This window comes from Candida pseudojiufengensis (assembly GCF_024610245.1).
Source record: "Candida pseudojiufengensis strain CBS 10847 chromosome Unknown scaffold2, whole genome shotgun sequence".
In the NCBI taxonomy this organism is placed as follows: Eukaryota; Fungi; Ascomycota; class Pichiomycetes; order Serinales; family Debaryomycetaceae; genus Lodderomyces; species Lodderomyces pseudojiufengensis.
The window spans coordinates 1-1,090,640 of record NW_026261524.1 but is presented as its reverse complement, the minus strand read 5'-3'; the positions used below and the strand labels follow the sequence as shown (position 1 = coordinate 1,090,640).

General features: G+C 28.5%; 449 protein-coding genes and 2 pseudogenes across 451 annotated transcripts; 231 read left to right on the top strand and 220 right to left on the bottom strand. All coding sequences in view use genetic code 12, as the record gives it.

Annotated features, from left to right (window-relative positions):
• Positions 1 to 301: 301 nt before the first annotated feature.
• KGF55_001349 (uncharacterized protein) lies at positions 302 to 847 on the top strand (the record flags this gene model as incomplete). Its single annotated transcript, XM_051755915.1, has 1 exon — positions 302 to 847. The coding sequence occupies one exon, from the start codon at positions 302 to 304 to the stop codon at positions 845 to 847; it is 546 nt and encodes a 181-aa protein (XP_051616389.1).
• Positions 848 to 1,363: 516 nt separating this feature from the next.
• On the bottom strand, positions 1,364 to 1,816 carry KGF55_001348 (CFEM domain-containing protein; the record flags this gene model as incomplete). The annotated part of the gene is made up of 1 exon (XM_051755914.1): positions 1,364 to 1,816. The coding sequence occupies one exon, from the start codon at positions 1,814 to 1,816 to the stop codon at positions 1,364 to 1,366; it is 453 nt and encodes a 150-aa protein (XP_051616388.1).
• A 1,677-nt stretch (positions 1,817 to 3,493) lies between these two features.
• UBI3 (ubiquitin-ribosomal 40S subunit protein S31 fusion protein) lies at positions 3,494 to 3,949 on the top strand (the record flags this gene model as incomplete). The annotated part of the gene is made up of 1 exon (XM_051755913.1): positions 3,494 to 3,949. The coding sequence occupies one exon, from the start codon at positions 3,494 to 3,496 to the stop codon at positions 3,947 to 3,949; it is 456 nt and encodes a 151-aa protein (XP_051616387.1).
• Positions 3,950 to 4,168: 219 nt separating this feature from the next.
• On the top strand, positions 4,169 to 6,496 carry SEC10 (exocyst subunit; the record flags this gene model as incomplete). The annotated part of the gene is made up of 1 exon (XM_051755911.1): positions 4,169 to 6,496. The coding sequence occupies one exon, from the start codon at positions 4,169 to 4,171 to the stop codon at positions 6,494 to 6,496; it is 2,328 nt and encodes a 775-aa protein (XP_051616386.1).
• A 205-nt stretch (positions 6,497 to 6,701) lies between these two features.
• On the top strand, positions 6,702 to 7,697 carry KGF55_001345 (uncharacterized protein; the record flags this gene model as incomplete). Its single annotated transcript, XM_051755910.1, has 1 exon — positions 6,702 to 7,697. The coding sequence occupies one exon, from the start codon at positions 6,702 to 6,704 to the stop codon at positions 7,695 to 7,697; it is 996 nt and encodes a 331-aa protein (XP_051616385.1).
• A 171-nt stretch (positions 7,698 to 7,868) lies between these two features.
• KGF55_001344 (cohesin-loading factor complex subunit) lies at positions 7,869 to 11,954 on the bottom strand (the record flags this gene model as incomplete). The annotated part of the gene is made up of 1 exon (XM_051755909.1): positions 7,869 to 11,954. The coding sequence occupies one exon, from the start codon at positions 11,952 to 11,954 to the stop codon at positions 7,869 to 7,871; it is 4,086 nt and encodes a 1,361-aa protein (XP_051616384.1).
• Positions 11,955 to 12,868: 914 nt separating this feature from the next.
• Positions 12,869 to 13,087, top strand: KGF55_001343 (uncharacterized protein; the record flags this gene model as incomplete). The annotated part of the gene is made up of 1 exon (XM_051755908.1): positions 12,869 to 13,087. One exon carries the CDS (start codon positions 12,869 to 12,871, stop codon positions 13,085 to 13,087), a length of 219 nt encoding a protein of 72 aa, XP_051616383.1.
• A 625-nt stretch (positions 13,088 to 13,712) lies between these two features.
• AMS1 (alpha-mannosidase) lies at positions 13,713 to 17,009 on the top strand (the record flags this gene model as incomplete). The annotated part of the gene is made up of 1 exon (XM_051755907.1): positions 13,713 to 17,009. The coding sequence occupies one exon, from the start codon at positions 13,713 to 13,715 to the stop codon at positions 17,007 to 17,009; it is 3,297 nt and encodes a 1,098-aa protein (XP_051616382.1).
• A 172-nt stretch (positions 17,010 to 17,181) lies between these two features.
• KGF55_001341 (uncharacterized protein) lies at positions 17,182 to 19,350 on the top strand (the record flags this gene model as incomplete). Its single annotated transcript, XM_051755906.1, has 1 exon — positions 17,182 to 19,350. One exon carries the CDS (start codon positions 17,182 to 17,184, stop codon positions 19,348 to 19,350), a length of 2,169 nt encoding a protein of 722 aa, XP_051616381.1.
• A 330-nt stretch (positions 19,351 to 19,680) lies between these two features.
• Positions 19,681 to 21,627, top strand: KGF55_001340 (anaphase promoting complex subunit 5; the record flags this gene model as incomplete). The annotated part of the gene is made up of 1 exon (XM_051755905.1): positions 19,681 to 21,627. One exon carries the CDS (start codon positions 19,681 to 19,683, stop codon positions 21,625 to 21,627), a length of 1,947 nt encoding a protein of 648 aa, XP_051616380.1.
• A 50-nt stretch (positions 21,628 to 21,677) lies between these two features.
• On the bottom strand, positions 21,678 to 22,244 carry KGF55_001339 (CDP-diacylglycerol--inositol 3-phosphatidyltransferase; the record flags this gene model as incomplete). The annotated part of the gene is made up of 1 exon (XM_051755904.1): positions 21,678 to 22,244. The coding sequence occupies one exon, from the start codon at positions 22,242 to 22,244 to the stop codon at positions 21,678 to 21,680; it is 567 nt and encodes a 188-aa protein (XP_051616379.1).
• A 630-nt stretch (positions 22,245 to 22,874) lies between these two features.
• EDC3 (Edc3p) lies at positions 22,875 to 24,380 on the top strand (the record flags this gene model as incomplete). The annotated part of the gene is made up of 1 exon (XM_051755903.1): positions 22,875 to 24,380. The coding sequence occupies one exon, from the start codon at positions 22,875 to 22,877 to the stop codon at positions 24,378 to 24,380; it is 1,506 nt and encodes a 501-aa protein (XP_051616378.1).
• Positions 24,381 to 24,586: 206 nt separating this feature from the next.
• Positions 24,587 to 28,006, top strand: KGF55_001337 (nucleocytoplasmic transporter; the record flags this gene model as incomplete). The annotated part of the gene is made up of 1 exon (XM_051755902.1): positions 24,587 to 28,006. One exon carries the CDS (start codon positions 24,587 to 24,589, stop codon positions 28,004 to 28,006), a length of 3,420 nt encoding a protein of 1,139 aa, XP_051616377.1.
• Positions 28,007 to 28,108: 102 nt separating this feature from the next.
• KGF55_001336 (Mrp/NBP35 family ATP-binding protein) lies at positions 28,109 to 29,119 on the bottom strand (the record flags this gene model as incomplete). The annotated part of the gene is made up of 1 exon (XM_051755900.1): positions 28,109 to 29,119. The coding sequence occupies one exon, from the start codon at positions 29,117 to 29,119 to the stop codon at positions 28,109 to 28,111; it is 1,011 nt and encodes a 336-aa protein (XP_051616376.1).
• Positions 29,120 to 29,308: 189 nt separating this feature from the next.
• Positions 29,309 to 30,682, top strand: KGF55_001335 (uncharacterized protein; the record flags this gene model as incomplete). The annotated part of the gene is made up of 1 exon (XM_051755899.1): positions 29,309 to 30,682. One exon carries the CDS (start codon positions 29,309 to 29,311, stop codon positions 30,680 to 30,682), a length of 1,374 nt encoding a protein of 457 aa, XP_051616375.1.
• Positions 30,683 to 30,761: 79 nt separating this feature from the next.
• On the bottom strand, positions 30,762 to 32,456 carry VAC8 (protein anchor; the record flags this gene model as incomplete). Its single annotated transcript, XM_051755898.1, has 1 exon — positions 30,762 to 32,456. The coding sequence occupies one exon, from the start codon at positions 32,454 to 32,456 to the stop codon at positions 30,762 to 30,764; it is 1,695 nt and encodes a 564-aa protein (XP_051616374.1).
• Positions 32,457 to 33,167: 711 nt separating this feature from the next.
• VID21 (Vid21p) lies at positions 33,168 to 36,437 on the top strand (the record flags this gene model as incomplete). The annotated part of the gene is made up of 1 exon (XM_051755897.1): positions 33,168 to 36,437. The coding sequence occupies one exon, from the start codon at positions 33,168 to 33,170 to the stop codon at positions 36,435 to 36,437; it is 3,270 nt and encodes a 1,089-aa protein (XP_051616373.1).
• Positions 36,438 to 36,678: 241 nt separating this feature from the next.
• ADE1 (phosphoribosylaminoimidazolesuccinocarboxamide synthase) lies at positions 36,679 to 37,566 on the top strand (the record flags this gene model as incomplete). Its single annotated transcript, XM_051755896.1, has 1 exon — positions 36,679 to 37,566. One exon carries the CDS (start codon positions 36,679 to 36,681, stop codon positions 37,564 to 37,566), a length of 888 nt encoding a protein of 295 aa, XP_051616372.1.
• A 30-nt stretch (positions 37,567 to 37,596) lies between these two features.
• On the bottom strand, positions 37,597 to 39,057 carry KIN3 (serine/threonine protein kinase; the record flags this gene model as incomplete). The annotated part of the gene is made up of 1 exon (XM_051755895.1): positions 37,597 to 39,057. The coding sequence occupies one exon, from the start codon at positions 39,055 to 39,057 to the stop codon at positions 37,597 to 37,599; it is 1,461 nt and encodes a 486-aa protein (XP_051616371.1).
• Positions 39,058 to 39,485: 428 nt separating this feature from the next.
• Positions 39,486 to 41,003, bottom strand: ZRT1 (Zrt1p; the record flags this gene model as incomplete). Its single annotated transcript, XM_051755894.1, has 1 exon — positions 39,486 to 41,003. The coding sequence occupies one exon, from the start codon at positions 41,001 to 41,003 to the stop codon at positions 39,486 to 39,488; it is 1,518 nt and encodes a 505-aa protein (XP_051616370.1).
• A 991-nt stretch (positions 41,004 to 41,994) lies between these two features.
• On the top strand, positions 41,995 to 44,673 carry MSH2 (mismatch repair ATPase; the record flags this gene model as incomplete). Its single annotated transcript, XM_051755893.1, has 1 exon — positions 41,995 to 44,673. One exon carries the CDS (start codon positions 41,995 to 41,997, stop codon positions 44,671 to 44,673), a length of 2,679 nt encoding a protein of 892 aa, XP_051616369.1.
• A 59-nt stretch (positions 44,674 to 44,732) lies between these two features.
• Positions 44,733 to 45,635, bottom strand: YDC1 (alkaline dihydroceramidase; the record flags this gene model as incomplete). Its single annotated transcript, XM_051755892.1, has 1 exon — positions 44,733 to 45,635. One exon carries the CDS (start codon positions 45,633 to 45,635, stop codon positions 44,733 to 44,735), a length of 903 nt encoding a protein of 300 aa, XP_051616368.1.
• A 385-nt stretch (positions 45,636 to 46,020) lies between these two features.
• Positions 46,021 to 47,724, bottom strand: KGF55_001327 (uncharacterized protein; the record flags this gene model as incomplete). The annotated part of the gene is made up of 1 exon (XM_051755891.1): positions 46,021 to 47,724. The coding sequence occupies one exon, from the start codon at positions 47,722 to 47,724 to the stop codon at positions 46,021 to 46,023; it is 1,704 nt and encodes a 567-aa protein (XP_051616367.1).
• A 320-nt stretch (positions 47,725 to 48,044) lies between these two features.
• Positions 48,045 to 48,794, bottom strand: MET16 (phosphoadenylyl-sulfate reductase (thioredoxin); the record flags this gene model as incomplete). The annotated part of the gene is made up of 1 exon (XM_051755889.1): positions 48,045 to 48,794. One exon carries the CDS (start codon positions 48,792 to 48,794, stop codon positions 48,045 to 48,047), a length of 750 nt encoding a protein of 249 aa, XP_051616366.1.
• Positions 48,795 to 49,521: 727 nt separating this feature from the next.
• On the top strand, positions 49,522 to 49,827 carry KGF55_001325 (uncharacterized protein; the record flags this gene model as incomplete). Its single annotated transcript, XM_051755888.1, has 1 exon — positions 49,522 to 49,827. The coding sequence occupies one exon, from the start codon at positions 49,522 to 49,524 to the stop codon at positions 49,825 to 49,827; it is 306 nt and encodes a 101-aa protein (XP_051616365.1).
• An 846-nt stretch (positions 49,828 to 50,673) lies between these two features.
• On the top strand, positions 50,674 to 51,328 carry SOD1 (superoxide dismutase; the record flags this gene model as incomplete). The annotated part of the gene is made up of 2 exons (XM_051755887.1): positions 50,674 to 50,686; positions 50,877 to 51,328. 2 exons carry the CDS (start codon positions 50,674 to 50,676, stop codon positions 51,326 to 51,328), a joined length of 465 nt encoding a protein of 154 aa, XP_051616364.1.
• A 319-nt stretch (positions 51,329 to 51,647) lies between these two features.
• Positions 51,648 to 52,097, top strand: CTA6 (Cta6p; the record flags this gene model as incomplete). The annotated part of the gene is made up of 1 exon (XM_051755886.1): positions 51,648 to 52,097. One exon carries the CDS (start codon positions 51,648 to 51,650, stop codon positions 52,095 to 52,097), a length of 450 nt encoding a protein of 149 aa, XP_051616363.1.
• A 351-nt stretch (positions 52,098 to 52,448) lies between these two features.
• KGF55_001322 (uncharacterized protein) lies at positions 52,449 to 53,813 on the bottom strand (the record flags this gene model as incomplete). Its single annotated transcript, XM_051755885.1, has 1 exon — positions 52,449 to 53,813. One exon carries the CDS (start codon positions 53,811 to 53,813, stop codon positions 52,449 to 52,451), a length of 1,365 nt encoding a protein of 454 aa, XP_051616362.1.
• A 6,079-nt stretch (positions 53,814 to 59,892) lies between these two features.
• KGF55_001321 (uncharacterized protein) lies at positions 59,893 to 61,671 on the top strand (the record flags this gene model as incomplete). Its single annotated transcript, XM_051755884.1, has 1 exon — positions 59,893 to 61,671. The coding sequence occupies one exon, from the start codon at positions 59,893 to 59,895 to the stop codon at positions 61,669 to 61,671; it is 1,779 nt and encodes a 592-aa protein (XP_051616361.1).
• An 80-nt stretch (positions 61,672 to 61,751) lies between these two features.
• On the bottom strand, positions 61,752 to 62,747 carry KGF55_001320 (uncharacterized protein; the record flags this gene model as incomplete). Its single annotated transcript, XM_051755883.1, has 1 exon — positions 61,752 to 62,747. The coding sequence occupies one exon, from the start codon at positions 62,745 to 62,747 to the stop codon at positions 61,752 to 61,754; it is 996 nt and encodes a 331-aa protein (XP_051616360.1).
• A 1,464-nt stretch (positions 62,748 to 64,211) lies between these two features.
• KGF55_001319 (uncharacterized protein) lies at positions 64,212 to 66,081 on the top strand (the record flags this gene model as incomplete). Its single annotated transcript, XM_051755882.1, has 2 exons — positions 64,212 to 64,242; positions 64,868 to 66,081. The coding sequence occupies 2 exons, from the start codon at positions 64,212 to 64,214 to the stop codon at positions 66,079 to 66,081; spliced, it is 1,245 nt and encodes a 414-aa protein (XP_051616359.1).
• A 1,104-nt stretch (positions 66,082 to 67,185) lies between these two features.
• PUF3 (mRNA-binding protein) lies at positions 67,186 to 69,807 on the top strand (the record flags this gene model as incomplete). Its single annotated transcript, XM_051755881.1, has 1 exon — positions 67,186 to 69,807. The coding sequence occupies one exon, from the start codon at positions 67,186 to 67,188 to the stop codon at positions 69,805 to 69,807; it is 2,622 nt and encodes an 873-aa protein (XP_051616358.1).
• A 1,461-nt stretch (positions 69,808 to 71,268) lies between these two features.
• Positions 71,269 to 72,702, bottom strand: KGF55_001317 (uncharacterized protein; the record flags this gene model as incomplete). Its single annotated transcript, XM_051755880.1, has 1 exon — positions 71,269 to 72,702. One exon carries the CDS (start codon positions 72,700 to 72,702, stop codon positions 71,269 to 71,271), a length of 1,434 nt encoding a protein of 477 aa, XP_051616357.1.
• A 2,605-nt stretch (positions 72,703 to 75,307) lies between these two features.
• Positions 75,308 to 77,359, bottom strand: YME1 (i-AAA protease; the record flags this gene model as incomplete). Its single annotated transcript, XM_051755878.1, has 1 exon — positions 75,308 to 77,359. One exon carries the CDS (start codon positions 77,357 to 77,359, stop codon positions 75,308 to 75,310), a length of 2,052 nt encoding a protein of 683 aa, XP_051616356.1.
• A 1,028-nt stretch (positions 77,360 to 78,387) lies between these two features.
• BRN1 (condensin subunit) lies at positions 78,388 to 80,619 on the top strand (the record flags this gene model as incomplete). The annotated part of the gene is made up of 1 exon (XM_051755877.1): positions 78,388 to 80,619. The coding sequence occupies one exon, from the start codon at positions 78,388 to 78,390 to the stop codon at positions 80,617 to 80,619; it is 2,232 nt and encodes a 743-aa protein (XP_051616355.1).
• Positions 80,620 to 80,644: 25 nt separating this feature from the next.
• KGF55_001314 (uncharacterized protein) lies at positions 80,645 to 81,625 on the bottom strand (the record flags this gene model as incomplete). Its single annotated transcript, XM_051755876.1, has 1 exon — positions 80,645 to 81,625. The coding sequence occupies one exon, from the start codon at positions 81,623 to 81,625 to the stop codon at positions 80,645 to 80,647; it is 981 nt and encodes a 326-aa protein (XP_051616354.1).
• Positions 81,626 to 81,723: 98 nt separating this feature from the next.
• KGF55_001313 (1-(5-phosphoribosyl)-5- ((5-phosphoribosylamino)methylideneamino)imidazole-4-carboxamide isomerase) lies at positions 81,724 to 82,524 on the top strand (the record flags this gene model as incomplete). The annotated part of the gene is made up of 1 exon (XM_051755875.1): positions 81,724 to 82,524. The coding sequence occupies one exon, from the start codon at positions 81,724 to 81,726 to the stop codon at positions 82,522 to 82,524; it is 801 nt and encodes a 266-aa protein (XP_051616353.1).
• A 38-nt stretch (positions 82,525 to 82,562) lies between these two features.
• Positions 82,563 to 83,504, bottom strand: KGF55_001312 (DNA-directed RNA polymerase II core subunit; the record flags this gene model as incomplete). Its single annotated transcript, XM_051755874.1, has 1 exon — positions 82,563 to 83,504. One exon carries the CDS (start codon positions 83,502 to 83,504, stop codon positions 82,563 to 82,565), a length of 942 nt encoding a protein of 313 aa, XP_051616352.1.
• Positions 83,505 to 83,688: 184 nt separating this feature from the next.
• On the top strand, positions 83,689 to 84,114 carry KGF55_001311 (uncharacterized protein; the record flags this gene model as incomplete). The annotated part of the gene is made up of 1 exon (XM_051755873.1): positions 83,689 to 84,114. The coding sequence occupies one exon, from the start codon at positions 83,689 to 83,691 to the stop codon at positions 84,112 to 84,114; it is 426 nt and encodes a 141-aa protein (XP_051616351.1).
• Positions 84,115 to 84,479: 365 nt separating this feature from the next.
• On the top strand, positions 84,480 to 87,068 carry KGF55_001310 (uncharacterized protein; the record flags this gene model as incomplete). The annotated part of the gene is made up of 1 exon (XM_051755872.1): positions 84,480 to 87,068. One exon carries the CDS (start codon positions 84,480 to 84,482, stop codon positions 87,066 to 87,068), a length of 2,589 nt encoding a protein of 862 aa, XP_051616350.1.
• A 76-nt stretch (positions 87,069 to 87,144) lies between these two features.
• Positions 87,145 to 89,913, bottom strand: GYP2 (Gyp2p; the record flags this gene model as incomplete). The annotated part of the gene is made up of 1 exon (XM_051755871.1): positions 87,145 to 89,913. The coding sequence occupies one exon, from the start codon at positions 89,911 to 89,913 to the stop codon at positions 87,145 to 87,147; it is 2,769 nt and encodes a 922-aa protein (XP_051616349.1).
• Positions 89,914 to 91,283: 1,370 nt separating this feature from the next.
• KGF55_001308 (uncharacterized protein) lies at positions 91,284 to 99,182 on the top strand (the record flags this gene model as incomplete). Its single annotated transcript, XM_051755870.1, has 1 exon — positions 91,284 to 99,182. The coding sequence occupies one exon, from the start codon at positions 91,284 to 91,286 to the stop codon at positions 99,180 to 99,182; it is 7,899 nt and encodes a 2,632-aa protein (XP_051616348.1).
• Positions 99,183 to 100,500: 1,318 nt separating this feature from the next.
• On the top strand, positions 100,501 to 101,538 carry KGF55_001307 (uncharacterized protein; the record flags this gene model as incomplete). Its single annotated transcript, XM_051755869.1, has 1 exon — positions 100,501 to 101,538. One exon carries the CDS (start codon positions 100,501 to 100,503, stop codon positions 101,536 to 101,538), a length of 1,038 nt encoding a protein of 345 aa, XP_051616347.1.
• A 326-nt stretch (positions 101,539 to 101,864) lies between these two features.
• On the top strand, positions 101,865 to 103,204 carry TUB4 (gamma-tubulin; the record flags this gene model as incomplete). Its single annotated transcript, XM_051755867.1, has 2 exons — positions 101,865 to 101,872; positions 101,926 to 103,204. 2 exons carry the CDS (start codon positions 101,865 to 101,867, stop codon positions 103,202 to 103,204), a joined length of 1,287 nt encoding a protein of 428 aa, XP_051616346.1.
• A 283-nt stretch (positions 103,205 to 103,487) lies between these two features.
• ARO9 (aromatic-amino-acid:2-oxoglutarate transaminase) lies at positions 103,488 to 104,978 on the top strand (the record flags this gene model as incomplete). Its single annotated transcript, XM_051755866.1, has 1 exon — positions 103,488 to 104,978. The coding sequence occupies one exon, from the start codon at positions 103,488 to 103,490 to the stop codon at positions 104,976 to 104,978; it is 1,491 nt and encodes a 496-aa protein (XP_051616345.1).
• Positions 104,979 to 106,278: 1,300 nt separating this feature from the next.
• PHO4 (phosphate-sensing transcription factor) lies at positions 106,279 to 107,868 on the top strand (the record flags this gene model as incomplete). The annotated part of the gene is made up of 1 exon (XM_051755865.1): positions 106,279 to 107,868. One exon carries the CDS (start codon positions 106,279 to 106,281, stop codon positions 107,866 to 107,868), a length of 1,590 nt encoding a protein of 529 aa, XP_051616344.1.
• Positions 107,869 to 108,582: 714 nt separating this feature from the next.
• SEC23 (GTPase-activating protein) lies at positions 108,583 to 110,829 on the top strand (the record flags this gene model as incomplete). Its single annotated transcript, XM_051755864.1, has 1 exon — positions 108,583 to 110,829. The coding sequence occupies one exon, from the start codon at positions 108,583 to 108,585 to the stop codon at positions 110,827 to 110,829; it is 2,247 nt and encodes a 748-aa protein (XP_051616343.1).
• Positions 110,830 to 113,015: 2,186 nt separating this feature from the next.
• Positions 113,016 to 114,632, top strand: KGF55_001302 (uncharacterized protein; the record flags this gene model as incomplete). Its single annotated transcript, XM_051755863.1, has 1 exon — positions 113,016 to 114,632. The coding sequence occupies one exon, from the start codon at positions 113,016 to 113,018 to the stop codon at positions 114,630 to 114,632; it is 1,617 nt and encodes a 538-aa protein (XP_051616342.1).
• A 316-nt stretch (positions 114,633 to 114,948) lies between these two features.
• Positions 114,949 to 115,392, bottom strand: KGF55_001301 (uncharacterized protein; the record flags this gene model as incomplete). Its single annotated transcript, XM_051755862.1, has 1 exon — positions 114,949 to 115,392. The coding sequence occupies one exon, from the start codon at positions 115,390 to 115,392 to the stop codon at positions 114,949 to 114,951; it is 444 nt and encodes a 147-aa protein (XP_051616341.1).
• Positions 115,393 to 116,125: 733 nt separating this feature from the next.
• Positions 116,126 to 116,656, bottom strand: KGF55_001300 (uncharacterized protein; the record flags this gene model as incomplete). The annotated part of the gene is made up of 1 exon (XM_051755861.1): positions 116,126 to 116,656. One exon carries the CDS (start codon positions 116,654 to 116,656, stop codon positions 116,126 to 116,128), a length of 531 nt encoding a protein of 176 aa, XP_051616340.1.
• Positions 116,657 to 117,392: 736 nt separating this feature from the next.
• Positions 117,393 to 119,594, bottom strand: GAT1 (Gat1p; the record flags this gene model as incomplete). Its single annotated transcript, XM_051755860.1, has 1 exon — positions 117,393 to 119,594. One exon carries the CDS (start codon positions 119,592 to 119,594, stop codon positions 117,393 to 117,395), a length of 2,202 nt encoding a protein of 733 aa, XP_051616339.1.
• Positions 119,595 to 121,767: 2,173 nt separating this feature from the next.
• KGF55_001298 (uncharacterized protein) lies at positions 121,768 to 129,225 on the top strand (the record flags this gene model as incomplete). The annotated part of the gene is made up of 1 exon (XM_051755859.1): positions 121,768 to 129,225. One exon carries the CDS (start codon positions 121,768 to 121,770, stop codon positions 129,223 to 129,225), a length of 7,458 nt encoding a protein of 2,485 aa, XP_051616338.1.
• Positions 129,226 to 129,288: 63 nt separating this feature from the next.
• Positions 129,289 to 134,291, bottom strand: KGF55_001297 (DNA-binding E3 ubiquitin-protein ligase; the record flags this gene model as incomplete). The annotated part of the gene is made up of 2 exons (XM_051755858.1): positions 129,289 to 133,314; positions 133,596 to 134,291. The coding sequence occupies 2 exons, from the start codon at positions 134,289 to 134,291 to the stop codon at positions 129,289 to 129,291; spliced, it is 4,722 nt and encodes a 1,573-aa protein (XP_051616337.1).
• Positions 134,292 to 134,455: 164 nt separating this feature from the next.
• On the top strand, positions 134,456 to 135,823 carry CGT1 (mRNA guanylyltransferase; the record flags this gene model as incomplete). The annotated part of the gene is made up of 1 exon (XM_051755855.1): positions 134,456 to 135,823. One exon carries the CDS (start codon positions 134,456 to 134,458, stop codon positions 135,821 to 135,823), a length of 1,368 nt encoding a protein of 455 aa, XP_051616336.1.
• A 64-nt stretch (positions 135,824 to 135,887) lies between these two features.
• Positions 135,888 to 137,711, bottom strand: OFD1 (oxidative DNA demethylase; the record flags this gene model as incomplete). Its single annotated transcript, XM_051755854.1, has 1 exon — positions 135,888 to 137,711. The coding sequence occupies one exon, from the start codon at positions 137,709 to 137,711 to the stop codon at positions 135,888 to 135,890; it is 1,824 nt and encodes a 607-aa protein (XP_051616335.1).
• Positions 137,712 to 138,011: 300 nt separating this feature from the next.
• On the top strand, positions 138,012 to 139,631 carry HOM3 (aspartate kinase; the record flags this gene model as incomplete). The annotated part of the gene is made up of 1 exon (XM_051755853.1): positions 138,012 to 139,631. One exon carries the CDS (start codon positions 138,012 to 138,014, stop codon positions 139,629 to 139,631), a length of 1,620 nt encoding a protein of 539 aa, XP_051616334.1.
• A 49-nt stretch (positions 139,632 to 139,680) lies between these two features.
• Positions 139,681 to 140,667, bottom strand: GVP36 (Gvp36p; the record flags this gene model as incomplete). Its single annotated transcript, XM_051755852.1, has 1 exon — positions 139,681 to 140,667. One exon carries the CDS (start codon positions 140,665 to 140,667, stop codon positions 139,681 to 139,683), a length of 987 nt encoding a protein of 328 aa, XP_051616333.1.
• Positions 140,668 to 141,665: 998 nt separating this feature from the next.
• On the top strand, positions 141,666 to 142,259 carry KGF55_001292 (uncharacterized protein; the record flags this gene model as incomplete). The annotated part of the gene is made up of 1 exon (XM_051755851.1): positions 141,666 to 142,259. One exon carries the CDS (start codon positions 141,666 to 141,668, stop codon positions 142,257 to 142,259), a length of 594 nt encoding a protein of 197 aa, XP_051616332.1.
• A 238-nt stretch (positions 142,260 to 142,497) lies between these two features.
• Positions 142,498 to 143,988, bottom strand: KGF55_001291 (uncharacterized protein; the record flags this gene model as incomplete). Its single annotated transcript, XM_051755850.1, has 1 exon — positions 142,498 to 143,988. One exon carries the CDS (start codon positions 143,986 to 143,988, stop codon positions 142,498 to 142,500), a length of 1,491 nt encoding a protein of 496 aa, XP_051616331.1.
• A 226-nt stretch (positions 143,989 to 144,214) lies between these two features.
• KGF55_001290 (uncharacterized protein) lies at positions 144,215 to 146,476 on the bottom strand (the record flags this gene model as incomplete). Its single annotated transcript, XM_051755849.1, has 1 exon — positions 144,215 to 146,476. The coding sequence occupies one exon, from the start codon at positions 146,474 to 146,476 to the stop codon at positions 144,215 to 144,217; it is 2,262 nt and encodes a 753-aa protein (XP_051616330.1).
• A 2,158-nt stretch (positions 146,477 to 148,634) lies between these two features.
• ALD6 (Ald6p) lies at positions 148,635 to 150,287 on the top strand (the record flags this gene model as incomplete). Its single annotated transcript, XM_051755848.1, has 1 exon — positions 148,635 to 150,287. The coding sequence occupies one exon, from the start codon at positions 148,635 to 148,637 to the stop codon at positions 150,285 to 150,287; it is 1,653 nt and encodes a 550-aa protein (XP_051616329.1).
• Positions 150,288 to 153,076: 2,789 nt separating this feature from the next.
• HAP41 (Hap41p) lies at positions 153,077 to 154,699 on the top strand (the record flags this gene model as incomplete). Its single annotated transcript, XM_051755847.1, has 1 exon — positions 153,077 to 154,699. One exon carries the CDS (start codon positions 153,077 to 153,079, stop codon positions 154,697 to 154,699), a length of 1,623 nt encoding a protein of 540 aa, XP_051616328.1.
• A 525-nt stretch (positions 154,700 to 155,224) lies between these two features.
• LYS4 (homoaconitate hydratase) lies at positions 155,225 to 157,273 on the bottom strand (the record flags this gene model as incomplete). Its single annotated transcript, XM_051755846.1, has 1 exon — positions 155,225 to 157,273. The coding sequence occupies one exon, from the start codon at positions 157,271 to 157,273 to the stop codon at positions 155,225 to 155,227; it is 2,049 nt and encodes a 682-aa protein (XP_051616327.1).
• Positions 157,274 to 159,996: 2,723 nt separating this feature from the next.
• ZDS1 (Zds1p) lies at positions 159,997 to 164,412 on the top strand (the record flags this gene model as incomplete). Its single annotated transcript, XM_051755844.1, has 1 exon — positions 159,997 to 164,412. The coding sequence occupies one exon, from the start codon at positions 159,997 to 159,999 to the stop codon at positions 164,410 to 164,412; it is 4,416 nt and encodes a 1,471-aa protein (XP_051616326.1).
• Positions 164,413 to 165,536: 1,124 nt separating this feature from the next.
• KGF55_001285 (uncharacterized protein) lies at positions 165,537 to 166,776 on the top strand (the record flags this gene model as incomplete). The annotated part of the gene is made up of 2 exons (XM_051755843.1): positions 165,537 to 166,002; positions 166,082 to 166,776. 2 exons carry the CDS (start codon positions 165,537 to 165,539, stop codon positions 166,774 to 166,776), a joined length of 1,161 nt encoding a protein of 386 aa, XP_051616325.1.
• Positions 166,777 to 167,460: 684 nt separating this feature from the next.
• Positions 167,461 to 168,615, top strand: SCS7 (fatty acid alpha-hydroxylase; the record flags this gene model as incomplete). The annotated part of the gene is made up of 1 exon (XM_051755842.1): positions 167,461 to 168,615. The coding sequence occupies one exon, from the start codon at positions 167,461 to 167,463 to the stop codon at positions 168,613 to 168,615; it is 1,155 nt and encodes a 384-aa protein (XP_051616324.1).
• A 47-nt stretch (positions 168,616 to 168,662) lies between these two features.
• Positions 168,663 to 170,093, bottom strand: KGF55_001283 (uncharacterized protein; the record flags this gene model as incomplete). The annotated part of the gene is made up of 1 exon (XM_051755841.1): positions 168,663 to 170,093. The coding sequence occupies one exon, from the start codon at positions 170,091 to 170,093 to the stop codon at positions 168,663 to 168,665; it is 1,431 nt and encodes a 476-aa protein (XP_051616323.1).
• A 2,203-nt stretch (positions 170,094 to 172,296) lies between these two features.
• KGF55_001282 (uncharacterized protein) lies at positions 172,297 to 173,991 on the bottom strand (the record flags this gene model as incomplete). Its single annotated transcript, XM_051755840.1, has 1 exon — positions 172,297 to 173,991. The coding sequence occupies one exon, from the start codon at positions 173,989 to 173,991 to the stop codon at positions 172,297 to 172,299; it is 1,695 nt and encodes a 564-aa protein (XP_051616322.1).
• Positions 173,992 to 176,697: 2,706 nt separating this feature from the next.
• On the bottom strand, positions 176,698 to 178,539 carry KGF55_001281 (anaphase promoting complex subunit; the record flags this gene model as incomplete). The annotated part of the gene is made up of 1 exon (XM_051755839.1): positions 176,698 to 178,539. The coding sequence occupies one exon, from the start codon at positions 178,537 to 178,539 to the stop codon at positions 176,698 to 176,700; it is 1,842 nt and encodes a 613-aa protein (XP_051616321.1).
• Positions 178,540 to 178,835: 296 nt separating this feature from the next.
• On the top strand, positions 178,836 to 180,185 carry KGF55_001280 (uncharacterized protein; the record flags this gene model as incomplete). The annotated part of the gene is made up of 1 exon (XM_051755838.1): positions 178,836 to 180,185. The coding sequence occupies one exon, from the start codon at positions 178,836 to 178,838 to the stop codon at positions 180,183 to 180,185; it is 1,350 nt and encodes a 449-aa protein (XP_051616320.1).
• A 25-nt stretch (positions 180,186 to 180,210) lies between these two features.
• LYS1 (saccharopine dehydrogenase (NAD+, L-lysine-forming)) lies at positions 180,211 to 181,326 on the bottom strand (the record flags this gene model as incomplete). Its single annotated transcript, XM_051755837.1, has 1 exon — positions 180,211 to 181,326. The coding sequence occupies one exon, from the start codon at positions 181,324 to 181,326 to the stop codon at positions 180,211 to 180,213; it is 1,116 nt and encodes a 371-aa protein (XP_051616319.1).
• A 311-nt stretch (positions 181,327 to 181,637) lies between these two features.
• Positions 181,638 to 183,158, bottom strand: KGF55_001278 (uncharacterized protein; the record flags this gene model as incomplete). The annotated part of the gene is made up of 1 exon (XM_051755836.1): positions 181,638 to 183,158. The coding sequence occupies one exon, from the start codon at positions 183,156 to 183,158 to the stop codon at positions 181,638 to 181,640; it is 1,521 nt and encodes a 506-aa protein (XP_051616318.1).
• A 334-nt stretch (positions 183,159 to 183,492) lies between these two features.
• On the top strand, positions 183,493 to 185,367 carry XKS1 (xylulokinase; the record flags this gene model as incomplete). The annotated part of the gene is made up of 1 exon (XM_051755835.1): positions 183,493 to 185,367. The coding sequence occupies one exon, from the start codon at positions 183,493 to 183,495 to the stop codon at positions 185,365 to 185,367; it is 1,875 nt and encodes a 624-aa protein (XP_051616317.1).
• Positions 185,368 to 186,071: 704 nt separating this feature from the next.
• On the top strand, positions 186,072 to 187,172 carry KGF55_001276 (glyoxylate reductase; the record flags this gene model as incomplete). Its single annotated transcript, XM_051755833.1, has 1 exon — positions 186,072 to 187,172. The coding sequence occupies one exon, from the start codon at positions 186,072 to 186,074 to the stop codon at positions 187,170 to 187,172; it is 1,101 nt and encodes a 366-aa protein (XP_051616316.1).
• Positions 187,173 to 187,892: 720 nt separating this feature from the next.
• Positions 187,893 to 189,116, top strand: KGF55_001275 (uncharacterized protein; the record flags this gene model as incomplete). The annotated part of the gene is made up of 1 exon (XM_051755832.1): positions 187,893 to 189,116. One exon carries the CDS (start codon positions 187,893 to 187,895, stop codon positions 189,114 to 189,116), a length of 1,224 nt encoding a protein of 407 aa, XP_051616315.1.
• A 199-nt stretch (positions 189,117 to 189,315) lies between these two features.
• Positions 189,316 to 192,894, top strand: KGF55_001274 (transport protein particle complex II subunit; the record flags this gene model as incomplete). The annotated part of the gene is made up of 1 exon (XM_051755831.1): positions 189,316 to 192,894. One exon carries the CDS (start codon positions 189,316 to 189,318, stop codon positions 192,892 to 192,894), a length of 3,579 nt encoding a protein of 1,192 aa, XP_051616314.1.
• Positions 192,895 to 193,198: 304 nt separating this feature from the next.
• KGF55_001273 (uncharacterized protein) lies at positions 193,199 to 194,620 on the top strand (the record flags this gene model as incomplete). Its single annotated transcript, XM_051755830.1, has 1 exon — positions 193,199 to 194,620. The coding sequence occupies one exon, from the start codon at positions 193,199 to 193,201 to the stop codon at positions 194,618 to 194,620; it is 1,422 nt and encodes a 473-aa protein (XP_051616313.1).
• Positions 194,621 to 203,516: 8,896 nt separating this feature from the next.
• TSC2 (Tsc2p) lies at positions 203,517 to 208,019 on the bottom strand (the record flags this gene model as incomplete). The annotated part of the gene is made up of 1 exon (XM_051755829.1): positions 203,517 to 208,019. One exon carries the CDS (start codon positions 208,017 to 208,019, stop codon positions 203,517 to 203,519), a length of 4,503 nt encoding a protein of 1,500 aa, XP_051616312.1.
• Positions 208,020 to 208,322: 303 nt separating this feature from the next.
• On the bottom strand, positions 208,323 to 209,687 carry KGF55_001271 (uncharacterized protein; the record flags this gene model as incomplete). The annotated part of the gene is made up of 1 exon (XM_051755828.1): positions 208,323 to 209,687. One exon carries the CDS (start codon positions 209,685 to 209,687, stop codon positions 208,323 to 208,325), a length of 1,365 nt encoding a protein of 454 aa, XP_051616311.1.
• Positions 209,688 to 210,050: 363 nt separating this feature from the next.
• On the top strand, positions 210,051 to 210,587 carry KGF55_001270 (uncharacterized protein; the record flags this gene model as incomplete). The annotated part of the gene is made up of 1 exon (XM_051755827.1): positions 210,051 to 210,587. One exon carries the CDS (start codon positions 210,051 to 210,053, stop codon positions 210,585 to 210,587), a length of 537 nt encoding a protein of 178 aa, XP_051616310.1.
• A 683-nt stretch (positions 210,588 to 211,270) lies between these two features.
• CBR1 (Cbr1p) lies at positions 211,271 to 212,155 on the bottom strand (the record flags this gene model as incomplete). The annotated part of the gene is made up of 1 exon (XM_051755826.1): positions 211,271 to 212,155. One exon carries the CDS (start codon positions 212,153 to 212,155, stop codon positions 211,271 to 211,273), a length of 885 nt encoding a protein of 294 aa, XP_051616309.1.
• Positions 212,156 to 213,747: 1,592 nt separating this feature from the next.
• Positions 213,748 to 215,097, top strand: SAP10 (aspartyl protease SAP10; the record flags this gene model as incomplete). The annotated part of the gene is made up of 1 exon (XM_051755825.1): positions 213,748 to 215,097. One exon carries the CDS (start codon positions 213,748 to 213,750, stop codon positions 215,095 to 215,097), a length of 1,350 nt encoding a protein of 449 aa, XP_051616308.1.
• Positions 215,098 to 216,896: 1,799 nt separating this feature from the next.
• Positions 216,897 to 217,656, top strand: KGF55_001267 (60S ribosomal protein eL22; the record flags this gene model as incomplete). The annotated part of the gene is made up of 2 exons (XM_051755824.1): positions 216,897 to 216,908; positions 217,306 to 217,656. 2 exons carry the CDS (start codon positions 216,897 to 216,899, stop codon positions 217,654 to 217,656), a joined length of 363 nt encoding a protein of 120 aa, XP_051616307.1.
• Positions 217,657 to 218,432: 776 nt separating this feature from the next.
• Positions 218,433 to 218,840, top strand: KGF55_001266 (tubulin-binding prefolding complex subunit; the record flags this gene model as incomplete). Its single annotated transcript, XM_051755822.1, has 1 exon — positions 218,433 to 218,840. One exon carries the CDS (start codon positions 218,433 to 218,435, stop codon positions 218,838 to 218,840), a length of 408 nt encoding a protein of 135 aa, XP_051616306.1.
• Positions 218,841 to 219,333: 493 nt separating this feature from the next.
• On the bottom strand, positions 219,334 to 219,600 carry KGF55_001265 (uncharacterized protein; the record flags this gene model as incomplete). The annotated part of the gene is made up of 1 exon (XM_051755821.1): positions 219,334 to 219,600. One exon carries the CDS (start codon positions 219,598 to 219,600, stop codon positions 219,334 to 219,336), a length of 267 nt encoding a protein of 88 aa, XP_051616305.1.
• Positions 219,601 to 220,030: 430 nt separating this feature from the next.
• On the bottom strand, positions 220,031 to 221,572 carry PRI2 (DNA primase subunit; the record flags this gene model as incomplete). Its single annotated transcript, XM_051755820.1, has 1 exon — positions 220,031 to 221,572. One exon carries the CDS (start codon positions 221,570 to 221,572, stop codon positions 220,031 to 220,033), a length of 1,542 nt encoding a protein of 513 aa, XP_051616304.1.
• Positions 221,573 to 221,850: 278 nt separating this feature from the next.
• Positions 221,851 to 224,856, top strand: CDC68 (chromatin-remodeling protein; the record flags this gene model as incomplete). The annotated part of the gene is made up of 1 exon (XM_051755819.1): positions 221,851 to 224,856. One exon carries the CDS (start codon positions 221,851 to 221,853, stop codon positions 224,854 to 224,856), a length of 3,006 nt encoding a protein of 1,001 aa, XP_051616303.1.
• A 51-nt stretch (positions 224,857 to 224,907) lies between these two features.
• On the bottom strand, positions 224,908 to 225,822 carry CSO99 (Cso99p; the record flags this gene model as incomplete). Its single annotated transcript, XM_051755818.1, has 1 exon — positions 224,908 to 225,822. One exon carries the CDS (start codon positions 225,820 to 225,822, stop codon positions 224,908 to 224,910), a length of 915 nt encoding a protein of 304 aa, XP_051616302.1.
• A 351-nt stretch (positions 225,823 to 226,173) lies between these two features.
• KGF55_001261 (uncharacterized protein) lies at positions 226,174 to 227,076 on the bottom strand (the record flags this gene model as incomplete). The annotated part of the gene is made up of 1 exon (XM_051755817.1): positions 226,174 to 227,076. One exon carries the CDS (start codon positions 227,074 to 227,076, stop codon positions 226,174 to 226,176), a length of 903 nt encoding a protein of 300 aa, XP_051616301.1.
• Positions 227,077 to 227,615: 539 nt separating this feature from the next.
• KGF55_001260 (uncharacterized protein) lies at positions 227,616 to 228,752 on the top strand (the record flags this gene model as incomplete). Its single annotated transcript, XM_051755816.1, has 1 exon — positions 227,616 to 228,752. The coding sequence occupies one exon, from the start codon at positions 227,616 to 227,618 to the stop codon at positions 228,750 to 228,752; it is 1,137 nt and encodes a 378-aa protein (XP_051616300.1).
• Positions 228,753 to 229,619: 867 nt separating this feature from the next.
• Positions 229,620 to 231,617, top strand: KGF55_001259 (uncharacterized protein; the record flags this gene model as incomplete). Its single annotated transcript, XM_051755815.1, has 1 exon — positions 229,620 to 231,617. One exon carries the CDS (start codon positions 229,620 to 229,622, stop codon positions 231,615 to 231,617), a length of 1,998 nt encoding a protein of 665 aa, XP_051616299.1.
• Positions 231,618 to 231,948: 331 nt separating this feature from the next.
• XUT1 (Xut1p) lies at positions 231,949 to 233,706 on the bottom strand (the record flags this gene model as incomplete). The annotated part of the gene is made up of 1 exon (XM_051755814.1): positions 231,949 to 233,706. The coding sequence occupies one exon, from the start codon at positions 233,704 to 233,706 to the stop codon at positions 231,949 to 231,951; it is 1,758 nt and encodes a 585-aa protein (XP_051616298.1).
• Positions 233,707 to 240,363: 6,657 nt separating this feature from the next.
• On the top strand, positions 240,364 to 243,099 carry MNN4 (Mnn4p; the record flags this gene model as incomplete). The annotated part of the gene is made up of 1 exon (XM_051755813.1): positions 240,364 to 243,099. The coding sequence occupies one exon, from the start codon at positions 240,364 to 240,366 to the stop codon at positions 243,097 to 243,099; it is 2,736 nt and encodes a 911-aa protein (XP_051616297.1).
• Positions 243,100 to 243,164: 65 nt separating this feature from the next.
• PDC11 (indolepyruvate decarboxylase 1) lies at positions 243,165 to 244,862 on the bottom strand (the record flags this gene model as incomplete). The annotated part of the gene is made up of 1 exon (XM_051755811.1): positions 243,165 to 244,862. One exon carries the CDS (start codon positions 244,860 to 244,862, stop codon positions 243,165 to 243,167), a length of 1,698 nt encoding a protein of 565 aa, XP_051616296.1.
• Positions 244,863 to 245,744: 882 nt separating this feature from the next.
• Positions 245,745 to 246,506, top strand: CBF1 (Cbf1p; the record flags this gene model as incomplete). The annotated part of the gene is made up of 1 exon (XM_051755810.1): positions 245,745 to 246,506. One exon carries the CDS (start codon positions 245,745 to 245,747, stop codon positions 246,504 to 246,506), a length of 762 nt encoding a protein of 253 aa, XP_051616295.1.
• Positions 246,507 to 246,976: 470 nt separating this feature from the next.
• Positions 246,977 to 247,804, top strand: KGF55_001254 (uncharacterized protein; the record flags this gene model as incomplete). The annotated part of the gene is made up of 1 exon (XM_051755809.1): positions 246,977 to 247,804. The coding sequence occupies one exon, from the start codon at positions 246,977 to 246,979 to the stop codon at positions 247,802 to 247,804; it is 828 nt and encodes a 275-aa protein (XP_051616294.1).
• A 214-nt stretch (positions 247,805 to 248,018) lies between these two features.
• On the top strand, positions 248,019 to 252,392 carry TOP2 (DNA topoisomerase 2; the record flags this gene model as incomplete). The annotated part of the gene is made up of 1 exon (XM_051755808.1): positions 248,019 to 252,392. The coding sequence occupies one exon, from the start codon at positions 248,019 to 248,021 to the stop codon at positions 252,390 to 252,392; it is 4,374 nt and encodes a 1,457-aa protein (XP_051616293.1).
• A 1,037-nt stretch (positions 252,393 to 253,429) lies between these two features.
• On the top strand, positions 253,430 to 254,752 carry CEK1 (mitogen-activated serine/threonine-protein kinase; the record flags this gene model as incomplete). The annotated part of the gene is made up of 1 exon (XM_051755807.1): positions 253,430 to 254,752. One exon carries the CDS (start codon positions 253,430 to 253,432, stop codon positions 254,750 to 254,752), a length of 1,323 nt encoding a protein of 440 aa, XP_051616292.1.
• A 679-nt stretch (positions 254,753 to 255,431) lies between these two features.
• KGF55_001251 (uncharacterized protein) lies at positions 255,432 to 256,049 on the bottom strand (the record flags this gene model as incomplete). The annotated part of the gene is made up of 1 exon (XM_051755806.1): positions 255,432 to 256,049. One exon carries the CDS (start codon positions 256,047 to 256,049, stop codon positions 255,432 to 255,434), a length of 618 nt encoding a protein of 205 aa, XP_051616291.1.
• Positions 256,050 to 257,877: 1,828 nt separating this feature from the next.
• Positions 257,878 to 258,468, top strand: KGF55_001250 (uncharacterized protein; the record flags this gene model as incomplete). The annotated part of the gene is made up of 1 exon (XM_051755805.1): positions 257,878 to 258,468. The coding sequence occupies one exon, from the start codon at positions 257,878 to 257,880 to the stop codon at positions 258,466 to 258,468; it is 591 nt and encodes a 196-aa protein (XP_051616290.1).
• Positions 258,469 to 258,531: 63 nt separating this feature from the next.
• KGF55_001249 (uncharacterized protein) lies at positions 258,532 to 258,921 on the bottom strand (the record flags this gene model as incomplete). Its single annotated transcript, XM_051755804.1, has 1 exon — positions 258,532 to 258,921. One exon carries the CDS (start codon positions 258,919 to 258,921, stop codon positions 258,532 to 258,534), a length of 390 nt encoding a protein of 129 aa, XP_051616289.1.
• Positions 258,922 to 259,481: 560 nt separating this feature from the next.
• On the top strand, positions 259,482 to 261,137 carry KGF55_001248 (uncharacterized protein; the record flags this gene model as incomplete). The annotated part of the gene is made up of 1 exon (XM_051755803.1): positions 259,482 to 261,137. One exon carries the CDS (start codon positions 259,482 to 259,484, stop codon positions 261,135 to 261,137), a length of 1,656 nt encoding a protein of 551 aa, XP_051616288.1.
• Positions 261,138 to 263,532: 2,395 nt separating this feature from the next.
• On the top strand, positions 263,533 to 266,022 carry KGF55_001247 (uncharacterized protein; the record flags this gene model as incomplete). Its single annotated transcript, XM_051755802.1, has 1 exon — positions 263,533 to 266,022. The coding sequence occupies one exon, from the start codon at positions 263,533 to 263,535 to the stop codon at positions 266,020 to 266,022; it is 2,490 nt and encodes an 829-aa protein (XP_051616287.1).
• Positions 266,023 to 266,800: 778 nt separating this feature from the next.
• Positions 266,801 to 268,621, bottom strand: KGF55_001246 (mRNA splicing protein; the record flags this gene model as incomplete). The annotated part of the gene is made up of 1 exon (XM_051755800.1): positions 266,801 to 268,621. The coding sequence occupies one exon, from the start codon at positions 268,619 to 268,621 to the stop codon at positions 266,801 to 266,803; it is 1,821 nt and encodes a 606-aa protein (XP_051616286.1).
• Positions 268,622 to 268,749: 128 nt separating this feature from the next.
• Positions 268,750 to 269,553, top strand: VMA8 (H(+)-transporting V1 sector ATPase subunit D; the record flags this gene model as incomplete). The annotated part of the gene is made up of 1 exon (XM_051755799.1): positions 268,750 to 269,553. The coding sequence occupies one exon, from the start codon at positions 268,750 to 268,752 to the stop codon at positions 269,551 to 269,553; it is 804 nt and encodes a 267-aa protein (XP_051616285.1).
• A 3,252-nt stretch (positions 269,554 to 272,805) lies between these two features.
• Positions 272,806 to 273,645, top strand: KGF55_001244 (SDR family oxidoreductase; the record flags this gene model as incomplete). Its single annotated transcript, XM_051755798.1, has 1 exon — positions 272,806 to 273,645. The coding sequence occupies one exon, from the start codon at positions 272,806 to 272,808 to the stop codon at positions 273,643 to 273,645; it is 840 nt and encodes a 279-aa protein (XP_051616284.1).
• Positions 273,646 to 275,731: 2,086 nt separating this feature from the next.
• On the top strand, positions 275,732 to 278,299 carry KGF55_001243 (uncharacterized protein; the record flags this gene model as incomplete). The annotated part of the gene is made up of 1 exon (XM_051755797.1): positions 275,732 to 278,299. The coding sequence occupies one exon, from the start codon at positions 275,732 to 275,734 to the stop codon at positions 278,297 to 278,299; it is 2,568 nt and encodes an 855-aa protein (XP_051616283.1).
• Positions 278,300 to 279,508: 1,209 nt separating this feature from the next.
• Positions 279,509 to 280,410, bottom strand: KGF55_001242 (uncharacterized protein; the record flags this gene model as incomplete). Its single annotated transcript, XM_051755796.1, has 2 exons — positions 279,509 to 279,537; positions 279,603 to 280,410. The coding sequence occupies 2 exons, from the start codon at positions 280,408 to 280,410 to the stop codon at positions 279,509 to 279,511; spliced, it is 837 nt and encodes a 278-aa protein (XP_051616282.1).
• Positions 280,411 to 281,549: 1,139 nt separating this feature from the next.
• Positions 281,550 to 283,475, bottom strand: SDH12 (Sdh12p; the record flags this gene model as incomplete). The annotated part of the gene is made up of 1 exon (XM_051755795.1): positions 281,550 to 283,475. One exon carries the CDS (start codon positions 283,473 to 283,475, stop codon positions 281,550 to 281,552), a length of 1,926 nt encoding a protein of 641 aa, XP_051616281.1.
• Positions 283,476 to 284,291: 816 nt separating this feature from the next.
• KGF55_001240 (uncharacterized protein) lies at positions 284,292 to 284,852 on the bottom strand (the record flags this gene model as incomplete). The annotated part of the gene is made up of 1 exon (XM_051755794.1): positions 284,292 to 284,852. One exon carries the CDS (start codon positions 284,850 to 284,852, stop codon positions 284,292 to 284,294), a length of 561 nt encoding a protein of 186 aa, XP_051616280.1.
• A 681-nt stretch (positions 284,853 to 285,533) lies between these two features.
• On the top strand, positions 285,534 to 287,429 carry KGF55_001239 (sorting nexin 1; the record flags this gene model as incomplete). Its single annotated transcript, XM_051755793.1, has 1 exon — positions 285,534 to 287,429. One exon carries the CDS (start codon positions 285,534 to 285,536, stop codon positions 287,427 to 287,429), a length of 1,896 nt encoding a protein of 631 aa, XP_051616279.1.
• Positions 287,430 to 287,453: 24 nt separating this feature from the next.
• On the bottom strand, positions 287,454 to 288,762 carry LIP7 (Lip7p; the record flags this gene model as incomplete). Its single annotated transcript, XM_051755792.1, has 2 exons — positions 287,454 to 288,271; positions 288,324 to 288,762. The coding sequence occupies 2 exons, from the start codon at positions 288,760 to 288,762 to the stop codon at positions 287,454 to 287,456; spliced, it is 1,257 nt and encodes a 418-aa protein (XP_051616278.1).
• Positions 288,763 to 289,173: 411 nt separating this feature from the next.
• On the top strand, positions 289,174 to 291,936 carry KGF55_001237 (uncharacterized protein; the record flags this gene model as incomplete). Its single annotated transcript, XM_051755791.1, has 1 exon — positions 289,174 to 291,936. One exon carries the CDS (start codon positions 289,174 to 289,176, stop codon positions 291,934 to 291,936), a length of 2,763 nt encoding a protein of 920 aa, XP_051616277.1.
• A 52-nt stretch (positions 291,937 to 291,988) lies between these two features.
• Positions 291,989 to 292,501, bottom strand: KGF55_001236 (uncharacterized protein; the record flags this gene model as incomplete). The annotated part of the gene is made up of 2 exons (XM_051755789.1): positions 291,989 to 292,435; positions 292,499 to 292,501. The coding sequence occupies 2 exons, from the start codon at positions 292,499 to 292,501 to the stop codon at positions 291,989 to 291,991; spliced, it is 450 nt and encodes a 149-aa protein (XP_051616276.1).
• Positions 292,502 to 293,897: 1,396 nt separating this feature from the next.
• KGF55_001235 (methionine aminopeptidase) lies at positions 293,898 to 295,010 on the top strand (the record flags this gene model as incomplete). Its single annotated transcript, XM_051755788.1, has 1 exon — positions 293,898 to 295,010. The coding sequence occupies one exon, from the start codon at positions 293,898 to 293,900 to the stop codon at positions 295,008 to 295,010; it is 1,113 nt and encodes a 370-aa protein (XP_051616275.1).
• A 45-nt stretch (positions 295,011 to 295,055) lies between these two features.
• KGF55_001234 (uncharacterized protein) lies at positions 295,056 to 295,850 on the bottom strand (the record flags this gene model as incomplete). Its single annotated transcript, XM_051755787.1, has 1 exon — positions 295,056 to 295,850. The coding sequence occupies one exon, from the start codon at positions 295,848 to 295,850 to the stop codon at positions 295,056 to 295,058; it is 795 nt and encodes a 264-aa protein (XP_051616274.1).
• A 124-nt stretch (positions 295,851 to 295,974) lies between these two features.
• CCT6 (chaperonin-containing T-complex subunit) lies at positions 295,975 to 297,654 on the top strand (the record flags this gene model as incomplete). Its single annotated transcript, XM_051755786.1, has 1 exon — positions 295,975 to 297,654. One exon carries the CDS (start codon positions 295,975 to 295,977, stop codon positions 297,652 to 297,654), a length of 1,680 nt encoding a protein of 559 aa, XP_051616273.1.
• A 5,354-nt stretch (positions 297,655 to 303,008) lies between these two features.
• CZF1 (Zn(II)2Cys6 transcription factor CZRF1) lies at positions 303,009 to 304,220 on the top strand (the record flags this gene model as incomplete). The annotated part of the gene is made up of 1 exon (XM_051755785.1): positions 303,009 to 304,220. One exon carries the CDS (start codon positions 303,009 to 303,011, stop codon positions 304,218 to 304,220), a length of 1,212 nt encoding a protein of 403 aa, XP_051616272.1.
• A 791-nt stretch (positions 304,221 to 305,011) lies between these two features.
• KGF55_001231 (syntaxin-binding protein) lies at positions 305,012 to 306,997 on the top strand (the record flags this gene model as incomplete). The annotated part of the gene is made up of 1 exon (XM_051755784.1): positions 305,012 to 306,997. The coding sequence occupies one exon, from the start codon at positions 305,012 to 305,014 to the stop codon at positions 306,995 to 306,997; it is 1,986 nt and encodes a 661-aa protein (XP_051616271.1).
• Positions 306,998 to 307,042: 45 nt separating this feature from the next.
• KGF55_001230 (RuvB family ATP-dependent DNA helicase pontin) lies at positions 307,043 to 308,431 on the bottom strand (the record flags this gene model as incomplete). Its single annotated transcript, XM_051755783.1, has 1 exon — positions 307,043 to 308,431. One exon carries the CDS (start codon positions 308,429 to 308,431, stop codon positions 307,043 to 307,045), a length of 1,389 nt encoding a protein of 462 aa, XP_051616270.1.
• A 1,331-nt stretch (positions 308,432 to 309,762) lies between these two features.
• GDH3 (glutamate dehydrogenase (NADP(+))) lies at positions 309,763 to 311,130 on the bottom strand (the record flags this gene model as incomplete). The annotated part of the gene is made up of 1 exon (XM_051755782.1): positions 309,763 to 311,130. One exon carries the CDS (start codon positions 311,128 to 311,130, stop codon positions 309,763 to 309,765), a length of 1,368 nt encoding a protein of 455 aa, XP_051616269.1.
• Positions 311,131 to 314,334: 3,204 nt separating this feature from the next.
• Positions 314,335 to 314,994, top strand: KGF55_001228 (annotated as a pseudogene). The gene is made up of 3 exons: positions 314,335 to 314,387; positions 314,678 to 314,684; positions 314,791 to 314,994. Coding segments are annotated over exons 1-3 (264 nt in total).
• Positions 314,995 to 316,184: 1,190 nt separating this feature from the next.
• Positions 316,185 to 318,239, bottom strand: KGF55_001227 (metal cation transporter; the record flags this gene model as incomplete). The annotated part of the gene is made up of 1 exon (XM_051755781.1): positions 316,185 to 318,239. The coding sequence occupies one exon, from the start codon at positions 318,237 to 318,239 to the stop codon at positions 316,185 to 316,187; it is 2,055 nt and encodes a 684-aa protein (XP_051616268.1).
• A 349-nt stretch (positions 318,240 to 318,588) lies between these two features.
• KGF55_001226 (putative signal sequence-binding GTPase) lies at positions 318,589 to 319,419 on the top strand (the record flags this gene model as incomplete). The annotated part of the gene is made up of 1 exon (XM_051755779.1): positions 318,589 to 319,419. The coding sequence occupies one exon, from the start codon at positions 318,589 to 318,591 to the stop codon at positions 319,417 to 319,419; it is 831 nt and encodes a 276-aa protein (XP_051616267.1).
• A 399-nt stretch (positions 319,420 to 319,818) lies between these two features.
• GUT2 (glycerol-3-phosphate dehydrogenase) lies at positions 319,819 to 321,777 on the bottom strand (the record flags this gene model as incomplete). The annotated part of the gene is made up of 1 exon (XM_051755778.1): positions 319,819 to 321,777. One exon carries the CDS (start codon positions 321,775 to 321,777, stop codon positions 319,819 to 319,821), a length of 1,959 nt encoding a protein of 652 aa, XP_051616266.1.
• Positions 321,778 to 324,742: 2,965 nt separating this feature from the next.
• On the top strand, positions 324,743 to 326,692 carry KGF55_001224 (uncharacterized protein; the record flags this gene model as incomplete). Its single annotated transcript, XM_051755777.1, has 1 exon — positions 324,743 to 326,692. One exon carries the CDS (start codon positions 324,743 to 324,745, stop codon positions 326,690 to 326,692), a length of 1,950 nt encoding a protein of 649 aa, XP_051616265.1.
• Positions 326,693 to 326,960: 268 nt separating this feature from the next.
• Positions 326,961 to 327,685, bottom strand: KGF55_001223 (uncharacterized protein; the record flags this gene model as incomplete). The annotated part of the gene is made up of 2 exons (XM_051755776.1): positions 326,961 to 327,208; positions 327,283 to 327,685. The coding sequence occupies 2 exons, from the start codon at positions 327,683 to 327,685 to the stop codon at positions 326,961 to 326,963; spliced, it is 651 nt and encodes a 216-aa protein (XP_051616264.1).
• Positions 327,686 to 328,158: 473 nt separating this feature from the next.
• On the top strand, positions 328,159 to 329,463 carry KGF55_001222 (glucose-induced degradation complex subunit; the record flags this gene model as incomplete). Its single annotated transcript, XM_051755775.1, has 1 exon — positions 328,159 to 329,463. One exon carries the CDS (start codon positions 328,159 to 328,161, stop codon positions 329,461 to 329,463), a length of 1,305 nt encoding a protein of 434 aa, XP_051616263.1.
• A 54-nt stretch (positions 329,464 to 329,517) lies between these two features.
• Positions 329,518 to 330,186, bottom strand: KGF55_001221 (uncharacterized protein; the record flags this gene model as incomplete). Its single annotated transcript, XM_051755774.1, has 1 exon — positions 329,518 to 330,186. One exon carries the CDS (start codon positions 330,184 to 330,186, stop codon positions 329,518 to 329,520), a length of 669 nt encoding a protein of 222 aa, XP_051616262.1.
• Positions 330,187 to 330,681: 495 nt separating this feature from the next.
• Positions 330,682 to 332,514, top strand: NUP60 (FG-nucleoporin; the record flags this gene model as incomplete). Its single annotated transcript, XM_051755773.1, has 1 exon — positions 330,682 to 332,514. One exon carries the CDS (start codon positions 330,682 to 330,684, stop codon positions 332,512 to 332,514), a length of 1,833 nt encoding a protein of 610 aa, XP_051616261.1.
• Positions 332,515 to 333,071: 557 nt separating this feature from the next.
• KGF55_001219 (Imp2'p) lies at positions 333,072 to 334,442 on the top strand (the record flags this gene model as incomplete). The annotated part of the gene is made up of 1 exon (XM_051755772.1): positions 333,072 to 334,442. One exon carries the CDS (start codon positions 333,072 to 333,074, stop codon positions 334,440 to 334,442), a length of 1,371 nt encoding a protein of 456 aa, XP_051616260.1.
• A 122-nt stretch (positions 334,443 to 334,564) lies between these two features.
• Positions 334,565 to 335,515, bottom strand: NOP1 (rRNA methyltransferase; the record flags this gene model as incomplete). The annotated part of the gene is made up of 1 exon (XM_051755771.1): positions 334,565 to 335,515. One exon carries the CDS (start codon positions 335,513 to 335,515, stop codon positions 334,565 to 334,567), a length of 951 nt encoding a protein of 316 aa, XP_051616259.1.
• Positions 335,516 to 337,262: 1,747 nt separating this feature from the next.
• On the bottom strand, positions 337,263 to 337,853 carry KGF55_001217 (uncharacterized protein; the record flags this gene model as incomplete). Its single annotated transcript, XM_051755770.1, has 1 exon — positions 337,263 to 337,853. The coding sequence occupies one exon, from the start codon at positions 337,851 to 337,853 to the stop codon at positions 337,263 to 337,265; it is 591 nt and encodes a 196-aa protein (XP_051616258.1).
• Positions 337,854 to 339,563: 1,710 nt separating this feature from the next.
• On the bottom strand, positions 339,564 to 340,823 carry KGF55_001216 (uncharacterized protein; the record flags this gene model as incomplete). The annotated part of the gene is made up of 1 exon (XM_051755768.1): positions 339,564 to 340,823. The coding sequence occupies one exon, from the start codon at positions 340,821 to 340,823 to the stop codon at positions 339,564 to 339,566; it is 1,260 nt and encodes a 419-aa protein (XP_051616257.1).
• Positions 340,824 to 342,019: 1,196 nt separating this feature from the next.
• KGF55_001215 (cytidine deaminase) lies at positions 342,020 to 342,740 on the bottom strand (the record flags this gene model as incomplete). Its single annotated transcript, XM_051755767.1, has 4 exons — positions 342,020 to 342,235; positions 342,311 to 342,425; positions 342,486 to 342,522; positions 342,662 to 342,740. 4 exons carry the CDS (start codon positions 342,738 to 342,740, stop codon positions 342,020 to 342,022), a joined length of 447 nt encoding a protein of 148 aa, XP_051616256.1.
• Positions 342,741 to 343,097: 357 nt separating this feature from the next.
• Positions 343,098 to 344,387, top strand: RPT5 (proteasome regulatory particle base subunit; the record flags this gene model as incomplete). The annotated part of the gene is made up of 1 exon (XM_051755766.1): positions 343,098 to 344,387. The coding sequence occupies one exon, from the start codon at positions 343,098 to 343,100 to the stop codon at positions 344,385 to 344,387; it is 1,290 nt and encodes a 429-aa protein (XP_051616255.1).
• Positions 344,388 to 345,983: 1,596 nt separating this feature from the next.
• KGF55_001213 (uncharacterized protein) lies at positions 345,984 to 348,008 on the top strand (the record flags this gene model as incomplete). The annotated part of the gene is made up of 1 exon (XM_051755765.1): positions 345,984 to 348,008. The coding sequence occupies one exon, from the start codon at positions 345,984 to 345,986 to the stop codon at positions 348,006 to 348,008; it is 2,025 nt and encodes a 674-aa protein (XP_051616254.1).
• A 2,718-nt stretch (positions 348,009 to 350,726) lies between these two features.
• KGF55_001212 (uncharacterized protein) lies at positions 350,727 to 352,748 on the top strand (the record flags this gene model as incomplete). The annotated part of the gene is made up of 1 exon (XM_051755764.1): positions 350,727 to 352,748. One exon carries the CDS (start codon positions 350,727 to 350,729, stop codon positions 352,746 to 352,748), a length of 2,022 nt encoding a protein of 673 aa, XP_051616253.1.
• Positions 352,749 to 354,589: 1,841 nt separating this feature from the next.
• On the top strand, positions 354,590 to 357,478 carry ATG1 (serine/threonine protein kinase; the record flags this gene model as incomplete). The annotated part of the gene is made up of 1 exon (XM_051755763.1): positions 354,590 to 357,478. The coding sequence occupies one exon, from the start codon at positions 354,590 to 354,592 to the stop codon at positions 357,476 to 357,478; it is 2,889 nt and encodes a 962-aa protein (XP_051616252.1).
• Positions 357,479 to 358,175: 697 nt separating this feature from the next.
• On the bottom strand, positions 358,176 to 359,951 carry FGR3 (Fgr3p; the record flags this gene model as incomplete). The annotated part of the gene is made up of 1 exon (XM_051755762.1): positions 358,176 to 359,951. One exon carries the CDS (start codon positions 359,949 to 359,951, stop codon positions 358,176 to 358,178), a length of 1,776 nt encoding a protein of 591 aa, XP_051616251.1.
• Positions 359,952 to 361,327: 1,376 nt separating this feature from the next.
• MRP8 (Mrp8p) lies at positions 361,328 to 361,981 on the top strand (the record flags this gene model as incomplete). The annotated part of the gene is made up of 1 exon (XM_051755761.1): positions 361,328 to 361,981. The coding sequence occupies one exon, from the start codon at positions 361,328 to 361,330 to the stop codon at positions 361,979 to 361,981; it is 654 nt and encodes a 217-aa protein (XP_051616250.1).
• Positions 361,982 to 362,076: 95 nt separating this feature from the next.
• On the bottom strand, positions 362,077 to 362,649 carry KGF55_001208 (Sec63 complex subunit; the record flags this gene model as incomplete). Its single annotated transcript, XM_051755760.1, has 1 exon — positions 362,077 to 362,649. The coding sequence occupies one exon, from the start codon at positions 362,647 to 362,649 to the stop codon at positions 362,077 to 362,079; it is 573 nt and encodes a 190-aa protein (XP_051616249.1).
• Positions 362,650 to 363,153: 504 nt separating this feature from the next.
• Positions 363,154 to 365,427, top strand: PMT6 (dolichyl-phosphate-mannose-protein mannosyltransferase; the record flags this gene model as incomplete). Its single annotated transcript, XM_051755759.1, has 1 exon — positions 363,154 to 365,427. One exon carries the CDS (start codon positions 363,154 to 363,156, stop codon positions 365,425 to 365,427), a length of 2,274 nt encoding a protein of 757 aa, XP_051616248.1.
• Positions 365,428 to 370,556: 5,129 nt separating this feature from the next.
• On the bottom strand, positions 370,557 to 370,913 carry KGF55_001206 (uncharacterized protein; the record flags this gene model as incomplete). Its single annotated transcript, XM_051755757.1, has 1 exon — positions 370,557 to 370,913. The coding sequence occupies one exon, from the start codon at positions 370,911 to 370,913 to the stop codon at positions 370,557 to 370,559; it is 357 nt and encodes a 118-aa protein (XP_051616247.1).
• Positions 370,914 to 373,212: 2,299 nt separating this feature from the next.
• Positions 373,213 to 373,833, bottom strand: KGF55_001205 (uncharacterized protein; the record flags this gene model as incomplete). Its single annotated transcript, XM_051755756.1, has 1 exon — positions 373,213 to 373,833. The coding sequence occupies one exon, from the start codon at positions 373,831 to 373,833 to the stop codon at positions 373,213 to 373,215; it is 621 nt and encodes a 206-aa protein (XP_051616246.1).
• Positions 373,834 to 377,555: 3,722 nt separating this feature from the next.
• KGF55_001204 (uncharacterized protein) lies at positions 377,556 to 379,175 on the bottom strand (the record flags this gene model as incomplete). The annotated part of the gene is made up of 1 exon (XM_051755755.1): positions 377,556 to 379,175. One exon carries the CDS (start codon positions 379,173 to 379,175, stop codon positions 377,556 to 377,558), a length of 1,620 nt encoding a protein of 539 aa, XP_051616245.1.
• A 1,465-nt stretch (positions 379,176 to 380,640) lies between these two features.
• On the bottom strand, positions 380,641 to 381,195 carry YFH1 (ferroxidase; the record flags this gene model as incomplete). Its single annotated transcript, XM_051755754.1, has 1 exon — positions 380,641 to 381,195. One exon carries the CDS (start codon positions 381,193 to 381,195, stop codon positions 380,641 to 380,643), a length of 555 nt encoding a protein of 184 aa, XP_051616244.1.
• Positions 381,196 to 381,522: 327 nt separating this feature from the next.
• Positions 381,523 to 383,800, top strand: KGF55_001202 (uncharacterized protein; the record flags this gene model as incomplete). Its single annotated transcript, XM_051755753.1, has 2 exons — positions 381,523 to 382,035; positions 382,316 to 383,800. The coding sequence occupies 2 exons, from the start codon at positions 381,523 to 381,525 to the stop codon at positions 383,798 to 383,800; spliced, it is 1,998 nt and encodes a 665-aa protein (XP_051616243.1).
• Positions 383,801 to 383,861: 61 nt separating this feature from the next.
• Positions 383,862 to 386,588, bottom strand: VAC7 (Vac7p; the record flags this gene model as incomplete). Its single annotated transcript, XM_051755752.1, has 1 exon — positions 383,862 to 386,588. The coding sequence occupies one exon, from the start codon at positions 386,586 to 386,588 to the stop codon at positions 383,862 to 383,864; it is 2,727 nt and encodes a 908-aa protein (XP_051616242.1).
• Positions 386,589 to 386,955: 367 nt separating this feature from the next.
• On the bottom strand, positions 386,956 to 389,046 carry BAS1 (Myb-related transcription factor BAS1; the record flags this gene model as incomplete). The annotated part of the gene is made up of 1 exon (XM_051755751.1): positions 386,956 to 389,046. The coding sequence occupies one exon, from the start codon at positions 389,044 to 389,046 to the stop codon at positions 386,956 to 386,958; it is 2,091 nt and encodes a 696-aa protein (XP_051616241.1).
• A 406-nt stretch (positions 389,047 to 389,452) lies between these two features.
• On the bottom strand, positions 389,453 to 390,415 carry KGF55_001199 (methylenetetrahydrofolate dehydrogenase (NAD(+)); the record flags this gene model as incomplete). Its single annotated transcript, XM_051755750.1, has 1 exon — positions 389,453 to 390,415. One exon carries the CDS (start codon positions 390,413 to 390,415, stop codon positions 389,453 to 389,455), a length of 963 nt encoding a protein of 320 aa, XP_051616240.1.
• A 358-nt stretch (positions 390,416 to 390,773) lies between these two features.
• On the bottom strand, positions 390,774 to 392,405 carry GYP1 (Gyp1p; the record flags this gene model as incomplete). Its single annotated transcript, XM_051755749.1, has 1 exon — positions 390,774 to 392,405. One exon carries the CDS (start codon positions 392,403 to 392,405, stop codon positions 390,774 to 390,776), a length of 1,632 nt encoding a protein of 543 aa, XP_051616239.1.
• A 355-nt stretch (positions 392,406 to 392,760) lies between these two features.
• Positions 392,761 to 393,321, bottom strand: KGF55_001197 (methylated-DNA--protein-cysteine methyltransferase; the record flags this gene model as incomplete). Its single annotated transcript, XM_051755748.1, has 1 exon — positions 392,761 to 393,321. The coding sequence occupies one exon, from the start codon at positions 393,319 to 393,321 to the stop codon at positions 392,761 to 392,763; it is 561 nt and encodes a 186-aa protein (XP_051616238.1).
• A 233-nt stretch (positions 393,322 to 393,554) lies between these two features.
• Positions 393,555 to 395,180, top strand: SSZ1 (Ssz1p; the record flags this gene model as incomplete). Its single annotated transcript, XM_051755745.1, has 1 exon — positions 393,555 to 395,180. The coding sequence occupies one exon, from the start codon at positions 393,555 to 393,557 to the stop codon at positions 395,178 to 395,180; it is 1,626 nt and encodes a 541-aa protein (XP_051616237.1).
• A 1,003-nt stretch (positions 395,181 to 396,183) lies between these two features.
• DCR1 (ribonuclease III) lies at positions 396,184 to 398,007 on the bottom strand (the record flags this gene model as incomplete). Its single annotated transcript, XM_051755744.1, has 1 exon — positions 396,184 to 398,007. One exon carries the CDS (start codon positions 398,005 to 398,007, stop codon positions 396,184 to 396,186), a length of 1,824 nt encoding a protein of 607 aa, XP_051616236.1.
• A 909-nt stretch (positions 398,008 to 398,916) lies between these two features.
• On the top strand, positions 398,917 to 399,859 carry NIF3 (Nif3p; the record flags this gene model as incomplete). The annotated part of the gene is made up of 2 exons (XM_051755743.1): positions 398,917 to 398,953; positions 399,030 to 399,859. The coding sequence occupies 2 exons, from the start codon at positions 398,917 to 398,919 to the stop codon at positions 399,857 to 399,859; spliced, it is 867 nt and encodes a 288-aa protein (XP_051616235.1).
• Positions 399,860 to 399,952: 93 nt separating this feature from the next.
• Positions 399,953 to 402,433, bottom strand: LIG1 (tRNA ligase; the record flags this gene model as incomplete). The annotated part of the gene is made up of 1 exon (XM_051755742.1): positions 399,953 to 402,433. The coding sequence occupies one exon, from the start codon at positions 402,431 to 402,433 to the stop codon at positions 399,953 to 399,955; it is 2,481 nt and encodes an 826-aa protein (XP_051616234.1).
• Positions 402,434 to 402,846: 413 nt separating this feature from the next.
• Positions 402,847 to 404,802, top strand: EXO70 (GTP-Rho binding exocyst subunit; the record flags this gene model as incomplete). The annotated part of the gene is made up of 1 exon (XM_051755741.1): positions 402,847 to 404,802. One exon carries the CDS (start codon positions 402,847 to 402,849, stop codon positions 404,800 to 404,802), a length of 1,956 nt encoding a protein of 651 aa, XP_051616233.1.
• Positions 404,803 to 406,093: 1,291 nt separating this feature from the next.
• On the top strand, positions 406,094 to 407,248 carry KGF55_001191 (uncharacterized protein; the record flags this gene model as incomplete). Its single annotated transcript, XM_051755740.1, has 1 exon — positions 406,094 to 407,248. The coding sequence occupies one exon, from the start codon at positions 406,094 to 406,096 to the stop codon at positions 407,246 to 407,248; it is 1,155 nt and encodes a 384-aa protein (XP_051616232.1).
• A 329-nt stretch (positions 407,249 to 407,577) lies between these two features.
• On the bottom strand, positions 407,578 to 408,663 carry KGF55_001190 (tRNA (guanine46-N7)-methyltransferase; the record flags this gene model as incomplete). Its single annotated transcript, XM_051755739.1, has 1 exon — positions 407,578 to 408,663. One exon carries the CDS (start codon positions 408,661 to 408,663, stop codon positions 407,578 to 407,580), a length of 1,086 nt encoding a protein of 361 aa, XP_051616231.1.
• A 182-nt stretch (positions 408,664 to 408,845) lies between these two features.
• On the bottom strand, positions 408,846 to 409,685 carry KGF55_001189 (mitochondrial 54S ribosomal protein uL10m; the record flags this gene model as incomplete). Its single annotated transcript, XM_051755738.1, has 1 exon — positions 408,846 to 409,685. One exon carries the CDS (start codon positions 409,683 to 409,685, stop codon positions 408,846 to 408,848), a length of 840 nt encoding a protein of 279 aa, XP_051616230.1.
• Positions 409,686 to 410,113: 428 nt separating this feature from the next.
• On the top strand, positions 410,114 to 412,447 carry KGF55_001188 (uncharacterized protein; the record flags this gene model as incomplete). Its single annotated transcript, XM_051755737.1, has 1 exon — positions 410,114 to 412,447. The coding sequence occupies one exon, from the start codon at positions 410,114 to 410,116 to the stop codon at positions 412,445 to 412,447; it is 2,334 nt and encodes a 777-aa protein (XP_051616229.1).
• Positions 412,448 to 412,545: 98 nt separating this feature from the next.
• On the bottom strand, positions 412,546 to 412,755 carry KGF55_001187 (uncharacterized protein; the record flags this gene model as incomplete). Its single annotated transcript, XM_051755736.1, has 1 exon — positions 412,546 to 412,755. The coding sequence occupies one exon, from the start codon at positions 412,753 to 412,755 to the stop codon at positions 412,546 to 412,548; it is 210 nt and encodes a 69-aa protein (XP_051616228.1).
• A 124-nt stretch (positions 412,756 to 412,879) lies between these two features.
• On the top strand, positions 412,880 to 413,983 carry FMT1 (methionyl-tRNA formyltransferase; the record flags this gene model as incomplete). The annotated part of the gene is made up of 1 exon (XM_051755734.1): positions 412,880 to 413,983. The coding sequence occupies one exon, from the start codon at positions 412,880 to 412,882 to the stop codon at positions 413,981 to 413,983; it is 1,104 nt and encodes a 367-aa protein (XP_051616227.1).
• A 44-nt stretch (positions 413,984 to 414,027) lies between these two features.
• Positions 414,028 to 423,225, bottom strand: VPS13 (membrane morphogenesis protein; the record flags this gene model as incomplete). The annotated part of the gene is made up of 1 exon (XM_051755733.1): positions 414,028 to 423,225. The coding sequence occupies one exon, from the start codon at positions 423,223 to 423,225 to the stop codon at positions 414,028 to 414,030; it is 9,198 nt and encodes a 3,065-aa protein (XP_051616226.1).
• Positions 423,226 to 423,615: 390 nt separating this feature from the next.
• On the bottom strand, positions 423,616 to 424,263 carry MED3 (Med3p; the record flags this gene model as incomplete). Its single annotated transcript, XM_051755732.1, has 1 exon — positions 423,616 to 424,263. The coding sequence occupies one exon, from the start codon at positions 424,261 to 424,263 to the stop codon at positions 423,616 to 423,618; it is 648 nt and encodes a 215-aa protein (XP_051616225.1).
• A 366-nt stretch (positions 424,264 to 424,629) lies between these two features.
• KGF55_001183 (uncharacterized protein) lies at positions 424,630 to 425,916 on the top strand (the record flags this gene model as incomplete). The annotated part of the gene is made up of 1 exon (XM_051755731.1): positions 424,630 to 425,916. One exon carries the CDS (start codon positions 424,630 to 424,632, stop codon positions 425,914 to 425,916), a length of 1,287 nt encoding a protein of 428 aa, XP_051616224.1.
• An 822-nt stretch (positions 425,917 to 426,738) lies between these two features.
• CMD1 (calmodulin) lies at positions 426,739 to 427,290 on the bottom strand (the record flags this gene model as incomplete). Its single annotated transcript, XM_051755730.1, has 2 exons — positions 426,739 to 427,185; positions 427,288 to 427,290. 2 exons carry the CDS (start codon positions 427,288 to 427,290, stop codon positions 426,739 to 426,741), a joined length of 450 nt encoding a protein of 149 aa, XP_051616223.1.
• A 327-nt stretch (positions 427,291 to 427,617) lies between these two features.
• On the top strand, positions 427,618 to 431,403 carry KGF55_001181 (deoxycytidyl transferase; the record flags this gene model as incomplete). The annotated part of the gene is made up of 1 exon (XM_051755729.1): positions 427,618 to 431,403. The coding sequence occupies one exon, from the start codon at positions 427,618 to 427,620 to the stop codon at positions 431,401 to 431,403; it is 3,786 nt and encodes a 1,261-aa protein (XP_051616222.1).
• Positions 431,404 to 431,918: 515 nt separating this feature from the next.
• Positions 431,919 to 433,151, top strand: HOS1 (histone deacetylase; the record flags this gene model as incomplete). Its single annotated transcript, XM_051755728.1, has 1 exon — positions 431,919 to 433,151. The coding sequence occupies one exon, from the start codon at positions 431,919 to 431,921 to the stop codon at positions 433,149 to 433,151; it is 1,233 nt and encodes a 410-aa protein (XP_051616221.1).
• A 6-nt stretch (positions 433,152 to 433,157) lies between these two features.
• Positions 433,158 to 434,417, bottom strand: ALG1 (chitobiosyldiphosphodolichol beta-1,4 mannosyltransferase; the record flags this gene model as incomplete). The annotated part of the gene is made up of 1 exon (XM_051755727.1): positions 433,158 to 434,417. The coding sequence occupies one exon, from the start codon at positions 434,415 to 434,417 to the stop codon at positions 433,158 to 433,160; it is 1,260 nt and encodes a 419-aa protein (XP_051616220.1).
• Positions 434,418 to 435,160: 743 nt separating this feature from the next.
• Positions 435,161 to 436,168, bottom strand: KGF55_001178 (uncharacterized protein; the record flags this gene model as incomplete). The annotated part of the gene is made up of 2 exons (XM_051755726.1): positions 435,161 to 435,377; positions 436,110 to 436,168. 2 exons carry the CDS (start codon positions 436,166 to 436,168, stop codon positions 435,161 to 435,163), a joined length of 276 nt encoding a protein of 91 aa, XP_051616219.1.
• A 2,350-nt stretch (positions 436,169 to 438,518) lies between these two features.
• On the top strand, positions 438,519 to 440,693 carry KGF55_001177 (uncharacterized protein; the record flags this gene model as incomplete). Its single annotated transcript, XM_051755725.1, has 1 exon — positions 438,519 to 440,693. The coding sequence occupies one exon, from the start codon at positions 438,519 to 438,521 to the stop codon at positions 440,691 to 440,693; it is 2,175 nt and encodes a 724-aa protein (XP_051616218.1).
• A 53-nt stretch (positions 440,694 to 440,746) lies between these two features.
• KGF55_001176 (nucleotide diphosphatase/phosphodiesterase) lies at positions 440,747 to 442,867 on the bottom strand (the record flags this gene model as incomplete). Its single annotated transcript, XM_051755723.1, has 1 exon — positions 440,747 to 442,867. One exon carries the CDS (start codon positions 442,865 to 442,867, stop codon positions 440,747 to 440,749), a length of 2,121 nt encoding a protein of 706 aa, XP_051616217.1.
• Positions 442,868 to 443,134: 267 nt separating this feature from the next.
• FAV1 (Fav1p) lies at positions 443,135 to 444,967 on the bottom strand (the record flags this gene model as incomplete). The annotated part of the gene is made up of 1 exon (XM_051755722.1): positions 443,135 to 444,967. One exon carries the CDS (start codon positions 444,965 to 444,967, stop codon positions 443,135 to 443,137), a length of 1,833 nt encoding a protein of 610 aa, XP_051616216.1.
• Positions 444,968 to 446,811: 1,844 nt separating this feature from the next.
• VPS11 (tethering complex subunit) lies at positions 446,812 to 449,805 on the bottom strand (the record flags this gene model as incomplete). The annotated part of the gene is made up of 1 exon (XM_051755721.1): positions 446,812 to 449,805. One exon carries the CDS (start codon positions 449,803 to 449,805, stop codon positions 446,812 to 446,814), a length of 2,994 nt encoding a protein of 997 aa, XP_051616215.1.
• Positions 449,806 to 450,002: 197 nt separating this feature from the next.
• KGF55_001173 (uncharacterized protein) lies at positions 450,003 to 452,720 on the bottom strand (the record flags this gene model as incomplete). The annotated part of the gene is made up of 1 exon (XM_051755720.1): positions 450,003 to 452,720. The coding sequence occupies one exon, from the start codon at positions 452,718 to 452,720 to the stop codon at positions 450,003 to 450,005; it is 2,718 nt and encodes a 905-aa protein (XP_051616214.1).
• Positions 452,721 to 453,413: 693 nt separating this feature from the next.
• Positions 453,414 to 455,906, top strand: CWH41 (Cwh41p; the record flags this gene model as incomplete). Its single annotated transcript, XM_051755719.1, has 1 exon — positions 453,414 to 455,906. One exon carries the CDS (start codon positions 453,414 to 453,416, stop codon positions 455,904 to 455,906), a length of 2,493 nt encoding a protein of 830 aa, XP_051616213.1.
• A 47-nt stretch (positions 455,907 to 455,953) lies between these two features.
• On the bottom strand, positions 455,954 to 458,074 carry TRP5 (tryptophan synthase; the record flags this gene model as incomplete). Its single annotated transcript, XM_051755718.1, has 1 exon — positions 455,954 to 458,074. The coding sequence occupies one exon, from the start codon at positions 458,072 to 458,074 to the stop codon at positions 455,954 to 455,956; it is 2,121 nt and encodes a 706-aa protein (XP_051616212.1).
• Positions 458,075 to 458,938: 864 nt separating this feature from the next.
• On the top strand, positions 458,939 to 460,438 carry KGF55_001170 (uncharacterized protein; the record flags this gene model as incomplete). The annotated part of the gene is made up of 1 exon (XM_051755717.1): positions 458,939 to 460,438. The coding sequence occupies one exon, from the start codon at positions 458,939 to 458,941 to the stop codon at positions 460,436 to 460,438; it is 1,500 nt and encodes a 499-aa protein (XP_051616211.1).
• Positions 460,439 to 460,481: 43 nt separating this feature from the next.
• On the bottom strand, positions 460,482 to 469,805 carry KGF55_001169 (uncharacterized protein; the record flags this gene model as incomplete). Its single annotated transcript, XM_051755716.1, has 1 exon — positions 460,482 to 469,805. One exon carries the CDS (start codon positions 469,803 to 469,805, stop codon positions 460,482 to 460,484), a length of 9,324 nt encoding a protein of 3,107 aa, XP_051616210.1.
• A 597-nt stretch (positions 469,806 to 470,402) lies between these two features.
• ERG26 (sterol-4-alpha-carboxylate 3-dehydrogenase (decarboxylating)) lies at positions 470,403 to 471,467 on the top strand (the record flags this gene model as incomplete). Its single annotated transcript, XM_051755715.1, has 1 exon — positions 470,403 to 471,467. The coding sequence occupies one exon, from the start codon at positions 470,403 to 470,405 to the stop codon at positions 471,465 to 471,467; it is 1,065 nt and encodes a 354-aa protein (XP_051616209.1).
• An 81-nt stretch (positions 471,468 to 471,548) lies between these two features.
• Positions 471,549 to 472,280, bottom strand: PGA43 (Pga43p; the record flags this gene model as incomplete). The annotated part of the gene is made up of 1 exon (XM_051755714.1): positions 471,549 to 472,280. The coding sequence occupies one exon, from the start codon at positions 472,278 to 472,280 to the stop codon at positions 471,549 to 471,551; it is 732 nt and encodes a 243-aa protein (XP_051616208.1).
• A 2,190-nt stretch (positions 472,281 to 474,470) lies between these two features.
• PHR1 (Phr1p) lies at positions 474,471 to 476,075 on the top strand (the record flags this gene model as incomplete). The annotated part of the gene is made up of 1 exon (XM_051755712.1): positions 474,471 to 476,075. One exon carries the CDS (start codon positions 474,471 to 474,473, stop codon positions 476,073 to 476,075), a length of 1,605 nt encoding a protein of 534 aa, XP_051616207.1.
• Positions 476,076 to 476,198: 123 nt separating this feature from the next.
• KGF55_001165 (telomerase inhibitor) lies at positions 476,199 to 477,239 on the bottom strand (the record flags this gene model as incomplete). The annotated part of the gene is made up of 1 exon (XM_051755711.1): positions 476,199 to 477,239. The coding sequence occupies one exon, from the start codon at positions 477,237 to 477,239 to the stop codon at positions 476,199 to 476,201; it is 1,041 nt and encodes a 346-aa protein (XP_051616206.1).
• A 753-nt stretch (positions 477,240 to 477,992) lies between these two features.
• On the top strand, positions 477,993 to 482,789 carry SEC3 (GTP-Rho binding exocyst subunit; the record flags this gene model as incomplete). Its single annotated transcript, XM_051755710.1, has 1 exon — positions 477,993 to 482,789. One exon carries the CDS (start codon positions 477,993 to 477,995, stop codon positions 482,787 to 482,789), a length of 4,797 nt encoding a protein of 1,598 aa, XP_051616205.1.
• Positions 482,790 to 483,007: 218 nt separating this feature from the next.
• Positions 483,008 to 483,580, bottom strand: ECM1 (Ecm1p; the record flags this gene model as incomplete). The annotated part of the gene is made up of 1 exon (XM_051755709.1): positions 483,008 to 483,580. The coding sequence occupies one exon, from the start codon at positions 483,578 to 483,580 to the stop codon at positions 483,008 to 483,010; it is 573 nt and encodes a 190-aa protein (XP_051616204.1).
• Positions 483,581 to 484,680: 1,100 nt separating this feature from the next.
• KGF55_001162 (TFIIH/NER complex subunit) lies at positions 484,681 to 486,708 on the bottom strand (the record flags this gene model as incomplete). The annotated part of the gene is made up of 1 exon (XM_051755708.1): positions 484,681 to 486,708. One exon carries the CDS (start codon positions 486,706 to 486,708, stop codon positions 484,681 to 484,683), a length of 2,028 nt encoding a protein of 675 aa, XP_051616203.1.
• Positions 486,709 to 486,911: 203 nt separating this feature from the next.
• Positions 486,912 to 487,511, top strand: KGF55_001161 (uncharacterized protein; the record flags this gene model as incomplete). The annotated part of the gene is made up of 1 exon (XM_051755707.1): positions 486,912 to 487,511. One exon carries the CDS (start codon positions 486,912 to 486,914, stop codon positions 487,509 to 487,511), a length of 600 nt encoding a protein of 199 aa, XP_051616202.1.
• Positions 487,512 to 490,094: 2,583 nt separating this feature from the next.
• Positions 490,095 to 491,444, top strand: KGF55_001160 (uncharacterized protein; the record flags this gene model as incomplete). Its single annotated transcript, XM_051755706.1, has 1 exon — positions 490,095 to 491,444. The coding sequence occupies one exon, from the start codon at positions 490,095 to 490,097 to the stop codon at positions 491,442 to 491,444; it is 1,350 nt and encodes a 449-aa protein (XP_051616201.1).
• Positions 491,445 to 492,229: 785 nt separating this feature from the next.
• Positions 492,230 to 493,603, top strand: KGF55_001159 (uncharacterized protein; the record flags this gene model as incomplete). The annotated part of the gene is made up of 1 exon (XM_051755705.1): positions 492,230 to 493,603. One exon carries the CDS (start codon positions 492,230 to 492,232, stop codon positions 493,601 to 493,603), a length of 1,374 nt encoding a protein of 457 aa, XP_051616200.1.
• Positions 493,604 to 493,948: 345 nt separating this feature from the next.
• On the bottom strand, positions 493,949 to 495,079 carry RPS6A (40S ribosomal protein eS6; the record flags this gene model as incomplete). The annotated part of the gene is made up of 2 exons (XM_051755704.1): positions 493,949 to 494,653; positions 495,074 to 495,079. The coding sequence occupies 2 exons, from the start codon at positions 495,077 to 495,079 to the stop codon at positions 493,949 to 493,951; spliced, it is 711 nt and encodes a 236-aa protein (XP_051616199.1).
• A 561-nt stretch (positions 495,080 to 495,640) lies between these two features.
• RLM1 (Rlm1p) lies at positions 495,641 to 497,734 on the bottom strand (the record flags this gene model as incomplete). The annotated part of the gene is made up of 1 exon (XM_051755703.1): positions 495,641 to 497,734. The coding sequence occupies one exon, from the start codon at positions 497,732 to 497,734 to the stop codon at positions 495,641 to 495,643; it is 2,094 nt and encodes a 697-aa protein (XP_051616198.1).
• Positions 497,735 to 502,303: 4,569 nt separating this feature from the next.
• On the top strand, positions 502,304 to 503,788 carry KGF55_001156 (uncharacterized protein; the record flags this gene model as incomplete). Its single annotated transcript, XM_051755701.1, has 1 exon — positions 502,304 to 503,788. One exon carries the CDS (start codon positions 502,304 to 502,306, stop codon positions 503,786 to 503,788), a length of 1,485 nt encoding a protein of 494 aa, XP_051616197.1.
• Positions 503,789 to 504,730: 942 nt separating this feature from the next.
• On the top strand, positions 504,731 to 507,739 carry KGF55_001155 (ubiquitin-specific protease; the record flags this gene model as incomplete). The annotated part of the gene is made up of 1 exon (XM_051755700.1): positions 504,731 to 507,739. One exon carries the CDS (start codon positions 504,731 to 504,733, stop codon positions 507,737 to 507,739), a length of 3,009 nt encoding a protein of 1,002 aa, XP_051616196.1.
• Positions 507,740 to 508,781: 1,042 nt separating this feature from the next.
• KGF55_001154 (uncharacterized protein) lies at positions 508,782 to 509,549 on the bottom strand (the record flags this gene model as incomplete). The annotated part of the gene is made up of 1 exon (XM_051755699.1): positions 508,782 to 509,549. The coding sequence occupies one exon, from the start codon at positions 509,547 to 509,549 to the stop codon at positions 508,782 to 508,784; it is 768 nt and encodes a 255-aa protein (XP_051616195.1).
• Positions 509,550 to 509,694: 145 nt separating this feature from the next.
• GOA1 (Goa1p) lies at positions 509,695 to 510,630 on the top strand (the record flags this gene model as incomplete). Its single annotated transcript, XM_051755698.1, has 1 exon — positions 509,695 to 510,630. One exon carries the CDS (start codon positions 509,695 to 509,697, stop codon positions 510,628 to 510,630), a length of 936 nt encoding a protein of 311 aa, XP_051616194.1.
• A 46-nt stretch (positions 510,631 to 510,676) lies between these two features.
• On the bottom strand, positions 510,677 to 511,801 carry KGF55_001152 (metalloendopeptidase; the record flags this gene model as incomplete). The annotated part of the gene is made up of 1 exon (XM_051755697.1): positions 510,677 to 511,801. The coding sequence occupies one exon, from the start codon at positions 511,799 to 511,801 to the stop codon at positions 510,677 to 510,679; it is 1,125 nt and encodes a 374-aa protein (XP_051616193.1).
• Positions 511,802 to 515,292: 3,491 nt separating this feature from the next.
• IPK1 (inositol pentakisphosphate 2-kinase) lies at positions 515,293 to 516,534 on the top strand (the record flags this gene model as incomplete). The annotated part of the gene is made up of 1 exon (XM_051755696.1): positions 515,293 to 516,534. The coding sequence occupies one exon, from the start codon at positions 515,293 to 515,295 to the stop codon at positions 516,532 to 516,534; it is 1,242 nt and encodes a 413-aa protein (XP_051616192.1).
• Positions 516,535 to 517,125: 591 nt separating this feature from the next.
• KGF55_001150 (uncharacterized protein) lies at positions 517,126 to 519,141 on the bottom strand (the record flags this gene model as incomplete). The annotated part of the gene is made up of 1 exon (XM_051755695.1): positions 517,126 to 519,141. The coding sequence occupies one exon, from the start codon at positions 519,139 to 519,141 to the stop codon at positions 517,126 to 517,128; it is 2,016 nt and encodes a 671-aa protein (XP_051616191.1).
• A 217-nt stretch (positions 519,142 to 519,358) lies between these two features.
• KGF55_001149 (uncharacterized protein) lies at positions 519,359 to 519,715 on the bottom strand (the record flags this gene model as incomplete). The annotated part of the gene is made up of 1 exon (XM_051755694.1): positions 519,359 to 519,715. One exon carries the CDS (start codon positions 519,713 to 519,715, stop codon positions 519,359 to 519,361), a length of 357 nt encoding a protein of 118 aa, XP_051616190.1.
• Positions 519,716 to 521,900: 2,185 nt separating this feature from the next.
• Positions 521,901 to 525,218, top strand: KGF55_001148 (uncharacterized protein; the record flags this gene model as incomplete). The annotated part of the gene is made up of 1 exon (XM_051755693.1): positions 521,901 to 525,218. One exon carries the CDS (start codon positions 521,901 to 521,903, stop codon positions 525,216 to 525,218), a length of 3,318 nt encoding a protein of 1,105 aa, XP_051616189.1.
• A 418-nt stretch (positions 525,219 to 525,636) lies between these two features.
• On the bottom strand, positions 525,637 to 527,514 carry KGF55_001147 (uncharacterized protein; the record flags this gene model as incomplete). Its single annotated transcript, XM_051755692.1, has 1 exon — positions 525,637 to 527,514. One exon carries the CDS (start codon positions 527,512 to 527,514, stop codon positions 525,637 to 525,639), a length of 1,878 nt encoding a protein of 625 aa, XP_051616188.1.
• A 1,773-nt stretch (positions 527,515 to 529,287) lies between these two features.
• KGF55_001146 (uncharacterized protein) lies at positions 529,288 to 531,207 on the bottom strand (the record flags this gene model as incomplete). The annotated part of the gene is made up of 1 exon (XM_051755690.1): positions 529,288 to 531,207. The coding sequence occupies one exon, from the start codon at positions 531,205 to 531,207 to the stop codon at positions 529,288 to 529,290; it is 1,920 nt and encodes a 639-aa protein (XP_051616187.1).
• Positions 531,208 to 533,024: 1,817 nt separating this feature from the next.
• KGF55_001145 (uncharacterized protein) lies at positions 533,025 to 534,887 on the bottom strand (the record flags this gene model as incomplete). Its single annotated transcript, XM_051755689.1, has 1 exon — positions 533,025 to 534,887. The coding sequence occupies one exon, from the start codon at positions 534,885 to 534,887 to the stop codon at positions 533,025 to 533,027; it is 1,863 nt and encodes a 620-aa protein (XP_051616186.1).
• Positions 534,888 to 536,818: 1,931 nt separating this feature from the next.
• Positions 536,819 to 538,702, bottom strand: KGF55_001144 (uncharacterized protein; the record flags this gene model as incomplete). The annotated part of the gene is made up of 1 exon (XM_051755688.1): positions 536,819 to 538,702. One exon carries the CDS (start codon positions 538,700 to 538,702, stop codon positions 536,819 to 536,821), a length of 1,884 nt encoding a protein of 627 aa, XP_051616185.1.
• Positions 538,703 to 542,095: 3,393 nt separating this feature from the next.
• KGF55_001143 (Nem1-Spo7 phosphatase catalytic subunit) lies at positions 542,096 to 543,577 on the top strand (the record flags this gene model as incomplete). Its single annotated transcript, XM_051755687.1, has 1 exon — positions 542,096 to 543,577. One exon carries the CDS (start codon positions 542,096 to 542,098, stop codon positions 543,575 to 543,577), a length of 1,482 nt encoding a protein of 493 aa, XP_051616184.1.
• Positions 543,578 to 543,841: 264 nt separating this feature from the next.
• DPM3 (Dpm3p) lies at positions 543,842 to 544,120 on the top strand (the record flags this gene model as incomplete). Its single annotated transcript, XM_051755686.1, has 1 exon — positions 543,842 to 544,120. One exon carries the CDS (start codon positions 543,842 to 543,844, stop codon positions 544,118 to 544,120), a length of 279 nt encoding a protein of 92 aa, XP_051616183.1.
• Positions 544,121 to 544,369: 249 nt separating this feature from the next.
• KGF55_001141 (uncharacterized protein) lies at positions 544,370 to 545,116 on the bottom strand (the record flags this gene model as incomplete). Its single annotated transcript, XM_051755685.1, has 1 exon — positions 544,370 to 545,116. One exon carries the CDS (start codon positions 545,114 to 545,116, stop codon positions 544,370 to 544,372), a length of 747 nt encoding a protein of 248 aa, XP_051616182.1.
• Positions 545,117 to 549,822: 4,706 nt separating this feature from the next.
• PHO89 (Pho89p) lies at positions 549,823 to 551,601 on the top strand (the record flags this gene model as incomplete). Its single annotated transcript, XM_051755684.1, has 1 exon — positions 549,823 to 551,601. The coding sequence occupies one exon, from the start codon at positions 549,823 to 549,825 to the stop codon at positions 551,599 to 551,601; it is 1,779 nt and encodes a 592-aa protein (XP_051616181.1).
• A 385-nt stretch (positions 551,602 to 551,986) lies between these two features.
• KGF55_001139 (F-actin-capping protein subunit beta) lies at positions 551,987 to 552,853 on the top strand (the record flags this gene model as incomplete). Its single annotated transcript, XM_051755683.1, has 1 exon — positions 551,987 to 552,853. The coding sequence occupies one exon, from the start codon at positions 551,987 to 551,989 to the stop codon at positions 552,851 to 552,853; it is 867 nt and encodes a 288-aa protein (XP_051616180.1).
• A 66-nt stretch (positions 552,854 to 552,919) lies between these two features.
• KGF55_001138 (uncharacterized protein) lies at positions 552,920 to 554,143 on the bottom strand (the record flags this gene model as incomplete). The annotated part of the gene is made up of 1 exon (XM_051755682.1): positions 552,920 to 554,143. One exon carries the CDS (start codon positions 554,141 to 554,143, stop codon positions 552,920 to 552,922), a length of 1,224 nt encoding a protein of 407 aa, XP_051616179.1.
• A 378-nt stretch (positions 554,144 to 554,521) lies between these two features.
• Positions 554,522 to 555,934, top strand: KGF55_001137 (uncharacterized protein; the record flags this gene model as incomplete). Its single annotated transcript, XM_051755681.1, has 1 exon — positions 554,522 to 555,934. One exon carries the CDS (start codon positions 554,522 to 554,524, stop codon positions 555,932 to 555,934), a length of 1,413 nt encoding a protein of 470 aa, XP_051616178.1.
• Positions 555,935 to 556,005: 71 nt separating this feature from the next.
• On the bottom strand, positions 556,006 to 556,677 carry CLC1 (Clc1p; the record flags this gene model as incomplete). The annotated part of the gene is made up of 1 exon (XM_051755679.1): positions 556,006 to 556,677. The coding sequence occupies one exon, from the start codon at positions 556,675 to 556,677 to the stop codon at positions 556,006 to 556,008; it is 672 nt and encodes a 223-aa protein (XP_051616177.1).
• Positions 556,678 to 557,166: 489 nt separating this feature from the next.
• ERV29 (Erv29p) lies at positions 557,167 to 558,087 on the bottom strand (the record flags this gene model as incomplete). The annotated part of the gene is made up of 1 exon (XM_051755678.1): positions 557,167 to 558,087. The coding sequence occupies one exon, from the start codon at positions 558,085 to 558,087 to the stop codon at positions 557,167 to 557,169; it is 921 nt and encodes a 306-aa protein (XP_051616176.1).
• Positions 558,088 to 558,498: 411 nt separating this feature from the next.
• KGF55_001134 (exosome non-catalytic core subunit) lies at positions 558,499 to 559,233 on the bottom strand (the record flags this gene model as incomplete). Its single annotated transcript, XM_051755677.1, has 1 exon — positions 558,499 to 559,233. The coding sequence occupies one exon, from the start codon at positions 559,231 to 559,233 to the stop codon at positions 558,499 to 558,501; it is 735 nt and encodes a 244-aa protein (XP_051616175.1).
• A 152-nt stretch (positions 559,234 to 559,385) lies between these two features.
• KGF55_001133 (glycosylphosphatidylinositol-alpha 1,4 mannosyltransferase I) lies at positions 559,386 to 560,558 on the bottom strand (the record flags this gene model as incomplete). Its single annotated transcript, XM_051755676.1, has 1 exon — positions 559,386 to 560,558. The coding sequence occupies one exon, from the start codon at positions 560,556 to 560,558 to the stop codon at positions 559,386 to 559,388; it is 1,173 nt and encodes a 390-aa protein (XP_051616174.1).
• A 99-nt stretch (positions 560,559 to 560,657) lies between these two features.
• Positions 560,658 to 561,155, top strand: KGF55_001132 (uncharacterized protein; the record flags this gene model as incomplete). Its single annotated transcript, XM_051755675.1, has 1 exon — positions 560,658 to 561,155. One exon carries the CDS (start codon positions 560,658 to 560,660, stop codon positions 561,153 to 561,155), a length of 498 nt encoding a protein of 165 aa, XP_051616173.1.
• Positions 561,156 to 561,178: 23 nt separating this feature from the next.
• On the bottom strand, positions 561,179 to 562,555 carry PHO114 (Pho114p; the record flags this gene model as incomplete). Its single annotated transcript, XM_051755674.1, has 1 exon — positions 561,179 to 562,555. The coding sequence occupies one exon, from the start codon at positions 562,553 to 562,555 to the stop codon at positions 561,179 to 561,181; it is 1,377 nt and encodes a 458-aa protein (XP_051616172.1).
• Positions 562,556 to 563,328: 773 nt separating this feature from the next.
• Positions 563,329 to 564,921, top strand: TFG1 (transcription factor IIF subunit; the record flags this gene model as incomplete). Its single annotated transcript, XM_051755673.1, has 1 exon — positions 563,329 to 564,921. The coding sequence occupies one exon, from the start codon at positions 563,329 to 563,331 to the stop codon at positions 564,919 to 564,921; it is 1,593 nt and encodes a 530-aa protein (XP_051616171.1).
• A 26-nt stretch (positions 564,922 to 564,947) lies between these two features.
• On the bottom strand, positions 564,948 to 566,036 carry HGH1 (Hgh1p; the record flags this gene model as incomplete). Its single annotated transcript, XM_051755672.1, has 1 exon — positions 564,948 to 566,036. The coding sequence occupies one exon, from the start codon at positions 566,034 to 566,036 to the stop codon at positions 564,948 to 564,950; it is 1,089 nt and encodes a 362-aa protein (XP_051616170.1).
• Positions 566,037 to 566,637: 601 nt separating this feature from the next.
• Positions 566,638 to 567,432, top strand: KGF55_001128 (uncharacterized protein; the record flags this gene model as incomplete). The annotated part of the gene is made up of 2 exons (XM_051755671.1): positions 566,638 to 567,124; positions 567,188 to 567,432. The coding sequence occupies 2 exons, from the start codon at positions 566,638 to 566,640 to the stop codon at positions 567,430 to 567,432; spliced, it is 732 nt and encodes a 243-aa protein (XP_051616169.1).
• Positions 567,433 to 567,791: 359 nt separating this feature from the next.
• ERG8 (phosphomevalonate kinase) lies at positions 567,792 to 568,991 on the bottom strand (the record flags this gene model as incomplete). The annotated part of the gene is made up of 1 exon (XM_051755670.1): positions 567,792 to 568,991. The coding sequence occupies one exon, from the start codon at positions 568,989 to 568,991 to the stop codon at positions 567,792 to 567,794; it is 1,200 nt and encodes a 399-aa protein (XP_051616168.1).
• Positions 568,992 to 569,166: 175 nt separating this feature from the next.
• Positions 569,167 to 570,459, top strand: TYR1 (prephenate dehydrogenase (NADP(+)); the record flags this gene model as incomplete). Its single annotated transcript, XM_051755668.1, has 1 exon — positions 569,167 to 570,459. The coding sequence occupies one exon, from the start codon at positions 569,167 to 569,169 to the stop codon at positions 570,457 to 570,459; it is 1,293 nt and encodes a 430-aa protein (XP_051616167.1).
• Positions 570,460 to 570,544: 85 nt separating this feature from the next.
• Positions 570,545 to 571,102, bottom strand: ARL1 (Arf family GTPase; the record flags this gene model as incomplete). The annotated part of the gene is made up of 1 exon (XM_051755667.1): positions 570,545 to 571,102. One exon carries the CDS (start codon positions 571,100 to 571,102, stop codon positions 570,545 to 570,547), a length of 558 nt encoding a protein of 185 aa, XP_051616166.1.
• A 277-nt stretch (positions 571,103 to 571,379) lies between these two features.
• KGF55_001124 (uncharacterized protein) lies at positions 571,380 to 572,054 on the top strand (the record flags this gene model as incomplete). The annotated part of the gene is made up of 1 exon (XM_051755666.1): positions 571,380 to 572,054. The coding sequence occupies one exon, from the start codon at positions 571,380 to 571,382 to the stop codon at positions 572,052 to 572,054; it is 675 nt and encodes a 224-aa protein (XP_051616165.1).
• Positions 572,055 to 572,088: 34 nt separating this feature from the next.
• On the bottom strand, positions 572,089 to 573,372 carry ZUO1 (zuotin; the record flags this gene model as incomplete). Its single annotated transcript, XM_051755665.1, has 1 exon — positions 572,089 to 573,372. One exon carries the CDS (start codon positions 573,370 to 573,372, stop codon positions 572,089 to 572,091), a length of 1,284 nt encoding a protein of 427 aa, XP_051616164.1.
• Positions 573,373 to 573,535: 163 nt separating this feature from the next.
• Positions 573,536 to 574,288, bottom strand: KGF55_001122 (guanine nucleotide exchange factor; the record flags this gene model as incomplete). Its single annotated transcript, XM_051755664.1, has 1 exon — positions 573,536 to 574,288. One exon carries the CDS (start codon positions 574,286 to 574,288, stop codon positions 573,536 to 573,538), a length of 753 nt encoding a protein of 250 aa, XP_051616163.1.
• A 709-nt stretch (positions 574,289 to 574,997) lies between these two features.
• On the bottom strand, positions 574,998 to 576,245 carry TYS1 (tyrosine--tRNA ligase; the record flags this gene model as incomplete). Its single annotated transcript, XM_051755663.1, has 1 exon — positions 574,998 to 576,245. One exon carries the CDS (start codon positions 576,243 to 576,245, stop codon positions 574,998 to 575,000), a length of 1,248 nt encoding a protein of 415 aa, XP_051616162.1.
• Positions 576,246 to 576,598: 353 nt separating this feature from the next.
• On the top strand, positions 576,599 to 581,614 carry UBR1 (E3 ubiquitin-protein ligase; the record flags this gene model as incomplete). The annotated part of the gene is made up of 1 exon (XM_051755662.1): positions 576,599 to 581,614. The coding sequence occupies one exon, from the start codon at positions 576,599 to 576,601 to the stop codon at positions 581,612 to 581,614; it is 5,016 nt and encodes a 1,671-aa protein (XP_051616161.1).
• Positions 581,615 to 581,751: 137 nt separating this feature from the next.
• KGF55_001119 (putative ubiquitin-protein ligase) lies at positions 581,752 to 587,106 on the bottom strand (the record flags this gene model as incomplete). Its single annotated transcript, XM_051755661.1, has 1 exon — positions 581,752 to 587,106. The coding sequence occupies one exon, from the start codon at positions 587,104 to 587,106 to the stop codon at positions 581,752 to 581,754; it is 5,355 nt and encodes a 1,784-aa protein (XP_051616160.1).
• Positions 587,107 to 587,384: 278 nt separating this feature from the next.
• KGF55_001118 (uncharacterized protein) lies at positions 587,385 to 587,717 on the top strand (the record flags this gene model as incomplete). The annotated part of the gene is made up of 1 exon (XM_051755660.1): positions 587,385 to 587,717. One exon carries the CDS (start codon positions 587,385 to 587,387, stop codon positions 587,715 to 587,717), a length of 333 nt encoding a protein of 110 aa, XP_051616159.1.
• A 353-nt stretch (positions 587,718 to 588,070) lies between these two features.
• On the top strand, positions 588,071 to 589,867 carry ABP1 (Abp1p; the record flags this gene model as incomplete). The annotated part of the gene is made up of 1 exon (XM_051755659.1): positions 588,071 to 589,867. One exon carries the CDS (start codon positions 588,071 to 588,073, stop codon positions 589,865 to 589,867), a length of 1,797 nt encoding a protein of 598 aa, XP_051616158.1.
• A 716-nt stretch (positions 589,868 to 590,583) lies between these two features.
• Positions 590,584 to 591,996, bottom strand: CRH11 (transglycosylase; the record flags this gene model as incomplete). The annotated part of the gene is made up of 1 exon (XM_051755657.1): positions 590,584 to 591,996. One exon carries the CDS (start codon positions 591,994 to 591,996, stop codon positions 590,584 to 590,586), a length of 1,413 nt encoding a protein of 470 aa, XP_051616157.1.
• A 1,570-nt stretch (positions 591,997 to 593,566) lies between these two features.
• Positions 593,567 to 595,066, top strand: KGF55_001115 (uncharacterized protein; the record flags this gene model as incomplete). The annotated part of the gene is made up of 1 exon (XM_051755656.1): positions 593,567 to 595,066. One exon carries the CDS (start codon positions 593,567 to 593,569, stop codon positions 595,064 to 595,066), a length of 1,500 nt encoding a protein of 499 aa, XP_051616156.1.
• A 1,616-nt stretch (positions 595,067 to 596,682) lies between these two features.
• Positions 596,683 to 597,573, bottom strand: ILV6 (acetolactate synthase regulatory subunit; the record flags this gene model as incomplete). Its single annotated transcript, XM_051755655.1, has 1 exon — positions 596,683 to 597,573. The coding sequence occupies one exon, from the start codon at positions 597,571 to 597,573 to the stop codon at positions 596,683 to 596,685; it is 891 nt and encodes a 296-aa protein (XP_051616155.1).
• An 875-nt stretch (positions 597,574 to 598,448) lies between these two features.
• Positions 598,449 to 598,892, bottom strand: PGA53 (Pga53p; the record flags this gene model as incomplete). Its single annotated transcript, XM_051755654.1, has 1 exon — positions 598,449 to 598,892. The coding sequence occupies one exon, from the start codon at positions 598,890 to 598,892 to the stop codon at positions 598,449 to 598,451; it is 444 nt and encodes a 147-aa protein (XP_051616154.1).
• A 1,162-nt stretch (positions 598,893 to 600,054) lies between these two features.
• ZCF27 (Zcf27p) lies at positions 600,055 to 603,192 on the top strand (the record flags this gene model as incomplete). The annotated part of the gene is made up of 1 exon (XM_051755653.1): positions 600,055 to 603,192. One exon carries the CDS (start codon positions 600,055 to 600,057, stop codon positions 603,190 to 603,192), a length of 3,138 nt encoding a protein of 1,045 aa, XP_051616153.1.
• A 313-nt stretch (positions 603,193 to 603,505) lies between these two features.
• HAP3 (Hap3p) lies at positions 603,506 to 604,590 on the top strand (the record flags this gene model as incomplete). The annotated part of the gene is made up of 3 exons (XM_051755652.1): positions 603,506 to 603,632; positions 603,700 to 603,938; positions 603,988 to 604,590. The coding sequence occupies 3 exons, from the start codon at positions 603,506 to 603,508 to the stop codon at positions 604,588 to 604,590; spliced, it is 969 nt and encodes a 322-aa protein (XP_051616152.1).
• Positions 604,591 to 605,822: 1,232 nt separating this feature from the next.
• BEM1 (phosphatidylinositol-3-phosphate-binding protein) lies at positions 605,823 to 607,691 on the top strand (the record flags this gene model as incomplete). Its single annotated transcript, XM_051755651.1, has 1 exon — positions 605,823 to 607,691. The coding sequence occupies one exon, from the start codon at positions 605,823 to 605,825 to the stop codon at positions 607,689 to 607,691; it is 1,869 nt and encodes a 622-aa protein (XP_051616151.1).
• A 494-nt stretch (positions 607,692 to 608,185) lies between these two features.
• KGF55_001109 (uncharacterized protein) lies at positions 608,186 to 613,453 on the top strand (the record flags this gene model as incomplete). Its single annotated transcript, XM_051755650.1, has 1 exon — positions 608,186 to 613,453. The coding sequence occupies one exon, from the start codon at positions 608,186 to 608,188 to the stop codon at positions 613,451 to 613,453; it is 5,268 nt and encodes a 1,755-aa protein (XP_051616150.1).
• Positions 613,454 to 613,656: 203 nt separating this feature from the next.
• KGF55_001108 (uncharacterized protein) lies at positions 613,657 to 614,313 on the top strand (the record flags this gene model as incomplete). The annotated part of the gene is made up of 1 exon (XM_051755649.1): positions 613,657 to 614,313. One exon carries the CDS (start codon positions 613,657 to 613,659, stop codon positions 614,311 to 614,313), a length of 657 nt encoding a protein of 218 aa, XP_051616149.1.
• Positions 614,314 to 614,370: 57 nt separating this feature from the next.
• Positions 614,371 to 616,068, bottom strand: PWP1 (rRNA-processing protein; the record flags this gene model as incomplete). The annotated part of the gene is made up of 1 exon (XM_051755648.1): positions 614,371 to 616,068. One exon carries the CDS (start codon positions 616,066 to 616,068, stop codon positions 614,371 to 614,373), a length of 1,698 nt encoding a protein of 565 aa, XP_051616148.1.
• A 209-nt stretch (positions 616,069 to 616,277) lies between these two features.
• Positions 616,278 to 617,594, bottom strand: NMT1 (glycylpeptide N-tetradecanoyltransferase; the record flags this gene model as incomplete). Its single annotated transcript, XM_051755646.1, has 1 exon — positions 616,278 to 617,594. One exon carries the CDS (start codon positions 617,592 to 617,594, stop codon positions 616,278 to 616,280), a length of 1,317 nt encoding a protein of 438 aa, XP_051616147.1.
• A 215-nt stretch (positions 617,595 to 617,809) lies between these two features.
• Positions 617,810 to 618,883, top strand: KGF55_001105 (uncharacterized protein; the record flags this gene model as incomplete). The annotated part of the gene is made up of 1 exon (XM_051755645.1): positions 617,810 to 618,883. The coding sequence occupies one exon, from the start codon at positions 617,810 to 617,812 to the stop codon at positions 618,881 to 618,883; it is 1,074 nt and encodes a 357-aa protein (XP_051616146.1).
• A 249-nt stretch (positions 618,884 to 619,132) lies between these two features.
• On the top strand, positions 619,133 to 620,323 carry KGF55_001104 (SCF ubiquitin ligase complex subunit; the record flags this gene model as incomplete). The annotated part of the gene is made up of 1 exon (XM_051755644.1): positions 619,133 to 620,323. The coding sequence occupies one exon, from the start codon at positions 619,133 to 619,135 to the stop codon at positions 620,321 to 620,323; it is 1,191 nt and encodes a 396-aa protein (XP_051616145.1).
• A 297-nt stretch (positions 620,324 to 620,620) lies between these two features.
• Positions 620,621 to 623,128, top strand: NIP1 (translation initiation factor eIF3 subunit c; the record flags this gene model as incomplete). The annotated part of the gene is made up of 1 exon (XM_051755643.1): positions 620,621 to 623,128. The coding sequence occupies one exon, from the start codon at positions 620,621 to 620,623 to the stop codon at positions 623,126 to 623,128; it is 2,508 nt and encodes an 835-aa protein (XP_051616144.1).
• A 283-nt stretch (positions 623,129 to 623,411) lies between these two features.
• On the top strand, positions 623,412 to 624,509 carry KGF55_001102 (uncharacterized protein; the record flags this gene model as incomplete). The annotated part of the gene is made up of 1 exon (XM_051755642.1): positions 623,412 to 624,509. One exon carries the CDS (start codon positions 623,412 to 623,414, stop codon positions 624,507 to 624,509), a length of 1,098 nt encoding a protein of 365 aa, XP_051616143.1.
• A 44-nt stretch (positions 624,510 to 624,553) lies between these two features.
• On the bottom strand, positions 624,554 to 625,360 carry KGF55_001101 (oxidoreductase; the record flags this gene model as incomplete). Its single annotated transcript, XM_051755641.1, has 1 exon — positions 624,554 to 625,360. One exon carries the CDS (start codon positions 625,358 to 625,360, stop codon positions 624,554 to 624,556), a length of 807 nt encoding a protein of 268 aa, XP_051616142.1.
• Positions 625,361 to 625,757: 397 nt separating this feature from the next.
• On the bottom strand, positions 625,758 to 626,276 carry RPL20B (60S ribosomal protein eL20; the record flags this gene model as incomplete). The annotated part of the gene is made up of 1 exon (XM_051755640.1): positions 625,758 to 626,276. One exon carries the CDS (start codon positions 626,274 to 626,276, stop codon positions 625,758 to 625,760), a length of 519 nt encoding a protein of 172 aa, XP_051616141.1.
• A 687-nt stretch (positions 626,277 to 626,963) lies between these two features.
• Positions 626,964 to 627,878, bottom strand: ERG251 (Erg251p; the record flags this gene model as incomplete). Its single annotated transcript, XM_051755639.1, has 1 exon — positions 626,964 to 627,878. The coding sequence occupies one exon, from the start codon at positions 627,876 to 627,878 to the stop codon at positions 626,964 to 626,966; it is 915 nt and encodes a 304-aa protein (XP_051616140.1).
• A 316-nt stretch (positions 627,879 to 628,194) lies between these two features.
• Positions 628,195 to 629,451, bottom strand: CPA1 (carbamoyl-phosphate synthase (glutamine-hydrolyzing); the record flags this gene model as incomplete). Its single annotated transcript, XM_051755638.1, has 1 exon — positions 628,195 to 629,451. One exon carries the CDS (start codon positions 629,449 to 629,451, stop codon positions 628,195 to 628,197), a length of 1,257 nt encoding a protein of 418 aa, XP_051616139.1.
• A 378-nt stretch (positions 629,452 to 629,829) lies between these two features.
• KGF55_001097 (ubiquitin-ubiquitin ligase) lies at positions 629,830 to 632,319 on the bottom strand (the record flags this gene model as incomplete). The annotated part of the gene is made up of 1 exon (XM_051755637.1): positions 629,830 to 632,319. One exon carries the CDS (start codon positions 632,317 to 632,319, stop codon positions 629,830 to 629,832), a length of 2,490 nt encoding a protein of 829 aa, XP_051616138.1.
• Positions 632,320 to 632,672: 353 nt separating this feature from the next.
• Positions 632,673 to 633,473, top strand: KGF55_001096 (Elongator subunit; the record flags this gene model as incomplete). Its single annotated transcript, XM_051755634.1, has 1 exon — positions 632,673 to 633,473. The coding sequence occupies one exon, from the start codon at positions 632,673 to 632,675 to the stop codon at positions 633,471 to 633,473; it is 801 nt and encodes a 266-aa protein (XP_051616137.1).
• A 13-nt stretch (positions 633,474 to 633,486) lies between these two features.
• Positions 633,487 to 635,022, bottom strand: KGF55_001095 (bifunctional triglyceride lipase/lysophosphatidylethanolamine acyltransferase; the record flags this gene model as incomplete). Its single annotated transcript, XM_051755633.1, has 1 exon — positions 633,487 to 635,022. The coding sequence occupies one exon, from the start codon at positions 635,020 to 635,022 to the stop codon at positions 633,487 to 633,489; it is 1,536 nt and encodes a 511-aa protein (XP_051616136.1).
• A 462-nt stretch (positions 635,023 to 635,484) lies between these two features.
• Positions 635,485 to 637,884, bottom strand: KGF55_001094 (uncharacterized protein; the record flags this gene model as incomplete). Its single annotated transcript, XM_051755632.1, has 1 exon — positions 635,485 to 637,884. One exon carries the CDS (start codon positions 637,882 to 637,884, stop codon positions 635,485 to 635,487), a length of 2,400 nt encoding a protein of 799 aa, XP_051616135.1.
• A 2,300-nt stretch (positions 637,885 to 640,184) lies between these two features.
• Positions 640,185 to 642,233, top strand: NCP1 (Ncp1p; the record flags this gene model as incomplete). Its single annotated transcript, XM_051755631.1, has 1 exon — positions 640,185 to 642,233. The coding sequence occupies one exon, from the start codon at positions 640,185 to 640,187 to the stop codon at positions 642,231 to 642,233; it is 2,049 nt and encodes a 682-aa protein (XP_051616134.1).
• Positions 642,234 to 642,647: 414 nt separating this feature from the next.
• Positions 642,648 to 642,926, top strand: TIM10 (protein transporter; the record flags this gene model as incomplete). The annotated part of the gene is made up of 1 exon (XM_051755630.1): positions 642,648 to 642,926. One exon carries the CDS (start codon positions 642,648 to 642,650, stop codon positions 642,924 to 642,926), a length of 279 nt encoding a protein of 92 aa, XP_051616133.1.
• Positions 642,927 to 643,026: 100 nt separating this feature from the next.
• Positions 643,027 to 643,869, bottom strand: CYT2 (cytochrome c1 heme lyase; the record flags this gene model as incomplete). The annotated part of the gene is made up of 1 exon (XM_051755629.1): positions 643,027 to 643,869. The coding sequence occupies one exon, from the start codon at positions 643,867 to 643,869 to the stop codon at positions 643,027 to 643,029; it is 843 nt and encodes a 280-aa protein (XP_051616132.1).
• A 4,110-nt stretch (positions 643,870 to 647,979) lies between these two features.
• KGF55_001090 (transcription factor TFIIIC subunit) lies at positions 647,980 to 649,623 on the bottom strand (the record flags this gene model as incomplete). The annotated part of the gene is made up of 1 exon (XM_051755628.1): positions 647,980 to 649,623. One exon carries the CDS (start codon positions 649,621 to 649,623, stop codon positions 647,980 to 647,982), a length of 1,644 nt encoding a protein of 547 aa, XP_051616131.1.
• A 996-nt stretch (positions 649,624 to 650,619) lies between these two features.
• KGF55_001089 (SDR family oxidoreductase) lies at positions 650,620 to 651,462 on the top strand (the record flags this gene model as incomplete). The annotated part of the gene is made up of 1 exon (XM_051755627.1): positions 650,620 to 651,462. The coding sequence occupies one exon, from the start codon at positions 650,620 to 650,622 to the stop codon at positions 651,460 to 651,462; it is 843 nt and encodes a 280-aa protein (XP_051616130.1).
• An 826-nt stretch (positions 651,463 to 652,288) lies between these two features.
• Positions 652,289 to 653,287, top strand: MDH1-1 (malate dehydrogenase; the record flags this gene model as incomplete). Its single annotated transcript, XM_051755626.1, has 1 exon — positions 652,289 to 653,287. The coding sequence occupies one exon, from the start codon at positions 652,289 to 652,291 to the stop codon at positions 653,285 to 653,287; it is 999 nt and encodes a 332-aa protein (XP_051616129.1).
• A 3,523-nt stretch (positions 653,288 to 656,810) lies between these two features.
• CAS5 (Cas5p) lies at positions 656,811 to 659,306 on the top strand (the record flags this gene model as incomplete). Its single annotated transcript, XM_051755625.1, has 1 exon — positions 656,811 to 659,306. The coding sequence occupies one exon, from the start codon at positions 656,811 to 656,813 to the stop codon at positions 659,304 to 659,306; it is 2,496 nt and encodes an 831-aa protein (XP_051616128.1).
• A 189-nt stretch (positions 659,307 to 659,495) lies between these two features.
• On the bottom strand, positions 659,496 to 660,704 carry AAT22 (Aat22p; the record flags this gene model as incomplete). Its single annotated transcript, XM_051755623.1, has 1 exon — positions 659,496 to 660,704. The coding sequence occupies one exon, from the start codon at positions 660,702 to 660,704 to the stop codon at positions 659,496 to 659,498; it is 1,209 nt and encodes a 402-aa protein (XP_051616127.1).
• A 410-nt stretch (positions 660,705 to 661,114) lies between these two features.
• Positions 661,115 to 662,617, bottom strand: KGF55_001085 (uncharacterized protein; the record flags this gene model as incomplete). The annotated part of the gene is made up of 1 exon (XM_051755622.1): positions 661,115 to 662,617. The coding sequence occupies one exon, from the start codon at positions 662,615 to 662,617 to the stop codon at positions 661,115 to 661,117; it is 1,503 nt and encodes a 500-aa protein (XP_051616126.1).
• A 431-nt stretch (positions 662,618 to 663,048) lies between these two features.
• KGF55_001084 (uncharacterized protein) lies at positions 663,049 to 667,047 on the bottom strand (the record flags this gene model as incomplete). Its single annotated transcript, XM_051755621.1, has 2 exons — positions 663,049 to 664,997; positions 665,070 to 667,047. 2 exons carry the CDS (start codon positions 667,045 to 667,047, stop codon positions 663,049 to 663,051), a joined length of 3,927 nt encoding a protein of 1,308 aa, XP_051616125.1.
• A 429-nt stretch (positions 667,048 to 667,476) lies between these two features.
• Positions 667,477 to 669,846, bottom strand: KGF55_001083 (Elongator subunit; the record flags this gene model as incomplete). Its single annotated transcript, XM_051755620.1, has 1 exon — positions 667,477 to 669,846. One exon carries the CDS (start codon positions 669,844 to 669,846, stop codon positions 667,477 to 667,479), a length of 2,370 nt encoding a protein of 789 aa, XP_051616124.1.
• Positions 669,847 to 670,099: 253 nt separating this feature from the next.
• MED20 (Med20p) lies at positions 670,100 to 670,807 on the top strand (the record flags this gene model as incomplete). The annotated part of the gene is made up of 1 exon (XM_051755619.1): positions 670,100 to 670,807. The coding sequence occupies one exon, from the start codon at positions 670,100 to 670,102 to the stop codon at positions 670,805 to 670,807; it is 708 nt and encodes a 235-aa protein (XP_051616123.1).
• A 248-nt stretch (positions 670,808 to 671,055) lies between these two features.
• HCA4 (RNA-dependent ATPase) lies at positions 671,056 to 673,338 on the top strand (the record flags this gene model as incomplete). Its single annotated transcript, XM_051755618.1, has 1 exon — positions 671,056 to 673,338. The coding sequence occupies one exon, from the start codon at positions 671,056 to 671,058 to the stop codon at positions 673,336 to 673,338; it is 2,283 nt and encodes a 760-aa protein (XP_051616122.1).
• Positions 673,339 to 673,374: 36 nt separating this feature from the next.
• KGF55_001080 (MutS family protein) lies at positions 673,375 to 677,011 on the bottom strand (the record flags this gene model as incomplete). Its single annotated transcript, XM_051755617.1, has 3 exons — positions 673,375 to 673,422; positions 673,479 to 675,706; positions 675,847 to 677,011. The coding sequence occupies 3 exons, from the start codon at positions 677,009 to 677,011 to the stop codon at positions 673,375 to 673,377; spliced, it is 3,441 nt and encodes a 1,146-aa protein (XP_051616121.1).
• Positions 677,012 to 677,164: 153 nt separating this feature from the next.
• SAS10 (rRNA-processing protein) lies at positions 677,165 to 678,871 on the top strand (the record flags this gene model as incomplete). Its single annotated transcript, XM_051755616.1, has 1 exon — positions 677,165 to 678,871. The coding sequence occupies one exon, from the start codon at positions 677,165 to 677,167 to the stop codon at positions 678,869 to 678,871; it is 1,707 nt and encodes a 568-aa protein (XP_051616120.1).
• An 18-nt stretch (positions 678,872 to 678,889) lies between these two features.
• Positions 678,890 to 680,469, bottom strand: KGF55_001078 (chaperonin-containing T-complex subunit; the record flags this gene model as incomplete). Its single annotated transcript, XM_051755615.1, has 2 exons — positions 678,890 to 678,895; positions 678,967 to 680,469. 2 exons carry the CDS (start codon positions 680,467 to 680,469, stop codon positions 678,890 to 678,892), a joined length of 1,509 nt encoding a protein of 502 aa, XP_051616119.1.
• A 111-nt stretch (positions 680,470 to 680,580) lies between these two features.
• On the top strand, positions 680,581 to 681,612 carry KGF55_001077 (cell proliferation protein; the record flags this gene model as incomplete). Its single annotated transcript, XM_051755614.1, has 1 exon — positions 680,581 to 681,612. One exon carries the CDS (start codon positions 680,581 to 680,583, stop codon positions 681,610 to 681,612), a length of 1,032 nt encoding a protein of 343 aa, XP_051616118.1.
• Positions 681,613 to 681,768: 156 nt separating this feature from the next.
• On the top strand, positions 681,769 to 682,737 carry CGR1 (Cgr1p; the record flags this gene model as incomplete). Its single annotated transcript, XM_051755612.1, has 1 exon — positions 681,769 to 682,737. One exon carries the CDS (start codon positions 681,769 to 681,771, stop codon positions 682,735 to 682,737), a length of 969 nt encoding a protein of 322 aa, XP_051616117.1.
• A 36-nt stretch (positions 682,738 to 682,773) lies between these two features.
• On the bottom strand, positions 682,774 to 683,202 carry HIT1 (Hit1p; the record flags this gene model as incomplete). The annotated part of the gene is made up of 1 exon (XM_051755611.1): positions 682,774 to 683,202. The coding sequence occupies one exon, from the start codon at positions 683,200 to 683,202 to the stop codon at positions 682,774 to 682,776; it is 429 nt and encodes a 142-aa protein (XP_051616116.1).
• A 76-nt stretch (positions 683,203 to 683,278) lies between these two features.
• On the top strand, positions 683,279 to 683,563 carry KGF55_001074 (uncharacterized protein; the record flags this gene model as incomplete). The annotated part of the gene is made up of 1 exon (XM_051755610.1): positions 683,279 to 683,563. One exon carries the CDS (start codon positions 683,279 to 683,281, stop codon positions 683,561 to 683,563), a length of 285 nt encoding a protein of 94 aa, XP_051616115.1.
• Positions 683,564 to 683,598: 35 nt separating this feature from the next.
• Positions 683,599 to 685,134, bottom strand: KGF55_001073 (uncharacterized protein; the record flags this gene model as incomplete). Its single annotated transcript, XM_051755609.1, has 1 exon — positions 683,599 to 685,134. One exon carries the CDS (start codon positions 685,132 to 685,134, stop codon positions 683,599 to 683,601), a length of 1,536 nt encoding a protein of 511 aa, XP_051616114.1.
• A 519-nt stretch (positions 685,135 to 685,653) lies between these two features.
• On the bottom strand, positions 685,654 to 686,951 carry KGF55_001072 (annotated as a pseudogene). The gene is made up of 2 exons: positions 686,726 to 686,951; positions 685,654 to 686,018 (listed from the first exon to the last, which is right to left on the bottom strand). Coding segments are annotated over exons 1-2 (591 nt in total).
• Positions 686,952 to 687,762: 811 nt separating this feature from the next.
• KGF55_001071 (uncharacterized protein) lies at positions 687,763 to 688,986 on the bottom strand (the record flags this gene model as incomplete). The annotated part of the gene is made up of 1 exon (XM_051755608.1): positions 687,763 to 688,986. One exon carries the CDS (start codon positions 688,984 to 688,986, stop codon positions 687,763 to 687,765), a length of 1,224 nt encoding a protein of 407 aa, XP_051616113.1.
• Positions 688,987 to 697,507: 8,521 nt separating this feature from the next.
• Positions 697,508 to 698,371, top strand: KGF55_001070 (Frag1/DRAM/Sfk1 family protein; the record flags this gene model as incomplete). The annotated part of the gene is made up of 1 exon (XM_051755607.1): positions 697,508 to 698,371. The coding sequence occupies one exon, from the start codon at positions 697,508 to 697,510 to the stop codon at positions 698,369 to 698,371; it is 864 nt and encodes a 287-aa protein (XP_051616112.1).
• Positions 698,372 to 699,936: 1,565 nt separating this feature from the next.
• On the top strand, positions 699,937 to 700,404 carry KGF55_001069 (uncharacterized protein; the record flags this gene model as incomplete). The annotated part of the gene is made up of 1 exon (XM_051755606.1): positions 699,937 to 700,404. One exon carries the CDS (start codon positions 699,937 to 699,939, stop codon positions 700,402 to 700,404), a length of 468 nt encoding a protein of 155 aa, XP_051616111.1.
• Positions 700,405 to 700,691: 287 nt separating this feature from the next.
• KGF55_001068 (uncharacterized protein) lies at positions 700,692 to 701,090 on the bottom strand (the record flags this gene model as incomplete). Its single annotated transcript, XM_051755605.1, has 1 exon — positions 700,692 to 701,090. One exon carries the CDS (start codon positions 701,088 to 701,090, stop codon positions 700,692 to 700,694), a length of 399 nt encoding a protein of 132 aa, XP_051616110.1.
• A 227-nt stretch (positions 701,091 to 701,317) lies between these two features.
• Positions 701,318 to 703,180, bottom strand: KGF55_001067 (reverse transcriptase/ribonuclease H family protein; the record flags this gene model as incomplete). The annotated part of the gene is made up of 1 exon (XM_051755604.1): positions 701,318 to 703,180. One exon carries the CDS (start codon positions 703,178 to 703,180, stop codon positions 701,318 to 701,320), a length of 1,863 nt encoding a protein of 620 aa, XP_051616109.1.
• Positions 703,181 to 705,884: 2,704 nt separating this feature from the next.
• KGF55_001066 (uncharacterized protein) lies at positions 705,885 to 709,277 on the bottom strand (the record flags this gene model as incomplete). The annotated part of the gene is made up of 1 exon (XM_051755602.1): positions 705,885 to 709,277. One exon carries the CDS (start codon positions 709,275 to 709,277, stop codon positions 705,885 to 705,887), a length of 3,393 nt encoding a protein of 1,130 aa, XP_051616108.1.
• A 2,229-nt stretch (positions 709,278 to 711,506) lies between these two features.
• Positions 711,507 to 712,478, top strand: KGF55_001065 (uncharacterized protein; the record flags this gene model as incomplete). Its single annotated transcript, XM_051755601.1, has 1 exon — positions 711,507 to 712,478. The coding sequence occupies one exon, from the start codon at positions 711,507 to 711,509 to the stop codon at positions 712,476 to 712,478; it is 972 nt and encodes a 323-aa protein (XP_051616107.1).
• A 634-nt stretch (positions 712,479 to 713,112) lies between these two features.
• Positions 713,113 to 714,531, top strand: KGF55_001064 (uncharacterized protein; the record flags this gene model as incomplete). The annotated part of the gene is made up of 1 exon (XM_051755600.1): positions 713,113 to 714,531. The coding sequence occupies one exon, from the start codon at positions 713,113 to 713,115 to the stop codon at positions 714,529 to 714,531; it is 1,419 nt and encodes a 472-aa protein (XP_051616106.1).
• A 40-nt stretch (positions 714,532 to 714,571) lies between these two features.
• Positions 714,572 to 715,840, bottom strand: KGF55_001063 (uncharacterized protein; the record flags this gene model as incomplete). Its single annotated transcript, XM_051755599.1, has 1 exon — positions 714,572 to 715,840. One exon carries the CDS (start codon positions 715,838 to 715,840, stop codon positions 714,572 to 714,574), a length of 1,269 nt encoding a protein of 422 aa, XP_051616105.1.
• A 167-nt stretch (positions 715,841 to 716,007) lies between these two features.
• On the top strand, positions 716,008 to 718,413 carry ARG83 (Arg83p; the record flags this gene model as incomplete). Its single annotated transcript, XM_051755598.1, has 1 exon — positions 716,008 to 718,413. The coding sequence occupies one exon, from the start codon at positions 716,008 to 716,010 to the stop codon at positions 718,411 to 718,413; it is 2,406 nt and encodes an 801-aa protein (XP_051616104.1).
• Positions 718,414 to 719,288: 875 nt separating this feature from the next.
• On the top strand, positions 719,289 to 721,814 carry RGT1 (Rgt1p; the record flags this gene model as incomplete). Its single annotated transcript, XM_051755597.1, has 1 exon — positions 719,289 to 721,814. The coding sequence occupies one exon, from the start codon at positions 719,289 to 719,291 to the stop codon at positions 721,812 to 721,814; it is 2,526 nt and encodes an 841-aa protein (XP_051616103.1).
• A 365-nt stretch (positions 721,815 to 722,179) lies between these two features.
• On the top strand, positions 722,180 to 722,941 carry GRX3 (monothiol glutaredoxin; the record flags this gene model as incomplete). The annotated part of the gene is made up of 1 exon (XM_051755596.1): positions 722,180 to 722,941. One exon carries the CDS (start codon positions 722,180 to 722,182, stop codon positions 722,939 to 722,941), a length of 762 nt encoding a protein of 253 aa, XP_051616102.1.
• An 81-nt stretch (positions 722,942 to 723,022) lies between these two features.
• Positions 723,023 to 724,570, bottom strand: KGF55_001059 (uncharacterized protein; the record flags this gene model as incomplete). The annotated part of the gene is made up of 1 exon (XM_051755595.1): positions 723,023 to 724,570. One exon carries the CDS (start codon positions 724,568 to 724,570, stop codon positions 723,023 to 723,025), a length of 1,548 nt encoding a protein of 515 aa, XP_051616101.1.
• Positions 724,571 to 724,695: 125 nt separating this feature from the next.
• On the bottom strand, positions 724,696 to 725,772 carry KGF55_001058 (lysine-specific demethylase family protein; the record flags this gene model as incomplete). Its single annotated transcript, XM_051755594.1, has 1 exon — positions 724,696 to 725,772. The coding sequence occupies one exon, from the start codon at positions 725,770 to 725,772 to the stop codon at positions 724,696 to 724,698; it is 1,077 nt and encodes a 358-aa protein (XP_051616100.1).
• Positions 725,773 to 726,923: 1,151 nt separating this feature from the next.
• SUL2 (sulfate permease) lies at positions 726,924 to 729,380 on the bottom strand (the record flags this gene model as incomplete). Its single annotated transcript, XM_051755593.1, has 1 exon — positions 726,924 to 729,380. One exon carries the CDS (start codon positions 729,378 to 729,380, stop codon positions 726,924 to 726,926), a length of 2,457 nt encoding a protein of 818 aa, XP_051616099.1.
• Positions 729,381 to 731,039: 1,659 nt separating this feature from the next.
• Positions 731,040 to 733,286, bottom strand: KGF55_001056 (putative phosphotransferase; the record flags this gene model as incomplete). Its single annotated transcript, XM_051755591.1, has 1 exon — positions 731,040 to 733,286. The coding sequence occupies one exon, from the start codon at positions 733,284 to 733,286 to the stop codon at positions 731,040 to 731,042; it is 2,247 nt and encodes a 748-aa protein (XP_051616098.1).
• A 1,367-nt stretch (positions 733,287 to 734,653) lies between these two features.
• Positions 734,654 to 735,352, bottom strand: HFL2 (negative cofactor 2 transcription regulator complex subunit; the record flags this gene model as incomplete). Its single annotated transcript, XM_051755590.1, has 1 exon — positions 734,654 to 735,352. The coding sequence occupies one exon, from the start codon at positions 735,350 to 735,352 to the stop codon at positions 734,654 to 734,656; it is 699 nt and encodes a 232-aa protein (XP_051616097.1).
• Positions 735,353 to 735,865: 513 nt separating this feature from the next.
• On the bottom strand, positions 735,866 to 737,011 carry SEN2 (tRNA splicing endonuclease subunit; the record flags this gene model as incomplete). Its single annotated transcript, XM_051755589.1, has 1 exon — positions 735,866 to 737,011. The coding sequence occupies one exon, from the start codon at positions 737,009 to 737,011 to the stop codon at positions 735,866 to 735,868; it is 1,146 nt and encodes a 381-aa protein (XP_051616096.1).
• Positions 737,012 to 737,973: 962 nt separating this feature from the next.
• KGF55_001053 (beclin 1) lies at positions 737,974 to 739,449 on the top strand (the record flags this gene model as incomplete). The annotated part of the gene is made up of 1 exon (XM_051755588.1): positions 737,974 to 739,449. One exon carries the CDS (start codon positions 737,974 to 737,976, stop codon positions 739,447 to 739,449), a length of 1,476 nt encoding a protein of 491 aa, XP_051616095.1.
• A 163-nt stretch (positions 739,450 to 739,612) lies between these two features.
• On the top strand, positions 739,613 to 740,848 carry UME7 (DNA-binding transcriptional regulator; the record flags this gene model as incomplete). Its single annotated transcript, XM_051755587.1, has 1 exon — positions 739,613 to 740,848. The coding sequence occupies one exon, from the start codon at positions 739,613 to 739,615 to the stop codon at positions 740,846 to 740,848; it is 1,236 nt and encodes a 411-aa protein (XP_051616094.1).
• A 287-nt stretch (positions 740,849 to 741,135) lies between these two features.
• On the top strand, positions 741,136 to 743,046 carry EMP70 (Emp70p; the record flags this gene model as incomplete). The annotated part of the gene is made up of 1 exon (XM_051755586.1): positions 741,136 to 743,046. One exon carries the CDS (start codon positions 741,136 to 741,138, stop codon positions 743,044 to 743,046), a length of 1,911 nt encoding a protein of 636 aa, XP_051616093.1.
• A 42-nt stretch (positions 743,047 to 743,088) lies between these two features.
• Positions 743,089 to 743,910, bottom strand: PRO3 (pyrroline-5-carboxylate reductase; the record flags this gene model as incomplete). Its single annotated transcript, XM_051755585.1, has 1 exon — positions 743,089 to 743,910. The coding sequence occupies one exon, from the start codon at positions 743,908 to 743,910 to the stop codon at positions 743,089 to 743,091; it is 822 nt and encodes a 273-aa protein (XP_051616092.1).
• Positions 743,911 to 744,327: 417 nt separating this feature from the next.
• KGF55_001049 (histone demethylase) lies at positions 744,328 to 746,583 on the top strand (the record flags this gene model as incomplete). Its single annotated transcript, XM_051755584.1, has 1 exon — positions 744,328 to 746,583. The coding sequence occupies one exon, from the start codon at positions 744,328 to 744,330 to the stop codon at positions 746,581 to 746,583; it is 2,256 nt and encodes a 751-aa protein (XP_051616091.1).
• Positions 746,584 to 747,419: 836 nt separating this feature from the next.
• Positions 747,420 to 749,279, top strand: ATP2 (F1F0 ATP synthase subunit beta; the record flags this gene model as incomplete). The annotated part of the gene is made up of 2 exons (XM_051755583.1): positions 747,420 to 747,529; positions 747,884 to 749,279. The coding sequence occupies 2 exons, from the start codon at positions 747,420 to 747,422 to the stop codon at positions 749,277 to 749,279; spliced, it is 1,506 nt and encodes a 501-aa protein (XP_051616090.1).
• A 1,319-nt stretch (positions 749,280 to 750,598) lies between these two features.
• KGF55_001047 (uncharacterized protein) lies at positions 750,599 to 752,467 on the bottom strand (the record flags this gene model as incomplete). The annotated part of the gene is made up of 1 exon (XM_051755582.1): positions 750,599 to 752,467. The coding sequence occupies one exon, from the start codon at positions 752,465 to 752,467 to the stop codon at positions 750,599 to 750,601; it is 1,869 nt and encodes a 622-aa protein (XP_051616089.1).
• A 936-nt stretch (positions 752,468 to 753,403) lies between these two features.
• KGF55_001046 (uncharacterized protein) lies at positions 753,404 to 754,993 on the bottom strand (the record flags this gene model as incomplete). The annotated part of the gene is made up of 2 exons (XM_051755580.1): positions 753,404 to 753,430; positions 754,295 to 754,993. The coding sequence occupies 2 exons, from the start codon at positions 754,991 to 754,993 to the stop codon at positions 753,404 to 753,406; spliced, it is 726 nt and encodes a 241-aa protein (XP_051616088.1).
• A 495-nt stretch (positions 754,994 to 755,488) lies between these two features.
• KGF55_001045 (dynamin-related GTPase) lies at positions 755,489 to 758,125 on the top strand (the record flags this gene model as incomplete). Its single annotated transcript, XM_051755579.1, has 1 exon — positions 755,489 to 758,125. The coding sequence occupies one exon, from the start codon at positions 755,489 to 755,491 to the stop codon at positions 758,123 to 758,125; it is 2,637 nt and encodes an 878-aa protein (XP_051616087.1).
• Positions 758,126 to 758,299: 174 nt separating this feature from the next.
• Positions 758,300 to 760,723, bottom strand: NAN1 (Nan1p; the record flags this gene model as incomplete). The annotated part of the gene is made up of 1 exon (XM_051755578.1): positions 758,300 to 760,723. The coding sequence occupies one exon, from the start codon at positions 760,721 to 760,723 to the stop codon at positions 758,300 to 758,302; it is 2,424 nt and encodes an 807-aa protein (XP_051616086.1).
• A 782-nt stretch (positions 760,724 to 761,505) lies between these two features.
• KGF55_001043 (Gly-Xaa carboxypeptidase) lies at positions 761,506 to 763,260 on the bottom strand (the record flags this gene model as incomplete). Its single annotated transcript, XM_051755577.1, has 1 exon — positions 761,506 to 763,260. The coding sequence occupies one exon, from the start codon at positions 763,258 to 763,260 to the stop codon at positions 761,506 to 761,508; it is 1,755 nt and encodes a 584-aa protein (XP_051616085.1).
• Positions 763,261 to 765,264: 2,004 nt separating this feature from the next.
• On the top strand, positions 765,265 to 766,182 carry PGA54 (Pga54p; the record flags this gene model as incomplete). Its single annotated transcript, XM_051755576.1, has 1 exon — positions 765,265 to 766,182. The coding sequence occupies one exon, from the start codon at positions 765,265 to 765,267 to the stop codon at positions 766,180 to 766,182; it is 918 nt and encodes a 305-aa protein (XP_051616084.1).
• Positions 766,183 to 766,874: 692 nt separating this feature from the next.
• On the top strand, positions 766,875 to 769,526 carry KGF55_001041 (uncharacterized protein; the record flags this gene model as incomplete). Its single annotated transcript, XM_051755575.1, has 1 exon — positions 766,875 to 769,526. One exon carries the CDS (start codon positions 766,875 to 766,877, stop codon positions 769,524 to 769,526), a length of 2,652 nt encoding a protein of 883 aa, XP_051616083.1.
• A 1,602-nt stretch (positions 769,527 to 771,128) lies between these two features.
• KGF55_001040 (uncharacterized protein) lies at positions 771,129 to 771,593 on the bottom strand (the record flags this gene model as incomplete). Its single annotated transcript, XM_051755574.1, has 1 exon — positions 771,129 to 771,593. The coding sequence occupies one exon, from the start codon at positions 771,591 to 771,593 to the stop codon at positions 771,129 to 771,131; it is 465 nt and encodes a 154-aa protein (XP_051616082.1).
• Positions 771,594 to 772,125: 532 nt separating this feature from the next.
• Positions 772,126 to 773,119, bottom strand: BGL2 (glucan 1,3-beta-glucosidase; the record flags this gene model as incomplete). Its single annotated transcript, XM_051755573.1, has 2 exons — positions 772,126 to 772,986; positions 773,057 to 773,119. The coding sequence occupies 2 exons, from the start codon at positions 773,117 to 773,119 to the stop codon at positions 772,126 to 772,128; spliced, it is 924 nt and encodes a 307-aa protein (XP_051616081.1).
• Positions 773,120 to 774,747: 1,628 nt separating this feature from the next.
• Positions 774,748 to 775,989, bottom strand: LAB5 (putative lipoate synthase; the record flags this gene model as incomplete). Its single annotated transcript, XM_051755572.1, has 1 exon — positions 774,748 to 775,989. The coding sequence occupies one exon, from the start codon at positions 775,987 to 775,989 to the stop codon at positions 774,748 to 774,750; it is 1,242 nt and encodes a 413-aa protein (XP_051616080.1).
• Positions 775,990 to 776,382: 393 nt separating this feature from the next.
• IDI1 (isopentenyl-diphosphate delta-isomerase) lies at positions 776,383 to 777,255 on the bottom strand (the record flags this gene model as incomplete). Its single annotated transcript, XM_051755571.1, has 1 exon — positions 776,383 to 777,255. One exon carries the CDS (start codon positions 777,253 to 777,255, stop codon positions 776,383 to 776,385), a length of 873 nt encoding a protein of 290 aa, XP_051616079.1.
• Positions 777,256 to 778,212: 957 nt separating this feature from the next.
• Positions 778,213 to 779,625, top strand: BFR1 (Bfr1p; the record flags this gene model as incomplete). The annotated part of the gene is made up of 1 exon (XM_051755569.1): positions 778,213 to 779,625. The coding sequence occupies one exon, from the start codon at positions 778,213 to 778,215 to the stop codon at positions 779,623 to 779,625; it is 1,413 nt and encodes a 470-aa protein (XP_051616078.1).
• Positions 779,626 to 780,160: 535 nt separating this feature from the next.
• On the bottom strand, positions 780,161 to 780,769 carry KGF55_001035 (uncharacterized protein; the record flags this gene model as incomplete). Its single annotated transcript, XM_051755568.1, has 1 exon — positions 780,161 to 780,769. The coding sequence occupies one exon, from the start codon at positions 780,767 to 780,769 to the stop codon at positions 780,161 to 780,163; it is 609 nt and encodes a 202-aa protein (XP_051616077.1).
• A 1,115-nt stretch (positions 780,770 to 781,884) lies between these two features.
• Positions 781,885 to 783,042, top strand: KGF55_001034 (putative methyltransferase; the record flags this gene model as incomplete). The annotated part of the gene is made up of 1 exon (XM_051755567.1): positions 781,885 to 783,042. The coding sequence occupies one exon, from the start codon at positions 781,885 to 781,887 to the stop codon at positions 783,040 to 783,042; it is 1,158 nt and encodes a 385-aa protein (XP_051616076.1).
• Positions 783,043 to 783,540: 498 nt separating this feature from the next.
• On the top strand, positions 783,541 to 785,784 carry KGF55_001033 (uncharacterized protein; the record flags this gene model as incomplete). Its single annotated transcript, XM_051755566.1, has 1 exon — positions 783,541 to 785,784. The coding sequence occupies one exon, from the start codon at positions 783,541 to 783,543 to the stop codon at positions 785,782 to 785,784; it is 2,244 nt and encodes a 747-aa protein (XP_051616075.1).
• A 258-nt stretch (positions 785,785 to 786,042) lies between these two features.
• On the top strand, positions 786,043 to 786,426 carry KGF55_001032 (HOS3; the record flags this gene model as incomplete). Its single annotated transcript, XM_051755565.1, has 1 exon — positions 786,043 to 786,426. The coding sequence occupies one exon, from the start codon at positions 786,043 to 786,045 to the stop codon at positions 786,424 to 786,426; it is 384 nt and encodes a 127-aa protein (XP_051616074.1).
• Positions 786,427 to 787,118: 692 nt separating this feature from the next.
• BEM3 (Bem3p) lies at positions 787,119 to 791,018 on the top strand (the record flags this gene model as incomplete). The annotated part of the gene is made up of 1 exon (XM_051755564.1): positions 787,119 to 791,018. The coding sequence occupies one exon, from the start codon at positions 787,119 to 787,121 to the stop codon at positions 791,016 to 791,018; it is 3,900 nt and encodes a 1,299-aa protein (XP_051616073.1).
• A 129-nt stretch (positions 791,019 to 791,147) lies between these two features.
• On the bottom strand, positions 791,148 to 792,083 carry KGF55_001030 (transcription initiation factor IIA large subunit; the record flags this gene model as incomplete). The annotated part of the gene is made up of 1 exon (XM_051755563.1): positions 791,148 to 792,083. The coding sequence occupies one exon, from the start codon at positions 792,081 to 792,083 to the stop codon at positions 791,148 to 791,150; it is 936 nt and encodes a 311-aa protein (XP_051616072.1).
• A 465-nt stretch (positions 792,084 to 792,548) lies between these two features.
• On the bottom strand, positions 792,549 to 795,215 carry FZO1 (mitofusin; the record flags this gene model as incomplete). Its single annotated transcript, XM_051755562.1, has 1 exon — positions 792,549 to 795,215. The coding sequence occupies one exon, from the start codon at positions 795,213 to 795,215 to the stop codon at positions 792,549 to 792,551; it is 2,667 nt and encodes an 888-aa protein (XP_051616071.1).
• A 435-nt stretch (positions 795,216 to 795,650) lies between these two features.
• On the top strand, positions 795,651 to 796,295 carry KGF55_001028 (ureidoglycolate hydrolase; the record flags this gene model as incomplete). Its single annotated transcript, XM_051755561.1, has 1 exon — positions 795,651 to 796,295. The coding sequence occupies one exon, from the start codon at positions 795,651 to 795,653 to the stop codon at positions 796,293 to 796,295; it is 645 nt and encodes a 214-aa protein (XP_051616070.1).
• Positions 796,296 to 796,326: 31 nt separating this feature from the next.
• On the bottom strand, positions 796,327 to 797,187 carry KGF55_001027 (uncharacterized protein; the record flags this gene model as incomplete). The annotated part of the gene is made up of 1 exon (XM_051755560.1): positions 796,327 to 797,187. The coding sequence occupies one exon, from the start codon at positions 797,185 to 797,187 to the stop codon at positions 796,327 to 796,329; it is 861 nt and encodes a 286-aa protein (XP_051616069.1).
• Positions 797,188 to 797,345: 158 nt separating this feature from the next.
• On the top strand, positions 797,346 to 799,898 carry SEC15 (Rab GTPase-binding exocyst subunit; the record flags this gene model as incomplete). Its single annotated transcript, XM_051755559.1, has 1 exon — positions 797,346 to 799,898. One exon carries the CDS (start codon positions 797,346 to 797,348, stop codon positions 799,896 to 799,898), a length of 2,553 nt encoding a protein of 850 aa, XP_051616068.1.
• A 186-nt stretch (positions 799,899 to 800,084) lies between these two features.
• On the top strand, positions 800,085 to 801,529 carry STE24 (zinc metalloprotease; the record flags this gene model as incomplete). The annotated part of the gene is made up of 2 exons (XM_051755558.1): positions 800,085 to 800,102; positions 800,162 to 801,529. The coding sequence occupies 2 exons, from the start codon at positions 800,085 to 800,087 to the stop codon at positions 801,527 to 801,529; spliced, it is 1,386 nt and encodes a 461-aa protein (XP_051616067.1).
• A 148-nt stretch (positions 801,530 to 801,677) lies between these two features.
• Positions 801,678 to 802,391, top strand: EXM2 (Exm2p; the record flags this gene model as incomplete). The annotated part of the gene is made up of 1 exon (XM_051755557.1): positions 801,678 to 802,391. The coding sequence occupies one exon, from the start codon at positions 801,678 to 801,680 to the stop codon at positions 802,389 to 802,391; it is 714 nt and encodes a 237-aa protein (XP_051616066.1).
• Positions 802,392 to 802,589: 198 nt separating this feature from the next.
• On the top strand, positions 802,590 to 803,936 carry KGF55_001023 (uncharacterized protein; the record flags this gene model as incomplete). Its single annotated transcript, XM_051755556.1, has 1 exon — positions 802,590 to 803,936. One exon carries the CDS (start codon positions 802,590 to 802,592, stop codon positions 803,934 to 803,936), a length of 1,347 nt encoding a protein of 448 aa, XP_051616065.1.
• Positions 803,937 to 804,055: 119 nt separating this feature from the next.
• Positions 804,056 to 805,675, bottom strand: PHR3 (1,3-beta-glucanosyltransferase; the record flags this gene model as incomplete). The annotated part of the gene is made up of 2 exons (XM_051755555.1): positions 804,056 to 805,321; positions 805,385 to 805,675. 2 exons carry the CDS (start codon positions 805,673 to 805,675, stop codon positions 804,056 to 804,058), a joined length of 1,557 nt encoding a protein of 518 aa, XP_051616064.1.
• A 395-nt stretch (positions 805,676 to 806,070) lies between these two features.
• On the top strand, positions 806,071 to 807,339 carry KGF55_001021 (uncharacterized protein; the record flags this gene model as incomplete). The annotated part of the gene is made up of 1 exon (XM_051755554.1): positions 806,071 to 807,339. The coding sequence occupies one exon, from the start codon at positions 806,071 to 806,073 to the stop codon at positions 807,337 to 807,339; it is 1,269 nt and encodes a 422-aa protein (XP_051616063.1).
• A 367-nt stretch (positions 807,340 to 807,706) lies between these two features.
• On the top strand, positions 807,707 to 810,184 carry KGF55_001020 (putative zinc metalloprotease; the record flags this gene model as incomplete). The annotated part of the gene is made up of 1 exon (XM_051755553.1): positions 807,707 to 810,184. The coding sequence occupies one exon, from the start codon at positions 807,707 to 807,709 to the stop codon at positions 810,182 to 810,184; it is 2,478 nt and encodes an 825-aa protein (XP_051616062.1).
• Positions 810,185 to 810,211: 27 nt separating this feature from the next.
• Positions 810,212 to 810,898, bottom strand: KGF55_001019 (gamma-glutamylcyclotransferase; the record flags this gene model as incomplete). The annotated part of the gene is made up of 1 exon (XM_051755552.1): positions 810,212 to 810,898. One exon carries the CDS (start codon positions 810,896 to 810,898, stop codon positions 810,212 to 810,214), a length of 687 nt encoding a protein of 228 aa, XP_051616061.1.
• A 260-nt stretch (positions 810,899 to 811,158) lies between these two features.
• Positions 811,159 to 811,914, bottom strand: KGF55_001018 (mitochondrial 37S ribosomal protein uS17m; the record flags this gene model as incomplete). The annotated part of the gene is made up of 1 exon (XM_051755551.1): positions 811,159 to 811,914. The coding sequence occupies one exon, from the start codon at positions 811,912 to 811,914 to the stop codon at positions 811,159 to 811,161; it is 756 nt and encodes a 251-aa protein (XP_051616060.1).
• Positions 811,915 to 812,116: 202 nt separating this feature from the next.
• Positions 812,117 to 813,301, bottom strand: HIS5 (histidinol-phosphate transaminase; the record flags this gene model as incomplete). Its single annotated transcript, XM_051755550.1, has 1 exon — positions 812,117 to 813,301. The coding sequence occupies one exon, from the start codon at positions 813,299 to 813,301 to the stop codon at positions 812,117 to 812,119; it is 1,185 nt and encodes a 394-aa protein (XP_051616059.1).
• Positions 813,302 to 813,474: 173 nt separating this feature from the next.
• Positions 813,475 to 814,164, bottom strand: KGF55_001016 (uncharacterized protein; the record flags this gene model as incomplete). The annotated part of the gene is made up of 1 exon (XM_051755549.1): positions 813,475 to 814,164. One exon carries the CDS (start codon positions 814,162 to 814,164, stop codon positions 813,475 to 813,477), a length of 690 nt encoding a protein of 229 aa, XP_051616058.1.
• Positions 814,165 to 814,450: 286 nt separating this feature from the next.
• SEC72 (Sec63 complex subunit) lies at positions 814,451 to 815,047 on the top strand (the record flags this gene model as incomplete). The annotated part of the gene is made up of 1 exon (XM_051755548.1): positions 814,451 to 815,047. One exon carries the CDS (start codon positions 814,451 to 814,453, stop codon positions 815,045 to 815,047), a length of 597 nt encoding a protein of 198 aa, XP_051616057.1.
• A 380-nt stretch (positions 815,048 to 815,427) lies between these two features.
• On the top strand, positions 815,428 to 818,562 carry KGF55_001014 (translocase; the record flags this gene model as incomplete). The annotated part of the gene is made up of 1 exon (XM_051755547.1): positions 815,428 to 818,562. The coding sequence occupies one exon, from the start codon at positions 815,428 to 815,430 to the stop codon at positions 818,560 to 818,562; it is 3,135 nt and encodes a 1,044-aa protein (XP_051616056.1).
• Positions 818,563 to 820,338: 1,776 nt separating this feature from the next.
• Positions 820,339 to 821,484, top strand: KGF55_001013 (Golgi transport complex subunit; the record flags this gene model as incomplete). Its single annotated transcript, XM_051755546.1, has 1 exon — positions 820,339 to 821,484. The coding sequence occupies one exon, from the start codon at positions 820,339 to 820,341 to the stop codon at positions 821,482 to 821,484; it is 1,146 nt and encodes a 381-aa protein (XP_051616055.1).
• A 270-nt stretch (positions 821,485 to 821,754) lies between these two features.
• Positions 821,755 to 823,278, bottom strand: KGF55_001012 (S10 family peptidase; the record flags this gene model as incomplete). Its single annotated transcript, XM_051755545.1, has 1 exon — positions 821,755 to 823,278. One exon carries the CDS (start codon positions 823,276 to 823,278, stop codon positions 821,755 to 821,757), a length of 1,524 nt encoding a protein of 507 aa, XP_051616054.1.
• Positions 823,279 to 823,673: 395 nt separating this feature from the next.
• KGF55_001011 (S10 family peptidase) lies at positions 823,674 to 825,077 on the bottom strand (the record flags this gene model as incomplete). The annotated part of the gene is made up of 1 exon (XM_051755544.1): positions 823,674 to 825,077. The coding sequence occupies one exon, from the start codon at positions 825,075 to 825,077 to the stop codon at positions 823,674 to 823,676; it is 1,404 nt and encodes a 467-aa protein (XP_051616053.1).
• A 661-nt stretch (positions 825,078 to 825,738) lies between these two features.
• Positions 825,739 to 826,209, top strand: KGF55_001010 (uncharacterized protein; the record flags this gene model as incomplete). Its single annotated transcript, XM_051755543.1, has 1 exon — positions 825,739 to 826,209. One exon carries the CDS (start codon positions 825,739 to 825,741, stop codon positions 826,207 to 826,209), a length of 471 nt encoding a protein of 156 aa, XP_051616052.1.
• A 738-nt stretch (positions 826,210 to 826,947) lies between these two features.
• Positions 826,948 to 829,119, top strand: VTC4 (Vtc4p; the record flags this gene model as incomplete). Its single annotated transcript, XM_051755542.1, has 1 exon — positions 826,948 to 829,119. One exon carries the CDS (start codon positions 826,948 to 826,950, stop codon positions 829,117 to 829,119), a length of 2,172 nt encoding a protein of 723 aa, XP_051616051.1.
• Positions 829,120 to 829,663: 544 nt separating this feature from the next.
• On the top strand, positions 829,664 to 831,025 carry KGF55_001008 (uncharacterized protein; the record flags this gene model as incomplete). Its single annotated transcript, XM_051755541.1, has 1 exon — positions 829,664 to 831,025. One exon carries the CDS (start codon positions 829,664 to 829,666, stop codon positions 831,023 to 831,025), a length of 1,362 nt encoding a protein of 453 aa, XP_051616050.1.
• Positions 831,026 to 831,280: 255 nt separating this feature from the next.
• KGF55_001007 (hydroxyacyl-thioester dehydratase) lies at positions 831,281 to 832,009 on the bottom strand (the record flags this gene model as incomplete). Its single annotated transcript, XM_051755540.1, has 1 exon — positions 831,281 to 832,009. The coding sequence occupies one exon, from the start codon at positions 832,007 to 832,009 to the stop codon at positions 831,281 to 831,283; it is 729 nt and encodes a 242-aa protein (XP_051616049.1).
• A 411-nt stretch (positions 832,010 to 832,420) lies between these two features.
• On the top strand, positions 832,421 to 833,308 carry RPF1 (rRNA-binding ribosome biosynthesis protein; the record flags this gene model as incomplete). Its single annotated transcript, XM_051755539.1, has 1 exon — positions 832,421 to 833,308. The coding sequence occupies one exon, from the start codon at positions 832,421 to 832,423 to the stop codon at positions 833,306 to 833,308; it is 888 nt and encodes a 295-aa protein (XP_051616048.1).
• A 556-nt stretch (positions 833,309 to 833,864) lies between these two features.
• On the top strand, positions 833,865 to 837,623 carry MSN5 (karyopherin; the record flags this gene model as incomplete). The annotated part of the gene is made up of 1 exon (XM_051755538.1): positions 833,865 to 837,623. One exon carries the CDS (start codon positions 833,865 to 833,867, stop codon positions 837,621 to 837,623), a length of 3,759 nt encoding a protein of 1,252 aa, XP_051616047.1.
• Positions 837,624 to 837,707: 84 nt separating this feature from the next.
• KGF55_001004 (uncharacterized protein) lies at positions 837,708 to 838,682 on the bottom strand (the record flags this gene model as incomplete). Its single annotated transcript, XM_051755537.1, has 1 exon — positions 837,708 to 838,682. One exon carries the CDS (start codon positions 838,680 to 838,682, stop codon positions 837,708 to 837,710), a length of 975 nt encoding a protein of 324 aa, XP_051616046.1.
• A 180-nt stretch (positions 838,683 to 838,862) lies between these two features.
• On the bottom strand, positions 838,863 to 841,250 carry KGF55_001003 (uncharacterized protein; the record flags this gene model as incomplete). The annotated part of the gene is made up of 1 exon (XM_051755536.1): positions 838,863 to 841,250. The coding sequence occupies one exon, from the start codon at positions 841,248 to 841,250 to the stop codon at positions 838,863 to 838,865; it is 2,388 nt and encodes a 795-aa protein (XP_051616045.1).
• Positions 841,251 to 841,517: 267 nt separating this feature from the next.
• On the bottom strand, positions 841,518 to 843,941 carry KGF55_001002 (uncharacterized protein; the record flags this gene model as incomplete). Its single annotated transcript, XM_051755535.1, has 2 exons — positions 841,518 to 841,851; positions 841,912 to 843,941. The coding sequence occupies 2 exons, from the start codon at positions 843,939 to 843,941 to the stop codon at positions 841,518 to 841,520; spliced, it is 2,364 nt and encodes a 787-aa protein (XP_051616044.1).
• A 393-nt stretch (positions 843,942 to 844,334) lies between these two features.
• KGF55_001001 (DPH2) lies at positions 844,335 to 845,915 on the top strand (the record flags this gene model as incomplete). The annotated part of the gene is made up of 1 exon (XM_051755534.1): positions 844,335 to 845,915. One exon carries the CDS (start codon positions 844,335 to 844,337, stop codon positions 845,913 to 845,915), a length of 1,581 nt encoding a protein of 526 aa, XP_051616043.1.
• Positions 845,916 to 846,119: 204 nt separating this feature from the next.
• Positions 846,120 to 847,318, top strand: KGF55_001000 (uncharacterized protein; the record flags this gene model as incomplete). Its single annotated transcript, XM_051755533.1, has 2 exons — positions 846,120 to 846,247; positions 846,379 to 847,318. The coding sequence occupies 2 exons, from the start codon at positions 846,120 to 846,122 to the stop codon at positions 847,316 to 847,318; spliced, it is 1,068 nt and encodes a 355-aa protein (XP_051616042.1).
• A 93-nt stretch (positions 847,319 to 847,411) lies between these two features.
• On the bottom strand, positions 847,412 to 847,915 carry SPC2 (signal peptidase complex subunit; the record flags this gene model as incomplete). The annotated part of the gene is made up of 1 exon (XM_051755532.1): positions 847,412 to 847,915. One exon carries the CDS (start codon positions 847,913 to 847,915, stop codon positions 847,412 to 847,414), a length of 504 nt encoding a protein of 167 aa, XP_051616041.1.
• Positions 847,916 to 848,323: 408 nt separating this feature from the next.
• Positions 848,324 to 850,186, top strand: KGF55_000998 (uncharacterized protein; the record flags this gene model as incomplete). Its single annotated transcript, XM_051755531.1, has 1 exon — positions 848,324 to 850,186. One exon carries the CDS (start codon positions 848,324 to 848,326, stop codon positions 850,184 to 850,186), a length of 1,863 nt encoding a protein of 620 aa, XP_051616040.1.
• Positions 850,187 to 850,266: 80 nt separating this feature from the next.
• On the bottom strand, positions 850,267 to 851,241 carry KGF55_000997 (uncharacterized protein; the record flags this gene model as incomplete). Its single annotated transcript, XM_051755530.1, has 1 exon — positions 850,267 to 851,241. One exon carries the CDS (start codon positions 851,239 to 851,241, stop codon positions 850,267 to 850,269), a length of 975 nt encoding a protein of 324 aa, XP_051616039.1.
• Positions 851,242 to 851,497: 256 nt separating this feature from the next.
• On the bottom strand, positions 851,498 to 854,404 carry CNH1 (Cnh1p; the record flags this gene model as incomplete). The annotated part of the gene is made up of 1 exon (XM_051761318.1): positions 851,498 to 854,404. One exon carries the CDS (start codon positions 854,402 to 854,404, stop codon positions 851,498 to 851,500), a length of 2,907 nt encoding a protein of 968 aa, XP_051616038.1.
• Positions 854,405 to 855,694: 1,290 nt separating this feature from the next.
• Positions 855,695 to 856,954, top strand: KGF55_000995 (uncharacterized protein; the record flags this gene model as incomplete). The annotated part of the gene is made up of 1 exon (XM_051761317.1): positions 855,695 to 856,954. One exon carries the CDS (start codon positions 855,695 to 855,697, stop codon positions 856,952 to 856,954), a length of 1,260 nt encoding a protein of 419 aa, XP_051616037.1.
• A 224-nt stretch (positions 856,955 to 857,178) lies between these two features.
• DAO2 (Dao2p) lies at positions 857,179 to 858,291 on the bottom strand (the record flags this gene model as incomplete). Its single annotated transcript, XM_051761316.1, has 1 exon — positions 857,179 to 858,291. The coding sequence occupies one exon, from the start codon at positions 858,289 to 858,291 to the stop codon at positions 857,179 to 857,181; it is 1,113 nt and encodes a 370-aa protein (XP_051616036.1).
• Positions 858,292 to 858,672: 381 nt separating this feature from the next.
• CSH3 (Csh3p) lies at positions 858,673 to 859,368 on the top strand (the record flags this gene model as incomplete). The annotated part of the gene is made up of 1 exon (XM_051761315.1): positions 858,673 to 859,368. The coding sequence occupies one exon, from the start codon at positions 858,673 to 858,675 to the stop codon at positions 859,366 to 859,368; it is 696 nt and encodes a 231-aa protein (XP_051616035.1).
• Positions 859,369 to 859,604: 236 nt separating this feature from the next.
• On the top strand, positions 859,605 to 860,194 carry KGF55_000992 (uncharacterized protein; the record flags this gene model as incomplete). Its single annotated transcript, XM_051761314.1, has 2 exons — positions 859,605 to 859,658; positions 860,003 to 860,194. The coding sequence occupies 2 exons, from the start codon at positions 859,605 to 859,607 to the stop codon at positions 860,192 to 860,194; spliced, it is 246 nt and encodes an 81-aa protein (XP_051616034.1).
• A 621-nt stretch (positions 860,195 to 860,815) lies between these two features.
• On the top strand, positions 860,816 to 861,742 carry KGF55_000991 (mitochondrial 54S ribosomal protein uL22m; the record flags this gene model as incomplete). Its single annotated transcript, XM_051761313.1, has 1 exon — positions 860,816 to 861,742. The coding sequence occupies one exon, from the start codon at positions 860,816 to 860,818 to the stop codon at positions 861,740 to 861,742; it is 927 nt and encodes a 308-aa protein (XP_051616033.1).
• Positions 861,743 to 864,570: 2,828 nt separating this feature from the next.
• Positions 864,571 to 865,344, top strand: MOH1 (Moh1p; the record flags this gene model as incomplete). Its single annotated transcript, XM_051761312.1, has 1 exon — positions 864,571 to 865,344. The coding sequence occupies one exon, from the start codon at positions 864,571 to 864,573 to the stop codon at positions 865,342 to 865,344; it is 774 nt and encodes a 257-aa protein (XP_051616032.1).
• Positions 865,345 to 866,388: 1,044 nt separating this feature from the next.
• DOT4 (ubiquitin-specific protease) lies at positions 866,389 to 868,791 on the bottom strand (the record flags this gene model as incomplete). Its single annotated transcript, XM_051761311.1, has 1 exon — positions 866,389 to 868,791. The coding sequence occupies one exon, from the start codon at positions 868,789 to 868,791 to the stop codon at positions 866,389 to 866,391; it is 2,403 nt and encodes an 800-aa protein (XP_051616031.1).
• Positions 868,792 to 869,462: 671 nt separating this feature from the next.
• Positions 869,463 to 871,823, bottom strand: JAB1 (COP9 signalosome catalytic subunit; the record flags this gene model as incomplete). Its single annotated transcript, XM_051761310.1, has 1 exon — positions 869,463 to 871,823. One exon carries the CDS (start codon positions 871,821 to 871,823, stop codon positions 869,463 to 869,465), a length of 2,361 nt encoding a protein of 786 aa, XP_051616030.1.
• Positions 871,824 to 872,066: 243 nt separating this feature from the next.
• Positions 872,067 to 873,905, bottom strand: KGF55_000987 (uncharacterized protein; the record flags this gene model as incomplete). The annotated part of the gene is made up of 1 exon (XM_051761309.1): positions 872,067 to 873,905. One exon carries the CDS (start codon positions 873,903 to 873,905, stop codon positions 872,067 to 872,069), a length of 1,839 nt encoding a protein of 612 aa, XP_051616029.1.
• A 661-nt stretch (positions 873,906 to 874,566) lies between these two features.
• On the bottom strand, positions 874,567 to 876,912 carry KGF55_000986 (uncharacterized protein; the record flags this gene model as incomplete). The annotated part of the gene is made up of 1 exon (XM_051761307.1): positions 874,567 to 876,912. The coding sequence occupies one exon, from the start codon at positions 876,910 to 876,912 to the stop codon at positions 874,567 to 874,569; it is 2,346 nt and encodes a 781-aa protein (XP_051616028.1).
• Positions 876,913 to 881,168: 4,256 nt separating this feature from the next.
• On the bottom strand, positions 881,169 to 883,532 carry KGF55_000985 (uncharacterized protein; the record flags this gene model as incomplete). Its single annotated transcript, XM_051761306.1, has 1 exon — positions 881,169 to 883,532. One exon carries the CDS (start codon positions 883,530 to 883,532, stop codon positions 881,169 to 881,171), a length of 2,364 nt encoding a protein of 787 aa, XP_051616027.1.
• Positions 883,533 to 883,704: 172 nt separating this feature from the next.
• Positions 883,705 to 886,812, bottom strand: RAD2 (ssDNA endodeoxyribonuclease; the record flags this gene model as incomplete). Its single annotated transcript, XM_051761305.1, has 1 exon — positions 883,705 to 886,812. The coding sequence occupies one exon, from the start codon at positions 886,810 to 886,812 to the stop codon at positions 883,705 to 883,707; it is 3,108 nt and encodes a 1,035-aa protein (XP_051616026.1).
• Positions 886,813 to 888,038: 1,226 nt separating this feature from the next.
• Positions 888,039 to 889,778, top strand: ECM38 (Ecm38p; the record flags this gene model as incomplete). Its single annotated transcript, XM_051761304.1, has 1 exon — positions 888,039 to 889,778. The coding sequence occupies one exon, from the start codon at positions 888,039 to 888,041 to the stop codon at positions 889,776 to 889,778; it is 1,740 nt and encodes a 579-aa protein (XP_051616025.1).
• A 467-nt stretch (positions 889,779 to 890,245) lies between these two features.
• On the top strand, positions 890,246 to 891,238 carry KGF55_000982 (uncharacterized protein; the record flags this gene model as incomplete). Its single annotated transcript, XM_051761303.1, has 1 exon — positions 890,246 to 891,238. The coding sequence occupies one exon, from the start codon at positions 890,246 to 890,248 to the stop codon at positions 891,236 to 891,238; it is 993 nt and encodes a 330-aa protein (XP_051616024.1).
• Positions 891,239 to 892,900: 1,662 nt separating this feature from the next.
• KGF55_000981 (uncharacterized protein) lies at positions 892,901 to 893,986 on the top strand (the record flags this gene model as incomplete). Its single annotated transcript, XM_051761302.1, has 1 exon — positions 892,901 to 893,986. One exon carries the CDS (start codon positions 892,901 to 892,903, stop codon positions 893,984 to 893,986), a length of 1,086 nt encoding a protein of 361 aa, XP_051616023.1.
• Positions 893,987 to 895,250: 1,264 nt separating this feature from the next.
• Positions 895,251 to 896,378, top strand: KGF55_000980 (uncharacterized protein; the record flags this gene model as incomplete). The annotated part of the gene is made up of 2 exons (XM_051761301.1): positions 895,251 to 895,986; positions 896,065 to 896,378. 2 exons carry the CDS (start codon positions 895,251 to 895,253, stop codon positions 896,376 to 896,378), a joined length of 1,050 nt encoding a protein of 349 aa, XP_051616022.1.
• Positions 896,379 to 896,481: 103 nt separating this feature from the next.
• Positions 896,482 to 899,064, bottom strand: OSH3 (oxysterol-binding protein related protein; the record flags this gene model as incomplete). The annotated part of the gene is made up of 1 exon (XM_051761300.1): positions 896,482 to 899,064. One exon carries the CDS (start codon positions 899,062 to 899,064, stop codon positions 896,482 to 896,484), a length of 2,583 nt encoding a protein of 860 aa, XP_051616021.1.
• A 1,076-nt stretch (positions 899,065 to 900,140) lies between these two features.
• Positions 900,141 to 901,715, bottom strand: KGF55_000978 (uncharacterized protein; the record flags this gene model as incomplete). The annotated part of the gene is made up of 1 exon (XM_051761299.1): positions 900,141 to 901,715. The coding sequence occupies one exon, from the start codon at positions 901,713 to 901,715 to the stop codon at positions 900,141 to 900,143; it is 1,575 nt and encodes a 524-aa protein (XP_051616020.1).
• A 3,770-nt stretch (positions 901,716 to 905,485) lies between these two features.
• On the bottom strand, positions 905,486 to 910,006 carry CDR3 (Cdr3p; the record flags this gene model as incomplete). Its single annotated transcript, XM_051761298.1, has 1 exon — positions 905,486 to 910,006. The coding sequence occupies one exon, from the start codon at positions 910,004 to 910,006 to the stop codon at positions 905,486 to 905,488; it is 4,521 nt and encodes a 1,506-aa protein (XP_051616019.1).
• Positions 910,007 to 914,179: 4,173 nt separating this feature from the next.
• KGF55_000976 (uncharacterized protein) lies at positions 914,180 to 914,719 on the top strand (the record flags this gene model as incomplete). Its single annotated transcript, XM_051761296.1, has 1 exon — positions 914,180 to 914,719. One exon carries the CDS (start codon positions 914,180 to 914,182, stop codon positions 914,717 to 914,719), a length of 540 nt encoding a protein of 179 aa, XP_051616018.1.
• Positions 914,720 to 916,541: 1,822 nt separating this feature from the next.
• SPO75 (Spo75p) lies at positions 916,542 to 919,011 on the top strand (the record flags this gene model as incomplete). The annotated part of the gene is made up of 2 exons (XM_051761295.1): positions 916,542 to 918,919; positions 918,984 to 919,011. 2 exons carry the CDS (start codon positions 916,542 to 916,544, stop codon positions 919,009 to 919,011), a joined length of 2,406 nt encoding a protein of 801 aa, XP_051616017.1.
• An 82-nt stretch (positions 919,012 to 919,093) lies between these two features.
• Positions 919,094 to 921,034, bottom strand: KGF55_000974 (uncharacterized protein; the record flags this gene model as incomplete). Its single annotated transcript, XM_051761294.1, has 1 exon — positions 919,094 to 921,034. The coding sequence occupies one exon, from the start codon at positions 921,032 to 921,034 to the stop codon at positions 919,094 to 919,096; it is 1,941 nt and encodes a 646-aa protein (XP_051616016.1).
• A 761-nt stretch (positions 921,035 to 921,795) lies between these two features.
• Positions 921,796 to 922,230, bottom strand: KGF55_000973 (uncharacterized protein; the record flags this gene model as incomplete). Its single annotated transcript, XM_051761293.1, has 1 exon — positions 921,796 to 922,230. One exon carries the CDS (start codon positions 922,228 to 922,230, stop codon positions 921,796 to 921,798), a length of 435 nt encoding a protein of 144 aa, XP_051616015.1.
• A 932-nt stretch (positions 922,231 to 923,162) lies between these two features.
• On the top strand, positions 923,163 to 924,941 carry KGF55_000972 (uncharacterized protein; the record flags this gene model as incomplete). Its single annotated transcript, XM_051761292.1, has 1 exon — positions 923,163 to 924,941. The coding sequence occupies one exon, from the start codon at positions 923,163 to 923,165 to the stop codon at positions 924,939 to 924,941; it is 1,779 nt and encodes a 592-aa protein (XP_051616014.1).
• A 122-nt stretch (positions 924,942 to 925,063) lies between these two features.
• Positions 925,064 to 926,716, bottom strand: KGF55_000971 (uncharacterized protein; the record flags this gene model as incomplete). The annotated part of the gene is made up of 1 exon (XM_051761291.1): positions 925,064 to 926,716. The coding sequence occupies one exon, from the start codon at positions 926,714 to 926,716 to the stop codon at positions 925,064 to 925,066; it is 1,653 nt and encodes a 550-aa protein (XP_051616013.1).
• Positions 926,717 to 927,138: 422 nt separating this feature from the next.
• Positions 927,139 to 928,119, bottom strand: KGF55_000970 (uncharacterized protein; the record flags this gene model as incomplete). The annotated part of the gene is made up of 1 exon (XM_051761290.1): positions 927,139 to 928,119. One exon carries the CDS (start codon positions 928,117 to 928,119, stop codon positions 927,139 to 927,141), a length of 981 nt encoding a protein of 326 aa, XP_051616012.1.
• A 198-nt stretch (positions 928,120 to 928,317) lies between these two features.
• On the bottom strand, positions 928,318 to 929,694 carry KGF55_000969 (tRNA (guanine) methyltransferase; the record flags this gene model as incomplete). Its single annotated transcript, XM_051761289.1, has 1 exon — positions 928,318 to 929,694. The coding sequence occupies one exon, from the start codon at positions 929,692 to 929,694 to the stop codon at positions 928,318 to 928,320; it is 1,377 nt and encodes a 458-aa protein (XP_051616011.1).
• A 124-nt stretch (positions 929,695 to 929,818) lies between these two features.
• KGF55_000968 (exosome non-catalytic core subunit) lies at positions 929,819 to 930,913 on the top strand (the record flags this gene model as incomplete). Its single annotated transcript, XM_051761288.1, has 1 exon — positions 929,819 to 930,913. The coding sequence occupies one exon, from the start codon at positions 929,819 to 929,821 to the stop codon at positions 930,911 to 930,913; it is 1,095 nt and encodes a 364-aa protein (XP_051616010.1).
• Positions 930,914 to 933,052: 2,139 nt separating this feature from the next.
• KGF55_000967 (uncharacterized protein) lies at positions 933,053 to 934,018 on the top strand (the record flags this gene model as incomplete). Its single annotated transcript, XM_051761287.1, has 1 exon — positions 933,053 to 934,018. One exon carries the CDS (start codon positions 933,053 to 933,055, stop codon positions 934,016 to 934,018), a length of 966 nt encoding a protein of 321 aa, XP_051616009.1.
• A 1,056-nt stretch (positions 934,019 to 935,074) lies between these two features.
• On the top strand, positions 935,075 to 935,350 carry KGF55_000966 (uncharacterized protein; the record flags this gene model as incomplete). The annotated part of the gene is made up of 1 exon (XM_051761285.1): positions 935,075 to 935,350. One exon carries the CDS (start codon positions 935,075 to 935,077, stop codon positions 935,348 to 935,350), a length of 276 nt encoding a protein of 91 aa, XP_051616008.1.
• A 38-nt stretch (positions 935,351 to 935,388) lies between these two features.
• On the bottom strand, positions 935,389 to 936,192 carry KGF55_000965 (uncharacterized protein; the record flags this gene model as incomplete). Its single annotated transcript, XM_051761284.1, has 1 exon — positions 935,389 to 936,192. One exon carries the CDS (start codon positions 936,190 to 936,192, stop codon positions 935,389 to 935,391), a length of 804 nt encoding a protein of 267 aa, XP_051616007.1.
• A 592-nt stretch (positions 936,193 to 936,784) lies between these two features.
• On the bottom strand, positions 936,785 to 937,972 carry KGF55_000964 (uncharacterized protein; the record flags this gene model as incomplete). Its single annotated transcript, XM_051761283.1, has 1 exon — positions 936,785 to 937,972. The coding sequence occupies one exon, from the start codon at positions 937,970 to 937,972 to the stop codon at positions 936,785 to 936,787; it is 1,188 nt and encodes a 395-aa protein (XP_051616006.1).
• Positions 937,973 to 938,146: 174 nt separating this feature from the next.
• Positions 938,147 to 938,515, top strand: KGF55_000963 (uncharacterized protein; the record flags this gene model as incomplete). Its single annotated transcript, XM_051761282.1, has 1 exon — positions 938,147 to 938,515. One exon carries the CDS (start codon positions 938,147 to 938,149, stop codon positions 938,513 to 938,515), a length of 369 nt encoding a protein of 122 aa, XP_051616005.1.
• Positions 938,516 to 938,660: 145 nt separating this feature from the next.
• On the bottom strand, positions 938,661 to 939,998 carry KGF55_000962 (putative RNA methyltransferase; the record flags this gene model as incomplete). The annotated part of the gene is made up of 1 exon (XM_051761281.1): positions 938,661 to 939,998. The coding sequence occupies one exon, from the start codon at positions 939,996 to 939,998 to the stop codon at positions 938,661 to 938,663; it is 1,338 nt and encodes a 445-aa protein (XP_051616004.1).
• Positions 939,999 to 940,189: 191 nt separating this feature from the next.
• RPN6 (proteasome regulatory particle lid subunit) lies at positions 940,190 to 941,476 on the top strand (the record flags this gene model as incomplete). The annotated part of the gene is made up of 1 exon (XM_051761280.1): positions 940,190 to 941,476. The coding sequence occupies one exon, from the start codon at positions 940,190 to 940,192 to the stop codon at positions 941,474 to 941,476; it is 1,287 nt and encodes a 428-aa protein (XP_051616003.1).
• Positions 941,477 to 941,508: 32 nt separating this feature from the next.
• Positions 941,509 to 943,785, bottom strand: NUP84 (Nup84p; the record flags this gene model as incomplete). The annotated part of the gene is made up of 1 exon (XM_051761279.1): positions 941,509 to 943,785. One exon carries the CDS (start codon positions 943,783 to 943,785, stop codon positions 941,509 to 941,511), a length of 2,277 nt encoding a protein of 758 aa, XP_051616002.1.
• A 306-nt stretch (positions 943,786 to 944,091) lies between these two features.
• KGF55_000959 (uncharacterized protein) lies at positions 944,092 to 945,033 on the bottom strand (the record flags this gene model as incomplete). Its single annotated transcript, XM_051761278.1, has 1 exon — positions 944,092 to 945,033. One exon carries the CDS (start codon positions 945,031 to 945,033, stop codon positions 944,092 to 944,094), a length of 942 nt encoding a protein of 313 aa, XP_051616001.1.
• Positions 945,034 to 945,215: 182 nt separating this feature from the next.
• Positions 945,216 to 946,763, top strand: KGF55_000958 (uncharacterized protein; the record flags this gene model as incomplete). The annotated part of the gene is made up of 1 exon (XM_051761277.1): positions 945,216 to 946,763. The coding sequence occupies one exon, from the start codon at positions 945,216 to 945,218 to the stop codon at positions 946,761 to 946,763; it is 1,548 nt and encodes a 515-aa protein (XP_051616000.1).
• A 94-nt stretch (positions 946,764 to 946,857) lies between these two features.
• KGF55_000957 (FG-nucleoporin) lies at positions 946,858 to 948,168 on the bottom strand (the record flags this gene model as incomplete). The annotated part of the gene is made up of 1 exon (XM_051761276.1): positions 946,858 to 948,168. The coding sequence occupies one exon, from the start codon at positions 948,166 to 948,168 to the stop codon at positions 946,858 to 946,860; it is 1,311 nt and encodes a 436-aa protein (XP_051615999.1).
• Positions 948,169 to 948,580: 412 nt separating this feature from the next.
• On the top strand, positions 948,581 to 949,471 carry RRP42 (exosome non-catalytic core subunit; the record flags this gene model as incomplete). Its single annotated transcript, XM_051761274.1, has 1 exon — positions 948,581 to 949,471. One exon carries the CDS (start codon positions 948,581 to 948,583, stop codon positions 949,469 to 949,471), a length of 891 nt encoding a protein of 296 aa, XP_051615998.1.
• Positions 949,472 to 949,536: 65 nt separating this feature from the next.
• On the bottom strand, positions 949,537 to 953,646 carry KGF55_000955 (tRNA (guanosine(18)-2'-O)-methyltransferase; the record flags this gene model as incomplete). Its single annotated transcript, XM_051761273.1, has 1 exon — positions 949,537 to 953,646. One exon carries the CDS (start codon positions 953,644 to 953,646, stop codon positions 949,537 to 949,539), a length of 4,110 nt encoding a protein of 1,369 aa, XP_051615997.1.
• Positions 953,647 to 954,244: 598 nt separating this feature from the next.
• On the top strand, positions 954,245 to 955,462 carry HRQ2 (Hrq2p; the record flags this gene model as incomplete). The annotated part of the gene is made up of 1 exon (XM_051761272.1): positions 954,245 to 955,462. The coding sequence occupies one exon, from the start codon at positions 954,245 to 954,247 to the stop codon at positions 955,460 to 955,462; it is 1,218 nt and encodes a 405-aa protein (XP_051615996.1).
• Positions 955,463 to 955,524: 62 nt separating this feature from the next.
• On the bottom strand, positions 955,525 to 957,528 carry KGF55_000953 (uncharacterized protein; the record flags this gene model as incomplete). The annotated part of the gene is made up of 1 exon (XM_051761271.1): positions 955,525 to 957,528. One exon carries the CDS (start codon positions 957,526 to 957,528, stop codon positions 955,525 to 955,527), a length of 2,004 nt encoding a protein of 667 aa, XP_051615995.1.
• A 4,108-nt stretch (positions 957,529 to 961,636) lies between these two features.
• PTP2 (tyrosine protein phosphatase) lies at positions 961,637 to 964,132 on the top strand (the record flags this gene model as incomplete). Its single annotated transcript, XM_051761270.1, has 1 exon — positions 961,637 to 964,132. One exon carries the CDS (start codon positions 961,637 to 961,639, stop codon positions 964,130 to 964,132), a length of 2,496 nt encoding a protein of 831 aa, XP_051615994.1.
• Positions 964,133 to 964,388: 256 nt separating this feature from the next.
• Positions 964,389 to 965,873, bottom strand: RAM1 (protein farnesyltransferase; the record flags this gene model as incomplete). Its single annotated transcript, XM_051761269.1, has 1 exon — positions 964,389 to 965,873. The coding sequence occupies one exon, from the start codon at positions 965,871 to 965,873 to the stop codon at positions 964,389 to 964,391; it is 1,485 nt and encodes a 494-aa protein (XP_051615993.1).
• Positions 965,874 to 966,573: 700 nt separating this feature from the next.
• Positions 966,574 to 968,022, top strand: KGF55_000950 (uncharacterized protein; the record flags this gene model as incomplete). The annotated part of the gene is made up of 1 exon (XM_051761268.1): positions 966,574 to 968,022. One exon carries the CDS (start codon positions 966,574 to 966,576, stop codon positions 968,020 to 968,022), a length of 1,449 nt encoding a protein of 482 aa, XP_051615992.1.
• A 91-nt stretch (positions 968,023 to 968,113) lies between these two features.
• On the bottom strand, positions 968,114 to 968,515 carry KGF55_000949 (RNA-binding signal recognition particle subunit; the record flags this gene model as incomplete). The annotated part of the gene is made up of 1 exon (XM_051761267.1): positions 968,114 to 968,515. One exon carries the CDS (start codon positions 968,513 to 968,515, stop codon positions 968,114 to 968,116), a length of 402 nt encoding a protein of 133 aa, XP_051615991.1.
• A 909-nt stretch (positions 968,516 to 969,424) lies between these two features.
• On the top strand, positions 969,425 to 971,119 carry KGF55_000948 (uncharacterized protein; the record flags this gene model as incomplete). The annotated part of the gene is made up of 1 exon (XM_051761266.1): positions 969,425 to 971,119. One exon carries the CDS (start codon positions 969,425 to 969,427, stop codon positions 971,117 to 971,119), a length of 1,695 nt encoding a protein of 564 aa, XP_051615990.1.
• A 616-nt stretch (positions 971,120 to 971,735) lies between these two features.
• Positions 971,736 to 972,074, bottom strand: KGF55_000947 (uncharacterized protein; the record flags this gene model as incomplete). Its single annotated transcript, XM_051761265.1, has 1 exon — positions 971,736 to 972,074. The coding sequence occupies one exon, from the start codon at positions 972,072 to 972,074 to the stop codon at positions 971,736 to 971,738; it is 339 nt and encodes a 112-aa protein (XP_051615989.1).
• Positions 972,075 to 973,539: 1,465 nt separating this feature from the next.
• Positions 973,540 to 973,965, top strand: KGF55_000946 (uncharacterized protein; the record flags this gene model as incomplete). Its single annotated transcript, XM_051761263.1, has 1 exon — positions 973,540 to 973,965. The coding sequence occupies one exon, from the start codon at positions 973,540 to 973,542 to the stop codon at positions 973,963 to 973,965; it is 426 nt and encodes a 141-aa protein (XP_051615988.1).
• A 512-nt stretch (positions 973,966 to 974,477) lies between these two features.
• KGF55_000945 (uncharacterized protein) lies at positions 974,478 to 976,679 on the top strand (the record flags this gene model as incomplete). The annotated part of the gene is made up of 1 exon (XM_051761262.1): positions 974,478 to 976,679. One exon carries the CDS (start codon positions 974,478 to 974,480, stop codon positions 976,677 to 976,679), a length of 2,202 nt encoding a protein of 733 aa, XP_051615987.1.
• A 1,002-nt stretch (positions 976,680 to 977,681) lies between these two features.
• Positions 977,682 to 980,407, bottom strand: OPT6 (Opt6p; the record flags this gene model as incomplete). Its single annotated transcript, XM_051761261.1, has 2 exons — positions 977,682 to 977,972; positions 978,035 to 980,407. 2 exons carry the CDS (start codon positions 980,405 to 980,407, stop codon positions 977,682 to 977,684), a joined length of 2,664 nt encoding a protein of 887 aa, XP_051615986.1.
• A 318-nt stretch (positions 980,408 to 980,725) lies between these two features.
• On the bottom strand, positions 980,726 to 981,262 carry KGF55_000943 (uncharacterized protein; the record flags this gene model as incomplete). Its single annotated transcript, XM_051761260.1, has 1 exon — positions 980,726 to 981,262. One exon carries the CDS (start codon positions 981,260 to 981,262, stop codon positions 980,726 to 980,728), a length of 537 nt encoding a protein of 178 aa, XP_051615985.1.
• Positions 981,263 to 981,386: 124 nt separating this feature from the next.
• NAT4 (Nat4p) lies at positions 981,387 to 982,046 on the top strand (the record flags this gene model as incomplete). Its single annotated transcript, XM_051761259.1, has 1 exon — positions 981,387 to 982,046. The coding sequence occupies one exon, from the start codon at positions 981,387 to 981,389 to the stop codon at positions 982,044 to 982,046; it is 660 nt and encodes a 219-aa protein (XP_051615984.1).
• A 2,227-nt stretch (positions 982,047 to 984,273) lies between these two features.
• On the top strand, positions 984,274 to 986,072 carry KGF55_000941 (uncharacterized protein; the record flags this gene model as incomplete). The annotated part of the gene is made up of 3 exons (XM_051761258.1): positions 984,274 to 984,502; positions 984,771 to 985,456; positions 985,740 to 986,072. The coding sequence occupies 3 exons, from the start codon at positions 984,274 to 984,276 to the stop codon at positions 986,070 to 986,072; spliced, it is 1,248 nt and encodes a 415-aa protein (XP_051615983.1).
• Positions 986,073 to 986,778: 706 nt separating this feature from the next.
• KGF55_000940 (uncharacterized protein) lies at positions 986,779 to 987,303 on the top strand (the record flags this gene model as incomplete). Its single annotated transcript, XM_051761257.1, has 1 exon — positions 986,779 to 987,303. The coding sequence occupies one exon, from the start codon at positions 986,779 to 986,781 to the stop codon at positions 987,301 to 987,303; it is 525 nt and encodes a 174-aa protein (XP_051615982.1).
• Positions 987,304 to 987,688: 385 nt separating this feature from the next.
• KGF55_000939 (STD1) lies at positions 987,689 to 988,057 on the top strand (the record flags this gene model as incomplete). The annotated part of the gene is made up of 1 exon (XM_051761256.1): positions 987,689 to 988,057. The coding sequence occupies one exon, from the start codon at positions 987,689 to 987,691 to the stop codon at positions 988,055 to 988,057; it is 369 nt and encodes a 122-aa protein (XP_051615981.1).
• Positions 988,058 to 989,006: 949 nt separating this feature from the next.
• RBT7 (Rbt7p) lies at positions 989,007 to 989,969 on the top strand (the record flags this gene model as incomplete). The annotated part of the gene is made up of 1 exon (XM_051761255.1): positions 989,007 to 989,969. The coding sequence occupies one exon, from the start codon at positions 989,007 to 989,009 to the stop codon at positions 989,967 to 989,969; it is 963 nt and encodes a 320-aa protein (XP_051615980.1).
• A 1,167-nt stretch (positions 989,970 to 991,136) lies between these two features.
• Positions 991,137 to 996,335, top strand: KGF55_000937 (aminophospholipid-translocating P4-type ATPase; the record flags this gene model as incomplete). Its single annotated transcript, XM_051761254.1, has 1 exon — positions 991,137 to 996,335. The coding sequence occupies one exon, from the start codon at positions 991,137 to 991,139 to the stop codon at positions 996,333 to 996,335; it is 5,199 nt and encodes a 1,732-aa protein (XP_051615979.1).
• Positions 996,336 to 996,379: 44 nt separating this feature from the next.
• BUB1 (protein kinase) lies at positions 996,380 to 998,989 on the bottom strand (the record flags this gene model as incomplete). The annotated part of the gene is made up of 1 exon (XM_051761252.1): positions 996,380 to 998,989. One exon carries the CDS (start codon positions 998,987 to 998,989, stop codon positions 996,380 to 996,382), a length of 2,610 nt encoding a protein of 869 aa, XP_051615978.1.
• Positions 998,990 to 999,117: 128 nt separating this feature from the next.
• On the top strand, positions 999,118 to 1,000,941 carry KGF55_000935 (GPI-anchor transamidase subunit; the record flags this gene model as incomplete). Its single annotated transcript, XM_051761251.1, has 1 exon — positions 999,118 to 1,000,941. The coding sequence occupies one exon, from the start codon at positions 999,118 to 999,120 to the stop codon at positions 1,000,939 to 1,000,941; it is 1,824 nt and encodes a 607-aa protein (XP_051615977.1).
• A 96-nt stretch (positions 1,000,942 to 1,001,037) lies between these two features.
• On the bottom strand, positions 1,001,038 to 1,001,487 carry KGF55_000934 (Elongator subunit; the record flags this gene model as incomplete). Its single annotated transcript, XM_051761250.1, has 1 exon — positions 1,001,038 to 1,001,487. The coding sequence occupies one exon, from the start codon at positions 1,001,485 to 1,001,487 to the stop codon at positions 1,001,038 to 1,001,040; it is 450 nt and encodes a 149-aa protein (XP_051615976.1).
• Positions 1,001,488 to 1,002,108: 621 nt separating this feature from the next.
• Positions 1,002,109 to 1,005,321, top strand: KGF55_000933 (mRNA-binding U2 snRNP complex subunit; the record flags this gene model as incomplete). The annotated part of the gene is made up of 1 exon (XM_051761249.1): positions 1,002,109 to 1,005,321. The coding sequence occupies one exon, from the start codon at positions 1,002,109 to 1,002,111 to the stop codon at positions 1,005,319 to 1,005,321; it is 3,213 nt and encodes a 1,070-aa protein (XP_051615975.1).
• A 110-nt stretch (positions 1,005,322 to 1,005,431) lies between these two features.
• On the bottom strand, positions 1,005,432 to 1,006,346 carry KGF55_000932 (uncharacterized protein; the record flags this gene model as incomplete). The annotated part of the gene is made up of 1 exon (XM_051761248.1): positions 1,005,432 to 1,006,346. One exon carries the CDS (start codon positions 1,006,344 to 1,006,346, stop codon positions 1,005,432 to 1,005,434), a length of 915 nt encoding a protein of 304 aa, XP_051615974.1.
• Positions 1,006,347 to 1,006,988: 642 nt separating this feature from the next.
• KGF55_000931 (Smc5-Smc6 complex subunit) lies at positions 1,006,989 to 1,008,074 on the top strand (the record flags this gene model as incomplete). Its single annotated transcript, XM_051761247.1, has 1 exon — positions 1,006,989 to 1,008,074. One exon carries the CDS (start codon positions 1,006,989 to 1,006,991, stop codon positions 1,008,072 to 1,008,074), a length of 1,086 nt encoding a protein of 361 aa, XP_051615973.1.
• A 106-nt stretch (positions 1,008,075 to 1,008,180) lies between these two features.
• SPS20 (Sps20p) lies at positions 1,008,181 to 1,009,053 on the bottom strand (the record flags this gene model as incomplete). Its single annotated transcript, XM_051761246.1, has 1 exon — positions 1,008,181 to 1,009,053. One exon carries the CDS (start codon positions 1,009,051 to 1,009,053, stop codon positions 1,008,181 to 1,008,183), a length of 873 nt encoding a protein of 290 aa, XP_051615972.1.
• Positions 1,009,054 to 1,009,400: 347 nt separating this feature from the next.
• KGF55_000929 (uncharacterized protein) lies at positions 1,009,401 to 1,010,477 on the bottom strand (the record flags this gene model as incomplete). Its single annotated transcript, XM_051761245.1, has 1 exon — positions 1,009,401 to 1,010,477. One exon carries the CDS (start codon positions 1,010,475 to 1,010,477, stop codon positions 1,009,401 to 1,009,403), a length of 1,077 nt encoding a protein of 358 aa, XP_051615971.1.
• A 605-nt stretch (positions 1,010,478 to 1,011,082) lies between these two features.
• On the top strand, positions 1,011,083 to 1,012,414 carry KGF55_000928 (putative N(6)-L-threonylcarbamoyladenine synthase; the record flags this gene model as incomplete). Its single annotated transcript, XM_051761244.1, has 1 exon — positions 1,011,083 to 1,012,414. The coding sequence occupies one exon, from the start codon at positions 1,011,083 to 1,011,085 to the stop codon at positions 1,012,412 to 1,012,414; it is 1,332 nt and encodes a 443-aa protein (XP_051615970.1).
• A 64-nt stretch (positions 1,012,415 to 1,012,478) lies between these two features.
• Positions 1,012,479 to 1,013,528, bottom strand: KGF55_000927 (Smc5-Smc6 complex subunit; the record flags this gene model as incomplete). The annotated part of the gene is made up of 1 exon (XM_051761243.1): positions 1,012,479 to 1,013,528. The coding sequence occupies one exon, from the start codon at positions 1,013,526 to 1,013,528 to the stop codon at positions 1,012,479 to 1,012,481; it is 1,050 nt and encodes a 349-aa protein (XP_051615969.1).
• Positions 1,013,529 to 1,013,846: 318 nt separating this feature from the next.
• Positions 1,013,847 to 1,015,982, top strand: MLH1 (mismatch repair ATPase; the record flags this gene model as incomplete). Its single annotated transcript, XM_051761241.1, has 1 exon — positions 1,013,847 to 1,015,982. One exon carries the CDS (start codon positions 1,013,847 to 1,013,849, stop codon positions 1,015,980 to 1,015,982), a length of 2,136 nt encoding a protein of 711 aa, XP_051615968.1.
• Positions 1,015,983 to 1,018,386: 2,404 nt separating this feature from the next.
• KGF55_000925 (uncharacterized protein) lies at positions 1,018,387 to 1,021,500 on the top strand (the record flags this gene model as incomplete). The annotated part of the gene is made up of 1 exon (XM_051761240.1): positions 1,018,387 to 1,021,500. One exon carries the CDS (start codon positions 1,018,387 to 1,018,389, stop codon positions 1,021,498 to 1,021,500), a length of 3,114 nt encoding a protein of 1,037 aa, XP_051615967.1.
• Positions 1,021,501 to 1,021,717: 217 nt separating this feature from the next.
• On the bottom strand, positions 1,021,718 to 1,022,311 carry KGF55_000924 (uncharacterized protein; the record flags this gene model as incomplete). The annotated part of the gene is made up of 1 exon (XM_051761239.1): positions 1,021,718 to 1,022,311. The coding sequence occupies one exon, from the start codon at positions 1,022,309 to 1,022,311 to the stop codon at positions 1,021,718 to 1,021,720; it is 594 nt and encodes a 197-aa protein (XP_051615966.1).
• Positions 1,022,312 to 1,022,592: 281 nt separating this feature from the next.
• ZCF21 (Zcf21p) lies at positions 1,022,593 to 1,024,677 on the bottom strand (the record flags this gene model as incomplete). The annotated part of the gene is made up of 1 exon (XM_051761238.1): positions 1,022,593 to 1,024,677. One exon carries the CDS (start codon positions 1,024,675 to 1,024,677, stop codon positions 1,022,593 to 1,022,595), a length of 2,085 nt encoding a protein of 694 aa, XP_051615965.1.
• Positions 1,024,678 to 1,028,440: 3,763 nt separating this feature from the next.
• KGF55_000922 (uncharacterized protein) lies at positions 1,028,441 to 1,028,779 on the bottom strand (the record flags this gene model as incomplete). The annotated part of the gene is made up of 1 exon (XM_051761237.1): positions 1,028,441 to 1,028,779. The coding sequence occupies one exon, from the start codon at positions 1,028,777 to 1,028,779 to the stop codon at positions 1,028,441 to 1,028,443; it is 339 nt and encodes a 112-aa protein (XP_051615964.1).
• Positions 1,028,780 to 1,029,042: 263 nt separating this feature from the next.
• KGF55_000921 (ribonuclease P/MRP protein subunit) lies at positions 1,029,043 to 1,029,567 on the top strand (the record flags this gene model as incomplete). The annotated part of the gene is made up of 1 exon (XM_051761236.1): positions 1,029,043 to 1,029,567. One exon carries the CDS (start codon positions 1,029,043 to 1,029,045, stop codon positions 1,029,565 to 1,029,567), a length of 525 nt encoding a protein of 174 aa, XP_051615963.1.
• Positions 1,029,568 to 1,029,885: 318 nt separating this feature from the next.
• Positions 1,029,886 to 1,030,587, bottom strand: KGF55_000920 (uncharacterized protein; the record flags this gene model as incomplete). Its single annotated transcript, XM_051761235.1, has 1 exon — positions 1,029,886 to 1,030,587. One exon carries the CDS (start codon positions 1,030,585 to 1,030,587, stop codon positions 1,029,886 to 1,029,888), a length of 702 nt encoding a protein of 233 aa, XP_051615962.1.
• A 1,399-nt stretch (positions 1,030,588 to 1,031,986) lies between these two features.
• KGF55_000919 (uncharacterized protein) lies at positions 1,031,987 to 1,033,858 on the top strand (the record flags this gene model as incomplete). Its single annotated transcript, XM_051761234.1, has 1 exon — positions 1,031,987 to 1,033,858. One exon carries the CDS (start codon positions 1,031,987 to 1,031,989, stop codon positions 1,033,856 to 1,033,858), a length of 1,872 nt encoding a protein of 623 aa, XP_051615961.1.
• Positions 1,033,859 to 1,034,182: 324 nt separating this feature from the next.
• Positions 1,034,183 to 1,035,136, top strand: KGF55_000918 (uncharacterized protein; the record flags this gene model as incomplete). Its single annotated transcript, XM_051761233.1, has 1 exon — positions 1,034,183 to 1,035,136. The coding sequence occupies one exon, from the start codon at positions 1,034,183 to 1,034,185 to the stop codon at positions 1,035,134 to 1,035,136; it is 954 nt and encodes a 317-aa protein (XP_051615960.1).
• Positions 1,035,137 to 1,035,779: 643 nt separating this feature from the next.
• On the top strand, positions 1,035,780 to 1,039,652 carry MYO5 (myosin 5; the record flags this gene model as incomplete). Its single annotated transcript, XM_051761232.1, has 1 exon — positions 1,035,780 to 1,039,652. The coding sequence occupies one exon, from the start codon at positions 1,035,780 to 1,035,782 to the stop codon at positions 1,039,650 to 1,039,652; it is 3,873 nt and encodes a 1,290-aa protein (XP_051615959.1).
• Positions 1,039,653 to 1,039,967: 315 nt separating this feature from the next.
• SRB8 (Srb8p) lies at positions 1,039,968 to 1,044,470 on the top strand (the record flags this gene model as incomplete). The annotated part of the gene is made up of 1 exon (XM_051761230.1): positions 1,039,968 to 1,044,470. The coding sequence occupies one exon, from the start codon at positions 1,039,968 to 1,039,970 to the stop codon at positions 1,044,468 to 1,044,470; it is 4,503 nt and encodes a 1,500-aa protein (XP_051615958.1).
• Positions 1,044,471 to 1,044,870: 400 nt separating this feature from the next.
• VPH1 (H(+)-transporting V0 sector ATPase subunit a) lies at positions 1,044,871 to 1,047,312 on the bottom strand (the record flags this gene model as incomplete). The annotated part of the gene is made up of 1 exon (XM_051761229.1): positions 1,044,871 to 1,047,312. The coding sequence occupies one exon, from the start codon at positions 1,047,310 to 1,047,312 to the stop codon at positions 1,044,871 to 1,044,873; it is 2,442 nt and encodes an 813-aa protein (XP_051615957.1).
• Positions 1,047,313 to 1,047,960: 648 nt separating this feature from the next.
• Positions 1,047,961 to 1,049,046, bottom strand: KGF55_000914 (zinc-binding alcohol dehydrogenase family protein; the record flags this gene model as incomplete). Its single annotated transcript, XM_051761228.1, has 1 exon — positions 1,047,961 to 1,049,046. One exon carries the CDS (start codon positions 1,049,044 to 1,049,046, stop codon positions 1,047,961 to 1,047,963), a length of 1,086 nt encoding a protein of 361 aa, XP_051615956.1.
• Positions 1,049,047 to 1,050,263: 1,217 nt separating this feature from the next.
• KGF55_000913 (uncharacterized protein) lies at positions 1,050,264 to 1,050,959 on the top strand (the record flags this gene model as incomplete). Its single annotated transcript, XM_051761227.1, has 1 exon — positions 1,050,264 to 1,050,959. The coding sequence occupies one exon, from the start codon at positions 1,050,264 to 1,050,266 to the stop codon at positions 1,050,957 to 1,050,959; it is 696 nt and encodes a 231-aa protein (XP_051615955.1).
• Positions 1,050,960 to 1,051,287: 328 nt separating this feature from the next.
• KGF55_000912 (Elongator subunit) lies at positions 1,051,288 to 1,055,268 on the top strand (the record flags this gene model as incomplete). Its single annotated transcript, XM_051761226.1, has 1 exon — positions 1,051,288 to 1,055,268. One exon carries the CDS (start codon positions 1,051,288 to 1,051,290, stop codon positions 1,055,266 to 1,055,268), a length of 3,981 nt encoding a protein of 1,326 aa, XP_051615954.1.
• A 61-nt stretch (positions 1,055,269 to 1,055,329) lies between these two features.
• RAD59 (Rad59p) lies at positions 1,055,330 to 1,056,248 on the bottom strand (the record flags this gene model as incomplete). Its single annotated transcript, XM_051761225.1, has 2 exons — positions 1,055,330 to 1,056,095; positions 1,056,217 to 1,056,248. 2 exons carry the CDS (start codon positions 1,056,246 to 1,056,248, stop codon positions 1,055,330 to 1,055,332), a joined length of 798 nt encoding a protein of 265 aa, XP_051615953.1.
• Positions 1,056,249 to 1,056,318: 70 nt separating this feature from the next.
• Positions 1,056,319 to 1,061,913, top strand: USO1 (Uso1p; the record flags this gene model as incomplete). The annotated part of the gene is made up of 1 exon (XM_051761224.1): positions 1,056,319 to 1,061,913. One exon carries the CDS (start codon positions 1,056,319 to 1,056,321, stop codon positions 1,061,911 to 1,061,913), a length of 5,595 nt encoding a protein of 1,864 aa, XP_051615952.1.
• A 256-nt stretch (positions 1,061,914 to 1,062,169) lies between these two features.
• On the top strand, positions 1,062,170 to 1,064,461 carry ABZ1 (4-amino-4-deoxychorismate synthase; the record flags this gene model as incomplete). Its single annotated transcript, XM_051761223.1, has 1 exon — positions 1,062,170 to 1,064,461. The coding sequence occupies one exon, from the start codon at positions 1,062,170 to 1,062,172 to the stop codon at positions 1,064,459 to 1,064,461; it is 2,292 nt and encodes a 763-aa protein (XP_051615951.1).
• A 252-nt stretch (positions 1,064,462 to 1,064,713) lies between these two features.
• On the top strand, positions 1,064,714 to 1,067,206 carry KGF55_000908 (uncharacterized protein; the record flags this gene model as incomplete). The annotated part of the gene is made up of 1 exon (XM_051761222.1): positions 1,064,714 to 1,067,206. The coding sequence occupies one exon, from the start codon at positions 1,064,714 to 1,064,716 to the stop codon at positions 1,067,204 to 1,067,206; it is 2,493 nt and encodes an 830-aa protein (XP_051615950.1).
• A 108-nt stretch (positions 1,067,207 to 1,067,314) lies between these two features.
• KGF55_000907 (uncharacterized protein) lies at positions 1,067,315 to 1,068,577 on the bottom strand (the record flags this gene model as incomplete). The annotated part of the gene is made up of 1 exon (XM_051761221.1): positions 1,067,315 to 1,068,577. One exon carries the CDS (start codon positions 1,068,575 to 1,068,577, stop codon positions 1,067,315 to 1,067,317), a length of 1,263 nt encoding a protein of 420 aa, XP_051615949.1.
• Positions 1,068,578 to 1,070,120: 1,543 nt separating this feature from the next.
• KGF55_000906 (ubiquitin-ubiquitin ligase) lies at positions 1,070,121 to 1,072,994 on the top strand (the record flags this gene model as incomplete). Its single annotated transcript, XM_051761219.1, has 1 exon — positions 1,070,121 to 1,072,994. The coding sequence occupies one exon, from the start codon at positions 1,070,121 to 1,070,123 to the stop codon at positions 1,072,992 to 1,072,994; it is 2,874 nt and encodes a 957-aa protein (XP_051615948.1).
• A 47-nt stretch (positions 1,072,995 to 1,073,041) lies between these two features.
• Positions 1,073,042 to 1,073,701, bottom strand: RLP24 (ATPase-activating ribosome biosynthesis protein; the record flags this gene model as incomplete). The annotated part of the gene is made up of 1 exon (XM_051761218.1): positions 1,073,042 to 1,073,701. The coding sequence occupies one exon, from the start codon at positions 1,073,699 to 1,073,701 to the stop codon at positions 1,073,042 to 1,073,044; it is 660 nt and encodes a 219-aa protein (XP_051615947.1).
• A 367-nt stretch (positions 1,073,702 to 1,074,068) lies between these two features.
• PAM18 (Pam18p) lies at positions 1,074,069 to 1,074,554 on the top strand (the record flags this gene model as incomplete). The annotated part of the gene is made up of 1 exon (XM_051761217.1): positions 1,074,069 to 1,074,554. The coding sequence occupies one exon, from the start codon at positions 1,074,069 to 1,074,071 to the stop codon at positions 1,074,552 to 1,074,554; it is 486 nt and encodes a 161-aa protein (XP_051615946.1).
• Positions 1,074,555 to 1,075,295: 741 nt separating this feature from the next.
• Positions 1,075,296 to 1,077,131, top strand: KGF55_000903 (uncharacterized protein; the record flags this gene model as incomplete). Its single annotated transcript, XM_051761216.1, has 1 exon — positions 1,075,296 to 1,077,131. One exon carries the CDS (start codon positions 1,075,296 to 1,075,298, stop codon positions 1,077,129 to 1,077,131), a length of 1,836 nt encoding a protein of 611 aa, XP_051615945.1.
• A 167-nt stretch (positions 1,077,132 to 1,077,298) lies between these two features.
• Positions 1,077,299 to 1,077,763, bottom strand: KGF55_000902 (phosphatase; the record flags this gene model as incomplete). Its single annotated transcript, XM_051761215.1, has 1 exon — positions 1,077,299 to 1,077,763. The coding sequence occupies one exon, from the start codon at positions 1,077,761 to 1,077,763 to the stop codon at positions 1,077,299 to 1,077,301; it is 465 nt and encodes a 154-aa protein (XP_051615944.1).
• Positions 1,077,764 to 1,078,279: 516 nt separating this feature from the next.
• PCT1 (choline-phosphate cytidylyltransferase) lies at positions 1,078,280 to 1,079,710 on the top strand (the record flags this gene model as incomplete). The annotated part of the gene is made up of 1 exon (XM_051761214.1): positions 1,078,280 to 1,079,710. The coding sequence occupies one exon, from the start codon at positions 1,078,280 to 1,078,282 to the stop codon at positions 1,079,708 to 1,079,710; it is 1,431 nt and encodes a 476-aa protein (XP_051615943.1).
• Positions 1,079,711 to 1,080,042: 332 nt separating this feature from the next.
• Positions 1,080,043 to 1,081,341, top strand: KGF55_000900 (ERMES complex subunit; the record flags this gene model as incomplete). The annotated part of the gene is made up of 1 exon (XM_051761213.1): positions 1,080,043 to 1,081,341. The coding sequence occupies one exon, from the start codon at positions 1,080,043 to 1,080,045 to the stop codon at positions 1,081,339 to 1,081,341; it is 1,299 nt and encodes a 432-aa protein (XP_051615942.1).
• Positions 1,081,342 to 1,081,493: 152 nt separating this feature from the next.
• Positions 1,081,494 to 1,090,640, bottom strand: KGF55_000899 (beta strand repeat-containing protein; the record flags this gene model as incomplete). The annotated part of the gene is made up of 1 exon (XM_051761212.1): positions 1,081,494 to 1,090,640. A coding segment is annotated over one exon (9,147 nt), but the record flags the coding sequence as incomplete, so codon positions are not given.

Genomic DNA, 1,090,640 nt, shown 5'->3' with positions numbered 1-1,090,640 from the left:
ATTACTTATATAATAATTTTAATATCTCGTAAAAATTTAATTGAAAAAAAAAAAAAAAAAAAAAAAGAAATTACAATAAAAGGAAAATTCTTTAAATATCTTTCATTCTATAACTTTAATAATTTATATAAGAAGATCATCATTTTCATATTAAAAATATAGAATAGTATAGTCTAAGAAGAACAATTGATAAGACATATATATCTATACAACCATTGAAAAATACATAATAGTCAAAGCAATTCAAATTTAAACATTAATTCTTCCAATATTTCATCATAACAATTATAAAACAGATAGAATGAAATTTTTCCAATCAGATTATACTTTCCATTATCCATGGGATCAAGTAACAGCAGCAAATTGGCAAAAATATCCAAATGAATATTCAACTCATGTTATATCAGTAGATATATTAGGTAGATCAATTATAAATAATCATATCTTAAGAACTGAAAGATTAATTGGATGTAAACAATCAATACCAAAATGGTTATCATTTTTAGTTGGTGGACAATCAATAAGTTATGTTAGAGAAGTAAGTGAAATAGATTTAAATAATAAAAGTTTAATAATGAAATCAATGAATTTAACAATGAATCATTTATTATTAGTTAAAGAAACTGTTATTTATAAACCAGATTTACAATTACCTGATTTAAATACAAATTTTAATCAAATTGCTGAAATTACTGCTTTTGCTGGTGTATCTAAATTATGTGATAAATTAGAAGATTGGTCTATAGAAAGATTTGGTCAAAATGCTAAAAATGGTAAATTAGCTTTTGAAAATGTTTTAAATCAATTAACTGAAAAATGGGATCAAACAGGTGTCTTTAAAAACTGAAAAGATCAATCAACTATCAAAATCAATCATTAGCATAAGTTTTCAAGGTTTAAAGTTTCTGCATTTCAATTCTATTTTAGATTCTACTCATTTTTTGGCATAATCAATTTGTATTAAATATTTCAATTCTTTAGGTACATAACATATCAATAGTTCATTTATAGATTACGATCTTGTATTTAGCATTTAAAAATATATATTACATTCACTTAAATCCATACCAGTAGCTGTTATCTTCTATCTGGAATATTCTAAGACAAAGTTGCACACGATCATTAAAAATGCTTGTTGCACCCCCAATGTTACCGCGAAAATTATTTCTTTTTTCTTCAGGGACGCTTAATTTTCTGAAACACTGGTTGCAAATATTATTTTATGCTTACTAGCGTAAGCGTACTCAAATATAGTTTTTCATCGCAATTTTTAAAAGAGACTAAGACATGGCATGGCTCAAGTAAAACTCATATATTAAAGTCTATAAACTTACTATAAAATGGTTTTTCATAAAGAACAACCTTAATCAGTTGCTTCAGCAGCAACTGATAAACTTTTAGAAACTGAAGGAGGAATCATCCAATAAGGTTCCCAAACACCAGCACTTGAACAAATTGAAGTAGCTAAAGAAGTAGCAGTTTTAACTTTATCACCTTTACAAGCAGAAGCAATACAATCACCTATAGGACCAGCAAATTGTGGCATAACACATAAACAACCTGTATCCCAATATGGACAAGGAGTTACTCTTGTATCTTTACGAACACATGGTTGAGCACATGATGGTAATTGATCATAAATTTTATCAGCAAATCCATTAATTGATGCTGTTTTGGCAACTGATGGATAAGTGGACCAATTATTTCCATCAGTTGGTGCAGCTTGTGGTGGAGAAGTAACTGCTGGTGCTGCTGCTGGTGCAGCTGAAATAGTTGAAATAAAAGCAACAATTGGAATTAAAGTAGATAATTTCATTTTGAAAGTTTATGTAATTAATTGATTATGATTTTTAAAATTAGAATAGAGTCAATGTTTAGAGGTGTTGATTGACTTTATATAACTTAGAAGTAATCATTTCAGTTAATCCGATGTTGGAAGTACGGCTTACTACATATTCAAAATTTCAATTTGGTTAATTAATTAAACCAATAAACATGAATTTTTCAAATTTTCAAGCTAGATTTCATATAAATTTTAAAATTCAAATCTCAAAAACCCGAAACTTTCAAAGTTTAAAAGCCAAGATATTCATGCAGTTTCAATAACTGACACTTAATATCTTCGGTATATGTATTTTTCAATTTATACAAATCAAAAAATCCCCGTGGTAGATTCCCTTTTCTTAGTAAATATTTTCTTGATTTTATGTTACAATGTAATTAGGACTAAAAATATAACGGTTTTAAACGGTTTTTGTAATTTAACCAATCACATAAAAAAAAGAATTTAAAGAAAAAATTGAAATTTTAAATGAAATTAATTCAATGTATAATCTAAATTCTGGGCTTATTGAAAAGGATTCGGGTCCTTGTCGACAGATTTTGTTCCTTTCGAGAAGTAAAGATAATTAAATTTATACTTTTCATCAGATGTAAGGAATTAACCAAAAATAAAGAGCGAAAAAAATGAGAATAAAAATAGAAATTATTTGATATCCTTTAATTTCTAATTTAAATTATTGAAATTGAAAGAAACTCTCCTTAACTAGATCTAACAACTCAATTTCTTAGTTCTTTAGACAAACAACTTGGCCAAATTACTTCATTAGAATTTTTTAATCACGCTCTCGTAATTCTTCAATTAGTTCGATAAAAATTTTGCAGCCATAAATTGAAATGGTAATCGCACGAGTGTTTTACGTTATTGTATCTGATTTTATTTTGCAATCAATTCCAATTTGAATGAAACGAAAAATTAGCATCATTATCATTCCCCTGGCAAAGTTAAGGAATTGAATTTTTTTGAAAGTTCTTTGATAATTATCAAATGCAATACTTGACGAGCATAACATTCGGTTTATGAGACAGAATTTATTTTAGTCGAATTTCCTATGAAATCTTGAATATTGCGATACACAAATCGGAAGAGATTAAACACACACGCATTCTAAGATTGAAGGATGCTTCCGAGTAAAACTATTTAGATTTGTAGCACTTGCAACATCAAATTTTAGCTTGACATAAACTTATGAAACAACTATATCTCCAGAAATAACTGATTTACCAGGTTGATATCTAATGTCTGGTGTTTTGTACAGTTTTTTTTTTATTATGAGTTATACATCTTTTCCAATTTTTGGTGTGACACTTGGGAGACATCAGTCCAATGCTTTGGTTGAATTCATTTATCATCAAGATTAGATCATTCAAACGAAACAGATACAACTGAGACATCTACAGATGCTGAATATTCAGATCATGAGTGAGCTACAATAATAGGGTTACAAACACAAATAATTATTATCGACACGTGATAATTTTTTGTTTGTCTTTTTCTATGTCTTGAAATATTATCTCCTGACAACATACAAAAAATTTCTCTCTAACATATAATTTTTCAAATTGCATTCGAATTACAAATCTCATATTACCTTCTTTTTCACTACAATTTCCATTTGGTAAGAAAGAAGCAACACTTGCAGACAAGCCGAATATGCAAATTTTCGTCAAAACCCTTACTGGGAAAACTATCACCTTAGAGGTTGAGTCATCAGACACCATTGATAATGTTAAATCAAAAATTCAAGATAAAGAAGGTATTCCACCAGATCAACAAAGATTAATTTTTGCTGGTAAACAATTAGAAGATGGTAGAACTTTATCAGATTACAATATTCAAAAAGAATCTACTTTACATTTAGTCTTAAGATTAAGAGGTGGTGGTAAAAAAAGAAAGAAGAAAGTTTATACTACTCCAAAAAAGATTAAACATAAACATAGAAAACATAAATTAGCTGTTTTAACTTACTATAAAGTTGATAATGAAGGTAATGTTGAAAGATTAAGAAGAGAATGTCCTGCTCCAACTTGTGGTGCTGGTATTTTCATGGCTAACATGAAAGACAGACAATACTGTGGTAAATGTCATTTAACTTTAAGAGCTAACTAAGTTTGAATGGAATAGGATTTTTTAATTAAAATTGTATAGTATTCAATACATATTGTTGACTCAAAAATTGTCCTTGTAATCATCAATCTCTTAATTGAATCTATACTATAAGCTTGATCACGTGAATTAAATATATATACGAGAATCTAACTTAGATCCGAAACGTATATCCATAATCTAATTTCCAATAACTATCGACAATTAATTCATGACAGATCAATGAGTGGCGGGTCCTTCTCAATTTATGAATTAAATCCAGAGATTAAAAAACTACTATCTGCAAATAATTTTTTAAATGGTTTGCCAGTGAATGATTTTATCGAAGAAATAAGTAAAGATCATATATTAAAAGGAGCAGAAGTAAATAAACATGCATATCTTGATCCAAAACCTTATATAAGATCTTTTGAAAGTACTATTCGAGAATTGAATCAATTGAATTTAGAAGCCAATGATCAAAGAATTCGAGGTGAAAAACAAGTAGATTCATTTGAATTGAATCATTCTAATAATGTTTTAAAATTGAGTCAACTGATGAAAGATATAACCAATGAATTTAGTAAATTGGATGATAAAATTTCATTAGTTTCAAGTAAAGTTAATCCATTGGGAACTAAACTCAACAAAATATCAACATCAAGAGATAAATCTAAAGAAACTATATTTTTAATTAGAGCATATCATGGATTTTATACGAAAGGTCAATATCCTCAATTGGAGACTTTAAGATCAAGTAATAATACCGAAGATAATGTAGAATGTGCAAAATACATAAGACAATTAATACATCTAGCTAAACGAATCAGTGATGAATCATTATCAAAAACAATCAAATGTTTACAAGATATAGAATCCTTCGGTGATAAAATGGAAGAGGAACTATTGAAAAAATTTGACATAGCGACTGGTGGGGATGATGAGTCGGATTTTGATATTAAAGTCATGAACAAAATAGCGACGATATTAAATGAATACAATAAAAATGTAAATTTAATGGAAGCATTCGTTAGTAAAAATGAACTATCAAAAGATAATGAAGATATGGATTTAACGATAACTGAAGATCAATGGAAAGAATGGGCTGATCCAAATTCAAATATTGAATTGGAAGATAAATTTAAATTATTCTTACAAAATTTAAAATTTGATATAAAATCTAAAGCAAGACTAAGTAAAAAAATATTTGATAATCCAATTGTACTAGTAAATCTTATTCAAAGAATTTACGGAAGAGTGATAAAACCGAAAATTTCGGAATTATTACAATATTCATTACAATTTAACTTATTAGCTCATGTTAGAATACTTCATGAATTGTATGATCTACTTGGGGAATTTACAAATCAGATTAAAGATTATATGATTACAGAAGAATACGATTCCGACCAACAAATACTGCAAACATTGGAAAGTTCATATAATAAACTATTTGCCGAGTATCTTGGTGATACATACTTAAGTAGAGAAAAGAAAAATTTGGAAGAAGTGGTTCATAACATTTTGAATAAATTTGATTCTGAATCATTCAATGATCAAACTCATGGAAATTTAGGTTTAGAAAGGTCGGATACTGTTGAATATACAAAGAAGGAATATGATCATACTACATTTGCAGCAGAAAGGAAAAGATTAGCACAATTTACTCAATATGTGAAGAACAAAATAAATGAAAGAACAGGTAATGAAAGAAATATTTCAAAGTTGGAACTTGAAGAAGATGACTTAGCAGCTATAGACACAGTTGAGAAAATCATAAAAGCAGCTGCTGAATCTTTGAGTAGAGCCTTGGAATTAAATCCAGAAAGAGCATCAGATCATTCATTAGAAGTTTTGAATGTATTAGTGATTAATTTTGCAAAATTGATTGTTCGTGAAGAATTACAATTACAAAATCTTAACATCTTTTGGAGTTTAAATTCAATTCATTTCAAAAAAGAAATATTATTTTGTTTATCAACAAGTGCTAAAAAGATTATACTTCCAAGTTTATCTAATGATCAAGTATCTAAGAATAAAGCCAAGTCAATGATCAATGGATTTGTTAAAATTCAAGAAAACAGCATCAATCAATTAGTTGATAAATTGGTTGATTATTCATTAAATCAATTACAAAATTTACTTAACAAACAAAAGAAAAAAGATTTTTTATGTGATACCATTGGAGAAGATACTGAAGCATGTGAATTAATTAGTGAATTTTTGAATGAGATGTATACCAACGTGAGTGTTGTACTCAGTAATCAAAATTTAATAAATACATTAACTACAATAGGAAATAAATTCTTACAATTACTACTAGAACATTTCAAAAAATTTCAAGTAAACTCAATTGGAGGAATTGTATTAACAAAAGATGCTATAAGATATCAAAGTGTTATTGATGAATGGAACATACCAGATTTATCAGAAAGATATCAAATATTAAAAGAAATTGGAAATTTATTTACTGTTCAAGAAGAATTAATAAATTCTTTAGTCACTGAAGGTCAATTATCAAGAATGAAACCTTATAATATAAGGCAATATATAAGTAAAAGAAAACAGTAGTTAAACGCTGATTAATAAAATATTTTTTGCATCCATTCGATCTATCACAATTATTAAATTGATCTCTGTTTACGAATCTTACACAAAATCAAAACCCCAAACATTGAAACATCATAACAAGTACAACAAATATAATAACCATTAACTTTCTCATTAAATCAATTCATCAGGGGCTTTACATGTATATAGAATGAAAGATTAGAGAATGCTACGGAATGAGAAGAAATCATCAAGAAAACTACGTTCAGGAGATACTAAACCATTAGAAGATAAGAATTTATTTAATTTTGACAACATAAATCATTACCTATACCGATCGAAACCAATACCATTCAATGACGACCCAAATTCAAATCAATTACCGTTATACAGATATTTCAGGGATGAGGTAGAACTGACACCCCAACCTCCTCCACTTAAACATGGAGAAATCAAACGAATTAAAAGAACCAATATTAAATATGATCCAAAAATTGAAGATCCATTACCTGATTCAACTTATCATATTTTTCATCGTAAAATGCGTAAAGAAGAAGCTCAAATGTTAAATGAAGAAAAAATTAAAAATTTAATGGAATTAGATAATTTTCAAAATTATTTACAATTATTAAATCAATATGATTGGATACGTCATTTACCTCAAATTACTAAAATTAATGACTTAAAAAATTTAGAAGAATGTGAAGAAAAAAGACAGTTAACAATTGATGAAATAGAAAAAATGTTGAAAAAGCAGTCTATTTGGAAGAAAAAAAAGGATGAGTTTGCTAATAATGTTAGATTGTATCATAATAAAGGAATCGAATTTGAAATTGTTAATAATGGGCATAATACAATTCAAGTTGATGATGAAACAAAAGAAGAAGAAGTTCCAATTGAGACAGATGAACCCGAAGTGGACGAACCCGAGTTAGATGAGCCTGAGTTAGATGAGACTGAGTTAGAAGAAATAATTGAAGAGAGTCAAAGATTGCCTAGAAAGAGAGGCCCTAAACCTAAAAATCCAATATTGAAATCTCCAATAAAACCAAGAATCAAAATAGTTAAAGAAAAATTAGATGAATTGAATAAGTCAAGTACTATTGATATTTATGGCGCGTCTAATAATTTATTTGGAATTGATGTTTTAGATTTAAAAGTATCAGAAAAAGGTTTTCAACTTCCAGTAGGTTGGAGAAAACAATTTAATACAAAGAAATAAATACAGCGGGTATGTCAATAAATTCATTAATTCAATTTTTGGAAGAAATACATATTTAGGTTAAGTCAAACGGTTCTTTTGTGGGCAGAGGTACTAAAGGAAAATAGCTGAGGGATTACTTTCACTCCAGCGGGCTTTACAAAACATGTCAACATTATTTCGTTAATTATGCTAATTATCTATATAGGTAGGATTAAAAGTTGATTTATTTGCAATAAATGCAGCTCTTTCTAGCGATTTAATATCATCCACATGATCAAAAATCCATTCGAAATGAATCTCTGGTGCCGATTTAATGACTTTTGGAGCTTGATCTAAATCTGCTTCTAAATATCTAGATGAAAAAGCTTCTATATTATCAAAGCTAATATTATATGTTATGGATAAATAATCATAAAACTCTAATAGCAAATGAATTAATAACCCCTTGTACAAATCATCTTTTTGAACACCATTTGAATTAACATCCGACATAAATTCAGGAACATTATATTGTAAATTTGAATATAATTGTTCTAATATAATATAAATTTCTCCAATAGTTTTAAATTTAATTTGAAAAATTCTTTCAGTTAAAAATACTAGGAACAACAATTCTTGTTTTGTTAATTTTGGTTTTGATTTCATTGAATATAATTTTGATATAGATTTTATAAATTTATTTCTTGAACTTTTTGTTTCCAGATTTTTATTATAAAGTAATGAAATTAAATTATTTGCAATTAAATTATTTTCAAAAGCTAATTTTATACCTGAAATTAATTGAGTATCAACAACAGATTTATTTTTATCATACAATTCTGAATATAAATTAGATGCAGATTGTTGTATTCTTAAAACTTTTGAACCATGTAATGCAATAATTATATTGATTCCTTTCATAGGAAGAATTAAATCTAATTTCAATGCTTTTCTAACAAATACAAATGCTATTTCTGATAAATCATTAGATGATGAACTTAAACTTATATTACCAATTTTATCAAAAAATTTACTAACTAAAATCTCACATGCATTATAACCCAGTTCTTTAAGTTTTTGTTCAAGATCTTTTGAATTAAATTCAGTTGATTCAATTTTTTCACCATTATCATTAATAAATTCAGTAATTGCTTTAATAACATTAAATTTAATTTCATCATCCATAGTTAAAGCAGTTTCAATTATATTTAATATTGGAATTTCACCAAAAAATCTAGGTACACTAGAACAAGCTAATAAAACATTAGTGAAAGCATATTTTCTTAATGCTCTAGGAAATTTATCAGGTATAAAAGCCATTATATATCTTATAAGTATTGACATTACTGATGGATAATTTGAAGGTACTATACCTTCTGAAACAAATTCATTTCTAAATTTTTGTAAAGGAAAATATTTCCCAAAATTTCCTAATATTTGTAAATGTTTAAATATTTTTTCATAAGTTTTTCGATCATGATATTCTCTAATGATTTTCATTGCTGATATTACTGCTGTAACTCCTTTAATTTCTGTAGAACTTAATCTGCCTAGATTTGCTAATGATTGAACTGCTAATGAAATATCATGAGATTGGAAAAATATAAGTTTGTGATATAAAAAGTTTTGAAGATCTAAAGATAATTCTGGCCGTATGGAAGTTAATTTTGAAGTTGATGATTTTAAAATTAAAAGTGCATTAGTATAAGCAGGCGTATTGATGTGGTCTGTGTCCAAATAAATAGGTTTTAAATCAGATAATATATCTTGAGTTATTAGTTCAGGTTTGAATTGTGCAATTATAGCAATTGCGTTAAAAGCTCCTTCAATTTCTTCAGAATTATCTGAATTTATAGCAACATCAACTAAAACAGTAACAGTATCAGCAGGAACTTTTTCAAAATTTTGTTCTAAAAATGATTTCAATAAACTACGTCTTTCTTTAGCAACTCCAATCAATTCATTTATTCCTTCTTTTTCTTTAAAAAAAATTTCCAATAAAGCAGATTTAGCTTCATTTCTAACTCCATCTTCTTCATCTCCTGATCTTTCTAAAAATTTAATAACTATTTTTAATCTTGCTAATTTACCAACAAAATTAAAATTTTGTAAACAAGATTTAATTGCACTCTTTTTAACTGATATTCCAGGATCATCTAATGCCAAATATAATGGATTAATTAATTTTTCAGCTTCCGTGGGGTTCTTTTTTACATATTCACCTAAAAAGTCATTCATTGCATCTCTAACAGAAATTGCTGAATCATGTAACCTATCAGTTAAAGATTTCATAATTTCTTGTGTTGCTAATAATTGAGGAAATTCTTGTAAAAACATTTGTAAACCTTTCAATGATTTAGCTCTTACTTTAGCTTTTGAATTATTTAATTGACGTACAATGAAATTGTAATATTTTGTAAGGACAAGTTGTGAAAGTCTACTTAGAACCATAGCTCTATATGGTTCTATTGGTTCTTCATTTTTATGTTTTATTGGCTCTTGTTCTAAAATGATATTTGTGAGTCTTTCAAGTCTTGTTTTTAAATATTCATAAGATGCTTTAGTGGAGTCATAAACTAACGAATTTCCTAAAATTAATTTTAATGCTTCTTCATCAAGAAACATATCTTTTTCATATTTTTGATTCAAAATTCTTTCACAAATATTGACTAAACAATCTAAAAGTTGTACTTCACCAGCAATAGGTTCATCCTTCATATCTAAAGTTTGCATTAATAAGTCAATTATAGAAAATATGAAAATATCTGAAGCAGGAAATTCTGGAAATGGTAAAAGGTCAAATAAATCATCAATAAAAATATCAAATTTCAATTTATTTTCTGATGGATTTTCTTGTAGTTTTTTGATAAGTTCCGAGCTTACTAATTCCGTTACATTAGTTGGAGGATCTTCTAATACAGCAAAATCATTTACAATCTTGGTAAATAATTGAATTGGAAAATGTCTTCCAGTTTTATGATTTTTTGCATTTTGTCGTTTAATTTCTAATGAAGAAAAATCAATAAGTATATTCAGTAGTAATCCCTGTCTTTGATCTGAGTAATCTTTAAAAATACTAACTAAACAATTTGCAGCGCTTTGTTGAAGATTATGAATTGGAAATTTTACTCCGAATTTTTCTGAATTATTGATGTTATTACTAAATGAAATTGACATACATAAAGTTTCTAGTTTTGTTAAAACTTGATCTGAAATAATTGTTTTTAATGAATTTAATTGATTCAATCTATTACTAAATTCAACCACTAATTTAGTGATTGATTTCTCTGTAAACAGATCAGTTGTATCTTGATATAAAATTATAAGAGAAGTTAAAAAATTATTGTACATGATTTCAAGTGTATCAACAATGATTGAAATATATTTTTCAAATGTTTTGGTTTGATTTTCAATTTGGAATTTCGTAATCATTATAATTGCTTTTGATGCAAATACTCCAACTAATAAATTAGGTAGTAAAGATCCAACTTCATCTAAATTATCTAATTTTTTACTATTTTCAACTATATCACTTAAAGCTTGAGAAAATAATTCTTCAATTTGAATTAAATTTGAATTTTCTTCCTTTTTTAAGATTTCAGTTTTATGTAGTGAATCACATAAAAGTGCTGTTCTTTCCCAAGTGATCTTGGATGGACCATCTTGTATAAACTGATCGAAAATTGAAACATGTACATTGGAAATTGGTTGTTCAATTACTGGAGGCACATGTGGTATATTAATCGGTGGTGTTATATCTTCACTATCATGTAATTGATTAATTGTATTCTTGTCAAAAAAGGATCCACTTTGTCTTTGAAATTTTGTAAAATATTTAAAGTTATGTTTTTGAGAATAAGAATCATCATCAATAGGAATTTGACTTCGAACTGATAATCTAGTAGTTGGTACAAGATCTTCTTCTTCATGCAATGTGTTTTCCTTTGTTTTCTTTGAAACATTTTTCAATAATTCAAGTTCAAATTCGGAATATTCTGGAGGTTGATGAGAGTCATCATTTCTTGATTCATGATCATGATTTATAAATTTTATATCATCTAATTCATCATCTTCAAATTCTAATAATTCATTTTGACATTCCAATTCAAAATCTTTTGCTTCTTTTGATACAAATTGTTCTATATATGTTGGTCTTGCAAAAACTGACGCGTCAATAACAGGTGCTAACAGTGATAAATTTATTAATGGACTTAAATTTTGTTTTGGTATTAGATGTAATAATGGGGTTGTTGCTAAAACTGGTTTCAAAGTATCTGGTTGTGGAATATTAGACATTGATTCATTCGAAAAATGTGTTTAAAGTGTGATATTTATTTACTGGTTGATTGTTGTAAAGTGGTTGTAAAATATTTAATTATGATATTTTAAATATCTTGATTATATTTATTATTAAGGTACGGATGTTGTATATATTTAAATAAATAAATTTTCGTAATTTAATAAATCCAACCTATGTCGTGTCGTGGAACTTCAATCTGCGAAAAAGTAATCTGTATCTATAGTAGATATATAAGCAGGAAGAAACCATAAGTAATACTCTAATTAGTTAGACTATTCGCTAATGATAATACACTTCATCGATCTTTAAAGGCTCTCAAGTCTGTTTCATTGTAGTGTCCGGAGATCAATATTTGTCAATGATGTAGATTTTTGAAATCTGAAACAGTTTATTTGCAAATTTTGTCACAAATCAATTTGCAAATATATGCTTAAGTATTAATCAAACTTCTCACAAATTAAATAAATTTCCATAGTCAACTAAAATAGAAATTAATTTGTTATTTAATCACAATCTATTAACAGGACGCGTTAATTATGTAATTGAAACGGATATGATCTACTTAATTCTCTTTGATAAAAATCGGATTTAATGTATTATATTAATTATCCAAATGGAGTTAATTGAAGAGATAGTGTTGTTTGAGCTAAGTATATGGTAGCACTTTGATTTGAAATTCCGTTTTTCTTTTGTGTGGTTATATTTAATAGCAAACGAGATTAGAAACGAATCATAGACTTCTACTATAAATATTTAAATACATTCTTATATTTTTGGATCATTCTTTCTTTTCAAATTCAAATATCAATTGATCAATCACTTCAATAGATTTAAACTACTACAACCACTACCACAACTACAACAACAGATCCGCTTCAAAGTAAAACAACATTCAAAACAATTACAAAAAATGTCAGACGGTTATATTGTAACATTAAAAGATTCATGTTCAGATTCAACTGCAAATGAAATAAAACAAAAAATTGAATCTGCTGGTGGTAAAATTAAAGATGAATTTTCATTAATCAAAGGCTTTTCAGTAAGTTTACCAAAAGATCATGTTCAAACATTAGAATCTCATCCAGAAGTTGCAAATGTTGAACAAGATGGTGAGGTTAAAACTCAATAATTTTAATACTATATTAATAGAAATACTTTAAATAATTTTATACATTTTCAGATTTCAGATCTAAAAAGAATTTATAATTGATTTATTGCCTATCATGTAATAATAATTTTTAATTGAGTTTAATATTTTTGCCTTCGTTGAATTCAATCAATCAATCATTTTGTTAGGCATCATTTTCCAATGGTAAAGTAAGAAGTCTCATGATTGTCACAAATACAAATTTGGACTTCTTAGACTACAGATGGAAATCGATGCCCAATAAAGTGATCAATCGATTATTCAATCATTCTTGATTCTCTGATTCTTTGTTCCATGAGTGTTTTGCAAATGAATTTCCGATAAGATAATGGAGTTCTTTATTTGTGTAACTTCCCCTAATTTTAGAAATATTATTTCTATTGTTTAATCTTAAAGTAGAACCACTTTATTATTTTTATCCTCGAATATTATCCAATTCAACCAGCGTGGTTACTCTGGAAAATTCTAATTCTTTATCTTTAAAAGCTTTATTAAGTTTATTGTATCTGACTGTCACTGGTCCAAACAAGTTTCAATATCAAAAACAAATCATACCACATTATCTAAATCAACGTATCCCGACATAAACTGCAAGTAGCAAAGCAAAATGGGGTACGATAATTTCAATCATCAACCAAATTTTAAACCAATTGATCATTTATATGATGATAGATTGCGTCAATTTACAGATAAAGGTGGTCAATATCCTAATTTAAATTTACCTAAATTTTATGATATTCATAGAAAAGAAATTGGAAATTTAAAAAGTTGGAAAGTTCCAGATGATAAAAATGGTAAAACTCAAAGACCTTTATTTAGGGATATTAAATTTTCAAATATTGAATGGGAAAATATTGGATTAGGTTATAATTTTGGACCAAGTTGGAAAACTTTTTGGGTTAAATTTAAATTATCAATACCTGAAGAATGGTTAAAATATGAAGGATTAGAAATAGAATGGGATTCAAGTTCTGAAGCTTTAATTTATAATTCAAAAGGTTTACCATTACAAGCTTTTACTGGTGGAGGTGATCGTAATTTATTTGATATACCTGAAGAATATAGAACTAGTGAAGAACAAACTTTTTATATTGAAGTAGCATGTAATGGAATGTTTGGTAATGGAGCTGAAGGAGAACCTGATCCAAATAGATATTTTAAATTAGTTAAAGCTCATTTAGTTGTTCCTAATTTAGAAGCAAGAAGATTATTTTGGGATTTTTGGATCTTAAGTGATGCAGCAAGAGAATTTCCAGGTGGTTATTGGCAAAAACATCAAGCTGCTGATATATGTACTAAAATTATGAATACTTTTAATCCAGAAGATGTTAATTCCATTAAAGAATGTAGAAAATTAGCAACAAAAATATTAAGTAATAAAATTAATTCAGATGAAGTTTTTGATACAAATCCAAATCCAAATAAAAGAGTAGATGTATTTGGTGTTGGTAATTGTCATATTGATACTGCTTGGGAATGGCCATTTGCAGAAACTAAAAGAAAAATCGTTAGATCATGGACAACTCAATTAAAAATTGCAGATAAATATCCAGAATATGTATTTGTAGCTTCACAAATGCAACAATTTAAATGGTTAAAAAAATCATATCCTGAAATTCTTGATAAAATTAAAGAAAAATTTACAACTAATCAATTTATTCCATTAGGTGGATCATGGGTTGAAAATGATACTAATTTACCAAATGGTGAATCATTAATTAGACAATTTGTATTAGGTCAAAGATATCTACAAAATGAATTTGGTTTTAAATCAAATATATATTGGTTACCTGATACTTTTGGTTATAGTTCACAAATTCCACAAATTTGTCAATTAGCAGGTATAGATAGATTTTTAACTCAAAAATTATCATGGAATAATATTAATAATTTCCCATTATCTACTTTCAATTGGAAAGGTATAAATGGTTCACAAGTCTTGGTTCATATGCCTCCTGCAAATACTTATACTGCAGCAGCTCATTTTGGTGATGTATTAAGATCCTCACGTCAGCATAAGAATTTAAGAGATGTACCAACTGGTTTATTATTATATGGACATGGTGATGGTGGAGGAGGTCCAACCGAAGAAATGATTGAAAAATTAAGAAGATGTAGAGGTATTAGTAATGAAGTTGGATTATTACCATCAGTAGAATTAGGAGTTAACATAGATGATTTTTATGATCATTTATTAGAAAATTCAAAACAAGGATCTACTTTACCAACCTGGACTGGTGAGATATATTTAGAATTTCATCGTGGGACATATACTGTTCAAGCTCAAATTAAGAAATATATGAGATTAGGAGAAATTAAATTACATGATTTAGAATTAATTGCAGGTTTAGTAAGTTTAAAATATAAAGATTATAAATATCCAGGTAAAGAAATTCAAGATTTATGGGAAGATCTTTGTTTATGTCAATTCCATGATGTTTTACCAGGTAGTTGTATTGGTATGGTTTATTATGAAGAAGTATTTCCTATGTTAAGTTCATTATTGAAAAAAGCTGATGAATTGACTTTTAAGGCTCTTAAAGTTGTTGGTAAAGGTAAAACTGTTTCAGTTGTCAATACTTTATCTTGGGATAGATATGACGAAATTCTTCATATTTCAAAAGAAGATGCACCAGTTTTGTTTGAAATGTGTAAGTACCATGGACATAAGGAAGATGATGATAAGAAAATCAAAGTTTCAGTAAGTCTTGTTGGGGGAATGACTGAATTCAATACAAAAATTAAATATCCTGCTACGGTTAAAGAAACTGATACTGGTTTCACATTATCAAATGGTTTATTAGTCGCCAAAATTTCATCATCAGGTGTTATCACTTCACTTTATGATACTGTAGCAGAAAGGGAAATAATTGATACAACAGAAACTGTTCAAACTAAACAAGGTAATAAATATGTTGGAGGTAATCAATTAATTTTATTTGATGATGAACCATTAAACTTCCCAGCTTGGGATACTGAAATTTATTCATTAGAAAAATTCAAATTATTAGATAAAGGAAAATCTAAAATTTTATCTTCAGATCCAACTGAAGTATCAATTTTAGTAACTCATCAAATTTCAGAATTATCATCAATTGAAACAATAATTTCTTTACCAGGAGTAAATTCACAAAATAATAATAATTATATTAAATTTTCATCAACAGTTAATTGGCATGAAACTTATAAATTTTTAAAAGTACAATTTCCAACTACTATAAATTCAGCATTAGAAGCAAGTTATGAAACCCAATTTGGTATAACAAGGAGACCAACTCATTATAATACTACTTGGGATATTGCAAAATTTGAAGTTTGTCATCATAAATTTATGGATTTAAGTGAATATAATTATGGTGTCTCAATATTGAATAATGGTAAATATGGTGGTTCAATTCATGGTAATTTGATAAGATTATCTTTATTAAGAAGTGCTAAAGCTCCTGATAATAAAGCAGATATGGGTATTCAAAAATTTGAATATGCAATCTATCCTCATTCAGGACCATTAGGAATTGACACAGTAAAAGCAGGTTGGAATTTTAATTATAAATTATTACCAATTGTTGCTGATACTTCATTTTTGAATGTTATTAAGTTAGAAACTAAATCATCTTTAATTTTATCTCATATAAAAAGAGGTGAAGATGATGTTGATGTAAGTCAATATAAGAAATTGACAAAGAAATCCAAATCAATTGTTATTAGAATTTATGAATCTCTTGGTGGTGCAAGTAAAGGGAAATTAATAATTGATGAAAAATATTTCAAAGTTGATAAAATTATAAAAACTGATGCATTAGAAAATAAAGTTATTGAAGAATTGAAATATAAAGATGGAGAAGTTGATATTCATTTGAAAAGCTTTGAAATTGGTACTTATAAATTGATTTTAAAAGATTAATAAATTAGAAAATATAAAAGTGTATAGATTTTGTGTGTTCGGTAATAAAATATAAAAAGTTTGATTTTTCAAATCGGTATGTTTCTTACACAAAACTCGTTTTTATGTAGAATTATAAAATTTACGAAGAGATGCCAAATTGATCAAACCTACTCGAATCATCTTGTAAATAATGTCAATAAACATTATACTCGAGGACATAAAGGACTCACCAAGTTCGATAATTCAAACATTATCAACCCTTCATAATGACAAGTCTATTTTGACTCAAATATCCAAATCAGACCTAAATCATTTAATTTCAAGAACTTTACAATTATGTAGATCATCAAATATTTACAACAAATGGAGTGGAATAAATATTATGAAAGTCATAAGTTCAAATTATGTGATTTTAGCCAATGAAGGTTCTAATTTTGTAACTATATTAATCACAATATTAGAAAATTTTAACAGTACAATTGATGTAATTATTTTAAAAAACAGTATTGAATGTTTAAATAAGCTTATGAAACAAATTAGAAATAAACCTACATTAACAAGAGAGATTTTGACACCAAAATTAAATCAAATTATTCAACTTTATATAAAAAATTTACATTTTCAACCAACTTTAATTATTAATTCACTTTATAAATTAATAAAGTATCATCCAAATACATTCAGACCATTTGCAAATAAATTCAATGAAAAATTAACTCAATTGTTGAGTGAATCAGAAGAATATCCAATTGAATTGAAGAATGCAATTTGTAAAACAATTGCAATTTTACCAATAATTGAAAGGAATGAGCCAGAATTGAAATGGTATCAAAATGTTTTACAAATAATTAAGGAAATTGTTTATGTGATAGAGATATATGAAGAATTTTTCCATTTCGATACTGATTTGAAAAAATTGATTGCGAAATTGCCAAGGGTTGAAGATAAATCTAACTTTATATTTGAAGATTTGAGTATTGATTTTAATAAACCATCGACAATTCTGAATATTAGTACAAGAATTGAAATTTTAATTCAACTTTTGACCCATTACTTGACTGAATCAATATCAAGTGTTAAAATTCCCATTGGAATGGTTTTAGTTCTTACAGAAGTTATTTTTTCAATTAATTCAAGATATTTATCATTCAAAAACGATGTGAGAGATGAAGAAATCAAAAAAATCTTAAATTCAACATTATTGAAAAACTTTCAAAATACTTTAAAATTTTTAAATATGTTACTAGTATTCAAAGGAGCTTTAGTTTTACATTTACCTTCAATTTGGTCGAATTTAGAAATGATTATTCCCATTAATGATAAAAAAATATCTAAGCAAGATATTTTGAATAATGAACAATTATTTCGAGAGTTATTAAATTGTGCTAGTAATTATTTACAATTTGTTGGTACTTCATCAGATAACTCATATATCACTCCATTAGTTGATGTTGCACTAATTTTAATTGAACCAAGAAAAGTTGCTAATGATACATCTAAAACGACAAACAATAGTACAGTAAATTCAAAAAAGAAAAAGAAAAACATTTCATCAGCTCCATTATCTGATATTTTATCACACGAACATTTATTCAATGAATCTTGCTCAGAATCTACTTTAGTTATAATTCAAACATTTTTCAATCAAGTTATTAAAAAATTCGAATTACCACCAACTCAACATTATAAAATCTTAAAATTCATAATCAAACAAAGTATAGAAAAATCAAATTCCAATTTGGAAAACACTGTACCTGAATCATTACAAGACTTATTAATCAGTGCAGTATTAAACCCCGGATATGATAAAAATAACATTTTACCAATTGTTTCATCAATATTGTCTACTAATCAATTATTAACTGTCTTCAATAATCCAAGGTTACCTCCATTACCAAAATATGTCACTTCTTCCATACCTGAAGAAATTGAAGATGCTGAAGAAGATAATGATGAACATGTTACAACAAATCTTTCAGCTAAAGAAAATGCTATTAGACAATTACTCGAGGAAAAAGCTCAACAACAACAACAACAGAATCAACAAAAGGAAGAAGAAACTAATAAAAGATCTTTAATAGAGGAAGAAAATGAAGAAGCAAATGAAAAGAGAAGAAAAATCTTTGACGCTAATTTTAAACCAAATCAAGTTGTATCTGAGGAAGCTGTGGTTGAAGCGAACATTGAAAAATCTTCTTTAGGTCGAGTTGTCACTAGTACGTCTTTGGAAGTTACTGAAAAAGTAGAAGAGGAAAATGTAAAAGTAGAAGCAGAAGAAGATCCTGAAGGGTCAGATTTTGAAATGCCTGAACTCAATCTTGAAGAAGATACAGATGAAGAAGGCGAAGAGGAAGATTGAGTTACTATTTTAATATTAAGGTACCACTTTATAGAAAATTGATAATTTTCGAATTTGAATTTATTTGAGCTCTTGGCAGGTAAGAGAATGTACCAAGTGGTTCCAGACCAATATCTGCTTAGATAAACATTCGTGATATAGGCTTGGAATCTTTTATGTAAGTACGTTGTTTGTTCGAAATACCTTTTTCTACAACACGAATCTAAGAAAAACAATAAAAAAACAAATGTAAATAGAATTGATCGTAAATCAAATTTGTTGCAAAACAGAGTAATTTAACAAACTTCTTCTCCGTTCAACAGGCAGTGATTAATGTTCAATCTACAGTAAATGACCCAAAATGCTTCGAATTTCTGTTTATTCAAAAACATCTCACCATTACAAATCATTCCCCTAATCATTATAAAGATTTATGCAGAAAATTGGAATGTTACTCCAAACATATTAATTAAGTTAACAAAATTAGTTGAAAATAAACAATCAACTACTGAAAATAACGAATTACAAATTATATCCGACTTAAGAGAACTATGTGATTATTTAGATGACGATGATTTTTCTGGTCAATTGATTGATGTAGTTTGGAATATTAGTTCATTGGAAGAATTGGATGAAATGTTGAATTCAGTCAAAAAATTAGTCGTTATGAAACAACCAACTACACCTTCAACAACAAAACAATTTTTGAATAATTCCTTATTTGGGATCTTCATACTTCAAGTAATTACTTATTTTGAAATGTTAGATTATCATGCAAGTCTATGTTTATATCAACTGTTAGTTGAATTTAGAAAATCAACTAGAGATATAATTGAAACTGAACCATCTGAGAAGTCACTAGAAGATGTTTTGAATAATCAATTAATTAAATTGGGATTGAATAATCAAATTGTTACATCAAGATCTAAAAATGATTTGGAACAATTAATAAATAAACAAATATCAATATTAGAACAATTCGGGACACCAACTCCTCCTTACATAAGACAAACGATGAAAATTATGACATCACCAGTTATAGTAGGCTCAACTCAAAGTATGTCTTTCAATAATATACCTAGTTACTCATACCTCAGGTATTTAGAAAGTTTATCTAAATCGAACTATATTGAATCAATCGATTATTTACATCAATACTTTGATTACATGGTTAGCAACAATTCCAAATACTTTTATCATTTTGCTTTGATATCAAAAGCTTCATTACATCAATATTTTGGTGAAGATCAAAAAGCAATAAATACAATAGAGGAAGCAATTAGTGTAGCTAGAGAAAATAAAGATAATTCTACATTAACTTATATATTGAGTTGGTTCTATAATTTTATGCACAATAAACCACATTTATGGAAACAACAAACCTTATTCAACAAAAGTAACGAAGATCAACTATTAGACTTTTTGATAAAAAAATCTTCATCAATAAATATCCTGTTGTATGCAATAAATCTTGGTTTTGAAACTCTACAAATGATGAATAATGGGCAACTGATTAATGTCTACACTGGAAACATGATTAAGACTTTATTCACAGCTATAAACGACATGAAACCTACTTTTATACGATCTTGTGAAATGGCCTCAACTGTGTGGGATAGAGTTGGTGTAGCCCCCATGAGTGATCTATATAATGAATTAGCGATAGAGTACTCTGAGAACTCATTAGATTCAATCAGGTTAAAAGCAAAAACTTTATATCAAGAATTTTTGAAAGGAGACCTTACAGTTAATATCAGTGGATTGTCACTGGAGACAATGGATCATTCTTTGTATAATGATATTCAAATTCGCAGTTTGATTGTAAAAATTCAATCCTATTTGATTCAAGGTCAAGATAGGAAAGCAAGAGAGATAATGGATTTGTTACTAGACAGTGAGATAAAAGATTTGGAATTAAAAAATAATGTGCTTTTCCTTGATATAGATATTGACATCAAAGTGGGAAATTATTCCAAAGCATTAGACAAGATTTCAACATTCGAACATTGCAACAATTACTTGACAATCAAATTAAGCATATTAAAATGTAAGATTTTCGATTTGTCAAAAAATCCTCATCGCGCGTTGTCGTTACTTACTCAATGCATACAATTGAGTAGAAAATACGGTTACAAACAATTAGAGATTGAATCTACTTTGCTATATTTCGATACTTTACAAGATTCTAATTTAAATGATGAAATTTTAAAATTGACTGATGACATTTTCCCTAGTGTTTACAACTCAGAGATTCAACATTTCATTGACAAGATCTCAAGTTTTGCTATGACTGAATAAAATTGTAATAATAATTTAATTTATGATTTATGAGAAGTATATAATGTAATCTAATCTTTCTTGAATTCCTCAACAACCGTTAATTTTTTATTATGCTCTTCGACATCCATTCTAGCAAGAATCAAAGAAGCAGACTTCAATTGAACAACATTAGCAATTTGTTTGAACAACCAAATAGGAGCGCTAAAAGCACCCACACTTAATCCCAACCAAAAAAATTTATGATAATATAGATATATAGCAATATAAAATAATTCATTCAATGCACATACAACAAATAAAACTTTTCTGTTAGTGTAATATAAGGATAACAATTTGGATTGAGATTGATCAACATTTTTGTGAGAAGAAGATCCAGCTGATAACATAGCATACATATGAATATAATGTGAAGCCAAATCTAAACTAATTAATAATTGCCATACCACGGTAAATTTAGGATATATGACAGATAAGTAGACAATTAAACTTGAAGTGGCGCATCTATCAGTAACCATATCTAAAACTGCTCCAAATCTTGTACCTTGATTAAATTTTCTTGCTGCATATCCATCAAATGCATCTAATATACTTGAAATTCCATAAAATACAATTGTGAAGATTGGATGATTTGACATACATAAAAATGATATTATGGCTGTTACAATACGTAAATATCCAATTAAATTTGGTATATATAGAAGGATTGTTGAAGTTGTAACGATTTTTTTTTGATTGGATGTTTCGGATTTATATTTTGTTGATTCCACCATTATATTTTATAGACACAGAATGATATTAGATCGTGAGCGTTATGGAAGGTAATGCAAGTAAGTGTAGTTGGTTTATAGAATGTTTCTAATGTTTTATTGGTGTTCTTTTGTATATGCAAATGAATCGGGTGATATGGTAGAAAATTGAATTAACAACCGAAAACTTCGAAAGTACAATCTTGAAAAGTATAAAGTGAACAAAGGCGGCTGAAAATGTCTAATGTTAAAAAGCCAGAACTAAACTAAGGTGATATTCGAATTAAGATCGTCCGTATTAGCTGAATTGATTAGTTATTGGTCGTCGATAATAATGTTGAATCTGGGGTTACAAGGAATTATTATTGAATTTGACTAACAATATTTTAAAGAAGAAATTGACAGAAAAATAAACTTTTTCAAAATCAAAATTTTTCAAATCAATTTTCAAATAGCTTATTCTTATTCGTTTTCCATTTGACTTGGGAACTTCTTCCATAGTTAATATTCAACTCTCACATGTCTGAATTTACCAATTACAAAGTCCGGTTGACGTTGAAAGATAAATCAACTTTGTTAGGTTTAATATCACATGTTGATGATAAACAAATTACTTTAAGTAATGCAATTAATTCAATTGATCCTAAAAATGTTAATACCTTGATCAAAATACCAAATTCACAGGTAACAGATTTGAGAGTCATTCAATTGCCAACAACAACTAACAAAAAGAACAAAAAGCAAGCAAGAAATGAAGAGATTTTGAACGAGTCAACAAATCATACACCATCAAGATCAAATACGCCAAAACTTACCAACCAAAACCATAACGAAAAAAACAAAACTTGGGAATCAAATTCGGATATCGAAGATGTGAAAAATCAAGAATTTGATTTTCAAGCAAATCTAGCGATGTTTGATAAGAAATCAGTTTTTGAAGATTTCAAAAGGAAAGACAATATTCAATTGAATGATAGATTAGTAGGGCATAATAAAATTGAAAATATCAAAAAGAAGGAAAAGTATGATGTTGATGAAATGGTCCTTCATCCCACAACAACTAAAGATAACTGGGATCAAATAGGTAAATCATTAGATCGATCAAGAACTGAAACACCTAAATCAGATTCTCATAGAAATCAAACGCCTTCAAAACCAAGTGAGGTTAAAAAAAACTACAAGTTGGTGAATTCGATAGATTCAACACCTTTATTTTCTGCATCACCTGTGCAATTGTTGGAAATTGAAAGATTTTCAATGGATTTGTTTGGCATCACTCCAGCTATTATGTCAGAAGTATGTGCTACAAATTTGAGTAGATTGATAATTGACACATGTTTAGGGGGTTCAGTAAGACTAAGTAATAAACAAAATCATAATTTACCTCCACTAGTACTTCTCCTAATTGGAAGTGCAAGATGTGGAACAAGAGCATTTGCCACTGGTCGTCATTTAAGTAACCACGGAGTAAGGGTATTAGCATTTGTGGTGTCGTCAGATGAATCTGACCCAGAGTTAACACAACAATGGAGATCTTTCGAATCAACTGGTGGAAAAGTAATAACTGAAAGTTTTGAAGAATTAGATGATATAATACGGAATCAATTAAATACCCCCGTGGAACTCATTATAGACGCCTTACAAGGTTATGATGACCATTTAGAAGATATATTTTATAAACCAGAAGATCAACAAACTTTATCGACTTTGATTGATTGGTGTAATAAACCCCAACAACAACCAAAAATAATGTCATTAGATATACCAAGTGGAATTGATGCTGGCTCAGGTTTACCAGAAAATAAATTGAAAATCAATTGTCACTGGTGTATATCAATGGGATTGCCATTGAATGGAATAATACTAGCATATAAGAATGGTTATATGGATGAAGATATTATACATTATTTGATCGATGTTGGTATTCCAAACAAAGTATTTCAAACTAAACCAAATTTAAGAAAATTTGATAGGTATTGGTATATCGCGGAATCTTCTATTAAAATATCAATTCAACATATATAGTTATGAATAGATTTAATGAACTAATTAATGAAAAATACTTACCACTTACAATGAGAATGATAAACATAGATAGACTACTCTCTGTATATATTTCAAATACGCATGCTACCAATTACACGTAAAATCAAAAAAAATTGAAAATGCCTAAGTGAAGTAGATTGTTTTTATTTCACAACCATCAAGAAATATTGAGAGATCCAAAATCAATGGCTGGTGAAGATAAATACAGCAATTGGGGTGCTTCATCAGCGTTTAGTGCCAGGAATCAATCACCCGTACCGAAAAAGGAATTTAACTTGTTCGGAAATTCTTCCAGTCGAAAGAGACAAGAATCACCATTTGATAACAACAACGACTTGTTTTTACAACAATACACAACTAATGTGCCTCCCCCTGGAACGAATTCAAAGGAATCACTTCTAGATAATTTTGTACAGAAACATAATGGACCTTTAAACTCATTCAAAATTAATAATGCTTTCAATTTACCTTTCAATGCAAATAATCATCTGTCCAAACTATTTAGTAATAAACCACCATCAACACATTTAACTATTGACCAGAATGATAAAACGAACTTATTAGAAACCAATCATAGAAAATCCAAAATATCATCTTTTGACATACCTAAACCAATATCTCAAGAAACAAAAGAACCATCATCGACACAAACCAAACCTAAATCGAAATTGGGTCAGTTATTCAGTTTTTTCAAAAAAGATGTTAACAAAGCTAAAAACAAAATAGAGACTGCATTTAATTATACAACACCGAAAACATTATCGAATCCCTCATATAAAGCAATTGATGCAAGAAGAATTGGAAGTATGAGAAGATTGATTTTAAAAACTAAACCTATAAAGTATCATTTGATCGACGTAAATAAGGTATTGAGTGCTAGACAGAAAATGGTTGTTACGTCTTCTATAACAGCAAGTAAACTAATAACTCAAGATTCAAGTGACGAGGAGTTGGATGAAGTTGAAGAAGTTGAATTGAAACCATTTCCAGATAGTATTAAATTCAAAGAGCCAGTCGAAATGGAAGAGTCAAAACCTATCAACAATATACCGGAACAAAAAAATTATAAGGGCTATTGGTCGACTCCAGATCTTGAAGTTATCTCCGAATATGATGACGACCAGTTGAGCCGTATCTCAAATTTTATTATAGGTAGACGCGGTCATGGACAGATTGCTTATGATTATCCAATCGATTTAACCAAAGTTAAAGAAAATGCAGAGATAAATGGTACTTCGATTGCTGAAGAACTTTTCGAAAAAACAATAGTTTTTGATAGACCAGTTGTGAAAGCATACATGGACGTCGAACAGAAACCAGCAATTGGGTTTGAATTGAATGTACCTGCTACAATCACGCTAGAAAATGTTAGACCTAAAGAAGGTATGTCTATTGATGATCATATCAATGTATTAAAAAATCAAACTGGAATGGAGTATGTGAAGTTTGATCCATTGACTTCGGCTTGGACATTTAAAGTGAAACATTTTAGTGTTTGGGGATTAATCGATGAGTCTCAGACAGATTTAATGACTTTAAAGAGGAAACAGGATGCAAATGAATCAGAAGCGATTATTGAGTATTCTCGAGTCTACGAAAATGAAGACATAGATCAAGAATTGAAAAAGCAGAAATTGAATGAAAGTTCAAGAATAGTACCTGGTGGTTGGACTTTACCGCCTGCATCCGAGAAAGAAGATCTTTTGCTTTTGAAACGTTCATTAGTATCAGACGAAATAAGTGACATTTTGAATCAGCATAAGGAAAATGATCTCAGTGGTCAGGTAAATGGTATTACAATTGATTCTGACGGTGATATTGAGGAAGAAGAAGAAGAAGAAATTGACTTTGCCGACTTGGATGACGTTAAAATCAATGCATACGAGCCAATCATAACTGACGCATCTGCATTTGACGTGATACGCAATAGGTCTGATTTTCCTACAACCAATAATTGGTTATTACAATTAGAGTTGGCCAACCAATATAATTCTGCCATGGCCCCAATGGCTGCAACTCAACCAAAAGTGGATCATTTGACTATAAATAAGGTGGATGACATTTTGTTTCCTCGATTCAAGAAAAATGAGGAGGACGAAAAAGATGATATACAGGTCGATCCCATTGAAAAAAGTCCTACTTTTGATACATTAACTAACCAAGATATTACAACAATTTTCAAAACAATATTAGAATATGGAAAAATTACAAAAAGGAAAAACCAAATACCAAAAATTACACAACCTCAAAACATAAATTTTTCTGACTTCAAATACAGTTTTCCTCAAAATTCACCAATACAACTAGCAAGCATTATATTTGATTCAGCAAAATCAGAACAAGAAACCTCGGTAAACTTTGGTAATTGGCTTCGAAAATATAATGAAAAAACAACAAAAGCAATTTTTGATGAAAATGAAGATGATTTGTTATACTGTGCTTTCATCAGTTTTTGTTCAAATGATATTAACAAAGCAATCGAATACTCCTTGAAAGCGAAAAGTGAACATTTATCCGTCATACTTTCCCTGGCCACACTACAAAATGAGTTGATTCAACTGTTGGCTCAAGAACAATTACAAATATGGCAAGAAACAAGAAGTTTGGACTATATTCCAAAGCCTATTATTAAATTGTATCAATTATTAGCTAAATCACTAGATGAGGTAACTGACGACTTACCATGGAATCTTGCAGTAGGAGTTAACTTGTTTTTCAATCATACTAATGAACCATTGAAGTCTATAATTTCAGAATTTGAAAGTGTTTTAACAACAAATGATCCTATAACTGATCTTCTCAGGTTCTTTGCTGCTGGATATGATCATGATAAGGTTGCTAATTCGAGTTTGAGTAATTTATCAAAATGGATTTTTTCCGTCGTGTCGAATAAATTCGACTATAATGATATTTCTGAAAAGCTTGGATCTGAGTTGGATTCAGCAGGCTATTGGAAAGAAGCAATAATTGTTTACTCTTCAATAACGGATGATTCTAAAGCTGGTGATCTCATCAAAGGAGTAATTAATAAGAAAGTGCAACAAATTAAAAATTTAGATGCTGACCAAGAGTCATATTTGATTAATACATTACAAATTCCAAAATCATTGGTGTATGAAGCAGTTGCTAATGAGAGACAAAAATCAGGAGACTACTGGGGAGAGATAAATGCATTGATTGAAGTTGGATTTTGGGAAAAGGCACACGATGCTATAGTTAATCAGATTGGTCCATCTGTAGCGATATCAGGTAACTCACTAGAAATTTTGAAATTTTTTCAAATTTTGGAAAAATTTCCTCAAAATGGATTGATTATACCAACTTGGAATAAAGGGGCTGGTATTTATCAGAATTATTTCTATTTGCTACAAAAGAATACACATGATATTGAAGTTATAAATTTTTTAATTGACAATTTGAATTTAACATCATCTAAAACTACCATTAATCAAAAATTTGCATTAAATATTATTTCAAAATTTGTTGGTGAATTAGCTTTAGAAAATGCTGGTATTATAACACAACAGAAGAAGAAGATCACGAAGTTACCATTGGACGAAGTCAATAAGGTATTTTTTGAGAGATTTATAAAGAACCTAGAATAAATAGTATAATAAAATTTCGGCAATTTGACGCCTCACATATCATTACAATATCATTACTCTATAAAATACACCTAATAATAGCCCATGTCATCAATTCATTATTTAATTTATTTTTAACCCTTTCATATTCAATTCTACCTCATCCCTCAAACTGTCGACAACATCCAATATTGCAGTAGATGCTGGAGAATCAGGATTTGATTCAAAAAATGACTCTCCTGAATCACAAGCTTTACCGATTCTAGGATCTAAGGGTACAGAACCCAAAAAATTGATTCCTAATTCTTTACATAATTGTTCTCCACCTCCAGTTGTTGCTTTAAATATTTGGCTTTCTCCATGACAACTTGGACATACAAACCCACTCATATTTTCAACTAATCCCAAAATCTTTATCTTAGCTTTTCTACAAAAATCAATCTCTTTCCTGACATCCAATAATGCAACTTCTTGTGGGGTTGTAACTATAAGTGCACCATCAATACCCACCTCTTTCATTAATGATGTGACTGATAAATGTTCATCACTAGTTCCGGGAGGAGTGTCAACTAACAAATAATCTAAATGATCGCCCCAATCAACGTCTTTCAAAAATTGCTTTATTAACCCATTTTTTTTACCACCTCTCCAAATGATTGCCAGATCAGTATCTGGTAACATGAATGAAATACTCATTAAACCTAAATTATCAGCCACGTAAACAGGACTCCATCCACTATTTGATTGATGAATATTTTCATTTTCTCCAGCACCTAACATTCTCGGTAGTGAAGGACCACATATATCTAAATCCATCGCACCTACTTCTAAATTTTCATCTGCTGCTATTGCCCATGCTAACATGGATGTAAATGTCGATTTTCCAACTCCACCCTTTCCCGATAGTATTAGTATTTTGTGTTGAATATTTGATAATCTTTTATAAATTAATGGTAGGTCTGGATCAGGACCTTTTGGAATTTGAGTAGAACATATTTCTTGATTTGCACAACCTTTACATGCATCATCTTTACCTGCTTGTTCAGATGCTGGACCTGGACAGTGCTCAGGTTCTGGTGCATTTAATGTTGAGTCCACTGGATCTGACTCCGTAATCTTCTGGCTTGGTGACATTTCTTTAATACAGTAGTTTGTTGTTGTAATGTAGAAAGTTTGATTAGAAATAATGACTTACTTTATTAATCAAGCAGATCAAAATTTTGGTAGCGACTTTGATAGGAAAAGTTTCTTTACATTTCTTATCAGTAAGTACTTACTCAAACAATTCTTTAACACTTTAAATAATAAAATGTCAATTGCATCATGTCGACTAATATAGAAGAGATTATACGGCAGACTCCATTATTCAAAGAATCACGATTAAACTCATTATATTCAAATTTTGAAAACTTCAAACAACTTAATCCAGAAGGATATCAAGCAAATATTCAAGCATGGAAACAACTAATTTCAAATCTTATAAAGTCTAATGAGTTTGATCCTAAAAGTCAAATAAGCTTAACGACATATAATCCAAATTTGGAACAATCATTAACTATACCAATTTATGGAGAGCCCAAAAAATTAGATGGCATACTACAAGAATTAGTGAATAAGAGATTTCTAATACCGGAATCATTATTTTTGAATGCTAATGGAAATTATGGAAGTATAGTGAATAACCTGTTCAACTTTACATCTATTAATAGCTGGCTTCAATCGAGAGCGTTAAAGAATTATCAAGTGAAAAAGAAAAATGGTAATCTAATTGATGAAAAATATATTTTATGGGATGAATTAGTTCGACTTGGTGATAAGTTTCAAACTGAGGTTCAAAACAAAATTATCAATAGTGACAAATACTCGAGCACCTTATTCACAAATGATTTATTATACGAGAAAATACTAAAAGTAACGCATATAACGAAACAAGATTTCAAATTACTATTAAAATTCATATCAACTGATTTAAACTCTTGTGTAACAGAAACTAGAGATGGAATCACATATATCAAATTCATCAAAACAGATTCGGAGACAATTACAAACGAAGACGTTCTGATAATCAATATCAAACTTAATCTTCAAAACTTGAACATAAGAATCAAAGAATTGGAAAATAAATTATCCAATATAAATTTAAAATCAGTACTAAGTTTGCCAAAGGATGTACAAAAATTAAAATTATCAAGACTAATAAAGTTTAAAAAAGTATTGATTTCAAAATTAGATCAATCTATTCAACTTCAATCTGAGTTGTATCAAATATTAAATAAGATAAACGATGCAAAATTCAATATTGAATATTTTGAAATTTTACAGAGTAGTTCTAAAGTTCTTAACAAACTCAATAATGAAATTAAAATTGAAGATATTGAAGAAGTTAGAGATGAAATTGATAAAGAAATGGTTAAAGAGGAAGAGATCAGTGATGCTTTGATTGATAAGTCAGAAGCTGAAAATGACGACGAAATTAATGAAGAATTGAATAAATTAGTGAAAGAAAATAAACAGGGAGAAAACAAACAGGAAGAAAAATCAGCTGTCAGTGAAAAGATTACCCAAAATAGTGATAACGACGAAAAAGAATTACTTGATAAATTAGAGAGTTTAGAACTTTCTGATGAAAAAACAAAGAAGCTAAACGAAGATGAAATACCGTTGAAAAAAGAAGAAAATAAATTGATCGCCGAATAGATTGATTTTTAGATTAATATTATATTTTACATTACATTATTACATTGACCATTATTATCTCTTTTTTTTTAAAAAAATTTTATCCCAAAATTTGTAAGATCTGTTGCGTCAAATTATATAATTCGACTTTAGGATCTTCATATTCATCAGTATTATTATTATTATTATTATTATTTGTAGTTGGTTGTGCTTGTATTTGTTGTTGAGAATTACTCATTTTTTTGATTCCTGTTAATATAGCTTCATCTTCTTTTATAAAAGTATTAAATTCAATACTATTTGATTCTAATAATTGTAAAATAGTCCATAATGCAATATGTTCAAATGTAGCAGATCCGGACTCTAAGAAACGTATTAAAAAACCATGAATTCCTTCATTGGGTTGTTGCCAATTATTTAAGATATATTGCTTATGATCATTTGAAACTCTTGAACATAAGTTTGCTAAAGCTGCAGCCGAATTACCACAAACTTCTCCATTTTCTGAAAAAGTTAGTGGTATTAAGACATCTATTATGTGAGATTCATATAATTTTGGTTTTAAATCATCAGCTAACGCTAATATTGCAAAACAAGCCGATATCTCAGATTGTACTGATAAAGGAACTTTCAAAACTAATTCTTTACATTTATCAACAGCCCCAGCTGCTAACAAAGCTGTTCTATTTTTTTCACTTGATGCTGCTAAATTCCTTAATGTTGAAACAGCATGACATTGAATTTCTTCGGAATCTGTATAATCTAATAAATCAACTAATGGTTTTAAGAATCCAGCTTCAATTATTAAAGCTTCGTTTAATGGATGAATTGAAATATTCCTTATACAAGCAACCGCTGCAAGTATTAATGGTTGATGATTACAAGTTAATAATTGAACTAAATGAGGTAAACCACCAGCTCTAACAATTTCAACTTGATATCCACTATCAGATGCCAAATTTCTTAATGCTAAAGTAGCTTGACATTGAACTCTAGGTGACGGACTATCCATTAAATTTACAAGTTGTCTTACTAATTTGGGTTCTGTATTGGCTAATTTTTTTCTATTTGATTCATCAACCGCTATATTTGATAAAGCAGTAGTACAATAATATTGAACATCAGCATCATCATTTGATAACAAAGAAACTAATACAGGAACTGCACCAGCATTGACTAACTCATGTCTATTTTCACCCAGATGTGTCATATTTAATAATGCCCCCGTAGCATTTCTCTGTACTCTAATATCTTTCAGTTTTGCTAATTTTGTTAATGGAATTAATGCCCCACTTTTAGCAATTTTTGATTTATTATCATCTTGAGTAGCTAAATTCGTTATACATCCCACAGCATTACATTGTACTTCAATATTAGTTGACATCATTTGTCTAATTAATGGTTCTAATCCACCCATTTCAACTATTAAAATTTTATTTTCAGTATTAACTGCCAAATTTCCTAATGCTCCACAAGCAGCTCTTTGAACTTCAGAATCTGTTGATTGTAATAAAATTAATATTGGTTCTAAAACATCTCTATTAACTTCCCTTACATCTTTTTCTGTAATTTCTGCAAATGCTAATGCAGCACTTCTTTGTAAATCAATATTTTCAGAATAAACTAATGTACTTAAAGCCCTTAATGGTCCATTACTAAAGAAATCTACATCAGATCTATTCTCCAAATATTGTAATAATGCAGATATAGCTTCTCTTTCATTTTCTGCTAATAATAATTGATTTTGACTACCATCTCCATTTGCATTACCTAAGCAACTACAACAAGCACCCATTTTTTGTAATTTAAAATGAAAGTTAAAATTAATGTGTTATAAAGTAAAAATTAGAAATAACGAAGTAACTATTTCAGTATAAATTGAATTGAATTAATTTGGATTGCGAATGGTATGCTGGTTGGCAAACTTAAATTAAGTTATTAGGAAAAAAGATTACCAAATGAAATTTAGTAGTCCTTGAATTAAAATGGAAAGTGAATGTATAAATTTATTTGTTTAAGTGATCCTTAGAATCTATAAGGTAGTATGATTGAAATTGATGTTGCTGGTTTAATGTTATTGATAGTTGTTGAAACTATTTAAATTGTTCTTTAATTAAGTAGATAAGATTTTATCGTCTCCTTTCATTATTAAAGTGAGAAAGAAATTCGTTTAAATTTATTATTGTTAAGTTACATACTTAATGTATTTGATAAGTAAAGTTGGTAGCAAAACTCTTTTTTTGCTGTTACATACATTAATTTACGCGTTCTTCACTGTAGAAAACAAAGTCATGTGATAGTCACATGTATTTCACCTGACATACTGTAGAATTTAAAGATTTATTATTAAATTATGGAACTTAAGAAGTTCAAACATTGAAATTGTTGAAATCCATCAACACTCAAATCATCAAAAGTTAAATTCAAGACAAATGGAGCAGCTTGGGCTGATTAATTATTTGTTTTATTAATTTTATTCTGGCAAAACTAAAACTGATTATCGATCATGGTGATTAAAAGAGCTTGGGAAGACAGAATACAAGAACTTCTGCATATAACGATTGATCCTTTCTTACAAGATTTATCAAAGACTTGTTTAGATGAAGCTACTAGAATCACATTTTTAAATGAGTCGGAGGCAAAAGTTGATCAGTTTTTCAAAGATTCCATCATTAAATCGATGGAAGCTTCTATATTTTTACCACCAATACTACGAAGGAAAAGAAAATTAGATGAAACTAATGAAGAGACCGAGCCAAATTCAAGTCAACTGAGACAACAAGCTCAAAATAATGATAACAACCAGGAATCACAACAGACGGAAGGACCAAATGTTAGTCAAAAGAATAAACTACCGCATCATACATCCAAAAATAAACCTTTTGACTCAATATCATCATTAAAAACGCAAAAACAGATCGACAAAGAAGAACTAGATAGCTTTTTAAATCAAGATCTAAGTCAATTGGAAGTATTAACTGTTCCTGAACATTATCCATTAAAACCTCAAAGTGTTAGCTCATTAACAGAATTGTATTATTTAACTCAAACACTTGCATCCAATAAACTACTACCTGGAAGTCATAAGGCCTTAATGACCGAAAATTACGAACTAGCTTTATTAGAGGGAAAAGTTGCAGTTTTATACTCGAGAATTGAAGAATTGAAAAGACAAGGTAAGTGGTCATCTAGGCAACCAGAAAGATTTTATGACCCTTTCACCAGATTCAAAAGTTTTACTTGGGACAATTTATTGAAAGAAGCTAAATGGATGGCTGAAGACTTTAAGGAAGCTGGCAAGTATAAAAAATTCTGTTGCGTAACGATGGCTCAAGCAGTGAATGAGTATTGGACATTAGGTAAAGAGGCAACTTGTATTAAAAGGAAGGAACCAACACCGCCTGAAAAGGAGATTGACACTGATCAAGTCATGAAAGATGTTGAAAATGGAGAAGAGGAGGCGGTTAATGCAAATAGAGAAGAGGTAACTGAAGCTAGTACTGAAGCTGGTAATGAAGTGAAACATGAGAATGAAAACATTAATCCGCAAGTTATTTTAAAAGAAGCAGAGAATTCTCAAATACAAAAACCCAAGGAAAATTCGACATCATCATTATTCTCCAAATTAGAATTGAACTCATCGGTTACTGTACTCAAAATGGAAGAAATAAATAAAGTCGCAAATTCTGTATTAAAATCAATTCCTGATTATACTCCATATGATGGAAATAGAATCGGTCAACCAATTGAACCCAGGGAATCTCCAATTGTTGCTGTTTCGAAGTTATTACTACCATTTGAAAATGATCAAGGCTGGTACAAGGTTGTTTTAAAAACCAACAATGAGAATAATAATGAGCCACATCGTTTGCCTGAATACCAAAAGGGAGTTTTTGGTTCACAATCACATCGTAAATTTCAAGCATTGAAACCTCCAAAACCCCCATCAATCAGTAACATTGAATTCAGGTCTCCGACAATTTGGCTGCCAGAGGACGATAAACGTTTGATACATTACGTTGCTGAATTTTGTTTTAATTGGGATCTCATAGCTGAGCATATTCTGGTTGAGTCATTTGCAACTAGTTTAAAAAAATATGAGTCAAATATTGAAAGAAGAACTCCTTGGCAATGTTTTGAAAGATATATTCAATTGAATCAAAAATTTCAATTCTCAGATATGAAAGGTGGGTATTCTTATCATGCTCAACAATGGCTCGAACAAGCTCATAAAACTCAACTGACTACAAAAAGAAGAATTTCACCATTAGGTGTTGGTAATGAATCCATTCAGAGAGGTCACAGAAAATTAAGATGGGCATCGATGTTTGATGCCATGAGAAAAGCTATGAAAAAAAGGGAAGTAGCTTTAGCTAAGATAAACCACAAGAGATCAACAACTGAAGCTCAAATGAATCAACAAAATATAACGAATGGAGATAAACGAACAAATGTGAGCAAAACTCCAACCCCAGCTGAATTGTCCAAGTTGAAATATGAGCGAGACAAAGCCATTCAACAAAATTCAAGAAGTCGTCTCATGCAAGCTGTGGCCCAACAACAACAGCAACAACAGCATCCTAATCCTCAGGCTCAACAACAACAATTACAAATGCAGCAGCAACGTTTGCAGCAACAACAACAACATCAACAACAGTTTCCTCAATCACAAATACATCAGCAGCATCAACCTCAGCAACAAATTCCAATAGAACAACAACAACAACAACAAAGACAACAACAATTACAACAGCAATTACAGCAACAAGCTCAACAAATGCAACAAAGAAACACTCAAATTAATCAACAAATACCGAAACCAATTCAACAACAAGTTCAGAATCGATTTCAAAATCAACCTCAGCATAATTCAGATTTTAATCAAAATCAAACTCCGAGACCTGAACAAATTCTTCAAAGAGCTCAAAATGCAGCAATGAACGGGATGTCATCACAAACTCAAGTTACATTGAAAGATAATCAATTTCCGCAACAGAATGCTATGAAAATTCCTACAACTACTAAAGATGGCAAACAATTAACTAATGAACAAATACAACAATTATTACAAATGGAAAAACAAAGAAGAATGCTTCAACAGCAACAAGGGCTTGAATTTCAACAATCATTATCAAATCAAAATAGTCCAGTTTATGCTCAACAATTATTACATCCACAACCACCTCAACAACAGCATCTTCTGCCACAGCTGCAACAACTGCTTCTTCTGCCACAACATCAACAACAAAATCTTGTTCTGCTGAACTCTCCGAACATGCAATTCAATGCAAATCAACAACAACTTAGAGCAGGAATGCTGCCAAATAATGGACAAAATGCACAGAGATTCTTTCAACAATCACCACAACCGCAACAAAACAACATTCATCACAAATTACCACAGCAGCAACAACCTCAACCTCAACCTCAACCTCAACCTCAACCACAACAACCGCAACAACAACAACACCAAAGACCAAGAATCAATATTCCACCAGCACAAATATCAGCTATTATCAATTCAATTCAAAATCAAAACCCAAATCTTTCAAAAGAACAAGTTACTAAATTAGCAGCTCAATATTTGAATAATTTACAACAACAAGCTCAAAATAGAATGAATAAGAATATGTTAGCTCAACAACAACAGCAGCAACAGCCGGGTCAACAACAACGCCAACAAATGAGTGCTACTGCAAGTCCTCAAATGGGTCAAACTAATATACCAAATAATGGTGGAAACAACAACACTAATAACAACAAGAACAATACGTAGATGACTATTTAATTTTACGATGCGCTAATATAACTTAAGAACTCTTGATAATCATGTAGTTAGTTGATCTCTATGACGAGTAGAATACATCATTTTGTTGATGAATCACATCCAAAATTTGGTGATTTTTATGTTAGACATTTGAAGTTACAAAAAGATTGAAAAAAAAAAAAAATCGATATCAAATCTGTAACATCAGATCTCATACTTTGTACCCATTCAATCATATCACCAACGAAAAATGTCATTAACAACAACTGATTTACAAAATGTATTTCCTTTATTAAGTAGAGGTAAAGTTAGAGATATATATGAAATAGATCCCCAAACTTTATTATTTGTTGCAACTGATCGTATATCAGCATATGATGTAATAATGCAAAATGGAATAAATGACAAGGGTAAAATACTAACTAAATTATCTGAATTTTGGTTTAATTTTTTACCAATTGAAAATCATTTAATCAAAAAAGATATTTTTAAAAAATTTCCTCAATTGGAACAATTTAGAGATCAATTACAAGATAGAGCTTTATTAGTTCGTAAATTAAAATTAATACCATTAGAAGTTATAGTTAGAGGTTATATTACTGGATCAGCATGGAAAGAATATAAGAAATCCAAAACTGTACATACTATACCAATTGAGGAAGATCTTGTGGAATCTCAAGAATTTCCTCATGCCATTTTCACACCATCTACAAAAGCAGAACAAGGAGAACATGATGAAAATATATCTCCAAAACAAGCAGAAGAAATAGTTGGGAAAGAATTATGTGATAAATTATCTAAAACAGCAATTGAATTATATGAAAAAGCTAAAAATTATGCTAAAACAAAGGGGATAATAATAGCAGATACAAAATTTGAATTTGGATTAGATGATCAAAATAATTTAATATTAGTTGATGAAGTATTAACACCAGATTCTTCAAGATTTTGGAATGCTAAAAATTATGAATTGGGAAAATCTCAAGATTCTTATGATAAACAATTTTTAAGAGATTGGTTAACTAATAATGATTTAGCTGGTAAAGAAAATGTTAGTATGACTGAAGAAATTGTTAATAAAAGTAGAGAGAAATATATTGAAGCTTATGAACAATTAACAGGTAAAAAATGGGAATAATAAGATAGTTGTAACTTTTATATATTAAATCTAATTTATGCGATATTTACGAATTTCCATATTTCGTTGACGTTCATATTCATCAGTAACTCTAAATTTTGAAAAATCAGAATTTAAATTTGTTGTTAAAGGTTGATGTCCTAAATTTAAATTTAAATTTTTGGTTTTTAAAATTTTTAAATCTTCAAGTTGTTGAGGACCTTTTAATCTTGATTTTAATCTTTCATTTACTTCTTTTTCAACTATTGACCAAAATTCAGTTTGATAAAATAATCTAATTTCTTTTGATTCTAAATCTAATGCTTGCTTTTTGATGTTGAATTCATCAATTAGACTATTTTCTAAACTATTGATTTGATTTTCTTTCAGTCGAAGTTTAGTTTCTAATTCCTTTATTTTATTTTCCTTTTCAATAATTCTATTTTCCCTTTCGTTAATTCTATTTTCCATATCAATTAATCTTCTTTCTCTATCATTTAATCGTATTTCTTTTTCTTTTAAATTTTTTTCTTTAATATTAAATAAATTTTCTTTACGTTTTAATTCTTCAGTTCTTGATAATAATTCCTTTTGAAAATTTCTTAATGATATATTACTATCATTTAATTCCATTTCTTTTCTTAAAAATTTTATACTCAATGAATTCATTAAATCATAACAAGTAGGTCTTTCTTCAGGATCTACAGTAATACAATCTTTTATAATTGCTCTTAATTGTGGTGTATATATGGGGTTAATTGAAGGTATATTACCTCTTTTAATTTTAGCTTGTAGTTGTAAATGAGTTTTAGCTTGGAAAGGTGGTTGTAAATTACATAATTCATATAATACACAACCTAATGACCATATATCACAAACCGGCAGATATGGTTCATCCATTAATACTTCAGGTGACATATAATATGGAGTACCTACATAAGTTTTTGCAAAATCATTTGAAGTAGTTAACATTTTAGCTAAACCAAAATCTCCTAATTTAATTAAATCATTTTCAACAAATATATTATCTGGTTTAATATCTCTATGAATTATAATTGAATCTGAATTTATTTTGGGTCTATTTTCATCATCAATTGTACTATCGTTAAAATTCACTTTTGAAATATCTGATCCATAATGACATCTATATAATGCAGAAAGTGTATGAACTAAAACTTGCCAAATAAATTCTTCTGGTACATTTTCATTATTATTTTTAAATTCTCTTATATAATTAGATAAATCACCACCTGAACAATATTCCATATAAATATGTATAGTCTTGGAGTTAACGATATGATCATGAGCATAATATTTTACAATATTTTTATGATTTAATTCTTTTAAAATTCGTAATTCTGATATAATTTGATTTCTTTCTTGATTATTCATAGATTTATATTCAATTTCTTTTCTAACTAAAATTGAATTATCTAATTTATTACGTACTTTTCGTACAGTACCATATGATCCTTTACCTATTACTTCTAGTGCTTCATATTCATTGTTCATTGCTGCATTATTGGATTTGGTTGCTGGTTTTCCGAATGAAATAGATGAATTTGAAAAGTGATAGAATGTGAATTTAAATTTAATTAAAATTCTTAAAAGAGTTAAATCAAAACAAACAAAAAATATTTATTACACAAAATCAAATACTTTGAAACTTTATCATTTTACTGAAGAATGTACAGAGAATACCAACATCAATGATTAGCAAAGAATAACAAGCAGTCAAGTAATTGTACTCATGTTATATTTGATAAAGATTGTAGATTGAACCAGTTTGTTTTGGAAAGAGAAAATCGATTTAGAGGAATTATTGAGTCTAAAACTTATGACACAAAACTTTTGTAATTTGTACTTTTTGCAATTAAATTATAAAACGTCTGTTTTTAAAACCATGTTCATCTAAACAAGCATAGGTTGTCTGATTTTTTTTAAGCCCAATTACCCAATAAACTCATACAAAATAAACCTAATACCAAAGAAAGCATAGCACAAGCAGTACTAAACCAAGAAGCATTTTTTAAATTAAAAAACCAATCTCTATATAAAAATTCAACTAATCCAGTCCATAATAATATACCAGCAGAAGCACTTTGTAAAACACCTAAAGCAATAATAGTCAGTGGATCATTACCATTAAATATATTTAATGTACCTACACCAATAGCCATTCCAATTGGTGTAGTTATAGCAAAAATGAAAGCCATTAACATTTTAGTCCATACACTAGTATTTAAAATTATAATTCTTGAACCTAATGCTAAACCTTCAAAAAATTGATGAAATACAATAACAATAAATAAAGTAATAAAATAAGTATCTGCAGCAACAACTAAAGTAATACCAATTAAAATTGAATGGAAAACAATTCCAGCTTCTAATAATATAACTGATAATTTATCATAACTTGATCTTGATGGTTCATTATTTGCAAAAATTTCTTCTTCTGATGAATTATGATCTATATTAGTTTTTTCAATACTTCCATGTTCATGTTCATCATTTTGAGTGGAAGCAGTAGATCTATTATTTAATTTTTCAATTCTTGATGATATTATTTTAAAAGCAATAAATTCTATTACAAAAGCTATGAATAATCCAGCCATTGCAATTGAAGCAGAAGTAGGTTCATAATTTAAATTAGTTAAACATGAACTTGAAAATAATAAAAATGAATGAGTTAATAAATGAATGAAAACAGTTGATAATATAACTCCTGTACCAAATTGTTTTATTATAATTATAATAACATTATTTGCTGAAATTTTAAATAATGATCTTAAAATTAATGGACCAAATGATCCAATTGCACTAGTAACTAAAATAACAAATAATAATCCAATTCTTAATGGAATATTATAATCTCTATCTATTTTTTCACAATAATTACCATCTAAACTCGAAACTTCAGTTCCGTTAGCATAAGTACAATGTTCAACTCCTGCATGCATATGACATGATATTTCTTCATTTGCCAAGTTTATATCATTATCTGATTCTCTAATAAATAAATATTCTGTTTCTCCATCCATACAATATATTTCAGTACCATGTGAATGACAATCTGTATAATTTTCTCTTGGGTGAGTAGGTAATGGTGATATCATACCTTCAATTCCATCAGGATCTGTACAATGAAGTGAATCATCATGTAAATGACAACCAGTTACGTTGAATGTAGTATGAGTATGTCCCTCTTCTTCACCCTCATGATCATGATCATGTTCTTCTTCATGTTCATGACTATGTTCTTCTTCTTCATGATCATGGTCATGGTCATGCTCTTCTTCTTCATGCTCGTCTCTTTTAATATTGAAATTGAATTTTGATAAACCAAATTGATTTTTTTTAACTAATCTTGAATTACCAACTTCATTAGATGATTCAGCTATAACACCAAAGGTAAGACTTGTAAAAACAACTAATTTACTCCAACTTCCAAATTTCATATTTGTTGATTTAAAAAAAATTTGCAATTAAAAATTAAAAAATTGGACCATACTCTTGTTTATATAACTTTGACCCTTAATCAAATGAAACATTCTTTAATTGAACTAAACTTCGATGAATACAGCTAAAATTTCATGCCAAGTAAAAATGTTTATATTGATAACCACTTTAGTTGTAAACTTAAATAATTCCAGTAGTTAAACACATGTTGAAGTAAGTGAAAGTAAGTCAGTTTTGAAATTTTCTTGAATTCATCTGGGGTTTGTAGTAGTAGCGAGTGTATAAATCAATCAAACACAATAAACATATACCAAAACAAAATAAAAAAGGGTTCAACAATTATCACTATATTTTAGATTTAAGATTGAACTAAACCTTTAGTGGTTATTCAAATACAAAATTAATCTTTGAAGTAACATAATAATTTTCTTACTTAATCTTGGCAAAAAAGAGAAGTACTTATGTGATCGAGGATTATTATGCAAATTATTGTGATATATATTCACTTGTGAATCATTATATATATAGCCGTATAATTTCAACGATGCTTGTCATACCTTGTAGGTTCTAATCAAAAGTAGAATCATGCAAACTCGAACTCAAAGGTCTTCAAACTTGTAAATTCATGTATAACTTAAGTAAAGAAATGTAACAAAACTCTAAATTAAAACAAAGTAGAAGCATATTTTTATCGCTACCAGCTTGAAATATACGAAGTGACGTAAGATGTTGAATGTCTTGACTTTTTATTTGACGACAATAAACTTTAATCGGAGTTAATTCTTTTTAATACGCGATTTGTTAAGTAACGCGTTGTGTTGCAAATTTAACATCAAATCTTTGTTTTCTTTATTATTAACCAACCAACTAATTAATAAATTTTACAACCAACACTTTCTTTATCACCGTACATCTTATTACCTTTTAATATACTCAAATCATAAATTTGACTTTGCATTTTAATTTTATAATCATTTTCCTATCAAAGAAATGTCCACTACAACAAATATTGCTATAACTTTCGCAGGTACAGGAAATGAAAAACAATTTATTAAAAATTTACAAGATAAAGATCCATCAACTATAAGATTTATAGACCATAACAATAAGGATTATTTTTCATGTTTACAAGAAGATGCAGAATTAATAGCTAAAGATATATACAAGACAAGATCAATAATTAAATTTTCAGATAATGTTAAATATGTGACAATTTCACCACAAGTATTTCAAACAGCTTTAAAATTATATTTATTAGAAAAACAATACAGAGTAGAAATTTATAATAATAAGAATTATCAAATATTAGCTAGTGGGACAGCTGGTAATTTAGAAGGTATAAGTCAAGAATATGGAATAAACTTTGAATTTCAAGATTGTTCAAATTCTACAATTGCTGGAATTAAAATTAATGGAAATAATGTTGGAGTTTGTATAATGGAAGATGATAAAATTTTTTTAACTGAATTTGAAGATAATGATTTATATTCAAATTTAGAAAGTTTATTATTACAATTTGGTGTAAAAGAAGTTTTAATACCTGAATCAAAAGATGATAAATTAGAACGTTTAATTGATAAAATTGGAAATATATTAATTACAAAATCAAAAAATTTTAATACAAAAAATATTGAACAAGATTTACTGAAATTATTAGAAGAAGAAAATATTGATTTATGTCTTTCATCAAAGGGAATAAATGTTTCAGAATTTCAAAAATCTTTAAGTGGTTGTAATGCTTTAATGATTTATTTAAATTTATTAACAGAAACAAGACAATATAATTTGGAAAAATATGATTTAAATGAATATATGAGAGTTGATACTTCAACTATGAAAGCTTTAAATATATTTCCTGAATTTCAATCAACTACAACTATAAATTCAATTTTTGAATTATTAAATAAATGTAAAACTTCAGCTGGTTCTAGGTTATTATCACAATGGTTAAAACAACCATTAACAAATGTTGAAAGTATTGAAGAAAGACAAGGTTTAATTGAATTAGCTATGAATAATGCAACACTTAGAGTTGAAGTACAATCAATATTATCACAAATTCCTGATATAAAAAGATTATTAAAAAAATTAACATTAATTCATGAAAAGCCAGGTTATGAACAAAAAAAATTAGAAGATATTGTAACTTTATATAAAGTTGTCTTGTTATTACCAGATTTGATTGAGATATTAAAGGGTCATAATGAATTAGTGGATAAATGGTGGTTTAATCCATTATCCACCAGGTTTCAAGCATTATTTAAATTTCAAGAATTAGTTGAAACAACAATCGATTTAAAAGGATTACATGATTTACATTCAAATTTTGCCATAAGACCAGAATTTGATAAAACTTTAATCTCAATAAATGAAACTAAAACTGCATCATTAGATCAAATTAAAAATTTACATTTAGATGTTGCAAATGATTTAAATATGGATCTGGAAAAAAAATTAAAACTTGAAAATCATCAAATTCATGGATTTTGTTTAAGATTAACAAGAGCTGATTCAATAGTTATACGAAACAACAAAAAATATCAAGAATTACAAACAGTTAAAGCTGGAGTTTATTTTACAACTACTGAATTAAAAAATTTATCACAAATTTATCTTGAATCTTGTGATGCATATAATACAAAACAAAGAAAATTAGTTACTGAAGTATTAGGTATTTGTTTAAGTTATTCAAAAGTTTTAACATTATTAAGTTTAGATTTAGCTCATTTAGATGTTATTATAAGTTTATCTAATGTTGCATTAATTGCTTCAAAAATTTATACAAAACCAAAATTAATTCCATTAAATTCAACAAATAGAAAAATTAATCTAAAAGAATCAAGACATCCATTATTAGAAATTCAAGATGATTTAGAATTTATACCAAATGATGTTTCAATAAATTCAAAATATTTTAATATTATAACAGGTCCAAATATGGGAGGTAAATCAACTTATTTAAAACAAATTGCAACAATTGGATTGATGGCACAAATTGGGTCCTTTATACCAGCTGAAGAAGGAGCTGAATTACCTATATTAGATGCTATATTATCAAGAGTTGGAGCAGGTGATTCTCAATTAAAAGGGTTATCTACATTTATGATTGAAATGTTAGAAACTTCATCAATATTAGCCACAGCATCAACAAATTCATTAATAGTTATTGACGAATTAGGTAGAGGTACATCAACATATGATGGATTTGGTTTAGCTTATGCAATTCTGGAACATTTAGTTACAAAAATGAAATGTTTTACATTATTTGCAACACATTTTCATGATTTAACTAAATTAGCAGATCAATACCCCAAGGAAGTTGAAAATTTACATGTTGTTGCATATGTTGAAAATCAAGAAGATATAACATTAATGTATAAAATTGAACCTGGTATAAGTTCTAAATCTTTTGGTATAAATGTTGCAGAAATGGTTAAATTTGATGAAAAAATTATTAAGATGGCAAAGAGAAAAGCAGAAGAATTAGAAAAAGATAAATTAAAAAGATTATGTAATTCAAAGGAAGTTAATGATGATATTGTTGATTTTAAAGATAAATTGAAAAAGTTAAAGGATGATAACTCCTCCGAACCATTGAATGATAAATTGAAAAGTATGTTAGATGCTGGAGAAAATAAATATATGAAGGAAATAATGACTTCATTATAAATACAAGCAATAAATATATTACAAGTCTATATTCTATATATATATTGTACTAACTCCACCTACTGTGATTTTTTTAAATTTTTTTCATCTTCAATTTTTAATTTTTGAACAGATCTATATCTCTCTAACCCTTGAGGATTTATACAAGTAACAACAGGTAAACCATATTGCCAATTAAATTTATAAAATTTTTCAGTACCAGTCATAAAACATCTTAAATATTCTTCATAAATTAATGAAAAATAAACTCCTGTTCCTGTAAAAATATGCCACCATCCATGACCTTCTAATATAAAACCATAAGGAATACCCCATTGTCTTCTTGTAATTCTTACTTGATCACAAAAATGAATATCTAAATTCCATAAAAAATAACCAAATAAAAATATTCCTACTCCAAACACAGCACAATAATTTAATTGAGTTACTGCTTTTTTATCATAAACATTTTCTTTAGTTAAATATATAGATTTAACAATTATAAAACCATTTAATATAGCATAAGCAACTTGATGAATAGTTGGATCTCTAAAATATAAATAAATAGCAGTTAAAGTATTTGCAGCTGTAAAAATTCCAATACCTATAAGAATTGATTCATTTTTTGATTTTCTTTCACTGAAAACAGACCAAAAAGGTATACAAGTAGCATAAATCATTGGCAATTCATCTAATAATTGATATTTATATTGTAATGTCATATGAAACATCCATGATCCAGCTCCAACTAAAAAAAATCCAAATGCAGTAAATATAAATCTTGGTTCTAAATGATTTTTATAAGCTTGTAATATTGCAAATAAAGCTAATGTTATAAATACTGAATTTGTTACTGTATTTAAAGCTTCTGCTATATATGTAGAAACAACATAATTTTCTTCACACCAATCAATTGTTGATGTTGGTATTCCCCAAAATCCATTTTTTTGTTCTGGAGGATAAGGCCAAGCAAATGGTAACATATTTTGAATAAATTATTATAATTTGATAATTGATCAAAGTGAAATTTGGTCTTAAGTAACTAGATGAATTGTGGTATTAAGTTAGCAAATTATTGATTGATTTCAAATGATAGAAACTTCACTTAGAACAAATGAGTAAGTAGTGTTTAAATATAAAAACACGGGGCGATAATTCAGAACAGAGTTATTTAATTCTCAGTACGAAATTCGAATGACGTACTAATTAAATATTCGATTCGATTCAATCAAATAACTCCACTATGTTAAAATTTACGAGCCGGAATTAATTTACCCTGAGATAAGATATATTCAAATTACACAAAAACTAAAGTAGGGAATCATCGGATATATAATTCAATCAAGAACTTATTTTTAGAAGAACTAGCTAACTATTTTCATAAAATCTTAACCAACATTCATCATTAATTGGGTTAATAGTATAAAAATCAAACATTGTCATTTTTTCAAAATCATAATTATTTTCACCACAATTTACCAAACCTAATTTGATTGGTTTTAAAATTGGTTCAATTTCACACCAATCTTGATCTAATTTTGTATTAAAATGCCAATAAATATTAGCTATGGTTAATTTCATTTCAATTAAAGCTAATTGCATTCCTAAACACATCCTTATACCTTTACCAAATGGCATCATAAATTTATTTTGTAATTTAATTCTTTCTTGATATTGTTGTTCATTTTCTTCTGAATATTTTAACCATCTTTCAGGTATAAATTCATCATGTTTTGGGAAAATTTTTGGTTCTCTATGTAATGCATAAGGTAAACATGATATTGTTGTTCCTATAGGAATTTTAAATTGATCAATATGGTAGTCTTTATCTAAAACTCTTGGTTCTGCTCCTGGTATTGATGAATGAACTCTTGAGTTTTCTAAAATTAATGAATTTAAAAATGGTAAAGAATCAACTTTTTCCAAATCAATTATCATATCATTACTATCCTGAGGTTTTCCAAAATTTTCAAATAATTCCATTTGTAAATTTTTCAAAATATTAGCATTACCAGGTCTTGATAATTCATAAGTTAAATAACATAATTGAACAGCAGTAGTTTCATGACCAGCAAATAAATTATCACTTAAAAACAGATAAGCTTTATTTCCCCTAAGACCATTTTTTTTTAAAGTTTCTAAAGTTGTTAAATTCTTACCATTTTTACCATAATTTTTTTCAGCAAATTCATAAAGTTGAATTTGAAAATTTGTAATATCTTTAAAAGCTTGTAACACAATTTTATTTGCAGCAAAATCCCAAAAAAATTGAGGCATTAAAGTTGTCCAAAATCCCATTCCAGATACTTGTCTATGTTTTAATATAACTTCTCTTTCTTTTGGATTTTCAATTAAATTTGTTCCATTATTTTCACCTAATTCAAATTTTGATACAACATCCATTGCTAATGCTCCAAATAATGTAAATACATCCATTGATAAATTTTTAATTTGTTTTGATTTATTATACCAATTTGGTTCTTTATGACTTTTTCCATGAGGATTGAAATTTGAATTTAAAGTATGATTATCTGGATTTTTACCATTTATTGAACTATCATAAATTACTTTGATTAATGATCTGGTTGTATTTATTAAAATAGTTCTAGTATTATTTTCAAAACTAAAAATATTACTTTTATTATATAATTTATTAATGATTTTTTTATAATTCTTATGTTTATCATTAGCTAAAGTGGCAAAGATATTATCAGATCCATGATTAGTAAAATTTTCATAAAATTTAGATTTTGGTAAATTTTTTAAATAAATATCATTTATAAAATTTGATGATCCATTACAACTTATTTCAGTGGGAGAAAGTATAACAACTGGACCATATTTTAAATGTAAATTATATACTGTCCCTATCCATGAACCTTTCCTTTGATGATTCAAATATGGGATTTTGGTGATTCTGTATAAGTGTGGACCTGGTACTTTCCATAAAGGTGAAGTGACCGGTAGATAAATCGTATAATAAATGCAAAATAAAATAATGACAACTATGAATGTCCAATAAGGATGGTTCTGAGAATATTCACAAATAGTTAGTACCACATCTTTTAACATTATGAGTTGGTGAAGTAAACAAGCATTGGATGTTTTGGAATGCTCACTTCTTAAGTAAGTTACTGATAAGGTTGATGTTGTAAATTTACAATATTCCGCGTTATCTTTGATTCGAAAAATTCCGTGTTACAGACTTGATGTAACACAAAATTACAACGGGCATTTTAGTTTTTGACCGACTTATCGAATTCTACAAAGAAAACTTTTCAGTTAAGTAATTCTCAGCACATGTCTGTTCTATCAAATAAATAGTTCATTAATTATAAATGAATATATACGTATTACACAATTTTATAAGTCTATCAAAATTCAAAAACTTATCAAGCATAACTTGTAAATTCTTTTGCAATATGAATACCACATTCAGTTTTAGCTTTATTTTTCCATCTACCACTTCTTTCATCTTCTCCATCAGCAACAGGAACAGTTGAATGCCAATCACCAATCAGTTTATAACCTAAATCTAATAATTCATTATATGGTACATTATTTTCATCAATATATTCTTTAACTAATTTAAAATCCCAATTCCATAAAGGATTAATTTTTATAATATTATTAATTTCATCAAATTCTAATATAGTTAAAGAATTTCTTGAACCACCTTGAGATTTTCTTCTTCCAGTTAATACAACATTTACATTTAATTCTTTATAAGATCTTTGTATAGGTTCAACTTTAACTAAATAATCATAATATTTATCATGAGTTTCCCATAATTGATCACCATATTTTTCAATAAATTCTTTTTCATTTTCAACTCCAATTGGTTTAAAAACGTTAATTTTTGAATTGGGATATTTTGTTTGAACTTTTTTTAATAAATCATGAGTTTGTGGGAAATGATATAATGTATCAATAAAAATTAAATCTATTTTAATATCTGGGATTTTTGAAATCATATCTGTTATAGCTAAACCAGTTAATCCAAAAGCTGTAGTTTGATATAAATTGGGGAAAGTTAAATAAGTCCATTTTATTAATTCTTGTGGTGTTAATGGTTGTAGACTCTCATTTAAAAAATTTAAATGTTCACTCGTTAGTCTTATCAGATTATTTGCAACTGTCATGTTGAATATGATGAGGTATGATGGGAGAAATCGGTGAGCAAGGGTGGTTGAATATGTGGTTAAATTGTGATTATTAATTGTGAAAAATATTTGAAAAAATTAATTTTTTTGAATAAAAATATTTGTAGTTTGCAACAAGAATGAAAAGTGTCTAATTTGAGAAACTAACGTTGATAACCACGGTTATTCTCTGAAAGTTATTCGAATCAGGGATAAGAAGCCAGAAACAAATAGCAAACCCAAGTTCTAGTGCCTCATCTTTTCCTACAGTGGGTCAACAATGGGTCAAAACAGAGAGAAATCATGAAAAATTAGGCGACCGTAGATTACTAATGTGTATAATCAGCTCAGGTGTCAAGGACTCTGATGATTTAGACTCAATTTCGTCAGATTCACTCAACTAATACTAGCTATTCATCAGTGTTGCTCAGAAGAATTCACATAGTTGCCCAATTTTTAATGCAAAATATGAAAAATATCTGAAACATTGCAATTTTATCAGCACACGTGAGCAGGAGGTCAAGATCCGAAAACTTACTATTTTTGTGTCATTATGGAATCGTAGAAGGAATTCAATTAAAGCAAACGTCACTTTATAATTATCATTCAAGACCTGTCAAAGTTTACATCTTCGTGAATAATTGGATAAAAACTCAATTGATCTGACAGCCTTCATATTATCAGCAACATTATCCCCATACTTATAATCACAACAAATTTACAAAAAATGTTAGTATTCTATCAAAAATATTATACTCCATTAGATAGGTTTATAAATAAATTAAAAAGAAAAGGATTTTGGTTATATACTGGAATGATAGCATTATCAGTATTTTATTTAATGTATGAAATATCAAATTTACCAAGTTTACCACCTCCTCCACCATCATATGGATCAAATACCAAGGTACAAAAAGATCATCATCATACAAAAGTAACGAAAATTACAAAGACTGAAAAAGTGATACCTAAAGGTGAAGATGAAGCTGATCAACCTGAAGTTATCGTTGAAGAGACTATAATTGAAAGTTGAACGTATTGGTGGTGTATTAGCTGTTAGAGATATTATATATATATATATATGTTTGAATGATTAATGAATAGTAATGTTATAATTCAGACTTCTCTGTAATTCTTTTGATAATGTCTATGTTGTTCTAATAAATTTCCAATCATACACAGTTATCAATTATACTGACAATTTTTATTTAAATTATTTATCTGCGCAAATTACCTTTAACCATTAAAGTTGTATAAAATTTGCTCCACGTTAAAGGCTATATTGTGAAAGAATTAATTATATAAATAGATCAATTTCTTTATAAACTTCAATTTTTTAATTTACGTTTCTTCTTCCATACTTCATTTCAATTTAGAAATCTGAGTTTCTGTACATATTCTTCATACCATAGACTAAATGATTTCAGGCTGCAAAAGTCTCGGAAATTAAAAAAAACGTGGAAATAGAATACCCAATTTCAGACATCATATTTTACTCGGGCATAAATCCAATTCCCGCTTAACAGATCCCTTGCTTTATTCATATCATCTTAAGAAATAACAAGTTTTCAATGGTTGGGAGAAGATTGTAAAAATATTATTGGTAACTCGGGATCATATTGCAAAATAAGTAATCCATGCGGCGTTGTAATTACTAATAAATTTTAGTGTATGGAAAAAGCAAGCATTCTATACATTACACATAATAATTTATAGTGAGAATTAATAAATGGAGAAAGGAATCCCTTAGTAATAAAAAATATTATTTATAACACTTTGAAAATTTCCACAATTTTTAATTTATTCATTATAACTTATATCAACACAACGTTTTTCTTTTTTAATACTTTAAACAAACAACAAACTAAATTAATACAAAATGGTTAAAGCAGGTATGTTTCATGATTTATGAAATCAATTGAGCTTAAGTTGAGATATGATTAAATACAATTGAGTGAAATTCCGGGGTATCCTTTCTTCATTACACGTTTTGTTTGCAAAGTTCTCCGCAATTGAATCATTAAAACTCAATTGACATCATTTGCTAATGTTACAACTTTAAATACTAACAAAATCAAATAGTCGCTGTAGTTAGAGGTGATTCATCAGTTAATGGAACTGTTAAATTTGAACAAGCTTCAGAATCTGATCCAACAACTATTTCATGGGAAATTTCAGGTAATGATCCAAATGCATTAAGAGGTTTCCATATTCATACTTTTGGTGATAATACCAATGGTTGTACTTCAGCTGGTCCACATTTTAACCCTTTTAGTAAAACTCATGGTGCTCCAGAAGATGAAGAAAGACATGTTGGTGATTTAGGTAATATTTCAACTGATTCTTCAGGTGTTGCAAAAGGAACTAAACAAGATTTATTAATTAAATTAATTGGTAAAGATAGTATTTTAGGTAGATCAGTTGTTGTTCATGCTGGTACTGATGATTATGGTAAAGGTGGATTTGAAGATTCAAAAACTACTGGTCATGCTGGTGGTAGACCAGCTTGTGGTGTTATTGGTCTTTCTGATTAGAGATTGATATAAATTACATCATTAATTAGTGAATTTGAGATGAATTGAGATTTTATGTAACGATCTCTACCTTAAAATGAATATAAATGAAAATTAATACAATTGTAGCTTTGGAATTTCCCTACATTTATCTAAGATCCATTCAGATCTAATAAGTGCGATAGACTTCTTGAAAGTACTTTCTGATATGTTCTTGTAGTACCTACTTTAATTTTCAATCTTTAAATTTCGAAGCCGAATTCAAAGACATTTTTTTTCAACCAAATCAAATAAATAAATACATTTTACAACCAAATAAATTCGACTTGAACCTTTCAACATGAAAGATGGAGCATACACAAGTTTACATTTCAGTAACCCAAATCAAGCAATCTATATAGAAAAATGGAAACATCAACCATTAACATTCGATGATATAGAAATCCCACCACAATCAAAAAATTCAAATCAACAACAATCAATAACCAACTCACATAATCACCATAATAATCATCAAAATTTATTAAATCATCCAGATTTTTTTGATGAAGTTGATGATCATTCAATGATTCAGAAAGATAATTTTCAAAATACTTTTGGTAATAATTCAATAAGTTCCAAGATATTAAAGAGGCAACAATTACAATTAAATAAATTTATTGATTTAAAATATAATTTTGAAATTTTTAAATTAAAAAATCAACAATTGCTGAATAATATTGGTGAAGATGATAAAGATTTACAAAAATTTAAAGATTTGACTATTTTACCTAATGTTATTAATAGATAAAATCATTTTACTCAAAAATATGGCTGTTTCTCTATAAGGTTATCACGAGCCAAAACCGATTGTTCAAATGGTGGAGAAAGTCACATCTAAACATAATCATACATTTAAAAGCATTTTAGTGCCAGTAAAGGCTAATACAGATGGGAAAAACCAGTTTGAAAGTTTTAAAAATTAATCATTCGGTCAGTATCAAAATTTGACAAATATCAGGAGAAAAATCGAAGAGATAGCACTAAGAAGCGCAAACAATACATTAATTGAAGATACTACAAAAAGCAATAACAAATAACTGATTTAAAAAATCACCAAAAAGCTTTAGCAAATTTTTATCAGTAACCCTTGAAGGTCAAATTATTTATGTTTAACATTACCATTTTTAACTACTCCATTTTTATTACCATTACCATCACCATTATTAGTTACATTACTGTTAATATTATTAGTACCCCCCCTGAGATTGATTTCATTTAAATTAACATCAGATCCATTAGTCATTACTCTTCTACCTTTACCATGATTGAGCATGTAATGACTTTTAATTATAGTAATTCCATCTTCTTCATCTGTATATAATTCAGTTTCATCATTTTTATTCATTTCACCATGATTACCAGAATTAGATTCACCTTTGTTATTATTAAGATTATATCCATTTGCACACTTTTGAAGTGGTACATCAATACTTGATTCAGTATTATCAAAATTTACAATAGTACTGTCAGTGCTAATATCACCTTTACCACTATCTCCACCATTATTAACAACTTGAACATTATTCATAGAATACTTAATTAAACCTTCAAACCCTTCAAATTTTAAATGTAAAGATTTAATTTCATTATAAATCAAGTTAAATTCATCATCATCGTCATCAATTTCTTCTTTAGTGTTACCATTTTTTTGTTGTTGTTGATTATTAAAAGATTGAATTTTACAATTAATTTCATGTTGTTGTAAATCCAAGGGGAATAAAATTTCATTTAATTTAATCAAGATTTTCATTATGGTTTCAAAATTATAATTTTTATTACTTAATTGTTGTGATACAGATTTTAAAATTTTAAATTTTTTATTTGTTAAATTTGATAAATTTAATAAATAATTATATTTTTTTGATTTATTCTTGTATAAATTTGATAATTTTATTAATTTTGAATCTATTTGAGTTGAAATTTGATTTAAATTATTTATATTGTTTAAATTTCTTATTGATTGACTATTGTTGATATTATTACTCACAGGAATTGATGTAGTATTATTATTGTTACCATTGGAGTTGGATAAATTTGGAATATTTTCTTTTATCAATTTAGTTTGTTCATTGACTTGGGGTTGAGCAATGTTTGATCCCTTACTATTTGATAAAATGTTAATTGTTGTAGGAGATTTATTGTTATCTCCTTTATTATGATTATTTACTTTTTCATTTAAAATTTCATCTAAATTTTTAATTAATTTTTCTTTATTAGTTTCATTGATTAAATTTTTATCTTGTTGTACTTTAGAAATTGTTTTAGTGATTCTTACTGAAGAAGAAGATGAAGGTAATGATGAAACTATTTGTGAATTTGATTGTGGTTTAGCTTGCGTTTGAGTTTGTGTCTGAGTTGTTGTTTGTAATCGAAATTTAGACTGATTTTGTAATTGAGATTTTGGTGGTGATTTTGATTTTTGAGTTGATGTTGATGTTGAAGTAGCTTTTCTAGGTCTTCCCATGTTTTTTACTTTTTAAAATAACTGTTTAATTTCAATTTATTTAATCTTCAATAGACTTAAAAAATACTTTGTAAAGAATGTGGTATGCAAAAATTAATATTTTTTTCATATCAAACTTTTGGGTGCAAAATATATAATTTTTTTTTTCTTTGTTTTTATTTTTTGATATGCCAAATTTTTTGCAGTTAAAATTAATTTGTTATGCCAATTCAAATTGATACAGAAATTTCAATACAGATTTTGCAATTGAAAATTGATATTGAATTGATATTGATACTATCTTGAACTTAGGTAGTAAAATAAACTAAAAATTGTATATGTGATTGTTTCAACAAAATGTCAAGGTTTCTCATCTTTTAAGCTTTATCATACGAACTACATATTACTTCAAATAGTTTAAGCCACTAAGTAGATCTCGTTTGAAACGTTTATTTTGACGGATTGACTTTTTCACTTTTATTTAATGTGCATGAATTTTTATCCATTAAAAATAAGCTAGAAAAGTACGGAGGAGAGATCATGCAAATGACTTATTAGGAAAAGTGATGAAAATATCACTCATTTGAATAATTCATTGGATATAACCAATGGAGCTTTATTTTGAGCTCAACTTTGAGGTGAAGCAAGACCAACTTTTTTTACCCTTTTATGTGTGTACAACAAATAAAACGTCTATTTGAGACTGAACTAGTTTGATGTTCATGATAATTCGGTCCCTTAGTTTCACGAGTCTTATACTCCTGTTTTACTAACTATTAGATAGTAAGAATCGATTCTATATTACTATTAGAACTATGGTAATAGCATCAAGATGCCAAATAATTTGATCAATCACTAGTTGAATTATTCTGGGAGATGCATGAAATTTATTATGCTGTTTCGTTTCAAAACTAATACACACGTCTCCTAATATTATACTTATTAAGTGTTGATGACTGTTGTTATACAACTTATCATCTTTAATCATAAAATTATCCAAAAATAAATTCAGATCATCTTACTGATTTTGTTATTCTTCTTTGCTTGACTTAATATTAAAGACTGATACGATTTTAATGCGTACTAAACGTTTCAGACTCTAATATTAAGTCATTTAAGAATATTATCTGGGCTGAAAAATTGAACATTCTGTTTCTCGTGATTAAATAGGTTAATTTTCATAATTTTAACGTATTCAATCAGGCATATTGATAAGATCATTACTGTAATTGTATAAACCTTCATCCTCGTTAATAATATCATCAATGTTACCTATCTGATATCTTGCCCAAATATCTGCAACAATAATTTTAGAGCCACTGATGTAATAAAATGCTGGAATAAAATAGTAAAATGAATCGAATAACTCTTTTCGATAAATGTCTATGTATTGAATGAATGCCATAAGTGGGTCCTCATCCTTGTAAATTGTAACAACTGGTCTTTGAAAAAAGTTATATTTGAATCCAACGTTAAAATGCCCAGTAATCCTTAAACAATTGGATATTCTAGCATCTTTTCAACGAGGATATACTTTAATAGAAAGTGAATGTCGTCAGTGACAGTCTTTATGAAGGAATGTTAAATTCTATAAAACACAAATTCCACTGATTAAAGTCATTTTTAACTTAAGGCAGATTGTAGGGAAATGTTTACCAGATATGTATTTGGTAAACTTTTCGCTACAATCTGCCATTAGCTTAATTTTACTCTTTTTTTAAAAATTCATTTGTACTTCAGATTGGGCAATATCTATCCATTATTATGCACATTCACATATTGTTTCCACGGCTTTAAATTTTTAAGGACTGATTGTCATAGATAGTATATAATTTGCATGATGTGGATGATTCGGGTCTTTTAAAATGCTGTTGAAATAATTAGCTCTTGGGAACAACGTCATCAAACGATAGGTGATAATGCATTTGCAACTATAAATCAGGGTGATTACAGTGCAATAATGATTTTAACTAATCTACCTGAAACAGATTGGTCCAGGATTGAGGCTGCTGACAATGCCAACAAATCGTCTTCTCCAATACCTGTATATTTCACTGCCCAAAATGTTTGTGGTTAATTGGTTTATTTGAGGAAATTCAAATAGTCTTTATTCCACTAAAATCATTCTGATTTATTCTTGTAACTACATCATCACCTTTTATCTAACTTCTTCAAATGAAACCATATATATACTTTCATCCAAATTTGAATTCAAAAGTTGTTTACATATACATTTATTCCACCTAAAGCAGTTGAAAAAATTTTGGTGTGATTGTTTTTGCTCTTGCTCTTGCTCTTGCTCTTGCTCTTGCTCTTGCTCTTGCTCTTGCTCTTGCTCTTGCTCTTGCTCTTGCTCTTGTTGAGTACGAAACTGGTGATTGATCAATCGGATTTGGAAAATCTTGTCTTCTTAGATGTAGTTATTTGTGAATTGACTATGAAGAAAGTATAAAATAATATTATAAAAAAAATTGATTAATACTCCTTTTTCTCATACTTTCTGGCAAAGGCTTAGTTTTCGTCAACCCTTAGAAAATCACAGGCGCCTTCGATTAAACTCATCCGCTTCCCTATTCAAGCAGGGAGGTGGTAAAATAAACACAGAGCATACAGTTGATGTGGTTTCAAGATAATTCCAGCAGTCTTGCATTATATGCATCTAAGGTTACTAATTATAAAGTCAACTGTGTGTATAAAGATGTATAATTCTGGGTATATAAATGAATTGCTGGAATTGCTTCAGGTGCCTAGAGACACAGATTTAGTCATTGCTGGGGGAACAAATCAAGCGTGTAAAGAATATTACTGGGACAGAGTGGGTAAAGTTTATGAGTTATTGGTCTTAATAACTATTCGGATTTGGTTGATTCAATATCAAAGAGAGGAAGCAATAAAATTAGGAAAGATAAAGACAAAAACATTTCATATTAATGCTGCTTTATTTTTTAAATGATTGAAAAGGTCCTACTGTTGTTTGATTTGGAAGTAAAACTTCGAATCGGGATAATCAGTTAACAAAAATTAAGAAAATAAGAAGTCAGGTTGGTCATCAAGTGGTGAAATGTTTGAAGCAGATACGAGTCATTAGGGTATAGGTGCGATCTTGCTGCATGTCAATGATGGTATAGTATATGGTCATGTTGATGTCATTTTGCACTTTATTTTCCCAAGATTTAAATTGCATTATCAGACAGAAGGAATTATTTTAAAGTTGTACATGTCGTAACAGAATGTAAATAAGTTATACTTATTTGATGTGACAGAGCAAATGAGAAAATAATGAAAATAGCTGATGTTGTAAATTGATTCATGGGAAGATAAAGTTCAAATATGATATCAATGACTATATACTTCAAGATTGCGCTTATTGCGTGTTGACTTGAATCTGCCTCAATCTAAAATTCATTGAGTCAATATACTCCACTGACACGGCTTCACGTTCAGGATTAAAAGTATGGCACCAGGAATATCGATCCTCATATTGGTAAATAAAAAATGATTGGTGAAACACACACAAACAATATTTTAGTTGCATTAAATGGTCAATATAAGATAAATAAGTTTAAATACTCAAGATTTAAAGTCAAAGTCAAAGTTCAAATTATATTCAATACCCTTTTTGTTCATTTGGAAACATCTGAATACAAAAATGAATCAACTAGTTAATGCATCATATATGAAAGAAACTGAAATACAAACTAGTTTGTCAAAACTGATAGATACTTAATTAGTTATCCTTAAAACATTCGACGTCGTTTAAAAGAAGAGCCATCCAGGATACAAGTACGATTTAGGGAGGAGTTTCCATTGAATGTAATATCAATATGGGCCATTCAGAAGAATTGAGATTGCACATAAGTTTGCACTTAATTTTAATAAATTTTGGGCTTTTGATGTGTCAAGGAGAAAGGACTGTTAGTTAACGCTCATTATGAATCATCAGTTGAAGATAATTTCATTCGTAAAAGTTATTCAACTCAATAGAGATATTCTTTTTTTGGAAAGGTTATAGTATTCAAGGATCAAAAAATGTTAATAATAAAATAATTCATTACGAGTATACTCCTGGCTAGCTGCTGAATTGAAATGTGATATTATAAAACTCTTCTTGAGGTTTATCACCATTCACTTCAGTCGCTACCCAAGACTAATCATGATGAATTTATTGACGTATTTGGGGTAGCCTTGAAAGGTTTCATTTAACCTAGAAAATTTAGGGATTGTATCACGAAATGATTGCATTAACGTTGATACTGGGTTCCACTTTCCCAGAAAGTCTGCTACTTTCAGCAAAACCTCATCTACTGCCAGTGGATAATGAAAATGTACTGGTTTCGAAAGAGGTCTCAATCTAAAACTGACTAGTTCATTATCAAGTCGAAACCTTTCAATACTATTTCCAATAAGTCAATCTATTTGTTAAATTAATGAATCAACGGATTTAGCCTATATTTATGATTCTGTGGAATCATTTTTTCTCTTAAACAATTTGAATAAAGTGGTTTAAAAACATTATGAAAATTAGACGATAATGGATATTATGGCTTCTGCAAATTGAAATGTAATTAAAGATAATAAGAAACCCATTGTATAAAAAAACCCTTTGTAATTAAGTAAGTAGATCATATTTTGATATTTATTAGATTGGTTTATAAATTTACTAAATTAGGTTATTTTTATATTACTTTTGATTTTGTGATTTGTTTTTAATTTAAAATTAAGGAACTGAAACTTCTTTTAATGAAAAATACGAAATACGAAAAATTAAATTTAATATGGTAAAGTTGATTTGATTTGATTTGATCCATGATTTTGTGTTATCACGGCTAATTAATTACTATGATCTATACCAAAGCCAAAATTACACGAGAATAGAGACTTCAGGACTTGAAAGTATATCTGTGAATTTTGAAAGTACCTAATTTAAGGATCAATTATTTAAATGAAACAATAGTATAACTCTATTATTGAATTGTACCTACATTTTTATCACTTACATTGTTTAGGATTGGAAAACAAAATTCCATGTAAATCATTTTTAAATTCAACCAATGAATTTGTAATTAAATACATTTTTACTTCTTTGATTATCCATGATTAATTTGGTTGTAGATTACTGTTGTCGTATTTTATAAAATTTCATTTATTATAATAACTAATTATTATAAAACTTTAAACATTTTATAACCCAACTTTATTTGTAAACACTTTAAATCTCAATACTCTAGAGATAAGGTTTACCCACAAATTTCTATCCAGATATATTAAAAGTGAAATTTACGAAATCTTACTGCAATGCAGATGTTCTATTCCATTGGAGCATCAAAGAGTAAGGGGGTTGGAGTACCTCAAAACACAGTTGTGATAAACTCAAATCTATTTAAACCGTTTAACATTATAAATCTTGAAATCAATTTCTTATCTAACTATAATTAATCATAAATCATAAGTTATAAACGTCATTCTTAACAATGTAAAACAATAAACCAGTTTAATTGAAACAAACCCCTCTATTACCCCTTTAATTTACCAGTTTTTAAAACAATACTCGAAATTAACTTACGTCACACAAAACATACTCTACATACTTAAGATCAATACATAATAAATAAAATACTCACTCCACTCTTTTTTTTAAATTTTCTCATTTTTTTACAACCAAATATTATTTTGTTATTCACTTTCTTTTACTTTCACTCAACTTTACAACCAAATCTCAACTTTACAACCAAATCTCAACTTAACAACCAAAGTTTATACTTAAGACATTTCATAGTTAATTGGTTATTAGATTGAAACATTACTACATTGCATTTTTTACCCCCGATTCATTAAGAAAAAACAGTTTTTGTATTGCATTTTGTATTATTTTAATAGCATTATATCCATCAAAACAACAACTCCTTATTTTCAACTTGTCATACTAGTCTATAACATAAACAGTTTATTAAATCATTGCATAACAACCAGATCTTCATTTTCTTATCCACTTAGTATTTCTCATAATTATAGTATTAGACACCTAAAAAAATAAAGATTATAAAAATAACTCCGATTAATCAGTCATTAAAATAATAATAACAACAATAACATAAATATTATGATTCAGACATCAACCATAACAAATAATCATTCATCTAATATATCAACTTTAAATTCATCTAACTTTGAATCTTCTATACCTGATTCATTTACATCTTCAACATCTTCTAAAATGACATTAAAAGGAGTAGATCATAATAGTAATCGGAATGATATAGAAACAACTATAGGGAAATTAGATCCTGAAAACAACCAAAAGAAAGACAATAGAATTAATCAAGACAGTCAAACTGATCAAAATAATCAAAATAAGCAAAATCAAGTAACAACGCGTCCTAAATCATCTTCTAATGTATCTACTTCATCTATTCAACAACAACAACTTCAACAACAAACACGTCAACGTAGATCAAATTCAAATAATGAAAAAATAAAAATACTTGATATAAATTTCAATCAAGATCAAGGATGTTTTGCAATTGGTCATGAAAATGGATTCTTAGTATATAATACAGATCCAATAGATTTAAGAGTTAAAAGGAATTTCAACAACAACAAAGATACCAATAACAATATTCACTATCAAAATCAAATTATATCAAAAAATATTTCAAATTCAATATTAAATAATGGTTCAGGAATAGGTCATATAACAATGTTACATAGAACTAATTATTTAGCATTAGTTGGTGGTGGTTTAAATCCAAAATTTCCTCCAAATAAATTAATAATATGGGATGATTTAAAAAGAAAAATAAGTCTTAGTCTTGAATTTAACAAACCAATAAAAAGAGTTTTATTATCAAGGATTAAAATTATTATAGTATTAGAAGATCAAATTCATATTTATAGTTTTACTTCACCACCTAAAAAATTAATGACTTTTGAAACTTCAATTAATGAATTTGGATTAGCTGATTTATCATCTATTAGAGCAACCACCACCACTAGCTCTAGTACGGAGGTTAGACCAACAATTCAAAATAATAAACATAATTCAAGAGGTAGTTATGGATCAGTATCATCAAATTCTTCAAATAATTCAATAACATCAAATACAAGTATAACAAGTTTATTAAATCAAAATTCATATTATAATCAACAACAACAACAACAACAATTACAAAGTTCAAATTTAGCATTTCCTGGAAAAGCAATTGGACAAATACAAATCGTTGATATTGGTCAACAAACATCATTATCATCAATACAAAAATCAAATACAACAATAACAACATCTTCAACCACCCCTAATACAAATCTCCCTACACAATCATTAAATTCATCAATTATAAAAGCACATAAATCACAAATTAGAAATTTATGTTTAAATAAAGAAGGAACAATGATAGCATCAGCATCAATCCAAGGTACAATTATAAGGATTCATTGTACAAAAACAACAACCTTAGTATATGAATTTAGAAGAGGTATTGATAAAGCAGATATAACATCATTAAAATTTAATCATAATAGTTCTAAATTAGCTGTATTATCAGATAAATATACTTTACATATTTTTAATTTACAATCATCATCATCAGCTACTACAACCACCAGCAATGAATCTAAATTACTTAAATTTTTACCAAATCCTATTATACCACAATATTTTAAAAGTAAATGGAGTAATTATAATATAAATACTTCAAAATTTCACTCGGTGGAAAATGAATTAGATAGGGGGGAAATTGGATGGATTAATAATTATAATTTATGTATTATTTGGAAAAATAAAAGAATTTGGGAAAAATATTCAATTATTGAATCTGATGATGATGAAGCAGGAGATTTTAAGATAATTAGAAGTAGTTGGAAATCTTTAGATTTTGATTAGATTAGATAGCATAGCATTTGAATATAAAGTATTATATTATTAGCCTCTCTTTCCTTTACAAATTCTTCGAATTTGGTTAGTTATATAAATTCAACAATTAATGGAACATAATTTTTCTTCTCAATACTTCTTCCACCATAAAGTTGTAAGAATTGCCAACTATTCAATCCATTAAAATCATTCCAAAATTTAAAAGTATCTTCTACGTTAACAAAATTTAATTTTATAATATTTATACCTAAATTAATATTTGAAAATACAGTCTCAATTGGGTTGTCAACTTTTAAATTATAATTTCTTAATAATTTTAAAATAGTTGAATTTTTTAAACCGAATGGCCAATTCTTAACGATAACTGATTTAGAATTTTCATCTATTTGTAAAATATGATTTAAAACTTTATAATTGTGTTTATCTATTTTTAAAATTTCATCAATTGAACCAGTTTTTTGAAAATTCAAATCTTTAATACAAACACTCGTCTCATTTTTTAATTGATGAGGATAACTGATCATAAAATTAAAAATAAATGAATGACCTTCATAGAATTTAAATTTCAAATCAATACCATTTAAAATTTTAGATTGTAGCTCTTCGAGGAATACTAATGCATACAATCTATTTTCAAAAATTAACAAATATTCATTATTAAATTCTAATGTTTTAAATTGTCTAAATTTTATAATTTGAAATGGATCATGGACTGAAATATCAAATTTAGAATATCTTTCCTCAGGTAATAAATTTTGAAAATCCAATTTTGTTAAAAATTGATTTTTTAAATTTATTGTTAACAATGGTAACTTCCCAATATTAGTTGAATTCAAAAGAAGTTTTGAATTTTGTTTTTGTTTTAATTTTATGTTTTTTAGGAATTCAAATTGTTCTTTTTGTTCATTATATTCATTATTTGAGTATAATTGAGTGGATAATGTTGATATTTTTGAATTAATATTTTGTTGTTTTGAATTAATTTTTGTAGATGGTATTGATATTGGTAAAGAGTTTAATGATGTTTCTTTATATATTAAATTCATTAAATTTTTTGATGCATTTTTAGATATATGTTTCAGCATTATATTCAAACTTGACTTTTTTTGTTCTCTTTAATTCATTGATATTTTACATTCTATATTTTTTTTGAGAGTGACATTTTAGTTTAGTATGGTGGTTGAATAAATATGAAAAACTTATGTTTAGGTAATTTCCATTATCTTTAGTTTGTAAGTTAACCTAAGAGACGCTACCAAGAACAAAGAGGAAGAAAAGAAAGAAGAAATGGAAGAAGAAATGGAAGAAGAACAAACTAATTTAACTGAAGAAGATTTACATTCAGATAATTAGAATGAAGCGAGGCCTAGCTTATTTTCATATTAAAACGGAAGCTCAGCTAGCAACTCAACAGGTATTGTTGAACCTGGGAGCCAGTGCTATTTATATGGATCAACTATCGCTTCAGAAATTCAATCACACTATCTTAAACCAAAACGAATAATTATGCATTATCAGCATCAAATCATCAAATCAAAATTTTTAGGTAATGCATTGGTATACCTACCATATCCATTTTCATTTGATTTGCAATTTTACATAGTGGAAAATTTACTATAGCTTCTTTGACAATAAAACTATTTGGATTGACACATGGAAAGATATATAAACAAAATTTGTGATGAAACTACATGAAAAATATCATGCTAGTCCAAGAGTCATATTTAATAAAGCAATTTCAATAGCTTGGCATCCTGATTGTTTAGAAATTATTAATCACGTTGTTGAGCATGCAATAGATGTACAACATTATCAAATTTGAAAAACAAAAGAGAACTATGGCCTATCCTACCAAAAATGGCATTTCATAGTTGGCAAATGGATTTTTGTCATCCTCAAAAATTAGGAGCAGCTATTTATAGGTTTGTTTTAGTTGCAATTGATTCATCTACAAATTATGTTTATACTTTTGCATGTGTTAATCCAAATAGTCTTGTCAAATAAGCTATAGAATTAATTAATAATTGTTATCAATGTGTTGAAGACATTCATCTTGTAACTATTATCAACACAATTCTATAGATTACTTAGACATTCATATAAACAATATATCTATCATTAAGTGTTTGGAGGAAACAAATGATTCATAGTTTATTTATATTCAACAACTAAAGAATAATTTCATATGTCATTAGGCAATCAATCATCATTTCAAACGGAGAAAATCAAAGCCATTAACAATTACTTGGAAGTAAATTTAGTTGATGATTGTAGACGACAACATATAACTAAGCGTCTAAAAACAAAAGTGGGATGCTAAAGAGTAAGGGATTTGATTTCCTTTAAAACACAACTACCATAAAGCCGAACAATTCAATGATTTAAAGGAAAAATCAAAAATAAAACAGGTTGAATCTAGAAATCAATTAGGTCATTAAAATATTATGTCATACCAGTTAAGTCATCTAGTTGACGTACTATTTTAATGCCCTAATTAAATTCTCAATTCAACTTCAGTTCTCAGCTTTTAACTATCAAACAAAAAACATATGCCAATTGCCATGGCATTAAAAATATTTGGTTCTGTAGTACATTAAAATTCAAAAAATACAATTCCAATAAAGTTTAACTATATTTTCTTTACATAGCAAAGTAATCAGATCTGTATCGAGCAGGAATTTTAGATAAATAAAATTATATTAGAAATTTATCATCTATGAAAATACCCCTTAATAATATTTCTCATAAAAATTAAATTTAAAAAATATTATTTCAGTTTATAGCGGGAAAGAAAAGACTAAAAATTATATTCAAAGATTATATTTTAGTTATAGGCTATCGTTATGAATTGGATGGCAAATTTTGGATTTGATGAATGTCTTCCCAGAATCATTGAATTCAATTTGTTTGATTTAAGTCATTGAATAAAGTCTTATAACAAATTTATTAAATTGTTTTCGATCAATGTTAATATCGACAGGAGTACCAACTTAGTTTTAATAGCACGGAAATGATTGGATTCGTACGTATTTGGAAAATAAATAGACTATGCTTCTTGAACAAAAATCATTAACTTTATGACTCATCATCTAGCTCACAAATTACTTTCAAAATCATTGGACATTAATTATAACAACTTTTGAAATTGGTAAATTTTTATTTATATCATATTTACATAAAAGACAAAATTTTCAAATTAATAAAGCTATAACTAAATTTGAAAGTGGAAATAAAGATGATGATAATGATGAAGTAGTCATAAATAATAAAACAAAATCATTATTGATAAATTTAAAAGATATAATGAAATCAAAATCAGATACATTAAATTTTAATTTAATTAAAAATTTAATAATTATATATTTAAATATTTATCAAAAGATTTGGTTAACTAGTGGTAATTTGAATGTTATATTATCATTTATTTTCCCAATAAATTCAATTTTTCAATCAATCATATTTGCTACAGTATCAAATTTTTTATTATTTTGTTGGAATTTACCATTACAATTTTATAACACCTATGTAATTTCAAAATTTCCAAATAAAAATGATCCATTAACTTGGTTTTTAACAAATTTTTTCACCATGATTTTAAATTCAATTTCAAATAGTATTAAAATTTATGGATTTCTAAAGTTAGTTTCTATAGTTCAAAATTTTCCAATTTGGCAATTATGTTTTGGTTATTTTATTTTTTCAATTTTAAGAATTTCAATAGTTCCATTAGTATTAAGAACTATTTTTCCAGGATTTATGAAACCAGTTCCGGAAGGGGAACTAAAAGATGAATTAAGTAAATTATGTAAACAAGTTGGGTATAATTTAAATCATATTTATTTAGATAATAATTCAGAACCAAGTTTTTTAGGATTTGATTATTTACCGAACCTTATTATAATTAGTAATAAATTAATTAATCAACTATCACCTAAAGAAGTTTCAGCTATTGTTTTACAATTAATTAATTTAATTAAATCAAATGTTAATTTAAAGAAATTTTTACCAATTTCAATTATATTATATGCTAATATATATTCTTTTGATAAATTGTTGATGAATGATGATACAATATTAAATCAATTTGGATTTAGTACCTCAAATCAAGATAATGATTTATTATTTATAAAATATTTATTATTTATGAAATTGTTTATTCCATTTGAAATAATTATTGATTTAAGTTTTAACTATTTTCAAAGATTAACAATTTATAAAATTGATTTAAAAACATATAAATTTAATAATAATCTACTTAATGCTTTAGAAAATTTACAAAAAAACAATGGTAATAATAGTTATGAAATATATAAATATTTCAAAAGTGATTCATTATATGATTTATATCGTGTTGAAATACCAAGTTATCATGATAGAATTGAAAATTTAAAATCAATTGATCAAAATAATACAGAGTGAGAAAAATTTTAAAATGATTTCATGTAGCTAGGAATATAATTATGTAAGAGCAGTTCCTGTTTTTCACAATATATGAAATATATGACACAGTCCTGAGATCAGTCAGAGGTAATTTCCCCTTGCTGATACTAAGTACTTAATTTACAATTTTTCTTTGAGTATATAAAAGCCCCCTAAAAAGATTATATTTTTGCGAATTACGAATTCTTACATTAAAATTGTAAATCTTTGAAGTAAATCTTAGACCAAATATGTCAGCTCCCTGAACCTATTCCTTGCCTAAATATAAGATTGATGGAAATTTACGGAATAATAACTGTTTCAATTTCTAAATGTGTGATAGTGGTTTTGGGTATAAACGATTCCAACAAGCTCCAAGAATCGAAAAAAACCATTTACTGACCACAAATTAACCATTAATCAGTGCCAGCATCCGTAGTACCAACAATTCATGGTATGCTTCTTACCAAATTTATTTCTATTTTTGGTTAGTCCTACTTATCATCTTCTATTAAAGCTTGGTCACTAAAATAAATTTCATAAACCGAGAGAGAGAAGAAAAATTAAAACAAAAGGAAAAGATCGAAAAAATATTTTGATTTTTACAACACACTTTTAATCAATAAACCATCAATCAAACTAGACAACAATAGATACTAAGACTCAAAGCAGACACTCGTCTACAAAATATACAACATCTACTTATCATAAAGTTCTATTAGACTTACCGCTTCATTCAAAAGATAGCTCATCTAACCATTCTTCATATAAATACTTGTATAAATTGCCATCTGATTAAAATTGAGATAATAACTTAGCTATTAATCTACTCAATCAAAATCTTGTATATATAGGCATTAGCTGAATCAACTTTCAATAGCCACTCAATCGACATTCTGTAAATAGTATTGAAAGACTCATTAGATCAATCAAAAGAACAACCCTTTATTTTATTAATAAAATTTGTATATATATAAAAATCATAACTACTCAAAAAAAAAGGTTAAATTCGTATTTAGGAAAACCACGTTTTTTTTAATTCATAACTATTATAAATCAAAACAAAACAATAAACAAGAAGAAGAACCAACTCACGGTTGAAAAATGCCTACTGATACTATATGGTCTAGTACAAATACTTCACCAATTACTGCTCAACCACTGTTAACTCCTATGTCAAATAACAATAATTCCACACCAACTACAAATTATGGCTCAAAATCTCAATTTAAATCAGTATTAGATCAAGTTGATCCAGAAGTTGCAAAATTTTTAAGTTCAAATTCAAATCCTTTAGAATCATTAACATCATCAAATAATGAAAGAAGATTTTCTTTTAATGATGGTAGTGATATTGATGATAATACATTTTTTGGATTTAAAAGAGGTACATTATCTGCAATAACCGCACCAGTTGGAAATTATAATAATAATCATCATAATACCAATCATCATTACAACACTAATACCAATGGTAATAAAAATAATTCACCTTCAAATAATGGAAATCAAAGAATTAATTTTGGAACTGCTTCAATAAGTGGAGGTATAGCATCAAGACATCCACCACAAGAAAGTTTTTTACAAAAATTTTCAAATGTTACTGATGCAACAAGAGAAATTGAATTTGGAAGATTGAAATTAGATGATGATAATAATAATCAAAATTCAAGAAGAACAAGTTTCAATAATAATAATAAAAGCACCGAGTTTTCTGGTGAATTAAATATGCCTGCTCCAAGGAGTACTTCAAGACATCAATCAATAAGTGAAAAAATTGATAATTATAATAATAATTCTCCAATTCAAACTAATTCTGCATTATCAATAAATTCAAATTTAAATAGTTCTGAAAATTTAAATTTATTACAAAATAATGGGAATAATTTAACACAACAACAAACACAACAACAACAACAATTTCCTCATCATCAAAACATCAATGGCGTTGGTGGTGCGTTTTGGAATCCAGCCGGTGTTGCTTCTTTCACTCCTGCAACAAATTATTTTATGGATAATAATGGATTTCCAATTCCAACTCCACCACCATCTCATCAAATTCATAATTTTGATAATCGTTCAATGGGGGGTCCAATTCCTCCTATAAGTCCTCCACCATTTATGATTCCATCACCTCCACCACCACAATTTATGGATCCTTCAATATATAATATGATGTATGGAAATTTACCACCTTTCCCACCACCACCACCTCAATCACAAGAACAATCACAATCACAACAACCACAAAATTTACAATCACAAGAGGATGAATCTAAAACAACTGAAAATGGAAAGAAACATGAACCGAAACATTCAGGACCTGGACATATTGGTGTTGGATTGATGAATAGACAATTTTCACCTGCTTCTTTTATGTTTCATCCTTTTAATCCTTATTATCAACAAGGTCCAATGACTCCAGACATTTTAAAAACAATGACTCCTCCTCCACCACCTATGATGGTTCCACCTCCTCAAGCACAACAACCACAACAATCACAGTCACAATCACAACCTCACCCTACGCAACCCCAACAACCTCAAAAACCATCACCACCTGCTCCTCAAAAGGAATTTAAAAAGAAAACAAAACAAAACAAAAATACATTTATATATAGATCACCATTATTAGAAGAAGTTAGATCTAACACCAAGAATTTTAAATTAGGAGATATATATGGACATTCAATAGAATTTACAAAAGATCAATATGGTTCAAGATTTATTCAACAAAAATTACCAGAATCAAATGATATAGAAAAAGAAATGGTATTTAATGAAATTAGAGAAATTTCATATGAATTAATGACTGATGTATTTGGAAATTATGTTATACAAAAATATTTTGAATTTGGTAGTGAAATTCAAAAACAAATTTTGTTGGAAAAAATGAAAGGTCATATATATGAATTAAGTTTACAAATGTATGGATGTAGAGTTGTTCAAAGAGCTTTAGAAAGTTTGCTGCTGACTGAAGATAAATTAAAAATTATAAATGAATTAAAAGATTATATATTAATTTGTTCAAAAGATCAAAATGCAAATCATGTAATTCAAAAATCAATTGAAATGATAAAACCTTTTAATAAAATTAGATTTATATTAGATTCTTTAAGGGATCATATATATAATTTAACAACTGATGCATATGGTTGTAGAATTATACAAAGATTATTAAAAAGTTCAAATATAGAAGATCAAATTTTAATAATAAATGAATTAAATTCTTATATTTATTATATTATTCAAGATTCTTATGGAAATTATGTTGTTCAATATATGTTGGAAAATGGTAATGAAAAAGATAAATCTAAGATTATTGATATAATATTAGATGGTGATAACCTCCTAATTTTTTCAAAACATAAATTTGCTTCAAATGTTATTGAAAAAGCAATAAAATATGGTGATTATCAACAACGACAAAAAATATTAGATAAAGTAATGGAAAATAAATCATCACCTGAAGAAAATCAAGATCAATCAATTATAATATTAATGTTAAAAGATCAATATGCAAATTATGTTATACAAAAATTAATTGAATATTTAGAACCAAATGATAAAAAAACAAAATTAATAAATAAATTGAAATTATATTTAAATCAACAACAATTTAATAATTTTAATAGCAATGGTAATAATAATAATAATAATAAAAATAATCAAGTTGGTGGGAAACAATTAGCTTCTGTTGAAAAATTAAAAAGTTTAATTGGGTAATAAAATTTTAGATAAGTAAGTTGGTGAGTAGAGTTAGAAAGAAATTAAAGTAAATAGTGTAAATAGTGTATTATAATTATAAATATGTAGACAATTTAATAATAAAATGACGGAATTTTTTATTAATAGATAAAACAAAAAAAAGTTATGACTTGAACAATAAATGTTTTAAAAATAACAAGGTAAACGAAAATGTTAAAATAGTTATGTAGTTTATTTTATTGGTGTTTAGAAACTTCAAATTGATTGAATCGTCAGGTTAAATACGTTATTATAGTTCAACATGGAATTTCACATAATACTTGGTTTTTTGTATGCATGGATTCAACTAAATTTGTAACTAATTTCAAAAAATTACCAATGTTTCAGATCAAATGATAAATTTTCCTTTTTTGAAATTGACAATTGAAGTTACCTGTTGTTAAAAGGTACTTCTTATCATAAAAATAAGGTATTTTATTCACTTTTTGCAAATAAATTCCCACTCACAATCAAAATTTTCTATTGTTCTTGATCTTGTTTCAGAATTCATGCACAACAACTTATTTAAATTAGTACGCAAAAATTCATTTTTTTTCAACTTGATAACAACTCTAATCTTCATGTTTCAAGTGTTTCAAGAAGCTCGGTTTATTATAACTGATGAATATTCAATACCTGTGATTTTGAAAATTTATACATTTCACTATATATAAACCCTTCTAAATTATTTAGAATTTACTTTTCTTCTTTTTGGTCTTTAAGAAATTTCAATTTAGCGGGTATGTCAATAAGTTCACTAGGTTTTCAAAAAACAAAAATAATATTAACAACATATGGGTTGAGTTAAAAATTCTTCTGTGGGTAACGGGGTTAACTGAGCGATTGAAGGGATTTACTAGAGCGATTTACTAAAGGGATTGCTTATTTTCCAACGGGTATGTTCACAACAATGAACAAAATACATATAAATCATTCATTATACTAACTATCTATCTAGGTTGAAACGAATGTGTAAAATGGTTTTGGCTTATATACCATAATTGGGATTCTAACCGGTTTTGGGTTTCAAAGGCTAACAAATAACAAATTTTTATTTTTTTTCATTTTGAAATTGAAATTGAAGCTGATTAATGGTACCAAACGAACGACGCTGTTGACAAAGCTATTAGTTCATTTGAGTGTTGGGTCTTCGGACCGACCAAAATGGGCAGAACGCTTCTCCGTCACGGGCAAGTTCTAGTGGTTTAAAATGCACATGGTTCTAGCGGCAATGCATTACTCCTCACTTCGTCAATTCAACGCGTTAATGACAATAAACCTGTAAAAATAGTCCCTGTTTGAGTTCAACCCATTAAATGGCTTTGTTCATATGAAGTCCATTCGTTTTATTCCTTGCGTGAAGTTGCCAGTCGGGGAAACTTGAAGTATTCCGGATTGCAAAGTCCACTCTTACTTAAAAACATTGGTTCTTTATCGTAACTATTGTTTAAAACTACGTAACAAGATCCATTTAAATTTATTCCAATTTTCAATTTTAATTTTTGATTCTTTCTCTGATTCACTCTCATTTGCTATCTCAGTCTCATTCTCTTTTTCTAAACAAAATTTTTTATATAAATTTTTAACCACCAATGTATCAATTTTTAAATCATCAATTTTTAATTGATCATATAATATTAAATATTTTAATAAATTTATTTCTTTTAAATTTAAAATTTCTTCATAATTTAAAATTTTTATCTTTATGTTTGAATTACTTGAAGTAAGATTCCTCTGATTATTATTAATTTGATTAATTTGATGACTATTGAAATGATTTTGGTTGTGATTATGACTGACTTGATTATGATTATGACCATGATTAAGATGTGGAAATTTCAAATTTAATTCATAACTCGATAAATTATCATCATCTTCTTCTTCATTAGATAATTGAAAATTTGATAAACTTAGAGAATCACTTGAATTTGAATTTGAACTTAAGGACTGAGATTTTTGAGAATTTTCAACTTGAGATTGAGATTGAGAATTCTCTGATTGATCTTTAAAATTCATCTTGGAAAATTCCATACTTAATGAACTACCAATAGATCCACCAGGATGTTTTTTCAGAAATTTATGTTTTCTTTTAATTAAATCAGTTTCAATAATTTCAGAAAGCGACAAAATTAACAGATCAGCTAATATTAATGAAATTGTATATGATACTGTTGGAGCAGGTATACCATGAATTTTTAATTCATTTATATTTGTTGATAAATTTGCAAATATTAAACTTGAAATTCTTTTATTTGATGCAAGTATTGATTTTTTCTTGTTAGTTAATAATAATATAGTAATTTTTTCATCAATATGTTGTAAAATATTAATTAATTCATCTGAATTACCTGATGATGATATAAATATTAAAATATCTGAATCTTGAATCATACCTAAATCTCCATGTAATGCTTCTGATGGATGTAATACAGATGATGATATACTTAATGAATTCAATGTTGCTTCTAATTTTAAAGCTAATTTAAAAGATTTTCCAATCCCCGTGAGTATAATTTTACCTTTTTTTAAATTACAATTGTACATTATTTCCATTGACTTGTTGAGTTGATTTATTGAAAATTCATCTGTTTGATATTGATTATATAAATTATATACTGCTTCATTTTCAAATTTTAAAGTATTTACTATTGATTTTGAAATTTGTTGTTTTGTATATTGTGATTGTGATTGTGATTGTGATTGTAAATTTTTAATAGTTATTGTATCATTATCTAATGAGGTAGTTGAAGAATATGAATTTGAAAAATTTGGTTGGATATCTGAATCAAATACCGATTTTGGTGAAGTTGGCAGTGTTGGTGGTGATATAGTGGAAGTTGAATTTTTATGTAAATTTGAAGCTAATGTAGTCATTTGAATGGTATGAAACTTTGATGAAATTGACTGTTATTGTATAAATGTATATATGAAAATTGGTGAAAATTGGTGTAAATTAGATGAAAATTAGATGAAAATTGAATGAAAATTGTCTATATTGAACCTATTTTAGTAGGATCTATGAAAGAATTATGGTTTTGTTTGAGTTTTTGAGAACTTATGAGACTATATAATGTCCTTTATATCGTTTAATGTTCTTATAGCAGTAGTATTTGTAGTTGTTGTAGTAGTAATGATATTTGAATAATTAGTAAGCAAATATTCGAATCAAAAAACTTTAAATAATTAATTTCGAAACAAAAGAATTTTTCCGCTTTGGATTTAAACAATAAAAAGATTTATAAGATCTGATTTGAATAATTCTTTATAAACTAAGCCTAGTGACAAGTTATTGAATCTATGGTTGAATTTAAGTATATATTTATACTAAGTGTAGTAATAAATTTCAAAAAATATATTAGTTATTTGAATTTATTTTTATAATAATTTTGTTGGAGTGGGTTTAATTTATTTCAAATTCGTTTCCGAAGTAAAAAATATTCAACTTTCTATTGTTTTATCACCTTGAAATCAAATATTAGGCATGGGTGCAAATAGGATCAATATTTAAGACGGAGATTAAAATGATTAAACAAAGTATGTGAAGTTGGTTCGTAACTGAATACTTTTAGCAATATCAGATTATCGGAGTATTTAGATCCAAATATTAAATATATACTCCGTTTGCTATTTATTTAAATATTTATTATTCATGTAAGTGAAGAAATGAATTATCAGTTTGGCGTAACTTTACTAAAAAAATTTAGAAAAGCAATCCTATCTAAAATCTAAGCATTCAATAATACCCTTTATTTAGACCTTCCGCTACTATCAAATAATTGAATAACTACCACTACATACAATTAAGAGTTGTACATGATAGCTGGATTAATTATACATTTTATTGCGTTTAGTAATATTATAAATCACTGATTTCAACAAAATAAAGTTTGAGACATACATAAATTGTAAATGCGTAAGAGAGTTTCAAATTTTTTATCAACAATTAACGGAAAATATAGCTTAGCTGTACAGAACCTATCGACCTACATTTGTAACATTTAGGCGAACTTAAACTGTGGGAATTTCGTTTACAAAGTTGAAAACCGATCCGAAAGAGTTTATCGTATAATAAAAGAAATAAATATAATTATTACATTTTGAAAATTTGAACTCCAGCTACTGAATACGAAGAAACGTGCAAAAAATACTACGATTATTTTTGAGTCCAATTTAATGTGATGTGATTAAATTACTAAATGATGTAATAGGCTCGAGTTCATATCATTGCAATTCCACGTTTGCTATTGCAATCACTCGAATAGAAACTAATCAATCGCCTTCTATTCATTTACAAAATGTGTATTTTGTGTGAATAGAATCAAATATTGATAAGAAAAAGAAATAAAAAAATTAGTCGTCGATAACGCCTTTTTCTCCTTCAGTCGAATTAGTATTAAACACCGAAGTAGAATAGATTAAATTGATACAAGCAAGCGATCGGAAGATAATTATTTTACATCCGTCAAATATTATTGACAGAGTCAAGAGATCAAATACATATATCTGATATAGCAAGTATTAGAGAGAAAGGACCAAATTTATGATCAAAGCAGATACGATTTTTTAATCTTCGAAACATGTTTGTGCTAACTGGTTTTTTAAGAAATTACGTCAATTTTAATCAAAATAATAAATTTTAATGTTCTTCAAAATTTCTATCGTTATACTTGTATCAAATTTTGTACAAAATTGTGATGTTCCTATCGATCCAAAAATCAAATGTAACTGCTAAGTATATACTTGAATAACCATTTCTCCCAAATTCAATACAGAATTTTCAAATGTACAATTTTACATTAAATTCACATAAGATAGATAAAATTGAGTTGAAATCTTAAAATACTCTTAAAATAAAAACCACTAGAATAAAAAAACTAATAAACTATATTCAATTTCGCTATCATAAAGTGTAGCCTAAATCCCGAACATCTCACATTAATAATCTCAGTACACGAATATCTTGTAATTAGCAATTTCAAATTTTTTTTGAATCTGTTCAAGTAGTGTTTCAAATCTAAGTAATTCATAATAGTTTCGTGCACAAAATCTAAAATCCAAAAATCTGAAACACAGTCATGAAAAAAGAATTCAAATAGTAATTAACTTGGAAACTCAACAAAAATAATTTCAAAAGTGAACAAAACTTAGAGTCTCCCATACGGTTATTGAGTTTGAACTTTTTTACTATTCAACCTACCTACAGAAGAATTTTCAGTTAAGCGCGTATGTACACAATTTTAATATTTATTTATTAAATATACTAAATACTAATATAAGATTTGAGATTATTCTATTATACAAGTTATAAATTAAATGCTAATGCTGATTCGTCAACAATATCTATTTGTATTTAAGCAAAGATTGCTTTGAAAACAAAAATGTCGATTTGGTCCCTATTCCTACCCAAATGTGTAACGAGCTTGATGCATCAGTTGAATGGTTTTCCTGAAGTCCGAAAAATATGCTTAAGAAATTCAGTTTATTGATTCATTTTTATTGGTGAACTACTAGTTGATGGTGACTTTATTATAGTATTACTTATAGTCTTTTCTTTATTAATTTTTTCACCTTTTACAATTTTATCCATTTCTTCTTTTGTTAAAGTTTCATATTCTAATAAACCTTCAGCTAATCTTTTTAATTCTTTTGATTTTAATTTTAACATATCTCTTGTTCTAATTTCAGAATCAACTAAAAATGATCTTACTTCATTATCTGCTAAATTTTTAATTTGTGGACTCCAAGATTCCCAATCATCACTTAATTTTACTGGTCCAATTTTATCTGACATTCCATAACTTAAAACCATTGCTCTTGCTACTCCTGTTGCATTTGATAAATCTGATGAACAACCACTTGTAACATTTTCAGCTCCATTAACCATTTCTTCTGCAATTTTCCCACCCATACATACATCTAATCTTGCAAAACATTCTTTTTTGGACATATCTACTTTATCCATTTCTGGTAATTGAAAAGTTATACCTAAAGCTCTTCCTCTTGGTAAAATTGTTGCTTTATATAATGGTGTAGCTCCTGGTGAAAACATAGCCATTATAGCATGACCAGCTTCATGATAAGCAGTATTAATTCTTGATTCTTCAGTTATAACCATTTTCTTTTTAGCTGCACCCATTAGAATTTTATCTTTTGCCCATTCAAAATGTGACATATCAACAGCTGGTGCAGATAATTGAGATGCATGAACAGCAGCTTGGTTTACTAAATTCATTAATTCAGCACCAGAAAGTCCAGGTGTACCTCTTGCAATAAGTGATGGATCAACATTATCAGCAGTTTCAACATTTTGCATATGATGTTTTAAAATATCAACTCTTCCTCTTACATCAGGTAAATCAACTATAACTTCTTTATCAAATCTACCTGGTCTTGTTAAAGCTTTATCTAATGATTCTGGAAAATTCGTTGCACCAATGATAATAATTCCTGAAGTTTGACTAAATCCATCAAGTTCAACTAATAATTGATTTAAAGTTTGTTTTGCATAAGCTTGATCTTTTGGATTTCTTTTACCTCCAATTGCATCTAATTCATCAATAAAAATAATTGCAGGTGATTTTTCTCTTGCTTGAGTAAATAATTCTCGAATTCTTTTAGCTCCAACTCCAACATATAATTCATCAAATTCAGATCCACTCATAAAAAAAAACGGTACTCCTGCTTCACCTGCTGTTGCTCTTGCTAATAATGTTTTACCAGTTCCTGGTGGACCAGTTAATAAAACACCTTTTGGTAATTTACCACCTAATCCAGTAAATTTTGAAGGATCTTTTAAAAAATCAACAATTTCTTCTAATTCAGCTCTTGCTTCATCACAACCTTGTACATCAGTAAATCTTACAGTACTTTGGCTAACATCAACTGATTTATCATTAACTTCTGCATTTTTAAATATAGTTCCATTTTCAACAAGATAATTAAAAGCATTTGTTGCTCCATATGTAATTAAAGCTACAGGTATTAACCATTTTAACCATTTGGATAATATGGTTAATAAAGATTCACTAACAACAACATGTACTGGTTCATATCTTGAACCAAAACCATGTGGAAATCCATTATTATTTGAATTTTGATTATTATTATTACCTTGATAATTTGCATTTAAAGCATGCGCCACTTGTTCTGCTTTACCTTTTTTACCTATTTTATTAAGGGCTTCTATATACAATTGAGTACATTCATTTGATGCTGCTATGCCTGGAGTTTCATATCTTTGTACAACTATATGTGGATAATTATTTGCTAAAAGTGATTTATAAAATTCATATTGTGCTGTTGTATTGTTTAAATCATTATTAGCTAATTGTTCTTGTGATTGTAATACACTAATTGTTGAATTTGAAACAGATCTGATGAAATTTTTAGAATTTGCCGTTGGTTTATGATAAATTAGATGATTCTTGGTTTGTCTTGTAATCATATTCGATAAAGATCGTTTGATTTGTAAATTGTGGTTACTCCTTGTTATTCCTTTAGTCAAGGATATTAGTTTGATAAACTTATTCATGTATTATGCTATAAGATGTGTGGTTTTTAGATTTTGGATTATAATATGAAGAAATAAAATTAAAAATGTAATCATAATCATTTGAAAAAAACTCGGATTTTAAATTTAGCCTACTTCGAATTCATTTCTCAAAAAAAATTAAAAGAAACAAAGCAGTCAGAACAAACGCTACAGATGGAAGAATTCCATGAGCTATAATCACAGTATGAACTATACATTGATGGCGAAATCTTATGAGACAGTTAAAGATATGTCGGTTATTCTTGTAGAACTTTTCTTACCCATATTTTATTCTACGCTTTTTGACTTATTACAAAAAAGAAATACAGCGAGTGACCTTAAGAAGCCAATTTTTAACACTCATTATTTATATTAAATGATTTAGCGAATCTAGAGCCAAAATATATATAGTCTTCTACACCTCAATCGATCAAAAAGCTAAGTAGATAGATGGAGCTATTCTGTCCTGAAAGTAGAAAATTCAATGCACTGGTGCATAAAATTTGTATAAGAATGTGACAGTCGATATAATCACGTGACTACTAATTTAACACCAACAGAGTGACTGTCTTTATTATTCAATGAGGTCTTCGGAAGATCTTCGTTACATACCCATAACTACGAATAATTTCTAAAGAATGTTAACATTATATTAAAGAGTTTGTCTAATTTTGGTTGTATATGCAATTTTGCTGCAAAATTTTATTAAATTTTTACTTCTATGAAATCAAAATACGCGTTACAAAACGATTAGTCACGAAAGGCATAAACGGGAACTTAAATTTTTGTATTGAGTAGGATATGAAGCAAATAAGGAACCGCTTAATCACATTCTTGACCAGAGCCTAAATGGAAATTAATTTTCAGAGCTAAAACCGGTGAAATTCAATGACAAATGTTGATTTTCAAATTTACTTTTCCAATTGAAGACACGACACTACTTTACATAAATCAATTCATAACAAATAAAAGTAAACAAAAGAGTTGATTTCATTTATTTACAACCACTAGTCATACCAATACACATCATGTCGGCTCAAGTACTACCGAAGAAAAGATCTAAATCAGGTTCATCAAGACTACCTAGTTTAAGTAGTCCAGTACATACACATACTTCTTCTTCTCGACATACACCTCAAACAAATAGAATAATATCAAACAGCTCTTATAACAATCATCATGCACAACACAATAATAGCAACAATTCTCGAAATAGAATACTACTGAATAGATCGATACAGCAACTGACGCGTCATGTCAGTAGAAGTCTAGCGCAAGATGATGCTGAGGATGATTCACTACAAGAAAATGGAGGTATAGGATTTAACGAAAATAAACATCAAATTTTATCAAATTTCGAAGAATGGATACGAATGTCTACTGATAATAAAATCAATATCAAAAACTCGTGGCAATTTGCATTAATTGATTATTTTCATGATTTAAATGTTATCAAAGATGGTGATCAAATTAATTTTCAAAAAGCATCTGCAACCTTGGATGGGTGCGTTAAAATTTATTCAAGTAGAATTGATTCAGCAGCTACTGACACAGGGAAATTGTTAAGTGGATTAGCTGCAAAACCTAGTGATAGAGAAGAATTACCAGAGGGTGAAAATGCTTTAAACATGTCTGATAATGAAGATAATGAAGATGAAGGAAAGAAAAAGAGAAAATCTAATAGAGTTGTTGAGACAACTTTAGTAGATTTTGAAAGTATAAGAATAAAAAAATTAGATCAAGAATTAGCAATCGATCCATTATTTAAAAAGGCATTAGCAGAATTTGATGAGGGAGGAGCTAAAAGTTTATTATTGAACACATTGAGTATAGATTCAACAGGTAGAGTTGTATTTGATGCAACTACTAATCAAGTTCAGCAAGAGCAAAAAAACAGTACTTTCAAAGAAGACACAAGTGAAGTGGACATTAGTGATTTAGCAAAATTTATTTTCAATGATAACTCACAAGTACCATTTGAAGAAAAAACAATATGTCCATCTCTTCATGAATTTCAATCAGCATTAGAAGATGTAAATAAAGCCAAACGAATATTAAATGATTTTAACTCCAAAATGGCTGCGCAAGATGAGCTTGAACCAGTTGAACAAGATGCCAATGATTATGATATGGATTTTGATTTCGATGTCCCTGATGATGATATAGATCTTGGTGGTCAGTCACCAGAAGCAGATCAAATCGGAGAAAAAACTGATGACGTTCTCAATCAAACTGTAATGCAGAATTTATTTGCTGAAAAAAGTGATGCATATATTCAATCTAAAACAAGCACAGTATTATTAGATGAAGATTTAATGAATTATTTTGATGAAAAATTAAAAATTAATTGGACTGGACCTGAGCATTGGAAAGTTTCAGCATTTAAAAAAGCAAACAATATTGATCAAGAACCTAAAAAGGAGAAAAAACCAGACTCTCAACAGAAAAAGAAAAAGGACACAACAATTCAATTTTTCGATGTTCCGAATCAAGATGAAGACATTTTGTTCAAAGTCCACAAGGATCCAAATTTTATAAATTTAAAAACTAAAAATATTTTAGAAATATATGATGATGAGGAATTCCAAGAATTGAAAGAAAAGAATCTTTTACCTGATGACATCAAATTTACATCTTCAAGATTAGTGAATTTGATACAAAAACCAATTGTACCTATAATGTATTACCCTAAGAAATTAAAACAATTGCAATCTCAGTCACAACAAGACCATGACATTCCAGCGGATTCAAATTTCTTTGCTGAACAATATAAAGAAAGAGAAGCATTACAAAGAGAAGAGGAACAAAATACATCAAATGGAGCAGATGATAGAGAAAGATTAGCCAACTCTTTCCATCAAGCTGAATACGAAGATTTTGATAACGATTTCGATGGTATTGATTTTAATGATGCGCTTGAACCTGAAGTAGAACAGCCTGTATCTCAAGTAACAGGTATCATCAATAGAAGAAAATCTGAATTTGTAAATTTCTCAAGAGTTGCTAAACGTGTGGATATCAAATTATTGAAGGATAATCTTTGGGAGGTCATAAAATTAGAAAGATATCAACAGGACGACAATGATAAAAGTATTGACTTCGATGTTGTAATGAATAAAGTTAAACAAATGTACAGTATTGAACAAGCTAATGATTTATCTATTAGTTTTTGTTTCATTTGTGCTTTACATTTAGCTAATGAACATGGTCTCACGATAACAAGTAACGAAGCTAATGATAACTTAAATATAATTTTTTAAAAATAATGAAAATAATACACAACCTTTATTTTCGTTTTTTAAATTTTGGTTTGCCTTTATTATTTATTCTATCAATATCACTCTGTGATATTATTAATCCATTTCTTGTAGATTTACCAACTCCATTAATTTTTAACCCTCTATCTCTCTTGTTGACTTTATCTTTCTTTTTCAATCCATTACCTAATCTATCCATTGAAGAAGTTGTACCTTTACCAATATTCAAATCTCTGACTTCACCCTTCTTTAATTTAGATAAAACAATACCCGCATCACGAGCTTCTTTTTCATATTTAGCAATTCTTGAATCTCGTTTAGCTATCATACCTTGTCTCATTTTCATTGGCATTGATTCAAGTTTCTTTTCTTTGGTTCTATTTGTAGAACTTAATTCATTGATTCGAGAATTCAATATTCGTTTCCTACCTTTTCCAGTGGGATCATCGTAATCTATTGTTTTTAAAGTTAAATCAACACCACTAAATTGATTATTATTAGCTAAGATATGCGATTCTTTCAAAAGTCTTTGTAATTTCAAATCATTTTCTAAATTTTCTGAATCTTCTTTTTGAGACTTTTGTAATTGTTTGGCTGTTTGTTTTGATGCCTTTTGATTTGCAGTTTCAATTTCAGTTACTGTCGCTGCACGGCCTGATTTTAGTAGTTTTTTATCTTTTTTGGATGTGATGATTGGTGTTTGTTCTGACGTTGACAAATTTAATTTCACAACTTTTGGCTTCGGTATTGGCTCGTTGAATTCCTCCTCATATTCTTCGTACTCACCTATCTCGGAATCACTAGTGAAATCCAGTTCCTCAGAAATATTATTTAACTCCATCTCATCGGACTCCCCCAGATTTTCACTATCAAACCCTGTAAATTCTTCCTCTTCATTCTGATTTGTTTTATCTTCATACCCCATATCCTCTAAGGATCCAAATTGAGCTTCGAAATTTCTTCGCTGTATCTCTAAACTTCTCTTGTATTCATCATCTTCGTTACTCATGATTTGGTATACTTTGAACTTGAACTAATTATCGCGAAACTTTTAGTGAACTAAAGCGGTAATCAGATATCTCAAATATTTTTTCATTTTACAAAGTAATGACAAAATTTAGAGGTTGCATTGACATCCATTCGGGTCAAGTTAAACAAATAGTAGGAGGATCATTAACACTCAACGAAAATGACAACTTAACTAAAGAAAACTTTGTATCAACAAAACCATCATCATATTATGCACAACTATATAAAGATAATAACCTAAAGGGTTGTCATGTTATAAAACTTGGAACAAGTACAGCAAACGACGAAGCCGCAGAATTGGCTTGTAAAACATGGCCTAATGAATTACAAGTTGGTGGTGGTGTCAATTTGGAAAATGCTCAAGCTTGGCTAGATAAAGGTGCTTCACAAATTATCATTACTAGTTGGTTATTTTCAGATAAAAACGGAACTATGGAATTGGATTTTGAAAAATTGGCAAAGATCAGTGAAAAAGTAGGGAAAGATAAATTAGTGGTAGATCTAAGTTGTAGAAAAGTCAAGGAAAATGAATGGTTTGTGGCTATGAATAAATGGCAAACTATAACAGGTAACAAATTAAGTAAAGAATTTATATCAAAAGTTAGTGAGTATTGTAATGAACTACTAATCCATGCTGCTGATGTTGAAGGTTTATGTAATGGAATAGATGAGAAATTAGTTCAAAAATTAGGTGAATGGTGTCCTGAAAATTGTAGCATAGTCTATGCGGGTGGTGCAAAGTCAATAAATGATTTAGAATTAGTCAAAGAATTGAGCAACGGTAAAGTTGATTTAACATTCGGAAGTGCTCTTGATATTTTTGGTGGGAAACTAGTTAAATTTGAAGAATTAATAAATTGGAACAATAATAGTAATTAGAAAGATCGTTTATATTTATACATGTATATATTACAATTTCAATTCCAAGCAGCCCCTCCATAATTACCAGCGTCTCCATAATTTGAACCAAATTGGGCTCCGTATGGAGTTGCAGCACCTGGTGTTTCACCACCTCCATAGTCAGTTCTTCCATAAGTAGTAAAACCACCAGCATTTGCAGCATTACCTTCTACGTTTTCTTTTCTCAATTCCATTGATATAGCAGCTAATTTATGTTGTAAAGCAACTATACCTTGAGTAACAACATCTTTTGGGGGTAAATTTCCTACTGTTTCAACATTAAAATAATAAGTCGAAGGTACTGCTTTATAATCAAATTTAGCTTCTGGATCTGGAGGATCTTCCCATTTACAATTTTCAGATTTTGGCCATTCTTCATTAGCATCAACTTCATACCAATAATCAGTATGCTTTAATTTATTCCAAGGATCATATTCAAACCCTACTGCTGCACATGGAGACCATTTTGCATGTTCTTTAGCTATACCTTTTTTGGCTATACATGTTAGATTTAATTCTTGATGTTTTCTTAATTTACAAATTATTGGACCTCTTCCCTGAGGATCTCTTATCACTGGATCACCAAGTTTGGATGCATTATTAAACTTGGCTAAATCTGATGCATAAACATTCATAGTTGAATCTGTATCACATTTTGCCGTTAGTTTTAAAACAACTGAACATTTGGGACAATATGTTTCACAAGTACAGTCTCTTGAATACGATAAATTTTCTATTCCTTCACTTATCAATGGTATAAGCCCTAGTCTATGAGATAAAAATTCATCTGCTAACACGGAAGTGTTTACATCTATTTCCACTAAATCTATTGATAATGTTGGTACTTCTGCCAACATTGTTCTTCTTAATGAATTTGCCACCGACAAGTCAACATCTCTTAGTACGAAGTCTACCCTATCTTTTTCTGTATCTCGTATAGTAACTGATGGGCCACTCATTTTTGTATATGACTGATAGGTTGGATGAGGTTGGTTTGATGATTTATATGTGGTTGATAAAATGTGAAAAATTATTTTGTGTGTTTATTTTTATTTTCGGTAACACATTTATCGATAAACTCTTACATTCCAAAACAAAGCTTAACAACTACACTAGACTATAACCAGATTACTACTAAGAATCATGTCATACACAATACCTGATTTAAGATTTGAGCAAGGATTTATGAGACAACTAAATAATTATGCTGGTAATAAACAAGAGAAGAAGAAACACTCTTTATTTATAAAGAAGAATTATGACCCAATACCTCAAATAAGTGATGCTGAATTGAAAAAACTTAATCAGAATTTGGATGAAGAAGAAGAAGATTATTTGGAAAAACCTGAACCACTATTTCCTATAACTCCAAATATTGTCATCTACGCTTTGATTAAAGATCAAATAATAATGCCTTTGTTGCAAGGTTTCTTTTGGACTGGGTTGCTTATTTCGATACGACCATTCTTGGGATTGATAGTCAAACAAGGTCAATATGCTGGTCATTGGGCTTCTAGTTTACTTGGATTGAATAGATTGGCTCAACCAAGAGGAAGATTTTCACTGTAATGTATATAACTGAAACCACAAATGTACGAATTAATGATTTAGGAAATCTATCCTACTATGGGGTAATCAGTTTCATTAATCACTCGTTAAGATCACTGAGCTCAATCTATTTAAAGTGAACGCTTTAATCATACCATATCTGTAGGATACACGGTTTATCGTGAACGTCGTGCATCCTTGTACAAAAAGCAAATGAAATTTAAATTTATAGAATCGCAACTTACCAGACTATGTTACTATAATCACTAAAGTTTTTGTAAACATCATACAATCGTTTCTACTCTTTTAACTATCCATTAGATACAACACGTTAGGATCACTGCTATAGTATATAATTTAATTGAGTCAAAAGGTATAACAGGAAGATGTTTTCAAGAAGAAGAAATACATATCAACCTCAACAGAATGTATACAAGGGGGTAGGAGCCAATAATAATACAAATCCAGGGGCATTGGCTGCTGCAAAAACAATTGGAAATGCTATGAAACAAAAGAATGGCAATTCAGGGTCCAACGTTTCAATACCTAGATCACAGTCGTTTCAACAACCAATAATATCAAGTACAAATAATAATGGAAGTCTATTGAAAAGAGGCTCAAGGTCAAATATTCAACAACAACAATTTCAACAACAACCACGTAGACTTTCAAATGGATCTTTCTCATCTTCAACTTCAAACAATTCCCCAATGACAAATGATTCATACAATAGAACAATAATTCATGATATAGATGATAGTTTCAATGATTCATATTTAGATGAAATTACAGAAGAATCAAATCAAATTTATTTGAATAATAAAAAAAATTTACAAGATTTAAAATTACCACTGCATCAAAATGAAATTCAGAAACCAGTGAAAATGGTGAAAAAATATGTTCCGAGTCCGACTGGTATTAAAATAATTGAAGTACCTGAATCAAGCTTTGAAAAAGAGATAGCAAGACATAACTCCATGAGATCGAACTCATTGATGTCTAGATCTAATTCGATGAGAAACGTATCACATAAGAAACCCGCTTCTAGATCTTCGTCTTTAACTAATAAACAACTAAAATCAGCACCACAAAAGAGATCAGTAAGCTCACCATTAAAAATGCAATCTATGAATGAGAATGTTGATTTAGAAGAAAAATTGGGTAAAACTCAAGAAAAACAAGCACAAGAAGCTAAATTGAAAGCCTTGGAGAAAGAAATAGAACGTGAAAAACAACTTGCAAAAGATTTGGAACTGAAAAGACTAGAATACGAAAAATTAAAGAGGGAAAGACTTGAGAATGAGAAGAAAATGCTTGAGTATGAAGCTGGAAATGTTGAAATCAATAGAGAAAGCTCAATATATGAAGAAGAAGAAGAAGAAGAGAAAGGAAAAGAAGAAGTACCTATTACTCAACCAAATGGAGTTATAAATGAGTTTGAAAAATTTAAAGAAAATAGAGATGAACTTTCACAAGCAAATGAGAAAATTGATGGTCATGCTATTGAAGATAATACTGAAGATAGTGTAAGAATTTCAGTGCCGGTACTATCGATTGAGAAACCTCAATTGACTAAATTAAATTCCGACTTTACTAATAGTGAAGCTTTTGAATCAAATTTGGATTTAACAGATTTCAAAAGTTTGGATCCAGGTCATTCTACTTCAGAGTTGGGGATAATAAATCAGTATAGTGAATTGAAAGGATCAGATTTGGAAGAAGATACTGATGATGAAATTGTTGATGTACCTGAGGTTGTTGATGAAACTATTGAAAGTGAAGCTGTACCTGAAACGGAGGTACCAAAAATTGTTGAAGAATCAGAGAGTGAGCAACCAGGTACTAATAATCAGACAAGTACCGAAAGTTCAGACACGTTATTACCGCCAGTGGTTGCACCTGCAACTGGCGCAAGCTCAAAATCTTCAGTATATTCGGGTGATTCCAACAAAAAACCTATAAAATCTGCAATGAAATCATCATCTTCGTTTAGTCAATTACCATCATCAAATAATGCAAAATCAAATGCTGCTCATCAAGCTTACTTATCTTTGACAACAGCTGAGAATACAAGATTAAATTCAAAATTATCAAATTCACAATTGAGTGGGGGTAGTCAAACCAATCTTAATAATCTTTCAGCTAATGATTTGTATTCTGGAGGATCTGGTGGAGCATACCCTCAATTTGGTGCTTCACAATTACAAAAGCAGCCAATGAAGAGATTGTCACAACAAACTTTAAGGGCCAATCCTCAACAACCACAGATACAACAACAACAACAACAACAATCTCAAGATTACAGGTTATCAATGAGACCTAAGCAGCAGCAACAACAACAGCAACCTCAGCAACAACATAGATTATCATTAAGAGCCCCACCACCTCAACAACAGCAACAACCAAAAGGAATGAGCAATAGATCATTACGTCCAACGTCACAGGTGCAACCAATTGCAGCTCATCCAGCTTTACAGCCAGGTTATGTATCACCCTCCAAGATAAAGGCACAAGAATTGTATACAAAAGCTCAATCCAGACCGTATTCAGATTTCAAGGCACCAGCAAGGAATCCAAATAGACCAGTTGGCAACAGTCAGCCTAGAACTACATTAAGAGATTCAACAGCACCTACTGAAGCACAAAATAATGGTTCCAATAATCCTTATGATCAAACAGGAAATGTTCATGCAAATACTGCTAGTGGTAATGGAAACGGATTTAAATCTAGATTTGCTGATTCTGATGATGATTTACCAATGAAGAAGACTTTTAATTCCAAGTTCAATGACTCAGATGAAGATTTACCAAAAACACAAACCCAAAACTACAACTTCACTCAACAACAATCACAATTACAGCAACAACCTTTACAACAGTTTTCACAGCAACAACAACAACACGGCTTAGGTCAAACAAAAGAGAAGAAGAAATTTGGTGGTAAGTTAAAGAAATTATTCTCATCCAAAAAATAATTTAAAGGGGTATATAATATTTATAATGTAAATATTTAATAATTTTAAGTTATAGAACTAATATAAATTTTACTTTTTAAGTTTCAAATTCAATTAAACTTTCACTTCTATTAATTTCTGGTTGTTTGTGGAATTGTTTTATACGTTCTTGTGTAGAACCTCTTTTTAATGGATCTTTTAAAGATTGAGCTTCTGTAGCTAAAATCAAATCTTTATCTTTTTCATCTATTGAAATAATTCCAAAATCATCATCTCTTTCATCTTCTTCATCTTCTTCTTCTTTACTAGTATTTGATTTAGATTTTATAGATGATCCACTTGAATTATTAGTCATTTGAGAAGCTCTTGAATCCATTCTCATTCTTACTTTTGTTGCAACTTTTTTACCATCTGCTAATAAACCATCAAACATATCTCTTAAATTTCTTATAAATTTTGAATCATTTAATTCTCTATCTAAATGTATCGAGTCCCTGAATGTAGCACTAAATAAAAGCTCGTACGTTTCATCAGCTAATATCACCATTCGAAATGTAGGTAAATTTAAATATACTGGATGATTTGGATCTAAAGCAGCATTATGTGATAATTTATTATCAATTGCTAAATCCTTTAGTAATATTTCTTCTTCTTCTGGTTGAGCATATTCAAAAGCTCTATTTATGAAATTACTAGCAGCTTGTAGATACCTTTCAGCTTGTTGAGCAGCAATTTTTTCTCTATCTACTTCCATATGTGGTGGTAAATCTATGACTTCATCATTTTTACCATTTGATTGTCTAATTAAATTTTCTGCCACTTCATCATCTACAGCTGCTCTGGTTATATCATCTAATAAATGACCCTCTTTCCATGGAGTCGTTATATCAAGTAAATCTTCCGATATTCGTAATATCCCCTCTCTATCTATTTTTCCATCATTATTTGTATCGTACAATTGGAAAAAATTCGACATCGAAGTCATTAAATCTGGATCGATTAGACTATTTAATCCAATAACTAATTCACTAAACGTCAATTGATTAACTTTTTCAACATCCCATGATTTGAACAATCTATTTAAAAAGTCAGAATCACCTTCTACCCAATCACATATTTCGGACATAAATTTCAAATATGCTTTATAATCCATTGTACTTGATCCTGATCCTTTTATACGATTTTTTTCTTCGACCAGCGAATAGAATCTATCATATAATATGTCAAGATGAGGTTGTGGAATATTTTTAGTCTTAGGTAGGTGTCTAATTTCAGTTCTTTTCACAAAAGTTGATATATTTTGAAGTATTGAATCTCTATGTCTATTTCTATGAGTGTTTATTACCTCGTCCGTAATTGATGAAAATTCTTTAAATGACACTAGTAATAACTCTTGAAATTTCGTTGTGTTTCTATATTTCAATTGTGGTGAGTTTGGAAATGCTGATTTGTCTAAAGATAAAAAATATTCTTTAATTATAGAAACAAACGTACCATCATCTTCGGTTTTTAGAAGCTCTTCACCATTTACTTTTAATATAGCCAATGCAACTTGAAATAAAGTTTTTGGTCCTTGCATTGTGAATATGTCCATAATTCTGAATGCAAATACTAATGGCAATGATGAAAAGTATAATGACAAAAACCAAGGTAAAGACACAACTGATAGTTGTATATCATTTTTGGTAATATGATTCCACAATATCGGCATTGTTTGCTGCACTAATGACTCAAACACTCTTTGATCAAGTAATGTCCCATACATGGTTTTAGAATAATATCCAGGAAGTATTCTTTCACATATTACATTCAAGTACCAAAATGCTTGTTCTTCTGACATATAAATCAATAAAGCAGCTGTCAAAATATTCATTGCTTGACAATACCCTACTTCAGGGTTTTTCCATGAAAAAGCAACCAATACATTCTTCAATCTATTTATGCCAATTGGATTTTGATAAGCGGCATATTCTGGTAAAGATCTGTATAAATCCTTTTCAATTTCCTCAATTGCAAACGATGATTTGCCTTGGTTCTGATCTAATAGTTTCTGATATTCTCCTTGATTTTCTAATCTCATATACATTGATCCACTACATAATTCCCATACTTCTCCTCGTAATTTATTAGGTAATCCAACCCTTACCAATTTATAAAACATAGAATTTTTTATCATAGATAAATTTCTACCATTTTCGAGATATTCATCAAACCACAATTTCAATTTGGTTTTGTCTCTCGCTTCTTTCGAATTGCCAGGAAATTTAAATTCCAATCCCAATCCTCCGTCAGGTAATTTTTCGATTTTTTCATTTGTCATGTTATTTTTAGATAAGATATACTCTGAGTAACAGGTATTTAGAAAATTTGGTAATTTTTTAATATTTGGTTGATTCTTTTTTAAAGCAGTGGATAAACTTTGAGCAAATTTTTCATTTTCTGATCTTATTCCATTGAAGTAAAGATTTATTCGAATTTTACTGACTGTTGTTAAAACCAACACAAAATTAAAATCAAAAGAAGAAGGTTCTCTTTCTACCTTTTTGATGGTTGATAAATGAAGTACAAATGAACAATCTCTTGGATCATGTTGGTCTTTAAAAATTAGGAATTGTTGGGTTAGATGTAATCTTCCTTGAAATTTCAAATCTTCTGAATCTTCATACAACTTACTGGAGTTATTCAATTCCGAATGATGAGTTAAATAAACATTGGCATCATTCAACAATGTTTGACTATCTGGTATTTTGAATTTTTTACAAAATTGTTGTTCCTTTGATAATCCTTCTCCGTCTAATTTTTTGTCTAATATTACCTCGTTGAATGTAGTTATTGCTCTATCTTTTATAAGTTCAAAGAGGGCCATAATGGAAACCCCAGTATTTTAAATTGACTTTCGTTGGAAGTTGATGAATCTGATGTTCAATTATAACAATTCTTATCGAAGCTCACTCAATTGATGTTAAATTTGCGGCTGGTAGTCAATTAGTTTTTAAAACAATGAATGTTGTATGTAAAAAGTGCTTGGTCCTACCAATTTTCAATAATTAACTTTATTACCTTTGAATATCATGCACGGTATATTTACTTAAGTTATAATAATAGCACTAAGTAGTACTGTATATAAAAGATTTCCTTGTCTTCCTAAGTTTTAATGACTTTAAAAATAAAATGTATGAGTGTCGTGATTTTGTAAGATCAGACAAATTTGAAACTGAGTTTTACAAGCTTCATATTCTTCAGACTTTGAATTTCTAATTAACTCCGTCAACAAATTCATCAAATTTTTATTATCGATTTTCTTAACTGCTAATATCTAAATAAAATGCATAAGTTGTCCCTATCACCAGATCTAGACAATACAAGTCGCTGATATTTAAGAATTTAAAGTATCTACAGTTGATCACATATTTTAAAAATCGGTATTAAGATCAATAAAGAGTATATTTCAGGTACAACATCTAGGAAAAACATGACTCAACAACAAAGACTGTATTACGCAAATCTCTTAATTTATATATCCCACCCACTAAACGAAATCCATTGGTGTTTCTATTAATGTTTTGTTCCTCTTCTTCTTTCTTCCTCTTTTGCAACTTTGTTCTTTATGATTTTGTGTTTAATCACGGAGTAAAATTATTTTACGATATGCCGTTGAAAATTTTAATATATTTTGACATAATTTTGTATTTGTAAAGAACCATTAAAAGAAAAGTTTGGAAAGTTGATCAAACTTTTACTAACTCTAGTCTTTCAATTCACATTATGGATACAAACGACTCTTTAGATTACAGATTCGAAAATTCCAGATCTCAAATCTTTCAAAATATTTTTAAAGTTTTGTGACCCTTAATTTTGATGGATAATTTTAGATTTCAGACTTGCCGATTAGTTCCATTCTATGGTTGAGCATCTTTCTTTATTTCCTTGCTGTTTCGTTGATGTAATCTCAGACTAAATTTGTCGAAATTTTTCATAAGCCATTCACTACCTACTTACTCTTTTGGGCTTTTCGATCTTGCATAATTCACTGTCTCAGATTTAAAAATTATTGCTTGGATTCAATTTATACGGGTTCTTGCTCAAAACCTGAAAATAAATATTAATACCGAACATCTGAATCAAGATTAAACACACTTCGATTGAGCTTATATTATCAACAACATTAAGATCAATTTCAAAGATCACAATCTGTCTCATTTTGAGAGGAAAACCCATAATCAATAATTATCCAACATGGCAAATATTTATTGGGTATTTGGTTATATTGCCATTATTTACGGATTTTTACTACTATTAGTGAATCAAATTCCTCATATTACTATTAAATACATTGGATTTTTATCATTAAGAGGGATCACCATAAGATTAAAGAATACCAAAATAACAATAAATAAAATCAATATAAGTGTAAATTTATTGGGTTCAAGTGAAAGTAAGAATGCAAATTTATTCTCATTGGATATAGTTGATGTCGGAGTTACATGTTTAAGGGACAAATCTAAACCAAAACAGAAATCAAAATCAAAAAGCAAAATACCACTTCATGAAAGATCCATCAAGGAAGAACTTTTTTTCAAAATTCCAAAATTCATTTATCAATTCTTTATAAAAACCAAGATTATTAATAGAGTAAATTTTCAAGTGCATAGATTATCAATATATCATCAAGAAACTCATGAAAATTTTAGTACATTCCTCGAATTCTTAAGGTTAGAGACTAACATATTAAAAGAAAGTAATTTAAGATTCACTGCAACATTATATAATGCAATGCTTTATGAAGTTGGTGATGAAAATAATAAAATTCAATATTTCAGAAATGCGGAATTTTTTATCAATTGTATTTTTATAACTGCTTGTCCTATTAATGTTAAAGACAAAATCACATTATATTTTCAAGATTTTGAAACTTCATTATCCATTAGTAGATTAAATATACCATTGAATTTATTATCTAAGAATAGAGATAGAAAGTCAAAAGAACCAGATACAAGCAATGATAATGATGACTCTCAAAGAATAACTAACGTTCTTCAATACACAAATTTAGTGAAAGAAATAATTTCAATATATTCAACAACTACTATACGGCTTGAGGATTTTACGTTAGTTCATGATGATTTAAAATTTAATTTGTCAAATTTTGCATTTTCATTAGATAAAGTGGAAAGAGAAGATGAGAATGATCAATTAAAATTACTTTTGTATTTGACATCCTTTAAGTTTTATCATTTAGAATCGAAATGTTTTGAATTACCATCAGGTACTATAACTTATCAAGTTTGTCCTTTAGAAATGTTGAGAGTTACACAAGTGTTATTGAAGCATGAAGAATCTTCTAATGAATTCATAAATTTTGAAACTAATATTACATTAACAAATCCAACTTTTGATTTTTATTATGACCAACAAGACATATTATTTAAATTTTTGAGAGATCAAATTATGCTGAGAAGAATGAAAAAAATGACATCTGCTGCAGGTGTAAGAAGGAAAGAAGAGGCGTTATTGAAATTGAAAATTGCTTCGAAATTAATCAAGTCTGTTTCGAGTAAAATTATTATTGTTGATACTGACTTAAATATTCATTTACCGAAAATTGGTGATAATAAGGAAAATGAATTCAATAGATTTTCAAAGAACAATACAGTTCTAAAACTTTCATTATCTGGTTTCATTCATAGATTATTCACAAGATCTCATACAAAAGGTAGACACACAGTCAATTCATTAATTAAAATTAAAAACTTAAAAGGTGAAGAGGCAGGTAATATACTTCATTTTTCTAAGATAAATATTTTAGCAGCTTATGATTTAGCAGATGGTAAATTAGGTTTAAGACTTTCAAGTAAATCTATCAAAATTAGATCAGTCAATGATATTTTTTTTTATTTGGTAAGACAATTCAGAAATCAACAAATTATTTATTTTAATAAAAAGTTTGATGAATTAAAACACAAGGATCAGTTAAAAGTTGAAGAACCAACATCAGTAAATGAAGAAACTTCAACTAAAGGTGATAGCTTTATAAAATTATTTAAAATTATTCCTCCATTTATTTCATCCGTTAAATTAAGTGTTACTTCCATATTAATAGATATAGTATGTAAAGAAGGACTACCTAGTCATAAAGTCTACGACGAAAATCTTGGTAAAGAAATTGATTTGAAAGATTATAGACGTGGTGTTTCTTTAAAAGTTGATGAGATCAATGCTGGATATAAGTTGAATAAGGAGCTTCTAGAATCATCAGTTAAATTGGTACAAGTGTTTACATTGAGTGAATATTCTAGTGAATATATGGATGATTTTGATAAAGTAACCGAAATGCATGCTACAGATTCTGAATTAGATGAAATGTCAAGTATAAATTCATTAGCTTCAAATCCTATTACATCAGATGATTTCAATGACGATAATGGAACTAGACGAATCAAGACAGTTTTAACAGTTAATGATATTTACATAACCAATGATTCAGTGAAGGAAGATCGTGATGTCAATAGACTCTCATTAACAATCCCAGATATTGAAGGTAGAATAGACATGTTCTTTTTATGGTGTATGTTTTATGCTAAAACCATGTTGGAAAGATTTGCACCAACAATAGCAAGAAAATGTACAAAGAATGAAATAAAAAAAATGACTGGTCCAAGAAAGAAAGTTAAATTAGATATAACTATAGATAGTTTTGCAACAGTTATAAGACTCCCTAATAAAGTTGATGTATTGATAGAATTTGAATTTTCAAGATTGAACAATGCTCTTGTGTTGAAGAATGCAGATGTTAGAAATATCAGATTATATGTTGTCCACCCAGCTACTAAATTATGGGCTAGATTATTAGTTATAAAACAACCTAATTTTAGTATTGATTTATCAAAAACTTTACATGATGCAAGTTTTGAATTGTTGACTAAATCAGTTAGATTTGATATTCCTTATCAATTTTTATTTTTTACAGTTATTGATAATTTCATTTCCTTTTTTAAAGCTATTAAACAATTAAAGCACAATTTCACATATTTTAACTATGGAGCTGAAGAATTTGAAAGAGTATTTCCAAGTGCTAAACAAGCTATAAAATTTCCTCATATCAATTTGAAAACATCTGTATTAGGACTTTCACTTGAAAATGATCCATTTGAAAATGAATTAGAATTAATTTTTGAATTAGGAGTTATCGAGCAAAAGGAAAGGTTACGTAAATTGAAAGCATTTGAATCAAAAGCTAAAGAAATGTTAGCAAATGCAGAACCAGATATAGAACATCAAATTGAATTGTCTAAAACTCCTGCTCCGAAACCTCCACCAGTCCAACAACAAGATAGTACCTGTAGATTTCATAGTCCCTTACGTCATGAATCAAGCTCAAGTGGCCATGAGAATGGAGGTGGTAAAAAGATCAAAGAAACATTTATGAAATTAAGAAAACATCATTCACAGACAACTAACAAAAGTAAAGAAGAATATTGCACAGATTCACAACCAAAAAAACCTCGTTTAACCATGTCACAGGCTGAAGATGAAATCAAAAAAGCAAGAGACAGATTGAATCAGAATTTTGCATTATCATGGACCAGAAAATTTGAAGTTATGAAAAAAGTTCGTGGTAGATTATGGCAACAAAGAATGGAAGACGTTTGGGGAAAAGATGAAATCACTGAAACTATGAAAAATAAGTATGACATTGTTGCATACCCTCATGGACCACCAATGGCTGGTGCTGTTTTTAGAGACGTTAACTTGACTTTAGATAGATTTAGAGGTGGTGACATTGATGAATTTTTGTATAAATTTGCTAAAAAACAACCAAAATTGACCTACTCGATTTTATGTCCAATGTATCTTAATTTGAAGTCAAGAAAGTTTTATATGATATTAAGAGATTATCCTTTACCATTAGCTTCATTTCCAACAGCTAGTAATCCACAAAATCCAACCATCAACATTGAAGCAAATATAATTATAAACGAACATTTATTTTCAAGGCAAGAAGAATTGAGATATATATTTGTACCATATTCATTAGCAGCGACTGATCCAAATTCAGCTGATAATTTCTATTCAGTTAATATTCCAAGAACATTAACACCTGTGAAAGTTGCAGCTGATTTTAATTGTGATTTGATAACTGATAGAGCATGTACTATTAGTTGGTGTAAAGCTTATCAACCAGCATTAGGAGCAATGGGTCAAGCATTTGAAAATTTTACAAAGCCAGCAATAGATGATAGTCCAATAGGATTTTGGGATAAAGTTCCATTAATAATGCACGGAAAATATCAGTTCAATGTAGCTAATGAATTATGTTTGTTAATGAAAAGTGGTACATCGCCTACAAAATTAGTTGGTAGAGATTCTGGATTTGCATTTTGTTGGAAAGATAATGTTTCGTTATGTTTTGACGGTACTATTGATCCAAAAAACTTTATTGTTATTACTAGTGATGACTTTATTTTTGCTATACCTAACTATTCAATTGAAGAGAAAAATATATGGAGTTTGTTTTACGATGGAGCTGATGTTACCACACCAGATTATGATTTGGATGCTAAAAAATTTCACAAAAAAGTTATCAAATTATCAACTAATGATAGAGTTAAATGGGTTTTAGGATTCATGTTTGAAAGAAATAAGTTAGATTCTAAGAAATTATGTGATGAAGAACCAAGAACTAGAAAATTCAAACCTCATTATGATGTTGTCGTTACAAATCCAATTAATAAATATCATCCTGATTCTTATGAAGGCTACAGATCAGATTATGTTCATATGGCTTTATCAGTAATATCAAAATCACATAATGGTGAAGCATACAATGCTGCATATTTAACTCCATTAACTTTTCATCATTTCTTCTATTGGTGGGATACTATAGCTCATTATTCTCCATTACCTACTAGAAATGGTAAACTTTTTGCTGAAGAAGGTAAGAAAAAAGTTAGTGTTAAATTTAGTCCTCATATATTTACTGTAAAATATCTAATGGTTTTCAATCCTGTTACTATCTCACATTTATATATTCATTCAAGTAATGAAATGCATAATCAAAAGAATAGAGTAGCATTCACCGGATTAAAAGGAAAGTTTAAAATTTGTGAAATTGACTTACATCAAGCTAAAGAGTTAATGACTTATGTGAACAAGAAATTGAATAGAAAAACACAAGTTAAGCATTTGAAGATGAATCAAGCAGAAATTAATATTGAAGAAGCTGACATTAGAGTATTGAATGCTTTGTTTCATGATCAATCAATAAGTGGTAAATTGATGAGTTATTTAACTGGTGACCTACAATCTTCAAATTCTTCAACAAATTCAGATGCTCCGAAATTTTCAAAATGGATTGAAAGTATTGATATACCAGATGGTGATTATTCTTGGGTTGATCCAGAAGATTTCATTGAATTGGAAGTTGAACCATTATCACCAAATCCTAAGATAAGGATATTACCATTTTTTTACACACCTAAATTCACTTATTTTAGAGAATTCACTTTAAAGAAAAAAGGACCTTTCCCATTTGGTAATGAACCCATACATGATTGTATAATGGATTTGGAAAAACCAGCAGCAGTTCAAACCAGAATTTTAGACGAAAGAAAGAAAACTTTGAATAAAGAAGTTGAAAAACTTAAAGCTAGCTTTTCTGATCCTAATGCTCAAAACATTGATAAACAACATTTGGAAAATGAAATTAATTTGTTGCAAGATAAGATCCAGGTTTTGGAAGAAGCAGGTAAGAACTTTACAGAAAATGATTTAAAATTGACTCAATCATTTGATGAAGGAGATCATTTAAGTTTGGAGAGACAAATGTCAGGATTATCAGCATATACTAGTCATACATCACAGAGTGAACTTTTGGAAGCTTCAAATGTTGTTGCAGTTGCGGAATTTCATAATAGATTTATTTTACACAATTTGAAATTAATATGGGATGATGATTTAAAGGAGTATTTTATTAGTTACTTGAAAAGAATTAGTGATAGAAAAAATCATGTTTATTATATGACAAAAACTGCAGTTGATTTAGTTCAAAGTGTTATAAATGAAAATGGACCAACTGATGATGCTTCAATTAAATTCCAAGATCAAGATAATGCATTTAAGAATTTTTTCAAAGATGGTTGTGATGTGATTGAAAGTTTTAACGAAGAATTAGAGAAAATTAATAGTGATGATGAAGAGCCAGAATTCAAATATTTGATTAAATTAATTCATCCTCAAATTCAAATGATTAGTAAAAAAGTGCCAGATTCTTGTGTGATATTAACATCAAAAGATTTAGATATTAGAATTGTTGATGTTAATGTAAAAGATATGACTAATATTATGACAGACTCATCTGATATGATTACAAAAGTGGAATCAAGATATGGAGTGTTATTTAAAGAAGAACTGATTTTTGTCATTTATAAAGATGATGTATTGTTCAATAATCCTAAAACTAAATTTGCAAAGAATGGTTATATGTCGAGAAATAATTGGCCTCCATGGTTTGAATGTGAAGTTTGTTATAATGGTTCATGGGCTCAAGATTATTTGGTGTCAGAAAGAAATACAATTTCATTAATTTATAAAAATCCTAATCAGTTGTTTTTAAGTAGTAATCATAAGGATAGTAGTAGTGGAAGTAAAGTCAATATTTATTTAGCAAAATATGTGATTGATGCTACTTCAGAGCAATATTCGTCAATATATTATGTCATTACCGAGTTACTTATATCTGACGGTAAAAAGGATACAGTTAATGAAAGATTATCTAGAGTTATTTCGATTGCTGATAGATCGGATTTCAAAGGGTTAGATTTGAAAGTTAAGGAATTACAATCAACAATAAGAGAATTTAAAGACATTCTTCTTAATTTTGATCAAAAAGGTGGAGTCTTGAGTGATGAAGAAAAGAGATATTTGAAATTAATAGAATTAGAAATGGAGAAAAGTAAATTGGAACTTTTAATGATTTTTAAAACTGTTAAGATGAAAAATAAAAAGAAAGAAGGTAGAGAATGGTATATAAATATTCATGAATTCATATGGCATATGTTAGATGATATGAAAAATCCATATGTTGATATTGCTGCTTCAAAAGCTTCTTTCAATAGAACTGAATCCGTTGATGGTACCAATATTAATTCATTTGAAGTTTCAATGATGCAAATGTTTAATTTACAAAATCATTCTTCACATCCTATTATTTTAAGTCCTTCCAATCCATCAATTACTCCAATTGTTAAATTTTCATGGGAAATGTTGGCAAATGTTGGTGGTATTGCTTTAGTTAAAGATTGTAAATTAGAAATGCAAGGGCTTATTATTGATTTAGATTATAATGTTGGTAAACAGATACATAATTATTTATTTCCTGGCAAAAATGATGATAATGATGATGATGAAAGTAGCAGTGATAGTGATGAAAGTATATCAGATGAATCTCAAACATCTGTTTCTACAAGATCATCAAGTCCATGGAGAAAAATGACAAATGGTAATTCGATATTTAGTAATATCAAATCTTCAAGTTCGTCCATTTCAAGTTATAGGGAGAAAAAGGCTCAAAACAAGGTTGATCAATCATTCAAGCGTAAACCTGAACAAGATGAATTGGATGTTTTAATTGAGAGATCATTGAAATATAGATCAATTATAAATTTCACAATTGAGAAAATGGATTTGGAAATTACTGTAACTGGAGCTAGTATTTTGAATTGTAATAATTTGAAATTACAAATACCTAAGATACAAATAAATAATCAAATATTGAGTGTGGAAGAATTTTCCAATATCATGAAAAATAATGTTATAAAAATCATTCTTAAAAATTCAACTAAGATCATCAATAATAAATTCAAAATACAAAGGAAAAACAACTACAACAAACCAATCAAGCAAATTAATCATTACAGTGGATATAAAACTTTAGAAGATTTAGAAAATGAAGGTGAAAGAATTAGAGATGAAGTTTTACCACATCATCTTAATGGTCATCATCATAAGCCTGCTCAAAAACATCATATGACTAGGCATTATTCTCATATTAATGATGATGAGATTTATGATAATATTGATGATTCTGAAATTGATCCATCGAAAGATAAAGTTGAAGGTGATATAGATGCTCCATAAAATGTGTGTATTAATGTATTATTTATTATATTGTTAGACAAACAACTTCGAAAGACTCTTGAACCTACTTGATTACGATTCATCATACCGTGAGAACTATATTTAAATAATCAGTTTTGAGAAAACGCTCACACGGAGATAAGTGAGACGGTATAAGTCCGAGTATTTTTAGGATAAAACGGATGTTTCACATTCTAATGCAACAAAATAGTAAAATATCCGACCGAAAAAAAAAAGAGTAAAATCTCCATGAAAAGTTATTACCAGATAAAGAAATTATACATTTCTTTTTTGTAATATTGAACCCAATAACATTTCATGAAATATTAATAGAATAAATATACGTTTGTAAAAATTTTTTAAAAATAGAAGCAATTCGTCAACAGACTTGAATTTCCTTGAAAGGCAGTCTAATCTTATGCCGAATCGTTTGGTTATTATGATTGATTTAATGAATACAACCCCATTTTTTTATATAATTGTTTCCCCTTAAAGAGTGAATTATACCTAACCATTGAAATTCTCGGTTAATAATTATAATATTAGAGCAAAGAATATTAATTTTATAAATGGTTTTGAATCTTGCAAAGAGACAAGAGATCTAGATCTTAGATGAAGTTAAATCAATCATTTTAGAGAAAGCCTTAAACCCTTGATAACGTTAACACCATCTGGATTATTAAAAGGTTAATGTTTAAAACATACTTTCACTTGTATTTTGTTCTTCTCAAGCTTTTTTTTATCCTGTAATGATTTAGAACACATTAATTGGATTAATGGGACTGAGTTGGAGAAAGGTAGTAAACTCCATTTCACAAGTTAAATATCTCAAACGTATAATAAGATTTTCAATTAATTAAGATCTTTGAATAGATGAAAGTATTGTTCTTGTTATTTTTTTTAAGATCTATTTGATCTCCCATACATTAAATAGAACTAACAAAATTACTGTTTTAGGAAATCAAATTATATTTTTATTACAATTTTTTTTTGTGTAACATTTCTAAATATATTTTGCAACAATTCTATTTTTATTTAATTATATGAAACTTGTGTCAAATTATATGATCATTAGGCAAGCCTACATATTTACTCAAGATAGTAATATGCTTTATTGAAAGGGTTTACACTCGAGTAATTGAATCTTTTCTATATATATAGCCTAGTTCTTGAATTATCATTCAAGATCAACTTTTTTTAACTTTTTCTATTTTAAATTAAATCTACAACTTCATCTTTTCTTTTACTTTGATTTATCTTATCCTAATCTAATTCATCACACAACTTCAACTTCAACAAAAATAACCACTACGTCAAAATGAAATTAAACCTTGTCACTGCTACTTTAATTTTAGCTGCTGTCTCACAAGCAGCTATTATGCCAGAAAATGTTGGTGTGAAATCATTAACCACCAGAGAATATGAAATGGTTAACAATGCTATTGCAAATTTAAACTCATATAATAAAAAAAGATCAGTAATGTCACCTAATGAATTAACAAAAAGAGAAAGTCAAATAGTTACAGATATTTTAACAATTGTTAAAGACACTAATTTAGCACCAACTGTTATTGAATATTTTATCAGTGACCCAACTTTATCACAAATTGCACAAAATGTTATTGTTACTGCCATTAAAGATGGTTGGATCAATCTTTCAACTTTATTAAAATCTTTAAATGATTCTGGATTAGCAGTTGATGTTATTAAAAATTTAATAAGTGATTGTGCTTTCTATGCTCAAATTTTTAAACTTGTTGCTCAACAATTAGCAAATTTACCACAACTTATTGGTAACATTTTAGGTTTGAATTCTCAACAAGTTGCTCAAAGTGTTGAAAAAGCTAAAAGAGATGCTTTAGCTGCTGTTGAATTAGCTAATGCTGAACAACCACTGACCTTAGTTACAAGAGATACTCAAGAAATTTTAACTTCATTGATGGAATCATTAAAAAATTCAGGATTAGCTAATCAAGTTGTTGAAGCTTTAGTTGTTGATGATGATTTTTATACTTTTGGTGCTTCATTAATAAAACAATTATTTGAAAGTGGTGCAATTACTTTAGGAGAATTATTAGATGCTTTAATTCAATCTGGTTTAATTCCAAGTATTATTGAAGCATTTTTAAACATTGATACTTTAAAAACAGTCATTGTTACTGCTTTAGCTGCTGCTTTTGGAAACTGTAAAGATACATCAAGTTCTTCAACTTTTGCAACTACTCCAACTGGTTCAGCTGCTCCAACTATTACTACTGGTACCCCAGATCCATCAATTACTTCACTTTTAACACTTACTTCTGCAACTACTACTGGTGGTCCATCAAAATGTAAAAAGAAAAGAAGATCATACTAAAAAGATCATGCTGGTCAGAATCATATTTTAGTTCAATTAATTATTTAATACCTTTACTCTTCTAAAAAAAAATTCGTTAAATATTTGGTCGATAATTTTTGTTTCAAGGATAATTGAAAATTTAATTTTGTTTGCATTTTAATAAAATCATTAATTTTAACACCACTTTGTAGACTTTTTTTGAGTATCCCCTTCACCTAATTTTACTGATTAAATGATGAAATATCATGTTTCGTATTGCTACCAGTTTAAAAATGAGCGGAGATCAAATTCAAATTATTTTTTCCAAAAACGTAAACAATAACAAAACACGAAACTAGTTTAGGATGCCAGGGTATGTTACAGCATTAGACAATATAATAAGTTCCAATACTAACTCAACTTTAGTGAAACGATAACATTACAAGTAGGACAATGTGGGAACCAAGTTGGTCTACAGTATTGGCAACAATTAGCTCAAGAACATGAAATAAACTCAGATGGAACTCAACTCACGATTAACAAAGCATCAGAACATCCAGAATTGTTTTTCACAGTATCAGACACAAACAAATATACACCAAGATCAATACTAATAGATTTAGAACCATCGGTTATTTCAAAATCTTTAAATACTTTACCAATGTTTAATCAAAGAAATATACATTTAAGTGAACATTCAGGAGGTGCAGGAAATAATTTTATAAATGGATATAAATATGGAAATGAACATACAGAAGAAATAACGAATTTAATAGATAGAGAAATGGATAAATGTGATAATTTATCACAATTTCAATTGTTTCATAGTGTAGCAGGTGGAACAGGATCAGGTTGTGGATCAAAAATTTTAGAAATTTTACTGGATAGATACACGTCTAAAAAATTAATAACAACAACTTCAATTTTTCCATCAAATGATAAAACAAGTGATGTTGTTGTACAACCATATAATAGTGTATTAACTTTACAAAAATTAATTGAATTTAGTAATGCTACATTTGTATTTCATAATGATGCATTAAATAATATTGAAAATTCAATAACTCAAACTACAAGTGATTCATATCAAGGTACAAATAAACTTATAGCTAATATAATGGCATCAACAAGTAATCCATTAAGATTTCCAGGATATATGTATAGTTCAATTGAATCAATAATACTGAATTTGGTCCCAACGCCAGATTTGAAATTTTTAACAACATCAATAGCTCCTTTCAAAACTAATAATGAATATGATATGTTTTTAGAATTATCAAATGATAAATATAAATCAATAATACCAAGTTCAGATGCATCATATATTAGTCTAATGAATTATTTAATAAGTGGTCAAGATTTAGATAGGAAAGAAATACGAAAAGGAATACTTAAAATTCAACAACGGACAAAATTTGTTCCTTGGACTTCTCGATCAATAGCAGTAGTTCATGGTAAAAAACCAAATTCTTTTTTGGAGGGGATACAAATATCAAATAATACATCAATAGCAGATACTTTTTCAAAAATTTTAAATCAATATGATTTATTAGTTAAAAGAAAAGCTTATTTAAATACATATACTGAAAATAATAGTATTGAAGAATTAGATCGAATAGTTGATATTTTTAATCAAGCTAAAGAGGATATAGTTAAGGTAATTCAAACGTATAGGGATTGTAGTTCAATAGATTATTTAGATTGAATATGGGTAATAGTTTAAGGTAGTTTGTTGGAGTATTTAAGTAAGTAAAAAGTATGGCTCGAAGTGAAAAATGTCTAAAAGCGGAAATTAGCGGAATTTAGATAAGAAGTGGCTCTCTTTAAAATCCTATAAACACACAAAATCTGAATTTAAGCTTAATAATCTGGTTTGATCTCTTATAAAGATCTCAACATTAGATCCAACTTTAAAATAAATGAAAATTTTCGAGATTCAAATTCCTAAAATTATCAACTATCAATTTATCAATTGATTTTAAAAAAAAATGACTGGAATATCCCATCTTATATCAAAAAGAGCAAAATCAAGACAAAGTTCTCATTTTACAAATGGACCAAGTGAACAACCTCCAAAAGGTTTTAAACCACATGAAAAACCATTATTATTATCATATGGAACTCCAAATGATGGGTTTTTTCCAATTGATTCAATAGATGTAAATTTAGTTGAATATCCTTTTGAACATCAACAAAAATTTAATAATTCAATGGAAAATTTATCAATTTCTGAAAAGAACCCAAATTCAGTTCATATTGAAAGACATACTAAAAACCCAAATTTAATTGATTTATCAAAAGGTTTACAATATGTTAAAGTTGAAGGTCATGATCCATTAATTGAATTTACTGAAAATTTTATCAAAAGAACTCATCCACCAAATTATGATAATTGGTCACTGATATTAACAACTGGTGCAAGTGATGGATTAAATAAAGCATGTGATGCAATATTAGATCCTGGTGATGTTATATTAGTTGAAGAATTTACTTTCACTCCATTTTTAAGATTTTCTGATAATTCTGGTGCAATTCCCGTACCTATAAAAATTGATTTGTCAAATGATTCAAATGGTATTGATTTAAATTATTTAGAAAATTTATTAAAGAATTGGGATACCACGAAATTACCAAAACCAAAAGCTCTTTATACTATTGCAACAGGACAAAATCCCACTGGTTTTACTCAAACATTAGAATTTAGAAAAAAAATTTATAAATTAGCTACTGATTATGATTTTATTATAATTGAAGATGATCCTTATGGTTATTTAACATTACCAAAATATCAAGGACCACCTAAAAAAAATCAATTTGAATTAAAAGATCAATTAACTTTAGAAGATTATTTAACAAAACATTTAACTCCTTCTTATTTAGAAATTGATGATGTTGGAAGAGTTATTAGAGTTGAAACTTTTTCAAAATTATTTGCACCAGGTTTAAGATTAGGTTTTATTATTGCAGATAAATCAATAAATTTAGTTATAAAAAATTATGCAGAAACTGTTAATAGAGGTTCATCAGGTTTAGCTCAAACTGTCGTAAATAATGTTATACAGGATAAATTAGGTGGTGTTGATGGTTGGTTACAATGGGTTTTAAAAATGAGAGCTACTTATTCATATAGAAAAGATCTTTTATTACAAACAATTTATGAATCAAAAGCTTATGAAAAAGGGTTAGTAGATGTAATAGATCCAAAAGCAGGAATGTTTGTAACTTTAAAGATTGAATTTTTAAAAGATGATTCAGATATAATTTTAAAAATGAAAGAACTTTTATGGAAAGTTATAAGTTATGGAGTTTCAGTTGTACCTGGTCATAATATGACTGTTGATAAAGAATTTTCAAAATCAAGAAGTAATTTTTTTAGATTGTGTTATGCTCCTGCTAATAATGATTATGAAATTATTGAAAGTGGTAAAAGATTAACTGATGCTATTTTGGAGTTTTATGAAAATGGTGAAAAGTTTTAGAAGTTGAAAAGTAGTACATTTGGAATAAAATTTTTGTTAATTTGTTGTTTGCATTATAAGTACTACTCTATTGAAATTTTGTAATGATTATGATTTTGTACAGTAGTTGCAAAAAAAGGATAGGCGTACATTTTAACCCCAGGTACATCCTAAAACCTGAAACCCCATACTTTTTTCATGATTAACTCCATACTTAATTACGCCTCGAAAATTATACATGTGAAGAAGTCGGACCGGATGACAAACTTTTCAGTTTGCTCATTCTAAAGATTCTTCAGTTCGTATCAACGTGTTACATCACTAACGAGTAAGATGCTCGAATTTGACTGAAAACCCCCCTGCATGAAAAATACGAACTTTGGAGACTCGGCTCTTTTTTGGTCCGATAAACAAATCGAGAACTATAATATTTGGAACGAGTAACGAATAAAAACTAAGCGAGGGAAAGAATAAAATAAAACAATTTAGCTAAAAAGAGTAAAGTTCTTCGATTCGACTCGGATTAGTTAAATATTTTCATGTCAATTTTTATAATTTTTTATTATTTTTTAAGAAAACTAAATTTGACAAGTAAAGGTAAGAATAAGAGTTTGTATGTTACTACTTTCAGAACATCCAATCCATCCACTACACTATTAAACAATCATGCAATCATGGCATTGATACTTGATATACCATAATCTTTAAGTCCAATGTTGTAAAGAAGAGTATTAATCAAGAAATTAAATCAATATTTTTGATGACGTTAATTATTAACTTGTGACATTTACACGTGTGTTATCTTTGAAATAATTATTTTAAGTTGTTTTGTTACCTTTTTCAAATTATAGTACAAAAATCATATTTTAACGTCTTTTGCAGTTTAAAATACAACAACAGTACGATAATTTGATTGGGCTTAATTAGATATTGTTAAAAGTTCAGACAAACCTATAGCATTAATTTCTCTCTCTCTCTGACGTAATGATTGACCGACCTAATATTTACGTATGAAAATTTTTAGTCAATTCGATTCAATTAAAGTGAAGTAAAGTAAAAAAAAATTTTCAGTTTCAAGTTAAAATTTTAAAACATTATACAGTTAATACATTTTTTATAGTGTGAATTTTTATTCTAATTCAAAATATTACAATACATAAAATATAATATTAAAGTACCATTCAATTCAATCAATATCATTCAACTCAACCTACCACGAATTACCGCCAACTAAATAAATGAAAAACATATATAAAATAACTATTACAAATTAAATACTGTATCCAATTTTTAAACTTCAATTGATAAGAAAATTCAAGATATGGAGCTGCAAAATTGGTTTTCACCAAATGAAAAATCACCATATTTTCAAGATTTAGATCCAACTTCATCAAATAATTCAAATCAACCATTACAACAGCACCCACATCATCATCAACATCATAATCAACATCAACAACTGCAACAACAACAGCTACAACAATTATCTAATCATTCTACACCAAATCATCCACAAAGTAAACCTATGACACCTCATAATCTACATAATACTCCTAATTTTGCAGAAGAACAAATGTTTCTAAGTCAATTATTGGAAAATCAAGATTATTATACTGATAGAAACTCAAATCAACCAACTCCAAATCAACATCATCCAAATATCAATCATCAAAATCATCATCCTCAAAATCTACATCATCATCATCATCATCCTCAAAATCAACAACAACCACTAGATTTAAATCAAACTTTCAATGATAATCGATCTCTTCCAAATCATATGACACCAAATGTTTTACCTCAACAACAAAATTTTGAATTTGGTTTAGAATTTATAGTACCTGAAGATTTAAGTTTTAGTGGATCTTCTTCCGCTTTTCCTCCAAATATAGTTGATGAAAATACTCCTATATTACCTACACAAAATTATTCATTTCATCAACAACATCAACAACTTCATAATCGATCACAACATCATCAACAACAACAGCCACATCAACATCAACAACAACAACTGCACGACCAACTTCAACATGACTTAAATCAACAAAACATACCTCCATCTCAAAACAATTTAAATTTCGAACCATTAACATCTCCAGCATTAACTGCTCAACAACCATCTATAAATGATAAAAGAAGATCAACGTCGTCACAATATGCACCACCAGAAGAGCAAAAACAATATAAACGAAGAACACCTCATGGTACCCCTATATTACAACCAAATGGGAATAAAAACTACACATCACCATCAGTGAAAGCTAAAAGTTCAACTCCTTTTAATAATTTTGAAAAATTACCAGAACTGTCTATACCTGAATCTACAACTATAAAAAAGGAAGAATCTCATACATCCCTACCTGGTGATGATGAAATGTTACCACCAATTAGAAAACCAGTGGAAATTAATGACAACAACAATAATAATAATAGCAATAATAATACAATTAATAATGACAGTAACGGTAACACACCATTAATGGGATTCACAATGGGTCGATTAGCAGAACAAGAACAACAACAACAGCAACAACAACAACAACAAACGAAAAAACAATCCCAGCAACAACAACCTCTAAAAAGATCAAAATCTCAAACAAGAAAACCATCATTATCACGTTCAAAATCATCATCATCAACAGAATCAAGTTCTACTTCAACATCACCAAAATTAAATAAAAAACCAGAAAAATTAGCAACAAAAAAGGCATCTCATAAATTAGCTGAACAAGGTAGAAGAAATAGAATGAATACTGCTGTTGCTGAATTGGGGTCATTAATTCCTCAAAGTTATCATGATGAAGTTACTATTCCATCAAAAGCAACAACTGTTGAATTAGCTTCTAAATATATTAATTCATTAATTAATGAAATTAATGAATTAAAATCTAAAGGAAATGAGAAATAGAAGATAATGCTAGATACTTGCTATGGGAAACCATTGTTCTTTTGAATATAAAGCTTTATGATTTGTTATGTTACGCTAATTCTTGATAAATTTTAAATTAATACGGTAAAAACGAACCTAACATTTTAATTTTTATTTAATATCTAGTTCATTATGTCTTATAAATAAATACATTTTAATTCTCTGTAATAATACTTTTAAATACGTAGACTGTAGTATTTGATTCAAAGAGCGAAATTAATGCATATCAAAGTCAGTCATGCAAGTGATAATTTCAGAGTAGCTGGTGAAATGAAAATGAAGTAAATTTGCAACAAAATTCCATACAGTTCAGCAACTTAAGCTTATAGATTTTCCCCACAATTCAAAAATTGCAACAAGATGAATAGATAAACTGAACAATTTTTATATACCATTAACTCTCGGCAGTCTTGACCTCTCAAACTACTTTCGAGCGGTATTTCAATTTCATGTGAAATCCAACTACCACTGTATTATAGATACATAGTCTTTCAAAACAACCATACCGCAATAAATTTTTTTAATTTTCTCGCGTAAAATTAATTTGTTCGAAAATTATTTTTCAGTTCGCTGTCAATTTATATTTCAAAACAACTAAAATCAACGTTCAAATCAATTACAACTACATCTCCACAACTACAATCAACCCTTACATTCATTTCAATCAATCATCTACATCATCTCATCAACAATATGAACTTCGAAGAAGCAGAAGATATTAATGGTGTTCGTTTTGCATGGAATGCATTTCCTCTGACAAAAACAGAAGCAGCTAAAATTGTTGTACCAACAGGAGCATTATACACACCATTAAAACAAAGAGAAGATTTACCTATAGCAGCATATGATCCAATATATTGTTCAAATCAAAGTTGTAAATCTATATTAAATCCTTATTGTGCAGTTGATCCAAATGGATTTTGGAGATGTCCTTTATGTCAAGGTAGAAATTCATTACCTGCTCATTATCATGGAATAAGTGGTGATAATTTACCTTTAGAATTACAAAATACAAGTTCAACTATTGAATATATTACAGCAAGACCAGTACAAAATCCTCCAATTTTTTCATTTGTTGTTGATTTATGTCAAGATGAAGAAAATTTAAAAGCTTTAATTGAAAGTATTATTGTAAGTTTTAATTATATTCCACCTAATGCATTAGTTGGTTTAATTACTTTTGGAACAATGGTACAAGTTCATGATTTAGGTTCTGAAAAAATTAACAAGAGTTTTATTTTCAGAGGTGATAAAATTTATGATAATAAACAAATTGAAAATATGATTGGGTCCAAAATTTTTCAAAATCAACAAATTACAAATTCTTTAACAAGATTTTTTTTACCTTTAGAAGATGTTGAATTTCAATTAACTTCAATCTTGGAAAATATAAGTAAAGATCCTTGGTCAGTTGCTCATGGTTCAAGAGCTTTAAGATCAACTGGTTCAGCATTAAATGTAGCAATAAATTTATTAGGTTTGACATTTCCTGGATTTGGTGCAAGAATCATGTTATTTTCAGCTGGTCCATGTACTTTAAATCCAGGAATGATTGTTGGAAATCAATTAAAAGAAGCTATTAGAAGTCATTCAGATATTGATAAAGATAATGCAAAACATTTTAAAAAATCTACTAAATTTTATGAAGAAATTGCTGCAAGAGCTGTTAAAAATGGTCATGTTATTGATATTTTTACTGGTTGTTTAGATCAATTAGGTTTATTAGAAATGAGAGATTTAACTCATAAAACTGCAGGAAATTTAGTATTAGCTGATGCTTTTAATACTTCAATTTTTAAACAAACATTTTTAAGAATGTTTGCACAAGATGAAGAAGGTTTTTTACAAATGGGTTTCAATGGTTCTTTGGAGATAAGAACTTCAAAAGAATTAAAAGTAAGTGGATTAATTGGTCATGCAGATTCTTTAGGTGTTAAAACTAATAATGTATCAGATCAAGAATTAGGAATTGGTGGATCATCACATTATAGATTATGTTCATTAACTCCAAGAAATAGTTATGGAATTTTTTTTGATGTTGTAAATACTCAACAATTACCACCTACAGCACAAAGTTATATACAATTTATAACTCATTATCAACATTCAAGTGGTACATATAGAATCAGAGTAACAACAGTTTCAAATTATTTAACAAGTGATGAACAATCATTAACAAATAGTTTTGATCAAGAAGCAGCTGCAGTATTAATGGCAAGAATTACATTGTTCAAAGCAGAACAAGATGATGGAGCAGATGTGTTAAGATGGGTTGATAGAATGTTAATTAGATTATGTCAGAAATTTGCAGATTATAGAAAAGAATCAGTTGAAAGTTTTAGATTAGGTCCACAATTTCAATTATATCCTCAATTTATATATTATTTAAGAAGATCTCAATTTTTACAAGTATTTAATAATTCACCAGATGAAACTGCATTTTATAGACATGTTTTATTAACTGAAGATTGTAATAATTCATTAATTATGATTCAACCAACTTTAACTTCATTTACATTAGATTCAGAACCAGAAGCTGTATTATTAGATTCAGTAAGTATAAAAGATGATAGAATTTTATTGCTTGATACTTTTTTTCATATTTTAATATTTCATGGTAAAACTATTGCTCAATGGAGAAGACTAGGTTATCAAGATCAAGAAGAATATTCAAATTTAAGAGAATTATTAGCTGAACCAAGACAAGAAGCTGCTGAATTATTAGCTGAACGTTTCCCATTACCAAGATTTATAGATACTGAAGAAGGTGGTTCACAAGCAAGATTTTTAATGGCTAAATTAAATCCAAGTACAACTTATTCAAATGATACTATAGGAGTTGGAGGAGGTGCTGGTGGTGCTATTGTATTAACTGATGATGTTAGTTTACAAGTATTTATGAGTCATTTACAAAAATTAGTTGTAAGTGGTTCAAATTGAAGTTAGAAAAGACGTAATGAAATGAAAAATATACATAAAAAAAAGGTTAGTTTGTTGATGCTATTTTCGTTGATCTCTTTAATGCAGTACGATGTGAATATCAGCTAAAATCATCTTTAAGCTTGACCAAGGTACAGCATGCGTTGTAACTGAAAATTATAAACAACTCATATTACACACGTCACATGCAAATAAATAAAATTATAAACTCTAAAAGTTTAAAAGAGAATGAACTTTTCGGAACTTATATTCTCCCTGGAACTAGAAAAATTAGATTTGAACAAACAACAAGTACGAACGTTTCAGAAAATAGACGAATAAAAAAATCTCAATTTCAAAGGAAAGACTAATCAAAAACTAGCAAAATTTTGAAACAAATGATTTACAACTCAATAAGGATTGAAATTATAATAATTAATTAATTCTGAAACAAATAATAACAAAGAATTTTGAAAAATTTACTTATTTTAATGCACGTTAGGTAAAGTATGGTTTGTATAATTTTTATTTATTTTCTGGTGATATTTTTAAAACCTGAAGTTATAATATGTCAATTCTAATTTGTAAGGATATGCTTTACATGGTGTTTAAATAACAGCATATTAGATTCTTTTATAGATTAGGGTTGTTTGTGAGTGGTAAATACGAGTTTGATAAGTTTGTATTTCATATAAGACAATACACGGACAACATAAGCTTCAGGGGAAAATTTTAAAAGCCGTATCGTGAAGTCTAGATCAATTTCACGACTATGCAAAGCCACTTAAAATGTTTCATGCATGCAATTAATTTAGATAAGAAATTTATCAACTCATTAAATGAAAACAATAGAGTGAAAGAAAGATATTTCAAATGATAATATTATTCAGGTACCTATTATTATTCCAATAAGTCAATATAATTCTTAGAACCTTATTGTTTTGAAGTTTAGTTGTTATAAAATCGGGGGAGTAGACAGAAGAGCCCACGCAATTTAAATTAATTATCCCACTTATCGTCAAAGAAATAAGAATTTTGAACATAATCAACTTGAATTCAGCAAGTTAGAAACGTTGTCAATTGATACTTGAATGAATTATTACACAACGAATCAAAATACTCAACAGCCAATTGCTTCATTATGTCATATGGGGTAAATCTCCAAAATTTGTGTGGTGTATAATTAATTTTTAATTTAAAAAACTTTATTTACAAAAAAAAGAAAAAATCTGAAACACGATAAAAACAATAGAAAGCAAACCCAAAATATTTGAGAAACAGAATGTAATCCCTCCGAATATTCGTCTTGAAAAGAGTTAACGCTTTAAATATACACATTTAATAAGTTTAAAATACGTAAAGCTTATTCAACTCCAAAATAATATTTTATTATTTTAGAAAGTGTAGAATTTTCATTTAGCCAATAAAATTTAACAAATAAAATAATTCTATTACGAAGATCAAATCAATAATAATTTATTAATTGAGTAAAGAAAAGTAGATAAAGATTGAAGAAAGGTTGCATTATTCTAGAAGATTTTGGAGATATTTTTATTTCTAAGTAAGTTTTTACTTTATAGTCTAATTATATATTAATTTAAAGTTCGTAGATTTTTTTTAATTAGTTAATATTTGTTTCATATTTGATCAACTAAACTTTAAAATTCTCAAATTTTGAAATTAATAAATCCCACATTTTCATATTAATACTACATTATAATTATCTCCATTTCATGCGTTTATTTATATACTTCGATATCCTTCATTTTTTTACTTTGTTACAAATTTGTCTTGCTCTTTTTATGAAATTTTTGGAATAAGTTATTTATATCATTTTCAAAAATCATCATTCCAACCAAGTCAAGTTAACACAATTTCCCAAACACCATAATTGGATTGTCATTCAACTACCTAACTAGGACGCGTTTTTTATACTTTCGTTCAAGAAATTTCGTTCATTTCAATTTCATTTTAGATTTGACATAAACTTACATATTATAAAAAGTTAATACTTAATATTTTGAAAAAGTAAACAATAGTTGTATTAATTAGGAATATCGTTTGATAATAATAATATTATTTCAATTGGAAGTGGGTTTATTTTTATTCTATTGGTGTACTTAGCCTTGGGAATCATCCAATTCATCTTTAGTTAAATATCTTACTGTACAAAATTGAAAAATATTTTGTGTTGTGTATATGGAAATATGAATAATAATAATAATAATAATACAACTACTACAACTATAAGTTCTACCACCACAAATAATAATCTTCCTAATATTAAATCTCCAAATCATCATCAAAATAATATTAATATAAATAATAATCATTTTCATCTTTCATCAAATTATAATACAACTTCAACTACCACCAATAATAATAAAAACCTTAATAATAAACTTAATAATAATATCATCAGTAATAATATATCATCTACAATATTAACAACAACATCTAATAATATCAACAATTCTACGAACATACCTTCAGCTACTACTACAACTAATACCAGTAATCAATTAACTATATTCAATAGTATATTAGATTTACCATTCACTCCTTTAGTTTCAACTCATAGTTTTAAAGAATTTTCATATTCTTCATTTACATTACCTCAAATATTACCATCACAACTGTTTAATTCACAACCACCACCACCTCCTCCACCTTCAACTAATCTATTTAAACCAAATTATAAATTACAATCGAGTACAAAATCTTCGGAGAATAAATCAAATACAACATCTTCAACTTCGTCTTCAATTAGTTCATCAATTTCAACTTCAAATACTTCTCATACAAGTTTAAATTCAATAGAGTCTTTGAATTCTTGTTTGAATAAAGATATGACATTTAATGGATCAAACAATTTAAAAACTAACATAAATACTAATATCAAAAACGGCGATAATCATAATTATCAACAGTATTTACAACAACAACAAACACAGCAAACGCAGAATAGTGATAATATATATAATAATACAACATCACCTACTACTCAAGTACATTCATCACAACATCATCAAAATACAAGCACCACCACTACAACGATAATGCCAACAATGATACAAAATGGTGCATCATCAAATCCTCCTATAATAAATCATCATATTTCATCAAAATTTTCAAATAATGATATACAAATATTAAGACAATTATTGATATCAGGAGAAAAACATAAATGGAAACAAATTACAAAAGAAATCAATTCATCAGCAAATCATTCAAATCATGTTATTGAAGCAATGAAAAAAAATGAAGAAAGAATGAATTCAGTATCAAATTCAAATTCTCCTCATCATATACATCAATTAAATCAAAATTCTCATTTACATCAACAATTACATCCTCATCAACATCAACAACAACAACAACAACAGCAACAGCTACATCCACAACAACAAGATCATTTACCACATTTATCCCATCTACATACTCATACGCAACAAAGCCTACAACTACAACCACCTCAATTTAACTACATGCATTTACAACAAAATCAACAACAACATTCCCAACAACAACCACATCAACCAATTCCGCAACATCATCATCTCCAAAATCAAATAAATTTAAAAAAATTAAATTCATCAACATCTCCATTACATTCCCTAGCAACAACAACAAATATTCCACTTAAAAATGTATCACCAACATTTGTTGCAAAACAATATACTCAATTATTAGGATTTCCTAATAACAGTATATATTTTGGTAGTTTAGGTTCTTCTTTACCTTATGTTGTTTCTGCTAATGGTTGGAATGATATTGATAGAGAAGCTTATGATTATCCTTTTAATGATGATGATAGTGATTGAAAAATGATTTTCTTTTTAAAGATATCATTTTGAAAAGAATTAAAAAGTAAAGGAAGTATTTTGAGTGATTGGAAAAAATCACTGGAAAGATAAAGACATTTTAAGATTAAAGTAGAGGTTTTTTAAAAATTTAGGTTCAATTTATTGATTTATGATTATAAGTTAGTTTGTTTTTTTGTTTTATTTATTTATTATTATGTATTATTTAATTTAATTATCTATTAGAATCCAATTTATGAATGTGTAATGTCTTTATGTTTTGTAGTTTGATAATTAGTAATATTCGTTCTTAAACCTTATTTTCAAATGATTTCATTCAACGTCGCTGTGACCTTGTTCTTTTACTAACTGGCATATTTTTTTCTGATTTTAACTGTGCTGTTGTTGTTTCTCTAGTAGGAATATGACTAATTGAGACAGGTGATGTTAATCGTTTTCCCAAGGATTTTGTCGTTCCTTTATTTGCAGTTGTTCTTTTATTTGCACTCCCCTTCTTCTCATTAATTACAAAACGAGTATCTCTAGGTTGTGCTGATCCATGTTCACGTATGATTTCATCAATAAGTTTCTTTTCTGACCAAATTCCTTTTCCTTCAGCTATTTTGAGATTTCTTTTTGAAATAATTCGTCTTGCTAATTCAACATCATCCGCCTGTTTTACGAACTCATCGAGGTCGAATTCGTATTTTTTAGGTTGATATGTTCCAATCAATGCCTCCATTTCTTCTAAAAGTGCCGGATCTAAAGAAGATAAATCCATTTCAAAATTGAACGTGTAAGTTTTGTGAAGGCTAGTAAACGTCGGTCTAATTTGTGGTGTGAGTTGAACTTTAAAGTAGATGAATTGTTTTGAAAGTTTTATTTCCATTATCTTAATGACGCCAAACGCCAAAATTCCGACGCGTCTTACGAAACCCCAAGTATACAAGCACAAGATCCTCATTAATTAATTTACATTACAGAGTAATTGTATCGCGATAGAGAATAATCATCAAAGTCATGAATCTATGTTTATTGACATTTATTACCAACATTCTTATTGCCTAATTAGCGCTTCAGATCTCATCATTTGGTAATAAGCAATTCTGAAATTGGTTCAACAACTTGATGCTTCATGTGCTCCATTCTGTTCCCATCTATGTTCACTTCGTAAAAAGTTTTTAAAATTATTAGCAACGTCTTGTTTTTCATCCTGTCCTTTCAGAATGACCAAAATTTTTAAACGAATTTGGAACCACCTCGTACCCTGATAACATTTGTATAAAAATAGTGGCTTGAGGAACTTGAGGAGTGTAAACAGCTTCTTGTGGATAGATTTCATGATGTAAATACAGATACTTCATATGTAGATTTCTGTTCAGAAAGTCTTAAATCTTCGAATAAAATACCGCTCTTCTTTAGTATCCCCAAATCAATCAAGCCTGCATTTAATCCAATAGTATTTATTCTGTTCATTAACCTCATTGATTTTCATTTTATTACTGAAAATAATCTCAAGATTTTTCACATTCAATACAATCGCCAGGTTGAAAATTATTTGTTTCTTCATCATCATCAATTATTTTTTCACTACCATCGTTCAACAAATTACCCTTATCACCTCTTTTTAAATGTTCTCCCAAATCATTTGTACTACTTACTCCATTATCATTATTTTGTAAATCCCATTTTTCTAATTGTTGACGAACTAAATTTTTTAATAATTTTGCATCAGGAAATCCATCATATGTAACATCTTCAACATCTTTATTCAATTTTGGATCTTTTTTCATTTTCCTTCTATAAATTAATTTAGTATGAACTTGGCGTGTAATTTCTTTTGATTCATTCGATTGTGATTGACTTGTTTGAGAAATATAAATTTCAAAAATTCCTGCATTTTCAAATTCTGGTAATATTGAATATTCATTTATAATTGGTGATGAGAAAGTTTGTAATAATTCTTGCACGTACCATATTGCTCTATTTGACCATTTACATTTCGTACAATATTTTATTGAAACTTTAGTATGTTTATTTGACATTTTGATTCTAAACTTCTTCTGGAAACTGTGGAGATTTGATATAAGCCTAAATCTATAATTTTTATCGCAATTACCTATCTGATTTTTCAAGTCGCTTATTATAGCCTAAGACACGACAATAAAAATTTTTGGACTATAAAAAGAGTGAGCAAACCAAAAAAAAAAAAAAAAGAGTCCTCAATATTTATTCATTTTATAAAATAATACTATTCTACAACGAACTGATTACCAGCTTCTCATATATCAAATTTGAAATAGTGTTGAGGTTATTTTATGGATATAACAGGTAGGGCATATCCACAAAACGACTTTGGCACTATAACAAATTTGGAATATAAGAAGATTTGAATTCAAAACCGATGATCATTTCACTTCTTGGACAGTTTGGTATTTTTAAGTTGATTCAAGTTATTCAACGACGGTTGGGTAAGATATTACAAGAATCAATGTAATAATAACCTGAAGAAGCAAACTTTCCAAGAAGTCAAATGAAGTCATTTGTGTTGAGCATTAATGAATACTATTCTAATTGGTATGATATGTGACTATCCTGTATGTTAATACTCGACATCTATTTTACCATCTTATCTTTAGAGTTATATAGGTATAAAACACTGATCTATCCTTTAATACATTTCCACCCTTAACGGATCAATACAACTATAGAGAAATATATTATCATTACAAATATCATAATTTACGTATTTCATTGAACAAATTTTACATTATAACCTATTTAATAATTCAACCAATCATATTCATTACTTGTAATTTCCTCAGTATTTTCAACCTTTATTTTAATATTATTGTTAACTGATATTCCACCAATATTTGAATTTATAACATTTGTTGTATTATTATTATTATTACTAATCCCATTTAAATTTTGTAAAAAATTTGCACCTAATGATTCACTTACTTTAGTTTTACTTTTATTTCTTTTAAAACTTGGTCTTCTACTTTTTGTAATTCCTCCATTAGTTGTTGCATTAGAAGTTGGTGTAGCTGTAGTTGTATTAGTGGTCGTTGATTTTTTATTATCATTTATCGAAGTTGGATTTAAATCATCACCATCTTCAATTGAATTTTTACCTCTTTGTCTCTTTTTTATAACATCAGTTTTTAAACTTAATGGACGAACAACTCCATGTAATTTCAAAAATAATCCACATGCATTACATAACGGTTGACCTTCTGGATTTCTTCTCCATAATGGTGTTGTTTTTGTATGACAATTTGTACATGATGTTGTTGAATTTGTATTATTATTATTATTTGATAGTGATGATAAGGAAGATGAATTATTGTTGTTGGTTGTTGCTTCTGGAGTTACATTCTTTTTAGGTAGTTTTGTTTTAGTTTGTTTTGATTTTCTCTTTTTTGGTTCTTCAATAGGTTCAATACCTTGACTTGGTAAAGTAAATGAAGAATCTTGTTGATTTATAAAATGATCATTATTGATATGCTGATTATTTAAACTTTGTGAAATAGGAGTTTGAGAAGTTGATCTATCTAAATAATTATCATTTAAAAATTGATGATTTGAAAAATTTAAACTTGAAGGATGAAAATTTGAATTTGGATGATGATTTTGATTAAATTCTGGTAATGAAATTAAAGATTCTTGTCTTAAAATATTTGTTGGTGTTGTCATTGAATTTCTTTGATTTACAAATTGAGTATTTGATGGTATTATAGTTGATAAAGATGATGGAGCAGTAGTATTTATTGGAGTTTGTTGAAAATCATCAAATATTGGTTTTTCAAATGATGATGTTATACTATCTTGAAATGAAGAATGTAAATGTAAATCATTAAAATTATTATTTGGACCTTCAAAAGCTAATGGATCTAATGAAAATTCAAATGATGATGAATGAGGTGGAAAATCTATATCATGGAAATTATTAGGTTGAAATTGATGATGTTGAGGATTTTGAGGAGTATGAAGATTTGGACTTTGACTATTAAATTTATTAAATTCATTTAATTGATGAGATAATTGTGACATTGGTCTTGCAGTTGGTGAAAATTGTGCTGGTCTCTTTTTTGGTATATTTGTTATAGATGTCATTCCATTCAGATTCAGATTCAGATTCTGATGATTACCAAATTCTTCTTCATCTAAACTATTAAATTCGTTATTTGAATCCATCAAATTTGTTGATCCAATTTTTTTTATATGTGCAACATAATCGAAATCATCTGCCCCAGGGTCGATTTGTTCGTAATTTAAACTATTCGGCTGCTGTTGTTGTTTTTGGTGGTTTTGATTATATTGATTTTGAATATGTTGATGATGTTGTTGAGCTTGTTGACGTTTATTACGCAAAGTTTGTTCTTCTATTGAGTTTTGAAAAGAAGAAGATTGTTGTTGTGAATTAATTTTATTGAATTGTTGTGGTTGAAAATTATGTGGCGTAAAGAACTTATTATCTACTTCTTCAATCAGTGAAATTTCATTATTATTATTTGTTGTTACATTTGTTAAATTATTATTCGTTAAATACATCATTCTCCATGTTAAATTTTCCATTCTTGATTTATAGGGTAAAGAATCTCTTGCTTTATTATACAATTTCCATAAATTTTCAATATTATTAGATTCTTTTGTTAAAAGATGATTTAATTTTATATTTGAATCAGATTCTTTATTAAGATTAAATTTAAATTTATGTTGTGAATTGGGATTGTTTGATGGTGTTTGACTTCTATTATCAAATGGATGAGGTTGATGTTGTCCCGGCTGTTGATTGTGATTTTGAAATACACCGTTATTAGGATAACTTGAACTTAATGACGATGGTGAATTTAAATATATGGGGGATGAATGTGATGTGTTATTGGCATTATTATAGTGATGATGATGGTGATGATGTATAAGATGTGGATGATTAGTATTACCTGACAACCCAGGTGAATGATGATTTATATTCATTTAACTTGCGTTGTTGTTTTAATTGATCTTGATATACTAATATTGGGATTTGGAATTAGATATATATGTTAGTTATGACAAGTTATAACAAGGTTAGTTGATGGTAAAGTAGCAATGAAGGATTTCTGATGTTATAATTCAAATTGGAATGTAATGTAAAACGGTATATTTTAATGATATAATGTTACTTATTACTATTTGATATTTTTTATTTTTTCTATTACCTTACTATTAATGTAAAGTTATAATAAAACGTCCAAATAATATTCTAAATTATTAAATTTTAGTCAATTTTACTTATACAAGTACAAAATGAAATTACAAAAGAAAGAAAACAAATAAGTGAAAGAGAAAGAAGTGAAGAAATAAATATACCACCAGCGAAGGATTATTATCCTTCTTTTTTTATTCAAGTAAACTTTACTAATTTCTTTGACATCAAAACTTTAATCAGAGTTATAAACTTTTTGTCTATTGGTCCTAATTTTAATATGAATATAAACTTCAATTCGGATAAATACTAAAATAATTTCAAATATTAAAATATTTTATAAACCCGAAAAATATCATCAAAATGAATATTAACATTACTTTAATATGGTAAATCTTTTATTCCATTGGATTGTTTAATGTAAGATCAAAGTTAAAAAATCTTTAATTAAATTTCCACTTTTAGTGTAATGAAATTTGAAACATTTACCTCGCTAATTCGTACTATTTCGAGACAGAACTCTCTACAAAGGTTAATCCGACCAATAGATTCTAACTTAGTTAAGTTAGTGGAATCATGGAATTTAAAACTATATGGAATATGGAATTAATTAAACTTCCCGGGAATTAAATATTATTGTTTTAACATTTATAATAATTTAGTATTTCAACATTTCATCTATCGTTAAGAGGCTGAAACATGTTTTAAAATTGAATAAATTTTCCTTTATTTCATAATAAATCTGTTTCACCATAATTCTTGCATTTGCTAGACATGCGTATCCCTACTCGTAAAGGGACATATGTTCTTTAAAAATTTAGCTGATGAGTCTACAAAGACTCAATATGAAATAATTCTCAGAATTCTTTGAAACATTTTTTTAAATTACCGCTTAAAATTAAAATTAAAATTGGTTTGTTTCAAATTTTTTAAATTAAATTAAAAAATAATTAAATTTGATTGGACGATAAGAAAATAAGGAACCTGATAAGAGCGGCTATAGAAAAACTATAAAGCACAAAAGTCATTTGGTAGTTATTTTGAGCTGGTCTGAAAATACTAAACTAAGACACAATAAAAACTGACAATTGAAGCTACCAAGAGCTCATTGAAATTTTTCGGAATCTTATTTTTACAACCAAATCATCATACTGAAAACAAATATTCACACAGATAATTAGTGGGAACCATGTTTATGTATATACTCATAAAAGAAATGTAAATTGAGTTATAAGGAATAACGGGAATCTTACGTACCACTAACATTGCACCATTCAAGAAGTTCATTCATGAAATTAATGAATCTATAAAGACAATCAATCAGTTCACAATTCAAAAAACAGGTCATTCATCTAACAACTTGAATAATCTTTTGAGGTCTTATTTAACATGAAATACATGGTAAGTCAAAGACCCCAAGATTGAAAATTCAATAATGTTGTATCTAAAATTCAAAATTTTTTCTCAGGGATTGGTCAAGTCTTTAATAAGAAATCAAGCAGTTTTCCGTTGAGGTAATACAGTTTGAGAATTAACTTATTTCACACCACATAGAATAAATCAAAAATATCCAAGTCATCACATTGTATTGAAAATGAAGTTTAATTCCCCATAATTAATGTACAAAATTCGGATTTTATAAAATACAATGTTAATTTTGTATGTTACAGTCAGTATATACGAATTGAAAATTCATACCTTATTATGTTACAACTGATCCCTATACGTTTTATATGTATAAAATTTGTTAAAAAATCTGTTTAAGAGTTTAATGATATTTTTCTTCAAAAACCTTATTTTTCAAAAGCTTAAATCATAACATGTTACATTTACGAGATCGATCATCCGGAATCATAATGTAGGTGACCTTATATACCAATATGAGTAGTGATTTTAATCAATATGATGAACCTTGTTCATCAAACAAACAAACCCAATTAATCAACATACAAATTAAAAACGATGCATTTATTCAAATTATTGACATTATTTTGGTCAATTTGGTTATTAAATTATGTTTTAACAGCTGAAATCACTCAAAACACAATATCAAGAGGTCAAGTTGGAATTGATTTTGCAGGTATAACAATATCACCAAATGTATTTTGGTCAGTAATTGATAATTTTATTTTAGAAATTATTGGACATGTTAAAATTAATTCAGGAAGTGGATTTTATGTTCAAAGTAATTCAAATTCAATTGCATTAAGAATTTCTTTATTAGGTTTAATTTTTAATTTTGAAAATGATGGTATTATAAGTTTTAATGCACACCAATCAATTATTGCTCCAACTTATAGAATTTTAGCAAATTCATTTGTAAATAATGGAGAATTTTATTTATCTGGTGATGCAACTTTAGGTGTACCCAATTACGAATTACATGCATTAACTTGGAGAAATACTGGATTAGTTGTAATTTATCAAAATTTTAGATCAAATGCAATAACAACTTTAGGTAATCCTGGAGGAAGTGTTATAAATACTGGAACTATATGTTTAAATAATATTGAATATCAACAAACTACTGCAGTATTTGGATCTGGTTGTATTGTATTACAAGGAAAATCAACGTTATTATTACCAAATGCCTTATTAGTATTTGCAACTGGTCAAAATATTTTAATGGAAAATGAAGAAAGTTCAATAGTTGTTGAAGCTTTAAGTACTCCTCAAACTTTTAGAGTTCATGGATTTGGTTCTGGAAATAAATTAGCTTTAACTACAACTTTAGCAGGAACTTTATTACATGGAGCATATTCTTATGATACTAAAACTGGTATTTTAACATTATATACTTTAGCATTACTGCAAAAATTTAATATTGGTTTAGGTTATAATTCAAATTTATTTTATATTACTACTGAAACAAGTGGATTAGTTCCTACTGTATCCAATGCAATAGCTTATTCAGGAAAACCTCCAACTACAGCAAGACCTTCAGCATGTATGGTTTGTAAGCCACAGCCAGAATCTCCAGGTAACAAACCAGTCATATTTGAATCAACTATTACTCAAATCACTGATACTGAAACTTTAACAAGAAGTGCTCAAATTCTTGTATCTACAAATACTGCTGGTAGTTGGTTTACTTCAACTTCATATCATCCTACTTCAATTGATATAATTTCCACTACTTATACTACATTATTTAATGAAATTTCAAATCATCAAGTTTTAACTAGAAGTGGTATAGTTGTTGTAGGTTCTGATACAGAATGGTTTACTAGTACTTCCGTTTTCCCATATCGTACATTTAATGAATATACTACAACTAATAATGAAGGTTACTTGGTGAAACTTGTTGAAACAACAACAACTTCTGGTGAATGGGTTACATTAACAAGTACAATAACTCCTGAATTTACTCATTATCTGTCAACTTTAACATTAGTAGAAGATGGTACAACTAGTTATGATGCTATAGAAATTTTTGTAACAACTAATGATGAAGGTAGTTGGACTACTATAACTAATGACATTCCTGAGGAATATACAAGATATACCACAACAGTATATGGTTTCAATACTGCATTAATGCTGCGTACTCAAGCAGCTTGGGAAGTTTTAATATCTACAAATAGTGCAGGACAATGGTTTACGACATCAAATACAATTGGACCAACATTTACTTCATATACTTTTACTCAAACTGTTATACATGATGGTCAATTGAGTGTAACAACTAACATAAGATTAGTTACTACAAATGAAGATGGAAGTTGGACAACTTTATATAGATCTATTGAACCAACATTTGAAACTTATGAAACTACTTATTTAACTACAAATGACGTGGGAGATTATGAAACTGTTACTGCCTCAGTAGTTGTCTCAACGAATGGTAATGGTCAATGGTATACTTCAACTTATAAACAACGATATACTACTTACACAACAACTTATGTCACAACTGATTCAAATAGTGTTACACATACTGCATCAGCTCAAGTTATTGTTTCAAATGATCCCGAAAATAATTGGTTTACAACATCTTCAATAATTCCACAATCTCCAACAGAATATACATCAATAGTAGTATATACTGAAGAAAGTACAACTTATACATCAGTTGTTGAAGTGATAGTTACAACAGATGAAAACAATGAATGGCATACAACTACAACAATTCCACAAAATGAACCAATGGAAGAATCACAATCAGCAATGACTTATTATTTTTCAGATTCAAATGATATTTATGTTATTGTAATATCACAAAATTCAAATGGTGAAATTTTTACAAGAGTTGATTCTATTCAAGCTTTTTATACAAGTTTTACAACAACTATTACTCAACCTTCAACTACTTATCAAGCTGTAATTGTTGAAACTACAAATAATGCTAGATCATTATATAGAACAACTTCAATTATTCCAGCACCTACAATAACAACTTTTACAACTTTATATCCAACTACAAATGCAGAAGGTGATTTAATAACAGCAATTGGTGAAATATTAATAACTACTAATTCAGAAGGTTCTTATATAACTCATTCATCAGCTTTACCTACATCATTAACAAGATTTATTATTCCTTTCGTGGATAAATCAGGTACATCATCCGAAACTTATCAAGTAAGTGTTTTAATAACAACTGATTTATATGGAGATTGGTTTACTGGAATTTATAGAATTTGGACAACCATTTTAACTTCAGTAAATGAACTTGGTTCGTCAACTACCATTACTTCTACAATTGCTGGTGAATCAATTGAAACTGAAAGTGAAGTTTTTGCTAGTGTAACTGACACGGGAGAGTCTACATCAAATACTGAGACAGAATCTGCATTGGAATCAACAATTATTACTGCGACAGATTCTGCATTAGAAACGGAGGTAAAGACAGCATCTGAAACAGAGGTCGAGACAGCATTTGAAACGGAGGTAGAGTCAACAATTAATACTGAGACCAATTCTGCCTTAGAAACAGAGACAGATTCTGCATTAGAAACGGAGTTAGAGACAGCAATTGATACTGAGACAGAATCTGCAATTGAAACAGAAGTCGAATCAACAATTGAAACAGAGATAGAATCTACAATTGAAACAGAAAGTGAACCAGGAATTGAAACAGAGGTTGATTCAGCAATTGAAACTGAAAGTGAATCTGCAGTTGAAACAGAAATAGAATTTGCTACTGAAACAGAAATGGAATCTGCAATTGAGACAGAAACAGAATCCGAGATTGAATCAACAATTGAAACAGAGACAGAATCGGTAGTTGAAACAGAAATAGAATCTGCCATTGAAACAGAAATGGAATCTGCAATTGAGACAGAAACAGAATCCGAGATTGAATCAACAATTGAAACAGAGATAGAATCGGTAGTTGAAACAGAAATAGAATCTGCCATTGAAACAGAAATGGAATCTGCAATTGAGACAGAAACAGAATCCGAGATTGAATCAACAATTGAAACAGCGGTCGAATCTGCAAACGAAACAGAGGTAGAATCAACAATTGAATCAGAGATAGAATCTGCAGTTGAGACAGAGATAGAAACTGTAATTGCAACGCAGATAGATTCAGCAATTGAAACAGAGATAGATTCAGCTATTGTAACTGAAAGTGAATCTGGAATTGATACTGAGACAGAATCTGCATTAGAAACAAAAATTGACTTTGAGACAGAAATAGATACAGCAATAGAAACAGAGACAGAATCTACAATAAATACTGATATTGAATCCGCATTAGAAACAGAGGTAGAATCAATAATTAATACCGAGACAGACTCTGCATTAGAATCAACAATTAATTCTGAGTCAGATGTTGCATTAGAAACAGAGATAGATCCTGCATCAGAAACAGAGATAGATTTAACAAGTGAAACAGAGGTAGAATCATCGATTGATGCTGAAACAGAATCTGCAGCTGAAACAGAGATTGAATCTGCTACTGAAACAGGAATGGGACCAGCAACTGAATCAGAAATTGAATTCGAGATTGAATCTACAATTGAAACAGAGATGGAATCAACAATTGAAACTGAGAGAGAATCTGAAATAGAATTACCACTTGTTACTGATACAGAATCTGCTATTGAAACAAAAATAGAATCCGAGACAGAAACTGCAATTGAAACAAAGGTAGATTCAGCAATTGATACTGATACAGAATCTGCAATTGTAACGGAAGTTGAATCAGCAATTGAAACAGAGATAGAATCAACAACTAATATTGATTTTGTTGAATCCGCAATTGAAACAGAGGTAGAATCTGCATTTTTAACGGAGTCAGAATCAACAATTCATACCGAAACAGACACCGAATTTGAATCACTAATTGACACTGAGATAAAGTTAGCATTAGAAACAGAGACGGCTTCTGCAATTAATACTGAGACAGAATCTGTGTTAGAAGCAGGGGTTGGTTCAGCAATTGAGACAAAATTAGATTCAGCAATAGAAACAGGAACAGAATCCACAATTAATACTGACATTGAATCTGCATTAGAAACAAAGGTAGATTCAGCAATTGATACCGAGATTGATACTGCAATTGAAACAGAGGTAGAATCAACAATTGATATTGAGACAAATTTATCAACTGCTACTGATGCGTTAGAAATAAAAACAGAATTAGCAACTGAAAGAGAGATAGAATCCGAGATAGAATATGCAACTGAAACTGAGGTTGATACAACAATTGATACTGATGTTGATACAACAATTGATACTGAGATAAAATCAACCATTGAAACAGAGGCAAATTCTGCTACCGAAACAGAGATAGAATCTGCAATTGATCCTGAAACAGAAACTACATTTGACACTGAGACTGAATCTGCAATTAATACTGAGGTAGATGCTGCAAGTAATACTGAGATAGATTCCGCAATTATTACTGAGACTGATTTTACATTAGAAACTGAGATAAAATCTGGATTTGAAACAGAAGTAGAATCAGCAATTGGTACTGAGGTAGAATCTACAATTAATACTGAGATAGAATCTGCAATCGAAACAAAGATAGAATCATTTATTGATACTGAGGTGGAATCAGCAATTAATACTGAGACAGACGATTTATTAAAAACAGAGATAGATTCAACATTAGAAACAGAGATAACAGACTCAATAACAACAGGGAATTCTGCATCAACAGGAATAGAGATTGATTCAGCATTAGGAACAGGGACTGATTTCGCAATCGATACTGAGATAGAATCATCTAATGAAACAGATATAGAATCAACAAATGATACTGATACAGACTCCCCATTAGAAACAGAGATAGCGTCGGCAACAAATTTGGCCAGCTCAACAAATGACATTGCGGAATCTGAAATCAACTCAATTGAGAATATTGGTGCTTCTATTGGAGGACAAACGACAGAAATAGTAACAGCCGAATCTTCTACTGTTGTACCAGAGACTTCAATCATGCTGTTGGTAGCGAGTGAAACGATACATTTGACGATAGGTGCAGGTTTGGAAAGTAATTTTGAATCCAATGATAATCCCGCAACTACATCGATATTTAATATATCTGAACCAACAACTATACTGCCTGATGTGACAAATGAGATAGGAGAAATTAGTTTTGATGCCAATTTAGAATCATTTAATCAATCAGAATCGTTTGTAAATACCATAGATCAATCAGAATCGTTTGTTAATACCATAGATTCTATTACAGCTTTAAGAACAAGTAATGGTATACTGGAATCTACACAACTGGCAGAAACTTTCTATACTGATACTCCCGAGTCATTTGAAACTAATCTGGAAGTCATATTAAATAAAACTCCTGCAAGTATTGAACCTAACGAGTTTGTCGTGTTTACCTCATCTGAAACGAAAACTATCGGATCAAATATATACCAAGCAACCAGCAACATTGAACCTGTGGAGTTCTGGAGTACTACAACTGAATCAGGAATCAGTGGATATACTAGAGGTTCATCTGAAGAGATATCAACAACGTGGGTGGAAAGCATCGAATCATTTAATGGTAATGGTAACTTAAGTGCTTATTCAACTTTTTTATCCAAATTTATATCATCCGCAAATGCTATTTCTTCACATAGTTTTGAGATATCTACAAACTTTTTGGTTGATGGTGAGTCTTCAAATTTGTATATGATCATGGAGCTGGAATCATTTACCATAGACTTTAATTATCAAATTTCGACTGATGACAGAGGGGCAACGTTCCACCAACCTGAATCAACAACTATAGGTGGTGTTCAAATTAATTTCACTTCGATTGATATCGCAGAGTCTTCCTTTATCAGTGGACAAATTAGTAGTGATATTACAATCGATGCTAGCCTGGTGAATATTAAAAGTGCATTGGTTGAAACTTCTGATGCTGCAAACTCATTATTAAATTCAATAAATTACCCATTGATGTCCGAAACAGATCCTGGTATAGCGATTACAGATAGCAACTCAGTTACGTTGGAATCTTTATCAAATATTGGGGTTACGTCCTTTGATTATGATAGTTCAAGCTCTACTACTGAGAATTTGTCCATAGATGTTATTACTCAAGTCGTAACAGATACAAATAATTCTTTAGTCGTTCAAATGGTACAAGAGGTTACTAATACGAACTCAGAAACATCCAGTATCATCAGGTCATTTGAGACAAATATTACATCTTTCAGAGTCATTATGTCAAGTTCTGGGATACAATTTTCTGAATCAATATATGTGGTGATTATATCAACTGATGTAGAAGGTCAATGGTTTACTCTGATAGATGGGATCCCGGCTACATTAGCGACAGAGATGGTAGATGCATCAAAAATATTTTCAACGTATTATTCGCATGAAAGTTTGGAAACCTCAATTGCGTCTCTACAAATTGGACGTGAGTCTGATCTTGAAACATCTGGATATAAAACTACTTATAATATTATGTTTACACTGGTACAACCTGATGGAAATACTATTACACTGACTTACAATGTCGAATTAAGCACAGAAGGAAATGCAACTTATATCCGTACTGCAAATAATGCTCAAGAGACAAAGGCATCTAGCTCATCCTTACAAGGTGTGGGCGATGGTAATTTTTCTATGGCAGTAGATTCAAAAGCAAGTTCTCAAGCGTCAAGTATTCTATTAGCAAGCGTTACTTCAAAAGATGGTCAGTCACTTTCACATGATCAAATTTTCTCAACTGCAGAAGTTGGAAATTCTAGCTTAGATCCTTCAAAATCTCAAGTTGTCAGTACATATGCAAATATTAGTTCCTCAACTTCAGATTCCATGTCGCAGAAGCCTGATGACTCACCAAGTCAAGATAGTGTTAACCCAATGAATGTTTTTGCTCCAATTTCAACTAGTTCAATCTTTGAGACGTCAATTGCAAACCCAACGGAATTTAGTAGTGGATCAAAAGATGTTATCCCTTCACTACTCATTACAATTTTCATTTCGTTCGTTATCGTAGTAATTTAATAATTTATAAAAAATTTATTTTTTATAATATACGATAGATTTTAGTAAGTAGATATTTATTTTCTATGTAAGTATATCTACAATTGAAATTTTCGATCTAACTGAATCGACCATTGGTGTAGCAAAGGAACTTTCGTCAATGATTTGAGGTTTATATACATTTTTCAAGCTATCTTTTTGATCTTTAATTCCATAATTTTCTCCATTTAAAGGTGCTGATAATAATTCCTCTACTGAGTTTTCTTCATTTTCGGTTTCTGGATCTTCAACTTTGTAATGACATGATTGACAAAAAAATCCAGAATTCTCTGGCCACCACATTGGAGAAGAATCAGTAAAACAATGAGCACATGTTTTCAGCAGACCATTTGAAGTGATTTTCACATTAGAAGCTTGATCCAAGTTGTAGTAGGAATTGTTGTTATTGACGAAATCCAATGATCTAGCAAGTGGACCACTAAATTGAGACTTATTAAGTTTAAGCAAATCTTCATAAAACAATTTGACAATAGGTTTGAGCTCTGTATCTCTTGAACCAATTCTTTTTCCTAAAGTTCTAAAGTTCAAAATAGTTTCGCTTGATTGATCATGTTCAGGACAAATAAGTATTGGCTTTAATTTTCCAATTTTTTCATTCACTATGACATTTTGTGGTGCTTTAGTACCGGTTTCTAATTTAAAGCCAAGTTTATAATTAGGAGTATCTTGAGCACAAGTCGGATGATAATAACAATGATCATTACAAAGACTGCATTTTATTAATGACCCATTGTAAGATTGACAAATTTCACATTTCTGATTGTGATTACGCAAATAAATTTTACTCACATTATCAATTGACAAGATGTTGTTGTTCAATTTGGTTTTCAGTACATGAATAAACTCACTATTAAAAATACAACACAATAAATGACACCAAGTCCCATTTGAAGTTGGTTTTAAAAAATCTGGTCTAACATAAGGTGATCCCAATATTGATAACTCATAATTTGTTTCATTCGCCATGCATAGGGAACATGAATAAATTGCTGAATGAATTGGTCTTAAATCATTAACACAAGGTTCACATAACCATTCTTTAGTGGATTCCTTCTCGTGTAATGTGTATGCAGCACAAGAAGCATGTACATTAACTCCACAAGACGAACATATCAACATCTCTTGTAACGAGGCTCTTGAAGTGTCATGCTCACGACAAACACAACATTTTCTATCATGAGGTTTGAAAGGTAGTTCTATCGATGTAAGATGGGGTGTTTGGGAATGTGTTAATGGTGAGCTAACATCTCCTAATTGTAGTTCTCGATAATGATTGAAAAAGGGAGCTAGTTGTTCTGTTGCCTCAGTATAAGTCAATTTTTTACTTAGTCCATAAAAGTTTGGTATATCATAGTTTGAATTGAATAGTAACGATTTGGTATGTTGTCCTAACGACGAGCCAACGACTTCATGCAATTTTTGTACAATTTGTGTTTTGATTTCTTGTTTAGTTGGTTTCTCTTTTTTCTCCACTTTAGTTTCAGATTTGACCTTTTTCACTTTAGGTGTGGGTGATTCAGTTGGTGAAGATGATACAGCTTTTCTTTTGTTGTTCTCTTTCTTTTCTGGAGAAGGTTTTGCAGTTGTTGGTTGAATGACTAATTTTGGATCATACGTCACAGACGCTCCCAAAGACAATGCATGTTCTAAAATTAAATTTGAATCTTGTAATAACTCTGGCTCAACTCTCTTTTTCCATCCATTAGACTTACTAGCTTTTTTCTGTGTTTCATCAGCATCTTGCCATACTACAGCATATCTTCTCCATAATTTTGCACATCTAAAACATAACGCTACAACAGAGTCCAGCTCCGTGTTTGCATCATGAGAACCTGTAATCTTGAACCATTGAGTTGAGTATGAGGCATCGCAATGCTTACAGATGAATTGAGTACCTGATGTAACTTTTTCATCATCCTCATATGATGAGTCATCTTCTAAATTGGTTAAATCATCAACATTATGAGATTTATTACCATTCTCTTCCTTCGTACTTGCGTGTGATTTCTTAGGTGCCCTTCCTTCGTAGTTACCCCATATTTGTTTCCCATTCTTAGTCTTTTTCCAAAGATAATAAAATCTAACGACTTGAGTTAATGGTTGCGATTTCACTTTTTTCTGAACGTGATATAATTCATTCCCAAATTCTTTAACACCAGCTTCAAATTTTTTGATTTCATCCCGAGTGAATACAGGCTCATTCAACTTCTTTTTGTTTAAATTTTGAACTTCTTTAAATGCTTTATCAATATCACCATGATTTTTCATATACAGTAAAACCACTGCATCAACAAAATTTGGGGAGTTGGGAGATAAATTCAATGATTCAGCTACAACATCACATGTTGTAATAAATTTGTCCAAATGCTCAAAATTGTCATCAATATCACTTTGGGAAGTTTTCCATAGCAACGTACAAGTTGTACCATTTCCATCATCTACCCCTCGTTCAATATATCCTTTTGGTCTTGGTTGTAACCATTCTGGATAATCTTTGACTTCTATATCTTCAAACTCTTTAGGGACTTCTAATTTTACGATCTCCTCAGCTTTTTCTTTTGGTTTTGGTTTTGATTTTTTCTTTGGAATTTTCTCCGTGTCATAATATACAATTGGATGACCATTACATTCAGGTATATAAACAGCTTGATGTTTCGCACCAATTCTAGTTGAAGCTCTCGGATACGGTGATCTATCATCCAAATCTACACCTTCTTCTAATTTTGCATTTAAACCTAAATATCTCATACACCACTCTTCTTTTACCCTTCGTTCTTCAAACGAAACCCCGGCGTCATTTGTTAGAAAATCTTTAGCCATTACTTCATACTTGGGTAGTATAGTTTCAGCTCCAGTTGATTCGTCTGCAATTTTCACATCAGCTTCTAGGGAACTTAATAAGGCCAACTCATCAGCTAATGACTCCTGATTAGATGATTTGTTGTCATGCAGTAGCATTAGGATCTTTTTTTGATGATATTCAATCTCATGTCTTTTAGTACATGATGCACAAGTCCAAGAAAAACCACGGCTAGGTTTTTTTAAAAGTGGTGGATCTAAGCAAAGCATATGAAATATTTTTTTACATTCAAAACAACTTATAGAATCATTGTGGTCCGACCATAATCCACATGTAAAACATGTAGAATTATCACTTTTGAATGAATTAATTAAAGATTTAGTTCTTGTAGATTCACAAAAGATATAGCTGAATCTTTTATTCAATGCCATTAGGTAATGCCGTGATTTGCTATCCTTTTTAGCATATTGTAGTAAGTTTTTAGTCAGTAACACATCGTATGACCTAATCATGTATCTATCATATAGTTTATCAAAATAAAAACAATTGGGACTTTGAGCATATGCTTCAGTCGGGGATATTCCTGGTGAAAGTTGTTTTCTCAGTTTTGCTGCATATGAATCTTCAATATCTTGCTTTAGTTCAACCGAGACTAAACCTCTGAAACTACTTAAAGGACATACATCTGAATCCATTGTTGCAAATAGTAACCTTGAATCAGCAGAATTTTTAGTTATATCCCTTGGTCTATAAAACCAATTTATTATGAAAAAATAACCTTCGGCTGGCAACATTTTGTCTTCTTTATTGTCTACTTCTATCTCCTCATATTTATGATTTCTTTTATTGGTGAAGCCTCGTATTCTTCCAATGTAGTAAGGTTCTCCAGGTGGTTCACTTATCATGTAAATACATTGACCTTTTGATAATGTTAAAGATTTTCCATTTTTATATTTACACTTTAAAGTCATTTTTTTCAAATTTATTGTTGCTCCCGTGAGGTCTAGTCGATTTGAAAATTGATCTTGAGCTGTCTGGGGTGGTTGCCAGTTATAAGGCACTACATTTGTAGACCCATTAGTGGTGATATTATCTTGCCAATTTTTGATGTTTTCTTTCTTCTTAGGTAGTGATGACGCCTTTTTGCCATTTGATTCCGAGATATCTTCCAACTTAGCTAGTTCTAGTGAGTCGTCGTATGTTTTATTTATAGTAGCTTTTCTTTTCGGTCGAGCATTTGAAGACATCTTCTATTTTAGCTGCATAAGTCCGAATTAAATTCTATGGTAAATCTATTGCTGATTTTTTGAAAAGTTTTAATTATTGAATGAGAATTGTATCTTCTAATTATTCAAAATACGTCGTTGTGAGATTTGTTTGTTTTAAAGAAGTTTGAAAAAATTTGGTTATTTCAAGACTTTTTTTTACAACCCATATTGGAGAGAGATTTTCGTGAAAATACTACAGAAGTGGAACAACTAACTATGGTGGGATGTTTCATTATTCATTATCTTCTAGACTGTATTCATACAACACCTTCTTTCAAAGTGGCTTCAATCCTTTCTATTTCCTCTATACTATCACAACTTTGCAATTTCATCAACAATTCTTTCCTATCTTCTTCACTTAACTTTTTGACAACTTGATTCAACTGTTTTTCTTCTTTGGTTATATCATTAGAGCTTATTTGATGTTTATCAAACATTCTTTTGGCTTTTGATCCCATCTCAATACGATTAACTCCATATAATTTTTCACTTTCATCCTTTTCTTTTTGTTTGACTTTCTCGAGATCCAAAACTTTCAAACTCGGTATAAGCCAAATTAAGAACAATCTATAATTATCTAATTGTGTTATGGGATTACCAATTAATATCAAGTTTTCTAATTTTTGAAATTTTGAGGAAAAACATTGCTGAAATCTATATAAATTATTATTCATTAATGAGATAGATTTGATTGAGTTGTCAGATGGTAAGTATTCTTCGTCAATATATGCTATGTTATTATTCCCTAATAGTAGTGTCTCTAAATTATCAAAATTTTTCGGTACATTGCTTAAACTTATTAAATCATTATTTGTTAAATCAATTACTTGAAATTTATTTCGAGTTATCTGTAGATTATCAATTTCCGTTATATCAAGGTTTCGCAAAATCAATGTTAGTTTCTTTTCCACGTTAAGTATTATAGGAGCATCGTTAATTTGCTGCGATGTCAATTTCATTCGAATGTTGATAAGTAAATTAGTATGTTAAACTAAATCTGGACCAAATGATCTTGAAAAAAAAAAAAATTACACATAATAATAATGTAAATTTCAAAACAAATTATCTGAAACACCACACAGTCATACAATCAACTATATCAAACAACAACGCTCATCAGACCATGATCCAATTGGAAGAACGTGACATACCAATAATACCTGGTACGAAGTTAGATGAGAACGAAACAAGGGAGTTGCGTCTCATGGTTGCTGAATTATTAGGTAGAAGAAGTGTCACATTTCCAGGATCACAACCAATATCATTTGAAAGAAAACATCTAGAAGAAACTTTAATGCAAAGAGATTATTTTGTTTGTGAAAAATCAGACGGGCTAAGATGTCTATTGTTCATAATAAATGATCCAGATAAAGGTGAAGGTGTATTTTTAATTACTCGTGAGAATGATTTTTATTATATCCCAAACATTCATTTTCCCTTGACAACATCATCAAGTCCGACCTATCATCATGGGACATTACTCGACGGTGAATTAGTACTTGAAAATAAGAATGTAAGTGAAGCTGTGCTTCGATATTGTTTGTTCGATGCTTTAGTAATAAATGGTAAATGTATAACAGATAGAGTTCTACCTAAAAGGTTGGGATATATAACTGAAAATGTGATGAAACCATTCGATCAATTCAAAAAAATGAACCCAAATGTTGTTAACTCACCCAATTTTCCATTCAAAGTTGGATTCAAAACTATGGTATTTGCTCAAGATTCAGGAAAAGTTTTGAAAAAAATGGATCAATTATTTCATTCTTCTGATGGATTGATTTATACTTGTGCTGAAACACCATATGTATTTGGAACAGATCAAACTTTACTCAAATGGAAACCTGCAAATGAAAATACAATTGATTTCCAACTTGAATTTAATTTCAATAAATTTAAAGACCCTGATATGGATCCCAGAGATCCAAGCTCGTCATATTTGGATTATGACTCAAAACCGGATTCTATAAAATTGAGGGTATGGCAAGGTTCAAACGTTCATACAGATTTCTCACAACTTGATTTATTAGATTCAGATTGGGAAAGATTAAAGGAATTGGGGGAACCTCTACAAGGTAGGATTGCTGAATGTAGACAATCTACAACGAAAAAAGGCTATTGGGAGATGTTGAGATTTAGAAATGATAAAAGTAATGGTAATCATATTAGTGTTGTTGAGAAGATTTTATTGTCCATCAAGGACGGAGTCACAGAAGAAGAGTTGGTTGAAAAGTGTCCCGAAATTGGGAAAGCATGGAAACGAAGAGAAATGGAGAGAAGAAATAAGCACTCTCATAATGGAGAGCACGCAGATGAACCACTGGCTAAACGAGCAAAAGCGGGACACCTGTCTCCAAAACCACCACAACCACAACAACAACATCGACAACTGCAACAACAAGAACACCAAGAACATCAGCGACAGCCTCAGCCACATGGGAGAGAACAACTTGATGAAATACCAACTTACGAAGATAGCGATGATGATTGAAATGACTTGTATTACTATTTATGTGAATTTAATGAAATGATTACAAAAGATTTAGGTAAAATACTTAAGATTCGTTTTTCTCTTCTTCATCATTTTCTTCATCATTTTCTTCTTCTGAACTTTTAACATTCCATTGACAACTAATGTCCCATTTTGAACCTTTAGCATTAATACTAACATATTTGACAAATTTTAAAACTGATGGGTCTCTAACAATTAAAGTGAGCGAATTCCATTTACATTGATTAGTATATAAAACACTATCATCTTCCGAATCCTTGTTTGATTTATAGATAGCTGGATCGTCATCTTCAAGGTCTTCAGCAGGTTGTTCCATGCACAATTCATAACCTCCAAATTCTCCAGATTCCCAACTTTGAGGTTTTATAGCCGTAGGAGTCAAATCCAAAGTAGCTTCTAATAAAACATTTTCTTCTTGATCATTTCTTGCTATTTCTGAATCTATAGTGGTGGCTAATATGAAATCATGCCCAGGCCTGAATCTACGTACTAAAATTTGTTCAGTTGTTGGTATAAGGTGAGTTATTCTCTTCAACCACTTTTTGAACGCTATGGATTTTAAGAATTTTGCAATTTCAATTAATTCTGTATCTTTTGAGCTTTTAGGACTAAGTAAATTAAAGTTTGGTTGTTCTTGAGGTCCTATCTTGTTTACAAAATTGATTGATTCTTTTGTTAACGTATGATGTGATTTCCCATCTATATACATGTATCTTTGTTTATGTGGTGGTATTGCTATTTTCCATGGATGTTTCACTGCAGTTGATTTTTGTGGTGGTTGACTATTTATTTCGGATTTTCTTAATAATTGCCTTAGTGAAGTTGCAATTTTTTCATTCAAAATGTTCTTCAATTCAAGTAACGACGAATTTATGAAAAACTCACTCAATTTATTAACTACATCATTTTCGAGATACTTTGGATTTAAAAATTTTCTTAAATAATTCAATTCTTCCTCAGTCGTTTCTTCAAATTCGATGTTTTTTAACTCTAATGGGTTAATTTCATCTCTTATGTTTTTTGGAAAATCAAAATCTTGTAGCTCCTTACTTTGTAGTTGTTGTAATGTAGATAATGCTTCAGTTTTAGCCTGTTCCCCTTCAACAAATCCATCCTCACCTGGCTGTGGTATATGAAACCATCCTTGTATAGATAATCTATGTTTATCTTCACGAACTTCCTCCACATCATGAAAACTTAATCCTGGTTGGACGGTAAAAAATGCAATTTGATTAAATTGAGGTACTAATTTACATTCATAATCAGTTTGAGGTACGTTAGGTACAATTGCTGGAAATAATCTTAATGCCCCACCATACTGTGGTTTCCATACTTTATCTGGTTCAGGTAAATATAATATGAAACTAACTCTTCTACTTCCTATTACATCGTCATGGGTTAATAAATGACATCCTTTAGTATATGTATTTATTGACATATCTGTTTTGATTCCACTTAATTTTCCACTTCCTGTTATTTTTGATATCACATCTCTAAACTCCTGACTATAAATTGCAGCTCTTAATTTATATAATGAAGGTAGTTTTGATAGATCTTCCCAGTCTAGTCCTGAAAGATTTGCTAAATCACCCGATTGATATACCTTGTATATATCAGTTTCCTTTTTCGTAAATGCTATCAGCGATAGCACTTCTTTCCTTACATCTCTTAATAATTTGTCATTTATAAGATCTTTGATAGTACCCCATTTGTAAGGACTACTATTTGCAACTTCTTCTTGTTTTAAATTTTGAAAATCTGGTTCCCATATTTGATCGTTGAAAAATGAATGAATATCTTCTTTGGTGAACTTTATATCTAGTTTTTTGTTGTCCGTCACGGGTTCTTCTTCAATTTTCCTTTTCATGTTGGTAGTGAAGGACTTATGTAAATGATTACTTTCAAACGCTTCAATATCTTATTTGGAAAGAATCATCTGATACACAATTAGGGAGAGCCGCACTGCAACTCGATGCACAAAACTCGTTGTATAAAAGATGTAAAAACGGTTGTTCTTGTTCTCATTTCGTATGGAATTTCTTTTCGTAATCGGCCAACACAAAATTGAAAAATTTTGACTCACTTTGAAACATTGAAAAATTATTCATTTAATCAGATCTATTATATTTTACAACAATTATCTTATACATAGTTTTTGCATCAAAAGATGTCTCAGTCACCTAGTCTATCTAGTACATTCAACTCGGTGTTAGATTTAAGAACAACTATGTCATCAGCTGATCAAAAAGGTTGGGTTGTACAAAAATTTGGTGGTACATCAGTTGGGAAATTTTCCCTAGAAATAGTGGATAATATAGTAAAAGAATTTCAAAAACTGAATAAAGTTGCAGTTGTATGTTCTGCTAGGTCATCAAAGACTAAAAGTGAAGGTACAACTTCAAGATTACTTCGACTGGCTGATTTAGCTTCTGATAATTTAGATTTTAATCCTTTATTGGATATTATACAGGAAGATCATATTACCAATTGTGGGAATAATATAAAATCAGAATTCATAAAGAAACAATTAATAGAAGATATTGAAACTGAAATAAAGCATGGGAAAGAATTATTACATGCTTGTCAAATTATTGGAGAAATTAGCCCGAGATCATTAGATTCAATTATGTCTATTGGTGAAAAATTATCATGTATATATACGACTGCATTAATGAAAGATCATGAATTGAATGCCGTATACCTTGACTTGTCGGATCTAATACCTATAAATTATGATTTTAATAATGGATTTGATGATTCATTTTATAAATATTTATCAAAAGAAATTGGAGCAAGAATAGAAGAAGCCACACAAGGTGATGCGAGTGTTATACCCGTAATCACTGGATATTTTGGTATAGTTCCTGGTGGATTGTTAAATGGAGTTGGTAGAGGATATACTGATTTATGTGCTGCATTAGCTGCAGTAGGAATTCAAGCAGATGAATTACAAATATGGAAAGAAGTTGATGGTATTTTCACTGCAGACCCAAGAAAAGTACCAAATGCAAGATTACTAGATAGTGTTACACCAGAAGAAGCAGCTGAATTGACTTATTATGGTAGTGAAGTTATACATCCTTTTACTATGGAACAAGTTATTAAAGCTAAAATCCCAATTAGAATAAAAAATGTTGAAAATCCTCAAGGTAATGGTACTATTATATATCCAGACAATATAGCAAGAAGAGGAGAAGATACTCCCCCACATCCACCTGCTGCATATGAAACATTACCAATAAGTTACATCACCACACACAAAAGAAGATCAGCCACAGCAATTACTGCTAAACAAGATATTGTGGTCATAAATATACATTCAAACAAAAAAACTTTAAGTCATGGCTTTTTAGCTCATATTTTTACTACACTAGATAAATACAAATTAGTTGTTGATTTAATCTCCACTTCAGAAGTTCATGTATCTATGGCTTTGCTGGTTCAACCTGATCAAGAAATTCAATTGAAACATGCATTATTAGAATTATCTAAGATGGGAACAGTTGATGTTACCAAAAAAATGACCATTGTGTCACTAGTTGGCAAACAAATGGTAAATTTTATTGGTATTGCAGGTAATATGTTTAAAGTATTAGCAGATGAAAGAATTAATATTGAAATGATAAGTCAAGGTGCTAATGAAATTAATATAAGTGCAGTTATAAATGAAAAAGATACAATACGAGCATTACAATCAATTCATGCAAAATTATTAGAAGGTAATCAATTTTATGATCATGAATCAGCAGTAGATTCTAGATTAGAAGCATTAAAAGTACAAAGTTAATAGACAATATTTAAAAAAAGATATCACATTTTAATACATTCATTTACTCTCAAATATCAAATTCTCCACTTTCTCTACTATTAGCATTTTTTGAACCAACATTTAATTTATTTTGTTCATCAATTAAATTTTCAAATTCACCAACCATACCACCAAATATTTCAGTAGCTAATTGATGATAAGCTAATTGAGCTTTTATTAATTCTAAAAATTCTTGTAAAGGTTTTGCATTTTCTATTACATTTTGCATTATATTTATAGCATCTTCAACAGTATTTGCAAATTCATCTTCTGCATTTTCCATATCAACTCTTAATTTTGATTCTTTTGCAGGGTTATTACAATTAGTTAAATTATATCTACTTAAATCATAATCAATTCTTTTTTCTTCTACTTTTTTTTGAATATTATTTGATTGAGAAATTAATGAACGTAATGTTGTTGTTAATGGTTTATTAAATTTTGTTTTGATTAATTGATCTTGTCCTAATCTTGCATTTGCAATTTTATTTAAATTTGATGAATATAAATCTAAACCTTTTATTAAAGGATCATTAGCTTCTGATGATACATCTGTTTTATTGGTTAAAATCGAAGCATTTGAAGCTCTACTTAAAGCATGATATAAAGTCTTTGGTTGTTTTGCAATCTCATTGTTTGAATTAATTAAAGCTGCTTGTGCTTCAGCAGTTGTAGTAGCTTTACTTAAGTTGTTGAATCTTGTGGTAATATTACTACTAATTTCTGAAAAAGATTCTTGTAAGTTAGTTGGATAATCATAAGATTCATTTTCATAATTTGAAGTAATTTTTAAAACATTCTTATATAATTTTTCAATATTATTACATTTTGTTGCTAATTCAATATATTCACTAGGTAATTGAGATATTTCATCTTGATTAATTTTACCCATTCTTTCTTGTACTATTCTTGAAGTTCTTTGAGCTAATGGTACAACTTCTTTATTAAATTCAGTACTTAATTTATCACCAAAGGACTTAATGTCCTTGGTTAAATTGGCAAAATTAAATGACATAGATGGATCGAAGTTGGAATTGGTTGTTTGTTAGGAAGTTGATATATGAGGTATTATAAAACGTAATTTACTGATCGATTAATTAATTTGAATCTCTCCTTTGATAAAACGTACTACTTTATTTATGAGTTATATACAGGGGATAAAATGCTACCAAAATTTCGTAAATTTTAATACTAATGTTCAGGCCATAGGCAAGTATAGCATAAATTTTTCCTACTGTATAATCAGAAATACTGTATCTCCTTGATTTAGTTGGTTAATGAGGTCGGTTTTTAAAGTATTGAAATAATGGTATCAAGTGCTTTGTCAGTGAATAATCAAAACATTATGGCACCAAGTCCTAAATTTTGATACAGCCATGTTGCAAAAAAAAATCATTTAACACATTCTTAAAATTACTATAAAAATTCTATCACCACAAGTATTTAAAGACTTGATGCCTTTTAAATGAATGATTTGGCTAGTTTTTTAAATATCATAAATTTAATGTATGATATATGCTGAAACATGCTGTTGAGCCTCTTTATCAGACAGAATCTCCGTATCAAACAAAGAAGAACGTTAACTGATCAATTAACTTTTCTAGTCTCTTAAAAATGCCAAATACGAGATGTCAATGATAGAAAGTCTAAAGGGAGACAGTTCCTAAGCAAGGTACCGGTGGGAAATAATAAGCATACTTTGCAAAAACTGTGAGGTTATGCAATGAATTTGAGTACGAAGTATTTGATAAGGTGCAAGGTTATACTGATACAAGAGTAGCTGTTGTTTCAGTTCAGTGATTGGCAACTTTAGCAAAAATGGTCTTATCAAGCATTGCTGCAATCTCTATAGTTACATATAGCGGCCAAAAACGCTGTTTCTTGAGATTTTCAATCTAATGTAGATTTTGTGGCGGTACATTTTTTTATTAATATCGGGGCAAATTGCTGCAAAAAATTCAACTTCGCATAACAATTCACCTTAAAAACCACACTTGACTATCTTGACTAACAATGTTCAATACGAAAAATCAAACTTTAAGTCAGTGTATCTTAATCTTTTTGTTAATGTTCAGAGTAACAATGTCACATTTTATTCAACCTCAATCCGAACCGTTTTTATTAGTTGCATATGATTCAAATTATGAAGAAAATAAAAGTACATCATTATTAAATTCAGGTATACATAAATTATATCAAAAAGATACATTAGTTTTTATTTCTGATAATTCTGAAATTGATAACAAAACAACTAGTTCATTTATTGAAGGTTTAACATTACTAAATGGTTCATTTAAATTAAATAATAATTTAATAAATGATGATGGTATGAAATTTATAAGAGTTGATCCAAATACCAAAAGATTAAAAGCTTGCCCCAAGGGTGATTCATCACAAAATTTTTCTATAAAGAAAGATGAATTAAATCATAAAAATTCAAATATTTGGTGTGTTTGTTATGATGATGAATTAAAATTAAGTTTTATATATTTTGGTTCAATTAAAGAAAATTTAAAATTTTGTGATCAAGAGGAAGATCATGAAATTAAATTAAGAGTTGTGGGAAAATATGATAGTTTTGGTACCATACCTGATTATCCATATTGATTTTGAAGCAAGGGTTTATAGTGTTTTTACATATAATTTCTTTAAGTTTCTAAATTTAACTTTTGTATGTCTCGCTAATTAAATTGTGAAACAATATGCAAGTCAACTTAATTTCTTAAGAGGTAAATTCATTTCTATATAAAAAACCATACTTACTCTATGTCGTAGAACAACAACGAAAGAACAAACAACAATTAACTATCAACAAAAATATACTTTAACAGCAACAGCTACTCTATCAAATTTGATCAATTTCATAATAATTTCTAACTTGTTCTAAACGTAATTGATTTAAAATTTCTTCATTATAATTATTATTTTTTAATTGTTCATTCATTTCAAATTTATGCCAAAATTCATCAAATTCTATAGATGATTGTTTTAAACTTGCTATAAATTCAAACTTAAAATTATTATTAATTTTATTTTTTAATATTGATTTTAAATTTTTATTATTGGGTGATGTTGTTGTTGTTTTTGTTGTATTGTTATGTGATTTTATTGGATTAGTTGATGTTGAAACTAGGTGTAAGAATGATTTTCTACGTTTTGGTTGATGAGATCTTGTGAGTTTTGGAGTAGTATTAAAATGATTTCCATTACCATTGATATTTCTTCCATTACGAATATTAGATGGATCCAAAACAGATTGAATATGTCCATGATCTTTTTCATCAGAATCTAAAAATACAAATTCTTGAAATTTAATTTTAGGAGATTCATCACATTCATAAGCATTTAAATATGGATGTGGATCACCAGAATTAGCATCTTCATAATTATTATGTTTATTAAAAAGCTCCAATATTGACTGATTTGAATGAGAAGTTGTTGTTCCAAATTTTTTAAAAACATTTGAAGAAGAATTAATATTATATTTATTAAAAACGTTTTTAAATTTTTCTAAAATTGTTAATTCTTTAAAACTTTCTAAAATTGATGAATCATAACAATCTTCAAAATTTTCAAAACTATCATTACTTGTATTATCTTCATCTGGTAATGTATTTTTATAAGTTATTGTATTTTCTTCTTGAGGAGTTAATGTTGTTGTTGTTTCAATTTGACTAATTTTAGTAAAAGAAGTATCAATTTCTTCAATTTTTGAATCTGGTGATAATGTTGTTGAACTAACTAAATTATTATTTAAATCATAAAAATAATCATCTTCAATTTTTAATAAATCTTCTAAACTCCAATTATTATCAAATTCAAAATTAAAATTTAATGGTGGTGAATTTATTAATGATGATTTAGAATCGTTAGCAGCAGTAGTAGTAATTTGATTTTCAATATTATTTAATTCATCAGAACTTTTCCTACCATATTGAGTTTGATAAACTTCTAATACCACTTCTTTAGTATCTTCATTTTCCTTTTTTGGTGTACTACTAACATATTGAATTTTTTCAACCGATTCATCACAAGAAGAAGAAACATTACTAGTTGAGGCTAATACAACATTATTTTCATCAACTAAAAATTCAATTGATTTAATTTCACTTATTTCATCTTCAACATTCGATTTGTTTTCTTCAAATGAAGAATTTGATTCATGAGTTGTTGAAATTAATGATTCTGAAGAAACAGGAGTAGATTGAATATCAAATAAATTTTTTATACTTAAAATTTGTTGATTTTGAGTTTTTTGAGGTTTTATTGATTCTGAACTTAAATTTATTGGTTCTTTTATATTATGAGTTGTATAGCCACTTGAATGATCTAACATTATTAATGATTGATCAAGTGGGATGAACAGTTATCTTTTTTTGCAGCTAAATTTTAAAAGGAGAGTAAATGAATTTGTGTTACTTTTGTTTACAAAATTGGTATGCTGTCAGAATTTGAGAGATTTGCCCAAATTCAGGGACAACTAAACAAAGATCAAGCGAATACTCAGTCCGTAATAAATAATAAATAATGCATATTTCTAAATCTATAAACTATATCTAATCTTAAGTAATTTCAATTTCATCTAATTTTGCAAAAGCTCTACCATAAAATTCACCATTTCCACCATTAATTTTTTCAAATTCAAAAATTGATTCTCTAATAGGTTTATTTAAATGAACATTATTCAAGATTAAATTTAAATAATTTTCATTATATGTATTTTGCGGGTCATCTAGTATTTTTCCTCCTGGTAAATCATTTATATTTTTATTTTTTGTTGAATCAATTTTAAATAAATATTTTATTTCATTTATATGAAAATTTGAATTAAATTGTGATAAATAATAAGATATTAAAATTTCTTGATTCTGAGATAATAAATTATAAATTTCTTCATCTGTTATTGAATTTATTAAATTTTCAAATTTTAATTTATTTATTTTATTATTATTTTCATCATATGTAGACTCCAAGTAATTATTTGCATCAAGAATTGGCAACAATGTATCTTTATGAATCCAACTTTGTAAATTTTTAACAAACCACCAATCATTATATTCAATTTTAGTTAATGCACCATCAGGATATTCATATTTTGATCTTTTGATAATCAGATTGGGAATATAACATGGTACACCATTAAGCATTGATAATTTTAAAGGAGATAAATGATTTAAATGATAAAAATGAACTCTTCTATCATTAAAAGTTTGTTCATTTTTATTTAATAATGGACCTTCATCAATATCATCATTTACATTTTGATAACTTGATATAGGAGGTTTTGCATTACTTGTTGAAATACCTGTAATATCAATATAAATACCAGTATCAATATCAATAAATCTTGCATCAATATGATTACCTCTTTTTGAAATATCTCTATTATGAACAAAAGTACCAACTTCAATTAAATATTTCCCCATACCTTCATTTAAATCTTCAACCACTAAAGTTTGATTAAAAAATTCACCTAATTTCATTAAATTCATTATAGGCATTTGAATATCTAAATCATTATCAAATGGAAAAATCCCACCATTCCAATACCAACTTAATAAAGGACCATGAGATATCCAACTTATAATTTCATATTTAAAACTAAATTTAAACCAATTTCTTAATAATCTTTCTAAAATTATTGAACTTCTTTTGGGGTCATTTAATTTTCCATTAAAAAATCTCCAATCATAATGCCAACCACTATCATGATTATCATTATTTAATCTTAATGTTGATTCTTTAAAATATCTTGTTTCTGGATTTGTTGGAGGTTTTACTTTTAATGTTTGCTTGATGGAATTTAAAAATGATTTTTGATGTAATGTTAAATTTTCTGGTTTAATTCTTGTTAATTCTTTTAATTTTTCAGCTAATATTTTTCTATTATATGTAAAAGATTCTTCTGATATATTTATAATTGGTTGAGGATTATAAAAAAATTCATCATCTATTGTAATAACTTTATTAAATTGTTCAACAGTGTCAAATTCAGTATCTGTATAATTATTTAATAAATCTTTTATTTTCCCCTTTTCAACATCTAATACTAAATCATTACCTTTATCATTCAAGAAAATAACTTTATAAGGTAATGGTTGACTATTCATTAAATAAGTTTTACCTTGTAAATTTCTAATATATTCAGTAGTAGTAAAAGATGTATGTTTTAATTGAGTAAAACCAATCATTTCATCTCTAGTATGACCCATTTCCATTAGTTGTTCATCAGTTAATTCATCAGTATTTATACAACCAAATAATAAATAATCTTTTTCAGCTTCTGATTTAATTCTATTTCTTCTAAAATTTATATGAGGTATTAAATCTTGACATTTTATTCTTGCTGCTAGTGGTTTATGAATTTGATGATTTAAATATGATAAATTAACCCAATCTGACCAATCAAATGGAATAGTTGTACTATTTAAGTTGTTTGATAAATAATTTAAAATTATTGAAAAAGTTAATCTATCATCTTGATATATAGATTTTGAATTTAGCAAGTTTGAAACTTCTAAAATTGATTTATCTAAAGTTGTTGTATGTTCAGGAGATTTAAAATTATATAATAAATATTCTAATTCTTCTGTATAATTTACATTTGTTGTTGATAATTGAGGTAATAAACTTTTATCATCAATTGAAACATGCCAATTTTTATAATTTTGATTATTTAAATTTGAATTTTTATTAAACACTAAATAATAAGTTATTAAATATATTGTATTGATTATAAAAAATAATATTAGTGGTTTTTTATAAAATCTTTTCTTTAGTAGTAGATTTGTTGTAACTTGTTGTGATTTATTAGTTGGTGTCATAATGCTATAGTTGGTTGATGCAAATTATGTCAGTCATTAACTGAAAAGTATGAATGAAATGAAAAGAAAATTGATATTTGGTGTTCCAATGAAAAATTCTATAACTCTATTTAAATGAATGAATGAATGAGTGAATGAACAAATGGTGATAGTTGTTGTTATAGATATAGTTGATTCAATCTAAATTTTTTGAAGTTTTCTTAAAATATTAGTATTTATAAATCATTATATAATTTTCTCAACCACGTCTAGTTCAATGTAAAATTATTTATTTATATTCTGACCAAGCAAAAGTTTTCGTGGTATTATAATATTATTTATTATGAAGTTCTTGGTGTTAATGTTATGTTGTAAAAATTATAATATTCTTTATGTTGTAAAAAATAATTTCATTTTTTTTTATGATCTCGTGTGAGCTTAAATTAAGATTAAGATTAAGGTTGAAAGAAATGAAGTTGAGTTAAAATTGATCGAAAGTAGAGTCCTCACTAAAGCATATAAATGAAGACACCTATACTTGCTGAGACCTAGTACTTTAATGCTCAAAATGCTTTGAAAATTAGTTTAAAGAGTCACTGTATTATACTTTTAGCTTCAGATCTCGTATTAAGAGGGTTAGATTTAGAAATATAATAATTGATTTCAAATATATCACAAAGTTTTTATTGAGAAAGAATACTACATTATCAAACATACGACTCATGGCTCTTATTGAAATTCATAAGCGTTGCTTTTGCTCTTGAACATGGCTTATTGAGCTATTGATATTCTATTCGAACTTACCTGGTAATCAAGAAAACAGTTACATCATATACAAAAAAAATCAAAATTCTGTGCCTCATTAAAAATATGAAACAAAAACTATTGAAAAAATAATTCTGCACGTTAAAACTTAAATCAAAAACTACTGAAGTAGATAAAATAATAAATTTATTACCAATAAGCTAAAAAGAATATTCCTCTTTTGGACTAAAACATCTAGCGATAGAATAGAATAGTTTAGTAGCGTGTCATTGACAAAATTGGGGTATTTCAAGCTTGTATTGATAATTTTCAATTCTTCATTCTTATATTATATAGAATACTTCTTTTTGCGCGACGCAAATTATACATACATTTGAATGTTTTTAGTCCAATTCAAATTCATTTTACAAGTCCAGTTGTAGAGTATCAATGCGAGTGAGAAATCAGGTTAAACAATTAAGCTTAAACTCGAATTATACTTGTGCTTGAGTTAACTTATTAAACGAATGTTTTGAGGAGTTCTTGTAGTGAGTTTTTCATTTTATAGATTACGAGCCTAGTTTCCATAGAATATTCATCAATATCAAAATTTAACTTTAAACTATCTCGATTGGAAGATTCGTTCATGAATGCTTTGTTACGAAAATAATTCTTACTTGGGAATGCTTCAAATACAAATATATTGTTTGAACAGTAATACTCAATCATGTGCAAAAATCTTAGCAGAATCATAAGATAGGAACGCGTCTATCAAAAGTTCATAACTTATAGGAGATGGATAACTCTTGAAGATAATACTTACCTTGAAACGGTTTGATTATACTCCCCCGTCAATGGCTATCCATGATGTGATCAAACCTTTGAATATTAGGGTAAAGTGGTGTTACTCCATCATAGAAGTGAAAAAATATTGATATGATAATTATTACTCCTAACCAACCGAGTATGGAGAATTTATGGATATCTAGCTTCATACTATTGAGAAGCTGTTAGTATCAGTTGAAGTTTCATCCAATCTCCACAACATACCCACAACATACGTTCCGGTTCCATATAATTGATGATCAAAACCCTTTACCCATTCAAAGGGTAGTTATGAAATTAGACCCATGAAACCTTAAGTCATTAGTAATGGGCTTGTGTTAATTTTTATATAGTCTATAGTTAATTACCCAGGGAAAAAAAATAATTTAAGCGTAATACTTTCCCCACATAATTATGATTTAGTTACTTCTACACTAAATCTTAAACCCGGATGTCGACATCCTTAATTTTTTCATACTACAATACTTAGACTAATAAAAAGATTAACAATAAGTTATATATTTATTTGACTCTAATCAAAATTTTTCAATTGATCAACATTATTTTTCCTTTTAACTGATCCAATCAAACATATCAAACCCAACTCAAGATGTTATCAAGAGTTATTAAATCAAGATCAACACTCAACAATGTTGTTTCTAAATCATTATATACACAATTAAGATATAAAACAATTATATCATTATCATCAACAATTGATTCTTATCCAACTCAACATACAACTGAAAATGATGAACCATATTTAACACCATCATTTTTAAATAATGAATTTATAAAATCAGAATCAAAAGAATGGTTTAATATTCATGATCCAGCAACAAATAATATTGTATCAAAAGTTCCTCAATCAACTGAACAGGAATTAGAAGAAGCTATTGAAAGTGCTCATAAAGCATTTCCTGGTTGGAGAGATACAAGTATTATAAAAAGACAAGGTATTGCTTTCAAATTTGCTGCTTTATTAAGAGAAAATTTGGATAGAATTGCAAATGTTATTGTTTTAGAACAAGGTAAAACTTTTGTTGATGCTCAAGGTGATGTTACAAGAGGTTTACAAGTTGCTGAAGCTGCATGTAATGTTACTAATGATTTAAAGGGGGAAAGTTTAGAAGTTAGTACTGATATGGAAACTAAAATGGTTAGAGAACCTTTAGGTGTAGTTGCATCAATTTGTCCTTTTAATTTCCCAGCAATGGTTCCTTTATGGTCATTACCTTTAATTTTAGTTACTGGTAATACAGCAGTTATAAAACCTTCAGAAAGAGTTCCTGGAGCAGCAATGATTATTTGTGAATTAGCTGCAAAAGCTGGAGTACCACCAGGAGTTATAAATATAGTTCATGGAAAACATTCAACAGTAAATAAATTAATTGAAGACGAAAGAATTAAAGCTTTAACATTTGTTGGTGGAGATAAAGCTGGTAAATATATTTATGAAAAAGGTTCAGCATTAGGTAAAAGAGTTCAAGCTAATTTAGGTGCAAAAAATCATTTAGTTGTTTTACCTGATGCTCCAAAACAACAATTTATAAATGCTTTAAATGGTGCTGCATTTGGTGCTGCTGGTCAAAGATGTATGGCTATTAGTGTTTTAGTTACTGTTGGTAAAACAAAAGAATGGATTAAAGATATTGTAAATGATGCTAAAAAATTAATTACTGGTTCTGGTTATGATAAATCTTCAGATTTAGGTCCATTAATTAATCCAGAAAGTTTAAATAAAGCAGAAGAAATTATTGAAGATAGTATAAAACAAGGTGCTGAATTATTATTAGATGGTAGAGGATATAGACCTCAAGATTCAAAATTTGCAAATGGTAATTTCTTAGCACCAACAATTTTAACAAATGTTAAACCTGGTCAAAGATGTTATGATGAAGAAATTTTTGCACCTGTTTTATCAATTGTAAATGTTGATACAATAGATGAAGCAATACAATTAATAAATGAAAATAAATATGGTAATGGTGTATCAATTTTTACTTCAAATGGAGGATCAGCACAATATTTCACAAAAAGAATAGATGTTGGACAAGTTGGTGTTAATGTACCAATTCCTGTACCATTACCAATGTTTTCTTTTACTGGATCAAGAGGTTCATTTTTGGGAGATTTAAATTTTTATGGTAAAGCTGGTATAACATTTTTAACAAAACCAAAAACTATTACTGCTGCTTGGAAAATTAATAATATAAATGAAGAAATTTTAAAACCTTCAACTTCAATGCCAATTCAACAATAGATTTGAATAAATAAGTGGAATGGGTGTATAAAAGAGAAAATTAGCTAACTATATAGATTTGAAAATAAAAGAGAAAAGGATTAAAATCACTGAAGTCTAACTCAATCTCTCAACTCTAACTTAAGCTCTAACTTAATTTCTATAGGGATGGACGTAAATAAGTTGAGATATTTTATAATTTTACGAGTATAAACATCTAAATAGAATAAACTTTTTTAAATCTCATTCAAGTTTCGTATTATTAAGAAAGGAAAAAATGGTACGTTTTATTATTTTTTCGTTTTAAACTTATTCTTTGGAAGAATCGGATTAATATAATAAAGTAATCGGAATGAAAAGGAAAGGGACCAAATAAACTTGATTGATGTTTCGTCAACAATCAAAATTTGTCTCCTTTATAATCTTGTTCAAAAATGTTCTATTTAATTGTAGAAATTTGATTTTTTCGTGTTTGTATTTCGAAAGGGTCTTGTATTTATGAACCGAGTTAAAAAGAACATCAAAAAATCCGACTGAGTTCTTTTGTGATTTAAAAATGAATGGAATAATTTATACTAATAGGGAAAATTCCGGGGAAGGTGATTCATTTTAGTTAGGACTTAATCACAACGAACTGCCTGTTTGTCGACTTAAATAATTAAAATCGATGCTTAATTTTAGATCGAATTTTTTTCTATTTAGGCAATTAAAAAAGAGTTTAATTTAAGATGATTCAATATTGTTTGATATTTGGAGTTTTGTGTGTTTTTGAACAACCGCTATTAATCTAATTATAGCGGTTACAAAATGGAAACAAAGGAATGAGAAGAACCATCTTCATTATAAGAGTTATTTTAGCAATCACCTTTGTAAAAAAAGAACACCCTTGGTGTTCTTTGATCTATAGCAAAGTTGTAGATAAACATTTGTGTGAAAGATAGATAGATTAATGAAATTGATTAAATGCGATCAAATGTAGGTTAACGTGCATACTACATTAACAACCTAACTCCTTATATTTCGATATGATTGCTGAAACTTGTTTTATAGAATGGTTGCACAAAGGAATTCTAGTGTCCGTGATATATAACTGATCGATGAAATCGAATTTTTCAGACACTAATTTAATTTTTTTTTTTTTCTTCAATTAATTTAATCGAATCGTCAAGTAGTATTTTATAATCAGATTTTTAAGATTAAAAGAATCATCAAACCAGAGTTCGTAATTTTTCTTACACCTCTGTGATTATTCACTAGAGTTGATACGCAAATAAGGTATCCGTGATATCAACAAAGGAAGTGGAAGAATGACTAGCCAAGTCAAATTGAGACAAAGTCATAAATATAAAACTTTTTTGCCGTTCCACCGTGTTCAAACGGTGACTGTGAATTATGATCTCTATGTCATGTTATTCTTTGTGTATAAATCTGATTGTGATTCTACGATTGATGCGTAAATACTAACAAAGAGAGAAAACTGACAAAATTGTATTTTTGGTTCTTTTTGGTCTTTTACTCGGTTAATTCTATAAATAATATTAGTCTAAGTGAAGAATATTAAGTATGAATTTGAATATCCATTTTTAGATAACCGATCAAAAATGACATACGTGTTTTGAGACATTGAAAGATTAAGTTTGACTCAGTCTTAATTTGGTCATATTTTTTCTTAACAAACTTTTTATTCCATTCGAGCTCAAAGTATATATGGAATGAGCGGTATCAACTTTATTTAAGATTTGAATTGTAAATTTATATTCTGACGAGTGGTTAAATGGTTAAATACTTGAAACGAATATAAAAACATTCGGTTGTATAATATTTTAATATTAGGCTAGGAAAAGTCCGCAAATTAGTGCTACCAAAAATAAATAAAGGTGTCTGATTCTATTATAGAAAAGCAATACGTAAAAAATCGGAATGAAATTTTATTTTTAATATTTCAGACACTTTCTGTCTTTTTTGTCTTGTTTCTATACATATTAATCTTAACTATGGTATTGTTCTAATTATTATGTATAATGTATAATGTCCTAATAAAACATCTGGAACTAATACTAACAATATTAACAATATTAATATTAATTATTTCCCTAATATTATATAGACTTTACTTTTTCATCAACCAACATCATCATCAACAACGATAATAACTATTCAATTCCCATCTCATCTTACATATTTCAGTCATATCTTTCAACAAACATTAACATAACAATAATCAATGAATATTATGTTACATCAACTTTAAAACATCAATAACCTTAATCAATAAAAGAAAAAGAAGAAAACGAAAAAAATTTCAGAATAATAATTGAAGTATGTTTTTTTACAACAACAATTAAATATACAAAATATTGGTCTTTTATATATTTGGATAACTTATTCTGTCATTGAAAACAAGACATACTCATCCTCCATTTCCTCTATACCTCATACCAAATTTTGAGTTGAAAATTTCATCGGAGTTTTTGCTGTTTTTTTTTTTTCAACATATTATTTTGCAACAACATATATACTGAACCATCAACCGAACAATTTTAATACTAAACACTTTTACCAATTTTTCACTTGACGATTAAAATTACTTTATCCATCCTAAATTATATACAATTCTCAGCAGTCGGTTATAAAACATTTCTACCAAACCACTCATTCATACGGAACTAAAAAATTTCAAATATAAAGACCAATATATTAAGAAATAAAAGAATATTTTACTAATGATATAATTATAGCTTCAATAAGAAAAAGTAATTTTAATAACAATAATAATAATAATAACTAATATTGTATAACTGTTCAGAAAAATGACTGAAGTACATTCACCCATAGTGCTAAAGTCAGAACAAGTAAAACATTTACAACCACCATTGAATAAACAATCATCTTCGATACAGAAACAGCAACAACTTCCACAACAATCTCAAAAACCACAATCTCCATCGAATTTACATCCTATACAACCTTCTCCCTGTGTTGTTAAAACTTCAAGAGAATGGGTTTTACCACCAAGACCCAAACCGGGTAGAAAATTAAAAGATCTTAAAGATAACAAACCAAAAAGAAAATCATGTAAGAAATCAAAAGATTTACCACAACAATCATCAAATCAAGAAGCAAAAGTAATACTGCATCATCAATCAATAACTCCATCAACTCCAATTACAACTTCAACCACTACTAAATCTATACCGAAAGAATTAAGTAAAGACTTAAATTCAGATTTATCCACAATTTCATCATTATTACAAAATGTTTCAATAATTGATTCAGAAAATAATTATTTAAAATCAAATTTATTATGTCTTATACATGAATATAAACATTTAAAAAATCTTGTTACAAATCCGACAACAGCAAATACAACACCTGAACCAGTTGATCTGGATTTTGGTTGTGCATCATCACCATCAATTCAAGATTCAACTCATCATCTTACAAAAATGATGAATGCTACTTCAATAAATACATCAATTGATTCCAAAGTACATAAAAGATTATTTAAAGAAGTTATAGAAGATGAAGTTAAAATTGACACAAATCAAAATTTTGAAAATTCAATTAATTCACCAATAAATTATGATTCATCAAGTTTAAGTACATCAGTTTCAACTCCTTCAACAACAAATATATTATCAGAATTTGAAAAATTTATAAATATAGAAGAATCAACAGAACCTTTGAAAAAATGTAAAACAAATGATTCTATAAAGCTTAACACAGCAACAAATACATCAAATTCTAAATCAAGTTTAAAAAGTAAAAAATTTGCTCATTATAAGGATTTCCATAAATTAGATACAGAAGAAGATTCAGATTTAGATATAAATTTTGAAGAAGATGATGAAGAATATGAAGATAATTATGCAGAAGATCAAGATCATCCAGTATATTCCCCATCATCAATAATATCAACATCATCATCATCAACAAGATCATCAACATCATCATCATCAAATCCATCAAATTCACAAAATTATTTATCAACAACTACAACAAATGAAGAATTATTATCAAGAACAACATCACCATATAATTCAGATTTTGAAACTAATAGTTTAATGAGTACATTAACAAGATCAACTACAGTTTCTTCAATAAATACAGTAATTCATGAAAAACCTCAATTAAATATTCATTCTCAACCTTTTTCATTAAAAAAATTAAACACCAACAATAATTTTTTTGAATTACCTAAATTAAAAGAAGAAAATAATTATAATTTTAAATTTGATGAATTTATGATTGATTTTAATATAAATGATGATAAACAAAAAAATGAATTTAATAAAAAGGAAAATGAACAAAAAAAAATTGATGATGAATATAATATGATTACTGATATATTAGAAGAAAAATTAATGAATAATGAAATTAATTATTATGTTTCTGGATCAAATGAAAATGATATGATGAATATAGATTGGTAATGCGAGCGAAGCGAGCAAAGGCGAGCAAAGCGAGCTTTGTTAGTGGTTGTTAGTGGTTGATACTTTTTTATTTTTTATTTATTTATGATAGACAATTGGAAATTTTTTGAGGAATTATTAAAGATTTTTTTTTTACAGAAAAGAGATGAATTATGAAGTTATGTAAGTTGGATATATTGGATTTTTTGTTTATTTTGTTAATTGCTATTGCTTTTGTTTTAAAGTTTATTTTATGTGTTTGGTGCTTTTTTTTTTATTGTTATTAACTTTATTGATATATTATATATAATTTTATAAATGGTTTATATACTTTTTTTTTAATAAAAGTTATTGATGAATAAACATGTTTGAATCTTTGAAAATTTCTATATTGCTCTAGTATTCCATAGTGCAAACCATATTTCTTGAAATCTTAGAAAAAGACTTAATTTTTTCAATCTAGAGTGAAAACATACTATAGTGTTTGTTTTTTAATAAATAATTACAACTTTTATTGAAAATCTATATACCAAAAAATCTATCTATCTAATTTGAATTTTTTAATTCAGATTTAACCCAACCTTCTAATCCACCTTTAACAATAATATCTTGTAAATTAGTTCCTAATTCACCAACTTTTTGAGTTAAAACAATTTCACCATTTTCATCCGTTACAGTAACTAATGCCTTTGTAACATCCCATTTTAAAATCCAACCAGTTCTAATAGTTAATTCTTTATTATCTTTAAATTTATTTCTTAATTTATTGATTAAATTAGGAATTTCTAAAGTTAACAAAGCATTATTAATTGAATTTCTACTGAAAATATTACCAAATGATCCAGCTACAATTAATTTCATATTTTTAGCTAATATACAAGTTGCAGCTTGTTCTCTACTTGATCCTGTACCAAAATTATATCCACTTATTATAATATCATTTGGTTTTGCAATATTTTTAAATTGAGGATCATAATTTTCCATACATACTTCTGCCATTTGTTCACGAGTTATATCATCTTGATAAGTATATTTTCCTGGATATATACCATCTGTATTTATATTATCTTGATCACATAATAATAATTCTCCAACTATTTCAGTTGGGAAACCAGGTATAATATCAACTGCTGCATTTGAATCATCCTCAATTACGGAGCTTGTTGTGTCATTTGGAATTTCAATAGATTTAACAATTTCTTCAGCTTCAACAGGTTTCCCACCATTAATTTCTTCAGGTGATCCAATTTTTCCTAAAATAGCAGAAGCAGCAACAACTTCAGGTGAAGCTAAATAAGCTAAAGCATCTTTTGATCCCATTCTTCCCTTAAAATTTCTATTTGTTGCACTTATACCAATTTCTCCATCTTTTAATAATCCTGAACCTAATCCAATACATGGTCCACAACCTGCAGGTAATGGTTTTGCACCACTTTCTAATATGGTTTGCCATGCACCATCCAATTCAGCATCTTTTTGAACTAATGATGATGCTGCTGCAACATAAAATTCAACATCAGGATGAATTTTTTGATTTTTTAAAATTTTTGCAGCTGATTGAATATCTGATAATCTTGAATTTGTACAACTTACTAAATATGCTTTATTTATTTTAATTTCTTCTTTTGATAATTTTGATAATGGAGTTGAAATTTTAACTGAATTGGGACCTGATATATATGGTGATAAAGTATTTAAATCAATAGTTAAATGTTTTGCATATTTTGCATCATTATCCCCCTGTTCTTTATTATTTTTCAATGATTCAATAGTCTCTGTGTTAATTCTTGGATGATTTGAACCAACTTTTTTTAATCTTTCTTCATAAAATTCAATTAATTTATCATCTATTGGAAATAATCCACTTAATGCACCCCATTCAGTTGTCATATTAGCAATAGTTAATCTATAATCAATACTTAAATTCCTAATACCATCTCCAACAAATTCAATTGCATGATTTAATACTTCATCTTTATTAAATATTCCACATAATGTTACAATAATATCTTTACCAGTGACCCCCGCAGGTAAATTACCAATTAATTCAACTTTTGCAACTGGTGGGATTTGCCACCAAGTTTGACCAGTTGCCCATATAGAAGCAGCATCAGTTCTTACAATTGGAGTACCTAAACTTCCAATACCTCCATAAGTATTTGAATGAGAATCAGAAGCAACAGTTAAATTTAATGGGAAAGCATAACCTTCTTCAATCATAATTTGATGACCAATTCCTCTACCAGCAGGATAAAAATCTATCCCTTGTTCTCTGGCAAAATTTTCAATATTTGTATATTTGGTTAAATTTTTTTCACTTTTATTTTGAACATCATGATCTAACGTACATACAATTTGTTTATTATTTTTAACTTTTTTTGCTCCTAATCCCATAAATTTTGTTGCTACTGGCCATGAATTATCATGACTCATACAATGAGCTGGTTTTATTGTAACATAATCTCCACTATATACTTTTTTTCCATTTGGTAAATTTTGTGCATATTTTTGTACAATTTTTTCAGTTAAATTTTGACCTCTATTTCGTATTGATGTAGATGAGAATAATCTTGTGAATTGATTATTTATTCTCATCTTTGGTATTTTAGACTGGGTTATCAACCTTGTGCTGCTGTACGTTGTTTAATGGTTGGTTTAATTTGGTTGTAAAATGATATAATGGTTCAAAAACATAATACGATAAGATTTTTTTTTTTTTTTTCACATTTTTCATTACACAAAGACAAAAAAAAAGTTAAGCGCCAGTTATGAGTAATAATTTAATTTTCATTGGTAATCACTTACGTTGAAAGGATGAAGTATGATGTTATTACCAAGTCAATGCAAAAGAGCATATTAAAATCAAATAGCAAACTATCTGGTATCAATGCTTCAAAAACTTTATGAAAATTGCACAACAGATCTGATATCTGCATGGGTAGCCTACTAGTATCGATAATGAGTGACTTGTCGTAAATGTGTCAAATGTTAGGATTCTCGACATCCTCACATTTATATAAAAACCTGAAATATCTTCAAAACTTGAACCTTCAAAACTTGAACCTCAACATCAAACATGAGTTTCAAGACGTTATTGGAAAAGAGGTTACAAGTTACATGAAATGGCAAGTTTCAAAAAAGGCTTTCAAATTCTATGGAAATCGTGAAATTTTGGAAACGGAAAGGTAATGTATCAACGCGTCAAGACAACAATCCGAGAAATTATTGAAACAAGGAATATTATTTCAAGACAATATAGCAAAAGTTTCGTACTGGTTTAGGCTCATTTTGGGCCGTGACAACAAATTACTGTAGCAGATGGACCGTTTGAGATCGTATTAGTGCCATGGTAAAAGAGTTGTTCAGTTCAGTTTTTTGAAACTCAAATGTTATTCCTTATAATATTGAAGAGGTAAATTATTTGAACAACACTACAAACGTTCCTCAAGTAACCACCATCTGCTGCAACAGGTTGTTTGATTTTGATCCACAAAGCAGCGCTTTTTGAGACTTGATGAGTTTGAGACTTTTGCTATATAGCTTGTAATGAAGTTCCTTACTTAGTTAATTTGTCGTATTGTTGAAATTGGTTTGACATTTTGTTTGCATATACGTCTTCTCGGTGATTTTATATTTGAGAGTTTCGGTGCTCCATAACACATTTAAAACCTTAATCTTAATAAGTCTTTTTCATGAGAGCAAAGATGGAACTATTACGTATTTGTTTAGTGTTGTTATCTAGTAATGTTATGAAACAAAAGTTTGAAATCACCAAGAACTAATAGTTGCAAGTAATGAGATATTAAAATACAAATGACCAATTGAAAAACTCTTTTACAACACATTTAAAGGTCTGCTGTGGTTTTTAGATATTTAATAATTTGAAAGAAATAAAATCTATATAAATTCCTTATCTCTATATTTTAGGCTCTTTAAAATTTAATCTCATTTTCCAAACTTCAAAGAATCAAGTTCAGCCCATTGCTCTAACAAACACTTTAAGAGATGAATAAATAGTCAAGTTGTGATCTAAGTTAATTCAACTTTGAGTTACAATTGTAAGACAATAATAATTTTATTATCGTGTAATTTATTTATTTTTACGAATAATAAATTGAAGTGTTTTATAAATCAACTCATATTAAACTACAATCTGTAATAACTACATGACTGACAATCATAGATGTTAAATGAAGCTTTAGTTTTATTAGTAGCATCATCATATGTATTTGCAATTTATTATAGAGTTCCAATAGATCTTTTAAATAAAGATAGGAATGATTTTGATGTAATAAATTTTAGATTACAAAGAGTTACTAAATTATGTATCTTTTTGATTATAGCTGTACCATTAATCTACAAAGATAATATATTGGAAGATATTAAAAAAATAGGTTTAATACCAAATTATACCTTAAACAACAGTTTTGAACAAGACTTACAACATATTGGATTTAGTTTAAAATTTATATTAATATTATTTTCATCGTCTATTTTTCAAATTTTAATTGGAGATCAAGAATTAGATATTAAATCACCATTAATATATCCTTTCAGGGACTACATATTTGCACCAATAACAGAAGAAATCATATATAGAGGAATAATTTTATTAATTGTAAACAATCATTGTCCAAATTTTATAAAATATACTCCTTATTTATTTGGTATAGCTCATTTTCATCATGCTTTACAATTATATAAAAACAAAAGTTATTCTATTCAAAATATAATAATACTGACTTTATTTCAATTCTTATATACTTCAATATTTGGTTATTTATCAAATTGGATATATTTTAAATCAAATAATTTAATTTGTTGTATTTTAATTCATTCAATTTGTAATTTATTTGGTGTACCTAATTTACATTTAAATAATAGAGGTTTGCTATTGAATTTAATATATTATGGATTAATTGGGTATGGTTTGTATAATAGTTATTTAGTAATTAGTAACTCATGAAATTGAATGAAAAATGATAGCGGATTCCTACACTTAGGTTCTGATATCTCTCTATACAAATGATATTACTGTTATATATTATTCCGTTTAAAGTAATATATGCGGCTTTACTATTAAAACGCGTAATTCTATAGTCTATTGTTTATTTAAAATCTGATTACATAATAAATTGCAAATCAATTTTTTCTTTGTTGATTCGTTTAATTATTTACAACCAATTTAATTCTTCATTCAATTACCCTGTTACTCTAATAGCCAACCAATTTACTAACTACAACACTCGTTAATTCTCATCTTATAGCATTTAATGTATACACTCATTTAATACCTCATCTTCAAATAGCATTAGAACATGAATCATAAAAGATATGATGAAGCAGTTCAAAATTTAAATCATGAAAAATATTTATTAAATCAATTAAAAAGAAGATCAATAAATTTATTTGAAAATAATACAGAAACTGAATATTTTATATCTAATAATCACAATAATAACAACAATACGTTACATTTACCACAAGATAACGAAATTTATTATGATTGTAGTGAAGAAGATATTAATATAAATCAAGTTGAAGCATTATTAGAAAGAAAATTATCAAAAAAATCAAGAAAATCATGTTTATCAATAACAGATTCTGATTTAAGTCATAATAATAATAAAGAAAATAACGAAAATAATGATATAAACAATTTGAATATTTCATCACCTTCCATATCTCCAGAAAAAGATTCTATAAAATCTTCATTATCATCAACATCTTCAAATTCACATTCACCACTGAAAACCTCATCGAATAGAAATTCATGGTATAATAATAATAACAATAAAAGATTATCAACTGTATCTTTAAAAGAATTATCAACTGAACTAAAAAGAATTTCAAAAAATGAATCAGATCCTACTTTTTTATCAACTTCTGGATATACCAATATAGAACAACAAGCATATAAAGAATTAAATAATAATGGTGGCGCATTTATAGAAAATAGTAATAATGATCATATTCCATTTCCTTCAACAAATGAAAATTATAAAAGTAATATAGAACCACAAGATTCACCTTATACAAATGAATTTCAATTACGTCGTAGTAAAAATACTTTTAAATCAAGGAAACCTTCTGTAACTTCATCATCATCATCAACTCCAAATGAAAGTAACAAGTTACCTATGCAATTACACCCCGCGAATAACAATAAGTTACCACCAACAACTCTTTCGAAAAAACCAGAGGTGACATTACCTACTATACCAAATACAAGTTCCAAACAAAATCGTGATCCAAACTCTGCCCAATTCCATTATGATCAAAGACATTATAAGAACAACGAGCAGATGCCGCGTCAACAATATCAACATATTCAGCACAACCAACAGCATCTACAACAACAGCAACAGCAACAGCAACATCGACCTCTGCAACAACACCCTCAAGTGTATCCTAGTCAGAGACAAGTAAAATTACAACAGCATCTACAAAATCATCATTATTCGCAACAACAGCAACAAAATAACATTAAACAAAGACATTCACCAAAACAACAACATTCTCAGGCATTACCAACTAGACAACATTCAAACCTGCAATATCCCCAAATATATCCTCAACAACAAAAGTATCCACTGCATAGGCATCAAGTTCCATATCAACAACAGCATGTACCATCAAATAAACATCATCATAGGCCAGAACAACCTTCCAATGAATTCATACATCAACAACAACAGCAACAACATCAAAAAGGACCAATGCATGTCAAACAAAGTCAAAAGAGAATTCCATCAGCATCAAATACAAACATTAATGATTTTATGATCCAAACTCCAACAACAAAATCAAAGCATCGTCATAGACATCAAAAAGTAGAACCAGAACCGATTCAAAAAACCTACCCTCAACAAAGATCGCAACCACAACAATATATTCGTCAACAAACTCCTCAACATTATAATTATAACAATGGGATACCCCACAGATCACAACAATTGCATCAAAACTTGGATTTATTAAGATCAGAAATTAATGAATTTAAAGAAAGTTTAAGTAGATCAACTGATGATAGACCTGTGATGACAAATGATCAACATCATCAAAAATCTTTGCATTTAGATCAAACAAAAGAACCACTGCCACCTAAAAATCTTTCAAATTCAGATATTAGTTTTGATGTAAGTTATCAAGATTTATCAACTGATGATCCTTTGGGTATGGAGAAAGAAATTTCAAGAAGTTCTACTTCACCACCAATTTTCAATAATCAAGATTCTGAAAAAGTTAATAATGAGGAAAATATAACTAATAATAAGCAATCAACTCCTGAAACTTCGCCTAAAAAAGAATTTAGAATTGGTGTTCCTCTTCATCAATCACCATCACCTGAAAAAGAGAAAATATCACCAATTGAAGATAGTGAAGATGCATTTGTTTTACATTCTACTCCTCAAGTATCACCAGTTAAAGCTAAAATCAAATCACCTTCCCCACCACACATCGTTTCACCAGAAAAGAAAGAAATTCTAGAGGAACCTGAGATAAAACAATCAACACCTGAAGCAATTGCAAATCCATTAGATGAAGTTGATGATATTTTTGCCAATATTCCAACAGTTGATAATGACTTTTTAGATCTCAACGATGATGAAGATGAAGATGAAAATCATTACACAGAAAAAGTACAAATTATAAGAGAAAATGATTTAGAAATTTCTCCAAAATTCCAAGCATCACCTAAATATGAAAATATTGAATTATCTGATGATGATGATCAATTTGAAAAATCAAATTCATCAAGAAGATTATTATTTTTACAACAACAAAATGAATCAACTAATTCATCTATAAAAACAACTTCAAAAGCAACTAAAGTTAATACTAAATTATTTAACAAGGGAAGTGTTCAAATAATTGATTCAAATAATTATGAAGAAAAAATGGGATTAAAAAAGCATAAAAAACAAAATAGTCAAGAAGATAAATCATTAAAAAAGAAGAAAAGTTTTGGAATTTTATCAACATCATTATCACCATCAATATCAGAAAATATAGATGATAAAAAAATTTTAAAAAAGAAAAAAAGTTGGAATTGGTTAAGAGAAAGATCATCAAGTTTATCATCAATGGATTCAAATTCATCTTCATTAAATAATCAAATTCAACCATCAAATAATCAATCTAAACCAATTAGATCTTTTTCAAATCCTGAAACTTCTTCATCAAGTAATAACGAAGATTCAACGGGGTCAGATAAAGAAAATGCATTTTCAAGATTATTTAAAAAGAAATCAAAAATTAATTTAAATCATAATGATAAATTAAGAAATTCAACAGATTCAGAAAATAGTAATTCTGGTGTTACACTTGTTGAAGAGAAAATTCCAACTATTAAGAAAAAATCAAGTGGATTGTTTAAGAAAAGATCTAAAGCGAAATTGAATGAAACTGTAACTGATAATAAGCATGATCAAAAAACTGAACGAAATATTGAACAAAAAACTGAACCAGAAACTACTGAGAAGAAAGAATTATCAAGTATCCCAATGGAAGTATCAACTAAAATCCATCTGGCTTCTAAATTAAATAATCATATTGACTCAAACGAATTGGATATTGATAATGACCTCTTAGACAATGATGAAATATTAGATAAAAATGTGGATCTTGAAGAGAATACAATTCCAACGCCAATTGAAAAAGATGTTGAACCAACAATTGATAGTTTAGAGAAAGAAGAAATAACAAATGATCAAGTATCTATCAATGAAGTAAAACTAGATCTGTTAAAGAAAAATAAAAAGAATCGCCTCAAGAGAAATAAACTCCAAAAAGAATCAGAAAATAATGAACCTTCAATTCAAATCAAATCAAGAACGTCAAAGGAAGAAGAATTAAATCAAATTGAATCAACATCAAAACAAGAAGAAACAGAACCATCCACAACAGAAGTAGATTCAAAAAATAAATTAGATATTCAAGAAAAACTAAAAAAACAAATAAAGAGAACTTCAAAAGCAAATCAACCAATAGAATTTAGTGATTCTGCTTTTGGGTTCCCATTACCACCACCCTCACAATCTACAATTATAATGTTAGATTATAGGTTTCCGGTACATGTGGAAAGAGCAATTTATAGATTGTCTCATTTAAAACTAGCAAACCCTAAGAGATCATTGAGGGAACAAGTATTATTAAGTAATTTCATGTACTCATATTTGAATTTGATTGATCATACTTTACACATTGAACAAATGGAAAATAAAGAGGAAGAGGAGGAAGATCAAGGGGATAAGGAAAATAATAATAGTGATAATGATGATGATGAAAAACCTATACATAATAGAGAAAAATTAGATAATAATGATGAAAATTTAGAATTAGAAGAAGAAATAATTATTCCAAAAACAAGTTTAGAAATAAATGAAAATGATGATATTGAAGATAATAATGAAGATATTCAAGAATTTGAACAATTTGTTGAAGAAGAAGATATAGATTATTATGATAATGATGATAATGAAATTGAAGATGATTATGAAGATGATGAAGAAGATGATTATGATGATGATGATGATTTGGAAGTTGATAATCATAAGAAATTAAAGAATAGTGTTATTGTAATTGGTGGAAATTTAAATGACAAACCAGAAAGAAATAAAAGAAGAATTAAACGTAATAGAGGTACTAATATTAATGGTAGTAGTAATACTGGATTTTCTTCAAAAAATATAGTTAATAGGAATTATAATGATTCAAGAATTATTGCATAAATATTTAGAGTATATAAAAATTTAATGGACTTTTATTTACATTATATTTTTGATAAAGTTTCAACCGGGTAGAGATATGTAGAAACCTATCTGATTGCGTTAAAAAAACTTTGATTTTTCAAATTTAAAATTCTATATCTAGTTGTTGCATTCACTTGATCAAGCACTAATTTTTTGAATAAAACCTTATGTTATGACAAACCCTAAAGTTTCGTGATACTTATGTGTAAAATTGATGTTTGGATAAATTCCGTATCTATTTTATGCAATATCGTTGTAATCATAATTATGGCTGGTTTCTAGGGACTAGATAATAGTATTATCTCAAGTTCTCTTTAATTTAACAATTTATTAAAATAATGAAACTTAAAGTCGGTAAGTATAGTGATTATTTTTAGATTCCTGTTTTTTTCATTGTTTAATTACAAATTACATAAATTTGTAAAAAACATATTAAATATAATAATTGAAATTATTATTTTTTGTTTTGAAATTAAATTAAAATTTATCGGAAAAAAAACTCAAGAAGTCAATTTGGACAATTCTATAATTTTAAGGTTGAGCTTGCAACTACGTTACATTTTACAGGCGGAAGTCATATCCACTTCCTTGACGTTTATTGTTAGTTGATTCATGAGTCATGAATTTAAAAAAAATGAGTAGATTTAAATCAAATTCGGTGATTCAATTTACTACACGAAATGTTTCATAATACTTCAAATCAGTCAAAACGCACGTCGGTTGAATTACGAGATCTTCTTTTTATTTTTCCACGTCTTGGCAAATTGATTTTGATTCAAATTAAGGGGTCACAATATTTCGAAAAAAAATCAAACTTATACCGTCCGACTTTATTGGTAAGGTATCTACAAGCCATGATGAAAGAGATATGAGTGGTTTTATTAAAAGTAATTTTCTAAACTTAAAAGTGAAAAGACATGAGGAACTTTAAAATTTGAATTTGAATCAAGGATTTGATAAAGAACTTGATTTATTAAAGTTATTCTCTAGATTATTTATTTCATTTAAATAGAGCAGAAAGAAACTTTCTAGTAATGATGTTCATGAACTATTTTTTAAACTGATTCACTAGGATAAAAAATTTTTAATCAAACAAAGATCAAATGAATGGTATCGATGATGAATTAGCTTCCAAAAAGGAATTAAATAAAAAGCAAAAAACTTTTGCAATCAAAATTTTAGTAATTATTTATGCTTCATTTTTATTATTGCTCATTTATACTATTATAAATTTTCATTTCATTACTCAAAGAGTAAATGAGATTACTACTGAAATTTATGATATTCATGTTTCTGATAATCAATTTGAAAATACTGAAACAATACAACCATATATTTTTGCAAGAGACGATGATGATGCTTTAAATGTCATCGCAACGGATGTAGTTGACACTACAACAATAGATCTACTTGGAAACACAAATGCTATATCATTATCAGAAACCCAAATAAAAGTTATCAATTACAAACGCTCAATTAAAAATGATAAAAGATGGATTTGGTGGGCATTAGGATTAGCTATAAAAGTAGCAGAAACAGGAATTGCAATGTGGCAATTAATTGATCTGTGTCAGAAATTGGAGTGATGGGGGTAATACAGCAAAATCTGGTTGTATATATGGAGCATTATCTACTTTATTAACATTAGCAGGAGCTGGTTGGGCTGGATGGAATAAAGGTTCAGAAATTGTTGCTCAATTACAAATTATTTCTGCCTGGGTTGGAGCTGTTGGTAAAAGAGATTCAAATGATATTACTAAAACATTAACTTCTTTATTAGTTGTTCAAAATCAATTAACTAATTTCACTGGTTTACCTTATCAAATGCTTTTAGATGATAATCATAATACATTATATAGTTCTTATTATCAAGGTGCACCATTATTTTATTCAATAGATCATGCAGGTACCCCAATAATAGGAGGATTAAAATCTTGGAATAATGGATCTCATGATTTAATTAGTATATATCATAGTTTTATTTCTTATAACAATACAATGGGATTGAATAAATTTAAAAAAAGAGAAACTTTCAATGAACAAGATTTTACAAATGGAGTTATTGAAATGACTTTTTTATTTAATGATGAAGATCATGGAGTTTTATCAACAAATAATGATTATACTCAAATGGATGATGAAGTTGCTTGTGAATTTGGAGATTTAGGTAATAATATGTATGCTTTTCAAATTATTGATTTTAATAACGAAGGTACAATTTCAGGAGGGAATGTTAGAGCTTTTTCTGATCAACCTTATGGTGAAAGTGATATGGATATTCTTGAGGGGGATTTATGGCCTGAAAGTGATTGTGAAGTTGCAAAAAGAAAACTTTTAGTGTAAACTCTTACTTAAAGACTTTTTTGATACATAAATAAATACTATATATCTATGAAATCCTTCATTTTGATTTCACTTTTAAAATGGAAATCGTCTGTTATAAGATGAAAGTGTATAATTTCGTATCAATTCCAACATTTGATTGGAATATAGCTATGTAGAAAAGTAGTTATTTATAAAACTTTCAATTTTAAATTTTAGATTTCAAGAATTAACGATCGTTGAAACGATTAATTTAGGTCCAACAGAAAATATTTTCGTACGACAAATGCCTGAATTTATTGCGACCAATTTATTTATTTTAGGTCGAACAGACTGCTTCGGGATTAAGAAAATGTCAAAATCTTAAATCTCCTATACTTACGTAATACAGTAAGAGAAGATTACATAATCATCTCGTGTGAATTTCTTTTTTTTTTTCTCTCTTTAATTAAACTTAGCCTTTACTTAAAAAAAAAATAAATATACAAACAAATTTAAATCACATCATATTTTTCATTCAAACTAAACAAAACAAACAGAAAGACATACCACCAATTTAGCATTGTGTATAAATATAACACATCGACTTCAGTTTTTTAGACAACGGAATTACTCAATTTTCAACATAACTTACTAAACAATTAGTTACTCTTCATCACGGATTCTTCGCCATTTAATTCAACTACCCAGAATCAACAATCAATCATGAGTAGTCGATCATTACCATTAATATCTTCAACAGAAGTTAACAAACATAATACAGAAAAAGATTGTTGGGTTACATTATATCAAAGAAAAATTTATAATGTAACAGGATTTTTAAATGAACATCCAGGAGGAGGTGATATAATATTACCATATGCTGGAAAAGATATTACTGAAATAATGTCAGATATAATAAGTCATGAACATTCAGAAAGTGCTTATGAAATGTTAGATGATTCAATGTTAATTGGTTATATGGCTACTTCAATTGAAGAAGAAGAATTATTAAATAATAATAATAAAACACCAGTTGAAATGAAATTAAATTATACTGGTGAAATTCCCAGTGATGAACAAAATTATGATATGTATGAATTTCATGAAAATTTACCAACTTTAGAAAAATTATCTATACAAACTGATTTTGAAGAAGATGCTAAAAAGCATAAATTTTTAGATTTAAATAAACCATTATTAATGCAAATATTAAGATCTAATTTCTCAAAGGAATTTTATTTAGATCAAGTTCATAGACCAAGACATTATGGAAAAGGGTCAGCTCCATTATTTGGTAATTTTTTAGAACCTTTATCATTAACTCCATGGTGGGTTATACCAGTTGTATGGTTACCTCCAAATATGGCATTATTCTTTTATGGAGCTTATAATTTACCCTTTTTAACAGCAATAAGTTTTTGGATAATGGGGCTTTTTGTATGGACATTTGTTGAATATTGTTTACATAGATTTATTTTCCATTTAGATGGTTATTTACCAGATCATCCAATTTTTTTAACTTTACATTTTTTATTACATGGTATTCATCATTATTTACCAATGGATGGTTATAGATTAGTATTACCTCCAACATTATTTATAATATTAGCTTATCCATTTTATAAATTAATTTTCGCAATTTTTCCATTTTATATTGCTTGTGTTGGATTTGCTGGTGGTACTTTAGGTTATATAATGTATGATGTTACTCATTATGTTTTACATCATACTAAATTACCTGGTTTTTTACAAGATATAAAAACTTATCATTTAGAACATCATTATAAAAATTATGAAATGGGATTTGGTGTTACATCTCGATTCTGGGATGTGATATTCAATACTGAAATTGATAGTACTTATGAAAAAAGGAATTAAACACTTGTGTGTAGAGGTTTATAATAAATAGTAATAATTAATAATTCTTATTTTATAGTATACATTTCTATTAAATCTTTTCCATCCGCCTTGTGTCGTTTCAGTTTCGGTTCGTTATCATCAGTATTATCAGTTTCATTAGGCTCATTAGGTTCATCATTTTCGTCACTTTCATCACCATCACTTACGTTACTTTCATCACTTTCATCACTTTCATCACTTTCATCAATTTCGTCAATTTCAACATTTTCGTCATTTTCGTCCTTTTCAACATCTTCTTCATCTCCCTCACTTTCATCAATCAATTCACTCTCTTCCAACTCAGAATCATCATCCTTTTTTCTTTCCTTATCCAAACTTTCATTAAATCGTATTGTATTCTTTATATCCTTTAAAACAACATTATCAATTTCATTATTAATTTTATGATTTTTTAAATAAGTTTCAGATAATTCAAAATAATTCATTTGACCATTATATTGATAATAAGGAGTTAAAGAATACAAATATTTAACAACATCAAAACCATTATTTTCTGTAATTGCATCAGACGGTATTTCATCATTTTCAAATTTATATATATCTGAAGTTATATTTGAATTAAATAATTTTTCACAATTTACTAATAATTGTTTTGATGTCGTGATGGATTGTGAATTATTAATTAATGAAACTAACATAATTTTTAACCAATTTAATGGATAATTTTTTTTTCTATATTTTTTAAAAATTGTATTTAATAAATGATCAAATTTAGTTGATATTATATTAACTGTATTTAACATATTTTCATTATTTTCAAAATTTATATTATATTGTAAATTTTTATCTATTTTTCCTTCTTGTTTCAATTTAAAAATTTTTTGTTGAATTTTAGTTTGTAATATTGAATTTATTGAATTTTGTAAAACTTCTTTACCAGAAGGTACATTTTCAATATATTCAACATCAACAATCTTATTATTTGTGTTTAAGAAATATGCAGCTTCGTCCTTGCTATCTTCATCATCAGATTTATCTTCATTAACTTCGTCACTTATTTCACTATATATCTCTTCATCTTCATTGGCTTTCTCAATTGATTCATCCTCAACTTCCTCATCCAATTGTTTCTCCTCTTCTTCTTCTTTCTCGTTTTTCTTCCGTTTCTTAACATAATATGAATTAGTATCTTTTAATCGTTTAGATTTAAATCCATCCATATACTTTCCAAATTCCAATTCATATAATTTAAAATCTAAATTAATATCTTGAACTTTTGTTGAGTCATTACTATCTTCTATTAAATTATTCTCATAATTTTGTATAGGTATTGGTACTTGACTAAACAGTTTTGGCCAATTACTCCATTTATCTCTTGGAAAATTGGGGTTTATTCTTTTTAATAAAAAAGTTGAATATAAATGTAATGATAAATTTGTTAAATATTCTGATTCTAATGATTTTAAAATTTTATTTCGATCTTGTTTTTCTGACATATTTGATATTTTTCTATATTGATATTTTCTATATTGATATTTTCATTTTATGTTATTCAATAGTTTTAAGTATGTCCTTGTATTGTTAAATTGTGGTGATGATGCTTGTTTCAAAATTATATGTTTGTGTCGTTTTTTCAATTTTAGAGTTGATTAAAAAAAAATAAGTTCTGTTGTCGACGAAAACCTATTTAAATAAGTACGTTATCAAGGTAGTCATTGACTTTGATAATTTGAGTCAATGAGCTCTTTTTTGAAAACAACTCAAGGACATGCTATTCCAATGATTTAACAAGGTTTGCTGCTAGATAAAGAATTAAGACATACATCACAAGCAGATTAGAAAGTGTTTTTGACAAAAGCAAGCTAGAGAGCAGTCCATTAGAGTTGCTCAAAATATATCAGCTTTTTGTTCCGACTAAATACTACCATCACTCATTTTACCAAAAATCAAAACCAACTCCATTCAGATCCTGTGAACTGCTCAAAATTCATGCTTTGAATTGTGAAGAGTGAATGATTTGTTGTGATCAGAATCAATTTTTTAAGTCTCGATGAAATTGAAGTTGTTTGATGCTTCTCCTACAGCTTGGATCGGAATGTTGCCTGCAATTCCGCTGTGAAGGCAATAGTTATAAGCACTCATGAATGTACAGGAGCAGAGGCAAGAGCAGTTCACTAAATGAGAGAATTAGAAAATCTAGATGATATGATAGACGTATTTAGGTTCTTCCATTTAAGTTTAAATGAACCAATGAAGTAGACCCAAAGAGAGTAGCTCTTTTTTTTGGGGCGATATTGGAATTCTAATTCCGCAGTTTGGTAGACGAAAGCTGAAGTGAGAAGTGATTTTGCATTCTGTTCGTTCTGTGCAAATTAACTTTTGGGATCTGCTACTCTGAATCTTTCATCAACAATTCACACCTGAACTAGTCAAGTAGATACTAATATCCCACATAGAAAAGAGGTGTTAAACAGAGAATCATTTAATCATCTCGGAATACCGAAAGATGGAACAACAACACATCTTCATTGGTACAACTAATCTTGAACTATAGTCTTCTCAAAAAAATCACAATCAATATGGGACTATTCATATGTGCTGCATTCAGTTTAGAATAGCGGATATTTGTTGAGGTTTTAAGTACCATGTTTTGTAAGTTGTTGTTTGATCTTTTGGTCCTAGCAAATGATTCTCTATTTGGTGTTTCTTTTTCATGTTGAAAAATTGGGCATGAAACTAGACGATAACGGAGATTAAAACATTAAAATTTATAACAATTTACCAAATTGCGTATACTAGCACATGAAGATTCATCTCAGTGGCTCATGTCCACAAGTTACGGCATGTTAAACAAGCGGATCGAAATATCATTCATCTAAAGAATATCTCAGTGAATGATATTTTGATGCGCATGTGAAATCTTTAGATGAATGATATTTCGATCCGTGTAAGTAATATGCTTAACTTGTCGTCAAAACTACCACAGACACAATTAAGGAACTTCGAAATTGATTATTCAAATTATTTCAGAAAATGATTGTACAACTCCGAATAGAATTTTAATATGTTACAGATTAAATCTAATATCCCAGAAAAAACTCCTAGTTCTTTAGCAAATGGTAAAATTTCAACAAATGCCTCAAAACAAGATGATGTAGAACAGGATGCAGAAGTTAATCTTACACAGGAAAAGAAGAAGATAATGACGAAAAAAGTTAGCCAGAACGATAGATGCATTTCAATTGTGGATCAAAAAAGTCTAATAAGAGACTGATCTTTTGTTCTTGTAAGTGTTAGACACGATCAAGGTTTAACTCACAATCTTAGAAAAAAAATCAAGAAGTGCTACTAGAGAGTCGAATTTATCTGATCTCACACCTCAATCTCAGTAACATTCTTCCGGAAACTATACTCCTAATATCAGAGGAAGAATTGTAAAAACATAGTTTAAGACACAATGTGCATCACAGTGTTGGGGTTTTTAGATGCTTACAATTGATACTTAGAATATTATTTATTAACCAAAAGAAGCAAAAAAAATTACAAATGATAAGACCTGGTGCTATAAGGACAAGATCAATCACCCAATAAAAATTATTATGCATTAAAACAATAGTATTGTCTCTATAAACTAATCTATGAACTAAAATAAAATAAAATAAATAAACTACAATATTAGCATCGAGAAAATTAATTAACCTAGTCGCTCCCACTGACAATTCCATCATTTGTACTCTCAACCGATTCGTCATTAATCTTTTTCTCATCATCCATAGCTTCTTCCATTAATTTTTTCCTTTTCTTTTTTTCTTCATCTGCAACTGTAAAATTTTTTAATATAAATTCATCAGCAACATCACCATCTAATTTAGCCAATTCATCTTTTGGTATAATTAATGGCCAAATCCATTTTGCACAAAATGCTAAAATTAATAAAACTCCTGGAAATCCAACTGCTCCTTTTGTTAAAGTTATTACAAATTCTGCAACTCCTCCAATAACTTCTAGCACAGTATATATATAAAACCATTTCTTAGTTTTTAATTTATATATATCTTTCCATATTTGTGGACATGTTGGATCATTTGCAATATAATTTTTATCTAAAAAAATATATCTTATTCTATTTGTAACTATATTTCCATGTAATCCAGATATTGCCATTATAAAAAATAATCCAGATAATACTGCTTGTGGTACTAAACCTAATACCACCAAAAATGGTCTTGACATCATAACAAATGTCATTGCTCCTTGTAAAGTATTTGTAACTCTTTGTTCAACAACTGATAAAGGTTTCCCATATTTATCATAAACAACTAAAGAATCAGTATGTAAAGGAGCTTGAGGTATTAAACCATTTGGTGGTGGTAAACCCATAATTCCTGCAAATCCAGTAGTTAATCCTAATAATAAAAAATCCCAATGAAAAGAAGCAGGTTTTGTTAATGGATATTCTTTTGATTGACACATTAATGAACTTACATTATGATCAAAATAAAATAAAAAAGTTAATAATATAGCAAATGGTATAGCTAAAAATACATCTCCTACATCAATATTTTCTCCTGGCCAAAAATGTATAAACCATCCATGAGGTCTTTCAATTCCTGATTTTGTTGGTTGAAAAGATTGAGTAATTGGTAATTTTGCTAAATTTGTTTTTGATAATTTCCCACCAAAATGTATGAAACCAGTAAAAAATATAACTGATGCAACAACTCCATAATCAACAAATACTTTTCTTGTCCAAGGTTTAAAATAATGTAAATTATTACCAAATATATTTGATCCAACTCCACATATAACCATTAATAATGCAATCATAACTGAACAATAACCACTTGCTAAATCAACTTTATCAAATTGATTAGTTAAAATTTGTATACCCTTTTGAATATAAACCATATTTATAAAAAATCCAAAAATATCACAACTATATAAACTTATAATTTTCATCCATGATATATAATTTCCAACTGCAATTATAATATGAAAAATCATTGACCATAAATAAATCCAACACATAAAAGGAAAATATGGTGTACCTCTAGGAGTTATAATTTCAAAAACAGTATAACTAAAAATTGAAATTGGACCAGTAACTCCAACAATACATAAAGGTTGACCACTAAATAATCCAAATATAACACCAGCTAAAGCACTTGACATTAATACTTCATTTACTCCATACATATCTCCAGTTTTATCAAACATATCTTGAGCAAAAGCAATAGCAGGTAATAAATTTGCAAAAAATATAAATGTTGTACTTGGTATAACTCTATAATTCCAAGCATCTTTAAAATCCGATTTATAATACGGTAGTCTTGTTTTTATATCATGATATATTCCATAACCAAAATAATTAAAATGTCGAAATGATAATCCCATTGTTGTGGAGGATATTTGATGAAATGTGTTTGAAGGGTAGGTAAGGTTTTAAGTTGAATTGGTACGTGACTTTAAAATGTTTGAAGTTGTTTTGATCGGTGAATGTGTCCTTAGTTGATGAGTCTGTGTGACTTAGTATAGTGAGTCTATGATCAGCTCGTAATCGATTGATTCTGTCAGTCTATTTTACTTCAGCTAGTACTGAAAGTATTATCTATTTATTGTTCCCAGGAACCTTTTTGTCTTCTTATCTTTTATGTTAATTGAAATGTTTAGCCTTTTAATCAGCCTTAGTTTGATATAGATATAGATTTAATCTAGGTTATGATTCTACTAAAATATTTATTTTAGACTTACATGTATGATATAATGATTATGTAATAAGTAGCTTATTCTTATGTAATTTATTACATAATATTTTTACTTTTTTTCTTGGCATAAATCAAAATTAACATTCAGCCTAAGAAGTTCAATAGCAAACAAAGATTCGATTAAAGATTAAGACGAATTACTTAAAATTCAGGCAAAATAGTTTATTATTTGGTCTGCAACGTGGTCTTTGATTTCATGGGTAATTAATCAATAAAGTTTTCGTAATTTTTAATTTAAGTTTTGGTAAGGGAGCTACACTGAGTTTGTGCATTAAATTAGCCTCGTAAATGATATCTTCCCAAGACAATTTATGGATTAAAGCTTTGAGATCAATTCATTGGAATCGGCAATTGAAATATATATGAATTATTGGTATGAACTTTGAGTTTAGGAAAGAACTGGGTAGAGTCGAAATAAAAAAGATCAGCTAATTTTGACCCAAGGACGAAAGACCAATCATTGAATGTAGGATTACATGTTATAATATTACTAAATTTCAATCATGGGTGAGTACTAGCCTTGGATCAAAATTTAACTCATTTTCATTATATGAAGACCACGGGGTTTGATATGAAAATTATACATATACACTCCTGCATATAAAATTATTACTAAATAGCAAATCCCGACCAAAGAATTTCGGTGATTGAAAATTCTTAACATCATAAATATAGACTAATTTTAATATGTTCAACTGAGTGGTCCCAAATTACTATCTCCATCCAATTTTCAAGGAAGATAAACATATGCCAACACTTACACCGTGGTAGCGTCGCCGCGATTTCAATTAACAAAACTAAACAATTTTTAATAGTTGAATCAGATTACTTGTACATCTACTTGTGATTTTGAGCAGCTTCTGAAATTAGATCAAAAAAAGATTGAAAAATGTACAATGAGTTTTGAACAAATTGATACATTGTTTGGCTATGTCAACTCTAATCGCCGCGACGCTATCACCGTGTCTGTTATTGTATCGTTCATCGATCGTTATGTAATCAACAATTAAGACAATTGAGCCTAAATGATTGCTATAACTTCCAAACTTTACCTTAAAAACGTATTGAATGACCCCTATTGTATGACGTTAGAATATCCTCAAGTTAAGCACATGGTCCCTGAAGGTTGTCTTCCCTTCATTGAATGTAAAAGAAAAGTGGGATTCTTAACGTTCAAGTCTATTTTATCTTTTTTTTTGTTTGGGAAATTTGACGGGTATAAATACACGAATTTCAAAAGAATAAAATTTACTCAATTTTCCCTGATTTGGGAACCAAAATTTTCTTGTGAACGTATGACGTGTTTGTAAGTAAATTTGTAGTGCATCGGTTATTGAAAAAATTGTTATGCTGAAGATTTGGAAAATTTTGGAAAAAACAGTTTCAAGTATTACTTACAACTACTTACAATGCAATTACAACGCGTCTATTAGGTTGAGATATATTCCAAGAATTTGAAGAAGGTAGTTCACGAGATGCACAGGTTCATGAATATCATTATTGTTTAATTAAACACGTCTTGTACATACAAATTATAAAATGGATAAATACTAGATAGGCAATGGTTGTAATGCCTTTTATTGAAAATCTTTCATAACAGAAAATGGATATCATTACATTCTAGCACTATTTGCTAAATTTACCAAACTTGCACTTTCCATCGTAGTATTAAAGTGATAACTACTTAAGGTTGGGCATAATTTTCGGTCGAAGAAAGATTCTAACTCCATGAACTAACTGAAGAGATTAAAACGATGTTGATTTAATACCTATTCCTGGTTAGAATTTTTTAGTGAGTACGAGTTGAACTACGTTTTACTTTATCATATTCAACGGGGGACATGAATTAAGCTCTATCGATCGACGGATCAGATATATGAGGCTTGCTAGCTTGGGGCATTTTGGTTTCTTGCAAAACCAAAATAAGTCAAGTATAAGCATCAAGCAAAATTCCTTAAATCGGTATTGCAAGCGATTTATCCACGGGAATAACTGCTTGAAATTGTGAAAATTGAGTATGATAAACTGAAGTGTTAGGTACTTCCACAAGTAACTCTCTAAAGAATTCTGACCAGAAATGAGTACCGAATCTAACATCGTTGTCATTATTGATTATTTACTTTGCCTTTGTTTTTTCCTTATTTTGGAATTCGAAGTTTAACAAGTGCCATCTTATATGATCTTGTTTATCTTGTTTAAATAAAACTTCGGGACTGTTTTTACAAAATCGCTAAAACTAACTACAGAATTAACCCTTGAATTATTTAATTATGTCGTAACTTCATTTACATTTATTGAACTATAAGATAGGTAAGTTTTCATTATCGCTATATAACTAAACTAAACTATCTAATGCAATTTTTTCAAATTTACTTAGAAATTGAGAACTATTTAACTTATTAATTTCTAAAGCTCTTTTTAATAAATCATTTGTTATTGGATCTAAAGGTTGTAAAGCTAAAGAATCATTAAAATTTTCAATAGCTTCAAAACAATTGCCCAATTTTAAATTTATTAATCCAATTGATGTTAAAATATTTGAATCATTTTTTATAGTTGTATATGAAGCAGATGAAGATTTTGATAAAATTGAATTTAAACAATCTAAAGCTTTATAAGGTTGATTTGATTTTCTATATACATGACCTAAATTTGTATTTATTGATATCCAAGTTTTTGAATTTAAATTAATTAAATTTTGAGATTTTATTAAAGCTTGATGTAAAAAAAATTCTGCTTTTTCAAATTGATTTTTATGAAAATATAATACTCCAATTTCATTTAATAATAAAGGATCTTCATTACAAATTTCATAAGATAACATTAAATATTCTTCTGATAAATTTAAATTATTCATTTGTAAATGTTGCATACCTAAAAATAAATTAGGTAAATGAGTACCAGGAAATAATCTTGAAGCAAAAGCATATGCTGATATTGCTTGTTCATGTTCACCTTCTGCTGCAAAAGTATGTGCAAATCCAATCCAAGCTTGCCCAAAATTGGGGTTCATTATAGTAGCTTTATTAAAAAATTTCCTAGCCTCTATAATTTTATTTATTGATAAATAATATGTTCCAATAGCTAACCAAGTATATGCCAGATTTGGATGATGTTCAACTAATTGATGACTTTTATAAAATAATTTATTTCTACCACCTAGTTCATATAAACAACTTAAATAATTAGGTAGTATATCAAAATTATATTTATCTTTTTGAAAAACTTTTTCACAAACTAATAAACAATCATCAAATTCACATTGAATATATAAATAATCCAGTTGACTAATTAATAAATCTATATTATTATTTAAATCATATTCATCTTTTAAAATCATTTCAGCTTCATTAAATTTATCAATATTTAAATATTTATTTAATTTTGTTGTGTAAAGTAGTTTTATTAATTCATCATTATTATCCATTTCTCTAAAATTTAATTGGGTTGTTACAAATTCCCATTCTTCCTTGGGGGTCATAAAATTATTTGATATTAACTCATTAAATGCTTCATAACATTTAACATCTACTAATAATGCTTCTTTATAACATTCTTTTGCTCTTTCAAAATTATTTTGAGCAGAATAAATTAATCCACGAAGATAACACATTGAAGATTCTAATTTTACACCTCCATCATCATTTTTAATTTTATCAATTGATTCAAATGGATTAATTTCTCCAATTATATCTAATGCTTCATCATACATTTCTAATTTTATTAAACTAAATCCTGCCAAATATCTACATATAATACTTGAAGAAAATTCTTCATTTGAAAGTATTAATTCTTTACATCTTAAAAAATTTCCTTGATTAAAAAATACTTGAGCTAACCAAAATGCATCATTTGAATCATTTGTTAAATCTAAAATTTTATCACCTAAAAATTCAGCTGTTTTGTATTGATGTTGCATTATGGCATCATGTCTCCATAATCTTAATTTTTCAATTGGTGTTAAATATAAATCTGGTTGATTTGGTAAAGAATCATCACTTTTATTTATTAAATTATTTGAAGTTTTATCTAGGTTGAAAAACAGTGATGAATTATTATGATTATTATTAATTGATGATCCTGGAGTTTCAAATAATTTTTGTTGATTATGAATTTTTGAAGTTGATATTGATGGATTTGGTGGAGTTTTGAAAATTTCTTTCTTCCGATTTAACATTGGAGATATGAATAGGGTGGAGTTGTGCTGTTGTGGTGTTTTCTGATTTTGCACCATTTTGAAACATAAGTTATCTTATTCGATTTATCATTCAATTGCCACTTTTCAACCTTTGGTGATCTGATCTTGATATCTGGAGTTTATTTATTTTACAATGGTCATGATTACGCGCATAGAATGTTACACAAAATGAGCTATTCATTTTACGCGTTGCGCTTAAATTTAAACGCATACAAAATATTAAGAGAAGCTCATCACTACTATTTGCAGTTTTAGTATCAAATCGACTCTATAAGATGTCGGAATCAAAACCAAAGAAAGTGATAAAATCAGCATTAAAGGGTAGCATTTCACAAATTGAAACAACAGTAGACACAGTCGAACAATCCTCCTCAAAAAACATTCAATTTAGAATATTTGTTGGATCTTATGAACATAATCTTCTATGTCTTTCAGTGATATTAGATCCTACAAACACAAAAGAACCTGTTTTTCAACCAATTTTCCATTTTCAAGCTCATTCATTGTCTATTAAAACTATCGACTTAGCTAAACGATATTTAGTGACTGGATCAAATGATGAACATATTAGAATATATGATTTACAAAAAAGAAAAGAGTTAGGAACTTTATTAAGTCATCAAGGAACAATAACAGCTTTAAAATTTTCAAAAGAAGTCGATTCAACGACAGATTCCTCAACAAGTGATAATTTACATTCTGGAAAATGGCTCTTATCTGGATCAGAAGATGGGAAAATAATAATATGGAGAACAAAAGATTGGGAAATTTTTGCAACTTTAAAAGGTCATACTAAAAGAATAAATGATTTAGCTATTCATCCACTGGGGAAAGTAGCAATAAGTGTAAGTGATGATCAAACTATAAGATTATGGAATTTATTAACTGGAAAAAAAGCAAGTGTTTTAAAATTAAAAGGTAAAGATCATTTAGGTCAATCTGGACAATTTGTAAAATGGTCAATTGATGGTCAATATTTCATAGTAGGATTACTTAATCAAATTTTATTTTATAAAACATCAAATGGGAAAATATTTAAGAAATTGAAGTTTAAATCAACTATTATGAGTATGGAAATTTTAAAATATAATGATGGTAAAGATGATATAGATGAGTGGTTAGTTATTGGATTAGGTGATGGATCAATTGGGTTTTACGATTTCAAATCAATAATTGACAGCAAAACTGAAGAAGATGAAGAAGAAAAATTGTGGGATAGTAAACCTGAAGAAATCGAACCAATTTTCAAATTACAAGGTCATACAAACAGAATCAAAAATTTTTATTTTTTACAATCTCCTATCACAGACAATATCCCAATACTATCATCAGTTTCATCTGATGGTAAGATTGTAATTTGGAATTTAAAAATACGTGATCAAGTTGCAATTTATGATACCGGTGAAAGATTAAATTGTATAGTTTGTGCTCCTGAACATATTGAAAAATTAGAAACAATGAAACGAAGAATTGAAGAAACTCCTTTAGACGTCAGTGAATCCGAATATGAGACAGATGGTGAAGAAATTTCTAAGATAATGAATGGATCAAAAAAGCAAAATAAAAAGAATAAAAAATTGAAAAATAAAAATAAGAAAAGAAAGGTTAATGTGACATTAGAATAAATTAATATATAAAGTTAGTATTAGCTTATAATCTTTCAACGTTTTTTTCAAATAATTGTTTTGCTCTTACCCATACAGATGCAGTATCTCTTTCTGGTAATTGTAATAAACTTGGAATTAAATCTTTTGAAAATGATTCTGAAGCTTCTCTTGGTAATAAACTTGGTAAATGATCAATTGAACATACTGATAATTTTGGACCTTTAGTTAAACCTGATACTTCAACAGTTGGAGAATCAAAAGTTGTTGCAATATCATATACAGGAATTGGATTATTTGGATTAGTAGTATCTGCACTTACATCAACAATTGTAGTTAATTTTCTATCATCAACATTTAAAGTTTCTAAATTAATAAAAGGTGGAATTTTTGCAGATAAATAAATACAATTTATAAAAATATTTGTATCAACAATTTCTTTAAATGGACCACCTTTTGAAGTTTCTTGAATATCCCATTTAGCAATATTTGAATCTGGAATTCCAACTTTTTTAAAAAAACTAATAGCTCCTGAACCACATCTACCTAATGCACCAATAACTAAAGTTGTTGGATATTTACCTCCATTTTTCTCCAAAGCTTTTGATAATTGAGATTTAACATAATCAATTAATTCATTTTCATTAGGATATGGAGTAACACCTGGTAAATTTTTTGAATCATCATTTAATTGTTTAAAACTCCAATCTAATACACCAATTGCTGCACCTGCAAAACCAGCATAAAATCCAAATGCTGCAACTCTTCTACCTTGTTCATTTTCTAAAAATTCTAAATCATATAAAGTACCTTTACCATCTGGAAATCTTTTTAATACTTTTTCCCAACCATTTTGATTTTTATAACAATGAGCAAATTGTATATGTTCATGAATTAATGGGAAAGTATCTGTTTCAGGTAATTCTTTTAATCCAAATATTATTCTTTCTTTTGGTGCATCAACCCATGATCCTTCAGGTACTATTTCTGCTCCAACTTTTTCATATTCATCTATATTAAAGGTTGATTGACTACTTTTTTCAACATAAACTTTAAAACCTGCATCAATTAATTGTTTTGTAGTAGTTGGAGTTAAAGCGGCTCTTGCCTCTAATGGTTTTGTTTCAGCTCTTAAATGTAATATTACTGGATTTGTACTCATTCTTATGTGAATTTGTTAATTTGTTATATCAATTGATTGATGTTTTGTATAAAAAATAACTTACGAATGAACTGATAATTTATAAATTTTTCATCTACAGTATGACATAATAGATCTCCCCGTAATAATTTTTTTCATCTGAGTCAACGCGGCAAACTTTTCATCTTACTAAGTAAAGTTAGTCATAATTTATCAATGACAGTTTTATATGTTTCATGAAATTGACTTCAAATAAAATGTAAAAAATGGGTGCAAAAAATTTTTAAACACTGTATAAAGTTCTACATCTCTAAATACTTCATAAAATAGGATTAAGATTGTTCAAGTAGTAATTTAAAATCCATTTGACCAATGTTTTTGACGTATTCTAAAACAATATTTTTCATCTTTAATTCAGCTTCATTATTCCATTGTTCATTTTCGATAGAAAAACAATCACTATATTGTTTGAATAATTTTTTAATACTGGCTATTTCTGATTCATTATCAATCATTTTGTTTTCAATAGCTTTTTCAAAAAGTAACCAAGCAAAATTTTTATCATTGTTAGCTAAAAAACCCAAAATTATCGATCTAGTAAGAAGACCCTTTTGTGAATTACCAGATTCGTTCACTTTACTAGAAAGTTCAGGAACATAATGATTATACAGTTTCAATCCATCATCAACATTAAAATAAGACCTTAATATAACCAAAATTTGTAATAATTGAACAGTTATAGTTGAAGGAAGTAAAGTATCAGCAATCTTTTTATCAATTTCTGAATTTTTCAAAATTGCTAAATAAGCATAACTTTTCACTATTGAAAACATGACATTATCTATTCCATATTTTGCTTTTGATTCATATTCATGATATTTTAGTAATAATTCCTCTGTATCCTTTTGTATAATCCCATAATTTTCAATGATTAATTTTCTCAATGGTAAATTCTCAGATTTTAAATCAATTGTCGAGTCATTGATATAATGTGTTATAGCTTCACTTAGTTCTTCGACATTTTGGTTGAAATTTTGCTTTTTGTTGCCAGTACTTGGATCTGTATCATTGTTTATGATATATAACGCGATTGTATAGTCTGAATCACCTATAGAATCTGGATTAGTTCTGAAGATCTTTTTAAAGTATTGTATATATGAAAATTTAATTAATGGCGAGTCAATAGTTTTATCATTGTCTTTCAAATTTGATCGTAAAACATTGAACATTAAATCTTGGTTTAAGTTTGAACCTGTCAAGAAATGATTCAATTCAGACACATCTCCATTCTTGATTAATTTTTTAAACAAATCGTTGGCTAAATTAAATTCAATTCCATCGTAAACTCCATATTTGTTCATAAATTCAAGAATGAATTCAATTGAAGAAAAATCATTACTTGAATCTTCTTGGTTTATAAAATTTGAAATTAATTTATGCAATATTTGTTTTTTCGTTTCTGAATTTTCTTTTGAATTTGATAATGATGCATGATTTTTCAATATTTCTGGATTTGTTACAACTCTTTCAGGATTTAATTGAATAAAATGATTTAACAATAGGTCATTTTCAATCTTGGGGTATTCATTAATATACTTGAAAAATGTTGAAAAATTAGGAATTAAATGTTCTAAAAATTCTAATTTGTCTTTGTTTGAAGAATTCACAATTAAGTTTATTAATTTAACTTTGTCTTTCTCATACTTTGGTTTGTCTTGTACTTCTTCCTTTGATAACTCATGAGTAAGATCACTTAAACTTAATTTATTCACATCTTGATCTAAAAGATTTGAGATTTGTCTCTTACAAAAAATATTCTTACTGCTCAAAGCAAACCCAGATCTATAATTCATCTTATTAGTCGTTGTAGCATTAGGAAAAAAGTAAGTATATTAGGAGGATGTCCTATATCTTATATAGAATCAGTGGATGTTTAGAGAACAAATTCTAGAAATCCGATCAGATCTTTGCTACCATTTTCGGAATGTTGCAAAATTTAAAACTCCGATCAAATAAAGTAATAGTCTAGATATTGAAATCTAAAGTTCGATAATTGTGACTACCATTCATTCATAAGCTTGCTTAATTGACAATTAAGCATTCCACAGAGCTTAAATCAGATAATAAAAGACTACTCCAAATTTACCAAAGTAACAAAATCAGCTGAAACCTTTAAATAGCAAGTATATGTCAGAAACAGATTTTTCAAGTTCCAAATCACTATTCCTAGGCTTTGACTTATCGACTCAACAGCTCAAGATAATTGTTACAAATGAGGATTTGAAAGCATTGAAAACTTATAATGTTGAATTTGATTCTCAATTTAAAGAAAAGTATAAAGTTTATAAAGGTGTAATCACACCAGGTGATGATGGAGAAATTGTAAGTCCTGTTGCAATGTGGTTAGATGCAATTGATTTCTTAATGGATAAAATGTTGAAAGATAAATTTCCATTTGATAAAGTGATTGGAATTTCAGGATCTGGTCAACAACATGGTTCAGTTTATTGGTCCGAGGAAGCTGACAAATTATTAAAAAATTTAGATCCTAAAAAGGACTTGAGTGAACAATTACAAAAAGCATTTTCTTGGGAGATGTCACCCAATTGGCAAGATCATTCTACAATTCCAGAAGCTAATGCATTTCATAAAGCTGTTGGAGGTAAGGAAAATTTAGCTAAAATAACAGGTTCTAGAGCTCATTTAAGATTTACTGGTTTACAAATTAGAAAATTTGTGACAAGATCTCATCAAAAAGAGTATGCTCATACTTCAAGAATTTCTTTAGTAAGTTCTTTTGTGACTAGTATCTTGTTAGGAAAAATAGATGATATTGAACAAAGTGATGGTTGTGGAATGAATTTATATGATATTGAAAAATCACAATATGATGATGAGTTATTAGCCGTTGCAGCGGGTGTGCATACTACTTTGGATCACCCTGAATCAAAGCAATACCAACAAGATAAAATTGAAGAGTTAAAGCAAAAATTAGGTAAAATAAAACCAATTACATATGAATCATCAGGACCAATTTCAAATTACTTTACCGAAAAATATGGATTCAGTTCAAAATGTAAAATATATTCATTCACTGGTGATAATTTAGCTACTATACTCTCCTTACCATTACAACCAAATGATTGTTTAATTTCATTAGGTACTTCAACAACAGTTTTATTAATCACTCAAAATTATAATCCATCTTCACAATATCATTTATTTGATCATCCTACTATGCCAAAACATTACATGGGTATGATTTGTTATTCAAATGGATCAGTTGCTAGAGAGAAAATAAGAGATGAAGTTAATAAAAAGTATGAAGTTAAGGATCATACAAATTGGTCTAAATTTGATGAAATTTTAGAACAAAGTGAGGGTAAACCATTTGATGATAAATTGGGAATATATTTTCCAATTGGTGAAATAGTACCTCAAGCTCCAGCTCAAACAATAAGGGCGGTGTTACTGAAAGACTCTGAACAATACAAGGTAAAAAAGTGCAAATTAGACACAGATGGTTTCACGGTGGATGATGATGCTTTAGCAATAGTAGAAAGTCAAACATTGAGTTGTAGATTGAGATCAGGTCCAATGTTGAGTAAATCATCTGTAAGTCAAAAAGATTCAAAAGATACAAAAGAATACGAAGAAATATATGATAAAGTTAATAAGAAATTTGGTAAATTATATACCGACGGTAAAGAACAAACTCGTGATAGTCTTTTAGCAAGACCAAATAAATGTTATTACGTAGGAGGTGCATCAAATAATCAAAACATAATTAATAAAATGGGTAGTATATTGGGCCCAGTAGAAGGAAATTATAAAGTAGAAATACCAAATGCTTGTGCATTAGGAGGAGCCTATAAAGCAAGCTGGAGCCATGAATGTGAAACTCAAAATAAACACATTCCATATGATGAATATATCAAGAAATTATTCGATGTGAATCAAGAATTAGAAAGTTTCAAAGTTGTTGATCAATGGATTGAATATTTTGATGGTGTTGGAATGTTGGCCAAGATGGAAGAAGAACTTTTGGTAAGCGATGATTAAGATTTCGTATAGACGATAGATTAAATAGACCCTTATAGACTTAGATTTGATTTACACCTTATTCTTGTATTAAAAGCTACTCAAATTATATCTTAATATTCAACCACTCAATGGAAGAATTAGATTGAAACCAAAAATTAGGAGCGACAATCAATACTAATATTATAAATTGAATACCAAAAGCAATCGATAAATATAGTAATGAATTCGTTATTAACCCAATTAATAAAGATATGAAAATATTACTTATTGATGCAACTTGAATAATTTTATTAACTTGAGGTTGATTTGGAATTGTTACTGGGAATTCAAACTTAGATATTATTTCATCCATCTTGTTGTGATTTGTAATAATTGATTGCTGATGTTATGGAAGGTTTGGTACAAATTGCAGAAATCAATAGACTACTACCTTAAGGATACACGTAAATCTTGAAATTCACTTAAAAAGTCAATGTCGCAAAGTCAATGTCTTGAATGATATTTAATGACTACTATGTGGCTAAAGTAAATTTTTCGAATTTTTCAAAAACCGTTGTGGTTCTCAGTCTAAATTTTCCATTTCTCGTACGGCAATTTTCATAACAGATTTCCGCTAAATCAGTGAAAATATTGAACTACAAACCAGTTAAATAAATCACTCCTTGTTTTCACCACTTCCACATTCGTTTATCCAACCAAAGTTGCCCTTACTCAACCACCAAATGTCAAAAAAACAAGTTTTATTTGTCGGAGAGTTAAATAAGTCTCTACCACAATACAAAGAGTTTCAAGAGAAATATGAATGCATAGACTATACAATTATATCAAGGGATCAACTTTTACTAGATCTTTATACAAAATATAAGGATATATACGCAATATATGGTGCATGGTTGGGCTTTATGCAAATTGGAGGCTTTCGTGAAATTTTGAAATACTATAAACCTAAAAATTTAAAAATCATTTCATATTGTTCGGTAGGATATGATCATATTGATGCTAAAGCTCTATCTAAAAAAGATATTGTAATGACCAACGTACCAAGTGATGGTGCTGCATTACCTGTTGCTGACTTGGTATTATTTTTGACTATAACAAGTTTCAGACAATTTCAAATGTACTCAAACCAGTACACTAAAGTACCTTACACAATACAATTGAGGTATAGACTAGCAAATGAACCATTCGACAAAGAACAAGGAGAAGTCAAATTGAAGCCAAATGGCGTCATAGGATATGATTTTGGAGAATACTTGAATAAGAGACCAAATTTAAACCCTCTGGGACATAGAGTAGTGATAATTGGATTCGGACAAATAGGTAAATTGATAGGTTTGAAATTGTCCCAATTAGGCATGCAAGTCACATATATTAAAAGAAATAAATTAAAGAGTGAAGAGGAAAGTAAACTCGATTACAAAGCTACTTATGCTTCTTCCTTAAATGAGGCTATTGATCAAGGAAAAGTAGATTTAATAGTTATTGCATGTCCACTAACACATGAAACTCATCATTTACTTAACTCAGAAATAATTGATAAAATACCAAATCCATTTAGAATTATCAATATTGGAAGAGGTCCAATAATTGATGAATCTGCATTATTGGTTGGATTAAAATCTGGTAAAATTTTATTTGCTGGTTTAGATGTTTTTGAAACTGAGCCTGCTATTAATCCAGAACTTATTGGGAGAGATGATGTTTATTTAACTCCTCATATTGGTGCTTCCACTGTGGAGAATTTTGATTATACTGCAATTGAAGCTATGAGAAATATTGATTTGGTTTTACAAGGTAATGAGGCTGTTAATAAAGTCAATTGAGGATAGAAAACTCCAGTTTTGACTATATAGACATTCTTTTAAAACTAGTGAGAGTACCAAACTACATGGGAAGGTTACAAGTAATACTGTTAATGTCATAGCATGTGAATATGAAAGATATAGTTCACAGTACCACTTTTTGCCAGTCGGTTGAGTGTAATTGCTCTCTTATAGTATTTGAATTCATCATTAGACTCTTTTCATCCTCCCGTTTTATCTCTGCGATGAGAAAGTATCAACCGGAATAATAATGAGATGCAAGATTCTGCAGGCTCTTACGAGAAGGGTTGAATGTTTGTTCCTTCAATAACCGAATTGTCAAAATTTCAGTGACTAATATTTTAGGAATTCAAGCAATTTATTCGCAATTGAGTGAAGTTGGAGTAACACTTTGGCAAACGGCACATTCATTAGAGAGGACGAAATACATGTAGGTCTATTTCTAATTATAAATTTGATACTTAGCGCCATGCTCCGGATTTAAAAATCGTATAATAGTTCGCGATGAACTAACGTTAGCTGATATTATACGAGGCGCATAAAAATGTTAAGTCCTCTAACGTTTATTGACTCCAGATTTAGTCAAAGTATAAGATAGGATCATATTTGGGGAAAGAACACACATGTGCTGACTCATAACAATTATATAGCTACATGTCTCTTCAAACCATTACCAATTTAAATCAGATCAACTAATTCGATTTTAACAAACCCATCATCATGTCTCCAACTTATAACTCAAACGAAAATTTAGAATTGATTCAAGTTACAGATAAAGATCTCATAGATTTTACTAGGACTCAAAACAGTTTGGCATGGAAAGGAATATTATCATCTAAGGATTATGTATTGAGAGAAATAGTATTAGGTAAATCGAAAATTGCAAGTGAAGGAGATAATAATTTATATGTTTTTCAATTGAAAGATGTTAATACCGACAAACCAAAATGTTCAATCGAATTGCTTGTAAGACAAAGTTTGAGGTTCCAGTATAATGAATCTACAAAAAAAGTAGAAACCAAAAATATTATGAGTGGAACAATTGGAGCTGTATTTACACCACCTGAAAATAGAGGAAAGGGTTATGCAAGAATTATGGTTGATAAATTGGTTGATATTGCTAAAAATCAATATTTGACCGACGATGGATATATATTTTTATATTCGGAAGTTGGTGAATTTTATAGTAAAAATGGATTCAAAACATTTGGGATTGATTTGATAAAAATTGATTTTGACCAAGATTTGGAATTCAAAATAGACTCAAAAATTAAACATGAAACAATTGCATTCCATCAATTTGAAGAATTAATGGAGAAATATAAATTCAAATTTATATCTGAAATAGAATCAGAAGTAGCCAAAGATCATAAAACACGCGTGTCAATTGATCCTACATCACATTTAATAGATTGGTTTCATTTGAGATCTAAATTTGTTACGCATAGGACATTTGAGTCATCAGAAGAATTAAAACAAGATGAATTTGATTTTCAAAATGAATCATATGATGCAATTCGTGAGAAATTTGAAAAATCACAACCAGAAATATTTGGTATTAAAACATTTGACTCAAATAATGATGTTAATGGTTTTATAGTATGGACTATTGATTGGTCTGAGAATAAATTACAAAACAATGCAACTATTTTAAAGATAGTGGCCTTCGATGACGACGAAGATATCAGAATAAATTTAGTCAAACTAACCTTTCAATATTTGAAAAACAATTCAATTTATGGTAAGACTACCTCAACTTTGTGCATTTGGGAGTCTGAAGTCTCAAGCAATTTGAAAGAGTATTTAGTGGGACACTTTAAAGCTAAATCAGGCTTGGAAAACCCGTCAATTTCTGCTATTTTAATGTGTGATCCAAAAGAGGATAAAGAATTAAAAGATGGTAAATTAATTTGGGAAGAAAATACCAAGTTGCCATGGTTTTGATAAAATCATGCTTTTGAATAGTGAACACCTTTAGTTTTTATATATTATAGATTTCTTATTAATTTCATATTTACTGATTGTTGATTGATCAGTTGTCTTAAATTACGATTTTCAATGCGTAAAATGAAACGCCAAAATCTTTTTCGATCTCTACAACCAAATAATTTTGAAAACAATAGTTTTAGCATATAGTATATAGATGTCAAATGATTCTATAAAAATAGGTTATTATGATCCATTTGGAATTTATTCCAAAATTGAAAATGAAATTAAACAACAATTACCTTTATCAAATTTACATATAAAATTACAACCAAATCAACCTTTCAAAACTATAAATCAATTACAAGTACAATTTGTTGAAGAAGTTCCGAAAACGGGAGACTACATTAGCAGCAATGACTTAAAAACATATGTTAGATTGATGTTTGTTCAAATTGATAACGTAGAAAAATATAGAGGACAAGTACGACCGTTGATTAGAGAATGGTTGAAGAATTTGGTGTTAAAGACAAATTGTTCTTGGATGATTGTACTATATATACCACATGATACGAAAGATAAAGCTTCTACTTTAATAAAGACTTCATTTTTTGATAAGTTGCAAAATGACTTTGGACCTGACGGGAAAGTGTTAACAACAATTTTACCAACTACTCAAAAGTTTAATGAAGGTAGTGACAAGATATTCAAGTTTAAAGATAATAATGTTGAGGAGTTTACTGTCCAATTGAAAAATTTATTATTAAATTCATTTGTCGGTAGGTATAATCAATACAATGAGTTCATCAACCAAAGGAAGAGTCATAATATCGAAAGATTTGTAAATAAATTGGAACTATGTAATTTGTTTAGAGACATGGTTTTATTACAAGATGCATTAAATATCAACGAGCAATTATTTGAAGATTTGATTGAGGTTTATGAACACAATCAAGAAAAATTTCTCAAAACTCAATTGGATACACTATCACCACCCGACGTGACCAAATATTATTTTGAACAATCGATAAATGAGGATGAAGTTAAATCACAACTTTTAAGTAACGAGAACATAAGTTATACACAAATTCAAACATTATTGTTCATCCACGAATCGTGGATATTACAACAACAAGCAAAATTAGCATTATCTAACTCATTAGCATCAAAACAAATATCACGACTATATAAAAAGTTGATGTTATATCTCAACGAGAGAGGCGGACATAACTATGAAATTGAATATTTAATAGTAGAACATTATTTGAATTTACCAATCATCGAGGAATTAGTTAAGCCAAATCCAGAAGATAATTCATATTTAGTTGACATTTTAGAAATGAGAGCTGAATTGAAATTGTACAAAAGATCGATTGTAAGCAAAATTGCACGTTCTCGAAATATTCAAATAAACGGACTCACGGATTTGTTTGAAGAAATATCTTTAAATGATGATCAACCTACCACAACAACATTGGAACTAAAATCAAAAGACCTTGTTGAAATAACATCAAGTAAATCATCATACATCAAAACATTTCAAGAATTAACAGAAGAAATAATTGAAGACTTAGTCAAATGTAATAGAGTTAAAACAATCGACATATTGTCAATAGATTTGGCAATAATAAATTATGAAATTAAGAATTTTGAAGAATGTTTAAATACATTGCAGAACTCATTCGAATATTTTATCGAAAATGATTGGAATTTCTTAGGTGGAATTTTATTAGAAATATATTTAGGTTGTATTGAAAATTTAAATGACAAACAAAATGATAAAGAAATATTAATTAATTGTGTTAATTTATTGGAATGTTTAGTTAAAAATCAAAATTCAATTGATATAAATTCTTATCAAAAAATCAAATCTATCAAACAAATTCAAAAAATATTTGAAAAAATAGAAACAAAAAGTCGAGATATTGAAGAACAGTTAGAATTTGATTTAAATAATTACTTCAGGACGAATGTCCTTCCATTTGCTTTTGCGGATGATTCAACAACTAAAGACGTATACTACATTGAAGTGGAAATTCAAAATCCATTTGGAGTTCCAATTTCTATTTCCTCAATAAGTTTGAACTTGATTGATGAGAGGAATTCTGAAATAAAGTTTTACACTGAAGAGATTCTGCTATCGTCTTCTCATGGTTTACAAAAGTTTAAATTGTTCACGCTGGATATTACATTTGGTTTGTTTTCATGTCAACAATTGCAAGTTGCCTTAAATTCAAAAATACGGTTCACCAAACTTTTTAATCAAGAAAAATTACCTATACCAGATCATTCTATATTTGATGACACCGTTATAGAGTATAATCAAATCTCATCAAATTCAATCTTACCAAATAAAACTAGTAGTGAATTTGACAACATACTAATTTATCAGAATTTGAATAAATTCAGAGCACAATTTTTCAATGTTAAACAATTGAATCTTGGAAGTAGTGAAATATTGTTAGAGTTGAATAATTCTAAAAACCTTATGAAATCAATTGAGATTAAATTGTTTTCAACTACAAAAGACCTCACTATTTTTGATTCGTTATTAAAATTCGATACAATTGATTCAGATGAAACAAAACAAATCATAATACCATTCAAGGATATCCATGAAACAAAATTGATCAATATGGGTGCTACAATAACATACTTTGTCGATGATGAAAAATACAGTTCAACTATATCATATAATGTCGATACAACTTTAAGCATATCTGTTTCAGTTCAAGATATTTTCAAAACCAAATTCATATATTCTAAATTTCAAGTTGGTACTATAAATTCAAAATTTCCTATAAAATTGATTTCACAAAATTTAGAAACTGAAGATTATGAAGTTTCACTGCCAAATTCATCTTCTAATGATGAACTGATTGCATTTGGTGAACAACCTATAATTTTCTTTTATAAAATAGTACCGAAAAAAAATCATAAGATCAATGAGTCTGATAGGTTTAAACTAACTATAAAATATATTAATTTAAAAGATGAAAGTGATGAAATAATAAACCAGGTAGTACTAGGACGGTTGCAAGATCTAAATTTAGAAAGATATTGGTATTTAATTAAAGAAATTTTGTTAACCAAGATAAAGATTCATTTAAATAATTTTGCAATTAATGATGAGATAACTGTATCTAACCTAATTGAATTTCAAGAATTTTCAAACAAAATTATAGAAAGATACATCCTGGAACTAATTGATCAAAACAGAATCCAGAATTTACTTGCGACAGTATTTCAAAATCCAATATTAAAACCTGTTGAGCAAAATTATGATGTCGTCAATCAGCTAACAATTAATGTTGCTGTCCCAATTCTTCAATATTTACAAGTTATAGAATACGAATTTGATAAAAGAACTTATGTTGTAGGAGAACCAATAACTTTAAAATTGATAATAAAGACATTAACAAATTGGTCTGAAAATTCGAAAGATCAAGTATTAGGTAGTTCATCTCCAACTCGTAATAACAATGGTTCCATACCACAACTACCAACAACTGAAGAATTTCAAATCAATATTCAAAATGATGATAATTGGTTAGTTTCTGGATTTAAGAGAAAATCATTTATATATACCGGCATCAAGGAAAATGAAAATATTACGGATTTAATTTTAATACCTTTAAATGTTGGTAAATTAATTTTACCTAAAATTTCAATTAAATTATTTGATAATGTTACTGATTCATTTATTAATTCTAATAATTTGGATTTAGAATTTATAAATGGTAGTGAAACTATATTAGTTGTACCTGATGTAAATAATATTACTTTTTCTTTTTAATAGGTTGTAATAATTTTGTATTATTAATAGAATTGTTATAATTAGATATCAGTGTAGAGCTAGACCCACAAGAAATGTCAGAATATAATTCAATCATCGTTTTCTTGTTTTTTCGGGCACAGTCTCTTATTTTAAGCTTTTTGACCCATTTGGTATGACGTTTAATTATTTTTAGAATTGGTAAAAGAAATCACACAAACAGAAATATTATAAATCTGAAATATCGGATCAATATTACAAGACCAAAAAAAACAATTGATATCTATACCAATTCAATCAATTGATCAAACATCCTAAATTCAAAATGGTCGTAGATACAACTTATTATGAGATTTTACAAGTAGAAGTCACTGCCAATGAGCAAGAGTTAAGAAAAGCATATAGAAAACAAGCTATAAAATTACATCCGGATAAAAATGGGAATGATCCATTAGCTTCTGAAAAATTTCAAGAATTAGGTGAAGCATATGGAATATTATCAAATAATGAAACTAGAAAAATATATGATGAATTAGGAATAGAAGGAATGAAAAAACAACAAGAACAAGGAGGTGTGGGAGCTGATATTGATCCAAGTGAATTTTTTGAAGTTATATTTGGTGGAGTTGCATTTAAAGATTGGATAGGAGAATTAGGAATGTTTGATGATATTACTAAATCTGCTGAAGTTATGGGTATGGATGAAGAAAATGAAGAAACTGTTGGATCAATTGATGGTGAAACTTTAAATTCTGAAAATGGTGGAAAAAATAGTGTGAATACAACATCAACAGGTACTTACAATAGTACTACTAGTTCAAATAATACTACAACTTCATCAAGTAAAGGTAAAGAAGATATTACTTCAAACTTAGATTCTCTAACAATTGCAGAAAAAAACAATTCTCCAACAACAACATCAACATCAAAACATAATTTAACAACAGAAGAACTTAAAAGAAAAAGAAAACAAAAAATAACTAAAGAACAAAGAGATGAAATTATAAGAATACAAGAAGAAAGTAGGAGAAAAAAGAAAGAAAGAATTAATGAATTAAGTAAAAAATTAATGGAAAGAATTGAAAAATATAGATCTTCATCATTAAATCCAGAAACTTTTAAAAAATTTACAACTCAACTTCATGATGAATTTGATGATATGAAAATTGAAAGTTTTGGTATACAATTATTACAATTAATTGGAAAAATATATATAAGTCAAGCAAATGCAACAATAGCATCACAAAAGACATTTGGCGTAAGTAAAATATTCACAAGTGTTAAATCATCAACAGAAACTGTCAAAAATGGTTATAGTATATTAAAAACTGCATTAGATGCTCAAGATTATATGGAAAAGGTAATGAAAGAACAAGAAGAATTTCAATTAAAACAAGATTTAGGTTATACTCCAACTCAAGAAGAAATTGCAAAACAAGCAGAAATTGAAAGATTTGTAACTGGGAAATTTTTAGCAACTGCTTGGTCATTAATTAAATTTGAAATAACTGGAATATTAAATAAAGTATGTCAACAAATTTTACTGGAAAAAGGAATTGGTAAAAAGGAAAAAATAGCAAGAGCTAATGCTATATTATTTTTTGGTAAAGAAATGATTTCTGTTAAAAGATCACCTGAAGAAGAAGAGGATGCAAGAATTTTTGAAGAAATGATGGGTGATGCTAAAATGAAAAAAGAAAAACGTAAACATAAACATAGTAGTGGTGGTAGAAATGAAGAACATTAGAATTATATAGAATATTAATATGTCCATTATGAGTAATAACTTTTGATATTTTGATGATTATCTCTTGGTAAACAATTTACATTTTTTGTAACAAATTTGTACGATTTTATACTATTTATGGATGGGACCATTGATTTTCGGTCAATATTAATGTGCCCTACTATTCTAATCAAGGTAAATATGATCAAATAGTATATTTTTTTTTATCACAATGCTTTTCAAAAAATCACTTCGCTCCTCGAGAGATCAATCAAATTGTAACTGATTTGCGGTTGCAAACCAAAAAAAAGTAAAAAGGCAATTCATGCAACAAACCTTTAACACAAAGTTTCAAAACATCAGACTGATTTGTGAAATGTTTTATCATTTAAGGCAAATTAGAATTAATTTAAAAATTGATGAAATTTAGATTTCTCTCAAGCATTTTTCTTAAATTTTAGTAATTAATCGATCAATATTTATTTTATACAATCTCTACCAGAACAAATAACACTGATAATTCATCATTGAACCTGGTTGTTATAGTATTTTACAAACTTTGATTAATTTTTAAAATTTAGGTTCGGGGTGGGTGATTCAAATTGAAACATCTCGGGTATCATCCTCATAATAAATGAAAAATAAGGAGATAATTTTTTACCTTGCATAAAAATTGAAATTGAATGTGCCACTAGCAAACAAAACCACAAAAAAATGGAAAAAGGAAGTTAGAATATTCCGGTGGAGGCTGTGTCTGTTCAATGACGTTGTTGATAAATTAACGAGTATGTTCTTGAATATGTAGTTTTTCAATAAATGTTTTCTTCACAAATATAATGTTCTTTGTGAAAGGTTGCAAAAAATTTAGCTTGTTTCAAATTTCGCTGAAACAAACAGTGTTTTAAATACCATTTTAGATTTTTCATACAGCCGAATAATAATTAACTAAGCGTATAGTTTAGAGTTACCTTGCATTAGTTTTAGTAAAAAATAACCACGTTCGTAAGTGAGATTCGAGGATGTCTTTACCACGAGAGTTCCAATAAATTGCGTAGATCCAACTTTTTAAGGCAACTTTTGCTTGATTGTTTGGTTTGGTTCAACTCTATTTAATACATGATTTATAAGGATGAACATTACGTTTTTGAACTTGTCGTTGAAAGAAAGAAGTGAAGATTCATAAGAGATAAAATGGACTGATAAATCTTTAGACTAAACACATAAAATTTGGTATTTGAAGCAAATTGTCACGTGAAAACTTATTGATGGATATTTTTTATCGCCACCGAATGTTTATTTTTGGTAAATTTTCAACTGATCTATCATTTTGCTTTCACAGTAAAAGTTTTTTTTCTTTATCAAATTATTTTAAACATTATTCTGATCATATTATTATTTGTATTATTTCATTGTTCTGATCATATCATTTGTTTAAAGTATTAAGATATTTTCAAAAAAATCACTATCAAGATGGGGAATCTCATTCAACCAAACCAAAGAAGGATGACAAATTAATCTGAAGGTGAATGCTAAAACTCACGCTCTTGAGATTAAAAGTTTGGTTTGAAAGATATTTTTGAAAATATGTATAAATATATCTCAGACATTCAAATTGACTCCTTACATCACTGTAATATAGACAGCCTTGACCAATCAACATGGTAAGAACTGAATAAGATTTGTAACAAAGGACATAAATAAATATACAAGAGAAACAAATAAATATATTGACATCAGATATTTTGGATCATAAAGCAAGAAACATAATCAAAAAATAATTTTCAAAACTAATATCTATCTTATTTGGGATTTTCAAAGTCAATACTAGCAAATAATTGATAATTCAACAAAACAGAATATTTTTAAATCTAACTTACAATTATGTTATTACCTCATTTATTAAAATTATAACCAAAACTAAATAAACTTAACCTCTTTCTGTTTGCTGAACGCTATTTCAGCTTGCCAACTGCTCTTTGTCATTGCTCCACTGCTCTTATTGCGTGTTGAGGATCAAAAGTATTGCAAAACCCATTATCATATCAAAGAAGTAAGAAGATCAGTGAGCTGTTAGAATTAAGCTTCCAAATTTGATTGTGCTTTGTTCGCATAATAGACAATTAATTAGAGTGACGTGCTATACTTTAGCACACTACGTAAAAAAGCACACCTTGTTTTTTGTGTGCATTTTGTATGAGAGATTAAGCTATACCATACAAAATTTGGGACTTTTCAGTACTTGTGCACACCTAACCAAACATGATATAATTTTGAAGCCTCAATCTTAAACCTGGCAGTTAGAGATACTATTTCTCCATCTATTCATAAAGTTTGGTGGTGAAAGACCAATTATGATGTGCTCAAAATCGGATTCAAAAAAAAATCACTTCTTTGAGAGAAATTTATTTATCTCTCTAACTCACCCAAAACAGCTACGATCAAACTCAAAATTTGATATTATATCTGAAATTGAGTACTTAAACTGCCAGACTACTCAAAATAAAATTTGGAAATTTTGAAATAGTTGAAATATCGATGTTTCAAATTTTTTGCAACTAATTTAGCGCAAAAAATTTGTTCAGAAAACTAGCGTGTGCTTTTTTACGTAGTGTGCTAAAGTACAGCACGTCACTCTATCGGCTTTAAACAAAAAATAAAAACGAAATCTTAGATCCGAGAAATCTTATATAAAAGATAAATCCGATCCATTTAATTCTTTTAATAATTTAAGCGAAATAAAAAATAAATTATTATCTAAGTACATTTATTTATTCTAAATTCGTATAAAGTGATGAAAACATTATGATTTCATATATCCATTTTAATAACTTTCCGAAATCCATCATTACGATCTTATGAAGTTGAATGAGCAAAAAATAATCTTAATGATCAATACAAAGTAAGATACGAATTTACCAAGTTTTGCATGAATCACGAATTTTTTAATCTCAAATTGTCAAACGTTTTATTATTCTCCAGCATACGATATTTATACATTTTTAATGATTTATACATTCGATTGTTCTCGTAAATCGTTTGCTACTATTATTTAGATTTGTTTCGAGGCGACAGCAAGAGAAGAAGGTTTAATTCAGCAAAGTAAAGTTATTTTGTTGATGTCATTTGGTACTATTAAATTATCTAAAAGTAGTATAGTCGATCTAGCAAAAAATTTGAAATTCAAGAAAGTGGTAAATGATAAAAAAGTAAAGTACAACGTTTGATTTAAAGTAAACAAATGGAAATTTGTAATAAATAATCTCGAAAACTCCATAATGTAAAATTGTTAATTTTCAAATCTTGGTTGTAAGTTACTACTTGCAATAATTTGAAAATAATCTACAAATTTATGAAATAATCGCGGAATAAGCTCTCTATAGTTACATGGATTCAAATTGTTTCTTAAATAAATTTACCAGATATAGTATTTATTATTAAGGTAGACCAAAAAATTGGAAGTGAACCAGTAAATGTCAAAGATAAGAAAATTAAAATTTTAGATAAGAATCTAAAAGATGATAGATAGAATTCAACCACAATATCAACAATTTATGATCTAATACTCATCATCATTTTGTTTAGTTTTAATTTTAGTTTTAACTTTGTTTATATTTTTCTAACTTGCCTTAGTTTCCAATAGAGGGGTAAAATATTTACCAATACACAAAAACCAAATATAATAATAATAAATGCAAGAGAAGAAACATTGTTCTTAATGGAACATTTATGGATTTTTTGATTTTAAGGATTTAATAATACAAGAAGGTTCTAGTGGATAAGTTAAGTATATACGTTTCATGTTCTGAAAGTTAAAGAAGCTAAGTAGAGTATCTTAGGAAAATGTGTGATGCAAGTGTAGAGTAGATTAAAAAAAAACAAAAAGAAAAATAAAATATTTTGAAATGTGGGGTTAAAGTTTCAAAACCAAAATTATGAAACACAAAGATTAAAATTTTAAAACAGAAAACAATAATCAATCAATGTCAACAACTATTCAATTTTTAAACTTTATTTGTAAGAAGATAAAAAGTAACAACAATGATTTTCTATACTAATTGATTTGATTGAATATCGTCATAGCAAAGATATATTTAGATTTTTTTCCACTTGAGTTGAACTCACTCTCTAATTTGCTATTCATGATTCCATAAATACGTTTAATTTCAAACGAAGATGAAGCAAATATGATTTGTTTTTGTATGAATGTGATTTTTAGCAGTTTCTGGAACATCAAAATTTTAAAGTTATTTCTTTGTTTTAAAAGTGGAAGGTTCATCTAACAAAACTTACGTTTCTTATCAAGATTTTTGAATTATACTTATGAGATTGGGTAATTGTTACTAGACACCACTCAATGGGAAGGCTTTACTTCAATCCGTTGAGCTCTAAAAACAATAACATCAATTTCGAATTAGTTAGTTATCATAACTATTGTTTTGGTTATGTAATTAAATTAAGTAATGAACTAAATTTACAACCTTTGAATTCCATTAACTCCAGTAGGTAAGTAACACAAAAATACAACAATACAAATACGAAAAAAACTCCGAAAAATTGAAATTTAGAAAAACAATACTTTACACATATGGCTTATCCCCAGATGATAATACTTCAAATTTAACCATCCAACTACTCTAGATTACAATCAGAAAAGAGTGATAGAGCAAGAAATGTGTGAATCTTCAATTATTCGATTGTTTTTATTCTTTTTTCATTTTTTCTGAGATTGAAAATTACCTATAAACAGATAGTAAATAAATAAAAATTAAAATAAATAAAAAATTAAAATCTTTCAAATCAAATCATAATATAATATGTTTCTATGAATGATGAATGACAAATTTTTTTAGAATTGAAATACAGTTGCTGAAACTTAACTTTTTTTTCTTTCTTCCTTTGTAAATTTGATGAAGTCAAATTGAGTAAATAATGATGTAAAAATCCCAAACTTAGAACAAACAAACAAACAAACAAATGAATGAATGAATGAGTATTTACACAAACACGATCAAAAAACACAACCCAAACAACTTTCAAAAAAAAGTAAAACTTCCTCTCCCCTTGTTAAAAGTCCTTACTCTTAAGTACATAACTTAATTTATATTATTATAAAATTGATGTTTAAAAGAACAAACAATAATATTATAATTATAAATACAATTATTCATAAAATCTAAAATTAAATCAATAAAAGACATGAAAATTATAATAATATTCATAAAATAATATATTACTAAATCAAAAGCATTATAAAATTTAGATTCAAAATAATTTGAAGTTTCTGTTATTGTTTTTTTTGGTTGTTGAATGAATGTTTGATTTATTAGATTTTCTGTTATTGATGATGTGTTTGATTTTGTTTTGTTATTGGTGGTAGTAGTAGAATTGGTTGATGAGGTTGAAGTATTTGTGGTTGTATTAAATTTATGTGAAATTGGTGATTTTGGTTTTGTTGAAGGTGTATTCATTAATGTATGACTTGTTGTAGGAGGTATAGTATAAGTTGTAGTTGCCATTGTTTATTCAGTTGTGGTTACAATTGTTTGTTTGAAATTGAGTGGTTGTGAAGATATTGGTGGTAAAATTCAAGATCTATAAAATATATTTTTTTATGTTTTTTGATATATGGGGGTAACTTTTTTGTGGTAAGTTGTTTTTCAAACTATGATTGTGAATGAAGGAATGAATGAATCTTAGTTGATTGTTTGAATTGAATAAGAAATGTAAAATAAACTGGTTATGAAATGAAAATGTATGAAATTCACAACAACATTCAAAAGTAAAAGGAATTTTATATTCTACTTATATGAATTCTACTGTTACTATGAAAACAAAAATATAAAATTTTAAATGACATTTATATAAAGAAGTACTGTATATAAGTACTGTTCTATATAGCCGTTATATACACAAAATCATACATAATTAAACTTTTCTATTATTTGTAATATACAGTACTAAACCTAATTAGTAATATACTTAAGAGTTATATACAGGGATATAGCTATTAGCGCTTAAATATTTAACTTAAATTGTATTACATAATATCGTGTCCTCTCTTACATAAGCTAATGGTAATGTTAAATTTCATATTTTTAATTTAGAATTAAGATTACACTACCAATATTCTACTAACTTACCATTAATACAACCAATACTACATTTTCAAATTACCAATTACTACATAACTTATTTTACTTTTATTGTTCAAAGATTTTCAATTCAAAAAGTATTTATTCACCTTGATTTAGATTTTTATTGTAACAACTCTAATAGGAAACAAGGATAATTAGCAAACAAGTAGGGTGAAAGCAAAGGATATATGCCAAACTAAAATTCAATGTTGTCATCAAAAGTTGTTTCAATACCCCACATAATCTACTATGCTACTACTACCTACTTCAGATGGTAGTAAGCAGTAGTACGTAGTAGCAGGTAGTAGTATCACGAAGCAAAGTAACGGTAGTAGTAGTAATTCAGTAAAATGACTTAAAAAAAACATTAAGTCACAATTTTTCAAACATCTCTCTCTCTCTTTAGCACTAAATTTTCAAATTACCCCAAATTTCAGAATAATTTTAGAGTAACAACATTAGTTGCATTGAAAACGGAAAACAGAAAAAGAAACTCTAATTTTATCACTAATTAATTAGAATGGTTAAGCAACCAAAATAAAAAACAATTTTAGTTTCAAAAAGAACATAAACATAATTAACCATTTTAAGAACACCCAAAAGAAGATTAGGAATATCAAGAAGACTAAAGGAGATAAAGAAAGAAGATAAGGGGTGCATTATTTACCAATCATAAGTTATGAAACTTATTAACTTTCAAGCGCAATATGGATTTAATTTAATATATGTACTGTACGGAAGGAAATTATATTCGATGGTGGTAGTCGGTCGGAAGTTTTTGTTTCTTCCGTTCTAGAGTTACTACGTACTTTTTTTCTTTCTTGCAGTAAATTAGTAATTCTCTACAACGAGAAAACACGACTTATTTTTGAGTGTGTATCCCGTTACAATTTTTCAAATCTTTTTCAATTTGACACGACAACTAAATAAAAAAATTGAATGTGAAAAAATTTTTACAATAAACAATAAACAATCAAATATTCCGTTAAAAAACTCCGTTTGATTATGAACAAATTTTTAAAATTTTAACATTTTATACATAGACTACATATTACTATTTTCATTAGTAAGTCAGAGAAATTGAGATTTACGAACTTGACTTTTACTGGTTATGTTTTATACAATTAAAAAAAAGGTTTGAAAGAAGGATCAAATTCGGTCAACACCTAATTTATGATTAAGTTCAACTTTGATATAGCATCCTCCGCTGAGTTTAATCCATTGTCATACAACATTATCAATCTAATTCAACTATGTCTCATAAAGTTTATCTCATATTAAATCGTATGTCATCCAATAAGATACAGATAACATGGAACTTTATAAACAACCTTTGACACCAAATTTTTACTTATTCGCTAGATCATTACTTTCATCATCCTTAAAGGAATCTACCGAATAATTAAAATTTTGTTTCGAAGGTTTTTTATGAAGTTTTTATCTACAAACAATTTGAGAATTACTTAATGATATGAAATTAAAAAGATATTAGGCATTGGGGGTTGAAGAAATATTTGCATCAAAGGAACTTAGTGAAACCACTAATAATCATTTTTTAAATGGATAATAGGGATATATCTTGAAAACAGACGGTGGAATGGGAAAGGTTGGAGACTAAATTCATAAATCAACAAGCTTAAAAAGGAAAATACAATTTATCAGTAATTTGATGGAAAGAAGTATAATTAATTTACTTGACATGTCCTTAATATTACGGCTTTTGATACATTTTTTATAATGTTACAATGCTGACGCTGATTGCAATAATTAAATTTCAATCAAATAATTGAAACAACCGATAGTGTTGATTCAAAAAACAAATTCCAGATAATTGTTAAAGTTATATTTAAAACAATTGTTTGTGAGACTGTGAAATTTAGTGATAAAAGTTTGGTTTATTGAAATATCTGCGTCTGATCCGTTCTTATTTAAGTTACCAGTCTCTATCACTAATCTTAACAGTATCACATACAATTGTGTTCTATATAGCTTTAACAATTTTAAATGTAAATTTAGAACTTAACTAATGACTTGAACAAGAAAATTTTAAAATTAATTGTACCAATTGACAATTAATTTAGACTCTTCCTGATGGATGATAGAGTGATAAAGGACAAGAGAAAAGAAACGGTTTAAAACGATAAAGCGCTGACATTGCAAACAATCAATGGAAACAAGTCTTTATATAAATTGGATCCTATTGTCTTAAGTCCAATCAATTGCAGACGAACTTGTTAATCTAGTGAAACAAATTTTAGGCTATCAGTTATATTGATCCAAAAAAGTTGTATAATTTACACGATTTATGTTGAATTTCACATGCCATATATCACCTTAACCAAGCGCAAATTTTCTGGAATTAATCATAATAGTTAAAATATATGCAAACAGCAGATCTATATAAATCATAGTCTTAATTAAACTCCATTTGTATGACAAAAAAGGGATCAATTAAAAAAATTTTCATATTCTTCCATTTTTGTACCCCCTTACTCCTTAATTTGAAATTTAATTAATTATTAAGTTTAGTTTGAAAGATAACAGTCAAATTTCTTACTTTAAAGGAAAAGACAAAGAATAAAGTTTCTATTGTTCTTTCAATTAAACAGTAATTTTCTTGTTAACTGTTGTGTGAATCTAAACGGTCAATCAATAATTCTAGAAAAGCTTATTGAGAAGTAATATGAGGTGTAGAAAAAGATCAAAATGAGTACAAAAATTTAGAACTAAATGTATAATGTATTAATTAAAAAGTGCTTACTTAATATAAAAATTTTAAGCTATTATAAAGTATAAGAATTGAATTCAACGGAACTATATATATTTTTTAAAGAAGATTGTTCAAAATTTTCAAATTTTTCAATATTATTTGTGAATGATGATCCATTTTTATCATTATTAATGAAATTTACATCGTCAATATTATTATTATCTGATTGATTTAAATTTTTAAAATTTTCTAATGATTTATCATAAATTAAATGTAATTGTTTAACTCTTTTAGCCCAATTACTTTCAAATTTTGAAATATTAGAATCTGTAGTTGTATTATTATTATTATTTGAAACTGATGCATACCAAACATTTGCAAATTCTGAAGCTAATATTGATAAATTTCTAATAACAAAAGGTAATTGATTTGAACTTATAATTTTAAAATGACTAGTTGAAAAAACTGCAGGTACTCCAGATCTTCTAAAAGTTTTAATTTTAAAAAATTTTCTTTCCAGATTACTAGACATGGAGTTATCTAAATTTATTGTTTGAGGAGTTATAACAATATTTAAAAAATTAAATTGAGATTTTATAAGATTAAAATTAAAATCTTGATTATTTGATTCATCCCAAAATATATTTACATGATTATTTCCAATATGTCTTTTTTTTAAATCTATTATTCTTTGTTGTGAGGGAGTTATTGAATTAGATGTAGTGGTATCATTACTATCGCCGTTTTCTTCCTCATTATTCATCATTGTTGTTATATGAAATATAATTTGAGTTAATTTATTTCTCCAATATCTTGTAAATTCACCATCTAAATTATTTTCAATATCTAATCCACCACAATAAATTTCTTTTTCACCTTTCAATTTTATTAATTTACCAATTTGATTTAAAAATTTTTGATAATCAATTGATCCAATTTTATTTAATAATACTTCATTTTCTGTAGTTTGATTCTTGTTAATATATATTATACCAATTTTATGAAACTCAACACTTGGTATTCTATCTAATACATTAAGAGCTCTTAATAATATTGAATCTTCTATAATTGGTATTGGTTTTGATATTGAATCAAATAATTGTAATAAAAAATAATTTGGATTTATAGCTTTTTCTGGTTTTGATTTATTTAAATCGGTTTCATGATTTAATTTCATTATTAATTTACTTACTCCTGTTGGTTTTCTAATTAAAATATCTGTATCGCCAGAATAAATATCAGTTTCAATACTTACAACAGAACATCCAACCATCCATCTATTTAATATTGTTCTTTCTGGGTCATCATTATCATTTTGTAAAAACTTTTTATTAGTTGAATATATGATCTTTAATGGGAAATCACTATATGTAAATTTTGTAATAAAATCTAAAAATCCCATAGTTTGATCAGTTAAATGATGAAAATTATTATCATTGGAATTATTATCTTCATTATCACAAGCTATTAAATTTTTAATTAAGAAAGATGAAATTTTTTTCCTATCATTCATTTCAATTTTTAAAAACCAACTTGATATAACATTATATGATAACATTAAAATATATTGAATTAAAATTGGTGAAACACCATTTTGTTGAGTCAGCGGAGTTTTTTCAATTTCTGCATCAACTCCATGTTTTAATATAACTTCATTACTTGTGGTGGTTGTTATATTTTTTAAATTCATTTTTTCTAAATCTTTTGAATATTGAATATATTTAAAAGCAATACCAAATACTCTTTTAAATTCATCAATTGTAAAATTTGAAGTTAATATAGGTAAATGAATTAAAGAACTTAAAAATTCTAATGTATGAGTACTTGCATTAACACTTGTTATTTTAGTTTGTAATTTAATTAAAATTAAACTTAAATATTTCTTAATAGACATTGGAATTTCAAAACAACTTATTGTTAATATATTAATACATGGTATAGAAGTTTTTTCCCATGATGATAAACCAAATATTAAACCATCTATAATTTCATCTTCATCTGATTTGGAAAATAAATCATGATATCCAATTAATGCAGAAAATGATCTAACAAATGCAACTTGTAAATCAGCTTTTGTTAAATCTTCATTCGTGGGGATTTTTAAAGTTTTAGGTAATTTTAATTTTAATTGATTACAAATTATAGTTTTTAATCTCAAAATTTCTTCATTATAATTTTGAAATAATTTCATATTTGATAATTGTGAACAAAAATGAGCCCAACAAAATGAATAAAGTTCCCAATCAATAAAATTCTCAAATATATTTAAAATTAAATTAAAATATTGTTTGATGTCTATATAAAAAACATCAATTTCATCATTTTTATCAGTTTGTAACTGTAAAAATTTATTAGGTTTATTAAAAAATGATTCAGGTACATAATCCAAAAATTCAGGATAATTCCATAACTGACCAGCAGTTAATGTGGCATTATCTCTTTTAAATGCAGATGCTAATCCATTCATATCCAGTGGTTGAACAAAATATATAAAATTTTCTGAAGTTACTCTAATTCTAATTAAACTTTTAATTATAATTAATAAAATTTCTCCATTTGAAGTTTGTTGACTTATTTCAATTAAAAAATTATAACATTTTACAGATCTTTCTGGGTGTGAAATTATAAATGCTTTACAAATTGATTTTGTTAAATATTTAAGAAATGTTTCATTAGTTGGTGACGAGTTTGAATAATCTGGAGTTGTAGTTGTTGTGACATATCCTCTTGCGATTATAATTTCATTCTTACTTGTTGATTTACGCTCTGAATATAAAGGTTTCATGATTTCAATTAATTTATTAAAAACTGATGTTGGACAATCAACAAGTAAATTCACTATAATTTCTTTAGCCAAATACAACAATATTTCATCGTTTGATAAATTTATTGATTTTTTTAGAATATCTATTAATATATCATAATTTATATCTTTTTGATCAAATATCAATATTGACGTTTTATAAGCACTGAAAATAACTTCTAAACATTTTAATTTTACAATTGTTGAAATATTTTTATTATAATAAAATTTATTTAAAATTTTTAATGAAGATTCTTTCCATAACGGATTCAATAAAGAACAACTTTTATCTTCATCAAATTGATTTAATATAAAAATTGAAGTATTATTAGATAAATTCGAACTAAAATTTAAATAAAATTCAATTAATTTATCCTTGGGAATTGAAAGTTCATGATTTTCATATAATTCTCTAATTGAATCAGTTAAATTTTTTAAATTATTTGAATCTGTTTCATTATTAATTTTAAAATTATCAAATAAATCAAATAATGAATTTTCATTATAATACCAAATTTGAAATGGGAAAATTAAATCAAATGATCCAGTCACTTGTAAATTAAAATTTCTTGAATAGTATGTTTCTTGAAAAATTTCATTAAATAAATTCAATATATGACCATTTAGTAAAGGGATATTCAACTTTAAGATTTTGTTAACTGAATTTATAATTAGAAAAAATGGAAATTCATTTTTATTTTTATTTAGTAGAACATTTTTTATTTGTAATAACATTATTAAATTAATTGATCCAATACATGAATAATAATCCAAATTTTTGGAATGGTTATCAAAATCTGAAAGTTGTAGCTTGTCAACGTTAGATATATCTTGACATAGCACTTTACAAACATAATCATATGATATTTCATTCAGTAATTGATCAATTATTTCAAATGTATTTTTAGTTATTATTTCATTTTGTTCATTCTTACCATATATTATAGAAGTATGTCGTATTAATTTGTTTAATTCGTTGGTTGGTATATTTCCATATTTTGAAGCTGATTTTAATAATTCAATTATTGAAATTATTAACAATTCATTATCAATATTAATTTTTATAATTTTTTCAATCATTGATCCAACAGCATTATCATTAATAATTCCATAATTAAATTTTAAACAATTACTCATAAATTCAATAAAATTGTTACTATTTTGTAAATTTTCTTCATTTAAATTATTATTTTCCAGTATATGAATCAATACTTCTAATCCTTTATTAAAAAATTTAATTAAATTTTTATTATCTTCAGTTATAATTAAATCATGAATATCTCTTCCATTATCACTTAATTTTATAAGTGCCTGTAAATACAAATCAAATTGTAAATCAAATCCTGTTGTATAAAATTGACAACATTTATAAATATCTTGAAAATATCTAGTTCTTGAACCAACTGAATTATCATCTTTTTCAATACAAACATTTAACAACCGAAGTGTTTGATTTCTTATTTGTTTATTTCCCTTGTTTACATCTAAAAATTGTCGAGCTAAATACCAAATTTCTTGTATTGATGAAATAGAATATTTTGAAACTGATTCAGTTAATTTCTCCAAAGCTTTTAATTGTTGTTGTTGAGAAATATTTTGAGATAAAATTTGATTAATTAAATCTTGTAAATCTATTCCTCCTCCAACAACTGTTGGATTAATTGTCACTGGTACATTTTTTGATGATGATGAAGGTTTAAAAGTTTTTGTTAATGACCTGAAAACACTACCTAACCCACTTGATGAACTGAATGTGGGATGATGTGTAGACATATAACAGTCTGAGGTGGTATAGTCGAATTGAAAGAGCTTGTTATGTGGTGATAGTTTGCTTAGTCTTGGAATGTAAGTTTAAAAGAAATGGTTGTAAAATTTATCTTGAAGTATTTTCTTTGTACCACTTTTAAATTTTCTACGATTCTATATACACTACACAAGTTGATTAACATTAAATTATCATTAAACAATATCACTATACATATAGTCTCTAATTTTACAAAAAAACATTACAATTAACAAACAAACCCAACGAACTAAATCCCAAAATACCTTCTAAATCCTTTTTTTTAATTTCTTTTATCCATATATTAAATCAACAATATAACAAATTCCACCACCCCATGTCATTTTTTGTAATAAAACTTTTAACCATCTTGGTTTTAATTTAACAAATATATTACCACAATTATATCCTTCACTTTCTACTCCAACTCCCCATTTTATATTTTGTCTAACATTACAACCTCTCCAAAAATTCCACCATTTTGATCTTTCACATGGTACAATTCTTAAAACATTTTTTCTTAATGGACCTGTTGGACCATCAATATATTTATAACCACCAATAAATGAATAAGTTTGTCTTTTATCAGCATTTGGTAATTGTTTATCACCCCAATGACCTTTATAATTTAACCAATTATCATATGACCATTCTCTTCCTATATATTTTGGATTTGAATTATTTAAAGCTGGAAAAACATATTTACCATCATAAGTATAACCTAAATAATTTTTGGAAGGATTCCATAATGGACCACGATCAGTAAAATCACTTAATATATCGTAAGGTAAATCATGAGGATGTTGACCAACACTTGGATAATTTGCATGAGTACCTCTTGCACTAAAAATAATAGGATGTCTTGGATCAAGAGTATATTTTTCTAAATTATGATAATAAAAAGCTCCTCCTCCACCATGAGCTGACATCCAAACAATTATTGGTTCACCCTTATAAAATCTTACTAATGAATGTTCCCAATCTCCAACATGATTTCCATATGGTCCTTGACCCATTACAAATGGACCTAAATTAAAAGAATAAAAATAAAACCAATAAGCATCAACCCATCCATTTCCTTTATCAACAACTATTAAAGTTGCAGGAGCATTTTTAATTTCTCCATTTATTAAATTTGGTTTATTTTTTATTCCAGTGATCCAATCTGGATCATCATCAAAATTTGTATTTGAAGTTAAATATAATTTTTTACTATGTTTTAATTGAGCAAGTTTTTCAATGTTCATATCAGTTTCAGTACCAGGATAAATTGATCCATTTTTAAAAGTTACATGAAAATTTGTAACAAATTCTTTTATATCATATGGTAAATATCTTTCTTCACTATATAAATAAACTAATGGAGCATAATCTATTACATATTGAGGAATTTCCCCAGGTTTTAAAGTTCTTTGATTTTGTTTTGGTAAACTTATTATTGGTGGGAAATCTTTATATTTTAATGGATTTGATAAAATATTTGAAATTTTAATTTCTTTATAATCATCTTGAATTGTATTTAGTATATAATTATTACCTTCTGATACGTCGTAGTATGGTGGTAAATTCGGTTGTTGATTTTCAACCGGTTGTGAGATTTGTTGAGATAATGTTGAGATCACTATGAAAGATAACAGGGTTATTATTCCTGACAACATGATATTGTTATTGACTGGATATGATTTATGCTATAGATTAATTGAAGTTCGTTATGCACGTGGAGAAGTAGTTACTCGTTATTACAACTTTACTCCACGAAATGCCGTAATGAATGGAAGTTGATTGGTCTTTAAATATTTGTACCGCTTTATAACCTCCTCTATCCGTCTATTAATGTACTTGATCTTGTTTTGACGATGAATCTGAGTATTTGTATTTGGTTAATAGTTTGTTTGTAGGTAAATCTATTTATAAGAATAGCCGATTATTTTATTGCGTTTTATTTTTTGCGTGATGTTTCTTTTTTTAATTCCGTTAAATTTATTTACTTATTAACATAAACTTATTAGTAAGTAGATCTAATGGTCAATACAGATAATACAAACAAACAGTTAGATGAACCTGGCGTTATAATAAGTAGCTTCTGGGACATTGAAGCAGCAAAAGCACAAGTAGTTGATGAGAAAATTGCAATTAAACGAGCACACAGAATTACAGCTATATTATTGGTAATTTTACTTGCCCCATTATTATATGAGTTAATGACTACAAGATATGATAAAATTACTGATGGACAGTTAGAACCAGCAACAGTTAAAGGATTTAGTACAGAGTTGACATTATACAATGCAGGCAACACAGATTTAACATTTGATAAGCGTGCAACGTGGGGCAGAGATATCGTAGATGGTGCAATTAGCACCTTCTCGATGGTTGTGACCGGTGCTAATGCAATTTATGCTATTGCGTGTTCAGGAACCTTTGCAGCTACTGTTGGATTGGTAATACCTGGCGGACCTTTAAGTACATTAGTTGCATGTAATTCTGCTGGTATTGGTTTAGCATTGTTCAATACAATGTCATATACGTTAAACAAAGAAAGCCAAGGATGGACGTGAAGTGGTGGCTCAATTTATCTCTGAGAAGAGTTAGCTGCGAACATTTCAACATTATACTTCAACGACTTACCGACTAGGTTTATCACTGATAACTTATATAGTGTTGAAGTATGATAAGCATAATTTTAGTAGCTACGTTTCCAATAGGGACGAAAATTCAGGATAAGTAATCAATCACGGTCTGTCATAACACTATTCAGAATGTTCAACCAGATTATATCGGCTATCAATTTATAGCGGATCATATTAATAAATCTGTGGTTATACATGCAGGTCATGTACAAGAAGCTATAGACATGTGGTTGAAACGCGGTCATGAAGAAGATTTTAGATCTGACAACTCCAATTTAACTAGTTTTCACTCATAACAGTTTTACATAAAAGAGCAATAATTTTATTTTCAAGATAAAATTTCGATTTGACTGTACTTACCTGAATTTTCGAAAAAGAAGTCCGGTTAGTACAATATCGGCTAAGATTTAGTACCGATAAGATAAGAAACATATAATTTTAGTCAAGATCTTTGCTTCCAACTGACCAAAGTAATTCATTAGCATCCATGAATTTTGTATACTACTCTAAATATTATATATGAATACTCTAGTTGATCTATGTCGTAAACGCTGACCATCTCACAATATGATAACGTCCTTTCTTCATTAATCTCCAAATCAAAGTTCCACTTAGAAAACGAAAACTTGATCACCTAATTTTGAAACAGGTTTTGCTTTTTCATAACCTAATGAAACAGCAGCTTTTTTCATAGCACTAATCATTGGTGGAGGACCACATAATAAAAGATTAGTATCTTCGGAAGGTGGAGGTAAATGTTTTGAAATTAAATCTGGAGTAACAAATCCAGTAGAATATTCCCAATCTTTAGGAGCTTCATTTAAAACATAATGAATTTTTAATCTATCTGGATGTTGTTTTGAAAAATCTTCTAATTCTTTTCTTAATAAAATATCATCTTCAGTAACATTTGCATAAATTAAATGAACTACGGTTTTATCTTCTGGATTATTCATAATAGCAGTAATAATTTGATACATTGGTGCAATACCAGTACCTCCAGCAATCATTCCTAATGTCTTTTTAATATTTGGTGTATGTGTAAAAAAACCTTTTGGACCTCTAATTTCAATTGTATCACCAATTTTTTTTGAAGCAACATGTTTTGAAATATTACCATTTTCATAAGTTTTAATTAATAAATCAAAATGACCTTGTTGATCACTGGTTGATATAGGAGTATAAGATCTAACAATTTCTTTACCATCTATTATTGCACCAATTGAAATATGTTGACCTATTGGTAAATTTAAAGTATCTGTTGGTTTATTTAATCCAAATCTATATATAGCTGAATTATGACTTACTTTTTTAATATCTATTAATGGAAATTTTTGAAATTTATCAGGTATTAATGCAAATGTTTGTTTTGATGATTTATTAGTAGATTTTTGAGATTGTCTAAAAAAATAAAATCCAACAAATGATAATATAATTGATGCAATAGTTACAAATACCACCAAAGGGTTTTGTTGTTCTGATGATTGATCTGCCATCTTGTTAGAGTCAAATAATGGAGAAAAATATGGAATTGACACTGAATCTGGGGAAATGAAATCTAAATGTTGTTTTAAAACTGTGAATGTTAAATTTTTGTTGAATTTAAACTTTTTTTTTCACTGTTGTTTTATTGTCTCACTTCTTTTTCATATGATTTAATGTAACAAATTAAATTTATGGTTAGATTATTTGGTATATCGTGGAAAAATTATAACCAATAGGTAGACCGGATGAATGGGGATGTTTGGATAAATGAATGTGTGAGTTTGATTTTTCAATAAGGTCTTTTGATCTAGTATTTATGTTAATATTTATATGAGAATTTATTATTTAGATCAAATCGATAAGTATTTTCTTACCAATTTTGGTTAAATTGTCCATTTAAAATATTTCGATCGATTTTCGGCCTGAAACTTTAGTTATCGACGAAATGGAACGAGTGAAAAAGGAACACCACCTTTTGATCCACTAAGTCCATCAAAATGCATCTTAGATAATCTTCTAAACGTTTAAAGAAGTCAATTTGCAAGATTGTCTTTCGATTTCAGGAATTAAGCTTTTAGGCAACTGAATGGATTTGATAAAAGAGTCTTTCGATGTCTGTTACTTCAAATTCTTTCAACCAAAACTACAAATCCAATTAACTCCAAATAAAATCAGGTCACCATCTTTTTTTCATCTGAGTTTTATTAAACTGCCTAATAGTACCTATTTTTGTACCTTCACAAAACAGACGAGGGATAGACAAATGTCAACTGACAGCAACAGGTTAAAAATTTTATTAACAATTCTAACAACATGTACCGTTAATGGAAGAAAAAGATAGTGACCAATTCGATTTCTTCTAGTATTGATGTACATGCTGTTATAATTGTTAATAAAACGTTGTATTGAACTGATTCACTATTGACAAATCAAATCGTTATGGGAAGTCTTGTAGAAAAGAGATCTTTGCCGTTAGATTTGATTACAAAAAAAGGTATATCAACGTCACGTGGTACGATTTGAATTCAAGATATACACAAAATCTCTCAATGTTGACTCAAAATCGAGTCAGTTTGAATTTAAATTTGCGTGGAATTGAACATAAATTCTAGAATCAATGTCTAGTGGATTTTGTTTTGTATAATAATATTCCATTACTATTAATGCAACATTTCTTTTATTCGATCTGATGTAATATAACTATACAATTTTTCAATTCATAAGCCTTCAACTACATCTAAGCTTTAGTTCATATATTACTCGATTTCAGCCTAGACCACAAACACAACATCAGCCTCACATTCCAAATGGCTGTTCAAATCAAAGTACTCTATATTAGAAATTTTTGTTAGATTTGAATCAATAATGCACGTTTTGATTTTAGTACAATCATATTACTTTAGTTCAAAATTACACTGGAAAAAGCAATAAATATTTCATGTACATAACCAATATTCACAATAAATTCATTAAATCAATATATAGCCTATTTAATTCTCAATTTGGAAATGTAATTAATTGCATACAGATATATTATTACCATCATATCGATTGAAATTTTACAAGAGTTTTCCTCACATTCCTTCTTTCTTCCACATATAGAATGAAATGTTTTATACGACTACTATCTATATTCATTTTTTCATGTTTAATAACTAAAATAAATTGTATAAGTTTTAATTTCGATATTAAATCAATCACACCACCAGAATCATCACTTTCAAAAAGACAGATTACAACTATTTTCAAAAATCAAAAAAATGTATTTTTAACAAATTTAGGAATTGGTTCAAATAATGATTCAGTAATAGTATCAATAGATACAGGATCATCAGATTTATGGATTATGTCAAATCAAGTTACATGTTTTAATGTAAGTGAATTTCATACAGTCAATTCTCCAAATATTCCCAAAATTTTTAATGATTTAGATGAATCATATTCATGTAAATCAAATGGAACTTTTTCATATGAAAATTCAAATACTTTTAAAAATGAAAATTCAGATTTCGTAATTGCTTTTGCTGATGGATCTGCAGCAAAGGGAATTTGGGGTAATGATTCTCTAATAATTGGTGAATCTAATATTACTGTTGCAAATGTAAAATTCGGAATTGCTAATCAATCAAGTATTGATGTTGGAATTTTAGGGATTGGATTTAAAGATGATTATGATAATTTACCAATTTTATTACAAAAACAAGGATTTATTGAAAATTTACAATATTCAATATATACTACTGGAAAAGATTCAGGAATAATTGATTTTGATAATATAGATGATACAAAATATGAAAATGATTTAGTTACAATAGAAATGGATAAAAATATTGGAATATATGTATCAAATTCATATACAGATGATGAAGAAGAACAAAAAAATTCAAAACAAGAATTAGCAATATTTGATACTGGATCAACTTTTTCAACATTACCAAAAGAATGGATTAAAAGAATAGGAGAATCGATAAACGGAACATATGATGAAAATGAATTAGCATATGAAGTAAATTGCAATTTATTAAATTCAAATAATACCGCTGAACAGCATTTTAATTTTACTTTAAATGACACCGTCTTTTCCATACCTGCCAGTAATTTTATAATTCAAAATGAAAGAACTAATAATAAGTGTTACTTAGGTATAATGGATGAATCAATTATAGGTGGAGTAATATTTGGATCAGATATTTTAAAAAATTTTTATTTAGTTTATAATTTACAAGATTCAACTTTATCAATAGCTCCAATAAAAGATTTAAGTTCAGAGGATCAAATTTATTCTTCTTCATCACAAAATTCAGAAATTTCATCAACAACTTTAAGTTCTTTAACTACATCATCATCTATTAAAATTACTTCATCAATCACGTCATCTAAAAATGGTGGATCCATTATAATATCTGGATATTTATTGACGTTTGTTTCAACTATATTACTATTTTTTACATAGTTTGATTTTGATACCTAATTTACTTTTTATAGACAAATCATCATCGAACAATAGCATTTATTGTAAACTAACAATTGTAAAACAATTCTTTTTTTCTTTAAAAGTTTAGTTCCACTACTGCGGATAAAGTTCGATAAGTATTCTCTGGGTATTACTTGATGCTACGAGTTACTATATTTTATGTAACAAATGAGGGGTTTTGAAACATATAGTGATAAAATATTGTGTATAATAATCTAATACAACGCGTATTAAAATTAAAAATCTGAAACAAATTTGGAAATTATAATACAATGAAATTTATTATCATAAGAAATTATTATATGAGCCCTTGAAGATGTAAATAATCATCAATTTCTCCGTATTTTTAGTTTCAAAATATTTTACATCAACTATTCAAATTTGAATCAATTTCATATCATCACTTGGACTGATCATTCATTCTTTAAATCTAGCTCCTTAAGTCATTCAGATCGATATCACCAAACCTAACACACACAAAAACGAAAAATTACTACCAGATCTATAACATCAATAATTCGAGTAGAAATTCAAAAGAGAAAGAATTCAATGTTTAATTTAGATTGTGATGATATTTGTATGTTATTATTCTTACTGTTAAGTGTTGTATTTATATTATTATCAATATTATGTTATAAAGAAAATCAAAGAATTAAATTATATAATGAAATTCCATCATTAATGAATGGAGGAAATCAAGTGAAATTTGAAGTTTAATTAATACAAATGATATTCAGGAAGATCTCGGTGAGATTCCCTGGTGGATCTCGTATATTTGGCTGGACCAATATACCTTTTTATAAATGGCATATACTTCAGTTCTTTTTTAATATATTCGAATATACATACCTTTATTGATACAATTCATCTATTGTAATACGTATGTAATTACTAAATAGAAAGTTGAATACACAAGTGATCTCCTTATTCGAACTTAAAATTGATTAGATTATAATTTCTCAAAAGTTGATTCAAAATTCATAGAAAAATTCCAAAAAGTAGTAACTTTCAGTGGATCAACTGTAGATCACGTTGGCCAGAAACATATTTATATATTCAAACTGTTACCATATATTGCATCATGACGATAGTTTTAAAAACTTTTAAAAAGTTGATTTAAAAAAATTCCAAAAGGTAGTAACTTGGATCATCAACAAAAGAATCAAATCAATCAGTTTGAATGTATAAATATGGCTCTGGCCAATTGTTGAAAAAAGAACTCATCCTTTAATGCTCGATCCAATATTAAAACCTTCGGACTTCTTTTCCAGTTTTGTATCTTTAGTAGTTTTACCCAAATCATTTTCAATTGATACATCAATCTTAAATGCTTTACTTTTGAACAGTACCTCAACGCCTTCAAAAATAGTCAACAAGATCAACAGTGAACACATACTAAACTTAACTTTACACATCGAGATGTAGCTTGTATGAAGATTGCTCTCTTGGGTGCTGTTAAACCTTGTTTGATAGGTGCTTTAAAGACGGATCCGAATTTACATCCAGTTGCCTTATTCTCCCAAATTGGGGACAGTGTAGCGCCCACTCATACCAAACACCTTTTGTAAAGTAAACTCAACGTGGAATTAATGATTTCAAGTGTGACTACTTAAAGATAGATTATGATATGTATGTAGGGTTGTAGCCCCATTGAGTTTTTTATTGCGCGCTTTTGGACTCAACTTTTTTTTGCACAAGAATTGTAATGCAAAATTAAAATTGAAATTTTTCAGATTCAACCTCATCCACTCTTTTATAATCAATCAATACAATCAAAAATGGCTCCAATTGTATGTATCATTAAAACATGGAGATAGAAATAGCAATGTTTCAAGAGACAAGAAAGAAGCTTTGACTTCTGCATCCGTCTACATGATCCTTTTTTTACTTTTTTTTTTTGGATTCAGAGAACTTTTTCCCATATACAAAGATCGGGTTTTTTAATCGTCGATAGATGGAGATATTGAACGTCAATATAACTACAAACCTATTAAATTCATTGTTGAATATTAAGGATTAATCAATGACAACCTCACCCCGTTATTTTGTGGGAGGAAGGGCTTTGCTGTCAAAGAAAATTTAAAGTTTGAGAGAATGGAAACCTAAGGACTTGGTTCTTAACAATGCTTATTTTTTCAAATTATTATAATTTTCAAGTGCGGTAGGCTAACTTTCTTACTTTTCTAGACCACTAAAAAATCAAAATCTACTAAAAAATTCACTGTTGATACTTCAGCACCAGTTGAAAATGGTGTTTTTGATCAAGAAGGTTATGTTAAATATTTAATTGAACATATTAAAGTTGATAATATTGTTGGTAATTTAGGTGATGAAATTTCAGTTGAATCAGATGGTACTAAAGTTGTTATTGTTTCAAATACTAAATTTTCAGGTAAATATTTAAAATATTTAACAAAAAGATATTTAAAGAAAAATCAAATTAGAGATTGGATTAGATTTGTTGCTGTTAAACAAAATCAATATAGATTACAATTTTATTCAGTTGCTGAAGATGATGATGAAGAAGATGAAGAATAAATCTTTTAAAAAGATTTTATTCAGTATTTCATCTTTTTTTCAACATGTTACAATAGATTAATCTTTATGTTCTTTTTTTTTAATGGGTTTTCATAGGTTTGTATAAAAATATCAATATTCAATTTTTGAACAACTCAAAACTTTGTCGCTTTAATTATTAACTGATCTTCATATTTCGAATATGTGAAAGAAATATGTATGTACTCATGATTAAGATATTTTCACACAATGAACACTTTTAGGTTTCCTGAGCTTTGTTTTTTGGCGTGGCAAAGCAAGCACATTTGATGAAAAATGTTTTTAAAATTTAAGAACACTTACACAGTTTAACAATGCACAATCATTCGCTTGCACTATACGTGAAAGAATGTAGCTCTGGAAATCTAGAAGTGTTCAAGAAGTGATATATATTATAACCATGAGAGCTTCAGTATATTTTTGAATTAAACACCTTCTCTCTTTCTTGAAATAGGGACTTCAAGAAGTATGTCAAAATTTTTCACGTCAATAATTAGTTGCATTAGTTGTTGCTGATGTTTGATAAGATAAGTAGTCGGTCTATACGATTTCTCGACTTACATTTTTATTGGCATAAAGATAGCCATATTTCATTCTCAAAGTTTTTATTTGAGCTTGAAGATTCAAAGTGATTGATTAAATTAGTAGTGAGCCGCACGAACTTTACTTTTGCAGAATAAAATATAAAACAACTTGAACCTGCTTTACATTCACCAAATACACTCATTCATTCACCCACCCACCAACATAATCACACAATGGAGTTACTACCTGAAGGTCAAAGAAATACTGCAACTGAAGTATCATGGGAAGATCAACAAAAAATCAATAAATTTTCAACATTAGTGAATAAAAAAGATAATAGTTTAATAATTTTAGAAAAATTAAAAACTGAAAAAGAATATTTAGATGATTTATCAATGGAATTAGAATTATTAGATGAAGATGAAAAAATTCAATATAAATTAGGTGATTGTTTTGTTTTTTTACCTGTTTCTAAAGCATTAACTAAGATTGAACAAAATGATACTAAATTAACTGATCAAATTAATGAAATTGAAAATCAAATTGAAAATTATGATGAAAATTTAAAGGAATTGAAAAAGCATTTATACGCTAAATTCGGTAATAATATAAATTTAGAAAGGCAGGAGAAATTGATTTAATGTGGGTGTTGAAAGAAGAATTCATGATGTCTAGGCATTTCCGTATTAATGTCAGTTCATTCAGCAAATTATGGTGTTGGGAAAATTGAAAATAACTTATACCAGAGATGATGCTTATAATGATTATTGACTACAAATTTCGTACTCAAAGCAAATACAACATGAACGTATGAAAAATTGATCAAAAACTAGACCGATCAAAAGTTTGTGAACTCTAACTCTCTAAGTTTTACTCGATTTTCATATCGAATTGCTAGCAGAAAGAACTCTATTTAGGGAATCATGAAAAGTTACCCATTTATAATCCTATGATTTTGCATTTGTCATTCCAATCATAACGCAGGAATGTTTACCTGACTGAGAAGCTTATAGCTAGAAAATTCATTAACATCCCATTTATTAACTTAAATAAACATCTATATACACTCCAAAGGAATCATGAACTAAAGTATCATAATGAGCATTCCATCTCGTTCTCACCAAAAGATTCGTTTTATTTATGTTTCTTCAAAGGTTCAACAACTAATTTATCAAAAGTAAACATTTGTGAAATAGTAGTTTGTCTAGTTAATAAAGCTAAATTATTTATACCATCATTATAAAATTGATTTATTTGTTGTTCATCTATTAAATCTTTATGATCTTTAAACATATCATGTACTCTTCTTTTTGTATATTCTTTAAAATTATAATTATCAAATTTATATGCTTTTTGTAGTAAGTTTTTGTATAACTTTAATACTTGTTTTGAATCTACCATTGTGATGTATGTTGTTGTTTGTTTGATTGTGGTGAAATCTAGGAAGAATGAATCAATGTAGATTAATCGTATTACCTTTTCTGTCATTTAGATTATTAATCCAAATCGTGAGAAATGTGTGCTACCAAATCGTACCGCTTGTTCTATTGTAGGCTCGCACAAAGCGAAATGGAATCCAATGAATTTAAACAACTGATAGACTAATTATGCGTAAGATGCAGCAGTAAAACATTTTGAATTGAATGATTAGATTGGTTCCACTTCTGTTGAAGTCACGAAACTGAAAAAACAGGTTTCATTCCAGTATCATCGTTGAAACAATTCCTTTATTGAAGTTTATTAATGGGACCATATAAACATCATTCAATTGAGTTCAAGAGATTATCATTACATACAAGAATTGATGATATCGAATTATGTATATTAAAACTTACTTACTTTCCACGCTGGTTGTTGCACTTCTTTCCAACTGCCTACTTCTATCAAAGTATAAATTTGGATGACTAATATGTTCTTGAGGAGCATTAGGATTAGCACTCTTTACTTTTTGATGAGTTAACTCGAAGACTCTTGTACATGCTACAGTATAATCTCGATTACTAACATCATCCATTATTGCATTCAAATCTTGTTGATTCTTTATTCCCATCTCATCAAGACTATGAGTTAATTGAGTTTGTGAAAAATCACGATATGGACATCCATGATATTCATTTGAACCAGGTTTTGGTTTACTTAAAATGGTTGCACAATCCCATGGTTTATAATTGATTCTAGCACCTTCTAATCCATATTGATGTCTGACATTATATTTATATTGTTTATTGAATGTTTCTTGACTCATACTACCATTCTTTGTAAATTGTTGAGACCAAAATTTAATAGCTTCATCCACATTTAACCCTATACCCTTTAGGAATATTCCTAATTGTTGTCTTCCTAAGTATTTCAAATGTGATGAACTCATCAAATTCTTTTGTAAATGACTTGCACATAAAGGATAGTGAGACATGATTTGTTTTGAAGTAATAGATAATGCATTTATGTCTGAAGTCAATTCACTATCCATATCGACTTCGTATTGGAAATTTGAAAAGTTTTTTGATAAATTATTTAATAACGGTAATAATCTATCATCTTCTTCCAATCTTGGAATTGCTTGAAATGTTTTTATCAATATTTGATTTAAATTATTTTGAAATTCAATGGCTAATAAATTTAATTGTAAAGATGTAGGTAAATAACCATATCCTTCTTGTAAATAAACTGATCTTGAAGAAACTAGTTGAGTAATTTTTTCAAATGGTAATTTGATGAAATTTTCTTTTTGAATCATCATTTGTTTTGTTTGTTCATTGTTTAAATTGAGTGTATCACCCGAATCTGCAATATATTGCAGTTTCAATATATTCCCACTTGCTGCAAATAATTTATCTATTAATTCATTTTTTTCTTTTGAAGAAATATATTTCCATGATAATTTATATGAATTCAATTCAATAAATTCTTGTTGTTCTTTAGGCTGTAACATATTATATCTCACTTTAAATAACATGGTTTCATTTTTAATGAATTTTTTTCTAAGTTCTTCAGATCGACAAAATACTAATCTTAAAATGAAATGACTATAATAATCTTTCATTCTTTCTTGTACAATAACTTTTTCGTTTAAATTGACAGCAGGACTTAATGGTAAATATTTTAATAATAATGGTTTAATACTAGTTTCTACGTCTTTTGGAGTTTTCGATCTAGCAACACATGACTCAATCTCTATAAGAATTTTTAATCTATCTATAGCCCATAGTTCAAATTCTTCTAATGTGATTTCTTGATTTGGTGGTAAATCATAAAATGATAATCTAGATGTAAATAAATTAGGAATTGAATATTGACTATCTTCAGATGCCTGTGACGGTTTGTCTTCAAAATTTCTTCGTCCTGCTGTACGTCTTTTGACTTGTCTGAACATGATTTGAAGTTTGTTGTGGTTGTTTAGTTATGGTGGTGAAGCTCAATGAATTTGCTAACATGTAAATAAAGAAGAATCAAATACAAACGCGTCTCAAGAATAGCGTGTTTAAATTTGGTAGCTTAACTCCAAATGCGCATGAGTTAAATATTTCGCGCGACTAACAAAAAACTCAATCTTTCTTTAGTGAAGAATTGAATTAAAAAATTGGTTGTTAGTACTGATTTAAGCAACTACATCTATCATTTGCCATTCAAAATTTCCAATAGACACCAATCATGTCGGATGTGCATATTGATGCTAATGCATTTTATAAAAGATTGGCCATCCTACAAAAGACACTTGAATCAAACAGTATACCTCAAGCTTTGATCATTGTTGGAGCACGTAATGATGACAACACATATAAAAAATCAACAGTTGTTCAAACTTGGTTATTAGGTTATGAATTTGTTCATACTGGTATTTATATCACACCAACAAAATGTATTTTTATAACATCGGAAGGTAAAGCAAAATATTTACAAGGATTAACAAACAGACCAGATACTGTTGAAATCTGGTCTAGAACAAAAGACGTTGAAAAGAATAAACAATTATTTAAGACTTTAATTGAAGACATGAAAGCTGTTAGTGATGAATATGGGACAGTATTAAAAGATAAATATGATGGTAAGTTTGTTGAGGAATGGAGGGAAATAAGTGAAGATTCTGGATTAAAACCAATTGATTTAGCATTAACTTTATCGAAATCTATGGAATTAAAAGATTCTGAAGAATTTGAAAATACAAAAATTGCATCAAATGCAAGTGTAGTAATGATGGATACATTTGTTAATGATATGATGACAATTGTTGATCAAGAAAAAAAAATCACAAATTCTCAATTAACTGATCAAATAGAAGATAAAATTGAAAATAATAAATGGTATTTAAAATCAAAATTAGGTAAAAATTTATTACAATCTTTAAAAGATTTTGATTCAGAATTTTTGGAATGGTGTTATTCTCCAATTATTCAAAGTGGTGATGATTATGATTTAAAACCAAGTGCATTGTCAACTGAAAAACAATTAGTTGGTGAAGGTGTAATATTAGCATCTATTGGTTTGAGATACAAATCGTACTGTGCCAATGTAGGTAGAACATTTTTAATTGATCCAACAAAAGAAATGGAAAACAATTATGATTTTTTATTAAAATTGCAACAATATATAAGAGAAAATTTATTAAAGTCTGGAGTTAAAGCAAACAAAGTTTATGAGGATGCTTTGGATTATATTAAAAAAGAGAATCCAGGTTTAGCTGATAAATTTACAAAAAATTGTGGTTGGTTGATCGGTATAGAGTTTAGAGATTCAACATTCTTACTTAATTCCAAATCAGATAGAACTTTAGAAGATGGACAAATTATATCATTAACTATTGGGTTTCAAAATATACCAAACAAAAGAAAAACTTATTCCGTACTATTGACAGATACTTTTAAAATAAGTGTTGATAAACCAATTTTATTAACAGACTATCCAAAAAATAAATCAGACATATCATTTTATTTCAACGATGATGAAGATTCAACCAAAAAAGCTAAACCAGAATCAAAACCTATTGAAACCAATGCATCTTCAAAATTAACTAAAACAAAATTAAGACATGAAAATTCTAATGCTGATGATAAAAATGCTGAAAAATTAAGACAAGAAATTCAAATGAAATTACATGAAAAAAGAACAGAAGAAGGATTAGCAAGATTTTCAAAAGCTGATGCAACTGATGCGGCGGATTATAAACCAATTTTTAAAAAATATGAATCATATATAAGAGAATCTCAAATTCCAAATAGTGTAAGTGATTTAAAAATTCATGTTGATTATAAAAATCATACAATAATTTTACCAATTTGTGGTAGACCGGTTCCATTTCATATTAATTCATATAAAAGTGGTTCACAAAATGAAGAAGGTGATTATACATATTTAAGATTAAATTTTAATTCACCTGGTGCTGGTGGTAATGTTAATAGAAAAGCTGAATTACCATATGAAGATTCTCCAGATAATACATTTTTAAGATCCATAACTGTAAGATCAAAAGATCGTGATAGAATGGTTGATGTTTTTAAAGCAATTCAAGATCTTAAAAAGGATTCAGTTAAAAGAGAACAAGAAAAGAAACAATTAGCTGATGTTGTTAGTCAAGCTAATCTTATAGAATTTAAAGGTTCAAGAATTAAAAAATTAGATAATGTATTTATTAGACCAACACCTGATACAAAAAAATTAGGTGGTGTTTTACAAATTCATGAAAATGGTTTAAGATATCAATCAAGTTTTAAAATGGATCAAAAAATTGATGTATTATTTTCAAATATTAAACATTTATTTTTTCAACCAAGTAAGGATGAATTAATTGTTATAATACATTGTCATTTAAAAAACCCAATAATGATTGGTAAAAGAAAAACATTTGATGTACAATTTTATAGAGAAGCTAGTGATATGGCATTTGACGAAACTGGAGGTAGAAAAAGAAAATATAGATATGGTGATGAAGATGAATTACAACAAGAACAAGAAGAAAGAAGAAGAAAAGCATTACTTGATAAAGAATTTAAACAATTTGCTGAATTAATAGCTGATAGTTCAAATGGTATAGTTGAATTAGATATACCATTTAGAGAATTAGGATTTCAAGGTGTTCCATTTAGATCTTCAGTATTATGTCTTCCAACAAGAGATTGTTTAATTCAATTAATTGATCCACCATATCTTGTAGTTACTTTGGAAGAAGTTGAAATTGCTCACTTGGAAAGAGTTCAATTTGGTTTAAAAAATTTTGATTTAGTATTTGTTTTTAAAGATTTTAATAAACCTGTTGTTCATATAAATACTATACCAATGGAATTATTAGAAGATGTTAAATCATGGTTAACTGACGTTGATATACCAATTAGTGAAGGTCAAATGAATTTAAATTGGGCACAAATTATTAAAACAGTTCAAGCTGATCCATATCAATTCTTTTTAGATGGAGGTTGGTCATTTTTAACTGGTGCAGGTGATTCTGATGAAAGTGAAGAAGAAGATGCAGAAAGTGAATTTGAAGCAAGTGATGAAGATCCACAAGATGAAAGTGAAGTTAGTGAAGATGATTATGAAAGTGAAGGAGATAGTGATGATTTTTCAGGTAGTGGAAGTGAAGCAGAAAGTGAAGAATCAGGAGAAGATTGGGATGAAATGGAGAAAAAGGCAGCAAAAGCAGATCGTCAAGCTGGATTTGAATAATCTAGTAGTAAATAAATAATTATTATTGTATTATTCCATATATATATAAGTCTATTTTAAATTTATTGACAGCCACATATCTTTAAAATTCCACCAAGATGCACCACAACCACAAAGTCCAACCCAAAATGGGGTTAAACAACCATCTCTTAAACACCAATGTAAAACTAAAGGTAATTGAATAACATTTTTAAATAAATTAATTTGCCAATTTTTTGATTTCCATTGATTTATTGGAGTTCTTCTAAAAATTTCTATAATTTCTATAATTAAATAAGCACCCCAAACTCTACAACACCATATATAAGTTTCAATACACCAATAAGGATTATTTCCTGTACCTATAAAATCATGATCAGTTAACCAACCAATATTTTCAAAAATTTCTAAAACAATACAATTTAAAGCTTGAATTACATTAACAAATCTATCAATTCTTGGTGATTTTGCAGTTGGATCATTAAAACCATGCCATTCATCAATTAACCATGGCATATATTTTATAGAATCAGTTAATCTATTAAAAATTCTAACATCAGCTAAATACAGATTTATTTTTTTTAAATGATATGCTAATTTTGATGGGTTTTGTTGTGATTCAGGAATTGGTTGAGGAGGTGATTGATTTAATATTTTGGAATCATTAGTATTTATATTTAATGTGTTTGCAGATTTTTTGACTAGTTGTAATAGATTATATTTTTGCTTTTGTAAAAAATTTAAAATGTTATATTTATTATTTAATATTGATGATAAAAGTAATGAAAAATAACATAAAAAATATAAATTTTGATCAACTGTTGAAGATTTTGATAATACTTTATCATTTATTTCTTGATAAAATTGTCTACTAAATATTGATTTTTTTAATAAATGATTTAATTGTAATAGTAAATTTAATGGTAATGTGAAAGTTGTTCTTGGTTTATGAGGTGGTGACATTGTGGATATAGCTAGTATACTCATACTGCTTTGTAGCTTGTAATTCTGATGGTCTGGTTAGAAAGAAGATGAGTTTGATATTATATCATATCACTAGTATTATTCTATTATTATTTTTCAATTGGTTAGCATTGTGAGGCTTTTGCCAAATTAAGAATATTTTTCCCTCGGTTGCAAAATCAATAACGAAATCAATATCAAGAGAATAGAGAATATGAACCAAAACAATTCAATCAACTGAGAAGATTAGTCTCACATGAAGGTAAAAATATATTATACAAAGTAATAAATAATGAAATATACAAACAAAAATGCTTTTAATGAAATGAAAGAAATGTAATGACTTTAAAATTATGTTAACCTTTCCCAAAGTTATTATTTATGATATGGTAAATCAGGTATACCATCAGACGATCTAACACTAGATACACCTTGATGATTATTTGATATTTGAGATTTCAACTGTTCAACAGTTATTCCTTCCTTTTTAGCAAATTGTTCTCTTGCATGTTCATCAGTTGAACCAACTGTTTCTAATACTAATTCATTAATTTCTTCAACATCATCATGAACTTGTGGTAAAATTAAATTTAATATAACTCCTAATAATCCAGTAACTGCAAATCCTGATTCCATGACTAAAACGATAGCATTAAAAAATCCCGATAATGCATGATTATCACCAGAATAAGTGAAAACATTACTAAACCAATCTGGTACTAAAGTTGCACCTAAACCTGGTAAAATTGAAGCTGTTAATACAAATCTATCTCTTCTTGAAAATTCAGTACCTGAAATAATCTTTATACCAGCAACAACAACACTACAGAATAAGAAACTTGTTAATCCACCTAAAGCAGCTTTTGGAATTGAAATAATTGCAGCAGCAAATTTTGCAAATATACCCATTATTATTAAAAAGAAACAACACCAATAACCAACAGTTCTATTAGCACATTTTGTAATTGCAATAACACCATTATTTTGAGCAAAAACTGACATTGGAGTAACAGTCATTAATCCAGCAATAATACCATTTAAACCATCTGCTAAAACACCACCTTGAATTCTTGATTCATACATTTCTCCTTCAACTTCTAATCTTGAAACATCTGAAGTAGCAGTTATATCACCAATAGCTTCCATCATTAAAACTACATATACCGCCAAGAATGGTAAAATTGCAGGTGCATAAACTTTTAATTTAAAAGTTTCAACCCATATAAAACTAACAGCTTTTGCACTATTGACAGTTGTTGAATCAAAATACCCCGTCATTAGTTCAACATCTCATGTATAATACTTACAACATCCACAAAGTGTATACCCCTATTCGAATGATGTGCTGATGCTTGTATTCAAGAACTTTAAAGAATGTTTGGGGAGAGAGAGTAATTTATAGCGTTTATTCTCAGGTTATGGACTTGAACTCTTCAAATGGAATAAAAGAATATGAAGTCATCAACTTTCAATAGTACGGTGTTACTTATGCTCAATACCTTTTGCTAAAAGTGCTTTTTTTGATTTATTGCTCAAATTTCTCTTCATTGTGGATATCATTTTAAATTTCTTGGATAATGATAGTTGCAAAATTGTTGATGTAAACTCTCACCCCTTAAATAAAATTTCACACACGTAAAATAATTTAGTTAAATACAAGTATGTATACACAGTATTTTTTACAACCACTTTTGTTCATTTTTTACAACCAACTATTTTCAATAGCTTATCACTCACCACAACACCTAATTCAGCATCAGTCACATTACCAACTCAATTGATATGAAATAATTCATAATACTTAGATTTCATTGATAATGACATTCTACAGATTACCACCACATAAAGGTGGTTTATTACCACCATCAAGAATCATGACTAACTATGGAGCTTTAAATTTTTGGGAGATTAAAGAGATATTAGATGCATCTTTGGAATTGTACGTTCTAGCTATGAATAAGAAAACTGGTAAAGTAGTATACTTGAGAGCAAGATTCTTCATCAACAATTATAAAGATTTTAAAGTGATTGAAATTAGTCGTGGTTCTCCATTTGTTGTTAAACATAAATTTCTCACTGGTACAAAAATAATTTCTAGAGATAACACTTCATCAATGAGGGGAAATATACAAAGGGGTCAAAGTCTAACATTTGGGGTTACTGATAATAATTTTTCAATGCCTAATATGAAGGCACGTAAAATGAGTGCTGACTTGGACCAAAGAGTCCAAATAATTGTCAATGGTTTTGATGGCTCAGCTGAAAGGCATGAATTCATGAAAGATTTTTTAGATGAATATCAAATTTCAATGGTTGACGCTGCTAATGTTTTAGGATTTATCAGCAAAGTTGGTATTGTGGAAGGTGATACAATCAAATTTAAATATTCAGTCAATGAAGTCAAAGAATTGTTTACCACATTAAAACTTCCGTTAAATGATAGATCTAAATTCCCAATAATACAAGATTGCAAATTAGTTGAATTTTTGAAAGAATTATTTGATTGGCATGACGTATTTGAAGATAAACATGGGTATAGATTTAGAAAAATACCAACCATGGCATTCAGGTTCAATAAAACTGAGGCACTTTCATTCATCAAAGGCTGTGCAAGTAAATTCTCCAATTGTACAGACAAAAAAATCATAATGTGGGCACATCATGAGCTAAGATTGGATCAAGTATTTCACGTTGCTCAACATGCAGGTTGTTATGCTAAAAAGGAAGCAGACTGTGTTATTGTCTATTCCGATATCACTTTAGATAATTATTCTACTATGGTGATGAAAAATCATGTTAAAGAAAAGAAGATAGCTAAAAGTATTGTTTTTCATATTATGCTTGAAAAATATCAAGACGAAAGTGGTATTTTTGATCATTTTTTAATTGTTGGTGGTGGTGCCAAAAGCAGTTATTCAAGAAATTTAATCGCTAAAAGTTTAACATTAAATTAATTCAACTTTATGGATCTTTGTTCATTTCGCTGCTGCTTCCTCTGATGATGTGATTCGTGGAGTTAATTTGTCGTTACGTAAAATTAATTTAGCGTATTTGTTCTGAGAAATAATTGTGTACTCTATTTTCTTCCTTGCATAGTAGCAAGAATTTCTGAATTGCTCAGAAGTCTGATCTACCAGATAGTAAAACTATCTCAAGTTCTGTCTGTTGGTCTACATTGAACAATATATGACCTTTTTGAAGAATTATTTGAGATAATGAAGCGCATGAAGTGTGATTGTTTATCAACCTACATTGCAAGTTACAACACGACGTAAATAATATATTAGCTCGAGTAAATCATGGCAAGGTTTCAAATCCTCATATATGATACATATAGTCATATGTGGGTGATATATCACACGTGATTGTTTTTCAAGCGATTCTATGCTCAAGTTGGTAGAGAAGTGCAATCGATTTCTCAGAAACGAAATGAGAATTGAATACAAGACTTCACCTGAAGCTACTTCGAACATTTTACTTGATATTTCCTACCAGATTAAGAATGTCTGCGGTACGGCTTTTTAGATCTCTCGGCGATGTGTTTGATCGTAGTCGTGACTATCTTTACCTCCTCAGGTTAGGTTTTATAATAATCGGGTTTGTGTCAACTTTTGAAACAAATTTTAAACAATAAGATGAATTTTGAAAGGGGAAATACACGTCAAGTGCGTTAATAAACTTGAAACATAAGTTTTACAACCACTTTTTACGACCACTTCTTCCAACCACTTTCAACCTCGTATATCTACATTTTATGTTACATAGTTTACAATACCTAATCACTATTCAACCCTCACATTCATCAATGTACACAACCCAAAATGTCAGATATAGATCCCATTTTGCATAGGGGATATGAATTTTATATTAACAATCCAAATCTACCACCACAACCAAATTTTGATAATTTTGAAGGTCAAGAAGTAAGATTTGAAGATATAGAAAATCATGAAACTCAAGAATCAGAAGTTGCATTATCCTCAGATCATTTACAATCCAGTCAAGTTGAAGATGAACTTAAATGGAATAACCCCAGAAAAGCGAAAACTTTTGATATAAAAAATATTGGTAAGAAGACCTTGGATCATGAAGATTTTCAACAGTTTGATATCCCTCCAATTAGTGCTTTCCCGGATCTGGAAGACAAAGATCAAATACCTTATGTGGAAAACAATGATAATTATTTGGAATTTAAAAGAGAACAAATTAGAAACAAAACTTGTCCTTCCACTTGGTTATATTCATCTTCAAGAGATCCTGTATTTGATGGAAAAAATTGGAGTCACCCTCCAAATGAAGATTCTCCCTCCAGAGAAACTCCATTGTTGATCAAATACCAAAAAGAAAAAGATCCAAAGGGTAAAGATAAAAATGATTCAGGAGTTCCCATCCACCTTCAATGTTTTACCGAATTTGGTTTTAAGCGTTTTGGACAAATTGACTACAAAATGGACAGAATCCAGTTTCCTGATTTAAATACTGGTCAATTTATAACTGATTACACAAAAAAAGTTGAATTTTCCAGTTTTGGTGATAAATTGGTAAGAAATTTAGAAGGAGTTACTTTACAAGCTGATCAAACACTACCATACAGGCCATCAAACGGAAGAGATTATGGTGAAGTTATTATTGAAGTACCACCAAATGCAGTTGAAGAAAGAATAAGTGGGAGAAATAATGTATACAAAATTGAAAGATTTAAAGCATTACATTCCGTACCCAGTGGAGTAGTTCCAGATTTGTCAAGAGAAACAATAGTCAACATTAGAACCTATTTACAACTAGTATCATTTGATAGTTGGATATCATTTTTACAAATTTTGGGTTTTTTCGCATCTGACGGATGCGTTCAGATGAATGAAACAGGTCACGTAACAGGTGTTAGGTTTAAGCAACACAAACCATCTGATATGGCGTATTTAGAGATGCATCTAATGAAAGTTGGACTTAAATATGATGATGATTATAAATTCCGTACTGGTTTGGTTAAATATTCATCTGATCTGAAAGCTGTCAAAAAATTTATTGAAGCTAATGAAAGAGTTAATGAAGAACAAATCGAATTAAAGGAAGAAGAAGACAAAGGTGAAGTTAAAGATGAAGTTAAAGATGAAGATAAAGAATGGGTTGGTCCCAGATTTTATGAAATTAGGATTGTGAAAGACAATTGGAAAATTTGGTTTACAAAATATTTTGGAAGTAAATACACCAATTCTTTGACCAGAATTGAAGAGGATTTTGCCTATTCCAATAGTGCAAAGCCTATAAGATTTTTAGGTTGGATGTTTCTGTTATCAAGAATAGAATTATATTATTTTTTAACAGGATATAATTATGGTGATGGTAGAGGTGAAGTTGAGCTTCGTCTTACAGTTGGTCACGTTGATGTTGCTAATTTTTTGACAACGTTAATTACTCGTTGTGGTTTGAAAACCAATATCAAAGTAGTTCTTAGACCAGACTTGTACACTCAGTTGGTTAAAGACCAAATAAGAGTTGGTGTAAAAATCAGATCAACTTCAGAATATAGATTGATCAAAAGAGCTGAATATGAAGCATTAGATGAAGAAGAACAAAAAAATTGGGTCCCCCATTTACCTAATGCAAAACCATGTTATGAATTGATGTGTATTGATGGTATAAAAAGGAATGCCGACGTGTATCCTGGTGTTTTGATTGCAGGAACTGAATTATATGTTGAAAAAACACAATTGGTCAAAGTGGATTCACCTACAAAATTATTATTTGTAAGACATGAATATGAAAATGGAGATACAAGTAGAGGTTTTATAATTTCTTCACCAGAATTTGATTATTAGCTGGCTGTTCAATTTTTTGAATGTTGGTGGTAGAATGTTTTTGACACGGTTTAAGAATAATTTTGTTGGCTGAAAAAGAGAAGATTGGGTGAATATTGCGGAAGCGGGTATATAGGTTTTTCGTTATAAGTTAATTAAAATTGATATTAAAATTGAATAAGTTCTCTGAGCACTCATTTAAGATATGATGATTGGGCATGCTTAATTATCTGGGCGATTGACAAAGCTTAACCGGTGTCAAAGAGTCTGCAAAATTTTAAAGACGACAATTGTATTATTGAAACAAACTATGGAAGTGATAGAAATGAAGAGTGTTTAAAAGCTAATGGATCTATTTTTCATATGGTAAGTCTGGAATACCATCGGATGATCTTACACTTGTAACACCATGATTATTTGATAATTGTGACTTTAATTGATCAACAGAAATACCTTCCTTTCTAGCATATTGTTCTCTAGCATGTTCATCAGTTGAGCCAACAGTTTCCAAAACTAATTCCTCGATTTCTTCAACATCATCATGAATTTGTGGTAAAATTAAATTTAATATAACTCCTAATAATCCAGTAACTGCAAAACCTGATTCCATAACTAAAACAATTGCATTAAAAAATCCTGATAAAGCATGATTATCACCTGAATAAGTGAAAACATTACTAAACCAATCTGGTACTAAAGTTGCACCTAAACCTGGTAAAATTGAAGCTGTTAATACAAATCTATCTCTTCTTGAAAATTCAGTACCTGAAATAATCTTAATACCACTGATAACAACACTCAGGAAAAGGAAACTAGTCATTCCACCTAACACGGCTTTTGGAATAGAGATGATAGCAGCAGCAAATTTTGCAAATATACCCATTATAATTAAAAAGAAACAACACCAATATCCAACAGTTCTATTTGCACACTTAGTAATAGCTATAACACCATTATTTTGAGCGAAAACTGACATAGGAGTAACAGTCATTAATCCTGCTAGTATACCATTTAAACCGTCTGCTAAAACACCACCTTGAATTCTTGATTCGTATTGTTCTCCTTCAACTTCCAATCTAGAAACATCTGAAGTTGCCGTTATATCTCCTATAGCTTCCATCATTAGCACAATGTACACAGCTAAAAATGGTAAAATTGCTGGAGCATAAATTTTCAAACTGAAGGTTTCAACCCAAATGAAACTTACGGCTTTGGCGGATTTGATCGTGGTGGAGTCGAAATATCCAACGGAACTACCTACAATGCATCCAACTAATAAACCACAAATTGGAGCACAACTTTTCATAATTGGTGCACCAAATCTTTCAGCTAATATTATTGAAACATAAACTAAAAATCCAATACCAATGAAATTTGCTGAACCCCAAGGTAAATTAAATTTACCAACATGACAAATTTCTCCAACACATCCAGAACCTCCAACCCAATCTTCAAATCCAGTTTCAACTAAATGAATACCGATTAACATAACAACTGGTCCAGTAACTAATGGTGGGAAAATTTTTTGTAAAACTTTTGGAGGTAAAAAACTAAGAGCCATTTCTAATAATCCACATACAATACCACTAGCTAATATTCTACCATATCCATCTGGACAAGGTAATTTAGTACCATCTTCTGCAACTGGACAAGTACCATCTGCATACATTAAAGGAAATGCATTTGAAGTAACTGGTAAAGTAGCAAAACTTGGTCCAACAACTGATAATAATCCAGTACCTAAATAATAAGGAGTTTTCCAAATATGAAATCTTGTAATTTGAATCATTGATAATATTCCAGAAACAATTAAACAAGTACTTACTAAATATTGTTGAGTCGAAGGTGGTAAATTTGCTGAAACACTAATTAATATAGGTACAACAACTAACCCACCAATCATTGCTAAAGAATGTTGAAAACCCAAAATTGCACCTAATATAATTGGCATATCTGAATCTAAACCAAAAAACGGTTGAATTTTTGGTTCTTTTGTTAAAAATGGTATATCTGGTGTAAATAAATATTTATAATCATAATCACCAATTAAACCATCTCTTGTAGTCCATTTTCGAACTATTTTTTTTAATGTAAGGGTGACTTTATCCATTGTATATTGAAGTATGAATTATAAGTGTAGGTTGAAAACTAATTGATGATGTTTTGAAAAATATTATAAAAAAAGTTATTGAAGTTGATTGATTGAGATCTGATGTTATATAAATATGGGGAAGATCGTATCAATAACCCAAAGATGAGGAGGGTTCTATATAGATTAAGTAAATCAAAATAACTTAAAATGGATCAGTCCGACTTATAAAAGATAAGTAAAAGGAATTTAAGTATCTGCAAATGATGTAATTTTAAATTAACTTTAATTGATAAAATATGATTCTGAATAGATAAGATTGATAATGAAAAATTTCCATATTGAAGGAATCATAAAAATTAAGAAAAAGAAAAGATAAAATCGTCCACCTTAAACTACTAGTTATTATGCATGTTGCGCTGTAGTAGTGTATTCAATTATACAGGTTCACCTTTCATTGATTCTAATTTAGCGACGAAACAATTGATAAAATGCATCTCAAGTTAAAATTTTTTAACAGATCTGTTAATCTGAACACTAATAAAATTTTGCAGCCTAATTTTTTATTTTTTTCCTCTTTCTTTTTTTTATTGTTTCAATATTTAATAATTTAACCGCCTTCTATAATATAGCAATACAAGAAGATTTTTCGCTAAGTTGAACTAAATCCGTCTTTACACTAGTTTTCAACCGCACGTATTGTCTTTTTAATCATCTTCAGTCATCTCAATCAAGTCTACTGAATGAGATCATTTTAACACCCTGGGGTTATAATATTACGAATAAATGATTTACATTCTATTAAGCCAGTTTTGAAGAAAGATAAGACAAGTAGTTTTAATACTGTTCCTATCGTAGAAGTTTGAAACTGTTTGAAAAATTCTTATGGTAATGTTTTGTCTTATCTTAATCTTATCTTTAAATTATATTTTTTTAATTGGATAAAACCGAATCAAAACTAAAAAGAGAGAGAAAATAAAAATCTTGAACTAAGAAATGCCAAATATCACGGAGTATACCGAAACAATTACAAAATCATTCATAGAATTAGCCAAGATCACAAAGAATTTAGTACAAGATTACTCATTAAGGCACCTGAATTGTCTTCTGACTTAACTTATGTTTCTTTTCTATTTTTCAATTCAAGCGAAGGACATTTTTAAAAATTTTACGAGATCTGCTAAAATATTTCGTTCCTATTTATCAGTTTTTATCGTAAAGTAATACATAAAATAACCATTCATTTAAAAACAGTAAAAATTGAAAAACCATTCAATATCGATTTAGCGATTGCATAACAATACAAACTTTAAATCTTTTCATTCTCACTATTACTGCATACGTTAGAAGTTTAAATTTGTTGTACAAGTAAGTAAGTACGTAAAGAGGAATTTTAACTTAACTAATGTTTTGTTAAATTTTGTACGAAATCTACTTAAAAAATTTAAATTTAAGGTACACTTACGCTTATTACCTCAATTGATTTATTCTATAATATATTATTACTTCATGGAATTGAAGGCATATAATAAATCAAATTTCTTAAAAGGTGACTAATCATTTGGACTAAAAGAAGCCGATTCATTAATGTGTGTGTTTGAAAATTGGAAGTGTTTGTTGATAGTAGCTAATTTTTATAATCAATCTCAAATGAGAAGAGATGTAAAATAATTTGTGAAAAAAACCATCACTGATAATTGATGTTGAACATTGTGGATTACGTATGTAAAAGATATTCCATGGAATAAGGATGCTTGATTTTGAACCACTGTAACAACCTTGTTCGAGTACGCTTGCATAACTACATATTGAATCCAATAAAAAGTCTGATAAGCAAATATCAAAAAGTGTATTTTTTCTGCTACTTTAATCAACGGTTATTAACAACAACAAAAGTTATCACCAAAAAAATTTCAAAAAACATTCAAACAAAATGTCAGAAGATTCAAAATGGACAAGATGATGGCCTAACTTGAGGAATTGACTACCATTACGCAACAATTGGAATGATTGAGGAGGAACAAGCAAAATCTTTCACCGCACAATTTGTTGAAAAAAATTCTCTATTTGTTAATGTTAATTTTTTTTCTTTCAACAAATTGATCGGCGAAGGCTTTTGTTAATTCCTCCTGAGATACTCAATTTGTTAATGTTGATTTTGAATAAGATCATACTGCAACTGGAATATTAGCAACTGAAGAAGCAGCATTTGAGGACTGTCAACACCAATACGAAAAAAAAAAGTAAATCTTTAGCATCTGAACAAAAAACCGTTACTGAATCGACTTCATATAGACTTGAAAAACCTCCCATTGAACCAAAAGCATAAGCTCCTTATAACTCATAACAAAATGCTGAATTGAGTTCGAATTATTTTCTTGGAATATTCAGGAAATCAAAAGATTTAGGAGGTGAACAACATTCTTTATTAAATCCATGAAGGATACCCAATAGCAAATGGTCGTGTTGAGAAATGCAATCATGCTTTTTTTTTTTGCATTATTAATTGTTTATCAGACCAGTAGTGATATTTCTTATCAAATGGACAAAATACAATTTTGGGTGTCCATCAGTAAAAGCTATCCACATGATGGCAACATTTTTAAACACGACCTTTTGCTATTGGGTGATATACTGATGTGTGTCTCACTTTTTATTAATCTGACAAATTCATACGAGCTGAAAAAATGTTTTCTGCAAAGAATCAGGTGGTCCGTCCACAAGAACTGATAATAGTAACTGGAATTGTGAACAAAATACTCTCAATTTCGATATCTTCTTTTCCTCCGGCACCTGTAATGAATCATGTTCAGAATTGAATTTCTCTTTTTTTCTGGATTAATGTCCATAAATATTTGGACTTCCCGCATTTCTTCCTACTAGAAACTAAATTTTTATGAAGACCCAGTGTCAGCTTTTTTATCATACCGGTTACAAACGATAAAAAGGCTGAGACAGGGTCTTCATAAAAATTTGATTAACCTAGGAATAGTTGCGAGAAGGCGTCATAACCGTTAAGTCTAGCCTGGAAACCTGGCTATAACTTCAAAAGCTGCATGAATACATTATAAATTTTTTTTCATGTTTTTTTCAACAAATGTACTGAATCCATTGGGAGCCCATTTGGCATTTAGTAAGGAGTCGAAAATAAAATTTAATAATTCTTTTCGAAATCCAATTTAGTGGTTGGATTACTTCTTCAAGCCGAATACCAGAATGAACAACATCAACAGAAAGCTAACACCAACCTTCGTATCTTTGTATAGCTGTGGATCTTTGTATAGTTGTGGAAGCGATTGACTTTTCTTGATTAATTGTAGGTTGACATAATCCCTGGAACTAGTAGTTTGATTCGTTCAATCCATGATATTAATTTCTACACTTTCAAGCGAAAACATTTTTTAATTAATCAAAATTCTCTGGTGTAGTGTACTCATGATAATTTTTATCTCAGATTAATTCATTTTAGAATCTGATTAACAACCTACTCATAGTGGTGATAACAAGGTGATGGCACTATAAACTCCAATTCTTATAATCGCACACGTACTCAAATAAATTCAATAGATAAGCTGACCAGCATTTCAAAATTTTTTTGATCACATGAAATACTTTTGGAAAGCAAAATTTCGATTGCATTTCTTGTCACTGATTTTGCGGACAACGTATCGTGAATCATTCTTTCATCACATGTGACTCAACAAATAATTTTATAAAACACATCGATATTTCACTATCACCTTGTTAGAATCGCGTCAATATGGAAATTGTAGAAAAAATTTATCAAGACATATTATGAAATGATTAAACTCAATGCAAATAAATGTGGAGTCTCTTGTGATGAAAGTACTATACGTGATTTGTTGTCTTCAAAATGGTTAGTTTCATGTGACGAAAAATATACAGGATTCGATCAACAATTTAAAAAGTCTCCGTCATCAAGATTATCAAAATACTTTTGTTATCAAAACTTGATATAACCTTCAATAATTACATCAAGTGAAATGAGTCACCCGAAAATTGATGAAATAATAGTTGAACGCAAGGTCATAAAACGCTTGTTTTGATTGTTTCCATGAATTCCCATTTTTCTTCAAGCGTTCATGGACTTGTGTTGAAATATGATTCTCTTAATTGGCTTTTTTATATGTTATGGTTGTGCTAATCTTTGTATTGAAAGTATCCACTATGGAGAGTCAGCAAACATCTTTTTAGTATTTGTTGTATTCAACAATTTCTTGAACCCTGACAATACTTTACTTGTATTACTGACGTGCACTATTTCAACAGCTTTTTCAATAAATTCTAGTAACATTAAAGTCGCTAAATTTGTCATTATCAACCATTGAAGAATACAGGAAGATAACTAATCAAATTTGATATGATTGTGATAAAATGTAATATTGAGTGGGAATATTCTGTTCATCTGATAGGTGGGATTAATCATATTTTATATACCTATATATTTAATTCCGATGTAAATTCCATTTTACTTTATCAGCACAACAAAAATACTGCATATAACTTTTGTAATTATTATGTCGTGTGACGAAACAAGTAGGTATAAATAAAAGAAATGCTCAGCCAATCAAGCAGGAATTTAAGGTATCATAGTGTATTGAAATAATTGGCAGACTTGAAGCTGCTTCAAAGAAGTCCTTTAAGTCCCATCCTGATTGTCCAAAGACTGATAAATATTTTTTTGGAACTCCATCTGAATTAAAAGTTTAGTGGTCGTGTGACACATTCAGTTTCATATGAGTTTTAGTTTCAATAATTGCTTAGTGATTTTTTTCCTTTTCTTTCCATTTCAAACTTAATCAATTATGCTTTGAAATTCCAAGGGGAAATTGTAACCATAGTGCATTGAAGTAATGTCAATTCAAATTCTCATGAATTTTTGATCACTACAACGAAAAATGAAAAGATATTGATGATACAATTTATTCTTAAAAAGTATTTCGGAGTATTTATTCCTATTGATAGGCTATTCAGTCGTTTACTAACAAAGAAAGTTATTTTTAGTCTTTGTCTTGGGACGGGAATAAACATTAAAACAATATATTTTTTCTCGGCATTTCATACATTTTGTGGTTACGATTTCAATAGGAACTGATATGTTTGAACATCTCATCGATGATTTGACTTCATTTTTGGTGTAAGGCATGTTAAATTTTAATAAAATTAGTTTTATTTGATCAAAACAATTGATACACAAATAAGAAAAGTAATTGACTACGATTGTATAATTTTAACCGGAATAATAAAACACTCAAATTATTATATTATAAATGGTGTTAATTTGTGTAAAAAGATTTAAACTAAAACCTTATTGAAATTAAAATGAATTTTTTAGTTTAGTGCTTTATTTGATTGTATGTATTTTATTGCTTTTAATGGGGATTCAATCTGAATTAGTTTAATTACGTTCCTGACTAATTGATTTTGATTTAGTTTGAAAAAATTTAATTCAAAATCAATCGCGTAATCAATAGTGTAAATATACGATCGATCTTTAACTATTGATTATTGTGGAAAATCAATTTCAAGATGGCTTTCAAGCTCTTGAAATTATAATTGTTCAAGTATTGCTTTTGAATAGGTATTCCGTGTTTTAAGTATTGTTTGATTAAAACCTAACTTACTAAATAAGGGATATCTCTTTATAATTAATAACTCCAAGAAATAAAGTTTCAAGACTCGTCTCCACCGGTTGAAAATTGCCTTTTGATAATTCAATACTCAGTAAATAGCATATATATCAGCATTTATACGAAAACTTTCCAAAAGTTAGATAATCTTGTTTCAACTAGCCAAAACTGATATAAAATAATTTCGTAAAAGATGATGAAATATAAAATCTGATTACTTTGTGTTTCATATATTTTCTTTTTGTGTTTCATGTATAAGAAAATAATCATTATTACACATAAAGAATAATTTTATTATAAAACCAAAATAATAAACAATAAACACCTATGCATGAAGTTTTAATAAAGAAGTACAAGGTATAAAATAGTAATTTACCTTCACTTTCTAAGAAAAATGAGTCTTAATATCATTAATGAAAACGAATTAGTGAAACAAACTTAAATATTTAACTTCGAATTATAACTTTAAAACAAAAAGTTTAAGGTTACATTTCTTGGTTTACCAAAAGTTCAACAATCAATTCAACAAGATAAATACCAAAGTAGAGAATTCATTGGTTTTTCCATTCTTAGATCTCAGTAATTTACTACAAAGATTTTACGGAACGGTTTTAAACAATATGGAATATTTATAAGAAATATATAATTGGAATATAAACAATAGACTTGCATTTAACAATAATCTTAATTTTCTAAAGGTCACACGATATTTATAAAAGTACAAAGTATCCTTAACAAACTATTTGGAATTAATCACTACCATCAAGATTTTAAACTTCAATCTGAATGACAAATTAAAAAATACCTACCATAATCACATAGAATTACAATGCTAAATTTTTATTCAGTTCAGCCTGCAAGCTTTATGAAAAAGCTACGAGCTAATTCAATAAAACAAAAAACCAAAACATTACAACTAATAATGGTATGTTTATTAATGCTAACAATAACGATACTGTTAATAATATCAACTCCATCGAGAGAAAAAATTCATTCATATACTCCATCTTTCAACATATTTGATAGAATGATTTATAAAATATACGATAATAAAAATTCACAAACCTCATTACAATCGACCGCAACAACCTCATCATCGGATACCGACAGATTGGATTATCATAATTCCTTAGATCCTGAATCTGACTTCAATTACAAAGTAAATGAATTATTACAATTAAAAATTGATAAAGATATTGAAGATAAATATTGGATTTTAAATACAAAATTACAAGATCAAACAAATTTACAAATTCCTTCTTATTATTATTCACAAGATGAATCAAAGCCAATTTTACAACCATTTGATCCAAGATTTACATTATCAATGTATTATTATTACATAAATAAACAATTAACTTTAAATAAAAAAATTGAAACATCAAAAGCCACTTTATCATCATTTGAAGAAAATCAGAATTCACTTAGTTTAAAAATTCCATTTAATTGGTATGATTGGATAGAAATGTCAATATTAGATAAATTTATATTAGCACCAGATTCAATAAAACCAAATTGTTCTATATTAAGTGCTGAATTAGATCATAAAATTGTACAAGAACAAAAATTAAATATTACTACTTTAGAAAAAGAATGGAATGAAGCTAAAAAAAAAGAGGAAGAAGATAAGAAAAATGCTGAAGAAGCTAAAAAGAAAGAAGAAGAAGAACAAAAGAAAAAAGAAGAAGAAGAGAAGAAACAAAAAGAGGAAGAGGAGAAGAAACAAAAAAAGGAGGAAGAAAGGAAACAAAAGGAGGAAGAAGAAAGAAGACAAAAAGAAGAAGAAGCCAAGAATCAACAATTCCAACCTCAATCTGAAACAAAGAACGAACCACAAGACAATCAAAAGCAACAAGAAGAAACCGGATCTGAAGATAATAATCCCGAAGAAAATAAAGATCAAAATAATGAAAATTCAAATCAAGTTGAACAACCCCCTAAATTAAAAAGACAATTAAGCAAAAGAGAAGAAGAATTTATAAAATTATTAAAAGATGTAAAACCAGTTGAAGAATGGTGTATTCCTAATTCAAAATTACCAGATAATCATAATGATGGTCATAATAATCATCATCCAGGTTTCAATGTTTTTAAAATGCCAGGTAGAACAGCAAATGAAAAAGGTAAGATCATTGGAAAATCATATATGTATTCATTTGCACCACCTCCATCTTCAATTATTTTTTTAACTGATTCTGGTTCATATACTGTTGATATTGATCTGAATTCAGGCTTATTAAATAATGAGATACCTGAAAATTATGTTTTAGATACAAGTTCAAAAGAAATTGATATATTAAAAGAATTTAATAAATTATTAAAAAATCATAAACCAAATACTAATCAAGTAATGAATGAATATAGTTATACTGTTCCAGCATCTGATTTTCATGTTGATTGTAATTCAATTATTAATGATTATGAAAAAAAAATCTCAAAAGGTTATTCCCTAACACGAAAAGAACAAAATTATTATAATAGTTTAAAATATTCAATTTATAAAGTTGAAAATGGTGGACCAACAAAATATTTTGATGAAGCAAGATTATTAGGAACATCACATGGTGATCATTATGATTGGAGATTTTTTAATGGTATTAGATTAGGATCAACTGAACAATTATTAACATTACATAGATTAGTACGAGCTTGGTCAAGTTTTACAAGAAAAAATGGTATAAATACTTGGATAGCTCATGGTTCTTTATTGAGTTGGTATTGGAATGGTATAGCATTTCCATGGGATAATGATATTGATGTTCAAATGCCTATAATGGATTTACATAAATTATCACTTAATTTTAATCAAACTTTAATTGTTGAAGATCCAAAAGATGGATTTGGTAGATATTTTGTTGATTGTGGTACATTTTTAAGTTTAAGAGAAAAAGGTAATGGATTAAATAATATAGATGCAAGATTTATTGATATTGATACAGGAATGTATATTGATATAACTGCATTATCTATATCAAATACAAAACCACCAGATTATTATTTAGAAACATTACCAACAGATTTCAAAAAAGATGATAAAAATTGGATTCCAACAAATGAAAAATTACAAATTTATAATTGTAGAAATAATCATTTTACTCCTTTGGAAGATATATCACCATTAATTAAAACAATAGTTGAAGGAGAATTTGCTTATATTCCAAAAAGACTTTCAAATATTTTATCAACTGAATATAAACATGGATTATCATCTGATAATTTTGAAAAACATGTATTTATACCAAAATTAAGATTATGGATTAAAGAAGAAGATTTATATTATTTTTTAAAAGATCGTCAAAAATGGATAAATTATCATACTTCTACTTCTAATTTAAAAGATTCTTATGAATTAACTAAAGAAGAAATTTCCCAATTAAATAAAGATAAAAATCCATATACAAATCATTATTTATTTAAATTAACAAAACAACAATTAGATAAAATTTCTAATTTTGATTATAATGATGTATTAGACTTATTATTAAAAGATGATATTATGATAAATTATTTATTAACAAGAGATTTTACAGCATTTCATGAACAAGAGATAATGAAATTAACTTGGGGTAAAACAACAAATTCACTAATTCAAAAACAAATTGATTTTAATCCTTTAAAATTTGAACCATTTTTATATAATTTAAAAATGGAATTTGAAACTTTCGAAAATAAAGTCTATAATTTAAAAGAATTGGAATCATATTATAAATCTGATATTGAATTTAATCCATTTGAAGTTAAAGAAACTACATACGATTTATAATTATCATTAATATAACACTGCATTAATTATTTAACGTATTATAACTGTTATCTCTATATTTACAATTATGTTTGAGCATTAGTTTGTTCTGATAATTTAGCTTGAGCTACTAAATTTGCAGGAGCATCCATTCTTGATAACATTACTTCAATTAATCTAATTTTATTAGGTTTTGAAAATTCATGATTATTAAATAAATTATTTAATTCACCAACTGTAGAAATTCTAATTGATTCATAATCTTTTGCATTAAATAAAGGTAATAATTGTAAAACATTCCAAGGTTGAATATCATTATAAGTTGCATTTTGTCCATGAATTAATCTTTCTATAGTATAACCATCATTATTTAAAACAAATAAATAAATATTATTACATTCCCATTTACACATTGTTGAAATTTCTTGTACTGTTAATTGTAATGAACCATCACCAACAAATAATATAACTCTTCTTAAAGGATTCATTTCTTGTATTGCCATTGCTGCTCCAAAAGTTGCAGGTACTGAATAACCAATGGATCCCCATAATACTTGTGATATTCCAATAGTATTATTTGGAAATCTTGATTGAATAATACCAAAAGCTGAAGTACCAGTTTCAGTTATTATAATATCACCTTCTTGAAACCATGAACTTACTTTTGTCCATAAATATTCTTGAGTTAATGGAGAATCTTGAGGATGTGGTGAATTAATTAATTTAGCTTGTGGTACTGGGGTTGGTAAATATGAAGGATTTATTGATGATGATATTGTAGTTAATAAATTTTGTAATGCTTCTTTCATTTGAACACCAGGAAATGTAGCTTGTCTTATCTTAGTATAATCTGAATGAAATTCAATAACATTTTTTGTTTTATAACCATAAGAAAATGAACCAGTATTAAAATCAGATAATAATGCTCCTATTGAAATAATTAAATCTGCACTTTCAATAACTTCTTTTACATCAGGTTGTGATAATGAACCAACATATACACCACCAAATCTTGGATGTGATTCATTAATACCTGATTTACCCATTGGTGTAGTAAATACAGGAAATTGAGTTAAATCAACTAGTTGAGCAACTTCTTTTTTACAATCATGTCTTGAAGCACAAGCATCAACTAGTATTACAGGATTATTTGATTCTTTAATTAACTTTTCAACAGTTTCAATAACTTCTTCCTGAGCTTCTGGATCATTTTTCTTTAATGATAAATCAATTGGAGTTTTTAGTAAAACACTTGGAACCATTAAATCAACTAAATTTGAAGGTAATCCAACATATACTGGTCTTTGATATATATAAGCATCTCTAATACATCTATCAATTTCTTTTGGTGCAGTATTTATATCAGCAATAAAAGCACTTGTTTGACTTATATTTTTAAACATTCTATGGAAGACTGTAAAATCTCCATTACCTAAAGTATGATGTAATAATAATTGTTTTGCTTGAGCATTAACAGAAGGTAATCCAACAATATTTAATACTGCACAATGTTCAGCAAATGATCCTGCAATAGCATTAGTTAAACTTAATTCTCCAACACCAAATGTTGATACTACAGCACTTATACCTTTAACTCTTGCATAACCATCTGCTGCATAACCAGCATTTAATTCATTTGCATTACCTGCCCATCTCATATTTTCAATTTCATAAATTTTATCCAATAATGATAAATTAAAATCTCCTGGTAATCCAAATATTGTGTCTACTTGTAATTGATGTAATCTTTCAAAGAGATATCTACCTAATGTAATTTCTGACATGTTAAGTTATTCAAGTGGTTTCGATTCAGTTGATGATTTTATGATTTTAACGAATTTTTAAGATTTTCCAATAATTTTTCAAACTCAATTGAGAAATAAAGCCTTTATTTATATATAGATATTACCCTAAGGCATGTAGTAATCCGAGATGTTAGTTCGTTGTCATTTTTCACTTCAATATAGTGAAGAATTGATGATCTGACTTATTTGTAGATATGAAAAGATTTTGTGGTCTTATTGGTTGGAAATTAATCTCCGAGTAGATCTAAACGCATAATTATAGAGTTTAAAACTCCTTTAAACGCATAAAAATATGACATGATTCGATAAAACTTAGTCATTTCGGAAAAACTCGTTAGACCATAATCGAAATGTTTCGGATTAACTGATTTGTGTAAATTTAGTTAATAAGGCCAAACGGTCAAACACAATCCGTTGATACAGCCTGTCCATCCATCAACTAGATCTCGGGTTTTGAGTTGTCTAACTATTGAATATTTTAACATGATAAATTTAAAAAGATGAAACAGAGCCGCATTGTACTCCCAATCAAGAAATGGTCGTGTACTTTTACGCATAAGAAAAAGTATCAACAAAAGGAGTAAAGATGAAAACGTGATCAACAATAGTAGTTTTGAGGACCATTTGAGTAAAAATTACAACCACCTAAACTCACAACCACATTTAATTGTTTCTGTTTTCAAGGTATGTTTAAAGCTCAAACGTGTTTATGCCGGTGAAAAACTTTTTTGAGATAAAGCATTGAATTTCAAGATTTGTTTTCAATCTCGAGTTTATTGTTCGAGTTTTAATCCTCGTGATTTTCACGAGGCATGTTTTTTGCAACCAAAATAAAAAGACTACTAACACATTAAATAATAGATGTCCAAAAGAAATTCACTATCAGATAGAGAAACTGATGCTAAAATTAGAAAAATTGCAGAAGAATCTGCCATTGATTCTGAGTTGATGGCTCATCATGAAAAACAACAACATCAACAACTGGGACAAGACAAAACTATTGAAAGTCAAAGTTCAAATGCTGCTAATGCTGTAGCACATGTCAACGATCATCACCAACAACAAGCTCAGCAAGCTCAAGAAGCATTTTTGAAACAACAAGCACAACAACACCTTCAACACATGCAAGTTCAAAGACAACTGACGCAGTCACAACAATCACAACAACAGTCACAACATCAACATCAACATCAAACACATCAATCTCCACCAGAGCATGATTCATCAGCTGCAGGATCTCCATCCCATCCTGATAGTCCATCATCTCAATCTGGTTCAAGGCCGACTCAAGGTTCAGATGAATGGCATAAACAAAGAAAATTGAATCATAAAGAAGTTGAAAGAAGAAGAAGAGAAGCTATAAATTTAGGTATAAAAGAATTAGCTGATTTAATTCCAACAAGAGATACAAATAAAACTCAAATTTTACAAAGAGCAGCTGAATATATTAAAAGATTAAAAGAAAATGAAAATAATAATATTGAAAAATGGACTTTAGAAAAATTATTAACTGAACAAGCAGTTTCAGAATTAAGTGCATCAAATGAAAAATTAAAACATGAATTGGAAAGAGCTTATAGAGAAATTGAGATATTAAAAGAAAAATTAAACAACAAATCTTGATTGATCATTGAATTAATAGAAAGTCAAGATGAAAATCCTCTTCTAACTTTGCAATATCAATCGAGAAGTATGTATATCCAGAGTTAATTAGTTATCAATACATGAATTATTGACTATTATCTACTCCCTACTCATAATGAGAGGTTGAATTGCTAGTTTTCTCAAAAAGTTAGTAAAAGCACACATCCAACTCAATCATGTTTCCCAATCTCGATTATCGCTGACTCAATTAACTGAGTTCGATGTAGCCTGGATGAGTTTATTAAATTTTGCAACAGTTCAGACTATTGATATTTATGTTTCTTAATAAGGCGCTCTGCATCAAAAATTAAATTATTACGCGTCTAAAATTTGGTAGCGTCTATCATTCTCGGACCAAAAGAAAATTTATTTGATCTTAAAAATATTATAGATATTTACAACCATAACTACTCATTCTTTAACGCCATCTTAACTCAAATCATTTTTCAATGGGAGTTCCATTCCCAGATATTAACCCATACGAAATACTAGAGGTTTCACAGGATGCTTCACCGATAGAAATCAAAAAATCATATAAAAAACTATGTTTGAAATATCATCCTGATAAGTTACAACAACAAAAAGATTTAGTGATTGAAGAAGAATATTTCACTAAAATTCAATTTTCATTTAGCATTTTAAACGATCCAATAAAAAGAACTAGATATGACACATTAGGTTCACTATCAGATTTCAATGATGATTACGACGATGACGGTGGATTTGATTGGAAAGAATATTTTGCATCAATGAATGATAAAATAACTATCGAAATGATTGAAGAAGATAAACTAAAATATCAAAACTCAGAAGAAGAAAAACTGGATATCATCACAAACTTTGTATATTATGAAGGAGATTTTTTAAGATTATTTGAAGTTATACCTCATTTAGAATTTACAGAACCTGAAGAACAAAGAGTATTTAAAATAATTGAAATAGAAATACAAACATTAAAACTTGATAAACAAATTTTAAAGTCATGGGAAAAATATACAAAAAGTCGAAAAACAAAAGTTAAAAGTATGTTGAATAAAATAGCTAAAGAAGCAAAAGAAGCTAAAGAATTAGAAAATTTGATTCAACAAAAGAATAAAGGTAAAAAACAAGATTTGAAAAGTATGATTAAAAGTCGTCAGAATAATAGATTTGATGATTTAATTTCTAAAATGGAATCAAAATATAAAAATAAAAAGGGTAAAAAGAGAGTTGTAGGTGATATTGATGATGATGAATTTGATAGAATTCAACAAGAAATGTTAAAGAAGAAAAGGTAAGGTGTTTGATGATAGTCGTAGGTTTAGTTCATCTTTCTCATTTGCTGTTTATAGCTTAATTAGTAATAAGTAATATTTATATTGGGGTTCTTGAATAATGATAACGCGCTCTTTTTGTGCTACTTTTTTGTTTATTATTTGTTTTGATCTATGTTAGAGATATTCTTTACAACCAAAGTCTCATTCATTCTTTCTTTTATAACCACCATTAATTATGTCCAGTGTGTCTGATGACGAATCTGATTATATATCAGATGGGTCTGACTACCAAGAACTGGCTATCACAACAACAAAACCAAAACCAAAATCAAAATCAAAAACACCATTGTCGGAAACATCATCAACTATAAATAAACCAAATACAACATCAAAACCTTCAAATGCATCTGAAACGTATCAGAAATTATCACAATTAGAACATATCTTGAAAAGACCAGACACTTATATTGGATCAATTGAAAAGACAAATGTAGAAATGTGGTGTTTTGATTCTGAATCAGAACAAATGAAACAAAAAGAAGTTACTATTGTCCCTGGGTTATATAAAATATTTGATGAAATATTAGTAAATGCAGCAGATAATAAGATAAGAGATCCAACAATGAAGAACATCAAAGTTAAAATAGATCCGGAAAATAATGTAATTCAAGTTTTCAATGATGGCAAAGGTATACCTATTGAAATGCATACGAAGGAAAAAATGTGGATTCCTGAATTAATTTTTGGTAATTTATTAACATCTTCAAATTATGATGATGATCAAAAAAAAGTAACTGGTGGTAGAAATGGATTTGGAGCAAAATTATGTAATATTTTTTCAACTCAATTTGAAGTAGAAACTGCTGATTTAAATACTGGTAAATTATATAAACAAGTATGGACTGATAATATGACAAAAGTAGGTAAACCTAAAATAAGTACATTAAAAACCAAGAAAGAATATACTAAAATTACATTCAAACCTGATTTAGGTAAATTTGACATGGATAGTTTGGATGATGATTTATTATCTGTGTTAAGAAGAAGAGTTTATGATTTATGTGGTACTGTAAAAGATTGTAATATTTACTTAAATGATAAAAGATTAAGTACTTCAACTTTTAAAAGTTATGTTGAAATGTATGTTAAAGCTATAAAGGAAAAAAGTCCAGAACCAGAATTTACTGAAATTAAAAATCCTACAACTATTGTTCATGAAGTATTCAATGATAGATGGGAAATTGCTTTTGCATTAAGTGATGGATCATTCAATCAAGTAAGTTTCGTCAATTCAATTGCTACTACAGCTGGTGGTACACATGTTAAATACGTTTCAGATCAAATTATAAATAAATTAGTTGATACATTATCTAAAAAGGAAAAAGGTAAAAAAAAATTGATGATTAAACCAAATGAAGTTAGAGAAAATATGTTTATCTTCATCAACTGTTTGATTGAAAATCCTGCATTCACATCACAAACTAAAGAACAATTAACTACAAAAGTATCACAATTTGGTGGGAAAGATAAATTTGTTGCTTCAGATGAATTAATTAAACGTATATTAAGAACAGGTATAGCTGAAAAAATTAAAGCTATAGCTAATGCTAATGAAGATAAAGCACTTCAAAAAGCTGATGGATCTAAAAAATCGCGTATTAAAGGTCAAGTAAATTTAGTTGATGCAAATAAAGCTGGTACTAAAGATGGATTTAAATGTACTTTGATATTAACAGAAGGTTTATCTGCTAAAAATTTAGCTGTTGCAGGTATGACTGTGATTGGAAGAGATTATTATGGTTGTTTTCCATTAAGAGGTAAATTATTGAATGTTCGTGAAGCATCAGCTGATCAAATTGCCAAAAATGCTGAAATTAATGCTTTAAAACAAATTATTGGATTACAACATAAAAAAGCATATAATCCGGAAAATATTAAATCTTTAAGATATGGTCATATAATGATCATGACAGATCAAGATCAAGATGGTTCACATATTAAAGGTTTAATTATAAATTTCCTTGAAACTTCTTTTCCTGGATTATTAGATATACCAGGATTTTTATTAGAATTTATTACTCCAATTGTTAAAGTAACCATAAAAGGTCGTGGAGCTAAAACAGTTATTCCTTTTTATACAATGCCTGATTTTGAAAGTTGGAGAGAAGGAGAAGGTAAAACATGTCGTTGGACTCAAAAATATTATAAAGGTTTAGGTACCTCCACATTAATGGAAGCAAGAGAATATTTTCAAGCTTTAGATCGTCATATGAAAAGATTTCATGCTTTACAAGGAGATGATAAAAGTTGTATTGATTTAGCATTTTCCAAAAAGAAAGCAGATGAAAGAAAAGATTGGTTACAAAATTATGTACCAGGAAATCAATTAGATCCTGAATTAAATGAAATTCCTATAAGTGATTTTATAAATAAAGAATTAATTTTATTTTCAATGTCAGATAATGTTAGATCAATACCTTCTGTATTAGATGGATTGAAACCTGGTCAAAGAAAAGTATTATATGGATGTTTTAAAAGAAAATTGAAAAATGAAATAAAAGTTGCTCAATTAGCAGCATATGTAGCTGAAAGTACTGGTTATCATCATGGTGAAGTTTCATTAGTTCAAACCATTATTGGTATGGCTCAAAATTTTGTTGGTTCAAATAATATTAATATTTTGAAACCAAATGGTGCTTTTGGTTCTAGAGAAGCAGGTGGTAAAGATGCAGCAGCTGCAAGATATATTTTTACTGAATTAACTGAAATTACAAGAGCTATTTTTAATCCTGCAGATGATCCAATTTATACATATGTTCAAGATGATGAACAAACAGTAGAACCTCAATGGTTTTTACCTGTTTTACCAATGGTTTTAGTAAATGGAGCTGAAGGTATTGGTACTGGTTGGTCTACAAATATCCCATCATTTAATCCAAAAGATATTGTTGAAAATATAAGAAGATTAATGAAGAATGAACCATTATTGGAAATGACTCCATGGTATAAAGGTTGGGAAGGTTTTATTGAACCAAATGGTCCACAAAAGTATAGAGTTACAGGAAAAATTGAACAAATTGATGATAATACTTTAGAAATAACTGAAATTCCAATAAAGACATGGACAAATACAGTAAAAGAATTTTTATTATCTGGATTTGGAAATGAAAAAACTCCACAATGGATTAAAGATATGGAAGAACATCATACAACAAATATTAGATTTATTGTAAAATTAAATGATGTAGAAATGGAAAAAGCTTTAAGAACAGGATTATTAGAAAAATTTAAATTAGTATCATCATTAAGTTTAGCAAATATGGTTGCATTTGATCCTTATGGTAGAATTAAAAAATATAATGATGTAAATGATATATTAAAAGATTTCTTTTATGTTAGATTAGAATATTATGAAAAAAGGAAAAGTCATATGTTAGAAATGATTCAACAAAAATTAACAATGATTTCAGAACAAGCAAGATTTGTTAAAATGATTATTGAAAAACAATTATCAGTTGCAAATAAAAAGAAAAAAGAATTAATTAAAATTTTAGAACAAAATGAATTTATTAAATTTACAAAAGATGGTAAACCTATTCAAAATTCTAATGTTGATCAAACATTTATTGATGATGAAGATTCAGAAGAAGAAATTGAAAATGATGGTGATGTTTCTGCATTGAATTTAAAACAAACAAATACAGAAGTTGAAGGTGAACATAGACCAGATACAATTTTTTCATCTTATGAATATTTATTAGGTATGACAATTTGGTCATTAACTTATGAAAGATATATTAAATTAATTAATGAAAAAGATAATTTACAAAAAGAATTAGATATTTTAATTGGTAAAAGTGCAATTGATTTATGGAACCATGATTTAGATGAATTTATGAAACAATATGAATTATTTTTAGAAAGAGATGAACAAGAAAGAGATCATTTAGCAAGTAATGGTAGTAAGAAGAAACCAACAAAGAAAAGAAAAGCAATTGAATCTAAAAAGGAGAAGGAACCTGCAACAAAGAAATTAAAAACTGAACCAAAAGTAACAAAAACCACAGCAGTCAAATCAAAAGAACCAAGTCCAATATCGGTATCTACTTCCACATCTACATCTACATCTACTCCAACACCAGTTGTCAAAAAGGAATCAAAACCAACATCAGATATTCTTTCATTCTTTTCACCAAATAGTAAATTAAAAAATCAACAAATAAAGTCAAAATCAAAAGAAAGAGTAAAACCATCAACATCAATGTTTGATTCAGATGATGATGATATATTTGAAATAAAATCAACACCTCCAAAACCTAACCCATCTTCTACAAAACCAATTAATACTATAAAAAAGAAATCTAAAATTCTTGATGAATTAGATGATTTAACTATTATGGGAGAAAAAGTTGAAATATTAGAAGATAAAAGAAGATCAGGTAGATCAACAAGACCAACAACTAAAAATTCAAAAAAGAAAATTAGTATTATAGAATCTGATTCTGATTTTGATTCTGATGATGGTGGAAATGATGATGTTGTTATTGTTGATGATGATGATTCACAACTGGTATTTCTTGATAATGATGATGATGACTATAATGAATAAAAAATATAAGTATGTAGCTAAGTATTAGTTTCTTTATAAATATATATCTGAATTAGATTTTGTAACTGATATCCACTAGATCCGCCTTTTGTGTAAGTTTTAGTAAAAAATAATATCATCAACATTCCAACATGAAACAATTTTAGTTCAAAACATATTATTACACGGTTGGATGTAATTTTCTGTATTACTTTAGTTGTATTACTTTAATTAATCGAAATGAAAACAATGTAATGTATGTTGGTTTTCATTGTTGATTGAAATCAATTGTTTTGTCAATTTGGGATCAATGTCTGCCTCAGTTATATTTCAAACTCAAATGAAGCGTAAAATGTTTTGAGCACACCTAGAAAACTACTGTCATCCCAACATCAAAAATGTTAAAGTAGTAGTTAAATGTATGGTGTGATCTCTCCATGTTTTTTTTATTGTTTATGGTTCATTGTTTAATTTTTGTCAATCTTGTTGATATAAAATTTTTCAATATGGATATATGAATCTGAAACACGATTAATTTAATTTACATCAATTTTATTATTATTTTTAAAAAGTTTAATATGATAAATCGCCCAATTTGCTTAAATCTAAAAGATTAAATTTTCATCCCATTTTTTACTTTTGATTCAACTCGATTACATCTTTACATACAATCATCGAAAACTATAAAAGTAAAGACAGTGTATTCTAAGTACAGAGTTAACTCAATTTATTTAATTTAAAACGAGACAAAAAAAAAAATTTAAATTTTGATAAGAATTGAAAAAAAAAGTCATTTAAATTAATTCAACTAATATATTTAACAAACAACGTATCCATCAACTGGTTAACATCTATAGATATAAGCATATCAGTTTTAGATAGCAACAACACTCGTCACTCCTTTATATCCAACAGACAACAAGGCGTCCAAATCATTCCTTACTCATCTACTTCATTGATTAATACTTGTCCATTTTTATTAGAGGACCATAAACACATCCACACCAATTTATTGAATTATCATCTACTGTATCTAGATCATAACTACTTGTTAAATAATGAACGTTGATCAGCTGTATATACAACAGTCACAACAACATCAACCTCCACCACCTTCAGATTATCAAAATCAAAATGTACATCCACCTCCACATGTACAACAACAACCATATCCACCTCATCAACAACCTCCATATCAACAACAACAACCTCAGCAGCAACAACAACAGCAACGACCACATCAACCGCAAAATCAAGCACCTGTGCCGCAACCTCAACAAAGTTCACAACAACCACCAGCACCACAACAACAGCCTCCTCAAAGACAAGTTTCATTCAATGTATCTGATCATTATCAAATATTAGAAATTGTAGGAGAAGGAGCATATGGAGTAGTATGTTCAGCCATACATAAACCATCAAATCAAAAAGTTGCAATAAAAAAAATAGAACCATTTGAAAGATCAATGTTATGTTTAAGAACTTTAAGAGAATTAAAATTATTAAAACATTTTAATCATGAAAATATTATAAGTATATTAGCTATACAAAGACCTCAATCATTTGAATCATTTAATGAAATTTATCTTATACAAGAATTAATGGAAACTGATTTACATAGAGTTATTAGAACTCAAACATTAACTGATGATCATATACAATATTTTATATATCAAACTTTAAGAGCTTTAAAAACAATGCATTCAGCAAATATTTTACATAGAGATTTAAAACCTCTGAATCTTTTATTAAATTCAAATTGTGATTTAAAAATTTGTGATTTTGGTTTAGCAAGAAGTATTGCTTCATCAGAAGATAATTTTGGTTTTATGACTGAATATGTTGCAACAAGATGGTATAGAGCTCCAGAAATTATGTTAACTTTTCAAGAATATACAACAGCAATAGATGTTTGGTCAGTTGGTTGTATATTAGCAGAAATGTTAAGTGGTAAACCTTTATTTCCTGGTAGAGATTATCATAATCAATTATGGTTAATTATGGAAATTTTAGGAACACCAAATATGGAAGATTATTATCAAATAAAATCAAAAAGAGCAAGAGAATATATAAGATCATTACCATTTTGTAAAAAAATTCCATTTGGTGAATTATTTAAAAAATTAAATCCCAAACAACCAGATATTAATCCATTAGCATTAGATTTATTAGAAAATTTATTAATTTTTAATCCAACAAAAAGAATTACAGTTGAAAATGCTTTAAATCATCCTTATTTAAAATTATATCATGATCCAAATGATGAACCAATAAGTGAAAAAATTCCAAATGATTTTTTTGATTTTGATAAAAGAAAAGATGATTTAAGTGTTGAAGAATTAAAAATTATGTTATATAATGAAATAATGAAACCACTATAGTGATTTTTGAGAGATGAATAACTTCATTGGCTTTTAACTTTAGGTTTCAAATAATGAGATTAGTTCATAATTAGATCAATGTAAATGTATAGTTTATTGATAAAAGTAAAAGGATTTGGTAAGTATAGTTTAAATATCACAGTCTTTATTAAGTCTAGTGTGATGAAAATCTGTGCGGTGCGGCTCTCATAAAATTAAACTCTGTTTACACAAAAAGATGTCGACGCGGTGCGCGTAAAAAATTACCATAGCCCGATTATTAGCACTCCAACCCAGTCGAATAAGCAAAGTTTATAAATGAAAATCGATTTGATTGAGGTACAAACTAGTGATTCTGATGCAATTATGCATTTTTGGAGTACATTGATCCTTTGAATCACGTCTTGAGTAGATTGAGTTTACCCCAACTTTTCTCTCCTTGGATCTAATGACGATCGGATGAAAAAAAAAAAAAATTCAACAATATACAGGAGATATCAACAACAATATTTCGAGGCAGTGACAATGTTCTTGAACATTAAAATACATCAACTCAGAGCAAATATCATACAACAAAAAAACAAAGAACCTATATTATAAACTAAAAAAAGAATATAGAAATGAAACTGAAAAGAACTCATAAGAAAGGACCCCAAAAAATATTCATGAACAAACATAAAGTTAAACCAATTTAATATTATTAATTCTTTTTACCAAATAATCCTCTTTTCTTTTTCTTTTGTTTTTTACCACCATCAGCTTGTAAAGAACTAGCACTATAATTACCAGCTTGATAAACTGGTTGTTCATCAAAATTTATAACTGGTCTTCCGTTATTATTATTATTTGAACCTCCAATTCCTGAATTATCATAATCTTGTTGTTGATTTCTTGATTGACCATTTAAATTATAATATGGAAAATCTTCATGAAAACCCCAACCTAATCTATTACTTTCTAATTGATCTCTATAAGTAATATCACCAGTAATAGCATATTCAAAAGCTCTTATTGTATCAAGGGGTCTTTCATTTCTATTTCTTGTTGGATTACTCATATCTAAATTTTTTATTGGTTGACCAAATATATCTTTTAAATCCAGTGATTCATTACTTAAATAAGAAGGTCTTCTATTATCACCTGGTCTATGAGCAGCTTGTTCAAATGGTTGTAATTCATTTACTGCTGTTAATATTGGATCATGAACATTTGCTGTATGTACTTTATAATGTTCTTGATCTGCTGATGTTATTTTTACATCTATATTACCACCTTGTTGTGGTGTTTTTTGAGAAGATTTAGATCTAAATATAGCCATTTTAGGATAATTTTATGTAAGGATATATTTTTTTTGATTTGTTGTTGTTTAAATAGTTGATTTCAATTAGCGAATGTGTGAACTAGTGAATGATAGCTGATTTAATGAAAAACTAGACTATTATGGTATTGAAATCAACTTTATAAGATACTTTATGATAAGGAAAACTTTGAATTATATAAAATTGGAAGGAGTATATTCTTTAATTTCTGTATAAATTTTAAGAATTTTTTCCTGATTTTGAGATTCTGAATTTTTTTTTTGGTTTTTGTAACTCAATTGTTGATCTCACTAATATATCATAATATCCGAAGTACTTAATATTTATAAGTAGCATACGATACGAAAGTTTTCATTATAGAGCAAGAATTTGTATTCAATAGTTTTAAATACTGTTGGATTTACATCAAATCTACTTTGGTACTCAACCATCAAGGTAAAGTTGTTCCTCTATAGTATATAGTATCCCTTATTTTTTATAAAAAGAGTAAAATTCAAGGATCATAATACATAAAACAATCAATTTTGTGCTTTTTCAAAATTCAAAATTCAAAGCCTTGATTAATGTGAGATATTTACTTTGAAGGTAAGAGATAAACAAAAACTGTATCTATGTAGTTGATAACAGTCTATTAAAGAAGTATCTAGGGTACGAATGAGAAATGGTTTCATATTATCATTCCGTTTCTTCCTAATTCTCGAGAAATTGCATAATATTATTGAAAAATATTTTAAGGTACCTCGTATAATTTATATTATCATCATGATCTATTCTTGCTAACAATAGATACGCACTTTCGAGTTAATTTGTATATGGGCTGGATTAACTAGAACCCCAGAGTTACATTTCTTAGTGAAACATAAAAAAACATAGTTGAACAACTCATGAAAGTTGAGATCGGTTTGTATAAGGGTCATTTGGAAAAGATGGATACAGAAAATATTTACAATCTAGTTTTTGTTTTTGGATTTACTGCTCCCATGATGAACTTTTGAGCTTAAAAAACGGTTTGAAATACAGCTCTACTAAGAACTCACAATTGATTTTTGGTGCTTCGTATATAGCGTGTAGCTTTTTAGGACATTTTTTGAAACAAATATTAATTAATAGTGAGTAAAATAGACTGGTTGCAAAAAGATATCTAGGCAGCAACATTGCAAACTTCAAATCACTTTACAATTGAAAGATTTTCTACCTTCAGGGCTTAATTTCAGGATAAGATTTAAATTTCAGGTGTAGCTTAACTAGGAGTTGAAGGTTTTTTTTGAAGTTAAAAAATTGATTTTTTGTAAATAAAGATTTCCTTACAATATTTTGCTGCAAAAAAAGACTTCAATTAAGATAAATCGTTGTTTTGACCTCAGAGTTTGCTATGAAGACTCTTTAAGAGAAGTTGAGGTGTTAAGTTGAAGACATACTGACTAACTTCTTTAACGGATCACTGAATCCTGGATAGTTTGGAATCTTCTGTTGCAATTTAGTTTCTACAAATTATATTTTTGATTCTATGACATGGTTGAGTTGTAGTTGGCACAAAATTTTATACGAATTTTTATGTTTAGCAAAGCCTTACTTCTAGTTATTATGTATAACAAATCATTAAATTTTGAATGTAATTTGTATGGACTTAATGTTCATTCCTATAAAATTTGTTAGACTTTAATGCAGATTTTAAAATTATTCACTTTAGAAATTAATAGATAGGGAAAAAAAGTCCTAATATCTGATACACTGATAACTATCCATTAAAACAATTACATCAGATATATCAATTTCTACAAAAGCTTCACCATAAGCATCCATTATTCCACTAACAAGTCAGCTCATATGTCCAAAAACCCTATACAATTTGTATCACTAATATCGAGAGATGATAAACCACTATATATACAATCATTCCTACCTGAATCCATAGATCAAGAATCAAATACAAATTTAAATACAACTTCAAATACAACATCAAACACAACATCAACATCAAATATAAATAAATTCTTAAAATTCAATTTCTTTAGTCATATAGCAGTGGATATATTTAGTTCACCAACATCATTATTATTAAGAGAACAACAACAACAAACAATAAATAGTTCAAAACTGATAAATAATAATGATGGTATTTTACTTCTATTTATTCAAGAACAAGTTATAGTATATGGATATGAATCAAGTAATGGACTAAAAATAATTGTTGGAATTGATCAATCAATAAGTATAAATCATGATCAATTAAATCAATTTATTAAAAATATTTATAAATTATATTTAAAAATTATTTGTAATCCCTTCCGGAATTTTAAAGATAATTATGATTTTGATGATGATAGATATAATAATAATAATAATGATGATTTATTAAATTCTCCAAAATTTAATGATGGTGTAAAGAAATTAGTAGATGGATTTGTGAAGAGATAAAAGTAGAAGTTAGTGACTAAATTTTGTCATTAATTCATTATCACGTAAATATATATATATAACCTATTTCAATACAACATTAGCACCTCTTAAACTTAAATAAGCTTGATCAACACCAGGTTGAATATTTTTAATAACTTCTTGATAAATTTCAACATTATAAAATCTTAATTGATTTGAAGGATTTTTATAATTTCCTTTTAAACCAGTAATATCACAATAATGTTTTTTAGGTTTTAAACTTGGTGGAGCTGTTACTGATAAATAAGTTGGTTTATCTATTGATAAATTTGTTTTTGATTGAATATATTTTATTTCATCTGATATTAATTGTCTACTTGGTTTATATCTTCTATTTCCTATTGGTTTTCTATTTGGATTTTGTTTAAATGAATGTGGTTTTGTTGTTATATTCAGTAGTTCATGAAGTTCTGGTGATACTGATGCTGACATTTGATTAAGTTGTAATGGAAAGTGAAGAGAAATATTGATGATGTTAACTTATGATACGATAGTTTTTTTTTTTCGGGACGAGAAATGGTATGAATTTGATTTAATGAATTTAACGCATCATAGTTGTTTTAATTTAATGGGCAATAGGACTATAATCTTACTTATTATTGCATATATCTGAGACTAGTTTTGCAACCATTTGATTAGATAAAAGATTCTTTGATGAACCTACGTGAATTGTTGTAAAGTCAATATGGTGAAGAATGTAAAGTAATGATCATATAGCGGTTAATTTAAAGCCTCACTTTTTCAGAAAAACTGAACCAAACAAATTCCGTAAAAAATAAATTCGCTTCGATAATTTCTACCCCAGACTTTTAACCATTTCATCAATACATTAGCTACATATTCACATCAAATGATTGTCATATAGAGTCACTCCATTGCATACCTGTACTATATTATATATTCTTTTTGTATTATAAAACCAACAAATCAAAGATAGACATTGTTATAGACTAATTTATTAAAGCAGCATTAACTCAAAAGCATCAATTTAAATGATAATTTCGAGGTATATACCAGTCAGACCAGATATAATCTTTAAACAATTAAATTTGTTTATACGACTAAATCGATTTCAAATAAATTTAAATCGAAATTACTCAACAACACCCACAGAAAATAAAACTCCATTACAATTATATAATGAAAGAGTTGAACAAGGTAAATTAAGAGATGATCAATATCAAAGAAAAATTATTACTTCATTATCTATATTACATGAAAATTTAGTAAATTATAAACCTCCTGAAATTCATATACCAACAGAAGAAGAATTTAAATCATCAAATACTTCAAAGTTCTCATTTGGCAAAATATTTTCATCATTTTTTGGATCAAACACTTCTTCAAAAAATTTGAATTCAAATATAAATTTTGAAAATAATGAAGAATATAACTCATTAGATAATAAAGGTATATATCTTTATGGAGATGTTGGATGTGGTAAAACAATGTTAATGGATTTATTTTATGATACTATCCCATCAAATTTAACTAAAAAAAGAGTTCATTTTCATCAATTCATGCAAAATTTACATAAAAGATTACATCAATTAAAATTACAATATAGAATAAAAAACAAAAAGGGAGAATATCATGATGAAATTGATGTTATTCCAATTTTAGCAAGTGAAATTGCTAAAAATTCAACTGTATTATGTTTTGATGAATTTCAAGTTATTGATGTTGCAGATGCAATGTTATTAAGAAGATTATTAATGTTATTATTATCAAAAAATTATGGTGTTATATTATTTGCAACAAGTAATAGAGCTCCTGATGATTTATATTTAAATGGTATTCAAAGAGTTAGTTTTATACCATGTATAAAATTAATTAAATATAAGACAAGAATTATATATTTAAATTCTCCTATAGATTATAGAAAAATCCCCAAACCTATGAGTTCAGTATATTATTATCCAAAACCTGGAGTTAAATGGAATTCAAAAATAAATCAATCAAATTGTGTTAAACATATCAATCAATGGTATGAATATTTTAATCAAAATAATAAAAATCATGACGGTAGTGATGAAAAAATTAAAAATTATTCATTAAAAGTATGGGGTAGACAAGTTATAGTTCCTTTAAGTTCACCACCAAAAGTTGCACAATTTACATTTTTTGAATTATGTGGTACACCAATGTCAGCAGCAGATTATTTAACATTAGCAGAATCTTTTGAATCATTTATAATAACAGATATACCTTATTTAAGTATTGATCAAAGAAATCAAGTTAGAAGATTTATTACATTTCTAGATGCTGTTTATGATTCTCATGGAAAATTATCTGTAACATGTGCTGCTCCATTTAAAGATTTATTTGTTGAACCAGAAGATCTAATAAATGATAATTATCAATTATATAAACAAAAATCAGATTTAAAAAATAAAAGAAATAAATTAAATGATGAAGAAAAAATTCAAATAGAAAAGAAGAAGAAACCTAATGATTTAAAGAGTGATGAAGATTTAGAAAATTTTGAAAATGATGAATTAGTTACAAAACATGGATTTGATAAAAATATTGTTAAAAAAGCAAGTATGTTTGTAAATGATGAAGAAAAATTTGCTTTTGCAAGAGCTTTAAGTAGATTAAGTCAAATGAGTACTACTGAATGGATTGAATTTGATAGAAATAATTGAATTATAAGTTAGAAATAGAAGATAATAGTAAAAATTGCATATATAGAAGTTGATGAAATTGATAAGAGTTAAAGATTGATTGTATTTATTAAGTTCCAATTTGTCAAAATTATGATTAGAAGACCACTTTACCCAATTAAACTAAAATTAGATTAGATTAGATTAAGTTATAGTCATTATATAGAAAAATTTATGAGCATGTTTTATTTATTAATGAATGATTTTGGATATAGATTCTCTGTTCAGAAAAATCCAAAGATTCCATTTGTTGACACTCCGTTGATGAATGCTATTCTACAAATTCGAGATAGCACCAATGCTCTCCCTTTTGATATTGTCAACTTCATAAATAAATCGGTTTTAAAATTCAGTAAGAAGCGGCTCTTGAAATTTTTCCGGATCTGATTTTTGAAATCTAAAACACACAAAAAAAACTGGTTTTGTGTTGTTTGCTTTCTGTAAGGTAAATCTAAACTTATATGCAGTACTTGCGTAATATATAAAAATAAAATAATAAAATAAACATGTTATCTTCCCCCTTTCGATCCATCAATTTAATCAAACTTAGTCAGAGTATGTTTACCCTAAATTTGAGTTGTTTCAAAAATTCATACCGAGATGAAAGGGACCACTATCATCTAAGTATTTTCATTTTTTTTGATAAATCCAAATCTCAGTGATTCTCGAGATCGAATCTCGAAAAATGTTTCATAAGATACGACGAAATCAAAGATTCGACTCGACTAGAATTACTGTCAGTACAATTCAAACGTTTAATTGTCTCAAAAGTATTCTTTAATTTCTTTTACAATCGTACAAATTTATTTACATTTCGAGTTATAATTAATCTTTTTTAAGAATAATAGCAAAGGTACAATTTCAAAACTGCAAGAGAAGACTAAGCCATTAAATTAAATACGTTTCCGAAAATAAAAAGTATAAATATAGTTAAAGGCAAACACGTCTAAATTTAGAAATTATGTAAAACTCGATGTTAGATGCATATATATTGATTTGTCAATTTATGCAAGGGTATAAAACTCATTAGTAAAGCATTAGCCTGACAATTCTCACAAATGAAACCGGAACTTATGGGTTATTTATGAAAAACATTCTGTTTGATTTATTCTTATCTTGAGAGTATTGAATTCAGTTTGAAGTCCTTCTATTGTACTGTACGGTTCCCATCCCCTTGTTTATATTTTATTAATTTAACTTTTAAGTTTTTATACATTCAATCTTGTAACAATCAAATAAATTCTCGAGTTTTACACTTGATACGTCAAATTTATTTATTTATTAATTTGATTAGATTTCTCCGTCGTGATGAAAGATATCCTTCAATCAATTGCCTAACTTCATTTCATTTTCATTTGCTTTGTGTAGATAGACTAAACTGACAACTACTGTACGTATTGTTGTTTGTGTTAATTTTTGATTGCTTTGTCATACCGTTTTTTTAAAATCTAAATTTATTTCGTTATCGTACTTCAATACATACTATTTTCGAGTAAGTTGCAAAATGTTTGAAAATTTCAGGATTCAAACCGGCAATTGGTTGTATGAAGCGTTAAGTTCGTAGTCTTGATAATTTCACTTTATCAACTTAGTTATCAATTAGTTCCAGTTTTATAATAAATTATTATATAAATCATGAATTTTATAAATAACTTGATGAAACCACACAATTAAACTACTGTTGCAACAATTACTATTCTTGATTAGGCTTAAATGAAATTGATCCAACGTCTGACACCTCTTTCATGCTATTTCTTCGGTCTTTCATTTAAAATCTATGTTTCAAATAATTTTCTCTTAAAACTTACCGATTTCGAAAGCTATACCTGGACAAAGCACCTTTCAAAAGCATACAGATCGTGGATTGAGAATCAATGTATTCCATCAGCAACATTTGAAGAGTTTTAGATGCTTTGCTAGTATTGATAATTGCTTCTGATTTAAAGTGTATATCTCTTATTGACTAAAATATAATACAATGCAAGTATGGTTTAGTACACTTATCGCCTAAATAAATTTTGACAAACATAAAATTTCATTTCAGAAGAAACGACACACAAAGATTTAAATTTATTAAATTTTTTTTATTGCTTTTATATCAACTTTTTTATTATTAACCACCACTATCACCACCAACGTCTACTTACTCAACCCAATTACTACTATTCCTTTGCTTTTATCTGTTTTATATTCAATTTAACTAGCATATTCAAATCATATATTGCATAATTAACTCAATTTACCATCATATACACAATTTATCTTCATATTCAACTTTTTTACAACCAAAAGTTTTAAACATTTAAACAATTAAAATATACATTAACTAATATTCATTCGCTTAAATAAACTATAAACTATACTATCTTCAAAAATTATGTCAAATGTATCAATAAATAGTCAAAATTTGTATGATATATCATTAAATTCAAGAAAATTATCACAACCAATAATACCAACAACAAATTCATCAACAATTAATCAAAAACCATGTTTACCTCCAAAAAGAGTTGCTTCAATGACTTCATTACCTACTTTAAATGAATATGGTCATTCTAACTCCACTATAAAACAATCAAAAAGACCAGGAGATTATTATATTCAAAAAATTAATTCAAAATCTTCTTTAAATTTAAATAAATCTATTCAACCACCTTCAACTCCTATTTCATCATTACCAAATCCATTAACTCAACAACAACAACAATTCCCCAGAAGAAGAATGTCTCAAGATTCATTGATGTCATTACAATCTTCATTATCAGATGATCATTCACTGATATTATCTTCACAATTTGATACTCCAGTTTTAGGTTCTTCTTCACAAAATACAAATACTAATCAAATGGATACAAGACATAGTTCAATGACTTCATCTTCAACTACAAATTTTGATCCAAATTCTTCATCAACTATTGATAATGATTCAACTATTTCATTAAAAAATTATTCACCAAATAATAGTTTTATAAAACCAAGACCATTAAAATCTGCTTCAACAACAAGTGTTTTAATGAGTACAAAAAAGAATCAACATAATTTTACAATACCTCAACCACCATTAAAAACAACAAGATCAAAATCAGTTGCAGCAATCCCTACATTAAATAGATCAAAATCTAAATTCTTAAGTTATCAAGAAAGTAAAGAACGTTCAATATTACGTAAAAAGAAATATGAAGAAAATGATGATGATGAAGAAATTTTATCAAATGATTTAGATAATTTAATTTTTAATGTTCCAATGATTAAAAATCATAATGTTATTTATAAATCTTCACCATATCAAAACACTTCAAGGTCTTCTTCTAATTCAAATAATTCTTCAAATTCAAATTTAACAATATTATCAAGAAATGATTTATTAGTTGGTGATGGTAGTGATAAATATAATATAAGACCATGTCCATTACCTGGAAAATTAAGTACAACAAATTTACCAACTTTAAATACTCAAAAAGATGATAGTATTTTAGAAGAAGAAGAAGAAGAACCACAAAATTCAAGTTTTAATGATGATTCTGAAATTATTCAAAATATTTCTCAATTTTATACAAAAAGAAGTGAATCAAATTCAAAATTAATGAAATTATCAAGAGAAACAAATTTAATGTATAAATTACCATCATTTATAAAATCACAATCATCATTAGAAGATTTACATTTAATATCTCCTGAAAAATTAAATTTTTTGGATCAAACAAGACCAATAAATTTACCACCAAAATCATCAATTGATAAATCAAAACATAATAAAGAATTTAATAAAAATTTAAATAATTTTGAATCACATTTAAAAAATCAACAAGATTCAAGGTCTAGAAATTTTCAACAATATCTTATATTAAGACAATCTTGGTTAAAAGAGTTGCTGTTGTTAATGGAATTAGATAATAAAAATTTTAATAAAAAATTAACAAATGATAAAAATCATTTAAGAAAATTAATTTGGGATTGTAATGTACCTACAGTGAATGATTTAAATTTTAATTTCCTAATTAAAGTGTTGTCCAATAATTATTCATCACAAGATTCCATACATACTATTAAAAATTCATTTGAATTATTTAATAAAAAATTAGATTCTATTACAGGGGTAATGAAACAAAATAAAGATATTGAATTTAATAAAATTTTAGATAATATATTAACAAAGCCAATTTTGTCAGCTCGTAAAAATTTCGATATTGAAAAATTTAAATTAAATTTTATAAATTTATTATATATAAAATCAATAAGTGAAACAGGATTAAATGAAAAAGATTATATATTAATTACAATTTTATTAGTGATTTTTCCACAAATTTCAAAATTAAATATTTATATTTTATTAGAATTAATAAATCAAGAAATTTTTAATAGAGATATTTTAAATTCAAAATTTCAATCTTCAAAATTTGATAATAATGATCAGATTACTATAAATGAATTTTTAAAAATTATATTACAATTTAATGATAATTTACCATTAAGTTTATCAGCTCCAAATACTCCAATAGTAGATCAAAATTCAAGTTTTAGAAATTCAACAACCACCACCTCCAATTCATCCTCTTCATCAAGATCTTCTTCTCAAATTTCATTATCATTAGAAGAAGAAAATATAGAATCATCAACATCAGAAATTATAATTAAGTTGCTAACTTTGCTAATAATAAATAGTCAATCCCTCAAGACAAAAAATAAAAATAATTTAAAATTAATTAAATCTTTTTTAAAAACTATTTTTAGTCAATTTCATATAAATTGGAATAATAAATCTGATTTATTAGTGGGTAATAAATCTATTAGAATTAATTTTTGTTCTGATCAATTTTTAAATTTAGAAAAATTTATTAATCGTTGGTCAAATGATTATTTTAATTAAAATTTTGTTGGGAGATTGATTTTGATAGAGGTTTATAGAGTTTGTGGTTGATTTGGGTTTATGTTTTGGTTAACAGTTGGAGATTTGGGTTTTGGTTCTAGATTTCTGGTTCTTGAGATTTTGAGATTTTATTAGTTCTTGTTATTAGCTACATATTTAATACATATTTAAAACATATTTAATACATAATTTTTTTAATATAAATTTGATACGTATTTACTTTAAATAACTTAACAACAACTTAACTATTAAATTTTAAAATGAGATCAATTTTAAAAATATTCTGTTACTTCAATGTCCAGATAGACTTAGATCAAAATAAAAAAAAATATAGTCTCTAAAATATACTACTCCCAGACAGGGAATTGAACCCTGGTCTACCATGCGACAAACGGTAATTCTAGCCACTAAACTATCTGGGACGATTTTTTTCAAAATTTTTTTTAAGTGCCTTTAAGTGCAACTAAGCTCAGCCCAAAATTATAAGTCGATTTTGAACGACTTCTGGACTGATTTTTTTAAATTCTCGAAATATTGTGTGGAGTTATGAATGGTTCAAGTTTGTTGCAAATTTTAACGAATGTGTTGAAAATTGTAAAAGTAAGAAAGGAATATGACGTAGATGAAAGAATATTTAATATAGAGTTCATTAACAGGTGAAATAAATTGAATCTGTTATATAACGTACATGAAATCCAACCTATTCAAACAAATTGTTATACCTGATTGAATTTAAATATCTTTCTTGATTAAATTTAAATATCTTTCTTGATTGAATTTAATCATCTTTTTTAATTGAATTTAAATATCTTTCTTGAATATCTTTTATCCTTTCTTTATTATCAATATATTTTAATTTAGTTAAATAAATTTGCCAAATTTCATATTGAATATCATTATCTTGAAATAATTGTAAACATCTTTCATAAATAGCTAAAGATTTTTCAAATTGATTTAGATTCTCCAACAATGTAGCATATTTTAATAGATTTTTAGGAGTTGCAATTTTTAATAAAATTATAGTTTCAATCACTTCGTTTAGCCTATCTAAATATTTTGAATCAGGATTTTCAAAATCAATAAATGAAATTAACAAATCAATAAAAAAATCATATAATAAATTCGATTTTTTAATTCTTCTTTGAACTGGAACTTGTGAATCTTTAAAATTTATATTTTTTAAATCATTTATTTCATCTTCATCTATATTTAAAAGTAGTTCAGAAAGTAAATCAATTGAAGAATCTTCATCAAAATGATCATTACTTAATTTTAATTCACACCAATAAATATATATATCAATTAATTCTTGTGGGTGAGGAAATTGTGATTGAATTGATTTTGATAATATAAAATCAGCAGTTTTAAAATCTTTTGATTCTGAATATATTTTTGAATAATTTATCCATATTTCTTTTAATTTATGATTACAACCAACAGGTATTTTCAAAGGATTTATTGATTTTATTGATTGTGCAATTGTTTGAATTAATAAATTTAAATCATCTTTGTATATATCAAATCTTTGAAACCAAAAATCTATATTATTTATATTTGATTTTAGTTTTATATCATTTATTAGGAGTGCTCTATTTTTAAGGAGTGATTCAAATGAATTTAATTTATTATATAAAATGGTTAGATTGGGCTCATTTTCATTAATATATTTTTCGATTTCATTTTCTTCAAATTTAACATATTCATTATAAATCTCTTTAAAATCTAAGACTGTTTTACATTCATTTATTGATTCTTCAAATATTTTTTTAATCTTTTCATAATTTGAATTTCTTGATTTTTGAAATTTAATTAATTTTAATTTGAGATTAGATATCTGATCTGGATATTTTGTAATTGATTTATTTATAATTTTAATAAAATCTTTTTCATTTGTTGATTCATCATTTATTAGATACTCTAAATAGTCTTCTAATATTTGAAATTGAGATTTTGGTAAATTTGAATAATCATTTGAATTTATAATTTGATTATATAATTTTGAAACAGTGACCTTATCTCCAAAACTTTCTAATTTTTCAATAAAATCTAAAATGTTTTTGTTTAGTCTATCATTTGAGTTTATTTCTGACCCATTGAGTACTTTTGGATTTATAAATTTCATTACTCTTGTGTAAATGTTTATGGCAGTTGCACCTTCCACTTTATCTGCAAAATCTAGATACAATTCCCAAATAGATTCATGATTATCCACGGGTAAAGATTGCAATGATTGGTCGAATTTCTTTCGTATAGAAGTAATGCTTGTTATAATATGAGATGTTAAAAATTTCAAAAGAATTATCCAAATATTTAGTGATTTTGATTGAGCCTCCACACATTCATCGATGATTAATTGAATATCTGACTGACTTAGCAAAAGATAACTCTCAACCACTAAGTTTAAATAAATTGTCCATAATTCTTCCAGTTTTACAAATTTAACTGCTCTTGTAATTATAAATAGCTTAGCTTGAAAATTGTCATTGATTTTACTTTCATAATAACTTTTCCAAATTGATTCATCTTCTGGTTTCTTTAGTAGTGATTCTTCATACAGTAGGTCTTCATCATTGATAAGCTCATTCGAATTGTTCATCATATCATTTTGATTGATATTGATTTTGCAATCGAATTAATTTTTATCTTAAGTCGCAATTAAATTAATTCTTCAACACAATTCTATTAACATTCAATTCAACTCAATTAATCAAACACATCTAAGTCATTATGTCCGGTGCAGGTAATCGTGAACAAGTGTTTCCAACACGTATGACATTAGGAGTTATGAAATCAAAATTAAAAGGAGCTCAACAAGGACATTCATTATTAAAAAGAAAATCAGAAGCATTAACAAAAAGATTTAGAGATATAACTCAAAGAATTGATGATGCTAAAACTAAAATGGGTAGAGTAATGCAAACTGCTGCTTTTTCATTAGCAGAAGTATCATATGCTACAGGAGATAATATATCATATCAAGTTCAAGAAAGTGTTCAAAATGCAAGATTTCAAGTACAAGCAAAACAAGAAAATGTATCAGGTGTATATTTACCAACTTTTGAAAGTAAAATAAATGAAAATATAAATGATTTTAAATTAACTGGTTTAGGTAGAGGTGGTCAACAAGTTCAAAAAGCAAAACAAGTTTATACAAAAGCTGTTGAAACATTAGTTGAATTAGCATCTTTACAAACTGCTTTTATTATATTAGATGAAGTTATAAAAGTTACAAATAGAAGAGTAAATGCTATTGAACATGTTATAATACCAAGAACTGAAAATACTATATCTTATATTAATTCAGAATTAGATGAATTAGATAGAGAAGAATTTTATAGATTAAAAAAAGTTCAAGAAAAAAAACAAGAAGCTGCTGCTGCTGCTGAAGAAGAAGATAAATTAGCTTTAGCTGCTGCTGAAGGTGAAACTGATATTGGTGGTATACGAAATAATGAAAATAGTTTAAATGTTCAAGCTGATAAAAAAAGAGATGATATTTTAGAAGAAAATGAAGATGATGTTATATTTTGATTGTTTATATTGTTTTTAATTGAAAAAATAATATCATAATGTTTATTGGACTGTTGAATTAAAGAATGTTGTTATAAAGTACTTTTATTTTACAATTTTGTTGAATTTGATTTTGTAACAACGATTTCTACAGACGTGTTTATCACCAGTTTGATTCACTTCACAATGATTTTTACAGAAATATTCATAACCTCAGAGTTTCTCATTTTCTATATTACAGAAGAACCATTCCTAATTATCTTGTTGGTAAATTTTTAGCTAAATTTGATTTCATACTCAATCTAATTGTGTCCAATAATGAAAAAAAATTCCACGTATATTTTGATCATGGCTTTCACGAACTCTGAAAGTATGACTCTTCTCAGCTTTCAATATCAATGATTCTAGCCTGATTTTGGTGATTATGGAAAATTACGACCAAAGGTGGTTGTATGTCTGCGTTATTACTTACAAAATTTATGTCAATTCTATTGTCGTAACATTCAAAATTTGAAATAAATCTCTGTAACAATTACACTACCTTTACAAATACATTTATAGCTATAAACTAATAAAAAAAATCTAAGTACACGTATTACTATACTTACATTCAAGCATTTACAAGGCAAAAACCAAGCCAATTAAATAATTGAGAACTATGGTGACCCATACTCATTCATGTTCACTATGGTGATTTTTAAAATTGTCAGATCTAAACCAGGAATGTACGAAGATGTCAAGACGCTTTAACATCACTTGTAAGAAGAAATCCATCAGTCAATTTATTAAATAAAATTCAACTTGAGTATGGACCAGTTTAATTAATCAATTGGTTGGCACTTAAAGCTACAATTGTATAGAACCATAATGGAGGTAATTGCAGACGTATTGATAGGTTTTTGGTTCGCTATGCAAATATGGGTACTGTTACAAAACTAGGGGTAACCGAAATTCCAAATTTAGAAAATCATTCATGAATCATCTAAAATTTGGTTAATGCAAGTATAAATTTAACATGGAGGGAATTAGAGTTATTGCAAGATGATGAATTAAAATTGTTCATAATACAGTTATTAACGAATCCAGCTTTAGTTGTGGTGAGTTTTTTGATACGTGTATTGATGTGTGACTTATTGTTTGAAATTGGAGATTTAATGGTGTATATCTGGGAGTTTCTAGAGATGTACTTGATGCTCCAGTTGAAGCATTTGGGTTTGAATTATTGTTCGAACTCCGTATGCCTTATGCTTGTTGAAGATTAAATGATACTGAATTCACACAGTTGACACAGATTAATCTGTATTCCTTAAATACATTAATTCGATTCAACTGTTCCATTTACAAAGTAAGTATAAGGTATTCCGAGTTTGATGTTAATTAAACCCATCAGCTTTGACGGGTGCATCGAACACTTCTTGAGGAATTTTCAAGTTATAATCGATTACATCTCTAATTTCTGAAGGTAAATCACCTATCAAAGTATCATAGAATTCGGCACATCTACAGCTGTGATTCATGAGTTTTGTATTGTTGACGGTTTTTGAATTCACATCTTGCAACAATTTAAATCCCTTTTTGTAACATTCACGCTTTCATTGATCTGATGATGGATGAGTGACTTCCAAAATGAGAATTCTTGGTTACTCCCAATTTTGTGACTGCACCAACTCTTGCATAGGGAATCATAATACTATCGTCAATGCGTCTACAATTCAATCCATGATGTTTGTTACAACAGTAGCTTTGGGTGATAACCAATGTATTAAATCAACTGAAACGTAGACCTGCTGAACTTTGTTCAATATGTTGATTGATTTTTGTCCGATTTTTTTGAAGGTAAGCATCATAAATTAAGGGCCGCATGGTTTAAAAATTATCGAGACATTAGTAAGACAAATTCTTACTACAGAAATTGCGCGTAAACACGTTAATCATTTTAGAGTTCAACCCATTGATTTTATTGCTGGATTAATTAATGAAAAATTCAAAAATAATTTTAAAAATTGATTTAGCTATAGATTTATTTCGTTTAAATTCAAAGTTGGATTAAAACTAAACAAATTCAGATATATAAATGTGTATTATTGAAATAAATTGCTAATCTGAATTACCAATCATTTATCGGTGGTTTAATATTGCAAGGCACTTAGTAGCAAAGTTCTCTTTGTCTATCTTGTTGTTTTGTCTGTTAGGTATATATTTCATATTCAAAATACGCACATTATATTGTAGCAATTAGAGATCTAAAGTATAAATTTTTACCAAATGTTTAATATCTCAAGCTAATTGTACACTTGTTATAACCCAACTTTTTGTTTTTCAATGAATTTGGTTATTATTAGGTATCGTATCTAAAAATAGCATCAGATCTCAAAGTCGATTTTGTGTTACAAATCTGAAACTCTAGTAAAATGATTAAGAGTCATTCGAATCCAAAGTTATAATCCATCCAATTAAATTTATCTATGTATCAAACCCATCAATTAACTTGACATTTTCTTTTTAGTTGGATGAGTAAACGTTGTTGCTTTAAACGAAAAGCTAGTTTCACAAGAAGAACTCGAATTGTCATATCAAATCGTACCATCAAATTGCTCGGACGGAGTTTGTCAAGTTCCTAAGTGTAGTTTATTAATTTCAAGCTACAGCTTCTTTAATCCAACTAAACTTCAAAACTTTTAGAACAAAATTGCAAAGACAGGATTTTGTTGCTTTGCAACATTGAAACTTTTTAAATTTTGTGATCATATAATTTTTTATTTTCAAATAAACACTTGATTTTTTAAAAAATTAGAAAAAAAAATAAAAGTAAACTACAATCCACCTCGTAAATCAATTTACTTTACTTCAATAAAATATTCATATTCATAGATCCCCCACCTAAATTATCTATACAATTTCGGAAGAAAAGAATGAAGAATTCACAAAAACTGTTGATCATATTAGATTTTGTGTTTAATTTGCTATGAATTAGAATGATAAAAACAAGAAATTAGATTAGTCCGAGAATTTTTAAACAAACGAACGTTACCAAAGATAAGTTTGCTGTTGATACACTAAATACTTTCAAATTAAGCTGTCAAGAAAAGTTTTCACTATAAATACAATCAACAATGTGTTTCACTTTCTATTTTGAAATTTTTTTTTCAATTCCAAGTAGTTAGCAAATCAACTCCAATAAATAGCTAGTCAACTAGAATAGGTAACAAGTCAACTCAATAGGTAGCTAGTCAACTCCAATAGATAACTAATCAACATCAATACTTAAAGAAAATGAGTGAAATTAAATCATATTGTAATGAAGAATTAGGACCATTACCAACCAAAACTCCAGAACTTCCAAAAAACGTGATGGATATGTTTTCATTAAAAGGAAAAGTAGCATCAGTTACTGGTAGTTCAGGGGGAATAGGTTTCGCAGTTGCTGAGGCATTCGCCCAAGCAGGAGCAGACGTAGCAATATGGTATAACTCACATTCTGCTGATGATAAAGCTGAATATTTAGAAAAAACATATGGAGTTAAATCAAAAGCATATAAATGTAATATCAGTGATCCTAATAGCGTTGAAGAAGTAATTAAACAACAAGAACAAGATTTCAAAACTATTGATGTATTTGTGGCTAATGCTGGAGTTGCATGGACTGAAGGACCTGAAATCAATGTTAAAGGTTATGATTCATGGAATAAAATTATTAATACAGATTTAAATGGAGTTTATTATTGTGCTCATAATGTTGGACAAATATTTAAAAAACATGGTAAAGGTTCATTAATTATTACATCATCAATGTCAGGTACTATAGTAAATATTCCTCAATTACAAGCTGCTTATAATGCTGCTAAAGCTGCATGTACTCATTTAGCTAAATCATTAGCTGTTGAATGGGCTCCATTTGCTAGAGTTAATGCTATTTCACCTGGTTATATTGCTACCGAAATTTCAGAATTTGTTGATAAAGATATGAAAGCAAAATGGTGGCAATTAATACCGCTCGGACGAGAGGCAGACCCAAGAGAGTTGATTGGAATTTATTTGTACATGGCAAGTGATGCCTCGACGTATACTACTGGTAGTAACGTATTAGTAGACGGGGGATATAGCTGTCCATAAAATTTGATTTAAAGTGTATCCAGTGCCCTCAGTACAATCTAGAGTTTCTCAGAGTGAATTCAATATGATTTAGAGTGATCTAGAGTGATTTACAGTGTATAAGAATGTGGCAATTCACCAAGGTAGTTAGCATAGTTTTTTGATAATTTTTTGAAACGCAAAATTTATATAGAAAATAGAGCCATAGAAGGACAACTTATTGACATGCTAAAACATTCAATGCTAATAGTGATCTCTCAACTCTACGATGCTGACTGTTTAATTTAAAATTTGAGTAATTAGGTACTTGGCCCTGCGCTATTATTTATTTTGCACTTAGAGGTTTATGATAGCTTTACATTACAGGAAATGATGTACTCTACATGTGAGTTGAATGAAAATTGGTGTTATTCAGTAAACATATATACATCTGGTTTGAATTGTATATGTCTTTCAATCGTTATCTTCAATTGATTCACTGATAAAATAATTACTAATTTTGCAACTCCTGGTTTTGTGTAAGTTTCAAGAATTTGAAATATTTTTTTTTTTCAAAATTTACATCGGTTACCATCCAAACATTTGAAAAAACATTGAGGAGGGAGGGAGGAACAATATTGCTGCTTCAAATAGAGCAGCTACCACTAAAGCTGATCCTTGGTTTAGAAATAAACATTTGCCAAGTGTTTTCATTGATCAAATTACTCCACGGTCGTTTAACGTTGCCATAACAGCTCAACAACAAAAGTATACAATGAACGGCCAGATGTGTTAGATTCATACATCACATTATTGTTACATACCAATAGTCTTTTACCCCATGTCAAGTAAGAGTTTGTTTAAAATCCAAGGCGATATGTTTAAGAGTAAAATTTGGTTGATCAAATAATTAAATCGATTACATTGTCCATCAAATAATCATTAACTTAATTCAAATAATAACTTGCTTCATCAAATTACCAACTTTATCATTTAATCACTTGCTTCATCAAATACTTCAAAATGGTTATTCAGAAAATGCACCAATCAAGAGTTTGATTTTCAAATATATTAGATATTGAAGGCATTTTTTATTCACTTTTGCCATAACATCTCGAATGCCAACAATACGATATGGATGGGTCATTTAAATTTAACATCTAAAGCACAGCACAAATTGAAAGATTCTGGTAGTTCCGACTACCTCGAAATGGAGAATAATTCAAAGATCATGTATGGAAAATAATCAGATTCAACATAAATCGATTGAGATTATAGATTGATTCAACAGATAATGAGAAGAAAAAATGTTCATTATATATTGTCAACTGTCAATTATGACTTAAGAAAGACAAAAACAAACACAAGACTTGGCAATTTATTCAGGTTTTTCTTAACATTCTACAAATATATAAATTCATTAAAATTGAGTGCAAAATAAGCTTGAGTTAAAACAAATATGATAGTGTTTCAATGATTATTCAAGTGACTCCAGGTCCTGTTTTCAAAAAATTAGATTCATCAAGTAAATTAATTCCACTATTTGGTTGTGGCATTAAAATCAGATTCTTCGGTTACAAATTTATCTTCTACTGTAGTAAAGCAAGGGGTATCAAGACTTTCCAGAAACAGATTAAAACTTGTTATAATAATACTTACGCATATAAATGTTTTTCATTGAAAAATGGCAAAATTTGAACTGAGAGTTGACTATGTTGGGTTTGTTAAAACTGCTTCTCATAATTAGTTAGTACGCTGGGTCATTTAAGAACTTGTTTCTACGAGGTTAATTCGTGGCCCAAAGATCAAAAGGATTCGAATTTGTTGAATTTAACTTTTCAAGTAAAGCATATACCTAGTGGTCCAGCAATTAAATCTAACAATGAAGAATCATTATAGATTGATTATGAATATACTTTCCCAATATTTACAAGGAGAATGAACTCGATCAAGAGCTTGATTATAGATAGTTGTACTTTGTATTTGAATTTTAGTAGCTTGGTAGCAATTTTTTGTAAGTGATACTAAATTTTTGCAACACAATTTTTGAAAATGAAGTTTTACAACCAAATTAAAAAACTCAATTCAAACAATAGTAAACCTCAATCCTTAAACCTTGATATTTATCATGGTAGTCTTGAGAGGTTTGGGTGAATCACACTCATCCAATTACCAAATTCTAACCAGAAATATAGAAAGATGCATCAATTCATCAGTCTTATTTGAAATTGTAAAGGCTGACATCTGTGGTTTAACTGAATTAGGATACAAAGCAAAAGATAATACAAATCCATCCATCAAAATATTAAAAGCTATACCTAGTTTGAGAGTGCTAGGTGAAAAGAGAGCTGCTATTTGTATCAGTAATAGTACAATTGGAGTTGAAATTGATTTAAATGCTTATGACATGAAAAATTCACCTGAAATTAAAAAACCTAAACTCAATAATACACAATATGATTCAAGTGTTATTGAAAAATTATCAACCACTGCAAAAAATGAAGGAGGATTTAATAACGGAAAAGAATTTGCAACAAGAATTGCAGCAGCAGTTTTAAATATTGATGGAAATTTAGTTCACTTGGTCAAATTATATGCTCCTAATACGTTTGATGATCGTGCTCAAGAAGAATTTTACAAGGATTTATTAATTTATTTATATAATTTGAAGATTTCAGAGCTATGGATAATGGGCGACTTTAATGTTGTCCAGTTTCAAGCATATACAATGATTATCCCTCGTCAGATCAATGGAATAGAAAAACGATCAATTGACATTTTAGATAAAGTTAAAAATAAATATAATTTAGTTGATTTGGTAAATTTCCTTGCTCCTCAAGGAACAGTCATTACCAATCATGCTGGTCTGAATTGTCGAAGAATAGATGGAATTTTAATGCCTCGTACTAGAGTTGGTGGAGTTTCGAAATTGGCTGTTGTTAGAACTCCTAGGTTTGGTACACATTCATCAATGATTTTAAGTTTAAATACGTTAAATAAAGAAATTAAAGAAAGTGAACTCAGAGCTTTGCAGAAAAAGAATAAAACTATTGTTGATGGTACAATGATTAAAGATTTCACTTGTGCATGCCGTAAATTTTTTAATACTTTATTTGGTGATATACCACAGGTTATTATTAAGACTAACAATATAATTGATTATAATATTCCACTGAATGTTCTTGATGCAAAAGTGACTGCTGACGGCTTTGGTTTTTCGTTTAGACTTAAATGCCACTATGCATATTATGACTTGGTTAAAGTAAAAGAAAATGATGATGATGAAGAAGTCAAATACAGAGTATGCAAATTGTTGGAGTTGGATTTGGTGAATGTTAGACAATTGCTTAAGATAAAGTTCAAAGATGAAAACGATCTTGAAAATGCAGTTAGAAGAGTTAATGAAAGACAAAGATTCACGAATGCTGAGCATGTTATTAGGGGTGCATATGTTCCTTCAAAAATTGCTTATAGTTCATTACTTCAAAATGGCATTGATAATTTAGTTGAAGATGGATTAAGAATATTTGGCCACGTTGAATATGAATTATTTGATGACGGTAACATTAAAATGAATGATCCAAAACTAGAAATTATTGGGAATGAATTAAGATTACATTACTCCAATGAAGAATATGTTGTTGTGCTTTTAGATAAAATGTTAGTTGGAGTCAGAAAAATTTTAAAAGCTGTTGGAGTAGCAGAAGGAAGAGCAAGAAGCATTATTGATGACGCAGATTCTTATGATATTGTTCAAGTCAAGCAAACAACGATGACTGCTTTTATTCCTTTAGAAAACTTAGTTCATTTATTAAACATCCCATTAGGTAGAACCCGAGATCAAATTACTCAAGGGATTAGATCAATGTTCCCACTATGCAAAAATGATTTTGCGGGAGATTACAAATCTGCATTTCGAGAATTTTGTGAATCTTTAATTAAAAATTATGGGGATGAACCAATTTCAATCGAAGATCAAACCAAATTTAAATATGGCCAGGAAACAATTGTATATGAAGGGGTCGCTAGAAAGTTAGATAATCGTGTTTCTTTAAGAGATCTATTTCAAATTATTAGTGAAAATAGCATCCCAATCGATGCACCAAACAGGAAGCAAAAGCTATATGATGAAGTTAATAGTTCAATAGGGCATTATGTTCTGAAGTTTAAAATACCTGTTGGTAGTCAATTACCAAAGATACATCCATTTGACGGTTACATTTCACTCGCATCATACTACATACCATTGTTTCAGGCTAAACAACTTGTCAAAATGCATGATGTTTTGAATCAAATCAGCCCCATTTTGAATTCAAATTTATTATCATTTCATTTCATACAAGACTTAACTAGAAATTATGATTATAATGAAGACATATCGGATGTTGAAATCTCAATCGGCGAACGTCCCAATAAAAATGGGTTTTTTAATGTCAATGGAATTCTAAGAAATCCTGCCACAGGTTTGATAGTATTACTGGATGTGTTAAAGAAAATCAGTGTTTTTCTGAATACTCGTGTTAAAGAATACGTTCAGAAATTTCCTTCTGAAAGAGTGGCTAGTATCATTAAAACGAGAAAAATGGTTACTCTTGAAGTTGCCAGAGAACAAGCGGAATTTTTCAGGATTCCACCAGATGTTGTATACCCTGCTTTGGTTGACGAAGAAAAATTCAAAAATTATTTTCAAAATTAATTATTTAGCTATAAATTATTTATTTCATTAACATTTAAAATTAAGATTAAACAAATGTATAATCTGGTTTATAAATGTGTATTACTAAAAAAAATTATTAATGTAAATTCCAATTATTTAGCAGTAGTTCTATGTTTATGGTTTAGCATGCTTTGCTCTAGTAGAAAAGTCCTCTTTGTTGGTTGTTGTGGTGTCCGCTTATACAATTTCAGGTTTCAAAAGTTTGTAAAATACCGTAGCAATAGAGACTGCTTCTTAATCCGACAAAGAACGAAAAGCTGAATTAATTGATTTGCTTGATACAATAATAATACAATGTTATGTAATTTCATCTCCGTTGACGTGAATTCCAATTATTACTTTAGGGCATGTACTATGAATACAGACATTCTTTTGACGTACTGAATTTGTGGTGTGTAAATCTTGATGTGTTCATTTCCACTATTTGATATATCATACTTATTGAGCTTGTCCATTTCCATGTCAACTGATTCATCCCATAATGCTGAATGACAATTTTGTCATTTGGTTTCTTCTCAAATTGCGTTATTTGATAAAAATATGTTTACTTGCATTTTGCACTGAGTTTGAGTTTCCTTCCATTTCGAAGTTGAAAATGTTAAGGCTTGTGTAGTTTTCATTTTGAAGTTCGGAATGCTCTTCCCAGTGCAATCCAGATTCTGATAATCGTAATAATTCCATAATCAACTTTCCTGTATCTCGGTTTGAGACGATACTTTTGACAAAGCTGGGTGCATTGTTTCAGGGTACGATTCAACTGGTTCAAGTTTCAAGAGAAAAATATTTCAGTTTTTTGAAACTTACACAAAAATCAAGTTGCAAAATCAGATTTTATCGAATCAAAATCATTATTGAGACATTAAACATTCACATTTCAAACTATACGAATTACAGTTATTGAATTGCATGTGCTTCTTTAAAATCCACATGCTCAGTACAACTATTCCAAGTAACATGTTACTTAAACTTATTACAAACTTCTAAATATAGGACAATATAATAGCGTAGGGCCTTGTTTACAGTTCGACAGTTAGACACAAAAACTCCATCAGCAGTTGTTTTCGTCGAGTTGAGAGATCATTAGCGGTGATATAGGTTTCAGCGAGTCAGTAAATTGTTCTTCTATGGCTCTATTTTCTATATAAATTTTGCGATTTTCAAAAAAATCAAAAAAACATGACTTCTAATTCAAGAAGAACCACCATAACCTAAATAGCCTAGGACTGAGCTCAGACTCGTCAGAATTAGATAGTTAAATAGCCCCCGTCTATATTTAGGTCACAGCCCGTCGTGAAGGATGCAGCATCACTCGAAAGATAGATGTAGCCAGCTACCAACTCTTTTGGATTCCCTAACCTTCCCAATGGTGTTAGTTGAACCCATTTTGCAACTAATTCTTTATCGGCAAATTCAGTTAAATGAGTTCCAATATAACCAGGAGATACACTATTAACTCTTGCAAATGGTGCCCATTCAACAGCTAATGATTTTGTTAAATGCTTTACTGCAGCCTTTGAAGCATTATAAGCAGCTTGAGCTTGAGGAATATTGACTATTGAAGCAGACATTGAAGCAGTTGTTATTAAAACACCAAATCCTTGATCTCTAAAATGAGGACCAATAGCATGAGCACAATAAAATACTGAATTTAAATCAGTATCAATAACTTTCTTCCATTTAGTTAAATCTGGTTCATCAATTAATGGTCCCCAAGTCCATGGAATTCCTGCATTAGCAACAAAGATATCAATTTTACCAAAATCTTTTCTAACTTCAGCAACAACTCTTTTAACATCATCTGCATCACTTGTATCTGATTTATATGCTTTTGCTTTAACTCCATAAGTTTTTTCTAAATATTCAGCTTTATCATCAGCTGGATGTGAGTGGTGCCATATTGCTACATCTGCTCCAGCCTGAGCGTATCCTTCCGCCACAGCGAAACCTATCCCTCCAGAACTACCAGTAACTGATGCTACTTTGCCCTTTAATGAAAATAAATCCAAAATATTACCTGAAGGAGGTGTGAATTTTTTTGGTAAAGGACCTAATTCTGGATTTGTGTATGATATAATTTCATCTGAACTCATTTTTGTGGTTGAAGTAAGTAGTCTTGTTTGAGATATGAGGTAGATCCTGTTAGTTAATCTAAGTCTAGGTTGTAGTCTTCTAGAAACAGTTGATAAAGTGGATAATCTATTAATTTTGAAAATTGTAAAATGTTACAAATTTAATTATTTTGTGTTTCGCACGATCAAAATGTATGATGTAATAGGTAAACTGTTTTGAATAGTCTATCAATTGTAATTATCAATTGGTCTTTCAATCTGTTTCAAAATTAATAGATTCAGAAGTGAGATTAATTGATATTTATATATTAATTACAAATTTAAAACAATATCGTTTTCATCACTCATTCAAAGTATCAAAACCAATGTTCCACATTTTTCTACTCAATTATAATATCTTAACTATTATAATTGCTGTTTATTAACTCAATGAACCAAATAAAACTAAACAAAGTAATATATGAATAATATGCAAAGTTCCTTATTACTTTATTAACCGATTGTCCCTAGTATTTGGATGTGAAACTTTATTTAGAATTTAAGTAAAGTATAAAATATGGTGGTACGGATGTCACGGTCATACATAAACTTTTATAGTTTTCAAATTATTTTTCATACCGAATCAATTTAGTAAAAATTAATAATTGATCGGAGATTAAATTCAATCTGATGATGAAATAATTCGTAATTTAATTTGCTTGATCATTTGAAATGAATTTGCAGCTACGTGTAAGAAGATATTGAGCAAGTGGTATGATTATGAAATCTGGGGAAGATTGAAAGATTTTGCAAGTTTCTATTAGCGTCTTTGAAATTGATGTCGGTAGCGAAACATTTCCCCATACTCGATAATATTTATATCTCAGCAGTGTTTTCAATAGTCTAGGGAATTATGAAAATCAACCATCTAGCTATGACTTCTCACTTATCTAACCTAAGGCTTTAAACTGTAGATTGTAAAATTTTTGATGAAACTAGTATACAGGTTGCTAAAGATGTCGATCGGAGAAGTCACTACGTATGGTTTAGTTTCTCCATGTAATTTACAAACAGCTTACAAATTTTAATTTATTATCTTATTATTCAATTTTAAAATTATCTACATATGCTTAAATAAGTTTTGCATTTCTTCAAAAATGCCAGTTTAAATTTTCTTTCCTTTAATAAACACGTTTAGCTGGTGGAACTGGTTTACAATCGTTATCATCTAAAGTATGTTTAACAACGTCTCTATAATCTAAACGAACTGGAGCTCCAAAAGCATCTTGATAAGATAAAGTATGTTTTCTCCAATTAACATCATCTCTATCTGGATAATCATCTCTTGCATGAGCACCTCTTGATTCTTTTCTTGCAGCAGCAGAAGCAGCAGTTTGAGTAGCACAAGTTAATAAATTTTGTAATTCTAAAGTTTCAACTAAATCTGAGTTCCAAATCATTGAACGATCAGTAGTTTTAACATTTGCAAAATCTTTATCAACTGCATTTATATGTTCAACACATTTATCTAAAGTTTCTTGAGTTCTAAAAACAGCACAACCTTTTTGCATAGTTTTTTGCATATCTAATCTAATATCAGCAGTTGGTTTAGTTCCATTAGCAGTTCTTAATTTATCTAAATTAGCAATTGATTCATAACCAATATCTTTTGGATGAGCTTTTATTGGTTCACCTGGTTTTAAATTACCTGCAATAGTATGTGATACAGCTCTTCCAAATACAACTAAATCTAATAATGAATTAGCACCTAATCTATTAGCACCATGAACTGAAGCACAAGCAGCTTCACCACAAGCTAATAAACCTGGAACAACTTCATCTTTACCTTCACTATTTTTTTTCAAAACTTCACCTTGCCAATTTGTTGGAATACCACCCATATTATAATGAACAGTTGGTAAAATTGGAATTGGTTCTTTTGTAACATCAACACCTGCAAAAATATGAGCAGTTTCTGAAATACCTGGTAATCTTTCTTTTAATACAGATGCTGGAATATGAGATAATTGTAAAAACATATGATCTTTTTCTGGTCCAACACCTCTACCTTCATTAATTTCCATAGTAATAGCTCTTGAAACAACATCTCTTGAAGCTAAATCTTTTGCTGATGGTGCATATCTTTCCATAAATCTTTCACCTTCTGAATTAACCAAAAAACCACCTTCACCTCTTGCACCTTCAGTAATTAAACAACCAGAACCATAAATACCTGAAGGATGGAATTGAACAAATTCTAAATCTTCTAATGGTAATCCAGCTCTTGAAACCATAGCATAACCATCACCAGTACAAGTATGAGCTGAAGTACATGAGAAATAAGCTCTACCATAACCACCAGTTGCAATAACAGTTCTATTAGCAAAAAATCTATGTAAAGTACCATCTTCTTCATTATAAGCTATTATACCAATACAAACACCATCTTGCATCATTAAATCCATACCAAAAAATTCAATAAAAAAATGACAATCATGTCTTAATGATTGACCATATAATGAATGTAATAAAGCATGACCAGTTCTATCAGCTACTGCACAAGTTCTATAAGCTTGACCACCTTTACCATATTCTTTAGATTGACCTCCAAAAGCTCTTTGATATATTCTACCTTCTTCATTTCTTGAAAATGGAACACCATAATTTTCTAATTCATAAATTGAAGCAGGAGCTTCTTTTGTCATATAATGAATTGCATCTTGATCACCTAACCAATCTGATCCCTTTACAGTATCATAAAAATGCCAATGCCAATCATCTTTATGCATATTACCTAAAGCAGCATTAATACCACCTTGAGCAGCAACAGTATGAGATCTTGTTGGAAATAATTTAGAAACACAAGCAGTTTTAAAACCTTCTGAAGCTAAACCAAAAGCAGCTCTAAGACCTGCTCCACCAGCTCCTAAAACAACACAATCATATTCATGATCTACTACATGATATTTTTGACTCATATATTTAGCAGCATCAAAATCTTTACCTTTAACATTTGATCCAGTAATTTGTGACCTTATATTACTACTACAAAATGATCTTGTAGTTAATTTTGTTGATCTTATTTGCTTACGTAAAGAACTCAACATTATACGCGTGGATGTTTCTTTTAATAGCTTTTGTTGATCTTTAAAGTGAATATGTAGTTTATATTTAAATGAATAAATAAATTGTATTTAGATTTTGATGATGAATGAGAGATAAAATCTTGATCAAATATTTACCTCTGTTTTGGTGATGATAGTTGTGATGTTATTGTTTCTCTAAACTACTTCAAAGTTAAATTTGAAATACTTAGTAGTGTTTGATTTAAAAAACGGTTATTTGGTGTAAATTTAATTGGTTTTGATTTTTTTTTTCAGTTCTTGCAGAGTAAAATATTATTTTATCTGGAGTAAATTTTAAATTTCGCTCTGACTTATGTATGAAAATAAACGCATTAGTCGATCAAGATGAATCCATATTCGGTACAACCAGGATTATTCTTAGGACTGGACAGAAGAATCTACAATAAGCAATAAAACTAGATGAAGAGTAAACTTTATTCTTAAACTGTGAGTTTATTTGACTCATCAAAACATACTTCAATCTTACATACTATTAATATTTCAACTTGTATTACCAAATGATTTGATTTAATAGGTTGAAAATTTTTATTAGTATGAAGCCTCATGAATTGCCACTTTAAGAATGGCAAAACTAGTCCCCGGGTTTTATTCGTATAACTACCAAATGATAGTTGTTAGAAAAATAATGTTTCAGACAATAAGTACAATAATGCGACAATCATTTTCATCATACTTAACAATCATGTCAAGTCTGTTTGACTTAAACTACTACTATATTCATAAATACATACTCTTTTAAGATTGCAAATAAATAAAGAATACTTTACAAAAGTGGATTTATTTGATTTTGAAAGTTGTTTTTGGATCAACTTTTTGTCTTGCAACAATATCAATTGGTATTGATTTTTTACCAATAACTTGTAATTTATTGGTAACAACATTATATGCTGGTTCCAGACCTGCTTTTAAATTTTCAACAATATTTAATCCACTGATACCTAAAAATTGTAATAATTTTTCTAATAAACCACTTTTCAAATCAATTAAATAAGTAATTAATGGTTTTACAAAACTTGTCATTTGTAAAATTTCTCCTTCAGCATTTAATTCTAATCTTTCTTGATCTGAAACTAATTTAAAAACATCTTGTAATTCCTCATCAAATTCAAATTCAAATTCATTTTGAGCTCTTTTTCTTTTTGAACTTCCGTCATTTGGTTCAACTTCTAATAATTTTGAACCTGGAGTATCAAGATCAATATAAATTGGAGCATCAGCGAATTTACTGCTCAATTCATTAGCGTCATCTAAAACTCTGGCAAATAAATTTAAAGTTTTAATTTGAGCATAGACTTGTAATGAAAATAAAAAACTTGTGAACAAACTTGAAGACCTCATTGATAATGGTTGAACTTTGAATGTTTCATTTCAATTTTTTTATTTGCAGCCATTTCTCTTTTTATACCCATTGAAAAATCTGTTATTAGGGATCAAAACAAATGCATAATAGTGCTTAGTATCGTACATGTAAGAAAAAGTAAGGATAGAAGAGAATTACTTTGTTGCTATTATAATAATTGCCCTGAACTAAAGACATCATATCGTCCGTTGAGTAATCATCAGAACAGTATAATGTACGTTGAATTCAACGAGTCCTACAAGCTTTCCTTTAACCAAAATTGTTGGATTTTCAGCCTTCTTATAGATAAATATCACCTTTATCTAACATTTTTTTCTAAGATACTGTCTAATGCATGAAAGTCTGGAACCAGTAACTTGTTTTCAGACCATTTAAAACTTTCCATGTACATAACTATTATATGACATCACTGTTAGCTCTAATCAAACAAATTTTTCAAGATTTTGACTTCAGCAATTTTTGAATCGAATTCAAAACTTGCCTCATCATTGGACCTCCCTTAACAAAGGGATTTCATTTTGTTTCTCTCAAAATTAACTTCCATTATGTGTTGTTGTCTTAATTTGGTAGAAAAAAAATACGTGAACTAAAACAGCGCCGATAATATTTTATTGATTCAACCATAATTATTTGTTCGAATCAATTCTAACACCTAAAATATGGACGATCTAACGAAATCTGTTTGGGATGATGATTTACCGTCTAATTCAAACAAACTTGACTCAGAAAATGACAATGAATACCATTCGAATTTAGGCTCAAATACATTTAATAGTTCATTAACCCCACTAGTTAGTGAATTCAACTCATACGCAATTGATGACCCATTCGCAAACCCATTTGAAGAACCAAAACCTGATGAATATAATGATAACGACAATAACACAATTCTACGAGATAACTCAAATTTTAATGCAGAAGATGAACAAATTCATGAACTAAAAAGTGAAGAACGTAAAGAACTTAAAGATAAATTAATTTCAGATTTAACAGCTGGAGTAGAAGAAGAAGATAATATCTTAAGTCAATCAACAATAAAATCAAAATCTTCTAATTTAAAACAAACTGATGAATTATTTCATGATCAAGGATCTCCAATTAAAGTTACAACACAGGATCAAGAGTCTATTATATCACCTCAAAAATCATTAAATGTGAAGAAATTTAGAGCAGTACGACCAAGAAGATTTAATTCAAAGACTAATGTACAACATTTGAGAGAAGAAGAAAATGATAAAACAGAAGATTTATTAGGACCATTGAGTATTGTTCATAAAAAACAACCAGAAAATTCAGTAGATCTGGAAGAGAAAAATGATGATAAACCTTTTCAAAATGATAAAGAAGAGCAAGAATCAAAAACCAAAGATCCAATCAAATCAACACCAAAGAAATCAATAGACAATAATGACTTAGAAATAACGGTTGGAGATCCAATGAAAGTTGGTGATATTACTACTGCTCATGTAGTCTATACAATCAGAACTAAAAATAAAAATATGGAATCTCCACATTTCCCTAAAATTGAATCAGTTGAAGTTACTAGAAGATATAGAGATTTTAGATGGCTTTATCATCAATTACAAGCAAATCATCCAGGTAGAATCATACCACCTCCACCTTCAAAACAAAGCATATTGGGAAGATTTAGTGAGAAATTAATAGAACATAGAAAAGTTTCATTAGAAAAAATGTTAAATAATATAAATAATCGACCAGAACTATGTAATGATTCAGATTTTGTTTCATTTTTAACAAATGATAATGAAGGTGTATTTAGTGATAGCGGTTTAGAAGATTCTTCAATTCAAGAAAACCAAAGCCAAACACAAAATGTTGCATCTTCAGCTGCAAGTGTAGCATCTAGTGCTGCTCAAGCTTCAACTGGATTTATGAGCTCATTATTCTCAATCTCAAACAAATACACAGAACCTGATAAATATTTTGAGGAAAAGAAAAATTACATTGATGATTTGGAATTTAATTTAAAGCAATTTTCAAAAACTATAGAATTAATAGGTAATCAAAGACTGGATATGGTTACAATTTTGGAAGAAATGGCAACAACTATTGAACAATTATCCACTTTTGAGATTAGTAAAACCACAAGTGATCTATTAAACGCATTCGGTCAAGTTGAATTCAAAGTTAAAGATAATCTAGATAGATTAAACTTATCTGACCAACTCACTATAGGTTACACAATCGAAGAATACCTAAGAATAATCGAATCAATTAATTATATATTTCAGACAAGAATTAAAATTTATCAACTGTTATCATCAATAACAAATCAAATTGAAAAATTATCTAAAAAACAACCATTACTGTCTGAAAGATCATTTGAAATTGGGAAATTAAAAGAAAGACAAACTACATTACAAAAAGAATTTGATGATATAAGTTTTACAATTAAAATTGAATTACAAAATTTTGAATTATCAAGAATTGATGATTTTAGAAATAATGTTGAAATTTATGTTGAAAGTTCAATTGAAGCTCAAAAGGAATCTATTGAATTATATGAAACTTTTTATCAAAAACATATTGTATAGCAAAATAATAATAAATGTATGTTTTTACAATGGTAACTTGGATAAATATTGTTTTGCTGAAAGTTTCAAATATTCTTTTATAAAAGTAGTAGCTCCAGGATACAATAAATTTGATATTCGTTTTTCCCAATGACAATTCCCATTATAACTTATTGCTTCATCATTAAATCTATTACTCAACCATATTATAGATGCAGGTATACCTGAAAATGCTTCCACCATATGATTATAACTCAAATCTTCTGCAAATTCCAACTTAACACCATTTTCACACCATTGAGTTATCAATTTATGAACTTCATCAATAGGAGACATTTCATTTATTTTTGAATGGAAAATGAATATCGGAATCTCAGGCATGAATTTTCCACCTAATAAATCATTACGTTTAAAATATCGTTGCATAACTTTATCATTTATAAAATTTTTATAAATATGTTCATTAAAATTTGTACCAAAATAATGAATAGCTGCTGAAAATAAACAATAATTTTTTAAAGTTGGACCATATTTATGAATAGCATTTTTAAATTGAGGATATTCATTACTTAACCCATTTAATATATTAACAATTAATCCAGCATATGGTCCACCATCAACATTTTCAATTAAAGCAGTTATATTTGGAATTAAACCACCTAATGCAGCACCAACCAAGTTCAATTCAGGTGCATAAGTTGGTTGATAAATAGAAGCCCATGCTGATGTGAAAGCACCTCCTGAATATCCCATCATACCAAATTTTATATCTTCTTCATCAAAAAATGTCTTTGCTGCTCTCATACAATTTAATACTGCAAATGCTGTATCTTTTGCAACTGGGAAAACAGAATTTGGACCCTCTATGATATCAAAGGTTAGTATCTTTCATAATATTAGAGTTACTGAACATACCATAATCAGGTATTATAACAACCCATCCTTGAGTTAATGCCATAGAAATGAATGTCAAATCACATTGAGTTTCAAAAGTATCAAATGCTCCAGACAACAAGGCAAAAGAAGGAGAACAATCAATCATTGCTGAATTTTCAAAAGGTTGATATGATAATATTTTAGTTGTATCTGGATTATTTGCTGGTTCTAATAATGTCATAGTTATACATATTGGTTCACCATCTGAATTTTCAGATCTTACTAATATTTGCCATGATATTGCATCAATTGGTGCAAAATATGATCTAATTGGACCTGGTGGCGGTCGAATTTTTAATATTTCTCCTAATTTTGTGCTATTATAATTTTTTGGTGGTTTATAAAATTCATCTAAATGGGGTGGTATTAATGTTGTAGCTAATGTGAAAAATGAGAAAAGGTATAATGCTTGGTGCATTGGTAGGTATTGAAAACTTATATCAAAACATTTATATTATAAAATTAGCCATTCGATTTATCTCATAGTGTATCTAGTAATGCAAATTGAATAGATTTTAAAAATTTTGAAGATATATTTCAAATCTTGGATGACGAGTAGATTCAAATCTATGGTGATTTTCGTCTAATTGAGTATGGTTAGGTCCATGTTTCATCTTGATACGAATTGGTAGCTATCGCAGATCATTTATAAATTTAAATACTTTTTATGGTGAAAAAAATTTTTAGTACTTTTAAAACGCACATTAAACCGAGTAACACATCAGTTCAAGAGTAACCGTAAAGCTTACAACTACTTATATCAAGAATCAAAGAGTAAAATTTTATAGTTATTTTAATATTCCCAACTCAAAGTATTTTTCATAATAAAATGTTTCAAAGACAACGTAAAAATCAAGATCAAGTTGGTAACAATGATGAAACTGCAACCTCATCTTTTTCAAATTTAACCAACAATAATTTGAATAGCAGTCATTCTCATAATGGAAGCAGTCAGAATCACAACGGTCACTCAAATAATCATTATCATAGTAATAATGGAAATTCAAATAATCTTGTTAGGAATAATATTTCAGAAAATAAAAATGGCAAACATTATACTATGGAAGAAGTATTTCAAGTATGGTATGATAATAAAGATAAAATTTTAAATTCTGAAATTAAATCTAATGGTAATGAAAATTATAAATGGCCGAAACCTGAACCTATTTATCATTTAACTTTGCAGGAACAAAATCATAAGGATGAGGTGTCGCATATTTTCAATGCCCAAGATCTACAACAACCAACTGAGCCTGTAACTAAAAACGATTTAGGTTCAAATGGGAGTCAAGTAACAGAAGAAAAAGATGATCCTTCATCGTTGGCTGACAAACTAACAGGTTCATTTGGGAAAATAAATTTAGGATCTGGAGCGAATGAAAATTTGAATTCTTTTACAACACCATCAAATGTGAATTCAGATCTTAATAGAACTTCAAGTTTTCAAAGTAGTTTTGGAACGGCAAATTCATCGATTTCAAAAGAAGCTCAACCTACATTATCGCCTCCAGTTAACTTGATTGCGCCTGATAAACTTCAATGGCTTTATGTTGATCCTTCTGGAAATGAGCAAGGTCCATTCAATGGTGATATGATGCAAGAATGGTTTACAGGAGGGTACTTAGATTTGGAACTAAGAATTAGAAGACAAGATGAGAAAGAATTTAAAACTTTAAAAAGTTTATGTGAGGCAGTTCAAAATTATATACAACCGTTTAAGGTACCATTACCTGATTTATCTTCCCAAAAACCATTAAATGACTTTGGACTTAGTAATACAAGTACAAATCAATCATTTGGATTCGATAACGGTAATTCAATGAGATTACCATCATTGAATTTATCACTGTCAATGTTTGCAAATGAATTCGTAAACTCACCAATCAATGACGCATTTAATCCAAACTTTAATCAAACAATCAATAATTTGAACAATGGATTCCCAAATGGTTCAAATTTTGCAGGTATTGAAAATTTCAATCAACCTTCTCAATCAAGCAATGTAAACGATTCTTTTAATCAAAATTTCAATCTACCATCAATGCCAACTTTGCTTCAGCAACAAATTCAACAACAACAGAAACCATTGTTATCTAGACAAGGTAGTGGATGGGGAATTGATACTTCTTCACCCCTCAATCAACAAATGTCAGGACCAGCTTCTGCTTCTGCTTCCGGAGTTAATTCATTTATGAATAATCAACAAGTGAATCAACCTGCTCCTATTTCTCCATGGGTAAATGGGGTTATGGGACAATCCGTTTCAAGAATTAACTCACCATTTATTTCAAGCACTAACGTCAATCAATCTTTTGGAAGTAATGTTAATGTTGCTGAATCTAGACATGACTCATTGAATGACAATGATGAGGATGATCAAAGTAACGCAGTTATGAATTCTGTAGTAACTGATGTTTTACAAGATGATCTTGATAATGTGAAATCCATAACTGAGCAACAAAAATCACAACCACATAATCAATCACAACAAACACAACAAACGAAACCAAATACAACTGAATTATCAAATCAAGCTCCTCAATCTAATCTCCCACAACAAACCGAAGTGGAAGAAGAAATTACTGCACCACCAACAAGATCAGTTGATTTAAAACCTTCAAAACCTGAAGCATTAGCACCATGGGCTACAAAATCTAAACCTGAAGAAGTTAAAAAACCTAGTTTATCATTAAAAGAAATTCAAAAAAATGAAGCTGAAAAATTATCTCAACAAAAGAAAATTCAAGAAAAAATAAAATTAGAACAAACTTCTAAAGAATGGGCTGCTACTGCTGCTGCTGAAAAAGCTGCTGCTGAACAAGAAAAGAAACAAAAAGCTCAATTACCTCCAACTTGGGGAAATACTAATGAAAAATCTATTCCAGTAAAATCTTTGGCTGAAATACAAAAAGAAGAAGCTGAACTTGCTAAAGCTAAAAATGCTGCCGCTCTTGCGGCTGCTGCCTCAGCTGCTTCAAATGGTACTTCAGGTTTAGGTGGTTTAACTGGATATGGTAATAGTATATCATTTGCAAGTGCATTAGCTAATTCAGTACCAAAAGAAGAACCTACTGCTTGGACAACAGTTGCATCAAAAAAACAATCTTTACCTAAAAAACCAACAAATATATCAACTTCAAATATTCCATCAACCAAAATAACTCCACAATTATTACGTAGTGTATCTGCGTCAAAACCAACAACTGCATCAATTAATTTACAAGCTATAAGAGAAGATTTTTTAATTTGGGCAAGATCTCAAATGACTAATCTTTATCCATCAGTTTCCAAAAATGATTTATTAGAAATGTTTATTACATTACCATCAAATTCAAATGATACTCAACAATTAATATCAGAAACTATTTATTCATCTAGTGCAACTATGGATGGTAGAAGATTTGCTCAAGAATTTGTTAAAAGAAAATCAAAAGTTGATCATCAATTAGGTGGTGAAGCTGCTAAAGATTTATCTAGTTGGTCATCTGCAATCATATCAAGTGCTGATAAAGTACAAACTGTAGATGAAGATGGATGGAGTACTAGTGTTAAACAAAAGAAGAAAAACACAACCCCAGCTTCAAAAAGATAAAATTTAGGAAACAAAGTATATAGCTTAAAATTGATTATATCATTATTATTCATTATATACCTAATCTTTTCTCTATTTCATTATGCATATCCATTGAATTAAGTCCATTATTATAAAATCCATCTGGATAAACATCATTCCAATCTAAACTTGAATCTTTTCCTAATAATATATCTTTATGTAATGAATCGGACCCACCTAATAATTCAGGTTTAAAATCAGTTGCTTCAACTATTGATAATTCCATTGTTCTTTTTATTGGTTCACCTGCACCAAATAATCTTCTATATGTTTCTAATCTTGTTTCATGTTGAGTTTGATCCCAATTACTTATACGGGATTGTAATGGATGTAAATTATTTATTTTAGAAGCAATGTTTTGAGGACCTGCTTGATTATGTATAGTTTCTGAAAGTGATGGTGTATTTTTTGATGCATCATTAAAATGAGTTGATGAAACTTGTGATTCTCTTGAATCTGATGGAATAATTCTTAATGACTATCAAGATGTTAGTAATATGTTTATAATGAGTCATTTTCTCCAGTTCTAGTAGATACATACCATTGTCTAGAGTTAATTGAATGAATCTGTGAGTGTTCAAGACTTAAAAGTGGTTTTGTTCAAAGGCAAAATTATATTTGTTGTATTTTTTTTTGGTGATAAAATAATTGAATCAGATTACAAAACTCAATAATTCATCAAACGCCACTACATCAATGACTTTATAAAAACGAATATGACTCTTGTTAAGGATTACGTATTTGGATTAATAAAAGGGACATTTGAATCCAAGGGATCAATCACTCGAGGAATGTTTGTCAACTCATTCACTTAATCAAATTGACTTTTGGAAAGATCAACAAAAAAAAGACTGCTTCACTAAGTCCATATCTGGAGTACTTACTAAATTAATTTGGGCTGGCTACATAGATTTCAATACTGAACTTGAAAGTTACAATTTTATGTCTTTTCAATTGACTATCATGGTTCTCGAAGTTATATTTCCCTTCAAGATGGTAGTTCACAATCAAACCAATTAAGAACTCTCCAGATGGGCATTAAAGGTATCAGAAATAACCTGTTTAGTATTTGCAAGGACATTGACTATTGATATATGTTTTAAAGAGTAGAGAGGAGATTGAGATATATGATGTTCATAGCTAGTTCCATTGCGTTGAAAAGAAAGTGAAATGGCTTTGGGGTAGGGTTGATTTAGAAACCTGCTATATTTGATACAGCTTGTAACAAAGCATAGTCAAGTGAAGCCTTCATAATAAATCATTTATATTCTTTGTGTTCTATGATTGACAATCAATGATACAACACAAAGAATATAAAACGATTTTTTTTTAAATCTAAGTGATTGATAATATTAGATAAGTTTTGAGCCAGAGAAGAGAGTTGGTTTAAAATTTGAAAAATTTATGTCACTCTTACGGAATCACTTCATGTATACACCTACTTCGAAATTTTTCTTCAGCATATCGTACTCTATTACAAATTGCATTCTCCGATCTATTGACTCACAATTTTAACAAACAATTTTTCCAATATCATCACATCTTAACGCTTTTCTTTATCCTTAAGATTGTTTTATAGATGAACTTTAATGAAGGTCGAATTTTGGTTGCAATATAGATAGTCCAATCCATTTGATTTTGTGTTAATATCTTAGCGTCAGAAGACCAATTTTTAATTCACTTGAATAAAGTGTTCCAAAATTGATATTCATATACCATTGTATATTTGTAGCAAACTCTTTATAAATGAAAACTTATTTGATAAAGCATGTGCTTTTTAAGAGAAGAAGCTGAGTTTGTCTTCCTTTGCAAGTTTATCAAAATAGTGGCATCATGAGTTAAACAAAAGTAAAGAGACATGCGAAAAAAATTTACTTTTATTACTACTTTTCACTTGGATATAGATCTAACATCTTACAATTATACTACAAAAAACCAATATGACTAGTGTATGTTCAGCACCACAGTGTGGTAAAGAAACCGAATCAATGTTAAAATGTCCAGTTTGTCTAAAAGAAGGAATATCAAATGTTTTCTGTGATCAAAATTGTTTTAGATCAAGTTATGGAATTCATAAAGCTATTCATAAATCAGAAGATGGTGAAAATTCATATATTCCATTTCCAAATTTCGAATATAAAGGAGATTTAAGACCTCATTATCCATTATCACCAAGAAGAAGTATACCCAAACATATAAAATTACCAGATTATGCAAAAGATGGTAAACCATATAGTGAAATTAAGAATGATAGAATTGGGAAAATACCAGTATTAACTGGAAAAGAACTTACAAAAATCAGAAAATGTAGTAAAGTAGCAAGAGAAATTTTAGATATTACAGCAAGTCATATAAAACCAGGAATAACAACAGATGAAATAGATGAAATTTTACATAGAGAATGTGTTAAAAGAAATGCATACCCATCACCATTAAATTATTATAATTTCCCCAAATCATTATGTACTTCAATAAATGAAGTAATTTGTCATGGAATACCAGATAAAACAAAATTAAAAGATGGTGATATTATAAATCTAGATGTAACTATTTATTATTTAGGTTTCCATTCAGATTTAAATGAAACTTATTATGTTGGAGATAAAGCTAAAGCAGATCCAGATACAGTACGATTAGTTGAAACAACTAGAGAATGTCTTGATTTAGCTATAAAAGCATGTAAACCTGGAGTTGCTTATAGAGAATTAGGAAATATAATAGAAAAACATGCATCAGAAAATAATTGTTCAGTTGTACGTACGTATTGTGGTCATGGATGTGGAGAATTATTTCATTGTCAACCAAATATTCCTCATTATGCTAAAAATAAAGCAATTGGAATAATGAAACCTGGTCATGTATTTACAATTGAGCCTATGCTTAATTTAGGAACTTATAAAGATTGTACTTGGCCTGATAAATGGACTTCAACTACACAAGATGGTGCAAAATCAGCTCAATTTGAACAAATGTTATTAATTACTGAAGATGGTGTTGAGATATTAACTGCAAGAAATGAAAAATCACCTGGAGGTCCAGTACCTAGAATATAAAATAGTTATTAGATAGATATTTATACAATAAAAAAGTCATAGTCATTAAAGAGTTTCCTTATCACTAATCAAATTGTCTATTAATGTATTTTCAATTTTATTAATTGAACTTTGAAATACTTGTAATTTCTTTTTAAATGAATTATTACCTTTCAGATTTATTGAATTATCAAATATTCCATTATATATCGAAACCCCTGGATAATAAGTTTGTAAAGTAATATAATGTTCATATAATTTTTTCATAAAATCATAGTCAATTAATGTTTGTGTATTTTTAATCATTCCATCGGTATTTGTTGATTCGGATATGACCATTCTCATAATTTCACCTGAACAATCAAATAAACCCATTATATAGTCTGCTTTATCAATTACATCAACATAAAAATGAGGATTCGACGTATCGATTTCATCAAACTCTTCTAGATTCTCCTTGCCAATAATGATACCAGCAACGTAATCTAAAGAACCTTCTATTAAATTATCGATTAAATAAATGAAAAGTTCATATCGTAGTAATTTTCGATGATATTTATAAAACCCAAATGTGAAAAATTCTATCAATTCTTCAATTGCACCTGATATGGAACCTCTTAGACTATAATTTTCATTTTTATATATCTTATCAATTTGAATTAAATGATCTTTTATAATTTTTAAATAATCTTTAATCTCATTATATACAGCTTCTTTTTCAACATGTCTATGTAATGAAAATATACATTTTTTTGAATAACTTGTAATTTCTCTACAAGATCTTATAACTGTCTCTCTTTCATCTTGTGAAATTCTTAAACTATCTCTAGCTGGTAAGAATATATCCAATTCATGGGACATTTAAATATTTTTGAGTTCTAAATCATTCTATTAAGTTCGTGTATCAAGATATTTTTCACAAAAAAAAATATAATAGCGTGAAGATACTAAGCAGTTACATCTATTATTCAATCAATTGTCATCAATGTCATCGTCAATTCAGTTGCTTAACCCCAAAGCAGAATCATTCAGACGTGCACAAGCATTACAAGTAAATATAAGTGCAGCACAAGGACTACAAGATGTTTTATCTTCAAATTTAGGACCAAAAGGAACTTTAAAATTATTAGTTGATGGATCTGGTGGTTTAAAATTAACAAAAGATGGGAAAGTATTATTAACTGAAATGCAAATACAACATCCTACAGCAGTAATGATTGCAAGAGCTGCAACTGCTCAAGATGAAATTACTGGTGATGGTACAACAACAGTTGTTTTATTAGTTGGAGAATTATTGAAACAAGCAGAAAGATTTATTAGTGAAGGTGTACATCCTAGAGTTATTGTTGATGGATTTGAAATTGCTCGTGAAACAAGTTTAAAATTTCTTGATGAATTTAAAACTAAAATTGAAAATTTTGATCGTGAATTTTTATTACAAATTGCAAGAACTTCGCTTATTACAAAAGTTAATAATGAATTAGCTGAAATTTTAACTCCTATTGTAACTGATGCTGTATTAACTGTAAAAAGTGATGATCATCCATTAGATTTACATATGATTGAAATTATGACAATGCAACATGGAAATTCAAAAGATACAGAATTGATTAAAGGTTTAGTTTTAGATCATGGTGCAAGACATCCAGATATGCCTAAAAAGATAAAAAATGCTCATGTATTAATTTTGAATGTTTCATTAGAATATGAAAAAACAGAAGTAAATTCAGGTTTTTTTTATTCATCTGCAGAACAACGTGAAAAATTAGTTGAATCAGAACGTAAATTTGTTGATGCAAAATTAAAAAAAATAGTTGATTTAAAAAATCAAGTTTGTCCAAATAATGATTCTGGTTTTGTAATTATAAATCAAAAGGGAATAGATCCAATGTCATTAGATGTATTAGCTAAAAATGGAATATTAGCATTAAGAAGAGCAAAAAGAAGAAATATGGAAAGATTACAATTAATATGTGGAGGAGAAGCTCAAAATTCTGTAGATGATTTATCACCTGAAATTTTAGGGTTTTCAGGATTAGTTTATGAAAATAGTATTGGAGAAGATAAATTTACATATATTACAGAAAATAAAGATCCAAGATCAGCAACTATTTTGATTAAAGGATCAAATTCTCATATTTTACAACAGACTAAAGATGCTATAAGAGATGGATTAAGATCTGTTGCTAACGTGATAAAGGATAAAAGTATTATACCTGGAGCTGGTGCTTTTTGGTTAAGTTGTAATAATTATTTATTAAATGATAAATCTATTTTAAAGGGTAAAAATAAATCAGGTATAAAAGCATTTGCTGAAGCATTATTAATTATCCCCAAAACTTTATCACAAAATGCTGGATTAGATCAATTAGAAACTATTTCTAATTGTCAAGATGAAATAAATGATGGTCATATAGTAGGAATAGATTTAAAAAGTGGTGATCCATTAGATCCAACTATTGAAGGTATATGGGATTCTTATAGAGTTATAAGAAATGCTATAAGTTCAGCTACTGGTATTGCTTCTAATTTATTACTTTGTGATGAATTATTAAAAGCTGGTAGATCTTCACTAAAAGAAGGTGGTGGTGCTGGTGGACCACCTGGAGGTCCTGGTGGAGCTATGCCGCCCGGTGCTGGTGGTATGATGCCGGGAATGATGTAACTATAGGTCGAAACTAAATATTAGTAATGATGATGAAAAATTATAGACTTTTTACTCTTGTTTAAGTTGATGAGTTGTTGAACTTTCATTGTTCTTTTTTGCTTATAGACCAATTGTTTTTGAACTTAGTGGCGTAAGTACAAGTCAAGAGCCACTCGAATAGTTTCGAGTAGAAGATCATGAGAAAAGTGACCAGTGATATAGCTCATTAACTTGAACTTTCTCTTGAAAGACTCGTTAATTTGAACTTCTCTTGAAAGATTTTTGAATAAATGCAGAATGTGTAACTTATCAAGTTTAGAGAGTTAAAAATGAGCAAAATCAAGAACGAAACATCTTTGGAAAAATCCATTGTGCAGTTTGAAGAATCATTCGTTGATATGTCATTAGGTTTAATTTTGATCCTTGTTGAAGATCTAATATCAGCCGCAGAATTGTATCGCAAACAAATTTTTGTTCTTTAGGCCTAATTCTTAAATTTTAGCCATCGTAAGTAGACTTATGTACTTAGAAGAAGTAAGTATTGCTGTTAAATTTTTTTTCCTAAATTTTTTGTAAGTAAATTGAGTTAAAGTTGGTTAAATGTTTTTGCTTCGTAAAATATTAATTTATTCTGTAGAGCTGTAGAATAATTTTGTAAATTTTGCATTGGTGTAGTCAACTTAGAAGCTAGAAATCGGCTGTGCTTATTGTTGAATGTAGATCATTTGATCGTCATCATTAATACCCGTATGTCCAAAGTTTAAGACGCCCTTGTTTTTTTAAAAAAGATCCAGTAAGTTCAGAATGTTGAGATGGTTAAATTTAAGATAAGAGATACGAAAATATAATAATTCGATTATTTTCAGTAGAATTTATAAAAATATTTTAATAAGACTTACCTATCAGATACTTTCGATTAAGATCTCAGGCAACTTCACTAAAAAATTATTGGTGATTAGACTTAAAAAAGTCTACAAACCATCAAAAAAAATTTAAAATAATAATTCAGGATTGCTAATGTTTCAATCTTGAGGGGTATTTTTATTTAAAGCTGATTTGAAACATGATTAAATTGCGTCTTATTGTTTCATTTTTATTGCTTCAAATTTTCACAAATTCCATAGACTCAGTTAAAAAGGTTGGTCTCAAAACATAGAAACATTAACATCATGAAATGGAGTCACCTCAGACTAGGAAAAGACTCAAATTATTTTCAGACACCAGTTCTAGCACAAAACAGAACAAAAATTTAATTTATTTTAGTACGTGACACGTAGAATTATAAAAAATTTATATTGAAAATTTCATGAAAATCAATAAATGCATAATCATTTAGATTCGTCATCTTTTTGCAGATCCTATTCTGGTCAATCTAGTTATGGTGTTCCAACAGTAAAACTAAAAAATATGGTGCTCCTCTATTTTACTTGAATTTTTAATAGTACAAACTAAGAGTTTAAATTTTTCAATCCTATCTGAACCATTCAAGTTACCAGCTTTGAGTAGAGTAAACTAAACGACTCAAAGTTGGATGAATTAAGTTGAAACGATTGATGGAAAATATTAATGTAAACATGGATAAATATTTAAAAATATTATCCGAAATATTTAATATTTTATTGTAAATCTTTAATTAATTTTAATTAAGTTCTGAACAATAAAAACAATTACAATAAGTAGTAGAGTCTAATTAATTTATGTGATAACAAAATTTTGATGTACAAGATGTGTTAATAAATTGGTTTTTCCATACAATTCCTTGACTAAATTTGATCAAGAGGTCTTGTATTGTAAACATCCATAAGTGTTGGTCTTTTGTGATAGAAGAGAGGAGAACTATACTTTCGTCTATTCTACCTTATTTTTGATCTAATCGTTTGTTATCAAAATATTTCTCTAAATAGATGTACTCTAGTTGACATCATTATACATTATTTCCTCAAGTGAGTTTATTTTAAAAAAATGTTTTTAGGGGCAGAATAATAAAATTTCATTTTCATTAATTCAATAAAACTGCCTTATGTACGTTTATTGTTAATGGAATGAAGTCAATTTTAAAGTTTTGTATCATCTGTGTTTTAGTTAACCTCCATCATTCTAATCCATCACCTATAATGAATACTAGAACACTAATCCATGACTATCTTTGAGGTGTGCCTTAAGATATACTCATGGCTCAGAATCATTTTGAAATATTTGTCATATGCAAAAATTCCATACAAAAAGCTTATTTATAAGTTAGACAAACATGAGTTTAAAAGTATTAACCATCATCTCAAATTGCGGATAAATCTTTAAGACTAACTATAAAAGCTCACTTTGAATAATTGATAAAATCACGGGATCAGTGCTATCTGCACCCTATAGTTTTTTGACTGATTCTAAGATAAATGAGTGAAGAGTCAAACACCGTACATTCTTTACAAATGTCACTGATGTTCAGATCTTACTCAAAGTCTTAAGTGAGTGAAATAAAAATTAGCCTCATTTATAATTGATTATGATGCTAAGGCGTCTAAATTTCTTTCTTCTACAAAAGATTGAGATCGTAAATTTTTTTAATTTGAAAAATAAGTTTACAAACATGATATTAGAAATTTACATGAAGTATTGTGAGCTCTTTCAATTGAAGTTATCGATTTTGCAAAGTTCAAAGATACAAATGTTACCTTTAAAGCTTCTAAATTAGTCATTCATCTGAAGTGTTTCACGTTGAAAAATCAAATTCAAGACTAAACTAGAGCTTTGTAGTGTGATTTATAGTAGTAGTATCATCAAAATCATTTGTAGACCAAATGAGATCTGAGATTTCAAGATCTTGAGATCTCAGATCTAAACTTTTCTAGATCTGAAAAAAAATAATCGGATTTTTGTCATGACAGAACGATTTGGAATTTTAATCAAAGAGTCTTATCTCAATTCAATTCCCCAAACTACTAATGCTGTTTCGCTTGAAAATTAAGCCGTTTATTAAAGATTTAAAATTGCATAAAAGTTTGTGATAATTACGTTTTCTAATGTATAATAACTTAGTTTGCTATAAGGCGAGTATACATTTAAATTAAAACACAAAATTAACATATGCAGTACTTTGTATGAATATGAAAATGTGTAGGTTGGTAGCAAATTGTGAGAGGGTAATTAAGGGTGTTCTTTGACATATTATAACTTAGCTCATAAATCACTCGTTTATATTATTATAAATAACAAGGAGTTCACGCTATCTCAAAATGTGTTAAGCAGGATCGAAAGAGTACTGGCTACTCTTCCAATCTTTATGTGGAGTATCTTAATCAACTTAAAATTTTAGTTTTTAGTAAAATTATTAATAAAAAATTTTAATCCATTATACGTCTTTCTTAGTTTCTATTAATTGATTAACCAAAGGTTCATAATCATCTTTTTTTTAGTTTATGTAGAGTTCACTGTATTTATTCATACTTAATTTAGTTATTTATTATGTATTATTTGTTAAATATTGAAAAATGATTGCCCCTAAAAAAAAAAAAAAAAATTATAGTCAAAACAAATCTTCAACAATTTAAATATTTATATTTATGTTTTGATGTTGATTTTATATAAAATATATATAATTTATCTCTTCTCTTTCAACATTTCTTTGAATAACCAACTTTCATTATTTAAATTTTGTTTGGTTGTTTAAAATCATAACTACTTATTAGTCAAAATTTAGTCAAAAAGATAGAATCAACGATTCATAAATAAAAGGATCGAAGAATTTAGAATTAGACTTTTTATATACAATCAATCAAATCTTTCTTCTGTTTTACAACCATCAACAGAAAGTTTACCTAACTAATCATATTCACTGGCATCATATAAATATAATTGATCCACATTCATTCATTTTTCATAAGATTAGAAACAAAGTTTAATTTTATATTACATCAAACGGCATTATATACCGAGACTTATAAAACACTTAAATATTGAAACATCAATTATAGTTCATATTCAATAGTTGTCCTACTCCTCAAGAATTCCGTTCAACTCATTAAAATCACCATTTACACATTTACACATTCACGTAATCAAGAACTTTAAACTTTTTATAAAAATTGAAACTTAAAACTTTAATCATAATTTTCAAATTTTCAAATAATAACATCAATATCCTGAATTAAAAAAAAAATTTCTTAAATATTAGTTTTTGGGGTTATTTGAATTTACACATTTTTTTGGGGGAATTCATAGTTAACATTAAGTTTCAAAATAAACAAGCATATTCAAAATATTTCAGTCATTGTCGGTATTGAAAACAAAGCATACTCATACAAGCATAGAAGTACTTTAATAGAAGAAAGAAAACGCGTCTTTTGATCATATAAATTACAAGTATACCTGTTTTTTGCAAAATCTTCAATTTAAAGTAAAAGGAGGGTTAGTCATTAGTTTACAAATCTAAAGTACTGATACTCAAAGTTTATCTACAATCAATCAACTTCAGTCAACAACGAAGTAGTAACAACCTTTTTCATTTAAGGAAGAAAAGAAAGGATCAAAATCCCTATCATACATTTGGAAAGAGATCATCACATTAATAAATTGACTTTCTTTTCATCAGATTACTTTAGTACAACCCCATTTTCTTATTTTTTAATCATTTTCCTTCAGATACAGTTTGGAATAGATTTAGATTTAAAGATTTCTTAATTAAAGTATTGGAAGACTACCAGTTGTAATTCACACATTTTTTTAATCATTTTTGCATTAAGTATAATTAGGGAATAGTACATTAGATTATCTTAGGTAAGATTGTGTCAGATTCAATTGAAGTTGATATCATCATAAGTAATAATTTGTTATAAGAAATTTACATCATTTAGCTTCAGATTTGTCAAACAACATTTGTTATAATTTTTTAAATCAAAAGAAACAATTTGCAATTTAAACAAAATTATTAAATTAATCATTTAAAAACTATATTTAACAAGTTTCTACCCCCCATACATACAAAGAATATCATATTTTTTCAGTTTTACAAGAAAAGAGAGCTTTTTTATCCTGATTACACACATCAACCTACGTTTCTAAGTTTAAAGATATATAACCGATACATTAAACTTTTAAAGATAGATAGAATCAAGGATCATAAAAATATAGTTCATTATTTACTTCATATTCAATAATCATTTTTAAAGTTTCAGAATATAACTGATTAGAGGTTTTTGTTACTATATATTTGAAAAATCCTGGAGATCTTGGTACAATTTTTTAATCAAAACAATTACACATTTTTTATAAAACAATTTTAAAGAGTGCACATTTTCATAATATCTATTCAGGTGCACAATAATTTTTTTTTTAATTTAAACTCCTCAAGATTACCTAATTTGATTTATTTTTGAAATATGAATTCATTATCAAATAATGGGGATAATAATAATACTAATTCCTCAAATAAATCACAACAAGGAACACCACAACAATTGAATTCATCAACTCAAGGTTCATATGCATCAATAATAAAAGCAGAAGGAAGTTATACTACTTATTCCAATCCAAATAGTGCTAATAATGGTAACACTTCTCAAAGAAATACTTATGTGCCGAGTTCAGGACAAGATCCTAAAGATAATCAACAACAACAGCATCAACAACAACAATCTTCATCACTATATAATCAATACCAACCACAGCCGTTAAATTATCTTGGGCAAGAGGTATATAATCCAAATTCGACTCATCAACAAACTCAACCACAAGGAGATTATGCACATTTACAAAATCAACAATACACTTTGCAACAACAACAAAGACCTAATCAACTACTATCTCAACATCCAGGTGCTATTCCAAATCCTAATCAACAATATCCTGCTCCTGATTTAAATTATCAAAATCATAATGATCAACAACATCCTCAACAATGGGATGGATATCAACAACCACAACCACCACAACAACCTCAACAACAATCACCACAACCAGTAGATGAAAAACCAAAAAGACAAGGTAGAAAACCTGGAAGAAAACCACGTGCATCAAAGAAGAATAATCAAGATACAATTAATAACTCATCAACAGATTATCAAAATCAACCAAATTCTGCATCAAGTATTCCAAGATCAATTAATACTCAACAAAACCAACCGCCACAACAATTGCCACCTCATTTACAACATCAACAACAACAACATTTACAACATTTACCACCACATCAACAACAAGCTCATTTACAACAATTACCACCACATTTACAACAACATCCTCAACATCAACAACAAACTCCTTTACCACCACATCAACAACAACAACAACCTCATCAAATCCCTCAAAATCAAGATTTTCATGATCCATCGTTAACAACCCCAACAAACAAATTAATAACAAAAAGATCAAGAATGGGATGTTTAACATGTAGACAAAGGAAAAAAAGATGTTGTGAAACAAAACCAAAATGTACAGAATGTTCAAGATTAAAATTAAATTGTATTTGGCCAAAACCTGGTACTGAGCATAAAAATAAACCAAAAGATCAAAAAGATGATGAAAATACTATTGATCATGAAATTTATGGTAGAATTAAAGTATTGAGGGGTATAGTTGAATATAGATCTTAATAATTGAAAAGTATTGTAATAAGTGGTGTTCAAACGAATTTTTTTATGTATAAAATATTATTATTATTTTTATTTCATTGTGTATCTATTTATTTCCCGATTATTAGTTTTATTTTGTCATTAAACTTATGTACTATTATATAGATGTGATCATTAGTTGTTTAATGTATATTTATAATTCATAATGATCATTTTGTAGATATTCTACAAACCTTTGTAATTAGATACTACAATTTTCAGTTTTCTGGTAGTCCATAATACCGCCTAACTTTAAGGGGTTAATTTGTTTTAAGTGTAATATTCAAATATAACTACTCAGCAGGTCCAAATGCAGTACAAGATTGGCAGATAGATTCTATGGGCTTGATAAACCTTTAATCTTAGAGTGCTAATGATAAAGGTTATAGTATTAACACCTCTAAAAGCGTGAAAAGCAATTTTTGGACAACTGGTAAGACAATGAATCAAAAGTAGAAGTAAAAACCTGAAATCAAATCAAACTTGTCTTCAGTCATCATTCACAAATGTGAAAAATCTAACTATTCTGTAAATCGGACTGAACATTTTCACTGATATTAACGTGATAAGTGTTTCAAGTTGTATTTATTACCCCCTAATCTACCCTAATTAGAAATCTGAAAATAAGTCAAATAAATTTTGACAACCAAACGAGAGTTGACGACAATAAAAATCTCAACAATAAATTCAATACGTGTAAGCAAGAACTCATTTAAATCAAACCAACCATAGAATCCCACACTACATCAATATAAACAAATCACTTACAAATTATGTCGTTGGAAGCCTACAGTCTAAGAGATAAACAAATTTCTCAATTAGAGAGAATGCTACATTTAAATAAAGATGGTTCACCAGATTTAACATTAGCTTCAAAATCAGAAGAAATTATATGGAAAGTTTTAATACTAGATGAGAAATCAAGACAAGTCCTTTCATCAGTATTAAGAGTCAATGATTTATTAAGATGTGGAATAACTGTTCATTCATTAATTAATTCAAAAAGATCAAATTTACCTGATGCACCAGCAATATATTTTATTGAACCAACTATACAAAATATAAATATTATAATACAAGATATTGAAAATGATAAATATGAATTTTATTATATAAATTTTACATCAAATATATCAAGAGATTTGTTAGAAGAATTTGCTAAAAAAATTGCTTTACTGGGTAAAACAAATAGAATAAAACAAGTATGGGATCAATATCTTGATTTTATAGTTACTGAACCAAATTTATTTTCATTAAATATGAATGAAATTTTTACAGTTTTTAATACTTCTACAACTCAAGAAGATACAATACATCAATTAGTTGGTAAAATAGCAGATGGTTTATTATCTTTAATTATAACGTTAAATGTTATACCTATAATACGAGCTCAACAACATGGACCAGCTGAATATGTTGCTCAAGAATTAGATTTAAAATTAAGAGAATATATTACTAATTCTAAACTGTTGGGACAATTGGATTCATCTTCAAATATATCATTACAAAGACCAGTATTGATACTATTAGATAGGAATTTTGATTTAGGATCAATGTTTGCTCATTCTTGGATATATCAATGTATGGTAAGTGATGTTTTTCAATTAAAAAGAAATACTATAAAATTAATTAAACCAGGTAAAGATGAAAATTCACCCTCCGTAACAAAAAATTATGATATTGATCCTCGTGATTTTTTTTGGAATAAATATTCACAATTACCATTTCCTGATGTTGTTGAAAATGCAGATGTTGAATTAAATTCATATAAACAAGATGCAAAAGAAATAACAAATAAAACTGGAATTAGTTCATTAGATGATATTGACCCCAATGCTAATGCAACTGCAAATATTCAACAAGCAGTTGAAAAATTACCTGAATTAACTCAAAGAAAAACTACATTAGATATGCATATGGATATATTATCAAGTTTAATTAATGAATTACAAGCTAAAAATTTAGATACATTTTTTGAAATTGAACAGAATTCAAATGATCCAAAATCACTTAAAGAATTTCAAAATGTAATTGATGATACATCAAAAATTGATAATTCATTAGATAAATTAAGAACCTTTATAATATTAATTTTAGTAAATGATTTAAGTAATGATTATGTTAAGAATTTAAAATCACAATTAATTTTAAAATATCCAGATTTAAATATATCAGCATTAGAATATATTTTAAAATTTAAAGAAAATTCAAAATTATCAAATTTATCTAATTTAGGTAATGATAATGATAACAATCATTTAAATTCAAATCATAATCAACAACAAGCATCTGCTTTATTAAGTGGATTATCATCAAAATTATATGGATTAACAGAAGGTAAAATTTCAGAAGGTTTGAGTTCAATTGCATCAAAAATAAAAAATTTTATACCTGCTAAAAAATTATTACCAATAACAAATATTGTAGAATCAATAATGGATCCAACTAATTCTTCAAATCAATCATCAATACAATTAACTGATGATTATTTATATTTTGATCCAAAATCAAGAGGTGGTGGTCATTCAAAACCTCCAAAAAGACAAAGTTATTCAAATTCAATTGTTTTTGTTGTGGGTGGTGGGAATTATTTAGAATATCAAAATTTACAAGAATGGAGTAATAATTATAATTTTAATAATCATGGTAATGATTTAAATAAAACTAATGATGGATCTGGTAAAAATGTAATATATGGATCTACTAATATTTTATCACCATTAGAATTTTTAAAAGAGTGTGAAAATTTAAATAACTAATTAAAAGGAGCTTAATGTTTAATTAATAGTACATTTTATATACATTTAAAGAAATGATTTAGTTTCATTTAAAACTTTTGTAGATCTAGTTGAATCCAAGAATAATAATTCACATTCTTCAATATCTTGTAAGTTTATTTCTGATCTACCTGAAGTTGAAGCTAATATTCCAGCAGGAGTTAATAATTGTAATGAATATCTTAAACTTGTATTATAACCATGTTCAGCTAATTTATTTAATGCATCAGCAGATAAATTTAAATTTTCTAAATTAGCTCTTTTTTCAATTATAATTTTTATTTCATCTTTATTATATGGTAATGTTCTTATAATTAATAATCTATCAATTAAATCTGGTGGACAACCATGAGGTGCTTTTGTTGATAAATCATCTGATCCCTTTATTGTAGTTAAACCTCTATTTGAAGCTAATATAACTATTGGAGCTATAGAACTTTCTAAAGCTTTATTTAAATAAGTAAAAATTTCTAAATCTAACATATTAACTTCATCAATAAATAATACACCAGGAATTAATTCTGCAATACCTTGATCAATATATTTTGAAACTATCTTGTTGACTTCTGTTCTTAATTTATCTGTAATTTCAGTTTTTTTAGGTTTTAATAATTGTCCCATCATACTTAAAACATCTTGACCACCTTGAGGTCTTGAATTAGCAACATCTAAATCATGTAATGTTACATCTTGTACTATCTCTTTTTTTTTATGAACTTCACCTTTTGGTAATGGAACATATTCTTCAGCTTCTAAATCAAATTCAGTAGCATAAGCATCTGATCTACCAACTCTTTTTACAGCTCCAGTATTTGATTCAATATATATTACATCACCAATTGATACTCTTTCTTTTTGTAATGATTCATATATACTTGGATCTAATCTTAAATTTTTAGTTCCCTTTGCAGTTTTTAAACCAACTATAACATGAGATATAGTTTTACCATAACCACCTAAAGGATTTTCAGCTTCTTCTGGAGTTAATTCAATAACTTCACCTTCATAAACTTCTTTTGTTTCTTTAATTCTTAATCCAATAGCTTTTCTAAAATTTTCCATTAATGCACTTGTTTTTTTAACTTCTGCACTATATAATTCTGAACCAACAATAGGACAAAATGGAACTTTTGGACCTAATTCTTGTGATACTGCAAGAGCCAAAGCTGTTTTCCCAGTTGCTGGTGGTCCAGCAATTAATACTGCTTTTCCTGACATTTTTTTAGATTTAATTAAATCAACTATTATACCACATGCTTCTCTTGCATCTTGTTGACCTATGAATCCAGCATCAATAGGTTTGGCAATTCCATGTTCATTTAATCCTAAACCTTTTATATGAGTATGTGTTGCTGTTCTATTATCTTTATTTGTTGAGACTGAATTTGATTCATTCACTTCACTTATTTGGACCATTTTGATGATGATATTATGTGATATTTGTGCTAGAATAAACGGAGTTTTGCTGAGCAGGTAGTAAGAGCAGTTAGTGGTTTCTTATACTGACTATTGTTGTTGAATGGTGTGGTGATTTGTTAGAATGTTTAAGTTTGGTGATTAGATTTTTTTTCAGATTCAAGATGTTTTCAAAATCTACTTTTTTTCGTGATAGTCAAAGAGGAATGATGATATTGTTAACACTTCAAAGTAAAATCCACAATTTATAACGACTTATGAGTATTGCAAACAAACCTCATTCAAAAGGATCAATTGCATTCATACAATACATTACTGAATCGGCTGATCAACCAGTCGTGAGACTATTATTGTAAAGAAATTTACTACGAAGCTTGAGTTTGGTATTGTGAATTAAAAATTAAACAGAGGTGCGTAGTGGACGTGTTCATTCATTGTTGATTGGCAAATCCTCATTAAAGAAGTTGTGAAGACATAGGAGCAATAACCAAAGCTATTTTTTTCCACCTTAGTGCTATTAACACCGTATATGTAGTTCATTATTACTACATAAACAGATCAATTAATAAGTAGAAAGGTTTATTCATGATAGGAATGTGATACGGCTAATCATTGGTTGGTGTTATATCAGATTGTTTTGAAATAAGTCAAGATCATTTATGAAGACAATCAGTAAAACCCATACTACTATATATTAGTAATCCGACGTGAGTTGTTGAATTTCTAACAGTCTATAAATATGTCTCCGTGTTAATTTCAATCACATTAACATCAACCAGTCAGAGGCAACATTAGACTGTTAGTGATTCAACAACTAACGTGGGATTACTAATATATATATAGTTGAATGTTGTAAGAACCATTCATAAATGACCTAATCAATTTACATTATATTGATAACACTAACTGAGCATCCAATACCACTTTGAAATAAAACGTAACGTGATGTTTTGAATAAAAATCTAAAGAGTAAATACATAAGGATAAGATAGATATCTTGAATTTGAAACTTAAAAAATTATCATTGATTTCTGACATAGTCATTTCCATCGATGTAAGTCATAATCTCAGTCCACAAATGCCATCAGTAATGTATTAGTCAAAACAGCAGTAGAATTAGTAGAATTAAACCCTACAACAAATTCACAATCCAAACAAATGTATGCTATTTTATATATTAAAAAAAAAAAAATTGATCTATAGAAATGTGTTTTATTCATATTTATTTTATGAAAAGTAATAATATATTTAAACTAAGAACTGAAACCTCATTGAATCATCATCATCATCTTTTACTCTATTATCCAATTTATTAAAAAATGAAGTTTAAATTAAAAAACTTCACCTTGATCAAACATAGCATCAGCAACTTTAATAAATCCTGCAATATTTGCACCTTTTAATAAAGAAGGTAAAATTTCTTCACCTTTTTCAGTTGAATATTTCTTTGCGGTATCATAACAATTTTCAAAACAAGTAACCATAATATCTTTTAATTTTGCATCAACTTCTTCTGCTGTCCAATTAACTCTTTGAGAATTTTGAGCCATTTCTAATCCTGAAACAGCTACACCACCACAATTTGCTGCTTTACCTGGTGCATACCAAACTCCATTATTTCTATTTGATTCAAATACTTCAATTGCTTCTTTTGTTGAACCCATATTTGAACCCTCAGCAATAAATTTACATCCAGAATCAACTAAATGTTTAGCTTCTTCTCCACTAACTTCATTTTGAGTAGCTGAAGGTAAAGCAACATCAACTTGTCCAACTTTTGTCCATGGTCTAACACCAGCAATATATTCAACTTCATTATCACCACTAAAAATTTTAACTTCATCTTTTATAATTTGTTCCAAAGATTTAAAAACTAATTTTGCTTCAGCAATTGCATGAATTTGTTCATCAGTTATACCATTTTTTGAAATTATACTTCCCTTTGAATCAGATAATGATACAACAATACCACCTAATTCATTAACTTTTAAAGCAGCATATTGAGCAACATTTCCAGAACCAGATATGGCAACTCTTTTACCTTTAAAACTTTCTTTACCTTGACTTGCTTTTTCAATCATTTTTTCAGTATAATAAACACAACCATAACCAGTTGCTTCTGGTCTAATTAAAGATCCACCCCAACTTAAACCTTTACCAGTTAAAACACCAGCCCAATTATTTTGCATTTGTTTATAAGCACCAAATAAATAACCAACTTCTCTACCACCAACACCAATATCTCCTGCTGGAACATCAGTATCAGGACCAATATATCTTGCTAATTGTCTCATGAAACTAACACAAAATCTTCTAATTTCAGAATCAGTTTTATCTTTTGGATTAAAATCAGCACCACCTTTACCACCACCCATTGATAAACCAGTCAAAGCATTTTTAAAAATTTGTTCAAAACCTAAAAATTTTAATATTGATAAATTAACAGTTGGATGAAATCTTAAACCTCCCTTGAATGGACCTAAAGCAGAATTAAATTGAACTCTATAACCATTATTAACTTGAATTTCTCCTTTATCATTCTCCCATGTTACTCTAAATTGAATAATTCTTTCAGGTACTGATACAACTGGTATAACTTTTTTATATTTTGGTTGTTCTGTAAATAATGTTGAATCTTGTACAGCTGAAACTAATTCATCATAAGCTTGTTGAAATTCTGGTTCATGAGGTAATACCATTGTGAATAATTTGTATATGTATAGATTTGTATATGTGTATAAAAATGTATTAAATGTATATAATCAACAATTGAATTGTATGAATATATATATATATGAATTTGTAATTACTTAAATCTAAAGAAAATAAGTAAGAGATGAATGATATAAATTTCTGATGATATATTTATCTATTTATAATAATTCTTTCAATTGATAAAATAAATAATAATCATCTTAAATTAATTAAATAATTATGATTCAATCTCCAAGCTACAAAATAAAATTTCTATTGTTCTATTAACATAACGAACTATAAGTTACTTTTTTTTATCAATCTTTGACCAATCATATTCTTTATTGATTAAGTATGATTTCTTATTCTATTTACTTAATTATAAAATCTAAAATTTAAATTTCTATTTTTTCAAAATTTTTCATTCTTTATAATTTTGCCCCTAAACCGGCCCATCACTTCTATTTGTGTATAACGTCCGACTTGTATTGTTTGTGTTCAATATTATGAATTTTATTGGACCTCACTCTACTATTATCAACAATAAACCGTTTGTTTTACTCTAAGGCAGTCAAGGCTGTTTGTGGAGGTGAAACTCTTCTGTTTCAAAGTAAATCTTTACATGATTCATTTTAAAATATTCAATGATCGGTTTATTCAAAATTTTGCATAATTTTACATATTTCCGTTACACTAAATTAAATCGAACACCTTTACTTTAGATTTTACAATGATGTGAGTAGATCATTAGTGAGCTCGATCTAATCTATGTCAAATAAGAGTAGAACTTGAACAAATTCACTCTATATTTTCTTGACTTTTTGGTCAAAATAGGGCAAACAGAGGTCGAACTGAAGTCAAAAGAAAATACAAAGCTAAGCAATATGAATGACTCCAATAGAATAAATTTCAAACGGAATATTCCGTATAAGAAATTTAGTGTTAAGCATATTATAATTAAGCGAAAATTATATAACATTTCATCAATCAAATTAAGGAGAACGGACCCGATTTAAAAATTTGTATGAAATGGAAGACTAAGTTGAGAAACGCAAGGCAATTACTTGAATATTTTTTGAAATTCTCAAAACAATAAGATGATTTACTCAAACCTAAACAATATAATTTGATTATGATCCCTGAAACTGAAATATCTCTGTTAGCTTTAACACTTTAATAAGACGGAATTTGTACTTAAAAATTGAAATTAAACTTTTTTAAAATTTGTTTTAAATATTATTCTTAAAGAAGAGATCAACTTAAGTAATTGGATAAAGATAAAAGATGAAACAAACAAAAGATGGACAAGAATTTCTTATGACGTAGATTCTTCTCTCATGTAAAAGTAAATTCAAAGTGGTTATATTCATTTTGTATTTGTTTCGGATTAAAGATCTTTATTTAGGAAATGTTTCAGAGTCAAATTAAAAATATTATAATTTATATATAAAGCCGATATCGAATTTATAAAAAAAATTGGTCAAATTCAAATATTATGTAATATTCACAACAAAACAAGTAAGTCTTCAACACTTCTTTGATCTTATCACTCAGAAACGAAATTAATCTACTTGAACAAGCCAATTAAGGTTACAAATTCCAAGACTCTTTCTATTGCTTGAGACGACCCTTGTCCATATCAAATGTTTGTTTTGTGTTTCTCTTTACCTTAGTTTCATATTCTTTTAACACGAAGTTGGTTTCACAATTTACTAAGTCAATAAAAATCTAAACAATTTACTAAGTCAGTAAAAATCTATAATTACAATTTCAAGCTTAATCTTACTCTAAAAAAATCCATTCCTTCACAACAAATTCAGAACTTATGCAAAATTATGGCAATTGAACAATTTCTTGAGTATTTATACCTAATTCATTTGATTAAAATATTCTATATTAATAATGTTCTGTATAAATTAATTAAGTTTCTGGTGACAACTCTAAATAAATCCAAAAAATTACTTTTCTAAAAAATCGAAATAATGCTTTCAGGTACCTGCTAATTTTCTCATATTTCAAATATTCTGTCGAAGATTTCTATAGTAATTGCTTGATTCAAGAAGTGAGATATTTCAATCAAAACTCATCAAATGAAACAAAGTCTTGCATCAACAGGTACCTAAAAGCACTGTTTCAAAATTTTATTAAAGTGATTTATATATCAAGTGTTGTTGCTGTTGGAAATCAATACATAATAAGATTGCAGGATCCTTATACTTTTAAAATTTGCATCTAACATTTTGAACATCAAAATCCTACTATCCAATTTTGCTTTCTTGTTTTTCATCCTTTTGTATTATATCCTGTTACTTTCATATGAGATGACCTTAGCATTTTTAGTTTATTTAATTAAATTTCATAATGGTGTAGTAATTCTTTGTTCAAATCAGGCAATAGGTTAAAACAGTGCTACTTATAGTATAACTGACTAGTAACCTCCATCGGAGTTCTGTTTTGGTTAAATGACCCTTAAATAACCAATAAAATCGAATATCCACTTAAGATTTTTCTATACTTATTTGGTTTTTCAATTTCCTATACTCGTATATGGTTTTGATCAAATGAAAAAAAGCAAGAATCATAGTAATAAAATAAATTTTAAACATTAATGGATCTTTTCTTAATGTTGTTGAAATAATTTCCAATATTCCAAATATAATAACTTGAAACATTCTATAAATTGATTTTTTACTTTTGGAATTTTCTGAATCATCTTTAATTTTGTATATAATGTATTGAAGTATAAAAAGTGATGGTAAACCTATGATAAACATTATTAACATGGTTATTGTTTCTTGAGTCTTGGTTGGATGAATCTTATTCAAGAATAAATCCAATTTATCCAAATAAAATAATTGATAAAAATAACCTAGCTCTGGTGAGTTTAGTAGTTGAATGAAATCATTTTTTAGTGAATTCATGATGACTTTCATATAGAAATTTAATTGATCCAACTGGCCAACCTCATTTTATAGTTTTCATTTCTCAAATTCTTCAATGGTTTGTATAATTTTGTATAGACTAGTGATCGTTACGTCATAAATTATTGAGTTAGGGCTAATGTCTTAAACAAAATGTCAGAGTTTATTTGTTTCAGACAATAAAATTTATTGGATGAAATTATAAATAAAAGTGAAATTCTTACCTAATGATTTTTGATTCATAGAGTTTTATAAGAATAAGGATGTTCTAGAATACTATCATACCAAATGACGACTATTTTATCGCAAGTTAATGAACGCTTTGATTTACTCACTCGCTAGTATGTACAACTCGAATTTTTCATCAAATTGCAAGTTCACTCGAAAGATAGATATCGGAGTTTCTGGATGTGTTAGTGAAAACACTTCATGTGGATAGGGCACATTTTTAAATAAGCATTGTATTACGGTGGTATAAATTACTTTGCAGTCCTGCACATCAAAGAAAGTGACTTACCTGAAATACAAAATGAGAACCTGAAGTTCAATGGGATTAATGATACTGTTGTACATTAATCTTATTTTTCTTTGGTCTTTGTTACTGAATCCCTTGAGGTTTTTAAAATTCCAGACCAATGGTCGAATTTTGAATTAAATTCGACCATTGGTCTGGAATTTGCTCCATGTTCATTTTGAATTGCTAAAACTTTGATGTTATGATACCAGAAAATTTAAAATTCACAGGTTATTAAAAGAGCATTTGGATTAGCTCCAGATTTTTCCAAGCTTTTACATGAAAAGAGAAGTGGTGATTTGGAACCAAGAATTATGATTATTACACTATCAGAGTCTGACAAAGTTATTATTAAAGATGATCCATTTCACTCTGTTATATCAAATGGGGCCAATGTTATCAACGGTGAAGATCCAAAAGTTGTTGATCCATGAATAATGCTTGCTTCTAAAATACAAGATTGGTCAAACTATAATGATCTCGCATTCAAGATTGGAAGCATACTTTGAAGCATGATACAACTTTTCAAGTCATTTAAAAATTTCCCAAAGAGTTCGATATTGAAAAGTTGAAATTGGATCATACATTAACTATAATTAGGAGGGAATAATGATAAGTCAAAGCTAAACCAAGGTGTTTGTATTAATTCTCTAGTCAACTGTATTCCAAATTAAGGTAAAATCATTATTACATGAACATATCCCAAAGGATCAAATATTACTTGATTTAGCTTTTCAAAATGAACATAAATTCAGTAGATGTTGGTCTCAACAATAGAATTAATCAGTTTTTATAAATTCCCATTAGACACAAAAAAAACCATTTCAATGTTGGAGTAAGTATATCCAGTGAAATGTCAATAAAATTGGTGTAATTGACATACAGGAATTGCTTGATGGCTGCTTTTAGGGTTTGGTGTTACTGCAGAATAAATGACAGCAGTTTATTGAACAATTGTGTCATCATCTGAATTAGATTATTAGTAGCAGAGAAAATTGTTGATTTAACCTTATATCGTCAATTAAAAGTTTTAAGCCAGCTACTTATGTGTAATAACCTTGGTCTTATGTTTTCACCGTTTTACAATATGCTCCACCTTAATCAATATTTTGTTTGCGTACAGCGATTTTACAAAAAAATGACGACATTATATGATCAGGGTCATGTTTTCACTATCAAGAGTTGGCGTCAAACTTTTAGTTGACGGTATGAGGTCAAATCAAATAAACTAACATAACATATAATGTTGAGGTTTTTCTTTTCTTTACATTTAAAAAAATTAAAAGCTTCCTCAACCTAGGTAAACATAAGCGTTTATTTTGTAGGTTTATAATTTTGGAATATTTAACTAACTTAAAAAATTGCTTCAAGGGAAGCAAAAAAAATTTTTATTAATAGCTTAGAATTAAGAGAAAGGTTTTTACTAATGCAAGAGAATATTGAAAAATAAGAACTACATATTGGTATAAATAGTTTCTAATTTAATGTTCAATTTTAAATTGTCATTATGCTACGTAATTTCAATTGAGTTATGTTTTAAGTTACTAATCGTCGAGAAACGGAATCATCATTCAAACACCTTATTATAGTTCTTCTTCTTTAATTGTTCAGTTCTAATGATTACTTATATTTGCTTTTTTCTACACCAACAATCATCATAATCATTTTCAATTTGAATTAGAATATCATCATCAAAACAATCTTCTAATTTAAAAATTTTTTCAATTTGTTTTTTTAAATAAGAAGAATTTTCACCTCTATAAATTTGTACATGTAAATAACCACATAATTTTTGAGATTCATTCCCGTTTTTAGGCCAAAATCTTGGTGTAGTTATTGATTTTATACCTTTTATACTTGAAATTTCATTTAATTTTAATCTTATTTTTGATTCTTGGGTGTGAGATAAATTTAATAATAATGTTGATGATGTTGATTTCATTAATGGAATTGAGGATAAAAAAATTAATATTGCTATAATTAATGATGCTATTGGATCAAATCCTTGCCAATTAAAAATTTTTGTTAATAATGTTGATATTACTACACCTACTGAACCTAATGCATCAGCTAATATATGTAAAAAGATTCCTCTCATATTATCATTTATTTTTTGTTTGTCGTCTTCATTCGGTTCATTCAATTCGGCTTGATGTGATGAATGAGTATGATTATGTGAATGATCATGACTATGTGAGTGTGTATCTAAAGTATGTGAATGACTATGATTATGACTATGTCCATGTCCATGTCCATGAGAATGTCCATGATTAAAAGCAAATACACCAACAAGATTAACTAATAATCCTAATATAGAAACAACCATTAATTCATTAGTCTTTTGTAAATGTATAGGATTAAATAATCTACCAATAGCTTCAAATAATATTGAACCACTTATACCCATTAATAAAGTTGCATTAGTAAAACCAGCTAAATTTTCTAAATTTGACCAACCAAATGGATATTTTCCATTCTTGTTGACTTTCATTTTGGATAATACTCCAGCTATTAAACCTAATGCTAATGATATACAATCTAATAACATATGTAATGAATCTGATAATAAACCTAATGATTTTGATCTAAATGAATAAAGAAATTGAATTATCATAAAACTTGCATTAAGTAATAAGAAATTAAAAATTGCTTTTGTATCTTGATGTTTTAGTACTTCCCCTAATATTGTAGAAGTATTTGAAGTCGTTGTTGTTGTAGTTGATGTTGTGTTTGTTGTTGATGTGGTATATTTTTGATTTAATTGATAAAAATTATAACTTGAACCCGGAATTATTAATATAGATAATACAATGTTTAGAATTGTATAAAAATCTAATTTTTGTAGAACAACGTAGCGTAGTATGGAATTAATGACTGATAAAAATATAAAATGTATCTTGTTACTATGATTTGAAAATTCTTGAAATGTAATTATACTGATAATGAATGTAATTAAGTGAACTCCAATCATACTGAAGTTGAAAATCTGGTAAAAAAATAAAATCAAAATTAAGGACGACATTGTTAGAACTGATATGATTATTTTATCCAATTTTAATTTGAAGTTGACCCTAGTTAATGTATAAAATCCAGAAAATAATAAAACATATCCAACCAATTTTATGATTGACAATGATTTTATTAAATCTGAAATAATGATGACAGGAGTATAATAATTTCTATAATTAATAAATAATCCAAAAAGTAATGAATTAACTTTATCAAATTCAATAAAAGTTATAGGTAGATATATTAAAAAAGTTGCAATTAATAATTTTATAGTGTGTTTTCTTGATTCTGAAATGTCAATTTCAGTATTTGTAGATTGAGACGGTATTAATTTAATGAATTGTGCAATGTATATGCATAGTACGGTGAATGAACTTAGTATGAATGCAACTAATGAATTTATAAATAATTGGTATGTAAGGGTATAGTAATTTTCATTGTTAATGTTTGATTGATGATCAGACGAATTTGTTTGTAACGCTGAATTATTTATTATAAGTTCATATGATAAAAATACAATTGGATAAGCTATTAATAAAGGTAATGTTGTAATTAAAATTGTAAATTGATTTGATAAATTTTGACCATTTTTAATTGATGAAAAAGTATTTGAAATTTTTTCAAATTTGTTGTTAGTATTCAACTGATACGGTATATCATTATTTTCCATATTACATTAAACTGGCTGTATAGGAATCCTGCTCTTATAGTGAATTGTATAATTCTCTATGTTGTTATAACTACTACTGTTCAATAAGATATTGGTTATTTAGTTTTGACGTAAAATAATAAAATGAAACAATCAATCACAATACGGGTTTTGTGTAATATTGATTGCAGTTTTGTCGTGTCATGAATCTACAAGGACTGACAACATTTTACATGTCATGAAACTGAAAGTAGCGACAAACTCAAGCTAGTAAATCAATCTTATTAAGCAGATCATCTAAGTGAATTATCATATACCAATTTTATAGAACTTAATAGAATTATAATACCAATAACTCATCAAACTCAAAATGTCACGAACAGGCGTATTAGTAATGGGTCCAGCAGGAGCTGGAAAATCTACTTTTTGTAATTCAATAATATCACATATGCAATCAATTGGAAGAAGAGCTCATATAATAAATCTTGATCCAGCAGCAGAACCAACAGAATTTGAATTTACAATAGATATAAGAGATTTAATATCATTACAAGATGTAATGGAAGAAATGGATTTTGGTCCCAATGGAGGATTAATATATTGTTTTGAATATTTATTACAAAATTTAGATTGGTTAGATGAAGAAATTGGAGATTATAATGATGAATATTTAATATTTGATATGCCTGGACAAATTGAATTATATACTCATATCCCCATTATGCCAATAATAATAAATCATTTAAAACAAGCATTAAATTTTAATTTATGTGCTTGTTATTTATTAGAAAGTTCATTTATAATAGATCCATCAAAATTTTTTAGTGGTACATTATCAGCAATGAGTTCAATGATTTTATTGGAATTACCTCATATAAATATATTATCCAAGATAGATCTTGTTAAAAATGAAACAAGTGTTAAAAAATTAAAACAATTTTTAAATCCTGATCCTTATTTATTAGCAAAAGAAGAAGATGAAATAAATCCAAAATTTAAAAAATTAACAAATTCTATAGCAAATTTAATTGATGATTTTGGTATGGTTCAATATTTACCATTAGATTGTTCTTCAAAAAATGAAAATAATAAAAGTATTGAAAATATTTTAAGTTATATTGATGATGTTACTCAATGGAGTGAAGCTCAAGAACCAAAAGAACCAAATGATCAATTAGAAATACCTGATGAAGCTTTTTAGATGAAGCAGTTTCAATATAAAAATTAGTTATAATTCTTGAATGAAAGCGAAGATACCATAACCGCTTAATAGAGCGTGAAAGACAATTGGGAACTATCGCATTGCAAAAGGCATGAAATTTTTTGAATAAATTTTCAAAATTGTTTATTTTAAACATGCTAAGGAGCTACAGTAATGTTTCAGGACGATAATAAAGCGATGTTTAGTCTATTAATTTTTCGTTCAATTCAAATTCATGGAGCGTAACATTTAGAAGCTTAATATAAATACAATTAATGAATAATGACAATAAATACAATGAGTAAATTTAAAAATTAACTATAGAAATTTCAATCAATTTCTATTTAATCTATAACTCTATTTTATTTCAATATATATATTCATTAACTTAAGAACATTCTATTGAACTACAAATTCTTCAACATCAAATTTTTTTGGAGAAATACCCATATTACCAATAAATTTTTTTGCATCTTTTCTCATTTTTTCAGTTGTTTCAGAATCCCAATTTAATTCTTTGGACATAATTTCAACAACTCCATCAACAGCACTTAAAGCTTCTCTTGCATTTAAAAATGCTAATCTTGTTCTTCTTGCTAAGAAATCTATTGGAGTTCTTGGATATTCATATTTTAAAGAATATAATAATTCTGCTATAGTAAATGGTTCATCAAATGATTGATAACTTAAATTATTTTCTGGACTTACTTCAATATGATTTGGTTTAAATTCTTGTGATGATGCTAATGTTATTGGTAATTTATTAAAATCATTTGCACTGTATAAATCTAAAATCATTGCTGATCTTGAACCATAATTATGAGATAAATGTTTTGCTAATTTTAATGGAATTTTATATTCATGAATTAATCTTGCTGAATAATTTTTTGAATAATCTTCTCCTCCAATTAATATTAAATCATTTGTTTGACATGGTTTTAAGGTTTTACCAGGAAATTTAAAATGTTTTACAACATAATCAATTGTTTCTTGTGCCATTTCTCTATATGTTGTCCATTTACCTCCTGATATAGTAACTAAACCCGAGGGGGATTCAACTAATAAATGTGATCTAACTAATCCTTCAGTTGATCCATTTGATTCTTGACCTTTTGGAACAGTTGAAGGATCTCTAACTAATGGTCTAATACCAGACCAAGCAGATAATACATCAGCTCTATCAATTGGAAAAACTAAATATTTTTGCATTTCTTTAATAATATCTTGAATTTCATCTTCTGTTGGTATTGGATTTATTGGAACTTCTTTTAAAGGAGTATCAGTTGTACCAGCTAAAACTTTTCCTTGCCATGGTAAAAAAAACATAACTCTACCATCTGATGTAGAAGGATCTAATAATCCCATATTTTGAGGACAATAATATTCAGGTAAAACAATATGAACACCACTTGATGGTACAACCATTCTTGGTTTTTGAACTTCTTTTGGTGGTAAACCTTGAGGATCTTCATCCATTTCTAAAATTTTATCAGCAAATGGACCAGTAGCATTTATTATAGTTGTTGCTTTAATTTCATATTGTTCATTAGTTTCTAAATCTGTTGCTTTTACTCCATATAATTTTCCATCTTTATTTTTTAATAATTGATCAACATTAAAATAATTTAATACTGTTGCACCATTTTCAATAGCTGTAATAGCTAAAGTAGCATTCATTCTTGTATCATTAAATGAACCATCATGATAAACACATGCTGCTTTAACATTAGCAGTATCCATCATTGGAGCAATAACACCAGCTTGTTCTTTACTCAATAAAAATGAATTTCTTAAATTTTGTTTACCAGCAAACCAATCATACATTTTACAACCTGCAAAAAAATAAGGAACTTGCCAATAATTATAAACAGGTATCATTATTGGTAAAACAGTACATAAATGAGGAGCAGTTCTTAACATATTACCTCTTTCATTTAATGCTTCAATAACTAAATCTAATTGAGCTTTTGATAATTGGAAAATTGCTTTTTCTAAATATCTAACACCACCATGAGCCATTTTTGTTGATTTTGATGATGTTCCAGAACCAAAATCAACTTTTTCTAATAATACAGTATTTAAACCTCTTGTTGTTGCATCTACTGCACAACCAGTACCAACTGCTCCACCACCAATAATTAAAACATCAAATTCTTTGTTCTTTGTTGGTGATAAATTTTCAATTAATTCTTTTCTTGTTGGAGGTTTTGGATAATCTTTTCTTAAAGGTTTATAACTTGATATAATTTCAGGTTTATGTTTTGGTTTTATAAAATCTAAATATATTATTGTTGAACCAACTATTGCTGTTGATGCTAATACTGATTTAGCAAATGTTGTTTTTAAATATTTTGACATAATTGTGTTTTCTATGGTATATATATATCTATGAATATGTCCAATTTAATGGTGATAAGAAAGTGAAAAAAAAAAAAAAATTGGTACGTTGATTAATTATTGATACAATTTATGATGATATAATACAGATGGTAAGTAGGTTATTAAGTTGGATGTTGTCTTGTATAAACTTCAATAAAAAAGGAACTAATTTATGAAAGATTTTAGAATGTGACAATTTATAAATATTTTATATGAAGTTTGAAAATTATTTTTTTTTTTTCACAGACGTTACTTATTATTATTATTCCGAAAGAACAAATATTATTGCAATATTAGTACAAGAAATTCCGAAATATTAGTTGGATACCTTTTGATCACTTTTGAGTTGATTAGGTTGTAAATTATCTTGGTTATATCGTCTAAAGAAGAAGAAGAAGTAAGTAGGAAAAATAGAAAGAATTCAAGTATTATTTGAATTTTTATTCGTTGAACTGCCTAGCCTAGAGAAAAAGAAAAAGGTTTATTATTATGGAGAAACACTACACAAAGATATATACTTAGACTTAGCCTAATACTAAATTAAAGTAATATGGAGATCTAGTTTTGACTGAACTCATACCATGATTATATCCATGTTATACCTACGTTTCTGACTCATTGGCCGCACACGCAAGGAATAGTTTTAAATAGAACAATTCTCAAACTTATTTCTCATACTAAACGTATTCAATGATTCAGTCAATCCATACGTCTCGTACTAATTCTAAGTCATATAAATTTATTATTGCTATAAATCTTTAATTTTAATTTGACAAAAAAAAAAAAAATTCTGAAACAAAATCACGTTTTTAATTTTTATATTTAATTTTTAACTACCAAATACTATTTCAAACGGAGTTCAGATATAAATGATGTAAGAATATATAGTTCAGTCATAGTATATGTCTCAGATACTGTTTAGGAACATCTATTGCCTCACTATTCGGTTGTCACTGTTTGCCATTAAGATTATGAAAAGAAATTAAAATTGAAAAAATAAACTTATGATGATAAAACCGTTTTAAATAATTTTGTTAATAGAAAAAGAAAAACTTAATTTTGTTTCTAAAGTAGAACCGTTTCATGAATAGATAAGGTGTTACAAATCTAAATTACATATCTTGAAATCTCCGTTTCTCCAGATTTCAAAAAGTTATCATATGGTTTATGATATTTATGTAGTATCTCGTGTTAATGGAAGTATTAGTCAAGTAAGTACATGATGCAAAAATCTCCGGTTCTATCAGATAATTTATGATTCTATGCATAAACATTTAACATTTAGAGAAAAACCGTTCAGGGACTAAACTTAAAATTAAATTCGATTGACTCGTGTTAAAAATTCTTACATAGCACATGATTTTTGTACCTAATTTAATACTTAATTCGAAGATTTTAGTTCTAACCGTCTGTTTTTTTGGTTCTAAAAAAAGATCTACGTGAAGCCTGCACACGTTTGAAACAATTTTCGGTAAGATTTGTGGAGTAACTATCTGTTTTCGATCTTTGTGAGTAAAAGAATTTGAATTAAAAAAAACATTTTGCAGCCTAATTTTTATTCAATAGTGTTTGTATCAATCGGGAATTGTTTCATATAACCTATATAGCACACGTCCAATCTTCATTGATGGATCATTCAAAGTAAAGACTACAAATACTGTAATAGATTTTTAAATATAAGCTATACAAAATTTATTCAAAAAATAATATGTCAAAATAAGAATATTTTTGAACAAATTTTTTCGGTTAATATTATAATTTTTATTTTTATTGGTTTTCTAACCGAGGTTTTTTTATTTATTCTATTTTTTAACACTTCAAATTCCTTACTCTGAATTATTCCTCAATCATATCTCTTCACCAAGGACTCTCAAGCCAACAGTTTTACTCTAACTCAGTTTTAATTGAATAAGATATTGTTTCTTCATCCTACTATGTGGAAATGCGAAGTAACAGTGGTCTCAATCTTCTTAAAAATGGAGTTGAAATATGTTTTTCAAGGTAAGCAAAGCTCGATTCGAACTAACGATTAAAAAATTAAGTGGGTTTAGATCTCGATTTGACGACTATGCCACGAAATTCTGCAATTTTTGGTGGCCTAGTGGTTACTTAAGTGAAAAATTTGTCTTTGGTTCGAGTCGTTAGCCTTGCTTTAACAGTAAAATTTTACTCGTTCAACGATTTGAACTTAAGATTAATTCTTTTTGCAAGATCGGATCTCAAAATTACCACTACGCCACGTCAGAAACCAAATCTGGCGTGGTGTACTTGTTTTTGATTGGTAGCGGGGGCCAAAACTTTCTAATTGATCTTTTGTTCGAATCTTAGCATATGGAGGCTCCATCTCTCAATTTGACACTCCCTGGAAGGATTAGAATCAAATAAACTTGAGTGGTATAAAATTTGAGGTAAAATAAATTATTCGCTTGCCAATTCTGGTCAATTACCTACTGCTCTATGCAGTTATACAATTTTTGATTTTCTAACCCTACGCGGATTCCAATTTGTATTTGAATTGACACACTGTAGTGAAAAAAACCTTTGGACTTGCTTGTTGAGCAATGTGAGCAATGTGAGCAATTGAAACTCGAAATTGTTTGACCTTATCGGATAGGCTATTGACAATTCTAACCTCATTTTCTCTTTGTCAACTATGCAAATCTGAATTTGAAGAATGGCATCTACGGAAAAAAGGCCTGAATAATTTGTGTTCTTCAAAAAGATCTTAGTCTGTTATGATAATCGAAACAAATCTACCTCTCTTAAATTGAGTCTTTCGCAGACATGGATATTAGTGGGTTAAATGAATTTTTAAAGGTTGCAAAATTATATCATAAAATTTGGTAGCACCAAAATATATTTTAGTTTTGTGGTGCTCATAGCCAAACCGAGTTGATTCACTAATGAATTCATCAATAATACTCAATTAAGCTAAATCAAGATAATGGCAGAACAAACAAATCAAGAACTAATAGAACAATTCAAACTAATTATAGGATTTGAAGCTAACGACGATTCTGGTGAAAATGACATAGATTCCAAAATTACTCGACTATTAACAATTCATGATTATAATTTAAATAATTCAATATCAACATATTTTGATTCTCAATTTGAAACAATTGAAAGTATAAATTCAATTAATAATGAATCAGAAACAGGTATAAGTACATCTATAGAAGCAAGAGAAATTGAAGAGCTAATAGGTAGTGATGATCAAGAAAATGGAGGAGAAATTGGAGAATTAATACATAGATCAACAAGTTCAAATACAAGAGGTGAATTCGTAAATTTACAAAGTCAAATGTTTATGAATTCTATGATGCCTAGATTACCTAAAGCTCCTACGATTCCAATGCGATGGCAATTAGATGTTGGACTTTATAGTTCTATATTACATGATAAAGAACAAAAGGAAAAAGAAAAAGAACAAGAACGATCCGAAATATCCTCAATAGCAGATAGTGAAAAATCAAATGAAACATATGAATATAAAGATAAGACAATAAGATCAAAATGCAAAAACTCAAGTAATGGTTCAATTCTAAATACATTATGGTTCATCCTTTTAATTATTCCCAAAAATTTTCTACTGATTATTTTAACGTCAATTAAATATTTATTTGGAGTTGGAAGTTGGGGAGATAATATTAATGGAAATAATTTCTCATTAAATAAACTGTTTAATTTTGATGAAAATTTTAATCCAAATTATTCATGCATAAAAGCATTGAGTGAAGAAACTGATAACCAGAATATTAAAAAATTCAATAACTTGAAAGATTCTGATTTTAATGAAATTCATCAACATTGTCAAAAGGAATATGATTGGTTATTAGTAATTCTAACTAATGATTCCCAAGAAAATCAAAATTTTATACAAGGTTTATTTAATAATAAAAATTTTCAAAAAAATTTTAATACTGAAAATGGAATTTATAATAATTTAAAAATATATTTAGGAAATATAGATAATCAACCAGAATCATTTGAAATTGCCAAAACTTATAAAATTAAAAAATTACCTTACGTGATGTTAATTGCAAATGTATCATCATCACCAGATATAATGGCATCAATGTCAATAGTTTATAAATCAAATATTTCATCAAATTTTATAGAATCAGAAAAGGAAATAAAAACAACTATTTCAAAAATCATCAAAAATTTAATTAAAAATATTGAAAAATTTAATCCTCAATTAATTTCTGCAAAATATGATAAACAAGAAATGGAATTTAGTAGATTAATAAGACAACAACAAGATGATGCATATACTGAATCATTAGTTAGAGATCAAATTAAAAAACAAGAAAAGCAAGATAAAATATTAAAAGAATCTAAGATAAGAAATTTAAAAAATTTAAAAATTTGGTATATTAATAAGTTATTAAATGATAATTTTATTGAATCAATTACTGGGAAAGAAGATTCTACTGAAACATCACCATCAACATCTTCTTCTTCTTCAGCATCATTATCAACATCAACGACAGCATCACCAACAAAATTAAGAGTATCAATAAAATTACCAAATGGTAAAAGAATAATAGAAAATTTAAATTCCAAAATAACAATACTTGAATTTTATATATTTATAGAATTAAAAATTTATTTAACTAATGAAACAAAATTGGAAGAAGAGGACCTCAAAAGTTTAGAAATTGAAGAAGAATATAAAACAAGATATAAAAATCATTTAGAATTTTTTAAAGAATTGGGTTTTAAATTTAATATTATTCAACCTTATCCTAAAAAAATTATCCAATGTAACAGTTCAAATTTTATTGGTGATTTACCTGAATTTAAAGGAGCTAATTTTTTAATTGAATTTAATGATGAAAATGAAGATGAAAGTGAAATTGAAGAAGAGAATGAGGAATTGGTTTCATAGGACTGATTTTTTTAGTATTATTGAAGACAAATAATTTATAGGGCATAGTAATGAAATAAATAATCAATTTTTGTTTCAATTATTATGATTTCAAAATTAGTTGAAGCAATTAATTCATATATCTTGTAAATTCAACTTTATCTATACCAAGCTCTTTCTAAAATAATCATATTCAAGTTAGTAATCAAATAACATCAGTGCTTTTTTGAATATACATACTAATAATTCTTTTTCATCAATAAACTCAGTAAGATTATTATAAAAATTTTTAAACTAAAAGATAATGAGTTAGTTTTAATCCTTCAGGGTTTATGAATATATGAAAATTACATACAATTCTTTGTTGTTTTTCTTTTAATGTAATTAAATTAGTAACATAGTCGATAGAATTATTATTTTCATTCGTTTGAGTTTTGTTATTCAATTCTATTTGTTTTAATCTTTCATCAAGTTCATTCAATTTAAGTTTTGATTCATTTAATTTTTGAATTAATTGTTCATTTGTATATGTTGATTCTAAATTTTGAATTTCTAAAATCTTTGTTAGTGTATTTGGTGTTTTAATTGAGAATGAGTGAATAGAGACGTACCTTGATTAATTTTATTAATTTCATTTTTTAAATTTGAAAGTTTATTAGTTAATTCAACAATGTCATTTGACAATTGATCATTATTATTACCTTTATCATCGCCATCATTAGTTGATAATTGTATTTCTTTATAACAATAATAATTAGTTTTACCAATAGTTTTTAAAATTAATTGTTTTGAATCAACTAAATTACCTAAAATCTGAGTTAATTTTGATTTTTTAAATTTTCCATGTAAATTTAACATAATATCATTTAATGAATATGGTCTATATTGAGATTTCATATAATTCATAATATATTCATTTATATTTGATTCTGTTTCTGGTTCTGTTTCTGTTGTAATTTCTGATTTAGTTGGATTATTTTGTTGAGGATTAAACTTTTGCTTCTTAGGTGGCATATTTTTTTATTATACTTGAACTGGTGGCTGTTTACCTCACTTTTTGATAGTTTGTCAATGAATAGTTGGTTTTAAAGTTGGTTGTAAAAAAGATATTTGTATTGTTGAACCAATTACTTTTTTTTTGCAACCAAAACAAACTCAACATAAAACTTAGGACAATATCAACACAATTAAAGCAAGTTTGTATGGAATAAACACAGCTTTTTATGATAGGTTGATACATAAATGTGCTTGACTGCTCAAGGAATCATAGAATTCATTCCTTTGATAACATGGATCCTTGGTTGTTCTTATTTCCATTATCTACTGTGGTATGGTTTTAGTCAATGACTTTTTTTGAAATTTTGTGACACTAAAAAGAGACATTGAAACTTATCGATAAGAAACAAATCATTAGATTCATTTTTTACAACCAAATAACAAACTGACTACATTATCAACAAGTTACAAATCACACACCACCACAAACAATGAAACATTTATTTGATGAATCTATATCGAAACAAAAGATAGATAAATTAGTATTAGAATACTTTATACATGAAGGTTATAAAAATGCAGCAATTGAATTAACTAAAGAATTAAATATAAAAATTCATGGTATAAATGAACCAATATATAAAGATGAATCATTTAAAATTTTAGGTAAACGAAAGAAGATTCAAAAAAATGCATTACAGAATTCAAGTTATACAGCAAAATATACAGATGATCAATTGATTGGTGATCTAATGTTTCAAAATTATTATACTTCTCCTAATGATATTCATAAATATAATACGAGACAAATATCTGGTTTTTCAACTTTAAATCAACGTCAAGAAATTAAATCATTAATATTAAAGGGGGAAATAAGTGAAGCAATTACGAAAATTGGAACTTATTTCCCAATAATATTAGATTCAAATAATTTATTACATTTTAAATTATTAAGATTAAGTCTTATTGAAATGATTAGAAATCATAAATTTTCAAACTCAATGGAACAAGATGAAAGAAAATTTTTAAATGATATATTAAAATTTGTTAGAAATAATATGATAAATAAAATTTCCAAACTGTATAAATTATTAAAAGAATTAGAATTTACAATGAGTTTATTATGTTTTAGATTTGATCCAACTATTAAAAATTTAAATGAGCAAAAAGAATTACCTCAAGAATTGAAAAATATTTTCAATTTAAATTTAAGACATCAAGTTTTTAGATTAATTAATAAAGAAATTATAAAAATTTATGATGATGATGATATTAATGATAATGATGAAAATGAAAATAATGAATGTAATGGATTTCCTAATTCAAATAATGATAATGGATTAATTAAAGATGTAATCAGAGAGATACGAAATAAAGATGGTAATATTGAAGATATTGAAGATACAAGCATAAAACGAAATAAATTAAATAATTATGAAGGAATAAATTATCATGAATTTGATTTTCAAAAATTAAATGAAGAAGAATCATATGATAAATTTATACATGATAATATAGATGAAGAAGAAGAAGAAGAAGAGAATAAAAATGAATATAAGTATGAAATTGATCTGGAACTGATAAAAACAAAAGAACAAAATTTAATGGATGAAAATTTAATAAAAAGTGATATAATTATTAAAAATGAAGAAGAAATTGAATCATTAATTAAACTTTCTTTAGAAAGTAAAATTGAAAGAATTTTAGAACTATTTATATTAACAGAAGATAAATTATCAAATGGTAATATACTGAATCAATTATTAAAAGATATGCTTAGGGAAAATAGGCTCTGAATTAACTATGCATTATTGGATTAAAATATAACTTTTTGAATACAATGGAAGATATCAAATTATTATAATAACATCTATTATATTCCCAGTTTCAATATTACATTTACTTAAATAATTTCCATTTTCTTCAATTGGAACCTCATGATTTAAATTATTATAAATTTTAACATCATTAACATTAATTTGGTTAGTGTTATAATCATTATAAATTTCAGATTCATTAAATAATTTTAAAATTTTTTTACGTAAATGTAAAATAGTTGAACCAAATTCTGGTTCTTTATTCATTTCAAAATCATCAGGACTAAATTCAAAATAATATTTTATAAATTTTGAAAATTCAAATAAATCTTGAAACTTAGTTTTGTTGCTATTTTGTTTTAATAAATTTAAAAAATTGATTTGATTTTGTTTTTCAAAATAATATTCATTTAATTGATCAATTTTATCACCCTTAACTAAATTTAAATTTATATTTATATGAGCACAATGTATAGGAATTTCAGTAAATATATCTTTTGCATGATATTCCCAAATTTTTAAATATATTCCACTCCAATATATAATTTCATAACTTATTAAACTTAAAAATATAATAATTAAAATTTCTGTTATAAATTTTGATGTTGGTGTTATTAAAAGATTTGATGTAAATGAATTTTTTTGTAATTTATTTGTTAAATATTTGTCAAATTTATATAATAATTCAATAATTGTTGTCATTTGTTGATTATTTTGTCTTGTATATGTTTGTTTTATAAACTTCGATTAATCACGTTCGAACTAAACAAGTTGAACCGATATTTATTGATGGTGATTGGTAGATTGTAGATTAAGGTTTGATTAGCTGTATAGTCCCCTAGCTAGATCTCAAATGCAAATCGACACTAGTCGTCTTAAGATTTGTCTATTCAATTGCTTCAATTCCTAGATTATGTATCGTTTTGTGAAGTTTAAACTCTTGAACTTAATCGAAAGATCCTTCAGATATCCGAAATTGTTTTATTTAATCTTGAAAATATCAAGTGCTACCAAATACATTTCATATTTTTTTCATCTTTTCGTAAAATGTCTAAAATTCATCTTTTAGAAATGTTTCGTCTAACTGACATCTATCATCAATACTTCTTACCAACATCACACAATCAAAAACTAATCACTGCAAGGTTTAATTAAACTCAACATAGCTTTACATGGCTATTGCACTAATTAGAAAAAATGGATAATAGAAAAATCTATAAAACATATAGAGATAATTTAAAATCAAATACAATTGAAAATAGCAAACCATATTCATTAACTTCGAAATTAAAAAATATATTAAAAAGACCATGGAATTCTTCAAATTCAGATAGTCAAAGTATTAATAATCAAAATTTATCTACTGAGAACAAATCTTTTAAATTTCCAGAACCAAAAATAATATCAAATCCAAACTCCACGAAATATTCGGATTTAAAAGATTATAAGATTCCAGGATCATTTTCAGGGAATTTACCAACATCATCATCATTGACTATAACCAAAGACATAGAAACTCCGAATACTACAATTAAAGAAATCACACATAGACCTTTGGAATCAAAAATTGAGGAGGAGGAAATAGAAGAAATTGAAAACCCAAATGATATACTATCTGATTTTTTCAAAAAAAAGGGAAATAATAAATTATCAGATGTTGAATATGAAGGAGTAATGTCATTAATTTCAAAATCTAAATCTGGAACACCATATAAAAGAAAATTTTTTGAATTAGATCAAGAATCAATAGATAATGATAGAAAAAAAAGACAAATTAATAATAACTTATCTCTACTTAATGGAAATAATACATCAATTATAGAATCAACTCCAAATAAACAAAAAATTTTAAAACAAAATGGAAATATTACAATAAGTTATCCAGATAATAAATTTAATTATTCAACAGTTAATAGTACATTTGATAAATCTTATCAAAATATAAATAATACAACTTTTGGTAGTAGAAATTTATCATCAACTGGTAGAAGTTTATATTTATCAAGGCGACCTGCTCCATATAAAAGTAGATTAAGAGGTCCAATTTATACTAAAAAATCAAATACAATTAAATCTGATGATTACAAAAATTTAAATAATTCAATTCTTTCAACACAATCGATATTAAAATCCAATGTAAATGATGATTCAAAAATCATAAATGAAAAATCAAAACCCAATAGTAAAACAGCTCAAATATTACTTGATATATTAGATGGAAACAAGAATCAAAAAGATCAAGATGATAATGAAAAAGTAAATAAAGATTCAAATAATAACAAAATCAATTTATTTACAAATCCTTATGAATCATCACGTTCCAAAAAGAAATCTAAATCTATACCTATTACTCAAATTGGCATAGAAAAATCATCAAATACTAAAGTGAATGGAAATGAAATAAATTCAAATCTGAAATTTTCTTTCAATAGACTAAAATCGAAAGAAGAAGAAGAATCAAAAGAGGAGGAAAAATCAAAAGAAGAAAAATCAAAAGAAGAAAAATCAAAAGAAGGAGTGAAATCAAAAGAAGAGGCAAAATCAATAGAACAAAAAGAACATAATAATGGATCATCTGAAACAAAAACTACTAAATCATCGAAAACTTCATTATTTGGTAATTCTCATCTGCTATTAGGTCAAACTTTTCAAACTGTAGGACTTAATGGTAATTCATCAGTTACTTCAAACAATAAACCAACTAAACCTTCAAATTTTGATCTCATGAAATATAGTAAAGAAAATACTCAACCTAAATTTTCATTTAATCCAAATTCAAATCCAAATTCAAATTCAAATTTAAATCCAAATTCAATATCAAATTCATCACCTGCATCAAAACAAACACCAACTCAAAAACAATCTGAAAATGGAGAGAAAACAACTAATGGAAAAGCCGATTTAAATACTGTAAAACAAACATCTGAATCACATCAAACATCTGAATTTGAATTTCCTGATACTGATGTTGTTCATGTTGAATTAGATAATACAGAAGTTAATAAATATAAATCTTTATATAGCTTTTAATTTACATTTTTAACTACACTTGAAACATGCCATCTCATCAAAAGGCTTTGGCTTTGGTCTTTCATTCATTTTCATAGATCTTATCTCTATAATGCTACTAGACTATAGCTGTTTCATCTTGAATACCTCGTAGCAATATGAAGTCTTATAATATTAAGATAATACGACATTGAATATTTCAAACTGGACTTTTTTTTCTTGGTTTGACTTATAATAAAAAGTCGTACTCTTATCATTTTTTGATTATTAGTCCCCATAATTTTTTAATCAAAATGATTAAGTTATCATCAATCACAACATTGTATTAACAAAACAAAAACCATTCAATTGAATACAAATATAAAAACAACGGTCACTAGTATTATATATTCAAAGATAATTCAAATAGCTCATCTAACATAAAGTTTATTTTTCAATCTTTGTTCAATAATCTTCATTTTAAGCCACCCCCTCAATAAATAATAAAGTAATTGCTAAGATAGATTAAAAAAAAATTTAACATGGCTAGTCGTCAATCTAGATTAGAAGCAGAAAAACTTGCAATAATTCAAAAATCAATGTCAAGAGGGAGATCATTATCACCTGGAGCTGCAGCAAAAGGAAACTTTTATAATAGTCGATCACCTTCAATATCTAATGAAGAATATAATAAAAATCTTAAATGGTCAATAGTAAATCATGATCCACTGGAAAGATTACTTAAAGATGGAGAAAAACCAAATGATAATGTATGGGAGAATGAAGTTAGTGAAGAAGAACATATAAGTGATGATGATCCAAATGAAAAATTTCAATATGATGATACTGGTAATATATTACCAAATTATGCTTGTCAAGATGAAAAAATAAATGAAATAAGTTCAATATTAGAAAATTCAAATTTAAATGATAGATCAACTGTTAAAAAATTAGAAGAATTAACTGCAAATGAAAGAGCTTTAGCTGCTGCAAGAAATGCAGGAAATAAAATTGATCCTGATATATTAAATAAATTAGCAAGTGATAAACATAAATTAACTGGACTGGAAGCTTTAAATTTAAGAATGTCTGATCAAGATGCTTATACAAGAAGACAAAAATTAGAAAATTATCAAGCATATAGACAAAAAATTATAGATCATGAAAATGGTAGAGATGGTCGAAATAATAATAATCAATCATCTAATAATATACAAACACAAAATCCTACTGAAGGGAAAGAAAAAGAAGGACCTGAAGATGAAGATTTTATGGTTCCTTATACTTCTGCTGTAGAAGATAAACTTGATAGTGAGTTTGCTTCTCAATTAAATGAAACTATAAAAGAAGGGAAAATTGATTCAAATAAAGCACATTCAAGAGTTATACAAACAATTACTAGAGGGAATTTTTTTCAATTAGTTAATCCAAATGTAAAACCAAAAATGTTTTTAGTTTGTATGGATTTTTCACCAGAATCTATATTTGCATTAGAATGGTCATTAGGTACAGTATTAGTTGATGGCTCAATATTATTTGTTATATGTGTAATTGAAGATAATGATACAAATCATCATTTAAAAGGAAATACTCAAAATGAAGGAATAAGAGAACAACAAAGATTAAATATGTTAAATAGAGCAAAACAACAAGTATTAAATTTATTAAAATTAACAAAATTACAAATTCATATAGTTATTGAAATTGTACATCATCCAATACCAAGACATTTAATATTAGAATTTATAGATAATTTAAAACCAACTTTAGTTGTAGTTGGTTCAAAAGGTCAAAGTGCTATAAAAGGTGTTTTATTAGGATCATTATCAAATTATCTTGTTACAAAATCAACAGTACCTGTTATGGTTGTTCGTGAAAAATTGAAAAAAATTAATAGATTTAAATCAGGTTCTTCTGTATTTTCAAATAATATAAAACCATTGACATTATCAGAAGCAAGAATTGATTAGTTGATATTAGAATAATTTTATATAAATTTTTAGTGTTTTTAATTTTTTTTGTTTTATTAAAAATTTCCTAATATACATATAATCCCATTAAAATGTCAAAGAATGATAAAGCTTTACTTAATTTATTTCTTTATTCCACTTCTCATATAACGACCTACAACAACACAATGATCTCTCTCATAAGGTTCTAAAGTTAATTGTTCTAAAGGTTTTATTCTTTCTTCTCTTAATTTTTGAACTTCTCTTGCAAAAACAGTTTCAGCATCAACTGTTGAATCAATACAATTAGCCTTTATTGAAATAACAACTATACCACCATCTTTTAAAAATAAATGTGAATTTAATGCAATAATACGAGCTTGATCTGGTTGTGCAACATCAGCAAATACACAATCAACCATACCTACTAACATTCTATATTTTTGTGGATGTCTTGCATCATCAATAATTGGTATAACATTTGGTCTTTTTTTAGCCATTCCAATTAATTCTCTACCTGGTCTATGTGAAAATTCAACTGCATATACTAAACCTTCTGGTCCAACAACATCTGCAACATGAGAAACTGAAGTACCTGAAGCAGCACCTAAATATAAAACTTTTGAACCTGGTGCAACTCCTAATTCATCTATACCTCCCATAATACCTGCTGCTAATTTTGATCTAAATGGATTCCATACACGATATTCAATTTTAGTTGGTGGTACACCTTCTTCTTTACTTGGTTCTTCAACACTTATTCTTTTTTCTCCATATACTGATTCACCTGGTGCTATATTTTTTGTAACTAATAAATCTTCTTTACCTCTTGCTATAAAAACTCCTGGATGTCTATGAGGTTCAATAACAACTTTTGCTCCTCCTTTTGCACCACCTCTAGCTCCACCTCTGGCACCACCTCTTCCACCTCTAGATCCACCTCTAGCTCCTCCTCTTGAACCACCTCTAGAACCACCTCTACCTCCACGACCACCTGCTGAACTTCCACCACGGCCACCACCTCTTCCACCGGAAAATCCACCTCTTCCGCCACCACGACTTCCACCTCTACCTCTTGGAGCTCCAAATGCCATTATTTATATATTGATTTATGTGAGTTATATATGATAAAGTTGGTTGTTTATCAACTTATTGTATAATTTATTTGATGTTTGTAAAATGATAAAAAATTTTCCTTGATTTTTTCAAGTGATTAATTAATTTTGGATGAGATGAAATTTAAGTATTGTTGTACGGAGTTTTTCAACTTTTTAAATTGCCATTTTCATCAAAATTATATGAACTTCAATCTACTAAAAACACATCATATCTAGACTATCTGTGAATATTGAGGTGTTTCAAGGTACCTTTAGATCAATAGTCGATGATATTGATCTTTAACGAGAAGTTTAAGCTTCATTGAATCCTAATATTTCACATTTTATACAATTTAAAAAGATATTTTTATCGATTTTAATTATAACTTAATACTGAGGCAAGCAGTCAACAAGATTTTGGTGTCAATTTAAAGCAAAGATTTCAAACTATATTATCTAAGCTCATGATTGAAACTTTGATATACAATTTGATGATTAATATATAGATTTAATGAATATTGAAGATGCTCATCGTGCGGCTTATTTTCAAGTTAATTACCAGATCTGGGGTTCGATTTTGTACAAAATCGAAAATTTCATGAGAATGAATTGCATAATATTCCTAAATATTTTCAATGATGAATTTTCAGGAATGACAAGGCAACAATGTATGATAAACTTACTATTCATAAAACTACACAGAAAAGTACCAATTTCAATCAGACTTTTTTGGAACAATAAGTAATACTTGGAACATTTGGAGTTTAATTATCCCACTTGTAAGAACAACCAATGGTTTTTGAATCAATTGTATTCATAATAGGAGATATCAAAAGAATCCAGTGATTTATTTTTCATGTTCTGGACTGCCTGATCCAATCATTCTTAATTATTAGTTATATCTTTGAAAGACTCAAGATGTTAGGATTATGTTATTATAGAAGATCAGGTTCATTTAACAAAGATAGTTTTGAAAAATTATTGGGGTTAATCGATTCAAGCAAAAGACTTTAGTTTATTGTTGGTACCACGTCTGATGTACCCTACATTCGCAATATTACATCAAGAATTATTTTGTTTTCAAGAATCAAGACTATATTTCCTGATACGTCAAAATGATTATTTATCAATTAATTCATTCTAGATTTGTTAGTATAAAACAACTTTATAAGAATTAAATTAAGATTCACCGTGAAGTATTGCTGACAGAAATGAAATTAGCATGTTTTAGAAATTTACATGACCAACATAGTGCAACCTTGACTTTAATCGCATACAAAAAGACTTCAGCTCTGTTCTCATTAGATCATGAGATCACAGCTTTGAACTACTGCTGGTTTTTATTTTCAATTGTTGTATTCACAATACGATAAGAAGTTGAATTGAAACAAAAGGCGATATCAAATTAGGATATAAATTTCATGCATTCATTAGTCGTCAATCATTAGCCTATATAGAAGCTATAAATAGTGATAGGTGGGAAGTAAAAGCTTTCGACAAAGTCCCAATTGGGTATTGTTGTTATTGTTGTTGTTGTTGTTATTGTTGTTGTTGTTTTCGTTGTTGTTGTTGTTGTTGTTGTTGTTGTTGTAATTGTAATGGAAGCACTTTTATCTGTTGTTGTTATTATTCTCTTTGTAATAGCTATGGTTGTAGTTGTAGTTGGTGTTGTTGTTGTTGATGCTCTTTTTATGACCTTTTAGTAGATATATTGAAGGGTTATTATCATTTCGCATAAAAGATCCTACTCGAGTTTTATCAGTGATTGATTGACCTGAATCGAGACTTGCTCATCTCTTGTGTTACCTTCTATGGTGAGCGTAGCTCGACTTGGACTCAGTATTTCTCTCACCGATCTTGGGGTAGCACCAAATCCTTCCATTCTTCCTCTATTCGAAATCATCACGTCATGAATTACACTTTCAATCAAACTAGGAATTTCATTTCGGAATGACCTCAATGGTATGGTAACCATCCAGAATAGTAAATCAGGTCCAAATTCATCAATAACTCTTTCAACTTGAATAAACTCAAACCCGTATCTTTGACGGACTTTTTCCAACAAATTCTCCATATACTCTGGACTAGGTCTTTCATACATATAATTTGCATCCACTAATGCCGTGATAAGCTCTTCAAAAAACAACTTGATCTGTTTCACAAAATTGTAATAAATACTAAAGTTAATGGTGATAAGGTTCATGGACAAAGGTTGGGGATTGTTATTGACGGCATCTTCATCAAGATAATTGACCTTGTCAAAATTAAATTTTTTCAACACGGGACCGATTTGTTGAGTAATATTGTCCTCGTTATTATCTGAATTCAAGGACATTGAGTATTTGATATGAGTTATTATTTATTATAGTAGTTAAGGTTCTAGTTTTAAATTTATTACATAGAATATTCTATTGATTCTATAAATTATAATGATAGTGTAAATATACCAAAAATATATTTCACATTTTAAATATATCACGACAATAAATATGACATAAATTGTCTAATAATAACAATATAATTATAATACGCATAACCAGAGGAAAAAATACAAATCTAGTGACAAACAAAAATCATGAGATCTGAAACTACCACTACATTTAACGAAATACTAATTAATTAGTATTAATACAATAACTTTATGTTACAATCCTGTTAAATATTATAGCCATGAATATCACGCATACTAATTGTCCATTAAATAGTCAATCAAACGCAAACTACATTTGATATTTACTTTCACAACAGTTATAGCAAATGGAAAGAGGAAAGTTTTAAAGAGTTAACCTTAAACAATCCACCAAACTCAATTCAGACTTATTGAAAATTTGATTTAAATTGTCGAAGATTTTCAATCCCTCACTCAAATCATTTGACTCCAGCCCAAGTATTTGAAGATTTCTATTTTATCGGTTAATGCTACTAAATTTTTGCTCAAGGCTATTTTCTTTGTTTTGAATGCATATCTTATATAATGAATGTAACCAACAATACACTATTTAAACAATCCAAAAGAAATCAACAATATTTGAAAATAAGATAAGATTTAAAATTCAATTAAAACTTGAAGAATTTTTTTGATTCAAGGTTTTGAATCAGGATGTCACTTTTAAGTATATTGCTACTTCAACATCCATAATTTTCCATAATTTTCCATCATCATTACTTTTTCATTTTTACGGACAAACCTCATCAGCTTCAACTCCATATAATTCAAACTATCAATTAAAAAAAGGTCATACCTTCACTTTTGTCCATCAATACAAAACCTTCGTATGAATTACTTCTATAAGTTCCACACCTTACTCACCATCATCAATTAATGACAACATGAACAACACAAAAAGGTAATAAGATGCTCACGAATCTGTGGTAGTTGATTGTAGTTATAAACCTGGTTACGAAGGTGAGTTTTTAAAAAAGGTGACCATTTTTCAATCTGATATTCAACAACCATTTAAATTATTCAGGATGAAAATAGTCATATGAAACCTATAAATGCTTATCGACTATTTAGCAACTACTATTTCATACACTCAACTTACAGCATCAACTTCAAACATACATCAACACGTGCCACCTTGTCAAATTCAGACTGTAAGTCATATCAATGGGACACGTTTTATATTATCATGCCATTAAACATAGTCGTTATGATATATATTAAGTCCTCGTATATTATTCAAACATAAATTTCTTTCAAGTCCTAAGTGGGATTGGTGCATATAAACTCCTCGCATAAAAAGTCTGTAGTATCTAACCTTAATATTAATTTTTAAGGATACTTCAGTTTTTTGGAAAAGGATAGTCAAGTTACTACATTTAAAGTCGCTCTGTTTAGTCCTGTTTATTTGCAAATCTAGCTTAAAAGTAATAGGACCGATACGCATTATGAAAATAGACCTTCAACATCTAATACGACCAGACGAGTTGTTCATTCTTCTATCGAAATGCTAAGAACAATGCGTTATTTAAGCTTGAAATATGTATATTTAGTCTAACTCTAGATATAATTCAACTAATAGAGACGTTAAATTCTTATTCACTAAATCCTCTTCCTCTTACGGTCGAGTCCGTAATCTAACAAGCCATTCAAAGCTCTTGTTCTTTTGTTCAACTGAGGGTTTAAGTCTTTGATATAATCAAGAGCTAAGTCAAATGCAATAGGTCTATTTCCATTGATCAATCTATGGTAGATTTTGATACTTTTGAGAACTTGCTTAATTTCTCTAATCTTCTGACCATCATTGTACACTTTTATAATATAATTCTTCAAATTCACTTGGTCGAATTTTAGACCGTTTAAAAAACAAATGAATTTTCTAAAAATGATCTTGTGGTCGACCAACGCTTTCTGAGGCATAGCTTTTAGCAAATTTAAATGCTTATCATTTTTATTGACCAACTCATCAAATTCTTTGAATAGATTTATTTGATTATTTGAATGTTTTTTATCTATATTATTATATAGAAGGGTAAAATCTGGTGATCTTGATGATGTTGCTGATGTTGAAGTTGCTGATGTTGAAGTTGCTGATGTTGAAGTTGCTGATGTTGAAGTTGCTGATGTTAAAGTTGCTGATGTTGATGTTGCTGTTGATGTTGATGTTGCTGTTGATGTTGATGTTGCTGTTGATGTTGATGGTATTGTTGATGTTGCTGTTGATGTTGATGGTATTGTTGATGTTGCTGTTGATGTTGATGGTGTTGTTGATGTTGCTGGTGTTGTTGATAATGTTGATGTTGCTGGTGTTGATGATGCTGATGTTGCTGATGTTGAATTTGCTGATGGTGTTGTTGATGGTACGGATTCATTCGTCCTTTTCTCATTTGTTGTTGGTTGAGGTACTAAGCTTTCTCTTATAAATTCCACGTCATCGACCTCATCTCCAATATTATTTTTCAAATCCTTGTAGATCGTTTCAACTAACGATTGTACGTTCTCTTTGAACGACATCAACGGCCAAATAACTGCCCAATACACACTAGCTTCTCCAAACTTGTGAATCAATTCTCCACAATTGACTCTTTTAAATTTGTATTTTAACAATATTTCGGCCCTCAATTGTTCCACATATGAGTCACTAGGAACTGCCATTGATGGATTAAGACTCACTATGTCCTCAATCAATTGTTTTAAAAAAATCAGCATCTGTTCAAAAAGAGCATGATAAATTAATAAATTATTTGTGATGAAATCCATTGGTATAGGGTCCGACTTGTCGATATTCCCATCATCTATATTCTTAAGATCATTTAATTGCGCTCTTCTTATTGCGCGACCAACTACTGATGACAAATCCATTGGTGATTAGCGCTGACGCGTAAAAGGGGTAATAATCTGTTTGTTTATGTTTCGTTTGTTTATATTTTGTTTCTAGAAATTTTAATTTCTCGCGTGCTACCACGAATTGGTCACGTGGTTTTTTAGTGTATGATCATAAACTAACTCTTAAAGAAATCCCATAATTATTGAATGGTTGGACTCAATTTGAAAATGCTAGGAAGATTCGATCAAACAGTGGAGATTATTTTGGTCGACACTACGTAAATCACATAGAAAATCACTGAGCAATGTCAATGTCATCACTTCTTTAAATTAGGTACCACATTCACATAAAGCACATAAAGCCATACGGATTCAACAATAAGAAATGTACATTTGCAATATCAAAAAAGCATATAACACCATGCGTCTGAATACAAATATGCAGAGGACATATGGAGAAAGAAAATTTATACTGAAACAACGATCTTATATGCCATGGGCAATTAAAAAGAAATCAATTCCATCAATACCTATTTAGAAGATTGCTTATGCAGATCGAGGATGACATAACTAAAACAATCGGGACAACGAAGTAAAAACAAAAGAGAGAAGATTGGAGAAGAAAAGTCGTATTTGAAACATCTTGAATTTAATGATTTCACATGGAAGGATGTACGATGATTTTTGAAATTATTACCAGTTGCTCAATCGTACGTCAAATTGAAAGATACAGTGAATTTCATTATACGTCTTGGACAAACTGATGCAAATATTGACTTAATTATTAGCTGTGACTTTGAAAGATTCAATATGTTAAAATTATATTATAGTAAAAGATCATTTTACTAACAAAGAAAATTCCAAAGACTTACAGGACTTAGCTCTAGGCTATATTTTATTAAAATCAATTCAACAAGAAATGAATCAGTTGAGCTTCAATTTATGCAGAGACTTTTATGGTATATTCAATTGGAGATAAAACTCACAAACAATTTTACGAATGTTGTCACCGCACCACACGAAAGTCAATTTATTCGAAGGGTTCGACAGGTTTCTCAAGAAAAACAAAAAGAGTTTAGATTAATCTTATGGCATACATTCGAAGACTTTGAAGGATCGAAATAACAAAATTTTTCTATAACGGGAGAAGAAACAAAATCCAGTAGCAATAGTTTATTTAAAAAAAGTTTTCTGCAAAACTCATTGCATCTTAAATTTTCTATTCATATACTTTAACCAGTTTTAACCCCAAGATCTTCAGGTCCAAAACTCATTGGTAATAAATCTTTTAAATAAACTTTTATAAATTCCCCATCTTTGTTAAATAAAAATATTGTTATATTTTTATTAAACTCCCTGATAAATTGTCTACATATTCCACATGGTACAATTGGTTCATTTGTATCTCCTGAAATTGCAATTGCTTTAAAATTCTTGTAACCTTCAGTCTAATCAAGTCAGTAAATAAATTAAATTTTAATTCAATTAAATGTAGATTGTGTGAAATGACATTGAATACATACAACTGCTTTGGTTAATGCCGATCTTTCTGCACATACACCTGCACCATATGATGCATTCTCAACATTCGCTCCTCTTATGAATTCTCCTTCTTGAGTTAGCACTATACATCCAACTCTTAGTTATTAGTATAATTGATTGATTGAAAATGTGGGTGTGGTAAAAAAGTTCACATACCTAAAGTTTGAGTAAGGACAATAAGCATAATCTTTAGCTATTTGAAACAAATAGTTAGTATGTTAATTTATTTTCTTATGAATTTACTGGCTGAATCTATCTTATCTGAAAAACTCAAGTGCAAGATAATAATGAATTTGGAAGTTAAATCTCAATTACTAAGCTAAATATCATACCTTTTAAGACCAAATCTTTTATATTATGGAATTCTTCATCTGTCAATTCATCATGATCATTATAAGTTGTAACACCCATGGTGGAAATAAAAGTAAGATTTTAACGTCTAAGATAAGAAAATTTGATTTATTTTTGACGTGTCGTGTGATGTCGCAAAATACTGTAGAAACTAATTAATTTTACTTTTCTGACAATGAAAATGAGACAGTGATTTTTTTTTTTTCTGTCGCTTTAGTAGTGGCAAACCATAAAGACGACCATAAGACTATTGTAAATTGAAATATTTCAATTGTATTATATCAGCTTCAAGTAAGACATAATTAGCTCATAAGAAGAATTATCACTTATAAAGTGTTTCAAAAAAATATCAAGACCTTCAATTAGTCAGAACATTAACCATAAGCAGAGCAAGATAATACAAAATAATTAATAATCATGGTAACGTTAGAAGAATTAGAAAATATACCAGAAGAAGAAACTTCAATAGATTTGGAAATATTACAATCATCAACATCAGATATAATAAATAGAACTAAATTGTTGGATAATGATATAAAAGTAATGAGATCAGAAAGTCAAAGATTAACTCATGAAAAAACAATGATGTTAGAAAGAATCAAAGATAATCAAGATAAAATAAACAATAATAAACAATTGCCTTATTTAGTTGGAAATGTAGTTGAATTATTAAACTTGGATGTTGAAAAAGAAGCAAATGAACAAGGTGCAAATATAGATATTGATGCTGCTCGAAGTGGGAAAAGTGCAGTTATAAAAACTTCAACAAGACAAACTATATTCTTACCAATGATTGGATTAGTAGATCATGAAAATTTAAAACCAAATGATTTAATTGGTGTTAATAAAGATTCTTATTTAATTTTAGATACATTACCTTCAGAATATGATTCCAGAGTTAAAGCAATGGAATTGGATGAAAAACCAACGGAAACTTACTCAAATATTGGAGGATTAGATAATCAAATTGAAGAGTTAATTGAAGCTGTTGTATTACCAATGAAACAAGCGGATAAATTTAAAAAATTAGGTATTAAACCTCCAAAAGGAGCATTAATGTATGGGCCACCTGGTACTGGAAAAACATTATTAGCAAGAGCATGTGCAGCACAATCTGGTGCTACATTTTTAAAATTAGCAGCACCACAATTAGTTCAAATGTTTATTGGAGATGGTGCAAAATTAGTAAGAGATGCATTTGCTTTAGCAAAAGAAAAAGCTCCAACAATTATTTTTATAGATGAATTGGATGCTATAGGTACAAAAAGATTTGATTCAGATAAAAGTGGTGATAGAGAAGTACAAAGAACAATGTTGGAATTATTAAATCAATTAGATGGTTTTGGTTCTGATGATAGAGTAAAAGTATTAGCAGCAACAAATAGAGTAGATACATTGGATCCTGCTTTATTAAGAAGTGGTAGATTAGATAGAAAAATTGAATTCCCATTACCATCAGAAGAAGCAAGAGAATCCGTTTTAAAGATTCATGCTAGAAAATTACATTGTGATAATGATTCTATAAATTGGAGAGAATTAGCAAGATCAACGGATGAATTTAATGGTGCTCAATTGAAAGCTGTTACTGTGGAAGCAGGTATGATTGCATTAAGAAATGGTAAATCTATAATAAGACATGAAGACTTTGTTGAAGCTATTGGGGAAGTACAAGCAAGAAAATCAAAATCTGTTAATTTTTATGCATAATGTTTTGTATATGTTTATTCAAATTATACTTTGTACTATTTAATGAATCATTGTACTTCAGTAAGTAGATCGAATTGTTTGCCTTTGTTAGGTACTTTTGTGAATTCGTGGATTTAGTCTGACAACAGACCGTATAAAATTACTGAATTTTATACTGGCCTGGGCTTTTGTCTCATGACATTGTTGATACAGAGACTTTGTTTCAGACTAATTTAGATTTACAACAATTTTTGACTCAGAATAACAAGAGCAAAGTTTGAAAATGCACAGAACAAAAGAATAAGGTAGCTGAAGTATCATGAATACTGTAAGTTACTAATTTCGGCTGATTTTAATTCTGGTCCCTCTAATCTATGATTTTTCAAGTATAAAATGTTAGCTCCGTGGGGCAAAACAGATTCAGCAAAACCCGAGCGAAATATTTTATTGGCGCGAATTACTGAACGATGAAATGGACGGATGTGAAAAATCTGTAAATTTCCACGAAAGGATTGTGTATCCATCTTATACTTTTAATTAGTTTTCATTTCAAAAAGTTTCAAATGTATATAAAGTTGGGTATATCCCCTACATAAATTCACATAGAGTTGTTATCTACAAAGAGAAATTAACCATTGTGATTATTGTTTTGAAGAGAGGCATGTTGGTATGAATTGTTCATGAGCAAGCAAGTGTTCATTTTTCACATAGCAAAATGTGGATTGAAGGCACCATCAAATATGAATTGGGAAAATCACTATCATAATTCATATAGATCAATAGGAATAACAGCTATGTGTCTTGCGCTAAGTTCTAGTGGAATGGCTTCAATTATAAAAAGAAAATATTTTAGAGCAGAACTTGTTTTTGGCTAATATTCAAACCGACTCAAACAACTTCAATGAAAATAGTTGCCCAATGATGCTTTGAATGATGTATGAATGTGGAGTTTGCGAGTACATTTGCAATGAAACCTGCCTTTCTATGATTTAACCACCGGTAGCTGTTTTAAGATAGGTGATGACCTATTATTAATTGATGAGACAAGACTACAGGAGAACAACTTTTAAAATCCATTGGTAAAACTAATGATAGAAGCTCATTGAGGCTTATTGGGTCAATTTGCATGGACGACAGGAAAGACTGACGAAAAATTTGCTTGGAAACCGATCTCAAATGGGTATCTCAGAGCGTTATTCACCTCATAGTTAAGACATTGTGGAGTTGAAAATATATCTGGTAATTGAAATATGGTTCATCGAAGGAATATCTTATCAACTGCAATAACTTCGTTCTTTTTAAATTCGGTAAAAGCGTCTCGTAATCAAACTTTGTAATAACTGAGAGTCCGTCATTTAATTAGCTTAAATGTTTGGAGCTCTGGATTATTGCTTCAAGGCATTTATTGGAACAAATTCATCGAGTTATAAACTTTCTTGAGTAAAACATCAGGTTGCATGTTAAAAGTTTTGAAACCTCAAGTGGTAGCATTGACAAAGTCACGTCTAAAATATTTTGATTTTATAAAATGACAACCAAAATATTAAACTTCATATACATTTTTTTTCTAACAAAAATCTTTATAATCAATTACCCATTTTGAAACTAAGATCGGCAATGAAAATTTTGCTTAAATTACCAAAGGAGATTTTGTTTATGATTGTCGAATACATCGATGATATGAAAATACTTGAAGAGCTAATTGCAATTCCAGAATTACAACAACTAGTATTGAGGAAAAAATACTTTAGATTTAATCTTGAAAGTAATTGGGAACAACAAACTGAAGATAGGAATGGAGGTGGAGATATTGCAAAATTAAAATTTCTATACGAAAATTATGAGTTTAAACCTTCAAAAATTAGGGGCAATGTCACTATCATTAATGAATTGATAAACTCAAGATCTTATGATATTGGGGTTAAAAGAATTAAAATAGATAAGGTTAATACGTCTAAGTTTAAACATCTAGACCAAAATTATGAAGGAGCCAGCTACAAGGGCGTTGATTTCGAGGTGTTTTTATCCACAAGTACTACATTTGAGGCGTTTAAAGAAGTCAGTGATAAAGTTAATATCGTTGCAATACTTGCAGCATCCCATTTTATGAGTCCATTTGGGCTTGAACATGATCAGGAGATATTATTTTTGGAAGAATTTAGGAAGATGAATTTGGAATCTTTGAAAATGTGTTATTCGAATAACTTCATGGTTCAACTTCCAGTATCGTTAAAACAATTATTTTTGGTGAGTTCCGCATGTGACAATGCTAACCTAAGTAGCTTAATTCATCTTGAAAACCTTAAACTATATGACTGCACGGGTATAAATTCCTTTAGCGATTTACAACTATCAAAGTCTATCAAGCTCCTATCGTTTGAATTCTGTGATATAGCAGCCTTAGGTGATTTAACAACCTATAATGAGTTGAAAATTATTGACATTTTTGGTTGTGAAGAATTAGTCGATTTCATTAAATGCTCCCTTCCAAATTCGATGGAAAAAATAGTCTACAGTCATGATACCGCTCAATGGAGAATATCTGATTTGATAAGGGGTGTAACATCAGGTGAGAATACAGAATTTGATGTATCTGACTTTTCAGAAGATGGAATATTTCTTGGGGCTAATTTTATTTTACCTTCTCAATTGAAAGAGCTAAGCATTAGTTCCGTAGTTAATAAATTAACATTAGGAACCAATTTGGAATTAAAAAATCTTAATAGATTGGAGGTTGTAAGCCTTCAAATTGATTTGATTGGTTTGCTATTTTCGTTGCCATCGCGTATGTTAAAAATTGAAATTACTTCCTGTTTCATTTCCAAGGTTGAAACAATAGCTTTGTTTCCAGAGCTGGTCCTAATAATTTTTCGGGACAATACCATTGAAAACGTGTTTGAAACAAATTTAAATGGAATGAAAAGATTGAATACTTTGAAAGTTGAAAGCGTATTCCTAAGCCTTGACGCTGATGAAGAAGATGATGATGCTGATGTTTGCCGATTGATGATTCCAAATTCAAATGCTGGTAATTTACTTGAACTAAGCGCTGAAAGTAGGAAGGAAGAAATCTTGTTTGTCGATTTACCTAATGTAACTCAACTTTCCCTTTGCAATCCAGAGGGCGATTGGTATGCAAGCTCGATTCCTCCTCAATTTTCATTAACTGCTTGTGGTAATTTAAAAAACTTAAATTTAAGAAGCTTGAAATTTCATCAACTAAATCTTGACTGGTTCCCCAATTCATTGGAGGTTTTGAATATATCTGGTATGAAATTGAACTCCATCATTGGAAATTTTTACAACTTTAATAAGTTAAAAGAATTGGAATTGGTAGAAAATGAGATCCGAAATTCGATGTTGATTTATAAAACTTTCCCTTCAAGTTTGCAAAAGTTAGATTTATCAAACAATGAGTTTGAGAATTTGAAATGCTTGAATTTAAGTAATTGTGTAAGACTTCGTTTTTTAGAATTAAACGAAGTTACAAGACTGAAATCACCATTAGGCGCAAATGAATTGAAGGATTGGTTTCTCAAATTAATGACAAATGCGGGTGATAGATGCAATCGTGCGATTTTATCGAATTATACCTCCGAGATAATTTTTGTTATTGTTGATGGTGTTGATAAGACACGTTAGATGAAAATTCAGGTTTAAATTTGAAAGGAAAATTAATTATAAATCATATGAATTAAACAGGGAGCTAAGAGAAATAGATGAATGGAAATTTAATTGTTATCAACTATGTGTAATTACTTTGAAAGAAAATTATGTTGTGTGAAACAGATTAATTTTTGATTTCTGATTAGTTTTAAAAGCAGTATGGCTGAAGGGTAAAACATGGAGAGATACAAGAAAATAAAGCATGAAATTGCAAGAGTGTTGTTCAAGTATACTTCAGTGGTGATGAAGATTGTCAAATAGATTTCCAGGTTCGAAACAGGTCCTTCTCCGGTGTTTGGTATTTTTGTCAATTTATTAGTATTTGGTTCAAAATTTATGCTAAAATGCTATCTTAAATGATTGAAAACTCTACGAATATATATAAGATGTTTAACCATTACAGTAAAGTAATATTAAGTGTTGTTAGTGCTTCTCTAAATATTATATATTATTCCTTTTTGATATTGCAGTAGTTGCTGTAACTAATTTTAATTTATGGTCAATTCCATTCTTTTACACAATCGGAGATCGAAAATTTGTATGATGTTCCCTTCATAATATACTTTGTCGTTACCAAGATAATATTTCTCGCCATCATCATCATCATCATCATCGTAAATTTTTATTATCATCACTTTTATTATCATATCAATTTTCAATTTTTGGTAAGGGAGCGAGTATATGGCTGTTCTGAATTCTATCGCTTATTTTAATACTTTGTACTGCTAATTTTGCAAATGTTGAATACTGTCCCTCAATTTAAATAAACTTGAAAATGAATTCAATACTCTGATATATTACTTTTTAACCCATTCTTCCCTTTTCTGCAACTTCTGAGATGAATTGAACAAAAATGTTCCATAAAAAAGTTCATTGTCTTTCGTGAAAGTAGTTGAAGCCAAAATTATTGTGAAAGCTTATACATTTGCAAATGAAGAATGAAGACAACATAATGTTTTGATAAAATGCTTGGACATATCTTTTAAAAACTGCTATTAACTCCAACTGACTTTGATTGAACCAAACAAAAGCTGAAAAAAAGACGAGATCTACTGGATTGTAGACTGTGAACAATCTAGTTCAGAAAACATCTTGATTCAAGATAGTCTTAATCGTTGAGTATCTAAGGGTGAAACGAATATAGATGACGAGATAAGATTATTAATCTATTATATAAAAGTTTCAGAATTTGACCAGAGGATTGTATGCAGGTTAATTTATCAATTCCGAAATGAAAAGTTAAATTTCATTCTGTTCTTTGATTCCATCTTCATCTTGATCTGCAAGTATTCACATTTCCACTTTTTCAGTCAAAAATCAACTTATAACAAGTATCTCAACAAACATGAAATATTTTATTGACTCCATCACTGATATAAATTGAGTTAGGAATAATCATCAGATAACGCAAATTTACCTTTCTTTTAAGAAAAAGTGAAAGCTGAGACTTTAGCTTACTACAACTCATTCGTGTTTGTCCCTTTACACTTCACCACCCCTTATCACTTCAAAAATGCCTGCTTGAAATGACTTAAAATGAGGAACATTATAACAAATGGAATATTTTCTTGACATGATTTAGTTTTTAGAGTCATGTTTGCCATACCAAAGTATTTGCGAAGAAAAATACTTCAGATGTTATCATCAAAATTCGAATTAGACTTGCTGAATTTTAATGACAAGATTTTACAAATTAAAATCACACAGTTTTTGAAAAGGAATATTGCTCCGTGAAAGATTTTGTTGTGCTCCATTTTTTATTCTCATTTGGGGAATATGAAGAATGTTTTGATGAGAACGCCTTCGACATGAAAGTACTTTAAATTATGATGGTGTTTGACTAAACTGGTTCAGCTAATTTTGATGTTGCATCAAGATGTTAGAAATTTAGTAATGATCAAGAATAACACGTTGCTTGCGATTAATTGCGTGCGGTCAGTTTCCAGAACTACCTTTTAATTTTTTTTGAAAAATTACTGTGTTTCAATTTATCTATTCCATCATCGTTAAACGAAAAATTACTTATTTTAAAAAAGATTTTAAGCTTGAATAATTCAGGAAAGAGAGGTAGTGATGTAACTTATAAGAGGAAGATGATTTCTTTGCACAGTTGGAAAATATTAGACAGCTGGCGTGATAAACTGTCGATTATTTTGAGCTATGTGATTGTCAAATTCAGAGTCAATATCTGTTTCAACGATTGAACCGTTTTGCATAATTGACACATTTGGAGAGGAATTCGACAACCTCTCAATTGTGACCTCGTGGAGTCAAAAATATTTGTGGAAGTGGGACTTTAACTTATTGAAGGTGTTTTCCTACCTAACTATACCCGTTTTTATTCGACTAAACCACGACAGTAAGATTGTTTTATTCGAATTCCATAATAGTTGCACGTATTTACAATTTTGTCATCACTAAGACACAGTCTTTCAATTAATTCAATATTTGGTGTATTCGACTATTGCTTCGAGGCAGTCAATGAAATAGATTCATCGAGTTTTGAGCTTTCATGATTAAAACATCAGGGTTGTATGCTACAATTTTGAAACCTCGAGTGGTAGCATTCACAAAGTCACGTCTTGAATATTTTGATTTAATAAAATGACATACAAAATATTACATTTCATATACACTTCCTTTTTTTAAAAAAATCTTTATAATCAATTACCCATTTTAAAAGTCAGATCGGCAATGAAAATATTTCTTGAATTACCAAAGGAGATTTTGTTTAAGATTGTCCAATACATCAATGATCAGAAATTGCTTGAAGAGTTACTTTCAATTCCAGAATTACAACAACTAGTGTTGAGGAAAAGGTATTATAAATTTCAATTAAAAAATACTTTGGATCAATTGAATAAAAATGAAGACGGAGTAGGAGACATTGCTAAGTTGATATCATTATACGAAAACTATGGATTTAAACCTGCAAGAATTATAGCTGATGTTACCATCATTAATCAATTATTTAATACAAGATCTTATGAGTTTCAAAAAACAAGCGGCTCCAAGCGAATGAAATTAGATAAGGTTACTAAGGCTCATCTAGATCAGAATAATGAAACCGCCAGCTACAAGGACATAAATTTTGAAGTGCTTTTGCCTACAAACACTACATTTGACGCGTTTAAAGGCATAATGGAAAAAATGAAAATAGTAGGATTATCTGTGCAAACTGATAATCTGAATCCATCTCGATTTCGCGATGATCAGAAAGATCTATTCCTAGATGCAATCAAAAATTTTAAATTGGAATCTTTAGAAACCTACTATGTGGCTAATTTTCAGGTTCAATTTCCAGTATCACTAAAAAAATTAACTTTAAAAAATCATTCCACATGTGAGAATCTTAACTTAAGTAGTTTAATTCATCTTGAAAACTTTAAAATGAATGATTGCACAGGTATTAATTCATTGAGAGATCTTCAGCTTTCGAAGTCTATTAAATTTTTGAAGTTTGAATTATGTGATATGGCAACTTTAGGTGATTTAACAACATATAACAAGTTGAATGTTATTGAATTTTGTGGTTGTATTAATTTAATTGACTTTGTCAAATGCTCTTTCCCAAATTCGATGCAGAAAATTATATACAGTCATGACACCAGTAAAGGGACAATACCTGATTTGATAAGGGAGGTAAGAGCAGGAGAAAGTACACAATTTGATCTAGGTGACTTTACTGAAGATGGTATATTCCTAGGTGTTAATTTTAAATTTCCTTCCAAATTAAAAGTGTTAACCATTAGTAACCGGAGTGATTCATTAACATTGGGATCAAACTTGAATTTAAAAAATCTTAATACATTAGTGCTAGATTGTATCAGAATTGACTTGATTGGTTTGTTATTGGCGTTGCCAACGCAAATGTTTGAAATTATTATTACTTCTTGTCACATTTTGAAGGTTGACACAATTGCTTTATTTCCAGAGCTGGAGGTAATAAGTATTTTATGCAATACCCTGGAAAACAGTTTCAAAACAAATTTAAATGGAATGAAGGGATTGAGGCATTTGGAAATTGCATGCGATAATGAGGGCATTAATAAAGCTACTGCTCACCAATTGATGAGCCCGTATTCAAATACTGGCAATTCTTCGCTTGAACTATACGATGAAAGCAGAAAGGAAGAGATCTTAGTTGTTGATTTACCGAATGTTAATAACATTTCCCTTGAAAATTTGGTCTATGATAGGGATGCAAGCTATAATCAAATAGATTTAACTACTTGTGGTAATTTGAAATGGTTAGAATTAACGCATTTGACGTTTCATCATTTAAATCTTGATAATTTCCCGGATTCATTAGAGGTCTTGTCGATTTCCGAAATGAAAATAAAACTGATTAATGGGAATTTTGGCAAATTTAATAATTTAAAAACATTAGAGTTGGTACGTACTGAAATAACGGATTCAATGTTAGTTAATAAGACATTTCCCGCAAGTTTGGAGCATTTAAATTTATCTGTCAGTGTTGAGAATTTGTCATGTTTAAACTTAAGGGATTGTATTAAACTTCGATTATTATTTTTAGATAATGCTAAGCCCTCGAAAATGAAATCACCATTAGGCGCAATTGAATTGAGAGACTGGTTTCTCGGATTAGTCCGCAATGCGGGTGATAGACACAATCGGGCAATTTTAACGAATTATGCCCACAAAACAATTTTTGAAATTTTTAATGGTGTTGAGGTTATTCAGTTGACGAGTTAGTTGAAAATTCAGACATAAATTCGAAACGAAAATCAATGGTAGAAAGGATAAAATTTACAAAGAGCTAAAAGAAACAAATGTAAACTAGTGTACGAGTTATATAGCATGTGTATCTACTTTGAAAGAAAATATAGTGTTGCAAAAAAGATGAATTTTTAATTTTCTGATCAATTTTTCGAAGCAATATGGTTGAATTGGAAGACATATAAACGTGAGAAAGGTATGAATTTGAAACATTGTTGTTCAAGTTTACGTCAGTGACCTGGTGGAGATGAAATTGTCAAACAGCACGTTCGAAAAAGGTGCTTCTACGGTGTTTGATATCATTTTCAATTTACGAGTATTTGTTTTAAAATTTATGCTAAAATGCTTTATTAAATGAATTGAAAACTCCAAGAATGTGTATAAAAAGTTTAGATATCACGGTAAAGTAATATAAAGTATTGCTAGTGTTGCTCTAAACATGTAATATTCCTTTTTGATTTTACAATAGTTGCTACATCTAGTTTTACTCTTTTTTATGGTCAATTCTAATCTTTTTCACAATTGGAGGTAGAACTTTGTATGATGTACTTCGTCGTTCCCAAGTCAATATTTCTAGCTATCCTCATTTTTTATCATTATCTATCATCCCGTTCATTATTATATCAAGTTTGAATTTTTGATCAAAGATTGAGTATTTCGCTATTTTATTTCCCATTGTTTACCTCAATACTTGTTACTGCTATTATTGCATTGTTAAATGTTATTGTTCATTTTATATTTTAGAAATTGGAAATGAATTTACCACTCTGATATAATACTTTTTAACTCATTTTTACCTTTTCTGCAACTTTCGAGATGAATTGACTGGAAAATTAAATGAAGTTTATTATCTTTTGTTAAAGCAGTGAAAGTCATGATTAATGTGAAAATTTATACTTTTGCTGATAAATACAACATATACCTTTGAGTTTTGTACACCATTAAAAACTAAGTACCATTTTGAAATTCCAAATTAAGTATATATAGCATCAAATCTCTAACACTTGGACTATTATAATAGTTTTTAAAGTATTGAAATGTTTTTAAAGTATGATGATGATCCAATAATGCTAATGATAATACAGACGATAATGATGATAATGATAATACAGACGATAATGATAATGAATATAATACTCACAAAACTAACAAATGCAGGAATTCCAAATATAGATGATGGTCAGAACGAATACAACACGTAGACGTAGATCATGGTATGTATGATAAAAAAACCATCATTCATAAAATTATTGTCATTTGGGTTTTCCTCATCAAGTTCATCTTGTTCATTCTGATGGTATTTTTCTCCATTATTCTTGTATCTCTTTTAGTTAGTTCATCAACAAGAAAATTAAAACTAATTACCACAATTGTATCAATTTAAAATCTGGATCTTGTAGTTGTTAGTTAATATACACCTGATATTTCAATTAGGTATGTCTCCTTAAAAGTCATAAATTACTTGTGTGTCGTAAAATACAATGTTTTTCCAATTAGACTGTATATAAAATATTAATGAGTAAATTATTTAGATAAGATAAGTAAATATTATGTACTGTACAATACAATATTTAAATCCTTAAATTTATCTATTACTAATTTATAAATTTACAACCAATTACTATCATCTAATCATATTTCATAAATTTTATACTACTTTATCATTTATTTGTATATCTTATCAATAAGACATTCAACAAATATTGATAAATAATAGAAATATAGAAAGTTTATAAGTTTGAGATTTTTAACTTAATATTCTACTTTTTATTTAAAAACTTATATATAAACTGTGGATTTTATAATAATAAAAAGTAATGGAAGACAACAACAGTGTTGGAAATAATATAATAAACAATAGATTCAATAATAATAAATATAATAATAATAATACTTCTATCAACAATAAGTCAACTTTGCCTTTTAATCAAATTAATAGATTTTCATCAACAAAAGAAGGATCAAATCAACCACATAATATAATATATCAAAAGAATACATTGTCTAATCAAAAATTAATCCATAATAATAATGATGATAATAATAAAGATAAAATTATATCACCTACTTCAACTACAACTACGGAATCTATTTCAAGTAATATGAGTTATAATACATCAAATTCTTCTTCTTCAAAAAAATTAGATACTATTGGAAATTATAGTATAGGTCCTGAAATTGGTAAAGGATCTTTTGCTATAGTATATAAAGGAAATGATTTAAAAACAAATAAATCAGTTGCAATTAAATCAGTTTATAGATCAAAATTAAAATCTAAAAAATTAATTGAAAATTTGGAAATTGAAATACTGATTTTAAAAACTATGAAACATCCTCATATTGTTGGTTTATTAGATTATAAACAAACCCCTGCTCATGTACATTTAATTATGGATTATTGTTCAATGGGTGATTTATCATATTTTATAAGGAAAAGAAATCAACTTATTAAAACTCATCCTATTATATCAAGTTTATTAGATAGATATCCATCTCCACAAGGATCTCATGGATTAAATGAAGTATTAGTATTACATTTTTTAAAACAATTATCATCTGCTTTATTATTTTTAAGAGAGAAAAGTTTAGTACATCGTGATATAAAACCTCAAAATTTATTATTATGTCCTCCTTTACATTCTAAAATTGATTTTATAAGTTTAAATTATAAAGGTATGTGGGAATTACCTATATTAAAAATTGCTGATTTTGGATTTGCAAGATTTTTACCTTCAACTTCAATGGCTGAAACTTTATGTGGTTCTCCTTTGTATATGGCACCTGAAATTTTAAGATATGAGAAATATAATGCAAAAGCTGATTTATGGTCTGTTGGTGCTGTTTTATATGAAATGACTGTTGGAAAACCTCCTTTTAAAGCTGGTAATCATATTGAATTATTAAAAAACATTGAAAAAGCTAATGATGTTATAAAATTTCCTATGGCTGCTCAAGTACCTGAATCTTTAAAACAATTAATTAGATCATTATTGAAATATAATCCAACTGAAAGAATATCTTTTCAAGAATTTTTTAATAATAATTTAATAACTTGTGATTTAGAAGATACTGATAAACCTTTAGAAACTTCAGAAATTGATGAAAATTTATTCATTAGTGAATATATAAGTCCTATAAAACATAATGAAAGATCACAATTGTTAAAAATGACACCAGTAAATGAAGAAGCAAATTTAGAAAAAGAAATAATAAAGAATCATGAAACACCTTTGAAAGAAATTGATATTCCAAAAAGTAGTAGGGATGAAGAAATAAAAAATTTAATAAATAAAAACAGTCCTGATCCAGAAACTTTAACTCACTCAATTAATAAAAGTCCTTCTTTTAAATTGAAAAAAGATGATGTAATATTAGAAAAAGATTATGTTGTTGTTGAAAAAAGAGCTATTGAAGTCAATGCTATTGCAGATGAATTAGCACACGCTGGAAGTGGTGCTGGTGCAATATCTGATCCTCGCAAACATACATCATCATTGAATTATCAACAACAAACAAATTCACAACAACAACAACAACAACTGCAAAATCCATTTCTTCAACAAAATCAAAGAAGAAATTCTAATAACAGACGTCCAAGTTTTACTGATAGAAGAATATCTATTTCAATATCTCCAACTAATGCACTTAGTAAAGCTATAGGTCTTGCATCACATAGATTATTTGGAAATACACAAACAACAACTTCATCCAACATTTCCAATAACAATTCTTCAACCAATGTAACAACTAATCAAGAAAATAATCAATCATTTTCAAATTTAATATCAAGTCCTCATTTTGCAAATAATATGTTACTACAAAAACTTAATTTACCCAATATTCCAGATCCATCAGGATCTGATCAATTTTATTCAGATAAAACTAATCATACACCAGATGAAATTTTATTAATTAAATTAGAAACTATAGCAACAAAAGCACATGCAGTAAATTTATTTGCTGATGTAAAATTTAGTCAATTAATTCCAAGTCCACCTTCTTCAGATGATACGAAAGCTGAATTTATGAATGTAAATGATATTTTACCACCTAAGATTATAAAAAGTATAAGCGAAGAAGGAGTAGTATTATATGTTAAAGCATTATCTTTATTAGCTAAAGGAATGGCATTAGCAAGTGAATGGTGGTATGATCAATTTGATTCTTCTTCATTAAATGAATCAAATAGATTAAAACCTGATGCAAATATAAATTTAAAAATAAATCAATTAGTTCAATGGATTAGAGAAAAATTTAATGAATGTTTAGAAAAAGCAGAATTTGTTAAATTAAGATTACAAGAATCAAAATTAGCTATAAATAATTCAACAATAAAAGAAGGTGATGATGATGAAGATGATGGTGATAATAATAATAATAAATCAATAACTACAACAAAAGTAGTAGCTGAAAAATTATTATTTGATAGAGCATTAGAAATGTCAAGAAATGCAGCAGTTAATGAATTAGTAAAAGAAGATTTACATGGTTGTGAATTATCTTATAGTACAGCTATATGGATGCTTGAAGCAGTATTAGATGAAGATGATGATATTGATAATCAAAATTCAAATAATAATAATAATAATAATGGTGAAAATAATTTTAAAAAATTAGATGATGAAGATAGAATAATGGTTGAAAAATTTATTGTTAGTATTGGTAATAGATTATCTGTATTAAAGAAAAAAATTGAATTTTTATAAAATTCAAAGTATAGTTTCATTAATTAGTTTTAAAGGTTTGTAAATAATAAATGGAATATTTGTTTCAATAAAATTACAATTTTGTGAATAGTTTTTTAAAGCTTTTGTATGAAGTCAAGTTGATTATACTATGCTTTCAAAATTATTCTCTTACCGCAGACATCCGTACTACTCTGATTACATTGTAGTTACGGTTGCATAACAATCATTCATTGCGGTACGGATGTTGGATCGCAGCATATCAAAAAAGACAATCTAGCATAACAAAATAAAGGTATAGCATAACAAAATAAATAAAACTGTGTTTGATATGCCATACCAAAATAAAAATTTTTCGATATGGCGTAACAATTATTCTTTTGATATGGCGTATCAATTATTCTTTTGATATGGCATAACAATAAAGTAGAAGCATAACAATAAAGTAGAAGCATAACAAAAAATATTTCCAAATTGCATAACAAAATATGAATTGAGCATATCAAAAATAGGTCAGATCTCAAAGTAGAGATCTTCAAATCTATTAGATCTACCGTATCGATCTGATTGGGAGTAAAATCTAAGATTTTGGAGTATAATTCAATATTTTAGATTTAGCTTGAAAAAGGACTTTAAATCATATATTTCTATTCCAAAAATTAGCTCAATTTAATTAATATTGATATCATTAAATAGAAGGATTATTATAGACAAGTATTTAATCTAAAACCACAGGATCATCCCAGCTGCTCCCGTCACCTCCTCCTCCTTTATCTTTAAATGCATCAAAAGGATCAAAATGATTTTGTTTCCATAATGATAAATTTCTTTTAGGACTTTTTTTATTATTAATATCTCCTCCATTCATTATATTTCCTAATTTCATTTTTTTATTATTATGATTTAATTCTTGTTTATAAATTTCATCATCTTCATCATCAGAACTTAATGTTATTATTAAATCTTTATCATTTTGATTATTTAAATTACTACCATCATTATTATTAAAATTCAGTGGACTTTTAGTTTTATAAGAATTTGTTGAATCAATTGTTCTATATTTTTTTAATCCAATTAATTCAATTTTATCAATTTCTTTTGGAGTACGTTGTACAAAAAAATTAAAAGTTTCACTTATTGTTAAAGCATTTAATTGAAAATTTACATCACAAATTGGACATTTATAAAATGGACATGCTTGATAAGTTGGAGTTACAAAATTTGATGTATATCTATTTATTGATACTTGTCGATGTTGTTGATTTGAATTGGAATATTGAGTGGTTCCATTCAGCCCATTATTATTTGTATTATTATTTGTTCCATCATTATTGAGTACTGTGACATAAGGAGCTAATCTGAGTTGAGGTATGATAACATGTCGATTTGTATTCGATGTTGGGTATGGTTGATTTGTGCTTGTGATTGGTATTTGAGAAGATGTATGCATGGCTGGTTGGAAAGGTAGTTGTTGTTGCAGTGTAGGGTATTGATGATGATAATATGGTGGATATGGTGTAGATGGTGGTGATTGTTTTGGCATAGGCAGTGGTAGTGTTGATGGTATTGGTGGATATTGTTGTTGATGTTGTTGACGATGCTGCTGTTGCTGTTGCTGTTGCTGATGTTGAGCTTGCGGTACAGATGCTTGATTTTGTGGTTGTTGTGGTTGTTGTTGTTGTTGTACCTTTTGCTGGTTTCTTGATAATTTTTCATAATTTTGTCTAAACAAAGTTTTTTTTGTTAAATCTTTAATCATTTCAGGTAATTTATTAAATAAACAAAAATTTTCAAAATCAAAACAATCAAAATGTTTACAATGTAAACTTTTAACTGGTAATTTTATTCTACTACCACCTAATGGATCTTTTAAAGAAAAAATGATTTTATCAATTAAAAATTCATCATCTTCTTCTTTTTCCTCATCAGGATTAAGTTCTTTTATTTCATCTTCTAAAACCGAAAGAACATTTGAAGGTAAAATTTTATATTCTTGACCTGATTGAGTTGAGGTTTGAGTATTATTTGATACCTGTGAATTATCGAATGTCGTCATCTGAGCTTGATTTTCTGGTTGTTTTAATATTTTATTTATTTCATCATCAATTTTACGTAATTCTTCCGTAAAAGCTGTTGATTTACCTTTCATAGTATGAGGATGTCTTTTATGATCATTCGCAATGTTTGTTTCGTTTCTTCTTATATTTTGTTGAGGCGTATTTATTTGTTGAATTTGTGAATAGGGATATGTATTTGAATTCGAATTGGAATCTTTATTCGATTTAGGTTGTGATGATTTGGAATTCAGTCTTTTTTTAGTACTAGTTTTATCCAAAGATGAGTCTTTTGAAGTATCAATCAGTTTCAAAATACTGGAAGGCAATTTTATAGTAACTATCAACCTTTTTATCTTCTTTCTTGTTTGAAAATCATTCAATATGAACACTTTATCATTTGATGTTGTTGGTCCACGAATAGGTTTCAATTTGGGCATGTTTTATCATATAAATAATTAGATCTTGATGTTATTTGATGCATATATTGTGAAATTATTTATTGGGAAGAATGTTACTTTATTAGTCTAATGATTTATTATGATTGACTTATGAGTTACCATCCTATTTTATAATACTATGATTTTTGGTCGGTTTGATCTTTTTCAAATACAGTATCGATTCGTAAAACAAAATGGATTAGCTCTTGTAACAAATCTTTATCTATGAATTTAGTGGATGTTGAGAAAAGAAAATGGTGGTAAAGTTTGATAAATTTGTTTGAATAAATAATAATCTATATTATTAATTTATCTATCACATATTTAAAACACATACAATTTATTTTACTAATACAATACATATTATTGATGTAGTGCTACCAAATTATTGAAATTTTGATACAGTTATATTAATAGTTTTAATATTAATGTAAGATGATTGAACAGTCTTTAAATGCCTTGAAAACGAAAGTAAAACATTATAGTTGTTTGAACTCCTATTTTACCGTTTGAATTTTAATATCCATTGTTACATTTACAAATTTTTTAAGCGCTAATTAGTGTATACATTTTTTTACCAAGTGGTCTTCTTTGAATCAATTAAACCTACATAAATAGATGATATCGAATGAATTTATACGACACCTCTATGTGTAGCCACTGTCAAGTTGAGTAGCAATTTCATTTTTCCATCATGAGATCAAAATACATTTTGCTTCTATTCATCATTCTACTTTATTGTGCGGAACAGAATTTTGTGACTTTTTGCAGCCAAACTCTACACAACGAACATTTAAAGGATTATATACTCAATTTTTCTAACCTCAAAATTAAAAAAGGTTGTTGTAATCCAAATATCTTATTATCAACTCATTTTAATCTCCATTCACCCACTCAAAAGTTTAATACTTCCTTCATCCAAATTTGTATTGCTGATAAATTAAGTTTTTTTCAACTACCAGCATTTAATTAGTCATGTTGTATGGTTGTAAATGATTAGCAAAAATACAACTTTTAATTTAAACACTAAAGCATATAACACAGTCAATGCCATACGTTGACTAACTGAAAACTTAGAATAAAATGATCAAAATTTGAAGTAGTTATCTCGATGATGAAGTAGATTCCAGAATTTGGTTCGAAAAGAATGCACAGATGTGCGGTACGGATGTGTAAAATTTGTTTCAAAGTCGTAAACTATTGGTGTCGCAAAACAAAACACAAGTAACAGATATTTATTCTATACGGAGAAGTTTCCGATTTGAATCACAATATATGATAACAATATATCATTCTTTTATTTCAAAACACAATTATCAAATATTAATTACAAATTAAATCCCTTTAACGCCACTACAATATAAGAAGTTTGCAAAATGTCGGATAATTCAGAAAATGCTCCTAATATTACAGATCTCCCAAAGAAGATTCAAGATCTTGAATCTATCTTTGAAATACAATCAAAATTAATTGCAACAACAAAACAAAAATTGATTGAATTACAATTAAATGAAGTGAAGTCCAAAATGAAGCAACTTGATACAAACAATAATATTGAATCTACCAATACTTCAGATTTTGTCAATAATGAAGATATAGTTCAATTAGTGACAGAATTACAATCTCAATTGGATAGTTTTGAAGATAGAACATTACGTCGGACATATAATTCATCACTTAATTCAAATACAGATAAAATAGCACCTTTATCCAACAAAGATGGTGATTTTCCAGATTTCCAGATTCCTATTACTATTGATGAATTTAAAAATTTATCGAAAGAAAAAGTTATAGAAATGGGATTTTTTTACGAAATAATTTTACCTACTAAGGAAGAAATAGATCAAGTTCTTAATTCTGATGAAAATAAAGAACAGAATAACAGTAAAATTGATATAATTAATATTAATAAGAATAAAAATATCTCACAAATCTTATCAGAATTTAGTGATGAGCAGGTTGATGAAATTTTTGATGATTTAGCAAGATTTTTTGGAATTAAGCTTAGAAGAGTAAGCGATGGTTGGTAGAGATATATAATATAGTAACTAACTAGTTCTACAAAAAGTTATAATATTACATTTAATTCAATTTCGATTGCAAAAACTCTATCACATCCAATGATTTATTTGAAATCCCATAAAGTACTTAAATCCAATGCTCTATCATCTATAGCATTAATTCTTCTTCTTAAAGCTTCATTAAAACATATTTCTTGAGCCAAAGGGAAAAAAGTTTGTGACCAATTTTTCTTATATTGTTCAGTTTCAGCTACAATTTCCTTTAATTCTAACTCTTGAAATTTTATTTGAAATTCATATTGTTTGTACATATCATCACCAATCAATCCATTTTGATATAACTTATTGAATATGGCTTCATTTTCTTTTAATTTCATACTTCTTCTTATTGCTTCTACTGCTCTACGCAATAAGGCAGCTTTCATTACTTTTTCATGAGGTTTTTGATCTTTTGATAAATTTGGGTCTGTGTATTGAGATTTTAGTTGTTGATATATCGAAGAATTATAATTTTCTTTAAAAATTGGCTCTATTTGTTTAAATTGATTTACTCTTCTTTTTCTATAAGTCATTGAGAATATAATGAATAGTGATAATACCACTCCAACATATATCAAGGGTGTAAATACCGATATTTTGATAACTTCTGGCTCAGGAATCGTTGTTTCTTCGGCCATTGTGGACAATCAAATTCAATTAGTTAGATATGAAACTATGTTGTTTTAGTAGATTAATACCTCGTGAGATAAATTTTCAACACGTCAAAAGTTTCAAAATCACGCATGGTAGCATTTTTAGCATTATTCAGTGCTACTCCAAGAGTGATGATTTCACAATAAAACTTCCAATAGATCCATGTATAAATGAGCTATTAGTAGGTATAGGCGAGTATGAAAAGTATTTGAAATTTTGGCTTTTTGTTTAATCTTGTTTTGCACCCGTATTAACCTTTAACATTAATAATCAAAAAATCGAGACAATCGAGACATGAAATTTTACGCAGGATTGAAGTATGTGGGGATTAGATGTCTACTACTCTACATACTTTTTTCAACTCCTGAGTAACAACATTAGATAAGAAGATACGTTTTGGGGCAACGGTAGCATATTTTCAGCATAAAGATAATCGAAACTGAAATATTGAGTTGAAAAACTTGAATTTTTAATGCAATTTTTTACTCATGCAAAATTCATCATACTCAACGAGTTACTCCAGAGACAACAACCATATTCAAATCAATGAGTCCAAACTACAACACTCGAGATTAAAAGAAAAATACGAATCAAACTCGATCAAAGACTTACCCAATGGTATTGATGAGATAATTGAAAAAACCTCAAAGCTTCAATTATCCACTAACTCAAAACGAAAGGAAATATTTGTGAATGTTCTAAATCCTTTAATTTTAACAGCAATATCCGCATTTGTAAGAATACATAAAATAGATGCAGCCAATAGGGTGATATGGGATGAAGCTCATTTTGGGAAATTTGGATCTCATTATCTTAAACGTGAATTTTATTTTGATGTTCATCCACCTTTAGGAAAACTTTTGGTTGCTTTATCAGGCTATTTAGCTGGTTATAATGGAGATTTTACTTTTGAAAGTGGTTTACAATTTCCAGAATCAATGAACTTTACAATAATGAGAATTTTCAATTGTATGTTTGGAATTTTAATTACACCTATAGCTTATAGAACAGCAGTACTTTTGGAGTACAGTCAGCTTACTTGTTGGTTTATTTCTTTGATGGTTATATTTGAACAAATGTCTTTGACATTATCCAAATTCATTTTGCTTGATTCAATGTTATTATTTTTTGTAGCTTTTACATTCTTTGGGTTGATCAATACTCACAAATTAATAATCAACAAAAAGGAAATGTCAATGAGTAGTATCAAGTGGTTTATAATTACTGGGATCAGTATTGGATGCGTTTGTTCGGTAAAATGGGTTGGATTATTTGTAACAGCCTTAGTGGGGATCTATACTGTTTTTTATTTGGTAGTAGAATTTTATAAATGTGTTGCCTCCAAAGAACGTTCACAATGGATTGCTTATACACAGCAATGGATTTTGAGAATATTCACTTTGATTTTAATTCCATTAAGTATATACATGCTATCATTTAAAGTCCATTTCTTGACACTTAATCACACAGGTCCAGGTGATGGTTCTATATCGACCTTACTACAAGCTTCTTTAATTGGTAACACGATTCAAGCTGGACCAAGATCAGTAGCGGATGAATCGTTGATAACCTTGAGATCACAAGGGCTTTCTCCTAATTTACTTCATTCTCACGCACATACATATCCTGAAGGTTCACAAGAACAACAAGTCACCACATATGGGTTTAAGGATGATAATAACGACTTTATTGTCGAATTAAAGAGACTTACGGAGTCAAATATAATTCAGAACCACGATATTATTAGATTGCGTCACAAAAAGACTGGTTGTCACCTAACTGCCAATGCTATTGGTGCGCCCATATCCAAAAATCATTATGAAGTATCTTGCTCAAACCCCAATCAAAACAATGATAAACATGAATGGATAATTGAAATACAATCTCAAGAAATTTCACCTTCAATTCATTTTCACAATGAGAGTGGAGTAGAGATCCATCCGATTTCTACGAATTTTAGATTGAAGCACAAAGTTTTGGGTTGCTACTTAGCCACTACTGGAAAATCATTACCGTCTTGGGGTTATCAACAAGGTGAAGTTATTTGTCGCTACTCTTTATTTTCCAAAGACAAAAATACTTGGTGGAACGTGGAAGGACATATTAATGAAAATTTAAATCCACCCAGCTTTGATTATGTTCCACCTAAGCCAAAATTTTGGAAGGAATTTTTAGTTTTAAATTATGGAATGATGGCTTCTAACAGTGCTTTGGTTCCTGATTATGATAAATTTGATAAATTAAGTTCTGAGTGGTGGGAATGGCCAATTCTAAATACAGGTCTAAGAATGTGTGGTTGGGGAGAGCATGAAATTAAATATTTTTTAATTGGAAATCCTTTTGTCACTTGGTTTTCAACTTTTTGCTTGGGTACTTTCTTATTTTATGTTTTGTTCAAAGCTTTCCAATATCAAAGACAGTGGTTTAATTACAGTAAAAATGATGATTTATTGGGACAAGGTATTCTTCCGTTTCTAGGCTGGGCTTTCAATTTTTTTCCATTCATATTTATGGGAAGAGTTAAATATTTACATCATTATGTACCAGCTTTGTATTTTGCAATATTTGTTAGTGGATTTATGATGGAAAAACTTATTTATCAAAACAGATATTTTCATAAGTTTGTTACACAACTGGTCTATATTATAGGTTATTTTTTTATAATCTACTCATTTTGGTATCTCAAAGAATTGGCTTTAGGAATGGAAGGTTCTTCGAAGCAATATCATCATAAAAAACTACTAGACTCATGGATGATTTGAAAATTATCCACGAGATGAAATACAATAAAATACAATATTATCTTAAATTTAAATAGACGGTGTAGCAATATACCAAATTAGTCGTCATGGAAGACTCGTTCTAATATCAGCCAGATTAATTTAAGAAAACTGTTCTATCTCCCAAAGAAATTGAAGCGGACGCGAGTCAGCATGTTAAGACAACCGCTGACGTATATTGAGGCTAAACGTACCGCTAGACTTTTCTCTGTATTGAACTCTACGCTAAGAATTTTTGTCCCAAAACTTTTGCGCGAGACTTGCAAATAAATGTGTTAATTCGAATGAATTGATTTTCACTATGAGATCTACCTTTATTATTTCACTAGTGAATCGGCAGTTAATTGTACTTATCGTGGTTGAGTAAGTTGACAACTAAATCATACTTCTGTAAGTTACATTTCCAAAAATCAATCGCATGGAAATCTTGACAATTAGGCTGACGAGACCAAATTAAGGGAATACTCCTTAGAAAATAACTACCTTTTCATACCTTCGTGGACTTAAATTGATCAGTAACCCGTAATAGCTGTCGCTTAACAAATAAATATTTTACCAGTGAAGTAGAACCTACTTTTAACACTTTTGACGCTAGATGTAAGCTTCTTAACGCCGTGTAATGCTCATGTAAAATATTTACTGCATAATTTTGATGCTCAACACGAACTACCACGATAATGCACTATGTATATTATTTTGTTCTTGTTTACAGCTGGTAAAGACAACTTCCATCGTTACAAGGGGGACATGATTTGACCAACGAATGAAGTCAACAAGACTTCGGGGAACTTTATGCAAATCATGCACAAATTTGAAAATGAACTGAATCGCATAAACAGGGGTTTGAACACCCACAAGTTTATGCACACAATCATCCGATCATCATCACTCTAGAACCCGACAATGATAACAAAATTAAATAACTCAACAAGCATGGATCGTCACTCACACTACTACAAAGGTAACATTGATAACTTTGATCCAACATATTAATGAAGTCTCTTTTGGGTATTCAATTCAACAAATAAGTACTATTCAAATTTGAATTGATCAGTCCATAAAAGTAAAAAACTCATTTCTTTTTATACACTAATACAAAAGCAATTTAATTTAAACTTCTCATTAGCAGTTAAGGCTGATTTACTAGCTCAATTCTACACTGTTTCCCAATCATTCCCCCTCCAGATTATACACACTAAATATAGATAGCACAACTAATAAATCACTTTGTACAACGGTGCATATCGTAATTCTTCGTTATTCCTTCTAGCCCGTCAAAACTATACACATGTCAGTACAGGATATTGCTAAATCTACGTAATAGATCGTAACTTCTCAACCCTAATCTATCGATAATGCAAGGGAAAGGTTTAACAACTGCAGATGATTGATAATTTAAATAAGTCCACTCCGAATCATGTGATATAACGTGTATTTCAAAAGCTAGCGGAAACTTCTGGGTATTCTCTCAGATCAAAGCAACATATGCCGACTCTATCAGTCCCCGTAGATAAGTGGTTACGAATTTAACCAACATTCACCCAAGTATGTTAAATTGATGGCATCAAGCAGACTGTAAAACGAAAGACGCTAAACATTTCGTCAGATTAATACGGGGAATATCAACGATACAATGAGCTTCGGAATACCAGAACCTAATACCTGCTATGAAGCAAAATGCTCATAAGGACTCATACGCTAGATGACAGATGATAGAGATTACAAATACCTCAAGTAATATAAATACCTCGAATTATACAAACACCTACCCCCAGAATAAGCAAATAACTCGTTCTAGCATATTTTGGATTGGAAATTCAATGATTAGAATAATCAAACAGCTTTGACGTTGATGAATGGATTATGTTAAAGCATGAAAAGCGTCAATTGAATTAAAATCACTCATTCGAATCGTAAACTTTAACAAGTAAAATTAAGGTTGGCTAATCTATTGACCAAAGCTTGACTTGAAGCCTCATTCCCAACCAAGCTGCCAAAACTAACGGATGATCGCATACTAGTTTAGAACCTGATGAACATAAATCTAACCGATGTAGTAAATCTAAGTGCACATCTAGAGTCGCGAATATTATTGTACCTACCACAAATATTTAAAAACATATACAAGGTACTCTCGGTGATTATTTTTTGAATAAGCTGACCAAAAACCCATATGGATGACCACCTCCCACATGAACGGAAAACTTACTGAAATACTAAAATCGCTTTTCGCATAGAAATCAATGTTTCGTCAACCAAGTTCTTAAATAAAGTCATATAATCTAAACAGCAAAATGATAAACTTTTTGGGGGAATCAGAACAATTTTGTACTGAATATCTGTATGTTTAACATATATCCTTTTATTTCAGGCGACTCATCTTTAGGGATAATAAATAGCATTACAGTTCCGGTTCACATAGCAGTCCCATTTTATAGTTATGATATGTTCTCAGCAGTTCAGATTGTTTCGCCACTCTGATTCATGGATAATCGATCTACTGTTTTAGTGCAGTTACTCTTAATTTTACATATCTTCGTTCTTTTGTATTTTATTATTACTAGAGCCTCTCAATATTTAGGTAAGTACATCTTAATCTATGTTTTATTATCGAAATTCGTTATTAGTATTTACTATATGTCTGCTTTAATGTTGAATATATTTTCGTTATTATACTTGACGATTGATATAAATATTTTTATACTTATAGGGGATTAAAATACCGACAGACATGCCTGGGCTCATACAAAAGTGATTTGATGATTTTGACTAAACCGGCCGTGTGTAGCTTAAATTTTGCTCATTAGTTTCTGAATCAAAAAAAAAATAGTTTCGGGCATGTAGATAAAACAAATTTATAGAGAATATAAAGTATTCATGAAATACGACTGTTGGAGAAAAAACTTGTTGTGACGGTCAATCTATGACCGCCGCAGCAGCAATCAATTAATAGCAATCTAAATTTGTTGTTGTTTATCACAGTATTTTTTACCTATCAAGTATTTTTGGATTTAATCCATGTTGCATCTCAAATTTGGGCATGCAAAACTTATGTTATCCTGTATTTAATAATTTGGGATGATGTGTTAACTTGATTTTGATGTGGGTTTATTCAGATCCTGTTTGCTTCATCTGAACTTCTATATGCTATCGTTTGAATTTTGGTGTGGTGCTGATTATTGCTACGTATTGGTTGTACAGCTCATTGTTAATTTCTTATTAACTTTAAATTTTTATGAAATCGGTGTGTTTGGATTGTAATTTAAATAAGTTTATTTAAGCAAATGTTTCAATCGTTTGCCAATTTCGGGAAAGATTTCATCGGCAGGTTTCAATAAAGCTTTCTAGTTTGAATTCTTATTTGAATCACGTTCCCAGGATTAGTATATTCGAGGTATACTATGCTCATTGTTTTTTTTTTGTTATGCCTATATTTGTTTGATATGCGGATTTTATTTTTTTGATATGCTGGAAATCACTATTTTGATATGCTGGATTTTATTTCTTTGTTATGCTGGAATTCACTATTTTGATATGCTGGATTTCATTTCTTTGTTATGCTGGAATTCACTACTTTGATATGCTGAAATTTATTTCTTTGATATGCTGGAAATCACTATTTTGATATGCTGGATTTCATTTCTTTGTTATGCTGGAATTCACCAGTTTGATATGCTGAAATTTATTTCTTTGATATGCTGGAAATCACTATTTTGATATGCTGGATTTTATTTCTTTGTTATGCTGAAATTCACTAGTTTGATATGCTGAAATTTATTTCTTTGATATGCTGGAAATCACTAGTTTGATATGCTGGATTTTATTTCTTTGTTATGCTGGAAATCACTACTTTGATATGCTTGATTTCATTTCTTTGTTATGCTGGAATTCACTATTTTGATATGCTTGATTTTATTTCTTTGTTATGCTGGAATTCACTAATTTGATATGCTGGATTTTATTTTTTTGATATGCTGGAATTCACTATTTTGATATGCTGAATTTTATTTCTTTGATATGCTGGAAATCACTATTTTGATATGCTAAATTTTATTTCTTTGTTATGCTGGAAATCAATATTTCGATATGCTGAACTTATTTGTTTGGTATGCTCGATTTCGCTATTTTGATATGCTGGACTTATTTGTTTGGTATGCTCCATTTCACTATTTTGATATGCTACAATTTTGCTGAGTTCAAATTTGATATGCTCTATGCTCGATGTGTTTGAGTTTTAAATTTGTTACTTTAGTGTGGAGAGTTGATTATGCGAAATTCCGTTAAGCATAGTCTCTAATTGTTAATAAGCTCAGGACCTTGTGTGGAGTTGTCTTTAGTACCGAAGCCGTTTTTATATCAATTATCAATTTTGCTTGGTGACAGATCCCGATCAACACTCATTTAGCTAAAACTTTAATAAAATTAATATGTAATCTCATTTTTAGACTAAAAAAAATTGAATTTTAGAACCCAAGTCCTTCTTCCAATGATCTCGGTAAATTTTGCTTTTAAAGCTAGTAGAAAGTGAGTGACTTCAATTTAAAAGTTTTCATTTGGCAGTCAAACCTACGTTAGTTAATTATTAAAAGCTGATAAAACGATTTAAAAAATATATAAAATATCGCTTTCCAATATACTATTTGAGGATACATTCAGTATCACAATAGTCTAATAACCAAAATTTTGTATAGAACAACATGCATTTGAATTGAACTTAACACAATTGTTATAATAGATTCATGTAATTCACAAAATTTTGCAATCAAATAAGGTTCTATTTTTGAAAGTGAAAAAATTTAAAACTTTCAAATATGTGCATTGTAACGGTAATTTATACCTTAAGTTAACTTTGCTTTAATGAACAATGAAGTGTTAAACTTGAATAATAGGGCAAACTTTTGACTTGAAGAATATTACATTGCTTTTCAAAAGTTTTTAGTCATTAGGTGATATAGTTAAGTTGAGAAATTTCGCTCTAGTCTGTAATAAATTTATACAAAAGCGAATATATATTTAATTATACTAATACTATATGCAATTTACTCGTTAAAAAAGTAGCTATTTGAGTTTATCATCAATATCATCACCATGATTATCTTAGAAATGATCATTCACTTTTTTGAATGCAACCAACTCAATTTTGGGGATGTCAAATTTTGAATCATGAAGTCTAACTGTTCTTGTTTTTCTTTAATAAATTTTTGTAAAGAAACATAATCATGATCATGTCTTTTTAAATCATTAATCAATTCACTTTCGAATTGAGTAATTTTATCTGAAACTGATATTAATCGACAACATGCTTCAATTTGCAATTCTAATTTTTCTTCTTCCAGTAAGTTTGGATCCACATCTGCGATCAATAATGAAATGGTTTCTTGAATTTCTTGAAAGCATTTACCTTCTTCATTTAACAAATTATTGATTTGATTCTGATTCTGATTTTGATTTTTATAAGAAGAACTCATTTTGCAATAAGCTCTTGAAATAAATTGAAGTTTTTAATATAAACTTTTGAAGTAATGTAAAACAAGTTGAAAAGAAAAATTGATATAAAATAAATTTAAAAAATCTATTGTTTATATTTTGTTTATATATTAATATTACTTAATAGAACTTTATAGCATTAATAATAATGATTAATAGGGGTAGTAGTATAGTAATAGTATATTAATACTATTGTATAATATATTACACAATATTCAATCACTTAATTTGTAGATTATATAAACAATTATTATCAATATATATAGAGTATAGTAGTAGTAATAATATAGTAATATATAATCAATATAAATCATTCATACCAATAAATTGTACTTCTATAATAATAGTTCAGTTTAAAAAACAAACATTATTCATTTTGATCCCTTCGACTCTTTCTGTATTTTAAATGTTTTAAATTTAGAGTTTAGATCAATTGCTTTAAGACTTTGTACATGAATTGTATTATAATAATAACACAAGTAATTTAAACTTTATTTTAAATCTATTGTTTGATTTAATTTAATTTTTATTCTTAGAATTAATTTTTAAATTGGTCAACAAATTTGATAGTAGAATAATTACATAAGTAGCTATCTAGATGACAAATCTATAGAAAGATTTGTTTTTTGGACAATTAGTTCATCTGCTAATGATACAAAAGTTTTCAACGAAATCTCGTATTATAAGAAAAAAAATACTAAATCGTAAATTGACGTCATAAGTAAGGGGTAGGTAGGTCGGTTATGAGATATTGAAGTACAAATATAATGTTTCAAACTTTACCTTCACTTGCACAACAATGCAGCAACTTGCATGTTGTACTTGTGAATCTTTCAAATTCATTTAAGGTACATTTGTATGTTGATTGATGAAAAAAAAGAAACAACCATAAGGGACCAAGTAAAGATACATCTTAAAAATTGCCTGTAATGTTATTTCTTTACCCATACTGCTAGATATATACGTGAGGATTTGATTGAGGATGAATATATTACTAAGGTTATAAACAACTTTGAACAGATCTGAACTTAAAAATTGACTTTGAATTAAACTTCGATAAAATTCGCTATCTCACAGGGGATCCTTTCTTCTATTTCCTCTTTTTTAAATGCTATGGCATTGTTAATGCTTCAATCTCGTTATGATTTGACTTTGTAATGCTTTGACTATGTTCTGCTTCGATTTTGTCATGCTGCTATGGCTTGCTTTAAATATCGTTATGCCATAGTTTTGTTCATGTTCAAACACCAATACAATGATCCAATGTAATTTTTATTATATGTTGATAAATTCGGTACTCATTTCATTTCTTGGAGGTCAGTTGAAGATGTTTCTATTCTTGGCTCTAAATATAGTTTGACTCTATACAATTTTGATTTTGAGTCTATGTACCATCATGTTGACATGGAAGTATGATCTTATCCTTTGAAACCACATTATGTGATTTTAGATTCATTAGTTGAGAACAATGAATTTCCATTACTACCAGAACCAATCTTTACATGATCTTTACTAATAAAATATTTTGAGAGTTATTGAAATTGACTAATGGAATAAATTTGATCAACTCTAATATATTAAGGAAAAAAATTTATAACCTTATTACTGAATTATCATTATTTGAATGTGTGAATCCAAATCATTTTCCTTGTATAACCTAAACTGAGGACAGTTATGAATACCATTATAAAAGCGTATATTTGTACCCTTGCTAATAATTTAAAGCTAAAGTAGGATAAGTCGGAAAAACATTAGGAATCAACTTGCTATGTAATATCTGAGGATGAATATCACAAAAAAACAAAATTTTAAAGATCTAGTAGATAACACGTATTTTGTTGATGATGAGTAAAAATGAATAGAGTTGCTTCAGTTGTTACACGAAACTAATAAAATTTTATTAAATTAAAATTGTAATATTCGAAATTTTTAATAATGTACATTTGTATCGATATTTATAAGTATAATCAACCTTGCTTAAAGGACCAAGAGGAATAAAATTTAAATGAGACAACATATAGTAGAAGAAGTGACTATTGCAGTTACCATTCAATATTTTTTAGTAGGGCTAAGTTGAAAGTTTCGCTCTATATTAATAATTACAAGAAGTAAATATATTTATTAGTTAAAGTAATACTATATGCAAATTACTATTTAGTTAAAAAAAATAGATCAAAATGATTCTAGTTTATTTGAAAATTGAAGTTTTGACTCGTGTTACTATTGTATAATCATTAATCAATCTCATCATCAGTCTTACAAGAAGAACCATCAACATAATTACAAATTCAATATAGATTTAATACGTTCCCTATTTTCGAATCTTTCCAATTTTGCATTAATTTGATTTATTCTATCTTTAAATTCATTGAAGAGATCTCGATTAACTTTCGAAATCAGTGTTTCTGAATAATAATAATAAATTTCTTGATAAATTTTTAATAAATCTATTAGTAATTGAGCTTTTTCAATTGATCTTTCCTTAATTTGCAGCTCGTTATTCAATTCTTTTTTTAACCCAAAGTCCTTTGTTGACCAATTAGCAATTTTTCCAAGTTCTTTTGAATTGATATCAACTTCTCTTTCTAAAATATCAATTTGCTGAATCAAGTCTTTTGTACCTTCAACTTTAAAAATTTTTTTTAATTTTAATTTTACATCTTGTATTCTTAATTTTGCTAGAATAGCTCGTCTTTTTACGAACTCTTTTTTCAATACATTATCTAAATCCAAAATTTCTTTATCAGAAATTTCTTCATCATATTCTAACAAACAACAGATATCAATTGACCGTGATAATTTTTTTAAGGTTTTTTTTCTCTCAATTGAGAAATCATAATCCAATTGTGCTTCAAATAAATTATTTTGAATTTGATTTTGATCTTCGTCAAAAGAGCTCATTATGCAGTGAGCTCTTAAATGAAATCGAAGTTCTTGAAGATGTCTTTTGAAGTTTATAATAAATTGAAAAAGAAAAAGTGATATAAAATAAATTTAAAATTTTATTTGTTTATATTTTATTTATATGTTATTAATATTAATACTTAATAGAACTTTATAGAATTTGTTTTGTTAATTAGTTAATAGGGGTAAGAATATAATACTATGGTAATATAATATATAATATATTATGTAATATATTACACAATATTTAATTACTTAATATATGTAAAATTATATAAACATTTATAATCACAATAAAAAGTGTAGCATTAGTAGTTAATAGTATATTAATATATACTAACCATCTATACCAATGAATAGTAATTCTATAAAGATAAATCAATTTGCAAAATAAAGTAACAAGGTTGGTCCATATATTACTTTCAACTCAATTTATATTCAAAATCATCTAATTGTTTCATATTTAAAGTTTAAAATAATTGATTTTAGACTTCGTATATCTCCTGTATATAAAGTACTGTAAGTAAGTAATTATATTCTATTGTTTAGTTTAAAATTATTAATTTTTGATCTTATTCTTGGTCACTAATACTTAATTTCTCAATTAATCACCTTATTTAATAGTATCATAATTACATAGTTAAGAAATCAACAATATTGCTGCAGGAATAATTCTTCATTTGTTAATAATTTAAAAGTCTTTTAACATATAATCTCGTATTTTAAGACAAGAAAAAACTATTTAAACCATAAATTGACGTCATATGTAAGGGGTAAAGACGGTTATAATCTTATCTTAGATCACAAATATAATGTTTCAAACTTTTCCTTCACTTGCACAACAATGCAGCTAACTACATTTTGTAATTGTAAATTTGACAACTCATTTGATGCATATTTGTAAGTTGAAGGATAAAAAAAAGAAACAGCCTTACAATACCCAAATAGAATATATGTAAAAAACCATCAATATTACAATTCCCTATAAACATCAAGCTGGATATAGATACTCCTTTCAATCTAATTGCGGATTGATATATTTACAAAAGGTTTTATGCATCTTTTAGCCTATACACTAAACCAAACTCTAGAATGAATTTCCAAGAAACTAAGCTATCTCTCACAAAACCGTTCTTTCCATCTTTTGAATTTTTGTAAATTATTTAATGATCTTGATAAAATATTACTTTTTAAATGAAATTAAGCATTGCATAGAAAGCTCTTTATTTGAGCCTCTCGTGCCATAAAATTTGAATCTAACAGTTCATTGAAAAATAACAACAAAACGTTTTGTGCGGTCCAAACACGAAAAGATAAAAAACATGTATACTTCCATCAAGTACTCATTATAGAAATTACAACTATCAGTTAGTTGTTAAAGCTAGACTTATTAAATTTCCTTTAAGTTCATTTGCTAGGCTATTAGTAAAAGATAACAGAGCTACCAAATACACCAGCCTCAATTCAATTTATGTTTCAATTTTTATTTTGCGATGAACTGTTTTATATTAACCATTTCGAATTATTTTGTTCACGTACCTAATAATGTTTTACCAAAATTTGGTGAAATAATCAAAGCATTTCCAAACTGATTAATCCGTATCAAGATTTACCAGCTACGCTTTTAAATATCTAATGAATTAATTTCATATCTTATGCCGTACATATTGTTTAAAAGTTCAACATCAACTCAACAGATTTCACAAGTTTAAAGATCATTGAAAATAATTAAAAGTGAACCACCAACTTCACCAAATTATGGCGGATCCATTAATGCTTCTAAGAAATATGGAGTTTCAAGAATGAAAGTCCATTGAGGCTCAAGAATTTCCTTGTTCAATATTTTCAACATAATCTGCATTAAAGTTATTTTAACCTGGTACTGAAAAAATTATCATATTGCAATATTTTACTTGCTCACTGCCTATAATTAATAGTAAACCTATGTGACACCAAAGTTGAATATTCATTTCAAACAAAAGATTCAGAAAGGAAAATGTTACTTTTATTGAGTTCAACTGTTACTAATCAAGTTTGTGAAGAACGTGTAACTAACTTACTTTAAAATTCTTCATCTTTTGAGACTTTTTTCGATCATATGTTTATTTCATTACCTTCATAGTGAAGTGTCAAGATTGTGTTAACACAATTGGCTTGCTCATTCATCATCCACTACCAAAAATCAAAGCTTTAGATACCGCTATAGTTTAAAATGAAAGGTTCTTGAGTCATTCTATTAAGCTCAAAGTTTTACTACCATTTATACTTCTAGAGCTTCATCTTTTTCAAATTCAATAGTCCAACATGCTAAGTGCAACTACTTTATCCAGGCCCATATTCAATCCTAAAAATTATGAACTGGTGAGGGTTCAGATGTTCTACTTACAAGTTTCAATCACGAAAAATCCATTTGCACTGAAACTAACATTTCATTTTGATGTTGCTATTGTTAATTTAGCTTTGGAAAAAGTAAGACACATTTTGAAAACAAAACCATTTAGTTAAAGATTTGTTCAAAAACCACTAACTGTATGTTCTGATCAAGATAAACTTGGTCAAATACATTACAACAAAATAATTCTTTCAGCAAATTTCAAGTACGGCATACTGACAACTAAACGCAGTTATTTGAGGCGAACATTAATTGATCATGAACTACGTACGAAAACACTCTTCCGAAAAATTAACTGCAATACCCATCATTTTGCAACAAAATATCACAGAAAAAAGTCAAGCGGCAAAAGGAATAATTTCACCAGATCAAAAATTGTATCATATTAATCAAGTGAATATTTTCAAGGGTTGTAACAAAAGAAATTTATTGGTTGTCAAAAATAAATAAAAGTATGGACTTTACCTTCTAATCGAAACAACTCAATTGAATCTATAGTTTGAAGAAATATGCTGACACAGACTCAAAAGATCCCTAAGCTAAAAAAATGATCAAGTTTTGCTTGAATTGAAATTAATTAACTTGAAACACTCCGACAACCAAATCAACAAATGGAAACCAGTATTTCTACCTTTTGATTAAGTTTAAATACTTTATCAAAATGATATCATGAACTTTCAAAAGACAATATAGTAAGAAAATAAAAAAAATATAACAAAATGCAGAGGTTTTTAGTGGGTAAAACTGAACTGCTAATTCAAAATTAAACTACGAAATAAGTATATAGAAATTATTAGTTAGAAATCTTTTCTTTTAGACTTAATTTATTCTTTTACTGTTTAGCAAGCTAGACTACTAATTTAATAAACAATCAATAATGAAAAAACAAAATTAACTTGAGTCTACAGCAACAGATTCAAAACGAAAAACCTTTGATATAGCCATTTACGAATTACAGACGTACTTACTATTTCAAATAACAACAACAGATAGCTTTTATAATGATGCAGTATTCATTTTCTAGTATGGATGAGCTAGAGAATAACAACTAAATTTTGAACATAAATTTTGTTATTAGGCTAAGTCTGCTTAAACTAAATAGAGTCTACACGGCAGAAATTTTTAGAAGGCAAACAAATTTAAAAGGTGCAGTTAAATGAGAAGCAAATTTATTAAGCAATTTATATACCACTTTATGCAAAATATAGTTATTCAATTATTGCGCCAACTCGACCCTGTGTAAAAATTATTATTCGAAATGAAAAAATGATTTACATATGTGTTTTCTACCCTTTTATTGTTATTTGCATGACCATTAGTACTATCATTATTTAGCTGCTTTGAAAGGATTAAAAAAGATCCTTTGGGTGTTGGCTTCAGCAATATCATCATTTCTCCCATCATCAATAATAACATCATTTCTCCCATTATCAATAATAACATCATTTCTCCCATCATAATTTATATCATTATTATTGCTTTCATCATCTGGCACAGTAATAATTTCATTTGTCGATTCTTCATCCGGCACAGTAATAATTTCATTTGTCGATTCTTCATCTGGCACAGTAATAATTTCATTTGTGGGTTCTGCATCTGGCACATTATCCATTTCATTTGTAGATTCCGCATCTGGCACATTACCAATTTCATTTGTATGTTCTTCATCTGATAATATATCAATCATTATATCATTATTGTCTTCTTCTTCAATTTCCATGTTATTGTCTGGCATTTCCTGGTTGATTACCTCATCTGGTAAAATATCAATTATTAAATGATCTTCATTTTCCAAGCGTCCACATATTTGTTGAACTCTACTATAATTTGATATATCGGAATTATGACTATGGAGCATAATATTTTCTCTAATAGTTGGGATATCTTCATAGTGATTTTTGTAATAAGTAAATGATTTTATAATATAAAATATTTGAAAGCTTTTTTTACAATTGACTAACGATAAATTGTAAAAGGGTAAAAATTTGACTTCACGTTGGTCCCCCACACCAGCTTCATTATTAAGTTCAAAAAAACCATAAAATCTTCTAACAATTGAATTTCTACCAACATTTCGTTCTAAACAACTTTTGAATTGTTTTAAAGTCATCATTCTGTTCAATTCATCAATTGCAGTTCCTGGTAGTTGAAAATATTGATATAAACTGGCTTTATTTACATGTACATTACTCAAATTATGATCAAATTCTAAAATTTGTAAGTCAGGCTCTGCCAATAAGATTCTATAGAATTTGTAACCAATATGGTGTTGTATAATATCCCTAAGATTATGGTTGTCACCGTTGATTACAACTATGACCAAATGATTTTCGTTATAGATAATGTAACATCTAGAAAAATCTTCTAAGAACATGAAGCTAATAGCATAATCCTGTTTCATTGTACTTCCTAATAAATCTTTAGAATAAAAAATAAAATAATTCTGTCTTGTTACGTTATTATAATTCAAGTAGCTAAGTTGTAGTTGTTGACGAAGAAACTCAATAAGGTTTTCAGTTGATTCAGGTAATAAATTGGTCTGTTTGTTGATGATAAGCTGATTCAAATAATTTTTGTTTGTTAAAAAACCTTGTTGGAACGCCAAGAAGTGTTGCTGAAAGTTTTCATTTAGGACGCATTGGTGACCGTAATGATTACTTGTGATTAGTATCTTCAAGTCAATATAATTTGTGATTAACATAGCCCCACATCTATCATTGTGTGTACATTTGTACGCACTGGGCAGAACTGCTAATAGTTGCAAGCCGATTACTAATACTTCTTGACATTGTTGCAAAGCAGCTAAACTTCTGAATGTTTTTATAAAATACTCATTATAATGCTCCCAATTAGTATATATATAATCAATATTCTGATCGACTGGTAAATTGAATGATCTTGGATTATATTGTTGAGCTTGTAATTGTTGATTTCGGTTTTGATTCATGTTGATTAAAAATTGATCATAATGAAAATCTTGGTTGTAAAAATAATTAATTTTATAAATTGATTATATTATATTTGAATATCTTATAATATGTGTATTATCTCTATAATAATAATAATAATAATAATAAAAATCATAAAAAATCTATTTGATTTTGTGTAACCATACACTCAAAGTCGCATTTTCAAATGTTATGACATAAATGATAAATTATAATAAACGTCAGTTACAGAATCATTAGTAATATTTTTATAAAATGTTCAATTTAAAATATGCAATTATAACCTCTCGAAATCTTCCTGTAATTTACCTGATAGCGTACTTTTTTGATTATTTTGCCATATAATGGTCACTAAGTGCTGAGAGCTTGATTTGTAACAACATCCTTTCCAGCAGACGTGAGTTCGCTCATTTTTTCGTTAAAGAAGTCTTTCCTCCTTAATTTCAATATCCAATTTCAATTCGTCTTCTTCTGCTCTGATAATCCATTCTGAAAATCTTCGACACATTCTTTATATTCTTCGATAAAGCTGAAACTTAAATCGGAATTATAGGGTATAAAAAAACCTTTAAGCTATCGGTTTTTTTTTTTTGACCCTTCGTTCTATTTTGTTAATTTCATTTGTATTCTCATTTATTAAATTGGTGACGTAGCTGGGTTCTTTTGAGTGACTAAGTCAATGCTTTAAAATGGGTCTTGGTTCTGCTGGATGCAATTCGAAAGTATCTACCTTAAATTTGTTTTGCCATATTCTTATTATTGCAAGCGTTTGATGATTAGTGATTGCTTGGGATTTCAATTCTTTTCATTTTTTCTATTATGTAACTTATTTATTAGGTAAGCATTCTATATAGTTAAGTAGTTTCCTTATTCGTAAATTATTTCCGCTCTACTTAACACTAATTTCATTTATTCTGTCTATTATGGACATAAGTTATAGTCAAGTTAGATGTACCAAATAATTTGATGGATGTTTTATAGCTTGAATAAGTGGATGAATAACAAATGTAGCTTGAAAATAAATTTTGAATATAGATCTGTAACCTATTATAGAGTCTACGCAAGAGAATCTTTTAAGGAAGGAAATTAAACCAAAAAGTGCAATTTGGATGAGAGATAGATTTAGTAAGCAATTTATACCAATTTACGTAATATCTAGTTGAATATTCAATTGTTCTTTTATTTGCGGAATTTTCGTTAGATGTTGTTATGAACCTACTACTTGCACCATGTTAGAACTAATGAACGTAATCAAGTTTAACATGTTTTCTAATTCTTCCTTCAAAGCTCTCAAAAAATTAGTAAAAGTTTCATGAAATTTTGAATGAGTCTTTAGGTATGAAAATTCAAAAAGCTCTAACTTCAAAAGAATAAGCAGGCCCCATATTTCTTTAGTTCGATCTTTATATTCCAGAACTCTGACAAAATCCGTTAGATAATAAATATATATTCTATCTTTATTACTTAATTATTTAAGTCTTTAAATTTATATTCTATATTCAATGCACTAGATATTTCATTTTCCAATAAATCAGTTAAAGCAGTTCCATCTCTCAAAGTGATCCATTTTCCTTCAATTAAATCATATCTTTTTGGCCCACTTACCGGTGAACTTAACCATATTTGTTTATTTGGTGGTTGTTTGTTTATCACATAGGTTCCATGAGGTGGTAAGTGTAAGGTTAAAACCCCATGACTAAGTTCTGCATCAACTTGTTCGTACTCTTCATTCAAATCTTCTAAAGATTCTGCTAAATTATCAAGATATTCATTTGATATATTATTATACTCTAAATCCAGAATTTTGTCTATTTTACCTTCCAAATTTTCTCCTTGAGTACTAACTGAGTAGAATCTTTTACTGATATTTTTTGAAAGGTTTTCATGATTGATATTTTTGCGATATATTAGGTTGTAATTGAATATTTGGAATGTGTGGCTAAAATTTTTGATTGACTTTGAATTTATCAAATGCTTGGAGCTTCGAAAAGAACTAACTTTTATTAGACTTCTAAACATTCTTTTCTGATATCTTGTAGCTCGATCGTTTAAATGTATAATTCAAAGATCAATTGATTTGAATGATATTATTCTAATGGCTGAAGTTAGTGTCTCCACAAATCTATAAAATTAGTTGAATCTGACCGAGAAATCTTTAAAAGTCGGTTAGAATTAAAATCATAACTATTAGCGATGATTATCTGCTACCAAATCTTCTCAATTTTTAGAACTTGATTTAACTTACCAAAAAGATCATTAAATTTTTCAGCTTCAATTCATAGTCTTCAATTTTCAATTATATGAGAGACTGAATATTCTGCTCAAGCAAGTTTTCTATTATTAAAAATGTTTTTACTAATCATATTCATTGCAATTATCATCTGCATTTTGATGCTATTGTTACCATATTATTCAGGTTTAACGTCAGTGAAAATTGAATCAAATCATCATAAATATCAAACAAAGAATAAGAAGAGAGATAATCATGAACCTTCGATTCTGGCCAAAAACAACAATGAATATGGATATGTTTCACCAGACAGTTTTCTTAGTGGTGAAGAGAACAAAGATGAGGGATTTTTAAAACATAGTGCAGCTGCTTTAAAGGATAGGTTGAAGTTAAATCAAGAAGACATGCCTATCAAAATTCAATTAAATAATGGTTTATCAGATCATTCTGGAAATATTGATGGTGAATTAAGGAAAAGAAGAAAAGAGAAACTTGATTTAAACACTGATCCGAATTCATATGATTATGATTTAGACGAGTTAATAAAAGAAGAAACAAATTATGCGAAAGAACAACAACAACGAGAATTTTACAAGAATCAATTGTTTGGGGAAGAAAAAGAGGCAATGGTTTAACAAGGCTACTTGAGATCTTATATTAGATTTTTTGTGTTCAAATTCGCGATGGTTTGCATTATAAGGTAGAGATCGGAATAAATTTCAAATCCATTTGCTTTTAGATTTAGCTTTCAACAACCATTTGCTTAAATCCACTTGCTAATCAAATGCTTACATTTTAATGGCTATTACACTAAGTATCAATTTTGTCTCCGAGGACACATTTAAGCTAGTATGTTCAATTTGTGTAAGTATTTTGCTAATTTTAATAATTTCTGATATCACGAATAAGAATGAAGGCGTCAAAGAAATTTTCAAAATTCCAACAGAAATTCCTATATTTGGTCATTGGTTTGAAATACAATCTAATCCTTCTTTTGTATTTTATTTTTGGTGGAGAAAATATAATCAATCAATTTTTCAAATTAAAGTTGGTTCAAAAAAAGTTATTATAGTTAATTCATATGAGGATGTAGCAAATTTATGGATCATGCACTCTTGTCAAAATAATTCACGTCCTATGAGTTATACATTTCATAATGTTGTCAGTTCCTATCAAAGCTATACAATTGGCACTACTCCTTTCAGCTTCACTTTTAAAACCAAAAGGAAGCATTTGGGTTCATTGTTGAAAAAAAATTCGTTGGAGACTTTGTTACCTATAATTAAGAGTGAAAGTTGTTATATTGTGGGGCAAATCGTCAAAGATTTCAAAGAGGGTGAGTCGATCAACTTAAGAAGTTACTTTCAATTCTTCGTGTTAAGATGTTGTATACACATGAGTTATGGCTTAGTTTTAGATTGTTTTGGGAAAGATAAGGAGCTTTTCATTAACATTATTCGAAATGAAAGCGAAATCATAAGGTTGAGATCACCGTTTTCAAATATTCAAGATGCAATACAATTTTTAAGATTCTTGCCCTTAGTGAACAATACAGAATTTGCCCGGGAGTGTTCAATAAAAAGAGAGAAGTATATGACTTATTTGTACAAAAGGTTATTGGAGGGAATGGATCAAGGAAACGAGGAATGCATGAATAGCTTAGTTGGGAGGTTAATTCAGGGTAAATGTAAGTATGACTTAATTGATCAGGAAATTAATAGCATTTGTTTAACCTTGGTAAGTGCAGGTTTAGATAACACGCCCTTGACTTTGGATTATACTTTAGGAGCTTTATCACAACCCAAGACTGGATTAATATTACAATCTAAAGCAAAGGAATATTTTAAAAATGAAGACAACAGCTATGGATTACTCAGTTCCAATAATTATGAAAAAAGCAATTCTTATATTGTTGCAATTCTTTTGGAATCATTGCGGCATTTCACTGTACTACCATTGGGATTACCAAGAGAGACCACTAAACCAATACATTATAAAAATATATTAGTCCCTTCTGGCACGATGCTTTTAATGAACGCATACGCCGCGAATCATGATCCTACCTATTTTCATCAATGCTTTCGATATATACCTGAACGTTGGTTGGATGAGGAAGGTATGATTAACTACAAAGCTAAAAAGTTTCAACATTTTGCATTTGGAGCAGGTTCTAGGATGTGCATCGGACAAAATCTTGCAATGAATCAAATGTATGTTTTTTTATCAAAATTTTTGTTGGAATTCGTAATTGAACCACCAGAGGAAAAACATTTAATGGAAATGAACCCCTTTATCAGTAATGCCAACGCTAAAGCCACATCTTTCGAGCCTAGGTTTCACAAAGTGCGATTGAAAAAGAGATATCAAAAATATGACTTCATACAAACAGGATGACTATTAAATCAAATAATGGCTTTGTAAATAGCTATTTAGCACGTACATAAACAAATACATTTTATCCACTCTTCGTAATATTAAAATAGTACAACGTAGGATCAATATAACCTGTTTTTCTAACAACGACAGATTTAGTGCTTGCACCTAGTGGTAATTCATATTTCAAGACACCTGTAATAATCAAATCAAATGGATTTTCACTAATTATTTCCCATTTTTCAGTATTATCCTGACCAGTGTCATTAGAATAGGTGATTAATGTAACGTTTTTGCCAGGGTTCAATAATTTAATTTCACCTTTTTGGACAGTAGGTTCCCTTGAAAAAAAGCCGCCTTCAAAATTCATTTCTGATTCTAAACTAGTTATTGTACCCAATTTCACGGTTTCAACTTTTGATGAAGAATCTTTAACGTGGTATTCTTTGGACACATCCATAACATCTGGAAGGTATCCGCTTCTAGCAAATAAATCTAATTCAACCTCTTTAATATCGACGTTAAACCAACCAGGATTGAATGCCTCCACTACAATATTGAAAACAAGTTCATCTTTACTAACAATTGGATTTTCAATGGACGTAATCCCAACGTCTGTTAAATCTTTTGTGGTTGCCATAACGAAACCTAAAATAAATCCGACTGATAATATGACCACAATGCAAATCAATGTATAAATAAATGATTTAATGCAACTTGATCTTTTTTCAAATTTTTGATCTAAATAGAAAGGTTGTCCATTCAAATGATTATTATTTGTAAAATTCCTAGAACCTTTTTTATGCATTGGTAAGTCCGGAAGATCAAAATTGTACGATCTGTTCGAATTTTGATCAAAATCATCAATATCATAATAAAAATTGTGTTGTTGCTGTTGTTGTTGTTGGTGTGGTTGTTGAACATTGTCATTATATGGAAAAGGAAAAATATTTTTGTTCGAATCATGATCAGAATTACTTAGTGGCTGACCTGTTGATAAGTATCTTCTCTGGCGTTTAGATCCAGATGGATTCATGTTCAATGATCTATAATGAGGAATTTTCTTCTGAGGATTTTTCAATAAAGATGATGATTCATTAGCATGTGGAAACTTAACATTGTTGTCGTAGTATATAAGTTCGTCGTCAAAATCTTCAATATCTATATCGTCAGGTATAGTACTATATCTTCTTGGTTGAGAGCCCTTTTTATCAAATAATTTTGACGTGGTGGATCTTAGTTTTGAGGAAGTTGTTGATGATTTACAGTTTTTTCTTGACGTGTTTTTGCTGGAAACCGAATGAGTTGTAGATGATGAAGGAGCATGCAAATGCTGTAATGATGATATTTGTGCATGTGTTGGTACTACTGTATTAAATTTTTCAGCATCATCTTCTGAGGATGCGTGTTCTACCATATCATCATCAATTTCGTTGTATGAGTAGGCATCGTCCTGGCGATAAATATCACCTATCGAATGACCTATTGTTGTATTTTGAATGTCAATTTGACCTTGATTTTGATTTTGCTCAATAACTGGTGTATGATGAATTTGTGAGGAGTTAGCTTTGCCATTATCAGACTCGGAAATTGAAATTGAAGACAGGACCGGATAATTCTGGCGTTTGAATGCAAGAGGTTCTAAATGGCTAGCACTCGTCATAGAATTGACTATCGACGGAGCCTTATTTCCCTTTGATTTAACTTTTTCTGCTTCATCCTTAGCATTGAACCCAATACTTCCACTTACACTTACATTATCCAATATGTTGAATTGATTTGGGGTATCGTCATCATCATCATTGTCATTTTCATAAACAAAAGTCTCATCACTATCGCTACTTTCGACATCATCAACGGCACTCGCTAATTTCGCAGCAAAAAAATCGGTTTTAGTTGAACTTTGTTTTGCTATTTTTTTGTGCTTAGATTGTTTGTTGGTGTCTGATAAATTTGTGACCGAGGACATGTTTAGTCCAGAATTATTAGGGTGATTCATGAAATTAGGTTGCTGGGATTGTTGAGCCTGAGTAGCTTGTTGTTGAGTTTGATGTAAAAATTTTGGAGGCTGAGAAATTTGATGTTGGGGATTGTCTTGAGGATCTTGAGGTTGTGACGATACATGTTGCCGCGATGGATAAAGTTTCGAATCGATATAAGATTGCTGACTTGAAGCTTCATGAGTTTTCAGAATATCATCATTATTATTCAACTTATTAGTCAGTTTTGGATTTGACACACCTGGAGTGGAGACTGCACTATTATTGTTTCTTAAGTTGGTTAAGGTAGGGGCAATGTCGGAATTGTGGGATTTGGAGTGTAAAATAGGAAAAACTGTAGATTGAGGTGATTTGTTTATTATGTTGGATATCAAAGTTGGATTTTTAGGATGAGGTTCTCTAGAGTGAATGATTTTTTGTTTAGCCTTTAGTGACTTATTAATATTTGAAATTGAATTCTTATTTAGGCTCGGAGAATGTGACGCTTGTGAGATGTTACCAATTTGATTTAAACTTGTTGATGAATGATTTGTCGACAACGGGCTTTTGAGCACATTACCGTCTAGTATCGATGATGTCGTTACGATATGTTTTCCCTGTTGTGGAACTTTGTCCTTGTAATTTCTATTTCTATGATCTGTATTGATTGCTAACGATTTATGATTCTTTGACGGTGATACTTTAATTGGCTCGTCAACTTTTGTATTATTGGAGGTGTGGTTTATATCTGGTATGGTCTTATTGGTTTCATTAGACGTATTTTGACTCAGTACTTCATTGCGTTGTTCTTCTGAAGTTTCATTGGACATAGTTGTCGTATCATCTAATTATCCTACGCATATAAAATTTGAATCACAAATATAAATATGATGAAGTTAGTTGAATTTAGTATTTGAGTGGAAAGAGTTTTTGAACTCTTTAAAAATGAAATATATAATATAACTTTCCCAAAGTACTTGATAGTGTAAATTATAATGGTATTATTATTTATTTATTAGATTTGATATCGTAAATAATGCGTGCTTCTGAGCTACCAAATATTTTGTGCCAGCTGCTTAAGTTAAAAATTTACGATAAGCAATAAGTTTATGTCATTCTACAAATATTATTACAAAATTCATACACATTTCATTATACAAGGATGATAAAAGATATGAGTTTTTTTTTTTATTTTATTCATGATGGGTTGAAAGGTATGATGTATTCACTTCCCCATTGATCATAAACACTTTCATTTTTTTGATAAACCTGCTCTTGAGTCAATTGGCTTGGTTGAGTTTCAGGGAAAGTTGAACCTTCTTTCGTGTAGACATTATAAAATAATCCATATGAATTGAGAAGCTCTTGATCTAGACCTGTTTCACCTAGTTCTCTCGCCAAAATTTTATCTTCTTCATCCAACTCTTCATCATTTAGTAAAGTATTTTGCGTTTGTTGTTTCTTTGGTGTGGATTCACGAGTAAAGCTATTTTGATAATGTAGTGGATGATGTTGAGAAACCGGTCGTTCTTTTGATTCCTCGGAGTTTTGGAAATTCTTTTGACCTGGAAATTGATTTTCTATTTGATTTTGATATTCAGGTGGTTGTTGATTTTGACCTTCATACCGACGCTGAGAGTATCGGTGATTTTGCACTTGGTTGGTAACTTGGTTTTCAACTGGAACTCGTCTATGTTGGTTCAGCAATTGCCGTTCCATTTGATGTCGTTGGTGAACATTCATTTGATTTTGAGCACTCAGAGAGTGTCCAAAATTGTGATTTACATCAAAATTTTCATTTCGTTGCTGAATTTTGTTTTTATGTATTGGTACCTCTGTTAAATTCCGCATTGTTTCCCAAAAATCTAATCCTTCTTCATCCTCCTCCTCTTCATGCAACTTCTGATTAGTTACACCCAATACTGTGCTTGGTCTCATTTTTGAATTGTTGCCAGTTTTAAATTTTGAATTTTCAGCAGCAGTAGCCAACTCAACTGCTTGTGTAAGAGGAGTCATGGCATTTGAATCCGACCGATTTTCGTTTTGATCGTCAGTATTTAGTAACCTCAAAAGATCTGATTCACCTCGATTTGCTTCTTCAGTCTTTGAATTTAAAAGGTTTTCCAGTGGCGAGTCCTGGTGATGGTGGTGATGATGATGATGATGATGGTGTTGAGTGGTAGTTGCATCGGTAAATACATTTGGAGCTGAGGAATTTAATTTGGGTACTTGAGTCATTGGTGGTAAATAATTGAAGTGCAAAAATCTTGACATTTGTTCTTCGGGTTCTACAATACTACCTGGTGTACCTGAATCACGTCCAGAATTCAGTGAGTAATGATGATGCACATGTTGGTGAATAACTATCAGTAAAGAATTTGATCTTGCATAGTCCACTAATAATTGAGCTGTCTCGCGATCTTTAATAGCTCCTACTTTAGATTTTTCTGACTTAAATTCAGCATCTGTTGACTTTGAGTTTAACTGATAAAGCCATTCTACTTCGGTTTTAATGTTATTGTTTGGTTCAAGTTTTCTTCTTTTTACTTTTCTTGCTGCATCTGAATCATCATATGATTTCGATAGTTCTTCTTGTTGACGAGTCAAGTTTTCCAAGACTTCAGATGAATTACCATTAGTTACATTTTCCACTTCTCTTTTAATAATTGGATCTGCTTTTCCCCTAACCACTTCGGTGACTAATTTTCTCCATCTATTTCTGCAAGTTAATGATGGTCTGCTCTCAAAGGCACTACAAACAGTTCTCCATTTGGTACCATATAATTTAACTTGTTTAATTAATAATAAATCCTCCTCTTGTGTCCAAGGTTTTAGTCTGTCCTTAGTCTTCGGGTCAAGCACTTCCATATATCTTTTTGCACATTGATCATCAGTTCTTCCCTCTATCTCTTGAGCAACTTTTAACCAAGATGTACCAAATTTTTCAAAAGCTCTCACTAACATTTCATCTTCTTCCGTTGTCCATTTCCCTTTACGCAATGCTGGATCTAATGAGTTGCTCCATCTTTTGCGGCAATCCTTACTTTTTCTAGAACCGTCTGACGAAAGTAAATCTGAAATTTTGTCCCAATCAACTGAATCTATGTTATTATTGTTTTGACTTAATTCCACTTGCAATAACCTTGATAATTCAGCATCTTCCTCTTTTGTCCAAGGTTTCCGCGCCCCTTTTCTAAATGTCTGAAACCCTAATGATTCTGTTACTGCTAATGGATCAATTGGTACCACTCGCTTTCTTGAAGATTTAGTGTTATCGGTTTGATTCATATTCTCTCCAACTTTACTTCTCTTTACTTCATTAGTTAAAATTCAGTTTTTTTGGCAAATATATTTATTAGACTTCCAATATCCAATTTATATAAAATGGGTCTCTATTGTGATATATAGTGTGGTGCTGACTTTTGTAGTAATTTTTGATAATATACTTAAAGTAATCAAAGTTCGCTATCAAACAATTATAAATAATCGTTAATACTAAGTGTTTTACATTTGTACTATTAAACCGTTTTATGATTCAACAAAAATTGGTAGCTCATTTGCATGAGATTATGCATTCTGCTTATCGTGAATTTATACAAGATCATCATGGGTGTCTCTATCAAAAAACTTCTACATTTGTGGCTAATACACGATATACTAAAAACATTATGGTAAAGTATACGAAGAGTTGACGTTATGTATCCTTGGGCTTTAATTCTGCGTCTCTAATCTCTTTGTTCTCTATCAATCGCAACAAATTTCTTAAAAGTATTGATATAGTCACCTTACCAATTGAAGGAACGTATAATCCAGCTCTTTGTTTAATATCGTCATCAAAATTTTTGAAACTTGAAAAATTTATGACAACAGAACCATGAGTAACAAGATCGACTGGAAACTTGTAATTTTCTGAAGGAACTCCGGTGATTATGACATCGCATTGAGGAGCTAAAGTTTCAACAGTATCTTTTTCGTCCAAATCTACGACCAAATGTCTATGCTCCAGTAAATCATCACCTCTAGTAAATTGTTGAATGTTATTTATGTCAACTGAATAGACAATTGCTCCATCATTTGCTAATAATGCAGCTAGTGGTCTCCCAACAATTTCAGATCTATTAACAATCAAAACTTTTTTCCCGTATAATCTGTTTCCATAGGGTAAAATATTATTATAAACCCCCAAATACTCTAGTATTTTAACCATTGCCAAAGGTGTACATGGTAATATTGATTTCTGTTGGTTTTGAGGTGGATCTAGGAATCTAACATTATGATATAAATTATGATAATATAGAAAATTTAATCCCTCCACATCTTTTTCAGGTGATATTAATTGTTGTAAATATTGATCTTGTTTATCTCCAAATACCGGAAAATATACCATAATTCCATTGACTTGATCATCTTTATTTGCTTTTATTAAGGAAGTTTCCAATTCATTCTTATTCACTTCAATTAATTTGTAATTAAATCCCAATGATTCACAAGTCTTTCCTGTCCAATTGGCATACATCTTTGCAGCTGGATCTCCATTTGCCAAAAACCCAACAAGAGTTGGTCTAAAACTCAATCTTTTAACGGCTGAAATTACCTCTTCTTGATATGGTTTGGCGATAGTTGAAGCTAGTATGGTTCTTCCGGCTGGTCTAGACATCTTGCACGAAACTTATCCAAATTTTGAAAATGATTCTTCTTATTTGCAAATCAAGTGATATTGAATTTCTTGCAATGGTTTATACAACACGAATGTAGTTCCAATTCTATTTGATGAAATTTATTAGATAAATCTTTGATGTTACAAGCACATTGAACTTTACACAAAAATAAAAAATTAGAGTACAGTAATTAAATTTGACTCCCTCCCCTCTTTTCTCATAAACTCGAAATCTTAGTAGAAGTATCTTTTGAATAGTTCACAGAGATTATAGGCAATATACATCAATTGGCAAGTTTCGTTTATTGAATCAGTACTGATTCCTATTTTGCTAGTAACAGTTTCACAAAGACAAGGGTCATCTTAAATGAGCAGAAGCGTTCTTATACAAACTTTGCCAAATATAAGCTTCACTAAGCATCATCTCAACATCTTTTTCCTTCCAATCCGATGTAGGCGGGTTTTGTAAAAACAATAAAATTTCTTGAAAATCCTTTTGTTGCAAAATAGTTGAAAATTTAACCAAAAATGCAGCGCATACATAAGTATGAAACGTGTTAAATCCTAAAGGTTGCTCACTCAAATAGGTATCCCACATTCTTATAATAAGATTTATAGGCATTTCTCTCATTAACAAACAATTCATCCATCGAAAAGAAAATTGCAAAAATTCCACTCCTTCGTTTTCAAAATGTGTTAATAAATTCTTATCTATCTTTGTCATTAAATTTTTTAACTCATTTACTTGTCTTATAATTCCGGGTTGCTCGTGTATGTAATTATCGGTTATATTTTCCAACAACCTTGATAAGCACCAGTATGTGTCTGCTTCAATAATTGATGTTACTCTTTTACTCAATAATGATGTATCAAAATTATCCAAACAATAATGCTCTAACTTTGGATCGTCTAGTAAGGATATTTCTTTCTCATCTATATCATTTCCCGTTGCCAAATATCCAGGGATAAATAATTCATCATCATCGTCCCCTTTAAATTTCTTCCTTTGTAGTTGCCACAAATAATTATTCAAAAACAATTGATAAAATGGAGTTGCTAAGTCATTTATACCTTGGACATACCCACTTGCCGGATGTCTGATTGCCCAGAGATATAGTACTTTTCTAAGTGAAATTTGGGTTTTTTTATTCGTGTATAATGGAATTGTTGGGTTGGTTCTTTTGACATCAATTTTAATTTGATGATATAGTAGTTTTTCTCTGCTAGCGCTTGATAACGAAGATGTCAGGTTATTTTCTGCTTCATCAAAATCTATTTGAACATTTGAGATTCCTTCCAAATACTCTTGTCTTTTTCTTTTCAAAGTAGAATTTTGTCTAGCTTTATTGGTCGGAAGATAACCAAGTAGTAGTAACCAAGATAAAGCTCTTAGTTCATGCGGTATACCATTCCATGATAATTTTCTCAATTCTTGTAGGTCAATGATATTGTTGGCTGTTAAGATTGTTCTAAACTTTGCGAACTTGCTATTTAATTGATTTAATTTATTAATTTCAATTTTTGTTTTCATATCCTCGATGTCCATCGATTCTTTGTTGATGTTTTCGCCATTTAACTGAACAGTTAAATCAGGGTATAATGAATCAATCACGGGACCCGAGTAAGAAGGTTTTGATTTGAGCTCTATATCTGCATCCCAATCATCATCTGAATCTTTATACTTAACACGTCTTTCTGATTTTGAAGTTGATGAAATATTCCCACTACTACTGCTTCTATAATTGCTGCCTTGTAATGACGGAGTATGATTAATATGTGGACTTGAGTTGTTGTTTGACTTCTTATACGACAAACTGCCGTATATATTGCTATTTGCTTCTTCTATTGAATCTCTACTACTGTTTCCTGTTAAAGATAAATTCTTCAAAAATGATGATAAATTTTTACCTTTCCCACCCTGTACTTCAAAAATAAATTCATTTGATGATCCATTATACACTTGAGCCATCTCTTGTTTCTTTTTCCCCATATTGGGTTCAATCAACTTAATATTGGTTAATGATTTATAATTTAATTGATTATGTTTATTAAGTCAAACATTAGTGTCTCGTAATTTTAATTTTTTTGCTGTAATCGAACGGATTTGTGTTATTTTTCACTTTGAATGTGTTAGCCTTATATAGCGTTAGGTCTATAGTTGTAAAAGTCTATGCTAATAATTACATTATTACAAGAATAATACTTAGCTGTAAACTCTTAAAAAGATTTATACATTACATTCAATTGTTTAAATCAAGGTAATTGAATAGATGATAGAGAGTGAAAAGGAAAACTATATCATTGAATTCTAAGTTTATTATCTAACTCTTTGCTAAACATACTCTTTAATTTACTAATTGATCGTATGAGTCACCCAATTCATGTTTCAAAAAATATTTTTTCACTTCAACTCCCCATCTGTATCCAGAAATGGTCTTATTTGAGGCTATCACCCTATGGCAAGGAACAATCGCGGCAATTTTGTTAGCACCGATGCAACCACCAATTGCTCTACTTGATGTAGGCTTCATTCTTAGTTTTCTTGCTATATCTCCATAAGTTGTAACTTCACCATGAGGAATTTTCATCAACTCCAACCAAACTTTACGTTGTAAACTAGTTCCAAATATAAACTTGATTGAAAACTTTTCAGATCGTGAAGGATCTTCTAGCAATAACTTGAATTTATCAATTGTAATTTCGGTTAATGATTTGTCTTTCAATGTTGAATATGGTAATAATTGATATTGGTTTGAAGATTTGAAATCTATGACTAACTGATTTTTCAACTGATCAAGACTATTACCTATGGACGCGTAATAAATCGTTCCAAACTCATCCAAAACAACCAAAGCATTAAAATGTTTACTTCCAATGATATTGTAAAACAACCTTTGTTGTTTCATCTTGCATTTTGACGTGAATTAAAATTTTAATGATGATAATGATGGTAAAAAATCAAAATGTGTATTTTTGAATCTCATATAAGTAAACTAGAGTACTTAAGCTAAGTATTTTAAAATTTCGAACAATCCAAATTGGTAGCTGGTGCCACAAAAATAATTTTCATCTTCTTTCATAAATTAGTAAATTTTTATCACAATTCAAGAAACTCATTCATTTCAAGTACACGCACACGATGTCAGTGATTGGAATTACTTTTGGAAATACTACCTCTTCTATAGCGGTGGCATCACAAGATGGAAAAGTTGACGTTATTGCAAATCCTGATGGGGATCGTTCAATTCCTTCAGCATTATCATATGTTGGATCAGATGAGTATCATGGATCACAAGCTGAATCAAGATTAATAAGAAATCCAGATAACACAATTGTTAATTTCAGGGATTTTATTGGAAAAAAATTTGAAGATATTAGTGAAGAATTTTCTTTTGGTGCCAAATCAAAAAATAACAATGGTGAAATTGTATATGAAATTAAAAATGAAGGAAAGACAGAAATTTTATCAGTAAATGAAGTTGCAAAAAGACATTTAAAACAATTGAAATTAGCAGCGGAAGACTACATTGGTAAATCAATTGAAAATGTTGTTTTAGCAATTCCAACTGATTTCAATGATACTCAAAAACAAGAACTTACTAAAATTTCTAAAGATGTTGGATTAAATATTTTACAATTTATAAATGAACCATCAGCAGCGTTATTGGATCATTTGAGTGCAGAAGAAAATAGATTATCCCAAGATAAGATTTATGTAGTAGTAGATTTTGGTGGTATCAGATCAGATGCAGCAGTCATAGCCGTTAGAGGTGGTGTTCTTACTATCTTGGCTACTTCACATGAATATGGATTAGGTGGTAATAAATTAGATGATGCTTTATCTGAATTTTTTGCAAAAGAATTTGAGAAAAAGAACAAAGTTGACCCAAGAACTACAAAGAAATCATTATCAAAATTAAAAGCTGAGTCTCAAGTTGTTAAAAAGACTTTATCTAATGTTCAAACATCTACTTGTTCAATAGAATCATTAGCTGAAGGGATTGATTTCCACACCAGTATTAACAGATTAAGATACGAGTTGACTGCAAGAGATCCAATATCGAAAATGACTGCTTTTGTCGAAAAAGTAATATCAAAGGCCGATCTAGAACCTTTAGATATAGATGAAGTATTATTAGTTGGGGGTACATCTAATACTCCAAAATTAGCTACTAACATCTCATACTTATTTCCAAAAACTACCAATGTAATTGCCCCATCATTAGATTCAAAAGCATTGAATCCATCAGAGTTAGTAGCTCGTGGTGCTGCATTACAAGCTTCATTGATTGAACAATTTGATGAATCAGAAATCAAGGAATCTTTACAGCCAATTGTTGTTAACACTCAGCACTTATCAAAACCTATTGGTATAAAAGATGCAGAAGGTAATTTTCAACCAATTTTAGTTGCTGAAACTGCTTACCCTATCAAAAAATCAATTGAAGTCACAAACGGGGATTCATCATCAGTGTTAATTCCATTATACGAAGGGGTCAGAAAAATTAAAGAAACAATAGTTGAAGTGGAAAAAGATGAAGATGATTCTGATGAAGAATCAGAGGAAGAAGAGCCAGAAGTTGAGAGGGAAGCTGTGTATGAAGCTGATAATTTATTAGCTGAATTATCATTAAAAGATTTAAAACCAAATTCAAAGTTGGAAGTTACTGTAAATATTACTCAAAATGGTGTATTACACGTGTCTGGTAGAGAATTAAAACAAGGAGCTTCAGCCGTAAAGGGTGAAGTATCGGTGTCTCAATAAATGATTTGGTTATTTTTATAGAGATATAGACAATTGATATATCATTTGTGAAACAGTTTGTGCGTTCTCAGAACTAGCATATTGTGGGTTTATTTCTTCTAATCAACATATGTATTTTAAGCTCACTACATAAGGGACGCCTACTGCTTAAAATACAGTAGTGGACTTGAGGCATTACCTATCATCATAATTCAATCAAGAATTAAGAAGTTTATCCTATATTTGAACACACTGTCAATTGATGGATTACATAGCATTTCAAACACAACTTTCGACACTCAGCTTTCCTTATTTACTTTGTTCGTCTTCTTCACTATTGATTATCAGGTGATTTATCAGTCTTAATCGACTTTTCTCATAATTGATTCGTTATTAATGACCACTTCTTCTGAGCATCGGGGCCTGCTATTGCTAGTCATAAATGCTTATTTTTTAAAAATTGAAAAAAATGGTTCCTTGGCCCAGTTGGTTAAGGCGTGGTGCTAATAACGCCAAGATCAGCAGTTCGATCCTGCTAGGGACCATATTTTATCTTTGACGAACTTTTTTTTTGAAACAAAAGTCTAGACTATATTGAATTAAAAACATAAGTACTTATCTGCTCTACAGGTGAAGCCTTGCTGACATTGCTTGAAAATGATTCTCAAACAATTTCGTTAAATCATGATTAGTAATACTATTGTGAGATTCAATTTTATTTTTATTAAATTTTTGAATTATTTTGGATTTAGTAATGAAATAAATCTTTAAATCACTATCATATGAATTTTTTTCTTGATTGTGATGAGAGTGAGTTTAACAGGTTCAACACTTCTATATATTCAATGATTCAAAGAAGTTCGGGATTTTAATTACTTAGAAAAGTTAACTTCATTTCAATGATATGCATTTCGTAACTCAATTGTTGTACATTAATCTAATAACTAACTATATAGGTTGTTTAAAAAATTAGACTAATGAAATGCAAATAATTTGTTATCATTAACGATTTATCATACCTTATTTAAAATCTTTTACATAATTCATGAATAGCTTCATCATTCATTAATAAAGCATTAGCAACTTTAGACATTGCTTTCTTTTTTGAACTATCAATAGCAGTACCAACTAATAAATTTCTAATTTTTAAATTAACTGTAAATTTTCCAAATTCATTTTGACTTACAATATATTCTGGTTTTGTTCCTGTTTTGGTACCAATTAAAGCATATAATTTATTTTTTGCTTCAACATTTAATTCAATATTATCTTTAATTTCTATTGGAAATAAATCAGTATGAATTGGTGAATCAGGAATAAAAGGTTCTTCTTCTTCTGAATTTAAACTCGCTTTTTCTTCTTCTTCTAATTTTTTTAATTTTTCTAATCTTTTTTGTTCATTTCTTTCTTTTCTTTGTATTCTAACAGGTTTTTCAATTTCTAATCTTTGTAAAGCATATTTTTCTAAAACTTTTGTATTTTTTAATGCATTTGTTGCAGCTCCTAAACTTGCATCTTTTGAACTTGAAGCTATACCACGACCTAAAAATTCAAAACCCATTTTACAATCAACAACAAAATTAGTAGTTATACCATCTCCAGCAGTAACTATTTCATAAGTTGGACGTAAATCAGCTCGACCAATTATAGCATATAATTGTGATTTTGCATCTCTATCAACTGGTGGTTTTAAATATTGATTTTTTAATTGAGTTAAAGTTGGTGCATATAATTGTTCAAGCCATTCTTGAACTTCTTTTAAATCTGAACCTCTTTCAATAGCTAAAGCACCAACATAAGCTTCAAAAACATCAGCATACATTTTTTGATCAGCTGGTTTTGTTGAATCAACTGCAAAATTAGTTCTTAATTTTTTATCAAATCCATATTGAAAAGCTAATTTTTTTAACATATTATTATTTACTAAATCTGATCTAATTTTTGATAATTGACCTTCATTACATAATGGAAAAGTTCTATAAATTGTTAAAGTTACCAAATTATTTAATATTGAATCACCTAAAAATTCTAATCTTTCATTATGAGCTTGTATCATTGCTTCAGCTCCTAAATAAGTTCTATTATTAACTCCAGATTTATGAACAAATACTTTTTCAAATAAACTAATATCATTAATTTTTGGTAATGGTGGTAAATCATTATCAATACCAGTAATTGAAATTTCATCAATTTCCTTTTTTGGAATTTCATATTGTAAAGGTTTTGGATTTTCAGATTCTAATTTTGATAATTTAATTTGATCTTCTTTTGTAATTTTAATATCATTTTCATATATTTGATCAAGTATTGGTACTTCACCTAATTTATATTTTGATTTTATTTTACATGCTAATGCCATTAAATCACTTGATTTTAATTCATTTCTTGTTGTTGAATCTATATTTGAAGAATTTATTAATTTTATTAATTCATAATAATCTGGTGCACTTTTTATTATAAGACCAACATTTTTTTGAACTAATTTAGCTGCATATTCTAATCTTTGTATATCAAGAAATCCAACATAAGAAGGTTCTTTATCAAATTTAGCTTCACCGAATGTCAGAATTTTACTGACCTCACTGATGCTAGTTTTGACTTTTTTAAAACCTTCATCATTGTCTTCACTGATGTTAGTTTTAACTTTTTTCAAACCTTCATCATTATTTTCAAGTGTTTCAGAAGCTGGTCTTTTTATTCCTTGAGTTATTTCTGGAGATTTTGATCCAACTGGTGTGTGTGTAGTAGTAGATAATGATGCAGTAGTAGATAATGATCCACTACGTTTGAAATCATCACTTGAACCTCTCATGGATTTCAAGAAGTCAAGAAATGCAGAATCAGACATAGTACAATATCTGGTTCTTCTTCCTTGCTTCAAATGGTTTAAAATTGGAAGGTATATTGGTTGATATGATGTTTTGATAAATATGGTTGATATATGTTGTATACATAAAAACGTAAATTATATATCTGAGGAAAAAATGTCAATATTTTTTATCACCAAAATTTTTAACTATAGTTCGTGTGAGTATCAAAATTTGTTTCAGATTTTATATTATGAATATTCTCTTGAATTTATTAATGAGTTACTTCAAATCTCACGTTCAAAAGGTTACTCAACTTCATTTCTACAAATACATATATATAGGTTTACTACTGTAATCTCTTCGAGATAAGTTTCAGAGAGAATCTAGAATGATTAGACCACTACAATTTGTTAGAAAAAATGTTCCATTGAGTTAAGTATTGAGTTAGGGATGTTGATGCCTATTCATTAAATAGATGTGATATATTAGCATTAAACTTACTTCAATGGGAGAAGATGATTCGGTATGGTCATATGGCAAAAATGGCAGAATATTACGCTTATAGCTAACACTTTCTTGCACCTCCATGGAATAGTTTTTGTAATATATGAATCGTATTTTTAATCAAGACATCATTAGGAATAAGTTGGTTTTTTTGCAACAATTTTTAAAATAATTGTATGGACTTAATTGTTACTTAGATGTATACCAGTTACTAAATTAATTATAATGACATAACCACACCAAACGCTGATTTTAAAGAGCATCAGTGCCTTAAATGCATTTTCTTTTAAATTATAAATCGAGTTACAAATTGGGTTCATTTTTTATTACCGCTCAACTCTATGATTTTTCAGTTTAGTGTTTTTTTTTTTTCAAATTTCAATCTGGAGTATCAATTAAATATATATAAATCTACCAACAAATCATACTGTAAATACAAACAAATGTCAAAAGCTTCGGTTAAACGAGTAGTAAATACAAGTATGTTAGATCTATATCTATACAAATTTCAATTGATTTAAACAAAGTTTGTTTACTGACTTCATTCATAAATTAGTTCAAAAATTTTATCCAATATCATTAGCAGATAAATCATGGGATAATACAGGACTTTTAGTAGATTCATCAATAAATAATGAAGATGATTCAAACATATCTTCAAATTCAACTTCTTCAAATTCATTAAATCTTAAAATTTTATTAACTATAGATTTAACTCAATCAGTAACAAATGAAGCAATTTCAAAAAATTGTAAATTTATAATGTCATATCATCCATTTATTTTCAGGGGTTTAAAATCAATAAATCAAATTGATCCTCAACAAAAATCATTAATTAAAATTATACAAAATCAAATAAGTGTTTATTCACCTCATACTGCTGTTGATAGTGCTTATGGAGGAGTAAATGATTATTTAGTTCAAATTATAACAAATAATAATTTAAATTTGAAAAATTCCAAACCAATAAAGCCAAATTTAGAAAATTCAAAATGTGGAATGGGTAGAATTATTGAATTAAAAGATTCAAAAACAATTTATGAAATTGTTGATTTAGTTAAATCAGGTTTAAAAATAAATCATTTACAAGTTGCAATATCAAATAATGGTATAAATCAGAATATAAAAACTATTGCAATTTGTGCTGGTTCTGGAGGCGATGTTTTTAAAGGTGTAAAAGCTGATTTATATTTTACAGGAGAATTATCTCATCATGAAACTTTATTTTATAAGGAAAGTGGAAGTCATGTTATATGTTGTAATCATTCAAATACTGAAAGAGCATTTTTATATGTTATACAAAGACAATTAATTGATGAATTAAATATTGATGAAAATGATGTAATAGTAAGTGAAACAGATAAAGATCCTTTTACAACTTGGTAAGACTTTTTACAACTTGGTACAAGTATAAAAGTAAAGATTATTAGATTTAAACCTTTCATTTCTATAATATGTACATACAACAAATAATTTTATTTAATAAAATGCAAATAAAGATTGATTTTTAAATTCAATTTCATCATTTAAATCAAAATTAATAACTTCAATGGTTTCTTCTTTTTCTTCTTCTTTTTCTTCTTCTTTTTCTTCTTCTCTTTCTTTTTTAAATTTATATATTCCATCTGGTTTTAAACTATCTAAATCTGTCTCATCTTTATACACCAATTTTAAAGTTTCATTTGAATAAAAAGGTTTTATTGGTGGGAAACAACCTATAGTTACATGTAAATATTCATTTAATGGAATTAATTCAATTGGTTCTTCTTTTTCTTCATTTTCTTTTTGAATTGATAGGATCTTAGCTTTAATACATATTAATTTATCATAGTCAATTAAAATTTGTTGTAATTTAATATTACTTTTAAAATTTAATATATTTTTACCTTCGGCACCATCACCAACTCCCAAGATTTTTAAAATATTTTTCCATTTTTTTTTATTTTCTTTTTTTTTACTTTTGTAGGCATCTGTTATATGAGCTAATGTAATATGAAATTCATCTTGTATTAAGTTTTGATTTTTTAAATTTTGTAATTGTTTATGATTTTCATTTCTATTTACCAATTTTAGGACGTCTTTTTGTTGAAGTGAGATCCCAAAATACGTTGGTTCTTTTTTTTTTTGAGGGGTAGTTGATGATGATGATTTATTTGAAAATTCTTTTGTGAATGTTGGTTTATAAGATAAACTTTCTTGAAATTTTATATCTATTTCTTCATCAGTTGGTTTAATTTTAATAAGATCAGGAATATTTTTAGTTGTATAGTCTATTATAATTTTAACATTCTTTAAAGATGAATTTGGTTCTTTTAAAGTTAAATTTATAACATAATCAAATTGAGAATCTGGTAATTTTGAATCATCAATTGGTTTAAATCTATTTATAAAACCTTTCATAACTGAAATTGCTATTTTTTCATTACTATTAATTTTAATCAGTTGATGATTATCACCTCTTTCTTTTATTCTATTATAAGTTATATTCCATAATTCTTCATTATTTATTTCATCAGTTATAAAATTTAAACCAATATATTTTAAATTAATCATTGGATCAATATAATTATTTCTTTTTTCAATTATTGAATTAAAAATTTGTTTTCTTTCTCTTATTTCTGAATTATTTCTATCAAATAATACAACAGGATAATTATCTAATGCTTTTAAAGTTAAATCTACCAATTTTAATTTAGATTTATTTGATATATCATCATTTTGAAAATGAATCCAATCAGGAAATAACGAGTTTAAAGTTTTTAAAACTGTTGTTTTACCACATCCAATAGTTGCAACTGGTATAATTATATATTTTGTAGTTTCTTCTAAATTTAATTCTTTCAATTCTTCACTTAATTTTGCATCTATAGTTAATAAATTCATTCCATTAGTTTCATTTAAATAATTCAAGAATAATTGTCTTACTTTTATAATTCCATGACCATTTGAAAATTCTTCTTTTAAATCCGGTTGATCCTGAAATAATTTTTCAACAAATTCTAAATATTTTTTAACTATAAATTTATTCTTTTTCATTCTTATTGATTGTATAGGTATTCCATCAATTAAATTTTTTGTAACTTCTCTAAATTGTCTATATAATAAGTATGGTTCTTCAAATTTATATTTAAAAAAAAAATCATCATTATTTTTTGATAATTTACATCGTATAACAAATCCTTCAACTTCTCTTTGATTATAAGTACCTGTTTCAGCACATTTTTTCAAAAATTGAAAAAGTTCATCATATTTATTAAACAGTAAATATTCAATTGATTTAAAATTCCATTTTTTGGCAAATTCATTGACCTCCTGTATAGGTACAGTTTTAAAATTTATAGTATTGTAATTTAATCCATGTAAATATAATCCAGATTTTTCTTTAGGATAAGGTAAAACATGTTCTTCAAATTCATCATCACATAATTCAGTTATTGCAGTTAAATTATATTTATATAAAAATTTTGATAATTCTTTAATTTTTTCATCACTTAATTGTTTTCTTAATTGAATTTCTCCTTCAATTGCATGATTTCTTATACTTTCATCTCGAACTCCAGTAGAATGTTTTGAACAAACAACAATTTCTCCAGTTTCTAAACCTCCAATGAATATAATACAACCATTTTCTTTTAATGTAACATCATATGGTCCCACAGTATTTGATTTTAAATTTTCTTCTTTAGTTATTACTTTTTCATCAACATTAAAAAATTTATCATATCCTCTTATAATTATTGATTTATTATTTAAAGTAAATAAACCTCTTGCTTGAATAGGTAAATTTATTTTCTCTTTACCATAATCAAAATCTAAAAATTTCCAAGAATCTATTGTTATGTTTGTATTATTTATATAATTTGAAAATTTTATACATTTACCATTTCTTTTTAATTTTGTTGATTCTTCTAATTTGTTGCAAAGTGTTTGAATTTCTTCTTTTGTATTGGATTTACTCATGAAATGTTAGTTAGCATGGAAGATTTTTTGCTATTTAGAAATTTCAAACAAATGAATGTGGTTTGTTTATATGCACGGTTTCCACCAGCTAAATCTGAGATCTAAAGTCTAATTTTGAGAAGAATGAGTAATGCTTTATTTGTTTAATTTGATTTGAATTATAGAAATGAATCAGATGTACAATTGGTTTTAAATTTTTTTTGAGACATTAAACAATGACAAGGAAATTCACGACACAGAATCGGTAACTCAATTGATAAATTTACAACCAAACTTTCACCAACTCAATATCAACTAAACACTACAACATAAACAAACAAACAAACACAATTGACTCATAATATTAGTCATAGTCATATTTGGGGACTCAGTCATTTTTAGAATACACAGACTTAGCTTTTTCTACCCTAGAAATGCCATATAAAGTAGATATAGATGAAGCAGATGTAGCAGTATTAAATCAAAATTTATTAAAATCAAAAGAATTATTTGAAAATATAAATAAATCCCTCCTTAAAATATCAAAAAATACAGAAAAAGCTCATATAACAATAAAACCAATAATAAATAAAGTAAATACATTACAAAATTCAAAATTAGAAATAAATAAAGGTTTAAATTTATTACTGGAAATTAATGAAAATGTTGAAATTATAAATAAAAATGAAAAATTATTAAATAATTCTATTGAAATTATTGGATTAGGTAAATATTTAACGAATTTATCTTTTTCAAAACAATTATATTCAAAAATTCAAAGTAAATTTAAAAACTTTAGGGGAATTTTAATAAATTTTGAAAATGTCTTGAATGAAAGTGATAAAAAATTGAATATATATATTGATAATTTATTTAATCTTGATAATAATAAACTTATAGATAGAAAATTAGATTTAAAAATTTTATGGGAATATTATCAATCAACAAATAACTTAAATTTTATAAATGAAAAATATTCAAGAATAAGAGGTTTTAAAAATTTAACTCAAATTCACCTGTTGGAAAAAGATTTAAAACCATCTTTTATAGAATATGAACAATTTGAAAAAAATCAATTTAGTTATAATGAATTTATAAAATTAATTGAAGAAATTATAAAACAAGAATCTATAATATTAAATCAATGTTCATTACCTTTTAAATTAATTGATAATATACTGAATTATTCAATTGATGAAATTGGTAAATTAATTATTTCATTTTCAAATCAAATAAATAACAATACCAAAGAAATTAATAATTTAATAATATTAGAAATTATTGATAATTTAATTAGATTTGAATATCAATTAAAAAATAAATTTAATATAAATAATTTAAAATTAAATCAATTAATTAATAAATTTATCTTGGGGAATTCAAATATTTTTAATAAATTTATAAGAGATATTGAATTTAAATTTTCTTCAATTACAAGATATAATGAATCAAATACTCATCAATTAACAGCAGAATTTATAAATAATGCAAGAAGAATGTGTGAATTTAGACAATCTTTATTAAAATTAATTTTAAATTTAAAACCTGGTGAATGGATTCAAGGAAATCCTGGTTTAAAATATATTTCAATTTTTACATCAATTTTACCAAATATTTCAAATGATACTTCACCTGAATATTTATTATCTTCATATTTTTCAGATATTATAGATTGTATAATTATAAATATTGAAATTGGATTAAAAAATCAAAGTCAAAAAGATTCTACTGGTGGTGGTACTTCTAATGATTCACAACAATACACAAAAAGATCAAATCAAGGATTTTTATTAATTAGGAATTTACATTTAATTGAAAGTATTATAAATAGATCACAAGATTTACATAAAATTTTAGGTACAATAGGACAAGAAAGAATTTTAAAATTAAAAAATAGATGTTTAAAATTATTTCTTGAAGATTGGAATAATGCATCATTTATAATTATTGAAAAAATGGCATATATTCAAGCTCAAATTCAATTAAATAATCCAAATTCAAATACTGGTAATTCTATACAACAATTACAACAACAACAACAACAACAATTACAAAATCCAAATTATTCAATGAATTCATTAAATACAAATACAACAATAAATACAATAACAGAAACAAATTTAACAAATAAAGATAAAGAATTAATAAAAGATTTATTTAAAAAATTTAATGAAGCATTTGAAGAAGCTTTAACAAATTATTCAAAATTTAATTTTGGAGATTTAAATTTAAAAAAATATTTAGGTAATGAAATTAAAAAATTAATTTTAAATGCTTATTCAAAATTATATGATAAATATGGTTTAAGTGATTTTACAAAAAATAAAATTAAATATGTTAAATATGATAAATTACAAATGGAAAGAATTTTAGATGAAAAATTATATTAAGGTGAATTTCTATTATTTTATGGTCCATTTTAAAATAGAAGTCCGGTGTATCAATATGGCTTGAACTGATGTGTTAACACATTAGTCAACAATGGTCAATCAAGGAATTCGCTTCATACCCCATGGGAAATCTGTCAGTGATAAAAAAGTTGTTTTGGTACCTTAAAGAACTTTTCGTTTAATATTATTAACTACAACAATATTACTACAGTAAAGGAAATAATCAATGACGTAAGTGATACTATAATTTATTTGGTCTGGACAATATTTAAATAGGCTAGGATAGAAATATGAAACAGGTCATCTTCGTTTCAGATCAATCAAATTGAATTTTGTTAAATATCACACGAATTCAAGGTGGTTATGAGTTATGAATCAGTCCAAATTTCAAATTGATGTTTGCTACTACTGATACTGCTCTAAGCTACACTTGCTTTAATAAAATAAAATATTTTAATTAATATTTTGCTCTCTTGTGACAATTAAACGAAAAAAAGGACTTAAAAAGCCGCAGAATATACTTTAAATAGACGAAATATAATATAAGTAGTAATATAGTAAGGGACAACAACGCAATAAGAATGGAAATAGTATAATGAGTCAATAAACATAACAAGTGCATCTAGAATGATAGAACGATATACTGTGTCTTCTTTTGTTAAATGTTTGCTGTTCATTACAAATTAACTTTAATTAACACAGTATGTTTTAATCGAATAATATATCAAGAATACGATAATAAATTAAGGGGATCTCATTTTAAAATTTCTAATCTATGTCTATACCAAATTTATAGTCCTACTTCAACTTTAAAACTAATTCTTTAATTTTGGACCAAGTGTTTAGACCTACAATTAGGCTCCTAGTACTCCTTACTACTTCTGCTTCTCTAATCAATCTACACTGCTATAGCGTAGAAAGAATCTTCCTATAATTCTCTTTACTTAATTAAGTTATAACTTTGCTATCTTAAATTATTTTTGTGTAACTTTATAAAAATAGTTTAAATTTTTTTTTTGCCATTTCAACCAACTAGAAATTTTTAAATAATTTTTTGACAACCAAACTTTCTTCTTCTTTTTCAAATTTTTCAATTCAATTGATTTAGAATAAGATAATTTTAGTGTTAAAGATATATATTAATCAACTCAATTGAATCAATTGATTAATTCAACTTATTTTTTAAACTTATTTTAATTTTCAACAATTTCGGCTTATCTTATCAACCACAATTTTTTTCAATTCTACGGAGAATTTAAAGCAAAGAAACTAGAAATAAGAAACAGATACAATGTCATCACTTGATCCTTCTCAACAACATACTACTCAAATTCCAACTGGTGGTGTTCCTCCAATTGGTGAAACTTCACCATCTTATGGTAATAATGATAACCACACCACTACATCAACAAACAATTCATCATCTCAACAACAACATACTCAATCAAATCCTTTCACTGATCCATCATTAAAATCAACTCAAACTGCTCCATTAGCTACTGGTTCATCTGCTTTAGGTATCAACAATACTCATCAATCAAATGATGCTTTTATTAATTTATTAACTTGGAAAAATCCAATTTATACAGGAAAAATATTTGGATCAATTTTATTTGGTTTAATTATTTTTAAAACAATAAATTGGATTAAAATAATTTTTCATTTATCATATATTTTATTATTAATTTCTGCATCAATTGAATATTTAGGTAAATTAATTACTGGAAAAGGATTTATAACAAATTATAAATTAAGAACAGCTAACCAAAAAAGTGGTAATGTTTCAATTGCAAAAAAATTTAATAATGAAATTTTACCAATTATTGGTTCAATAAATATTGAAATTGAAGAATTTTTAAAAAAAATATTTTATGCATCAGATATTGAAACTACTTTAAAATCAAGTGGTATTTCTTATATCTTGTTTAAATTAACTACTTATATTTCATTATTTAATTTATTTGTTATTTCAATTATTTTATTATTTACATTACCATTTATTTATACAAATAATAAAAAAGAAATTGATTCAGCAATTGCAAAATATACTGATTTTACCAAAACAAAAATTGAAGAATTAACTTCTCAAGCTCATAAATCTGCTGGTCCTTATTTAAATGATTTAATTAAAAAATTAGGTCCAATTGGTGAATTTATTCAACAAAAAATTCCAACTAGAACTGCTGGTTCAACTGTTGGTAATTCAAAAGCTACTTCTTATGGCACTGCTGCTGATACTCATGGTTCAACTACCACCCCAAGTGGTTCTACTACTACCACCACTAAACCATCAACTGAAACTTCAACTGGTGTTTCAACTGGTAGATCACAATTTCCAAATGCTCCAACTTCTGGTTTACATCCAACTACTGTTGAAGATGTAGGTAATGATTCATTTGATGATTTTGCTGATACTACTCAAGATTATAAACCAACTTTACATTAAGATTTGAATATATTTTGATTTGGTTTGATTTGGTTTTTGAAGTGATGTTTGTTTGAGATTGTTTTAATTTCAAAATTTCAACCACACACCAAATTCATTAGTTTTTGTTATATTATCCATTTTTTTATATTTAACTAAGTAGTGAAGTACTATAATACTTTCACTTTTTTATATTACTCTATATCTTTTATAATAATATTTTTTTACAATTAATTTAAAAACCTCAAGGTCTACATCGATTTCACACTCTTGATCAGGCTCATAAAAAAGACAAATGGTCCGCAATAAAGTTTGATTGTTATTATTACTACATTACAGTCTATACATACTTATTCACAATCATCAGGATTTTTAATTCTTCTAAAACAAGCAATATATTTATCACCATCATTTCTATCAACTTTTTGACCTTCTTCAGTCAGATTAAGAATTAAAGAAACACATTCATCTTGATCTTCCCATTGTTTTGGTAGTCTTTCAAATAATGGATGCTCCTCCAAGTGTTTTTTCATCCAATTATGTAAATCTAAAACATCAGTTATAGTATATATTATACCTTCATTTTCTTTTAATAAAAAGGCATATTCATTCAATAATGTATTTGTTATTATTCTTGCTTTATGTTTTCTTTGTTTAAAATGAGGATCAGGAAAACAAAAAAATAATTTTGAAAGTTGTTGCTTATGAAAAAAATTTGGTAAGAATTTCATTGCGTTTCCTCTTATTACTCCTATATTTCCATAATTATATGAATTATTTTGTTTGGTTTCATTAGTGTTTCCATCATCTTTATTGGAATTATCTTCATTATTATGACTTTGATCCGTTATATTCTTATGATTATTTTGTAAAGCAATTATTCTATCTTCAACATACTGAGTAACTTGAACTCTAATTTCCATCCCTAATATTAATTTCTCAGGAAATAAAGGACCTAATTTAATTAATAAACCACCAAATCCACAACCAATATCTGCAATTTCAACTTTTTTCCCCTTGTCTAGTTCCAGTTGTGGATATATGGTTGACCAATTCATTGAATTTGGAGATTTTGGATAATTCAATCTATGATCACTAAATGGATTTGAATGAGCTCTTTGTCTATAAAATCTTTTTCTTGGTAATTCTATTTGTTTTTGCTGTTCCTGATCTGTTATTAATTGTTCTTCTTCTTGATTTGGTGTTGGTGATGGAGATATTGATGATTCATTTATTTTAACTTGTTTCCTTTCTGAATCTTTTAAATTTCTATATTTTGTTCTTTTAGTTGATTTGGTTTGAGGATGTTTACGTTTTGATGGAGGTATTGTTTCGTCATTGTTATTACTATCAGTGGTAACCGTTATTGATTCACTTTCACCCGTCGGCTGTAGTAGCTTCTCATCTGGTGTATGATTTGGTATTTGGTCTGACATTGTTGTTTGATGTTAAGTTAATTTTGAGATGGTACTTCCTTAAAGATGAAACAATTTTTTTTTTGCAACACTTTTTTTAAACAGAAAATTTAATAGATAACTCAGGTAGATAAAGGTTTTACGTTTCTACAGTATGACTCAATTTCTTTAGAATATATACATTTATATTTACACCAATCTATTTACTTATTCTCTTCCTCAGTTTTTGAATTAGGATCAAGATCTGTTTCACGTTGTTTCATAGTTAAATATAACATTTGACTAGGAGTTTCTAAAGTTTTAACTAATCCAACACCACCCATCATAGTTAATAAACCAATTAATTGACCTTGTAACGTTTCTTTATTTGGTAAAAATTTAAATTCATCAATTTCTTTTAAATTTAATATTGAATTTTGATCAATTTTTGCACCTATAATTATAATTTTTTCATTTAACAGTTTTATTAATTTTGAAATTTGTAAAACTTTTGAAGGTTCACATTTTGGTATACTTATTATAGCTGTTGGTCCAACAAATAAAGAATCTAAATTATTTAATGAATTATTGTTTGATTTACGTTTGTTCTTCTTATTTTTATTATTATTCCCAACTAAAGCTGGATCGATTTCATGAGATGATCTTAAATAAGTTTTATAAATTGAATTTTTAAGCATTGTTAATTTACTTTCAATTTTATTTAAATCTTGTCTTAATTTTTTATTTTCATTTTTATTAAGATTATTATGATGAATAAATAATAAAATTTCATTATTATCATTTATATATTTATATAAATCTATAAGATATGTTCTTCTTGAAAATAATGGTTTTTCAGTTTTTCTTGTTATGAATTTTTTATGTTCTTCTGTTGTTGGAATGAAATCTGAATATGATATTGGAATAGATGATATTGATGATGATGATAATTCTGTTGTGATTGAGTTGTTAAATTTTGGTATTGTAGTTGAAAAGAAAGATAGTGAAGACTTTAGAAGTGGTGGCGACCTCTTCAACAGGTTTATGAAATTATTCGATATCATGGTAATGACGCTGAGTAGTAGGAAAGTGAATTGATTGTATATCTACTTGATCACTTTGGTTATTCTGATTTTTTTCAAACTTTTCAGTCAAGTTTTATATGCAGAACCATACAGTTTGAAATAGATTAATCGGTTCAATTCGTGACAATTAAACGCAAAGGTTTCTACAAAAAGAGTTATAAAATAGGTCTAAGGTATCTTGACTTTCAATGTAACATAAGCTATTTCCAAATAGTGTTTATCCATCAGAATATGATATTGAAGTGATTTTTCAATTATACAAACAATGTAGTACAAAATAAAATCAAAGAGATATCGCACAAACATTATGAAATATATTGTAATTAAATTGACAACCAAGTAAACATCTAAACAACTAAGCTCATATCCAATTGGAAATACAATAGATTGAAAAATTTCCAAATGTTATGTGGCCACATAAGGAAGGGCTTGGGGTTCGACTAAGTTATGGTGTAAATGGGAATGGGTTATTGAATATAAAGTCAAACAATCTGGAATTAGAAACTAAAGAAGGTGATGAGGATAACAACACCAAATTACAGTCTCATGTTCTTTTTCCGAGAATACAACCAATAGTTGAAAATCAATATTATGTATCAAGTACCAAAAAATTATTAAAAACTCCTTTAAATTCTTCAATACTTGATGATCAAATATTAAATTCAACTTCAAAAATCACTAGAAATGCATTAAATTCAAGTTATATACCAAATCAAATTATATCATCTTATGGATTAGAAAGTTCAGCAATAGAATCTAAATTTGCATATGATCCAATTTTTGGAGATATTGTTAAAAATTTTAATATGCAATGTTCAAATAGTTCAAATGAAGATTATAATGGTCTTATTTATGTTACAGGATCTTCATTATCTATTTTAAATTTTGCAATTTTAGTTAATTTCCCATCAATTAAACATATGAAATTATCTGAACCTTATGAAATTGATTTTTTAGATAATATTAGACAAATTGATATTAAAAATGAAAAACAAAAGCTAGTAATTTTAGTAAGAACTAATAATAAAATTTATGTTTTAACAAGTAAATTAATACAATTTTCAAATAATTCAAAATCAAGTCCAAATTTTGATATCTCAATTATAAAAGAAATAAATTCATTTAATTTTGATAATTCCACATTTGCTGATGTATCAATTTATTCTAATGATATTAAAAAATTTGCTATTATTGATATTTCGGGTAATTTAGCAATATGGGAAATAAATGAAAAATTTACAAAATGTATTAAACAAAGTGAAAAGAATTTAAAATTACCTTTACTGAAGTCACAAGATCTTTCCAATTGGGTTAAATTAAATTGGATTTTTTCATCAAATGAACTGAGTCGATTATTAGTTTCAACAAGAACCAAAACATATGATTGTGATATGATCAATAATACTTATTTTTTATTAATGACTTCTGATACATGGTCAAGATTAAGAGATGTTTGTGTTTTAAATAACTACATTTTTTATCTAACTTCAAAGGAATTAATTTGGTTTAAAATTGATTCAAATCCTAAAAATGGTGTAAAATATGAAAGATTATTATCATGGAAACATTTTCTTAATGATGACGACCCATCATTAAAATGTTCAATTATGGAAAATGATGATATTTTTTCAATTTTTATTTTCTCACAAATTAGTCCCATAATCATTGTATATACATTCGGTTTTCAATATGGAAAAGCCGTCAGTCTTCAAGATCCTTATATATTGAAAGGAAATACGTTTGGTCTAAAACAAATTCTACCTATGAAAGATGGAAATTCAGCTACTTGCTTAGTAGAACTATCCTCCAATTTGAATTTACTGGTATCGTTTTTACAACATGGAACTTCTACTGATATTGTTGGACCATCTCAACAGAATCCCAAAGTATTGCAGAAGGATAACATAAGAAAAAGCAAACCAAACACAAAAAAGTTAAGAAAGCTTTATCAATATTTGGCTGATCTCAAAAGCAGAAACTTAAATGTAAATTCCGATCAAATATTACAACAATACGCTACTGCTTTAAGCTCAAAGTTTGAAAGTGAATCACAAACAGAAGAAATCAAGTTTGATCGTTACACCTCAATTCTTGAAATTGAAAATAAAATTCCATTAAATATAAATGATATTTATGAATTAGATGATTTGATAGTTCAATTAAAGAATAGTACTTATATGGAAAATTTAGATATTAAAAGTTTTATCAACAATGGGTTTATACAGAAAAATGGTTTTATTAAAACTTCAGATTCACAATCACATATTTTTAATATATATCAACTTCTACAAGAACTTTTCAAAACTCAAAATTTGTCAAATTCAATAATTAACACTTCAATTATATTAGGTTTGTCATTGATTAAATTTGAAATAAAATCAAATAATGTCTATAAAACAAACTTTGAAACAACCAAATCTGAATCATCTGAAAAAGTTCAAGAATTACTCGATCTATGGGACGAAGATGAAACTTTTGTGAAGCCTCAACAACCAACTAGATATGAATCGGATGTATCATCACAGTATAACACATTACCAACATTGAAATCAAGTCAAGTTCATTTCAGTGAACCTACTCAACCTTCAATATCTCAACTAGATCCTTCTCAAAATTCAAGAATGAAACGTCAAGCACCAATCAAATCATCATTATCTCAACCTATTAGATCATCTCAATTAAATTCACAATCATCATCACAACAAAAACGTAAAAAGAAAAAAACAAAAGGATTCGGTTAATCCATTTCTATCTTCATGCATTTTAAAAAAATTCCATACTTTTAGTTCTTCATATATTTGTATTTTTAACGAATGGTTTTCTTTAATGAATATTAGTATCAAATCGTTGTCTCTTTCTGTATATCTTTAATCTTTTCAGCTAGTATTTTTGGATCTACTCCTTCATCTAATAATTTATAACATAATGCTAAAGTAGTATCATCAATTCCTTCAATACCCAAAAGTCTTGCTAAGTTGTTCAATATTTCATTTGAACTATTATTGTTTTTGCTCTTGCTTATGTCTCCTGTAGCATTGTCGGTATCCATAATTATATTCCTGATGATCAATGATGAGGTGTATGAAGAGACTTAAGTTCTTGATGTTTGGCTTTTACAAAAATAAACAACGCGTTTATTTTTTTTCGGATCTGTACAAATTTGAAAACAATTGATGATACAACCAATATATCGATCAAGATTGTTCAATTCAATACGAACTATATCCACTACTTCAACGACTGCTATACGACATGATCCATTGAAAATTGCATTTTTTGGCAGTGACAAATTTAGTGTTGCTAGTTTAAGGAAGCTTCTAGATCTCAAGTCAAGTACAAATGAAGTTATAGAGGATATTAAAGTCATTACTAGAACGATAAAACCAACTGGTCGATATATGAAAAAATATGAAGAACTACCCATCAGTAAATATGCACTAGAAAACAAAATTCCAGTATTGAGAGCTGACTCATCACAAGACATCTTGAAGTTATTAGACAACAATACTTTTAATTTAACTATAGCAGTATCATTTGGAAAACTAATACCTTCAAAATTTTTAGAAAGTTGTACTTATGGTGGCTTAAATGTTCATCCTTCATTATTACCCAAGTATTCTGGCTCATCTCCAATTCAACATGCAATTATGAATGATGATCAAACCACAGGAGTTACTGTACAAACTTTACATCCAACTAAGTTTGATCACGGAAGGATAATTTCTCAATCAGATGAAGTCCCTATATTGAACGACAATTATAGATCATTGGAATATAGACTTGGAGCTGAGGGCGGTGAATTATTAAAAACTTGCATCAAGGACTCACTTTTTGTTGAACCCCAAGGAATTGAATCTAGTTTCAAACGTTCTTTTGCTCCTAAAATTGATAAAACCAAACGTCAAATACTATGGAATCAATATAGCGCTAGACAAATTGAAAGATTGAATGATGCATTAGGTCCATTATTTACATTTATCAAAGTTCAAACTAAATCAAAAGGCAAATTGTCTCAAGAAATTAAAAGAGTCATATTAGACCGAGTGAAAGAAACCAAAAACGAAAATGAGTTGTGGAATTTGAATTTGAAACAACCTGGTGAATTTTACCTTTCAGAGGACAAATTATATATTAAAGCTAACAATGGATATTTGACTGTTGGGAAACTCAAATTACAGACTAAACTGGAAGAAACTCCTGTGGAGTTCATGAAGAATTACAAAAAAAACATAGGTAAAATGCCTCAAAAATTTGTTGAAACAGAACAAAATAAGTAAAATATCTAATCTTCTTATATATATTAATCTAGTATATCAACTCATTATAAAGCTACACGACAACTTTTGTTATACTCTTTTACAGCAACTGCAATCTTATTATAAAGATAATCTCTATTTTTTCTCTCAGGAATTGGAATAAAGGGTCCTTGTCTGTTTTTCAAATAAATACTTAATCCTGTTGGTTCAACTGATATCGATTTAATTGTGTCAAATTTGATACACCATCTTGATTTTAAGTTCTTTATATCGAACAAAATAATAAATTTAAAAGTCAATAAAACTGCCATTTCATCACCAGGTAAAATCAAGTGAGCTAAATATGTTTGATTCCAAAATCTACCCTTATCAATATTAACCATCCAATATTGACCTTGAGAATCTCTTTCAGAATAAGGCTCAATAATTCCATCAGGATTTATATATCTTGGTAACCTAACTTTATCCAAACCTTCACCATCAAATACTGTTGTTGTATTTCTTATACCTTCACTAACATTTGATGCTAAATCTAACACACCAATTGCTGTTTTTGTTGGTAATCCAATCAAACCTTTACCAAGACCTTTAAAAAATCCCGCTGCTCCATCTTCATCAGCTCCTTCAATGGGAGCACTAGCTACACCTTCAACACCCGATGCGATTGATTCAAAAAAGGAACTAGCACCTGCTGTGAATCCATATAATGCATGATTTGGTTTATTTCTACGACCAGTTTGTAATCGACGTCTTTCTTGAAACTTTGGATCCATTGTTGCTACAGTTAACCCTTTAGCTAATGAACCAGTAACTTTTGAAATAGAATCTGAGAAACCAAATACAGATTTTTTGAGAAAACTTAAACCACCTTTTGCTAAACCTATTCCTAATTCTTGTGGACGATCAGTTAAAACAAAACCTTGATATGGTTCATAAAATATATCCATAACACCTGAAGAAAGAAGATTGAATAATCCCACGGGATTTCCAAGGAAATCAGCCGAGCCCAATATGTTATAAATTTGATAGAAAAAAGCTTGACTATAATGTGTTCTAATTGACTCAATTAAAATCGGAGTTGGAACTCTAATATTTTCAATAAATAATGCATTTAACCTGATTGGAGCATCATTGATATTACCTATTGCCATAGTTAAAACATTTAAAAAGAACATTATTGCATTTTGTGAAGATGTTTTATCATCAACATCAATTCTTTCAGTTCGAACAAATGATATATTTGCCTTTATGGGTTGCAAATGTAAAGCTTCAAAATAGATGTCACTTGCTTCATTTAATTGAACTGGCTCTGGTATGTCAAGACTACCATCATATAATCTGTCCACTTGTTCTTTATTCCAAGCTGCTCCTGGGAATTTTGCAAAGTCAATCAAAGCGTATAAAAAGTCCTCATCAATCTCTAAAGTCAATGCCTGAAGCAAAACTGTTGCATATTTAAGAAACAAAACACCATGAGCGTCATCCTTTACTTTGCAAATCGATGCTGAAAAGGCTGGATGATCATTCAATTCTTTTCCAGAATTGGGTATTACCGTTGGATATAAGACAATTGGGAAAATTGCTCCATATAATTGATTATCAATTTGCAACCATTTTAGCTTCAAACTATAGTTTTGAAATAAGTTTGACTCATTGTACCTAAATTCTAAACCTCTCATAGTAATGTAACAGATTTCTTTATCTTTTGTATTAATTAAAGACACACCTAAACCTTCAAATTTGGTAACAAATTGTACATGGTAGTTGTCCTCCGTGTCTGCTTCCACAAAATAATCTTGACTTGTTGAGGCAGTGACAGTTGACGAATTGCCTCCTTTGACTTGATATAAACTCTTGGAAGGATCATAGTTTGTGATGATTAAAGCTTGAATTGGTCCATCTGCAGCTACATTCAAATCTACTATACATTGACCTTGGTCATCTGTCGCTGGCAATCTAAATGGTTTCAAATTACCAATCTCAGCTAAATTGACAGCTCGTTCACGATCATGAGATTTAACAATTAATTCTTTCAAGATTGCATTTGGATAGTCATACGCATAAGGCATAATACTTTTTGGTGGAATTTTATAATAGATTGGTTTATATGGTGTTTCAGTTTTAACTAATTCTCCATTTGCATTAATATTTGGATTTCCTTGATATATGTAAAATTCTTCATCCGTATAATTCTTAATTGCATACGGCCATTGATTATTACCATCTTCAACGTGTATAAACATTGTGGCATCCTCCAATAGCAACGTGACTTTTAAAAGAACTTGAACTTCATTTTGTTTTTGAACTTTGATGAATAAGAGTCCAACATTGTCAATACTAAAAGGCTGTGACCATCTTGATGAGTGTCTAAACTTGAACATTAGATTTTTTTTCTCCAAACAACGCATACCATACAACGGGATTGATTTATTAGGGGCAACTTGACATTCTTTAGATACGCCCTCTTCGACAATCAAAAGATCCTCTCCAAGTTTATTAACCACTACATATCTTGGAGCTATAATGACAGTCTTGATTAAATTATATGCACCTTCTCCTTCTGAAATTGTAACTCCCAAATTGATTTCTTTTTGTTTTCCCAACATCTGCAAACTTAAGTGGGATGATTGGCCAATAGTGTCAAAGCTCATTGGACGAGACCATACCGTATCATCACTTTTAATAGTTGCTCTATTTCTTTTATCACCGTTTTTATCAAATGAAAACATGGTAGGATTAATGGGATCTGATACTATCGATTTACCTAATGATTCAAAAACGTTGCCACGTTCATTGGCAAAAATATTTAAATTTGATCTATTGAGAATGACATAAGGACTATAGATAATCACTTTCAAACTGGTACTGTCCGCTTGCTTCTTCGGATAGTGTATATTCAATTTCAACTTGTTATCACCTCTTAATGAAAGAATGTTCTCTCTTCTGAATTCATTCTGCTTTGGACAATTAATTATTGCAAATTCTGATTTTCCATATTCACAATGTAACGGTTCAATACTTAATAATAAAAGGTTTTTCAAACTTGCAACATGAACATAACTTTTGATACCTTTTTTCACTTCTCCAGTCCATTCTCTTCTTGAGTTTTTATCGTATAATCTGTAAGAAAAATCATAAGGTAATAAATTTTCAATTTCCAATGGTGCAGATATGATGAATTTCATATGAGGATATACTTGTGCCAAAGGTTCTTGCTTATCATATGAAGCTTCGGTTTGAAAATAATAAACTGAAGTATCTCCTCTCTTGGTTGCTGGACATTTGAACGCAATATCAGAATTTCCTTTCATAACTTCTTTCCAGTTGATACATTCTTCTGACCAATTAAACGAAGTATGTAAATGTGGTTTCATTCTTAACTTACCATTGTAAACAAAATCAATTGGAATAGCAAGATTTTGCTTCGACTTTATTAATAATTGCTTTGTTTTGTTTTGATCGAATATCTCAATGTCTATAGGAACATCAGCATCATTTTCAATTAAAACTGTCGACCTTAAAGTAATTATTTTGACATTGTCCTCCGCAAGAGTAATGCTGACACATAATCTGTTATGAACACCATCGATTGAAGGCTCCAAAGCAAATAATTCTTCCCCAACACTGGCAGCGGATAATTGACTAATACTTTCATATGCATCATCTTTGAAAGATATTCCTAATGTACTAGATGTATCGGCATCCAAATTTTCACGAATTTTTCTCCAATCTTCAAATGTCCATGGTTTAGACTCTCCGTAATTAAGTGTAGTCTTGGTGGCTTGCTTTTTTCCGTCTGACCAAATATTTAAATCAATTCCAGTATCGTTAATAATAACAAATGGATAATCTTGTCCTCTTGGTTTCAATTGCTCTTCAGTACTTAAAAGATATTGCATTTGAGATAATAATGCTACTGATCTTGATGTAATTGTAACTTCCGCAAGATGTCTAGATACAACTTCAATAAGTAATTTCAGATCTGGTCCTTGCTTTTGTGATGCATATATAGCTACTGGCCATGGTTCAATCATTGGTTCCCATGTTGATTTAGCATAGTTGTAAATATTCAAAAAGCTTTCAAGATGAATTTCAGCAGTAAGATCGGTCGACCAATTGATGGCATGAAATTCAAAAGGTTTCAAATTAGCATCAATGACCGGTAATTCAGATACATCACCAATTAATACAAATCTAAGACCTCCAAAGTTAATTGTTGCTTCTTCACCTCTTACAGTTGGGACATTGTCTTCCAGTTCTAGCAGCTTTTGTGATTCATTGTTTTGAGAAGAAGTAACTAATGCATTTGAAATTACACTAGGAGTATGTGACAAAGTTGACAGCTGATCACTTTTCTCCGACTGGGGATTCAGCTGTTTATTCTTTGCTAGCAAATCGTTAGCTTTGTTGATAATTGATAAACCGAGTCTTATATCTCTCACAGATACTCTTATTACTAATGGTTCAATCGATGCTTGAATATTGTCCAAAAATTTTGTCGCAGTAGTTTTACGATTGTCATATGCAAACGAAATTGTAAAATCATCAATTATTCTGTAAATTGCATTTTTTGGATCATCCATTCTTGCCAAGTATAATCCAATTTTGCTTGTAGCTATAGATAGTATATTCTGCTTCGTGATTAAAATTTGTTCAACTTTGAAAGCAATCGCTTCCGTATCAGCTCTTGTTTCATCCGCTAGAAGAAAAATTGATGGATTTGTAATATTTATTGATAATCCTAATTTTGCAGCAGTTGTTGAAACTTCTTCCTCATTATGTGCTCTATTACCTGGAAACAGTGTGATAGATTTTCGTGATTGTCTTGGTTGTAATTCAGGTCTTTGAGATGAAGGTTTTGACTTGATAAAAAAATCCTGCAAATTGAATAAATAATCTAAAGCCAAGATGACCTTTGGTTTTTGAACGGTTAAGATTGTTGTAATGGATTTATTAGTATCTGAACCATCCGAGATTAACTGTAAAACAAACTGATTCTCAACATCTTTTGCAGCTGGGATCAATACAGGAAACTTATTTTGTGTCTTTTCTCTAACGTCTTCAACCACAAATGATTTAATGGCAAATTTTGAATTAAACAGTTGATCCTGAGCTAAATCAAAAACTATATCAAAGTCATTCAATGAAAATGTGGAGAATTTTTGACTCGTAATATTTTCAATACCATCGGTGTCATTATAAAGCGTTAAAGAAATTTGAGGCACTGAAAATTTGAAATTAGCCATTTTATGATCTTTTGGAATTTCTTCTTTGTCTGAAGAATTCTCAGCTATTGCAGTTTGGGCATCATCATTGCGGTTACCTTGCACAATTTTTGTATTATGTTTTAGTACTTCGTTCGCATAATTAGCTTCTTCTTCAATCTCCTCAAAATTTGTTGATGAATTTTCCGAACCAAATGTTTCACTTATCAGTGTGAATAATTGAGTAATCAATTTTAATTGTAATTCCGTTAAATTTATATTTAATTGGGGTATTTTACCAATGATATCAAAAGTTGGAACTCCATTTTTGAAAATTTCGCACCAATCAACGTTAAAGGTGATATCCAAATCATCCACAATTGTAGCATTCTGTTGCACTTTATCAAATTTTAACTCTGACTGTAAATTTATATTTCTTACCCCAGCTTCAATTGTATTTACATCTCCTTTAAATACGTTTTGAGCGTATAGCTCACCTAGATCAACTACAATTTTATCACCAGTCAATCCAAAGGGAAAAGTAATATTTGGTGCTTGCACAACTACATCAAATTTGATTTTGGTAGGAAGTTGTGTAGCTTGATTCATTGCAGCTTCTCTGGTGCTGTCGTAAATTGCTTTCATTTGCATAAACTGAGTACTATATGATATGAGCCTATTGAAACTACTTTCAATGAAGTTAATAGACAAAGAATTTGTTTTAAAAGCAACTTCCGCTGGCCTAATTCCATGAATGTCAAAAGTCTTATAGTTAAATTCAGCCAAATTATTTCCGTCCATATGAATTAATTTAGTAGCACCAGAATTGTAATTGTCAACTAAAGATAAAGCTCCAATCTTACCAGTTACATCGATACTTTCAGGTAGCAAGAACAACTTAATTTGAGCTAAACTCAATTCAAATGTTGCTAACTTTCTTCCGTCCTCATTCAATGCTATAATGATACTGTCCAATCCCAATTTCATATTAATCTTCTGAGGAGCCGCTTCTTCATTTGCATCGTTGTGGCTCAATTCATCAGCAGGTGTTGTTTGAGCGTTTGGATCTGTGAAAGTATTCATACAAAATGCTAGTATACTCAAAATTGACTTTCTTGTAATCACAATTTCAACAGTTGCTATTTGCATATCAATGTCTTGATCAAAAACCTCAATTTGTGACCCCTTAAAATCAACCAACCTTTGAAATCTACTCAAATTGATTTGTAAAATTTTTTTAGATTTTGAATTTGAATTGGAAGATATAAGGTTGTTGAATTTAGCAACTCCCGATTTTTCTAAGCAATCTTCAATGTTAAAGTCTATCAAACTCATATCCAAGTGCAATTCCGTCTCAGTTTTAAATAAAGACAACAGCAAACCATCTCCAACTATATCTATTAACGGTTCAGCTTCTAAGGTAACCCCATTTATGCATCTGGAAAGGGACACAATTATCAGATTTATCTCGAATTCTATTTCTATTAACTTTTGTTCAATGTCGTTCTTTTTCTTCAAAGATTGGTTGCTTTTTTCATCACTAGATACATGATCATCAATTGAAATGCCATCCTTTTGTGTATTCGTATCTCCATATGTAGCAAATACACTTGATTCATCTGTATTTGAAGTTCCAGTATTTGGGATTGCAGCTTCAAGAATACTCATAATAGTTTTGTATTGAAAATCGTTCATAGCTATATTAATTTTAGGAACTCCACCTCCCAATCTCATTTTAGGTAAATTTTTGGCATCAGGTAATATCGAAATTCCCAAATTAATATTCAAATTTAAATTATCTAGCATAACTGCTGACCTTTTAACATCAGGCTTATATAATTGTTCCATTGTAGTTTTTATATTCTGACCTACTAAAAATTGGGCGTCAATTAAACTTAATTTGAATTGGTCATATAGCAATTCCTTCAAATTCTGCCAATCTTTGTCTGTGTATTTTTCTTTGTCTTTATATTCTTTAATTTTAGACTTTTCAATCAAATCACTTACTACACTTACATGACCAGCATCCAATATCGCTACAGGCGATTTATAACTCGAAGGATCCAAGGGCAATATTACTAATGGGGCTTGTAAATCTAACTTGACGTTAATTGTTTTGTGCTCTTCCAACGCATACTCTAGACCCATTCTTGTTTGAGATGTTAATCCTTCAACAGTCGATTCAGCAGCATTCATGATTGCACCAACTGTATCTAGATGAATTTTTGGAGGTGTAAAAAATTGAATCAAATTTTCAACAAATTTTGGATTATAAAATATCGTCATTGATTTTAATCTTCCTAATAATTCTGAGTCAGCTCTGCCATCAAGGGGATTTTGTTCATACAGCACTTGAAAGAATGGATCGTGTGATTTGGCAGTGTCATCGTTTGATGCTTCTTTGACACTAATAAGATGTTTGTATATGCTAGAATTAGTTCCATCTTCTACTTTGAATTCTGACATCTGAAATGAAGCCAAGAATGATTCAGGTCTTTGGAAAAATTTAGCTTCGCAGCCTTCGAATGCAATCTCTGCCAAACTGGTCAAATAATCCTTTTTGATAACCAATCCACCTTTATTTAAAACAGCAGAAATTTTGTTCTTTACACAATCATTTGGAAGATCAATATCAGATGCTTGTGCTTTAGCATCGTAATCAATAGTATCATAAAGTGACTTTCTCTGATCATCATTTAAAGAAACCGCAGTATGTTCACCATCTGCTTCAAGGGTGTCTTTCTTTTTTTCTTCTGACTGCTTGTTCCCACCACCCCACCATCCTGAGAACCAACCAGCATTTTTCTTTTCATTTTGATCTGCTGCTTCTGTATCGAATAATCGAACAATTTTTCCCAGCCTTTTTAATTCATTTCTTGCTAATGATCTATATAATTTGATATCATCAAAGGATAAATCCCACTCCAACTGCTGCAATTCCTTTTCTTCCTCGGGACTTATTGTTCTATCCAATTTTAGTTTCCATAACTTCAAATATGCAATTCTTTGATCTCTTCTTTTCTGGAAGTATTCCCAACTCCACTTATAATGTTTTTCATGAATTTCATTCAAGACACATTCAGCAGAATATTTGAACCATGCCTTAGGGTCTTCGCTGGGTGACACTTTTGGCCTTAATTTTCTAAATTTTGCTGTTTTCATATACCAATGAAACTTTGAGGCAGTCCAAAGTATATCCTCGTATTGTTGAGCGTTAAGCTCTAAACCAAATTCTTCGAATGATAAGTCTGATTCTAAATGTGGTTGATTCTTTGTTGCACCAGCTTTGTGTATGGTTATTCTACCATTACCCGTAATAGGTTTCATTAGATATTCTTCCTCAACAGTATTTGATTGAAATTTTTCAAGTATCACATTTCTATCCAAATCAGAAAGTAATTGTGGCTCTCTCGTATTCATGTAACAGGCAAATTTATCTAAAGTCAACAATTTTCTTGCAAATACTTGCGTTATGGCTATAAATGATGGGTGCCAATTTTCATCGGTGGAAACTGCTGATAACTCTCCCAATGTTGCTCCAAGTGAATAAGGATTTTCCGTCAAAACAGAATCATCTTCATATTTTAGATGTATATTCTTTATTGTGACTTGTAAATTATCAACGATTTTGGTAATTAATGATTCTGCGAAGGTACTATCAACTAAATCTTTTCCCAATTCTTCACTTTGTGCTTCCAAAAAGGTTTCCAATTGCTTTAGTTTATCTTGTTTTACTGCTTCCTGTCTTTTTTCATCGTCCTCCGCATCATAGTTGGATAGATCTGCAGGCGTTGCCAATAAATATAAATCCTCTATTATTATTCGAACAGGTTTGCCTTTCAAATTAGACCACGGTATTTGCAACGTCAAAACACCCAAATGGCCAAATGTAACATTAACAGGTAATTTCAATTTATCCAAACTTTCCTTTTTCAATCTTAAATTTGTCAACTTCACATCACCACTCCATATTCCAATGTTTAATTGTTTTGTATCAAAATTTTCTAGATAAGAACCCAAAAACCTATTCAAAAGATTTGCAACAAGTGACTCAAACATGTCAAGAACTCAATTGATTGATAATGTTAAAGCTTATGTGCAATAAGCTGCTAAACTATCGAATTGGTGGTGGATACTTCTTGTAAACTATTGATTTGATTTATATAGCAAGCTTATTAAAATCATTATCAATTAATTTTTATTACACAAATTTCGAAATCTCGAAAAAAAAAGCCGCTTAAAATGGCGAGAAACTCCGAATTAATTCCAATGGATCAATCGATCCTGCCGCATGCTGGTATATCAAACTTATGAATGTATATTTCTCATTGATATTATTTAACAAGAGTTAATGCATTCATAAGAATGAGAGAAAAAGAAAAAAATAACAGGTTCCAGATTATTATAGTTTGTATTTTCTATAAATCAATATCTTATCGTGGGTCAGAACTAAATTACTATAGGCAGACTTGAAGTCCCATTTTGACTTTTAATGTTATTAGCACTTGTATTTTGGTTCTTCCCATTACCGATATTGGTCGGAAAGTTTCCCTTTTTCGCACCTTTTTTGGTAATTTTATTAGAATTGATGTTAATCGATCCATTATTTGGGGTCGGGTAATTACTATTTTGATTTGGTGTAGTGCTTGCAGCGTTGGTATTTTCGGAACTTGAGATCATTGGAGATGGTTTGTTACCCATATTAGGCGTGTTATTAGTTGATGATGGATTTGAACCTTTGATTTTAACGTTATTTGGAGGAGCCTCCACTTCATGACCCAACTTTATTTGTGCTAAATTTATTATAGGTAGAAGTTTGTTGTACCTTTCACAGTACTCATTTATACTTTGTTGTATTGTAGCAAGTCTTGTTATGATAGTTTGAAAAAACTCCTTTTGTGAATTGTCTTTGGGAGTAGTTGTTAGTGCTCTTAAAAATGAAGACATATCATTTCTTAGTATGTTAGTTTCTGCTTTTAGCCGTTCTATTTCTTCATAAATTAGCTTTGGGTCTATTTTACCGGATGTTATATCATCTATCTTTATCAGGTCTGGTAGTTTTGGTCTCAGATCATCGATAGTATCAAATTTGAACATGAAAAGCTGAATAGATCAATTTTATTCTGAGAATATAGTAGCTAAAGTAGTGATAGAACTTTATAATAGGATTTTGAATGTAGCGAAATAGGGTTGTTTTGAATTATAGGCTAATGCCAACTTGAGTTGTGGTATTTTTTTTCTTAGCATTCAGATTATTTTCTGTCGCACTGGATTTTACACACTGATTCAGCCGTCGCTCGAAGGGTAAGCCGAAGTTTTCTCATGAAACAAAAGTTTTTTCGTGTGTAATGGGAGTATGAGAGAAACTCAAAATCTGGGAACCTTTATCATTCACAAAAAGCATTACAACAATTATGATCCATTGAAATTCAAAGCATAATCACTATTTGTCAAATTTGATTTATGGACAATTGTTTAAAGTTTACTTTAAGAAATTATAACTTTTATGAAATCGATATAGAATATACAAATAATCTCAATATTAAATTTGATAATAATTCATCGACTTTGAAATCAATAGAAGAATACCCCAAGAAAGACGAATTTATGCCAAATAATATATCTAAAAAAGAAGACCAGGAAATAATACTGTATATATCTGATAAAAGTACAAAATACATACCACCTCATAAAAATAATAATAAGTCAAATTCACTAAATCAATCGAATAAAAATAAATATCAAAATGTGGACCAGAGTGAATTACGTACTACCAAAAATGGATCAATATCTAATAAGGATATCTCAATCATTGATGATGAAAAGATGGCAATGAGAAAGAAAAGGTTTGAAACTAATAAGCATCATAAGCAGGGGTCGGACAACTCACTGAATAACAAGACTAAAAAGTACGATTATGGATTGGTAAGTAGGGGTGACGATAATAGATTGAAAGAATCCCAATCTGAGAGAGAAGAGTTCTTCTTATATATTTTGAACAAATTCATTCGATATACGTCACAAAGCTCATCACAATCATTGTCAGAGACTATCGAAAAATTAAAAGAGTCAAATCCCGAAGATTTTGAAAGTGCAAAGTCGTTAAACTCACAGGATGATCAACAAACTCATCAAAAATCCGACGACGAAGTGATTTTGGAAATTCTATCAATGGATCTTAGAAAATTACGAGAAAGTTTGTTAAATATCCCTCCGTCCAAATTTCATAAAAAAGTATTTCTATTTTCAATTCGATTTTCAAATTATTTTGGACATTTCAAGACATACATCCCGAGTATAAACTATTTGATGAACTTTGAGAAACAATTAAACTTAACAAGGCTTGAAGTTGAAGAAATTGCTATTATTTTAATCTTGCATACGATCCATGTCAATAACGATGCACAACAATCAATATTCTACTACCACAAATACATACCTAATAGAGTGGACATTCTTCGAATTATAAGGTATTGGATTCATATCGATTATTATCAATGGATGAAAACATACAATACTTGTGAAAACTATACAATACGATCAATGATGAGTTTAGGTTTAAATAAAATTTTAAATAAGATGATACATATTGTCACTGCAAGCTATTATAATTTACATAAGGATGTTTTAGAGAGGTATTATCTACCGAAGGAAATGTCGTATGGAGATTTCAGTAAAAAATACAAGGTAAATTGGGTCTTAGAGGAGAATGGTAATGTGATAATACGAAGTCGAAGTAGTCGTAAATAGCTTTTAAATGAAGAATTTTACGGCCATATTAAGATGCTTTGGTTTCTGACAACTGATTTCATAATTTTGAGCTATGATGCATGCAATCATTGCAAAACGATTGTGAAGTGCATGTGATGGAGCTGATTGGCAATCAACACACTGCATTCAGCATGTATAACGACCTTCGAAAACATTTAATTAGTTCGATCATTGCTTAGTATCTGAGTAGCAGAATTTTGTTTTTCAATTCAACTTTGATTCACAAATTTTACCTAATGTAACAACAGATCTTTTTCAGCATTTTGTTAAATACCTAAAAAAAAACACATTTGACATCTGTTCATAAACAAAAATCCATTCCTATCCAGCGTGGCAAATATTGCCCTGTTTGGTTATCTACTCTTTTGCAACTGAACGGGATTGAAGTTAATGAGTTTCATCTTCGATATGCTTTGTATCTTGTAAATTCGAATCCTTCACAAGGTCTTCTCGGATCTCATGGCTACTAGTGTTTCAAATTTTAACAGTTTGAATCTCTCATCCTAGGCTTCATTGTGTTACAATGAGACTACTTATATACGGATCTATCACTATTCGTGAGCATGATATAATAGATCAATAGGATTTGTGCTAATTACGACCAAATGAATCACGTTACTACTACTCTTCATTACAAGTTCATTGAGGTAATGGGCGTTAAAGAAATATTACAAGATAGCACTAACCACCCTACATAATTCGGTGATCAGAAACTTCACAGATCGGTGCAATATAGTCATTAGTTTATTAGGAACTTTATTTAATTATTAAATTCACCTTTCTTAAGTATGATAAAGTTGATCATTTAGCTGCTAATAATTGAGTGAATTCTTGGATATCAATTTCTCCATCGTTATTAGTATCAGCTTCTTTTATCATTTGATCAACATCGGCGTCAGATAATTTTTCTCCAATTGAAGTTAAAACGTGTCTCAATTCAGCAGCACTAATTTTGCCATCACCATTTCTATCAAATACTTTGAAAGCTTCAGCAATTTCAGCTTCGGAATCTGTGTCTTTCATTTTTCTAGCCATCATTGTTAAAAATTCTGGAAAATCTATGGAACCATCTGAGTTAACATCTACTTCATTTACCATATCAGTTAATTCACTTTCTGATGGGTTTTGACCTAATGATCTCATAACTGTACCTAATTCTTTTGTTGTAATTTTCCCATCACCATCTTTATCGAATAAGGAAAAAGCTTCTTTAAATTCAGCTATTTGCTGTTCTGATAATTTTTCAGCCTGATAATGAGATGTTAGTATTGATATATGCATTGTTTTGATTTAGAAATTAGTTTATCTATAAGGAGTCATTGATCCTTGATTTTCATGAATATTACATACCATTGTATCTATGATTTGAAGATTTGCAAGCTTGAGGGTAACCGGCAAGACTTATAAAAGATGAATTAAATGTATAAGATAGACTTATTGATTATGAAATTCTATGATAATAATTGATCTATTTTTAGTGTTTAGTATTACGTCTCTTAAATTACCGCTACCAAATTGTTATAACTTTTGTACTCATAGTATTCTATCTGCGTAAATCTAGATAGGTGAATTTACACTACCTTATAGACTCTTATGAATTAATATAAAACTAGTTTAAAAAGAATCACGTCTTTTTGCAACCAATTTTAATATCCTTATAGTGCATTAACTCATTTTTATATGAAAAATAATAATGGTGAACAACTAACAAACAAAAGTGATACCAATGATGTTGAATCAGAAATACCTAAAGACACTGACGATGATAATGAAGATGATTTTGGAGACAGTCAATATCTGATTTTTTTAAAGTCATTAGACAATGGAAAATTAATAAATCATATTAATCGTATAAGTCAATCTCAGACCCAACCTCAAACTCAAACTCAAACTCAAATCAAAAGATCAAACGAAAGTCCGGAATTAAAGCAGCATTCATTTCAGGAAAGTTCTACTCCGAAAAAACTACCATCAATCTTAACTTCAGTCAGTTCAGATCCCTTTGATGATGATTTAGATATCAACATACTTAATAATGAGGTAATAAATGGAATAGACAATAGAGCATTATCAAATCTTACTAGTAAAAATCCCGAAATTGTGCATAAAAATATAAGCGCAGAACTCACGAAAGGCATTGAACCAAACAACGATCAAAACAAACAAGTTTCAGAATTAAGCGACTCGGAATCAGAAAGTGATAAAGATGAATCTGCTATTGGTAAGCTACATGAATTTGGAGATTACAAAACATATTTTGATTCTAAACATATGAAGCAACAACGTCAAGATGAAGCATATGTTAAGTGGGATAAACAAAGAAGAAAGGATCAAAATTTAAGTCTGCAACCAACTACTATTTTCAAAGATTGCGCTATATTTGTGAATGGACATACGAAACCTTCAATCAATGAAATTCATAGATTGGTGATACTTCATGGTGGTAAATTTTTGAGTTATTTACCAAATAAGTCAAGTGCAACGCATATTATTTGTGATAGATTGACTCCAAGAAAAAACGTTTCATTCAGAAATTGTAGGGTTGTCAAAGCACAATGGATTGTAGATTGTGTTGAGGCAAAAGAATTGTTAGATTGGCAAAAATATAGACTTATTTTGGATGTATCCTACGATCAAAAAAGGCTAACATTTGGCAACAACAACAAGAATGACGAAGATGTGGATGGTAAAGAAGTAATTTATTCGGGTAACTGTGCTGAATATCAGACCAGAGCTGAAAATACACTTATAGCACTAAATGGTGGTGTCATAATTCAACAAGGCAACGACAAGATGTTGAATCGAATAGATGAGGATGATGAAGAAGAAATTCAGTCAACTTTGTTGAGACACGAAGAAAACATTTTGGAGAAACTGCAAAAATTGGAATCACTGCAAGAATCAGCAAATTATGATGACGTCGAAGATTTTCCTGTTCTTGACAAAATACCTACAGAAAATGATAAAGGGGTCCATAAAGTTCGAGGTAAATTTGTATTGGATGCTAGACATCCTGATTTTTTAGCTGGTTTTTTTGCAAATTCTAGGTTACATCATTTAAGTATGTGGAAGTCTGATTTAAGATTGAAATTTTTGAAGAGAATTATTAAAGAAAATTTACATAAACCTAAGCAAGATGCATTTTCTGGAGTACAAAAGAATCGAAAGAAAATTATAATGCATATTGATTTCGATTGCTTTTTTGCAACTGCCTCTTGCTTGAAACATCCCAATCTTGACATTGAGAAGGATTGTATTGTAGTTGGTCACGGAGGTAACAGTTCAGACGTGGCTAGCTGTAACTATGTCGCCAGAACTTTTGGTATCAGAAACGGTATGTGGTTACAAACTGCTCGAAAATTGTGTCCAAATTTGAAACTTATAGACTATGAATTTAATGCATATGAAAAGTTTTCTGGGGAGTTTTACAATTATTTGGTGTCAAGCAAGTATTTTGATACAATATTTCCAGTTTCAATTGATGAAGCTTTAGTTGACGCTACCTCATATTGCAATTCGTCTGAAAAAGGTATTGAAGTTGCAATTGATGAATTAAGTACGTTAATTCGAAACCATGTTTTTCAAATAACTCAATGCCCGGTTAGTGTTGGTGCTGGTCCAAATGTCTTACTAGCCAAAATCGCTTTAAGGAAAGCAAAACCGAACGGTCAATATGCCGTATTTCAAAATATAGATGATATTATTTCATTAGTACCAGTGAAAGATTTACCAGGTTTTGGGAAAGGATTTTTAACAAAATTGGAACCAGAACTTGATAATTCTAGCCCAGTTATTAAAGATATCCTACCAATTACAAAGCCCAGATTAATACAATTACTAGGTGAGAAAACAGGAACTAAATTATATGAGTATGCTAGGGGAATCGATCAGACAAGTATTGAAATTGATACTTCAAATCCTGAAATGGTGTTGGGAAGAAAATCAATATCCGTAGATGTTAATTTTGGTATTAGATTTGACACTATAGAAGAATTAGATGACTTTTTTATCAGATTAGCAAGAGAGGTGTATAATAGAATGGTTAATTTAGGAATTATTGGGTCGACTTTGACCTTGAGACTAGCAAAGAGAAGAGAAGGTGCGAGTGTTATAACTGCAAAGTTTCTTGGATTAGGTGAAGTCGATTTTGTTAATAAAAGTTCAAGATTAGGTGTAGCTACGAATGATTGGGGTGTTATTGGTAATGAAATAAAAGTTTTATATCGAATGCTCAATATACCAGTGAAAGAATTGAGAGGGATCTCTATCAGTATAACTAAATTAAAGGATGTTGAGTCATCAAAGTTATCAAAACAAATGACGTTACCGTTTGCGAAGTCAATAAATACCGGACTGCCGGTGCAAGTTGGTAAGCACATGCATGTCATTTATAGTACTAAAGACTCAGACCTGAATGTCTCACCAAAACTTGACGCTTTTGGAACACCAATATCTATTAAGGATACGAACCCGTTTGCACAATCACCTGCCAGGTTAGCTTCAATACGACCAAAAGAGCAATTAATTTTCGATAAAGAAGATATTGCTAGAAGAAGAAACAAATCGAATGTCACAAAACCACCACCACCGGATCAGTTTGAAGACTTGAATCAAATTGATTGGGAAATGTTCGATGCCCTACCGCTGGATATAAGACGTGAATTAAAAAGTGAACTTATCAGGAGAGGTATTTTACCAGAAGAGAAAAGTAGCCCTCAAAAAGGCAAATCATATTTACAACAGGTTTTTCCTAGTCCTGGGGGTGAATCTAAATTCGTGAGAGTTCGGGACTCTCCAGGTAAATCACCATCAAAATCACCTCATAAGAGAAGACAAACTCCAGCTGCATCACCAGTGAAAAAACAAAAACAAACTCCAATTACATCACCAGTGAAAAAACAGAAACAAGATCCAATTTATGAAGACTCTCAATCGTATGATACATCTTTGATTAACCAGTTACCTTCATCTATCAAACAGGATGTTTTAAAGGATATTGAATATAAGAAAAAAATTCAAAAGTTTGATTTATTACCTATGAGAGATAAGATAAATCAGAAGATAGAGGAATCGAAAGTCGAAGTAGAATCAATTACAATGAACTGGATATCCCACCAACCAAAAATTCTAAATTTACCTTCATTCTTAAACAACAAAATCAGCACAAGACAACTCCGTTCTAAAATTGAGGAATGGGTGTCTACATCACTAGACCAACAAGGTCCTCACATAGAAGATATTAAATATTTTCAACAATTTTTAATTGAAATGACGGAACGCGGTCAATCAAGTAGAGCTATATTATTAATTCAATATATTAGGGACTTGTTAGAATATCATAGATCAATTATTAAGTTTCATGATGAATCAAATACTCAATATTCTGATGGTCAAAATACATTCTACATGCTGGGAATTGATGATTGGGAAAATCAATTAGATATATTACATAACGTTTGTAAATGATTCAGGCTTAGCTGGAGATTTTTTAATCTATGCTACAAATATTGACAAAAATTCAACCTCTTAGGAATGTAGAAATAGTTGATAAACGTTCAACAAATATACTCTTACTTATTAGATCTTTGCTGATCTTGTGAGACATACTCAAATCTGAGATCTGATCAAATCTGTAAATACGAGATCTGAAGCATATCAAAATTGCTGAAAGGCCCAAACTCATCGATTTCGAACCCGGACGTTTGCAAAAACGTGCCAATAAACTTCGATACCTGTGCTTGTTTTAAGCTAATGAAGTATTTGACATATTTTCATGGATTGAGAATACAAGATCTGCCGATGATTAACACGTAGAATAACTACATAAACAATCTTTTCCTTGATGAACAAGAGAAGACTAATATGGCTTGATTCATGTCCAGATGGAAAATTGAACATTCAGTCAATCAAAAAATAAGTGTAAAAAGTTTAATCAATTGTGTTGCAAAATTAAATGAATTAGTTTGTTTTGAATTTAATATATGAAACATATCTTTATCACCAATTCAAATTTACTCACAAGAATTACAGATGAACTTCCTTCAAATGAAACTAGGCAATCTTTAGTTCAGGGGTTGATTCAAGCGTATGGTTTGTTAGAATATTGTGAAGTTATTGACGTTGAACCAATTGAGTACAAGGAGTTAACTTTATATCATGATTCAAATTTCATAAGACAATTATGTATTCCAAGAATTGAAACTGATCAAAAGTCTTCTGAATTTGATAATCTCAAAAATGAATTGAATAAGTTGTTTGATGACGTTGAAGATATAGAATACGAGGAAACCAGAGTTGATAATGATGATTTATTCGGTTTATCTCATGATTGTTATCCATTTCCATTCATGCGTTATTATATCAATTTAACAGCTGCTTCAACAATTCAATTGTTTACAAAAGTACGTGAATATGTTAAATGTCAACAAGATCAGCAAGTTAAAAAACGAGTAATTGGTCTCAATTGGTATGGGGGTCGCCACCATTGTCACAAATCAAAAGCATCAGGTTTTTGTTATATTAATGATATTGTATTGGGCATTTCAATTATTAGAAGGTTAACATCGAAGTCTCGAGTCTTCTATTTAGATCTTGATCTTCACAATGGTGATGGAGTTGCAGAAGCTTTTAAATTCTCATCAAAAGTTATAACTTGTTCTATACATAGATATGATGTTGGATTTTATCCTAATAGTGGTGGATTAGAGGAATCACGTTTTGGAATGTATAATATACCTACAGACAGAGGGCTTACAGATGAGAATGTGATGTGGATTTTGCAAAATATAGTCATCAATTTGATTAATAAACATGAGCCAAACTACTTAGTCATTCAAACCGGATGTGATGGTTTAAGCACTGATCCTCATAAGGAGTGGAACTTAACTATGAGTGGTTTTGATAGTGCCCTACAGTATTTGATTTCGAATATCAGCATTGATATTCCTATTATGATATTAGGTGGAGGCGGTTATAACGACACAGAGACAGCCAAATGTTGGACATATCTTACCAAATCTTTAATAGGCTCACCCATCCCAAAACGTTTGGTGGATGAAGCGAATGAGATTCCAGAGCATACAATGATAGATCACTACGAGAAAGATGGTTATAGGTTTTGGACTGATCTAAATTCCAGTCCTAGTAAGATGCAGAATCAAAACGATCTAATTAAGTTGCAACAAATAAAGGATTATATATTGTCTATTACTTGACTTTTTTTATTGTTTATTACCAAATTTTGGTTTCAATACTCTAGCCCAATTTTCATCCCATCTAGATTTACTCTCATTTAAAGCTCCATCTTTCAAAGTTCTTAAAAGCTCATCATTAGTGAAAACTGATTTTATCGCTCGAAATAACTCATTCGAGCTTGATTTTTTGACAACCAATCCATTTACTTCATCCTTGACTAATTCAGATATGGCAGGAAAGTTCAAGGATACTACTGGGATACCAGATCCAAAGAAGTCTACAATTTTCATAGGCAAATCTATACCACTTGAAGATGTATGTAATGAGACACCTAAATCTGCTGTTGCTAGTATTTTTGGATAATCTTCTGAACTTAACCAGGATGTACTTATAATTACTTTTGACGAAAATGATAATTTATCAACTGTTTTAAGAAATTCTTCTTTCATTGGTCCTTTTCCTGTAACAATCAAATAAATCGGGGGAGTTTCTGAATCCGCTTCATATTTTTTCAATGCGTTCAACAAAAGGTTGAAGTCTTCATCTGGCGTGAAAGATGTAGAACTAACCAATATTTTCCTTTCAGGTAAATCATTCATATCTGTGAAAACCTCATGGTTGTAATTTCTGTCGGTTACAGCTATAGGTTGAAATTGTTTTCCTGGTCTGTCATAAAGTGTCACTACTTTAGATTTATTAAAACAGAATTGTTCAACCAAAAATTTCTTCATTTGTTTCGTCACAGTTATATTTAAATTAGCAAATTTTCCCAATATTTCCTCATATTTTCGAACAATTACAACAAATGGGTTATTCAAGTTTTGATAACGTAGATTCAAGATTGTGTAATTCAAATTATGCCAGTCTATTATTATCTTCAACTGGTTGTTTATTGTGTATTTAAATATCAAAATTATTAATAAAATTGGTATACAAGGGGGATTTTGAATTAAGACATAATCAACTTCTTTTCTTGTTTTCCACATAATCTTCCAAATTTGTATAATCTGAATGAACATTTTAAACCCTGCAAACACTATGAAAGGTAAATTCTTTTTATTCTTCAACACTTTAATCGGTATTATGTCTATATTTATATCATCAATAATTTCATAAGGTGGTTCCGACTCCACGTATCCGCATAAATTCACATTATAATCAATTGAACTGAAAGATAAAGCATGATAACATATTCTAGGTGAATGACACAAATCTCCCATCACAAAGATTGATATTGTTCTTCTTTTGTTTCTATGCTTCAAGTTTGTTTGGAATAAGTAGGGCATAATCTTATATGCTAGTATTGGTAAGCTTATATATACCGCTAGTAGATAATATAGCCATGGACCTGAGTATTGCCATATATGATCAAACCCTCTATACTTGATCACATCGACCATCTCGCAAGTTGATCTGATTACTAACGAATTAGCTTGATTTGATTGATAAAATGAGATCTTTATAAAAACAATATGAGACTGTTAGATCGCATCATTCTTACCCCAAAAATTTTAATTGGTGATAAATCGTACCAATTGGGTCACAGCAAATATCAAAAATTGTTGAAAATTATAGAAAGACCAAGCAAAAATTCGGGCACAACATTGCAATTATTAAGAGCACTGTAAAATATTAAACTTAAAATTTGGTGCTGTGGCCTAGTGGTTGAGGTCACAGTCGAAAAATTTGGCAACTTGTCCGAGTGGTTAAGGAGAAAGACTTGAATAGTTTTGTACAGTTCAAGGTATCTTTTGGGCTCTGCCCGCGTAGGTTCGAGTCCTGCAGTTGTCGTTTTTTTTTTTTTTTTCATATTCCAATATCGTTTGTTAGAGTTGAAGTCTGGCAATATGAGATTCTCGCAAGATTATATGGTTTTATGAATATTTTTACTATCGGTTATCACTTGAAATTAGCTTGAGTGATATTACATGTATTCCTATATGAAAAACAATTCATTAAAAAGTATATAAAATACTTTCAAATATCATAAAATTAACAGATATATATGTACGTAATAAGAAGTGGTGAGTTATACTACTGTGATAGGTAAGTACCATTGTAGTTTATCATAATCCATAACCTCATCTAATGTCGATTTCATTGGTAAATGATTGGTGTGGCTGTAACAACATCTTAATTTATCTCCAATAGTTCGATGAAATCTTTCGACGGTTGAAGTTCTTTTAGTCGTGGAGCGGAATAGGATGTGGATAATTCCTTCTGCTTTTAATAACTGTTGAAAGAGACTATGTGGATACTCCGATCCGATGCCAGCGTGTAATGCTTTGACTTTGATTTTGAATTTAGTGTTGTTTAAGGTTAACCCATTTTTGACTTTTTGATGAACTTCCTCCTTTGTATTGTTTTTTCAAAGAAATAACGAAAACATGTTTGCTAATGTCACATCCGTATCTTCAATTCACAAATGTAAATTAAAGATACATTTTGTCTTTTGTAAAAAATATATCTGAATGTAGATAGTTGAAACCTCATTTTCATTTGGTCGGCAGCTTTCTCTTGAACCTTTTGTGCTCAGTCCCTTAAGTTAGTTCTTTACGATACATTCTTCACGATCCGCTTTATCTGCCAATTATTTTTTTAGTTTGGATAGTCTAATTCAATCATTTTCTTTGAATATTCTGGTGTTGGATGAAGATGATTTTTATGAATATTATTCCATGATTTCTTCTTGATAAAGATGTGGTGTTTTGAGTAATTGTCTTTGATTTTGAGATTAGTGGTATCAGCCTCATAATGTAATGATTGTTGGTTGTTGGAAATTTGTCCTACGTCTCTCAATTCGAAATCATTGATTAAATTGTACTCTACATTGGTGAGTATAATAGCTGATCGTCCCGGGTATCAAATTTTTGAACCAGATATAGTTCAAATAAGAACTTCAAACTTGGACAAAGAACCACAAACATTATTAGTGTTCTTTATATAAGTTTGAGACTATCATATGTACTATATCTTACTTGAGTCTCATTGAATCTGTAGTATCATAATCTTCTATTGGATTCACGTCAATTTCCATATTGATGTAGTATTGTTGGTTGCACACACAGTGATCAGTGAACGATTCCAAATCATGAAATTAATCATGGATTGTCGAAAATAGGAATGTATGATCCAGAGTCAATGATTATTAGATTTTTTTTTCTGATTAGTGATGCCTTGCGTTGAATGAATCATCAAACTCATATTCATTACTTTTTTCCGGATCTTGAATGTCTATATTAGAAATATTCTTTGATTTAGTATGTTTTTGGAAACCAGAAAACCAAAACCTTTGGTTCCTTTCGTGTCTTCTCATATATATATATAAGCGTGGTTGCTTCTTACTTGAATGTTTCTACTTTTGTTTAACGTCGTCTTCCTCTTCTGAATCAACATCAGTATTTTCGTATTTGGTTCTATTTTTGTATCTAACATGATTGATCTTAGATTGCTTAAGGTCTTGATGATCTTTATAGAATATGTGAGGAGCTCTAAGTACTTTTGTCTAGTGAATCGATGTCTCTTTCATGAATATATACTCTTATCTTGATCTTGAAGTGCCCTTTATCCAAATTTGAAGTAATTATTTGAACTATATCTGCCTCCGAAATTTAACAACCACAACGATCAGCTATCTCTTTGACTCTTAAAACATTAGCCATAAAATTCTGAAAGTTGAAAATGCGTTTAAACCTTTACTTGCTAACCATTTTCCGACATTATAAAAGATCCGGTGTTTGTTATTATTGATTTTGGATTTCCTTTTGCAGTTTGAGCATTTGAAACATAATATTCAAAATCTGGAGCAGATGATAAAAATATCCGTCATTAACGAACTGCTCTGTTTTTTCGTCAAACCCGACTGGACTTGATCCTAATGATCTTTCAACAAATTCAGCAACTTCCCCTAAATTTTTTTTTATGGAAATCATGTTAAGTTTGTAAAAATAATCTACAGATCGTATATAAATTTGATTGGTGAGTATGGGAGTCCCCTCTTTGACTTTTTCTGATGGATTGTATGGCTTGTCTTCATTTTCTTTTACCAAATCATCAATGCCATCATTAAGACTTTGTACGTTGATTATTATCTCATTCCTCTAATTTTATATTTAAAAAAGCTAAGAAGTGGTTAGATGAATCAGAATAAAGTGATTGCATAAACAAATTGACAATTGTAATCCCAATGGTTTCTTTTGCTAATTTGCTAAAATTCCTTAATGAATTTACGATTGGATGTGGGATACTTCTAATTTCTTGTAGTTGCAACCATGAGGGTGAGGTGTTGTCGAAGTTGCTGACTTTTTTTGATTCAAGTTAATAAGTTACTACAAATTAACTCTCTACTTCTCTCATTATGTTAGTACGATGCGCCGCATAGAAAAAGTGTAAGTTTTTTTTTTTTTTTTCTTGTAATCAATATATATTTAAGCAAAACTATAAAATTATAAACTTAATTTACGGGTCAAGGTGCTCTAAGTTGCCACTTGCCCAATAAAAAATAAGATAAAAAATGAAATCTTTATAAAAATAATATGAGACTATAAGATCGCATCATTCTTACCCCAAAAATTTTAATTGGTGATAAATGGTACCAATTGGGTCCACAGCAAATATCGAAAATTGTTGAAAAATTATAGAAAGACCAAGCAAAAATTCGGGCACAACATTGCAATTCTTTAAAGCACTAAAAAATAATAAACTTAAAATTTGGTGCTGTGGCCTAGTGGTTGAGGTCACAGTCGAACGACTTGGCAACTTGTCCGAGTGGTTAAGGAGAAAGACTTGAATAGTTTTGTACAGTTCGAGGTATCTTTTGGGCTCTGCCCGCGTAGGTTCGAGTCCTGCAGTTGTCGATACAATCATGTCCATAATGATTTTTTTTTTGGATTTTGGAATATGGTCTCTAAAACATATTTCACAATTGACTTCCTTGTGGTCAAAGAGTCTAATATATGATGCTAGTGGAGGGACTATTGATTTGAGTTATTACTTTTTAGAATGTCCAATGAATACTCAAATTATGGAAAAAGATCTTCTCGATTTATTTCAATTTGAGTTAATATTCAACTCTATTTCGATACTGATTAGCAGACTTTTAATGTAATAAATCATTGATTTGGTCGAAGAAATTATTCATCAAACCTTAAAATGCTCTGTTTGTTGATTCAGAATAGGTATAATAATAATCATTACTTATATCGTTGTGCTCAATATTCAATTTCACATCAATAAAATAAGCGCGATTTTCTACCACAAAATCATTCTTGAATGGAATGCTAATTTGAATACTGAAAGTAAAAACTTATATTTCACTTATCATCATTCATACAATCGAAACCAGTCTAAGACTTATATGAGGTATCTTTGTGTATTATTCATAAATTATGGTTGATATACGACCAAATTTAAATAATCTGTCAATTAAATCTTCTTCGATATTGCATAATTATACCATGCCAACATTATTGAATCAAGATGATACGTCAACTACATCGTCCATAAAATTTAATCAATTGAAAGGTTCAATTCCTTCTCATAATCTAAAATCAACAATAGTTTCTTGTTCAAACACTCCATATGTATTCTTATATGGAGGTTTTGATGAAAATGATGCATTAGATGGAAATGTTTATTTGTTAAATATAGAGACGATGGAATGGGAAATTGATAGAAAGAATGGAGTTGAAGGATTGTATAGAGAGGGTCATCTGGCTGTATATGTCAATAATGGAAACGTATTAATTTTTGGTGGGCTACCGTTTGACGATGAAGTATTTGACAATAACCAACACAATCATAATAGTAATTCCACTAGTTTCAACAAAGACAGTTTGATGATGATATATAATGTTTTCGACAAAAAATGGATTGGCCCACCTCCTTTTGCTTTGAATAATGCTCCCAAATCAAGATCACGTCATGCATGTTGTTTAAGTGAAGACAATTCTAAATTATTTATAAGTGGTGGAATAGTGAAAACAAATCCAGTAAGCGATTTATACTGCTATGACTTAACAACTGGTTCATGGTATGGCCCTTTTCTGTTTGTTCCAAGATTCGATCACACAATTGTTTACAACAATGATAGAATTTATTCATTTGGTGGATTAGATAAAGATATGAATCACGTAAAAACAATTTCGTATTTTTCATTCAAGGATAACTCAATTGCTGAAATTTCAATATCTAATTTGATCACAAATAATTTGAATTATTTGCATTATGATTTATTTGTTTTACATTACAAGAAGGAACAAGGCTTGGTGTTATTCGTTAACTTACCAACTTGGAATTCAAACAGTGGTGTTGATATAATGAGTATGAACTTGAAAACTTTTGAGGTGGAAGTCTTGTATAGTCAATTGGACTTACAAAATTTCATAAATGATGATACTAATGGAGTAATAAATCTAATGGACAAGAATACGATAAAGTACACTTGGAACTGTGCCTTTATTAGTGATGATGGCGTATTATTCGTCTTGGGTAATCGAAAACGCCAATTTTCTCAGCTATTTGGTAACGTGATAACAAACAATGGCAGTATTGAAAGTGAGTCTGATAGATTTATAATTGATCAAGAACCATCCGAAGAAGACGATGAGCTAATGGATCTGAGTAGCAAATTGTCCAATATCATTAGAATTGATTTGAAAGGTGTAGCTAAAAGAAACCCCACACATAGTTTATCACAAGATTTAGAAACGTTATTCAATTCAAAATTCGAAACAGATTTTGAAATCATAACGTTAAAAGATGAAGAATCAAAGTTTAAATTTGATAACTCCGAGCTTAATCATGAGACAAAAAGTATCAAGGTCCACAAATCGGTTTTAATTGCAAGATGGCCACATTTTAAACGAATGATTTTTAGTGGAATGAATGAAGAACGAGAATCAAAGGTTATGATACCCGAGACATATTCAAAAACTGAAGCATTAATCTATTATTTGTATACTGGAAAGTTGAGAATTCAAGATCATCAATTCAAAATTTCAGACTTGTCAGGGTTGTTGGTGATTGCAAATTTATATCAACTACAAGATTTCAAGTATTTGCTATTATCAGAGTTATATCCACAATTTGATAAATTTCAAAGAAATTTCAATAATAACAAGGACAATGATATCACAGAGCTATTACAATTATGGAAAGACCTAACTTTATCTAATGAAAGTCTATTCAATACTAAAGTCTTGAACCTCATTAAATCTAAATGGAATCAAATAATTAAATCAAAAACATTCTTAAATCTAGATAAAGTTGATATCATCAAATTGTGTCAAGATACGAATGATTTACTTGTTTCACCTTTGATACCGGAGAGTCAAATGTGTATAAGACAAGGTTTTAATTTGCAAAACAACAGCCAACCCAATTCTGGCACTTCAAGTAATCCAGAGACTCAATTTACTCAATCTTCAACCATTTCTGAATTAAAATCACCAAGTCGAAACTCATTGGCCTCCTTAGACTTGACTAATAATCCAGACACTCCAATCCGAAATACAAATTCACCGTTTTTGATTGACTCGCCGGCGAATCCATCAACTACATAGACAATTACAAATAATTACTATTAAAATAAAGACCAAACTCAAATATGTTTTATTTAAAAATTGTCATCTATCAAACTATGTAAAATATCTCCGATTGCTTCAACTCCTTCTTCAACTCCATCTATTATATCACCTAGTATCTCTCCAAATCCCTCATGAGCTTTTGTAGTTTTAACTGAAACAGTAGTCAGGGTTGCTGCTTCAAATGATGATTGTGTAATCGTAGGTATGAAATCACTTGGTTTGGGTAAAGTTTGAGATTCAATAGTTGTCTTTTGCCCTTCGTCTAAAGAGCTTTTGGGGTCATTATTTACATCCGCTGGCTCCGGATTATTCTTTAGTCTCCACAACTGATCGTAGGTTGCATTATTCTTAACTATATGATCCACCTCAAAATCCAAATTAGGGAATTGCAAATCATCATGCCAATCATTAGGTAATTTATCTTGAAATAGTAGACTTGCTATAGTTCCGTTATTTTCAGCAGGATTTAAATCCAAAGTGTCGCAAACTATGTTATAAAAATCAGTATTTTTAAAAGGTTTAATTTTTTTATTCTTGAAATTTTCAACAAAATAGGGACCTGAGCCCAAAAATATAGCTCTCATCAACAAATGTGTATTATCATACCCATGTACTCCTTTTGGTTTATAGTCATGCTGCATTTTATCCATTTGTTCATGAGTTGTTATCACGTATCCTACATCTGGAAATATCCATATTGGAGCTAGTCTATAGTTAAATCTATGATCATTTAATTGACCTCCAAGCTTAAACTTTTTAGGTATATTCTCTCTCGTGTAAATGTTGTAATTCTTAGATAATTTAGGGTCAAGTTGATTGATTTTCGTATTCAATTCTATCACAACATCCTCCACTTTCACATCGTCTTTTGGTCTTAAGCCTATCAATGGCCAGCCATCAATGTGCTCAATTTTATTAAGATCCACCAAATCATCAAGATAGATTAATCGATCATTTGATGTAGGTGACATTCCATGATCACTGACAACGATCAAATTTACAATATTCTGCAAATTTCTTCTTTCTAATTCAGTTCTCATTAATTGAAGGAAGTCATCAACATAAGTTAAACTTTGAGTTAAATCATCACCTGATATTCCATATTTGTGACCATATTCATCAACTGTTGGTACATACGTTAAAATCAATTCTGGTCTTGTTTCAATTTCACGATCTAACCAACCCATAACCCTGTCAACTTTAAGAGATAAAACCTCAGAACCATTGAATTTATCATAATCAGTTTCTGGTCCAATAGTTGGAACTTCAGAGCCGGGCCACATATGAACTGCTGGTTTAACATTCTGACGTTTGGCAGTTTGCCATATTGGTTCTCCACCTTTCCAAAAATCTGGATCTAATCCACCAACTTTCGGATCAGTATTTATAAATTGTTTTTTTAACTGAGGATCCCAAAATGTATTTCCAACAATACCATGCTCTGAAGGATACAAGCCAGTAACCAACGTCCAATGATTGGGGAAAGTCAGTGATGGAAAACTGGGTATCATATAAGGAGATCCATAATCTTGTAGTAACATATTATGTAGTGTAGGTGTGTCATGAATATTTATATAATGAGGATGAAAACCATCTAAAGATATCACAATAGTTGTTTTATAAAATTCATGAGTCGAGTTTGAAAATATAACTCTTCCTTTTGAATTTGTACTTTGATTTGTGAAATTTACTGGATTCTTTCTAGTGAATACTAGAATAAAAACTGAACTTGCAATTAAAACTAATATAAACCCTCCTAAAAGTGTTCTATTTCGTACTTTTCTCTCCAAAAGTTTCAATCTATAATCTCTTAAATCTATTGGAGCTTCTTCATCTAGTTCGTTAAAATCATTGCTGTCATCTTGAAACCTATTTGAAGAATCCGATGTATTGACCATTTCGTATTGATTTTTCCGATTAGAACTACTACCCAATAATGATTTTAATTTGTTTATCAAATTTGGTTTATTACCACTTTCATCATCCTCTAGTGGATCAAAAAATGCATTTACATCATGATTGTAGTATTTGTTATTTTCACCTTGGTGGTGATTGGTATCCTGTTCTGCAAAAATTATATCATCTTCTGGGTCGTCCAAATCAGTTACAGGCACATCTACAGTATGTGGCGTATTATAATTCACAGACATATATTTGATTTGTAGCCAAAATTTGAAGGTTGATATGAAATCTTCTATTGATAACTAATAGTAAGTCCATACTCAATATTAAGAGTTAAGATAAAGTAAGATAAAGTAATTCTTCCGAACTCATGCAAAAGTGCAACCGCTACCAACTTTTTGACTTTAAGAAGCGTGTTTCACTATGAACAGAAAGCTCCTAAGAGTTCGATATATACTAAGCGTGAAAGAACATACTATCGATACATTAAAGTTATCTATTAAATTATAAATAAGCTATGACATTAAATTTTTTAATTCTAACAATTGATTATAATATAAAATAATGTCATCACCCTTGGGTTTTGATCCACTTAAACTTTTCAGTTCATGGTATAACCTTTCATACTCCTTTATTGAACTAGACCCTATTATACCTTCTAGCCAGTCACAGTACAATTGATTGTATTGTTTAACAATCAATTCAATAAATTGATTCAAGTGCATTACATCAATGTTACCACTTTCTGCGATCTCTAAACACTCGTCTATTGGACAAATCAACTTCTGATCTATGAGTGGAACTACAGTATCCTTAGTAAATTGAATTTGGTTCTGTAACTTTTCAGTAAATAATTGATACATCGATTTAATATAAGGAGTCTTCTCAGATGTTGGATATGTAGCGCTACTATTTTCCCATAATTTCACATATTTCAATTGAATAATCAAAAATTGAATCAATTGTTGGCCTAAACTATTCAATTTTCTGCGAAATTGACTCAAGACATTTATTTGATGTTGAAGTGTTTGACTTTTTTGCAATTTTAAGTTTAGTTCCCCTCCATCTTGAATAGGTAACAGTTCTGTCACTTCCTTTTTATTGAAAAATGATAATTGTCTCAAAGAATTGCTTCGGGTGGGTGGTTGCTCTGGTGATGAATTATTCTCATGACAATTGTCTTTGACTTTTCCTTTCAAATCACCCAAAGAAAAACTCCTTTTCACCATGGTAGTCAATGATCTTTTGAGTGAGGTCGATCTCGAGATTGAAGATGATGATTGTTTGTGGTCTTTATCTTTGAAGTTTTGATTCGGCTGATTAACGTGAACTAACTTGTTATCAATTGAGGTGCTCAATGGCTTTTGATTAAAATCATCAGGAATTTCGGAATAGCTGATACTATATTTATCAACACAATAATCCGGAAATTTCATCTTTAATGAATGGTCAATTTGTCTTAAGTCTGTCCAACTAATTATGGGGTTCTTATTTTTCAAATTATCAACAACCTTGAATTTTGAACTTATTGAATTTAACTTGACTAAACATATTTGTAAGTCTTGAAAATGGGAACTATATAATAGTTTAACATCATCATGAATTAGTTTTATAAATGAAGGCAATTTGAACCAAATTTCGATGGGAATTGAACACCATTTTTGATCATTATTCAAATCTTGACTTAAAATAAAATTTAGTTTGTAATAATAACTTAATAAATTGAATTTGAATTCATCAGTAAACAAGGATTCATTAATAATCTTACCAAATCTGAATTGATCCAATTGTGAGTTATATACCAACTGGAAAATATTACAACTTAACAAATTTTTATCAACAAAAGTACTCAACGAATTCAAATGTTGTAACAAATTCATTATCATATTTTTATAGCCATTACCCAATTTAATCAAATTTAAAAATACCAAGTTTTTTTCAAATGATTCATTCCATATAAATCCATTTAGTTTTAAATTATGTTCAAATTCCTTATATTTACCAATAATGTAATTTAAAAATTCAATCAAATGTTGTTTATATTTAAACTTTAGATCATCGGCCTTCACTTCATAGGAGTCTAATGAGTTTAATTTCTTTAACTTGTTTTGAATGAGACTAGACGAAGCGGAGTCAATTGAGTTTGAGGTGCAAGGATGGTGATTGTCTTTTGATACAATACCTTCAAATGGATCATAAAGCCTCCCTTGGTTGAATGAGGTTTTTGATTTTGATTCAGCTATATCTGAATTTTGAATGGAATTTATTAAATGTCTGTTGTTGTATGCATCTACAAATTTTGAATTTGAAAGTAAATAGGTGGAAGATGCTTGTGATACGGATGACATAGTTGTTGTAAATTGATCGTAACCACTTGGATGAGCTAGGTCCATTTCAAAATCGACCGAATATTCTAATTAGATCGAACGTTGAACTCTCTTCATTGGAAATTAGTGGAATTTTATATCTTCATGTATATCCTAAAAATAGGCTTCTAGATCAGCATTTTATAATAAACTTTTTGAGTTGTTTCATATTAATATTATAACTGAAAAATTAAAAAAGAATCCATGTTTCAGATAAATATGATAAAAATTATTTGTTTCAAATTTAGGTGTAAATTACGTAATCACAAAAAAAAAGGACCAAATTATTTTAGACATGTTACAAATTTGATGAATAGATTGATAAATGTAACAAAATTATATTTATCAGAATAAATAATTAATATTATTAAAAGGGGGAATATTTTAATTCCAGAATTGATTCTCGTACCAGAAATAGAGTTCTTATCGCAAGGATTTAAAAAGTTTTCTCAATTAAAACTTAAACTCAATTCATGTAACAAAACTTAAAAAGAATATTCTTAGGTGAATATCATGAAATCACAAATTCAAGATCGTGTTTTGCCATGGACTGACTTAACACAATTCTCGAAACTATCAAGGAATAAAATAAAGCATCAAACTATCAAGGAATAGAACAAAGCATTGATTTAAGCTTCTTTAATTTTGATGGTGGATGAATATTATTCTAAAAAATTAAATAGATCTAGTTCTGATGATGAAATTTCGTGAAAAGTTCATCGTATGATCTGATTCAGAAGCCAATTAATGACTAAAATGGAATTTAATGTAGGGTTATATTAGAATTTAAGGTAGGTTTAAAATCAAAATTGAATAACTGACAGAGAAAAGTGGTTATTGTCCCAAAATTGGTAAGCGCTAAATTATTCAAGCCTCAAGCTTATAGATAATATAGTTCAATTGATCCTAGTGTTTTCAGGTAGCTATAGATTAAGAAATATAAGCTGTTTATGATAAGATTCGAACAAAAGATCAAGTGAAGTTTTGACAGCTCGCTACCAATCAAAAACAAGTACGCCACGCCAAATCTGAGTTTTTGACGTGGCGTAGTGGTCATTTTGAGATCCAGATCTTGCAAAAGTAATTAAACCCAAGTTCAAACCGTTTAGTGAGTAAGAATTTAATCACAAATACAGGGCCAATGACTCGAACCAAAGGTCAATTTTTTGATTTTGTTAAAAAATGTTTAACCGCTACGCCACCAAAATTTGCAAAGTTACGTGGCATAGTCGTCAAATCGAGATCTGAGACTACTTTAATTTTTGATCGTTAGTTCGAATCTTTATATTCTTCGATGTATAAACCTTGTAATGGAAATTTTGATTTCATTAATTGAAGACTTAAACCACGAAACAATGATGGTAATCATTTTTATAGATGATAAGTTGAAAGAGCAATATTTTCTTCAATTAAAGATGTAACTTTTAGTGAAATCGATTACAACATCAATAATAATATACACCACCGAATGAATCTATAAATTATACTTTTTCAATCATCATTAACAAATCCACCTTCTTTACATGAAGTATAAAATAATGAATGTTTATTTCTCATAAATTTTCAGGAGTATCAAATTCAGCTACTTTTCCTTTATCTAATATTAAAATTTTATCAATACCCAAAATATTATCCATTCTATGATCAATAGTTATAATTGTTTTATTTATTCAGTTCTTATTGTTTGTTGAATAATCCTATCTGTTGATTGATCAATGTTTGAAGTTTAAGCTTGAGCACTGGGCTTCAAAAAGACACGATCTTTTATCAAATTGAGCCTATGGTTCTTATCCCATATGACGGACGATATGCCTTATTTGAATAATTCAAGGTTCAAAAGTAATTGATTCATTCTCCATCACTCCCTTACCAATATAATCTGAAATAAATTTAAACGAGTCATTAGTATTTTTTAAAGAGTCAGCAAAAATATCGTAATTATCTTTCAACTTGAACTGTTGCTGCTTTAATTCTTTAGTCTCATTGATTTCTTGAATACAAAGTGGGCAGGAATTCAACTCTTCGTCATTCTCGTATTCATTCTTATATAAAATCAAATTTGTAGATAAACATTTTTGATGAAATGAGTGCTTACATTTGAAATGAATCATTGGGAAATCCAATTTTAGTTGACATAACGAACATTTGCTGTTTTGAATAACAAAAGGATGAGTTAATTCAGATAGTTTATACGAGTTTTTAATGGATTCTTGTTCGTATAATTCTATTAGTTTTTCATTATTCACAATCTCTTGTTCTTGTTGAATGAAATATTGTAGTAAATAATCTTTGACTAATCCAAATTGTATAAATTCGTTCTCAGAAGATACTAACAAGTTTATTAATTCCATTGGTTCCATTAGCTTGTGCTTTCTTATTTGTTGCAACACAATTTGTATATCTTCCTTATTTATTTTTTTATAGATCTTTTCACTAGATATGATGGTTTCAAGCATTAATTTATATAAGATAGGTTTTTTGGATCCATATTTTTCAAGAACTTTAAAACATCCTTCAATATCTTCATTCGTTTGATAAGTTAAAAATAAATCTTCCTCATCGTTTGAATTTTCTTTAACAACTACATTCCCAAGTTTAAAATCATATAAATGACTCAATAATAACAATGATTTGGAATCTAGTAATTTTTGGTATTGGGTTGTTAGATCATTAGCTTTATTCAACCATTCTTCTTGATCCGTCGTTTTATGTAATGATAGATACATTTCCAATAAAGTAATTAATACCTCTTTTTTATCCATTATGTTCCCTTGATATTTATCAAACGCTTCAATACAAGCTTCCAAAAAAATAACAAATTCATTTGGATGATTTGTAAAACTGGAATAGATAAGATTTGGCTTTGGAGGTAGATAAGTTGGTTCTTTGACTGTAATATTTTTGTTATCACCATTTGACTCTGCTTTTAGTTCACCTTCATTTTCTTCCGAGCTAGAAAGCAGTAAATAATTCAAAAACGCTTTGTAATTCGTCAATTCAACTGACTTCTCCATGTCTTCTTCACTTTTGTTGTTATTGTTGGTTCCTACTTTTGGGCCCTCTATTTCTTTAGGTTTATACTTACCAGTAAACACATTTATTAACAACTCGGTGGTTTCAATTGGACAGTCATCTAATAATTTCTTTGAATGATCAATTAATATAATCAACAAGTCATCAATTTTCAAAGATTTCATATAATTTAAAGCAAGCTTAGGTTTCTGCAAGTCATATAATTGTAAATCAACTATCAAATCGGATTGATTTAATTTGAATAATAATTTTAAAACTTGTTCAAAAAAACCACATTCTTTAAATAAATTGATTATAAGTGGAAAATTCAAATTTTGTAAATTATCAATGGATAAATCGAAATTGTCAATGAATAAATCGAGTTCTGTTAAATTTTTTAGTTTACATAAGCAACACAATAACAAAGTGATGTGATCAACATTAGCGACTGATTTGGAATATAGCTTTTGCAAAAACTTGACCAAGTTATTGATGTTTGTAGCTTCTTTGAATTTTGTAATTATATTCATTATGAACTCTTCCTCATCTTCTTCTGATTTTTCAGTAAATAATTCAAGACAATCGATATACACGTTAATAGCTTCATTGTATTTCTGTTCTTCGTATAAATAGTCCCCATGAAGTTTTTGGATCCTAAGTAGGGAATCTGCTGTCAACTTGTGCTGTTTAGCAAGACTAAAGGCTACTGTAAATAATTCTCGTTGTAATATCAGTTCAATTTGTTGATTTATCGGTTTTTCAAAAATCTTGTAAAGAATACCGTCATTTGATAAAAAAAATATATCTTCATTTAATTTAAAAACAAATCTTATAGCGTTATTGGGAATCAATAAATTAAAAGATATGTGATTATTTTTTGAGTCTAATATTATTATTCTTGTTTGAACTTTAGACAGTTTTTCATCCGTCTGAGGACTAATCATTAATATGAAGGAACGATATCTTAAAATTCTAGATTTTGGTATTTCGAAGTTTATTGTCTTGATTTTACTGGTGGGATTGTAATATCGTATTGAATCAGGGAGCCCCACTATTAACTCTTGTTTCAGACTAGTCGCAGTACAATGTAGATCAGCTCCAGATTTTTGAGATAGTATTCTTAATGGCTTGCCTTGATTTCTACCAGTGGTGGTGACAGTTAAAATTTTGGATGTAGTTGATATGTATAAGATCTGTTCTTTTTCATTGAACTGTATGCCGGTGATGGGATCATTTGCAACACTTTCGAATATGACTCTTTGCTTTGCACCTCTGTCTCGTAACAAATCTCCTCGTACTAATATAACTTTACCATTAGTGTATCCGATTGCTAGGCATGTCAAATCAAAGGTAAATTTGAAACAACTTATAGGAAAAGAGTTATCCCCGATTCCTTCGCTTCCAGTACTGTTGACGGTGACTTGAGTTTGAAATTTGAACTTATAATCTGATTCTTCGACGTTTTCAAGGTTCTGTATCTTAGTCAAATCCCATAATTTTATGACCGAAGAAAATCCTTGTTTTTCAGCTAAAGTTATAATCAAATTACTTGAGTTTTTCAACGGTTCAATGAAAGTAACTCTATATCCTATTTCGTACGCTTGAAATTGACATACACACGTTATGTCTTTGGGGTTAATGATTTTTAAAGTTGAGTTGTTCACTGATATAATGATATATGATTTGGTTGCGTTTATTGCGCTTAATGTTGGATCTGAATACAAAGGATCATTTGATTGGTAGTTAGGGTCTTTTAGTGGCGTATAATCAAATAGTTGAAATTGCCTCCATGATGAAAGAATTGACATTGACTTGTAGCTGTTGTTAATTTGGTTGCAACTTCTACACCTTTTAGATTTACAATTATACATTATCATAATATAGGTACACTATACACATGAAGAGTAGCTACCACGTTACATACATACTCTTTTACATTTTTGCCTAGTCTACTCTACAAATTTAATTTACCTTATCATAATTATTCAAAAAATAGCATGATTTGTCATAGTAATAAGATTAATCCGGTGATTGACATGATCAAAATCCCGATAATGTAATCCTTGGAATTTGAAGGTATTGAAGACATAGATTTCCAAGTAAACTGATTTTTAGGTAAAACGACACCTGTGAAAGAATATGCATCAGCTTCATTTGTATCAAACGTAACATTTCGAATTTCAGCTGTTGTAATTTTTGAAACCGGTGATATCAAGTTGGTCGACAATTCAAACTTAGTGTGGGGAGGCGTTGAAAGACTTATGGAATCCAATGTGGAAGCAAAAGTATGATTATTTAATTGGTTCAGACTTTTCATTTTGATTTTTGATTTAAATCTGCTTTTAGAAGTTTTATTTCTAATCGTGGGGAAAGAAGTTTGACTTAGCACGACAGTGGTTTCGCTTAATACGACAGTGGTTCCTAATATTGGTAAAATACTCATTAATTCAGAATCAGAATCTATGTCTAAGGATGAAAATGTGGAATAAATTAAAGATGGGGACGAGGAATAGATCGAAGATGAGGCAGCTGCTGTTGTTGTAATTACGGACGTTACTGGAGCTAATGGAATTTTACTAGCTTTCCCAATTATCAAATGTCCATCATCCGCTTCAATCAATTGAATTGACTTTGTTTCACAAGTTTTTGTATTTGAACCTTCGTTGTCATGTTTGGAAGATTTTGTTTGTACTGTAGGTATCAAATACTTTTCCAACTTGCTCTTCCATTTTTGAAAATAATCTTGTTCAGTTGTATTTGGGACTGATTCTACAAATGGTTCATTATCGTTGGTTGGTTCAGTGATTTGGCTTGGTGAAGAATTAATATCTATTGTGCTACTCGGTATACCTTTTGGTTCATTATTTGAAATATCTTGAACTGTGGAGGAAGATAAAATCTGAGCTTCTGGAATTGATACTTGAGATTCTGCTGTTGGTGTGATATTGAAATCTGACCTCAATGACACGAACTCAGTTGGAAGTGGTTCGGGAGAAGCTGGAACTGCTATTTCATATTCATTGCTCCATCGAGACTGAGCTTCATGAGTGGTAAGTGTTTGATATGATTTTGGTGTTAATATTTTACCATAGGAGCCATCAACGATTTTGCTGTCATATTTTGACCCAGAGTTTGGGCTTGTAATAAATGAAGAATCTAACTTTAAATCAGCATTTGATGGTATTTCGTGTGATTTTTCCTTTTCAATTAAAGGCACGTTCTCGTACGAAGTCGTTTTTGACTTGAATACTGGACGGGGAAAATTGGAATTGGTTATAACAATGGAGTAAGTTATTTCTGCAGTCGAGCCTTTTTGAACTTTTGTGGAAAATTCATCCGTCGGAGAGGTAGTTAAAATTATCGAGTTTGCCCGTTCGAAATCTGTTGGGAATGAATGATAAGTTGTGACTTCGATTCTTTTTGTCGTTTTAGGTGGAGTACTTGAGCTGGTTGAATATAAATCACTTTTGGTATTGATCAACATAGAGTTGATTCTTGATAACAATTGTTTAGGATGAATTGTGGGTCTGGATTTGGGGAGATGTGTATCGCTGCGAATGCTTTTCAATGTTGTATGTGAATCAATTGGCTCTGTAATGGTTGGAGTTGGTATTTCAAATGCAGGAGTGTTTAAGGAATTGAAATCTGATAACACTTTTGTTGGATTAATGAATGAGCTGCTTTTGACTTTGGAAACAATCGGTAAACTGACTGTTGATTTGACAGGGGCTTCATCGACTCCATTGGGAAGGTAAGATCTTATAAACGAGGAGGTACTTGGAGTTGTAAACTCGGTGGACGTTATTCTTGAACTTGCTACATCTGGTGCTTCCGTTTTTCCACTATCGGAGTCTGTATAAATTTTAGTTGGGACCGCTAATTCATGATGCACGGTTGTGGTTGGTGAAATTGTCAAAACCTTGGTCACGGTAATAATGCTAGTAATGATAAAAGGATTCCATATTGAAGTTGGGAAATAGTCTTCAAGAAAATTTTGTTCACTTGATGTGAAGGTAGACTTGCTAGACTTGACCAATTTTGTATTACTGAATTCATCGGAACTGTCAAATTCATCATCATCATCATCATTAGAATCATTAGAATCTCCACTTTCATCAATACTAGAGTCTTTCCTGTTATCTGTACTTCTCAATAATTTGTCAAGGAACTTACTCTTTGGAAATTTTGGGCTCCAGTTAAATCTAAATTTGAAATTATCAGTGTTGATCAATTTTTTACCAGAAACAAATGTCTTTTTAGAGTTAACTTTATTTTTCCATTCATCAATTTTGTTTTTGGTGTTTAATAAGTCCATTTCATCTTGTGAAAATTGAGAATCAACTATACTTTGATCTTCATTAGACCTTTTTATTGTTTTCGAATGTGATTTGATTGAATTCAATTCGTGTTTGTCTTCATCACTTGCACGATCAGTTTTACATTTTGAATTATTGTCAATTCGAATTATACTTTCACACCAATCATTGTTTTGGCAATCGGATTCATTTTCTTTATCTGAACTTGAATCTGATGAAGAAGAGGAACATGATTTATCTGTCCAATACTTGTCTCCCAAGAGGTTCGTAATTCCCAAAAGCCCTTGCGCATTTATAGAAGATGAGTTGGAGTCATTTTTGATCGATATCTTTTGAAATTGATTGGTATATTGAGCTAATAATGCATGGATTATGTAAAGTATCAGGATAGTGTAAGTCCATTGCATCTTTAGATCATAAAGTTTTCAACAAATCAAAAAATTAAGCTTGCGATGCTTGGTGGTTCTTGTTTGATATAATGTAATTTTTGAAAATTTGTCTCTTGTCAACTTATAATTATATTTATTTTGCAGTCAAAGTTAATCCGTTTTGAATAACAAAAATTATTTCTAGAACGAATTTGTGTAATTATGTATATTAAATTAATTTACGAGATTTAGTTCGTATATTCAAGATCAAATACTTAAACTGGCCAAACATTTTTGATCACTCAACTTGAAAAGAATTTTGTTCATAGGTATTACCCCTCATGTTACTCTTGCCACTCAATAGGTGTTGTCTGGGAATGAATTAAAAATGAGTTTGCAGGGTTAAGTTTAATCTTGAATAAAGTACACGCCGTATGAGATCTTGAAAGTCGAATCAAATGAAATAACTCACGATGAGACACTAGCTTATGGTTAAAACATGACCAAGAATCTACTTCGCTCTTAATATTCCAACTCAATCTAAGTCTTTGTGTGGAAATACTTATTGAAATTCTAATGAAATAAACAGTACTTTATAGAATGTTTAATACTGAGGTATGGAGTTTTTCCACTTCTTTCAGTACGAACGTATTTGGTTTAAATTTTCAGACCAACTTTCTCACAAAAAGAATTGAGAATTCAATTCATTTATCAACAATCTCTTGTTAAAATATGAGATGGAGTATAGCTTATCTCATTTCCATAATTTATTCCATATTTGTCTTATCTGTCACCGCAAATCAGCAGAAAACATTCGATTTATATGCCTCAAATCCATATGAAGTCACAGATGATTCGAATTTAAATGCAAAATATTCAAAATTATCAGATAACTCACTACTATGGGGTCCGTATAGATCTTCGCTATATTTTGGTTTAAGACCGAGGCTACCTAGATCATTGTTGAGTGGGTTAATGTGGTTTTCCATGGACAATTATAATCAGATTGGTAATATTCGTCATTTTTACGAACAAAATGACAAAATGTCGAAGGCCAATTGGATTAATTATAACCCAAGGATAGGTGGAAGACAATACATCAAAGACGAGGAAATCCATTTTGATATATATATTGACTTTGTTAAAAGTTCAGATGGTTTAAGTTGGGGAGTCAAGATCAAAGGAGTACCTCATAAAGGCTTTGAAAATTCCAAAATTTCATTTGTATGGTATTCCGGTTTAGAAGGAGAGAGAAAAGTGGAAGATTCTATAAATGTTAAAGAGCGAACTGGATATATAAAATTGGAAAATGATGAGAGTTTGGATGGATACGAGGAAAATATAAGATTCAGCGGTATTTCAGAAGAATTGGGAGCTTTTAGTCTTGTGATAAATGATGGACCTGAAACCAATAAACATCCAAAAGGGCTAGAGGAATTAAAGCACGAGTTTAATCCAGCTTATACGCATCATTACAGTTTGACTGTTCCTGATGATAATGTATGGCAAGCAAGAGATATATTCATGACAATGTTGCAAGAATCTATAAAAAATTTGAATGATAAATATAAAGCTTTGGAGTATATACCACCGGAAAATTCTTTTATAATAAAAAATCTACAAGGATTTGAAGGAAATTTACATTTTATCCAAAAAATTTATCAAGGTGAATGTGAGTTCGATATCATTTATACAAATTCCATGACACCAGAATCTGAGATACCGACTTTTATTAATATTCAAAAAATGATAGATGCTAAATTGAGAACTAATGATGCAAATTTTGAAAAGTATTACAAGTTACAACCGCCTTTTAATGAACCAAAACATAAAATTTTTGCTCAAGAAATGATTTCTGGATTACTTGGTGGAATAACTTACATGTATGGAGACCATTTAGTTGACAGATTCACGGAATTTGATGAAGATACGTTTGAATCGTACACCTTGCAAGGTTCATACGAAGGACCTCATGAATTATTCACTTTAGTTCCATCGAGACCATTTTTCCCAAGAGGATTTTATTGGGATGAAGGATTTCATTTGTTGCCGTTGATCAAATACGATTCAGATTTGGTTCTAGACATCGTCAAATCGTGGTTCAATTTAATTGATGAAAACGGATGGATTGCTAGAGAGCAAATTTTAGGACCTGAGGCTAGATCAAGAGTTCCAAAAGAATTTAGAGTCCAAAGTCCTCACATAGTGAATCCACCCACATTAACTTTAGTACTTAATAATTTGTTGGAAACAATATCTCAATACAAAGATATATCGGAACCAAACGAAATTGATGATGAATCACTGGAAGTCAGGTTGGGGAAGTTTACATTAAGTAATCCAGAAGTTCTATTGAATTATACAAAACAAATATACCCGAATTTGAAAAATCATTTTGAAATGTTTAGGCGTACTCAGAAGGGATACGTTGAAGAATTCGAGAGACCAATCGATAACAATGAGGTATTTCGATGGAGAGGCAGAACTTACACGCATTGCCTAGCAAGTGGACTAGATGATTATCCAAGAGCTATACCTCCAGATATTGGGGAACTAAATGTTGATTTGATTTCATGGATTGGAGTTATGACTAGATCGTTAAGACAAATGGCAGAGGTTTTGGAAATTGATGATGATATCGCTTCTTTGAAAGAAATTGAAAAAAACATAATTTCAAATATAGAAAAACTTCATTGGTCAAAAGATAATAATGCTTATTGTGACATTTCAGTTGACGAAGATGATGAAAGTATATTTGTTTGTCATAAAGGTTATGTTTCTTTATTACCATTTTTAACGAAAATGATACCTGGTGATGATCATGATAAATTAAATGATGTTATATCACTGATAATGAATCCCGAGGAGCTTTGGTCAGACTTTGGAATCAGATCACTTTCGAAGTCTGATGAATTCTATAAAACTGGTGAAAATTATTGGAGATCACCAATTTGGATCAATATGAATTATCTAGTTTTGAAATCTATTCATGATTATTACTATGAAAACAAGTTCAGTTTTTCCCCTGAGTTGAAATCAAAATTTGAATCCGCTTATCACGATTTACGAATCAATTTAATCAAAAACGTGTTTGGACAATGGCAAAACACAGGATTTGTATGGGAACAATACGATGATGAAACTGGTGTTTCCAAAGGCGCCAAAAACTTTTTAGGTTGGACTTCGACTATAGTCCTAATAATGACAATGCCAGAAAATTTATAGATTTATAGAAGAATAAACTAAACATGTCTAATTGCTTGTACTTACGTCTATAGGATATTTTTCTTAGAAGGATCTTCTTCAAATCTTAAATCCCATCCAATTTCATCACCTAATTTGGGTAAAACTTCAGCTACCGATTGAACATCCTTATCACCTCTTCCTGATACATTTATAACAATGTGTTGATCTTTAGGTAACGTTTTTGCTAATTCAACACCACCATAAATTGCATGAGATGACTCTAAAGCAGGAATAATTCCTTCCAATTGTGACAATAATTTAAATCCTAAAAGAGCTTGTGCATCAGTTGCAGCAATAAATTCAGCTCTTCCTGTACTTTTCCAATATGCCAATTCTGGTCCAACTCCAGGGTAATCTAAACCAGCTGATACAGAATGAGTGTCATGTACTTGTCCATCATCATCTTGTAAAACGTAAGTTCTGACACCGTGGAATACACCAGGTATGCCAGCGGTTAAAGTAGCTGAATGACGATTTGTATTTATACCATCACCACCAGCTTCAACTCCCAACATTTTAACTTCAGTATCTTTTTCAAATGGTGAAAACATACCGGTAGAGTTTGATCCACCACCTACACAAGCAACAACAGCATTTGGTAACTTACCATCATTTAATTGTTTAAATTGCTCTTTAGTCTCTTGTCCAATGACACTCTGAAAAGTTCTGACTAAAGTAGGATAAGGATGTGGACCAATGGATGAACCAACAATATAATGAGTAGATTCTAAATTCGAAACCCAATACCTGAAAGCTTCTGATGTTGCATCTCTCAATGTTTGAGTACCATTTTTTACCGGTATAACTTTTGCACCCAATAATTTCATTCTGAAAACATTTAATGCTTGACGTCTAGTATCTTCGGCTCCCATAAAGACAGTACATTCTAATCCAAACTTAGCACAAGCAGTTGCAGTGGCAACACCATGTTGACCAGCACCAGTTTCGGCAATAATTTTCTTTTTACCCAACCTTCTTGCTATAAGAACTTGTGCTAATGCATTATTAATCTTGTGTGATCCAGTATGATTCAAATCTTCTCTTTTTAACCAAATTGTGGCACCACCTGCGTGTTCAGTTAACCTTTCAGCTTTATGTAAAGAAGATGGCCTACCAATATATGAATATAAGTCTCTAAATTCCTTCCAAAAATCAGGATCACTAGTAGCATCTTCAAATGCTCTTTCCAATTCAGCTAAACAAGTATGTAAAGCTTCAGGAACATATTGACCTCCGAATTCTCCAAATCTTGGATTATATTTATGATTTTCCTCAAAGAGTGCTTTGAATTTGGCTTCGTCTATTTCATTTTTAATTCTTTCATACGATTTTGGAGCGTTCGACTTGTAATCTTCTCCTAAAATAGATTTCACATAGTCATAAGTAACTTTACCTCTTTGACCTGGTTCTGATTCACCTATTATTGTTATGATTTTAGATCCAATGACAACTCCATCAGCAACTTTACCGACAGCTAAAAAATGTTCTCTAGTGGATACTCCAAATCCAACTGCTATTGGAGTATCTGCATTGATAAATTTTCTTACTCTTGCACATAATTCTTCTATACCTGCAGAAACTTTATTCGATGCTCCAGTTGTACCCATTTTGGAAACAACATAGACAAAAGAGTCAGCTATTGAGCCTAACACTTTTAATCTTTCATCAGTCGTGGCTGGAGCGACTAATGGAACGTAACTCAATCCATATTTTGAACAGGATGTTCTAAATTTCACTGCTTCTTCAGGTGGTAAATCGACTATAATAAATCCATTAACTCCAACTTCTTCACAATCTTTTAAAAATTTTTGTTCGCCATATTTCAAAATTGGATTATAGTAACCCATCAAAATTAACGGTATGGTAACACCCTCTGCTCTTGCTTGTTTGACTAAACTTAATACTTTTGGAACAGTAATACCATTTTCTAAAGCTTTTATGTTTGCAGTTTGAATAGTAGGACCATCGGCTATTGGATCTGAAAATGGAATACCAATTTCAATAATATCTACACCAGCTTGTTGCATGTTTTTCAATATTGGAATAGTATCTTCGACAGTGGGAAAACCTGCAGTGATGAAATTTATGAGTGCATTACGTCCCTCCTTTTTGCATTTGGCAAAAGTTTCTTTCAATAAAGTTGACATCTAATTATTGCTTTTGTTTCTTTTGTTGGATTGAAGAACCGTGAGTGACTAATGAATTAGTTGATTAAGATTCATAGGATTTATATACGACTATTTTTGAAAAATTAATTTTGTCTATGACTCAAACTAATATGCAGGTTCTCAGAGGGTCAGACAAATCAATCAGTATTATTCAAGATTTAGAACTCTAATTGTTTTAAAGATACAAGCGACTCAGGTCCAGTAGTGTATACTTAGCTTTTGTAAGTGAGAAACCGTAAGATTTTAATTCATGATTAGAATTATTAGCTTAATATAACAATCGATGACAATGCAATGTATTGGAGACTTTCAGAATGATAATTTGGAACTGAGTATCACACGTCGTTGAGAAAAGTCTTAGCAGTTAACCAAATTCAATAATACATAAATCTGAAAATGAATTTTCAAGAAATGGGTATAGTACTTGGGTAGTTAGTTCCAATTCATTATCGAATAATTATAATTTTGCAACCACACTGTGTCGCAAGATTTGTCATATTATTTTGGACTTAACACGTCATGTAAATTTTGAGTCCAAATAAATAATCAATAATTAGATTACACAAAAATACGATAATTATTTTACAAACAGATCAAGAAACTTTCAAATTACAATACACAAATTTAGAAGCAAAATTATTCAAGAATTCAATTGAGTGCTTATAGTGATGAATTGATAATAAGTTCAAAGCACAATTCTTCATAGACAAAAAGAAGCAGAAGTAGTAGAAGAAGTAGAAGTGAGGAAAGAAAGAGCCATTTTGCTTATTCATTTCATAGATCAGATAGTAAAAGATTAGAAAAAGAATCGGTGTCCAAAAGCAGTCTTAAATTTCGAATATCATGGTCACAAGGAACATTCAAAGGGTATTCATTTTGTTATCATGTACATTTTTAGGTCTCATATGTGGAACATTATATCTATATAGCTCATATTCACCACAATTAGCCAAACAATTGGGTTACACAGTTTCTGAAAGTTCTAAAATTGCTCTTTTTGGAACTTTAGGTGCAAGTCTATGTGGACCACTATCTGGATTTGTAGTAGACACATTTGGTTATACTTACTCATTACTCATTGGGGGAATATTAATAATATCAGGATATATTGGTATAAAATATCAATTTGATCTGAATTTGAGTTGCATGAGTTTAACATGTTTTTGGCTATTTAACATTGGAAGTGGTTCTACATTTATCAATTCGGGTTGTTTGAAATGTTGCGCAGTCGGGTTCCCAAGTATTAGAGGTGTTGCAACTTCGTTACCATTAGCATTGTATGGTTTAAGTGCCTTATTTTACTCAGTTATTGCATCAGTATTTTATCCTGGAAATATCTCAGACTTTTTAGGATTTTTGGGACGATCAATAACCATTATTTTCATAATATGTTTACCAAGTGTTTACTTAGCTGATAAGGAACATAAGTTGAAGAAAGCTATCAATTTTAAGAATAAGTTAGAGCAACCTGCTTCGGATACCATTGACGAAAAACAGTCGCCCAATAATGAACCCAAATCTACTATGGAGATGTTTAAAAATTACAAATTTTGGTTGTTGTTTCTCATAACTGGTTTATTAGCATCACTAGGTCAAATGTATATATATTCAGTGGGATATATAGTAAAATCATTAGTGACTTATTCAATTGCAACCAACCAACTACAAATAGACCATTCATCTACCACTACTTCATCATTATCATCAGACACCTACTTATCTCAAGACAAAATTGATTTAATCGTCCAACAAGAACAACAAATCCAGGTTGGTTTAATTTCAATTGCGAATTGCATTGGAAGAATAGTATCTGGTATATTGGGAGACATAATATCACAATCATTTCAAAAACCAAGGTCTTGGTTGTTATTCATTCCATCGATAGGGTTAGCAATGAATCAAATCTTAAATCATATTATAAATAATTATTCCAGTTTGTCCATAAATTCTTTTCTCATTGGCTTAAATTACGGATTTACTTTCTGTATTATGCCAATTGTTATCGGTGACTTATTTGGGATGAAGAATTTTTCCTTGAATTGGGGGATCATTAGTTTATCACCAATTATACCTGCTTATTTTTTCATTAGTTATTTTGGCAAAGAATACGATTTGAATTCAAGTAAACTTACAGTAATGAGTACAAACTCCACGATAAAATCTAGCATTTGTTCAATTGGTAATAAATGTTACAATAAAGTTTTCCAATTGACTTTTTTCGCTGGTATCTTGTCAGTGGTGTTAATTTTTATATTTAATTTTGGACATTTTAAAAGAAAGAATAATTTGCTATCGCTACAAGACCTTAGATCTAATAACTTACATGTCGAGAAACCAAAATAAATAAATAATACATACAAAATATATAAAGTAATGACACTAACTTTTAATCATTTTTTCTTAATGATTGCATTCTTGATAATCTACCAGATGAAGTTGATGGAGGTGTGACTAAAAATTGTTGTGAACTTTTTCTCTTCGGTCTAGGATAAGCTCTTCTATCACCAGTATCTAGCAAACTTTCCAAATTTCTATGAGATTCTGATTTAGGAGGATGAAAAGTTGATGGTGAATGAGGATCCGAAATATGATTATTCTTTCTGTCAAAATCATTGTCATTTTCGTCCTCGTCAACTATTAACTCATCAATGTTTCTATTAATTAAATAACGAAGGGCATTGTACCAGATATTATGACGATGTCTTGTAGCGCAAGTAATTTTGATGGATCTATCAGTCGAATGAACAACAATACTTTTGTGATATAAACCTGTTGGCAATGGATTGTTATCATCAATACTTTCAACTCCCAAAATAGCAGCTGCTCTTGTCTTACTTGATGTTGAGCTTGATAAAACTGGATTGTTTTCCGTCCAATATAAAGTCAAAGAATAAGGATGAACCCAGAAATATCTTTCATGTCTAGTTGAAGCTATTGCACTCAATGCAGAACCAAATTTTCTATAATACTTGAACAAATATTCTCCGATTACAACTTGAGTTATTGCAGGAATCATTGATTTATCTGTGAAAGAGACATCAGTGGCCATTGAGAATACTGCATTTGATCTGATAGAAGCACCCGCTATAGAACGTTCTGATAAATTGGACCTAATTGATTGAGATTGTGGCACACCTCTTTGAATTGTTGGTGCAAAAGCAGTGGTTGAACTGATAATTTTATGTGGAGGCGTTTGTGTTTCATGATTCTCTAAAACAGTAGCTGGAGGAGTGAATTGCTTAACTTCTTCTTTTGGCACAAATCCTTTTTTCAATGCAAACTTTTCAAACTCTTCTCTAGTGATTTTGTCAATACTTGTAGATTTGAATTTTAATAACTGATTAAAATACGTGATCGGAATAACTTTAACATTAGCAACGTCAGGAATTGGATTAGTTGTTGTGGCAACGTATTGATCTTCAGGTATGGATAATAATTTCTCGCCATGTGGAGATTTTTCAACATTTGCAGTATAGGCACTATCATTCAATTCACGCTTCAATTCTTCAATCTGTTCATTTAACGAAAGAATGGTGTTTTCCGACCCAACTTGTTTCGACAGAAGCAATTTCTTTTCTGTCAAAATTTGATCTAGTACTGTAACTCCGTCTCGACTATCACTTGTTTCTGTAATGTCTTGATCTTTATCACTCGACAAATCCGCTGCTGGTGCTTCATTCGTGCTGGCGTGAAGCTTTTTAATCATTTCATTAAAAGTTTCAAGTTCCTTTGCTGGTATTATATCATGAGAAAGAGCTTTTGCTCGGGATTGTATAGTTTCGAGATCCGATCTATTTAAATTGTCGTAGTTCGCTTTACTTAATAATACGTTCTCAGCTTTTGAAGGAATTTCTGAGTTTTCACAGTCCCCTTTAATAACATGCACCAAATCCTTATTCAACATTAGTTGTCCCATTTTTTCACAATGCTCTTGTAAAAAAATCAAATCAGGGTTGTTAATCTTTTTACTAAGATTTGAATTATCCTGTTCCAAACTTTGATAATTATTCATTAATGATTCAAACTCTTGAATTGGTAGAATTTTCATCTGTTGCTCCTCCGCTTTTTGAAGCAATGACTTATTAGCATTCGCATTTAGTTTCAACAAATCATCAGATGGTAAAACTTTCAATCCCAAACTTTCAGCTATTTCAGTGATTTGCTCATTTGTTGGATCAGCAACAATTGCCTCAAGATTATTGAAAAATGACATAACAACAACTTTCAGGTCGAATAATTCAGCTTTTGAATTTAAATAATTTAAGGAAGGATTATTCAAATTCTCAGTCAAATTTGAGTTCGAATTTTGCAATTCTATATTCAGAACTTCCAATTTTGATCTAAGATTGATGGATTTTTGATAATCGTTTTGTAATTTTGTTAAATCTTCATTCATTGAATTATATCTAGAACTTTCCACTAATACAAAACCTGCTGCAGTAGCTTTATCATCCAAACTTTCAGTGGCTTTCAATATTAATTCATTGTACTTCGATTCATCAATGACCACCGATTCGTGTTCGTTTGCTTTGTCTTGAATGTATGAAAATTGAGGATTTTGTAATGTCTTCTTCACAATGTCTAGTTCTTTAATGGCTTCCTCTTTTTCCTTCTCTAATTTCGTCATTTGATTATTTACAAATTCCAACTCACCTTGTTTTTCCGTTTGTGCTTGAGATAATTGATTTTTGAGATTTAAAATTTGGCAAGAAGCAGTTTCCTTCTCACTTTCACTAGACTTCAATTTATTGAGCAAACTATCAAATTCAGGTAAACTGATAATTTTGTTATTATTTTTGGCTGCTTTTTCTTCCAAAAATGAGATTTCAGGATCATGGAAATTACTAACATACATGGAATAATCATTTTCCGCAACAACAACATGATTCAATGCTTCGGCTTTCGAAGTTATAAATTCTAAAGAAGGAGACTTTTCTGTTTCAGTTAATTCGATAAATCTAGATTTGGGGGACAAAATAATTTCTTCAAGACCAATTGAAATCTCAAATGGACTTTTCAAAAATTTAACAAAGTTTTGATATGAACTTGTTGGTATGACAAAATATCCTGAAGCTATGGCACTTTCTGCGTCCAATTGTCTCAAATTTGTAATTTCGACCACCGTGTAACCATCACCAGCTGCTTTCAGCTCAAAAGATTGATCTGCCAAACTCTTAAGACTTTCTAATTCTTCGATGGATATTAATTCATAATTTTGGTTCTTTGCAGACTCTTTCAACGTACTTAAGTTTGGGTTTTTGATTAAAGAATTCAATTCATCATATTCATCATTGGTCAACAATGCCATATTACTTTCTTTAGCTCGTTCGGTTAGACTCTTTCCCGCTTCGATTTTCAAATTCGTCAATTCAATAGGAGATATGACAACCATATTCAGTTCTTTAGCTACATCTTCCAATGATCTACTTTCCTTTTGTTTAAGAGCTGAATATTCTTCTGGTGATAATAAAACTTTGTTCTTTTCCTTTGCATGTTCCTCTATAGACTTTGTGGATTTAACTTTCAACTCTTGGAACAATGATGGTGAAACAACAATTTTACCACTTGTCTCAGCAAACTCCTCTAAAGACCTCGATGATTTTTGCTGTAAATCCAAGTATTCTTGATCTGGTATAGCCACCATTTTTTGACTTTTTGCAATCTCAGTAATTGGAGTTTGTTGATAATGTTGTAACTTTTCAAGTTCAGCAATCGGAATTGTGACATGACCATATATTTTTGATTTCTCTTGAAGTTCTTTCAACGATGGTTTATTAATTTTATGAATCATTTCTTCATACTCTTTCACCTCCAAAACTTTGAGATTTAACCTATTGGATTTATCAATAATGTGGTCCTTACTTGGGGTTTCAGCTTCATCTTTTAAAGTCTTATAAATATCATCCTTTATTAATTTAAATCCACCCAAAGCAGATTTTTCAATTAAATATTCATTCGTAGGTTGATCGATTTGGGACCTTAAGTTAGCAAATGCAGTATTTGATATAACCTTGTAATCCAAAGCATTTGATTTTTCCTCTAAATATTCAATATTGGGCATTTCCAACTTCTTTTTCAACTGTAGTAACTCTGGTTTTTTGACAAGTGCAAATCCTAATTTTGAAGCGTTTGTATTCAACAAATCCTCATTTGGTTCCAGAAGAGATTGATACTCTTCATCGCTGATGACCACCATGTGACTCTTATTTGCATTAGCTTTCAAAAATTCAAGAGATGGAGAATTGATGGTTTCTTCCATTTTAGTAAATTTTGCATCATCAATGACTTTGTAATTTTTTGAAGCAGCTTTGATTTTCAAATATTCAATCGATGGATTTTCAACATTAGTTTTCAATTGTTCTAATTCTGCATTTCCGATTAACGTATGATCAATTGAGGAAGCTTTATCAGCCAAATATCTATCACTTGGTTTTTCAATCTGCTCTTTAAGCGACAAAATTTCATCTGATTTTACCAATTCCATTTTGTGACTTTTAGCCTTCATTTTTAAATGATCTAAGCTTGGTTTATCAACTTGGTTTTTCAAAACACCTAATTCACTAGTTCCAATCAATTGCATATTAAACTTTTCAGCTGAAGTACCTAACTGTTTGACTGTTGGATTTTCAATTTTAGATAATAGTTTCTCATAGTCTATTTTAGGCAAAATGACCAAACCTACAGATTGTGCTTGTTCTTCTATATGTTCTTTTGAAGGTGAATTGATTAAGGTGACTAATTTGTTGTATTCAGTAGTTTCGACAACACTATAGTTCAATTTATTTGCATTATCCGTGATGTATTCGATAGTTGGTGAGTCCAAACTTTCCTTCAATTTCTTAAATTCCGATTGATCCAACACTATCATATTTATTGATTTCGCTGCAGCTTCTACATTCTCTTTAGTCGGTTTATTTTTATAGCTTTTCAATTCTTCCAATTCTTCGGCCTTTATAATTTGACAATTATAGACTTTTGCTTTTTCCTCAAGCATATTAAGTGTAGGATTTTTAACAATATTGCTCAACTCTTTATATAAATCATCATCCACTAAAGATGAATTATAAATTTTAGCTTTTTCATTCAAATACGTTGAAGAGGGATTATCCAAATTATCTTTCAAATTTTCAAGCTTGCTTTTTTCAATTATTTCATAGCCTTTTGCAGAAGCTTTTTCTTTAATATATTCAGCTGTAGGGTTTTCAATGTTATCATTCAACTTCTTGTACTCATCTTTAGATAAGGTCACAAGCCCAATTCTTTCAGCATGTTGAGTAATGTGATCTTTGGTAGGGTCATTTGCTTTTACCACCAATTCGGCATGTTCAGCCGAAGTTAATAACATATGATCAGCATTGGCTGCTTTCAATTTTATGAAATCCAATGAAGGTTTGTTCTCAATGTCTTTTAACCTTTGTAATTCTTCATTCAATACGATCGAACTATTTAAAAAAGACGCATGCTTTTGTATCATATGTTTTGGTGGTTGTAAATATTCTTTTAATTCATCTTCAGAAATTAATTCAAATCCTTTTGATTTTGCTGACTTTCTTATTTGAGCTTCTGATGGGTTTTCAGCTAATTGACTCAATGCTTCATAATCCGCAATAGGTAAAATTATATGATCGTGTTTTTTACTCATTTCCTTAATATGATCTACACTTGGTTCATAAGCTTTTGCCTTCAAATCCTTCAAATCAGTATCTTTGATTAACGACGATTCATGTTGAGATGCAAACTCTTTCAAATAAGATAAATCTGGGTTTTCTAATTTATGTTTGAGTTCTTTAAATTCCGAAACTGAACAAACATGTAAATCCAACTTTTCAGCAGCTTGTTTAATATTAAATTCAGATGGTTCAATTAATTTTTCATATTCTGATTTATCAGCAACAACGAGATCCAAATTACTTGCCTTCGACTTAATAAATTCAACCAGTGGAGCTTCCATGGTATTTTGTAATGTCCTCAATTGTTCTGTTTCAAATATATCATATCCTGCATTATTGGCCAACTTTGTGATGTGCTCAATATTTTTTGAATTGGCTTGATCTTTTAACTGAGCTAACTCTTCATGCATAATAAGTTCATAACCTAGATTTTTAGAAACACCCGTAAGATAATCTAAAGTTGGTGAATCTGTTATTTGTTTGAGCTCGGCATATTCCTTGTTAGTTACTAAGACATATTGATTAGCAGCGGCTAATGAATGTAGTTTTTCAAGATCCGGAATTTCAGCTTTTGATTTCAAGTCGTTGAAGGATTCAGTAGATATTAATGTATGGTTGTTTTTAATGGCAGCATCACTGAGGAAGTCAATTGTTGGTTTATCAACAGTTTGAACCAATTCATCATAACGTTTGTTTAATATGAATTTATAATCGTTTTTATCTGCGTGGGTTTGTAAATGATCGATTGATGGATTATGTGCAAGTTCTTTAATTTTGTTCAATTCTTCATCTTTGATCAAAGCAAGGTTAGAAATTGAGGCCTTTTCCTTGAGATATTCAATTGATGGAGAAGTTATTTGTTGTTGAATTAAATTGTACTCATCTTGACTTAATACTGCAAGATTATGCTTTTTACCTGTAGCTATTATTTCTTCTATTGATGGATTTTTCAATTTATCAAATTGTTGACATTGATCCTTTGATATTAAACAATGTTCCAAAACTTTCAGCTTCGATTGTAAATATTCTATTGTAGGGGAGTCATATTGTTCCTTTATTGATCTCAATGAGGCCCATTCATTATTAAGTATGATGTCGTGATCATGATTGGATGCTTGTGTTTTAATTTCATCAAGAGTTGGATTGCGAAGTTTATTGATTTCATCTTTGCTTATTGCTGTGTAATCATGTTTTTCTAAATTCGATGATAAGTAATCCAAAGTTGGTTCATTAAGTTGCTTCTTCAATTCCATTAAGTCATCATTATTTATCAATTCGAATCCCAAGTTGGAAGCTTTTTCTTTCAATTCTTTTTCAGATGGTGCCAATTTGAATCTTTGTAGCTCTTGAAGTTCAGATTCTTTAATATGAGTATATCCATGAGTTTTCAATAATTCAATAAGGTGAGATAAATCAGGCGAATAAGCTAATGATTCCAATTTTTTCATAGCTGCATCTGAACATAATACTTGATCATATTTCTTAGCTTGTAATTTTAATTCATTCATATCAGGATTTTCCAACTTAGATTTCACAGAGTTTAACTCTGTTGTTATATTATTGAAGTCTTCAGCTGGTAAAACTTTCAATTTCATCGCTTGTCCTAATTTAACAAGTTCCTTCTGGCTAGGATTTTTGAGTTGAGTGTACACGTCTTGCGAGATCGTGACATGATCCTTACCAGCTATTACTTTTGATAATTGATCCACACTTTGATTGTGCACCAGATCTTCTTTCAATATCTTGTATTCATTCTTATTGAGAACCACCATATCCATTTTTTCACAACTTGCTTTTAAATCCACAATTGTTGGTTTTTCAACTTTTTGAATTAAATTGTTCAATTTGTCATTTTCTATCACAGCAAATTCATGCGTACTTAAATGTTTTTTCAAATATTCAATTGATGGGTTTTCCATCTGTTTCTTAGTTTGATGATACTCTTCAGATGGAATAGCTAGTAGATTATATTTCAGTGCCAACTCCTTAACTTTTGCTTGATCAGGATTCTTCAAGACCATTAAATCTGATGTGGAGACTAATTCAAAATCTAACCTTTTAGCTTGTGTTTTAATCTGAGAATGATTTGGGTTTTTCAATGATTGAAATTCTGATTCTGATAATATTTTCAAGCCCAACTTGTTTGCCTTTTGTTCAATTTCAACCTTAGTTGGATTTTTAAACGCGTTTAATTCTGATTCAGTAAGAACTCTTAATCCGAGTCTTTTGGCGTAATTTGTGACTTGATGCTTATTGGGTTCTTCTAAGTTTTTCAAAACATCTTTTTTGATTAATTTTGAATTAAATGTTTCTGCTTTCAGTGCGAGGTGTTCAAAAGATGGATTGTTGGAACTTTCAATTAATGAATTATAGTCAGATGTTGGAATAACGGTATGATTAATTGAACCGGCAACTTTGTTAAGTTCTAATAACTTTGCATTTTTATCAAGTTTGTCTTTGTTTGACTTTTGTGAATCTACCAAATTTTGATACTCTAAATTCGTCATCAAATGCAATCCTTTTCTTTCAGCAATTTTCTCCAATTGATCAGTGGTTAATTCAGTATTGAATTTACTTTGAGAAATGTCTTCTTGTCTTTGACCTTGCTTGGATTTAATTGGAGACTCAACATATGATTCATCAAGTATCGATGCATCATTCTCGATAGTGGTATCATCCTCAGTTTCGAAATATTTCAACACGTCGTTGGCTCCTCGTTTATTTGGTGATGACTTATTTGATGTTGGATGTTGGATGTTTTCACCTAAAAAGTTTTCCCATTCTTCATCAGCATTGCTGAATTTTTCAAAATCGCTTTTATCATTATCGTTGTATATGCTGAAAGTTGAATCTTTTTTAAGTGGTGATATTAATGAATTTCTCTTGGATTGTTTTCTATTTGATTTGACCATTGTTCTTTTGATTATTGAAGAATTTATTGGAGTACGTTGCGAAATTGATGATGTACTTGATGTTTTCGATTTATTTGCAATTTCTTGTTTTTTGAGATTCAAGATTTTTGATCTTAATTTAACAATACTTTTATTCGAATGTTGTAATAATGATCGAAGTGTATCTACCTCTGATTCATGATCTAGCGTTGCAGTATCTGGTATTTCATGGGTATTTATATCTTTTAACAACAGGTCGAAATCAATGGACTCATCATCAATTGTACTATCATTGGCATTCGAGGTTTCACTTGTTGTACTATCACCTTGAATGATCAGAACACTCTTGTCTCCGTACAATTTACCATGTAAAGAATCATTTTCATCATTAAGTCCATTTATTCTCTCATTCAATTCACTAATTTGTCTTTTATAGTTTTTCTCAGTATTTTCAATTTTGGTGATTAATGAGTTATTAGTCTGCTCTATATCATCATGTTCTTTGGATAAAGTATTTATTTTAGTGACCAATTCCGACTTTATGATTTTTAAATTATCATGATCATTGTTCAATGATGAAAATTCCTCATTCAAATTGATTAATTGATTCTCCAATTGCCAGTTCTTTTCTTTCAACTCCAATTCATTTGAATTATAAATTTTATTATGATTTTTCAACTCTAATATTTCATCTTTAAATGATTGTATATCTTCAGTTGCTCCTTTTAATTTCAGTTTCAATTTACTATTCTCAGCATTCAATCTTCTACATTCAGTCAACAAATTTTCACTTAATCCAACAACAAAATTCATATCATCTCCCTTAGATTGCGGACCCATTGACAAAGACGAATTATGAGATTGGGATAAATCTAACCTTTTAGACTTAGAACCTGTCGAACTTAACGAACCACTAGCTGTTCTTTTGGTTGGTGGTAAAAAGACTCCCAAATTATTTTCTTGATCATCTAGCGGTTCTATACTTAAGTTTCGATCTGGTGACGAGCTTTGTAATGGTAATGGTGTTAGGATTGGTTGATTTGATTCCTTTAATGCATTGTGTTGCGGTTTTTTGCTAAATAATCTCTTCTGTAAATCTGAAAATTGACCTCTTAGCTCATCCTTAGACAGTCTTTCTTTTGAAGACATTTAAACTGCTGTAAAGGATTTGTTATGAGTGGTGTTAATGATTTATCTGGTTTAAAATTAGTTGTTTTAAAATAACCTGATTTGGTTTTTCTTTTGTTTGTTTACATTATTTTATTAATGACTTCATTTTGAAACTTAATCAAGCACAGAAGTTCACAACTCTGCAAAATGATAAACACAGTCGATTGAAATGTGGGTCAATGAAGAGAGTAGTTAGATACGGTCGTTATAATTTGAATCATTAGTTTTACAGTTGCCAATAGATTTGAGAGTAATGATTTACTACAAATCATGAAGTAAACTATAACAATAAACTTCGTGAAAATTGTTTTATTTAAAGCAGCAAATATAAACCCAGGCTGATTGCAAGATATTTAGGCAATCTACTGATAACATTTCTCTTGATTAGTAGACACACTTAAAAAGGTTAGGGAATTGACTTTTGTCTTAGTCTAATATCTTATCGTAAATATTTGATCTGGTTCTCGTATAATTTACCTCGCGTCTCTTTGAAAAATTTCAATCTAAATACTTACTTATCAAAACCAACCAACTACTTTATAACTTAAGTCAATTGGCTTATTCATAATTCACGAAATGTCTTCAAATAAAAATAAAGAACAGATAAAGTCGGTATTACTAATTGGTGGTTCGGGATTTTTAGGACTTCATTTAATTCAACAATTTTATGAAAATATACCAAATATAAAAATTTCAGTATTTGATATACGTCCATTACCTCAGAAATTATCTAAATTTTTCACTTTTAACCCTCAAGATATAAAATTTTATGAAGGAGATTTGACAAAGGAAGAAGATGTAACAAATGCTATAATCTCATCTAAATGTGATGTATTAGTACATTCAGCATCTCCAATTCATGGATTATCACAAGAAATATATGAAAAAGTTAATATAAAGGGGACTGAAAATTTATTAAAAGTTTCTAAAAAATTAGGAATTACATCATTTATATATACTTCATCAGCAGGTGTTATTTTTAATGGACAAGATGTTATAAATGCTGATGAAAGTTGGCCATACCCAGAGATTCATATGGATGGTTATAATGAAACAAAAGCTATAGCAGAAACTTTAGTAATGAATTCAAATGATCCACAAAATAATTTTAGAACTGTATGTTTAAGACCAGCAGGTATATTTGGACCAGGAGATCGTCAATTAGTTCCTGGTTTAAAAGCAAGTGCAGAATTAGGTCAATCAAAATATCAATTAGGTGATAATAATAATTTATTTGATTGGACTTATGTTGGAAATGTTGCTGATGCTCATGTATTAGCAAGTGAAAAATTATTTAGTGAAAATAGAGATTTAATAAGTGGTCAAACATTTTTTATAACAAATGACGCTCCTACTTATTTTTGGACTTTAGCAAGAACTGTTTGGAAAAATGATGGTTATATTGATAAATATTATATTAAATTAAATAAACCAATTGCTATATGTTTGGGTTATGTTTCAGAATTTGTTTCAAAATTATTAGGTAAAGAACCTGGTATTACACCATTTAGAGTTAAAGTTGTATGTGCAACAAGATATCATAACATTAATAAAGCTAAAAAATTATTAGATTATGAACCTAAAGTTGATTTAGAAACTGGAATAAAGAATACACTAGAATGGATTAATGAAAAATTGTAATGATATTGGATTAATGTACGGAAGTGAAACGATGATTAAAATTATAAAAACAGCTATAACAATTGATTGAGCAGACTTAGGTCACATTGAAAGTAAAAGGTAAGAAGAAAGAACAAAGAATATTAAACTCCAACCATTATAATCTTTTTGGGAGTTTGATTTCTTAGCAGCAACTATTAAACTTGTTGAGTTTGTAACATTGGTATATGTGGAATTAATAAGCTTAACATTGGTGTTTAATTTCTTGACTTCTTCCTTACTATGATCAATTACTTCCAAGTCTTTATTTTGAATACCTTCATTATTATCAATTAATTCATCATCAGGAATAACCAATTTAATTTTTTTACTTTTAAATGGTCTCTCAGTTAAATCTTCAACATTATAAATTTTACTTTGTAAACTTGCATCAATTTTTTCATCATTTAATCTAGGATCATCATCTTTAATTAAATCTTCATAATAATTTTCAATTCCATCACCCAATGAATCATTCTCATTATTATTACCTCTAAAAAATTTTTTTGGTGGTTCAGGATCTTCTTTTTTAAAAGGAATAGAACAAGCATTAATTTCACTCATAACTTTACAATCACTTAATAAAACTGATAAAAAATTAGTATTTGGATTACCAGGACATAAATGATAACATTCTTGATTAATGCTTTGTAATGCACAACATTCACAAGCTAAATCATTTGGTTTACATTCGTCTAATTTTGATAAAATATCATTGCAACAAGCTGATAATTTGACTAAATCATTTGGTTCGCATTTTGATGATAATGAGGATTTTCTTGGATTGGGATTCATATATGTTCCATATTCACTTATTTTATTTAATGTTGCAGATTGAATACATTTGATAAGTGATACAAAAAGTATCGTAAATTGAAAAATTCCATGAATAATCATCTTTTGTCAGTGTTGAGTTGTTTCAATGTAAAATGAATAAGACGAAGGTTTGAAAAATACGTTTTTATAATTAATCGAATATGAGTACTTAGCTGCAAATAAATCATTTATTTTTTCAAAACATCAACTTGGTATGCTACTTTCGATTTTGTGTAATAAAATCTGACATTACTAACCAGTTAAATTAGTCAAGCTACTATGCATAAAATTGACGAATTCGTTGTAGCGTCGCGTAAGCAATACCATGTTAAAGTTTCAATTAATGAGTTGATATTGCCACTTTGTCAGCAATACCAGAATTTTTGTGATGAAAACTGATGGTTTCTACATTGTATTTGATTATAAATGTACTCTTCCATCCGATGCATCAAAATTATATCTACCACCTGAATATTTTGCCATTTTTGTAATTAGTCCTCGTAAGAAGTCAAAAGTTACGGGTAGTCGTCCTTCACTGTCTCAGATTTCATTTTATACCCTATCAATGAAAAATTTGTTGCAAAATATGCTTAATGTTTCAGATTGAGCTACCAATCCTTAGCTAATTTTCTGATTTTCTGATTAATAATCTAAGTCTTCATAGAAACAGTTGTAATTCAATTAGCAAATAGAATCACCCACTGCAATATTGACTTCACTGGCCGTAAAATACTAATGCTTGTTGAATTGACTAAGTATCTGTCATTCGTTGTATCTTCTATCTTTCGTTTTTTTAACCATTTTGCAAATCCCTTTGCGCTCATATGTGTAAACTTTAATCGGTATTAAGCGAATTAATAATCTTCTTTATACAACCAATGTGTTGAAGTATTTTGAAACGTTGAAAATGATTAAGACCGTTTGTTCATTGGATTAAAATATGTACGTCATTCAAAATGGTTTAAACTTAACTGCTCTGCTCGAAATAAAAACAAATACCAAGCATTAATTTTTATAGTGATATATCAAAGATGAAATTTATACATCAGGTTACCGAGTTAACGAAAAAATTCCAAGTGGAGTGAATTACAGGCTTGATGAACCTAAACAAGGAGACTTAGATAGAAGGAATCAGAAGTCTAGCCTGATAATAATCCTTAATATTCATCGAGAAAAGATCATATAAAATAGAATAGAAAATTACTCGTGTCGTGAATCAAATCAAACTCAGCCACTTTTAATTTTTTTTTGTTCGAGTTTACGAAAGACTAAAATTTTTTACTTCAGTCTCAACTTTGACTTAATTGAAATAATAGACATACAATTTTGCATGTTTTTTCTTGAAATTAAAATTAAGGTAATGATGGAAGGAGAAGGGTAAAAAGAGAATCATTACATAATTTTATAATCAGGGCACAGTCAATTCAATTCAATTCAATTCTTATTTATCGTACAATATTATTTTTACGTTATTGTGTTATATTTTTCTTGTATTACGTAACGCGATAAATATAAAATAATTATGAAACATGGAGTAACTACCAATTTACAATTTTAAAAATTTATATGCAGAATTTGAATAAAATAGTTTTCTGTTTAAAGTATCATGGATCAGTTACAACTTCAAGTTAGTTGATGATATTCAAAAAATAATATTAAACCCGACATTCTTTATTTAACTGTTCAAACACCAACTAAGCACACCGCAGATCATGAATTCAACCAAGGAAAAATACTCATTTCTTAATTAAAACACAAGAATATTATATTTCTTAACTTTAAAATAATAATAATAATATTTTTCTTAGCCAATTATTTAGTTAAGATCTTGTCGAAATCGAAAAAATTTTATGTTGAATGTTTGTTGATAATATTGTTGATTTCTATAATTCATTTAAATACTTCACTTTCCTTTATAACCATTTAGGATTTCTTTGAAAGTATATATATCAATCATTGAAACTTAGTGTTAGGAAAATAAATATTTTGCAACCATAAACAAATATATAATCACGACCCGCACACATTCCATAGATCAATTATTTAACAAACACGCTAAATATTATTAGTTCATTCGCTTGATTCAAAACCAAATAAATTCAGAACAGAAATCATAAACCATATAAAGAACATTTCAAAAACAAAACCATATCAATTCATATTATTAAAATGTTTTCAAATTCGAAACTATTTTTTTCATCATTTACAATATTATTATCATTTTTAATATCAACAACAAATGCAAAATTTGAAGATTTAACACCACCAATAGAAATTATAGGTAATAAATTTTTTTATTCAAATAATGGATCACAATTTTTAATGAGAGGTATTGCATATCAAGAAGATACTTCACAATTATCAAATACAAATCTTACATATAAAGATCCTTTGGCAGATATTGAAAGTTGTAGAAGAGATGTTGAATATTTTAAAGATTTAAATACAAATTGTTTAAGAATTTATGCTATTGATCCAAATTTAGATCATGATGAATGTATGGAATTATTAGCTGAAGCTGGTATTTATATTGTTGCTGATTTATCTCAACCAATGACTTCAATAAATCGTAATGAACCTGATTGGAATTTAGATCATTATGATAGATATACAAGAGTTGTTGATAAATTAAGTGAATATTCAAACGTCTTGGGATTTTTTGCAGGTAATGAAGTTACAAATAATAGATCAAATACTGATGCTTCACCATTTGTAAAAGCTGCTGTTAGAGATATTAAAAAATATATTGATGAACAAGATGATATGAGAAAAATTCCAGTTGGTTATAGTTCAAATGATGATGAAGATACAAGAATTGCTATAGCTGATTATTTTGCTTGTGGTTCAATTGAAGAAAGAGCTGATTTTTTTGGTATTAATATGTATGAATGGTGTGGTAATTCAACTTATGAAGAAAGTGGTTATCAAGATAGAACTGAAGAATTTGAACATTTACCTATCCCATTATTTTTTTCAGAATATGGTTGTAATGTAAATAGACCAAGATTATTTACAGAAGTTGGTACATTATATTCTCCTCAAATGTCAAATATTTGGTCTGGTGGTATTGTTTATATGTATTTTGAAGAAGAAAATCAATATGGTTTAGTTTCTATATCAAATAATAGAGTTGTTACATTAGATGATTATAATTATTATAGTTCAGAAATTAATAATATTAGTCCAAGTTATGCAAGAGCTTCAGATGAATCAACTCAATCTTCAACTTTAACTTGTCCTGGAAATCAAATGTCAACTTGGAGAGCTTCACCAACTTTACCTCCAACACCAAATGAAGAATTTTGTGAATGTATTGCAAATTCTTTAAATTGTGTTGTTGATGATGATATTGATGAAGAAGATTATGGTGATTTATTTAGTACTGTATGTGGATTAATTGATTGTTCAGAAATAAATGTTGATGGAATTGAAGGAGAATATGGTGAATATTCTTATTGTTCAAATAAAGATAAATTATCTTATGTTTTAAATCTTTATTATGAAGATCAAGGTTCTGTTAGAAGTGCTTGTGATTTTGATGGTAGTGCTTCTATAAATGGTAATGCTTTAGCTGATCAAACTTGTTCAGTCCAAACAAGATCAAGAACTTCAAATAGTTCTTCTTCTTCTAGTGGGTCAAATTCAGAATCAACTAATGAAGGTTCACGTTCAAATTTAGGTAATTCTAATGTTGAAAGATTATCAAGTTATAAAGTATTTGGATTGGTTGCATTGATAACTGCTTTCGTCGGTGGATTTTCAATAATCTTTTAAGATGTTACATTCGTTTATTTAAAGAATCAAAATAAAAGTAAAAATAAAAAAAGTTTGAGTATTTTATTTTGAATTTAACGTTTAACGTATAATGCTATCGTCTATTAGTAAAAACTCTATTTTCTATTTCGATATCATAAAAATTTCATTTAATGCTTTTGGATCCATTACTGATGCTCTTTTTTGTTTGATCCATTTCGATCTTGCCGAATGTCTTGATGCTAATCCTGAGGAGGGAGTTGGTGTTGAGGATGAGGATTTTGGTTCTTGTGTTTCTTCTGATTTGGTTTCTTTGATTTTTTCTTTCTCTTTCTTCTCCTTCTTTACTTTAGACAGTGGATCCTTATCTACTTTATCTTTCTTTTCCTTTTTCACTTTCTTGCTCAGTATTTCATCATCTTCAGTTTTACTACTTTTCTTTTCTTTTTTCTCTTTTTTATTCAGTATTTCATCTTCTTCATTCGTTTTACTACTCTTCTTTTCCTTTTTCTCCTTTTTGCTCAGTCTTTCGTCTTCCTCCTTGGTTTTGCTTTTTCTCTTTTCTTTCTTTTTCTTGTCTTTCCTATCCTCCTTTGATTTTCTTTTATCCTCCTTCTCCTTCGAATCAAGTTTTATCTTTTTGCTTTGTCGTATATCATCTTCAGTCTCCTTGTGCTCATTTGTTGTCTTTATTTCATCATCATCTTCATCCTCCTCCATATTTCTCTTCTTACTACTGTTTTCATCTGTATTCTTATATGATATTAATTTTTTACTATCTTTATCCCAAGTACTTGATAAAACTTCACCTTTTACAAATCTAATCCCCCATTTCCCATTAATAATCTCATCATTTTTTTTTAAATCCATAATTTTATTAACTTTATTTTCATTCCCATTTAATCTACCTAAAATTCTTTGAAATGCATCTAATCCACTACATTCATCTAATGATTTATCTTCATTTGATTTTTTTAATTTTGCACCTAATCCAGAATTATCTTGTTTTATATGAATCTTTATGTGGCTTGTCATTGAATTTGGAGTTAATCCTAATCCTTTACCTGTTTTCCAACCCATTTTTGATAAATATTGATGACCAAATCTTGATGTATCATTTGACCAATTTGTGTTTCTTGGATCAAGACCAAAGTTCTGTTTAACTTTGGTTCCTGCAAGTCCCATTGTACGTAGGTTTTCAGTGGGTATGTGGGATGTTGGTTGTTTTAGAGATCTCTTGATAAGTAGTTGATGCTCTTCTCTGTGAATTTTCAAAATCTAATACTTTTACTTCAAATAATTTTGTCGCACAAAACCTGAGAACTATCTCGTATTATTATAAGGGAAGATAAGTTTTGCAACCAACGACTGTTAGAATTTTCTTAAAAATAAGACTACTTTGCTAAAAACAGAAGAGAAGTACTGTTTAAGGTGACAGAATGTTTCAGTGGTAGATTCTGCTCTTGATTTTTGTGATTTTCCTATCATCAGTTTTTTGTTTTAAAACTAGATGGTCAACCCGACGTAGTTTAGATATCGAAATCATCGTAATTATTCTCTCTCATCTCATTTAGCTATCAAAGTCTCGAAATAATGGATCCTTTAATGATTGTAATCGAAATCAGAGTATTAGCTTGTAAGAAAGATGATCTTAATCGAATTTATTGTAGTAAAAGTCATTTCCATTTGAAGCGAGAGAAATTAATATTGGAAACTTCAATGAAATAAATCATTAACAAGACAGAATAACCAAATCAAGACTACCAAATAATATTGATTTGGGAAAAGTCATCAAGCCATTGATCTGTTTAGCATTTATTAATTGACTGTTCAAAATAGCAATTGGATATCTATTCAAATCTTGCAAAAATATCTGTACATTACAATATAAATTGGGCAATACCAAACAAATAATGGAGACATAAAGTGTACAACAAGATGTTCAAAAGTCCAAGTAAATCAAAAAATAAGCAACCTCTGCAGCAACAGAGTCAGCAACTTCCCCAGACGCAACCAAACTATAGGCAACATCAATCAAGATCCTCCATTGATCAAACTAGACAACAACCATATATAAATACCACCTCAGATCGTAATGCATCTTCGTATTCCACAAACCAAGGATCTGCTTCTCCATTAAGACATTCTTTCAATTTAATGGATCAAAGTAATTATTCAAATAATTCAAGACCATTGTCCCCAAGTCAAAATAGTCAACATTCCAATTCTGAACAACAAAGAAAACAAACAACTGATAAAATAATATATGATTGTTATTCAAAAAGAAGTGCAAATGGTGCTCCTGAAATTTCGTATATTGCACACATTGGAATCCAAGAATTTTCACATTTTCCAAGTCAACAACCTCCACCGAGTTCAGATCCTGGACCAATCAAAAAAAGAATTTTAGTATTATGTAAAAAACAATCAGGAAGATTACAATTACAAAAAGGTAAATATGCAGATGAAAAAAATGTTTTTCAAATTGGAAGAACTTGGGATTTGACTGAATTACTGGCTATTACAAGAAGTGGCTTTGATGGGTTTACATTATCTTTGAATAAAGATTATTATTGGAAATGTGATGAAGATGATTCAAGGATTTGGAAATTTGTTCGTTATTTATGTCAATCATACGGTGAAGCTAATGGAAGATATCCAATTTTGAATGGTTATAAATTAGATGATTTGATGTTAACAGCAACACCAAAAATGTCACCAGCTCAAGCATCTTCACCAACTTTCAATTCATTTGCTCAACTGCCAACAAGACAGCAAATTCAACAACAACCACTACAACAGCAGCCACCTTTATCCTCACCAGATAAGAAGAAATCACTAAAACAAAAGTTGACAAAACCATCAATTTTTTCACATGATAAATCACATAACAAAGATGTATCACCAACTCCAGCTTCAGTTGCGTCATCTTCAGCATCAACTCATTCCCATAAAAAATCACTCAGTGGAAGTAAGATTTATAAAGATATGGATTTTACTTCAAACGGTCAATTACCACAAAAGCCTATGCGAGTTATTCAAAGAGACGCAAGTATAACTACTTCTTCACCTTCAATTCATTCATCAATACATCAAGATCACCAATCATTTAACTCTCATCAATCGAAGGAACAATCAAAACATGAATCTTCTCAAAGTGCGAAATCTGTGCCGATTAGTCAAAATGATGCATATTCTCAAAGACAAAGAGATAGTGGAAGTAATAAAACTCCAGAACCACAAAGATCAGAATTTACTAATAACTTACCTACTAAAGAAAAATCACAACATCCATATCAAGTAAGATCGATGATACCAGATGATCAACGAAGTGTAAATAGTGATGCAAATAGTTTTGTTTTTGGTTCAAGTGATCTAAGCAACAAAGAAAAAGATTCTAAGTTTCAACCCATGAAACCACTTGAGGAAAATAAATCTAGTTTCAATCATAAACATCAGAATCTGACAACATCCCAACGTTCAGGAGAAGAAATTATTCAAGAATTTAGTCAATCAATTCCTTCTCAACAACAACAACCTAAAAAACCTAAAATGGCAGCTTCTGCATTTTCACCAGATTTTGGTATTGAGGAAATTACTGATGAAAGTGATAATGAAACAAAACCTGGAAAAGGGAATTTTATCAAGAAAAATTCTAATCCTTCATCAATTAAAAATAAATCAACGTCTCAAACTGATATTGCTGCAAAGACTCATTCACGCCAATCTTCTGAAGTAGGAATCAACAAAAATCCATATGCTAATAACAATAATTATGATGTTGAAATTACAAAAAATCCATATGCTTCAAATATAAATGAAACTTCACGTCGACCTTCTGAATTTGATAACAAAAACCCATATACTAAATCTGCGTTTGGTGAGGAAAAAGGATTAGGAATACAATCTGCAAATTCATCAGCATTCATTGAGGAATCTACAAAAATTCAATTACCAATGCAGGAATTAAACGATATGATTGATAATCATATAGCAAGTGGATCAAAAAAAGATGAATCATTTGATTTTGATGATAATTTTGTTGATTTAAATGAAGTGGAATCTCCTCAATTACGTACAAAATCAACAACTTCAATTAATCGCGAGATAAAACCTAGTATTTCAAAGGTACCTTCCATATCATCTAAAGCAGTGGTTGATAATTCATCCACTAATTTTGAAAATGAACCTGAATTAAAAATTTCAAGAAAAAAACTGACACAACCATCATCATCAATCCCAAAACTTCCAACTTCGGCACCAACATTATCAAATTTTGAAAAAGATTTTGAAACTGAAGAAATGTTTAAAGAAATTGGTTGGAACCCCAAAATGAATGCTAATTCTTTATTGAAAAACCTAAATAAAGAATTAAATAAAACAAAACAAGAAACTGTTAAGAAATTAGTAAATATTGATTTAACTACAACATCAGCAAATGATACTGTTATTGCTTCAAATGAAATTTTAAATATGTTACATATTTTTCAAAAAATGGATATTGGGTTTAAAATGTTAAATAATAATGTTCAAATAATTGACAAAGATTCAAAGGGATTACAAACAAAATATTTAAATAAAAAATTATTATATAATGATTTACAAAGTATATTATCAAAAATTTCAATTGATAACAAAGATTTAAATGATATAAGTGAATTCAAAAACTTTGATCATATAAGTTTAATTGGAAATTTAGAAATAAAATTATCTCATTTATATAATGCTATTGTTACAATTAGATCTGATTCTCATTCTAATAATAATGAAGATTTAAGTTCATTAAAAGCTTTACAACAATACAAATTAAAATATGAAAATGTTAATCAAAAATTTGTACAAAATTTTACAACATTTATAATTAATAAAATTACTCAAATTGGGAAAAATTTGATGAATAATTTAGATCAATTTAGTCTGAATATAATTTATAAATCATTGGTTCAATTGCTAGTTTATAGTGGGTTAACTTATTATATTAAAGAAATTGGCTGGACTCAATTTAATGAGATTAAACAACATTTCAATCAAACTTTCGCATCAGTCTTAATTAGAATGTTATTTACAAAGGTACAAAATATAAAAATGGCACAAAAATCACATTCTTATAGTAGTGGAAGTAATTTAAACTCAGAAATAGATGAATTACCAACAACTCCATTACAATCAAGTGGAAGTCAATTTAATAAATCTTCAAGTAGACGTAGATCAGATAGGACTTCAATGTCACCTGGATTATCTAATTCATTAGATGATTTATATGATGAAGATGGTTTAGATGATGATTTTGCACCATTAAGAAAATCAAGAGGTTCAAGATATTCAAGAAAAGGAAGTTCTAGATATGGAGGTGCGAATAGTAGTAGTAGTGGTACTTTTACATCAGAAAGAGAAGATGATTTAAAAAGAAAACAAAATATAGAATCTATAAAAAGACATATATTATCAAGAGGTTCTAATAATGAAGATGAATTGGAAGATTCTAAGTCAATTATAGGATTAATTGAAGAATCGAAAACCATAATTATGGTTTTACAATATTTTTTTGCTTTATTTTTCCATTATGATGTAAATTCATTAGATTTTATTGAATTCTTACATCAAAGTCCATTTACAAAAAGAGATGAATATGCAAGTAAATCTAATCCAATAACAATTAATGAATTTATTGATGATAAAAATGTTAATTATAATGTGTCACAGGAGGTGTTAGAAAATTTAAATTTTGTATTTGGAAAATTTATATTTGAATTTTTAAAAATCGTTACACCAATAGATTTAAATTTACCATTAATATTATTAAATTTAGAAGATTCAATAAATCATGTTCAAAATAATTTTATAAATCAAGAATTTTTAATTTATAATTTTTTAAATAAAATTAATGAAAAATATCAAACTCAATGGTTTAAATTTATATCAATTCAAGTTGATGCAATAAATAATTCAATAATTATCCCCAATAGTGGAATTTTACCACTGATAAAAAATATTAATTATTTGATTTTAATTACTGAAAGTTCAATTGATAATCGTGATATTAAGGGAACCAAAATTAGAGAAATTATAGATAAATCATATGATAAAATATCAAATTCATTAATTCAATTATTTAATAGAATTGATCCATTAACTTCAAAATCTTCAATAGATCAACAAGATTTACAAATTAAAAATGTTTCAATTTTAGAAAATATATTTGTTATATTACAACAAATAAATGAAATAAATTCATATAATCAAGCAACAAATAAATTAATTGAAAAATTAACTTCCATATTTAATAAAATTGAATCTCAATATTTTCAAAAATTAATTCAAAAAAATTTTGGTCCATTAATTGAATTTATAAATAATGAAGGTGATAACAACAAAAGACAACAAAAATCAAATCATCATATTCATAGACCACATTTTAATCATCAAAAATCAAGTACAAAATTACTTTTACAAAATTATTCAGAATCAGAAATTTCATTAAAAATTGAAAATTTACATAATAAAATTTCAAAACAATTTAAAAAATCTTATGAAAATAATAGCAAAGGTATTAGTGGTAATGATAATTTATTTACAAGAGATTTAATTGATAAAATTTGGATTGATTTAGAAAATTTATTTATTGATTATTTTACAAAATTATCTAAAATTTTAAGATCTGATATTGAAAAAGATTATAATTATAGTGTTGGTAGACAAGATATTCATCATATTTTTAAATCAATCCGTGGTTAAATGAGTTAGGATTTTTAGTTGAATGAATGAGTTAGGATTTTTCGTTGAATTAATTGTAATGCATGAATGAATTCCAGTCTATGTAATATTTGTAATTCGTTGACCGTAGCTTCTCAAAGTGAGTCCTGATAGTGAGTCTTCTCAAAGCTCACTCTCAAAACTCACTCTGAAGACTCACTATCAAGACTCACTTTGAGATTAACTCTCAAGACTTTTCCTCAAGCTTCTACTTCTTCCAATAATGCAAATTTATTATTTGACAAATCAGGTTTATCATCATCATTCTCATCTTTCTCCTCATTTTCATCATTAATTTCTTCATCTTTATAAAAATCTCGTACTAATTCATCTTCTTTCAATTTTAAAATTTCTTCTTCAGTTAATTCCTTTTCAGGTTGTTCAATTTTAAAATCATCACTCAAGTGATTTTTAATTTCAATATTTGAATTAGTTTTATCCCAATTTGATTTTCTTGCTTTTTGAATATATGAAGCTCTTGCAATACTTGAATCAATTTTATTTTCTAATATTCCTGCTAATTTGTTATTTCTTTCTAATTTTGTCTTTATAGTTGATGATTTCTTCTTATTATTTTTTTTAATTTTCAGTGATTCAATTTTTTTATTTAATAAATTTTCATTTTTAATTTGAGTTCTTATTATTGATTTTTTTAATCCATCATTATTATTGATTGATTCTGATTTGGTTGTCGTAGATGATTTATTGTTTATGTCATCGGGTATTTCCCCTCTTCTGGCTGCTCTACTTCGTTTTGATACCTTTTTAACCATCGGTTATTACTATTTTATACTTATATTTGATATAATAGAGTTATGTCATAGAATACTCCGTATATTAGTTTTGATCTGAATGATGAGGTACAGTTTTGTGTAACTTTGTTTTAAGTGAGGCTCACTTTCCCAAATCAAGTAGTTAAGCGCATCAATTACCTAATTAGGCAATTTATCAATTCCTTCTAAATTTTTCGTATTTGAAACTTAAACATTCCAACTCCCACATTTCAAATTCATAATTTCTATAAACAACTTTATCATACTTTCAACTTCATTTATCAATATTTAATTTTGTCACTTTTATCATATCATTTTCAACTTTTTACAGCTTTAATAAAATATCTTGACAAAAATGAATTTGGAATCATTTATGTCAATTAATCAAGTTAATTTTAATAATCAAAATAATAATGTTTCAAATAATAATACATATATCATCAACAATAAATCAAATAAAACTTCTCAACTTAACACAACAATAAAATGGTGTCTTTGACTTCGTAATTCCACCAAATTTCAAAACAATTCAATATTGTTTAATTATAGAAATTTTAAATTTTAAAATTTATGGAATAATAAATACAACTACCAGTATAAATTCAATTACTTTAATTTTTAATAGTAATTCTCAATTATATGATTTATTAATCAACAATAAAAATTTAATTATTGAATTATGTGATTTATTAATTGATGAATTTGAAATTTTCCAGCTTAATTTTTTAATTGAAAGAAATAATTTAGGTAAAGATGGTATAAAATTAAATGAATTTTTAAGTTTCTTATATTCTTTATTAAATTGTCAATTATGTTCTGATTTAAATTTTAATAATTTTGGTATTAATGAAGTTATTGATAAATGGAATTGGATTGGATTAATATGTGAACTATAGTAGTATATGTTCCTGGGTTCTGTTTGGATTATATAAACTAGTTTAATTTTTGCATGGTACACTTTAGTTGGTATAGATAAATAATGAATAAGAAGTACATTTCAAGAGCTACATCACACCCCAATCATCCATAAATAAATATATAAATAAATAAATATTAAATAATAAATACATTCTAGAGGATTACTACTCCGAAGTGTAGCCTTAAACCTCTTGAGCATTGACAGTACCATTCCCATTACCATTGGCAGTAGTATTACTATTCTTAACAGCTTCAGCATATTTATTTAAAGCATTATCTAAACTAATTTCCAAAGGTTTTAAACAAGAATTAAAATCTTTTAAAACTTTATCTTTTAATTTTTCATTACTCTTCACTATTTCAATTTCATTTAATTCTGTTATTGATTTAATTTTAAATTGTTTTAAAGAATTTGAACAATTTTTTAATGATGTATATATTTTTTTTAATTGATTTGAATTGCTTTCGCTACTATTTAAAAATAATTTCCAAAAATGTGATAAGAATTCTACTATTGTTATATTATATGTTATAATTTCTTGAATTAATAAATTTGGTATAATATTTATTGGCTGAGATTGAATTGTTGAAGATGATGTTTGTTCCTCTTTATTTATTAATTTAAAAGTTTTAAAATTTTGTTTTATTGTATTTGAAATTTGTAAATATGTTTTTTCAATATCTTGTTCTTTATTTTTAAAAGTTTCACTTAAATCTATTTCATTTGTTTGAATTTGATTTGATAAATAAGCGGAGAGATCTATATCATCTAGTTGTACATCATTTGAATTAGTTTCTTCAATATTTAAGTCATCATCAATCAATTTCTCAATTACTTCACTTGTAGTATTTCCATTTGTATTAATATTTAATGCAATATAATTTGAATCATTATAATCATTTAAATCATGTAAATTTAAATCTTCTTCATATTCATTAACTTCATTAGCTGATAATCCATCAATTGAATTTTCACCATTAGTTGGTATATTTTCAGAACTCATACTCATCATTTTTGAAGATAATTTATTCATATTTTTCATTAAAATTATCATTTCATTTTCCTTTTTAGAATTCTTTGCTGTTGTTGTGGTTGTAGTTGTTGTGTCATTATCATTATTATCATCATCATATCTCATTGTCATATCTGGTCTATTACCTAATTTTTGTGAATTATCTTGTTCATTACCGGATAAATCTAAAAATTTATTTATATGATTTGCATTCAATTCATTTAATTTTCTTCTTTTGGTGATTTGTTCATCATTTTCATTTGTATCACCATTTTGTTCACCATTATTATTTTCCTCATTAATTAATTTATCATCCATATAAATATATTTATCTAAAATTGCATCACCTCTTCCACTATTAATACCAATTTTATCACCTCTTAATCTTCTAAATAATTTTGAATTAAAAAATCTTGACCAAAATTCACCTTCCAGTAATTTTTGAGGTACTAAATCTTGAAAAGCCCTTTTTATTATTGGATAAATTTCAAAAATTTCATTTATTGTATCTCTTGTAACATTAACATTAACTTGATTATCTGATGTTGCTACTGGTTTTATAGTACTTAAAACATTATAAGGACCTCTATGTTGTGATATAGTTAATGCAAAAGTTCTTAATTGATTTATTCTACTTGACCAAAAAATAGTTGGAGATAATTTAAATTGCATTACAGATTTTGTAAATATATTTCTTAAATTTTTATCTTCTAATAATAATTTTTGTTGTAATTCAAAATTTTTTAATAAATTTGAATCTGATAATGAAGGTGCTGAAGTACTTGATGATGATGAAGATGTTGGTGTGGGAGTGGCTGAAGCTGAAGTTGTTTGAGGAGTTGTTAAACTTTGTTGAGGAGTTGGTGTAGATGAACCTTCAACTCTTGTTCTTGATCTCGCCACAATGGTTTGTAAAGCATCTTTTATATTATTCATTGTAGGTCGATTATTAAAATGTAATCTTATTTTGGTTGGTTCTTGTTGATCATCATCTAATTTATAACTTATTTGTAAAATCATCTTGGGAGTTGATTCTTTTGATGCTTGTAATGCAATTAATTTATTTAATGGTATATTTAAAAAGTTTTTATCATCTTCAATTGCTTTCCATTCTAACATTGATGGTACTATATCTTCTCTAATATATACCATTCCTCCAACTTTATCTTTTGAACATGCCCCTCGTATCACATCCATCTTGTATATTTTTGTAAAAAGATGTTGAAAGCTGAAGAACCTTGTTGTATTAGTCCTTAAAATCTAAAAAGAAGAAGAAGTTAGAATGTTGCAAATTTAAATTTTAATCTTGCATACAAATTTGGTGATAAAATAAAATTATCATCAACTTTGAATTTTTCAGGTCAATTCAACTAAGATATTGAACATCAAAAACACAGACAATGTTGAGTCTAAAGTCCACTTTTAGACCTATAAAGAGTTGTCTACCACATAAATTAATCACCACCAGACTAATTCATACTTCTTTAACCCAATCACGAGATATTAAACCTAATACTACACCAAACAATGAAAAACAAAAAGTTGTATATAAACCACCAATAACAATAGAACGTAAATTACCAGATCCTTTTAAAAAAAGAGATCAAAATAGAAGATATTTCATAGTATACGCAATAGCAATAACATTATCATGTATATTTATTTTCAATTATGAAAAATCATCATCACCAATAGTAAATTCAATATTATATTTTTTGAGAAGATCTCAATTAGGTAATGAAGTCCTTGGTTCAAATATTGAATTTGCAAATAATTGGCCATGGATTTGGGGTAAATTAAATACTGTTCAAGGTATAATTGATATTAAATTTAAAGTTAAAGGTTCAAATAACCAGATAGGTTGGATTAAATTAAATGCAACAAGACAATCCAAAATGCATCCTTTTGAAATTCATAAATTTATTTTAGAAATTGATACTAATGATTCTAAAGTTGAATATAATTTAATGGATGATCCTGAATTTGAATTTGATTTATAATATGTTATATAAATTTTAATATATATATCTTGTACATAAATTAATATGGGTTTAATAGTTTTGATTCTTGATATTTGAATTTTACAATCCAGGTTTTCAGATTACACGCTTAAAGGTAATGTTTTAACTGTATTTGCAGTCTCCTTCTTCATGGTAGTTTCATAAGTCTCCGTAGCTTTCAAATGGCTGTATCTTGGCTTTTTTCTTTCAGCTTCATCAAATCTTTGAACTATATTGATTTGTACTATTAGTTGATTACTTCATTCTCATATACTTAGAGCCAATCATCAACGAGTTTTACAATTTTACACCAGCTTAACCTATCTTGTTTTAGTATTATTTAAGATACGCATCTAAGCTCTATTGAGAAGCGCCAGGATTAGCTACGAAATAGAAGCTAATGTCAAACGAAGGTCACGGCTGAAACAGAATTAGACGTACACTCAAATTCTTCGTTTAGTTATTTGGATCAATTACTGTTTTATAAAATTCAGCGCGAGTTCAGGTTTAACTTAAGCTGGATCAAAATCAATCACGCTCACATCCCTAGTACTATTTTAAGACATTTATTTGAATTGTATAAACTGGATACAAATTCAATTTTTTAACTTTGACTTCGCTAAGTAAAGTCTTACTCCTAAAATTTGAGTCTTTCAAATCATAAGCTCCATACTAAAAAACAGTTTCATATAAAGAATTGATATTTTTGTCCTTTTGCATCTTCTATATTTTGTTTACAAGTTTGCAAGTCAAGTTGATGATGCTTGGTCTGTGAAATGTCGCAAATTGTTTCAAATCTGGAATGTGTCACAAAATCTTATCTATTATCTCGATATCAAATTCTATGGAGCTGGCCAAACTCAACCTATTTAATTTCCTACGCCTGATAAACATTGTACCATTAGAGAATTGAGTTTGCAATGAGCTTGATATCAAAATGATTAATGTAAAGTAGCATTAACATTTACTCCTATCTTTTTGATGAAACATTTTGTTTAATTTGAAAAAGGGCAAAGTAATCCGAAATTTCCATCTTATATAATTTAGATATATATAGCATGCAGAATATTAAAGAACTATTGTTAACAAAATCTGTCAAATTTAAATATACTTGATTTCGGATCAATCAACTGTAAAGATTATGATTATTTGATTGTTTTTATCTAAAAATGGAATAGTAATTAATTGAATTAAAGAGTGGTAGTGTATACTTGTTCAATTTCCTCGGTTTAAAATTTTCAGAATCCTCGAAGGAATTGCATTTTCTACACATTTTGCATTACTTCATTTTTTACCACTTCGATTGGCCAGATTGAATTATCAAGTGTAGATTCGCCATCTGCTTATAAAGTACAAAGAAATACGACTGATGACAAATTGAATTTAGAAGTGGATTTTTAACAGATCGAAGTAAAGTGTTGTCTATATGAAAAAAAAAACAATAAGGTACAAAATCTATACACTATTATAGTAGCATTAGACTAAGTATTGTTTTAAAAATAGAAGTTAAATTACAGTAATAGTAATAGAATAGTACAATATGCATACATGCATACCTTTATCAACTTACCAATACTTACTGCCTTGATGTTAAGTCTAAAATTTTCCATTCATTGCTATTTCACTTTATATAGTTTAAACTACTAAGTACTTACAATATTTAATGTTGATCTACTTACATTTGAAATTGCGACAAATCTGTGTATTAATTTGACATCCTTTTGCAGTATTGGATAATCAAATGTTGAGTTGAAGCCTAAGAGATTCAAGGACGAATCAAGCGTGAGTTCTCCATTCATCTTGTTTCCTGCTAGTCTATCTACTTACTAATTAAATTTCAACTCTCTCTCATTTGCTAAATCTGTAATTAAATGCATAAATCTACATAGATCTGAATCAAAAACTTTAAAAATCGATCTAATACAAGAGCTTTACTCAAAACCCGTGAAAAATTGAAGCTGAATGATACTTACTTTCAGATCTTTTAGCTGAGTTTGCTTTTCCTTTAGTTGATTCACTAAAGTTGAGCCTCTTCCTTCCATCCCCTTTTTTATTTATTCCCTTGTTATTGTACTTGTTAGTATAAGTTTTGTGTTCGTTAACTCTACATTAAAGAAGATTTCTTTTTTTCCTGTCTATTTCTCTATTTTATCAAATAATAAGAATAATAGAATAATATAATTTGTTGAAGTATTATATTCACTTGTTCTTTCTATCATCGATATCACTTTCCACAAGTTTTAATATAGATCAATCTATCAATCATAGTATCTACTTAATATTAGAGTTTACTGCAATTAAGTACTAGTCTTTCGCTATTTAACAAAAAACCAACGAAATAAAGCACTCACTATCAACAAATTTCAAGCCTTAATTTCCTCATTTTTAGCTTTTGTTCAATTTAGAATAATAATAATATATTATTTTACAACCCAAGAAATTTATAATAGCATTCTTAGAAAGAAGAAGCTTATCTATCTTATCAACTCATCCAACTCATCAAATCATCAATTCATAATATCATCTTACAACGCATTTTAAAGACATCTAAAGAACATATATACATATATAAACTCCCAAACAATGGCTAATTCAAATGGTTTAGCTGTTGGTTTAGCAGTTGGAATTCCATCATTATTAATAATATTAGTAGTATTAATATTTTGGTATAAAAATCATAAAAAGTTACAAAAAGAAGATATTGATGATGAATTTATTGAAAAAGAATTACAAAATGATCAACTGAGTTTTAAACAATTTCATGAACAATTACATAGAAAGTATCACAATGAAAATGAAAATATAATAAAAGGTAAAAATGGTGATGATATACAATTTAAAGAAAATATTATTGTTGATTCTTCAATTGGAAGTTCTGAATCTGATTTTCCTTCAAATACTTCTTCATCAACTACAAATAAACTACAACAGCCTCAACAACAGCAAACACAGCAAACACAGCAATCACAGCAATCACAGCAACCCCAACATCCTTATGGTCAACATTTAAAACTTCCACAATATCCATCAACTCAAAATAGTCAAACTTTATCACAAATTCATCCAACTTATTATCATCAAAATTCTTATTCACAACATCAATCATCTTATGATTTTTATGATACTTTTATTCCAACTTTTACAAATAATGATATGATAGATTCATCCAATGGTTTCCCACAACAACAGCAGTCACACCAACAGCATCATTCTAATCATCCCCATTTAAATCATTTAAATCCATTAGGAAATTTCTTTTCATCATCAAATTCAAATTCTAACTCTAAAACAAATTCATTTATAGATTTACCAAATTCTTCAGAAAATATAAATAATCGTCAAAATTTACAAGAATTTAATTCACAATCATCATTACTAAACAACACACACAATAATAACTCTTCTCAATCACAACCTCATACAAGATCATCATCAACAGATTTAGATACATTAGCAAAACAATTAAATAATCCAATATATTTTGAAAAATTACCAAGTAAAATAGCAGCACAACAACAAAATTCATTTTTTATAAAACCAAGATACCCTTCAACAACTCTTAAGAATAATAAATCATCTTCATCTGAATTAATTAATAATTATTTAATTGGTGAAAATTCTGCAATAAATGATCATTTTACTTATGATGCTCCAATTATAGAAAATAAACAACAATTTAAAGAACAAGTTAAAGAAGATAATGCATTAAAAGATAAAGAAGTTAAAGAACAAGGAGGGAATAAAGAAAAAGAAAAAGAACAAATTAAAGAACAAGAGATAATTGAAGAAAAAATTTCAAAAAATCCATTAAATAATCAAATTGATAATTCATTTGATTCTAAAATAAAATTAAATCCTACTCCAATAAATAATATAAGTAATGATATAACAAATAAAGAAAAAGATATTATTCCACCAGTTATATTTCAATAAACTACTTAATTAAACATTTAATTTGAATGAAACTTAAAAAAAAAAGGAAGAAGAAGTTTGTAAAATTTTATTTTTGTTATTTGTTGAGAAGGTATAGAGTAATAAAAGTGTTGAATTAATTGGTAAGGTATTATTTAAAATTTGTTTAAAATTTGTTTTTGCTTATATATTAGATGATAGAGGTATTAACTAAGTATTGTTCAGTATTTTTTTTCATATTTAATTTAACTTTAATTTTAATTTCATGTTTTGGAGTTTGTAAATTGTATATTTCAGTAACTCCTTTTTTAATTTATTCTTTATTAATTAATTTGGATAAATAACTCGTCAATTGTTTTCAATAAGTTTCTTACCTAGATTTCAAATTACATGTTATATATTTTCATATAATTTTGTAACAAATCTTAATTATTTTTCTTTTCCTTTATCAGATTTATTTGTGGTACATAAATCCAACCAATTTTGTTGAATCTGGCCTAATCGTAAAATTAATCAAAAAGTGAACCATTTACATGAATCATCTAAATGAATTAATCAATCAATGAGTCGAATAATCCATACTGTGATATGAATATTAGCCAAATTTTGAACCTTTACCAACAGTGTCGCGTATTAGAAATTTCTATCTCGACACTAAACACGACTTCAAATCATTCTCTAAATTATAAATTCTGATAAAGTATTCAAATTTGCAACACTTTTAAACATCAATACAAGGTTTAGACACTAGTAAGAATCAGTCACATAACTTTCCAATGAAACATAGCATATAACTACGAGAAGCCATGTCAGAAACCGTACCAACCACCACAATAAATATAGATTCGTCAAATAATATTATTGAACCACCAAAAGATATTAAAGAAACAATAGATAAAACAATAACATATGTTATAAAAAATGGAAAAAGTTTTGAAGAAAGATTACTCAAGAATGATAGTTCAAAAAATGGAAATAATCAATTCACTTTTTTGAAGAAGGAATCACCTTATCATTTATATTATTTAAATAAATTAAAATTAGCATCTGAATCAAAGGGAGATGAATCGTCTAATCTGAATGAAGTAAAAAATGTAGAGGAAGAAGATGAAGAAATCTCTAAACCTGATGAATTAAAATTTTTAATTGATAAATTTCCTGAAAATTTAACAACAAAAGATTTAAAAATTATAAAAATAACAGCATTATATTTATCAATTAATAGTAAACCAGAAAGTCAAGATACGCAGATTAAGAATTTATTAAATCATGAAAATAAGCAAAATAAATCAGCACAATTTGAATTTTTAAAATCTTCTCATTCATTAAATCCCATATTCAAAATTTATTTAAATCAATATAGATTAGTTAATGAAATGTTTAAAAATAAAGAGTCATCAGAAGAGTATCAAAATTTTCAGAAAAAGGTCCAATCACAACAAGATAATAAATTTAATTTATTAATTCAATCATTAAATCGTTCAATTTATTTAAAACAACACCACCAGAAACATAAAAATGATGAAAAATTAAAACAGCAAAAATTAATTCAATTTGCTTCAATAAATTGGCAAGACTTCACTGTATTATCATGTGTAAATTTTAATAAAATTGATGATGTTAAAGAATTAAATTTACCTATAGATAGAGATTCATTAATTAAAAGATCATTAACTTCAAAAACTCATGATTTAAAATTAAAAACTGCAACTGCAAAACCTAAAGTTCAATCTGAATCTGAGAAAACAGATACTAAAGAAAATAAGGACAAAAAGGATGCAGACTCAGGAAAAGAAGAATCATTAGAACCAGCAGAAGTATCAAAACCAATTCCTAAGGCAATGAAAGGTATGAAAATAAAAGCAGCAGGTTCAACAAGATTAAAAAAACAAAAAAATTCATCATCAAATTTTTCAATAACATCAACATCTCAACCTTCAAAATCTTCTACCACAGATAAAATTAAATGTCCAATAACAGGAAAATTAATCCCCCAAAATGAATTTGATAAACATTTAAAAACAATATTAAGAGATCCTTCATACAAAAAACAACAAGAAAATTATTTAAAAAAAAATTTTAGTTATGAATCTAATATTTCTACTGATAAAGTTTTTGAAAATATTAAAAGATTAATTAAAAAGAGGAATTTTGATGATTTAGATGATAATTCTGAGTAAATAGAGATTCTAAAGACCAAAAAGTTAAATAGATGAACCATTTGATCAATCAATTCTTTCTTTTTAAGATTATATAATCTAGATTGATTTTCACCTAAATAATAGTATCTTAATAAGATCAAACTTTCAAAAATAAAAGCTGTAATACTCCATCAACCAACTCTCTCTTTTAAAGATAATTTAATCTACAATTAAACTCATTTTACAATGTTTTATATATTTATCATTATTTTTTTTTCCCAACTACTCCTAATTAATATACAATTAAAAAAAATAATAAAAACCTAAAAGTATTTCATCTCAACAGCTTAATAACCTTAACTAACTCTAATTAAGTTAACTCACTTAATTTTTTAAAGATTCAGCTCTTTTCTTTTTAATTTGAACTTTTTCTTCTTTTCTTTCATGTAATCTTTTAGCTAATAATTGAGCATATTCATTAGCAGCATCTCTTTGATGTTGAGCATTTTTAACTTTTTTAGATTTTAAAGCTCTTTTTCTTTGTAAAGTTTGAGGAGTAACTAATCTTTGAATTTTTGGAGCTTTTGTATATACTTTATCTCCCTTTTTAATTTCTCTTCTAATGACATAATCTCTTACATCATCTTCTTTTGTTAAACCAAAAAATTTTCTAATATGATTAGCTCTTTTTGGTCCTAATCTTTTTGGTACTGTTAAATCTGTTAATCCTTCAATTTCTGATTCACCTTGTTTGACAATTGATAATGATAATACTGATAAATCTTGAGCAACAATACATCCTCTAACTGATTTTCTTTTTCTTTCACCAGTTCTTCTTGGTCTATAACATGAATGACCTTTAGCTAATAATAATCTAACTCTTGTTGGATGCATAACACCTTGTTTCATTGGAAAACCTTGTTTATCATTACCTCCAGTAATTTTAAAAATATATCCTTTAAATTCATCTCCAACTGAATCTCCTTCAACTTCTTGTCCCATTCTTTTTTCATAAAAAACTCTTAATTTATGTTCATCATCTATATCAATAGATTTTTGAGTACCGTTAGCTGGATAAGAAATGTTTAACTAAATGAAATTGTTAGTACTTGGGATTATTTAAATATTGTGAAGTTAAATGAATGAAGATTTGATGACGAAAAATGTTTAGCCCTCATGAGTAAGACAACTCTTTGTGAATGTATCATGGAACAATCCAACTAAATTCAAAAACGTGAAAAATGTTTCTTTACAGTGAATATTGATTTTGATCTCTAAGGAATCTTGTAGTTGTGAAATATACCTGGATGTTTTGATTCCCTCATTGACTTTTGGAAGACAGTACAATACTTTTGGGGAATCCCTTAATGTCCATGATATACCAGAATAGGTTTTCTTTCTCACTCTATGTGAATTCATTTAAATATGTAATGATTCTTTCTTCACTCTTTTTTGTCGTTGCCTTTTTCCCATTGTTCATTCATTTCACTTCATTTCTCTTGAACATACCTTCATCTTGGACTATTGGATATATAAAGTTAATCTAGGCTAATGATTTTTGATTTCTAGTTTCTTAATACCTTTTGGTTGATTTTTTTTTTTCGCTAGTAAAGCGTAATCTGAAAATTTATTATTGTGTACGAAAAAAAAGTTAACTATGAGAACTTGCAAGATCATGGTTGTAGCCCTAATGACAAAAACTGATCTGTCTTTAATGACGCGACGAGAAAGCGACACCAAAACTGTTTTTACTTTGTGTAATGTTTTATTTGCTGACTTGAAACACATTTTCATAAACGTAACTGAATCATAGTTATCATTTTCAAAGTATCAAATGAGAGTTTGAATGAGAGTTAAGAGATAACACTTAGACAATTTATTGAGAGTTTAGGGATCAAATTCAGCAATTAAAAAGTAAGTTGGCTCTTTTGAGTCACTGTCTTTTTTATTTATAACCTATATTTATACATCGTAAAATAAAACAAAACATTAACATAAATACATCGACACTAAGAACTAAAACTTTGAAACGAACTATTATTGAGCATTTTAAATATCGTTTTCAAATTATGTAAATTATTTATCTTTCTTTTCAATTTTGATTTTATTTTTTAAATCATTATTTTTAGATTCATCATGACTAATACTACTTTCTTCTTCTTCTGTAATTTTATCAACATTTGATCCTTGATTATTAGGATTACTTCCATTGGTACTACTACTATTATTATTATTATTATTATAAATAATTGGTGATATATGAGAATTATACAGTGGGACATTCCCACTTGTTGAAAAGTTCGGAATAATGCCACCACCTCCATTGTTGTATTTTCCTTGCACCTGTTGATTTTGATGTTGTTGATTATTTAATCCACCACCACTTTGTAAAGGCATCATATTTAAAAAAAATTGAGGAACATTTGATGTTGTAGGAGTAGCACCAGTAGCCCAATCTTGAGGACCTAAAAAATTTGAAGGTGATGGGAATGGAAACATATCATTTACAAATTTTGAAGGTAATCCTGATATTGGAGTTTGTTCACCTGCTTGTAATTGATTTTGTTGATTTTGTTGATTTTGTTGATTTTGTTGTTGATTTTGTTGTTGATTTTGTTGTAGTGAATTTGATCTAAATCTTAATGCTGACTCGGGTTGTTGAGTTGATGATTGAATATTTGTCGTTCCTAGTACACCACCACTTTGATTAAAATTTGGATTGTGGTTATATTGTTGTTGCAGTTGATGCTGTTGTTGTTGCGATTGTTGTTGCTGTAGCTGCTGCTGCTGCTGTTGTTGCTGCTGTTGTGTTAAATTTGAATTAAACAGTTGAAAATTTTGATTAAATCCATGCATATGAAATCCTCCATATGAATTATTTTGAGGACTTTGTTGTATTCCATAAAATTGATTACTATTATGTTGTGAGTAAAAATTTGAATTGTTATTGGTATTACTATTATTATTACTAATATTATTTTGATTATTTTGATTATTTTGATTACTTAAACTACTATTACTACTTGATCTTGCACTTATTGGATTTGTAATTGGTAAACCAGGAGCAGTAGCACTTGCTGGAGAAGAAGTTTGAGATTTTGAATTTACTGGAATTGGTAAAGTTGGTTTTCTTGTATCTGGAGATTTGAAAGATGAATACCCTGTAAATTTTGTTGATGGAACTGTTGCAGAAGGTAATAAATGATGATTTGAATGAAAATTTGAAAATTGATTATGATTATGATTGTTATTATTGTGGTTATTTAAAACGTCTGAATGTGATCGATTACTACTATTTATACTTGAAGTAGTTCCAGTATTTCTACTTGAATTAGTTTGATTTATTGATGACGGTTGTAATGATGAATTACTATTATCAATTGCTGTTATTGTTCTTGCTGTATCATTTCCTGTATCACTTTTATTATCATTATTTAAAAAATTAGAAGAGCTGGTTTCTTCATCATTATTTTTTGTTTTATTTCCTTTTGCATCTGTGGGTATTTGAACTCTTAATATAGGTCTTGATGAAGTTTCTTTTCTTGTTAAAGATGGTGAAGGAGTTGAAGAATTATCATTATTATTATTAACTTTTGATATTTCAAATTTTGGTTTTTTATATTTATTAAAAGTCGGTACATTATTCATTGATATATGAGCTGGTGGAGGTGATGGAGCAGGTCGTTTACTATTAAACATTTTTGGATTTCTATTTTTTTTTGATTTATTAGACAGATCTTCTTCTGAATCATCTTCATCTTCATCATCCTCTTCATCTTCTTCATCTCCATTAAAACTTTCTCCATCATCATTTGAATTTAATCCACCACCTAATTTAGGTTCTATAATTTGTCCTTTTTTATTCATCAAAGGTTCATTTATAAATTTTTTTTTTTTATATATCAGATAATTTTCAGGAGATTTTGATTCATGTATTGGTTTTTTATTTTTTAAACAATCTTCATAAGTATTAAACATTTCTTTTGTATTAACTGTTGAAAATTCATAAATTTTATTATTATTTCCAACTATTATAATTGATAAATCTACTTGACATAATATAGCTAATTCATAAGCTTTTTTAAATAATCCTGCTTTCCTTTTAACAAATGTAACTGTTCTATTTCTATCATCAGTTAATGGTTGAATTTCAATTTTTCTTCTACCCATTTTGATTTATTTGATATACTTTAGTTACGAAGGTGAAAATGGAGTTTATATAATATGGATCTGTGATTTGTATAGATTTTGTGTTAAGATTTGCAATGGGCGAGATGAGTTTGAAGTATCAAGATGATAAAAATTCAACTGAATTATGCTAAACTTGAATTAAGATTGAATTATAATGATGTTTCTTTATTATTCGATGATATATACATAAATGTACATAATAAGGGTTCTAGATGGATATAATTTGATTTGATTCAAACAACTAGACTTGACACCTTAGTATAAAATTGATGAAGTATTCTTGTATAGAATTAATGAATTTCTATTATAACTAGTTGGTATATTGAATGGTAATTTACAAGAATCCTAAATTAAAGTATCTTATGATCTATGATTAATTAATTAAGCTGTAGAATATATTTTTTTTTTCTTAACTTTATTTTATTAAGGGTTTTTTTTTTGTTTCCATATATCGAATCAATCTACCAGTTAATCTATCCTCAAAGAACTCGGATGGAAGTATATACGGGTTGATACCAAGTGAACGTTGCCGAGTAATTCTATCGAGTTTTAATCAGGGGATTTAATTATATTTTTCTTTTCTTTCAACGATTTCAAATATTGAGAGGCTTATATATAAAGACTAAAGACTTTCTATTCTTAAATTGAAGAAGTAGAGAAGCATCATGAGAAGATTTTAGATCTATTCACTTAATTCCATCAAAGTTGATACAAGCCTCCTCAACGTATTAGGGGAAAGTTTGACTATTCTACAATTTAGAGCTATTTAAAAAGGTCAAATTCTAAATTTAAACATGAACGCAAAGGTATTTCAAGTGAATTTTCCGTTTTTTATGCATGTTCATCGAAACTCAGTGAAATGAAAGAAGCACAATATCTAAAATCTATTATTGAATTAATCTAGATTAAGTGAATTGAACTAAAATAGGAAGTTCGATACTTTTAGATTTAGTCAACTAATATACGGCTCTTCATTCTTTTCTATATCTTCGTTCAAAAATTTAACTTCTGTTTCATGTAATCTTACATTACTACAATCAAGGCTTGTTATAATCTTGAGAGCTTATGCGTTCACTAAATGATACAAAAAAACGATTTCAATCCGTAAAACCGTTTATTTTTTTTATATTTTGAGGGAATTTACATTGTCTTCTTAATTTGATATTTAAGGTTCATATTCCTCATTGCATAGCATTACTTGTGGTACGTGCTGGGAACAGAACTACTAGATTTACGTTATGACATGAAAGTAGTTGATATTTTTCACATTATTCTCATAACCTAACTGTATACTTGATAGTTTTCAACGCTGATGTACATCTATGTTAAAAAGTACTGCGGTCTGAAACATTTAAATTTGTTATTGTTTCAAACAAGAGGATCGACACTTTTGACTTGACTTGATCAACTTTTGATTGTACTTGACATCTATGGATTAGCTCAAGTACTCTGGGAAATGACTTTACGATCTGAACTCTTGAATGGAGTAAAAAAAGATCAAGCTACAACGGCCTAAAGAATTTTCAGATCTAAACTTTTTTCATTCTATCGGATTTGCAACCGAAGATTTTAAATTACGGTTGAGAAAAAAAAAAATAAAGTTTAAATTAAAAACAATAGAAATCTATTTTTAGTAACGATTTCTCCAAGAGGGCTATACAAGATATTATACTATAATACTGTTAAGTTATTCGTAAGAAGGGTTACTTTCAAAAATTACGAAGTCTAGGCTCCTATTGCATATGATTTTTTGATCATTAATGTTGACAAAAATTGCGCTTATTAATATAGGAGACATTTCAATTTTGAAGAAACAAATACCGCTTAAAAAGCGCATATTTATTCTTTTGAGAATGAAACTATAAAAAGCCTTGTTGAACCTAGTAGAGATTCGTCATTTGACTATTTAATGATGATCCATTCGTGGATAAAATAGATGTAGAACTTTGTAAAATGAGTCATTATCCATAACTTTTCTTGATTTGGAAATTCTACCGTGCTAGATTTTGAAAGATTTAGATCTACTCAATATGAGTTTGTTTCGGAGTTTTCGATGATGAGGTTTCAAAATAAATAGAAATGGAATGATATCTTTTCAGCACACTTATTAACAAACTAGAGATTTAGATATTATATTCAAAATTGAGAGACGAATGTAAGTTGAAGAGTAAGTCGTCACTAGTTAGAAATAATTGTTTGTGATACAGAGGTAGGCATAAGTTGTTGACAAATTTTAAAATACGGTCAAACTCTTGCATTTCCCGCTATCATCCAAATTAACTTCGACTTTGTTCGGAACTGTAGTCCTAATTAACTGATCGTGTATATTACAAATATCAACAACATTAGAATCATAGTATTAAAATCGATATAACTCCATTTAGCTTTCTGAAAGCTATTTACGAGAACAAATAATCGTTTGCGTCTAAAGATTGTCCGATTTTTTCGTTGTAATGCAGAATTAGCATCTGTTGATTTTTATCTAGAAAGAAGGACAATGCTTTCTAAACCCGTTATCGTATCTCAAAAAGTAAGATTTTGTAAAATAAAATAAATAGAATATATCGGCATTGGACGATGTGGCTGAAAATAATTTTCAATCACCGAGCTAAAAATAAACTTTTCAATTTTTTTTTTTTTTTTTTCAATCACCGGATGTATACGAGTGAAGAAAATATATTAAAATTATCACATGTTATGATAATTCTATTACTGTTTTCTTCATCTTGGTGTCCAAAGTTTATTCTTTGAGTGTAGTAAATTCAAAGTCAATCTAAACCTTACTGGCTTAACTACTTACTCTAATTCCTTTCATCATAAAGTCTTTCAAAAGTACTATTGTATTTTCTACAACAAGTATGGGGTGAGAGTTCAATTGCATCCTCATGACAATTCTGTCGGAAATTTGCACGCCTGGTAATGAAAGAAATCACAAGAAAATTGCGTCCTTGTGAAAACAAATTGGTGCTCATGAGAGCAACTAATCAAAGAAGAGAGTAAACATTTTATTGTCCTGATGCATAAAACTCAAGTCTAGAATTCTTTATTAGATTCAATTAATTGAAAATTTAATCAAAAATTAAGAAGTCAATTAGACCTTATTTTAATCTTAACACCAGTTTTAAATAATGAATTTTAGAAAATTTGAACAAATATAAACTTTAAATACAAATTAAAATCTTGTGACAAATAAGGTCATTTTTCAATTATATATCAAACATATAATTAATGTCAAATATCCGTAAAAGTGATATGATATCATCAGGAGTGCCAATTTTAAATCATTAATTATACTATTTGAAAATTAATTAATTAAAACTAAAAATGATCTGAATTTGCTCTTCCTACATTATAATTTTTAAAACGTTTTACGTGACAAAGTTCATTTTATTATTTTAATTAATTTATTTGCGAAAAACAAATTTTCTTTCTGATTCTTAGTACTTTTCGTGGTCTTGGGGTGTTAATGAATGCTTTTCATCTAGAACTAATTTTCATGTTGAAATGGTTTGAAAATATTTGTTTGCAGGTAAGCTATTTTTGGTTTGAATTAGCGTGAAAAGCAACTTTTTAAACAAAAATTTCAAGATTATAAAGTAAAGAAAATTTCCATCAAAATTCTTGATTTGACCTTTTCTGATTGATTGGATTTATTATTACATTGAGTGTTCATTGAAATTTCAAATAGTTTGATTAAAGAAAAATATGATTTGTAGATGTACTATTTGTGGTAAATGGCTTTATTCAGAAAGAATAGCAAAAGAACATATAACTAATGACCATAAAGTAGAACAAGAATCAAACAACAAATTTTTCTATTCGATTGGTGTTCAATGAAAAAAATAGTTCAGCTAATTCCTACCAATAGAATGCCATTTACAAGTTAAAATTGCTGCTAATAAACAAGAGTAGATCAAAAATACAAAATATCGAATAGAAAGAAATAAAAACAAAAACATGGACCAAATTTTAAAAACAATTTAGAAATTAATTATAAAGAGCAATGCATAAATTTATTAAATGAATCTTAACTATAAAAATTTGGGGTGTTTCAGAATTAGATTTATCATAAAATTTAGTCCTTACTCGTAAATTTGAGATATAGTTTGATGACGTCACTAAAAACAATCTGTCCAAATCGGGTAAAATCTTTATTACGTAATTGATCCACACTTAATTACATAATACAAATAAACTAAAGTTAAATTAAATTTTGAACTTTACGAGATTTAGAATTAATTAATAAAGAAGGAAGAAAAAAAATATAGATAGGCCTATAGAGATTTGGTAATAAAATCTACATCAAATTACATTAATATCAAATCAAATTTGTACCAAGTAATAGTGATATTTATCTACATATAATTTAACTTTTAATCAGATCCAATACAATCAATTTTAATTCAACAAAATTCCGGCTTATCCATCGTGAAAGGTTGATTTCATCATTCCATATAATTTTTCAATTCTTAAATTGTATATATAAATATAAATAGATTAAATGTACATCATATAAATCATCTATTACCATAATTAACTACTATCATCATGTCACGAATCATAACCAAACGAAGTAATTCAAATATCATAACAACTAATGAATTTAAAAAAATAGCTATTTTAGTAACAATACTATGTTTTCTACCTTTAATATATTTATATTATGTTCATGTACGAGATAAGTGGGATTTAAATGAATATTTTGTTGGAGAATTAGGTAATTTAATTAAAACAAATAATCCAGATAATATCCCAAAAAATAATCATGAAATTCAAACAACACCAGAAATTTCAGAAATTGAAGAAGAAGCATTAAAAAATCCAAAAAAATTTTTAGGAGATATTAAAAAAATGGGCAAGAATGAAAGACCATCATATACAAATTTAAAATTTTCATCAATTGGAAGAAATCCCAAAGATTATTTACCATTAAATGATGATAATTCTCAAGATTTAACATTTTTTGAATCACCAATCAAGAAATCACAACCAAAATTAAATCATGATAAAATTGAAATTAATCTTAAAAATTTAGATCCTCATGAAAGTTTTTTAAATTTTAGAATTTATTCTCATAATGTTAAAAATGGTAATGGGATAACTCCTTTAAAAAATGGAGAATTTAAATGGGAAGAAAGATTAAAAGACATATTGGCGTCTATAAGATTTAATACTATAGATAATACAATTTTTACATTACAAGAATTATACAAGTTTCAAGTCCTTGATATTATAGAAAATTTAAATACATACAAAGATAATGAAGATGATCAATGGGAATATTATGGAGTTGGTAGAATTGATGGTGATTCAATGGGAGAATTTGTTCCAATAATATATAATTCAAAAGAATGGGAAATTTTACATAGTGATACATTTTGGTTGAATGAAAAAGATCTTTATATGTCATATGAAGGTTGGGATGCAATATATAGTAGAATTTGTTCATTTATAATTTTACAAAATAAAAAATCAAAACTAGTTATTAATTTTTTTAATACTCATTTTGATCATTTAGGTAAATTAGCAAAATGGGGTTCAGCACAATTAATTACTGAAGTTATAAAACAATTAACTTTACAATCATCAAATGAATGGCCAACTTTTTTAATGGGAGATTTTAATTCTGATTTAAAAGATGAAAGTAAAGCAATATTAGTTATAAAAGAATTATTAAGAGATTCAACAAGTTTAACATTACCAGGAATAAATAGATATGGTCATATAAAATCAACAGTAACAGGATTTGATGGAGATATTTTAAAAAATGGTGGACAAAATATTGATTATATTTTTACCCCCAAATATTGTAAAAAATTAGATAATAAATTTATTAAACAAAACCTAAAACAAAATTGTCAATATCAAAAATTCGGAACAAAAAATAATAAATTTCAAGATAATTTTGATTTAATCTTGAAGCAGTTTGGTATGTTACATTCAAAATTTGATGGGAAATATATGAGTGATCATAGACCTATTGTTGCTGATTTTAAAATTTATCCAAAATGTATTGATATTAGTGAAAAATGAGAAATAAATAAAATAAAGATGCTGATATAAATATTTAAAATTCATCAAGTGCAGCAAGGAAGAACAAGTTAAGAAAGGTTATCATTATAGAGACATACTTTAATTCAACAACAACAAAAGATTCCTTTAACTCTAGTATGAGGTTTATCTTATTGATCCTTCGATGTTACTAGACCAAACTATTAGTCATTGAAGCTCTAAATGTTCAATCAAGACGCGTAAATTTGTACCATGTTGTTACATGCCAAAATAACTAATGATTGTCGTTTTCTAAAGTTTCAACTTTTAAGTCTAATGACCATGAGTATTATTGCTTATGGATAAAAATAGCATCAATTGACTCAAAACAATTGATTTTCAAATTTTCCCCTGCGCCATGTTTTTTAGTTCGTAATGGAACTAAAAAAAAGTATGGGGAACTATGGGATCGATACAGAGATTATGGTAGTAGCTAACTACATTTCAAAGCAAAGTACAAAACTGAATGGCTCTCCTATGTAGTCTTAGTTGATAAATTACCCCCGTGTCTTATCTCAATCTATTGTTCTGTTTTTGTTGGACCTAATAGTAAGTAAATCATTCGTATTGTATTCTTTTTATCACAGTACATTGTGATATAGATTACGTAATTGATTATATAATACAAATATTTTCTTGATCTTTAACATCATTTAACAACAAACATTCCATTAACAATATTATTGATTCATTTACTACTAAAGCTTAAATATAGGAAGCTTATATTGAAAGTTTTTATTAAATAGCATATATTCTATCATATAAAGTTACTCAGACTTAACTATAAACCAAAATATACAAATGTTCAATTTTAAAACTTGTTAATTTTTGAATCATTCAGGTTAAATAAAATTCCGGTCAAAGCGTTACATACCTGACTTTCATCATATAAATATAGAAATCTCCATCAAAAAAACATAAGGAATGTCAAGTCCAAATTCATCATCATTTATACATCCTTATCAATCTTCACATGCATTTAAGAAACTACCGAAACCTCCACCACCACCTCCACCAGATCAAGCACCAACTCCACCAATTCATAAACAACAACCTATAACTATAATGCACTCATCAGACAATAACTCATCATCGACTAGATCAACTTCACCAATATATATACATTCATCGCATAAACATCTAGACCCTTCAAATCAAAATGACAATCATCACCACCACCAACACCACAATAATCATCATATGGGAATACGATTATCAGTTTCACCAGCTTCAGTTAAATCTTCACCACAAACAGGCCATCAATTATTAAAATCAACATCTATGCGAGAATCAACCTCCAATAATTCAAACTTAAGTATAGAGGATATAAAATGTTATTATATAAAATTAATAAATTATGAATTTAGAAATTTACAATTAGATATAGATTTACAATCAAAATCATTATTTGATTTAATTGATTATTGTGAATTATTATATGAAAATTCAAATAATGATGGTATAGAAAATAATTTAAATAATTTAAAATCATATATAAAAGGATTTTTAATTTTTAATTATTTTATAAATGGATTTATAATGTTTCATTTTGAAGGATTTGATTCATTTATTGAATCAAATGAACAAGATTTTATTATATATTTAAATATTTTTGCATTTTATAATACTGATCAAATTTTTAATAATGGTAATTATACAATAAATTCAATTGATATAAGAACATATATAAAAAATTATTTATTTGATAAAAATTTATTAAGTTTTGATATTGATGAATTATATGATTGGTTGAATCAATATATAAATTACTTAAAAGAAAAAGATATGTCTTATGATAACCAAGATAATGAAGATGATAGTGATAATGAATTTAGTTTTGAAAACTATAATAAATCAGAAAATAGTGATGAATTGGATGAAATGTCAAACTTAAAAATTGACTACACTTCAAATTCACAAAGAAGTAAACCTCCACATTCAAGAAATTCATCAATTGGATCAATTGATGGGTTTAAAAATAGATATCCTTCATTAAATGTACCGAGAGATTTTTCAAAAGAAAATAATCACAGTATCTTGTCATCATCAACTTCAACAGAGCTTAAAAGGAAAGCACCACCACCAATACCTACGTCTTTACCACCTTCACTTACAAATAAATCATCCGCATCACCAAAAAACAATACTCATAGTTTATCTCCACCAAAAAATCATATACCAAAACTTAGTCCGACCCCTTATCCAGAAAAGGACATTGTAATAACCACAAAATTAAATTCGGACGGTCTTTATTTTACAACTCCATCTACAAATGGTAATCACAACAATAATGACCATCAAACTTCAACTTATAGAAGACAAACAGAACCGATTGTTGAATCAAACGTTTCACATCCTCATGATTTGAATGGACATTCATCAGAAAATCATTATAATCCATATCATCATCAACCTTTACCTCATCCTCATACTTATCAATATAGTCCCGCACCCAATTTTCCTCCACCACAACAACCTAATCATTACTATCAAAATAACGGTCAACCATTCATGTATCCCTCACAATATTCACAACATCCTCACAATCATCATCTCAGTCCACAAACTTACCCTCAATATCAAAATCAAAATAATCATCATCCAATAATTCCAAATCATGTAATGATACAACAAGAACAAATTAAATCCCAAAAATTTAATATGTTAAAAGATTTATCAGTATGTGGGTTAAGAAATTTTGGATCATCATGTTATATAAATTCAACAATACAATTATTATTTGGTATATATCAATTTAAATTAATTTTTAATAAGAATTATCAAAGATTTGTTAAAAATCCAAAATTTATTAAAATAATGCAAAATTCAAATTCTCATAAAAAGGATTCCATTTTGTTAAGTGAAGCAATTAATGGATTATTAAAAACAATGCAACAAAATGGTGGTGTACCTATATCACCAACAAAATTTATAAGAGTTACTTCACTACTTAAACCTGATTTTAATATACCTCATGAACAACAAGATTCTCAAGAATTTTTATTATTTATATTAGAAAGATTACATGAAGAATTAAATGATAATCATCAAATGGAATTTAATCCTGAATATTTAATTTCAAAATGGGCAATATTAATTGATATAGAAAATGAAAAAAGTTATAAAAATTGGTTAAAATCATTATATGAAAATGAAGGATCGTCACCAATACTGGATTTAATTCAAGGTCATTTACAAAATAAATTAAAATGTAATAAATGTCATTATGAAAGTATCTCATATTCCCCCTTTTCAATATTAAGTTTACCTATCCCCAAACAACAATTTCCTAATGAAATTATTGATTTAAGTTCTTGTTTAAGTTATTATATTCAAGATGAAATATTATCTGGTGATAATGCATGGAGATGTCCTAAATGTCATGGAGAAGTACCAAGTATTGATAATCATCCAGTATTTGAAAAGAAAAAAGGGTTATTTAAATTGAATAAATCAAAAAACAATCAAAAAAATTCTTCATCATCATCAGCACCAGCCAACAACCCATCAATAACATCAACAAAATCAATATCATTTGTAAAATTACCACAAATTTTATTTATTCATTTATCAAGATTTTCAATGTATAATTTAACAGATAAATTAAATACTGCAATAAGATACCCATTAAAATTAATTTTCAATAATTTTAAATTTAAACATGAAATAAAATATAAACTTTGTGGTATTATAAATCATTTTGGTAATTTAAAATCTGGTCATTATACAAGTATAATAAATAAATCAAATTTAAATGAAGATCAAAAAAATTTACTGAATTTAATTCATCCTTTTTGGTGTTTATTTGATGATGAAAATGTTAAACCTAATATTAATAATGGTTCTTTACGTGATGATAATTCCGATGGTGGACATTATGAAGAAATGATATCTAAAGACGTATATGTTTTATGTTATGAAAGAATTGATTAGAGAAAATTAGTTATAATTATATATAAAAGTTTGTATTCTTGTTTATGAATTAATAATGCATAGAGTTTTATTTACCTAGTTTTGACGATAGTACTTAGTGGACAAAGAACTTGAATATTTTTTTGTAAACATTCTCTATCCTTTAAATACAAATTTTTAAAGCCAGGAATATCGAAAGATGGCATTCTACTCATCCGATAAGGCCAAATAATTACGAAATTTTTGTAACTCCATTGCTCAACATGTAGATACAAGTTGATGTAGTTTTTCAGGACAAATTAGAATTTAACGTAGGGTCAAAAAAAATAATTTTTAAATCTCTGACATGAAAATGTCCATATTTGGCCCTAGCTAAATATCATAGAATTGCCTTTGCCTCAATTTATATACTAATGAAGTCTATTTGATTCTAACCATTTCAGAAAGCTTTAAATTGAGATATTTAGTCACCATATATAAAGATTCGAACAGAAGTTCAATTAAAAAGTTTCGACCATCGCTACCAATCGAAAACAAGTACGCCACGCCAAATCTGAGATTTTGACGTGGCGTAGTGGTCATTTTTAGATCCAGATCTTGCAAAAGTAGTTAAACTCAAGTTCAAATCGTTTAATGAGTAAATATACATTGGTAAAAAAAAGGCTATAAAGATCGAGTTTGCATCTGGTTAATCAAATGTGTAACGTCTAGGGCACTAAAATTTGCAAAATTATGTGTCAAGAGATTGAAAATTGCTCTAATCCAATTATGAGATTATCCAAAAAGCAATGAGTGAGCATATTTCACACAGAATTTCAAATCAACTTCATATATATCTATGGTTCAACTATTTAATTGAACTTCCAACAAACCCCGGTCTTCCATTCAGTTTTTATACGTTTGTGTAGACACAACTTTCCATTGTGACCCGTAGATCACTAAAAGTTGTCCCCACATATGTTATGAAATGTGTTGAGATCAACAAGGTTTGAAGTTTTGACAATAACATACGTCACTTTCGTGGTATGACATAACCTCTCTGAGATTATTAAATCAAGTTTATTCACTCGAATTCATTCTTCTTTAACATTTTCTTATTCTTTTTAACAATCCCTGGTTTGTTTAAACTAATTTTAACAGGACCATCAACTTTGACACTACTTGTTTCTTCTTTCAATACTTCTTCTACATTTTGTTGCTCTTTCGATTTAGCTTCTTTTGCTTCTTTTTCTTTTCCTAATCGTATTTGTTCTTGTAATAATTTATCTTCCAAAGCTTGATCTTTTTCAATTTGATTATTATTATCTTTTTCTTTAATTTTTGCAAGATTTGAATTATCTATAAGTTGAATTTCAAGATTAAAACCTTGTTGATCATCATTTTGAAAATTTTCGTCATCAATATCATCCATTTCATCTTCTCCTCCTGTTTTAGTTACTTTCACTATTCCATTTGATCCCAAATATTTTACAAAACTGGTTAAACTTTTCCATCTTGTAACATTCATATGAATATGATCTTTTTGTATAATATATTTTTGATAAAATTTATTTGCATTAATCTTTTTATTACCATGATTTTGTTTTAACAATGATAAAAAATTTCTTTGAAATTCATTTGAATAATTTGTAATTATCTTTGAACTTGAATTATCATTAGTTATATTTGATATTCTACCTAAATGAGATTTTGAATTTAAATGCATTTTAAAACCATTTGAATCTCTACATTGTTTTGAACATAATTGACAATAAAATTTTAATTTTTGTAATCCACTCGCTTTTAATCTTTTTGATTCATATTTTGCTGTTCCTATCTCTGCTCTACCCATGACATATTTAATATGTGTTGATTGATGTTACTGTATTTAATGTAGTTGAACTTAATGAAGTATTAAAGAAATGTAAATTTATTTGTGTTTCAAATTGATGTTTTTTTTTCACAACCATTTAAATCTAATACAATGAATGATTTAAATGATTACTTCATCTACTACTAAAGTACTACCCATATCAAACCTTATACGACAGAAAAGATCAATTTCACTATTTACCAAGAATAATGTCATACCTAGAAACTCATATATAGCAAATAAAACTTATCCACAACTTATCTGGAACAATTACATTCCATCAAATTTTAAGATTTTTACAGTACTAGGAACTGGTGTAATTGGTTTTATAAAGCTAGATCCTAATATTTGGATTACTTTAGGACCTCCAATTGCTGTTAGTGGATATTATTTGAATAAGTATCTCAAACATAAGATTTATTTAAAAAATGTATCTAAGATACTACCTCATGCTTCTAATCAAAATATTGATGAATCAAATGTCATTATTGAAGATAACAATAATGAGAATGAATTAAATCCATTCAATTCCACGGAATGTGTCAAAATTTTACCCTATGATGAATCACAATTATACAATTTGAAATATGAAATAGATAATGAATATGATTCACTAAGGAAACAAATTGTGAATTTAGTAGAGAAAAGAATTATAGAATATATACTTTTAACTCAATCAAATGATGACTATTCAATTTTAAAAGATTTTATGACAAATGATAATCAATTTAATTTTAATACAAATGAAAATGAAATTGAAAGTTGGGTTACAAGTAAAATTAAATTATCAACTAGTTCACAAGAATCAGAATTAAAAAAATTTATTAAATTACTGATTCCATATTATGATTCAAAGAGTAATAAAAAGAAAAGAATTGGAACTGTGTCTATATATTTAATCAAATTAAATAATATAGATTGGAAAATGAGTATTGAAATATCGAAATTAAATTGGCTGAAATCAAAATCTATTTGGATAAATGGAATACCCAATAATGAAATTATGGAAAGTGATATATATATTAATCACACCCCTCTTGTAAATAATAACCAAACCTAGATGTAAATAAATTGTAATTATATATTACTATTTTAATAATCTATATCTAACGTTGTCTATTAAAAAAATTAGTATTAAAATTATGAAATTTTCCATATTCATAACAACCACTTGATTCACTAATTTCTCTGAGGTGAGGCATCCAAGATTCAATATCATGAATTCTTTTATTTGTAGCAGGATGAGTTGAAAACCATTCAACTAAACTTGAACCAGCACCACCAACACCACCTTGTTGTTTTGTCATTTTTTGTTCCATTATCCCCATTCTTTTCCAAAATTGTATAGCTTGATCTGGATTATAACAACTTGCAGCTAAAATTTCACAACCAATATGATCAGCTTCAGTTTCCATTTCTCTTGATGCTGGCATTGTAAATATACCATTAATTAATAAATCATTAAACCATGAAATACCAGTTAATGAATATAAAACAGTTGATAAAAACATATATATAGGTTGAGAACTTAATTGTTCACTTGAATGTTGAGCTAATTGATGAGATAATTCATGAGCTAATACTGTTGCTATTCCATCATCATTTTCACAAATTGGTAATATGGAACTAAATATAAATATTTTTCCATTTGGTAATATAAATGCATTTGGAGGTAATTTATCATTTTGTATAATATTTATTTCCCAATGTAAATTTTTTAAATGTTGTTGTTGCTTAGGGTTTTCTTTATCATTATCTATTGCTGTTTTTAATAATCTATTCATTATTGATGAAATTCTACCATATAATGGATTTGAATGTGGTAATATCATAGATCCATATTGTGCCATTATTTGTCTATATGAATAATCACCAATTTTAGTTTCTATCCAATATGGAATCCATATAAATCTACGTCTATGAGTATATGGAGCTTCATGTAAATTATAAATATAAAATACTAAAAGCCCACCACCAACATATAATGTTGTTCGACTTGTTAAAATTCTATAGTATAAGTCGTATAAATTTTGTTGGTTACTGGATCCATCAAATCTTCGATAAGATGCATATCTCTTTATTTGGATCTGAAATTGAGATTGATTAGATCTACAACGATAATAATTTGAAATTGACGGTTGTACAAATGATCTGCTAAAAATGGGTTTGTAAGTGGATTTGAGGGAGCTTTTAAACAACGGTAGTTGCCCTATTATTTTTGAATGAATCATGGTTGATTACGAAATGCTTTGCTGTGAGTTTAAGTCAGTGGATATTAGATGTTTCAAATATTATAGTAATGCAATTTGTGTAATGAAAATTAGATATCAATAGAATTTCCATGATGGTAAGTACGCTACCACTTAGAAAACGATTTTATGGAATGAATTTACCAAACATTGGGTCCATAAATACATGTTCAGATTGATAGGCAGGCTGTCCCTCATACAAAAGACATTGGAATTTTTGAAGTGGATATTCTGACAAAATTTTACAGCATAATAAATTGTTTTCAAAATTTAATTAAATTTAGTGGTTGTATGGGAGATTTGGTGCTTTGGAACAATTATCTAGGTGCAACAACTCAAATGACATTTTGCATTTTGCACCAATTTTATAAAATTTTTCGGATCTAATATTGAATACTTTGAATTTAAACCATCATCTCATATAAACAATTCTAAAAGTAATTTGTGTGGAAAATTTATTTAACTTTTATCATTTGTTTAGTGTTTTTGCTGTTTTGATCAATCTCGATTTAAATTTTGTATCAAGCTCAATGCATTTTAGTATTTAGGCTATTTCAACCCCTGAAAGATATAATCAAGATCGAACCCTCATATAAATTACATTCAAAATCACTCAATTAACAAGAAACTTGGTTTTCTTCAAATCATTACTTTGTTATATAAAATTTGGGTATGTAGGATACATTCAGCCCACCGGCGACCCTGCTATATAGAAAATGAGAAGTGTAAAGATAAAAAATACAAACACTTTTAAATTCAATAAATGGTGATTGCATTGAACAAAGTAGTTTAGGCTGGAATATGAGACGCTATGAAGAAACTTTACTTAACAGTTTAAGATATAATTGAGGTTCAAACCATTAGCAGCTGTTGTATAATAGCTATTATATGTACAATTAGTGAACAATAAAATGATCGTTGTATTATTATCAAACTATTTACTTTTTAATGGATTATAAGCTCTTTATATACTGTTGTTTAGCAATAATGTCGTAATTATGAGACATAATTACGGATAAATTAGCTGCTATACCACAGTTGCTACTCAATAGAGCCAACAACTTTTGAACATGCGGTTGATCGAAGACAAAATTGTTAGAATTAAAATTTTCTACGACGGTATAAACGTTTTGATCAGTCCACTTTTTAAAAGACATCCCATGTAATTTATATATTGTAGTGGGTTGTACAAAAGTATTGTAGATCAATAGAGAAATTTGTTCATACGCCTTTGAGCAAGCATAATTAATCCTTATTTGAAGATTTAATTGTAGGAAATCAGATTAGGTTTTCAAAAATTGATAGATTTACGATTTTAATTCTCGTACTATTGTTCTTCGAATAATTTAACGGCATTTGATGCGAATTATTTTTCTGTGCCTATATGTTTATCTCATAAATACCGAACAATAGAAAAAGAAAAAGAACGAAAACTTTTTAATTAACAATTGCCGTAAATCTCGAAAAGAAGAAATTAGTAAAATCATAATCATACAAATACGACTGTTCTTTTTGCTTTTAAAAACGTCTTTCCATTTTAAATAATTACAGAGTCTTTGGTTTTGGTTTTAGATTGATAATTCATGTCACAAATCTCTTGCAATCTAAACTTTTCGTACACAAAATCTGGGATCTGGGATCATAGATCGAAGAAAAAAAAGAAAAAGATAAACGGATTTATAAATCAAATATTCAGTAAGTGTTGCAATATCCGAGAATTCAGTTTGTGTAATTACAGAAAATGACGCTAAAAGGTGCTAAAAGTTTTAGTAAAATGTTGCAATAAAAATTTAGGACTAAAGATGAAAGATAGCCAAACAGATGAAAGTATCGGTATATAATCGGAGAAGGTGATATCGGTAGATGGTCGGAGATGCATATGATAAAGTGAGAATTTATATTAGAGTGTGATAGAAAAAGAGGTGTCTGGAACGGTATAAATAGAGCTGGAAAATCCTTTGATTATGTGTGTAAATTTTAGAAATTAATTAAGTCTCAATACATATTTTACTTTAAGTCACAAAAAATTAATTCAGTAAGTAGATCTTTTAATTCGAATTTTAGTAAAACGCATAAAGTATTAAATCAGCTTTTTGATTTTTTCGATTTAAGATTTGTAAATTTTGGAAAGATTAAGTTTAAAAAAGTGTAAGATCTTTGAAAAACTCTAAATTAACTTGTACAAAATTTTAATCAAAATAAAGGGTTTAAGTTACTCTCTCCTAAGAAAATCTCCAGAAATAAAGCCAAGAAGAATCTCCAACCTAATCTTACCCAATTCCGTACCTTAATTAAGTGGAGAGGTTGCTGTAAATTGTTACAGTAGATCAAATCACTAAAATTAAAACTACAACCACCATTCAACTTAATTTTTGTAGCTAAAGACAACCACACCTTATTACAATAAATGTTGAACGGCATAATTTCGATTAAAATATTTCTTAGTTGTTGAAATTTATTATAATCGAGATTAAATTTGAAAATTAGTTTATTTTTGATGTGGATCAACAAAAAATCTGCATTAATTCAAGAATCTCTTTTGAAAAATTAAAATTAAGTACTCTTGTTTGGAATACCCACATCTTGGATTTATTTTGATTCTTTAAAGATATTGATACAAAGGTCAAATTTAAACTAATAAGTTGAAAAACTTATTGTTTCTAAAAATACATTTATAATATTTATTTTTGTTTGAGATTATAATGATTATGTAAGTACTCTTAAATATGTTATGTAAGTATTATGTAATTACCACCAAAAAGTTACGTAATTTTAGGTGGTAAATTGTATTTCCTTATCTAAGCGTCTCTGCAATTGATTACATAATCAATAGACTAAAAAATTTACGAACTTTTTTATAATTATAAGAGAAAGAAATTAAGAAAAGACACTAATTTTCATATAAATTATCTACTTTTTATCCTCTTTTTCTTTTATTGAAATTTAATACAAAAAACAGTTATTTAATTGAATTCATTACGCGTCATTGACTCAATTCGACAACTCAATTATTCGGTAAAACCAATTTATTCAATTCTGGAGTTTCAAATTCAGAACTTACATGTTAAAGAAGTAAATTGTTCCATTAGTTCCAGACCTTTTTTTCACAATTTATTTTTTTCTGTCAATCTATAAAAAAATTTAGCAACACAACAAGAAGTTTCAATTTACCAATATATTATACATTTTTCATAACAAACAGTGAATTATACTGAAATACGAAGATCATATCATTCATTTTTAATAGGTAATTGTTATAGTAAATTATTTCATTTTGGTTGTAAAAAATTGGAAGTTGAATCAAAATTTTATTTAACATCAAATCAGATCAAATAATTTTTTTTCTTCTGTCTTTTTGCAAAGTCTACTTGTTTTTACAACCAACTAATACTTCATAACACCTTAGATATAATACATAAGAACGCGTTTGAAAGGGCATTTAGACTTCATCACTAGCAAAATATCAGATTAGTATGGAGATATATAAAATAACTTCACCAAAAGAATGGAAATATTTTGCAAAAGGAGCAGCAAATATATTATTTAAATATACTGGTTCAAATGATTATTTAAGACATAAATTATTAAGATTAAGATTAAATAAAAGAGATGAAGAATATATAAGCACTTGTGAATTATATGATTTTATTGAATTAAAATGTAAAAAATTATTTCCAAATTTAATAATTGATATTCAATTGATAGTTTTAACATTTGAATTTATATCAGAATTAAATAAATTAAATAATTTAAATAATGAATTTGAATTAAATTTAAATGAAAGATATGGTTTATTATTACCAAATATTTTAGATGGTGATTATATAAAATTATCATCACTGAAACATTGTCAATTATATTTTAATAATCTGTTAACATCACAAGAGCAATTTAATATTAATAATAATAATAACTCCTCAATACGACTAAATAATCAAGAAAATGGTAAAATTATAAATTATACTCCAGACCTACTACTAAATCCATCAATACAACAAAATAAAATAAATTCAATAATATTTGAAATAAAACCAAAATGGTTATATGATAATAAATCTCAAAATTATTGTAGAACATGTTCATTAAATCAATTAAATAACTACAAGAGACATTTTTGTCCATTAGACTTGCTATATGAAGAAACTTATGATACAGTAATTGAAGATATATTTTCAAAAATACCCCCAGAGTTATTAAATTTAATTGAACAAACAAATGATTTCCCCATAAAGTTATTATTTAAAATTTTTTTACAAAATGAAAGTAAAAACATATTTTTAAAATTAAAAAAATATCAAAAAATAAATAATAAAAATGATTTAATTGAAAATTTATCAAATTCAAATGATGTTTCAAAAAATTTATCATTAGTAATGACATTAAGAGATGTTGGAATATTTATAAAATTTGAAAAATTTAATAAATTTAATAATATTCATAATTCTCATAATAATATTGATAATACAATAAATTTAAAAGATTTTGAGGATTGTGTGCCTACTACTACCACTAACAATAGTATTAATAATAATACAGCAAACAATGGAATTGAAGATGATGAAATTATAAAAGATAAGTATCTTATAACTTGTAATATTTATGATTTAGATTTAAAATCAAAAAATAAATATAAATATTGGATTAAAATTGAAAATGATTTAAAAAAAATATATAATCTGGAAAATAAAAATTGGAAATATTGTATTAAACATTAAGAGAAGTTAAATTATACTGATTAAGATCAATGTAGTTATAAAAATCATGATTGTTGAAATTCGGGAAAGATTCATTGAGCTTTTGAGACTAATTATTATGATGAGGAAAAATCAAGAGAAGTGCTAGGTATGGGATATCAAGGGTCTTAGGTCATAAAATATACAATTTAATTGTCAGTAGATTGATTATTGATTGCTTATTGTTTAAGATCTATTTACATTCATTGAAATTTACGTCAATATCAAGAAAATTTAGTATAAAACATGATATTAGTACACACTATTTTTATCCACAATTATGAGAATTTTGAAATTTGGACCTTACCGATGATTATTTTCAAAGATTAGGAAAAGTGGCACGGATGACTTAGTTATGGAATACCTTGGCCACAATACATTCAAACTAACTGACGGTTGATTAATTATAGAGCGCTTTCATAGGTCACGCTGTACAAACAAATTGAACTACAGTTATTTAATTGCTTATAGTTTTGAATTCTAATTTTCATTCATTAAATTTATTCCATCAAATATTATTAAAATAGCATCTATATTCATTAATCTAAATTTATTTATTAAATAGACATTGTATTAATTCTGTTGTAAATCAATTCCAAAATTACTTTCTAAATTAGTTTGAACTAATCTCATAATATTAGAATCAAAATTAATTTCATCATCATTTCCATCATTATCTTCAACATTAACTCCATCCACATCAACATTCTCATCAATTCCATCTTCACCAATTTCTTCTGGTTTTAAAATTTTTAATTTATTTGTATTATAACTTTTACAATATTTACATTTTAAACCTAATACATGATAACAAACATTTGATTTTCCTTTACAATCATTACAACTTATAATACATTTCCAATTATTATATGGTGGTGGTAATGGCAGTAATGAAATTTCTTGATCAATAATTCTAAATTGATTTTCAACATTTATAATAGTTTTTTTACAAATTGGACATTTATATGAATGATTAATTAATTCCAAAAAACATTGGTTATGTATAGAATGACCACATTTCATTACAATAACTTTTTCTTTTGATGTAAATAAATATTCATTACATATTGTACAATTACAATGAGTTGTATTTGTAATACATTTATGTTTATTTTTTAAATCTATTGATAAACATATATTACATTCATCACAATGAAAATAATCCCTGTCTAAACCCAAACCTAATCTACATATTCCACATTTATTACAATGATAAATATCTTTTGTTTGATCATTATCATATAATATACATTTTTTACAAAAATAATTTGATAATTCTGCTTCACATTTTGAATTCATACAATAATTTGAATCAACAATTTGTGGTACATTGCAAAACATACATAATATGTTTTTTACTTTATTTCTAATTAATTTATGATCTTTTATTTCTAAATCATGACATTGTGGACATGTATACCATTTTTTACAAACGGGACATTCTAATTTACAATTTCTTTGATAATGTGAACATCCAAGGATATTTTGTTTCTTGTCGAAATAAGTTGGAATTTGATCTTTTTCTGATATTATAACTTCTTCATCATTAATGATCATAGATTTTTGTTTTGGTTTAGGTAGTTGTTGTTGATTTTGCTTCTGTTGTTGTTGTTCATCCAAAATTGAATTTAATCTTTTATTTTCTTTTTGTAATTGATTATCAATAAATTTATAATAATTATTCATCATTAATTTAGTTTGTAATTTATTTTTTAATTTTTCATCAATTTTTAAATTTTGAATTTGTTTGAGTTTTATTCTTAGTGTTCTTTCATTTGAAAATTCTTCTGGTTTTAATTGAATTAAATCTAATAAAGTTTGATCAATTTTTAAATCATCTAAATTCTCTTCTATTTCTATGTCTTGTGTTGTATCATTATCATTATCATTATCATTATCATTTCTTGAAATTTGTTTTAGTAAATTTGAAGTAAAATTCTTAATAATTTCATTTATCCCAATAGATTCAATAAATTTTTTAAAATCAGGTTCAATCAAAGTTTCAATACTTTCATCATCTTCATCATCATCATTATCATTTTCTCCTCCTTTTACCTCCTCTTCATCTTCATAATAATCTTCAAAATCACTTAAATCTTCAACAGGTAATGATACAGCTCTATGAACAACTTCAGTTAAATCATTTGAAAATTGTTTTAATTGAATTTTAGTTTCTAAAATTGATTTTAAAGAATCTAATATATTTAAATGAATCATTCCATCTTCATCTTCATCTTCACTATTCAAATAATAATTTTTATAAATTAATTTATATTTATCTATTTGTTTTGTTATTTCATTTATTATTGATATATTTGATAAATTTGATATACTAGGAAAATTTGGTAGATTAGATAAGTTTGGTAGATTAGATAAGTTTGATAAGTTTGGTAAATTTGGTAAATTAGATAAATTTGATAAATTTGATAAATTTGTTAAATTAAAATTAAAATTTATCTTTTCTAAAAAATTTAGTCGACCAACTTGATCTAAATCTATTGTAAATTCATCATCATCTAATTCTATTTCATCATCTATTATCTTTATAGTTGAATCTAATGGATTATGTAGACTTGTTGTATTTGTCATTATTTATTAAGTTGTATATTGAACTATTCTACTCTATTTAAAAATAGAAAATTTGTAAGAAATTACTTATCAGAGAAATTTTGATAAAAATTCAGGAAATCCCCTCAAATTCAAAAACCTTTAGAAAACAGGATTGTATAGATTTAAAACAAGGACACTCCACGAAAACACATATAGATTATAAATTACCTATGATAGCATCATCAAACTTACTAACTTAACAGAACTCTTGACAAGCAAGACTACCAATAAAACTAATACCAGATCCAGCAACAATACTAGCCTTATCTAACTTTGATTTCATAAGTTTTTTGTTAGAATCTTCAACATCTTCATTTGACAAATTGATCTCCTTCTCATGATTTATGTTTAACTTACTTGCAATCAATTCTTTTGGATTATTTATATTACCTAAAACACCAATTACAATTCCAGTAAATGTCATTCCAACACCTGTAGTACAAACAAATATGTTTTTTCTTTTAATTAATGTTGGGGTTTTATCTTTAAATTCAACTGTTGTTGATAATGCACAAGTTATAGTTAATAAAAATAATAAAAAAATGTGTTTCATTGTAGCTTTAGTAAATTAGGTAAGTCTATGAATTTTGAATTTGAACTATGGGTAACCTTGACTTTTAATAAATTTTGAAGTTGATAATGATGAAAAACTATTATTAAAGATTGAAAGGAATTTTGAATAGGATAATCGAATGGTTTTAAAGATACTTTTTTTCCAATTATCAAAACAATGTAAGTTATCTTTTTATTGTTTTTGGTTCTTATTGTTCATTTAGCCTAAGATATCAAATTGTATTAAGTGCCGTAAAATAATGTGGCTTATTTATTCTAGTTTTATCAAGTACTTAAATATTCTTATCAAATTTGATTGTTTGTTTTTTCTCGAAAGGCATTTAGTAATTTACCGAACTTGCAATAATTAATGATTTTACAAATAAGCGTATTGAAGTTATTTAATTATTGAAGAAATATTCGTCCAGAGTTGAATTAAAATCTTATTGTTGTTTAAGGTTTGAAATGAGTTCTTCGGTGTTGAATAATAGTAATAACACAAACTCGGATTTAATTCAATTTTAATTGTGAGATCTAGAAACTGCATCAAGTACAAATGGAATTGGCACTACGGTCAAAAGAGCGTGGCTTTATTTGGAGACAAATACACGAGTGTATCAGAGAAAGAAGAAGGATCGGGATTGTATATTTTCATTTTACGAAACCTTCGATCAATTTTGTGTCATGATGTCAAACTCGTATTACTTCGTATATTTTAAAAGGTTGCAAAAATAATAATTTGACTCAAAAACCTGATTAGGTATAACCTCATTCATTTACAAATTGTTTAACCTTGAATTATGTGTGTGTAATTAAATCTAACTCGACTAGTCTATAGACTCTATGGAAAATCAGTGTTAGTGTTATTTATTTTAGATTATGAAGAGTTCATATTTCACTGAATGAATGCTTATCCACATACCTCAATAATTTAAAACTTTAGAATTGCGAAACCATATAAACAAATCGCAAGGAAATGAATCTAAAACAAAAATTTCGTTCATTTGTTGTAAATTCAAAAGCATTTATTTGAAGTAAAATCTGCAGATGAAATCGCGCCGATTAAACCTAAACAACTTTGATAGAACATTTCATCGAATTTTAACGTGAGCATTGAAAACAAGAAGTTTACATCAAGGTAAATGAAAGAATTAGCTTTAAAAAATTTTACTAATTCAAAACTATAAACTTGGAGATGTTTACCTCAGAATTAAAGCTGAAAAATCATTTCATTGTATACCAAACATAACATGAAGTCTTAAAGTATGCAACTCGAAAAAAACAAAAGAGAAAATCAGGAATGAGATTTGCAGGTAATGGTGCTGCAGTTTCTGAAATGTTTCGTTAATTATTCAAAATGTTCGATCTTTTACTGAAAATCTGTTAAGAATACTAGACATTTGATTTATCTTTTAAATATTATTTTGTTTTAGTCTGCAACAAATGAATTTAATATACAATTTTACTTACCAAGTTTTGCAGACTTCCCCTATCAATTAATGCTGAAATTCTCTCTCTATTCGTGTTTGCATTCTGATTCAAAAGCAAAGCATGTTTCTCTAGCAAAGCATAATCTCTTGGAGATCACTAATAAATACGATTTAATCTCATCTTAAGCTTGATGACGAATAATTTTGAAAATGAATTTGTCTGCTAAGTTTTCATTAAAGATATTGACAATCAATTTATGCAATAAACAGACTACTCAACCTTGAGTTACTTGCTTCCAAGTCAACTACTGTGATACGTTTCTGCTTTAAAGCCAGCGATATTGTCACAATCAGACTCGTTTAGAATTTACGTCTCCTTGAGTCACTTTCAAAACTGGATTTTAATGTCGTGTCATATTTTTAAATTAAATGTCCTGCAAATTCCACATACTAATACATTAAGGATCATTCAATAAAGTACATCCAACGTAAATTATCACTCCTGAGGAAAAATGATCACTCAATGTTTCAAATGTAGCTCCTTCAATTCCAGGCTTTAGATCATTTTCGTACTACACGTAAAACTAAGAAAATACCTTTTATGGTGATATACTATCACGATCTTGCTTTTTGTGTTCTCTTCAATTAATTTACCCCAAAAATAGTTATGATACTTTTTTCTATTAATATTTTTTTTTTTGAAACAATTTATGTTGTAAAAACTATTCAATTCAAATGTATAATTAAGAAAAACAAATGGCGTCTAATAGGTCAGATGTTGAACAAACACCATCCACGGAGTCATTCTTACAGGACCCAAGACTACTACAACATTTCAATATCACTTCCGCTCCTTTATCACCAACTAATTTGAATGAACTAATTGATCAATCTCAACAAGATAATACAACATCACCGGTTGTAATAGAAGGTAAAGGATGGTTAGACAACTACTCAGTCCCATATAGTCTAATAAGCTATAAATTATCTAATGAAAAATCGACTAAAATAGATTTCAATGAAAATGAACGAGATTTACAATATGTTTTCACACCACAATTAAATTTAGCAGAAATTGAACATTCAGCATTTGGAAGAAAAGATTCTACAGTATCTTCAGAAACTAATCAACAAGAAGAAGAAGAAAATAATCAAGCAATAACTCCAGAAATTCAAATTGCAAAAGAAAAATTATTACAAAAATCAGATGAAAAAATTGATGCTTATTCTGGTTATATTACAACTCCAAAAATATCTTTCAATGTTCCAAATCTGATTAGAAATGATAAAAGAAAGTTAAAAAAATTATCAGATGTTCCAAAAGTATGTTTTCAAAATTTATTTGCAATTGATGATGTAAGTTATATGTTTGGAGGATTATATGTTACAAAATTTTCAAATTTTAATCATTTAGGTTTAAATTCTGATATTGATTTAAAAAAAATTGCTATATATTTCCCATATGATGTTCCTCCTTTTTTAGATCTGAAAATGTTAACTAGTCCTTTTTTACAACCACATCCTCATTTTGTAAGATATAATGCTATGAGAGGTACTTGTACATATATGGATACAACTAATCTTGGAGATTTTCCTGGTCATTTACTATCAATGACATCAACACAAATTTCACCAAAACAATTTTTTTTTTATGGTGGTTTTCATATTAAAGATTTATCTATAAAATATCATGCAGATATAGATAAATGGATCATTAAAAAGAAATTAATTATGAATGAAGATGGATATATTTTAGATACAATCACTTTAAAATTCACTAAAGTATTTCTTGAAAGAAATAAAAATACAATAAATGTTGGAAGAATAGGTACTGGTATTTGTTCAAATATTTATGATTTACAAAATGCTGAAAAAGATAGAATATTGGAACATGGAGTAGCACTGCCACCACATTCAGATATGAGAGATCGTGCAAATAGTTCACCTGTGACTAGGAATACAACTAATACTACAAAAAGACCAACAGGTCGGGATTCACCAATCTTAAATAGAGATGACGATCTATATTCTCAGCAGACACCACAATCTCAACAAACACCACAATATCCGCAACCGCAACATACTCCACAAAACACTCAACAACCTCAACAACCTCAACCCCAGCAACCAATACCTTCAAAAAATGAAGAAAAAGAAATAAAACCAAAACTCCACAAAATCGTCACAACTCAATCTACAGGGTCATTAACTGAATCAAAAAACTCGTCATCATCAAGTTCTTCCAAAATGGATAAGTTTAAAAATAAATTTCATAGAAATAATTTGAAAAACACATATTCTCAAAAAGTTCGAGAAAAAAGATCAAATTCAACAAATAATAGTTCTAACGCAAGTAGTAGAGCAGTTTCTCCAATTTTAAATCCAACTCAAACTCCTCAACAATCAAATCATTCAAATAATACAAGTAGTTTGAATTCAGCTGCCGCTAGCTCAACCATAAACTCCCAAAAAGAGACTAATGTCCCTACTACTCCTTCACAACAACAACAACCACAAACACAGCACCCGCAACCAAATTCGACAAATACTTCATCATCATCAACTAACGTTCCACAATCAACTACACCAACATTAACTACCCAATCACCAATTACATCACCAACTTTCTCAACAAGACCAATAACTCCTTTATTATATAATCAGAATAAATTTAAATATGATCAAAGTGGAAGATCTTCACCAAATAAAGATGTTATTGAATTTGTTCGAACACATCATCAAGATAATGAATATAAAAATCAATCACCTTATGGAAATTTTGATGAACAATCTCAAGAAGAATTTGTTGGAAATAATAATAACTCAAGATCCAAATCTCCTCCAAATCCTTTATTTAATGATTCAAATTCATTATCAGGAGTTTGTATATTTGTATTTGGTGGTTTTATATTAGAAGAAAACCCAGATAATGAAGGTATATATCATTTTAAATCAAATAATGATATGTTAAAAATTGATCTATCAACAAAAGAAGAACATAATATCCTTAATATTATATCTTTTTCAAATAATGCAATAGTTACAAAAATTGGATCTGATCCAAATACTTGTGATATAGTACTAAATCAAGATGAAAATTGGCCAAGTCCAAGAGGATTTTTTGCAAGTATTATGATTGATAATACTAGAGGAATAGATGAAAGATGTATACTTGATGTAAGTAGATATGATGATCAATTTCTACAACAACAAGCTCAACAACAAGCTCAACAACAACAACAAGCTCAAACACCACAAAGAAGTTCATCACCTGCTTTAAGTATAAGTGGAAGTTCAGCATCATTTCAAGTTGGTAGTGCACCAAGTGAAATCTTACAAGATGATGAACCATTACAAATTCAACAATTTTTCAAAAAGAAAACATTTATTGTACAAGGAGGATGTAATGAAAATAATGAATTTTTTAGTGATTTTTTCAAATTTGATTTTAATAAATGTAAATGGGAAAAAATTATAACTTATGCATATGATTATTATAATAAACCCCTTTTAGAAAATGGTGATGAAGATTTAGAATATTTAACAATGGATAATATTGTATCTAATCCCACGTTAAAAGAAGCAGAATTAAGATGTTGTCATCATACATGTTTATATTATCAAAATGAAGAAAGAGATTATTTATTTTTTTTAGGTGGTATAAAACCAGATCAATTAAGATATTTTGATTCCAAACCTTATAAAAGTAATAAATTTGATATAACAAGATTTTCAAAATTACCATTAATTACAAATAATACAAATATAATGAGAATTGCAGTATTAAATATTCAAACTCAAACTTGGAGATTTATGAGATATTATTATGATATAAATCATTCAATGAGTCAATCTTATGTTAATAGAATGTTACAAAATCCTGTATTTATGAATTCAAGAATTTCTCATATTAATGGTACAACAAATTTAACTGGTAAAACTCTTACATTAAGTCAAGGTTTAGTTATTATTTCACCTTGTAAAAAAGATGATATGGAAAAATTAAAAAAAGAAATTCCTGTTGATGAAATGTTTTGGGGTGGTCAAGTTCAAGTTACATTTGCTGGTTTATAAAAAAAATGTTATGTAGGCTATAATTATTTTTGAAAAAATGTATATATGTAAATATATATATTGATGATTTCACAATCTTAAGCTTTAATGATACGCCATAATTCAGCATATCAACATTCTAATCAATAATGTCAAACTTTGAATTCAGGCATATCAACGATCTAATCAATAATGTCAAGCTCTAAATTCAAAAAAGCTCACGAATAAATTGAGTGAAAGTAGATTCCATAATACGATATTGAATGAGATCATAGAAAAGCAGGTTGCCTTTATTTTTATATTGATTGAGAGCTAAGAAATTTTAAAGCTTTAATAAATATTTATTAGTTAAAATGGGTATAAATTCATACACCTTGTATCCCTGAAATAAGTCAAGAAGTGAGTTCTTAATCAACTCGACTAATCTAGAAACAATTTATCAAATGGATTTACAAATTTTTCTTCTTTTATGTTTAATAGATTTTTTTTTAACTCCATCAACAATTTTGAAAATTACTCTTGAACTATAATTTGTTAAAATTGCATTAAATTTAGCAGCAGTAGGAAGATTCATACATAATTCCATTAATTGAATAGCACCTTCTGGTTTATCTTTTGCAGTTACTTTTTTCAATGTTAAATTATGCAAATGAACACAATTATCTAATTTCAAACAATTTAAATCTTCAAGTTTATTGTTCGATAAATTTAAACTTATCAAACTTGATGGGAAGTTTTGATTTTCTAACATTGAAAAAGTAAATTTATTATTTTGTAAATCTAAAATCTTTAATTTATCTAAATTGGAAAAATTACCATGTATTGCTTGTATTTTTGAGTTCTTGATAACCAATTCAATCAATTGATTGCAAAATTCATTGATATTCAAAAAGCATATATCTAAATTTATCATATTTATTTTGGTCAAATTTTTACAATTAAATAACACTTCACACGAAAACATGTAATCATCTTGATCTGGTGGCGTTGGACTTTTTAAAATTAGATTTTGCAATTGGGGTGTGTTGAAACACACTTTTTCCATATGAGCTGTTTCCATGTGAGATAAACTTATAAGTGGATCAAAAGGGTACTCGGCATCATCAAAATCTGGACAAATGTTATCAGATATTTCCAATTCTTCCAACAATTTCAACTGATTTAAATTTGTAAAAAAAGGATCGAAACATATTTTATTGTTCGTGAACTTTATCTGCTTCAGCTCAGGAAATGATACTTCATAGTCTGAATACACAACTCTACAATTCTCAATAATGATTTCCAGCATCCTCCTTGGTAAATTATCTAGAACCAAACTTAAATTAAATTCACCAATACCTTTTAACTCTAAACAATTTAATGATTTTGAAATTTCAAAATCTTCTATTTCCAAAGTTTGCATAGTATCGAAAATTCTTAATTTTTCCAAATTTGGAGGGTAAGAATAAACAACAACCCGTAAGTCATCCTCAGATAGAATGAGACCTTCTTCTTCATTAAGCTCAGCTATTCTACTAGGTTTGAAATTGTTAATGAAATCCAAAATTTTCAATGAATCTGGAAACTCGTTATAAGCAATGTCATAAATTTCAGGACAATAAGATATATGTAGTAATTTTAGTTTGTTGTACTTTATTAAATTACCTAAACTTTTAAACTCACAAGAATCAAGTTTTAAATTTTTGATTGATTGTGAAAGTTTAAGATTTTCCAATGAACTCATTTGGAGAAGATCTTTGCATTCAAAAGACTCAAGATATTGCAAATTGCTTAAATCTAATTCAAAATTTTGACCCCCATTTATTGTTATTTGCTTTAAAGATGTTGGGAATTGAACTTTAAACATATTTAAATGAGATGTAGTCAATGATTGTAAATTATTACTTCCAACATAATTTAAAAATGATTGAATTTCATTCTTTTTAGATAATCCAACAAAAGATTCTAAGTATGAATCTAATTGTATGCCTGTTATATAAACTTTATTTAGAATTGATACAAAATCACTAAATCTGGTATTCGGTAAGATCTTTACTTCATAATTTGCTAGTCTAAATGCAGGTTCAACTATTAATTCATTGATTTGATTTAAATCTCCTATTATAATTGAAGGGATAAATTCGTATTTTTGAAAAAGCGATAATAACTTTTCAATTGACTTGTTGTTATTGTTTATTTCAAATGTTGAATATTTTCGCTCTAGAGCAATATGTTGTAAACCTGGAATGAGTATTAAACTTTCAATAATAGACCTTTCTTCAATTAGCCTGAAGATTAACGATAGTATTTCCTTGGGTAGTTTGAGGAATACCTGCATCAGTGATGTGATTCAGACGTTAAGCTAATGAATTGTTGAATTAATGAGTGGATGATTAGTTTTGGTTGCCACTTTTTAAAAATTCGAAATTAATTAGACGTGATTTTACCCGGCTACCATCTGGCGTTTCAAATTCGTTTCGTCTAAAACGTCTTATATTACTTCGTCCTTACAAGGCTATGAGCAATGCTAGTTTTGAAATATTTAGTTCGATTGACTCTGAAAACTTAAATAGACCGTCCCTTTTTTTTCGACTCAAAGCTTTGTCTAGAACCCATCTGTAGATTAAAATTTGAACTACTTTTGAGGATCAAAAACTAATTGTTTGGATGATATTGAATACTCTATTCAATTTCAGGGTATATTTAGAGAACACCAAAGCTTTTAATTGTCTAGCATTTTCTTATTGTTCAAATTTTTCACATACATTAACAAGTGGGGTGTAAATTTATCTCAAATGGGTGAATTGAAAAGATTTAATCATAAATCAAATCAAAAAATTAACTTTTACAGTAATATCCATTCCATATCTAAATATTCCTCAAAGTTTCGATCGTTATATAAGTCCAATCCGAAACAAGTACTTTTCCAATTCCACTTTAAATCCGTCTTGTTGCATTTGATTTAATTTTTGTACATGAGCAGTTTCAAATAAGTTTCCCAACAGCCTTAACAAGATATTTCCCTTGACAAGTAACCAAAAGTGCCTTTCAGTCTTGGACTCCATCAATGGCTTCGAGAAAGTTATTTTTGCTGTAGATGTATTTATGTCCTAGTCACTTAAGTTTCTCTAAAAGTAGCTCTGACATGATGGTATAATATGAGGACGGTAAAAAAATCCATCTAGTAGTAACTTTATACAAAAATCGATGCAAGCAACACTTCGAGATTTGGTGCTTAATGTCTGATCCACATTCTATCGTAGAAAATTTCATTGAACTGCTTCCTGGATGTTGAAATTCAACTTAATTTCCATGTCACAAAAATCTGTTTCTAGAATTTTTATGTGATTAATATTGAGTTAGTAGTGAATGAGGATACTTTGGTCAACACCAAAGTCTGAGACGTCAACGACTAATCATTAATGCCGACCTTTGATAATGCAATTCAAAAAAGCTAATGGATGGGTTGAGTAAAAATTAGTTTCATCAATCGATATAAAACGAGGTCAATGAAAAGCAAGATGCCTTTATTTTGTATATGTCTGAGATTTTCGATTTGTTACATCAAAAGGAAGCTGTTTTATGTTCAATTTTATGAAGTTACTTACTGAATATGAGATACCATGTCTTTAACCGGATTTATTAATGGAAGACGAAGAATGAATCGAAGACGAAGAATAAACGAAGACGAAGAAGAAATTGAAATGACAAACTTTGGAACAGTATTTGAATTTTTCAATGTTGGCCAGATACTGTTTGATGTCAAGGTATATATATTCAACGTTTTCGACGTTGAGTGATATGGGGACTGCCGTATCGCTGAATTGAATTAAGTGGAATACAAAACGAGCAATTTTAGTTGGATTATATTTATGAGTCTTGAATAAGATCTGTAAGCAAACGAAGAATAGTAAACTGACTGATGGAAGCAGCTTAGAGGTTTAATAAACTTGCTATAGAACATTGATTGAGAGTTGAAAAACTTTAAAGCTTTAATTAATATTTATTAGGTAAAATTTAATATGAATTCAAACACTTTCTATCCCTGAATTAAGTCAAGAGGTAAGTTCTTGATCAACTCGATTAATCTGAAAACAAGTTATCAAAATGCTTAACAATTTCTTCTTTTTTTATGTTTAGATGTTGATTTTTTTATGACTCCATCAACAATTCTGAAAATTACTTTTAAATCATAATTCGTTAAGATTGCACTAGCTTTTGGAGCATCACGGTTTAAAAATAACTCCTTTAATTGCATTGCACCTTCTGGTTCATCTTTTCCAGTTACTTTTTCCAAAATCAAATCTTTCAAATGTACACAATTTTCTAATTTTAAACAAGTTAAATCCTCAATTTCATTGTTTGATAAATTCATATAAACTAAACTTGATGGGAATTTTTGATGTTCTAGCGTTTTAAAAGTAATTTGATTCTTTTGTAAATCTAAAATTTTTAATTTATTGAATTTAGAAAACTTGCCGTGAATTGTTCGAACTTTTGATTTCTTGACTATCAATTCTTCCAATGAATTTGGAAATTCAGTGAGATCCAAACAGCTTATAAGTAAATTTATCATTCTAATTTTGGTCAAATTTTTACAATTAAATGACACTTGAGGCGAAAATTCACAATCACCATCACTATAATCAGATGACGCTTGAGACAAAGACTCCCAATCACTGTCATCTAGTGGATCTGGTAATTTTAGGATTAAATTTTGTAAGTGAGGTGTTTTGAAACATACTTTTTCTTTAGTATTTACTTCCGTAGCAGATAAAATTGTGAGCGGATCAATTGGATACTCGCAATAACCAATTCTACAATTGTTATCAGATATATCCAACAATTCCAACGATTTCAATTGATTCATATTTGTTTTGAAAGGATTAAAACATATTTGATTGTTTGAAAATTTGATTTGCTTCAGTTCAGGAAATAAAACTGGAATTTCTGAATTCACAATTCGACAATCTTCAATAATGATTTGAAACATGTTGTTTGGTAAATTACGGAAAACCCAAGTTAAATCAATTTCACCAATACTACAGAGTTCCAAACAATTGAGTGATTTTAATATCCCAGTAGCTCCCAATGCTAAAGTTTGCATGGTATCGCAAATTCTTAAAACTTCCAAGTTTGGAGGAAGACCATAAAATAGAATCAGTAAACCTTTATGAGAAAAAATCACATACTCGGGTTGCTTTTCTTCATACAACTCATATATTCTATCGGGTTGGAAGTTGTTAACGAAATCCAAAATTTTCAATGAACTAGGGAACTCAATAGTAGCAATATCATAAATCTCAGGACAGCAAAATATGTGAAGCAGTTTTAGTTTGTTGTATCTGATCATATTACCTAAACCTTTAAAGTCACAGTAAACAAGTCTTAAATGTTTGATAGACGTGGTAAGTTGCAAACTTTCTAACGTATTCGTCTGACGGAGATCTCGGCAACTAAAAGACTCAAGGTTTTGTAAGTCACTCAAATTCAATTCAAAAATTCCACCTCCGCTAATAGTCAATTGTTTTAATGAGTTTGGAATTTGAAATTTAAATTTATTCAAATGGGATATAGTTAAAGATAGTAAATCATTATTTCCAACATAATCAAGAAATGATCGAATTTCATTGTTTTCTAAAACTTTGACTAAAGGTTTCAAATATTGATCTAAATGAAGACCTACCACGGAAGCTTTTTCCAGAATTGAAACAAAATCACTGAATCTAGTACCCTGTGCAATCTCTACTTCATATTTGGCCAATTTAAACGCAGGTTGATCTATTAATTGATTGACTTGATTAACATTTCCAATTATTACTGAAGGTACAAACTTATACTCTTGAAAAAGCCCCAATAACGTTTCAATTGATTTGTTCTTTTTATTTATTTCAAATTTTGGATATATTTGGTTTAAAGCAATATGTTGTAAACCTGGAATAGTAATTAAGCTTTTAATTATAGACTCATCCTCAATGTGGCTAACGATTAATGACAATAACTCTTTAGGTAGTTTAAGGAAGATTTGCATCAATGAGGTGTTATGTTGTTGAATGGATGAATCGAAGTAATGAATTTGATGAATTGATGAACGGTTGAAATTGTGAACTGATGAATAATTTTAGTTGCCACTTTTTAAAAATTCAAAATTATCTGGACGTGTTTTGTTATGGCTACCATCTGACGTTTCAAATTTGTATCGTCTAAAATTTATATAACTTGGCAAGGGATGGTAGTTTATACAATGATTCAAATAATTTTTAAGATTGATTCTAGCCTTGATCAACCAAAATATTTGAAAGTATCCTCGTGGAAGTAGGCTATAGTTTAATTCAAATTTCATCTTCAAATTTAAAGCTCTTTGTGTTTGGATTACATCATAACGTCTTAATGGCTTTAACTTAAGAATATCAAATCTTCCAGCTGATTTCGAAAACTCTTTTTGATGGTTTAAAACATATTTCAACAAGTGTTACTTGCAATTCAAGCAGGTAAGTCCAAGTATTCAGAATATACTCAAGTGGTGTTTAAAGTCGTAGAGCTCATCTTTTCGGTAGGCAACAATATCTCAGAATTTCAATCTTTTCATAAGTTAATTCCAAAGAATTGTTAATCAATCAAAAAATGGTCCTCCATTTCAATTTCTTGGATTTGATTTTTTCGAAAATAATGAATGACTAGCTTCATCCCCAAGTACCTATTCGAAAATAATGAACGATTAGCATCATCCACAAGTGCCTTTAAAACATTGTTTGAATCCGAAGCTTTAAACAAGAAAATCCTTGCATGAGGATTTTTTAGTCTGTGGAGTGAAATTCTGCTTAACTTTCTAATTTGATAATTTTACTTGAACTCATTTGATTGGACACAACGAAAAATTCGATGAACGAAGTGCTCCAAATTAAGGACTAAACGACCATCTTAGTGTCTGGGGTATTACAACTCATTTCATATAGTCGAATTGACTAAGCGGCCTGAACTCTTTTGATATTCCAATCTATTGTTAGCATCACAAAATTCGATTTCTAGAATTTTTATGTGCAATATTTTGTTTATGTCGAATTAGGAAAGCTTTCTTGATCCACAAAAATTCAATAATTTTACTTTACTTAATCTGTATAAAAGAGCATTCAAGAATTCAGTATTTTAAAAATGGCTCAAAGGGATGATCGAAACATACCAATCAAACATGGAGAACGGGTCATTGAATAGTAGCATGCATTTGTAAAGGTTTGAGGTACTTACAATTTGTTCTGGAATTGGAATTTGGATAATGTTCACATAAAGAGTTTGGGTTGACTGTCTAAAATTAACGAGATACCAAATCACTTGAATCAAACTCATAATGAATTGAAATGACCTTTCGATGGAACAACAATATTAATTAAATTGCTCATTGCATGAATGTATCTTCAAAATAGGAAGGATTAATTCTAAGCTTCCTGAATTAGCTTTACATGTGAAGTTATCTAACTGTTACAACTAAACACTATTGAGAGGTTTGTTATATCATTTGATATTCATATATTTATCTTAATATCTTCGAGTTCATTTCTTACATCAACCAATCCATGCTAAGCATAGTTTAAATAGTTAATCACCAGATAAATCATCGTAGATTTTAATTTATTCATGTTTCATTCGAAATGATAACCACACTTTAGTAAGTTGGTATAATCTGCAAGTAATGAATACCAAGCTTACACTGTTTTTGATTTTTTAGCTATATAATCTTGATTGAGAGGTGAAAGGTCTTCAAAGTTTTGACAAATATTTATTAGAATAGATATGAACTCATATTTCTTCTTTGAGTTGAGTTTTTGATCAACCCAATTAATATAGGAATTACTAAAAAATTTTTCTTTTCTTATAAATTGATGTCAAAATGGATTCTTCTTCAACTCCATTAACAAATTTGAAAATCACTTTTGAATCGTAATTTGTTAAGATAGCATTAGCTTTAGCATCAGTACCGCGGTCCGAAAATAATTGCATCAATTGAAGAGCACCTTCTGGTTCATCTTTTGCAGTTACTTCTTTCAAAATCAAATTTTTCAAATTTACACAATTTTCTAAATTTAAACAACTTAAATCTTCAATTTTATTATTTGACAAATTTAAATAGATTAAACTTGACGGAAAAATCTGATGTTTCAACATTGAAAAAGTAATTTGATTATTTTGTAAATCTAAAATCTTTAATTCATTCAATGTGAAAAGATAGCCATGCATTGCTTCTAATTTCAAATCCTTGATAACCAATTCCTTCAATGAATTGGGAAATTCATTAAAATTCAAAAATTCCATATTTAAATTTATCATATTTATTTTGGTCAAATTTTTACAATCAAATAACACTTCAGACGAATAGTCATGGACACATTCATGTGCTGTCGTTCGAGTTTTTAAAATTAAACTTTGTAATTGGGGTGTTTTGAAACATACTTTTTCCATGAAAGATATTTCCATGTGAGTTAAAATATCTAGCGAATCAATTGGATGTTCGAAATCATGAATCTCTGGGTAAATGTTATCGGAAATGTCCAACTCTTTCAACAATTCCAATTGATTTAAATTTGACTCAAAAACTTCGAAACATTTATTTCGTGAAAACTTGATCTGCGTCAGCTCAGGAAATGAAACTGGTTTTTCAGAATATACAAATCGACAATCCTCAATAATGATTTCAAACATTTTCCGTGGAAGATTATCTAAAACTTGGTTTAAATAAACATCACCAATACCTTTTAGCTCTAAACAATTGAGTGAATTTGAAATATTAATGGCTCTTATTTCTATAGTTTGCATGGTATCGTTTATTCTTAATTTTTTCAATTTTGGTGGAAATGAAAAGTCACCATCGATACGGATTTGCACATCATCTATGTCATCTAACTCATCATCACTATCAGTTTGGAAATTGCTAACAAAATTTAAAATTATCAATGAGTTTGGAAACTTAGTATGAACAATATCAAAAATTTCAGGACAATAAGATATATGAAGTAGTTTTAATTTGTCATACTTGATTAAATTACCTAGACTGTTGAAATCACAATAATAAAGTCTTAAATTTTTGATAGATGTTGGAAGTTGGAAATTTTCTAATGAACTTATCTTTTGGAGATTTTTGCAATTAAAAGATTCAAGGTATTGTAAATCACTTAAATTTAAATCAAAATTTTGACCTCCATTTATGGTTACTTGTTTTAAAGATGTGGGAAACTGAATTTCAAACTGATTCAAGTGAGTTGTAGTTAAAGATTGTAAACTGTTACTTCCAACATAGTCCAAAAATGATTTAATTTCTGTCTTTTTAAATAATCCAACAAAAGGTTCCAAATATTGATCCAAATGTATACCGATAACATAAACTTTGTCTAAAATTGATACAAAATTACTAAATCTAGTATTCCGTAAGATTTTTACTTCAAAATTGGCTAATCTAAATGCAGGTTCATCTATCAATTGATTGATTTGATTTATATCTCCAATTATAATTGAAGGTATGAACTTATACTTTTGGAAAAGCGACACTAACTTCTCGATAGACTTGTTGTTACTATTTATTTCAAAATTCGAATATTTTCGCTCTAAAGTTATATGTTGTAAACCTGGAATGAATATCAAGCACTCAATAATTGATAGATCCTCGATGTGACTAAAAATTAATGATAATACTTCTTTGGGTAGTTTGAGAAATATTCGCATTGATAATGTGATTCCAATGTTGAGCTAACAAATGATGAGTTTAATGTTGATGATTTGATGAATTGATGATTAGATTTTGGTTGCCACTTTTTGAAAATTCTAAAAATTAATTAGACGTGATTTTAGAGCTACCATCTGGAGTTTCAAAATTGTATCGTCTAAACTGTGTAAGGTCATAATGTCCTTACAAGCAATAAGTAATGGTAAATCTAAGAGTTTTAATTGATTGATCCAAATGCTAAGATTGGCTATCTTTCGGATGTAGCCTAGCCTAAAGCATTGTCTAAATTCAATCTGTAGATCAAAATTTGACTTCATCTGTAGATTAAAAATCAAATTGTTTGAATGATATCAAATACTCTGTTCAATTTCAAATGGTATCATTAGTATATACCAAAGGTTTTAACTGTCTCTTAAAGTACTTTTTCATTCACATCACCCATTTGGGTGTAAATTTGTTTGAAGTTGGTGGATGGAAAAGATGTGATCATAAACCCAGTTGAAGAAACAAGTTGGACAATAACATCCATTCCATATCTAAATACCTATGACACAGAATTTCAATCTTTACAGAAGTCAATCCGAAACAACTTTCAACAATTCTCTTTCCGCTTTCAATTCATCATGTAGCATTCGACTTAATTTATATAACACATGAATAGTTTCTAATACCCTTCAATTAAATAGCCTCATCATTGTATCTCCACTGACAAGAAACAACACAATGCTTTTAAATCTTGAATTAAACCGATCTTTTCGTGAAAGTTATTCTTGCTGTAGATGTATTTATGTCCTGGTCACTTGAGTTTCTCTGAAAGTAACTTCATCATGATGATATGATTATGAAACGGTAAAAGATATTCATCTAGTAGTTACTTGAAACAAAGATTCAAGCAAGTATTACTTCGAGATGCCTGACGTCTCATCATGTTCTATTGTAGAAAAATTCATTGAAATGCTTTCTATCAACTTTCCATGTCACAAAAATCTGTTTCTAGAATTTTTATGTGATTAATATTGAGTTAGTAGTGAATGAGGATACTTTGGTCAACACCAAAGTCTGAGACGTCAACGACTAATCATTAATGCCGACCTTTGATAATGCAACCCAGAAAAGCTCATGGATGGGTTGAGTAAAAGTTGGATTCATCAATCGATATAAAATGGGGTCATTGAAAGCAAGATGTCTTTATTTGTATAAGTCGGAGAATTTCAATTCGTTATATCAAATGAACCCTGTTCTTTGTTCAAAATTGTGAAGTTATATGCTGATCATGAGGTACCATGTATTTATCCGGATTCACCACGAGGAATAAATTGAAACGACATACTTTGGAGGAGGATTTGAAATTTTTCATTATTGACCTGATATTACTTGTGGTCAATGCGTGTGATTCATGTATTAAAGATCTTGCCTGCAAGCTAGTAATATCGAAATTACTGCATCGCTGTCTTGAAGGGAGTAAAATACAAGACGAGCAATTTTCATTATATTTTGAATTAGATATGGAGATAAAGTCATGATATGACTTTTATATCTAACAAATATCATACTTAGATAGGCTATGTTTATCAGCATTTTCATCTATAGAGTGAATCTAAAGCATTAAATTCACAAAATTGAATTCAACTTATCATTGCAAACTGTTCTTTTATCCATTTATATAAGTTTCGTCAATTATTTCCAATTATATTTACTTTTTCTTTAACCTAGTTATGGACTAAACGAAGAATACTAAATAAGTGATGAAACCAGCTTAAATTTTTAATTAGCTTGCTATATAATATTGATTTAGAGCTGAGAATTTAAAGCTTTAAATAGTAAATATATATTAGGCAAAACTTGATCTAAATCCAAACACCTTCTATCACTGAAATAAGTCAAGAAGAGAGTCCATAATCAACTCTTCCAGAAACAATTTATCAAATGATTAACATTTTTTTCTTCTTTTATGAACAGACTTTAAAATTGATTCTTCTTCAACTCCATTGACAATTTTGAAAATAACTTTTGAATCATAGTTTGTTAAAATTACATTAATTTTGGCATCAGCACCACGGTTTAAAAATAATTGCATCAATTGAGTAGCACCTACCGGATCATCATATCCAGTTACTTTTTCCAAAATCAAATCTTTCAAATGTACACAACTTTCTAAATCCAAACAACGTAAATCTTCAATTTCATTATTTGATAAATTTATATAAATCAAACTTGCTGGAAAAATCTGATGTTCCAACATTGAAAAAGTAATTCGATTATTTTGTAAATCTAAAATTTTTAATTTATCCAATCTAAAAAGAAAGCCATGCATTTCTTCTAATTTTAAATTCTTGATAACCAATTCTTTCAATGAATTGGTAAATTCATTGAGGTTCAAAAAGCTTATATTCAAATTTGTCATTTCTATTTTGGTCAAATTTTTGCATCTGAATAACACTTCAGACGGATCGTCACGATCACTGGCATCCATTGGTGTTTGACTTTTTAGGACTAAACTTTGTAGCTGTGGTGCTTTAAAACATACTCTTTCTACGCGAGATATTTCCATGTGAGGTAAAATATCAAGCGGATCAAGTCGGTATTCGGATGCAGCATCCGAAAAAATGTTATCAGATATATCCAACTGTTTTAATAACTTCAACTGATTTAAATTTGTAACAAAAGGTTCGAAACATATTTTATTGTTAGTAAGTCTGATCAGCTTCAGCTCAGGAAATGAAACTTGATTTCCTGAATACACAATTCGACAATCCTCAATAATGATTTCCAGCATCTTCTCTGGTACATTGATTAGAAATCGATCTAAATCTACTGCACCTATATTTTTTAATTCTAAACAACTGAGTGAATCTGAAATATTGATGTCACCTATTTCTAGAGTTTGCATCGTATCATAAATTCTTAATTTTTTCAAATTTGGTGGGAATAAAAACTCATCATCAATACGGATCCGCCCATTTTCATCTAATATGTCATCAAACTCTTCTTCATCTGATTCATTAATTCTATCTGTTTGGAAATTGCTAACAAAATTTAAAATCATCAATGAATTTGGAAACTCAGTACGAACAATATCAAAAATCTCAGGACAATAGGCTATTTGAAGTAATTTTAATTTAATATACTTGATTAAATTACCTAGACTGTTGAAATCGCAAGAATAAACTCTTAAGTTTTTGATAGATAACGGAAGTTGGAAATTTTCTAATGAATTCATATTCTCAAGATTTTTGCAATTAAAACATTCTAGGTAATGTAGATCACGTAAATCTAATTCAAAATTCTGACCTCCATTTAATGTTATTTGCTTTAAAGATGTTGGAAATTGAACTTTGAACATATTCAAATGAGATGTAGTCAATGATTGTAAATTCTTAGTTCCAACATAATTTAAAAACGATTTAATCTCATTCTTCTTTGAAGTTCCAAAAGAAGGTTCTAATAATTGATCCAAATGTATACCTATAACATTAACTTTATTTAAAATTGATACAAAATCACTGAATCTAGTATTCGGTAAGATTTTTACTTCATAATTGGCTAATTTAAATCCTGGTTTATCAATCAATTGATTGATTTGATTTATAGTTCCAATTACAAATGAAGGTATAAACTCATATTTTTTAGAAAGTAACACTAACTTTTCAATTGACTTGTTGTTACTATCAATATCAAATTTTGAGTATTTTTGCTCTAATGCAATATGTTGTAAACCTGGTATGAATAATAAGCTTTCAATAATTGAGAGATCCTCGATGTAACTAAAGATTAATGACAATATTTCTTTGGGTAATTTAAGGAATATATGCATTGTTGTGGTGGACCGATGATGAATTTGATGAATTGATGATTAGGTTTTGGTTGCCACTTTTTAAAAATTCTAAAAAATAACTAGACGTGATTTTCGGGCTACCATCTGGAGTTTCAAAATTATATCATCTATAAGGTGTATTATATTGTCCTTACAAGTTATAAGCACTGCTGGACTTAAGAAGTTTTAATTCGGTTGATTCTGATCGCTTAATTAGACCATTCTTTTCTAATGTAGATTAAAGCTTTGTCCTAATTCTATTTTTAGACCAAATTTAAATTTCATCTGTAAACAAAAAATTTAATAGCTTGAATGAATTAATAACTTTTAACTGTATATAATTAGAAAAGCTCAAAGCTTTAAACTAACTTGTAAAAATAATCTCCGTGTCACGAGATTCTGTAATTAGAATATTTGTGTGCACCATCATGAGGTAATGAAGTAATTTTCTTCTCCACACTATATTTTAATTATTATTCTGATTGTTACTTTTATTTAATTTGTATTTGCAAATTTCATAACCTCCAAGTTTTAGTTTATACCCGCTCAGTGGTCCTTTTTATAGTTAATACTCCTTTAGTCTTCGCACCATTAATGTTCAATCCATATCATCTTTGTGTGCGAGATTTAAAGTGTTTGTGCAATTCAATTTCGAAAATCTTGATTCGATAAGGCTGTGATGATGATGATGAAGATTTTCATTGTGAGTTCTTTTTATAGATATCAAATTAAGTGATATTGGAATTGCTTTAATCACTAAATTTGAAATCTAAAAATTTATCTGAATCAACATCTTCTAGAATTATATCAATCATGCTGAATCTCAAGGTTTCAATTCATTTCTCTTTGCTCTTTGGAATCATTGACTTGATTTAATTTATAAATTAAAACTTCAAATTTGATATACTTCTATCTCTTTGCCTCTTATTTCCAAAAGAAAATTGAGAAGAGTTCGATGTTAACAAAACTTTTTTTTGAAAATCCATAATTTGATGTTCATGAAAATTTAATATATGATAAAATGAACTTCGATCCACTGGTTTATTTTCAAATTTTTGTCAAAATTATGATTAAAGTCATTCTCCAACATTGATCTCCTAAATTTTTCAATTTGATTTCTTTATTCTATATCAGGTAGTCTGTCATGGAAATTATAATTTGCTCTGAAAATGAATAGTTGCTCATGAAATGAATATTTGAAGTCAATCAAACTTATAAATAAATGACAAACTCCAATCAGTTTAGTTACCTTTCATGTCAATATCATTCTTCTAAAACATGTGCACTCGTTTGAATTGAAATCTAATATTTGAGCTTTTCAATTTTTTTTTGATGATCTTATTTCTTCCCAAGGGTAATTCAAGAGGGATTCACTTATTTGAACAATGAAATTTGGAAAAAAAATGTGAATCCACTTGTAATCCTATTGAGAGAGTTACAAAAAGATGCACATTTTCTTCAGTTTTGAACAACAGTCTGAGGATGAATCCACATAAGTAGAATGTACAAGTATTCCCAAAAATTATTTAAGATCACGAAAAATTATGTGGGTTTTTTTTTTCGAAATCAATTCGAAATGATTTGTAAACTGTCTAAGTAAAGTATTAAAGTGAACTATTAAAGTCAACTATTAAAGTCAACTATTAAAGTCAACTATTAAAGTCAACTAAAATGAATTGACTTTAGTTGACTTTGATAGGTGATTTTTGTTGACTTCGATAGTAGATCTTGTTGACTTTGATATTTGACTTTTTTTTTCCCCATTATTAATTGTTTATTAGATCAGTTGAAGGATGATGGATGTAGAATAGATAGTAGATGATTAGAAATTATCATGTCTAGAATTATGTTCTTTTCTACCCCAGATTTGATGAAAGAAGTTACATGTGTTCTTAACCAGTACATCAGATTGTCTAAAACATACTTGGAAGTCTGGAGTTAAAAACTGAGATTCCGTCTCGTCGTAATATAATATTTTTTTTTGCGTTTCACAATTTCCCCACGTTCCAACGAATTGTGAATCTCAAAGCCAACGGAAAACGTTTTATTTTTTTAGATTCACTAACCGATAGATCACTTTGAGATGACCTTAGATTAGATTAGTATAATAAACTTTTTAGTTTTCAATGACAGAGAACAAATTAATTGCTTTCTTCATTAATATGTTACCATCAATTATCTTTTGACTGGATCCATCAATTAATATCTACACATACACTTCAATTTGTCTAATTTCCTATTGTAAAACGAATGTAGCTTTAAATTAATTGAACTGATTGAAGTTACATTTACCATTATAGTTCTTCTATAATCACTGAGTCAATTCATGAAATTGAATGCTATCGGATAAAAATCAACAAAATTTTGTATGAAAATTTCCCCAAAAAAAAGTGAAATGTCTTAAATTTTCTACCAGACTAATCACTCAATTTTTTGAAGAATATAATAATTACATCGAATCTTGTGATGTAACTTAATATTATAAATAATTTGGGTATTTTGATGCATCAGCAAGAAAGAGATAACATTATACTAACTTGTTCACATTAGAGATTGAAAATTAAGATTTTGATTGTAGTAAATTAATGTTGATTTTACCATTCCCAACAATTCTTAATTTTTCCGTTGTAACTGTTCGACTTAAAAACTTAAAGTTTCTCACTCCTCGCTTCTCGGCCTTTGCTGAAATTAAAATGGAAATAGAACCATTCTCAGGCTACTTCAATATTTAACATTTTGTGTATTAATCTCCAACAAATATTATTATAGATCATAAACTAGATTTTGTTGGTGTTAAGAATATCATTATGTCTAGGTAAAACAACAAATTTTCTCTTACTGTTGAGCTGACTCTCGAGCAACTCCAAACTACTCTATTTCCGAAGTACGAGCTCGACCAAAGTACAACAACTTGGGGTTGGTTATTTTTAGTACCAAAGAAAATATAGAAAGTAAAAGAGAAATAAATAAATTATTACATAATCTACACATAATACATAATATTTATTGCTACTATTAATATTATTACAATAATACTTATATCATAATAAGTAATTTCCATTCAATCTTATATATATCATTTTAATACTTCAATTGTTGTTTTAACAACTAACAACAGATAGATTCATCACAATTTAAGATCATCATTACTTATCAACCAATTTACACCACATCTTTGTTTATCATAAAATCTATTTTTCATAAAGAAAATAGTAAAAATCTTACCATTATCAAAATTTAATCAATACCATCAACCCACATGTTCCATATAATAATATAACTTATAACAGATACACCACAACAAAATTATCATAAAGGAAGTTTCAAGAAACAGAGGTAATCAAAAGATTCAATTCTGAAACTACTGTTGGATAGTTTTTCTTAGAAAACAAAATGAATTCAATAAGATTAATTGTAAATTCTTTTGATAATATACTACCTGGTAAATCAAATTATAAATTAACTTCACAAATCAATAATGATGATAATGATCAACAGCCAGACCAAATAGATGAACAACTGAAGAATCTACCACAACTAGATACCACTAATGACATATTAGACAATATTGATGAATCAAAAGATTTACAAGATCATACAACTAATATAATCAAAGGACCATGCAAATTACCAAATTCATTAAAAATTGAACAAGAACAACAGGACCAACAGGAAGAAGAAGATTTAGATGAATTAGATATTGAAAATGAAGATGAAGTAAATTTAACAGATCATGATGAAAAAGAACAACAACAAATAAAAGAATCATCAATAACAACAAACAAACCACAATCAATTTTCCTAAATTTTCTTTGGGCAATATGGAAAATTATTTTCTTTTTACCAAATTATTTAATTATAAAACCAATTATAATAATCATTAAAATTATAATTTTCCCATTCATTTTACTTAAATCATCATTAGGATTTGGTAATACCAATAAATCAAATATACAAAATAATCTAACATATGATGAAAAAAATGAAGAATTTGAATCAAGTGATATAGAAGATGATCCATTAGTTACAAGAGAAAAAACAAATACCAAATCAAAACAACAACCACCACAATCAAAAGAACAAACAACAAAACAAAAAAATCAACAATATAATGATTATGAAGATGAAAAAATCTTACAAATTAAAAAAGATAATATATTATTAAATAAAATAAAATCTCCAACATCATTTTCAAAATATATGATACCACCACCACAAAGATTATATCCATTATCACGTAATCCAACAAAAAAACGTAAAAAAAAAATATTAATATTAGATTTAGATGAAACTTTAATTCATTCAATTTCAAAATCATCACCAAGAAGTTTTTCAGGAGGTAGAAATTCAAATACAAAAGTTATAGAAATAAAATTAAATAATATAAGTTCTTTATATTATGTAAATAAGAGACCATATTGTGATTATTTTTTAACTGAAATTTTTAAATGGTTCGAGCTTCAAATTTTTACAGCAAGTGTTAAAGAATATGCTGATCCTATTATAAATTGGTTAGAAGAAGAAATTATTGAATCATTAAATAAACAAAATTATTTCACCACCACCAACAATAAACCAGAAATATTCACAAAAAGATATTATAGATCAGATTGTTCATATAGACCAGGAATAGGTTATATAAAAGATCTTAATAAGTACATAAAAGAAGATGATTTAAAAAATGTAATGATTTTGGATAATTCTCCAATAAGTTATTCATTACATGAAAAAAATGCTATTAGTATTGAAGGTTGGATAAATGATTCAAATGATAAAGATCTTTTAAATTTATTACCTTTATTATATAGTTTAAGTTTATGTATTGATGTTAGATATATTTTAGGATTAAAAGAAGGTGAAAAATTATTTGAATGATTGAAAGTTTTTTCATGTTATGTATTTATATGTTTTTTATATAGATATAATTATAAAATAAAAGTTTAGGTTTTTTTTTAAACAGTTTATTTAGATGTTATTTTGTTTAACTGGTATAGATTTAGAATTAATGTCGTGAACTTATTTTTGACATAATCTAATTCCTGACACTTAAAACCTTACACGTCAAAAAGAAAAATCAATAAAACTCAATTAAATTTCAAAACTTACCAAACCTTATCCAACTACAACTACACATATATAATGACAAAAGCAACAGAAACAGCCCTTACAATATTCGCAATATCATCAATATATTTTGCATTATATACAAAATTAATCCCCACACCTCAAATTTTCTATAATGAAATATTACCATTTTTACCATTTTGGGCTTTAGTTTCATTTGGTTCTTATTCTTTATTTACTTTAGGTTGGGGTATTATTACTTTTAAAGATAAATCTAACAAATATGAAGAATTAAAAATTCAAATTGAGGAAGCTAAGGCTTTTTATAAATCTAAGGGAATTGATATTGATTAGAATCTACAATTTTCAAACATAAGGTTTTAAAGTATAACAAATGATCAATTAATTAAGAAAACAACTATGAGACTTTTATAATTCCAATAATATATTAAAGTTGAAAAGTTGAAAAGGACTGTTGTGGTTGATTAAAAACTACAGTTTTAAAGGGTAAGTTTATGTTTTAATGTATAATAAATAATAAATAAGTTAGTGAAATACAATTTGACTTTTATAATTCTAATACTGAAGCTAAATTAAGTAGAATTAGGATTGTTGTTGTGATTGTTGTAATTGTTTATGTTTTTGTTTTAATCTTTTTTCAGTTTCAGTAAATACTCTAATTGAAACAGGTACATCACCCCAACTTTCATCTTCATCAGTTTTAAATTCATCTTTAAATTGAGTTTGATTCTGCATTGATTTTGGATAATTTTCTTTATTTAAATATTTTAAAGGAGGATTAAAATTTTCAGGCCATCTACCACCATTACTTCTTAATTGAGCAGCAGCTTTTTGTCTTTTTTCATTCCAATCTTTTAAATCTTCTTCAAATAATTCCCATACACAATTTATACAACCACTCATACAACAATTATCTGGTTCTGGTGGCCTCGAAGGAACATTTATTCCTCCTATAATTTTAGATTCTCCTCTTATTATTCTACTTGATGATTTTCTATCTTCTCCCTTTATTCTACCTCCAAATACTCTTCTAATTCTTTCTTCTGGTGATATTGAAGTATCTAATTTATAATTTCCTTCAAATCTTGTTTTTGTATGTTTTTTTAATTTTTTTAATTCTTCATTTGTCATTAAATTTGATTCTATTGGATGTTGTGGATGTGATGATGTTCTTAATACTAAATCATAAAATGCATATTTTCTAGTTTCTGATTTTGATGTTTTTTTAGCAGGAGTTGGTCTTAATTTTGAAGGAGTTGTTGATGTTATTGATGATGATGATGTTGTCGCTAGACATCTTCTTGTTATTATTGGATTTCGTGTTATCATAATATTCTATTCTGTGTACGTTACGACGAACCTCTTTCCTTCAAGTGGGACAAGTGCTATATTTTTGAAAAGTGTATATTATGTGTAATCTATCAAATTTTCTATGCTTATCTAGTGTGATATCTTATTGTATAATCTCTATTAGGTCTCGTTCTAATTAGCCTCTTGTGATAATCTCCAGTTTTTCTTTCTTTTTTTTTCAATTGCTATGATTTTGATTTGTTCGGCCCCAATTAAATTTTTTTTCTCTCTTTCAGTCTCTAAGTGAGAGAAAGTCGATCTATGATGTAATTATCATTTTCTTAATACAATGTTTAAAATTCTGGATAATGATGACTGAGAACGTATTGGTAAAACTCCATATACATTAAAATTAAAACTGGTAATTGAAAAGAATTCATACCCTATCCAAAAATTCTGCAAAAAAAATAATTATCGGTTTTTAGAAAAAACTTAACATTCACAAAATAAGATCATTCCACTGTGAAGACCACTCAATTATAATTTCTCAAGTATGCCGTATGGCCAATTGACTGTGTGTTTTCTTTTACAGTTGAAGCCATCAAAATTATTGATACTCAAATGTTACAACTCATCGCATATTTTAAGCTTTTGTATAATAAAAAAGTTATATATCAAATAATAGTTAATCCGAAAGAATGTTTTACGAATCTATCCGGATAACTTACATACTCTACTTAACTTTAAAACGCCTGAGATGAGGTAGAGTCAAAACAATCTTTTATAATATTTAACAAAGTATATACATCTCAATTAAATTGTTGTTACATTGATTCATTTCGATTCGATTCGATTTATTATTTTTCTGAAAGATAATAAAAAAATACGAAACAAGAATTTCTGTTTGTACAATTTTTGTGTAATGCGTTACAAAACCTTAAAATTTTACGAGAAACTTCAAGCTTACACAAAATCTAATATATATGTAATGAGTCTCAAATAATATAAGCGAATTACAAAGACATTCAAATTAGTTTATGAGACTTATAAAAGTTGAAAGAGCTTAAACTTTAGTTTGATAATTTTAGTTTTTTTTAGCTAGCAGTGAACGGCGTTAGCATCTTGAGCCACTCGAATGTCATAAGATTGAAAGTTATTTACCGAGGAAGTACAATTTTTTGAATCAAATAATTTCTACATCAAAAATTTCAAGTTATGATAGAATTAACGTGTTTTTCAAATTTCAATTTTTGTAGTGTTTGGTGAATAGCCTGATTGTAATTATCAAAAATTTGAATCAAATAACAATTTTATTAAGATTCATAATAGATAGAGACATTCAAACTCAGTTGACCTTGACACCAACTTCAACCAAGCAAGTTGAGAATTACCATATCTCTTTGTAGAACAATTTTTAGAAATATTACCTAGAGAATGTTTCAGCAAGGCGTACAAAACCCATGTGGTTGAAATCTTTATAACGTCTTAAATCAAAAGATGAAAGGTATACCGTATTTGAATACAAAAGAAAGTAACAAAATCTAGATTCCATGAAAAAGAAAGGACAAACGAAAAGTCATGAAGATCTTTAATGAAGAATAAAATGAACAATAAAAAGTTCTTTTTAAATGGTTTCAAATTATGATTCATCATCTTGTTTAATTACTTGCATTTCATAACTATATTGAAACTGCGGTCTTATTGTTTTTCTAGAAACAATAGAACCCGTAAGCTACTCTCCACTTTAAAGAACAATAAGAAATCGTATTCACTTACACCTTTATTTCATTCTTACAAACGTGTCAGAGGATTTCAACTACTTGAAACCAAGAGTTTCATCTTTATTTGTTATTTTCAGCCTTGTTCTACTAAAAAATTAGCCAAATCTATAAAATTTAGTACGAATTTAAGACTAATTATAATGAAAGCTAGTCTCAATTAATTCCCCAATTTTTTAGTGCCAAATAAAAATAAAATTAATGTTATCATTTCAAAAGGCAAGTTTAATATTTAGTTTAATCGAATTGTAAGTGATTTCAAGTCTTGATACATTACATTGAAAAACTAATTCGTTAATGTATACTGTATTAGAAAATAATCGTCAGATATTTTCAAATATTAATCGGGTTGAGTGAGACGTGTTATCTTAAAATTGGGACCATGTGGCTAATACCAAGAAAAAAAAAAAAATAGCCAGTTCTAATTTTGTATCGGGATCCGATATGATGCGTCAATGCATGTTAGCGTAAAAATAAAGAAGTGTAGAACGTGTTTGATGATCTATCAGTCGATCAATTAGCATTAATCCATCGTGGTCAGAAGTCCTCAATGAGATTATTTGGTAATCAAAATTGAAGAATTAATTTGAGAATCTGAAACTTTCTTTAAAAATAGTGTCTTTACTTAAATAAGTAAGAAAACTTAATCTCAACACTATAATTTATGGTTATGTATCCATTTATCCTTTACTTAACTTCCTACTTATTGTCAATGAAAATTAGTTGGTTAGTAGCTATAAGTTTGAGTCTTATCTAAAAAAGTTAAAAAGTTGGGGCTATAATAGAGTAGATACTGAATTAGTTAATTGATCTTACGACTGTTATTTCTAAAAAAGAATCTTCTCTTAACAATATTTGTTGTTTCGATTAATTTCCTAGGTATAATACAATATGAAATCTAAAGTTTTTTTTCTATCTGTAACATCCTGTTTCTATTTCAAGGGTGTATATCTCGATTCGATAGACTTTATAAAACAATAGATAGATTGGAAAAGAAGTTAAGAAAAATGTAATGAGAAGAATATTCTTGTAATTAATGTCAAAATCAAGAATTACGAAAAAGTTTCAGAATCTTGATCATGAAACTTTTGATCTTGATTTTTTTCTTGTAGTGCTAAACTTCAAACAGTAGACTAAGGATCTCTACTATTTAGCTGATTATATCGGGTCTTACTACATTAAATTTCAGATTAGCGTTTTTCATTTAATTTCGTAATGAAAGTAATGCAAGTAATATAAATGATGTAACCAGTTGTTAAAGTAGATTACTTAAATAGAAATGTAAAGATTATCCATCATGAATCTACGTTATTTTATTTAATATTCTTATTTCTTGATCGATGGAAAAATGTACAAGAAAGATAGAAAGAAATTGAAAAAGAACGTGTCAATTCAGAAGAATCAAAAAATTTACTACGCCTGTTTCTTTCGACTTATACATTGATGAAGACGTACCTTAAATAAATTATATTAAGAAGATTGAAAGAGATAGAGAGAGCAAAAAAATGAATCTATGGTTGCAAAATAAAAAATAAAAAAAAATTAAAATTAAAAATATAAAAAGGTAGTGTAATTACCAACAACGTGGGACTTGAAATCTAATCAACAAACATCAAGTCGGGAGTTTTGGTTAGATTGAAATAAATTATTAAACCTAATCTAAATACAATACTTAAAATTTGATGCCTTACAACCTACTATGGTTAGTTGAGAGCGTATCTGCATTGCTTAATTAAAAAATTGACTATAATAGTTGGTTTGTTAGAAATTGAATTAAAAGACAAGTTAACAAAATTACCCCGTAAAATGTATATGAAATCTTTTTGTTTTAAGAAGTAATAATAGAAGTGGCTTTTACTTTCGTAGATCTAAATTAGTCTTGCGATATATAGGTTTCATTCAAAACTTATGAAGAACATCTTATTCTTAATCAGTTTTATTTGAAAGATAAGCTCTGTATTTTATTCAATTAGTTATGAAATTGAAAATGTTTCATATTTTATTAACGTTAAATTCAAGGTGGACCTCTTTAATCAATTAATCAATTACTTTAAATTTTTTCTTGTTTCATTTTTTTGAAAACTACTCTATACAACGTCAATACGAAACGCCCACATTATGAATATTATCTTCAATTGCCTTGTTTTCTTCAGTCCAATTACTTCGTTCTCTCTCTTTTATAGATCTACCCACGTTGTCTTCATGAAGTAAGAAAGGGATTTAAAGTTTAATAATTTATTATTTTTTTCTTGTATTGCAGAATCGATTCATTTACTTGGCATTTTTCTTTTTTGCTTTTTTTGACTGCAAAATTATGAAACAAAATGACAAAAATAGTAATGAGATAACTACCAATTTTGAATTGTTTATTGTATTATTCTAGTAGTTTGCTCAATTTCAACCATTCAATATATACATAAACAACCAAACATCTATGTTCCCTACAACCAATTGAGCTATTACAACATACAACAGTAGTACCACAGGTATCAAATCTTACCTTACGACCTTTTATTGTTCTGTATAAAATAATAAAATTATTTTTCAAAAAAGTCTTGGTTTTTTTTTTTTTGATTTTCTTTTTATTTTTTTTTCAAACAATGTTCCGTAAATTTTTTAATTTTTATTATTTTGCAACTTAAAAAATATAATAAAACATACCATACACCTATCACTTCAGAATTTTATATAAATATACCATTCAATTCTTGTTTCAAAAAATTATTTTTTATTTCTTCTTCTTCTTTTTTTCATATTTCAATAATATCATTAAGTCTTAGATACATAGAGTTATTCAAATAAGTAGATACACTAACTACTTCAACTATCACAACAACGACAACAACAACAACTTCAAACTTACTCATAAACAACTACAAGTTCAGTTACAACTTCAATTACTACTTTTTTTACAACTTCAAACAAACACATACACATTTACACACACAAACACACACATAATCAAAAATGGCTTTACATCAATTTGATTATATCTTTGCAATTGCAATGATTTTTGCATTTTTAGATGCTTGGAATATTGGAGCAAATGATGTTGCAAATTCATTTAGTACATCAGTATCATCAAGATCTTTAAAATATTGGCAAGCAATGATTTTAGCAGCAATTATGGAATTTTTAGGTGCTGTTTTAGTTGGTTCAAGAGTTTCAGATACTATTAGAAATAAAATTGTTGATATTGATGTTTTTGCAGATTCTCCTTCTGTTTTAATGTTAACTATGGCTACTGCTTTAGTTGGTTCTTCTACTTGGTTAACTATTGCTACTACTATTGGTATGCCAGTTTCAACTACTCATAGTATTGTTGGTGCAGTTATTGGTGCTGCTATTGCTGCAAAGGGAGGTTCAAATATTCATTGGGGTTGGGATGGTGTTTCACAAATTATTGCTTCATGGTTCATTGCTCCAGCAATTGCTGGATGTTTTGCATCAATTGTATTTTTAATTTCAAAATTTTTAGTTTTAGAAATTAAAAATCCAAAAACTTCTTTAAGAAATGCAATGTTATTAGTTCCTTGTTTAGTTTATGCTGCTTTTTCAATTTTAACTATGTTAATTGTTTGGAAAGGTTCACCAAAATTAGGTTTAAGTAAATTATCAACTGGTACTATAGTTGCTGCTATATTTGGTACAGGAGCTGTTGCAACTGGTGTTTACTTTTTATTTGCTTTCCCATACTATAGAAGAAAATTAGTTCATGAAGATTGGACTTTAAAATGGTATCACATTTTCTTAGGTCCAATTTATTGGTTTAAATCAACTGATAATATTCCTCCAATGCCTCAAGGTCATAATTTAACTTTAGATTATTATAAAGGTAGAAGATATGATGAAACTGGTAAAGTTATAGATGATGATAATGTTAATGAAATTAATGATTCTGATTCAATTGATAGAAAAACTGATGAAAATGATAATTCAGATATTGAAAAATCTCAATCAATAAATGTTCAAAATAATAAATTATCAAAAACTGAAAGTGGTTCAATTGGTGATAAAATTGATTCATGGCCAAAAAAATTCTCAGCTTATTGGTCATTAGCTAAACAATCTCCAACAAATTGGCCATTTGTTTTATTATTAGTTGCTTCTCATGGTGTAAGACAAGATATTATTTCAAATCAAGCAAATTCAAAAGATATGTTAGCTGGTGATATTCATAAAATGCATACTGCTTCAAAATATTATGATAATAAAATTGAATTTATGTATTCTTTATTACAAGTTATAACTGCTTGTACAATGTCTTTTGCTCATGGTGCAAATGATATTGCAAATGCAACTGGACCATTAGCTACTGTATATTTAGTATGGACAACAAATACAACTGCTAAAAAAGCTGAAGTTCCAATTTGGGTATTATGTTATGCTGCTTCTGCATTAGTTATTGGTTTATGGACTTATGGTTATAGAATTATGGCAAATTTAGGTAATAAATTAATTTTACAATCTCCAGCAAGAGGTTTTTCAATTGAATTAGGTGCTGCTGTTACAACTGTTATGGCTACACAATTAGCTATTCCAGTTTCAACTACTCAATCAGCTGTTGGTGCTACTGTTTTTGTTGGTTTATGTAATAAAGAATGGAAAACTGTTAATTGGAGAATGGTTATTTGGTGTTATTTAGGTTGGATTTTTACTTTACCTTGTGCTGGTTTAATTGCTGGTTTAATTAATGCTATTATATTATATGCTCCTTCAAAGGGAGTTACTTATACAATGGATTAAAATATTTCATTGATTTACTAGATTTAGCATTTTTTCATTCATTTATTCTTTTTATAATATTTCATTTTTAAAATATAGTTCAAATAATTTTTTTAATAATTTACTTTACTTTCGTTGAAGGTAAATCTTTTATATATAGTGTGGTTTGAATTTAATAGACAATTTTTTAGAATTTTAGATACATTGATATTCCAACTCTTAACATCATAATATGTTGATTTTGTTTGATAAGTTTGTTCAATCCTTGTTTCAGAAATCTGTTTGATAAATCCGATATTTCTAAATTGGTAGCATAACTCACTCCAAACTTATCCGACAAAATCAGTTATTAACATAAATTAACAACACCTTACCAATATCAAAACCTACCATAATACTCCCAAAAATGTCTGAATCTAAATTCGATGCATCTTTAAACTTATTGAGAAGACTAGATCCACAATTAATAAATGAAAATCTAACAAATATATGTTCAATTCTTCAATCTTCAAAAATTGATGAAGATACAGAAATAGTTGAAGATTTATTATCATCAGTTGATATACCACTTTCAATACAAAAATGTCAGAAAACCGGTAAAGATTATTTGTGTTGTGATTATAATAGAGATGGTGATAGTTATAGATCTCCTTGGTCCAATGAATACTACCCTAAAGATCAAGAAGATGAAGAAGATCAACCTTTTCCAAGTCCAAATCTTAGACAATTAGAAATTAAAGCAAATGACGCTTTTGATATATATAGAGATTTATATTATGAAGGTAGTGGATTATCATCAGTATATTTTTGGGATACTTCAGAAGAAGACGACGATGCTATAGACGAAGGATTTGCAGGAGTTATATTATTTAAAAAACAAACAAATGATAAATTAGGTAAATGGGATTCAATACATGTATTAGAAGTTATAAAAGAATCTTCAAAAAAATATAATTATAAATTAACAACTTCAGTAATATTAGATTTATCATCTACTAAACCAAAATTAAATTTATCAGGAAATTTAACAAGACAATTTGAAAATAGCATAAGTATCGATGTCTCAAGTGGTGTTAATTTAGAAACTAATCATTTAATTAATATTGGTCAAATTATTGAAAAATCAGAATATAATATTAGAAATATTTTACAAGAAGTTTATTTTGATAAATTAAAAGATATAATGTTAAAAGATTTAAGAATTATTGATAATTCGAGTTCAAAATATAATGAAAATCAAAAAGATATTATAAAAGGTTTAAAAAATTTATAAATATCTACAATATATCTTTATTTTAAATATAAATTTAAAAAGTCCTTTTGTGTTTAATGTTTATTTCTAATTCTTATATATAGAAAAATCTATTTTTTCATCATCATTATCATTATCTTCTTCTTCTTCATCTAGACTTAAATTTGAATTAAAGTCCAGATTTTCTTCTTCATTTAATGAAGATAATACATTTAATTTAACATCATTTACAAATGACCAAATAGATGATGAAACAGTTTGTATCATATCATCTGATTTTCTATCTAAACTATTCTTGTATTCTGATAAAGTTGTTTGTGATTTTGTACGTAGTGGAGAATTTATTGATCCTATACTATTTATTGAATCCTCTGAGTTTCTTGGTTGATGTTGATGATTTTGTTGTTGTTTTTGGTGTATCTTCGTATCTAACGTCAATGATTTTTCAAATTCATTTTGTAATAAATTATCAAATTGTTGTAATAAATTAAAAGGTTTAGATAATCCACTCCATAATTTAGATTTATTACTGCCATTGTCTTCTGAATTCTTTTCTTCTTCATATATTGGGATTCCAGCTCCACTACTTGATCTTCTTTTATTTTTAATACTTTCAATTGCTTGATCTCTTGGATTTGAATTTGTTCTTTGTCGTCCTAATGTTTTATTATTGTTGTTTGTTGTCGTTGTTGTTACATTGTTACTAATACCTTGATATAATGATCTTTGAACAATTTCTCTTAATTCATGTAATTCATTTTCATTTTCACCTAATTTGGCTTGAAGATTTGATATTTCATCTTTAATTTGTACTATTATCATTTCTTTCAATGCTAATATTCTTAATTGATCATCTATATCCATTAATTTTAATTCTTCTTTTGATGGTAATTTAAAATCAAATCTTGATGAATCTGTGGGAGATTTTGATCTTCTATTTTTGAGTTGGTCGTTAGTGCCATTATTTGATGAAGATGATGATGTAGGTATGGTTTGTTCGGTTAGTGTTGCATTTGAACTATTTAAACTTGAATTAGGAGTCGTTTGATTAATTGGTGATACAGCAAAAATATTTAAACCTTTAGAAGGAGTTATTTTGGATTTCGATTCAGTAGTGATATTAGGATTATTATCATTGGATATAGTTGAAGATCGCCTTACTTTGAATTGTATTGGTCCTTTACCATTTTGTATTATTTTTTTATTTTTTGATTCTATTTCTTTTGAAGGTGATGGAGTTTTATCTCTTTTATTTGTAGTTGTATCATATTGGAATTGATTGTTGTTAAGGGTTGAATTTACCCCAGTCATTTGCTTTTAAAATATTTTATTGTATACGTTTGAGTGAAAAATGACAATAAGTCGGTAATTTGAGCTAATTTGAGCAATTGAGTGAGCCTGTTATTATGATCGTAATCTGTTGATTTATAGTTCTATATTTATGATCTTACTTTGTTTCCTTATTTAGTTTCATGATTTTTTATTATAGTAAGATAAGTAAGCTACCAATTGTAAAATTACCCCCTAACTCTACTGGATCTAGAATTACCCCTTAAAGATTGATCAATAGAAATATTTCATAAGAAGAAGAAAAGAATAAACAAAAGATAAGATTGTAAGACATTAAGAATCAGATTATTATAACAAACAAACAAGCTTTATATAAGAAATACACAAACTTTTCACAAAATGTCTATCAATGATTTAATGTCTAATAGTATATACAACTACATTGACCAATTAGAAGCAAAAGAAGATGAAATATTAGAAGAAACAATTCCTAAATCAATTTATAAAAAGATTTTAAATCATCCTTCACTTTCAAGATGGATTAAATATTCAATAATTTTTTATATATTACGTATCCCCAATCCAATTCAATGGGCAAATTTCATAACATTAAATAAACCAATACGGCAAGCTTTAAAAAATTTAAACAATTCAAAACACTATTTTTCCAATACTTTATCAATTGATAGAATTTCAAATTTAATAACTTGTATATTTTTATATTTTGCAAGTATAAATAATTATAAATTACCAAAAGATTATGCATTAATTTCATTTTTAACTACATATCATGGTGAATTGAATCCTCCTTCAAAATCTCAAATTTTAGTTATACCTAATTTTTCAAAATATTTTAAAATTTCATATTATAAAAATAAAAGTTATTATAGCTTATTAAAGAGTTGTTATGATAATAAAGAATTTGTTATATTTCCTTTGTTATTTGCTCAATTGTTAAGTAATTATTTAACTCCAACAAAGTATAAATTAAATCAACGTTATATTTCACCATTTATGAAAAGGTATATCTTAAATCCAATTTGGATAAATTTTCAATTAGGTCATAATCATAAATATTTAAATTGGTTAAATTTATTAGGAACATATTCATTGCAAAATCTTATATTAGCTTTAGGAATAGCTGGAATTTCATTTAAAAGTTTAATACTTGATAAATTTTATGAGATAAAATATGGGAAAAGAGATAAAGACTCCGAATCTTCAATTATAAAAAATTACCTAGTTTATATTTTTCATAAATCAAATTCTATTATAAATTTTATTTATTTACCTAATTTAATATCAATGGAATTAATAAGTTTAACATCTCCAATATTCAAAGTATTAAATTCATCAAAAAATTTAGGTTTACAATATTTTTATCTTAATAATCAAAAACAAATTTTTAAAAATTATATTAAATTAATTGGTTTCATAGCAGGATTAATTACAATGATAATCAATTCTAAAAAAATGATACCTGATTTTGGTTACAACAAAACCATAGCAAAACAATATGATGAATATGAAGAAGAAGTTCCAAAAATTAGATATTTATCAAAACAATTTTTTAATGATTTAAATATTTATTTATTTAAAACTATATTATTATCAAAATGGAGAATTACAAAAACTCATCATCCAACTTTTAGTAAAATTCAATTATCTATATGGAATCAAATTGAAACTTTAATTATGTGTTTTGGATTTTATAAAATGATGAATTTAAATGATTTTATAAAGTTAAGAGCAATTGATAAAGATAGAATATCACAAGATTATGCAATAAAAGTTGCAAATTTTGTAACATAATTAAATATAGTTATAACTGTAAAAGGACATTAATAATCGTTTTTTTTTAATTAATTTCTATAACATTTATTTCATTCTTGAGCATAACCACCTGCTCCAGGTACATTTTCTTTACCTTTTAATTTTGTTAAAATTTCTTTAAATCTTGTTTTATCTCTACTATCATCAATTACAATATTATCAACTTTTGAAATTAATTCATTAACTCTATCCCATAAAGTACCATTTTTTAAAAAATTATCTCTTTTATTTAAAAATTGTTCCTGATCTTTTGCAATAATTTTAAAATTATTTTCCTTTTTGGAATTATAATTTTCATAAAAATCATCTATTGTTGTTTTAGCTTTATTTATAATATCTTTCTTTTTTTGACTATTAATTTTTTCTCTTTCTTCAATTTCTAAATCTCTTCTTTGTTTCCATTCTTTTATTGAAGTTGATTGTGAAAGATCTTTTGATGGTTGAGTAGATTCAAATCCTTCAAATTCAATTTCATCTTCAAATTCTTCATTTTGTTGTGATTGTTGTTGTGATTGTTGTTGTGATTCCGTTCCTTCAACTTCGGGAAATTGTTCTTTAAATTCATTTATTTCTTCATCTTCACTATCTTGAAGTACTTTTTTATCTTGATCTGTTGTAAATTCATCACCTACTAATTCTTTTTCACGAGATAAGAAATCTGAAGAATCTTCAAAATCTCCATTTGACTTTGGTGTATCTATTTCCGGAAATTTATCTGACATTTTGATCTTATGCAATTGTGTATAGGAGGTTGATTAAATTATTTGTTTGAATGGGTTATTTTGATGATTCCGGTTATTATCTTATTAGTTGGCTTTGAAAATTGTTGATTTTGCGAGTTTGTTCAATTTGACTTATTGTCTGGAAAATGAGAAACATGACAATGACTTTGAGACACATTATCATGACATCATTAATGGACTTTGTCTTTTCAACATAAATTTATGTTTTAAAAAAAGAGATATAAGAAAGCTCTCAAGATGTATCCGTGAGTTTATTACGAATCTACTATTCATTAATTCCTTGATAATTGCATGAGAGTGAAGGCAAAAGTTGCAATAATAAATAGATGAAAATTTGGTAGCAATTTATACATTCTAGGTGCAATCTGTTTCAGAGTTCATAAACTGATATTACGTGGGTGACATGACCAAATTTGTTGACTATTCATTCATTTCTACTTATTTAAATTTGTACAAGTTTTCAAAAAATTAATAAATCTTTTTCTTTTCATCTATTGAAAATTCTCCAGCTCCTGCATTAACAACCAATAATAAACCTCCAACAATTGATAAAATTTGGAAAAATTCATATCTTAAGAAATCTCTTCTTGCATCTCTTGAATCATAAAGCCAAAATTGATTTGTAAATAAATTATAAATAAATAATAATGTTAACATTACAGCAGCTGCAAATTTTGTTTTATATCCAATAATAATTGAAGTACATGATAATAATCCAACAAATATTATAAATAATCTACCAATTGACCAACCTGATGAAAAAACAAATCCTAAAAATAATAAGACTAATAATAATCTACCTGCTAACAAGAAATATTTTTTATTATCTTGATTATTTAACATTGGTAATCCAGGCATATTTAATGATCTTTTATCTCTTACTATAGTATCACTATAAGCTAATACTAAACCTCCAACAACACTTAAATTTCTTAAAATAAATTGAGTATCAAATAATAATCCATAAGCAATCCCCTGGATAATAACAACAAATATTAAAGCAATAGTAGCAATATTGATTTTTTTTCTAGCAATAACTAAAGTAGAACCAATAGTCATTATTAACATATTATTTATTAAAAATATAATAGTTAACCATCTCCAATAATGTCTATAATTATGTAAATAATAAACTTGTTCACTCCATTGTGTAAAAATTCTAACAGTATCTTCATAAAATGTTGCAACTAAAAAAGCTCTTCCAATTGCAGGTACATAAGGTTTTAAAGGTTGAAAATATTCATCAATTAAATCTTCAATTTTTTTACTATAAACTTCAAAATTTTCTAATGGAGATTTTGAACTTGATATTGGTCCTATATTTGCATGTGGTGGTACTTGTTGATGTGGAAATTGATTTTGAAATTGATTAGGCCCACGATATGACATTATGTGAATGTAATTGGTTTTAATTGGCTTTACCTGTAGAGTATGAACGTATGTAATCTAATCAATTGGAGTGTTTATTGTTCTTTGATTATCTAGATCAATAGTGTGAAAATGATTTGTGAAAAAAAAAAAAGGACACATAATAAAAAATTTAAACACTTAACGTTTTATAATTTCTCCATTGATTACTTAATTAGGTAATTGAAGAGGTTAATGAACTTTGAAATATTATATACTGTAACCTGTCTTACTACAAAGTTACCTGGTTTATTACATCCTACAGTTTGACAGGGTTTTAGTTGACACCGTATTACTGGTTCTTAAACTGGACGTATAACCTATTAACTTGGCGCTTAAGTCGTATATTTTTAAGCCATTTTTATTTACATAACTCATTAAAAAAAAGGTTCATCATTTAATTAATTTTGAAGCTCTTAAATTACCATGTTTTCTAACTTCAATATCCATTAAATCTTTTATTCTATGAGCACCTGCTATTCCAATACTTAAAACTTTTTCTAAACTATCTAATGGCATTTTATCTTCTAATAATAATAAAGCTAATTTTTCACTTTTCCCAATAACTCCAATTGTTAAACTACTCATATCAATTTCTTCTAAATTATTTAAATCTAGTATAGGTGATTGATCATATAATCCACAACTTATACTACTAACATAATCATACATTGAAATTCCAGCATCTACTAAAGCTAAAGTTATTGAATTTGTAATTGCTGCTAACATTCCACCATCTTGACTTAATACTTGTACATTTATTACTATACTAGTTCTTGGATAAAGATTTAATAACACGGATTGTTCAAAAGTTCGTTCTAAAGTAGTTTTTAATTCAATTAATCTTCTTTCAGTTTTGGATCTTTTCTTTCTTTCAAAAGTTGCAAAATTCGCTATTGTCAAATTTACTTCGATTGTAGCTTTATCTTCATTTCTTTGTGATCTAGTTGTTGGTTCATTAGGTCCTTGAACTGTACATATAATTTTTGTATTACCTTGTTCAACATATGATGATCCATCTGATGAATTTGGGTGTGTATTTATTCGACATTCAAATCGACGTATTTCATTCCATCTTCTTCCGTCTACCCTTAGTCCTTCGGGTGAATATAGTTCTAGTCTAGACATAAACTGTTGTAGTTGTTTTGTTTCTAATCAGATGGTTGTGAATAATTCTAGATCAGATATCGCGAAGATGTAAATTTACGGACTCATTACTACCAAATGGACTCAATGTTTCATTTTGCAGCTAAACATAATAGATTGATTCATTACAATGTCTATAAACTACCTATAAATTGATTAATTAACCAACAATTGCTCAAATAAAACATTATCGATGAATAAAACAAATTATAATCAAAATTATTTATACCCAAAAATTCTAATTGATATGCATTAAACAACCAAATAGCTTGAGTTATTATCCACAAACTTAATAAAAAAAACCCATTATACCAAGTTAATTTGGTTTTACTTATAAAATGTGGTAGGAATATTAAAAACCAAATAAAATATTGTGAAGTTATTACTTTATTGAATGTAACAAATGTGAAAGTTTGAATGAATAAACATGATAATAAGTCCTTTTTAGCTAAAATTAATGGGATTATTATAGCAGATAATAATAATTGTGGTAAAAATGCTAATTTTTCAATGTCTATGTTAGTTGTTGATGGTAAACTTGATTTATAATATAGTAGAACATTGTATACCGAAAAATTATGTCTGTGATCTAATCTTGTGATATGATATAGATACGAGTTCTCTATGAATTCATATCCATAAATAAAGTACGATATTCCATTTAAACTCAAAAATGCAACTATTGTAAATGATATAAATTGTAAATTTTTGTATGTTGTAAGTTTGAGTATGGGTAAATTAACAATTGATCCGGACTTAGACAAATATAAAGCAATTGATGGTAAATAAATTATTGGATATATTTTGAAATGTACAGCTAAACCGAACCAAAATGCTGATAGTTTGATTTTATCATTGATCAAGTAGTATAAAGACAGCATGATCATTACCGTTAATACACTTTCTGATGAACCTCTTGTACTTATTGTGATCACCATAGGATTTAGTAACCATATTGAACTCAAAATTAGTATCTTCTTCTTACTCAATTTATTCTTTTGTAATAATTTGATAATAAGTACCCCTGTGATTAAATCACTAATCATAAATAAGATTTTACCAAAGTGAAACCAAACCCCTTCCCAATTTATTGGTAAAATCATCCAAGACAAAAGTGGAGTATATCTATAAGTTTCCCTAAGATATGGTGATTGACCTTGATAAACATATTTTGAAGCATCTGTAAAAACCATGTAATCTATATCCGTGTATTTCACCGGCATATGTTTATCTTGATATAATCCAAATAAAAAGAAACCAATTCGTAGTAACACTGCTAATGTAATGATTGTGGAGACATTTAACATTGTTGATCTCAAATCATGAATTGAAAAACTTGAAAAATTGAAAATAAAAGTAAACAAAATATAATTTGCAACAAAAATCAGATTTATTTCTTCAACAATATGTCAAATCCACAAGAAGAAGTGTACAAACAATACCTCAATTATGATTGGGATTCAAATAATGAATTTCAAAAAGGATTATCAAAAATTTTGGAGTCATATAAAGAGAGCTTAAAAGAACAAAACCAACAACCTACTATCCTGTCACTCGATCAAACTCAATTAATCAATCAAGCTAAATCCTTTTTTTTCTGTCAACAAACAGGTCATATTCTAAATCTTGAAGACTTTGAAGACTGGAAGATTCACAATGGTGATAAATTTAAAAAGGATAATAAAATTGAGGAGATCGAAGAATTTGAAGATTCAACTACAACAAATGATGATCCTCCATATTCTTCAAATTATCAAAATTTAGCTGAATTAATTATGTCTGGTAAACCTGTTCCAGGGATCAAAGACATACCTGATACAGTTTTAACTGATCAAGGATCGGAATCTCAAAAGCAACAAAGAGTAAAACCATGGGAAAAGGTGAAAGAGAAAGAAGGTAATTAAACAACTTTTGTATTCTACAAATTCTATTGATCAATCAAAGGTGCATCATAATGTTGTTGTTTATAATCCCAAAAGAATGTCAAATCAGCAGGTCCGGTGACATTACATTGCTTACCATAATCAACATTTTTCATTCTTGAATTAATTAACTCAATATATTGATTGAATTCACATGAAAATCCTATACCATTTTGACAACCAGGAAAAGGTAATACAGCATCATTCATTATAAATCTAATATATTGATTTGAACCACATTTCAATTTTTCCAAATATGTTCTACCACCTTGAGGAAAAAGTTCTGCTGCACTATATGGATTTGGAAATTGAACATGATCAGTTGGTAAATCCTTTTCTGGATTAATTAATCCTAATGATGAAAAATAAAATTCCATATCTGTATCATGAGTAAACATTGGAATAATTTTTTGATCTGATTCTTGTAATAATCTAAGGGATGCTTTAACTAATGGTGATCCTACTACTATACTCAAATTGTTACCTTGACCAATTGAATAATAATTTACTAAATCATTTCTATATCCATTTTTTATATATTCTTCATTAGTAAATAAATCTGAAAATGGTGATGAACCACGAACATTTAATTCAAATGCAATCCATAAAAATAAACCAGATACTTGATTAGTAGTTAAATTTAATCCAGGATTATCAACTAACCAACGATTTAAAATATCTTGTAAATAACTTTTATCAAATTGATTACTTATATGATCATTATTTATATTATTTAATGCATTACATGCATACCTTGGTGTTAATGAATTACCTCCCATTTTTTTATCTTCGTCAATTACAACTATTTCAACATCATCTTCATTATAAGTATCTCCTAAAAACCCTCTAGCAAAATAATTTGCTGTTTGATAACATCTACCAGAATTACTTGTAAATACTGTGAAAGTTGTAGTATTATCGTATAAATCATTATATCTTTGCCTAAAGTAAGTTCCATGTCTCAATGCATTTGAAGTTCCTGCATAAGTTCCTTCTGAGTTTGTTGGTGATGTTTCCTTCTCATAATAATCTTTATCTTTTACAAAATATTCATAATTATTTAAAAATGATAAATCACCTTTAAATGGTTGTCCATAACTTTTAAAACTTTCCATTATAGTATCAAAAAATTGACCATCTCCTTTACTTGGAAATCTTTCTCCATGTCTTGATATCATTTGAACTTGTTCAACAGAACAACCATTTGGAATATCTATACTTATACCATACCTTGAACCTTGTTTATATGGACCTGAACCACCTAAGAAATTTATTATCAGATATTGATCATTTGAAGCTTGTTGAGGAGTTGCAAGATCCTGAAATATGGATTGAGCGACTAGTAATAAGTTCGAATTTAGCACTTTCGGGAATGAAACCATGGTTTAACGACTGTTGCTTCTTGATAATTCAGTTGTTAACAATGATTTCAATGATTATTTCAACGATTATATATAGATACTGGCTATCACGTGGGGCAATTTATCAACTTGGTTATGAAATGAATCGGACAATTAAAACATTTATTCATCTAGTGAAATTTTTAAAAATTGGTTTGGTTAGTTGTTATACAATGTATACACACACGTTACATAATGGTTTGGTTAATTGAAAAATTAAGGGGGTTTAATATCACCAAATTTTGAAACGACTTAAATTTTTTTTCATTTTAGGTATTTCATTGTTTCTGATAAACACTATTCACAAACTTTTACTAATCACGTATGGTATCTACTACCTAACAATTTGTATTTGGAACTTGTTCAGAAATCAGAGGCTGCGGTTGAATTCTACATCGAGGGAGCTTTAACATTTCTTAGCAAGAGTTATGAATGAGATCATGTGTAACACGTGTTTATGGTTACAAAACATGAAGATGGTCTAATCAACATTATGAAGTTGCAAATATCAATGATATACTGCTTAGTTTTCAAGCTATAATCACAATCTTATCGATTTGAGTGTCGTACTAACAATGATATCAAAAAAAAAAAATGTAAGACACAAAAAAAAATCAAGAGTGTTACTTTATACCGATCAAGTCGTCAGTCATTCATTATCCATCATTGTTCACCTCACAATCACTACGTGATTATCTCCTAGCACCTACCGTATTTACTTAGACCATTTTAGCATAGACACAACACCAAATCATATGAGCGATTCAGAACAATGGAAAGAGATACCGTTATTTGCTCCAACAGAAGATGATTTAAAAGATGTTAGAACTCATATTTTTAAATTCAGCTCCAAAAATGAAATAAATTTTGATAAATTCCAAAGACCAGTGTATATGAGTCGGAAAGATCCTAGAAATATTAGTTTTCATCTATCTAGAAAAGAACAAGAACAACGTAAAAAGGAGAGACAAGAAGAAGAAGCAAGGAAAAAAGAGGAAATAGAACGAGAGAAAGCTCAACAAGATCAAGAAGATCAATCAAAACCTAAAGCACAAACACCAGATGCAGAGCAAAGTAAAATTGCACCAGATGGAGGAGCTCGTAGAGGTAAAAAAAGTCTTTTCAAACGTAAGACTAAACAAATAAATTTAATGGATGATGCTAAGAGAAAACTTCGTTACGAAGAACATTTCCCATGGATACTAGAAGATTATACTGGTGATAATGTATTCACATCAAGTTATGAGGCCCCTTCCAATGAACAAGCTCTATTTGTATTTGATAAGAATGGTTTCAAATTAATACCTGTTGAAAAGTCATATAGATTTGCTCCAAGAAATAGATATGCCACATTGACGATTGAAGAAGCTGAAGCCAAAATGAGTGAAAGTAATATACCACGTTGGCTTATGAAACATATGGAAGAAGACTCGATACAGGAAGGAATTCCAGATCAAAGATTTAAAAAAAGTTTTCGAACAGCAAGTAATAATATGAGAACTGTTACAGGAGGTGCAGTAAATGAGCGAGATTCAGATCATGATGATTTGGATTTTGAAGAAGAATTTGCAGATGATGAAGAAGCTCCGATTATGGATGGAGATGAAGAAGAAAATAAATTATCAGAGCGTAAAGTTAAAAAAGAAATGTTGAAAGCTGCTCATTTCAATGCTGAAGAAGAAGCAGATGATGATTTAGATGATCTTTTTGAAACTGAAAAATCAAGAAAAGTGGATAAAGAAGGTAAAAAATTGAGAAAAGTATTGAATAAAAGAGAAGGTGGCATATATGATAGTGATGAAGATGAACAAGAAGGTCAACAATATTTATCTAAATCAGATTTAGAAAGTGATGAAGAAAGTGAATCAGAAATTAAAGTTAAGACGGAACCAGGTGAAGATGAACCGTTACAACCGCAACAATATCAAAGAACAATTAGCGCGAAAGACATTGGAGATGGGTTTGTTTTAGTGAAAGCACCTAAAGAGTTCCTAGAGACATTACCTTTTGGAGATTGGCTTCCAAATGGTAGAAAACCAGATTTGTCTGCACCTTTTAAACGAATCAAATTGGAAAAGACCCCATCGAAAGAACGTTCACCTTCACCAGCGCCAGTTGTAAATACCGCAATTACGGAAGATGATTTGAATAACCCTGGTCCTGACTCATTGTTGGTTACAGTGAAAGACGTTCTTGATATCGTACGAGATAGACCATTAACCACAAAAGAGTTATTAGTTGGCTTAAAAAGTAGAGTCAGTGCTCATCCAGATAACAAGCAACGTATAATTGCTATAGTCAAACAAAACTTGAAATTAGTTGATGGTAAATTAGTATTAAAAGAGTAATAAATTATATAGGATGCATGGTAGGTTTATACAATTTCAACGATTTTATCATCATCTTCGTCACTTTCAATTGCCTCGATTTCAGCATTATCTGGTGCTTCATCTCTTTGCAACATTTGTACAACTCTATCACATAAATCAGTAACTTCTTCAACATTACTTACCTTATGTAATTCTCTAACTATGGAATATACTCTTTTTTCTCTAAGATATTCTCTAGCTGGTTTTGTAGTACATAGTAATAATAATGATTCTAAATGTATGCATTGAATACCAGCTAATGGTTCTCTTTGTTTATCTGGTGGTAATAATTGTAATTCATCAGGTAAGTCAAACACCTCATCTTCATCAATTTCTTCGGGACCAGCTAAAGGTAATAGTATAAATGGTAAGATGTTAATCTTCGGATCGGTAAGTAACCTCATGTGAGCGTTTGTATCAAATAATGAGTTTTTAATAGTTGAAGCTACTCCTTCTCTTCTTATTTTATCCTCATACTTTTCTGTAAATACTAATAACTTCGATAAAGGAACAACATTATCATATGATTGTTCTTCTATAAAATATGACCTACCTTGTTGAAATCTTGACAAATCTGCAAAAAAGTAGGCAAGATAATCAAAATTTGCATAATTATTTAATTTTTGATCATTTCCTTTCACGAAACAATCCATTAGACAATTAATAACTCTAGAAGATGGAAATATGTTTTTCTCTTCCTCATTCAACGTTATTTCAACGTCAAGTATATTATTAATTGAATCATTTTTCGCTAGATTAGTCAATAGTATACACATTATATCGGCATTAGTGTTTTTTAAATTGACTATTTTTGAAACTAAGAATTTTAGGTATTCAAAATCCTCAACTATTAAATTCCTTATTAATACATCTTCACACAAGTTTGCTAATATTGTAATTGATTGATTTACTAAAGTCTTACTATCTGATTTGCTCAACCTCTTCAAATCATTGATGGCTTCGTAATTATCATATGAAAAGATATTTTGATTAGGCCCAGTTGAAAATTGTACCAAGTTGTCTAATGCAATTTGAACCACTGCTGGTTGCGGTGAATGCAAAAATCCTACTAATTCTTCTAACTCAGTTGGCATTATGATATAAATTGTTCAGGTTTGTTTGTTAGAAGAGATGATTTTGCAGCTAAAAAAAAAAAAAAAATTAAAATTATAATTCCGATTTCAATCAATGATGTAATGCGTGTTCTGATAAGCTCTTTCTTTTATTATTGAAATCTTGAGTTATAACGCTTTGACCTACGAATAGGAACGTTTATTATTGTATCTGTGGCTAGTATGAGGGAAAGAGATAGTTCTTACATCGTCAACATTACTGACTTCCTTGATAAGTTATCATTAACTTCGATCTAATATCAATATATTCGGAGTTTTATCTTAAATTTGATTAGTAATTTGTTCAGCCCAACGTCGGTATTATTGTCGATATTTACGAATTCTTAGTTGAATTGAAGCGTATATTTATTCTTTGTTTTACAATTCATCAAATTACAGTGGCTTAAGTTTTGGCCTGAACATAAATTGTTTGAGAAAGTCCGTGCCGTTATCAGGAGTTTCGAGTAGTTCAACAAATTTCAATACAAATATTTTAAATTTTTTCTCTTTATTTATATACTTCTACTTCCTCAATTCTTGACAATTTAACAACTTATCATTATAAATTAAGACCATATCAGACATGGCTAGTCATCCACCGGGAGAATGTTGTGTGAGCTCAACTTTACATGAAGGTAAACCAATTGGAGTCCATAAAGAATTATTGGGATTGAAAACATACACAGTTGGAGAGTCAGAACAAATTCTAATTATATTAACTGATATACATGGTAATGAACTCAATAATGTGTTATTGATTGCTGATGAATTTTCAAAAGCCGGGTTCAAAGTTTTGATTCCAGACATATTAAAGGGAGATCCAATTAAAGATGGTGATGATTTACAAATCTGGTTAAAAAGTCATACCCCAGAAATCACTAACCCAATTGTTGAAGGGTTTGTTAGTAAAGTTAAAAATGAATTGAAACCAAAATTTTTAGCCGGTGTAGGTTTTTGTTTCGGTGCCAAATATGCAATTATTAATGCATCTTCTAAAAGTCCTTTGTTTGACGTTATATCAATTATGCATCCAAGTTTTGTCACGATTGAAGAAGTTGCAGATCTCAATGGTACGTTATATCTCTAGATAAATGATAAATTGAACTACAGTACTAACAATTACACCTTTTTAGTCCCAATTACAATTCAAGCTGCAGAAACAGATCCAATTTTTACAACTGAATTAAGACACAAATCAGAAGTAAAATTGGTAGAGATCAAAGCTAGATATCAAATTGATTTATTTTCTCATGTTAGTCATGGATTTGTTGTTAGAGGCTCTCCAGATGATTTAATTGTGAAATATTCAAAAGAAAGAGCTATTGCCAATACTATCGCTTTTTTCAAAAATGTGGATTTAATTAATTCTAGATTATAAGTTAGATAGATATAGAAACTAGCTTGAAGGATACTTAGATATATAATGCTACAAGATTTTTCTACAAGTTAATTTCTACCTATAACTCTCTATTCTTTTACTTAATACTAAAAACCAGCTAAATTCTTCTACAATTTCAAATTTGAAGCTGGCGGCTAATAGTATCAATGCTTGGAAATTTAATATCGCAATGCTACTAGCTATCACTAGGATCTTGAAAACGATTTAAATTATTGCTCAAATTTAATTTCACCGAAGATACTAAATTTTGAAACATGTGGACCAAAAAAATAATGTTTAATCAGTTACACAAAATCAAATTTGAAACCCTTTATAAGTGAACAGATTATATGTAAATTCTATAAACCAATATAATCTTCTGCATTCTCAATTTTAATTCCATCGGCTTCCTCATGAATATTTAACCAGTTAACATTATTGTACTTCTCCAGATTAATTGATGTTTCTTTCCTAATATCTTTCTCGGAATCAGCTAAAACTAATATAGCTATTGCATCATATCCACCTGCACCTGGTACAGTTCCACCTAAGCAACCACGTAGCTCACTCAATCGATCTAATAACTGTGCTTGTTCGATTGGTTCAACTGGAACATTTGCTTTTAAAGTTAAGTCTCGTAATCCCTTTCTAATCTGCAATAATGATTTTTTGATATCTTCGAGGTTTACTTCAGTGACTGCTTTAATAAAACTAGTGTTAGCTTCTTTTAATGAATTATATATTATTTCACTCTCCTCTGGTTTATCCTTCTTCCATTGTAATATCTTAGATACCATTTTGGGAGTTTCTGATCCCCCATTAACATCGCCCATTAATAGCTTGACTTCAGCAGGTAATGCACATGACTCGTGTACAAAATCCCACTTAGATTCGACCGTTGACTTCAACAAATTGGGCTCCAAATCAGACTCTAACACTTTGTTTACTATATCCGGTTGAAATCTTCGATACTTTATTGATCCATATATTGCTGCAGCTACATCAAACCCCGAGCCTATTTTTTGTTGAGCTAAACAATGTGCAATTTGTGATAAGTTATGTAATATTTCGATGGAACTTCCAGGTTTGAAAAATGACATTAGTGACGTTACTAGTACCGCAACTAATCCAGCTGATGAACCCAATCCAGTTTTTGGTACTTCGTTTATCTGTGTATTATGGTAATGAAATGATTTTTTACCATTGTATGATTTTTTAATTATAGTACCTTCATTTGAATGATATTCAGGATCGGAATATATCGTGATATGTAAATTGTAATTCGTGGTCGGTCTGACATAGGATAAAATGGTAGTTATTGATGCTTGTACAAATGGATTCTTCTTATTATTGATCTCTGTGGATTCTAGGTATTCCCATTCGCCGTCAAATTGAGGTGATTTAACAACTATAGATGAATAATTTTGAGTTGGTTGTGACTCTAACACTGCATGCATACGTGATGATAACGCTATAACATACGCATCATATATAGGATCCAACACCAAATAACCACCAGCTAATAAAGCTTTTCCTGGAGCACTGAATGCTTGAGACATAAACGTTATTGTTGATTGAAAAATCTCGTATATTTTAGGAAACTTAAAAAAATACGAATCAGTTACCAGAAATTTTTAAATCAGATTTTGCATTATCGCGATCTTAAATCATGCAACAACAACACCAAAAAGAACATCAACATCTACTACTATACCAACTCAGCAACGAAGAATAATGACGAAAATTGGAATTATTGGACTAGGTGATATGGGTCTTCTTTATGCAAGAAGATTCAGTGAAGCCGGGTGGTCAGTAATTGGATGTGATCGTGAAGAGAATTATGAACCACTACTAGACAAATATCAAAATGAAAAATTCGAGATCAGAAAAAATGGTCATTTGGTATCAAGAGAAGCAGACTATATAATTTACAGTGTTGAAGCTGAAAATATAGATAGAATTGTTTCCATCTACGGTCCATCCACTAAGTATGGTGCAATAGTTGGTGGTCAAACATCTTGTAAAGCTCCAGAAATTGCTGCTTTTGAAAAATATTTACCAGAAGATACGGAAATAGTATCTATACATTCATTACATGGACCGAAAGTCAATACGACAGGTCAACCCTTGGTTCTAATACCGCATAGATCATCCGAAAAGTCATTAGAGCTAGTCAAAGGTATAGTAGCATGCTTGAAATCAAAAATGGTCATCTTAACAGCTAAAGAGCATGATAGAATAACAGCGGATACACAAGCAGTGACCCACGCTGCATTTTTATCAATGGGAGTGGCATGGAAATCAATGTTTCAATATCCTTGGGAAACTCCAAAATGGATTGGAGGTATTGAAAATGCTAAAATAAATATATCATTACGAATATTTTCAAATAAATGGCATGTATATGCAGGATTAGCTATAACAAATCCTTCAGCTCATGAGCAAGTATTACAATATTCAAAATCCACGACAGAAATATTTACGTTAATGATTCAGGGAAAAAAGCAAGAATTGAATGATCGAATGCAAAAAGTTAAAAGATTTGTCTTCAAGCATATAAATAATCATAATTTACTATTAGATGATAACATCTTGGAGAAATTTTCATTGAGTAAAACACCACCAGAAGGAAAACAGCCCAATTCACATTTATCGCTTTTGGCTATAGCTGATAGTTGGTATAATCTTGGAATAGTACCATATGATCACATAATATGTTCCACTCCATTATTCAGAATCTTTTTAGGAGTGACTGAATACGTATTTTGTACTACTGGTTTATTGGAGGAAAGTATAAATGTTGCTGCAACAGACACAAGTTTTAGACAAGATGACTTACATTTTACGTTAGCTGCTGAATCATGGGCTAAAATTATAAAATTTGGAAATTTTAATTTATATAAAGATGAATTTGAAAAGACTCAAGCTTTTTTTCAACCGATGTTTCAAGAAGCTAATGCTATAGGTAATGAAATGATAAAAACAATATTAGAAAGAGTAAAAGAAAGGGAAAATAATAATACTTAAATAGTTAATTTCAACTTTTGAATTTTTTTCATTTATTGCATTAAACACCTTACTTGTTTCAGTGTTACATATTCTATTACATTATTTACATTTGTTCATCCTTAATTACATCCATTAGCCAATCCAACCCTTCATTCAATCCTTCCCCCTTTATTGCACTAGAAGCAACAATGCTCCAACTTCTATCTTTCAAATCGGTTAGATTCAAAGCTTGTGAAACTTCTGCTGCTGACATTGCCCCATTTTGATCTTGTTTATTTGCAAAAACTAATAACGCTGAATCTTGTAATTCTTCTTCTTTTAACATAGTATGTAATTCTTTACAAGCAGTATCTATTCTATCTTTATCTGTTGAATCAACAACGAATATTACTGCTGACGTATTACTATAATAACATCTCCAATAAGGTCTTATGGAAGTTTGACCACCTAAATCCCATATGTTCAATGTGATATTTTTATACTTTAATGTCTCCACGTTAAATCCTATTGTTGGCTTTGTAGTTACTACTTCTCCCATTTGTAATCTATATAATATTGTTGTTTTACCTGCACCATCTAATCCTAGTATAAGTATTCTTATTTCCTTTTGTATACCCCATAGTTTACCAAATATATTCGCAAAACTAAACGCTTGGCCCATTGTCTGTTATGAGGTTTTGAATTGTTTGTAGTAAAGGTATGAATGCAGACTTTGACAAGTTTTATAAGTTGATAGACCGCTAAATGTATTGATCTGATCGTAAAAATAGATGTATTATTTAAAATATTGTGAGTTGGTGTCACATGAATTTAAAGAACGTCATGATTTTTATATTTCCGACATTCATTGATTATTCTATGACATAATTGATATCACCAAAACAATTCATAAAAATATATCCCCATATTAACATAACAAATTAAGATTACAAACTACAATGTCAGAACACCCAAAGGGAATATTAAGGAATAACTCAACATCAGAGCAGCTGCGCGCACAACAACTACAAGATAAATTAGATAGACAAGAAGTTATAAAAAATACAAGATTAAATGCAAAATTAAATTCTGATTCTTCAAAAGGAGATGAAATTAGAGCCAAAATAGCTCAAAAGAAGAAAGAACTAGGGGAATCAGATGATCCTGATGAATCCAAACCGGAACATTTGAAATGGGATGAATTGAATATATACAAGAATGAACAAGAAAAATCGGCAACTATGAAGATAGATGAACCAAAAACTCCTTATGAAGGTGGTTTTAATCCTGAAGGTGAATATTATAAAGATGATGAAGATCAAAATAATGGAGATGAAGATATACCACAATTTGACTTGGGAGAAGGAGAGTATGATAAATTAGACAATGACAATAAGAATGAATCATCATTACATGGAAGTGAAGTAATCAAGGATCCTAATCAGGATGACGAAGGAGATGAAGATGAAGAGAAAGAACCACAAGAAGAGCAATTGACTGCTGAAGAAAGACATAAAAGGTTTGAAGAGAAAAGGAAAGAACATTACCATCTTAAGGCGTTACCATTGAAACATAAAATAGATATTCCTGATGATGATAATGATAATGATAGTAGTACTGATGCAACTGTATAGTTTATATATTACAATAAAAATTATAAGATTGTATCTAATTAAAATATTTCAAATAATTGGCTTGTAATGCACCAACAGCTATTAATTCTTTGGCTGCTTCATCAATAGTAGCTTTTGCGGTTGTTGCATCAGCTCCTTTCAATTTATTTGCAACTTCTCCTAATTTTACATCATCAAATTTTTCAATAATCAATTCGAGATCAGCATCAATGTCAGCACTTTTAGCTGAATCTCCGAAATAATCATTATCTTTGGCAGCAGCTCTAATATTTCTTTTATTTTTCTTTTTAGCTGCTTTTGCTGCTTCCTTAGCCTTTTTGGAATCAGCTTTAGCTGATGCGGCCTCTTCTGCTGCCTTTTTAGCAGCAGCTTCCTCGGCAGCTTTTTTGGCAGCAGCTTCTTCAGCAGCTTTTCTCGAATCTGCTTCTTTATCCCATTTCTTAGCTGCTTTTGCCTTTTTAGCTTCTTCTTTAAACTTTTTGATTCTTGGATCTTCACTATAAGCTCTTTCAACAAGCTCAATGAGTCTTTTATTGTCTTCTTGTTTAAATTTTTTTCTTGCAGCTACATTTTTACGTTCAATATAACGTTTATGATCTCTATTTGCTGTATCATCAGGTACGTCTTCATCTTTAAATTCAAATGTTTTCCAAGAATCAAATTTATTCCAAAAATTATAAAATTTATCAACTTCCTCTTTTGAAGCATCTTGTGAACCTAATTGAGGTACTGGTTGTTTAGATGAAAATCTACCTTCACTTTCAAAGATAGGGCCCCAAACTTCGAAAAAGTCATATTTTGATTTTGATGAAGGTGGTTGTGGATCTTTTGCAGTATCAACTGAATCATATTGTTTCCTTTTAGTTGGGTCCAACATAACTTCAAATGCTTTTTGAATAATTTTGAAAAATGAATCATGCTCTAATCCACCACTTGCAGATTTTTTGTCAGGATGATGTTTTAATACTTGTTTTCTATGAGCTCTTCTAATTTGATCTTCATTTGCTTTATATCTTAAATGTGATAACCCTAAAACTGCATACAAATCTGCCGTTTTCCATTCTCTTGGGTCATGTTCTAATAATTCTTCACTTTGTTCTTCATCTCCTAAATCTTCATCTTCGTTTGTCTCTATTTGTTTAACATTTTTTTCAGCTTCTAATTTTTCAAACTCTGACCATGTATGTCCTCTCAAAGTTCTAGACGCATGTGCTAAAAAGTAACGACCAACAGGTTCAATTGGACGACGATTTGGGGCAGAATATTTTCCGTGTGCTTTAAACGAGTCAGCACTTCCTGATGGTAATACTATTGACATTTTAATTCTAAATGAGGTTGTGGTATGGCTTTAAATGTACTTTACTTCACTGCATCAAATTTTTTTTTCACATTTTGAGTAGATTTAGGAAAATTGACACAAAATCGTAGAGATATAAAGAGATGGAATAATCTACAAGGAGACTTAATCAATCGTTAATCATCTATTCTTTTATAGCGGACATGTCCAATACTTCAATTGAGCCTTCGTTCTTCATGTCTTTTTCTTCTAATAGATTCACGATAGCTCTATAATTCATAGGATCAATTATTCCAACAATTTCATAAGTTTTACCATTATTTTCAAGTTCGTCTAAATGATCTATTTTAGGTTTAATTTCATCTTCATATAATTTTTGATATGCTTTCTTCGTGAGTAATATTTTAACTTTCATTTGGGCTCTTGCTATAGGTATGATTTGTTTTTCGATCAATAGTTTTATTGCATCTAATGCTTGAGTCTTGGTTGGTTTCGTTGGGTTTATATGAAATTTCAATTCAGCTAACGCTTTATCTATCATTGTTGGAGGATATCTTTTTTTCGATCTTGGATTTATACATTTGGATGATATTATTGTTAAAAATTCATTTTGTTTTTGTTGTAAATTTGCATTTCTTTCTTTTTCATGTAGTTGAATTTCTCCTTTATTTAGTATTTCCATTATGATTTGATCTTGATCAGTTGTATTAAATGCCTTTTGAAGATCATCATTATTCGCAACTTGTCCTTTTGAAACATTTATGAATACTTGAGGAATTTGTAAAACTTCATCTAAATCCTTTTCTATTTTAGACCTCCAATCTTGTACTTTATTTTGATAACATGCTATTTCAAATCTTTTTTTACCCTTCTTCATTCGTACTAATGAAACATTTGTCAATTTTATCTGACTATTTGGTTGATTTATAACTGCCATTATGGTTGTAGAATTAAATAAAATAGTTTGGTTTACACCGTTAAGTAATATTAAAAAAAAATGGTTGTACTTAATATTTCTCGCTATCAATAATTTATTTAGGAAGAGTTTAAGAGATATTCAAATACTACAATTTCATATCAATGAAATAAACATGAAATAAACATGACTTCCATTATCTATTACCTATTGCATGAGCGTCTTTTGTTGTTGTTTCGATTTTCCAGTAAATGTATCTATTCGTCGTCATCTTCATCACCATCACCTTCTATAAATTTAGTCTTGACAGTTGACCATAATTTAGCATGATTATGAGCATTCCACCAACTATTTATAGCAGAATCAAAAAATCCTTGAAATGCAAAAGCTCCAACGAATATTCCACCAACAAAAATTGAGTTTCTTTCCAATAAGCGACCAAGTATTGACTGAAAATTATAGTTAGTATCCTGTATCTTCATAGATTGACCTAAGTAGATCCTCCCGACGTTAGCTTCGTGAAACTAGCAGGTATACCATGGCCCCAATCCACTCATTGATTTAAATAAACATACCATTGTAATATGTAGATGTTCTGATGTTGATCAATGGTTATACCAAGTATGTTAGATATTTTCTCTCTCTTATTAATTATTTTCGTTTTTAAATTGATTGGTTTATTTTACATAGAAACGTGCTACCAGTTAGAATATGATATTTAAGTAACTATTTACTCTAATTTAACTTCATCTAGTTTACTTGTTGCTTCTTCAACACTACTAACTGTGGCCGCTATATCAGACTCGGTTTTAGGATCAACATCTGTTGTTGTTGACGACGCGGAAGCACCAGGGTATTTACTTCCTTTGTTTTTGGGTTTTTTAACTTTTTTCTCTTGTTTTGGCGTTGCAATTGGATACCCTTTTGCTTGAGCTTCTTGAAACTCTTTATTGTTTTCAAATTCTTCTCTGATTGGTTTTAATAATTCATTAATTTTATCAGCTACTCCAGTCTTCAAATCAGGTGGAGATAATTTACCTTCTTCATAATCTTTCTTTAAACTTTCAATTGAATCATACTTTATTGGTCCACCAAATTTTTCAGGCCTATCAATATATAATGAGAAAGAACCATCTTTACCAGTTTTTAATTCATCTATTGGTTGTATTACAAATTCTGTAAATGCAATTAATCCATTATCTTTTAATTCTCCTGGTGCACAATAAGCACTATTTATTTTCTTTTTAACAATCTTTGGATCTTCTATAATATCTATCTTGGAATTTGGATCTGACGCACTCATTTTACCACCTTGTCCTAATCCTGGAACCATTGGATTCATTAAATGGCCTCTTTTTTTGTAACCTAAACTTGGTAAATTCTCTTCAGCTAAAACAAATATTTTTCTTTGATCTATACCTCCAAATTGTGCATCAACACCCAAATGTTCTTCATCAATAGCTTGCATTAATGGATAAATCAAACCTGACAATAATGGGTTAGCGACTTGTTTGACCACATCTGCTCCAGCTCTTTTAGCATCATTTTGCGAAACTACATTTGATAATTTGAATAAATCCATAATATAATCACCACCTCGTTGATAAGATGATCCAACAATGAAATGTAATTTGTCAATAGGTACTCCAATGGATTTTAAAATGGATTTTACAATAAATTCATAATATTTCGAACGATACTGTACAACCTCTAAAGGAGCTTTCATATTATCTAAAAATGCATGCAAATCGGCGACTAAAACAGTAACTTCACAGCCAGCTTTTAAAAAATGAGCTAATTTGATCATAGGTACAAAGTACCCACAATGTGGTTTACCAGTTGGTGCAGTTCCCCAATAAATCTTTAAAGGTCTTTGCTCTTTTTCCAAAACATCTTTTATAATTTGAGCATTCAATACTTCTTGTAATCCTTTTGTAATTAGATTAAACTGTTCTTGAGGTGATAGTTGGACCGACATTGTCGTGTTGATGATTCTTAACTGAAATGATTTACTATGTTTCACATTTAAGTGAAAAATATTTTATGATTCAAATTACGCTCTTTTTTATTCTTACTTTTTAGTCATAAGAGTAATTAAGAAAAAAGGGAAAAATAAAAAACAGTAGCACGAGAGAGCAAGACAGTTTTTCACGTTATCACTGTTTGGAATTACACGGGCTCGCTCGAAAGATTTGTCGTTATTTTTTAATATATTTCGCATAATAGTCTACTGATAATTAAACTTTAAAAGTGATAATAATATACATAAATACTAAGACATATTTATTTCTTCACATCCAACCATTACTCGTCACTCAGCATTGATTCAAAATGTCTGATGAGAATAAGGATAAACTAAAGAGATTATTAGTCAACCTACCGTCACAAGTAGAATTTAAAAGTTCACCATCACTTTATCATGGGTTATTCAAAATATTATATATTTCTGCAACAAGTAATGGCAAACATTTGTCAAAATTATTTCCAAAATTAAATCCAAATGACAGAGATTACATAGAAAGTCTAAGAAACAAAGATTACGATATCAATGATATGGAAATTATTTATAAATTTCATCATCAGGAATATTTAATGCCATCATACTCACATCCAATCGAAAAACCATGTGCTAGGTTATTCCAACCAGGGGATGCTGTATATCGATGTGAAGATTGTGCATATGATGATACTTGTGTTCTTTGTATGCATTGTTTTAATCAAATGGATCATTTACTGCATACGGTTGTTGTTTATAAATCACAAGGAATCTCAGGAGGTGTATGTGATTGTGGAGATCCGGAAGCATTTGTGAATCCTTTACATTGTCGATGTGCAACAACTGAAGAAGATAATTCAAGTATGGATATCACATTTGAAAGTTTGTATCAAACTATCAAAATTTGTTTGCAATATATTTTGGATGTTACAAATTCATCTGTTTCAACTTTACCAATCATTCATGATATATTGAGTGATCCACAATCTAGTCTAGATGAAAAATCTTTATCAAATTATTTTTTATTACCATTCGGTCATTATGGTGGAGCAAGAGATATAAATTCGACTGATAAATGGTATTTGATTTTATGGAATGACGAATATCATGATTTGGGCCAAGCAGTTAGATCAATACAATTAGCTACTGGATTTAACGATTCTAAAGCTACGGGCATTGCTCAGAAGATTGATAAAGAAGGATTTTGCATACTCAAAGAGGGTAAAACTTATACGGAGTTGTTAAGCTCAAAATCGAAGGTTGAACAAGGTGGGTTGGTAGCTACTATAACGTCTGCTAGAGATCATTTGAGGGAAATGATTGTTAAATATATTATTCAATGGTTTGATGAAATTTTGAATAATAACAGCAAATCATTCAAGAATTTGAGTCGAGATGCAATCACACTGTTATTGATTGAACGAGACTTTTGTTTTTCTAAAGTGTTCCCAGCGGAATTTTTAGCTGGTACTACATTACATGAGGAAAAGAAGAAGAAAGCATGTTATGAAAATGGTATTCCAATTGATGGGAAATTTTTGAATATGTCAGGTTTACCAATTACAGAACCATTGTCAAGATTTCAAATTCTATTATTATATCAAATTAGATTCTCCAAAAGTATTCGAAAAAAATTGGTTTCAATATTAATTCCAATTATAGTATCAAATATAGAATTGAAACTGGAGTTTGCCAAACAATTTACAGAAATTTACCCAACCATGTTGATGATTTACACTAAATCGGACCGGGAAGATCAGTTGAACTTGATTTCAGAAATTACTTCTCAATTATACACTTGCCCGTTAACTATGAAGATTCTTCTTCGCGATTTGGGTGCCAAGTATGTTTTAGAAGGTATAACACGAGTTGTAAGAGAGAATTGTGCTGTAAAAGTCAATGCGCATTATGTTATCAAAGAACTTCCAGAACGAACGCATCATCAAAGAAGACTTAAAGGTGCAGTTACTAGAGGTATATTCGATTTACTTCGCTTTGCTTCAAATTCTTTGGATTTAAGTTCTTACATGCAACCAGATAATTTATCATCTTTGTTATCATTCTTGGAACTATTTCAAGGTTACTTACCATTTGAGAGAAAAACGGGAGAACATGTTGAGCAAGAACTGTTGAATTATAGGTATCACGCGATATTTTCCATTCCAATTTTAATAATCGTTAAAAATATTGCTAGCAGTTCATATCCGACGGAAGAATTGGAATTCGCAGTGAAAGAAGTGGCATCAAAGATAGTTCCTCTTTTAACTAGAGTGAGTGAATCTTCAATGGCATTTGTTCATGTATTGACTTCATTTTTTGTATACTTATTGAAGAATGGTGGATTGAAATTTGCCGAGAAATCTAAATTGATGGAAATAGCTCAAGATTCGCTTCGAACAATAGTTTTAGGTTCTCAAGTTAAAGTGGGTTTTTGGATACGGAATGGTTACTCAGTATCAACTCAAGCTTCAATGTATTTCGGAGCAGGAATGTCTGATTGTACTTTTTCAAATGATTTTTATTTACAGCAATTATTTGCACTTTATGAAACGCCAGAGCAAATAACTCAAACGTTTATAAGAACCTGGGAATTTGATGAATGGTTCACAAACAACAAAGAGTCAGTTTATGAAGAAAGATTCTTTTCCATGGTGGAAAGATTTATTTCTTTTGCATACAATATCATAGTTGACAGGTCAGCTTTTAGCTCCATGTCTTCAAAAGAAAGTTCAATTCAAGCCGCTAAGAAATATTTGACTTATCAGTTATGTGAAAAGGCAAGAAAATACTCTGCTTTAAAAAGCAATTTTAATTCAGAAATTACTGGTTTGGAGGACTTTGACGATATTTTATTGGAAATTGCTGATTATCAAGCTCCATCTACTTTATTGGACACAGGTTTGTACAAGCTAAAAGAAGAAGTATATTTGGATTTAGACCCTATGAGTTTATTCTTAGATCCTTCAAAATTTCATGTCATATCTGACATTTTGATAAAGACCATATCCAAGCTGAAGAAAATTAAGGAAGATCAGGTGATAATAGAACCTAGAGTAATCGAATCTCCCGATGAATTTGTAAATAAGTCCATCGGTAATTTTGCTAAGACTAAAACATTTTTCAAATTAATGTATAAACTTTTAAGAGTTGCTGTGGATTCCTCCAATGAAACTTACCTTCCACATCTTCTTCATTTAATTCATGCTATAGTTTTAGATGACCAGTTACTCCATGGGAATGATTATGTGAACGAAAATTTTTTACATATTCCAATTTGTGATCTTTTAGTGTCAATAGTAGAATCCAAAATGTCAAAACCAATAGTTAAAAAAGCAGATTATTTAGTTGAGCTTATGGTGAAAGGCGATTTAAGAATAATTGATAATTTAGTAAGTTGTTTTGGTGAAGAGTTCATTCAAAGTTATAAAAAACGCAAAACCCAAATATTTGAATCTGATGATGAAAAAAATAAAAGAAAAGCTGAAGAAAGAAAAAACAAAATTCTTAAGAAATATTCAAAACGTCAAGAAAAGTTTTTAGAAAAAAATAAGGAATATAAGGAAGAAGCCAAAGATGAAGAGGGACTAACCGATTCTTCAAGAACTTGTGTCCTTTGTGGAGAAAAGGAAAGTTTTGATAAAGTTTTTGGTATATTATGCGGAACTACACAACCAGCGATCTTTTGGCCATTGTACCCAGTAGCGAGTAAAAGAGCATCAGATATATGGAGCGACGACCTTTATGCTAATGAAGATGATTCTAAATACGGGAATCAAATTCAAATTCAAGAACCCTTCGTACTGCGTCAAAGAAATGTTTTGTCGACATGTGGTCATGGAATTCATTATGATTGCTATAGAAACTCAGGTGGTGATTCAGCGTATTATCAATGTTCATTATGTCATAATTACTATCAATATTTCCTTCCATCGTTCGCTTTCAATAACCTTGATGAAAAATCAGTAATTTTTAAAAGACCTGAAGATTATAAATCTGAACGAAACACTAAGATTATGAATAGAGGCTTGGTTCCCCCTGACCATAAAGTGTCGTTTGAAATTTACAAAAACATAGGGAAAGATCAGACTTCATATGCAACCTTAATAAATTTATTATGTAACACGATTCAAATGAATGAAATGACTACACGTTTGAATGGGGTGGAAGGATATTCTCAATTTTTGAAGCAAATTCCAAAGTCTAACAAAGTTTTAATGCAATCTATGATTCAAGGTATAACTCTCATACCCAAATTCAAATCAGAAGGGTTGGATTATGATTTCGACCCAGTTGGAATTTGGCAATATCATGAAGATGACGTGTTCAATCGTACATTATATATGTTTTTCATTTCGAGCCGTCCATTATCCGATGTTATTGAACAGTCAATGTGTCAATATATTTATTCCTTTTTTGAAACCGCGCTTGAAGAAATAGATGAAGAAGAATTTGCTGATGAATATGTTCCAAATTACGATGAAGATCCAGTATACAAGAAGTTCTGTGAAACTTGGTGGTTGTTACATCAAGAACTAGTTGATGAAAATCTGGGTCATTATATTTATCAGATGTCTCAACAACTTCTTTCGGTTTATTTAAGACAGTTGGTTATTTTCAAAGATGTTTTACTTAGTTCACTTATAGGTGATGAGGTTATTAGTCATACAAACTTTTCAGACTTGGAAGATGAAATCAAAAACCAAAAAAATATATACGGAATTGATCCTTTGAGTAAAATCTTACAAGTTCCCACATTTGAAGAAGTCCTTGATTTCTTCTCAGATGAAAAATTTCGAGAACATATGAGTTGGTTGCCTGATCTTTTACCTTTACAATTTCCTGGTCAAATCCGATTGATTACATTACCGAAGGATCACAAAGATAGTTTGTTTGCATTTCCAGGATATGAGGTGGTAAAATTTGTAAAGTGTTTACTTTGTGGGGAAGACATATTACCTCGATCGGCTCATTCAGAGTGTGCTTCAGATCTAGTCATCGCATTTGATCCTAAAAAGAATGCATTCAGAGTAACATTGTCTTTAGGGACTACTTCTTTAGCAATTGAGCTACCGGGACCTTATTTGACAAAACATGGTGAGCCAAAATCTATAAGGTATAAAGGTAAAGCTACTTTAGACAAATTTAGATTCAAGGAGCTCAATAAGTTGTGGTTGAACCAAGGATTAGCCAGTTTTGTTACTAGAAGCTCACCAGGTTTTATGCGTGCTTTGCAAAATGGTGCTTTGTTGAATCGTGCTCCTGTTTTCACAGTCCCGACCAATGACATGATGGATGAGGATGAGGATGATGATGAAGAGTGGATGGAAGAGGGTGAGTTTATGATATTCTAATTATGATACGTAGAAGTCATTAGGGTAATGTATAATGAAATATATAATGATAAATTTATGCGTAGTTCCTGGTCTCGTATGTCTTGTAAAATATATGTATCTATTACAGTTTCCAATCACATCAATCATAATTCATATTACAAACTATTCCAACCTCCAGCATCTGCAGTAGATTCCAAAGTTCTGGCTATATAATTAGAAACATCATGTTGTAACCATACGTTTCTAATAAAGTCGTCATACCTAGGTTTCATCAAATGTAATGCTTTCCCCTTTTTATTCTCATCAGCTAAAGCTCCTTGTTCGTCTAAAAACGGAGCATTATAAAATGAACCACCATTTTTATTAAGTAAAAGTATAGTCCTATCTTTAGGTAGCAAAAACATCCCAACGTTGCTATTACATTCTCTCAAATAGTGAGTAGTACACTGACCATCATCACACCCAATAGCTTGCTTTTGTAAATCCACAACTTGTGCACAAAATAAACATATTGCTGGATCTTCGATGAATTGATGAGGATTGTTGAACCTATCCAGGTAATAATATTTTGAAAAAAATAGGTCAAGTCTATCTGGTAGGTCTATTAGTCTTATAATTCCGGGGTATTCTAGCTCTTTTTCAACATGAGGAATATTGCTACTTGTATGAACAAAATTATAAAACAATTGGGAATTCAATAATGTAAGTAAAATATCAGAAACAGTTGGTATATTCAAAAATCGAGACAAGGCATCTGCTTCTAATTCTGATTTACGTACTTTAACATTGACTTTTTCGGTATTTGCACATTGAACAAATGCAAATATAGCAGCTCTTCTCAAAAATGGTGTAATTGATTTAACCAACATGGTATATGCGATACCGCCATCAATATCAACTGAATCAATCATCTTCAAACATTCACGTGCCGCAACTGAAACATTTGAGCTAATATCATGTAATTTTGGAATATCTTGTACTGTAAAAGTCCAATTACGACGTAATTCCTTTGCAAGGATATTTAAACATTGTATTATATGACATGTGAAAATTTGTCTCAAAATTGAATTGAATGAAAAATTGATAGATGGGCATGAAATTATCTCAACAAGCAACTCAAAAAAATCAGCTTCTAAAATTGTGCTATTTACTTCATCAGTTAGCAATAAAATGTATGACAAAAACTTTGCTTGAGCATCTTCCTCTTGCAGTGATTCGAATTTCAATCTCAAATTAGCTAATCTAAACTCATTCAATGTCCTCAAATTTATTAAAGTATTATTTGTCAATTGTTCAATTACTAGAAACCCGTGAGATGAAACACCTCTCAATGCTATTTCTGACAGTTTGATTGAATTCGATAAAATGTATGATGAGTCCAGCTCATAAAATCGAGGAAAAGTAATCGATGTTATAGTTTGATTGAAATTATTTAAAACATTATCGTAATCCTTATGGTCAAAATTTGGTAAACTCTCCATCAACGCATATTTACTTAATTTCGATAAAAATTCTTCATTTATTGAAAAAGCTTGGAACGGTGAGCTATTTGATGGTGTTAAATATTGTGATAAACTTTTATCATTGTATTTGCTTAAAATAGGAATGAAAATGTTGCTAGCTGATTTACATAGTGGACATAAAATATCTTTCAGATTTGAACCCTCAGGAGTATTTCTAGTGATTTGACTTTGTCTAGGTCGATTATTATCCATATAATTAAGGTAGCACTGGAAATGCATACCATGTCCACAACTCAGTGAAACTAGCTTGCTTTCAACACAACCATCTGATTTAAAACCAGGACCAAATGTAAAGTCATCTTTCACAGTGTCCATAAAATATTCCCAATTTTTTGTTTTATACTCATAATCGCTTGAAAAGCCACTATTCAAATTCGCGGCATCCGAAAAAGATTTCAAAAACCAATAATCATCATTAAATGGAACTTTACGAAATGTTGTTGACTGATTGATATATGCTATAATTCCAAAAGGACCCAACTCCTCGCCCACATTCTGACATAAAATGCAATGAGCATCGGGAAACTTCCATCCATGTTTTAATTCATAATCTTCCATCTCTATGTCGCTTCCTTCGGTTGATTCGTTCTGATTGTTTTCCAAAAACTTTGTTTGTTGTTTCTTAAATTTTGCCATCAACTGTTCTTGTTTTTTCTTAGCAATAAGTCTTTTTCTAGCTAATTCATCATTTGAAGCTGAATCATAACTATTGAGTGATATAAAATCAAAATCTATATCCTTTATTTGCAGTCTCATATCAGATTCAAAGGTTGTATGCATTTTGCTCATATCAGCGTAAATGGCACGTATCTTGCAATGCCCAATTTTGAAGTTTTCATCTTTTAAGAAATTAAATAGTAATTGATTCAAAGATAATTTGAAGTTTGAATTATATGACATGAATTGCTGATAAAAGCTAGCTCCTCCAGCTCCACAACATATGTGTATTAAATGTAAAGTAGTTTCAAGTAAGCATTCGTGTTGGTGTAACTCGTGTAGTTGTACATAGATCAAAGCTTTCATAATAAATGTTACAAAATGAACCGACGATGAAAAATTGCCAATATTTCTATATATCGGTAAAATGTTTGAATCAATTTGTTTCGGATGAATTACTATTTCAGACAAAGGTTTGCCTGTTTTCCTTTTGATTCGGTCTTTCACTAGTTTTAAAGCATCATCTCGAGTGTTGGTTGTGTAATTAAAATAGTAAGGATCAACTTCATCCAAATACTTTTCCTTTAATTGAAAAATTCCTGAATCACTAGCTCCTGTTGGTTTCTTGTATGTTGTCATCTCACCCAAAATTATGTCAAATCTTTTATCTGCTATAACTCTATCAGGCATTTGTGAACTTAATTTTTTATAATTTAATGGACCAAAGCACAAATTGTGTATAATTTCCCTCTTGACTTTCGTTCTTGTTACTTCCGCTTCAGTCATTCCTTTGAGGTGTAGATCTTCAGTCATGACATATATAAAAAAATTCACACACTCTTCAATCATGTATGGTAATGTTTTCTCATCGTAAATAGATTCCAGATGTAAATCCCAATTTAAACCTAAAGACCAACGATCTAATGTCAAAAATGTAGCAAAATCAGAATCACAAATGCTCATGAAAATTTGAGTGAAAAAATAATCTCTAATGTAACCATTATCCCTCAATCCTGTATTTTTATATAAATGTAGTTGTGATTTAACATTAAATCCATTTCTAACCCAAAATCCAGCTTTGATTTGGGACATCAAAACGATTGTTTTAATAGGATAATCAAAAATTAAACTTTCAATGCTAACTCCTGGGAATTTTGGTGCTTGAATTTCCTTGAATATTGCTTTCAATTTATCAAGGTTCGAGAATTTGGCATATTCAATTAAGCAACTTAAAAATGAATGAGTTGGGTGTAAGAAACTTACCGAATCTTCAGATACTTTAGAACTTTTTATTATTTGTTTTGAAATAGGATCCTGTAGAAAGTCTCCACTCAATTGAATATCAGTATTTTCATAATTGATTCCAGGTATTAAGTGAGTTTCCAAATTTATTAAATAATTTATCACATAATGAATAGCTGAAAGTGCTCTTTCTTGCTTGTATGATATATCCATCTCGGTATAGTCCACAGTTTCTGCACTCATCTCGGCAAATTTATATATAACTGGTATGGATTGAAAAAAACTCGAATAATCAGGACTCTCGTATTCAACATGATTTGTTTTCTCTCTTCTCATTGCAGGTCTTCCTTGAAATAAATCTAAAACATCACAAATTGCTGCAACGCTCTCTTTATCCAATACATCATAAGATTTTTTTCCTCTACTTATAATAAAGCTAATATCGAAGAACAAATGACCCCATCTTCTATTTTTCAAACTTTTTAGTGAAATTTCATGGATTGAATGATCATCGAATTGTATTCTTTCACTAGTTAAAAACGAGTGGACGGATGCTAAAATTGATATAAAGTCACCATGATGAATAATTGATTTTGAATTACCAGGACTGGTAAAAAGTTGTGTTGAAAGTTTGGACATGACGTTTAACTCTGGTTCTCGATCAATTGATAGAAACATATCAGCAACAACGGCATAGATCTCAATATATTGACTTGATATTATATGTTTATATTTCAAACTTGTAATTAAAGAAGTGGAATACATATCATGTAGCAATGATCTAGCTGCTTTCCAAAATCTAATGTCCAAAAAGATCATATATTGTAGTCGAGATCCATGAATATCTATCTCAGACACTTCAGTTTGACCACAATTATCACAATGTATATTCTCTTGACATTCATCGATCCATAAAGTATCATAATGTTTGGTCGATATCTGGGGTATACTTAAGTTCGGTTGTAAATGGCCAGTTGAATATTTTTCAGTAAAATCACCTTTGTTCTGCAAGCCACATCTCCATTTTGAACAAAAAGCTCTATCAAATAATTGCTTCACTGTCGTATTGATTTTAAAAAATTCACTTTCGGTGAATTCATTCAACCAAACTATCAACTCATGACACATTTCTTCTCGAAAAACATCTCTTGTGCTTCGTATGCTTGTCGTTAATCCCGTCGAACTAAGTAATCTTTGTCTCTCCAATAATAAAGGAATATCAGCTGAAATTATAACCTCAGCTTTACCAAATATTTGAACCTGATCAGTTATCATTATCGCAAAATCTTTGAACTTCCTACTTGCCAAGTAAACTCTTTGGACTGCATCTCTATAATGCCTTATTTGATCATTATACAAAATTAAACAATATTTATCATTATGAATATCTTCAAATCCACAATCATGATATTTATGCGCATTAAAAGTACTATATTTAGTATTTTTCAAAACTGTATCAACATTCATTTCTTCTATGTCATCCAATTGCAAATCACTATGAATCATAACATCAATAATAAAATCTAAGGCGTCACTTATTGTTTTCAAAATTGAATCATAAAATTCATCCGGTAGTATCTGATCTTGAAAATTTAATTCATTTAATGCATAAGGGCATTTAAAATCTCTTACCCAAGCTTCTGGATCACCACAATCACAAACACCTCCATTTTCTCTTAGACAAATCCCTATATGAACATCATGACCATCATGTTCAGATGGTTGGTAACAATGGGAGCACAAAGCACATGTTTCATCATACGAGCAAGTTAAGCATCTAAAAATTGGTTCACCCTTATGAAAAATTCTTGAACATGGTTGATGTGGATGAAAAGCATTATGACTATGAGTGTCTTGAACACCTCTTTTTATAGCCAATGATTTTGAATAATTCGAATATTTCCAATTAAATTCATTCTCTAGTTTATCAATTAAATTTGGAATATCTGGAAATAACCAATCTAAATATTTTCCATTAGTTACAGATAAAAATAATTCTTTTCTTATTTGTTTTCTAATATTTTCATGTATTTCAAAATTTGATTCTTTTGGTAAACGTAGTAGAAATTTTTTCAAATTATAATCCATGTGTGTAAATATATAGTTGATTGGAATTGGGACTTTGATCGATTTATATCATTAGTTTGTTGTTTGGGTGCAAATTAATGTAGTTGATTAATTAGTGGCAAAATGAAACTAAAAATAAAAATTCAAAACAAAAAACCAAATCGGGTTCAAAAAAAGTAGAATATACGAAATCTAAAACAATTTAAAATAAATAATAAAGTGCCATAGAAATCATTCAGCACACCCTTTGATCAAGGTCATCGTCAACTATCAATCATTAACAATAAACAACCACAAATATGGCTGTGTCAACGACGCACAATGAATCTTACAGTCCTTTTAATATAACGATCAATAAACAAAAACTACAACATATCCACGATGTTTCATCATTAGTTTTGGGGATAGTAGCAGGTATAATGACATTGGAATCAATTTATGGATTTTTATTTTTCCTAATTGGTAATTTCGTGACTAATATAGTCTTCTATGTAATCTGTACACAAGGTAATAGTCATAAATTTTTCAGAAATCCAATACAGGAAATTTTTATTGAAGGAATCCCAACTGATATAGCTGGATACATTATGATGTGGTGTTTGATATATGCGTTGGTGAAATCAAACTCCTAGAGGTGACTTTACTTTGTTTGAGTAATTTGATAACGAATGCTGTACCTGGTGGAGAGATTTATAAAAGAAAAGTTGTGCAATGTTGAACGTATTGTTTAGCATTATGGGTTTCATTTCATGATTTATTTAGACACAGAATAGAATTCTAGGGTTGATTGCATGTAAATAAGTTTTCGTTGTGATATTTCGTAATCTCTATAATACATGACATAACTCCGATGTAATTGGTAGCAGATTTACAGTGGATTTATATGACTACGAAAACGTTGAAATTTCATAATCTCACCATAGCAACATCAATTGAACAATCAAAACATATCAACAAATACTCAATTGACTCAACAATTATAGCTATGGAAAAGATAGATACCTCAACCAATTCTAAAAGGATTCAAGAACCCTATAACAAAGTAGTTAGAGGTGACCCTAGTATTTCATATGTTGTTTATAGTGTGGATAAAAATGCAACATTAGACGTTTCAGAAACCGGTGATGGACCTTTAGAAGAATTTGTGGAACAATTCACTGATGGTCAAGTGCAATTTGGTTTAGCTAGAGTAACTGTTCCTGGATCTGATGTTTTTAAAAATCTTTTATTAGGTTGGTGTCCTGATAACGCTCCTGCAAAATTAAGATTATCATTTGCTAATAACTTTGCAGAAGTTTCAAAAATCTTTAGTGGGTATCACATTCAAATTACTGCTAGAGATCAAGACGATTTGGATGTAGATGAATTTTTAAGTCGTGTTGCAGCTGCTGCTGGAGCAAGATATTCAACTACTCCAGGAAGTTCAAGTAAAAAGTCAACTCCAACTCCAAGTGTTTCTAAAACAACTGTCTCAAAACCAATTACTCCTAAACCAGCATCATCAACAAGCAAACCATCTTTTATTCCAAAATCAACTGGATTTGGAAAATCAGAAAAGCCTAAATCATCAAATGATGATGGATGGGGAGATGCTCAAGATGTTGAAGAAAGAGATTTCGATGAAAAACCTTTGGAAAATGTTCCATCCACTTATAAACCAACAAAAGTAAATATCAATGATTTGAGAAAACAAAAATCAGATACAATTAGCTCTACTCCGAAATCCAAGACTACGGAAACGAAAAAATCTGAAGAAAATGATGATAAACCAAAACCATTAAGTGAACGCTTGAAAGCTTACGATCATAATGATGATGGTAGATTAACTTCATTACCAAAACCAAAAATTGGGCATTCAGTGGCTGATAAATATAAAGCAAACGCATCATCATCAGGTTCTACTCCTTCATTCGGTGCAAAACCCTCATTTGGTTCAAACAATAACACCAACAAAGCGGATAAAGTATCTGGTGGATTATCAAGAGATTTTGGTGCTGAAAATGGTAAAACTCCAGCACAAATTTGGGCTGAGAAAAGAGGTAAATATAAAACTGTTACTTCAGATGAAGACGAAAAAGATGATAATAAACCAAGTCAAAATTTCCAAAGTCATGCTTCTGAATTAGCTAATAAGTTTGAGAAGCAAGCTAATCTTAACGATGATAATCAAGACGAAGAAGAAGAAGAAGAGGAAGAAGAAAAACCAGCTCCACTTCCAGCTAGAAACTTTCCTCCACCACCAAAAAGACAACCAATTCCAGAACCAGAAGAAGATGAAGAAGATGAGGAAGAAGACGAAAAACCAGCAAAATTTTCAGCTAGGAATTTACCTCCTCCTCCACCTAGACAACCTGAACCTGAAGACGAAGAAGATGAAGAAGAAGATGATGATGAAAAACCTGCACGCTTACCTGCTAGAAATATTCCTCCACCAACTAGTTTCGGAGAAGACGATGACGAAGAAGAAGATGAAGAGGATGAAAAACCAGCAACTTTACCAAGAAGAAATTTACCACCACCACCTCAAGCACAGGCTGAACCAGAAGAAGAACCTGAGGAAGAACAAGAAGAACCTGAATCCAAACCTCAAACTAATTCGGGATCAAATACAGCTATAGCAGAATATGATTATGAAAAAGATGAAGATAATGAAATTGGATTTGAAGAAGGAGATTTGATTGTTGAAATTGACTTTGTTGATGAAGATTGGTGGTCAGGTAAACATTCTAAAACTGGTGAGATTGGATTATTCCCTGCTAATTATGTTACTTTACAGGAATAAAATAAAATTAAATAAATAAAAAGTTTTTTATATAAATAAGTATTAGAAGTAAAAAATTAAGTTTGTTCGTTTGGTCTTTACAAAACGTAGTTTCTAATGAATGATTATCGAAATGAATAGATTGACAAAAGAGCAGAATTAGCAAAAAAAAAGACTCATTAGAGGATTTCTGTACGACCAGAGGGAGGATTGAACTCCCGATCTTGTGATTAACAGTCACACGCCTTAACCAGCTTGGCCATCCAGTCTTAGACAGGTACTCCAAGTAACCTGTTTTCTGGCAAAACTTTTTTTAGCTGCTAACAGTAAGCTAGTTGTACGACCCCAAAATCACACCACATTTCTTATTTTTCTTGGTAAAAAATGTTTGGATTTTTTTTACCATGGATACTAAAATTTCTCATACAGCTTGGATAAAACATATAACTTTTGCATTTATAGTTCTGAAAGAAATCTATTTCTTATTTTCAGCCATTAATACTCGGTATTGCTTATTATTTTAGATTAGTGAAGTTGAAAGAATTATTTTAAGAAGTGTATGCTTTTACTTAAATTTTGCAACCAAATTTGGTACAAAAAAGTAAGACTATAAAATTTATTCCTTCCTTCTCACCTAATACATTCAGACTTCAATAGAGGTGCTAAAAAAAGGACATTTACAATGCCATAGTAAGTTACATAATTAATCATTAATTTCATTACATACAAACTTCTCTTTAAAAAATAGCAAATAAACCAGCTATCACCGCAACTACAAAATCGAAATTTTTAGTAGTAACTCCCATGTTCTCATTTTGTGAAGCTGAAGCAGTAAGGTTAGATGATGAAGAAGTTGTTTCTTGTGGTTGTGATTGTTGTTGTGATTCTGAAGTTGGTTGTGATTGTGCCGATTCTGTTCTAATAAATACTTGACTTGATGGTGCAGCTTGTGAAGTTGATTGTGATGATCTTGAAGATGTGTTTATGAATACTAGAGAGGATTGTGATTGTGATGCAGATGGTGATTGTGGGGCATCAATTGAGGAAGGGTTTGATGATTGTGATTCTGATTGTGATTGTGAAGTAGTAGATGCAAATGATGATGTTACAGAAGAGGAAGAAGTTGAAGTTGGTTGTTCTGAGCTGGAACTTGATGATGAAGATGACGAAACTGAGCTTGATGAGCTTGAGGAACTGGAAGGGCTTGGACTTGAGCTTGAACTTGATGAGGAGTTTGAACTTGATGAGGAACTTACAGCAGAAGAAGAAGAACTATCACCAGTTGAACCACTATTAGTAAAACCATTTCCACTCCTAATATCAGCAATATCTTGTTGAGCTTGATTAAATCTGCCATTAATTTCACCACCATTTGAATTAATTGAATCTAAATTACCAGTTTGATCAGTATAAGAATAAGAATTACCAGTTGAATAATCCATTGCAGTTATAGATTTTATATGCATAGTAAAAGGAACTTGACTATAATCAGTATAACCACCAGCCCATTGTATTGTACCTATTTCATTTGATGGATCTCCACCTGCCCAAATACCAGCATAAATTCTACAAGGACTTTGAATTTTTGCAGTAGTTAAAGATCTTACTATTTGACCATCAATTGACCAATCTACTTTATCGGAAGTCCAATTAATAGCATATTTATGATAACTTTCTAAAGGACTTGGTTGTAAAGGATGATATTCTCCTCTATCATAAGTAGTTATATCTCCCTTTAAGAAATAATTAGATTGCCATTCATAAGGATCACCACCAAAAAATTCAATATCAATTTCATCTAAATCATCACTTTGTAAATAAAAACTTGATATTATACCTTTTCCTTCAGCAGCTTGCATTTCAACTTCAACATATCCAAACATTAAATAAAAATTTGATAAAAATGAAGGATTATCAAATCTTTTATTTATAACTAATGAAATTCCATCATTTCCAAAATTCATATCTCCTTGTCTATTTCTTGAACTAAAATAAGAACCTAAATTTGAATTAAAAGTTTCATGAATTGATCCACTTAATGCTGGATTTGGAGGACAATTCAGTTGTTTTAATGGATTACATGATATATCTGCAATTGCTAATGAAGAAACTGATAAAATTATTGAACTTAGCGAAAAAATCAGTACCATATTTGAAATAATATGTGTGTAAAAAGCGAAAGTTGGTGTTTTAATTGTAATAAACGAAAGGGTTGAGAATGGAATATAATTCTTTTATAAATGAATGATGGGTTTGACTGATGAAATTTTTCAAAGTTGGAATAAAATGTAACCTATTTATATATCCTATTGATATTCTTATGAATTTTCCATTGAGATCATTATTAAATGATTTTATGTTATTTAACTTAAATAAGTTAAATTAAAAAATAATTCTTTGATCTCTGATAATGGCTTGTGTTTCAAAATATTATTTTTTTAAGTAATATTACATAATATAACATTATAATTTTTTTTTGTTTTACTCCCATTTATTTTCATTCGATCTGATCTATCGATTAGTACAAAGGTCGACTATTGAGAGTAGACCGATTACCTACAAACAAACGCGATCTGATACTATTAGAGAAAGATCTATTCTATCTGGATGATGAAATGTTTCTAATTGAGTATTTTACTGGTTAAAATATGAACATTTTCTTGTTTAATGCAAGATTGAGTCAATAGTAATCTTAATAATTGATATGACGATATAAATTTAAGGAGAAATGATTGATGCAAATCATAGTTTAAATTAAAATCTCCTTTCGGTATAATTTTTTAAAGTTTATGAATGTAAAACTTCTAAAAATAAATCTATTTATAGTCTAAGGTAAATAAATAAAAAAATACACGGGGAAAAAAAAAATAATTATAAAAAGACTTTATACAATTCTTCTATTATAAATGAACGAAATGATACAATATGACATGAGGCTATGAATTAAGTTAAATATCGACTCATTATATCATTTGTAATACGTCTACTCACTTATAATGTCTTCAACTATCGAATTTAATTACATCTTTTTGAATGAAAAAAAGTTAAAAAATTCCGCTTTAATTTTTAATTTTAATAATTTTCACTTTACTACCACTTAAAAATTGCTGGCTGATTTGATTGAATCAAGTAAAATCAATTTTGATCTGATTGAATTTTCAAATGGCCAATTTATTGATAAGAATACGAGACGATCAATTCATTAATAGTTATCGTCAAGAAATCACACATTTCTTAACTTATCTTGCTGGTTAATTGAATTTTGTCGTCTACGATTTCAATAAGGGCTATGATCCAATACATAATAGAGCAAAATCTACATGCTACCAATTAAGTGTCGAGTAATTGCTGAGTCTTACTTTTTAAAACCTGACATTAATTGTCTATCTTTTCTCATTCACTTGGTAGTCCCTTATAATAAATATTTTTAGGAAAAACATGGAAAAAATAAAAAGATTGCACAAATCGTCATCTATTATTAATCTAATCATCTTATCTATAGACCAAATATTAATTTAATTAATATCTAAATCATTTTACTAAACTTAAGATACAAGATTCAATAACAACACACAAGATTTGAAAACATATATCACACTAGCTCAACAAACAAAGATTTATTGCACATACATTATCTGAAAAACTATACGACTACATAAATTTCACTACATCAACACAGCTTTTCATTAACTCAAATACCACTCCACGCCTTCATTCAAAATGTATATATACGAACAACCAGATTTGATACCGCCTTATAATAGAACTCATAAAAAATCAAATACATTCAATGAAATATTACTAATATCTTTTATAACTAGTATTAGTATAATTGGAATTTTATTAATATCAGGATTAATATTTTATTTTATAAGAAGAAACAGAAGTATATCAGAAGATGAATTAAGAAGAGAAGAAGAAAATCAAGCATATTTAGAATTAAATAGTGATGAACAAGAATTATATTTTCAATCAAAAGATTATTTAAAAAATAATCCTTATATATGTGGTGAACCAACATTAAGTCAAAATCTACTGATTCAAGAAAAGGGAATAAATGCATTTGAATTTCAAAAAGATTTAATGTTAACAAATAATGATTTATTAATTTTAAATAAAACTGAATTAAATTTTTTTAAAAAATTTGAATGTTGTTCACAAACTAATTTACCAATACCTTTAAAAAATGAAGTTTATTATTTTGAAAGTAAAATTTATTCATTACCAAATCCAGAAGAAACTATAATATCAATAGGATTAGCTATAAAGCCTTATCCATGGTTTAGATTACCTGGACGTCATTTACATTCAATAAGTTATGATTCAAATGGTTATAGAAGATATAATCAACCTTTCAAATTTAATATTGATCCTCCCTTTCCCAAATTATCTGAAGGAGATGTTGTTGGTGTAGGTTATAGAACAAGATCAGGTACAATCTTTTTCACAAGAAATGGGAAAAAAATAAGTGAATCAAAAATTGGTGGTCACATCAAGAATTTTAAATTTTTAACAAAAGCTCAAATTTTTCCAACTATTGGAGCAAATAATATTTGTTCAGTTCATGTAAATTTAGGTCAAAGAGGTTATGTTTTTATAGAAGGTAATGTTAAAAATTGGGGATTTGCACCAATTGAAGGAACTGGTCCTTCACCACCAGCTTATAATAAATTTAATGCAGATATATTGCTTGAAAGAAGTGAAATTGGAGATGATGATGGTGACGGTGATGGATTTCAAGATCGTATAAATGATTTTCCACCTGATTTTTTTACTACTTTTAAAAATGAATCAACGGAAAATGAAAATAAATTAAAACAACAAGTTGAAAGAGAAAGAGAAGGTGGTGAACAACAAGATAGGTTTAGTTATAATGCTTATTCTGAAGTAAATTCAACAGATGAACGAATAACGTTGAATAGTTTAATACCTCCAAATAGACCACCATCTTATGAAGATGAACATGAAATATCTGAGGAAATAAATCACAATGAATTTGAACAAGTGTCTACTCAAGATGAAGAAAGTCAAGATACTATAGTTCAACAAATTGAAGAAGAAGAAGAAACACGACAAGAATCGAATGAAGAACAACGACTAGAAGAAGTTGAGGAACAGGATGAAAATGGGATACAGGAGGAAGCAATAGAGCATAATGGACCAGAAGTTGTGCAAGAAGTACAACAACAAGAAGAAGAAACCACAGGTAACCAAGGATAAACTTTTTTTCAATTCATACATACGATATAGTTTTTAAATTTAAATTTTGATTTTGATACAATGATTTTTCATGAAATTAATTTCTTGTAAGCACACTCTCAATAAAAGCACGATATTTTAAAGAGATGGTTTGTTTAGTCCATGACTGGAGTTTAAAAAGTAAATCACATGAAAATATTTTGCTATTTATAGGCCATTAACTTCACAAAAAGATCAAAATATTTCATGGTCTAGGCCTAATTATAATTTTTGATTTTTTTTGCCTAATCTTTGATTGCAACATTCAAGAAAATTAAAATTAAGAACCATGTTCACATTTTCGTTTGTATTTATAAATTCTTGAATTTTGAATTTGTATTTCAATAAGTAGTAAAATATTTTAACATATTCTTTTTCTTCCTCTTGCATTGAAAATTGCATAAAAGTGTTACAATCTAAGCTAAGAAAGATAAGAGATTGATAAATTTAAATTCATGCACGGACGATATTCAACTAGGAATTCAACTATCATAACTTTTAATCATCTAAGCATTCAAAAGGTAGTGGACCATAAATGAATGACTCCAATCTCATCTTTTTTAGTTAATGGTTATGATAATTTAAAATTTTATCAATTTTTAGTTGTTAGTACATAAATGTGGTTTTTAGTTTTTATGAATTAAGTTAATGGTCTTGTGACTATTTAAAATTTTTTTTTTATTGTTTTAGTGTTTTAGATTTTGTAACCTTTTTAATTCTCGTAATTTTGCGAATCTATTAATAAGTGGATGAATCTTTCTGTGTGTTTAAAGACTCCTGATTGCGTTTACATGATCACAATATCATGTTCTGTCTGACGACTATATAGATCTGCATCTAAAAAAAAGGCACTTTTTAACACTCAGTTTTGCTTTAAATTTTGGACCTTTTTTCAAATCTGGACTCAAACACTATGATTTGAACTATTTCTTTTGGTTAAATCATCTAAAAAAATATTCAACTAAATTTAGTTTCAAATAACTCTCTAGCTTTTTTGGAGAGGCAATCTAAATACTTAAAATTTGGAAGCTAGCCAAGTATTAGGACTTGTGAAGACTATCACAAATGAAATTAGGGTCACATTACATCTAACCAAAATCAGAAATACCGCAATAAATTATTTTTAAGCTTTGTCAGGAGCCCTTTCTAATTTCTTGAATTAAGACAGTCGACTTTTAGCCAATTTATGGGTCTTTGTAACTCTTTAAAATTATTTGGTCTAACTAACTAGCAACAGTTTTGAAAGTAACAAAATCAATTGTGTAAGTAATACATAGAAGTATAACCTTTCAAGTTATCGTTTATGCACGACTGGAAGAAACGCCTTCTACTTTATTTCACTAGAATCGTTTTATTTCTGAAATATTGGATCGAGTAAAGGTAACAGAGATTCAAAAAAGTGCGCCATATTTAATCATATCGTCAAATCTATATGATAATTAAACTACAAATAATCTGGAAGATAATTTATTTTCCACTCTTTGGAAAATGATTTATAAGTTATATATACATACAAACGTTCAAAGAAGGATTCCATTCAATGTAAATCACTGGAGAACCTCATTTAAAACTTTCAAAAATATTTCATTAAATCAAATCTAACCTGGAGGTAATTGAGAAGCATCAACAATATCAGAAGCATCAATGGAAGCTTCATCTTCTTCAGTTACTCCATCTAAAGGAGTTCTAGGTAATGCCATCATACCAGATCTTGCTAATTCTAATATACCAAAAGGTTGTAACAAAGTAATAAAACTTGAAACTCTACTTGGTTTTGCACTTAATTCAACAACAACATTTCTATCACTTATATCAACAATTTTACCACCAAATTGTTTTGTTATTGTTGATATATGATCTAAATGAATATGTTTTTGTCTTAAAGCTTCACTTGGAGCTAAATTTGATGGATGATAAGCTGATTCACATGCTGATAAATCTGGAATTGATGAAGCATCATCAATATGTAATTGATGAGTTGCAATTAATTCTTGAAAATATTCTGGACCTAATAATGAAACTCTTGCTAATAATAATTCTCTTTTTATTATTTCTGCATTTGTATAATCTAATACAGCATAAACTGGTACTAAATCTTCAATTTGTCTTCTTGCTTGTTCAACAACTCCATCTAATCCTTTTAATACAATAGTCATTCTTGATAAATCTTTAACTTCTGTATTACAAACAACTAATGAATCAATATTAAAACCTCTTGCTGCTAATGTTCCTGAAACAGAACTTAAAACTCCAGGTTCATTTTGAACTAAACAATTTAATACATGTTGTTTTGCTGGTAATTTTGATGCTACTGGAGTTTCATATAATATTGATGAAACAGCAGTATCAGCTGACCAATTTGGAGTATCTAATGTTGGTAATGGTGGTCTTTTTTGATTACGATGTAAAGTTTTATAAGCTAATGCTGATGTTGAACTGGAAGATCTTTGCCTTATAAATTGTTGTAGAAAAGGAGATCTTTTAAGCATCTTTGGGGAAGGGTATAATGGTAGTAGGTGATTCTAAGATCTAGATGTGATTGATGATTTGACTCGATTTTAGTTGAAACTGAAAAATTTATGATTCACATTTTTTTTTTTTTCACTTAATTCTCCGGTTTAATGGGTCAAATTTTCGCGTTCAAATGAGGTCGGGCGGTTCTGGACGAGCTAGAGTCAACTCTCTCGTAATAGCTTTACCTTCTAAGTCGAGACTGAATCGAATTACAATAATCCTGAACAGGCTAAATTATTATAAGATAAAAACCATTATGCATACATATGTATACTTAGAACCTAAATCATCTTGAAAATTATCTTGAATAGAACAAAATATTATTAGAAGATCCTTGACATATTTTATACAAATATAAAGTTGGTCCTTAATCTTTGTTTGAAATATATATTATGTCTATGATTGCGATCATTCCAAAATTAATGAACGTGGGGAATTTTTATGATAAATTAATAGGTGCAACAATGCGTGGTAGAACTTTAAAAATCGTTTTGTTCTCGCTCTAAGAAAATTAAATTATAGAGTGATGAGGCATCAAATTTAATTGAAGATAAAGATCAATTGCTTGACTCAATTGCTCTTAATTTTTATCGAGTAGTATTACAACAAGTCAGAGTCATCATAGATTTGATAGAAAAAGTTTTATATATTAAATTATTAAAATGAAATTAAGTGTTCTTTTGAAGGAGAAAGCAAATTAGTATCCTTGAAACTTGTAGCATAAGTAACTTTAAGATATCTAATCTCCTTTTCCTGTTTTAAAATGAAAGTTTAACAAGCAAAAAATAACTTAATTGATGAAACAATATTTTATCTGGACGATAAATAACAATCTACTTCGTTAGGTTATTTATAATAATAAACCTAAAGCCATTAATAATGGACCACCAACAGCAGCAGCTTGAACAGCTTCGGCACCACCGGTTTTAGTGATTGAATAAGTTTTAGTTTTAGTCCAGTATGAAGTAGAACCATGTTTATCAGTAGTAGTATGAGTTTTTTCTGAATGAGTAGTAGTAGTAATTTTAGTAGTTGAACTTGAAGATGTAGTAGTTGATGATGATGATGATGAAGTTTTAGTTAATGATGAAAAAAATGAAGAAATTGATGAAGTTTTTTTATCTTTTTTACCTTCTTCTTCAACTTTATCATCTTCATCTTTTAAATTAATAATTGTTGGATAACCATATTCAGCATCTTGAATAATTAATTCATTATCATTGATTAATCTAACTTGTTCTAAATTTAAAGCTAAAGTAACTGAAGCGAGTGTAATTAAAGTAGCAAATTGCATTATGAAATTGGAAATTATTAATTGGTGAAATTTATATGTAAATTAATAAAAATTAAGACCAAGTTTAAGATGAATAGAAAATGTGAATAAATATATATAAATTTGAAATTAAAGAAAAATCCCCTTTATTTTATATTAAATAGAATTATATTTTTTTTATTTGACTCGAAAATTTTAACGAAATGAACTCTAAGAGATTAGAATTGCACAGAAATTTAAGTTTCGTAGTATTAGTACTGTGAATTTATTTAATTAAAGTACATAACCTTATATTAATTATTTAAAAACTCTAATAAAGAGATGTATATTAATTATTAATTATAATTTATTTTTTTATTGTGGAACTTTACTTTTGATATCTTAAAATTGCTAAAAGATTAATGAGTTCTTTTTTTCATTACACAAAAGAATTGTTCTGAAACATAGTACACTACCAATATAAAATATATGCTACCAAACAAACTAATTCTTTTTTAGTACAAAAAGAATTTAACCTCTAACACATGAAGTTACATTTACTACTTACGATTTAGCTATTCTATTAAATTAGAATCTGTTAAGACTATCAAATCATTACACAACTGAAAATTGAAATGGTAACGATTTAACATAAACAATTGGATACCTGAAGGGTATGTTTAATGAGGTCTCTTTGTAGGCTCTCACGTAGAAATTTTCTACTTGTTTTTAAGATTTTCATACAAAAGCGGTCTTAAAATTTGACAAAAAAATTGACGGGAAGTTCTCGAAATAATTTGAATAATGTTCCATATCACAATACTATCGCCGCAAAATTGTGTTTCACGTCTAGAAACCCAAGTCCAGTCCTTGTTAGCTCTCTCTTACCAATCTTACTTCATCCCAGCTCTCATGATAGCGAATTCTGAAATCGCGTCATTAAAACGTTTTGATTATTGAATTCCTTGAACTTGCATAAATTTGAGATTTAAGATCTTGTACTTAGTTTTCTCAATTTATTATACAATTTATATTATATATGTCATAAATTGAATCATCAATATCATCAAGTCGATCATTGACAATTAGCTCAACAAGTTAATCAGAAACAAACTTTTATAATATATACACAATACACAACTACATGGTAGTCATATGACAAAAGTCAAAAAGTTAAAATCATTGTAACATTAAACAAGGTTTCATGCAAAATCATAAATTAAACCAAGTACCTCAAAAACAAGATTCTGTACTGCAACCATCTTTAAATCAACAACAAACATCAATACCACCAACTATTCAACAACAGCAACAGCCACATCCCCTACAACAACCTTATCATGTTCCGAATCATTTACCACCTACAAATGGTTATTATTCAACACCAAGTCAAATCCCAATAATTAATTCACAAATACCTCAAACTCAACAACAACAACAACAACAACCACCTAGTTCGCAATTGAATTTACCACCTCCATATATTACTTCATATCCAAATTATCCACCTCAAAATTACCCATATCCACATCATACACCACAACAACAAATTCCTCAAAATACTTCTTTACAACATACACTGTCAATATCATCGGATTCTCCTATTCATTTGACTCAACAAAACGTTAGCCCTAGACCTCCAATCCACAATCATTTACAACAACAAACTTTGAAACTGCCAGATAACAATGTACTCGTTAACACATCTTCATCAGTACCAACCAGCTCAAAACAAACTAAATCTCAAAGTCCATTAACTACAGAAAAAAACCCCAAGAAACGACCACATTCATCAACTCAAACATTATCTCGAGCTACAGTAACTTATCCAAGAAAAAGAGCTTTAACAGCTTGTGATACGTGTAGATTGAAAAAAACAAAATGTGATAATGTCCGTCCACAATGTGGATCATGTGAAAGAAATAATATAAAATGTCAATATCGTACTGATCAAAATCAAAAAGATTATCTGAGTTATGATCCTGCTTCTTTAAGTATATTAAGTAAATTAGATGTAATATTAAAAGATTTAAAACAAATTAAAGGAGAAGATACCGGAGTAGAGAATCAGCTGTTGAAAGTTGAAAAATTTAAAGATAAAATTGAAGAATTTGATAAATGTATATGGGATATGTCATTAACTTCATTATTTAAATGGAAATATTTTCAAAATGAATTAAAATTAAACGAAGAAACATTAAAAAATTATAAACAACAATTAATTATAAAATATGATAAAAATTTAAATATATTAACAAATCAAACATTACTGGAACAATTGAAAGAATTTGAAAATTTAGAAAAATTAATAAATTCAAATTTTTCAAATATTATTAATTCATTTTTTGTTAATATATATACAAAATTACCAATAATTGATGTTTATGAAATTTTTGAAATTTTAGAGTTATATCAATTTTTAAATCATAAAATTGAAAATTTTTCATTTATAAAATTAATTGAAATTTTTAATGGATATGATGATGGAGATAATTTACCACCAATAATTTCAAAAATTTATGAAGAAAATAAAAATTCATTTAATATTAACAAGTTACAAAATTTAATTCATTCAATACCTTTAATTTTAATGATTTGTTCAATTGGAATTTCAAGTATTCCAATAAATTTAGATAATTTAACAACTTTTGAAAATTCAAAAGATGAAGCATCATCAATTAAAATTGGATGTTTAAATGGTCAAAATAGTTTTAAAAATTCACCCAATTTAAATCAAAATCGTACAGAAATTGCGTTTAAACTCAAGAAATATGCTGAATGTATAATAACATTATTCCCAAATATTTTACCAACAAATTCAATTTTATCAACTCAATTTTATATTATGTTAAATCAATTATATTTACAAAATGGTTATCCCCTTTTAGCTCATGAATCAATTCTTAATGCATCTAAAAATATTATGTATTTTTTACAAAAAAATCCCATGGAAAAAAGTGATATAATAGGAAGATTATATTGGGCATGTTTAAAATTAGAATGTGAACTAGATATAGAATTATCACCGTTAGTTCCACTTTCAGGAATTAACAATTTTATTCCACCAACTAATTTTCCCAAAATCGCCACACAACCAAATATAAATTATAATGATAATATAATGAAATTAGCCAATAAATATGATGATGAATATACTTGGTATTTTTTTTTAACTGAAATAGCTATAAGAAAAATTGATAATAAAATGTTTGATGATTTTTATCAATACAACCCTAAAAATGACACAACTGTATCATGGGATGATGAAAATTTTATAAAAAATGAATTTCCTAAAAAATTTATAAAATATTTAAATCAATATAATGGAGTTATAAATTCATTAACTCCAGAAATTAGGAATTTCATATTACAAGAAACAAATACTGATCAAATTTATAGAAGAATGAAAAATAGATATGAAAAAAAACATAATACTTTGAAATCTAAACCTAAAGTAGAAGATGATAAATTTAGTGTTGATCAAGATCAAATTTTTGATAGTTTAGATGATTTTTTAATTGATGATGATCTTTTGCTAAAAGCTCAACTGGAATCAATAATGTATATAAAAACAAGAGTAATATCATCAAAATTATTTTTATTTAGACCATTAGTTTATATGTTTTTAGAAGATAAAATTCCTACTACTGAAATATTTGAATCAATTGCCATTATATTACAACAAACAATGATGAAAAATCAATTACCTATTTTAGAATCACCAAATTCAATTAGTACATCACCTACAACTACCACCACAACAGCCACAACCGACAACAATCAACTAGATACTACTATGGATATGAATTTTTATAATTTAACTAAAGCACCACCATTTTATCAAACATATTTTCCAGATGAAGATTTTTCAAATTTAATAGATTATGATTATCAATCTGAAAACAATCAAGAAGAAGATATAAAATTAAAAGATTTAACAAAAGTCAAAAAAAAAATTTTAATTGTTTTTATTCAAAATTTAATTTCAATACCAAAATTAAATATACCTAAGTTATCATCTCATAGACATCCTGGATCATGGTATTTTGTTAGAAATAATTTATTAGCTAATATATGTCAATTTTTAATTTATAAAAAAATGAATGAAATGATAACTTCAATTGATTCAAATCCCCAGCTACAACATCAAATAATTGATAAATATTTTGGAATTAATAAAAATTGGATAGAAATTAAACAATTATTTAATTTAATTATTGATAAAACTAGTATTATTGCATTCTTGGAACATTCACTTATAGTTTTTGAATATTGGAAAGAAGAAATGAATGATTGTGAAATTTATCAAGAATTTATTAAAAAAATGTTAGATAATTTATAGAATCTTATTTGATTAGAATCAATACACCTTTGTTTCTTCTATAGATCTATAATAATAAAATGTATTGTTGGATAAGCCTTATTATTTACATTTCCGTTTACTTTTGTCGTAATTTACAATGTATGCAGTACTGATCTTTTAGATAAACTTAAAACAAATCTTTTTTATTTTTTTTATTTTTTTTTTAATTTAAATTTAAATCCCGATCACGATTTAAGTTTTGAATTAAAATCAAAACAAATTCAACTAAACCATCCACCACAGTTCAAACACTTTAATATTCAAATGGAAACAAAGAATAGTTAAGATAAAAATGTCATATAAGAATTCCAAAATAAGAACCATATCAAATGATGATACTATAGAACCAATTGATAAAAATTGGCATAATTGCGATTATGAAATAAAAGAACAAGATAGATTTTTACCAATAGCAAATGGTACGTAAAAAAAAAAAAGCATTCAATAGCTCATAAAGCAACTTTTTGATATTAACATTTTCCTTAGTCGGCAGAGTAATGAAAAAAGCATTACCAAATCATGCAAAATTATCAAAAGAAAGTAAAGAATGTATACAAGAATGTGTTAGTGAATTTATAAGTTTTATAACAAGTCAATCATCAGATAAATGTAAATTAGAGAAAAGAAAAACTTTAAATGGTGAAGATATTTTATGGAGTTTATATATTTTAGGATTTGAAAATTATTCTGAAACTTTGAAAATTTATTTAGCAAAATATAGACAAGTATGTTAAACCTAAATGTTTTTAATGATATTTTTACTAACTTTTCTAGTATGAACAAGAACAAACTTTGATTAAACCTCCAAGAAAGAAACCTAAAAGAAATAGAAAAAATCAAAAACAAAAAAGACAACAACCATCTGAAGAAGATGTTGATGAAGGAGAAGAAGAATTAGATCTGGATCAGGTGTTAATTGAAAGTTATGATGATGAATTTGATGAAGATGAACAATTTGATGAAGAAAATGGAAATGAGAATGAATTTATTAATAATGAGGAATTTGTAAATTATGATCAATCACTGTCTACTCAACAACAACAACTACGAAATGATCCAGAGTATGAACAATTTTTACAAAATCAGCATTTGCAACAACAATTTAGAAATCAACAACAATTTAGAAATCAACAACCATTAGAACAACAACAACCACTTCTACATCAACATCAACAATATCCTTATCAGCAACATGAAACATATTCAATGGCACCACCTCAAACTCAACATCCAATTGAGCCAAGCTATAATACTCAAATAAATCATACTACTCCAACAACAACAAGTGATGTAACAATAAATCAAATTGGTTCTAATATTGAATTTATTTTAAAAAGTTCCCCTAGCAATTTACAAAATCATCAGAATAAGTATTAAATTGAGACTGTAATATATTTATCAAATTGAATAGTACCCTCTTAAGGTATATTGATAAATAAAATTTTTTTGCAGCAATTTGAAATAAAAAATGAGTTATGTTTCGAAATCTGGTAAGTTTCCACTAATAGATTAATTGCAAATCAATTAAAAGAAAAAGGAAGAAAGGGTTACACTGGGTAATGTACCTAGTGTGATTCAATGACTTATTTGGTGATATTAAACCAAGACAGGTACACATTTTATCGCTAGTTACTAGTATAAAGTACGGAAGAATCAATCATTCTAATATATAACCAAGTTTGGAATTTTGAGTTGATACACCAGCTCCAAAATAAATTACAATTTAGATTTGAAGCTAGAAAACTACGTTGAGACTTACTCATGAGCAAAATAACTCAAATCTAGTCTCTATGGAATCAATGATAACTTTGGTAAGTGCTTTTTTTTATTGTCAATTGTTTATTGAAATTCATACTTTAAGAAATTTGATAGACTATTTAAATTGTTCCAAATTAGTCTAAATTACATAACCGTTCTTGTAATTTTTCTTTAGGATAAACCCCTTTTTATTTAAAATGATTTTCATTATAAAGAAAGTACCCTTAACAAGGTGTCATGTATTAAATATGATATAAAACGCGTTACTAAATAGTAGACCAAATTTTTCAATTGGTATAAGAATACATATAGTTTAATAATTTAACCCCATTAGGTATAAATAGTAACATAGTACACTACTCCTCCATACTAAAACTTTAAAATAGACTACTACTGTAAGTAAGTTACTACCAAATTTAATATACGAAGAAAAAAAAAATTAAAAATTAACGTTTCAGAAACAAAAGAAAAAAAAAAAAAATTAATAAAATCAAATCACACCAAAAATTTATATATGTTTAAGATTTACTATTATTAGTATCATCTAAATATTTTATTACAACCACAACTAATTCATCAATCAAATATAGCTAGTCTATCAACGACTCATACTACCCTACTCAACTCATCTCCAATTCAAAGTAGCTAGCTTAGTACTACAATTTTACAAATAAGGATAAGGATTTCATTTTTACATTTTCATTTTTCCTGCTAAATTTATTATCAGATTTGGAAAAGATTTACGAAACATTCCAAAGCTTTACATTGATCTTCATTCAACGTCTAACTAAAGTTTAAAGGTTAACAATAATACACAATCATCGAACTACATCATACAATTAACTTAAGATATGATTAAATCCTTCAGGAAGAGTAAAAGAACGTCTAGTTCATCAAGTTCCCCCAAAAGAAATATATCAAGAGTTTCATCAACATCTAATCTGGATGCAGAATTAATACTACAATCACCTAAAAAAGTTATAAAAGCATTATATGATTATGATCCTCAAGGACCAGGAGAATTAAAATTTAAAGTTGGAGATTTTTTTCATGTATTAAATATATCAGATGATCCAAAACATAAAGAAGCAGAAGAAAATGGTTGGTATGAAGCAACTAATCCAATGACTCATACAAAGGGGATGGTTCCAATAAATTATTTTGAAGTATTTGATAGATCAAGACCAACAGCAACAACTTCAAATTCAAATCAATCCCATCAACTACAACATCAACAATTACCACATCATCATAATAATACAGCCAATAGTCATAGTAATAATAATTTTCAACAAAATCAACCTCAACAACGAAATTCTAATCAAACTTTGTATGCAGTTACCCTTTATGAATTTAAAGCAGAAAGAGAAGATGAATTGGATGTTCTACCAGGAGAAAATCTTATAATATGTGCTCATCATGATTATGAATGGTTTATAGCAAAACCAATAAATAGATTAGGTGGACCAGGATTAGTTCCAGTAGCATATGTTAAAATTATAGATTTAATGAACCCTGGCCAGTCATCATCAACAATATCATCAATAGATACGACTAATCGTGAACAAGTTATGAAAATTATCTCAGGTTTCAAAATTCCAACTGTTGAACAATGGAAAGATCAAACTGCAAAATATCAAGCTTCATCAATAGCATTAGGAACAATATCAAGAACTAAAACTCCTCCACTGTCATCTACTTCACAATTTTTTGATGGTAAAACAACTCATTCAAATAGATCATCATTAATTTCAACATCAATAATAGAAGCAAGTGTTGATTCTTATCAATTATATCATGGAAGATATCAATATTTAATTACTGCAAAATTATCAAATGGTAAAATAAGAAATTTATATAGATATTATCAAGATTTTTATGATTTACAAGTTAAATTATTAGAAATGTTTCCATATGAAGCAGGCAAGATTGAAAATTCAAAAAGAATTATACCTTCAATACCTGGACCATTAATTAATGTAAATGATTCAATATCAAAATTAAGAAGAGAAAAATTAGATATTTATTTATCACAATTAATTGCATTACCAAATCATATATCAAAATCTGAAGAGGTTTTAAATTTATTTGAAATTTTAAATAATGGATTTGATAAAGAAATTGAAAATACAAGAAGAGTTTCAAAACCAATAAGTCAAAAATCAAATAGTCATCAAGATAGAATGTCTCAATATTCTAATTTTGGTATACAACCAAGAATTTCAGATCCTTCTAATTCTAATGAATCAACAACTCAAAGATCAAGAGAATCTTCAACTATAAATGTTAATACAAGTAATACTAATAATTACAATAATAACAATATTCCATCAACTTCATTAACTTCTTCATCACCAACAGATTTAGAAAAATCACCAAAAGTAAAAGTAAAATTTTATTATGAAGATGATATTTTTGCTTTGCTATTACCATCAAATTTAAGATTACAAGATTTAAAAACAAAATTATACAAAAGATTAGAATTAGATGATTTACAACAGCATCAATTCCAACAACCTAAAACAATAAATTCAATAAAATTATTTCTCAAAAATGATTATGAAAATTTTTGTAAAGATATGAACATCGTTGATTCTTCTATAGAAAATTTAAATTTTAATCAATATGGTTCTAAATTAATTGAATTTGAAATTGATGATGATTTAAAATTTCATGAAATTTTATATGATAAATGTAAATTAATTATTGTTATTGTTTAGTACAGTTGACATTATGTTTTATGGTTTATGGGTTATGTTGTTTAATGATTATGTTGTTTATGGTGTTTAATGTCGTTTAATGTTGTTTATGTATATAGATAATTTTAATTTTATGATACTATTAATGACTTTTGAATATAAATTAAATGAAATCTTAGAGTCTTTTACACATGCTCTCGGAGTTATTAGAAGTTAGTGCTAGTTTACAACATAACTTGGTGAAGATTTTCTCCCAAAGAAGTACGCCTGATGTGAATGTAAGTAGAATAATAATTTTTTACTAAAATTATGCGTAATAAAGTTACGAGAGAAATTTGATTTTTGTACAACTAAATTTTAGTAAAATTGATCTGCTATAGGAAATAGAATATAGCGTAACCCAAATTTTATTCAACTATTTCATTCAGTGTTTCATAATCACTATCACAGCGAAAGCAACCTTACAATGTTTTAATTGAATGGAAATATATTAGCTGAATTTGAAAGAAAAGAAGATGAATGTATTTGGACTTTTAAAACCTTCAACTAAAAATCAGAAAGTAAACAATGAAAAGAATGTATCAAATTCAATTAACGAAAATAAAGTATCGCAAACTAATCCATTGATTGATTCGATACTAAGCTTGACATTTGATGAAGAAAGTCATGATCGAACTACGAGGTTTGAGGAAAAGCAAAACGAAACGAAAAGTCTACATGACTCAATAGTCGAAAAATCAACCCCGAACCAAAAAAAGTTACCAAGAACTTTAAAACCTAGACCAAAGCTCCAATATGCTATTAATAAAGTCAATAATAATGAATCAAAAGTAGAACTATTATCACCTATTATATCAAATAAAATTCAAAAATTAACACCAAGATCAAATTCAAGAAAGAGAAGTCGAATACTTTCAAAACATTTGCAAAATACGAATTCAATTTCACCATCTTTGTTATTGCAAAAGATTGAAACTACTGCCAATATATCATATTTGGATGAAGTAGGTACCCCTTCAAAAACTCAATCACAAGCATACTCAAATGCTCATAACACACCATCAAATTCTAAAAACAATTTAATTTTAAATGACAACCCCATAAATGTATCAACTCCAAGAAAACGATCGCAAAAAATTAGAATTGGATTAACTCCTGAAAGAAACTTAGTATCTAGTCCAAATCCACTCAAATCCAACTCAACAAAATCAACTCCAATCATTTCCACTTTCACAAATTCAACTTCAAATAATTCAAGCACAAAGAAAACTATCGCGTCGCCGAAGTCACCTCATAAAAGAAACTCCTCAATGAAGACCACCCCAGATGATACAATCCCGGAACATGTTGACTTGATTAAAATTCAAACTCAAAATGCAATCAATATTCAAAATCAAAATATTACAACATTTACATCAACATCAAATCAATTATCTAACGGGTCTAATTTGCCAACGAATAAAGCCTCAGCTGTTCATAGTCTAAATTCATCAAGAGAGTCACTGAAAGAACCACGAAATGGCGTTAAGAAGAAAACCAAACTAAAAGTGGGTCCAATAGATAAAAGAAAAAAATCACCATCCAGAAATTCAACTAAGAATCAAAATCAAACTCTACAGGGATCACAAAATACCAATAATGATACTAAATGGGGGAATCGAACAACCATGTTGAGAAGAGCAGATATGTCAGAAGGAGAATATGAAAATAAAATGAGTAAACATCGTAAAATTGTGAAACAAATTTCTTTTGGTGGTGAATATGAAGAAGATGATGACGAAAGTGAAGAGTTTTATTCGGCTGATGAAAGGTTTGATGACGATGAATTGGTTGTTTTTGAACAAGATAAGAATTTGATGAATTCAGTAGAACCGATTGAAGATCCAATCAAACAAAGTACTAATTCGGAATCAAATATGATTGTTGGAGAAGAAGTTGAGTTTTTCGACTTTAATGAAATTCATGAATCACCAGTTCAATTAATCAATGTAGTAGCTACACCTAGTAAACAAATTGATGAAGATATTGATGAAGAGAAACAATCTGAATCTGTTGATGCAAGAAAACAAAAAACACCAATATCTATAAGTCAAAGTATACACTCGGTAATAGAGAGAAATGAAGATCATCGATCTCCAAGTCAGATAACCAATGTAGTTACACCTAGTAAACAAATTGGTGAAAATAGTGATGAAAGGAAACAAACTGAAGCTGCTAGTACAAAAAAACAAAAAACCCCAATAGCTACAAATCAAAACATACCCCATCCATCAAAGAAGAAATTTAGTGACATTCTTAGTCCTACATCTAAAGGAGCTACAACTAGTAAACGAATTGATCAAGATAGTGATGAAAAGAAACAAACTGTAGCTGCTACTACAAGAAAACAAGAAAATACAATAGCTAATGATCAAAACACACCACGTCCATCAAAAAAGAAATTAAGTGATATTCTAAATCATACTAGAGGAGCTACAACTAATAAACATATTTATGAAAACAGTGATTTAAACAAACAATCTGAATCTATTGTTACAAGAAAACAAAAAAATTCAATAGCGAAAGATCAAAATAAACCACTTCCATCAAAGAAGAAATTAAGTGATACTTTAAGCCATACTAGAGGAGCTACAACTAATAAACATGTTGGTGAAAACAGTGATTTAAAGAAACGATTTGAAGTTGTTGTAACAAAAGAAAAAGAAAATCCAATAGCTAAAGATCAAAATACTACGCTTCCATCAAAAAAGAAATTAAGTGATACCTTAAGCCATACTAGAGGAGCTACAACTAATAAACATATTGATGAAAACAGTGATTTAAACAAACAATCTGAGCCTGTTGTAACAAAAGAACAAGAAAATCCAATAGCTAAAGATCAAAATAAACCACTTCCATCAAAAATGAAATTAAGTGATATTTTAAGTCATACTAGAGGAGCTACAACTAATAAACGTATTGATGAAAACAGTGATTTAAATAAACAAACTGAATCTGTTGTAACAAAAGAACAAGAAAATCCAATAGCTAAAGATCAAAATAAACCACTTCCATCAAAAATGAAATTAAGTGATATTTTAAGTCATACTAGAGGAGCTACAACTAATAAACGTATTGATGAAAACAGTGATTTAAATAAACAAACTGAATCTGTTGTAACAAAAGAACAAGAAAATCCAATAGCTAAAGATCAAAATAAACCACTTCCATCAAAAATGAAATTAAGTGATATTTTAAGTCATACTAGAGGAGCTACAACTAATAAACGTATTGATGAAAACAGTGATTTAAATAAACAAACTGAATCTGTTGTAACAAAAGAACAAGAAAATCCAATAGCTAAAGATCAAAATAAACCACTTCCATCAAAAAAGAAAAGTGATACTTTAAGTCATAGTAGAGGAGCTACAAATAATAAACGTATTGATGAAAACAGTGATTTAAACAAACGAACTGAAGCCGTTGTAACAAAAGAACAAGAAAATCCATCAGCTAAAGATCAAAATAAACCACTTCCATCAAAAAGGAAAGTAAGTGATATTCTCAGAAAAAGCTATCCTCCAAAATTTCCACCATCAGCGTCTACCTCTAAAAATATCAGTAGCGGGGTAACTCGTCCTGCAAATTTATCAAATTTGTTTAATATTAGCAGTAATAATGGTACGTTCAAGCTAGCTTCAAATAATATCACAACCCAAACAAAACCTTCATCAACTCCTCGTTCGCAAGAATCAAAACCACTTACAATGGCTGAAAAAATCAAAAAATTGAATGAACTTCGTCAGCAAATGCAGAACAATACTCAGTCAGTCGATATTACACCAATAGCGAATGGATCAAACATCACTAACCAGAAAAATTCTTTATCAAAACTACTACAAAACGATAGTCAACCAATCGAAAGTACAATGGCGAATGGATCTAACGTCCCCAAACCGAAAATATCTTTATCAAAACTACTACAAAAGTCAAAAGAGAAGAAATTGCAGTCACTAAATCAACAAAAATCTGCAAATACTCCAAATATTCATTCACCTCATAAAACGTTCGAGGTCAATAAAGCTAGCTCAAATCGAACTCATGCCGAGCAACAATTGGACAATGAAGAAAACCAACAGTTGGGAGATGAGGAAAACATCAATGATGAAACAATTATTTGTACCCCTTCTTCAGTAATCATTAATAACGACATGAAAAATACATCAGAAAAACTAACTCAAATAAATGATACATCATCCAGTGCCAATTCAAAAATTAATGAAAATGAATATATTAAGAAAGATCTCGATAAAATTGCGAATGGATATAAAGAAAAGCTGGAGACTGAAAGTGCAGATGAAGAAGGAAATCTTTTGGAAGTAACTGAGGAAGAATTCAGTCATAATGTTATTCAATTAGCTCTTGAAGAAGATAGAATGAGAGCTAAAAATTTGCAAAAACAAAAACAGTTTGAAAATTTACGAAAACAAATTCAAGCTGAAAATTTACAAAAACAAAATCAAGCTGAAAATTTGCAAAGACAACATCAAGAAAAACTACAAAGACAACATCAGGAAAAACTTCAAATACAACATCAAGAAAAACTGCAAAGACAACATCAAGAAAAACTACAAGCTGGGATTCATAAATTGAATGATGCTTATGACTTACCGGAGATCACACTTCCAACTAACGTGTCTCCCACAGCTTGGAAAGTGAAAGTCGGAAACAAGGCACCTAATCAAAACAATTCAAATACCTATTCACAACTTAATCTGTTTAAAAGACCATTACCATTTGAACTGAAAGCTCCAAAGCCAAAGAGAAGAGTTACTGTTAAAAAAGGAAAGTTTATTACCATCATGAATTCGTCATCGGAGGAGGAAAGTGTTGATCCTGGAGACTCGAAAGATGTAGATAGTGAAGTTGATGATAGTGACGAAGATAACTTGTATGGTGAGAATAACCACTCCGGTTGGGATAGCGATAGAGATCTACCTGACGAATTTGGAATTAAAACCAATAGAAGCTCAAGTTTTTTTTCTTCAAATGATGAAGAAGGTCAAGAGGAAGAATTTGTTGGAATGGTTACCTCAACTCAAGAACATTCAACTGAAAAAGATCTGCTGGGAACTAATAACATTGAAGCTAGAATAAATGATTCAATTGATAGACCATTGAGTCAATGGGAATTAATTTATAGATCAAATTCAACTATAGAGAAATCAATTTTATCACAAAATGGAGGATCAGGTTTATTGAAAAGTTCACAAGAAAAACATCAATCATTTTCCGAGAATCTTAAAGCCCAATCTCAGCCAGGACTTTGGAATTCAAATCGAAACACGGAACTGCTATGGACAAGTGACAAAGGTTATCGAATTTATTCTCATCATGAACTATTGAATATAGGTTCTAAGAAAGCAGATGTAACTAATTTTAGGGATCCAATAGAAAAAAAGTATGAACAATTACATAGTCAAGGTATTCAAGTTGATAAGACCAATTCCCAGAATTCGTCTTCGTCAAGTAAAAACGACCCAAACAATCTGAATAATCAATCAAGTCAATCTGTTCATTCTCCTGTAAATAAAAAATCCAGTCTGGAGCAATCGGAGAAGCAAAATGATATATTGAAATCAAATGAAAATCCGGCTACAGCTTTAATAAATATTCCTCAACCTGTACAACAAGATTTGGAAACATCAGAGAAGCAACAAAACAACTACGTCACTAGTAAAAATAAAGCCAAAAGGGCTAAACAAAGGAAAACCTTCAGGTCATTACAACATAAAAGTGAATGAACATTCCAAAAGTGTCTATTTCGTATAGGTTTTAAACTCTATGTACTAATTACTTACATTATTTTGCATTAAATATTTAAATTGCCACAGTAATTATCTTTTACTCCTTAAACCCCTTAACCTAAAATAATAAAATAATTATAGATTAAAGCAATTATTTTGGAACCACTATTTAGCATATTTCTTCTACTATAGTATCAACCATGATTTCACCAAAATACTCATTGACCCATTATTATCTTGGAACAAAAGCTTTATCATCAGCTAAACAAGCTCCTCATATTGTCAATCTTTATTTCGATTACAATTGTCCATTTAGTGCAAAATTATATTTAAAATTATTAAAAGTTATACCACAATTACAATCTACAAAACCTGATCAATTCCAATTCGTTTATGTTAATGTAATTCAACCATGGCATACAAATTCTACATTATTGAATGAATTTGGATTGGCTTATGCAAAAGTTTTAAGAGAAAAACAAGTAGGTGATGAACAAACTAAATTTTGGAATTTTAATAAAGTTATATATGAAAATAAAGAAAAGTTTTATGATAATTCAAATATTGAATTAAACAGGAATGAAATCTATAAACAAATTTATGATGTTGTTTCGAAAGATCTTGAGTTGGGAGTATCCAAAGATGATATTTTAAACGAATTGCTTATTAAAGCTGGTGGTGAACCTTCAAATAGTGGGAATGGTGCAACAACTGATGTTAAATATTTTACTAGATATTTAAGGACTGTGGGTGTTCATATTACACCCACCGTTACAATTGACGGAATTGCTGATGATTCCATCTCAAGTGGATCAAGCGAAGAAGAATTGATAAAACTGTTTAGTAGTAAATTATAAATGAAATAATTCTATTAGGCTATGCATTATGGGATTTTACAAAGAGTGAAAATTAAATTATTCTTCATCTTCAAACTCTCCCTCCTCTTCATCATCTTCTTCTTCTGACTCGTCATCTTTTCCACCTTCAGCTTCTAGTATAGCGTCAGTCAGATCTTGTTGATATTTTCTAGCAATTCTTGAGGCACGACCGGATAATTTAGCTTCTTCTCTTGCTTTTATTTGTAAATTTCTTAACCCATCTTTGAATCCATTTTTAACTGACCTATTTGAAAAGGTATCCCACATTTTTAATCCACTTGTAACACCACCTATAACTAAATTACCAGCTACTTCAATATCATTAGCGTATGAAGTGGTTAAAACATTACCTACACCGAAATCACGAGACAATATCATTGTTGGTCCACTACCAACATTTGTTTCTGGTGCTTTCCATAATTTTATTGATTTATCACCCATCGCACTCGTTACTAGCATGCCTGATATATAATTATTAATATTTAAGGAAGATATTCCAGCATCATGAGCATGCAAAGTCCACAATGGTTTAGATTCATTTTTGATGTCGAAACAATATACATTACCTTGATCTGTACCAACGTAAAATATGTCTGGCTTCGAGCCCCACCTTATATTTTCTACTTCTTCACCTTTTGCAACTGAATAATATTTTGACATTTGTGATTCGTCAGATATCCTCACATCTGATATAGCTGCTTTAGAATCATACCCACCAGTCAATAAAATTGAAGCTTCGTGAGAATGCCACTGTGATGAGGATACGGTTTTACCATGATGTATTTGATTTAATGAACGTACAGCAGTTTCTGTATTCAAATCCCATAATTTGACTGTCGTATCTGCTGAAGTTGAAGCCAAAACTGATCTATGAATTTTATTGTGTGATAATGATAATACAGCATCAGTATGATGGGTTGTTACATGACCAGATTTTTTCTTCTTTTTATTCTTTTTATTTATGGTTGATGCATCTCCCAATATCACGTCAGGAAATGCTTTATCAACATAATCCAAATTCCATAATTCAATTTGTGGATCAAAAGTACCAACTGCTGCAAAATTTCCTATATTCGATCCTTCAACTTCAGATCCTTGTCCTGGTATATAATTTATCCACTCGACACATAATGGAAATGCTGGCAACATTATATCATGATGCACATATAAAGTTGAGTCTCTGTATAATCCATTTGCAACGTCAGCATCTAATTTATCTTCTTCCTCTTCTTCTGCTCCATTTGGGGCTCCTGCTCCATCATCGTAAATATATATGTCTAACCATGAGATATCATCTTCGGTTCTGGTTGCCAACACAAGATTATCAGTGGGATATATTTGATTCTCCTTTTTTTCCTCTTGTTCGTCGATTTCATTTGGTAAAGTTAAATATACGTCGTTGGATTCATCATCATCTCCATCTTCCGCATCATTATTATCATGAATTTTTGCACTTGTATTCGATAAACCAGGAAACATTGTGATTTTTTCACCCGTTTCATCAATATCATCATTATCATAATTTTCCAAATCGTATTCTTTTAAGTCATCATCAATTTCTATTTGTTCTTTTAATTTTGACGTCTTCTGTGCTTCTGCCAAATCTTCTTTTGCATCGTTCAATTCTAAATTGGCCATTTGATTTATTCTCTCCATTTCTTCATCGTTCAATTCGTATTTTTCCGGAAACTCGGAGGCATAACCTCTTGGAACCCATGTACTCGATGATATCATGTTGTGGTTTAATTTCTGAAGAATGAGTTTTGAATCATAAGAGATGAGATCTAAGGACATCGATTTTTTTTGCACCAAATTTGGGTAAACGCGGCTTTCACAATGTTTCAGGTCAAAACTTTCGAGACTATGAGCAAATTTTACCATACTCAAGAGCAAGAAGCATTATAATTAGGAATTTATTTATTTTGATTATGCTATAAACAAGACTATAATAGTACCACGCCTACTCCACTGGTGGTATCGTCAATTACTTGTTTCGTTTCTTTATCAATACCTCCATTCATTGGGAAAGTTTTATAGTTGAAAAGATAGTAATTCAAGTAACCATCTCCACTGCCAAATTTACAGTCCTTCAAGAAAAAGGAATTGTCTTGACAAGTCAAACAATTGAAGACATCAACATTGAATTTTTTGGAAGTAATCAATGCATCTGTTATCAAGTCGTTCAATCTAGTTTTATAGTTTTCCTCAGCATCAGTCGCATAGTAAAATAAATAAGCAATTCCTAACTCATCATGATGTGTATTTTCTAAGACGGTGAATGGTAATAAGTAGTATGAATAAAAATCGGTGATTTTTCCATTTGAATCTTCTACAACATAGGTTTTAATAACATTTGATTCACCATTAGCACCCAACATCCAATGTTTGAACTCGTCTTCTTTGAACAATTGTACAATGTCAAATCTTTCTTGATATTTATGCAACAATTCTAACACTTCACTTACATCCTTTTCTTCCATTCTTCTTAATCCTTTCAATTTTGGCTCGTTTGGCAAGGCGTAATGTGCTAACATACTTGATTTTGTTTGATTTGCAGGTAAATGACTGAATCCTACATCGTGTAGTTTTGACCAATTCAAAGGACGATGTTGATAACGACAAGTAGCTAAAGGAGTTGGTAAAATTGAGCCTCCAGTATATAGAGCTTGCCAAATATTTTGTTTATTAACTCTTCTTGTAATTTCTTTAATCATTACAGGAGCCAATCTTTTATTCCTTAATTTTTTGTGAATACATAAAAAATTGATTTCAACACAATCTATGATAGTTTTGGATTTGTTCAATTTTATAGTGACTGGAGTAGCAGCTATAAATGCAACTAACTTACCTGTATCTTTTACTCTAACACCGGTATGCCAATCTTTTCTCCATCCTGGCGGTTTCAAAGCCCATTTGAAAAATTCATGACTATATTTGAATCTGAAAGTTGCATCAGTATCTTCAACATAGTTGTTGTATAATAATTTATATAACTCATCTAATTCTTCATCATTTTCCACATCAACCGTACACCATTCAAATTGATCTATTAAAGGTAGTGGTTTATCCAGAACTTGATCTGGAGTCTTAACTTTATCAATTGGACCCTCGTTTGCTATTTTCAGAGCTTCTTCGTATTTAACAGTTGGTTGTGTCAGCCAAAACTTATGCAGCTCTGTTTTCTGAGGTTGTTCAGGTTTTTCTTCCCCACTCACGGTTAGAAGTTTCAAAAGTTCTTCAATCGATTTTTTATCTGCCATAATCTATAAGGCTATTTAACTACTGATGCGATTGATGATTGAACTGAAGTATACTGCTCGAACCTGCGTCTTGCTTTATGGGTAGGGATTTAAAATATGTGTGAAATATTTGATCAATATAGGCTTGAAAAAAATTTATAGATTTGTGCACTAAGATTTTTATAACTTAAGTGGTAATTAATCAACGTCTAATCAAACACATATTTTAAAGCTACATGGTTTTGAAGAATTCAAAATGGGACAAGAAGGCTAAATATAAGTTTTTGAAAAAGCATGGGCTAAACACAAAGCCTAATGATCAACAAACAGAGGTTTCACCAAAATGGACTACGAAGAAGAAAGTGCTGTCTAATGACAAAGTTCAACTTGAGGATTCTGACGATGAATGGGATTCTGACGTAGATGAAGCATTAATAAATCATTTTTATCCACAGCTTGGTACAGACGAAGGATTGACCAGGGAGCACAAGATTAAAATTAAACAACAAATATTGAAGGATTTGGAAAATGATGATAATTCTGAAGTCGAAGAAATCGAAGAGCCAAGTCAAGAGAAGGAAGAGCTTGATGGCATATATTTGGGTACAAACCAAGAGGCACCGGAGGAAAAACCTTTAAAATTTAATCTCGAAGAATTTATTAGTAGTGTTAAAACGAAACCAAAAACCAAGAAGGTACTAAAGAACAAAATGTCAGACAATTTTCTTGAAGAGTATGGTCTCGAAAGTTACGAGCAATTAAATAGAAATACAGATGATTATAATGACATATACAACAAAAAAACCAAGAATAAAAAAAATGAAGAATTATTTTCGAGGTTGAATGAATTTCAAGAAGTTGAATTAGGAAAAGAGAAACAAATTGACGTAAAACTACGATCAATGACAGAGGTAGAAAAAGAGGAAGAACTAAATAGGGCAAAGGTAATAAAAGAAAATCAGTTTTATCAAGAACTTAAAAAAAAGTTTGAAGACAAACAACCCAAAGCAAATAAAATTCTTGATGTTAATAATTTTAAAGGTGATGATAGCCAATTGAGCTACTTGAGAGAAAAACTAACTCGGGAAGATGAAACTGACACGTTGGAGGATGATATTAATGAACTATTGGGATTGTCTGAAGAATTTGAAGATAAGGATGTCACAGTTGATGACGTTTCAAATTTATTGAAGGGGTCGAAAATTCACAATAATGAACCAAATAGAACCAATTTGAGACCACGATCACCTCAATCTATGAATCACACTAATGGAAAGGATATAGATTTTATAGATTCTATAATTGGATAGGGTGCAAAAATACTATTCCCGTTAATGATGAAATTGGTAGCTACGTTATATTCATTTATCTTAGAATTATTATATCGTTCCATTTTGGCTATAGGCCGTTTTTAACATACTTACAATTTGGATCAATAAATTACGTCAAGATCCGAGCAACTAATCATTGTCATATAAATCAAAACTCATATCCTTATTGATGAAGGTAATATAGACTAGACAATTCAAGCACTTTCACCTATTTATAGAATTGGGCATATGACAACTGTGGCTAATAATGTACATACAGATCAGATTTCATCAATAGACCATGAGGCAATAGCTTTATTTGAAAAAGCTATCGAGAAAGAGGGGCAAGGATTGATGTCTGATGCGGTTGAGAACTATAGAAAAGCATTTAAATTAAATGAGAAAATTGACACTTTATATCGTTCAATAAAGGTTCCTTTCAATATTAAGAAAATTGTTGACGAGCGTGGGAAAAATGTAATGACTAAAGTAGATGATAAAGCAGTTGCTAAAATAAATGTGGATAAATTATTAGCTAGTTTCGCAAACATGGAGGTGCAAGCTGGTAGTTTGGATATAGCTTTTAATAACTTATCAATTCAAGAATCTCAAAAACCATCACCATTGACTCGATTGCCAACAGACATTTGGCTCTACATTTTAGAAATTTTAATTTTGACAAATTCAGAAGCTTGGTTTAAAATGTCCATCACGTGTAAGAAATTTGCTTATTTGGGATTTGGTACTAGCATTTGGAGAACATTAAGTAATAATATATATCCTTTTCAAATTTATGAGGAAAACTTAATCTATTTAGCAAATCAAACTCCCTCACAAAGTATTGATTTGCCAATTCCCAAAGATCAACTACAAATTTTACCACAATATCAAAATTCTTGGAAAAAAATGTTGCATGAAAGACCTTTCATTAAATTTCATGGTTGTTATATATCGATCGTTAATTATTATAGTGAAGGTGGAAAGAGTGAATTTTCATTGTCTTGGACTAATCCTGTTAAAACTATAACATATTACAGATACATTAGGTTTTATCCTGATGGAACTATGATTAAAGTTTTGTCAATATTACCCCCAAATCAAGTTGTTGCTTGGTTGTCCAAAGACCGAAAATTTATACCTCATGAGGAAGTTCATGACAAAGAGAGCCACAAAATATATTCTGGAACGTGGAAATTAAATTCTGCTGGTGAAGTACATGTACAAATTGACGAAGGTTCAACAGCTTATTTGACTTTTCACTACTATTTTCAAATCAAAAATTTAGGACATTTCAAACATAATAAATTGAATTGGATTAAATATTTTGCCGTGAGAAAATCCACAGGAGAAGACGATGATAGAGTAGGTGAATTGATGGATTACTCAATTAGAAATGAAAAACCTTTTAAATTTTCAAAAGTTCGTAGTTATGTTGTATAGACCGTAATAGATTTTTTATCATAAAACTGCAAAATTAAAAATTAACAAAGATCAATATATAGAACTAGGCTCTTGAAAAATATCGGTTAATACTAAGATCACCTTCTTTTCTATTCATCAAACTGACCTTTGGTAAGTGTTTCACAATAGATGATATTTGTGTTTATGAAATGTTAAAGAGATTGTACACGACTTTTCCCATAGAAAATTTTTTTATGATTTGAATAATTTTTTTTCACGTAAATTTCAGACAACAAAGGTCATACTACATACCATCAATTAAACTTAGATCGTGCAATGTCTCGTTTCTTTGTATCAGGGTATAATTCAGAATCTTCATCCGAGGAGGAGGATTTATTAAGTACTTCTGAAGAAGAATTAGTATCATCTTCTGAAGAACATTCAGATGATGATTTTTTCGAGAATGATGATGACGACGAAGAAAGTAGTTCAGATGAAGAAGGTGGAAGACTAACTGGTCCAGCATATTTTTTGAAAAAGTCATTTATAAAAGGAGGAGATTCAGATAATGAAAGTGACGATGAAGTAAGGACTGCTGTTAGAAGTACAAAAGATAAATTATTAGATGATATGAAAGCATCAATTGAAATAATAAACGTCAATAAAAGAACTAATAATTGGATTGGAGCTTTAAGTGAATTTGAAAAGTTAGGAAGATTTTTAAACAGAGCAAATCAACAAAATTTTGGAACTCCTAAATTTTATATAAAATTATTATCAAGTTTAGATGATTCAATAACTGAGACCATCAATAATGAAAAAGACGATAAAACCATGAAAGCCGACGAGGCAAGAGCTCTCAATACGTTAAGACAAAGAGTTAAAAAACAAATTAAAGAATACCAAACATACTTTGATTTATATAAAGACGTTCCAGAAAACTTTGACCAAGAAGATGAACCATTAGATGCCGGATCAAGAACTGACGATAAACTTGATGAAAGTAAAGTATTGAGTCCAGTCTTTCAACTTTTAAAACAAGTTTCCGAAAGTAGAGGAAAGAAGAATGTTGATAGAGCCGAGCAAATATCAAGTTTGGAAGGATTAATTTCAGAAAATCTTAGCACTTTTGAGCTTATATCAATTTATCAAGTATTATTGTCCTTAAGATTTGATGCATCTACTTCACAATTTTTACCTATTCAAGATTGGCAAAAGAATAATGATGATATAAATAAATTGTTGGACATCTTGTTTGCTTCTAAAGAATACCAAGTAAGTGAAAAAGGTGAAACTACCGATGATATAGATATCGAACCAACTCCAGTTGATGGTGTAAAAGTCATTTATGGTTCAATAACATCATTGATTGATAGATTGGATGATGAATTTACAAAATCATTACAAAATACCGACCCACATTCAATGGAATATGTTGAGAGATTGAAAGATGAAAGTAGAATTTACAATTTGATTGTTAGAGGTCAAGCATATATAGAGTCCATAACACCATCTTTGGAGAGTGAACAATTAGCCAGAATAATATTAAGAAGATTGGAACATATTTATTACAAACCAAATCAGTTAATTCAAGGAAACGAAGTTGAAACTAAGATTGGTAAAGGTAGTCCCGATGAAATAATAGACTCATTAAGTAAATATTTACAAAATAGCAACAACAAAATTTTCGGTAAACATGCCGTACTATACTCCATATACTATTATGCTGTCAATAATCAATACAAAAAGGCTAGAGATTTATTTTTATCTGCTCAATTTGGTAACATTAATTCTTCAGAATCATCATTACAAGTTCAATACAACAGAGCATTGGTCCAATTAGGGTTAAGTGCTTTCAGATCTGGTGCAATTGAAGAATCTCATAAAATTTTAAATGAAATTGTTAATTCTCAGAGATCAAAAGAATTATTAGGTCAAGGTTTTAACAGTAAATTTCCTAATCAAGCTACATTAGTCGAAAGACAAAAATTATTACCATTTCATCAACATATCAACTTGGAATTGTTAGAATGTGTCTACATGACGTGTTCCTTATTAATCGAAATACCAGCATTAGCAGCAGCATCTACAACCAAAGATAAACGTAAAAATTCATCGTTAAAATCGTTCAAAAGTAAATTAGAATTTCATGATAGACAATTTTTCACTGGGCCACCAGAAAGTATCAAAGATCATATTGTTCATGCATCGATTGCTTTACAAAAAGGTGATTGGTTAAAAGCTTACAACTTATTATCGTCAATTAAAATTTGGAGATTATTCCCAGACAATGATGATCTTTTATCCATGATGAAAAATCAATTACAAATTGAAGGTTTAAGAACATACGTTTTCACCTATAAGTCTGTGTATTCAAAATTATCTATCTCGAAATTAAGTACAATTTTTAATTTACCAGAGGAAAAAGTAATTGAAATTTTAACCGGCATGGATGAACAAGTTGTTGATGGGTATGTCAATTTCTCAAATGCTGCTCAAAGATCAAAATTACAAGAATTAGCTATATTAATGAATGAGAAAATACAATTACTTACAGAGAAAAATGAAAAAACTTCTTCAAATGGTTATGGTAAAAAACAAACTACTCAAAATCAAGGTCAACAAAATAATCAACAACAACAAGGTCAATCCCAAAATCAACAAAACCAACAACAACATCAATCAAGCAATCAACAAGGTCAACAGTCTCAACAACCACAACAACAATCTCAATCTCAACAAACTCAACATCAACAACAAACTCAACAATCACAAATTGAAGAAAATAAATTTAGGTATGCTAATGTTAACCCAAACAATGATGAATTTCAAGTCACTGCGTGATCATATACTCAGAATGTAAGAATTTTATAGAATTTTGCAACTCAACTAATGTAATGTAATGTACATGTTTAAAAAAGGTCTCTCTTAATTTGGTAAACTCTCTATACAATGCCTCGCTAGGTACTTATGAAGTTTTGTTAAAAATTTACAACTTAATGTAGAAAGTGCTTAAGTCTTCACATCTAAAACCTCAGCTGAGGTGATTTTGTGACACAAAAAAATTTCAAAATATATCATTTCAACTCCAGATTTAGCTTGATATTGCCAACTTCCATCAAACAAGATGACTGTTAATCCGACCAAGAAGCTCAAAGTATCAGCTTTATGTGAGTTATGTCATGCAAGAAAAGCGGTGATGAAAAGACCTAAAAATTTAATGAAACTATGTAAGGAATGTTTTTATAAAGTATTTGAAACAGAAATTCACAACACAATAGTGTCCAATAATTTATTCCAGCCTGGAGATAAAATAGCGATCGGAGCATCAGGTGGGAAAGATTCAACTGTTTTGGCGTCTATCTTGAAAACTTTAAATGAAAGATATAATTATGGGTTGACTTTAGTCTTGCTATCTATAGATGAGGGAATCAAAGGATATAGAGATGATTCATTAGCAACTGTCAAAAGAAATCAACAACAATATGAAATGGATTTGGAAATTGTATCATATAAAGATTTATATAACTGGAGTATGGACGAAATAGTCAGTTGCGCTGGTATAAGATCTTCGTGTACATATTGTGGAGTATTAAGAAGACAAGCTTTAGATAGAGGAGCAGCAAAACTTGGAATAAATCATGTCGTTACAGGGCATAATGCCGATGATATGGCGGAAACAGTTTTGATGAACTTATTGCGTGGTGATGCAAATAGATTAGAAGGAAGTACTAAAATAATGACTCAATCAGCTGAATCACCTATAAAAAGATCGAAACCATTTAAATATACTTATCAAAAGGAGATTGTGTTGTATGCGCATTACAAGCAACTTGACTATTTTTCAACCGAATGTTCGTATGCACCAGAGGCTTTTAGAGGTACAGCTAGAGAATTATTGAAAAGTTTGGAAAGTATACGGCCATCATGTATCATGGATATTATATATAGTGGGGAGCATTTAGTGTTAGCGAAGAAACAAAAAAAGAAAACAGTTGCATATAAAAATAAGAAACCAGAAGAAACTGAAATAAACAAAGACGGGTCAGTATCTATTCAAAACTCGAGATGTGAAAAATGTGGGTATTTGTCTTCAAATAAAATCTGTAAAGCATGTATGTTGCTACAAGGTTTAGAAATGAATAAACCTAAAGTTAATATAGATAATGGTTCAACAGAAGGAGCAGCTAAGATGACTAAAATGCTAGAGGGTCTAAGTTTTTGAGGTGTCTATTTATTTATTTATATAATGTAATATTTATTTATCTATTAATCTTGTTTTCTGTAGTAGTGGAATGGTGAGGCTTGATGATTTGGGAATATCAAAGTTTCAGCAATGACCACATTTTGTCTTCTTGTTATTGAGAAAACTAATGACTCAGCAATATCACTAGCTATCAAGGGTTCAGTTTTATCATATACAGCATCTGATTTTGCTTTATCTCCCTTAAATCTAACTAAGGAAAAATTTGTTTCAACTGCACCTGGACTATTTAAAATGACTCTAATTTTGGTTGAAATCAACTCTTTTCTTAAAGAATCACTGAATGATTTGATTGCGGCCTTAGAAGCACAATAAATTGAACCTTTATCATATGGTACAATACCAGCAATACTACCAATAAACACTATGGTTCCAGTATTTTTCTTTTTCAAAAGTGGTAATACTTTCTTGGTAACTGCAATTGAACCTAAAACATTTGTTTGAAAAACTAACTCGGCATCTTCAACTTCAGTGTTTACAAATTCATCTTGTCCAATTGCTAACCCTGCATTATTTATCAAAACGTCAATATCAGCAAAATCACTTGGAATGTTTTTGAAGAATTCATCAATAGATTTCAAGTCTGAAACATCTAAACTTGCAGATAAAACTTTAATACCTGGATATTCTTTTTCTAATTTTGTTTTCAATTCATCTAATTTATCTTTTCTTCTAGCTGTAATAATTAATTTAATATTTGGATTTGCTTCAGCTAATTCTAAACATGTAGCTTCACCAATTCCTGATGAACATCCGGTGATAAGGAAGGTTTGATTCTCAATTCTTTCAGCTGCTGCTTTACCGTAACTCATGCTATTGTATATTGGACGAAATCTTAATAAATCAAACAAGAAATAAATATATGTTCGTTTATAAAGTTTGTCAATTCTGTGCGGAATCGGAAATTTATTTGTCAAAAGTGTGGAGCGCAATTGATTTGGACCTTCATTAGAGTAGCAAAATTTAAGAAGTAATAATTGGCCCAAATCGAGATATCGAGAGGTACAGGTCTAGAGGAAAAGTAAATATCTCTAATTTTTAATTTCATTAAAATTGCAGAAGGTATGTATATTTTGTTACGTTTATATTATTGACATATACATTGTGTATCTTTATCCTCAAACACTGTATGAATAATGAGCTTGTGTTTCTAGTCAAATTATTAAGTTGAAGTTTAATTTACAAAGATGAATGTTGATGGTGGATTGATTAGTAGAAAGTTGATGGTCTGTGACTGTAGTATAAAGCTTTGGTTTTTTGAACTCTGTGTGGTAATGGGAATTTTAAATCTTTAGTTAAGAATTGTTTAACGTATTGTCTTTTAACATCATCAGTCTTTTGTAATTCAACAACTTTTAAAATATGGATATTTCTAAATCTAGCTCTGTGTCTAGCAGCTAAATCTTGGTACATAGTTTCAACAGCTCCAACTCTGGTAACATCTCTGTATTCTTTGTACATATTATGGATACCTGATCTTGATTCGTATCTGATCCAAATACCAAAAGTTTTAACTTTAGTTGGTTTAGCTTCATTGATAACATTGATTGAAACAATTTCACCTAAGGTTTTTTTAACTTTATGTAATTTTTGTAAGAAATACCAGTATCTTGATTTTGCAACAACAGTGTTTGGAGCAAAAATTCTCATACGGAATAATTTTGGTTCTGGTGCTGATTCAGTAGGTAATCTTCTACCAATGACTTGATATTCGTTTAATCTAGACATTCTAAAAGGATGTTAGTATTCTGTTGATTAAATTTCCTATTCAAATGAATTATTTTGAAGAATGAAAGACTCCAATATGATTGACAAATCCAAAACGTGAAATTCGTTACAAAATTTAATATACAATTTGTGATGACTTCATTAAAGCATTTCCAAAAGTGCTTCTTCCCACAATTCTGTTTCATGCGTTCTCCAACATTCTCTCATTAAAATTCATCAATATACTCCATGAAAACATACTTTTATTTTGGTTGTTATGATTGAATATACCCTTCTATATTAAAGGTTTGAAAATTAATTTCTGAAATTTTTTTTGTTTCTCTCTGCTAACATTACGCTTACAGTAGTTAAGCTTAACTATGTGAAAGTATTTGGTAGCAAAGCTGCTTCGTAATGTAGTGATAGGGCTAAAACCCTAAAGAGATTATAAACTTCTAATTTTCAACTTCATGGGAGAATGGCTGTAGCATAAAATGATCAATATATAGAAGGTTTCAACTAACGATTCAATATAACACTGATGCATCTATAATAAATGATATAGTTAAAAATAGAAAATCACTCCATGCAACTTTTGAATGAGGGAGCTCCATGCAACTTTTGAATGAGGGAGCTCCATAATTATGAAAGAGACATGTCACTGACTAAATCATTTTCGTTTTCAACAGTCTATCACTAAATTATTTATTATCTATTTTTTTTATATAAATGTTCATTTTTCGAAAGACTTAACTTCTCTCTTCTTTGTTTAGCTAAATCACCACATTCTGTACTTAGTAACCAATCCCAAATTCTAAATGAACTAGCATAATTTCCAATAAAATAATGATGATGTTCATCATGATGTTCTGCACCTGCCCATAATGGAAAAATTTTATTTAAACTCCATGGGAAATCATAACCTGAATGAGAATCAACAGCTTGAAATAATCTTAAAATAATCCATATTGTAATTGTAAATAAATGTATTGATGGTAAATTTTTAAATTTTGTAGCTGAATAAGCGTATAAGATTGGGAATCCCACTGTACCTACTCCTAATGCTGCAACTTCTGCAGGATGAGCATATTCTGCTGCTAATCCAAATGGTGCTGCATATTTATGATGAATTTTGTGAATATTTTTATAGAACCATCCATAATGAAATAACCTATGAAATGAATAATGCCATAAATCTTCACATATAAAAAAGAATATGATTTGACAAATTTGAATTTTCCAATTTGGAAAAGGTACATCATACGTAATGCCTAGTTTTGAACATAATGGATGAAACAACCAAATAGGTAAAGCTTCAACTAAAAAATGGGATTTTAAAACTGATTTAAAACATTCCCATTGTTCATGATTTGATGGAATTCTATCTGGTTGGATTTTGTATTTCTTAAAATATGATATTTGATCAATAATAAACCAAGGTAAACACCTACCAAAGTACATTATTTCATGAGTTAAAAAAAATAGTAATCCTGTTGCAACTATATCATTCCCAATGAATGTGTACCATCTTGCCCATAATTGTTCTATATAATTTAAATTCGTATATTGAACATTGTGAAATATTGATGTGGAGTTAATTGAATTTATTTGGAGATTGTCCATTCTGTTGATGAGTTTGCAAGTTGCAAAATTATTACAATTTGTTATTAATAGACTTGGTCTTATATATATTTGATCGACTTAATAATTTTTAATGTTTGTTTTGTTTATATTAATCGTATGATTTTGCAACCGAAAAACACAAATATATTTTTGTTGCAAAATTAAAATATTTTGAAACGAGAAAATTTATACGAGAGGAACGGTATGCATATTAAAGCACACAAAAATTATGAAGATAAACAAAACGACTTTCTAATTTGACTTTATTATTATTCTCTATGAAACCCCTATAACCTCGTATACACTATACAAACATTTATTCAACTCTTTCAGTTGGTAAAATATCAACCAATAAACTTCCTTCAACACTAGGTAAATTTAATCCATTATTTTGTTTATATTCTTTAACGTTATCAAAAAATTTATCAAATAAGTAAGCAGTATCTTGAGGACCTCCTTTTGCTTCAGGATGAAATTGAGTTGAAAAAACTGGATTTTTTCTATGTATCATACCTTCATTACTTAAATCATTTAAATTTATAAAAAATTGTTGCCAATCATCTTTTAAAGTAGTTGAATCTACTGCATATCCATGATTTTGTGATGTTATATGACATTTACCAGAAACTAAATCTAATGTTGGAATATTATGAGCTCTATTACCATATTTTAATTTAACTGTTTTAGCACCACTTGCTAATGCTAATAATTGATGACCTAAACAAATTCCAAAAATTGGTAAATCTGGATATTTATCCATTATTTTTCTTAAATTATCTACTGTAGTTGAACAATGAGTTGGATCACCAGGACCATTAGAAATGAAAACACCATCAAATTTATTTGCAATTTTATCTATTGGATAATCATATGGGAAAACAGTTATAGAAGCACCTCTTTCAACTAAACAACGTAAAATATTTTCTTTTGCTCCACAATCTAAAACAGCTATATGAAGATCTTTTGAATGTTCTTTTGGACATGCAACATGAAATGGTTGTTTAGTTGTAACTTTATGGACTAAATTTACAGCACCTGGATCTTCAAAAGCAGCATCTTCATCAGCATCATATTCTTCTCCAATTGTTATTTTACCTAAACTTGAACCTTTATCTCTTAAATATGAAACTAATTGTCTTGTATCAACACCAGTTATTGCAGCAACTCCATTTCTTTTACACCATTGTTGTAAACTCTCAACAGCTGTCCAATGACTATATTCTAATGCAACATCTCCAACAACTATACCAATACATTGTATTTTAGGACTTTCCATATATTTTAATAAGTTAAATTCATCTTTTAAAGTAGATGATGGTACACCATAATTTCCAATTAATGGTTGTGTAAAACATAATATTTGACCTTTATATGATGGATCTGTCATACTTTCAGGGTAACCAACTAATGAAGTTGTAAAAACAGCTTCACCACTAACATTTCTATTAGCTCCAAAGGAGTAACCACTAAATACTGGACCATTTTTAATAGTCAATGTGGCTCTATCTAATTGAGATTTATTATTGGTAAATGGTTTACTAGCAGTAGCTAGGAATCTTTTGAATTGAAACATTGTATAAGTAGGTTATGTGGGTAAGATTGAAGATGGAAGGTAGTATGTAAAATATTTGAAATTTCAATGAGTAATATAAATTGAAAAAATTTTATTATAGATCTACAGTTTCTATAAACTTTTTAAAATTTGCTAACCGCGATGTAAAACTTTTGAATTGGCTCACATAGTTAAACTTTTGTTACACAAAATCTAGATGACTATTATGTGAAATTTTAATATTAGTAGAATCATATACATTGTAGATTGATCCATAGTGTGGAGTTTACATTTCAAGTGGTTGGTTATTGAGAATCATTGTCAATATAAACTTACAATATCTACTTCGTAATACTTCATCTAACATAATTATCATTAAGTCTATAAATTCCACACATACTAACCTACTAGAACTGGTACATCTAACTTAACAGTATTATGAGCAAATTCATTTTGATCATTATTCGTCCCTTTATACTTAACTGCAACTTGCAAACAATATAATCTTCCAACAAGACAACTTTGAAAAGTTGGTAATAAATTCACATTATTTTTATTTTCAACTTCCAAATAAATTTTAATTTTTTTATTCCATTTGAATTTCCCTTTTGGAAGTTGTTCAATTGACCAATCTTTATCTTCATGAACTGTTGTTTTAAAATAATGTTGTATAGTATCTTTTTTTATACCCAATTTTTGAATTGATTTTAAATACATAAATGAATCCTTACTGATATATATCGAATTTGATTTAATAAAATTTATGTAGTTTGAAACTTGATCTTTTATATATTGAAGATTTCTTTTAGTTGTTTCTACTGGATCATTTGGTACTTTATCATGACTTTTATAAAAAAAATCATATCCCATTTCAAAAGGTAGAGGATATTCTGTCTTGTATGACCATATGATTATATTTGTATCAATTGTCATTGATGGTGGTTTGGTATCACGTTCACATTCAAATGATAAGTCAACGACCAAATAATCTAGAAGGTCTTCTTCACTTCGATTATATAATTCTTCCATATTACTTGTGACTGGAGTCAATGTATTATCTTCACCATCATTATATTTCATTAATAATCTTGGAGATGCGTAAGCTATTACCTTATCAGGAAACTTGATTGACATTCTCAGCTCTCCAACTTTGACCAAAGATGATAAAATCATTTTCTTCTTCTTTCCAAAAATTTCTACTGGTTGATTAGTCGAAATTAATGCATCTTCTCCTTTTTTGGTTAATTCGTCCTCATCATCATTCAATGTAAGATTTTTTATTTTCAACATATCCGAAGTCAATTCATCTTTAGTTAATTTTTGATCAATTTCTCTCTCTATCTTTTCATTTTCAAATTTTATAGACTTCCATGTCAAATTATAAGTTAGCTGCTCCAAAAATTTACCGCCAACTCCAATATTCGGATAATTACCAACATTGTGAAATTTACAATATTCGACTTGCTCTTTTAAATCTGGAATAAATCTTAAAAAATATTGAGCACTTTTCGATATAACATAATCATTTTTAGCATCATTAATTTCTTGATGTGATACAGCGTCTTTTGAATTAACATTATCTATGAATTTAGCTTCAATAGTGTATGCTATACTTAAATCATCAAAACTATAATCTTTTGTTAAAATTGGAGTTCCACGTAAATTTAAAGAACCATAACCTAATGCTTTATTCATAGTTATACTTTCACCTCTATTGAAAAAACTAGTTCTATCTATCCCCATAGATGGTGGTGGTAAAATATGTTGTAAAATTGAATTCATACATACATTATCTAATAATCTATGAGGAAATTTAAATGTGAAAAATTTTTTATATTTAACTTTTGGTTGTAATATTCTATTATCTGGTATACCAAGTAATGATCCATCAGATTTATCTCTTGAAAGTGGTTCATATTCTATTCCTGCACTATTTGGTATATATCCATATCCATAACTTGCATTTAAATCATACATTTTTAAAAATTTTTTCATAAGAATCTTATTATATCTATGTTGAAAATCAAAAGAATTTGGATTTCTTTCTGTTGATTTCACAGTACCTTCTAATGAAACTGTAAATAGTCCAAATCTAACAGGTTCATCCGATGTATTAGTTACAGTCACATAACCATTAACATGATCACCACTAGTATATTCTTTTAATCTCAGTTCCAATTCATGTTCAATATTTGGAAAAGGTATATTTTTTGTAACATAAATTTGTAAATCAATTGGTGAATGAGTTGAACGATTTAATCTATCTATATTATCCAATGGTGAATGTCCATAAGTTTCATGAGTTACCGCCATATTTTCATTATGAACTTCTACATTAACATTACTTGAACTAATTACAGGTGATAATCCAACAGGATCTTCATCAAAATTATATTCTTGATCTAAATGTCTATCGTGTTCTCTTTCTAATCCATATTCATTCAAATTTTGATCAATTGATTGTTGTGGTGTAATTCTAGGTGATGAAGATGAACTATTAATTGTATCACCATAAATTGGAGGTACTGTTGAAAGATCTTCTTGAAATTGTCTATCATCTCTTTTTAATATACTTTGAAACATTTCAAATGAAGGTAAAAGATCAAAATAATTGGTTTCTGAAGCAGTTGATGAGGTTTGTAAAGTATTTATACCTCCGGATTCTCGACGAGTTGTCGAAGCACCTGATAGTATATCGATTTGTCTTTGTTGATCTCTTGATGGTTTATATGGTACATTTTTCGTAGTAGGTATTCTTGCTTGAGAAGATATTGAAGACCTAGAAGAAATTGGTGTTAAATGAGGAGGTGATGCAATTTCTGATTGTTGATATGTTGGCGGTGGCTCTTTTTTGTCATCTTTTTCATTGGTTGAATTCCTTTTGGTCATATCATTAGCCTTTTTTGCTTCAAAGAAATGATGATAAGGACATTGTATTTTTTTTTTTTTAGTTTGATTGTAACATTGTTAATCTTATCTTTATTTGTGATAATGACTTGCCTATGTTTGTTTGTTTCAGTAAGCTTTGGATTAAAAGTGGTAATAACGTTTTGGCCACAATGATCAGGTAAATTTAGAGATCCAAATTGGAATTTAACTGGTATATATGTTGAATTGAAAAACGTCTTTAATCATGCTGATTCTTGCATTACCCCCTAACAATCAGATTTTACGAAAAGCGCAAATCCAAAATACATCTCACCAAATAATCTATTACACTATCTTTATGTCAACATCATAGAATGTCACAACCAAATCAAGATCTAACTTTCTACAAAGATCATACATTAATATCAGATAAAATACTAAAAAGTAATAATTCTTATTTAACAACAATCACATATATTCAAGGAACTTCACCAAATTGGTTAATTAATTCATTAATTGAAAATAGTTTACAAGGTTCAGCTTTACCAATAAATCAAGAATTAAAAACCACACCAAGCAGAAGTAATGTTATATTTATAAGTTTTTTACATAATAAAGAATTTTATATTAGGAATTTAAAAAAAAATGGAATTGATTTAACCCAAAATTCAAATTTTATTTTCATTGATTATTTTACAAATTTATTTTCAGAAAAGATTAAAGATTCAACAAATGCAATAAATGATACAAATAAATTATTTGATGATCTGAAAATTCCAAAAAATTCAATTATTTTTATTGAATCACCTGAAATATTATTATATTCAACAAATATAATAAGTGATGATTTACTTTTTAATTTAATAAAATTAAATAAAAAAACAAATCAGCTATTTATTATAAGTTCAAAAGATGAAGAACTCATAGATTATAATGTTAATGAAATTGATAATCCAACTTTTAAAATTACTGATTTTTTAACAAAATTATTATTTAGATCTCAATTAAATATTTCTTTATTACCTTTAAAAACTGGTAGAGCAAAAGACATTACGGGGAGTTTAACTATAACTAAGGGATGTTTACCATATAATGATAAAAATTTAATAGTAAATGAAAAAGAATATGTTTATAATATCACAAAGGATTCAAATATTAAAATATATTTTCGATAAATTAGTGGTTTTGTCATGATCTTTTTCTATGTAAATTATATAAATCATCTAATGCAAATTCAATAGCACATCTTGTCCATAATAAAGGAAATAAAGGCCAAACAGATCTTTCTCCAACTAATACCCAATAAGGAATATTTTCCATAGTTCTATGAACATCAAATACTCTACCAAAATCTTTTACTAAATATCTAACTTCTGGTACAATAGTAACTTCACGAATTGAAGCTAAATATTGCATTTGAGTTGGTTTTTCATCAATAAATAATCTTTTCATTACTTCAGTTAATAACCCCAATTTATTTAATACAACAATTCTATGTTGAATTTCCATTCCAATAATATTTTTTAATCTTTTCATAAAATTGAAACCTGAATCTTTTGTATATTTTTCAATATCTTTTTTACTCATTTCTCCATCATATGAATTTTTTTTTTTATCATATTTAACTTTACCATAATAAGCATGATAATGTTTTAAATCATTACTTATTAAAGGAGCTAAATAAGGTCTTGCTAAACTTATAACAAAATGATTTACATTAAATAATTCAGTTAATTTTGTATATGGTGATTGATGTTGAATATTTGTTGATAAATTATTTTGAAAATATGATGTTTGATACGTTACATCTTGAGGTTTTAAAAATTTAACATCAATATCTGGAGTTTGTAAAACAATTTCATTATTAAAATCTTTAACATATATTGCTATATCATCTGATAATACTCCTGTACCGATTGATGCATATATGGCAGTCCATATTATTGCATTGGGAGTAGTTATATAATTTAATAATGATGGAACACTTCTATTTGTTGGATGAATAACAATATTTAAAATTTTACCGGTTTTCATATAAGCTTCTTCAAAAGTAACATCTCCAATTGTATCTCTTACAAATTTTAAAAATAATAATATGTCTTGACTATAACCCTTTTTAACAACATTTTCAATAACATTTCCATATCTTTCATCAATTTCATGATTTAAAATATCAATATTTTTCATTAATTCTTCAATATTAACTAATATGGGTATCAATTCATCATCAGTTAATGTACAAACTAATGAAGCAACTGCAGCACCAACAGCACTACCACCAATAACTCTTGGTAATAATCTTTTAAAATATAATGCTTTAACAACTCCTAAATGACATAAACCAAAAAGTGATCCACCTTGTAATAATAAAGCAGTTGAACCAAAACTTTGTCTTGCATCATGAAAAAAATCTAATTTTAATTGTTTTGAATTCATAACATAATCATCACCATTACTACTGCTTAAACTTTCATTTAAAAATTCTAAACAATTTAAAATTTCATTTATATATTCTTCAATTTTAAATTTTGTACCCATATAAGATTTAAGATATAATCTTTTTTGAGCAATACCTCCAAAATTTCTAATTAACCCTGATCTTAAAAGAGACATAATTTGTTGAAAATCTTGATTTTCTCTTGCTTCAATTAATAATTTAATACGTTCATTAATTAAAACATAATCATAATGTTTACTTATAAAATTTTGTCTCCATAAATCCATATTTGTTAATTTATCAATTTCAAAAGCTATTTTTTTCCATTCATTATAATTTGATACATTTGTTAATTCTTTTATATAATCCTTGAGAGGATCTTTTCTATAATATATATAATATAAATGTTTTACCCAAAAAAAACATATATCTATTATAAATTCTATTATTGCCCATATAAAACTTGGTGTGTTGTTAATTATAAATGCAACAATTGGTAATACCGTATTGTTGAATAAATTTACAATCATATCATACTATTTGGTTCTTTGTTGGAAAGGTGTAGTTGAAGAAGTATAAATAAAGCTGGTTTAAGAATTGGTTTTACATGATTGCATAAAGAAAAAATAAGTCTGACATTTTGTTGCAAAACGAGAAATCAAAATCATAATATCCATTAACAAATATACAAACATAAATATTACATAGAAATAAGCAAACAGAATATACAAAATCTCTATAATTGTTCATTATTTATCACCACCAGATATAAATTTTTTACTCTTGTTTAACCATTTTTTACCAAAATTAGAAGCGGTAGAACCAGTTCCTTCAACTTTATCTTTCATAACATTAACTTTAGATCTAAATGAACCATGTCTTCTTAAATCATTATGAGGAGCATTTGAATAAGCTTGTGATGCAATTCTACCAATATGAATATTATTATTATTTGGACCAAAATTTGAAGTTTGTTTTAAACTATAATTTAACCAATTTTTTAAACCTGTTTCATATTCCAATTCTGCGACTAATGCTTTTTTAAAAGCTGTAATTCTATCTTTTGGTTGTGATATTGTTATTATACTTTTCCAATCTGATACTGGATATTTATCTGGAGTGAAATTTATAGTTGGTTGCGGTGTTATTAAAGTTGTTGAATCACTTGTATTTCTTGAAATTTTTGGGGGAGGACTTTTGTTCGAACCTATTATTGATGATGATGATTTTGTTGGTTCGATATCAATTGATCCATCAGATGCTTTTCTTGGTAATTTGGGGATTAAACTATTATATTTTTGAGGTAATGATTCTTTTGATTGAGCAGGTGTCATTTTTTCTTCACCAAATACAGGTTTTAAATAAGGTTTTGAATTTAATATTGAATCTTGAGTTGTAATTGTATCTAATCTACTTGATGTAGTATCATCGTGATTTTCAGAATGTTCTTCAGCGTCAAGATCATTATCATCTTCTTGAATATTTGGCATAACATCAATAGTATCAGGTACAGATAATGAACTAGAATTTGAATGAATTTCACTTAATCCAGAAGAAGAATTTCTATTTTTAATAAATTTATCATATTTTGATTTAACTTCAGAATCAAAATTTATTGTTGAATCATTATCATTATCATTTATAAATTGATTTCTAAAATTTTCAGTATTTTGATTCCAATTATTCATATTAAAAGTATCTTGAGATATTCTTCTTGATGATCTATTATCTATATCTTGTTGTTGTTGTTGTTGAAATTTAAAATCCATTGATAATTTACCAGTTGATAATGAACCTGATGAAATTACTGGATGTAAATCAGGTGGTACTAATTCTTCTTCCTCTTCTACTTCTTTATTTGAAACAATGTCTTTTTCTTCAGCTAATGATGATTGTTCAGTTTCTGTACCATATCCACTTACAATATGTGAATAATCTCCAGAATCCTTTTTTGGTGGTTTTCTAACGGAATCTCTTCTTTTTGCATTATTATAATCATTCAAATATGAATTATGTTGTTGTGCTATTGTTAATGGAGCTATTGGACTTTCTTCAGGATGATCTAATTCTTGATGATTTAAATTACTAGTATCAATTTGCATTTGATTATAATCTTTAGATTTATTATTATTTAATTCATGAATGAAAGAATCAATATCATGACTCGATGAATTATGTGAATGTTGTTGGTGATTTTCTTTTTGGGCTTCTTCTTCTTCTTCATCATCTGATGAATCACGACCATTATACCCCCAATCATCATCAGTACTATCGTCATCTTCATCTTCATTTTGCTTCTTTTTATCTACAGACAATACTAATTTTTCAGGTTGTCTTTTAATAGTTTGTTCTTTTGTAAGTTCTTGTTCCTCATCTTTTTCATTAAATGTATCATCAGCACTTATTCCCTTATTATAATTTGAATTTTTTATACTCAAATTAATAGGTTCTCTTTGTATTGATGAATCAGATTGAAAACTTGCTTCAGAAGGTGTACGAATATTTTCATGATTTGAAAATTCACTATAAGTTGGAGTTGGAGGTACTATAAATTCATTTAAATTTGAACTTGAATTATTACTATTATTTGTTATTAGGTTGTTTGCACTTTTTGATAAACTTGTAGTTGATAAATCTGGTTGTAATCTAATATCATCTTTGAAGGCTCCTGGCACAGCCTCATGATAATGATGAGGTTCTGGTTCTTGATATATTGATTCATTATTATTACTAAATTGATGATCAGTTGTGTGTGTGTTGTTTTTGGACAATTGTTCTTTACTATCATCATATTTATTTTCATCATCTTCATCACTACTATCTGAATCATCTTCATATTGTTTCTTTTTATCAATTGATAAAACTAAATCAGATTGAGGTACACTTACAAAACTATCTGTTTCACCTTCTCGTAGTGATTCTTTATAATCATTTAATATACTATGAGGTAAAGATGGAATTTGATTTGTAGATTGATTCTGTGTATGTGCTGCTATATTTGATGTTGTTGGAAGATTTGTATTTGATTCATTATTATTTGTTTCATAATCATCTTCATATTCATATTCATCTTCATCACCCCATCCACCATATGTAGGTACTTCTTTCACCCATCTTGTAGATTTTTGTCTTTCAACGTTATCAGTCATGACTTGCTTGCTGAGTACTAGTAAGACTGTTTTATATTCGACTTGGTTACTGCGCTTTAGTTTTTTTCCTATTTTTCTCTTTTTTTTTGATCGTACCTTAATTTAATTTTGTAAACAAATAAGAGAGTCTATGACATCACACGAATTGAACAGTACAACTTATTCTCTGAGGATACAAGAAATGTTTTTCATCGAAGGGCTAAATCAAAACTCGATGATAGTTACAGTGTGTTCAAAGTGGTAGAGCTTGGTTTAATCTTACAAAAGTTGTAATCTCTGAAAGCTTATCAATTGAAGACCATCATCGAACTAGATAATCCATTTATTACGAAACAAAGCTAAAAAATGAGAACACCATGAACTTGAAAAATCGTTTATCTCGTCATCAAATTAAAGCAAAATATCTAGTACTTAGTTATGATATAGATCTGTTGTGTGAACATTTACCATTTTCTTTTGACATACTGTAATTATTATTTTTTCGCGTCAATTTGAGTTCAAATTGATAAAATGTGATAATAAGTGATCAAACTTACAAATTTTCTACTTAAATCAGGCTTTATCTCTAACTTGTCCTTGTTCAGATTTACTTTGCATCTACTTTTACTAGTAAGAGTTGTAATTAAAAGGTGAGCCATTATTAGTTGGAATTATTATACTAATAAACTCCGAAAAGACAAATCTTTTTAGGTTTCAAAAGCCAAATTCTCTTCATGAATATCGATTGCATCATAGATAACAAGATAAAATCCTGCTTTCTACATTTGTTATTTAGGGCGTTCAACGCTAATGAAAAAGTTCAGTGTTTCATCAGAAAGTTTGCTCTTAAAAGTATCATATGAAAAAATCAAATATTTAAACTTTGGATTGATGATATAAATTTGGTAGCTACTACTACTCGTTTAAAAAGTGTGAATTTCCCCCACATTTAAATTTTTATTTTTTTTATTTTTTGCATTAACTCCGATTTATGGAGAATAATTTTTCACTATAATTAATTAGTGTTGTTCTAAATACCCATTACAAGTAGTTGATAGAAAATTGACAAAAACAGATCACATATGGCTCATAAACAGTAAATACTGCTTTAATAAAATCCTACAAAGTTGAAAGGTAAGTGCCTCTTACTAAAATTTGAAGGATGAAATTTGTTGGTACTTCTATTTGAGTATGTAAAATTGATAAAAAGTTAAAAAGAAAATTCGGAAAATTCTATTAACGTTTTTATCAATATATAATTTCTTATTGTGTCAAACTTTCTTAAAATTTGGTCATATACTCTTGTGATGATAATAGTTTTGATCATATAATAAAGTAAGTGATTATGACTATAGGAGCTTTCATTCTTATTAGATGTGTCAATTAGATTCATGATAAGACTAACTTTAAAAGGATAATTCTTCAAATTTTAAGTTTTCAATTAATAATCAAATATATTAATTTCATCCAATCTCAATACAAACACCAAATCTATTATTTTTAGTATCTTCTATTCTCATACTTTCCTTGATAATTTCTAATCCCCTTAATTTGATTGTTGTAATGGCATAAGCAATAATATGTACAGTTAGAATACAACAATTCTCATTAGAAATTTTTCATATGATAATTTTATAAAATCTCTCTTTTGTTAAAGTATCACGTATTAATTTTTTATAATGAAACAATATCTCCAATTGGGATTTAGTTAGTTTCAATCTACAACAGAAAATGAAAGATAAACTGATGAATGATGGGATTTGGATGGTTTAAACGGAGAGGTCATTCTACAGATCTAACTGATAGATATCTCTCAAGATCTTTATTTTGAATTAAAGCCTAGTAATTGATTATGAACATTGTAATAGAATTTTAATTGCCGATATTTATTATTATTTCTTTCTTTTAATTCATATAATCGTATAATAATAAAAAATGTGACAGATTATTTCGTTTAAACGAGTGTGATGCTGTAACGTTTTTCTTTGTACTATTTAGGTCGGTACGCACAAACTTCTCGACCCAACTTTATTTTATCTCTCGTTAAAAGTATACATACTAACAAAATAGGAATTAATTTTTTCCTTATGAAAAATTCAACACCGAAATAAATATGTAACACAAAACAATACACAGTAACAATACTACTAAAAAATTGTTCAATAAATTCAACTCAATCAATTTTTTTATTAATAACCTAAAATTTAAAGAGATCAACACACATTTTTTTATATCTTCTTACTAACACAGTTTCAATTGATCTTAACTTTCATTTCTTTAAACTTAAAACCAATTATACTACCAACTAATTCAATTTCAAAATGGCATTAGATTCTTATGATTTATATGTTGTTATAATATTAGTTGTTGCAGTAGCAGCATATTTTGCCAAAAATCAATTTATTTCAAAACCAGAATCAACAGGATTTTTATCAAATGATAGTAATGGAGGAACAAATTCAAGAAATATTTTAGAAACATTACAAAAAAATAATAAAAATGCTCTTTTAGTTTATGGTTCACAAACTGGTACAGCAGAAGATTATTCAAATAAAATGTCAAGAGAATTAAGTTCAAGATTTGGTTTAAAAACTATGGTTGCTGATTTTGCTGATTATGATTGGGATAATTTTGGAGATATTAAAGATGATATTTTAGTATTTTTTATTTTAGCTACTTATGGAGAAGGTGAACCAACTGATAATGCTATTGAATTTATTGAATTTTTAGATAATGAAGCTGATACTTTAAGTAGCTTGAGATTTACTGTATTTGGTTTAGGTAATTCTACTTATGAATTTTATAATGCTATTGGTAGAAAAGTTGATTTAAAATTAGAGGAAAAAGGAGCTGAAAGATTTGCTGAATATGGTGAAGGAGATGATGGTAAGGGAACATTAGATGAAGATTTTTTAAGTTGGAAAGATGGAGTATTTGATTCATTAAGAAATAATTTAAATTTTGAAGAAAAAGAATTAAAATATGAACCAAGTTTAAAAATTATTGAAAGAGATGAATTAACTACAGAAGATAAACAAGTTTCATTAGGTGAACCAAATAAAAAATATATAAATACTTCTGTTGGTACTGATTTATCAAAGGGACCATTTGATCATACTCATCCATATTTAGCTCCAATCACCAAGATTAAAGAATTATTTAATTCAAAAGAAAGATCATGTGTTCACGTTGAATTTGATATTAGTGATTCAAATTTAAAATATTCAACTGGTGATCATTTAGCAGTATGGCCACAAAATAGTAATGAAAATATTGAAATATTTTTAAAAGCTTTTGATTTAAATGATAAAAAAGATAATGTTATTGAATTAAAAGCCCTTGATTCAACTTATCATATTCCATTTCCCACACCAATTACTTATGAAGCTATTATAAGACATCATTTAGAAATTAGTGGACCAGTATCAAGACAATTTTTCCTTTCCATAGCAGCTTTCGCTCCTAATGAAGAAACTAAAACAAAATTAACCAAGATAGCAAATGATAAATCAAAATATGCAGAAGAAATTACTTTAAAAAAATATAATATTGCTGATGCTTTATTATATTTATCTTCAGGTGAACCATGGACAAAAGTACCATTTGAATTTTTAATTGAAAATATTCAACATTTAACACCTCGTTATTATTCAATTTCTTCATCATCAATGAGAGAAAAATCAAATATAAATATTACAGCAGTTGTTGAATCAGAAATTGAAAAAGATAAAAGAATTGTAAGTGGAGTAGTAACAAATTTATTAAAAGATATTGAAATTAATAAAAATAAATCTGGTGATAAACCTTTGGTCACATATGATTTAAAGGGACCACGTTCAAAATTTGAAAATTTTAAATTACCTGTACATGTAAGAAGATCAACTTTTAAATTACCTTCAAGTTCAAAAACTCCTATAATATTAGTTGGTCCTGGAACAGGAGTAGCACCATTAAGAGGATTTATAAGAGAAAGAATTACTCAATTAGAAAATGATGTAAACGTGGGACCATCATTATTATTTTATGGTTGTAGAAATGAAAATGAAGATTATTTATATAAAGATGAATGGAAAGAATATTCAAAGAAGCTTGGTGAAAATTTTGAAATTGTAACTGCTTTTTCAAGAGCTGATCCCTCAAAAAAAGTTTATGTTCAACATAAAATTTTAGAAAATTCTGCCAAGATCAACGAATTCATAAATAATGGTGCTATCATATATGTTTGTGGTGATGCTGCTCATATGGCTAGAGATGTTCAACAAGCTTTTATTAAAATTATTTCAAATGAAAGAAAAATTGATTTGGAAAAAGCTGCTGATTTGGTAAGAAGTTTAAAAGTCCAGAATAGGTATCAAGAGGATGTCTGGTAGAGTCATTGATTAGTTGTTGATGAGGATTTTGACGAATGATGAAAATAAAGAGAATAATGATTAAACTTTTTGTATCAATATAATAAAAAGAATTTTTAATTATTTTCATACGTGTTTGCTATTATATAAAATTTAATTTCGGAAAATTGTTAGTATTTCCTATAGATTGTGAATATGTATAGAAAGAGTAAATAAATTCATTAGTATAAATTCTTAGAATCTATAACTCTACTTATGTATTACTCGACTGCTTGTCAAATTGTTGTATCAAATTTAGTAAAAATCCACGACAAGACAGATCCGTTAATCAACCAAAAAGTAAAGAAAAAAAATTGCAGCAAATGAAAAATTCAATTGCCGTTAACTAAAACAATTTAATCTTAACTACAACCTATAACAACTACAAATCAAATCATGTTTGGATTAGGAGGAGCATCAACCCCACAAATTTCCCTGCAAGCAAAATTACAAGCAGCAGAAGCAGAATTAGATATGGTCACAGGAATGTTTAATTCATTAGTATCACAATGTCATCAAAAATGTATTTCAAAACAATATTCAGAAAGTGATATAACAAAACAAGAAAGTTTATGTTTAGATCGTTGTGTTGCTAAATATTTTGAAACTAATGTTCAAGTTGGTGAAAATATGCAAAAATTAGGTCAAAGTGGTCAATTTATGGGTAGAAGATAAACATTACTAGAGTTAATTTTTCGATTACAATGTTACCATTTATTCCTTGTAAATATAAATATAAATATACATAATTATTTGTTAGTTGTTCTTGGAACTACTAATTTATTCCTAAAGCTCTTCCAATTCTTAATTTAAAACCTTCAAAACTATTTAATTTAGGTCTAACATCTAACATAACTTGATTATTTTCACCATTATAAAAATCAATAACATATTCAATTTCTTTACCACATCTATTTATAATCCAATCATGTCTATCAAAAGGACCATTATGTCCTAATAGTTGTGTTTTAAACCAAGCTCTTGGAGTTAATTTTTTAGAATCTCCTTTAAATGAAGTTAATGTAATACCACCACATTCCTCCATAGCTTTTTTATAGTTGTTACCTTCCCATATCATTATATGTTTCCAACATCTTTCATTTACTAAATTATGTATAGGTACAATAACTTTCATATCATTGGAATTTGGATTCCAATTTTTTCTAACCATTGCCTCAAAAAATTGTTTTTCACTTGGATATATCCAATTTGAATTTGATGAAGTTCTTGGTATACTACTTATTTCTCTTTCTATTGGTAAATTTATATTTGTTTTTGTTGTATCTTGCAATGTATTTTGTATATCATTTGAATCACATGTTTTAGTTGGTTTTGTAGTAGATGAGGGATTGCTATTGATTGAAGTATTGTTTATGGATGTTTCTATATCTTCTGGAATCGTTACTGAGACTTTTTCTAACCATGCTGATCTTGTTTCATGATTTACAGGACAAACAGGTTGATCTTGATGATGTTGTATTTGTGGATTTGATGAATTCTTTTCGAGATGTTTTGGTACTAGCTGTGGTTCTTCTTTCTTACTCCATATTAGACTAGATAGCCAGGACTGCCTTGTAGAATGATCTACTGGACATTTTGGTTGATCTTCATTTGACATGATTTGATATGATGCGGTCATAAAATGTTTCAGATATTATTTGATTTTGAAATTCTTTTTTCTCTTTTAAAAGACTGAGATCCTCTTGTTTAAACCACACATCTCTAAACACTTTTTCATTTACTCATCATCAATATATTTCTCTTTCAGTTGTTGGAATGTCCGAATTCTCTCTTCAATTGAAAGAATACATTCGTATTTTAATTAGGATTGAAAAAAGCATACAAGCTTAATTCAAAAATTGCAAAATCAACTGAGATGAATATACCTTACAAATTTGATGCCTAAAACAAACATACAGGTTTCCATAACATGACCAAGCTTCTTCAACTTATCATGGATCCTCGATTTTGAATAAATTTTGAAAATCTCGCTGTGAAAGTTGTGCTGATTTTGTTGCAAAAATTGATAAGAAAAATTAAAACTAGGTACTTTATTATTTTAAGTACGAAAATAGCCTTTATTTGTCAGTGTGAAACTGTTCCATTTATCAATGCCAGATGGCTAATAAGACAGATGTTCAATTAGCGTTATAATAGGTTAAACGTGTGAATCAACTAACAATTAGAGAGTAGATGGGAAATTTGTAAGAAGTAAAACGATTAATTAGTTTCAAGTTTACTATACACATAAGTTGTAGTTCGTAAGGCTGCCAAATATGCGACAATTTTGACATTTTGGCGACATTTTCTGCCAACAACATTACTTTCAAAATCCTCCAGAAAGTACAGAGTTAGAATGAACATAACGATTTTACTATTGTTCATTATTGTGTTAATCTGCTAATTAGACAATTTGTTAGTACCTCAGGTTTCTTTTTGCGCTGACTCTATTTCATTATGAAATTGTTAGAACCAAACCTTTCTTTTATTAAAGCTTTTTCATCTTAAAAACAATCAATCAAACGACAGACGGATGTCAAAAACTATAAATTGTAACTGGTAATTGTATCATAACTTCAACTTCAGTTTCATCTTCATCACTTCAAGTTTCTTACAAGTTTTACTTGGGTCCTAATAAAATCAGCCAACTACATATCTCACAAATGGATTATCTGCAGTATCAACAAATTATTTTTCAAGATCTGAAACAAATTTGTGTGCAAATTAATATTCAAATATATGAATTTACTTCTAAATTATCAGTACAATTCAATCATAGTAATCAATGAAATTAGCTCAACAAACTTTTTCATCAACAAAGTCATTAATTTCTCCACAATTCCACCCTGCGGATTTCAAATTATTAGTTGAAATGCAAGATCAACTTCAAATTTCAGATCATTAATTTACAACGATCGTCAATAAATAATCTAAACAATGCAAACAAAATGAAAATTTTATAATAAAGATGAAACTACCAAGAATTATTTTGAGGACCTAGTTTAGATTAAGATTGAGATTCAAAGACCAAATACAGATCACAAATAATAATTTTTATATGAAACACAGTGGAAGTACAGCAATAATATACAACTTCAATCAATTATGTCTATTATTCTGAAACATATCGAGAGGGGAAAGATTATTAAATACTTTTAAATACTACAAATTTCACATTCATTTATTAACGCCTAAACATCAATCAACAACTAAGTCACGAATATAATAAATTTCATTTAAACATTCACACCCAACAAATATAAAACTCATAAAAACTCTATTTTACAACATTTAACTTTAATTAGTATAAACAGAATTAAATTTGAAATTTGGTCAAACATGAATAATATATAAATGCATAAATTTCTTTAATTTATAAAATTTTGAAGAAGATTATAAATATCTTAAGTTCAAAAACAATTTTCATATTTCAAGTATGTATGTATTACCAAAGAACAATTGCAAATAAGGTCAGACGATGCCAGTCGAGCAGGGATTTTTAAGATCAGCTAAAGATGTTGTTGAATACATGAATGAAAACACCAATTTTACAGATTAATTGGCAAACTTTAGGTGCAGCAAATATCAATGTATAAATCGTGTGTGTAGAGCTTGCGTAAACTTGTTTTCAGAAAACGCAAGCTCTGTGCCAAGCGGCATGCATTGATATCTTATAATATTACCTGAATCCTCTCTCATCCATTAATTGGTGATTTTGTGATTTTCATGCATGTGTTCCATGATGTCTTGCTTGATTTAAAATATCCCTGATTGACCTGCATCATTTGATTTGATCGGCAATTGTATTTTTGAACTATTAGTGCATCTTTGAAACTAATGAATATTTTTGAATGTTTTATCAACTTTTTCACAATTATAAAAACAGATATTTGTATACATTTGTGCATTTCAACAACATTGTTGACCAATTTTCTAAGTTAATTTAAGATTCGTTCATTATGGTTTTAGACTCATAAATTTTTTCTAGTCTCTTTTACTTCTTCGACATTGCTACAATTCAACGCAAGTGTCACTCTACACTTGAACCCTAATTTGAATGGCTTTTAATTCAGGAGTGTAAAGCCATAAAGTGTGTTTTGCAAGCTAAAATTACAAATTTGATGGAACAAAAAAATTACATACTTTACAAAATAACTGGATTTTGAATCAATCATGATAGTTTCCACGACATGGCTGAGTCTCTCTGATTTGTGATGGAATAATAATGTTGGAAAATCATAATTTGCACCAAAAGCTAATAAATATGAAGTACAAAAATAGAAAAAATAATAATTTACCTTTTTGTATGTACTTAGCCTTACCTTGCGACACACACTACATAACGTCCTAAATTCAAAGGAAACTTAGATTAGAAGTCAATCAAATTGAACAGCGTTCAAGTATAGAGTGATATCAGCGTTAAATAATGTCATTGAAGTTTTTATAAAAGTTTCATCATGAGATACCTCACAATTTAAATGATTTGAAACATATATTCAACCCTGTTGTCAAGTAAAGTTTGGGTTTACTAAAAATCTGAAACATGAAAATACAACAAATTAAAATTAAGAATGAATATCCTACGTATTAGTATTAGATCCTGAAATAGTAATGCATGCATTTAAAATTAAATTAGAATTTATATAAATGCATAAACATCCTTGAATTACAAAATTTTTGAAGAAGATGATAAAATATTCCAAGTTCAGAATTTTCATCAATTTTAAAAATGGGAGCAATAGTTCGCAAATATAATTGCAGGTCGAACCAAATGATGCCGGTTGAGCAAGAAATTTTTGAATCAGCTAAAGATGTTATAGATTATATGAAAGAAAATCATCATTTTTACAAATTAAAAGGCAAAACTTCAGGTAGAGTTATTAAATATGAATGTGCGACGGACGGGTGCAAAGCTTATGTGAAATTTGTTCGTAGTTCTGAGTTTAAAACATACAAAACTTACAATCCTACTAAAGAGCAACATCTTATTAAATTCATTAATAACGGTTTAGATTGCTATAGAATCAGAAAGTGAAGAAGACATGCTCCCAAAAAGGTGGAATAGTTTTTAGTATTGAACTTAAATAGAATATAAAATATATAATTATGCAAAGCACTTACGTCTATGCTTCTTCTTCGTATGTTCCTATAAGGTATCATCATTATTATAATTAGCTAAAACCAACAATCGATACTTTGAAGGATATATGTTTCCCATTGCTTCTTTGAGACTTTCTTGAATTACAGGAATCATAGCACTTTGCCTTCAATAAACAAATATTATGAATCTCTTCATAATCAAACTCCTCATATTTTCGATCTATTTCATTTCGTGTTCGTTAGCCATTATTCGATGTAACTTTAGGTGATGAAAAATCGCTGATTCGTGTATTACCATTGATTGATAAGGTAATCATTCTTCCCAAAATCTGATATTTCTGTTTCTTTATTGATTTCTGTATATTAAGTCATCTATTTAAAATAGTACACAAATAATATCAGGTCCGTTGAAACACCTGCGAGGAAACTATGATTAAATGAAAACCTTATAAAACCATACTAGCCTGTAGTATCTGGTTATCAACATTTTCATTTCCAACCGAAGTTATCGCATTAAATTTATTAATATTGAGTTCAGTCAGTGTTCCTCGCCACACAATTAAGTGGCAGGTCGGTGACTTGAAGCACTTTGAAGCCTCTATAGGGAACTATCGTTCTTTATTGAACTTTATTGTTTCACAAACCCAACTAAGTGTTGTAATTCCTTATTTTCTGAAATTAAATTTTGGAGTTTTGACATTAAGTCATCCTCATCAATTTCATGATGAAGTTCTCCATCTTCAACTTCTTCTTCATCTTCTCCCACGGCCTCATCTCCAACTTCTTCATCATTCATCAAAGTATCATCAATAATTTGGTCTTCATCATGTTGACCATCTTCAATTTCTTTTTCATGACTATCTTCTTTATTAAAATTTAAAGTTGTAAATTTATAAATTTTATTTTGATCAATACTTTCTTCTTTTACCATACAATTTAATTTATATCTCATAATTTTTCTAATTAATTCAATAGTTTGATTATTTATCCAACCATTTTGAAAATCAGATTCATTTTTTAAAAAATCCGAACCTTTATTCTGTTTATGAATTGTTATAATTGATGTTATATCCATATCTGTAATATCACCAATTTGAAAAGTTATTGCTGTTGGTAAATTTATTCCATCAAATATTAAATCTTGAGATATTTCAATTTTAGTTTTTGAATCTTCTAAAGTTTTTGGAATAATTTTTTTTTTATTGTCATCACTAGTATCATTTTCAATTTCTGATCTTCCTAATACTCTAAAATATTCAGTTTGATAAATCCAATATTTTGGATCACTTTTAGGATCAATTCCAATTTTAATATTACAGAATCTCCATGGTCCACTTTTATAAACATATGTAACAAATGGTAATGCATTTTTTAAATGTTTTAAATAATCTTTTGGAATTATATCAACTAATTGACGTCTTAACCAAAATGGTTTTATATCAAAAATATGTTTTACCCATTCTATACATTTCACTAACATATCATCAGGACTTCCAAAAGATGGACGACTTTTAATTAATTCTTCATATTTTTTAGTTAGTATTTGAGGTGGCTCTTTTGGAATTTCTTTTTCATATGGTATAATAACTGTATGTAATTTTTCAAGAACTTTTCTTGAAATTAATTTTAAATCTCCACTTTGTTCATCTTTTACAATTGATGTAAATGGATTTTTTTGATATTTAAAAGTATATGGATAATTAATATGTGAAAAAATTGGAGGTGGAGGTAACTGATGATCTTTATTTTCAAAATATTCATTATTCATATCTGATAAATTATAAAAATTTTCATGATTTAAAACATAATTTTTAACTGTATCATAATTTTTTGCTTCTAATACACCTGATTTAAATTGTTGAATCATTTTATTTCTTTTTGTTATAACTTGAAAATCACTCATTCCTCTAAATCTATAAGTTTTATCAATTATTGCAATTGGTTTTACTTTCGGTTTAGTTTCACTTAATTTTATTAATTCTTGAATCAGTTTATTGGGATTGTTTTTGACTATATCTTTCTTGATTTGAATTTTTAAAACTATTCTTTCATTTGTTGAATATGCTGCTTGAATTGGATGTTGAAATGGATCATTTCTTAATCTTAATTCTAATGGTATTGATGAATCTTTGATTGAGTCAGATATTTTTTGTTTACCACCCAATGCTTTTATAGCTTTATCTTCATTTTTCACTAGTAACGGTAGTTCAACTGCTGCTACATGTGGAATATCCATAGAATGTAGTTCTACTTCTTGAGGTTCTTCTTCCATTGTTGATTGAGTGTTGTTGATATCTATCGCATACTGTATAATCTTGAATTTATTTTTGTCCCTGTTATTTACATTTTCAACCTCGCACAAAACAGGTTTTATTTCAACTTAACGTTCATCTACATGATAAATTACATGGAGCAACCCTCAGTCTTTAAAACAGTAGGTTAGGCCAAAAAATATTATAAAGATGACAAGTAAATAACAGCGATTAGTTTTGAAAAAAAAAAAAAAAGAAACCCAATGATATGATCATTCGAGATAAATTAGAAATTTCAACTCTTTTTGATCCTAAATTATTTAGAGCAATAAGTTTATGACACTCTTCGTGTCTTTGGAACCATCTTCATTTCTTGAGCATTATCTTCATCGATATGGGAATGTTAAAAGTATGCAATAGTATGAATTTTTTTCACGATGTATAGAGGTTTCCACGGAATACATGCAAAAGATCGATTTCAGTTGTTCTTGAGATATTTGACGCTAGTTTACTTAATTACGATTTAAGTGTAAAATTTTGTAATTTATAGATCAGATACGGCAAAGGCATTTGTACTACTAGGACAATATCTTGTTTTGATATGTTAATCACCGCTGTGGAGGATCAAGCATATCATTTTGAGCTCCAAAGAACCAAACTATTAAATCAACTGCTTATACGTGGGGGATCTCAATAAATAAAGGTTCTCAGTCATAAATAAGTTGATTTAAGCAAATTAAAAACAAACTGATGTAGTTATACCGTGAATATGCTGAAGGAAAAACTCCGAAATATTTTTCCGACCGTTTTAAGCCTCACTAAATTTAAGTTGTCGAATTAAATTGTTCAAAACCTCGTAAATGTTTTGTGTACTAATGAAATAAAAAAGTACAACTTTATCGCAAGAACAAAGCAATTATATTGATCTGGTCCAACAACATATATATACAACAATCGAAATGTGTTAATCAAATTTTTTTTCACTTTTCAATAAGCTTATCAAAAACTAAAATACAATGTCAGAAGAAATCAAATCATATTGTAATCCAGAATTAGGAAATTTACCAACAAAATATACTCCACCAGAAAAAGGTATATTTGATTTATTTTCATTAAAGGGTAAAGTAGCATCAATTACAGGGAGTTCTGGTGGGATAGGATGGGCTTTGGCGGAAGGATACGCTCAATCAGGAGCAGATGTAGCTATCTGGTATAACTCAACACCAGCTGATGATAAAGCTAAATATTTAGAAGAAAAATATGGAATAAAAGCAAAAGCTTATAAAGCAGATATTTCAAATGCAGAAATTGTTAAAAATGTAATTAATGAAATTAAAAAAGATTTTGGTAAAATCGATACATTTGTTGCAAATGCTGGTATAATTTGGGATTCTGGATTTTTAATTGATGAACAAGATTTAAATAAATGGAATAAATTAATTGATATTAATGTGAATGCTGTATTTTATTGTGCTCATGCTATAGGACAAATTTTTAAAGAACAAGGATTTGGTAATTTAATTATAACTTCTTCAATGTCTGGAAGTATAGTAAATATTCCACAACCTTTAGCTGCTTATAATACTTCAAAAGCTGCTGTTAAACATTTAGCTAAATCTTTAGCTGTTGAATGGGCTCCTTTTGCAAGAGTCAATAGTGTATCCCCAGGCTATATTGCAACAAATATGGTTGAATACGCTGATAAAGAATTAGTTGGAAAATGGTGTCAATTAACTCCATTGGGAAGGCTAGGTAATCCAACAGAGTTAATAGCTGGCTATATCTATCTTTCTAGTGACGCAGCATCCTTCACGACGGGCTGTGACCTAAATATAGACGGGGGTTATTCTATAGTTTAAAATTTGGTTCAATTTAGGTCCCAGGGTATGATGAAATTGATTTGAGTTGAATTTTCTTTAAATTTTGACTATCTTGATGAAATTTTGTTGACAAAAAATTTAATATTAAATCATCAGAATAGTAATTATGTATAATGAAATTGAAACCAGGGTAGAAATACTTGCTATCTTGAAATGAATAAATTCATGCATTAGCATTGGCATATTTGGAAATAGAAAATATTTATTGATAATAAACATTATAGATTTAAATAGAGCAAACGTTATGCAATCAAAACTATTTAATACTTCTGTCATAAACTAAGTAGTCTTAAGCTTGTAGAGGCTCTATTTTGACCCTCGTGAAATGGTTCATTATGATCTGAAAATATTAACTTAAATATTTGTACCAAACAAGAAGGCTCCAAATTCAAAAAATAGTGTTGCGGGGCCCTTCAGAATTTCTTTACGTTCAATAGGGACCTTTAGGCATTTAATTGCATGACATAAACACTTTTCTCTATGGTCATTTGAAATCTGGGGTAATAATTCCATGATTATACAAAATCTGGTAGCATTGGCTGCAAAATATGATGATTTAATTGGTTAACAAATATTGAGTAGTCTCTCTCGGTCATTAAAATTTTCGAACCACACAATTTAATTCTCTCGCTCTTTCTCAGTGATTCAAAGTTTCAAAATTATGTATGAGTGAGTGAAATATTGTAATTTTTAAATAGACAAATTCTCACCAATTAATTTTTCATAATCCTTAAATTTTTTAATAGAATCTCTTTTTCTTTTCCATCAAAGTCAATTGACTAACATAACATACATAAAATATACAATGTTTTCAAAAGTTGCTACTAGATCATTTTCATCATCTGCTTCAAATGCTTATAAAGTTGCTGTTTTAGGAGCTGGTGGAGGAATTGGACAACCATTATCATTATTATTAAAATTAAATCATAAAGTTACTGATTTAGCTTTATATGATATAAAGGGAGCACCAGGTGTTGCAGCTGATGTTAGTCATGTACCAACTAATTCAACTGTAAAAGGTTATAATCCAGATCAATTAAAAGAAGCTTTAACTGGTTCTGATGTTATTGTTATTCCTGCTGGAGTTCCAAGAAAACCTGGAATGACAAGAGATGATTTATTTAATACTAATGCATCAATTGTTAGAGATTTAGCTAAAGCTGCTGCTGAATATGCTCCAGATGCTGCAGTTGCTATTATTTCAAATCCAGTTAATTCAACTGTTCCAATTGTTGCAGAAGTTTTTAAATCAAAGGGAAATTATAATCCAAAAAAATTATTTGGTGTTACTACTTTAGATGTTTTAAGAGCTGCAAGATTTGTTTCAGAAGTTGAACATACTAATCCAGTTAATGAACATGTTCCAGTTGTTGGTGGTCATTCAGGTATTACAATTATTCCATTATTATCACAAACTACTCATAAAAATTTACCAACTGATGTAAGAGATTCATTAGTTAATAGAATTCAATTTGGTGGTGATGAAGTTGTTAAAGCTAAAGATGGTGCAGGATCAGCTACTTTGTCAATGGCTCAAGCAGGTGCAAGATTTGCTGGATCTTTATTAAATGGTTTAGCTGGTGAAAAAGATATTATTGAATGTACATTTGTTGATTCACCATTATTTAAAGATGAAGGTGTTGAATTTTTTTCATCAAAAGTTACTTTAGGTCCAAATGGTGTTGAAAAAATTCATCCATTAGGTGAAATTTCTGATTATGAAGAAGGTTTAGTTAAAACTGCTAAAGATACTTTAATTGGTAATATTAAAAAAGGTGTTGAATTTGTTAAACAAAACCCATAAGAAAATTTGAACTTATGATAAATTTATATAGCTATTACCCATAGTTTAATACATGTAGAAAATTGAATTTACTAGGGTTTATAGAAAAGTTATCCTTGTTGATCAATTGATCAACTCTTAGTAATCTCTTGAATCTTTGGTGTTGATTTTGAAATTTTGTAATTCTAACGTATTAATTTCAATGCAAATGAAATCTGGGGTTTTTCCCATTTAACCGAACCGAGAAATTTGATTTTTCAAACTTTTTATAACCGAATTTTGTTCCGTGTTATATGGTAGCTGCTTACCGTTAAGGTAAGTCATTTATATTTTTTATTGATCAGAATTCTAGCTCATTTGAATACTTTTCTCTTTGAAAAATTTGTATTATGATTGCAAGTTGTAGGGCAAAGTAAGTAACATTGATTGACTCTTGACAATTTAAACAAAGAATTTGAGTGCCATTTAGACTTTGGCCCTTTCAGAATTTATTATTATTTACTCACAAATTTTTGCAAATATGATGTTTCATAATGTCCTCATTTTTACAAGATATGGTTTCAAAACTAGTTTCACCGTAGTTTGCAGGCTAGAAAGAGTAAATTACAGTCAAAGATAATTTTTTGCAATATGGCTAAATTATGAAACAATTTTATTTTACTATTTTTTTTTTGCAGCCAAAAAGTGCTACCACTTTGGTAGGAAAAAAATATGTTTCAAGTTTATGTCGGGACAGATGTCATTAATACGTTTGAAAGACAGAAAATAAGTGCTTTATAGGTCAGATTCATTGATTGTTACAAAAATTTGATACATATTACACTAATATATCCGCTTGATTTCATAACTAGTGGGATTGAATTTACATTTAATGCTCATCTCATTTCTTTTTCTCTTCCATTCCTTCGATTTGAATCCTTAGAAAAGCTTTATAGAAAGTATCAATATGCAATCAATAAAATTTCTAAAAATAGGAATAGTAAACAGAAAAAGAAAGAAAAGATGAAGAGTAATGTGTCGAAATGTCTGACCTTAGTTCTTCGAACATTGAACGAAAACTGTCAATTATTAGGTAATGAAAATTTGTAATTAATTGTAAAAACGGATTTAGTGATGGATATATCGGATTTGAAAAGAAATTTTGTCGGATTTTGTAAAAACATGAAAAACTTTTAATCATTGGATCTTTAGCTAACGTCAAAACTCATAAGAATGGGGAACCATCAAAATAAAGGTCCAATCCTTCATAAAATTGACTTATCAATGAAGCAAGAAGAGGAAGACAAGTAAAAATTAAATATAGATGTCTCAAGACAATTATGCATAAACTATAAGACCGACAAAAAGTATGAAGTAATTTTTTCCAAATGGAATTAAATGTGAGATTAATTTCAATAGCCTATTATAGTTATTATTTCAAGATGATGTCAGTTATAAGCTTTTGCTTAATGAAAAAAAAATAGAAAATATAGTATAGAATTAAGGTTATTGACTTCTAATACATTTGATGTATCAGGTTTCAATAAATAGTAGAACACTTACAATCAGATGATAAATTAGATTGGAAAAATACGTTTCATTAGTTGATTCAATTTATGTAAGTAAGTTACAATTATTGTTCACTCTGATTGTTGTACTCTTCCCTACGCAAATGCGAAGTCTGCCTTACGATTGAACTATATAGAAAGGATCGTGTTTTAAGCTTTAATAATACCGACGGCAAATGTTTCTAATTTAGTAGTTGTCAAGTAGTGATCTAACAAAATTAGAATTAAGACAAAGTTTATATCATTACATAAAATATTATGATTATATCAATTGATTAACCATAGGCTGTACTTGATTATAATCTCGTCAAAGAAAAGAGTGCTTCATCCATTCATAAATTCTAGATTTGAAAGGATTCAACGCCTAATACTCATTCAATGCCTCTTGTTTTGAATCAAAATGTTGGAAATGAAATTGGATCGAATTCTTAGGTTTTGTGATTAAAACTGGGGCTATGGAATTAGGATTGAGGCAAATAAAAAAAGTTAGAGAGACAAAAAAAAAAAAAAAAAAAATCTTAGGTGAGTTTTATCTTTGCTTAAGCATAAAAAAAAATAAAAAATTTTAATTAGACTAGGCTAAGTTGTTCAATAAATATTAGTTCAAATAAGTACGTGTTTTTTGATAAATGAATAGTACGCTGATAACATGATAATTATATTTTATACTTACGAAGATGTATAAATACAAAAATATTACAATTTTTGTTAATTACATCATCGTATATTTTATAAATCGAAACAATGTCTTCAAATTTCAAAAGTTTGTTTCAATTTTAAAACAAGACGCGTCTCTTATTAAAATAAAATAAATTAATTATTTATTTACGCATTTTGTGTAATATAGAAGAAATATCCGAGAATTAAGTTTTTACACAAAAACAAGTAGCTTACTAAATTACTATATAATAACAATACAATCTATTATGGTGGTAAATCTTTCTATTTGCAAGTAAAATCAATATCAAATCGAGAAGAAGTTGATAGTTATGGAAGTAAAAGAAAGAAGAGTTTGTTAAGGTTGTTGGATCAAAAACAAAGATAGACCGCAGCCTTTAGTACTTTGCCGAATTGTCTGATGTCTACTAATTTTCTTTTTATTTTTTGTTACTTAGGTTAAGTACATAGCAAAAGACATTTTCTCCCTTTAATTTACTTTAGTAATAATAATTAATTACTTAATTACTTAGTCTGATTATGCTTAGTATTACGCTTAGTATTGTTATTATAATTTAATAATAGAAACTAACTTTTATTTAGTTCTGTATTAAAAACAAAGGCTTTGTTAAATAGAATCAACGATGTCCAAAGAAAGCTCTAGTTTATATCAAGCACCATGCACGCATACAATTTCAGATTGAATCACCTAGAAGTTGATATCCTTAATCATACAACTACTTCTTTAAGTACTTGGTAATTTTCTTGTGCTTTTTGGTGGTAGAATTGTAAAGTAACGCTTCTTATATTTTTTTTTTCAAATTATTATTATTTATTAGACTTTAGTAATTAAAAACTTTTTTACACCAAAAGATTTTAATTAGTTACTATTACAACAATATTCTTAATACCAACATTTACCATTCATCTATTCCTATATCAATCATCACTCAACTTCATCTTCATCCAATCATACTTCCAAAACTTTCAACAGACTTTTCAAACTATCAAAAACTTCAAATCAAAGTCTTCAGACAATTTTTTGTATAAAACTATCATTCGCTTAATATTTCATACTTCCATTTGAATTAAATTTTATCATCAGTAGAACTATTCGCAAAATACTGATGAAGATTCAATCCAGTTTCATCCAATTCACTCATAGACTAGTCAATTCATATCTCTAATCGATTTTGAAGTTTTTTACCTTATTTTTGCTACTTTTCAGAGTATACCATTGTTTTATCAGATTTTCCAAATTTCATCCATTAAAAATTGATTTTGGACTTAAAAAAGCTGAATTATTTTATTCCTCGAAATAATATCAGGTTATAACCATTATGGATAAATTTTTATTAAGTTCTCCAACTCAATTAGCTCAACCATATGATGAAAGTACTTTAAATTTTGATATTTATGATCAAACAATAAATTTACAACAACAATTTAAAAATTTTAATAACAATAACAATATTCAATATAATGATAATATTAAAATTGAAGATAATTTAAATTTAAATTTGAATAATGATCATCAATTCAATTCACAGCAAAATCATCAACAATATCAACAAAATCAGGTACAGCTACAACAGCACCACCAACAGCAGCTACAACAGCACCCATTATACTCCCAAAATATCAATCTACAAGAAAAAAATAATTATTATACCCCAGGTGGAAATGATAATAAAAGAAAATACATAAACAATGCACCAATTTTTGAAAATGAAATTGTACCAGTATCTACAAATTTACCAGATAATAAATCATTTATGACTGATGATTCTGGTTTGGGGATTAATATTATGGATATACCGGAATTAAATAGTAGTATAAATGGTGGAAATAATGTTGATTCAAGATTCAATCATTCAAGAAATATCTCATTAGATGAACATATGTTAAATTTTAATAACAACCAAAATTATAGTCGTCAAAACCATTATAATCATCAACATAACGATTCAGTTGTTTCAATAAATCAAAATGCACCAATTGGTAACGACAATAATAACAATAATTTTATACCTAATTCATTTTCTTCAAATACTATATATTCATTAGATTCAATTCCATCATTTGAATCTCCAGTTCAACAATTTCATCATTCTAGACAATTATCACAAAATAATTTACAACCCATACTACAACAACAGCAGCCGCAACAACATCAACAAAATCAAACGTATCAAAATCAACAACACTCGCAACAACAATCTCAACAACAGCAGCACCATCAATTCACTTCAACTCCTAGAAGAGCTGGTAGAAATAAATCATTATCCATATCAACATATACAACACCAATGAGAAATGCACCATCATTTTCACCAATTAATTTAGCAACAACAGCATTTAATAAAGTTTCCAAAACACCAGCAAAAAATATAAAGGGTCATTCAAGATCAAGATCAAAAGTATCATTAGATGCAGCAGCAGCGGCATTAGCTTCAAAAACAAATTCAGCTCTGTCATATAATTCATCAGTTTTAAATCCTTTTTATACTCCATCACAAATGATTTCATCATTTGAAGATGATGATGATGATGTTCATAATGAACTTTCTTCAAATACTCCTTTATTAACTCCTGGTTCATATAAATTAAAAACTTCACAATCAACTTTTTTCAGTCCTTATAAACTGAATGATAATCACGCCAATAGTGATAATAATTATTTAAATCCAAATTTTGAAAATCAAGAAAATGATGCTATAAAACAATTAAAAAAGGCAAAATCTTATTCAAATTTATTAAGAAAACAAAAGAAGGAACAAAATCAACAACAAACGAATAGTAATCAACAACAAAGACCTCAACCTATAAATAGTTTTAGTGAAGCATCCATATTAACAAATGGAATGTTATCAAGACCTGCACCGAAAATAGATTTATTATCGCCTGAATTTAAACAACAAGAAATAAACACTAATGAACAATCACAAACATTTAATCAAACAACAACAATTCCTTCACCATTTAATAATAATAACTATAATACTAATTTGGAAAATAATATTAAAAAAGAACATTCCAATAGTGTTGAATATTCACTGATTTCTTTAAATTTAGATAATTCAATTGATTTCAGTCAACAACAACACCAAGAACAATTACTTCCACCACAAAAAACTCAAAAAGATGAACAAGATGAAGAAGATGATGAATATGAGAATACTGATCATCATACTGATTTTACATCTACTTCATCTACTTCAAATACAACTCCAAGTTTATTACCTCCAATGGTTACTTTTTCAACTAAAGAACATCGTCAACAACAACATCAACAACAAGGACAATTACAAATTGATCAAGCTGAAGTGAGGAAAACTACTTTAAGTTCCAAAACTAAAATTAAAACCTCTAAATCTAAAAAGAAATCACCAAATTCTTCAATAAAGAAAGAATCAGATGAGAAAATTTTAGTTCCCACATCACAAGATCAAGATAAAAAACACTCAATCCAAGAATCAAAACCAACAATCAATGAAAAAAAACAAGAAGTAAAAACAGACCCAGACCAAATTAATGACGATGATGATGATACAGTAACAATTCCCATACCAGAAAATTTAAATATAACAAGACCAAAAGTTCGAAATAATAGATCAGATAAAGAATTAAATAAAACCGATCCTAAAAAGAAACATAAATGTCCCATATGTGATGCAAGATTTCAAAGACCTGAACATGTCAAGAGACATTTAAAATCTCATTCTTCAGAAAAACCATTTCAATGTAATGAATTAAATTGTGGTAAAAGATTCAACAGGAAAGACAATTTAAAAGCTCATTTGAAAAAGATTCATGGGATTTTAAATGGATCTTGATGAGCTTTTAAAAATTGAATTAGGGTACTTGGGTCTTTTTTGGAGTTTGCTTGTTTATTTGTTGCTTGGTTAGTTTGACATTCCTAGTTTTTAGCATTTACTAAGTTTCAATAAATATGATACTAGTATCACATGATATATTAAATTCGAAATAATTATAACTTTTGAAAATACATTAAACTCTATAAATCAAGATCTAATTACTTTATCAATAGAATTACAAAAATATTCAATATTATTATCATTTAAACCAGCTAAATTAATTCTACCAATATCAGTTACATATATATGATAATCACGGATCAATTGACTAACTTGTTTTTCATTAAAACCAGAATACCAAAATAAACCATTTTGATCTTTGATATATTTCCAATTTCCAGGAGTTTTTAATTCATGTGTTAACTTATTATAAATCTCATTTCTTATATTGTTTAATCTATTATAACAATTTTCAATTTCTTTTTCCCATTGCCTTCTTAATTCATAATTTTCAAAAATTATATTAGCTAATCTTGAACCATAAGCAGGAGCAAAAGAACATTCATTTCTAAAAATTTTGACTAGTTGACTTTTCACAGTAGAGACCAATGATTTATCTTGAACAACCACATGTAAAGCACCACATCTTTCTGAATATAATCCCATATTTTTTGCAAATGATTGACATACTAAAAATTCTAAATTTTTTTGAAAAAATAATGTTATGGGCCATATATCCTTTGATAAGTTACCAGTTTGGAATCCCTGGTATGCTGTATCTAATATACACTTTAAATTTTTTTGTTTCACTATACTTACTATTTTTTCCCATTGATCTTTTGTAAAATCTGTTCCAGTAGGATTATGACAACAAGTTTGAAATAAAAAAATTGAATTTGAATCAGCAGAATTTAATACTTCCACAATATTTTCAAAATCAATTGATTTGTCAATTTCATTATAATAATTATACGTTTTTACATTACCTCTAATATGTTCAATCATTGGTATATAATTTTGCCAAGTAGGAGTCCCTATATAATAATTTATAAAACCTACTTCCCTAAGTAAAATCATTGCAATATGCAATGAACCAGTACCTGAAATAGTCTGTAAAGATACAATTTTCCCCAGTTGTTTAATTTTTGAGCCAAATATTAAATCTTGTGCACCATTTAAAAAATTTGGTATACCTCCCATATTAGTATAATTATTACCAGGATCGTTTTTATTTAAAATTTGTTTAGCTAGTTTAATTGATGGAAATTCATAACAATTTCCTTGGGGGTCTTTATATACCCCAATTGATAAATCAATTTTTTTAGGATTTTCATCTTTTGAAAATTGTTCCATTGTTTTGATTATTGGATCTGGTTCTTCTTTTATTATATCTGAAAATATTGAATCGATAGTCATATTGGAAATGGATTAAGTGTATAATTGATATGGTTGATTGATTTCAAAAATGAAAGATAAAATTGTGAAATAAAAAAATATTTCATAATATATTATTTTATAAAGTGTCCACTCATTACAATTTGACTGATGTATTATTTTAAGGCATTTTTAAAGCAACTATGTAATTTCAACCCACATTTTTCTACCCTAATGGTTTGATATTTTTTTTTTCATAAATAATTTTTCAAATTTTTCAAAATTAAGTAATCCGTACGGCTCAAACTTAATTTTTAACCGACGCGTTCTTATCTATTTGATCTATCATAATAAAATTATTCAATAACCTTTTGTAACCGAGACACAATCGTTTTGAATTACTCTTAAATATTTCTCTCGCTTAAAGTTTCACCATATATTATCACTAACTATCAACTATTTATTATCGTATTACATATTGTGGAGATATCTTCATTTGGATCCAAAACATCTTCAAAAACCTGTAAAGTTGATGCAGCTAAATATTTTAAATTATTTTTAAAAAATTTTTCATTCCATGAATTTTCTGATAATTTTAAAGAATGATTATAAAGTTCTTTTAATAAATTGTATAGATGAAACCCAAACATTTGATCAACAATTATAATTTTACGTTGAAGGATATGATTATTTAGTATAGATAATGTCTTTATTTGTTCTAAAAGATCAAGATGATTTATTTTTTTTGTACAATCATCAATTAAATATCCAATAAAATGACTATCATCACTATCATAATTCAATTTTTGAATTACTACATACCTAGCACTAGACATTTCTGGGATGGTATTTGTTGAAACCTGTTCCAACAATTCTGTTGGAGTGTTTGAACTCGTAAATTTAAATAGTTTTTTCAAAAATTTGGAATACAATGCTGTAATCTCTTTATAATAATCATGATTATCAATAATTATTTTAGTTAAAATTGATAATTCTTTTTGGTAATTATTCAATATTTCATTTGCAATTGATTCATTCATTAAATTTGTCCATAAATGTATTGCTTGTAATTGAACAACATCTGTGATTTTTTGTTGTTTAAAAAATTTATTAATTAATTTATTAATTCCAAATTTTGAATCAATATCTTTAAATACTATATCACTTGATTCTTTATCATGAATTTCATTACCATATATTATACAATAAAGTATAAATTTGTAATTATCTGCTTTAAAAAAATCATTTGAAAGATCCATACCTCCTGGATAGATATCAACAGCAAGAACTAATAATTTTCTATTAAATTTTGCATCAGTAGAAGCACTATCCATCAGATTAGCAATCTCCAAAAATAAATCTTCATCTTGATCAGCGTAAGCTAAGATATCGAAAATCTGGTCTATTTCTTCAAATTTACCTGATTCATGATAATTTTTCATGTATTGAAAAGATGAATTTATAAATTTTTTATCATAATCATCCAATCTATCATTATTTGCAATTATTATTTCATAAATTATATCAATATTTTCAAATTCAATAAAACTTTCATATATTACAATATGTAAATTTAAATCATGAAAATATCTCACATATTCATTTGATTTTTCAGTTTCATAAATAAATTGTAATAATAAATACAATACTAAATCCGTTTCATTCCAAATTTTTATAATTGATTTCCAAAATTTAATACTTTCTTCATTTGAATTTGTGAAAAATGATCTATTGTATTCATTTCTAGCTAATAAATTAATATTGACCAGAAGAATAAGATCTCGTAGTATTTCATTAGTAATGTTATTATTACAATATTGAATCCAATTTGCAAGATTGTTCTTGACTATATCTGATGATCTAAATGAATCCTCTCTTAATTGACTTTTCAACAATTCTAAATCCTTTATAGTTGCATCATTTGACTTAATTCTTGTGAATATATCTTCTTCCATGCTTGGTAGGAAATCTGAATCTAAACTTTTCAAAAATTGATGTTGCACAAAAATAGTGTTGATGTTGAGATCAATGTTTAGACATTTTGAAAAGAGACGAACCAACATTATATAGAACAAACTGGTATTGATCTAGACTAACTACGGTAAAATTTTGCTACTAAATGATGAAATATTATGTCCTGTTTTTAAACAAAGCATATTTTTGTTCTTTCAAAATGTACCGATTCTTCAATAAACTAAACACCAAGCTTTTACATAAAATGTTTTACGCCTGGTTGTAAGTCATAAAGCAAATTAAATCAAATTTGCACAAAATACAACAAGAGCTACAAGAAATCATATTGCTAGTTCAATGTAATCTTAAAGTTTTAAAAAATGTATAAACGAATATATCAAGACTTTACAACATTTTTTTTAATAACGAAATTCTAGTTATGGTTTAAATTCACTGACTGTCTCATCGATTCTATGCACTGAATTAATCGTTCATCTGAGAATAGCTCTATATTAGCGGCGAAGGCACCTAGCTCTCTAATTTGCAGCTCATTTTCTTTAATCCGTAGCTCATTTTCTCGAATGCTCGATTGAAGTATTTGCTTTCTTCTTACTATTAAATCCCTCAATGTGTCTTTTGCTATTGCTCTTAAGTTTTGCAATGATTGGTTTTGTAATGATTGAACCAGCGTGTTTGTTGCTACTGCTCTTGAGTTTTGCGATGATTGAACAGGTCCATTTGAATGTATCAGACCGGTATCAAAATCAGCATCAACAAAATTACCGGGATCAGGACTATTAGCGGTATCATCAAAATTACCAGTATCAGGACTATTAGCGGTATCATCAAAATTACCAGTATCAGGACTATTAATGGCAGCATTATTTCTATTCATAGTCGATCGGATAGGAATTAATATTCTTCGTTTCTCAAAAGTGTTTTTAGCCTGACTCTTAAATCTGATTCCACCAGTCGTCCAGCTATCATAATTATCCGATGAACCAAATAAAGTAACAAGATTATTCAGAGATGGAGTTTCTCTAGTTTCAGAACCAACTCTGTCATTAACCATCAAGCGTAATCTCTCCCCTGCAGTCAAATTATCTTGTCGAACAAATACCCAAACAAGATGTATATGTTTACAAAAAACATGGTTGCCACGAAAGTCGTTGCAATCACATTTTGCAATTTTACTTCTCGTAATATGAACAGTGTAAAAAACATTTTCTTTTGAAAAAGATTTGACCTTGAAATAACCAGAATTTCCTTCGTAAACCACTTCAATCATAGTAGCGATAGCAGCATTCGATCTACTTTTTACATTCCAATCAATTGTTCTCCTTTTATTGGCCAACGGAATAGGATTATTTTCGATTAAAAAAAATCGAGGAAGAAAATATTTCAAGTTCCCAACTACCACATCCACTCTTAATCTAGAATCAACAATATTAGCTTTGATGGTTGAATGTAAATTTTCTATCAAATTGTTTGTTGTTATATTACTAGATATGCCAAGAACCCAATAATCCAACCTTTCCCTCCAAGCATCAAGATACAGAAGCCATTGTGGTAAGTTCCTGAACAAATGGTAATACTCGTCTAATCTTTTATTTGCTTCCTCTAATGTGGTGGAAGTTCCAATTGAAACAAGTCTTTTAATTGCGTATCTTCTCAAACTTATAACTTCCTCACTAGTTTGTGGTCTTGATATTGCACCTGACGTATTTGTTGCATCAATAGTTGCATCTGAATTATTTGTAGTACTTGAATTATTACCAACAGTATTGATGATCGCTCCGTCAATGGTGTCATGATCATTCGCCAAATCAGAAAGATCATCAATGCTATCGTCCTCAGAATCATCTGCTATATTACCGTTATTATCTTCATTACTCTCAACAGCATCAACATTACTTTCATTACCCAGATCAACATTAATAATTTCACCATCATCAATATAAGTATCCAATGTAATTTTTCTCATCGATTGTTTATATAATATTTGTAAAAAATGAAAAAAGCATATTTTCATTCTAGCATCAGGAAAAATTTTACTGATGGCAACCACCTTACCTATGTCGTAGTCAGTTAACATTTCAGTTGGATTGATGCCTAAATTTTTGAATTCTTGTAAAACTTTATCAATGATGATAGATCTCGATCGATTATGTAGCATATATCCGACTGGAATTAACTTACCTGTGACCAAGTTCTTGATAAGGAGAGTCGTCAAATGAACATACTCATATCCTGAATTACCTGAATTACTAGTGACCTGATTGCGATCTGAATCTTGACTACCATCATTTCTTCGACCTCGATCTCCACGTCGACTGTTCCTACTGTCACTAGGTTCTCCATGAGCAATATTATGCGTAGTATCTAAACACACAAGTTTTGGTTATTTTTTCAACAATTGCAATTGTAAATTATCAGCCATCATGAAGTACCAACCATCGCTCTCAGTTCTACCGTATTTAGAAAAACCACCTTCCGTAAGTATTTTTGACTCCCACTTCTTCAAACTTTCCTCGACGATCAGGTCAAGTTGATAATTCTCTTTCTCTAGTCTAATTGCTGTCTTGTGAAAAGAGTCGTACGCAATTTTGTACTTTTGGTCAACAGCTTCAATATGGAACTTGAACCTCAAGCAAGGTATGCATTGACGCACCCCACTCCAACCAACGTGATTTTTAATCAATTTATTCATTGCCTCTTTTACAGGCTTTCTGAGCTTTTCATCATATATTTCAGAATTACCGAAGTAAAGATGAGAATGCTTCCACTTCCAATGTACAACTTTTCTACCTGTCTTTTGATCATTCATATATTCATCCACAACTTTGAAGTAAGCCCCACACGCTGTAGATCTATTTGATGTTCGCCTAAATTTCGTACAATTATATTTATTAGTTCCGCGATTATTCACTCGATAGATACCAAAACTGTGCATCATATCTTCAAACACTTTAAGTTCATCCACGGAAAAAAAGAATGTGTAAATATCGTGAGTCAAATCGTTCGGTAGACTGAGTGGAAACATCAATTTTTGTAAACGATATTCCGGTTTGATATCTGGATTTAGTATTTGCTCAAGTTGATCAACACCATCGATCACTTTCAACCATTCTCTACCCTCATTTATGGTTTTATGATAGTCCATATCTTCTTTAAAATTGAAAAAACAACTGTAGTAATCTTCATGAAAATATTTCATTATATCAACAACTGCCTCTTGACGTAATAAATTCCTTACAATGAAATTATCATATAAAGACGCTGTATCTTCAATGTCAAAGTCAGATAAAAGACTGGAATATGGAGAATTTTCAGTATTTGTGTGTATTAAATGAGATGAGCCTGTACTATTTGATGGAGTAGTAGACAACAGGATAGGCTGGATTGGACGTGATGCACGAGATTGAGCTGTTGTAGTATTTGATGGAGCTGTGGTATTTGATGAAGCTGTAGTATTTGATGAAGCTGTAGTATTTGATGAAGCAGTAGTAATTGATGGAGCAGTAGTAATTGATGGAGTAGTAGTATTTGATGCTGTGGTATTTGATGGAGCACTAGTAATTGATGGAGCAGTAGTATTTGATGGAGCGGTAGTATTTGATGGAGCGGTAGTAGTTTTAGATTGAGCATTAGTAGTATTAAGCTGAGCAATATCAATTGTGTTCCAGAAATTTGAATGAGTAGTCGAAGATGAAGAACTAGAATTTTGAGCCGTATTGGTTGGTTGTAAAGTATATGGTACAAGAGTAGTAGATGAAGTAGTTGATGGACGTAAAACAGTTATTGCAGTAGTAGGATTTGACCTCAAAATTGTTGAAGGATCCTTGTCAATAATATTTGAATGAGTAGCCGTGTTGAATGGATTACTTAGTGAAACTGAATCAATTGGACGTAAAGTATTTGGTACAATAGGAGCTACTGGAGCAGTATAAGCTGGATTTGACGTAGTTGAGAAATTAGCAGGAGCAGATGTAGCAGCATGAGTAGTAGACACATTAATTGATGGAGCAGCGATTGGATATGAGGCAGCAGACGATGAAGTTATGGAGGTAGGTCCTGAACGGAAATATGCTTGCAGCTGAGATGAAATTGAATGATCTTGAAAATATAATCTCCTTATACATTCTGGCATAGCACTCCTTATACTTTCGGGCATAGCATTCAAAACGTCTACCCCACTTGTTTGGTATGAATTGGATGATAAAGGAGCACTTAAATTAACATTCGTTGACCTGGAATTATTAACATTGAGCCCTCTTCTGGTTCCGAAATCAGTAAATGCCGATTCGTTTGAGCCATAAAGATTGCTAACTCTATTCGTATTGATAGGCGAAGATTGTCTATCATTTAAAACTGAATCTGAATGAATTGATGAAACAACAGAATCGAGGGTGTATTTTCTTCTTTTTGACATTTGAAAAATATAGTAGCAAATTAAGATTAGTTCAGAATATGATACTTTTGTTCAAAATGGTAAAGATTATATGCTGAATACGATTCATAATCTAAATATTATTGTTAAAAGTTTAAGAGGTATGTTGAGGAAAAAAAATCTCTACGGACCCTCATAGGTCGAGCTGTGCTCACTAGGCGACTAAAATAAACCTCTCTTGCGACCGGATTGAAAAACGAGAGCGAGGTAAAGTTCGACCCAGTCATTTGAAAAAGTCGTATAAATTTAATAGTTTTCAGCTAGGACTATATAGTACAAAAGCAAAACAGACGCGTCTGTTTCGTTTTGTTGGTAATGACAACTGATAAATAAGATGGTTCAATAAAGAAGACCTAATAGAGGCACGAAATCTCAAACCATTAATTCGTTCTCATTGCGACAAATATTCTATTAAATAAATAAATTTTGACCAATGCTATATATCCTTACTGATGTGTCTCTACTACCAACTCCTAATTGTAATTTATTATCTACTATCTTATTACTGAAACTTATTTTCTCAATTCTATCAGCTGGGGTTATTGATTGATCGAATGAAATGGCATGCTTAAATTCATCATTTTGAATTGTGTAAACTGATATATCTCCATTCTCAAGACCTACTGCAACAATCTTAGTATCAAATAATTTTCCTTTGAAACTAGTGACTGATGTAATTGCATCATTCAATTTCAAACTCGATACTAATTCAACTTTGCCTCCATTGATTCTCCATAATTTAATTTGTTTATCACGAGAAACAGTTACAAATGCATCATTTGAAATCCATGAACAATCCCATATAATTCTAGAATGAGCTTTTGCATTTAATTCCACCAATTTGAATTCTGCATTTGTTTCATCTATTAATTCCCATAAACTAAATTGTCTATCCCTTGAAACAGCTAACAAAAATTGACCATTAGGTGAAAATTTGAGACTTGAAATAGTCAAATTATGACCTGATAAAACTTGTGATGCTTGTTGATAATCTTTATTTACATTAAAAACTCTTATAACGGCATGTTTTGCATTGTTAGACTTACATGCAGTAGCTATAAGTGACCCATTTGGGGATGTTGAACAGCAACTAATTTCATAACCATGTCCATATAATTTTTCATTTTCAGTAGCTAGACTGTTTCTTTGTAAATATGATTCCGTTGGTGGAGCATTTACGTGTTCAATATGATTGTCTTGTACTTCGATTGATTCATCATTTTTAGTTTCCTCTTGGATTTGTGAATCAGCTTTATTTGATAATCCTAGTACCGGTAAAGATGCAAATTCTGGTAAGGTTGAATTTTCGTCATTGATATTTATGTTACTTAATGTTTTTAAGGTTTCACTTATTGATTTAGTTAATTCAAAAACTCTTAGTACTTTTTCATCACCTCCCGAGACAAATTTGGTTTTAGTAATATTATCACAACAAATCATATCATATCCATGAATTTGCGGTCTAGCAAATTCATGCCAAGTAGTTATGTTGTCTCTTTTCCAAGGAGCGTATAATCTTGTAGTTTGATCTAAAGAAGTTGCCATAAAATAATCACCATCTATTGACCATCTCAAATCCGTTATTGCATTTACAGCTCCTGTTGTACCCAAAACTGCCTCAAAGTATTTATCATCTATAGATTTTGACTTATAAGCTCTAACAGAACCGGTTTTCCCTACTGCCAAAACAAAATTGTCCCCATTGTCTTGATCAATAAACCATAAGCATGACCAAAACCCACCAGATGCACCGGTAGCTGTTGAAGCACCTTTAATAGACATTTCCCCTAATCGACTAGAGCAAACCCATATACCTGATTCTGTATCCATTTCCCATATCATTAAAGCGGTATCAGCTGTACATGTTAAAAGTTGTAAGTCTTTGTCTTTGTTTTCCTCTTTGTGTTTACAATTTGGGTGCCATTGTAATCCACTAATCCAATCATCATGGCCCATTATTAATGCTTCAAAACTGAAGGCTGCTCTTTTATCCGAGCTGTATCCAAACTTATATTGTTTATTTGATAGGAGGGTCAACTTTGTAGGATCTTCATCTGAATCATCAATAAATTCATTTAGTTTCAACCTCCATAATCTTACATATCGGTCTTGAGAGCCACTTGCTAATACATAATCTTCTCCTTTTTTTTTCGTGACAAATTGTAAGCATTTAATCCAATCTTCATGTCCTGTTAGTTCTGCAGCTTTTTTAAAATTGATGACCTCTCCCTCATCGACGTCAAACGTGTATATGGATATATTATTTGTAGTACCTCCAACTGCTAGCACATAACTATTTTCTTCTATACTTTGTATAGCTAATGATAGTGGATAAAAATTGTGTTTGACTTGAAACTTATAGCTCAGTTTGAATGAAGAGCCATCATAGGTCCATAATATTATTTGATGATCGGCTCCTCCGGTTACAAAGATTCGATCGTTAATTTCAGCAATACATGTAACTGATGAATTATGCTCTTTTAGAGACTGAAAATGATTATAGATATTATTGCTTAAGCTCCAAACATTTACTTCATGGTCTTCACCTATTGAAACTAAAAAATTACTATTTGGTAGAAACTTGACCCCAGTGACTTCTTGAGTATGCTTCTTTAATGTGAAATAAACTCCTTTGTGTGATTTATGTAGTGGGGACCATAATGCAACTGTATTTCCAGCTCCAAATGCTATTATTTGATTTTGAGTGTTATAATCTGCAACATAATTTTGTCTATTGGAACCAATAAATATACTTTCTTGAATCACTTCTGAGTTTGTCATATTTGTATTGTAGTCATATAAATGACTGAATTTCTGATGTCTTTTCTTTTAAACTTGATCTATGATGAGCTTCACTCTATTTTTTTTCGTAAATTATAATTCACAAAACTCGAGAAACCGAAACAATTTCATGAAGAATCAAATTATTCTTTCATTCTTCACAATTCACACATAGGATGGTATCAGCGTACGTACAAGTGAGAAATTGATGGTTTTCTATTGAATATTATTTAATTGGGTTGTTGAACTAACAATGACTAGTGTGATATTAGTTCAAAATGCTACACCAGAAACGCTAATACAATTTCAAGATCAGCTATCAAACGATCTACCGACAAGGAAAGGTAAGTGGAGTTTTGTTTTCAAAATATTTAGAAATAATCTGTTTGCAATTCCAAAAGAGATGGTAAACGTAGTGGACCAAAATCCTGATTCAAAATTCATGTTCACTTTATCACCATCATATCTACCAGGTAGTACAATTTCGCTAATAGACCGAAAGTCAGTAGGAGTTTTCACGAATCCAATACGAGAGGAAATTGTTGAGTTGGGCCATCTGGCCGAGTTATGTATACCTGATAATCACCTTCGATTGGGTGCAACAATGGGATTGAATGATAGTTTTGATGTATTTGCAAATTCAAAATTACAAAATTTATGGACTCAGAAGCAAGTGATTAAAGGTGATGGAGGACAAATCTATGAGTTAGAAAACGGGAATCTTTGTATACGAACGTCAAATGTATTTTTACATGGAAATTTTAGGGGCTTGTTATTACAAATTGAAATTGACGAAAAATCGCCTAGCTACAAAGACAAAGATGTTAAAAATACAATAATCCAAATAACCCAAAAATATGGAGTTTCAGATCAAAATTTGAGTTGTGAAGTTTTAAGTGCCTCGACACTCGACAAATATGGTGATCTATGTTTGCAATATTCTAGGATTTTAGATTTTTAATGAACAATTCTTTAGGAGATTCAGCTCGAATGCTGATCCTTGATCCTCAGATATACGTTAATCTATTCGTCTCTTATTGATCCTCTGAACTTCGAAAGCTGCAAAATCTGAAAAGTAAATACCCATCGCACTCATCCGGCATATAGTTAAATTTATTTTTGTATCATAAGCTCACTTAAGAGATGGAATTATCATTATACTTAACCAAATTCAAAATTCATACAAATATTAAATAGTGGGTGATAACCATGGTAAAAAAGCAAAAAAGTGGTAAAAAGGGTCAGAAAATTGAAGGGCGTAAAGAAAAACGTCTAAATGAGGAGGAAGAATTAAAACATCTACGAGCACGAATAGAAGCCTATGACCCAAAAGTTGATGAAGCAAATTTGCAACAATTCAGTGATCTACCAATAACAAAAAACACACTACGAGGACTAAAAGATTCAGCATTTGTATCACTCACAGACATTCAAAGAAAAACCATACCAATAGCATTACAAGGATATGATCTTATGGGAACTGCAAGAACTGGATCAGGTAAAACATTAGCATTTTTAATTCCAGTAGTAGAAACTTTACTAAAAAATGACATCACGGAATTCGATGGATTAGCAGCTTTGATAGTGTCTCCTACTAGAGAGCTAGCTGTACAAATTTTTGAAGTTTTGACTAAAATTGGAAAATACAATTCATTTTCTGCAGGTTTGGTCACTGGAGGTAAGGATGTACAATATGAAAAAGAAAGAATCTCAAGGATGAACATTTTAGTGGGAACGCCTGGTCGTATATCACAACATTTGAATGAATCAGTTGGAATGGAAACTTCAAATTTGCAAATATTAGTCTTGGATGAAGCAGATAGATGTCTTGATATGGGTTTCAGAAAACAAATCGACAATATTGTAAAGCATTTACCACCAACTAGACAAACTTTATTATTTTCTGCTACAACAACCGATAGCGTGCAAGATTTAGCCAGATTGTCATTAACTAATCCCAAACGAATTGGAACATCTTCAGACAATGATGTTTCCGCAATTCCTGAATCTTTGGATCAATATTATGTTAAAATTCCATTAAATGAAAAATTGGACGTATTGTGGTCATTCATCAAATCTCATTTGAAAAGCAAGATATTAGTGTTTTTTTCATCATCGAAACAAGTCCAATATGCATATGAAACATTCCGTACACTTCAACCAGGTATCTCGCTACTAAAACTTTACGGTCGTCATAAACAAACTTCAAGATTGGAAACTACTATGAAATTTTCACAAGCGCAGCATGTCTGTTTATTTGCAACAGATATAGTTGCCAGAGGTTTAGATTTTCCAGCAATCGATTGGGTTATACAAATGGATTGTCCTGAAGACGTAGCAACATATGTACACAGAGTAGGGAGATCTGCTAGATTCGGTCGTCAAGGTAAATCCTTGTTGATGCTATTACCTTCAGAAGTGGAATTTTTGAAAAGATTGGAACAGTATAAAATTGCTCCAAAATTGATGAATATAAAAGAAAAAAGTAAGAAATCAATAAGGCCACAACTACAATCACTATGTTTTAAAGATCCAATAATCAAAAATTTAGGTCAGAGAGCTTTCATTGCATACTTTAAGTCCATATATATACAAAAAGACAAAGATGTTTTCAAGGTGGATGAATTACCAGTAGAAGCTTATGCTGCTTCATTGGGATTACCTGGAGCTCCAAAGATTAAAATTAAAGGTGGGGAATCAAGCAAAGAGAAGAAAAATGAATCAAGAAAATTGCGAGAATTGACAAAAGCAGATATAGATGGTGAAGTGAAAGAAGAAAAAGGTAAAGTTAGAACTAAATATGATAGAATGTTTGACAGAAAAAATCAAACCATCTTGTCAGATCATTATTTGAATATGACCAATAGTAAGGCTAATAACAAGGGTGATGATGATGAGGAAGAAGATTTCATGTCAATTAAACGTCAAGATCATGATTTACGAGATGATAATCTACCAGACCTACTGTTGCCAGTTTCTAAAAGACAAGCGAAAAAGGCACTTTCTAAAAAGGCCACTTTAACTTCGAAGGGAAACCCAACCAAACTTAAATTCGATGATGACGGTGTTGCTCATCCGTTGTATGAATTAGAAGATGAAGAAGATTTTAATAAAGCAGGTGATGCTAAGGCTCAACAACAACAGTTTGTTGAAAAAGAGAGAGAATTGATGAAAGTTACTGATTTAGCAGATAAAGAAGTTGAAAGACAAAAAAGACAGGAAAAGAAACGGAAAAGAAAAGAAGTCGAGAAGAGAATTAGGGAAGAGGATGAAAGAGGAGACGAAGAAGGGTATTATGATGATGATGATAATGAAGTACCTGATTTAGAACGAGATATGGAAGTAATACCTAAAGCTAGCAACAAATCAACTTGGTTCAAAGACGATGAACCAGACCATAAAAAACCTAAGACTAATAATTATGTTGAGATTGAGGAACCGGAAACTTTAGAAGATTTAGAATCTTTAGCAGCAAAATTAATAGGTAGTTAAAATAATTCATCAAATCTGGATAAATTGCAAGTTTTATCACTTTCTTCTGCAAAATCGAAATCCAAAAATTTCATAACGATATCTCTTGCATGTTCATAATTCAATTCCTCTTGATCTGTAAGTAATGTCATTTCGTTTACAATATCTGTACCTTCCTCTAATTTCTCAGCAAAGTATTCAGCCTTGTTTATTATGTGCATTGGAATACCGCATGTTTTAGCACAATATATTCCAAAACTTTCTCTAGCAATTCCAGGTTTCACTTTATATAAATATGTAATATCTTCCACTTTATTGTTTGACTTTTTCAATTCAATCTCAGTGGTAATATATTTCACTTTTGATGATGATAATTTGTCCATAATAACATTATTACTGAATAATTCATGAAAATGAGTTGACATTAAACATCTTGGACAATCAGCTAAATTAGCAAAATAAGCCAATGCTCCTCCAAATAATGCAGGTGAGTCAATTGAATCACTCCCTTTACCAAATTCATCGATAATTATTAATGATCTATCAGTACAAAGTGAAATGCATTTTGACAATTGATTTATATCAATTGCAAATGTACTTTGTTGTTTTTCCAAACTTTCTCGAGACAGGATACGAGTCAATAATTTATCAACAACTCCAATGCGTGCTGATTTAGCAGGAACAGCGCATCCTATTTGTGCCAACACCACAATCAATGCAACTTGATTAATATAAACTGATTTACCTGAAAAATTTGCTCCGGTAATAATGGTTATCTTTTCTGTCTGATAATCAATGCTATTGGGTATAAATATATTCAGATTAGTTTCAACCAAAGGATGTCTTCCAGTATCAATGAACAAATCATATCCGTCAGTCAACGTGGGGAAAGTATATTCTGGAAATTCTGAAACTAAACTCAATGAGCATAAGCAATCAAGTTCAACCAAAGCTTCAATAACCATATCAATTAGTGTTTCATATTTCATTACTTCCTCTTGTAACACTTGAACTATTTCAATCTCCCTATCATTGATCATTGTATGTACATCTCCATATTGTTCGTCTAAATGTTCAACTTCCTGGGTCTTGTAATATGAATTAGTTGGAGTAGCAAAAACTAGTTGCCAATCTTGCGGAACATCATCTTTCGACTCATCTTCAGATTTCGAAATTAAAAAACCAAGTTGTGGAATATAAATCGCGTTACAATCTTGAATTGAATAAAATTCTCTAAGTTGGTGAGTACAATCTCTTAATATTTCTTCAATGTTATTATTGACTATTATTAGCCTGTCCAATTCTTCATCAACTCCATTCGTAATTTTCACTCTTCCTTCTTCGGCTGAAGATTCAGGTTCAATAATTTCCAATAAAAAATTATTCAATTTTTGAAATTCGAAGATATCGTCATCTAACAATGAACTGACTTTCAATGATTCTTTAATAGTAGTTGAATTTTTGAAAATATATTCTTTCATTAATTTTGATATCAGCATTGAGTTGGACAAAAACAAAAGTAAAGCTTTCCAATTACTCCATGAAATTTCATTACTTCTAATCTTTTTAATTTTGACAAACAGACCTCGAATTTGTTTTAACATTCTAGTTATCAGCTTTCTTCTCTCATTAAATTCTGGATAAGACAATAATTGAACCAATTGTTGACGATCTTGAATTAATTCTAAATCAGCTAATGGCTTTCTAATCCAATCCAAAAGCAAACGATAACCTTCTTGTGTAACCGTAAAATTAATTAAATCACTTAATGATAATTTTTGAGACTTTGAATGTGCTTTTAGTTTTTCACGGGGGTCAGGTAATATTTGAAGTGCATACATCAGATCGACGTCTATGAATAGCCTATTTTTAAAATTACATAATTCTAGGGAATCAATCATTTCTGCAATAGATAATTCGGATATGTGCTCGGAAATTCCAAGATATAATGCATTCAAGGTTCCAGTTCCCAATTTGAAAAATGGTGAAGATACAGCTAAATCTGAGAATAATTTCGATTTGATACCTCCTAAATATGTATTGAATGAACTAACTACTGATTGTACATCAAATTTTACAAAATCAGCTACAGCTTTTATGGAAACTTCAAACTCATATAATGATTCTAAGGTTTTTATGAAAGATATGGTTTTATCAGATAACCTGGATGATATGAATAAAAGATTTGGTTTCAATTCATCGATGACTGCTTCAATATATGAATTTGGATTGCAAATTTGAAAATCTTCATAAATGTATAATTTCTTACCTCCAACATCTAAGCATGTAATTCCTAGAGTATCTCTTAGATAATCAATCGATAGGATGATTTTCCCTTGGACGTTAAAAGTAGTATCTTGTAAACTTTCATTTGACTCAGACATAAAATCTGTGTATTAGTTGATCTGAAGTGGTTGCAAAACTTAAGTAAATTTTTTGGTTGCCAAAAATTTTTTTTTTTTTTATTGATATTTGTTTGACAAAAATATTAAAAAATCCCAATGTCGATGTCAAGAGATTATTGTATACATGGAGTTGCTATTATTTTATCACTCACGGTACCTAGTCTAACTAGTTTACCCAACATTTCTCTTCCACTATCATCAATCATTTGAATATCCTCGTTCTCATTAGAATCTTGATTTAAATCTAAGACAGCTAACTCTTGTAAAAAATCTGTGGATGATCCCTTGGTTACATTCAATCTAATGCCATTACCTAAATCTATTGTTATTTTACCGGATTGATGAATATTGACGGTTCCTATTTGACCTTTTAAAGTCTCTTCATCCTTCAGCATTTCAACATCATTTTCTAATTTCACTTTACTCGATTTTCGTTTATAATCAGGTAAATGTTCTGGTAATTGAAATAAAACATATTTTTCATCATCATTTTCTTCAGTTGTTAAATTTTTCAAATTTCCAGTTAATAAATTAACTATTTGCTCATGATCCGTTATTAATTTACTTGCTTCGTCCGTTATAATCGAATCACTTTGAGTAATCTTGCTTTCAAGTTTTGCTTTGTTTTCTTTAATTAATTCTATTTTATCTTCAATAGCTTCTGTGTTTTCTCTAGTAATTGATAAAGCTGCTGGTGTAGGGGTATTGGATTCTATTTGTTCAATCTTGATTGGTTTTTCTTCATTAACATCTTCAGTTTCTCTTTGGATTCCATCGTCTCTAAATGGTCTGTAAGGAAACAATGATGTCACATCATCTTCATATCTGTAATGCTCCGTCATATTAATTTTTGTTGGATCATCTTCATCATCTGATTCACTAGCACCTGGTGTTAGTGATTTCGTTTTACGATCCTTTACTTTCAAACTATTAATGAATTCATTAGTAGATACATTTTCTCCTGAACTATTATATATTAAATCTGATGTTAATCCAAGCTTTGAACCACTTGGATTCCCAATTGCTACTGATCCAGCAGATAAAGGACCAGATGTCACTAAGTGTGTGCCTGCATAGTTATTTCGACCGCCTCTGCCGCCTCGACCACCTCTTGCTCCACCTCTACCCCTTGTAGGTAAAGCTTTTGGTTGTTCTTGTTTAACTTGAGGTGCAACTTTAGCTCGTTCTTCTTTTGACTTTCTTTGAACTACTTTTGGTTTAAATTTTAAGCCTGGTTTATTAGTGGTGTTTGGCTTTTTTGAATTTAATGATTCCAATCTATTTGACATTTTCTATAAGGTTTGGTGAGGTTTCAATTGAAAGTTGAAATATGAAACATGCGTATTTGATCTATATGTAAACAAAAAATTAATTTGGGATGAGATTTTTTTGCAACTTCTACTGAAATTCAGAAACATTTCAACATACACATAAGAAAGACGATGGCACCTAGAAGGAAACAAGTCGACGAGAGTTCTGACTTGGACGAAGTTGATGCATTTAATGAGAATAGATCAAAGATATTATTAAACCAGGCAGGAGAATATGGTCGTGAAAGAGACGATGAGGATGAAGAATCGGAGGAAGAAGTAATGAAGATGGACGATGATGAAAGCGACGATGATGACGAGAACGATGATGAAGATGATGAAGAAGATGAAGAAGATGAAGATGAAGAAAATATTGAAGAAGAAGAAGAGGAGAAAGGTTGGGGAGGAAGAAAGAATTATTATGGAGGTGATGATGCAAGTGATGATGAAGATTCTAAGAGAATGACAGAGGAAGCCTTAAGACAACAAAGAAAACATTTACAAGATTTAGAAATGGATGATTTTATTGATGAAGATTTAATGGAAGATTGGCAAAAGAAAGCTGATACATTTGATAATAAAGACACCTCCATTTCAGTAATAAATACGGATACCAAATTAGATCAGCTAGATGATTCCGAAAGATTAAATTTATTAAAGCAATCGTTTCCAGAATTTATACCGTTGACTAAAGAATTGCAAAAATTACAACCAACACTAGAAGATCTTAAAAAATTAGACCAAAATAAATGTATAACTATTAAAATAGCGGCATTATCAGGTTATTTGGCATCGATTTCATCATATCTAGCAATATTTGTTGACAATTTACGAAGTGGGGAAAATTTCACAATGAAAGAACATCCTGTCATGGAAACAATACTAAGTTCGAGAGAAGTTTGGAGACAAGCCAGTGAATTACCGGACGATACAAAGGAAGAATTTGAAGAAATAACACATGATCTTGTGTCGAGTGATATAGACGAAAATGATTATGAGGATGCAAGAGAAGATCATGCAGAAGAAATAGAGGAAGAAGAGGAAGAAGAAGAAGAGGAAGACGAAGAGGTAGAGCAGGAAGAAGAAGAAGAAGATGCAGAGGAAGATGAAGGACAAGTAACAAAAGGTCCACAAGATAATATCATTATAGACACAACCAAACAAAGAACTATAAGGCGAGCTCCAACTAAAGGTAATGATGACGATTTTGCAGAAGCAGAAATTGAAGATGTAGATATGGAAGATAAGAAACGTCGTAAAAAGACATTAAGATTTTATACAGCTAAAATTGATAAAGCAGCTGCTCAAAGAAATAAAGTATATTCAGGTGATGGTGATATGGATGTACCGTATAAGGAGAGATTATATGAAAGACAACAAAAATTAATAGAAGAAGCAAGAAAAAGAGGTCTTGATAAAAGAGATATACCTCAAGATAACAATGATGATGATGATATTAATGACAATGATTTTGATAATGTAGATTATTATGATAAATTGAAACAAAGCAAACAATCTAAATCAGAAAATAGAAAACTTGCACATAATGCTGCAGTAAAAGCTGCTAAAGAAGGCAAACTTGCAGAATTACAAGAAGAAATTGGTGATGATGGTAAAAGAGCAATTAATTATCAAATTCTTAAAAATAAAGGTCTTACACCACATCGTAAAAAGGAATATAGAAATTCAAGAGTTAAAAAGAGAAAACAATATGAAACAGCAAAGAAAAAACTTAAATCAGTTAGACAAGTTTATGATAGTGAAAAACATAAAGGTCCTTATGAAGGTGAAAAGACTGGTATTAAAAAAGGTTTATCAAGATCTGTAAAACTTATTTAACGACTAAATTGTATATCATCAATTCTTAAAATAGATTTCACACATTCTGATGCTAATACTATAGCACTTGTACTTACTAATACTGGTTGTAAAACATGTTCATCAAATGTATTTGATGCTCCTGCTCTTCTTACCGATATTCCTGCATTTTTTTCACCATTTTCATGTCTATTTCTTAAATCAGTAACAACATTTATTGGATTTAAACCTGCATTTTCAGCTAATGTAGTAGGTATTACTTCTAAAGCTTGAGCAAATTCTTCCCATACAAATTGTTCAACTCCAAATAATTTATGAGATTCTTTCATTAATTGTCTTGATACTTCAATTTCTGGAGCTCCTCCACCAGCAATTAAAGCTTTTTCTTTAACTAAACATCTTACAACACATAATGCATCATGTAATGATCTTTCAGTTTCATCAACTATTAAATTATTTGCACCTCTAACAACTATTGATATAGTAGGTTTTGTATTTTTTGAAGTTATACCAGTAATTTCAACTATTTTAGAACCTGAATTTTCAATTTCTTCAACTAAATCAGCTGAACCTAATCTATCTTCTGTAAAATTATCTATATCTGCAATTGGTTTACAACCAATAGCTTTTGATAAAAATTCAACTTCATCTCTTTCAATATCTTTTATAACCATTATATTTAATTTTGATAAAAAATGTAAAGCTAAATCATTAACTGCATCTCTTAATATTGATTTTTGAATTAATAAAACATTACATTTGGCTTTTTTAATTTTTTTACAAATATTTAATAAATATGATCTTTCTTCTTTTAAAATTTTATCCATTTGTCTATAATCATTAACAACAACATTATTTTCCATATCTGGTTTTGGTGGTGAAAGTTGAAATTGAATCAATCCAATTTTAGCTTTTTCCATCCTTATCGGTCCACCTGCATTTTTAACAACAGTTTGAGTTAATACAACACCATTTATTAATTCTGTATCATCAATTGTACCACCTAATTTTTTAATTAATCTTATATCATTTAAATCTACATTATCTTGAGATTCATTTATAACTTTTAAAACTGAATCAACAGCTAATGGAGCTAATAATTGTGAATGTTGAGAAACAATTTTTGAACTTAATGAAGTTGAAGCAGCACGAATTAATTGTTCTCTATCTTCTAATTCTATTTTTGATGACATATCCAATAATATTTCAACACTTCTTTGAGCAGCTCTTTGAAATGATTCAGCAATTAATGTTGGATGTATACCTTTACTTAATAATCTTTGTGCTGCTCCTAATAATGCTCCTGTTAAAATTGCAACAGTTGTTGTACCATCTCCAGCTTCAACATCTTGTGCATGACTAACATCAACTAACATTCTTGCTGCAGGATGTAATACTGCCATATGTTTTAATATAGTAGCTCCATCATTTGATATTATAATCTCTCCATTTTTAGTTTTAATCATTTTATCCATTCCTTTAGGTCCTAATGATGTTCGAATTGCATCAGAAACTGCTCTAGCTGCTAGAATGTTTGCCTTTCGAACTTCCAATGGCTTTTCTTTATCTTTGAATGTAGCATTGGATGGTGCAACTTGTGGTCTAGCTACTGATGTCATAGTTGTGATGTAGTTTTGATAGTTTGATTGATCAAAGATCTATATTATTTTGTTCAAAATAAAAATTAATTTTCTAAATAATTCGATGCGTATCTTTTACAGAATACAAATATGAATCAAGAAGATACTAATGATTATGTTAAATTTGAAACAACAAATGTTACAATAGATGATATTTTAAAATGTTCTTTCTCAAATTGGTGTAATTTGTTTAAAGATAATTTATATTCTTATAGAATTATTAAACCACTTCCAGAAAGTTTTATAGAATATTTATTAAGTGATGGGATTAAACTAAATTCAAAAAATCAAAAAATAGATCAAAATAGTGACAACGAATATAGTGATTGGGAAGATGAGGCAAATGTTGAAACTGAAGAAGAATCAAAAGACGTGCATTCAAAATTCCCTGAACTTCATGAACAAATTATCAAAGACATCAAACAACTAGGGGGTAAAGTTATACCAAAATTAAATTGGTCAAGTCCTAAAGATGCTAATTGGCTTCTACCGGGAAATAATATTAACTGTACAGATGTAAATGACATATATTTATTACTTAAATCATCAGATCATATAGTGGATGATTTATTATATCCATTTCTGGAAGTAGAAAAGAAAGAGATTGATATAAAAGTTGAATATGAATTAATTTTAAAAAAATGGATAGATATAAATCCAGCACTTGAATTTAGAATTTTTGTTAAAGATGGACAAATATTAGGAATTTCTCAAAGAGATTTAAATCATTATGAATTTTTAAAAGATTTACAAACTCAATTAAATGAAATAATAAATCAATTCATGTTAGAAGCAATTGATAAATTGAAAAAAATTGACTTAAACAGTTTTATAATTGATATATATATTCCAAGACCTTTTTCAAAAATTTATATAATTGATATAAATCCCTTTTCGAGAAAATCAAATAGTTTATTATTTACATGGAATGAATTACTTACTAAAAAATTTGAAAAACCTGAATTTAGATTAATTAATGAAACTAATGTTGGAGCATTTGCTAAGAAGCAATATAGTGAGAGTCAGGTTCCTATTGATGTAGTTGGTGCTACTCATGATTCAGAAGCTTTGATTGAATTGGCAAGAGAATGGGATAAGTTACAGAAACAGGAAGATGAATAGACAAGTTTATAGATTTGATATTTAGATTGTAATGATATAACGACGTAATTAATATTGTTTGTAGTTTCTAACAGTTTGTAGAATAGTACGGAAGAGCAAAAAAAAATAGGTGAGCTTTAATAAAACTCCGAAATATTGTACCTTACATCAATCAACATGTCAATTGAAGTATCAAAGGAAGATATATTCCCACAAGATTATAGAGGTAGATTAACAGAAGGAGTTACATATGATTATAGAAATAATCAATTGATTTGGATAGATATTATATTAGGAGAAATTCATAGAGTTTCATTAACAGATTTAAATAAACATGAAATTTTAAAATGGGAGAATCCAAAAGAATCTGTTGGATTTATTGGATTAACATCAAATGAAGATATTGTATTAGTTGCAGCAAAGTCAGGTTTAGCTTATGGAAATTTTAAAACTAAAAAGCTAGAATATTTTTTTAAATATCCATTTACAGATTCTGAAAAAGATAGATTAAGATCAAATGATGGTATAATTGATCCTTGGGGAAATTTATGGATTGGAGTAATGAATGATTTTCATGTCGAGGAAGTAAAAGAAGAAGGATATTTATATAGAATTACACCGGATTTACAAATTGATGTTATGTTGACCAATACAAAAATATCAAATGGTTTAGCATTTAATAATGAAGGTAATGAATTATATTGGACAGATTCACAAAATTATACAATTTTTAAATTTAAATATGATAAAGATAGCAACAAATTAAGTGATAAACAGGCATTCGTTGAAACAAAACAATTATATCCTGATATTGAAAGTCCAGAACCAGATGGAATGATACGTACAGAAAATGGTGATATTTATTCAGCAATTTTTAATACAGGAACCATATTACATGTTAATTCAAAAGGTGAATTAATTGACAAGATTCATGTCCCAGCTAAAAGATGTACTTGTGTTACTATAGGAGGTCTCGACGATAATGAATTATTTATAAATACTGGGAATTTAAAATTAGATGATTTTAATCATTCTATTAATGTAGATGATTTATTTGGTGATTTAGGTGGATTTTTATTTAGATTAAAATTAAAAAATAAATTATATGGCCAAAAGAAAAATATTTGGGGTGGTAAAGTTGAATAGAATGAATATAATACTTATAGATTGAATAGAACTTCCTTAATAAATTTCATTCAACTCCAATACTCTCTGCACGAATTCCTCAATTAATTCATTTTCTTCAATTCCTCCTTTTCTTAAATCATTTAATTTTAAATTCATAACTTCAATTTTTTGATCGGTGTTCAAATTATTTATAAAACCATCTTTTAATATAGTTAATATTGATAATAAATGAAATTGTAATGATTGTTGTTTTAAATAATATTGAATTTGCGGATCCGATAATATTTTATCAAATTTTGATTCTTCAGATGGTCTAGATATTTCTTCTTTTGATTCCTGTGTTTGTTCTTCTTGTTTTTGATCTATTTTAATTTCTTCATGTTGATGTAGTTCTGATTTATAACATGCTATTGAACAATAAGGTAGTTTACATTTAGGACATTTATATTTACTTTCTTGTAATTTACATATTTCACATATCATCTTATCTAAAGTATCTAGAAAATAAAAAAATAATTTACAAGTTTCTATTTTTTAACTCCGAGATATCAAGAATCAAATGTCTTCAACAATTAAAAATCATGAAAAAATATCCAAAACAAGAGTTATAAATGCATCAATATTAACTATAATTTCAATTTTATTATTTATAGAATTATTATATCATTTAAAATGGAGTATCAAAATTATTTATAATCAATCATTTGGAAATCAATTAAATAATTTAATTTATGGTTTAGGATCATTATTAGCAAATTTTGGTTTAAGTGTTAGCTTTTTAAAATGGTTAAATCAAAAGATATTAGTAGATAAAATTGAAGAAGATTATAAGAAATATATATGAGAGGAGAGGGGAAGACAAAACTTATCATGGTGTGATTAATTATATATTTTTAAACTATTTAGATCAACTAAATGTACGGTTCTATAATTTGCAAAAAATTCTTTATTTGATTCATCATTCCATTTATTAATTACAACCAAATTCTTTCTTTGTTGTTGTTGTTGTTGATTTAATTGATCTTGTTCAATAAAATCTTGATCATCATCTTCTTCTTCTTCAATTTCTTCTTCATCATCATCATCAAGATCAATTCCTTCATCATCTCCTTCTCCTTCATTCCATTCTAAATCTGAATCATAATCATAATTTAAACCAGTTAAATTTATGTTTAAAGGATTATTTAAAATTTGAGTTGATTCTTGTTGATGTTTTTTGGAACACCAAGTTCCAATATAAGGAGGTTTTGAATTTTCATAAAATCTAATATATCTTATTGATGACATTTTATTAATCATTTCTTGAATTTCATATTCTCTTGTTGTTGGAATATTTAAAGCATTTAATATAGATTCTGGTGTATATGTTGATTCTTCTTCCTTTTTATTTGATTTTAAACTATTTAAAAATGAATCAAATGATGGATCTTTTATTGTTCCCATTAATATTGAATCTAACTCTTCTTTTGTTGATTGAGTAGCATATTGTTTTGAATTTTCTAAACTTACATTATGTTGAACAAAAAATGGTAAGAAAGTTGATTCATAATCACTTGGTTTTGCAGTTTCAGTGGTTGATGTAGTTGAACTTTCTCCTTCATCATTTATTGGTTTTACAACTTTTTTAACTCTTTGAGGACTAGCTTGGAAAAAATTAACAATTCTTGATTGTTTCCTTGCTTCAGCTTCTTCAGCTAACCTTTTAGCTTCTTCTTTTGCCCTCTTTTCTTCTTCTTTTGCTTTTTTCTCTTCTTCAAGTATCCTTTTCTTTTCTAATCTAACTCTTTCTTTTTCTTCCCATCTTAATTTTTTTTCTAATTTTTCTTTTTCCCTTTCTTCACGTCTACGTTGTTCTTCTTGTCTTCTTGCTTCCTTTTGTTCTTGTTCTAATTTTTTTTTAGCTTCTCTTTCTTGTTTTTCTTTTTCCAATTTAATTTTTTTAGCTTCTTTTTCAGCTAATTCTAATTGTTTTTTAGCTTGTCTTTCTTTTTCTTTAATTTCTGCTTTTCTTTGTTTTTCAGCTAATTCTGCTTGCTTTTTGTTTTCTCTTTCTTGTTTTTCTTTTTCTGCTTTTAATCGTTTTAATTGTTTTTCTTCTTCGATTTTACGTTTTTTAGCTTCTTTATCATTTAATTTGATTTGATTTGATTCTGGCAGCTTCCTCTTTTTTGATGATGATGATGATGATGATGAAGTTGTTGAATTATTTAAAAATGAACTTGATGATATTTCCTTTATATCTTCCAGTTTTCTTGCTTGTGATTGATTTTCTTTATCACTATCTTCATTATCATTACTTAAATCTATAATTTCTTGATCATTAGTTTCATTATTCGTTATATTGGTATCTTCACTCAGTAAATTAATTGTTTCGTGATGACTCAGCATTGCAGTTGTTGACAATTCTGTAGTCATAACTAAGATAGCATTTGATGTATGAAAGGATCTGATGAACGAAAACTAAGTGAATCAGTTGGTATTGAAATTGATAAGGATGTGTATCTGAAACAAATCGTTTACTTTAAAGAGAGAAGTTGTGTCTATACAAAAAAATAAAAAATAATTAAATTTTGGTTAGACGCGTAACCTATATGTAATTTGGTAGCAGCTAGTTTCAACTAATATCACTGTAGGTTGTTTCAAGTTTTTGCAACCGAATTTAGTTGAGAGTTAAATAGAGAGTGTATACATGATCTAGAATGTCTAATAAACGTTCTGTTGATTTGAATAAATCAAATATATACCCCCTTTAAATAAATCAACCTACAACTAAACATGAATGAATAATAATGGTAAGGTTGATTTGTTGAACTAAATAGAACTCCAGAGTTTAAAATAGCTAAATGTTATGACTTTTTATTCCTCAATTTTTGGTTTTTTATTTTCATGATGTCCTACTTGAGGTATAATAGTAGTTAAGTTATGATACTTTGATCATTGAGATTTATAATTTTCCATTTCTTCATTAGTTTGTTTAACCATAATATCATTATAAACAATTGCTCCAGTAAAAGCACAACGACCAAATTTAAAAAAAATGAAAGCAGAGTAATATTCTTTAATAAATTGGAAATGTTTAGGATGTTTTTTATTTTTCTCATCCAATCTCCTATTATGTTTTAATCTTAATACCATCATTAATTTTTTTTCATTACTTGTAACTAATTTATCATAAGTAATATCTTCATTCATTAATTTTATGAACCCCACTGTTTCAGGCATTTCCATTATTCTACGTTCTTGAGGTTCGTTGATTTTCATTTTCTTCTTCTTCTTGAGCCGAACCTGAAGTAGTTTCTCTAGATTAATGATAACGTGCTGGATTATCCAATTCCATGTTTGCAATCGTTTTGATAACTTTATAAATTATTTAGTAATTAAGGATAGTGCTCATTGGAGGATTATGGAAGATGGAACTGTCCATATACGTTTTTATATCAAAGGTCTCTCAAAGTATTGATGATTTTTTTAGTAAATTGAAATAATTCATATTCCAGAATTTCAATCACATGAATTTATTTGTTTTTCTTTACCTTATTTAATAAATTTTGATTCATTAACTTGTCTTAATATATTAAGCTAATTAAAGAATGAAAATCTGAGAATCCAATCAATAACGCAGTAACTACATAATGAAGTTGAATGTCCTCTGTTAAATCATACAGGAAAGTCTGAACGCCGTTTGTTTTTTTAAGGATGTTACTGCGAGATACATGATCGATTCATATTTGTATTCATAAGAAAATGTATCTTTTAAAATGATATATGTTATGTAAAATTTGAAATAATTTGTAAGTAGGATTCGAATTTCTATTTGATACTTGAAAATATGGTTTTAATTTTGAGTTTAAAGTTTAACATAATCATCAAAGCCAAAAGACTAGACCAATCATGAAAGATAGGAAAGTAAAGAAAAAAAAATAAAAACCACATATATAATAATTGAATGACCATTTAAATTGATCTTTAAAAGTATAAAATTTGTAAGTATCTTTTTTTTTGAAACACATGATTGTTTCATTGCATTCAACATCTGATGAACTAGTATTAAATTCAATTATATCATCATCAATGATTTGAATTAACAGAACAGAATTAGGTATTTCAATTAATTTATCGGATTCTCCATTGTTTTGTTCTTGTTGATCTTCTTGATTTTGAGCATTGGAATTCATATTAATTTCATACTCTTCCATAGAAACATAACTAGGTGGTATTGATTCTGAGTCCATTATATTGATATGATCAAACTTAAACCGCACTGTTAAGGCTGTTCCTAACGATAAATCGTGGAAATATTTCTCAATCTGATAGTCCCACCTCAAATTCAGTCATATCTTGAATTTAAAATTTTTAGTAAACAACAAGAACTTAAATTTCACTGGCATGTTTTTTTCTATTTTTTCAAAATGATCATCTTACTTGCTTGATATGAATGTTTTTGAACCTGATGTTCGTCCAATCATATGGTAAAAATATTACTAAACCAGTCATCTAGATGAAATGATCTATATGTAAAGTTCAATTGATAATGATAAACCTTTTGAAAGGTATTTTGAATCTTGATATTATTTCTCCATCGATTTTGTATTCTTTAGATCTCCGTGCTCTTGTTTTTGTCAAATCTTTCAAAAGAAAGATTTGACTCTTTTTGATTAGTTATATTGGATTAAAAGTGATACCCATCTTTCAAACCTCTACAAATTTGTCGTAAGTTGAGCTAGAGAATGGATAACATGAAGACTATTCTTAGCTTTTCTCTTTGGTCGAACGCCGTATATAATCTGGTAGCTGCTTATACAGTGAATTATCTAAAGAAATTATCGTAAGAATGCAAATTTTGCAACCAATTAAGTAGAAAAAGAAAGAGTATGATATTGACTAAAGAATAATGCCATTAAAACTTTCCATATTTTGAATATATATTCCCCCTATAAAGTACCTGAATAAAATAAAAATTAACTGATTAGAAAAAGAATATTATGCTAAAACCTGAAAGAAAATTGACCCATAACTTCGTTAATGACTTTTGTTTGATAAATATTACCAATAAGAATTATAATATTGTTGATTATTGAAAGGATTTATTAAAGTTTGATTATATATTGGTTGAAATTGTTGAAATTGCTGTGTTTGTTGATTATAAGTTTGATTGTTAGGTTGATAATAATATTGTTGTTGTGATGGTGGTGGGGGTAATTGCATTGATAATTGAGTTTGAGTTTGTATATAATTTTGTTGAGTATATTTTGGTTGATAATGATGAGCTTGAGAAATTTGGGGGATTTGTTGAACTTGTTGATATTGATTAAATGAATCTGTAGATGTTAAAGGTAATGTAATTGGAGTTATATTTTGATAAATATTTTGTTGTTGTTGATGATAGTTGGATTGAGAATTAAATTTAGAATATTCTTGAGATGGTAACATTGGTACAATTTTTCGTTTTTTACAAGATGATGGATTTGATAATAAGTTTGAGTTGTATGAATTTATTGAAATAAATTCTAATGGAGTTTTTGGAGTTAATGGATAATTTAATGGTGATGAAAAAGTTGAAAATGATGGTGAATTAGATTTATGTTTTGAAATTGGTGATGAAACATAGCAATTACTATCATGACAACTTGGACTGATCAATTCATTTTCATCCTTCATTAAGACTAAATTTTTGAATTTTATCAACACCAATAGATCAATTTTAAAAATCTTATTAAATTCAATTAAATTCCAAAATTTAAAATCTGTGGACATTTTAATATAATTTAAATTATAATTTAAACAATTTAAAAAATAATTTTCAATTAAATTTAATAATTTCAAATCAATTGCTATAACTTGGTGGTTTTGTTGTTTTAAAGTATTTTTTATAATTATTAACCAAGTTTTTAAAGTATATGATTGATCGTCAAATGATTTATTTGATAATATTAATGATATTATTATATTATATATATGAATGCTGCTGATCTCTCCAACTAATGATGTTGATGATGATGATAATGAATTATTAGATTCTTCAAATATTTCATGTTTTAATACATTATTTGAATGATAATATTTATAAAGATAATAAGTTGATATAATTAAATTAATTTTAGAAATTTGTGAATTTATAATTAAATTTTTTAAAAATTCACCATATTTTGAATTAAATTGATTGAAAGATTTAATTAACACTAGGTGATTATAATGATTATTAGTAGATGATGATGATATTATAATCCAAATGAACTTTATATAGTTATCTATATATTTTTGATCCATTTGTTGTTTATTTTGTTTGTATTTAAATTAATTATTATGAATAGTTGCAAAATTATATCATATATAAATTTGTATTAAATAAATTGAAACAAGGGAAAAAAAAATCTTTTGATTGCAAATATTAAATTAACTGTTTTGATTGATGATAAAAAGGAATGAATGAATGATTTAGTGAATGGACTTGACTAATTCTTTGATATTTAATAACGTATATTCTAGTTGTTATATATATTTGTATATTTTAATCTGCAAATGTAGATTAATTTATGACTATATAAGAGTTTCATATTTAAATTTTATATTTCTTATACAATAATAATATACTTAATACACCTTAACAATAATAATACCAATATACAAAAATAACCAACAATAAAAAAATATAATTAGGCCTAAATTAAAAATTAATTTACAAACTTATACATCTTCTAATTTTCATAAAATTTAAATTATAATATTTTTTAATAGTACGGTTAGGATATTGTTATTATTATTATGTTATAGGTGTTAAAAATCATACACATCATAATATTTGAACACAAACTTAGTAGGCTTGTAAAAGAAAGAAAGAAAGAAAGAACAGAAAGAAAAGTAAGAAAACGTAACAGAGTTTATTATTATTATTTAAGTTTTAATACATAATAATACATTTGTAGGTGATACTGAGTTTCATTTTGTATCATAAAAAACTTAAAAATTAAAAATGTATGATGATTTAAAACTTAAAAATAATAAATAAGACTCACTGGAAAAATAACAGAAATCATGGATGATGATGATGATGATAAAAAAATAAAATAAGGAGAGGTTTTGATCTGAAATTTGTAACAGTTTCAATAGAAATTGAAATAAAATAAAAATAGATTCATTTTTTTATAATTTTCTCGTATAAATTTTTATCTTGTTTTTATTAACATATCCTTTCCCATGCTATACAAGAAATTGATGAGTTAGTATTGAAGCCCTAGTTGAAATGGATAATAGTATTAATAAACGGAATCATTATTTCTCTCCTTTAAATTTAGAATATTATATTATGAAACATAGCTACATTATCATTCATTAAACACCGTGTAAAATTTTAAAAGGTTTGTGTAGTAGAATGTGAAATTCATCAAAGCTAAGCGAAAATTTCATCTATTAGGTAACTCGTTGGTCGTTATTATTTGTTGTTTAAATCCATTACAAAGTTAATAATAAATGATAAATAATATAAAATGCGGGTTTAAGCAACTTCTCATACTTTAAAAGAAGATGGACGGTGATTTTCGCATAATAATGCCAATATTATTATAAGAGAGTAACAATAATAATAATCAATACTAACCTAATTTTAAAATTGCTCAAATTTATTATCATGAGAGAATGTAAGTACATGATAATAAAAACTATAGTACAAATGATGATGATACTTACATAGATCATGTAATTTAAAATTTTTAATCTGAAATTGAATTAAAATTTAAAATGTAACTAATTAATTTCATTCAATTTCACTAATAAACTTATTAGTGTTGGTTAGTTAATTGACTAACCTTGCGCTAACTTTAGCTTAGCTAACTATCACAAAACTAATAACAAGATTTATTGAGTATTTTATGTACATTTACTTAAACTCTATTGTTCAATACTTTAAAAGTATATAATCTTACTCCTTTTAAATTATAGGTATGTATGGAGAATTTATTGAAAGAAAGAAAGGTGAACAACAAACAATTTTGAACTGTATATTCTTAATTGTACACAAATTTAATTTGTTTTACAAAAATTCTCGTGCGAATGGGATGAGGATAGTATGGATGGGGATGTCTGCTAGGTCGACAGCTTTACTTTTGTGTTACTTAAACATAGGAATTTTTGAGAGCACCCTTTTGAACTTGCATTGATTGATGATCTTTGCCTTCACAAATCAATAAATTATGATAGTCAAGAAAGAAAGCAGATCGTCAATTGTACTATATTTTGTAACTAACAGTTCTTTTGAGAATTTCAGTATAAATTAATATTGATCAATAATCCGTTTAATTCAATTCACAAAATTTCCTTAAACAACCGTTAACCCTCTTTTATTATAATTTCATCAATTATCTCCTTCTTTTCCATTCCACCTCAACGCCTTTTATCATTTAATAATTTAAATTTATCGAATGGGAAGGAAAGGTATACTAAATTTTTTCAAAATATCATATTCCTTGCTCCACTTGTCTGTGTTTAGTCTTAGTGTTAGTGTGTTGTCATCAACTTTGCCTATTTTTTAAGGTTTCCTCCACTTGTTAATAATCGGATATTTTTAACATTCCTATTGTTCTTGTTATTCACCTTTTTAAATTTCCCGTGTAAATTTCAATTAATAAATTATAAAGCATCTTGGAATTTATGACACAAAATCTTAGTAAAAGAAATTTTATTTTTTTTATAGTGTTCTAATTTAGTACAGAGTTAAAAATATTTTTGCATGAAATTTTACACTGGAGGTGTAGTATAGTACAACACTCTTGACTTGCTTTCGTTTGACAAAAAAATTCATAGCACATAGTTGATTAGTTAGTGTAACTTAATTAAATAAATTTCAATTTTTCGTATTTGATACCTTGTAAATAAAATGTTGAGCTTTTAAACTTTCAGTTGAACTTTACTACCACAAAACTATTAGTCATCCTGATACCGGAAGGTAACGTCAGAAAGCAGTTATCTTGGTTTCAAATTACCATCAATTTTTAAAAGGTCTATCACATTAACTATATTATCAAACTATCATTAGAACAATAATATTCTTACGAAAATTATTTCTACAAATGAAGCAATCAATGCGGCTTCATGCAATACAACCTAATCTGCTTTTCTTACATAAAAATGATTAGGCTTACAATAACAATAATAATATATTATTTTTGAAGAAGAAACAAATATTAACAAACCAGTTCTTTTCTAGATTCAATGTACCTACTACAATCGAATACAACAAAACACTCAAATTATTGACTATCTTTGTACCTAACTTAACTTATTCCATACCTATCAATAAATTTTTTTTTGGGAATTTAATGACATCAATACACAGAAAAATTTTAAAATTTCTTACAATGAGTTTAATTCTAATTTTTGATATTGTCTTTTTTGAGCCAAATGTTGTTAGTAAGAATTTCATTGGCATAATGATTCGATATTACCTGAGAAAACTGACAAAGGGTAACAAACAATAATTCTCTAAAAGTGTATTAATTATCTAAAATTACAATTGTTTGTTGGATACACTATAAAATTCTCAGATAATTAGGCACAGCATCACCAAAGTTTAATGTTCCAATGAAAATTAAAGAAATATAGTTACGTTTCATTATAGGCCCCGAATATTCAATCATTTAAAGAGTTCTAGGTCTTTTCTTTCGTAATTTAATTTTCTGCATTTATAAGTAAGCATCAATAGACGGCATCAATAAAACCTATTATTGGTTTATAATGTATGATAATACAAACTTGCTTAATTTTTCTTCAATCAATATTCATTTCGATCCGTTATGTTGTTCGTAAGGTACATAATCCAATTTCTTTTATAAAAATAAAATTATAAAATAAAAAAAAAGTATAACAATAATTTTATCAAATTGAAACAATAAAATTTTAGTATAAAACAATCAGGAATAAATAATGTACAAAAATTAAAATTCTAAAAATATATAGTCAAAAAGAAATTTGATAGATTTTTCTTTTGCAGAACAAAAATTTTTACAATAAGTATCTAATGTTTTATTTTTCCAAAAAATTGGTTACTAATTAATTGGGTTGATCAAATTAGATCTAAAATCATATGATTGTGTTTTATGAAATTCAAAGATCTAGGGCTTTTATTAATTAAATATATTTCAGATTCTATGAATTGGTATTAGCAAGAAATCAATTTCATGTTGTTTATTTCATATAATGGAAAAGTGTTTCACATTAAGTTACACAAAACGAGAAATTATCCAACAATATTAATTTTAAAAAAAAAAAAAATCTTATTGTTTTAAAATTTTAAAAAAATAAAATAATAAAAAATCAAACGAATTAAAATTCAAATAAATGTAAATTGAGTTAATTTATTTATTAGGTAAAATTAAGAAGTAGTGTGTTAACAATACAGGGCATAAAATTTAAATTCATTGACTTTCCTAACTTAATTCGTTTCTACAGGTAACAGAAAGATCAAAAAAAGTAATGACTACTTTTTCTTATTATTTAAATTTTATACAGTCTAATAGATCCACCATTTGGTATTTTTAACTAGTTACAATATGGTTGGGAAATTGAGTTTCCTTCCTTTCTACTTTCATCGTTAACTAGTCTGGCTTTGTGATGAAATGAATGCATTGCCACCTGTATGTAAGATAACATCAATGATTTCCAAATGAAATCCCTTAGTAAAATATATAGATGAATTTCGTCTCCCATAAATAATGATATTTTGAAACTCATACTCATAATTAAAGCCTTGCTAATTCAATAAATGGTAGATTACAAATCTTGTATTATAAAAATATTATAATAAAAAATTATTTAAATAAGATCTACTGTATTATCTAAAATTAATTATTTGGTGTTACTTGGTAGCCTCTTTTAGCTGGTTATTAGATTATTACGCATTATACTAAATAATAATAAAATTTTCATATAATTCATTGCATTAAAGGGGGGACAATCGGTAGACCATGTTAAGAATTATTAGTAGCACCGTAGAAATCGATCATGCTTTAATGGAATTGATGTGCTTTATGCTTAACGTGTCTTTATGTTTATTCACCAAAGTAACGTTCGATCCGTTCCGTTTATTAATAGGAGTTTCAAGTTTTATTTATTTTCTAAATAATTATTATTATTTACATTTGTTAGATCTTAGGCCAAAAATTAAATATTATTTTTAGTAAGAAAATTAAGATAATCTTTTGATGTAAGAGTACTTACTACTTCCTTCAATTTTTTCTTGGTTTAATTCAAACTACATTCCATTCCATTTGAACCCAATACTTCAAATGATTGAAATTAGTTCAATTGCACATAGACAATAAGAATCAAAAATCCCTTTATTTAACAAAATTATTTTCGTATTATGTGTTAACCGATTACCTAACAAATCAAAATGTTTGCCACTTGTTAAATATTTTTAATTTCTGTTTTTTCCACTCTTATTGAAAATCTCTTCATTTTGATGGTTTGGAGAAGAATTGTACTTCAATTGTCTTTGTTGAGCTTTAATGAAAGCTTGGTAAAAAAAATCAAATGGAAAGAGTCAAATGACCGCACGTTGTACGAATCATAAATCTAATACAGAGAGATTTAAGCTTTCGACAAGATTAATGCATATTTCCATCTGTTTAATTTGACTGATGTAGACTATTAGATCTTCAAAATATCGTTAATGAATCACCAACTATTAATTTTTTGTGTTGATGATTGATGATTAAAAGAGTTCTATGTAATTTTTCATTTTTGGATCAATTTAAATATCTCGTTTTAAAATTCTATTTTTGTAAATCTATTATCTAATTGAGTGTACTTTGAAATTGGAGTGAATTTAACAGTTTATACCTTACTTTATTATAGTTTCATGTATGATGCGTATGAAAAGTTTAAATTCCAAATTTTAAATTAGACTTTAACATCTCGTCATTTATCCATCATACCGTAATGAAAGTTTTATTGCAAGTTTCATGTTAAATCTAATACCTAAGATCATTCATTAAAGGCTAATCTGGAATCGTAGAAGATTTAATGACCGGTAAACGATCCAGATCTGTAGATTTTGTACTGCTTATAGATTATTTGATCTTATTGATGTAATCAAAATCTAACTTCGTCTTTCTCTCTATATCTTTGCAATTTGATAATTATCCATCTCAAGCACAAAGCAATGAGAGTAAAATTTGGATCATCTAAAATTTTATTTTAAAATTTTTTATTATTTTTATACTGCATACACTACATGATTCGGTAGTCAAGTAAGCAAAGAATAGCACAAAGTTTCTTGACGTAGAAAAAACTAAAGTCAATAAGAGTACATTCCTGACACAGCTTCAAATGAACTAGATTCATAAAACGATAAATTTTTTTGCACAAGACATTCTTAATCTTCATACTTTCTTTTTTAATTGACAATTTAAAATACTCGTTCAAAACCTAGAGATATATTATACTAGCTAAATTTACACTCACAATAAGTACACTGAAATTTGAAATCATTTTGTCTGCCACTGCATTTGAAAAAGGATATTTGCAACTTTTAATTCACTTAAAGGTTTGTTTGAAAGTTTGATTAACAATCTGAGGGAAAGAATTTGATTATCTGTTGGGACATGAAAATGTTTGCTCAAATTTGAATAAGACCTTGATCTCTAATGTTTAAGATTATCATGATTCACTTATTCAACATGATATCTTAGATTCAAATTCATCTATGGAGAAAGAGTACAAGAGTACAATAAACATAGGGAAGAATTAATAAAAAAAACACTAGAGAGCAAGTTTCATTTCAAAATTTAGCATGCATTTTCAGGAATGTGGTACTGGTGGGACCGTCACACATATCAACACTCGAATTCCTGTCCCCAAGATGATGCTAATCAAACCTTGATACAAATCTTGTTCAATATCTGATTATGGGAATAAAAGTTAATCACGTCAATGATCAAAGAAGCAAAATTATAGAAATTATATTTGTCAATGATAGGTTTTAAAATGAAACACTAAAATTCTTTTGATACATGAATTCGTTAAAAATTGAAAAATTAGTTTTGTACGTAAGGAAGGAATATTGGCTAAACATTGGATTCGGTACAAATTACGTCAAAATATTAATGTTGAAAGCGTAAATAGAATTCCTTTATCTGGTTAAGTCCCTTGGAAAGCTATTCGATGACGAGCTATATTCTATTTTAACTTAGTTTGCTTTTACCAAATCAACTTTCATTGAGATTGGTAAGTATCCAATTGAGAACTCATTAAACAGTGCATATTCTCTTGAATTATTTGAAGTTTTTCAAGATATTCTTCAATTCATTTGTCAAACTGTTTCAATGCAACGTCTCTCTGTCATTAGTTTGTACCTACGAGGATGCAAACTCTATAAGTTTATTTTGTTAATGGTGTGTGACAGTAAGTGGGTCCAATATTTAATCGGATTTAAATTCATTGTCAGAATTATTATCCCGATATTTTCTAACCGCGAAATATTTCGAAACACAGCCTTTATTTGAAGAACAACCGTACCGCAATTTTTTTGTAACAATTGTTTCAAACACTCATCTATCATTAAAATTTCAAAGATTCTTGATGAGACGAATAAATGTGTCAGTTTCTTAATTAATGGTTATTCCAGATATAGTATACAGCTTTGAAATGGGTTATAAGGATTATATACTTAAAAACTTTTCTTTTTTAATTTCCTTGCGTGTTCTATTTTTGATGCGAAATCCCATAGATTTTTTTCTTTAGGCCTAAAGTCTAACCAAAATTGGAACTTGGATAACATAGAATCATATTAGCTACAAGTAAAGGAAAGTGTACGTCAAGCATAAAATACATTAAATTAAATGCTTTATGATTGTAATTGGTGACAATCATGTTTGCAAAGCCTTCTCTTGTTATTGCTATACGTTCCATAGGGCTTGATCGAAACAATCTAAGCCCACTCAGTTTAATAGATAAGAAATAGGTCCACTTCTTTTAATCCGTCCTAACTAACGCCACGAGCAAGTTACGAGAATTCGAAAATATTAGATAGAAAAATCCATGTTTTCACATCAAACGCTACAGATCTCTTCGAGAAATTTAACGACCTTGAGAGCTTTCCAAAAATTTTTCGATGAACTCGCATTTATAACATTAACTGACAACTAGTTTTATAATAAAATTGCGATATGATATACGAAACTCGAAGGTTTATTTTATTATGAGATCTAAAGTTTTATTTTTTCGAAAAGTTGCGCAGTATTATAGTTTGGAATATGACACAAAAACAACATTTGATGATGTACATGTATTTTTGAAACATTTGAAATTTGTAAAAATTTATAATTGCTTTTCAGAACCTCATATCCATTTTCATTCCTTATATATATGAAACTCGAGATCAGATAGTCTTCAATCATTGATGGTACTTTAATAATTGCTTCTGGGAAACTCATAGACTATTTACATTTATTCCTTAATATATATGAACATTTATTCCTTATATTTGAAAATTGAACATAGTCTTTATTCATTAAAGGTGCTTTACTCATCCACATAAACATTAGAGGCACTTTACTCATCCACGTAAACATTAGAGGCACTTTACTCATCCACGTGAACATTAGAGGCACTTTACTCATCCACATAGACAAACATGGTTAATAACTTAGAAAATGGTCAAAAGAAGCCCAAAATTCGTTTTCAAGTGCTTCATTATTATTTAATTCCTATAGTTGCATTCGTAGTTTGGAACGGAATGCTTATGTCACTATTAATATGTTGGAGTGCGGCTGGAAAAACTCGCCAATATAGCTTTATGTCAGAACCTCAGAACCCTGTGTTTTTATCAGATATTGGAGCTACTAATTTACAGCCCCTTTTCATCTCCTGTTCAGGATTTCAAGCCATATTCTTCGTAGGGACGTTGATTATGGGATTGTATTTACGTAAGAAGCATAAAATTCAACCATACATATCACATCATCAACCAAGATTAGCTATAGCTAGTATAATTTGTGCAATAATTGGTCAATTAGCAATCCTTTTTGTTTCAATATTTAATACAAAAAATTTTAATACAGTACATTTATCAATGGTTGGTATATTTATAGCGTTTATTTTTTTGGCATGTTGTTGTGATTTTGGTGTGAGTTATATATTTGGTTCTAGAGGAGCAAAATTAGATCCAATTCATCACGGAACAGTTTTTGGTAAATCAAGGTTTGCTAATTTATATTTTGTTAGTTTTGTCGCTAAAATTATATGGTTAATAGTTGCTATTGTTTTAGCTGCATGTTTTGGTTACTATATGAAACATGGAAATGATTCTTTATCCGCTAGATTTGAATGGTCAATTTGTTTCTGGTATGGATTTTTATTAATTCTTTGGTCAATGGATCTATTCCCAAGTGCAGTTAGAAAATATAGAAGTAAACATCCAGAATTATATCAGACTAATCAATATGATTATGAAAATCAATCCAAATGGGAAAAAGATATTAATAATGGTAGATCATCATCAGAAATTGGTGATCAATATACATATGTTAATTCACCAATTATGCATAATCAACAAATTGCTCAACAACATTTTGCTAATGAACAACAACCACAACCAGTAGTACCTGCTCAATCACATCAACCTGCTTTCCAACAAGAGCCAGTTGCTCGTTATCAATAGTTTCGTATAGATTTTAATTATTAACTTAATGAACTTATGATCAATTATTTTGTAAATCTACTATCGTTTGACGAAAACAATGAAACGCTTGTATATTGTTGTAAGGAATTTAAGTGGCTCTTATTAAAAAATATAGAAATAATTTAACAAACATAGGACATTTACCAACCATGATTATTAAGACTTTTACTTTAGGTGACAATTGAAAGACTTGAAACACAAAGTCGTGACAATAAGCTTTACGTCATATTATTTTATTCGATTTATTAAAAGAAAATAATAGCTATTGAAATTACAATATTTTGTACATAAATACATTTTATTCTTCAATTATTTGTTTAATCTGAATATGTCATCAATTGATAAATTTCATTCTATATTGATCAAAAATATCAAAGAGTGAAAAGCTATCTATATTAAATCTACATTAAATGGTTAACGTTTCCGTCAAGAAATTACTTTCAGTATTGAAAGTAAATTAAAATTAAGAAATCTGGGGTAGATGAAACTTATTACATATTCTTTTGATATTAATAATTCTCAGTTTTATTGTTTTATTGTGATAATTTAATTAATTCCATTTATAACCTAATTTTATCGTATTGTAATATTTAAGCTAAAGTTCATATTAATTCTCAAATTAACTAGAGGAAAGATAATATTCGAGAAAGTCAAACTTGCACTATTCATAAACATTGATTTTTCTTTTTTGAAAAGTTACTTTAACTTCTAAATTAAATAGAATAATACAAGAATTTATGTTTATCTTTTACTTAAATATTTACTTCAGATGTACATTATCACTTGTATTATTAATATAAAGACTTCAATCAACCAACTTGTTCTTTTTTGTTTCAATATTTATTATATTGTGAAATATAATTTTTCTACTATAATATATGTGAATTATATTTGTGTAATAACTTGATACAAAAAAAAAATTAAATAATATAAAACAAAAAAGAACTCTTAGTTAAGGGATAAAAAAAAGAGCCAATTTTATTTCTCTCAAATTAGTTGAATCTTTTAAGGAATAAATTTATAAGTGTTCTGAAGGTAAATTATTCAATGTTAATTTGAGTATTAATATATGATTTATTAAATAAACTTATAAAATAATCAATTGAATTAAACATTCAAGATATCATTTGAATCCTGAATTTGTTCCATTCTCTTTTTATTCTTTATAACAAAAATGTAAATTTTAGAGATTCGAAGTTTTAAATATATTAAAAGGACTCGAACCTTTATGGCATAACGCCCAAACATTTTAAGTGTTTTATGTCTACCATTTCATCATAATATATTGGAGAGTAAATGAACAAAGATTAATCAAGTTAAAGGTTATATAAATTCTTTGAATTAAAGATATTGTAATGATCTAATTTTCACATTTTTAATCTAATTCTTCTTAAATTATTATTTTTAAATTGAAATTTTTGTTTTAATAATTTGGTTGTAAAAAAAATATAAAAATATTTAAAAATGTGTATTTTAATTTTTTTGATTTTTTACAACCATTTTTACAACCATTTTTAATCAAGTTTTGAAAAACACACTTCATCATGGCCATATTAAGATCAAAGGCAAAATCAACCAAAAAATCCACATCAGGTATTAAACTGACCCATAGAGAATATAGAGAATGGACAGAAGATGAACTTAAAAAACTCATTTTATTTAATAACGGAGGAAGCTTATATAAAAATATTGCTAAAGCTTTACAAAGAACTAAAGCTTCAGTCAAAAGTAAAATGGGTTTCTTAAGAAAGAATAAAAAACTGTTTGTTGATAAAGTTATTTCTGAAAATAGAACAAAACCATATCTATATGAAATTAGAGATGTTGGTGCAGGTGCTCGAAACAATTGGAGTGACAGAGAATGCTCCGCATTAACAAGATACTACAATCTTGGTTACTCAACTAAAGAAATGTCATCTATTATGGGAAGAAGTGGTAAGTCTATTGCATGGAAAGTTACTGCCTTAGGTATTGGCGGAAGAAAAAGAAGAGTAAGACGTCAAAATAAATAATTGGTAAAAGTTTGGCCTAATACTGATCTATAGAATATTTTTTATATAAAGCAACTAAATAAATTTTGCAATTGAATTAAATTATCATGGAATCACTTGATCTCTGAATTTGATTCACTCCTATTTATTTTCTATAGCAAAAATATAAATTTTGGACATTCAAAGTTTTAAACATATAATATATAAATATATATCGCAGAATAAATAAATAAAATTAATGCAGTTAAAAGTTGTATAAATTCTTTGAATTAAACTTATTGTGCTTTATGAACATGAGCATTATAAGCCTATTCAACAATATGTAATTTCAATAACAAATTTTGATCAATTTTCTTAACAAAAGCACGTAATAATGGAATTAAAGTTCTATTAGTCCGCTTTGTTTGACCATCAGATTGTGGATGATAGACTGAAGTAAAATGTAATTCAACTTTAAGTTCTCTAAAGAAATCCTGCCAAAAATGAGTAGCAAATCTAACGTCATTATCATGTATTATTTCATCTGGTAAACCATGAAGTCTAAATATTTCTTTAACAAATAATTGAGTACAACCTTGAGCAGTAATTGATTTTGATGTAGGAATAAAATGAGCACGTTTAGTAAAACGATCAACAACAGCTAAAATGAAATCACAACCATTTTTTCTGGAAATCCTCCAATAGAATCCATAGGAATCAGTGACCATCTAGCACTAGGTACTGGTAATGGTTGAAGTAATCCAAAGTTTGAATGATTTCTTGGGTTAATAGCTTGACAAATATTACAATGTCTAACAAATCTTTTAATTGAACTAACCATATTTGGCCAGTAATAAGATTTTACCATTTCTAAATAAGTTACTTCTGCTCCAGGGTGTAAAGTTGTATCTGATGAATGGTGTATATCAATGACTTTATTTGATGGAATCCATATTCATTCAATTGGATCTGCCCGATAATCAAATCCTTTAAAATATAAAATACCATTTCTGTAATTAAATTTCTTAATTCTGTATTTGATTGAATTTGGTGGATCTAATTGATTTGAAAGATAATGATATATTTCATGAGCTTGTTCATCTTGAGAATAACCTTCTTTAATTTCTTCAAGTATATCTTCGCCTAATGGATGTGTTTCAATATGGAAAGTAGTAGTATTTGCAATTGTAAGACCTTCTAAATCATCTGCATCATAATCTGTATCTGATTTAACTAACTCTGTAAATTTTCTAGATAATGCATCAGCAATATTTGTGTTTCCTTTGATGTAATCAATAGTAATATCGAATTCTGACAACACATCTAACCATCTTGATAATCTTGATGATGGTGGTTCTTTATTATTAAGTAAATATTGTAGTAATTTATGATCTGTTTTTATAACAAAGGTGGATCCAAGTAAGAAATGTCTAAATCTAGTCAAAGTTTGTATAATTGCTAAAAGTTCCTTCTCTCTAATACTGTAGTTCCTTTGGTGTTTATCTAAAGCTTTTGAATAAAATGCAACAGTACCTTTAATCTTTGAAGTTTTCTTATCTAAAATTTCAATAACAGCTCCAAGAGCATAATCACTTGCATCAGTAGTAATCATATAAGTACCATTAATTTCTGGTGGTTTTAATACTAATGATGATTTTAAATCTAACTTTAATTGTTCAAATGCTTCTTTAACTTCTGGTGAATTTGCTCTTATTTGTTTAAGTCCTGCTAATATTAATGGTCTAGCTTTAGCTGAAAAATTCTTAATAAACCTTCTATAATTAGACATAAAACCAAACAACAGTTGAAATTTTCTTGGTGTAGTTGGTAATTCCCATTCCATGACAGCTTTAATTTTATCATCTGCTGTAGCAATTCCATTTGAACTAATTTTAAAACCTAAAAATGTTGTACTTTTCTTGAAAAATTCTGATTTCTTCTGTTTTGCAACTAAATTATGTTCATGTAATTTCTGAAATACTAAAGTTAAATGTTCCATATGTTCTTGTTCTGATTTTGAATAGATTAATATATCATCTAAATAAACAACAACAAATCTTCCAATAAAATCATGAAATATCATATTCATTATTCTTTGAAAAGTAGCAGGGGCATTACGTAAACCAAATGGCATAACTAACCATTCATATTGTCCATAAGTAGTACTAAAACTTGTAAATTTAACTGAATCTGATGACATTGGAATCTGGTGGTAACCATCTACTAAATCTAATTTTGAAATAAAACCAGCTGATCCAACACTTTCTACTAAATCTTCAACTAATGGCATTGGAGAAGCTTCTGCAACTGTATTTGAATTTAAATCGCTAAAATCAATAACTAGTCTTTTAGATTTATCTTGTTTGTTGACAAAGAAACTATGTGATGAAAATTCTGAAACAGATGGTTTAATATATCCCGCTTTTGATAAAGTATCAACTTGCTTATCAAGTTCTTCTTTCAAATTAATAGGAGTTCTAAATGCTTTTAATGATGTAACTCTATTTGGATCTTCAAGAACTATTTTATGATTAAATTTTGAATCTAAATTAATTGGTGGTGGATTATTACTTATATTACTTTGATAATCTTCCATAAGTTTTTTAAGAAATTCGTCTATTTTCTTTGATGAATGAAAAAGACGATTGAGTTCTTCCAGTGATGGAGGTTGTAACATCTTCTGAACTGCTGCTTGTAAATACCATGTTTCTTCAATTGGTAATGATATATTATTTTCTAATTCTCCAAAATCTTCCAATGCACTTTTTATCAGTCTCAGTATCTGCAACAAATGGTGGTGGTACATGTTTTCTTTCATTTATAGATGTTGATGGATCTGAGAATCCATTCAAATCAATTGATGTTCCAGGTCGTAAGACAGTTAATATACTTGGAATAGCTCTCAATATTCTGCTAATATCTGCACCTAAAACTAACGGATAAGAAATAAAACTACAAACGTAAAATAAAATATTTGTTTGTGTTGTTTTCCACATTACTGAAACATATGAATTAACTGTACCTAAGAAACTACCATAAATACTATAAGTTGCCTTGGGCTTGAACTCTTCTTCCTTCCATTTATACTTCTCAACAACCTGTTTATGAAATTAACATCTGCACCAGAATCTTATAATGCTGGAAGCGATGTTGCTTCTTCGAGATCTACTGTTATTTTTTCCACACGATTTGAGTTTATACCCGCAGTTGATAGATATATAATAGAATTTTCAACTAGTTTACCGTCGTTACAGGATGCCATTAATTTTTCGAACTATCATTTTAATCAGATTTGGGTTGACTTCTTGTGTAGGATGTTCTTTGAGCATGACAACCTGCATTGGTATGTCTCATATTTGGGTGTACAGTGCACGGATCTGGTAATGGTTTTGATCTTTGTCTGTTGTTTGAATTTTAAGTTTGAGAAGTTGAAGTATTTGAATTAATTGCAACTCTGTTGGCAAAAAGAATAGATGCATTAACAGGTCTATTAGTAGTATTAGTTGATGATGATTGAAAAGGTCCAGCTGATATAGTTCTAACTCCCTTGAGTTTATAGTTTGTGATAGTATCTAATACTTCAAAAGTTGACACAATGTCTTTGTGTTGGTAATTAACATTTTCTTAAAGTAATTTTAAGAGTCTTGCTTGAACCCCTTCTTGTGCCAAATCCTTTTTGCTTAAAAGTGATACATATTCAAAAAATTTAAATTTCATATGGGATAATTTTAAAAATGATGGTATTAAAATGAATGATAAAAGAAAAGATTGAATTAATAGTTATGATTAATAATATTTTGATATTTCAATTTTTAGATACTCATGATACAGATAAAAAATTTGTTGTTTTATGTGCTTGTTTCAACTGTTGCTTATATACTTTAGTACTTGCTAGTGTAATAATTGTTTAATCTTATTCTTTATCTAATATTTACTTTGAAAAGTCTTACCTTATATATATATATTTTAAATGTACTGCATGCAGTGTTGCTTTATTTAATTATTTTCATCTTGTTATATGTAACAAATACACTACCTCTTTGGGTCAATATTTATCATAGTTTAGTTTAGTTATAGAAAGGTAATGTATCTGTCAAAAAACACCGATAGCTTAACTTGTCCACCAATTAACCAATATCTTGCTTAGCCTAGCACCACCTACCTTTTCACCATGAAAATTTTCCACCATAATTCTGCCTACCTCGCACCTAATTCCTGCATCATATAATTCAACACATCTTGTTAATATTTCATCAATTATAATACTTCAAACACTTAACAAGTGGTACAAGACCTTGAAATTTAGATTTTTCAACTTAATTCACGCATCAATGAAATTTGTTTCTCAATATCATGGTTTTGTGGAAAAATTATATATCAAATACATATGATTAAGAAAGAAACAAAAATGATAATACAGAAATAAAGATCAGACATGAAAATTGATTAAAAACTGTATAAGTACATATTTTATCAATTATATTGAGGAAAATTTGCTACTATTCCATGAATCAAAACAATTGCTGAGGTGACTAATTCTTGTATAACAGAATTAATTAAACTATTAGAAGATGAAACCACAAGACCTATTAATATCAGAATTGAATTACAGATAATTGAATCTAGAGTCAATTTATTTTTATCAAGATATTTAAAATGTTCAACATCAAATTCATTTATTTCAGATTCAAGAACTTCAAAATTTTATAAAAGATTCAAATAGTCCAATTTTATCAAATTTACAAATACTTGGATTAATTGATGATGTAGAAGCATTTAAATTAAATTATGAAGAAATTTATAGCATAGGATTAATTTATCTTCAATATTAAGGATCTGGAAAATAGATTCATCAAATTCAACAATAACATGATGGATATGAAGAAATAGAAGAGCCACATACTAAAAAGATCAAATTAGAAAATAAAAAAGATAAACCAATTACTATTTTACAGCGTTTACAATTATTAGGTGATGCTTATTTATACATCGAAAAGTCTCCTAATCATTATGGTTTTTATCGAATGTCAAAGTTATTTACGGATGTAATCATGCAACATTATTAAAATCAACTTAACTAACTGATGAAAAAGTCATTTTATTGAAAAAACAGATCAGTTTTTATTAATAAGCATTAGCTGTTGTATTCCAAAAAAGTTTTGATGAATTTCAAGTATTAATATATTCATATTAAACCTTCTGAAAAATAAATGTGTTGAATTTGAAAAATGACAAAAGTTTCAATTATTATTAATGAATTTAAAATTGAAAATAAAGCTTTGTCAGATAATTGTAATAAAAATTATATAAAGTTGAAAAAGAAATTGATTATTAAATTTTGAATTGGGAGTTTCTACGAATGAAAATTAATTATACCGTAGATTAAATATGTATTTGTTGTAAATATGATTTTCTATTCAAAATTATCCAAGAATACCACAATTGTAAGTACCTAGAAAATGATAGAGGAATTTGAAATCATTATAGTATATATATATTAGAAATATGTAATCAATAACTTCTTATTCAGCAATATCATTAGCATCATAAACATCATCAGCATAATTCGCAAAATCAACATAATCATCATCATAAACGTTAGCAGCATCATAAACATCATAAACATCATTAATATCATAAACATCATAAACATCGGCATAAGCATCATCATTATTAACAGCATCATCATTATTAACAGCATCATCATTATTAACAGCATCATCATCTGAATCAGAATCAGCATCAGCATTAGCATTAGCATCAGCATTAGCATTAGCATTAGCATCAGCATCAGAATCATTAATATCCATGAAATCCGGAACTTGAACACCAATATCATAAAGATTTTGAATATGATTTTCATAAGCTCTATAAATTCTTTCTAATTCATCAAGACCAACTAAAGCTGGATAAATTATTCTTGGATCAAAACCATAATATTGTGCTTGAGATCTACAAACATCTAGTTGGAAAAGTTTGATTTTATTTCCAAAATTTTCAAACGGAGCTGTAATACGTTTTTCAATTAATGCGGCCAATTTAGGTGCAACATTCAAAACATCTAACATTTTTCTAAAAGAAATAGATCCAGAAGATCTAGCAACAATAATACCATTAACATAAAATGCTGTTGGTGATTTTCTAATATGAAATGGTGGTAAATCAGTTGGAGTTAATGGTGGATGGGGATTTATTTCATAATTAATAGGTTGCATTATAGTTTGAATTGCTGGTAAATTAAATATATCTTGTCTCAACAAGGGACCAATTTCTTCTAAAATACCTAATTTACTAGCCAATTGTTTTGCATCATCTAACGTGATAAAAATAACTTCATACGGATGTCTTACTTGGTATGAATCATGTGGGATTATTTTTCTTTTTGGGTGAACTTCATGTTTTGCTTTATATTTTGCAACTCTGTTTGTTATTTGTAAACCACTTAAACCTGGAATTAAACCGTACATATCTCTAACACCAATAAAATTATCTCTTGTTCTAACAACATTTTTATAAAAAAGACATTCTTGATTGTAAGAAAATTCTTCTATATTACCAATTGCTGAAGTGTTGCCATAATTTTGAATAATTGCTTTAGCTGTATCTTCAATATCATCTAAAAAAATTGGGTACAATTTATTGATGGCATTAAAAACTTCAGTTTTTGTTCTATTAAAAGGTAGATTACATATAGTTAATGCATCTCTAATTGGGATTTTGAAAATATTATTTGAAGTATCTAAATTTAATTCATCTTTATAACTATTAATAAACCATGTTATTTTATTTTCATCAATCCCGACTCCTCTTAAAATTGAGTTTAACTTAACCATTTTGGTATCTAAATTAATTGAAATTTCTGTATCAGATTCGGGACGGATTTTTAAAACTCTACCGTTGAGTTCTAAATCACTTAAATTTTCAGCTTGTGGTATAACCTGACCATCATTAATTAATGAAAAAGTATTAATTGTTCCAAAAAGGATATTTAATTTCATCATATTATGTTGTTTGATAAACTGATATCCCCTGTCTCTTTTTATGTAATACCCACGCATTTCCATTGGACCTGACTCTAATAAAACTTTATCATCTAAAGCATTAAAATGCGGAATTCTTTCGCCTTTTGTACTAAAAACAAATCTTGATAATTGACTTAAATTGATAGTGTCATCGTCAAGGCAACAAAAAATTCTTGATTTACCTTCTTCAATTTTTAATCCGTAAAAAACACTATTTGTTTGAGTTGAGTGAGTTGAGGAAATATCAAAATAGGCATAAGTTTTGTTGTCTGATAAAGACTTGATGTAACCTGTTGGTTTGACGATCATTTTTGATATATGTGATGGAATTGGGCCTGATGGAATTGAAATTTTTTTCGGATCATGGTAAATATTCTGTATTTCATTTAATTTACAATTAGCATAAATGCAGCATTTGCAATTTGTTCCACTTTTTACTTTGATTTCACCTATTCTGTTGTAGTTATTTTTTTGACAATTAGTAATTGAAGCGTTTGCATCAATTTTATCAGTTAAACCAATATAAATACTTAAATGTGAACCAAATTTAATTTTTTGTGTAATTTTTAAATATTTAATATTCATTATTTTGTCTTCAGGACATAAAATATCATCTAACATTTTACAATTGGCGTGATTATGGTTTGTAACAAGATGTAAATTAGGTATTAATGATAATCTTGAACTAATGACATGTTTAATTCTTTTTAATCTATCAATTATTGACATTACAATTTCTTCAGCGGCAAATGTTGATTTTTTAATAATCATTGTATAATCAAGAACCTGAATGCTATTCAAATCACCAAGTAACCATAATGGATAATTAAAAGATTCTGTGAATGTCACTAAATCTAAATAAAAATTGATTATATTAATATTTGATTCAGGTGTATATCTTCTAATATTAGGTGCATAAATTGCAACCACTAAACTTTGAACCCCATCAATTTCAACTATTGCTGAACTTGTTCTAGATATAAATTGATTTTTATCATTGAGAAGTAGGTTGTCTATAACTGTGGAATCTCTCAATTTATGTTCTTCTAAGCAAATCTTTTTTTGAATATGAGTTTCTAAAGTTTCATCTTCCAGTTCATCTTCAATAACTATGTTTTTTGATCTTCTGGATGTAAATATGACATCTTCATCATCTTCATCATTTTCTAATAATTCAGTTGCTGATTTAATTGATTCTTCATCATTTTCTAATAATTCAGTTACAGATTTAATTGATTCTTTATCTTCTTCATCATTTTCTAATAATTCAGTTACAGATTTAATTGATTCTTCATCTTCATTACCATTTTCTAGTAATTCAGTTACAGATTTAATTGATTCTTCATCATCTTCATTACCATTTTCTAATAATTCAGTTGCAGATTTAATTGATTCATTACCATTTTCTAATAATTCAGTTGCAGATTTAATTGATTCTTCATCATTTTCTAATAATTCAGTTACAGATTTAATTGATTCTTTATCTTCTTCATCATTTTCTAATAATTCAGTTACAGATTTAATTGATTCTTCATCTTGTATTACTTTTTTCTTTTCTTCTATAAATGCATAGGAATTTAAATCTTTGATTAATTTAACATTATTTTTATTTTTTTCAATACATAAAGCCGCTTTGAAATTACCTATTGTGGTATAATTTTTTCTTTCTTTTAATGTATTAATTGACGGATTACTTGTTTTACCATAATCATAATCCAACTCTGATAAAGCACAGATATTGGAATCTAAAAACTGCCATAATTTTGTACTTGAACATCTTTCAACATTTCTTGAATGCATTGTTGTTGTTAAGTTCATATATTTACTTGGACCATCTATGGTAATTTTTCTGCTATCTGTTGATTCTGGATTAAGTAATTCTGTTATTTTCATATTGAATATTATAATATTTTCATGGTATGGGTTTGTGGATAAAAGTGGTTTTGATTGAAATAGTGTTGTGAATAATTAACTATTGATATATGAAATTATTATACTAAATCTGTTCTTTACAATACTTTAATTATCTGTAGTTAAAATTTTGATCCCAAATTTATGTTATTTTGATAATAATGATTTACTTTATAATGATTATATTTTGTATTGATGTTATAGATGATAAAACTATAATGGTTGCAAAAAATTTTGATCTATCTTAATGAAATAAATCACTGAAACTAATCTGAGTTAGTGATGATTATGTGTAAAGTGTTGATAATAAATATAAATATAAAGTTTTTAATATAAATTTAAAGCTTTTGGTAATTACAAATAATGGTTCTGGTGTTGTTTAACTTGATGTGAATAGTGATCTTTAAAAAAAAGTGTTGCAAAAAAAAATGGGTATACATTTTATGAAGTACAATAAAAACCGCTACCAATCGAAATATTTAGATTATATTGATAAAGTCTTACCTATAAAGAGAGTTATAAGACTAATATCTTTATAGATGATCTGCATATATCTTCAACATAATATTGTAGAGAAGTGAGCAAGAATCTAGGACGTACTCGCTAAAATAATCAAAAATCCAATCAAAAAAGGAAAACATGAAAATAATATGTTTGGATTAAAAAATGAATGTCAAAAGTACTTGAGAAATTATAAATAAACACATGGTGTAGTTCTAATCCTCTAATGATAATCTATTTACAATGCTAATTTTAAACCTTCATATAAATTAATTAGTATAACTCTTGTATTATTTGAAAATTCAATATAAAATCCAAAAAAAATCATCCAATCTGTTTAAACTATTGCACAAAGTTTTAGCTTTTGTTGCATTTTCTTCAGTAATTCTAATACCAACAATTAATTAAACCTTTGTTTAAATTCCTTTTTTACCAGATTTTTTAGCTTCATATTCTGTCTAAATTAATGTTGAACCATATGTTACAATTAATTCTTCAAAATTATAAATTTTAAAACTCGTTAGAAATCTTGATCTTAATTCTAAATCTTTATTTTTTTCTCTAAAACAACATACAAAGTACCTTCAACTACTTGAGTTCTAACAAATTATCTTTCTGTTACTGCTAATGCTGGTTGTTTAGCTTGATTTAATGTGGTAGTTGTATCATTTTGTTTTGGTGCTCTATCAGCATATATATTACTGTTCTATCTTTAATCATTTTAAATTTTAATAAATTTATTTATATTATTTATCTTTAAAAATTCATAGAAATAACAATTAATGATAAAAAAGTAAAAGTCAACGCAAATCAAATCAAATATAATGTATAGTTGTTACAAAGAGAGATAAATTGAGAAATAAACTTGTGATCAATTGGATTCAATCAATTGTTTAATTTATATATTACAAATATTACAAAATTTGGAGGAAGTTTTGAAAATTAGCAAGAAGGAAAAGTTGTAATGAAAATGATGACGAACGAAAAACAAAAACCACAACGACAAGGTAAAATTTCATATTAATTTTTAAAACCTGAATTCAATATTTCATTTCATATATTAGATCCAATTTCTTAACCTTAAATTTCAATATATCGTGGAGTTGCGAGTGAAACTATTGCATCAGTTAATGGTCGACTAATTTTTGGCATAAAATTTACAAATCATAGGGACATTCAAGCTTCAAACCGTCAACTTTTTAATAATTATGAAGAAGAACGTAGCCTAAAGATAAAGAAACTTCTACTAACAAAGGTTTAAATAAAGTCAAACTAACCGGTTTAGTTAAAAAATTTGATAATAGTACAACAAATAATTTTGTTAATTTAGGTAAAGGATATCATGTTGAAGTAAAAAACAAATTGACCCGATTAAACTAAAATGCAGCAACAACATCAATGATGCAATTTATGATGTTGAAAATGAAGAAGAAGAAATGCCAACTTATAATAATTAGAATCACAATCGATACTTCATCATCTATTAATAAAAAAACATCAATATAGTTACTGATCTGAAGAAGAAGATATTGAGGACTCTACTGGAGATACTGGGATTGCTGCTAAAGATCATTGAAAAGTATATTTTGTAGACTTGTTCCAGTGATTTATACAACTTAACAACAATATGACATTGTAAATTTACAACCCCTTTTCATCTCCTGCGCTGCATTTCAAGCCATATTCTTCGTTGGAACTTTAATATTTGGAATGTATTTACGTAAAAAAGGTAAAATCCAACCTTATATTTCATATCATCAACCAAGATTAGCTATAGCAAGTATTATATGTGCAATAATAGGTCAATTAGGTATAATATTTGTTTCAATTTTCAACACAAAGAATTTTAATTCTGTTCATTTATCAATGGTTGCAATTTTTATAGCATTTTGTTTCTTTGCATGTTGTTGTGATTTTGGAGTTAGTTATATATTTGGATCTCATGGAAATAAATTAGATCCAATTCATACTCAAACTATATTTGGAAAATCAAGATTTGCAAATTTATATTTTATAAGTTTTGTTACTAAAATTATTTGGTTAATAGTTGCTATTGTTTTAGCTGCTTGTTTTGGTTATTATATGAAACATGATGAAGATTCTATATCAGCTGCATTTGAATGGACAATTTGTTTCTGGTATGGTCTTTTACTAGTACTTTGGTCAATGGATCTATTCCCAAGTGCAGTTAGAAAATATAGAAGTAAACATCCTCAATTATATGAAACTAATCAATATGATTATGAAAATCAAAATGGTGGATCAAAATGGGAAAAAGATATTCATAATAATGGTAGATCTTCATCAGAATTAGGAGATCAATATACTTATGTTAATTCACCAATGATGCAAAATCAAAAAATAGCAAATCAACAATTTGCAAATGAAGAACCAACTCCATTGAACCCTACTATACGTGATCAACATTTAGTTAACGAAGATCCAATATTACAAAATCAAAAATTAGCAAATCAACATTTTGCTAATCAAGAACCAACTCCAATACAGCCACAAGAACCATTGTATGAAGTAAATTATCAACAAGCTCCACCATCTTCACAACCACAATATAATGAACCAGTTGCTCATTCTTATCCAAATCCAACTATACCACAACAATCACATACACTTCCAAATTCACAACCAGTAAGTTATCAGCCGGATTCTGTACCTAGGTATTAAATTAATTTTAGAAATTAAGTAGGACAAAGAATAGAGTAGGGTAAATTAATTCAAATTTTATTTATTGTAGAATTCAAATACTGGAAGGTGGTGCACTACACGTCAGGAAGAACGAGTGCACCACCTTTCGAAGAATCCTCTTTGCTAGCAGTTCTCGAACGATATCTCCTATCTCTGATCTTTAATGAGTTAATAAAACAAAAGGATGAGATAACTAATACCAATTTAGTGGTTGTATTCTAAGCTATTAAGGTTTTACGACACAAGCCTTCTAATTTAATCAAATTTGTAAACGATTAATATACGATTTAAACTTTGAATCTAAACTTTTGAGATTCGATGCATGATGTGTTAAATCCATCCCCTCGTTTAATTTTATTTCATTTTTGCGAAGCCGCACGTCACTTTAATAAATGCTTAGCGGAATTTTTTTTTTTTTTTTTTCATTTTATTATCATATCTCAAGATATTTAAACTTAAAGTTTTCTAGAATCTCAGATCCACTTTAGATTCCTTGTCATCATCGTATCGTATCTTGAAACTATCTTTTTGGTTGAGTCAACGCTTGTGATATAAAAGTTGAGTGACTTCAGTAGCAAATATAAAACATGATAGAAATTAAAAAAGGAACATAATGTCAGAGAAGCCACAACCAAAGATCAAAAATGAACCAAATGATATAGATCATAATACACAAATCTCAAGAGTAAATACAAGCACAAATAGAAGAGATTCAAATCTATCTACTACTCCAACTAATTCTCATGAAAATACTAAAGAAGATCAACTACAAACATTATTAGATGATCCATCTCGATTCCCACTGGGATGGAACACAAAGGGAATATTAACTGTGTTAGGATCATTTATTGGACTTATAGGCTCGTTAGGATTTGTTAATTCAGGTGGTGTTATAGCGACTTATTTATCTCAAAATATTTTACTTCATGAAAGTCAAAGTAATATAAATTGGATTTTTTCAATATATAATTTTTTTGCATTTGGAGGATCTATTTTATCCGGACCTATATTTGATTCAATTGGATGTAAAATTCCTATATTTGTAGGTTCAATAATTATGTTTTTAGGATTAATAGCTACTAGTTTTTGTCATCTGTTATATCAATTTATTTTAGCTTATGGAATATTGACTGGAATTGGTGCATCATTAAGTTTTGCACCATTTGTTGCTGCTACAGGACATCATTATTTGATCAAAAGGTCAATTGCGATTGGATTAGGTTATACTGGTGGTGGATTAGGTGGTGTCATTTTTCCATTAATATTTAGAAAATTATTTCCTGCCATAGGATTTGGATGGACGATTAGAATTGGTGCATTTATATGTTTGTTTTTATTGATTGTTGGATGGTTATTAGTAAGTGATAGACATGAAGAGTTTCATCAACCTCAAGATGAAAATATTTTTAAACAAATTATACATTCAATTGATTTTAAAATTTTATTAAAAAATATAATTTTTTTGGTTGTTGTTTCTGGGTTATTGTTTAACGGGCTAGCATTTTTGATCACAATTGTTGAATTACCTACTTATGCAACTATTAGAGGTTTTGGTGAAAGTAAATCATCATTGCTAATTGTTGTATTTAACGCTTTTAGTATACCAGGTAGAGTGATTCCGAGTTATTTTGCAGATCATGGATTAGGTAGGTTTAATACATTTTGTCTCATTAATGTATTCTCGTTGGTTGTATTTTGTATTATTTGGGTTCCATTCGGACATCATTTAGAAGCTTTATTTGTATTTGCTGGTTGTTTTGGGTTTTCAAGTGGGTCGGTACTAAGTTTATCAGCTAGTTTAGTCACTTCAATTGTTCAAACAAAGGATGCAGGTAAAAGTTTAGGAACAGCTTTTTTCATCTTATCAATTGCTGATTTATTCGGATTACCTATTGCTGGAGCTATTACAAATAAAACCCCTAAAAGTTTTGACCATTTAGTTTATTTCTTAACTGCTTGTGCATTTGTTGGAGCTTGTGTTAGTTTCATACTGAGGTATCTTTACGCAGGATTTAATTTAAAGAGAGTTTAATGATGATTTTTTGATATATGATTGATGATTTTGTCTTTGACTATATGAAGTCTATATCATTTAGTTGCGGACCTGTTTGACCTTCTAATGATACTGCCTCTAATCTAGCTAATTTACCTCTCATCATTATTTTCCACAACGACTTTTTCAAAAAGATTTCAATAATTTCACCTTGTATCGAATTAATGTTATCAACTTTTCGCTTTTTTGAATTTGGTTCTTCCCCATCTTTTGCTTCTTCAGTGTTATTCAAAAAATCATTTATCCAACCTCTACTCATTTCACTACCATCAAGTACAGTTTTCAGTCTACTTATTGAAACCAAGAATGATATTGAAAATTCATTCACAATCAATGCATCCACATCTTTAAAAATTTGCTTTAGCTTCTGTGCAATTTTGCCTTCGAATTTAGCCGTTATGATGTTAAGTTTCCTGTTTATAATTAATCTTGAATGTTGTAAATTATTATCATTTTTAATTTGAATTACCAAATCTTTTGGAGTTTCATTTATATATGGTCTTGAATATTTTATAGATACTTCTCGTGATTTATCCAATGGTGAGATATTTAATATTCCTCTTTTTGCAATATCTTCTACATTCAAAATTATTTGATTATTTATAATCTTGTGACATATCATTTTTTGTTCAAGTTCTAAAAATCTATAATATCGAGCTTCTTTAAGTAAAAGATTTCGATGTTCTTCATTTTTTATAATAAGGGTATTTCCCTTTAAGAATTCCAATAAGTCTGCAAATAATTTAGGTGATCTATTGGTGACAATTGCCGGTCGTTGAGGTGGAGGTCTTAACATATTTTTCTTTTCAATAATCGCCAAATTATCAAACAACAATCTATCTGAATTAACTGTAAAATAATTTTGTGCATTTCCTTCATTAATCAATAATGATCTTGGAATTTTGAAACATTGTTCACCAATACTTGCAAATATGTCTTGTTCAGTCAAGACTTTTTTTAAATTTTTTAAACCAAAATAAAAAGCATCACTCCAAAGATGCATAAATTCATAATCATTAGTAATATTGATTGAATACCCTTGTAAATGATTATATATTTTTTCAAATATCTTGGGATCTCTATCAAAGAACAAAATTTTATCTTCATTTTCTGGATCATTGAAAAATTTTGTGAAATATGAAGGTGAATCGGAAGATAATGATAATCCACTCAATCTGAATAATTTATATCCCACTTGCATTGAGTAAACTTTTTCATGCGGTAACACAAGGGGAACGGACGGGTCATATTCTTCGAACGTCTGGATGGGCAATGAAGTTAAACTCATTCATACAATTGTATTGTTTTAGTTTGTCTTTTGTTTGTTTATGTTTAGTATGCAATATTGTGATTGAAAAATTGTGTTGCAAAAAATTCCCAATCAGTGAAAATTAAAGTTTCTCCACTAAATGATAAGAACAAATTGATTAATTTCAATAAGACCTTCAACAATATATGGCCAAAAGAGGAAGAACATTCAATGGATGCTGGACATGTAGATCAAGAAAAGTGAAATGTGATTTAACAAAACCTCAATGTATAAGGTGTGTCAAGCTGAAAAGAGAATGTTTAGGTTATGGTATAAGATTAGGTTGGTCATCACCAATTACTATTGGACCTGATTCAAAAATGACAAGTATTAAAACTGAAGATGGAGAATTAGAATCTTTTCAAAGAAGAAGTATCGAATTGATGAAATTTCCTGAACAAATGTATTATGCTACTTATTCTGAATTGAATGAAATATTGGATGAAATCGAAAATTCTGTCACTTTAAAAGGTAAAGCTCAAAAGGGACCGTTTAGGTGCTTTGACTTAGCAAATTCGAATAAAAGAAGGAAACTATCTGATACAGAAAAGGTGACGAAAATGGATCACGAGGAGTCTTCGTCAACTCCATCGAGACTTGAGACTCCAACGAACAACGATGATATTTTTTCAGAAACCAATAACTCATACGTTCATCAAGACTTGATAAACTTTGCCAAATTAACAATACTTGCAATTAAAGGTCCAGATTACAAATTTAACGATCAAAATATGCTACACATCTTGTACCCGAAATTTTATCCAAATACAGATTCAGATGATGATTGGGTTGCAAATGCTAAGATGGTTAACAACAAATTGTATACAAAAGCGAACTCAGAGTTGAAACTTCATCAATTATTAAAACATCTCATAAACAATTTTACAGTGGACTCAACAACATTGAATAGGGTTGGACTACCTGTTACTTATTTTGAGGTTTTGTTTATTTCATATATAAAACAAATTGTAAGTACATTTTTTTGTTGGGATTTCACTGAATGGAACGTTATAGACCTACAGGCTATGGATGAATTAAATGATCAACAAATTTTACATAGTATAAAACTATGTGTTATTTATTTGACATTAGGATTAAGTGCTTTTAAGCTCTCAAAAACTAAAGAATTAAAAAATTTGGATAATAATCAATCAATGGATGAATTTTTGAAGATTAGTATTGAGTTAAGAAAGTTGAGTATTAAACTTTTGAATTTTCATTTGGATGAATCTGATACAATATCAGAAAAAACTAGTCTCAACAGTGCAATGATCGACAATAATTACGATACACTACTTTTGACTGCATTGATTTTACAAATTGAATTAGATGGGATGTTTTCTGTTTTTGAAAATCTTGATTTGATTTATGCAATTGGCGATTTTGTAATTAAGAATAAATTAATCAATTCAACTAGGCTCACTACAATAAACAAATTTTTAATCAACATTTTTAAGATTAAGTATTTTATCTACGAGAGTACTCAAGCTATCAACGTGTTCAACTACCAAATAGATGAAAATCAAAAGGATTATAGCGATTTGAAAGATGATTATAATTTGATAAATGGATCTCAATCTGAGGACGAGAATGATGATGAGGAGGAGGAAGAAGAAGAGGAGGAAGAAGAAGATAATGAAGAAACAGAAGACGAAGAAGTAGAAGTAGTCAGAGAGAAAGAAATCGAACAGAAGAATGGTGCTACTCCTTACACCAATTCAACACCAAGTTACAACTTCAACTCAAAATTTAAGCCGACTATAGAAAATTTAGTATCAACAGAAGACGCATACGTTCCAACAGACTATACGATCAATTTCAATAAAAATCAAAAATATAATGCAGCTTACGAGCTTACCAGCGAAAATACTACTGTTACGCCTAATTCAAAATTTTCGCCTCAAGTGAATACAATTTTTACGGCCAAGCTTGACATTGATTTAATATACTTGATGTTTGGTATACCACAAGACTTATTGAATCTATTCCATGAAACTATTCATCTAGCGAATCATAAAAACATATTCAACTTAAAGAAACAGTTTCCTAGAAATTTTCCAAAATTATGTACTGACTTGGAAGATAAATTAATAAACTGGAATTATACCAAACTGAATTGGAAATTAGATCCTACCGATATGTTTCAAAATTTTTTGATTAATTACATCTCATCCTTTCATCAAGCTGTTATTATATTTCACAATAAATTGATGAAGAAGTCGTTCGATACTGCTCAACATCAACTAGTTATAGAGAGAAGCTTAAACTACTTAATAAAAGCAATGCATGGTGCTAAAATGCTCAATTTAAATTTTCAGCCAATGTTTTGGAATTTATTAATTTGTGGGTCAGTAGCTATTGATCACAACCTACAAGACAAAATAAAATTTATTTGGTCAAGTGAATTTTATACAAAGCAATCAAACTATTGGAGATCTAAACAGATCCTATATGAAATATGGCAAAGAAGAAATAACAATGAATACGAAGAAAATGATTTAGGATTTATGAATATGATTAGAGAATGGGATATATTTTTGAGTCTAGGTTGAAATTGATGACAAATCTTGATTCTAATACCGGTTTTAGATCTTACATGAATATTGTTACGTATATGTATAATCGAACAGGGCTTAGAAAAATGTGTTTAATTAGTATTCACTAATATTATAAGCATATTCAACAAAGTCATAAATTCAAGCAACTAAAGATTTATCAATTGCCACTACCATTTAAAATCCTTGTGTTTCGGAAGAAGTCTACAACGGAATAAATAAAAATATTGGCTCTTAACACAAAGCAACAGAAAACCCGGGGAAAAAAAGATTTACGAGCATAAACACATCAATCAATCATTTTTATTATATAATGCTTTGTATGGGAATTATTCAAAAAGATGGATAAGAGCTCAAGAAATAATATTATATAAACAAATTTAATTTCGAAGTGAACTTTATTCCTCAACGTCGAGTTAATGGAATTTAAGTTTATTATTTAGTAATCAATGGATGGAACAATCATAAGAATAGTCCTCTGAAATAATCAGTTATTTACATAACAATTTATATACATGAGCTTAAACTTGACCGTAGAACCATTTCTTTAAACTCTCTCAAAACCAAGTCAATTTAATATGTAGATGAACATGTGGAAAGATCGATTTTACGAACCCTTTCTATGTATATTTTAAACATTGCATAAAAATAATTTTAGTTTTCATGGATTAATTATAAACTTAAACAATAGAGAAAGAAAAAAATATAATAAACTGAAATTATTTTACCTAAAAAACTAATATTAATAGGATTTTCATAAATACTTTTAAATTTGAGACCCAAGTTTTCAATAATAAACTAAGATCATATATCAAAAACATAATACGGTTAAATAAACCTACTCCCTAGATCTCATAGTGTGAAAAGGAATAATGATGACTTCTGCATCAACAAGTAAACAGATACCTTCCATAAGTGACATTTTAGCTGATACTGGTCAATCAAATAGGAAAAGCAATATCACAAACAATAATATAAGTCATAACAATCCTAATATAAATCCAAATGCTCAAATATATCCCTCAAACAGCCAACAACAAGGTCCTTACCAAAATCAACATCAACAACATGCCCTACCACATTCATCAATGGGTTTACAAACACAACCTCACCCATCACTACTACATCAACAATCCCATATACAGCATCAGCATCAGCAACAAACTCAACCCGCACAATCTCAAAATTACCATCATGGTTACCAGCAGCATCAGCACAACACTCAAATCATGAGTAACAATGAACAAAACAATGGATCTAATTCTTCACCTACAGAAATTTCTTCAAAATCTAATGATCCACCACGAAAAAGATCAAAAATTTCAAGAGCTTGCGATGCATGTAGAAGAAAGAAAATAAAATGTAACGCAGAATTTTCAACTACATTGAACGAAGTGACTCAAATTTGTAATAATTGTCAAAAAAATTCAGAAGAATGTACATTTTCTAGAACCCCATTGAAAAGAGGTCCCTCTAAGGGGTATTCAAAAGACTCAGAGGAGAATGCCAATACGAATGAAGTTTCATATCCATGTTCATCACAACAAGCCAAAGACACCCCTCAAAATAATTTACCATTCCCACAAATAAGATCTACATCACATCTACAAACTCAGTCAATTCCATCTTCATCAACCATAAAGTTACCACCTTTGGTCGGGTATGCAGCGAAAAACCTTTCACCTGCAGTTCAAAAATTATCAATAGATTCGAATCCATCAAGTCCTCAAAATCCTCAATTCAACAACAATAATAATAACAACAGCAACAATAACAGTCCCCCAATTCAAGGTCCTTTCTGGAAAGTGCCTTACGAAATGCCGCAATCAACAAGTTCTCATCGTTCGTCAATAAGTAGTGTGACTAGCACAGGTCAATCCATGCACAATCATCGCAGAAGATCATCCTCCATAGACTCATTATCATCAACATCAACTGCTGGTATGAGAATCCCAACTATAAAAAACATTAATTCAAATGAATTTCTAAGCGATAGTGAATCAGAAGATTTTTATTCCATCAAATCACATAATTCCCAAAGACCACTGATAGTTAGAAACAATTCCCAATCAATATCTCCAAGAAACTCAGTAACTTCACTATCAAGTTTGAATGGTAGAATGAATAAGTCTCTTCTTTTACAAGCTCCTTCATCTCCTTTATCAACAGGAAATATAAGTGGTATTCCTACTCCCAAACCACCTCAATTACAATTTTTATCACCACATGGTATAACTCCTCAATTTACAACGTCACCATTAAATATGTTAAAAGCAGATTTGGAAAATTATGAAAAAAACTTTGCACCATCGTTTCCGATAATACCCATTACTTCAGAAGAATTGATTGCAATAATTCAAACTATTGGCGTTGAAGTACCTGCGGAACAATTAGTTGAAGTGTTTCATATGTGTTTGAGTGATTTATTAAATTTTAAAACAATTGATGAGTTTTCTACGATTTCCATGTTTTTTAAATTACAACAATTACAACAACACTCAAAGATTAATAAGAATTCATCATTCATGTATGCATTATCATTGGTGTTACTAAATTACAATTTATTACTAAAGGGAGGCTATTATTCGTTTGGCCTTGCTATGGGGAGTTCATTTTTGAACGAGTTAAATGCAATAGATCATGTTTTATTAAATAATGAACAAGACTTAAAATTTGCAAAACTTTATTATTACTTGGACTTTATTGATACTATTGCAAGCTTGAAAGCAGGTATTTCAAAGTCTGTGTCAGCAGGAAATTTATCTGAATTTGTTTCATTAAGTGAATATAAACTTCCAGAAGTGGAATTGTACTATGATCTTAAAAACTTGACTGATATTAAAAACAAAATCATTTTATCTTCACCTTCATCATTGACATCATACACAAACCAATCAAAAAATATTTTTGCAGTTCAGTTTTATACGCTCATCAATGAAAAGTATCAACTATTTAAAATCCTATTAAACCATCCAGAGCAACAACAAATAATTCAACTGGTTGAAAAGCTAGCACTGACGATATTAAATTTTGCAAATTATTTAAGTACATCAACAATGGAAGAAAGAAATTTAATATCACCAATTTTAAATATCGCAATAATTCAATTATTTTGGTTACTTAAATTTTGTAAAATAGTAATTGAAAATTTTACAATTTCAAAATCAAATGAATTACAAATTAAAAAGATTTTCCATGATTTATCAATTTCATTTAGCTTATTGAATTTAAATTTAACAAATTTACCAATTGTTGAATATGTGATTAAATCAATTAAACAATCTATAATTGATGATAATTTGAATTTTACAGTTCCTACTATTACTAAAGACGTAGGAAAGGATTGGATTAATACTAAAATTGTGCCTGTAATAAGGTCTGATCTATTGAGACAATGATGCTTTCTGGTCTTTAGTATCAATAATTTCATTGTATAATTTATGTATTTCATTTCTGCTATTTATTCTTATAAACTTAGTATTTTTGGTTAATAAAGGCTCAAGTTTGATTTATTGGTTAAACCAAGTAGAACACTAGATGAAATTGGGCTTATAAAGGCTTCAAAACGTCCTCCCTATTGTCTCACTGTAAGAGTTGTATATTATTTATCTAAAAAATCTAATACTTATTGTGGCTATTAAGTATTACTAAGTAGAATTTCTGAACCAAATAATAATTTTTTTTTCCTTTCACATTTTGTAAGTAATTTCAAATTTCGTCATCATCACAAACTTCAAACTCAATCAAACAAACAGTTCAAACGATGGGTGTAATAGAAATTGAAAATGAACAACAATTCACTGATCTAACTCAAAAAAATGATTCAAAATTAATAGCTTTATATTTTCATACACCATGGGCAGGACCATGTAAAACAATGAATCAAGTTTTTAAAACTTTATCAGAATCAAAATCAAATGATAAATCTATTTTGTTTCTTTCAATAAATGCTGATGAATTATCTGAAATAAGTGAAATATTTGATGTTAGTGCTGTTCCTTATTTTATATTAATACGTAATCAAACTATTTTAAAAGAATTATCGGGTGCTGATCCAAAAGAGTTTATAGCAGCATTAAATCAATTTTCAGAAAATAATACAACAACTAATAATACATCAAATGATACTAAACAGAGTACGGAGAAACAACAAAATGCAACAACTTCATCATCATCATCAACAATACCCTCAGAACCAATAGAAGAATCACCAGAAGCATTAAATGAAAGATTAACAAAATTAACAACAGCTGCACCAATAATGTTATTTATGAAAGGTTCACCATCAAGTCCACAATGTGGATTTTCAAGACAATTAGTTGCAATATTAAGAGAACATCAAGTTAGATTTGGATTTTTTGATATTTTAAAAGATGATTCTGTAAGACAAGGTTTAAAAAAATTTAGTGATTGGCCTACTTTTCCTCAATTATATATAAATGGAGAATTTCAAGGTGGTTTAGATATTATAAAAGAAAATATTGAAGAAGATGAATCATTTTTTGAAAATGCATTAGGAAATTAAATTAACAACAAGAATAAAAATAGTAAACGATGATAGTAAATTGTTTATTTATAATAGGTTATACTAGCTAAATATATGTTTTTATAATTTACCTTGTGAAATTAAAAAATCAAAATCAATATCAGATGCAAAATCATCATCAGAATCCAGTTCTTGTATTTGATCACTTAATTCATCCTCTTCATCATTTATATTTATTTTATTATCAATATCATTTTGAAATTGGTCATAATCATAATTCGTTATTGGTTGTTCATCAATTGTATTTTCATCAGCATAAACTTCTAAAAATTTCCCACCTAATCTATTGTATCTATATCGAGTTTTCCTAATTTTATTATATATTTGTGGTAAAAAATAACCATCTATCAAGTTTAAATCAACAAAGGAAACATTTGGAGTTATATATCTTCTATAAGAATTGATTTGTGTATGAGTTTTTCTAATATTCTTCAACATTTTAAAATGTCTTGGAAATTTCATTTTCAATTTAGAAGTACCTGTTATTGGACCTGCTTTGTCTAAATTTAGTCGAGTTGATCTCATACCAGTTTCTCCATATTGAATAATATCATTTGTACTTAAATCATTACAAATTTCTTCAGCTATTTTTATATCAAATTTGGAATCTTGATATATATGATAATTCTCCAACAACCCTAAATTTAATAAATTTGAATTCTTTTCAGGATATCTTTCTATTACTTGAATGATTGGATCAATATCCTCTTTAGAGGAATAAATGATCTTACCAATTGCATGAAAAATATTTATTGCATCTTCTCTTTTGTAATCTCCACCTGATTTATGAAATTTAACCCATAATTCTAAATTAAAAATAATTGATCGTATATCTCCAACTTTATACAAATCTTGTAAAAACTCATCAAATTTTGGATTATTCATCATTCTTCCTAATTCTTCGTTCTTTAAAACATTTGTCACAGTCTTTTTCAAAAATCTAACTGCAATTGAATTAAATTTTATAACTTCCACCCCAGGAGATGCTAAAAACTCTCTACCTAACAACGTATCAACAGTCATATTATTATCGATTGAATAACTAACTTTATCAAAATTATCTGATTCATATTCATATTCACTAACACATAGTACCAAAGGAGGAGTAATATCATTTGTAAAAATCCATTGATTTAACGCGTCTCTAAATTCAATTAATGTCTCATTATGATAAACATTTGGAAGTTCATCAATTAAAATAATTGAATCTTTTTTATATATACAATTTTGTAAAAATCTTCCAATTTTTTCTGATTCATCATATTCGATTATATTATCATTAAAAATATCTCCTTTATAAAATTCATTTGCTAATAGTCTAATGGATGTTGATTTACTTGAACCACATGGACCTGTTAAAATTAAAAGTTTTAATTCATGATTGATTAATTTTCTTAATGAATCCTTGACTTGTTTGAGTTTAGTTGGATTGATACATATTTCAGACACAGTTTTAGGTTGATATTTATCAAGCCATTGTTGTGGTGTTGTTGACTTTTTTGTTGGGGATGGAGGTACCAGAAACTTCACTTCTTCATCTTCGGATGATACATCGACTTCTTCAAATGATGATTCTATGATTTTACATCGTTTCCTTGGTGGTGCCATATGATGAATTAAAAAAGAAAAGGGTTTCAATAATTTGATTTTTTTTTTTTGTTTTGTTTTTTGATTTATCAACCAATCCTTTTTGTGACACTAAAAAGAAATAGTAGAAACTATAGTAACAGATCTTAAAACAAATCAACTTTATTTGACCATGATTTATATTTTTGATATAGTTGATCAACATTTATACTAACTGCATCTGGTATACAATGACAACTTTCAGTATTTTTTGCAACATCAAACCAAGTTGGAATAGCAAAATTTACAGATTCTGCTAAATTATAATCATAATTAAATCCAGCATGATAACCATAAGGATATGTAATTATAAATTCACCTTGTCTATGAATAGTATGATTTACTGCAATTCCTTTTTTCTTTAAAAATTGTGGTGAAACTAAAAAAGTTTTATGTCGAAGAAATTGTGAACAATTTTTATATTCATCAGTAAATAAATCTTTCATTACATTAAAAAATTTTTCATGTTGAGATTGAGGAATCAGATACCATTGCTTGGGGGCTCCAAAATGTAAATAATTTATCAGATAAAGATCTTGATCTTCTAAATGCCATGCAAATGTAGCTTTCCATACTCCAGCATATAAATATGCATGATTTACTCCTGGTAAATTTTCTTCCATTAAATCTAAAATATTTGGTAATTTTGCCACATTCCAACAATCTATATTATCAGTAAATAATGAACCTTCTGAATCTGCTCCATATATTGGTTCAGAATAAGTTAATGATTTCCAATAAGCTCTTTCTAATTCTTCACATCTTTCTTTTGTATATTCAGTATCATTTGATATCATTTCATCATGCAGTCTTTTTCTTTTCCTAGGTGGTTCATAATTTCTTGATAATTCTTTCCATTGTTTTAAATTATATTTTCTAGCTCTTTCAACATTTTGTTGTTGAAAAATTCCATGACCTGTATGATTTATTTGTTGAACTATAGGGTTTTTTATAAGAACTTTTGATAAATTTTCTTCTGTATAACAACTTGAAAGACTATTATTCCATTCTTTTGGTGGTATTACTCTTACTATACCAGATTCTAAACCATATTTATTTATTAATTGATTAAATTTATAAAAATCTTGAAATTGTTCCATCGTTGGTTTAAAAACTGGTACACCATTTTCTATAAATGATGGTTCTATAGATTCTTCGTGTATCAGCAGTGATCTTGTATGCATTTTGTGCTGTTGAGTTGTATTGAAGAAAAAGTAGTGATGTAACTTATAAATGATTAATTTTTCTACATGTTAATCTTTTTTTTTTTCCCCGTAAGTGGAATGTTTTTATTATCTAAGATTCTACATAGTTAATTTTTTTATAGAAAATATAAGCCGCATTTCGCAATTCAAAAGATTAAATTGAATTCCGCGCTTTATTATTTCATTAGCTGATGTGTATTGATATTTGGAACCCAATCAAACGTATGATTCAACAAAAAGAACTATCTTAGTTGAAGTCAAGTCTATTAATTATTCTGATACTATCATCAACTTCATTTCTTCGGATATTAGAGGTATTCAAGCCTATCGACAATAATAAGCTAAGTTCATGATCTATTCGTATGGATCATCGTGAAGTTGAGATAACTTCAAGTTTTACCTATCATACCAAGAAGTCACTGAGTATTTGCTATATATGTTTTGAGACAGGATACGGCTAGAGGAGAATCTGCTTGATTCAACATTAGGATTTAGATAAATCAAATGCGGTTAGATTTGCAATAAATCCCACTTCCGAATCAAAAAGTTTTAATCAACATGTACTTCAAACGTCACGAAATATTCATTTATTCTATGAATAAAAGTTACAAGGTAGTAAGCTTTGTTGGTGTCATTTGATTCTGGACTTTTGGGATTCATTTGCTGGCAGACATTTTTCAGAGTTTATGTAGCGTCCTTATTTGTTTGATTGTTAACTTCATATTTGCAGAGAAGTCTCTTTTTCCAGCAAAATTTTCGAAAAGTTAAATCAACAGTATATTTGGATGAGAATGTTTGCCAGAGTGAATCAAAAAAGTTTGTTTCTGATGTCATTAACAATATACACTATTCAAAAAGAGCATTATTTATAGAACAAGTGAATGTTGTGTAATGTTCAAAATACTTGTTGATTTAATTCGGAACTTTTGAAAAGACTTATTTTGTATAGATGATAAAGTAGCGTTATAAAGAAGGAGATTTTTTAAAAAATTCATGAAATTCATCACAAAACATTATATATTTCTAAGTTCTATCTATACAGAATTAAATAATAAAAAAAGATTGACATAACTAACAAATTAAAAGAATTAAAAAAAAGACTCAAAACCAATCAATGCAAATAAAACTCTTTATCTATAATCTGGAATATCCAAATGGAAAAATGGAGTATTTGTACCAGTAGCAGCATAATAAGGTTCATTAATATGATTTTCTAAATCTTTATAATCAGTAGCTATATCAACATAATTATTACTTGATGTTAAACCATCTTCATAAGTACCAAATCCAGCATTTAATAAACCTCTTCTAATCCAAGGACTCAAAATTCCTGAAAAATGAAATTCAACTTCACGATCAGCATAAGTATTTAAAGCTTTTCTTAAATCAACTAATGCTTGAATTGATGTTACATCAATTTGAGCTACAGTTGAAAAATCAAAATGAACAATTCTTAATATTGGTCTTGTATCTTCTTCATGAGATTCTTGTTTATTATATTTTCTTAAAAATGGTAAATTCCATTTTAATGGACCTGGATCATTCCAAGGTCTTGAACCAGTATCGGTATAACTATATGGTTTAGCTCTTTTAGTTATTGATTTAGCTTCATCTAAAACTTTATCAATTTGACGTGATGCATTTGGATAAGTAAATGATTCAACAGGTTTAAAAACTATTACACCTGGTGGTGGTGGAGTAACATTTAATTCTTTATTAATATTTTTATTATTTAATGGAACCCAACGAGTATGAAATCTAACATTTGAATGATTAGCAGTTAATGTATTAGTTGTTGGAATTTTTTTATCTTCAAAAGTATGTTTCTTTTTAGTATCTTCATTGGATGATCTTGATAAAACTTGATGAATTTCAATATTTGATGAATCTGAACTTGAATCTGAATCTTCATAAGTTATTGTATTTTCAATAATTGGATTTATAACTTCAGCAACTTGAACTTTACCTAAAAATAAACCATTTGGAATTGCAATTCTAAATAATAAAACAACAACTGAAGCAGCTATAGCAAAATAAATACCAGCTTCAATAGTAACAAAAACAGTTAAAATAACAGCAATTAAAAATATTCCACAATCAATTGGACTAATTTTCCAAAATGACCAAGTAACTTTATAGTTAGCAATTAAATCTGAAACAGCATGAATAATAACAGCACATAAAACAGCTTTTGGAATATAATAGAAACTTGAAGTTAAAGCATATAAAGCTAATAAAACAACAGCACCAGTGAAAATACCAGCTAATGGAGTTCTAACACCACATTTAGCTTTTAAAGCAGATCTTGAAAATGAACCAGTAGCAGGATAAGCATTGAAAAAAGTACCAATTAAATTAGTAACACCAATAGCAATAACTTCTTGATCTGGTACAACTTTATAATCATTAACTCTACCAAAAGATTTTGAAATAGCAATATGTTCTAATAATAAAATAACTGTTGAAACAGGAATTTCTGCAGCCATTGCACCAACAATACCATCTGGAATAGTCATTTTACCAACATGTCTTAAACCTCTTGGAACATCCCCAATAGTTGAAAATGGAGCTTTAAATTTACTTGAAGGACCATCAAATGATTTTTTTAAAGGATGAACAATACCCCAAGAAATAGCAGTTGCAACAATAATAACAATAGCATTTCTTAATTGTTGAATATAAAAGAAATACATTTTATATTTTGGCCATCTTTTTTGAGCATAATCAGTTGAAAATTTCCAAGCATATAATATGAATAAACAAACTAAACCAAATGCTGCATCAATAGTTGAATCTGGTAAATGTTTTAAAGTATTTATAATAACCATATAAGTACTATCTCTAGTATTAACTAATTTATTATAACCCATTAAACCAGGAACTTGACCTGAAATAATACTAAAAGCAGAACCAGTCATAAAACCCATAACTGCAGGAATTGAAATAAATTCTAAAATAAAACCTAATCTTAAAATACCAATACCAGCAGCGATACCACCACAAATTAATGATAAGAAGGTAGCAATTTCAGGTGCAGCGTATTGATCACCAAATTTATGTTGAACATGAGCAATAACTTTTGAAACTTGTAATGACATAACAGCAACAGGACCAATTGAAACATCTTTTGATGTAGCAAAAAATGAATAAATAAAAACACCAACAAATGAAGAGTATAAACCATATTGAGGTTCTAAACCAGCTAATTGAGCATATGACATAGATTGAGGTACTAAAACAACACCAACAGTTATACCTGCAACTAAATCTCCATAAAGCCATTTATAATTATAATGAGAAATCCATTTTAAAATTGGAAATAATGATATTAAATAATTTTTAATAAATTGTAAAGGATGTGCAAATACTTTTTCAAACCATTCTTTAACAGTTACTTCTTCTTCATCATAAGCTGGAACATATATTGAACCAGATTGATGATTTTGATGTGAAGAATTTTCTGGATGGAATTCATGTTGACTTTTTACATGTTCATCATCATATATATGTGGATAAACATTTGGAATATTTGATTTTGGTTCATCTTGTGATGTGATTGACTGTACTTTGTGAATAAAGTCAGACATGATAGTAGATGGTTTTAGTTATTTGAATGAAATGAATAAAAATTAATTATAATGCAAAAAGATGAAGATTTGGATCAATATATATGTAAGATATGAAACAATATAAGCTTTTAAATGAGATGCAGATGAATCAATAAATTTTATTGTTTTGATCCTTTTTTAGTCAAGTAATGCTATAATGTTAGATTATTATAATGCTCTTAGTGTCAGCCTTTCGTAATGTACTGATTGTTTTTTCTTTTTTAAATTTAACGCCTGTAACGTTTTTTGTTTAAATTGTGGTTTTGAAATTTAATTTAATTGGACTAATTATTGTTTGTTGAAAAATGTGTGGAACCTTTCTTTCTTTTTCTTTTTGAGTCTACTTTTTTTGCAACCTAATGAATTTTTTTATGTAATTTGCCTCAAGTAATGCAGTTCTATTCTTTTGTGAATACTTCAACTGTCTGATTGTTGATGCACTTTGTATTTAAGTATATTTATTCAAGGTGAAAAAGTTTCTTCTTTAAAATGAACAATATTTATAAATTGTATGGAATTTTGTTTTTCCATTTAATAATTAAAAAATGTGAAACCACACTTTTGAATTAATTGCAAATTTTATTACACTTGGTTACACAAAATTAAGGTGTTGAAAAAACTACAGTGCACGAGTTGTTATGTACCTCGTTTTTTAACTTACACCGTTTAGGTCATGTGATAAACCGTTATTTTGCTTTTGTACCCTCAAATTGAAAACATTCTAATTTATTAATAATCAACTAAGAAGAACAAAATAAGCAAGGAAAAAGGGCTTTACAGGAATGAAAAATTACAATTGATTAACTAATGTTTGTATACGATTAACTAAGTTAGATCTGTACAGATCTTAAGTTTTTAGATTTAACTTTATGAAACTTTTTGTTTGTTTCAATACTAGTACGCTTCAAACGACGGTTTACATTCTTATAAGAAAAATTATTGATGATTAAATTAATTAATTAATCTTGCTTATTACGTCAATATTAATATAAACCACAGTTGAAAAATATTTGTGCAAAAGAAGGTGAAAAAAATATAAAAACTTTAAAAAATTCTCTTTTATCGGTCGATTGTTAGTGGAAGCAATGATTTGTATAAAAATTAATACTGCGTAATTATTGACAAGCATCGTAGATCTCCGCCCTGTTTTTCTTGTCATCTCATGATTTCGCAAAAAAAATTAATAATTTGCAATAAAGTCTAAATTTTTATTATAATAGCTAAGGTTAAGAGCTTATGGTTAGTTAAAGGAAAAATTTATTCGCCTGAAACAGGATCATTTATTACCCCGAACGCTTCAGATTCTATACATATAATCAATCGACCCTGTAATCGCATAAATCCGTAACTCAGAATTTAAAAACTTTAAATTTTGTTTCAAAACTAAACAAATTGATCTCTACATTTCCACTTATCATTTGATTTGATAAGAATTTCTCTCAAACTACTTATCTTGTGACTATTAGATATTTGAGTTGACAATGGCTTGAGATGCCAAGAGTCTAATTTTAATCAAATTTAATGTGGATAGTTCATCATAAGTTGCCAATCAGAGTAATTGATATATTTTATAACTCAACTTTGTATTACTTTAATCTCAATTTTATTTTAATATATACTTATCTCTATAAATCATACTTATTGTGGTTTGAATTTATCACCATAATTTTTTAAATTTTCTTTTTCAATTGAATCAACTAAATCTCTATATTTTCTTTGACTATAACATTGTTCTAAAAATACCTTATATTTACCATTTAATAATTTTCTATCTGGATCATCTTTTGAACCAGGATTTATAACTTTTCCTGGTCCTGTCATTTTTTGCATAATTTTCCATAATAATTCTCCTGCATTATTTGGATTTTGATTAGTTGATGTTGATTTAGTTAATGGTTTTAATCCTAATTTATTTAATTGTTGAGAAAGTCCCTTTTGAGTTTCTTGTTTTGAACCAAATGATAATCTTGATTCTTCTTCATCTGATGAAGCTTCTTCTCCTTCACCAATTACTGGTGCTGGTTTTTTGGAAGAATCAATTGTTGGTTGATTAAAATAATCTACATTTTCTTCTCCAACAGGTGTCATTGCTGGAACTCCAACTTGACCAGCTCCATGACCATAAGAAAATCCAGCTAAATTAGTATATGAAGTTGCAGATGGTGCAGTATAAGGAGAATGAGCTCCACTTAAACTTGTTTGAGATTTTTTACTATTTCTTAATCTTTTTGATGATTGTCTATCTTTACAATGTTCAATAACTAGTTCATCTGCTGCTACTGCACCTAATAAAGCTGAACCAAATACAACTGCTGCATCAATATATCTTGGAATAACTATTGGTAAACCAGTACAATCAGCTAATAATCTCATTAATAAACCATTTCTACATTGTCCACCACTCATAAATATACAATCAATTTTATGACCACCATCTTCCATATGTTCAATAATTTGTCTTGTTTGTTGAGCAATAAATTCACAAGCTCCAAAATAATTAAGGGCTAAATCTTGTAAAGAATTATCTAATGATTGACCAATGATATTTGCTTTCATATTTGGATCAGCAATTGGTGATCTATTACCATGAAAATCACCATAAAAAAACATATGTTTTGCTAATGAAACAACTGATCTTTCATTTTTATCTTTAACCATTTGTTCTAATAAAGAATTTAAATAATCAAATTTTGAAATATTTGAATGATCTGCTGCTTTTAATAATTCTTGATTTGCTGGATGAATTGATAATACATGAGCTAATAATTGACCAGTTATTGATTGACCACCTTCAGCTAACCAATAACCTTCAGCCATAACATTCTTGTAGGGACCCCAAACACCTTTAACAAAACATGGATCTCTTGTCATTGCTAAATGACAAGTAGAAGTTCCTGCAACAGCAGCTAATCTACCACAAGCATCTCCAATAGTACCATCATGTTTTTCTTCAGATAATGCAGGAACATCACATTTTGCAGCAACTGTACCTACCCAACCTGCATAAGCATCAATAACTGGAGAACCAACAATACATTCAGTAGTTAATCCTAATTCTTCAGCAGATTTTGAAGTTAATTTACCAACCATATCACCAGCAGTTAAATATTTTCCATTTTTACCTGGTATACCACCTAATCTTCTAAAATCATCATCAACTAATTCAGGCATATCAATAGATAATAAAAAATCTTTTGACCAACCAGTTTCACTACCTTCAACTCCAATTGGAACAAATCCTTGTTTACAAACAACTGAACAATAAGATCTTGTTTCTGTTCCAGTAGCTTTATGAGCTAAAAAATCAGCTAAATCATAAAATTTACAATCTTCAATTCCTCCAGGTTTATGATGTTTTAACCATTTCATTTTTGGTAATTCCATTTCAATTGACATTTGTCCTCCAACATATTTTAAACATTTATCTCCTGTTGAATTAATTTCATTAGTTTCATCAACAGCTCTATGATCCATCCATAAAATAATATTTTCTTCATTATCTTTAAAATCTGGTCCAACTGATACTGGTTTATCTGTAGATTCACTTATTGCAACTAATGAACAAGTAGCATCAAACCCAATACCAAATACATCTGCTGCATCAACTCCTGAATCTCTTAAACATTGTCTAACACAATAACATATATTATTCCAAATTTCAGTTGAATTTTGAGTTATATAATTTGGTTTTAATTCATGTCTTGTTATTGGTTTTTCAGCTAATCCTAATATTATACCATTTGTATCAATTAAACAAGCTCTTGCTGATCCTGTACCAACATCAACTCCAATATAATAAATATCTGGTTCTGCTTGTGGTAATTGATGGAAAAATGATGATTGCCTTCTATTTGCTAATGAAGTATTTGATTTTGATTGTACCATTTTATCTCTAATTTCTATATCAATTGAGTTTTGAATAAGTTAAGTAAAAAGAGTAAACGATTGATGAGAAATGTTTTAATTATGAATTGAAAATGATAGGATAGAAGTGTATTAACGTTAACTTTAATAAAATTTTAATAATAATAGCAATATTAATATAAAGTTTATTAACATAACTATTAAAATATGGAGTAATACAATAAAAGTTCAAATCTCCGATAAATCTAAAGATTTGAAAAAAAATCATATTAAAGAGAGAAAGTGTTATGATATCATAGGTAATTCATGAAAAGCAATTTACAATCATTAAATGGTAGTTGGACCATCATTTAGCTCTCTGATTAGTTGAGATGATAATATGAAAACTAAAGTTGATTCATTTGCTGTATTGAAAAAGAACAGCACTTCATTCAGACCCCATACAGCGGCTCTGGCGGATTAAAATTTGAATCTTTTGAAAAATTCAGGAAATAATAGAATTTGTAAAAAAAAATTTACAACCGATTTAATACACATGTTGATATATCTTTTTCAAAGAGATTGATAAGTTTATGAAGTACCCTTTCAATATTTATCTTATTATGGGTGTGGTGGTTTTATGTCCTAATAAGAAATAGCTTGAGACAAGTAAATCAACAACAAATAGAAAGACGTTATCGAAAAATCAGATGAAATTAACAACACTCAAACATCAACTGTAACTTCAACTACCGGTACCGATCCAACTACTGTCATCAATAAGACGCGAACGATACTAAGTAGCTCAATTACAACTGGTGTGACGAGAATTATCCTTTTAATCAACCAATAATGTCAATTTGGGTTGTCTCAAGTTAATTCATTTTCACTCAAGGTCATAAAACCCCCACAGTCGTAAGAAGTGAAAGGTTATTTTTCAGAGGCTTATGGTTTTGATATATGTCAATTTGTATCAGATCAAGAGTTTGCCTCGGACATTAATTTGGATCCTTATGTTTTAAGGATCTACCACTCGGTACAATATTGTGAAGGGAGTTTCTACAATTAGGTTGACCCTACTAATTTAGTGTCCACTAATGACTTGGATGAACTTTGGTTGGATTTATTCCGTGTTGGAAGATGAGTGCAGTTACCTTTCAAATTGTAAGGTTCCTGGACAAGGAGTCCTCACAAATAGGGAATGATATATGAAGGACATGGGAGATAACTAATTCTCAGTCATTAAACAATTATTAAAAATATGCTATTAACTATTTACTTAAAAAGAATTAAAAGTACTACCCAACCCATTTATAACCCCTTTTTAAATCCCAATAATATACAAAAAAATAACATAACATATAAATATCAAACATTCATTCATTAATTCATTGTAATAGTTTTTCTGGTTATGAATTTACTGAAGGATATTTCTCAACAATTTCAACTAAAAAATCAAATTGTTCATTTTTTTCAACAGCTAATTTTATATGTTGAGCAGTAATTCTTTTAACACCTTGTAATTTAGCTTGAATTATTGAAGATTCAACTAAATTTGCCATAAATATTTCTAATGCTCTACCAACTACAATTGGAGTAGCTTGTGCAACTTTTCCAATTTCTTCATCACTTTGCATTATTTTTTTAATTCTTGCTGCTGGAAAATGAGTTTTTATTTTTTCAAATGATTGTAATAATTGATCTTGACTTACACTTGAATTTGTCGAGGTGTTTGGTTGTTGCGATGCTGATGATGATGCTATATTTTCATTAATTTGTGAAGATCTATCTTGTTCTTCTTGAGGTTCTAATTCTTCTTGAGTTGTCTCATCATTTTGATATTCTTGATTATACTTTAGTTTGGTATTATTATTATTATCATGATCGTAATTTGGTAGCTCCGGTTTCGAGTAAATATTATTATTATTAGATGATAAACTATATGAATCAGTTGTATTTGATGAATTGATTAGATTGTTGATACTTAAATGGTTTGATTTAGGTTGTATATGTGTTTGTTGATGATTTGATTGATATTGATTGGTGGTGGTATTATTATTACTATTTGAATCATCATCATAATTCATTAAATGACGTAGATTTGACATTTCGTTTTATTGTCGTAGCAATATCCCGTATAAAAATATTAATTAAGTCGTGCTAATTGGTCCTAGTTTTTCCACCTCTCAAAAATTTTAAAATTAAAAAAAATCTTAAAAATAAAATTCCATCCTATTTATATAAAATTTTATTACCACCACTTATATACAGTACTTGCTTCAGATGTTGATTTTTTTTTTTACGTGTTTTTTAATTTGATTGTTTTGAGTTTCAGAGAGATGAGATCTATTAAGTACAAAAACAACATTATGTAGAAAATATTATTTGTTTTGTTCATGTAAGTAGAATATACATCAATAGTTTTGAGTTAAGTTTTAAATGATAGGACCTCAAGGGATATTTAGAAATAACTCTAAAGCATAACATATCTTTCTACAAGAGCGTAAAAGAGGACCAAATTGGATTCTTTACTTGGTGTTTGAAATCATGAAATTGAGTTCTTGAGTTCAAATTCAAAGAACTTGTTCAACAATGTAAATATTAAACTTAACGTTTTTAATTTAATCTCTAGTCCTGCTAGGATTCCATCTTCTATAAATTAATTCAGATATCTTGTATTCATAAAATAATTGTTTCAACATTAATCCATCATCAATTGTATTATTATTTAAAATTTCATTAAATTTATTTTGATTTGGTGATTCAATATAACAATGAATATAATTTTTTTTAACACCACCAACAACTCTTGCTTTAGTACTCATTTGAAACCAATCTAATTCTGATATATTACTTCCTAAAGAATTTGAATTTTGAAAAATCAGTATACAATATTCAGCATGTGAAAATGGTGGACCTCTTTTATATAATAAAAAATCAACTCCGAATTTAATACCTGATCTAACACACCAACCTTTTGATCTAAAATAATGATAAATAACATAATTTAAAATAAATTTATTATTTGTTTTGATTTCATCATCATCATCATATAATTTACAACATTTAATGAATAAATCTCTTACAGATAAATCATTTATCTCAATTCTATTCAATGCAAATTTTAAAAAAAAGGCTTCAACTGTTTGTAATTGTAAAAATTCAAGTTTAATTAAAGATTTGGTGGTAGGATCAATAATAGCAGTATCTTCTTCTCTAGTTTGTTCTACTTCTTCGTCAACTATGTTATCTAAGTCTAATCCTTCTTTCTTTCTAAATTCTACTAATTCTTCATCAATTTTATTCATTTCATTAATTTCATCTTCACTAATAATATTTTGTCTTTGTTTTAAAATTAATTCTTGTAATCTTTGTCTTTTCTTTTTAAATTCATTTCTTTCATTTCTTCTAATTTTAGTAACTTGTTCCATTGTTAATTTACTATTGGTACTAGATACTAAATTTAATCTTTCTATTGTTCTTTCATACCAAGTAGGTTCAGATCTTGATAATATACCTTTACCAAAAAATCCTTCTCTCCATAATTTAATCATTACTTTTGGATCAACTACTTTAAATATACCATCATCTAATTCAACTTTTAATTTTGGTGAATCTTTAATGAAAAATTTGAATTTAAAAAAATTAATTAAATATTTAATCCAACTTAATGGATTAATAGTAATCTCATTACGAAATTTTAAAATATCAATAGGTAAAGGTTGTCGATAAATTTTATTTAATTGTCTGGAATTTTGTTTCCCCATTTATCTAGGAATAAGTCAGTAAAAACTAATTCAATCTTTATCAAAATTGCATATTAATTTAAATCAGATACCGTTGTAGTCTATTTTGAGAAATCATGTGAACTTACATTGATTCGAAAATCTTCAAGCACGGGTATGTTGTCATCATTGAATTATAATATGAATAATTGAAAACTTGTTAAACATACTCTTTTGTTTAATTCATTGTCTTTATGATTCTTCTTCTGTTGGTTGGAAAAGAAAGTGGTTGTAAAAAAATTGAAAATTTTGATGTTGGAAAAATTTATTTCTCAGTTCTCGCGATGGTTGAACTGATCGTGTAATTTTAGTCAGAAGTTTTTGTGGATGAAATAGGTCGAAGACGTACAAACTCGAAAAGTGAGGTCAAAATGGCTAGTTTTGAATGAAGTCTCAATACAAAGTCTGAACATCTTAATTTACAATTGAACTTTACAACCTCCAGAAGCTAATTAAAAATTTATTTGTTTGTTCATGCTTGATTTTAATTCAATTTGTTTTCATAATCTGATAATGCATTAACTTCACGAACCAATGATTGGTCTGGACTTGTAACTTCAACTGGTGAAAACAAACTCCATCTCCACCGGAATTACTCTTTGATTCATCGTTAGTTCGAGATGTAGAGTTCAGTGCTTAACTTAAAAATGGTGTAATAACTGAAACAATCGTTGACGGTTTTTAAACTGAAAGTTTCCTCAATTTAGAAACAGTCATCGATTTGTAGCAATTACTACAACATTTTACAGGTTCTATATAATTTCTAGATTATCGACCCTCCTATAGACGTATTCTACCTAAGTGAATCAATCCTTGAAGTACATATTTATGAATATTTGACGTGTGTAGTTAGTCTGATAAGATAAAAAAATTGTGATTTAAAATATCTTTATCAGTTACAAAAAGAACCATAGGTTATTCATTACAATTAGAACTTACAACCAATGTCTCATCATTTCGATTGTGGAGATTGTGACAAACCATTAAAACTAGATACAAGCTTAACTAGACTAAATCAATCTCAATTGAATCTCATTACCAATTCACTTCAAAATGAAGAATTCATTAAAAATGATAATGAACAATTACAAGACTTAGACCCAAAAGATTATATCACAACTGATAAATTGAAACTATATAATGAATTACCCAAAAACTCAAAACCTATATTTTATAAAAGTTATTTTGAAAGTGAAGATGAGGATAGTGAAGAAGAAGAAAATGAAGATAATGATGATAATGATTTAATAGGGTTTAAATCCAATTCAAATTCAGATATTGATTCATATTTGGTGGTTAATGAAAATGAATCTATTAAAAATGATCCAAATCCATCAATAGATGAATTACAAGATTATGAAATTAAAATTTCGACAAGAATTAAAAAATTAAATAAAATTTTCAAAATTTTATCAAATTTACAAGAAACTCAACATCCATTAAGTGAAGATTGTGCAAATTTATTGATAGAAAATTATAAATTAAAATTTGATCAATCTCAAAAGGAAAAAAATCAATACCTAAACTTCCTAAAAAAATTGAAAATTCAAGATCAAAAATTAAATATAAATGATGAAAAAATTAATGAATTAGAAATTGATAAAAATTTAAAAAATTCAATACTGGAATATCAAAATTTAAAAGAATTAGAATCATCAAAATTAAAAGAATTAAAAGAATTAGAAATTAAAAAGTCAAATTTGGAAATACAACTACAAAAAAATGAAAAAGAATTGGAAAACATAAATAATAATGAATTATCAAATTTACTACGACTTAGAAATGAATTTCAGTTAAATTTATCAGATAAACAAACAGAATTAAATCAATTAAAAGCTTCTTATCAAATCCATCTTGATCATTTAGATCAATTACGTAAAACAAATATTTATAAAACAATGTTTAATATTAAAATCGATGAAAAATATGGTACAATAAATGGTTATAGAATTGGTTATAAAATTGTATGGCCAGAAATTAATGCAGCATTAGGACAAATTGTAATATTATTGACTTTTATTACCAAGCGATTAAATTTAAAATTAAAAAATTATAAATTAGTTCCAATGGGTTCACAATCTCAAATTATAAAGTTTACAAATCTGACCAGTGAATCATCATCAACAAAACAAAAAACTATATTAAATTTATATTCATCTGATGAATTTACATTAGGTAGATTATTTAATTTTAATAAATTAGATATTTCATTAATTACATTACTTGAAATTATTTTAATTATTGAAAAAGAATTAATTAAATTAGATAATGAAATTGAATTACCTTATAAAATTTTTAAAGATACTATTGGTGGCAAAAGTATTAGAGTTACTTCAAATTCTGAATGGACTCAAAGTTGTAAAATTTTATTAACTAATTTAAATTGGATTTTAACTTTTATAGAAGCTCATACTGAATGAAAAGGTTTTACAACGAATATTATATTACCTCTTAAAGATTACCCCTTAAAATTAATATCGTGTAAATTGTACCAATTGGTAAACAAATTTATTTATAATAATCATCAATCCTTTTTACAACACTTATTATCCCTTTTTCACCTATCCAATTTTGAAATGAAAGATGAGCTCAAACACTCACAATGTTTTGAAGCCTCATTCGAGTCCGGCAAAAAACAGAGTTATGTTGAATAACTCCTTTGAAAATAATAGATCAAGTTCATTTACCATGGATGACACGCCATCTAAATCACATAATCCAAAACGTGATTATATCAATTCAAACCCAATTCAGGTCATGAATAACGATGCAATTCCTCGAATTTTACCACCATCACATTTATTAATGGAGGATGTAATTGATCCGGATTTGGAATTACAGAATAAACTTGTTGAAAGCTCACCCATAACTTCAAAAATACAACCAAGTAAATCAATTTATAGACATGAGTTGCTAAACAACAAGAATGTTTATTCAAATTTAGATGAAATGGTAAAAGCTAATGAAGTTTTTAGGAATATTTATGGTACAAGTCCAGTCACAGAAAGTTCAGTAAACTCAATCAATTTCAACGCTAGTACAAATCAAGTTAAATTAAATTCAAGCCACAAATCCAAAAACCAGTTCAAAAGAAAAAAACTTGATCCTGAATACTGTTTTAGCTCAAATCTTACAACATATGATGGTCAATTATTGTTGCAACAACCTCTTAACGATAACGAATTAAATGATAATTTTCAGCTACCAAATGCCAGTTATTCAAATTTCATGAATGATTTCACAGGTACTTTGAATGTTCCCGAACCAGATGAATTCGAAGAAGAACCTCAAGCACCCTTGGATTTGGAAAGACAAAAATTGATGGATTATTATGTACAACAACCTCATCAAAAACTAATAACTAAAACCGAAATTAAAAATAATTTTGTTGAACATATTGTTGTTTTAAAAGTTCCAAAATCATTTTTAAAAACTATATCAACTGATTTCAATTTTGATTTTAAAGTCCCATATTCAAAACCTGAGTTAAATGATTTAGATGATGTTCCATTAAGTCAACTTTATAATGGGGGCCCCCAAACTTATCAAATACAACCAAATTTTAATAATAATTCTTCAAATCATGATTTAAAAAAATTATATCTTTCACCTCAAAAATCAGGTTGTTGGACATGTAGAGTTCGTCATAAGAAATGTACAAATGAAAGACCTAAATGTAATGATTGTTTGAAATTTGATTTAGATTGTGATATAAGTGAGGAAAGACCTGAATATATGATTAATCCAATTTTACAAAAACGAATGGTTAAAAAGATTAGACAAATGACTGATTTATATAAAGCTCAACATCGTCATTAATGGGCTGGATAGAATGTAGCTCCAGAGGAGTATTGAGATTAGATTAACGCTCCATTACTTATTATCTAATTATCTATCGTCCGTATTACTATAAATAAATAGTCTCGTAAATCATTTAACTCAGTTGATACTTTACACGTCTTTTCTTTAGACTACTCAATAACTGCATGTAATATTAGATTTTTTTTCACCGTTTTATTATTTGATCTTATAATATCAAGACCATAAAATATTGAACTTCTAATTTTTTTTTTCAACCAACTTCATCTTCATCTAATCAATAGTCCATGCTACTGAATTTCGTATTTATATTAACTATCCTTTTAGTTAATATATCTAAAATCAATTCATTTTATTTACCAGGAGTTGCCCCAACAGATTATAAACAAGGAGAACAAATACCTTTATTAGTAAATCATTTAACTCCTTCATTACATCATGTTAGTCATCAAAATAAAATAAAATCTGCAACATATGTTTATTCTTATGATTATTATTATCCAAAATTTCATTTTTGTCAACCTGAAGGTGGTCCAAAAAAGCAACTGGAATCATTAGGTTCTATTATATTTGGTGATAGAATTTTTAATTCACCTTTTGATATTAAAATGTTAGAACCAGTGAATTGTAAACAATTATGTACTTCAACTTATCCAAAATCTGATGCTGTATTTGTTAATAGAAATATTAGAGCTAGTTATAGTCATAATTGGTTAGTTGATGGATTACCAGTTGCAAGAATTGTTGAAGATCAAAGAACAAATTCCCAATTTTATGGTACTGGTTTTCATATTGGTGAAGTTAATAAAGATCATGCAGCAGTTTTATATAATCATTTTGATATAAAAATTGAGTATCATAAAAGAGGAGAAAATCAATTTAGAGTAGTTGGAGTAACTGCAACTCCTGCTTCATTAGATAGATCAGAATTACCTGAAAATTCACCAGCTGATGCTTATTGTTCAGTAGGAGAATTAAAACAATTACATTTAGATAAAGATAAAGATACAGAAGTATTATTCACTTATTCTGTTAGATTTGAAGAAAGTGATATAGTATGGGCAACAAGATGGGATCAATATTTACATGTTTATGATCCAAAAATCCAATGGTTTTCATTAATTAATTTTTCATTAATTGTATTGATTTTAGGAATTGTTATTGCTCATATTTTAATAAGAACTTTGAAAAATGATATTGTAAAATATAATGAAGTTAATTTAGATGATGATTTAACTGATGAAAGTGGTTGGAAATTAATTCATGGTGATGTTTTTAGATCTCCACCTCAAAGACAATTATTATCAATTTTAGTTGGTAGTGGTGTACAAATTTTCTTTATGGCTTTTGTTACTATAATTTTTGCATTATTTGGTTTATTATCACCATCGAATAGAGGATCATTATCAACTTTTATGTTTGTTGTTTATATGTTAAGTTCTATTATTTCATCATTTGTATCTGGATATATTTACAGATTCTTAGGTGGTGAAGATTGGAAAACTAATTTAATTTTGACACCTATTTTAGTACCAGGTGGATTATTTGGAATTTTCATTTTCCTTAATTTCTTTTTAATATCAGTTGAGTCTTCAGGAGCTTTACCTATGGGAACAATGGTCACTATAATAGGAATTTGGTTTGTTGTATCAATTCCTTTATCTGTTGTTGGATCCATTTTAGCATCCAAAAGACCTTTGTTAGATATCCCAGTAAGAACAAATCAAATTCCAAGACAAATTCCACAACAACCTTGGTATTTAAAATTAATTCCAATTATGTTTATCAGTGGTATTTTCCCATTTGGATCAATTGCTGTAGAGATGTATTTCATATATTCATCATTATGGTTTAATAAGATTTTTTATATGTTTGGATTCTTATTTTTTTGTTTTTTATTAATGACTTTAACAACAAGTTTAATTACTATATTGATGATTTATTATACTTTATGTTCAGAAAATTATAAATGGCAATGGAAATCAATTTGTATAGGTGGTGGATGTGCTATTTATGTGTTTATACATTCAATTTTCTTGACTGGTGGTGAAAAACTAGGTGGATTAACATCCTTTGTTTTATACATTGGTTATTCCATTGTTATATCATTATTAGTTTTCCTTTGTTGTTCAAGTATTGGATTCATTAGTAGTTTATTATTCGTGAGAACAATCTACGCACAAATTAAGATTGATTAGGGTTGAAAATACATTAATTACAGGTTTTAGTATATATACAATTTAATCCTTTTTTGCAAATGATGCAGATATATTAGCAGCTTCTTCAATACCTCTCGCTATTGTACTTCTTATAGCTCCATCTTCCATTTTTAATAATCCACCAATAGTTGTACCACCTGGAGTACAAACTTTACTTTTCAAAGCAGCTGGATGATCACCAGATTCTAATAACATTTTAGCAGTACCTTCCATAACTTTAGCTGCAGAAACTTTTGCAATATCAAATGGCATTCCCATTCTAACAGCTCCATCAATCATTGATTCCATCATTAATAAACAAAAAGCTGGCCCTGACCCTATTAACGATGTGGCAATATCCATATTTTTCTCAGGTATCACCACAGATAATCCAATTGGGTCAATTAATTTTTGAACAAGATCTTGTTGATCTTGTGATACATCTGGTGAAAAAGATATAGCTGCAGTCCCACAACCATATTTAGCTGGAGTATTTGTCATAACTTTGGCAACATATTTTGTAAATATTGATAACTCCTTTATCGTTGTACCTGCTAGTAACGAAATCAACAATTGATCACCACTTAATGAATCTTTTACTTGATCATATACTTGTTGATACATATATGGTTTTACACCTAAAATTATCACATCAGCTTGCTTAACAGCTTTTATATTATCTTTACCAGATGAATATGAAACAATTGACTCTTCTTTGTATTGTTGTTGTAGATTTTCATTTGGTTTTGAAGTACAAAGAATGATTTTTTTGGGATATGGGTCAAATTTTTGTTTTAGTATAGCTGATACTACAGCTGTACCCATAACCCCAGCTCCTAAAACTACAATTGTATAATCTTTCATTATCTTGTGTTTTTTGTATGTAGAATAATTCTTGCCCAATTTGGTGTGCGGAAATTCTGTGTTACAAAATTAATTTGATATGAATTTTAACACGCTTGAGGATTAAAGATTAGTCTAGGGCATCGGAAAAGAGATTATCAAATAGACCAGTTCACTAAGGAAGGTTGACCAAATACTCATTTGTTCAATCAGATTCAAATAGTCATTGTATCAATAGTAGTCCATAATTCACTAATTTAAGGAGCAAAATTAAATTTGATTTTAGAAAAAAAAAAGTGAGCTCATAGATATCTGGTGTACAAATTGTAACCTAATCCACTCAATATTGGAAGTATTCATTAACACCAAAATTTATTATTTTAATTATTAAATTCATAGGCGCTGGGCTGCTCCGATTAGATTGATACCAATTTGAAGATGTCTAATTTCAATAAAAATCTTTTAACACCATGTCCGGTTTTGCAACCTACTGAAGAAGAATTTATGGATCCAATAGGTTATTTATCAAGTAAACCTATATCGGAACTTGGTAAAATATATGGAATTGTTAAAATTGTTCCGCCTTTGTCTTGGAAACCTGAATTTCAAATATCTCCGAACTTCAAATTTCATGTTAGACAACAAGTTTTAAGTGATTTAGGTATAACAACAAGATCAAGAAATTTCTTTAAGGAAAATTTAAATAGATTTTTAAAAATGAGAAGAAGAAGATTAGTAAAGTTGTATTTTAAAGTTGATGGTCAAAAGATATATTATTATGATTTATATTGTTTAGTTGAAAAATTAGGTGGTTATCAAGCCATAACTAGTTGGCGGGATATTAATAACATCTTTAAAGTTGATCCTAAATCAAAAGCAATTGAACTAGAATATGATTCAGCAATAAAATATTATGCAAACTTTTTAAATAATAATCATAATTATGAATTTCCTGAAAGTGATTCAGATGAAGAAGATAATTGTTTAATTTGTGGTGATAATGATGATCCAGAAGAAACATTACTTTGTGATAATTGTGATAATGCATATCATATGAAATGCTTAAATCCTCCTTTGAAACAAATACCTGTTACTAATTGGTATTGTGATAAATGTTTAATCGGTACAGGTGAATATGGATTTGAAGAAAATCCTGAAATCAAATATAGTATTCCTGAATTTTATCAAATGTGTCAAGAATTTGATGAAGAATTTGCCAAAAATTATAATAATGGAGAAAAATTATCTCTTGATCAAATCGAATCAAAATTTTGGTCATTTGTTGATATTGAAAAATCTGATCTAGAGGTGAAATATGGTGCTGATATTCATAATTTAAAACCTGGTGAAATAAGTGGATTTCCAATGAGTAATACTCCAAATTTAGATACTTCAAACCCTCAAATTCAATATTATATAAATCATCCTTATAATTTGACAAAATTACCATTTGCAAAAGGTTCATTATTAAACTATATTAATACATCAATTTCAGGTATGACTGTGCCTTGGATATATATTGGTTCATTACTTTCAACTTTCTGTTGGCATGTGGAAGATCATTATACACTTTCTGCAAATTATTGTCATTTTGGAGCAACTAAAAAATGGTATGGTATTCCTTCAGCTTTTTCAGATTCTTTTGAAAAATTAATGAAAAAATCTGCACCAGATTTATTTCAAAAACAACCTGATTTATTACATCAATTAGTAACTTTAATGAGTCCTATGAAACTAATAGAAAATGGTATTCCTTGTGTTTATGCTGATCAAAACCCAAATGAATTTGTAATTACTTATCCAAAAGTATATCATGCTGGTTTCAATTGTGGTTTTAACTTTAATGAAGCTGTAAATTTTGCAATGAACGATTGGTTAGAATTTGGAAATAGATCGATTAGTGAATATAGACCTATAAAAAAGGAAAATGTTTTCAATTATTATGAATTAGTGGAAAACATTTTGAAAACTTTTAATCAACAAAAGGAAAAATTTGAAAATTATGAACTAGTTAAAAGAAGTATTGATATACTACAAGGGTTTCTACTAGAACAAAATAGTCTACTAAATAAATTAAAACATAAAAATCTAAAGGTTGAAATTAGACCAAAGCATTATCAAAAACGTCAATTCGATGCTGAACAAAAAGGAGAAGTATATGAAGCTGAGGAAAGTTTATGTTACAATTGTAAAACTCATTTAGGCTTTCAATATGGTATATTAGGAAACGATGAATTAAAACTCAACAATCAATTATTGACACCACAAACATCACCACAAGAAATAGTTAAAAAAGAAGAGGCACCACAACTACAATCAATAGCTAATTCCAATTCATCTATTGAATTATCAAAATTCACCAAAGCTAAATGTGAAATGGATGAATTTGATTTACTAATATTACAAGCTAAGAAAAGATCCATCGAAGAAGAAGAAGATTCAAATTCTACTAAAAGAAGAAAATCAAAAAGAATCTTATCGTTGGAAGAGCAACAAAAGATTAACCCAACACAAAGAATGAAAAGGGTTAAAAAGCCTCAACCATCTGATTCAAAAAAGATATGCTTGAATTGTATTACCGATAAAAAAGATATTCCTAATGATTCTAAATTAATTTATCAAAGCTATCCTAAAGATTTATTCAACTTAATTGAACTTGCGAAGTTAAACTTAAAAGCTTTAGAAAGTGTATAGATCTTGCTTTCAATACATGTATTTGCGTGATCTCGTTATTGTTCTCTTGTTTGTGAACGCTGTAATACTTAGTTAAACATTAAACTAATTAGATGACTACGATTGTAGTTAATAATATGATAACCGTTTAATTATTGGAAAGTCTCCTTTGAAAACAGCAATACTTTCACCTTGCATCCTTGATGTGGTATTGGACATAAATTCATAGGTAGACTTTATGTCTCGTTTATTGTCGCAATTAAAATATAAAATCTTTATTTTTCTCGTATATACACTACCTTTTCATTTAACTTAAAAAAAAAAATTCCAATTCAACTAATATTATAGCTACACCTTCACTGACTACTTTAATGAACAAGTCGTATACATACACTTATTTAATAGCATGACTTTGTCATTCTTTTTTTTTAATAATAACCGTAGCCGAATGTGAAAGCTAAGACTTAATACCTGAGAATATATTTGATTAAACCGCTTAAATCATACTTTTAAAACACACACAAAAGAATTAACCATACAAAAATGTCATAGCTTGAAAATTTGAAACACGAATTTCTTAAGAAAAAGGCAATTGGTAGCAAAATCGGCTAATTAAATTTTATTTTTCTTTATAAATCTTCTCGGTAATTTGTTACACTACTAAACAGATTGTAGAAATTTTATTGGTTATTTAAGTACATCGAGCAAGTGCTACCACATAACTAGAATTTTTGAGCGATTGCAAATTTTCTTTTTTCAAAATTTCAACGAATCAATCTTTCAATACTTTATTAGTATTAAGTTCAAAATTCACAACATATAATTAAGTTAACCAAAGTTATAGTAATATCATAACAATGGTTTTACCAAGATTATTTAATGCTACTTCACGTACTGCTGTTCAAGCATCAGCTAGAACTGCAAGAAATTTAGCAACTGCTACTAAAGCTGCCGATGGTAAAGTTAGGTATGTTCATTTCAAAAAAATTATTTGTAATTGATAAAGATTCAATTAATTTTATATCAATTGAGGCCAGGAATATAGACAGCATTGATTCTGATGGACTCATAAAAGAATGGAAATAAAAAACCTTAAGAATCGTTTAACGATATTTTTAATCTTCTGTTTATATATATAGATGGAAGAGTTTATACTTATCTCAGCTTTTGATGGACTATCCCAGCTGGGAGTTTAGTTTTTATCAATTGTCAAATATTAATTATCATCAACCTTCAAAAGATTTTCGTCCAATCATGCCGACTTGAATCTGGCCAATGAAAACTGAACCTGGAAACATTTATACTAACTCATTATATTTAGAGCTGTTATTGGTGCCGTTGTTGATGTTCAATTCGAGGAAGGAAACTTACCAGCCATTTTAAATGCTTTAACATTAAAAAACGGTAAAAATGATTTAGTTTTAGAAGTTGCTCAACATTTAGGTGAAAATACAGTTAGAGCCATTGCTATGGATGGTACTGAAGGTTTAGTCAGAGGTACCGCAGTCCATGACACTGGAGCTCCAATTTCAGTTCCAGTTGGTAGAGGAACTTTAGGTAGAATTCTTAACGTTACTGGTGATCCAATTGATGAAAGAGGTCCAGTTGAATGTAAAAAAAGAATGCCAATTCATGCTGAACCACCATCATTCATTGATCAATCAACTTCTGCTGAAGTTTTGGAAACTGGTATTAAAGTTGTCGATTTATTAGCTCCATATGCTAGAGGTGGTAAAATTGGTTTATTCGGTGGTGCCGGTGTCGGTAAAACTGTTTTTATCCAAGAATTGATTAACAACATTGCTAAAGCCCATGGTGGTTTTTCAGTTTTCACCGGTGTTGGTGAAAGAACTAGAGAAGGTAATGATTTATATCGTGAAATGAAAGAAACCGGTGTTATTAACTTAGAAGGTGATTCAAAAGTCGCTTTAGTTTTCGGTCAAATGAATGAACCACCAGGAGCTAGAGCTAGAGTTGCTTTAACTGGTTTAACTATTGCTGAATATTTCAGAGATGAAGAAGGTCAAGATGTCTTATTATTTATTGATAACATTTTTAGATTCACTCAAGCTGGTTCAGAAGTCTCAGCTTTGTTAGGTCGTATTCCATCAGCCGTCGGTTATCAACCAACTTTAGCTACTGATATGGGTCTTTTACAAGAACGTATTACCACTACCAAAAAGGGTTCAGTCACTTCAGTTCAAGCTGTCTATGTCCCAGCTGATGATTTAACTGATCCAGCTCCAGCTACTACCTTCGCCCATTTAGATGCAACTACTGTCTTATCAAGAAGTATTTCAGAATTAGGTATTTACCCAGCTGTTGATCCTTTAGATTCAAAATCAAGATTATTAGATGCTGCTGTTGTTGGCCAAGAACATTACGACGTTGCTACTCAAGTTCAACAAACATTACAAGCTTATAAATCTTTACAAGATATCATTGCTATTTTAGGTATGGATGAATTATCAGAACAAGATAAATTAACTGTTGAAAGAGCTCGTAAAATTCAAAGATTTTTATCACAACCATTTTCAGTTGCTGAAGTTTTCACAGGTATTCCAGGTAAATTGGTAAGATTAGCTGATACTGTCCAATCCTTCAAGGAGATCTTGGAGGGAAAGGGGGATTCTTACCCTGAAAATCTGTATTATATGACGGGAAGCTTTACTGACGTGAAAGAGAAGGCAGAGAAGTTGGCTGCTGAAGCTAAGTAGGTTGAAAACCCATCTGGTTAAAAAAAATTAGAAGTTTTGATAATTTTTGATAATTTTCGATTTATTTTTTGATTTTTTCCGATTTTCTCTCGCTCCTATTGAAGAACACTCTTCTATTTTCATACTTACCAAAGAATCGACTTCTCATGGCAATGCCACACACGTAACAGCTTGTTATAATCCTTGAACAGATATTACTATCTTTAATTGGTAAAGCTATACTTTTACCTTAGTTCTCTATACATATTCCCGCCTCTGACTGGATAGTCACACACTACGGTCTCAGATTCTGCTTAATTCGCTCCACCTGGATAAGGGCATTTTTTTATGATGTAATCAAGCGGGTTTGATTGATTGTAGGTTATATTCAATAATTATGGTTTTTGTGTTTCAATATCTCCGGAAATATATACGAAGTCGTAAATATTTACGAGTTTTTTATTACACAAAAGTATTAGCTTTATTTAGGGTTTAAAAAAATCTAAGTCGGACGGAAATAAAGGACAAATTTCAGTGTATTTTTGTTTTAAGCATTGTATCAAATGATATGGGTATTTAAGTAGTTTCATTTACGTTTTTATACTTTACATGGCTCAAATTCATTTGCGATGATATAGTTCACAACAGTGATTGAAATGAAAAGATGGAGTATATTTACAAATATACTTTTATTATGAATCCAAATTTCCGAAGTCTAAAGCTGTTAAACAGAGATCTCATCCTAACAAATATCCTTTTTGTTTAAAGCGCTGTTTGATGAAACTGGTCAATCTTTTTTTAATCATTAGTTTATAGCTATGATTTAAGGGTATTAACAGATCAAGATTCAAATTCTTTATCATCAAGATGCAATTACGATTATTAGCATTTGTAGTCAGGTTTTCCAAAGAAGGCATTTGAAGTTATCTACAACTAACCATCATTGAGAGTATTACCTAATATGATTCAATTTTCATACGTTGATCTGCACTATCATCGAGTTCATTTCGTACGTTAGATATGCATCACCCAATACTTGCTAAGCATAATTTGTGTTTATTGTTACTCATCAGATAATTTATCTAGCTTTTAGTTTACTCATGACTCACTTGGAATGATAACTAATTTCTGGTAAGTTGGTATAATCACCTGTGTCTTAGATAATGAATACCAAACTTACATCCTTCCTGATTTTCTAACTATATGATCTCGATTGAGAGGTAAAAGATTTTCTAGCTTTGACGTATATTTATTAAAATTGATATAAATTTAAATACCTTCTCTTCTTTGAAATAAGTCAAGAGTTGAGTTTTTGATCAACTCAACTAATATAGGAATTACTAACAAATTTTTCTTTTCTTATAAATTGATGTCAAAATGGATTCTTCCTCAACACCATTGACAATTTTGAAAATCACTTTTGAATGGTAATTTGTTAATACTGCATTGATTTTAATGTCAGAATTAGGGATTGATAATAGTTGCAACAATTGACTAGCACCCTCTGGTTCATCATTTGCAGTTACTTTTTCCAAAATCAAATCTTTCATATGTACACAATTGTCTAAATGTAAACAACTTAAATTTTCAATTTTATTGTTTGATAAATTTATATAGACTAAACTTGATGGTAATATTTGATCTTCTAACATTGAAAAAGTGATTTGATTATTCTGTAAATCTAATATCTTCAATTTATTTAAATTGGATAAATTGTCATCAATTCGTTCTAATTCTAAATCCCTTATAACCATTTCTTCCAATGAAGTTGGAAATTTATCAAGATACAACACTTCTATATGTAGACTTATCATTTCTATTTTTGTCAAATTTTTACAATTGAATAACACTTCATACGAAAACCAATAATAATTGTAATCTGGGCACGTTAGGATTAAGCTTTGTAATTCAGGTGTTTCAAAACAAAGTCTTCCTGTGTCAGATAAAATGTCAAGCGGATCAAGGCCTTCCTCGTAATAACGATCATCATAACCTGTCCAAAAATTATCTGAAAAATCCAACACTTTTAATGATTTCATGCCTTTCAAATTTGATTGGAAAAAATTAGAATTAATTTTATTTTTTGTAAACTTGATCAGTTTCAGCTCAGGGAAGGAAACATAGTTGTTCGAGCTGACAATTTGACAATTTGAAATAATGACTTCAGACATTTTATTTTGCAAGCTGGTCAAAAACATGAACGATTCAATATTTCCAATACCATTTAACTCTAAGCAATCTAGTGTTCTTGAGAGTTCAATGTCTCCTATTGCTAGATACAGCATAGTGTCCCAAATTTTTAAATTTTTCAATTTTGAAGGAAAACAGTTCAAACAGATCCGTGAATCTTCATCGAATAATATCGAAAAATCCAATAGTTCTTCTTCTGTCAACTCGTCAATTCTATGAGGTTGAAAGCTGGTAACAAAAGTTAAAATACTTAATGAAATAGGTAATTCGGTTTGAAAAATATCATAAATTTCAGGACAGCCAGATATGTGAAGTATTTTAAGCTTATTATACTTAGATAAATTACCTAATCTTTTAAAATCACAGAAAGCAAGTCCTAAATCTTTAATTGATGTTGGAAGTTGAAAATTTTCTAATGAATTCATCTGTTGGAGATCTTCGCAATTGAAAGTCTCGAGGTTTTGTAAATCACTAAAATTTAATTCAAAATTTCCACCTCCCTTAATAGTCAATCGTTTTAATGAATTTGGAATTTGGAATTTAAACATATTCAAATGAGATATAGTTAAAGATAGTAAATCATTACTTCCAACATAATCCAAAAATGATTGAACTTCATTGTTTTCCAAAAAATTGACCAAAGGTTTCAAATATTGATCCAAATGTAGACCTATCACGCTAGCTTTTTCCAGAATTGGTACAAAATCACTGAATCTGGTACCCTTTGCAATCTCTAATTCATATCTAGCTACTCTAAACGCAGGTTCATCTATTAATTGATTGATTTGATCTATATTCCCTATTATTACTGAAGGTGTAAACTCATACTTTTGAAAAAGCCCCGTTAATGTTTCAATTGAATGATTATTTTTGTTTATTTTAAATGTTGGATATTTTTGCTTTAAAGCAATATGTCGTAAACCTGGAATAAGAATCAAGCTATTGATTATAGACTCATCCTCAATGTGGCTAACGATTAAGTATAGTATCTCTTTGGGTAGTTGGAGGAAGACTTGCATAAATGAGGTTGAAATTTGATGATAGATGAATTAATGAATTAATGGATTGATGAACTGATAGATAATTTTAGTTGCCACTTTTAAAAGTTCAAGATTATTTGGACCTGTTTTGTTATAGCTACCATCTGACGTTTCAAATTTGTATCGTCTAAAATTCATATAACTTTATAAGGGGTATTGGTTCATGCAATAATTCAAATAATCTATAAAACTGACCAATTTAACCTTGATCAACCGGAATATTTGATATTATCCTTGTAGACGTAGGCTATAGTTTAATTCAAAGTTTATTAGAAACTTAAAGCTCTTTATGTTTGCTTACATCAAAACGTCTTAAAAGCTTTGACTCATATTTGACTTTGACTCGTTACTGGCTTTGACTCAAGAAAATCAAATCTTCCAGCTGACCTCGAGAACTCTTTTTGATAGTTCCAAACATATTTCAACTTGTGTTACTTTCATTCCAAGCAAACATTGAGAATATGTATTCAAGTGGGGTTTTTAGTTGTAGAGACATCCTTTCCGTATGCAATAATATCCCAGTAAAGATTGTAGGTAATAATGTCTCAGCATAAAGTTTACATAAATGAATTCGAAGGAATTTTTAATCAATCAAAAAAACGGTCTTCCATTTCAACCTATTGGATTTGATTTTTTCAAAACATGAATAATTAGCTTCAACTCCAAGTACCTATTCAACAATGTTTGAACCTTAAGCTTTGAGCAAGAGGTTTCTTACATGAGGATCTTTTCGTTAGTTGAATTGATAACTTTGGTTAATATTCTCTTGAAGATGATTAAATCGATAATATTACTTGAACTCAATTAATTGAACACAACGAAGAATTCGATGAATAAATTACTCTAGATTATGGACGAAACAATCATATAGCGTCTGGGTTTTTACTTTATTTCCTTTCATTATAGTCGAATTTACTAGATGGCTTGGATTCTAGTGAAATTCTAATCCATCGTTAACGTCACAAAATTCGAATTCTAGAAATTTTATGTTTAAATTTTGTCGAATTATATGAGCAGAAATCGGTTATATGCAGAAATTAGGTACGATTGGTGAGGTAGTGGTGCTAGGTCAAGAAAGACGGCACGTTAAAACTGGTTATAGCTAAGTTAAATATCACGGTTCACCAGAGACTCAAAGAAGATATTGCATCGAATCAAAACTTCGATATATCAAAATTTATAATGAATTTAGCTTTCGATGATCTTTTGAGTTGTTTTTCAGTAATCCATGTACAATTGTTGTTAAGTGTTGATCGAACAAAATAATCTATATTATTTCACATTAAAACAAGGTAACAGAATGAATAACGGAATTAGCTTCATCATTCTCTTCTTAAGTTTGATTACTGTACCAAAAATATCATGTTTCTTTTAAACAAGATTATTTTGAATTATATTCCTAATGCATTGATCTTTTTGTATCAGACGAAATTGACAAATGCTGCAAACACTTCAAAACTTCAAGTTCAGGCCATTCTGTTTTATTCCAGTTTAGATTTATTCCATTTGGATTCTACTTTCTCATAACTTATCAAGTCCTTTGTGGTAAAATTTTACTCTCATCGGGTTTCTACATTTAGAATGATGCAATTTTTACGTGCTACTTTATTTGATTCCTACGATATACAATATTATAAAAGATATAAAGTAACAAATATTGATTATAATCCAATTAATTTTCTGAAATTTTAAAATCCCTAATTTATACTGAATTACTAATTGGCTGATCAAATCCCAAGTTATGTAAGTTGAGCTGTACATTAAGTTCATGCATATACAACTTAAACAAATACAATATACTCTTACTTTATATATTTTATGTAGCTTTGATTTTATCATAATTGTGAAAATTAAATCAATCAAACAAATCAATCCAGCAACAAGTGGTAAAATTGTTCCAATTAAACTCAACCATTGAACAGCAACTCCAAAATTATTATAAGTTTTAAAAATACATGGAAAAGATTTAGACATTTGAAATCCACATATTTGATTAACAAAATTATAATATATTTTAACAAGTTGAAATTGTGATGAAGTTAATTCTGACAATAACATTTCAATATCCTGTAATAAACATACAATTATATTTAATCCAGCTCCATTGAAACAACCAATTTTTGAACCATATTGATCAAATCTACAATAACCCAAAGGATTGAAAAAATATCTATTTTCATAAAAAAAAGTATCTAATTTTTGTAAAACTGAATCATTAGTTGTATCATTAACATATATATTTAAATCATTTGATAAATAAGTTGCAAATTTTAAACTTTGTTGAATTAAATCAACACAATTTTTAGAATCTTGTGAATTTGCTTCAATTTTTAATTCCATTGTATATGGTCCATTTGAATTTATTGATGTACATGACATAATGAATAAATCACATATTATGAATAAACAACCATGAGTTAGAATCTCAAGTAATAACCAAAATATCCTATTCAGTGATTTTGTTTTAGTAGTCTTTTCTGATTCATATTCTACCTCTTTAATCATTGTTGTTATGCAAAATTAGGCTGCAAAAAAAGAAAATTTAAAACAACACAGTAAGATTAAAGTCATGATAAAAAACGTATATCATAGATTTGCTTCACGAATCGAACATCAAACAAATCTTATGGGTGGTATAGATCCACAAGTTACTCAACTAATAATTAAAAGCTCGTACTAGAACCTATCATCAGCACATTGTGAATCTCTCACTAAAAAAGAAGGACTAATTTTTTTGAAGTGAAAAAAAGGTAGATACTGCTTAAACTTAAAAGGTAGATACTTCGTAAGCTTAAAAGACTGCTAACTCACTAGGTCCCTTTCTCGACTCAACTTACTCTAAAGTTGGTGTTGATAAAAAGAAATAACTTCTTTCTTTCTTCTTAAATTTTGCCACTATCAAAAGTTTTTGTAGATAAAATAAATCAAAACAAAAATCAGGGGAAAAAATATATGATGATAAACTAAACTAATCAATTGCAACCACATGACATTAACAATATGATATCAATAACCAATAAACGACTACTAACATCATGTCATAGAACTATTTTAACAAGACATTTACTAATATCAAGAACTATACCCAAAAGATTATCACATTTACATCATCAACAAATAATAATACCTTCAAGAAATTTAGGTTTCATTAAAATAATAGCAAGAGCAACTAAAATACCAGCATATATTGGTGGAACAGTAGCAGCTGGAGGTACTTATGTTGCATATAAAGTAGAACAAGCTTCTTCATATACACAAGATAAATTAAATGCATTTAAAGATTTTACAGATGGGATATTTGATAAAACAGGTGAATTTTTTAATGGATTTAAGGGAAGTGGCGAGAGTGGTGGTAGTGGAGGAGGAGATGGAGGTGGACCTGATAATGCAACTACTGCTTTGGGTGCCACTGCTGCTGCAGTTGGATTAAGTTCAGATGATGAAGATACTGTGATTGGTGATGATGATGAAGATGAAGATGATGTAGAGACGTTAATAGAAGAAGATGATGAAGATTTACCTGATGATACAGATGATCATATGTTAAATCTTACAAGACAAATGATAGAAATAAGAAATTTATTATCAAGTATAGATCATGATGGAATTAAATTACCATCTATAGTTGTTATAGGTTCACAATCAAGTGGTAAATCATCAGTATTGGAGAGTATAGTAGGACAAGAATTTTTACCAAAAGGTTCAAATATGGTTACAAGAAGGCCTATTGAATTAACTTTAGTGAATACCCCAGAATCAGCTTCAAATGTTGCAGAATTACCAGCTTTGAAAATGTATAATTTAACAGATTTTACACAACTACAAAAAATTTTATATGATTTAAATATGGCAGTTCCTGAAACTGATTGTATATCTAATGATCCTATACAAGTTACTATAAGATCACCAAAAGTTCCAGATTTATCTTTAGTAGATTTACCTGGTTATATTCAAGTTGAAGCAGCAGATCAACCAATTGAATTGAAAAGAAAAATTAGAGATTTATGTTTTAAATATTTAGAACCACCTAATGTAATTTTAGCAATTTCAGCTGCTGATGTTGATTTAGCAAATTCTGCTGCATTAAGAGCATCAAGATTAGCTGATCCAAGAGGTGAAAGAACTATTGGTGTAATAACAAAATTAGATCTTGTTAAACCTGAAGAAGCTAGAAAAATTTTAACAAATAAGAAATATCCACTTAGATTAGGTTATGTAGGAGTTATAACAAAAGCACCACAAGTTAAAGATTCAGGATTATTTTCAAGACATAAATTAGCTGGTTATCAAGCATTTGTTGCTCAACAAAATTTTGAACATAATTATTTAAAAGAAAATAAAGAAGAATTTTATGGAACAACAGTTGGAACTAAAAATTTAAAAAAGAAATTAATGAAAGTTCTTGAAAAAACAATGGCTGCATCATTAAGACCAACTCATTTAGGTATACAACAAGAATTAGAAGAAACTTCTTATCAATTTAAAGTTGAATTTAATGATTTACCATTAACTCCAGAAATGTATTTAGCAAATAATATTGATATGTTAAAATTAGGAACAAAAGAATTAAGTCATAATTTTTCAAGAAATGAATTAAAATCAATATTAAAAAATGCATTAGATCAAAAAGTTTTAGATTTATTAGCTGAAAGATATTGGAATAAACCATTTGATTTAAATAATACAAATTTAGAACCAAATTTAAAAGAATTAACTCAAGCTATACATGATTCTGATGTTTATTGGCATAAAAAATTAGATTTAACTTCTGGTTCATTAACAAAATTAGGAGTTGGAAGATTATCAACTAATTTAATAACTAATGCATTATTAACAGAAGTTGAAAATTTAGTAGATAATACTCAATTAAAAAATCATCCAATGGCAAAACAAGCAGTTAAAGATGCAGCAAAAAGTGTGCTAAGCACCAAGTATTATTCAACAGCAGATCAAGTTGAAAATTGTATAAAACCATATAAATATGAAATTGAAATAGAAGATAGAGAATGGCAAACATCAAAAGATAATGCAGTTAATTTATTAAAAGAAGAAATGAGACAATGTGATGAAGTATATAATGATTTAAAACATCAAGTTGGAGGTAGAAAATTACAACAAGTTATAACATATTTAGAAAAATTAAAACAACAAAAACAAGAAAATATAGATTTTTCAAGTAATGAAACTTTAGGATTTTCACCAACTTTAATTCAAAGAGGTAAAGATGCAATATTTTTAAAAGATAGATTATCATTATTAAAAATGAGATATCAATTTATAAAAAATTCTAAAAAATGTAAATCTAAAACAAATAAATATCAATGTCCTGAAATTTTTTTAGATGCAGTAGCAACAAAAATTTCAACTACTGCAATATTATTTCTTAATGTTGAATTATTAAGTGATTTTTATTATAATTTTCCAAGAGAGCTTGATTTAAAATTTTTCAATAATTTAACAAAAGAAGATATTGAAAAATTTGCAAAAGAAGATTTAAAAATTAAAAAACATATTGAATTACAAGAAAGAAAAGATTTATTAGAAAATGCATTAAGTAAAATTGAAAGTGTTTTAGCTATACAAAGAACTCAAAAGAAGACGAGTGATGATGAACATAAATCTATTTTCAAATGGTAATAAGTGTATATATTTATTTTAATATATTTGTAATACGATCAAATAAATTTTTATTGAATTACAAGAACGAAAATATTTTGCATTAAGTAAAATTGAAAGGTTTTAGCTATACAAAGAACTTAAAAAAATCAAGTGATGATGAATATAAATCCATTTTTAAATGGTTGTGTATATTTATTTTAATATATTTGTAATACGATCGAAAATAGTTTCTATTTCTAAACCATTTATATTTTGAAAAATTGGTTGAAAAGTATGTAAATCAATAACCTTTTTGGTGGTTGTACTATCCTCGATTTTCCCATTTTTATTTTGATTATTTTCTCTAAAACTTATTAAATCAACATTAGCTTGAGCAGATAATAACATTGAACTTATATCATTTGTTATATTTTTAATTTCAACATTTAATAAAGTAGAATCAATTGAACCAACTCTGCATTCTAAATCAATAAAATAAAATGAATTTGAATCATATTTTATTGATGCAATACCTGAATTATGATTTTGAATATAAATTGGTTTTAATTGATTTGGTTTAAAAATATATAATTTTGAAACCACCCCAAGATTTTCTTCATCTACCTCGTAATAATTTATAGCTAAACAAATTAGATTTTTAATTGGATTTATTGTTATTATATTTGATCCACCACTTGTTGTAAAAATTTTTAAATTTAAATTTGTTAATTCTGCTTTTATTAAATCATAAACAAAAAATCTTGTTTTGGATAATACAATAATTTTATTATCTAAATATTGAATTGATCTAATTTTTGATTCTGTAAGTATTGGGATTTGAAAATCTATTATATCGAAATTTTTTGAATCTATACAAGTTATTGAACATTCATGACTTAAAAATATTATTGATGAATCATCTGACCAACTTAAACTTATTGAATCAGATTCTGAATTTGATGATGGTTTAAATTTTCTTAATGACCATGATATTTGTTGTGATTTGTTGTTTGTTTTATAAATTTCTTTTGGATATGTTGGTCTCCATACTCTAACACCTCCTTTGTTATCAGCAGTTAAAAATGCAACACCACCAAAATATGAAGTAGGTGCAGGAATTAAAGAAAGTATTGGGTTTTTACCATGTGGATCCATTATTATAGTTGTTAATTCCCAAGATTTATCTTTATCATTTTCTAAATATTTCCAGAATTTTAATGCAAATTGTTTTTCATTTGATGAAATTATTGAATCAACTTCTGATATTATAACTTCATCATAAGTACACATCCAATCACCATCTGATGTAAATTTTAAAAGTGAAATTTGAGGATCTGTTAAATTTATCTCTGATCGTACTTTACCTGTTGAAATAGTTGATGCAGCATTTTGAATAAAATTTTGTTCATTTTTAATTAAATCAAATGATTGAATTGATGATTCATTAGGGAAATATAAGTTTTTAGTCTTTGGATGAATTTCAAATTTACAACTATAATCATATTTTAATTTTAATTTATTTGATAAAATATCTTTTAAAAATTTTTTTTTTGTCTTTTGTAATGTTGTTCTTAAATTATTTGAAAATTTTGGTCTTATTGTATTTATTGATAATCTTGATACTAAATCAACCATACATAATATAAGAATTTCATAATTATTTATATCAGTTTTTAATAATAATTGAATATAATCATTTTTATAGTTGTCAATATTTATTTTATCAATTATACCATTTAATCTTGGTAAGAATTGCTTTTTTTCAGTTTCTAATTGCCAAAATACTAAAACTTTTTCAGAACCTCCTGATATTAAATAATTGTTGTCTGATGAAAATTGTAATGCATTAATTTGTTCTATATGCCATTTTAAAATTCTTTGAGTTTCATTTTCAATTCCTCCATAAATGACTTGTATAACTCCAGAATTTGTACCTAATGCTATTATAGAATCATTTGATACTGCTATTGAGGTTATTGGTGATCTATATTGATATGATATCAATTCTTTTGTTATTATATCTTCTACTTCAGATTCTTCATTATTATAATAAGTCTCCAAGTCTAGTAATAATACTTTATGATCACTCAAGACAAATGCTAATTTATTTAAATCTAATGATATTGAATAAAGTAATGAGTTCTGAATTTCTCCTACTGTTTTTATGGTTTCTGATGTTCTATCAATTGATAATATATATCTTGTATGAGGACTTGATCCCTTTTTTTTATCTTTTTTACCCGTCACTATTATAAAATTATTATGTTTAACATTAACAACAGATAATATATTATGTTGTGATTGTAATTGTATACTGGTGGTAGATATTATTGGATCATTTAATTTATCTTTATAATTTATTGTTAAAATTTCTCCTAGCTGTTTGAATAAAAGTATTTGATTTGGATTGTTAATATCTAATTTTATATCAACTAACCCAGTTAAGTCTATATCTATTGTCTTTATACATTGTTTTGTTGAAATGAAATATATTCTAATTTGATGAGTTAAAGTTACAATTAAATATCTTCCATCATTTGAAAAAATTGAAGCTGTTATATTTGAATATGGGAAGTTGATGGGTATACCACCTGTAAGCATGGATATAGACCATTCATTTAATGAAGATGAAGGCATTACTTTGTAAGTTAAAGTTGGTTGCAAAAGTAAACTTAAAAAAATTAAAAATGTGATGAGACGAGATTTGAAGTTTGAGATGAAAAAAAAATCTCACCAAACAACAAACAGTTCAGACAAATCGAACACAACAAAGATGATTATTCCAATACGTTGCTTCTCCTGTGGAAAAGTTGTTGGTGATAAATGGGAAACATATTTGGAATATTTACAAGAAGAAAATGCAAATGAAGGTGATGCATTAGATAAATTAAAATTAAAAAGATATTGTTGTAGAAGAATGGTTTTAACTCATGTTGATTTAATTGAAAAATTTTTAAGATATAATCCTTTGGAGAAGAAAGATATTAATTAGTAAGTTTGGGGGAGAGATGATTTAGTGGATGGAGAAAAGTAGAGTCTAATGTTGAAACGGATGGCGAAGAACATACATGGATTTTGATATTTGTCATCCAATATGTTCAAAAAGTTTAGTTCAGAGGAAAGGTCTGTAAAAAGTATGCATCCACCTGAGATAGAATGGAAATATTTTTCAATATCTTATGGAAGAATACACTTGATTATTTGCAGATCTTTATTTACACTTGTATAATTACGTCGAAATACACACGGGATTCAACAAAAGACTGTAGATTGAACTTTTCATGAACAAACTCTTTACAAGAGATTCACTATTTATCCATCAAGGACAAACACCAAACAAAGATAATTCATATTCTATTAAAATAAACTATAAAAAGAGCTCTTCAAGCATACTCTATTAATAACGTCTCCCTCTCCAACTATTCACCTACATTTTTTTCATCAATTCCTTGTAAAAATTCATAAAACCAAGCTTGTAATTGTAAATGAGATTTAAAAGGTAATCTTTCATCAACTGAATGAATTCCCAATCCACCAATAAAATCTCCCATAAAACTTGGAGTAAATCTATAAATATTTTTTGTTAAATTCCAATACCATCTTGTATCTGTATTTCCAGTCATTATTGATGGTGCTGTAATTATGGGGTAAGTTATATTTGGGAAAACCAAATCTTCATATATAAATCTTGTTATACCTGATATATATTGCCATACTTTATCATTTGTTGGTGATAATGGTGCTGGTTCTAACCATCCAATACTTGATATATTAAATTCTCCATTAGAAATATTAGTTTTTGGATTATAAACAATTTTACCAAATGAATTTACTTTTATATCATATTCTTTTGCAATTTCAATAACTTTTTCAGTAAAATGATTTTTAACAACATCTACATTTGAATCAACTTCAATTCTTGAATTAATCAAGACTTTAGTTTGTTCAGGTAATGCATTTGCTTTTTCACCACCATTTATTATATCAATTGCTTGAGAAGTTTGAATTAAATATTTTGTTAATCGATTAGATGATATAAATTTAATTAATTTTGAATTTGAAAATTTATCAAACCCAGATCTTAAAATAACTTTTTTGAAGAAACTTGGAATTTTATCTTTATAATCATGAGTTGCTAAACATTGATAATATTGAAAAATTGGATTTTTTTCACCTAATTTTGGTTTAAATTGATCTTTTTCAATCAATACATTTAATGCTGATATTATACCAATACTTGTATGATCAGGTGGTATTGATGAATGACCACCAGGAGTTTTTAATTCAATTTGAATATCAATATAACCTTTTTCACCAATTCCAGGACTTGCTATAATTGTATCAGTTAAAGGATCTAAATTTATACCTAAACCTTCATCAAGCAAAACTTTAAAACTATTTTTACCATATTTTTGCTCTAAAAATTTTCCAATATTTTGAGCTCCAACTAAACCAGAACTTTCTTCATCAAATCCAAAAGCAACAACAATAGATCTTTCAGGTTTAAAATTATCTGCAAGTAAAATTTCTAAAGTTTCTAATATTGCAATTAAAAGATTTTTACAATCTGCTGCTCCTCTACCATATATATAATCTGTTTGGGGGTTATAAGTTCCACTTAATGGTGGATAAGTCCATTTATCTAAAGTAGATTTTTGTATAGGTACAGTATCTTGATGAGCTAATAATAAAGTTGGTTTTAAGCTGGGGTTATTACCTTTCCAAGTATACACCAAGCCATAAGTATTTACTTTTTCAATTTTTAAATTTTTATAAATTAATGGGAAAGTATCTTCAAGATAATTATGAAATTTTTCAAATTTTTTCCAAATTTTTGGATCTTCTTTAACATCTGGTTGATGATCAAAAATTTGAGTATCAATTTGTAATGCACCACTTAATCTTTGTATAGATTCATTTTTATAAATTGGATCATTTAAAATTTTTAATACTGTTGAATTATCTTTAAAAAATGATTCTGGAATAATTTTTTCATGTAATGGACAAATTTTAGAATCATCTTTTGGTATAGATGTAATTATAATTTTAAAATAATTAAATAAATTTGTCGAAAAAAATATAATTAATGTTATGAGTACAATTGTTGCTCCAACAATTGACCATTTTCTTCTTTTTGTATTAAGGTCGTGACCATCTAATGGAAGTCCAATCATTTTTGATTCTCGATTGATTTGTAAAGAGGAATGAAAATTATAATTGAATTGATATCGTCCAGTTTTAAATAAAACTGTGGTAATTCCGTCTCGTAAAAATTCCGTTGTTCTATTGGAAGTAGAACGTACGATATGCACGACCAATAAAAAAGAATCTATACGGAGTTATACAGATAATTTTTATCAGACTTTTATGGGAAGACCATGTCAAAAAGATACTCAAGTTGATCAGAGCAAAAGTTGTGAGTTGCTCAGCTAATCCAATTGATAAATTAAGAATTTTACAAATTTTGTGCATACCGATAGATTTATTGAATTTTGCATCAAAATTGTCAAAAAATGTTCATACTTACCTACTTCGAATTTGACTCCTATCATTTGGCTTCAATTGTAAAAACTTTTTGGCTTCAATTGTAAAAACTTTTTGACTTCAATTGTAAAAACTTTTTCACATTTTCTCGAGAGAAAGGTTATCTCAGCTCAATCGGTATGGCTTAATGACCAAGATGATTTTTTTCAACTTTAGCCTCAGAGTTTGAAAATATTTGAGTGAATCAAATCGTTTCAAATCAAAATCAAAATAAAATCTTGAATTAGATCTTTAGATCTTAGACCAAATGGCAATAAATATAAATATCAAACTTGAAACATTCTAAACTGAGGAATGTTTTTTGTTTATATAGCCGACCAAATTATTTTAAAATCGTCTGACTATATTCAAGCTTATTACACTAGGCCTGAAATTTTTTTTCGTCAATAAAATTTTTGTTTGAAACAAGGTGAGAGATTAGACGAGAAATTTCGGTTGATGATCTATAATTCCTTAGTTCTGTTGCAAGTATCGACTACTATACCTACAATATCATCAAAGCTTTTGCTTGAGATGGAAACGTCTTTATTTTTTCTACCTAATTTTGACATTGAGTGTTGTAAAAATCAAAGATAGTATTGATGTAATTGAGACAATAAAAATTTGTATGAAATAAAAAAATCGTGTAAAATTTGTTTTATATAGACAGAGATTTACAGTCAAATAGTCGGATAAATTCAAATCCAAGTATGAATTTTTAAATTTACGTCAAGCAAACTGACAAAAACCACTCATAAATGAATTACATATTGTCTTGTAGCTAGTGGAATGAATTTGATATCTTTACGATGTCAGATCTAGCTCTTTTCTTTATTTCAATAGAGAATGAGAAAGGGGGAGGAATTTTATAATTTATACCAAGAAGAAGTATCAATTGCCAATGTTTATTTAATGGAAGAGCAATCAATTCTTGTATAATATAGCACTTAACTATTAGTATTAATAGTTTATCTAAATTGTTATTGAGCCTAAGGAATTTGTTTTAGTAGAGAATATAAAATTTTTAATTATTGTGGTTTGTTAAAGTATATGTTTATAAAGTATGTATGTTAGGATGTATTACACAATAGTTTATATGAGACTTACTATTGTATTGTAAATTCGTGTTTTATTTATTTATTTACATTTTTTATTACTTACATTGTCTTAAATAAAACACACGATATAAAAAATATGTCAAATATACATACAAAATACTGTATATAAAGGTATAAAGTAAGGGGGATTATTTTATTATTTACATATAACACATACATTAATTTACTACACGTAAATTTTATTATTGTATACATACATTCTTACATACAATACAATAGTAATATTATCAGCCATTATGATTTTATAAAAACTATCAACAATCTTCATAATTTAGAAAAATATGGGTGTACTTTTTATATACTTACAAATTTACATCAAAACTTCATACCAAAAGGGTTAATCAGACCATTTCAACTAACATATATATCTTTTACCAACTATATTTCATTCATTTATTAAACAAATAGATATACAACACTTATTATAAAATTATTTATTATATATCATATATAAAATAATAGAAGAATAAACAGAATAGAAAATATTATTACAACTAAAGATCAATAAAAGTACTGAAGAACCCTTAAAAAATCAAAATGCAACTAAATTCAATTATTTTAGTTTCATTAGCTACTTCCATTTCATTAGTTAAAGCAGCACCTTTTAATTTTTTTAAAAGATATACAAATGAATCATTACCAATTTCATCATCATCTGTTTTAAGTGGTGTTAGTAGTAGTTTATTAGAAGATGATTATGGTTATTCAGCAAGTATTTATTCATCATCATCAGAAGAAGATATTTGGATTACTTCAACTGTTTTACAATATGTTACTTTAACTCAAGATACAACTACTGAAACTTCTGCTACAAATACTTTAACAACAACTTATAAATCTTCACCACCAGCTTCAAGTTCTTCTGAAGCAGATGTTGATATAACTTCAACTATTATTGAATATGTTACTTTAACTTCAGATGGTTCAATTTTAACTTCTGCTACAAATACTGCTACTACTATTATTCATGCAGCTGATGTAGAAGATTCAGAAGAAGAAGGTAGTTCTTATGAAACTACTACTTCAACTATAACTTCAATTGTCACTATAACTAATGAAGAAGGTTCAACTGAATTATCAACTGAAACTGAAATAACTAAATCTATTGAAGCAAAAGAAGCTTCAACTGTTGCTCCAGTTTCCGCATTAGCTTCATCTACTGATGTTTGTGTTCCTTCAACAGTTACAGTCACAGTTACAGCAACTCCATCAAATGCTGATATTACATCAACTCAAGATATAACAACTACAATTTCAACATCAATCATTGTTACAACTTATCCATTAGAAGCAACTTTTTCAAATGATGATATAACTACAACATTAACTTCATATGTTGAATTAACTCAAACTGAATTATTTACATTAACTTCATCATTACAATATAATAATGGTTCTTCTTCAAGTATTGCTCCAACTTATGGTACTACACCTTATGGAAATTATACAATTTAAGAAGCTTTGAACCAAATTTTTGTTGATTAAAAAGTTGGATTTTGCAACTAAATTCATGATTATATTATACCTGTAAATTCAGTGTTGAATTAATCATTTCATTCATTCATTTTTAAGTACTACGGTCGAAGTTATTATTTATTGTTTGTTTACAACCACTGTTTTTTTCATTTTAGATGGGAGTTTTTGATTGAAATTCAAAGTTATTTTTTTATACATGTGTTATACAATTTGTTAAAACTAATTTATTGTCATTATACGTTACTTATATTATCATTATCATTGTTTTAATATTATTAAAGAGACAATAAAGTTTTACTTTTTTACATTTTTTTTATATTTATATAGGATACCCATAAATATTTACTACTACTACTTAACTTTTATTTTAAATTTTGTATTAGCACCGCCTATTGACTTTATGGATAAGTCGGTTGTAAAACTCTCTTTTCATGATACTCTGATTTATAATACTCTATTTTGATTTTATTGATGTAGAATAAGTCGCGTATTAAAAATAAAAACAAGACGCCAAATTTATATACTGTATTCAGTTTTGTGTTACTTATACAATATTAGTCTACAGTAGAAAAAATATTAGACTAATTAATCAAATCTATTTTACAACCAATTTATCGATAATATACATATTTACAACCAAATTAATCAACAACCATAAAGCCGGTTTCACAATGTCTGCTTATTCGTCACCCTACAAGACAACTCAACCACCAATATATATTGATGATGATTTATCACCTGTAAAATTACCATCAACTAACATAAACACATCATCTATAAGAAAATCATACGCATATAATCACCAAGGAAGTCATACACCAGTAAAAGAAATAACTAATCTAGATCAATCAAGCTTCCAAAAACAACAACAACAACCATATACGGAAAATATAACCAAGACAAATTATTTAAATATAAATTCAGCAACAAAAAAATCAATAGATTTAAAACGTAATAGATCATCAATATCAGATACAACCACAACCACAACCATCAAACCATCAAGATATTCATTAACTTCACCATTACGTAAAAAACGATTAACTTCAAATTTAGATAGTATTAAAAAATCAAATTTAAAATTAGATTTAACAATAAATAAATTAAATAATGATAGAAATAAGAGGTTGAAAAATTTAGAATTTAATAAGAATTCAAAATCAAGTCTTGATAATTATGATGATGATATTGAAAATAATTTAAGTTCTCCTATAAAAAGAAATCGATCTTTTAATAATACTCATCAAATTGAAATTGAAAATATAACTGATGAAGATATTATTGAAATTGGTGGTAGGAAATTAAGTAATGATTCAATAATTATTAATGATGACAATGATGATAATAATGACAACAATAACGATAACAATGAGAAAGATAAAGATCAAATACAAGAAATTTCAAATGATGTTGAAATTGGAAGAAGAATTGAAATTGAAGAATCAAGTGGTGGAAGTGGTAGTGGTAATAGTATATGGAGAAAACAAAGTCCAATAAATCCTCAATTAAGTAGTGATTTTGAAATTGATTCAAATTTCATGAAAGAACCAAGTGCAACTTTAACTCATTCACAATTTACAAAATTAATAAATGAACTGAAACAAGAAAGATTGAAAACTCCTGATAACCCTATTGAAATAGAAGAAGAAGAAGAAGAAGAAAAATATTCTAAAATAAAATCACCTAACCAAAATACTGATTCAAATTATGAATTAAGTCCATTAAGACATGATATTGATATTATTAAAAATTTTGAAAATAATGAAAAAGAGCAGCAAGAACAAGAATTAAATGAATATGAAGATGAACCAACAATAAATTTTATAAATCCAACAAATTTAAAACCCCTTTTTTCAATGAACCACATCACCAAATTAGAAAAAAATCATGAAAATAAAATTAATCAATTATATATAGAAATAAATGATAAAAATCAAGAAATTCAAAATTTACAACAACAATTAAATAAAACAAATGATGAAAATAAAAAAATTCAATATAATAATGAATTAATTAATTTAACTATCACCACAATGGAAAAAGATATAGCAAGTTTAAATAAACAAAATAAGATATTAGAAAATTCAAATTTAAATTTTAGACGTAAATTAAATGATTATAAAATTTCTATAAATGAAATGGAAATTGAATCAAAAAATTGGATAGATAATAAAAATGAATTTGAGACAACTATTGTCACATTAAGATCACAAATTGATGAACTAAATAATTCTAAAACTGATTTAGAAAATAATATTAATCAAATCAAAATTGAAAATGAAGAAACTTCAAAAAAGAATCAGGTACTAGAATCAAAAATTAAAGAATTAGAAAAATATAATCAAGAAATTATAAAAAATTATGAAAATGAATCAAATGATAAAATCCAATCATTAGAATCAAGTCTAACAATAAAAGATTCATTAATCGATAGTTTAAAAACCGATAAATTAAAATTAATCACCACAAACAAGGAGAATGAAAATTTAATTAAAGAATTAGATCAATTAATTAATTCCTCTAAGCAAGATTATGAAAATGATGTAAAGCACTTGAATTTAAAATATATTACAGAAATTGATAATTTGAATAAATCAATTAATGAATTTAAAAATGATAAAAATCAATTAGAATTGGAATTAATTTCAAAAACTAATGAATTGAATAATATTGTTAAATCTAATGATGTAGAAATTAATAAATTAAAAGAAGAAAATAAAAACCAAAAATTAGAGTTTGAAAGATCTGAGAAGCTATATAAAGAAGAAATCGAAGAAAAAAAACAAGAATTAATTACAATATCAACATCATATGAAAAATTAGAATTGGAATTATCCTCCAAGATATCAGAATTAAATGAATTAGATTCAAATTTTGACAGACAAGTTTTAGAATATAAAGAAATAAAATCAATAGCAAATGAATATGAAATTAGAATTGATCATAATGAAATTGAATTATCAACACAGTCAGAAAAATTAAAAATTTATGAGCTAAAATTTCAAGAATTGATCACCGCAATAGAATCTCAAAAATCCACACATCAACAACAACTCACAAAAATAGAATCACTAGAATTACAAATATCAGAAAATGAAAAAGAAAAAATAATACAAGAAGATAACCTTATAAAATATCTCCACAAGGAATATTCACTAAAACATCAAACAAAAATGAATGAAATAAAATTACATTATGATCAAGAGCTAGCTAAGCAACAAAAAGAAATTAAATCTCTTTCTAAAAATAATGAATTTTTATCTAAAAAGATTGAAGATTTAAATTATGAATATCAATTGTTATTAAAAGAAAAAAGTGAGTAAGTATAGTTTAGTTAATTTTTTTTAATTAAAATTTGTATAATTATTAATGAATGTATGTATTTGTATAAATAAGTAGCGTTCTTTTAAATGTCGTTAATGTGTTAATTTTTCTTTTAAATGTCGTTAATGTGTTAGTTTTTTAAAACATCGTTTCGAACTTTTTTTTTATCATGAACATCGTAAAAAAGGCTACCGTTCCTTGCCTACAGTTTGGAAAAGCTCGAACGAGAGCGTGCTAGAAATGTCGTTTTATAATTTTTACAATGTCTCCACAAAATTTAATTTTAAATTGTACACTAAGTTAAAAAGAAATCACTTATATATCAGAAGAATGTACATGAATTCAATTGATAAAAGTGTTTATTAAATCTTTAGTTAGTTCAATTCCATAAAATCATTACGGCTAGTCCAAAAAACTACCATTGAATCAATTTCAAATTATATTTAAATCAACTGATATTGCTGCTAATAACCACAGAATCACAATTTGTTGAAAAAATCAAAGAAAGAGAAGTTGGAATTGAATTCAGAAACCAAGTAGGTATTTCATTAGTGAAAAAATTAACCAAAATTCTTTCGGTATTAGCTTCGTCCCATTAATGAGTTGAGCAATACCTTTGTGGGTTGTTTAAACTTCTAGCGGACGCAACTAGTGATGAGAGAATTGTGGTTAATTTGACTGATTAAAATATTCATTCATTATCAAAATAATGAGAGTAGGACAAAATCAATTACTGGACAGAAAATGTATTCAGCAATCAATACTATGTTACCTAACAGTCAAGTTGACCTCATTGGGGTAAAAAAGAATGAATTAGCCACCATATGATTAAATGAACCTAATGGAGATTTAGTACTAACAAATACCAATTCATCAAGTAAAGAAAGTGGTACAGAGAAAAATTGGCTAATAGATTCTGACTGTTTTATTTCAATAGTCAAGAATTCACTAATGTGATCATCGACGAATAGATGCACCGAGTGTTTATAAGCATTTGAACATTATTTTTAGTATCATTTACTGAGGATTGTTAATGAATGTATTGATACGTTGTGAATACAAAATGTTAGTTACAATTTTTTTTTTTTTCATTTTGAATGTTCAATTGCTTGTTCAAACACTTGGGAGGTATTTTAGCGATGATCAGGTTGGTGTAGATTCTTGACTATGTTTAAGAAATCACTGGAATTGAGTCGACGGCAACATAATCATATAAGTTAACGAAGAAAAAGTTTGATTTGGAGGCAGGCAGTTGCTGTATGAAACAAATCATGGAACAACTTAGTTGTTTCATACAATACCTGTTCCCTATAGCAAAATCTTTTCTTCGTCAACTTCTATAACTGTGTTGTTGTCAAATTTATTACCAAATGATTTCAACAACTTAGATCTCGACACTTACATCCCGTTCAAACCCATCAACTTTAATCAATAATCTCGATAAATATAGAGTGGTAGTTTTGATCTTTTACAACATTAAGTGCAAGTATTTCACACAACAATAATTAATCAAAATTGAATAAAAATTAAAAGTTTTTTATAATATTTGTGTTTATTAAAAGTGTTGAAAATTAATTTTTTTGCAACCATTTATTACATACTCAAACATCAACAAATATTTTTTTTTTATTTTTAAATTTAGAAGGTAACATATTACTTGAAACATCATCACTATCATTATCAAGCCACATTACAATTTTTTTTAAACCAAGATTATAAAATCCAAATTCATCATCTACTATATTATTTTTAAATTCAATTGGTTCATCATTATAAAGAATTAATTTCCAATTTTTTAAATAATTATCCCATTCTAAATTTAATTTCCAAATTTCTTGTGGAGTGTTATATCTTGTATATTCAGCAAAGGCATTTAAACATGGTTCACTTATTAATTGTCTACCATCATTTTTAATTGAATTTAATATTATTTTATATCTATTTTCATTTTTTGAATTTATTTTTTCAAATTTTATTTCACCATGATGCCATATTAATTTTGCTTTTGGACATGAATGATTTATTGGATTTGAATAAATTAAATATTGAGAAGATTCATATTTCATATTTTTTAAATTAAATGAATATGATATACCTGGGTGATTTGGTTCATATAATATTTCTTCATTATAATTATAAAAATTTGGACCTGTTTTAACTGTTTTTGATTGAGTTTGCCATGTTCCTTGAATATTTGGATAATCTGGTATGGTTTTTGCAAATATTATTGTAATATATAGTAGATATAGAAAGATTATAAAAAGCATGAATGAATGATCGATAAAAGATGATCTCAATTTCACTGTAGATTTAGTGTCATCGATTTATGTTGTCAATTTCTATGGATCTTGATCCAACATAATTAGGAAAGTATACCGAAAAAGTTTTGAAAATGTTAACGAAAATTTTATTTTTTATTTTTTATAATTTATTTACCTTTTTATTTATATATATAAATAGCCAACGAATGTTAGTATCATCTATCATTCTAAAGTCACCTTTACAAAGACCATGAAAAGAAATGCCTGATGAAAACCATTTTAAGAAAAAGAAAATGCAAACTAGGATTAATTAAACTAAACTCTTTCAAGTTTTGATTTAAAATTCACAATTAATATTATATTTTAATTTTCCATTTGCATCCCAAACACCCCAATGTTTTTCAACATCAGAAATTCCTGAAGTATCTGGTTTCCAAGCTTCATCAATAGCTTCAAATACAGCAACATTAACTCCCCAAGCTCTCATTGCACATATACCTTGTTGCCAGAAATTTTTAGCATTTTCAACACTTGGTTGAGAAGATTCAAAATTTGAACCATCTGATGGCCAACCAGTTTCTCCAACCCAAAATTCAATATCAGTTGAACCTTTAACAGTTTGAATTGTTTGTAAAGCTTGCATAATATCATCAAAAAATGAATATGAAGCATTTTGATTAGTTTGTCCTTGCCAATATGAAAAAGCATTTGCATAAACAAAATCAGCAGTTTTGATAGCTGGTTCTGAACCTCCATCAACTAAAACATTCCATGAATCAACAGTTCCAACTGGAATTGAACCATATGAATTACCATCTTTATCTTTAATATTTTTAACAAAAGATTTAATATCATCAATTTTATCAGCTAATTCTTGAGCAGTTAAATCTTCTCTATAAAGAGCTTCAGAACCAACTAAAAATACTTTAATTGTTGATGATGAAATTTTTGGTAAATATTCAGATAAAGCATCTTTTTCAGCTTGATAATGAGCTTCATCATTTGGCCAAATACCTAACATAATTTTAAAATTTTCAGCTTCTGCTGCTGGACCTAAATTTTGTAAAGTATTACAATCTGAAACAGCATAAGTTTTAATTGTTGAAGTTGATCCTTTAATTAATTCTAAATCTGATTCAAATTCTTGAACTGATTTACAATTACCAGCATTATCTTTAACACCTAAATTGAAAGCAAGCTAGATAATAGTTAGTATCAAACGGACTTTTTGAAGAAAAACAATGAGTTGGGAATGAAGTTTAACATACATCTCCAATAGCATTGGCAGTAGCGAGAGCAGCAGCAATAGCTGTTAAGAATTTAATTTGCATATTGTATGTGTATAATTTGTTGTTGTAAGTTTAAAAACGAATGTGGGAAAATTAAGAATCTTTTTTAATTGGTTATTGAAACTTGATTCTTTAAAGATTGGAACTATGAAGTGGTTTTAAATGTATTTAAATGGGTATCAATGATGGTATGTTTGTTATATAAATTCACTTAAAGGAAAGAAAGTATCAAAATAATAAAAATGGTTGTCAAAACTCTTAATAAATTTTGTTTGTTGTGAAAATCTGAAGATTTTTTAAATTAAGTATGAAGGGTTTTGTGTAATAGTTTCTCCTAGCTATTTTTAGCTTGCACTATATAAATATTGCAATAGGCTACCATCTGCTATAATAATAATAAACAAATCATTCCATAATAAGTAATTAATTATTATTATTTGGGGCAATGTCGGTTTAAGATAGAACCATATTTAACAAACCTTCGACCGCTTCCTTTTCATATTTACTATGGTATCTCATTTGCCAACTACTTTGGTGAAGAGTATCATTGGTTTAGTTTTACTTCTATTATTATTACTGTTCTACTCATTAATTCTACTTTCATGTATTGAGTTATTCTAATTTCTTCGAGCAATTTGATTGATTGAATCTAGATTTGATAGTATTTATTATTATTGTGCAATATTATTTTATGTACAAGATCCTTTTTTTTGTAACTAATTACACTATCCAGAAGAGTTTTTTTTGTGTGAGGTAAATGTTGACATTTATGATTAGTCTATGACATAAAAAGCAGATTACCAAAAGGATTATAGACCAAAGACTAGTGATTGTACCAAATGATTGGACACGATATGAAAACTCTTATAAGAATTGTCTCATTAAAGCAAAGGATTATCTTCGGTTGTTAAAGAAAGCACGAAGCATTTTTTTTAACAAATATCAAAATCCTATTCGTTTATGTTGGAATATCACGATCAATTCGGAGTATCAAATGAAAATTGCATGTTTTGCATTCTTGCTGACAATCAACGAATCTGTCATCATGTTTTTGAATGTCAGGAGCTAAAGGAATAATGGTATAGTAATATCCAACAACAAAGAGAGATAATCATTGACAATAAGGCATTGCGAATTGAAGGAAATAAAGCAAATTATTGGTCTATTCTACTGTACTTATTCTTTGTCCCAACGTCTACTTCTAAGCTGTCGACAATTGGTGTCAAAGTATTTGAGTAAGCTTGGGAGTTAGTCTCAATGGCTTTGTTTCTTTCGATTAGCAATGAATGATTTCCAATGATATATGAAATCTGTCTTTGATGATGAATGTTTTAATAGCAAATTTAGTCTTTAATTCATAATAACAATACCATCATCAGCATCAATAAATTTAAAATACAGCCCTAGTTTTCCGTACGTATGGATTGAGCAGTAGAAACAAGTTTTAATTCGTATACCTATAAGACCGTTATATAATAGTATTATCCAATTACAGTACTATTAGCTTGTATTCTCATTCGCTTTGAATATCAAAATGGGTATGTAACAACAGGATTTATATTCATAAATTCAAAAAGATAGAGAATCAAAATTGATATCATAAAAGAAGATTTATAATACTCATGGTCTTCAATGAAAAATAAATTAATTACTAAATAAAATATTTATATTCAAGATCTTTGAAAAATAGTTGGTTTAATTGTTTCATTCATTAATCTTGGACTTTCTCCAACATTATGTTTTCTCTTTTTTAAAACATTTTCAATAAATGCTTCTCCTGCTTTATAAGAAGATCTAACTAAAGGACCACTAGCAACATAAAGAAAACCCATATCTAATGCAACATCTTTCCAATAATTAAATTTTTCTGGTGTTACATACTCAACAACTTTCATATGTCTTTTTGTTGGTCTCATATATTGACCAAATGTAACAACATCACATCCAATTGATCTAAGATCTTTTAAAGTTGATAAAACTTGTTCATCATTTTCACCAAATCCTAACATTAATGAAGTTTTAGTAATTAATGATGGTTTTGTTTCTTTTGCTGTTTTTAATACTGATAATGATTGTTTATATGTTGCTCTTCTATCTCTTATATAAGGAGTTAAATCTTCAACAGTTTCCATATTATGAGCATAAACATCTAAACCTGAATTAGCTAAAATTTTAACCATTTCTAAATCACCTCTGAAATCTCCACCTAATACTTCAACTAAAATTTGTGGAGCTTTTAATTTAATTTTTTCAACGGTTTCTTTTAAATGATTTGCTCCACCATCAATTAAATCATCTCTATCAACAGTAGTTAAGACAACATAACCTAAACCCCATCTACTTATAGCTTCTGCTGTATTTTCAGGTTCCATTGGATCAGGTTTCATTGGAGCCCTATCTGTTTTAACTGAACAAAATCTACAACCTCTTGTACAAGTATCTCCTAAAAGCATTATAGTAGCAGTAGCTTCTGATTTTTTACCACCCCAACATTCTCCAATATTTGGACATTTTGCTTCTTCACAAACTGTTGATAATTTTAATTCTCTTACATCTTTTTTAACATTATGATATGATTTTCCCTTTGGGATAGGTACTTTTAACCAACTTGGTAATTTTGCATTTGGATCTTTTCTTGCTAATTCGAGGGGATCTTCTAGCATATCTTTAGCTTTACCACTTACAAAATCATCAAATGATGGTCCTTTGTTAAGCTCATCTGTGAAAAAAGTTCTCTTTCGTTTTGGCTTTATAATGGTCGTGCTTGAGGTCTCTGAAGTGATTGTATTGTTAGTGACTGTAGTTGAGGTGGTTGTGGAATTTATTATTTGTTGTGTGGCATCAGTAGCTAGACACCTTGTTCGAAATTTTGGGATAGATGTTTTCAATAGTAGTATATTTCTGCAGAACATTATAAAAATAGATGATGGGTAATGAAATGAGTGTAATGGGTTGAATAAATAAGGTCAGTTGGGATAGGTCGTAGTTATATTCCAGCTCTTTGATCTCGGATAGATGTCAATCTTACAAATAAAGATTTGTTTTATATTTAGGATGAAACACGAAAAAAATTAATTATATGCAGAGATAAAACAATAGAAGTCAAATTTAGTTGTTTTTTGACTTCAATCCAAATTTGGTCTCAATGATTCTACCACAACAAACTCAATCTCATACTATTATGAATATTATTGTATTACGTATTAAACTACAAATAAATTATATAATGCAAAATGATATTAAATGAATGTGGTAAATTCCAAATGTCTATGAAATTTGCTCATCTTCTATAATGCCTCGAGTCTTTATAGTAAACGATGTATAGTATCATCTTTAAATTGATCTAAATCATTAAGATTATCCCACCATTTAAATAAAAAAGTTTGACAAATTAACTTAAACCAAGGTGTGAAAACTAATGAATCATCTTTAAACATTTCTTTTAATTCTGATGCAGTTACATATTTAAAATCTTTAACTTCATTATAATTTGCATTTATCAGTATATCATTTTTAGTTCTTAATATTAAAATATAATCAATTTCATGTTCTCCCCATTTACTTGTTTTTTCATCTCCACTTGCTGATTTATAATGTATTCTTGTTAAATATGTAAAATTTTCAATTGGAACATCTTTTAATTGTATACCTAATTCATGATCTAATTTTCTTTGTGCTGCAATTTTAACACCTTCTATAGCATTAGTCAAATCATTAACATCATTATTTAATTCTGATATACCTAATTCACTAGGTACACATAATGGATGAGAACAACAAGTATTTGTCCACATTTGTGGAAATGTTATTTTTTCATCTGCTCTTTGTTGTAATAATAATTCATTTTTTTCATTAAATAAAAATACTGAAAATGCTCTATGTAATAATCCTTTATTTATATTTTCCATCATATGACATAATTTTTTTGTTCCTGCTCCTAATGGTTTATCTTCATTATCTAATACAATACATAATTCTTCCATTAATCTAATTTGTTCTTCATCATGTCCATTAAATAATTCTTGATCTTGTTGAGAATTAGATGAATTTGTTCCTGAACCCGCTGATCTTGGAATCCCAGATATTTTTTTCAATGGTGTTATATCTGACCAATTTTCTAGAATTTGTTTTGGTTTGAGACTAGCTACTAATTTGGCAAACTCTGATTGTGATGACATTTTAATTAGAAATTAGTTGTGAATAGTGGTAGTAAACGAATGTAATAAATTTTCAAGTGTGTATTTTTTCGGTTTGAATAATTAATGAATGTCCTTTGTGGATACAAATGAGTAGTGAATACGATATTGATTGAATATAACCAATATATGCTATGTTTGAATCGTTTAAAGTACTTTTTTTTGTTATTGATTAGAGTGAAAAAAAAAATTAATCTAAACGACGATAAATCTTTTTTTTTTTTTCGTGTTTGATAACTTTGCAATTAGAACTGGTCCAGTTCAATAATAAATTATTTTTTAGGCTAGTATATGACCAAATGAACTAACAATAATGTGTTTGCTGAGTTATCTATTGATACATTTAAGCAAACTTGCTAGAGCACAATTACTCAGTATATCAACCAAATGAAGCATGTTACATTTCACAACAATATGATTAATTCTTATCAGTGTAGCATAGTTTTACACGGCATATTTAGGTCGTCTCATTTAGTTCTTTAAATGGGACCAAAACTGTTTGAATCATTCTCTCTCAAGAGATTGCAAGTGTTTGGAGTTTCGTCTATTTGTCATTTGCATCATTTTGTTATTCAAGGTTGTTGACCCAAGCTGATGTTCGGTTTTTAGTTACCGATCTCGTGACGCGAATTTTGTTAATTCTAGAAAAGGTTATATGCAGTATGTTGATCCATATATTCTTTTATTTTTTTTTCAAATTTTTCAACAAATCTCCACGTAGTTTATTTAGTTTTAGTAATACGATCTATACATTATATTGTACTATATAACTACTATTACCAGATTTCAAATATTTTTTTTGATATTTTGATATTCTACTTTCATCAAGAGACTCAAACACCAGCAAAATAGATTGATAGACTCAATTATACACAATTATTCCTAAACTTGTTTATCCTGATTGTTCCCATTTGGTTTACTATTGAATACTATTAAAAGATGTCTACTACTGATTCCACCTCTACCACTAACAACAATTCAACTCAAAGAAAATTTATTAAACGTCCTGATGATAAAGTTTTAAAACAAGAATTAGAATCATTAAAAAATGAGATTAAAAAATTAGATTTACAAAACAATGATTTGAATGATCAAATTGCAAAACATCAAATTGATCAAAAAATTATGGATGAAAGGAATGAATTGACCACCCAATTAAAATCATTAATTTCAAAACAATCAGCTTCAAAAAATGAAAGAAACGCTATCAATGAGCAAATCAAATCAATTGATAATACAATGAAGAAAAAAATTGCTGAAATTCAACAACAAGCTTCAAAAAATAATTTTAAATCAGTTGGAGAAATTGATCAAAGAATTAATAGTTTAGATCAATTAATTGATGCAGGAAATTTGAAATTAGCTGATGAAAGAAGGTATGTCAAAGAAATGACATCATTAAGAAAATTAAAAAAGGATTTTGCATCAATTGAGAAAGTTCAATTATCGATTGATTCAGATAAGCAAAAAATTGCTGATTTAAAAAAGAAAATTTCAGGAACTCAAAATAAAGAATTAAATACTCAATTTGAAACCATTCAAAAGAAATTGGATGAAATTAATGAATCAAACAAGACCATCATTTCAAAAAGACAGAAATTATATGATCAAAGATCGGAAATTAAAAAACAAAAAGATGCAAAATACGATGAAATTAGAAAATTAAAATCTGATTTTGATGCAAAATTTGCAAATTTCAAAAAATTAATGGCTGAAGAAAAATTGAAAAGAGATGAAGAATATAAATCAAAACTTTTGGAAGAAAAACAATCAAAATTAAAAGCCATTGCTGAAAAAGAATTAGCTGAAGCTTCAATCCCAGCTTTTTCAAAAGAAATTAATTCAATTCATAATGTATTAAGTTATTTTGATCCATCATATGTAAAACCAACTACAAAAACTTCATCAACAACTACAACCAATGGTGTTGTTCCATCAACTACAAGAAAAGCAAGAACTATTGAATTCCCAGAAGATTTAGTTGTAGTTAAAAAGGAACAAGAAGATTTCTTTGGTGGTTCCAAAAAGAAAGGTGGTAAATTTAATAAAAAAGCACAACCTCAAACAACAAAATCAAAGAATTTTTCAGTTGCACCAGAAATTGTTGTTGCTTTAAGTGATTTAACTATTCCATTCCCATTAAAAGAAGAAGATGTTCCTCAAACTATTACAACTTTAAAAGAAACTTTAGTTGCTTTAGAAGAAAAACAAGATGAACAAACTAAAATTAATATAGAAAGAGCAAAAGCTCAAATTGCAAAATTAGAAGCTGAAGGATTAAAAGATGATGATGAAGAAGAAGAAGAAGAGGATGTTGAAGAAGTTAAAGAAGAAGTTGAAGCTGATGCTTAATGGATCAATAGAGACCGTTTCTAGTGTTTAGGGGAATTGATAAAGTGGAATAACAAAAATGACGAGTTTAGTCAAATATTGAAATAATCATTTGTATAGTACATAGTTTTAGATACATTTAAAATAGAAAATATAAAGTAGTGTCCGAGTCGTACCACAATCTGAGTGTTTATTGAATTAAGACTCTCATCAATACCTTGATCCCAAATTTTTCAATAGCGATATTTTTGCTTTACCTCACTTTGTCTTAGTCTCCCATTTCACAACTAATTTTGAGATTTAAAGTTACCTATTTATAAAATACTCAAAATTCCATGTATGATTTATTATATTGAGACCGAAAAAGTCAGTTTTAATAGTGTAAGAGGAATGACAATAAAGTTTAATTAAAATGAATAATTTAATGTAAAATGCTAAATAAATAAATAAATAAAAAGTATGCTAGACTATAAAGCTGTATAAAAAATGCCAAAGTAATTGAATATATGTCTCAAAAATTTTGAAATATTAAAGACCATGATTCAAAAATGTGATCTCAAATTTGTGGTTCATAATAAGGAAGAAGAAAATATTTACGACCTGTTTTTGGATCCAATCTGTACATGAAATATGGGAGATGGACACCATTATTTGAAGAATTAACATCATTATTATTATCTCCAACATCTCTCTTTTGAGGTTCAAATGGTCCATAACTTGTATAATGAGGTTTTGATTTACCATTATTACTAAAATATTTCTTCCAAAATTCTGCTGGATTTTTAAAAATAACTCTTGCATCTGCTTCAGCATCTCTTTTTTGAGGTTCAAATGGTCCATAACTTGTATAATGAGGTTTTGATTTACCATTATTACTAAAATATTTTTTCCAAAATTCTGCTGGATTCTTAAAAATGACTCTTGCATCAGCTTCAGCATCCCTTTTATCATTTGTTTCAGTGGGTGTTTCATCTCCTTCTAAAACCCATAATGCACCAGTTTCATCAATGAAAGCATCACCAATTTCAGGTCGTAAATTTTCTTGACCATCTAATTGAATTTTATTTGATAATGTAGTTGTGGTTGTGTTGGAATTTGGATCAATTGGGACGGAAGCAACTAAAGCAGCAGCGAGTGTGAATAAAATTGTGGTTGAAAATTTCATCTTCTAAGTAATTGCAATTGAGATTATTTGGTAGTGTTACTTTGATTGTATTTGATTGATGATAAAACAAAAATGAAAACTGATTGATGGAGATTATTAGCCTTATTTATATTCAACGTATTACCCCATTTTTGAATATCTTTGTTAATTAGTAAATTATTTAAAATTATAGAAGTTGAAACAAAAAAATATTTTTTTGTATTGTTTCGATTGTTTCAATTGTTGCAAAAAAAAACTTTTTTACACTGTATTCAAATTCCTTTTGCAGCCAAATCGAGTAATAATCGTACATTAAAAAATAATTTTTCACACAAGTAATTTCAAAACCTGAAACGCCAAACTCAATTAATTTGATTATTATAGTAGCAAATTTAAAAAGAAATTTCAAATTTAAAATGTTTCACACACTGAGTGATTTTGCTTGGTCGCTAAAGCTCGCATTAGAAAATAATAATTTCGATCGAATCTGCAATAACTTCAAAATTTTGTTAAAAAGTGTCTCTAATCTCCAAAATTTATGTTTAATCACACTTATAAGCTTTAATGATGCATGAAATTAATGCATTATTACAGAACTGGATGAATCAAAATTACCAAATTCGAATTGGAAAGGGAAATATAATAAATTTCCCATATTTTTGAACTAACAAATTGTTCCCCCTTTTCAATAACAAACTTGTGAAACATATTCGAATGCTGTACCTGAAAAATTTGTTTTAGGAATGTTTCATTAGCAGATGAAATTTCTTTTCACATTCAAAAATACATATTTTGAGTTCTGGTGTAAGCTATGTGCATCTTAATATTATGGATCCAATTTTTAATTGGCTCAACTTGTATTTTGCCAATGGGTATGCTTGATGTTTTAAAACAAGCGTTTTTGAGTATAGACATAATTTTCAAGACCTCAGATTTATTTAAATTAAACCTCAATATTTGGAAGTACTTTCGATTGTTCTCTATTATTTAATTATTTGTTTCAGATTTTGTTGGTAGCACCCAAAATTTCAACTCGTAAATGTCTAATAAAAAAAATATATTGATGAGCTTCTCATACTTAGAAAGTAAGAATTTAGCAGTAAATTTAATAGTCCCATCAACTCAACAAGGTCGAAATGGCGAAAAGAAAAGCAGAATACAAAACTTCAGAAACGGAAAAACCAACCAAGAAGCCAACTAAATCAAAAAATCATGCATCAATTTCAATTTGTATACCATCTACAGTTATTTCAAATAAGAATGCATACAATTTGGAGCAAAAGACATTTATAGTATATCAAATTGCCAAAGCTTGTTTAATTTATAATGTACTGGAGATAATAGTAATCAACGTACCAGAAGATAGAAAAAGCGAGGAGAAAGAAGAGATCAAAGAAGAAGTTAAAATTGGTAATAAAGTTGTTTTCAATGAAAATATTTCAAACAACGAATCAAAATCCAAAAGTGAGCAAGACGATGATGATGCACAAGGTGATGGATTACTACTAGCTAGTTTACTACAATTTTTTATTACTCCTCCATATTTAATTAAAACCATGTTTTCATCAACTTTAAATAAAAAATTTAAATTTATTTTAAATAAATTCAAATATGCTTTTAAATTACCCAAAATCACTACATTACCATTCATGTCAAATAATTCAGTATTTAAAGACTTTAAAGAAGGAATTATAATACCGAGAGAAACTCCAAAAATTAAAAATAAAAAGGGAATAAAAATTAAATCACCACATAAGATTAAAGTAAGCAAATATGTAAATATTGGAGAATCAAAACCTTTAAAACTTAATATAGAAAGAGAAATTCCCATATATTCAAGGGTAACAGTGGATTTAAAAAATCAAACTATTATTAACCCTGAAAAAGCATATGGTTTAACAGGGTACAAGTCATCTTTTGGTTATTATGTTAGATTGATAAATTCAAATCAATTTAATAAAGTTTTTACTGGATCACCAATTGAATCAGGTTATTCGAAAACAATATTTGTTAATTGTGATGATTATTTCAATAAGGTTGATAATTCAGGAATACTTGAAAATTTAAAATCCATTGAAGAGGATACTGATTTAAAGAAAGATGAAAATGTTTTATTAATATTAGGAAATTATAATACTATTCAAGATAGTTTTAATAAAGATGATGAAAAATCTACCATATTTAGTGGTATTGATCTGGTTCTACAATTGTTTGATTTTAAATTGAATATTCCACAAGGTTGTAAAATTGAAGATTCAATAATGATCTCGTTGACTAAACTATTAAATGGATAGGTTTATAGATGGAATGCAATGAGACGTTCAGATTTATTTGATCAAATATTTCCCCATAAAAATTGTAAATTATTTTTACACTCATTTACATTTGAAACACAAATTAACGCGAACTAATCGTAAATTTCAAAATTACCTCTTTACACATAACCTCAAAAAATTAACCCTTTCAAGAAAGACTAATTATAGCGCTAAAGTCATTGATCTATAGCAACTTTATTTGGAATTTATTATGCGTCTGATACTGACACAGTTCATCACAGTTAGTTCCGCTCCCAGTATTTTGCTTTCGCGTAGAAAGAATTTATAAAATATTGATTCTTCATTTTTATTTTTTTATTGTATGATCTCGTAAATTTAATTTTCTATAGATCAAAGATTTTCCATTAAAAGTTTAAGTCATTCATTGCAAAATTATTTAATTTCACATCCAATATTCAATATTCAATTAACAGCCAAATAGCTATCATTCACAAATTATTCTAGAGTTAGAAATTTATGTCACGACGAGGTAGAATATCCAATCATAAAAATGATAGTGAAGATTCATTAATAGAAGCATTTGAAACAACATTAAGTATTAGACCAACAACAACAGAATATGAAGAAGATAATGATATATCTATAGATCATACAGTTTTACCAAATAATTCAATATTGAATTATACTCGAATATCAACCGATCAAACTTCAATAGTTGATATAAATGAATTAGAAGAAAATGAAATAATATCTGAACAAATACCAAAATTTAAAATTAAAAGAAGATATAGTTTATTACCTACACGTACAACTTTTAAAAAAATTGGATCACCTGGATTTGAAGAACATTCAAATTTAGATTCAAAATTTGAAGAAATTTTAAAACCAAGTATTTTAATTGATGAAAAATTAACAAAATATAATAATTCATTTAGTGATTTTATTGCTTCAAATCCTCATATTAATAAAGAAAGTCCTCGATTTCAAAATGATACTGATAGAACATTAGTGATTTTAAGTCCTTATAGTGCTGAACATGCATTTGGTAGAAAATGGGTATCAAAATCATATTTATCTACAATTTTTGAAAGACCTCAAAGATTACTATCAAGTTGTATCGGAGTAGCTTCTGCTATAACGATGTATCCATTTTATTATAAATTAATAAATTCAACTAAAAGAAGTTCAATATTTTCTTCACATGTGAGGAAAATTCATGGCAGAAATTGGCCCAAAAAATTATTTGAATTATGTTTAGAGAGTTATGATAAATTGAATAATGATGAGATTGAAGTACCTGAAGATTGGAATACTGGTGATATATACTTAAATCCGAAAACTATAACTGCAATTGAAGGTGTTATTGGAACAATTGAAACCGCAGTTGATTGCTTATTTAAAACACCATCTTCACCTCCTCAAATAAATGGAGCACAGACAACTGATAATGATCAAAACCATGATCTAGCATTCGTTGTAATACGACCTCCTGGTCATCATAGTCATGCATGTTTACCGAGTGGATTTTGTTTGATAAATAATGTGTTCATAGGAATCGAATATGCTTTTGAAACATATGGTGTAACACATTGCGCCGTACTAGACATTGATTTGCACCATGGGAATGGCAATCAACTGATTTTAATGGAGAAGGCTGGTTGGACCGATGAATATGGTCAGCAAGATGAAGATGAAGTGATTGATCCAAAATTGAATCCCAGAGATGATTATGGAAAAAGATTTGCAACATACCCAAAAGTTGGATATTTTTCATTACATGATATAAAATCTTATCCTACTGAATTAGGATATGCTACAATAGATAATATCAAGAATGCTTCAACTTGTATTATGGATCATGATTTAAATATATGGAATGTGCATTTACAACATTGGAAAGATGAAGATGAATTTTATAAACATTATCAAACAAAATATGTTGCAATCTTAAATCGTGCGAATCAATTTTTAAACAACTCAAAGAAACAATATGAAGAAGAATTTGAAGAATATTTATATCAATTAAATCAATATAATAAAAGACAATCCCCAAGTAGTATACACAGCGGAAATAAACATGAATTAGAAAAACCAACTCCACCTCCACCATATAAACCTTTAATTATAATAAGCGCAGGGTTTGACGCATCAGAATATGAAAATCCTCAAATGCAAAGACATGGTATTAATGTACCTACATCTTTTTATTCTACTTTTACAAAAGATGTAGTAAAACTAGCTAAGATTCATACAAATGGTAAAGTCATATCTTTCTTAGAAGGTGGGTATAGCGATGGAGCATTAACAACAGGTATTTTTTCTCATTTGATTGGATTAAATAATGATGATGATATATTATGGAATCATTCTTGGGGTTCTGAACAAGTCGTTAAAGAATTAATAAAAGGATGTAAAAAGAATTGGACACCATATAAGAATCCTAAAACAGATATTACTATATGGGCTAATGAAGTGATTAAATTAGGTAGATCAATGATGCCTAATGCAATATTACCTTCAAATTATATATATAAAGATCAAACAAAAGATAAAGAGAAACAAGAATTTGATAATTCACGATCTAAAATGGATAATAATAAACCCGTGAACAAGATGGTTAAAGAAATTATGGATAGTGTTGGTAATATGGGAATTATTGAAAGTCCAACAAAAAAGGATGAAAAATCTAATGAAATTAATTATGATGATAATGGTAGAAAAATTTCAAGACATACTAGATCTTACTATAAAAAAGTTTGAAAAAATTACAATTGGGCCGTATACATTTGCTCATAGAATTTAGAGACAACTGATAGATAAATTAACTTGGATTACACAAATAGAAAATAGCATTATAGAAATGAAAAACATTGAAGATGAATACTTTGTTTGCACCTTTCTTTTGACAAAACGTATATCTTAATTCGTACTTAGATCTTCCACAAACCTTCAAAATCAGCAGAATGATACTTTAATAGCTCGGTAAATTGGTATGGAAATGGGTCGCAACTGATTTGCATGGAGAGGGCTGGTTGGACCGATGAATATGGTCAGCAAGATGAAGATGAAGTGATTGATCCAAAATTGAATCCCAGAAATGATTATGGAAAAAGATTTGCAACATACCCAAAAGTTGGATATTTTTCATTACATGATATAAAATCTTATCCTACTGAATTAGGATATGCTACAATAGATAATATCAAAAATGCTTCAACTTGTATTATGGATCATGATTTAAATATATGGAATGTTCATTTACAACATTGGAAAGATGAAGATGAATTTTATAAACATTATCAAACAAAATATGTTGCAATTTTAAATCGTGCGAATCAATTTTTGAATAATTCAAAAAACATTGATGATGAGTGCTTTGTCTGTACCTTTCTTTTGACGTAGTTTATATCTAAACTCATACTCAGAATTCTTTTATAAACCCTCAAAATCAGTAAGTCGAATGATATAATTGTTTCCTAAATTGGTTAAGAATATTGTATTAAATTTGGTAGCATGGTTAGAGCGTAAGCCGTATTTGAATGATGTTACACAAAATTGAAACAAGATCGATTTAGTCTATTAAACAGATCGTATTTTAATAGATCGTGTATCCCTATGATATTATAACGATTTCTTCAAATTAATTTGAAAAAGGGTTAGTTTCTCCTCCAAGGAATGCCCACTTAATGAAAGACGTCCCTTCAAGATCTTGCTTTTTCGTTTTCTCAATAATGTGTAGATAATAAACTTTAACCTTCTTTGATATATTTATTCATATTAAAAAATTAGTTAATAAATTTACTGTACAACTTGATTATCAAAATTAATTTTTTTTAGTTCATACACAAATTTACATTTTACACTAAAAAATCAAACAATAATATCAAGAATACCACCAACAAGTAATACTTGAAACTATTTTACAATAGCATCACATCATTGAACCAACCATATCCAAACCCCAGCTTAACGAAATCAAACAAATACACCTTACTACAACCAAAATAATGATACACTGATAGAAGATCTATAATACATAATATAATATAAACATTTACACAACACTCATATAAATTGCGTAAACATCAGATATAATGGATCAATTGGTTGAAGAAAATAAACAACTAAAAAAATTTATTGAGCAACAGAATGAATTAATATTGAATTTACAATCTCAAGTCAAATTGTTATTAAACAGAGATAGTAGTCAAATTAGTAGTAGTAGTAATGGTTCAATAACTGATCAAACTATACTTAAAACCAATAATAAACTCACGTCAAATAAAAATGATTCGACGAGATCCATACCTATACAGGATGATGAACCTTTATTACCACGAATCACACCTTCTTCACCAGAAAAGACACCATTAGGTTTATCAATATCATTATTTGAAGATGATTTAGTAAATTCTTCATCATCCTCGAATTTAGTTGAAAATATCACAACTCCAAAGCAAGTTACATCATTTTCTGTCAAAAATAATGAAAGATCTCTACCATCACCCAGGCGACAATTGCAAAACCTTCAAAAAGAGCAAAAAGAGCAAAAAGAGCAAAAGGAACAAAAGGAGACTAAGGAGCAAAAGAATCAAATGGACTTAAAGTCATCTCAGGATAACAAAACAAAATATATGAAAGAACCCTCATTGCTGACTCCTTCATCATCATCCTCTTCATCCCAAATACCCAGAGCTATATCAAAAACAGATGATAGTGCTAGATCGAATTCTCCTCAAGAAATTCCAATGAGATCAGGTAGAAGAATTAATCAAACCAATACGACCAATATTAACAATCATTTTAGCAAAGAAGTTGAGAAGGATACCTTTGATAATTCAACTATAAAATCATCTTCCTCAAAATCAACCTCACTTTCACAACTCCCTACTTCAATTTCAAATGCAAGCAATTTGTCCTCAAGAACAGTTGATAGAGATATAGATACCTCCGTTATTTCGGATAAAGGATTACACATTGCAACATCAAGGGATAGTGAAAAAGAAAACAAAGATCAAAGTAATACCACGATTGGTGAAACATCATTGAACAAATTTGGTCATACATTGAACACGGTAAGCTCCATCGATTCAGCATCTAAATTTGATGATACAATTGAAAGTCAATTGAGTCAAATATCAGACTCTTTTAGATCTAATGCTGATTTATTATCATCTACTTTGTCAAATACAACCATTTCAAATTCCAATAATAACAATATTTTACCTAAAGCTCAATCTCAGAATAATAGAATATATTCAAATAGTAAAATGACAAGATCTACCTCAAGTGCTGCTTCCACATATATGTCATCTAGAATAAAACCACCTGGTTCCGACCAACAAAATAATCAACAACAAACAACAAACAAAGAAGTCACAACTTCTTCGCATCCTTCACCAACAATAGATTTGGCTCCTCCTACATCATTAAAATTAGCATTCAGCGAGAAGAATGATTCTAAATCAAACGTGTCCTCATACACTACTCCTACAAGTCAAGAAATCCCAAGATTTAGTGATGAGTCAAGTAAACAATATGCAGTCACACCAGATGGATTCAGTGAAAATACAAAATTTGATGAGTTTGCATCACCTAGTTTTAGTGCTAAAAATTATAATGCTACTCCACTGTTCAATACTCAACAAAATTCCTCATTTCATCAAAATAATGGAGAATATTATGCATCAACCATTCAACCTAATAATTATAATCAAGCATCGTATCCACCAAATCAGCAACAGCCTTATCAAAATGTGAACGTCAATCAACCTTACGCTTCGTCAAATACTTATCAAGAGAGCAAACAACAATTGGATCCACCGTATGATTTGAGCCGTACGTCGTTTAATGATCGACCACCTCAATTTAACCAGGATCCACCGAAAGCAAATAATTATCTGCAGCTGAGTTTTTCTAGACCAAATTATCAAACACCTACTTCTTCAACTAATAACGTAAACAATACAAGCCCTTATACTCCTGGTGGCTCAAGTTTTAATGTTTTGCATACACCAAAAACAGATATGGATGAATCGTTATTATTTATCAAGCCTGATGAATTTCACACAATATTCATCAAAGTTGTTAGTACAATCCATGTATCTACATCAAATAATCAATCATCAAAAAAGAGTGAAGATCCAAAAATCACATTAACTATAAATGATAGAGAATCAAATAAAGAAATGTGGAGAATACGAAAGACTTTTTCCCAATTAATTGCATTTGATTCTGAAATACGACCCATTGTGGAATTTTTCGGACTTGGCTCGTTGCCCGATAAACTAAGCTTTTTATCAACGACTCCAAGCAAAATTGAAAATAGAAGATCAATATTGCAAAATTATTTTAATTCCGTATTCTTAATGCCTCATATCCCACACATGGTATTATATAAAATATGTTTCTTTTTATCATTAGATTTCTTGAATCCTTTAGATGATTTCAAAAGTGGATCAAGGAAAGAAGGGTTTTTGGTGCGTCGTTATAAAGGGTTAGGTAATAGTTGGAAAATCAGATGGTGTCAAATCGAAAGTAATTATCTTGAGATATATCATCACCCAGGTGGTCAATTACAAGAATCAATTCCATTGACCAATGCACAAATTGGAAGACAAGCATCAGATTCAGTAGCTGATGATAAAGGATACAGACATGCATTTTTAATTATGGAATCATCAAAATCTTCAAAATTACATACTACCCCAAGCAAACATTTCTTTTGTGCGGAAACAGATGAAGAAAGAGATGATTGGGTTACTGCATTAATTGAATTCACTGAACCAACACAATCAAATGAATCATCACCACAAAAATCGAAAGAAAACTATGATGACATTCCAACACCTATAGAATATGATAAAAAATTCCTGTATGATAATTATAGTCCCAGTCATAACAACAACAACAGCAACAATTACAACAATAATACCAACAATCCAAACTTTTCATCAAATGGTTATGGTGACCAAGTATCAACAAAAACGTCTACATCGAATGAAGAACAAGCAAAGAAAATGAAAAAAAGAAGTTATTTCTCATTCAATAGGAATAGAACTAATTCAAATGCTGATGAGTCAGTTATACCTCAACAACCCCCACCACCACAATATCAACAACTGCAACAGCAGTTTTCAAAGTCACAAATTTATGATAACGAGCAAAACTACAACAATCTCAAGCAACCACAAGGTAATTTAAATGCTTCAAATAATTATTATCTTAATGGTCCCAATACTTCCTCAATTCCGAATAACTCAACATATAATGCTCCCTCTCAACAACAAGATAATTCAAATTCAATGCAACAATACTTGAATGATCTAGATTTAGGTAATGATATTACAAAGTCCATATTTGGTAGAGATCTACAAATTGCGTATGATTTATCGAATCATCAATACATGAATAAACAAATTCCAAGTATATGTTACAGGTGTTTGGACTATTTAAATAAAACAGGAGCAATTTATGAAGAAGGAATTTTCAGATTAAGTGGATCAGCGTCAACTATTCGTCAATTAAAAGAAAATTTCAATACTAATTATGATATAGATTTATTCAAAAGTCCATTGAAACCAGATATTCATACAGTATCAGGTTTATTTAAAACTTATCTTAGAGAATTACCAAATCCAATTTTAGGAACAGAAACTTATAACCAAATGAATTCAATAATTATGGTTTCATCATACTCGAAATCTCAAATATCAATTAAATTTAAAGAAATTCTAAATTCAAATTTAATTTCCAAAATCAATTATGATTTATCTTATTGTATTTTTAAATTTTTAAAATCAATTATTTCACAAAGTTCAATAAATAGAATGAATTTAAAAAATGTTTGTATTGTATTTGTACCAACTTTAAATTTAAGTTTAGAAGTTTTAAGTTCAATTTTAATTGATTTTGAGTTTATATTTGATGATGGTGATCGACCTATATCTGATGATAATAGAGAAGTTTTGGATTTACATATTCCAACATTTTAATGAAATTTAATGTTTTTGCTTTCTTCTTATATACAGTTGTATAAATATGATATATATGAATTGTAAAAAATTTTATTAACCTACGTAGCCATTATTTACAATTACAAAACCTTTCTTTCTATACATTATTCACCATTCACATTCACCAGTTGCTTTATGAAATACATAATCTTTACCATCAATATTAGCTATTCCTTCTTTTAAATTCAGTTTCCATTTATTTTTAATTCTTTGAACTTTATCATATAAACATAACATAATTTGACCTTCTTGATTTTCTTCATCATCATCTGATTTATCACTTTCTAAATCATCATCTAGATCTGAATTTATATCATCTGAATCATTAAAAATATCCCTATCTTCTTCATCAAGATCAACTTCATCTAAATCATCATCATTTTCGGAATCATCTAATGTTCCATCTATTTGATAAAATTTTTTCTTAGGCTTTTTCAGTAGTTTATTTCGTTGAGAACGTTGTAGTTTATTCATAAATTTCTTGGGATTATTTACATGTATCGTCATTTCAAATGTACCGTCATTTTGATTCAATTTAGGTAAAACTAAATCATTACCATTATTAGGCTTGGAATTTAAATTATTCGTTACAGTCGGTAATTCTAAACCTAAATTATTATTGTAACTTAATGGATCAAAATCTGATTTTCCATTAAATGAATCTTCTTCAACTTTAACTTGTGTTTCATTCGTAATTATTTCAGGGTTTGTACTTGAATTTGAAGTCTGTGCCTGTATTGATTGTTGTTCTTTTTCTTGCTGTGATTGTGATTGTGATTGTGGTTGTGGTTGCTGCTGTTGCTGCTGATGTTGTTCCTGTTGTTGCTGTTGTAGTGGTTGATCGTCATCTTCCTGTTCATCATCATTATTAAAATCCCATGAAAATTTACATACTTTTGATTGAGTTAATTTTTCACACCATATTTTACGAAGCTCTAATAATGTTTGTTCATCTACCCCCATATTCTCGAAATCTTGTCTTGAATCCGATATGACATCTTCTACTATCGTTTCATATAGTTTACTCGCCTCTAAGTTTGACATATTTTAATGATATTGAATATAGTGGCGCGTTTAATTTATTCTTGACGATGATGGATTATTTTGAACGCAATTCTCTTGATATTAATTTACAATAAATTGTACGGTCTTTAGTTGATTTATCCAAAAAAAACAGTCTGTACAAGGGTGATATGATCGATGGGGAATTGCTAATCGTACGAGCTATGAGACTTGGTTGTCAATATCAATGTGGTGCATTCGTTTCAATTTTTCTCGATTCAAAAATATATTTATAGGTCGTGTAAAATGCAACAAAGATATACCGAGATTGATCAAGTTTCAAGAGTAGTTCCATATCGAATCTGAACTTTCGAATCATCATTAACAAAATCATCATCGTATGCAATAGAAGAGATTACTTAACATTTACAAGGCTCCTTCGGGAAATGCATTAAACAAATCAAGATTACTATATATACAAGAATAGCTATTTACATGAACCATACCTTATTCAACTTCGTTGACTAATTCCAATTCTATGTCTTGTAAATATTTCTGTTGATGATTGATTTTGTTTAATAATTGCTTGAAAAACCCAGAGCTTAGTTCAGCATCTTTAATATATGATTCCAATTTTGTTTTTTGTGTTAATTTTTTGTCAATACTTGTTTGAAAATTATTCATAACTTGTCTTGAAGGATAATTTAATACTTGTCTACATTCACTCGATATTCGACTTGAATTATTATGAATATAATTTATATCTTTTATTTGTTTTTTGATTTTTTGTGCTTGTTTTCTTGGTAATGCATTTGGTATGTCACTGATTAAATAATATAATGTTAAACCTGATATACCGATAAGAACTGGAACTGCTATGGTCTTGACCATTTTTGGTGTGACATAATGACTGAAATGGTATAAGCGATTGATTAATGCACCAGTGGTTAAAATTTTACCTGAAGAGTATATTGTGTGCAATGTTATCTGTGTAGGCAATTGATTTTTTAATTGCAACGCATTTGATGGAATGTTGGTAATGACTGATATTGGATTAAAAAAGTTTATTTGATTTTTGGTGATATTCACATATTTTTCAGGTAATCCCACAAATACTAAAAATGATTCAATTGATGGGTCAAAAAAGTCTGAAATTTCCAAAGTATCTTCTATGTTTTTACCAATGTCATCTTTGGCTCTTGTAAACATTAATTCAGAATTAAATTTTTTATCATCTAAAAATTCTTCATTTAAGGTAGTCTTACCATATTTAATGATTTCATCAACTTTTTGGACGGTTTCAATTTTTGCTAATTCTTCGCATTCTAAAACAGCGTCACATACAACATCCATCATTGCCAATTGCGATTCTTTTGCATATTCAAACAAATACTGTAAACCTTCATATTGAACTACTGGTTTCTCTCCCAAATTATTCATAACTGTATTCAATTCATTACTAGTGTCATTGTATATTTTAGTGCATGTCGATTCAATCAATGCATTGATAGTATCGGCAATCCTATGAGATTTGTAGACAATTTCATTTACTCTTGGTGCAACTTGATTGTTCAATTCTTGTAATTTATCTCTTTTTTCATCATTGTAGATATTTTCATTAATTTTGGATAAAGTTTGTAAATCATGCAAAAAATTGAGTAAATAACTTTTGGCTGGTAATAATTTAGAAATTGACCTTTTCTCCAATATGAATTTTCTTAAGGATGCTTCAAGTAGATCAAAATTTGGGTGATGATCATTGTTTCTGTCATTATTATTATTATCATCATCTCCGTCTCCATCTCCATCGTCACCACCGTTTCCGTTCCCTTTATTTACTTCGTTTGAACTAACAAAGTGAATGAATTCTTTTGCGTTTTTGTACGTGTCAGGTGACAAATTTTTGATTTGATCCAATATCCTCTTTTTACATTTTTCTTTATCTTTGATGTTATCAAATCTATTAACAACAATAAAAACATATCTTTTTTCATTAGCAGCCGCGGCAATGAATTCTTTTGCTGATAAAGTAAAATGATTTTCCGCACTTACCACGAATATCACTAAATCAATTTCTTCTTGACGGGAAAAGACTTGGGTTGTTTGATAAGAATCCATATTTAGACCTGGTGCGTCGATTAATTTAATATCAATAACACCGTTATGTAATAAACTTTCTTGAAATGATCTATGATCCAACACATAAACTTTAAGTAGCCTGAACTTATCACAATCGTAAACCAATTCCTCCAAATCCTTCAAAGGGTGTATTTCATAAGTGGATTCATCATGTATTTTATATTCTTTCTCAATAGGTATAGCATGTACTTCTTCTAGTCCATGATTCTCTATCGTTGCATCTATCACTTCACAAAACACAGATGTACATGGTTGTTGATCTTCTGGTAATAATTTTCTTCTTAATAACGCATTGCAGAATGTAGATTTACCAGCGTTCAAATCCCCTGTAACAAATACTTTGGATGAAGTATCATCAACCCTATCTTTTAAGTTAAACAAATATTTGATTTGACTACTTAATTTCTTCTCCAATAAACTTGCTATAGACTTTTTGTCAAGGTTTGATACTAAATTTTCATCATTGTGACCCCCTTTTATGTTGATTTTCAATATTTTAAACTCTGGTAATTGCTTTACTAAATCATCTTCTTTGATTTTTTGTTTTGTTAATTGCTTTATGCTACTATTCTGTCTTACTAATGCCAAGTGAGCTTTTGCACTATTCAATAGAATTTTTTGATCATCTTCAATTTCAGTTGGATAAAATACAGGTCTTTCCTTGTTCTCTTTTATAATTTCGTTTATTAATTCAATAGTTTGATTTATCGACCTATCCAATGCTATTCTGTTTTCGTTGTAATGTAGTTGTTGTAATGATGCATTAACATGTTTCTTGTTTGCCAAAGCTAAAGCTCTTTTAGCATCTTGTTCTTTACTACTTCCTTCTTGTCCATCGAATAAAGTTGTACCATCATGTGAGAATTGACTCTCTCCTGGTATATACATTAGATGAGCTGGATCAACAGTTGACTTAGCTAATGCCTCATCTATCAATGTTTCCAAATCTTCATCATCAGATGCATTGTTCTTATGTTTGGTCTTTGAGTCTTGTACTTCTAGTTTCTTCCCATTCAAAAACGGAAAATCTCCCATGCTTATAATTATTTATTTTAAGGAAGCGATATAGATGGTCTATCAAAATGATTATATATTAAATGAGCTTCTTGTATGATTTAATGGGAGTGATTACAAATAATAAAAATTTTTAGTGGCGATTCTTTGTTTATTTGAGTTGATCAGTTGCTTGATTCGTCTAACTCAAGTGAAGAATTATAAGATTGTGTAATTAACATGGATCAATTATTAGTAGAAATTTATAATGATCGATCCATACTAAAAATTACTTTTTCTGCACACAAAATACTTTAACGTGACCAAGATCAGTAAATTATAAGTCACATGTTTAGTCACCTGACTAAAAATAAGTTTTCGGAGATTTCCAGATATTAAAAGATAAAACCAATGTTAATCAATTCTAGACAGATCAGATGATTCAACAACTTATTTTTTGAATCCCCTCATATCATAATGGCTCTTAAAACCTTCAATACTGATAGAAAACAGATAATAAAAGCTGAGCCATTAACACCTGACTCATTTCGAGAATTTGGTGGAGTAATTAGTGCTGATTATCAGATCAATGAATCAAATGATAAATCAAATGCAAATTATGGTACAGCTATTAAGGTTCATAAAGTTGCTCCTATCATAAACAATTATGCTAATTCAAAATCTAAACAAAAAGAAACAGCAAATTGGAATATTTTTAGATGTAAAGCACCTACACATTTAATCAAACATGGAGGATTAAATTCTGTTTATTTATCAAAAGTATTGGAGAGACACTTATATACGACTCAAACATTTATACCAATGGGTCAAGATTCCAAAAAAATATCGTATTTGGTTATAGTGGCGAAAACCGATGAATCAACGTCTCAACGTTTACCTACGCCGGATAAAATCAAAGCATTTGTATGTAAAGGAAATCAGTCCGTTACCTATGGTCCTGGTATTTGGCATGCACCAATGGTTGTGATTGATGAGACTATACCGTATTTGGACTTTGCTGTTATGATTCACGAGAATGGGGTAGCTGATGAAGATTGTCAGGAATGTTATTTTGATCCCGGATTTAATATTCAATATCAATTAGACAATTCAAAATTATAAAAAATTTGTTAACAACACTAACACCAAATTGTTATATATAATCAACTAATTCTTTAATGACTTCATTTGCATATTCTTCTCTGTCTGAAGGCGATAGATTTTTGGCATTTTCTCTAGCTAAAGTCAACTTAGTAAACCATTTGTCAAGAGAATCATTGTGCTCTGGTGTGGTTCTCTCTTCTTTGTCATCTTGAAGAAGCCTTTCAGACATTTGAATCAATTTTTCATTCTTATTGCTTTCATACATTTCAGTTGAAGATTTAATCAATTCCATATTTGACCACTCATGACTTTCTATCAATTCTAAGATTCGATCTTTGCCTTGGGTTTCTTTGTATTCATTTTTACCTCTCAATTGAAAGTTTATGAATTCAAGACCATAAGTTATAGCTTTATCCTCTATTTCTTCAAATTTACTATTGTATTGGTCCTCGTTCAGCCCGACTGGAAGTGATCCAACCACTGCAATGAATCCAGGCCATACGTGATTGCTGTCAAGTTTGGATCGTATCTTATCTATTACATCCATTTGAGAGTTTATATATATTTCAGAATCTTCCTTTACATTAATCGTAAATATGATTCCATCCAAAACTTCCCTCAATTCTTCCATTTCTTCACTCAAAAATTCATCACACCAATTAATCATAGCTTTTATCTTATGTTCTTCAGATTCATCATCTTTGCAATTTGCATACTCGTCAATTAAAATGTTTAATTTAATTGTATAATATTTAGTAGTCAACTCGGTCTTATGTATTGTTCCACAGTGTGAATTTTTGTCAACTAAACTTTCCACCCTATCAACCTCTGTGTTCGATTGAATGAGATCACTTATTCGCAATTTACCACTATTGGGTGATCCAACGATCAATATATGATTTGGAATCATATATTGTGATAAAGATTGATATTTCAATCATATTTAATCCCATAAATCAATTTTGGCACAAATTCAACTCGTATAATTTAATTTACTTCAATTTTCAGCCAAGGGCCAACTTAAAACAATTGACAAACCTAGCTTATTATTCAACACTCAATTGGCTGATGGCACCTTCAACCATAAACGAAACACATGCTAGCAATAATGGACAGGTCAAACAAAATGGAGTCAAAAATAAGCAGCACATACTCAATCAAAATAAACCAACAATAGACAGCATGCAACTTGAAAATTTATTACTTAGAGATGAAGAAATATTTCAAACGTCATTAAACTCGGATGACTACTTGGACAGTCTTGCTCCAATTATAAAAAATGCTGTCAAATCAAATGGTTTGTCAGACTTAATACTAAAATTGAATGAAATTGTGAAGTCAAAAGATGAAGAATTGAATCAACAATCCATGGAATCAATGGACGAAATTAATCTTTGCATGAGCCATATATCTAACATTCACAAAGATGCGGAAAATTTAAGGAATCATTTAGCGTTAGTAAGTCAAACATTTAACAAGTCATCAATTGAATTAATGTCAAGAAAGAAAAATTATATCAAGTACAAAGATGTTTGTAATAGAATAAGCGAAACTCAAGTTGTGTTGAACGAATGTATACAAGTTTTGGAACTAATGAATCGAATCTTGGATTTAATTAAGCAAACAAAGTATTTTCTGGCATTAAAATTAATTGATGAAATCGTCAATATTCACATTCAAAAAGTTAACGAATTCAGTTTTGCTAAAAAAATTATTAGCTCCATACCTCATTTGACCAAAATGGTAAAAGATGATGCATTTGAAAATCTAACAAAATGGTTGTCCTTAAATCTTGAAAGGAAACTTCATACGGTGGGGAACAATTTGTATGATAACTTATTCTTTTTGCAAGAAACTTGGGATCAAATAAAAAGAAAAAACTTAACTTACCTACCATACAAATTGAATTCACCAGTTGAGTTGAGTCTACGAGATCCGGAATCAAATTATGATATATTCGAAGATGAAACTCTACAAATACCATTAAATAGTGTTTATGACGCTATTTTGGTATATCGAACGTTGAATGAATTAGATAACTTGAAACATATATATAATAAGGAATTCATGAAGAAATATACTAGAATAATATACCCATTAACGTCGGCCTCAGCTAATATAAAGGAAATAAAATTTGACGAAAAAGAACTTGATGAATATTTACGAAAGATAAGTGCATTTTTTGTGATGGATAAGCAATTAAATCTACTTACAAAATTTCAATTACGTACAAATACTCAAGCTGATGAATTATGGAAATCATATGTATCGAAACTTAAACCAATATTGCTTTACAATTTAAGGAACAACGATTTTTATGATTTAAGTGACTTGAGTAATTTCAAAAATATAATTGGTGATTTTTTGCAAATTATGGATTCAAACGAATATGACATATCCGACTTGTACGAAGTAATGATGGTGATACTCAAAAATCATTTTGCACCTTTATTGGTACAAGATTTCAGAAAAAAATATTTGGTTTCAATGCAGAAAGAGTTATACACAACTTTAACCGTATATGAAGATACTTATACCCCTATCATGAAAACAATTTTTTACAGAAAAGATGAACCATTCGCACCCAATAATATTAAAACATTTCCAGTACATTTCCCATTTAGCGAAGACTATGTTGCATTTTGTAAATACTTACGACAAATCATAAATTCATGTATAAACTTTATCAGAGACTACTATAATTATGAAATCAATGAAATAAATAACATTATAGTCTATGATATAATCGAAACATTTCTTAGTGATAAAAAAGGTTATGGTATAGCAGGAGAAATTGAAGAATTCATATCAAAAAATGCAAATAATCAAGAAGTAATATCACAAAGTTTTGTAAATCTTCAATACTATTTATCAAGTTTGTATGAAACTGGTCCCTTGATAAATTCAAAATTGAGACAAAATACAGGTATGGGAATTCACAATATAGATCACAGTAACACATTCACCTTGAAAGCTGTTGAATCTTTCATTAAATTAAAAAAATTCTCAGAGGACATGGTGTATACTATGGTGGATAATAAAATAAAAGGATTATTAGAAATGGTTGAGTATGATGATTATTTACCTACAACGAAAAACGTCGAGGCAAATTTCAACATAAAAGATTTTGCAATGTTTTTGGAAAATTTGTTTACTTCAATTTTTCAAAATTTACCATCACAATTGAGAACATTGGGATTATTTCGTACATATGATTTCATTTCACAACAATTTTTAAATTTACTTAAAGATTCAAGAGAATTTAATCAAATATTCATACATAATTTTGATCTTGATATTAAATATCTTGAGCAATCGATGCAAAAACTAAGTCATAACGACCAAGAACAAGCTGTGGATGATACTTCAGGTAATGTGGCTATTGAATCAACGTTTTCAGAATTAAGACAAAGTATAAATTTATTGAGTAATTCTAGTCAATTTGATGAATTTTTACAAAATAATCAATTTAGAATGAGACAGTTTCCTGCGTTAAAGTTTGAAGATGGTAAGCTTTTGATAAGTAAAATGAAAGGCACAAGAATAATAAGTGCTGGTAGTGGGATAAATAGAAGCTTTGAAAGTAACGGGAGTAGTAATCGATTAGACTCAAGTAGATAAGATCAATATACAGAAATAACTTACTCTGAAGTATTATAGTAATGTTTTGAATTTGGCATTGTTCACGCAATATTTCTATCTTCATATTGCAAACTCGTACTGAGGCAAAAACGAGAAAAGTTTCAAAATAAATAATTTTCTGTATTTATTCAATTTAACAAAATTAAAACAAACGGCCAAATAAATATGGTTTCATACATTGACGTATGTTACTCTCACCAGCATGAATAATCTTTAATCCAATTACTAACTTATAACAAAAGTCATTATCAATTCTTGATAATCCGAAAATCAATTGGAAATTGATAATTGTAGGTTTTACAATTGGTCAATATGTTTTTGAATCTTACTTAGATTATAGACAATATAAAGTCTTGACTAAAAAATCACCTCCTGCATCCATAAAAGCAGAAGTAAATCAAGAAACATTTGATAAATCTCAAAAATATTCAAGATCAAAAGCAAAATTTTCATTTTTTAATTCAACTTTTGATTTACTACAAAATTTAGCTGTTATTAAGTATGATTTATTACCAAAAGTATGGGGATGGAGTGGGTATGCGATGTCTAAAGCTGCATTTTTATTACCTAAGTTTATGGGTGGTGTTATTACTCAATCTTTGATTTTCATAATCACTTCACAAATACTTGGAACTATTGTTGGTTTGCCATTGAGTTATTATCAGAATTTTGTTTTGGAAGCAAAATATGGATTTAATAAACAAAGTATTGGATTATGGATTACAGATACATTAAAGAAAATTGGTCTTTTGATTGTTTTAGGATCTCCAGTTATAGCAGGAATTTTAAAAATCATTGATTATTATGGTAATTCATTTATTTTTTATTTAATGGGATTCATTTTATTGATTAATTTAATTGCAATGACTATTATTCCTACATTGATTATGCCTTTATTTAACAAGTTTACACCATTAGAAGATGGTGAATTGAAAACAGCTATTGAAAATTTGGCTTCATCACAAAAATTTCCATTAACTAAATTACAAGTAGTTGATGGATCAAAACGTTCATCACATTCCAATGCATACTTTACAGGTTTACCGTGGAGTAAACAAATTGTGTTGTTTGATACTTTAATTGAACACAATTCTACGGAAGAAACAGTAGCTGTATTGGCTCACGAAATCGGACATTGGAGATTGAATCATATTCCAAAAATGTTAACTATGGGTCAATTTCATCTCTTTATCATTTTTTCATTATTCAATGCTTTTGTTCACAATAAGTCATTATATAATTCATTTGGATTTTACAATCAGCAACCAATTGCAATTGGTTTTACATTATTTAATGATATTTTAAGGCCATTAGAATGTATTTTAGATTTTTCACAAAATTTAATTTCAAGAAAACATGAATATGATGCTGATAAGTATGCATTAAACTGTGGTTACTCAGAAGAGTTAGCAAGATCTTTGATTAAATTATCAAACGAAAATTTATCAAGTATGAATGCTGACTGGTTATTTTCTGCTTATCATCATAGTCATCCTATTTTACCAGAAAGGTTAAGTGCTCTTGGATACGTTTCAAAAGAAAAAATAAGCATAGATAAACCAGAGAAAGTGGAAGAAGTTGTTGAAAAAAAAGTAGAAAAACAAGAGTAAATAATGATGAATATTACCGAGAAGTATGTAAATAGTTTGAATATTTACGCGCGCGTCTAATTAGCCACTATGTAATTGTAACGCTTCTGCTAAATTAACTTCATCTTTTCAATATTCAAAATCTACTCGACTCAACCACATCACAATTATGGCAGAAGAACAAAGGCGGCAAATAGAACAGTTAATGGGAAAACAGTCACTGATACGGCATTATCGTGAACCTGGTTTAACATCTCCTCAGACATGTAAAGCATATATCGTTGGGATATGTCCACATGATCTATTTGTAGGAACCAAATCCGATCTTGGTAAGTGTCCCAATTTACACCTACAAAAGCATAAACTTGAATACGAATACAAGACAAAGACGTTGAATGAAAAATTTCCAGAGATGGAATATCAATATTTTCAAATTTTACAAAAATACATACATGATTTAGATCGAACAATATCAATAGCTCAAAAGAGATTAGAACATACTCCTGAAGAAAAAGCCAGGATTTTGGAAGTTACTAGCAAACTAGATAACTTAGATTTTGAAATTGGTTTAATGATACAAGAATTACAATTTTTAATCAAACAAAACACTAAAGAAAATGATCACAGTTTAAAAATAATTAAATTATCCATTAATTTGGATCAAAAATTTAAAGATCGAGATGAAGCAAGTAATAAGGCAAGATTTACAATTGAGAATATAGGTCAAACCTCTCAACAAAAATTACAAGTTTGTGATGGTTGTGGTGCTTATTTATCCAGATTAGACAATGATAGAAGATTGGCTGATCATTTTGTTGGTAAAATTCATTTAGGTTATGTTCAATTAAGACAGGCTTATGATGAGTTAAAAGTTAAATACTAGAGGTTAGTAAGTACTTACTTGTATAATTAGTTATCTTTAATGATTTATGATTTAAAACTTTCTTAATTCAGTAAAACAAAATTTCGAGGCGGTCCATTTCTCGTCCGCTCGAAATTTTGTTTTATCTTTTATTTTCTGCTCTTTTAAATGAACCACCACAGTTTACATTATTATTCAAACCAGAAGAGCTGACCAACAATGAGAAAATATCAATTAATTGGACGGAAAGGTGGAAGGCTGTTTACGAAGAAGAAACAGATTCAATATGACCTTTTACATTTACACTCACTACCTTTAGAAATACTACTAAGGATCTTTAATAATTTACAAGAAGATTTCAATTCATTATTATCATTAGCATTAACATGTCATAAATTCTACATCCTAATATGTAAAAATTTACTTTATAAGTCGATTGAATTTAAGACTCCAGGGAAGTTTCTCAAGTTTTCAAATCAACATTTGAATCAAGAGGTCAGTAATAAGATTAACTATATTGAAACGATAAATTTCATAAATCCACAAATTCCAAAATCATCAAAACATAAGATTACAATTGCAGGTAGTTATGCAGTCGAGTCAAACGATCAAACTGTAAACACTCTAAGCTATTCAGGTTTCATTTCGTCATTAAAGTCATTGTTTACGCAAGCTTATGGACTACGATGTCTTGAATTCAGTGAAATTGCTCCAGAATTTGCTTTCCCCATTGATTCAAAAAGTAGTGGTAGTATATGGCGAAGAAAAGTATTTTCAGCCAAAAGGACGTTACCAAAACTAGTGCTTAAATCTCAATCTGGTTGGTCGATTCCATTAAGAAATATACATCTATCATTAATATGTGAATATTTCGACGAAATAAAAGAATTGCATTTGGTAAACTTTATCATTGATCAACCTATCGACCTAAATATCAAAATTGATTATGTCCTTTTTGAATCATGTTCATATTCAACAAAAAAGTCTAAGGTACCATGTACTATATTTAAGGACACCACCAGTCTCAAATTGAAAAACGTAACCAATGTTGCTCAATTGTCGTTAATAGATTTGGTGAAAATGAATAATAAGTTGAACAAGTTAACCTTAAACTTAAAATCACCTGTATTTTACACCAATGGAGAATTCAATTTCACAAAATATAATCCATTTTTCAAATTGTTGGGATCTCAAGAAGGAGGTTATTCAACAATTACTACGCTAGTACTAAAAGAGTTTGATTTGTTTGATTATCTTCAACATGACGATGTTCATAGTCAAGATGTCGATTCATGGGTGGAACCACCAACTAATAATTTTGAAACTTTCATAACATATATTTCCCATATTCCAAATTTAACTTTAATTTTAAAGAAGACTCCAATTAAAGTTAAAACTTGTGTAAAGTGTGGTTTTAAAGAACAGGATTTAGATAAGAAGATAGAAAGTCTAACGAATGAAGAGTGGGAAATATTTTTGAAACCTTTAGAGTTTCAAAAAGACAACAACTTGAAAATTTTGAATCATGATTTGAACTGTTTATATTCTGTTTCAAAAAGTACATAGATATAACACGACTAAATATAAGTAATAAATTTTAATGAAAACTATCAATGATGCAGTTGAAACTAGTCCGGGTTGTTAGTATTAGTCTTCAAGTCAAATGTTAAAAATGGAAACATACCTTAGTTTTGGTGGAACAAATTGGCCCAAAATTTTTTGACTGAGTCAGTTGCTTTGTTAATCGTTTCAACGAATGAATTGTGCTTTCGAGGTGGTTCCTTTAGGTTTTCATTTGATTCAGTTGGAGAAGTGTCATTATATAATTTTCCAGCGGTATGTTTTTCTTCATTCAATTCCCGAGAATCATACATACCCTTTTTATCTGATGACGCTATTTCAAAATCGACAACCACATCTACTTCATATAATGTATTTAAAATTTCACCATTTGGTTGATAAAATCTAAAATTTGTTTTCAATTCGTCTTTAGTCAATTCAACAAACTTTCCATTATCTATATCAAATCCTGATTCAATCATTACATCAGCAACTGGTGGTGGGACAGCGGCGGATATGATCAAATTTGGATACAGGGATTTACATTTGGGGATTGGTGACTTGTATTGTTTTATCATATGTTTAATGTCTTTAGCGTTTGATTTCATTGAATTGACAATAAATTCATAATCTAAATCCGGTAAAGTATCAAATTTTGTTTTCAATTGAACAAAATCCCTTAATAATTTGACATCACCGTTAGGTAATATTTCAACTAATCCATAATTATTCGGTTCTTGAGTGAACTCGTAAACCAAACCACCGCTAAATACATCAACCATATTATTTGTGTACAAAATTGGAACTTCATCAAAATTTCTAGGTAAAACCTCGTTACATCCGTATTCAGAAAAAAATAATGGCTTTGTATATCCTTTATAATCATTGACTAAAATATTATAACCTGAGCTATAAAATGTTTGATCACCACACCATTGATAGGAATTTACTCCATAAAAATCAACACTTTCCATCAAATTATTGTCAGCACATTCCAAATATTGTGCTAATGATATCCTATAATTCAAATCATCTGCTGCAGAATAACCAACTGGAATTTGTCTAGGAGAATTATAATTGATATAATTTTTAATATCTCTAATAACTGCTTTAATATAAGGAGCAGCAACCGATGCTGATATCGGATCATTAATAACTTCATTTCCTGCTAAAAATCCTAATGTATTATTATAAAAAGAAAATTGTTGAACAATTTTGAAAATATTCTCAAAATAATATAAATTATAACTTGTCCATGGTTCATACCTATTTAAATGGTGATTTGGTAATGGTGAATTAACATCTAAAACAAGATAAATACCAGCCATAGCTAACATTGTCATACATTTATCATGATTTAAATCTGAATTTACTGAGTATATCCTAATCGTCTAAAATTATGTTAGTTGTCAATGTTGTTGGATAAATCTTATTATATATTTTATTTTACATACATTTATTCCTAATTCTTGAAATAAGATAATGTCTCTTGCACATATAACGGGATCACTAAGTGGGTCTTTCTCTTTTGAAACTGCGGATGATCCTCCAGGTTGATAGTCAATTCCTTTAATGTAAAACTTAACATTGTTAGTAATTAGCTTTGAAATTAATGCAAAAAATGTACATACTGGTTCTTTTGTTACACTATTGACAAAATAATGTCCATGGATTGTAATTGGGTGAACATTTGCAAGTATGAGTTTGAAATAAACGAATATTACTATAATTAAACAATCCAACATTACTTGTGGTGATTTTGAAGTAATCAGTTGGTTTTGGCAAAAATACAAATTTATATTTTTTAATGGTATTTTTTGTTATTCTGTTTTAAAAATTCATTTTCAGATTTGGAACAAAAGAAGAACAATTAAGGAATCCAAACTCCACAGACCAGCCTACAATTTATATAGTCAATCCATGTTCCTATTAAACTCCAATGGTTTGAGAACAGCATTTATGTGTGCCACTAGACTGTTCATTGGCTGCAAAATTTTAAAACAATTGTAGGTAGCGTCGGATTTAGCAAAATGACCGGCTTTAATTGTTGACACAATATGTGGGGTTTAAAATTATTTAGATCTATCAATTATTCATATGAATTACAGTTAATACAACTTAACAACCAAGATCAAATATCATGAAGTTTACCAAGAGTCTGGTTGACACACTTTCAAAGTCGCTTGACAACATTTTAGGAGAAGTAACCAAGTATTCAGAATCTAAAGAACCATCATTAATCGCTCCTGCTTGTACAATTGGTGTTACCGACTTGAATTCAAATATTTATTTAAATACCAAAGGGGTGAGTAATATAAATGAACTAGAAAAATTAGCTAATAATGATAATTTATATGCCTTGTTTTCATGTACTAAATCAATCACTGTAATGGGTGCATTAGTACTATATGAAAGAGGAAAATTAGATTTACATAAACCTGTTTCATCATATTTCCCTGAATTTGCATCAATTGGAGTTTTGGAACCAGGTATTGTCGATAAAAAAACTGGAGAATTATTAAAACCATTGAAAGCTCCCTTAACTCAAGTTACTGCCAAACATTTGATGACTCATACATCTGGGTTTTCATATGGTTTTATTCATCCTGATTATTTCACATTAATTACAAAAGGTGAAGTAATGGATCCGGTTAATCCTCCTATTGAATTTTTTTTCAAAAAGACTCCATTAGTACATGAACCTGGAACTGCATGGATGTATGGTCATAGTATAGATTGGTTAGGGTTCATAATAGAGAAAATTAGTGGTAAAAAATTAGGGGAATTTTTAAAGCAAGAAATATTTGAACCAATTGGTATGACTTCATGTACTTTCCATCCTAAAACAGTTGAAAACTTAAACAGAGTTCATTATAGAAAAAGTGATGAAAGTTTAAAATTACAAGAGAAATTTTCATTGAGTTTAGATCCGAATTTAGATTTAGGAGGTCAAGGATGTTATGGAACAGTTGGTGATTATTTGAAATTTATTAGAGTATGGTTAAATCTTGGGTTTAGTCCTGATAGTGGTAAAAGAATTCTTACAACAAACACCGTTGAATATGCTAGAAGAAATCATTTACCAGAAAATATTCATCTAGAATTCGTGGGATTAGCTCAAAATCTTATAGATGATGATGAACCAAACAAGAAACAAGATGGTTGGACTTTAACAGGAAATGCATACAATTCTAATGATTTACCAACTGGTAGACCAGCAGGAACAATTTATTGGGGTGGATTAGCGAATTTAAGTTATTGGATAGATTTTGAGAACGGAATTGCAGGGTTCTATGCTGTTCAAGTATTGCCTTACATGGATGAATTTAATGTTGAGTATATAGAAAAATTTGAAAGTGAAGTTTATAAAGCTGTTCAAGAAAGTAAATCAACCACAGCTAGATTTTAATTAGAAAATACATATTTATTGTTTTTTAATGTTTTGATGAATTCAAATTTACCAAATTGCTTCGGTTCGAATCAAATTTCTTCCTTTCATTGACCTCTTTACTCTAGTAACACTATTTGTACTTCTTGGGAACTTGTTAACTCAGCCTGTACGAAATCTTACAAAAGATCACAAAATGATTTTTTATTTTGATTGTAAAGATAATCGTATATGTTAAAGAACAGAAATATTAATTATTATAAACTTAAGAACAGCATCAACATTTTAAATTATTCGAATACATTTCTTTATACTTCCTTTAATTCAAGCTTTCATTCGTTTTTATTGAATATTCCATCTATTTCCGACTCACAAATACATATGAATAATGCGAAGTAATGATTATCATCGACTTCCTACTGAATCTTCATCTACATCTAATTTACACAATAATAATAACGAAAGCGATCTACCACTGAATCCACCACAATATTATGAATTTGAAAATGAAGAGGATAATGACAATAACCAAAGAAACGACAATCACCAACTACATCATCATACAATACACGAATCAACTTCAACCCCATCAATCGAACAATTTGAAATAGAGGAGCCGGAATTTGAAAGGCGTCATGGTTTTATAAATAGAGCTCAAGCTATATCTCATAAATTTGCAAATAATTTTAATAATAGAGTTATACATCCTGTCACTAGGATGATTGATCCTATATATGAAGGATATAAATATGTTCAAATGCAGTATGAACGTCTGATCTTGAAACTAGGTAATCCTTTAGTAGTGAAAAGATTATTATATGTTTTAACTATGATGGTACTAGTATTTGCAATATCAAAATATTCAGAAAACGGATCAATAAAAGGAGGGTCAGGTACTTTTGCAAAGGGAAGATTTTATGAAATAGATAGATTATCAGATTCTGTCAATCAATTCATAAATCCTAAAAATATGAAAGAAAATTTAGAATATTTTTCTTCAATACCCCATTTAACTGGTACAAAGGGTGATTTATTATTTGCTAAATATATTGAAAAACATATGAAAAGTAATGGATTACATAATGTTGAGTTAGATGAATTTCAAAGTTTTACAAATTATCCTACAACTCAATCATATTTAAAATTAAAAGATGGATCATTTCATGCAAAATTATACGAAAAAAATAACAAAGATATGCAGAACTTGGCTTTTAATCCGAATTCTTTAAGCACAATAGAAGAAATAGAGGGAAACTATGTGTACGTTAATTACGGTAAAGAAGAAGATTATGCCAAAATAAATAACGTAAATTTGGAAAATAAAATTGTATTAATAAAATATGGAGGTGATATACCTGAATCGAACAAGGTTCTTATTGCCCAAAATCATAAAGCCAAAGCAGTTGTTTTCATAACACCAAAATTCGATGATCAAGATGATGTGATCCAAAAAATAAATGTGGGCCTTACTAGATTCTCACCTGGTGATATTTTGACACCAGGATGGTCATCAGATAATGGATTTGCCACTAGGTTATCATGGGAAAAATCTAAAAGTACTCCTAAAATACCTTCGATACCAATTTCATGGAAAGATGGACAAGAACTAATAAAAAAATTAAACAATGGATATCAATTTTCTGATTTCACAAGTGGTAATGGAGATTCACCGATACTTCAATTCAAGATTAGTAATGTGAATAAACCGGTACATCCTTTATGGAATGTTGTTGGATCAATAGAAGGAAGAGAACAAAGTGAAAAGGGTATAATAATTGGTTCTGCTAGAGATTCAACATGTGATGGGACGATGAGCAGTAATACAGGAACTGTAGCATTTTTGGAATTGATAAAAGTTTTGACATCTTTACAAAGAAAATTTCAATGGATACCGTCAAGATCTATATTTTTTGTTTCATTCGATGCAACTGAATATAATTTAGGTGGTTCAACAGAATGGATAGAGAACAGAAAAGAAACTTTAAGAAGAGAGGGATATTTATATATTGATATGAGTGATTTGGTAACTGGTGATGAACTTTTTGTTAATTCTCATCCAATTTTAAAAGAAACTGTCAAGAATTCTTTAGCTAAAGTTAAAGTTGATGGTGATAAAACCATGAATGATATTTCACCTAAAATTGTAGATGAATTTTCGGATTATGCTAATTACATTCCCTTTATAAATTTAGTCAATATTCCGTCATTAGAAATCAAATTTAGAGGTAAAAATTATCCAAAAAATTCATGTTATGATTCATTTGAAAGATTTGAGAAATCAAATATTGATAAATTAATGTTAAAACATTCCCAATTGGTTGAACTATTATCTAGAATAATAATTGATTTTGTTGAAACACCATTAATTCCTTATAATTTTGTTGAATTGGCAAATCAATTAAAAATTTATGAAAATGATTTAGAAAAATATGCAAATTCCATAATAGAAAATTTAAAAGTTAAACCAATTTTACATTATGATGGATTAAAACGTTCTTTAAATACTTTGAAAGATGTTGGTGAGAAATATAATGAATGGGCTCGTGAATGGCGAAACTTTATCACACAAAGCGGAGGATTGGAACCTCCTATGTATTCAGCAATGAGAGGAATGTGGAATAATAATATGATTGAATTTAATAATAGATTTATAAGTAGGAATTTACAATTCAAAAGATCAGGATATAAGAATTTTTTATTTGGTATACCATTTTCAGCACCTTTGAATTCAAATGAATATAATTGGGGATCTTTCCCTTTTGTTAGGGAATATATACAACAACATGATTTTAGTCTGGCACAAAATGAAATCGATTTATTAGCATCAACTATAGAGGATGCTTCTATGAAATTTATAACTTTATAGTTAAAAACTGAATTGACATGAAAAAACTTACTGTATTAACTTTACCAAATCTTCTAAATAATAATCTACATAACCTAATTCTTTGACTGCTTGATTTAATTTCAATAAGTATTCACTATTCTTACCACTTGGTCCTACATTAGTTTTTATTATCTTAGCAGTCTTTTCAATATCTTCTGGTCCGATAAAACTTTCTAATTCTAATCCACCAATATATATAAAACTTTCAATATATGTTCCATACTCATCAACAAGTAAATCATCTTTCAGTAAGTTTGAAAAATTATCATCTTTTTCATCAACATAAAATTTAATCTTTTGTAATTCATATCCATTTTGTTCTCTTATATCTAAATATTCATTTACTTCATCAACTTTTTCCAGTGGAATATAATAAGCACATCCAAAAACTTTTAAATCTTGAGGTTTAATATCATTTATTTTTAAATCAATATCTACAATGGAATGATTTCGAAATTCATATATATGTAAATCATTATGAAAAAATCTTTCATCTTGTAATTGATCTCTTGTTATTAATGTTACTACTCTACCTGGATTTTCTGGAGTTCCTCTATGATCAATACTTGATTGCCAAAATCTTCGTATTACATTAATTAAATGACCAGATATTTTAAAAGAAGCATGAGGCGGTGGTTTGAATATTAGACTTCCATAGCCTATTACATACATTCCTTTCTTTTCCTGAGTCATTGGGTTGATTTTGGTAAAGTTGATTTGATTGTAATTGTGGATCTGAAACTCGAGATCATGTAGTGCCACTTTGATTACTTAATTGGGAGAGTCATACCCCGAAATTAAAATTTCATACAATATACAATTATTTTGATTCGAAAGAAATACAATTCCCTGATTAAAGAGTTAAAGTCTATGTGATCATAATCTTCCAAATTGACAGTTCTGCAAAAAGCTTTTTAAATTTTATTCAAAGTTTTTTATAAATACAAGACTATTTACAATGCAAAAGGTAATTCATTTTCTTCATTAATAACATACTTTCTTAAAACATTTTTCAAAATACTTTTTTGAATTGAATCTAAAGATCTATCTTTAAATTTTTTTAAAAGTATTCTATTTTTAAATTCTTCATATTTTGAATTATTTAATAATTCATTTAATATATAATCCATATGATAAACTCTTTTTTCTAATTCTGATTTATAAATGGGCGAATTTAAATCTAAATCTATTAGTGGTTCAGTTGATGGATATGATTTTATATTATATTTTGATTTTATTTTATTTATTTCTACAATTATTGAATCTTCATTTGAAGTGGATGAATTTTCTAAATTTTCCAAATTCGTTATTTTATAATTTAATTCATCTATTTTTTTCAAATCTTCTAACTTTGTAACAATTTTTGAAAATTTATCTTTATTTTGTTTAAAAAATTCAATTTCTTTTAAATCTTCTTCTTGTATTCTTTGTTTAGCTAATGATTCATATTGTTCAAATTGTTGACCTTTATTAATTTTAATTTCTGCTATTGCAAATGCTTTTAATTTTGAAATCTTGGGTATACTTTCTATTCTAACTATATCTCCTTCTTTACATATATTTCCTTCATCATGACATAAGAAATCTTTTCTTCGTATAATTTCCTTATCTATTCTTCTATCATATATTTTACCTTGAACTCGTACTTTCACTGTTTTATTCATTCGACCTTGGGAGACGACCAACCCCACAAAGTTTTGTCTGGCCATTGTATGCTGTTGTGGTGGTTAGATGCAATTGGTTTTATACTTGATAACTTGGTTGTAATAAAGTGAAAAATTAAAAAAAATAAAAAAATTTCAAAATAAATTTTAGTTTGATTCACACGACATTAAAGTCGAACTACTTACGACACTAGATATACAATAACAGATTAACATGTTCTACAAATTAGACCAAAGGTATGATTAATTAAGCATTCAATTCATTCAATACTCTTTCAAATTTATACAACAATGTCTTATTTTCTTCTTCAGTACCAATTGAAATTCTTAATCCACCAAAACAATTCAATTCATTACCTCTAAATCTAACAACAACAGAATTATCAACAGCTAAAGTATTATATAATTTAGAAGCAATTTCATTTGAAGGTTTGCCAAATTTATCTAAAATTTCAACTAATATAAAATTTGCATCTTTTCCTCCTAAATTTTTCCCCACATATTTTAAATCTAAGATTTTATTCAAAACTATTTCTCTTTGTTCAATTATTTTTTTAACATAGTCTTGCATTATTGATATTCCTTCTTTTGTTGTAGCTTTTAATGCTACATTTGAAGTTAATGATGAAATATTATAAGGATATTTCATTGAATTTAATAATTTAGATAATTTTTTATTTGTATATGTTATTCCTAATCTTATACCAGCTAATCCAAATGATTTACTTAGTGTTTGTAATACTACTAAATTGGGGAATTGATTGACTAATGTTGACATTGATTGACTATATGATCCATTAGGTAATGTAAAATCAATATAAGCTTCATCTACTACTATTAATCCATTCCATTTAGAACTACTTCTCTTCAATAGATCGATTATACTTTCAACATTTATAAGTTTTGCTGTTGGATTACCTGGAGAAGTTAAATATAATAGTTTTATATTCGGATCTTCAGTTATTTTATTTAGTATAGCATTAGAATCAATTTGAAAATCAGGAACAGTTAACGGTATTCTTACTATTTCCACATCATTTATAGTAGCACAAATATTATACATTCCATAAGTTGGAGGACAAATCAATAATTTATCTTCACCAGGTTTACAACAACATCTTAATAACATATCAATACTTTCATCTGATCCAACTCCTAAACATAAATTTTCAATCTCCAATGGTTGTTCACTATATTGATTTGGTTTTGAATTTCTAAAATTGATAATTTGTTGTTTTAATTCATGTTGATGAGGATCAGGATATCTATTTAATTCTAAAAATTTTTCAGTTTCTGATATTTCAGATAATGCAGGTCCATGAGTATTTTCATTTGCATCTAATAATATGCCTACTTTGAAATCATCTCTTGCACAACGATATGGTTCCAATGTTAGAATGTTTGGTCGTACTAATGTATTTAAATCAAACATTGAATGTTATGTGATTATTTGGTTGTTAATATGATATGACTGATAAGGTCTTGTTTTATAAAAAGTGAAAAATATATTGATTTGATAAAGTGAGTCAATTATAGTCAATTTAAGTAATTATACTTTATTTGAATGTGGTAGCGTAAACATGTTTCAAATATAGATATTTTGCATCAATTATTTATAATGGTTTCATCAGTTATTTGAGAATTATCATAGCTTATAGGTAATCTACCACCAGTTTTGAAAAATGAATTATTATAGAATGTATTCAAACTAAACAGTTTTGATTTATTTGATCTAGTAGTTGGTGTCAATTTTGATGCAAGTGGTAAAGAATTAAATTTATTTTCTTGATTGATATTATCATTTTGAACAGAATCTATAGTTTCCATAGGAATTTCTGATGGTGGTGGGGAGAAAATATCTTTTGGTTCTTGTTCTATTGGACTTGATGCTATTATTATGGGTGTTGCCATAGTATTATTAGTTTTTGAAAATCGTCTAATCCAAGTATGTGAAACAATATTTCCACCTACACCTAAAGCTAGAGTTTTTGCCCTTGTTTCTTTTTCTTTTACCTTTTTAGGTTCTTTAAAACTAATACTTGGTCTATGTTTGAACTTGTATAAGAATCTTGAAAACCGAGACTGCTTTTGAAATGTATTTTCTTTTATTGAATTATCATTGGGATATTGTTGGATGGGATAAAATGCACAATTTTCTTCTTTCAAGGAGCCATTTTGTACTGAATTGTGTGAAGTATTATCTGAACCTACATATTTACTCAAATTTGCAATGGGATCAATGGTATTTACTCGTTTATTGAACTTTGAGTTGGAAGGAGCTTTGAATTTATTCATGATTGTGGAATTGTTTAGTAAATACTCTAGCTCGGCTGATGTATGATTGCAAAATTATCTACTTCAAAGCATGAAGTTGTTTTTAATTTTTTATGTTATTTCAAGATGTTAATTTAATGATTGCAAAATCTTGAATTTGTTCCATAATAAAAAAACTGTTTTAAATTTCATTACACAAAATCTGTTACTTTTTTTCTCTTATTGAAACTTGTTCAAATGAAAAGTATATTGTTTAACAAGACCTTCAATTGAATCAATCAATATACTCCCCTAAAACACTATCAAAATGGAAGGTGTATCATATGAAAATAAAGCTAAGAAACTAATACTAGATTCATCAATATCTAATCCAGCATTAAAATTAGAAATAGATCAATTAAATACTTTAACTCAAGAAATTATAAATCAAGGAAATGATGTACCACCATTACCAACTCCAGAAAATTTTAATAAAGATTTATCAAAAATGATAAAAAAATTATATGAAAGTGGAGTACAATCTTTTAAAATGAATAAATTTGAAGATAGTGTTAGAAATTTTACAATAGGAATTGAAATGATATTAAGAAGACCAAAAATTGAAAGTTTTCAAGGTACAATACAAGAATTATCAATGTTTTTAATGAGTAGATGTGATGCATATTTAAAAACTAAACAATATCTTAATGCTTATAATGATGTAGATTTATTAATCAATATGCAAATGAATCAACCAGATAATTTTTTAAGAAGAGGAGTTGCTAATTATTTTTTAGGAAATTATGAATTATCAAGAGCTGATTATCAAAGAGGTTTATCATTTGATGAAAATAATCAAAGATTACAACAAGAATTAAATATATGTTTAGATAAAATATTGGAAGAAAATGGAGATTATTTGTAAAAGGTTGGATCTAAGATATAATAAATGAGATAGAGTATATTTAGATTCATTATTGTAGGAACCAAGCCTAAAATTATTTCATTTAGTCTGTTTGAGTTGATCATGCTATATTTTAATTTATTTCTAGTTATTCTATGTAGATAACACATGCTATATATATAATTAATTTAGTGTGTATCATTTAATAAGACGCGACTTATTATCGTGATTTTTTTTTCCCGTTTATCAATAACATTTTCAAATTATTTTTTTACAACCACTTTATTTCTACATCAATAATCAGTTATAGATAGTGATACCCATATATAGCATCATAGCATAAGTTCATATAATTTATACATGTTATACAAATAGATACAGTACATTAAAGTTTTAATAATATGAGTTCACAAGTTGATCAAAGATCATCTTCACCACCTTTTAAAAAACAAAGGTTAGATTCATTAACTCATTCATTTACAAATACAAATAATTCAAACAACAACGTCGGTGATAATAAAATTAATTTTCAAGTCAAGAATGATCAACCTAAAGAATCAGTGGTTCCCGATATCATTTTAATAAGTGATGATGAAGATGAAAAACCTTCAAGTTCTGAAGAACCAATAATAACTAAAATGGAAAATAATGTTCCTGAAATTGAAAATAATGTTAACAAAAATGAAAATGATATAACAACAGTAGATGATGAAAGCGACGATGATGATGAAATTGTCATATTAAGTGAAAATGATGTTAAAAGTGTTGATTTTAAACCTTCATCGTTTAATTCATCAAGTTCTCAACAACAACAACAACAACCTGGATCACAACCACAATCACAACCACTATCACAACCTGGATTACAACAACAACCACAAACAAATCAACAACAACCACAACAACAACAACAACAGCAACCAAATAATTCTCAAATACCACCACAACCAATACCACTTATTCCCGGATCATTTAATCAGCCTGCTCCTGTACCACATGTGACAGATAATTTACAAAATATTTCTCAAGCTGAATTAAAGGCAAGAGAAAATGATAAAACTAATCAAATTGCTCATTTAGAAAAAATGAAAAAAACTATAACAGGTCAAATTCAAACCCAAACTCAATTATTTGAAAAGGAAAATGATAAGATGAAACAATTAAATCTTAAATTAAATCATTTTATGGGATTAGGTAATCATGACGCTGTAGCCAAAATCAGAAGAGTTATTACTGTTGTGCAAAGAGCAATGAATGGTCCAAGAAATAATATAAATCATTTACAACTGACATTAAATAATGTTGAAAAAGCTATTGTAGATCATAGAAATGCATTAAGTTTAATAATGGCAAAATTAAGAGATTTCGGACATGTTTTGAATGCCGCAATAAATCCTTATGCTGCTCAAATTGTTAATGATATGGCAAATAATCCAGAACCTAATGTTGCAATTCAAGATTTATTAAATGAAATTCATTCAGAAGAAAATTTAGAAAAAGAAGGATTAGCAAATACACCAATGGAAATGAGTGTCAATTTATTAAAGCATCAAAGAATTGGGTTAACCTGGTTATTAAAAAGAGAAGATCCAAAAAGTAAATCTAAAGGAGGAGTTTTAGCTGATGATATGGGATTAGGTAAAACTATTCAAACATTGGCATTAATTGTTGCAAATAAATCAAATGATCCAAATTGTAAAACTACATTGATAATTGCACCTGTATCTTTGTTAAGACAATGGGCTGCTGAAATTCAATCAAAATTAAAACCTGCTCATAGTTTAAAAGTTGGAATTTATCATGGTGATGAAAAAAAACAAATGGTTACTTTTAGCTCCATGAAGAAGTTCGATGTTATTTTAACATCGTATGGTACCTTAGCTTCAGAATGGAAAAGACATTATGCAAAAGAATTGAAAGCAAATGTTGAAGGTAAAGGTTATATTCCAAGAAATAATGATGGTGGTAAAACATATGACTCGCCATTTTTTTCAAAAACTTCATCTTTTTATAGAATTGTTTTGGATGAAGCTCAAAATATAAAAAACAAGTTTGCTATTGCTTCAAGAGCTGTCACTAATTTAAAAGCTGAATTTAGATTTTGTTTATCGGGAACTCCTATGCAAAATAAAATTGATGAATTGTATCCTATACTTAGATTTTTAAAATTAAGACCATATTGTGATGAAACAAAATTTAGAGCAGATATTTCAAATAGTTTAAAATCAAAATCTGATAATTATGATGATTTTGATAGAACTCAATCTATGCGTAAATTAAGAGCTTTATTAAGTTCAATGTTATTAAGAAGAAATAAAAATTCAAAAATTGATGGTGAACCAATATTAAATTTACCTGAAAAGCATTTAATATCAGATTTTGTTAATTTAGAAAGTGATGAATGGAATTATTATAAAAGTGTTGAAACAGGAATTCAAAGAAAAGTTCGTAAAATGATACAAGATAATGATCGTAAAAATGCTTTAGTTTTATTATTAAGATTAAGACAAGCTTGTATTCATTCTTATTTAGTGGAAATAAGTCAAATCAAAGCTCAAATGAAAAAAAAAAATTTAATTAAAGCTCATTGGAAAAATCAATTAGCTAATGCAATGGAATTAAGTGATGAAATTGTTGCTTCAATTTTACTTAAAGGTCTTGGAGATTTAGCTTGTCCAATATGTTTAGATATGATGGATGAAGGAATGGCTGTTTTTAAAGAATGTGGTCATATAATCTGTCAAGATTGTATTGATACTTTTATGGATGATCAATTAGAAGATGAAGATTCATCAGGTAGAATTGCTAAATGTAAAGAATGTCATACTAATGTTAAAGAATCAAAATTATTTGATTTTGAAATTTTTGAAAAACTTTATGTTGAAAAATTAAGTAAAGAAGAAATTGAAAAATATTTCAGTGATTTGCAAAAATCAAAATCGTTGACCAATCAGCAAATCATTCAAAAATTAAATAGAGAAAATGAAGGATTTGATACAAGTGCTAAACTTGATAAAGCTATAGAATTAATTAAAGATATTCAACGTGATCATCCAGGTGAAAAAATCATTGTTTTTAGTCAGTTCACAACTGTATTTGACTTATTAAAAATTGTTTTGAATCATGAAAAGGTTCAACATTTACGTTATGATGGTAGTCTTAGTATGGAAGTTAGAAATAATATTGTTAAACAATTTTATCAAGGTTCTTCAGATGTTTTGTTATTATCCTTACGTGCTGGTAATGTAGGTTTAACATTAACATGTGCTAATCATGTGATCCTTATGGATCCATTTTGGAATCCGTTTGTTGAAGAGCAAGCAATGGATAGAGCTCATAGAATTGGTCAACAAAAAGAAGTCCATGTCCATAAGATTTTGATTAGAGATACTGTCGAAGATCGTATTATGACTTTGCAGCAAGCCAAGAAGGATTTAATCCTGGACGCCCTCAACGAGAAGGAGCTTAAGAACATATCAGGTCTCAATAGATCTGAATTAGGCTTCCTTTTCGGCTTAAATGCTTTAAGAAGATAAATGTCTTCCATTCACTTCTCTCACTATATAGCTCTCACTATATAGCTAGTTATCTAATCTTAATATACATATATATCAAAATACCAATATGTAGTTTTTAATTCTAATTCCCTGATTTTGACATTCTGCAATCAACTGATATCTCGAATTTCTTGTTTTTTAGATTTCAATCAAGCATAAACTCTGCATAGAATGAGATGTTGTGTGAAGGCATCTCTGCAATATTGCATTTCCAATAAATAAAGCCAATCACCTAATGATTTATTTGAATTATCACTAAGTAAATTCTGTTAGTCTTATATTTTTACCGTAATAATTTTTGACTGTTCAAAATCATCAGTTGTGCTGATTCTGAATAAAAAGTTGGTTATAATTAACCTAATGATGAAAATTCTTGATTATTTGTTGAGCTTGAGGCTAAATAACTCTTCTGACAGATCTAAGGTAAGTAATCCTGTCATCATTTCCTCATCTGATTCATATAATTTATTCTTACAGATTCCATAAATCCTTAGAATTGAGATTCTTTTTCGGCTTAAATGCTTTAAGAAGATAAATTTCTTCCATTCACTTCTCTCACTATATAGCTCTCACTATATAGCTAATTATCTAATCTTAATATACATATATATCAAAATACCAATATGTAGTTTTTAATTCTAATTCCCTGATTTTGACATTCTGCAATCAACTGATATCTCGAATTTCTTGTTTTTTAGATTTCAATCAAGCATAAACTCTGCATAGAATGAGATGTTGTGTGAAGGCATCTCTGCAATATTGCATTTCCAATAAATAAAGCCAATCACCTAATGATTTATTTGAATTATCACTAAGTAAATTCTGTTAGTCTTATATTTTTACCGTAATAATTTTTGACTGTTCAAAATCATCAGTTGTGCTGATTCTGAATAAAAAGTTGGTTATAATTAACCTAATGATGAAAATTCTTGATTATTTGTTGAGCTTGAGGCTAAATAACTCTTCTGACAGATCTAAGGTAAGTAATCCTGTCATCATTTCCTCATCTGATTCATATAATTTATTCTTACAGATTCCATAAATCCTTAGAATTGAGTTTTATATAGTTTAGTTCTTCTCATTTCAAGATCCAATCATTATCTGCACTGACCCCATTCTGAAAAAATGGACCTAATGGTGTATCAATTAGTGCTGTGGAATACAAATATCCGTACTCAGTGTTAGTGTAGGTAAAGTATCAAACCAACCCAATGAATTACATTTTTTGTAAATTCCCCCTAATTATTAGAGTAACATTATCAATCATAAATTCATCTTAAATATAATTCATAGGTTCAGTCAATATTCCAGATTGAGTTTTTATATTTTGATAATGTAGAAATACCTTATTATACAAATTTTCTTATTATGCCTAAAGGTCCTGAGTAATTTGCTAGCCCTAGGCGGTAGATAATAATTGTAACCTTAAATTCTTCAAATTATATCAGTCTATTTATACATGATTCGATGTGAAAAACCCTGATCTATAGCGTCTTTTATACCTTTATTGAAGTCTTTTCTACCTTTGTTGAAATAAAAACCTTCCATTTGGATTCAATTGTTAAGTTACTCAAGGTAAATAGATGATATTGTGAATAGTTGTAGATACTTAGATTCAACTGCTTGTTTGATGATGATTGAAATTTGAACATGCAAATACCTTGGTAGTGTTTTCTGTTCAAATCAAAACATCAAACATGGCACTTCAATATTCGCAACCAATTCGAATAACTAGGTTAAAAAGGCTTGTACACAATGTCACTGCTGATAGTGTTACAACTGCTACGGTCCGATCTCGACCCTATTCATCAATCACTACTAGAAAATGATCAAAATTTAAGAAACCTTGCTGAAGATTATCTTCAAGATCTTTTAATAAATGATGAATTATTATCAACAGATCATTTCACTACGACAAATTCTCCTAAGAAATCAATTATTGAGGAAATTGCTGAGCTTGATTCGCAAAAATTCCAAATCAATCAAGAATTAAGTTCTATAACTGACTCCAATAAAGATTTAATTATTGATGTAAATAATGATATTAATGAAATTCATGGTAATTTAACTAATGATTATGTCAACTCAATTGAGTCATTGTTGAAGAGTTTAAATATTGATCACACTCATATTCAACATGTGTCAAATAAATACGAAAAAATACTATCTAACATGGATTCAATATTAGATATATTGGAATTACCTGTATTATGTAGATTATTTATCTTACAAGGTAATTATCAAGAAAGTTTAGAAATTTCAACATTCATAAAATCATTAATTATAAGATTTCCTAAAATCAAAATTTTTAAAGTCATCAATAGTTCAATTGAAGTAGAATTGAATAAAATGTTTAATGGATTAATAAAATTATTAAATACAAATTTAAAACAATCAAATTTATTTAAAATTTTTCAAATATTAAATAAATTAGAAACAAATTCAAATAATGATCAATTTTTACATTCTATTTTTTTAAATAGTAGATTCAAATTAATTAATAATGAAATTTCAAGTTTAAAACCAATATTAAAATTTAATAAAGTAACTTATTTGAAAAGATATTTAGAAACTTACAGAGAATATTTATATTCTTCATTGTCATTATATTATTCAATTTTTAAAAATAATATTAAAGTAATTTTAGTAAATCAATTTGTAACCAGTTTAATACATCAATTATGTAAAGAAATGGAATTATATTTCCCCAAAATTGAAGGAGATAATGATGATAATCAAAATAATGATGGATTAATTTTACAATTGATATATATTAATAAATCATTAGCTAGTTTCCAATTCGAATTTGAACCTTTAATTTTGTTGAATCTATGTTATCAGAATGAATTGTTTACCGAAGACGATTGGGTAAGGAATCTATCAAAAACAAAAAGAAAGTAAATAGATTGGTTTTTCTTTCTAAAAAATGATGTTATGACAAGTCGATACGAAAAATCTCTTAAACTGGTGACTGATTATTTAACCTTACTAAATACACAGGTCATCACGCGTTTAGTCGAAAAGGGCCGAAGCCAGTTTTAAAATATGATTGTAGTCTCAACCTAAACTTTTCAAGCTCTTAAGTCCCGATTTTGAATCATACTGATTATCTAAATTATTGCTTCTATTAAAGATACTACAAAAGTTACTAATAAATACCTATTCAACTTCTTAATTTAACTTTTTTTGAAATGAAAAATCACCATTAATCCATCTATTGACCATATCTAAAGCATTATGAGGTTGATCCATTGGTACCATATGACCTGATTCATAAACTCTTAAAAAAGTAAAATGTTTATAATTTTTAACTTCTCCTGCTTCTGTACCATTCAAAGTAATCCACGGTATAAATTCAGTCTTATTAAATTGATCATGATCTTCATAATCTAATACATTAACCCATGCTAAATTACCTAACCAATCACAAACTAAATCTTTATCACCTGCATAAATTAAAACTGGAATTTGTTTTTCTAATAATTGAGTAACATATTGTTGATAAGGTCTCATTACATCAAAATTTGAAGTGAAATGTAAACCTACATCTCTATCACAAGGAGTAAAATGTTTTTGAACCCCCAAAGCTTTTTGAGTTGATGGTAAATTGAAATATTCATCAATATAATTCATTTGTTCATAACATAATGGAGAATCACCACATTTAATTCTTGAATCGTATGGATTACGATCACCACTGTCGGGAACATTGGGTGAAGCTAAAGCTGATAAGAAACAAGTTAATGGGTTTGGATGAGCGTAACATAACAATCCATAGGGTAAAAATCTTTCATAATTAGCATCATAACTTGAACATTCTTCATCAGTATAAATTTTTCCAATTCCTCCTTTTCCACAACCCATATTTGCTGTTTCCTTTGCTTGAACAACTGCATCAGTTATACCATTACCTATTAAAACTGATTTTAAAGGTAAATTAGCATCAACAACACTAGCAGCATATTTTGGAATATAATGACCAGCATATGATTCCCCTGCAATATGAAAATCTAATTTAGCATATTGTGGATATTTCGCTCTAAATAATTTTACAAAATTAACAAAATCAATTGAAGCTTGTTCTGTTGTAAAAGGAATTTCAGATTGATCACCAACTGTTGAAAATCCAACACTTGCTGGTTGATCTAAAAATAAAAGTGAAGCATTTGAATTCCATGCATATGGATTAAAATCAGGTTGAATAGTTGCATTAATCATTGATGGTCCTAATTCCATTGCTAATCCAATATTTGATGAACAACCAGGTCCACCAGATAACCATAATATTAAAGGATCATTAATTGGATCATTTCTACTTTCAAAAAACCAATAAAAAAATTCTTTTTCTGTTTCTTCAATTGAAAAATATCCAGATATTTGTTTAACTGAATCAAAACCTAAAAGTTCTGGAGTTGAATCTAATTGTTTTAATTTATAATTTAAATTAGTTTTTGGTTTAGCAAATGATTTTTTAAAATTTAAAAAATATTTCATTAATTTTGTTTTACCAAATTTTAATTCATTTCTTATCCATTCTTTATGTAAATTCATTGAGTCTTGAAATGATAAACCATTGAATGTATCTTCTTCAATTACCATAGCTTTGAATTCATCATTTAAATATGGTATTTCAAATGGTAATTGAAGAGCTTGAGTAGCTGCAATAAGCGGCAATATTGTCAATGCAAACTTCATGATAAAAGATGACAATTAATTTAGTTGATGTTGTATATTTTGTTGCAAATATTTCAAAGACTTTGTGTGAAATTTATATAAGTATTCGGTGGTAATAAAATCTAAGACGGAATTAAAAAAAAAGTAAACAATAGAATGGAATTTGCGCTTGTATCAATGTTTCATTTAGTGGTTATCTTATCGCGCATATAAATTTAACGAAATTAATTAACTTCATTTGAATGAATGGCATCAGTGCTTTAATTTTGCTAGCAAGTTGAATTTCTCCGTGAACATAACCAGAGAGAAGTATCAACAAAGAGTTATACGAGTCTTTTACCCCGATCCATTGATTAACCGGGGAAAAGTAAAAAATTATACAAGTCTTTTAACCCACATTATATCCAAGGAGTTTCTTATCTATTTAAACTATAATCTCCTGAAATCCACCTGTTTATCAATTCCAAGCTATTCTTAGGTTGATCGAAAGGTACCATGTGGCCAGCATCATATACTCTAACAAAAGTTAAGCCATCAAAGCTTTTAACTTGACCAACTACTTCACCTTCTTGATTTATCCAATTTTTTAAAGGTTGATAAGCAAATTCTTTGGAATCTAATTTATCACAAACATCTAAAAGACCAACCCATCCACACATATAATCCTTATCTCCAGAATAAATCAAAACTGGTATATCATCTATTTCTAATGCTGTTTTTAAATATTGTTGTGATGGTCTCATATTATCTCCTGTCCATTCAAAAGGTTCTGCAATTTCATCTCTACACATTTTAAATTCTAAGTCTTGTTTTACTCCAAGTACTGATTTTACTTCAGGTAAATTCAAATATTTATCAATTGGTTGAGATTCTAAATAACAATCCGAAGTATTAGCAATACAAGGTTTTCTAAAATCATAAGGATTTAAATCTAACTTGTAAAAAGGTTCACCTACTTCTTTTCCCAATTTTCTTGCATGTGTACAAGAATACAATTCACCAGTTAAATAACAAAATTTATCATATTTCTTGAATACATTGTATGTGTTTCTCATTTTTCGACAATCAGAATCATCTAATAATGATTTGTACCCACCTTTACCACATGCCATTGGTTCATAAGCTCCAATTTGCACCAAAGGATCTATAATTCCATTTCCAATCAACACAGATTCAACTTCAAAAGTTATAGTATGCCAATTCTTTTTCAATTGATTTAATAAATTTGGTATATAATGACCAGCATAAGATTCTCCAGCAATATGAAATTTATTTGTTCTATATTGAGGAAATTTATCAAAAAAGAATTCTAAAAATATATAAATTTGTTGAGTTAATGTATCTGTACTTATTGAAGGTAATCCACCATAACTAAAACCTGTACCAGTTGGTTGATCTAAAAAAATTACTGAAGCATTTGAATTCCATGAATAAGGATTATATTTTGGTTTTAAATTTAAATCTATTGAACTTGGTCCTAATTCAAAAAATAATCCATAACTTGATGAACAACCAGGTCCTCCTGTTAACCATAATATCAATGGATCGGTTTTGGGATCATTTCTACTTTCAAAAAACCAATAAAACATATTATTTTGAGTTAAGTCACATTTAAAATATCCAGCGTATTGTCCAATGTTAGGCTTTTCTAGTCCTAATGATTGAATTGAATTTGCAGATAAGGTGAAGGCTGGGAACTTTGCCATAGTATGTATCGATGATTCATGTTGATGTTGATTTTTCACAAATAGTGTTTGAATCGTAGATGCAATAGTGAATGTGCATAATAATAAGAATGTAAGTGTGTTTAGTAATATCATGAGTATATTTCCCTGTCGGAAGTGTTGTACTCAAACAGATTGATAGTCATATGAATGCATTGGATAGTTTAGACTTGTAAGTTAAGGTAAAGCCGTGTTTGTGCTAATTTTTCAAAATGTTGCAAAAATGAATTTTCAAACGGCTTCAAAACTTTTTTGAAAATGAGTTGATAAGTAATTATGAAACTAATTAGTTGACATCAAAGAAGAAGTTTGATCTACTCATAATGTAGTAAAAAAATCTGGGTTTCATTTAGGACCGCAAAAGAGTTTACAAATCATTTTACTGATATCATCCGTTTTAAACTCCAGGTCTCCTTGACTAATCGCTCGTTAACACCGTAAAATTTAAAACTTGATTCAAAACAACAGCGATAGTCTAAAATGCTAATCAGACCAATATTAACTCCGTAAACTCGATTTTCATTAGTTCAACTAGATAAAGGTATCCCGAACATCACAAGACCTGGTCATTTCTTTCAAAATTGAAAAGGGGTTTGTCCTTATCTCGTAAATGGAAATGCAAAAAAAAAAAGATGTAAACATTTACACAGTTTTATAATACTAAAGTAAAATGAAATCTAATCTATAATAAGTACAATTCAATCTGCTTCTATCATAAAGCTCAGTATCAACGCCAATCAAACAATTGGAGTATACAATGACATCTATTGAAACACATATCATAATACAAGCACCCATTGAAGAAGTAACATCTATATTTTTCAATTATCAATCATATCAAGAATGGAATCCATTTTTAGTAAAATTTCAAAAATATACAAATAAATCAGATCCAACATTAAATGTAGGAGATGAATTACAAATAGACTTAAAATTAAAAGGAATGAGTCATACAAGTACAATGTACCCCAAGGTATTACAATCTTCAGATACTATATTAGAATGGAAAGGTGATCTTTTATATGATTGGATTTTTCATGGTTTTCATAAATTTGAATTTAAATCTATTGATAATAATAAAAGAACTGTTGTTAGTCAATCTGAAAAGTTTGGTGGGATTTTAGTATATGTTTTTAAAATATTAGGATTATACAGAAAGACTCAAGAATCTTTTATTGAATTTAATGAAGCATTGAAAGATCAAGTTGAAAAATCTATAAACAAATAGGGATAGACAGTGATACATACGTTGATTACTAGATTCCAATTTTTACTTCTAAAGTCTAAGAAGAATACAATGCTTAATGAATTACGTGGAGAATGAAATAAAAAAACTAATTTAATGTACGATTTTGCAATAACTCTTTTATTCTGTTTTGGCTGGTAAAGTCATAATTATCATAAATCTAACAAGTTTAGAAGATGCTTTGATCTTGTCCCTATAATTTCATATATATTATACATTTCTCGTATATCATGTATCAAATTGCTACCAACTGCTCAATTACGGTTTTGTATTATAACTCTATTTTTATCTACCACGTGTAGTAAAAAAATAAATTATTATTGTACTATTAATTTAACTATTAGTAGTACAAAAATGAAAATGTAACGTTAATTATTTGGTCTAATTAATTTATGAATAATTTATCAAATTTGACAAATTAAATTAATCAATTCGGCTCATCAGTTACTCAACAACTATTGAATCAGCTTCATTCAGTGAATTCTGGACATCCATTTGACTGCTGCAATTGTTTGCAAACCAATCATTTCAATCAATAGGTTCTAATCAATCCTTATCTGTACACAAAATCGAGAAAGGAAAAACTTATCAATTAAGCAACCACTTGAATTTTTACAGTAATTCAGTTTTCATTCACAACTACTTCATCCAACTCATCATTACATTCAATTCTTATCATAAAACTTTAATCAATAGCATAGTTCAAAAATTAGATTTTAAATGAAATTCGGAGAACACCTTAGAAAAGCATTAATTAAGAATTATTCATTCTATTATATTTCTTATGATGATTTAAAACATCAATTAAAAAAAGGTTTAAAAGATAATGATTACACATGGAATAATGAATTAGAAGAAGATTTCCTTAATCAGTTAGAAACTGAATTAGATAAAGTTTATAGTTTTACAAAAGTTAAAAACACTGAAGTTAATAGAAGAATTAAAGAAAGTGAAAAATATGTTCATGAAGTTGTTAATTCATTACATAGATATCAAAATAATGATCCCCTTGTAAAAAATCCTCCACAAGAACAAGATTTTGAAGATTTAGAAGAAGAATTATCAGATATTATTGCAGATGTTCATGATTTAGCTAAATTTACAAGATTAAATTATACAGGTTTTCAAAAAATTATTAAAAAACATGATAAAACTACAAAGTTCCATTTAAAACCAGTTTTTCAAGCAAGATTAAATTCAAAACCTTTTTATAAAGATAATTATGATAATTTAATTGTTAAATTATCTAAATTATATGATTTAGTTAGAACTAGAGGTAATCCAGTAAAAGGTGATTCATCTGCTGGTGGATCTCAACAAAATTTTGTTAGACAAACTACAAAATATTGGGTTCATCCAGATAATATTACTGAATTAAAATTAATTATTTTAAAACATTTACCTGTTTTAGTTTTTAATGCTGATAAAGAATTTGAACCTGAAGATTCTGCAATTACTTCAATTTATTTTGATAATAAAGATATGGATTTATATTATGGAAGATTAAGAAAAGATGAAGGTGCAGAAGCTATTAGATTAAGATGGTATGGTGGTATGAAAAGTGATCAAATTTTTGTTGAAAGAAAAACTCATAGAGAAGATTGGACTGGTGAAAAATCTGTAAAAGCAAGATTTGGATTAAAAGAGAAAAAAGTAAATTCATTTTTAAAAGGTGATTTAAAAGCAAGTGAAGTATTTGATAAAATGAGAAAAGAAGGTAAAAAATCTCCTCAAGAAATTGAAAATTTAGAAAGATTAGCTCAAGAAGTTCAATATAGAATTTTAAAAGAAAAATATAGACCAGTTATGAGATCATTTTATAATAGAACTGCTTTTCAATTACCTGGTGATGCAAGAGTTAGAATTTCTTTAGATACTGAATTAACAATGGTAAGAGAAGATGATTTTGATGGATATGATAGAACTCATGGTAATTGGAGAAGAACAGATATTGGAGTTGATTATCCATTTCCTCAATTAAGTGAAAAAGATGTTTGTAGATTTCCTTATGCAGTTTTAGAAGTTAAATTACAAACTCAATTAGGTCAAGAACCTCCAGCTTGGATTAGAGAATTAATTAGTTCTCATTTAGTTGAAGCTGTTCCTAAATTCTCAAAATTTATTCATGGAGGTGCAACTTTATTAACTGATTATGTTGATTTATTACCATTTTGGTATACTCAAATGGATGTTGATATTAGAAAACCAAAAGTTATTGAAGAATATGGTATACAAAGACATCAAGGTCAACAACAAAGTAGACTAGGCTCATCAACAAGTGGGAATGAATTAGATGAAGAAGAATTTACTGGTGATTCATATACTGGTGTTCATTTTTCAAATGATACAAATCCATTAGAAGATGATTTAGATGAACAAACTCCATTACTTTTACCATCAACTTATAATACAAGAAATTCAAATTCACCAATAAAAAATTTTTTTTATCATTTATATGGACAATTTTTACATTATTTTAATGATGATAGAACTTTTACTGTTAAACCTGGAACAAATTATGATTTAAATTCAACTTTTAAAGATAAATTACCAAAGGGGAAAACCATATGTGTTCCAGTTAGAATTGAACCAAAAGTATATTTTGCAAATGAAAGAACTTTTTTAAGTTGGATAAGTATTGGTATGTTATTAGGTTTTACTGCAACTACATTATTAAATTATGGTACAAATTCTGCATTAACAGCAAGTATTGGATTTTTTATAACTGCTTTATTTACTTTATCTTATGCTATATATAGATATATTTGGAGAGTTATAAATATTAGAGAAAAAAATCCAGTTGCTTATGGAGATAAAATTGGTCCAAATTTAATTTGTTTATTTTTATTTTTAAGTACTTTTACAACTTTTCTTTTTAGGTTTTTGGAATAATTAAACAAATTCATATAATTTAAAAAATTAATTAATTTTGTATAATATTGTAAATCGTAATTTTTAAATTTAATTAATCGTAGAATCCTCTCTTTGCTGAAGTGTAGCTTAACGTTGAGTCGGTTCGGACAGAATTGTTTGAAAACTATAAAATCTCGGAGATAGAGTTTAAACTCAATATTCAGAAATTTTTCTCAAATTAGCTAGGAGACCAATTTTATAGATGTTGAAGAAATTGCAAAATTCGGTAAACTCGGTCCTTACTATAGTTCAGCTCCTAAATTTTGGCGATCTAAAATACAAATCAGATCCCGTCGCAAATCATACCGAATCGGGATTAGACTGTATATAAACACCGAGTTTTAATCTGATAAAATTGATGAAAAAGATAAAAAAAAATTACATGGCTAGTAAAATTATGTCTCGCACTAAAGTTAATAAGGCTATAAACAATATAGTAAATGTTCAATTAAGATCATATACAACGAGACATACTACCACTATCGTGAAAAAATCAATGAGTTCTTTTATCAACAACAATCCAATGCCTGCTACTAAGTCTTTAGCGGAATTATCTGAAAACAATTCAATTTTACCCAAATTTTCAAAAACACCGAAAAATTTCAATACGAATATTTTAGTCGTTGGTGGTTCTTACGCTGGTCTTTCAACAATAAGAGCATTGCAAGTAAATTTGACGAATAAAATTAAAGAATATATCAAAGCTGAACCATTAAAAAAGAAAATAACAATAACTTTAATTGAACCAAGAAATGGATTTTTAAATATTTTAGGAATACCTAAATGTATAGTTGATTTGGAATTTGCTAAAACTCAATATATTCCATTCAATAAACTAGATCATCTTAGATTCAATCATATAATTTCAAATAATAGTGATACTAATTTTGATGACAGTTGGTATGTTTCAGAAAATAAGGAAGAGATTTCAAAAAATATTGAAATAAATTTCATACATGGAGAATGTACATTTTTGGATACATCAATAGCTAAATATAAGCTTAACACAAATGAAATTGATGTTGAAGATACAAAGATTGAAAATTTAATGGGCGAAGTTGAATTTGATTATGTAGTCATGGCATCAGGAAGAGATAGAAATTGGCCAACTACTCCAAAATCACAAACTAATGATATATACCTTGAAGAAATGTCAAAAGCTTATAAAAAAATATCAAACGCCGAAACAATATCTGTAATTGGTGCAGGAGCAGTTGGGATTGAAATAGCAGGAGATATTAAAACAAAATTTCCAAATAAATGTATAAATTTAATTCATCCTCATGATTATTTCCCAAATGAACCATTAAGTATTGAATTTAAATCAATGATTCAAGATTCAATAGAAAGAAATGGAATAAATATTTATTTAAACACTCGTATACAGAAAGAGAATGATCAAGAAATCACTGAAGGTAATTTAAAAACCACAACAAATAAGACAATAGAATCAAACTTAAATATTTGGTGTAATTCAAAATATAATAATTTACAATACTTATCAAATTCACTTAAAAATCAATTTATAACAGAAGATAATCAAATTAAAATAAATGATTATTTACAATTAGATAATTCAATTTTAACAATACCTAATTTTTTCGTATTAGGAGATTTAGTTAATTTACCGATAATTAAATCAGCAGGATGGGCACTTTTTTTTGGAAGACAAACTGCATCAAATATAACAAGTTTGATATTTGAAAATAAAGTTGTTGAACCATTACCAGATTTATCTAAAATGCCTCGTGGAATGGTTTTAGTTGGAGGAAATGATGAAATTATTAGTGAATTAGCTGGTGATGTTAGTTTAAATCATGAAGGTTATAAAAAGGAATATTTGGATTATTGTATAGGAAAAGTTAGAGCTACACTAGATTTATAATCTATAAAACAAAATATACGATATGTGATATGCAGATTATTTTTTTCATGTTCCCTTTCTTGGAAGTTTCTCAACCGAATTGCATTAATGATTTTAGGTTTTGGTTTAAGGTCTAAGTGTTGCGGTACGGATGTTTGTGATATTTGACTTTTTTTGCAACAAAATAGGAGTCAACCCAAATTCAGGTTAGAAGTAGCACTAGAATTTTACATAATCACAGGAGTCATACAAACAATTTGAATATTATATACAAGCCTAAGTTTTACAACATAACAAAGTACCTTTCATATATACAGTTTTCGAGTCAGCACTAACAAGACTCAATTCGTATTTCTCTTCATTTGATCCTTTCTGCTCTTTCAAAGTGTCTAATTCGTTAATAGCAATTCCAACTTCAGTATTACAAAAACAAGGATTAAAAGTTCTGTAAGTAAAACTTTTGATCACTTGATTTGGATATTTACACTGAAAATAATACAATAACAATGTAATTTGAAAAGGACCATGAACTAATAAATTTGGTAGATTTTCAATACAATTACTGTATTTGTAGTCATAATGAATTTTATGTAAATTATAAGTTAACATACTATACTTAAGTAGATCTATCGATGTTAATTTGAAATATATTTTGTGTTGAAGATTTGATGGGACTATGTCTTTTGGAGAATCTTGTGGTTGTTGTTGGTGATACAAGTCGTTTGTGTACATCATTACCCTATTTTCAATCAAATTTGGATCTTTATATTGTCCTAAGTTATTGAGTTCATAAAATTTCCTTTCAATAGAAACAAATGCATTATCATTTAAGTAACGAACGTTCTTGACATTTTCAATACATTTCAAAGTAGAATTTATTTGTGGACTTGCTATGAAATTCAAATCACCCTTTACCCATAATCTTCGCAAAAATAATTGATGATCAACTTTATTGTTTAGATCGGTTGGAGCTTGATAATTATCATACCCATCACTCCCTATCATTAAGTTGTTTTGATTGGCAAATAGAAAGTGAAAACCATTATACCAATTTTGGGAATTTACAGTATCGTTCTGCTTGTCTATTTTTAAGACTTGATTTAATAAGTTTTGTAAATTGATTTGCGTTCCTATGGAATATGTGTCCAAGAATGTAAAAGTTTTTTGCTTGATATTATTTGCCCATTTATTTACTAATTCTTTAGCTACCTTTGACATTACCTAACCATTGAACATTATGTGTGCTAACTTTGAATTGGATAGTAGTTAAATTAATTTCGTATTAGATTAAAATTATGGAAATTTGGTACTCGAACTTTGTGTCAGAAATCTCAAATTTTGTGTCTTCAAATCATACAGGTAAATCTCATCTCCTAAATAACATATCATATATCAACAATTCAATAAATAAGAACGATGAGTACAACCAGTGAAGCTTTGAAAAATATCAAAAATAAACAGAGGAGGCAGAAGGTATACACAGACATTAAAAAGCAAAAGGAAAAAGAACGTCATAAGTTAAGAGCTGAAAGAGCTGAAGAAGAAAGATTAAATCCTGAATTGAAAGAAATAAGAATTGCTCAAAATGTACCAGATACGATTGACTCCAAAAGAATATACGATGAAACTATAACTCAAGAAATAGAAGGAAATGATGAATTTGAAGAATATTTTCAAAATTTAACAAAGGACCCAAAAATATTGTTAACAACATCAATAGGCGCTAAAAAGCCTGCTTATGAATTTGCAGATATGTTAATGGATTTCTTACCAAACGTCACTTTCATAAAAAGGAAGAAAGAATATGATATTCATCGAATTTCTGAATTTTGTTCGAATAGAGAATATACTACATTAATGATAATAAATGAGGATAAGAAGAAAGTAACTGGTTTGACAATTATAAATTTACCCCAAGGTCCTACTTTTTATTTTTCAATAAGTTCAATAATTGACGGTAAAAGAATAAAAGGTCATGGTAGAGCAACTGATCATCTACCTGAATTAGTATTAAATAATTTCAATACAAGATTAGGTAAAACCATAGGAAGATTATTTCAATCCATATTCCCTCATCAACCTGAATTACAAGGTAGACAAGTTATTACATTACACAATCAAAGAGATTATATTTTTTTAAGAAGACATAGATATGTTTTTAGAAATGAAGAAAAAGTCGGATTACAAGAATTAGGACCACAATTCACTTTAAAATTAAGAAGAATGCAAAAGGGTATTAGAGGAGACATAATATGGCAATTTAAACCAGATATGGAAAGGGATAAAAAGAAGTTTTACTTATAGATATATTGTTTTTCAGTGAAACTTACTTAGTCAATACGAATGCTATACAGTTTTTCTTAATGAATGAAAACAGCAAGTTACTCTTTACTATCAATTTTCTTGACTGAATTCAACTCTATAATTTTTGGTAATAGATTAAATGATTATTATTATCAGGCGTGATCCATTTCGATCGTTGAACGCGCACTTTTTAATTTTAAATTTCAATTTTATTTTATCATAACAATAGACAATAAAATTATATTTTTTTACAACCTTTGTTAGACCTAATAACTTCGGACTTTTATACCATATCAATAAACAATAGACCATTACTATCACCGCTCATATTATATCATCCAAATTATTTGATCAAGTCACATCATAATATACATCATTTCATTCACATACTCAATTTGTTTCTACCTATAAATACATATCAGTTATTTGTCGCAGGGTCCAATTCAATACAATAAAACTACCTATTACATTAATTTTCAAACTTCATCATAGCATAAAATAGTGTCAAGATTCCGTTAATCATTAAAGAACCTATTAATTGACATACTCGCGGGAAATGGATAGTGCTGGTGTGCAACAAATTATATCTGCTTTAAACATAGTGTATGACCCCAAGTCAACAAATGATCAAAGAAGAGAAGCTCAAAACTTTTTAGAAACTATAAAATCAAATGATGAATCACCATACTGGGGGTTTCAATTAGCATTACCTGAAAATAATGGGTCAAATTATATTGTGAGACATTTTGGTTTATCTCTATTACAATCATCTATTAGATATAGATTTCAATCATTTGATTCGACTAAAATTTCGGCTATTAAAAATTGGATAATTGAGCTAGCCAATAAAACTGAAAGTACTGATCCTCATTATATTAAAGAAAAAATAGCTTTTTTGTGGGTTGCGTTATCAAAAAGAATATGGGGTAGTTATTTAGTTAAAACAAGGGATGATCAAGAGGATATAGAGAATAATCTCACAATAAATATGGGAAATGATGTGGAAAATGATAAACCTATAATACAATCTGGAGAAAAACGTAAAGTTTCACCACAAGAAGCAGAGAGCGGTTGGGTCTCCATGGACTCTGACTTATGGCATTTATGGAATAGCAGTGTCACATGTCGTGAATTGTCATTAATAATAATAAGAACCCTATTTGAAGATATTTATTTATTGGATGATCCGACAGCATCAAAAAATAGTGCCATACTAACTCAATTATCGATGTTGATTGTAACTCCTAATAAGATTTTAGATCTGATTTACGAAAACAATGAAACGATATCGGTGTGTAAGGCATCAATTGATGGTTGGTTTATTGCATGGTCTACTTTCTTGCAAGATATCATATCCAATAGTGAATATAATAATGACGATTACCAAAAATTCATAACTAAAATACTTGGAGCTTTTAAAACATGTTTACACTGGATAAATCCAACAGTGCTAAGGGAGCAAAATATTATGCAAACCATGATAAAATTATTGACTTTGAATGACGTCAAAATCAAAACTTTAGCTGTTGACTGTCTACATATAATATTCACTAGAACTTATTTGCAAGATGAGGATTTCGAATTTTTCATCGGATCAATTTTCACAATTGAAGGTATCAATAAATTATCTGAATTTTATCAGTCATTGCAACTTGATCCGGATGATATTGATGAACAAATTTATTCGTTATTGAAGAAAACAGTAGAAATGATAGTTTCATTGAGTGAGTACTTAAATATATCGTCCAAACATAAGGTTGATTGGGATCGAAGTGACATTGATGGGTACCTCAAATTAGTTTTAAGAACGACAGATCATCCAAGTTTAATTATTAGTGGATTATCATTACAAATGTGGGTAACAATATTACGATTTGACGAATTAAGCGCCAAGCCACAAATTATAAATGTCATGATGCAACTATTAGATATCGCAGCGGATAGAACTATAAATTTTTTGCTAGACGATGAACATATATCCAAAAAGTTTTTTGATGTTGATTTTGACTCGACGCCAGATGCAACAAGTTTTTTGCAGAATTATCGAAAATTTAATGAAGATATTATAAGAATAACGGTTTGTAAAAAACCGGAAGATGGATTATTATGGTTAGAAAATAGATTACAAAATTTTTTTAGTTCAGATCTAGGAAACCAATGTATTAATAATTACAATATTGATGAAAAATCTAAGGCATTTAATTATGGATCGTCACAGTTCAATACGATAGAAAATAGTATAAGAGGTATATCAAGATGGAAAATCTGGTATCACGGTGAAGACTTTGATGAAATTAATGACAGGCTACATAAGCTAGTTATTCAATTAGGTGAAAGATTACTAGCTATGAATCTAGCTTCACCTTTAATAATACGAAGACAAGTTCAAACTTTGGTCCAATTTGCACCACTTTTAAAAGATGTCAACAGTCCATTGATGTTTCAAATTTTAGAAAAAATTTTAACAACAGCCACATTCCCCTACCCACCTAACATCTCGGATGATGACTTGGAATTAATAAGAGACTTGAGAGCAAGTTGTGGTACTGAATTAAATAGACTAGCGTACATTATGCCGGAAGCGTTAAAAAAGATTTTTAATGATTTGGAGAATGTCGTTGCTAACATACTATCCTCCAAAAAAGTTAGTGAACATGAAAATGTTGCATTCAAATCGTTCTTGTTAGTTATAGCTTCCAGGTCCTCAATTGATGACAAAAATGATTTATTTGCTAAAATTGTTGATCCTGATATTGCCGCTTGGTCAGCTCCTGAAACTGAGAAGGGTCTTGCCGACTTGCATTGGTTCATGGAAAGAATAGGTATAGTTCAAATTGCATCGTATTTTCAAAAAAGAGGTATCACCGCTAATACAAACCTATTGGAGGCTAAGATGGATGATGAGGGTAAGCAATTGAAAACAAATTTGAAAGATCATTGGAGTTCAATCTTCCCTATTAGAGCAACTAGAATTTTTATTCAATATAGTATAGAAAAATTAAATCATGATCTGCCTGAATATATCAATTTATTAAAATTATGGAAACCAAGAGTGCAACCCATTGTACCACATGTTTTACAGTTATTGACTCAAATACAGGCTTACCATAATCCAGCCAATTGGAAAGATTTACCTGCTGAAGTTCAAAGTTTTGTCAAATATAGTTGTACTGAAAGGTTTTGGCAACAAGGTGTATCAATCCAATCTAAGGAGACTTTTATAGAAGAAAATGTCAAAGCTGCATTAACCCTACGAGACTTTGCTGATTCAGTTGGGCATTTGATAAGATATACTAGAGAATATGCATTCCTTACTGTTGGATCATTGGCTCAATTAGAGGACACATTATATGAAATACCAGGTATAGCATCAAGAATCTGGAAAGCAGTTGCTGGAGATACGGTTGGGGTTACATTACATTCATGGAAACATATGATCAATAGTTGTTTGAGAGTTGTCATTAAATTTTGTCCAGTAAAATTTGTTGAAGTATTCATGAGCGAATTATTGCCTCCGGCGTTGAATGATATTGACGAATTAATTGTGTCAAAATGGGATAAAGTTTACAAGAATGGCCTTCAACTACAAGGAAATGAAGATGATGAAACATTATCGGAAGAAATGATGGAGGAGCATATGTTGAGACAACTCACTGCTACTGTTGTCAGATTATTAATGGACGTTGTTGGTCAATTCAATTCCAAGACAATGTCAAATACTCAATTTGCATGTAGAAAACTAGTTATAGAAAGAAAAGAAGTTTTAGCACCATTCTTGAAAATTTGCTGCCATATAATTACTTTCAAAGATACAAAATGTTCATTTAATACAATTCTAGTCATTAGAAACATAGTTACAGAAGTAACTTTAAAAGATGACGAAGTTGATAAATTTTTAAGTGACTACCTAATAAAAGCATTACTACAAGTGTTATTAGATGATTATTTTGTTGAAACTCATGGAGAAGCAGCATTAGCATTAACATCATTATATTGTCAATTAAGATTGAAGGATGATTATGCAGCAAGAGTCTTGATAGCAAATTTACCAAATATAAAACCACAACACATACTGAATTTCGAAAGTTTATTAGTCTCATCTAGATCAATAAGGCATCAAAGATCAGCTCTATTGGAATTAATTAAAATATCAAAAGATAATGGTTCAATGAATGATAATGACGAATTAAGTAAACGAAAAAAAGAACTTGATAGTATTACGAAAAGAAAAAAAATCGGTGCAGAAAACTCAGATGTTATGAACGACCCATTTGTGGAAAATGGAGCATTAGGAAATTTATTTGGGGATGAATAGATTGTATTCTGTGTTTTGTATCAAAATAGATATCCATATATAGTTTCATAAATAATCGTAACACGAATATAAAAATTTTATGATTTAAGAATTCTGTTTGGCGAAAATGTAATTAATCTCATTGTTTGTGAAAATTTTGTTATTCGATATTACTGGCTCATTATCAATTAGAATTTTGGAAGGACCTTGAATTTTATAGAAGATAGGTCTCGATCTGATAAACCTACCGTTAATATGTGAATATATGTAATTCCAAGATGAACTGAGTAAGTGTAAAAATGGAGCTGTGTATGGTGCAATTGGATTAAACACATTTTTAATTGTGTCCGATGACTTTTTCATGTAATTTCCTATTGACCTATTGAATTCTTTGATTGGTTGTACTATCGAACGGGGCCAATGTATCGTATGTTCCAAAGTATGCAATTTGTATTTATTAGGAGTTATTATTAAGGGTTCAATTCCATTTGTTGCAGAATCAATGGCAATCAATGAATTCGGATTGACTAATATTTCTGAATTTTGATCAACTTCCACTTCTGTGACTTTAGAAAATTCACCTCCATTTATTATTAGACACCCATTGTTACCATCAACTTCCAAAATTGATGAAGATTTAGTTGATGGTTTGAAAATTATGTCGGTCCCTGACCATCCAATTATCTTGTTTAAATTATAAATGGTCCAATTTGACTGTTTGTTAATTCCCAAAACTTTATAATTCGAATTTCCATTTATAATTAAATTAGAACTTTGACTCGATTTTAAAAGTTGATAAACATGACCAAAAAAATTGATACTTTCACTACTTATGTGACTCAAGTCTCCATTTATACCAAGTAATGAATTCGAATTTATAAAAAATTGAGACGATTGTGGTAATGCAACTGATAAAATATTTGATGGATTGCCTATTGGATGAATACTGGGTGTGGCTGCAAAAGGGCCTGATCCTGTAACAGATGGTTTTGTCAATGGTATAGCATTATTAGACGTAGTAGTAGTCAATTGCTTTGTTATATGAGCTGATGATTGGCTATTTAGCCGTAGTTTATGCATTTTTGTAGAAGTTAATTCACTTATCTAGGTCAGAGAGAATTGTACGACTAAATTTTTTTGATGTTTCAATTTCGATTTGCTGCAAAATCAAAAAAACTTTTTTATTGAAAAGATGAATCTATTTAATGGATCTATACGTATTTTTGCTCTTAGTCATGAATTCCAATATAAATTTTGAGTTTATTCAGTTAAATCGTTGAAAAGTTTATCGGCGTCTTCAACTTCTTGCACAAGAGCGTTTGAACATAATTTATTATCAATGATGTTTGCTTTTCGAATAAAGTTAACAAATTTGTTCCACCATTTTTTCCCATTATCAAAGTCTTTTGAGATTTGATCAGAAGTTATAGCATTTTCTCCGCTAACAGTTGCATTATAAGATGTGGAATTTACTTGGAAGACATTATCAGCTAAATGATGTTTAGCAAATGTGATAGACTCCGATTTATTGCCTGAGCTCTTCAATTTTTTCAAAGTTATCTCTAAATAGATTTCACTGACTATTCCCAACAACGTATTGTTTACTTCTTGGTAGAATGGAATTTGACTTATTAGTTCATACCAATCATTTTTATTGTAATCAATTTTGACATTATTCTTTTCTTGACGTACAATCATATCAACCAATAATACTTCAATTGTATGCAACAATTGCGTGTTTATAAAACTGATTGAACTTCTAAAACTCAACAAGTTTCTCGAAATCGGGCCTTGATAATTGACTGGCGCAATGTTGAATTTTTTCATACCAAATATTCTTGAAATTAATAATATACTTTTGTTTTCACTTGCACTTAATTCGTAATTTGCTTCATTTAACAAGTCCTTATAAGGTTTGCCAACTGAAAAATAATCGGGATTTGCGTTGGTCAATTTAAATGTGTCTGACTTTAATAATAAGGATAAAAGTATGAGATGCTCCAAATCTTCGTCACTAATATCTTCATGTTCATTTATGAGCTCTTTGAATATCTTACCAATTGTTGAAACCTGATTTTTGTCGTCGATGATTCCATACACATGTAATGCTCTGGAAAATGCTGATGAAATAAGATCGACTTGAGTTTCAACTGCGTCGGGCCCTTGATCTGACTTGGAATCCGTATTCAAGTTTGATAGTAACCCATACTTGATACTGAATGACGTTTGAGAAGATTTAGTAAATACGTTTTCAACTTCCTTAGTGATTGGAGGGTTCATCCTATTATTCAAAGCCAAAACACTATCATTGAACCAAAACTTAACGTTAATTTTTTTTACTTGATAATATCTTGCTAAAAGCTGAGTAATCAAATTGTACTGTTTGTCCAATAAGTCCGTATAGAACTTAGAACTAACCAACTTCTTATAACTATCACTTTTACCGAGCTCAGCTGGTGGTCTTACGTCAAGTCTTCCTCCTGCAATGGAACTCAAAATTTCCGCCGGAATTAGTCCCAATGATTGATAATAATACAATTCCGGTGGTAGTCTTTGAGAAATGATTTCATGTAAATTATTTGGAACTTTGACTAAAGGCTTTGTTGGTGTGTTGTTCCCAGATCCATCTGTTTGAATCTCGTCATCATCACCGAGGAAATCTACATTCTTGTCTAAACCGAGTTTAGCTAATTCAACATTGTAAAGTTCAACATATCCTTCTTTTGTAATTATTGGAGTGAATTTGATTAATGATTGACCTTTTAAATACCAATCTACTAATTTTTGATCATTCAAATTTAAAACATAACCATACAAGTCTTGATGATTTCCACTGACTTGGGCGTATTGATATAACAGGTCCAAGCCAAATTTGAAAATATTGATTGGGGGATAATTAGGTAATGGTTTTGGAAAAATTGGGAAAGTATTTGGCTGTAAACTGCAACCAACAATCAAACTTAGATCTTGCAATTGTCTTTCATTAATTCTTAATTCTTGCAAAATTTTATGTTTGTCTACAAATCTAAACTCTCTAGTTTGGTTTTCTATCCCTAGTATGAATTTATCAATTTGTGTCAATAATAAGTCTGTAGATCCATAAATAGTGTCTACTATTTTGGATTGATACAAGTATGATAATTGAAATGATGAATCGTACGGAGTTATTAAATAATCGACTCCAAATTCAATAAAGATACTGACTAAATCATTAATTATAGCTTGCAAAGGTATGCTTTCATTCAAAGATCTGTAATTTTCGAATGCTTGGAAATGTTGATGGTAATTCGAGTTTTGTTTTTGTAAATTTGATATCTTGTTCCAAGTACTTTCCAAACTTTGTTCAACTGGTGATAATTCATTGGATTTATATTCTATATTTTGAGATTGGGTATTCGATCTCAGTATGACAAATATTGGTTTGATGCTAAATTCCTTGAATACTTGTAAGTCTGCGTAAATGTAATCTTTCAACGAGCTTGGCAGTCCCCCAATTGCTGCTAAAAAATGTTCCTTTTTTGATGTATATATTCTATTCAAATAATTCTCCACGTCGATCCCAATTGTTGCATTTGTTAGAATTTCAATTGAGCTGGGATATACTAATTTCCTTTCAAATAAAAAAGGTTCAAGTGACTTGATGGGCATAGCTTATTAAATTTTGATCTTGAAAGGTCGTTAAAGATGTAATTACTGACGTTGTTGATAGATTTTAATGGTGACGTTAAATTTCCTGACCTATACGAAAGACAAGCTAAATTATCCACAACAAGTTTTAATAAATTATTATAAAACATTGACTTTGTTCCAAGTTAACTTTTTTAATGTGAAAAATTATTAGAGGGTGGAACTACCAATTGCTTCAGGTAAATATCAAAGACAAACAGAAAATACGCGTAAAGATATAATCTTACACTAATAACTATGCTTATGATTTATGATTCTAAATGTTTTGAATTGTTTTAAATGATCTATAAGATTATAAATATAAGAATAGAATACTTTTACATATTTGGACTCAACATGTCTGCTTTCACCAAGGAATGTATCTAGAAAATAATGTGTTAGTAATTTTTCTTCATCAGCTTTGAATTGAAATCTTTTAATACATACGTCTTGAATTGAAGCGTTAATGAATTGTCTCACTTCTAAAGCCAACCAAATTTTTACCATACTCAAACTATTCTCATCCTTCATCATCTCTCTACCTTCTTTTGATATACCTAATTTTCTCAAGACAGGTAATGAACTTTAATAGAAAAAAATTTGTTAGTAAATGTTTACGAAAATCTATTATTAATCGATGAACAAGTTGCCCATTGAAATTATTGATTTTATATCAATTTGTTCAGTTGGGAACCCAATCATTAATGCATATACGAACCTTGCAAATAAGTCTAAATTAGGATCTAATTGTCTTCCAACACCTTCTAGTAATAATATCGCTACAATGACAGTCACGAAATCTCCCTCCATTCTCACATGATGATTTCTAACCATACCTAAAACTTGATCCAACAAATCTCCAATACTAACGTTTCCTAATGTGAAAGTTCTATCTTTCATTCTATCCACTAATTTTTCAACTTTTAATGCAAAAATTTCTTTGTTTATTGCTGTTTCTGGTGTTCTTGATCTTTCAACCATTAATTCTCCAGCTTTATATCCATCAAATTCTGATAAAGCTTTGAACAAATCAATGAAATTAACACGATCATTATGATTCAATTCAGTAACAAGACCAACATCTAAGAAACATATCTCAGCATGATATCCATCTTCATATAACTGTGCTAATTTTTCACACCATTCAGTTGGGTTTTTCATTTTTAGTAACTCGTCAGTGATTTTATTAGTCTCTTTATCATTTGATGCTTTAATAATTTTGTACTCCTTTTCATGTCTATATAATTCATTTTTATAAAATCTAACCATCATGTTTCCTGGATGTAAATCGGCATGAACAAAATTATCAAGAATTAACATTTTCAAGAATGCATCCAACCCTTTGTCACTCACCTCTTTTGATAAGTTTTTGCCAAAATTCTCAGTCAATGATAATAGTTTGCTTAAAGGTATAGCATGCATATATTCTTCAACTAAAACATCCCTTGTTGTAAAATTCAAATACGGCTTGGGAAAATGAATATCAAGTCTGCTTTTAAAATTTTCTCTAAATTTTGCCAAATTCAACGCTTCAATCCTTAAGTCTAACTGTAATTTCATCAATATAGCAAATTGATCAACTTCATCGGGTAATGAAAGCCATTCCATGGTTGGTATAACATTGATAATATCTGCGAAAAATTTCATGATTTTTAAATCTCTATGAACGTTAATTTCCACTTTTGGATGTAAGACCTTAATAGCAACATATTCATTAGAATTCAAGTGTTCTGTGACTATGAGTTTGTCAAAAAATTGTGTATCCAGGTTCTTCTTTTTATGCTTCTCTTTCAATTTTTGTTCGACTTCTTTCTCCTCTTGCGCAGCCTTGTCTAGAACTTTTTGTGATAATTTGGCCGTATAAACTTGTGCAATAGCACCGACACCGACTGGTTTTTCGTTAAATTCATCAAAAATTTCTTCAAATGGTAGTCCACCAAAACTTGATCTTATAATCTTTTTTGTAGCTTCCAAGCTATGAGCTTTAGCGTTTGAATGTAATGATCCCAATTCATTACATAATTCTAATGGAAAAATATCGGTTCTACTTGCTGCCCATTGACCTAACTTAATAAATGAAGCCCCAGCTTGTTCTGCTGACCATCGCAAATATCTATACCATAAAGTTGCTCCAGTCCTTACATAATCCCCATTTTCTGTTTTATGTTTTCGACCAAACCAACATATAGGACTTGACAATAACACTGGGAGGAATATGCATGATAACTGTAAGAATCTGGAAAAAGTGACTATAGGATCAAGGACGTAATCCTGAAAAGCAAATATTAGTCTGTACAGTATACTAATTAGCCATGACTTGTGTTGCGTCTTAGAGTTCCTGAACTCATTAAACTGATCCTTCTCTTCCTGTTGTGATGCTTCATATAAACCATTTTCATAAGTTTCTGCGGTTTTTATTGGGTTTAATTCATGAATTGATGAGTCTAGAGCATGGACGTCATTATAGACTTTGTTATTATTTATAAAAAGATATGTAATTAGTGATATACCTGACCCTATAGCTATTAATGTCCTCTTTTGGTTAACTATATTAGACTTTGAATGAAATGAATTATAGTGGATGTGTCTTTTAAATGATTGTTTGAAAACGGATGATGATACATTCTGAATAGGTTTTAGCTTAGCGTAATTCCTTATCAAACATAGCGTCATGCCGTTATTTCCTCAAGTATTGAGAAGCGTTGTGTTATATGCAATTGGTTCTTTCAAATGGAAGTTTGATTGTTTTGCAGTTCCGAATTTAGTAACATTATTTTAGATTGCTAAAGATACGAATATTATTTGAAAAAGAACAGAATTTTATACAAGATTCTCATTATAGACAAATTTGAGAGTATTTATGTTACGAAGTAAACCTGAGTTATCTAAACCTGTTAGAGGCAAATGTGTAGGAGCAACAAAGGCCATAAGGCTCGTGATGTGGAAATCTACCATTAATCACGTGACATTGCACGTGCAATGCTGAAACATCTTGATACTCAGTATCTGAAGAGTGAATTTTCGTTTTGCAATCATAAATTTTTTATGCAAAAGCTATAGTACAAGATGCCATCGGAAACCGTTGCAGTAGCACCCTCACTATCAACTTATCAGGATGATTCAACATTTTCATATGACAAGGTGAATTCAACTAAGCACAAAAGACAACACTTAAAACTAAATAAAGCAGATGATTATACCGAACTAGTTGAAAAGATAACTGAATATTATTCCATAGAAGAATTAATCAAAGTGTTAAAGAATTCAAAATATGAGAAAATAACTTTGCAATTTCCAGATGAATTAATATGTGACTCTGCTACGATCGTTCATATTCTACAAGAACAACTACCGAACTTGAAATTTTGGATTTTAGCAGATACGTCATATTCTTCATGTTGTGTGGATGAAGTTGCGGCAGAACATGTAAATAGTGACTTAGTTATACATTTTGGGGATGCTTGCTTGAATGAAGTTGCAAAAATTAATGCAATCTATGTGTTGGGAAAACCTGATATCAATCTAAATGAATTAGTAAGCCAGTTTAAAGAAAAAATTGATAAAGATGATAGAATTGTCTTGATGGCAGATGCTCCTCATACACATATTCTACACGAACTCAAAAAGAGACTACGAGACTATTCCAATATTATCTTAGCCGACTTGATAGTGGGTTCTACAAAAATAATTGGATATCAACCTACCACCAATTTTTCACATACTCAATTTAACAGAACATTTTCAATTGATAAATTACTGGACTATAATTTATTTCATATAACTAAGCCCGAAGCACCAAGACTACTACAATTATCAACAAATTTTGCATCTGTGACGACGTATGATCCTATCACAAATAAAATATTGCAAGGTCCTTTCCCAAATTTAATGAGAAGATATAGATATGTTCATATGGTACGAAGCTCTGGTACTATTGGAATCTTGGTAAACACATTATCGTTATCCAATACCAAACAATTGATAAATACTATAAAATCAAAAATAACACAAGCTGGTAAGAAAGCTCATATACTAGTTGTTGGTAAACCAAATGTTGCAAAATTGGCTAATTTTGATAGCATTGATATTTGGTGTGTGTTGGGATGTGATCATAAGGGGATAATAATTGATCAAACGAATGAATTTTATAAACCTATTGTTACACCTTATGAATTATTATTAGGGTTAAGTGATGAAGTGACATGGACTGGTAGATGGGTAACTGATTATAAGACTGTTATTGATGAATACAGGAGAGAAGGAGAAGAACATGAATTTAAAAATGAAAATGAAAATGGAGAGACCAGCTCAGATGAAGAACCCGAATTTGATCCAGTCAGGGGCCGATATGTAAGTACTTCGAAACCTTTAAGACAAATCCATCACTTGTCCATAAAAGATGCAAGTGAAAACGATCAAACTGAAAATGCATTAGCTGAGAGGCTCTCCAGCAAAGTAGCAATTAGAAATACAGTAAGTACATCAGCAATGCATCTACAAAATAGACATTGGACAGGTTTGGGTAGTGATTACAAAAATAATGCGGACTCTGGTGATAGTTCTGATGATGATGACGAGGGAGCAATAGTGCAAGAGGGAAGACAAGGAATTGCTAGAGGTTATGATTATGATATAGAGAATAAATGATTAGTTTTAAATCCAGAAAAGATTCAGAATTTTTGGACTAGATTCTGTTACGTGAGAAATGAAAGATTCAGATTTAAACTCGATTTGCAACAAGAATTTTATTTCAACATTTTTACTCTTTATTCTCCTTCATAAATTACATTGTCTTTCAATTTTGCTAGACTTAACTAAACTTTGCTACTTAGTATTTAATACACACTCACAATGTGTAGATTTTGCCGTAGACAACCAAATGATCCACCAGATGACGGAGAAAGAAACACTGCCATTGATTGGGCTGAAATAATTTTGTTGATTATTGAAGTATTCACATTTTTATTCTTCATTGTATCGTATGTAACTCTACAAAGATGATTGAATTGTTTTCATAATCTTAAATTATATTTCCGCCTCGGAATTATGATTTTTCAATTAATTATTTTTCAGCTTCTGAAATGATTTACTAACTAATGCTCAACAATAGCTTCTTGACGCTATGGTATACTCCAATCCCATATATATTATTTGGATTACTACTAGTTTTACTATTGGTTAGTTTTATATTATATTTTGTTGGATCTTACAACTATCCGTATAGGAAACAATGGAAATCATTTAGCCAAACTGACATAGCTTTGATCACAGGTGGATCAAATGGTTTAGGTCTAGAGATTGCTAAATCATTATTAGTTAAAGACGTTACGGTATATGTTATTGATAAAGTTTCACCACCGGAGAAATTATTTAAAGATTCTAAATTTAATTTTATTCAATGTGATTTGGGTGATGAAAGAGATTTAAAATTAAAACTTTCAACCTTAATTCATGATTTGAATGCAGAGAATAGATATATTAGTATACTCATTAACAATGCAGGTATCAGAGACAATAGATCATTAGTGAACTTAAAATTTGATAAAGTAAAAGATTTGTTTAATGTCAATACGATTGCACAAATATTTATATTGCAAAAAATTTTGTCAAATCATTTATCATATAACGTGAATGGTAAATTATCACTCGTTACCGTTTCTTCGATATTAGGGACATTTGCACCTAAGAATCTTTCAGTTTATTCCGCTACTAAAGCAGCACAGATTATGTTACATGAATCCTTACAACAAGAATTGAAACAATTTCCCAAAATTAGATTAATGCTTGTGACAACGGGTCAAATGAATACTGAATTATTTAAAGATGTAAGTGCTCCTAAACAGTTCATCGCTCCTGTTGTGAATCATGTAAATTTAGCAAGGGAAATAACTGAGAAAGTGGAAAAAGGATATATGGGTAATTTATCCAGACCATTTTATGCAAACTTTTTACCGGGAGTGAGAACTACTCCTTTAATTGTTCAAGATTTTTGTAGATGGTTCAGTGAAATTGATGAGCAAATAAAAGAATCAAAAGATTTTAAGTTTTAAAAGTTAAAAATTATTTTAAGTAGAGACCATTTTATAGAATCTCAATTTATAAAGACATTGTGATTTATTTGGGAAAACAATATATACATCAATCTACTCTGACTTTTTATTAATATCACTACTTAATAATTTCAAAAATTCATCTCTGTTAAAGAATCCAATGATATCAAAAAATTTATTAAAAGGTATTACAGTTTTGTTTGGAGCTTTGTCATCAATTGTAATCGTTACGTAATAGTTTGGTTCATATTTCTTTATTTCACTAGCTATTGTTATTATTCCACCCTTTTTGTTATATCCAATATATTTGACATTTTTATATTTTAAATTTATGAGAAATAAAGCAGCATTAACAATTCCATACACCACACATGAAATCAATGTAATATTATATATGTCTTTAAATTTGAATTTTTTATCTGCTAAAAATAATAATCCTGCTATAACAACAGTTATTGTACCTAATCCTAATTTTAAATCTATGATCTTAAATGATTCTTCATAACCTAAATTTTGTAATACTGAACCTAATTGTTCATCTGTTGTTTTCTGTAATTCTTTTACTGAATTGAGATTTGTCTTCTTTAATTGTGACATTTCTGTAGTGTTGTTTTTAATCAATTGTTTTGAATGAATTGGCTGAAAACTTGTACTTAGATTTTACGTGTTTTCAATTTTGGTGAAACTGAATTTCTGTCACGTGAAAAACAGATGGTAGCCTTATCGTGCTGACTTTTTAATTTGCAACACAAAACAAATCAACAAATTGCTCAACTTTCACACAATCATTTGATTTGTTCTTTCTACTAATTATTCTTCGGTGACCGAAGAATATCACTTCATACTTCAAGCTATCATACCTATCAACTACTTACTTGCATCATTCAACTAATATACAAACTTTTTTTAAGAAGTCCACCAAACTAAGTTGTTTTTTGAAAACTTTCACATTATGATATTTAGTTTGTTTTGATGACAAGCTATTTAAATTCAGACGATTCAATAATGACTGATTATAAAAATTCTAATAATAATTCATCTAGTAATAATATACCATATAAACCATTCAATCTGAATAATAATAACCAAATACTTCCAAAACAAGGGAATAATCGAAAATTTAATAATAATAAATCAAAAAATTATGATCATAAGAATGATAAAGATATAACTCAATTAGAATCACAATTAAAACAAGGTAAAAAAATAAATGGAAATAGTAGAAAAAATCAAATATCTATAAATCATTTATTAGATTTTCAATCTTATCGTGATACTGAAGAATATGCTGAAAATCAACAAAGACAAAAACAAAGAAGAAGATCAAGTAGTCATAAAAAATATCAACAAGTTTCAAAAATTCATTTAACTGGAATGAAATTTATTAATGTTAATTTTAAATTTATAGTAGATTCAAGAAAAAATTATAAAATTCAAGAAATTGATCCAAATATTCCAGTTGATATTAAAAATATTATATCGATAATTGCTCCTAAAGGTGCTAGTTGTCCAATTTGTTTAAGTGATGATCTTATTGCTCCACGAATGATTGTATCTTGTGGTCATATTTTGTGTTTAAAATGTGTTCTAAGTTTATTAGAACATGAAGTTCCAAAAGCGAAAAAGAAAGAATCTTCAGCAATTATAGAGAAATATAGAGAATGTCCACTTTGTTTCAGTATTATTAGGAAACCTGAATTAAAACCAGTCATTTTTGATAACGTCGATGAAAGATTTGAAATTCCAAAAGTTAAAGATGAAGTAGTTTTAACTTTAATGGCAAGAGATCTGAATAAAATTTTATCATTACCTAAATCAATTTCTATTCAAAATCATTTAAATGATTTTCCAAATGTTAATCAAATTGAATTATCTTCATATCTGAGAATTATGAAAGGAGATTTTGATTATTTAAAAAATATGTATGAAAATGAAAAACAACAAATTTTGAAAAATTATGAAGAAGAAAAATTATTATATGGAGATGATAATGAATTAGTTGAAGAAGCTATTTCCCATATAGATAAAGAAATAGAAGAATGGTCAACTAAATTTGCTGAACCATCATCTGTGGAAAAAACTTTTAATTTAGATGAATCATTAACCCATCAAACAACATTTTATTATTATCAAACAGGATTTAATGCTAATACTACATATGTTTTATCACCATTAGATATGAAAGTTTTAAAAAATACATATATTGATTATCAAAACTTACCATCGACAATTATTGCCAAAATAGAAAATATAAGATATGAAGAATTATCATCTGAAACTTCAATAAATAAATATAAATATTTAAGTCATTTACCAGTAGGAACTCAAATTGGATTTTTGGAATGTAATTGGAATAATAATGAATTTATTTCACAAAATACTTGGTCATTATTTAAAGAAGATTTATTAAAAAGATCCAAAAATTCAAATAAAAAATTTAATAGAGAAGAAAGAAATAAAAAAAAAGCTCAAAATGAAGAAGAATTAAAAACTTTACAATTTTATTTAAAAGAAAATGGTCAATATAATGATGAAGAGTATGATGAAAATTTCATTAATCATAAGAATTTTAACTTTGATACCTTATCAATTCAAGATAATAATATAAACTCTCCTGTACTTTCATCAGATCAAAATTTATCAACAACAGAAAGTGAAAATGATTATCAAACAACTGTATGGGGTACAAAAATTCCAAAATCTTTATTAAAAGATTCTTCAGCAATTGAAGATAATGATAATAATGATGATGATTGGGATGCAGAAGAAATGATTAGAAAAGCAAGAGAAGAAAATTTAGAAAATGATAATGAATCAACTAATAAGAAGAAAAAGAAGAAAAAAAGATTAGTCTTGTTATCTTCTTGATTCAAAACCTTAATAAGTGTATACCATAATTAATGAATGAATGAAAACGTCATAAAAAACCTTTTATTTTTTAAAGAATGCTATATATATGTAAATTTAAAAGCCATCTTTATCGTATCTATTAATTTTTCTTTTATATTTATACCTTTTAAAAATTTTGATGAACCAAAAATTAAAATTAATAAAACTAACAAGATAATTGTATTTTGTTGTAGATATTTTTTACTTATATTTAATAAATAAATTAATTTCAGTTTTATTTCATTTTGTTTTGAAATTTCTTTATTTTCTATTCTTCTTGGTTGAGAATTTTGGTGGTTATAGGTGTTTGTAATTTCTTTAATTGATTTATATTTTAAATTTTGTTCATGAGCTAATTTTCTTGCATCTTGTTCCTTTTTTAATTTTAATTCATTTGATTTTTTTTCATCATCAATTAATTTTTGTTTTAATTCGTTTTCAATCGTTTGTTTTTGTTGTTTTATTTCATTAAGTCTGTTTAATTCTTCTTCATTTGATCCAATTAATTGTTCTGATTTTTCAAATTCGTTAAATTGTGGATATATTTCAAATTTAATTAAATTTAATAATTTTTCACCATATTTATCAGATGAATCAATATTAAAAATTAATTTATTTATATCTCTTAAATACATTTCTTTATCTTTTATTAAATCTTGATTAGATATATAAAATAATTGTAAATTATATTGAATTTCCCAAGGTATTTCATAACTTGACCATATAGAACCAATTAAATTATGAACTTCATTTGATCTTATAGAATTTCTTGCAGAATTTGATAATATTTGATCTAAATGTCCTTCTCTTAAACTTACACCAATAATAACTAAATATAAATTTATAATTTTAATTAATAAATTTTGAGATATTAATCCTTGTTTATATTCAATAAATGAATTTTGAAATATTTGATAAATTAATTTATATGATTGTATAAAATTTTTATTTATAAATAATTTTAATGCTAATTTATAATTATTTTCTATTTCTTTATTTATATTATTTGATGTTAATGTAGTTGAAGTATCCATGTTTTTCAATTGATGAACGGAGGTTTGGTATCGGTGTTGGTGTGTCTAAGTTATTATGATGATGATGATAATTACTCCACAAAATATTCAATTTTCTGATTCCGTAATTGTATGAAACATGAATTTTTACGCGCTATGAAATTTTCCTCGGTCGGACTTTAGAGAGATTACGATAAATCATTCTAACACTGTATCAAATAATAAATAATAGTTAACTCTATTTAACTATAAATCATTATATTATGTCTCTAATTAATCATTCTTCATCATTATTATCTCTATTTTTATTAGGTAATTTCCCCAAAGCTTGTAACCTTCTTCTTTTTTCAACTTCAGTTTCTTCATCTTCATCACTTTCATCTAGTTCTTCATTATTATCATCAGTAGTTATTTCATCTTCATAACTAGGTTCTTCATCAGCTTCTCCAATATCTTCTTCGTCTAATGCATGATTATTTCCAGGTGGTGGTGGTGGAGATGCCTTTTTAATTAAATGATGACTTCCTTTTCTATGTTTTGTTTCTAAAATTGATGCAATTTTATCTTCTATTTTATCTATTTTATCATGATGTGGATGTAATTTTTTATCATCTTGTGGAATTATTATATTATGATGAGTTCCTTTTTCTAAATCTGTTACATGAACAGTTGGAATTTCTTGGGGTTGTTGTGATGATGGTGAACTTTGATCTTGATTTGGATAATTTTCATTTGATTTTGTATTTGGTTTTATTCCAACTAATGATTTTATTTTATCAACGAATGTAGAAGATCTTGAACGTAATTTTTGTTGTTCTTTTTGTTGTTGATGTGGTACTGATGCATGTCTATTAACTTTATATCGCCTTATTATATCACCATCTTCATTTTCTATAACAATTAAATTATCAACACGATGAGCATAAACTTTTCTTCTATGAGGATCATCTTTTTTATAGTATGATTTTCTTGATAATTTTCTTTCCAATGGTGCTAATAAACTTTCTTTTTTATGTTCTTGTTTTTCATTATTTATTGAAGAATTATCTGTTTTATTACCTGATCCACTTGAATATTGTGATAAATGCCTTCTTAATGATTCCATTGAATGTATACTATCATCCTCTCCATTATATTCTTTTTTATTTTTTGGTCCTCCATTTAAAGTTAAATTATCCATAACTTCTCCATGTTGATCTTCAATAATAATTTGATCACCATCTTGATATGCAATTGTTGGTATTGATCTTTTTTCTGCTTTTGGATATTCTCCATATTTTGATTTTCCTGATGTTTTTTTGTTTGGTGATGATTCCTCTGCTTCTTCAATATGTTCTTTTTCTTGTTGTGGACTAGTTTCTCCTGAAGATGATGAAGTTTTGACTTCAGTTGTTGCTTCTGGTTCTGATGAGGATGTACTTTTCAAAGGTGTTGTAGGTGATGTTGGTTCTTGTTGCTGCAGTGGTGGTTGTGGTCTACCACCTAATTGTAAAAATTGAGGAGTTGGACGATGTCTTTCTTCCATTTCTTCATCATCATTACTTTTAACTCTTGATAATGTCTTTTTAATAAGTCCAGGTTGTGATCTTTTTCTAATTTTCTTTTTTCTTCTTTTTGCACCTCCAGCTGGTCTTACTTTAACACCACTTGTTTCAGGAATATTTTGTAATGTTTCCTTTTGTTGACGTTTAATTTCAGCTTTTTCTGTAGGAGTCATTGTATCTACTCTATGTAATGAAAATGAAGTATTTGTTCTATCCAAATTTTGTAATCTTTGCATCCAATTAGATCCACCACCTCCTCCTTCAGTTTGATCACCATTTGTAGTAGTAAAAGACATTGTAATAGCCATTCTATTTAATCTTTTACCTAATGTTAAAACAGCAACTGATGATCCATGAACAATAATTGAAGTAACAACAATAAAACATACAATTGGCCAAATACATGATAATAATTGATAATGTGGGAATTCTTCATTTGGTAATTTATGTAAAGGAGTTTCTTCAGTTGTATAATGACCTTCTAAATCTTTTCTTGCTAATATACTTGCAAATAATGCACCAACACCAATTGGACCAAAATGACCACAAAAAAATGCTTCTCTCCAAGTTTTAACATCAGGAGTTATTGGTTTTAATATAACAACTGCAGGAACTCTTCTTAAAAATATTATAACTAATGCTAATATTATTAATCTCCAAACATTTAAACCTATTTTAATATTATTAAATTCAGGCCATGGAATAATTGCACCAAAATAAACAAAAAATGATAAATTTAATAATAAATCAATAACTGTTGAAACATGAGATTCTTCAGTTTTATTTGCAAAATCTCCATTCCAACCAAAAGCAGTTCCTGCAGCAAATGATACTAATAAATCATCAACTCCTAATATTGAACCAATTCCAGCACAATTAAAAGCTAAAAATATAAATATAGCTAAAAATGATTCTCTATCAATTAAATTTTTATTTTCTGCAAATGCAACAACTTTTCTTAAACTCCAACCCATTACGGACCCTAAAAAGCATCCAAAAAAACATTCCCATAATATAGTTAATAAAAACCAATCTTTTACAATTAATCCTCCATGACCAGAATGTATAATTAAATTTAATGCTAAATAAATGAAAGGAAAAGCCATACCATCATTACAACCAGATTCAGCAGATAATAAATTTCTTAAATGACCAGGAACTCTTTCTGCAAATTTCCCTTTACCAACTACAGCAGCAGCTAAAACAGGATCAGTAGCAGTAACACAAGCACTTACTAATAAACCATCATTAAAAGAAAAATGAGGAATTAAACACCAAATAAATAATCCAACAACTAACCAACCAACAGTCATAACAGGTAATAAAAAAATAGCAACTGAAATCCAATGTTTTTTCATATATTTTCTTGGTAATTCAACAGCTACTGCAATAATTTGAATACATAAAACAATTCTACAAATTTCTAATGTAATATAATCTGAATTTCCCCAACTTATTGGATTAAACCAATTTAAACAATGTGGTCCCAAAATTAATCCTGCTATTGTTGCAACTGTTGCTTCACCAATATATAATCTTTCTTTAACAAATAATGAAACTAATGAAAATAAAGTACAAAATACTCCAACACATGCATAAGCTATATGAGGAGATTCTAACTCTAGTTGTTCCCAAGCCATTTTGTTAGAATCTTATAATAGATAATATGTAGTGGTTTGAGTTTATGCAAATAGATAGGTAATATATATGATCAAAGTTTTATTATGAATTTCTATATCATTGATGATTTTCAAATTTTTTTGCTCTTCTTGATTTAAATTTTAAGATTTTATGAAGTATGTGTTATAATTTCTATTAGATCTCTTGTAAGATTTGAATGCTAGTTTAGATCTTGTTTTTCTTCTTATTCTTTCTTTATTTCAGCTGTTGTAAAATGAAAGTATGAATCAAATATTTGATTTTATAGATGTTATTGGTATCACTAATGATTGTTATTTATTTGTTACAAGCTAAAAATTAATCATTAATAGTAGAATTAATCCTGTATATAAGTTGTATGTATAATGTATTAACATTTGAACTATTGCACAGTACTAATCCTACATAAGTTACCGTAACATTGAGTCCAGTATCAAATCAAATGAAAGCTAGTTGAACTGACTTAAAAGAAAGATGAAAGTATCAAATTAAGAGAATCAAGTTTACAATGAAAAAGAAAATAAATTTAAGGTACTTTAATAATAATAACTTCTCTTGGATTCATCTTGGCATAAAGAATATAACCACTAAACAACGGCTCTATTATTTCGTTAGGCTAAGTTTTATTCGGAATTAACCTAGCCTCATTTTGTTCTTGTTCTTTATTTTAAGCCTATTTTTCTTAGTCTAAATTTAAACAAAAAACTTACATAAAGATACATATTTACGATTTAGCTAAATAATATAGGACAAAAACTACTATATTGTAGAGAATGAAGTATTACAATAAATTTATGAAGATTGAAAAGTGATTTAATCTGTATAAGATTTGGTATTTGATGGACACTATATTGGATGATAAATGAAAAATTTCAATTTCATAAATTTACATGTCGGAAATCTAGTAAAATTTGATTTTGGACTTTGATAATCAATCGGAAATATGACAAAAGATTTGTTAATAAATTTGCAATAAAATTTAAGATCTATAAAAGCCAAGTTCAGTTTAGGATCACAATCATTTTCTTAACGTTCAGATACGAGTTTAAATCACATTTCTTGAATGAAAGCCCTAATGAAATTATTTCATAAGAAATCGACCTCAAAATATGAATTGAATCAACTTTTTAACTTTAATCATAATTTGGTTGTAAAACTTAGGTATAAATTGGTAGCAGTTTTTATTATCATAGATCAACTTTAATACCAAGACCCGCGTTAACATAAACTTTTAAACTTCTTTTATACTTGGGGTATTTCTATGCATCTATATGTCATTATTTATAAATTCAACAGATAATGAAAGTGATGATGATATTAATAATAACAAGAATAATGATAGAAACAACAATAAAGAGGATATAACAAATGATAATCAAGATAGTGAATCAAGTATACCTAAAACAAGAACCACAACAACCACTCGTTCATCATCAACTATACAACCAAAACAATTACAATTTAATGCATCAACTACTCAAATAACTCATTTATCTGAAATTTTTCAATGTCTTTTAGCAATAAATAATCAAGCTATAATAAGTATAAGACCAAATGGTATAACATTATATTCTACATATAATTATTCAACAAAAGTTCATATGAATATTGATCCAAGTTTATTTAATCTTTATAATATAACAACAAATGAAGAAGAAGTATTTGATGATGATGAATTAAAATTAGGTGTTGATATATCTTTAATTTCTGATTGTTTTAATTCTGTTCAAAATACTTTGAAATTTGAATCATTAGTTAATTGTTATATTACTTATAATGGTGAAGGATATCCATTACAAATTGAATTTGAAGATAATTATATAAGTGAAAAATTAGATTTTTTTACATTTTATATTGATGAATTTGATGATTATAATGATGATGATAACGAGCTGAATAGTAATGATATAGATTATTCAAATATTATATTAGAAATTATTGTAAAAAGTGATGTTTTAACAAATCTTTTACAAGAATTAAATCAAATTCATACTGATTTATTATTTATTTATACATCAAAAAATAAATTAAATTTTATAAGTTCAGGATCAATAGGAATGTCCAAACTTATATTCCCAAATGAAAAATCCATATTAGAGAAATTAATTATTGATTCTGATATAAATCCATATATAATATCACAATTTAAATTTAATGAATTTTGGAAAATTTTTAAATCTGTAAAATTAAGTTCAAAATGTAAAATTTTAAAAGATCTGGCGGGTAATTTTTCAATTCAATTAATTTGTAAAAATAATTACCAAAATCAACAAAGTCATTATTCTGGTACTTTAATTACTTTTAAAATGAATGAAATGATTCATAATGATTATTTGGTAGAATGGATTTTACAAGATGAATTAAGTGGTGATATGATTATTCCTGTTAATGATACTGCTACTAATAATGATAATATTACTGATAATAATAATTTTAACAAGAATGTTACTTTTGAATCTAATATTCCTAGATTACCTCATGAACCATTAATTAATTCATTTAAAAAATCAAATAAAAGAAAATTAATTTAATCTAAAATGTATCTTTTATAATTTAGACTTATTATCAGCATCAAAAATTATTCATGAGCCATTAATTGGGTCATCTACGAAATCAAAGAAAAGAAAAATCGTTCAAGGTTCAAATTTATCCATTTGTAATTTCGTCTTTTTGCTCACGTTTGATGTTACCTATTAATTCATTCAAAAAATCAAATAAATGAAAAATTGTTCATTTCAAATGTATATCTATTTATTCACAATTTAGATTTATTATCTATCTTCAATATAGATAATAAATTTTCAAAAGTTTTTAAACTTGATCCATAACTTAATTCATAACCCATTCCACCAGCTCCATAATTATTAATAACAAATTGTTTATTATCATTAAATTTTTCAATAGAATTATTTAAACCTCCTTTTCTACCAGGTCTTAAAGCAACATTAATTCTTATAATATCAAAATATGGTTTATTAGTTTCTGCATTAATTTTTTGTAATTCTGGAAAATATATTGAACCTAGCTTCTCCAAATATTTTGTATCTTCATCTCTGACTTCCAAACTTGTATCATTTATTTGTTTTGTTCCTCCTAATATTACACCTCCATTATAAGGTCTTGGTATTGTGAAAACCCAAGATCCATCTTTTAATTGTATTGTTACAGTTTTATCAGATTTATAATTTGGTCCAGGATTTAAAAGTAAAGTTTGACCACGTATGGGAAATGAATCAGGATCAACACCTCCATTATATTTTAATCCATTCCCTGAACAATTTATAATTATTGGATTTCCCTGAATTATCGAATTTATTTCACTTAAACTATTTAATTTTTTTGATATAAATTTAATTTTAAATTCTAATAATAATTTAAAATAAATATATTGTAAATATAAAGTTGGATTTAAAACCCATGTATCATATTGAAACCCCAATATACCAGGTTTAGTTTCAAGCTTTTCAAAATTTTCCAAACCTTCGCTATATCCATATTTAGCATAGTCTTGATAATATTCATTTGGATTTTCAATAAATTCAACACCTTTTATAAATTTTATAGAACATTCCTTGTAATTTTCAGAAAGATATTTAAAATATTTTAATGTCTGTCTAGTCATTTTCATTTCTTCTTTTTGTTCTTTGGTTGTTATTGGAAATGGTCTAAAATGAGCTCCTGCCCATGGTGATACATATTCATTATATGTTGTTAATGAATCATTCATTTCTAAATTATGTGGTCCATATTGTGCTATTATTGTTATTTCATGTTTGAAACCTAGTTCATTTAATTTTTCACTTATTGTTTGTGCTGTTGTTAAACCTAATATTCCTGCTCCAACTATTACTATTTGTTGTGTAGACATTTCTTTAATTTATTAGATTATATGATGTTGCAAAAATTCAAAGATTTTAATTTGATTTCAATATCTGAAATTGTAAATTCTCTATTTTCTTTGATCTTGTTAATTTCAAAAAGTTTTACGAACTGCAATTTATAAATATTTATTTTCAATTATTCATTCGTTGAAATCGTATGTTCTGACTAAATGAAAAGTATTTGTGAAGACAGTTTTCTAGATTCTATATGTGAACGCGGCTCAGTTGCCTAATTAGTAAGGTTATCAGATCCTTCAATTTTTGATAGCAAAAAAAACGATAGACTAAAAAGATGATGAACAAACTCTAATTTTTCAATTGTATCAATTTCAAATTCAATCAATTGAATCAAACAAGACATATCAACTATGATGAAATATAAAGATATAGTACCAATTGGTACAGTATTAATCACATCAGCAACATCATTTGGATTAGGAATAATATATAGTAATTGGCCATATGATTTAAATACATTATGGAAATATGGAGACTCAAATGATTTAAATAAATCTTTAATACATTATCAAACTTGGGGAAATTCACCAATGTATATTCATTATACATTACATGTTGTTGCATTTTTAGGATTAATTGGTCATTTTATAAAATTATATAAACCAGATGAAGATGCAAAATATTTTGAATATGGTTCCCTTGGTTTATTTATGATTAGTATTATAATATATTTAACAAATTTAAGAACTGGTGTAAATCTGTGTATAACTGGTGAATGGGGAGATGTTGATTTTGCTACTGGTATAAATGTTATGGCTGCTTCACAAATTATGATATTATTAGCTTTAGTTGGAGTATTAGTTTTACAAGGTGGTTTATATTATGCTCAATGGTATGATGAAAAATTAAAATTAGAATTTTATGAAAATGAAGCTAAAGAAGCTGCTTTAGCTGCTGAAAAACAAGCTAAGGATGAAGTTATTGCTAGTGAAACTGCTAAAGTTGGACCTGGTTCTGAATCTGAAATTATTGATGTTGATGTTGAAAATGAAGGTTCTACAGGAACTAAAAATAAGAAAAAATCAATAAAGAAAAGAAAATCATAGATTCAAATTTGAATTGGCATGAAATGATCTCTTCGTGAAATAATTTTATATATTTAAGTTTGTATTATAGTTTATATCTTCATTGTTATTGACGCGACACTGTTTATATTTTTTGACACACTCTGTTTTTTTTTTTTCGAACCAATGGTACGAACCAAAAATTTCATTACGTACAGTACAAATAAAAATCAGAAGTTAAATAAAACTACACCACTACACATTGATTTTCATATATCATGTCGGATAAAGTTTGGGGTGATAAACCTATATATTTTAAACAACCAGTAAGGGTATGTTTTAAATTAAGAAGAAAATATGGCTTTTTTAGAGAAATGTTTGAAGGATTTGAGCATTGATGGATTATAACAAGCATTCAAATTTTCATCTATTAAATGAGATCATTGGATATAGTTTCAATTTACATTTTACTGGCTTTAATAGACTCAATCATTAATCTACTTCATACTCTGGTCAAATATTAGGAACTTAAATAAAACCGAGTACAAGAAAGTCATAAACAACTGATTAGTCAGGAAAGAAAGGACTAAAATCCGATGTTCATAGCCAACCATTTCAAAACAAACTAGTCTTTCCAATCATCTTTTAAAATACTAACAAACAAATAAACTTATAGTGGATAAAATATCATGCAAATGTAAATCCTGCATTATTTTTATCAGTATCATTAGCTTTATCAGCTCCTGTATTATTATTATTAACTCCTTTAAGAAAAAAATTTTTATATCCTGATCATGAACCAATACCATTTGTTTATCCTTTACCTACAAGACCTAGAGATAAAAATTTAAAAGGTTATGATGATTAAATGAAAATTAAGTTGCAAAAGATATAATTAGAAAGGAAGAAAGGTTGGTTAGATGGATATGGTACAATTAGAAAGACACTGGTCAAAAAAGGATGTGGAATGCGGAAAAACTGAAGCTGAAATTTGAAAGATGAATATGCTGATCGAATGTTCATAGTTTAATACATTATTTATACATACAACAATCAAATAAATATTTAATTTGGGAAATAGATTGAGATTTTAAATTAAATCTCGTTTTTGTACAAATCGAGTAATGCATTTTGTAGATATATGCTTTATTATTCTTATCTCTGATATGATTCAATCGAATTAAACATTGTAAAATACGTTTTGCATCAAAGCTTGTTGAAGAGGAATAAAAAAAAAATACCAATCATTTGCAGCAATATGACAAAGTAAGATCAAATAATTGTTATCACAAGAACATCGAAAGTTGAACCCGTTCACATTACCTGTTCTTTGAACTTGAAAATATGGTTGCAAAAATATAAATCGATATATGCAATTGGCAGCGAAATAAATTTTCAGATTATCACCAAAAAAATTTTCAAACAATTACTTAAGTCTACATCATAAGGTCGATCGAATTAATCCTCACATAATATACCAACCTAAATAATGAGTAGGTTGCCGATGATACTATCAAGGTCTATTAGATCATCCATATCACATAATCAAAAACTACTACCATCCCTTCAACATAGATTTATTTCACAATCATCAATACTTTATAATTCACCATTTGGAAAATTAACTACAGATCCAAATCAACAACAACCATCACCACAACAACAAGAATCATCTCAAATTCAAAGCACTCAAAAAAGACCAGAGATAATAAAAAATGAAGATGGAGAAATAGATATATCATCAATAACACCAGAAAATGATGAACAATTAATTGAATATCATGCAACAGAAGAAATAAAAAATCAAAAAGATTCAATTGAAAAATTAATTCATCCTTTAAAAATTAAATTATATAATCAAGTCGTTCGAGACCATGGATTTTTCAAAAATGATTTAATAATAAAAGATGAAGAAAGTAAAAAACTACTTAAATTTCATTTAACAAATGAAGAAATTTCAATATTAGAACCTTCAATATATTTACAATCATTTAGAATAAAATTATCAATGAAAAAAGCTACAATAGTAAATAGATTTGTTAGAAAAATGGATTTAAAAACTGCTATAAATCAATTACATTTTAATTCTAAAAAAATGTCAACAGAATTAGAAAAATTGTTAAAAACAGGATTAGAAAAAGTTAGAATGTTAGGATATAATGAAAATACCATATATATAGATAAATTATGGGTTGGTAGTGATGGAAAATGGAAAAAAAGATTAGATATAAAAGGAAGAGGTAGACATGGTATCATACATCATCCTTATATTCATTTAAAATGTGTTTTAAAAACTGAATTTACAACAAAAAGATTACAATGGGAAAAATTACAAAAATCTAAATTAGAAAAACCAAAAATGTATTTAAATAATGATCCTTTAAATTTAAAAGTTAGACCTTGGTATAAATGGTAACTTTTTAGATTAAAATCAATTGTAAATAGATTAATACGATGACAATGAATTCATTTAATCAAAAGCATTACTGATTCGAATGGAATTAGTTAAATGGTTGTATTTTAGCTCTATTTTTTGTTCACGTTAATGAAGTACTTTATTTTTATCAACAATTTGACTACTAGACCAGCATTCTTGTTTTTGTATTTCCACAAGTAGTGCAAGGCATTGTGAATTTTAGAGTTCTCAATTAATCAGATGATGAAAGTGTAGGTTGATATAGACGTTGGTTGAGGTAAAGTTAACAAATTAAATTTTGCAACAATTTTTATTCTTTATCCGAGTTTCATGTAATAAACAAAATAAATTTGTCTGTCATAAAATAACAAATCCTGTCTGTCATAAAAATGATAAGTCCGTTACGTTACTATCAAATATAACATTTTTTGTGTCAAAACAGATTCTTCTTTGTCTTATAAACTTTTTGTGTCAGTTCATTCGTTTTGTGTCTAATTAAGAAAATAAACTTTTTATGATCTTTTAACGATAACCAAAAGTAGTTAATTAATGAAGTGATTAACCTATTAACATTTGAAATTGAAGTTTTGGATTTCTTGACTTAATTGTTCAACAGACAAACCATAATTAGTTGATAACTTTAAGATACTACTGATAGAGTTTCTTGTGAAGAAAGTGCAATACTACTACTGATAACACACACAAATAAAAATAAAAATAACGAGGTAAAGTTAAATTTAAATATGATACATTACAGTTATCATTTTGACTTTAATGATACATGAAATAACTACAACTGTTAATAATAGCAATAAGAGTAAAATGTAATCAGTGTGATGTATTTAAAAGAGCATTTCTCGAAACATTTATAACATCAGTAGTAAGAGTTCTTCGCTGATAAGGAAATAAAAAATAAAATAATGTAAGTACTTACTCCATATATTTTTAAACAATAAAAGTAAATCCATACGTTACATTGATTTACATCTCCTGCTTTATTATTATGTAGCAAACTATATCATTAGATAAAGATAGGTATATTAATTATCCACACAATCTCTTTTAAAACTAAATCCGCTAAGAAATGGAGTCTATATTTATATAGTTGAGTAATATTATAATCAGAGAATATAGGGAGTTGTATTTTATTTTATTAAGTCAAGAAGAGTAGAATTTAAAATAATTGTGGTGATTGATGATTTTAGGTGATTGGTAAATAAAAAATATCCGTTAATTAGGCAAGTGGTTTAAATCGGAATGCAAATTAGTTCGTATTACTTATTGTTTAGATGTAAAGTATGTCTTACTTTTCTGTGTCTTTCATTTGTTTATATCAATTCTTTCTTTCCGATGTTACTTTGTATCTCTTCCTTTCTTTGTATCTTTACCGTTAGTACTTACTAACTAACTTATTGGCATTACATTTTACTATTAACTCCCTTTTGACTAAATAATTAAAATAAATAATATTTGTCTGAATTTGAAATGGTTAAAATTCATTAAATTTCAAGAAGGAGAATTTCAAAAGGATAAGAGGAATATAATAGTCATTCGGTTTACACATCAAAAGTTATTTACTAATCACTTCTTCATTTTGCACTCCTTCTTCTAACTTCTTTCTTTCTTTTTAGATCCAAGTAGTTAATGAACCACATTGACTAATATAACAAGTTTGGTTATTAAATGTAAACAATTATTATATTTCTCTATCTTCTTCTGATTTAAATAAATAATTATATGATAAGATTAAGCAAACCGTATTATGTATATTGTTTGGTTATAGACACTAAATTTAAAAATCGTATAATAATATTATAATAAAAATTCCTACTTGATATTACTCTATTTACTTTACTTAGATAATTCCAGTTGTATTTATTTAAAATTTGTTGGTTACGAAGGAAATACAAATTATCATTGAGTGATTTATTTCTAGTTAAATACTTAGCAATACTTCCTTCATTATTATATTTATATATATCTTTATCTTCCTCAATTTCTTTATTACTTTTCTTACTCTCTTTTTTTCTTATAATTGACTTAAGCTCAAAACTTAACTTAAACTACTTAAACTACTACTACTTAACTACTACTACTACTGCCACTATACTACCAATTACGACTACTTCAACTACTACAACTACAACTATCTATTTATAGTTTCAAACTAATTCCGCTTTTACATGATCAATTTTAATATCAATTTAAATACTGAGTCATTACTTTATTAAAGAAAGAGTATCTTATTAGTTTGGCCATTACTACAATCTGATTACTCCAATCTTATTACTTCAAACAATTAGATCATAAAAGATAGTAACTCCAATTGGTGTATCTTAGTTTTGTGACTATAATTATTATAAGACACACAATATTTAATACAACCCCCCTCCCTCCTTTTTATTTTTTTTACAACCACATTAATAATAAAAGCAAACAATTTAATTTAGTAAATTATAACCAATCAACCAATAACTACAATTCAACAAACAACTTACTTTACAAACCACTAATCAACTAACTAAATCAGATCAAAAGTATCGAACAATTAATCACAAAGGAGTTTCAGCCACTATATAAGAAGTAATTACACAAACAGAGGCAAACTTATTAAATTATAATCTCATATATTTGCAACATATCAAAAGTCATTCAAATTTGATTATCACCATCAAATTACAACATTAAAGTACATATAAACTATACTTATCACCACTAATACTGATTAAAAACCCTATATTCAAACATAAGTTCAAACTCACTATAACTACTATAATTACAACCAAAACGTCATAAATCCCTCGAACAACAAACACTACAACTACAAAATGGGGTTAAAGTGCACTAATTATTTTGATAATTCAGAATATGATTCCCCCAATATTCAAATAATAACATGTAAATCATGTTCAAGTCATTTATGTTTACTGGATTTAATATTAAGTGATAATTTTAATGGATCAACAGGACCAGCATATTTAGTTGATAATTTAATAAATATTGAAATAAACCCATGTGTAGAAGATACAAGAATGAAAACAGGATTATATAAAATTAATAAAATAAAATGTCATCAATGTTTTTTAAATTTAGGTTGGTTTTATAAAAAATCTTATTCATATCTGGAAACTTATAAGGAAGGTAAATTTGTTATAGAAAAATCTTTTATAAAATTTAGTGAAAATTTATCTACAACTCAAAAATTAACTGAAAAAGTTAAACAAAATAAATTTAAAAGAAGATTTAGTTCAAATTCTACAACAAGCTCAAATAATAGTAGTTTTAATGATGATTCTTTAGATTTAATTGAAAAAGGGAATAATATTACAGAAGTTATTGAAGATGATCAAGATGATGAAGAAGATGAAGAAAATAATATCCCACAAAATGGTATAGAAAGATTTAAAAATATAATGAATGATGTAAAATATGATATTGGAGGTAGAAATATTATAAATAATAATAATAACTCATTAGGTAATGTTATTTATTTTGGTAATAATACCAGTAATAATGGGAACAATGATGATAAAAATAAATTTAATATTAGATCAAATTCTATAAATGATGATATTGGTACAAGTAATTCAAATATTATATAATATTTTGAGTTTAAAGTAAAGATTGGTATTTTATAAAGAGAATGAATAATCGATGAATACAAAGACTACAAGTTTGTGAATTTAACAAAAATATCAATATTTTTTTTTTCATCAAAGATACTATTACTGTTGCAACAACTGCTGGTAATCATTTTTACAATTATTATTATTCAAAGTTTTATTCTGATTTTTTAAAATCATTCATTATGTTTATGATACAAATTGATGGGTCATTTTTATTCTACTGGTTCTATTTGGTGGTTTTTTCTTTTCAGTTGGTTTTTTTTAGTTGGTTGATTTTTTTTTTTGATGATTTTCAATTTTTTTATAAAGTTTAGCTGAGTTTGGTTTTACTGGTTGTTTTTGGAGTGGATAATCTTTGGTTATTTTTTTATCTTTATCGGTTAATTAGTTTTGGATTATTATATCCACTATATTTTGGGAGTTAATTCTTTTTTATTTTTTTCAATTTTTTAATTATATCTAAGTCAAGTTTAATAATAGTTTTTAGTTTTTAGTTTTTAGTTTATTCTGATATCTCTTTAGTTTTTTATATTTAGTTTGATAATATATAAATAATTCCTCTTTAATTTTACTAATCAATTGACTTCAAATGTCTATGTCAATGTCAATTGAAATTGTTGCTGTTGCAATATATTATGTTCATAAACTAAAAGCATTAAATTTAATGTCCGAGATTATTTTTGTGTCATTTATTTCTTATCATTTAAATTTTTGCAACCGTTTTTTTTTCTCTCTTATCTTATCTAATTAGCAATAATATAAAGTAGTCTATGGAAGTAAGTTACAATTTTAAAAGATTACGAAAGTCGAAATACTGGGGATGATCATCAACAAAATAAGAGAAAAATACAAGTGATGATGAATGTTAATGATGATGATGATTTTTCTATTGTGTCTACTAAGTATACTAAACAAGACTACTTCTTCATTTAATAAGAACCACTATCTATAACCCTCAACACCAACCATTACCAAAGACTTCTCTAATATTTTTCTCTTCTTCTCAAATGTTCTATTCTCTCATTTAGGAGTTAATTTAGTATAAATTAAAACATAAGCATTTGGATCACTTAAAGCTTTTTTTTCATCAATTTTATTTAAATATTCATCATCATAAGTAAACCAATCTATTCCATTTGGTTGTAATACATGAGTTATATAATGACCACTTGATATTGATCTACCTTCATGAACTATTACTGATATTAATTGATATTGTGCTGAATTGTTTGCTGTAGATGATGAATCACCTGAATTTAATAAAAATTCATTTAAATTTAAATATTTTGAATAATTTATACTTTGTTTTACTTTTGATGAAGAATTTCCATTAAATTTAAATCTTTTTAAATGAATTGTTAAAATTTCTGGAGCAATTTCTATTTGAGATTTTTTATTTGCTTGTGTAAAAGATTTACAATTTTCACAAAAATATCCTGATTTTTTAACATTTTCTTGAATTTTTAAAGTTTCATTTTGAAAAAAATCAAACAATGCATTTTCTATAGAAAACCCAATTTGATTAGTTTCTATATTTTTTGCTCTTTTTAATCCTAATGATAAATCATAAAATTCTTGTTTTGTAATTGATTCATTATTACATTTCATACATGTAATTTTTTGATTTAATAATCCTCCAAATATATCATATATTATCAGTTTATTTAATTTTGTTCCTTTTGGAGTTGAATCTTCTTGTAATCTTGATATTAAACTCATATAATATTCATGACTATCTTCTTGTTGCCACATATTCATCATACAATTAATTTCATCTAATCTTGATATTATTTTTTTGGGATTTATATAACCATTTTTAATACTAGCTAATGTTGGATTCCACATTTTTTGTGATAATTCTGCTAATATATGAGTTATTGATCTTGGTTTTATATTAGAATTGGGAATTTTATTATTATATATATCATTTAAATAATGTTGTATAGCAGGTATATGTACCAAAGATTGTATTGCTGAATTCATATAACATGTAACTCCATGATTTAATAATCCAATTGGTGGTTTATGATTTTTTAATTCTCTCCAATTTTTATAAATTCTTTTTGATCCATTTGATCCACGATCAGAATATAGTTCATTAATTTTATAATAATTTGATAAATCTATTGGTTTAGAGGTAGGTTTGGTTTTTGTTGTTGTATTTCCTGGTGTGATTAAGTTTCCTTCTTCTTCTGGTGATGTTGGAGGTGTTGATTGTGATTTTTTAGAAATCATTAATTTTTTTTCATCAGATTCTTCATCTTCATCATCTTCATTACTACTATTTTTACTAGTTCCTATACTTCCATTCAAAATTTCATCCATTTTTAAATCATGCCTTAATTTATTTAAATCTAAATCTTCATCTTCTTCTCCTCCGGTAGTTGGAGTATTTTCTTTTGATTCTTCTTCTAATTCTTTTTCTTCTTGCTTTAAATCTTCTTCATTATAACTTTCATCATCAGATGAAGTAGAATTTTCTTCATCATTCTCATCATCTATCTCCTCGTCTTCTTTATATTCTTCATCTTCTTCTTCATCATTATCTTCACTTTTTTCTGTTTCACTAAATCCTGTAAAAGGTGAATTTTCTGCTAAAATTTCTCCAGGTGATGATCCAGATGATGATGTTTCTTGTTCGTCTATTTTATTATTAAGTAAATTTGAAAAAGGTGATGCATTTGTATGTGAATTTTCTACTCTTTCTTGTCCTCCTGAAATAGCTTCTTCTATATCTTCTCCTATGTCTTCTCCTATATCTTCTCCAACATCTTCTTCAGTTCCACTTTGAGAATTTATACCATTAAATAATATTGATTTAAATGATCCCCACAATGATTTAGGTTTTTGTTCTTGTGGTTCTGAAAGTTTATGCAGTATATGTTCATCATTATCTGATTCATTTTCATCTGGTTCTATCTTTTCATCTTCTGATGAATTATTAGTCTTTGATTTTTTATATCTATTACTCCCTTGACTAGATTGTTCTTGTGATTTTTGTTGTTGTTGTTCTAATTTTCTTTTCTTTTTGTTTAATTTTGATTTAGTTTCATATTTTTGTCCTGTATAAGAAGCAACAGCTTCAGCTAATGATTTTGGTCTTTTTGGTGATAAAGTTTTTGAAAAACTTTTACTCGGGGATCCATTATCATTTGTTTCATTATTGATATTACGTTGTTGTTGTTGTTTGTTTTCATTATTTTTATAACTTAATATTATATAATTTGATGGTAATTGATTTAAATTATTTGAATCATCTTGATTTTTTGAAATAGTGAAATTTATTGGTGTATTTAAATATCTTGCTAATATTGGATTTTGATGCTCTTGTTGTTTCCGAGGCTGTTGTTGCTTATTCTTAGTTGTTGATGATTTACTACTTAATCTTGTTGTAATTACTGATGAAGATGACGGTGAGCTCATTTAAGTAAAAAATGTAAATTTGTTTACGTGTAAATGATCCTATATAATGCTAAAATTTTAGTGAAATGAAATAAATGAATGAATGATAGATTAGACCCACTAAATACTTGTGGTACTATATTCGATGGTGGATTTGATGTGAAGTTGATTCCAAATTTTATTATGTAAAAATACAAAAAAAATTCGAGACAGAGAAAAAGTGAGAAATTGAATTTTTGTTAGAAACAAAAAAAAAAAAAGATTAATTGAAGATGATGATGATGATCTAAATGATCTTATTAACGTATTCTGAAAAAGACGCGTCTATTCACACTTGTGGTTACTTGTAACAATGATATATCTCATCAGGTAACAACATATGATAACTAGAAGTGTAAGCAAACTCCAAATAAATTTCAAAAAATTAGACTTTCTTATCAAATATTGTATATAAAAATCAGAACTGACACAAAATCTAAAATTACGTATTAAGTTTCAGAATCTAAATTTATATTTTAATATTGCTAAATTATGAAACATATCAAAAAATTTCATTAAATCGTAGTGGATAATAGATCTTTAAGTCTTTTATTCATATTAAAAAAGTATGTATGTATATTTTTTTTAATTGATTTATCTTACTACATAGCATTCATACACCACCCTTCTTGTCATTACTAGATCCAGTTTTCTTAAACTTGAGCATTATCGTCATCTTCGCCTTTTCCTTCATCTTCTTGGGCTTCTTCATTATCCATTTGTTCTCTTTTTTGATTTTCTTGCTCTTCTTTTTCTTCATCATCTTGGTCTTCGTCATCTTCTTCTTCTTGTTCTTCTTCTTTTTCATCATCATCTCCATCAATTTCTACATCACCTTTAACTTCTTCATCAATATTAACATCTAATTGATTATTTGATTGAAGTTCTAAATTAATCAAATTACTTAATGAATTATTTAAAATTATATTATTTGATTCAATTAATTCTTTATTTTTATCTTTTAATTCAATTCCACCATAATTTAATAATCTATAATTGTTATTATAATCATTAGATGAAGAACCTGAACCTAAATTATAATTATATCCCATTTGTCTTTGATTTTGATATTGTTGTTGTTGTTGTTGACTAATAATATCTCTTAAATTATTATTTTTATTCCATGATTGATTTTTTTTATTTTTATCCAGTTTTGAACTTCTTTGTTGTCTTGAATATACTCTATGATCCAAATTTAATACGTCATCTAATTGATCTCTTCTTGATATATTTTGTTGTTGATGTTGTAAACGTGGATCAGATTCTTGACGACGTTTTAATCTTTTTGGTGAATGATTTGTTATATTTTCATCATAAGGATTAAACTGTAAATGATTTGAAGATTCTAAACCTCTTTGAAATCTACTATTATGACGTTGTTCAAAAAGAAAATTTCTACGACTTGATTGATCTAAATTTTGAGATTCTTCTTCATCAGTTTCCATATCATCATTTAAATGATTTTGATTTCTTGTTTCAATCACTTCATCATCCATTGAATCATTCTCTTCTTCTTCTTCTTCAATATTATCTTCTCCATCAGTCATGCCAGCTGATTGATGTCCTCTGTCAATATCATCATGTTCCAAATCACTTTCATCTGATACATTTACCGCGTCATCATAATATCCTTCTGCTTGATTTTGAGCTTTAAGTCTTTTATCCAATTTTTTTGATTTTGATTTCGAATTTTTTTTATCATTTTTTAATTCAGTATTATTATTTAAATGAAAATTTACTAATTTTTTAAATATATCATTTTTTGAATAATCCATAACGGGATTCTTTAAATTTGTTAGTTTTTTATTTAACATTGTAAGTTCTTCATTAAAATTATTTCCTTCTTCAATTAATTCAAAATTGTTTAAAAAATTTATATCTTTAAAATTTGAATTTGAAAAGCAATCAATTGTATCTTTAAATTTAGTTTCATTATTATTACTCACTACTCGATTTTCTAAATTTTGATTTTTAATTAAATTTAACATTTTTAAATCTTTTGAATTTTCAAAAATTTCAATATCTAATGAATAATAACGATTTGAATGACTTCCAAATTCTGATCTTTTCAGTTTTGGTAACATTAAATGTGATTTTTTTTGAAGTGTTGTTGAATTTGATTTATTTTGTTGCTGCTGTTGTTGCTGTTGTTGATGTTCTTGATAACCTTGTGGTAAAGTTCTAAATGCTCCAATATCTACTTTCCCCAGTTTTAAAGTTTTAACTGGATCAACAACTATAGCTAAATAAGGATCTTGAAAATTTTGATTTAATTCTTGAGTACTTACATCTATTCCACTTAACCAACATCCATAACCTGGATGTGAATGATACCAACCAACTATATGTTCTTTTCTTATATGATTATCAATTTCATTATCTTTATTATCTTTATCTTCTTCACTTATTTTGCCACTTAATTTTTGATTTAATTCTAAATATTGAACCATATATTCATAAGCTTCTCCTTGAGCATTTACTCTTGTTTCAGTTCCTTCAACAGGTAGTCTATAAGTATCTAATACAACAATTGTATTATTTAAAATTTTACCAATTAACATTCCCATTATTTCAATTGATCCACCTTGTTGAGCATGAATTGACATTTTCATCAATGCTAATGATGATATTTTACATTTATTAAAATATTTTGGATCTTTCTTCCATGGTTTTTCTTCTGATAATAAAGGATCAATTGGTGGTATATTATATATGTGATTCGGATCATTTTGTGATGATTGGGGTACTTTTTGGTTTGTTTCTTGTTGACTTTGTTCTTGATTCTGTTGATTCTGTAGATTTGGATGGCTTGGTTGATTTGGTTGATTTCTTAAATTTTTCTGACTTCGTTGATTTTGTTGATTATTTAAATTTAAACTCTTTGCTTTAGATTTTTTTGATCGTGTTGATGACTTTGATGATTTCGATTCATTTGATTGTAATTCCTCAATTCTTGAATTAGATTCTGAGGCCAGCTCTATTGTTTGAACTAATTCATTGTACAAACGAAACATCCTTTGTTGGTGTTAATATTTAAAAATAATTACGTGTTTCAGATTATTTTTGATTTTAGTTTCCCTTTTGATAAATTTTGTACTTCATAATTTATATACAATTTAATATAGACTATGCAAAATAATGTAACAAAGGTATTACAACTTTAAATTAGAATTACTTATATTTGTAAGTTAGCTATATAAGAGATAAAATTAGTAGTAATATATATAAAAGAATTGAAAAGCAATTAAACCTGAAACTTATTCTTCATCTGTTTTAGAATCATCATTTTCATTAGTAAAATAAGCAAAATTAGGATATCCAAAAGAAGATTGTGGATGAATTGCACCTAAAGGAGTAAAATCATTCATATTAACATTAGGTTGAACATTTGTATTATTATTACCAACTTCAGTAGGAATTTCCGATTGACCAATTTGAACAGAATGAAGATTTTGAGGAACTTGAGGTGAATAATATTGAGAATAAACATTAAAATATGGTGGTTGAGTATTAGTATGATTAGAATTAAAATTATGAAAATTAATATTATCAGCAGGAACATAATAAAATAATGGGAAACCAGAACTTGTACTAGGAGTTAAATTTGGAAAAACCATTTCCTTTTTCAAATTTGAATTATTTGTTGAATCATGAGTATCATTAAAAGATTTTTCAATAACATTAGATTCTTCATGATTAGATTTTGAACCTAAATTTGATTTCATTGTTGATGATTGTAAATTTTGATTTTCATCATCTTTTAAATCTAATTTTGAAACCAGCCAATTAAAGTTATCATCTTGATCTAATCTTTTATCATTTTTATTTTCATTTGATTCATTAAAAAATTTTTGATTAGTTTCATTTCTTTCATCTCTTCCTTTAAATCTATCACCTCTTGAATAATTATTAAATCTTGATTTAAAAAATTTATTTGATGAATTATTCATTGAATTTTTTCTTCCTAAGTTAATTGGAGGTGGTGCTAATGCAACTTTAAAATTTCTTGAACCAAGATCAGATGATTGAATTTCACGATATTGAACATGCATAGTTTTACCACAAAGCATAGAATGATTTTCAACTTCAACAGATCTAGCTGCACTTGATTCATCAAGGAAAGTAATAAATGCAAAAGTATTATCTGGTTTTCTAACTAAATGAAGATGTTCTATTCCACCATGTCTTTCAAATCTTTCTTTTAAATCATTTTCTGAAACATTTGAACTTAATTGACCAATAAATATTGAAAATTTATCAAAAGCTGCTTTTGGTTCATTATCTTCATTTTTTCTATATTTGATTGTATTTCTTTTATCAACATTTTGAGCCCAATCAACATGATAAATTCCTTCTTCAGTTAAACTTGCATATGCTTTAATAGCATCATCTCTATAGACAAACTTGCAAAACCAATTATTATAACCTTGAAAAGCTGGTGCATTATTATAAACTTGACCTTTAGAATTACTTGGTGATAAATCTTCAATTTCACCATATGATGATAATTTAGTTTCAATTGAAATTTCTGATAAAAGATTTTTTGATCTAATAAATAAAGTTCTATTAACTTTAGCCGCTTCACATCTAATATATCTACCACCTAATTCTGAATTATGACCATATTTAATTGCATCTTTTGAATCCTGTTCATTAACATATTGAACAAAAGCATATGGTCTATTACTTGTATCTCTTAAAACTTTAACTGTTGATAATTGCCCCCATTTTGCAAAATGATTAGTAACTGAAACACATAATTCATCATCGGACATGCTTGATCTTAAACTAGCTACAAAAACACAAGCTGATGGTCTTCCTCTAACATAAGCACCAGTACCTGGAGAATCATTTGACTTTTTTTGTTGTTCTTTGGTTGGATTAATTTGAGGTGAACTAATATTATTATTTGAACATGAAATATTACTTAATAAAGATGATGAATTTGAATTATTATTTTCTACCCATTGATTTGATGTAAATAATGATGTCATATTTTCCTTAACTGAATTATCTAAAGTTGGGATTGACTCAATATTTTTACTAGTTAATGAATCACTAGAATCAAAATAATTATTTGAAGTATTTTGTTTCATTTGAAATGTAAATTTTTATTTACTGAAAGCGCTGTTGAATAATGTAGCAGCTTTGATACTTGAAATCACTCTCTAGACTGGTATTAAACTATCAATGTAATTGGAAAATAATTTAATGGTATAATTGAAGTAAAAGAAAAGTGGTTGCAAATATGAAGATTGTTTGGTTGTAAAAAACAAAATAAAAAATTATCTACTGTTCTACTAATACAAAATAAATTTTTGGCTGCAAATAAATTGTTAGGTAGTGGAAAAATAACATAAATATAATTTAAATCGATATAATAATACTAATAATCAATAGATCTCTATAAGTCATTCAAGATTTATAGATATATTCGAAGAAGCGATAGATAACTTAATAGTTAGATCAAAAACAAGCTAAGCTTAAAATTAGTAGATATTAAATATTTTTCAATTAAATCGTATAATAATATACTCTATAATAACTAAGTACAGAATAATATAAGATGGGTATCAAATTGAAAATATACCGAAATTTAATAATGAATGAACTAATTAAAGAACTTTGTAGTTCACAAAAATATTGTAGTGGTGCAAATTCTTATCATCAAGATAAACTGAGCAAAACTTTATGAAAGTGATTAAATAATAATAATAAAACGAATTTATACCGAAATGAAAATATAATTTAGCAGTATTAAAACATGAGAGCAATAGCTCCAAGTAAAGCTGCTCCAAATGAATAATGTGCATTAGAAGCTGAACCTTCATAAGCTGGAACACTAACAGCAGCAGATGATGAAGGACTACTTGCGACTGTAGTTGAGTGAGATCCTGAAGTAGAACCTTTACCTCCTTCATTACCTGAGCTTGATCCTTCGTTAGCACCACCGCTTGGAGAAGATGGAGAAGCACCAGATTGTGTAGTAGTTTTTGAGCCTGATGGTGAAACTTCAGTAGTAGTTTTTGAATAAGATGCTGGTGGAGGAACTTCAGTAGCTTTTGATTCAGATGCTGGTGGTTGACCTTCAGTAGTTTTTGATTCAGATGATTCAGTTAATTCACAGTAGGTGGTATAAACAGTAGTGCCTTCAGTAATTGTTGTCAATCTTGTAGTTATTGTTGATACTTTTGAGCCTTCACCAGTGGTTGTAATTACAGTTTTACTGATTTCTGGAGTTGAAGTTGATTCAGATGCTGGTGGAGGAACTTCAGTAGCTTTTGATTCAGATGCTGGTGGTTGACCTTCAGTAGTTTTTGATTCAGATGATTCAGTTAATTCACAGTAGGTAGTATAAACAGTAGTGCCTTCAGTAATTGTTGTCAATCCTGTAGTTATTGTTGATACTTTTGAGCCTTCACCAGTGGTTGTAATTACAGTTTTACTGATTTCTGGAGTTGAAATTGATGATGATGCTGGTGGAGGAATTTCAGTTGTTTTTGATTCAGTTGCTGGTGGAGGAACTTTAGTGGTAGTACTTGATACAATTGAAGAATTACCATAGACCGGTGGAGCTGATGAAGATAATGATGAGACTGGGGCAGTGATTGAGCCCGAAGAGCTTGATGATGGAGCTGGACCAGTTACTGAACTAGATTTTGAGACTGATGATGAAGAAACTGAGCTTGAGCTTAAACTAGATGATAATGATGATGATGAGATTACACTTGAGCTAGATGGAGTTGTGAAAGAAACACTACTTGAAGCAGATGAAGAAACTGAGCTTAAGCTTGAGCTAGATGATGATGATGATGAGATAATACTTGAACTAGATGGTGTAGTGAATGATGATGAAGATGATGATGATGATGATGATATAATACTTGAACTAGATGGTGTAGTGAATGATGATGATGTTGATGATGATGATGATGATGATGATGATGATGATGATGAGATAATACTTGAGCTAGATGGGGTTGTGAATGATGATGATGATGATGATGAGATTACACTTGAGCTAGATGGGGATGTGAAGGAACTTGAGCTAGATGAAGCAGTTGATGAAACAAAACTTGAGCTAGATGAAGCAGTTGATGAAACAGAACTGGAGCTTGGTGGAGCAGTTGATGAAACAGAACTAGAGCTTGGTGGAGCAGTTGATGAAACTGAGCTTATAGTAGATGATTCTGATGATGATGATGAAACTGAACTTGCACTTGATGAAATTGTTGATGAAACTGAACTTTCACTTGATGAGATAGTTGATGAACTTAAAGTTGAAGATGGTAATGAACTTGAGCCTGATGGACACTCACAATCCCAACATTGTTGTTCAGCTTGAATACCTTTTTGGGTGATTTTATTTAAAAATTCAGCAATCCAATCGAAATTTCTTTTATCAATTGAAGAATAATCTAAATCATTTTCAAATTCTTCTCTTTTACTTAAATCCAATTGTAATTTAAAATATTTCTCAATATCAAAAACTTTAAAAACATCAGAAATTAAATTAAGTTTAATAGTATTAGCTAAACCAAGAATTTCTTTAAGTTTTTTAGCTTTCCAATATAACTCTGAATCTAAATCAAATTTTAATTCATCCCAAAAATCAAAAATAATTTTGAAACCTGATGGTAAACAACATTTACCACCAATAATATCTGGTTTAACTTTGAAAGCAGTAGACCATTTGAAAGCATCTGAAACTGAAATTTCAAGATCTTTACCGAAAATATCAACATCAATAACCTTTGTACCTGTGAATGAAACCTTTTTAATAACATCTGTAAAGTTTGCTTTTAAAGCTTTAGCATCTTTGGCTTCATAATTAGCAAAAACATTATAAGTACCATCGTCATTTTTTTGAGCAGCAGAAATACCGAAAACAGCATCAAAACTTTTTGATATATCTCTCTTTTGATTAACATTTTCACCAATATAAATTTTTTTTATATCACATTGTGGTGTTGGTGGAGGAGTTGTACCTTTTGGAGGAAGGAAGTTTCCAAAAAGGTCTGCAAATAAATACAAACCTAAAAATGCTTGTGTTGAGCAAATTAAAGCTACGAAAGCTGTAATTGAAGTAATCGATAACTGCATGACCTAATGATAATGTAGCTGTTTAAAAAAGCGAATGAATTAAGCGATTGTAGATTGTTGATAAATTTTAAAAAAAGTTCAAAATATTAATTAGAAGAAGATTTATTGATTCTTTTATAATTTTGCAATCATTATACATATACTACTTTAAATTTGATAAAACACGAGTTTTCTTCATATGTAAATCTTTGCTAAATTGATTAATAAATTATCTTAATTCATCTATTATTTTACCTAATGAATTATTGTAGTAAATTAAATTCGATTAATGTAGGACAAAATTCGTAAAATTGATATATTAAATTGGAAGTATTCATTTTGCAATCTTGTTTTTGTTTATTGTTTAAATTTAATTTTTTGCAACAATTGTATTTAGTACATAATGCATTACTTAAATTTTTTAACTCCATAACCCTTTTTGCATTTCATCGTTATGATACTTTGAACTAAACCCTTTTCCTGTAATACCCATTACTTCATCGTCGGTAAAAATTTTAAAACCTGAAACAAAATCGAATTTGCTAGGTAACAGGAAAAACTCTTAACAGAATTGGAGGAGGAGACGCAAATTCAACTCCAAAAAACTGTGACTTAATCTGTTTCTAAATTCTTTATTAGATGAACATTGAATTTACAAAAACAAGCACCCCATCATATTTGGTTACGATATTTTAATATGTCTTAAATGAGCAGATGTACAAATATGCCTTAAGGGTAGTACGTGTTGTTACTGTAAATATGATTTTATGGAAAATCACAAAAATTTTCATATACATTGTATTTGTATTGGTGTGTATTATTGTCGAATGCATACAAGAAAGTAATTCAGTAAATAAATAATATCTTTCTAAAGATAACGAATTTGATTAATTTCTTTAAATTTCGAGTCGTCGATCAGGATTAGCTTCAATTTTTTTTACTAGGACGTGTTTGAAGGTTTTCTAACCATTGTATAATATTTTTGATATACGCGTTTCAATTCCAATTCGATTGCTGGGTTCTCTATTTCTACTTTTTGTTCTCTCATTCGATTTGACGATATTGTTAAGTAATAGCTATTATGACATTCATTTAGTTGATGTTGTATGATTTAAATTTTAAAACAACTAACTGCCTGTGATGTAATCGGATCATTTTAAATTCGTCTAATTTTGATGAAAAAAAAATTTTAACATGTTTTATATACAGGAATTAATATACACTAATATAAATTTTTATTACGAAAAAGCAAACGAAATGGAAATTAAAAATAAGAAAGATTGAGATGAAAAAAAGGGTTCAGTTTCAACTATAACCTTAAATAGAATTTGAAATTGTTTCGTGATATTAATCCCTATAAGGTAATGATCAATGTAACATAAAAGTAGGATAAATCACGAGAATGAGTAGCTAGATATTACAATTTACCTCAGATTATTAGATTGAATTCTTTTGGCAAATTAATAGATTAATGAAAATTAGTAGCTCAGGTGAGTAATTTGCCCTCTAGTTTTAAGACTAATTAGTCAATATTTTTAAAAAATTTTAGTTTTAGTCTAAATTGATTTGATTGTTCCTTGAATTAGCCGAAATTAACTGTTTTCATTAATTTTTCCTAATTTAATTTAGTTAATCAAACAAAGAGTGTAAATGATTCAAAAGACTTTTATTTTGGGAAATAATAAAACGCTTTTTTACATTTAAATTTAAAATTGATTTGTGTGTTTGTGTAAATGTAGTAACTCCTAAATTGTTTATTGTTAAACTCGTTCAAATTGGTCAAAAAAGGGTAGTCTATTACCTTGGTCAAATATATACAAGTGCAAAATAATATCTTCAATCAAGAAATTAATCAAGCTTATACTGTTTTTTTAATTCTTTTTGCACATCACTAAGACTTACCATAAAAATATGACTAAATTCATTAATTTAAATTTGCTATCAACTAATTTAACACTTTTGTTACCAAACTACTTTCCTTTCATATGATTGAATCATTTTTAAAAATACGCAAAAAGCGCAAACTGTTATGAGCTTGAACTTATTGTGGAGTCTAATAAACAAATTCATATGTCAAAATAAATTATTTAATCAGACCAGCAAATGTATTTCATAATCTTCAGAATTAAGTCCTAATGGTATTTCAACATTCGCGTAATGTACAAAAGAAGACTGGAAGATCTTACCAGGTTGAGCGAAAAGCCCAGTATTTTGAAGATCTTTGTATGAAAAAGGGAATAACCTTACCGTAAGTAAATTAAAGGAAAGCTGGGAAAAGGAATAAACCTATTTTTATTGCACATATATTATGTTGTTTTGTGTTCTGAAACAACTTGATAAACCCTTTTTTTTTTTAACCCATGTTTTCTCTATTGTTTAAAAGTTAAAATGCTACTACCTTGGAAAATTAGTTATTGTTTTAAAATAACATCATATAACAAGAGTGTTTCATTTTCTTATTTCCACACTTATGGTATTGTTTCTGAATCTTTGTTTTAAATGTCTTGCTCTCATCAACGTTTTAACTTTATTTCGATTATTTTAAATATCAATACTAGCACCCCCCTTATTTTAAAAAATCAAAATAAACAAGCGACTTTTAATTCTGTGTCATATTTGATGCAAGGGAATTAATATTATATTAAATTTTCATTAATTCCTAAACTTGCATAAAATCAATTTAAAAATAGAAAAAAATAATTAACATATATTTTTCATCAATTCTAGTTCTACATTATGAAGAGAAAATAATAAACATTAATTTATTAATCAATTAATTATTAAGTCCACTCCATTTACGGCCAAAATATACATCAAGTTTAATATTTGCACTATGGTAAATTGCCTTACCTATTTTTAACAGAACATGACATCAGTTATGAAAATAAGTTATATTACTTTTAGAAAAGTGCCCACTTTCTCTACTACATTTGAAATATCACATGTTCTAATGACTTAAAATTGCCACCAGATTACACACTATTGTTGATGGCTACTACGGATAAATTAAATTGATAAAAACTTAGAAACACACAAAATATTATTGAAATATTTCGAATTGTCAAATAGAAAACATATAATAACCCTTAAACTTTTAATTCCTGACTAAATAAGATTCAATTAGAAATATAGCTAATCATTTTAACAATTTACGAAAATTTTCTATGAATTCTTTTCTGTTCAACGTTTTTTTAATTTCCTTTCAATATTCGAAATGATCGACAATTCATAGATTTACCTCTTAATTTAGTTGTTTATTTTTTAGAAAAACAAAAAAGAACAAAATTATTTAGGCCTAATCCAGCAAGATCAGCACTTAATTCTATTTTCATTAGATAAGAAAAGACAGAAAAAAGTTGTGAATGTTTTCTATAGAAGAAGAAAAAAAAGAGACTAAATTTCCATTCCGCAAATACTAAAATAAATGTATAGTACATTACAATTTGCGCTAATTAGTCACGATGAATTTCATGATTGTTGCACTAGGGTCCGTACTACTTTTGTTTGCACTTAAGTTTTTGTTATTGCTTCAAATCCAATCAAATTATTCATCTTTCTTGTATCATAATTTAAACTTGCTTGTTCAATAATTGAATCTATTAATTGCTAATCAACTAGATTTGTAAATAAATTTTGCATCACAAAATAGTCCTAATAATGAAAATAGAAAATTTATTGTTCAAAAACCTAGATTTACGGAGGAAACCAATATATAAAAGTAAATTTATGAACGTGTAAAAAAGGTAAACAAAGATCTTCAATACTTTTTCTACTCAATCTGATAATCAAGTTGCCATTTTCTTTCAAAATTATATGTAATTATGGAAGCTGCAAAAATTCGCCAGTAAATTCTGAATTATTCTTAAATTTGGTTTTATCTGAAAATGTACTGTATATTGATTCTATACATATACGTTTGTCCTTTGACTTGAACAGCTCTTTTTAGTAAGAAATGATTAGGTAATTATCGAATGTAAATACGACTAATGAATTTATTCGTAATTTCATCCTCATGTTTATCCTTTTGATGTATACTCGGCCTTAAATTAGATTGCAATATATAATTATCTAAGCGTACTCTCGGTTACTTTATGCTTAGTGGTAATTAGATATTATAATATAATATATAAGTTTAAATATAAGTTGATTGGTTCAGTATCTATCTACATCTACAAAATATCAACAACGAAAATATAAATGTTCGTCGACATAAAAGTCGTGCGAATATACCGAAATATAAATGAAAGTTATTAAACATCACTTTATCCACTTATTGACTATTCTTGTCCGTTTTGCATTTTTTCTCGTAACTTATCATAACCATTTTCTTCACTGCTTTCATTTTCCTCGTCGTCTTCATCACTGGAGTCTTCTTCTTCTTCTTCTTCTTCTTCTTCTTCTTCTTCTTCTTCTTCCTCCTCTTCTTCTTCTTCTTCTTCCTCTTCATCCTCCTCGTTTTCTTCCTCTTCCTCTTCTTCTTCATCATCATCACTACCAAAAAATTCATCCAAACTTTGTAATTTATAAGATTTGGCATTAGCCGTAGTATCAGATGCAAAATTTTTTGACTTTATAGCATCAGGTAAATTCTTTAATTGTTTTGAACTAAAAGAATTTTCATTAATACTAATTGGACTTGGTGATTTACTATTAAAATTATTTGAAGAATTTGATAATTTATTATATTGAATAGGTGTTTCATTTCTAATTGAAGATGATGGTAAATTATTTTGATCTTTATTCCAATCTTTGGTTTTGAAATATTTAAGTGATGATTTATCATAATTTGAACTATCAACTAGATCTATTAATGGTATTGGTTTGGGGACTTGGAATATTAATGACGATAATTGAGATCTGTTAGCTCCAGAATCAAGTAAAACACTAAACATTCTTGCTCTATCTCTTGTATCATAAGATTCATCATATTTAGATAGATATAAAATATGTTGAAACATTTTATACTCCATTGTTCCTTGAAATTTTGAATTAACTAATTCATTTTCTTCTTCGGTATGTTCATTTTTAATTCTATTCAACTCAAAAACTGCACTTTTACATGCCAAAAGTAATAATTGATACCTAACTGATTCAGGTTGATGAGCAAAGTTTTTAATATGCAATCTTAATACGTCTGGACCTATTAAGTTATCAGCTAAAATAGTATATTCACCTATTGTCCATATTATTGATCCTCTAGCATCATCCTCCAAGTCAAGATCTTGTTTACTTAGTATAGATGCAAGTTTACTTATAACTTTTAATATATAAACTTTTTCTGATTCTCCATTTAAGTCATACTTTTGTTGGATAATATGACGAATAATAGTTAAAATTTCACTTGTTGTATCACCTTTAAGTGTTTCAAGTTTAGACAAACTCCAGTTTAATATCTTTTGACTCCATTCAGAAGATATAGCTGAACATTTAGCCATTGATTTAATGGATTCTTTCGAAATCAAACCATTTTCTGAATTTGAAGCATAATATTTTAATTCTTCCAAAATAAATTTAAAGTTATCTTCATTTGGTATCGTGGCCAAAATTTTCAATTTTAAGATCGATGATTGAAGGTAATCATTTGGAGTTAAATAAAATGATCTATACTTCTTTGAAAAAAATTGAGGATTGAATTTACTTAAAATTAAAATAAATTGTAATGATAATTCTGCAACATCTTGATCATTAGATGTATTTGCAATTCTTAATAACATAGTATCCAAATTATATTCTTGAAAATAACCAGGGGTCAATAAATATATAGCTTTCGCGACACTTATGATGACTATCTCAGATATTGATTGTACTAATGGCAATAAGGAAGTAATATATAAATCCAAATCAGAATCTAAATTCTGATCATTAACTGGTTTTGCAATAAAAATTCGACAATATTCATTCAAAATGTCCATAACAAAGACTTGAGTCCATTCATCAAATTTAGTTATCAAATTACAAAATCTTCTAAAGTTTCCATGTATATATTTCCATTTTTTATCACCTTTTAATTTATTCATTATTATATAAAATGATTTAATTGCAGCTGCCACTACATTAACATCACTATCGGCCAATAAATTCCCCAAAATTTCATAAATTTGTTTCCTTGATTTCCCAGCTATATCATATATTTTACCAATTGATAATGCTGCTGATGCTCTAACCAAAGGAGATGGATCAGTTGATGTTCTTTTCAAACTTAATGTCAAAATAGGAACAATTGATTCAATTTTAATTCCAGCCAACGATCTAATTGCGTTGGCTCTATTAGCTGGTATTTTATCATTTAATGATTTTTGTATTGAATTAATTGATAATAAAGCGGTATCAGCTTCTGCATCTGCATATTTAGTTAAATAAATCATAACTAATTGTCTTATCTTAGCACTATCATTAGTAATGTTTTTAACAACATCTGCAAAATATGGTAATCCATCTTCTTCTTTTGAGATAAGTGACAAGACACATCTCATACCATTCAATATATCTCTATTTAATCTTGAATTTAATAAACTTGAAATTTCATGTGGTCTTGATGTTGTTGAATCCATTAGTTTTGAAGACGCTGTCATTGCAGCTTCAATCGATAGATCCTTTGCGGATTCTATCATAGAAGTAATTTTGGACAACGAATCATTCATTAATTTTGGATTTGGGGTTGATATTGATTTTTGCTAATGAGTGTTTAAAGCGGACTTTTATTTATGTTCGTTGAAATATCACCAAATTATACGCAGGATCAAAAAATAGAGAATTTAAAACTAGCCAGTCTACAATTATGTGAGAAACTACATGTACATTAATCGCTAAAATCTATACTTTTCTTCGTTTATTCAATTTATTGGCAGCTGTCTTCATTCTTTTACCCAATGTAAGTTCTTTTCTACTTTGGATATATTCTTGTGGGAAAAATTCTCCAATAGTTGATTGGGTTCCTTCTGCTTTCTTCTTGTTCAAATCTCGTATTAAGGGTATCATTATTTCATCAACTCGTTCTTGTGTCCAACCAACATTAAACATTAAAAATGATCGAATTTGATCTAAATTTGGTACTCCCCATTTAAATTCACTTCTATCAGAATCAACTTGAGGTAATTCGTATGCCTCAAATACTACTTTATCAGGAAATCCATCAGGTAAATATAATTTACCATTTTTAACTTTTGCTAACAAGTTTTTTTCCAATGAATTTAACTCCTTTTTATCTTTATTTGATTTTGTATGTAAATCAAACCATTTTTTAAAATTTTTCAAGCTCCCAAACTCTGCTAGAATCTCCATAGCCAACACTGGTCCAATTCCCTTGATACCTTCTGTATAATCACTTCCCAACAACAATGCTAACTCTATCAAATTTACTTGTGATAAACCAATTTTTTGCTCAACATCATCTTTGAAATAACATTCCACAAATTGTTTTTGATTAAACATATTTTTATAAATTTTATCACCACCAAATAAGAAACAATCACTATCATCTGTAATTATACCATCTACTAATCCAATCTTCAATAGTTCAGCACATTGTGCCTCAGCTTCCATAGGTGCTGTAATAAAAGGAATTCCAAATCTTTTCAACAATTCTTGTACATCATGAATCATATTTTCAGTAACTTCATCTGAATCCCTTTTTGCTTTTGCTAATTTCTCCTGTAATAATTGTTCGTCTGTTATTCGAGTTTCAATTGATGAAATAGGTACGTTCTGTGATGAAACAATTTGAGTTCTCAAACTTTCATGATCAAATTCTTCATTTTGTAATTGTTTAATTAAGTTGTCTTCATCTTCTTCCTCAAAGTCGTAATCAATAACTGCCGGTCTCCTTTTATTTGCCAGTTTCTCTTGCTCCTCATCATCATGAACTACATTATTTTCGTGTGACAATGTTGGTCCAGCATCAAAATTAGGATTAACCTCTTGGACTTCATCATCATCAACTCTGTTGTCGTTATCTTTATCCAAATATTGTTTAGCTTCATACCAAGAAATCAAACCAGCATCTTCCTCTTCATTCTTTTTACCTTCTTTCGTTATTCCATCATCTGCAACAAACTTTTCATTGTGTGGATTTAAAGTTCTTTTAACCTCGTCTTGAAACCAGCTAGGTAGTGGGTTTTGTTGACCTGCTTTGGCTGGCTTTTTTGGAATTGTTGGTAACTTGTACATGTCTTTCTTAGCTTTCTTGGATTTTTCCTTACTCTTAGTTTTAGACTTTTCGGCAATAAAAATCGAATCATCAGAAGAGTCTAGATCCAGATCTTCTGGTTCATATTTTTTTGGTTCGTTCACAAATTCCTCTCGTTTTTCATCTTTGCCTTTAGTAATTTCGATTTTACCAGTTTGATATTCCTCGGGTTGAAACATGAACGAATTCTTTAATTCATTCTTCGAACTTACTTCTTTCTGAGGTGTCCTCGTAGTAACTTTTGATTTCTCGGGACTTTTCTTTGCATTCTTTGCTTCAGGCAAAGCAACTGCTTTTGGTATTTGGTTGGTCTGAGTAGGTTGAGCGAATAAAGATGATGACGTGAAATCAATTTGATCTTTGGGATTAGAATTTGCTGTTTTGGGGTTTGAAAACAATAAAGATGAGCTGAAATCAATTGACGAAACCTTATTTTCAAATTGCTTTTCCTCTTCCATCATTTTGTAATATTCCTCTTTGCTCTCATCTACAGCTTTCCTCAAATCATTTTCTTCGTCTTCTTGTATTGTTGGTTTAGTATCATATTGATCATAAATTGATTTAATAATTGCTGCTTGCACTTCTTTATCTGCTTCAGACTCTTGTTGTTCTTGTAGTGGTACATCTTCAAATTCGTCATCAGAATCCTCACTTGCATCATTCACTGTTATTGGTTGAGTATGTTGATCACGCTTTAAATTATCAACTTTCTCTTTCAACTCATCATCTGAAAAAACATGAATAGGGTTTTCTATACTAGTTTCACCACCTTGAAGAGCTAAGGTCCATCCATCATCGTTCTTAACTAACGCGTATTTTCTATCCTTGTCTCCAGCTATTCTTTTTTCCACATTTACATCTTCCCCCATTCCAGTAACGTTCATTAGTTTCTGAGTGTAAAAATTTCTTTTTTGAACTTGTTGAATTTGGAATTTTGAAAAGTCCATTGAATTAGGAAATAATTCTTCCAATTGTTCTTTTCTATATCCCATTCTCAATCTTGATTTTAATCTCAAGTGATTTAATATCATATATTGTGTAGCAATGGGTAATCTTGAGAATTCTTTTGATTTTGGATCTACATCATTAATGTTTATACCATCAACATGATCAAAATCATCTAAAGAATCAATAATTTCATCATCTGGCATTATTCTTTGATCATGCCTAGAAACTTTGAATTCATGCAAGTCCGGTAGATGGTATTCGTCTTTTTTCCTAAATTTTACTGATTTCTTCGGCTTTGAAGATTCTTCTTTTTCAACATGAACCTTTTGATTTCCAGGTAAGTCTTCAAAATATATCACATCATCGTCGTAGTCATCATTATCTGGGGTTTTGGATTTTGATTTCTTTTGTACTCTAGGAGCTATCGAACCCTCAGCTTCTCTTTGTAGTTGAATCGCCAATAGTTTTTGAGCTGTTTCCCTAGTTGATTCAGATTTCTCTTGCCTTCGACTTTTCCTTTCATTTATAGTTTGTCTTTTTAAAGCTGGAACTCCTCCATCAAATACAAATATTGGTAAGATCCCATAATATAATAATTTACAAATTCTTCTGAAAAATCCAACAATATGTGAAGCATGTAACGCGTTACCTTCTTTATCCCTAACAGCTTTCAAAAATTGATAGATCCAAATTGAGGCATCAACTGCAAGTTTCTTTCGAGACAACGCTTCTAATCTAACAGGTCTTGCGGATGGTCCTACTATATCCCATAATGACTGAACCCCCATTCAAAAATGTTTATAATGAAATTCATTCGTGACTAATGCAGTAATAGTTGATTCTTGTATCGTGAATAATTCTCTTGCTATATTTTTATAACACAAAAGCAACGGTTTTAGCTACGACTTAGTAAACTGAAACTATTTTAAATCGCTGATTGAACCCATAGACTGAGTTATAACATCTGATTTTAAATTAAAACCCCAACTACGCTCATACAAATTACATTCGAAATTTAACAATATCTATGACTGTTTATAATTTGAACAAAAATAAAATTCATTATGAATTTAAAGTATCTGGTTCAAATCTGGTTCAAAATTGACGATGGTGAAGACTCAGGTTTCCACTATGGAACCTTCCAAAAATCACATATTTTTACCAAACTGGTTTGTCTAAAAACTCAATTGCTATTAAATATTTAATCGCAAATTCTGAGCGTTACTTGTATGAGGTCTCTAATATCTAGAGCAATACTGAACTAGATATCTGAGCAAATATGTATTTTTTTCAAAATTTGTCAAACTCGAAAATGCACTATAAAATGATGCTTCACTCAAAACGAGAACTGCACTCGATTTTTTATTGAATTTGAGAACATCTTGTATTTTCAATTTGAAAAGCCTATTTCGTTGCAAGTTTACGGAATATGACCTCTTGCCGCTAACAAAGTACACTTAGAATCATCCAAGAATTAATTTGAATGATATTTTGTTGCATAATTAGGAAATTTGAATCTTTTGACTAGGGACATTATGGAACATTTTCACTGCTCATTGACCAGAGATATGAGGCAGACGAGAAATGAGGCAAAAAGAATTATAAGAATACATTGAAGATTCACCGTCATTTAAAACTAAATAAAAACTAACTTTTAGAATCGTTTGTAGATACATGAAGTTGGAGATTAATTCTTCAGACAACTAGGAAGCTGAAATTTTTGAGATGGGTTTAATATCGAGTTGGCAGAACTTCTTTCACATAGTTAACGTTCTTGACATAAAGCTAAAGTCACCTCTTGCTAATTTACGACACAAAACTTTTTGGTTCGGATCGGTTTAATTCATTTGTCTTACTTAATTCGGGAACGGAATTTTTTTAGCCTTAAAGTAGTCTATTTGGTCTTTAATTAAATTCCATATAAATACTATGAATCGCGGTTATGTACAAAATTTCAAGATCAATTTTCAACTTTCAACAAAAATTCTACTCAACATCCAACAATTTAGTCAAAATGTCAAGCCAATTCATGAAATTTCCTTCGAGGAGATCAACTGTATATTCTCATAAAGGTATGGTTGCATCAACTCAACCATTAGCAAATTCTGCTGGATTGAAAATATTAGATAAAGGTGGAAATTGTGTTGATGCTGCTATAGCCGTATCAGCTGCATTATGTGTTACTGAGCCTGCATCTACAGGTGTAGGTGGTGATGCTTTTGCTTTATTTCATACTGGTGGAAAGGTTTTTGGATTGAATGGTTGTGGTAGAGCGGCTAAAAATATTACCCCACAAGATGTTTGGAATGAACATAATGATGGAAAACCTATGTCAAGAATACCTTATACTTCTGTTTTTTCTGTGACTGTTCCTGGGGCAATCGATGGTTGGTATCAAGCTTATAAGAATTGGGGATCTGGAAAAGTATCTTTTGAAGAGATTTTGGAACCAGCCGTGTCATTAGCTAGAGATGGATTTCCTGTGTCAGAATTATCAAGTCGTTCATGGAGAGGTTCAATTAAAAAATTGAAAAGTCAAAATCCAAATGTTAAAAACAATCCTTTCATACTTGATGGTGAAAGAGGTCCAAATGAGGGTGAATTCGTTAAAAATATACCATTTGCAAATTGTTTGGAACTTATTGGTAAAGAAGGTGAAAAAGCATTTTACGAAGGTCCAATTGCAGAAGCTATTGTAGAAACTACTACAAAAAGAAATCATAAGTTATCTTTGAAAGATTTTAAGGAACATACATCAACAATCGTTGAACCTATCAAATTAAATTTCCAAAATCATTATGTGTGGGAAATTCCACCAAATGGTCATGGATTGGTGGCTCTACTAGCATTAGGATTGATTCAAGAATTACATAATGAAGGGGTCATTGATTTGTATAAACTTAAACATAATTCTGCTGAGTATTTACATATTTTGATTGAAGCTTGTAAATTAGGATTTCATGATTCTGATGAATATGTAACTGATCCAACTTTTAAAGAAATTCCAGTTGAAGATTTATTACATCATCAATATTTAAAAACTAGAGCTAAATTATTTTCACCAAATAAAATAATAGATGGAGAAACTATGACTCATGGAGTTCCTGATCCCAAATACAAATCAGATACTGTTTATTTTTCAGTTACAGATGGAAATGGTGATGCATGTTCGTTCATTAATTCAGTTTATGAAGGTTTTGGTTCAGGTATTTTAGTTGAAAAATATGGTTTTTGCTTGCAAAATAGAGGATCGAATTTTAATTTAAGTCCAGGTTTATCAAATTGTTTAGAAGGAGGTAAGAGACCGTATCATACAATAATTCCAGGTATGATCACTAATAAAGAGGATAATTCATTATATGCAGCTTTTGGAAATATGGGAGGATTTGCTCAACCGGTATGTCATGTACAACATGTTTTGAATATGATAATATTTGGTATGACTCCTCAGCAGCTGTTGGATTCACCTAGATTTGTCTTAAATTCAAACAATGAAGATGCTAAAGATAGAGGCAGAGGGGCAGATGGACCAGTCAGAACTCCAATTACTATTGTGCAAATAGAGGAAGATGTTGGGGAGTCGACCATTGAGGAATTAAAAGCCTTGGGTCATACTTTGCAAGTAATGAGTGATTATGGACGTCAAATGGTAGGTAGAGGTCAAATTATAAAAAATGAAAGTAAGGATGGTCAACTTATATTTGCTGCAGGCAGTGACATGCGTGGTGATGGAGCAGCTGTGCCATTTGTATAGATTAAATGAGACTATCGATTTTACATTGGAAATTTATCGAAAAATCTCAATATCAATATTTGTAAACTTTATGTAGAAATATATGATCCTAATAATTCGGAATCGTAAAATACGAAACTAACACAAATTTTGATCTCACGAGTTCTGAGTGAAACTTAATCCTGAAGAAAGAATGATTACAATTAATTTGCTGGCTTACAGCCGAGTTACTGATTTAGTCTTTGTAATTTATGCTTTATCAAATTTAGTTGATGAAAATATTAATATTAGTTTGATGTTAGCCGCATGACCAAGGCTTATATAAAGGTTACAAAACCATTTTTAAGTGCGATCGGATTTAAATTAATAAAAGTTCAGAATTGAAGAAAAGAATATATAAAGATCTGATAATCTCCACATATTAGTACCATATGAGGTGCTCATTCACTCAATTCATATCGCAACAATAAGTGATTAAATTTTTAGACATGTCAAAAAAACATATACTACCTGCTTACACTGATGGACCTACAACTTTTGAAAAAGATACCAAAAATAAACCTCCACCATTTGAAGAGCCTATTGATAAAATACCAATATATTTCAAAGATGTTTCACCGAGAGGTTGGACCATTGTTATAAATAATAGATTCTGGACTGATGGATTTAGATTATTTGTTAGTAAAGATGCAAGTGAAAAATTTGATGCTTTTAAAAAACAAAGTACAAGTCCACATATTATAGACTTACAAAGACAAGGTATTGGAATTCCTTTGCTTAAAGCTATTGTTCCTTTAAACCCTGCAACTACAAAATTTTTGACATTTAGAAGATATTATCCTAATCTTGATGGTCCGTTTGATGTCGATAAAAATTATTATGATTTTTGTGTTGTTAGAAAGCATTACCATATAGGTTACAATTCATATGTTTTCAATTTCGTGCCAGATCGAAATGATGCTAGTAAAAATTTTTCAGTTACCTTATTCTCACATTCAACATATCCAATTCATGATTATTTATACAATGGTCAAAAACATAGATGGGTGGATGAATCATACATTCATTATTTTGCAAAGTTATTTCAGGTCAAGTTTGGATTTAAACATACAATCTTACTACCTAATCAGCCATCATTATGTGACAATTTTGATGGTAAAAGTGACAAGTTGACCAAATCTAAAGATAATCCATTTTTATCATCTTATTTTAAACTGAAGTTCAACTTTAAAACAAGAGTTCCAAAACCTGAATATTATGGGCCAATTTGTTCAGCAATAGTAGGGGAAGCAGAACAATATTTTAAATTGGGATATGCGGAAATCAAGATTGATGATATGCGTAATTTTGATCCAAGTGTTGATTACAATAGTATTTTATCAGTTGATGAAGATGTTTTGGTCATGATATGTATAGCTACAGTTCTTAAAAGACAAAAAGATATAATTGAGGATGCAAAGAAAAGGAACGGTGGCGGTTAGAAAAAAATGCAATCTTTAGATCAACTCATAATTTCAAGCTAAATCATTGATATTCAGCCAGGGACTAGGAAGATCAATGAATTGTGATAGTGAAAATACGTTATACTAGCTCAACCAATGACTCACCCAATCCCAATAACCGATTGTATAATAATGGAATATGTAATGTATTAGCTACGTATAGGTTGTGTAGGAAAAAGAGTTGAATTAGACGTCGCAATGTTAATTGCAACCGAACTGCTTGTAAATTTTCCACTCTATCAGCTGTATCATAGTTGCTTAAGCTAATTATCACCCCTTGGTAAAAGTTCCTACACAACGTAACCAGGACATTGATTGATAAGCTCAATTCGAAGAGGATGAGTAGTACAAATCTAGTTTTAACTCACGTAGTATAGAATAGTATAGAAAATCTGTAAAATTCACGGCTTGGGCTACTAAAAGAATCGACTTACTCGATTTCTTAAAACACCCAAATCATTCAACTGCAATTTTAAGCAACCCAAACGGAACGTGTTCGGGAGCTTGTTCTTCTAATACGTAAGGACTTATCTTTGATTCCACGAAACAACAAAGATAAAACAGGATGAAGTCATTCATTATTTCTTTGGCTTGCTGCTATTTTAGGAGTAAAAGATAAGATTCCTAAATCAAAAATCAAAAAGGGTTGATAAACATAGTTTTGCAAAACTTCATAAATCCGATTCCAAGAAATATATCTCCGAGATCTTGATATTTTAAAACCTTAATAGTTTTTGTGGCTTGGATACTTCGTCTGATTTTGTGATCTGTTTATTGTCTGGGAACAGTATCGATAGAGCGTTTTAATCTTTTAATTTGAGTACCTACCACATTGATGACAGGATATTTTGAATTGAAAGTGGTGAACCTTATTTGTATAAGATGTTACTAAAGCGTATCATAATGAAGTTCAATCCAGTTTCTTTTAATGATGCTGTATCAGCCTTGGGTTCTAATTTGATGGATAGAGTTTGCTAGTGACAGTCATAGCAATTGTTAAGCTAGGACCATCGTGGGCTCACATAAGTCATCATCATTTAAAGCATGAATGATCTACAAAAATTAATGTTTAAAAGTCAATTGATAAACGCTTATCTCAATCAATAAAATTCCAACGGAGCACTTGCATAGTAGTTGTTTTTCTTCATATTTACTACGATAATAAGATCTAAAGTTGCATATATCCACAAATCATCAGTAGTTACTATTTGAAATTCAATCAATCAAATTTTGGTAAAATCAATTACTTGTGATCTATCTTTATTTTAATCCATGTAAAGTAATCCACATCGAAATCTAATCAGATTTAATTTATACATTATTATGTATGCAAAAACTGTTAAAGTTTAAAATTGAAATCTGGGGTAAGAATTGATAACAATAAAAAGATTAAAAAGAATGATGACTATTATTTCTTATCAATGGGTTTCAACGGCTTTAAAATTTTTGAGACTATCAATTAGCCGTTTATAAACGGTTTTAGACTAAAACATGAAACATACAAAATTTTCGAACGGTCTTATTCATATTGAACTAGAGCTATAAATTTGCATAGATTTGGACTTAACTTTTAATCAATTTCTCAAATATGAGTCTCTTTTGAACTAAGCAAGATCGAAGTTTACAAATCTGCTATTAAATATGTCTAACATTGAGTCATTACCATTATATACAGAAAATCCAAGTGATGAACCAATTACTATTGATGAAGAAGTTTTACCACCATCTTATTATGACCCTCCAGTAGGTGATACACCTGTTTTTTTTCAAAATGCTTCTCCAAAAGGTTGGTCTATTATTTTTAACACCAGATATTATAGAAATGGAGATATTTTTGTTGGGAAAGATTCAATATTTAAGTATACCTATTTCCAAAGGCATGGAAGGAATTCTGAAATTGATAATTTACATAGATTAGGTATTGGTGTACCGTTATTCAAAGTTATCGTTGCTTTGTGTAGTCCCATTACAGCAAGATCAGTTACTTTCCGAATTCATTCTCACAATATTCAAAGTGGTACTTCAATTGATGACAACAATAATTATTATACTTTTTGTCAAGTTAAAAAGTCTTGTTATAACGGGTATAATGCTTTTACATTTCATTTCACACCAGATCCATATCAAAAAAGTTTAAATTCTAAAGTTGTTATGTTTCAAGATACAAATATTCCAATTTATGATTATATTTATAAAGGTGAACGACATAGATGGGTTGATGAAACAGTTACTCCATTTTTTCAACAAACTGAACAAATAAAATTTGGATTTAAACATACATCTTTATTGCCATCTCAAATATCGCTTTGTGATTATTGGTCTGGATATGGTGATAAATTAAACAATAAGCATACTATTTTCAGTTTGTTTTCATCAAAGTTTAAAACAAACACTGATGGTATGTTTGGAATCCAAAGAGGTGATTACTACGGAACAAAACCTAATGCTATATTCGGTTTAGCTAAAACTTCGTTTAATTTAGGTAAATTACGTCTAGCTGAATTACGAATTCATGATCAAACTGGACTTCATGATGAATATATTGAAGAAACAGATTCTTTTGAAACTTATAATAGTAATTTTTCATTAAATCAAGATTCATTGGTTATGATTTGCATTGCCACTTTTTTGAGAATGGAAAAAGATATTAGATATGATATTTCAAGGAAAAAAGTTGTTAAGCTGTGGCCGGAACATACTTTGAAAAATAAATCAAATGTGAAGTAATATCAATATTGTTAAGTTGAAATAATAGGTAATGCTGGTTTTTATCCTATAATCTTTTATTCTAGTGTGTATTTTTTTGGTTGCTTTTGTAGCTTCTATCAATATATTACATTTTTTTTTATATCACTGTAATCTCTGGTTTGAATCTACAAATATTAGAGTGGGGTGCTATAAAAAAGAACACCTACCAAAAAAAGCACACCTTAAATTTTACGCACAGATGTACTTTTGTGTAACAATTTTATACTGCGTTACGGATGTATAGACTTTTTATTCTTTGGTAACTTCATTCTGAAAAAGTTTGAACTTAAACTAGAGGTAAAGACACAACCACTAATTCAATTGACCTCAGATAACCGATATTAGATTGTTTTTAGAGCAAAAAAAACTCATTGAAATTTTGAGCAATGTAGCTTCAAAATTGGGTACTTAATAATCGGGTACTTAAAGACGAAAGTTAACAAACATAAAATAAACTGCGCTAAATTAGCTGCAAAAAATTTGAAACATCGATGTTTCAACTATTTCAAAATTTCCAAATTTTATTTTGAGTAGTCTGGCAGTTTTAGTACTTAATTTCAGACATAATATCAAATTTTGAGTTTGATCGTAGCTGTTTTGGGTGGGTTGGAGAGATAAATAATTTTCTCTCAAAAAAGTGATTTTTTTTTGAATCCGATTTTGAGCACATCAGAATTGGTCTTTCACCACCAAACTTTATAAAATGATAAAGAAAAAGTATCCCTAACTGCCAGGTTTAAGATTGAAGCTTCAAAATAATTCACGTTTGGTCAGGTGTGCTCAAGTACTGAAAATGTCCCAACTTTTTTTAGGGATTTTAGATTTGACCATAAGTGACTCAATTTTAAGGTTTTACCCATAACCAAAAGTTTACAGCTTATTCAGAGAGTGTTTAAATGGATGGGACCGTCTACGGTGGTTCGTATAGCATCACAACATAGTTATAGGCTGTTCTAGTTTGTATGGTACAGCTCAAACTCTCATACAAAATGCGATTAAATTACACAAAAACCGAGGTGTGCTTTTTTTGGTAGGTGTTCTTTTTTATAGCACCCCACTCTAGGCTAAACTTGAAAAAAAAATTGATCAATGCTCAGCCGCGTACTGATTCTATTTTAAATCCCATTGATGACACAAAAGTGAGTTTAAAATCTCGTATCTCGAGATTTATAAAGAGCGTTCCTCCACAAATTCTCAAATGAGAAAGATTTGGCACATTTTTCACCAAGTGCCTTACATTATAATGCATGAAGATGAACCATTGCCATCATATCCAGGAAATGCCAGTACAACCAAAGTAAACGAAGCCAATAGATCAATACCCCACAATAAGACAAGTAAAGAAGAAACAAAAGAACCACCATCATATTATTATCCACCAATTGGTGAAATACCATATTATTTTCAAGAAATAAATTTGAAACATTGGAATGTAGTTATAAACACAAGATATTTTTCAAATGGAACAATATTTGTTGGAAATAAATCAATAAATAAATATGAATTATTTAAAACTAAACCTAATGATTTAAAAGTTATGAAGCTACAAAATAAAGGAATTGGTGTACCATTATTTCAAATTAAACCTTCACTGAATCTTATGTCTTCTAAATATTTAACTTTTTATAAACATTTATCATATCCTCTTTCGACTAATTTCAAATTTGATGTAAAAAATAAGTATTTTAATTATTGTACGGTTGAGAAATCAGATCATTTAGGTTATACTTCATACGTCTTTAATTTCACTCCAGATTCATCTTCATCATCATCATCATCCACAACAAACTCAAATTTTCAAGTCATTTTATTTTCTCATTCAATTTTACCAATTAATGATTTTATATATAAAGGTAAACGACTAAGATGGATAGATGAAAGTAATAAACCATTTTTTAAAAGATTAAATCAAGTTAATTGGGGGTATAAACTAACAACACTTAATTCTAATCAACCATCTTTATGTGATAATTGGGATGGTGAAAGTGATAAACTAAATCATATAGAGAATCCTTAGTTAAAATCAATTCTAAAATCCAAAATTCATCCACAATCAGATGTTGTTCAATCAGAATATTATGGTGATTCAACTATTGCAATCTTAGGTGAAGCTCAATCAGAATTTGAATTGGGTAAATTAAGATTAGCTGAATTAAAATTTAATGATATTTATAATAATGATAAAAATGATAATTCTATTGATTATAATAGTTTGTATTCATTAAATGAAGAAACTTTAGTTTTTATATGTATTGCTACAGTGCTCAAGAATGAAAAAGATAAATTTGAAGAAAGGAGAAAAGTTGCACGTAGTAATAATAAATTTGCTTCTTCTTTAGGTTTAACATTAATGCCTGGTATTCCACAGTAGAATTCTACAAATAGTGAACTTAAAACGATGACTGTATTTATTTTTTTAAAAAAATTCTAAATTCTAATTTTCTAATGTAAATGATAATAATAATCGATCTAAATTACCATAATTGAACTAAACCATTCCAATCTTGATTTTTTCTTCTATTCCAATAACTTTTTTCACCAGTTATAAATTCCCATTTACCTTCATCAACTGGTCCATTACCTACGAATTTAAAAAATTGAGGAATATGTTCTTGACCAGATTCTTCTAATTGTTTTCTTCTAACTCTTTGATCTTGTTCTAATTTATTTTTTAATTCTTCTGCTGTATTTACATCTCCTTTTTCATATGCTTGTAAATCAGGTCTATATCTTGAATCAGTTGGTGGTATAAATCCTTTTTCCAATTCAGTTATTTTATTTAATGTTCCTGCAAATGTAGTAAAACCATATTTTTTTTGATAATTTGGTAATAATTCACCAACTTGCCATATAGATTTTTCAGTTGAATTTGTTTTTAATTTAAAATTTTCTGTCCATGTACCATTTACTGTATAAGTTAATTCTTTTTTATTATTATCAAATGCTTTTACTATTACTTCTTCAGATCTACCACTCCACATACCACCTTTTGCAAATTCAGCTACAGCTTTATAACCATTTGATGATTTTATAGTAATATTTCCAGTTGGTTCAGCATAAGTTTCACCAGCTATAATATTTTTTATCATTGTTGTTGGTTGAGTCCAAGTAAATTCTTCATTTGTTAATTTATCTTTTAAAACAATAAATCCTTTTGTTGTAACTTCAGATTGTTTACCCCAAAATTTTTGAGAAGGAGATAATGCAAAATCCATTGACCAATTATCAGTATCAACATGATAAGCAAATACAGGAGGTCTATGACTTACTTTTTCTGAAATCAATCTAAAACCAAAATCTTCACGTACTAATTCATAAGTTTCACCTAATAATGGAGTAAAAGGTTTACGTTTATTTCTTTCTTTTGCACGTTGTGATGAAAGATAACTTAATGCAAAAACAGCAATTCTTAAAACTTTTTCACCAGATTCATCTTGGAAATCTGATCCTAACGCATTTGTAACAATTTCTGGATATTCTAACATTTCTGCAAATTTTTGTAATACAGTAGTTGGTTCATTATAAGTAACTGGCATAGCAATTGTTGATAAATCTTTACCAACATTTTTACGAACAAAACTTAATAATGAAGGTGGTGTATGAGTACATACAGGAACTTCTGAATTTCTTGAAACAGGATCATGAGGTAATGGGTATAAATTATCTTCATCACCAGCAACTGTAGGTTGAGGAAGATCTTGTTGTTCTTGATCAGCTGAACCAGCAACTCCAGCTCCTGTGGCTGCGCCTGCTCCTCCTGCTGCTGCTGCACCGCCTGCAACTGCAGCTCCTCCTCCATAATAATCGTCTTCTTCCTCTTCTTCATCTGATGAAACATCTCCAACTTGATCTTCTGTTTCATCTGGAGTAAATTGTTCATCTTCTAAAATATAAACACCATCATCATCGAAATTCTCTTCAGCATCATGATATTCATTTGAATAAACCGATTGATTGTCACCTTTAACTCCACCAATTGCTTGTGATGATTGATGATCATTATTTGTTTTACTTCTATTTAATAAATTCAAAATATCTTGATGAACTTCATTTACTAATGGAGAATTTGTTTCTAATTTTAATTTTTCTAATTTATTTGCAACAATAGATAATTCAGTTGATGAAGCAATTGAACCAGAAGAATGACCTGAAGAAGGTAAAGCTTTATTTTCATCTTTTTTCACCGCATTAAAAGCATTAATCCAAGCATTAAAATCAGCTTGATTTATAGTTTTTAAATACCAAACTTCCATACCAGAATCAATAATAATTTCTCTATTTGAAGGATTTGCAGAAATAATAGATTCTTTTATTGGCATTTGACCTCTTAATTTAATATCATCAACTTTAAAATATGATAACGTACCTCTTTTAAAATTTAAAACAAAATAACGTTTTGTAAAACCTTGTAATTTTTTTCTTCTCTTTTTTAACATAATACTTTGTAAAACTTCTCCTGTTGGAACTTCTTGATCACTTTCAAATACATGTTGATCATGTTGTTGAATATTTGCATCAGGAGCTTCTTTAACAACAATTTTTGCATCAAATTCTACAGATTTTGCAATAGTTTTAGAAAATGAATTATCAAATACAAATGCAAACATTCCACCATTTGTAGCTTCATATTTTCCATGAACTAATTCATTTGCAACTAATTTATTATAATTTTTAACTAAGATTAAATCTGATTCACCAATTGATGATAATGTTGAACTTCTTGATTTTGATTTGAAAACATCATTTGGTTTATTAAATTGATTAACAGAAGCAGCAGAATTAGTTCTACTTCTAAAATTTGGAGGAGTTGAAGAAGATAATTCATCACCATTTGGAGTTAAAGTATTTGAATTTGAAGAACCAGAACCAGAACCACCATTTGCAATTGAAGATGGAGAAGATTGATCATCTTTTTTTTGATAAAATGCAAAATTTATAGATTTTTTTAAAGGTTTTACTTGCCAATCAATTATTGAATTTTCTGGTACATTAATCCATTTTATTAAAAAATCTTTTGAATGAATTTCTAAAGTTTCCATTGTATTTAATGATGGCATTTTGAAAAGGTGGATTTTATGATTTATGAAGATGTATGACCTTTTTTATATGATGAGTTTGATTAAAGCAAAGTAGGATGAAAATTGATTTGAAACGTTCGTTGTGAATAATTAATCTTTTTGCGGTCGCTAAATCAGGGGTAAGTGAGATTGGAAAATTGAGGATGAAATTGAATTAGGATGAGGCTATGTGAGATTGATGGATCTAGTCAGTTGTGAGATGGTGTTATGAATGAACTATGTAGTTTGAAAATGAAGTTGATATATAAGGAAATAGAATTGAGTTGTAAATTGAAGTTTAATTTATCCAAATATATATTATTGTTTCAATAATAATTTTTATAAATGAAAAATTCAAATTTAAATTAAAGTTGAATTAAATTTTGAATTAAATTAGTTGTTCTTAATATACGTATGTAAAAAGTATATTGACTTATTTATGTGATCTAAGTGTGATGAACTTACTGATAAATGAAATTGAATGGATAAAATAGATATTGTAATTGAATTGATTTATAATATTAATATTAATTAACTCCTAATAAATAATAACTTAATAAGGTAATAAAATTATTAAAGTATGATAGACTAAAATGTATCACGTTGATAATTTAGTGTTGGATTTAAAAGAAGAGACCAAATAATTTAGTAAAAAGATAAAGTAGATTGGTTAATCTCAAGATTGTATAGTTTTAATAATGACAACTGAACAGCAGAAATAGACTACAAATTACATTGGTTAAACTGTTTTTCATCCATTTGTTCTTATAACCGTTTGATTCTGATTTTTTAAACCCCACAGAGAAAAATAAATTGGTTTTATTACCGAGCAAAAAAATTTAAACTATTACGTTCGTACTTAAGAAATATTTTAGTCTATTATTGCAATGTTTCACATTTTCAATCTTACAATTAGGACCAAAATTTCAAACATTTTTCACATTCTACTGTTCAGTGTTATACATTAAAATAAGCTTTAAAGTATTTGTATCATAATACATTTACGGTAAGATAAAAAAGAGAATGCTAATATGATTTTTAATTCGTTTATTTCGTTTATATTTATATCGTCATTATCATAATTTTAAATTTAATCTTTCTTCTGAACTACTTCTGGAAGTAGATTCATACATTTCTGGCATCATCATCATTAAGTCATCTCCATTATGTGGTTGAAATCCAAAATTTCCATTAAATCCATAACCACTACCATTATTATTGTTGCTAACATTATTATTTCCAATTCTATTTCTTGAAAATAACATAAATTGTAATTGTTTTCTTAAACTATTAATCATAACTCTTTGTAAATTCATATCTTCTCTCATTATAAAATTATCATTAATTAAATTTTTAATCATATTATCTTGTTCATTTAATTTTAATTTTTTTATAATTGGTAAAATTTTTTCATTTATTTCAAATTTTAATCTATCAATTTCAAAATTTAAATAAATTAATTTATCTTGATCTTCAAGGTTTTTGTTGTTGCTAAATTGAAAATTTTTATTTATTTCTTCTATATTTTCATTATATCCTAAATTTGTTATTTTACCTTGTATTATAGAATCTAAAATTTTATTAATTTGATTTTGTAAAAAATTATTTTCAGTTTCTAGTGAGCTTACTTTGTCATTCAAATTTTTATAAAATGGTAAAAATTGAAATAATTGACAATTTCCATTTTGTAAATGAATTTCTAATGATGTTTCATTTGATCCAATCCATGAACATCCAATTTCATTTGCTGGACATTTTAATTTACCAGTTTTTATACAATTTTCTTGATGTTTTATCATATTTTTTTCAGGTATTGAATCATTATCACATAATTTACAAGTTTTATGATTATATAAACATTCAGACTCTAGGTGAGATTTTTCTGTAATTTTAGTAATTTGTTCATCACAAAATTCACATTTATATAGTTTATGAACACATTCATTTAATTCTGTATTTTCAAAATGTCTTCTTTCCACTATTAGTTTACAACAAATTGATTTTGTCTTCTTTTGTTCTTCCTCTACTTTCTTATCTTCTTCTTCCTCTACTTTCTGTTGTCCTTCTTCCTCATCTTCTTCTTTTTCACTTTCAACTTCATCTTCTTCCTCAACAATTAATCGTTTCCCATTACAAACAACTCCAGTATATGGACATTTCTCCAAAACATGATGTTCAACTTCCCATCTACTACCAAACCATTCACAGCCTCTTTCATAATTTAAACAATAAACTTTTAAATCATCTATTAAATTCGTTACTATCAAAGGAGTTGGAAATAAATCATTTATATTTGCTGAATCTATTGGAGTTCGATCTAGTGGACAATAACCTATGGGATTTTCATTATTGCTATTAAGATTATTATTATTGTTGTTGTTATTGTTGTTGTTTGAGTTATTATTAAGTGATTTTAAACATTCATAAATACATTCTTTACAAAAAGTATGTCCACATATAGTAGTTAAAGGTTTTATAAATGGTTGTTGACATATTGGACAATTTAAATGATCAGTATTTGTTTTATATTTTAAATTTCTTAAATCTGGAATTTTATCATTTGTTATTAAATTAAAAGAAGTTGAATAATTTTTAATTTTTATTGTATCATCATATTTTGTTATTGAGTCTTTCGCCTGTATCTCTGTCATTTTCTATAGGGTTTTTAGTGATGCTTGAGTTTTGTTTGTTGTGATAGTTGTTGTAAATATGTGGAGCAATGCAAGTAGAATATTATTATAACTATTTTAAAATAAAAAAGAAAGAAAGACGTGAAAAAAAAAGACACTCCACATTTGAAACTGCGACAAGTAAAATGTATTGTTGTACGGTTGTGTTTGAACTGTTTCAATGAAAGTCAGGTAAAATTCTATAAAATTAAGTCATAGTTCTTGGAATAGAGTAGTAATACCTATTGAACACTGCTAGACAGAGTAACAACGTTCAAAGCTTGAAGGTTTTGATTTTATCGAGACAAAATTTCAAGAGGTTGGTAATAAATATTTTGCTGCAAAATTGATGCAACAATAGTTTAGATAAGCAAATAAATCATAGTGAGAGCTAAACAATCAAAACTATTTAAAGCAGGTAAGATTAAATGGTAATCGACTGACTATTTGTTGCTCAAAATTCTACAAATAAATAGTGGATACTAATTTGTATGTGAATTAGTGATTTAAAATAAATTTCAACGCTTAAATTGTTTGTTTCATGATCCCTTATAATCTTCATACTATGGACGTACATTTGATCAACGAAATAAAAACTAGAGTCTATTTATTTTGGTAGACTTAGTTTCAGCCTCTTTGCTTTTAAGTGATTTGCAGAGAAGAGATTCGTACATATAGTGTCAAATAGAAATAATGAGAATTAATATTAGATATGAAATAGAATTCAAATATTATACATGTAAAAACTATACAAACTACTCTAAAACAAATCAAACTAAACAAAAATACAAATCAAAACAAGACAGCATCAACACATTATTGAATCATTTTATTTCTCGTGTTCTCGAAAAAGCTCCAAAAAATTGTATCAATAATTATACCCCAGATTAAATGGATTTTCTCTATAAATTGATTTTATTCTATAATCACCTTCTTTTCTATCATGATTTTTAATTTGATGATATTCACAAACATCTTTATCTGTATAAATTACACAACAAAATGTACATTGATAATAAAATGGCATATTAATTGATTGATAAAAGTATTAATTTTGGGAAATGTGTGATTTAAGTGATAATTTGATTTACTGATATTTAAAATTGTTGCAAAAAAAAAATTCATTGAATTTACCATTGTTTAAATAATCAAAATTTCATTCTTAATACTCCACATTTTATCATCAATACTAGCTTATTCATATCACTTGACAACCAATTTGTTAATTTCAACTACTAAAAGATTTGATATTGATCATTAATTTATATTAGTTAAATTAGTTGCATAAATTTTTTTAGTGTGTTTTGAAACACAAAATTAAAAATCAAAACAAAAAAATCCAATTTTGGTATTTTGCAATTACGTTGAATTGACAACCGATTTATAAGTTCAACAAAAACGATTTGTACCAAGAGTAATGATGAAATACAATCCCAAACTAGCAGATTGTGAAGTTTGATGGCTGGTTGCTTACTTTCATGACGAAAGGAATATGATTTCAAAATATTTTGCAAACACTATTGAAATTTTTTTTTGTTTCAATATTTTTGTTTCAGGTGATTGTGAGAAAAATATGTAAAAACATAAGCAACACCTGTAGAGTAAGTAAGGCATATATAGACTAGCGAATGTGAACATAAAGTCCATTGAATATAAGCTAGACTACCTGTTCAATAAATCCAATAAATTTTGAAAAAAAAAATAAACAGAAGAAATATGCAAAGGTCCTAACCAGATTCGAACTGATGTTGTCCGGAATTTTTTGACTGCGAAATCAAAACCGAAAGTGATAACCAACTACACTATAGGACCTTTCGTTGGGTTTTGTTGTATTATTTTAAGTCTATGTACTATTATTATTGGCCCCAAAGATACGCAGAAAATTTGCAAACTCTAGCGTGTTACTTGCTAACCTTTCTCTGTAATCAACTAATTTTGGCCAAGCTGTTAATAGCATCAACAACCATTTGGAACAACATGAAAAGGTATCTCTCTGAGAGGTTAAAAACACAATTTCTGCATAAAATCAAAAAAAATTTGAGACATGTTTATTTTCTTATGAGCCTGATTATGCACTGAACACTAAAGTTTCTCTAAAATAATTGGCAAACCCGGAAAAACTTTTATTTCCTAAGCTATACTTGATAGTTTAGGTTGTTTAATTGCTTGCACCAAATCATCTGGGAATCTAACACCTTCAGTACCTACTTGATGACCTAAAACTTTACCAGCTGGAACACCCAAGTTACACTTGATTGGCTTTAAGTAAAAATTGCGTTCTCCAAATTACTCAAAAACTTTCCTCAATATCGTTTCATATTGCTCCAAAGTATTAATGTAAACAATGATGTCGTCAATTTAATTGCCAAGGTTTTCGATTCCTCCTTATAGTTTCTGTGTTGCTGATAACGCACCAGGAGCATTTTGCAATCCACCAACTTCAAATTCATAATCTTCCGTGATAATTATCCTAACGTGATCATTTTTAATTAATGAAGGATATTCACTAATAGCTTTTGGATGGACCATCGTCATCCTCACTATTTATACAAGTAATAGTGAACCATTCAGAATCAACTTGATCCGCATGTTTGTGTATGAATGGTGATTCTGATACAGCTCTTCTTTGAAAAATGATTTTGATTTAGGTAAAGAACTAAATGTTTTAGCCTTTGCTGAAATTCGATAAAATTAGCCATTGCGAGTGAAGAATTTGAGATACCTATATCAGTGGCTGATAGTAGAGCCCTTGAACAACTAGCGTTACTCGACACCGGAGCAAGCGTGTTCTTCATGAGCTGGAAGAGTTACCCGTGAACGATTCTGCTTTGAGTTTGCTCCTGTATCAAGCAACTATAACAGTTTTTGAGCTCCACCTTTATCATAGCAATACGTACCATTAATTTCTCATTCGCAGTTCCAAGGCATTACGTCGTGTAAAGTTGAATCTATGCCTTATTTGGATTGGCTCAGTGATTCGTAATGATTCGATAAATAATCGGTGGAATCATTTAACTTTATAATAGCATTTAACATGACCCGATAAGACGTCTTCTCTAATTTAGGACGACCAGATCTAGCATGATAAGCCTTGATATGTTGCATGAGTATTGGCGACGTTTTTTTATAAAGATAACCAACTAAATTGACCTTTTTTAAATATTTGATTTTAATTCACCTTCAATACATCTATGTTTTTTGGCAATTGCATTGACTTATAATATTTTATCACTTTTTTGAGTCCTGATTTTGAAATTAACCAGTATAAGCATTCCTTCATTCGCTTTTGGTCTTTGGAAGTTTTCTTTGTGTTGCCATGGTTTGTGAAAAGTGTTGTTGGATTGTTTGAATGTTGAAAACAAGTGAGAATTTATTTTACAATTTAGTGAAGAAGCAGTTTCAGGATTTTTATTACAAAATCCAGATTTACATGTTATCATCAAGTAAATCTACATTAATATTTTCTACTACCTTTAGATTTTGAATCAAAAAGTCAGGGGACATTTAGCATTCTACAAATTACATTCTAATTCACTAAACTTCAAAAAGGGTATAAATTTTAATTTTATTTATAATGTAACTAATAAATATATATAAATCATGATAAAAGAACAAAAGCAACGGAACCTATATTTTATAGATTTTTTTTTCAACTAAAATTAAACTGTTATTTTAAAATTGTAATGTAATGTATTGTAATAATAATATAATGTAAAAAAATCAAATCGTTTATCATAAAATATCTTTAACGTCTAAGCTTGATCATTATAACCATTATGAAAGAATAATCTTGCTAACCAATTATTATTTTTAACTCTACTTCCCTTGGGAACTCTAAATAACCAATATAAGAAAGCTGTCATAATCATATTAAAAGCAATGAAACCAATAAATACTCCTGTATCTCTACCATAATTATGAATTGAAATATTTAATGAATTAAGATATTGATCAGTTTTATCCATTCTACAAAATGAACAATTATCAGTTGAATCAGGATTCAATAAATATCCACCAGCTATAGATATATAAGCACCCATATAATCTTTACATTTTTGAATACCTGGTTGTTCTGGTGGAAAATGTAATAATTCTTTATCTGAACATCTAACATGAGAATTTCCAATACCAATTGATAACATTGAACTTACTAAATAAGTAAATGGATTAAATCTATAAAGAAAAATCCAAAATCTTGGCATAAAATCTTTTGTTGCAATAACACCACAAAATGTCATACATATAGTAATTAACATTGATATACCATTTGCTGCATTATCAGCTAATTGATTGAATGAAATACATAATTGAGCTAAAGTTGAACTATAAATAAACATTAATGTCATACTTAACCACATTAATGCTCCTCTTTGATGTAATGCATCTCCAGCATTTCTATACATTCCAACTGGATAATACCATGTGAAAAAAGATAATGCTGCTGCAACTATTTGATAAGGAATTTCAGCTGTAATTTGAGCTAATATAAAAGCTAACCATGAAAAAGTTTTTGCTGGTCTTTCTTTTGCTTCATATAAATCTCTTTGAGAAACAAACATTGGAACATATTGTTGAGATAATGTTGTCATTATAACAAATAACATAAAAATTGATAACATTTGATTTTGTAAACCTTGTATAGAATTTTTTGATTTAAAAAATGTAAAACCATTAAATAATGAACATAATATAGCCATTGCAAATTTTGAATAAATATAAGAAGGAGTTCTCCAATATTGTTGAAATAATCTTTTTAAAACATAATAATATTGTGACCATATTGGTGAAGCATAAGAATTTCTTGAATCTGGATTATCATCATAAATAGTTTTTTCACCATGATTTTCAAATTCTAATCTATTTAATTCATCTTGAACTAATTTATATTCCTTGGAATTTCTCCAAACTTCAAAATAATCTTGATTTGCTTGTGATCCTGGTGCTGCACCTATAACATGTAACATCCATTCAGCAGGATTTGCATTTGGTGGACATTTTGGAGCTCCATTTCTTTCAAAATAATTAATTAAAGTTTTACAATTATAACCAAATTCTCCAAAATAAACAGTTTCTCCTCCTGCTCTTAAAAATAATAATCTATCAAATTCTTCTAATAAAATTGATGATGGTTGATGTATAGTACATAATATAGCTTGACCATGATTTGCTAATTTTCTAATTAATTTACATATAGACCAAGCAGTTTGAGAATCTAATCCTGAAGTTGGTTCATCTAAAAATAATAATAATTTAGGTCTTGCAACTAATTCAACAGCAATTGTTAATCTTTTCCTTTGTTCAACATTTAAACCTTGTCCTGGAACACCAACTATTGCATCTGCATAATTTTCCATTTCCATTAATTCAATAATTTTTTCAACATAAACATTTTTATCAACTTTAGAAACTTCTTTTGGTTGTCTTAAATATGCACTAAATCTTAAAGCTTCTCTTACAGTTGAAGTTTCTAAATGTAAATCTTGTTGTTGAACATAACCAATTGATCTTTGAAATGAATTATCTAATTGACATCCATTTACCATTCTTGAACCATTAGTAATAACTCCAACAGTTAATCTTTCACTTAATGCATTTAATAAAGTAGTTTTACCAGCACCAGAAGCTCCCATTAAAGCAGTAACTTCACCTGGTTTTACCCAACCATCAATATCATTTAAAATAGTTCTTTCTTGACCTTTAACTTTTAAAGTATAAGTTAAATTTCTCCAATGGAAAACATTTGAAGTTTCTAAAATTTTTGGATCAACATAATCATATGAAAAATCTGAAAATTCTGTAGAACCACTAAATTCAAGACTATGTAATTTACCATTATTATTTTCAACATATGCAGCTTCTTCATCTTCAATTTCTGATCTCATTTTAACAATATGCTTTTTTCTAAAAACTAATACCTCACCTTTTGATTTATCAGTTCTTGAATATTCAACACAAATTAAAGTAGTTATAAATAAAAATATAACAAATGATAATAATATACCAAAATCTCTCCATGCATTTCTCCAATAATAACTAAAAGCAGCTTGAATATATAAATCACCATCAACAAAATCACTTCCAGGTATTGCAGCTAATGAAGCACAAACAACAGAATTACCAGTTGAAGGATAACCAAAACCAGAAGGAACAAAATATGAACAATTAAAAGTTCTACCATGAAATTCATTTGATATTAAAGCTTCATAAGCATAAGCTAATGGATTTATCCAATGAATCCATTTACACCAACCAAGCATATAAGTTATTGGAATAGCAAAACCAGTAAAAGTTGACATAGCAAATAATAAAATTGATGAAGGAGTCATTGCTTCAGCTAATGTTCTCGTATAAGCACCAATTGTTCTAAATAAATGTGACATCATTAAAGTTGATAAAAAATTAATTAATAAATAAAAAAAGAAAGCACCTGGCTGTCTTTTGAAATTTACCATAAAATATAATATAAGATTAAATAAACAACTTGTTATAATTTTTAACGGTAGATCACCAAATATTGATCCTATTGCATCTGCCATTGGTGGATATAAAGCATATTCTTTATGTTTTAAAACAATTGCTCTACCTTCATAAATTGTATAAATTTCCAAAACTGAACTATAAGCATTAAATAATAATGAATAATACATAACAGCAGTTCTATAATAAAATGATCCAGTATCAGGTTTTAAATTATAAAATACTGAAGCTAAAATTAAACTCATTGCAACATTACCAATTATAGTTAATATAGGAACTGATGGATCACCTCTCATTCTATCCCAATTTCTTTTCATTATATAACGAACTTGCATTGGTAATGAAACAGTATAAGGAGATTTTTTATCAGCATTTTTAGCCTTTTTAGCTAACATAGCTTCAAAAATTTCTTGTTTTTGATCATAATTTTCACAATTATCTAAATACTCATCAATTTCCTCTAATAAAGCTTGTCTTTCTGGTGATCTTCTCCAATATCTATAAAATTCCTTTGGAGTTCTTGGTACTATTCTTTCAAAACCTGGTTTTATAATTCTTTCAGCTGGATTTGTTATTGAAGTTAAAAAATCTGGAGTTGTTTGTCTTTCTTCACATACAAATCCCATTTTTTGAAAATATATTGCAGCTCTTTGACTTGATCCAAAAAATATTTGATAACCTTCATACATAACAATAACTTTATCAAATAAATCATAAGCATCTTGAGAACATTGATATATAGCAATTAATGGAGTATCATTTAAAATTGATGCTGATGTCTTCAAAGAACTTATAAATTCTAAAGCAGTAGCAGAATCTAAACCTCTTGTTGAATTATCCCAACACTGAATTGATGCCTGCACCAATGAAACTTCAGCTATTGAAACTCTTTTTCTTTCACCACCAGAAACACCTCTTATAAAATCATTTCCAACTTTTGTATTTTTTGTATGTGATAAACCATAAGTTGCCATAACAACATCAACAATATGTTTAGCATAATCTTCTCTTGATACCCCTAAAGGTCTATTTCTTGGAGTTTTCATTAATGCAGCAAATTCTAAAGTTTGTCCAACAGTTAAATTGGGGAAATGAGTTTCAGTTTCTGCACAATACACAACTTCACCTCTAAGGTTCTTTTTAATTTCTTCTGGTGTTATACCATCATATGATATTATTGAACCATCAGCAACTTTAAAACCTTCAGTATGACATGCAATAGTTTTTAAAAATGTAGTACAACCAGCACCAGGTCTTCCTAATACAACTGTAACTTCACCAGGTTTTATTAAACCTTCCATTGGTTTTAAAATATCAAAAGTATATTCATCATTATCTTTTCTAAATTTATTTATAAAATGTTTTATTGATTTAAATATACCATTTGAAACAGTTGTTTGATAATCACTTTCTATAGCATCACCATAAACTCTTAAATTTTTATATGCAACACCTAATTTACCAGGTTTATAATATTCAGAATCACTTTGATATAATTTCCACATATTTTGAACCCATCTTTTGGAACTAAAATTTGGAGATTCTGGATCTAATGTTGGATCTGTTTTATCAAATATAGGATTTACTCCATGAGGAGTATTTATACGAGTACTTTGTCTTGTAAAAATAGTTTCATCAAAATATGATTGACCTTGAGTTGTTATAGTTTTAGCTAAATGATGAATTTGAGCTGATGCACTTTTATTGAAACCTGAATAATAACCATAATAAGGTTGACCTTCTGGTTTTCTACCAGTATAATAACCAGAATATGGTTGACCTTTTGATTCTTTCATTTCATATAATAATGTATTGAGTTTATGTACTTTTGTATGTGAAAATTGTTAAAAATAATAATATATTAGAATTTTGATTTCCTTCTTTTGAAGTATTATATATGCAGATTTTTTGAGAATTAAAAACTTTTGATAAAAATAATGAAGTGATTTGAACTTTTGAGATAGATTATAATATATGTTACTTGTATTTGGATGATGAATATAAACGGAGGTCAAATATAAATTCTAGGATGGCTTTGAAATTAAAGTTCCGATATGAACTATTCTAAGATACAATTTTAAGGAGTATATGGGTATTAAAAGATAGTGGTGATGATGATGATTTAATGTTGTTGATGCTATATGGTAAGCAAGTGTATGAATATAGGGTATTAAATGCTTGTGGAAAACTTTTTGAAAGGAATGGTGGGGTATTTATCCAAAAATTTAAAAAATTGACTGATTGATTCCTTTGTATCAAGAAAGAAAAATTTCTTTTTCTTTGTGTGTGTTTATATTTTTCTTAATTAAGAATTGAAATCTTGAAATGAGATATGGGGGATGATCTGGAATCTCTTTGCAATTTTGTTAGTTGATCTATAGTAAGATTGATGATTGATAGATCTGAGATAGTTATTGGTTGTAAAAAATTGAAGATATAAGAAAAGAAGAGTAAATTAAAGATTATAAATTTTGAATGATTTAATAAATTAATAAAAATAAAAATAAAATTTCCAAATTGAACAATATATAAAACAAATTACACAAAAACAATATTAAGGGAATTATAAAAAAATCATTTAATTTCAAACGTACATTTTTATTAAGGAAAAGTTAACTAATTTTACAAACCAAATGTATTTATAGACTTTATTGTAAGCTTTTAAATTAACTTACAATATGGTTACAAGTGAGCTTAGTTTAACTATAATTGGAGAAAAAGAAAAATGATTTCGTACTACAATTTACAACTAATATTGAGTTTTTAGAGAACTTTTTAATTAAGCATTATTCAAATTGTGTTGGTCTAACTACTATTGTTTTATATTAACTATACCTCAAGGACTTGCTTGAAGGAAAAGTCAATGGTTATAGTATTTCTAAGGTTTATTGTCTATTACTCTATTTTTTTTTTTTTGTTTGATTGTTTGACATGTTTTAAACTTAAACTTTGTTTAATGGGGGTAAAGAGTATAATTTGTATCAACTAGCTGAGTGAATAATTTCTAACAAATTAGTAATGGATCATATTCAAAGTTTGTATCGAATATCTTATACTTTTAAAATAGATTTTACTACCCTTTATAATATTATCATCATCAATATGAGCTTCTTTTTTCTTTCAGTATATAATTAAAAATGTTTCATATTATTATAGTAGTAGCTACCAAATTAATTGTATTATTAAGTTTCTTAATTAAGTAATTTTTTATTCAATTTTAAGTAGTTATACATATTACATGTATAATTGATTAAAAACAAAAACAATATAAAATTATAAACTTTATTTGAATCAAAAAAGTTGATGATATTTACTTTGATATAAATTCAAGAAGTGGCACCAAAAGTTAGGGCGAATGAGGTGGGAGATGAAGTGAAAACAAAAGTTTTAATCTATCTACGTCATTAAAATCAAAATTTTTGAAGTGTTTTTTACGAAAAGCTATGAATTTGATAGATGATTAACTGTTCTATTATTTAAAACTACATTCAAAATGATTTACTGGAGTATTTCGTCAACTCTTATCTGATGTCATCGAGTAGTAAAGAGCGATCTGAGTTGTCATCGAAGAGACATACATATAATCAAAGATATCAATCACTTATCACGATATATAGACGGCAATTTTAAAAAAACCAAAAATTCCGTAGATGAGATTAATTTAAACGTTTGGGGAAAAATCAAGAATCAAATTAGGTATCAAATCAGTAAAGCATTGAGACACAAACAATAATACGACTAATTCGTCAAATAAAATTTGAACAGTGTAACCATAAACGATGTGGCCCGGTATTTATGAATCAATGGAGTTAAGCTCTATCGAACTTCATATTTATCGTATATTTAACGTTAAATTTTGACGTTATATTCTAAAATTTAAGTGGGGTAAACATTTGAGTAAATAATAATTTTTTTTTCTTTCTATTATTTCTACCTCATCCGAATCTTTCTGTTTCAGGTACGAGATAAAGGGTAATTTAAGGGATATCAATCTTCAATTTTTATTTCTTCTTTTGAAATTGAACAGGGTATGAGTTTATCTTTCACCCTCTGTTTTTTTTTTTTCATGCAAAGTTCAAAAGCCAAACAGACCTATTACTTAAGGCACTCGGACTTTTGATAATAGAGTTAAAATAGGTCGATCAATTTTGAATTTCATGTATAGCCTCTATAGTTACAATACAATAGACTACAATTGTAATTTTAATTTATTTAAAGTGGAGTAGTACTGTATAAATTTTTTTGTATTCATTTAACAATTGTCAGTATTCTAACCATATTACACAAAATACAATTTTATTACTTATCAGATTTGGGTAAATGCACGATAACTAAACCAGGATAAATTAAAACAATAAAGTAATATGAAATTGCGCTTCAATTTTCTACTTTTTTTTTATTGTTTCAGAATTATATAAGTGGTTGCAAAAATTTTAAAACAATAACAGGTACATTAAAACAAACAATAAAAGCATTATTAAACGGGTTTTGATAGCTTTTTAAAATTGTAAATCCATGGCTTTTGGAATCAAAAGTTTTTAGCTTCCCTGAGGTATTTAATATAAATCAGGCTTAAGCAGCAAATACTTGATCCAAAGATAATGATAGAAGAGTTTACCTTCCTTATGAATAAACCGATAATATAAACAAGTACCCGAAGAAACTTTAAACATTTCATTTCAATAGCCGGCATAAACAATCCAGTTAAGGGGTTTGCTCATTAGGATTTGCATTTTTATATTTTTGAAAAGATATAACAATCTCTCAAATTTTTAAAATGAGGATCAATTACACCCTCACTTGCTTGATATAAAGCATGCTTTTTTTTATTCATTTGTCCTAACTGACGATCGCTAATAAAACGACTTGGTTAACAACAGACGACTTAGCATACACCGTGGTCTTAATTCACTTAATCCATTTTTTATTTATTATTTATGATTAATCAGATTTGACGATGTGACTTAACTCTTTCTCATGGTTTCGAAAGCATTACAAGAATTCAGTTTAACATAAACGTTGTGCACGAAACAGTTTTTAGCAATTAGTAAATAATATACAAGGGATTATTACTTATTTTAAAGTCTCAAGTTTGATTGCAGTTTATATGTAAGCCAAACTTCAAATTCAAAGAGTGAAAGTCCATGATTTTGACTGACATTCATTGCGACAATATTCGTTCTTTTTAAATTACTGAAATAACGAACAATTAGTTTGGAAACAAAAAAATTTGAAAGAAGAATGACAAAAAGAAAGTAGTCGGTTACCTAATCAAAAAAATACCGTACATTAATTAATTGATGCAAAAAAAACACCGAAATGCTAGGATGCGCAAACCCGGAATCGAACCGGGGGCCCAACGATGGCAACGTTGGATTTTACCACTAAACCATTTGCGCTATTTACAAAATTTTTAAAATTTAGAAAGTATATTGCTAAGCTTATTTTGCGCAAAAAATATACCGGCTCCGTCCCAAATTTAAACGATTTTGTTTGTGAATTCTTTAACATCCTCATGACATAATTACCGTCAATTGAAAGTCCAAAAATTGTTTTTCCACATCTAACACGTAGGATCTTTGTTATCTAGATTTCAGGTAAAAAAGTTGATTATCATTTATAGGAATCTCGTACTAATATATATTAGTTGTTGAAATTTCCTAAAAATTAAAACATTATTATAAGCCAGTATAAGACTCTTTCCTTGACAGTAGTTTTAACTTACGTTAAAGAGTTTCACGAAAATTATAAATTTATCATTAATCCACCTACTTTGAAAATATCAATTAACATCGTTCATATAGTCTGCTGAATATTTATGGTCATATTCGAAGAAGATTTGTAAGAAGTATCTTTCATCTTAATTGATCAATAGGTGTTTCATAATTTGACTATCATTTCAATACTTGTAACCAAATTATAATAAAAGAACCGCGTCACCATAGAAATTAAGCAATATTATCTTATAAATGGCTTTAAGAAACAAAAGGAAATATAATTCAAAAAACAAGAGAGTTGGATATAGAAACAACATTAAAGAGTATTTATATTCAAAAGAGAAAAGAGAAAAAAAGATTTATAATGAAAAATATGGAGAAAGTTTAGCTATTAGAACAGGTCAAATATTTTCAGGAACGAAATCAAGATCATATAGTGATATTATTCTAGTTGAAAGAATTGCTAATCAATTAACTAATGCTTTTGGACAACACGTTGCAAAATATGGATCACTTTCGGGATGTGATATGTTTTCAATTGCCGAACATTTTTTTGTAGGTGAGGCACTTGCTTGGGTAAAAGAATATTTCAAGGTAGCTAATAGATATAGTCAACTTCAACAAATAAATAATGTATTAGATCACGTTCTGCAAAATGATAATATATATTTCATCGGGAATGAGTACAGACCAGATATATTTATTGAAGATTTTATAGCTAGATTCAAGCCGATCATACATCCATATCAAATGATTAACATCACGAAAACCATCAACGAACGACGACTTTAAGTGATTATAAGTTTAAATTTTTTAATTATGTTGGTTTAATTGGTCAAGAAGATATGACGCGATTTACTGAGTCTATAATGTTAAAGTCCTATCAAAATAATGTTAATCCTAGACACCAAAGAGAGGCACAATTTTTCAAGTCTCTTAAAGATATTAAAAAATATCATTAATTATTATCATGTGAATACGAACACATACTAAAGTAGAAAAGAAAAAGGAGGAAGTAGATATCAAGAAAACTTTAAAAAAATTTGTAAAGATGATAAAAATGTTCATCATATACTTACTAGTCCGTCAATTGAAGCTGTTGTGTAAAAAAGAGAGTCAACTGGTTAACAAGACAAGAAAATTTAATGATCAACCTGTGGTTATTTGTTTCAAATACACAAAAGTTTAATGTTGTTTACTTAGAAAAACGTGCTTACCCTGGAAGTGATACCTAATCTCGTTCAAGATTAAGAGCAAAATCATCGTTAAAGAAAATTACATATGGATGAAATGGGTTTAACCTTGTTGAGACTATTTTGGTGATACAGGAAATCAGACACCTGGATTTTGAATACTAGAGCAGAAAAATTACCATAATAATGGCTATAATAGGTTATATTCAACAACGACAAATTGAGTTCAAAAGCAATTTAATATGATAGTGTTATTGGTGCATCAGAGTAAGTGATATTAATATCGTAGGGTTCAATATACAACAGAAACAAAGAGTATAGACGAAGATTTATCTCTTATGTTTTAGAATTAGATTTTATTTTTCAATAATAGTATCAGACAAATACAGGTAACGAAGCGTCGAGTTAATTAATAAATATTTGTGTATCGAACAAACTTAAAGAATACACAATGACTGTCACGTTAACCTCATTTGCTATCGATTTTCTTATAAGTACTGATCTATTAGAAATCGGGAAAGCAAAAAAAAAAGAATACATCATGATGCTTGCTAAGCTCCCAGACAGGGAATTGAACCCTGGTCTACCATGCGACAAACGGTAATTCTAGCCACTAAACTATCTGGGAATAATATAGCAAAGTTAAAGGTTTAAATTAACAAGATTCCTACATTCCCGACCAAAATAACCCAATGGAAAATAACATTGTAGACCCATTTGAATATTTTTTGCGACCAACTGAGTTTCTTTGATAAAGTTTGATCAACACGTTGGATCTGCAGAAGTAACTTTACCCAAAACTTTTTGACAACCAGTCAAATTTATTTAGTAGATAGTGATGATATACACATTTCCCATGTAATGGTACCTTATATTCTAAAACCATTATTTTATTGGTCTGTGAGTGTCGAACTTACAGCATTAAAATTTGTCTGATGTATTTAAGTATTGGGACTAATTTAGATATCCAAATAGAATCAATGTTTAATAACCGACAAAGAAGTGCTTCTCTCTGATGTAAATATATTATATGAAGTTATTGCATATCTAATTGCTAAATCCAATATTTGTTAATATTTTTTATGCATTTGGATAAATTGTTTTTTCAACGATATTAACATTGTAAGTTTAAGTCTGGTTCTTAGTAATATCTAACAGCAAACATTTCTACAGAATTTTAAAGAAGTCATAGCTAGATTGTGAAAACTGACGAAAAATCTAGCTTTTTTTTGAATATTCGGTTGTAAACGACATTATACAGAGAGTTTCAAGTTTTGATTGATTATATTTTGGTTGCAAAATTTGAAATAAAAAAAAAATTCTAAAACATAACAAAACAGATCGTTATCTACTTTGCACAGTTTTTATTGTTCATTGTTCAAAATTGATGATACAATCTAGCATTCTAACCAAATTTGTCCATGCTGTCAATTGATACACAACAAAATGATTATAAAGCATTAACAAAAATATATATGGATTATTTTAATTCTGAAAAATTTGCAAAATTTTTAAATACAACTCAAACTGGTTATGCTCATTCATCATCTGGGATTGATTTTCCAAGATTTATGAGAACTTTATTTACATCAATATGCTTTTGCACAATTCAATTAACTTTATTTTGTTCTTTACGATCTATATTCAATTTTTTATATCAACCAAGATGTTTTTGCGTTCCTGTAAATGAGAGAATGGAAGTATTACCTAGAGGATTTTTCAAATGGATTGTGCCAACTTTAAAAACTAGTATAAATACTTATTTATCATTAGGTTTGGATGCTTATTTTTTCATACGATTTATTTCAGTGCTATTATTATTCTTTTCATTTATTGGAACTTTAAATATGATCATATTAATCCCTATAAATTTTACAGGCAGTGACAGTTCATTTGAAGCTTCAGGTTTGGACAAGCTTAGTTTGTCTAACATAGCAAGTTCAAATGTTTATAGACTAAATGCTCATTTTGTAATGGGTGTTATAACAATTGGATTATTTCATTGGTTGTTAATTTATGAATTTCAAAGTTTTGTGACGATAAAACAGTCATATGTACTTTCAAAATCACATAAGAATTCGGTATTAGCCAGAACAATAATGTTATTTAATGTTCCTCCCCATATACAAGATAAAGATATACTTTATGAATTACTTGACATAATTCCGGGTGGTATAAGAAACATCTGGGAAGTGTATGAATTTGACAAAATTGAGCATGAAGTTGAAAAGTCAAAAGATGCTCTAGAATTTATTGAATTATCTCAGTTATGGACGTTGAAGAAATATTATAAATCTAAGCTGAAATGGTGGGGTCACTCTGAACTTCAAGAATTTTTGAAAAAACATGATATAAAGTTTTATCCTCCAATCTATTGTCATTTGATAAAGATACCCCAAATTGATAGAACTATCAAATTTCGACTTCCAGGATGGATTCGATTCTTCTTGTTCCAACAACGAGTTTCGATGTTGGAATGGTCATTAACGATGTTATTTAATTGTCAAATGGAAATAGAAAATCAGAAATTAAAACTCAACAATTCTGAATTAACAAAACATAATAAATTATTTATTGAATTCGAAACACAACAAGGAGCATGTATAGCACATCAATGTTTACTCTCACAAAGTCAAGGGTTCTTAGATAAAACTATCATGGAAGTGCATCCTCATGATGTTGTATGGAATAATGTATCAAGAACTGATGGGATAGCATGTAAATTTGAAAGATATTTAGTGACATTATTATTCATTTGTATTATTATACTTTATGTAATTCCAGTTTCATTAATTGGTTTGGTATCTCAAATTCCCCAATCATCACAAACTCTACCATTTATAAGATGGATAAATTGGTTTCCTGATGAAGCAAAAGAGACTATACTAGGATTTATACCTTCAATTTTACTCACCATCCTAACACAATTAGTTATGATTCTTTTCCGATTTTTCACATATTTTAAAGGAAAAGCAACTGGAAGTGAAATTGAAATAGATTTGCAAAAATGGTACTTCGTGTTTTTATTTGTGCAACAATTTTTGGTGGTAACTATTTCATCAAGTATCACGGTTATTTTCAAACAAATTATTGATCAACCAACATCAATACCAATTCTTTTGGCAACTAATTTACCAAAATCAGCTACTTTTTTCTTCCAATATATTTGTCTCCGAGCATTTGCATTTTGTGGTGACAACTTTTTAAGAATTAAAAAATTAATTTTGACCAACTCATATTATAAAATGAAAGATTTGACACCAAGACAAAAATTTAAAAGGATCACAACGTTACCTCAAATAAAATGGGGAACAACATTTGCTGTATATTCAATATATGCAACAATTGGAATTTCTTATTCTATAATTTCACCATTGATATCTGTTTTCATAATTTTTTTCCTAAATTTGTCAATATTATATTATAAATACGCCTTAAAATATATTTATAGTCACGTCAACACCTCGGAAACCATGGGTAAATTATATCCTACAGCATTATTGCATTTATACACGGGAATTTATTGTCTCGAATGTTGTTTGATAGGTGTTTTCTTTTTACTGAAAAACTCAAAAGGTTCCCATTCATTGAGAGTTCAAGGATGGATAATGACTTGGATTTTGTTCTTCACTATATTTGCTAATATATTGATTTATAATAGATATATGCCATATTTCTCAAATCTACCAATATTGAATGATAAAATAAATCAAGACGACAAATCAAGTGATGAATCAACTGAAACTAATGCTACTTCAAAGTATGATCATGAAATATTATATCTTCATCCAGCCTTTAAGTATGAATCACCTACGATTTGGTTGCCTCGAGATCCAGATAATGTTGTAGATGTTTTAATGCAGAATATTAAAGAAAAAAATACCATCATAACCACTCAAACTAATGGAGCACAAGCACTTGTTGGAAAATTTTTCAATAACTTGAAAATCATCGTTTCAGAAGCACCACCTGATTATAAGTAACCATGTTGTTCATTGAGTCGATTCTGAATTTTCAACATTTTTAAAAATGACTTCCAAGACTTCAATAGTTGAATTTGCTTATGCTCTTCCAACTGTTTGTGTTCTTCAATTTTTCCAGTTAACCATAGCTTCTTGATTGGCACTTCATCTTTTTTTAAAACAATTACTCCATCCTTCCTAGGAAAAGCATGTCCTGATTTAAATTTAAACCCCACAACTACTGGAACATAATGTGCAAGTGTTCTCAGTAAAATAGATTCTATATTTGATAATCTTAACCAAACACATTCATCAGGTACCATATTTGGTCTAAATATTTCTATATTACCGTACTTGTTTTTGGGTAGTTTTCCATTTTCAACTTTCAATTTAATATATGGACACGTTTGAGCAAAAGAATACAATTTTATTGAGTTTAACTCTGGATTAGTCTCATTATTTAAATTAAAAACCCTTTTATTATATATAGTTCGAGGTGTTGCTTTCGCTAGCTTTATGTACAGATCAATTTGATCTGGTTTTATAGATCTTCCAACAAATTTCCATTGTTGTTCAGATTTACCAACAAGTATATAATTTTTGAAATAAACAGGCTCTTTTGATGTGTTTAATTTTATTTTTTTGATCGGAACAGTTCCAGGAATGATTATTTCATTATACCTTAAAGTGGATGGCGTTATAAAATTTGGACTTTTTTTCATAGCTGAATATGTTTCAGGTATTGTATTATTCGCCATTGCTATTGAACGTAAATTATCCAACTCTAAATTCAATTGCTCATTATAATGCTTCGTTGCATTCATTGTACGTATGAGTGATTGTAGTAGCAAGGCTGCTCTTCCCAATTCTGTTCTTAAATCTAATCTATTAAACCATCTATAGGCTATGTTTTTCATATATCTTGAGCTTACATCGATTATCATATTATTATCGGTAAAAGCTAGTACGTAATGCATTGACATGTGACATAGCTGACTATCAATTGGATAAAAAGCATCGGTATATGAATTTTTAACATCCCCTTTATACCTCTTCAATCGAATTAATTGCTTGGTTTCTTCAAAAAAGCATTGAGTTTCTAAAACGATTACTTCAGAAGGATCTTCTGGGTTAACAACTTCAGTCCAAAAATATGGATACAACAAATCATTGTCCTTATTTACTTTAACAACTTCTTGATTGAGCTTTGGTTGCAATTTTGTTTGATTCTTTGTATCTAAAACTGGTAATGAAAATACAAGACGAGCTTCAAATCCTAAACTTCTTAGTAAAGCTGTGAAAATTTGAGCTCCAGTATCTCGATTATGTCTGAATTTCTTTATTACTTGTAATAAATCATTGACCTTCCCTATTGCTTTTGCATTGTTTGGTAAATAATCAGCAGTTGACTTATATTTCTTGGGTAAATATCCCAAAACTCTCAATCCATTTGAATCCCATTTAAAGTTTTTTTTGAACCATTTGATCAAATATTTCAAAATATAAATGAATTTGACATCATCAGGTTGTTTCTTGTATTTCTTGAATTGTTTCATGAGTTGCTCTGGTAATAATTTCTTCAATGCCTTGTGAACTCTTTTATCTGATAAAAGCAAGTTTCGATGTCTTGCATGAATAATATAAGACACAATACTCAAATAATGCAAACTTACTCTCTGTTGTTTTAGTCTTATCAACTGACGTAGCTTTTCTTTTTTTTCCTCATCTATGGATTGAATTGAGATGTTAAATTCTTGTTCTGTTGCTTGATTTTGTTGCGATTGTTGTAAAGGTTGTAATACTATATCTTCAAAATCAGAGTCATTCAAGGAGTCCAAATCTGAATCTGAATCTAAATCCCGACTATCATGCTCTTCATATTCAGTCTTTTGTATCTTTAATGGAGGTTCATCATACTCTGATTCTTCACTTTCCAAGAATAGTTCATTCATAGTGATAGCACAAATGAAAAGTTAAGAGATGAAAAATTATAAACAATGCGGCTCATTTTTTGTGAGGAATTCTTTGACATTCCGACTTAGGTTAGTTGCATCCCGCAGATGTTACACGTCAATGACTATTATACGTTACTGTTAGGGTCTAAGCAGTCTCATAGCTACATCGCGTTTTGCTATTAGTTTTCAAGTTACAAAGATTTCAAAATATTGAGCATAATGTATTATCTTTAAAAAATTAAACCTCCATATGTATTGCAGCATGTTATGTTGCTTTATTGGCTCACTCAACTGATTGTGAGGTTGAATAAACCAGCAGCCTTATAAGCCTGCTCAGACGCCGGAACGTGCATGTCCTTTGGCAGACACCGAGTTGAGCAAGAAAAGATAGAAATTCTGATACCAAGCGGTTCTCCATTTTAAAATCTGATTCTTTGTACAAAATTGTGAACATTAGGGCAAATTCATCTACGACTAGATGAATGGAATAAGCGATACGAGAACTAAGTAAACTTCTATTGTTAGATCCAAAGTATACTTCTTTGTAATGACTGAAATTTTGACTACCAAATGAATGTTTCAGATTTTTATCGTCGAATATGCAGGATGAATTTTCATGGTATAGATTTAATCATCTTCCTATTTTCATTTGTACAATGTACAAAAATTTGGAAACTCCTGCTTGTGGCAGCTGCTTTAGCATTTTCCATGAACTTATAGATGTCTCAGCGACTACAAAACAACTAAATTGTTTTTTATTACTCATGTACAATGCTATTGACTTCCATATATTCTGGGATTAAAGACCACTGATTGTTCAGTTCTACTTCTGAATCATGACCATATAATGTTAACTTCTCAAATGTAGAAATTGCAGTATAATTTTTAATTGTTTTTATAGTTTCAACTCCATCTTCTTCATTTATATCTCTTGATAAATTTTCAGTTTTATTTAAAATAAATCCTTTCAAATTTGAATCTTTCAATTCAAGTTCTTTTCCTATTAATCTTAAACCTCTAAAATAAGCTGTATCAACTATTGATCCATCTTTTAATGTTTCTTTTGTTTTTGATGGAGTAAAATAATCTGAAGTATTTGCTGGACCAGAATAATGAATATGCATGGGTAAAATCGACAATTCTACCTTTGGTAGTTCTTCCTTTGTTATTTGAATTGATGATGACGATGACATTATGCTATGAACTCAAGATAGTCTGCTTGGTTGTTTATTGAAAAGAGATAGTAATAATAAAATTTTGGAAAATTTGATAATTTGAACACAAAGTTTTCAAAACAATACACGTCAAATATTATTTTCATACGTGATTTATAGTATCGTTATTCTTTCACCGAATGAGTTACAACACACCAATGCGAGATAGAGAGATTCCAGGTCTGATCTAACGTTGAGTGAATCATCAATAAAAAGTTCAGGATCCTCAAATTTAATTTGTTCACTAGACGCGTCTCAAGTTCTGATCCATCTATATTATTTCTTCGGTCCAATCGCTACTCTATGAATAGGAAAGCAAAATCAAACTCGAGATTTATCACTATCTCAGCATATTTGTGATCAGCTGTCGAACGAAAGCTTTTAGTCATAACTCGAACTTTCAACGCTTTTCTGTTTTATACATAACCTGAAAAATTAAGCCTTGACCGTTTTAGGCATCAAGCGCGGATTTTTCAAATTATCAGACGCTTCTAACGCTTATAGAGTGAGAGTACTTACAAATGCTTAGCTAGTAAGCTTTGTTTCTGAGATTCATCTAAGCAAGCTCTTAAACAAAGCACGTCAATCAACCTAGAACAATACAACGGTATTTGAAGGACAAACCAATGTTCTTTTGATTCTCTTCCCGTTGGTCTAGGTTTCAAATTCCTTATCTAAAGAGCGGAATTTTTTTTTCAATGTATGGAATCTTAAACTTTAAATTTTTTAACCGATATAAAAATTATTATAGAATTCAGTTACAAGTAATAATAAAGCCACAAAATATTAAAAATTACTAATAATATAATAAAGATTTGTCTATTAGAGTGAAAAATTTATTATATTAAGCTCCGACTATAGACAATACTTACTTGTCAAATTATCATCATTCTTTTCAAAATTTAACAACAATGACAAAAAGTGATAATAATGGAATTCATAATCATCCACATTTACATCCAAATATAATTCATGATCCATCATCTGAAACTTCAGGTATAATAGCATCAGAATTAGCAGCAGAAGATGGAAATTTAATACCAAATGATTCTTTTAAATCTCATACTTATGGATCAATTGAATCACAAGATAATGACCATCATCAAGAAACAAATTATGAAATTGATGAACCAAATGGTGGTTATGCATTACCTCCAGCTCAATTATACACAGTTGTTTCATCATTATTTATGGCTTCATTTTTATCAGCATTAGATGCAACAGTTGTTACTACATTATTAACTTTAATAGCAAGTGATTTACATGCTATAAAAAATATTTCATGGATTGCAACTGCTTATTTATTATCAAGTTCTGCTTTTCAACCAATATTTGGAAAATTATCGGATATTTTTGGTAGAAAATTTATTTTAATTGGTTGTACTTTTTTATTTGGTATTGGATGTCTTATTTGTGTTACTGATTCTTTATTATGGTTAGTTATTGGAAGATTTATCACTGGTTGGGGTGGATCAGGCTTAACTTCAGTGGGGACAATGACAATGTCAGATTTAATACCTTTAAGAGATAGAGGATTATATCAAGGATTAGCTAATATTTGTTTTGGTTTGGGATCTGCATCAGGAGGATTTATTGGTGGTATTATTGCTGATACATTAGGTTGGAAATATGTATTTATATTACAAATTCCATTAGCTATTGTGGTTGGATTATGTATTCAATTATATTTAAATTTACCTGAAGGTTCACCAGGTTTAGGAGCTCATGGACAAGATATTTGGCAAAAATTGAAAAGAGTAGATTTCTTAGGAAGTTTCTGTTTAATTAGTTCATTAATGTTAATTTTAACTGCTGCTTCTTTGGGAGGTAGAGATATTGAATATTCTTCAAATACTTTTATTCTATTAAGTATTTCAAGTTTGATATTATTATCTGGATTTTTCTACGTTGAAGCTTATATTAGTGAAGAACCAATTATTCCAATTGAATTATTAGGTAATAGAACTGTTTTAGCTTCATCTTTAACAAATTGGTTTTATACAATGGGAATTTTTGCAACTATGTTTTTTGTCCCCATTTATTATACATCTGTATTAGATATGACAGCAAGTGAAAATGGTTTAAGATTAGTTCCTAATTTATTTAGTATATCATTAGGATCAGTTGGTGCAGGATTATATATGAAAAAAACTGGGAAATATTATAAATTAACTGTATTAGCTGGTATTATTGCAATCTTGGGAGTTTATAAAATAACTTTAATAACACCAACAATTCCAACATGGCAACAATTTTTATTATTAATTCCATCTGGATTAGGTTATTCATGTATTTTAACAATTACTTTATTAGCATTAATATCTGCAACTCCATTTAAATATCAAGCATGTACAACATCAATTCAATATACTTTTAGATCAACTGGTTCTACTTTGGGAGTATCTGCAGCATCTGCAATATTTCAAAATGTATTAGCAACAGAATTAACTAAAAGAATTTATTTAATAATTAAAGATCCAAAAGATGCTCAAAAAATCATAAATCAAGCATTAGATAGTACAAATTATATTCATCAGGCTCCAAAATCTGTTCAACAAGCTATTAGACTGTCATATGAAAGTGGATGTAAAGGAGCTTTTTATTTTGCTTTAGGTACTGTAACTTTAGGAGTTTTGTCTTCATTATTTATGAGAGAACATAAATTACATTCCACTCTTAATAGAAAGTAAATATGTTATGTGCGTTTATAGATCTATAATTCTACATATGATTATTAGAGCCGATATTTTGACGACTACCAATATGTATTTGATTCTATTATACTTTTTAAGATTTATAATGTTACAAACAATTATTCTTCATGATGTATATAATATTTATGATGTTGACCACCAGAAACAATAAGATTTTTTTTGTTGGTTAAATTTGACTCACTATTATTTCTAGAACTACTTCCATTACTTTCTTCATTTGAAATTTTATACAATGAAGGATGATGATTTAAATTATGAGTAGGAGGACTTTCATCATTTTCATTTAAATTAAAATCAGTTATTTTCGAAGGAATTTTTAAATTTGATGTTGATTTATATAAAGTATTTGATGATTGTAATTTTGGTGTAGGTGAAAAAAATATTGAAATTGGTGATCTTATCAGTTGAGGATTTGTTCTAACTGATGTGGACCCATCATTTAAATTATTTAGGTTGTTATTTAGCAAGTAAGGTGTTAAAATTGGTGACATTATTTCATCATTATTTATTGCATTTTCTAATGCATCTTCAATTACTTCTTCAATTAATTCATTTTCTGATGTTATGTTTATATTGACTAATAACACTGCCACAACTATGCAAAGAATTCCTAATATATATATAAAATTTGTATGTATAGGTTCATGATTATAAATTAATACCATATAATCAATAAAAATTGTAATTGGAATTGAACTTGTTAAAGTTAATGAAACAACTAATGGACTAGTTAATAACATTGCTAAAATCGATGTAAAATCAGATATAACTGAAAAAATTCCATTTATCAATATACTTTCTAAAATAGTAATATTTGGTGGTGGGAAATCAAATTTCTCAATACCCAATATATCAACAATATATAAAATTGGTATTCCCATTATAAAAGTAATAATACCCACATAACCAAATAATCTTCTTTCATTAGTTGTTTTATTACCATTCCCACATTTTAATCTCATAATTAATAAATAAAAAGCATATAATAAAGCACCAACTAATGCTAAAAGATTACCTAATTTTGGATTTTTTGGTTCATATTTATAATCACTGTCTTTATTTGAAGAAGTTGAACTTAAATTAACTAATGAAACACCTAAACAACTAACAATAACACAAACGGCCTTTTTTATAGAAAATTTTTCAGTTTTCAATAATATACCAATTATTAATGTAAAAACAGAAGTAGTTGATCCAATTACTGTTTGATTTGATGCTGATGTAAATTGTAATGCTTCCATTACAAATATATTATATAAAAGATAAATAATTGAAATTTGAAAAGCTAAAACCAAGATTTCTTTCCATTTCATTGGTTCAATTTCATCCATTAATTTTTCTAAATTTTCATGAGGACTAATTAATAATGGTTGAGTTTCTTTCTTTTTAAACTTCTTTCTTTTAAAAATTAAAAATAAATCAGGTATAAAATTAATCATAAAACAAGAACCGGTAATTATAGCAAATAATACTGGTTTCTTGTATTCATTACCTTTTAATACTCCATTAACTAATTCTAATCCACATATCCATGAACCTATGGATATGATTAATAATATAATTCCTAATCTATAATTTTTTTTTTCTTGATCTGATATTATTTGTATAACTTCATTTGGATCTGATGTTATTGTTGGTGTTAAATTATTTAAGTGGTGTTGATGTAGTGATCTTGGTGATTTCAATGTTGATTGTTGTGTTTCATTATGATTGTGATTATTCAATGAAGATGATGAAGTATGATGTGACATAGATTCAACCAAAGGATACAATATTATTCAGCTGTATCTCAATCTATTTGTTTAGCATAAAATAGAATGAAAGATGCTTTTGATATCATTACTATCAGATTGTATTTTTAATTTGTTATGAAACATTGTTAAATCGTTATCTTTCGAGATTTAGATAAGAAGATGATGTTACACAAAATCTGTTGCAGATACAACACTAACTTTATCTATCTTAATAAATTCCGCTGGATTAAATATATTCGAGATATCACACAAAGCGTCGTCTTTTGATAACGGGCTAACTTGACCCATGAGTCTTTCTCAGAGTTAGTACCAAGCTAATGGTTGAAGAATCGAATAAGAAACAGAGGGAATTTCATCATGTATGAGGAATTAGCAATATACTGAAAGAGATCAATCTTCAATAAAAAATCATTTATTATTCATCCATAAGTATTTGCAATTTTTTTTTGTAAATGTTGTAAAGCCGTAATATAATTTTGATCTTTATTAACACCTCTACCAGATAAATCCCTTATGCATTCACTGGGCACAGGTTCTAATAAAGTTTCATCACTTGGATGACTAAAAAACACTATGGAATAACGATCTTCTTTTAAAGATTCATTATTAAATTTAACTCTATGAATTGTTGATTTTAATAATCCTGAAGTCCAATAACTTAATAAATCTCCAATATTCACTATAATTGGTGGTGCATCATCTCCCGTTTTAAAACTTTTTATAAATGGAACTTTTTCCCATTTTTTATTATTATATATTTCCAAACCTTCTTGATTTTCACGTTGAAATAATAATGTCATACTTCCATAATCAGTATGTGCTCCAGCTCTTATTGGATCATTTGTTGATGTTAACTTGGGGTAATGAAGGAATCTTAATGTTGAACCTGATTTAGATGTTGATTTATATCTTGATGTAAACCATTCTTTTCCTTCTGTGTTATTTAAATCTTCAATTTTTAAACCCACGGCTAATATTCGAAGTAATTGTAATGCTAACTCATTTAATTTTATAATTATTTTTGGAATAAATTCAATTCTATCGGGATCATTAATTATCCAATCAGGTATTGGACCTGAAGGTATACCAGTTTTAAAATTAATTTCACTTAAATTTAAACCTTCTTTAAAATCTTTTTTATTATTTGGATCTAAATTTTCTCTATCAAAATGTATATAACCAGAATTACTATTATTTGTTTTTGAAAATTTCAGTTTATAATCATATGGTAATTCAAAGAACTCTTTAGATAATTCAAATATTTTATCTACTTCATTTTGAGTAAAATTATGACCTTCTATAAATACAAAACCTTGAGTTGTTAGAGCATTTAATAATTCTTTTGATGATTTTTCTATTGGATTTGTGATATCAACTATTTGTAATGGGTTTGAGGACATTTGAGGTTGGTTGTTGTTCCGACTGCTTGAAAGATTGAAAATTGTAGAGATAAGGATTTGAAAAATTTAATCGGTTTGTTTGTTAAATTACGCGGTTTTGCATATGCAATGGAATTTGTATGTCAACTAATACAGATGAAAAATTAATTTATATTACAGTAATTTTTACAAAATTTATACATATTTATAGAAGATCTATTAACTTATTTTTGGTCTAAATGCTATTTCTTCAGGTAATTGAAAAGAAACACAAAACATAGGTTTAGTAGGACTTACCATTCTAACTTTATGAAATTCCATTTTATTAATATCTAACTCAAATTCAATTAATTTACAAATTTTAAACCAAATTTTTTCACTTAATTCTTCTATTGTTGGATCTTCTCCATTTTCAAATTTTTCAAAACAATGTACATGAATCCATGGTAATTTAAAATTTGGTAGGTTTTTAAGTTGTGGATAATTGGAGTATAATCCAATAAATGCATCTAGAAAAGTTAATGCTGAATCAGGTAAATTCATTACAAAATGATGATAAAATTTTGGAATTTCAATTTGTTTTATTTCTATTTTTCTTTCACCTTTCAATCTTTTTATAATTTTTTTTTCAATTGGTCCATTTGATGCAAATTCATTTAATATATCAGCTGCATTATTTATAAATTCTCTTCCATCTAAATTATAAGGTTTTACAAATGGTTCAACTTTATTTAACTTAATATTTTCTTTTAAATATTTAAAACTTTCTGGATTTAAATCATTTGCTAATATTATGCTTTCATTTTTACCACTAGGTATAGCAAATGGTCCTACCCCAGCCATTACATCACCTATAACTTCTCCTTTTTTGAATTTTTCAATTAATCTTTCATGTTCTGAACTTAATCTTGAATTCCAATAAACTTTACTAAAATCAAATTTAAATTTACAACCACTTTCATTTTGTTCAACTATAAAATTTTCTTCACCAGCTAATAATTCAAGGGGAAATGTTCTAAATTTGTTAGCTATTGTATTTTTTTTATCAACTACTGTTTTTATACTTGGATTTTTATCCATTATTATTTGACCAATAATTTTTCCATATGGTTTAAATTCATCTCTTAAATTTAAATGAGCTAAATGACCAGCTTGACTGAAACCTTGAGGAATTTCATCAATTAAATTTTCAGGTAATATCAGTTTTAAAATTTCATCACTTTTCCAAAATGAATAATCTAATTTTAATAAATATGGTATTAATTTTATATTATATTCTTGAATTTTTAATTGAGTTGTTTCGTGTAAATCAGTGATATTAGTTATACCTTCTCTTAGTAGTACTGCTTTTGAATTATCTAAATCTATTATATGTTTTATATTTCTAACATAAAAAATATCAGATTGACATGTCTTGATAAAATTTGTTAAATATTTTGGTTGTGGAAACCATGCAGCAGTTAATGGAATTTCTTTTTGAAAAAAATTTCGATCTAGCTCATTGATCATAGATCGATTTATAGGTGGTGAATATTTCGACATGATTGTCTGTTGCTTTTGGGTTTTAGATAGTTTAGATAGTAGTTTTAAGTTCATTCATTGAATTGAATGGTTGATGTTGTAAAATCTATGATAAAGTTACGCAAAAAAAAGCGAAATATGGATTGCATCTTTCATCTCATCCAAATTGTATTTATTTTAAACAAGCAAACACATTCAAATGGACACAACACAAGTAATAAGTATAACGAAGCCAATACCGAGAGCTGAATATGAAGAAGAAGATGATAATATATCAGATATAGATATGGATTTACTAGATCAAGAAGTAGATGAAGAAGAAAATAATAATCAACAACAAACTCGAAAACAATCACAAGATTTAACAAAAAATTCAATAGTAACACCAGGAGAACTAATAACAGAAGATCCAATATGGATGAAAGGTCATGGTACATACTTTATAGGAGATAAAACATATTCATCAGTAGTTGGAAATATATCAAGAGTAAATAGATTATTAAGTGTTAATCCAATAAGAGGAAAATATTTACCAGAAACTGGAGATCATATAGTTGGTAGAATAACAGAAGTAGCAAATAAAAGATGGAAAGTAGATATAGGATCAAAACAAGATGCAATATTAATGTTAGGATCAGTAAATTTACCAGGTGGAATATTAAGAAGAAAATCCGAAAGTGATGAATTACAAATGAGATCTTTTTTAAAAGAGGGAGATTTATTAAATTGTGAAATTCAAACAATTTTTAATAATGGTATTGCTTCATTACATACAAGATCTTTAAAATATGGAAAATTAAGAAATGGAATATTTTTAAAAATTCCAAGTTCTTTAATTATAAAATCAAAAAATCATAATTATGATTTACCTGGAAATGTTTCAGTTATATTAGGTATAAATGGATATATATGGCTTTATAAAACTAAACCAAAAACAACCACCAACACAACAACCATAAATTCAAATGGTTCAAAATTACAACTGGGAAATAAAGATTATACACCAGGTCAAGGATCAATATCAATAACAAGATTAGAAGAAGAAAGTTCATGGGAAATATATAGTGATAAAAATGATCAAATAGATTTAATTACAAGAAATAATATTTCAAGATATTATAATTCAATAAAAGCTTTAGCTTTTTGTGAATTAGGTATAACTGAACAAAGAATTATAATGGCTTATGAAGCAAGTTTATCATTTTCAAATTCTGGTAATTTAATTGATAGAGATTCAATGGAACTGTTATGTAGAGAAGTTTTAAATAATGAAGAAATGAGAGGAAATGCTTAAGAGAAAAATATACATACGAAATATATAGAGTTTTCCATGATTGCATTACGTCTTTACTCAATACATTAATAAATGTAGAATCTTTGATGTTTCGTTTTACTTTCTTATTGTATGAACGTCTATTGTCCTTTACTATTTTTATACAAATCTAATTTTCATCGTAGAAATTCAAAGAATTAGATTGTTCAAGTATAGCTCCTTACTTAAGTAAGTAGCAATGGTAATCTAAAGGTCGTCTGACGATTTACCATATTGAGTTGCTATTAATTTTTGAAAGCAGAATGAGTTAAAAAATTTATCACGATCAACATAATTAAGAGACACGTCTTTACATCTATTGTTTTGATTTGAGTTTGGTCCAAGAACGCGTATAGCTATTGTTCAGGTAGTCCCATCTAACTTATGATAAATCTTGATTGTTGCTTCAGACTTTTAACACTTGATGAATGCTTAGATTGAAATTGTTGCTAATTTGCAGTTGAAAATAGATCAATCTCTTAACCTACTGTAAGTTCGACTTTATACAAAATAGCATCAAATTGATTCAGATACTGTGTTGTCTATAGTGGAACCCAAGGTGAATAAGAGATTGATGTCGATATTGCAACTATAGACAAGTTGTAGAAAAATAACGTTTCAACAAACCAGATTTTTCGATTGTTGATTAGTATAAGCGCGCTCAAATATCAAAACAATTTAGGCTTCGACGTATTTTAAAGTGTGATGATTGATATTATTTGTGTTATCAAATGTCAATCGTAATTTTCACGTAAATTTTACTAGTTGCTTCTTACTTTGCATAGTTGACGTAGTATTAGCTATAGTATTTAACTAATAAAATACTAAATCTTACTCATAAAAGTAAATTTAAATTTGTTCATAATTTGCAATTTTGGAATTTTAAAATCTTAAATTCTAAAACCAGAACGTGGGTTGATTTCCTAAGTAAAGGAAGAAAATAATTTCCAATCCACAACATCCATATAACAGTCCATTTTGATGGGTAATTCTTCATGAATAAGGTTTAGTTACTAAACGCGTATCTTTCTAGAACATAAACTATTGTTGGATAATTCACCAAATATCTATAAAATTAATTTAGATTTATTGTTTGTTGTTTTAACATCTTTTGCGTTTTTTCATGATCTTTTATAATTATTATTAAATTTAGACTATTGCTTTAGTTTGTACGTCTAACTAGATGATATTCAAATGGAAACCAACTCAATCATTGAATAGTATCCTTTTTGATCCATAGGGTCTGTTACCAATCAATTGATGAAGAAGTGTAGTTGAAGTTGATGATACTTTTCTTTTCCTTGAATTTTTCAATATGTAAATAAGCTTAATAAATCAAACGAGGCTTATAAATTATTATAATAGATCTTTTTTCAGGCATACAATAAGCGTACTCTCCTTGGTCTAGATTGAGTGAATTGGTTTCCCCAATCAATACCATACAAGTCTCTTTAATGAACTATTCACCATTTTACTTGAATCAATTGTATAAAACTGTCATTACTTCGACCGATGGACCTGTATTTTACACGAAGTTTCGCAGTAACTCATACGGATATATTCAAATCAATATATAATATTGTAAAAGTAAAAAAAGAAATTCTGCATACATACTTAATATAATATATCAAATGCAATTTTTCTGTATACAGTATCTATTTAAGTTAAAGAAGTTTAAAATTGGACTTAATAAAATTTACAAACCATTTTACTTATTGTAATTAACAAAACAAAACAAATCTATTTATTCAACTGAAGTCACTTTATCATCATCAACAAACCTAGCCAAAACAGTTGGAGTATCAACAAAATCATCAACTCACGGTTAATTTCGCTAAATCAAATAGAAGAAAAAATTATATTTTCACAATTTTTCCTTTTTTTTTATTTTTCTTTTTTCTTCTTTTATTGATTAGAATTATTATTTTCCGTCATCATCATCAAGTTTGTTTTTACAACCAGATCAAAGGAAGAAGAGGAAGTTGATAGTACAACTGATCAGCTTTTGAAAAAGGTTACTTCACATAGCTTCAACTATATTTTACATTCCCAGTCATTCGCTATATTTCCATTATTTTACTACAACACCTAAGACCTAACAATTCATTTTTACAACCAATTATGCATTTTCATACAAATCTCGAGAGAAGTCGACCTTACAATCATAAATATCGATCAACAATACTACTATCACAATTTAAATCCATTATAATATTCATCTTAATATTTCTACTACCAACATTAACTTCAGCAATAGGTTTAAATATTTCACCAATTAAAAATACAAATTCCAATCAAAAAAAATTATCATCATTAAAAAATTTACAAAATTGTTTATCATATGAAACTGGACAAAATGATATAATATTTTTAACAATAAATCCTATAGAAAATTTAATAAGTCAAGAATTAAATTTAAAAATTATTGATTCCAGAGGTAATATATTAAGAAATCAACATAATTTATCAAAATTTAATAAAATGTTAGAATTAATTATAAATCCAAATAATAATGAAGTCACGTCAACAATAGCATCAGAAGAAAACAATGGAGAAATAGATATACGATCTAACGCAGACACCACACAAAAGGAAAGAAATTTTATTCATATATGTTTTGATAATTTATATAATGATTTAAGTTGGAGTTTTCAACCAAAAAAATATGAAATTGAAATTGATATAAATATAAAAAATGATATAAAATTAACAAATTATAAAATTTTTAAAAATTATTTTTCAAATTTTGATAACAATCACATTAATCAAGAAGAAAATCAACAACAACAACAACCTCAAGAAGGATCAAATTCAGAATTTTATAAAATTCAATTAAATGAAGAATTATTTGATTCAAAAATGTCAGAAATTTCAATAGAATTAAATAATATTCAAAATAAATTAATTGAAAATGATGCCATATTACAAGATTTATTAAATCAAGAATTTAAATTAAGAGACGTGAATGAAGAAATATTTGGAAGTTATAATTTTATAAGTATATTCTTGTGTTGTTTTATTTTTGGTTGTGGAATTTTACAATTGATTATATTTAAATTTACTTTAAAAAAGAAAAATATAACTTAAACTTTGATTAATTGGAAATTTATAACTTAACTTTGAATTATCAGACATTTATAAATTTATATTTTACTTCATTTTTCATTTTCATTTCATGTTTTATCATTATAGATCAATTTCAAAGAATTATCATAGCATAGTATCAATTAATACTTTACATACATTTAAAATTCATTTAATACATTAATAATTAATACATTCTCAAGATTGATTAAATTACCGACTTTTACCTGAGTTAAGCTCCATACCACTCTTGCCTCAAAACATTATGTTATTCTCTCTTATTCGACGCTCAGATCTCACCAGAGCTCATTCTTCACAAAGGTTATATCACCAATTGATTTTGAGAAAAATCTACTACTGAAGTACGAGCAACAACGCATAAGAAGATGGGTTTTACTCCATTTTTATGTCAGACATTTAAAATAAACGACTTCTATGTTAATTAGATTAAGTTATGGACTTTCAAATTCTCTTACTAAAAAAATCACATACAAAATATTTTAGAGCAGCGCTTTTGGTAAAAATCGTGTATAGCTTTGCTAGTGGATTTTACCTTAAAACAAACAACTCGTCATAACCAGTTCAAATGAAACAACATTTCAAAAATCTATTACATCTGGTCTGACATTAAGTCCGCTTTTTTTTTTTTTTTTTATGAAAATGAATTTAATCTAAAAATTTATATATATATTCATACCTATAAGCTTTTAATTTGTTTTTTTTTTTTTTAATTTCTCAAAGTGTTGATACATTTCACTCAAGATGTTTCAAAACTCAAGTCTTCATATAAATTTAATTGTTGGAATTTCCATATCAATTCCCAGTTCACTAGAAAAGTAAATTTTGAAAAGTAATTGTGTTAATGAAATAACTTCATACGAATTGTGAACATTTTTTGATTAGTAAAACATCAGTAATTCAAACGGTACTTCATATATGTATATTCCTGCTTTTTAAACATACTTAAACTAGCTGTCCTCACATCTGTAATTTTTTATTTCATCTTTTAATTAAAGACATGATACGTTTGGTCATCCGAACAAACAAGCATTTGCCAAAATGTTACAAGAATCTAACATTCCCTTTAAACATAAGGACTTGGATTTCCAATGTGAAACTTGTTCCATGACGAAAAATTTTAAGAAGTTTCCAAAATCATTTGACAATCCTGATTCACCACATCCGTTGGAACTTTTACATGTGGATTTATGTGATATGACTTATGGGGGATTTGAAGATGAACGATATCTCCTTGTCATTGTTGATGATTATTCATCTATGAAATTTACTTTTCCGTTGGTTCACAAGTCTGATTGTATTGATTTCCACATATGATGTTTCCAACGAAAAAGGTATTAACAATTCAAACATTATTAAAAAGGAATTGAAATATCACGAATATCTTCAATACTTTTTTTATCTCGCATGAAAAAAAATAGTTCTGGTATATTATAATTAAGATTTTTTTTAAAATAATATATAGCCATTTGATCGAATTCAGGAGTTATATCATCTTTACCTAGTAAATCATAAATTTCAAAAAACTTTGATTGATAAGTTGTAAATTTCATATTTTGAGTTTGAATATTTTCTATAATTTTATCAAGGATTCCACATTTAAAATCGTCTCTTTTAAATTCTTTTAAAAATGCATTTATATAGTTTTTTGGTTTATATTTCTCTTCAATTTCTTTCTTTCTTGCAATTATTGCAAGTTTTTTGGATTTTTTATCATCATCAATTTTTCCATTATCATTATCATCTTCATCACTAGAATCATCACTAAGATCAATAAAGTCTCTATCATATTGCATATCAATATAATCTTCAAAATACTCCTTATTCCATCTAAGTGCATCGTATATGAAAAATCGACTTGATATATCAAACATTTGATAAGTACTTAATTTATCATGTTCTAATTTATAATTTTGAAAAGCTCTTTTTATTAATCTACCAACTTTTTCAACATAAATTAAATCGTCAAGTTCTGCATTTCCAGCAAATATAAGACCTTGTGTCATATAATCATCTTCTTTACTTCTTCTATTGATTTCAATCCTTCTTTCTCTTTCAAGATAAGTTTCTTTATGATAATTATTTTTATATCGATGATTTTTATTAAATTTCGGATTATACCTTTTCCTGTTATTGTTGTAATTAGAATTATAAGCCATTTGATATTGTTGTTGATTGATTAATTACCTTTATCGCAAAAATTAATTGATTGTCTTGAGAAAATGGAGTCACCAACAATCCTAGTTTGTTAATTGATGTATAAATGTACCTGATAACAATGAGAACGCTAAAAAGATATCTTAAAATAATTGTTACTTACAATCCGAAGTTGTAATAATCAATTGACTTTAGGAACCTTAATTAGTTTATCCTGTAGTATAGAATTGTTTTATGATAAACGATTGATAATTTGCTAAAATTGTTATCTCCCTAATTTGTGTTTTTATCATTTTCCACACAATATTTAGATATTACCTAATACGGTAATTTGATTATTTAAGCGAGATTTGGTGGAGCTTAACTACGAACTATCAATTCTTTCACTTCAAGAATCAGAGTGAAGGAGGAGGAAACATCCTTTAGTTAATTAAATATTGATTTAAGCATATCAATAAGAGAATCTTATCTTGGAATGTTTCCAGTGTTTTTGATGTTCAAAATGTTCTGTTTTTTGAACAATGATCTTGAAGTTCTTGAGTCTAACTCGTGCTTATATAAAAATAACCTATTCACAAGAGTCGTTATAATTCATTATTTTTCATCACTTACCCCATTAGATACCATTTCTTCCATTCTTTCCTTATATTCAACTTCTTTAACTTTATCAATAATTTCTTTTAATTTTTCACCTTTTAAACAACCTTGTAAATCATGTAAACTATATCCACATCTATGATCAGTAATTCTATTTTGAGGATAATTATAAGTTCTTATTTTATCACTTCTATCAGTTGAACTAACTTGAGAAATTCTTAAATTTTTTTGTTTTTCAATTTCTTCAATTCTTTCTAATTCAGCTAATCTACTTCTTAATATCGCAAATGCTTTTGCTTTATTTTGAGGTTGTGATCTTTCATCTTGTTGAACTACTATAATTCCTGTTGGAATATGAACTAATCTAACAGCTGAATCAGTAGTATTAACATGTTGACCACCTTTACCACTTGCTCTCATTGTATCTATTCTAATTTCTCCTGGTTTAAATTGCATTTCATCATTTTTTAAACTTGTTTCATTACCTTCTGAAATTTTAGGTAATATAACAACTGCTGATGTAGAAGTATGTATTCTACCTTTTGATTCAGTTTCTGGAATTCTTTGTACTCTATGAACTCCAGATTCATGACGTAATATATCATAAGATCCAATTTCATCTATTGATAATATTGCTTCATTCATAAATCCATTTGCATTTTTACCTTGTGATATAATTTTATATTTCCATTTATTAAAAATTGCAAAGTTTATATACATTTGTAATAAATCTTCAGTAAACAAACTTGCTTCAGAACCTCCGATACCTGGTCTTAGTTCTATAATAGTTTTACTTTCAGAATATTTTAATGGTGGTAATAATTTAGTTTGAAGTTCAGTTATAAGTTTTTGTAATTGTGGTAATAGATTATTAATTTCATCTTGTGCTTCCAGTATAAGTTCTGGATCTTTAATTTGTTTTAATTCTAAAATTTCATTATTTAATGTTTTAAATTTTGTGAAAGTATCTATTATATTAGTAAGTCTATCAAATTTAATTTGTAAATCTGGATCATAAGTATCTAATTTTTTTGAAATTTCTTCATGTTCATTAGTTAAAAATTTTGCTCTTTGAATTAATAATGGGTGTAGTTTTGGTAAATCTATATTTGGGATTGTGCTTTTTGAGTTTATTGAATAAAATCGCTGAGTTCTCGGTAGAATACACCTGATATGTCGTATCATTTGAGTTTATTTATATTTAAATCTATGGTTGTTTCAAACTTGATAATTCATTTAATTTTGCAACAAATTTTTTGACGTGAAAAATATAACTGTATGTCACAAGATTTGATTCAAGACGTTGCAAAAAATCTATACAAATCTACAAATCTAAACTCTCTATAGAGTTACATCATTATGTCAGAATTTCCAAGTCTATCATCAATTCAATTCCAAAAAGCAATAAGAGAAATTTCCGATCATGAATTAAATCAAAAGAAACAACAACAATTAGTATTCATATTCAAATTAATTGAAACAAATAATGAATTAAAATTAGAATTAAAAAAACCTGATATAACAAATGAAGATCAAGATCTTTATAATGATATAATAAATGAAAATAAATTAAGTTTATTTGAACAAATTGGTAGAATCGAAAATTTAAATAATGAATTAGTTAATCGTGGATTATTAAATGAAATTGAAAAAGATAATGAAGAAGAAAAAATGATGAAAGATATTGAGGAATTGAGTAAGAAAGGTGATGAATTGGAAGAGGATTAAGGAAAAGAAAAATTAAGGTTTTACATTGCGGGCAATGTTATATAAAAAGTGGGATTAAAGTACTTTCGTAGTATGAATGAAAAACTTGGATACACAACGACTGTTCCTAAATTATTTGGTGTTGAGTTAAACAAATATATACAATCTATTTACTTATAGTTTTAACATCTCTACCAAATAATTTATCCAAAAATGGTTTTTCATCAGCTGTAATAGGATCCTCAGGTCTTTTTAAAACTAACATCCAAGTAGTACTTAAATGAGCTCTTCTTTCTAATGTTATATCTAATCCAGCTTCATCAACTAATTCTCCAATATCTAAATTCCATCTACATTTCCAAGTTTTCATTCTTTTTTCAGATCTAAAATCTAAATGATTATTTATAAAATCCCATTTTGATCTTCCATGTTCTAATAAAATTATTCTACCGTTTGGTTTTAATAATTTTGACATATTTTTAAGAACTTTAACAGGATCTTCATGACAACATAATCCAAATGCTTCAATTATTGTATCATATTTTAAATTATTATTATCTCCAATCATTTTTAATAAATCTTCTGCTTTACCTTTTGTAAATGCAACATTTTTAAAATTTGGAAATTTAGAATTAAATTTTTCTTTTGTTATTTCAACCATATTATGTGATGAATCTAAAAAAGTTATTGATTTTATTTGATTAATGAAAGATGATAAATAAGGAATATTTCTACCAGTACCACATGAAACTTCTAAGACATCACCTCTAATATTTGACATTAACCATCTTCTTTTCAAACCCATAAATATTCCTCTTTCTTCCCATTTCACCGCATCATCATATTCTTTAGCTTTTGCATCATAAAAATCAGTAGTATCTTCAGCTTGAGCAATTGATGAATTTTCTCTATTAACTTTATATTCATCATCAACATCTTTTAAAACAGGAGCTCTTTTAATAGTTTTACCAACTCTAACTTGTTTCAGATACCATTCTTCTAATTCTTCAGGTGTTGGATTAAAATATTCACCATTAAAGAAATTTTTTCTTCTAAATTCTTTTCTCATTAATTGATATATCTTATATTTTTTAGCTTCTAATGGTCTTAATTTATCTGAATTACTTAATGATTTTAAAGCTAAATATTCATATTCAGATAATGATGAAGGATCTTTTGAATATTTATCATTAATAATTTTTAATTGTTTATCTTCATGAAACCTATCTCTCATGTAAAAATAAAGTGGAATTAATGAAACTATTAATGCACTTATATAAATCTTGGGCATTGTTTTATCTTGAAAATATTTTGATTGAGTATATTGTACTAATTTACCAAATTTCGTTTTAGGTTCTGGTTTTGGTTTTTCATCTTTGTTTGGTTGTTTTTGATTGATGGGGAATGGGTTTGTTGCAAAAAATCGAGTTGTTAATAATTTGGAGTTTATGAATTTATTGCTATGTAGTAGTAAATTAGGATTTCTATGACATCGTATCATCATCTTAGTCAAATGTAGCTCTTGTGAATGATTGAATAATTCTATGATTTGATCTAAATGAAAATTTATAAATAAGTTGGTAGCAATATTTACTCTCGATATTTTTTTTCAAGAGCTCCAAAGTTGTTTCCAATTTTGAAAGGCAAAATTACAACCACCAGCATAGAATCAGGCTCAATTACCAACTATATATAATGTCTGAACAAACATTACTTACAGAAGCAAGAGATGCGGTAACGAATAAACAATATGATGTTGCTGAACAAAAATACATTCAAATACTAGAAGAATCAAAACAAGATACTGATTCATCAAATACAACCAAAAAATTACAACTTCAAGAATCTGCAATTTTAGAATTGGGTAAAATATACAAGATTACAGACCAACCACAAAAATTGTCAGATTTAATTAAAAGTTCAAGACAATTATTGGGTAATTTTGCCAAATCTAAAACTGCAAAAATTGTGAAAACATTAATTGAATATTTTGATAATTTAACAAATGCATTAGATATTCAAATAGAGGCTACTAGACAATCTATTGATTGGTCCATTGAATCCAAATTATCATTTTTAAGACAAAGTTTACAATTAAAATTGAGTTCTCTTTTATATCAAAAACATCAATATCATGAAGCAATTAAAATTATAAATGAATTACTAAGAGAATATAAAAAATTAGATGATAAATCATCTTTAGTCGAAGTTCAACTTTTAGAAAGTAAAATATATCATGCATTAAGAAATTTACCTAAATCCAAAGCAGCATTAACTAGTGCAAGAACATCAGCAAATTCTATATATTGTCCTACCACATTACAGGCAGAATTGGATTGTCAAAGTGGTATATTAAATATGGAGGATAAAGATTATAAAACAGCTTTTTCATACTTTTATGAAAGTTTTGAAGGATTCAATTCACAGCAACTGGAAGAAAATTCAAAGACATCAGTTAAAGTTTTGAAATATATGTTATTATCTAAAATTATGTTAAATTTAATAGATGATGTAAATAATATTTTGAGAAATAAAAATGTCATACAATATCAATCAAAGGATATAGATGCCATGAAAGCAATTGCTATAGCATATTCAAATAGATCATTAAAAGAATTTGAAAATAGTTTAATTCAATACGCAACAGAATTGAAATCAGATGAAATTATAAAAAATCATTTCAATTCGTTATATGATCAATTATTACAAGTAAATTTATTAAAAATTATAGAATCATACGAATGTGTTGAATTAGATCATATTGCAAAAGTTATAGGATTAAATGTAAAACAAGTTGAAGGAAAATTAAGTCAAATGATTTTAGATAAAATATTTTATGGAGTATTAGATCAAGGTAATGGATGGCTTATAATTTATGATGAACCTAAAAAGGATGCTGCTTATGATGCTTCATTGGATTTAATTAAAAATTTATCTGGAGTGGTGGATTTACTATACGAAAAAGCAAGTTCATTGAATTAAAATTATGACATGTATTAAATTATATTTTTTTTCTATAGACAATATAATGTATTTAATCCTCCTTCACTAGCTATTATACTTAATTCACCAATTCTTTTAAGAAATTCTTGTAATCTATCACTCGATTTAAAACAATGTAAAAAATCATTTTGTGAATCATCTGCTACTTTATTTATTAATTCAAATGCCATTTTTATATATTTCCAATCTTTTGATCTAGCATTTTGATAGATTGTAAGTAACTCCAAAATTATATATGGAATATAAAGTACTCTAAATTCTTTTAATATTGGATCTGAAAATTCAACTAACCAATCATTTAATATATCCGTCAATACTCTACTAGTTTTATTTAATGATAAATCTATATTTGATGAATTATATGGATTTTTATCAGCAGAAAATTGTCTCCATTGACTCATTAATTTTAAAGCTTCAATGAAATTTGAATAATTTAATAATTCATTTTTCATATCTTCTGTAACTGACTCCATATTTTCTTCATTACTTAAACTCTGAAAATTATAATCTGATATTAAATTTTTAAAATTTTTATCTTCAGCAAATTTTTTTAAACTTGATAGTTTTCCCATAACTAAGAAACGACGTATAACAATAATAGTAGCTTTTATTGCATTTTCATACATTTTATTTTCATAAAACCATTCCACAGAAGAATATAATTTAAAATCAATATCATCAACTTCTGAATTCTGTATATCATCTTCATCGTGAACTAAAACTGGTCCAGATTGTTCGTAATATGGAGCTGTTTCTTCAATGACTCTTTCCACTGTTCTTCTTAATGCATTTGTAAGTTTGAGATCTTGATCTCGATCTATCTCCACAAGATCGTCTGAATCACCAAGAGTCTGTGTAATTCTTTTAGCGATTTGTAATTGTTTTGACCTTTCTTGTTTATCTGTAATCGAAGAAAGAATAATTGAATATATTTCTCTTGCGTCTTCCTCATCTGGTATGAATGATAAATAGATTGGTATTAAGTCATTTTGACCTTTTTCAGATAATTTTGAAACGTATAATGAAATGACGGCATTTAGTTGATCTGGTTTTTCAAGTGGTTTAATTAATGCTAAGAAAATAGCTAAATGAGTGACTATTCTTAAAATGTCATCCACAGTATTCTCTGTTAAGTCTGCAAAGATATTTTCAGATTTTTCAATCATGACAGAGCCAGCTATGACTCTAATAGGATGAAAACTTTCCTCACTAGCTCGGGTACCAGTCGCCGCCGATATTACATTTAATATTTCCTCTAAAGTCTTAACTTGTGGTTCTGGTACAACCAAATCTTTCAACCCTGATGATTTCAGAGTTTTCAAAATGCCATAACTTAATAACTGACTAATTAATACATTTAAGTATTCTTCGTAAGAATTAGACGCTAACTTCAAATTTTCACTCACATCACCACCACTCAAATAATTATATATCAATTTTTCATAATAGCCTATATTTGGGTTTTTTGATAAATTATAGACTAATTTGATCCATGTAGCTTTATTAAAATTAGAAACATCAGTTTCTTGGTCTCGTATGTCCATTTCGCCAGCTAGTATCAAAGCCATTGTGAAATTTCCAGTATCTTTTGAATAATCTATTGCACTTTTAATCTCACCTAATAACAATAATTGATATATTATTTTGAAATTTTTAGAGTCAATGTCAATATCACTTGGTTCAATCTCTTTATTATTTCTTAATGGTGCATCTGAATCTAAATGTTCGACCAAATTGACCTTTTCATCATCTCCAGTTAATGCATTATATTTCGATGTTTCAAGTGCAACTCTTGTATTAGCCCACTTATTTCGAAGTTTTATTGATTCATCATCATCATCATTTGGTATCGGATCAATAGTTGAATTATATTGTATCCAGTCCAATATCACCAACAAATCAGATCTTTGTTTCTCATATTCATTTGCAAAGTCTTCTCTCTCAAAAACTCTAGAATAGTAAAGGTTTTCAACTAATCTCCATAATTTTGTTTCTAAATCCCAGTTTATAAACTCTTCATTAACAAAAGAATTATCTTCATCATTTATGTTTTCAGTTTTAATATCTAGTGCTCTCTTTGCAGTAATCTCACTAAATTTCCGTACAAAATCTTGGGGCAATGCTTGTGATGTGGAATCATCTTCTATTCGGTCATCATTTATAGTTGTTGTGTTATTGTTATTATTATTATGGACTGTATTTAAAGATAATTGATACTCCTCCAATGCTTTCGCAAATTGAGTTTCAACACTAATTACATCGTCATATTGCACCACTGCTTCCTCCATGACATGAATTTCTGAGATTTGTGGTTGATCAAGGTCTTGGAGATTGAATAATACGTGAAACTGTACTTCTTCGTAATTTTTGTAAATTCTGCGCTGCCAGATTTGGTTGAGATATCCATCAAACAGGTTAAACTACAAAAGACGAAAGATATACTAGAATTCAGCTTCAAAATAAATTTAGAGATTTTATAATTAGATATTAGATTTTTGCTGTAATAATATTAGCTACCATTAAAGTTGTGTTCATAACTATTCATAATCATAATCATAAGTCGTTAATTCATCATCAAAATTTCCCCATAAGGATTAAATACTAGTTTCCATAGCCTTGGAAAGATAATCTCTATGCTCATCGAGATATTCTTTGTCTTTCAAATAAGTCTGCTTTTCTTTCTCTGTTTCACTGATTAATTGCCTGTAATAATTCGAGATATCGGCGTTATTCGTAATCTCCTCTTCAATTGGTGTATCAACTGACTTAGCGATGTTTATTTCATCAGTAGGCTTTTGTGGCTCCTTCAATTCATTCAATTCCTTTGTTTTAATATATAGATCATTAGCTAGAGCTCTTTTTTCCTCATTCGATGATTTGAGTTCAGCTTTAGTATTTTCAAGATCCTTCTGTATAACTTGGACTTCACGGTCTTTCTTTTTTAAGTCTTTCTTCACAAACTCCAATTCTTCCTTGATGCGTTGGAAATCACTTACTTTTGGTCTTAATTCTTCTTCTTCAAGTTTAAGTTTTAATTTATTTTGCTGATAATCATTCTCTCTTTTAATACGTTGAAGTTTCAATTCGTATTCACTGTATATTCGCTCTTCCTTTTCTTGAAAGTCTTCAATCATTTCGGCCTTCTTGTCATTATTTTGTTTGATCGTTTCCCTCAATTTTAGAATAGTCTGCTCTAAATTTTCAATTTTTTGTTTATATTCCCGTTTGTCTGAGTCCAGCTCTGTAATGTAACTAAATCCATCGGATGTACTAGAAATATTTGATTTGAGGGATGGGTTTTCAACAAATTTCACCTTGTTGGGCTTCAAGTTCATGTTTCTTCTCAATTTGTGGTTATCTTCATTATTTATGACTTCAGAATCTGAGACTGATATACTGCTTTTTGTTGCATACTTTATTGTATTCATATTTGATTGCTCTTGCCTGAATTTTTGTAGTTTAGCATACAATTTTGGGTTCTTGATTTTCAAATTCTTTGGATCATCATCCTCCACGTTAAAGGTAACTGAAGTCATAGCATCAGTGATAAGAATATATTGAGATACTACTTGATTTTAGTGTTTCACATTAATCAAATTGCAAAGAAATGCGCGTGTATTTTTTTTGTTTACATTTATCATCTTTGTTTTGAGATAAAATTATAATCAAGCATTTGAAGTAATTGCTATTATTTGTGAATGAACTCAAATTGTTCATCATGTCATCAAAAAGGTTAGTACGGAGACAATCACTAATATCAAAGGTACAATCATTTCCATTTGACACATATCTCTATTTGAATGAAATTCGGTTATCAATTGATTGGGATGAATATGCAATATCATTGGGCTTACCATTAGGAATAGCTACCTGTTCACTATCAATTTTGATTCAATCCATTCTTTCTTACAACAATTCAATCAACAAGAGATCCAAGAATTCATTATTTAATTCAAATTATTATCAATATGAAAATTTGAAAAATTCAATCAACTCCAGGCAGAAATATGATTACGAAATCAACACTTCAACCACCAATACCATTATGTGGGGTTTGAACGGATTACAAAGTTTGATAATTCTTATGTCACTCATCAATGTGGTTTTGATTTATACTGGGAAGAGAAATTACCAACTTTTATATTGTAAAAATAGACCACTGTATAAATCAGCAGTCCATCCAGCTAGTCAAGAATCAATATTTTACATGGCCCTTTATTTCATAGTTAATTTTTTTTCAAAAGATGATGAAGAAGCGGATGATGGAGATGAACATTTTCATAATGGTACAGAAGATATTGCTGAAGGGGAATCGTGGCAATTAAGAGTTTGGGAACCATCTAAATTTTCATTGTATCTTTACATTGCTTTAAACCCCATAAATAATTATATCATACATTACTTTACTTCAGAAATTTCATCATTAAACATTCTCATTTTAATAACTTTGGTGACAACCTTAAATTACAAGCTAATTGAAGGATTTTTAAACTTAATACAGGACAAGAAGATTTTGTTTCAAGAAACATTCAGTGAATTCAATAATAAAGTTGTAAAACCAAAAACAAACATTTTGAAAAAGGATGCAGCAATCGATGCAGCTATGGGACCTTTGTACTCGTCGGTTTTAGTCAATGATAAGCCTTACACATTCACCAAACTGAAAGTTTTCACCACTCATGATAATAAGGGCAAACCTACTACAGAATATATAGATTCTACAATTATGGAAAACCCTGAGGAAGATGAAGTAGAAAATTTATATTTTCCAAAAAGTCAACAACCCAGTCGTATTTCAAGTCGAATGCCAAGTCGAGCTCCAAGTCGTGCTGGTAGTATACATGAGTATTTACCAACTAATCGTCAATTTCCTCAATCAACGAATTATCATAATGAATTTAACAATAGCTATTACTCATCTACACCATATCAGAACCAAAATCCTATAGGTCGTATGCAAAGTCCGGCATCATCAAGATTTACAAGAACACCAACTTACTCGAATAATATCAGTTACAATAGGTCACCTAGCCCAACGCATAGATCCAATATAAATTCAAGATTAAGTCCACAAAGATTATCACCAAATAAACCTAATTTGGATTATCCAAGAAATGATGTTATAAATCTGTCTCATCATTCACCAATAACTCGCACACCCCAATTATATAGATCGCCATCACCTCAGAGAACTCCCATTTTCTATCGGAGTCCTTCTCCAAGACGCGAATCTGACTCAAATAGACCTCGACCTGGTTGGAAATAGAGAATTTACGTATATGAACACTTAAATCAAAATCAATTCTACATGACGTTATAAACTTCCGATGTTAATTATATGCATTACAAACTCTAAATGTCTACAAATCATGAAATCCAAAAACATATTTGGATATAGTTGATATCAAGTTTAAATTTGATTTTTTATTATTTCGATTTTTGTTATTTTCTTCTTTTTTTTCGTCTGCATTGACGAAAAAACTAGTTCCTTCTTTAATATCTAATCTATTGATGTATGTTGATTTATTTGAACCAGAATTTGACGTAGATGATGAAGGTGGAGTAATTATTGTCTCATCAAGCTTCGAATTATTCGATGTCGTTTTTTTGTCAAATTTTAATGGAGTTGATAAGTCCTTTATATTTTCATTCACAAATGTTCTATTTTTTTCTAATTTTTCAATCACACTCTTATGGAAAGGTACAACACCCAATAAATTTCCATTAAAAACAGACCCATTCTCTTGTAATGCATTTAATGTTGAATTGTGATTATCATAGGTAATTTTTATCCAATTTGGCCCTGTAAATATATCCACATTTGTTTGCTCTTTTTCGAGAGTACTCAAAAGATTTGCTGATTCAGTTGAATTTGATATATCGGTGAATTTTTCAAGTATAGTCCCAAATTGTTTAAAAAATTGTATTATTTGAATAGATGCATTTTCAGAATATCCAAACACTATTATAGCGTTAGAATCTAAATCTGTAATGAAAGCTTTTTTCTTCTCATCCCCCTTGTTATCTTTGTCCACTTTGTCTTCATTAGCTTCAAATCTTGTGAATAAATTGTTATAAGTTTTGGGGTCTTTGTTTATTGAATTTGATAATTTTCTTGCTGGTTTGCTTAATCCGAAGGAATCTTCGTTTAAGTCGTACATTGATCTTAAAGGAGGGGCATCAACTTGGTTTTCATTATTTTTAAGTAATGTGTCATCCTCTTGAAAACTTTCGTTCATAGTCTCATCAAAACGACTAAGGTCTCCACCTACCGAATCAAATAATGCACTTAAACTTCGATCAACAGTTCCATTTCCAATGGTATGCTTACGATTATTTCCAAACGAGACAATATTGAACTGGTCATTCGATACCAACATTGATGACAGTGATTGATTATTCGCATTTTTATTTGATTTTGATGAGCTTGGGGCATTAATTTGGAAATTTGATTTTTTGTGTGGTACTAAATGATTAGGTATAACTCTTTTCTTCTGGTTATGTTGAGATTGTAGCCATGCTGGCTGTACTTGTTGTGGTTGACGAGCTTGAAATAATTGTGGTTGGGTATTTGTTGTTGTTTGTTGTTGCTGCGATTGTTGTGGTATGAATTGATTGTTGTTATTATTGAAAAATTGAGTCAGAGGCTGACGATTAAATAAGGTTGACATGCCCAAAATATGCAGTTGTTTATTCTTCCTCTCGATCCAATGTGGGTGCTCTCAAGCTTTGATCTTTGTGATGTTCAAGTTTCAAGTGCATACTTCAAACATAATGATTTTGAAAATCTCAAAATCCAATCTTGGTGTATTGAAATTTGGTAGCGTATTTCATCTCGAGATGCATAATGAGCTTCAAACATATCTTAGCTGAAAGGATAAATGTATGAAACCAAGTATTTGCTCATATTTCAAAACGTGTGTTTTCGACAAGCATAATACAGGCTTAATTAATAGAAACAACTTGTCATTCTGATAAAATAGTATTTTCAAAATACTTCACTTTGTGAATCAAAAATTTAAATACAATCATCACAATCATCAATTAGCATTATAAAATCAAATTCGTCATTAGACTCAAACAATGCTTTTGTCACCTGCTGAAAAGGATTATTTATATAGCTCTTTGAGTCAATCACAAATCATAAGGCCAGATTCAAGATCTATACAACAACATAGACCATTAGAGGCAACTACATCGTTCTTACCAGGTTCAAATGGATCTGCGAGAATTAGATTACTGGATGGAAGTGAATGTATAATTAGTATAAAATCAAAAGTAATAACGTTTGATCCAAAGGCTATACCGAATTTCATTGATATAGATATTGATATAATAGGATATAGAGATGATTCCAATTATGTAACAAATTTAAAATTCCAATTATTGAATTTATTACAGCAAAATTTTCCTCATGATTTATTAAAACTAACATCAAGATATGCTTTCAAATTATTTATAGATTGTGTCATTATCAGTCACACTTCATATCCATTAGGTTTAATAAGTTTGGGGATATATTTGGCATTAAAAACTTTAAAATTACCGTTATTAATCAGTGACACTGACGATGCAGAGGTTGCAGAATTACCAACATTTTCAGACGATTGGGATAATGCAAGAAGTTTATCTGAAATCTTGGTTTCTCAAACTAAAGACACTAATACAATATTTCAACCACCAATTTTTATTATCATAGGAGTTGTCGGAAATAATTTGATACTAGATCCATCAGTAGAAGAAGAACAAGTTCTTGAAAATGGTTTAGTTGTAAGTTTTTACGAAGGGAGAGTCATAACTCCGATAACTAACACGAATTTTGCAATCAATTCAAGCAACTCTAACTATAAAGGCTTGAGCAAAAATATGTTGATCAATTCAATTGCCGTATGCAACAAATTTTGTCCTTCCATAATTAAAGCGCTTGATATGTTGATAGAGCAAGAAGATGATACAGAAAGCTCGGTGTTTTAAACAAAATGGGAAATATGTTGGTATCTAACTTTAAATTTAATAAATAATGAATAATGTTTATAAACTTAGCAGTGTTGTGACGAATAAGCATGTACCAAAACAGCTGTCGCAGTTTGAATATTCATCGATCTAACTATTCCAACTTGTTTGATTTCTACGCAGAAATCCAATTCAGCCAATAATTCTCCTGGTATACCTTCTCTTTCTTTACCTAATAACATCAATGATTTCTTGGGGAACTTTAATTCTTCATTCAATACTATTGACTTATCGGTTTGCTCCAATCCAATTAAAGTATACCCGTCTCTTTTCTTTTCTTGCAAATACTTACCTATCTCATCTGGTTTGACCTCAATCATTGGCATCCATTGATCAGCAGTAACAGCAACCAATTTAAATTGTGGATGTTCTTTTACTTTCTCATCATGAATAGTCAATAAACCAGCACCAAGAACATCACAGAGACGACAAATACCACCTAAGTTGGGCGGTTTGTCTACCAAAGAAGATACAACAATCAAATCACTTCTGTTGACCTCTTTACCAGAACTAATTATGTCTAGATCATTGTCAACTGTACTCAAAGCTCCACTTTTTGTTTGCAAGGGAACTTCAGCTACTAAGTCAGCTTGAGTCATAATGACTTTTTTCTCATTCAATTTTTCTTTAATCCAAATATCTGTTTCATCATTACCAATAGGATGTCTTAGTTGTTTGATTTGATCTTCTGATAAATAACGTTTAAACTGCTCTTCGTTGATAAAATCAATGTCACTCCTATCTGTCAACCTTAAAACTATCCCACCGTTCAATGATACTAGAGTGAGATCATCCAAAATATCCCACAAAAGTGCATCACCGGATCTAAAATGTTTAAAATTGTCTGAGTTGATTGCGCTGATATATATACTTTCAACAACATCTCGGATAGATGAATCTACTTGCAAGTTTTTCTTCTTCAATTCATCATGTATGGAAACTATTAATGACAATGAAAAATGCCTAATCATCTTTTTCAGTGAGGAGCAACCTAAAATTACCTGATTAATAAGTTGTGTAATGTAAGTTGACTCTAATTTTTCATCCAATTTCACAATTGTTAAATATAGTGTTCTGACGTAGGACGTAAAAACTGATGGCTTCAAGATTTCAGAACCACTCTTCAATTCATCAAATATATCCTCAATATGACGATTCTCTTTAAACATGTTATATGATATCATCCATTCGATGTACATTCTAACCAATGGACTTCTTTCTAGATCTAGACCTCCTTTTATCAAATCGAAGTCGATTTCGATTTTATCAATCAATGATGTTAGTATAGAATACAATTGTAACCTATTCCATTCTTCCATATGATCACTCCATTTCAAAGGTTTGAATAATCGATAAGGCTCTTGGTTTTCTATCATATAATTATATATTTTTTGAGCTAAATCAGGCAGTTGTATTGAGTTGAAAATTGCTGATAAATTAACTTTTGCACTAACTTCTTCAGGTCCATAAACTTCATTGTAGATGTCAGAACTTTTACTCAAAGCAACTTCCTTGTCAAATAAGTCCGACATTATTCCAATCAATAAGAAGTAAGAGCCTAAGGATGAACGAATTAATGATGCATTTATTAAAATTTCTGGTAACCAGTTTAATTGTTCAAATTTATTTTTATTGGCAAGTTGAGCATTTACCAAGCTTGAAATTAAGCGAGGTAACAAACTTCTTCTCGTAGTTGAATTTTCAATTATTGATTCACAAAATTTCTTGGTTTCATGCTGTGTTCCATCATAGAAAAGAATTGCAGGATTCATAATAGTATCGATTGTAAGTAGATGTAAATCTTGTTGATTTAAGAGTAGCCTATTTTCTAAAACATTGGACCACATTTCAGATAGTAGGGATACAATTTTTGGAATATTATCGGTTGCAAGCTTGCTGGAGTTCAAATAACTACTGATTAATTCAACCATTGAAAGATTTGTTTCATGACTTTGAGTATTTGGATTTAATATTTTGAGCTCTTCCGTGAAATTAGATGGGTTTTTATTAAAGTTAATTGTTAAAGATTTGTAATATTCAGCATCAAGTTTTCCTTGAACCTTATAGAAAAATCTGTCATGTTTGGAAATATCCTGAGTGCTTTGAATCAACTTGAGATTGAAACTTAAAATTGACTCCAGCTTTTCAAAGGTGAATGATGAATTTTCATATAATTTATTAAATAATTTAAATTTGACGCAAGTTTTATCCAACGTTTCAACATTTCTCGATTCTATATCTTTTTCGAGTGTTGTCCATAAATTTGAGATCACTTCATTGCTAGGTACTGCAAACTTGAATGTATTGTAATCAGCCTTTGAAAGAGCTTCAATGACTTTTGAATCATCGGAACTAACAAGCAATTTCAATCTGTCCTCGTTTGCTCTTAAAGTTGCTTTTCTGAAACCAAATTCCAATAATTTAGCCAATAGTAAGGAATCAGTCTCAGTGAGATAGACTGTTTGGGTCGTAATACCAAGAAGTAAAACCTTTTGGTCTATACTCAATTCTTGACTTAATGTTTCTTCAATAGGTTCATTTTCTGTTTCGTGTTCAAATAAAGGAATATTGTCATTAAGAATATTGATCCCATTAATTCTAACGAATTTATCAAGTAATGACAAAAGCATTACTAAATTAGTTTCAAAATTGAGCGTGAGTCTCAAATTTATAGTTTGATAATAAGTTTGTAATACACCTCCTTCACAAGTTGATTGAAAAATAGTTTCCAAAAATTTATCATGAATTCCGTATTGCAACACTTTTCGACCATTTAAACCTAAAAGTAAGCCATGTAACACTAAAATTCTTGCTGGCCCAAAACTTTGTCCTTTTGAAGCAATGAATTTCAAGATACAAGCTGAAATATCCTGAAGTTCTTTCTCCTCTTTCAAATTAAATACCATATATTGGATTGTGTTCTTCAACTTGTCAACATAGGGACACTCAACAATTCCGTTAACCGTTCTGACATCAAAGTTTGGAGCAAAAATGAGATTTGGCAATAGGGTGTATTCTAATACTGTTAAGGCATCTTTAATGAGGTACAAATTCTCACTAGGAATCGAAAGTAGCATTGTTAAAGTAAATTTTCTAACTGAATCATTAGCAGCTTGAAATCCCGTAGATAAAAGACACCAACCCCATGATGGTTGTATCAATGAAGTTGGGGAAATTAAATTTTTTATTTCTGTTACTCCAGCTTTTGCTTGATGTAATGATGTATCTATAGCTAAAACTTCATATAATGTAATATATCTTTCCCATTCTCTTATATAATTTTTCAGATTCTTTACATCCCATACTATGTAATCATTTTGTATATTCAGATTGATAGATTTGATTGACATTTGTAGTATAAACATACCATATTTCCTTAATTCATGTGACTTCTCTCCTAAAGCCAATTGGACTTTTTCCCAATAGATATTTTGATCTAACATCAACTGAAATTTCTGATTGTCTTCTAATCCTTCGCTCGAATTTATGAATCGTAACCATAAGACATATCCATGATATTGTTTCAAAGTGTTTTTTGAGTTTATTAAAAAGAATATAACATCCCAAAGTAAATCAAATGCATCAACATCATTCAGTAGTATGTTCATTCTCCATCTAGAAATATTTGATGCCTCGTTTGAAGTAGTTTCATCTATTGAGCCAAGCAAAATTAAAATCAGCTTGTCCAAAAGATTTTCCAGAAAATGTTCATTATGATTGACAATCATTTCAAGAAGCGAAAGTAAATTATTCAAATCTTCTTCTGAAACATCTTGAGCTTGATCTATAGTGTTTAAATGGAATAATTGAAGATAGTCGGTGTCAAAATGTCCTTTGTGAGTTTGAATGTAGAATTCGATTAAGGAACATATTTTCTCAACTATGATAGATCTCAATTTTGGCAACACGTTTGTCAATTTACTAATATCGTTGTTATATTCTTTTTCCAAAATATGATTTAAGCAATATGATTCTATTGAATTAAAAGTATTAGAATCAATTTCCAAGTCATTCAAAAATTCAACCAATACATCGACATTTCCATTACCTTCCTTTAATTGATGGGTAAGATTCTTGACTATTTCTATTCTTTGATCATGACTGATGTATTGTCCAATCAATGAAGTGGAATTCATCTAACTTTTTGAAATGTGGAGATCTGAAATTTCAAATCCATATAAAATTTTATTAGGACCTTTATTAAGATGCTCATCGCTACCATCACCCGTTTCAGAATCAAGCCCGACAACTTAGAAGAGAAGTTGCTTGAATCAGAACATGGAAGGGAAAAAGAAAGGTCTTGCTTTGTAATAATTTTCCTACATAACCCCTTTTTCTGTTCTGCATTGCTTAATTAAATCAAACTCAGTAGCTCAACATTTTTAAGTTAGAATTACGAGGATAACCAAGTCAATTGGCTAAATTTTAAAACTTGACAAATTTTAGCTGATAGGATCTTAATTCAGTTAAAATACGAGCTCTATTAACAATCTGCTTAAAGTCAAGAGCGTATTTATTTATTGTTTAGCATCTTTTCATCAATCAATCTATCCAAAGTGGAAATCAAAACCCGCTTAGATAAGATAAAAATTCCGCACCGATCTAAAAAGTGAAAAAAATAGCGAGATTCTCTCAACTAAATTTTGCAACAAATTATATTACAATCTTCTTTTCTACTTGAGTCACCACTTATCTAATAATAATAACAACACTGTTCTGACATTATTGAATTTCATGAACTCAACTACAACTGAATATAATGTGTTGACTCTTCCTATAGACACCACGAAAATCATAGCTTTGGTGTTAACATCAATAATCAGTATATTCTTTTTCACAAATTATTGGGGAAAGTATAATAAATCATACAACAAGAACTCGTTGAAGAACGAACCAATTGAAAAGTCCAAATCAGGATTATATGGAAATATCCCTGAAAAACTTGAATTAATACCCCAAACAGATTTCAAATGGGATCAAATAGATCCATTAAAATCATATCCTTTTAAAAATGGAATTTATAAATTAAATATGGGTATAAAAAATTTAAATTATCAAGATTGGTTATTAATTGAACCAACTTATTTAAATAGAATTGAAAATAAATTTAAAATTATAAATAATTGTCATCCTGATTATCCTATTGATAAAGATACAAGAAGTTCAACATTATTTATAACTGATGAAGCTTATGAAGCAGTTATTGAATTTTATAATATTGTTATGAATTATATGTTAGTCAAATATCCAACATGTTTTAGTTCAAATGAAACAGAGATTACTAATTTAATTACTAATGAATCATATCCAAGATTTGGAAAAGGTATAAATCCATTAAAATTACAAGAATATCTTGTTGAAAATATTGAAGAAGATTTTATAATTTTATTAAAAGATCCAACCAAAATTCATGAAAAAAATGGAGAAGAATATTTTTTTAAAGCAGGAGTATTTGCATTTGCTGCTGGGTTTGACCCTTTGGAAAGATTTAATAAACCATTAACTTTTATTCATGAAAGAATTCCTGGATACGTTGAAAAATTAAAATTATCAATGAATAAATTTTTTAATAGAATTTCATCAAATCAATTTGTAACAAGATCAAATTGGTCTATACAATCTCATAATAAATTTTATGTTGATGATAATAATAAAGGTCATAATTTACCTGAAGATCATATACAAAAACCAATACCTTACAATGAAATGAAATTTAATGAATATTATTATAGATCTGAACGTCAAGTATTAACTAAATTACCTAAAACTGAAGCTATTGTATTTACTATTAGAACTTATTTAATACCTTTAAGTGAAGTCAAAGCTGAAGGTAAAGAAGTGAGAGAAAGATTAATTGGTGGAATAAAAGGATTTCCAGAAGATATTGCTCGTTATAAAAGAGCTAGTGAATGGGGTCCTTCAATTATACAATATTTAGAAGAAGATAATTAAGAAAAGTTTATAATTTCTTCATCAATAATACATTATTTATTTATTTATTCTTTTTCTGAATATTACAGAGTACTTATCTCCTCCCTAATTGATTCCCATAAATCAACATTTTTTTTAGCCCATTCAATCATAAATTTATTATAATAAATTAAAATTTCTAAAATTAATTTTAATTGTTTTGAATGAAATTCTTTTAAATTTTTATCAATTTCATCAAATATATAAGATAAATCTGCTAACATTATATCTTGACATTTTTCAAATATTGAAATTTTAGAAATTAAATCTTGAATTTTTTGTTTTCTTGTTTGTTGAGGATTTTGATCCATTATTTCTGTTACATATTGTGTTATTTTTTTAAAACTTGGTAATTTAAATTTACTTGATGATGTTGTTGATGATGATGATGATGGATTTGATAACTCGGTGCTTTTTGGTGGTGATGATTGTTCTGGTTTTAAATCATATTTTTTTGATTTACCATTATGTTGATTTTTTATTGCATTCTCTACTTTTCCTGCATCTTCTTCTACTCGTATTAATTCATCTAATTCTTTTCTTTTTGATTTTAATTCATTTATTAACATTTGTTTTTGTTTTAATTTTTTTGATTGATATTTTGTTACATAATGTAATATTTGAGTATATTGTACTGCTTCACCTAAAGGTTCAGAAACTTTTGTTTCTAAATCTCCAATTAACAGATTTATTGTTATATAAGATCGATCAAAACATTGACCAATTTTATCTAATAAATAATTTAATTCATCATCATTTTCACTTGATTTTAATTTTATATCATCACTTCTCAGCATTAAAGTTTCAGAAAACATTAATGAAAATGAATTAAAAACACTTCCTAATTCTGCATAATCATTTGAAAGTCCAATGAAATTTGACATTATTTTTTTATTTACATCATCTAATCCTGATGTATCAATAATTTTTTCATTTTGTTTTTGTTTTAAAGTATCTGATTCTGATTGTTCAGGATTATTGGTAATTAATTGATTTGTCTTTTTAGTAATTCGTTTCTTATTGTCTTTAAAAAAACTCATTGTCTTTTTGGTTGAAGGATTAGGTAAATTTAAATAAATTGGATCAGTTTTTAAACCATTTTCAGGATTCAGTAAATAAATAGATTTTGGTAATTGATTTTGAATTAATGAAATTTCATCTGACCAATTTGCATTTGGATCTAAAAATTTTGCAAAAAATTCAAGACTTCGTATTTGTTTTATTTCAAGACAATTATTTAAAAAATTAGTTAATAGTCTTTTTCTATGTTCTATTAATTGTTTTTTATTTGATGATGATGATGTTGTAGTTGATGAATTATGAGGTATTATTACAGCTGCAGAAGGAGGTGATGAACCATTACTATCTGAATTATTTGAATGTACTCCTCCAAATCCATTATTTCCTGTTAATCCATTAAATACTGAAAAATCAAAATAATTTTTAGGTGGAATTGGTGGTATAATAATTAATGGGAAAATTTTAGTTAAAAGATCTCTTAAACTTTCAAAATCACTATACCTCCTTCTTGTTAAAATTTCATCATTTTTGGAATCTAAATTTATTAGCTTAATGGTATAAACAATATATTTCTTCAGTGAATTATTCATTCCTTCATTTGAATTCCCCGCCTCAGTTATTTGAATTTTAACTTTAACTTTTGGTTGTAACATTTTAGTAACTCTACTTTCAAAATTCATTGTAACTTGATTAAATGATTCATTTTTATTCATTTGTGGTTTTTCGTGTTGTCCATTTGAAGTATTATTGTCTTGTTTATTGTTGTTATCTCTTTTATATAATAACATTGATTCATCAACATCATTCAAATTTGATTCGCCATTGACAAAACTAGTTAGTCCTTCATGATGCAGAAATGGATTATTATCTTCTTCATCTTCGTATGATGCAGTATTGATTGGTTGTGGAGTTGAAACTTGATTCTTATTAGTCGAAGTTTTTGAATTTTTCTTATTCTTTTTCTTATTATTTGTTTTAGATTGAGAATTGTTTGAACTAGTTGATGACGATGTCGTTGAATTTGACATTATCAATTGTAATGAGTATATCAGTCACAATTAATGATGTATTGATATATATTATTATTCGTAATAATACCTTCAATAATTAGTTAAGATGTAAAAAGTGACTTAACTAGGGGCAATATATTGAGAAAATATTACACAAAACTATTTGTATTTATATACAGGGAGTCTCTCCGTATATTTTAGATAAGATAAGGATAAGGATAGACTAATAAAGAGAAGCATTTAATATGAATTCTCATTGAAATTTGATTGAAAATGAGCTCAAAGACCTGGACCATATTTATCAAGTGTTCTTACTTAAATTAGCCACTCGAATATCCTGTTTATTAGATTGTGCATTTACATCCAAATACCTCCATACTTAAAAAAAAAATTAGAACTTATCACCATTTTGTCACCAATTTCGAAACAAATCTAAAGACTTTTTTTGAGTTGGCGAAAAACGTTCCATGAATGCTGATTAACAAATAAGTAAGAATGTAATACACACAGGTTTAGAATCTCAGTAAAGTAAACAATCATTGATACACTTTAAATTTCATAATCGTCTTTTTCGAGCTAAATTATGAACTCCCAAGTTCAAAAGTCAAAAGTCTTGTCTTTACTCAAGAATAAGCTACATACTTGCTTTGATTATGATTATTAAGTAAGTTTCAAAAATTTTTCCAATTTTAAAAATTATCTATATGGATAAAACCAAAAAAAAGTCTTAAATCGAAGAGTTAATTGTACAAATTTATGAACTTTGAAAAGTTATAATTTTCAACTAATTAGAAAGTGATAGCCTATTTTAGATTGTTCTTTATAAAAATGTTCTTCTACTTCAGAATCATAGTATCGATTTAATTGATAATCTCAATATCATAATATCGACTTCAATTCTTTACCTCTATTGAACATTCATTTAATTGATTTGGAGCCCATTAATGAGTTAAAAACATACCAGGTAAACTTTGAATTTTCAAGGTGCATTCTTATTTTTTCCATTCATTTGTTAAGTAATGGGCATCATGATACTCCAACCCAACAGGGTAATTTTATTTGTTATATTGAATCATACAATGATTGGTAAAGATTTACTTACATGAATTTGCAATACAATGATTGAAAGTTACAATTTTTTAACTAACCTCGAAAATTCAAATCATCTCTTGAACTAATACTTAGTGCTCAAATTACAATTTTAAATAATCAATTTCAAGCAAGTTTTTTAGGTGTAACTTATAATAATTAGTCAAACACCTTCAAATTTAAGGTGAAAAACAAACACCAATAACAATTAAATACACCTAACCTAGGATTTCATTTTAATCGAAACAAATTTACATAGGTTTCAGGTAAAATAGAAACTATTAATATGCAATATTATCGAGGTTTCAAATAAATTGGCACCAAATTTGATACAATACTAACAATAATACACCCACTTTCTTTTCTCGAAGTGAAACAACACTACTAGCATATGAAAAACACCCAAAAGGTTTAAGGTGAAACATTATTGATTCAGGTGAAACAAAAAATTGATGGCAAACCCCCCATTTTGGTTTCACTTTATTTTTAAATGATATACATTTAGATTTTCTTTTTTTTTTTTTAATTTTTTACACCCCCTAAATTTAAAGTAGTTGAAGTTTCAAACAAATTTTAACAAATGTATGATAAGAATAAGGTTAATACAAAAGTTAGAACAATTGTATTACTCTATATCATAAGTAATTGATTGACCCACTCATTCATTCAATCAACAAGTGAAATTTGCATAATTAGTTGGAGAAGTAAGTAGGTTCTAAAAATAAGATATGAAAGAAGGTTATTCAATAGTTAGATGTGATTAATGTATTTAATTAATTTAAATAAAAAAATGTCAATTATAAATGATGTCATTTTTTATACATTAAATATAACTAGATTTCCTCGAAAAATTTATAAGACAAAAGTAAAACAAATGTTTCAAATTGAATTTAATTGAATTTTAAATTATATTAATATAGGGCTCTTTTCTTTTTATTTTGTAGGAATAAATCAGGTGTAATTAGATAAATATAATTCCAAGTAGGTGAACATTGGTAAACCTTCATACTGATTAATTTGACTATATCTGATTTAACCCACGGTATTCAATTAAGTTTTTTAAATTTAAATTAAAACTGTCAAATTATTACGAATTCTTCGGGAATTTTGTAACTATCTATTGTCTATTGTTCTATTGTTTCGATAATTACTTCGAGATTCAAATTTGTATTCCTTATTACTTTGATGAAATTAGGCTAAGATCTTTTTTCTTAACCTCGCTATTTCATTGGAGTAAATTAAATATTTTGAAGCTAATTTAAACGAAGATTTAAAAAGTTTATTAATTTTTGCAAAAATAATTTGAGTTTGGTTGCATGTTAGTATTATTGGAAAATTAAAATTTAAATTTAAAATTTGAAAGGATTTATTCTTATCAGATACCAAAAGATGGCTTTTCAAGAGATAAATGAGTTTCAAATTAACTTAACGCTCTTCATGCTTCCAATTGTGAATTGTATTGACCATAGAGAGACAGGATTGAATATTTTTGAACAATCAATCAATTGAATTTTATCATTGTAAGGAAAGACCCTTGATAATTAGATCTATATATCAAAATTAATTATGAAAATGATTGCATAAATTTATTTTGAGCCTTATGGTTGTTTAATTATTATTTTTCTATTAGTTTATCTCCTTACTCCCAATGAGTAAGTATTTAAATATTCTGTTTAAAATACTCGATATTAAATTAAAACAATAAATTAAATTGATCGATTGGTTTCAAAATTATTTTATTGTTTTTATGCAAGAGACGTCCGTTAGTTTTTCGATAAAATTTCATCTCCTTGTATAAATATATAAATTTGGATATTATTTAAGGGGCTTTTTTTTAACTTCTTGAAATTTTTTAAATTTTCTCCGATTTAAGTATAAAGAGTTCTAGATTCAATGATTCAATTCCATAGTAACTTTAATTTAATTACACTTTGAGGATATCAATACTTATGTCTCATACCAATTGAACCGAAAATAAGTATCCAATTTACTGATTAATACAGGGAAATTTCAATTTATAAATTAATCTCATGATATATTTTGACTACTTAATTATACATTGAATCTAAATCTCTCTATCTATACTTTATAGAAGTAAAGAGTCTAGAAGTAAAAAATAGAACTAAAAAAAAATAAGTTTTTATTGTTCTCTGTATAAACAACACAACATACATAAATATTTTTATACTAAAATTACGTCATTCATAAATTCATAAATATTATTGGTTAAATTTAATTCCTTTCACTTTCAATAACTTTGATGAGACTTGTAGTTTAAAAGAATGGGCATATTGAGCAATCAATCAAACAGCATTATCTCAGACAAAGAAAACATCAACTCATTGAAGTGAAAATGAAAAAACGACTAAAGAAAGAGTGAAGTAAAGTACTAGAAACGTTAAAGTTGAAAATAATAATACAAGATCTTACATTACATACATATTTAATTTATATTATCGAATATACAACACCCCCCATTTCTTTTAATCTGAACTTGACAAGTCTATTAAAAATTCAATCTTTTTTAATGACACATGATATTTGTAGGTACTGTAGGAACAATCTTTAAACTGAATACTTTGTCTTACTTTAATCTCACATTTAACACCCTTATCTACTTGTTAATGACTGATTCAACTTATAAAGTAGTCATACTACAATTTGTTTAATATGTATAGTTAAATTCTATTGTTCTCTTTATATTAATACTAAGAGTATATAATAAATTTATAATTTCCTTAATAAATAAAATAAAAAGAGAAAGAGAAAGTTTTAGAATAGAAAAAAAAATTTACAACCAGAACAAACAACTATTTTACCATCAACTTTAATACTACTTATTCTTACAACAAACAAGCAGAATACTACCTGAATTAATCAAAGTATTCAGAAATTAGCATATTATATCATATTACACTTTATTTTATTGAAAAAGCACAGTTACAACACAATTTATATCACATCATTTAAACATTCATTTTTACATTTTATAACTTATAACATAATTACACATTAAACACAGTCATAATATTAAAATATGCCTTCAACATCACATCTATCTAATATGGAAACAACAACTAGTTCCATAGATAATAATACAATTTCAAATAATAAACCAATTTCATTATCAAAACTACCTACAATCGAAACTACAAATTTATCAAACCCAAGTAACAACAACAATAATCAATCAAATATAAACTTTTCATCTCCTCGTACTTCATTATCTCATAGTTATCCATCTCATTCACATCCAAACTCTCATTTATATAATAATCATCAATTTTTACTGCCAAAATCATCAAGACCTTCGACATCATCATTATCAACATTAAATTCATCATCATCATCTTCTACATCATCATCTCCAATAAATAATAATAATACCGGATCAATTTCTGGAAATCATAATTTTGCAATTAATTCACCATCTCCAACAACTCCTACTTTTGCAACTAGTTTTCCCTCATCAATTCAAGAACAAAGAATTAATGATTTTAATCCATGTGATTTTGATTTTATATTTGATGTAAGACCATATAATTCATATTGTAAAAGTAGAATTACAAAATCAGTTAATTTATGTTTACCAACTACTTTATTAAAAAGAAATTCCTTATGTCTTAATGATTTAATAAATATGGTTGATTTATCAACTGAACTAAAAGATACCATAATTAATCATATAAAGAATGAAAATGAACCAGAAAAGAAATTAAATATATTACTATATGATCAATGTTCAACTAATGAAGCAATAACTTTCCCATTATATCAAACAATTTCAAAATTTGAAAAATTAAATAATAAATTTGAAATTTACTACCTTAATGGAGGATTTTCAAATGTTTTAACTCAAAAACCTGAATTTATTGAAAATACATCAATAAATTTAAATTCAAATGGTCATCGAAAAACAAAAAGTCTTTCTGGTTTTACATTACCATCTGCAAGTAATTTTAAAACGAAATTTGTACAAAGTATAAAAAAGAATAATGATTATGATGGTGATAAATCCAAGAAAGAAAGTGAACAACTACAAACATCAAAAACTGAAAGCCCCATATCATATAAATATAAATTACAAGATATTCCAAAAGATTTAAAATTACCAGAATGGTTAAAATTTTTTAAAGAATTATCAAATGAAGAAATCATAAAAGAATTAATTAATAAATTTAATAAAATTGAAGATATTGAAAAAAATAGATTAAATAAAATGGCATCAAATTTTAAATCACCATCTCAACCAAATATTCAAGGACAAGAAAAAATATTTTCACCTTGTTGTATTTCATGTTCATCTATAGATTTTCAATTACCAAAGGGGATAGAATTTGGTTATAAAAATAGATATAATAATGTTTGGCCATATGAACATTCAAGAGTAAAATTAGAACATCATCAACATCAACATAACACTAATAATCAACAACATCGTAATTCTAGAGATGACTATTTTAATGGAAATTATATAAATGTAAATTCATTAGTTAAAAATGATTTTACATATATTGCAACACAAAATCCATTAGCTTCAACAATTGATGATTTTTGGACAACAGTAATTCAAGAAGATATAAAAATTATAATAAATTTAGATTCCAAACCCATAGAATATTTTAATCATTCATCAATAAATTCAATTGAAACTATAAAAACAAATTTTCCAGATTTTAAATTAAGATTAATTAATAAAAATATTTATCATTTTCATTATTTATCCTGGCCAGATTTTGGTGTTCCCAAATCTTTTAAATCAATAATTGATTTAATTGAATTTAAAAATGAAATTAAATCTATAAAACAAAATAATATATCAAATAAAATCTTGGTTCATTGTAATGCAGGATGTGGTAGAACAGGAGTATTTATAACAATTGATTCATTAATTCAATCTTATAAGAATTCACCAGAACAATTAATGAATTCCAAAATTGATTTAATTTACAAATTAGTTCAACATCAAAGAAGACAAAGAATTTCAATGGTTCAAAATTTAGATCAATTTATAGTATGTTATGAAATTTTTATAAATTATTATAAAGAAAGAAAAGAACAAGAAGCGAAACAAAGAGAATCTCAACATTTACCATCTCAACAATCTCATCAAATCCCACAACTAATCAATGAAGTATCAACACCAGCAACAAATAATTTGAATAATGAACAAGAATTAAAATTAGCAAATATATGGGAAATAATAAATAATGTAGAAAATTTTTCAACCTACTTAACTCCAAATAAAACTCAAAATCAAATTAATGGATTTTTTGATAATCCTGGTGATGTATCAACATTAGATAAACCCTCTAATAATAATAAGGAAAAGAATTTTAAATTGAATTTAAATTTGGGGAATCTTGATGGTAATTCAGTAAATGGTGGGATTTTAAGTAATGGTATTAATAGTGGAATTGGTGGTGTTAGTGAGTGTGTTAATGGTGAAACAAATGGTGGAAATTCAAGTAATGGTAATGGTGGTGGTGATTATTTTCAATTTCAAAATTCAATGCCTGTTAGTTCTAGATGAAGTGAAGCTAGCTTCAGCTAGCTGAAGTTGAATTAAAGTGATGTGAGTATGACAACATTATTTTAGTATTTAGTTCGTTTAATAATTTTAAGAGTTACTTAATTTTTTTTTATATAGGGATTAATAAAAGTAATACATTAATTAATTTTAAATTTAAACTTGTAGAATTATTTTCGTTAAATTTGTGTACGTTATTAATTATGCTTTAAATTCAAATATTTGCTAATCTTACTCAAAAGTGTGTAACTAAATGTCATTAAATATTTGCTAATCTTACTTGATTTAAAAATTCTGAAGGTATACCAAAAACAGGATTTATAAAATTTGTAAATTTTACATCTGAATTTTCATCTTCACTCTCTGCTTGAATCAACCTTAATGCTAAACAATCATCATTATCATTAATTTCATTAACTTCATTACCTTCATTAATCTCATTTTTATCATCAATTTTATAATTATATTCACATAAACTTAAACCCATTAAAGTATAATTAGTATGATAAAAATCAATAGATTTATTTGGTTTATCTTTAAATCCACCATTATTATTTTGAGAAATTCTTAAAATATAATTTTTTAAACTTTCCTTGTTTGCGAGGTCAAAACCAATAAGGACTGAAGTTAAAGATATTGAAGAACCAATCCAAAATGAATAACATGAATCTACTAATTTATTTGATCTACCATTAAATCCTCCTTCTTCTGTATATCTATCAATATTCCATTTAATGAAACGTGGGAAATTTTTGATCTTTGATTTAAGTACCTCGGGGTTTGAATTCAACAAGAATAATGAAGATATAGCACAAAAATTATATCCACCATGAGCTTCAGTATTTGGTATACCAGAAAATCCACCTTCATAACTTTGACAATTCAATAACCAATTTTCAACACCATTAGTTAGCTCTGTGGTTTTTATATTTAAAATTGTTGCAACCACCAATACACAATAAGTTGATCTTGTATCATATTCTCCATTTTTATGCATTAAAAATGATGACTCCAGTTCATTAATTTTAATTTTTAAACTTAATAACCAATTATATATATTTTTTTTAATTGCACTTAAAATTTTATAATTTTTTGTAAGAATTAATGCTAAAATACCAGCATAAGTTGATGCTACGTGACCTAATTGGTTTTTACCACCTGATATACCACCTTTTCCATTTTCAATTATACAACTTTCAATTTTTTGATTAATTAAATTTATTGTTTCATCGTCTAGTTCATTTTGATTCTTTTCGTCATTTTCATCCGCATTCTCCTTTTCAATTTCATTTCCATTCTTTTTTATAACATAAAAAGAATTCGCTAACCAATAAATCATCCATGAATGATTAGCATCTAATGATTTATAATAACTTGGTAATTTTGCAAAAAGACTTTTTAAAATATATGATAAATGTTGATCTTGTTTAAATTTACAATGTGGAAAATTTAAATAATTTTCAATTATTTCATTTGTTACAATTTCTTGTTCCTGAGTTGTTTTTGATATATATTGAGACGGTGTCAAATTTGATTTTTTCATTTGCCAATTAGGGAGTGATGATAATTGTTCTAACATTTCTTTTCGTGGTAGATTTGTATATATTTCTTCTTCTTCTGATTCTAATTCTGATTGAATTTCTTGATCTGAGTTTGAGTGGTTTATTTCTTGTTCTATTATTGATCTTTTACGACCTAGTAGATTTATTAAATAATTTATTTGATTTTGTTGTTTTGATGTCATTTTTCAATTAGTGGAGAATGAGGATCATTTATATATATAATGAGACTGAAATTGAAATTAACTGCATGATTTTGATGAATTAGGATGTAATACGTGTTAGTTTCAAATTGGTTAACTTTTAATGATAGTTAATTTATGTTTCAAATATTTCATCTTTTTTTTTATTTCCGTTTTTAGATGTGACAATGGTAGTGAAATTTCAGATTTACCTTTGATTACAAAAAGATTTGTATTACTTGGTTATAGGTAGTTGGATTACTTGGTTATAGATAATTATTCATCAGATGATTGATGATTACGACTCGATTATATTTTCTGTAGTATTGAGTTATACTTTTCAGAATCTAAACTATTTGCAAAAGCTTGATTTTTAAAGTGAACATACTATGATGAACGAAATAGATGATCTCCATTCGTCTGATTCAAAGTACTTATGGTGACTTCATTCTATTGGCACTTGACTTACATTCTTTAATTGGATTTACTCTTGACGAATTCTACTTCCTCTATACTCGTTTAAACCTCAATGGATCTATACAAGTTTCATACTTCCATAATGAATAAGATAGTCACACAAAAATAATCTCTAATTTTGTCATCTATAAAATAATGTGAGACAAACCTAATCTTGATTAAGATTACCATTATCATTATCATTCATTTCCAAAGAGATACCACTACACTAAAGAGCACCACCAAAATGTCACTTCCTAGATGGGTTGAATCATTTATTAATCCAGGATATCGAAGACTAGGGACAAATGACAGTAATAATTCAAATAACAATAATAATCAAGATCAGCAATTACCAGGCGCTTTTCCAAATGATGAATCAATAGAAGAAGAAAATTTAAGAAGAAGAAATTCATTTAATTCACAATCATTAAACGAATATGCATCTATACTATTGAAATGGATTAATTATTTATTAATTCAACCAATAATTATATCAATCATCATAATATTTAGAATACTATCAAAAGTTTTAAATACAATATATTTTAAAAATTTAAATGTTTTACCTTCACCAAATGAAAATATAGATCCAATTGATAAAGTAAATAAATTTGTAAGAAATTTAGAAGATAATATACAACCAAAAATTACAAATTTAACAGATTCACCAACTACAACCAATAATATCATAACAAATCATCATCCACAATTGCCACCATTTTATGAAGGAAGTTATACACAAGCTTTATATATGGCAACTCATAGAGCTAAATTTTTATTTGTTTATTTAACTAATCCTCAAAATGAAAATTCATCATTTATATTTAATGAAATTATATTAAGTTCAGAATTTAATAAAATTTTTTATTCATCTACAAATCAAAATAATATTATAATATGGGGAGGAGATTTAACAAATCCAGAAGCTTATCAATTAGCAAATAGTCTTAATGTTACAAAATTTCCATTTTTAGGATTATTATGTCTTACAAGATTAACCAAAATGACTCCAGATGGTCCAAAAAAAGATCCTGCTAAAATTTCATTAATTGCAAAATTACAAGGTGGTAATATAAAAACAAACAATGGAGGATTAAATAATGAAGAAGATTCAAAAATTATTATAAAAAATAAATTCCTCAAAAAGATTGAAAAATATGAACCTGAATTAAGCCTTATAAGAAAAGAATATCAAGATCATTATATGACTGAAATTTTAAAAAAGCAACAAGAATATAATTATTTATTATCATTACAAAAAGATATACAAAAGAAAAATGCAAAAGAAAAAGCTAAGAAGCAAGATGAATTTTTTAAATCTAAAGCTTCGGTTTTTCAACAATTTCAATTACAACCAACTACAACAAATGTCAAAAATTATGCAAAAATTGTTTTAAAATTTTCTGATTCAACAAGAAAGACAATATATTTACCAAAATCATTAAAAGTTATAAATATTTACATTTATGTTGAATTATTAAAAAGAAAATTAATAAATGAATCACCTAAAGGTAAAATTCAAAATATTGAAGAAATAAATGATATTGATAATGATTTAAAAGATATTGAATTTAAATTTAAAATTTCTTCACCTTTACCTCCAAGATTAGATTTAAAAACTAAAATTAATGAATTAATTGAAAATGTTGATATTATTTATCCAAATGGTTTATTACTAGTTGAAGATATATAGATTTAGTACTCAAATTCTTTAATGTATGAACCAGTTCATCAATGTTTTTGTCAAAAACTCATTTAAAACCGCCATCTGATCTTAACTCCTCTCACTTTGATACTTTATTCTTCTTACTTTTTTTCTTTTCTTTCTTCTTTAATCCAATAAATCCATTTTTTAAAATTTGAATATATGATAACCAAAATTGATTTATTTGATCATTTTCAATAATTGTTGAAATTTTAAATTTTTTATTCTTTGAGTCCTTATTATTTTCACTATTCATTGATACTCTAATTAATATAGGATATGTTTCATTATTATTTATTATATCTTTATCACTACTATCAATTATATTTGTTGGTAAATCTTTTATTTTTGAATCTTGTTTTAATATTTCATCTTTATTTGATAATCTTTTTTGAGTTAGATATATTGATGATTTTCCATTGTTTTTAGTTGCTACTTCTGATAATTGTTTTAAAAACTCTGTGTTATCTAGTCTTGTCATTTTGAAATTATGAGTTAAGGTTTTGCTTGTTGAGTGTAGGTGGTTATTGATCTGGTACTTTTATAGAATGGCAAAATTTACTATTTTTTTTGTGGTAGAAATATATTGAAAGGAAGAACTATGCAATAGAGTAGATAGTAAGAGCATCCAAGATTTTTTCAAATACCTGACTTGTTGACGGCTGTCCGATTGTTATGCTTTCTTTTCCTTAAGCAAATGTAAATACATCGATCTAATTAAACATACTTAATTGATTAGTTAAGTCTTAATTGCTAGAAACTGTGTATCAACAAACGATACAAATGTGTTATTAACTTAATATACCCAATTGTTTGTCCTATTGGCTTGACAATAGGAAAAAAAATTGGGTATATATATTAGTTTTTTATCACATTTGTAATATATCATCCTAACTAGTTAAACTTGTTCACTGAAACTCATACAAATGTTGTACCAATTCCATAAAATTAAAAAGTCATGAATTTTAAGCATTTATAACTATTCTCTTGTTAAATCAATATCAAAATCAGGAATCTTATCATCTGAAACAGCTCTAACTGACATTTTGAGCTTTGAATTTGTTCTATACTTGATACTCTAATTTAGCTTAAGAAGAACTTTCGATACGAAATTTATTTTTGCTTCGGAATTTTTTTCCATGATAAACAATAGGAAATAATTAATCAATTATTAATAGAATACCATAATTACTTACTTATATTTACAAGAGAATTAATTGGACAACAGGAACAAACCCATATGTTAACATAAATAAGAAGGATCAATATAAACTCTTACCACCTACTCATCATCTACAGTCTATGGCTGCACAATTGCAATAGTCATTCTAAACAAATCCATTACTCATTTTTAAATCCACACATAATATCAAACCATTCCCAAATTAATATGGTACTCAATTCTATAATAAATTATTTCAAAGCAAAACATGAAGAACATTATCATCATAAATCATCATCACATTTATCAAAAAGATTAACAGCATTAATAATATCAGTATTTATATCATTAGCAGCTGGAACTCCTTATCTTTATGGAGTTTATTCTCCACAATTAATTAAAAGATGTGGTTTAACAACATCAGATTCAGCAACTATTTCATTAGCAACAAATTTAGGTAGTGGATTAGGTGGATTACCAGGTGGTATATTAATTGATCATTTTGGTCCACAATTTGCAATATTAACTGGTTCAATATGTATATTTATTGGATATTTTGCAATGTATGAAATATATGAACATAAAATTAATAATTTATTATTTATTTGTATTTCTATGATATTTGTTGGATTTGGTTCAATAACAAGTTATTTTGCAACTTTAAAAGCAAGTCAAGCTAATTTTATAAAACATAAATCTGCAGCTGGTTCATTACCTGTTTCAGCTTATGGATCTGGAGCTACTGTTTTTTCAATAATTTCAGCAACGTTTTTCAATAATAAAACTGGAGAATTATTTAAATTCTTGTCTTTATTTTGTGGATCAATTGCTTTTATTGGTTCATTTTTCATTCATATTTATGTAAATGAAGATGATGAAGAAATACAAAAGCAACAAGAAGATTTAGAAAGATTTCATGCATTACCTCAAAATGAACATATTGTTGATTCTGGAAGTAGTAGTCAAGGTTTAACAACTCCAGAAGATGAATCATTATTAAATGATATTGAAGCACCAGAACAATCATTAACAAGAGAAGATTCATTAAAAGGTTCAATTTCATATTGGGGGATAGGCAATAGAACACCAAGCTCTTCCATTAGCTTACAAGAAAATGAAGCACGTAATATAATTGAAAATTTGAGAAAAAATAAAGATAAAGTAAAAGATGAATTAAAAACTCCATATCAAACTTTAAAAGAACGTCTTACTCATAAAATTTTCTTAATACATTATTTTGTTGTATCAATGGCTGCAGGAATTGGTCAAATGTATATTTTTTGTGTTGGATTTATCGTCATTGCTCAATTTTATTACAAAAAGCATAACGATGATGATAGTGATAGTGAGGATGAAAAAGATCATATTGCATTACTGTTAAGATTAATCACTGCTTTAACTCGTGATCCAGAAGCATCTTCATTACAAGCTTTACAGGTTTCTATAATATCCATAGCATCATTTATTGGTAGATTATTATCTGGATTTCTTAGTGATTTTATTCATAAAAAATGGCATATTCAAAGATTATGGATAGTTCAATTTACAATTGCTCTTTTATGTTTAGGTCAATATTTAACAATGATTAATGTTTCTTCATTTCATGGAACATCAATAAATTCAGCAATAATGGGTGGATCATATGGTTTAATATTTGGTACTTATCCAGCAGTTATAGCTGATCAATTTGGTACTAAAACTTTTTCAACAAATTGGGGTCTTATATGTACTGGACCATTATTAATTTTATATTTATTAAATAAATATTTTGGTTGGATTTATGATTTAAATACTGATAAAGATACTGGAATTTGTTATTTAGGTAATGGCTGTTATATGGGAGCTTTTGAAGCAAGTTTAATATTATGTATAGTTGCATTTTTTGTGACTGGAATATTGATTTATGTACTGAGAAAGAAGTAGAACTTATGAAATAGAAATTTTCAAATTTAATAGATATAAAATAAACGTTTTTTTAATTATTTATTCGAAAGAATTGATTTTACAGTAACACTCTGGTATCGTCAAAATGTTACTACAACGTAATATAAAATAAAATCGAAAGTGATATTCAAAACAATGACAAGTACTTTGTTAATCTTTTTGAATCGGACTTATACTGACAATTAATTTATGGATATAATAGCTAGACATTCCAGATTTGATCATTCTTTGCGGTATTTAGAGAGAAAAAGCGGAAAAATTCCGCTCCAATACGAGAAATCTAAAACCTTAATTTAAAATCTAAATTCGTATCTCTATCCCTTTTCGTAGATTCTGAAATCTTACCCATGTAACTATTGTTTAAATTTAGAAGGCAAGTTTCGATAATTAGCCTCGTGACAATTGAGTGTGTTTATCCATCTCGAGTAAACAATTGATAACAGTGGCATAGTAATCATTTTCCCATCAAAACTTTCAAAGAGCAATTTCTGAGTGTCTTTTACTTATGAAATAGATAAATTACAGGCAAATATTTATGGCAAATAAGTGTATATATCTCCAAACTATAAACTAATAAATAATGATTAGTCGTTGTCTAAACTAAAGCTAAAATTCCTAACATACAAATACTTATCCAAGTACTTGCTTGACTTCTATCAGCACCAGACCTATGACTCTTTGAAGATTGTGTACTTCTATGAGTAGAAGAAGAAGTATTAAAAGCAGTTGAACTTTGGAAATGATCAGTAGTTCTCATAGCTGGTGGAACACCTCCATTAAAAGTATGAGTATTATCATCACCTGGTTTTTCTGATCCTCCTAAATTTTGAAATATAGCATATACTTTGGCTTCACCGCCAAAATTTGGAATAGATAAAGCAGTTGTAAATGTTAAAGTAATAAACTGAATAAATAAGATTTTGAATAATTGCATTGATGTTTAATTAATTTGATTGATGATGTTAAAAATCTTCTGAAGTAGGGAAATTGAATGAATATTTATATAAAAATTATCTCAATACATTCTTCATGTTGTGAAAATACTATTTACGATATAATTCATGTTTTAATGCAAAACAAATGGAATATATGTATCAAAAATTCCATGTCATAACCTAAAGGATTTAAAATGGAGTTAAATGTTTTTAAAAAAATTAATGGTTGCAAAAATTGCGTTACACAAAAACCAGATAGTAAATAAACATTACTCATTAGGCTAAACATGGAATTTTAATTAATCTAGATTTAGAATGTATTAAGAGCTCGAGGAAATAGACTGTGATTGCGAAAGCCGTTCCTAAACCTCGTAATTTCATAATTTAATTTTAGAAACAACTGCTGACATCGTCTTTACAATTGTTTGTGGATTATAAAATATATTGTTTAAAGTATGTATACAGCATATTACCAATTATTAAATAAGCGAAATGTAAAGACACAACCTTTGAAACGTCTTTGGACTTTTCTAAACCACCGCTTTTTTGTGACGGGGCAGAACTAAAATTAAAATCAACAATAGAATTCGTGGAAGCTGAGTTAGCTTAGTTTCATGTATTTGTTTCCAATTACTCACATTCCATGAGCTGGCAAAATGGACTGGAGCTTTCCACTTGTCTTTGATTAGTATAATTAAGTATTTTGATCATGAAAAATATATGAGTCTTTATTTGAGTAAATTCCATTCTTAACCTCAATTCCGAATGATCGACGCCTAGTTTAATTGACAATTGCGCTCCAATAATTTCTATTCTGGTATTATACATTTTTTATAGACGGTTTTATCACCCTATATATCGATTTGTACATAAAACCGATTTTGGAATGAACTATATTTTGGAGTAACGGCTTTTTCCTCAACATATGTACTTTCATGTTTGCTAATAATACATATGCCACGATTCACTCAATTTCAACAACAACTCTCGTTGAGTAAAATTTTGATTGTAAATATGTAACTCTAATATGCGCCTAAGAAACATTGTTTACTTTTCATGATCTCATAAACCCTGTGTTTCAGTTTGATAACAAAAAATTAGAACCCTTGTTTTTCAATCGAATACAGGTTTAAATTTTATTATGTAAAAAGAAACAAAATATTTAATAAATTTGAAAAATTGGTTGATCAATTAATGGTAGAATTTGTGGACGATATAAACTACAACAAGTTGTGAATTTGTGAATGTAGCATTGCGTAGTGAAAGTGATAAAAGCAAATTTTTGTGGTTACATCATAGTTTCGAGTTCAATAATTTTTCCACGCTTTTTTTTTTTTCAGTTGAAGTTTCACATTTTAGAGAAGATTTAGATCAATTCAAATACATTTGAACTCAGCTTAGGGCTCACATCTTAAATTGCAAAATCATTTTTAGTATCACAATTTGGTTATAGTCAATTCAGTCATGTCTACGGAAGAAGTACCTATGCAAAACTTGTCTCATTCAAATCATTCATCTCAAACATTAAATCATCAATATCAAAACAAGGGAAATGCCATAACTTCACAACCTCAATTAACAAACCAGCTGTCGGAGAGAATGAAATACGAACAACAGCATGAAAGACCATCAAACCAAACTCAATTGAAACCTCAAAATTCAAATTCATCATCATCATCTAGTTCTTCATCTTCAAGTTCTGGATCTGATTTTTCGGGTCATAGTGATACTAGTGGATATTTCAGAGAAGGAAATGAATGTACCGAATTTTGTATTGAATTTTGTACATGTTTCGGCGTTGTAGATTGTTGTCCAAGAAATGGTGAGGGTTGGGTTACATCTTGTGCAACTTGGGTTGGAAATCTAATAGTCGGATGTTGTAGATGTTAATATGTCTATTTGTCATATCTTTATGGAAAATTCTCAGAAGTTGAATTGAGATAGTGATAAATTGTTCATGTATTTGATATATTAGCTTTAAAATTGCAGCCATTTATTGAAGTATTCAATTGAGCATTAAATTTAGAAATCAACTACTTTTATTAAACTCACAGAGTTGAAAACATTAGAATAGTGAAGTTTGCACACTCAATGAATATTTGATAAGTTTTCGAATCTGGCGTTTCAACTAACTTGATACATCAAATGGTTGCAAACTGATCTGTTCCTTACATGATTACGCATAATGTTGCAAACGATTGAAATATTATTTTTGCAATATTAGTAGTTATAATATTTTTTATTGCAATATTATTTTTATACTGAAACAAAACAAAAGTATAATAATATTATATTTGATTTGAGACACAAACATAAAAAAAAAGATACACGATTCTTTTGATTTTTTTTTTTACAACCAAACTTCTACAAATCATTACGGTAAATCGCCAATTCAATTCAATATGAAAAGGAAAGATGATCTCCTCAAGAAACGGTCCGTAACAACTCCTGAGTTACAAACTTCATTCTTGGATAATTTAAAGAAAAATGATGTCAGTAATTTAGTTAAAGTGAATCAATATAAAATAGGTAGATCAAGCTCAGCTAATGTTTTTATGGAATATGGCGGGGACTTTTCAAATGATCCAGATCCAATTTTGGTAAAATCTTCTGCACGAGCATTATCACAAACTCAAAATCTGACATCTAAATTGAATATTGATGACAAGATTGGATCTCAAAATGTAATAAGAAGTCCTCCATTAAATAATTCCGCTATTTCAACTATAGGAAAATCAGCTTTGAGTAATAATGAAGTAAAAGAAACAAGAAGTGCACCTAGAGAAACAGAACAGCTCATTATTGAACCCTTTAACAGAACAATCAATGAAGACAAGAAACCTCAAAAACCAAAGCTAGCTGCAAATGATGAAAAGGTAATTGCACAGAAAAATATATCCCAAAAGTCTACTAATCACCAAAAAAGCACCATTGAATCTATTGATGAGAAACCTATTCCTAATTTAAAATATTCAATCAAAGTTTTGCCAAAATCAAAAAAGAGCAACCAAGACAAGGAAATTTATGGGTCTTATCCTAACGAAATTATGGAACCAATCCCACCACAGCCAAAAATATCTGAAGATCATGGAGCAAGTTCCAAACCAGAAATAAGCACAGACCATAATACAGGTACATCAACAATTATGGAGCAAACATTACCATCAAATTCCGGGGATAGCTCAGATGCAAACCTTAAGTTTTCTGAAGAAGTGGCTTCAAGAAGGGATGCAACAGTGATATATACAAAAAAGAATGATGAAAATATTTCTAGTGGATCTATTAAAGAGAAAATTGATGATTTTATTCCAAGTCTTGGTGCTGGACTAATTAGCTCTAGAAACCTGATGCTAGGTGCTAGCTCAATTATTCGAAATTATCGAAATTCCAATGTATCAGAATATTCAAAAGATGATCCTTATGTGACACCAACTTCCACACCAGCTCTGGATGGAATATCTAAAAAAAGTCTTAAATTTTTTATTGTTGCTTTAATTAGTCTCATCATACTACTAATTGCAGGATTTGTTCCTGCCATTTTACAACTATCTAAGGGTACCCATAACTCCGTCAACCATTATTTTCAAAACAAAAATAATCTTCCTCATTTGAGAGAGCTTGCTGAAAAATATTTGAAACTGAATAACAAATTTGATTTTGGAAATCATTACAATACTATTGATGGATTAAACGAAGATGTCAAGAAAGATCTGGAAGTTGTTCTGCTAATGAGTACTGTTTCAAATGTTATGTTCCATGGAATTGCTTATTCACCAATTAATGCATTAGAACCTTATTGTGGGTTTGCCAAACATGATGCTATGTTAGATTTAGCTAAATTATCAACGGTAACAACAAGAATAAGAACATATGGTATGCAATGTGATCAAGCTGATTTAGTTTTAGATGCAATTGATCATATGAATTTAAATATGACTTTAGCAATGGGAGTTTGGATTGGGCTGGATGATGAAGTTAATAAACAACAAATGAATTTGATGAAAAAAGTTGTGGCAAGATTACCAGAGCCTTCAAGATTAATAAATTCAATTTTCATTGGTAATGAAGTGTTATTTAGAGAGGATAAAACAGAAAATGAATTAATAGAATATATTCTTGATGCCAAAAATTATTTAAAAATGATGCATATTGATGATATTGCGGTTGGAACTTCGGAAATTGGTTCGTTAATTAGTTCAAATTTATTGAAAAATTGTGATGTTGTGGGTGCTAATATTCATCCTTTCTTTGGTGGTGTATCGGTCGAAGGTGCTACTAAATGGACTTTAGATTTTTTAGAGTATCAAATTAAACCATATAATCAAGGTATTAACACTCATATTATTATAACTGAAGTTGGTTGGCCAAAAGGTGGTGGTCTGTACAAAAAAGCTAATGCCACAACTGAGAATTTAAAATCATTTATTAGTGATTTTTTATGTATTATGAGAAATATACCTATTGAATATTATTTTTTTGAAGCTTTTGATGAACCATGGAAACAAATATTTTGGTCACCTAATCAAAAATGGGAAACTGAATGGGGTATTTTTAATTCTGATAGACTGAATAAGTTTTCACTACAAAATTTAGGATGTATTTAGTAAGTTTAGGATGTATTTAGTAGAAATTTTACATCGTATAGCTAGCGGTAATAAAAGAATCTAATAATGTAAACATTTATAATTTTTTTGATTCATAAAATCTCCTACACTCTATTCAAATATTAGTGAAAACTTTAATTTTGAATTACGTGCAAAATTTTCACAATAATTTAATTCGAGATTTTAAATATTGCAACTGAATAAAGTGAAAATTCCTTATTCGTCTCCAATAGTCAGTACATTGTTAGTAACTGTAGCAGCGTGCACATTTCATTCTGGTGTTTAGCATCTAATGCAAGTAATTGACGTATTTTTTGCAGCTAAATTATAACATTCAAGGTAGTTTTATTTCAAAAAATGATCGAAATTTTTCATGCACTGATGATAGCTTACATATTGAGACCTAAAGATATTAGCATAAACTTATAGATTTAAGATTTTGTCAAATGCTTCATTCTTGGTTGTAGTTGCAGATTCGTATTACCCATGGCGTTATAAAATCGACTAAGTAACTCTCGCATTTTTTTTCTTGTAATCAATATATATTTTTAAAGTAAAACATAAGAAGAGAATTTTTTTTTTTTTTTTTTTTCTTGTAATCAATATATATTTAAGCATAAGACCTGGGTCAAGCCAAAATCGAACCTAGTAAACCCAAATACTAGTTAGATCCGGAGATGGCAACTTGTCCGAGTGGTTAAGGAGAAAGACTTGAATAGTTTCGTACAGTTCAAGGTATCTTTTGGGCTTTGCCCGCGTAGGTTCGAGTCCTGCAGTTGTCGTGAAGTTCATATAATTTGAATATTTTTTGAATATTTTTTGCTCAAATGTACTTTTTTTTTTATTCAGTAGTCTAACTTGCTTAATGGTAAAGAAAAGTACTAAGATTTCTTCCGCAAACCTTTGTTATACATCGTCTCCGATGTTGTGTTAAAGTAGTCACTCTAAGCAAATGAGCAAAATAATTCATTAATTTTCTATCAAATAATCTATTCAAATATACTATGGGAAGTCACCTTTTCGTAAACCAATATAACCATCGGGAGCACTAGTTGCATTCTTCCAAACATCACTAAACTTACCTCCCTCTATACCTTGATAACTAACATTATTTCCCCACCAGTGTAAGGTGGGTGGATTCATAAAAAATATAATTAGTGAACTTGTTGCTACACCGACCGTTAATCCACTACTTAAAATATAGTTGTACCTTTCCCAAAGATGAAGATAATTGTTTTTAAGTTTGTACATGAATAAGTAAGACATATAAAGACCACCTGTGAAATATGAAAGCTAAAGGTAAGCATGTTAGTATAATTCATAAGTTTTTTTTGAGCTGTAAATTTTGTACGTACATTATATGGAGCGAAATCCAAAAATCCCCCAATGATAATTGTTGGTTGAAATGAAGTAGTTAATTTCTTGGGTCCGTATTTCTTAAACAATGCACATGGAATAACCAAAATAGCACCTAAAAGAAAGCACCATTTAAAAATTGGATACAATTTGAAAACTTTAGCAGGTCCAATTTCACCATATTGAATTGAGGAATAAAAATAAGTATTTGCTCCAGGACATTCGAGATTATACTTTTGATTCTGTTGACACAAATCTGGAATCTTTGAATCTAACAACCAGTTTGTAATTATTAATGCAACTGCTATATTTATTAAAGTTGAAATAATTTGACCCTTGAACACGGCTTTTGGTGGTAGATGTGTATAATGAGCTAATTTCTGATCAGTAATGTAGTTACTAGCTTGACTATCAATATTGTAACCAAATGCTTTCAATGTGATCAATGCCAATCCAGAATTTGGTATTAAATAACCAACAATCAATTCTATCAAAACATTTAATCCAAATGAAAAACCAGTGACTGAAGCAATTGATGTTAATGGTATAAGGAATATAAAGTTAATGAAAATCACCAAAAATATACCCCACAAAGGAGTTTCAACATCATAAAATATTACAGTAGCTATTGCAAATGAAGTGCTCACTACTAAGATCGTAAGAAACCACCAATCGGGAACTTCATCGTATTTGGACATCATTTTACAATGAGGATCATCCGAATATCTCCCAAACCGGTTCAGACTAGATTTAAAAGCATCAGTTAATGATATCCATACACTAACAAAACTTGATTTCATTGAGTTCCACTCCGTTGCAAAATTATAAAGTATCGAAAATGGGTATAAACAAAAATGAGCCCCATATATCACCAAATTAGCAGCCGAAAAATATGGTGGACCAACTTCTTGATACTTTTTATCATCAAATTGATTTTTTTCATTTAAAATTGAATGAATGTCATATACTTTTGCCTTGTTGTTGAACAAATAGTTAGAATTAATTGGGAAATATGATGAATAGTAATGATTTGTATAATAGACAAGGAGGATTACCAAAAAACCGAGTATACTTCCTAAGTATCTATTGACGTAACTGTAAAATGGAAGAGTTAAACATCCACCAGCATCGATTCTGTTCCAATCAAATGTGGGCCAAGGGTTCAACCCCAAGCCTTTTGATGATCCTGTAACATTGACTAAATGAATCAGTAATGGTGCAAACCATGTCGTCCAATTAAAATTAGCCAATGCTTTGAAGAAATAACTTGGCATCCAATTATAGAAAAAGCTGAATATTGCAACTATTATAAAAAATTTGAAACGAGACATATAATGAGTAACGTCTTCTTCATCCATTAAAGCTTTATTTAAGGCAATGGTAGGTAAAATTGATGGCCAAATTGATGTGCTAGGATAAACGCAAACTTTTTTCATCACCATTGCAAAACTAAATCCTAAAAATTGAGTCGATATTGATAAAAAAATTTGAAAGGTAATTGTCACCCACTTTAAGCCATAAAACTTATCAAGTTTCATAACAAAGATGTTATACATTGAATATGGAACACCCGAAGAGCACAGATATATTATCGTACTCAACATCAATTCTTTGTAAGTCCATGGACCTGGATTTATATGAATTGTTTTCGAAAATAATTTGATTTTTTTATTAGGCATATATCTAGCCCATAATTTTCCACAAGGTAATAGTAGAACTTGAACAGTATGGGAACTTAAACTAATATTGGGTATTCTATGTACAAAACATGTATTAATTATTGATCCAATAAATGTCCAGCTAAAGCCAATAAAATACGCTCTGAAGGTTTCACATAATAATTCTGGATCGTCATATGGTTCAGTGATGGCTCGTACTTCTGGGTATGGAGAATGATAATGTATTAATGTTGCCTCCAAACGAACTTGCAAATTCCAATCGACAATATTTAAATACGACTTTTCGTTCAAGATTGGTCTTGTATCCTCTTCTATCTTAATTGGGGCTGGTTCTGAATTATTTGGAACCGAGTGCAATAATTTTTCTAATAAGTTATATTCATCTTTTGGAAAATTCACATCTTGACTATGATCTGCTAAAGAATTCCGTATGATTTCAATTGCATTATCAATTGACATTTTATCGATTATATTGACCATATACTTAGTAGATCTAGGTAGGTTCTGTATGTCATTGGAATTCATATAAGTGAAATCATTGTATCCTAATCTATGTAGCACTATAGACAATTGTGTTTCTGTTAAACTTATTTCATCCTTTGTTTCACCTTCCTCGTTTAATAATCCTTCTACTTGTCCTTTATCGACATGGTCGGGGTATTGTTGTAGTTCAATGTAATCTTGATTCTTCATCTAAGAAGTAAATAAAAGAATATGTTTTAAACAAAATATTCGGTATCTCGATTTAACTTTGTAACGATTTTGTAAATTTCCATTCAAGTATTTTCACCTTATCTACATGATTTACAAGAGCAAAATGCAAAGTATCAAATGGTCTCTCGTAGACTCAGAATCAAATAGGCAGAATTTATTTTTGAAACTTGACTTAGATGAAAAGACACACTTCCATTCTACAACAAGATAGTGTATGGTATCATTAAAATGTATAATTTATTCTACCCGTGTCATATACAAAAGTACGGAATACATAAACGATTTCAAACATTCAACTTACAACTCAAGTGATTCCAACATAGTAAGAATCTCCATTTCTTCCTCCAATGCCCTTAATTCAGCTTCTTCTGATGCGATCTGAGATAGTAAGTATTCCTCCTCATCCTCTATTAATTGATCTATATTTCGATTATTCAAGTAGTCATCAACCTGAGATTCATGTTCAGCTTTCGAATCCTTATCTAACTGCAGATCAGTAGTTTTGTCTCGATTTTGTCGAATCTTTTCTTGACGATGTTGATCACGAACTTGTCGTATTTTATTGTGTTTATTTCTTAAGTTTATGGGTCTAGTTGGTGATGAAGGCAAGTTATGATGACATGGCAAGAATTGGTGATTATTAGATCTTTGTTGATAAATTTGATGAGTTGGCAGTTGCAATGGGGAAGACGACAACGGATTTAGTCGAATTCTATTTCTTCTCTCTTGTTTATCACGGATCAGATCAAGTATGCTGGGCGGAGTTACAGACATGTCTCTAGGATCATCATATGTTATATGGTTGGTTTCAGGAGATGAGTTCATGACCGGCATGTATCAACTTTGAATTGATGATGGATACAATCTTAATAAAATATTGCGCGTTAACTTTTGTTAGTCGCGTCAAAATCTTCGATTTTTATCACTTTTTCAATTGAAACAAAATGATTGAAAGCTTATGAATATTGAGTTTGAGATAGATGGTCAAAAGTATAAAAGCTTTGACGAGGAAGATGTCATATTAATGGAAGAAATTTCTTCACACATAAAAGAAAATTTCACTTCAAACAAATTTTCATTGCCTAATTTCAATACAAAGATAGAAGTTGGTGAACTAATAGATGACGCGTATTGTCAAGAATTTGTAAATATGATAGATGAAAATATCGGAGATCTATATGAAAGACATAAAGGCAAAGACTGGAGAGAGGAGAAAATGATCGAATTGGAAGAACCAGGGTTGATATTCATATGGTTGACCAATTTTAAAGACGTCATAATTGCATATTTAAGTTTCAAGCTTTGTTTGGATGATGATGATGTATTGGTTTTATATTTATTTGAAATCCATATTCTAAAAGAATATCAGAATCAAAAAATTGGGCAACAATTGATAGATGAATTTCATAACCTTGTGTTAAGTTTGAAAAATTCTTCAAATAAATTATATCAAAACCTTAAAGGATCTGCATTGACTGTTTTTGCGGACAACGAAATAGCTTTGAATTGGTACCAAAATATGGGGTACGCTTTAACACGTAATTCACCAAAGAACAAAATTTTAAGGAATCAAAAAGTGATCAAACCTAGCTACTACTTGATGAGAAAAAGTATTTGAAAGGGAGGGAATGATATTAAATTTTGAATAATTCAATTCATTGATATGATAAAGATTCGTACTGTTAGTAGTCCAAATTTTTTCTTTTAAATGTAAATATGGAACAAGAACTTATACAGGTGTACGAAATTGAACTGTGTAATAGAAGGTGTCCTTTTATTCTTTTTAGACTCTTCCATGTACGATGTTTTTAAAAACATAGAGACCACATGGTGTCTCATAATGAACCGTTTTTGATAGTAAAATTGACAGATTAAGTAATTTAAATATAAGAGATTAGAGCCGGTACCTTAGTTAAATGAAAAAAATTAGTTTAGCGATTTAAGTACAAAAACTAGACAGCATTTATATAAGCCACATACAAACTTCTGCTATTCCAATCTTAATTTTTGCTTAAGCAAACACTGTCTCTAGTTTTTCCAAGTTCATGTAATTGTTCGTAGTTCTATGAATTCCTTCCACTTAATTTGACTTCAAACCAGTTTGGATATAAATTTGCAAAATCCAACAATTTTGTAATAATCATTTGGAAATGTTGATTGATATGATGTTGCTGAGCAACTCCTTAGTTGTTGGCATCGCTTTGTTGATCAATAATGAAGCAACAATACCGATTGTTCCATATATAAGACCCTGAAGCATATAAAAAAAAGTTTTAGATAAATAAGCAAACTTCTTGTGTTTTTTGGCCCTTGCTATGTTTTTTAAGATGTTTGGGCTTTTTCCTTCTTCATCATTTGAGCTCGTATTGTTGTTGTATCTTTTTTCATGTTTCTCAAGATATACAACGGCATGTTTGTAATTGTTCTCGTAATGATTAATGATCTCCCAATTAAATTTACTCAAAAACCATAAACCGCCAAGGGCATAAAAGTAAAGGTAGAACCATTCCATGGTATTGAATTTATAGATGAAAGAATGAGTCTTTGTTTGCGAATCTACTCAATACTCGAATTTGTCTAGTAAGAATCCATTTTTTTTTGATATGGCTGCAAAACTTGGTTTTGTACTATGTTTCAGACATAAATATTTTTGCATTTGTGAAATCTAAACATAGCACTATATCTCTAGTGCACACTTAAATTACTGTCGTATCATTCTAATCAAGTAATACTTTTTCCTTATGAGTGCTTGTAGATAAGATTACTTCTACCGTATTTTTCATGTATATGATAACGAACATACTACGCGCTATAACATTTGGTCTGCACAGAGCGATCTGAATCATACCACTTAGGCGAACTATTTGTAGAGTCATTTTTAAATTCAAACTCCAGAAATGCTTTGAATTTATGAGAGCCATCGACTTGCAAACCACAAGACTTAATTTGATAACGAGGAATACAAAGTCAATCTCGAGATCTTAATGTTACTCACTTTATGTATCTCCATTTTGTTACGACCTCACGGATTGAAATGATTTACGACATCATAATTGACAAGCGCGTTACTAAAGGGAATGTAGTTGTCAACATACGCTAATTTGATAAAGCAAGTGGAGAATTTTACATTAATCTGTAAGATCAATAATAGTTCCTTGTCTCGAAACGGCTTAATCTTACCTCCATCTACTTGTGCAATAATCAGAAGATCAATTTTGAATATCGACTTTATGATATTGTAGCGGATTTGACCCAAAATTTTAGTTGATTTTACAAATGCACCAAAAATTGAGGGATCGCTTGTAAATTAATGATTTCGATCAAAAGAGATTTTATGTTGAAGATGTTGTAATATAGTGCCATTTAACGTGGCACTGATGGACACTACACATATATCACCGTGAAATTTTCGATTTTAAATTTATAAAAATTCAAGGTTTATTTAGCGATTATACTCAGTTAATAATTTGATCTACCTAGAAAATGGTCGAAACTAACATATCAGGCCCAAATCACCTAGTTGTATTTTTGAGTGATCAAATTTCTACTTACAAATGGTTGGAAGTGTTCAAGAAATCGTTCTTTTCAACGTGAAAGATTATGTGAATAATTGCAGCTACTAAGTATTATAAAAAAATCTTTGAATCATCTGAAAATAGCTTGAATTTTAATGTATCATCTAAATTTATAAGTACTTTCATCCATGTTTGAATCAACAGGAAAAAGATGAGTTAGACCAAGGTTTTGTTGAAGATAAACTATATGAACACTTGAAAGTCATTAGCAAACACACTAGCGGCGGCACTGAAGGGCTCAACTACAAAAGCTTACAAATTCTACGGAATATGTTTGGTAAAGATTTGACAACAGTTGGTAATTTCATAATGGAATCAGGTGAACTATCTAACTCCATGTCAATGGTGTTAATTAGTCTAATACCGAAAAAATCAAATTCTACAAAAATACAAGACCTTAAACCAATCTCCCTAATTAATGTTACTATAAGACTACTTAGTTCATGGAAAGAAAAAGCTTTACAAAAGGTTATTAGAAAACTCATTAATAAAAAACAACGTGGCTTCATTAAAGACAGAAGCATTAATGATACAATATATTGTTATCAATATCTTATAGAGTTCTATATGCAACAACCAAAAGAATTTAAGGGAGTGATTGTCAGCGTGGACTTCACCAAAGCATTTGACACGATAAATCATAGTTTTATTAAGCAAGTTTGTGATAAATTATTTGGAGCCAAATTGCTAATTTCATGAATGCCATCAGTACGAAACAATTTGCACAGATTAAATCAATCACAGAACAGGACTGGTTTTTCCATTAGCAAGAGGAACTAGGCAAAGGAATCCCTTGAGTCCTTTATTATTCAATATTTGTTTGGAAATGTTGTTGCAAAGCTTGGATGAGAAGTTGGAAGGGTTTCACCTAAATGACATACTAGGCAAGGGTGATCTTGTCTATGCCGATGACTTATTAATATTTTTGTCAAATGAATCAGATCAAAGACAATTCCAGACTTTAATAAACAAGTTTGAAATTGATTCAGGACTTAAGGTAAGTATAGCAAAAACTACAGTGTTTCATCGTATGGGATTAGACTGTGACAAAATTTTACCATATCAATATTCGTTGTTCAATCAAGAATATTATTATCATTTGGGTATCCCTATGAAAATTTCACAATTAGACTATAATCCCTGGAAGGAATATTTGAAAAGTATCAAGTATCATATTAAGTCTATACCGATTATGGATTTAAACATTCTACAAATAACTAAACTTATGAATGTTTACGTTTATAGTAAGTTATACTATCGAGACTTGCATTTTCCAATGGAAATTGAAGATATGAAACAAATTGAATATACTATACAACAAAAAACTTCCAGTAAGAATAGCCAAATCCAGATTAGTGGCAGCAAAAAAGAACGGAAGGTTCGGGTTACTAAATGTACAAAATCGAGTACTTGGTCGAAGAGCAAAACAATTATACAAGATATATGGAAGCTGGTTTAGGAACTTCATTTTTCAAATACAAGTTACAAAAATCATTGAACAAAATAATTTCAGATCACTTGGGAATTATTGCTCGATTCGAGGATCAAGAACACATATATCCATGATATTTCTTTTTACAACGAAAGCATTGTACGCTTTTTTAAAACTTTAAACGGATTCAGGAATCATTATATTTTCTATTGTCAGATACAGAAATCAGTTGGATAGAAGCATGGTTTCAGTTAACTTCCATCTCCAATATTAATGAAAAACCGGAGTGGGTTAGGATTCATAGAAATCATATTTGGATTATTGTTTACAATCTCATGAGGAGCAACAACAAAATATATTAGATATTGAAAACAAGGAGATCAATTCGGGGTCTTTTCATCATACCTCGAGGAAGATGGTTTCGAAAGAAGCTTTAATTCCAAGAAATTGGTCGCAATATGAGGGACTCACGCTTACAAAATTTGAGTGGCAGATATGGTGGCAACGTTTGAACCATCATCAAATTGAACCATTGGGTAGTCTTGAATGTTTACATTTATTTACACTTGGGTACTATAATCACGAGCCATATTATTCACACCAATCTAGTAATGATTCTTGTCGTTTTTGTGAATAAGAAGGGGAAGATAATGTTTCACATCATGTGTTCCATTGTACTGAACTTAATAAATTTTGGCAGGAGAAAAATTTGGATACAGAGTTCCTTCAAAATTGATTGGGAATGTCAGGTTGAATAAACAAGAGTTGAAAGAGATAAATAAAATTTTGATTCAAATTTTCAAATATATTAAGAAGAAACGACGACGACCGCGCTTCTCTTCCTTGAGGGAAGAAGTTGGTGGAAGTGGTGAGGTTTGAATCAAGATTATGAATGTTGATTGAAGAGTGAGGGCTCAAAAGATAAATTCGGAAAGGCATAATCGGTAAGAAATCACAATCATCTAAGTTAAAATATACAAAAGGGTTAATTTTTATTATTGGAATATCATGGGTTTTGGTTGAGTAGGATTGGCAATTCATTAATCAAAGGAATCTCAATGCATTGATGATTGTTTTAGGTAATTAATGGGCTATAAAAACTATTTTCCCCCTGATATTTTTAGCAGTGAACGCTTTCAAATCTAGGAAGCCTGCATGAGTGAAATTGGTATATAAATTTTAAATTATTAATTTATGTATAGATTTTTAATACATGTTGAATTAGGAATTTCCTAATTTCTCATCACTACTATTAAGTTTTCAAATCTCTTATAAAGTATTATAATCGTCATACGAGGCAAAAGATTTGGTGAATAGGTCATTCCTTAACTTCAAAAAAGACGATGCAACTGGTTACTGAACAGCATTTCTCCGTCAAAAGCAAACAAGAGACGAAGGATTCAAATAGTAAAATTCAACAAAATTCACCGTTCAAGGAATCAAAAAATTCTAAGGAGTCTACAAAGAATAAGCAGATGTTACCATTGGGGAAGGAAGAACTGCAAACGTATTATTTGAACACAAATATACCAGCAATAAATATCGGTTTAAATGGTGGTCTAGTTGGAAAAGCTGCAAAAGATGGCAAATTTGTTATCAACGGTTCTGTATTTACGATATCCAAAAACCCAAGCAAAAAAAAAAAACGGAAGAGCAGTGATTATATACCTAGGCACCCACGCTATCAAGTCAATGAATCTGAGTTAAATTTTTTCGAATCGATTTTGAGACATATCGACAACAGAACTGTGCAAATATTTGAATGGATCTATAATACCATTGAAAAATATCCAGCTGCTCTTTCGATAATTATTTCCAGTTCACTTGTCGCTTTTACTGTAATTATGATTTACCTTGATGGTCATTGAAAGATTCGGTTGAATGTGTATAATGTTCATATTGGCATTGAAGTGGACCCAAATCAGATTCATCTTTTTGCAACTTTTATGAAACACTGCGCAATCATTACACAAGACTATAAACTAATTTATATAATTAATTATGACAATTTTGAATTTTATTTATGATTTACTTTACTACGGTCCCCTCGCAGTCGAGAAGGACGAAATTTCATCCTCTATTCGACGCAAAATTCTCACCCTGGTGATAAATAAAATTTGATATCGGTATTATTTGTTTCTCGCTTTGGTCAGAAATAATTAACTTTGTGTAATAATTTACGACTTGATTGTAGTACATTAAATTTTCTGTCAGTGTAATTTGATCAAAAAGTCATACAGAATCGAATAAAAAATGTACGGATCACCATTTACAAATAGTCTACATCAAAAGCAACAAGTTTCATCACGATATAAGGAGATTGCAAGAAATGCAATTTATGATCAATTACCATCAATAACTCAAAACATACAATTACAACAACAACAATCATCAAATTTATCGATAAGATCAGCTCCGTCACAATTTCTCAAGAATTCATATAAATCATATCAATCACTGCATAGATCATCATCATCTTCATCAATTTTTTTATCGTTAACATCATCTGGTAAAAGATCAGTTAGAAGTGCTCCATCAATATATTCAAGTTCTACTGGTACGATACCAGAAGATCAAAAACAAATGACTGCAACAGTTGAACAATTAGTTAATGTTATATAAGGGTCATAATTTAATCATAAATGGTGACAGTAGAAATAAGTTCAAGCGCTAGATACCTATCCCAGGAACACAAAAGTTATATTAACTGATAGATTAGAAGTCAAAAGCGATAACCATTTCGCAGATAATGAGAGCTTTGAACTGGTATCAAAATATGGGGTATGCTTTAACACGCAATTCACCGAAAGATAAGATTTTGAGGAATCAAAAAGTGATCAAGCCAAGCTATTATTTGATGAGAAAAACTATCTGATTAAATAAAATGGTATTTAAAGTTGAATAATTACGGTCATTATCCTAAAACTCCAACAATTGCACATCCAAATTCTGCATTCCAATTATAGTTTATAAATAGGAACAGCATAGGTGAACAGAATTACGAGGTGAACACAAAATGATATTTAGCCTGTTGGATCTCTTGGATGTACGATCCGTTTTTGAATATATTTGTAGGTACCACATGGTTGAGGAAAACCTTTTTTGATTGTAAATTTGACAGATTAAGTAATTTAAATATAGGAGTGTTTTATTTGGCCCGATACTAAAAGTCAATGAACATACTTATTTAAATTAACGAATGTAGTACAAAAACTCTAAGGAATGCATCTAATTTAGACTATATTGGAATATTTATTAAATTTGTTAACAATAAACAATAAAGATTAAACATGTGGGTTTCAATTCTAGTAGCATTGTGTTTTAAATTTTATTTTGTAACTTAATTAAAAGATAGTAGAAAACTAATTTTTCAAATTTTTCAATTTCGATAAAAGGAGTTTTGCATTTAAATAACAATAGAGGTATTTTTGTCCATATTATACGAAACTGCCATTAATGAGAACGGCACCATGGGATTATAAATAGTCCGGAGATTTTATAAAATGGGTTCAACCCTTTTTCAAAACTTTGTATTCAAATCAAATCAATCGAATAGCAAAAAAACTCAAAAATGTTGACTCAATTATTTACAGTTGCAATTGCTTTAGGTACTGTTACTGCTTCTCCATATTCAGTCCCATACTTTGGTAAATATTTCCATGGTCAAAGAACTTCAAATGATTCATCGTCCGAAGGTAATATTTACCCAGTCAAAGATTGTTCGGCTTTTATAGCTAATACTCCAAATTCTTGGTCTTGTCATAATACTTCAGTCATTACTGATGAATGTTGTTTTGAAAATTACGGTATTTTATTGCAATCTCAATTTTGGGATTACAACACTACTTTATTGGACATTGCCGTTAATGGAACTACTCAAGAAGTTCTTGAAGCTGAATTAAGGGCTCAAATTGGATCACTTGACGATGATTTAAAAAAGACTTTTACAATTCATGGTTTATGGAATGACTTATGTAACGGATCGTACAATCAATATTGTCAACCATCATTAGAAGTCAATAATACCATTGATAATTTAACTCATCTTATTGGCGATCAATTTAAAGAAACTCAGTTATTGAAAATTATGAAAAAGTATTGGATAAATACTTTAAAATCAAATGTTGATGATCAAGCTAGTGCATCATTATGGGAACATGAATACAACAAACATGGAACTTGTATGAATACATTAAATCCCCCATGTTTTAATGGTAACTATACTAAATTTGAAAATACCGTTAATTTCTACAAAAAAACAGTTGAGGTTTGGTCACAATTGGATACTTATGAATTCTTAGCAGCTGCAGGAATTTACCCAACAACTACTAGACAATATAAACTAGCAGATATTGAAAAAGCATTGGCCGAAGCTCATGGTGGATCAGTTTTTGTTGGTTGTTTGGATGGTGCAATTGATGAAATTTGGTATTATTACAACTTGCAGGGTAACGTTTTGACTGGTACTTATAGACCAATCGATCAAACAGGTAAAAGTACTTGTAAAGACAAAGTTTGGTATATTCCAAAATAGTCTTTACTCATTAAAGGTCAAACCTACTTGTTTCAATTTCAATTCTTTCTCGTTATACCCGACTTGTTGTCAATTTTTTTTGCTATAATTTTTTAATTGAATAATTTAATAAAAGTTTTACTAGTTTTCATAAGCTCATTTACTTCTATAGAATAAATCCAAACTTAATTTATGCTAAAGAAGCTTGCTTTAATTGCGATTGATGGTCTTTTTTATTTTTATTGTAATTTAGTAATATGTGATAAAGCCGCTCAAGATTTACGAAACTTAAAATTTAAATTAAATTTTATTTACAGTCAAATCGGAAATATTTCCTAATCAAATATTTTATTTTTGTGTTTTACGACACGATAAAAATCCGACTTTTGAAAATAATTTATGAAGAAGATAAATTTAATTTATCAAGAATGCAACCAAAATAAAATCCTGATTTTGAATTAATAAAATCCGAAACCTTCATTCTAATTTTCTCGCTCTCCCAGAATAATTTTTCCTCCGGTAAGTATGCACTTTGCGCCCCAGCCTTGCGCATTGTTTTTGGTCCATCAGCGAGAAAATTTAAATTAACATTCATGATTTTAGTATTTTAAAATCTGGATTATTTGTTAGTTCAATTCTTGATAATTAAAATAATTTGTCCTTATAAATTTATTTTTAAAGTCGCATTATATTTATGTCGTAAAACATAAAAATAAAAATTATAATCAGGAAAAATTTCCGATTTGACTGTATTAAATTAGCATTTTGACATAACCTTAGCCTCGTTATTTTTATTCTCTTGATGAGAAAGATTATACCCAATTTCGTGCAAGCCCGACTTAACTTTCTTGTGTTATTTTCTCACTGTCGTGCTAACCGGCTCGAATTAGATTTAAATTAATCTTAAATTTCGATTTAAGTTATGAATAAATCAGTCTTAAGTCCGAAATGTTACAATAATCAAAAGCTATTTTTGTTTTGAGTTAATCATATTTCGAGTCAAAGAAACAGTGTGATTAATCTAATTCAAAGGATTTGGACCACTTCAGCTTAGTTCATACCTTCTTACAACTACTCACACTCGTTGAATTTCAATCATAATTGTTACACAAAGTTAACTTGTTTTTTCATTCAAATCTAGTTCAAAACAGGTGTTCAAAATCAACTATTTAGAAATTAGAATGAGCTATGGATCATAACTTTGAAAACCATATTCAAGATACAAATGTTACTTTGCAATATTCAAACAAAGACGAATCACCAGTCGCAAATGTTCAAAATATTGCGCAACCATTAACTTCAGAAACAACTTCATCCAATACTTTGCCTGATTCATCTACGACTTCCGAGAACACGTCCATTTCTTCTTTACAAGTTCCAAATACCAGAAGGAAAAGAGGGTTGTCATTAAGATCACAATTGTTCAATAAGGCTTTTAATATACAACAAGACCAACTGGTGCCAAATTCACAAACAACATCAACCACCCCACATAACAAAAATATTTCATCTACAGCACAAAACGGGATAGAATTACAAAACATACTGAAAGATCCAACGCTATTGCCGCCAAAGATTAATGTTGAAGAATATCCAGAACCCTATATTGTTTCATCATCATCTTTATCACTACCGACTGGAAAATATGAACCTTATCATACTTCAGAAACACAATTGACTAGATCATCCACACATTTGACAATTGAACATAGCAATAACAGCTCAGCTTCATCATTTGTATCAAGAAGAAAAAGAATACATGGTACGCCTAAGAATAAATTTAAGAAAATTCTAATAGAATTGAAAAATAAACTTCTAGGGTTAAAGTGTTTGCCAGCAACAGAAATAGGTCGAGTTATACCTTTATCAGTCAATCCAAATTCAGTCAATTCTTACTACCAAGACGAATATTATTTGCCACACCAGAGGAGTTATATTGATGAAAGGACAAATCTACCTTACATAAATAATTTAATCACTTCATCAAAATATACAATATATTCATTTTTACCGAAACAACTACGAGCTCAATTTTCAAAAGTTGCAAATTGTTATTTTATGATAGTTGCAATTATGCAAATGATTCCAGGCTGGTCAACAACCGGACAATACACAACTATTATTCCTTTGTGTATTTTTATGTCTATATCGATTGCTAGGGAAGGGTTTGACGATTGGAAAAGGCACGGACATGACAAAGAAGAAAATAATAAAATTACAACAGTGATAAGAGAAGATGAAGAACTAGGTTCTTTTGATACCCATTCCATTAATACCATCTTAACGGAAACTATCCCAGTTTCTAATGTAACGAGAAAAGATTTTGCCATACACAATATTTCAAACTCGTCGATTTCAGATACTGAAGGAGCATCAAATAATAAAGATACATTATCATACAATGACAAACATGCATTGAAAAGATATAATTTAAAAGAAATACCAACCAAATGGAAAAATTTGAAAGTGGGAGATATTGTTAAAGTCAAAGAAAATGAGTGGTTTCCAGCTGATATCTTACTATTGGCAACTAGTGACAGTGACAAATCGGAAGCTTTTGTAGAGACGATGGCATTAGATGGTGAAACTAATTTGAAATCTAAATTTCCACATTCGGAGTTGTCTAAAAGAGCACGCACTGTTCCAGGATTGAAAAACTTGAAAACTTTGATTACCACTGAAGACCCCAATCTTGATTTGTATAATTTTGAAGCTTCCTTTCAATTGAATGATGAAATCTATCCATTAAATTCAGACAATATTGTATATCGTGGAAGCATACTTCGAAACACTGAGTCGATAATTGGTTTAGTTGTTTTTACTGGTGAAGAGACCAAGATCAGAATGAATAATATTAAAAATCCGAGAACCAAAGCTCCAAAATTACAAAAGAACATTAATTACATTGTCATTTTCATGGTTTTTGTTGTTATTAGTTTGTCTGCATTTTCTACAATGGCACAACGAATTCAATTTTCCGATCATAGGTTGAAAGATTGGTATTTGTATCAACAAGACGCAGGTGTTGCGGCAACTTTAATGGGATTTATCATTATGTATAACACTTTAATCCCACTTTCGCTATATGTTACAATGGAAATTATCAAAGTGATGCAATTATGCTTCCTACAATACGATATTGACATGTATCACGTAGAAACCAATACACCAGCAGATGCTAAAACTGCAACAATTTTGGAGGAACTTGGACAAGTTTCATATGTTTTCAGTGACAAGACAGGTACTTTAACAGATAACAAAATGATATTTCGAAAATTTAGTGTGTGTGGGGTTAGCTGGTTACATGATTTAGATCTAATGCTTAAGGAAAAAGAGAATATAAATAGTCAAACTATACCTAAATTAACACCACGTTTAAATGTACACTCTGAATCAAAGATGGAGTTAAAAGAATTGAAGAAAGCTCGAATGAGTACCACCTCATTGGCTAGAGACAGCGTGGATGGCAGGAAATCCGTCTTAAGTGCAAAAACGTGGGTTTCAACAGCTCAACCTCACAAGAAACAAGATCCAACAAATTCAATCCAATTGCTAAAACATATACAATCTCACCCACAAACATTATTTGCAAGGAAAGCCAAATTTTTTTTATTATCACTTGCATTGTGTAATACTTGTGTACCTAGAAGAAACAAAAATTTGAAACAAACCATTAGTGGATCACTGTCATCGATAGAGGAAATTGAACAAGAAGATGATATATTAGATGATTCTTGCATAACCTATCAAGCTGCTTCACCCGATGAACTAGCATTAGTCCAAGCCGCTAGAGATTTGGGATTTGTTGTTTTTGATAAAGAGTCAAATAAATTGAAAATTAAAACGTATCCGAAGGGGTTTGAAAACGAACCAGTTGTTGAGGAATACCAAGTACTTGATACAATTGAGTTTTCTTCAGCTAGAAAAAGAATGTCAAATATTGTCAAATTTCCTGATGGTCGGATAGCTTTAATTTGTAAAGGTGCTGATAATATCATATTGGAAAAATTGAAAAACTCTAAAATGGCACAGGACAAAGCTAAAGACATTACTTTACAGTCTTCTGAAAGAAAAATGCAAGAAGCTGATGTTGTATTGCAGTCTAGATTTTCTCACGACATGGAGTCTAGAAAATCTGGTTTATCATTTCGTCAAAGTTTTAGTATTGGAAATTCCGCACCAGCCAGAATGAATACCATAGATAATGCTTTAATGGGAACTGAAGAAGATGGGATAGCTGATATTGCAGATAGAGCTAGAAAATCATTACATCTTCAACAAGCTCAGAGGTATAGTTTAGATGGAAACAACATGATTGCCAGTGAAAAAACTTCGGAAGATGGAATGCCTTCTCATTTCATACCGCATGATAAACTTTTAGTTAATGAAGAATACATAATCGAAAAAACTTTGGAACATATAGAAGAGTTTTCAACAGAGGGATTGCGTACACTATTGTATTCCTTCAAATGGTTGGATATACTTGAATATGAATCATGGCATGGTGAATACGCTGATGCAAAAACAGCATTAACTGACCGATCAAAGTTAGTTGAGGAAATTGGTGGCAAAATTGAAACAAATCTTGAATTAATTGGTGCTACAGCCATTGAAGATAAACTACAAGATGGTGTTAGTGAGACAATTGTTAAACTTAGAAGAGCTGGTATCAAACTTTGGATGTTGACTGGGGATAAAAGAGAAACTGCAATTAATATTGGTTATTCTTGTCGTTTAATTAAAGATTATTCAACGGTAGTAGTTTTATCAAATGATGAGGACAAGCTGGCGATTTTGAACAAAATAAATTCTTTCCTGAGAGATATCAAAGGAGGTCGGGTAGCACATAGTGTTCTAGTTATTGATGGTGGAACGTTGGCAACTGTCGAGTCTGATACAAATTTGTTGGCATTATTTTTAGATCTATGTGTTGAAGTTGATTCTACCATATGCTGTAGAGCTTCACCATCACAAAAGGCGAATATGGTAAGTGCAGTAAGAAAACTTAAAAATGAGTCCGTCACATTAGCAATCGGTGATGGTGCAAATGATATTGCCATGATTCAAAGTGCTGATATAGGAGTTGGAATTACTGGAAAAGAAGGATTACAAGCAGCTCGATCAGCTGATTATGCCATTGCTCAATTCAGATTTCTTTTGAAACTTTTATTAGTTAATGGTAGATACAATTATGTAAGAACCTCAAAGTTTGTATTATGCACATTCTACAAAGAATTGTTGTTTTATTTGACACAATGTATTTATCAGAGGAATACCTTATTTTCAGGATCATCAATGTATGAAAGTTGGTCATTATCAATGTTTAATACCCTATTTACTTCATTACCAGTCCTTTGTATCGGTATGTTTGATAAAGATTTAAAACCAGCAACATTATTGGCTATTCCCGAGTTGTATGCTAAAGGAAGGTTATATCAAGCATTCAATTTGAAAGTTTTCATTTCATGGATGTTATTAGCCACGTTACAAAGTCTTGGTATGACATTTTTAGGTTTTTATATCTGGGGTTTTACTGCATTACGTGACAACACAACTTTTGCTTTAGGTTCATTATTATTCACAGCCTTAATCATCGTTATAAATGCCAAAATTACATTTATTGAGATGCAGAATAGACAATGGCTTGCATTTGCCTCATTCATAATATCAGTAGGTGGATTTGGAGTGTGGAATGTTTTGATCATGATGCTTTATAGACAAAAACAATCTCCGATTTTTTTTGTTTCGTATGGTTTGTTAACTTGGGGACAAGATCAAAGTTGGTGGGCAGCATTATTAATCTTATTCACGGTACCTTTATTCTTTGATATTTTGATGAAACTTTTTAAATTCATGTTTAAACCAAATGATGATGATACATTCAAAGTTTATGAGAAAGATATGGAATTGAGAAAAGTATTTGAAAATACAGCTTACAAAGATCTTTATCAGGGATGGACTTTCACTCGTGACCCTTCTACCACGAAAACCTTAATCTTAAATTTATTCAAAAAAATTGGATTTAATACAGATTCGTCAAGAAGAGACCAGGAAAACGATTTGAGAAAAGCAGCGTCAAATGAGAACAATGAATTGAATTTGCAATCCACACTTAGTCGAAAAAGAGCTGGTACAAACCCAATGCCTCACGAAATGTCCCCAAGTGGAGAGGGAACCAATGTTCATTCAAGTGATTATGCAAGACATGAAATATATGAAAACGGTTATGAAATTTTACCAAGTGGTAAAAAAGTTAAAATCAAACTAAATGAATCAAAATGGACCTCTTTTGGTATGAAGAGTTTTCGTAGTACTGAAGATGTGGATGCAATTATAGATGAAAGATTGAAGAATTTAGAAATGGAAGAAGAGGGCAATCGTAAATAGTGGTAAAATGCACTAAAAGTATTTTGAATGAATGTAAATGATTCTTAAATCCAAATTGACTCAAATTCTTTGATAAAGGCCTTTAAAGTTTCCGACCTTGAATGTTCTTTAAGGCATTTTTCTAATTCGTCTCTAGTAGAATGCATTAAATTCAAATTAGGTATATCATCATCCCTCTTCAATGTTTCAAAAAGTTGACGCCATAAGTTTCCTGCAATAAATTGAATAGAATCTGTCTTAGACGATACTTCGTCCCCGTATACCAACAGATGTAAAATATTAAATACACTTTTGTAATCATTCATGAATAATAAATTTTCATCAAACCCGTTCACTTTAACCATATTCCGATTAGAAGCTTTTCTCACTTCTCCAAAATCCAAAGCATCTTTGAAATTAAATAATATAATATTTTTCTTATCCCAAAAATTTTGTTCAAAGTTACTGATTTGCAGTGACCACAAACGATTATCTTCTAGCTCAAAATTAATTAAAATATTCTCCAATTTCAAGTTCCCATGCACGATATCAATATCATGTAATGATTTAATTGCTTTTAATAACTCTATTGCGATGAAAATACAGAACAATTCATTAATCTTACCGTATTTGGTTCTGATAGATTTTATTACCATGCTTAAGCTTTTACGATGACAAGTGTGGTCTAACAATAAAAAGCTTTCATCCTTAAAATAATGCAATACATCTGATTTAATATAAAACTTGGATAATTCTGGCTTGCCTAATAATTTTCTGTGAATTCTATGAATAATATAAAACTCCCATCTTGAAGTGGGCTCCATCAATTTCAAAAGCTTTAAATTCCCTAGTCCGCTTTCGACTAGATATGTATCGTCGTCTTCATTCATCACTTCTATAATTGAATACACTTCCTCACCCAAATAATCAATCAACGTCAGTCGAGTGCCTTTTATAAGTCTCTGAGTATTTCTTATCATTTCCTTCAAACCTTTTAACTTATTGTTTACCAATGATGAATTGTTGATGTATCCAGGATAAGTTGTGATTGGAATGGATAAACTGTCAATTATCGATTCTTGCATTTCTAAAGTAAGTGGATAAGTTAAATTAATCGAAGAATCAGATTTTGCTTCGTGAACACCAGTTGAGAACCCCGAACTTGCATGATAATTACTAACTTTACCACCTGACCGATTCGGAATACCAATTTGCTGCATACCATGATGCTTATTAACTTTTGAGATTTGTTTTGTTGAATGCAAAGTTTCCGTAACGAAACCATCAAAATTGGTCAAAGTAGCATCATTCATTTTTTCTTCATCCAGATCATGCAAATCTTCGTTTTCATGCAATACCAGGTTGAACATCCCTAGAACTTCATTTTTAGCCAATTTTGAAAAAGATGTAACGGTCGGATCATTTGTTGGTTTAGATGAGATTGTGTCATCGTTTATGGGTATCGCAAAGGACTTGGTCTCCTCGAGAACTGTCATCTCAGCATTTTTATCACTATCTTTAATGACAGGATGCAACTTCTGTTTCGATGATTTTAAATAAAACTTTTGTCTAACTAAGACTTCGAGCATCGAGTTTTCTTCATGATCATTTGGATACAATAACTCTGAATTTATCATTATTTTTTCAGCTCTTTTATTTGGCATTTGAACTAACGTGTAAACTAAATTTTTCTCATCAATTTGACTCAGACTTTGATAATCTGCATTCGGTTGGTTGAAATTAGGACTTGATTGGTCGCAAAATATTTGAACTTTATCAGAACTACTGTGACGAATTAAACCTTTTTGCTTTAGTACTTGACCATTCCATTGTGTAGGGATTATTATGTTCTCTTTAATTCTTTCCTTTTTCAGCTCTAGGTCTAGATTTTGACCCTGATTATTTCCAAATATTGAAGATATCACACTTTGACCAGTATCTGAATTATCTTGATAAATATCAACTCTAGATTTTTTTTTAAGTGGTAATTCTTTGTCTATTGATTGTAATGCAGAACCCCTTTTTAATGCTAAAACATTACCCATCTCCCCTCTTGAAGATGACATTTCATTTTCTTGTAGTTCCCATCTCTTTTTGAAGCTATCGTAGGATCGCTGTAGTCTCGCCAAGGGGAATGCTTTATTCTGTATTCCTAATTCATAGATTTGATTAGCATCAACATACTTTCCGGAAACTTCCAAATGTTGGGCAAATTCTTCGTAAAATAATGCTGATTGATTTCCAATCTCTTTTTTAGCCAAGTAAACATAAACATCTCGTGGAGTATCGCAATATTTTGTATATTCGAGCCAAACTTTAATATATCTGGAATCATTTTTATATTGATTTATGTCCCTGAAGTTTGAGGTACATCTTTCCAATAAATTTATTAGATTGCTGTCGGAATTAGCACCCTGAGGAAAGTTTCTATGAGTCCAATCAATATAGTCGAGATATAATTGTAACGGATCATCTAGTTCATCTATTGATTGTAACTTTAATTCAAACTGATCCTTTTCTTCTTGTAGTCGTGATTTAGTTTGAAAATATTCATTTTTGTTTGAGTTCTTGATTGTTTCCGTTAATTTTGTTATTGACCTCCCTCCCAGTAACGGGTTTATATTTTCCTTATGCATTTCAATCACATCAATGCTACTTGGTGACGTTGTTTTCATTTATTTTTGTAGTTTGAATTGACATAGATGATAAATGTAAACAAACGAATTTTAAAAATTGCGCGTTACTTAGATTTTAGATTCAAATCTGACTGGTTCTGTTTTAACATCAAGATCAATAAGAATAGATGAGATTGTTAGCACGAGCGATCTGTACCGTACTTTGGATCAAATTTATACTTGCAAATGAAAGCTATCATGAAAGTTTAGATCTTAAGCCACTACCTAGAAATAAATTGTTAACTGGGTTCAATTTTCACACAGAATCGTCACCATTTCAAATTTTAAAAGATGCTGATATAAATGATTCAACAACCTCCAAAATTAGTCATTATACTTTATTTCCAAACACATTGGGTCCGATACTAGAATCTACAGACACAAGAGAATTATCTTTGAAATTTACACAAGGTTGGTGGGATTCTCAGTCTTGGGGCAAATTACCGCATGATGGATTTTTTAGTGGTGGAACTGGTGTTGAAGTAGTTGCTGTGATTGAAGCATCTAACGTTTTAGATGCCAAACAAAAATGGTCGAAATTAACCAAAATTTTATCAGGATTCTTTTGTGCTTCACTCAATTCGATTAATGATGAAATAACAACTTTTCCAAAATATGCTGTCGAAAATGTAAATATTGAGAATTATCGAGCTCGCTTGGGCAATAAATTATTTATATTCAGAGCTTCATTACCTAGTGAGCCAGTTTGTACCGAGAATTTAACGCCTTTTATCAAACTATTACCAACAAGAGGGAAAGCTGGTATATCATCACTTTTAGATGGTCATAAATTATTCGATTCCTTGTGGCACGGTATGTCAGTGGATGTTACAACTGTCTGTGATGACGAGAATAACTGTAAATTAAAATTACATCAAACCATTAATCAAGTTATTGATGTCATAAGATCAATTCGTAAAAAAGCTGAAGGTAATATACCTAAACCCGTCTCGGGGGATAAATTGAGATGTGATCAGAATAAAACACAAAATATATGGCAATGCTTCCCATTGAATGATCCAACAAATTTGGAATGGAGTTTAGCAACTTTATTTGGAAGAAATATAAAAGGTCCTGCGTTCGAGGATGATCCAGAAGTAACAAGAGTTAACGTTGAATTTAATCCTTCATCATGGCAAATAGAAATGCAAAGAGATAATCCAACAACAATTATTACCAACTCGTTAAACACTCATGGTACAATTAAAGCTTCAGAAGTTATAAATGAACAATACAGTTATGATTTTAAGTTTGTTTCTACAGACAGTAATGACGTTGTACCAATTCAAGCACCTCCATTGCAAGTTTCTCGCTCTTTGATGGGTTATTCATTGGACAATGGTGGTTTACGTTCGGCTTTCACAAATCCCAGCGATAAAGAGGTGGATTTTATTTATTTCGAGTCATTACCCTGGTTCATGAGATTATATCTTAGTAGTTTGGAACTTACTTTAAAAAACTCAACAGGCTCGTTTCTGGTTACTGATCAATCGAAATATATCAAACAAAGTTATTATAGACCATCTCTGGATAGGGAAAGGCCGTCTCATATGGAATTAGTAATGTCAGTGCCTCCGAATCTGACACTAGCAATGACCTATGAATTTGATAAATCTTTATTACTTTATCGTGAATACCCACCGGATGCAAATCATGGATTTGATGTTGAACCAGCAGTGATAATCGTGAAAGATAAGAACGATCTGAAAATTTATGAATTCAGAACTACAAGTTTATTACTAACCCTTCCTACTCCGGATTTCTCCATGCCTTATAACGTTATCATTTTGACTTGTACTGTTTTATCTTTAGCATTTGGTGTTGTATTTAATTTGTTAACAAAAAAAACGGTGACTGAAGAAGAATTTGAACAAGTTTCTCAAAATAGTAACTTTGCAAAATTAAAAACTTTGGTGCTATCAAAAATCTTGAGAAAAACTAAAATAGATTAAAATTTGTACATAAAGCATCAATGATATTCAATTTGACTGGGTATTTTAAAGTATTTATTCTATAAGCTATATATTTAATTGAAATCGTAAATAACTTTAAAATGGGTCTTCGTAAGGGTCTTCTTCATCATAATCATCGTCTTTTTCAAATTCATACACAATTGCCCCTCCTGCAGACCCTAAAGCTTCCTGTGCTTGCATAAAAGGCAATTCTACTTGTTCTCTTGCTAGTTTTTCTTTATCACTGGTTGTTAAATTAAATGTTGTTAAATCTTTTAAAAGCTCTTCATCTTCAGCGTTTTCCGACAGTGATTTTTCATTTATAACCTCATATTCATGCTTTTTGGAGTCAATTTTGAATCTATATACTAACGATCGACCAGACTTTCTTCTATTAGTTAGCACAACCTTAAAAATCTCATTGTTTAAATTGTAATTCACCGGAAAGTTCAACTTCAGTATGTTTCCATCAAGAATCTCATCATCTTGGTTTACAAGTGGCACTATCTCAAAAATAGAGCTTGCAATGTATGTTAGTAATGACATATTCGATGGATAATTTGTGTATTTCATGAAAGGTGCCACACAATTTGTATGGTATGAGGCTACTACTACCAGCAGTGGTGTAACTAAGCTTGCTATGAATTGAGTCAAACTCTCATTGGTTATATAGTTCAACGAATCTATAATTATTACACTTTTGGAAGAAGTTGATGATGTTTGATTTCTTTCGGAATTGGCTTTTACGAATTTAATGACATCCGCTAGTGGGGTTATAGTACAGTCCAAAAACTCAGCTGCATAATTGGGTTTATTTACTGTTTCATAAGATAAATATATAATTGTATGATTTGACTTGATTTGATATATATATTCTTGTATTAAATGATATGATGATTGACTCAAAGAGTCTAGCAAAAGATGAAATGATGAATTTTCTCGAAGCGATAGTAGTCTATTGAGTAAAACGGTAGCATTTTGGTTCGACATTATTCTTCTTTCAGTGTGTATTAATTGAAAATGCTTAGTCTTCCGACTTGTTTGATGTTGTAAGAGTTGCAGAGATCTTTGCAAACACAAAATTGCAAAATTAAACTTTTATTAAGTTCTCAAAAACCACCTTAAATTTCATAAATTTATTCAAATTATTCCCATATTTTCAAACAAATGCTGAAAAATGGAGCTACGAATCGACTCACTGGAAGCTATACGATATCAGAGGTATTAAATAACGAATTGCAAAAGGAATTCGAGCGAGATGTTTCAGTATCTAACCAAACATTACAAGATGAAATCAATAAAAATGATTATAACAAACAAAAACGACCTATGAATGGAAATTTTACAGATGAAAGAACTTATAAAGATATCATGAAAGAAAGGGATTTGGAAAGGGAGGAGAAGAAGGTACAACATTTTCTTAAGGAAGGAAGTTTGAATGGGACCAATTCAGCGATAGAGATGAAAAAGAAGAGAAAATTAAATGATGGTAGTGAAGAGGTAACAGGAGCTGAGCTCGAGAAGTCAAGTTTAGTGCAAGAAATTAAGGAGAAAAACATTCCTGTGATAAGTGGTATACCATTAACTGATGAAATCTTGAGCAAATTATTACCAGAGGGGTTTATTAAAGTAGAGGTACCTCCCGAATACCAACAAATCACGCTTGCATCAAAGCCAGATATATCTTCTTCAACAACCCAGGACAATTATTTTCCACCAACAAATGAGGAGGCAAAAATTTCTACCTCATTTTCGGCTAATGATATAACAGCTGAGTATGGTTTAGAGTACTTTAAGGAGGAAGATGTGAAATATTTTGGAAATTTACTAAAGATCAATATTGACGACTTAAACGATGAGGAAAAGAAAGAAGTCCAGTCAATGAAATTAATTTTAAAAGTCAAGAATGGTACTCAAATTGTGAGAAAAAAGGCTTTGAGATCGTTGACAGATAATGCAACAAAATTTGGCCCCAAAATAATACTAAGTCAGGTTTTACCAATAATACTCGAACCAGCCTTGGGAGAATTAGAAAAACATTTATTAATAAAACTTGTGGGAAAAATGATACATCAATTAAACGCTTCGATACGGCCTTACACCCAAAAAATAATACACGTTTTATCACCGTTTTTAATTGACGAAGATAGCACTTTGAGAAATGAGACAAGATCAATACTCACGAACTTGGTAAAAGCTGTGGGGTTTGGTACTATGATATCTACATTAAGGCCTGATCTTGATCATGTCGATGAATATGTCAGAAATCTCACGTCCAGAGTGCTAGCTATAGTTGCTAACACTTTAGGTCTATCACAATACCTTCCTTTTGTTAAAGCTGTTGTGAAATCACGTAAAAACTGGACCGCTAGACACACTGGTATCAAATCAGTTCAACAATTGTGTATAACATTAGGAAAAGGAAACGGTTCAGTGATACTACCTTATTTATCCCAATTAATTGAAATTTTGAGTCCAGCCATTCATGATGAGTCACCTCAAGTGAAAGCCATTACAGCCAATACTGTTGCACAATTAGCGGAAAATGTTGCTCCTTACGGTATTGAGTCATTTGAACAAATATTGGAACCACTTTGGTTTGAAATTAGAAGACAGAAGGGTAAAAGTTTAGCAGCATTTTTAAAATGTATTGGATCAATAATCCCTTTAATGGCTTACAACCTAGACTATGAAGAATACACAAATTATTATACGACTGAGGTTATGCACGTAATTATTCGTCAATTTTCCACACCTGATGAAGATATGAGAAAAACAATTTTGAAAATACTAAGTATATTACCATTGTCAGAAAAATTAGTCCCAGAATATCATGATAAGTTAGTGAAACCATTTTTTAAATCATTTTGGAATAGAAGAACGGCATCCGATAATTTACAAATAGTTAATCTCGTGGTAGCTGCTACAAATCATTTAGCTATAAGATTTGATTTCCTGACTATTTTAAATAATATAATATATTTCAGCAAAGATGATAATGAACAACTACGAAGATTATCAATTGAAGCATTAAACGTGACAATCTCTAATCAACCAGATGAGCTAGTTGGATTCCTGCCACAACGAATTGAAAGTTTAGTCGATGGTGTTTTATTTGCATTTCAGGAACAATCGAATCAGAATAAAATTTACTTACGAACATTTGGAACAATAGCAAACGCATTAGGAGTAAGGATGAAACCTCATTTAAATTCAATCATTAGCTCCGTCTTGTACAGAGTAAAGAATAAGTCTCCTGAAGTAAGACAACAATCATTTGATTTAATTGCAATAATAGCACCTGTCATCAAACTTTGTGCTGAATCTGATGATAATATTTTACAAAAGCTTATATTAATATTATATGAATCATTAGGTGAAGTTTATCCAGATGTGTTAGGGTCAATAATTAATGCGTTATATTCATGTATTAATTCACTAGAAAAATCAATTTTACTTGAAATGGATAATCCATCGGTAAATCAAATATTGCCAACGTTAACTCCAATATTGAAAAATAGACATGAAAAAGTTCAAGAATCGAGTATAAAATTAATTGGATTGATTGCAACCAAAAATGCTGAAACTATAAATGCAAAAGAATGGATGAGAATCTGTTTTGATTTATTAGAAATGCTTAAATCGAATAAAAAAAAGATCAGAGTCGAAGCAAATGCTACATTTGGGTACATATCAAAAACGATTGGACCACAAGATGTCATTGTCATGTTGTTGAATAATTTGAAAGTACAAGAGAGACAATTAAGGGTCTGTACGGCAGTTGCAATGGGAATTGTCGCAGAGACGTGTCAACCCTTTACGGTTTTACCTGCAATTATGAATGAATATAAAACACCCGAAAAGAATGTTCAAAATGGTATTTTAAAAGCTTTGAGTTTCTTGTTTGAATATCTTGATGGTAATACAACGAAGGATTATTTATTTGCTATTACTCCACTTTTGGAAGATGCATTAATTGATAGAGATTTGGTACATAGACAAACTGCTTCCACCGTTGTTTTTCATATTGCAATAAATTGTTATGGAATTATTGAATCCGAATATTATGAAGTTTTTATGCATTTATTAAATTTGATATTACCTAATATTTATGAAACTTCGCCACATGTAATAGCAAGAATTATGGAAAGTTTAGATTCTTTAAGATTAGTTTTGGGAAATGGAATTTTCATGAATTACGTCTGGGCTGGTTTATTTCATCCTGCTAGAAAAGTTCGTATACCTTTTTGGAAAGTCTATAATAGTGCTTTTGTTCAATGTAGTGATGCTTTAGTTCCATATTATCCAAGAATAGATCACATACCTGACGACGAAAATGTTTCAAGATATTATGTCGAAGAATTAGATTTATGTTTATAAATACAAGAAGTCTATAGATATTGTTAAGGTATATATACAGCAAAATTTGTAGAATGGTATTGTGTGGAATTGATTTTTGCAACCAAACTTTATAGCGTCTTATCGATCAATTAATTCTCTCCTTTGTTTGGAAAAAGCTTTTGAATCTTAGACTTGGGGGGTAATTTATAGTGACTCTCATTATCATCTTCATCGATTGCATCAGAACAATCATCTTCAATCAGTTGATCATTAGGTTCCAGTTCGTTGTGATATAATCTCGTCACATATTTTGTTACTTTTTGAGCTTGCATTTCGATGATATCATCAACATCAATTAAATTTATGTCAGCATTGGAAGAATCAGAGGGGGTAATTGAATGAGATACTGTACCGGGATAACAATCAAACTTGTATCTTGGACCAACATTTCCATCATTTGTGTCCTCATTACATTTGATAACTAAGGGAATAGATGTTAACCAATTTGTGATTTTTTCATTGTAGGTCATGTTAGTTGCATGTCTTGGGTTCAAATATTCATAGACATCAATTTGTTCAACTTGATTTGGCTGAGGAATACTAGAGTTCTCTTGTTGATGTTGAAAAAGTGATTGATAATATTCAATTTCGTTTGGGTCTAATGGACAATAGTGAGTATCTGGAAATTCATTGATGCCCAGTGGTTTCTGATGATAATGAATGACAGTATAATCATTGTGAGTTTTAAGATGTTCTTCTATATCTTTTGGTATTTGATTTTGAACTCTACTAAATTCTTTATTGGGATCAATTGGCAAAGATCTTGGAATTTCATCTAATTTCAAATTCCCTCTTTTATCCTCACCTTTTCTTTGTAATTCTTTACTAATTTTATTCTTAAAATCTTTAAAATTCGATGATATCTTAGCTAATGATGTATTTTGTTCTGGTAAGTGACTTTGTGTTCTAGAATTCGAATTTGTTTCAGATTGTTTTGTTGTTGTTGATTGATGATTATGTTTAATATGAAGTAAAGGTTTATTTCTAACTATATCACTTGTCATGAGTTTATTGATGATAAGTTATTAAAACTGCTGATCAGCCGACGCTCATTTAATTGAGTTGTTGAAAGTGAATTGATCAAAAGAAAGATGTTATAATCAGATTTGTTTACTTATTTTCTAATTTTTGTACTATTAACTTACATAATAAAAATATTAACTGTCTATAGAATAAATAAATTTGATAAAATGTCATTCAATTTCGATTCATCAATTTCAAAAATAGGAGGAATGAAATATGACAAAATCTTTAATATAGAGTTATTTACATCATTACTGAACACTCTATGTTAAAGTAATGCTATATATTCTATAATGCCTACTCTACTACAACTATTAATGGGGTTTATCAAATTGATTACTTTCTTTTCATTACAATTCTCAGCTCAACATTACTATCAAACATGAGATTCATTTGCGTTAATATAACGAATCCTTGAATTGACGAACTGATAATTTACTTGCTGAAGACCAAGTAGTATGTTATATCATGATTTAAGTAGTATCAAAAATGAGACACGTTACACGTCTAGTAAAAATATTAAAATAAATCGAAATTTTCTCGTTTTGTGTTCTAATCCATAATTATTATCTTCATTCTAAGTTGATGATTAACAACTATACTCAACTTTTTAATTAATTAAGATGGCCAAAAGAAAAATCCCAATCGATGAAATAGAAGCTTATGAAGAGGAAGATATTGAATACCAAGAAGAAGACGAGCCACCAGCAACACAACTGAGAAAGAGATCCAGAAAATCAGATGTAAATGATGATATTGATTTATTAACTCAACGAAACAATAATAATCAATTACATTCAGAAAGTGATAAATTGGATGATATAAACAAAGTTGTAAAATTATTATTATTAAAAGATGTTAAAGGGAAAACCTTTAGAAAGGAAAATATCAATCAAACTCTAACAAACAAAAGATTTAAATCTGATCACTTATTACAGGGAGCTATTAAAATATTGGAAGATGTATATGGTCTAACATTGGTCAATATTCCCGAGGTAAAACAAGAGAAATCCGGTTCTGGATTGCAGAATAATAGAGCAAAAAAGTCAAACTCAGGAACAGCTCAAGCATCACAAGTACTTGTAAATAATTTATCAATAGAAGGAAAACAAGTATTGGGAGAATTATGGCAAAAAAATGTTGAATCAGTGTTAGATAAATCTAGAACAAACGATAACAGGTTCTTTTTACCTTCGAAATCATCCACATTATTACCTAAGTCCAATTTTGAACTAGTTAAAACTGGTATTATGATGCTTTTCATAACGTTTATAATTTTGGAAGATAATCATTTATCTGAATCTCAATTAGTTAAAAATTGTAAAAAATTTGGTATATCCAATTCAATCAATAATAGAAATTCAAACTTAAATATGAATCTTGATGAAATTATAAAAATGTTAATTAACCAAAAATATATTGCGAAAGTAAGTTTATCACAAGACAGAAATAATGAAAGAGCTAGCATTAACGAAGATCAATTATTTGAATATTCTTTGGGTGCAAGAAGTCTAGTTGAGTTCACTCCTATTGATGTATTTCAATACATCAAAACCATCTATGCCGACAAATTTAATGAAGCAATTCAAGAAAGATGCTTAGTTACACTTCGAAACACCTTTGGTGTAGAGGAAAACTTGCTTGATGGAAATTCTGGAAATGAACCTGGCAATGAAATAGCTGATGATGCTCAACTAAATGGTACTTAATAGTTCTTCAACAATAAGAAATTAAATAATCTTTTCACTGTTTCACATGAAATAATACGTAAATTTAAACCTAATCTATAAACTGTTCAAGTAATAACTAAACTAATTATAATTTTACTTCCGGATCTTCTAATTGCATTTTAACAACATCTGGGTACAACTCACCCAACATTCCTCCAACTTGCCATAATCCACCGTCTACAACACTAATAGTACCAGTAACATAAGAAGCTGCGGAAGAAAACAAATATACAGTTGAATCAGCAATATCTTCAGTTGTACCAATTCTACCTATTGGTACTCTTTCATGTAATGGAACTTTAGTTGGAGGATTCAATCTTGCTCCACCTTCTGTGTTACCAATTAAACCTGGAGCAATACAATTCAATCTTATTCCTAAAGGACCCAATTCAATAGCCATTGCATTCATCATTGCATCAACACCTGCTTTTGCGGCACTTACATGTGATTGAAATGGTAAACCTGTGTAATGTAAAGTAGCACTAACAAATATAACTGAACCTTGATTTTTTTGTAATTGATCAAAAGTAGCTTTTACTGTATTAAAAGAACCTAATAAATCAATGTCAACAACTGTTTTGAAAGCATTAGCAGATAAATGATTAAAATCAGCTAAGAAATTACCAGCTGCTCCAGCAATAACATAATCAATTCTACCTAATTCCTTTAATGTGGTTTTAACTGCTTCTACTAATGTTTCAATTTTTCTAACATCAATATTTCCTAATCCCAATACTTTTGCTCCGGGTCTTAATTGTTCAATTTCTTTTGCTGCTTGTTCAGTTTTTTCAACATTTCTTCCTAGTATTACTGCATTAGCTCCTAATAATACTAAAGCTTCTGTTTGAACTCTACATATAGTTCCTGCTCCTCCTGTTACGAAAACTACTTTTCCTTTAAATAAATCTGGTTTCCATACTGATTTCTCAAGATATGATGATGTTAATGTGTTTGGCATGATGATAAGGTTGAGATTGACAAAATTCGTGTGCTTCTGAGAGGCTAATACTTGATTGGATTTAATTCTTTCAATGAATATATTATTGTATCACTGAAACGAATTTGGTTGCATTCCCCACACAATAAAAAATCTGAAAATTCATATGCCACGGTAAAAAAAATAGGTCGAATATTACAAAACCCGACTCATCATTTTTGGACATAGAATTTTAAACAATCAGCATTTTCACTACAATTGAGTCTACAAATCCATATTTCATCAATAACATAAATCTTTGCAATCTATCTATTAAATTTTTAAATTCTATTTACAAAAATCTATGACATTAAAAGATCCTTTGAATCTCATGCTTTTAAATTTCTATTATCGTTTCCAAATATATTACCTAATTGTTTTAATGACATTTGATATAATAACAACATAATTGAACTTTGTATACCTGTCCATATGAATCTTGGACCGACACCACTAAATGCACCTAATATTCCTTCATTTTTGTATATAGAAATCAATGCTCTTAAAGTTTCATTATTATTTACAAATTTAATTGGAATTTTCAAATTCTTATTTAAATCCGATGTGTTTGTTGCAGTTTGTATTCTAGTCTTTATGACATCTAATGGAGTCGTTAGCACTCCTGCCAATCCACCAGCAGCTGCACCAGTAAACAACTCTACAGGTACTGATAAATCCGTGGAGTCATGATTATAATATATCGCTAGTTGTCTGAATTTTTCATAAAATGATAATTGTAATGCACTGAAAGGTAAATCTCTAAATAAAGTTTCTTTATATCCAAAAAAGAAAGTCTTTAAACCTTCTTTTTTATATATTGTTATAATAGCATTTATTAATCCCTTATAATTATATCCGCATTCCTTTGTATACGGATTATTATATGTCCCTTGTAGTTGTAATCTTGTTTTTAATACTTCTGACGGTACGTAAAATACAGATGATGCTAAATCTCCAAATAAACCAGCTATAAAGTATGATAATGTTTCATTCATATTAAAATCATTAATTAATTTTCTTTTAGTATATTCATAAGTTCCAAAAAATGCAGCAGTTGATGGAAACGAACCTAATACAGCTGGTGTATAACCACCATATAAACCTCTGAAAAATCCTTCTTCTTTTAGTATGGTTGTATAAGCAGGTATCATATTTTTATATTTTAAATTGAATGGATAACCTTGTTGTCGTGTCTTTACGGTATCTAAAGAATGCATTACACTATCCCCAACTACACCTCCAAATCCTCCAGCCAAAGCACATTGCCAAATTGGTGCTCTATTTTCTAATTCAGTATCTGTGGGGTCAGTCGGTGATGGAATATGATTATGTTTTCTATGTGAATGATGTCCGTCATGAGGTTCAAATGTTAACGGTATTGTCGAAGTCGTGAAGAGTTGTGACATATCATATGGAAATAGTTGTATGTTCTTCTTATTTTGTTGTTATATTGATTCTTTGTACATGCAGCTGATTGGCTCGAGGTCCTGAGTATGAGGAATAGTTGATGGTGATGGTGATGTAAATGAGTGAATTGGCAACTCAAGTTTTTGAAATGATTGCAATTAAGTTCCAACTATGTCTGTGGATGAACCGTTGATTCAAGATAATACACACAATGAGTTCTTCAAAATTTATGAATTTATTTGTCTGATTATCTAGTGTTTTGAAAAAAAATTCTTTATAACTTCTCTCTCTTCGTTTCAAATAAATTCAAATAGGGTTTGCTTGAACCCACTAAATTAGAATATGGAAGGAAGTTTGATTAAATTCAGATACTAGAGTTGTTATAAGTTGATTCCTGTATTACAATTTTACAATTAAATTTTCCTACTTGATCTGTTGCATAAAATTATTCACTAGAATTAACACCGTTTTAGTAAAAATCAATATCTCCGAGACCAAAAGAAAAAAGTATAATGCAATCAATAATAATATTTTTTTGCAATTTACGATGTTTCATCTTCAAGACATCTCAAAACTATACAGAAACTATGAATAAGAATATGATATGATACTACTTAAAAACAGATTTACATATAAATCTATATTTCAAAAATCAAAACTACCGAGTCAAAGTCATGTCATAAGAACATACAAAGTTTTAGCTATTGAATCATCTTGTGATGATTCATGTATTGCATTATTAGAAAGAACTAAACCAAATCAAACTCCAACAATAATAGATCATACTAAAAAAACTTTAAATTCAGCAGCAGTTGGTGGAATTATGCCAACTGCCGCATATACATATCATATGTCAACTATAGCTAATATGTGTATTGAATTTTGTTCAAAACATAATTTATCTGCTCAAACTCCACCAGATTTAATTTGTGTTACTAGAGGTCCTGGAATGGCTGGATCTTTAAGTAGTTCAACTGAATTTGCAAAAGGATTAAGTGTAGCTTGGAATGTTCCATTAATTGGAGTTCATCATATGTTGGGTCATTTATTAACTTCTTTTCTTCCAACAAAGGAATCAGAACAAAAACAACCACCAAATTATCCATTTTTAAGTTTATTATGTAGTGGAGGTCATACCATGTTAGTATTACTGAAAAGTGTATCAGAACATGAAATTATAATAAATGTTAGTGATATAGCAGTTGGAGATTCTTTAGATAAATGTGCTAGAGAATTAGGATTATATGGAAATATGTTAGGAAGAGAATTAGAAAAATTTATAAATGATATACCAATAGAAGAAATTGAAGAATTTAAAATTTTACCAATAGATACAAGATTATCAAATAAATATAATTTCAAATTAACTTTACCTTATCAAAATCCTAAAAATGGTAAATTTCAAGATGATATAATTCAATTTGCATTTGCTCAATTCTTGAGTAATATTCAACTGTATAAAAAAAAATTTATAAATTCAAATATCATTGAGGATGAGAAAATTAAAAGAATGATTGCTTATAAGACTCAAGAATATATTTTTGATCATATTATTGATAGAATTAATTTAGCGTTTAAAAGGCATGGATTAAACCGTAGTAAAAGTGATGGAAAATTTATTGGAGTTAAAGATTTTGTATGTTCAGGTGGAGTTGCTGCAAATAGTAGATTAAGAGAAAAACTTTTTAATAATTTAAATTATAATGAAATTGGTTCAAATCCTTTAAATTTTCATTTTCCTGATCTTTCATTATGTACTGATAATGCTGTAATGATTGGTTATGCAGGGATGGAAATATTTGAAAAGCTTAAGTTAAAAACAAATTTAAATTTTATTCCAATAAGGAAATGGCCATTAAATAAATTACTTTCAGTTGAATCATGGGTTCAAGTTAATGATGATGAAATTAATAGAGTTTGTAAATATAATTTATAGAAATTTATAGAAACATTTTGTAAATAGAAATAATGGGTATTAATTTATTTATTTCAACTAAATATCAAATTGAATCTTCAATTGGCATTCGATCTTCTTCTTCATCTCTATGACCTAAAAATGATTCAGTTATATTAAATTCTTCAATAAAATTTTGCCATACATGATAATCAAATGTTGCAACATGATGAGAAGATAATAAAGTTGAACTATCTAATTTTGATTCTGCTAATTCTTTTGAACTTACTCTTTTTATACATGGATGACCAGTAATTGTACTTGTATATAATTTTAATCTACCATCTTTTACTAAAAAACTTGTATAAAATAAATTTTCAACTGATTGAGCAAAAGATTCAGGATCAATAAAAAATTGATAAAAATTTATTTCTTCTTGTGGATCCTTTTTTAAATATGTATCATAAACTAATCTTACCATGTGAGCTGTATTTTTTTCTTCATCTCCATTTATATCAGTTGCTGCTACTGCTCTTGCTGTTGTAGAAGATCCATTTTTTTTAGTATCATCTATAGTTCTTGTTCTTGGAGTTAATTTTCTTTTTTCACTAGCTAATGGACCATTTAAAAATTCAATAGATATAGGTTTTTTACTAACTTGATAATATAGTATACCTAATTTTAACCAATTTACAGTATTAAATTGAAATTCTCCTTGTATAAAATCATTTTCTTCATCTTCATCATCTTGATCAATTTCCATATCATCATTTTCTTCTTCTTCTTTTAAAATTGAATCATCAGTTGCAGCAAATCTTTTTAATTTTTTAAAAACATCTTTATCATCTAATGCAATTCCATGATCACCAAATCTTAAATTTCTTGCATTTAAAGCAGCAAAACCAGAAACATCTTTAAAAACTTCACTATCTTCTAAATGAATTTTTGTATCTCTTACTTTTTCTTTTTCTAAATTTTCATATAAATCTTTAATTTCATCAATATATTTGATTGTTAATTCTGTTGCTTCACCTGCTGCTGCTTTTTTAATATTATTTTTAACATTTTTACTTAATGTACCATATGATTCATAATGTTCTTGTTTCGAGTGTTTTCTAATTGATTGTGTTTCTACTTCCGTTTGTGTTTGAGTCATACTTGTAGTATCTTTGTGTGCGTGTATTGATGGTGTATAAAATTGAGTACCAACTTAATTTGACGAGTTGGATACTTGTAATCGATGGTTAAATAGGATCTGATTCAAAGGTTACTGGTTCTTGTTTATAAGAATCTTATTTATTCTAAAAATTATAGACTACTTTACACACAAAATGAAAAAAATCAAATTAATAAGTTACACGCGTTTCCATGATTTAACAAGTGTTGCAAAAAAAATTGATTAAAGTACTTGGGTAGGCGTCACTTTAAACGCATCTTATCAAGTTCAATCAAATCAGTTGAAGATGACTTCAGGATGAGTAACGACACAAACAAGAGGATACATAAACTAGATGATTCAGTTATAAATAAAATAGCAGCAGGAGAAATTATAATTCAACCTGCTAATGCGTTAAAAGAAATGTTGGAAAATTCAATAGATGCAAAATCAACAAATATTGAAATAATTGTAAAAGAAGGTGGATTAAAATTATTACAGATTACAGATAATGGAACAGGTATAAATAAAGATGATTTACCTTTATTATGTGAAAGATTTACTACTTCTAAATTAAATAAATTTGAAGATTTAGAAACTATTGAAACTTATGGATTTCGTGGTGAAGCATTAAGTAGTATATCTCATATTTCAAAATTATCTGTTATAACAAAGACTAAAGATTCAAATTTAGCATATAAAGCTTATTATATGAATGGTCAATTATCAAATTCAAGTTTTAAATCATCTACTATTGATATTGAGCCAAAACCAATTGCAGGTAGAGATGGTACTCAAATTATAGTAGAAGATTTATTTTATAATCTACCTTCAAGATTTAAAGGTTTAAAAAGTAAAAGTGATGAATTTGCTAAAATTATTGATATTGTGGGGAGATATGCAGTACATACTCAACATGTTGGTTTTAGTTGTAAAAAATTTGGTGATCCTTTACATCAATTAAATACTAGAACTGGTTTACCTTTAAAAGAAAGAATTCGAATAGTTTATGGATCAAATATAGCTAATGAATTATTAGATATTGAATTTCTGGATGAATTATTAAATCAAGATTTAGGATTATTGAAAGTTTCAGGTGCAATAACTAATGCAAATTATAATAATAAAAAAAAAATTCAACCTATTATATTTATAAATCATAGATTAGTTAATTGTGATCCTTTAAAAAGAGCAATTAATTCAATTTTTCAATATTTTTTACCAAAGGGAAGTCATCCATTTTTTTATATTAGTTTACAAATAAAAACTGAAAATTTGGATGTTAATATTCATCCAACAAAAAGAGAAGTTAGATTTTTAAATGAAGAAGAAATTATTGAATTAATAGTTGGTAAAATTCATACTATATTATCAAGTGTTGATACTTCAAGAAAATTTAAAACTCAAACTATTATAAATAAAAGAAATTCTTATGAATTAGATGAAGAAAAAATTGAAGAATTTAAAAATCAACCTTTGAAAAAATATAGACAAGAAAATAAATTGGTTAGAGTTGATGCTACTCAATCGAAAATTAATCCATTTTTAGTTAAACCAGAATCTTTGAATGATTTTAAATTTACTGAAAAAAATTCAACTTCAACTCAAGAACAACTGCAACGACAACAACTGCAACAACAAGGTTTACAATTTCCTGATGATATATTACTTACAACTCAATCTCAATCTCAAATAGAAATAAACCCATCAAGAACACAAGTTGATGTTAACCTAGATTCAATAAGAAGTTTAAAACAAGAATTATCAGAATATGTAGATAAATCAATAACAAATATTTTTAATCATGCAATTTTTATTGGTATAATAGATCCATTAAAAAGATTATGTTGTTTTCAATATGATGTTAAATTATTTTTATGTGATTATGCTTCTATATTATTAGAATTTTATTATCAACTTGGATTAAATGAATTTAATAATTTTGGAGAAATTGAATTTGATGAACCAATAAGTTTAATTGATATATTAAAACCAATTTATGATTTAAATTCTGATGAATTAATACCAATGGATCAAGTTATAAATAATATTGCATCAATGAAAGAAATGTATAAAGAATATTTTCAAATTTATATAGATGATAATGAAAATTTAATTACAATTCCAATGATTTTAAAAAATTTAAAACCAGATTTTAAAAAATTACCATTTTTTATTTATAGATTAGGTACAAAAATTAATTATAAAAATGAAAAACAATGTTTAAATGGTATATTAAGACAAATTGCTTTATTTTATTTACCTGAACCATTTAATGAAGATGATATGTTACCCCATGAATTTGAAACAAAAAGATCTGAATTGGAAAATCAATTAGAAAATTTATTATTTCCTGAATTAAAAAAACAATTTTTAGCTACTAAAATTTTACAACGTGATTTAATTCAAATTGCTGATTTACCTGGATTATATAAAGTTTTTGAAAGGTGTTAGGAAAAAGATGGTGACGGATCTAATGGGGAGTTAATTACAGATATAAGTAGCTAATTCTACGATTTTGCATTCGATAATTAATAATTGCAAACAAAATAAATAAGATAATCTCGCTAATAAAATATTTTCCCCTTTTGCATAAACCCGAAGATGTTTCATGCTCTGATAATTTATTTACACTTGAACAACTCACAGTAAATAGTAGAGTTATCGAAAAAGCTTACACCAGCTCGAATGTGTAAAAGTTCTTTTATATCCATACTTAGATTGTAAGAATCAAACAAACCAATGACCAGGTTAAAAATCAAACAAGAATGAGCCCGTTGTTCATATGATTAAATATATAAAAATTTTGTTAACACAAAATGTAGAATGGGCTGCTATACAAAAGCACACCTACCGAAAAAAGCACACCTTGATTTTGTGTGCATTTTGTATGAGAATTTAAGCTATACAAAACAAAATTTGGGACATTTTCAGTACTTGAGCACACCTGACCAAACATAATTTAATTTTGAAGCTTCAATCTTAAACCTGGCAGTTAGGGATACTATTTCTCCATCTATTCATAAAGTTTGGTGGTGAAAGACCAATTATGATGTGCTCAAATTCGGATTCAAAAAAAAATCACTTTTTTGAGAGAAAATTATTTATCTCTCTAACCCACCCAAAACAGCTACGATCAAGCTCAAAATTTGATATTATATCTGAAATTAAGTACTAAAACTGCCAGACTATTCAAAATAAAATTTGGAAATTTTGATATAGTTGAAATATTGATGTTTCGAATTTTTTGCAACTAATTTAGCGCAAAAAATTTGTTCAAATAACTAAGGTGTGCTTTTTTCGGTAGGTGTGCTTTTGTATAGCACCCCATTCTATGACTCGGAATTAATTATTAATTGAAAAAATAATCGGTCTTAACACAAAAGGAGAAAAATCTTCGTATCATGAGAATAAGAATACAAGAGCAGTCAAAGTATAAAAACTGTGTCGAAGGTGAAGAAAAAGTAGAGAGTGACAGCCACTTGATCTCTCCTAACCCCTGAACTATCCCTTGCTTTTTTCTGCTTAATTTATAAACTTCATAAACGTTTGTCGAACAATCTAATCTCTATCGTATATAAAAAAAATTTGATTAAACTTAATAAGTGAAAATTAATTGATCGTAATTTTAAATATTTACCCCACAAAACCGAAAATTTAATATTTATTAACACCTAAAACTTGAATATTCAAGAAACGTGAAAAAGTTAATTGTGAGTTGGATCAACTGGGATTGGTGTTGTTAAAGACTGACCTATTTCAAGAGAAAACAACGTCCTTTTGAAAGTATAGTTTTGAAGATTCACTTGTGAATGAAAAAGTATTTAAAGATCTATTCAAAGATGGCTGAAAGTATGGTTATGAATGACCTAATAGCTTATGAAAGTAGTATATGGGCAGATACGGAGAGTTTGAGATTGATAAAACAATATATGTACGGCATACATCTATTCACTTGGTCTAACTAATCTCCTTCTTATCTTAATTAAATTAAGAGAAAAAATTAATAACCTCTTAGCTTATTGATTATTAGTCTATTACTTTAATTATAATAAATTTTATTGATTTACTTAATTAAGTAATTTGTTTCAAATATTTAACTATAGAAACAGCTACCAGTTGAGGAGAAAAAATATATTATTATTATTAGCTTAACACCAATATTGATCCTCTGATATTACACCAATGAGTAAGTCGGTTCATTGAATAGGTACAGCTTCAGGGATATAGCCAAACCCTCTATGTTTGTAGTTAATAAGTAGTTGGATCCGTCAATGGAACATAGCTAGTTTCTTCCTTGTACCCATTTGAATGATAAATAAAAACTTAAATTAATAAAAGACAAAAATCAAACGTTGGTTGTAAAAAAATAATTATTTTTTTTCCAACATACTTTAAATTAATTTATTAGTAGAGTATATAAATTTCAACATTTCCAATTTATTTATTAATTTTATATTTACAACCAATAACTTTTGATTTTTACAGCCACATCAAACTATTGAATCAGTTGACTTATACAATAACCACTAACAAATAGCATTAAGTGGATTATCACAACAATAGTAATTGGATCATCACCAAAAGGATACACTTTTTTCAATTCATCCGAACAATATTTTATTTCTTTAATTCATTTACCCTATTTTCAGTATTCAATATTCAATTTGATTACTTTGAATGAATCATTCATAAAGTTTTTATTCATCAGTCATTCCTTATATCTAGAACAATAGCATTCACAGAATTCAATTTATAACTGTCAACAATTTAAAAGAACATTATTTTTTTATTTAATTCGAAATACCTTATAAAAGTCATTGTCACATTAATTAATCAGTAACTCTTAAAAATCACAATGTATATTGAAAGTTCTATAAATGATAAATACATTGGTACATTAAATTTTGGATGTTTTCCAAAAAATGTTTTACAATTTCAAGAAAGTCAAGATTTATTTCAACAATTAATTTTCATTGATTATCAATTACAATTATTAATTAATAATGAATTTAATGGACAAGAATTAACTACTTTATCAAATTTTCAAGGTATAAATAATCCAAAAGAAAAATTAATTCAATTAATTAATTATACAAATTCAATAAATATAAATTATAATAAAGAAAATAGATCATATGAAGAAAATTTATATTATATTGTATTAATTTCTCATTTATTATATTTAGATGGAAATTTAATTGAAATGAATAAAATTCTAAATTCAATTAATGTAAGTTATCAAGTAAATAAAAATTTAAATGTTTCAATAAATACTTTAGATTTTATTTCTTATTTAACTGTTAGATATTATACTTTATATGGTTTAAGTACTATTCATCCACAATTAGAAATTTGGTTTCAATATCTTGATAATTTTAAACATCCATTTTCAAAATCTCAAGTTATAGCAAATCATTGGTTAGATCTTTTATTTAAAAAATTAACTATAGAATTAAGTAAAAATGGTACAATACAATTTTCATTTGTTAATAATATTTCAAATTTACCATTTTATAAAAATAAATTATCAATTATAAGTTATTCAAATTTTTTATTAAGACCTGAACAATATCAAATTATTAATAAATCTTTTAAAACTGATTATTCATCATATTTAAATATTGAAATTAATGAATGTATTCATCTGAAAATTCAATTTCCTGATGCAAATGAACCAAATAATCAAGTTAATGATTTTATAAATAATTTATATGAATCATTAAGTTATGTTCCTTTTAATTTAGCAATTTTTAAACCTTCATTAAGTAAAAAATTTTTAATTGATGCAACAACAAAAACTTATCAAAGTAGAATTGTTTTATCAAATTTTATTTATACATTAATTGATTTAAATGAATATGATGAAGCATTAGCTGGGTTTAATACTTATATTGCATATATTGAAAAAGATCAAGAATTAAAAGAAGGTTATATTGAAGATATTTTATCAATTATTGATACTTATAGTACATGTATAATTCATTTTAATCCATTAAAATCATTTGCTAAAAATCCAAAATTTAAATATACTGATGAACCAATAGTTTTAGATAATTTAAAAAAATTTGTTAAAGAATTACAACTGTATCTTGAAAAATTAAATAAATTAGTTGATTTAGCATATGATGATGAAAATTATGCAGGTGATAAAAATCCATTATCATTTTTATATAGAAAATATAATTTAAATGTTTTACAATCAGATCAATCACAATTTATTGAATTAATTTCAAAAGCATGGCATTCAATTGGATATTATTATAGTTATTTATCAAATTTTGAATCACCAAATCAAAAAATTTTAGATTTTAATATTTCACAAATTTTAAAAAATTATAAAAATTCTTTAATTATAAATTCAACTGGTAATGTATTATATCTATTTACTTATGCCTTGGCATTAGCAAATACTTCACAATTAAAACCATCATTAAAATTATGTAAATTTATTTTAAAGAAATATCCAGAAAGTTTTAAAACTTGGAATTTATTAGTATTATTAATAACTTCATTTAATAATGATAATGATGAAATTGAAAAACCTGCAGGATTTAATGATAATATCTTACCTGATAATTTTACAAATAGCAATGGTGGAGGACAAATTGATTCTAAAATTAATGGTTATATTCCACCAAAATTAAAAATTAGAGAACCAGAAAAATTTATAAATAAAGCTCTTAATATTTCAGGATTATATATTTTAAAACATCAACAAAGAGATATAAAATTATCATTTGAATCAAAATATGAAATTTTACAATTAAAATTAACTCAATTAGCTGTATTAGAATCAATTCATGGTTCTCAATATATGATTGATTATATTTCAGAAGTATTTGTATTATATCATGAATTATTTGATATAAATTTAAATAGTTCAAGTTCTTTATCATCAAGACAATTTGCAGCAAATGAAAAATGGTCACATAGACCAAGTTTTATTGATCCAAATGAATTAAATAATGTTAGAATGAATTCTCCAGAACCTTTGAATAAAGCAAATGCATTACCTTCAAATCCTCCATTACAACAACAACAAATACCTCCACAATCATCACATTCAACCAATCATCAAAATGGTGGTGAAAAAATACTTACTTCATCAAATTCAACAAAAAAGCATAGTCATAATCCAGTTGATAGATTAAAAAGATTTTCAAAAATTCCAAATTTACCAACAAGAGATTCAATATTAGGTAGAAGAGATTCAATAATGAGTACTAAATCAAATACATCAGCAACTTCATCAGGTATTGCATCTGTTAATTCTGCTCCTCATCATATAAAAAAACCAGAATTTAAAAATGGTAATATTTTTGAATCATCAACATCAAATCAACAACAACAAATCAATGAAAAACAAGCTTTAATTCAACCACAACGTCAACCTCCTACTCAGCCACAGAAACATACAGATAATCTCGTGGAACGTAAATTATTACAAGATATTTGGTTATGGACATCAAATATATTTTTAAAAAATGGATTATATGAAGAAAGTGAACAATGTATAAATGAAGCAGAATTAATTTATGAAAATAACTTTAAAATCTTGATAGCTAGAGGTTTTTTAAATTCTAAGACTAAAAAATTTTTATCATTACAAAATTTTGAAAAATCATTAGAGATATTAACTACAACAAATAATAAATTTAATAAATTTGAATTAGGTTTAACAATAATTGGATTATCTAAATTATTTTTAATTGACGATGACCCCAAAAATTCAATATTTATATCAACAAAAGATTATGATGCAGGAATAATAAGAATTAAAAATTTGTTAGAACAATTCTCATTAAGTTTTCCACATGGATTTAATAATATTGAAATTTGGTATTTTTTAAGTAAAATTTATGAAATTATTGATGATAAAATTTTATTAACTAAATCCTTGTGGAAATGTATTGAATTAGAAGATTTAAGACCTGTTAGAAATTTTGAAGTTTGTAATTTAAGTTTATAAAAAGATATTTTAGATAGTTGTTTTAATTTGTATGTAATTTATTTAATATTATTAAAAAGTGAAGAAAAATTATTTATTGAATCCTAGCTACTTAACTAGCTATTGGAAATGTTTTTAATCTTATATACTTAATATTCTTCACCCTCATCGCTTCGTCATCATCATCGTCAAATGCATCAAAATAAATTGCTTATTAAATTAACCGTTCGAAATCTATTTATTTTGCTCCAATAATTGGATTCGCTTTCTTAACTTTTTTTTTATCATCAATTTGTTCAACTTTAACATCTTCTAAACCAGGTTGCTTTTTTAATAACGATTCAATATATTCTTTAGCTTCATCACTAACATCACCTTGAATTAAAATTTCATCTTTTTTTTCAGAATTTTTAACAACACTTGTTCCAGTTGCAAATTTTGATGCAAAAGTTTTTGATAATTTTTTCGAATCTATATTAAATACTTCTAATCCAATAATTGAAATTATATGTTTTTTTTTATTTCTTTCTATTCTTTTTATTATTATTTTTGAATTTTGCTTTTTTTCCAATTCTTTTTGTTGTTTTAATTCTTCTTTTTGTTGCTTTTTTAATAAATCTTTATCTTGAATATTTAAATTTTCAATTGGGATATTTGATTTTTCATCAGTTGTTGAAGTTGATTGATTTGGATATAATTTTGAAAATAATTCTGGATTTTTTTGTTTTAGGGATGTTACACATTGATTTATTGATGCTCCATATTCACAAAATTCTGGTGGAAATGAACAAACTTCACAGTAAGTTACTCTTTTGGGATAAATTTCTGACATTTTATGTAAGTTTTTGGTTTTAAGTTGAAGCAATAGATGTATGTAAGTTTTAATTTAGAATTTGATGTGAAAAATAAATTCTATCGCATATCTATCGTATATTATGTTTTGCGACATAAAACTTGACACTGATTTTGATCTTGATAATACGTGATTAGAACCTACGAAACAAAATAGGTGAAAGAAGTAAAGTTAGAGCTCAAGTGGATTAAAAATTAATAAATAAATAAATATTATTACTTACCTATACTCCCTAATAACACCAATTAGCTCAAAATTTCTCAAGTTATCAATTTTGAAATTGAAACTTTTTCTTCTTCATTACCATTAGTACCAGTTCTTAAATTATTTATACTTGGTAACTTAAAATCATCATTAGGAGGAGCATTGATATTTTCTTTTTCTTCATTTTCAATTTCAATTGATTCTTTTTCTTTATCTTCTTGTTGTTGATGTTCTGCATCTTGTTGTTGCTCTTGTTCTTGTTGATTTTTTTGTTGTTCTTTTTCTTTAATACTCAAATTACTTAAATTTGATACTGATTCAGATTTAGAAATATTTGAGTTTATAGATTTTGGTGAAGTTTCTTGTTGTTGTTGTTGTTTAGTAAATTGTGAAATATTAGGTAAAATAGGTGAAGTTGTTGCTGTTTTTATTTGATCATTATTTGTTGTTGAAATTGAATGAGTTGGTGAAAATCCTCCATTTTTATTGATTTTTGGAGATGTTAAACTTTTTATTGAATTTGGTAATGAAGAAGGTTGTGATGGTGTTGGTGTTTGTTGTACATTAATTTGTGGAATAGGAATTGGTGGTATTGATGGCAATTTTACATCATTTGCTGGGGATGATACTGATATTGAAGATCTTTTTAAATCTTCTTGTTTCAGTTGTTGTTGTTGTTGTTGTTGTTGGATCTGTTTTATAGGGATATTTTGTGAAGCCATTACTGCTGCACTTGCTGCTGTTGATGTTATTGGGGTTAATGAAGGTTGTTTTTGAGGTGGCTGATGAGGTGGAATTGATTGCATTTGTTGTACTGACTGTGATAAAGGTAATTGTTGTTGCTGATGTTGTTGAAGAGATTGTTGTTGTTGTTGTGATGGTTGTCCAAGTTGTTGTGGAGGTGGTGGTTGAGTTGATAATGAAGAAGTAGGAGCATAGACTATACTTCCAGTATTTGTCATAATTGGTACTAATGGACCATAAGCTGATTGAACAATTTGTGGTTGTTGATTTGAAGGAGCAGGTTGACCAATAAAATTGGGACTTCCTGATGGTGGAGCACCTCCATTACTTGGTTGATATCCAGCTTGAATCATAGGAGCTCCAGTAGGTATAGTCACTATTGCACCACTTGCAGTTTGTACGGTTTGTAATGGTTGTTGCTGCTGCTGCTGTTGTTGTTGTAGTTGATGTTGCTGTTGTTGTAACATAGCTAATCTAGGACTTAAATTCGGATGTTGAGGATTAATTCCTAACCCTTGAGGAACCTGTTGTTGCTGATGTTGTTGGTGTTGATGTTGTTGCATTTGTTGTACTTGACTATTCTGTTCATCCATTAATTTTCCAACTTCCAATTTTTCTTGTCTTACATTTTGATTATATTGAGCCATTCTTAAAGCTGATCTTGCATTATTATCTAAATTTAAATAAGCACAATGTAATTTACCTTTTAAACAATTTAAACATGATGGTAAAGTTTCATCACATTTAATTCTTCTTTTTTTACATGTTCCACAACCTAAATGAGAATTTCTATGTTTTCTTCTCAGGTTTTTCTTTTTTCTTTGTGCTGCTGATTCTTTTAAATCTTGTACTTGTAATTGATTTAAATTTGGTGATAAAGGTGATCTTTCTAATTGTTGTTGTTGTTGTTGTTGTTGTTGTTGAAATATATTAGATGAAGTTGGTGGAGTAGTTGATTGATGAATTGCTGACGCTATATAATTTTGATTTGGCATTAAATGTTGTTGTTGTTGTGGAGGTAAAAAATTAGGTTGTGGAGGCGGTGGTGGTTGTAATTGATTTGGAGTTGGTAGTGACATAGAAGGTTGTAAATGTTGTTGTTGCTGTTGTTGCTGTTGTTGTTGTAATAATTGATTTTGTTGTTGTATTGGTATTAAAGTTTGTAATGGTAGTAGAGTGGTGGTTTGAGGATGCATTGATGGTAAAGTATTTGTTAAATGAATATTTTGTGAATTATTAGGTATAATACTTGAATTTCTTGAATTTATATTTGGATTTATAAAAGGTGATGAATTATTACTTGCTTGAGTTGTACTTGTTGTTGTTGCTGTAGTTCCTGTAGAATGTTTCCTTGGAGTATCAGGATTTCTTAGTGCTTTATTATATATATCCATCATGTGTGACTATATTAGTTTGTATATATTAGTTGTAGTTCTAAATAGTGATCCGATTTTAATTATAATATGATACTACAAGTAAAGCTAGATAATATTAGCTAAATTTCTTTAATTATATTGCTTTGAGTATGATAATACAGTATGATTCCAGTTTCAAACACTTTTGATATTTCGATATGATCGTAGTAGATTGGAATTATGCAAACTTCTTTGATGGTGGTTGTATTCTGATTTTTTTAATTGTTAATTGGTTGTCAAAATGCAAATTAATATCAAAAGTTCAAAAGATCAATAAGTTTCAGAAAGAAATTTGATATATCTAATGAACAAAGTTTAAACAAAAACAAAAAACAACTTCTTTTGAATATAAATTTAATTTTACGATGAAAGTAAAAATATTTTGTGAAATTATTATTATGTATTATGATATTTTTATTTTCTTTACTTTTTAGTTTTCGTAAATGATACGTTTTTATATTTTTGGTTAGTGAGTAAATCTAGTCTACTGATTTTAAACTTAATTTTCCTTTTCGTTTTGTGTTTTATCAGTGGAACTTGACAAATCAAATGAAGTTAAATAGTTGGAATAAGGATTGAATATGGAAGTATAGTTGGTTGTCAAAATTCAAAAAATTATCAAATATCAAAATTTATTAATAAAAAGTAAAACATTTAGTAAACTCTCTTTTCCTTTCCAAAATATAAAAAAATGTATGACATATATTTTTACCATAGTAAATCCTGTACATAAGATTTAAATTGTTTTTTTTTTCTCTCTTATTAATTTCGTAAATATCTCTTAATACTAGTACATTCCTGTATATAACATAAAGTTTAAGTTATATACAGGTACGTATCATCTACTTAAAAATTACGCAGCAATAACATTTTTTTTCTCGTATTATATTTAAAATTAATAATACTGTACATAGTTTACGATTTAGCACAACATTACACTACCTCTTATTTTACTACAGTATATTCATACACATCAAAACACAACATAGTATTCTCAATATTAAATGCATTAGATAACTACAATACAAAATGGCATAAAAGACAAGTAGAGTTAAATCACACACACCTAATGATATAATTTTGTTATGTCTTACCCGTACAAATATTCTTATATACAGTCAACATAATTTAATATATAAAATTCGATGGCTGTGTACCTTAATAGTAAATATTATACTTTTTTTCTATTGTTTTTATTATACAAAAACAATAACGGAATTATGAATATTTTACAATGTATTTGACACTCTATCTTCTTTAATATATAATCGATTTGAAGTGTTTGACTTGAGGGTTAGGGTATAACTGATTTCCAATTCACCTATTAGAACAGGAAGTAGTGTTACTTTGTTGAAACAAGATAGATCAGCATTAATAATTAATATTGGCCCCCTTAATAAATAAAAGTAATAATAAATTTTACATAAGATAATAACATTTGATACATTTTTCCTAGTCTTAATAATATTTACAAGATTTACTTAGGAGTTGTTTCAAATTCTCGGTTGATAATATATTCATTGCTTTGATATATATTTATAAGTTGCTGTTGCACTGAGAAGAGAGACATTATTGCTGGCTGATCGTAAATTCTCCAAAGTTGATATATTCTTATAAGTAGTAAATTATTGAAATCAATTAATTTATACTAAATAACAATTCCTCGTAATTTATTAAACAAATTATATTTTATTATTTTCATTGATTTGGCGTATATTTTCAGATCCTATTGTTTAATAAATTGTTAGAAAAAACGTTGAAAAAATTTAACTATGATGGGATTTGAAAATGATGAAGCGATAGGGTAGGTTATGAATCCCACTTACTAGGTTTATTCATTTTCGATGGCAAATTTCAGAGAGGTAATAAATGATTTTAACTTCCTTTCATTTTCTTTTCTTACAAGTTTCAATTTGAAAAGCTTAAAACTAAAAAAAAAATAAAAAATAAAAAATAAAAAATAAAAAAGATGATATCATCGGATATTTGTTTCTAATTTTGTTGAATTTTTTAAGCTTTAAAACAAGCTTTAAACAAAATAATTCCGATTTCAATGGTGGCAAAAGTAAAAAGTAAAAAGCAAAAGACATTCAGTTCAGAAACGTGATGCATTTAAAACAACTGTATCCGACACTAATCATTCTGAAGTTAATTGATTTTCATAATATTTGACGAAAATAAAAAATCCATCTTTACTCCCCCAACGTATTCTCTTAAAAATATTTCAATCCCCATCAATTATAACTGAAATTTACGATATATGTACTTACTTTCTTGCAGTTAGGAAAAATGTATAATATACAGGTATTGTTAGTAGTGAGATATTAAAACAATAAGGAAAATTTTTAAATTTGGGGGTCAACTACATACTTAGTTAGTTACGATTAATAACAATAGAATCAAATTTGTAAGATTTGCTAACTTAGGTGAAATTTAAGAAAATAACGTTTCTCCGTATTATCCAAAGAAGAAGAAATTATCGATTCTATAAAGTTAATAAAATTGAGAAATAATTTTCAATTAAAACGAACTTTTTTGTTTACTGAAATTGATTGAGCTTGTAAATCGACTTGATAGATATTTGATACCTTTTTTTGAAAGTATCTTCCTCATGACCTGTTCAAAACCAAGTATATTTATAGGTAATGAAAACAAATACTCTGAAAATAACAATTACGTCATAAGAAAAGTACAAACTCTTTTTGTGTTACTTTAAACGATTCGAATCGAAAATGAAATTTTTAAAAATTATTTTGCGAGAATATTATTATGCAGTACTTAAGCTTTTCTTTTCTCGGTTAATTCAGGTACCAAAATTAAATTTTAGTTTAATTTATCATATTATATCTAACCATTTTAAACTGAGTCAAGTGTTGTTGATTGATACCAACAATCAATCCAAGTTATCTGGCATATAGATTAGTTGAGCAGATATTTGAACATTGACTCTCCCGATTTATGTTTGTTGATTCAGTTTAGGCTATGGAAACTTTTTTCGAATGAAGATTAATTTTTCTCGTAAATTAACTTCAAAAGGAGATGGATATTGATATTGAATCTTTTTACGAGAGTTTTTAACGACTAAAATAGTACAAGAGCAGAATAGGTCACAAGGCTTCTTATTGTTTTGTTAAATTGAATATTTTGCTCTTGTAAAAAAGTCTAAAATATTCTACTCTTTTGAATTTTTTATTGAGTGAGTTGGTTATCATTAAAAAAAACTATCACCATGTTACTCTAGTTACTTAGAAAGATTTGAATTTCTATTTACGTTCGTAATTTCAATTCTATATTTCATGCATCATACTTATTTGATGTTATTCACTTTCGGGTTTAGTGATTTTTCCAATTTGGGAATGGAATGACATCTTAACTTGTTACATTTCTCGTAAATTTGAACAGGATTTGAACCCCAGTTAAATTTAGAAAGGAGACTTAAATAATATCCAACCTCGTATATTTTTCTTAAGATATTGATTGATTGGATAAAATTCATCAGCCCATGGCCAATTTTTAAGATTAATGGTTTATTAATCTGTTATTAGGTCGACTTGTATCATCTCGGAAATAACACAGTTTCATCCAGTTGACACTTCAAACTTCATTCCGTCGTGACATTCATATATTACACATATGTGTGACATGAGATTTGAAAATTGATGAAATAACCGTTTTCAATACAGTGGAAAATTAGATTGGTGAATGCTATCATACATCACTTTATCATGATCTCATACAACTTTGTTTACCAATAAGGTTTTTGGTGATAGTTAGTCTTGCACTCTTCCTCCATTTTGACATCATTTACAAAATTACTTTCAATTTCCTTATGTTTTTCTTGTCGCTGTAGTTTCAATTGAGCTTTTGTCATGATATCAATAGTTTTTTGATGAACTTCGGTATGAATTTTGTACATTTGAATTCTTTTACTCTGCACCGGTGATGAAGAAATGAAATTATGTTTGGAGTTGTTTGAACACATTGAGCTTGGTGATGAATTACCTGAGTCTGAAGAACATATCGAAGTGTTTGGGAATTGATCATAATCATCATCTGAGTCTTGTCGTCTTTTTCTACTACTCATGTTCTCTTTGATGTTTAGGTATTTCTTATGGTTGATACTTGGTTAAAGTTATTGCAAAATATAAATAAAAAATCAAAACAAGTTTTCGCGTCATAAACAAGTTTTTCGTGTCATGAAAATCTCGTAAAATTAAAATGGATCATCTGAACTCCACAAAATAAATCACTGTTCTTCTAATATAATCAATTTCCATCTCGCAACGATATTCATTTATCAATCACCTACTAATAGATATAATTGATCAACCAACATAAGATATAAACATGGCACTACGAAAGAAAAAAGAAGGTAAACATATCAAACATAGTCCCAATATAAATATTCAATCAGAAACTCAATTCAATTCAACTTTTTTAGTAAAATCATCAACTCCATATGTATCAGCATTAAAAAAGATTGATAAAATATTAACAAAATTTAATAAATCTAAAAATCAACACCAAAATTCAAATTCAAGTTCAAATAAAAAATTTCAAAATGAAAATTATAAAAAATTAAAATATATAACGGTAAAGGGAATGGGAAAAACAATTGAAAAAACTTTAAAAATTGCAATGAATTTTAAATTTGAATTGAATTATAAAGTTGATATTATAACTGGTAGTATTCAAGTTTTAGATGAATTTGAAAAAAAATCAGAACCAATGAGTATTGAAGAAAAGAATGCTATAGCATTTAGTATTGCTAATGAGGATGATGATAAAGATAATGATGATGAACCTGAAAGAGAATATCAAAAACGTATGGTTAGTTATGTTGAAGCTAGAATTTGGTTAAAACGTGAATGAATAATTTTGAGAAATATATTCTTGAATACATGACTAATAAAATTATTTAGGCAAGAAAGCCAAGTTTTTGATACGGACCCTGCTAAAATTGAGAGACAACACTGCGTTATACTTCAGATTCTCAAAATTCGGTATAGCAGATGCGAAAACTGGTTACATTAATTTATTATATTTATTTAGTGGTCTATGAAAGTCATCAAATCATTATAAAAATACAAGTATGGTAATTTCTGAACTGGTGGCTATCAAGTTATAAATGCGTATTCAAGATACATAAAATTGTTGCTATAATGGTGTGATAATTCTAAATTCCAGGTTTCAATTTTCAACTTTTTCACTTCCTTCCTCCATTTCCTTTTTCTCCTTTTCTTCTTCTTCTTCTTCACGTATTCTTTCCAAACATCGTTCTTGAATATTATACAAATCAACAATATGACGTTCAATTTTATTACTTATTCTTTGTCTTCTTTTCTCCAAACTTAAATTATGTTTCATAGTCTCCCCAACTTCATTTAAATCAACATTAAATAAATTAGATCCAATTTTACAAATTTCAAGACATTTAACCCAGTCTTTATTATAATAAGCTTTTTCACATCCATGTAATATTTTAACTCTATTAATTTTTAAATTTGGATCTAATTTTTTATTAAAAATTTCTTCATATAACCAATTTTCTGTATTTATTTGTGGACCTGATTCTTGCCATAGTTTTAATTGATATTGATATTCTTCTTCTGTTTGTGGTTTTCTTTGTTTATTAGTTTTGGATTGTTGAGGTAGTATTATTTCATCATCGTCATCGTTAGTGTTACAATCATCATCATTTTCTAGTACTGTTTTTATGTCCCCATTTTGATTTGTGCTTTGTAATGTTTGTTCATCATTTATATGTAGTACTTGAAATTCTTGATTTAGGATACTATTATCAGCAGACATCTTGAACAGACAAAACTGTCGAGGTATATTGGTGAATGATAGTTTAGTTGATGTTCTTGATATTTTAATGAGATGTTGCATATTGAGATCAAACAATAGTAAACTTTTTTTTCCCGTTTTAAGATTGAAGCGCAAATAATTTTAACATAACTCCGTTCTGTTCTCTTCAGATCTTGATCAGTTCAAAATTTACTAAAACACAGAAAAGAGTAGTTGGTAGTACATATGAAGCAGAGTTGGTTGCATTAAATTATGCTGTAAAACAAACAAGTTTCTTCACGAAACTAATTAGATCACTGGATTATAAAGTTGAAGAAGTGAAGTTTAGGGAAGACAATAACCCAGCTATAATGGTTTGTAAGAAAGAAGATTTAGGGCATAGTAGGAGAGCAATAGATATAGATTTAAAAACAATTCAAGATCAGATAAGGAACGGTGAAATTTCTATAGAACGTGTGGACACCAAGCGTAACTTATCTGATGGATTAACTAAACAATTAAGCCAAATGGAATTCATAAAACAAAGATTCCTGTTGATAAATTATCATGAAACATATTCGGGAATAAATCCCATAAAATGATTTATTCAGGGAAGTGGTGAATTTGTACCATGAACTGTCAAATCCTTAGTTACGTAGTTTTGGGCAATAAATTTTAACCCTTTGTTACAAGCCAACATTCATAAAAGGTTAAAGTTTATTGCCAAAACTACGTAAATAGGGATTTGACAGTATCGAATAAGACAAATAAAAATAGAATAGTTGTTTTCCATGGTGCCTATCCAGAGCAGTTTGGAAGGTAACTCTTTGGTCTATTCGCAACTATTTATTGAATCAATTATCAAGCTTTGCAACAAATTTGAGACTAAATTTAAGTAAATATTCCCACGAAGACCAATTCCTTATTCTCAAATACCTAATCAGATACTTCCCAAGGCCAATTATTTCCTGCATGATAGTGCTAAAAACTTAGTTTTATCCCTGGTTTCAACTCAATAGGAATATGTGGTAACCTTGAATTAGGTTTTTGAAGAAGTTCCATCTTGTAACAAGCAAAAACAGAGGAGACCGAAACAAAAAATAAAAAGTTTCGTAATTTCCTTTGTGTTCATCATCTTGCAATTAAAATAGAAGAATCAGATGAAAGTTCATTTTCGGTATTGCATAATACAACTAAATGATGAATCAAAAAAGGATCAATTTACGATTCAATTCGATAAGCCAAAAAATAAAATACTGCAAATGTCATTTATCCGAGACTCTACATACTTTTGTTTGGTTTTGTGTAATAATTATTATTTACGTCAAGTTTCATAATTTTCAACTCTCGAGATATCAACATCTATTTCACTATCAGACCCAACTTATTCTTCAATCTACAAATATCAATGTTTCAAATTTCAAGAGTAAAACTACGACCTCACTCACAGTACCGAATTTTGTCCCAACGATGTCTAATAACACAGAAAAAAAACATTCCAATGCATCACGCAACTTATTCAATCAAACAATTCCACTCAAGTTCAAAATTACAATTCCATCCAATAATCGAAAATATCGTCGAGGAGATAAAAGAAGAAGAAGATGGAAATAATAATGATGAAAAAGTCAAACAGGGTACAAAAGAAGAAAAAGATAAAAATTCAAAATATGAAAGATTTAAATCATTTTTAATGAAATGTATTGAAACAATGGGTATTACAATTTCATCTATTGGAATTTTAGCGTTAGCTGGTTATTTGTATCATATTTTTTATAACGAACATGTATTAAAACAAATGAATAAAGCATTTGAAAAAAATGATCCTGCTTCTGAATTAGAATTATATTCAAAAGGAGGACATAATAATTCTGATTTAGAAATTTTTAAAGAACATTGGGTTAAAAGACCTCAACAACAATTATTAGATGATATAATAGCTGGGAAAATAATTGGAAGATATTTTTTAATTATTGGGGAAAAAGGAACAGGTAAACTGAGTTTATTAAAAGAAGCAATTAAAAAAGTTGATGGCTTTAATGTTGTAATGTTAGATGCTTCAAGAGATGAAGAAAGTTTTAGATTTAGATTAGGTCAAGCTTTAAATTATTCTTATAATGAAATGTATCTAGGAAGTTTATTTTCAATTAGAGGTCCAAGAGATACTACTGCTTTATTAGATATTGAAAGAGCATTTAGTAAATTGGAAGAATTAGCTATACGAAGAGTTAAAGAATACAAGCGTCCTTTAATAATGATTATCAACAATGCTCATTTGATAAAAGAAAATGAGGAAGGTATTAAGTTATTGGAATTATTACAACAAAAATCAGAACTGTTAAGTGGTTCAGGTTTAATGACAGTCATATTCAATTCTGATGATTATTGGGTTTATGAAAAATTAAAACAGTTAGGTACAAGATTGGAATTAATTAATGTTCGAGATTTTTCAAGAATTGAAACATTAAGTGCTTTAAAATTTATAAGGCACAGATATTTCCCAAAAGATGAAATTTTATCAAACGATGTATGTAATGCAGTATATGATTTAATTGGTGGTAGACCTCAACATATTACACAAGTTGCTAGAAATAAAGATTTGATTAAAGCATGTCATCAAATAATTGATAGAGAGAAGACATGGTTACTTAACAAATGCGGACTTCTTGGTGATATGGATGATGATGTTATGGAAAGTGGTAAATTTGCAACAAGTGCGATGTTATTAATGAAAGAATTTGTTAATATGGATAGAAAAAGAATGAATACTGTTATTGGTAATGGAGAAAAAACTCAATATGTTGATCATCATTTACCTGAATTACCATTATGGAGAGCAAGACAAGTTATGACAAGAGCTGATTATATTCAAAAATATGATGATTTAAATATATTCACGATAGACTCGGAATCAAGAGTTAGAGCCGATAGTGTACCAATGATGAGAGCATTCCATGAAATAGCATCACAACCTCATTTCGATCAATTATTAGAGGATACAATAAATAGAATAAGTGATATTGAAGCATTAGGTAGAACAAGAGAAATAATGTTGAAAGATTTGAATTTAGGTAGTAAATATAAAATTATAAAAGATGGTAAAGAAATTGAAATGACTATAAAGAAATCACCAAAGCAAATGGATGTACATGGAGAATTTGAAGAATATAATAAAATTGAACACAATGAAGAAGAAAATGATGATGAAGATGAAGATGATCTTTATCTTGAAGAAATTCATAGAAAAGATAGTAGAAAATGGTGGAAAAAAAGAATGGAAAAATATGATGAATTATATTTACCAAAACCTTTAAAGGGATTCGAGACTAATGAAGATACTGTTTTGGATATTAGTAGAGTTGATGAGGAGTAGAATATTGATATTGAATGTTCATTCAATAAAATGTTTCATTTGTTTTAATGCATGTTTTATGTGCTTCATTTAATGTTTTATAGCTTTTAAATCCGATATATTTATTTCAGATTGACATGTTTGAAGTACAGCGGCTTTTTAAATTTTGTTTTGTGATTTTTTAAGAAGTTGTCAAAACTGATACGAATCTCTCACATTTACGAAATCTAACTAAGATCTTAATCAGCTAGATCTTCTTCAATTGAATTAATACAAATTAAGTTTATTAAAACACGATTTTAATCAACTGAATCAACTGAATATCACTGCAGAAAAGAATTAGTAATGACGGAAAAAGCCAATCCAATTTATGTATCATCGAAGGATACAGCGGAACATATTCTTGATAAATATGATAACTTCTTATTAGATTGCGATGGTGTAATTTGGTTAGATGAACATTTAATACCTGGAGTTGTAAAATTTTTAAATTATTTAACAGTTCATAATAAGAAATATACATTTGTTACAAATAATTCATCAAAATCACGTCAACAATATATTGAAAAATTCAAAAGATTAGGATTACCTGATATTACTAAAGAATCAATTTATCCAACTTGTTATTCAGCTGCTTTGGAAGTAAAACGTTTAAATATACCAATTGGATCTAAAATTTGGTGTTTGGCTGATGACGGTGTTAAGCATGAATTAGAAGATATGGGTTATATTGCTCTTGGGGTAAATGATCCAAAACTCAATGAACTTAATTTAGAAAGTCCAATTTTAATACCAGATCCAGAAGTAAAGGCAGTTGTTGTTGGTAATACGTTCAGTTGTAATTATATGAGAATAGTTTCAACCCTTCAATATTTATTAAACAAAGAACTTCCGTTTATTGCTTGTAATTGTGATAGAACATATCCTGGACCAGCTCTTCCTGGGCAGTCAACACCTGTTGAGTTAGCTGCTGGAGGGTTTCTTGTTAATACTGCTTCTTGGTTATCTCAAAGAACTGATTATATTGATACAGGAAAGCCAAGTCAAATTTTTCTTAATTTAATTTTGGAACACAACCATTATGATAGAAGCAAGACTATAATGGTAGGAGATACTTTATATACAGATATAAAATTTGGTAATGATGGTAATTTGGGAGATGGTCAATCTTCTTTATTGGTTTTATCAGGTGGTACTTCATTGAATGGGTTGAAACAAGTTGTAGCTGGTAAAGATGAAAGTTTAATTCCACTGTTTTATGTAAAATCGTTAGGTGAGCTTGTTGATCTCGTTGATTGAAAGAACATTAAATATATAACGGATCAAGCTTTATCAAGATAATGTGATGCTATCAAAATTACAAAACCAAAATCTTGTGATAAATCCGGTCTCGACGATCTTTTGAAGCCGCCTAAAGCATTTTTTTCATGAACCTAAAGTTTTTACATAGAAATTGTTTTTTAATATAGAACTAGACTTTGTTATAGACATCTATGAAATATCAGACGTAGTCGGATAAGTAGATCTAATTTCAAACCTGGCATACATTTTACAGTAAAGACTTATCGCCTATCGAAAAGTGGCGCATCTGTAACTTCCTGGAAAATTCTATTTCAGAAGGTTTTGTATCTATAAATTAGCCAAGATACAGACTTTTGGCAAATTAGCCTGGACCAGTGCTTTTTATCATGCATAATATCTTGTTCAAAATAAATGATCTAATCGTAACTCTATTTCAACTTTGTTTCATCATTCAATATTTTTATCGGTTACAAAATTTGGCCATGCAAAATCGACAAAAATTACACAAAATTCGTACAACTCCTTTTTTCCCTGAGAAATTTCCGAGTTACTTCCAATCTCAAAGCAACAACTTGATCAAGTATTAGACCAATTTTTAAAAGAACTCGAACTTTTTGCTACAATTCACAGCTAATTCAAGATGGCTATTGTAAAAAGAGGGGCCAGATCTAAAGCCAAGCAACAGCAAGCTCCAGTCAAAATTAATGGTGGTTCTGCTAATATTCAAAAAGCTGAGTTCGATATTACTAAAAAGAAAGAAGTTGGAGTTTCTGATTTAACACTTCTATCCAAAATCACTGATGATGCAATTAATGAGAATTTATATAAAAGATTTATGAATGATACAATTTATACATATATCGGTCATGTTTTGATCTCAGTCAATCCTTTCAAAGATTTAGGAATATATACGATGGAAAATTTGAATAAATATAAAGGAAGAAATAGATTAGAAGTTCCACCACATGTTTTTGCAATTGCTGAGTCTATGTACTATCATTTGAAATCATATGGGGAAAATCAATGTGTGATTATTTCAGGAGAATCAGGTGCTGGTAAAACAGAAGCAGCTAAACAAATTATGCAATACATAGCTAATGTTTCAGTAAATCAAGAAAATACAAACATTTCAAAAATCAAAGATATGGTTTTAGCAACAAATCCTTTGTTGGAATCATTTGGATGTGCCAAGACTTTAAGGAATAATAATTCAAGTAGACATGGGAAATATCTTGAAATTAAATTTGATGAAAGTTCTTATCAGCCAGTTGCAGCTCATATAACAAATTATTTATTAGAAAAACAAAGAGTTGTATCTCAAATCACCAATGAAAGAAACTTCCATATTTTTTATCAATTCACAAAAAATTGCCCCCCACAATATCAACAACAGTTTGGAATTCAAGGTCCAGAAACATATGTGTATACTTCAGCAGCAAAATGTATATCTGTTGATGGTATTGATGATAGGAAAGATTTTCAAGATACATTAAATGCAATGAATATAATAGGTTTAACTCAACCTGAACAAGATAACATATTTAGAATGTTGGCTCTGATATTATGGATAGGTAATATATCGTTTGTTGAAGATGAAAGTGGTAATGCGGCAATCCGTGATGATAGTGTTACAAATTTTGTAGCTTATCTTTTGGATGTTAATCCTGAAATTTTGAAAAAATCAATCATTGAAAAAACTATTGAAACATCTCATGGTATGAAAAGAGGTTCAACCTATCATGTCCCATTAAATATCGTTCAAGCAACAGCTGTGCGTGATGCATTAGCAAAAGGAATATATAACAATCTATTTGAATGGATCGTTGAAAGAGTTAATAAATCATTAAGTGGTGGTCAACAATCTTCAAAATCTGTTGGTATTCTTGATATTTATGGATTCGAAATTTTCGAACATAATTCATTTGAACAAATATGTATTAACTATGTTAATGAAAAACTACAACAAATTTTTATTCAATTAACTTTAAAAGCAGAACAAGATGAATACGTTCAAGAACAGATCAAATGGACTCCAATTGATTACTTTAATAATAAGGTTGTTTGTGATTTGATTGAAGCTACAAGACCACAGCCCGGTTTGTTTGCTGCTTTAAATGATTCCATTAAAACAGCTCATGCTGACTCTGATGCTGCTGATCAAGTGTTTGCACAAAGATTAAGTATGGTTGGTGCTAGCAATCGACATTTTGAGGACAGAAGGGGCAAATTCATTATAAAACATTATGCTGGTGATGTTACATACGACGTTGCAGGTATGACAGATAAAAATAAGGATGCGATGTTACGTGATCTTTTGGAAATGTTGGAAACATCATCTAACTCATTTGTCAATCAAACTTTATTTCCACCAGAATTACTTTCAGCTTTAGTCGATTCTAGGAAAAGACCAGAAACCATGTCAGATAAGATCAAAAAAAGTGCTAACGAATTGGTTGATACCTTATCGCAATGTACCCCTTCTTATATTAGAACAATTAAACCAAATCAAACTAAGAAACCTCATGATTATGACAATCAACAAGTTTTACATCAAATAAAATATTTGGGTCTTAAAGAAAATGTTCGTATTAGAAGAGCTGGATTTGCTTATCGTTCAACTTTTCAAAGGTTTGTTCAAAGATTTTATTTATTATCTCCTGCTACTGGATATGCTGGTGATTACATTTGGCAAGGTGATGAATTAACGGCAGTCAAACAAATATTGAGTTCTTGTCATATCCCAGCTTCTGAATTCCAATTAGGTACTACAAAAGTTTTTATCAAAACTCCAGAGACATTGTTTGCCTTAGAGGATATGAGAGACAAATACTGGCACAATATGGCTGCAAGAATTCAAAGAGCATGGCGAAGATATATTAAAAGGAAAGACGATGCAGCTAAAGTCATACAACATGCTTGGAGAATTAAAAAACATGGTAATCAATTTGAGCAATTACGTGATTATGGAAATACATTATTACAAGGTAGGAAAGAACGTAGAAGATTGTCCATGTTAGGTTCAAGAGCTTTTATGGGTGACTATTTGGGTTGTGGCGATAGGAGTGGTTACGGTAAATTTATTGTCAATACTGTTGGTATTAATGAACCTATTGTTTTTTCGGAAAAAGGTGAGATTTTATTATCAAAATTCGGTAGATCTTCAAAACGATTACCACGAATTTTCATATTGACCAAATCTAATTTTTATGTTATTGCGGAAGTGTTAGTAGAGAAGAGATTACAATTACAAAAGGAGTTCACTATTCCAATTCGATCAATCGCTAGTGTCGGGCTTTCGATCTACCAAGATAATTGGGTTGCTGTTTGCTTATCATCCCCTACACCTACAACACCTGATATTTTCATAAATATGGATTTGAAAACGGAATTTATTACACATCTTAAAAAACTAAATCCAGGTTTGACGATTAGTATTGGCCCAACGGTACAATATCAAAAAAAACCTGGTAAATATCATACCGTGAAATTCATGATTGGTTCTGGTCCACAAGTTCCATCCAAGTCAGACTTATATAAGTCCGGAACAGTAACCGTAAATCAAGGTTTACCTCCTACAAGTCAAAATCCAAAAAGACCAAGAGCTAAATCAGGAAAAGTCGATTATTCAAAATACTACGATAGAAGGACTGAAAGAAGAACTGCTCCAACATATAACCAACCTACTGCTTCAACTATTCATCTGGCAAAGTCTACATATGCAACTCCTCAGTATCCGCAATCATCTCATCCCAAGCCATCTAATCAATTTTCTCAACAATCAACATCACAAGTTCAATCTAATACTCACCAACCTCAACAAGTTGCTCATCAACCACTGACACATAAGACTCCTTCGTCATCTCCAAATATGCAAGTCGCAGCTGCTCAAGCAGCATTGGGTAAAACTCATATCAGCCATCAACCTACGACACCAAAGAAACCTGTAGCACCATCTAGACCTGCTAAAAAAATTGCTCCTCAACCACCAGCAAAGAAAGCAGTTTCACCACAACCACCTGCCAAAAAAGCTGCACCCGCTCCTCCTCCTCCTCCACCTACTTTATCAAAACCTAAATATCCAACTTATAAAGCAATGTATGATTATGATGGATCTGTTCAAGGGTCAATACCACTTGTTAAAGATACAACTTATTACGTCACACAAATAAATGGAAAATGGGGACTAGTCAAAACAATGGATGAAGCAAAAGAAGGTTGGTCTCCTATTGATTATTTACAAGAAATTTCATCGAACTTGATTTCAAACAATCTAACCCAATCAAGTTCCATCAATTCAAACTCAATTAGCTCAACTTCTGGAGCAACTGACACTACACAAGCTTCGACTGTTCTGAATGGTGGAGGTTCATTGGGTAATGGCTTGGCTGATGCATTGAAAGCAAAAAAGACTGAGGAAACTACTTTGGCAGGGTCTTTAGCTGATGCATTGAAAAAAAGACAAGATGCAACGCGAAGTGATGATGAAGAAGAAGATGATGATGATGATTGGTGAATCTAACTAAATGGAAGTTTATAGATTAATTTAAAGTTCAAGAGATGCTGATAGAAATCTGTCTTAATATTTAGTTTTATCTCTTGTTGTTTTTTGTGTAATTCTCATGAATCTCTTTTTCATTTTGTACAATTTATGTACACCGATTTCAAGACAATTGTTTCAAATCAAATCATATTAATGCAACTATAGTACAGATATTTCGAGTATCAGGTTTAAAGGATGTCGAGCAAAACCAAAAGTAGGAACAAACTACTATCATCACAGAACAGATCACATTTTACTAGTTCATCAATTAAAGATGAATTACTACACATGAAATATCTGATGAAAAAGCCCAATGTACCAGTTTATCCGTTGGACGATTTTGCAAGCATAAATTTCTCGCCTAAAAACGACAGGAGTGATAGTGATGAAGTGCAAAAAGGCTCCGTTGAAGAATTGACTTATCCAGATTTTTTACCATGGAAAGATCACACTCAATTAGGAAAAAACGAAGAACCAGCGGAATCTCGAAAAGCTGATAATACTGCTTATTTAAACAAAGGATATTTTGAAGTACCACAGGTAACAAATGAATATTATTCAGGAAGGAATTTAATACTGGCCACTGTTTTTTTATCTACCGAGAATTGTGGAAATGTTATTAGAGAGTTGTCTCAGCATTTAGCCAACGCTTACCAAACCCGAAATGAGAGCATAAATCGAATTAGATCAAATTCAAACCATTTCAAAATTCCGCAAAAAGTTACTTTGACAGCAGCTAAGAAAGAAAGTTGGCTTAGAGATCTAGGAAATTCAAGAATCTCATTGCAAAAGATTGGAGAAAAAATTCCTCATGGTATAAGAAATAAACATTTGATTGAAGCTGTTATATCGCATCATATACCTATAAAGAGGGCGCTTTGGTTTACGAAATGTGTAATGTTTGGAGAATTGTTAGCTTTGAGAAAAAAACATCATTCAAGGATCTCAATGAGTGGAGAAACGCCACAACCAAATGACGTTACTGGTTATGCGGAAAAATATGAGATTCATTGGTTGCAAGAATGGACTCAACAGGTTGTAGACTACATTTTTAGACTATCAAAGGAGATGGCAACTACAACTAGCATGGAAAGTAAGGAACTTTATATGGAAAAAGTTAAACATTTTTTAGATTACGTGCAGTCATTATATGTGGAGTCTTTGCTCGACAAAACCATCTTTTTGATGCTAATTATTAAGCCTTTGAAGGAGCACTTATCGGTGGATTCTGAAATTTTGAAAGAACTCTCAAGGATTGAGGAGAATAAGGATGATGAAGACGAGGAAAAATGTAATGGGGATAAGTCCCTAGAGCCTGTTAAATTTAATTTCAACTATGAGCTGCGTTTAACTTCGCTAACATTGATAAAAATGTTTTGGAACGATTTAATAAAAATTGATTTCTTGGCTAAAGAATTGAGTGAGCTGGTTTTACTCAATTATTACTTTATTTCAAAATTGACAGAATATTCACAATGGGCACTACCGACAAATGTGAAATCAAGTATATTGAAGGTACTAGGTGATACGGTGTTATATCTATTCAAATTCAATACAAATATGTTTGTTATTCCTAACAATTGGCGGTTAACTGAAAGTGCTTTGACAAATATTTTGACAAACAATTTGTCACTGATGGTCGAGTCGGAGAGAGAAAAACTTTTGGATCAGTTGGAACTTGTTAGATATCGAAATGAAAGCTTAATACTAAATTTGAGAAAGACGGAAATGCTGAATCAGAGTTATGATGTTCGACAAAAATATACTCACGAAAAGGATGTTTGTGATGAGTTGAGAATTATTCGTGCTTTGGACATATTGAATTTGAGCGATGATTTTTCTCGATCTTTAACACCTTCTTCGAAGAATTGGTGGGATCATTTAAAGACTGCCATGGTTTGGTGTATTTCACCTTGGAGATACTGCGATCCTCAAAGTGAGAACATTCTGATTATTTGTAATTTTTTGAAGAAACAGCTTGTATCAGTTGACAAGTCAATGAATAAAATGTCAAAGGCTGAGTTTGGAAATGAGATTTTGGAGATTCTATATCAACTTACGGAAGCAAGTTCAGACCTTGTAGATAGACAAAAGCTAAATGTGTTAGTGAATGAGTTATATCAATTGAGGTTAATCACAATTGCATCATATATTAGAAAGCTTATTGCTAATGGTGTCTTTTCAGGAAATCCAGACGAGGAGCTAAGTTATACCACAAAGGTACATTTAAACGTTTTAAAGAACCTACCATCAGTGAACAACAATCAATGTGATAGTATTTTGAAGAAATGGGATAAAGATCAAATTAAATTTCATACAATTATAGAGACTTCGAAAAATTTGTTGCAAACAGAAATTTTGGACAAGATATTTCACAACAATTTTATACATTTATCCCAAAGCTTCAAAGACCATACAAGCTCTTTAAAGACTGGGGTTAAATTTTTATTAATAAATTGGATTACGAAGGAATTAAAATCAAAATTCGATACCACATCAAAATTGATTCACATTACTCCAAATGTATTGAATGGTCTTTACGAATTTTATTCAATTTCTGATAATCTTGCAGTGTTTTTTAAATCAGTTGTTCTGGCTATTCTTAGAAATGAAGGAGGAATTTTGATCTATTACCTTGATGGTCTTTACTTTATAGCTCGTTTGATTATGAGACATTTTAAGTTAATAAAACAATTTCCTGAAAATTCAAATAATTCCTTGGCTATAAATCTTTTGAGACTAATCATTCAAAATTATAAAGATTTAAATGGGAGAGAGTTTAGTTCTTATAATTTCCATCAGGTATGGGAATTTATTGATTCGGTTATAGACAAGGATGGTTCCAAAACACAATTTAAAAAACGCAAATTGAATAATTTCATAAACCAAAACAATCACGCCACTAAAGAGTATGAGCCCATTGAATCACCTATGCAAATAAATACTATTGATTTATCTTTTAAAGAGTCAGAATCAAAAACTTACACAACAAGCAACTTCAGAAATGATTTGGATCAATTGAAAAATCAGCTCTATAAACCACTCACTGATGAAGAGCTACAAGAATTAAATATTACAGATCTTGATTTGATGTCAAACTTATATCACTGGAATGAGAGTCTTGAAACTATTCCAGAAGCCAAAGAGATGGCAATTGCAAAATTAATCAAAAATGAAGCTGCACATGATTACATTGCAACGAATGATAAATTGCATTTATTTGTGACTAAGTTGTTGGAATCTGATGGTAATAAAAGTTTGATGATTAAAAAATTGATTGCATATGATATAATGACTTTCAAGAGTTGCCTAAATTTGATACAGCAAAGTACGTCGTCTACATCAGTCATTTTGGATTTACTTCTTGGAGATTACGAAGAACCAAAGCAAGATAGTGCCTTAAGTCAGCTTTTCAAAATCAGCAGATACTTTTTTCAAGCAAGAAATAAGCAAATTTTTGCGTCCACCTTACTGCGATGTTTAACAGACGATAAATTATTCGAAAAATTTGAACAAAACATTTTATTTTACTTAAGACATCGCCAACTGTATATTGACAAATCAATTTTCTCAGAAATATTCAAGAATTTCGAAAAAGAAAAAATCATTAATATTTTGAATCGTATGTTGAAGAGAGACGAGTTCAATTACATCTATTCGATTGATGAGTTGGGTGATAGTTTGTGCCAGGTGAACGGGTTCAATATTATGATTTATCAGTTCTTGATCGCTCAGTTGACGTTGGGGATGGAGAGAATGTCACCTGAAGAAATTCAATTCCAATGGAAAAGTTTTGTAACTAAATTTATGAACATTTGTGTAAATAAATCAGATCACGGTGCTATACTTGTTGAATTGTTTGATTGTGTTTCTTGGAATCATAAAAACATTATCCTAGAAATATTTGAAAACGAGTTTATGACTCAAATTTCAAAGGAAGATTTGGATCAAACAAATTCCCTGAAGACCATTGATTATTTTTTCCAAAAATTCTTAAATTATTCAATAGGTACTGTGGAAACATCAAGGCTTTTTATACAAAACCTAATGGAATGTCTAAACAGGTTGGAACATGAAATTTTGACTCAGAGTTACGGAGATAGTACGACATTAGCAATATCTTCCATTTTAAAAGTTCTCATCATACATAAACCTACACTTTGCTCGTTTGTAGCTAGAAATATTTTCGATGAATTGGTTTCATCTTTTATCAGAAGTTTAGTAAATCTTTTGAATTTGCTTAAGTATGATGATAAAATAAAAATTTTATTTTACGATTTGTTATTTTTGATAAAATCGTCAATCACTGAAGAGATAAATACAATTACTGATCATCAATTGGAACAATCACAAAATAGTGTCGACGATTTCAAAACAATTGATACCCCCAACATGTCAAAAGCAACCCACTTTCAACAAATGTTCGAACTTCCGGAGTTAAACAAAGAAAATCCTTTTGAGGATGACTTGGATGAACAAACAATATTTTCATCGAGCACAACACAAGAAGATGAACTCAAATATGGAGGAGACCTCAATTATTTTAATGATCGGGGACTAAAATTACAGTTGACTAAGCATAATTCTTTAGATTTATCTCCATTTGTGGGAAATATTTTGGACAATAATGAAAAGTTAGAAGAAGAAAGTCTTAAAAATCTTAGGACTGTCTCCAAACCATTCAAATTAAGAAGCTATGAAATTTTGGAAGATACCAGTCACAGTATAAACGATGCTTGCATTAATTTACTGTTGTTTGATGCTTATCTTACAAAAGAAAATATACCTTAACCCTAGTGCATTCTTATCTTTGATATATAGCCACGTAGCATTACTTTATTTGATTTAATGTATAGAACGATTTTTTCACTGATGATCTTGAGTTATTAGGTCTTTAAAATCCAATGCTGCGAATTAACGTAGTAGTAGGCTATTGAAACATAATAATTTTTTAACTACTGAGTTACGGAAGTTTTATAAAATATCAGATTTTCTGCAACAAAATTTTCAACAAATGTTTCGTTCATAAAGTCTAACCCTTGATTAAGTGTAAAGAATTATAATTCTAAATATATTTATTCGAAACGGATACTTTGAAAAGCTGGTAAGTGCTGAAAATTAAAAACATTTAGAGCTATAATGAGTGTAAGTTTTCGATAATTTTATCATCTATTTATGAATTTTATAAAACCTAGAATACATTATCTAACAATCCTACAAATCCAAATGGTTCGTATAGAGTTCCTCCCCCTTCAAAGTATTTACTCATACTCTCAACCCAATGCAATCTCAAAGAATGTAACATTGCCGAAGTACCTTCCATAACTACCAAGATACAAACGGTTAATGTAAACCACATTGCAAATAAGAATACAACAGCGAATACACCTAAGAATCCAGTTGGACCAAAAGCATTTCCTATTGTCATTGACCATAAAACAGTAGATAATTGAGCATGAGCTAAAGATAAAGCCCACAATCTTAAATACGATGCTGTATGACTGACACAATTTAAACAAAATTCGATAGTGTGAATGACTTGATGAATCATTATATCACCAAAGTTATGTTCTTCGAGATCTTCTTCTTCTTCATCATTTGCACCATGAGAATCTTCGTATGTACCTGACTCACCAGACTCTTCATCATTTGGTAATGAGTGATATGTTTGTGATTTAGCTTCTTTATCTATTTGTCTTTTTAAATACAATGGTTTTACTAATAATAACCAGGGAACACAAACTAATGCAATTACTAATAAATATACCTGAATTGTTGATTGACCAGAATACAAAGGCTCGGCAACTGTACCAGGTGACAAGAACATTGAAATCAACATATTCAACAAACCTGGTGGTTGATCACCACTTGCGAACCAATTAACAGTCCATTTGTAAACAATACATAATGCTAAATATCCAAAAATACTTTGCATGAATAACATACCAGGAATGAAATTACCAATAATATCTATAAATGAATTGAAATATATGAAATTTCCCAAAGAAAAAAATAATGAATAAGTCATATGTACATAACCCATTAATATTGATAATTTCATTTTATATGAATTTGAAAACAATAAAGCATTCTCAGTTCCATGCCATGCTGGATCCATCCCGAAGATGTAAGTTCCAATTGATTTAGCATGTATTGTCTCACCAAGTTTGAAATGCTCTGGCCATTTCCATCCACTTTTGAACAAAGACATCGATCTTGAGAAAATATCATTATATATAAGACCGGTGTACATCGAAAAAATTCCCATCAATAATAATATGTAACGACCGGTGTAAGCCATATCAAATATTTCATCTTTCTTCATTCCATTTAATTTCTTTTCACTCAAAACCATCGCCAATGCTGCTAAAAATACTATAAAACCATGACCTAAATCACCAAACATAATAGCAAACATGAAAGGGAAAGTGATAATAGTTGGTAAACCAGGATTAATCTCTTTATATCTTGCAACACCATAAGCATCACAAATGGCTTGGAATGCATAAGTAAATTTGTTGGTACGATTATAGGTTGGAGGGATTCTATTTGTACTCAATACGTTGATAATGGTTGGGATAGACTGAGCTTGATCATAATCCTGTATAGTTTTTGTTAAATCACCTAATGAGTCTGTTGGAGTCCAACCTTCACAAATAAGAGTCTTTCTTGAGTTGTCATAATCACTTAAATTCATGGTTTTATATACTGCTTTTTCTCTTGCTATTATTTCCCACCATTTTCCCAAGTCACGGCTAATAGCGATCAATTCTGAAGCTAAAGCATTCTCAGACTCATTCAAGACCGTTGATAAATCATTCAATTTTGCATTAATGTCAGTCAATTGCACCTCTCTTTTGTGTGAGGAAGAATCGACATCATAAATTTCTGCATCTAAGGATTCACAAATTTTGACAATCCTCTCATGAATCATTGCACCATGGGAAAATATAATAAATGAACTTTTGGCAACATAAGCATTGTGTTTAATATCAAATATCTCTTCGTTTATGTCCTCGTAATGATAATACAAATTACCTCTCAAAATTCTCCATAAAATTTGTTGTAATAAACCAACTTTATCACGATTTATCACCCCTGCAATAAATGATGATACAGGCCATACATCTCCAGATTGTGATTGTGTCAATTGAGTCAAAACTGCATTTTCTTCATTTCTGATGTTCCCGTCATTTGCTAAGTTGAAAAATTTATCAACCGCTAATATGGAAGATTTAAATTGCTTTAAATTATTTTGACTACTATATAAAGTATCTACCGAATCTCTTAATTGAACAACCCTATCTTCCAATAATTTTGAGTTTTCAATGAGTTCATCTATTTCTGAAATTTGAGGAATCGAAAATTCATAAGGGAATGTTTTGATTGGAATATCTTTGAAATCTAACTCTTTCTTAAATAGATTGAATTGTCTTTCAACATCGTCTAGTCTTCTTAACTCCCTGACAAAAGATCTTTGAAATTCATTTACTTTTGAATTTAAATCTCTAAATTGAATGATATTTAATGAACCGATCTTATAGATTATTTCTCTCGCTACCTCAGTTGGGATATAGACTTGCACCAAAGACATGTCCGCAGAACGGAACACAGCTTCCTCTTTCTCTGACATCCTTGGGTAGTGGTTGTGTTTGGTAATTGGTATATGTAGAACGGTGAGTGAGTGATGGAGAGATTTTGAGTTAGCTTGAAATCTCACTTTTGCTATATTATGGTCAAGATTTCTTCTCATAGTAAAGCCAATGGAAAAATTAAACGATTTTGCACTACCATATAATAACATTTGGTAGTTGCAATCTACTGTTACTCGTTGTTTGCGATCTTGAAATTTATTGTTTGGTCCCATGTAAGTAGATTTAATAATAATGTTTGAAGTGTTACAACAAGGACAAGAAATAGAATATAACATTCATTTTCAAGATCAACAGCATAGGTCAAACACCAATTCTTATTCAGGAATGAATGAAATTGTTATATAATAGTTCATCCACACTACACACTGAGCAAGAAATGTGTTAAATAATTAATTTTCGGCTTGATTCAAATAATCAGCGATATATATTCACGTATAATTCAACATATTTAAATTGTCGATGAGTAAGAGAGGGAGTTAATTTAAAATATGTCTGAGGAAGTCAATTATTAATTAATACTACATTTGCTAATTCATAAGCTCGACTTAATTTGCTCATTTTAATACCTAAATTGATTGAGAGAACTCACTTTCTCATAGTACTTACAAACAATAAGCTCGAGCTATTCAAATACTAAACACTAGCTTTTCATTTGACACTCCTTTTTTTGATAAACTGAATCCTTCATTGACACTTTGAAATCCATCGGGTAAAATTCTAAGATTAGCATGTTTCAATTGACCAATATATTTGGGCAAAATCTCAAACCAAAATGGATCATAATATTCATTGATATCTTCTGGAGCTTTTAATAATAAATCTCCAAATCTTTTCTCTTTAATTAAAACAAACGAAGCTAACGTTTTACCATAATGAATTAAGTTGTTATCTCTATTTGGATCCAATTTAATTGAATTTGAATCTAAGAATAATAATGAATCTAAAAAAATTTTTCCCGAAGTGTTTGAAGTTGAATCATATACTTTTTGGAATGTCTCAGGTTCAGCTATTGTATCTAATGCAAAATGTAAATTTCCATTGGCTGTTTCTTTAATTTTATCTACTACATTCTCATCATTATAATCGAATACATAATCAGCTCCTAAGGATTTTAAAAATTCATGATTTTTTGGGGAAGCAGTTGTTACAACTTTTAAATCGAAAACTAATTTGGCCAATTGAATAGCTAAAATTCCAGTAGCTGTTGAACCACCCCATATTAAAATGAAATCATTAGGTTTTTTATTTTCTTTAATTTTCAAAGAATATGAATAAGCCAAAGCCACTGTGACTAAACCTAAAGATACACTTGCAGCTCCATCAAAAGTAGTAATCCTTCCAGATTTTAAATAATCAGAATTACTTGGGTCCTTAACTAAATGATCGTACTTTATACTGACTTTTGGCGAGACAGCAACATACTCAGCAAATGCGCTATTTGTTTTTGATATATTTCCAGTTACAAATGAACTAATATAATCTCCCTTTTTAAATTCCTTTACGTTCGATCCAACTTCTTCAACCTTTCCACTTACATCACTTCCAACAACTATATCCTTCTCTCTATTTCTCTTCAAAGCCTTCCAATCAGTTGGGTTTATTGCAAAAGAATGAGATTTAATCAATATTTGATCATCTGTGATTTGAGGAATCGATAAATTTTTGATTGTAGTTAAAGGGTCTGTTTCACCTGTCGATACTACTGCTTTCATTGAGGATTCTTGAAATGAGTTCCCAGGAGAAAAGATTATGAATTATTCTGTACGAGTTGTTTTTAAATTCAGACTTCAGCAAATACTTGTAACATGAATTGAGTGTAAACTTATAGTTTATTCGTAAAAGGTGTGGTTCATCGGAGTGTTAGTAAGCAAGGATTACTCCACGAATACCCCTTAAATAAAAAAATCGAGTCTAAAGATTCCTTTTAAATAAGACGTAGAACCAGTATTAGTAATCAACCGTGCCATATAAAAGATAACCCGTGATTGTTAATTTAAGATGCTGAAACAATTTTTTGTTGTTAAGCTTTGACCGAGTTTTGAGCAGTTAAAAGTCCGAGTTTAGCATTTCAAAGACCGAGTTTCAGAATTACTACATAGTTAAGCTGGTAGGTATAGTGAACTCTTTCGTATTTCTTAAAAAGCGTTAATTTCAAGCAATCAAATACAAGACAAACATAGCCAATGTCCTTATACTGTTATATGAATACCGTAACTCAATTTTATAATGAAAAAAATTAAACAATGCCTGACAAAGTATTTCCATCTACTTCAGACTTGGTTAAGCCGACAGCTCAATCCAGTCATAGCAATCGCTGGGCCAATAGGCTTACGTTGTTTAAAGGAGTAATAATGGATGACATCATTCACCTTGTTGCTTTGTTACACTAATTTTTTTTTTCAAAACTAATTGTTTAGTTGATTTTTAATAATTTCTCTATTTTTCAATGCATTTGTATGATGTACCAGGTCGACAAGTCTTCATTTCAAAGTTTTCATCAAAAAATTACTTGAATGATGATTGAAAGTGCATTTTGAATTGCGAGGGACGTATTGGATCTAGTTTTGTTCAATATTGTCGTTGCATGAAATATTTTATAAATTGTAAGCAAATTTGTTCAAGTTACACAAATGTGTAAGTTATGTAATTCGCCATAAAATATGTCATTAGAGTTTGATCTGACATAATTTAAGAGATATTACATAACAACCCAAAATCTGTCTGAAGACTTATAATTTTAAAGTTGATATCGAATTAATCTTTTTTTTTCTAATCAATTCAAGTAGGACAAGATGATGTCAGTGTTCTTAAACTTACATCAATAATGTCTTACCTGCACAAAGAAAGCAATTTTTTATAATTTTGATAATTAAACGGTTCTAATAAATCTGATTGCACAATTTTTCACTCGAATAATTAACACATTGCAATGTTATCAAGTTTTAAATCAGCATTTGGATCAACACAACCTCGAAAAGCTCCAAGAGGTAAGCGAATTATAGGAGAATATGAAGATTTAATACCTCATGTAAAAAATGATTTGAGGATTATTAAATCTCAATTGGATCAATATCAAAATAACAAACTACTTAATAAATTAAACTCGTTACTTGAAGAGAATCACAATAGACAGGTCAATGATCTAGAAAAAAAACATCAAGACAACCCAGGATACTACAAAATTCAACTATTTGAGTTATTGAAAAAACAACTTGAAGAACTTTGTAATTTATTGGATATATTCAAGAACAATTATACTCATTCATTATATGACAATAATTTATTAAATTTTAAAAAAAATCAAATTCAACAAGCATCTAATTCTAATTCAAGTCCAATTTCATCAAATCAGCTGTTAAGTTCCTTATCAATGATTCAAGTCAATGATGAAGTAATCACTGAAGCACCAGATTATTTATTAGATCCAATATCATTTGAAGTATTAACTGATCCTGTGGTGACACCTAGTGGGATTACTTATGAAAAACAAAATTTACTTCTTCATATGAAAAAGAGAGGAAAATTTGATCCCATAAGTAAACAACCATTAAGTAAAGATCAATTATACCCGAATTTAGTCATAAAAGACTCAGTCGAAGCATATAAAGTTGAGCATGGAAAATAATTATTCAAGATTGCTTTGTGAAAATATCACTCTTATATATATACCCGTAGCATTTGCATAGTTAGCATATACATTATATTGATTTAGGTAATTTTATTCCAAATTCATTCGATATAACTTTTGAAATATTTTTTTGCAGTCAATTACCTGCATGTAAGACTAATATTTTTTTTTTTTTCGATCTCATCTAACTTAGGCTAATCTATAATAAATTTGAAACATAGTACACCTTTAATTATGAAGAAACACTAAATGTTCTGATATAAAATTCGTCATACAAGTTACTCCGTCACCACTTAAAAGATAATACCAATATCAAATAGAAATAATGAGAAATTTAGTTGTTCTCAACAGGGGTTATATCACTCCAGAATCAAGAACATATCCAGACCTTCATATTATCGATTCTGTATATGATCCAGTATCAGATGCAATCACATTCATACTATCATCAGAAGAAAGTCAAATTATTGAAGCACAACAATTTCATAAAAATGGAAGTGTTTCAATTTTGGCTAGCTTTCCAATCAATTCTAAATTATTGAATACTGCTCATTTTGTTGATTCATCACAATTAGTATTTGTTTTCAGTAATGGTGATATAATCACATCAACTTATAATCAACAACAAAATATAGATTATGATAGTACTATTATAGAGATTGTGGGTACCATTGATGTTGGAATACAGGCTGCACAATGGTCTCATGATGAAGAGACATTAGTGTTGATAACAAATGAGAATAAAGTATTATTATTATCAAGAATGTTTGAACCAATAAGTGAGAAAATTTTAGATTCCAATGATATCAAGATTACTGATTCAAAACATGTCTCTGTCGGATGGGGAAAAAAGGAAACGCAATTTAAAGGAAAAGGTTTTAAACAATTGGAGAGAGAGAAAGAAGCTTTACGAAATGCAGGATTGGATGAAGATGCAACCCAATTACGTGATCCAACTGTCAATGAAGTAGAAAAAGGAACCACATCAAGTCTAGATGATGGAACTGTAAGAATAAGTTGGCGTGGAGACTCAGAATATTTTACTGTAAATACTGTGGAACCAGTTATTGTAGAAGATACTGGAGAGATGTTTGATAGAAGAGTTATACGTGTATTCAATAGAGAAGGTGAGTTGGATAGTGTAAATGAGGCGGTGGATGGATTAGAACAAAACCTTAGTTGGAAACCTCAGGGAGCACTAATAGCGTCGACTCAAAGACACGTGGATGATGAAGATGGTGAAGAGGTTTTGGACGTTGTATTTTATGAAAGAAATGGTTTAAGACATGGACAATTTAACACAAGATTAAATCCAGAAGATGAAGTAGTACAGAACATAACATGGAGCTCTGATAGTGAAATACTATTATTACAGATGAAAAATAGAGTACAATTATGGACGTCAAAAAATTATCATTGGTATTTGAAACAAGAAATTTTTGCTAATGATATTATTTTTACAAAATTTCATCCAGAAAAACCTAACAATTTCATGATTGGAACTATAAATAATTTACAAATTGTTGACATAACTTATAAAGTCGTAACTGGACCAACGCTGCTTGGCGATGATATAGGGATGACAGTTGTAACAGACGGAGCAACAGCCAAAATAACGCCACTTTCAATAGCTAATGTTCCACCACCAATGAGTTTAAGAGAATTAGATGTTTTCGAAAATATTAACGACATTGCCGTCAGTAAAAATAATTCTAAATATGCTACAATTTGTAGTAATAATGATATTATTTTCAGTGAATTGACTTTGCAAGAAATGAAAGAAGGCAAACACCCAAAGATTTCAAGCCATATAAAATCCAATGTATATATGAACGAAAGAGATGAAGTTGCAAAACAAATTGCTTTTCTCAAAGATACTTTTGTTGCAGTTGTGGTGGATGCTCCGATGTATTCACGTGTTGTCCTATTTGAAGTTGATGATATAAAGTCACCTAAGCTTAATGAATCAATTGATATTGCCCCAAAAATAGTGATCATAAAGTCAAGGGCAGATTTCGAGACGATTGTGATAGAGACAGTTGATAACAAAATCTTACAACTAGATACCACACAAGATATCAAAGAAATTGTAAAATTTCCGCAATTATGCCGTGAATTTGAAGTAAATTATAATCACGAATCAGGTGAGTTTGAAGCCTTTGGTATTGCTAAAAACGGAAAACTATTTAGAAACGAAATCCCAATTGTTAGTGGTGTTACTTCATTATTGATTACAGAATCTCATTTATTGTTCACAACTGTTATGTCAAAATTATGCTTTGTTCATTTAAATTCTATTCATGAAGACTTTGAAGTCTTTCAAAATTTATCAAATGAGAATGTTGTTGATGAGAGAGTAAGACAAGTTGAAAGAGGATCATTTTTAATAAATGCTATGCCAACAAAATACTCGGTAGTATTGGAAGCACCCAGGGGAAATCTTGAAACAATTTGTCCAAGGATTATGGTTTTAACAGCCATTCGTAAATTTATTTCAAGTAAGAAGTATGGAGAAGCTTTCATTGCTTGTCGTACACACAGAATTGACTTGGACATATTACATGATTATGATACTACTTTATTCTTTAACAATATCGAACTTTTCATAAAGCAAGTGTCAAAGGTGGAATATTTGGATTTATTTGTCTCATGCTTGCATGAGGAAGATGTCACTCAAACAAAATACAGAGAAACATTAACTGACGCCGGTATTAATGAATCAGAGGTCAGGGAAAATGGTGAGACTTTACAACCCGCATTCCGTAAAAAATTCAACACCAAAAAGGAACAAGTTTTCCAAAATTTTGAAGATTCCAAAGTTAACAGAATTTGTAAAGCTATATTATCGGTTTTAAGTAAACCGGAATATTTTGAGAAATATTTACAAACTATTCTTACTGCTTACGCTTGTGAGAAACCTCCTAATTTAGTAGGAGCTTTAAATATGATTGGTGGTTTTAAAGAAGAGGAACTGAGGGAATCAGCCATTCAACATTTATGTTTTCTACAAGATGTCAATAAATTGTATAATACATGTTTAGGGTTGTACGATGTTAAACTAACCTTATTAATTGCTCAACAATCACAAATGGATCCAAAGGAGTATTTACCATTTTTACAAAATCTACATACACAACCTGAATTGATAAGAAAATTTATGATTGATGACTACTTGAAAAATTATGATTTAGCCTTGAACTGGTTGCATGAAAGAGGAAAAGAGGCTTACGATGATTTCGATGATTATGTCGTAAAACACGGATTGTACAAACTTGCATTGAAGATTTATACTTATGATAAGGATAGAACCAACGTTATATTGAGTTTGTTTGCAAATCATTTGCAAGAAGCTGCAAATTTTTCAGAAGCTGGTTTAGCATTTGAATATTTGGGTGATTTGACGAAAGCATTGGAAAATTATATATTGGCCAAAAAATGGAGACAAGCATTGTCGATAGTCGAAAAATCCGAATATAAAGATAAACTAACTGAAACTGCTAACGACCTAGTCAATACTTTGACGGCAGATCATAAGTATAGCGATGCAGCAGAAATTGAATATCAATTCTTAGGAAACATACGAGAATCTGTTAAATTATATTGTAAACAATATTGGTTTGATCAGGCTATACTATTGGCTGAGAAAACTCAAAATGAAGAGCTAATAGAATCCGTTGTTGATGTTCAATTGAATGAAGGATTTGGTACTATTGCTGAATTATTAGCAGACTGTAAAGGACAAATGAATTCACAAGTAAGAAGATTGAGAGAACTTAGAACGAAAAAAGAGGAAGATCCATATAATTTTTATGGTAATTCTGATGACTTAGAAACTCCAGATAATGTTTCGGTTGCTGCTTCAGAAACATCTACAGCGCCATCTTTTTTCACTAGATATACAGGTAAAACAGCTGGCACTGCCAAAACAGGAGCATCACGACGTACATCTAAAAATAAAAAAAGGGAAGAACGTAAAAGAGCCAAAGGTAAAAAAGGTACAATATATGAAGAGGAATATTTGATTAGATCGGTAGGAAGATTATTAGAAAGATTAGATCAAACTCAATCAGATGCATTAAAATTGATTGAAGGATTACTTAGAAGGTCAATGAAAGAACAAGCTTATCAAATTCAAAAGAATTGGTGTGAATTGATTGGATATATAAAAGAAAACATTGATGAAATTCATAACATGAGTGAAAAGGATAGAGAAAGAATAGATGATAATGGTGAAATTTATTTAATTGAAGAAATACAAAAACCTAAAATTAATGAATTTCCTAAATTTAGTATCTTGGATTATTAATATTTGGGAAAGGGATGTATAGAAATGACAGTTTTATAGAGTCTAAATTCATGAAATAATTTCAAAAACCTAAATCCTCAACATTTAGTTGAGCAGTTTCATATTCGAAATAAAGATCTCTTAAACTTAGTATTGCATTCTTTATGGCATTAGTAACAGCTTCTTTCTTACATTTAGCAAAACATGAATTTCTATTTGGTAAATTTATAGCTTGACCCTTCCCAAATCCTTTTCTAACAGTTCCATCTTTCAAATAAAGTTTTATTATGCATATAGATTCTGCTGAATAAGAATGCTTAATTACTTCAATATTACCGGTTCCATTACTTTTTTCCTCATTACCGCCAGCCTCGTTTGATTCATCACGTTCAACTTCGATTGCATGGTTAACACCAGATTCGTGAATTTTTTCATCAGGATTTACCTCGGACGCGTTTAATGTGATATCATTGTCATTCTCTTCCTTATCACCCCAAACTTTCTCAATTTTTGTTGGCTTTTCGATGACGATACTTTCTTCTATGGAAGTTGACCAACCGTTAAATCCAAATATTTCGTTGGTCAAATTAAATAACTGACTTTGAGACAATCGATCATCAGAAAATCTTCTAGAATGGTTGGAATGTTGAATATCATCTATCCTTTTTTGTAAGACTCCTATTTTTCCAATCAACCAAGGACTCAAATTTAAGTGATTTGATTCAAACTCTAAACTGCTTTCAAAATTCTCCAAATTAACAAAAAAACTTGGTGTTGAAGGTACGGTTTCGCCTTCATTTTCAGTGTATTTTGAGTCATATAATGTCATCAATTCAGCTCCATAATGGCTTTACAAATTGATTGGTAATATTGATAATCAGTCTTTTCAACAGTGTAAAATTGGAATATGTTTTGTTTGTTTTGTTATAAATACCGTACACGTAATTATTTCTTGATTCGAATTGATACATCAAATTCTTATGTGCAGAATTAATTTTCATACCACTGTCATATCAAATAGACTAAAATAACTGAAAGATCAGGTTATTACAACTACTCAATTCCTAACCCATGGAATATTTGAACAATATTCTAGGGAGTCAATCCCAAACTCAACTGGTTGAAGAAGCAATTCCTACATTATGTAATCGTTTACAGCATGCAACAATGGTTTCAGATAGAAGATCAGCTGTATTAGGATTGAAAAGTTTCAGTAGACAATATCGAGAAACAGTAGTTGAACATGGATTAAAACCATTAATATCTACACTTAAAAAAGACAGACTGAATATGGTGATTTTTAAATCTATTTTGGAATCATTTCTTATTTTATTCATACGTGGAGAAAGTCATGAAGATTTGACAAGAGGTTGGATTTCACAACAGCTGAGATTACAAAATGGGAAATATCCTTCGCCTTTGTTAATGGATGATATAACATTGGATCAGTTGTCTTTGTGGATAGCTGACGCTTTATTGCAAGACTCTGAAATACTAAATATACTAATTGAAGGTTTAAATGAAAACGATTATCATTCAAGATTATATACCATTCAACTTTTGGAGTCATTAGTATCGAGCAGAGGAAATAGAGTCAAAGAAGATCTTCTAAAAATACCGACCTCAATATCCACATTGTGCAATTTATTGTATGATAATCATGAGCCTGTTCGAAACGAGGCAATATTATTATTAATGGCAATAGCGAACAATAATTTTGACATTCAAAAGTTAGTTGCGTTTGAAAATACGTTTGAAACACTTTTCAACATAATAGATGAAGAAGGTGGGATACGAGGGTCAATATTAGTTCAAGATTGTTTAACATTAATCACAAATTTATTACAATATAATGCATCAAATCAAAAATATTTCCTTGAAACCCAATGTGTGCCGAGACTAGCCAAGTTAATAGGAGAGTCGATTGATGATGATGAAGAAGTAGAAGAAGGACCTTTAAACGGAAGTATACCTAAATCAACACCAATAGTATGGACGGAACAAAGACTATCTAACATGATCACTATATTGGAAATTTGCAGATTAGTAGTGTCAGAAGATAATGAATTGGTTGTTCAAAATCAAAATAATCTTTATCAATCAGGAATTCATTACCTTCTTTTGAAATTGATCTTCCTACCTGCTACGGAGAATGAAATTAGATTAGTTGCCATGTTGACAGCTGCAGATGCAATTAGTGGCAACCCAAACATCCAGCATGAAATATCCAAGATCGACGTTCCCTACATGGATCCATCATTACCATCTTACGTACAAAAGCACGAACATCCTATACCAGTCCCATTGGCTTTACTCAATTGGTGCTTGACCATAAATTCTGTTCACCAGTTTAATATCAGAGTGGGAGCTTCCTATTGTTTGCAAGCATATTTCAAAGGTAATAAAGAAATAAAAGAATCATTTTTGAAAGACCAAATTAAGGACTACAAAAATGATGGTTTAAATCATTTGAATGGAAATAGTGATGAAGCTCCAAAGAGTAATATTTTCAAAACTTTGATGGATTATGATGCCAATTCCAAATTGAATCTTTATAAAGTATGGTTTGCTACAGTAATTTTATTATATATCTTTGAAGACGAACCAGAAAATAAAGAAATTGCTAGAGCAGTGAAGACTGGTGACGATGAAGTTGGAGAAGAAGTCATGAATTCTATACAGGCTATTTCTGGTTTACTCATAACCACACTAAATGAAGTGGATCAAAGAATTGCAGTGGGATATTTGATGTTACTCACTGTATGGTTATATGCTGACTTTAAAGCGGTCGATGATTTTTTAAGCGATGAATCAAATTTACGGTCTATTTTGACATTCCTATCTCACAACTCGTCAGATGAAAATTCATTTGTCCATGGTATGGCTAGTATTTTGCTTGGGGTTGCATATGAATTTTCGACAAAAGATTCACCTATACCAAGAAAGGAGCTACACTTATTGTTGGTTAAAGGGCTTGGTTTAGATAATTATTCGTTAAAAGTGAAACAATTTACTTCCGACCCTGCTTTCAAAAATTTTGAAGATATTCCAAACTATATAATTATCCAAGATGAGAGTGGGTTGCCTGATGTTTATTTTGACTCTACTTATGTAAACTTAATCAAAGAAAATTTTTTCAGAATCAAAAGAGCTTTGTTTCATGACCCGGAGAATGAACCAAAAGGTAGAATTTCCTTTGAACATTTCGAAGAAATGGACATGAACTTGTCTGAATTGAAAAAGCAATTGAAAGAAGAGAAATTGAAGGCATCAGAAATTGAAATAAACAAGGAGGAACAAATAAATGAGTTGGAGAAAACCAAATCTAGTTTGCAAGAAAACTTATTAAATTATGAGAAAAATTTAAACGCATTAAAAACAATTCATAAATCAGTTAATGACAAATACAAGTCGACAGTGCAAGAACTTGCTTCAATAAAAAACCTCAAAGAAGATTTTGAAAATCTGTCAACAACCTTTCGAAAAGAATTAGATAACGCATTAAAACAAATCGAATCATTGGAGTCAAAACAAAAGCAATTAGAACATCAATTAGCATCCACTGAACAAGCCAAAAGTAAATTAGAAGATGGTGTGAATGGAATGACTAAAGATTTATTTCATATGAAAAAACAAAATCTGGAAAGTGATAAAAAATTGAAAGAGTTCAAAGCTAGAGATGAAAAAATTTCAAAAGAGGCTGAAGCTTTGAAAAATAAAATTGTTGATCTTGAGGCATTAATCAAACAAGTTAGCAAGCAAAAGGACGAAATTTTGAGCAAATCGAAACAGGAAATGAATGTGAAGGAAGCTAGTATTAATGATTTGACCCGAGAAAAATTAACATTAAACGACAAATTAAAGGTACTTGGAGAAGATAAACGTCAAATACTCGAGCAATTGAATAAGAAGAACGATCTACTTGGAGAGTTGCAAATTCAGGTAGACCAATTAAAAAATGAAAAATCCAATTTCGAAAATGAGGTGGAGAAAGTTAACAAAAAATTGAAATCAGCCAGAGAAAAATTGATACAGGTCGATTCTGATCATGAAGAAAAGATCCATGAGATTAAAAACGAATTAAGTACTAGTAAATCCGAATTTAAAAAATTGGAAGCGGAGCTTATTACATTCAAAGACTTACTAGACGCTGAAAAAGCTAAAAATACCAAATCAAATAGTACAATTGAAAAGTTGAAGGAGGAGTTGGTCAAACATCAGGAATTGCTTCTGAAGAAAGACGAATTAATAAAAGATAACGAAAAGCTTCGAGAACAATTAAGCAAGGCAAAGTCAATCGATGACGAGAACGGCGAGTTGGTTTCCAAAATCGAAACTTTGACAAAAGAAATAGAATCCATTAAGTCTGACAAAGATATTTTGGAGGAAAAAATTAGAAAATTATCAGCAGACATAGAAAATCATAGCACTTTCAAAGTTCAGAATGAGAATAAATTAAAGAATATGGAAAATGACCTTAAATCAAAACTAGATCAATCAAGTGAACTAAGCAATAAAATTAAAGAGATGAATGAAACAATCAGTAGTCATGAAGCCAACAAAATTCGTGATGATGAGTTAATCAAGAAGTTGACTGAAAAATCGGATCAATATGAGGCTGAAATGAGTGAATTGAAAAATAAAATTGAAGAATTGAATAAAAGTCATAATTTGGTATTGAAGGAAAACGAGACGAAAATCATGTCATTGACAGGTGAAATAAAAAGCTACAAAGACAAGTCAATTGATTTAGAAAATCAACTTGAGAATTTAACTAAGGACCACAAGGAAAGTATACTTGCAAGTGAGAATAAACTTAAAAATTTAGAACAAGACTTGAATGATAGTAAGAGCAATATCAAAAGTTATGAAGACAAATTGAAAGAACGCGATGCAGCTATTAAGGAGTATGAATTATTTAAAGTAGAACACGAAGAGTTGGTTAAAAATTTGAACAAAGACTTAAGTGACAGTAAAAACAAATCCGTGACTTTGGAGCAACAAGTTGAAACTTTAAGTAGTAATCACAAAAGCATTAAAGCAGATCATGAACAAAGTTTAAAAGCTTTGAATGAAAAATTACTGGTCTCAAAAACTGAAATAACACGTAAAGAAGATCGTATTGGAGAGTTAATGCGAGACCTCGAAGAATATAAAACAAGTAAAAAAGAGCATGAAGGTTTAGTGAACACATTAAATGAGAAAATAAAGCACATCGAGACCAAGTCGGACGATTTGAAACATCAAATTGAGAAACTAATCAAAGATCACTCTACATTGGATTCTCAAAACGATCAGAAGATAGAGTCATTGAGCGCTGAGTTGAAAACATATCGAACAAAATCAAAAGAGTTAGAGTTGCAAGTGGAACAGCTTGAAAATGAACTTAAATCTAGCAATACAAAAGCAAGTGGGAATGAAGACTTGAAACTGAAAATAAAAACATTAAATTCTGAGATTGCTACATGGAAAGTGAAATTTGCTGAATCAAATGATGAAATAAACCAATTGAAGGAAAAATTAAAGTCTCAGGAATTAGAACTTTTAGAAAATAAAAAATTAAAGGAGAAAGTGTCTTCCCTAACGGAAAGTTTGAAAACCGTTTCGGCTCAAGCTCTGTCCTTTGAGGAGGAAATTAATAATTTGAAGGAGAGAATCACTTTGTACGAGAGCAATGAGAATCAGTTGAAGAGTGAGACATTAGCTTTATCATCAAAATTAGAGCAAAGAGAAAAAAGCCTAACTGAATCTGATAAGAAAATTGGGGACCTCAATAAGAAACTAACATCCTTCAATGACCTAAAATCAAACAATGAAATTCAAAAGGACGAAATAAATGAATTGAAATCAAACTCAGAAGCCAATGCAGCAAGATCAGATGAACTAAAGACAGAGATGGAGAATCTTAATTTAGAAAACGGAGAATTGAAAGCAAAAATAGAAAATTTGAACAAAGAAATTCAATCAAAGAAAGATGCTACTACAAATCTTGAGTCAGAGGTGAAAATCTTGAGAGATCAAATCAAAAGTCTTGATTCAACAAGTGATAAGAATAAGCAACTAGAAGAGAAAATTACTAATCTAACTTCAGATGTAAAATCCAAAGAAATTAAATTGAAAGAGTCGGTGGAACAAGCCAAGGAGTTGAAGGAACAGCTTCAATCGTATATTTCGAATGACAGCAAAACTAAGGATTTGGAGGAAGAAGTGAAGAAGCTTGCTAAGAACTTGAAGTCCAAGACAGAGGAATCGAACAAGTATAAAGAAGATTTAGAGAGTTCGAAGAAAATGATAAATGGTCAAAAGAAAGATGAAAACCAGGTAAATGATTTGAAAACGGAAATTGAGAAATTGAAGACCGAGTTGAAAAATGATAGAGCTACTTCGAAGGAATACACTACACAAATTGATAGTCTTAATAAAAATATCGAAACAATCAAAGCAAACGAAGAAGCTCATAAAAGTAAGATCAAGTTGCTCGAGTCAAAATTAAAGGCGTATGTACCTAAATCAGAGCATGAGGATTTACTTGAAATTATGATGAAACTAGACGATAAGAAAACCAGATATGAGAACAAATTGAAAGATTTAGGTATATCCTTGAAAGATTTAAATAGTGATAGTGTTGATAGTGATGAAGAAGAAGAAGAAGATGATGATGATTGAATAAGGTAATGACTACATGAAATGCATTTATTTATTATTCTGAAAAACTGTAGCATATTTATCAAGGTGGCTTTTTATTGTCGTCCAAGTCTCTATTGTTTAATTCATCGTATTGTGAAACAAGATTTTTTGATGCGTCGTACATTGTACCTGAAATTTACACAATAAAGTTTTAGTCTAATATTTTTGAAAATGTATCAAAATTATTTGAATTCAAATACAGCGTCTCAATTGAGTGAATAACTTTCGAATTTAGATGATTCTACTAATAGACTCATATGACTCATTCACTAACAACTTAGCCAACCTTATTAAAGCCACCACAGAAAAAGAAGTAATTTTAGTACATAATGACTCGTTCCAACTAAATGAATATGAATCCTTTTATAATCAGATTAAGAATTATTTTGATTTCATAGTAATAGGGCCAGGACCAGGTCATCCTGCAATAAAGGAAGATGTTGGAATCATCAGTTGGCTTTTTCATAGAATAGCAAAAGATACAAATGGTATACCAATTCTTGGGATCTGTCTTGGGTTCCAAAGTTTATGTCATGAGTTTGGAAATAAAGTTGAAACAGCAGAACACATTAGACATGGTCAAATTTATGATATTTTTCCAGCGGGTGAAAACGACATTTATAAGAATACAGAGAAGTTTCCTAGTGTGAGGTATCATTCATTATATGTAGATGGAACAAAATTGAACGGTGAGATCATTCCTTTGGCTTATTGTTATGAACCAGTAGAAGCTGATCCTGATAAAGGACAAATTTTAATGGCAGCAAAACACAAATCATTACCATTTTATGGGGTACAATATCATCCTGAATCCATATGTTCGAACAAGGGCAAAGATTTGTTCAAAAACTTCACAGAAATTGCAAATGAATACAACTCTCGGAATGGAAGAAATGTTTCGACCTGTGTCCAAAATGAGTTTCAATGGTTTGATAAACATGCGTTACATGAAAGAAGTTTAATTGAAGAAGCATCATCTACTGAACCCACTAATGTTTTATTTGAAAAAGTTGAATTACCAGAAAATATAACTGCAGTAGATGTTTGCGATCATTTTGTACGTATAGGCAATGGAAAAATAGATTTTTCTTTATTGAATTCAGCATCAGTACCAGGTGAATGGTCAATTATTGGGTTTCCTATCGAAGGGGAAAGTGAAATTATATCACATTCAGTTGATGACATGAATCATGTATATACAAATAGTTACAAATCTAGTGAAAGAAAAAAGTTCAATGTTGATGGTCATGAAGGTGCTTGGAAATTCATTGCTCAAAAAATGTACCTGAAATATATATCTAGAGACTCAATCAAGAGGAAGATAAATTCAAATTATAACAGAGAATTACCATTTTTTGGAGGTTATATTGGTTTAATATCATATGAGGAAGGTCAACATATATGCTTTAACAAATTAAAACCTATTTGCACTAGTACTACTCCAGACATAAAATTAATGTATGTTCTGAGAGTCTTGATACGGGATCATTTGACCAATGAGTGGTTTTTGTTATCTATTAATGATAAAGACGACAATTGGGTCAAAGACATTCAATCAAAATTAAAAGATGTGAAACCGATTGATTTAAGTGAAATTGCCTCAAGTGTTAAAGATTTATGCAAAGACAAAGATAAAGATTCCATTAGTTTTGAATATCCATCACAAGAAATATACAGACAACAATTTGATAAATGTCAAGAGTATTTACATTCTGGAGATTCTTATGAATTATGTTTGACAACTCAATCAAAGATCAAACTTCCAAAATACGTTACACCTTGGAACATCTATAAGGTACTCACGTTAAAAAAGAATCCATCACCATTTTCATGTTTTGTTGATTTCGATGATTGCTGTCTTATATCGTCTTCACCAGAAAGATTTTTATCTTGGAAGGATGAAAGAAATGGTAAAGGTAAATTAATTCAGCTACGACCAATAAAGGGAACTGTGAAAAATACTGAAGACGTAAACTTTGAAAAAGCTTCTAAAATTCTTAAAACTCCGAAAGAAATGGGTGAGAATTTAATGATTGTTGATTTAATACGACATGATTTATTTCAATTCACAAGTGATGTTGAGGTTACTCAATTAATGGCAGTTGAGGAATATAAGACTGTTTTTCAATTAGTCAGTGTTATTGAAGGTAAATTGAAAGAAAATGATAAATATTTTGGAATCGATATTTTACATAGATCATTACCTCCTGGATCAATGACTGGGGCACCAAAGAAAAGGTCCGTTGAATTGTTACAAGATATTGAAAGCATGCAGCCAAATATAAATGAAGGAGGACGAAGAGGTATATATAGTGGTGTTGTTGGATATTGGTCAGTAACAGATGACTCAGATTGGAGTGTTATAATAAGATCAGTATTTCATTATAAAGATGATATAGAGAACTCGAATGAATTAAATCTTTGGAGAATTGGTGCTGGTGGTGCAATAACTGTTTTGAGTGATGTCGATGGGGAATGGGATGAAATGAATTTGAAATTGAGTAGTGCTTTACAAGCTTTTAATTGATAGAAAATTATAGATAGATTATCCCTTGTAAATAGAATTACATCTTTTATCCAGTTGTATCGTTCAAATGTTGGCCCACTCTGATAATTTTTTGATCATCTTTGGTATATTATCGAGCTAAATCCTGTATAATAGCTCAAAGATTTTTTCCTATGTCGACGAAACTTAAAATTTTATTTTTCTATACAATAATACTTTTAATTCTACATAATCAAACTCACTAAACAAATCAATTGATAATTTAAGATCCAAATGTCATTTTTTGGATTTGATCCTACCCAGCAGCCTCCAGGCTCGTTACAAGATGATAAAGTATATGATTTTGAAGAAACATACGATGGATTAGGAGAATTGGAAGAAGAAGACGCTTTCAATGATGAAACTTTTGGAACTAGTACAAAGGATATTAGAAAAGATTTTGAATTTGGTTCAACTACAACCAATGAGAATGATAATAAACCCAAATATCAACCTGCTTCTGCTCCAGCATTAGCTCAAAGTTATGCACAAGCCGCACAATCTAATCCAGTTAATGATGATGAATTCATGGAAGAATTATGGGGTTCATCCAATGCACCAAGCAAATCGATTCATGAGAAACAAAAACAATCAAACCAACAAGTATCAACGGAGCAACAACAAGAAAGAAAGATTTTATCCTTGGAAGAAATTGAAGCTCAGTTGATGGCGATTGATAATTCTCAACAACCGCATCCTCAACAATTCCCACAACCTGGTCTGTTTCCGCCTCAACCTTTTGGTCTTCCTGGAATGATGCCTCAACCTCCTTTCAATGGTTATATGATGGGAAATTACATGCAGCCTCAATATGGATTTGCTCCTCCACCTCAACAATTTCCGCCAATGCAAGGTTTACCACCTCAATTGCAACAACAATTTCAGAAACCTTCCCCCACAACGCAGCAACAGCCGACTCAACAACACCAACCGCAACAAGAGGCTCAACAATTCCTGAAACAAAGTCAACAGCAACAACAACAACATCAAGCTCAGCAACAACAACCAGTATCAGCACCGCAAGATCAATCAATAACTGATGGTAAAAAGGCTTTATCAACACACCATCAAAAGCCACAAAAGGTTGACTTATCACAGTTCCCTGTTTTAGGGAAAGGGGCATTACAGCAACCGCATCATGTTCATCAACAACAAGCACAATTACAATCACAACAACAGCAAAAACACCAACAACAACACCCACAAGAAAATAATCAACAACAGCAACATCATCATAATCGTCAACAACTGCAAGACCTTACTCCAGAACAACAGGAGAAAGCTGCAAGAAGACAAGAAAAAGTTTCAAGAATTATGAAATATTCAGGTATAATGAATCCAAAAGATAAAGATTTTGTAACAAGATTTCAATTATCACAAATTGTTACTGAAGATCCATACAATGAAGATTTTTATGCACAAGTTTATAAAGTAATTCATCCAAAAACAATTAATGGAATTCAACAACAAATTATTCCATCACAACAAAGTAATTCTATTGCACAAGCTTATTTAGATCATAGTGGACATAGATTAGGTGGACGTTATAAAAGAGCTGATGTAGCATTACAAAGAATGCAACAACAAGTTCAAAAAGCAGTTCATGTAGCCAAAGAGAGACCAAAATTAACTCAATATGCAAAAGAAGGAGCATTAGGTAAAATTTCATTTGGAAGTGGGAAAAAACCAAGACAACAATTAGAAATTATAAGTAAAGCAGCAGAAAGAGAGAAAAATGATAATAATAACAAAAATGATTTAAAAAAGCAAGATATTAAAAAATATAATAAAAAAGATATTTCAAGAATTTTAGAAAATATTATAATAGAATTAATGAATGTTGAAAGTGAATCAAGAACTTCAAATTCAATAGATACTACAAGATTATGGGAATCCATGAAAGTATTAGATCAATCATCAATTTCAGGAGATGAAGAATCTGAAGTAAATCCATTTATTCAATGTTTAAATTATAATAAAATGTTAAAAATTTTAATACGTCTTTTTAAATTTTTAACAAGAGAACAAATTTTAACAATATCAGCATTAATTATGTCAAATTTAGAAAATTTATTAGTTATTAAAAATGGTTCATATACAACTTATGAAAATAAACAAATTAATAATCAAATTAATCAATTAGTTGAATCTTATAGTTTAACATTTTCAAAATTATTTATGAATTCAGTTGTTGATTTTAAATTTAATGAAATTATTGGTTTATTAGTTATATTAATTGAACATAATAATGTATCATTTATATCAACAACAAAAATTGGTTTAACTATATTAACTACATTATTATCAAGAGCTGAATTAATTATTGGAGAAGGTTCAATATCAGCAACTGATTTATCTGAATGGACATCAACTTATGATGAATTATTTACTTCATTAGAATCAAGAATTTCTGCAATTTTCCCACCAAATTCAAATGAAATAAATGATGGTTCAATAAAAGAAAATTATATTTGGCAATTTTTAGCTACATTATCATTAGGTGGTAAATTAAATCATCAAAGAATTATAGTTGATGAAGTTAGAGATGAAATATTTGGAGTTATGAATAAAATTAAATTAATTAATGAAAATTTAAATAACAACGGCAATAATCAACAAGAGAATTCTCAATTATTATTTAAAAAACAAAATTTATTAAATAATTTAAATATGTTTTTGGTTGTAATGGGATTAGTTGCTGATGAAAATGAAATTAAAGAACTTTAAATAATATTAAATTATATTAAAAAAATTATGTAGTATTTAATAACGAAAGAACTGAAATATATATATTAAGAAACCGAAAACTTATTCCTTCAACTCAATATAAGGTTCTTACTTTAAAATTGGAGTAGGAACAGATGCAATTGTTGAAGATTCTGAAATTTTTCTATAATCATCATTATATAAACTCATTATTGAATCTTCTAAAGATAATAAAGAATTATTATCATCATCATTAGGTGGAATTGGTTTAAATGGAGGTAATAAAATATTATCATCATCGTAATCCTTTTGATATATGAATTTTTCATTTTCATTTGAATTTAATTTTTTTAATTTTTCAATTTCTCTTTTTAATTGTTTTATTTCGTAATGATGTTTTTCTTTTAATAATAAAATTTCTAATTCATATAATTTTGAAATTTGTTCAAATTCTTTTGAATTATTATTATTAGATGTAGTAGTGATATTGGAATTATTGGATTGGGAGGTAATATCTATAAGTCCAGCTTTAATAGATTCTGATTTAAATTTTGTTGGTGATTTGAAACATTCATTATTATTAATTAAATGTAAACTATTATATTTTGATGAAGAATTTTGATTTTGATTTAAATTTTGATTCAATTGAGAATTTAATGATTTATGATAATGCAGTCTTTTATATATTTGAATATTTGTTTCAGTTAATGAATATTTTGAATTTGTTGGTGAATTTTGTTGAGATGTTGATGTTGAAAAATTCCCACTTAAAAATTTTTCTTTATCCAAGACTTCTTTATAATCTTCTTCACTTTCTTCTTGTTGTTGCTGTTGTTCTTCTTTTGTCAACGTTAATTCAGCATCTTCTATCATATTATTTGATTTAGGTGTATAAATACCAACTAATGATTCAATTTCTACTTCATTTATAAATTCTTTGTCATTTTCAATTTCAGTACTGATTTTAGATTCACTGGTTTGGAATGATGCTTTATATTGAGGATTTTGTTCTAATAAAGTCAATTGATGCAAAGGAGTAGTAATTTGTAATTTTTCATTATTTTGTATTGAAGTTGTTTTATTATTAATTGTAGATGATTGATTATTTATAGGTGTTAAATTTATAAAATTATTTATATTAAAATTATTAATTGAATTTAATGGTGATGATAAATTATTTGAAATTGGAGGACTTATTGGTGTTGAAATTTTTAACGTTGTTGTTGTTGAAGTAGAAGTGGATGATGATGATGATGAATTATTATTAGTTAGTTTATTTAATAAGTTTCTAGCACTTGTAGATTTTTTAATAGTCTTTTTATTTGGTGGTTGTGGTGAAGATGTATCATTTGATAAATTTAAATGCTTTTGACTCTTCTTTTTGAAGAGCATTTTGAATATCACTCAGTGAATTGCAAATGTGTGTATGTGTATACGATTATGTGTAAGTATTCGGTGAATGAATTGACTTGATATTAGTATGAGATTGAAATAATTTTGATTTAAAACTTGAAAGAAGGGTCTTGATACGTATTAATAAAAACTATAGGTATTATATTTTACTTTTAGTGATATGTATAATCTTTTAAATAAAGTTATAAATAATTATAATAAATGATGATAGATAATATTATTTTAAAACATCTGATGAATGAATAAATAATTATAATTTCTCCGTCGTATCCTTAATTAACAATTACAAAATGATATTCATAAGTTTTATAATTTGTAGATCATTCTTCCAAATTTGTACCATCTTAAGACAAAAAAGATCAATGATTGTTAATTGAATTGAAAGTTTTAGTGATGATACGTTAGTGGATATTATTGATTTTGTATTGTTTTAAAATTACTTAATTAGGATTTTCAAAACATTAATAAAAACAAAAATACCAACACTAATAATACTAATACACAAAAGAACAATAGAACAGTAGACAACAAAAGTAACAAACTTTATTATAGATATGAGGAGAAAGGGTTTTTCAAGTGATAAGGATATATTAAAATAAAAAAGAAGGGTTTGAAAGGGTGTTTTAATAAGAAATTGAATGAATTATATCTTCATTGAATCAAAAATATTTATCAATAGAATTATTGAAACAAATACATTAAAAACACATAATATAGATAACTAAGAAGATTTATTAATGATCAGAGATTGAATAACAATAATATCACAATTATATTTCATATACGAATTATATTACAAATGATTTACAATTGCAAATCGGATGGTGAATATAATCAGAACGTTAATAATACAATGCTATGAAATATAAAATTAGAAATATTATCAATATTAAAATTAAAATTCAAGTTTGAAACAAATCTAAATATTTCAATTGTTTTAAATTTAAAAAGTTACTTACTTTATTTATAATGTTTGTTCTGGACTAAACAAATTTCATTATCTTAGAATTCATACTTTTATCTTTACCAAAGGTAAATAGAATGAAATAGAACATACCAAGAAACGATATAATTCTTATAGCCTAGTATTGGAGTATCAAATGCATGAAACAAGCCTCAATTTGGTTTGTTTATAATTTGACTTAAAATTGATCTTTTTCATACACACAATTTGAAATGCATATGTCTCTCTCATTTTCATTGAACACCAAATTTTTGAATATGAATTAATCCTTCATCAGATTTACGATCTCTTGATCAAAATTCATCTTTATATCAATAGTATTACAAAATAAGTTTTCAGAATTTACTTCAAATTTTTGAGCTTAAAATTCATCTAAAACCTAAAGCGGCTTTTGCAATAACTGTAAAAGCCCCCTTACAATAAAATTGAAATGATTGCACGAATCTGTTGATTATCATTTGAATCGATTTAAAATCGGTTGTAAATTATATCATCGATTTACAACACAAGTTTATTACGTTCTTTGAAGAACCCACCAGCAGACCACTTAAAAATCAAATGTTAAACTTTTCAGGGCAGACTAAAAGAAGAACTGTTAATTTAGGTAATAATCGGAATTTAGGATTTGGTAATGGTAATTTTTTACAACAATCTAAACTTCAAAGAGATGAAAGGCAAGAAGCAAGAATTAGAGAAAAATCTATTCAATTATTAGAAACAAATATTATAAATTATTTGAGAATTTCGAATGAAAATCATATTATACTTCTGCAATGGAAGAATATAACAATAAGTAATCAAGATCAATGGGGAGAATATATTTTAAATTTTATAGCTTTATCAAGATGGTTTGCAACTCGAAATCTGGAAATAGAAACTTTAATACTAAGTAGACTTCAAGATCAACTAAAGAGTACTGCACAATTGGAATTACCAAAACTGGCTGTAAATTTACTTGGGAATTACCTTACATCGATTCTAGATAATCATAGAGTTAGCTACAGAAACAAATTTATACTGTTTGAGATACTAAGAACCTTATTTGACAGATACTCATTTACAAGTCCTCAACAATTACAAAATATTGCATATATACTAATGGATTACTCAGACACTCAAACAGAAAAGGAATCACTCGATCTTTTAAATTATATGTATGCTGTTAATGATAATAATGGTGATCCAGCATATATTAAACCTTTCATTCAAGTTCTTAATGTTTACGATTATCAAAAAGCTAATGAATACTACTTATCAATACTACGAAAAGTGTTTAGTACTCAACCAATTGATTGTCTTAAAAGTTTTAAAGGATCGCCACAATTTGATTTTTTCAGCAGAATTTTAACTAATTTTTTAGTCATTCATGGAAATCGACCAATTGGTCAAGATTATTATCATTTACTACTGATCCTTCTAATCTATAATGATTCAGTGATCATAGAAGAATCTGATGACATTGAAATAAATCCCAACGAAAAATCATACCTAGAAGAAATAATACGGTGGGATCCACTTTATACATCTGAATTTTTACAAGGTTTAGTACATTATTTTGAGATTGATAAATCAATGGCTTTCATTCTTTTATTTAAATTAAGTACAATTCGACCATCAATGAAACAAAAAATTTATTTACAATTATGTGTAAATCCTAAAAATATTTCATTATTATTTGAAAATTTTTCAAATGATATATATTTTAAACAAATACTACGATTTGATGGAGAATTAATACCAAAAAATGAAATTGAAGAAACAGCACAACTGAAATTATTTTGGAATAAATGTTTATTTTTTGAAGAAGTTTATTCATATTGGTTAATAATTTCAAATGATGGAGAATTTTTTGAAAAATCAGGACTTAATAAAAATGATGTTATTAATTTATGTAAATTATTAAAATCAATTTGTTTAACATCTGTTGAATCTGAAGCTGGTAAATTTGTTTCATTATATCATCAAATAATGAAAAAAGATGATTTACAATCACAATCTTTAAAATTAATTGATCAATTATATTTAAAAAACCTTAGATTAAAATTTTTATCAACAAATTTTTGGTTAACAAAACTGTATAATTATAATATTGATAAATTTATAGAATATGCTATTGAAGATTATGAAAATCAAGATAGTGATGATGAAATAGGATTTTATGATCAAATAACACCAAAAAGACCTTTAATTTATACAAAAATGATTAAAATATTATTTAATACTCCTTATTTTATACCTTTCAATGAAAGAGTTAAAATATTTCAAACATTAGTTGAAAAAGATAGAGATAGAATAACTCCGAATTTTTTTATGCAAGAAACTCCAAAATTAGGTGCCAAAATTAGAAGAGAAAATTTATTTGAAGATGCATTTATATCGTTTGGTAATACTGGTGATCAATTTAAACATAGAATTCAAGTTGAATTTTTTAATGAATATGGACCAGAAGTTGGAATTGATGGAGGTGGAATAACAAAAGAATTTTTAACAAGTGTTGTATTAGATGGAATAAATCCAAAATTAGGATTATTCCAAATTACAACTGATAATCAAGTATATCCAAATGAAGAAATTTATTATAAATTAAGATTACAAATTGAAAAAGATATACAGTCATATAAATTAGAATTTTTAAAATTTTTAGGAATGTGTGTGGGAAAATGTTTATATGAAAATGTTTTGATTGATGTTTCATTTGCTCCATTTTTTTTAAGTAAATCATGTATGAGTAATTTTAAAAATTCAATAAATGATTTAAATTATTTAGATCCTGATTTATTTAAAAATTTAACAAGATTATCAGATATGACAAATTTAGAATTAGAAAATTTAGATTTAAATTTTAGTATTGATATTAAAATTGATCTGACGACGTATAATATTGAGTTGATAAATAACGGTTCAAAAATAAAAGTTAATAAATCAAATGTTCAATATTATTTACATAAATTAGCAGATTTTAAATTAAATCAATCATTGTTTCCACAAACAAAATATTTTTTAGAAGGTTTATTTACAATCATACCAAAAAATTGGTTGAAATTATTTGATTGTTTTGAATTACAAATGCTTATTTCTGGAGGTGAAAAAGATATAAATATAATTGAATGGCAAAATAATGTTGAATATGGAGGATATTTAGAAAATGATAAAACAATAAAATTATTTTGGGAAATTATACAAGAATTAAACATGGAAGAAAAATCGAAATTAATAAAATTTGTTACATCAGTTAGTAGAGCTCCTTTATTAGGTTTTAAAACTTTAAATCCAAAATTTGGTATTAGAAATTCAGGAAATGATAAAGATAGATTACCAACTGCTTCAACTTGTGTTAATTTATTAAAATTACCTGATTATCAAAATAAAGAAATTATGAAAGAAAAATTATTATATGCTATAAATACAGAAGCTGGGTTTGATTTATCTTAAATATTTAAATGAAATGAATATTGATGAATTTATTTTTATCTTAAGGTCTATGAATTTAAATTTGTACTTCTTTTTTTATTCTTATTCTTTAATAATACTTTTTGTTTAACTCTTTGACCTTCTTCCTCACTTTCACTTTCACTTTCTTCTTCTTCTTCCTTTTCACTCATCATATCTTCATCTTCAATTTCTCCTTCTATTTCATCTGATTCTTCTACAACTAATTCCTCGTCATCTTCTTCCATTGCATTTTCTTTAGCAGCTAATTTTTCAGCTTTTCTTCTTAATTCAACTTCTCTTAATTTTAATAATTCTGGATTTTCTTCAACTAATTTTCTATCAGCTTCAATTTCTTTTTCTTTATTACCTTTCATTCTATTTTTATAAAATGCTCTTTCTCTTCTTTGTCTAATTTCTTCAATTCTACTCATTCCTTTTAATGTTGTTGCGACTAAATCTCTATTATATCTAACTGGTACATTTCTTCTTGATGCAAATGTTAATGTTGAATCAACAACTAATTCTTTTCCAGCTGCTTTTCTAAAAGCTTTTGTCCATTTTAATTTTCTTGGATTTCTTCTTTGTTTAAAAGCTTTATGACATTTTGAACGACAAAATCTAAATTCTTTTGCATCATTTCTAACAAATGTTATTCCATGTAATGGATAAACTGGTGATGAACAAAAATGACATTGATAAATCCTCATTTTATTATATTATTATGTGTGATTAACTTATGTAGTTGGTGATGTTTAAAATTTAATCGTATATGTAAATGTGAATGTGTGATTTTATGTTCGGGTATGTACTTGTTAGTTCTTTCAATTGTTGATACAATATAAGCAAATCGATTTAAATATACAAGTGGTGTTTAGTAGTAAATTCAATAATTATTAATCTTGTGATGGTTATTAAAAGAGATGAGATTATTAAACTTATTTTTCTTCCTTCTCTTTAGTTTAAAGTGTGTTACACAAAACTAATTTTTTTTCTCTCTTACAAAATTATGAAACTTTGATTTGAAAAACTTTTGGCCTTAATCAAAAGTCATTCACTAAGGCAAAAGTGACAAACATGGCACCTCAAATGGAAGTACCTACACTTCATATACCAGGAGATAACACGCAACCACAACCACATACTCATACACAACAGCCGTACCAATACACAGGACAGCTACAAAAGAAACAAGCACCAGAAGGATCAATAGAATGGTATTTTGATCAAAGTATAAATTGGATGGGAAATCATCCATGGATGACAGGATTAGGAGCATTAACAATAACATATTTTGCAGCAGGATTTATAAAATCAAATAAACCAGGATTAAATGGTAAAGCATTTCATAGAGGAGGATTTGGTCCAAAAATGACTGCAAAAGAAGCTTTACAAATTTTAAATTTAAAAGAAACTAATTTATCAAAATTAAAATTAAAAGAACAACATAGAAAATTAATGATGGCTAATCATCCAGATAAAGGTGGTTCTTCATTTTTAGCTACAAAAGTTAATGAAGCAAAAGATTTCTTGGAAAAAAGAGGAGGAATGAAACCAAAATAAATGTTTGATTTAGATTTGAGTCCAATAATTTGTTGAAGTTGCATGTGATAGCTTCTTTACTTAACGTTTTACGAAATTGAATATAGATACTTGTACATAAATTAAAATTTAATTATACAGATATAATTTTTAATGTACTTAGCCAAAATTTTTACCAAAATATGTATTCTGGTTTTCAAGACATATTAAATCCAGTTAGCTCAACTCTCAACGTGATAATTAATTCATGTTTCTCAAACAAATTTGGAAACTAAATTTGACCAAATATTGTGATATATTGAATTGTAATTATAAACAGTTTACCGGTGTAATCTCGTAAATGCGTTACAGTGATGATCGTAAACCGCTACCAAATCAATTGGACCTATTTTTAGTTAACAAACCTCATTCTCTTATAATTCGGTTAATAAAATTTATTTGTTCATAGTCTATATTTTATCACAATTATAAAGTATCAATATTAATACATAAAAATTACCAATAGCATTCAATTCATTACTTAATTGTATTAACTTTTTACCAACAATTTAATATTTGTCACAATTGCTCAATTTCATACGGTCAATCAACTCATTTCAATAATACTCGCTCCATCATAGTTTAAAACTCCATTTAATCCGAACAACATATTGTGAAACATCAAAACTTTATAGCATACTAGCATCATTTCAGTTACAATAAAATCATCATTCTCCAATGACAACGTATGAAAAAATAGTAAAAGGAGCAACCAAAATTAAAATGGCTGCTCCTAAGCCTAAATACATTGAACCTATTTTAATGGCTACTTCAACAGATCATTCAATTGTTTCAAAAGATAATTTTCATACAATAATGAGAACATTACAACAAAGACTACGTGATAGTTCTTGGTCTGTTGTTTATAAATCCTTAATTGTAATTCATTTAATGATTAGAGAAGGTGATAAAGATGTGACATTAAATTATTTAGCAGATAATGGAACATCAATGTTTAATTTACAACTGAGTAATTTAGTTGCAAATAGTGGGAGTTTTAATCAAGATGCAAGACATATAATTAAATACGCCAAATATTTAAGTACAAGAGTAAAACAATTTGATGCAACTGGAATAGATTATGTTAGAGATGAAAGATCAAATAATAGTACTACTCAACAAGGTGGAAGATTAAGATCACTTAGTATTGAAAAGGGTTTATTGAGAGAAACAGATAGTGTTCAAAAACAAATCGATTCCCTTTTAAAAAATAATTTTATGGAAAATGAAATAAATAATGATATTGTATTAACAGCATTTCGATTATTAGTAAATGATTTATTAGCATTATTTCAAGAATTAAATGAAGGAGTTATCAATATTTTAGAACATTATTTTGAAATGTCAAAACCAGATTCAGAAAGATCATTAAAAATTTATAAAAAATTTGTTGATCAAACTAAATTTGTAATAGATTATTTAAGAGTAGCTAAACATCTTGAATATGCAACTAAACTTCATGTTCCAACTATAAAACATGCACCTACGGCATTAACCAGTTCACTTGAAGAATATTTGAATGATCCGAATTTTGAAATTAATAGGAGACAATATTTAGCAGAAAAGAATAATAGTAATAAATCAGAAGCAAAACCTATAAATGATACTAACAAGGAACCCCAAAACAACAACAACAACAACAACAACTCATCTCAGAATAATTCTTCCAATGATGGAGTAGATAGACATGCATCATTGGTTGTTCAACAAACTTATAATCCTTGGAATAATATGTTTGTTCCAGGTCAAGCCCAAAGTTACGTACAAAATCAAGATCCGTTTCAATTACAACAACAACAACTACAACAGCAACAGCAACAGCAACAACAGCAGGAGCAACAACAACAGCTTCAACAACAGCAACAGTTTCAACAACAACAACAACTCCAACAACAACAACAAATACAACAACAACAAGATGCACAGATACAACAACAATTGCAAGCTCAACAACAAGTACAACAACAGAATCAATTACAAGCTCAACAACAAGTACAGCAACAAAATCAGTTCCCAAGCTTTAATTCGACTACTAATTTACAACCTATACCACAAAATCAACCATTCCAACATCAATCATCACTTCAATCTTCCTACACTGGAGCTGGATTTGGTGGTTATGGTCCTCAACCATTGCAACATCAAAACACTAATCCATTTTTACAAAATAGACAGCTGCAACCGCAACAGCAACAGCAACAAATTTTTCTTCAACAATCAAACCAACAACCAATTCAACGTCAAAATACAAATCCCTTTGCATTACAATCTCTACAAGAACAACAGCAAGCACATCATCAACCATTACCACAACCAACTTCAAATTGGCAACAACCACAACAACCACAACAAACTTCATCTTGGCAACCATCAATATTTCAACAACTGAGTACCGGAATACAAAGATCTAATACCAATCCATTTTCAAGAATGGCAACAGGGCAGCAACAACAACAAACTCAGTCATATCCTGGGGTTGTACCTCAGCCGTTGAAACCACAGTCAACTAACCCATTCGCACGTAAAGTATTCAATCCAAATACAGATAGTTTGATTTAATTACATTAATATGCTTAAAAGTTCTATCTTTGTTCAAAAAGAAAAATAGGTTATCAATATTACTATTTGATTCGATTTAATACATTAATTTTAATAATACAAATGCATTTCAAAATTTAAAATAATACTATTACATTAAAATTTACAAACGATTTCTCTAATTAATATCAAGTTGGTGCACCAAATCTATATATTTCTTCATCATAATTTTCAGTAACAGTAGGGTCTTTCCCATATTTATCTTGCCAATGAGCAAATCCACCTTTTAAAATATATAAATTAACTTCATTTCCAAAATAATTTTTTATATCACCGTCTCTTATTTCATCAATTGATCTTAAAAATTTTAAAGTTGATGAAGGACCTCTTGATTGAGATAACATACAATGGAAAACAACATCTTTAATTTTTAAATCATAAATCTTATTCTGTATTTCTTTAATCAGATTTGAAAAATTTGATGAAGGGTAATGCCAACTTCCCTTTATATGACCTCCAATATGATCTGAGTCTCTTACATCTATTATTGCAAATTTATCATCTCCTGATGGTGATCTTTTATTTATTATCCATTGATGTAGTTGAGATGGTTTTATATATTTTGAATCTGAAATTGAATGTATCTTGGACATGAGGAGTTGTGGATGTGGATGAGTATATGAGGATAAGAGAGATATAAATCGAGGGGCCAAGATATGTTTGCAAATGAAGTTATATTGGGCTAACTTGGATATTTGAATTCTATTTTAGTCTAAATCTAGAATCTTTACCTCTTAAGTTTTGTGGTAACTTCTTTATCGTAGGCCGTGTGAAGCCACGTTTAATATTCTCGACCTTCATCGTACTATTTTATTTTGTTATTTCTGTGATAATTCAAACGATTTATTAATACGCCCAGTCGCTTAATTAAATAGTCTAATGATTATCATAAGAATATTAAGTTACATAGTTTAAATTTTTACTACCAAATTCGACTAAGTAAATCATTCAATTTCCAGCAATCATAGGCTATATCCATAAAATAATATACTTTGATCACAAGTTCAATTTTATAAATATACAACACACTATTCAGATCATAGATCATCACAACATCTACTATTCAATATTTTGCCGCAATTGATTGATATAGAAATTCACAACAAAATATGGCTAAATTGAGTAGAAGAAGAACAATTGAAAAAGAATTAAATGGTGATACTTCACCATTGACTAGAACTTTATCAATTGATTCAATATCATCATTATTTAAAAGAAAAAGAAAAAGAGATACCTCGGAATCAATTAATGGAGAAAAGGACGAAACATCAAAAAAGTCAATAACTCAAGGAGCAGTTGATAATAAATTGGACTTAGAAGAGAAAGAACAACAATTAAAGAAAAGAAAAATCAAATCAAGAAAGGAAGAAGAAGAATTTGAAGCAAATGAAAAAAAATTGGATGAAGAATTACCAGAAGAATTACGTAAGTTTAGACCAAGAGGTTATAAATTTAATATTCCACCAAAGGATAAACCAATTAGAATTTATGCTGATGGTGTTTTTGATTTATTTCATTTAGGTCATATGAAACAATTGGAACAAGCAAAAAAGTCTTTCGATAATGTACAATTAGTTTGTGGTATACCATCAGATGTTGAAACTCATAAAAGAAAAGGTTTGACTGTATTAACAGATGAACAAAGGTGTGAAACTTTGATGCATTGTAAATGGGTTGATGAAGTTATACCCAATGCTCCTTGGTGTGTTACTCCTGAATTTTTGAAAGAACATAATATAGATTATGTTGCTCATGATGATCTCCCTTATGCAAGTTCAGATAGTGATGATATTTATAAACCAATAAAAGAAGAAGGGAAATTTTTAACAACTCAAAGAACTGATGGTATCTCCACCTCAGATATTATAACCAAAATTATACGAGATTATGATAAATATTTAATGAGAAATTTCGCAAGAGGAGCAACAAGAAAAGAATTGAATGTAAGTTGGCTTAAAAAGAATGAATTAGAATTTAAAAAACATATAAATGATTTTAGAACTTATTGGATGAGAAATAAAATAAATTTAAACAATGTTAGTAGAGATTTATATTTTGAAATAAGAGAATTTATGAGAGGTAAAAAATTCGATGTTCAACAATATTTAGAAAATCAAAATCAAAAATTAATAAATATTGGAATTAATGGAAATAACAATAGTAGTAGTAATAGTAGTATTAATTCTTCATTTAGTGATGATGAAGATACATTGTCTTCAAGAAGTCCATTAGCTGAATTTGCTGCAAAATATGTTGGTAACGCAAATAAAGAATTAAATAATGCAGGAAAAGCTATATTTCAATGGATACATAAAAATGATGATGATTCATTTGATGAAGATGAAGATACAGAAATCAAACCAATTGAAATTAAACCATCTAAAAGATCAAGACGAAGAAGTAGTTCAAATGGATCAGCTGGAATTCTTAAATCAGCCACTCCTGTCAAATCTATAAAACCTTTGAATGATACTATCACTCCTTCAAAAAGTCCAGCTATTAAAAAAACACCAAAAAAGAAAACTGGTATTCCAAAGTAAGTAGCTCTTAGATTTAGAAGTTATACTAGGGTCTTTGTTGTATAGAGGTAAATTTTGTAAAATAAATACCATATCATATATAACTTTGTTGACCACTTTCTTCAGTTTCGTGATTTGTAGTTTAGTGAATTCCATCTGATCGATTATACTCCATATGTATAAATGTCAAGCTGAACAACCTTATTGCAAACAAAAGCCCCCTAGTAATTGAAGCCCCGTATTAGCCAAATTTGAAACATTTTATTTTTTCGTTTTTTGTGCGCGATATTTAGCAGTAGAATCTTTGTAGATAGCCTTGATTAGAGATTTCAATTAATCATTCACAACGTTAAATGTCTGACTCATTCACGGAGGTGACAGCTTCGGACGTCTCACATCTTACCCAAAATTCACCGAATGAACTACTACAGCAATTACAAGAGCAATTACGAAGTCAACAAGAGTTTTTCAATCAGCAACGAGAAGTTTATCTACAAGAACTACTAAATCAACAACATCAACAACAACAAAATGTCCAACTCTCGAAGAAACCGTTAACAGATTCTCTGCAAAGCACTCATTGGAGCTTTACACAAGGTCTAGTGGTTGGCCAATTGAGTGTAATATTTATTATCATAGTTTTCATCAAATTTTTTGTATTTGCAGATTCGGCAACATTACCATCAAAGACTATACTTCGAGATGCATCTGGTGTCATTGTTAAAAGAGATAGCTTATCATCTAAACCAAATAATACAACAAATTCATATTTAAATTCACAACAAGTTGATTCTTTAGTTGAGGATGAAAAAATGTTAAACAATAAAGCAAAAGTTACAAAAATTCTAGAAAAGACTTACTATGATGTAAACAATCATTCATCAGAATCCCTAGATTGGTTCAATGTTTTAATAGCTCAAACAATATCACATTTGCGAACAGAAGCACTTTTATCAGATAATATTTATCATTCTTTAAATGACTTTTTATCTGAAACAGACATGCCTGAATTTATGGATAGGATAAAGTTAACTGAAATTGATGTTGGTGATGATTTTCCAATTTTTTCAAATTGTAGAATCAAACAAAATGATCAAAAAAACAATCATAGATTAGAAGCTAAAATTGATGTGGATTTAAGTGATACATTAACTTTAGGAATTGAAACAAGATTATTATTAAATCATCCAAGACCTTTAACAGCTATTTTACCTGTTTCTTTGACTGTTTCAATTGTTAGATTTTCAGGTTGTTTAACTGTATCATTTATCAATACTAATGATCAAGAATTCGTGAATACAAATACCACAAAAACCCAACAACAAGAACCACAACATAATAGCTCGAGTGATGAAGATAATGATGGAAATAACAATAATACTGGTGCAGGCACGGCATTAATGTTTTCCTTTTCTCCAGATTATAGATTAGAATTTGTTGTCAAATCACTTATTGGTTCAAGAGCAAAATTGCAAGATGTTCCTAAAATTTCATCTTTGGTTGAAAATAGATTGAAAACGTGGTTTGTCGAAAGATGTGTTGAACCAAGGTTTCAAGTAGTTCGATTACCTTCATTGTGGCCAAGAACAAAGAACACTAGGGAGCCATCAACTATGAATTCAAATGATGATGGAAATGAGGAACATAGTTAGAATGGTATGAAGAAATTCATGAGCTACAAATCAATTAGTTTAACGAAAAGATGTTGAATTGTAAATAATATACATGTATATATAAATGAATTGAATAAAAGTTTTAACTCATGTAGTTTTGAGTTTACCGAAATTGTAACGCAATTGTTTGTTTAAATAATAAACATTAGTAAAATTAATGTTAAGATGCTTCCTAACTTTGAAACATGATTTTTATAGGATGCTGCTTCATAAGTTTGAGTAATCGCTGGTTGATTATTAACTATAACACTCGAAGTAAATGTTGAGTATTGAATTGAAGTGGGGTATTGTAGGGATGGTAATGTCAGTGATGAAAAGTCGGAATGAAGTAAAGTCGTTAATGAGGGGGACAAAGAAATTTGTGATCCATTTGACGTTGCTTTCACAGATGGTGATGATCTCGATACTGATGAAATTAAAGCCGATGAAGTTGTAGCAAATGAAGATGTTGGTTGCATTGACTTCGTAGTTGTAGTCTCATGGGAGATGGAATCGTTCGTTGTGTAAGTTGAACTCTCACCTCTTAAACTTTTTGTTGCAGGATCGCTAAAGATTGATTCAGTGAATGCAGATGGGGAATTCATACCTAAGTTAGTTGTGCACAGGTCTCCGCAGGTTGTTGATGAGTTTATTGACGAGCTTGTTGGTGAGCTTGTTGACGAGCTTGTTAGTGAGTTTGTTGACGAGCTTGTTGGTGAGTTTGTTGATGATACGGATTCGCTAATACTTTTTGTGCTCGATGTATTGCTCTTAACAATACTTTTTGATGAAGATGAGGCGGAATTTTGAGTAGGTTGGGATGATTTTTTTGACTCACTAAATGACACTAGTCCAGGTTGATTTTCGGTTGAAGAACTTGTAATTGACGCAGGTTTTGTATTTACTTCAGCTGAATTTTTCAAAGTCGAACTTCCACTAATTAATGACTCTCCAGATACTGAAGCCGTACCCGTAACTGATGAATGTGGCTTGTAGTCATCCGTATACGATGAAGAAGACTCTTCAAGTCCTGATGTATTTGGTAATTGAGTAATTGAATTGAAAGAAGCAGCTGTTGGTGAATGTGAATTTACATCAGGCATTTCAGAAATGAATACTGGAATTGCATCTAATGAGGTAGAATACAGGAAATTTGAAAAAGATGATGAACTTTTTGATATTGGGTCCGAGGTTTCATAAGTAACAACATCAGGGATAGCGTTGACTGATTTTGGGTAAAAAATACTCGACTGTGTCGGCTCTGATTTGCTTGATGATTGATGAGTAGTTACTGACTGTGTCGTGGCTCCGATTTGACTGGTAGATGTACTGATGAACGAATTTGATTTCTCACTTATATCTTCAAATGATGATGTTTTTGCTTCCGACTCAGAAGAGGAAGACTGATTTTCAATAGTAGGGAAGCCATCAAAGGAGTTTGTTGAAGTGGATTCTGTAGTTAAGTAAATTGAATAAGTTCCAATGGAGGAACTAACTAAAAGGGTATCGGAGATTGATGCAGGTGAGTCAGATTTTGCATTTGACACTACTAATGTGGTTTGATCGTGATCAATTGAACTGGTTGACTCTGTGCTTTGCTGTGTCGATAGTGTTGATATAATGACGTTACTTGTAGAATGTCTTGATGTATAAAGTTTTGTCTCTGTCTCATGAGAATTTGAAACTTGAGTAGATTGTGAAGATGCGGTGTCCAGTATAATATGTATTGATGATTCATCACGCGTATGGATACTGTCAACTGGGGAACTTGAATACTCGAGTTGACTCAAAGTTTGCTCAAATGATTTATCTGAAGAAGCAAATGAAGATGAACCAATACTATTTGTAACCCTATCTTCGCTATAACCGGTAGATTCGGCAGCAAGTGAAGTTAACAACGTTTGCATATTCGTTGAATATGAAATTTCATCCAGTTCTAGCGTATATTCTGATGCAATTGATTGGGAAGAAGGACTTATGGTGACGATCGAAGAATTCCAATATGGTTGCGAAAATGAAAGTTTACTAGTAAAGTCTAATGAAGATGAAGCCAAAATCGATTCTGTTGGGACTGATATCTGTGGAAATGAGTTCGTCGTAAATAAAGTTGCTTTGCTGTGTGTTTGATCATTCGAGCTCAAAAACTGCTCCGATGAAAAAACAAATGAAGTTGGTTCAATTGAGTATGATAAAAATGACGATGATGATGATGATGATGATGATGGTGATAATGATAATGATGGTAATGATGATGATGATAAACCAATTTCTTCTGTGCTCGATACGAAAGAAAGTGACGTGCCGCCAGTTATAGAAGTGAATTGACTCGTATTGACTGAAGTCGACTCAGCATCAACAGCAGATATGTAGCTTTTTGAAGAACTTGAAATTGATGATAATATATATGTTGAAGAACCAGCTTCATTAGTTGAACTATAATTTTCTATATCACTTGAACTTGATGGATTTTCAAATAATGTAGACTCAGCATCAACAGCAGATCTTAAGCTTTCTGAAGAGCTTGAAATTGATGATAATATATATGTTGAAGAACCAGCTTCAATGGCTGAACTATAACTTTCTATATCACTTGAATTTGATGGATTTTCAAATAATGTAGACTCGGCATCAACAGCAGATCTTAAGCTTTCTGAAGAACTTGAAATTGATGATAATATATATGTTGAAGAACCAGCTTCATTGGCTGAACTATAACTTTCTTTATCACTTGAACTTGATGGAATTTCAAATAATGTAGACTCGGCATCAACAGCAGATCTTAAGCTTTCTGAAGAACTTGAAATTGACGATAATATATATGTTGATGAACCAGCTTCATTGGTTGAACTATAACTTTCTATATCACTTGAACTTGATGGATTTTCAAATAATGTAGACTCGGCATCAACAGCAGATCTTAAGCTTTCTGAAGAACTTGAAATTGATGATAATATATATGTTGAAGAACCAGCTTCATTGGCTGAACTATAACTTTCTTTATCACTTGAACTTGATGGAATTTCAAATAATGTAGACTCGGCATCAACAGCAGATCTTAAGCTTTCTGAAGAACTTGAAATTGACGATAATATATATGTTGATGAACCAGCTTCATTGGTTGAACTATAACTTTCTATATCACTTGAACTTGATGGATTTTCAAATAATGTAGACTCGGCATCAACAGCAGATCTTAAGCTTTCTGAAGAACTTGAAATTGATGATAATATATATGTTGAAGAACCAGCTTCATTGGCTGAACTATAACTTTCTTTATCACTTGAACTTGATGGAATTTCAAATAATGTAGACTCGGCATCAACAGCAGAATTGTAGCTTACCGAAGAACTTGAAATTGAAGAAAATGCAAATGTTGCTGAATTAGAGTCTGTAGTGGAATTGAAAAATGATTGGTAAGCAATACTTGAGTCACTCTCTGAACTTTGATCATAGCCTGAAGTAGTTTCTATTGTTGCACCCAGAGTCGAGAAAAGCCTTGAGTCAAAAGTCGCGGTGATAGAATCTGAAGATGGAGTATAGCTTGTTTTAAAATCCGAGGTAATTGAAAAAGAAGCATCAGGATATGAACTACTTGAAGATGATGAAACAACTGCGAAAGTAACTTCGGATTCAATTGACGATGATATGTCCAAACTTGAGCTAGAATCTAAATCGATTGATGATACCGTATTATCACTCGGCGTAAAATATGAGGATTCAACTGCAGATGATTCCAATGATGATTCAAAATAAGTAGTTTCAGTTGACGATGATGTAGCATAAGTTGATTCACTAAATGATGAAGTTTCAAATGATAATGACTCAATTGATGACGGCTCAAACGGTGACTGGGTAACAGATAAAGATTTAATTGATGAGAAATCAATTGATGATGATTGTGTAATAAATGACGACTCGACTGATGGGGTTTCAAGTGATGAGGACTCAAATGATGAAGGTGTAATTATTGAAGAATCAGTTGATGATGGTGTAATAAATGAAGCTTCAATTGATGATGATGTAATAAATGATGATTCAACTGATGATGTAATAAATGAAGACTCAACTGATGATGGTATAACAAATGAGGATTCGAGTGGTGATATTTCGATTGACGATGGTTCAGTTGATGATGGTGTAGCAAGTGAAGACTCAACTGATGATGTTGTATTTGATGAGGCTTCAGTTGAAGATGGTGTAATAAATGAGGATTCACTTGATGATGGTGTAGCAAATGAAGACTCTATTGATGATGGTATGATAAATGAAGACTCAATTGATGACGATTCAATTGGTGAGGATTCAATTGATGAGGATTCAAATGATAATGGTGTAGCAAATGACGATTCAAGCGATGGTAATTCAAATGATGTTGGAGTCACAAATAATGATTCAATTGATGATGATGTAAATGATAGTGTAGTTAACCAAGATTCGATTGAGGATGGTGTAAAAAATGATGTTTCAATTGATAATGATTCGAATGATGCTGCGGTAACAAATGATGAGGTTTCAAACGATGATGGTGTAGCCCATGAAGATTCAATTGATGATGATTCAATTGATGAGGATTCGAGTGACGATGGTGTAACAAATGATGATTCAATTGAGGATGGTGTAACCAACGATAAATCAATTGATAATGACTCGATTGATGATAATTCAGATGATGACTCGATTGGTGATGATACAATTGATGACGGTGTAACAAATGAAGACTCAATTGATGAGGATTCAATTGATAATGGTGTAATAAATGAGGAATCACTGGATGATGGTGTAATAAATGAAGACTCAGTTGATGATGGTGTGATAAATGAAGACTCTATTGATGATAATTCAATTGATGAGGATTCAAAGGATGATGGAGTAGAAAATGAAGATTCACTTGATGATGGTGTATCAAATGATGATTCAAGTGATGAAGGTGTAATAAATGAGGAATCACTTGATGATGGTGTAATAAATGAGGATTCAAGTGATGATGGTGTAATAAATGAAGACTCTATTGATGATAATTCAATTGATGAGGATTCAAAGGATGATGGAGTAGAAAATGAGGATTCAACCGATGATGACTCAATTGATGATGGTGTAATAAATGATGATTCACTTGATGATGGTGTAATAAATGAGGATTCACTTGATGATAGTGTAATAAATGAGGATTCAAGTGATGATGGTGTAATAAATGAAGACTCTATTGATGATGGTGTAATAAATGAGGATTCAAAGGATGATGGAGTAAAAAATGATGGTTCAACCGATGATGACTCAATTGATGATGATGTAATAAATGAGGATTCAAGTGAAGATGGTCTAGCAAATGAAGACTCAATTGATGATGGTGTAATAAATGAGGTTTCACTTGATGATGGTTTAACAAACGACGATTCAAGTGATGACATTTCAATTGATGATGATTCTCTTGATGATGGTTTAACAAATGATGACTCAATTGATGATGGTGTAATAAATGAGGATTCACTTGATGATGGTGTAACAAATGATGACTCAATTGATGATGGTGTAATAAATGAGATTTCACTTGATGATGGTGTAACAAATGATGACTCAATTGATGATGGTGTAATAAATGAGGTTTCACTTGATGATGGTGTAACAAATGATGACTCAATTGATGATGGTGTGACAAACAACGATTCAAGGGATGACATTTTAGTTGATGATGACTCGAGTGATGATGGTGAAGCTAATGAAGACTCAAGTGATGACGGTGTAATATATGAGGATTCAAGCGATGAAGGTGTAATAAATGAATAATCAATTGATGATGGTGTACTTGATGATGAATCAATTGATGAGGATTCGATTGATGATGATTTAATTGATGACAATTCAATTGATGAAGATTCGATTGATGGGAACTCAAATGATGATGGTGTAAATGAAGACTCAACTGACGATGGTGTAAATGAAGACTCAACTGATGATGGTGTAACAAATGATGATTCAAATGATAATGATTCAATTGACGAAGACTCAAGTGATGATGGTATAGCAAAAGATGATTCAAATAATGATAGAGTAACATATGAAGACTCAATTGATGATGGTGTAATTGATGAGGGCTCAATTGATGATGGAGTAATAAATGAAGATTCAATTGACGATGATTCGAATGATGATGATTCAAGAGATGATGGTGTAACATATGAATACTCGTATGATGATGGGGTAGACCATGATGATTCAAATGATGATGATTCAAGTAAAGATGGTGTGACATATGAAGACTCAATTGAAGATGGTATAATTGATGAGGAATCAAATGATGAAGGGATAGCCCATGATGAGTCGATTGATGAAGGTATAATAAATGAAGATTCAGACGATGCTGTTGTAACATACGAAGATACAAATGAAGTTGGTGTAACAAACGACGACTCAAACGATGATGATTCAAGTGACAATGATGTAGCAAATGAAGATTCAAATGATGAGGACTCATTTAATGATGTTTTAAGTGATGATGATGTAACATATGAAGATCCAATAAATGATGGTGTAATGGTTGAAGATTCAAATGATGATGGTGTACTAAAGGAAGATTCAATTGATGAGGACTTAATTGACGATGATTCAAATGACGATGGTGTAACATATGAAGATTCGATTGATGATGATTCAATAGATGACTGTGAAGTATGACTTGGAAAACTAGATGCGGACAGGTTGTAACTTGAGATAACACTAGATGAAACTCCAGTATATGTCAGATGACTAATGGTACTCAAGCCAATCCCACTTAAGGTACTTGATTCACTCAAAGTATAGTATTCGGAATCTGAATAAAGTCGAGTATTGGATGTACTAGGATTGGATGGGTAATTAACAATTACAGAATCTTGACCTCCAAAAGTGTTTGTAATTGTCGATGTTGAAATAGTTGATCCTGTATAGAATTGAGTTATCGAAGTAGTTGGATTAAGTGGATAATTTACAATTACAGAATCTTCTCCTCCAAAAGTATTTGTTATTGTCGATGTTAATATAGTTGAACCTGAGTAATATTGAGTTTTAATTGTAGTTGGATTTGAAGGATAATTGACAATAACTGAATTTTGACCACCAAAAGTAGCTGTAGCAGTTGAAGTAAAAATTGTTGATCCCGAGTAATATTGAGTTTTAGTCAAAATTGGATTTGATGGATAATTGACAATAACTGAATCTTGACCACCATAATTAGCTGTTGCAGTTGATGTAAATATTGTTGATCCTGCATAATATTGAGTTTTGGTTGTAGTTGGATTTGATGGGTAATTAACAATTACTGAATCTTGACCACCGTAATTAGCTGTAGCAGTTGATGTTGAAATAGTTGTTCCTGAATAAAACTGAGTTTTAGTAGTCGTTGGATTTGATGGATAATTTACAATTACTGAATCTTGACCTCCAAAACTATTAGTAGCAGTTGATACAGAAATAGTCGATCCTGAATAATATTGGGTCTTGGTTGTTGTTGGATTAGATGGGTAATTAACAATAACTGAATCTTGGCCACCAAAACTGTTTGTTATTGTCGCTGTTAATATAGTTGATCCTGAATAAAACTGAGTTTTTGAAGTAGTTGGATTAGATGGGTAGTTAACAATAACTGAATCTTGGCCACCAAAACTGTTTGTTATTGTCGATGTTAACATAGTTGAACCTGAGTAATACTGAGTTTTTGAAGTTGTTGGATTTGATGGGTAATTGACAATAACTGAGTCTTGACCACCGTAATTAGCTGTAGCAGTTGATGTGAAAATTGTAGATCCTGAATAATATTGCGTCTTAGTTGTAGTTGGATTTGACGGATAATTAACTATAACTGAATCTTGTCCTCCAAATGTAGCTGTAGCAGTTGATGTGAATATTGTAGATCCTGAATAATATTGAGATTTGGTTGTAGTTGGATTTGACGGATAATTAACTATAACTGAATCTTGTCCTCCAAATGTAGCTGTAGCAGTTGATGTAAAAATAGTTGATCCTGAATAAAACTGAGTTTTAGTTGTAGTTGGATTTGATGGATAATTAACAACTACTGAATCTTGACCTCCAAAACTATTTGTAGCAGTTGAAGTAAATATTGTAGATCCTGAATAATATTGCGTCTTAGTTGAGGTAGGATTTGATGGGTAATTAACAATAACTGAATCTTGTCCTCCAAATGTAGCTGTAGCAGTTGAGGTAAAAATAGTTGAACCTGAATAATATTGAGTTTTAGTTGCAGTTGGATTCGATGGATAGTTAATGATTACTGAATCTTGGCCACCAAAACTGTTTGTAGCAGTTGATGTGAAAATTGTAGAACCTGAATAAAACTGAGTTTTTGAAGTAGTTGGATTTGATGGGTAATTAACAATTACTGAATCTTGTCCTCCATAGCTGTTGGTTATTGTAGATGTTAAAATAGTTGAACCTGAGTAATATTGAGTTTTTGAAGTTGTTGGATTTGATGGGTAATTTACAATAACTGAATCTTGTCCACCGAAATTAGCTGTAGCAGTTGATGTTGAAATAGTTGTTCCTGAATAAAACTGAGTTCTAGTTGTAATAGGATTCGATGGGTAATATACAATTACTGAATCTTGGCCACCAAAACTGTTTGTTATTGTCGATGTTAATATAGTTGAACCTGAGTAATACTGAGTTTTTGAAGTTGTTGGATTTGATGGGTAATTGACGATAACTGAGTCTTGACCACCGTAATTAGCTGTAGCAGTTGATGTGAAAATTGTAGATCCTGAATAATATTGCGTCTTAGTTGTAGTTGGATTTGACGGATAATTAACTATAACTGAATCTTGTCCTCCAAATGTAGCTGTAGCAGTTGATGTGAATATTGTAGATCCTGAATAATATTGAGATTTGGTTGTAGTTGGATTTGACGGATAATTAACTATAACTGAATCTTGTCCTCCAAATGTAGCTGTAGCAGTTGATGTGAATATTGTAGATCCTGAATAATATTGAGATTTGGTTGTAGTTGGATTTGACGGATAATTAACTATAACTGAATCTTGTCCTCCAAATGTAGCTGTAGCAGTTGATGTGAATATTGTAGATCCTGAATAATATTGAGATTTGGTTGTAGTTGGATTTGACGGATAATTAACTATAACTGAATCTTGTCCTCCAAATGTAGCTGTAGCAGTTGATGTGAATATTGTAGATCCTGAATAATATTGAGATTTGGTTGTAGTTGGATTTGACGGATAATTAACTATAACTGAATCTTGTCCTCCAAATGTAGCTGTAGCAGTTGATGTAAAAATAGTTGATCCTGAATA